Source organism: Pinus tabuliformis, chromosome 4_1 (assembly GCF_031772625.1).
Source record: "Pinus tabuliformis cultivar Carrire ecotype Pingquan chromosome 4_1, CPIR1, whole genome shotgun sequence".
NCBI lineage: Eukaryota > Viridiplantae > Streptophyta > Pinopsida > Pinales > Pinaceae > Pinus > Pinus tabuliformis.
In genome coordinates this window covers 840,685,805-841,839,237 of record NC_142303.1, presented here as the reverse complement: position 1 = coordinate 841,839,237, position 1,153,433 = coordinate 840,685,805, and the positions used below count along the sequence as shown (strand labels likewise).

The 1,153,433-nt window shown below is 38.5% G+C and overlaps 3 protein-coding genes and 2 pseudogenes across 7 annotated transcripts; all 5 read right to left on the bottom strand.

The window, feature by feature from the left end:
• Positions 1 to 10,544: 10,544 nt before the first annotated feature.
• LOC149178839 (uncharacterized) lies at positions 10,545 to 11,104 on the bottom strand (annotated as a pseudogene).
• A 310,915-nt stretch (positions 11,105 to 322,019) lies between these two features.
• LOC149178838 (protein NAP1 pseudogene) lies at positions 322,020 to 323,007 on the bottom strand (annotated as a pseudogene).
• Positions 323,008 to 363,542: 40,535 nt separating this feature from the next.
• On the bottom strand, positions 363,543 to 860,225 carry LOC149178836 (zinc ion binding protein). Of its 5 annotated transcripts, XM_089420458.1 has the most exons (29): positions 859,943 to 860,225; positions 859,661 to 859,848; positions 859,379 to 859,566; positions 834,763 to 834,867; positions 834,368 to 834,514; positions 834,040 to 834,182; positions 827,655 to 827,841; positions 777,645 to 777,857; positions 777,306 to 777,445; positions 777,000 to 777,095; positions 745,957 to 746,024; positions 741,352 to 741,453; positions 740,853 to 741,000; positions 740,361 to 740,504; positions 740,111 to 740,230; positions 739,771 to 739,827; positions 711,611 to 711,670; positions 672,614 to 672,721; positions 672,310 to 672,473; positions 648,423 to 648,501; positions 604,541 to 604,603; positions 604,287 to 604,417; positions 546,381 to 546,486; positions 486,932 to 487,120; positions 458,900 to 459,127; positions 449,482 to 449,637; positions 449,109 to 449,261; positions 364,494 to 364,625; positions 363,543 to 364,234 (listed from the first exon to the last, which is right to left on the bottom strand). In XM_089420458.1, the coding sequence occupies exons 6-29, from the start codon at positions 834,103 to 834,105 to the stop codon at positions 364,070 to 364,072; spliced, it is 3,075 nt and encodes a 1,024-aa protein (XP_089276584.1). In that variant the 5' UTR covers positions 834,106 to 834,182; positions 834,368 to 834,514; positions 834,763 to 834,867; positions 859,379 to 859,566; positions 859,661 to 859,848; positions 859,943 to 860,225; the 3' UTR covers positions 363,543 to 364,069. The 5 variants fall into 5 exon arrangements, with proteins under 5 accessions (XP_089276584.1, XP_089276585.1, XP_089276583.1 ...); XM_089420459.1 differs by lacking the exon at positions 834,763 to 834,867 and having other exon boundaries at positions 859,379 to 859,581; XM_089420457.1 differs by lacking the exon at positions 834,763 to 834,867.
• Positions 489,593 to 490,415, bottom strand: LOC149178837 (uncharacterized). The gene is made up of 2 exons (XM_089423727.1): positions 490,278 to 490,415; positions 489,593 to 490,168 (listed from the first exon to the last, which is right to left on the bottom strand). The coding sequence occupies exons 1-2, from the start codon at positions 490,403 to 490,405 to the stop codon at positions 489,733 to 489,735; spliced, it is 564 nt and encodes a 187-aa protein (XP_089279853.1). The 5' UTR covers positions 490,406 to 490,415; the 3' UTR covers positions 489,593 to 489,732.
• Positions 860,226 to 1,046,431: 186,206 nt separating the features above from the next.
• LOC149178835 (alpha-galactosidase-like) lies at positions 1,046,432 to 1,050,487 on the bottom strand. Its single transcript, XM_089420456.1, has 15 exons — positions 1,050,038 to 1,050,487; positions 1,049,736 to 1,049,794; positions 1,049,514 to 1,049,570; positions 1,049,344 to 1,049,378; positions 1,049,118 to 1,049,221; positions 1,048,932 to 1,049,007; positions 1,048,775 to 1,048,833; positions 1,048,241 to 1,048,306; positions 1,048,046 to 1,048,129; positions 1,047,856 to 1,047,920; positions 1,047,663 to 1,047,745; positions 1,047,467 to 1,047,557; positions 1,047,268 to 1,047,317; positions 1,047,012 to 1,047,152; positions 1,046,432 to 1,046,815 (listed from the first exon to the last, which is right to left on the bottom strand). Exons 1-15 carry the CDS (start codon positions 1,050,190 to 1,050,192, stop codon positions 1,046,720 to 1,046,722), a joined length of 1,221 nt encoding a protein of 406 aa, XP_089276582.1. The 5' UTR covers positions 1,050,193 to 1,050,487; the 3' UTR covers positions 1,046,432 to 1,046,719.
• Between the last annotated feature and the right edge of the window lie 102,946 nt (positions 1,050,488 to 1,153,433).

Below are 1,153,433 nucleotides of genomic sequence, written 5' to 3'. Positions count from 1 at the left end.
TCTCTTTGACTTTGTTTTGTACTATGTCTCTACCCCATTTATAAGTTTTTATCTCCTCTACTCCTCTTCCTCAATTATGTTCCACTTCTGCTCCAATTCCTCTTCTTTTTCTTTGCTAGGTAATTCACGAACTAGGTATCACAAAGTTCAATTCACTCAACAAAATCTTCTGTATTCCAAATATTCATCTTTATATAAGTCATTGTCTCTTTGTATTCCAACATAGGGATTTGAAGTAAAAAAAGTGGTCAAATCATTTGTGATGCAAGCTTAATATGGGCCTGCTTAAATCCCATAGTGGCTAGTTTCTCTTTCCAAAAAGGCTCTTCCTTCAACCCTGCCACAATGATCTTGTAGGATATAAATCCCTTATAAATGCAGTAGGAGGATTTAACAAATAATGGGAGGAGCCTAAAGGGTGATACAAAACCATGAAGTTCAAGAGTTGTTCATATATAGTCCCTGAAGTCTGACATAACATACAAAAATTTGACCCAACTGTATATACAATCTCGATCCCCTTCCTTATTTATGGAGTTCATAATAATTTGGGTTTCACCTAAGCGTGACCCTTTTCCGATACTCTAGTACTTGCACTCCTTAATTTTTAGACGCACTAGTTAGATCCTCTATACTCCACCGCAGAACCTCGTCTTGTGTCCTTACACACAAAAGGCCCGAGTCATACACAATCCTTTATCCGTCGTATTATATATATATATATATATATATATATATATATATATATATATATATATATATATCCCAGAGTTAGATCCCAGATGCCCAGTCTCTTATATATATATATATATATATATATATATATAAGAGACTGGGCATCTGGGATCTAACTCTGGGATATATATATATATATATATATATATATACTCTTACTAGAGTTAGATCCCAGATGCCCAGGTCTCTTTTTAAATGGGCTCTTCAAACTTTCGGGCTTGCAGACTTTCAACAAAAGCCACTTCTATTTGTCACTCACTTGTAATGCCCGAATCTTAATTAAAATTTCTTCTAGGCTTGCAGGCTTATGATCTAACCCACTTATTGTCACCACATCATTGCTTCCAAATACTTCCACTTGTCTACACATATGGAACCTCTGGGGTGGGTCCACTTTGCTATGTTCTCTTCACACGTAAGCATGATGCCCAACCATCACATTAACCTGGAGCCTGATCTTTTTTTATATGTGTGTAGTTAAAACTTTTGGGCTCCCAACCCGGGTAACAGGAATTTCCCCGTCGATTATCGTTCTGTCACGTGACTGATTCTATCGCCCAGAAGCCCGAATTTATACACTTTGGTAATCAAAAGGGATCTTCTGGGCTGTATGCCTCTGGGTACTTATATCTTTAGCCTCTTTCAATTGACGATCCTAGGCTCGTTAAATGACATAATGTCATTGACTTAAAAATAAACCAAGTGTTGCACTTCTCTGCGTTCGGATCCACCTCTAACTTGATTATGTGGCTTCCAACTCCTTTGTGATTCTGGTTAACTCACGATCGTTGATCATACAATTGATCAATGATCAACATCTTCACTTCTTCCATTATGAAAATGTCACCGCTTCAATGGTAACGAGATCTTTGACTCTCTCCAACCTCCACACATGCTTCCTCTGCGCTACTCTAATCTTGCAAACAATATATATGAATAATCCCTCCTAAGCTCCACCTACAACCTTCTCAATTTGAGGAACAATTGCAAGAACTTAACAATCACAAGCATACACATAGGTCACACTGAATTCTTCTATTACTTTAAATCATATGCACAAAATTACAAAAAGGAGGTCCTCCTCTAGCCAAATTTGTACATTCAAATCCCTTCTCAGCTTTGTGGCCCTATTCAAAGCTATGAAATCTCTTTCCTATCTCTCTTCCTCCTCCTATTTTTGTTTTATTTTGTTACACATTTATACATGGGGATTTTGAATTAAATTATGGTCTAGATCCATTATTTTCTGACCTAATATAGATCCTTTATATCCACACTTATCTCAAGAGATCTAACTAATCCCCCATCTCTCTAGCTCTCTCAATATTCTGGAGACTTCTCCCAAAGAATAGATTTGATTACAATTGTATTTCTAAATACATGTTTTTTCTAGAACTTTATAAAAACATAGGAAATATAGTAATTAAATAATTATAGTCAGTTAGGGAACCAACTTCCTTAGTAAATAAAAACCCCTAGGTCTAGTCAAAATACAATTTTGACTTGAAGTGGAATGCTCCTGCATTAGAATCCCAAGGTGCAAAAGGTTCATGGTCTCATGACCATGTGCTTTAATAGCTATTTGAAATCCCCCTAGATCTAAAACTTTGTTTTGTAGCTGGTCCTTCTTTTTCTATGCTGATAATGTTATGCTACGCCTGTTATTGTCTTCTTCATCCTTATAGGTTTCCATACCTTGCGTTGTAGCCTTCTTCATTCCATGCTAATGTAAACTCGCTCCACCATCTTCAATATGCTACCCTTCATTTTCCTCTGCCCTAAATATTGTTTTTGCTGGGGCTTCTTTAACATCAACTTCTTTATTTCTTCAATTTCAAGATTTAGTTTGTCCCCATTCTTTCTTTGCTGAAATTTGTTATTGTCCTCCATTGACATATCAAGATAATAGTTTCTTTGCACTATTCTCACCATTCCTTGCATTTTATGCTGGAACTTTTCATCAATGTTGTCCATTTGTTGTTATATCTCCTTCACAGAAAACTTGGCCTCATCCTCAATTGGATCACCACAATCGATTGTCCTCAGATTCTCTCACCAGTATTTTAGAAATCTCAACTCTGCTGCAATGTTTTCCATGTTCATTTCTCTGCAATCTTGCAGTTCCTCTTCATTGCTTGAATTATTTCCAAGACATTTCACTGTTCCTATACATCTTTATTACTTGCAGATACAAACCAATTTGCAGTTTTAAAAATACGATTCCTTGAAGTCTCCTTCATTGCTTCTAGCATGTTTATCTCATGTAGCAATAAAAACTTCAAGCTACCCATCACATCTTCTTCACTGTTGGATCTTGATTCTTTCACTGTAACAACTTCCTCCTCATTATCCTTAGTATCCACACATATGTGCTCCTAAATCTTAGGATGTTATTCCATGGTTGCAGTTGACCGTGACTCATAGTCTTCATCTCGATCACCCTTCCAAAATAATTATGTCTCATTTTCAGTCTTTTTAATAGTACTTAGTGACTGTTCTTACTTCGTGCATAGAACAAAATAAATCTTTTGTCTTTCATCTCGAGAAACTCCTGCATTCATAACGAATGTTAAAATCAAAATCAATATATCCTTTATCTTCTATCAACATATCAACCATCACTTGTTGAATGTCCAAACAGTTCGTGAGATTCTAAAAAGGTCTCATCTCAACATTTTCATCATTGTTGTCTTCTCCTAGAATTGATCCTTGTTCAAGTACACAAATGTACTCCGTCCCTTCCTTATTATCAACTTCGAGTATCCTCAACCAATTTTTGATCAGATGCCTTATCCACTTTCTTTGATTTCTCACATGCAATTTCTTGACTAGCCTTTTCACTCTTTTCCCTACATAGACTCCATTCCTTAATTCCTTCTGCAACTACTTCATTTTTTTATAGCTACTTCTTCCTTTAGCTGATTTTCTCCTTCATTTCAACTATCTCCTGCTCTCTTTCTTCATTTTTCATTCTCTTTTTTCTAGTTGTTTCAACCGTTAGTCTTCCTTGACTATGATGTATCTTTGAACCCATCTCATGACTGTCCGTAGCCATTTTTACATCTTCCTTCTTCCTCTTGTGAACTTCTCCTTGTTCACATGTGAGTTGCAACTCGGATTTACCTCGTAACAAACTCTATACCTGCTACCATTACCTCACCAAGCTTCCTCTTGAGCTTATCCATTTGGTATCTCTGATTCATTCTCTGGAACCCTTTCTTGGAAATTCTACCCACACTCACTGTGGAACTACCCTCTGAAAACTTCTACCCAACTATTCCTGTTGGAAGTTGTCGTTCTCCTAGTTCTCTACAATATAACCTCTTTTACTTCCTCTATAGCACACCTACTCTTCAACTTCAAAAGTTGTCAGGTTGCTGCAATTTCACCTGCTCACTTTATGTTTATAGAACTTTTGTTGTCCTCTCTCTTTCTTAGCAATCCATCTTGCTGCTGGGTTCTATCACAATCCTCATTTCAAGAACTCTGCTTATTATATGGCTGCTACCTACAACATAAATTCTTATGACCAATTTCAACTATAAAAATATCAATACATGTCCATGACCTCTTTTTTGGACAATTCTCTGCACATTTCCTCTTTAACAATTTGCTTTCCTTCTATTATAAGGTTCTTTGTCATGATCATCAAATGTAAACACTCACCACTATTATTTGCAACAAGTAATTAACTCACATTTAATTGAAAACAAAAATACCATTTACCTCCTTGTTCAAAACCCCATTTGAATAGGATAATTGTTGATATAGAATTTTCCTTACTGCTATCATCCCTTTACCATTGAAAACCTTCTCTATTTTTTCAATCAAATCTTCCTTTTTTTGATTGCTTCTCAAGCCAAATTTGTTCTACTTTCTCACAAAGTAGACATCCTCCATATCCTCAAAGGATTCTGTCAACACATGACTTCACTCCACAATCACCAATCCTTTATTAAATTGAAAACAATTTTTTTTTTTTTTTTTTTTCTCCCTCAATCTAATTTAATTGTGCTACAAACTCTATTTTTTTTCCAGAAGCTTCTGTATCCTCCTCTCAGAGCTTCCAAGCTAAAGAGATTTCTATCTCTGATACCACATGATGCAAGCCCAATTTGAGCCTGCTTAAATTCCATAGTGGCCAATTGCTCTTTCCAAAAAGGCTCTTCCTTCAACCTTTTCACAATGATCTTGCCAGATATAAACCCCTTTATAAATCCAGTAGGAGGATTTAAAAAATAGTGGGAGGAGCTGAAAGGGTGATACAACATCACTGAGTTCAAGAGGTGTTCATATGTAGTCCTTGAAGTTGACATAGAATACAAAAATGTGGCCCAATTGTGTATACAATCTCAACCCCCCTTCCTTATTTCTGGAGATCATAATAATTTGGGTTTTACCTAAATGCGACCCTTTTTCTGATACTCTAGTTCCCAGACTCCTTCCTTTCCTCTCGCACTGGTTAGCTCCTATATACTCCACCATAGAACCTCTTCTTGTGGCTTTATGCGCAAAAGGCCTAATTCATACACAATCCTTTATCCACCACGTTATCTACGTATACTCTTACTAGAGCTAGAGCCCGGATTCCCAGGTCTCTTTTTAAATGTGCTCTTCAAACTTCTAGGCTTGTGGGTTTTCGATTTGGCCCACTTCAATTTGTCACTCACTTGTAATGGCCGACTCTTAATTAAAATTGCTTCCAGGTTTGTGGGCTTCTGGTTTGGCCCACTTACTGTAATCACATCATTGCTTCTAAATATTTCCACTTGTCTACACGTATGGAACCTTCGGGCGGGTCTAGTTTGCCACATTCTCTTCACACATAAGCCTGATTCCCAACCATCACATTAGCCCAGAGCCCAAACTTTTTTTATATGTGCACAGTTAAAACTTTATGGGCTCCCGACCCAGGTAACACGAATTTCCCCATCGACCACCGTTCTGTCATGCGATGGATTCCGCCACCCAGATGCTCGACTCTATACACTTTTGGAATTAAAGGGATCTTTAGGACTCTCTGCCTCTGGGCACTTTTTTCTTCAACCTATATCAATTGACGATCCCAGGCTGGTTAAATGATGCAATCTCATTATCTTTAAAATAAACTAAGTGTTGCGCTCCTCTGTGTTCGGCTCCACCTCTAACTTGATTCCACAACTTCCAACTTCTCTGTGATTCTGGTTAACTCATGATTATTGATCATAAAATTGATCAATGATCAACATCTTCATTTCTTCCATTATTAAAAAGGTCCCCGCTTCAATGGTAATGAGATCTTTGGTCCTCTCCAATCTCCACACACGCTTCATCTGCGTTACTATGATCCCGCAAACAATAAATATGAATATGTGAATTCCTCCTAAGCTTCACCTACAACCTTCTCGATTTGAGGAACAATTACAAGAACTTAACAATCACACGCATACACACAGATCAGACTGAATTCTTTTATTACTTTAAATCATATGCACATAACTACAAAGAAAAGGCCCTCCTCTAGCCAAATTTGTAAATTCAAATCCCTTCTCGAATTTGTGGCCCTATTCAAACCTCTCGAATCTCTTTCTTATCTATCTTCCTCCTATTTTTGTTTTATTTTGTCACACATTTATACAGGGGGATTCTGAACCAAATTCTAGTCCAGATTCACTATTTTCTCACCTAAACTAGATCCTTTAGATCCACATTTCTCTTAAGAGATCTAACTAATCCCCAAATCTCTCTAGCTCTCTCAATATTCCCAAGGCTTCTCCCAAAGAATAAATATAATTACAATTATATTTCTAAATACGTATTTTTTCTAGAACTCTCTAAAAATATAGGAAATACAATAATACAATAATTACATTCAATTAGGGAACCAAATCCCTTGGTAAATAAAAAACCCTAAGGTATAGTCAAAATACAATTTTGTCTTAGGAAATGGAATGCTCCTGCCTCAATTCGTTTCACATTCTTCTTAAAGTTGGAATTGATATTTACATAACCAAATGCTTTGCAAGGGAATGAAAGGTCTCCAAAATTAATATTATTCCAAATGCTTGTTTGTATTTCAACTGCCTTTGGAGTTAGGGATAAGGATTTTACATTAATGATTTTCATGTTATGAAAATCATCACATCCTATTCAAATATACACAAAAAATTATGTCAATGTAATTTCAAAACTCCTTCTCCATTGTAAATTTAAAATCTATGCACGTGTGGTATCTAAGTCCACCATAAGAACCACTAGACATATTTCTATCTTGCTCTAATTGCACTTCCTGTAAAATATTTATATTGTCAATTTGCGCTTGGGAAAATACTCTATATTTTTCCATTGTCATCAAATATTTGGACTGCATTAACATGAGATTCAGTTAGAAGATACATAGCATAAAGAAATGATGCATTTTTTTGAAGTACTACCAGAGGACGGCCACCTCCATTTCCAATTTCTGGTATCCATGTACCTATGTGCAACACATAAATGGGTTGTTGCATATTTGAAATGTCTTCTTCCCACATTTCATGTGCCTAATAACGTATTTGCTGCATTGCATAGCTTTCTTTGTGTTCTTGTATCTTTTGCTTGCTTCATAGGTTTAAAACTGCAACTACAATTATTATCCTTCTTATCAACTGATGCATCAAAACTAGATATGATGTCACCATTAGTTAACCATCAGTTTCCTTGATTGTGACCTTGCTCAAGTAATTGACCAAACCTTTGTTTTTCTCTCATAAAATAGGAGGGTAACATATTAATTTATGAATGTCACATCCATGTTTGTCTTTACAACTATAACAACCCATAAACATACTTCCTTTACCCATCAACATGTCATATTATACCTCGTCTTTGTTTTGTGTTAGATTTGGAGTGATTTCAAAAGCTTCCATATGTACTTAGAATATTACAACAGCGCTTTTTAACATCCAAATATTAGAGAAAGAATGTAATGAATATCCGAAGGCGACAACATATGAAGCTTTCTTATTCTCTTTGGGTCTTTCAACACTCCTTCTAGAAACATGATGCAATTTTAGGTCTTCCAATACCTCCAAATCATTTCTATCTGCACATTAAGAGTATTTTCTAGCATGTGTAAAGATAGAAATTATTTTCTACTTTATTTGTTTACCCACCCCTAGAGAGGGCTTCCATAAAGTTTACCAAATCACAGGATGCGTGTTTTCCTTGTTTCCAACTCCAAGACCTGTCTTTTGTTGTCACATGAGGGTACACCTGTAAGAATAACACTTGAACAAGGTCTTGAAAAATGAAACCTTAATTTTTATTTATATTCACCTCCAGATAAATCTCCCTTCAATCTCCTCTGAATTTTTTCCATACTTCTAATTTCACTAATATGCTTTGATGATTGGTCCAATGACCATGCACTTGTATGCTGATGATGGATTCTATTTTTTGTATTTTTTGAGGCACCACCCAAGTCGACTCGACGAAGACATATGGTCTGATATACTTTGTGCCGGTCCAACAAGATTCCCACTGTTTTCATTATCATCATTATGGGGGGCCCCAAGGCCTAAATAATCAATTCATATTATCAACTTAATTCAATCAAGTTGGTTGAAAATGCCATAAATTAGGACTAGGAACTTAACATGCTTTTGATTCTATGGAAAGAGATGAGAGGAGCATAGGATCCAATAAGGATTTTGTGTGAGTAACATACTCCCTTTATTCATCATAGAAAATTTTATAGTGTTTTTCTAAATCTAGTGAGGCGGGGGATGTAATAGAAACCTGCTTGCTTTGATGATTTTAAGATTGCACACAATGAAATAGTTTTACCATACCTTTGACTAATAATTCACGCTTCCTTATAACATCTTAGGCGTGAACGAATCAACACACATCCATATCTGGCCTTTAATGTGATCAATCTATGCCATGATCTCTAAAGGTATGATAAACATTAAACATTTGAGCGGAAACTAAACTTGGGTAGCAGAAATTAAACCGTGTGAGTAGGAAACCTTCAAATGACACAAAAACAATGAAAACACCTTTGGCATAAATTCCAACTCTGCCAACAATCTCCCCCTTTGGCATTGATGGCAACACTAAAGGTCATCCTCCTTTGTCATGATAATTATTTCTCCTTGTCACTCCTTTTCTCCTTATGACCTCCCCCTTTGATATCAATGGCAAGGGGTTGGTTTCTAAGGTTGTTTTTCTTTGTTACTCTTCTGGTATCGACTATGGCATAGACTCTTGATTCCCTAGCATTGACTCTTTTTGTATCGAATCTGGCCTTTTGCTATTGATTCTCTACACTTGATTCCTCTAACTGCTATGTTCTCCACTTCTACTAAGTCTACTATGTTCTGGGATCCACATACACAGTTGTAGTCATTTGCATTTTGTAACTGTTGTTGTGCTCTAGGAACTATGGAACTTATACTACCCTAGAATTCACATACTTAGAAGCTTTGGCATCCTAATTAATTTTTTAACTGCTTTGTTCTCAAGTCCAAGATTCCTTTGGGTTATAATCAATCTATCAATCATTCCTTAATGCTCTGTCTACTGCTCTGCCATCCTTGACTTATATCTATTGTCATATCATACTTCCATGTTGTCAATCCAATTAATTCTAGAATGTATCTTATGACTGCTGACTTTTAACTTCTTTAGAGGCACCAATAAATATCATATCAATTCTGGTATTAATGTATAATATTCCCACAACCAAGTCTAACCATATGTGTCATAACACTCCCACGACCATTTTTAGACTATTTAATGGTGTTGTTGGATCTTCAAATGCTCTAATATTGTTAGTTCTGACATTTACTCATAATATTCTGCCAATCCATGTAACACCTAGTTGTTAGTCTTGTGCATGCCTGTCTCAGTCTCGTGTGCTCAATTTCATTATTTTTTTCTTTCACATTCAATTCACCACTATAATTTCTCTTTCTTTTTGTATTTTATTGTTTTATGTGGAGGTTCCATCTCTTCTTTTGCTGTGCATTCATGCTGCTTATTCATTCTTTTGAAGTACTGCAATTGTGATATATTAAAGTGGCTTTTTGGTGGCATAAATATTCCATACCTATGTGTCCACTCTAATCTAGAATTTGATTGAATTGGTGGTAGGAAACAATTATTTGGCCTTCTGATATTTGAACTAAATTGATAGTTCTCCACATGATGAAATTGGACCAAACTTTGTGGAGCATGAGCTAGATGATGTGTAATTTGATGCTTCTCTGATGAATAGTATGAATATTCTCTTGCCAAAATTTTTTCTTTTTCCGCTACATTTGGCCAAAACTATTGTGTTCTTGAGCCCCTCCAACAAGCTAATGCATTGTGTAATATTAAATTGTGGGTACTAGACATGTGCCAATTTTTTCTCCAAAAGGGTGATTTTCTTGGAATCATTTGTTGAGTCTCTTTCCCATAAGGCTTCATCCTCAGTTTGCAAGAGTGGATGCAAAATTTTTGTAAAAATTTCTTTCTGCCAGTCTCTTGTCATTCCATTTAAGTCTTCTACTAAAGTTGATCTTTTGTACTAGCTCATAGTTTTGGTCTTAGCTCTTCTGTGCTTGTATCTTCTCTTATAGTTTCTTCTAGCTGGATACTTAGACCATGTATTTTCTTTAATAGCACTGATATTGGAGTTGATCTCACACTCCCACTTTGTATCTACGCTACATGTTCTTTGTAATCATATTCAAATTCACAATGCTATATAACCTTAACTTGCATAAGGACAAAAACCAATTCACTTTGAGTGTGCATGTGCTGAAGACTCTAATGAGGGAAACTTATAATTAAATACCTATTCATATCATTAATTTTCCATTATCCCATGCAACATGTTCACACACATGAATTTTATAGCAAATGTCATTGGAATCTAGATATTTCTCCGAATTTGTTAGGATAGGAGGTCCATATTCAAAGACAAGTTTCTTGCATTTCTGTTCATGTCTTAGGAAACATTTGCTGTCATCTAGTAGCATCTCATTCAATCTCATTTTGGTATCAGGGTCTTTTATGTGTGTCTCAATATCCAACATTGTAGATTCACAAACATCACAATTATTATGTTTTCTATTTAGAGCAAGAGATGACGAACCATTGCATATACTTATCTTCTAACAAAACTCTTTTGGACTCATAGTTGTAATTTCTAAGAAAATGGTAGGGACATAATAGTTAACTAATGATATACACTTAGTACTGAAAACACCAAGTTTTGAACATGTCTGCTGCAACACAACCAAACCTTTGTCTGAGTCATGTTCTAATTGGCATAGTTTGTTGCATCTTCTATAAATTTCTCACACATTGCACAAGTTATGTCATCACCTACATCAATGTAAGGGGTATTTCTACCCATGCTTAACTTGTATTGCAAATCATTGTTGTTGTTTCCATTACATAATCATGTACCAATGAAAAACTTATCTTGACTCAGGCGCTTTTGCAAAGTTTAAATAACCTCTTGTGTATATGTTCCTTATAATGTTTCATCACACTTAGAACTTAAATAAAATGGAAACTCCTTACGAATACCTTTTGCAGGTTTTATAACATTTTATAGTGTCCCTTGGTCTGATTGAGCTTCTTCAACTTGATTTTAAACCTCCATACATAAAAAAGACCAAATGGTCCATGGAATTTGAGTCCCTCACTTTTACAAACTATTTTCTCCAAAGGGACATTAGATAAACATGGTACAATTTTTAACATTTTCCACAGACCTTCAATGATATTCTAATTTACTCTTGAAAGCCTTGGAACTAATTTTGGCATGTCTCAAAGGAACACTATTTTGGTTGTTCTCCCCCTCAATTACTTTACACTACATGACTACTACTCTACCGTAAACACTAACTAGAATATTATTTGCTCATGGCCACCTTCATTTCCTTGAGCATACCCCCCTAAGATCATGCATTTGTTATTATCCTATGAACATGTATTTGGATTTTAGGCACTGGAACACACCATGCTTCTACTACAACTTAAATTGAGGGTTTCCTTTTAGGGAAAAAAACGCTAAATTAAAATAAATTCTACCGTCAGATCATCCACCTAATGAACAACCTAAATTGACTACGAAATAATAATATTTTACAAGGCCCCCCCTGGACCCCCCTAACGACGATCATATAGGTAGTGTTTCCACCCCGTTAGGAACATAGATCCAACATGGCCGAAACAAAAAACCTCTGAACAATCAGGAAGATAAATAGGCTCCACACCCAAAAATCTCCCACTTGGACACTGATTACATAAACTCCATCGTTGTTTCACTTGCTGGACAATCACTCCACTTGGACCTAGCTATTTCTCATCTTCACCATCATACTTGAAGACAAATTGAAACTAAGTAGAATTTCAGTTTCTCCTTGGTTACAAATTTTGTTAACATATTTGCAGGATTCTGGCTAGTGTGTGTCTTTTCCAACTTCAACTATCCATATTCCAACACTGGCCGTATGAAATGGTACTTGAGATGTATATGTTTAGTCTTGGAATGAAATGCTAAGTTCTTTGTAAGATGAATGACACTTTGGTTGTCACTGTATAACTTGCTCATCTCTTGCTTCTTGCCCAATTCATCATACACCTTTGTAACCAAATCATTTCTTCACAAGCCTCTATAGAAACAACATACTCTGCTTTCATTTTTGAAAGTGCAACACTGTTTTGCAATTTTGAAACCCAACCGACAATTATTATACCTACAATAAACACATACCTTGTGGTGCTCCTCTTGTTATCTCTATCACTTGCCATATCTGCTTCAACATATCCCTTTAGAGCAATGTTTGAACCACCAAAGCATAATTCTTGATTTGTGGTACCTCTCAAATACCTGAGAATCCACTTCACTGTCATCCAATGCTCTTTTCATGGATTGTTCATATACTTGCTTACAACTCCCAATGCATGTGCAATATCAGGCCTTGTGTAGACCATTGCATACATTAAGCTTCCAACTGGTGATGCTTTACACATATAATCCATCTCTTCTCGAGTCTTGGGCTACATCTTCTTACTTACTTTGAAATGGCTAGCCAAAGGTAAACTAAATGGTTTTGCATTCTACATATTAAATCTTTCCAACACATTTTCTATGTACTCACTCTAAGACAATGTTAATTTGCAATTTTTCCTGTCTCTAGTGATTCTCATACCAAGGATTTGTTTTGCAACACCCAAATCCTTCATTGCAAATGAATTTTCCAATTTTCCTTTGAGAACATTAATTTCCTGCATGTTAGACCCTGCAACAAGCATGCCATCTACATACAATAGCAATATAATATAGCTACCGACATTTTTCTTTTTAAGAAAAACAAAATGGTTAGAGTGACATCTATTATAACCTTGTTTAGACATAAACCTGTAAAATTTTAGATACCACTGCCTTGGAGCTTGTTTTAAACCATACAATCTCTTCTTCAATTTGCACACTAATATATCCTTCCCTTTGACCTCATACCCTTGTGGCTACTGCCTATATATTTCATTCTTCAAATCCCTATGGAGAAATATTGCCTTTACATCTAACTGCTTAAGATGCAAATCTTCTACTGCCACTAGGCTTACAATAGTTATGATTGAAGTCATTTTAACAAAAAGAGAAAAAAATTCATCAAAGTCTATACATTTCTTTTGTGAAAACCCCTTCACCACAAGTCTAACCTTATACCTATGTTTACCTCCATATTCTTCCTTCAACCTATAAACCCATTTATTCTGCAATGTTGTTTTACATACTAGCAACTTTACTAAGTCCCAAGTTTGGTTATGCATCAAGGAGTCCATCTCTTCTTCCATGGCTTTCTCCCACTTATTCCCAATTTCTACCTGCAATATTGTTTCTTCATATCTTTCCGGTTCACCAGAATCAATGAACAATACATAATATAATGAATGAGAGTATCGTTTAGGGGCTATACTTATCTTGATAGATATTTTAACACCACTTTCAGGTGTTTGAGGTGCCTATTGTTGTTGTTTTTTTGGCTGTTGATCATTATGATTTTCATGCACCTTTAATTTTTCTGTTATCTCATCAAGCATTGGGTATTCTTTATTTTCCTTTTCTTATTTCTTTCAATGCATCCGATCCTTATACAAGACATTTTCATTGAATATGACATCTCTGCTCCCAATGATTTTGTGATTTTTCATAGTCATATAAGAGATAACCAAAACCATTAACACCATATCCAGTAAAGGCACATTTCTTTAATTTTTGCCTCAAGATTTGTTCTATTTTCTTTATTAATGTGGACAAAGGCGTCAAACCAAAAGTCTTTAAAAATGAGTAGTTTACCTTTTTACCTACCCATGCCTCCTCAAGAATACCACCATCCAAGGAACTTGAAGGCCCTCTATTTATTAGATAAACAACAATATCTACAACATCTGCCCAAAATTGTAAGGGAAAACTTGCATGCAATCTCATGCACCTTACACACTCCATGATTGTCCTATTCATCCTTTTTGACACACCATTTTCCTGTGGTGTTCTTGGAATTGTTTTCTCTCTACGTATTCCATGCTTTGAACAATAGTTATCAAACTATTTGTTGTAGTATTCACCTCCATTGTCTGATTTTAGACACTTCAACTTCTTTCCCATCTCATTCTCAACCAAAGCTTTCCATTTCTTGAAAGTATCAAATAGATCAGACTTGTTCCAAATACAATAAATCCAAGTTTTCCTAGTTGCATCATCAATTAAAGTAACATAATAGTGAGAGCCACCGAGATATGATACCTGAGTAGGTCCCCATACATATGCATGCACAAACTCTATTTTTTCGCTCTTCTTTTCCTTGCCAACTATGAGAAATAAGACTCTCTTTTGTTTTCCATAAACACAATTTTCACAGAAATCCAAATCAACATGCTTCAAACTTGACAACCAATTTCTTGAGTGAAGAATCTGCATCCCCTTCTCACTCATGTGCCTGGGCCTATGATGCCAGGGTATCGTATCGCTCCTGTGGAGGTTAAAGCATTAATATAATTTGAAATACCATTGCATAAATACAAAGTACCAACCTTTTATCTTTTTGTTATTACCAAGGCTCCTTTAGTGACCTTCCAGGTTTTGTCTGTAAAAGTAATTACCCAACCTTCACCTCCCTATTGCCTCGTTGAAATTAGATTTTTATTTAGATCTAGAACATGTGTTACCTCCTTTAATAGCCATTGGTTTCCATTCTATTGATTTATAAAAACCTTACCCATTCCAACGATTTTACAGGGTTTATCATCACCAAGATGAACCTGTCCAAAATCCTTGAACATAGTCTGAAAATGTTTCATATCAGGTGTGGCATGGAACGAGGCCTCTAAATCTACCACCCAAGAATTAATAATATTAACTAATGAAAGAATCAAAGAATATTGCAACACATCACTTATCACATTCACTTCATTATTGTTCTCTTGCTTTCCATCTCCTTTTCCCTTTCGAGATTTGTTGTATTTCCTCAGGTGTCATTTCTTCCCCAATTTATAGCACATTATCGCCGATCTAGACTTGGATCTATCTTTCCTTGACTTACTGTGATGTTGTGGGATCTTTCCTCTCTCTAATTTCTTCCTCTAGTCTCTACAGTCAAAGCATTACCTGTTGTCTCACTTGAGCTTTTCCTTTGCATTTCCTCGCTAAGGATAGGACCAAAAACATCATCAAAATTTAAAGTAATAGACCCATAGATAAAATTACTACTAGTCATGACTAAGCGATTCCAACTTTCTCGAAATTTGCACAGAAATAATAGAGCCCTAACTTCATCATCAAAATTTACCTGTGTGAAACTTAACTGGTTGGTAATCGTTTTAAATTCATTTAAATGGTCAACAACATATGCACCTTCTGACATTTTCATATTAAATAGGCACATAAGAAATACGTTATTTGAGGTTGAGGGTTTTTCATATAGTTTGGCCAATGCCATAATTAAACCTTTTGTTGTCGTTTCTTTTGAAATTTTGAATGCCATCGACACTGCCAGACACAACCATATTGCTCCTAGTGCCTTTCTGTTGAGAAAAACCTATTCTTCGTCCATCATACTCATCGATTTCTTTGATTTTTCGCTCAATGGTATGTATAGATCTTTCTGATACATATAGTCTTCCATCAGCATCTTCCACACTTGGTAATTTTGGTCGTTAAATTTCTCAACCCTAAACCCACCACCTTCCTACATTGCTCCCATTCGAACTAGGAGCCATTCTCTCCTACGAGTTTATCAACCAAATACACCTTTGGCTTTAATACTAGTTGTTAGAAATTAATTAATGGAACAATGAAACAAATAAAATTATTGCAGAAACATAAGCACAAATGCATAAAACAAGAGACTCGACACAAATATACATGATTCACCTAGTTTGGGCTACGTCCACAGAGAAACAACTAGTCCTTCTGTTATGTGGACTTGTCCCTCTTGCGGACAAGAGTGATCTCCCCAGAATTCAAGGAAACCTAGTAACAAACAACCAGGAATTGCTAACTTTCTCTAGACTATGATTGAATGAAACAAATACTATGATAGAATCCACTTACCATTTAAACGAAATGATTTATGAAGTCTCATTCAAAGCTTTCGACCATTCACTCCTCAATGCTTTAGATATCCTCCCGTCGCTCCCCACAACTTCTCCATGATATCCTGAAGGAGATCTGCATAGACAGAAATAAACAAGAGATCAAAGCATCCAATATATAATCATAAGAGATAAATGGACTAATTAACCAATCATGTATCATAAACTGATCAATATGCAATCAAAATCTCTATAGGTGATCAAGGAATCCTACAAATTATACCAACAAAGATGTAATTGAGAAAGAATGATTACCTTTATATTAATAAAATGGAGAATAACCTTACAACCATGTAACCTTGATGTTGCAAGTCCCTTCCCACAATCTCCAACCCTCTCCTTGAATGAATAACCTTCCAACCTTATTCCTGCATCATAAGCCTATTTCCAACAATCCTTCTCAATCCTCAGGACTATGTTAGCTTTATAGGCCAAAAGTGGGACGTTTGGGATCCATTTTTCAAGGGATGATATCCACTAATGGTGGGATAGACATACCACAAAGAGAGGGAGTTGGTCTATGATTGGGACTGAATAGGCAACCATTCGAAGCTTGTTGGTTGGGATAGATGCTACCAACAATTCTTCTAGACTTATTTTTACACGCGTTAAGTCATGTTCACAGGTCATAGTGTAAGATAGTGTGTTCTTATGCACAACTTCTAATGGTCTTCTCTCCATATGTCTATAAATTGACTAGGGAACTGTGTAGGTAGCCAAAAATAGGGTTTTGTACCGCGGGATCTAGGAATTCCATTTTCTTTGGGATAATTTGGATTCTAAATTTACAGGGGAATACTTTGGGACACATTTGTGGATAGCAAGAGATCCAAACTGAGTGTCATTTTCCTAATGTGACAAAATGACATGTAATGGACTGCCCCCTAAAGTGCATAGACATAAGAGATATTTGATGACTGAAGCACTTTATCATGCCAAGGTGTGGGTTAGAGACTGCAATTAGAGACCTAAAACAATCAATCAAATGTTACAATGCAATATATAATATCATCGTTGAGGTAGGCATTCCCATATTCAGAACACAAATGTCTCAAAGAACAATACAAAAATACATCTGAAGATCCATGTCAATAGACGACATAGTATGGATGAAGCCATCAATGGATCTATGTTTACAATCATGAATATTTAATAACTCCACACATCTTGGATGGATGAAACTAGATCCAGGGTCTTCATCTCCATTTCTCGATCCGTAGTATGAATCTAGCCATTTGAGTGAATATCTCGTAGTTGAACATGTTAGAAACCACTTGATTACCGGTCAATGATGTGAACCGTTAACGAGTGCAAGAGAAACCACCAATAATGACAATGGATCTCAAGGTACTTCCAGTACAATCTATGGAGTGTGAGTAGATGTGATGATGTCGAATACTAATAGAATCATTTGATTAAAGGTCAATGATGAGAACCTGTCGTTGAAGGCAAGAAACCATCCATTAAGGCATGTAGGCTGATGAGCCTTATCATTGGGTAACTATATGGACCTTAATCCACCTCCTAGCTTAGTCAAATCAACTCTTCTCACAATTTATTACATATTTTGATTATATTTTGTTTAATGAGATGAGTCAAAGTGAGATATTATGCTTAGTGGACTAATGTGCATTAATTGCAGGTTTTTGAGAGAAAATCATGGAATTTTGGCTAATTAAGGGCTGAAAATCGAATGAGACAAGGAGGAGAGATTGTAGGAGGTAGATCCTCCTCATTAAATCCTCCCTCATTTGAATATTCCTCCATCAATCACACTAGCTCGAAGTACAATTAGCCAAGTCATGGAGATCAAAGGGAAACCGAGCAAGTGACAGTTAAAGAGCTAGTTTATCTTGAGCTTCGGAGCCGAGCCTCCCTTTATTTAAGGAAGTTGTTGGGGACTTCAGTTTTATAGATAAAGAGGCCTAGAACCTCATTAGGATTCGAATTTTGCTATAAAAACACTAGTCAATTTCGAGTTCAAGACTTGTGGAAGACATTGTTATGTAATTTTCTGTTTTGATAATGAGAATGAGCAATTACTTGATCCAACACTGATTTAACTCAGAGGGCTGAAGCTCTTGGGTTAGGGCCCAAACCTAGCATAAAAGGCTCCTCTTCTTGTATTTATATGCTTAGATTGAATTCATAGATTAATGGTTGAATTGTCTTTAGAATTATTTCACTGCAAGTAGTGTAGATTTGATTAGTTTGCTTATTAGTTTGCTTCCATTTGTGCTTTACTTCAACAGTAGTTTAGAAGAGATAAAGGAACATCAAAAATCTGTCAATAGGTGTTTTTGGCCTCACTCCTTCCTTCAAGGATCATGGTTTGAGGAAAGAACTCCTATGCAGCCCCAAAAAGACAGAATTCTAGTTTCTCATGGAATTTAGGGTTTTTTGTACTTAGGCCAGCATTTGATCAGTTTGCAAGAGTAGGATTTAGTTATAATTTATTCTACCTTCAGTCTTACATTAGATCTCATCAATGTTCCATCTTATTCTGCAAGTTCTCCTCATGCATAAAGTAGGCAGCTAGCTCATGAAATTTTGTTTTCCTTAGATAATTGAAATTCTTCTTGTTTACATGATTTTTGGGTAAATGTCAATGTTTGATGTAGTGCAGGTGTTTTAGAAGTACAGAGAGATTTCATAGTCAGCAACCTCATTCCAACTTCATCCATCCATGATCATTCTTTTCTTTCACTAAAACCCTCACCAATTTCATCATTTCACAAGGAAACTTCTCCAAGCTTGTTGAGCAAATCCAACCATCTCCCAACCTTGGTTTTGAGTTCTGAAGTGGTCCTAGGCACTCCCTTGCCTCATTCCATCCACCAACCACCTTCCCTAAGCCTTCCATCACCTTCAACACCCATCCTTTTGCTCTTGGCTGTATCCTGTAGAAATATAGGGGATCCTGTAGGTTTTCAGGACATCCTGTAGAACACATTAGGACATCCTGTAGGTTTACCTGTAGTGGCATGTTTTGAGGCCAAATTGAGGAAAAATCCTCTAGGAAGCTAGAAAAGGTCCCCTACTGGTCTCCCCAACCTTCTAGCCATTCACCATCATCCCTAAGCCACCTGCCACATCACCAAAAGAGATTAGCTTTCACACTTTCACATAAAAAAGACAAAAAGAAAAACATAATTATTTTATTCATTTACATGCATAGTAGTAGAATGTTTGATGCTTTGAATTTTCATGCTTAGGATAGTAGAATTGCATACATGTTAACTTAGCATTATTTTGAAGCATAACCTCTTAGCAGTTAGTTAGAAAATGGTGTGTTTTAGCATTTGATTTCAGTCTTTTTCCTTACGGCGGTAGACAAGCTTTTTCTTAGAGTAGATTTCTCTTTCCCTCATTGGTAATCAAGCTTCTTCTGAATCCATAGAAGTCTGGTTTGAAAAACCTTAGTGGTCTATCACCAGCTTAGCAGTGACAATGAGCAAACCCATCACATTTACTTGTGTATACAACAATGTCACCTCCAAGTTTGTACGAACCCCGGGTTGATAAAGTAAAGTTGGTAGCCCCAAGAGTTGCAGCATTTTTGCTGCAATGCTGGTGCTCATCACAGTCTTCAAGGTACCGAAGGTTTATATATCAACTTCCTAGATAATGAGTTGACGTCGATAGGAAGTGATCCGTCGCACGAGGGCCTACGACACAAAACTCATGCGAAGTTTTGAAGAACAATAGTTTGGAGTAATCCAAGACTGACTCAAGGATGGTTGATGTAACTGAAGGCTATGATTGGAAACATAATTTTACTGAGGTTGGAATTCTCTTGAACATATCAGAGACATGACATGATGACTTGGTAGCATTTGACTCAAAAAATAAAACCCAAACCAACTGAAGACTTTCAATGAGGTATGGTCAATTAGGAGATAAATGGTTTTCCCAACCTGGACACAAAAGTGACAGAGTGTCATGTTCAAGAGTGACAGACTACCTTTTAAAAATACAAAACAAACATTCTTTCTATCTTTTCCCCCACCATTACTGGAAAAAACCTCTTTCTTTTTTACAAGCTTGAGGATGATAACATATGCTTGTCCTGTAAGCTCATCCTTCAGATGAGTCATTCGAGGTATTTTTAACTGACCCTAAAAAGGAATGGTTCGGTCTCGTCATGCTTAACGAGTCCTTCACTATTTAGATTTTATGAGTCCATTAAAGGGGTAACTCGACGTCATTTTAATATTTAAAGAGTTTGAAAAGACACGAAAAGAAAAACCGTTCAGTTATTTCAACTTAAATTTTAACGATCTCAGAGAAAGTGAAGCTCGATGTTTTTCAGTTTTAGGGAGTCAGGAGAAAAACATAAGTAAACTCCATAATGTCCTTTTTCATAAATTTAGTCTCTCAAGGCTGGAAAAGGGAAAAATAATGCAGGAGAGAACTCTATTGACCATGATTAGTCAACATATACCTTTTTCGTAAATAGTCTGGTTCAGTCCGTAAAATGGGTAAACTTATACTTAATAGACTGTTGTTCATTTACTTTTATGAGTTCGAACAATCAAGTACTCGACGATATTTTCGTTTTTTAGGAGTCTGAAAAGGGCGCAAAGAGAAATCTGGCGTTTAATTTTTTCGTAATTTTTAACAAGTTCGAAAAAATGATAAAAATATACTCAATACCAAAATGATCTATTTCTCGTAAATAACCTATAACCTGCACACTTAAACTCAAAATAATTATCTCTGCGAAAAAATAAAGCGAAAAAAATAATAATTTGGATTTTAAATGTTAATAGGAAAAAATAATATTTAAATAGGCCTAAAAAACTTATAAAAACCCAAAAAGTGATTTTTTTTTTACCATTTGTATTTTTAACCTTTTGAGAGTGATAGAGGTCATTTTCACCAGAAATATCAGAGGCGGATTCGAGGAAAACTGTTGGGAGAAATTGCGAGCCGTCTTTTTCTGGTAGATTATCTCTCTGAGATATTCATTTTCATGTCTTTTATTTAGCATTTAACCGTAGTTATGAACTCCATAATACTTTTGTCAGTTGGAAACGTATAGTCGAAGGGATCAGGGAGTGAAACTAGTTCTAACTAAGGTAAAGGAGAATAATCATCATTGATGGCATCCACTCGATCAATATAAAAATATGATGGGTCAGAAAACGATTTAACTGCATGATAAGCCAATTCAAACAAGCTCAAAGGCATCTCATTGCCATAGGAGGCTAATTTAGACTCTGAAGGCACTATACATAGATCAGACAATTCCATAGTTCTTGATGTAATGATGTTAACCTCGACAAGATTAGAAGGAAAATTTGGTTGAGGGAGCGCACATGTTCCCATCAGTGACGAGTCTTTGAGTAAACCAACACCAATATCCTCATAAATAATAATCATTTTTCTGACAAAAGGTATGCTACCCGTAGAGTTAGGGTCTGAAGTGTAGTAAGACAACTGGTCTACTTTGACAATTTTACCTTTGTGAGGAAATTGTATCATTCAAAAAAGCAATGAGACCACTGCTGACATAACGTAGGTCCAACTTCGACCAAGAAAAAGGTTGTAATTGAGTTGAGCATCAACAAATTCAACTTCGATTGCGACCGTTTTACCCTCTAGCTCTATGGGAAAATCGTTCAGGATTCCATAAGGACGAAAACCTCTTCCATCAAAGGCTTTTAGAGTGGTAGGTGACTATTTATGGTTGGAGAAGCTAAGGCTTTCCAACAAGAAATCGACATAATACATGTAGAAGCTCCTTCATCAACAATTGTGTGAAATACTCGTCTAGTTTTAACAAAAAATGGAATCTGGAATGCCAGTTGATGAGGGAGTCTCGGGATATGACTCTCAAGATCAAAGATAATTAGGTTAGAATCAAGCAGATCAATAGCTCCTATGGCTGGAGTTGAAAATAAAATCTTTCTTTTTTTTCAGTGATCCAAGGGATCAGTAAAGTGCTCAAAATTCAAAGTGTTCAAAAGTGCTCGAAACTGGTGCCAAAGCGTAGAGCTTGCCGACCTAAATCCAACACAACTTTAATCGCTTAAAACTAATATCATATGCTCCCAATACCACATTCTAATCATTTTCCCAAACATGTAAAATTTTTGCAACTTGGGCATAGGACTGCTGACTAGGTAGTTTATACGATGACTCATCAAGCTGAGAGGGTAGGCTGACTGGACAAGCTAACTGTACCTTAGGCTAATGGAAAGTTTCCAAGTGGCCTCACGTGATTTGTTGAATTTTGGGCACATTTGATTGGTTGTGGCATATTTTATTTGGATCAATGATGGGTCGCCACATGGTCCAGTCATGGGATGCCACATGGCACCCTGGGGGTCAACTAAAATTTTGGTATGGGTCAGCTGGAGGGCCGACCGGGTTTGAACACATGAACTCATGCACACAAGTCAAACGTCGTACCAATAGGCTGTGGGGTGGTTCTTAACAACCATAACATCAAACTTGTATTTAAAGTTTAGGCGCATAATTGTTGGGGGAAGGGGTTGGGGTTAAGCCCCTAGCCCTTGGTCACTACACAACCCACGAGACCATGGGCGGAGTGACCAAGGGATTGGGGCTTAGCCCCATCCAAAGGTTTAACTATGTGCCATATAACCAGAGGCGGAGGTGGATCAACGTTAAAACTTGGTAGCTAAGGTATGAGGCACAAGTCGAGGGCATATGGAGTTCCATAGGACCATGGTGCTATAATTGGTAATGGGAAGAGAGATAAGGTATGAGCCCCTAAGCTGTGGTCACATAGCCTCCATAGGACCAAGCCCTGGTGGAACTAAATTCTTGCAGGAGAGGGGCTTGGGGATAAGCCTAGGACCAAAGTCCCATGGCACAGAAAAGAACATGGGTACGGGATAGACAGACATTTGCGTGGATTTGGGGACTAGCTCCAGGTTCCATGGAACTGATAGGATCGACAACACAGAGGTTGAGGGGCCTATGTCGATGGGGGTGGGCGGTTGTCCGTAGTCCCCGGGCATATTGCCCATATGACTGAGTTTTTCCGCTCATGGGGGTCATTGGGAAATTAAAGTAATCAACATATTGCGCCTGAAATTGCACAAATCTCACTGACGCTGAGAGAAAATGGTGCTTGGTGGTTCCGAAAAAGGTGCATTTCATAGAACAGTTAGCAAGAGAGTGCAGTTTGTAGAGCAGTTAGCAGAAAAACTCCTCTAGAGCATAACGTCTTCAGGTTTTGGTCCAATGGAGCCCAACAAGAGCCCAACTTGGGGTTTTTTATTGTTTTGGAGCCATTGGAGACATAATTTACATTCTGAGCACTATAAACATAAATTTAAGCACTTAATGAAAGAGGCCCAACATTGGAAGCTGGAACCTGAGATGTAGCCCAGGAGAGGGGTGAACTCCTTTATCATTTTATTTTCTTATATTTGTGTATATGGTATATTTGTCTCTGTTTTTATGTTGTTAAATGAGTAAATTTAAAACCATTATTTTCTGTGCCTTTGCAAAGTCATCCATTGCTTAAAAGACATAAAATTTTACTTGCAAATTTTCACATTTACTTCAAGTTTGCAATTTCACATCAGCCGGGCATGTTTGCAGCACTTCCAAAGCTGACATTATGGAAGGAGACATAGCCAAGTGTTCAACAATGTTGTAATTTTGTGCAGCTCTAGCACATGGGTTGAAAGATGATTTGCAAAGCACACCTTTAGGAGGCGGTCAAATCATCATGTCAGGATTCAGTTTCTCAATCTGTAATAGTTCAAATGGAGGAGGAGGATTTGAACTGGAAGGTTGACAAGACAAAATAGCCTCATTTCCATTGTCAAAAAGACCCTTAGATCCGTAATCTTTTGATGTCGTAACTACCATAACTTGCTGCGAAGACATCATCATGTTATTTTGCGATGTGGAAGAGGAAGATGTGTTATGAGAAACCATTTTGCTATCTTGAGAAGGAAATGGATCCTCAAAATAGCAGGAGTTGGAGAACCTTTAATGAATTTGGAAACCTCTGCCCGATGTGGGCATTCCTTCGTATAATGATCCTCATTGCAAATACGACAAGGATAGAGAGGTTTTCATTTCACATCAGTAGGTTCAATTCTAGCAGTTTTCTCTTTCGAAGAAGTATTTTGTTTTGATTTACAATTCCCCTTGTTTTTACCTCCAATTGACTGACTCTTGCCAGTAGATGATTCTACGACATTAATTTCGTAAAGAGATTCCAGAGAAAGGTTTTTAGATGGTGAATCTTGTATGACAAAAGTCTGAGTAGTTTTAGAATTTTTCTTTTTCCTCTTAGACTATTGGCTAACAGAACCTATTATACCATCAACAACATTAGATCCTGTAGGAGACATAATTATCACCTGTAGGGCATGGTAAATTTGGTGACTCTATCTAAATACTGGGCATGAGAAATTACCTTCTCTTCCATGATGACACCTCCCTTAGCAACATCCTCAATAATAGTAGGAAGAATTGACTTCGTAAACCATTTAGCTAAAATATGATCTGGAATAAAAACTTTGACTAACCGATGTCTACATCTCCATTCATGTATATGATCAGAAACATGAGTCAATTTTGATTGTTTTAAAGAAGTCAATAGTTTGGTACCAGTATCATATCGAATTGGTAACTGGAAATGGATTAAAAACGTTGTTGCTAAAGAGTTAAAGTTATGGAAAGAGGAAATGAGGTAGCTCAATGTACCATTTGGCTACCAAACTGGTTAAATTTCATTGGACAAGGCGAAGACGAATGGAATAATTAATTAAAGAATCCGATGCACATCAAAGATGATATGTGATCAATTGATTGGATGGCTCTTCTCCTGATTTTCCTTCAAATTTAGGTATGTCACTCGGTAACTTGGTAGGAAATGCAGGTCGATAAGGATAATAATAAATGGGATCATTTTTTAACTAGGATAAATCAGGTAAATATAGGGTTGCAATAAATGGTAACTGTCGGTTAGGGTCTTGCGGTAAAGTTTGATAACCTTGTGGGTTAAGATCAACCCCTGGAGGAGGATACCCATGATATCCTGGAATATCTTGTGCAGTCGAAATTGGAATTCCACCACGGTAACCAGGGTGAACCATAATAGGTTGAGGTTGAACAGGGACCAAGGTATGGTTGAATTTGGAAAGGTTGAGCTTGACCAATTTGACCTAAGTAATATTTCCCCTGTCATAGGTTGAACTTGCAAAGGTTGACCTTGAACAAATTGAATTTGAACTGGTTGACTCTGAATAAATTGACCTTGAAAACGTGGGTTTTGGAAAGTTTGACCTTGGAAAGGTGGACTTTGAAAAACTTGTCCTTGAAAAGGTGGAACCTGATAAGCTTGACCTTGAAAAGGTGGGCTTTGGAAATCTTAACCTTGAAAAGGTTTCTTCACTGTTCCTATAGTGGGTTGCCCGATAGGAATCTGTGGTATAAATTGGACCATAGGAACGATTTGATAAGCAAAAACTTGAGGGATTTCCTGAGTAGTTTGAGGAACATATATTTGAGGGGTAACTGGAATGGTTGTTTTTTATACTCCAGGGATAGGTGTCTGAGGAGAACTTGGAATCGACTGTGAAACAAGTGTTTGAACAAGTGTCTGTGGTGCACTCTGAACAAGTTGTTGAATCGATTACTGAACAAGTGTTTGAGGAATTCCCTAGACAGGTTGTTGGACAACTATTTGCAGAATCCCCTGAACAGGCTACTGGACAGGTACGACAATACTTGGAACATGTATTTGAGGAATAGGTTGTCCAATAGGTTGAACAGGTTGATAAAGTGGCACTTGTGGAGAAACTAGACCAAACTATTGAGTAAAAGCAGGATTCCAAATAGTGTTCGTCCTAGGGTAAGGAGTACCAAGCAAAGGTTGAGTTATAATAGGTTGACCTAGACTGGGCTGAGGTATCTGACCATAAGTTCCGGTAAAAGGTTGACCCCCAACCATAGGATAAGATCTGACAACAGGTTGTCCTCCAGGTGGAGGATAAGGTGGTTTCCCCCCAGGCGGGTAATAAACACTAGTTGGGGTTACTTGAGGGTTACTTGAGTTACCAGATACCATGTGAATTTATTGGTCTGATGTCATAGGCACTTCAGGCATGGATGTCATGCTCTGAACAGTAGATGTAGATAAACCAGATGACCAAGTAGAAGGTTGAGGAGAAGAAGCAACTCCTGAAAAAGTCCTAGTAAGTGACTGGTATCCAGGAGGAACTGATGGACCACCATACAATAGTGATTCCGGGGAGCTGGTAAACATAGATGAATCAATGGGTTGGATCCCAATAGGAATTTTTGACATAGTTCTTTTTGGTGAATAAAAAGGAATGCGTGGCGGTGACAAATTATGACCTAAAAAGCTCAAAGTGGTAGAATACCAAGGGTTAGGTCAGAAAGGAGAGAAAGGAAGTCTTGGGTCAAAAGGTTCGCTAATGGTAAATGACAAATGAGGTGTTCTATCTCTTCATTTCTGGTAATATCTTCAATGCTAATTAACCCAGGAGGTAATCCAATCATAATTATCAGCCTCCTTCGAGGTGAAGGTGGCTCAAGAGTAGGATCTATAATAGCCAAAGGTGATTCAGGTTGAGAAACTTCAAACTCAGGTTCTTCTATGTCTGGTTTGGTTAGTTCAGTGTCTGAAACTTCACCAGTATCAGATTCAGTTTGAACTACTTCGGTAATTTCTGGGCCAAAGTGAACTAAGCCTGATTTTATTTCTTGTGTTGGATTCACTTCGATTTCTACTGTCTCAGATTGTAAAACTGTCGATGTTTTAGGTTCTTTTGAGGCTTTAGATCCTGTTGACTTTGACCTTTCAGTTTTTATCTTTTCCAACTGAATAGGTGTGTATTCAGGAGATTTACCTTGCATTCTACTAGATTGCCTTGGTGATTCAACTAAGATGAAAATTTATCACAAAATCAAGCTGTATTCACAATCCAATCCTAAGGTCTCTAAAAAGTAAAAATCAAACAATTAACACATGGTAAAAAATCTAAGGATTCAAACCATGCAAACAAGCTTTTCACAGTGAGATCACTAGTTGGTGATGAAATCCAATGTCACAGAAATCAAAGTGAAAAGTGGCTATAGATAGAGCGAGTGGAACCAATTACACTGACAAATATCTTAATGTACATGATCTGATGTAATTAAAATTCATTTATGCCATCTCGAATGACGAATACCCTCCATAAATTTCCAAGTGTGTCTAGCCAATGTCTGTTCCATGTACAACAGAGACTTCCCCTCCGTTGTCACCTCGGGTAAAATCCCTAAGAATATGGTCACTAAGGTTATCATGTAAAACAATTCAACCCCGGAGGCAGTCACAAATAAAAGGTACACACAAGGGCGGAGTAACAAATATCAATCCCCTTGAAAGTTCCTCATCATGGTTAATCTGACATTTACTTCCAAGTGACTCCCAAGTACCTTTTGATACTAGTTTTAGTACATGTAAATCATCTACCATAGACAATGAAGTGGGGTTGATCACTTCATTGGGTCCGATATGATCTTGTGCTTGACTCCTTTGTAAGGGGAGCTTCCCAGAGAAAAAATGCAGTAAATGGATTTTTCTCCCTATCACAAGATGCTAATGTTTGTTTGAAGCTTTGGAAAGTTAACTCACTTTCCTATTCCAATCCCTGCAACCCGATCTACTATAGGTGGAAAAGAACCCTAAAAATAAAACTTACTAGATTGATTTTATTAGCATTGATTTTAAGAGATGTTATTTACTCAAAGGTAATGGATGTGAAACTGATGAAATTATGACTTGACACAAATCCTAATGTAGTCGAAAATGAAAATTTAATCTTTTCGTTTCAATGAAAATCTATCTGAAGTAAGGAAAGATTATTTCACTTTTTCAACTGAAATATAAACAAAACTCTAAACCCCACTATATCCCTTTTCCTAAAATGTAGATATCTAATTTCAAATCACCCAAATATTGAAAATAATTTCAAACTTTCACTTTGCCCAATAACACAACAATTCAAGAAATCTCTCTTTTCACACAATCGTTTAGAAATTCGCAAAATGCAACAAGAAACCAATAATCACTAAAAATGAATTTTCCTAATTGAATGTTATGAATCCACTTGCAACAAAACTAAAGTTCATGAACACTTCAACAATAGAAAGAAAAATGACTTTTCATTTTGAAACAATCATAAGAAGTATTTTTCATAAACAATACCTATTTTTGTAAATCATTTATTTTGACACACAAAACAAACTTTCACAAAAGAGAAAACTAGACCCAAAACCTTATGTAGTCGAAAGAAGAAAGATGGGTAATCAACACAACAAGACAAACATATCTCTCTTTTTATAGATAAACTATTTATCAGGTTAGACTTTACCCTTATTTGTAAAAACAAGACAATCAAAATAAAATCTTTTCATAACACTCAACCAGATTGACCAACACTCAGAGATGGTACAAATAAGTGTAAATTAACAGGAAAAACCAAAAAGTTTGGATTGGATGAGGATAAAACTAAAATTTAAAAAAAATTCCAAGTATGCGCACAAGTTCTAAAGGAAACCAATGCGTATACTATCTTTTGCTAAAATATAGGTGCGTAGATATGTGCACTAAGCCTAAAAACTAAGTGCGTACAACGGGGAATTTTGGAAAAAATAAAAGCAAGTCAAACCTAACTTAAAATCCAAAATTTTAATATTTCCAAACACTCAAGGAAGGCTTGTACAGAAGGTTCAAAAGGTCAAACAAGAAAACTAAAGGAGAGTGAGATGAGTCCCCAGCGAAGTCGCCAATTTGTTATGTGGACTTATCCCTCTTGCGAACAAGAGTGATCTCCTTATACTTGAAAGAAAACTAGTAACAAACAACTAGGAACTAATACCTTTCTCTAGACTATGATTAACTGAAATATATACTATGATAGAGGCCACTTACCATTTAACAGAAATGATTGATGAAGTCCCCTTCAAATCTTTCGACCATTCGCTCCTTGATGCTTTAGAGATCCTCCCATCTCTCCCCACAACTCTTCCATGATATCCTGAAGGAGATCTACATAGACAGAAATAAACAAGAGATCAAAGCATCCAGTATATAATCATAAGAGATAAATGGACTAATTAACCAATCATGTATCATAAAATGATCAATATGCAATCACAATCTATGTAGGTGATCAAGGAATCCTACAAATTATATCAACAAAGATGTAATTGAGAAAGAACAATTGCATTTATATTAATAAAATGGAGAATATCCTTACAACCATGTAGCCTTAATGTTGCAAGTCCCTTCCCATAATATCCAACCCTCTCCTTGAATGAATAGTCTTCCAACCTTATTCTTGCAACATACACCTACTTCCAACAATCCTTCTCAATCCTCAGGCCTATGTTAGCTTTATAGGCCAAGAGTGGGAAGTTTGGGATCCATTTTCCAAGGGATTAGATCCACTAATGGTGGGATAGATATTCCACAAAGAGAGGGAGTTTCTCCATGATGGGAGGGATCAAGACTGAATAAGAAACCATTCAAAGCTTATTGGTTGGGATAGATGCATTAAATCATGTTCGCAGGGCACATTGTAAGACAATGCGTACTTATGGGCAACATATAATGGTCTTATCTGCGTATGCGCAAAAATTGACTAGGGAACAAGGCATGTAGCCAAAACAGGGTTTTGTACCATGGGATCTAGGAATTCCACTTTATTTGGGATAATTTGGATTCTAAATTTACAGGGGAATGCTTTGGGACACATTTGTGGATAGCGAGAGATCCAAACCGATGGTCATTTGCCTAATGTGACAAAATGACGTGTAACACCTTCCTTTCATATTATCTAGCAAAATGAAGAGATAGAACCTACAACATATCCACTGTAATTTCCTCTTCGCTCTCACACAATATTCTCTCTCTTCTTCACTCATAATAATAATAGACATCTGCAATAAAATTCCCTTATATAAACCGAGGGTTACCTTCTAGGGCCAAAAAAACCTAAATTAACATAACTTCTACCATCAGATCATCCACCTAATGAATGAACCAGATTGACTATGGAATTACAATATTTTATAAGGCAATTTTCATCTATTTTTAACTTCAGGGGCATTGCCCTTGAACCCCCTCCATGTGGGGGCTCATGATGACAATCATACAGGAAACATTGCTGCCCCATCAGGAACAAATATCCAACGTGTTTGAAACAAAAAACTTCTGAACAATCAGGAAGATAATTAGGCTCCACACCCAACATTCCAAACTTCATACCCATGAGAAATTAATTCAAATTTTACCTTCTCTCTCCATTTATTGAAAGTCCATAGCATTGAGCACATACACACTTTGATGATCCATAATTCATCCAAGTCTACCTTATAGCAGTTAAGATACATCTGAAGGGACTAGGTTGTGATAGCAATTGTTGGAAACTTGACTATACTGAGAGGGGGGTGAATCAATATAGTGCATTCATGGTCATCAATTACCAATCCTTAATTTTCTTTTTTATCGTTATCTGAACTATTATATTAGCAACAATATATCATATGAATAACATATTTAACATATAAACAACATTAAATCACAACATAAGAATCAACACATCAGAGCAACAGATCTAGACACAAAATACAAGTGGAGACCAATAAAAGGAGAAAACCATGAATTTTGTTTTGTGATGTAAATTCAAGCATCCACTCACTTTTTAAATCACTTTTGTAGGCACCAACCTATAGGAGTCTTCAACCCCTCTTCTATTTTGCAAGCTAAAACTCGCTGGAACCACCCACTCCTAGTTCTTACAGTAATTTTGCAGGCTCCTACCTATAGGAGGCTTCAACCCCTCTTCTATTTTGCAAGATCCAACTTTCCAGAAGCACCCACTCCCATTTCTTATAGGATCCAAATTGTTCTTCTTTGGGATACTACTTCAAATAAGACACCAATCCCCTAGAAAAATAAAGTTTCATTTTGTTGGCTTACATGATCTTTAAAATATGAGTTATTCCTTCTCTTTGACTTTGTTCTGTACTTTGTCTCTTTCCCCTTTACAATTGTTTAACTCCTTTGCACCTCTTCTTCAATTCTATTTCACTACTACTTCTCTTCCTCTTCTTCTCTTTTCCAGCTAATTCACGAACTAGGTCTCACATATTTCAATCCACTCAACAACATCTTCTGCATTCCAATTATTCATATTTATATAACTTGTTGTTACTCTGTTTTCCAACACAGAGATTTGAGACTAAAAAGGTGGTCCACTCATGCGTTTCACATTCTTCTCAAAGTTGGAATCGACATTTTCATAACCAAATATTAGCAAGGGAATGAAAGGTCTTCCAAATGAATAATATTCCAAATGTCTGCTTGTATTTAAACTACCTTTGGAGTTAGGGATAATGATTTTACATTAATGATTTTCATGCTATGTAATTCATCACCTCCTATTCGAATATACACAGACAATTATGTCAATGTAATTTAAAAACTCCTTCTCCAATGTAAATTCAAAAGTTATGCACATGTGGTATCTCAGTCCGCCATAAGAACCACTAGACATATTTCTATCTTGCTCTAATTGCACCGCCTATTGAATATTCATTTTGTTAATTTGCACTTGGGAATATATTCTATCATTTTACATTGTCATCAACTATTGGGATTGCATTAACATGAGCCTCAAGTAGAAGAGACAAAGAAAAACTAAGTAATGCATTTTGTTGAAGTATTTCCGGAGGACAACCACCTCCATTTCCAATTTCTGGTATCCATGTACCTATGGGAAACACATAAATGGGTTGCTACATATTTGAAATGTCTTATTCCCACATTTTAGGTGCCTGATAACTTCTTTGTTGCATTACATAATTTTCTTTGTGTTCACGTAGATTCTACCCGATTCAGAGGTTTAAAACTGTAGCTACAATTATCATCCTTCTTATCAATTGATCCATCAAAATTAGCTATGATGTCACCATCATTTAACCATCCATTTCCTTGATTATGAGCCTGTTCAAGTCATTAAGTGGTCCTTTAATTTTCCGTCATAAAAGAGGAGGGTAACCTACTTATTTATGAATGTTCCATCCATTTTTGTCTTTATAGATATAACAACATGCAAACATACTTCGTTTACCCATCAACATGTGATATTCTACCTCGACTTTGTTTTGTCTTATATTTGGAGTGATTTCAAAAGCTTCCATATATACTCAGAAGATTACATCAACCCTTTTTTGTAATGATCTTAACCAGTAGATAATATCAAAAAGCCAGAAAATACAAAAGAAATAGTTCTAGAACTGAGACAAAATGGAAATATTTTATTATCAACAACATAAAGTAATGTTCATTTGCCTCTTCGAGGGGGAAACCTCCAACAAAGCATAGATCAAGTACAACAATACTTGACATGAATTCCCTTGATATCCTTGATTAAATATAGTTTCATGAGGTCCAAAACCCTAACTACTCGTGGTCCCTTGCATAATGCAAGTTAACCACTTTATTTATTAGCTATGGCCCATTTATTCATAACCCTTAACTAAACTAACTAATTGTGGTCCCTTTTTTGTAATGCGAGTCAACCACTTACAATCATCATTAATGTGGGTAATTGCTTATGGTTTTTTTTTTACGAAACTAACTAATCATGACTCTTACAGGGCCCCTTGGGCCTATTACATTAATAAAAGGGTTAGGGTTATACCCTAACATGCTCTCCCCCTTTAGAAGTAGCCTTTCTGGAGTTGCAAAAAGTTTTGGAGAATAGTTTCTAGTTCCCATGTTGCATCTTCTGGTAAGGTGTCTTTCCACTGGATGAGGACTTACTTGATAGTGCAACTGCAAAGATGCCTTTCCTGTGAATCCAATACCAATTTTGGTTAGAGCCAAAGAGAACCTTCCTCATCCAATTTAGGCAGTTTGGTCTAAACCTTGCAATTGTGTCCCACTACTTTCTTGAGACAAGAGACATGGAAGGCTGGGGGGATTTTTGAAGTGGTTGGAAAGGCTAGTTTGTAGGCAACTAATCCAATATGATGAATCACTTGATAAGGCCCATAAAAGTTTGGAGATAATTTTTGGAGGCTCTTTTCTTTGAGAGACATCCGCTTCTAAGTCTGGAGTTAAAGAAACACTTGGTCACCCACTTGAAAATACCATTCAGAGCGATGTTGTTCAACTTTTTGCTTCATTCAATTTTCGGTTTGATGGAGATTATCCTTCAAAAGAGCGAGAGTGGTGACTCGGTTATGAAGCAACTAATTAACTACATACACTTTGGAAGATCCTGGAAGAAAAGAAATTGGTGAAGGCATGATTTTTCCATACACCACCTCATATAGTGTCATATTGGTTTCTTCATGATAATTATTATTATACCACCATTCTACTAAAGGTAAGCACTGCACCCATTGATGTTTTTTGGCTGAAGCAAAGCACCACCGCTAGGTCTTCAAACATTTTTTTACTGCTTCAGTTTAACCATTGGTCTGGGGGTGATATGTTGTACTCATTTGGATATGCGTGCCATGCAACTTGAATATCTCCTGCCATAATTTGCTAGTGAAGGTTGGATCTGGATTAGACAAAATATAAGTAGGCATGTGATGCAGTTTGAAAATTTGATCCATGAAAACTTGAGCCACCAAGGTTGGAGTGAATGGGTGTAGTAAGGCACAAAAATGGGTGTATTTGGAGAGGCGATCAACTACCACCATGATAACTAATTTGTTTCTTGATTTAGGGAGACTTGTAATGAAGTCCATGGAGACATTCATACATATAGAAGTAGGTAGTGGAAAGAGTTGTAAGGTTCCTAATTTCTTCCTTGTTTCCCCTTTGTGGAGTTGGCAGACGTCACATTTAGCTACAAATGTAAGTATATCTTGTTTCATCCAATTCGAAAAGAAGGAACGATGTGCATGAGCATAAGTCTTATGAAAGATGGAATGGCCTGCAATGGGTGAGGATTGAAGCTCCACTAAGATGCAGGGTTTGAGTGTGGAATGAGGGAAGAGAACCAGATGATCCTTATATCAAAGAATATCTTCTTGCCAAGTATAACCCACCAGGGGGTGTTAGGATCCCCTTGTAACCTTTTGATTATCTGGGAAAGAGATGGATAAGTAAACCATTCATTGCATGCCTCCTTAGTATAAGACACTATGTCAAAAGATAGGGATAAGAGGGTGCCATCCTCCTCAAATTATCTAGACAAGGCATAAGACACAACATTGTATCTACCCTTCTTATAGACTATCTCATAGTAATAACCCAACATTTTGGCAATCCATTTATTTTTTGTGGAGAGGATAAGCACTACTCCAAGAAATACTTCAAACTATGATGACCAGTTCTGATCTAGAAACATCACCCAAGCAAGTATGGTTGCCAGGTTTTTATTGCATGTAGAATGGCCATCATATCCTTCTTGTAATTAGATTGACCCAAATTCCTACCACTTAATTGTTGAGTTGTGAAGGCTAGTATTCAACCTTCATGTGTTAAGGCTTCTCCAATGTTAGTTCATGAGGTGGCACATTCAACCACAAATGGTTTGGTGAAATCTAGGAGGGCAATACAGGGGTGGAGCACATGGCTTGTTTGAGGTCCAGGAAGGCCTGTCGAGCTGATTTTGTCCATAGAAATGAAATTTTCTTGATATGATTCGTTAAAGGTTTGGAAATGTGTCCATAATTTTTGACAAATTTGTGTTAGTAGCCCATGAGGCCCAAAAATCCCTGCAGACTCTTCAAGGGCTAAGGTTTTGTCCACTCTTGCATTGCCTAAATATTTTGTTCATGTGCCTTTGTAGTCCACAATGTGTCCCAAGTACTCCACCTCTTCCATTCAAAAATAACACCTAGACAATTTAAAAAATAATTTATTATCCTTCAAAAGTTGCAATATCTTGTCAACATGTTGAAGATGTGTTTCCCATGTTTCTAATAGATGAGTATATCAACAAAAAAGACTAGGAAAAAATTTCTAAGATATGGCTTGAGAAGGTGATTCATGAGACTTTGAAAGGTGGACGGTGCATTGCAGAGACCAAATGGAATACCTAAAAATTCATAGTGACGTTCATGGGTTCTAAAATATTTCTTGGGAATGTCTGGTTCCTTCATTTTGATTTGGTGATAGCTTGAATGGAGATCCAACTTTGTAAAGAATTGAGCGCTATTGAGCTCATCAAGGATATCATAGACTACTGGAATGGGAAACTTATCCTTGATGGTGAGCTTTTGAGGTCCCTTATGTCGAGACACATGCACCATTCCCCATATTTATTGAAGACCATGACCACTAGGGACAAATACGGGCTAGTGCCAGGACGAATAACACCTTCTTCTAGTAGCTCATGAATAATCTTTCCAATCTCATTCTTTTGTACAAATGTATACCTGTAGGGGTGAACATTTGGTGGATGGCTACTTGGAATCAAACGGGTGCTATGATCTTGCTCACCCTAAGAGGGGGGAAGCTCCTTGGGTTTTTAAATACCTTTTGGTGGTGAACCAACACCTATTGAAAATGTAAATGAATGGTGGCATGGATCGATTCAATGGCTTGGATCACACTAAATTGAGCAACTACTCGATGGTGGCCCTTTTTTAAGAGCTTATCCATTCTATGTGAGCTGATGATAGTAAGAAAGCCTGCATGGAGGCCCCTAAGCATATGAGTGTGTCCATTTTTCTTGAAGCTCATATATAACTCCTGTAAGTCCATGGTAATTGGGCCTAGTGTCCTAAGCCGTTCATCTTTGAGGACGATGTTGCAACCTCCCATTTTAATGGAAAACATGTGGGTTTTAAGGTGATAGTTCCCCATTTGGAGCTTATTTTTCTCTCAACGCCCTTCACATTTCATGGTGTGCCTACCAGATATGAGGATTTAAAAATTAGAGATTGATTGCAACAAAACAATGAATTTCCTCAACTACCCTTTAATGGACCAAATTTTTCGTGTTGCCACTGTCAATAAATACCACCTTATAGTATATTCTTAATGAAGCCTCTGATTTTAAGTGCTTGTGGAGAAGAAATGACAAATAATGCATGGAGTGATATAATTAGTTCATTTGGTGTTGCAGTACTATATGTTACTTCTTCACTAGCCATTTTAGGTTCCGCTTCCTCCTCTCCAGGAACTTTAACTAATGAGACCTCATTTGATGGGTTATTGTCAATAGTGTAAATCTGAAAGAACTTCTGTTCCTTACTTTTGTGGCCGGGTGAATATTTTTCATCATAATAGTAACACAATCCTTGTCTTCTCCTTTCAACCATTTAAATCAGTCACACTATTTGAACCTTAAGGGTTTGGGTGGGGTCACTAGCAAGGGTGGGACGTGCCTTAGATTGAAATGACGAATGACTGGATTGAGCATCAATATAAACTTCAACATCTAAAGCTTTGTGGAAAGATTCCAACCAAGTAGCAGGTTGATGCATTCAAGCATGTCCCTAGATGGCTTCCTTGAGGTAACTGATGAAACATTCCATACAAAAGGCATCCCCTAGGCCCTATGTCCAAATAACTAATTGTTTAAATGCCATGATGAAGTCTAATATTGTCCTAGTTTATTTGATCTTAGTGAGGAAAACTAGAAAGTAAGAGTCTCTAAAAAAACATGCATAAATGGCTTTAGAGAACATACTCCAAGTTGGATTTCCTACGTAGCATTTTTGATGCCATTTCCACTACTGCCAACGTTCTTGGTCCAAGTAAAGATCTCCCACATGTAGTTTGGTTTCGTCATCCCAGATATTGTTGAGTTGAAAATATTGTTCCATTTGTGCCACCCACACTATCAGGTTAGAACCATAAAATTTGTTCCTTTTAAGCTTGGGTTTCTTATTTCTAGAATATCGGTGACCCCTGTGGAAATGAAGATACCCCTCATATTGATGGTGGCTAGATTCTCCATCCAGGTGGGTATCAACATTGTTCCCCTCGCTTGTGGGGTCTTTAGCCTTGATGTATTGTTGTATGGATTCTAGGGCATTTGTAACTACATCTTGGACTATGGTGGTGAGGCATGCTTTTAGGTATGTCACTCTTTTCTTAAGGTTTTCCATAGTTTAAGCCCTCGTAGATACCATACTATTGCTTGAGTCAAAATTTTGTCTTACTTAAAATTAGTATGGATATAATGGGTGTGAGACAAGGATTCTATTGATGTAGGTCACTTGAAGGCACTTCTGAAAAAATTGGGACCGCTTGAAAAATGGAGGCTTACTAGCGGATGGTATTATTGCGACCAACTCGTTGTCCTGAATCTTGTGGGTTGTCTCTTGCAAGTGGAGTTTTGGGACCACCATTTTTTTTAATAATCTTATAGGAGTATTACTCCCGACTGATCAATACTACGGTCACTGAAATCCCAAATCCTCAATATTGCAAATGTGTAGGAATTTGGTAGTCCCAATTGATAAATACTGCAACAACAACAACCAAAACTTCTTGATACTGCAAAATGTGTAGGAATGTGACAACCAAACAACAAGAAGTGAGGGAACTATGGTAGTAAAGGAGTGTTAGGGTCTATAGATTGCGATATACCGTAGGCATCCAACAATAATACTTGGCCTAATATTTTAGAGCACCAACTAAGGAGGATTGAATGTGCCCTTAGATGTACTACCTGCATACCCTTCAACTACCCTTGGTACATGCAAGTAATCTCTCAGAGTGCTTTTCTTAGTGTATTGTAGCTGCAAGGCGATTGATATCTTATCTAAGGTTAGTTTCAGGGTAACCTTGAGTGACTCCTGTTATACTAGAGGTATGTCGAAGCGCAGTCTGTGTATATGTGTTGTCTGATGCACTACTAGTACTCGAAGGGGTACCAATAGGGGTTATAAGGGAGTCCAACTCACCTCTTGTATTTCCTACACGTATTCTTCCCCAAGTGTAGGTTGATGCACACAATGATAAATATATGTAGTTTAAAGTTGTCGAAACACGTCTCTAGTCTATTTTTTTTTTCTAAAATTGGTGGTGTGGTTGGCTTGGGAAAGAGATCTGATACCACTTGTATTTCTCTTAACCTATAGATAATATGAGAATGCCAGAATATACTAGAGAAATAATGCAAGAAATGAGACAAAATGGAAATATTTTATTATGAGCAACATAAAGTAACGTTCACTTGCCTCTTCAAGGGGGGAACTATTGAGAAATTCATTCGAGCATCATTTATATTTGATTTCTATGATTTGACATTTACTTGTGATATTGTATTTGTTTTATGTTGATTATATTAGTTTTCTTATCATCAAATAAATTCCAAAAACACAATAAACATCATATGTAGGCACTCAGTTAGGGAAAAATCCCTAAAGAGGGGAAAACCTAGTCAAACTATTCCTTAGTAGTATCAAAATCAAATTGATACCATCATAGACCCTTGGTTTAAACCTTTCTCCATCCATCAAGCAGACTTTGAAGTATTCTTCTTCCAAAACAAATCTTCAAGTTTTTTGATCCTTCTTGACATATTTTGCAATTCCAAAAACTTCAACTTCCTGTAACCATAGAGACTTCGACTCCTACAATTATAGATACTTCGAATTTGTGAAAGAGTTCAACTCCTGTACTCAATACTTCGGTCCTACAATGATATCTTGGCCCTATAGTTTCACTGTCTTTTTCCTAACTTCATTGTTCTATAATATCTGAATTTTTCTGCTTCAGGTTGGGTCGAGTTCACTAGGGTATATATAGTTGTTTCTACCTATAAATGAGTTGACTTGAATGATAGGATAAGATGACTTGTAGCAGGTGAAGTTTGTGGCCGACTTGATGGATGGAGGGTTTGACATGACAAAATAAATTTCTTTCTTTGACTCCATGAACCCAAGAAGGGTTTCTTACATAATAAGTTTGACTTTGGCTTAAACAAAAATCCTAAAGCACTCAATCAATGCTTTGACCTATTGACCATTGACCCAAGCATGAAACCCATGCTTTAATGAGTCAATAAATTTTTATTTATTTATAAATAATTCATTTTTTCTTTCTTATGACTCAAATTCAATTATGAATACTGACACTAGTTCCATTCTTCATCAACAACCTCCAACAGAGCAGAGCTCAATTACAACATTTCTTGACATGACTTCCCTTGCTGTCTTTGACTATATATAGTTTCATGAGATCCAAAACCCTAACTACTCATGGTCCCTTGCATAATGTAGGTTAACCACTTTATTTATTAGCTATGGCCTATTTATTCATCATCCTTAACTAAACTAACTAGTTGGGGTTCCTTTTTTATAATGCGGTCAACCACTTACAATCATCATTAATGCGAGTAACCACTTACGAGATTTATTTACTAAACTAAATAATCATGACTCTTATAGAACCTCTCGGTCCTATTACATTAATAAAGGGGTTAGGGTCAAACCCTAACAATTTTGACATCCAAATCTTAGAGCAACAAATGTAATGAAGAACCCAAGGCCACAATATATGAAGCTTTCTTGTCCTCTTCAGGTCTTTCAATACTCCTAGAAACATGATGTAGTTTTAGGTCTTCCAATACCTCCAAAGTATTTCTATCTACACATCAAGGGTGTTTTATAGCATGTGTAAAGATGGAAATGATTTGCCGAAGGATTTGTTCATCCACCACTAGAGAGGGTTGCCATAATATTTTCCAAATCACAGGATGCATGTTTGCCTTGTTTCCAACTCCAAGATATGTCTTTTGCTATCACATGAGGGTACACCTATAAGCTTAGGACTTGAACGAGGTCTTGCAAAATGAAACCTTAATTTTTCTTCTGATTCACTTCCAGATAAATCTCCCTTCAATCTCCTCTAACTTTTTTTCAGACTATTTGAATTTCACCAATATGCTTTGATGATTGGTCCAATGACCATGCACTTGTCTATTGATGATGAATTTTGTTGCTTGTACTTTGGGAGGCACCACCCAAGTTTACTCAATGAAGACATATGGTCTAATAAATTTTTTTCCTCTCCAACAAGCTTCCCACTATTTTCGTCATCGTCATTATGGAAGGTCCCAAGGCCTAAATCATCCATTCATATCATCATTTGAATTCAATGAAGCTTGTTGAAAGTGCCATAAATAAGGACTAGGAACTTAGCATGCTTATGATTGTAGGAACAAAGGATGAGATTAATAAAGGATCCAATAGGGATTTTGTGTGAGTAACATACTCCCTTTGTTCATTACATCTAATTTTGTAGTGTTCTACTAAATTTATTGAGAAAGGGGATGTAGTAGTGATCTGCATGCTTTGAAGCTTTTCAGAACACACATAATGAAATAGTTTGACCATACCTTTGACCAACAATTCATGCTGCCTCATAATGACCTGGTTATGAAGGAAGCCACACACATCCATCTCAAACCTTCGATGTTCAAAACACGCATGCTTAATCTGTGCCACAATCTATGGAAGTATGATAAACATTAAAAATTTGAGCAGGAACTAAACTTGGGTAGAAAAAAATAAAATTTGTGAGTAGGAAACCTTCAATTGACACAGGAACAATGAAAACACCTTTGAAATCAATGCCAAATATTCCAACACTATCTTCTCAATTTGAGTCATTTACTTAATGATATTAATATAATACATATGTATGACCATAGTCCCAAAGTGAAATGGTTCTCACCTTTGCTTGTAGATTGGCCTCCAAGTCAACGTGTTTCCCAACCATTAAGAATATATGAATTGGCATTGGTTCAAGTCCTCAAAATAAGTTATGAAATAATTGATCAACTTTTGTGAATGCTCATCATAATGGTTTATTGAAAGATAAAAAACTATAGAACCTACCTTCACTTCATATGCATGAAGACATGCTGGCTCTGTTATATTATATAAAGTGAAAGTTCCATCCATACATACAACCATGAAAACCATTAGCCCCAATAGTGGAACATTACAGTCAACACCGCTTGCTCCTCGAAAGAGATGTACTTGCTCTGCACTATGGAGAATCCAAGGCTCATCACAATACTCTCCAAAGCCTCCTAAGCGATGCCTAGCAAAATCTTGGCTCCCAAAGGTCCATTCTATGAGTTATGAGGTTCTATTTATAACAAAGGGTGGGGTGACCCTTGACATTCCCCTTTGTGAATCTTGGACTACCCCCATGACTCTTAAACTTCATTACATAACTCTTAAACTTCATTACATAACTCTTAAACTTCATTACTTCACAGTACGCATCAAGCTCCAGTCAGACTTGGTTCTTCTCTTTGGCTTCAGTGAGTGTTCCAATTGACGGGGTGCCATACTTTCTCACCATGACATCCAAACTCCTGAACAACCATGCGTACGAAGCCTCAACATTGGTGATGAGTGGCGAGAGTTCCTCATAGTTCCAGATTAGACTCTGGATGCGTGATTTGTCCAACTCTACCTGTGGATTCATCATCTTGTGCAAGTGAAGCGTGGCTCCCTTGTACCTCATTGCCCATGTTTGTATATGATCAACAATGACATGTATGTCTCTGAGTGTTTGCGCTATCTTGGTGTAGCGTTGTTAATGAGCATGTAGATGGACAAATACCTTATGCACGGTGAAAAACTTGTCATACGGTCTTCGCATGACTGTCTAAGAGCGGATACTTCTATAAGTATCACTTTCTTCATCTTTGCTCTGGTGGATCTTGTTGATTGTTCTTTTGTCTGCGTCGCTGCTTGTAATTCTTTAGCCATGCGTTCATTTTCTGCTATCAAGAAATTCATACTTGAGATCATGGCTTTGGCATAAGCCTTCGTAGCATCGGCCAGGGAAGCTGGATGCTTTCGCACATCTAACACAATCACCTGTTCTTAAAAGTGCGTAGGTGATTCATGCTCATCTGGGATGTTCGCTCTACTTGCCTGTACAACTCTGTGTTGTGATTCATCAAAGGTTATGTTGTACACATCTGTTCCCAGATTACCCTAAAGGAAAACGATATCCGCTTGTTCACTTGGGACTTGCTCTGCTGCTGGAGTTGGTGAAGCCTATGGGGTGACCTCAGTTGCTTTTTCCATGAGGTCAGTGTCTTGATCCTATTCTGTCTATTCCATCTCTATGTCCATTTGTTCTAGTATCGGTTCATCCTGCTGAGGAAGTTCCTATTCCTGCAGCTGTTCACCCTCTTCCTCATCTGATGGTGGATTTGAGTCTTCAACCTATATTGGTGCAATTTTCTTTTCCTGTGCGCCTTGCACTTCCTCCCGTTCCTATTCCTATTCCTACTACACTTCCTTCTCTCTTCTGTGGAAGTCTTGTTCTTCTTTGAGCTTCTGCTCTACTTCTTGCAACTTCCTCTCTGTCTCTTCTAGTATTTTATTATCTCTCCTTTTTTGCGCTCCTCTCCTATCGTGTTGTTGCCTCTTTGCTTCTATCTCCAAAGCTACTCTCTCAACAAGTGGATCTTCCTTAAACTTGTAGCTTTTCTCTGCCTCTGCGCTTTCGGCAATCTTCCTCTTGCCTTTGTCTTGTGCAGGTTTGTTGCTTGCTGTTGCTGTCGTTGCTGCTCCCTGTGGTGTTGTTGCCTTGAGTGCTGCTAGCCACTCTACTGCCATGTTGATCGGTTCATTGAGCTTGGAGGAGTTATAGAAATATCTCCATGGGTCTTCCTCTGGCCAATGACATGCCCTGTGGATCCAAGGATAGTACACTCTCGAACAGTGGTCCCTGCATAAGCCATGTGGATTGTACGGATTGAAACTCTTGGTGCCGAAATGAAACTTCTTGAAGTCCTTGACCTCAACATCCGCTTCTTTCAAACTCCGGATTGCGTACAACCCAATTCGCAAAGGAAGGATAGGTCATGGTGCCTTCTTCTTCCTGTGCAATCTAGCTGATAACCCTGTCGAGATGTGGTATGCAACCTCCTACATGACCAACTTGTCCATGGAAAACTTCGACAACAAATGTAGAGCCTTCTCCGTGCTGTACATCTTGATGAAGGTGCCATTGGGTGAGGCGTACCAATCTACAATGTTCAACAATGCCTCCATTATTTCCTGGGACATGTAAGGTCGATATTGTTCAAAGATCATCATATACAAAGGGGAAATGAAGTGCTCAGATAGTCTAGCCATGAATCCTTAGTAGTTGAACTCTGAGAGAAACTTTCAATTTATGTTCACAATATTATTTGAAGGTTTCCATGCCCAACGCATGGCAGGAAACTATTGACGGGCACAAATTACATTGAGCAGGTAGGGAGACATGAAGAATCTTGCTTGCTAATCCTTGGGCAGACTCCAGGCATTTGCTACATACACTTTCAGTTAGAGAGCCAACATGTTAGACCAATTTAAAGGTTTTCCTTCACTTGCTAGTGGATCCAACATAACAACTTGACTTTGCAGGAAGAGTCTCCATACTCTCTTGGCCATACAAACAACATGAAAAGATGGCCAAGAGTTGGTAGGCCTTGCTGTGTGTCTTTGTCTTGTAGATCTGGTTGGGTGCCATCCTGAACTTTGATGGCTCCCTTACCTAACGCTTCAAGATGTCTCTTGTGTCCATGCTACTATTGGGAGTGTAGGACGGTGCATCAACCATCCTGTTCACTGGATGCGACAAATGATACATATGCTGATAATCCTCTATCGTGTAGGTAACAATCTCTACTCCACTGACACTGTTGAGTATCATCATCTTAGGATCAGTGTGTGAGACAATCCAGTGGATCACGTCTGTGCACGGGAAGGTGGGATACCTGCATGAAACCTTGTACAATCTCGACTTATGAATGTTGACATAGACCTGTCAGTCCTCCAGATGCTCCTCAAAGTTGCCTTCAAATATAGTGTTTATGTCTTTCCATGTGATCTTTATGTCTTTCTCAATGAACAGGTGTGTGTCTGTATAAACGGGCAAGCTCATAGACACCTGTTCAATCACATCTCTAGTAGTGCTTTCAATTGTGTCCTTTGATCCAACTCTCTTGGAGGCCATGCTACCTGTACTACCGAGAAGCTTCTCAATACTTGTTGTAACTGGAGACAGAGAAGACACTCATGATAAGCCAATGTTAGCTGAAAAAATTAAGCAACTCGAGAATTAATCATGCGACAAACTTGGTTACTGTTGGGCAAGATTGTGCAACAATGACTTTGAGAGGCTACGAGATTGTTAGCTGGAGCTTTGCATTACGTAGTCTCAGTTGCTAGTGAGGCTTGCTGCTCACTGAGGACTGGAACTGCACATTACACAGTTCCAGTGGGCAGGACTGGGTCACTACCTCCTAGGATTTCATAGAGCACAGATGGGAGTCAGTGTAGGCAGCCTCTGGGCAATTCAGGAATGCGCAGTGCATGCCGGGAGAAGAAATATCTGGGCCTAGGCAACCCATATCTACCCATGGGAAACCAGAAATGGGAAGGTATGAATGTGTGTGCAAATTTGGTACAGATCTAAGTGAATAGACATGCATGAAATTCAAGCAAGTGCAGAAATCAGTCGACAAAACAATGAAGCTCATGAAGAGAGTCGCCACAACGATCACTGTCAGTGAAAAAATAGGGTTATGCATGCGACATTAAGGAAATGCTATGCAAAACTAGAAACAACACTTCTATGAATTAAAACACATTGAAATGCTAGCGATTGTTCAATAAAACAAGGAAAACAACACTCACACAAGCCAAGAAATCAAAAGCGACAGAAAAAGCAGCAAAAGACATGAAAATAAAAACTTACATGGAAAAGTTGTGCCAATTGTGCTGAAGGTTCTTAGATGCGTTGGAAATGCTAGAGCTCCAAGATCGAATGTGAAGAATGAGCTCTAGGGTGTTGATTAAATAGATTTGTTAGATTTAGGGTTTATGACGTGCATTCCACAAACTAGGAAAAAGAGACACTTGGTAGGAAGTTTCTAAATCGATTTTGCATGTAACTCCCAGCTACTAAAAATAGATCCCTAAAATCTAGGGCTAATTTTTTGCTTTTTCAGGAAAAGTTTCCATGCATGCAAGGAATAATTGCATTATTCTAGAGGGAACCAAGAGCCCTACCGACACATGTAACGAACAACAACTGAAGGAAAAATTATGTGTTGTTTCTGGGCTGAGTGGCCAAGGGTGGTTGGCCAACTCTATGTGATTTTCTAGAGCAAGGTTGCTAGACTACTCTACGAATTTTTGCAAAGCAGTGTTGCTTGGGCTTCTTTGCGCATTTCTCGAGAGAAGTGATGGCTGACCTGCTCTGCACAATTTTCCAGAGCAAGGTTGGCTACCCTGTTCTATGCAATTTCTGAGTACAGGGCAGCTGTTGGGCTGCTTTGAGTAATTCTTGAGTGCAAGGCAACTGCCTTCTAGGATGGCGCAGTTTTCCCAGACAACACAAGACCCATTGTGAACCAAGTGCCAGGTCAACTTGTGGTTAGTTGACAAAACGAGTGAGTGAACACAAGATGTTAGGAGAAATATAAAATCAAATGAAACACATCTACTTGAGCAGTGCAAGATGGCTGCTAAGATTTCAAGGAGGGAGGATCCAAAATGAAGCAAAGGCTAAATTTTGGAGGGTTGTTGTAGCTGCTACAACATTGGTAACACACTGGTAGAACTCCATCTCTTTGTATTAAACTTGTTTCATTAAAAGCGAGTCTAACTCCTCCGGAAGTATTTTGATTCTTTGATCTCCATGGCTTCTACACTAACTTGTGTTAAAGATATAATCCCTGCCATTCTCTTGATTGGTCAGCACACATACCAAGCCAAGTCAACTGAGTTGTTTTGATTGGGGATGAGGGGTATATTGATGCACAAGTAATGTAAATGTTAGAGTCTTAGTTTCATCTCTGGTGTTGCTCCATTGCCAACAGGCTTGGATAGTACCCCGACGGAGTCACGCGGGAACACAAGCATCGATACGTTGCTAGTGAGCCTGGTTAGTGCCCCATTGGAGTTACACGCATCACCTCTCTACGCAGGAAGCCTTTCTCTTATTTTGCCTTATTTGTTTTTTTTTTTTCATTTATTTTTCTCATTTTCATAGAATTGTGCACAGGAATTTATTTATTTCAGAGGCGAAAGATGGATCCCGACTTATTGAAAGAAAAATAGGTTGTCCCTTCAGATAATTATGTTACATATACCTCTTACAATACTTGTTATGGTTTCCCCCCTCACCTTAATTTTCTTGACTGAGCTGACAATGGTTAACCCAAAAAAACCGATTAGAGTAGGAGGTACTAGTTGAAGAACAAGTGTTGTGTTTTCACCAAGACTCACTCTGAACAAAACATATTTTCCATCAAGGTATCATCGACTAAAGAAAACAATCTCTTCATAAAGAGAGAGGACAATAGATAACCAATTTTTGATAGTTGTACAAGTCCTCTTGCACTTCTCCTTGCTTGTCTCGAGAGCCATACACGGTTTCATGCGAAACTAAACCTATGGGTGTATAACAAGAAAACAAACAAACAAACAAAAGAGAAGAAGAAAAATAAAGAAAACCAAGTCAATTGAGTTATTTTGATTGGGGATGAGGGGTATATTGATGCACAAGTAATGTAAATTTCAGAGTCTTAGTTTCATCTCTGGTTTTGCTCCACTGCCAACATGCTTGGACAGTACCCCGGTGGAGTCACGCAGGAACACAAGCATCGATCCATTGCTAGTGAGCCTGGTCAGTACCCTGTTGGAGTACATCACCTCTCTGCGTAGGGATCCTTTCTATTCTTTCACCTTATTTGTTTTTTTTCATTTATTTTTTTCATTTTCACAGAACTGTGCATAGGAACTTATTTATTTTAGAGGCGGAAGACGGATCTCAACTTATTGAGAGAAAAAGAAGTTGTCCCTTTAGAGAATTATGTTATATACGTCTGACAATACTTGCTATGGTTCCCCCCCTCACCTTAATCTACTTGACTGAGCTGACAAGGGTTAACCCAAAAAAACCGATTAGAGTAGGCGGTACTAGTTAAAGTGAAAGCATTATGTTTTCACCAAGACTCACTTTGAACAAAACATATTTTTCATCAAGGTATCATCTACTAAAGAAAACAAGGTCTTCATAAAGAGAGAGGACAATAGATAACCAATTGTTGATAGCTGTACAAGTCCTCTTGCACTTCGCCTTGCTTGTCTCGAGAGCCATACATGGTTTCATGCGAAACTAAACTTATGGGTGTATAACAAGAAAACAAACAAACAAGAAAATAGAAGAAGAAAAAAAAATAAAACCAAGTCAACTAAGTTGTTTTGATTGGGGATGAGGGGTATATTGATGCACAAGTAATGTAAATGTCAGAGTCTTAGTTTCATCTCTGGTGTTGCTCCACTGCCAACAGGCTTGGACAGTACCCCGAAGGAGTCACGCAGGAACACAAGCATCGATCTGTTTCCAGTGAGCCTGGTCAATACCTTGTTGGAGTTACATGCATCACCTCTCTGCACAGGAAGCCTTTCTCTTCTTTCGCCTTATTTTTTTGTTTCATTTATTGTTTTCATTTTCACAGAACTGTGCATAGGCACTTATTATTTCAGAGGCGGAAGATGGATCCTGACTTATGGAGAGAAAAAGAGGTTGTCCCTTCAAAGAATTATGTTATATATACCTCTGAAAATACTTGTTATGGTTCCCCCCCCTCCTTAATATACTTGACTGAGCTAACAAGGGTTAACCCTAAAAAAAACGATTGGAGTAGGCAGTACTAGTTAAAGTGCAAGCGTTGTGTTTTCACCAAGACTCACTCTGAACAAAACATATTTTCCATCAAGGTATCATCGACTAAAGAAAACAATCTCTTCATAAAGAGAGAGGACAATATATAACCAATTGTTGATAGCTGTACAAGTCCTCTTGCACTTCACCTTGCTTGTCTCGAGAGACATACACGGTTTCATGCGAAACTAAACCTATGGGTGTATAACAAGCAAACAAACAAACAAGAAAAGAGAAGAAGCAATAGAAAGAAAACCAAGTAAGAAAGCAAGAAATGCAAACAAGAAAGCAAAGAAAACATGCAAATAAAAGAAAACATTACTCCTACTCCTAAACTAAACAATGCATGGGCCCATTCACGTAAAGTGATATTTCCAATGCAGCCACCGACACATTGGTTGACCCATGTTGGTGAAGGCCTGGTTAACAAGAAAGATAAGCATGTAAACCAACAAACAAGAAAGATAAAATAGTGAAGAAAAAAACGTTCCGAGTTTAAAAATGTCCACAAAAAAGAAAATAATAAAAGCGCAAGATAAGAATTCTGCGGACATATCATGGTTATGCAACACACTGTGAGCAGACAACAAACATGCACACTCTTTTGACCATGAGAAATGAGAAAACATGAAAAAGAAAGACAACTTACGCTTCGCAAGAGTGCTCCTTGTATATGATTCCTCTAATTCATGAGCGATGGGATCATGTGATTGAGGTGGAGGATGTGAGATCTATGAACTAGATTGATCTTCAATGTAAACAAGAGAGTGATGAGAAGCCTGGGGTGTTTCATCAGATTTTTGATCGAAAGTGGGGACTGACCTCAAGACATCGAGGGCCTGACATAATCATTAGTGCAGGTTGAAGTGCGTCGATAGTTTGAGGGGTTTCTGCTTCATCATTAGGTAGATCATCAAAGACGGGTGGCTTAGAAAGATCAATAGCGAATAAATTGACATCGTGATCGAATGGAGGAGTGAAGAAATCAAGACAACCAGGATCAGAAAATTTGATATGTTCATCGACATCCTCATGATCTGATGAATCATGCAAAGGAGTTAATGAGAAGCAATAATGTTCACCCTCTGCATTTCTGAAAAGAAAAGAAGATAGATTAGAAGGATTTGGAAAGAAATACGTGTCCTCTCCACAATCAAATTACAAATTGACATTCGATGTGTTTTGTGAATGATTAGAAGTAAAAGCATCTAGGGATGAGTTTTGACAAGGAAAATAAAAAATGGTAGAATCACAAAAGATGTCAAGAAATAGTGGATGAGGTGCAGAAAAAAGGATATCATCCTTCGCCGTGGGTTCTTCTTTAGATTCCCACACATACTCATCATAAATGATAGCTCAGGTTGGCTACATAATACCAACTCCATCGATAACTTGATCCTCATGAACACAAGATGTGGAGTCCAGAACGAGAGAACACAACATAATGCAACTGGGAGGATCAATGGAACTAGAAGGCAGATGCTGAGAGAATGAGTTCACGTGACAACCATCAGTCTTGCAAGCCAAATTTTCCCAGAAATCAAGAGCAAGTGGGGTGGGAGGATGTGACAGTTCAACAAATGGGTGCGCACCTTCTCCCACATCGCACTGTGGGGCTAGAGCTGTTTGATGATAAGAGGATAGACAATCACTTGTGACAGTAACCTTGTTTGTCTTAGATTTGGTAGCTATAACACTGAGGTATTCTAGGAGGGGTTCAAATGATTATAATACTTGTGGATTTTTAGATATGTGAATAAGTTACTGAAATCTTTCAGGAATAAATTTCCAATCAATTTCATCCTCCGAGATTTGAAATGCAATATTATGAAAGCGTTCCCAAAATTGCAACAAGGATTCATTAGGGGATTTCCATAACTACAAATCTTTTTACTAAGTTCTTTACAATCATAATGATGGAAAGCACAGTCTACCTCTACAACCAACTGATTAAGAGAGTGAACAGATGCGTCGAGAAGTGTGACACACCATTGTAGTGTATGACCTCGAAGCGTGAATGCGAACAATGAGCAGGTCATGTAATACTCATAGATTCCATACCTGTGACATAGAATTGCAAAGACAACTTTGTGTCTATGCCAGGCTGTTCCGCCTTCACCTTCGTATGTGTTCTGTGACAAGTCATTCCAGAGATCCTTTGAGATTTCAAACTCATTTCCATAAGACATACATCTCAGAGGATAAATTGTACAATAGTCATGAAAGATGTGGGAAGATTGAAAACATACTTTGAGGACTCAGCTTGTCATCTGGCCCTCCTTCTACTGCCAAAATTGTTGATGGTGCTAGATCCACCAACATGTCAGGGGATCTCCCCAGTAAGAAGTCCCAAATAGACCTCAGACCGTTTGGAGTAGGAGTCCAAGCAATGGGTAGTAAAGCTATGCCTTGACTGTGATAACACACAAAGGGAAGAAATATATCTCTATCTGAAGCAAGTGTGTGACCTTGCAGCGAGTCAAGAGAGATGCATGGGTAGGTTCTAACACACGGAGGGGGAAAGGAAGTGTGCCCCTTAGAGGCTTGTAAATAGTACACAGTCGGAAAGGAACACATGAGATGGAAGGTAGAATAGTCGACAATCCAAAGTGATGGGTTAAACCAACAACACAACTTCAACAAGATTCATACAATCATATACAGAATAGTTCATACACTAATGTGTAAGTTAAACAACATACATTGCTAAAGTAACCAGAATAATCGAACTACGATAAAAACGTATGCATGAAGACGTGCTGGCTTTGTTATATTATATAAAACGAAAGTTCCATCCATACATACAACCATGACAACCACTAGCCCCAATAGTGGAATGTTACAGTGAACACTACCTACTCCTCCAAAAAGATGCAATCACTCTGTACTATGGAGAAGCCAAGACTCGTCATAATACTCTCCAAGCCCTCTCTAAGTGATGCCTAGTAAAAGCTTGGCACCTAAAAGCCCCTTCTATGAGTTATGAGGTTCTATTTATGACAAAGGGTGGGGTGACCCTTGACATTCCCCTTTGTGACTCTTAGACTACTGTAACGTACCTCTATGGCCTACCCAGAAAAATAGCCCCTAACCCCATAATCTTGTTGATTTTTTTTTAAATATAGCTAAGTTTCCATGTTTCCCTCTCCTAGTCGGACTGTTACATAACATCCAAGGAGAAACCTTATACCATAGACACATTGTCTTACATTCTTTGAAGAATTTTATTAACATAACCACAACTTGGAAGGAAGGAGGAACCATAACATGCATGCAAGCTATTGATATCCTCGACACTTAGATATAAAGATAGAAATTTCTTGCTAATTTCTCTGCATGCCTCTATATCTCATGCCAATAACTTTCCTCAACACTAATAAATACCAATTACCATATGCATGCATAAACTTAAAAATACATTAACTCAGATAATCACATGAAACACCTTCATCACATCTACTCTTTAATTAGATTGCTCATAAGTGTTTTCATCCACTTAATATGCCCTACTGCTACATAAGGATGCTATAAGAACACATGCATAATAAGAATCCATAATTTTCATCATAAAGATTACTCTTAAGCAATAAACAGAATGAAAAATCGAACCTTATTGAGTATACATACAATATATAATCTGACCATCATAGACTATTCCGTTAAAGGCATTATACCATCTGATCCGCATGCAGCCACCACTATATGACATGTTAACTAGAGGCTTTATATAGCATTAAATACATACTCCGGTCCTTTACTAACAAAATGATGATCAACTTTAGATTCAATGGATATTTCACTCATCCACATGCATAAGAATTAGATTACTAACATGAATACAGATAGAATCATCAATAGATATCTTATGCAATGCAAGTACAGAAGTGGAATACATCAATGAATGCAACTCGTCTTATAGTACATTAGTGAATGGATTAAATAACATGAAGCTCTGGCTTCACGATTTCAAACTTAGAACCAAAATCATTTATCAGGTATAGTTATGATCACATAAGTTAAAGGCATACTATTTTCCTTCATTAAATTAAGGAAGCTAACTACCTATTATACTATTGAATTGAATGATCTAACCATTTCAATAGTAGGAAAATAAATATAGAGTTAAGAACCAACATACAACACAATCCACGCATATGAAACCAACTAAAACCTCACTTGGAGGGAGGGAGGAGCACCACCACCCAACCATGAATCACCTCTGATTTCCCCCGAGCCGAAGATCTTGCCAAGGATCAACTTTCCTCAATTGATCAATGCACTGGGTATTTAATACCCTCTTTCATGATTTAGTTTCCATTAGCGGCGTCCCACTTTTATGGATTTTTCCATTTGCCTAGGTCTTTTTCGGAAAATATCGTCTTTATCTCCCATAAGACTTTTCCTCATAGAAGCTTGCCTTTATCTCCTGCAAAGATTTTATGTCCGATGAATCTTTATCTCCCATCCATTCGATGGATCTTGAATCCATCCAAGCTTATCTAGAATCACATCTAGAAGCTTTATCATGAAAGTTTCATCTCTATCCCATTCCTCAATGGGATTTGGCAAGAATCTCCTCTCTCTTGGTGATCCACCCTACAAGTGATTTATTTTATTAATTTATTTAATAACACATTTGATTTTCATATTACATATCATCTAGCTTTCCTCAGATTACGTTTAGAATAGTTTAACCCACAAAGGAGGGTATCACACCTAGATTTCCTCAGCTTAGGATTACACTCATTTAACACACAAGGGAGGATATCACACCTAGCTTTAACTCAGCTTAGGTTTACAATAATTTAGCACACAAGGGAGGGTTGTTACATACTCCCCCCCTTAAATTTTACACCGTCCTCAGTGTATCACTGCATCATGTCCTTGTTCACAGGTAGCTGGTTTTTGAATCAACAACTCTCATGGCTCTGCCATCTGATGCAGTTTTTTACGATGTAAATCAGTCACAAGGAGTGCTCCTCTTCCATAGCTACATTGATCACCAAGAGTGATTCTCTTCCATAACTACATTGGTCACAAAGAGTTCTCCTCTTCCATAGTTACATCGATCTCAAGGAGTGTTCTCCCTTCATAGCTACCTGTAACATTGTTTTCAAACCATTTGTGAGAATTTATAGATGCATAATTTTAACTATAATAAATATCATGATCTGTTACTTAATATTACTAAAGCAATTATTGATTATTTTTCATTTTATCTGAAGAATGCAGGTTCTCTTCTAGCATTCTTCCAAGCCTTTATGTTCTTGTCGAACATCTGCTTCTTGCAGTTTCTCTGCATACAACACATCTGCTAGCATATTTTAGACATCAATATGCCTGCAATGTCATAAAAGATTAGTTCACATAACAATATATACTCATTATATATTTTCATCATATATATTCATCATATATATTCATCATAATTGTATGTATGCCAAACTGTAATTAACCATGGTTACTTATCCTTGAACCACTTCTTACTTTCCTTCTTCTATGCAACCTCCAGGTTGGTTTCCCTACCAGACATCTACCCAATGTATTTATGCATACCTACACACAAGGTATATTATACATGCTAATATACATATCATATTTCAATCATGTAACACATGTAATCATACAGGTATCGTATGTACTACTGTACATTGTACTATTTGTGCTACAACCCATCATACCATCCTCATGGTATCACCTGCATGACATAAGTTTTAACCACATGTTTTCTACTATGTTAGAATCATGCCAAACATTCCTTTATCTTTTTCTGATAACTAGAACATTCATGCTTATTTTATAAGGAATTCCCATGAGCATGGTTCATTTCTAAATCCAAGAAAGTTTTATGTCAAGTGTAGATCATTTCTAGATTTCATTTGGTTACAATATCAGTAGCATAGTATTGTATTCATGCATTTTTTCATCTTAATCATAACTTTTGCTTAATGTTCTAAAGCAGACTATTAACTCACAGATTTTGAAGTTTAATAATTATCAGATCATAATTCATCTTGTATGATTTACTATTGCCCTTTTTATGCTTCAACAACTTGTTGATCATGCATAACATCTCATTTCCCCTTCATGAGTTTATACAAGAAAGTTTTATTACTTTCAATCCTACATTTTCTTAGTTGTAGGTACTTACGACCTCAGGGTATTTACATGTTAGCTCCCCCTCTTTAACATTAAATCCCCCTTAACTAAAAGATCAGTTATCCATTTTATGAATTCCTATATGGATTATGCCACATTTCTTATGTTATTCAGACATATTATTAATGCAACCCAACAAAGGAACCTCCCAATATTGCTTGGTACTAAATATGTATTTCCCTTGGTATGACATCAGTCTATTTAAATAGATTGTTGGATACCATTTAATTGACCCAGTGGTCCATAACATACAATTTGTGCTTCTTATTAATTTCCATGGTTATTGTTATACTCAAGGATACTTATAGGTCCCACTATGCATATCCAATGAAAGATGCATAGGCCATGGTATATAATAACATATTTAAGTTAGGTTCCCTTAATCACACTTTCTTCCAACCGAAGAACAAATCACATTCTAAATGAATGCATTGAAAGACAATTTGTACAAGTTATATAGTCTTGTACAATAACATGTTCTCACCATCATAACATTATTTCCTAAAAACCTTTACCTTGGTATAATACTTTCATAGCAATTATACCATTTATAAGTTGTTTTTTTTATAGCATGATGACCATAGTTTAACCTTTGACCTGAATCAATTACCACATATTGTCTAATAAGCATGGTCAATTTCTTTTATGGTTTTATCATAGTCTAGTTTTATGAGAAAGTGTGATTCTTTCACACATGAAGGCAACATATGTAAGTGTGTCACTCAAGTAATCATATCTTCCTCCTATGTGCATTACTTGTTATCGATCTTAAACCAAATCAACAACATTAATTTTAACTCATTGCTCACTATGACACATAACATGCTATAACAATTTAGTTATAAGAATTTTTTTCTCATGATAGTAAGGATAATAACCTTCAATTTCCTTGTCCAGCCTAACTCTTAAACATAGTCATGCATACTTTGCCTATTTATTATTGGCACATAACCGCCCATGCATGTATAGCTCGATTTAGACTCAAGATTCTTTCTTATATGGATGCATGACATCAAGACCCTTTTATCATCAATCAATTGCTAAATACAATATTCTTACAAGTCTATAATACTGCACAGACATGTGCTTACATGGAAGATTAATTTAACTCATTAATATGCATGGATATTAAGCATGATCCTCTTCAAACATGTTTATCTTAATGACCACTAAACCAGACTATGGCAACAACCTACAAAACAATCCATGGGTATATGTATCATTACACAACAATAAAACAATGATACAACCATGGACTTCCTCTATTATATAATCCTCCTTTTAGGTATGAAGTGAGATTCTATTTAGCCATGCATCTACACACCCTTATGCTATGGGACATTCGAGGGTGGATGATGATCACACCATTATCACACGTCTCACAACACAAGTATCACACACCAACATACTATGGCATTGATCTTCACTATACTTATTTAAAAAAAATCCATTCTCATCCTTTTAAGCCACTTGTTTATTATGGCATATAGTTTTGTGTGTTCTTAAGTAGGCCTTAATACTTCAGTTATAAGGATTTTCATATAGCGGTAGGAATTAATACCTACTTGGTTAATCCAATAACCATTTCAAGATGTGTTTAATCTATTGTTTTTAAATATGAGAAATTCTCATAGCATTTTGTTGTTGCTTATTATAAGTACATAATAATTCATGCATGCTAATAATGTTTCATGTTTACGCATATGGTTTCTTATCCATAATCATGCTCATAATCTGAAAAAATCAACCCACCAAAATAAACTGCAATTGCGGGTAGATAATTGCCTCTGCTGATATAACGGAAATCATTATACATAAAGATTTGACTTTTCTACCCAATTCCAAATGAGCAGTTATTTTCTCATGCAAAACTACTTTTTCCATGTAGAATTTAATACTAAAGCATCATACCATATTGTTCCCCATGCACCAAGGTCTTGTACATAAATATTTATCTAGTTATGCATTAGAAGCATACTATGTTCCATACTAACATAGTGATGATCAAGTTCAGATTCAATAGAGGTCTCACACATCCATATATGTTCAACTCATAACAACAACCAAAATCCATTATGATAACAACTTGACTACACAGATATTAATGCTCCCAAATAAAATCGTCCTTCTTTGCGTTCGCTTGCACGATCGGCAATTCTTCCATAGTGAATTGTCACTTGGATTTTTTTATGGAAGCTTTATAAATTCTTCAACTTTAATATTGGCTTCTATATTTAAGGAATAATATCCCCATGTTCTGTGTTTCAAAAATCAAACTTTAATCAACCTCTTCTTATTATGTATAAAATTGTAATTTTGGTTACTTAACTCAATTAAATCACCATGCATATATTAATTCGAGCTTCGTCTTTCTTATAAGGATTTTTATAATTAAAAGCCTATGGATGAAACACTACGGAGGTGGATTAGTCCATAATAGGCCTCAATGTTTGACATTTTGCTCCGATACAATTTGTAACGTACCTCTATGGCCTACCCGGAAAAATAGACCCTAACCCCATAATCTTGTTTATTTTTTTTAAATATAGCTAAGTTTCCATGTTTCCCTCTCCTAGTCGGACTGCTACATAACATCCAAGGAGAAACCTTATACCATAGACACATTATCTTACCTTCTTTGAAGAATTTTATTAACATAACCACAACTTGGAAGGAAGGAGGAACCATAACATGCATGCAAGGTATTGATATCCTCGACCCTTAGATATAAAGATAGAAATTTCTTCCTAATTGCTCTGCATGCCTCTATATCTCATGCCAATAACTTGCCTCAACACTAATAAATTCTGATTACCATATGCATGCATAAACTTATAAAATCCATTAACTCAGATAATCACATGCAACACCTTCATCACATCTACTCTTTAATCAGATTGCTCATAAGTGTTTTCATCCACTTAATATGCCCTACTGCTACATAAGGATGCAATAAGAACACATTCATAATAAGAATCCATCATTTTCATCATAAAGATTACTCTTAAGCAACAAATAGAATGCAAAATCGAACCTTATTGAGTATACATACAATAGATAATCTGACCATCATAGACTATTCCGTTAAAGGCATTATACCATCTGATCCACATGCAACCACCACTATCTGCCATGTTAACTAGAGACTTTATATAACATTAAATACATACTCCGATCCTTTACTAACAAAATGATGATCACCTTTAGATTCATTGGATATTTCACTCATCCACATGCATAAGAATGAGATTAATTACATGAATACATATAGAATCATCAATAGATATCTTATGCAATGCAAGTACAAAAGTGGAATACATCAATGAATGCAACTCAGCTTATAGTACCTTAATGCATGGATTAAATAACATGAAGCTCTGGCTTCACAATTTCAGACTTAGAACCAAAATCATTTATCAGGTATAGTTATCATTCTCCTATACAATGATCACATAAGTTAAAGGCATACTATTTTCCTTCATTAAATTAAGGAAGCTAACTACCTACTATACTATTGAATTGAATGATCTAACCATTTCAACAGTAGGAAAATAAATATAGAGTTAAGAACCAACATACAACACAATCCACGCATATGCAACCAACTAAAAGCTCACTTGGAGGGAGGAGCACCACCACCCAACCATGAATCACCTTTAATTCCCCCCAAGCCGAAGATCTTGCCAAGGATCAACTGTCCTTAATTGATCAATGCACTGGGTATTTAATACCCTCTTTCATGATTTAGTTTCCATTAGTGGCGTCCCGCTTTTATGTATTTTTCCATTTGCCTAGGTCTTTTTCGGAAAATATCATCTTTATCTCCCACGAGGCTTTCCTCATAAAATCTTGCCTTTATCTCCTGCAAAGCTTTTATGTCCGATGGATCTTTATCTCCCATCCATCCGATGGATCTTCAATCCATCCAAGCTTATCTAGAATCACATCTAGAAGCTTTATCATGAAAGATTCATCTCTATCCCATTCCTCAATGGGATTTGGAAAGAATCTCCTCTCTCTTGGTGCTCCACCCTCCAAGTGATTTATTTTATTAATTTATTTAATAACACATTTGATTTTCATATTACATATCACCTAGCTTTCCTCAGCTTAGGTTTAGAATAGTTTAATCCATAAACTAGGGTATCACACCTAGCTTTCCTCAGCTTAGGCTTACAATCATTTAACACACAAGGGAGGATATCACAACTAGCTTTAACTTAGCTTAGGATTACAATAATTTATCACACAAGGGAGGGGTGTTACAACTACCCTCATGACTCTTCAACTTCATTACATAACTCTTTACATTACATATGGCTATTTCCATTCCACTAATGAAACTTGGTATTACAAATTTCATCATGTTTTCAACAAGAATACATTTTCCACATTTACCCATGTGGGACAAAAACTGGCTTGAGTAATCCAGATAAGACAACACTAAGAATTAGACGGCTATGGAAATACCATCTCATCAACATCCTCTCCATGATCCTCGGTGACGAACTAATGCCATGCTTGGTATTGCGGAATGGTGTCCGCGTACTGTTTGATGATGTCTTTTTGGAAACAAACTCTCACCTCCATTGCTTCCGGGTATACTAATCTAGAACCTTTGTCCAACTCATCCTGTAACATATGTAGCTTAGTCCTGAGAATGACTGAAGCAATGACATATCTCTTCATGTTCTCCACGCTGATATGCAAATCTATGCTAATGGCCATGTGCATCAACTAATCAAAGTACGTGTTGAGCTCTAGTCAGACTTGGTTCTTCTCATTGGCTTCGATTAGTGTTCCAATTGATGGGGCACCACACTCTCTCACCATGACATTCAAACTCATAAACAACCCTGCACACGAAGCCTCAACAATGGTGATGAGCGGCGGGAGTTCCTCATAGTTCCGGATTAGACTCCAGATGTGTGCTTTATCCAACTCTACTTGTGACTTCATCATCTTGTGCAAGTGAAGCAGGGCTCCCTTGTACCTCATTGTACATGTCTGTACATGATCAAACACGACATGTATATATGTGAGTGTTTGCACTATATTGGTGCAACGCTACTGATGACCATGTAGACGGACAACTGCCTTGTGCACGGTGACGAACCTGTCATATAGTCTCCACATGACTATCTCAAGAGTGGTTACGTCAACAAGTATTGTTTTCTTCATCTTTTCTCTAGCGGATCCTGTTGATTGTTCTTCTCTCTGCTTGACTGCTTGTAATTCCTTAGACATGTGCTCATTTGTTGCTATCAAGAACTTCACACTTGACCTTGTGGCTTCGGAATAAGCCTTCGTAACATCGGCCAGGGCAACTGGATGTCTTCGAAAATCTAACACAATCACCCGTTCTTCAAAGTGTGCAGGTGATGCATGCTCATTTGGGATGTGCACTCTAAGTTCCTGTACAACTAAGTGCTGTGACTCATTAAGGGCTATGTTGTACACATTTTTTCCCTGATTATCCTCAAGGCAAACGATATCCCCTTGTTCACTTGGGACTTGCTCTGTTGCTGGAGTTGGTGAAGCCTGTGGGGTGACCTCAGTTTCTTTTGGCATTGATTTGATTTAGAATATTAGTTTTCAGTGCTAAGATATTCCTCAGATTATAAACAAAATTCTTTCATTGTGCTTAAGGATTCATTAATTTTTGCAAGTGAAATGAAGATTTTTTTTTTTTATGTTAATTTTATGAGCAATTTAACAACTTGACATGAACTAGAAACTGAATAGCAGCATAAACATGTATAGAACATCATCAAAAACACATTACAAAAAGCACATGATAAAGGAGTTCAACCCTCCTGGGCTACACCTCCTTGGTCCAACTTCCAGTGGATTGGGCCTCCCTATTATGCTCAGAAGTATAAAAATCTATGTTTACAATGCTCAAATGCTTATGAAACCTGCTCCAATTAGTCCAGAATGTCCAAAAATGGCTATCTAGCCTCTTTTTGTATCCAATTTGGTGAAAAATTGAAGAAGTTATGACTTCCCCTTGTTTTCCCATTATTCGCTCCACAAATTGCCCCATTTCTAGCATGATCCTACAAATTAGCCCCAAAAACGCGCTAACTGGGCGAAAATTTCACCGCACGACGGGCCATATTCTGTCGGTCGACTGTTCATCGCAAATCACAATCGAAAAGGACCGACGGGATTAAGGTTTGTGTACGTGGTGGGTGATTATGCGATTGCAATGCGACGAACCCGACTGTACTATAAACTGGAACTGATAAACATCTCGCAACCGAGAACTTATCACAAATCACAGTTCGACGGTGAATCAAAGGGTAATCATAATGCAGGACTCTGTTTTCCTGCAGTGTGCGATTGCAATCTGCGATCCATTGCATCAAAACTCTGGGTATTCTGGGGCCGATTTTCCATAATGCCTTCCCTTCGCTGATGTGCGATTGTGATCCATCACATCGCGCCTCCGATTGATTCTTGAAAGCCTTCTCGCCTGCCTTATCGCATCGCCCTCGATTGTTCTGGGGTTGATTTTTAACACCGACCCACCTACAATTGTGATTTGAAACATGCAGGGGCCAATATCGGCTTTCCACTTGGTGCCTCCTCATTAGACGAAGGACCTTACCACATCATCCAACCCTGCCATGTTTCCAAGTCAAACCTGAACTTTGACTTGCTCTAACTTCTGCATATGAGCTCGGATTTGAGTGTCGTTCAGACCGTTGGATTCAAAATGATGAGCTCTTTGATCTGAAGATAATTTGATCAAGATTCTTACAATTTTATTTTTGAGCCTAATTTTGAGCACCTAATCACTCCTCACCACTGGAAGTCTTTTGGACCCCAAAATATCACTTCCAATTGACCAACAGGTGAGGGCATAGTTCCCTCACGTTTCCAATCTTGATCCATTGATCACTGAATTGGAACTTGTGATCTTCACTATTCTTTTCGTGCCTTTCTGTGTACTTGCCTTTAACCTTTTCAATATGTTCTTTCATTGTTTGATGTACCATTTGGAGTCGTTCAATGAACTCTTTGGCCTTTGTCCATGTTACTATCAGTAGCTACATGCTTCTTACCAAGATGATACAATACATTATGATGCAAATGGTAAACAAATTTCTCCACTTGATTCCTTTGACTCAAGCTTGAATAAACATCTTGAAAGTATGTATTTTTCTGAACATAACTTTCATGTAAAACAAAATGATTCTTGAGGAAAGTAGTTATACAAACTATAGGCCTAGAAAGTTCATCAACAAACTTGTCACTTATACCTTTCTTATACCTCTTGACTGAGTGGAATTGTAGAAAAAACCAATCCAATGGAAGTGCCTTTGTCGCTGCAACTTAAACACTTTATAATTGAGAATTTCTGAATGAAAAGAAATGGGCTTACCACTTTGCAAAAATATTGCACCCATGGCATAGCCACATACAACATCCTAAAACTTAAATGACTGTCTCAAGTTTGGAAAAGAAAGTACTAGAGCTATACTGATCTTTTGTTTTAAAGCATCAAATGCCTCTCATTGTTTTCCTCCCCACTGGAAGACCTTTTTCACAACTTCCAACGAATGAAAATGAACTACAATAGAAGAAAAAATAACAAACTTTCTCCTCCAAAATTGGGCTTCTCCCAAAAAACCTCTTATCCAAATGACTATCTTGAGCCTGCCTACATAAATTGCGAGCAGAGCAAAGGCATCTACGACTTTACGGGGATGTATGATTCTTTCACCTGTGTTTGCAGGAATGGAGGCAATACCACCACATACTATTACAAAATCAATCTTGGAGAGGTCTAACTTCATCTCACTTTCTCCACATCCCATGCAGACTACCAAAAAGCCTTTGGGAACCTGAACACGCTTGGAAGAACCAATTTCACAGCTCAAGTACATCAAAGAATATTTATCCAACATATACTTTGACATCTTCAGAAACAAATGTTCTTGATATACAACATCAAGTATTTTTTTCTCACACATGACATGTTCATAATGAAATTTTTTGAAAATGAAAATGTTATCCAAATAGACTATCCTATCTAGAAATTGCTTGACACATCTTTCTTCATATGGGTAAAAGTAGTAGGAGCATGACAAAGACCGAAAAGCATAACAAGCCATTCAAACAAACCTTGCTTGGTTTTGAATGTCGTCTTCCATATATCTACTTCAACAACTCTACTTTGATGAAAACCACTTCTTGAATCCCATTCAACGAGATGCTTACCATTCTTCTCAGGTGCCAAAACAAGAGGTGCACCACACGGTCAAGGAGTAGGCCAAATGATCCTTTTATTCAACAATCCCTGGATTTGCGTCTTAACTTTTGCGCTTTACATCACCGACATCCTGTACATGCCAATGTTAGGAAGAAGACACTTTTGCTGCAAGTGTAACTCAAGTTGGATTCCCCTCTTGGGAAGTAATCCCTTTGATTCCTGAAAGATTTCATCAGATTGGTTAACAACTTCAACCAAATTAGTTTTCAAATTTGAATTAAAACCATCAAACAATTCATAATTAATATCATTCTAGGGTTTGATCACGAGAAGCACAAGATTCTTGCTCGAATTCACCAATCTTTTAATCTACCTTGCATTAACAATTGAAAGATTTGTTTTTTCGCTGTGAGCTCTCACAATATATTCTACTCAATTTTTGAATATGTGATATTTGTTTTCATGTCGATAGAAAATAACTTTTCTGTCATAAAGGTATGGGCTTCCCAAAATGATGCCACCGATATCTAATGGCACAAAGTCAAGCTCCACTTCATTTATGAATTTTGCAGTGATTGAGAATTTCAGTTTACACTTTCTCGTAACCTGCAATTGCGCATTGTCACATACCCATCCAAGTGGATATAGTTTATGATGTGGAACAACTTCCGGATTTAAACTCTTAACAATGTTTTCTAAGATAAGATTGGCTTGAGACCCGCCATCAAACAACGTATTAATCTGGTTATGTTTTGAGATCACCCTTATGTGAAATAGTTCTATTCTTCTCTTTTCATTTGGAGTTTGATTTGTGAGCTTGAAGAACTTATGCTGGCAATGGATTCCTTTCCTTGAAACCCCATGGCTTTGATTTTTGTTTCATCACCCGATTCGAATCCCAAATCCTCTTGAGTGGTTGCAGTTGTATTTTCTTTTCCTTTGTTGTTGAATTTCTTTGGTTTCATTTCGGGATGAAACTTCCAACAATGAGCTTCATCATGACCCTCTCTGGAACAATGTTTATAGATTGTTTTCTCTCCTTCTTTTTTAATGGATGCATTTTTCTTTCCTTTGAAACCCTTTTCTTTCTTTTTACCCTTAAACGAATTTTTACTACCTTCTTCTGGGGTGTTTTTCCCTCTTGCCTTAAGATGAGTGGTTTGCACACACACATCATCTAGATTACTAGGATTAAACATTAAGATAGTATGCCTAAGGTAACTGTGTAAACCCCCTATGTACTTCAACAATGTGTCGTGTGATCGCAGATCTACACCTAACATCAGAGACATTTTCTGTTTTCTTGGGTGTAATATTTCACATTTTGACCTTTAAGATGTCTAAAGTTTTGCCAATTCATGATGGTTTTCTGCATATAAGCTAGAGGGTAGAATTGTCTTTTGATTGCAACAATGAAATTATTCCAAGAAATAGAGATCTTACCGTGTTTTTTAATCTCCTCTTGGGTCTTTGATTCCCACCATACTAGTGCCGCACCCTCCATTCTCAAGGAAGCTAACTAAATCTTTATGTCATCCTCTTGAAGGTTTGAATCCTACAATAGACCTCCAACTAACGAATCCAATTATCAAGATTCTTTGCATTCACTTCACCATTATACATGGGAAACTCTAATTTAACATCAAGTTTTAAAAAAGGTGATTTACTAGTTTCTTTTGAAGAATGATGATGAGTATGAGTAAGGGTTGTATTAGTGGAAGAGTGTGAAGATGCTTGTGAAGAAGAAGATGAAGAAGATGGTGGAGAGGGTGGAGGTTTGTCTCCATTCCTATTACCTCCTCCCGAAGAGCCTTCTCCTTTGGGAGGTTTTGAACTTTCTCCTTGCAACCTGCTATTCCTCTCTTCATAAAGGACCTTCCCATCTCTGTCATATCAAAGAAATCCTTTCTGAAAGTCTTCTCATCTTGTGTCATGTTTGTAGGTTCTCCTTCATGAGACATGATCTTAGGAGTCTCAACTACAACTTGAGGCTAAACTTGTGTTGGAGATGGTGGCAACCTTGCTCTTCTTCCCCTTGACCCAACTTCAAGGATTCCAACCAGCTTTCCTTCACCTCTTTTGAGTTTTAACCTTGTAAGCATGACATAATCTTGCAAAAAATTAAATCTTTCTTTCACAAAGCAAACCTAGTGCTCTGATACCAAATTTGATCTGATTTAGAATGTTAGTTTGCAGTGCTAATATCTTCCATAGATTATAAACAAAATGCTTTCATTGTGCATAAGGATTCATCAATTTTTGCAAGTGAAATGAAGAGTTTTTATGTTAATTTTATGAGCAATTTAACATAAAACAGAAATTGAACAACATCATAAACATGTACAGAGCATCATAAAAACACAATACAAAAAGCACATGATCAAGGAGTTCATCCCTTCTGGGCTACATCTCCTTGGTCCAACTTCCAATGGCTTGGGCCTCTCTATTATGCTCAAAAGTATAAAAATCTGTGTTTACAATGCTCAAATTCTTCTTAAATCTGCTCCAATCAGTCTAGAATATCCAAAAACGGCTATCTAGCCTCTTTTTGCATCCAATTTGGTGAAAAACTGAAGAAGTTATGATTTCCCCTTGTTTTCCCATTATTTTATCCACAAATTTCCCCATTTCCGGCATGATCCTACAAATTAGCCCCAAAAATGCGCTACTTGGGTGAAAATTTCGCCACGTGGCAAGCCATATTCTAAGGCCGGCTGTTCATCGCAAATCACAATCAGCAAGGACCGGTGGGCTTAAGGTTTGGCTACGAGGCGGGCAATTGTGCGATTGTGATGTGGTGGACCCGACGGTACTATAAACTAGAACTGATAGAAATCTTGCATCAGGGAAATTATCGCAAATCACAGTTCAACGGTGAATTAGTGGGTAATCATAATGCGGGACTCTATTTTCCTATGGTGTGCGATTGAGATATGTGATCCATATCATTATAAATCTGGGTATGTTGGGGCCAATTTTTCATAATGCCTTCCCTCCGCCGACGTGCAATTGCGATCCGTCGCATCGTGCCTCCGGCCGATTCTTGAAAGCCTTCCCGTCTGCCTTATCGCATCGCACCTTGGCTTTTCTGGGGCCAATTTTTAATGCCGACCCGCTTGCAATTGTGATTTGTGACATGTGGGGGCCAATGGTGGCTTGCCACTTGGTGCCTCCTCATTCGCTAAAGGACCTTGCCACATCATCTAATCTTGCCATGTGTCCAAGTCAAACTTGAACTTTGACTTGCTCTAACATTTGCATATGAGCTCGGATTTGAGTGTCGTTCACACCGTTGGAATCAGAATGATGAGCTCTTCGATTTGAAGACAAGTTTATCAAGATTCTGACACTTTGATTTTTGAGCCTAATTTTGAGCACCTAATCAGGCATGAGGTCAGTTTCCTGATCCTATTCCGGTTGTTCCATCTTCGTGTCCATCTATTCTACTATCAATTCATCCTGTTGAGCAGGTTCTTGTTCTTGCGATTATTCACCCTGTTCCTCATCTGCTGGTGGATTTGAGTCTTCAACCTATATTGGTGTAGTTTGCTCTGCCTGTGCACTTTGCACATCCTCCTGCTCCTGTTTCTGCTGTGCTTCCTTCTCTCTTTTGCGCAACTATTGTTCTTATTTGAGATTCTGCTCTACTTCTTGAAACTTCCTCTCCATCTCTTCCAGTATTTTATTATATCTCCTCTTTTGTACTCCTCTCCTATCGCGCTGTCACCTCTTTGCATCTATTTGTAAAGCTACTCTCTCAACAAGTGGATATTCGTTAAAATTGTAGCTTTTCTTCGCCTTTGAACTTTCAAAAATCTTCCTCTTGCCTTTGTCTTGCGCAGGTTTGCTACTTGCTGCTGCTATTGTTGCTGGTCCCTGTGGTGCTACTGCCTTGAGTGCTGCTAGCCACTCTACTGCCATCTTGATTGGATCATTGAGCCTGGAGGAGTTATAGCAATATATCCATGGGCCTTCCTTTGGCTAGACATGCCTCGTGGATCCAAGGATAGTACAATCTCAAACAGTGGTCCCTGCATAAGCCATGTGGATCATACGGATTGAAACTCTTGGTGCTGAAATGAGACTTCTTGAAGTCCTCGACCTCAACATCCGATTCTTTCAAAATCCGGATTGCGTACAACCCAATTCGCAAAGGAAGGTTAAGCCATGGTGCCTTATTATTCCTTTGCAATCCAATTGATAACCCTGTCGAGATGTAGTATGCAACCTCCTACATGAACAACTTGTCTGTGGTAAACTTCGACAACAAATGCAGAGCTTTCTCTGCAGTGTACATCCTGATGAAGGTTCCATCGGGTGAGGTGTACCAATCTGCAATGTCAACAACGCCTCCATTGATGCTTGGGACGTGAAAGGCAGATCTTCTTCAAACATCATCATGTATAGAGGTGCAATGAAGTGGTTAGATAGTCTATCCATGACTCCTTGGTAGTTGCACTCTGAGAGAAACTTCTAATATACGTTCACAACATTCTCTAAAGGTGTCCATGCCCAACCCATGCTAAGAAACTGTTGATGGGCACAAATTGCATTGAGCAGGCAGACGAACATGAAGAATCTTGCTTGCTGATCCTTGGGCAGACTTTAGGTATTTGATACATGCACTTTCAGCTAGAGAGCCAACATGTCAGACCAGTTGAAAGGTTTTCCTTCACTTGCCAGCTAATCCAACATAACAACCCAACTCCGTGAGAATGTCTCCGTACTTTCTTTGACATACAAGCGACATGCAAATATGACCAACAGTTAGTAAGCCTTCTTGAGTGTCTTTGTCTTGTAGATCTAGTTGGGTGCCGTCCTGAACTTTGATGGCTCCCTTACCCAATGCTTCAAGATGTCTCTTTTGTTCACACTGCTGTTGGGAGTGTAGAACGATGCATCCATCCTATTCACCAGCTGCAAAAAATGATACATCTACTGATAATATTTTGTCCTCAAGGTAGCAAGCTCTACTCCACTGACACTGCTTAGTATCATCGTCTCAGGATTAGTGTGTGAGACAATCCAGTGGATCACATTTGCACATGGGGAGGTGGGATACTTTCATGCAACCTTGTAAAATCCTAAATTATGAATGTTGACATAGACCTTTCAGTCCTCTAGATTCTCCTTAAATCTACCTGCGAATATAGTGTTTATGTCTTGCCATGTGATCTTGATGTCTTTCTGAGTGAACACGTGTGTGTCTGCATAAATGGGTAAGCTCATAGACACCGGTTCAACCACATGTCCAGTACTTCTTTCAACTATGTCCTTTGATCCAGCTCTCTTGGAGGCCATGTTACCTATACTTCTGAGAATCTACTCAATACCTATTGTACCTAGAGATAGGGAAGACACTCACCGTAAGGCAATGTGATTTGAAAACATTAAGAAACTCAGAAATCAATCATGCGACAAACTTGGTGACTATTGGGAAAGATTGCGCAACATTGAATCTGAGAGGCTGGGAGACTACCAACTGGAACTGCACATTGTGCAGTCGCAGCTGCTAGTGAGGCCTGCTATTGACTGGAACTGCACAATGCATAGTACAGATAGGCTGACTGAGGACTGGAACTACGCAATGAGTAGTTCAGGTAAGCTGGGTTGCTGGATAGAACTCTGGCTTGCATAGTTCCAATGGGAAAGAGTGGGACACTGCCTCCCAGGATTGTGCGGACCACAGTTGGGAGCCATTGTGGGTAGCCTCTACATAATTCCTGGAGGCAAGGCAGAGCCTTGACTTCTAGGAATGCGCAATGCATGCCGGGAGAAGCAAGATCTGGGCCAAGGCAACCCAGATTTGCCCAAGGGCAACTTGAAAATGGGGAGGACTGAATCTGTGTGCAAATATGGTGAAGATCTAAGTAAATATAAATGCATGCAATTCAAGCAAGTGCAGAAATCAGTCAAACAATAAAACAATGAAGCTCATGAAGAGAGTCACCGCACCGACGACTATCAGTACAAAAATAGGGTTATGCATATGACACTAAGGAAATGCAATTCAAAACTAGAAACGTCTCTTATACGAGTTAAAACACATTGAAATGCCACAATTCGTTCAATAAAACAAGGAAAACAACACTCACACAAGCCAAGAAATCAAAAGTGATAGAAAAAGCAGCAAAAGACATGAAAAACAAAACTTACCTAGAAAAGTTGTGCTGACTATGCCGAAGGTTCCTAGATGCTTTGGGAATGCCAGAGCTCCGAGATTGAATGTGAAGAATGAGCTCTGGAGTGTCGATTAAATAGATTTGTTAGATTTAGGGTTTATGATGCACATACCACAAATCTAGGAAAAAGCAACACTTGGTGGGAAGTTTCTAAATCGGTTTTGCATGTAACTCCCAACTGCTAAAAATAGATCACTAAAATCTAGGGATGATTTTTTTCTTTTTTCTTTTCGCTTTTTGGGAAACGCTGCCATGCATGCAAGGAAGAATTTGATTATTCTAGAGGGAATCGGGAAACCTACCTGCACATGCAACAAACAACAACTAAAGGAAAACTTTTGCGCTGTTTCTGGTTGAGTGGCCAAGGTTGGCTAGCCAGCTCTGCACAATTTTCCAGAGCAAGGTTGTTGGCCTGCTATACACATTTCTAGAGAGAAGTGTTGGCTGGCCTTCTCTGTGCATTTCTAGAGAGCAGTGCTGGATGGCCTGTTCTGCGCAATTTTCCAGAGCACGGCTGACTAACCCTCTTTGCACAATTTCTGAGTGCAGGGTAACTACTGGGATGCTCTACACAATTCCCGAGTGCAAGGAAACTATCCTATAAGATGGCGTAGTTTTCCAAGACAACACAAGACTGGTTGTGAACCAAGTGCCAGACAACTTGTGGTTAGTTGACAGAATGAGTGAGTGAACACAAGCTGCTAGGTGAAAGATAAAATCAAATGAAACACACGTACCTGAGTAGTGCAAGATGACTACTAAGATTTCGAGGAGGGAGCCTCCAAATTGAAGTGAAGGCAAAATTTTGGAGGGTGGTTGTATCCTCTACAACAAATTCCAATACTACTTTTAAGTGTACAACAAATACATATGCTGGATAAGCTAATGCTACTGTTCTAAAATATGAAGTATTTATATATTTGAGTCTTTGTCTCTCATTTACTTAATGTTATTAATATAATACATACATGTGAATGAGTAGATGCATCTCAATGTCATTAGTAGATCACATGAGTGGGGGTGATCCATAAAGGAAAGATTACTACATTATCCATAGAGTTATTTTGGTAATCCATCAATGCAATTATCTCAATCATCAATGGTTATTCATTAATAAGAAGGTATCTCACATTAAATTATTTTTGCAATAGGTTTGGGTTCATGGAGTATCTAATGAGATAACCAATTAAATTTAGTGAAGGTTAATTGTTAAGGTTTCTTAAAAGATAATAATGCTATAAAAATTTCCTCCACTCTATATGTCCATGGAGTCAGGTAGTGCTTAAATGCATAAATACTATGCCATTCTTTACTGATGGCATGTCCATGTTGGAGACAAGTTATGTACCATGCAACTACTATTAAGTTGATAAATTAAGTTATCATAAATGATGAACGTTATGTAATTTCCATGTTAAGCTATACTTTACAATGCAACTATTTTTAGCTGAGAAAATAAATTCTTTTGCTTGACAAAAAAGGCTGCACTTATTTGGAAAAGGGATTTTTTTTGTTGCTTGTGGACATTCCCAAGAAAGGGAAAAACAAACTTCCAAGAAAAATGATTGTTTTTATACTACAAATTCACATTAATGAAAATTTCTTAAAATGAAGACCTGCATTTACGAGAAAAATAATGTTTGTACCGATCATACTATTTGTGCATGGCTTTAAATTAAGAATTCTTTTCCCAAGTTAACAAAATATAACAATTTTTTTTCTTGAAAAGAAGGGAAATTATATTGCATTATGGTTTTCATTTGCCTGAACGGCTTATGTATTTGTGCAATGTTTGTATTTCATAATACTCAAAAAAGTTAAAAGAATCAAAGCTTTATGCCACTATTCCTAAAATTGTTTTTTAATTCAAATTTATAAGATTAGCTACCTCATGAATTTCATGTGATATTTTAACCAAACAACATTCCCTATTTTGTGTTATAAAAACTTGTAGGGATTGTCATACGAATCCTAGGAAAGGGAAGGGGACAAGAGAGATCAATTACAAACCAATTGAAGGATCAAATGAATTTTGTTAGAGAGACAACATCAACTAGTGAACATATCCGCATAATTCTAGAGTATTTAGGAAAGAGGGAAAGGAAGTCATCTAAGGGAAATCAATTGATCATGGAATTCGATACCATTACATATGCTAAATTTTCCATTTAAGTAGACATTTCATACACTACTATTTTTGTTGGATCTCACAAATATAATGAATTGCTTCAACTAATTGGAAATGGGGAAGGCCTAGAATGGTGAAGATGTACATGGAAGGTAAGAATAGGAGGTAGAAACAACACATAATTTAAATAATTCTTGCATAAACCTTGCAACAAATAGCTCTATAGTGATCTTTTGTGAAAAAATGGTTGGATACCTAACTCAACATACATAAGTCATTATAGGAAGAATTATTAATGATCAAGGGAGCTACATTGGGCCTTTCACATCAGTTGATCTTGAAGCGTATTACAAACTATCTCAAGATGAAATTTATTTCACCAATGACTAGTTAAAATTTCCACGCACAAGAGGAGCAACTTGTGACAGGGGTAATTTATTACCCCAATGAACAAAAGGTGTATAGCTTCGCTTGGGGCCCAGGAATTGTAAAAAAAACCCAGGCCGAATTTTGAGCACTTTGGAGAGGACTAGACATAGCCATGGGTAAAAGAATCAAGAAATTAATAGTTCTTGGAGACTCTATGGTAGTAATAAGGAAACTATCCAAAAAGTTGACTAGAAGCCCTCCAAGTCTTCCCTCAATCATACATTGGATTTCCCTTTTGGCCTACAAATTCGGATAAATCTCCTTTTAGCGTATATTTAGAATCCTAAATGAGGAGGTAGACAATTTCTCGAAGTTGGGCTCTCAACTTGAGCAAGGAATAATCAAACTCTAGGATGGAGTAAAGCTCAGGGATCTAATCTTGTGAACACATCAAAATTAAAGAAGAATATATTGGAGGCCAAAACAATAAAATCCCATGGTACTTGAGCCAAGGAGAATAATTGTCTATTTCCAGGTGGTAGTCCATTCCCTTGGGATGGATGGTGCAGGAATACATTTATGCATTGGGCTCACCTCACACACATTGCACCTCATGCATTGCAGAGACTACATTTGAACCATATGTTATGGTGGCAACATGGTTTAAAAGCACAATAGTCTTCTCATACATTATCAAGGATCAATCTGAAGCTCTTCGAGGTCTGGACCATTAATCCTTCCATGTGAACTCTCTACGTGAGGAAATGTAGTATGGTCAGAGAAAATACACTGAGACACCACTTGCAAGTTAAATTAATGCTCTCTCTCAAGGAGATGCTTTGTTGACAAGCGTTGGATTCATTAAATAGGATGAGTAGAGGAGCATTTGCATCTATCTTCGTTCTTCCTCACTTGATTTCTTTGTTGAGGATTTAGTCATGTGCAGTTATGGAGAGTCAAGAGGTTGCAAGTGAATTGGCTTGATGGAAAGGGTTTGTGGAGAGGCTATTCAAAATTATGATGGACTTGTATGATTTGATTAATAGGAGGTTGGAATTTATGGAAAAGGAATGGGATGAGAGGTCCAAAATGGAGGACCATAAACTGGAATGGATGTGGGTCTTCATGGAGAGAAGGCTCTTTTGGATGGAGACTTAAAATTATTCTAATAAAGACTACGACCCAAGATGTTGTATAGAGCTCTGAGGATGATGATGGTCAGGGTCCTCTAGATTTTGCAGTAATGTTGCAGGTGGTTGTTGTTGTAGGAGCGTTAGAGGGAGTTGGAAAAGACCGTGGTAGGTAGGCGACATTTGGAGAAAAATCATACCCTGACCCCTCTAGGGAATATTGATCAAATATGATGTATATATTGCAGATATAAGTTAATTTTTTGACAATTTTGTAAAATTTACGGTTGTTATCAGTGTAATATTGTAGTCCAAAAAGCCCTTGGAAGTAAGAAAACAATAATATGGATGTACTGGAATTTTGAAGCTGTTGATGCTACAGAGGAATGTAAAAGGTTTTGGCCATGAAAACCAAAACTTTTAATATAATATATAGCCATTTTGTTTCAAAAAGAAATTCCATGCACAAGTATAAATGCTATAAAATTTCAGTTGAATGGTATGAGAAAGTGAGAAAATTTAGAGCTTTAATTAATAAATCCTTCCCAAAAATAAATCTTAGTATAGGGTACACATAATTAGTTCAATTTATTAGTAGAACCTCTCGAGAAAAGGATTCAATTCATGTTAATACAGGTTGGATTCTAATTTTTGTGTGTGAAATCATCGAAGGAGGAAATTTTTTCAACTAGATCGACATCCTTTCAAATTCACTTGCAACAACCATTAATAAAGCTCAATTAGGCATTTTATTAGGAGTCACTGAATTTTACATGTCCTCCTACCCATTAAGATGTAATATGTGCTTCTAACTCTTTAATAGAGTTGGGTTAGTCTTGGTCGCTAGATCAACCATCTATTCATGTTTATTGCAAATATTTTTGGAAGGTTTGGTATTGTTTTCAATATTCACTTATTTGTGATAGTTTTTTGGTACTAATATATGGAAATATTTCATACAAAGCATGCCTAAATATATCTCTAGAAGAATTATATATTTTGAAAAAAATTGGAGTATTGTATTTGGAGGAACATTCTACATCAATGAGGACTTATGGTGTCATGCAAGCACCTCAAATATTGACAAATCATGTCAAACAGGTTGACCATCCAGGAGACTAGATATCAAAAAATTTTGCATGGATTTAATGCTTCCTTGATAAAATTCCAAAAGAAGTCATGTCTATTCTATTCTTTGTATATGTGCATGTACTACATGATAAAACATTTCACCTAGGCTAGGATGTAATAGGAAAAAGTTGAGGAATATAATTTTGATTTGGAAAGACCTCAAATGCATGACTCACTAGTAATTGTTGCAACACACCAGTCAGAGGTGGTGGTCTCCTTTATTTCTCAACATTAAGATAATGATGTTAAGAAACCTCAAAAAATGGCATTAACCTATGCAATGGTTTTAAAAAAATTACAACCAATTGCTTAGCAAAAGGAAAGACGAATAAAGGAGGAAGTTTTAAGAGATACTATTAACAAACAAACCCATCAAGAACATATTTAGGAGAAAGAAAAGAAGATATTGGAAGAATTAGAGAAGATAAAGATAGAATATGAATCCAAAATAAAAGAACATGCACATAAGAAAGCTTCTAAGAAAGAAGAAATAGCAAACAGGAAGGAAGCAAAGGATAACATTAGAGGTATATTGGTAGAAAATAAGAAATAAGAGGAAATAAAAGCCAAAATTGATTCAAAAACCAAGGAATTGGAAAGAAAATAAATTGAGGAAAGAGTTGAAGAATAAATAAAAATCAAATAAAAACTAAAGAAAATATAGATAACATTTAATCAGAGGAAATTACACAATAAGGGAGTAGTCCAACACAATAGAATAGTAAAGACAGTTCAAAGAAACCATATCAACATATATGGAAGAATTCCTCACTTCTCAAACCTTTACCAATATTTTTATTCATGAATGTTTAGAGGATGCGACAAGCCTATTCCAACCATAATAGGTGAAGTTGTTGATTTAGATTTGTTTTGATTTGATAAACAGTGGAAACAAGTTATACGATAGAAACACAAAGAAGGAAAATCAACTTGGAATCTGGTGTAATACTCACCATTGAAATTGTAGTAATGGATACAAGAAATCTGAGTTTAGCTTTCTCTGCCTTTGCTAGGCTAGCCATTTCCAAGACAATGTAAATAAAGTTGTGGATGTAGAGATGTATTTTGGTTTAAAATATTGGAAATCGGAAGCTTAGAATGCTCTTAAGTGATTCACTCATGAGGTAACATATATTGATATGTTATGGAAAGTTATAAAAAATATTGCCAATATTTTAGTTTTATCGTCTTTTGGGCTAAAGGACAATTTATTCCCATAGGAGTAGGTATCCAAACACCTATAGGATTTTGTAAATTCAAATACAAAAGATATTAGTTTTGTTGTGGATGCTACAACACCCTCCAAAATTTTTCCTTCATTCAAATTTTGGAGCCTCCTTATGGTTATGTCATCTTTCATTTCAGGTCATTAATTTCATGCTTCATCATGTTTCCTAAGTGTTCAAGTCTTCTCTTAGAAAGGATAAGTGTCGAAATGACTCACTTTCACATGCCTAACTCATGATGCCTTCTTAGCCCACTTCTTCCAAGAAGGCCTAGTGCAATTCTTAGCGACAGCTAAAGCGCACTCTTGGAACACAAGCAAGCACACTTACTGTTGACAACCATAGTGCAACTTCTAGAGACAGTTAGAGCACATCTCCCAGAGACAATGAGATCACACTCCATAATGACAACGAGAGCGCAGTTTCCATTAGAGAAATTTTGAGGTAAAAAATGGTCCTCAAAACAATAATGTACAACTAAAATAAACTTTATAAGAAACAATATGATTCAAGATGATGGTCTCAACCATGGCAGATGATTCCAGATGATGATTTGGAAGAAAAAAAAATAAAAAAATAAATTTCAACTCGTATTTTCAACTTATATCCAAAAATAAATAAATAAATAAAACTTTTTCAACTCGTATTTTCAACTTATATCCCTACAGTTTTACTCAAATTTTGAACGGAGAACTTATTGGATGCAAAATTTAATACTTCATCCAAGGAGTTCCTATGTTGCATACTTCCAATGGAACTTTCTACATGAAAAATTATGATTTCTCCTTGAATGAGGAATTAAATTCTGCATCCAACGAGTGTTCTCGCTCGAAATTTGAGTAAAACTATAGGGAGATAAGTTGAAAATACAAGTTGAAAAAGTAGATTGTTCTTTTTTCCCTCTAAAATTTGATGATGTAATATAATATTGTTTTATTATTTCCACTACTATTTTGTAACATTCCTTAGGAGGTCCATTTTAGACCTAAAAAACTCTCTAATTCCAAGTCAATGCTATCGCACTTCTTAGTGGCAGCCATCAGACTATTATCTCCTAGTTTTCCGACATGTGCGAAGTGCACTTCAAAACCCTAATCCTAACTACACGTGTGTTGTCCCTATATAATGATTCCAACCCAGAGCTCATTCCACACTTATCTTTCACTATTAAACTTTGCGCACTTTTGAAACACAAGGAGTGTTCCTCACTCTTGGTTGCATGTGCGCCATCTTCCGCATAAGTTTCTCAACCGTCGCACTTCAAAGTTTTGCTCTCACATGTGTCACTTTTTCCTGATTTTTATCTTTCATGTGTCATTATGTTGTCATTTCAGTTCATGATTATTAGTTTTGGGTACTGTGTGTTATATTATTTTTATTAAATTGATTGTATATGTGTGTGATAATGTTCATGACTTGTTGATCAGTATTAGAGAGCGAACGCGAAGATGAGCAGAGGAGCAGCGCATAGCGGCTAGGGTTTGCTGCAGACCTGCAGCGGCAGGCGGACTGCAGGGGCAGTAGCCCACCCCAAGGCGGCAAAGCTGTACATCACGGTTGCAGGACGTTGGTAGCAGCGAAAATGCACCCCCGCCAGGGGGCAGGAGGGGATTCCCCGAACAATGAAAGGCAGCCCGAAAAACAGAACGATTCAGGGCAAGATCAGAGAACAAATGAAAACGATACTGAAGGTACGCCGGACAAGCAGACAGATCAAGAGCAACCAGAGGATCAGAGAGTGAGATCATCCACATGCAAGCCTGTTGCTAAGCATACGCCAACAGTGGAGTTCCCCAGTCACAGAATCAATGCAAGAATACAATACATGAAGGATCATGCCCTCATTGGCAAATTTATAGGCATTTGGCCAAATGAGAGGGCCCTGAGGACATGGATTAACATCAAATGGCACCCGAAAGGACATATATCCCTGCATTTAGGTCCAAAAGGTTTCTTTACAGCAGTCTTTAACTGCTTGGAGGACAGAAACAGAGTCTTTGAGAATGGACCTTATTTCTTTAACTCAGCGGGTTTATTCCTTAGAGAATGGATAGCAAAATTTAACCCAGATAAGGAGGATCTGAGCTGGGCACCAGTTTGGATCAGGCTGTACTCATTGCCATGGGAATATTGGGAAGAAGAATCGCTTAAGGAGATTGGGAAGGTTCTGGGGGACTTTGTCAAGGTTGCAGAAGAAACGAAAATGAAGAAGTACACCTCATACGCCCGGATCTGCGTCTACATGGACTTAAAGGAACCCCTGCCTGACAAGGTAAAACTAACTCACGAGGATGAAGAATGGATCCAGTTAATAGACTATGAACATGTGCCCTTTAGGTGTAGAAAATGCCATGCCTTAGGGCACCTGTTCCGAGATTGCCCGCTAAATAATAAGCCCACGGAACAAGATCAGGACAAGCAATCGACCGATGGGTTCACTAGAGTAGCGAATCGCAGAAGAGGAAATAAGAAACAGCCATCTCAGAACAGGCAGGTCACGAAGGATCCTTCAAAGCCTTCAACGAGTAATAGCTTTGCTGTTTTAGCTGAGGAAGAGCAACCAGTCCAAGATCCTCGGCCATCCGAGCGTATCTCAAATCCGAACATGTCGGAGGACCCCAAAGAGTCATCAAAAGGAAAAAGCGAGGTACAGGACGGCAATATCCATAGCACCAAAATGAAAATCTGGAGCCAACCAGAGATGGAGGTAGACACACCGGATTCAGGCTCAGTACAAGTAAGGGAAGAAGAAGCAAGCCATCAAGAAGTCAAGAATATGGAGGAGGACACAGAAACATTTGATATAGGAGAATTGGACATTCTTGGTCTAGAGGCCGCTTGTAAAACTAAGAACTTCGACAAAATATCTGCAGCGCAAGTGGACAACCTGGTGGCGGTTTTGCATAAAGCCCAGAAGAAATATTCACTAGGAGTGCAAACAGGCAGCCAATGGGATGGGACGTTTATTTCAAAGGACAGCAAAAAGCGTGGAAGAAAGTCCGCTCTGGAGAGAACCATCAAGGTCGGAGAAGTACTGGTAGATTCAGGCAGATACGCCCAGCTAACCAGGTATTTTAACATCCACCCCAAACACTCCCAATGAAATTGATATCATGGAACATTAGAGGGCTTAACGGCCAGAAGAAAGGTAGACTCCTCAAAAACATGATAATGGAGGAAAAACCAGCAATTCTTTTCCTGCAAGAGACAAAATGTAAACAAGTAGTCCTAGAAAAAGTAGCAGCTAAGGCTTGGCCGGCAGGGCAGGTCACAGCAGTGGAAGCTCAGGGCGCTTCAGGAGGTTTGGCAATCCTCTGGGACGCAAGGGTGATACAGCTAGATAATATTCATGCAAATAGAAACTTCATTCAAGCCAAGTTTCATCTAATAGGTACAAATATTGATGGGCATCTGACAAATGTATACTTTCCACAAGAAACCCAACAAAAAGCTGATATTTTGGATGCATTAACTCAACTTAATGTAAACAGAAGGTACCCGCTATGGATCTCAGGCGGAGATTATAACATGATTGCAACTCTGGAGGAAAAGCGAGGAGGACGTTGCAGAATTAACAGAGATGGTACTTTACTCAAAGATTTCATTCAAGACAATTGGATGATTGATCTTCCTACTGAAAATGGCCTTTATACCTGGGACAACAAGAGAACGGAAACGATGCATGTGGCCTCGCGACTGGATCGCTTCCTAATTTCTGACAATGCAGTGCACATGGGCGGAGAATTCACAGCCTCAATCCTACCTTATTCAGGCTCGGACCACTGGCCCATTGCCTTAAACTGGAATAGACCAGGCAAGAATTTAAGGAGGCCATTTAGATTTGAATCTTTCTGGCTAACACATCCGGACTTCCATGAATTCATAAAGACAACCTGGACAAACTTTAGGGCAACGGAGGGAACAAGAATGGCCCTATTTCAAAAGAAGCTGAAGTATCTCAAAGAGGAAATAAAACGTTGGAATAAATCTACATTTGGTAATATTTTCAAATCAAAAGAGATCCTACTTCAAAAAATGAAGGATACTCAACAAAGAATAATTTCCCATGGCCGTTCTGAGGAATTGACACAACAAGAACAAGTAATTGAAAAGCAAATTCTAGAAAGAGAGTTGCAGGAAGAGACATTGTGGAGGCAGAAGTCGAGGATTAGGTGGTTGAAGGAAGGTGAAAAGAACACTAAATTCTTTCACAAAACAACAGTCCAAAGGCGTATGATCAACCAAATATCCTCGGTAAATAATGAGCAAGGAATTAAGATCGAAAACCATGAAGGAATAGAAACGGAGTTCGTTAGCTACTTCAAACAGATGACTCAAGAACCAAATATCAACAGATCCGCAGCCATTGAGAACATCACCAGGCACATTCCAAGAATAATCACAGAAGATCAGAATACTCTGCTTCTTAAACCGATCAGTCTTCAAGAGGTAGAAACAGCGGTGAACCAATTGAAAGCAGGGAAAGCACCCGGTCCAGATGGGTTCACGTCGAACTTCTTTCAGCATTTCTGGGAATTAATAAAATGGGAAGTATGGCAGGTCGTGGAGGAATCAAGGACTCTCAGATGGATGTATCCTGCTATGAATGCCACTTTTCTAGCATTAATTCCCAAGTCTTCAGAATCCAACACTCCAGATAAGTATCGACCCATTGCTTTATGTAATATCATTTATAAAATTGTCTCAAAGGTTATTGCTCTTAGGTTGAAGCCCTTGCTGCCCCTCATCATCTCTCCTGAACAATCCGGGTATGTTGAAGGGCGTCAAATCACTGATGGGATTATCCTTACCCATGAAATATTGCATTCTCTCAAACAATTAAAGAAGCCGGGGATGCTCCTCAAAATTGATCTTTCAAAAGCATTTGATTGTATTAGCTGGAATTATCTGCAAAAAACCCTCCTGGCTTTTGGATTCGCTCCCCCATGGGTCAGATGGGTCAGCAGTCTCATCTCCTCTTCATTCTTCTCTATCCTCATCAATGGGATTCCCTCTCCCACCTTTCGTCCATCTCGGGGCATTAGGCAGGGAGATCCCTTGTCACCCTTTTTGTTTGTAATCCTTGCTGAAGGTTTGGGGCGAAGCATTAAAGCAGCCATACAAGCGCATAAGCTCAAAGGTATAACCGTCCACCATCTCCCTCCTGTTTCTCATCAACAATTTGTTGATGATAATATGTTATTCGGCCACTCCTCTGTTCAAGAAGCACGCACTTTCAAATCCATTCTGGACTCTTTTTCAAAAGCATCAGGAGCCCTTATAAATAATGCAAAATCCCAAGTATTCTTCTTTAATACCCCTCCCTATACCCAAAGAGCCATAGTGCGTATTCTTGGCTTCTCCAAGGCTTCTCTGCCCTCCTCTTATCTTGGCGCTCCTCTTATCGCATCAGCCCTCAAGCATTCATCGTGGACAACCCTGCTTGAAAAACTTGAAGCCAAATTGCGCCTTTGGACCTATAGATCGCTCAACATGGCCAGTAGGATTGTGCTCATCAAGTCCGTTTTGCAATCTATGCCGCTGTATTTATTCTCCATTTTAGCAGCGCCAAAATGGGTTCTTAAGGCAATCAAACAATTACAAAGGAATTTCCTATGGGGCAGCTCTGGACCAAACAGAAAATGGGCTCTCATTCGATGGGAAAAGGCTTGTCTTCCTCGGCTGGCAGGAGGAATAGGACTCAGAGACCCAGAACAAAGCAATAAGACCATGGGGGTGAAAATATGGTGGCGGTGGCTTTCAAACTTCAATACCCCCTGGGCTTGTCTCTGGACAGCAAAGTACTCAAGGAACTTACCCTTAGAAGAAAGGATAAGAATGTCGGAAACAAGTAAAGGATCGTTAATATGGAACTCGGCCATACAGCATAGAGATCTCATCCAAAAACATAGCTTTTGGGAGGTGAAAGATGGTCTAACTGCCAGGTTCTGGGAAGATTCCTGGCAGCAGCTACCAAATCTTAAGGATTGTATGCAAACAATTCATGATTGGGAGATAACCCCGCAGGAGAAAATAAGCAATTTCTGGAAAGAACCGAATAATCAAGAGCAGAGAGAGTGGAAAGAAACTAGCCTTATTTTACCACGCAGCTCAAATCACAACCAACTCACTCTCAACACCGAGTTAAAAAAACGCAGGATTCTAAAGCAAGCAGGTACGGACACATTGAGATGGGGTTATGAGGAGAAGGGTACATTCACCACAAAGGAAGCCTACAGGATCATCATAAAAGACAGAATGGATAACGATCAGATATGGAGCAAAATATGGAAACCCCTATATGGCCGAAGGTATCTACCTTTCTCTGGCTCCTTTCATATAATAGAATACTTACCTGGGATAATCTCAGAAAAAGGGGATTCTTTGGTCCTTCCATATGCCTCATATGTAATCAGGAAGAAGAAACCGCCCTTCACCTAATGCAGACGTGCCAGCTGAGCAGAAAGATCTGGGAAAAGGTGGCATTTCGATGTCAAAAGGAAGGCAGAGTTCTGGGGGATATCAAAAACACAATACGTCAATGGCCCCAATCACCATACGAATGTAAAATTCTAAACATCCTATGGCAAACTATACCGGGTTTCGTGATGTGGAATATCTGGAAGGAAAGGAACAGGAGGATCTTCAAAGGTCAAACAATGACACTGGAGCAGGTTTGGAAGGGAATTCATAACAATATCAGGGAAACTCTCACCACAAAGAACTGGTCTCAAGATGACTACCCAAAGCAATCTAAGGAACTGGCCATCTGGAACAACTGGCAGATAACGATGCAAGATCAGATTCCAGTCAAGGACAGCCCAGTAAAGCATCAAACTAACGCAGTAAAGTGGAGGCCACCTCCCATCAACGTGTTCCATCTGAATTTCGATGGCGCATCGAAAGGCAATCCGGGTCAGACTGGTTATGGCGGTATTATTAGAGACCATCAGGGTAAACCCTATCTTACCTATTATGGCACAATTGGGTGGAACACCAACAATGCTGCGGAACTGGAGGCTCTTTGGAAAGGTCTCACTTTGGCGCAGCAGGGCAATTATCTTCCGTTGATAGTGGAAGGGGATTCCCAACTTCTAATAAACATGGCCTTAAAACTCCAACAGGGCTCCCAAGTTCACAAGATCAGCAGTAGCTGGCGATTGGCATCTAGATTGGAACAAATACAACATTGGTTGCAAGAGAACAAAGCAGTTTCCTTCCAACATATAAAAAGGGATGGGAACAAGCCAGCTGATTTCCTTGCTAATTTGGGGGTGGAAAATGAGAAAGACCTCTCAGTTGGCCCTCCATATGATATAATTTCGACGGATCATCTATCCACCTTCCAAGCACTGATAGATAGAGATATGCAAACACAAGATGATCCTCACCCGGATGCGGGTGGCAATTTGATCACCAGCAATGGGCAGCTGGCATGACAATATAGCCTGCCAGGACGGCCATACCAGGTGGCTCTGTCAGGCATTAATGCCATTAAAGGCCGAGGAGATGATAGTGCAGAGGGGAGATGGGTTCGCGCGAGGAGAATTAACGGCTGTGTACGCAATTTTGTTGGGTTTCGTTATGGAGGCGTCCAGAGAATTCTGCAAAAGGAATTACATAAAGGCGTATCTGCTCCAGATTGGGTATGCTTGTTGTTTTATTATGCTGTGCTCAGAGCAAAGTGGAGAGGAGGCGAGCTCTGTGTGTGTGCTCTGGAGAGGAGGCGAGCTCTGTGTGTGTGCTCAGTGTGTGCTCTGTCGATCCACGCCGGAGAAAATAGCAGTGAGAACTCCCACGCTGGTTCCGGATTCTAATAGGGTGGTTCAGGGAGTTCAAGCTTTGCGTTTGGAGATTCGGCCTCCCACTGTCAATAGCCCTCAAGTCACCTGGCTCATGGCGCCGAGACAGCGTGGAGTCCCACGAAGAGGAGGAGTCTGGGGTATTCGGCGAAGGGAGGAGGTTCAAGCAAGGGAAATTCAGCCATTGGCTATGGTAGCGCCTCCGTCTTCTCCTTCAGAGGAGTCGGACCAGTTAGAAAGTCAAGTGCATACATCCCGTTTTACTTTCAGATGCCGGGGAAATCGATCTAAGGTGTCTATGCTGATCACTGTAATTGCAACAGAGGAAGATGATGAGGATTCCGATAGCCTGGAGGAAGATGCTGTGGAGCTGGCTCAGACTGGTATGCCCCAAGCAAGGGCGGAAATTGGCAATGCGGTTAATCCTCCTCCAGAAGCTGTCAATCATGAGGAGCAAGCTCGTGTTCTGGGTCCGCTTCAGCCGCCAGCACTCCCACCGGGTTCCCGCCAGTCAATGAATGAAGATGCAACTACACCAGAATTTGACAACAAAGCCTAAGGTGAGCCTTCGAAGGCCAAATTACTGTTTTTGTTGCTGCACAATGGTCAAGTTACGAAGTTTTGAAGGGGTCTCTTTTCTTTCCGAGAGGCCCAGTTTTTGCTTTTGGGGTAGAGGAATGCCCAGATTTAGCAGTGTTTCCAGATCTCTGGATTCACCTGTCATCCTACCCTCAAATGTCACAATGATATCAGCAGCAAGGTGCGAGAGGCATGTAAAGGTTCTTTGGTTCTACAATTATGCTGCTGTTGTTCTTTTTGGAGTAATCTCTCTTGTAAGTCAGAGGACTACACGCTGCTGTTTTGTCCATGCTTATTTCTATTGCATCTATCTTTGTAATTCAGGTAGCCTTGCGCACCTGTTATGCTTTTCAGATGGAGGGTGACTTCATTCATCCTCAGAGGCTAGTACCTCTCTGTAAATATTTTCTTTCTTTCTTAATACAGTAGCATAGTATTTACATAGAAAAAAAAAAAATGTTCATGACTTGTTATGCATTCTCTTACTCTCTTCCTTATTTCTATGATCTCATACTTAGTCTATTTTGGGGTTTTTCCTTGTCCTCACAACTTGTTCCAATATATGAACATATTCACCCTTCAATCTAAGTGTTGAGTGCATAGTGCACTTCTAAGACCTAGACATCACCCTCTTGCATCTTACACCTATGACCTACGCCCATCATAAAACTTGCCTTCCTCATGAGCGCACAACGCATTTCTAAGCCATATTACCTCAAACCTTGGCTCCTAAAGATGTGAACTATGCCTAACCTAAGTCTTATTTCTCTTCATGAGAGCATAACACATCTCCATGACACATTCATCATCCCTTTGCCTTTTACTCCTATGCCCTGTGCTAGGCTTAGCATCCTTACCTTGGTGAGTGCATAATGCACTTGTAGTGGGAATCATGTCATCCCTTGCCTACTACGAGATGTGACTCGAGCCCAACATGAAGTCTACTTCTATGTGATGGCACATTTCAGACTTCTAATGCCTAGAAATCCAACCACTACCACCAGAACGTGTGCCCTGTGCCCAAGAAAACTCCTCTATTTTAGGCTAGCACATTGTCCCCTCCTACAACTAATTTTGTTTGCATAGATTAGCAAAGATAGAATATATTATTTTGGGACTGATGTTGTATTTCCATGAGTGGATTTCACTTTTCAGGTGCTATTGATTAAGAGCCTATCAACCCACCACCTTAACATGGAAAAATACATCCAAGGAGTTTGACAAGAAGGGGTTTCCAGAAGACGCTTATAGAGGTGAAACAAAAATGTACTATCATGTAGAAGTCAAAGGAATTTTGGATCACATCTGATTGGCGACAACCTAAGGGGTCCAATACCACATCTAGACACTTTAGAGGAAAAACATGAGAAGCAAACTAAACCTATCACAAATAATTGAAGACATAGAAAGAGAGGATGGAATTTGCTATTGATACATTACAATGGAGCCTCATGTCACAATTTCCAAATTGTGATTTTCTAAAGTATGAACACAAATATGTGTTGTGCCACAATTTTGGTGGAATGTAATGTTGTAATTACGAAAATTAGACCATGTCAACATGTTGAAGCCCAAGGGTCACACATGGAATGTGAAAAGTCACTAGGAAGTCCAAAGGTTCTAGGGAAGCACAAGAGTTATGAGGGAGCTCAAGAGTCACATGGGAGGTGAAAGGTCACCTCATTTGTTATAAATAAATCCTCATAACTCAAACACAAGACTTTTAGCTTTGGATTCTCAAGCTCAACATAGGAGAGAGAGATCATTCTTTGGAGGAGCAAGTTGTGGCTTCATGCTCCACTATTGGGGCTAGTGATGCATCATTGTAATTGTGTATCTTGGAACTTTCACCTAATATTTTGAAGCTCTCATAGCCAGATGTATTTTCATGCATGTATCCTAAATGTTGTAAGACTATTCTTTCATGTTTGCGATGTATGCTTGTGTTCATATATACTAAATAAAATGAACTATTTCATTGTCTTTGGTATAGATCTTAACTAAAGTGTGTGTTCTTACTTGATTTCATGATCGTTGTTATTTTGAGAACAATTTTGCTAATTAATTAATGATTTTTTTTATGCAAGTGTGTGTCTTTATTAGGATGGTTCTATTTCTTTTCTTCTAAAGGATCACTCTATCTTCTCCCGTCCATGAAAGTACTTTATATGCATTGCAATTGTGTGTTTCACAAAGCTAACTTACTTGCTTATCTCAAAAGTATATACTTGCTCCCTTATGCTGTTAATTGAAACCGGGAAAATATTTAAGATCATTATAATGGAAACCAGGCTGATTTCCAAGATGGGAATCCTATCCCAAATGGTGCCAGGTATAATTGGGACTTCATACCAAGGAGACCCCCTTGTGTTCGCAACTTACAACACTTTCAACATTTTGGTGCTAGAAGGAGGGCCATATGACAAGCTGAGCCTGTCGAGTCTGTTTTGAATCTTCATCTACAAATGAATCATCCCAAAATCTTAATCCTGGGATGTTTTTCCAAAAGAGTAAATCTTACAATTCCGGTGGAAATAATTTATAACTTGTAGCATTTGAAGTTGTTGGAAATAATACTGAGGGGGGGTGAATCAGTATTATCATATTAGAAATTTAGCTTTCAAAACTGATTTGTATACATTACTTCATCTCAGTGAACTAGCGTGTATACACAACTATACTTAATGAAACCAACATATATGCAGAGATCTTTTGATTTACCCAAATTATCATGTAGTGAACTTTAATCAATATATCAACAATTCATTAGACAGTGCAATAAAAGTAGAATAAAGCATCACACATAAGAAACACACATAAACACCAAGATATAAGGTGGAAACCCAATGTGGGTGAAAACCACCTGCTGCAATCGTCTCTGTCTTCTTTTAATAATAAGAAAATTATGTTTACAATTTTTGTACTGGTGCAGCCTTATACCAGTACGCAGGCTTCTACCTACAGAAGGCTACAACCTTCTCTCATTCTCCAGCTTCTACTGGAAGGGAGCTACAACCCCCTAGCTCTTGTACTAGCTGATATGTTTACTAGTACGTAGGTGCTGGCCTACAGAAGGCTACAACCTTCTCCTTTCTTCCAAGGACCACGTTTCATAAATTTTCAGACTGGATCCATCAACAACATCATTCAATCATCAAATATATCTGCATCAACCAATCTCCTATTGAACCAACCACAACCAAGTCAATCAATCACTTTGACAACCCATCAATCTGATCTTTCAGAATGCTGTCACCAGAATACAATAACCAGAACCCAAGCCAGAACCCAGAATACTGCAACAACAAACAACAGCAACTAAAACATAGATTATGTTATCTCAAAATCAGACCCTGATAGGCTGCTGGTCAGGTTGACTCTAAGTAACTATTTCAGACCTACTTTAGGCTGAGGCTTAGCCTCCTCAACCTGAGAGGGCTCTCTCTGGGTGTAATAATGATTTTGATTAAAACTAAGATGGCTAACTCTTGTAGAACAACTATGAAAAATATGAATGCTGGAAATACATCAAACAAGTATCCATTGGGCCTATGGAGTCAACAACACTTCAATACAACAAAGATCTTGACCTTACATGGAAGTCAGGGCATTCAGCATTTGAATATTCAGAATATACACTCATAAGGAACCACACAGTTTATAGATGCATACAGGAAATCAGAGCACATTCAGTGAATTCTGAGTGATTATACATCCATACCACTGTAAAAAAAACTAAGAAGAAGACAACATCACACATTCTGAATATGAAAAATCCTTCATGAATCCTGAGAAGTAAAATCAAAATTATATTACTGAAAGTGTGTCCTTTACATAAGCCAAATACTATGCTCTGTTATAAAGTTTTCCAACCCTGATTACATTGTTGTTTCAGCTATATATAGAGTTTTTATTCTAACTGATCGAGATTCCTCCTCCAGCATGAGGGGAATTCGAAAACTACTTCTAATGACACCTATCAACCATTTAACTAACTAATAAATACAACAAAGTGCTGACTGGAGTTTTTTTAGAGTTCTAAATCCACTATGACTCTAACTCCATATTACATGCTTCTCCTCGTTCTTTGACACCTGGTCCTCTTTCAGTTTGGCTGATCTGGATGTTTAATGCTCCATGTTGACCCTGAATGTTGAATCTTTTTAACTGCTCAGAAATATTAGGAGACTACCCTTGCTTCTCGGCTTCAGTTTTCCCCATTATATTCGAATGCACAGAAGCATGTCCTTTAGCCTTTAATTACCCAAAATGTGGAAGACTGCCACGTTCTTGATGCGTGGTAAGCTTTGTCCATGAACATGTGTGCAAGCCAAAGTTTCTTGCAGGCAACCCGTTTGATATATCTTGAACGGTGATAAAGGGGCTTTACACCAAAAATTTAAAATTGGATTTGACTCTTCAACCTTTTTAAGCACCCACCTGTCTTGACCTGATTGACTGTTGACAGCTCCAGATGATGTCTTGCATACCCTTTAGACGTTTTCCTTTCAAAATTCCCGCTTATGATTCAAACTGCTTGAATTGCGTAAAAATCATCACCTACAGCAGTTTCGTAGCGCGCTACGAAACTGCTGAGTTTTTTTAAAACAGCTTGCTTTTGACCCGAGACCTTTATTAGCCGAGTATTTGATTGCCAAAAACTCCCCTAAACTTTCCACATGCCGAACAGGAATTTATATTTCCTCAGAAAGATAAGATTAAGCAAATTTGTCAAAATTTTGGAAACAAAACCTTACTTAAAATGAAAGCTTTATTTAGCAGGTAGCTGGCTTAGCTGTGCCTTCAGGTCTTCAATTTGTTTCCTCATAGCCTTATTCCCAGCTCTCAATTGCATATTGATCCTTCTTATGTATTTGGCTTCTTTGATTGCTGGTACTGTCCATGTGTGAAATTGTGAATGGCCATCAACCACTGAATTCAGCTGAGCTTCTATGGATTCATTCCCTTCCCATAGGGTTTTATAATATTTTGCATGTATGGCTGCATGTTTTCTAGCGGCTTTCCTCAATTTAGCAATTTCATACTTAGCTGATTCCAATTGTCTCTGTATGGCTGCTATATTATCTTCTTGAGATGCAATGACTGTTTTGCCCGTGTCTTTTTGTATCTCTTCCCCTGTTTCCTCTGTTCTTGGCAGTGCTTCCTGTACCTGCTGGAATCTCCTTGTCATAGGTCTTCTTGGTTTAAAAACGAACTCTTCAGCTGGCTCATCAAATCTAAGCCTTTTTGAGGCCTTGGATTTCTTGGTGCTTTCTTGTTCTGACTGCATCAATTCGACTTGAACTGGTATAGATTGCTCAAATTCAATAGCCTGCAATAAATCATTTAAACTTGCCTTGGACACTGGACTTTCTTCAACTGCTATAGCTTTACCTTTTTCCTTCATTATTTGACTTCTTGTTCTTACCCTTGAGACTGCTTCAGATGTGCTTGTTTTAGGTACATTCTTTTTACCCTGAGCCTTTTCCTTAGTTGATTGCTGAGCTTGATCTTGGATGATGAGTGGCTTCAGTGGCTTCACTGGTTTTCTTACTTGTGATCTTACTTGTGACTTTGTAACTCTTTTAGCTCTTGCTTCTGTTTGAAGCTCAGCTATTGTAAAATCCCTGGCAGGTTGGGGAGTGAGGCCAGTCTGGCTTTTGAAACCAGCCATAAAAATGAATGAACTCCAATCCCTGTCTATCTTTTGAAGCACATCTAAAACCAGTAATTTGATCAAACCATGATGAAGCAAAGAGGTTTCAGAATCCTCTTTTCTCAGCTGTACCTTATCACACATCTTACTCAAACTACGGAAAAGATAAAACGGTAAGTCTATGGAGACCTTCCCGGTGAAATGCAAAAGTAGTTTGAAATGGTAAGAATAAACCTTGTTATACCTTCCTTCACAAGTCAAATATTTCTGTATGCAGGTGAGTAAGAGAGTATAATGTTCTTTGACATAATTCCTGGGCACTCCCCTACTTAAATCTTCGTTTACATAATCATCCTTCAAAAACTCCTTGCAAGGATTCATGTCAAATTTGAAATTTTTGAACCATTCCTCTTGTCCTCTTGGGATCTCTGTCACAGCAGATATCACTTCTGGAGAAACCTGCACTTCTAACATAGCTACCTTTGAATTCAAACCCGTGAAGTTAAGTGCAAATTCCTTAGTTACCTGTGCATGTCCTCCTTGTAACTTTTTGCAAAAGTTCCAGCACCCAACCTTTTTAAACGCTTTCTTCACCTCTTCATTTCTCAGCGTTATATCCAGGCCTTCAGGCTCAGTCCTTAGAGGTTTGCCGGATCTGTGCTCCTTTTTCTCCATTGATTCTTCCAAATCCTCGCAAGCAATAACTACCATCTCCGGCTGGAATTGTATTTCAGCTTCTCTCTGAATTTAGCCTCGCTTGATTATCAGCCTCGCCTGAATTATCAGCCTCGCTTGAATTTTAAACTCTTCCGTTTAAAACCTTTCAAGATATAATCTTGTAGATTTTGTCATTCATGCAGGACTTACGGCCATCATTATGGTTTATGCACGGTAAAATTTCTTGGGAATAATAACTTGTGCATATCAACAGATCTAGTGGTGGTGATAGTGGCAATGAGTGGTAAAGAGAGGTACATGAGCTGACATGAGAGGACATGGCCTATGACTCACCTAACGGATTTGATATTTCGGATGATGCGCTGCGAAACTGCCTAATCATGAAACGCTGCGAAACTGCCTAGTTATGATTGCGCTACGAAATTGGCGAATTGGAATAGCGCTGCGAAATCACGAAAAGGCACGGTGACTCACATAAGACAAGAGGTGGCTGTAGAACAATGATGGGTAGAGGGGAACCAATGGGAGTTGAGAACAACTTGAGTTAAAAACTCTTTTTAAAAACTCCAAATCCTACGGGAAGAAAATTAAAAATGAAAATTTGAAATTAAACTAACACAGACCTTTGTCATCGGGCTAGGATAGAAAATTACATGTATCAATTTTTAGTTCTAAGTGATAACAGATTATAAGGTATACACTACTTTCTTGTGCCGAACCTGCGTGTATACGTGCTTTCCTCAAAGCCAACCAGTGTATACATCTGTAAATATTAATTCATAATTCTGCAGTTATACCAAACTTCAGTTATACCCAGATCCCGATCCATCATTAGATCTTATCCATCAACTACTAAGGTTCCTTCTTGGTTCAGATCCAATAATGCACCATAACCCAATAACTTGCATACTAGATCTCACTCTTCATCAGATATTCAATGCTTGAGTGCCTTGGCCTAATGATCTTCTCCTCCTTTTATAGTTTTAGGCCTTTCTCAATACCATGGACCAAAACCACTTAGGACCAATACCTTGGATCAAATACCTAGGGTCAATACCTCGGATCAAATACCATGGACCAATACCATGGATCAAAATACCATGGACCAAATACTTCGGACCAAAACTTAGTTTTCCAAGGTATACACGCTTTCCTTTCTGTGAAAGTGCGTGTGTACGTTATATGCTCTTTTTGTTCTGTTAACCTGCGTGTATACGCGGCTTGGTCAATGGTGAACCTGCGTATACCTCTCTTTCTTCATTCTGTGAAGACTGATTTGTCATTCTTTACTTATTTCTTGGTACACTGTGATCTTTCATATGAGTGAGTTGCCTTCTAAAATGATTCCTTGAAGTTTCCCTGCATTTCATCACATCTGTAAACAATACTTGTCATGCATTCTGTCACATCTGATATCCCTTTTGTAGATTCATCTAGTTACCATATATAAGTGAGTTGTTCTGCTACAAGTGGGTTGCCATCAAGTACAACACATACATCATAATGCCAACAAAAGTTTGATGGCGAGGGTCAAACAACTATACTTGGACATATGTTTCAATTTCTTCAATTATGTAATTCTAATGGAATAAATTGTAAATATGTTATTTCTAGGTTGTTTATCCTCATGCTTGAAGGAAATTTCAAGCATTGGTGCCACTTGTTATCCACTGCTTCTATCCATTCGTTTGAGAAACTCATCAAGGAACTTCATCAATATTTAGACCGACATGATTATTAAGATGTATATAAAATTATCAATCAACTTAGAATGAAACTCGATGAATAATAGAAGATTTTGTTGATATATTTATTAACTTTTTCTATGATTTTTTTGAAGAATATGTGGATTGAGTTTTCATGGGTGAAAAGTTTCAGTATTTGGTTCAAGTCTCTTTGAAAAAATTTGAATCTGAATTCCCTGTTAACAATTGGTCATCTTATAATTATAGTAATATCCAAATTACAAATCAAATGATTTTTTATCCCAGATTTCACTTTTTGAACCTCTCTCGGACATGCGGCCCCTCAACTCTTAGAGGAGGGATTTGATACCTATTTTATCCTTTCTCCTCCACCTTTTTCATTACCAAATAAAGTTGTCTCTTGTGCTGATGTTGGAGTTGGGAAATGAAAATAAAATTTTTGATCCGTTTCATCCACCTTCATTTGCTTTCCATGATCAATATTTTTTCAAGGAGAACTTGAAATGTTCCATTAAATTCATGGAGCCTGAGCTGAAGACTAATCCCTTGATTCCTTGAGATGACATTAATGAGCATAGGTTAAATTGTGATTCTCAATTGATTGACAACATTTTTTCTTCAAGGGATACCTTTCATCCCCTATCATTTACAACTTGTAGCTAATTGTATGTCAGTTCATTTGATTAATCGAATCCACCAACATTTGCTTCAATTCTTGATTTTCAATTTGCTGGTTCAAGTGGTGATTAGGTACAAGGTGGTTACACTTCGCAGGTAGAGAAATATAAGGATGAAGACACATTCCATATCTCTTCCCTCTTTCAAATTCCTCTATGTCAAGATGATATTCCTACATTATGAGTTTACAAGGATTTTTTGATCTTGGTAACTAGTAAAATAAAACCAAAGATCTTAACCAAGATAAAGGCTTGGGCAACCATCATCCTGACGACAATGACTCCTTTATTATATATGGTGATGAATGCCCAAGTACAACGACCAATATCTCAATTTCTCAAGAAGACTTGGATATTCAAGGCTTAGATCTAGGATCTAATCTAATCAAAGAAGAATCTCTCACAAAAATTCCTTCCTCAACCCACTACCCCTTGTTTCCTACCACATGTAATGAAATAAATGATGGTGAATATATGCCATGCTCTTTGAGTTCACAATTGATGAGCCTAATTCTGAAGTGACACAAGGTGATAAGGTAATCCATGATGAGGAAGAAATAAATGTAATTATTGATTTGCAATCTCTAACATTGGATGGAATTAATCCTTCAATTCAGGTTATTCACGAAATCTTTTCGACCTACACATCCTCAGATACACACCTAGAAGAATCTTATGACTTGACTAAATTGTTTGTTGAAGTTGAAAGATCTAATCAAACTAGTGATGTATATAGTTCCCATCTGATTAATAGTGATCTTGTTGAAATAAATTATAGTATCTATCCACGTATAATTCATGATCTAACTCAAATTTCAAAAAATAATTATTTAACATTTGAAAGTTCAGGGACTTGTGAGGGAGTCGAGGCACTTCAACTTTCGCTGATGGTTATGTCAGGTTCTCATGAGCCTGATGAGATCCCAAACTAGGTTAGATATCAGTTTTCTCAAATAATTCCTTTCTTAGAGTTGTCACACTAGATGTGAGCCCACTCTTGAAGGATTTTCAACATTTTCAAGTTAGTTTTCTTAGCTCTCAAAATTGGGTTCCTGATAGGGTGGAAGATTCTTGTTTGATTAATTCATCTCCAAACAAGCCTCATGTATTGAATATAGGTCCAGAGTGCATATATTTAATGAATATACCTACCTTTGAAATTGACCATTTTTATTATTAAGACACCAATTATCATCAGACAAAATGCTTCTTTATGAGCGAATTTTCGGCGTAAATCACATGATATTTCATTTGTCGACGCGTTGCGAACCAACCAGTGTGGTTCATCGTCAGGACAAGTTGAAGAATTAGATCTAGATTGCATGTTAAGTAGTTAGAGCAAAACATCCAACGACTAAATTTTTTGACCTGGCAACGGCTATGTTGACTAACTAACGGCTAAATTTGACTAGGAAACGGCTAGTTTGACCGGACCCAGGGAAAAGGGGTGGCATAACACTATATTTAATTAAAAATTAAAAATTAAAATAAGTTAAAGTTATGGATTTAAATACTTATTAAATTAATAGTTAGTTATACTATGATTAAATTAAAATTTCATGGGACTATGAATTCACATAAAAGGTATTAACTATTTTATATTTATTTTAATTTTATTCCAGATATATATATATATATATATATATATATATATATATATATATATATATAGATATATATATATATATATATATATATATATATATATATATAGAGAGATATATATATATATATATATATATATATATATATATATATATATATATATATATATATATATATATATATATATATATATATATATATATTAAAATAAATTAATTTCAGTATTTTTTCCGAGGAAAAAACAAAAACTTTTTATTAGCAAAATAAAAAGTTTTACAATCTGTTTATATCACTTCCGAAGAAGTTTGCCCCCCTAGAGCTGGGCACATAATACTGTCTGAAAACGATTTGTGCTTGTGTAAAAACAAACAAGCAGCTGCTCTATCCAGCAAAACTGTCCAGCAATCCCTTTTTTCTGCTGAAACGTATTAACATAACTGTTTTTTGTCTTAAAGACCACAAAAATGGGGCCTCCTTCTATGAAGGAAAACAACCCCGCACATACATATACTGTGCAAATGAACAAAACGCAGTTATAATATGTCTGAGTTTTGTAAAAAACTTCCTAATACGGCCTGAGATATATATTTACAAAAAGAGAAAAATAAAAACAGAGTGTTTGGAACCTGTAGGTATAACAAAAACTGAAAGAAGTAAAAAGGAGGAACCGTCTCCCCATTCATATAGGTGGAGCGAATGGTGGCTGCTGTGAAAAGGTTTTATGCCCCTGTAGAGATTCCTCTATCGCCCATCCGCCCAAATCCTGTTGAAGGCCAGCTTTAGAAAGCTGGTCGGCCTCTTCATTATTTTCCCTGTAGATATGACATAGCTGAAAACTGTTAAAGGACGACTTTAGTAACAAAATTTCATCTAAAAGAGGCTTTAAAATTTGATTGTGACATGTTGCATTGCCATTAACCCATTTGGAGACATTTTGTGAATCACCGAAAATTTGGATGGTGTAAATGTTCCTCTGGAGAAGCCAACACAGCAGGAGGTGTAAAGCAGATAGCTCGGCATAGTTATTAGTCCCGGAGCCTAATCCAACAGAAGCCTTTAGAAGATGTTCGGCAGATAGATGAATGCTCATGCCAGCACCGGCCCTATTGTTCTGTGAGGCTCCATCATAAAAAGCCCAAGGAATGTCTTCCCTTATGGTGAAAGCCTTGTCTCGTCTAGGAATGGTTTTTACCTCGGGCACAGGAATAGCGGTATATATTGCTGCACAGTTCGAAGCGACAACTGATGTTGGGGAGGATTTATCATGAAAGATGCTATTGTTTCTTGCTAGCCATACTCCCCAGAAGAAAATGGGAGGCAAGTTTCTCAGTGCTCCATCCGGATGCTTTTGCCACCAGTTTTTCCAAGCCACTTCCAGAGGTTCAGGTCCCCATTGTGCCTTGATATTGAGCAACCCAGTAAGTTCCTCCCAAATCTTTAAAGAAACAGGGCACGAAATAAAAAGGTGTCTGATAGATTCTTCTTCTGATTTACATAAAGGGCATCTACCTGGACCGATAAGGTATCTAGCTTGCAGTCTGTCCCATGTTGGAATTTTACCTTTTAGCATACACCAAAGGAAAATACGGGCTTTTGCCGGACTAGTCAATTTCCATAAACTTTTAGACCACCATTCGGGGTGATCCCATCCTTTCTGGTTCATTAGGAAAGAGTAACCTTCTTTGGGGCAGTATTCTCCTGTTTTACCCAATGCCCAGATCAGCTTGTCAGGGTCATCTTTAAGTCTTACATGTGAGCGGTGGAGTTCTTGAATGTAAGAGGCCCATTCATTCCTCCAACGGATATTTAGACCAAGATCTTCATCACTCTTCCAAGCCTGTCCCCATAAAGTAGAAAGGCCCACTTTCTCCACCTGGTTAAGCGTGACTATTCCTTTGCTGTCAAGGTGTCTAAGGAGACCCGGAGATAGAGCATATGCTTCGCTACAGCCCACCCACGGGTCCCTTCCAACTCTTATGTGTCTGCCATCTCCAACTTTCCATGCAAGTCCTTGTTCTATCAAAGTGAAAGCCTCCAGGGTAGCCTTCCAAATGACAGAACTGTTTTTCTGATTCTTTTGCTGGCTTCTGATCCAATCTTCCAAAGGAATTGGGTCTATGTACTTCCTTTTGACCACCTTTGTCCAGAGGTTCTCCATCGAAATTAACCTCCACCCAGACTTTGCTGCCAAAGACAAACTGAAATCGGGGAGCCTCTTGATTCCCCACCCTCCCCAATCTTTAGGTCTTGCAATCTTATCCCAAGCCACCCATGGAAGAACCGAGGAGTCCTTTGGCGCACCTGCCCATAAGAATCTACTACAAATCTTCCTTATCTTTTCCAGCACTCCTTTTGGGACCCAGGTAAGGGCAGCCCAATAAACTGGGATGGCTAACAAGACAGATTTGAGTAGAGTCAATCTGCCTGCTCTGGAAAGCCACCTGAAGCTCCAGTGGTTTATTCTAGCTTCAATCTTTGCTATAAGCCAATTCCAATCCTCTTTCTTGTAGGCAACTGGCTTTAACCAAAACCCCAAATATTTAAAGGGAGTGTCCAAGGGCTGAAGAGGAAAAGCAAAAAGATTGGAAATTCTTACTTCTTCCCTTCTGTCAAGTTCAGCTGCACATATTTGAGACTTTCTAGTGTTTATCTGCATTCCGGTGGCTTGCATAAAGAGATCAAAAATGGTTTTATATTCCTTAATTTCGATAGATGTACCATTTGTAAAGATCAGAATATCATCGACAAAAAGCAAATGAGAGATAAAGAGGTTGATTGCTACCTCAATACCTTTTACCTTTCCTTCTCTTCTTGCCTTATGAATCAATCTGCTCAATCCTTCTGCCACTAACAGGAATAAAAGCGGCGATAAAGGGCATCCTTGCCTGAGACCTCTTTGGCTGTTGAAAAAGGAGGAAGCAGAACCATTGATCAGCACTGCAAAACTGACACTTGATATACAGCCCATGATCCAGCTGGTGAAAGTGTAATTGAACCCCAAATGAGTCAGCAGCATTCTCAGGTAAAGCCAATTGACCCGATCATAGGCTTTTGATAAATCTATTTTTAAGACCGCTCCCTTCTTTTTCTTTTGTCTGACACTGTGGATAACCTCCTGCGCTACCCCAATTGCTTCATGGATTTGCCTGCCATCTAGAAACCCGAACTGTTCCATTGATATGTTCCGAGACAAGATAGGAAAGATTCGAATAGCAATCACTTTTGCTATGATTTTATAAATACAGTTGCACAAAGAGATCGGTCTGAAATCTTCAAAGGTCCCCGGATCATCTTTTTTTGGAATGAGGGCGATAAAAGTGGAGTTAAAGGGCCTGTAAACCTCTCCCTTCAATCTTGATTCTTCTATAACATCAGTGATTTCAGAGCCCAACAAGTCAAAAAAGTAGAGAAAAAGTTCAATTGTCCAGCCATCCGGGCCAGGACTCTTGTCTTTTGCCATTATTTTCATTGCTGCTTCAACCTCCTCCTTGGTGACAGGACTAGAGAGGTCCTCAGCTTCTTCCTCCTCCACAAACCTCGGAAAACATTGTGCCGTTCTAAGGACTTCTGCTATAGTGGCCTCCCCTGGATCAGAAAAGATTCTTTCAAAGTGCCTCTTCCCTAAACTGGAAAGATCCGAAAAGGAGCTGACCTCCCTTCCTTCTTCATCCTTGAGGCTCCAAATGGTATTTACTGATTTTCTTCCTCTTGCATAGTTGTGAAAAAACCTAGTATTCTCATCACCAGATTTCAACCATATGGCCCGGCTCTTTATCCTCCATTCTTCTTCCTTATCTAAAAGAATTTTATTTTGACTCTTTTCCAAATGAAGGATTCTGTCTTTTGAAGCTTGTGAATGATAGCCATCCTCCTCAGGGTTTTCCAGTATCTTCAGTTCCTCCCTGATTTTGTGTAGTTCTTCATTTTGTCTCATCCTCCTATCTTTTGCCCAAATAATGGTTGCTCTTTTTAATCTCTTGAGGTTCTCCATGAACAAAAAGCCTTTATCCTCTCTAGCATTTAACCCCGGATGAATCCAAGTATCTTTGAAAAGAGCGCTAAAGGAAGGGTCCTGAAGCCATGAGGGGTTGAATTTAAAAGGAGCCGGGGGTTTTTGTGGAGGGAAGGCAATATCCAGAAAGATCGGAAAGTGATCAGAGTTACCAATTTCCTCCACCCACTGTCTGAACATAGGAGCATTAGAAATGAGGGCCTCAGATAGGAGAAAACGGTCTAGTCTCTTTGCTATCCTGTCCTCCCCTACTCTTCTGTTCCTCCAGGTCGGTTTTAGCTTTAATGGAAGAGGATCTGTGAGGTGATAATCTTCAAGAAGATTGCGAAAGAAGTCCGACAGAGGATCCTCTCTAGCTGAGGGACCCCAAGCCTCAGCTCTACCCATAGAAAAATTCAGATCACCACCCACAATCAGCATAGAGGCCTGCATAAAAGACTTTGTCATCATATCCACCCAAAAGGATTCTCTTCCTTGGCAAGGACCATAGACGTTTATAATGGTGAAGGGACGAGGAAAAACAGGAGTAAAGACCTCCATACCCATAACCTGCTTTGTACCCCACTGATTTATTATTTTTATTCTTCCTTCTTTGCATCCAATTGCTAGTCCCCCTGAGTGACCGGATGAGTCAATGGCAGAAAAAACCCATCCCGGTAACAGAGTCCTAAGCATATCTTCCACCTCAGCGCCCTTCCCTAGAGTTTCTTGGAGCAACACAATGTCTGCTTTTGAGTTTAGAATCCAATCACGCAAAGCCAATTTTTTAGGTTTATTGGCTAAACCTCTACAATTCCAGGATGACAAGATCATTTAATAACCTGTTCAGGGGTTTGCACCGCTCTAAGAACCCCGGGAATTGAGTGTTGTTTTCCATCGGCCACATCCAGCTTTGCTTTCAACTTCGCCTTTGAAAGATCTGATTTCCTACCTCTCTTATTTTTTGCAGTGCTACAGCTAAGAGTTTTACCCAAACCCCCAACAACAGCAGACGATACAGATTTTCCCCCCATCGACCTAAGGTAGTAAGGGCATGGATTATGAGAAGGAGGGGAAACCAGAGGGGGCCAAACCTCTTCACTGTTCAAATCGAGGGATGGTAATGCATCCGAGATAGAATCAATGTCATACTTATTATTAAGAGTTACATCGATGTTATTTTGACCCGAAATATGATGGGAAATAACAGAAGGAGATATATGCATATTGTTTGAAACGTGCTCAGGATCTTGAAGAGAAATAGGAGGCGATCCTGAGCGCATGCCATTTTCCTGATCGCTGAAGGGTTGAAGATCTTCCACTGCTTCCTTTGAAACCTCCTCCATTGGTGCAAAGCTCGGAGAGGCAATTATCTGATTCTGCTCGTAGAGAGGTTCCTCTTCCACTACTGGCTCTTTTACTGTTCCCTCAGTCTCCATGTCTTCCGCTACCCGAACCTCATGACCAGCTCTGTCCTGGGGTTGTGGAGCCCCATTGAAGAAAAAATCTCTAAACACCGGGTTTCTGCGGAATCTTCTCCTCCTTCTGGACAGAGGGCATCCCTTGGCAAGGTGCCCATACTCGTGGCAGATATGACACCGAAAGGGCAGGTGTTCATAGTCAAGGAGCTGCTCAAAGAGGTACTCTTTATACTCTAGATTTATCTTTTGAGGAAGCCCTACACTAGGATTGAGACTCACCAGGATACGAGCCATAGCCCGATTCTTCGTTTTCAAGAAAGACATATCGGCCTCCAAGTAAGTACCCAATCTGTCACCAATTGCCTTAAACACCGATTCAGTCCATAAGAAAAACGGGAGGCCCGGAGCCCTTACCCACACAGGAAACTCGTCTGTTCTTTCTTTCATAGCGTCGAAGAGGGGACTCCAATGTTTCAGCAGTACCGGGATGTGTTCAATGCTCCAATTGCGCTCCAGCACCCATTCTGCATCTCTTTTTTCTCCAAAACGAAGTATAAACCAGCCTTTGGCCAGGACTTGGGCCTCGAACTTGATAGGGCTTTCCGCAACGAAGACTTGATCGCCCCATGCTTGAATAAATTCAGACGAGAATTTCTTTCTCCTTACCCTTCCAACAAGGGTTTTCTCTGCTACTTCCAATGATTCGTCAATGGAGATATCCATACCTAGCACGAGATTCCCTACCAACTCCTGAGAACCGATCTGTCCTTGAGTTTTTCGCTTACCGCCCTTTCTCCTTGTATCTTCAACAGGTGCTCTTGTTTCTCCGGCTACTCCCTTCCAAGCTTGGTCTTCTTGAACTAGGTTCGCTTGTGAATCTACCTCCTGCTGAGGCTGTTCAGGGGCTGAGATATTATAAGATGAATCCTTAGGGGGAGAATGGTTCTGGACCAGTTCATTATACCCCCTCAATCCACCGGCGTTTCCGCCCAGATTTCCCCCATAACCATCACTAAAGATCGGGATCGAATCGACCCTTGGCAATGAAAACCTTGAAAGAGGAGAAACCCCTCCGGGACCCCTTCCAGATCCAGGGCCCGCGGATGGCCCCAAAAACCCTGTGTCCTCAAAACCCTTTAGAGAAAAGAGCCGGCCCGGGCCTTGGTTTTCCTTATGCGCAGAAAGAAACCCTCCAGATGATGGCCCATCCTCCTCGTCTACCCTTATTTCCTGTATATTACAAAGGTCCTGTTGGCGATGTTTGATACTTCCCCTGACTGAGCCGCTGCCTTGAACTAAGAACGAGGGTTTTGACTCCCGAGAAGACCCCGACTGCTTCGAGAGCTTATAACCCCAAAGAAATGCTCAACGTTTTGCACAGTGGGTTCCATACCCCACATACAGAGTATATCCTCCAACTCAGGGTCTAAGTCCACCAACTCGCTTGGGTTAACCATAGTTTGACGGAGCGTTCGTTGAAAAACCGACAGCTACAGACAAAGACAGGGTATTATCTGCGCCCGAGAACCCAGGAAACGATAAAAGGTAAGAAAGCCCGTAGATATACCCTTCTTGCAAAAACGCCTACGCAGTAAAAAGCTTGCACCGTCTGCCACCTCCAGAAGCCAGTCAGAAAAGAAAAAGATTCCCGCGCCTGCACCAGAACAGTGGCAAGGATTCACCCGCATAGACTTATCCGTGACCAGAACAGAGATCCACCTGAAAACCTAAACTCCAAACCCTGGTCGAACCCATCTCCCTTCATGCCAACTGAGGAGATCTGAATTTAATAAGGAATGCGGATGAGAAAGTAGGAGGGAATTTCTTGGCTGATCCCTCAAGAGATACATTGGAAGAAATCATTCAAACACACAGTCTAGTTGATATTCCACCTCAAAATGGGCGCTTCACTTGGTCAAACAAAAGAACAGGCAAAAACAACATCAAAGAGAGACTGGATCGTATTCTGGTTCAGGAGAGAATTGTGGCACACTTCACAAGGATGTTAATTTCAGTATTATATAGTAAGAATAAATATTTAATATTTTAAATTATCAATTTATTTAATTGTATATTTAATTGTTAAATTGTTTATTTAATTATAAATTAATAAAAACATATTATCTTAGATTGATTTCAATATTAAAGTAATTATATTTACTTAATTAAATAGCATAAACTAAATTCTACTAAAATAACTCATACTAAATAAAGAACTCATCAAAGAACAAAGGCCAAGGAGAGAAGGTTATGGGATAACACGAGGAAACTAACTAATGAGAAAACTAGAACAAGCTATAGAAAGAGGGGCGGGGGGGGGGGGGGGGGGGGGGGGGGGGGCGGAAGGGAAGAAAACGACTAGTAAGTGAGGGTTGGGACCTAGCAACTACTAATCTTCCAGCCGTCCTCTCTATTGAGATTTCTTAGAATTTTTTTCCATCTCAGGGACTTCCCTAAATTTACGGTGATGGAACTGTGAAACTCTAGCAATAACACTGGCCTCCTCGATACAAACATGATGTTTGGTTTTTTCCACATGCTCTGCTCGGAAAAAACCAAACATCATGTTTGCATCGAGGAGGCCAGTGTTATTGCTAGAGTTTCGTAGTTCCATCACCGTAAATTTAGGGAAGACCTTGAGATAGAAAAAAGGTCGATCAATCTCAACAGAGAGGACGGATGGAAGATCAGTAGTTGCTGGGTCCCAACCCTCACTTCCTAGTCGTTTTCTTCCCTTCCCCCCCTCCCTCTTTCTATAGCTTGTTCTAGTTTTCTCATTAGTTAGTTTCCCCTTGTTATCTTGTAACCTTCTCTCCTTGGCCTTTGTTCTTTGATGGGTTGTTTATTTAGTATGAGTTATTTTAATAGCATTTAGTTTATGCTATTTAATTAAGGAAATATAATTACTTTAATATTGAAATCAATCTAAGATAATATGTTTTTATTAATTTATAATTAAATAAACAATTTAACAATTAAACAAATTGATAATTTAAAATATTAAAGATTTATTCTTACTATATAATACTGAAATTAATTTATTTTAATATTTATATATAAATTTAGAATAAAATTAAAATAAATATAAAATAGTTAATACCTTTTATGTGAATTCATAGTCCCATGAACTTTTAATTTAATCATAGTATAACTAACTATTAATTTAATAAGTATTTAAATCCATAACTTTAACTTATTTTAATTTTTAATTTTTAATTAAATATAGTGTTATGCCCCCACTTTTCCCTGGGTCCGGTCAAACTAGCCGTTTCCTAGTCAAATTTAGCCATTAGTTAGTCAACATAGCCATTGCCAGGTCAAAAATTTTAGCTGTTGGATGTTCTGCTCTAACTACTTAACATGCAATCTGGATCTGATTCTTCAACTTGTCTTGACGATGAACCACACTAGTTGGTTCGAAATGCGTCGACAAATGAAATATCATGTGATTTATGCTGAAAAATCTCTCATAAACTTGATATGGATCACAAAAGCCTCAATTCAACAAGATGCTTCTTCTTGTTGAAATCCACCGAGAATGATCAACTTCTTATATTTCTTGTGTATGCTTCAAAGAGAATCATTTTTGTTTTGGCATTATATACCTTTTTTCAATATTAGTGAATGTTTGAATCATTTAACAAAGAAAAACCCTCCTCATGGTGACAGAGTAATTCCCCAAGTAGATATGAATATTTAATTTGACATAATACCTCTTTCTCTCAGAAAATATTTTAATCTCCTGTTAGCTTATTCTCATTTTCCCTTGAACCATCACTATTTCTCCAGGCTTAATACATCAAAAACTGTTTCAAATTCCTTAAATTTTCATTTTGTTGGTCCAATTTGTAAGTAGGTTCAAGGTGATGATGTGTTATGTTTTGAGGGAGAAAATTATGGATTTCTAGTCCATTTTTCTACTGATTTTTTATTTTATTTTTTTAATTTTGTAATTTTTTAATTTTTTTAATTTTATTATTTAATTATTTAATTTTTTTTTAATTTAATTTATTTTTTTTTAATTAATTTTTTTAATTTATTTATTTTTTATTTATTTATTTTTTTCGTTCCGTGTGAGTAGGAATATTTTACCATATAAATCATCAGAGAAATATCTCAAATCAATTCATCCCTACCTCCAAATGATCGATGATCTTATGTTTTAACTGAGAAATCTAATTAGTTTACCAACTTCAACAACTTTCATCCCATTATTCATTTTCCCACCAATATATTGGATCATGGTTAGTTGCTTGCAATTGTTAATCTCATCAAGCTCATAAGTTTTTACGATTCATCATTTCATTGCTCAAATACTTGTCAAGAGGTTGAGGCACTTCAACTTTTGATGTTGGTTATGTCAAGACCTCACAATCTTGACAAGGTTTCTGAACAAGATTAGATCAAATTCCCCCTTGAGATTCTCCCCAGAATTCGATTTCACTAATTGAAAGTTAATCTTCACAAGAATTTCAAGGTTTTCAATCTAGTTATTTTGAGTATTATGATCGAATCACTAATTGGATAGAATAATCTTACTTGTTCATTTCACTTGGTAACAATAAATTTCAATCTTACCTGATGTTTGCTAAGAACGAACACGAAGAGGAATGCACATATCAATGAGGTAAAATTGCAATCTGGTTAAAGGAAGCATTTATGGCACACTTTTATGCCAACAAGAAATACCTTCAAATTCTTGTGCAAGAAACATAGATAAATTATTTTTCATTTGCACATTGTTTTGTCTTTGTTTTTATCGATGATGCATTTATACTTACAGGTCAGAAGCAACTCTTGTGGTTGCACTGAAAATTCAATTTTACATAATCTTGACCTTCTACAGATTAGGATTTAGGTTTATCTATTCTTTTGTTTATTAGAGTAGTTGTAATTTTTTGCATTATTTTCATAGTCTTTCCATACCTCAATGGCATTCTTTGTTTGTTTTGCACCCTACATTCATCTCCTTGCATTATGCATTTTCCTTTTCATTTGACTTTTGTTTTTCACATCTCTTTTACAAGTTTGTACTAAATAAATATTTTGCATGAAAGTCATATTGTTTGGCTCTAAGGTAATGTGATGAAAGGCTAAAAGGGAATTGTGACAACCGTAAACAATTGACTAACTTTTGATCTCATTCCTTGTTTGGGCCTAAATATCTTAAGAGTACATGATGCTTTGATGAAAAAAATGACTCATTCTGAACAGAAAGCCATAATAGATCTATGATGTTCGTATCCATTATAAGAACTATGCCCCTTGAATTATAATTTGTATTGATTAGTTCTCAATGTTTCAACTCAGTCGAGTAGATAAGGGAAAGGAGCTAAATTAAGTGAGAAAACTAATTTCAGAGGTATATACAAGAGTCTCTGTCAAACAAGGAGTAACCTCTCTTGTGTGTAAAATAAGTTGGGATACCTCTTAAACCCTTGGTGAATAAGCACCCATAAAATTCCAATGTGCATAATATGATAAAATAAATAAAGGGTGAAAGAATAGAAAGACTTCCTATGCGAAGAGGTGAAGCAAGCAACTTCGTCGGGGTACTGAATAGGCCTGTTGGCAGTGAAGCAATGCTTGTGATTCCTTGAAGTGACTCCACTAGGGTACTAAACAAGCTCACTGGTAGTGGAGAAACACTAGAGATAACAATAAAACTCGGAACATTTTAAACTCATGAAACTTATATGATCCTTCTCCCTAATTGAAGCAATTGAAGCTTGACTAGATTTTTAAAGTTTGTTAAAACGATAAAAGGAATAACAGGGACTACATCCATATCCAGGCTAAGTAAGGAAGCTAGGGTGATCTATTGGATGAATCAATACTTCTCGAGGGTTAGGCCTTGTATGCAAAATAAGGCCTAAAAAGAGAATATGAGGTCCAAATAGTGAGTCACCAAGTTTTGTAACTATTACAACACCCTCCAAAATTTTTCCTTCATTCAAATTTTGGAGCCCCTTTATGATTATGTCATCTTTCATTTCAAGTAATTACTGTCATGCTTGGTCATGTTTCCTAATTTTTCAAGTCTTCTCTTAGAAAGGATAAGTGTTGAAGCGACTCACTTTCACAGGCCTAACTCATGATGCCTTCTTAGCCCACTCATTCCAAGAAGGCCTAGCACACTTCTTGGTAATAATTAAAGTGCACTCTTGGAACACAATCTAGCGCACTTCCTATTGAAAGCTAGAGCACAACTTAGAGAGTTCGAATAATCTCCAAAACGCTTCTTGTCTACAGTTAGAGCACATTCCTTGTTGATAGTGAGAGTGCACTTTCCTAAGTTAGCACTGTCACACTTCCTAATGGCAGTCATCACACTCTTATCTCCTAGTTTTCCAACATGTGCTAAGTACACTTAAAAACACTAACCATAACTGCATGTGTGCTCTCCCTATATAAAGAGTCCATCCCAAAGCTCATTTCACCCTTATATTTTGTTATTGAGCACTACACACTTTTGAATCACAAGGATCATTCCTCACTCTTGAATGAAAGTGCTCCATGTTCCAGGTAAGTTTCTCAACTATCACACTTCAAAGTTTCTCTCTTGTGTGCATCACTTTTGCTTGCTTTCTCTCTTGCATGTGTCATTATGTTATTTTAGTTCATGCTTGTTTGTTTTGGGTACTTTGAGTATTCTTATTATGAAATTTATTGTATATGTGTGTGTGATCATGTTCAAGCTTTGTTATGTATTCTCTTTCTCTCTTCCTTGTTTCTCTAATCTATCACTTAGTCTATTTTGGGGTTTTTCCTTGTCCTTACAACTTGTGCCAAGCTATGAACATATTCACCCTTCATTCCAAGTGTTGATGGATAGTGCACTTCTAAGACTTAGACATCACCCCCTTGCATATGACACTTGCACCCTGAACCCATCATAAAGCCTGCCTTCGTCATGAGTGCACAATAAATTTCTAAGCCACAGTACCTCATCCCTTGTCTCCTAAAGATGCAACCTGCACCCAACCTAAGTATTTTCTCTCTTTATAAGTGCATAGTGCATCTCCATGCCATAATAATCATCCCTATACCTTTTAATTATGTACCCTATGCTACGCTTAGGGATACTCGTCTTGGTGAGCACATAACACACTTGCAATGAGGAATATGTCATCCCTTACCTCCTATAGATGTGACCTATGCCCAACATAGAGCCTCCTTCTCTATAATGGAACATTGCACACTTCTAGTGCCTAGACCTCCAACCACTTCCTCCAGAACCTGTACCCTATGCCCAAGAAAGCTCCTCTCTTTCAAGATAACACATTGTCCCCTCCTACAACTAATTTGGTTTTCATAGATTATCAAAGATAGAATATTTGATTTTGGGACTGATGTTGTCTTACCAAGGGTGAATTTCACTTTTTAGGTGTTGTCGATTCAAATCCTATCAATCCATCACCTTAACATGGCAAAATAAATCCAAGGAGTTTGACAAGAAGGGGTTTGTAGAAGACACTTGTGGAGGTGAAACACAAAGATACTATCATACAAGAGTCGAAGGAATTTTGGATCACATCTGACTGGCGAAAACCTGAGTATTTCGATACCATATCCAGACACTTTGGAGGATAGATATGAGAAGAAATCTAGGCCTATCACAAAGAATTAAAGACATAACAACAAAGGATGGAACTTGATATTGCTACATTATAATGGGGCCTCATGTCACAGTCACCAAATTGTGATTTTCCAAAGTATGAACACAAACATGCATTATGCCACAATTTTTGTGGAATGTGATATTGTAATTAAAGAAATTAGAAAATGTATGTGTGGAAGACCAAGGGTCACACATGGAATGTGAAAAGTCACTAGGAATTCCAAAGGTTCTATGGAAGATCAAGAGTCATGAGGGAGACCAAGAGTCACATGGGAGGTGAAAGGTCACCTCATTTTTTATAAATAAACCCTCATAAATTGAATAAAGGGCTTTTAACCTTGGATTCTCAAGCTTAGCATAGGAGAGAGAGATCAATCTTTGGAGGAGCAAGTGGTGGCTTCATGTTTCACTATTGGGGCTAGTGATGCATCATTGTAATTGTGTATATTAACACTTTTTCTTAATATTTTGAAGCTCTCAGAGCTAGACATACTTTCATGCATGTATCATGAATGTCCTAAGATTATTCTTTCATGTTTGCAGTGTATGTTTGTGTTCATATATACTAAAGAAATTGAACTATTTCATTGACTTTGGTATGCATCTTAACTGAAGTTTGTGTTCCTACTTGCTTTGAAGGTCATTGTTATTTTGAGAACTATTTTGCAGATAAATTAAAGATTCTTTTATATAAGTGTGTGTCTTTATTACTATCGTACTATTAATTTTCTTCTAAAGGCTCACTCTATCTTCTCCCTTATGTGAAAGACAAAACTAGCTTACTTTCCTATCTCAAAAGTATATGCATGCTCTCTTACATAGTTTTTTTTAGTTTTTTGTGTGTGTAAGATTGGCAATACCTTTCTTTTCTATTAATCATATGTAAGGCAGGTTACAAAATATATGTCCAGTGGCCTCAACTTGCCCGAAGGAAACCAGGTCTATTGGCCACCAATCAACATCATATGCCATCCAAAACATAAACAATTTGAGCACGTATATCCAGTCTATATAAACTACTATGTCTACTATATGTTTAAACTTACTACTGACAATGTAAATGCTATCCAACCAAATAATTGTAACAAAAACATCAAAAAAAATTCAGGAGGTTCATAACTTCTTGACAGTAAGTCATCTGACAATTCTATGGGAGTCGGGTCCTTTGCATTCGACCCTGGCATTTCGTTCTGCTGAAGGATTTGTAGCTGTTTTTCCATGCGGCCAAGGCATACATTCTAGTGGTACTGTTGCACCTATATTGCCTAGATCTCCCGCTGAATATATTTTAGGCTAGGCCCCTCTTGCTGGGTTTGTGGCGGTTCCTCCAAATTCCTGGTAGTTGTCATTGCTTTTTCCAATAAATTCTTCATGACCCAGTAGAGTTGGATTGACTGTTTGAAGAGAGTCTTCCTACCTCGGGTGTGTCTAGGGTCCAAAAGCAGGGGTTCCCAATCCTCTGTTGGAGGCGACTCTGCTGCAACCTTGGCATTCAATTTCGCCTCCCATGAAGAAATTAGGGACTTCACCTGTGCTAGGGTTCCCCCACTGTAAGCATGCATGAGGTTTTGCATGTTCTCCTCCCGGTTTTCCTGCCTCTCTTCTACTGGGTCTTGCTGGTCAAGGCCAATGGTGTTTTCCTTTTGTTGTTGTTTTGTTTACAGTTGTAGTGACACCCTCTTTTCCCCCGCCCCACCTCTACCTTCACCATGTTGCCTTCAACCAGAATTTCCTTCGACCGTGGAACCTCCCGAGCTCTTGCCTTGGCATGGAGCAAAAGTGCCAGAGTCAGAGGGAGAAGTAATTTAGATAGACCTGAAAGAGTAATGTATGCAAAAGAATTAAAAACAAACATCCAAATGTCAGTATTTCCATCCATCCATTCCCTATGGAACGCAGTTACTGTGTCGTGTTTCCTGGTCTAAGGAGTGAAACCTAATTTCCCCCCAACCCCCTCATCATTTTCCTTCATCCTCTCGGTGCCCAGACTTAGGTGAATTCCCTCCCTCTGACTCTCTATTCTCCCCCAGGTCCAGCCAGTCCTCTGGCTCCAAGAATTAAGCCCCACCATAACAGAATTGACAGACACACAAGTGTTGGGATACTCCGAGTCCCCATTCATGCCCCTTTGGGCCAGGGTTTTGCCTGGAGACCAGACCTTGGCTAAATTGATAGACCCACCAGTGTTTGGTGACCTCGACTCCCCATTCATGCCCCTATGAACCAGAAAATTGTCGGAAGACCCAACCATGACAGTATTGATGGATATACTAGTAAAGGGTGTGCCCAGACTTGACTACATTCCATCCCTCTTGTTAAGGATGAATTCCCCTAGGGTCTTCAGGTTGAAACCCTAGTAGATCAGAGGTTGTCTATACAGAGAAACACACATTCCATACAGCCATAATGCTAATATAAGCAAACTATACGATGAGGGGCATACCTGAGGGTCCTACGTAGGCTCCAAGCGGAACCGTCCTCCGGATTCATCCAGTCTCAAGCCTTTAACAAACTCCTTCCATGACTTACTCCATGATATCTCAAATGGTAGATAGACATCATCACACAAGGAAACAAGGGTTTCCTGTAAATGGGGGAAGTGCAGGAGGCACTAGGATCTTCAGACCTGGTTAGGGAAATCTCAGCATAATAACCTTTCTCTCTCTTCTCTCCTCCCTTAGGCCTTCCCATTGAAGCCTTTTTATACTTCTCCCAAGGTAGTTTTTTAGTTGGGAATTCATTGGGAACAGTTGGGCCACGGGCACTAACAGGTGATCAGCAGGTAAAACCCGCGATCTCCGCCCGAAATTAAGGAGATTTAATTTTTTTAAAGTGTTTTAAGACATATACACGGGTTGGGTATACATAGACCCGCATATACACGCGTTTAGCTCAGGGCAATGTCGCATATAGGGAATAAAACACTATTTTTTTAAATTTTGGACCAGGTCTGGAAGGAGGGGTTGCCCTGGGCCAGGAGTGCAGCATCACAAACCTCAAGAGTGAGATTTGGAGCTATAACACCTCCGACTCTCTATTCTACCCAGGCCCGACCAAGCCTTTGGCTCCAAGAATTAAATAATGTTATAATGGAATTGGCAGATGCATGGGTATTAGGGTCCCTCGAATACCCATCCATGCCCCAATGGGCCAAGGGTTTGTCGAGAGACCAAGCTATGGCAGAATTGCTAGACACACCAGTTTTTAGGGGCCTCAACTCCCCATTCCTACTACGCTAGACCAAAAGTTTACTCGAAGAGCAAAATATAACAAACTAAACAAACGTACTCGTAATATGAACCCTGGACTCCCCATTCTTTCTTCTTTGGCCCAAAAATTTTATGGGTGACCATAGGCTCTCATAACTACCTCGATCCCATCTAGGTCTCAGACACCTGGATTTACAGGGTGCAGGAACAAAATTTGCAAGACGAATGTCGAGAGAAGACCCAAATCCTTCATGCATGCCCCTTTTAGCCAACAAGTTTCCAACACTGAAATTGAGATTTCGAACATCAACAACAGTAAGCTCAACCAAATTCTACCAGAAACATGCAGAACCTTCACCCATCCCTGCCAATCCAGCCTCCTTTCTTGCAACATAGTCTCCATTTCTAGAACAAAGAAGGCCTGAAATACGTACTAGTGACCCTGTTTGGTCTATGCTCTACTGGATTTGTCCTACTGATGGCGTCGATCTCTACTCCCGCAGGCGAATTCCACCACCTTACTACCGGTCTCTACTCTTGCAGGCGAGCTACACCATAGACCATGCATGCATACAATGATGAACCTTGCCACCTTTCTTGCTTGTATTCCCTCCTTTTTCTTTTGTCTTCCCAATGCGACTGTCACTTGTTTCTAGTCTCTCCAGGTCTTTATTGCCTTACACATGTGGGGATGTTGGGTGGTCCGCCCACTTGCCTTGCTCCCCGTCCCTTTATGCATAGTGACAATCCATGCAGGGGTCTCACATCCCATCGCACCCCGATCGGGGTCCCTGACTTCCGTCCCTATATTTTCCCAAAATATCCATCAGAACCTCCATTCCTTCTGCCTGGTTTGTCTCGTTCCCAGAGATGTCCAGATTCTTTCCTGGGTTACTCCATCCCCAATTTGCCAGGAAATCAGCTGCAACATTCCCTGAGTGGCGTACATGTACCGGGATGAGGTATGTTATGTCAGGGATGATATCTCCTATTTCTTGAACTAACCTCATTGTTCTCCAACTCTTGCTTATTTTTTCCCAGTGTGTTCCTTGTTGTAGCTTTTTAAAAGTATCTATCACCAAGGTGGAGTCTCCTTCAACAACCAATTTTTGTATTCTTTCCCTTCTTGCAATTAACAGTCCATGTTTGATTGCATTGAATTCTACCTCATTATTGCTCGCAATTCCATAGTCTGATGTGAACAACCAGACTACCCAACCCTGGTGATCTCTGAATATACCTCTAAATCCGGCCTCACCAGGATTTCCTTTGGACACTCCATCGAAGTTCAATTTTATGAATTCCTCTGGAGGGCATGTGAAGTGTGAGGGGGATTGAACGGAAGGGGTTTTTAGTTTCCATGAATTGGGCATTAGCATTTGCAGAGACAAGTTGAGCATTGCTAGGATACAACCTTCCTGAGGCGGGGCTTCCCAGTCCTTTGGATACCATTTCTCTGCCAAAATGGTTTCGCGGATGTTTTGATTGATAATCTTCCAGAAATCCATTACAATTTGTTTTTTGTCTTTGAAGACCCTTCGATTCCTTTCTTTCCACACCACCCAAAGGAGAAATCCTATGGAAATATCCCAGGCTCTATTGAGAATGGGGCTCTTATATATTCTCTTCCTCCAATTTTCCATTGTTGCCTTGATGCTTGAGCGATCTCGGTCTGAATGGCCAAAGAGGGTTTCATGATTCTGCCACAGTTGGTTGCTAAAGGGGCATGAGTTTAGGAGGTGCTCCATCATTTCCATTTGTGCCTCGCACATACTGCATATTGAAGGTCCCTGAACTCCTCATTTTTGTAATTGGTCCCACGTAAGGGCTCGTCCATGGTGAACCAACCAGAGGAAGAAGGCTACCTTTGGCCATAACTGCCCCATCCATATTCTACCCCAGATGGGTAGAAACTGCTGCTGTTGGTGTTCTTCTTTCAATTGATATCCCTCCTGTATTGTAAACATGCCTTTATTCTTGTATCCCCATCTGATGATATTCGTGCCTTCAGAAATCGTTAGTCTTCTGGAATTGAACTCCTTATCATATGTTGCCCATTGGGGGGAATCTGGCACATTGGGCCAATGTTGTCTCCTTTTCCACTCTCTCTAGGTGGATCTGGCATCCACATCCCAAAATTTATTCATAGTCAGGTTTGCTAGTTGGTTTGTAAATAGGAATATCTCTGCAAGGTCCTATTGACTAAAGAGTTTTTCCCTCTGTTTCCATGCATCTTGCCAGAACATCACTTTGTCTCCCCTTGATCTCCCAAAAACTATGGTTCCGTATCAGATCTTGGTTTTCTGCTGCTAGGTTCCATATTGCCGATCCCCTTGTTATTTCCTATGTTCTTAGTCTCCCTTTCGTAGACATTGGCATTTTGTATTTCCTTTCCCAGATTAGCTTCCATAGGTCGTTTCCTCCCTGGACCCATCTCCACCATATATTTTCTCCCATGACTTGGTTTAGAGTATAGGGGTCCTTGATACCCAGATCCCCTGCTAGTCTGGGATTGGTTAGCCAATTCCATGATAGGAGGGCCCATTTCTTGGCTTTTGGTGCCCCTTACAAAAGAAATTTCTTGAATATATTTGTCATTTCAGTGCATGCCGTTTTGGGCGTGGCGAGACCTGAGAGCTGGTAGATGGGGATCGATTGTAGCACTTCTTTCAGAAGGATGACTCTACTCACCATATTGAGGGCCCGAAAGGTCCAGTTCTGTAGGCGACCTTGTAGTCGGTCGAGAAGAGCCTTCCAATTTGGAACTATGAGGGAGTTGAAGTGAAGGGGGATACCCAAATATTTTGAAGGAAGGGTGCCTATTCGAAAGCCTATTTTTTATTTTTATGACTGAACGAAAATATTAAAGAAAAAAATATATGACTTTTATTTATTAATCTGAGTTCTGGAGGCGTTCATGAAGTCTTGAAGGATGGACAGGAGGGACTTTCCCTCTCTGAGGGTAGCTTGGTAGAACATCGTGATGTCATCAAAAAACTATTGATGTGTTAAGAGGAGATCATTCCTGCACATGTGCAACCCTTTAAATTACCCTTCTTGAGCCTTCACTTTGACATATCTCCCCAGACCTTCTGCTGCTAAGATAAACAAGAAAGGGGAGATCAAGTCTCCTTGTCTAAGCCCCCAAGAGGCATTGAAGGTTTGAGTGGGGGATCCGTTGAGGAGGATAGAGAACACTAGGGTGGATATAAGGGAGGAAATCCAGTGGATCCAATAGGGGTCAAAACCAAAGGCTTGCAGGATATGCAAAAGGTAGGTCTAGCTTAGGCAGTCATAGGCTTTAGATAAATCTAGCTTAATCATCATACCTTTTGATCTGAGGATTTTGAGGGAGTGGATGGATTCTTGAGCTGTGACTATGCCGTCTAGGATTTGGCAGCCCTTGACAAAGATGATCTGCTCTGGGGAGATTAGAGCTAGGAGGATTGGTTTAATCTGCTTTACCATAATAGTTGAGAGAATTTTGTTGATGATGTTGCATAAGGATATAGGCCTGAATCCCTAAGTCTCTTCAGAATGTTTAGATTTAGGAATTAAAGTTATGAATGTAGATTTGAGGGCTGGGTGTACCTTTCTCATCCTTCTAGATTCTTCTACCACCTCGAGGATGTCGTTGCCCAGAATTGGCCAGGCTACTTGAAGGAATTATGCTGTGAATCTGTCCAGTCCCGGTGCTTTGTTTTTTTCCATTCCTTTGACCACCTCCTCCACCTATTCCAATGTGACAACTCTCATGAGTGCCAAATTCTAATCTCTACTGACCAGTTGGGGTATGTGCCTAGTTATCCATTCAATGGCTTCTAATTTGTCAAGGAGTTTTTCTCACAAGATATTTTGGAAATGGTTAACCAATAGATATTCCATATCTTCATACTGCACCAATCAGTTTCCTCCTAGGTATATCAATGAGAATATTCAATTATGTTGCCTATGTTGTATCATGGCTTTATGAAAGAAGTGGGTGTTTCTTTCTCCCTCCCGGAGCCATTGAACCCTCGATTTTTGCTTCCATCTTCTTGTTTCCTAGTTTCTTCAATCCTTGTCAAAATCCCGCCTTCTTCCTCTACTAAGGAGCTCGAGCAACCATTCGTTATCATTTGCTATTGAACTTGTTGCATCCAAGCTTGAAGCTATTCCTAGTCGTGCTGGATATTGCCAAATTCTTGTTTGTTCCATTTCTTGATCTTTCGCTTTAGCTCTTTCAGATGTAGCTGGAATGTGTGCATGACATTTCTCCCTTGTTCAACACTCGAGGTCCACCAGTCCTTTACTTTTTCAAGGAAGGAGGGATTGTGCAACCAAAAGGCTTCAAACTGAAAAGGCCAGTTTCGTTGCCCCTATTTCAAGTCTACTTCCAACCGAATAGGCCAGTGGTCGGAGCCCAGGCATGGAAAAATCAAGGCTTCATAGTAAACATCTCTACTGATCAGATTTTCAGATGCCAAGAACTGATCCAGCCTTGAGGCCACCTGATGAACTCCTCCCCTTCTATTATTCCAAGTGTGTGTTCCATTAATGGTTGGGATTTCCACTAGCTGCAGGTTCACTTGCATGTCCCTGAACAATTCCATTTCTGGTTCTTCTCTTCTTATCCCTCCTTTTTTCTCTACAAGTGAGGTTATTAGGTTAAAGTCTCCCCTTATCAACCATAATTTTTCTGTATGCATTTGACTTAGTTTCCTTATACTTTGAAGGAAGTCTTCCTTCTCTCCTGGAGTGTGAGGGCCATAGACCACTGATATTAGAACCCATTCCCTGGTTCCTATGTTGCGAAAGTGCCCTGACAAGATGCGTGGCATACCCATCTAGTAATATACCATTACCTCCGCGGGGTTCCAAAGTATGGAAATTCCTCCTGCACTTCCTTTTGCATCTAATTCTACTGCTTCATACTTAGGTTTGATTCTTCTAAGTATATCCTCTATTTTCTCCCCTGATACCTTGGTTTCTTGGAGGAGCACTATCTGAGGCTTCTCCTTTTTAGTCAATCTTGTAAGTATCTCTGCTTGCCTCAGCTATTGAGGCCTCTCACATTCCAGGAGATTACTATCATTGGGAAACTTTGTGGAGTTGTTGGAATACCGCTGAGAGCAATATTACCCTTCCTGTGTTAACCAACATCTCTCCCATCATTTGTATTGAATCTTGCAAGTTTCTTCGTCCCATTTTCATCCCCCCTTTACTTTGGATCTGCTATTCCCGTGCGATTTCCAGTTGCATGCCTAGTTACTCCACTAGATCTACCTGCCTTTGTCCTTGATTAGCCATATATTGCTGGAACGTTTCTTTATACAATTTCTTTTGATCTTCTGGGATAAATATTTCATCTAGGTGCCTCCATTCATTTAGGAGTCTTCTCAGAACCACTTCCTCCGTGCTCAACTCCTCCCTAGCGACATCAACCTCCATTGCAGTAAGATCTATTGGTTTTGGCTCCTCTTTCTCTGTCAATTCTATTTGGGCTTTCCTCTTTGGTGTGGTCGTGGATTTGGCCAGTTCACTTCCCCTATCTAGGTCCAGATTCTCTGGTAGTTTAGTCTCTTTTGAGGTTTCCCCTTCCTCTTGTAGCACCTCATACTTATTTTGGTTTTCCCTTTTCTTTTGGTTATTGGATCCTGGATTCTACTGCACCCTCGTGTTCTTCTTTTTGTGTGGAACCTCCTTGAACCCCTCATTTGTTTCTTGTGGGGGGTTCTTTTCCTGTGCCAACTTTAGGTCTTCCAAGCCATACTGGTTCAATGGGCATGCTTTGTACATATGGCCATACTCATGAAAATGACAACAATGAAATGGTATGTGCTCATAATCCAGGGTTTGTTACCAGATCTCTTCTTGGTATTCCAGTTCCACTGATTCAGGGATGGGTTCCAAGATATTCATATAAACACAGATGCGGGCATAGGAGGTGTATCTTCCCATGATTAGATTCTTCTATTTTCACAAATATGCCAATTGAATTTCCAATACCTGCTAGAATTTCTTGGTCCAAAAAATCCATTGGAAGACCAAAGAGGCGAACCCAAACAGGAGCTGCTAGGAATTTCTCCTTGTCTGGGTTATAGCATTCCTCCCAGTATCACACGAAGAGATATGCATTATGATAGAAATATGGGCCATTTTTGAAAACCCTTTCCTTGTCTTGTAGATTCGAGAAGATTACAATAAAGAATCCTCTGGCCCCCAACTTTAGTTCTATATGACCTTTTGGTTTCCATTTATGTTGTATCCATTTTATCAGATCCTTCTCCATTGGCCAAATTCCAATAAATTTTCATATCATCGCATGTTATTTCATGTAGCTACGGTATTTGTCTAGTTTATTCATTGGGATTACAAAGCAGGGCTTCTATGTTGCGCAAAGTAGGCATTTCCCATGACTGTGTGCCTACCATCAGGCTCCAAGGACAGGGCCAACACTAGGGCAGACAGATTCAAGGGGACCAGACTGGTGGTGAGATATTCCACTTGACTCACCGGAAGCTACACTACGGTAGGAGGGGATCTCTCCCTCCCCCTCTGGGGCTTGCGTCGCCCATGTTAGATGCATGCTTGTTGTATCAGTTGTTGGGAATTCAGGGTTCGTTAGAGTTCGACAGGGTCACCACACCCTATCTTTCAGACATCGCTCCAGCTCTGGGCTCCTCGATTCTAATACTCCCTTACATTGTTAATTGCAACCAACAAAAATATTTAATTTCACTATAATGGCAGTGAGGCTAATTTCCCAAATGGGGCTCCTATCCCAAATGGTGTGAGGTCTAGTTGGGAATTCATACTGGAGAGACCCCCTTGTTTTGGAGATGTTTGAAAATATAATGAGGCAAAGAATAACTTCCTACAAAATTTATTTCATTTAACCTCATTTATTTATCAACAAGGTGTGTTGAATCAAACTTTTGAGGCATTAATTGAACATATAAAGAAATGGAAAAAATGGCAAGGCTTCCTCAAGCCAAGTGAGGCATTATTATAGGGAAGAGGATTCAAGTAAACAAGAAGAATCAAATCCCCAACTGGTAGAAATTGACAATTGACTAGAGGAACCCAATATATAGGAAGGGGAATGAACAATGAATTGGTGTATCAAATGACTGATTTTATCCTCTCTTTCATCTTTATATAAATGAAATGAATTTAAATTGTAATGTGCTTTTTCCTTGTGCATCTTGTACACTTTTTTATCAAATGTTAACAAATAAGAAGTCATTACTAGCCAATATATTTGGAGACCAACTTAAGTTCTGCAATGTGTGATTTGTGGAACTTTTTCTATTAATTTACTAAAATTTGGAATGATATAAAATTTTTCTTATATAGTTGAGGATTTTCTGACTTATAAGTAAATTGTTTTTTTTTTCCCCTCGGAAAAAGTCATAATTTCTATTAAAGTTAAGAAATTACATTTTGTAGATGCCGAAGCATTCATATAGAGGCAGCTGTGCCTGTCAAGTACATAGACTGCTAGAAAAGATAGTCAAAACAAAAAACACAAGTTGTCTCCACGCAGGGAGCAATGAACCTGTAATATCAGGCAGCAGAAAGAAAATAATAGCACAAAATGTCAACAAGACAGTTCTTGTGGTGACAGGAAGACAAAAGATATAATAGTAAAATGTTGTGGCAGCAGGCCTATGTTTTCCTGCCTTTTTTCTTTTCTACTTTGCGCCAGACTCCAGTGCTGATAGTAGGATCAATTATAGCAAGTTGGTTTTCCTCTGTGTACACTGGTTGTTCTTTATCTGAGTCCGATCCTTCGGGGCTATGTGCTCTTTTGGCACCGCTTATTTCCAATTGTAATTCTTGCTGCTGTACCAAGCTATGTGTCTCCAAATTGGGCCTCTCAGTGCCTTCATTAGGCTCTTTCCCTTGTCTCATTTGTACATCTGTGGGTTCTGTGTTTAGTGCCTCCTCCTCCAGTGGTTCCGTATTCTGCCAACCTTTTGGTTTTTTCTGTTGTTTCTTGTTCCCTTTTGGCTCCCTACTTGTCATTGGACATGCTTATTGCAGGTGCCCTGTCTGCAAGCAGCTGCGACATCTGAAAGTCGTGTTCTCGTAGTCTAGTTTTTGCGTCCACAATGAATTATTAAAGTTCAATGTGATGTGATCTGGAAGTCCTTGACTTAGGTCCACCTCTACACATATTCTAGCATATGTGAATATTCCGCGCATAGCTCTGTCTTCATCTGTTTTAAGATGTTTTCCTAAAGAGTTCCCAATGGCTGTTAAAGCTTTTCGGTGCCAAAAATGCAGTGGGAGGTTATGCAGCCTTACCCAAACAGGTATCGTCGAAACAACCATGGTGTTGGCATCAAAGTCCGGGAACCAGGGGGTGATAAAGAGGCCAGCATTGCCCCAAAACCAAGGCCCCTGGTTTATGATGTTGTCTCGTTCCATTTCTGTGTTAAATCTGACTATGAAGAAACCCTTAGGGCATAGGTATATTTCACATTTGGTTGACCATGATGTAAATACCCATTGATGCAATGCATCCGCTTTGGGCCAATAACCATTAAATCTGCATATAACGGCATTATGTATTAAATCTGAGTATAGATCTGTTACCTCCGGCAGTGTTACAGTAAGTAAAGGTGATTCTTGCTTCTGTTCCACTATGTATGGGCCTGGAAGCTCGGATGTGGGTGCTGGTCTGTGATTCGATGGTTCCTTTCCTTTAACTGCATCGCGGAAGGATCCTGTGGTTTTTGAGCTAGTTCCCTTACAGCCGCCTCGTAGTCTCAGATTGAGTATAATGGTTGAATCATTTGCAACTCCATAGTGCTGGAGTGTGTGGTGGTCCTGCATGCAAAGTCCGGAAAATAAGAGGCTTTGGTATATTGCCGGGGTTCCCAATATGTTCTGGATCACCCTTTTTAACCCTAAGACATCCATCCCTTCCCAGATCTGTACACAATGGTGTCTACCTTCGACAGATCTGACAAATATTTGATTCAGATCTGACGAACTGACCTTGTACAAACCCCGATCTATATTATTGCTCTTCAGATCTGGCGGATCTGTGGTGATTCTAGAGTTAGAGGGCTTGATACCTCCTATCTGCAAAGATCTAGCTATTTCCGCCTCCTCATATCCACTTCCTCCGTCACCATCCATCAAGGATTTATGACCATGGAAACCCTGATACCTGTCTAGAAAAACCTTCTTCATGATGCTCACCTTGCAGATCGTGATGCGCTTGATAAGTTCATTGAAATCGGGGTGAGTGGAGGCGTATACCCAGTTCTCAGCATCGCTGGCCCACACGCAGGCCTCACCACCGCTCAGCATGCTGAGATTAAGACTGTGCCGCGGCGTTTTATCTCTCCCATCGATCTGCATCCGCCCCTTCAGATCTATCGTTTGCTGCCTGTGGTCTTCGGTCGACCATGTGTACACGGGCATCAGGCTTCCATCCAATTCTGTGGCGGCTCGGAGCAGGCCATTCTTGCCCAGGAAGCGAAAGCCGAAGGCGTCCATTCGAAACCCTAGATCCGCCGTTTGCTTCAGAGAAAACTAAGAAAAACAAACCCTAGGGCACCAAAAAAACCGCAAAGCATCACTAAAATTATAAGTAAATTGTTTATTTTAGTTTTTATTAGAAATAATTCATTAGTATCTGTAAGAATAGTATTGTAGCTAGTTGATCATTACAAAACTTTTTTGTAATACAACTAGTTATTTATATTACTCGTTTTATTTGTTTATGCGCATGAGTTTATTTGCTTAAAGCATTTTGTTTCCCTCTACACAATGTGAAAACCAATAGTTAATACCCCATTCATTACCTTTTGGGGAAAACATATGTGCGCCATGCGAGAAATGGAGTGCCAACATGTGAGTCCACTAAATAAATAAATCATAATACAATCATGCTATTTAATAAAAAATAATAATATATTCATTGAAGCTAGTTGTACAAGATGTAAGATGTGATAATAATCTATTGAAATACTAATTGGTCCACCTCCAACTATGATAACTCTATAGTTATACAGTGACCAAAGGAGAGTGATACACGATACCAAATATTAACACAATCTTTGGATTCACAATTGTCACATTCACTATTGCCACATGACAGATAGAAGAAAGAGAGTTTTCTCATCCATATTTCAAGTATAACATTGTCTAATGTTCAAATTGAATGAAATCCATGAGTTCCACGGATAGTTTTGCATTCATACAGATGCATTTGATATACATTGTCCACCTCCCAAAAATATCTATGTACACGTGATTTCTTGGTTGATTGGTATTCTTGTGTTCTTTCTCCCTCCCCATAACTGAAGAAAACCATTCAAAAATGGATTTTTCATAAGAAATTGTGAAAGTAGCAGTGAAATTCATTTATTCCCTACATAATACAATTTTAATAAATGTGTTTGCTCCATCATGCTCCCCTTTTCCATGCTTAATCTCAAAATGGTTCCAAATATGTGGTACCTTGTGTTTTTTTAGTGAAATATACACATCCATTGAAATACGCATGAATTTTTGAATGCCAGTGAAACTATCTAACCAAATCAAATGTTGATCCATTTGTATATTATTCCCCTTCAATGATTGTAAAAAAATTAAAAGCAATGATGTACATAAGCTAAGTCATGGCACCTATGATCACTTATGTAGAAGTGATACTACTTCAATATAATCCTGTTGTTTTCATTACTATATAGACCATGCCTATATGTGACATGGACCACTATTCTAACCTACTCTGAGTAATAATATTGGGTTTGAATATCATTTTGTGGTTGAATCATGTAATTCTCTACAAAGTGCACCACTGATAGTATAATACTAATGGGGAACATATCTCTACATAATTGGAAATGCTCATATCGTACCATCGAACCACATGGACATGTTGCACATATTATTGGGTCTTTTCATAGAATTCCTTGATGAAGTCATATACTTGTACTTGGTAGAAGAGTAATAAATACATACATAAATACAATGTTACAAATACAAATAACTACAATGTTTAAATCCTAGCATCAAACTACAATTTGAATGAAAAATATATTATTTATGTACTCATCATCAACTTGGGAAGCGACCAATTTTATCGTTTTTCATTCATTCCCTCTCTCAACATTGTATGTCATATATATGAATCTTTACAAGATAACTTCTTTCCTCCCCAATTCATATTGATTGCTCATGTGGATGCACTTTCTCAATCATTCCATTCCACCACAACTGAAGGATGTCCCCTCTAAGCAGTATTTTTGATAAAATGTACCCCCATCAGACCTTGTACATAAGATACTACAAATAAAATCGATGTTAGTGGAAATATAGTCGAGCATTCCCGCACAAGGAAGTTAAGAAAAAATATGTGTGTGTGTATGTGTGTCATACTAATAAGAATATTGAATGTGGTATCAACAACAACATGTGTTATGAGTTGTGTTTACTCTAACATACCAAGGCTTGCATTTCTCAAATGATCATTAGCCCAAGTTAAGTGCAGAATGTGCATTCCTCAATCTCTCATTTAGTTCTATTTGTGTCATTTCAAGGAAGTGTTTAATGTGGGGTCCATGGTTCCTAAAAACCATTATTAATTTTATTACATCTTTTTGGTTAAAGAAGGTCTAGCATTATCATGTTAGAAATTTTGCAATAGTCCCTTAACTGCTCCAATTAAATTCATATGAGAGTAATGAAACTTACCAGTGAAGGCCCAACAATTTTTTTTGTCAACTATGTCGAGGATATCTCATATAATAGAATTCTTTTGAAGGGATTCAACATTGCATTTAATTAGATGGGATGTGTGCTTTAGCAACATTTTCTTGTGATCTTGTTAACAATTGTTTGTGATAAGACACAACAATTTGCATTATGGTTTTGGGATTGAGTTTTGTTACCAATTTTTTTAAAAGCATCCACAAGGTTTCTGATTATTTTATTACTTGTTTCTATATTTTTCATTGTTTTAATGCCTAGAATTCTTCCAACAACAGATAAAATCCTATATTTTAACAAAGAAAAAAATAATTGGCATTTGGATGCATCATACTTTGATTTAAAGTATTCCTTGATAATTTTAAAAGACTGGTAAGGATGAGTTCATTGAGGTAGCTTACCATCAAGTAACAATAAACCACTTTAACCCACCTGAAGGCATTTTGGAGTTCTTTGTCACATAATTTCCATTGTAGGTAGGGGTGATGGACATGTATCCTACAAATCTTGACTTCTTTGTTGTGACTTACATTCTTGGAAGGGGATTAAACATGCTTAGGGGTATATTTTGAATTGTCACACTATTGCAAAGAGGATGCACCACAAGAAATTCTTCATTAAGAAGTTGTGCACTAATTGCCTTTTTAGTTTCGTCCATACTATAATTAGCTCCAAGAAAATCCATCATCATATGATCATCGAGAATAATTTGTTTGGATGGAATATTCATTGGAGGTTCATTTTGTGTGCTAGATGTTGGATTCTCTTTTTCTAAAAGTCTATGCTTTGCCATAACTACCCTGAACTTTTCTCTTTCTTCAAAGATCTTTTCTATGGGTTATTTTTTCCTTGACGACATTCTTTTCCAACTATGATGGTTCCCCATGTTTAAATGGATTGTAATTAAAAGGAGACAAAAATTGTATTTCAATAAAAAATAAAGACACAAATTGTCTTCCAATTACAAAAATTATCCTCAAATTATACAAGAAGACAAAGATTGTCTCCCAATCTTACAAAAAGGACATACATTGTATTCTAATTTCACAACAAGATTAAAAATTTCCTTCCAATTACACCAAAAGACAAAAATTCTTCTTTAATTCCTCAATAAGACAAAAATTATCTTGAAATTACTCAAATTACCTTCTAATGACATAAAAACTGTCTTCTAGTTACACAAAAAGGCAGAGAATTGATTGCTAATTAGACAAGTGGACACAAATATTCTTTCCAATTACACAAAAAATCACACAAAGTGTTAACATAGTTGCTTATCTTTCTTTATATTTATGTTTCGATGCCAGGTGAGTGATAAGTAAGCGAGGAGAAGGATAGAAGAAAAAACATGCATGTATGCATGTTTAGGTATGAATACATGTTCTCAATAATGTTTACACATTCTTGAGACTAATATCCAAAACATTAATTTCCTTAACTACCTTCCTCTATCACCTTCTCATGTTTTTTCGGCTATGGTGGGACCATGCACACATTATATAACATGTGAAATTTTATGACATTACTTTCTCCCTATTGTCTTCTCTACCATTGCTCCTCCTTCCCCCTCTCTATCCCATCTCCATCTATGTCTCTATCTCTCTCCTTCTCTCTCTTCCCCCCACCACTCTATCTATCTCTCTCTCTTTGTCCTCTCTATCATCCCTTCATATTTGTCTCTATATCCCTCCCTCTATCCTTTCCTCTCTCACTCACTCCATCACTATCCCTCTCCCTCTCTACCCCATCGCTCTCTCTCTCGCTCTCAGCCTATCCATCTCTCTTTCTATGTCCTGATCTCTCTCTTAATCCCTCTCTACCCCCCTTCTATATCTAGATCTATCTCCCTCCCTCTCTCCTTCTCTTTATCTCTCTCCCTCACTCCCTCACTATCCCTCTCCTTCTCTCTGCCTCTCCTTCTCTACCTCTGCCTCTCTCTATCACTCTATTTTCCTTTCTCTACCCCCTCCATCTTTTCCTCTATCTCCTTTCCTCTCTCCTTCTCTCTCTCCTTCTCTCTCTCCTCCTCGCTCCCTCACTAGATCTCCCATTGTCTCCCCCATCACCGTCTCTCCCCATCTTCACCACTCCCTCTCTTTGTCTTTCCCTCTCTTCTTCCATATTTATAAATCCTCTGAATATTAACATTTCTCTCTCTCTCTCTATCTCCATATCTACTTTTCTCTCTCTCCCTCCATTTTCCTCTCACTCTATGTCTCTCTCTCTCCCAGCTCTTTCCACCTCACCCCCTTTTCCCTCTCTCTCTCTCATCCCTCCCTCCATCAACCCCCATTATCTCCATCTCTCTCTCCTCCCTCCCTCTCTCTTATCTCTATGTTTCCTCTCGCTCTCTCAACCTCTCCCATCCAACTTTTTTTCTATCTTCCCCCCCCTCTCCCCCTCTTCCTCTCACTCTCCATCCTCTCTCTTCCTTCTCCCCTTTATCACTTCCTCTCTCCCACATCCAATTCTATCTTTGTCTCCCTCCTTCTCTCCCAAACTAAGAACCCCCTATCTCTCCCGCTTCCACTCTTTCTCTATCCCTCCTTATATCCCCCAATCCTTCCTTCACAATAAACCCCTTTCAACTCTATCTCTGCCTCTCTCCCTCACCCATGTCCTCACCCCATCTCCTCTTCCTCCTTCTCTCTCATCCCCCCTGTTGAGTCTTGAAAATGTCATTCATTTGCATTATACTTTCACTATTATGTCCATTATATCACCTCCATTTCACCTCCATTTCACTACTATGTCACCACATTCATCCCACTTTCATTATCATTGGGCCACCTTTATGTTTTTCCAATCTTTATTATTTCTAAGCCTTTTAAGTGAATTTGTGGTTAAACATTAGAAAATAATGTGCATATGCTTATACCTAACAAATGGGTTGAGGTTGTTGACATGTGTAGGTTGAAAGGAGACTTCTAGAAGACCCTTATGTGGCACCCCAAGGCCAAATTCGAATTTGAGTGGAAAGAATCATGGGATCATGAGGATATGTGTCACATCTCCTAATTGTATTGTAACTCTAAGAAGACATGTGTCTTATCAGTTCCTATTTTGATAAGGACTCTAGAGGTAGAGGGAGAGATTCATGGACTATCATTAATGAGATGACTCTCATCTTTTTGTATAAATAGGAGATCTCTCTCCTTCATTTGTTAGTCCTTTTTAGTCTTTTAGTTTCTAGTTCTCAAGTTTGTAGTTCTTCCTTGATGGCTTTTGAAAGCTTTTGTACTTTGTACTTTTGAAGAAATTGAATAAAGCTTTGATGTTCTCAACATGGAGGGAGATGTGAAGTAGATGTCATGGAGCATATTAGTATGTAAGGTAGAGTAGATTTCATTTTGTAAATATTGCTTTGTAGAATGTAAGGTAGATTAGATTTTTCATTCATGCAATTTTAATTCATGCAAGTGTGTTCAATTTTGCTTTGATTTCATGACTAGTGGCATGTGTGATCATCTTGTCTATGTTGCTAACATTTATTTATCTGTAGTTTGATTTTCATTAGTATCATTTCTTTAACTTGCACTTTACTTTTGCTCTTAGATATCAAGTTGTTCATCTATTGATGGTTCTTTTTCCATAATCAAATAACTTTATTGGAGCCAAAATATCACTTAGTACAACTTGGTTTAGTTTGCTTTAAGACTCACATTGTTGACTTGTTCATAACTGTTCTCACATGATAAATCTAGCTGAAAGGCAAAAAGGATAAGAAAAGGTTAAAGTAGTGTGATTTGTCTCCTTTATGTAGTGTCACTTAGATTTCACATTTCATTTTCATTTTAAATCAGTAGCAGAGATACTGGGCCGATGTCATTAGTCCTTTATTTGATGTCTTTATTTTCCTTTAAGCATTTGATTTCATAGGTGGAAGGGGGCCCCTGCCTTGTATAGTTGTCACTTTAATTTCTTGTATTTCTTTTTCTGATTTTCATGTATATTAATGTACAGTTTGAATTACTGCATTTTATTTTCTTTTTAACATGTATATTATTGTACATAAATTGCTTTCAAATTGATTGTAGATTAGTGATGCACATAGCCTTTTAATGAACTAATGACCTGATAGAATCATCTTGTCCTTTTGCTGAAGCAGCAAGGATACTGGGTCTCATAGTCATTCTCTCATTAATTGATTATTGCATTTTATTTTGATTGAACTAGTTGTATATTTACACTTTTGTTTAAATACTAACTCCATCAATAACATGTTTTAAGTTCTTTTGAAGTGCTAAGTTTTGGAAGTTACCATTAGGGACATAGGCCTTGCCTTGAAATCTTTATCCATACTTTTCCTTTAAAAGTATTCTTAAGACCTTAGAATAGGATTTCCATTTGCATTAAACACTTTAGAAAACCAACAAGAACAAAACCCCAACAACAACATAAACTATAAAACAACGAAGTAAGAGAAAGGTTAACTAAGCACATATAGTGCACCACACTTCATCAGTTTACGATACCCGGATTGATAATTTATGTAGAGAAATTTAAGACATTAAATTGACTAGACATTTTGGCGCCGTTGCCGGGGAAGTGTAATTAGGAGACCTTATTTCTTACATCTAAAAAAAAAATTAAAATTAACAATTCTTGAGTATGCTCTCCTCTTGCACTTTGTGTGATCTAGAGGATCAGAAAAAGGATTGTTAAGCAACAAAAAAAATAAAAAAAATAATAATAATAATTCTTGAGTATGCTCTCCTCTTGCACTTTGTGTGATCTGGAGGATCAGAAAAAAAATTGTTAAGAAAAAAATAGGAGACAAAATAAACTTCATCACGTCAATTGATTCAAGGAAAAAAAAAAAAAAAGAAGAGAAAAAAAGGGAGAAGAAAAAAATAAAATAAACTTCATTTCATTTCCATTTTCACTCCATGCCATCCATTTCATCAATAAAAGTTATTTCCCCATGATCATTTGCATTAAGATTTCCTAACTATCTCTATTTAGCTAAGTGGTTGCTGTGACACTGGTTTCCGCAGCTGATACCGGTTTCCGCAGCCACCACTCTGTGTTTCAAACTTACAGTCAAGATGTTAGTGCAATAAAATGAAAATGCAGGAATGACTAAACAATATAAAAATTCACAATTTCAGAGAAAAAAAGAACTTCAAGTTGGACTATGCTCATCGAAATGTAAATCAACGTCTGAAGTTGTGTAATGAGTATAGGTTCCAGAAAGCTGAATGAGTATTGTGTCCTTCCTGAAGGCCGAATGTGTATTGGTGGGTGTTGTTATTTTGTGCCCGAATGAGCGAGCAATGATGATTCCTCCGACCCCATAAAAAAGAGGTTTAGCTCAATAAAAACAGTGAACTATTTACCCTGCTTAGGCCTTTGCCCCCACTACTGGTGATGCCCTTACCTCCGTAGGTTATGCATCTGGATTTGGATATTTATATGGAACGGGGCGAGAATCTTCTTCTCAATCTCGATCTACTGAACCAACTGAAGAACCATTTGCTGGATCAACGGCTTAGTGAACGGAATAATCTGCTCCATCAACCGAATCCAAAGCGGTAAACTCCATTAAGCCCGCTGAAGAGTCTCACCTTCACCAACTCCGTAGATTGAGAATTAACTCGCTGATCAGAGAGATTGATAAAAAGTGTCTCTCTGGCTTTCTTATAGGAAAGGTTGACCTTCGGCACATACATGATAGATGGAGCGGCATGAGTCAATGGTGTAATGAGAATGAATGACGAATTGGAAAGATCTTCACAGGCCGAAGGCAGAACAGTGAGAACAGTAAAACTCAGAAAAACGTAACAGCAGAAAAAACGTCAAACTTCAAACGTTCGATTTGACCAAACAAAGACAAATTTAGAAAAACTAAAACATGGGTTTTCTTTTCAGGTGGGTTAGTTAGATAACCCAGAAACCGTTTGAAGAAATTTGTGGCGGTCGGGGAGAAATTCTCGGTTCTTTGGAGCCTCTTTTTTGCCGCCGCGTGAAGAAAAACGTGAGTTAACTGATAGTTTGATGTGTTCGGCGTACCTGAAGAAGGGGAATTCAAATTCGGTTCTATGCTGCCACCTCTACCACGTTCTTTGCCCATATGCCACCCATTGCAATTCATTTAAAACCGCTAAACAACAGTTTCAATTGAACACGACTCCCCGTTAAACAACAGTTTCAATTTAACACGACTCTCTATCGCTGCCACCGCATAACTCCCGATACCTATTATAGTTTTAACCATTGTTGCAGGGTTTTCATCTACAAACATATTCTAAAGCCCGATATCGGTGTACATGTTTAGCTTGCTTGGTTGATGGTGAAGGGCATCCAGAACTTTGAGACGCTGGACCAAGGTTATGGTTCCAACAAAAGTAGCTGAGAAGTTCAAGACGCCTGATATGAGTCATGTAATGCTAAAGGAACATCTACAGCTGCACAGGAGGAAGATGAGAAAGTAGATGACACTGGAGTGGAGCCCAAAGACATTAAACTGGTAATGACCCAAGCTGGAGTATCGAGAGTTAAGGCAGTTAAACCTCTAAAAGCTGCTAGTGGAGATATTGTTAGTGTGATCATGGACCTTATAACATAGGTGTATAAACTAATATAGGCAACGAGAATGGAAAAGGCTATTATATGGAAGATCAGTTTGTTTACACCTTAACTTTCTTTTGGCAGAGTTCCTACTTGCAGACAATGAATTTTTTTTTTTTTCAAAATTGATGATAAACTGTTTTAGCCACTTTCCGCAGCCAGCACAGGGTTTCTGCAGCTCACATAGGGTTTCCGCAGCTCACACAGGGTTTCCGCAGCCAATCCCAGATTCCGCAGCTGTTTTGTTAAACTCTAGGTTGCAGGTGTCATCAAGCAAAACAAGTCACATGGGTAGCTGGGGGAATGTTGGTACATGGATGGTGTCCTATTCATTCGATCAAATTTGATGAAAAAGACCCCGATCAAAGGGAAGTCAAATTGTGTGTTATCACTAAGTCGCCACACTGAGTCGCCACACTGAGTCGCTGCATGTCAAGAAAAAATAATAATTTTGAATCAATGAATTGAACAAGTTATTTGCTCACTTTTCTGAAGGTATTGATTAATTTTGGACTGATGATGAAAGATGAATGGCTAACTTTGTATCCAAGATTTTTAGCTACAGAACTGTGCACATTCCGCAGCTGTTCTCTGATTCCGCAGCCAGAAAAACCTCATTGTTCAAATCAGCTTATCTTTCTCATACAAAATCAGATTTTGATGATTTAAGTACCATTGGAAAGATCTCAACAAGATCTACACAATGAGAAATCCATCATTTGAGTTTGAAATGGCAAATAATGAAATAAATTGCTGAAAAGAAGCAACATCAACTTGAGGCACTAATTCCAAAGCAGGTATAAATTCTTTTGATTTTTCCTTTGAAGAACTTGTTTCATTAATACAAATTCTTAGTTTTGTGTGTAAATATCATAACTAGAGAGATTGATCACCTCTCTCCTTTGATAATCTTACATTCCATTGCAGAAGAAGTATTAGTTTTTTTGCAGGTTCCAGGAGGAAGGACAAATGACTACAAGAGAATGGTGTCTCTCCAAGAGACCAATTTGTTTCATAAGAGGATGATCAACAACAAAGAGGAAATATGCTGATGCAAAATCAGATCCAAACACTTTCAGATACTATTGTCTCCATCACATCCATACTTCATAATAAACCATTCACCTCATTCCACTCCATACTTTCCATTTACATTCACATACACTTTCCATCTCTTTTTGTCCATTCATAACCCACAAATAAAAGCAAGAGGCTCATTCACATGCTTATTGCCATTGCCATTTCTGTTCTCCATTGCCATTTTCCATTTTCATTTTCCATTCCTTGTCATTTTCATTCCGCAAATAAGCTCTGCTTCAATGCAAATTATTGAGTCCATAGTCCTTTGAGTCTAAGTTCTTTGTAAAAACACCTTGAGGCTTGCATGCCTTAATGGCAAGTCCTCATGCTGACAAACAATGGGAATACATTAATGTCCCTTGTTCGTTAGATCTTCTAGGTGACTCGACATCAGCAAATTCATTCGTACCTAGCAAGATGTGTTTGGGCATCTTGACTCTCATTGTCATCAATGGTGAGAGTTCTCGTGTTGACTAGTGGCATCCATTAATGGCCACTAAGCCAACAATTTCCTACTATGTTCGACATCAGAACATCTTTTCACATAGTAGGAATTGTGCCAATGAGTTTTGAAGACATGATGACTATTCTTTTCAGCATTTTGGAGCAGATTCAGCAAGTTTTAGTAGAAGCAATAAAAAGTCATCTTATCTCTCTATCCATGACTCCTCTTGTTCAGCCACTTGAAGAAGAATATGATCAGAATTTTTCAGCCACCCCACATACAACTCATCCATTCCAAAGGGTAAGTGAAGGTACGTCATTTTCTAACTTTTGACCATAGAATTCCATAAAAATCTAGAATGATAATTGTTGGAAAAACATTTCTCTTCCTCATTTCATAAAATTGCCAATACCATTAGTTGGGGGGGGATACATTCATATTCATATCTTGCCATGTCCATATCATATTCAAGAGCTCACATACTTCCAACATATATTAATTATTACATTGCTATTATGAGCATACAATGGCTTTTGAAAAAGTGCTTAAAGGATAAATTGGATACAAACAAAATCATGGTTGTCACACAAGAACCAACCATCATGCAATCCAATAAAGATATACTTTGCAACAATAATCAAAATATCATTATGCAAAGTTCAAAGATTAAAATAGAAGGCAACAAAAAAATGGTTGTAACACAAGAACCAACCATGTTGCAATTCAAGTGAAACACTTTTCAGAAATATGAAGTTATCAAATGATATCATGCAAAGTTAAGCCAAAGCTCAAGGATCAAAAGAGTTAATGTAATATATATTGCATGAGGACATGCAATAGCTTCAGTTGGGGGGTATGTTGAGTCTTGAAAATGTCATTCATTTGCATTATACTTTCACTATTATGTCCATTATATCACCTCCATTTCACCTCCATTTCACTACTATGTCACCACATTCATCCCACTTTCATTATCATTGGGCCACCTTTATGTTTTTCCAATCTTTATTATTTCTAAGCCTTTTAAGTGAATTTGTGGTTAAACATTAGAAAATAATGTGCATATGCTTATACCTAACAAATGGGTTGAGGTTGTTGACATGTGTAGGTTGAAAGGAGACTTCTAGAAGACCCTTATGTGGCACCCCAAGGCCAAATTCGAATTTGAGTGGAAAGAATCATGGGATCATGAGGATATGTGTCACATCTCCTAATTGTATTGTAACTCTAAGAAGACATGTGTCTTATCAGTTCCTATTTTGATAAGGACTCCAGAGGTAAAGGGAGAGATTCATGGACTATCATTAATGAGATGACTCTCATCTTTTTGTATAAATAGGAGATCTCTCTCCTTCATTTGTTAGTCCTTTTTAGTCTTTTAGTTTCTAGTTCTCAAGTTTGTAGTTCTTCCTTGATGGCTTTTGAAAGCTTTTGTACTTTGTACTTTTGAAGAAATTGAATAAAGCTTTGATGTTCTCAACATGGAGGGAGATGTGAAGTAGATGTCATGGAGCATATTAGGATGTAAGGTAGAGTAGATTTCATTTTGTAAATATTGCTTTGTAGAATGTAAGGTAGATTAGATTTTTCATTCATACAATTTTAATTCATGCAAGTGTGTTCAATTTTGCTTTGATTTCATGACTAGTGGCATGTGTGATCATCTTGTCTATGTTGCTGACCTTTATTTTTCTGTAGTTTGATTTTCATTAGTATCATTTCTTTAACTTGCACTTTACTTTTGCTCTTAGATATCAAGTTGTTCATCTATTGATGGTTCTTTTTCCATAATCAAATAACTTTATTGGAGCCAAAATATCACTTAGTACAACTTGGTTTAGTTTGCTTTAAGACTCACATTGTTGACTTGTTCATAACTGTTCTCACATGATAAATCTAGCTGAAAGGCAAAAAGGTTAAGAAAAGGTTAAAGTAGTGTGATTTGTCTCCTTTATGTAGTGTCACTTAGATTTCACATTTCATTTTCATTTTAAATCAGCAGCAAAGATACTGGGCCGATGTCATTAGTCCTTTATTTGATGTCTTTATTTTCCTTTAAGCATTTGATTTCATAGGTGGAAGGGGGCCCCTGCCTTGTATAGTTGTCACTTTAATTTCTTGTATTTCTTTTTCTGATTTTCATGTATATTAATGTACAGTTTGAATTACTGCATTTTATTTTCTTTTTAACATGTATATTATTGTACATAAATTGCTTTCAAGTTGATTGTAGATTAGTGATGCACATAGCCTTTTAATGAACTAATGACGTGATAGAATCATCTTGTCCTTTTGCTGAAGCAGCAAGGATACTGGGTCTCATAATCATTCTCTCATTAATTGATTATTGCATTTTATTTTGATTGAACTAGTTGTATATTTACACTTTTGTTTAAATACTAACTCCATCAATAACATGTTTTAAGTTCTTTTGAAGTGCTAATTTTTGGAAGTTACCATTAGGGACATAGGCCTTGTCTTGAAATCTTTATCCATACTTGTCCTTTAAAAGTATTCTTAAGACCTTAGAATAGGATTTCCATTTGCATTAAACACTTTAGAAAACCAACAAGAACAAAACCCCAACAACAACATAAACTATAAAACAACGAAGTAAGAGAAAGGTTAACTAAGCACATATAGTGCACCACACTTCATCAGTTTACGATACCCGATTGATAATTTATGTAGAGCAATTTAAGACATTAAATTGACTAGACACCTCCCCCTCTTCTCTCTCCCTCATACTCTCTCTATTTCTTCTTCCATCACACACTCTCTCTATAAATCTCTCATCTTCCCTCTCTCTCCCTTTATCTCCCCCCAACTCCATGTCTATCGCCCTACTCTCTCTCTACATCTCTCTCTTCTCCCCTCTTTCTCTCCGTCTATCTCCTACCTCCATCTTTGTATCTCCCTCTCTCTCTTTCCCCTCCTCATCACAAAATCTCTCTCTATCTCTTTATCCCTATATTCTTCCCTCTCTCTCATTTTCTCCCCCCCTCTCTCTCCCATTTCCCCCTTACTCCCTTTTTCTCTCTCTCGTTCTCTCCCCTTCCTCTATTTCTCTATCCCTCCATGCCTCCCTTAGTTCATGCTTCACAACAACCCCCATCCAATTCCCTCTCTATTTCCTTGAGCTTTGTATCTATATCCCTCCCTTTATCCTAGTATATCTCTTCCTCCCTCACTCTCTTTCCCTTACTCCCTCCCCATATCTCATTCTTTCCCCCACAACATCATCTCTTTATCTCTCACTCTTCCTCCCCCCCCAACACACATACACACTTTCTCTCTCACACGCACAAACACACAATAACAACAACACCCTCCAACTTTGTCTCTCTCTATTCCTCCCTACATCAACCACAAATATCTCGCTCGCTCTCCCTTCCCACCCTTTTTACTTAGCTCTCTCACTTTTCAACTTTCACTCTCTCTCTCCTCACTCACCAAATCATTCTCACACCACCTCCCCCCCTTCTCTCTCTCTATCTACTTCCTTGGCCCCACTATCCCTCCCTATGTCACCCTCCCCACCCCCATAAAACCACCTAAAAATTTCCCATGAACTCATTCTTCCCCACCCCCCTCTCTACCTTTCTTTCTCTCTTTATCTCCCTAGGCCCCTCTGTTTGTCCCTCTCTCACCCTCCCCACCCGAAAACCCTCCTAAACTCACCTTAACCATTTCCCATCTGTTAAAGTCACTAGATACATGAACATGTGTGTGTTGTTGGTGCTAGGAACATGTTTTTGGCAATAGGAATGCACATTCATTGTTTGTGCTAGGGACACACATGCATTGTTGGTGCTAGAAACACACATATATTTTTAGTGCTAGGAAATAAAACACACTTTTTTGAATTTAATTTTTTCTTAGTCGGAATCTTATGTGCACGATGACTTAGTTGCTTTAGATATAGGTTTGGGATAATGAACATGGTGGTTTGGGCTACAAATACATGAAAACATCAATTTTGAGAAAAAATATATTATCTCTATCTTTGATTTTAATTTTATATAAGCTAGACAAATTCGTTGTCCATGAAACTGCATACACATATAGAGTTGACTATGTAGATTCTAAATATAGACTTAAATGATAATAATAATTTTTACTATTTTCACTACATTTTTATCTTGACATATATCAAAATCTTAAAATACATCCCTAGTCTATCTTGCTATAACTTTTCTGGGCCCTTCACCATTTGGAAAAAATATATATATATGGTGCATTAGAAGACATTAAAACTTACAATCTAGAAAAAAGGGAGATTGTTTAATAATGTTAAGACCCTTTTAGGTTGCACTAATGGAAGACCTTCTAATTCCATGGATATAATGATTTTCATAATATAAAATTAATATTATATTTTTTGGAAAAACAACCATGCACAAGAACAATCTATTTAGATAATTTCCTTCTAGATCCATCACATAATTGAAAAAATTTTGCCGACGCATTTCAAACCAACTAATGTGGTTCATCATCAGGACAAAATAGATGAGGAGACTCTGATATGAAAATGATATAAAAAGAGCTAGGTTGAGCACAAGGCAAAGAATAAAACAAAAAAGAGGGATTAACCATTATAATAATAATAATAAATTATAAAAAATCAAATAATTATAATATTAAGTGAAATTAATAAAAATAAATAAAACTAATAATGATAGGGATTAGGGAATAATTGGAAAAAGTAAATTAAGAATAAATTAAATAAATAGTTTATATATATATATATATATATGAGATTAAAAATAAGGACTAAAATAAAAATTTAAAAGTAATGATAATATTAAATAAAATAATACCAAATATAAAAATAAGAATTAAGAAAATAAAACTAAAAATAATACTGAAAACTAATTAAATAATATTATATATATATATATATATATATATATATATATATATATATATATATATATATATATATATATATATGGTATCTCTTGATCGGGGTGTGAGACAGCTGGGGGCCCGCTTGGGATTGATTGACAGGACAAAGTTTTTAATGCTTTGGGATGGCGGGTGGTATTCCCCATGCCCTCACATGCGTATTCACTGTGATAATATGCAACATCGTTGATCTTGGCAGATCCATACCATGAAAGTTGGTAATCTTTGGTGCCTACAGGTAGTGGGAGCGAAGGTGGAGTTAAGACCACATATTCGACGTATAAACTCGGGTCCTCAGCTTCTTAAGGAGCCTAAATTTGTTGGTTATAGGTTCACGGTGTCAGGAACGTGAGAGGAATACCCAACTGCTGCCTGTCTCTGCTTGACTTAGGGCCAAGTCTACGGACTTAGGGCTCAGGGGGTATGGGGGACACTGCTCTTACTCTGGTGATACCTCCCACCTTGTTTTGGGAAGTTTTAGTGTCTATGAAAACGCTTAAACCCCTAGACTAGTAGCTAAGTCTAGAACAACATTGCAAATAATTCTCTACTTTTTCTATGACCAATAGATTAAATAAGAGGTAAAGAAGCCTACCTGTAGCTTTCGCTTACTCCTTATCTCCCTTGACCAATTCTGTCACTCCTTTCCGTACTTAATCCGCTTAAAAAGTACCTGCACACAGACAGAAGACAAAAACCAATCAAAGCATATGATAATGATGTATTGATTAAACATAGCATGGAATCAAGTACATAATACACATATGAAAGAATCAATGAATAACACAAGCATATGGAAAAATCTTTGAACACTTTATTAGTAAAAGGAAGAGTTACAACCCAATTTGCTTGATTCAGCATCACTCCTCCAGTTCAATCCCATCCTCTCCTCATAACAAGCAAGACATTTTGACATCATTACAATACTTGAAATCAACTCAAGTCTCATACTAACAACATCTCCCTATAATTCAATGATTTCCAGCCCCTGATCACTTAGATGAGTGGTCTTTTTATAGGTGAATGAAAGAAGTTATGCCATAAATGGTGATAATGAATGCCCTCCAAAACTTAGAATTTAGTTCCATGGAGGAAGGGATAAAGGGATTGATGTTCCTTAACTCCCTACCTCATCCAAATTTGAGCTCAAAGGAGTAGATAAACTTGGGAAACTTCTAGATGCATCCAATGGATAATAATATTCCCAAACCCCAATGGAATTTCCCTCAAATTCACCCAGTGTAGGCCAAAGAGAGCTCAAATGCGTTGCATAGCACCTTAGCAGTGTATGGATTGCATTGCAGCGCACCCTAATGAAGGCCTGCCTAAGATGATCTTCTTAGAGGCAGTTTTTGGATGATTTCAGTCATGGAAATTATTGGGAAGCTAGGTATTCTGATGGTTGACTTCTTTAGGGCATGTAACAACTGAATTAGGGTTTGATGGGCCCTAATAGTACTGATATGTAAGTTTGGGGTTGATGTGCCCAAATGGATCTGTAATAGTTTCCCCCTAAAGCATGAAGTCATAAATATGTATGTCGAGTGAAATGCTTTATCATGTGGAGAGGAGGTTTCGAAGCGGAAAGTGACGTGCATCAATTACAATACATATATCATGCTAATTTGATTTTTTCTCATGAACTCACTAAGGGAAGGCATACCCATGCTCAACTTATAAAATTTCATTACATGTACAAATATAGTTGTCTACAGATATAGACCCATGAATGTATGACCATGAATATAAGGCCATTGTACATTTGATTTAGTACTCCTGAAAATATCGCAGCCCGGATGGATGAAACTAAATCCGGGTTCTTCAATCTCGTTTAATATTTCGCTCAAGTACAAATCTAACCATGTGAATAGATGATCTGAAGTCGAACATGGGAAGATATCGTCTGATTACTAGCCAATGATGTAAGCCGTTAACAGACGCGAGAGGAATCACCGATAATGATAATGATCCTCAAGGTACTACAGTACATTTCGCATGGTGTGAATAAATGATTTAATGTCGAACACCATACAAAGTATTTCGGTCGAAGGCTAGTGATGTCAACCTATCGCCGGAAGTGAGAAACCTGCCATTGATGTATGCAAGCCTCAAGGTACTGAAGGGGTGTTTCTAAGTCAACTTCTTGGATGATGTGCTGATGTCGACAAGAAGCGACTCATCGCAGGAGGGCCTTGATGTATCCCACATCAATGACACAAAACGAGGTAAATGATTTTGGAGATGAAAAATCAACTGACGACAGAAGGTTCAGGAATGGCGGTCATGAAAATGAAGGTTTATGGTATTGCAAAGGATGAAGTTTGAACTGAATGAATTCTCTTGAACATGTCGGCGACACTAAAATGAATTGCTAGCATTGAGCCAAAACAAAGTAATGGATGGTATGATAGACCAATGGTGTGATAACATCAAGCTGAATGACCCAACCCACATAGTCACAATGATGAGGTGAAAGTGTCATGTTCAAGAGCGACTTGCTACCATAAAGTGTTTTCCCATTTTCCCAATTTTCCCCAGTCATTGCTGACCAGTACCTCTTTATTTTTATCAAGCTTGAGGAGGATAACATATGATTATTGTATAATTTCACCCTTCGGGTGAATCCATCGCCATTTGATGCCTTAACGAGTCTAGCGAAGGTGAAACTTGGTCTTGTATAGGTGGACAAGTTTGTCGCTATTTGATGTTTTTAACGAGTTTAACGACAAAGATACCTCAGTCCTTTTTATGTTTAGAGAGTTTGAAAAGGGACGAAAAGGAAACTCCACAAGTTCTTTTTCGTAAATTAATCTCTCAAGCCTGAAAAGGCGTAAAATTATACAAGAGAGATATCATTTTCAATCCTTTAATGAGTTGGAAAAGACAAGCGCTTGACAATATTTTCATATTTAGAGAGTATGAAAAGAGCTTAAAGAGGACTCCATTTTGAGGAACGAGTGGTGTCTAGGGTAGCAACTGGTTTCAGTGATGTTGGAACTTCTCAAAACATGTTGATTTATGTGAAGAGGCTGGCTAATAAGACCACTCATTGCAACTGTTCCTTAGAAAGGGTAAAATAACCAAGTGAAAGCGTATGATCGGCCAAAGGGATGGTGGTGATGGGATGAAAACAACCAAGGCTCATATGACGAAAGAGGCTGATAGAATGGCAATCACGAGGGTTAAACTGGAAATGGGTTCATTTTTAGACAAGCTTGAACCATATGGACCTATGCTTGGGTTAAGTTTCATGTTTACACAAGCTTGAAATGAAAAAATATGCTTCGAATTGGTTTACATGCCCCTAATATAATAAAAATGAGAGTCTCCTGTAACCAGATGGAAGTCACTGCAGTGAAGTAGGACAGTTATCCAACACCTTTTTGGCTTCGTCGAGATAAGGAAAAATGTGAATAGGGTGATTCCCTTCACATAAACTACAAGGAAACTTAACTTTACCATTAGGTGCATGCCCCCCAAGCTTCATTACATTCACCTAAGTAGACTACTCATGGCTATCAAGTGGATGGAATGAAGGTTCGTTTACGAGATCAAGTGAAAGACTCAACTGGGTTTTTACGAGATCTAATCAAAGACTCGACTTGGAACTTAGGACCTTGTTTCATTTTTTAATGAGATTGACACAAGACAAGGAACTCTGCTCATACCCTTTGTTTCATTTTTTAACGAGGTTAACAAAAAACCATGAACTATCCTCATATCCTTGGTTTCATTTTTTAATGAGGTTGACATAGTAAAAGAACTATCCTCATACCCTTGGTTTCATTTTTTAACGAGGTTGACACAAGACAAATAATTGTCCTCATATCCTTGGTTTCATTTTTTAACGAGGTTGACAAAAGACAAGGATCTGTCCTCATTGGACTGTTTCATTTTTTAACGAGGTTGACACAGTAAAATAACTATCCTCATATTTCTTGTTTCAAAACTCATAAGAGGTCATGAAGGAGAGATCTGGTTCCAATGCCCCCAGTACATGGTGTACAACATCACCAAAATGATTGTCAGTTGATGTGGGTATGGAACGGGTTGCCACATAATTAACTCGTGGCAAGGATGATACCATTGGTACAAAAGGACCATTTAGGGAAGATGGTTGACTAGGAGCCATATTTGGACCAGGAAATGAAAGTTGGTCAATGGTGATAATCTTGCCTGCATGCGGGAAACAAATCACTCGAAAGAGTGTTGAAACAATAGCTCCCATGTCATAAACATAGTTGCACCCTAGAAGTAAGTTGTAATCTAAAGGTCCTGGGACTACCATCACATTCAGATAAACGATTTTTCCTCCCAAAGTAAGAGGTAACTAAGGAAGGATCCCTAATGGTCGACTGATTCCTCTGCTAAAAGCTAACAGATTTTGGGTAACAGGCACAAGCGGCGGCGAACCAAGCGCTTGCCAAGTAGTTGAGGAAAGGATGCTCACTGATGCACCTTCATCTATAATAGTGCCAGATACAATCATATTACAAACTTGTACTATGATCTCGAAAGGAACATAAGAAGGAAGACAAAATCCTGCTAGTTGATTCCAATTAAAGGAAGTAACTAGACTACTTGGAGGGGGTACTGTAAGAACGGGAGAATTAACCCCTTGAGTTGCGATAATTGGAGGATTTTCCTCCTGTCTTGATGGAACAAGAGGACTGCCCCCAAGCTCATTAGAATCTGAAGAAATAAAAAGAACCTGAGTGGTATCATATTCACTCTCTTCGGGAAAGGTACGATTTGCTGAAGGTGAAATTAGGTCAACTCTTACCTTGACCTGTTGATTTGGGTCGGGTATAGACTCATAGGATTCACTTTCAGAGAGAGTGGTTTCGACCGACTGTTGATTTTGGTCAGTCAATTCATCAACTAGTGAAGGATTTAGGGAGAGTTTCCTGTAACTAGATGGAAGTCGCTGCGGTGAAGCAGGACGATTATCCAACACTTTTTTGGCTTCATCCAGATAGGGACAAAGGTGAATGGGGTGATTCCCTTCACATAACCTCCAGGGAAAATTAACGTTACCCTTCTTTCCATGAACTTTATTAGCACTAGTTGATGGTGTGTCACCAACATGATCTCAAGAAGTTGATGACACAGGATGATGTGAACGGGAATACCATTCTTCTAAGATCTAAGGAATATGAGGAAAATTTCGAAGAAGATGGTCTCCTACACAAAGTTTGCATGGATATCAAACTTTGTGAGGCTTGATGGATGGTTTCTCACCAGATGTTGCATTCAAAGCAATGGTTTCTTGGTTGGCCCTCTGCTGAATTTGCTTCTTCTTATTCTTCTTCTTCCCTTTCTTCTTCTTCTTAGCCACTTGGTTACTAGTACCAATAATTTCACCAGGCGAAGAGGAAGAAGGGGAGGTAGAAACAACTGAGGAAGAAGGCAAAGGGTCAACTTTAGGATCAATTGGAAGTTGATTTTTTCCATCTGGAGGTGTACTCAATTGCGGAGAAATGATGACATTTTGAACCAAGGAGGTTGAAAACAACCATACTGGCAAGCCAATGGTAAATCCCGGAAGGGACAATGTAGCCATATATGGAGCACCAATATTTCCAAAATAAGGAAAAGGACTAGGATTCCCATCAAAAGAAATTCCTTGATTGGTGGATTCTGTATTTGTCGCCATATGTCTCAACCTAAGATCAGCTAAGGAGCGAGCGTGGAGGATTTTATCTGTAGTCAATTCTATTTATTTTAATCAAAGAACATAACAAAACAAAAGAGGGATAATCTAGGCAAAAGGTTTACCAAGCAACTGTGAACTGCAGAATACCTCCTGGCGAACCAAGAAGTACGGGCAGGCAATCTCCCCGAATAATGTGTTCGATGTATCACCGTGTACAAGGCAGACGACTCAGTTACTTAAGGATGGATAGCAACCTTCTGTTGTCCTCCCATATATACCTGAAGGTACGTGGAGGCCCAGTCCGTATAAGTGTTGTCTAATGCAAAACCACACAGTGAGAGCATTCCCATATACTTTACGTACTGTAACACCGCCCTATATACCTGAAGGTACATGGACGAGCTACGATATACTCACATACGTGGAATGAGGTATCACACTCGGGATGTATTGCAGACAAGTTAGCGACAACTGCTTTGTTTTACGATGCCAGAACACGTCTCTAGCCTAGACCTCTAAATGTTTTTTGTTAGGTGACAATGCTCCATTAGGTAAATTTAGATAAATTTTAAGTTGATCTTCTTTAGAATTTTCCTTTCAAGGTTCACCACGTGATGTATGTTTGAAATTCCTAAAATGCAACTAATATGATAAGCATTCTTTCCATTCAATCTAACAATGAAAATCCTTAGCTAGTAGGGATAGAGCAATCATAGTTTTGACAAAAAGCAAAGAGAATCTAATGCAATTTCCCTAGCTATTCCTTTCAAGCATTCACAAACTACAATATGAAAAATGAAACATGCATGTATTTCTTTTTGATTTCCCTTAATGTGAATGAAAAAAAGGAAAACTAATGCACAATCGATCGATAAACTCTTTTCATAAAAATGATGATTTTACGACAATTTCTTTTCAAGGAAAGGAAGACTTTACGACACTTTCATTTTCAAAGAAATGAGGAAATACGACACTTTCAACGAAAAGACTAATCATATGCATACATCAATCAATTGATCTTTCATGAATGAAAACTTGACGACAATTCAATTTTCGAAGGAAAAGACGATTTTATGACACTCTCTTTCGACAAAGAACAATCAACCAAAAAACTAATTTTCGACTATAGATTGAAAATGATAAAGTAAATACATAAGAAAAATTTATCAATCCTAGTCTAAGTAGGGCCAGGTAAGGAGATGAAAAACTATCTTCAGAGACAAAACATCATTGACATTCAGCAAATCATTCAAACAGGAAAAATTGGCAAAAACTTCAGCTCTTAGATGGGAAAACTGACCCTCAAGGGATCAACGCAAGCAGTAGTGAGAGACAGTGTGCTGAAGTGCACTGGATCTATGCGAGAAGTGCATTGCAATGTACTGTGTCCTTCATTGGGCTGCGCTAGTGACAGTAAGCCATTTTGAAGGAAATTTTGACACAATTTTGGCTCAATTTTCAATGAAAGAAGACTGAAATTCAATCAACGACCACAAGTATAGTATGTAGAAATGTCTTAAGAGGCTGATAAGCTACTAAGATGGATGATCGCTCCCCAATGGAGTTGCAAATTTGTTTTTGGAAGTTTTAGTTTCTACGGATAAACACTTAAACCCCCAGACTAGTAGCTAAGTCTAGAACAACAGTGCAAAGCATTATCTACTTTTTCTATGACCAATAGATTAAATAAGAGGTAAAGAAGCCTATCTGTAGCTTTCGCTTACTCCTTATCTCCCTTGACCAATTCTGTCACTCCTTCCGTACTTAATCCACTTGAAAAGTACCTGCACACAGACAAAAGACAAAAACCGATCAAAGCATATGATAATGATCTATTGATGAAACATAACATGGAATCAAGTACATAGTACACATATGAAAGCATCAATGAATAACACAAGCATATGGAAAAGGATTTGAACACTTTATTAGTAAAAGGAAGAGTTACAACCAAATTTGCTTGATTCAACATCACTCCTCCAGTTCAATCCCATCCTCTCCTCATAACAAGCAAGATATTTTGACATCATTACAATACTTGAAATCAACTCAAGTCTCATACTAACATCATCTCCCTATAATTCAATGATTTCTAGCCCCTGATCACTTAGATGAGTGGTCTTTTTATAGGTGAATGAAGGAAGTTATGCCATAAATGGTGATAATGAATGCCCTCCCAAACTTAGAATTTAGTTCCATGGAGGAAGGGATAAAGGGATTGATGTTCCTTAACTCCATACCTCATCCAAATTCGAGCTCAAAGGAGTAGATAAAATCGGGAAACTTCTAGATGCATCCAATGAAAAAGAATATTCCCAAACCCCAATGAAATTTCGCTCAAATTCACCCAATGTAGGCCAAAGAGGGCTCAAGTGCACTGCATAGCACCCTAGAAGTGTATGGATTGCATTGCAACGTACCCTAATGAAGGACTGCCTACGCTGATCTTCTTAGAGGCAGGTTTTGGATGATTTCAATCATGGAACTTCTAGGAAGCTAGGCATTCTGATGGTTAACTTCTTTAGGGCATGTAACAATTGAATTAGGGTTTGATGGGCCCTAATAGTATTGATCTGTAGGTTTGGGGTTGATGTGACCAAATGGATCTGTAACACACCTTCGAAGGGTTATTAATTATATATGCTTGTTGTCTCGAGTGGTGGAATTCTAAAGGGACACAACGTTGTCTGGAATTGCATTCATTTTCACGGCCATTCATTAGGTTAATGCTTGTTTTTTGGGTGGTTCTCTGTATAAATTATATTCTAGGTCTGCCTACGTTGTCTTTAATTCTGGCCTCTGTATAGTGGGATGGGTCACGAGCACGAGAAAGTGGGAGAAAGGTGAAGAAAGGGGGCCCGAACTTGACAGACATGGTGAAGTCTTAGCCTTGTGATCGAGCCTCGGGTCAAGGTAGAAGAGGAAGAAGACATGAGGAAGATAAAGGAAAAGGTTTAGATCCATCTTTCAATCAGACTGAGCAACAAAGCACTGAGAGGTGGGAGACTGTGTTGCAGGCGACTGTGGGGTAGGTGACTGCATGGTAGGGGACTGCACAACAAGGGACTGTGCGGTAGGGGACTGCTCGATAGGAGACTACGCGGAAAGGAACTGCGCGATAGGGGACTGCGCAACAAATGGGTCAAAAAACAAATTCTGAGAATCTTTAGGCCACGGTCAAGGCTTACTGTGAAGGGAACCCGGCATAGGTGAAACAATTGATTGCGAACTGGGGGGCAAAGTTGAATTCACAAGTTGAGCTTGAACCACCAGTCAAAGATTGAGGGGAACTAATAATGTACCTTGGGTACACGCATGACCATCTCATCCTGTTTAGACAATCTATTCATCTTTACTGGTTAATGAAGTGCATAGTTTCCAAAGCAATGATTGCGACCACCAGCATAACCACACATAGTGAGGCCGAGCCGAGTCTACAAGACATTCAAAACGAGCTCCATTATATCCAATGTCAGTTGCAGAATCAAAAAATTCATATGGGATGCATCGAGAAACATATCCCATGCCTGTCACAATCTTAAGTACTAGGATCAAGTGCTAAATATCCTGCTTCGATGGAATCGTTGGATGAGTAATGGGTCGAAGCTATGACTGTTAATTTTGGCTTATTTTTTGCTGTTTATGTCGGGTAGCATTTATGCTTTTAGTCTGATGTTTATTAGTTGGTTTCTAGACTATCAGCCTTATAACGCTTGGCTAAAAAGACTTAAATTATTTATGTTTTGGATGACTTATAATGTGATTCAGTGGCCAACAAACCTGGTTTCCCACTAGGTAGGTTGAGGTCATCGAACAAACCATATATTTGTAACCTGCTTATTTATAGATGAATGAATGAAATGTACTTCTAAGCTTACAAAAAAATATATTAATGCTATAAAATATAATCCTAACTGAAAAAGGAAAAATTCAAATTAAGGGAGGGGTTAAGTAAATAAAGAATAACTAATAACAATATTTTAAATGAAAAATTATTAAAGCCTATTTAGAAAATTATAATCAATTTAAATTTAAATTTAAATTTAATAAATGAGAAAATAAATCTTATATATGGTAAATCATAATAATAATTAGGGAAATGATTATTGATATAAAGGATTATATATATAGGAATTAGTAAATAAATTATTATTATTATTATAAATAAATAATTTTAATAGAGAGAAAAGTCATAATAAAATTATAAAATAATTAAAGACAGAAAGACAATAATAATAATTAAATAATAACAAACAAGAAAACAATTAAGAGATAAGTAAAAAGGAAGGGGAAACAACAAAACAAAGAAAGCCCAAGAATCAAGGAGGTAAATTAAGAAGAAAATCTCAAGAAAAGAGCAGGGATCCAATTTCTACTGATTTAAGGTTGTTGGCTGCACGCTTCTCAATCTCGATGGCTTCTGTGAACTTTCTGTGTTAATAGAGGGAAATCTTATCTAAGGCACAAGTATCCTCTACAAATGTGATTCTTAGTATCTGCTGAATGTTCAACAAGAGCCAAATATCTAGAGCGATTATGCTTGATGTCTGCAGCATGCTCCTGAATTCTACACTTGATAGAATGACGAATCTCACCTATATAAGGCTTCCCACAGGAACACGGGATCATGTAGACCCCTTTAGAGTTAGAGGGGCCAATCTTGTCTTTACTAGACCTCAGGGAAGACTGAATGGTGGTAATCAGATTAAAGGTCGTGGAGATATTACTTTTCTTAAGAATTTGAGCCAACTTGTGGATGATTCCTTAAATAAAAGGAAGATGGACAATGACAATGGGATTGATGGAATCAAATTTAGTTCTAGGCCCTTTCACTACTTTTTCAACCTTTTGAAAGACTTTCAGGCCTTAATGGTTTTGATACCCATTTATCATGAAGATCTCTAAAAGATAACCTTTCTCATCATTGATATGAATATCATCAGAAATTCTAAGGGCTTTGGTAGCAAGGGTATTCAAAACACTAAATATTTGGGCAGGGTGATGGTGGGAATTAACGTGGAGATATTGTTCGGTGTGAGTCTTCTTGCGGAAAACTTGATGAGAGATGGAGCCATCTTCATTCTTGGTGATGCTGACCTTAAGAAAGGGAATGATGCCATCACCCTTGATCTCCATAGTGAATTTAATAAAATTAGATTGGTTAATAAGATGCTTCTCCACAAGTCCACAATTTTTTTGTTGCAGTATTTCATCGTTTAAAAACTCAAAGGTTGCATTAACATAAACATATGCATTCTATTTGCATGAAAAATAACATACCAATGTCAGGAAGATTCAAAATTCACATAGTTAGTCATGATTTATATAAAGAAAAAATATATATTTAGAAAGCAAATTCATTTTCCTACATATAGTATTTTTACACCATCTTAAAATTCATTATGTAAGTACCTCTAATCATCCTTCGAAGTTAAAATATTAATAATTTCCAGGTTTGCATTGCTAGTAACACACCATGAGAGACCATGATCGTTGAAATTCTATAGCATGTGCAATTGAATACCATTTTATGATATGATAATTAATTCTTAATAATTTTCAAATAGTATTTATCATGCCATTGATATCATTGAATAATTGCACAGAAAACATCAACTGTAAATGCAAGGGAAACAATAAATATCATAGAAAGACAACCATGCATAGTAGACACAATATTTCTCACTTGGGAAACCCAATATGATAGAAAACTCAACAACCTTTTCTTGAGGAAAAATTATCTTTTCAAGAAGGTTTACAAATTAGAAATTTGTTTAGAAATCTAAGCAAACATTACAAGTCAAAACACCAATCAAACCTTGTCAAACAAATGTTGGTCAGACCAATCAAAATGTTAACTTTAGTCAATGTTGGTCAAACTAGGCTTGTGAACAAACTTATCTCGTGGTCAAATTTGACCTACAATCAATGTTCTATGGTCAATGGTTTGTGGTCAAGTAACACATGCGACCCTATAGTCAACTTGCATGTGCAACTATATGGATTGCAGTAAAACTTGACTGGTCAAAACTCAGTCAAAACTGGCGTGTTAAAATCGATAAAATCTCAATGATCGAACTTGGTTAAAATTTCACAGGTTAGCCTCCAAGAGAGAGATATAATGATGAATAAAGATGCGAGATGAACAAATTTCTCCTTAGCTTAAATTTTTCTTCCACTAGAAAAGATGAATGAGCTTGCTATGTTGATGAGTGTATCCTCACATGCACGTCTATTTATATAGGGCTCTAATTTTGAGCGGAGACCCAATAAGAAGTCCCTCATCATAAGGAACCCCTTCATTTTTTGAGTCTACATTACAACTCAACATTAGACTAGAATTATTTATTCCACAAATGGGTGAAAACCCCATTTAAATAAACAAATCAAATGCTCTCTATAAAAAATAGATCACTCCATTATAAAGTAGGAAATGTGTGTACCATGGGAAATGTACTTGAAAGAATGGAACCCCTTTTCCTCCTAGAGGCCCAATTATAACACAACTCAATATCCTACTAGTGGTTAGGTTTCACTACCTTAACTCTTAACCAATGTTACAATATAAACTATTCTAAGGTATTCTACATAATAATCGCATGGCTAGCTCATTTTAATGAATAATGGGGGTTGACGTGGCATCCTCTCAAATAATGGTTGTGAAAACAAGAAGGTCAACTTCTGAGTGGCATAACTTTCACATACAAACTCCAATTGATGTGATTTTTGTACCGTTGGAAATGTCTCTATGTGTAGAATAGGAAAATAGGTGTTACACTAAACTAAAAAAAATTATCCCGTAAAAATGTCATTTGATGCATCAAAATTCTCTAAGAATGTTTAAGAACCCAATTTGCCAAACTGGGTCCCACGAGTAAAAATGGTCTTGAGAGCCGATTCCTCCACTTTTTCCACTCTGAAAGCATCATGATGGATGGAAAAAAATACAATGATCTAATATGGATCACATAAACTAAGGCTAATGGGAGAAACATGGCCCTGGGCCATTCACCCCTCGCCAAATCAGTATTGACCCATGGGTGAATTTATCATCCCCCCATAGTCAAATAAACATGACCCATGGGAGAATATCTGCTTGATGTTGCAAATTGCAGAAACATAAACACTCCCTCTCAGTGAGGGAGACATTTTTCATCATGGCAAGATTGTCTCCGAAGTATACAAAATTCCCCCTAGACAAAGGCTTGGTGAGAATGTGCATAATCTGCTCATCTGTGGATATGTACTGGAGCTTCACTGCTCGCCTCTACACTATGTCTCAGATAAGTGATATTGGATCTCAATGTGCTTTAACCTGTCATGAAATACTATATTCTATGAAAGCTTGACACATATTTGAATATCACAATATATCAAGGTCATATCTACCACTTGACCAAATGGTCCTACAAGAAGATTCCAAATCCATATTGCTTATTTACTTGTGACAATGGCTTTGATATACTATGCTTTGGTTGTATTGAGTGTGACAAAATTTTTCTTCCTACTAAACTAGGATATCATAGTTGATCCCAAGATGAAGAAGAACCCCAAGGTTCTCTTTCTACCCACTGCACTCCCAGATCAATCATAATCAACATATGGAGGGATATGTAGGTAACCTATCCAATTGTACAACATAGGTACCTCAACACATGCTTCAATGCAACCCAATGTACATGCCTCAACTCAACTATAAAATGGCTATGGGTGTTCATTGCAAATCAAATATCTGGCTTGGTGTTAACCAGGTACATTCCTATACATAGTGGGATCCATCAAATCTGAATTTTAAGCAGAATGAGTCAAGTTCTTGAGATTTGTTACCATAGGTGTAGCCATGGACTTAGAGTCTATCATACCAAATCTTTGCAAGATCTAAACTATGTACTTCCCTTGTCCAAGGAAGATATCACTTGGACTTTTCCACACCTCCAATACCAAGAAATAATGCATCAAGCCAATATCCTTCATCTCAAAATCCAAATCCAACTCCCTCTTGCACCCAACAATGAACCTCTCTGCCCTAGTAAAGAATAAATCATCAACATACAACACCAAGATAAAAGGATCACCATCAACAACCTTGTAATAAAGGTTGGGATTCACATCCCTCTTGGTGAATCGCAAACTCATCAACTATCCATCAATCCTAGAATACCATTCCCTAAGTGCTTGCTTGAGTTCATACAAAGCCTTCTTTAATCTATAAACATGGGACTCCTTCCCATGTATCACAAAGACCTAAGGTTTCTCTATGTTGACTTCCTCCTCAATCACACCATTGAGGAATGTGGTCTTTGCAACCATTTGATGTAACCTCCAATCCATAACTGAAGCAAGAGAAATAATAGTCTTGATGGAAGTATGCTTAGTCACTAGAGAAAAAGTCTCCTCATATTCCTCTCCATCTCTCTGGGAGAACCCTCTCGCCAAAAACCTCACTTTGTACTTCTCAATGCTGCCATATGTTGCATGCTCGATCTCATATATCCACTTGGAAGTCATTAATGACTTCCCATATAGTATCAGACTTATCTCCCACTCATCATTATTCATGATGGATTGATACTCCTCCATCATGACATCCTTACAAACTTGTTGTCCTTTTGCATCCTCATAACTGGAAGGTTTGGAATCAATGATGTGACTCATCGATGCCATATAACTCAAGAACCTCTTTGGTCATTTTCTATCCCTAAAAGTACCATTGGGAGTTGCATGCCTCTGTGCATCTTGGAAAGTGTCACGAAGCCATGCCAACCTCTTCCTGGTCTTTGCAACATCTGTAGGTCGGTTCGCTGGCTTTGATGGCTCTACTGACTCCTCCTAATAATTTGAAGGATGAACAATAGGACTCGAGGGATTTGTATCCACATCCTTTATAAATTCCTTCTCCTAACTATCAATTTCCATTTGAGACTCTCTGAACCTCCGAAAGGATACCTCCTCATCAAAAGTAACAACCTGACTAACCTCAATCTGATGTTGTCATGGAATGTAGATCCTATATGCCTTTGAAGTCTTGGTATATCCCAAAAGAGTACCCTTCTTACCAAAGGGTTCTAAATTCTTCCTCTTTTCCTTGGGAATGTGGATGTATATTGGACAACCAAAGATCCTCAAATGATTGAAGTTTGTCTTCACTCTTATGAATTCCTCCTCAAGAGTCTTGTCCTCCAATATCTAGTGAGGCTCTTCTTCTCAACATAAACTATTGTGCTAGATGCCTCTGCCCATAAAAACATGGGTAAATCTTGATCATGAATCATTTCCTTGACAACCTCCACAATGGAATTTTTCTTCATTTATGAAACCCCATTCTACTAAATGTTTTAAGGAACTATCAACTCCCTCTTGATCCCGATCTCCTCGCAAAAATCATTGAAGTCCTTGGAAGTATATTCTCCTCCATTATTTGAGCTCAAAACCTTGATCTTCATTCTTGTCAAGTTCTCTAACTGAGCCTTAAACTCTTGGAACCTATTGAAGACTTCATCCTTGGCCTTCATGAATTAGATCCATGGATTTTGGGAGAAGTCATCAATGAATGTAACATAGTACAAGAAACCACCCAAAGATGATACTGTCATAAGTCCACATACATATGAATGTACTAGATCCAAGATCCCATTGGACCTACTATCATTTCTTAGAAAATATCCCTTGGAATTCTTTCCCAGTGCATGACCCTTTCAAAAACCCTCATGATTTTCCTAGAGCTATGGAAAACCTATAACCATCCTCCTCAATGCTGGAAACACCCTGTAATCCAGGTGAGTAAATATTTGATGCCATAACTCACATACACTAATGTTTTCATGTATTGATTCCTGGGATGGGGGTCTTAACAAATTGTACAATCTTCCCTCTCGAACACCAATCACTCCTGTTGAGTCGATGCTCGAGTCCTTAGGCCATATAATAATATGAACATCTACAAATGCAAATTTCTAACCTCTATCCTCCATTGTTAAAATAGAGAGAAAGTTCCTTTTCAATCCTAGTACAATAATACATCTATCATGTGTAGAGAATCTAAGGACTTTAGCTAAAATGATTCTATCCCAACTCCTTTCATTGCATACTTGGCATTATCTCCAAGTTCCACTTGTAATGATGAATCCTTCTATGTCAAATCTGTGAGAGAATATCATTAACTTGTCAAGTGATTAGGTGCACCAGTGTCCACCAACCAAATATCACTACTATTTGTAATAGTGCCTGAAAGAGTGGGGACAAATAAGTATTCTTTCCGAAGTCCATTTGCAATCTCCTAAATTTTAGATTCCTTTGTATTCTTATGTGGTAGATACTCATCATCATCATCAACATCAAATTTTGATGCATGTTGTTTTCCCTTCCTTTTCTTATGAGGAAACTAGGAAACATACTGACCAAATGTATGACATTTGAAGCACTTGATCTTTGAAAGACCTTTTTTCTTCTTATCTTGAACTAAAGTTGATCTTCCACCTTTATTTTTATTATGACCATTTCTTCTTCCTTTTCCTTTCCTTGCACAAGCTGCAAGGGCTTGATTTTCTTCATCCCAGGTTTTTTTCAAGTTTTTCTTGGGAAACAATCTAGCCTCGTCTTGGATATAATCAATCTAGAGATGACCAAACTTGGGTAGCTTAGTTCATCAACAAATACCCTTTACAAATGGATCCCATGAAGAATAAAATACATTAAGAGTCATTGTAACAAGCTTTGCATCATTAATGGCTTTAATGATCTCTTAACTACAAGACTCTCATGAAATAAGTGGCAACGAAAATTGATTTGGACATCATGATACTACGAAGTTGATGCCTTAAGGCTAATATACTGTTAGTGTCCTTACTCTCAAAAAATCCCACAAAGGCATCATACATTTGTTTGGAAGTCTTCAACTTAGCAAAATTTGGAATTAAATGGTCCTTTATAGAATCTATTAAGATCCTCTTAGCCTTTTCTTCATTCTTCTTGTACTAGGATTTCTCCTTAGCACTTTCTGGTTATGAGAATTTTTTCCTCACATAATTATGAATCTCATTTTCATCTAAGACAAGGAGTATCCTAGCCTTCCAAGATCTAAAATTTCTTAGCACCTTCAAACTTGTCTTCTACTCTTAGGCTGGGCATCATCTTGAAAAAAGATCTGAAATCTGTACATGATTAGGTGATCAATTTTAAGCTAAAAAATGAGAGTGCCTAGAAATTCTTGAAAATGGCGCCAAATCGAAGTGCTCATCATTCTGAATCCAGTGACATTAGTTTCACCTCAATCCAACACTGTATGCTCAAGTTATCGCATGCTGACCGTTTGGCAAAACAACTAAAATTTGAGCAGGGCAGCTGACTGGGATTTCGTACTGCTTAGTCAACAGGGTGATTGTGTAGGGTATGACCAAATGACATGCTGACACTTGGCAAGTTCTAGTTCATTTTTTGATGGTCGAATTTTATTGGTTTGTACTGTGGTTTATGTGGACCAATGAAGTGGTGCCACATGGCACCCCAACAAAGGTCAAAAATTTGTTATGGCATGAACTAGCCTCCATGGGGTTTGACCTCATGACCTCATGTCCACAATTCAAGCACCTTACCACTAGGGTGCAGGTGTTCCTTGTTAAACTATGGTGGCACATTTTTATTTAAGGTTTATGCAATGTGATGTTGGGGGAAGGGGCCAAGGCTAAGATCTGGCCCCCAGTCACCTTACCATCCACAGAACCGAATGCGGATAGGAACCTAGGGCTCAGGCCTAGGCTTGACCCAAGGTTCCATGAACCACCATATAACCCTTATAGAGAGTTTGTCACTCACAGGAAGGTTCTACAAAGTGGGGGCCAACCTCAGGCTCGTATACCACCATAGGACCACGCACCTGTAGAACAGTGGCTCTGACAGTTAGGTCGGGTCGTTGGCTCGGCCCTCGGCCCCGTGGGGTACCAAATGACCACATGCCTAAGAATTAAGGGCTTAATTGGTGGGGGCGAGTGTTAAGGCCCAACCCTCGGCCCTACATGGCCCATATGGCCATAATTTTCGGACTTATGGGGTCATTGGGAAATTTAATCATCCAACAGAATGCATCAATAGAGGGAAAATTTGTCACTCAGTTAGCAAATTTTGGGGTGGATTTGTAGGACCGATATCGAATTTGTAGAATGATTAACATTCAAGTTCATGGGAGAGCTTGGGAGCTCAAAGATTTTGGATTTTTTGACAAATTGAGCTCAGAAAGAGTGCACTTAAGGGTTTTTGGATGTTCTGAATCCATTGGTAACCTCTAATTTCAGATTTGAGCACATCTACAAAGTCTTTTTGCAGGTTTGAGACTAAAGGTGTATGGATCAGTTAAGGTTTGTAAGCAGTTCTGGAAGGTATTTGGGCTTGGAGAAGACCTTATAGGGGTATTCTCACCTTTTGAAGTCTACTGCAACAACTGTAACTTGCAGGGTTCAACTCAGGTTTAACTTCTCTCAACATGAAGTTTTGTGTATGTGCTTCAATGTAGAATTGAAGTGTTTACATGCTCTTTTTAGCTCATTTTAGTTGGAGTATGTCATATTTGTAGGAGATTCTTTGAGTTGCTGTTGTTTGTGAGAGTTCTTTGTAGGAGAAAATTACCTTGTAGGGGTAATATCCACATATTTACCTATAGCAAATGTTTACGTACTTCATTTGATATTGAATATATGAGTGGTATAGTCATGTTGACGGGCCTACAGATGTAGCTTGGGAGGGGTGAACTCTGTCAACAAACCTTTTGTTATGCTATTTATTATGCCTGCATGGAATATGTGTTATTATGTTCACTATGTTAAGTTACATATGAAGACTAATTCATGACTTGAAGAGACATTGGAAAAACCTGTTGTTTCAAGACCCATTTTTAACCTTGCAAAGCGTCGACATGGTCCTAATTTTTGTTTTATTTTATTTTGGGAAGGAGGAAGAAATCACCTGAATTCAATTTCAGATCAGTTTGGTATCAAAGCTAAAGTTTACCAAGTTGCAAGAATGGGCAAAAAAAAGAGTCTCCAAGAGATAGAGGAGCATAATTTGGCTCTTCGGATGGAGAACATAGAATTGAGAAGGATGTTAGAGATAACTGAAGAGGAGAAGAGGCACATGTACTTTGTATTGTAGCAAGTGCTTGATGAGCAAGTTGCAGAAAGTTCTACTCCTGTACCAGCAAGAGAAACCTCCAGAATGAAGCTAGTATGTGGTCATGGTTCAAATAGTGGTTTTGGACCATATGTGGAAGATGTTACATGTGGATTTTGAAAACATCTTCAAGAATCACACCATATGCCAGTGGATAAGAGTGGGTGGCTAGATTCATCTACAAGTTGGTCATCATTGTCATCATCAAAAGATGAAAAGATGAATGAAAATTTTAAGGAGGTAATTAGCATCTCAAGTAGCACTCCTTTCGTTTATGAGCATAACACTTCTTTTGCAGCATTTAAGCAACATACCAAAGGCATAGGTATGATGTTGATTTCCAAGATGGGATATGAAGGTGGAGGTATTGGCATAAATGGCCAAGGTATTACCAATCCAATTATGGTTGAGGAGAGACCGAAGTATCAGGGATTGGGATATGACCGAAGGGAGTTTGGAGAATGCTCCAAAAGGCTTGAGGCACATCAACCATTTGAGGATGAGATGTCACCACCTTGTGACAATGTTCATTCATCTCCCAAGCAAGATGAATGCTTGAAGGGACCTTGCATGGCATCATCCACTCCACTCCGTCAAAGCTGCAACTCTAGATATAGGTATAACTCTCAAGAGTGTTTTCCAAAGCATGGAAATTTTGAATACTTGTGGAATCAATACCCTTGTACATTTTGTGATGCACTTGACCATTGCGTGGATGTATGTGAACAACATATGATAATGGTTAAAAGAGTGAACCAAATTTTAGGCATCAAACATATTACTCTCTTTTGCATGAGAAAACTTTTATGTCAGCAAACAACAGGAAGTTCTTCTGTACTCATTGAAAGGTGCATGGACATGACACTGAAAAATGTTGGAAGTTACATCCAGAGTTTCGTTCAAAGAAAGGTAAAGAGATTATGCTACATAATGCAAGGGAAACAAGTGGTGGAAAAGAGGACTCACAACAATCCTAAGAGACCTTCAATACAAAGAGGATGCAAGAAGAGAATCAATAAGCCTAACAAAGTTTTGAAGCCCCAGAATTCCATTGCAATAACATGGGGGATAACCACCTGGCCTGGACCTTGAAAGCAACTCCTTTTTAGTTAGGTGTGGTGGCTCCAACTGGGGATAATGGGACCAATTTCCCAGCAAGAATTAATATGATAATGATGTTGGGTTGATATAAGATATAATGGAAAATGATATATTTAAGTAGCAAACACATGCATCTATATATTCTAACATGATCTTACTATATACTTGAGAATTACTCAAATCATGCGATCTACAAAGATGTCTTAAAGCAAAAGGTAATAAAGATCATTCAATTGCTATAATATAAGAAATCGTTTAAAGATATTTATTTTGACTAAATAGTTAGGCAAAATAATTATGGAAAATATATCACATATATCAATTGATCATGTATTCAATAAGAAATTACAACTGAAACATTTATACAAAAGTGCTTGAATGTTTAAACTATAACTCAGATTTCCTACATAACACAATATAAGAAAGAGTACTGCTAATTCATAAACGAAACACGATCATAAGATAAAAGTACAAGATATGAAAGGCCTTACTCATGAGATTAGAAATATTGATCCACTTCTTTTCAATCAAATATACCCTAAGCATACATAAATGCAAGTTCACTAGAGTATGCTTCAATATTCAAGAAAATTTGATCCTGTTCCAATTATCTCGTCAAAACATTCACAAAAGTAAAGAAGTGCAATCTCTTGCAAAGTTTTTTTGATAAAATCCTGGACCTCTCTCTAAATGCATGAGAGAGGTTTAAATAATACACATATGTTTCAAAAATATATCATTGCATGAAAAGCTGAGGAGGTTTCAAACAACCTTCCTGAGAATAAGTGAAATAAAAACTAAAATAAAAATAAACGATGACAAGCTTCTCCAAATTAAATGGTCATATTCAGCCATTTGGTCCTTGAGCTCATAGATGTCTATTATTGGCTTAACTTGGGGAGGTGGCCAATTCTAGATCTCAATTTCCCTGTGAATAAATCATCAGTGAGAGGTGGCACCATGTTTTGAGGCGAATTAGTTAAACAATGTAGAGTCATCCAATAACTGTGTGGTTTTACCAGAAACGGCTAGTAGTTTTCTCAATCAAGCTTAGACAGTTTTTTGATTGCTTCTGCATTTTTTTGGGAAGTTTCTTTCCTCTTCTAACTGTTTAATGTGTGGGAGAGATTCTGGCCTGCATTCTCTGATAAGATGGGCAGTGTGGAGGTTTTCATTGACAACTTCAATGATGTTTTTCGCTATACTAGCTGCCCTTGCTGCTGCCCTTTCCGCCTGTTTTAACTGTATGTCCCAATCTTTAAATAAGATGTCCTTTTGGGATTCTTCGATCTTTGGTAGATCGACCTTTTTACCTTATCCAGATTCTTTCCAAGTAATGAATTCAGATATCCTTTTATTTAGATCCTCGTATTCTAATCTTTGAGTAATCCCTTGATTGTTTAATTTGTCACTTGATTCACAATAAGGATTGATCAATGATATTCTTTGACAGAATATTTCCTGTTGTTGTGCCAAAAGATAATTTAATTCAAGAGCCTCTTTAATGAATTCATCTGTTTGAGGACTGTCTTTGAATTGATCAAGTATAGCCTGCATTTGGTAAATCTGTGTGCTCTTCTTTGCAATGTTTGTCTCTTGCTGTATTGTTATTTGCTCAAAATTTTGTTGAAGTTGTGCCAGTTGTATTTCCGCTTGCCTATTGGTGCTTTGTCTTTCTTTCTCAAGTTGTTGTTCAAGCAGTTGAACTCTTTCTTCTTTTTCTTTTAGTAAGTCGAACTTTTATTGCCTTATCGATTGTTGCAGTTGCATAAGCCCCTGCAAATTGCAATATCTTTGAAAGGTTGTCTGATGGATCAATGGGGGTGTCTCTCCACACTACCTCCATTGGCTCACTTCCAAGAGTTGCTGATGTTGATACATCCAATTTACTTTTCTTTCTTTGTCTTTTTACTACAGACTTATGTGTAGGGTTGTAGAATATGTCCAGTGGTGGTATTTATTCAACCTTCAAAACAATTTCAGAAGTTGGCTGTGTTGGGATGACTTCAATATCTTGAGTAGTTACAATTTATTGTATTGTCGCTTTTGGATTTACAACCTGCTGAGTGTGTTGTGGAGTCTAGAATCTAGAAGTCCCTTCAAGACTGGTCTCTATTTGGAGCTTTTTATTAAATTTCTCCCACTCCTGTTCGAGATTGATGATTGGAATCTTTTCTATTTCAACTTGTGGTGAACCAATATCCATGTGCTCTTCAGTTGAGGCCTTCTTGGTAATTTCTTCAAGATTTTCCTCTGTGTCCTGTTCCGGGTCTTCCTCGAGGCTTCCTTCTTTATTTTCTGATTTGTGTTGAGAGTCTTCTGAACCTTGAACTGACTTTTCTTGTGATTCCTCATCAGAATTATGCTTGGAACTCTCCTCCAGGCCTATGCTATGTTGTAGGGAAAAGTATCCGACTCGGATGACCCTAACCCACTCTAAGGGTGACAGTTCCTTAGCAACAACTGTAAAACAAACTACTGAAGGTTTACTTCTTTATGAAAGCAAAAGAGGATGGAGAAAGCACTAACCGTTGCCTTGCGCTTAATGTCGAATCCAAACTCTCCTCTTTGACCGCTTGCTCCTAGCTCTTTGTCCTTCTGCTCGCCCAGCTGCAATGAGATCCTGCACAATGACAAAGAAGGAAACTACAAGAGGCATGCAATCATAACTGGTTCATGGATTAGTGTAAACCAAACATGCAATCATCAAAATACATAATTGAAACAAGAGCACATAGAAGAACCTCAATAGCTTTTATTAATGAAGAAATAAAGGTTCTGAGAGGATTACAACCATTGCAGGCTCCAACCCAGCAACACCTCCCAGCAGAAAGAATTGCTCTTCTTCACCTCTCTCAAACAATCACCCAATAACTCAAGAATGAAACCAACAGCATATCATTACTTTGCACAAAATTCCAGCCTCTTGAGCTCATAGGAGAGAGCTCAATATATAGATGAATTGAGAAAGGATGAGTCAGCTTGCAACTGATGTGTAGCTGCCTTGTGTCCTCTCTCTCTTCAGTTAATCTTTAGTTGATCTTCAGTTCTTGAGTCCACTTGGTGAACCTTGCTTCCACTTGGAGAAACAAAGCCTCTGACTCATCACAAGGCGAAATACCTGATCCAAGTGTCATTTTTGGAAGATTCCAAAGCAATGACTCACTGTGCCACATGTCCAAACTCGCCCAACGCAGGTGGGCTTTGTTCTACCTGCTTTGCAACGCAGGTACACCATGGAGCAGTTGTGTTTCAGCGCAGAAGCCTAGTGGAGCACCTGCTTTGATTTCAGGATTGCTTGTTTTTAAGTGTTTTCAGGTGGAGAACTGATCTGAGAGCTGTTGGTTTGCTGACCTTGTTCCTCTAGGGGTAGGAACATCATGTTTAGGGAAATTTGGATCCCTTGGATTATTGACAATTCATGCTTATTGCTGTAAGGCACAAAATTGTCTATAACAAATGCCCCCTAAAGTATGAGGTCGTCTATCGGGTGAAATGCTTTATTGAGAGGATCCGAAGTTCATTCAATCTGCTGAGAAGTGTCCTGTAATAAGATACAATACAATACATTATTTTTCATACATTTTTCATGATCTAGCTGAGGCGGGCATTCCCATGCTCAGCTTTATAAATACATTTTGGTACATAGAACAGACGATCGTCTGATGTAGACTGATATTCCTCTGCCGAAATTATCACCCTTTGAGAAGGATGATCATCTGCTGTAATGATGTACATATCAAATGTCTTTATGTCCTGAATATATATCGCAGCCCGGATGGATGAAACTAGATCCGGGGTCTTCAAACTCTTCCGATCTTCACTCGATGTACAAGTCGATCCATGTGAGAATTTCTTGAAGTCGAACATGGAAAGACATCGCTTGATTACCGGTCAATGATGTAAACCGTTAACAAGCGCGAGAGGAATCACCGATAAGGATGATGACCCTCAAGGTACGGCAGTACAATCTACATGGTGGGAATAAAGGACTTGGCGTCGACCACCATGCAAAATCTTCTGGTCGAAGGTCATTGATGTATACCTGTCGCCGGAAGTGAGAAACTTGCCATTGAGGCATGCAAGCTTCAAAGTACTGAGGGGGGTGTTCCTAGATCAACTCCTTGGATAATGAGCTGATGTCGACAAGGAGCGATCCGTCAAAGGAGGGCCTTAATGAATCCCACATCAGTGACACGGAACGGAGCTAGTGATTATGATGAGGTGAAAACAAACTGTGATGTATGATTCAGGGTGGCGGTCATGAAGTGGATGAAGGATAATGTATGGCAGTGGGTGGAACACGGTTGACTCTTTACAGAACCACATCTCTTGAACATATAACGACACTGATGTGATGGATTGGTAGCATTACCCCAATGGTGGATGGTGTGGCGAGGACCATGATTCTGCGACCGGTGAATGAAACAACCCAACCCGATGTGCTACGGAGGACAAAGTGTCATGTTCAAGAGCGACTTGCTACCATTAATACTGTGAGGTTCTCCCAATTTTTCCCCAGTCATTGCTGACCAGTACCTCTTTATTTTTGTCAAGCTTGAGGAGGATAACATATGCTTGTTCTATAACCTGCCCTTCGGGCAAGCCCATCGCTATGTTTTAACGAGCCTAGCGATAGGGAAACTCGTTCTCGTCTAAAGACAAGTTTGTCGCTATTTAATCATTTTAACGAGTCTAACGACAAGGAAAACTCGGTCCTTTTCATTTTTAGAGAGTCTGAAAAGGTACGAAAAGTTAACTCCAAAATTCCTTTTTCGTCATCTAATCCCTTAAGTCCGAAAAAGTTTAAAACAATACAGAAGGGATGAATTTTCGGTTGCTTTAACGAGCCGAACAAACAAGCGCTCGATCTTTTTGTGCAATAATCCCTCAGGTCCAAAAAGATTAAAATCTAGAGGAGGGATAGCTTTCCGGTCGCTTTAACGAGCTGGAAGGCCAAAACTCGGCAAACTTTTCATATTTTACGAGTCAGTGAAAAGAGCTCAAAGAAGACTCGTCTTTTGAGGAACGAGTAATGAACAGGGATAGCAGCAGATTCCAGGTACAGGTTGGAATTCTCCAATCACGGCAGTGTCACAAGGATGGCTAAGTGAAATCACTCTTCGCAGCTGTTCCTCAAAATGGGTAAACAAACATATGGAGGTGAACGATTGGCCAAATGAACGGATGGAGGTGATGGCATATAAACACGACCAAGGGCTTTTAATATGGCTTTCAAAGGTTACATTTCTTGAGGTTGTTTACCGGTTCATTTTTTCTGGGTGAGCTTGAACTGCTAGGGAAAGATTGCTCACAATTTACGTTTATTTTTTAACGAGCATGAACTTCTGCACAAAAACTGCTCGATTCTTGTGTTTATTTTTTAACGAGCATGAACATTGCTAAAACTGCTCGAATTATACCAGTCTTAATACAAGGAATGCTTTAGGTGAGGTAATCTTATTTAAGGAGCGATACCTCACTAATTACTCCAAATTGGCAAGTTTTAACTTTTGCCCTTCATCCTTTCTTTATGCAAGCTAGAAACGGCTAATCCTACGAGTTTAACGGGTTAGACCTACAGGTTTAAAGGGAGGACCTAAAAATTTAAAAAAAATAAATAGTCGTCCCGTGCTTGCACTCCAAAAGGTTTGCATGCCCCCAGGTATAAAGTATAATTTCGAGATTCTGCCATCTCTTACTTATTATCCGAAAAATGGTTTTGTTTGCTGCTGCAAACTAAACCCTCTTTTCGGCGATGTCTATCATTAGGTTGCTAAGGATGGTGACTACTTGTTGCAGCAATTTCATCTCTTTCTTTGAAGACTGCCCCTACTTATCCTTCAAAACAACTTGTTTTAATGGGTGAGGCTTGACATTCAAAGATGGTGGCTTCTTGCTGCCACAAATAGACCCCCTCCTTAGGAGAGCCCACTTCTTTAGACAAAGGGAGCGATTGCTTCGCTCACATAACTTTGATAAAAGAATTTTACTCTAGAACAACCCTCTCTTCCTCTGCCGGACGGGGTACGGACTAGTCCATCCTTCTGCGGAAATTAACTTTATACCTAAGGTTTTCTCTGCCCGAGGCAGGCCAGGGTGCATGCCCCCTGGGTCCCAGTTCTTTCTTTTCGAATTACTCGCATTCATCGGGAAGTAGAACCGGGGGCGGTGGCATTCCTTGAGCGAATAAACCGTTAAGGGATGGTATTTGACTATTTGCAATGCGTGATCCTGGAAATGAAAGTTGGTATACTAGCTGGACCATTCTTCCTTCATGCGGAAAACACATGACTCTAAAGAGTGAGGACACTATTGCCTCCATGCAATATATATAGTCTCGTCCAAGGAGTAAGTTATATGCCAAGGGTCCCTGGACGACCATGATGTTCATGCGAACTGTTTTCCCTTTCAATGTAACCGGAACATTGGGGAGAATCCCTAACGGGTGACTGGTTCCTTTATCAAAACCTGATAGATTTCTCATCTCAGGTAAAAGCGCCGGGCAACCCAGTGCTTTCCAAGCAACAGAGGAAAGGATACTCACAGACGCCCCTTCATCAATGATAGTTCCAGCCATCACCATTCTGCAGATTTGGACTATGATTCTGAATGGGATACTGGTTGGTAACCGGGGTCTGCCTAGTTGATTCCAATCAAAGGATACAACTAGGTTGCTTGGTGGTGGGACCGAATATACGGCCGGATACGACCCTGACGATGTTCCTTCCCGCGATAAAGGAATGGGTGCATTGCCCTGATGCTTATCAGAGTCTGTGTTGATGAAAAGAATATGGACGGTGTCATCCTTATCCTCTTCAGTGAGGGTGTCATTTGAAGATGGGTCTTCAATGACGGAGTCATTGGACGATGAAACCTCTGAAGGAAGAACCGGGTCAACTACCGTTTCGACCTTTAGACTTTCGTCTGGTCTGGATTCAGTAGGTTCATTCTCAATGACCGACACTTCAGCTGACCACTTGGGCGGGTCAACTGGATTTTCAACTATCGAGGGATTAGGCGCGAGTTTTTGGTATCCAGGAGGAAGTCGTAACGGCGAAACCGGACGATCTTCCAAAACTCTCTTTGCCTCATCTAAGAATGGACATCTGTGGATGGCATGCTCGCCTTCACACAATATACAGGGTGATCTTGGTCTCCCTCTTCGTCCTTCACTCTCGCTAGTTGACGGACTGCACTCAACATGACTGCCAGAGGTTGATGCTACCGAATTGTGCAATCTTGGGGACCAGTCCCTTAGTATCCGGGGAATACAAGGACAATCACGATGGAAGTGGGCCCCTTCGCAAATGACACACGGCGATTTAGGCCCGGTCGGTGCAGTGTGTGGGTTTTTGTCAGCTGTCTTTTGCTTGCCCCCAGTCGCCTTCGCCATAGGCTCCTTCTGCTTCTTTTCTCTCTTCTTCCTTTCCTTCTTCTCCTTGGGAGGCTGACTTTTGCCAGCTCTACCTTGCGAAGATGAAAGATCAGAGGAAGTATTGTAAGAAGTGGAAGGCTGGTGGGTAGTCCTAGACTGGTCTGACTGTTGATTCGACTGCTCAGGATTAGTGGCGATCTGGACTACATTAGTTGAAAAGAGCCATACAAGTAGGCCAATTGTCAATCCTGGAAGTGACAATGTCACCATATGAGGCGCACCAACATCTCCCCAAGAGGAGAAGGGATTTGGACTTCCGCCAAGGTTGCCTCCTTGGTTGGTGGGCTCCATACTTTTCAACTGAAAGATCAACGTGGGAATAACAGGTGATTTTGTTCCGCTTAAAATAAATTTTATTAACGACGCTTTTAGACACAAACTTGCTTTTTCATGTTTTAAGAGTCGAGAAAAAGCTAAAGATGACTCTAGTCGCCTTCGATGTTTTAACGAGCCCGAAGTGACAAATGCTCGGATGGACTTTTTCAGTTATAGAGTTTGAAAAAGGCCAAAAGAAACTGCTCTGGAGTTCTAGGTAGAGGGTGTGCCAAACTTTTCGCGAAACCACAGAATACGTTTTACGGTATGGGTGGTCGATCTTCGTGAATGCTGTGTTCACTGTATCGCGATCAGTAGGGCGGCTGACACGGCTTCCTATGGATAAAGGATAATTGCCTATAGGGGTCTCCCAATATATACTCGACGGTACGTGGGAGCACAAGTCCGTATTAGTGCCACCGACTCTCAGGAGGAATCACCCACCTTCGTAGAGATCGACAGTCACTATGTTTAACGACGCCGGAACACGTCTCTACCTAGACCTCTAGATGTTTGCGTTATGTTACAAAGCATTGTTATGTAAATTGGATTTATTTTAATGTTGATCTTGCTTATCAGTTTGCCTTTAAGGATCACCACAAGATGTATATAACAAATTCCTGAATGCAGTCTAAGATGAGAAGCAAACTTTTCAATCTTTCAACTTTGAAAACCTTAACTACTGAGGGAAAAGAAAGGCAAATCTTTTCACACAGATCATAGAGCACACACTAAAATGCAAATTTTTCTAAATCGTCAAGCACACAGTCAAATGCAAAATGCACAATGCATGTATTTTCTTTTCCCTTTCTTAATGTGGATGGATACAAAAAGAAAGTGGTTATATAACTTTGATTTCGATTTAAAGCGAAAGTAAACAAGCTTGTCCAAAATCAAAAGACACCTTAAGATTCACTTGCTTAATCACTGGAAATACATGAAATCAAACCATACGAACGAAAGTAAAATGACTAACCAGCTATGGACAGCAAACAAGCTAACTCTTTAGACCAGCAAAACGCCTAACACAGGTTCAGATCTAAGAGGCCAAAATCATGACTAGTTTACTTTTCGTTATGGGAAATTGTAAATGAGTAAGAAATACAAAGAACAAGTACAATTTCGTTATATAACAGAGGCAGAATGATGGCAAGTAATATTGGTTTCAAAACAGGCACAAGACTGACACCTAGCAGCAAAACTAAGTGAAAACAGGCAAGAGAAAGGAGGAAACCCCAAATGCACTAAGCAAATTTGGGCCAACGCAGGCTCTGCACAGTCAAACTAGCTCTCAGCGCAGGTAGCCAGTTCGGGACCTGCGTTGCAAAGCAGGTAGCCTGTGTACTACCTGCTTTGGAAAACGAGAATTACGTTTTCACAGTTTCCGGGTCATAATTTTCTCAAAAATGCATGGTTTTTGCTCAAATCAGAAGCATTCAGTCAAGCATAATCAAAGGGATGATTTAGAAGGTGCAAAGCTATCACTAAGAGCTTACAAGGATCTTTGTAGATCAGCTCTTCAAATCATGAATCTGCTCAGACAATGAGCAAGAGTAGCAACCCCTCTACTTCGCTTTTGATATAGTCAAAAGCTTTTCGATTTGGTACTCTTTTCTTCAGGAAATGAATAGCAAAGATACTACAAACACAATCAAACGGATACGATCCCCAGCGGAGTCGCCAGTTTGTTGTAGGGAAAAGTATCCGACTCGGATGACCCTAACCCACTCTAAGGGTGACAGTTCCTTAGCAACAACTGTAAAACAAACTACTGATGGTTTACTTCTTTATGAAAGCAAAAGAGGATGGAGAAAGCACTAACCGTTGCCTTGCGCTTAATGTCGAATCCAAACTCTCCTCTTTGACCGCTTGCTCCTAGCTCTTTGTCCTTCTGCTCGCCTAGCTGCAATGAGATCCTGCACAATGACAAAGAAGGAAACTACAAGAGGCATGCAATCATAACTGGTTCATGGATTAGTGTAAACCAAACATGCAATCATCACAATACATAATTGAAACAAGAGCACATAGAAGAACCTCAATAGCTTTTATTAATGAAGAAATAAAGGTTCTGAGAGGATTACAACCATTGCAGGCTCCAACCCAGCAACACCTCCCAGCAGAAAGAATTGCTCTTCTTCACCTCTCTCAAACAATCACCCAATAACTCAAGAATGAAACCAACAGCATATCATTACTTTGCACAAAATTCCAGCCTCCTGAGCTCATAGGAGAGAGCTCAATATATAGATGAATTGAGAAAGGATGAGTCAGCTTGCAACTGATGTGTAGCTGCCTTGTGTGCTCTCTCTCTTCAGTTAATCTTTAGTTGATCTTCAGTTCTTGAGTCCACTTGGTGAACCTTGCTTCCACTTGGAGAAACAAAGCCTCTGACTCATCACAAGGCGAAATACCTGATCCAAGTGTCATTTTTGGAAGATTCCAAAGCAATGACTCACTGTGCCACATGTCCAAACTCGCCCAACGCAGGTGGGCTTTGTTCTACCTGCTTTGCAACGCAGGTACACCATGGAGCAGTTGTGTTTCAGCGCAGAAGCCTAGTGGAGCACCTGCTTTGATTTCGGGATTGCTTGTTTTTGAGTGTTTTCAGGTGGAGAACTGATCTGAGAGCTGTTGGTTTGCTGACCTTGTTCCTCTAGGGGTAGGAACATCATGTTTAGGGAAATTTGGATCCCTTGGATTATTGACAATTCATGCTTATTGCTGTAAGGCACAAAATTGTCTATAACATGCTGGGAGTAGGTTCTCTTACTTCTTCGATTTGTAACAGGTCCAAAGGGACCTGTTCAAACCTTTTATTTTTGTATATGTGGAATTATTTGAGGTCTTCTGGGTCTAGTTTTTATGACGCTAAAGGAAAAATCTATGAAAATTTCTCTACTTGCTCAAAGAAATCATAAAACTCATCATCGTCATGAATTCACTGCCTGATTTTGACCATAGAAATGAAATTCTTAGCAATCTTGTTGGGGTCATACTGTCTACCTAACATGGTAGCCAGGTTTAGAGCCATGATGTTCTGTATTTCTTTTGATGCATGCCCAAGATCATGCAACGCAAAAGTGCCACATTGCAATGGGAAGGTTGGCCAGATGGATTTCTTCTGTTCTTTAAGGGTTTTGGTTATACCATCACCCACTATCTGATAAGCAATCTCTCATGCCAGTAATTTATCCGGAACATAATATGGGAGAACATGGGGAGCTGTAATACTCCTGAAAACTTTGATATAAGTGAACAATTCCTCACCAAACCATCTTTCCACCGACAAGATGTCTATCTTTGCTTCCTCTGAAAGCCTGGGGGATTTCTTATTAAAAATGGTCTGATAAATAGGCAACATGATACCATGACAAATCTTATAAAAATGGGAGCCAAACTGTGATTCCCACAGTATTTTATGATAAACATGGATGGGTGTAGGATCCTTTAAAGTCCATTTCCAGCCCATGTTTGGAAAATGTGAGAAAAAACATATAACATCCATGACATAAGCACTCATGTAAAAGGGAGGGATAACTCAAGTGGAGACAATTCTATTACACCTGTATTCTCTAATGGCCATGGCTAAATTATCTGACAAAATAGTACTCCAGTTCAAAATGGTAGCATTTACAATTGCATCAATCAAGGGAACCCATTCAATGGAAAACTTGGTGGTATCAGCTTTTCTGAATAGCCTACACAACATTGCAGCTACAAAATTGTGTGGGGCTGACAGAGGTGCGATGGGGTACATATCGGTTTTCTCTTGTCTAAACTCGTTGGATCGAGACCTCCAATTATGCATAACGTCCATTAGATCTTCATTCTCTTTGGAAAAATTCTTGATAAAGGATTTGTCATAGATCTTCTGTGGCTGTGGTAGGTGGTACATTTGGCTCAAATTATCTGATTTGAATGATCCTAGAACATCTTGCTTGGAGTTTCTGAATGTTCTATCCAAAACATCCACTTCATCAATAATCCATCTTACCATATCTGTGTATGGTAAGATTTTTGGTCTTGCAGCAATCCTGTGTAGGAAAGAACACGCTGCTTCGAAGTAAGAAGCGTCAGATGAACTCATGGCATCTGCTATTGCCTTAGTTTCCAGGGGCCTTGGGTTTTCTTCCTCTAGTAAATTGTACATCGCCTCCCAAGATGTAGTCCCGCCATATTTGTTACAAGTGGTATCAGAGAATAATGGTTGCATGTATGAATTCTCAGGCACAGTAGCCTCTACGGTATTTTTTTCCTTTCTTAACCATTTATGTGATTGTTGTGTTCTTTGAAAACTTCCTAAAATTCATGCAAATGGAGAAAAGAGGATAAAAATGCAGAGCGGTAAATGTAAGCAAAAACAAATTATCACAGTAAATTCTGAAAGCATGTAAGGATGGAGCTTTTATTTCAAACACGAATAAGAAAGATATCTATCATCTCGAGTTGTTAAACAAATAAATGCCTTTAAACCTCATTAACTATGCATTAAGGCTTACACAAGATTTTCTTTATGTCTTGTCAAAATGTCGCATCGCATGTTTCAAACTGATATTTCCAATTGGTTTGAATTATGCGTGATACCGATTCTTGCAATTGCTGTGAATCGCAATATCGCAAGTCGCAAAGCGCAAAGATCACAAATCAAAAATCGGGAAGATCTAAAATCGCAAATCGGGAAGATCACAAATCACAAATTGGGAAGATCACAAATCGCAATATCAGAGATTATGAATAGAGCAATTCAAAGTTGCTTTAATGTTTTGCAATTTGCGATGAGCGACATACCTTTTTCCTTTTTGAGAGCATTTTCTTTATGCAGTGGCTTATTTCATTAAATAAACATTTACGATATGTTGTACCCAAATGTAATTTGATAATAGTTTTAATATGTCGAAGGGTCTGAATCACATCGGCTTTCACATTTTCTTGTGGTTTTGTGCTTTTACAAAAGGCGCAATGCGATTGCGATAAATATTTTAAAGAATAGTTTAAGCCTTAAGTATTATAAAAAGTTAAATTCTATCTTTAGTTCTTTTAAGGGGTTTTCTCTTATCACTTCTCGCGGATCCTGCCTCATGATTAACATTTGTTACCTCAGATATTGCGATTTCGATAAAGCGGGATGCCTAGTCATGAATTAACTCGGTTTGATATCTTAGTTTATCCAAAGTTTCATTCCGAATGGTTTAAATAAGGCAAGCTCTTATTTGGTGAAGTTTTTTGAATTTTTTTAAAAGGGTCCCCATTTATTAATACAATACTATCTATTAATATAATAAATGGGGGGGTTGTTGAATAATACAACAATTAGCGATTCACTAGAGGAACCAATTATCTCTAATAGTTCTTTTTTGAAATTTCTAAAAATTTCAAAATAAAGATAGTTCACGAAAATGGAATGGCATGAAATTTAAGATAAGTAACATTTCTCTGAAATAATAAAAAACAAACTCACCTAATTACACTTCATTTGATATCCTCTTCAAAATGAAGATTCTTTTGTCTATATCATTCTTTACTTAGTTTAAAGTTAAAGTAGGGGGCTCTTGCAGATCAACTTTTAGATGTACTCATTTGTCACAGGGTGATCTAAAATTGATTGCTAGTTAATACTGTGCTAGTATCATTTCCAGATATAAAATTTTCTTTGCTTTGGTTTGCTTATCCATAAAGAGTTTATCCATGAGCATGTGATTGTCAATTCATATAACTTTGTTGAAATTTAATGTTTTGCATGAACTTAAAAGCATGAATTTAAATGGATGAACAACAACATATAAAAAAACAACAAGCACAAATAACAGATCTTAATACACAAATTTTTGTTGAAGGAGTTCACCCCTCCAGAGCTACATCTCCTTGGTCCAATTTCATATTATGGGCCTTTGTATTAGCTTCAATAGTGCTCAAATTGTTGTCACATGCATCCAGTGCTCTTGGAACCTATTCCAATGAGTTTAAAACATTCAAATATATCATAAATGACTATTTTTTTACTCAATTTGATTACAAACTGCTTTGGGAATGGCCTCCAACACCTGGTGGCCATGGGCTTAAAAAACATTCAAGTGACCAAAAACACCTGTAGATGATCTATTATGCCTATGAAACCTGCTTAAATGTATTTAAAACATTCAAATATATCAGAAATTACTACTTTTTTACTCAATTTGGTTACCAGCTGCTCTGGTAATGGGCTCCAACACCTCATGGCCCTAGGCTTCAAAAATATTTAAGTGACCAAAAAAACCTGTAAATGACCTCTTCTGCCTCTATAATCTACTCCAATGAGTTCCCAACATGCTAATTAGCCAAAAATGACTATTCATTTTCGAAATTTGGCTAAGAATTGAGTAAGTTATGGCTCAAACAATTTTTCCTACAAAACCTCTGCTAAATCTGGAGAACTGCTAGTTAAGTCCACCAAGTTTGGTGGCGGTTCCGGATTTAGTGGCTCCGCCATAAATTCCACCAACTTAATTACAGATTAATTAAATGATAAACTGATTAGTGGCGCACTAATCCCACTTAACAGTTGGCCCCTAGCTCCTGGTTTGGGCGCTTGGTCACATGGGGTGGGTGTTGGCCCCATGGGGCTTGTTTTTTACTAAATTTTCAGAAGCTATAACTTTTGCATACGATGTCGGTTTTTTGAACCATTCACAGCGTTGGAATCCTGGAGATGAAATCTATCCATTCATTTAGGTCTAAAGCAATTTTGGGTACTTTCATTTTTTAGCTAAAATATTGATCCCTGATCATTCCTCCCCACTAGAAGCCTTTTCGACCCGAAAAGCTCTCTTGGTCACTGATTATGTTGATGAGGAGACTGTTCCCTCATCCTTCCAGTCTTTATCTATTAAAATTTTCCTAATTTCATCATTTGGATCTTTTCATAAAAAGTCAAAATTTTCCTTGATTCTGACGACCATCTATTGCTGTCTTTGACACCACCATGCTGCAATATTTCTGAATTTGCAGAAAAACAATCTAATTTGTAGAAAACATCTTGTTCGTACCTTGGTCAACAATCAAAGGAAACTTGGAATCTTTCTCACCTTGCACTTTGCCTTTATGGCGATTTTTAGCTGCTTTTGCCTTGTACTTGACTCGACTCTTGCCCAAGTTTCTTTGCCATTTTAATGTGCCTTTTGGAAACTAGCAATGAACATTTGTGAAACCCATGCCTTCTTTGCCAAGCTTTTTTGTCCTATTCTCTTTGACCTTTGCAACTTCTTACACCGACCCCTTGTTTTCAACACTGCTCAACACCAATGTTGGCTGCTGCAAATGTTTTTCACCTTCTTTCAAAGGTAACCTATTATCATTCTGAAACAACTCATTACAAATATAAGCATATTTATGAAAAGTATGATTCAAAACATCTCTTTGTTTGATCATCAACAATGTCAAGTTTTGACTTGCATTCACTAGCCTCTTCATTCACCCTGCATTAACTAAAGAGATGTTCAGTTTCTTACGATGAGCTCTCACAATATACTTCTCCCCATCTTTAAGCAAATGATATTTGTGCTCATAGTGATGAAACACCGCTTTCTTGTTATACAAATATGGACTTCCCAAGATAATTCAAGAAATTTCAAGTGGAACCACGTCTAACTCGACTTCATCAACAATGTTTGCAGTAACAGAAAATCTAAAAATGAATTTCCTTGAAACCTGTAAATTGGCATCCTTAACTATCCAACCCAAAGGGTATGGTTTATGATGTGGTACAGTTTCAAGTTTAAGCTCTTTAACTAAGTCTTCTGAAATCAAGTTTTCTTGTGATCCACTATCAAAGAGTGCATCAATCTTGGTATGATTTGAGATTACTCTGACAGTGAACAACTCTTCCCTTTTGTCTTCATTTGGAGTGTTATTGTGACTATTTTAGGAACTAGTACTTTCAACATGTTGACCTTTCAAACCCATAGCTGTAATTTTTGTATCATCTCCTGAATTTGACCCTAAATCTTTTTCAGCTATAGCAACAATTTTTCCCTTCTTTTTGGCTTTCAATCTATCTGGTTTTAATTCTGGATGAAGTTGCCAACAATGGTCTTCATCATGGCCAGTCTTCTCTTTTTTTATACTTGCATTCTTCTTTTCCTTCCATTTTCCTCCCTTCTCTTTTCCCTTACCCTCACTTTCACCTTTCTCCTCTATGTTTTGGTTTGCCCTTGCCTCAAGACGCATGGCTTGCACACATACTTCATCTAAGTTGCTTGGGTTAAACATAAGGATAATATGATGCAAATAGGAATGTAAACCTCAAATATATTTCAACAGTGTGTCTTGTGAATTCAAGTTTAATCTCGACAATAAAGCCCTCTTCCTAAAATCCTGCGTATAATCTTGGACTTTTTGGCCTTTTTGCCAACTCATGATGGCTTTTTTCATATAGGCTAATGGAAAAAACTATCTTTTAATTGCAGAAACAAATTCAACCCAAGAAATGGATATCCTACCATGGATTCACATTTCCTCTTGAGTCCTTGCTTCCCACCAATTAGTGCACTTCCTTCTAGCCTCAATGAAGCCAACAAGATCTTTATATCGTCTTCTTGAAGGTTTTGAATTCTGCAATATACCTCCAACTGTCAAATCCGATTGCCCAAATTTTCTGCATTCACTTCTCCATTGTACATGGGAAGTTCAAATTTTATGTCCAATTTCAGTAATGTAGTTTTTCCTTTTGGGGGTTTGGAATGAGTATGGGAAGTGGAGGTTGTGGAAGTTGATGTTGTGTGAGATGATGGAGATGATGAGGAAGATGATGAGGATGGTGGAGATGGAGGTGGCTTTCCACCATTCCCTTTGGAATCCTTCTTCTCATCTTTTTTGTCCTATGAGCTTCCTTCTCCATGTGGAGGTTTAGAACTCTCTCCAACCATTCTGGTGTTCCTCTCTTCATAGAGGACTTTAACCATCTCAGTCAAAGTATAGAAAGATTTCTTGAATTCTTCCTCTTCTGAAGAGGGACCTTCATGCTCTCTTTCTCCAGACATAATGGCTATGGATTCAGGCTTAGAAATTTGTACTAATTGTACCTCTTCAATCACTTCAGCCTCTTGTGCAATATGTGCCTCTTCTATCTCAACTGATGGAGATGGAACTTGAGGTGATTCAGGTGCTACCTTGAGTGGTCCTTTGGGTGAGGATGATGCTTTCTCAGCCTTCTTCCTTCTTGTCCTAATCTCAGGACTAGCTATCCGTAGCTTCCCTTCTCCTCTCTGCAACTTCAACCTTGTAATCATAACAACAATTGCAACTATTAAACCCTTCAAGCAAATCAAGCAAGCAACCTTGTGCTCTGATACCAACTTGATCTGAAATTGATTTCTAGTTAATGCTATGCTAGTATCATTTCCAGATATAAAATTTTCTTTGCTTTGGTTTGCTTATCCATAAAGAGTTTATCCATGAGCATGTGATTGTCAATTCATCTAACTTGGTGAAATTTAGTGTTTTGCATGAACTTAAAAGCATGAATTTAAATGGTTGAACTACAGAATATAAAAACATAGAAAGCACAAATAATAGAGCTCAATACACAAATTTTTGTTGAAGGAGTTTACCCCTCCTGGATTACATCTCCTTGGTCTAGCTTCATAGTGCGGGCCTTTGTATTAGCTTCAATAGTGTTCAAATTGCTGTTACATGCATCCAATGTTGTTGTAGCTATTCCAATGAGTTTAAAACATTCAAATCTATAAAAAATGACTATTTTTTTACTCAATTTGGTTACCAGCTGCTCTGGGAATGGCCTCCAACATCTGGTGGCCCTGGGTTTCAAAAATATTCAAGTGACAAAAAACACCTGTATATGACGTCTTCTAACTCTTAAACCTGCTTCAATGAGTTAAAAACATTTAAATCTATCAGAAATGACTATTTTTTTACTCAATTTGGTTACCAGCTACTCTGGTAAATGACCTCCAACACCTGGTGGCCCTAGGCTTCAAAAATATTCAAGTGACCAAAAACACCTGTAGATGACCTCTTCTGCCTCTGCAACCTACTCCAATGAGTTTCCAGCATGCCAATTAGCCAAAAATGACTATTAATTTTTGAAATTTGGCTGATAATTGAGTAATTTATGGCTCAAACAGTTTTTCCAACAAAACCTCTGCTAAATCTGGAGAATTGCCAGTTAAGTCCGCCAAGTTTGGTGGCGGTTCCGGATTTAGTGGCTCTGCCATAAATTTTGCCAACTTAATTACGGATTAATTAAATGCTAAACTGATTACTGGCGCACTAATCCCACTTAATAGTTGGCCCCTAGCTCTTGGTTCAGGCGCTTGGTCACATGGGGTGGGGGCTGGCCCCGCGTGGCTTTTTTTTTACCAAATTTTTAGAAGCTCTAACTTTTGCATACGATGTCGGTTTTCCAAACCGTTCATGGCATTGGAATCCTGTAGATGAACTCTATCCATTAATTAGGTCTAAAGCAATTCTAGGCACTTTCATTTTTAGCTAAAACACTGATCCTTGATCACAGGTAGAGTCTCTGCTGCTAGTAGGCGTCCATATCCTCAACAGGGTTACCTTTTAACCATCAATGATTAAGTGTCTCATCCATATAAGAGTGCAGTTTTTAGAGATAAATTTAGAATCATATACTTATTCTCCTCTTTTTTTTTGCTTTTTAAAACAATTTATTATTTTTTAGAATTTTTTTCTTTTTTATTACTTAAAATTCATTGTCTTGGTTTGGTGGCCAAATAATGACAATGTCATTCACTGGTTATAATTCAACTGAACAAGCTAGCTCGTGATGAGATCCCTTGTCTTATGATTAAGATAATTGTTTTGATATGAAGTATTTGTAATGTCAGTGTATTATTTCCCTATGAACATGATAAGCCGACTCTTGATGAGACCTCTCATCTTTTAAGTTCTAGTATATTTTAGAATTACACTCTAAAAAGAGAAAAGTTTACTCGATGGGGAGAATCATTGACTCCTTAAGATTTTCTAGATGAAAAGTATAGAGTTAAAGATGATTATCTGCAGGGAGTCTTTACTCTGTTAAAGATACTTTTCTTGACTGATAATAGAACAAAAGTCTCTTTATAAAGTTGGGGTTTCACAAAGAATAAATAATTTTGGTGGAAACAAGCAGATTTCAGAGAGATAGAACCTAGTTAATTTTCAAATGTTATAATTATTTCCTTAACAATCTCTACTTATACAAGCGAAAAATCAAAATATTTGAAGATATTTTTTATTGTAAGGCCAAAAGTAAATACTATTTAACTTTTATTTTCCTAGGAAAAGTAAAGGCAATAGTGTACAAGGGATAGAAGAGGTTATCTCCTATGAAAAATATTTCTTCAAAATCTGCCCATTCACAGGCAAAGAATCTCTCTTGCCTGATAAATCTTGCAATAGAAATGTTGATGGGCCGATTTGTTCTGCAATCTGAAATGGTCCAAGCCACATTCTTTGGAATTTGGTATGCTTACCTTTTTCCTCGTGTGCTTTATCCCACTTCAATACAAGGTCTCCAAGTTGAAAAGATTTAGGACTTACAGAATTTGCATCAAAGGAAGATTTGACTAACTATTGATGATGGGCATGTATGATTTTGGCTTTCTCTCTTTCTTCTTCGAGTTTGAGGATTTTTGATTGCCTTAATTGCAAATAAGAGGAAGGAGTTTCTTCAATAAATTGAACTAGGGCTAGAGAGGGAATAACTACATTTGTAGGAAGGACAACTTCTTTCCCATATACTAGATTAAATGGAGAAGTGCCTATTGAGGCCTTCTGTGTTATCCGATCTTCCCATAGAGCAAATGTTAGAGATTTATGCCAGTTTCTTTGACTCTGATCAATAGTTCGTTTAGTGATCCTTATGAGGTTTTTATTGGTTGATTCAATTAAACAATTTCCCTAAGGATAATAGTTAGTAAAATGCTTAAGTTTAAAACCTCTTTTGAGAGAAATATTTTCCATAGTGTTGCATGTGAAATAAGATGCATTGTCAAACTTCAGGGCAGTTGGTAGGCCAAATATGGTAATAATAAATTGATCAATAAATTCGATAATGTTCTCAGAATTGTTTACCTTAAGTGGAATTTCTTCCTCCCTTTAGTAAAGTAATTAGTAGCTGTAAGGATGTATCTATGTTGCTTTAAAGAGTGAGGAATGATCTCACCTATTATGTGCAGTCGCCATTGTTCAAATGATTGTTCAATGTTGACCGAATGTAATCGAAATGTGGGTTTCCTTTGTCTCCTAACAATAGTTTGACATGTTTTTCACTTCCTTACATATTCATGTGCATCTTTGAACAAGGTTGGCAAGTAATAGCCAACATGCAGGATTTTATGTGCTGTTGTGTTTCCTCCAAAATGTCCACCAACTAGTCCATCATGGAGTTCCTGCAAAACCTTTTCTGCCTCAGATTTTTCAAGGCACCTTAGTAAAACAGAATCATAATTCTTCTTAAACAAAACATCATTGACAATTTTGTATTGCTTTGATTTTAATCTAAAATCCCTTTTTCTTTTGTAACTAAGCTGCATAGGGGCATATCCATTTTTCAAATAAAAGATGAGTTCAACATATTGAGATTTAGTATTGTTGAGGCTTACCTCAAATATTTGTATATCATCACCTGAATCTTCTGGTGCTGGTAAGTTGGATGCTCCAGCTAACATTCTGCAAAAACCTTGACCTCTAACAATTTTAGCTGGTCTAATTTCGACATCATATTCTTGCAGTGCAATTACCCAGTTGGACCTTTTTTCTCCTACTTCTCTTTGCACCAATAATTTCCTCACTACTAGGAATGGAACTATGATTTTGGTGTGAGTTTTAAGGAGAAATGGTCTAAAGTTCTTTATTGACTTAAAAACATAAAATTTATGTTTTTCCACAACAAAGTAATTTAACTCAACACCTTGTAGATTTGAACTAAAAAATGAAATTGGTGCTTCAATCTGTTGATCGTTGAGCTGTGTCAAAACGATAGCATATGATGTTTCTGATGCAAATTTATATAAAATAAAATGATCGGAAAAATTTGGAGTTGTCAGGGAGGGAGTGTTGATAATAACTTGTTTGATTAGATCAAATGCTTCTCTTTCATTGTGACCCCACTTGAAAACTGAGTTTTTCTTAATCATATACTGTAAAGGTAAAACTATTTGTGAAAAGTAAGGGACAAATCTCTTTACAAAATTTATTTGACCAAAGAAGGATTGCATGGATTTCTTATTATGAGGTATGAGGATTTTTTCAATTTCCTTAATCCTTTCTGGATCAATATAAATACGTTTTTTTTTATATGACAAACCCTAAAATCTTTCCTTCGCTCAAGGCAAAGTAAGATTTTTTTGGATTGAGTGAGATCCCATATTTTTTACATCGTTCAAAGATCTGGTTAAGGTTTTTCAAATGGTTTCATCTCTTCCTATAATACACAGTGATATCATCCAGGTAGATAACATATGATTTGTTAATGAGTCCTTTAAAGGCTATATCCATAGCTCTTTGAAATGTGGCACCTGCATTAATCAAACCAAAAGGCATTTTCTGATAAGCGTATGTTCCCTATTTAGTTCTGAACGTGGTTTTTAATCTATCATTTGGGTGAACCAGGATTTGGTTATATCCTAAAAACCCATCAAGAAAAGACAAGAGCTTAGAACCAGCTACTGACTACAACACTTGTTCCATGGTTGGCAAAGGGAAATTGTCTTTCTGACATGCTTTATTCAAATTTCTAAAATCTATACATATGCGAATGTCACCATTCTTCTTTCTAATAGACACTAAATTGGACACCCATTTCAAATGGCTAACAGGAAATATGATTCTAGCCTTTAGGATTTTATTCAGCTCCGATTTGATTTGACTTTCAAGGTTCGGGTGAATCTTCCTTAACTTCTGCTGCACCGATTTAACATTAGAGATCATAGGAATGGTGTGTTGTATGACAGAAGTGTCATAAGTTTTGAGATCAGAATAATCCTAGGCAAAGATACCTTTGTATTTCTTCAATAATCGAATGAATAATGATCTTTCATCAGAGGATAGACCAAGGCCAAGATTATTGTTCTGAGGCTTGTCATCAGTTCCAAGGTTTACTAATTCAAATCTCAGAGTTGAGCTTTGGATTTTGGCATTAGTTACGTTCTTAAATTTGTCTTTGAGATCATAAAGATCTTCTAACTTGACTACAGATTTAGGTATTGGATTTTCCTCAGCTTTCTGTTTTAACTGAAGGTCATGCTTATTTTCATCGATGATTTGGTCATCGTATGACCCCTATGATGTTATAAAATTAACAATATCATAATCATCATTGAAGACTCGCCAATTAGTGAAATTTTTAGGAATGGATGGTCTAAAAATTAACCCAATGGAAAACCTATTAGGACCATAATCCTCAGATGGTATGAGTTTTGATGCAACATTAGCTAACAAATATGCATTGGAATTTTGTATTCTAGGTAGGAGCTATATTAAATGCCAAAAAATGAGATGTAAGATCCTGGATTAATGATTGATAATGCTTAATATGTCCATAAAGGTAGTGAATAGTATTTCTTACCCGTTTAATGATAATTTATGAATCTCCAGAAACCTGTAGGTATTTGATGTCGAGGCCAATTTCTTTATATAGTCCTTAAACCAATGCCTTGTATTCTACGGTATTATTTGTACATTCGAATTCTAATTTGCAATCTAGCATGGTTTTTTCTCCATCTGGGCTAATTAAAATGAAACCAGCTCCTGCACCATCATTAGATTTGGAACCATCAAAGTATAAAGTCCAAAATAAAGTATTAACTACATGTTTATTTACAAAAATTTTACACTTGGAATCATCTGTTTGTGAGAAATTTTCAATCTGTGAGGTGACAACATTATCCAAAAAGGGAGACTCATGTGCTTTAAAGTTCCCTAAAAATGACTCAGCCGAATAGTTTCCAATAATGTTATTATTGAATGCTACTAGCTCATTATCACCTTCAAATTCAGTCACTGTGTGTTTCATGTGTTTCTTGCATTCAACTCTAATTTGATTTGGCTTACCATTATATGGTAACCACATGTGAGACCGATTTGTAGCAAAATATCCATGAAGCTTCTCAGACCAGTCTCTACTTATAATTAGACCATAGAATTCAGGAATGTCAGTGACTAATATATCAATTATTTGATAGACTTTGGGATTTGAGGAAAGTCAAATGCTAACTAAATTTATTTCCCCTAAGATCTCTACTTTAGTTGTGAATTGCAGAATTTTGAGGAGTGACGTTCAACTTAGCGCATACATTTGTTGACATTATATTAGAAGAGGCTCATGAGTCAATCAAAAAATTGTGAAGGTTTCTATTGAAAATTTCGTAAGTTAAGAGGAAAGGAGGCATGTGTGAGAAATATCCATCACCGATAATGATAAAATTTGTAGGATCGACCTTATTTGAAGGAGTAGGGGGTTTACCCATGCCTTTAGTAGCTTGAGATACAACAACAACAAGTAGGTGTGAAGTAGGAACTGCATTTAGTTCTATGAGAAATTTTTTTTGTTGTTGCTTTAGCTTGCTAAGTTCATGAAGCGAAATATTAGCTCTAGTCTTCTTTATGTCTTCCACAATGCTATACTCCATGGTATCAGTAATTACCAGAGTCTTTGATGTAGATGGAAGATTTGATGAAGATGGATTTGGCTGTGAAGCCTTAGGAGAATACTTTTTGCTAATTTCTTTTTCCTTAGTAGTAGGAGTTGAAGTTTTCTGCTTTTGATTTGACTGAGTTGTATCAGCAGGCCCTTTCATACTCGTGCTAACAGGTAAAGCTTCTTCTTTTTCTTTGTTTGGAAGGATAAAGTCCCACATCCCGTTTAGTTCGACTAATTCTTCTTCTTCTATTTATTCATCAGTCATAATGTTCTCTTCTTCCTCTTCTTCTAAGTCAGTCTCAGCATTAGATATGGAATTTGGTGGTTGTGAACTAGAAGATTGATTTCTCCTAAAAGATCTGAAAGGTTTTTTAGGAGCAAAGGATTCAAAAACATGTTTCTTCATTCCAACCATTTCATTAGACATTGTTTTCAATACTTTCTGAAGGCCTTCAAGATCAAAAGGATCTTTTGGGATTTTTTTCTTAGATTCATCTCTAAAAATAACTTTTTTAGTTTTTCTCTCTTCCTGATGTAGGATTTAACCCTGTACAGAAATTACCTGCATATGAATTCTAAAACAAAAAAATAAACAATAGCGAGAGTATAACACATAAAACAAATATACACAGAGATTTTCCCAAATCGGGACTACCAAATTGATTTTTCATTATGTTCCTTTCAATGTTACAATACATATATATACATGTCGAAGCATCCAATACCATGGACCGAAAACCATCGTGCCCAAAACCATGTGCGAAAACCATGCACGCAACCATAGGTAGGTCCACCCACCTAATATAGGGTCCCAAAAATTTTCCTTGGGGTGCTGCCTCGAACTTCGTAGAGGGAGGCTAACCACCCCCCTCAAACTCCCTGTACAAGGGGGGCTGCCACCCCCCCCGTTGCGCAATTGGCGCAACAAAGGGGGGGCTCCGCCCCCCCTCTAACCCCTCAGTTGACTAGGGGAGCTAGTCATGGAAAGAATATAACACAACCCCAACACCTGAGAGGTATTCTTTTCAAGAGAAATTATGCATTTCTCAACAGAAAGAGCTTCCTTCATGTTTTCGGCCAATGTGGCCAAATTCGCTCTATCTACAAAAAGGGTTATATTGGAAGGCAGGGAAGATATGTACCACTCAATTTGAACATCAACACCAGGGGCTAACACAGTTGGAATTTTATTGAGTAGTTTGTTGAATCGAGATTTGAAGTCTTTGACCGTTTCTTCTGTTTTAGCCTTAAGATTAGACAATTAATTAATGAGCGATGCAATGGTTCTATCATCTCCAAAATTAGCTAGGAATTGTTATTCAAACATATCCGAGCTGGTTATGGAGTGAGGTGGCAACGAAAAATACCAGGATCCGACTGATCCTGTAAGGGTGCATGGAAATAATCTAACGACACAGTCTTCTTCATCGAATCCATTTAAATTGACGGCTAGCATATAGTTATGGAGATGTTCCTTTGCTGGTAGTCCATAATCAAGATTAAATTTTGGCAACCATATTTCAGGATGCTTAGGAAGAGGGTGAAGAGGAGCTACCATTGATATGACACCAGGATTATTCCATGGGTGAACTTGCGGTGGGGGTTGTTGTCCTGCCATCAGATTTTGAATGGATGAGATGATAAGGGGGTTTGAGTGAACGAGGATGAGGATGGAGTTTGAATTGAAGAAGAGGCAGGTTGGGTGATAGGATTAGAAGAACCAGCACCAGTAATTGGAATGGAAGTTGTTGGAATCAGTGGAGGGAACGAAGGGGTTTGAGGTGGTGAATTGGACAAAAACTCACTAGTGGATGTTTGTGATTCAAAATTCTTGGTTTTATTTCGGAAAGAAGATATGGGAAATTCAAAAGGAAGAATTCCAGTCTTCTCACTTTAATAATGAGTCAAGATTCGTCTTGGTTGTAGAACCAAGGAAATGCTTCCATTAGATGAATCAGAACTTGTAGGCTTTTCAACTGAAATGGAGATTTTCTCTAACTTCTCTATCAAAGTTTGAAATTCTGGGGATTCAGGATTGTATTTTGAAGAAAGTATTTTATGAGTTTAACTAGGAGATTTTAGAGAGGTTTGTTCAACTTCTGATCATGGGTTTCTTCTTCTAGATGGGGATCTAAAAGTTGGAGGAGATCTAGAAGGGGAGTGACTCTTAAGATGGATTTTCGCTTTATAATCAGTTCTCTTTGTCGTTCATAGTCATGGCCCTCCTTCTAGCACCAAAATGTTGAAGCCCAAGAATTCTGTTGAAACAACATGGGGGATAACGACTCAGTCCGAACCTGAAAAGCAAATCCTTTTCTATTTGGTGTGGTGGCTCCGACTGGGGATAATGGGACCAGTTTCCCAACAAGAATTGATATGATAATGATGTTGGGTTGATATAAGATATAATGGAAAATTATCTAATAAAAATGATCTATTTAAGTAGAAAACACATGCATCTATCTATTCTAACATTATCTTACTATATACTTGGGAATTACTCAAATCATGCGATCTACAAAGATGTCTTAAAGCAAAAGGTAATAAAGATCATTCAATTGCTATAAGATAAGAAATCATTTAAAGATAATTATTTTGACTAAATAGTTAGGCAAAATAATTATGGAAAATATATCACATATATCAATTGATCATGTATTCAATAAGAAATTACAGCTGAAACATTTATACAAAAGTGCTTTAATGTTTAAACTATAACTCAGATTTCCTATATAACGAAATATAATAAAGAGTACTTCTAATTCATAAACGAAACATGATCATAAGATAAACGTACCAGATATGAAAGGTCCTACTCATGAGATCAACAATATTGATCCAATTCTTTTCAATCAAATATACCCCAGGAGTACAGAAATGCAAGTTCAGTAGAGTATGCTTCAATATTCAAGAAAATTAGATCCCGTTCCAATTATCTCATCAAAACCCGTTCCAATTATCTCATCAAAACATTCAAAAAGTACAAAAGTGCAATCTCTTGCAAAGTGTTCTTGATAAAATCATGGACCTCTCTCTAAATGCAGGAGAGAGGTTTAAATAATACACATATGTTTCAAAAATAGATTATTACATAAAAAGCTAAGGAGGTTTCAAACAACATTTCTTAGAATAAGTGAAAAAAAAACTAAAATAAAAATAAATGATGACAGACTTCTCCAAATTGAATGGTCCTATTCAGCCATTTAGTCCTTGAGTTCACAGATGTCTATTATTGGATTAACCTGGGGAGGTTGGCCAATTCTAGATCTCAATTGCCCCGTGAATACAACATCAGTGAGAGGTGGCACCATCTTTTGAGAAGAATTAGTTAAACAATGTAGAGTCATCCAATGACTGTGTGGTTTTACCAGAAACCGCCAGTAGGTTTCCCAATCAAGCTTAGACAGTTGCTTGATTGCTTCTACATTTTTTTGGGTAGTTTCTTTCCACTGTTCTTCTAACTGTTTAATGTCCGGGAGAGCTTCTGGCCTGCATTCTCTGATAAGATTGGTAGTGTGGAGGTTTTCATTGACAACTTCAATGATGTTGTTCACTATACTAGCTTCTCTTGCTGCTGCCCTTTCTGCCTGTTTTAACTGAATGTCCCAATCTATAAATAAGATGTCCTTTTGGGATTCTTCGATATTTGGTAGATCAACCTTTTTTCCTTCTCCAGATTCTTGCCAAGTAATGAATTCTGATATCCTTTTATTTAGCTCCTCATATTCTAATCTTTGATCAATCACTTGATTGTTTAATTTGTCACTTGATTCACAATAAGGATTGATCAATGAGATTCTTTGACAAAATATTTCCTATTTTTGTGCCAAAAGAGAATTTAATTCAAGAGCCTCTTTGATGAATTCATCCATTTGAGGACTGTCTTTGAATTTATCAAGTATACCCTGCATTTGGTAAATTTGCGTGCTCTTCTTTGCAATGTTTATCTGATGCTATATTGTCATTTGCTAAATTTTTTATTGAAGTTGTGCCAGTTGTATTTCCGCTTACCTATTGGTGCTTTGTCTTTCTTGCTCAAGTTTTTGTTCAAGCAGTTGAACTCTTTCTTCTTTTTCTTTTAGTAAAAGTTGAACTTCTGCTGCCTTATCGATTGTTGCAGTTGCATAAGCTCCTACAAATTGCGATAGCTTTGTAAGGTTGTCTGATGGATCAATGGGGGTGTCTCTCCACACTACCTCCATTGGCTCACTTCCAAGAGTTGTTGTTGTTGATACATCCAATTTTCTTTTCTTTCTTTTCCTTTTTACTACAACCTTATGTGTAGGGTTGTAGAATATGTCCAGTGGCAGTATTTCTTCAACCTTCAAAACAATTTTAGAAGTTGGGTGTGCCGGGATGACTTCAATATCTTGAGTAGTTACAATTTCTTGTATTATCGCTTCTGGATTTACAACCTGCTGAGTGTGTTGTGGAGTCTGGAATCCAGAAGTCCCTTCAAGATTGGTCTCTATTTGGAGCTTTTTATTAAATTTCTCCCACTCCTGTTCCAGATTGATGACTGGAATCTTTTCTATTTCAACCTGTGGTGAACCAGTCTCCATGTGCTCTTCAGTTGAGACCTTCTTGGTCATTTCTTCAAGATTTTCCTCTATGTCCTGTTCAGGGTCTTCCTCGGGGCTTCCTTCTTTATTCTCAGATTGGTGTTTAGAGTCTTTTGAACCTTGAACTGACTTTTCTTGTGATTCCTCATCAGAATTGTGCTTGGAACTCTCCTCCAGGCTTACGCTGGGAGTAGGTTCTCTTACTTCTTCGATTTGTAACAGGTCCAAAGGGACCTGTTCGAGCCTTTTATTTCTATATATGTGGAATTATTTGAGGTCCTCTAGGTCTAGTTTTAATGATGCTAAATGCAAAACCTGTGAAAATGTCTCAGCTTTCTCAAAGAAATCATCAAACTCATCATCTTCATGAATGAACTGCCTGATTTTGACCATAGCAATGAAATTCTTAGCAATCTTGTTGGGGTCATACTGTCTACCTGACATGGTAGCCAGGTTTAAAGCTGTGATGTTCTATATTTATTTTGATGCATGCCTGAGATCATGCAACGCGAAAGCACCACATTGCAATGGGAAGGTTGGCTAGATGGATTGCTTCTGTTCTTTAAGGGTTTTGGTTATACCATCACTCACTGTCTGATAAGGAATCTCTCGTTCCAGTAAGTTATCCAGAACATAATATGGGAGAACATAGGGAGCTGTAATGCTCCTGAAAACTTTGATATAAGTGAACAATTCCTCACGAAACCATCTTTCCATCGGCAAGATGTCTATCTTTGCGTCCTCTAAATGCCTGAGGGATTTCTTATTAAAAATGGTCTAATGAATAGGCAACATTATACCATGACAAATCTTATAAAAATGGGAGCCAAACTGTAATTCCCACAGTATTTTATGATAAACATGGATGGGTGTAGGATCCTTTAAAGTCCATTTCCAGCCCATGTTTGGAAAATGTGAGCAAAAACATACATGACATTAGCACTCATGTAAAAGGGAGGGATAACACGAGTGGAGACAATTCTATTACGCCTGTATTCCCTAATGGCCATGGCTAAATTATCTGACAAAATAGTACTTCGGTTCAAAATCATAGTATTTGCAATTGCATCAATCAAGGGAACCCATTCAATGGAAAACTTGGTGGTACCAGCTTTTCCGAATAGCCTACAACATTGCAGCTACAAAATTGTGTGGGGCTGATAGAGGTGCGATGGGGTACATACTAGTTTCCTCGTGTCTAAACTTGTTGGAGCCAGACCTCCAATTCTACATAACATCCATTGGATCTTCATTCTCTTTGGAAAAATGCTCGATAAAGGCTTTGTCATAGATCTTCTGTGGCTGCGACAGGTGGTACATTTGGCTCAAATTGTCTGATTTGAATGATCCCATAACATCTTTCTTGGAGTTTTTAAACGTTCTATCCAAAACATCCACTTCATCAATAATCCATCTTACCATATCTGTGTATGGTAAGATTTTCGGTCTTGTAGCAATCCTATGTAGGAAAGAACATGCTGCTTCGAAGTAAGAAGCATCAGATGAAGTCGTGGCATCTGTTGTTGCCTTAGTTTCTAGGGGCCTTGGGTTTTCTTCCTCTAGTAAATTGTACATCGCCTCCCAAGATGTAGTCCCACCATCTTTGTTACAAGTGGTATCAGAGAATAGTGGTTGCATGTCTAACTGCTTAGGTGCAGTAGCCTCTGTGGTATTTTTTCCTTTCTTAACCATTTCTATGAGCGTTGTGTTCTTTGAAAACTTCCTGAAATTCAGGGAAATGGAGAAAACATGATAGAAACACAGAGCTGTGAATGTAAGCGAAAACAGATTAGCAAAGTAAATTCTGAAAGCAGGTAAGAATGGAGCTTTTATTTCAAACACTAATAAGAAATATATCTATCATCTCGAGCTGTTAAACGAAAAAATGCCTTTAAACCTCATTAACTATGCATTAAGGCTTACACAAGGTTTTCTTTATGTCTTGTCAAAATGTAGCATCGCATGTTTCAAATTGATATTTCCAATTGGTTTGAATTATGCGTGATAACGATTCTTGCAATTGCGATGAATTGCAATATCGCAAGTCGCAAAGATCGCAAATCACAAAATCGTGAAGATCGCAAATCGCAAATAGGGAAGATCGCAAATCGCAAATCACAAATTGGGAAGATCACAAATCACAAATCACAATATCGGAGATTATGAATAGAGCAATTCAAAGTTTCTTTAATGTTTTGCGATTTGCGATGAATGACATACCTTTTGCCTTTTTGAGCGCGTTTCCTTTATGCAGTGGCTTATTTCATTAAATAGACATTTACGATATGTTGGACTTGAATGTAATTTTATAATAGTTTTAATATTTTGTCAGGTCCAAATCACATTGGCTTTTGCATTTTCTTTTGGTTTATATGTTTTGTGATTTTACAAAGGCCGTGATGCAATTGCGATAAATATTATAAAGAATAGTTTAAGCCTTAAGTATTATAAAAAGTTAAATGCTATCTTTAGTTCTTTTAAGGGGGTTTCTCTTATCACATCTCACGGATCCTGCCTCATGATTAACGTTTTTTACCTCAGATCTTGTGATTTGCGATAAAGCGGGATGCCTAATCATGAATTGACTAAATTTGATATCTTAGTTTATCCAAAGTTTCATTTCGAATGGTTTCAAAAAGGCAAGCTCTTATTTGGCGAAGTTTTTTGAAATTTTTTAAAAGGGTCCCCACTTATTAATACAATACTATCTATTAATCTACTAAATGGTGGGGTTGTTGAATAGTACAACAAAGAGGCAAAGTTTGGGTAGACTTATTGTAAGGTTGTTTTGTAAAATTTTGTAATTACTTGTTTTCATTCCCTGTTTAGGTACTTTTGTAAAGTGAATAATCATTGTCACTATGTTCAGCAAGTAGATGTTTTTTCATTGATGTATGTATTGGCTCATTATATCCCACATGTTTAAGGACTTTTGTGAATGTACAAGATTGTCATTCAAAGTTGTCTACAAGTTGTCATATGTTCATTGATACAAGTATTTGATTTGAAACTTGTGTGAATAGAATTTTTTTTCAAGATTGTATAAGATGACTATGTTTTGTAGGCAAGGTCAATCATATCATGGAAAATTTTGCAGCAATGTACTTTTTATGTACAAGCTTAGCTTGAAGACGTTAAAGCAAGTTTATTTTGCTTATGAATTCCAAGATGGAGTCAAGTTTGTCTTCAACAGTTTAACTTCAAGATGAAGTGTTTGGAGTCGTGTAAAGATGAGAGTAAAGAGAATGTTCAAATTCCACTCATCAATATTTTGTTCCTGCAACAATGATAAGAATGTTGGCTCAATTATTTCCAGGATAGCAGGTCTTCATGAAGAAGAAATGTGAAGTGCCTTGATTAGGGCTTGAAGGGCACCAATTGAAAACTTTGAATTTTGGATTGACTTTTTGGGTGGTTTTGAGTTCCAACCTCTTTATATTAACTAGGGAAGTAAAATTTTGGAGTCCAAAAGTTCCTAATGGGGAGGTGTGATTAGGTGATCAATTCTAATATAAAAAATGAAAGTGCCCAGAAATTCTTGAATTTAGTGCCAAATCGAAGTGCTTGTCATTCTAAATCCAACAAAGTTCTTTTCACCTCATTCGACACCATATGCTCAAGTTATCGCGTGATGGCCGTTTGGCAAAACAACTAAAATTTGAGCAGGGTAGTTGACTGGGCAGCTGAATGGGATTCCATACTACTGATTCATCAGGGTGAATGTGCAGGGTGCAAGCCAATGATAGGATGAAATTTTGTTGGTTCTAGTTATTTTGTTGATGGTCAAATTTGATTGGTTCATACTGTGGTTTATGTGGACTAATGAAGTAGTGTCGTGTGGCCCAGTCATTGGCTGATAGGTGGCACCTTAACAAAGGTAAAAAAATTGTTATGGTCTGAACTAGCCTCCATGGGGTTCGAACTCGTGACCTCATGCCCACAAGTCAAGCAACTTACCACTAGGGTGCAGGTGTTCCTTGTTAAACTATGGTGGCACATTTCTATTTAAGTTTTATGTAATGTGATATTAGGGGAAGGGGTTGAGGCTAAGCTCTGCCCCCTGGTCACCTTACCACCCACAGAACCGCAGGTAGAAAGGAGACGAGGGCTCAGGCATAGCCCCGACCCAAGGTTCCATGAACCACCATATAACCCTTGGCATGAAGATTTTGGTGCTTGAAGGAAGGTGCTACAAAGTGGGGGCCAGCCCCAGGGTCGTATGCCGCCATAGGACCACGCGCCATCAGAACGGGGGCTTCGATGGTTAGGGTGGTCCATTGGCCTGGCCCTCGGACCTGTGGGGCACCAAATGGCCATGTGCCCAATAATTAAGGGCTTAATTGGTGGGGGCGAGCATTAAGGCCCAACCCTCGACCCTATGTGGCCCATATGGCCATAATTTTTGGACTTATGGGGTCATTGGGAAACTTAAGCATCCAATAGAATACAACGAAGGAGGGTGAACTTGTCGCTCACTTAGTGAATTTCAGGGCGAATTTGTAAGACTAATAGACAAAAAGGTCAAATTTGTAGGATGATTAATAATCAAGTTCATGGGAGATCTTGGGAGCTCATAGCTTTTGGAGTTTTTGACCAAATTGAGCTAAGAAAGAGTGTACTTAGGGGTTTTTGGATGTTTTGAATCCATTGGTAACCTCTAATTTCTGATTTGAGAAAATATACATAGTCCTTTTGCAAGTTTGATATTAAAGGTGTATGGATCAGTTAGGGTTTGTAAGCAGTTATGGAAGGTATTTGGGCATGGAGAAGACCTTGTAGGGCTATTCTCACCTTCAAAAGTCTACTGCAACAACTGTAACTTGTAGGGTTCAACTCAGGTTTAAATTCTCTCAACATGAATTTTTGTTTATGTGCTTCAATGTGGAATTGAAGTGTTCACATTCTATTTTTAGCTCATTTCAGTTCGAGTATGTCATCTTTGTAGGAGATCCTTTGAGTTGCTGCTATTTGTGAGAGTTATTTGTAGGAGAAAATTATCTTATATGGGTAATAACCACATATTTACCTATAGAAAACATTTACATACTTCATTTGATATTGAATATATACATCACCACGTTGTAGCTGTTCTTTTGGTTGCTTTTTTTTTTCTCCTTGCCTTCTTTAACTCATCAAGGGCACTTGTGAGTTCCCCTTCAAAGTCCACTACTCATACTTATTCTTCTTCGTCTTCAGAGTCAGTAATATTTTGTTTCTTTAAGTCTGCTCCAAATGCCATGAGTAAATACTTATCTGAACTGTCTTCTGAAGAGTTTTCGTTGTCTAACTCTGGTGCTGAGTTATCCTCTTTGAGGTAGAGCACTGTTTCTTATAAAACTTCTTCTTCTGATGTTTTTGAGATTTGTTTCTAAATTTTTGATCCTCTTCATTTTATTTCCTTTCTTTGTAAGGGAACTTGGACAAAAAATGTCCAACTCTACCACAATAAAAACATTAAAAGGAAACTGATGAGCCTTAGTATTGCAACAAGAATGCTGCAACTCCCAAGGCTATTGACTTTAATTATCAACCTGAGGTTTGTACAAACTTAAGAGGTATCGACACTATATGTGCAACATAAAATGTGTCTTCCTTTGTTGTCATGATGTAATGGAGTGCATGTACTAAATTCAAATCCTAAACTAATTGCAGAAAATGAAATGCTCGAAATGGAACCTTAAACTATTGCAAGAAAGAAAGTACAAGGAAAGAAACCTATCCTAATTGCGTAAAGATCATGAACTAAATGTAAAAGAAACCTAAATTAACCCTATTTATCACATGTGATGATTTAAACTAACTGAGCATGAAATCTAATCTAGAGAGTGCTAACTGCTGTGTGCATGTGTAAATATAAAAGAACTCATTTTTTAAATCTTTTTGCTTTATAAATGCAAATGCTAATATTTTCTTGATCTTTGGCAGGGGAGATAGGTGTGGAGCAAGAGGGGTACAATGATTTTGATGGCTTCGAGGTCAAGTAGGGGCCTAATCCCAGCTTCAATGATGATTTTTCTCAATTCAGGCTCAAAACAGGCTGCTACAATATTTCTTACATGATGTACTAGTTCTCCTACAAGATCTCCTAGTTCTCCTACAGGATCCCCTATTTTACTACAAGATGTTACATATTTACTATATGAAATTATAATTCATCAAATGACCAAGCAAATCAAATCCAAATTGGATGGGAAAATTTTTTGTTATTGACTAGGATGTCTTAGGTTCCCATTCCAAGTGGAATCACTCAAAAAGACCTCAGTTAACCCATGCTAAAAAATAGCATAAAATTACTAGTCAAAAATCTAGAAATTCAAGAACTAGTGAGCTAGTAAATCTATAAAATGGCTAACCTAATCAAGTGAAAATACAGTGGGGTAATTTTTGTTATGAACTATATTTTTTTGTGATCTAATTCAAGTGGAACCAACTCGATTGAAGCTCGCTAGCATGATCTAAAAAATAGCAGAAATTTATCGTTCTTTGCCACAAAGGAGTTCTAGAAATCTAGATTTGGGAATAAGAAAGCTAATCCAAGTAGCTCAATGATTACTATGACCTTCCAAATCTTTTCCAAGCATGAAATGATGCTTGTGATCTTGCAAAAGAACTTACATCAACCATTTAACCCAATCCTACAACAAGAAATCATTAATACTAAATGCAAAAATAGAAAGAAAAAAAAAACAAGAGATGCATGTGAAAAGAAGGAAAGAAAATGATACAAAAGGGCTCTGAGGCTCTTGGGATGGCCAAGCCCAAGGAAACTTAGAGACTTATGGAGGAGAACAAGATTTAGAAGCTGAACATGACACCAATCTTCATTATTTTTATCAATACAATTACATCCCTACAAGAAAATACAATGGAACTACAAAAATACGAGTTCTCTCCACAAGAACACTAATAAAAATCTATCCCCAGAGGAAAATTTGACTTGGTACTTATAAAAAATGATTAGGAACCATTCCCCATGAAAGGAGGAAGCTTTCCCCACCAAAATCACTTGATTAGTGGATTTGGTTCCCAATGCTAGGAATCTGCATTAAATGACAGGGAACACATTCCTAGATTTTATCAATCATTGGAGTTCCAAAATATGTGCCATAATTCCATAATATCTTGTTGATTTATTCTTAATAGTGATCCTCTTGTAGTAGGGAGAAAGTCCCTAAATTATCTCCTCCAAATCTTCATAATCTGCTGAATATTCTCATAATATTCCACAAAATAAATAATATTAGGCACAAATATGCAATTATTCATAAACCTTCCTAATGAATATATTAAAGTTAGAAATATATTATCTAATGCAAAAAGAGAGGTTTAATGTGCTAAAGGATGGTCATAGGCTTAATTTATGTTTAATTTAGAGGCATGGGCCTTAATTTATGTCTAATTTAGAGGCCCATCAGAAACTTCCCTTTATATTTTCCTTATCCACACTTTAATTTACTGGAAAATTGAGATAGCTCCTGATCAGATTCATAACTTTTGCAATATTGATGATCTTTGTGCTCCTTTGGCTTCTTGGACACTTTGAACATCGCCTCCTTGGGTTGATACTTCTCTCTTTCTATTCTCATCTCATAGGCTGTGAGTGTACCAAGCACCTAATCCATCTTGAGATCATTTAAATCATCCATTTCTTCAATAACATAGGCTTTGGCATTAAATCTCATGGGTATATATCTTAATACCTTTTGAACTATCATATCTTCCTTGACTTCTTTACCAAGTCCTCTAATCATATTAGTTACTTCATCAACTCTCAGGAAGCATTCTGCTATGATTTCTTATTCACTCATTTTTAAGCTTTCAAACCTCATTCTGAAGGTTTGAAGTTTGGCCTACTTGACTTTGTCATATACTTCATGACTCTGATTGAGCTTCACCTGCACTTCCTTGGCAGAATTACAGTACATAACCTTTACAAGTTTAGATTGATTAAGGCCAAAAAGAATGACATTCTTGGCTTTAAAATTATTTCCATACAATTTTTTACCATCTCCATCAGTGGGAGGGAAATTAGGGACATCATAATCTACTTGTACAAAGCTGTAAACATCTACTCCTAGAGACATAAGATAGGCTTCCATCCTAACTTTCTAGAAGGCATATTTTGTCCCATCAAAGAATGGTATCTTGCTTGAGTAAGAATCTTGACTCTCTTTCCTAGACATAATTCCTTATGGATCTACCTTCTAGTGGTTATACTTTTTCTGAAGGAACTTGGATCTGATACCAATTATTGGAATAAGGAATTACTAAGAATGGGGGGTGAATTAGTAATAGTGAGGTTCTTAAAACTTTTAAGAATAAGTCTTTAATTCTTTCCTCTATTGTCAGTTACTTGTGAGAGATTTCATACAAAATACAAATGGCCATCAATATAAGGCATTCACATATACATACAATCCATCACATGAGCAGTATACACATATTGACACAAGTATTTTTTACGTGGAAACCCAAAGGGAGAAAACCACCAATCTATTTGTTGTTATGATGTAAATTAAGCACCTACTTAATTACATCAATTTGTTTGTGAGCACCCACTCACAGGAGGCACCAACCCCCTTAATATAGCAAGCCACTACTTTCCAAGAGGCACCCACCTCTTAATAATGTAGACCACTACCTTTTCTAGCCACTTTTCTACATTTCATACAATTTTCAAACTGAAAACAGGGGAAATACATATACAGAGAAATAAATATCTGATTCACTGCAGTAACACATTTTTGCTCTCGGGCCTCTACTATTCCATAGGCTCTCTCAGCCTCACACAACAAAAATGGTCTACTCAACCCCTTTTCTCTGCAACATAGGCACACACAACCTCTTTTTACAGCACATGCACAGTTCGCCTCACTTCAGCAACACACCCTTGCACACAACTCTCCACACTTCTCCTTGGAAAAAACAAAACTTTCCACACTTTGCATAACTTCTCCCCATGGTTTTGTTCCTCTCCTACAATGTGATCAATGTTGTCTCTGCCAGCCATCATTTTTCCATTCACGCTGCCCCGAGTGTACTCCTGTACTTGGTACTCCTTCCTGTTGTTGCATCTGATACATAGGCACTGCAACTTTATTAACCATTGAGAATGGGCTCCGTTCTCTCACACATTGTTGTTGTATTAAACATAAGGATGGGAACTTGAGTGTTCCCATGCTAAGATATAAATCCTCAGTCAACTTGCACATTGCAACAATGCTCTTGTTCTTTCTGTGAATAAACATCTTGTCCCTGAGGCTCTGATATTCATTGAATTCCTCGTAGAACATAATCAAGATTAGGAGCGGCTTGTCTCGGATCATGACAGACTCCATTATTTCATCCTGTGCAACTGTGGTCCTATTTGTTCTTCGAGCCATGAGTTTCTATAGTTTCTATATGTTGAAGTGGAACAATTATCAGAAGCAAATATCTCAAAATGGTAACATTACATTTGCCATTCAAGGTAAGTTACTTTCAAGTTGATGCCTTTTTATTTTTCATAATGTACTGCACTACTTATTGTATTTGTAGTCATATGAGTGGTAGATCTTTGAAATGACTTAATATTTCTTCTGTATTTTAAAGGGAACTATTGTAAAACCTGGTAATTCCAACTTACAAAGTTCTTCAGATTGGCAAGAACATACTGCTTCAAATGGAAGAAGGTATGAGAAATGATAATTCTATGGTGTATTATTTGTTTTTATTTGTCACTATCTAGTCAAAAGATGGAACAAGGATGATAGCATGAGTAACAAGATGAAGGATACATGTAGTTGTGATATTGTGGTGTTGCCCATCGCTTACATTATTCTAGAAACCAACTCTTATGTGTGAATTTACTCTTAGATGATGACTTATTCATCCTCCACACACCTCTGTGCTGCAATTTCAGAGCCCCACATATTGTAACTTTATTAAGGTGATATTACAAAACTGCGAGATTCTGAAATTCCAATCCCGGAATTTAGCCCCTTTTGCTTCGCCTCTTATTGTTTTTACGCGATATGACCAGGTGTTGTGACCAACGAAATAACACTAAGTTGTTAAGCCCTTCATGATCTTGCCAAGGGACTATTTCTTTGTGTTCTTTCTCTACGCCCTTGGTTCTTTGGGCTCCACGACCAAGTGCCAACAACATCGGAAGCTCCCTATATTAGATCTTTCTCAAATTTCAATTATAGAGGAGTTAAAAAAACTCTAGCCTCCGAAATATAATTCCCGTGTCGAGTTTCCATAAGATTTAGATTCTAAGCCTTTCTCTATGCCCTTGGTTCTTTACGCTCAATGACCAAATACCAACAACATCGGAAGCTCTCTGTATTAGAGCTTTCTCAAATTTCAATTAGAGAGGAGTTACAAAAACTACAACCTTCAAAATATACTTCTCACGTGGCATATCCATAACACTTACGTAATAAGCCTTGATATATTCCCTTGGTTCTTTATTCTCCAAGACCAAACACCAACAACATTGGAGCTCCTTGTATCAAAACTTTCTAAAAAATGTAATATAGAGGAGTTACGAAATCTCTGATCTCTGATATACTTCTAGGGTGAAATCATGCTTGTGTCATCAACCCCACGTGGCGTCTCCTTAGTGGTGACACGTGTCACTAGTATTTTCCCCATTAGGCCACTCAATAATGTTGAAACTGACTGCCACATGTCCTTCGTTCAACCATGTCATGTTGATGTTATCTGCCACCATAAGCTCCTGAGGGCCAATAAACTGCTGCCATGTGTCTTATCTGAGGAGAGAGAAAGGGTTCCTTGATCGTTGGTTTTGCAAACGATTTCCTTCATAAATCCCTACTCCCCACACCCTTCGGTGCTTTTCAAAGAATTCAATTTAAAAGAAGTGATGATATTCCAAAATTTTGAAGTTCCAAAATTTCTAGGCTCTGATATTCGTATCTTCCTTGGTTCTGAGGTTCCAAAGTTCGAGGTCTGAAATTTAGCTTGCTTCCCTTGTTCCACACTATCTTGGGTTTCTTTTAAATAAACCTTTGAGGCACCGATGTTTCGACCTTCTGACGTCTTGAAATTTTGACCTCTCGACATCCTGAAATTCTGATTCTCCGAGGTCCCGAAAATTTGATCCTCCAAAGTTTTGAAGTTTTGAAATTAGAGGTTCTGATATTTGACCCGCTTCCTTGGTTCCAAAATTCGGCTACCTTCCCTTGTTCGGAGGTTCCGAAATTTGACTTTCTCCTAAGGACTTCAAGATCCTTACTTCGACTATCACTAAATTTTGATCCTGAGATCCATTTATGGACTTCCACATACCGTTGGAAACCTTTTCCAAAGCACTTTCCATTGGAGAAGGTTCAATGCAGTCATTGAGCCCATTTGCTACCTGAAACATGATTGTAAACTCTCTACCATTATTTTCACCTCAATGCTAGTTTGTTTGACATTAATGCCAACATACCAAGTGCCACCAATCAATCAGGCAACTTGAATTATCCAACACACTACTACTAAGTTTTTCACCGTTCAAGAGTTCAAGATAGGTATTAATAAGCTGGGTGTTCGAAAAGCAAAAAGACAGTTGATCTTCAAGTAGAGTATATAAATTGGGGTTTGAAAATTATTGCGTCTCATATTACAAAAAAATTCAACAACATTATTCAACATGGGTTCCCCATAGATTGGACAATAAGTATAAAAATTCCTCTTTTTAGGGGTGGTGACGCCAATAATCCCTCCAATTATAGGACCATAATGATAAAGCCTTTGTTTGCAAAGTTATTTGGAAGTAGGCTATAAAATAAAATTATCAAGTGAGTGAAAGAAAGAGATAAACACGTTAGAAGGCAAGCATGTTTCGTACCTGAACATTCCATGTTTGTTCAGTACAACTTTAAATTGCATCATTAAAAAAATTTGGGAGAAAAAGGAGGAAGCCTTTTTTTTGTTGATTTCAAAAATATTTTAACATAGTCCCTAGGGATAAACTTTAGCACAAAATGGAGGATCTTGGGGTTCCTATATCTAAGAGTAGTTGTTGATAGGCTATATGAGGAAGTGAAAGTTAAAATCAAAACTTCAACTAGCATGTTCACAAGTTTTAGAAGTGATATCGGGGTCAAGCAAGGGTTCACATTGTCCCCTACAAATTTTGGTTTATACATTGACAAAATTGAAGAGTGGTTAAAATTATGAGGTAGTGATGGTTTCCATTTAGGTGAGTTTGTTATAATACTTCTTTTGTATCACCAAAGATGTAATGAAAAAGTGGATGAGGTGCGGAAAGAAGAAGTTCATCTTTCACCGCAGGTTCTTCTTTAGATTCCCACACATACTCATCATAAATGATAGCGCAGGTTGGTTGTGTTAGCGCTTGAAATTTCACCTCAGGCTGAGAAAGGTAAACCTCAAGGCAACATCAAACCACTTAGCCTCGTAGCTAGCCCTACGGGGCAGGAGATGGCTCTCTCTGGTCTATCTCGACAAAGATCTTCAATGGGCGAGATAACCAATAGGGTAACACTGATTTTAGGCTAGTAAACTGATCAAAAGGGTTGATTTGGGATTTTTAGGGTTTTTGGTGGCAAATTGAGGAAATGGAAATTTTGGGTGCGGAGATTGGACACAGTTTCTGCAGGGGGTTCTTTGGGGCGAGATAGGATACAGTATTGATGCCTTAGATTGAGGTGAATGGATGATAAAGATAGGTGAGGAGCTAAGGAGAGAAAACAATAACTTTGAATTCTCCTTAAACAGTAGAAAACATTGAAATTAAACAAACTTAAAAGCAGAGCATGGCAGTCATGAATTCTACTTTAATACTTCATTTGTTTAATGTGCAGAAGGAAAAGAAAGGAAATGATTCACATAACACACTTACAAGTACATAGATAAACACACCATCAATACATGTAACCACAAGAATCCCAAAAAGGACTGCAAAACCCTGGTCTTCCTTAGCCAAAAATTGCAGAGATACAGTGAATAATACAATGATAGCTTCTCCCTCAAGAGTCCAACCATGAAAATGACCAAGAAAGTACATAATATAGGAAATCTAACATCTTTTCTTGCCTCTAGGGGTCGAGCTCATCCTTCTAGGAGCTGTTTCAACCAATTCTAAACTGAGCACTAAAATCTAGGCAGTCAAAACAACTTGCCTCTATAAGCTAGGAAACCAATTCATTCATTAAATGTTTGCTATTTCATGAATGAATCTTCTAGAATAGGTAAATAAGTGTCATGTCAACACAAAAATACATTAATTACATCAAAGAGGGTGAAAAATCCCATCAAAATTCAAAACTAGTAAAAGCTGGGCGAATCCATGAGCTGTAAGTGAAAAATTGTGAAAATTGCCTGATGGGTCGCGCGCCAAATCCTGACGGGTCGCGCGCCTTTGAGAGCACTTTTGGGGCACTTAAAGGTGTCCAAATGAGGAAAGAGTAGGCTTGTTGGAAAGGTCTATGAGTCTACTTTCCAACCCAACTGGAATTTCGGAATTTGGTTGTCATTTGCCCCTCCAAAATTGCAATCTCCCAAGACTGCTTTCTGTGTGTCAAAAATGTGGCAGAAAGTCATTTTTTTCTTGTTTTTTGACTTTCTGGAGGCCCAAAACTTCATAAAATCTCTTGGAAATGGGTGAGCATGTGTAACTTTTCATGAAAAATCCAAAAATGCTGAGTTTTCCCGGAACGAAGTAGCCAAATGAAAGGGTCGCGCGGGGGGTGAGACCCGTCAGGGAGGAAAACCTGTGTATGGCACAAAAAATTCACAATTGACAAAATTTTCTCCAAATTTCTTGAAATTTGGGCTGAGAGTCCCCAATAAAGTACCATGCGCAGTCAAAGAGGCTTTGGCCAAAATTTGGAGTGGATCGGGCCTTTTCCGTCGTTTTAGTGCCTTGGCCAACCTCCTCGGATCCGACGATTGTAATTTTGACATTTCTCTAAAACCATGACACCTGTGTAAAAAGTGAAGGAGTTTTTTCTTCTTTGGCATATTGTGGACAAAAAACTCTCTCAGTTTTCCAAAATTCATATTTTATTGCTCTGGAACATCATTTGAGTGCGACTTGTCCCGATGTGTGAAACAAGGAATTTTGTCGAAATGGAGCGAAATGAAGGGGATAAGAGGCTTCTAAATTCTTGGGGAAATTTTTGGGAGTGGGGAGGGATGTTAGGAAGTAGGGGAAAGTGGAATCTCAGAGATTGAGTGAGGGGAAGGGGTCCAAAAGGGAAAAACACAGGCCAAACCTAGAAAATTGCCAGGTTGTAGCTAGAAACTAGGGTTTGTGCAAAAATGAGGAATTTGGCGGATCTAAGGGATGGGAAGTGTTTGATAAGGTACTTTAAGGATAGGGGAAGGTGTATGAACATCAGGAAACAAGTTTTGCCGATGATTTGACCGTCCAAGAGAAATTGGCTTCAAAACCCTAGGAGAGGAAAATGACCTTACCTAGGCGCAACTGAAGCATGAACAAGGTGTACAATGACTCATTAGACACTGAGATGATAATGAAAACCCTATGAATGATGATAGACTCAGCTGAATGATGACATGGACTGACATTTGGACAACTTTAGAAGGAATGAAAGCAAACCCTAGACCTAATGCCTAGTGACCAAATTTTGCTTGAAGACTCACTGAAATGACAAAATTTGACCTTGACACTTCAAAATCACTTTGTAAGAGCACGTTTGATCACTGGAGGAAGGCTGGAAAGACTGACACTAACATTGGCTCCAATGGGGATGGTAGCTCCTTGGAGGTACCAAGAACCTTAGACCTCTGGGAGAGCAGACCAGTGCTTTATCATCATTGGGCAATGGAGTCATTATTTACACAAACGACACAAGACTTTGACTCATTTATTGACTGAAACTTGATTCAAACCGACTCAATTATGAAACCTACATGACTGAAAAATAACTCACAAATGACTCATGACTGACTTAACGAAAACAAGAACTTACAAATCTTATTGAAAGGCAGCAGTCCATCAAGATGTGAAATCATGATGACAACCACCTGTGTTTCTTACAAGACAATATACATCAAACTATTTCAAAATGCCAATGCAACCAATCAAGCAGATGCCTTCTTGATTGATTCTTCTTATCAGATCTTCTGGTCAACAGTACAAACCTATAACTGAGCATCCAAAAACATAGCTGACCATGATCTCCTTCATCACTGAACACTGCAATAAACACTATCACTGCTGGCTGCAACAAACTTGCTAGAGGATCGTGAAAAACATGAAGATTTGCCACTGCCACCTCCTGCTGAAAGAACAAGGTGTCCTTTGTTTCAAATTCTGATCTGCCTTCATCATGTGCTTCGGTAAAAGTATGCTCATGGGCTTCAAAAAACTCTGAACAAATGGATGGGCAGATCTCTTCTTGGAAAAGCATTTCAGCACATGAAACATATGAAGAGGAATCTGAATGGAGATCCTGAAGGTTTTGTTCTTCTATGGTGTGAATGTGCTGTAGGTCATCTTCATATGATATCACAACCAAATTATCAAGTTCCTTATTACATTCTTCAATATTATCAAGCACAATATTATCATTTACATTGTCTGCCACAAATTCACTCAAAGAAACTTTTTCACTTGCTTGAGCAAAGATCTCACCTTGCTATTCATGAACTGACTGAATGACCTCCTCATGAAGACTCGGTTCTAATGACAGACTGGCAGCATGACTGAGAACACTTGAATCCATACCACTATCTATGATCGCAACAACAAAATCCTCCCTTTCAGGATTCAGCACAAGGTATGCTTGGTCATCACAATCTGAATCTAGAACTGAAGTAGCTGTCCTGTATTCTTCAATCTGCATGATGTCTTCTTCTGTGGGCAGATCTGAAATAGAACCCTCTTTCATCATTTTCAGCCATATTATCTTCAACCTGCTGATCTTGATTCTGCTGCAAAATTTCCTGATCATCTTGATAGGTATCCACTAGGTTCTCTTCATGTTGCTGAAATGGATTTTCATACAGAGCCTCCATGATCTCAACATCCATAAAATTATCATCTTCATAATATTTCTCAAGGCTTTCAATAAAACTATAGGCATGCTTGCAACAGTCTTGAACTAAATTTAATGATGGATAAGAGTCCTTATATCTTTCAATGAACAAGGCATGAAAATCCTTTAAACAGTAAATACAGGCCTGCGACAAATTTTCATACCAGGATTGAGCTGTACCTTCCAGAGTGGCCAAGAATATCTTCATCAAGCAATCTTCAGGAAAATCCACCTTCAACTTGCGAATATGCATATGAAATCTAACTAGATGTAAAGCAGCATCCTTCTTACCATCATCATTAAATATAGGCAGATTTCTTGACCAATCTACCTTTGGAATTTTGTTTGGAAAACCAGGGATGTGATCTCGGCTCAAGGGGGCATATCTTCTTGCGATCCGATCCATCTTGAAAAGCTCAAAGCTACTGATCTCTCTGCAGTGAAGTCACCATGAAGCATAGATCTCTGGAGTGTTCAGTGAAGGAGTCGCCAGGTGAATGATTTCAGCCTTGTCAGTGTCTGATCATTGTCCATTATCAACAATCAGATCTGAACTTGATACATGTACTGGGGTGAAATGCAAATGAAGTGTTGTATTCACAAGCTCACAGATATTGACTGAAGCAGCGTTTATCTACTTCCGCTAATGCAAAGCAAAAGCGTTTCGAAGGCTACCTGGCATAACTTCAGGCTCCGTCTAAGACTTATGAAACCAACACATTAATCGACAAACAATTTTTTCTCCCCAGTATGGTCGCCAGTATGTTAACGCTTGAAATTTCACCTCAGGCTGAGAAAGGTAAACCTCAAGGCAACATCAAACCACTTAGCTTCGTAGCTAGCCCTACGGGGCAGGAGAGGGCTCTCTCTGGTCTATCTCGACAAAGATCTTCAATGGGTGAGATAACCAATAGGGTAACACTGATTTTAGGCTAGTAAACTGATCAAAAGGGTTGATTTGGGATTTTTAGGGTTTTTGGTGGCAAATTGAGGAAATGGCAATTTTGGGTGCGGGGATTGGACACAGTTTCTGCAGGGGGTTCTTTGGGGCGAGATAGGATACAGTATTGATGCTTTAGATTGAGGTGAATGGATGAGAAAGACAGGTGAGGAGCTAAGGAGAGCAAACAATAAATTTGAATTCTCCTTAAACAGTAGAAAACATTGAAATTAAACAAACTTAAAAGCAGAGCATGACAGTCATGAATTCTACTTTAACACTTCATTTGTTTAATGTGCAGAAGGAAAAGAAAGGAAATGATTCACATAACACACTTAAAAGTACATAGAGAAACACACCATCAATACATGTAACCACAAGAATCCCAAAAAGGACTGCAAAACCCTGGTCTTCCTTAGCCAAAAATTGCAGAGATACAGTGAATAATACAATGATAGCTTCTCCCTCAAGAGTCCAACCATGAAAATGACCAAGAAAGTACATAATATAGGCAATATAACATCTTTCCTTGCCTCTAGGGGTCGAGCTCATCCTTCTAGGAGCTGTTTCAACCAATTCTAAACTGAGCACTAAAATCTAGGCAGTCAAAACAACTTGCCTCTATAAGCTAGGAAACCAATTCATTCATTAAATGTTTGCTATTTCATGAATGAATCTTCTAGAATAGGTAAATAAGTGTCATTTCAACATAAAAATACATTAATTACATCAAAGAGGGTGAAAAATCCCATCAAAAGTCAAAATAGTAAAAGCTGGGCAAATCCATGAGCTGTAAGTGAAAAATTGTGAAAATTGCCTGATGGGTCGCGCGCCAAATCCTGACGGGTCACGCGCCTTTGAGAGCACTTTTGGGGCACTTCCAGGTGTCCAAATGAGGCAAGAGTAGGCTTGTTGGAAAGGGCTGTGAGTCTACTTTCCAAATCAACTGGAATTTCTGAATTTGGTTGTCATTTTCCCCTCCAAAATTGCAATCTCCCAAGACTGCTTTCTGTGTGTCAAAAATGTGGCAGAAAGTCATTTTTTGATTTTTTTTTTTACTTTCTTGGAAATGGGTGAGAATGTGTAACTTTTCATGACAAATCTAGAATTTTTGAGTTTTCCCGGAACGGAGTAGCCAAATGAAAGGATTGCGCGGGGGGTGAGACCCATCAGGGAGGAAAACCTGTGTATGGCACAAAAAATTCACAATTGACAAAATTTTCTCCAAATTTCTTGAAATTTGGGCTGAGAGTCCCCAATAAAGTACCATGCTCAGTCAAAGAGGATTTGGCCAAAATTTGGAGTGGATCGGGCCTTTTCCGTCGTTTTAGTGCCTTGGCCAACCTCCTTGGATCCGGCGATTGTAATTTTGACATTTCTCTAAAACCATGACACCTGTGCAAAAAGTGAAGGAGGTTTTTCTTCTTTGGCATATTTTGGACAAAAAACTCTCTCAGTTTTCCAAAATTCATCTTTGATTGCTCTGGAACATCATTTGAGTGCGACTTGTCCCGATGTGTGAAACAAGGAATTTTGTCGAAATGGAGCGAAATGAAGGGGATAAGAGGCTTCTAAATTCTTGGGGAAATTTTTGGGAGTGGGGAGGGATGTTAGGAAGCAGGGGAAAGTGGAATCTCAGAGATTGAGTGAGGGGAAGGGGTCCAAAAGGGCAAAACACAGGCCAAACCTAGAAAATTGCCAGGTTGTAGCTAGAAACTAGGGTTTGTGCAAAAATGAGGAATTTGGCGGATCTAAGGGATGGGAAGTGTTTGATAAGGTACTTTAAGGATAGGGGAAGGTGTATGAACATCAGGAAACAAGTTTTGCCGATGATTTGACCGTCCAAGAGAAATTGGCTTCAAAACCCTAGGAGAGGAAAATGACCTTACCTAGGCGCAACTGAAGCATGAACAAGGTGTACAATGACTCATTAGACACTGAGATGATAATGACAACCCTATGAATGATGATAGACTCAGCTGAATGATGACATGGACTTACATTTGGACAAATTTAGAAGGAATGAAAGAAAACCCTAGACCTAATGCCTAGTGACCAAATTTTGCTTGAAGACTCACTGAAATGACAAAATTTGACCTTGACACTTCAAAATCACTTTGTAAGAGCACGTTTGATCACTGGAGGAAGGCTGGAAAGACTGACACTAACAGGTTGCTTAACACCAACTTTGTAAACAACTTGATCCTCGTGAACAATAAGTGTGGAGTCTAGAATGGGAGAACATAGCACAGTACAATCCAGAGGAACAACAGAATGCGGGGACAGAGGTTGAGGGAACAAGTCCACGTGACAACCAACAACATTGCAAGCCAAATATACGCAGATATCTAGAGCAGGTGCAGTGGGAGGATGTGACAGATCAACATATGGGTGCGCACCTTCTCCCACCTCGCACTGCGGGCCTATAGATGTTTGATGAGAATAAGACAGACAATCACTTATGACAACAACCTTGTCCATCATAGATTTGGCAGCTATAACACCGAAGTATGCTGGGATGGGATGGAATGATTATAATGCTTGTGGATTTTAATATATGTGAAGAAGATACTAAAATATTTCACGAAGAAATTTCCAATCAATTTCATCCTCTGTGAATTGAAATGCGAGATTACGAAAGCGTTCCCAAACTTGCAACAAGAATTCATCAGGGGATTTCTGTAATTCCAAAATTTTTTGTTAAGTGCTTTATGCTCAAAATGATGGAAAGCATGTTCCACCTCTACAATGAACTGATTAAGAGAATGAATAGATTGATCGAGCAGTGTGACACATCATTGTAGTGGATGCCCTCGAAGCGTGAATGTGAACAACGAGTAGGTCATGTAATCTTACTAGATTCCATACTTGTGACAAAGACTGGAAAATAAAACTTTGTGTCTAAGCCAAGTTATTCTGCCTTCACCTTCGTATGTGTTTTTTGACAAGTCATTCAAAATATCCTTTGGTATTTCAAACTCATTTCCATAAGACATACATCTTGGAGGACAAATTGTAAAGTTAGTCATGAAAGATGTGCGGAGATTCAAAACAGACTTTGAGGACTCATCTTGTCATCTGGCCCTCCTTCTAGCACCAAAATTTTTGATGGTGCTAGACTCACCAACATATCAGGGGATTTCTCCAGTAAGAAGTCCCATCTAGACCTCAGACCGTTTGGAGTAGGAGTCCTAGCAGTGAGTAGTAAAGTTATGCTTTGACTGTGATAGCGCACAGAGGTAAGAAAGATATCCTTGTCAGAAGCAAGTGTGTGACCTTGCAGCGAGTCACAAGAGATGCATGGGGAGGTTCTAACACACAGAGGGGAAAAGGAAGTGTGCCCCTTAGAAGTCTATAATAGTACGTAGCCTGAAAGGAACACATGAGTTGAATGACATCAAAAGCTGAAAAGAAAAATAGTTGAAAATCCAAATTGATGGTCTAAACAAACAACATGACTTCAACAAGATTCATACAATCGTATACGAAATAGTTCATACAAAAATTCATAAGTTAAACAACATACATTTCTAAAGTAACTAGAATAGTCAAGCTACAATAACAACATATACATGAAGAAGTGCTGACTCTGTTATATTATATAAAGTGAACGTTCATCCATACATACAACCATGAAAACCACTAGCCCCAATAGTGGAATGTTACAATCAACACCGTCTGCTCCTCCAAAGAGATGTACTCACTCTGCACTGTGGAGAAGCCAAGGCTCATCACAATACTCTCCAAGCCCTCTCTAAGCAATCCCTAGCCAAAGCTTGGCTCATAAAAGCTTGTTCTATGAGTTATGAGGTTCTATTTATAACAAAGGGTGGGGTGACCCTTGACATTCCCATTTGTGACTCTTGGACTACCCCCATGACTCTTCAACTTCATTACATATAACTCTCTACATTACATATGAATGTTTTAATTCCACTAATGACACTTGGAATTTCAATTTACATCAATATGTTTATAAAAATACACTTTCCACATATACCCATGTGGGAAAAAAATGAGCTTGACTCAGCCAGATAAGACAACACTAAGACTCAAATAGCTGTGGAAAGACCAACTCATCAACATCCTCTCCATCATCCTTGGTGACAAACTGATGCTAAGCTTGGTAGTGTGCAATGGTGTCCACGTAGTCTTCGATTATTTCTTCTTGGAAATGAACTCTTTCCTCCATTTATTCCAGGTATACTGACTTGGAACCTTTGTCCAACTCGTCCTGTAACATGCACAACTTAGTCTTGAGCAAGGTTGGACCGACGATATACATCCGCATGTTATCTAGGTTGACTTACAAATCTGCGCTGGTGGCCATGAGAATCAACTGATCAAAGTACGTGTCGAGCTCCAATCGGACTTGGTTCTTCTCTTTGGCTTTGGTGAGTGTTCTGATTGATGGGGTGCCATACTGTCTCACCACGACATCCAAACTCCTAGAAAACCGTGTGTACGAAGCCTCAACATTGGTGATGAGTGGCGAGAGTTCCTCATAGTTCTGGATCAGAATCTGGATGCATGCTTTGTCCAACTCTACCTGCGACTTCATCATCTTGTGCAAGTCAAGCGGGGCTCCCTTGTACCTCATTGTCCATGTATGTACATGATCAGAAATGACATATATATGTGAGTGAGTGTAGTGCTGTTGATGACCATGTAGATGGAAAAAAGCCTTGTGCACAGTGACGTACTTGTCATACAATCTCCACATGACTGTCTCAGGAATGGATACTTCAACAAGTATCACTTTCTTCATCTCTTCTTTCACGAAACTTGTTAATTGTTCTTCTCTCTGCCTTGTTTCTTTCAATTCCTTAGCCATGCACTCATTTTATGCTATCAAGAACTTCACATTCAAGCTCGTGGCTTTGACATAAGCATTCGTAGCATCGGCCAAGGTAGCTGGATGTCTTCGCACATCTGACACAATCACCCATTCTTCAACGTGAGTAGGTGATGCATGATCATCCAGGAGCTGTGCTCTATGTGTCTATACAACTCTATGTTGTGACTCATTAAATGCTATGTTGTACACATATGTTCCTAGATTATCCTCAAGCAGAATGGTATCCCCTTGTTCACTTGGGACTTGCTCTATTGCTGGAGCTGGTGAAGCCTGTGGGGTGACCTTAGTTGCTTTTGGCATGAGGCCAGTGTCCTGATCCTATTTCAACTGTTCCATCTTCGTGTCCATCTATTCAAATATCAATTCATCATGTTGAGCAAGTTCCTATTCCTATGGCTGCTCACCATCTTCCTCATTTGTTGCTGGTGGATTTGAGTGTTCAACATGTATTGGCACAATTTGCACTGTCTTTGTGCCTTGCAATTCCTCCTGTTCCTGTTCCTGTTCCTATTCCTATTCAGACTACTCTTCTTCTCTCTTTTGCACAACTCTTGTTCTTCTTTGAGCTTCTTCTCTACTTCCTACAACTTCCTCTCCGTCTCTTCCATTCTTTTCTTATCTATCCTTTTCTGCGCTCCTCTCCTGTCCTTTTCTTATCTCCAAAGCTACTTTGGTCTTCCTTAAACTTGTAGCTTTTCTATGCCTCTGCGCTTTCGAATATCTTCCTCTTGCCTTTGTCTTATGCAGGTTTGCTGCTTGCTGCTGCTGTCATTGTTGCTGCCTTGAGTGCTTCTAGCCACTCTATTACCATGTTGACCACTTCATTGAGCCTGAAGGAGTTATAGAAATATCTCCATGGGTCTTACTCTAGCCAATGAAACACCTCATGGATCCAAGGATAATACACTCTAGAACAGTGATCCCTGCTCAGTGCTGTTCGCACTCCTCAGTGTCACAAGGTTGAGAAAGGAAGCCAAGAAGGTAACCTCAAACCAATATTTAGACTTGGCATCTAGCCCTACCAAATCAGAGAGGGCTCTCTCAAGAATCTCACAGCCAATGAAATGATTGGAGAGGGAATTCAGATGTTAGGCTAGATATTAAGCTCAATGGTGTTTGATTTTAGAGTTTGCTAGATGAAGCTCATAGATCTAGGAACTAGGCTAAGGTTTCTAATGATAAATTTCATAGATATAATGGGACAAGGTAGGCATGATCAATGACAGAAATAGGTTGTCGAGGTGGTGCAGAGATGAAAAGATAGAATATCAGAATGAGCATGTAACCATGAATTCATTCATCAAGAAGAAATAACATTAGCATGAAAATATCAACAAAACATAGCATATAACTTATGAATTATGCTTAAAACTCATGAGATGATCACAAGAAAGCATAGATATGGTAGGAAAAAGAAATATCAAATAAAAACACTGTCACAGAAAAATACCACAAGAATCCCAAGATAATAACTGCAACTTCCTATTATATTACTGCAAAATACACTAGCTCCAAGCTATGATTATCAAACATCCAACTTACAATACTTTGAAATCTGAAGCATTTATAGATTTATTTACAAAAAAGATATCTTGAAATAGAATTCAAGATTTATTACAAAAGTTATAAAAATAGATCAAACTACTAATAATATTAGTCAGCTGAGTTCTAGTGTTGTTCTGGGCATTCTGGTGTAACTGAGGCCTCGAATAGACATTTCTGTTAATCCTGTTCGCTGATGAATTGCATTGTTGTTCCACTTTTTATTGCATTTGGTTCTAAAAATGGTTGTAATGAATGTGAAATGTTGTCCTTTGTCCTTTTTCTCCTTACTTCTTAAAATGTTTTGAAATTGTCCTCATTGTCTATTTGTTTTTTGTTGTTTTAGTTTCATCATTTTTCACTTTTTTACATTAATTTAATTCCACTTATAGAAGATTGGGAAATTTAGGAATTATCATTACCAGGGAATGATTTTTAATAATATAATACTAGCAGCAAAGGGGGATCCAATTCTCTAGGAATCTTGTTGCATTGCTATCTTTAATCCACGTAATCCAGGGGGGACCGATTCTTTTGAATCATGCATATCTATTGCATTGAGAAAACCAGGGGATGATTTCACTTATAATCGTGAATCAATGCACAGGAAAGGGCCACGAGGCAACTGGGGATTGGGGGAAACATACATACTTTCAGGATAGTAGATGTCCATGGCTAGGTGAATGGAGGATAGGAGAATGGAATGGTAATCAAGAGGGGGATCAGGTGGGAGTGGGCGTAAGGGCTGAGCGGTTTTTCGGAGGGGGGTATGAGTGGTAAGTGGTAAGTGAGGGGGGCAGGGGTGCAAAATCATATGAGGGGGACACGTAGTGGTGGGGCCCAGCATGGAAACCACTTTTTTGGAACCCCCCCCCCCCCCCCGCACCCCACCAATCGATAAAGGGAAACATGAAGGGGGGGCCAAAAAGGCTTGGGAGACGTTGATCTAGGAAGAGTCAATCTGGGCCATCCAAAGATGAGGAGTTGATGGCTGCTTTTAAATATCACAATCACAATAGGGTCGGGGATTTATGGCCATTGGGTTTTAATTAGGCACACGACCCATCTTTATCACATTATATGGAGGCGGGTAAATCCTGTTTACACAAGACTTTACCACGCAAGTGGAGGCACTTCTTTTTAATTCACGGGCCTTTGAAAAGGAGCGGACCTGAAAACTCTTTAAACCCATTGTATAAAATATTGCATCTGTCTGAATTTATCGCATCACAATCAAAGAGGGTACACGGGAGTGGAACTATAAATTCGGACCCAAAAATCCTTTCAAATTCATTATATAAATTATCGCATCCGTTAGGGCTTTCGCCTGATCGAAATTGCATTGAGAAGAGGGACCTTTACTCTATTCCATAGTACTTTTCCGATGAACCGGACCCGAAGCTATAACAAATTGAAACATAAAAAAATATCGTGTCCGGAGGGGTCTTACCACATCGCAATTGCAACCGGGAGAAGGACCTTATGGGGAGGGACTTAAGATTGGTGCGATACCCGATTGTCATATTGTAATCGCCAGGGGAGGACTTATCACAATACATAGGTGGGAATTTTATCACAATTGGTAGGTAGGAAGGGTTTTGCGATGCGTGATATCGCGATCAAAAAATGGAAAGGGAAACGGGAAGCTATTGTATCACAAAAGGGGAGGGCCGATAACGATATGATGATACGTGTCCTGCGGATCCTAGCGCTTTAAAATGGACTTCGATAATGGTTTTTAAGTGTTAAATGGAATGCAGCTAGAGTTAATATCAAATGGAATTTTGGCTAGAGTTGGAATATTAAAGGGATTTTGGCTAGAGTTTCAATGTATAAAAATGGAAATGTGGTTTGAGGGATGGGACTTTGGGATAAGGCCAGAATTTGGGAATTTCAATATGGAATATGGCTAGAGTTAAATATGAGTTTTTCCAAGGAAAATGGGTTTTGAATTAGGATTTAAGGATTTTCTCAAGGAAAAAGGGGTTTTAGATGAAATGAAGGGATTTATGAGGGAGGGTTGAGGGATGTATATGAAGTATGAATGAGGATGTTGAAACAAGCTGAAATATCCTTGAACATTTTTCCCCCTTAATTACTACTCCCATAATGATTGACCATAAGTGATGTCATGACTCTTTTTGACCATTTTAATGACTTGAACTAATGATTTGGACCTTCAAACATGACTGGTCATGAGACGGTGACTGAGATGGTGATCAAGACACTTTACTGATGACTTATCACAATGAGTGATGACATGACCAAAATGGAAACTTGACCATGAAATGTAGGGAGTAGTAATAACCTAGAACTGACCAATGATCAAATTTTATTTGTAAAATTATTTTAAAATATAACTATTTGACCTAATAACCCTATTAACAACTTTGAAAGAGTACATTTGATCACTGGTGACTGACAGAACTGACAGACACTAACATTGTCTCCAGCCGGGGATGGTAACTCCTTTAGGAGGTGTCAAGAACACAGTAGACCAGGTAGCCTCATCCATTAGGCGATGGAGTCAAGAAGAATAAACAGACCCAAAACTCAACACTGAAAATGACTGACTGACAAAACATAGGACACTGAAACTGTCTTAACTACAAAACACTGACTTACTTATGGCAGAAAACCATCGAGATATTAGGGCCTTCACCTCGGGCTTCAAATCCTGATGATAACCGCCCACCTGCTGAATATATATATACAATCATGTGATATGATCCCTCCAGTGTAACCAATCCAGCAAATGGCTACTTACTTGAATCTTGCTCACACTTTCCTTGAGAATGAAAAAACAAAAGCTAGGCAACTCCAAGTGTCCACTGAATCCAATAGCTATATTGATGAACTTGGAAAATTCTCCCTTCACCGATGACTGCAATAAACTGACCAAAGGATCATGGAAAACATGCAACATAAGAAAAACAGGAAAACAAATCTCATTCCAAACTGTTGTTTTTTTTATGTGTTGAAACTGATTCTCTTCAAATAGAATGGAACAAAATTGCTTTTCCTTGTTATTATCCATTGTAGTCAAGTTCTTTGAATGCTCTTGAATCTCATCAAGTATAACAACAATATCATGTTCAACTGGGAAGTCTAAAAAGGACTCTTCATTTAATTCAACATATACTTCATGTTGTTCTTCAAAAGGATCTGAGATAGCCTTTTCTCTTTTAATGATCGAGTTAGAGAATGGATGAAAAGAAGAAAGAGGTGTTTGATTACCCTTATCATTCACTTGGTCACACAGAAGCTTGCAAGGTAGTTGCAAACTCTCATTAATTTCAGGTGAAGGAACATGACTTGTAATAATATGTTGTCTTACTTCATTAACATCCAAGGAAGAAATTAATGATTGAGAACTTTTACGATTTTCTTCAAGGGTTGTAGATTGAGATAAGATATAATATGAAAGAGAATTGAAGACATGGTCTTCATTATGAAAATCTGATTGGTCTTTAATCACTGAAAAAACACTGCTTGTTGAAAATGTTCTTGTGGATCAAGACAATTAAGCTCTGTTGGTTCCTCTTTCGGATCACAAGATTGTTGTAAATCAACAAATGAATTTTCAATAATATGCTCAATTACCTTTATTTTTTGATTAGAAAGAGTAATTTGTTCTTCAATTGGATCTTCTGCAATTGAGACAAGCACAGTGTTGATGTGTTCATCCACGGGATCTGAAATAACCTGTTGATTTTCACTGCTTAAGTTTCATGTACATGCAATTTCAGAATTCTGACTTGGACCAATTTCTTCCTGACTGTTAGGATGCAAATCTGTTTCATCTTCAATCATCAAAGGAGTTGATGTGCGGTGTGAATGATCCTTTGTATCAAATCATCTAATCTCTATTATTTTTTGTTGGGAAGAAAATTCATAAAGGGCCTCTATGATCTCATAATCCATACACTCTTCATCACCAAAAGCCTCTTCAAGGTATTGAATGAAATCTTCACAGGATTCACAACAATCTTCAAACAACAAGAATGAATGATGAGATTTTCCATAAAACTCAAAGAATGTTGCGTGGAAATCTTTAAGAGAGAATAAGCTACCTGGATTTAACCCTTCATACCATGATCTTGCTTTCCCTTCCAGGGTAGCCATAAACATTTTCATAAAAAAATCCTCATGAAAACTAATCCCAAGCTTATGTATATGCCAATGAAATTTTATTAGATGCAGAATAGCCTCATCCTCATTTCCATCTATGAATTTGGGTAGATTAGTTTGCCAATCTATGCAAGGAATTCGATTTGGAAAACCAAGAATGTGAGCACGATTCATAGGAGCATACCTTCTAGCAATTGAATCCATCTTGAGAAAAATAGATGAAATAAAGCATCCTTTAGGCTACTGATACTTCTGCTAGTGAAATCACCAATAAAACCCTGATTTCTAGATCCTGATGCCAGTGGAGTCTTTGAATCAGGTTGGAGTCACCAGGTGAATGATTTCAACCTTCCTGTGTCTGATCATTGTCCACCATCACTAAATCAGATATAAAATTTGATGATCTTCCCAGGGAATATTTGACACTTCATTCCCCAGTATGGTTGCCAAAAATGTTAGCACTCCTCAGTGTCCCAAGGCTGAGAAAGGAAGCCAAGGAGGTAACCTCAAACCAATCTTTAGACTTGGAAGCAAGCCCTACCAAATCATAGAGGGCTCCCTGACGAATCTCACAACCAATGAAATGACTGGAGAGGGAATTCAGATGTTTGGCTAGATATTAAGCTCAATGGTGTTTGATTTTAGAGTGTGTTGAATGAAGCTCATAGATCTAGGAACTAGGCTAAGGTTTCTAATGACCATTTGTAGAGATATAATGGGGCAAGGTAGGCATGATCAGTGACAAATTAAAAATAGGTTTTCAGGGTGGTGCAGTGATGAAAATATAGAAGACCATAATGATCATGTAACCATGAATTCATTCATCAAGAAGAAAGAACACTAGCATGAAAATCTCAACAAAATAGAGCATATAACTTATGACTTTTGTTTAAAACTCGTGAAATGATCACAAGAAAGAATAGAGATGGTAGGAAAAAGAAATATAAAAGAAAAACATTGTCACAGAAACATACCACAAGAATCTCAAGATAATAACTACAACTTCTAGTTATATTACTGCAAAATGTACACTAGCTCCAAGCTATGATTATCAAACATCCAACCTACAAGACTTTGAAATATGAAGTATTTATACAATTATTTAAAAAATAAATATCTTGAAACAAAATTCAAGATTTATTACAAAAGTTATAAAAATAGATCAAACTGCTAATAATATCAGTCGGTTGAGTTTTGGTGTTGTTCTGGGCATTCTGGTGTAACTGAGGCCTCGAATAGACATTTCTGTTAATCCTGCTAGTTGATGAATTGCACTGTTGTTCTACTTTTTACTGCATTCGGTTTTGAAAACTATTGTAATGAATGTGCAATGCTGTCCTCTATCATTTTGCTGCTTGCTGCTTAAAATGTGTTGAAAGTGTCCTCGCTATCCATTTGTTTGTTGTTGTTTTAGTTTCATCATTTTCCCTTTTTTACATTAATTTAATTCCATTTATAGAAGATTGGAAAATTTAGGAATTATCATTACCGGGGAATGATTTTTAATAATATAATACCAGCAGCAAAGGGAAAGCCAATTTTTCGGGAATCTTGTTGCATTTTTATCTTTAATCCACGGAAGCTAGGGGGACTGATTCTTTCGAATCGTGCATATCTATTGTGTTGAGAAAACCAGGGGCCGATTTCACTTATAATCGTGAATCAATGCATAGGAAAGGGCCATGTGGTAGTTGGGGATTGGGGGAAACATACATACTTTCAGGATAGTAGACATCCATGGCTGAGTGAATGGAGGCTGGGAGAATGGAACAGTAATCAGGAGCGAGATCAGGTGGGAGAGGGCGTAAGGGCTGAGCAGTTTTTTGGATGGGGGTATGAGCGGTAAGTGGCAAGTGAGGGGGAGGGTGTGAAATCATATGAGGGGGACACATAGTGGTGGGGCACAGTGGGGAAACCACTTTTTCGGACCCCCCCCCCCCCCACCGATAAAGGGAACATGGTGGGGGGGGAAGGCCTGGGGGACATCAAACTGGGCGGAGTCAATCTAGGTCGTCCAAAGATGAGGAGTTGATGGCCGCTTTTAAATATCACAATCACAGCAGGGTCAGGGCTTTAGAGTCGTTGGGTTTTAATTAGGCACACGGCTCATCCTTTATCGCATTATATGAAGGCAGGTAGATCATGTTTACATAGGAATTTACCATGCAAGCGGAGGCACTTCTTTCTAATTCATAGGCCTTTGAAAAGGAGCAGACCTAAAAACTCTTTAAACCCATTGTATAAATTATCGCATCCGTCTGACTTTATTGCATTGCAATCGAAGAGGGTACATGGGAGTGGAACTATAAACCTGGACCCGAAAATCCTTTCAAATCCATTATATAAATTATCGCATTTGCCGGGGCTTTCTCCTGATCGCAATCACATCGAGGAGAGGGACCTTTACCCTATTCCATAGTACTTTGCCGACAGACCGCACCCGAAGCTATAACAAATTGCAACATAAAAAATATCGCGTCTAGAGGGGTCTTACCACATCGCAATCAGAACCGGGAGAAGGACCTTGCAGGTGAGGGACTTAAGATTGGTGCGATCCCCAATTGCGATATCACAATTAGCGGGGAGGACTTATCACAATCAGCAGGAGGGAATTTTATCACAATCTGTAGGAAGTAAGGGTTTTGCGATGAGTGATATCGCGATCGCAAAAGGGAAAGGTAAATGAGCGGCTATCGTATCACCAAAGGGAAGGGCCGATAACGATATGATGATACATGGCCTACGGGTCCCAACCCTTTACATGGGACTTTGGCAATGGTTTTTAAGTGTTAAATGGAATGAAACTAGAGTTAATATCAAATGGAATTTCATCTAGAGTCAGAATATTTCAGGGATTTCAGCTAGAGTTTCAATGTATAACAATGGAATTGCAGTTTGAGGGATGGGATTTTGGGATAAGGCCATAATTTGGGAATTTCAATATGGAATATGGCTAGAGTTTAATATGAGTTTTTCCAAGGAAAAATGCATTTTGAATTAGGATTTAAGGATTTTCTCAAGGAAAAAGGGGTTTTAGATGAAATGAGGGGATTTATGAGGGAGGGTTGAGGGAGGTATATGAAGTATGAATGAGGATGTTGAAACAAGCTGAAATCTCCTTGAACATTTTTTTCCCCTTAATTAATACTCCCATAATGATTGACCATAAGTGATGCAATGACTCTTTTTGACCATTTTGATGACTTGACCTAATGATGATATCTAATGGAGTATAAAACTAGTGATTTGGACCTTGAAACATGACTGACCATGAGATGATGACTGAGATGGTGATTAAGACAATTTATTGATGACTTATCACAATGAATGATGACATGACCAAAATGGCAACTTGACCATGAAACATAGGGAGTAGTAGTAACCTAGAACTGACCAATGATCAAATTTTATTTGAAAATATAACAATTTGACCTAATAACCCTATTAACAACTTTGAAAGAGTACATTTGATCACTGGCGACTCACAAGAATGACAGACACTAACACCTACATAATCCATGTGGATCATATGGATTGAAACTCTTGTTGCCAAAATGAAACTTCTTGAAGTCATCGAGCTCGACATCTGCTTCTTTCAAACTCCGGATCACGTACAACCCAATCTGCAAAGGATGGATAGGCCATGGTGCCTTCTTCTTCCTATGCAATCTAGCTTATAACCCTGTCAAGATGTGGTATGAAACCTCTGCATGACCAACTTGTCTATGGAAAAATTTGGCAACAAATGTCGAGCCTTATTCGCGTTGTACATCCTGATGAAGGTGCGATCGGGTGAGACGTACCAATCTACAATGTTCAACAATGCCTCCATTGTTTACTAAGACATGCAAGGTGGATCTTGTTCAAAGATCACCGTGTACATAGGGGCAACAAAGTGGTCAAAAAGTCTATCCATGACTCCTCGGTAGCTGCATTCTGAGAGCAACTTGCAATATATGTTCACAACATTCTTTGAAGGTGTTGATGCCCAACTCATGCGAAGAAACTATTAATGGGCACAAATTGCATTGAGCAAGTAGGAATACATGAAGAATCTTACTTGTTGATCCTTGGGTGGACTCCAAGCATTTGATACATGCACTTTCAGCTGGAAATCCAACATGTCAGATCAGTTGAAAGGTTTTCCTTCACTTGCCAATTGATCCAACATAACAACTCAACTCTACAGAAAGGTTTTTGTACTCTCTTGGCCATACAAGTGACATGAAAAGATGAAAAAGAGTTGGTAAGCCTTCCTGAGTGTCTTTGTCTTGTATATCTGGTTGGGTGTTGTCTTGAAATTTGATGGCTCCCTTACCCAATGCTTCAAGATGTCTCTTGTATTCACGCTATTCTTGGTAGTGTAGAATGGTGCATCCATCTAGTTCACTGGTTGTGGAAAATGATATACCTGCTGATAATCTTCCGTCCTAAAGGTAAAAAGCTCTACTGCACTAACAATGCCTAGTATCATCATCTCAGGATCAATGTGTGAGACAATATAGTGGATCACATCTACGCACGGGAAGGTGGGATACCTGCATGCAACCTTGTACAATCCTGACTTATGGATGTTTACATGAACTTGTTAGTCTTCCAGATTCTCCTCAAATCTGCCTATGAAAATAGTGTTGATGTCTTGCCATGTAATCTTGATGTCTTTCTCAATGAACAGGTGTGTTTCTATGTACATGGGCAAGCTCATAGACACTTGCTCAACCACATCTCTAGTACTGATTTCAACTATGTCTTTTGATCCAGCTCTCTTGGAGGCCATGATACCTGTACTGCTGAGGAGCTACTCAAAAACATGTGATACTTGGAGACAAAGAAGATACTCACAACAAGGAAATGCTAGCTAAAAAACATAAAGCCTCGAGAATCAATTAGGCAACAAAGTGGGTGACTACATGGAAAGATTGTGCAGCATTGACTCTCGGAGGCTGGGAGACTGTCAACTAGAACTACACATTGCAAAATCTCAGCTGCCAATGAGGCTGATTGCCGACTGGAACTGCGCGGGGCATAGTCCAAAGAGGTTGAATGCTGACTGGAACTACATAATGCACAGTTTAGTCAAGATGGGTTGTTGGCTAGAACTGTGCAATGCATAGTTCCAGTTGGCAGGACTGGGACACTGCCTCCCAAGATTTCACAAAGCATAGTTGGGAGCCAGTGTGGTTAGCCTCTACTCAATTCCTGCAAGCAAGGTGGAGCCTTGACTTCCGGTAATGCACATTGCACGTTGAGAGAAGAAAGTTTTGTGCCAAGGCAACCCAGATCTGCCAAGGGAAACCTGAAAACAAGAAGGACTGAATGTGTGTGCAAGGGTGGTGTAGATCTAAGTGAACAGACATGCATGCAATTCAAGCAAGTGTAGAAATCAGTCAAATGAAAAAACATTGAAGCTCATGAAGAGAGTCGCCACAATAGAAACTTGTTAGTGCATAAACAATATTATGCATGCGAAAATAAGGAAATGCAATGCAAACTAGAAACAAAACTTCTACAAGCTAAAATACATTGAAACGACTGTGTTCCTTCAATTAAACAAGGAAAACAACACTCACAAAATGAAAGAAATAAAAAGTGATAGGAAAAGAGGCAAAAGACATGAAAAGAAAAACTTACTCGGAAAATATGTGCTGAAGGTTCCTAGATGCCTCGGGAATGCCAGAGCTCCAAGATCGAATGTGAAGAATGAGCTTTGAGGCATACATTAAATAGATTTGACTAAATTAAGATTTATGACGTGCATGCCACAAATCTAGGAAAAAACGACACTTGGCGGGAAGTTTCTAACACAACTTTGCATGTAACTCCCGGCTGCTAAAAATAGATCCCTAAAATATAGGGATGATTTTTTGATTTTTACTTTTATCTTTTTTAGGAAAAGATTCCCGGCATGCAAGGAAGGATTGCACAATTCTGGAGGTGATCGGGCAACCTACCAACACATGCAACAAACATTCACTGAGGGAAAATCTTTTGCTCTATTTCTGGGCTGAGTGGCTCAGGATGTCTCTCAGCTCTGCGTAGTTTCCCAGAGCAAGGATGGCTGCATGCTAGTTCAACGCAGTTTTGAGCCTTAGCTCACTGCTGGATGGATCTGCGTAATTTTCCAAAGCAAGGTTGGGCTACCTTTTCTACGCAATTTCTCGGAGAAAGGCAGCTGGCCTGCTCTGCACAGTTTCCCAGAGAAAGGTTGGTTGCCTGCAATGCGCAATTTACCAGAGCAAGTCTGTTGGTCTGCTCCGTGCAATTTTTGAGTGCAGGGTAGCTACTGGGTTGGTCCGCGCATTTCCTGAGGGGAAGACAGACTGCCCTCCATGATTGCACAGTTTTCCAGACATCACAAAGATCGGATGTGAACCAAGTGTTGGGTAAACTTGTGGTTAGTCAATGGAACCAGTAAGTGAACACAATTTGTTAAGCCACAGATAAAATCAAACAAACACAAGTACCTGATCAGTACAAGACAACTGATATGATTTCGAGGAGGGATGCTAAAAAATGAAGCGAAGGAAAAATTTTGGAGGGTAGTTGTAGTTGCTGCAACAAAAGCTTTTGATTGCTGCATCTTTTATTGCTAAATCATTATTTGTTTCTTCCTTCCCATAGATATATCTTCATTGAAATGAAAGAGTTTTTTTCAACATGCTAGTTGCATTGTATGAAAATCAGGTGAATTCGTACCATGAGCCTTGAGATTGAACCTTAATTAAAGACCAACTTTAAAATTTATTCAATCAATCTAAGGAGAATTTGGAACATTAATGACACACATAGATATCTAGGCTAGAGACCTGTTATGACATTGTAGAATGTAGGAATTGTTGTTATTTATATGTGTTACATTCTGGGGGTAGTCGGTATTTGGCGTACATAAGTATATTGGATTGTTCTCCACGTACCTTCGGGTATATCATATGACGCTCCTCGTATGAAAAGTATATAAAAATACTTCCTATCATACATGACACATTAGACAACACTACCATAGACTACACTTCCATGTGCCTCTGGGTATATTTTGGAAGTCCCCTATAGATTGTTATCCTGCCATATATAACCGAGTTGGATGCCTTGTCTATTGAAATACGCCAAACAAAACATTCGAGGAGATTGCCTACACGTATTGGAAATGGTATATTGTAGTTCACAGTTACTTGGTAAACCATTTTTCCTAGTTGCCCCTGTTTTGTTTTATTTGTGTTGTTAATTATAAAATTAATCAATCCATTTTGGAAGAACACCCTAAATAACCTTGTCATTTGCGTAGAATGAAAAGATTACCTCCTTTACCTCTAGAGGAAACACTTGGTCATCGTAAGAATAAGAAAACACAAACTACCAAACCTGGTACTTCAAAACCTACCCCTTCTGGAAGCACATCTGAAGTTAATCAACCAGAATTGTCACTTTGTTAGGGTCTGTTGAGGGCCCCGAAGTCGGGTCAACAACAAAGGGGATACCCACCCGGTCCGGAACCTGGTTGGCGGCTCCTTACCCGTTTGGAGTAGCGGGTCCAACTGGGGATAACGGGACCAGCTTCCCGATGCATGGGATGTGGGTGTGTGTGTAAAGTTTGATTATGTTAGTTCTGAAGGCATTCTATAAATAATGTAAATCTAACTTGCAAAGTGACTCTAAGCTACTGTAATTTAATGGAAATAACACACACAAGATTTACACTAACCCGGGATATATATTTATTCTATTATGCAATCTAGAAAGATTTCATACAATAACTGGTAATAAAGATTATTCAGCCATTATAAGAATATAAACCGTTTAAGATGAATTGTTCTGCCTAAGAAGTTAAACAAAACAGTTGTGAAAAAGCACATTGCATAATCAAATCATTAGCATGTTAAGCATAAATCAATAAGTCCACCGTACAGAAGTGCCAAATGATAACCCATGTGTTCATACATTAACATGCAAACAATATCAGCTGTATATCGCTCTAGGAATACAAACAAGAATTAATCAAGAGATAAAAGTACCATTTATGACTAATTCTTACTCACAGACTTCAAGAAATAACAATCTATCTCTACTTGCTTCTAACATCTACCAAGAGTACAGAAGTGCAACATCAGTAGTAGACATTAAGACACAAACATAAATAAATCTCGATCCTTCCATTCATCAAAACCTCCTCTGAGGGTGCAGAAGTGCATGTTCCGAGGACAAGTTTTCGACAAATTTCTGGACCCTTCTCCAATGCAATGAGAAGGGTTGAAATACTACTATCTAATCCTAATAATAGTATTATTACAAAATTTAGGACACGGTTTTCAAATGACCGCCCTTTTTCTAATTCAGTAAAAAAAAAAAAAAAAAAAAGGAAAAAACAACTTTCTAAATGAAATTACTTCTTAATTTGGTCTCTGAAGTTGCAATTTTCAAGCATAAGCTTGAGAAGAGTCGGTTGGACGACTTCTGTGTTTAATTGGGCTGTGAAAACGGCATCCATAAGAGCTGGCGCTACTTTCTCGGCCGCGTTCATGATGCACCTTACTGTCATGCATTGGCTGTGGGGCTTAACTAAGTAAGTCCAGTAACTTTCCCAGTTTAGTCTAGCCAATGTCTGAACTGTCTTCCCGTTTGCCGGTGCCTTCTGCTTCCATTCTGCCTCCAGATGTAACGCGTTCGGTAAGTACCCCGGGGTGGACTCTGAAATTAAATTGGCCTTGTGTAAATTTTCATTTACACAGTCGATAAGTATGCTTGCCTGTGTCGCCGCTGACTCTGCTGCCTGTTCCGCCTGTGTGATTTGTTCGTCCCACTTATTGAAGAGCAGTTCCTTATGATTCTCATTAATCTTGGGTGCCCCTGCTCTTTTCCCTTCCTCGTCATTTTTCCAAGCCAGATATTCTGTTACTCTTCTGTTGGCTTGGTCATAGTCATTCCGCAATTCCACCACCTGGCTGGTGATCTTGTCGCTTAGCTCACAAAAATGCCTCCACTGTGACATTCTGTGCACCATATCTTCCTGTTGCTGTGATAGTTGGTTGTTCAAGCCAATGGACTCTGAAATAAACTCTGCCAGCTTGGGTTCATCCTTGTGCATTTCTTGCACCGAGTGCAGCTGCTTTTCTTTTTCTTCAATACTTCTTTGGTGGCTCACCTGCATCTGGCGAAAGTCTTCTTGTAGCTTTTCAAGCTGCTTGGAGGCTTCAGCGTTCACATTGGCTTGTCGCAACTGTTGTTGCAGCAGTTGTATTTGACTCTCGCGTTCTTTTAGAAGTTGCTGAACTTCAGAAGCCTTATCGATAGTCGCAGAAGCGTATGCTCCTGCAATCTGAGACAATTTCGTGAGATTGTCGGTTGGATTGTTATTCGGGTCTTTCCACAAGACATCTAGGTGTTCAGCATTTTGAGATAGAGCGTCTTCGAGCTTTCTTTTCTTTCTTTGTCTCCTTACAACTGCCCTGTGCTGTGGGCTGTAGAATACGTCCAGTGGAGGGATCTCTTCTACGCTAAGTAGAAGTTCTGAGGATGGAGCGATAGGAAGATGCTCCATTTCTGCGGTACTACTGACTATGGTTGAGAAGACCTCTTGCACCACCTGTGTATTGCTCACAGGTGTTTTCGGGGCTTGGCCTTCAAGATTAATTAGTTCATTGAAGGTCTCCCATTCTTTATCTAGTTCTGCTGTAACCAGAGGTGCTTTGGTGACGGGAGGTGGAACTTCTCTTGGTGGCGAGGCGACAACTTGCTGCTAAGCCATCGAACTTGACTGAGTCGTGTCCTTGATTGTTTCTTCGTTCTTGTCTTCTTTGTGGACAGACTCTTCAGGATCTGGAGATATTTCTTTTACGGCGCTGGAATCAGATTTGGAGGCGTTGGAGTGTTCACTGAGGCTGATGCTCGGAGTCGGTTCTCTGGTAGCTACTCGCAGTCTTTCCAGTGGAACATTAACCAGCCTTCTTTCTCTATACAACGTGAATTTCCGGAGGTCGTCCGGGGACAACCTTGACTGAGCTTCCTGCAAAACTTCTTCGAGCGAGTTCTTGCCCTGAAAGAGATCGTCGAATAGATCTTTCTGCCCAGAGAACACACTTATCCTGACGTTAGTTGTAAATTCCTGGGCCACCTTATTTGGGTCAAATGGCCTTGGTGAGAATTTAAATAGTTGGAGACACGTCACATTCTCCACCTCGCCAAAAGCGTGTCCCACATCGAATAAAGAGAAGGCCCCACATGTGACTGGGAATTGAGGCCAAATGGCTTTCTTTTTGTTCTTTAGATCCTTAGTTAAACCGCCTTCAGAACAAGTCTGATAAGCGATCTCTCGGGCCAACAATTTATCTGGGATGTACAAGGGTAGGACATGAGGAGGTGCTGTGCTTCCAAAGACTCGGATGTAGGTAAACCATTCTTCCCCAAACCATCTTACGATGGGGGTGATATCAATTTGTGCCTCAGGAGAGCACCTTGGGGGGTCTTTATCGTATATTATCCTATGTATGGGCAACATAAGCCCATGACAAATCTGGTAAAAATGGGGGGCGAACTGGGAATCCCACAAGATTTTATGATAGACATGAATAGGCAATGGGTCCTGGGTAGTCCATTGCCAACCCATAGTAGGGAATTTTGATACATGACAGACAGAGTCCATTATATAGGCAGACAAATAAAAAGGAGGATAGAACCTTTGGGAGAAGGATCTCTTAGAACGATAGTGGAGAACTGCCGTGTATAGAGTGTCAGAAAGGATTTTGGCCCAATCTACTATCTCGGAGTTAGTCGCGGCATCAATTAACGGTAGCCATTCAGATGGAAATTTATTGATATCGGGCTTACCAAATAGCCTACAGAGCATGGCTGCAGCAAAACAATACGGAGAGGTAAGAGAACCAGTGCTATACATACCGTTCTTATCTTTTTTCAGTGGTTCATCCCTTTTTGACCATTCCTTGGTAGTGTCTGATAGGTCCGGATTCTCTGCTGCGAACTTCCTAACAAAATATGCATTGTAGGTCATTTGTGGTTCAGGAAGGTGATACATGAGCTTCAGGTCTTGAGCCGCGAATGATCCCACGAGCCCATGTCCTTTGACTTTGAACTGCCTATGATGCAACTCCGCATCATCTAAAATCCACTTGATCATGTCTGTATACGGTAGGATCTTCGGCCTTGCCGCTATTCTGTGGAGGAAAGAGCACGCTAGGTCTTCCAGGGATGCTTCTGAAGGACGTGGTGCATCTGCGACAGCAGCAGTTGCCTTGATTATTCTAGGGTTCTCTTCTTCTAACAGCCTATACATGCCTTCCCATGTGGAAATGCCTGCATCTTTATTGCATGCGGTATCTGTGTAGAGGGGCGCCATCTCCTTGGTCTTTTCCCTTGTCTCTGAGCTCTGAGCTTTGTTCTTCTTCCCCATCTCGCTTATCGTTTCTGGTTGATTTTGCCTTCGCACTTTGCTCCTGCAGGTTATGAGTAAAATGGAAAGATTGATCAGAAAGGTGATGGGAGAGTTTTAAATGCAAGAGATAAATCAGATACGCCACCTTACGTGAAGCAAATCCGCATTAAGGCACGCGTCTTTATGCCACTTAATAACTGACAACTAATTCATTACTAACATTAAAAGCGCATAATTTCCAAGTCAGGTTATAGTAAGTGGATTTTCTTTGGGTGGCGTGCTCAAAGGAGTCGTACTAAGGTGCTTTTAAGACTTGCCAACGTATCCTTGCATGTCGCACGATCGCAAACGGTAGTGATCGCAACATCGCAGATCGCAATATCGCAGATCGCCACGATTCAAATGTTTGCCAACGTACCCTGCCTCATTTCTGCGATATGCGATCGCGCGATCGCAACATCGCAGATCGGCGGACTTGTAAGCTTTTCTTTATGGATGCTAGTGTATTGCGATGCGATGTTGTTCACTAACACCGAGGTGATGTGCATATATGGATTTTTAGAGGGGAGACGAAGGCGTTTATTTTTTCGCGATGCGACCTTGAAGGTTTGCTTTTATGAACACAGGTTTAGGCTTAAGTCGTCTAAGAAACCTTTCCTAAACTTATGCTTGTAACTTCAAAAGAAATATTCGTTTTTTCTGAAAATTAACTAAGGGTCCCCATTCATTCTAGCATCATGGCCGATACTAGTTTGAACAAGGGGGGTTGTTGCTGGCCACAACAATTGGCGATTCACTTGGGAGAACCAGTTATCTCTGCTCTTTTTCTATTGACGTTTTCAGATCTTCTCAAAAATTTTCTCAGGGAATCCGAACTTTATTATAAAAAGATAAAAACAAGCAATACTTTAAAGCGTCAATGATGTTTTGTCTTCGCCCCATTCTATTCCAATTACCTGCATTCTCAGGTTGTTTTCGAGTTCAGATCAGTTATTGCTTGGTTTTGTAAAACATAAAAAAATAAAGTGTTCTCTATGTATCAGCCCTTTTTAAAGAATGTCCCTTTGTCGCAGGTAGAGCCACTGCTGCCAGCAGGCGTCCATAGCCTCGACAGGGTTACCTATTATCCAGGAATGATCCTTTATCCTGCTTCAGTTTTTTCTTACAACTTTTTCAGAAGAATTATCCCTTTCTTGATGCTTTTTTCTTTTTTATTCTCTAAAGAACAATGTCTTGGTTTGGTGGCCAAATTATGACACAGTCATTCACTTGATTTACACTTTTGCTGAACAAGCTGGCTCGTGATGAGACCCCTTGTCTTTTGATCGCAACAATCTTGAGTCGTTGCCCTGTTTTGGTAGACAGTTTTGGCAAAGTCAACAAGTTATAATATCTGTGATTATGATAAGTCGGCTCGTGATGAGACCTCTTATTCTCTGAGATATAGCATCTTTCTAGGTCATTCCTCTGAATGTTGCATTTTCCCTTAGTAGGGAGGAAGTCAAATTCTCTTTCCTTAAGAAAGTTCTGGACGACAATGATAGGGCTACTTTTGATAATGGCTGTTTTCACAGAGAATCTTTACTCTAATATTGATACCTTTTATTGTGCTGATCTAAAACGAATTCCCCACTGAGATAGCTTTCTTTAAAAAATTTTGGGTTTGAACTTTAACATCATCTCCGGGTTAAAGATCTATTGACAATAAAGATTAAATTCCCAAAAGATTTGCCGTTCAAGAGAGTCAAAGTTCAAAATCTTTAACAGAGACACGGTTTCTTTAGCAAACGTCAAATATTGTTTAGCCAGAACAAACTTATTTGGGATAGGCAATTATTATCTAAGGTCATGTAGAGAATACAACTGACTTTGCCTATCAATTATTGGAAGCAAAACTAATAACCTAGCTAAATTACTCCTACTCCTATTCTAATTATATACAAGAAATAGCTAAGTAAAATGGTATTTCCAATGGAACCAACGATTCATTATTATTCCTAGCCGTATGAATCTTCTAAGCGTTAAAAAGAATTGAATTTCCCTTGGATCAAAATTGTTGGCTAGGGAACAAGAACCTATAAACTCAATTGGAATTCTGCCTGGTTTTATTTTCTCATGATAGGTTCTTTCCAACTGGGTACCTATTGGATCATAGAAATTGAGATGGATTTCTTTTGTAGATCGGTGATCTTTCAATAGGAGGGATAACAAGCCAAATTGTGAAATAGTTTTTTCAACTTCGATGGCTTGTAACCCGTTGATTGTTAACTTTGAGTTCTTAGCGATTCCGTTTGAAATGAAAGTCTTTATACATAAATCGCCAAAATCTAATCTATCAAAGTTTTGAAAATTTAAAAAGAAGTCCGATTTTGTACAAAATGAAGGTACGCAAAAAAGAAATGATTGGGTATCTATACATATAGCGGTGTCGCATGTCTGCGAGTTATTTGTAACTTTTTGCTTTTCACAAGAACTGGCCGGGTTCTGTGAATCAGGAATTAAATCATGATTGTGATCAGGGATGGAGATCTCTTCTGGATATGAATCATAGATAGGAGCATCGTCTTGGATAGTAAAATTATTCAAATGAGATTTTGCTTTGAGACGAGGATTAGATGGAACAGTTTCTGATCTAAGACGTTTCTTATAATCTGACCCTAGTTGAGTTGCTTGTGACAATCCAACATCGTCACAATTATCAAAGCAATTATCACGAAAGACTTTGCAATTTTCCCTAGGTTCCTCTTTTTCATTATGTGTTTTTTGATAAGGGAGATGAGGCAGCTCTTGTTTGATGTGAATCGTAGGCTGTGATATAGTGGTCTCTTTATTTCAGAAAACCAGTGATGTCTCGTTTGAATAACCCTCCGTTGGAATAGACTTGATATTATGAGGGAGAAGATCATCATTACTAAAAACATCGGGATAAAGAGAAAAATGTGGATCTGGAACAATGCATTTAAAAACATTAAATAAATCTCGTTCATCAGATTCACAATAAGTATCAGGCCTTAGATCATACCTTTTTGCGTCGATACTTTTCGAAAGAGAAACAATAGGTGGATCTAACCTTGGCATCAGCATTTGTTGATCTGAGATGATATTGCCTGACTTCATGTTAAAGTCGTCTTCTGGTGCCAGGGTATTTTCCCTTTCAGTACTTTCGCCTTCGTTTTCTGATGGTAGAGCATGCAAAACTCCTAGGCTAAATTCTGTTTGGTCAGGTACAGGAGGTAGGGAATCCTCATCATAATCGGAAGATTCTTCATCTGTGAGCTCATCCTCAAGATCATATTGTAGACACTTAAGATGAAATCGTATATTGAAATCCCTTACGGGTTCGTTTTGTTTCCGCAGATAGTCGATTTCATCGTATACCTGGTCGTATTCATAGCAATCAAATTCCAAGATGAAAGCTTTAACGAATTGGTCCCAGCTGTGGACTGATGCAACTGGGAGGTTTCTGCACCATCTTCTAGCTTCTGCTGTGAATGTAAGAGTAAAAATCCTGCACAAAACGCCTTCGTCAATTTTTTGAATATCAGCATTTGAAACTCTTTGAATGAACTGCAGGGCGTGATGAAATGCGGAAGAATTATTCTCACCATTGAATTTTACCTGAGATAATAGCCTTACCACATGTGGTGGAGTGTTGGAAGAGGCAGGAACGTGGATGCAACTCCAGATGGGAATTCTGTAAGCAGACATCCTTTTCCAGGATTTCTAGTTTAAAAACATTCCAACAGACAATATGCTCAGGCCCTCCTTCTAGCGCCAGAAATGTTGAGGGCCCCGAAGTCGGGTCAACAACAAAGGGGATACCCACCCGGTCCGGAACCTGGTTGGCGGCTCCTTACCCGTTTGGAGTAGCGGGTCCAACTGGGGATAACGGGACCAGCTTCCCGATGCATGGGATGTGTGTGTGTGTGTAAAGTTTGATTATGTTAGTTCTGAAGGCATTCTACAAATAATGTAAATCTAACTTGCAAAGTGACTCTAAGCTACTGTAATTTAATGGAAATAACACACACAAGATCTACACTAACCCGGGATATATATTTCTTCTATTATGCAATCTAGAAAGATTTCATACAATAACTGGTAATAAAGATTATTCAGCCATTATAAGAATATAAACCGTTTAAGATGAACTGTTCTGCCTAAGAAGTTAAACAAAACAGTTGTGAAAAAGCACATTGCATAATCAAATCATTAGCATGTTAAGCATAAATCAATAAGTCCACCGTACAGAAGTGCCAAATGATAACCCATGTGTTCATACATTAACATGCAAACAATATCAGCTGTATATCACTCTAGGAATACAAACAGGAATTAATCAAGAGATAAAAGTACCATTTATGACTAATTCTTACTCACAGACTTCAAGCAATAACGATCTATCTCTACTTGCTTCTAACATCTACCAAGAGTACAGAAGTGCAACATCAGTAGCAGACATTAAGACACAAACATAAATAAATCTCGATCCTTCCATTCATCAAAACCTCCTCTGAGGGTGCAGAAGTGCATGTTCCGAGGACAAGTTTTTGACAAATTTCTGGACCCTTCTCCAATGCAATGAGAAGGGTTGAAATACTACTATCTAATCCTAATAATAGTATTATTACAAAATTTAGGACACGGTTCTCAAATGACCGCCCTTTTTCTAATTCAGTAAAACAAAAAAAAAAAAAAACAAGGAAAAAACAACTTTCTAAATGAAATTACTTCTTAATTTGGTCTCTGAAGTTGCAGTTTTCAAGCATGGGCTTGAGAAGAGTCAGTTGGCCGACTTCTGTGTTTAATTGGGCTATGAAAACGACATCCATAAGAGCTGGCGCTACTTTCTCGGCCGCGTTCATGATGCACCTTACTGTCATGCATTGGCTATGGGGCTTAACTAAGTAAGTCCAGTAACTTTCCCAGTTTAGTCTAGCCAATGTCTGAACTGTCCTCCCGTTTGCCTGTGCCTTCTGCTTCCATTCTGCCTCCAGCTGTAACGCGTTCGGTAAGTACCCCGGGGTGGACTCTGAAATCAAATTGGCCCTGTGTAAATTTTCATTTACACAGTCGATAAGTATGCTTGCCTGTGTCGCCGCTGACTCTGCTGCCTGTTCCGCCTGTGTGATTTGTTCGTCCCACTTATTGAAGAGCAGTTCCTTATGATTCTCATTAATCTTGGGTGCCCCTGCTCTTTTCCCTTCCTCGTCATTTTTCCAAGCCAGATATTCTGTTACTCTTCTGTTGGATTCGTCATAGTCATTCCGCAATTCCACCACCTGGCTGGTGATCTTGTCACTTAGCTCACAAAAATGCCTCCACTGTGATATTCTGCGCACCATATCTTCCTGTTGCTGTGATAGTTGGTCGTTCAAGCCGATGGACTCTGAAATAAACTCTGCCAGCTTGGGTTCATCCTTGTGCATTTCTTGCACCGAGTGCAGCTGCTTTTCTTTTTCTTCAATACTTCTTTGGTGGCTCACCTGCATCTGGCGAAAGTCTTCTTGTAGCTTTTCAAGCTGCTTGGAGGCTTCATCGTTCACATTGGCTTGTCGCAACTGTTGTTGCAGCAGTTGTATTTGACTCTCGCGTTCTTTTAGAAGTTGCTGAACTTCAGAAGCCTTATCGATAGTCGCAGAAGCGTATGCTCCTGCAATCTGAGACAATTTCGTGAGATTGTCGGTTGGATTGTTATTCGGGTCTTTCCACAAGACATCTAGGTGTTCAGCATTTTGAGATAGAGCGTCTTCGAGCTTTCTTTTATTTCTTTGTCTCCTTACAACTGCCCTGTGCTGTGGGCGTGAATACGTCCAGTGGAGGGATCTCTTCTACGCTAAGTAGAAGTTCTGAGGATGGAGCGATAGGAAGATGCTCCATTTCTGCGGTACTACTGACTATGGTTGAGAAGACCTCTTGCACCACCTGTGTATTGCTCACAGGTGTTTTCGGGGCTTGGCCTTCAAGATTAATTAGTTCATTGAAGGTCTCCCATTCTTTATCTAGTTCTGCTGTAACCAGAGGTGCTTCGGTGACGGGAGGGGGAACTTCTCTTGGTGGCGAGGCGGCAACTTGCTGCTGAGCCATCGAACTTGACTGAGCCGTGTCCTTGATTGTTTCTTCGTTCTTGTCTTCTTTGTGGACAAACTCTTCAGGATCTGGAGATATTTCTTTTACGGCGCTGGAATCATATTTGGAGGCGTTGGAGTGTTCACTGAGGCTGATGCTCGGAGTCGGTTCTCTGGTAGCTACTCGCAGTCTTTCCAGTGGAACATTAACCAGCCTTCTTTCTCTATACAACGTGAATTTCCGAAGGTCGTCCAGGGACAACCTTGAATGGGCTTCCTGCAAAAATTCTTCGAGCGAGTTCTTGCCCTGAAAGAGATCGTCGAATAGATCTTTCTGCCCAGAGAACACACTTATCCTGACGTTAGTTGTAAATTCCTGGGCCACCTTATTTGGGTCAAATGGCCTTGGTGAGAATTTAAATAGTTGGAGACACGTCACATTCTCCACCTCGCCAAAAGCGTGTCCCACATCGAATAAAGAGAAGGCCCCACATGTGACTGGGAATTGAGGCCAAATGGATTTCTTTTTGTTCTTTAGATCCTTAGTTAAACCGCCTTCAGAACAAGTCTGATAAGCGATCTATCGGGCCAACAATTTATCTGGGATGTACAAGGGTAGGACATGAGGAGGTGCTGTGCTTCCAAAAACTCGGATGTAGGTAAACCATTCTTCCCCAAACCATCTTACGATGGGGGTGATATCAATTTGTGCCTCAGGAGAGCACCTTGGGGGGTCTTTATCGTATATTATCCTATGTATGGGCAACATAAGCCCATGACAAATCTGGTAAAAATGGGGGGCGAACTGGGAATCCCACAAGATTTTATGATAGACATGAATAGGCAATGGGTCCTAGGTAGTCCATTGCCAACCCATAGTAGGGAATTTTGATACATGACAGACAAAGTCCATTATATAGGCAGACAAATAAAAAGGAGGATAGAACCTTTGGGAGAAGGATCTCTTAGAACGATAGTGGAGAACTGCCGTGTATAGAGTGTCAGAAAGGATTTTGGCCCAATCTACTATCTCGGAGTTAGTCGCGGCATCAATTAACGGTAGCCATTCAGATGGAAATTTATTGATATCGGGCTTACCAAATAGCCTACAGAGCATGGCTGCAGCAAAACAATACGAAGAGGTAAGAGAACCAGTGCTATACATACTGTTCTTATCTTTTTTCAGTGGTTCATCCCTTTTTGACCATTCCTTGGTAGTGTCTGGTAGGTCCGGATTCTCTGCTGCGAACTTCCTAACAAAATCTGCATTGTAGGTCGTTTGTGGTTCAGGAAGGTGATACATGAGCTTCAGGTCTTGAGCCGCGAACGATCCCACGAGCCCATGTCCTTTGACTTTGAACTGCCTATGATGCAACTCCGCATCATCTAAAATCCACTTAATCATGTCTGTATACGGTAGGATCTTCGGCCTTGCCGCTATTCTGTGGAGGAAAGAGCACGCTAGGTCTTCCAGGGATGCTTCTGAAGGACGTGGTGCATCTGTGACAACAGCAGTTGCCTTGATTATTCTAGGGTTCTCTTCTTCTAACAACCTATACATGCCTTCCCATGTGGAAATGCCTGCATCTTTATTGCATGCAGTATCTGTGTAGAGGGGCGCCATCTCCTTGGTCTTTTCCCTTGTCTCTGAGCTCTGAGCTTTGTTCTTCTTCCCCATCTCGCTTATCATTTCTGGTTGATTTTTCCTTCGCACTTTGCTCCTGCAGGTTATGAGTAAAATGGAAAGATTGATCAGAAAGGTGATGGGAGAGTTTTAAATGCAAGAGATAAATCAGATACGCCACCTTACGTGAAGCAAATCCGCATTAAGCCACGCGTCTTTATGCCACTTAATAACTGACAACTAATTCATTACTAACATTAAAAGCGCATAATTTCCAAGTCAGGTTATAGTAAGTGGATTTTCTTTGGGTGGCGTGCTCAAAGGAGTCGTACTAAGGTGCTTTTAAGACTTGCCAACGTATCCTTGCATGTCGCACGATCACAAACGGTAGTGATCGCAACATTGCAGATTGCCATATCGCAGATCGCCATGATTCAAATGTTTGCCAACGTACCCTGCCTCATTTCTGCGATATGCGATCGCGCGATCGCAACATCGCAGATCAGCGGACTTGTAAGCTTTTCTTTATGGATGCTAGTGTATTGTGATGCGACGTTGTTCACTAACACCGAGGTGATGTGCATATATGGCTTTTTAGAGGGGAGACGAAGGCGTTTATTTTTTCGCGATGCGACCTTGAAGGTTTGCTTTTATGAACACAGGTTTAGGCTTAAGTCATCCAAGAAACCTTTCCTAAACTTATGCTTGTAACTTCAAAAGAAATCTTCGTTTTTTCTGAAAATTAACTAAGGGTCCCCATTCATTCTAGCATCATGGCCGATACTAGTTTGAACGAGGGGGGTTGTTGCTGGCCACAACAGTGTCCAACCCTAACCCCCTTATTTATGTAATAGGGTCGAGTCATAGTTATCGTTAGTTAAAGAGTCAATAAAGCCCATATTAATAATTGTAAGTGGTTGAATTACATTTAAAGAAGGGACCACAATTAGTTGCAAATGGGCCATGGTATTAGATAGATGGTATTAATAAGAACCATGGTACTGACCCATGGTATTGCATTTATGAATCTTATATAAAGGATAGAGACTCCCCATTGAGGTGCGTCATGTCTTATTTTGTAATCGAGCCTAGCTCTATTGGAGGTTTCCCCCTCGAAGAGGCAAGTGAACATTGCTTTCCCTTCTGAATAATAAAATACATGCTGTTATTTCTCATTGTTCTGTGTTTTGGGTATATTTCTTCGTATATTTGGTATTCTGGTATCTTCTCGCAGGTCAAGAGCATAACAAGTTGTATCAGAGCACTTTCCAGGGCCGATGGGATCTCCATTTTTAGTAGAATTTTTTTTGGCTGGAGACGTGTTTCGGCGTCTTTAAACCACGGGATCTGTCGTTGAGCGCATAAACCTATGGATTTGGGGAGGCATGCATGTAGGAAATACAAGAGGTGGTCACGCTTGTTGGACTTCCTTGTAACCCCTGTGGGTACCCCTTCGAGTAGTAGCGCATTAGACAGAACCGCGCACAGAATGTCTTCCAAGTACCCTCTGGGTATATTGGAAGCCCCTTAGGCTCACCTGAAACCTCGCCATAGATAAACCATTGGTCGTCTTGCCGCTATAGTACACCGAGAACAACACTTGGGGAGATTACTCATGCATATGATAGGGTAGTCGGGTAGTACAACTAAAGGTATGGTTGATCCTCCTTAGTTAGTGCCCTGAAATATTGGGCCGAGTACTACTATTGGACCCTTATGTATATTGCGATCTGTAGCACCTGACATTCCTTGAAACCATAGTTCCCTTGTCTCTCTCTATATCGCACATCATATTTTCTAGATCAGATCTAGTAGGCTGGGTTCTATCGGAGCCGCAACAATCAGATCCACCATTCAGATCTAGTAGCTGGGGTTCTATCACTGCCACATTCCTACTCATACTCTGCAGTTGAGGGTTTCGCCGATAGATCTGACTATTTGTGTAGGGACACTTGTGGCTCCTATACCTTGGCATGATTCTCACAGGACATTGGGTAGAATTAACTTTTCTGGGAATCAGCTACTGCAGTATTCCTAAGAGAGGAGTTTGAGACCCTCTCGGTATGCTTATAGGATACTTAGCCCATAAGAATCAGGTTGACGGGATGAGCAAGGTGGTACCATTCACTTGTCAGCGTCAAAATTTCGGGTGGTCCCAATTTTTTTTTTCACAGTAATGACAAGTGCACTGGATCTGTGCATGGTACAAACTAGAGCTCAAGCTATGGCCAATGAGAAGATAGACACCCTTGAACAAAAGTTGGAGGAATTAATGAAGCAGATCCAATCCTTAAATGACACAATCACAAAGGGCAAGTCAGGGGTACAATCGGAGGCATATTCTTTTAATGAAAACCATGAGGGCGAATCTAGCCATTCTCTTCACTTCTATGGAAACCACCAACAGTCCCAGCCTCGACCACCCAAGCTGGACATGTATAAATTTGATGGCTCTCATCCGGCCATATGGCTATCACAAATGGAGCAATATTTCACATTGAATCACATCAGAGATGATGAGACTAAGCTAAGTGTGGGAAGCCTTTACTTGGACCAAGAAAGATGGCAATGGTGGCAGTGGCATCAACGATGCTATGCAAGGCCAATGACTTGGCAGATATTCTCAAAATCCCTTTCTGATCGCTTTGACCATGAATCTAACTTTTTGGGTCATCTTACTAAGCTCCAACATATAGGCACAGTGCAAGAATATATTAAAGCCTTTGAAGCATTAGCCTTCCGCACAGGAGGTCTATCAGATGAATTCTACTTGGAATGTTTTATCAGTGGTCTCAAAGATGCCATACAAGCCCACATCCGGATGCACCACCCAGTCACATGGTTGGTAGCTTGCACGACAGCTCATGAAGTAGAACGCGCGTTAGCAGCCCAGTCAACTCGTCCAAATTTCATAGCCAAGGGACGCCCCACCCAGGCTTTGAGCACTACCCAAACACTTAAGGTTCAAAAGGTGTCACCAGTGGAAATGGTAGAAAGAAGAAAGCAAGGATTGTGTTACTACTGTGATGAGAAATACTCCCCAGGGCATAAATGCAAGGAACCCAAATTCTTTCAAATTGATGCTACTGATCACAATTCATCTGAGGAAGCCCCACCATTTGAGGGACCAGAGGAGGAAGATGAGGACAACCAGCCAGACAATGAGCTCCCAACTACACCAGAAGAACCAGTTATCTCGCTCCATGCTTTGGCAGGAATTTCTTCTCCCCAAACTCTCAAAATCAGAGGTTTTATTAAACATCGCCCTGTAGTAATCTTGATTGATAGTGGCAGTACGCATAACTTTATCCATCAAAGAGTCGCCAAAGCAGTGCATTGTTTTGTCAGAGCAGTCTCTAATTTCTAGGTCCAGATTGCTGATGGGGGGAAAATGAAATGTGAAGGCCGCTGTGAAAATGTCAAACTTCAGATGGGGGATTATCACCTAAAGACCCACATGTTTGCCATCAACATGGGTGGGTGTGACATTGTCTTAGGTGCTAAATGGCTCCACACACTCGGCCCAATCACAATGGATTTCCAAGAGTTATATATGAGCTTTAAGTAGAATGACCACATGCATACCCTTTGCGGACTCTAGGAAGGTGCTCCTTCTATCATCAGCTCACATAGGATGGAAAAGTTGTTAAAAAAGGGCCACCATGGAGTTATAGCCCAATTTAATGCCATCCAGGCCTTCGAGCCCACTTCTCTTCATATTCATCCTGAGATGCAACAGGTCTTAAACAACCATCTGCAGGTCTTTGACAAGCCTCATGAGCTTCCACCCTCGAGAGGGGAACATGATCATAGCATTACTTTGGTCCTAGGGGCATAACCACCAAATGTGTGCCCATATAGATATCCTTTTGCCCAAAAGAATGAAATTGAAAAAATCATCAAGGAACTCCTGGAAGCCGGTGTCATTCGTCCTAGCATTAGTCCTTATTCATCGCCTATGGTCATGGTGCTCAAGAAAGATGGGGAATGGCGTATGTGTCCAGACTTCAGGGCCCTCAACAAGCTGACGGTCAAAGATAAATTTCCCATCCTGGTTGTTGATGATTTGTTGGATGAACTAAATGGGGCTCAATTCTTTACTAAGCTCGACCTTCGCTCGGGCTATCACCAAATTCGCATGAAAGAAGTAGACATTCCAAAGACTGCTTTCTGAACTCATGAAGGCCATTATGAATTCTTGGTCATGCCATTTGGTCTCTGTAATGCCCCATCCACTTTTTAGATCCTCATGAATCACTTGCTCAAACCATATCTCAGAAAATTTGTCCTTGCTTTCTTTGATGACATCCTCATCTACAACTTCACCTGGGAAAAACATCTTCAACATGTAGACCTGCTCTTGCAACTGCTCCGGAAGCATAAATTATTTGTCAAATTGTCCAAGTGATCTTTTGGCATGAAAGAAGTCGATTATTTGGGCCACATTGTGGGGTGTGAAGGTGTGAAGGTGGATTCCAAAAAGATCCAGGCAATGTAGGATTGACCTCAACCAAAGACCTTGAAGAGTTTGAGAGGATTTTTGGGTCTCACCGGCTACTATCGCAAATTTGTCCACAATTATGGTCACATTGGTAGACGCCTCACTCACCTTCTCAAGAAAAAATCATTCCTCTGGAATGATGAAGCGCAATAGGCATTTATAGCTCTCAAACATGCCATGTGTTCCACTCCCGTATTGGAACTACCCGACTTCACCAAATCTTTTGTGATTGAATGTGATGCTTCAAGTATGGGTATTGGAGTTGTCTTAATGCAGGAAGGTCGACCCTTGGCCTTCATTGGCCAACAACTAAGTGGGACAAATTTGGGACAATCTACATATGAGAAGGAGATGATGGCCATCTTACATGCAGTAGATACCTAGCGACCATACTTATTGGGGCGGTGTTTCCAAATCCACACAAACCATCAAAGCCTTAAATATTTTTTGGAGCAACACCTATCCTCGCCACAACAAAATAAATGGCTAGCCAAAATGTTGGGATATGATTATGAGATAATTTACAAGAAAGGGCACGAAAATTTCGTAGCGGATTCTTTATCACGCCAATTTGAGGAGGAAAGCACCCTGCAAGCAATCTCTCTTCCCATTCCAGAGTGGATTGAAGAGGCTCGCAAGGAATGGTTTTCACATCCTTCACTCTCCCAACTCATTAATAAATTGTAGGTGTTAGCGCTTGAAATTTCACCTCAGGCTGAGAAAGGTAAACCTCAAGGCTACATCAAACCATTTAGCCTCGTAGCTAGCCCTACGGGGCAGGAGAAGGCTCTCTCCGGTCAATCTCGGTAGATCTTCAATGGGATGATATGACCAACAAGGTAACACTAATATTAGGCTAGTAAACTGATTAAAAAGGTTGATTTGGGGTTTTTAGGGTTTTTGGTGGCAAATTGAGGAATTGCAATTTTGGGTGCAGGGATTGGACACAGTTTCTGCAGGGGGTTCCTTGGGGCGAGGTAGGAAACAGTATTGATGCCTTAACTTGAGATGGATGATCAGGAATGAAAGATGAGGAACTAAAGAGAGCAAACAATGACTTTGAATTCCCTTTAGACAGTAGAAAACATGGAAATTAAACAAATTTAAAAGCAGAGCATGGCTAGCATGAATTCCTACTTTAACACTTCATTTGTTTAAAGTGCAGCAATAAAGAAAGGAAATGAATCACATAACAAAGCTTACAAGAACATTGAGAAACACACCATCAACACTTGAGTCCACAAGAATCCCAAAGATGACTGCAAAACCCTGGTCTTCCTTAGCCAAAAATTGCAGAGATACAGTGAAAATATACAATGATAGCTTCTCCCTCAAGAGTCCAACCATGAAAATGAGCAAGAAAGTACATAATATAGATGATCTAACCTCTTTCCCTAGCTCCATGGGTCGAGCTCACTATCCTAGGAGCTGTTTCAACCACCTCTAAACTAAGCACTACAAAATAGGCAGTCAAAACAACTTGCCTCTATAAACTTGGAAACCAGTTCATACATTCAATTTTTACCCTTTACATGAATAAATCTTCTAGAAGAGTTACAAAAGGGTAAAAGTGTCTAAAAAGTGTCACAATTACATCAAAGAAGACCATCATTAACCTCAAAAAGTCAAACCAAGTCAAACTATGCTTTTCCGAGCTGTTACAGTGAAATCTGGCAAAGTTTGCCTGACGGGTCGCGCACATTAGGAGCTCTGTTTGAGGCACTTTCAGGTGTCATAATTGGGTGCAGGATAGCTAGTTGGAAAGGCCTGTGAGTCTACTTTCCAACCCAACTAGAATTTTTGAATTTGGAGGTCATTTGCCCTATCAAAACTTAATTCTCCCAAGACTGGTTTCTGCAACTCAAAAAAGGGGCAGAAAGTCAAATTTTGCATGTATTTTGACCTTCTGGAGGCCCAAAACTCCATAAAAACTCAAGTCCATCCATAGGCATATGTAACTTTGCATAAAAAATCTAGAAATGCTGAGTTTTTGCAAAAAGGAGCTGCCATGACAAAGGGTCTCACCGGGGGTGAGACCCGTTGAGGAGCCAAAACCTGTAAATTTCCAAAAAATGCCAAAATTACCCAAAATTCTCAAAATTTTTTGGGATTTGAGCTGTGGCTAGGCTAATGAGTGCCATGATCCTTGAGAGAAGCCTCAGCCAAGATACGGAGGGGATTTGGCTTCTTTCTCTGTTTTTGAGCCTCGGTCAACCTCCTTTGAAAAACTTTCATTTTGGCTTTGCATACATGCATCCTTGCCCAATAATGATTCTTCATATTCCTCAGCAGCTTTTTCTCTTGATTGGCCTTAGCCAACAACCTCTCTAAGTATGCATTCACCTGGATGAGCATTGACTCTCGGTCAGCAAGCAATGGATCACCGGGTCTTCTTCGGTTCAAGACTCGGTCACTACGAATCCTCCATAACTCATCCAGTGCTTTCTCCTCCTCCAACTGTTTGTTCCGCTGCTCCAGGTAAGTGATAGTCCATTGGGAACCCTCAAGTTTCTTCTGCAAAAAATCATTTTCAGCTCTCAGATGCTGAATGATCTCCTTTGCCTCTCGACTAGGAGAACTGGCCTCAAGGTCAATGACCTCGGTGTTGGGGACTCCTGATGGACCCTCATGAATCATGGGCTGTTTGCCCCTCTGTGGTACCTATGCTGGTGAAGAAAGCGAGGCCCCTTCCACCTGATGTGGAGATAACACTCGCTGTGCTGATGATGAAGGCGAGACCCCTTCCACCTGCTGTGGAGATAGTACTCGCCTGGCTGCTGCAAATAAGGCCCTTGGGCCTTTCTGATAGGTGACCAAAGGTGTAGAGCTGGCATGTCGGGTGACCGGAATATCAGGCTGCTGAGATGGTCCTCCCTCCTCATGAATGACCTCATGATGTGGCTGGGGTGGCACTGTGAAAAACTCACGAGAGATAAACTCCTCCCATGAGATACCCTGCTGTGTCAACTGATGCAAGACTATGAGCTGAATCAAACCATAATGACATAAGCTCCTGTACTGCTGGGCCGGGGTCTTCCTCTGCAACATGGGCACCATCTTCTGAATGTTCTGAAAGAAGAAAACCGGGATGTTCATCATCCTCACTTGGGTGAAGTGCATCAAGAGGCGAATGTGATATGAGTACACCTGTGAAAATCTGCCCTCACAGGTAAAATAGTGCATAATAAGCCTCATGATGGGAGCATACTCGCTCCGGAGAAATCTGAATGGAAAAACACCCGCTAAATGTCTCAAGAATGATGGCCGAACATAAGGCTCAAAGTGAACAATATCTAGCAACTTGCGCTTAGGCCACACCTCACCAACATTCGGTATCCCTGTAGCATGTGAGATCACCTCGGGTGTCAATGTGAAATCTACCCCTGCTAGATTGACATGTCCATCATGCAAATGTAAAACAAAGAGGCGGGCCAACTCTCTGTGATGTTGAATCCGGGAGATCCTCTCACAAAACTGATAACAAGACATGTACTGAAAACAAGTCACTGCCATGGGACAAGCCTATAATTCTGCCAAAGAGGTGGGCTCCTCTCGCTTATGATGTCCACCCTTACCTCCCCTACGAGGCCTCCTCTGTACCTCAACCTCTGTAGATGATGAATGGTCATCACTTTGCTCATAAGTTTCGGTTTCTGACATGGTTTAGGAGAAAAGTGGACAAACTGAACTGCTGTCTCTGCCTGCAAAAAGTGCTGAACTCTATGCTGTTTCAAGGGGAAAAAGACATGAGGGAAATGTCAGGGGAGGGATCTTTTAACAAGGAATGGGAATATATAAATATAACAGGGAATTTTTAAGGGAAATGTTGCAAATCATTATGCATATAGGAATACATATTTATAATTGGGAAATCATTTGCAAAGATCATTGCATATGGGAAAAAAAACATATATGAAAGTGAACATGGGAATATGCATACATGTATTAATAGGGGAAATAGGGAAACCATGAACAAAACATGCTGACATCTTTACCAACATTTTTGCTTTATTTACACATGCATATGGTGGAGGAGAACTAGGGTTTGAATTTTGTTTTTTGATGCTTTGGGAGAGGGGTAGGGTTTTCATTTTTAGTGATTAGGGATGGGGAAAGATTTGCATTTTATTTGTAAAATACTATGGGAAAAGAGATGAACATATAAGTGTGAGTGAAAGGGAAAGGGGGGAAACAAACCAAAGGGAACAATAGCTTGAAACAACACAAACCCTAGCACAATTTGCTCATTAACATTGCAGCCATATAAAGGAGTTCCACTTGCAAAATTTTAATCATTTTAACATGTTCATGACACCCACCATTCATAACCAGCAACCAATCCATGTTTAGAGCACCTACCTCGAACAATTTGATAGCTTGGAGGGCGTTTGAGGGAATTCGTTTGAAGTTTGCAGCAAAACAGTCCAACGGGTCGCGCCTGTTGTTTTTCTGAACGGTGGGAGACCCTCTGACGGGTCGCGCGCACCCAACAGGTCGCGCACCTGGCTCAACGGGTCGCGCACCTCTCTGCTGCCCGAAACTGCTCTGCCTTTGCTCCTTTCTCACAATCGCTCTCTCAAACCTCTCTTGCAAGCGTTAGGATGCACAATGAGAGTGAAAGGAGGGAATTTAGGCTTTTATAAGTTTCATTTGAAAAAATTTCATTCATAAACCCACTTTCTAATGTTTTCCTTTTGACACTTTATAACACTGATTTTTGGTTTCTTTTATCCTGAATTTGACTCATTGAGTGCTTTGACTTGATTCTTTTTGCAGGTAGATCATCTGAGGGACCTTGGCAAGGGGACCAGGGTTGCATTTTGTCCGCTGAAGACTTTTGAAATTTCATCACTTATTTACAAAAACTGAGAAAATGACCTTGGCTTTAAAAACAGAGTTTTTAAATCCAAGGTGAAAGTTCACTGTACAAGATAAAAATATCGAAGAAACATGTTTACAAACCTCCCTCTGGCTTGCTGAGTACTCATGGATTTTCTTAGACATGACCTTGCAGAGATAAATGACCAAAACCCTAGACCTAGGACTTTGACCTCAAGACAAGCTTGAAAAACTTAATGACTGATATGACCTGATCCAACAAAGCCAAGAGGGGTAAAAATAGACCAGCTCCTCCATCAGGGTTATGGCATGCCTAACGGGATGAAAAATTTGACACTGATGAGACACCTACTAATGAAAATGCAAAGAGCTTTGATCACTGATGGAGGGCTTTCAAGACCGACACTAACATTGGCTCCAATGGGGATGGTAGCTCCTTGGAGGTACCAAGAACCTTAGACCTCTGGGAGAGCAGACCAATGCTTTATTCATTGGGCAATGGAGTCAACTTATTCACATATGACCAAATTTAAAGCAACTTTATTTGACTTGGACAATTGACTGAAATTCTAGACTAACTTGGACACTAACTCACTTACTCTATGCAGAAAATGAACTGACATGAAACAACTTGTAAAACTCACACCAACTAATCACCATTTTCAGAATTATAGCCTTCTCCGCGGGCCCCAAACTGAAGATGAGAGATCAGTTTCACACTTGCTGCAGAATGACAATGAAATGGTATTTACAATGAGAATGATTTGAGCAGTAAATGCTCAAGCATGATACCTTTTGAGCAGCCGGCCATTCACCGACCCACCGAGACATTCATCACCGTTCATTTCTTTGAGAAGAAAAGCATTTGGACCACGATATGCTGCAATTTTGTAAGGACCCTTCCATAAGTTGTCGAATTTTCCATGCTTCCCTTTATCTTCATTGCGGGCATCCCACCGCAACACAACATCATCAATCTGAAACTCATCTGCTTTGGCCTTTTTGTCATAGATCTTCTTTATGCGCTCCTGCAACTTAAGGGAATTCTGGTGAACCTCTTCTCGTGTCTGCTGTAAATGAATCATTTGACTGATCCGTCGTTGCATAGGATCCTCCTCACCACTAGCTTCTTGAAACAACTTGGCTACTGGAACACTAAGTGAAGTAGGAAACACTGCATCAACTCCATAAACCAGTTCAAAAGGTGACATACCAATTGACTTCTTTTGACTTACCCGATCAGCCCATAATGCATTTATTAACTTCTTGTGCCAACTCTTCTTATTTATTTCCAGCAATTTCTTTATGATGTTCACTAGAGATTTGTTCGAAGATTCGGCCAGCCCATTACCTTGCGGATGGTAGGCGGTTGAATGCCCCAAGCTGATGTTATACTTATAGCAAAAATCAACCAACTTCTTCGATTTGAATGCTGCTGCGTTATCTGTAATCAACTTATGTGGACAACCGAAACGTGACAAGATATTATTTTCAAGAAAAGAAATAATTACCGAATCCGTGGCTTGCCGGGTAGGAATGGCTTCTATCCACTTTGTGAAGTAATCTGTGGCGGTCAAGATCCATCGATGCTGCCCGGAAGATGCTGGGTGGATTTCGCCAATAAAATCCAAACCCCACTGCTGAAATGGTGCGCTGATTTCCACCGGCTTGAGAGGCAATGGCTGTAATTTCTGTTTTCCTTGAAAAATTTGACATTCATGGCAGTTCTTTACCGCTTTATACACATCAGAAAATAAAGAAGGCCAATAGAAACCAGCTCTCAAAATTTTATTAGCCGTGGTCTTCCAAAATAAGTGACCCCCACAGTCACCTTTATGGAAATCATCTACTGTTGTCTTAGCTTCCTCTTCGACCAAACAGTTCAGCAAGATGCCACCAGGATCTTTCCAATAAAGTGCAGATTTGATAATGCAAAATTTGGCAGCCTTTAGCTTCAATGTTCTAGCTTTGTTTCTAGGCATTCCAGGAGGTGAAGATAAATTTTGAAGCACATAAACTATATCAGCATACCAAGGAGAAGACACAAAGATATCGGACACCTGTAGAACTGAATTTTCTTCATCTTCATCGGATAAGGTAGCAATCAAATTGATATCAAGGACTTGAAGATTTGCTTCAGCCATCAACTTAGCAAGACCTTGACCTCTAACCAACTTGGTAGGCTTAATTTCTACATCATATTCTAATAGTACAGTGATCCACTTACCCCTTCTTCCTTCCGGTTCCGTTTGTACTAAAACATCCTTCACAGCTGCATTAGGAACATATGCTAAAATATGAGAATTCAATATGTAAACCCGGAAATCTTTCAAAGCTTTGATCAGCGCCAATGCTTGCTTCTCAATGATATTATAATTCAGCGCTCCGTCTCTTATGATGCGGCTGAAAAAAGCTATGGGCCTCTCAACTCCATCTCTCTTTTGCATTAACACGGCTGCCAATGTATGCTCAGAGGCAAATGAAAACAAAATGAAATCCTGTGTATAATCTGGGCTGATCAAAGTTGGGGCTGAAGATAAGATTACCTTTATCAAATTAAAATATTTCACCGCCTCTTCGGTCCATTTGAGCTCGCTGTCCTTCTTTAGCATATTTGTTATCTCTCTAAGATGTTCAGCAAGATTGGGGATGAAACGACACAGAAAATTCAATTTACCATTGAAGGACTGAATTTCCTTCTTGCTATGGGGCTGCTCCACTTGCTGAATTGCTTCCACTCGTGCAGGATCTATACGAATGCCGTCTTTAGAAATGATATGGCTGAGCAGCTTGCCTTCGCTCATAGAAAAAAGACTCTTTTTTGGATTCAATGAGATTCCATATTTTCTGCACTTTTGAAACACCTTAGTCAAATGAAACAAATGCTCTTCATCTGATTTAGAAAACACGGTCAGATCATCAAGATAAACAACTAAAAAGACATCTTTCTCATTTGCAAAGGCCATGTCCATTGCCCGCTGAAATGTGGCACCCGCGTTCTTCAATCCAAACGGCATCTTGGCATAATGAAATGTACCCCATGGAGTAGTAAATGCTGTCTTGTCACGGTCATCTTCGTGCACCAAAATCTGATTATATCCGGAGTAACCATCAAGCAATGACATCCTTGATGCCCCCACAACCCGCTGCAATATGTGGTCCATCTTGGGCAGCGGATAATTGTCCTTTAATGACACTTTGTTCAGATTTCTGAAGTCTATACACAAGCGAATCTCACCGGTCTTCTTTCTCACGGGCACCAAGTTTGAGATCCAATCAGAAAACCGGATTGGCACTATGATTCCAGACTTATACAACCTGTTGACTTCCTTCTCAATCAATGGCAGCAATTTAGGATTAATTCTTCTCAACTTTTGCCGGAAAGGTTTTTGATTTGGCTTTATGGGAATGGTATGCTGAATGATACTTGTATCATAAGTTTTCAAATCTGAATAGTCCCATGCAAAAACATTAGAATACAGAGACAATAATCTGATATACTCTTGCTTTACCTTAGGCGGCAATGCTTTTGAAAGCTTCACCAACTTTGGATTTGCAGCTGTCCCAAGATTTACATCTTCAACTCCTTCATCCGTAGGCCTCAAAGTTGGCTTGCGAGCCACATCATCTTGATCGAACAATTCTTCCAAAGGAATCAATCCTTTAGGAATATGATTGTCCTTGAGCTGCAACACATCCAACTGGTTTATTCCTTCAGCTTCCGTGTCTATTGAAATGTCTTCGAATTTACCCTCAATTTGCAGAAAATCTTTGATCTCCTCATCATCTTGGAAAACTTGCCAACACCTTTGATTATCTGGAACTGTAGGACGATGCTTCACATATATTTCAAACTTATTGCTGGAATTCATGGGAATTTTCAGATTACTCGCTGCCTTAGCCAATGCATCCGCAACACCATTTTGAATCCGGGGCACACAGGTCAAAGTATGTTCAGAAAACCTCTTTAAAATGTCCAGGACAACATTCCGATATGCTCGCATACGAGGATGTTTGGCCTGAAATTCACCTTTCACTTGCTTGATAACTAATTCAGAGTCGCCATATACCGCTATCTTCTTTGCCTTCAACTTCCGAAGGATTTTCAGACCAGCAATAAGAGCTTCATATTCCGCCTCATTATTTGAACAATCAAATGCCAATTTATAAGAACATACCCGTACCTTGCTTGGAACTTGATTTTGGGCTGAAAATGGACTTCGAATCCATACACCTATACCAGCACCATCGTTGCCCACTGCACCGTCAAAATCCATGGTCCAAAGACCATCCTCATCATCTTCTAAGTGCTGAAAATCTGATTTTGATTCCCGTTCTGCTTGCTGCCCATTTGTTTCAGCAATTGGCCTTAGGACAACAGACCTTTCTTCACTTTCCTTTCTCAAAACTTCCCTGAAATTTTCTGAAATGTCTGGTATGTCTTCTACTTGAACTAACTGACTATCTACCTCATTGAAATTTTCCGCAAACAAAACAAAAGATTCTAAATCTGTTTGTACATAATTTACAGGATGATTTACGGGCTTTTCCTTACTAGTGATCATGTATTTCATCTTTTGTTCCCGATATAACTTCCTCATTTGACCGAAAACCGGAATTGTAGCATATGAAAAATCAAGCTGAATTGTACCTTTGAGTTTGGCTCCCCATGATCTCGACAGCAACATGCCAAACCGCGGAGGAATGTCCGCCACCACTACATCCATCAAAACATTCTTTGCTGGAATTTGATCTAGACTTACCACTAAGTCTTTGATCAAGCCAATGCATCTTACCCGGCTGGAATCAAACGAATACAAATCATGATACTTCCTTGTGATGTCAAGTCCCAGCTTCTCCATGATTGTTTTCGGCATCAAATTATGTGAATCTCCCGAGTCAAACATGGCATTGTGCAACACAAACTCATGCAAACGCAAACTGATATAAAATGGAGGAATATCACTTTCGGGAGACTCACCATTTAAAGCTGGCCCAAAGATTAACTCTGGCTGATCATCTTGTACATTCACCATGTCTAGCATTGGATCAAAATTCAGCAATTTGGAAATTTTGCCTCGATAAGTGGTGTTCTTCATGACCTCCGTCAAAGGAATAGATATCTTCAACTTTGCAATCTCATTCTCCAAACTGAAAACTGGAAGCTTCTCACCTTCTTTTGCCGGATTATCTCTTTTTTCAGCTTTATCCTTTGGTGCATTTGATGGCTGATCTATCTTTGCTGCTGGTGATGTTTGAGTTGTTGATGGACCGACTATGTCTTTACCTTTTGAGGAAACCGAGTCATTCTTTGCTGCAATGTCTTTCCTTTTTTGCACGGGATTTATAGGAATAGCTCGGCTTCTCAATTGCCTTTGCTGTCCTTGCTGAGCTGATAAAGCATTCAAGTACCCTCTTTGATATTCTTCAGATTCTTCTTCAAGTATTGCATCGTTTGACAAAATATAATGCTCATCTTGGGGAAAGACGGAATTACTCACCAACTCATCTTCTTCCGTAATATATGTGGGCATATCATCAGGAGTGAAGAAATGATTTTCCTCGCCAACATTATCACCTTCATCTTCAGATTCTTGGCTAACAAAATTCTGCTGAAAAGGAGGTTTCATTTGCTGCTGAACTGCTGGCTCTTGTGCCTTTGTTTCGCGCTGCTTGATCCTATATTGTTGCTGCTGTTGACCTCTGAAATTGGGATTACGAATCTGAGGCTCCGACTTGTCAATAGTAACCTTTTCAAATGTCCTTCTAAGCTGCTCAAGCTGCTGGAGAACAACCTGATTTGATGTGGATGTTTCCTCCTTGATTGTGACTCGCTTTTCTGCCTTCATCCTTGCTCTTTTGTCATTCAAATTTGCCTCAACGCTGACAGCAATTTTCTGCATTTCCTCCAAGGTAGGTGGATCTCTGTCTCTCAATGAATAAGCCATCTCCAGATCAAAACCATCCGGGAACTTAAGAAGTGTTGATTTTCTAGATGGCCTCAGATCATCGGGAATAGCATTATAAACTGTATTGAATCTGATTATGTAATCTTGAACAGACTCACCCGGATTACGCTTGAGGTTGTTGTATTCGACATTAATTTGAAGCGGATCCTTTCTGATTTCCCACCGATCTAAAAACTGATTCTGAAGTGCTTCCAAAGTAGTAATGCTGTTAGCTGTCAATCCTCTGAACCATTTTCTAACTTCTCCTGCAAATGTCTGCACGAACAGCCGCATGGTGACATCTTCTTCATCTAACTCATATAGATCAAAAAATGTGGTCATCTTGTCGATATGTTGCTGAGCTGTAATACTTTGTGGAGTGCCATCAAACATGGGGATTTTACTTTGGTAATCAGCTGGCATATCATGAAGATTTGCAGGTAAAACCAATGGGGCAAACCGGGCAGCCATTGCTCTCGGAGGGGGAGTAGGATGGGTATGAGGAGGAGGAGCTGTGATAGCAGGGATTATAACAAGAGGAGGTGTAGTTTGTGGAGTTGGGGGAGTCGGAGGTGTAGGAGAAGAAGGAGGAGAACCAACTGTTGATTCGGGATAGGTAATTATAGGTGAAACTGAAACATAAGGAGGGTAAGATTCTTCGTGAGCCGTGATAGTTGATCCAATGTGATCAGAAATATTCTCAACAAAATCAGCAAGGGTAGTAGCTTGAATACGTGACTGAAGATGTCTTAGGATGAAATTTTCAACCAATTTATTATGTCTCTCAAACTCAATAGCAGCTGCAAAATCAGGGTCAAGAACTAGAGAATCGAGCGCACTTTCAGACTTAGCTTTAAACAGAGACAACTCAAAGCTTTCGTCAAAATCTAAATCTTCAAGATAATCAAAAATAGCTGGGCATGAATGAGATCTGAAAATGGGTTTAGGATCTGTAGCCAGCTTGTTTTCTCAAAATGACTAGGAAAGAAAAAGCATTCAGCCTTTGAAAACTCTCAACCTATCATCCACGGTTCAGAGTTAACAATTACACTGGGATAGGATGTCAATGAAGCGCTATGTTCACAAGCTCACGGAGATTGACTGAAGCAGCGTTTATCTACTTGCGCTGATGTAAAACAAGAGCGTTTTCGAAGGCTACCTGGCGTAACTTCAGGCTCCGTCTAAGACCTATGAAATAACACGTCAATGAGCAAAGGATTAGATGTTCTCCCCAGTATGGTCGCCAGTATGTTAGCGCTTGAAATTTCACCTCAGGCTGAGAAAGGTAAACCTCAAGGCTACATCAAACCATTTAGCCTCGTAGCTAGCCCTACGGGACAGGAGAAGGCTCTCTCCAGTCAATCTCGGTAGATCTTCAATGGGATTAGATGACCAACAAGGTAACACTGATATTAGGCTAGTAAACTGATTAAAAAGGTTGATTTGGGGTTTTTAGGGTTTTTGGTGGCAAATTGAGGAATTGCAATTTTGGGTGCAGGGATTGGACACAGTTTCTGCAGGGGGTTCCTTGGGGCGAGGTAGGAAACAGTATTGATGCCTTAACTTGAGATGGATGATCAGGAATGAAATATGAGGAACTAAAGAGAGCAAACAATGACTTTGAATTCCCTTTAGACAGTAGAAAACATGGAAATTAAACAAATTTAAAAGCAGAGCATGGCTAGCATGAATTCCTACTTTAACACTTCATTTGTTTAATGTGCAGCAGTAAAGAAAGGAAATGAATCACATAACAAAGCTTACAAGAACATTGAGAAACACACCATCAACACATGAGTCCACAAGAATCCCAAAGATGACTGCAAAACCATGGTCTTCCTTAGCCAAAAATTGCAGAGATACAATGAAAATATACAATGATAGCTTCTCCCTCAAGAGTCCAACCATGAAAATGAGCAAGAAAGTACATAATATCGATGATCTAACCTCTTTCCCTGCCTCCATGGGTCGAGCTCACTATCCTAGGAGCTGTTTCAACCACCTCTAAACTAAGCACTACAAAATAGGCAGTCAAAACAACTTGCCTCTATAAACTTGGAAACCAGTTCATACATTCAATTTTTACCCTTTACATGAATAAATCTTCTAGAAGAGTTACAAAAGGGTAAAAGTGTCTAAAAAGTGTCACAATTACATCAAAGAAGACCATCATTAACCTCAAAAATTCAAACCAAGTCAAACTGTGCTTTTCCGAGCTGTTACAGTGAAATCTGGCAAAGTTTGCCTGACGGGTCGCGCACATCTGCCTGACGGGTCGCGCACATTGGGAGCTCTGTTTGAGGCACTTGCAGGTGTCAGAATTGGGTGCAGGATAGCTCGTTGGAAATTTCTATGAGTCTACTTTCCAACCCAACTGGAATTTTTGAATTTGGAGGTCATTTTCCCTATCAAAACTTAATTCTCCCAAGACTGGTTTCTGCAACTCAAAAAAGGGGCAAAAAGTCAAATTTTGCATGTATTTTGACCTTCTGGAGGCCCAAAACTCCATAAAAACTCAAGTCCATCCATAGGCATATGTAACTTTGCATAAAAAATCTAGAAATGCTGAGTTTTTGCAAAAAGGAGCTGCCATGACAAAGGGTCTCACCGGGGGTGAGACCCGTTGAGGAGCCAAAACCTGTAAATTTCCAAAAAATGCCAAAATTACCCAAAATTCTCAAAAAATTTTGGGATTTGAGCTGTGGCTAGGCTAATGAGTGCCATGATCCTTGAGAGAAGCCTCAGCCAAGATACGGAGGGGATTTGGCTTCTTTCTCTGTTTTTGAGCCTCGGTCAACCTCCTTTGAAAAACTTTCATTTTGGCTTTGCATACATGCATCCTTGCCCAATAATGATTCTTCATATTCCTCAGCAGCTTTTTCTCTTGGTTGGCCTTAGCCAACAGCCTCTCTAAGTATGCATTCACCTGGATGAGCATTGACTCTCGGTCAGCAGGCAATGGATCACCGGGTCTTCTTCGGTTCAAGACTCGGTCACTACGAATCCTCCATAACTCATCCAGTGCTTTCTCCTCCTCCAACTGTTTGTTCCGCTGCTCCAGGTAAGTGATAGTCCATTGGGCACCCTCAAGTTTCTTCTGCAAAACATCATTTTCAGCTCTCAGATGCTGAATGATCTCCTTTGCCTCTCGGCTAGGAGAACTGGCCTCAAGATCAATGACCTCGGTGTCGGGGACTCCTGATGGACCCTCATGAATCATGGGTTGTTTGCCCCTCTGTGGTACCTGTGCTGGTGAAGAAAGCGAGGCCCCTTCCACCTGATGTGGAGATAACACTCGCTGTGCTGATGATGAAGGCGAGACCCCTTCCACCTGCTGTGGAGATAGTACTCGCCTGGCTGCTGCAAATAAGGCCCTTGGGCCTTTCTGATAGGTGACCAAAGGTGTAGAGCTGGCATGTCGGGTGACCGGAATATCAGGCTGCTGAGATGGTCCTCCCTCCTCATGAATGACCTCATGATGTGGCTGGGGTGGCACTGTGAAAAACTCACGAGAGATAAACTCCTCCCATGAGATACCCTGCTGTGTCAACTTATGCAAGACTATGAGCTGAATCAAACCATAATGACATAAGCTCCTGTACTGCTGGGCCGGGGTATTCCTCTGCAACATGGGCACCATCTTCTAAATGTTCTGAAAGAAGAAAACCGGGATGTTCATCATCCTCACTCGGGTGAAGTGCATCAAGAGGCGAATGTGATATGAGTACACCTGTGAAAATCTGCCCTCACAGGTAAAATAGTGCATAATAAGCCTCATGATGGGAGCATACTCGCTCCGGAGAAATCTGAATGGAAAAACACCCGCTAAATGTCTCAAGAATGATGGCCGAACATAAGGCTCAAAGTGAACAATATCTAGCAACTTGCGCTTAGGCCACACCTCACCAACATTTTTTATCCCTGTAGCATGTGAGATCACCTCGGGTGTCAATGTGAAATCTACCCCTGCTAGATTGACATGTCCATCATGCAAATGTAAAACAAAGAGGCGGGCCAACTCTCTGTGATGTTGAATCCGGGAGATCCTCTCACAAAACTGATAACAAGACATGTACTGAAAACAAGTCACTGCCATGGGACAAGCCTGTAATTCTGCCAAAGAGGTGGGCTCCTCTCGCTTATGATGTCCACCCTTACCTCCCCTACGAGGCCTCCTCTGTACCTCAACCTCTGTAGATGATGAATGGTCATCACTTTGCTCATAAGTTTCGGTTTCTGACATGGTTTAGGAGCAAAGTGGACAAACTGAACTGTTGTCTCTGCCTGCAAAAAGTGCTGAACTCTATGTTGTTTCAAGGGGAAAAAGACATGAGGGAAATGTCAGGGGAGGGATCTTTTAACAAGGAATGGGAATATATAAATATAACAGGGAATTTTTAAGGGAAATGTTGCAAATCATTATGCATATAGGAATACATATTTATAATTGGGAAATCATTTGCAAAGATCATTGCATATGGAAAAAAAACATATATGAAAGTGAACATGGGAATATGCATACATGTATTAATAGGGGAAATAGGGAAACCATGAACAAAACATGCTGACATCTTTACCAACATTTTTGCTTTATTTACACATGCATATGGTGGAGGAGAACTAGGGTTTGAATTTTGTTTTTTGATGCTTTGGGAGAGGGGTAGGGTTTTCATTTTTAGTGATTAGGGATGGGGAAAGATTTGCATTTTATTTGTAAAATACTATGGGAAAAGAGATGAACATATAAGTGTGAGTGAAAGGGAAAGGGGGGAAACAAACCAAAGGGAACAATAGCTTGAAACAACACAAACCCTAGCACAATTTGCTCATTAACATTGCAGCCATATAAAGGAGTTTCAATTGCAAAATTTTAATCATTTTAACATGTTCATGACACCCACCATTCATAACCAGCAACCAATCCATGTTTAGAGCACCTACCTCGAAAAATTTGATAGCTTGGAGGGCGTTTGAGGGAATTCGTTTGAAGTTTGCAGCAAAACAGTCCAACGGGTCACGCACCACGCCCAACGGGTCGCGCCCATTGTTTTTCTGAACGGTGGGAGACCCTCTGACGGGTCGCGCGCACCCAACAGGTCGCGCACCTGGCTCAACGGGTCGCACACCTCTCTGCTACCCGAAAATGCTCTGCCTTTGCTCCTTTCTCACAATCGCTCTCTCAAACCTCTCTTGCAAGCGTTAGGATGCACAATGAGAGTGAAAGGAGGGAATTTAGGCTTTTATAAGTTTCATTTGAAAAAATTTCATTCATAAACCCACTTTCTAATGTTTTCCTTTTGACACTTTATAACACTGATTTTTGGGTTCTTTTATCCTGAATTTGACTCATTGAGTGCTTTGACTTGATTCTTTTTGCAGGTAGATCATTTGAGGGACCTTGGCAAGGGGACCAGGGTTGCATTTTGTCCGCTGAAGACTTTTGAAATTTCATCACTTATTTACAAAAACTGAGAAAATGACCTTGGCTTTAAAAACAGAGTTTTTAAATCCAAGGTGAAAGTTCACTGTACAAGACAAAAATATCGAAGAAACATGTTTACAAACCTCCCTCTGGCTTGCTGAGTACTCATGGATTTTCTTAGACATGACCTTGCAGAGATAAATGACCAAAACCCTAGACCTAGGACTTTGACCTCAAGACAAATCAAGACAAGCTTGAAAAACTTAATGACTGATATGACCTGATCCAGCAAAGCCAAGAGGGGTAAAAATAGACCAGCTCCTCCATCAGGGTTATGGCATGCCTAACGGGATGCAAAATTTGACACTGATGAGACACCTACTAATGCAAATGCAAAGAGCTTTGATCACTGATGGAGGGCTTTCAAGACCGACACTAACAGTAGGCATATCCAAATTCCACTCTGGGCTACTCTTGGTAGGATGAGATTCTTCGCTACAAGGACAAAGTAGTGATATCACCAACATCCACCCTCAAAAGTCTCATTTTGGCAGAGTTGCACTCATCTCCCACTGCAGGCCATTCAGGTTTTCAAAAGACTTATGGTCGCACTCGACGTTCATTCTTTTGGACAAGCATGAAAAAGGACATTCTTACTTTTGTAGCTCAGTGTGATGTGTGTCAGCGCCACAAAGGAGAAACAGTCAAATCCCTAGGCACCTTAGAGCCATTTCCCATCCCTGCCTCAATTTGGACGGAGGTTTCTATGGATTTCATCACTGGTCTTCCGAAGTCAGGCAACAAGTCAGTCATCATGGTGGTTGAGGACAGACTTTCTAAGTATGCTCATTTTTGTGCCCTACCCCACCCTTTTACACCCGCTTTGGTGGCTCAATATTTCATGGACCAGATCTTCAAATTACACGGCATGCCCACTTCCATTGTGTCTGATCGTGACCTGATCTTCACTAGTAACTTTTGGCCGGAACTCTTCAGGCTACAAGGTACCCAACTACAACTCATTACTTCCTATCATCCCCAAACTGAAGCAATCAACAAATGTCTGGAGACCTACCTCAGGTGTTTCACTTTAGAAAAGCAACATCTATGGGTACAGTGGTTACCTCTAGCCAAATGGTGGTATAATACTAACTATCATGCCACCACCAAGATGACTCAATATGAAGCAGTTTATGGTCAACTCCCCCCTTCACCTACTTCTTATATCCAGGGATGCTCTAAGAGACAAGCAGTGGATCAACTCCTACTGAACTGTGCAACCATGCTTTCCCACCTCAAAGAGAATCTCCATCAAGCTCAAAATCGCATGAAGCAACAGGCAGACCAACATCGTTTAGAGCGCACATTTCAAGAAGGGGGCAGGTATTCTTGAGGCTGCAACCATATAAGCAAACATCACTCAAAGCCAAGGGTTGTCAGAAATTACCTCCAAAATTCTACGGACCGTATCAAATACTTCGGCGCATCGGAGAATTAGCCTACAAGCTAGCCTTGCCACCCAATGCAAAAATCCATCCCGTCTTCCATGTCTCATGCCTCGAGAAAGTGGTTGGGAAAAAATTCAAAATTCAAACCAGTCTACCAGAATTGGATGAAGAAGGTTCAATTTGGCTCGAACCTGAATAGGTTCTTGACACGCGAGAACGGCACCTACGTGACCACATGATCAAGGAAGTCCTCGTCAAGTGGAAAGACACCTCTTCAGAAGATGCAACCTGGGAACCAGCCACTGTTCTTCAGTAGTTTCTGCAGCTTCAGCCTTGAGGACAAGACTCTTTTTATGGGGGAGGGCATGTTAGGGTCCAACCCTAATCCCCTTATTTATGTAATAGGGTTGAGTCATAGTTATAGTTAGTTAAAGAGTAAATAAAGCCCATATTAATAATTGTAAGTGGTTGACCCGCATTTAAAGAAGGGACCATAGTTAGTTGAAAATGGGCCATGGTATTAGATAGATGGTACTAATAAGAACCATGGTACTGACCCATGGTATTGCATGTATGAATCCTATATAAAGGATAGAGACTCCCCATTGAGGAGCATCATGTCTTATTTTGTAATCGAGCCCAACTCTATTGGAGGTTGCCCCCTCAAAGAGGCAAGTGAACATTGCTTTCCCTTCTGAATAATAAAATACATGCTATTATTTCTCATTGTTCTGTGTTATGGGTATATTTATTTGCATATTTGGTATTCTGGTATCTTCTCACAGGTCAAGAGCATAACACACTTCCCATAAGTACTGGACCCAAAATTACATCCTTACCAATTGGTGAGTCTGGTGCAGTCGAAAATGAAGCCCCTAAAACATTAGAACCTAAGGTCATTGAGCCTAAATTTATAGATTTAGACACTTCACAACTTGAGGAACCTTGAATAACTAAACTAGTTACTTCATGAACTTCGTCTTCTCTTCCTCTGCATTTGACTTAAACACAACCTGTAATTTCGGTCCCGGTGGGGAACAATTTCCAATTGTTTCTCTTTTGAGTGTTGAGGACATTACTGAAGACAATTCTCTACCTTTATCTCTTGTCCATTTAAGAGGGACTCCTATTTATCAAGCTCATCCTTTTCTTACCCCTCATATTCAAACACGATCTCCTTCACCTCAGAATCCTCATTTTAATTCACCTTTGAACCTCCCTCAGAAAAATCCTTTGAGAAGTTCAACTATGACTAAGTCAACGATGGTCTCTCAACCCCTGTCTGCTCTCATGAGTGAATCGATTGAAGTTGCAAATTTTTTTATGTTTGTAACTTCATGAGAAACTCATTTGTATGGTGGTCCGTCAGTGCCACCTAGCTACCAATCATTATCTGGAACCTTTTCTAGTGTGTTGACTAGTTCATGGACTTCTCCTTTATCATCTTCATTTATAATACCATCTAGTTCCTCTTTTACGAACACCTCACAACCTATTCAGCCTATTTTGCCCCAAACTCCTTTGAAGCAACAATATGGTACATTTTTTATTGGATTGGGACATCCACAACAACCTTATCCATCTTGTTGGAAAAAGTAACTATGTTCAATCTTCAATAATGTACTTGAGTCATTATGTAATGTACTTGTCAAAAGAATAAAGAAAATAATTTATTATTATTATTATTGTGACTTATTAAAGCATGGGTTTCATGCTTGGGTAACCATGTTTTAGGTCAAAGTACCCATTGAGGACGTTTAGGATTTATTCTGAGTCTATAGAATTATCGTACATTTAAAGATACCATTCTTGGGATTTTGAATCATGTAAATCAATTAAGTATTGAGTCAAATATGAATTATGGAACCTCCACACCATGTCGGCCTAAGAGAAGATCTAGTCGGCCTAAGGACCCATTCAACCCCACAAGGATCCTATAAAAGGAAGTAATTCGAATTCATTTGGAGAATCACTTCTCATTCTCTCTCTTTTGGGCAGAAGTGAGAAAATATGTTTTTTGGGCAGAAGCGTGAAGTAGGAAGCTGGGAAAGTCTATTGTCGGGATACCGAAGTGAATGCTAGTTTGGGGGAGTCTAAGGAGTTAAGGAAAATATAAATTTTGGTGGTAGTCTCTCTCTATTTCGTGCTCTAGATGGGGAGAATGAAGTTTCCCAAGTTGTATTGTTGTTGGAAGATGTGAGCTGCCGCAAGTTGCTGTATAGTCAAAGTTGCTGGAAAGAGATCAAACTTTTGGAGGCTGACCTGGTGTGGAGGGAAGGTCTGGTCAAGGTCTAGGGTGAAGAGTCTCAAAGAATACTATTGAAAGGAAGAATTAATTTGACTAGGTTTTCCCCTTTAGAGGGGTTTTCCTTGGCATGTGCCTACATCTTGTCTTCATTGTTTTATGTGCTACTGCTTTGTGTAATTAATTGATGAACTAAAGAAAGAAGATATAAAGAATCGTAATAACAAGTAACATCACAAGTAATTATCATGATTGAGAAAATCTTTACTGCCTTTCTGATTTTCCAAAATGGTATCAGAGCTTTGGTGAAGAAAGAAGAAAAAGGTAGATCTACTGATAGGCACTATCTTAGGGGAGGAGTCTATCATATTCAAAGAGGATGTCTAACTCTATCAAGGGGGAGAACAAGATTGAAGGAGCATCTAACTTTAGATCCTGGAAGAACATGATTGGCCTAATCCTCGAAAAGAATAAGGTGCTAGATTTGGTAAAAGGAGAAGTATGAAGCCTTGTAAAATTTGTTCACTATTAAGAATATCAGTCAAGTAACAAGTTTGAAGAATGAGCTGAGGAATACAAAGATGACAAAGGAAGATATTGTGGCAAACTTCTTTGTGAAAATAGCTAGAGTCAGGGATGAACTTTTTGCCATCGATGAGATTATTCTGGAAAAAGATAAGCATCTCACGTCTTTTCATTTTTGGGTTCATGCATTCATTTATATGTTAAATAATAATCACTATTACCCCTCTATTGTCTTGATTAAGGAAAACATCTGCAAGAAGGATGATCTCTCCAGACAAGGTTAGTCAAGAAACAAAGGGAAACATCTGTAAGAAGGAGGATCTCTCAAGACAAGGTTAGTTAAGAAACAAAGGTATGCTTTGAATTCATTGATTGAAAGGATTATTCATTTCATGATCTATTAATAACCTTGTTAAGACTAGCAGTATTGAATCCTAGTGATTCTTGTTTGGGTGATTCATCTCTTGATAAATCTACCTACCCCACTCTTATCTAATTTGGTAGAACCCTAGACATATTTTGGAAAAAAAAACCTAACCGAAGGGTATGCTGTTGTGAATATTTGAAACCCTAAACTAATTAGGGATATTGTGAAATGGTAGTTGAAGTCTTTATTGATGATTTCATGTTTGGGTTTTTGATCGGGAAATCTTAACTTGTTAGGATGGAAGGATAAGATCTAAAATCCCAGAACCTTTGAAGTTTTGGTAATATAGGGTTTGATATGTTTCCACATTGGAACCCTATCTCATTGGGGTTTGGTGGAATGTGTGTTCCACATTGGAACCCTAGCTCATTGGGGTTCGGTGGAATGTGTGTTCCACATTGGAACCCTAGCTCATTGGGGTTTGGTAGAATGTGTGTTCTACATTGGAAACCTAGCTCATTAGGGTTTGGTGGAATGTGTGTTCTACATTTGAAACCTAGTTCATTAGGGTTTGGTGGAATGTGTGAGAAAATACCTTATATTGTCTTAGACTTGATTTATTTGGTATGTGTGTGTATTCTGATTAAACCCTAGTGTAATCAAAATGATTATGTGTCTAACTCTTATTTGATATTGTTGTGAAGTTGGGTTTGAATAACACATGATATGAAATGTATGTTTCATAATGATGAAACCTAGGCATATAGAGATATGTCCTTTTGGTTGAATCCATAGCTTGGTCTAGGTCAGATGTATTAATTTTATTGGACATATGATATGCTTATGTATGGTTATGAATTCCTAGATATGTGTGTTTACCTAGTCATTGATGGTCATGAGTCTTAGGATTTAATGAAGTCCTTGTCTGAGATTCTAGGATGCTGATCTGGGTTGTCATAGCAAAACCCTAATGAAGTTAAAAGTTTTTTAGTATGTGTGATATAAAAATCTGAAATCTATTAGATGATTGTTGAAAAATGAAAATCTAGGGTTTCATAGTTAAACCCTAGTAGTGACATTGTCTAGTATGAATTATAACAATCTGAGATTTATGCATGTAATGATTGTTGAGATTGGAAATCTAAAGTTGTGGAATTAAACCTTAGTCAAAGTGAAATCTCTAGAATATGATTATTTGAGATTTGTATAATATTGTTGAATTTGTGAAAATGGAATTCTAGGGTTTTGGAATCGAACCTTAGTCAAACTAGAAATCTCTGATGAATGTTGGCTATATGGTAATCTAAGATTTGTGAAGAAATTGTTTAAATTTGAATTTTTGGTTGAGTATGATAATTTCTCGGAAATCTAAGGTTTGAAACTAATGTTAGTAGTAGTTGGTCATGTAAGTGACTGACTGGCAGTTGATTGAAAATCTAAGGGTTTGGAACTAACCCTAGTGCAAGCTAGCCAGGTTAATGACTAAGTTGTGATTGACTTTGATTGATTATTTTGTATGAATGCTAGGATTTGTATGAATCCCTAGTGAGAAGTATAACACATGTATTTTGGAAGGTTGTTAGATGATTTGTAGATCCATATTTGTGTGAATGGTTTGTAGGGTTTGCTATACGTTGTAGTAAGGTATGTTATACCTTTGGAAGGCACATTGAAACCCTAGATGGAATGAATGATTTATGAAGGAGTCTAGGGTGTATAAGTCCACAGCAAGATGTTGAAGAGAATATGTCTCTTGTTTATAATTAAGTTTGGGTATCTGATTTGAATAAATTTGAAGTGCTTCCATGATTCTGATATAGCTAACATCATGCTTCTATGGTTTTGGTTGTACTTTCTAACATTATTAAGATGTGAAGGTACACAATCTTCAACTTGGTGAAGATACTCGATGTGACAAGAAATATGTGCAGGTACACATATTCAACTTAGTGAAGATGCTCGACGTGAAAAACAAGATGTGCAAGTACACGTTCAACTTGGTGAAGATTCTCGATGTGACAAGCAAGTTGTGCTAGTACACAATCTTCAACTTAGTGAAGATGTGATGAGCATGATGGGGATGATGATAACTGTGTTGAAATGGTTGAAAGCCATGAAAGATTCTCCGATGTCGAAAAGAAGAAGTTGATCTCTTGGAGGAAGCATGAATAGAAGAATATCTCCGTAAGATTAAGAGGGAGTTTGGATAAAGAGGTGCTTCTTGGTTGAGAGGGAGTGATATATATGGTTCTTTGCTTCATGTGTCATGCACTAGACTAGGACTAACAGTTGTAAGTCTAAGTGGAGACCATGAGTATTGAAAAGGAAATTGGAGAATGCATTTTGTAGTGCTGCTAAAAGAAGGAAAGCAAGATTCGATTGAAGAATATGTTGTTGCACATGAAGTAGGAAGGAAAACATATGATCAACGAATCTTCTGTCAAATATTTGGTTGATAGTCCTACTATGAAAATATGAGAAGCAACATTTTTTTTTTTTTTTCTGTAAGACCCCAAGAATTTGTATTTGATTATGTACATGTGAAAGATTGAGGTTGTGTTTGTATAGATGAATCTCTCGAAGGAAAGCATGTTGGTTACCAATCAGTTTGATTGGGAGAGATTGATTATTCTTGATCTGCTGGATCAAGGGGTATTGAGGCTTTGCGAGTGAAGCATTTCCTAGGGATACATCTGGCTGACACTTTGTGTTGATGTCTGAGTCCCCGAAGTTGGAAAGGTGGTGTTGATTATTGAGCTTTGTTTTGGTTACACACTTGGATTTTGGGTTGGTGGTTAGCAAGTAATCCTGATGGTACCTAGAGGGGCTGAAAGCTTGAGTCCACCTTAGTCCCACCTGGATAGATTTCCCTAGTCAGGAATCTAGTCCATGGTATTGCGGTGCCTAAATTTTTGAGTGATTGGTTGGATAGATTGCCCTAGTCAAGAATCTAGTACATGGCATTACAATGCCTAAATTGTTGAGTGACTGGTTGGATAGATTTCCCTGGTCAAGAATCTAGTCCATGGCATTGTGGTGCTTAAAGTTCTTAATGGTTCATATAGTTTGAGATATTCCATTGTATATTTACATTATGAATACCTCCCTAGTTAAGATGGAGTGTTGGAAAAAGTAACTATGTTCGGTCTTCAATAATGTACTTGAGTCATTATGTAATGTACTTGTCAAAAGAATAAAGAAAATAAATTATATTATTATTATTGTGACTTATTAAAGCATAGGTTTCATGCTTGGGTCACCTTGTTTTAGGTCAAATTCCCCATTGAGGAATTCTAGGATTTATTCCGAGTCTATAGAATTATTGTACATTTAAAGAGACGCTTCTTGGGCTTTTGAATCATGTAAATCGGTTAAGTTTTGAGTCAAATATGAATTATGGAACCTCCACACCATGGCGGCCTAAGAGAAGATCAATTTGGCCTAAGGACCCATTCAACCCCACAAGGAGCCTATAAAAGGAAGTAATTCGAATTCATTTAGAACATCACTTCTCATTCTCTATCTTTTGGGCATCGGTGCGAAAATCTATTTGGCGGACATAAGTGCGAAGTAGGAAGCTGAGAAAGTCTATTTCGGGGAAGCTGAAGTGAATATGAGTTTGGGGGAGTCTGAGGAGTCAAGGAAAATCGAAATTTTGGTGGTAGTATCTCTTTGTTTTGTGCTCTAGATTGGGAGAATGAAGTCTCGCAAGTTTGACTGTTGCTGGAAGTCGTGAGCTATAGCAAGTTGTTTCATAGTCGAAGTTGCTAGAAAGAGATCAATCTTCTAGAGGATGACTTGGTGTGGAGAGAAGGTCTGGTCAAGGTTTAGGGTGAATAGTCTCAAAGAATACTATTTAAAGGAAGAATTACTTTGACTCGATTTTCCCCTTGAGGGGGGTTTTTCCCTGGCATTTGACTACATCTGGTTTTCATTGTTTTATATGTTGTTTCTTTGTGTAATTACTTGATGAAATAAAGAATGAAGATATAAAGAATCGTAATAACAAGTAAGTATCAATATCAATAAAATCTTTACTACCTTTCTTATTTTCCAACACATCTTATCCTGGAAACCATGGAGTGATGAAGAGTCCTCTTCCCCAAAACTAGGTCCTTCCTGCAAGACATTCTCTAAATCTTCATGGGAATCAATATGTACGACAAAATCCTTTCGAACAAAGATAAATGTCACAATTTTTGGTCAAATTAAAATAAATGAAATTACATTAGAACTTATTTATCTTGAAACTATGCCTCAACATTCTTTATAAGGTGAATTCCATGAAACCTTGTTAAGATAATTTTCAATTTTAACTGACCAAATATAAGAACTTCATCCCTTGATGTAAGCCAAATCCTATGACCTATTGTTGATCAACCTTAAGATCTGAAAATGGCATTAAAAAATAGGCTAATAGAAGGATGATATGGCCACCCAGTAAGGAAAAGTAATGCTAGGGAAATTTTAGGGGTTGAGTTTCACCTACAGGTGAATTTTATATGTTTTTTTTTCTCAAAAGAAGATTCATTAATTTTCATTTTTTCTAAAAATGATTTCCCTAATTCTAAGGATGAAATTATTTTATGTTATAAATCACTAAAAATTTATAGAAACTATAGATAGTTCATAGAAATTAATTTATGTTATAAATCACTAAAAAGTTATAGAAACTATATATAGTTCATAGAAATATGAATAGTTTTATGGAAATATTTCAATATTTTACCATTTACATATAAGACTAGCAAAATTCGCCAAAATATCTACACTTTAAAGTAAATTTCTGTTGACAATGTTGGATGATACAACAGGGAAGGGAAATCTCCCTAGTATGAAGTCCCAATTAAAACCCACACTGTTTGGAATAGAAGCCTCAAACGAAAATATGGTCGGTTGCCATAGTTGTGATCTTAAAGATGTGCCTTGGCTGCAATAAACACATAAGAATATATACTCATAACTTTGGTGACAATAAGCGAGTAAAATTTGTGGAACATCAATTGTAATGCATAAGAAGTCCTTTCACGTGAGAGGAAAAGAGAGTGAGCCTCTAGAAGAAAAGTAATAGTACTATCCTAAAAGAGACACACACACATATTATGAATGAATCATTAGTTAGCCTGCAAAAGATTTCACAAGATAATAACGATCATGAAAGCAAATACAACACACATTCAATAAGATATATACTAAAGCTAATGAAATATTTCATTGACCTTAGCATGAATGAAATAACATATATTGTAAACATTTAAATAATAGTCTTACAACATTTGTGATACATGCATGAAAGTGTGTTGGCTTTGAGAGCTTCTGATCATTAAGTGAAATTTCCAAATATACAATACAATGATATGACACCAACCCAATTAGTGGAGCATGAAGCTACCACTTGCTTCTCCAAAGAATGATACTCACTCCTATGCTAGACTAGATAAGCCAAAGCTATCAATCTTAATTTCCAAGCCCTTTGTTTGAGTTATGAGGGTTTATTTATAACAAATGAACTGACATTTCACCTCCCCTTGTGACCTTTGAGCTCCCTCATGAATTTTTAGCTTCTTTTGTCTTTATTTTATCTAATGACTCTTCATATTCCCTATTTGACTCATGGAATTCCACTTGCATTTACATTTCTTATTTCTTCTAAATACAAAATCACATAAGAAAAAATAAGGCTTGATTAATACGACAAAACTTTATACATTATCCTTGAGCTTGAGGAAATTGTAGCTTAGCCACTTCCATTTGTAGCTCTGATGTAACATATTTATAGCAAGCCTTCTATTATGTTGTTATATCCTCAAAATTTGATGGAAAATCTGGCTTATATCTTACTCTTTCCTCCAATACATCCAGGTAGATAGTTTTGGAACCAGTTTGAACATTGTTCCATAATAGGATATGCTTCATGTTTACCTTGGCAAGTCCAACTACATACTATTGCATGTTTTTCCTTGTGATCTCCAAATGTTCTTTGGTGGTAACCTGCCTCAAGTTGTTCAAGAATACTTGAATTTGTTTCTTGATAACATTTCTCCCTTTTGTCTCTACAAAAGCTCCAATGGAAGGTATATTTTGCGCCCTTACAAAGGAGTCCAAACTATAATAAATTCGTGAGTAGGTGGTTATGATGTTGGCAACATAAGTGTTGAGTTGTTTATTACTCTATATAAGCATTCTAATCTTAACCCTTTCTAAATCTACTTCTTGCCTTATCTTTCTAGCCAACTATGCTAGTGCAGTTTTGTACTTACTGCCCCATTCTTGGTTCACATTGATGGCTGCATAAATTGTCATTATAACTTTGAAATTCTCCCGTGATCAATTTTGCATTGCATGAAAGGGAACCACTGCCTTATGAAGGGTGATCATCTCCTTATACAACTATCTCATGGTGTCTTGCAATGATTGAATCTCATCAAATAACACTGCACATAACTCTTTCAAGTTAGAATCAATAGAAGAAGCATTTGGTTCTCAGCAATGAGATGATTAATTTGTTCCCTTACAACAACTAGATCCTTTTCTTATAATTTCTTATTTTCTTCCATAAATAAATCCATGTTTACTTTTATAGCTTCTGCAAAGGCTAGACTTGTTGCTGTAATTGTCCTCAAATTATTCTTCGTATTGGGAACAATCACCTTCTCTGTATGGATGGAAATAGGAAGGACTAGGTCATTAGGAAAATTATTCCACCTTTCCTGTACTATTTTTTTCATTAACCAATCAAAGGTAAGGTTGTAACTATTCATAACCATATCATCATTTGGAGGAGATATTAGGATTTCTATGAATGGGATGTGGTCACCAGTAAGAGGAGATGAAGGCTAACTATTGGCTTTTTCTACAATGGGCACAATGTCAGCCTCTTTGTTATCCTCCTCTCCTTCAACCTCCATGTCTTAGGCCTAAATTTTTCCCCTCCATTTCTCTGACAAACTCCTCATCCTCATTCTACTTGCCTTCTTCATCTTCGAGCTACTTCTGTGGTTCTTCTTCCTCAAAATTCTTTCGTCTTTATTCTTCTTCTCTTTTATTTTGCTATATTTATTCCTGATGTTTCCTTTGGGATTCTTCTTCCTATCTCATTTCTTCATGTTTCTTCATATCCTCTCTTTCTTTCCTTTCGTGTTCCTCTTTCTGTATCGGTTCCTCTTCTTTCTTTTGTTCCTTCCCCCTGCCTCTTTTCTTAATCCTGTTGTTTCTTCTTTGAATCTTCTGACTACTTTCTCCTCTATTTTGATGTTATGGCCACTCTAAGAATGATAGTATTTTCTCTAAAATTTAATCTCCTGTCCACTCCAAGATTGTTCACAACTTTCCTTTTATACTTAATGATGTTGACTAGGGTGGACACAACATACCGATTCCCTTCTTGAACATCCTTCTTATGAATTGGACCAGAAGGTCCTGCCTTACTTCTTGGTGCATGTGTTCGAGAAGCATTATACTATTTCTTTATCTTCTCTTCCTCTTTCTGGCTATAAGAATCATAGGGAAAATCTTAAGGCAACTTGGCACAATTTATTTTTCACACTCCTCTAGGATCATACCTATGGGAGCTCATCTCACTAAATCTAAGGATAATATGTGGCTCAACATCTGCCTCTGCAACCTTTAAGCTCATGAGCTTATAGGATCCCACTTGCAGAGGAAAGGAAGTCCAAGGTGCCTTCTTCTTCTTCTTCTTCTTCTACAACAACTAAGAAGCACCTATGCTAGGATGATAAGAAACCTCCTGCATTACCACTTTATTTGTCACATGCCTCGAAAAAAGACGTGGAGGTTTTTGAGAAATGAACACTGAGGTATGTGCCCTGAGGTGAGGCAAACCAATATGATATCTCTCATATTTCCTCCATAGTCTCATGGGACATGCAAGGGGCTTCTTCCTCAAAGATAAATTGATACAAGGCCCTGAAGAAGTGCTCAACAAGCTTCTCATACACTCCTCTGTAACTATACTCTAACAACAATCTGCAATACACATTTATAAGGATCTCTTTAGGGGTCCACTTCCATTCTAGACCTGGGAATTCATGGTGAGCATATATTCCATCCAGTAAGTAAGAAGACATGCAAAAATGTGGTTGATTTCCCTGTGGTGGTTGTTTTGGGCTATCAAAATTAGTTTTGAGCTACTCGGATAATAGATTTGACTAATTGAATACCTTCCCTTCTGTAACGAGTGGATATAGAATGAAGACCCAACCTTCATAAAAGGACTCAATATGATTTCATCTATATATCTGGTAACACATAGCCATCAAGTTCTGGTAAACTGTTCTAAGAGACTTTGTCTTAATGGTTTGCAGATTTCTGTGGTGTAGTTTTTGAGAAACTAAATTCGGATATTCCACAGTCTTCATCTTTAATTTGTCGACGTTTTGAGTCTAGACCAAGATTCATCATCAGGATTTCTTTACAAAGAAGAGGAGAGGAAGCTATAAATATGGTTAGGTGAGTTGTCAAGTTTGGAAGCCGACGATCTAAATGATTTTAATTTTAAATTCATTATTATTATTTTTATTGTTAGTAAATTTACTTATAATACTTAATTGTTTTAATAATTTATTAAATTGTTTTTTCTAATACTTAAGACTTAGTCTTGTAAGTACTATCAAGATTCTGGTGAAACTTTGTTGGCTCCCACCACCATGACTTGATCACTTCTTTGGTGTTTAAATAACTCCAAGCTACATAAAACCAAAAATCGAAGTGGTACTAAGGTTTGGGAAAGTTGTAATATGAGTGGAAGTCATGTGGATGAGATGAGGCAAGTTGTTGCCCACTGACATTGTTTAACACAGTGTTCTTGTTGTTTAGACCTTGCAGTATCCACTTAATTACATCAACACACTATAACACAAGAAACATGTAGGCAGATTTGTGGAACCCTAATCACTTGATATTCTTATGGAATTCCCTATCCTCCATATCTTTTGCAAACTTGTTTGATGTGAATACATATTTTATGGTGATTCATGTGACAATAGAATCTTTGTCAATGAAGCATTGTGTATCTGACATGATAGACACTCTTGTCAAGTTACTATCCATAACATCATTAATACTGCTTTCTATGACCTCCTTTGATGATCCATTCTTTGGAGGCATGGTGCTAGTGGAAGATGAAAGAATGATGTATCTTAGATCTATAGCACTTGGTAAGACATATGAACTCATGGTGATAACAAGTTAATTCTTCAAGATATCAACTAATCCAACTATTCACAAGCAAAAAAAATCATTAAGAAGAGGGATTACATAATGCTGGGAACATGAAAGGTAGAGTGATATCACTGGTCACTAGAAATGTGCACTAAAAACATCTGAGGAAGGATTAAACAGTTCTTGGTTGCAATGGATACTGACTGAGGAATGGATCCACACAATGCGGAGTTACTACTGGAGAGAGGCCCTGGATTGCATAATGTCCAGTTACAAGAAATAGAGGGGCCTCACTGTTGACTGTGATTGCATAGAGCACAAATCTGTCCCATTTATTACACAGTGCATAGTTGCATATGGCAAGGGGAAGCTTCTGTTAGAAGAGATTTCCTATTGCATAATTGAGGAGGGAAGGAGGGTCAAAGGATTATTCATTTTGATCTAGTAGAAGGGAAAGCTTGAGATCTACTGAATGAAGAGGGGCATGATGTGGATCAGTCCAAGAATCATCCAAACCAGTCACTTACATTGAAAAAACAAGATAGTGAAAAGAAAAGGACATGCATGCATAAATACACCCAGCGACAATAATTATTGGTAAGTGAAAAGACAAGAAATTCGAAGTGATAGTTGAGAATAAGCTCAAAAGACTAAAACGACACTTGTAGAAGCTAATAATAAAAGAAACACCACTTATTATAAGAAAATAAGGACAAAATGACACTTGCAAAAGAAAAAAGCGACAAAAGTTAAATAAAAAGTGACAAAAAGTGACAGTTGAGAAACTTACCTCAAAAAGCAGCAAAAAATGGAATCCAAAGCTCCTTGTGCTCATGAGAATTAGTAGAGATCCAAAGACAAGTGTGAGAATGACCTCTAGTATTTCTTTCTTATATAGATGAGCACTCATGAGTTTAGGGTTAGGGTTTTGGGTGAGCATGCCTAAAACCAAGGAGCCACTACTAGATGACTTAAACATGTCAGAATATTAAATTAGAAACGCGCGCCACACTGCTGCATGGTTTTCCTCGGGAACTGCGTGCTTCCTATTTTATAGGAATTCATAGTTGGCTAACTCTGGGAACTGTGATGTTCATTGGTTGAAGGGATTGCACATTTTGCTGAGACAAGGAGTTGCACAATTCACTTTCTTAGTGGATTGCATAGTTTACTGCCACATAGGTTTGTGTAGTTTTCTCTCACAGCTGATTGTGCAACTACCTGACTCAAGGTATTGTGCATTTCACTATGATAAGGAGTTACACAATTTACTTTGACAAAGGATTGTGCAATTCCTAAAATAAAGGCATACAATCAATTTTAAACAAGGAAAGACTTGTGTTCACAGAAAGTGCTTTGTTTGTCTTTACAAGTTGAGCAACTATTGTCGACAAGGATTGGCTATCATCATGGAATGTCCAATAGTTGTTAGAAAGAAATCACAGTTGAGAAAATACAAGGTTGACATGAGAGATAAATATTGTGACACTTAGCATTTGCTATGCAACCAACTCACAAATAGATAGATCAACGACTTAAAAATTATCCTCTTTGAGGGGGAAACCTCTCTTACATTACATAAATGAACGATTCTTGGATGATTCAAATGAAAAAACCTCCTTTCTATATATAGGAGTCTAAGGGGTCACAATATAATGAGATCCTACATAACAATAATAATGTAAGGGCACAACAATAACAATAGTGGGCTTCTATGGGGAACAATAATAATAATATGGGGGCTACATGGGCACAACAATAGAAATAAGGGGGCTACACTAACAATAACAATAAGGAACTACTCTAGTATTATAGGTACCTAACATGCCCCTCTCCTTCAAAAAGGTGTTGTCCTCCACACTTGAGTAGTTCTGGATGATTCTGTATAAAATTCTCATCCTCCCATGTGGAATCTTCAGTGGGTAAGTTCTTCCACTTGATGAGATACTTTAAAATTGATTGATTTCATAGTTGTTGAATTCTTGTTTCTGTGACTTCTTCAGGTTCCAATATGATTTTTCCTTCCTCATCAAGTTTTGGAAATATTGTTTGAAATGGGAGCTTGTCACCTATAACCTTCTTTAAGCATGAAACATGGAAAAATGGGTGCACTCGAGAAGATGTAGGAATCTCCAATTTGTATGCCATAGTACCAATATTTTACAACACCTTGTAAGGACCATAGTACTTTGGTGATAATTTATTATCCTTGTTAGCTTTCTTGAGGTACATTTGTTTGTATGCTTTTAGCCATAAAAATACCCAGTCGCCTACTTCAAAACTTCTTTCCTTGTGATGTTGACCTGCCTGTTGTTTCATTTAATTATGCACCAATCCTTTAAGAGTTGGAGAACTTGTTTTTAATGCTTGATGTGATATTCCACTTCTTGAACCTTAGAATTTTTTGTTAAAGATGATGCGATGGACGATATCCATAAAGTGCCATAAATTGGATCATTTTTTCTACAATATGGAAGGAAGTTTTCTAACATCATTAAGCTAGAGGTAACCACTTGACCCATTGTGTTTTCTTATCAGATACAAAGCAACAAAGATATCCTTCCAAAAATTTATTCACTGTCTCATCTTTCCCATAATATTGAGGGTGATAAGATGAGCTATGAGTTAATTAAGTACCCAGGAAAGAAAATAATTTTGTCCAAAAATTTCCAATTAAAATGGGATCTCTGTCACTTACAATAATCTTTGGGTTTCCATGTAGCTTTTGAATTGTTTTCATAAATGCATTAGCAACTGTATTGGATTTAATGGATGATATAATGCACAAAGGTGTGCATACTTGGTAAGTCTATCAACTACCACCATGATGACACTTTTTCCTTCGGACTTGGGTAAACCTGTGATAAAATCCATTGAAACCTCCTCCAAACATTGACTTGGAATGGATAAAGGTTGTAATAGACCTGGGGTCTTAATTGTCTCAACTTTATTTTGTTGGAAAACAAAACATTCCACCACAAATTTTTGAATATCAGATTTAAGGCAATCCCAAAAAAATTCCTTCTTGACCCTGTGGTAAGTTTTTAAAAATCCTGAGTTCCCTCCTAAGGGAGAGGTGTGCAATTCCAAAATAGTATTTTGTTTTATTTGAGAATTCTTACAAATATATAAGCAATCTTTGTACCATAATGAATCATTTCTCCAGCTGAATGTATTAGATGTACTCGGATCTTGTTGAAAATTTTGACTGAGTGTCCACACTTCTTCATCATTCTTCCATTCATCCCTTGATTTGGTTATCTAATCTAGTTGGATAATAGAAGTGGCACAAATAAATGCTTCCACATCCTCATCCTTTCTTGAGAGTGCATATGCAACAACATTTTTCTTCCCTTTTTTGTAGATGATTTCAAAGTCATAACCCACCATTTTTGTGACCCGTTTTTTCTGCTCTTTTGAAGATAATCTTTGTTCCAAAAAGTATTTAAGACTATCATGATATGTTTTTACCATGAAGTGTCTTCCCATTAGGTAATTTCACCATTTCTTTAGTGCATCTAGTATTGCAAACATTTCATTCTCATAAATAGGTTTGCCTAAATACTTTCCTTTGATTGGATAACTTTCAAAAGAAACGGGTCTTCCTTCTTGCATTAAAACAACACCAATTCCATTTCTTGAGGCATCACATTCCACAACAAAAGTTTTTGGGAAGTCTGGTGTAGCTAAGACCGATGCTTGGCACATTGCCTCTTCAAGATGTTCAAAGGCCTTAGTTGCTTATGGAGTCCAAGAAAATGAATATTTCTTCAGTAATGTTGTTATATGTGTTTCTATTCTCCCATAATTCTTAACAAACTTATGATAATACCCTGTAAACTTGAGAAACCCTCGCAGATGCTTTATGGTGGTGTGGATTTTCCATTCCTTAATGAATTTAATTTTGTTAGGGTCTACCTTAACACCCTCATGAGATACAATATGACCCATATATTCCACCTCATGTACTCCAAAGAAACATTTGGAGGTTTTTTCATATACTTGTTTCTCCTTCAATAGTTTGAGAACCCTGTCAACATGCTGAACATGATCTTTCCAAGACTTGTTGTAGACCAGTATATCATCAAAAAATACTAACACAATTTTTCTAAGGAAGGATTTGAAAATGGAATTCATCAGACCTTGAAATGTAGAAGGTGCATTGGTAAGGCAAAAAGGCATGACCAAAATTCATAATGACCCTCATGATTTCTAAATGCTGTTTTCAGAATGTCTTCAGTATTCATTCTAATTTGATGATATCCTAAATGAAGATCCAACTTGGTGTAGTAAATTTCTCCATGTAATTCATCCAATAATTCGTCAATGAAAGGGATGAGAAATTTATATTTAATAGTGATCTTATTGAGCTCCCTATAATCCAGATACATGCGCCATGATCCATCCTTCTTGTGCAGCAATACCATTGGAGTCGAAAAAGAACTTTGACTAGGTTGAATTATACTGACCTCTAGCATTTCTGTAACCATATGTTCAATTTCACTCTTTTGGGAATAGGGATATTTGTGAGGCTTGTTGTTTGGAGGAACACTTCCTGGAATCAAATGAATAGAATGATCATGATCATGAATAGGTGGGAGGCCTTTGGGAGTCTCAAATACCTTGTAATGATTGTCCAAGGAATTTTGGAGATCTGGAGAAATAGATGAATTCAATGTTTGAACCTCTAGTGAGCATAATTGTGCAATTACACCCCATTTTTCTTTCTTTAGAAGATTTGTCATGCCATTAGAGCTAATTATCTTTCCTAGTTTCCCTACGATACCCCTTAATTCAAATTCCTTTCCTTCCAAAAAAAATTCAAGAAAAGTTCTTGAAAATTAAAAGCTATCGTACCCAAAGATTGTAACCATTGCAATCCTAGTACAAAATCAACCCCACCCATTGGAATAGAGAGCATAAAACTATTCAATACATATTCCCCCATGGTCATCTTGATATTATGACACTTTCCAAAGCAATTTATAGTTCCTCCATCTGCAACCATCACTTGATACTCTGGTGTTGGGTATAAGAACCAATTCAATTCCCTAGCTATCTTACAATGAATAAAATTATGGGTACTACCCAAATCAATAAGAACTATTACCTTTTTATTCTTGATATGTCCTTCTATATTGAGAGTTTGAGGAGTGGTAATTACTGCCAATAAATGACAAGATATGGTTATACTCATTTCTTCTTTCTCTAGGGTTGGTTCCTGGTGTATATCCTCTTCTTTTGAAGTTTCTTGTTCCTTTTCCTCCTCCTCTTCACAATCTATGTAAAATAATTATGACCTTTTAGTCTATTTGCTATCACAACTGTAGCAAAGCAATTTTGATATTTTTTCTTCCAATTGTTGTGGTGTCAACCTTGTAGGTTGTGTAAGGCTAGGAGAAAAAACACTTCCATATTTATATTTGTGAGTGGTAGGCTTCCTCGTTTCCATAATTTTTATTTCAATTTTTCTTGCCAACCTGAATTCTTCTCCAATGAATTAGGTTCGCAAAGGTGAACTTCATGTTGGTTATCATTTAAATTACCTATGAATACATCAATCCCATGATCATGTGGAATATCATTTACCCTTATATTAAATTTTTGGAAGTCCTCAATGCGCTTTGCCATTGAACCCTTTTGTTTGATATTTATCAATTGGCTAAAGAAGGTGTTGCTCTTTGTATCCTCATAATGTGTTGTCATTTCCTCCATAAAAAATAACCAAGTGATAAGTGGTTTACGAGAACAAATCCATTGATACCATACAAACTTATTGGGCTCTAAATATAAAGTTTCAATGCATACCTTTTGTGTGCGTTGCACATTATGGAGATCGGAATATTGATCTATCTGTAGTATCCATGTTACCTGATCCTTGCCATCAAACTTCCTCCTATTGATAAATGGAATATGGTGGGTCTTCAATCCAACGTTAGATTCTATGAAATCATGATTAACATTTATTTTTTTCTCAGCATGAGTTTCATCTAATACATTTTCCCCATTAGGAAGAATTTCTTGTAGCAATTTTTTCAAACTTTCCTTCAAACCTTCCATGTCTGCATTTAAACCATTCTTCAAATCTTCTATGTTGCCTTTAATATTTTCTTCTATATCATCCATATTGGCTATCATGACATCCTTCAAACCTTCCATGTCTTATTTTAAACTATTATTCAAACCATCCATCTTAGGTTCCATTTAATTTTTGGTTACTCTTTGTGACAGCGAAATTTGTTGCACTTGATCTCGCAATTTTGATATATCATGCTGCATTTCTTCCTCTTCTTCATGTTTCATAGAAGATATTTTTGGTTACTTAGTAGGTGTATCCATTTTTTGATTCAAGGAATTTTTAAATCAAACAATGATATCTATTCTTCACTATGCCCTTTGAATCACTTCAAACTGATTTTTCAAACAAAAGTTATGCAAAATTTTAAAAATACACACCTTTTTCTTGGTTTTTAGGAGCTCGGTCTTGAAACGATTGTAACTCTATAATTTCGGATTTCCAAGTTCTAAAAATTCTTTATATGGTAGATATTTGAGTCCTATTTCCAACCCCACAAGCCTTATCGATATTGGATTCTTCAAGAAAGATTTATGCCAAATCTCCCACGATGACCTGATTATGGACTAGTTCAGTGGAGTGAAGTTGTATGGGATGCCACGTGTCATTATTTCAACCTCCGGCCCTAAAATTGATACAAAAACGACTAAAGTACATGAAATTTCAACCACTTTTTAAGAATTCAAATCCAATGTTGGAAACGAAAGTTATGACGATTCTCCCTAGATCACCTATTTGAGACAGAATTCTGGAGCCCACAAAACCCTAATTTCCTCAGAACATATCTCCAAAAATATAACGAATCAATATATGAAATTTTTACACGAAGTGTTATGTGATTTTTTATCCACGTGGTAACAATCTCATATTCTGAAGCCTCATAGGAAAAAAATATAGCGAAAATTCCAAGATGACCTGTTTGAAGAAGAAAAACCCTAAAATCCAAAGCTCCAATACCAAATGTTATGCAACCAAATCACAAATAGATTGATAAATGACTTAAAAAAATCCTCTTCAATGGGGAAACCTCCTTAACATTACATAAATGAACAATTCTTGGATGATTCAAATGAAAAAACCTCCCTTCTATATATAGGTGTCTAAGGGGTCACAATATAATCAGAGCCTACATAAAAATAATAATGTAAGGGCACAAAAATAACACTAGTGGGCTTCTATGGGGCACAATAATAACAGTATGTGGGATACATGGGTACAACAATAGAAATAATGGGGATACCCTAACAATAATAATAAGGGGCTACACTAGTATTATAGGGACCTAACAACATTCCAAGAAGAAAACTCAACACAAGTTGAAACGATAGTTCTTATGGTTGAAAGGAGACTACAAAATCAAAGCATGAGAAAATTTTCAAAGGGTGGTTATAGCATCTACAACGCTTACGGACACACTCAAAGAAATCCAAATTCTTTGTTTGGGTCTAAATTTATGCGCCGATTCTAGTCATTCAAGAAGTATTGATTCATCAAGTGGATTACCTTAGCTTCCCTATTTATCCCAATTATAGGTTTAGTCTCTTATATCCATTTACTCATCTAAAAACATTAAGTAATCTTACCATATCATAATTGTTATGATCTAGGGAAGGGTAATATAGTTGTGAGTTAGAAAAGATTAGAGTTTTAGTTGCATCTCCAGTGTTGTTCTGTTGCCAGTAGGCCTGTTCAGTACACTGATGGAGTCACTATAGGAGCACAAGCATTACTTCACTACCAATGAACCTGTTCAGTACCCCAATGAAGTTACTTGCTTCACCTCACTATGCGGGAAGGCTTTCTCTTATTTCACAATTTATTTGATTTTTTATATGCTTGTTAGAATTTTATCGTCATTTATACCACCAAGGTGAAAGAGGGATCCCAACTTATTGAGAGAAGGACAGGTTGTCCTTTTAGAGACTATTATATACCTCTGAGATTGATACACTCACCTTTATTTTTTCCCCTTTCTCTTATCTACTTGATCAAATCGACATGCAACACACAATTGAATTACAACACTGAGTCAAGGAAAGAAGATCCTAAATAGGTACATGTATCATGGTTCTGCTCAAGGCTTTCCATTTGAATGGATCATATTTTCCATCTAGACATCATGGACTATAAAATATATAAGGCCCAGATAAAGAAAGGGGATTGATATTTAACCAAGTGTTGATAGTTCTACAGTGTCATCTTGAAATTTGCCTTCCTTCAAATCCAAAAAAAAACTTTCACCCAAATTATTATGAACTAAATCAAAGAAAAGGTGCAAAATAAAAGGAAAATAATAATAATAAAAAATGATGATAATAAAAGTCAAAACAAGAAATAAAAATATACTAACTCTACTCCTAGACTAACAAAAGAAGTTCAGCCTTAAGTAAAGTGAAATTTCCATTGTAACCACTGAAGTAGTTCCTGACCTATGAAGGAAAGAGAAGGAGCGTTAAGGAATATTGTCAAGCAAAGTAAAACATATAAAAGATATACTAATAAATCTCACTCCAAGACCTAAAAGCTAGAAACATTAGAAAAAAAAATATAACAAGAAAGCTTGCTTTAAATAGTTTGTTGCTATGTCTTGATGGTCACACACATACTGAAAGCTTCACATGAAATCAAATTCATTCAAATCTTTAATTTTTGAAAACATAAAGAAATATCAAAGTCTACTAATAGTGAAAGAGATTTCCATGTAATATTCTTCTAATGATTTGGAAATCAGATCATGATATGTAAAACAAGATGGTGAAGAGCCTCAAAATTGACAGAGAGAAACATTTTCAATAGGTACAGTCAAATCATGAATATTATCCTGTTAGGGGATTTTGATCTGATCTTGTTTAGAAATATTATTAATATTGCGATATCCTAACATAACCATTAGCATGGGTTGAAGTGCGTTGACTTCTTGATCAATTTCCAAAATATCAAACGGAGAATCATCAAAAAAAGGTGGCTTATAAATATCAATAGATAAAGATGAAAAATCCTCACTAGATGTATTAATTAACACATTAGAAATGCCACTAGCTAGATCAAATTTCACACTTAAGTCTACTTAATCTTCATGGTTGGATGAATCAAATGAAGGGTTTTCTAACTCTGCTTTTTCACATATTAAAGATGAGGAATGAGACAAATTATGAACAATGGATTCTTCCCTTTCTTCTTTCAATTGAAAATTGACACCACACCATTCTTGACTATGATGAAGATCATAACCATTTAAAGGAGAAACTAGTATAATAAATTCATTAAACTTGTCAGGAAAATGAGTTGATGGTGAATAAGAAAAAGAACAATCAAATGAAAAATCATCTGTAATGACCGATTCTTGTTCACAATATGAATCCCACACATAATCATCATAAGATATATCATGAGTCTCTTTTTACTCTAGTTGAACAACAATATTATCTTGTACTTGATCACTACAAGATTCAAAAGAGTCTTGTAGAAAAGGTTGATCGGGTGAATCAAGACAAAGAGGGTCATAAGAAATTGTTGATGAAGAATAAGAGGTGTATATTAAAGAAGAAATATCATTGATAAAATTAGATTCAAGATTTAAACATGCATTCACATTTTGATTATGAGGGGAAGATGGACATGGGATTGGCAGATCAATAATTTTATCTCCAAGCTTTCCAACCTCAACATTGGTACATCGAACAACTTCATTCGATAAAGAAATGAAACAAGGAGAAGAAACACAAGAAGGATTAGACTCTTCCTTTGAAACTTTAAGTTCTCCATGACCAAGAAAAGTTGCAAGGCTAGTAAGAGATTCAGATCCAAGAGGTTCCAAACAAATTTTCACTAGATATTGAAACTTCTCATTCACAAAATCCCAATCCAAGTCCTACTCAAAAAAATCATAACAAAATGAAGAAAGTGATCAATAAATCTTCCAAATATTCACGATATTTCATTATAAGGCGAATAATTTTCTTATAAACACTTTGATAATAATATCCATCAAAATATTGTTGAACCTCCATGACAGGTTGTTCGAAAGAATGAATATAAGAAGTTGGCAATTTATAACACCATTGTTTAACATGGCCTTCAAGAGTGAGAATGAACAAGCTACAAGCAACATCCTCACAATTAAGTTCATAAGAATAAAAAAATTTAAGAAAGCGAAGGGTGTGCTCAAGAATGGTTGTTTCACGCTCACCATTAAAATTAAAATTTGACAAGTTATGAATTATCCACATGGGAAATTTTAGATTTGTAACTTTAGAAAAACATCCCAGGGTTATGATTTGGGAGGAAGCCATCTAAGATGAAATATTGAAACCAAACTTCATGGGATCAATTTTTCATCGGGCCCTCTTTCTAGTGCCAAAATCCTATTGACGGTGCTAGATGTTGACAACATGGAAGGGGGATATCTATGGTATGAAGTCCAAGTTAGACATCACACCATTTGGAATAGGAGCCCCAACCAGAAATATTGTCGGTTTCCATAGTTGCAATCTTAAAGATGTGTCTTGGTTACAATAAACACATAAGAATATATACTCACAACTTTAGTGACAATAAGCGAGTAAACTTTATGGAATATCAATTGTAATGCATAAGAGGTCCTTTCACGCAATAGGAAAAGAGAGTGATCCTCTAGAAGAAAAGTAATAGTACTATCCTAAAAGAGACACACACACATATGAATGAATCATTAATTAGCTTGCAAAATAGTTCACAAGATAATAAAAATCATGAAAGCAAATAAAACACACATTCAACAAGATATATACTAAAGCTAACAAAATAGTTTATTGAACTTAGCATGAATGAAATTATATATACTGCAAACATTTAAAGAATAGTCTTACAACATCCACGATACATGCATGAAAGTTTGTTAGCTTTGAGAGCTTCTGATCATTAAGTGAAAGTTCCAAGTATACAATGAAATGATATGACACTAGCCCCAATAGTGGAACATGAAACTACCACTTCCTTCTCCAAAGAATGATACTCACTGCTATGCTAGACTAGAGAAGCCAAGGCTACCAAAATTAAGTTCCAAGCCATTTTTTGGAGTTATGATGGTTTATTTATAACAAATGAGGTGACCTTTCACCTCCCCTTGTGACCTCTAATCTCCCTCATTACTTTTGAGTTTATTTTGTCTTTATTATATCTAATGACTCTTCATATTCCCTATTTGACTCTGGGACTTCCACTTACATTTACATTTCTTATTATTTTCTAATTACAAAATCACATAACACAAAATAATGCTTGAGCCTAATAAGAAAGAACTTTATACATTATCCTCGAGCTTGAGGAAATTGTAGCTTGACCACTTTTACTTGTAGCTCTGATGTAACATATTAGTGCCAAGCCTTGTATTGTGCTGCTATATCCTCAAACTATGATGGAAGATATAGCTTATATATGAATCTTTCCTCCATTGCATCCAAGTAGATATTTTGGGAACCATTTTTAACATTGTTCCATAATAAGAACAAATTCATGTTTATCTTGGCAGTTTCGACTACATACCGTTGCATGTTTTTCCTTGTGATCTCCAAATATTCTTTGGTGGTAACCTGCCTCAAGTTGTTAAAGAATTATTGAGTTTCTTTCTTGATAACATTTCTACCTTTTGTCTCCGCAAAAGATCCAATGGAAGGTTTCTTGTGCATCCTTACCAAGGTGTCCAAACGATAATGAAGTCGCGAGTAGGCGGTTATGATGTTGGCCAGATGAGTGCCAAGTTGTTTATTGCTCTTTGTAAGCATTCTAAGCTCAACCATTTCCAACTCTACTTCCTTCCTTGTCTTTCTGGCCAACTATGTTGGTGAATTTATGTACTTAGTGCCCCATTCTTGGATTGCATCAATAGATGTATAAACTTTCTTTAGAACTTTTACATTCCCCCGTGATCGTTGTTTATTACTCTTTGTAAGCATTCTAACCTCAACCATTTCCAACTCTACTTCCTTCCTTGTCTTTTTGGCCAACTATGTTGGTGAATTTATGTACTTAGTGCCCCATTTTTGGATTGCATCAATGGATGTATAAACTACCTTTAAAACTTTTACATTCTCTCGTGATCACTTTTGAATTACATGCAAGGGTACCACTGCCTTATGAAGGGTGATCATCTCCTCATACATCTGTCTCATGTTGTCTCCCAATGATTGAATCTCATCAAATATCATTGCTCGTAAATCCTTTAATTTAGAATTAACAAAAGACAACATTTGGTTCTCAACAAAGAGATGATCAATATGTTCCCTTGTAGCAACTAGATCCTTTTCCAATTTCTTATTTTCTTCCATCAAGAAATCTTTGTTTACTTTGTTGCTTCTGTGAAGGCTAGATTTTTTGTTGTGTATGTCCTCAGATTCTTCTTGGTATTGGGCACACTAACCTTCTCTATATGAATGAAAACATGATAAACTAGTTCATTAGGAAAATACTTCTGCCTTTCATGCACTATTATATTCTTTAACTGATCAAAGGTAAGGTTGAGATATCCATGACCATATCATCATCTGGAAGAGATATTCCCATTTCGCTGAATGGTATGTGGCCACTAGTAAGAGGAGGTAAGGGATGAATTCTGGCTTATTCTATAATGGGCACAATGTTGGCCTCTTGGTTATACTCCTCTCATTCAAACTCCATGTCTTGGCCCCTAAATTTTCTCCTCTATTTCTCTGACAAAATCCTCATCATGCTTTTGCCTGCTTTCTTCATCTTCTAGCTGCTTCTGTTGTTCTTCTTTCCGAAACTAATTTTATCTTTCTTCTTCTTCTCTTTGATTTTGAGATATTTCTTCTTGATGTTTCCTTTAGGCTTCTTCTTCCTATCTCATTTCTTCCTATTTTTGCATATCCTCTCTTTATTTCCTTTCTTGTTCCTCTTTCTGTATCTATTCGTCTTCTTTCTTTTGTCCGTCCTCCTACCTATTTTCTTCTTCCTATTTCTTCTTCTTTGAATATTATGACTCCTTACTCCTCTTTTCTACTTCTATGGCCACTATAAGAATGATAAGATCTTCTCTAAACTTTTGGGTCCTCTCCACTCCAGGATTGTGCACAACTTTCCTTTTATACTTAGTGATGTTGAATGGGGTGGGGACTTCTTGCTGATTCCCTTCTTGAACATCCTGCTCTTGAAATGCACTGGAAGAGCCTATCTCATTTCCTATTGCATGTGGTTATGAAGCATCATACCAATTCTTTATCTTCTCTTCCTCTTTTTGGTTATAAGACTCATAAGGCCAGGCATAATGCAACTTGGCACAATGTATTTTGTACACTCCTCTAGAATCATACCTATGGAAGCTCATACCACTAAACCTAAGGTTGATATGTTTCTTAACTTCTCCCTTTGCATCCTTTAATATCTTGAGCTCATAAGATTCCACTTGTAGAGGAAAGGAAGTCCAAGGTGCCTTCTTCTTCTTCTGTAGCAATTGAGAAAGAATTGTGCTAAGATGATAAGCAACCTTTTGCATGACCACTTTATATGTCACGTACCTCAACAAAATATATGGAGGTTTCTGAGAATTGAACACTCTGAGGTATGTGCCTTGAGGTGAGGCAAACAAATCTTCTATCTCTGCCACTGCCTTCATATGATCATGGGACATGTAAGGGGCTTCTTCCTCAAAGATCATTTGATACAAGGCCTTGAAGAAGTGCTCAGCGCACTTCTCATACACTCCTCTTTAACTGTACTATGAAAAAAATCTACAATACGCATTGATAGGGAGCTCTCTAGGGGTCCACTTCCATTCTAGACCTGAGAATTCATGGTGAGCATATATTCCATCCAACAAGTAGGAAAACATGTAAAAATATCATTTCTTTCCCTATGATGATTGTTTCTCTCTATAAAAATTAAATTTGAGTTGCTGGGATAATAGATTTGACAAGCTGAATACCTTCCCTTCTATAACGAGTGGATATAGAATGAAGACCCAACCTTCGTCAAATGATTCAATATTATTTCGCTCGTAGATCCAACAACACATGGCCATCAAGTATTGGTAAATTTCTCTGAGAGACTGAGTCTTGTAAGTATTATTAGGCTTCTAGCAGAACTTTAGTGGATCCTGCCACCATGACTTGATCATTTCTGTGGTGTTTAAATAACCCCAAGCTGAATAAAACTAGGAATCCAAGTGCTTCTCAAGCTTGGGAAAGTTTTAATATGAGTGGAAGTCATGTGGCTAATATGACGCAAACTATTTTCCACTGACGCTATTTAACACCATGTTCTTGGTGTCTATACCCTGCAGTATCCACATGATGACATCAACACACGATAGCACATGATACCCACAGGCAACTTTGTGGAACCCTGATCACTTGATATTCTCATAGAATTCCCTATCCTTCATATCTTCTGCAAACTTATTTGATGTGAATACATATTTGATGGTGAGCCATGTGATAGTATAATCTTTGTCAATGAAGCATTGAGTATACGATAGGATAAGCACTCCTGTCAAGTTATTGCCTATGACATCATCAATACTCCTTATGTGACCTCCTTTGATGATGCCTTATTTGGAGGTATGGTGTTAGTGGAAGATAAAAGAATGATGTATCGTGGATTTGTAGTACCTAGTAAGACAAATACACTCATGGTGATAACAAGTTAGTTTCGTAAGAGATTAGCTACTCTAAAAATTCACAAGCAGAAAACAATCACTGAGAAGAAAGATAGTGTAATGTTGGGCCCAAGAGAGGAATAATAACTTCATTGGTTTGTGGAAATTCACAATTCACAACATCTAAGGAAGTATTGTGAAGCTATTGATAGAAAGGGGGACTGACAGAGGACTAGATCTATGCAATGCGTAGTTGCTATTGGAGAGAGACCCTGGACTACGCAGTGTATAGTAGTAAGAGATTGAGGGGCCTCACTGTTGACTGTGATTGTGTAGTGTGCAACTCTATCCAAGTGATTGTGCATTGCACAATTGCATATGGCAAGGGGAAGCAAATTCTAGAAGAGATCACACAATGCACAGTTGAGGAGGGAAGGATATTTTGAGGATTACACAGTTTTATCTGGAAGAAAGGAAGGATTGAGATATTCTGACTAAAGAGGGGAAGGATGTGGATCAATATGAGAATCATCCAAACTAATCACTTACATTGAGAAAATAATATAATGAAAGGAAAAGGACATGCACGCATAAATGCACCCACAACAATAATTACTAGTAGGTGGAAAGACACGGAATGTGAAGCGAAACTTGAAAATAAGCTCAAGAGATTGAAACCACACTTGTAGAAGCTAATAATAGCATAATAATCACTTGTTATAAGAAAACTAGGACAAAATGATACTTGTGAAAGAAAAAGTGACAAAAGCAAAAGAAAAAGTGGCAAAAAGCGACATTTGAGAAACTTACCTAGAAAAGTAGCACAAATGGAATCCAAAGGTCCTTGTGCTCATGAGAATTAGTAGAGATCCAAATACAAGTGTGAGAATGAGATCTAGGATTTATTTCATACATAGGTAAGCACTCATGAGATTAGGGTTAGGGCTTTAGGTGCACATGTGTCAAAACAAGGATCCATTACTAGATGATTGAGACATGTTGGAAGATCAAATTAGAAACATGTGCCGCAATGTTGCATGGTTTTCCTCGGGAAGTGCACACTTCCTATTTTCTAGGAATGCCTAGTTGGCTAACTTTGGGAACTGCACAATTCATCTGGTCAAATGTTGGCTGTTAGCCCGGGTGAGGGTGATTATTTCCGGAGTTTCTCTCCCCCTCTAAGAACCACCCTCACCCGCTTAAGAGAAAGAGACACTGACTGGTGGGGGGGTCCAATAAGCCCCCTCTCTGATAAGGAATGAAATGAAATAATAAGAATTCGTTGAGATAAGGAGTTGCACAATTCACTTTCTCAGTGGATTGCACAATTTACTGCCACATAGGGTTGTGTAGTTTGCTCTCACAACTGATTGCGTAGCTTCTTGAATTAAGGTATTTCACAACTCACTCCAAAAAGGAGTTTCACAGTTTACTATGATGGAGGATTATGCAATTCCTCAAAGAAAGGCATGCAATCAGTGTTGATCAAGGAAATAATTAGCTTATGCTCACAAGAATTGTTTTTTCTGTCTTCAGAAGTTGAGAAACTACTGTCGACAAGGATTAACTGCCATCATGGAATGTCTAGTAGTTGTTAGAAAGAAATAACATATGAGAAACTACATGCTTAACATGAGAGAGAAAGACTGTGGCACTCAATATTCTAAGAAGAAAACATGACACAATTTGAAATGACAGCTCTTATGGTTGAAATGAGGCTCCAAAATCAAAGCATGGGCACAATTTTGGAGGGTGGTTGTAGCAACTTCAACAATTTCCATTCTTAAATTTTCCCTTGGATAATACATTATACACATCTTTAAATGGTTATTCATAACCATTTAAATTTTTTGACTTCTAAAATAAAAAGCAAGCTCCAAAAAATTTGAATTTTATATGATTATATTCCACTTCAAATAATTTTATCATGTTTTGTAATGGGAAACTACATGCCAATTACACAAGTATCTAGTGATGTCATATGCAAATAGTTGCATAAAAAACTCTTAAGTAGTTCTCGCCCTTTTAACTCGTGTTTTAGGGAAAAGGCCATCTTAAACTTTATGTCCTCTTAGAATCTTTTGACTATATGGCAACAATTTTGCAATGCCAAAACAATAGTATTTACTCATTCTAGATGGCAATTAGGTGCATTGTGTTAAAAGAACATAATATACTAAAGGGAAATTTGAAATATATCTCAAAATCCAAAATTAGTAAGTTCATTATGGGGTCTTCTCATCATCTAGTATCAAGGTAAATGTATACCAAAGTTAAAACATTTATAGATATATTAATTAAACAACTTTACAACCTTATGTTGAACAAAACATCTCAGAGTTTGGTACAATTTTTATTGTTTATTTGCTATTTTTCTCTAGAAAAGTTTGTTTGCGCATGATATGTGGGGAATATATAGTACAAATAGAAAGCTATAAAAATCCATTTGTTACAATTAGTTAAATATTTTTCTATCTAAAATGTTATTTTATATCATATAACTATTTATCTCTACACTTTAAATTTTTTGTAGAAAACATAAAAGCCATGATATGCCAATAAATGATGCAATGAAAGTTTCAAAGTTTTGTTATGTATATATTATATCAAGAGGAAAACTTTCTTCAACGTATCCAAACAATACTATTGCTAAGATAGCAATACTTGTAGTTGAAAAGTCAAAAGTTTTGTTATGTATATATTATATCAAGAGGGAAACTTAGTTCAATGTATCCCAACAATACAATTGCTAAGATAACAATACTTGTAGCTGAGAAGTCAAGAGGTATTATAACATTATTTGGCAAAGGTAGTTTCTCAACTACGACATGGATTATTTTATGATTATAAACAATTTTAATGATTTTCCTTATTTGCAATGTACATTTTGAAGTGTCTGAAATGAGTTATTATGCCAATGGTGCTTTAAATATGTTTTATTTCACTCTACATTTTGTTATAGAAGGTAAGTAAAATACATCTAAATATGTATGTTGTCCCTATTTTGAACATTTTGTTTTATCATTGTCTTAGAAATGATGAGGGTGCATGCTTAAAAAATCTTAAGTTACACTCTATTTGTTTTTGAATGATCAGGTAATAGAATTTACAATTACAATTGTAGAATATTCACTAAGCTTATGGATATTGTTATTACATCTTAGCCAGTTAGTTGGTGGACTAAGAAAAAATGTTTGTTGGATTCAAGTACTTATCTATCTATATACATGGGTAACCCTAGGAGAATTTTTTAATCTTGTGATGCAGTTTTCCAACCAATAGCCCTTTTATGATCCATAGATAGTTAACCTTAGATATCTCATCTAATTTTTGATTAGTGAACTCCTTGATATAGCTTACTTGTGTGATGAAGGTGGGTCATCTATTGTGAGGTACTTTAAACATTTTTTACATTCAAGTGCTTTAATTTAATGATTAAGACATTCTAGTAAAGATCATAAGTTGAAATTGGACTATAGACCACTATTGGCTGTGTACTTGTTCCCTTACTCCACTTGGTGGTTATAATGTGTTTCTATTCTAGTGTGGCCTTCCTTGAGGTATTTATTCCATTGTATAGGAGGGGCACAAATAGGAGGCTATAATGATGGTAGTGCTCCATGTTATTCATACTTAACACTTGTCATTATCACCCAAAATCCATTATCCCATATTTTGATTGGTTGTTGGAAACTTCTCATATTAGTTCCCTATTGGCCTTGACCTATGACAAGAAGGGGTTGGAAATACTTGAGGCTGATGAAAAAAAAAAAAAAATAGCCAAATATCAAAATTCAAAAGAATGGAAAGGGATGTAAAGAAAACAAAATCCAAGTGTAGCTTGAGCTATACCCCATCTTATATAGCCACTCATCCCTAGGAATATCCATGCATATCATGCCCATCAAAGTAAAAGGAAATCTCTGTAAACATTATGAACTTGATGAAGTGATAAGATACCCATCATAAAAGTGGTATCATATAATAATTATTACTTGATAAATGAATAAATATTGTTAAATAAGCCCTATCAAAGAAAGAAAAAAAAAGGAAAATATGGGGGCTTCGAAAACCAAAGGTGAGGAAAGTTAACTTAGTAGTTTACATAACTTAGTATATGATTATGACACCTTTCATGAAGTAAGACCTAAGCCATAAAATCTATCACTTACACTTATCATTTGAAAGAAATTGGCCTAGGAATTTTTCCTCCCCTCAGGGTTGGAAGAACCTAATAATATCATGTCAAAACCCTCCAATACCCAAGTACGGTAACTTGTGCACACTAATGAGCTACTATGAAATTTGAAGATGATACTTATGAGAAGTAATTTGATAGATTTGACATTGAAATATGGTCCACCTTAATGCTTTTATGGTTCTTATACTCATAATGTTGATTTCACTTGATTCCTTGAGTGTGTTAGGTGGTTCTTACAATTTCAACCAAGATCCCTTGAAGGATGGTATGGTTATTCTCTAGCACTTTGTAGAGGACGTCCAATCACATTCCATGATGATGCATGACAATTGTTGGAGGATATTGGAGCCCATTTAAGGATCATTAACTTTTAAAATGATTTAGCACAAATGATATGATGCTACTTTAGCCCCAGGACCTTGGATGTTGACTTTTGATGCTAGGACATTGACTTGGAGAGTTGGTGTGCCCCTAAGATGAAAATATTCCCGTATGTTGGAATTGCACCTTCTTTATGGACGTTTCTATTCTCTTTATGATGATGATCACTTGGGACCCCTTTAGAGGGGTATATGCACCTTTTATCTTGATGAAATCACACCCTACCTTGATGATTTCATCTTATCATCCTATTTGATGATGATGTGAGCCTTTAGAGGATGAGCTAGGATTAAGAGGAATATTTTAGTGATGAGGTGCCTTATTTGGATGGAGAAACATCACTTGTGGGATAATATACATCCCTTGATCTAGTCATTACACCTTTTCATGGAGATACATGCCTTTTGGATGATGAGAAGACCCTTGGAAGCTTTTAGAATCATAGGTGTGGGTTGATTGAGGCTTAATTTCATGTTAGTTGTGGTTTAGCTTGATGAACCATCCACCTTTGTATCATGGCTTCAATGAATTTTAGTGATTTTTAGTATAATCTGTAGGAAATCAAATTGGTTACCTTCATATAAATAGGGGATTCAATTCCCTCTTGGATCATTGTTACACATGGAACACAACTTCTATTCAACGATGATTTTCTCTCTCTTGTGCACAATGGAGGACCTATAGAGTGACTTTCTTGTGTGGATATTGTAATTTGATGTGATCTCTTTTCATCAATGCTTATGGTTGATCTTGGATGTTACATGGTGAAGTAAGTTTATATATTTATATCACTATTATGTTCCATGCTATAAATGTTCTTGTGCAAAGTTAGTTTATTTGATGTTTTCTTCATTTTCATTGTTGAGATAAATCCTTCCTTTAAGTTTCCTTATTCATCTAGAAAATTGAGAACTTAAACTACAAACTCTAGGGTAAGTTAGTTATTTTTCGTAGTTTTTTTGGGATTTAGAATCACTCCAAAGAAACCCTACAATTGTTTGTATCTTAGACTCCATATTTCCTACATTAAGAAGGAACTAGTTAATCTCACTTGTGGCATATATATATATATATATATATATATATATATATATATATATATATATATATATATATATATATATATATATATATATATATATATATCAAGGTTACATTGAAGTAAAATATTATGTTATGACTTAGGGTTAGGTCATGTTTAAAGGTGTGTTAGAGAAGCTACTTTAAAAAATTTCATGCATTTTTATCCATTTTCTAGAGTTGGTGTCAAATTTTATTTGTTGTTACATTCTTTATTAGTTATTAAAATTCACTGAATTTTTTTCCCTCTATTTATTTCAAATTTAACACACATATAACACCTTTTATTCAATTTTAACAACTAAATTAATTGTCGTTATAAACTATTGTTTTATTGCAGTTGGTTGGTATAAAACCTTAATTTATAATAGCCTTGAATTTTTCTTGATGGTGTGTTTATGTAACCTATTTGAGACTCCTTACAGTAATCATATCCCTTATATTGACCCATAGGTAATTTGATCCCAATTCCTGAACTTACTCTCACTACAAACCGTAGTTTCTCATATCCTTATTTGGTGGATTTTTATTGTAAGATCCTTAGGGGAAATTTAACTTATTATCATTGTGTTACTTTATCCCTAAACCCTACCAATGAAGCCCCTCTTGTGTTGGATCATGTCCTTCACTAAAGAGAAGGGAGTGGTTACTGGGTTTACAATGGTAATATTCTTACATGTTGCACATTGTTTAGATCACCTAGTAAGGTTTCACACTAGGTGCTATATTTTTTTGTAATAGGGACATTGTAGAGTTGTGCTTTGCATCAAGAAAAATGTTGGATTAATCTCATTCAAGAGACATGGTAGAGAAAACCTAATGGGGACATTGCATATTTTTTGAAGTACATAAGTGTTATTTGACATAATCATTGGTTCTTGCATGTAATTACAAAAAATATAAGAACATAAGCATTAGAAAAGATAAAAAATAGCTAAAGTGGTAATCTGGTTAAATATTACATGCATTATCAAAATAGATCATGAATGATCACAAACACAAATACATTAATTGAAATTTGATAGAGAAAAAAGTGTTAATGCATGTGATGCTACCAAGAATATTATCACCATCCCAACAATAATAACTTGATATTTGAAATCCAATAGTATGCAATCCATATTGGACCATTGTGTTATTTTTTATCTATATTAATGCTTTCATAGTGGAATATTTGGAGGAATAAACTTATAGGGTCATTTTAATAGTGGTTCCCAATTTGGAGAATTAGGGTTGGAAACCTTCTAGAGCCATTTTGAGACATTAAAAACATTTTTTGGGTAAAAATTCTTTCTTGGTCCAAACCCAATAAGGATGGGACTTGGAATATGTGCGTCAATTATAGAGAATTAAATAAGATTATGCTCAAGATTTGATACCATTTGACCAGGATTGATACTTTTTTGGATTAGTTGCAGTAAGAAAATACTTCATCGATATGGATTTAAAATCATGATACCACTAGGTTTGAGTCAAATAAAATGACACCTAGAAGAATTCCTTCATAACTAGACAAGGTTTCTAAGAGTGGTTTATTATTAAATTTGGTTTGTGAAATGCACTAGCTACATTTATGAGATTAATGAATGTTATAATGGTCATATCTTGATTCATTTGTTATATTTTACTTGGATGATATACTAGTTTATATTGCTAACTAGAAGGAGGATATCTCTCATCTAATGCAAGTGCTAAAGACTTTGAAGAAGAACCAACTATGGGAAAACCTCAAGAAATGTGAGTTTTCCCAATATTCTTTGGCATATTTTGCATCTATGATTTTAGTAGGGGAGCTTCAGATAGACCCCATGAAGATGGAGGCCATCATGAAGTAGCTAGTTCCTACTATTGTCTCTAAAGTTAGGAGTTTTGTTGGGGTAACACAATACCCGTGAAAATTCATAGCTTCATATTTAACAATAATTGCACCACTTCACAACATAACAATGAACAGAAAGTGTTTCTAGTGGGGGAAGAATTAGTAGAAGGCTTTTGATGAGTTGAAAAGAAAAAATAGTCAAAAACTAGTTCTAACATTACTGAACTTACAAAATTCCTTCAAAGTGGAGATGGATGCGAGTAGATATGTTATAGGAGTGTTATTGATGCAAGGAGGATGGCCTATATGCGATCATTATGAATTATTTCATTGGGAAGTTCTCAACTACACTACTGTGATAACTGGAGCCGTAGGAATTTGTGGTGAGACAAGTCGTAGCAAATGGAGATCGCTAAATCACAGGAGAGATTAGGTAGTGTGGATCCTTGCCTCTCTCAGTTGTGATTTTTTGACCCCTGCGATTAAGTGACATGGAGGGAGGTCACATGTCGTGACTGGAGGAAGGTCGCTAGGTGGTGTAAAATTGTATGGTTCGGTAGCTCTTTAAATTTTGATCTAGCGACTGGTCGCAGCAAGAGACCGCGACTTGTGGAGGGTCACATAGTCTAGAGAAAATCGGGTTCTTGAAATGCGATTAATAAGGGTCGCAGGGTCGCCAAATTAGCGTAGGTTGCACGGTTTAGGGGCTTCTTTAATTGTGATCTGGTGAGAGGTCTCATTGAGGGATTGCGCTTTTATGGAGGGTCGCTCTTGGAAAAGTGACGTGAGGAGAGAAGTGATGGGACGAGACTCAGCCTCATTACAAATGTTTAGCCTGGCTCACTGCCCATAGCCTATTTTCCTTCGAATTAGCACCCCAAACACTTAGTAGATGTGATCATCCCTTTTGTATAAGAAAGCGACACATGGCACAATTCGTTCCGTGGTCGACTTCCCGTCAATGTATCTAGTGACAATAATTCCGTTAACTAGTGCCAAGTCAGCTCCAAGAATTTGAGCTGCCTGTAATCTGCATCGCGTTGTCATGCAGTCAAAACCAAGTAGTTTTTTCAATGCCTTAAAACTATACATGACACGTCATAATAGCTTGTGTGCGGCCGTGGAATGGGAGCATAGTCAATAGTATATAATGCCAATGGTCATTCGAATTGGTTCTTTATCAGATATGTTTCTTGCAAAGGATCATTTCGAGATAGATCCACTGCATGCGATGCCTAACGTTTGGAGCTTTATAAAATGCCCCTTTGGATATCGTGTTGAATTAAAAGAACTGTCGCCGTATTTAAAATTGAACGTCTTCTATAACAAAAGAATTGTTGCCTTATTTAAAATCGAATGTCTTCTATAATGAGCTACCACTGATATCCAGTGTCAAAAGGATCTTCTTCCTTTATGATTGCACCACACCCTTTCTAAAGTTTTCATTTCTTTATTAACTTATGCATGCGTTCATTTCCTTGGCTTCTTTGTGTGTCGTGTTTGCAATACTGCCAGACCCTCCCTTCTTCCAATGTTGGAGCAATGTCAATGTCAAGATTTTAGCTGCTGCCAGTGCTGCCTAATTCGATGGGCATCTAAACCATATTCACTCAATTTCCTGTGATGACCATATAATACCCTTTGTGCTCCATGTATCTCCATTTAAATCCCTGCAAAGAAAATGGAATAGATAATTAAAATAATTTCATCTGGAGGTGATAGTAAAATTGCCACTAAATTATACGAGTAAAACAAGAGATGCTCGAATCCGAAAATCAACACAACATTTATGCAACTTAATGGACTTATGAATTGCAAGCAATTTATGTGAAGCCAAAAGAAATGGTGCAGTTATAGATTCAGGGGCGTCGAGGAAGGTAGCAATTTGAGGAATATTAATGCAATCGAGGGGACGAGGACCAAGACAAAGCAGGGTTACTGTCATGAGATATTATCACATACCCTTATGCATATGTGGGATGGGGGATCAAATATGAAAGAAGGTGAAACATGACATTCAATGATTCTTACCATAATGCTAAACGAAGAATGCAACTCCAGAGGAATATGAATTAGGTTAAATCATGCAGGGAAACATTCTTGTGCCAATTTAGGGTTTCTCTCCAAACCCTAGTATGGCAAAACATAATGAAATCCAGATTGGGGTCTTGCCTACCTACGTATGGTGTCACCATTGATTTGAAATGTATAAGGAAAATATCTGAAGTCTTGGGCAAGACATCACACTTCCAAAACCCTAATAGAAGGGTTGGGTCAATGCGCAAGATGGGGCATGACAAAAGAATGCAATATATATTGCATGATTACACGAGCGAATGCATCGACAGGGCTGGAAAGAACAAGCCATGTGGTGAATTAGCCAATGAACAACTAGAGCGTCCCTGGATGGCTTGAGGCGAGCAGCAAGGGACCCAAAATTTTAGATATGCCCAAAATTTTGGGTGGTGTTGTAGTAGCTACAACAACTACCTATGACAAGGACCTTTATGCCCCTTTACAAGTTTTCAAAGGTGGAAACACTATCTAATGGGAAGGGAGACCATCATCCATACAAATCACCAATTTTTATAGTATTTTAGGCCTAGATTAAGCTATAATAGACCATACATTACAAGTAAATGGGGTTTTAATAACAATTTCATCTAGTCATTAAGTATAAGAAGTATAGGACAAATATGTTGGCGTACATGATTTCAAGGCCACTCACATCCAAAATTACATATTTGGAAACTCTAATGCACATGGATCCTTCCACACATGATGCATATAGGGAGGCATACATAGAAGATAAGGAATTATAGGAGGTGTTTAGTAGCTACATGGCTAGAGTTGTGTAAACGATGATGACAAGAAAGCTAACTATCATCTCCAAAATGGGTTACTCTACAAGTTGGACAAGCTTTGTGTTACTAAATGTGAGTGATTGTAGCTTATTAGAGAAGCTTACACCTCCAAAGTTGTAGGAAATTTTGGTGTTGGGAAGATAGTTTCCAATTTATATAGTTATGTGTACTAGCCCATAATGTAAGAGGATGTAGCACCATACATTAGATGATGTATATTTTTTTGTACCAACAAGCCCAATAATAGGAAAAAGGTTCTATACCATCCTTTACTTTTACCTACTCATTCTAGGAAAGAATTTCCATGGATTTTGTGGGAGGTTTTCTAGAAACCGGTAATAGATATGACTACATATTTGTTGTAATTTACAAGTTTAGTAAGATGTGCATTCTCATGCCTTGTAAAATTACCATCAAAGAGAAAGAAGCAACAAACTTGTTCTTTGAAAAAATTTAGGTGCACTTTGTGATACCAAGGAACATCATTTTGTACATGGACACTATATTTTTCAATGCATTTTAGACTACATTATGGGAGAATATGGACACAAAATTGATGTGGTCAAAAAAATTCCATCCATAGAGATGGGAAAACATATGTAGTCAATTGATGTAAATTTTGAGGGGTTACAATTAGAAGCATCCAAATATGGGATGAAAATATGGTCTATATACAAAAATATTATAATGGATTAATCCCCACATTTATTACTATTCCCCTTTTGAAACTTGTTTTTAGATTTTCCACCTTCACCCTTGGATGTTGTATATGGGAAACAAGGAGGAGTGATGGAGGACCGAATAGGAGCTGCATTAAGAGTAGAAATATCCATGAGAATATTAGGTAGATCCATTTGCAAGCACATGAAGTGCCATAGAAATCATAGGAAGAATATAAGGCTAGGCATGATCAACATAGAATAAAGAAGTCAATCAAAGTGGGAGACAGATTAATAAGATCAATGATATATGGTATGGTCATTTTAAGATATTGGAAAATGTTGGAAATAATTCCTATAAAATTATTTTAGCCCCATGAATGCACATTTACTCTATAATGAATGTGGATAATCTCAAACTATATGAGGCTTCGATGTTGGATAAAGAGGAGGGGGAGATCATATCTCCCATAAAGTAATTAGCACTAGATACCTAGGTAGAGTTGGTAGAGGACACAAATTTGCAAAAGAGGTTTAGAACTATGAGATAGAGGTAAGGCTTTGGTATATTGGGTTGAAAGAGAAACTTCAAGAAAAATTTAAATGTTACTCCAAGGAGAAGGTAGAGGAAAAAATTCTTCACCTCATTTAGTTTAGCTTTGGGGACCAAAAGCCTTCCTAAATGGGGAGGTATGATCTAGATTAGATCATTATCCCAAAAATAGAAGTTTACATAATAGAGTTATCCTAACAATTAAATTCCATACTTATCTTGATTTTCAAGACACAAAACAACCCCCAAATCCATAGTAAAACCTGCCTCGGATTGTGTGCCCACTATTGTCTGAATTGTATAGCCTGTACGAACTATACATCCACAAAAACAGTTCCAAAAATGTCTTGGAAAGTGTGAAAACAACTATTGTATAGTACAATGCTCACTCAAAAATTTGTGCCCCTTCTCAGCCTCAATTTTCGTGCCTCTTGACTATTGTACGAACTTCCTTTTCTCTATTATACAGTCTGTAATTAATTCTCTCACTTCCTTGGGATTCACGCTAGCACTCTTGTCTTGAAATTCATGCCACTTGACTGCTACAATCAACAATTTATCCTCCTTCCATTAGCTCGACCTTCTCCCTTCGCATGAGTTTCTCACTCAACAAAAGAATGGAGCTTCTTCTTGGGATTCATGAAACTATAAAGATAAGATTGGGTGTTCATTGACCTTCCACCTAGCTTCCAAGATCAAGGGCTATGATTTAACCTTGGTCCCTCTTGATCCAATGGATATGTTTTAATCTCTCATTAACATTAAAAAAATGCACTTTTTCTCATTAACTTTATATTTGATAATTGTTAAATTAAATACTAAATAAATTAGGAAAATTTCCCTCGTGCTTTCTCCAATCCTATGTGGAAAACACTTTTCCTAGCAAATTTCTAAATCTCCCTCTTAGATAGGAAAGTGTTCTTCACCACTCCCATTTTGTCCCTAAAAAATACAAATTTTCCCTTCATAAGGGACTTTGTGAGAATGTTTGCAACTTACTCATCAGTGGAAATGTATCCCATGTTCATTGTTCCTCTTTAGACATGATCTCAGATGAAATGGTATCTAATGTCAATATGTTTGGACCATTTATGAAATACTGGATTGTTGAAGAGTTTGATGCAAATCTTATTATCATAGCATATCATAGTGGGCTCCAATTGTTATCTAAAAGATCTCACCAACAACTTGTAAATCCATATGGGCTCATAACTCACCTGAGTAGCTACTATGTATTCTGTCTCTCTGATTTGAAATTGATTACTAGTTAATGCTGTGCTAGTATCATTTCTAGATATAAAATTTTCTTTGCTTTGGTTTGCTTATCCATAAAGAGTTTATCCATGAGCATGTGATTGTCAATTCATTTAACTTGGTGAAATTTAGTGTTTTGCATGAAATTAAATGTGTGAATTTAAATGGATGAACAACAACATATAAAAACACAGCAAGCACAAATAACAGAGCTCAATACACAAATTTTTGTTGAAGGAGTTCACCCCTCCTAGGCTACATCTCCTTGGTCCAGCTTCATAGTGTGGGCCTTCATATTAGCTTCAATAGTGCTCAAATTTCTTTTACATGCATCCAATTCTCTTGGAACCTATTCCAATGAGTTTAAAACATTCAAATCTATCAGAAATGACTATTTTTTTACTCAATTTGGTTACTAGTTTCTTTGGGAATGGCCTCCAACACCTGGTGGCCCTAGGCTTCAAAAATATTCAAGTGGAAAAAAACACCTATATATGACCTCTTATGCATATGAAACCTACTCCAATGAGTTCAAAACATTCAAATATATTAGAAATGACTCTTTTTTTACTCAATTTGGTTACCAGCTGCTCTGGTAATGGCCTCCAACACCTGGTGGCCTGTTGTGCTCTACAACAACCCCCCATTTCATATCATTTTTATTCACAAATGTTAACATATGGAATGGGTCCCTTTTAAAGTTTGATTGGCATCAAAATCTCTTGTTGATTCAAAAAGGCCTTATAATCAAATGAGTTTATGTATTTAAGCCTTTTGAATAATTGTGTTCCAATAATAAAACAATCTTTTGTTATTGCGATAAAGCGATCGCAAGATCGCATATCGCAATGACATGAGAAACACATTGAAGTGGTATCTTGATCTCCGCCGATGCGATATCGCTATCGGCGATCGGCGATATTCCATGCACACCTTATAAACGCGCATAACCTAAGCCCCGACGCGACGCGATATCGGCGATCGGCTATCGGCGGTGCCTCATGTGGTAAAAACGCTTTAAGTTATAAGCTCCGACCCGATGCGATTTCGCAATCGGCAGTCGGCAGCACCCCATGTACCCTAATAAGGCGCCCAGGTCCTACCCCCGATGCGATGTGATATCGGCGATCGGGAAGTCGGGGAATCACTTTATATGCACCCTCTTGCGCTAGTCCGATGCGATGTCGCAATCGGCGATCGGCGTTCCCGAAAAGTCATCACGTAAGGATCTAAAAGTTATATTGTTATCCGATTGATAAAGCGCGAATTTCAAAAAAGCCATTAAATGCAGGGATAAGGTGATGTATTTGTATTTAAAACCTTGCCCCTTCGATTAACGAACACCTGCGCTCAACCGCCAAAATATCTATTGCACGCTTAAGGGGGTCATTCAGCCGGATAACGGTGTAATAATCATTTAATGAGTAGCAGGCCTTAAACGACCATTAATGCATCTGCAATATCTTCCCAGTGATTGGATCCGCAGCCACTTTTGAGAATTAATCTCAGCACGCTTCAAATGATATATCTTTCCCGCTATGGATTGTCATTGTTATATTTCTTTGTTACGATTTCTCTTGCATTTGTGTAGAATTCATCTGTCGAGAGAAGCTTGAGCAAGATGGGGAAGAAATCCAAAAGGACTGCGGGCTCCGCTGCTACATCTGTTGCAGGTCAAGCTGCTGTAGATAAGAAGAAAGGTTTAATTTCAGACACTACATGCACTGGTCTTACTAGGACTACATGGCAGGGCACTTATAATCTATTAGAGGCCGAGCAACCAAAAGTGACGGTGACGGAAGCTAGTGTGGACGTGTTAAGGAAGTCCGATGCTACTCTTAAAGACTTGGCCGACTCTTTCCTTCACAGGATAGCGGCCAGAGAACAAATTCTTCCCTACACTGATGTAGTGCGATGGGCAATTGAGGAAATCCCAATCCACGACAGAACGTTTATCACAAGGGATGGGAGGATTTTCGGGTCGTTCAAGCCAGAGCATCTAAGGCAAATGTATCATTTGCCCGAGCCGGAGAAAATCTACAACAAAGCTTTCGTGGAGAAATTTGCAGCCGACAATGAAGTGCAATCCGAGCCCATTAGGGATTGGAGGCAGAATCCAGCCAAACACAAGCACGAAACCTCTGGTAAGTACTCAGTCGATTCTTTGGCTTCTCCCTATTGCTATGCGGGGATTATGATGTGTAGGCTATGGGGATTACACGACTCGGCTAATTTTGACATAGATATGGTTCCCCTAATGGAAGCAGCTGTTAATAGTATAATCATGGATTGGGCCACCATTCTCTCTGATAAGTTGGCCGTAGCTGTTCGTGACTTTAGAGCCAATTCCGTAGTCACCGAAAGGAAAATCCCACCATTTTATTATAGTGCTTACATTATAGATACATTATGTTTTAATTCTGAGTTTCCCATCCTCGGTTGGAGGTGGACCGCCCAAGACCCCTCACCCATTCATTTATACCACCAGAAATTGTGGAAGTCCTCTTACAAGGACCATTTGTATCAAATTTGCAATGGTTTTATGGTTCCCATTCATTATTCCATTTTTGATAGGCCCATTCCCAAAATCTCCTATCTGGCTTCCTTCGACTTACCAGCTGTAGCAAGTTGGTTCGGAGAAGAGCATTTTACCTATGTTAGGGTTTTCGGGAGTCAAGCCAAGCCGCATGTTCTCCCTTTATATGTTCCAGACAAATTGTTAGCCCGAGAAATCTCCTACCAGATTATGGCCGAGAGTGTTACACAAACTCTCAAGAAAGAAAAGAAGAGGGGCTGGCCCTCTTTTCCCTTGAGAATTGGTGTTTTTACTCTGCATGATCTCAAGCATGCAGAAAAGGAGGCAACAAAGATGCAAGCTTTATCCCTGGCCACTATCCCAAACAGACTCTATGATCCAAAGAAAACTGCTTACACTGCCTTAGAACAGGCCAAACTGACAAAGATTGACCATCAAGAAGATGTGTTTGATGACCTGTTCGTCGCCTCCGAAACAATAGGCCATGCCAAAGAGCTTGCTAGAATGAAATACAATGATGAGAAGTTAACTGAGTTCAATAAACTTAGAGAGCAGAGGTTGCAAACTCTGCCTCTAGATTTATTGTCAACAACCCCAGCGTCTTCTTCAAGCGAGCCTGGTCGGCAACAGACGAGCCAACCTCCTGTTACAACAAAAGAAGCAACAGGAGGAGAGGCAAAAGAAGCTGCAGGCAGAAAAGCAAAGAAAAGAGCAAGCAGAGAGGCAGAAGAAAGAGCAGATAGAAAAACAGCAGAAAGCGCAGAAGGATCAAGAACAGAGAAAGCAGAGAGAGATAGAGGAACAACAGAAGAAGGAAGAAGAGGAGAAACAAAAGAAAGAACTGGAAGATAGGCAGAAAAAGGAATTGGCAGATAGGCAGAAAAGGGAACAGGAAGAGAAACAAAAGAAAGAACTAGAGGAGCAGCAGAGGTTAGAACAAGAAAAAGAGCGGAGCAAATCCCAGACAGAGCAACATAAACAGACCTCCAATGATCCCGAATTGCTTAAACAATGGAACCAATTCGATTCCATTATCAGAGGAACGGAGGTCTCCAAGGATACAGACACCTCTAAAACAAGCGATACACCAGATATCACTTCTTCTCAGGTTCTAAGCGGAACCAGCGGCCCACCCATTTCAAAGGATGTTGAGGTAATTACTAAGGACCCTTCCGATCAAATTGTTCTCCAGGTGGAAGATATTCCTCCCCTGGATGTTTTCTACAGCCCAAGGCATAGAGCAGTTGTTAAGCGATCAAGGAAGAGACGAAAGCTTGATCAACCTTCTATCTTTCCTGAGCAAACAGTCACGGGCAATGTAGTATGGAAGGAGGAATTGGACCCCTCCGATGATCTAACAAAGCTGTCGCAGTATGCAGGGGCTTATTCTGCAGCGACTATTGATAAGGCATCGGAGGTAAGTCTTCTATTGAAGACTAAGGACCAGGAAATTTTTGCATTACAGGCAGAAGTGACCGAGGCGAAGCACAAGGCAGCGCAAGCAGAAGAACAGTTGCTGGCACAACAGCAAGCAAACAATTTATTAACCCAGCAACTGCAGACCGAAAAACAGAGGATCGACCAAAGCGCAATCCAGAAGCAGAAAGAATTGTCGGAGGCATTGGCACAGTTGAGAACAGCGAATGAACTGATGATGAAATCAAAAGACGAGCAAATAGATCAACTATTAGCGTAGCTCGAAGACATCAAGGGAACCCAGAAAGTGGAGGATTTCAGAGCCGAGGCATCTCAGATAAACAGTGCATTAATATCTCAGATTAGGCTCCTGTGCCGACAACTCACTGAGGCAAAACCATTATGCGAGCTAACTACATCAGTGTGTCAGCAGGTAGAGAAGGCCAGAAATGAGCTAGATCAAGCCAAAGAAACCATAGTCGCATATCTTGATTGGCAAGATTCTGATGTGAGGAAAGCGGCGAACTTGCCCAGAATCCATGAGACATACAGGGACATACTCTTCACGGAATGGCACACTCAAGTGATGAAAGCGGAAAGGGCTGCTTCAAGATGTAAATTAATTGCCAGCAATATGGTTGATTTAGTTAACAATACACTTTACTTGGCAAACATGATCTCCCAGTGCACACCTGGAAGCATAACAACAGCAAACATGATTGAGCAAACAAGTTATCATGACTTGGAGGAAAAGGGAAGGTTAATCGCTGGAGTAAAAACTTTGACTTCCGAGGCATATTGGCTCTTTCTGATCAAGCCACACACACAAAGGTCGACCCTCAAGTGTTTAACAGATGCTCTCGGATGCATAATCCCCGATATTCAAGATGCCACATATGGTGCCCAGCTCAGTTCGTGCCTCAACAAACCGCCGGAAGTAGAGCCAATGCTGGCGATATGTCAGCTCAGGTTTAAAGGCAAAGAGCCTACTTGATGAATCATTGCCGCCGACTGCCAGATCGCCAAGGAAGATGGGAGAAATATTAATTGATGCCAATTTAATAGCTTTTCAGTTTCTTAGATATTTAGATTAGCTTAGTATTTATAGACCCTTTCATGTTTTTAGAAAGGGTCGTAAAATTTTGTAATAGACTTAAAGGCTGAAGTTTGCACTATTGTGCTTCAGCCTATATTCTTTTGTGAAACTCGACCAATGGTTCTTAATTTAACGGGAAAGCTGTTTTATGTAATTGCGCACTATTGTCTCTTGTTTGGAATGCTTTCTGAGTTGAAGGAAGGACTGCGACGTAGCGATTAATATACTGGAGTGATAAACAGCTTACATGGTACTTTTATCTGCATCTGTGTTCATTCCTCTTATATGAGTTGCTGTGTTATTATTTTTGCTATTATTGAATATATGTATGCGCTGTAACAGCAAATCTCCATTGCATTCCACTATTGGATGTTTTGTGATATGCCTTTTCTTTTAATCATGCATGTATCAATGATATGAATGACAAAGTGTAGTAATTCGCTGTTATCGCTCTGCATAACTAATTATGCAGAGCAATCTTGAATGATTTAAACATCTATGTTTTAGCGTTAGAGTCATCTATATGCCTGCCTTGAAGCACAGATTATCAAACGCTACGCTTTGAAAATTGATAAGTCCCGGGATTAGATTATAGTTAGTATATTTCGCCGATAGTTTTAGTTGTTCGCATATCGCTAGCATAATCTATAAGTCACTCATCCATCCCATTTTATCTATTTCTGGGAAACTGGTCCCATTATCCCCAGTCGGAGCCACTATTCCAAACGGAAAAGGAGCTGTACTAAGGTCCGGACCGGGTGGTTTCCCCTATGTTGTTGCAGCGTTTTCCGAGGCATCAACATAATTGGCGCTAGAAGGAGGGCCATCAACTGTGAATGGCACATAAGTCCAAACCTATAAGCCATTCTAAGAGCAATTCTCCCTCCGAACCCCCTCGACCTCCCCATTTGCACACTGGTTCGCCGGTATCCAAACAAGGAGAAGGGGAATCAACTACCACTGCTCAAACCCATCATACCCCAGAACAATTAAGTCTTGAATCACCTGAAGTCCAGTCTCTAATCCATAAACTTCAGAGCTTCTCGATTTCACCACAGAAATCTGAGGTATCAGAAAGCAGTGCGACTTCGCAATTCAATCTGACTCATCCTCTCACCAGACTTCAGAGCGAAAAACTCGGTATTGAACCCACTGAGTTCCCTTTACCCAAAAGGAAAAAGGCAAAGAAAATTACTGAAGGATCTGATAGTGAAGAGCTCTCATCCACGTCCTCCATTGCATTTTCGCCTCTGCGAAGTCAACCATCCACTCCCCCATTACAGATTGTCGTTCACCAAGGATCAGAAGCCTCAATATCCCAACCTGTTCACTCCTCATCTTTGACCCCTCCCCAAACATCTGGAATCCCAACAGTAGTGTCAACCACTGTCGCTATTATAATGGCAGACCCATGGACTAGGCCAGGTGCAGTCAACATGCCTGCACCATTGCATGATCTACCAGATGCTCCTGAAAAATGGCTGCCTAAATTTAACCCAGATGACGGGACCCAAGCTGAAGAACACATTAACAATTTTATGTTAGCAGTTAACTTAAAAGGAGTGACAGAGCAAGATGTTGTTGTAAGACTCTTCCCCTACACCTTACAAGGATCAGCAGGATCCTGGTATTTTTCCTTACCCTCTGGTTCAATTACCAGTTGGAACACATGCCAAGAGCAGTTTCTTACCAAATATGGAGATGATAGGTCCTTAGCTACTTTAATAAACGACCTCTCTAATCTGAGAATAGAGCATAGGGAACCAATAAAAGAGTTTAATGCCAGATTTAATAAACTCCTAAATAAAATCCCTACCGCTTCTAAACCAAGTGAACAAATTCGAAGCGAATGGTATATTACCGCCCTACCTGCCAACATAGCTATTTTTGTCGACAGGGCTGGGAAACCTACCTTAGCTGAAAACATGAGAGAAGCACTTGCTGTTGAAAAGCGCATTAACGCTCTAGAGAAGAAAGCTGCTTTGGAAGATAGAAAAGCTAAAAAAGTCTCATTTAAAGAGGATTCCAAGAAGAAAACCCCAAAGGACCCGTACGACATGGAGGGTTTACAAAAAGTCCTTAAAACGTTGTCTAACGAAATGGTTGAAATAAAGAAGCAGGTGGCCGAAACCTCAAACAAAAGGCCATTTAGGACTTTTAAGAAAACTGAAACTAAGCCACCCAATGTTATATCTAACGCAGATTCAGAGCAAGAAGAAGAGGAAGAGGAAACAACCTCACAAATCGATGATGAAGAAGAAGTAGCTGAATGCCACGGAATGTGGGATTTTATACTCCCAAACTCTGATACCGAGAATGAAGAAGAAGCCTTTCCGGTTACTACAAGAAGTAAAAGTACTTCTGAACCTACCCAGGCAACTTCAAAGAAAAGGAGCGCAGGTGCAACCACGACAAAGGAAAAAGTTCCCCCAAAGAAGTCGCCTGTAGTTATTCCGCAAAACCAGCCTTCAACTTCTAATTCTCCTTCGACATCCAAGACATTAGTGGTATCCGATTCAATGGAATATAACATTGTTGATGACATGAAGAAAACTAAGGCGAACATAACTATGTTTGAGCTTAGTAAATTAAAGCATCAACAAAAATTACTTCTTAAAGAATTGAATGCTGTTCCCTCTACTCCCCTTCCCAGTGCAAGAGCTGCCAACGATTCAGGCCAACCTCCTTCAGGTATGGTTGAAGCTACCGATTCAGTTCTGATCGGAGATAGATCGAACTCTCATACTCCACCCTTCCTGCTGACCTATGAGATTTATAATCGAAACTTGCACAACTGTTTAATTGACTCAGGGGCATCATCTAATATAATGCCAGCTTCAGTTTGCTCTAAACTGAACATAGAACCCCAGAAGTCTGCTATTCATATTGTACAGTTGGACAGAACCAAAGTACAGGTTGTGGGAGAAATTAATTCCGTAACTATCAGGTTGTCTGCCGATCCCAGGGTTGTACAGAGGATTGATATCTTAATCGCTGACATACCTGAATTTTATGGTTTAATCTTGAGTAGAGATTGGTCCGAAAAACTGCATGGGTATATTTCCACAGATTGGTCGCATATGTGGCTTCCCTACAAGGGAAAGCCAAATCAAATAAGGATCGATCGAGAGAAGCATATGACCCACACAGTTACTGAATTTGAGCAAGAAAACCAACTTGTAGCGTTCAACAACAACATTTTGGGGAACTATTCGTCAGAGTCATTCTTTGGCAACTTTGTTTCCCAACCATCTCCTTTTTCAGTCAATCATTTTACATCTCAGATTGAAAATTTTTCACAAACTGATAAGTCTAGATGTTTTAATGATGCTGAGGAAAATGTAAATATTTTTGTTAATACTCCTTTATTTTGGTCTTTATATTTTGATGGCTCTAAGTCCAGCGAGGGCTCAGGAGTAGGTTGCATTTTGGTTAGCCCACAAGGAGAAAAGACAATGCTGTCTTGTAGGTTAGAATTTGACTGCACTAACAACACAGCCGAATATGAAGCTTTAGTCCAGGGATTATATAAAGCAATCGGCCTCGGAGTGCAATATCTAAAAGTATTCGGCGATTCGGAAATCATTGTCAAACAGGTGAGGAATGCAATTCATTGTCTTTCAAGTCACCTCAAGCATTATCAATCGCTAGTACAGGATCTTACCTCACACTTCTCGGCATTTAACATTTCTTCCATTCCTAGGTCACAAAACTCGGCAGCCGACCTACTAGCCAATGTAGCTTCTAAGCTTCTACCTTCTGAAGACTACAGCCTTGATAGATTTTCTGTAGAATTACTTTTTAGGCCTTCAATTCCTGACAATGTCACTAATTGGAGAGTATTTAACCATGACGAAGATATCTTGCAGTTTCTAACTTCCGAAAAGTCCTACGACAATCAAGTTATTGAGGAAAATGATCATGATCTACAGATGAAAGAAACACCTCAAGAAAATTCAATCCCTAAACCAGTGGTAAAGCTTGAAGACCTTTATGATATCAAAGACAGGTTTAAACCTGTAATTAATGCAAAGCTTCAAAGTTCTACCCTTAGGTTTGAATTGATAAATCTAGGTACTGATCATGCTCCTCAAAACATCAATTTAGGATTAGGACTTTCCTTGGAAGAAAAGGAAGCATTTATTAAATTGTTAAGAAAAAACAAACAAGTCTTTGCTTGGAAGTATGATGACTTGAAGACGTATGATACATCTATTATCCAGCATACCATTCCTATGCTTCCTGATCAGAAACCAATTCAGCAAAAGTTAAGAAAAATACATCCAAATTTGGAGAGCCAGATAAAGTCGGAGCTTAACAAGCTCTTGAAAGCCAAGATTATTTTTCCAGTCCGACATTCAAACTGGGTCTCTAATATGGTGCCAGTCAGAAAGAAAAATGGCGACATTCGAATCTGTATTGATTTCAGGAACCTGAACAAAGCGAGCTTGAAAGATAACTTCCCATTACCTACTATGGAGCAAATCCTCCAATCAGTAGCAGGCTCTGAATTGATGTCCTTTCTTGATGGATTCTCAGGATATAACCAAGTTCTGGTTCACCCTGATGACCAACTTAAAACCACATTCAGAACAAAATGGGGAACATATGCATATCAGAAAATGCCTTTTGGACTCATAAATGCAGGAGCGACATTTCAGAGAGCTATGGATATAGCCTTTAAAGGATTGATTAATCGAACGGTAGTCGTCTATCTAGACGATATTACTGTATATTCTAAGAAGAGATATAATCATTTGCATGACTTAAATCAAATCTTTCAACGATGCAAAAGATATGGTATTTCTCTGAACCCAAAGAAGTCTTTCTTTGCTCTTGATCAAGGAAAACTCTTAGGCTTTATAGTATCCAAAGATGGCATTTATATTGATCCTGATCGGATCAAGGAAATTTCTGAAATCCCTTTCCCACACAATAAAAAGTCGATGCAGTCATTTTTAGGCCAGATTAATTTTGTTAAACGATTTGTTCCAGATTTTTCTCAAATTGTATTACCACTTCAGACAATGATCAAGAAAAATTCAGTCTTCAAGTGGGGATCAGAAGAAAAGCAAGCTTTTGATGTTATCAAGCAATCAATAATCAATGCCCCGGCCTTGAATACTCCAAATTTTTCTAATCATTTTACATTGTATACCATTGCGTCCGATGTATCTTATGCTGCAGTTCTCACGCAGCCAAATGCTCACAATTTAGAGGCACCCATATCATTCTTCAGTTCAAATCTTCAGGGTGCCGAATTAAATTACTCCGATGTAGAAAAACAAGCCTTTGCTGTATTCAAAGCGGTCAAACATTATCGACCCTTTCTTTTAAAAACCCATACAAAAATAATAGTTCCTTTCCCGGCAGTTAGGCAACTATTAATTCAAAAAGAACTGGGTGAAAAAAGGGCAAATTGGGTCACAGCGCTTCAAGAGTATGACTTAGAAATTAAGCCAGCAAAGATTGTTAGGGGCCAAGGTTTTTGCAGGATATTGGCAGGAGCATCCAACATTCCAGAATCAAGCGACACAGATCAAACTCAAGAAATTAATCAGATAAGTGTTACTGATTCTGGATCTCAATATGCAGATTTAATCTTTTATTTAAAGAATGGTTATGCACCTCCGAATTTGTCTTACAAAAACAAAAGGGCTATTAGATTAAAAGCGAAAAATTTTACCATCATTGATGACGTGCTTTTTAGACAGAATTACGATTCTATCTTGTTGAGATGCCTTGAAAAATCTGAAGCCCAAAAGGTTTTGCAGGAGCTACATGACGGACCAGCAGGAGGACATTTCGGAGCTGACACAACAGCTCACAAAATTATTCATGCTGGTTACTATTGGCCTACTTTGTTTAAAGATGCTCACGAGTATGTAAGGAAATGTCTAAATTGTCAAACTGCTAGCGGAAGACAACGTAAATCAGCTTTCCCTCTGCAACCAGTCAACATTGAACAGCCATTTGAACAATGGGGATTGGATATCATTGGGGAGATTACTCCGGCATCTTCCAAACAGCATAAGTATATCCTTACTGCTACCGATTACTTTACAAAGTGGGTTGAGGCAATCCCTTTAAAGACAGCAAACTCTGAAGCAATCATTGAATTCATAGACCAATTCATCATTACCAGGTTTGGTGTCCCAAACGCTCTTGTTTTTGATAATGCATCTTACTTTTCAGGAAACGCTATATATGATTTCGCTATTAAGAGGGGGTTTAAACTGAAGTATTCTGCTAATTATTATCCCCAGGGAAATGGTTTAGCCGAATCTACTAATAAGAATCTCATCAAAATCATTAAGCGAACTGTTGAACAGAATCATAGAAACTGGCACAAATCTTTGGTGTTTGCATTATGGGCTGATAGAATAACACAAAAGGCTTCTATAGGTTCCTCCCCATTTAATCTGGTATATGGAAAAGAAGCAGTATTGCCTACAAATCTTGTTCTGCCCTCTTTGGCCCTAGTACAGTACATTGAAGAGATTCCTTCTTCTTCTATCCAGCTTAGACATGACCAAATTCTCAAATTAGAAGAAGAAAGGGAAAAAGCCAGAATCACTCATGCCAAACATCAACAAATCATCAAAGCATCTTTTGACTCAGCCTCATCCGGTTCAAAACAGTTTCAAGTCGGAGACTTAGTTCTCAAATGGGACAAGGCCCATGAAGATAAAGGTAAGCATACCAAATTTCAGAAAATGTGGCTTGGACCATTTCAGATCTGTGAAAAGATAGGCCATTCAACCTTTATATTGCAAGACTTATCAGGGGTGAGAGATTCTCTCCCTGTTAATGGCCTGATCTTGAAGAAATTCTTTAATTGAGAAGGTAATCCCTTCTCCTCTTTGTAGATTTGTGTAGTTTGTAGGATTTGCAGGAAATAAAATTGTAGAATAGCTTCCATTGACCTTTTTGCTGTGTTTGAGAAAGTTGTCTCACAAAAATAATATGAATATTTGCTTTTAGATAATAGAACCCTCAACCTAAAGGGATAATTTCTAGGAAATTAGATATCTTTGTGTTCTGAAAATGACAATCCAACTTTTGAAGACTCCTCTCAAAAATGTAAAAGTTCTGTGAATCATTTTCTGTTTTCAAAACTGGTCTCCAAAGGTTATCCATTTTAAGATAGAAACTAACCCATTTTCAGCATCTTCAACTCTTCACCTGTCATCCATTTGCTCTTAAGGAGAAGATTGTTCACCCCATTCACTAAAGTCTATGATTACTCAGAGTGTAATTCTAAAATATAAAAGATTAAAGATAAGAGGTCTTATTACAAGCCTGCTTACCATGTTCATAGGAAAATAGTTTGACTGACATTACCAATACTGCCTATCAAAACAGGGTAATGGCTTGAAATTACAAGACAAGGGGTCTCATCACGAGCCAGCTTGTTCAGTTAAATTACTACCAGTGAATGGCATTGTCAACAGCTGGCCACCAAACCAGGACAATGGCTTTTTATCTTATCAAGGACAAAGAAGAAAAAGGAAATGAAATACAAAATATGAAAAATTGTTTTGGATTCATTCTGTTAATTACACTCTTATGTGAATGGAAAAGTGGACAATAATATGGTTAAAAGGTATCCCTGTCGAGACTATAAACGTTTGCTGGCAACAGAGGCTCTACCTATGACAGATGGGTTAATTATAAAAGCTGATTTGGGAAAGTTTTTGTTTTATCATTATAAACCAACAAAGGCCTATTTTAAAAACTTAAAATGTATTTATTTTCTTGAAACTAAAAGGGGAGGAAGTTAACAAAATAAGTTCACTTTGTTCAGAATGCACAGATATCCAGTTATATTAGAAGTTTCCACTTCTGATCGAGACTCTATTTTGGAAAAGCTTAAGTATTTTTATCAGTTTCAGAGATAACTGGTTCTTCCAGCGAATCGCCAATTGTTGTGCTCTACAACAACCCCCCATTTCATATCATTTTTATTCACAAATGTTAACATATGGAATGGGTCCCTTTTAAAGTTTGATTGGCATCAAAATCTCTTGTTGATTCAAAAAGGCCTTATAATCAAATGAGTTTATGTATTTAAGCCTTTTGAATAATTGTGTTCCAATAATAAAACAATCTTTTGTTATTGCGATAAAGCGATCGCAAGATCGCATATCGCAATGACATGAGAAACACATTGAAGTGGTATCTTGATCTCCGCCGATGCGATATCGCTATCGGCGATCGGCGATATTCCATGCACACCTTATAAACGTGCATAACCTAAGCCCCGACGCAACGCGATATCGGCGATCGGCTATCGGCGGTGCCTCATGTGGTAAAAACGCTTTAAGTTATAAGCTCCGACCCGATGCGATTTCGCAATCGGCAGTCGGCAGCACCCCATGTACCCTAATAAGGCGCCCAGGTCCTACCCCCGATGCGATGTGATATCGACGATCGGGAAGTCGGGGAATCACTTTATATGCACCCTCTTGCGCTAGTCCGATGCGATGTCGCAATCGGCGATCAGCGTTCCCGAAAAGTCATCACGTAAGGATCTAAAAGTTATATTGTTATCCGATTGATAAAGCGCGAATTTCAAAAAAGCCGTTAAATGCAGGGATAAGGTGATGTATTTGTATTTAAAACCTTGCCCCTTCGATTAACGAACACCTGCGCTCAACCGCCAAAATATCTATTGCACGCTTAAGGGGGTCATTCAGCCGGATAACGGTGTAATAATCATTTAATGAGTAGCAGGCCTTAAACGACCATTAATGCATCTGCAATATCTTCCCAGTGATTGGATCCGCAGCCACTTTTGAGAATTAATCTCAGCACGCTTCAAATGATATATCTTTCCCGCTATGGATTGTCATTGTTATATTTCTTTGTTACGATTTCTCTTGCATTTGTGTAGAATTCATCTGTCGAGAGAAGCTTGAGCAAGATGGGGAAGAAATCCAAAAGGACTGCGGGCTCCGCTGCTACATCTGTTGCAGGTCAAGCTACTGTAGATAAGAAGAAAGGTTTAATTTCAGACACTACATGCACTGGTCTTACTAGGACTACATGGTAGGGCACTTATAATCTATTAGAGGCCGAGCAACCAAAAGTGACGGTGACGGAAGCTAGTGTGGACGTGTTAAGGAAGTCCGATGCTACTCTTAAAGACTTGGCCGACTCTTTCCTTCACAGGATAGCGGCCAGAGAACAAATTCTTCCCTACACTGATGTAGTGCGATGGGAAATTGAGGAAATCCCAATCCACGACAGAACGTTTATCACAAGGGATGGGAGGATTTTCGGGTCATTCAAGCCAGAGCATCTAAGGCAAATGTATCATTTGCCCGAGCCGGAGAAAATCTACAACAAAGCTTTCGTGGAGAAATTTGCAGCCGACAATGAAGTGCAATCCGAGCCCATTAGGGATTGGAGGCAGAATCCAGCCAAACACAAGCACGAAACCTCTGGTAAGTACTCAGTCGATTCTTTGGCTTCTCCCTATTGCTATGCGGGGATTATGATGTGTAGGCTATGGGGATTACACGACTCGGCTAATTTTGACATAGATATGGTTCCCCTAATGGAAGCAGCTGTTAATAGTATAATCATGGATTGGGCCACCATTCTCTCTGATAAGTTGGCCGTAGCTGTTTGTGACTTTAGAGCCAATTCTGTAGTCACCGAAAGGAAAATCCCACCATTTTATTATAGTGCTTACATTATAGATACATTATGTTTTAATTCTGAGTTTCCCATCCTCGGTTGGAGGTGGACCGCCCAAGACCCCTCACCCATTCATTTATACCACCAGAAATTGTGGAAGTCCTCTTACAAGGACCATTTGTATCAAATTTGCAATGGTTTTATGGTTCCCATTCATTATTCCATTTTTGATAGGCCCATTCCCAAAATCTCCTATCTAGCTTCCTTCGACTTACCAGCTGTAGCAAGTTGGTTCGGAGAAGAGAATTTTACCTATGTTAGGGTTTTCAGGAGTCAAGCCAAGCTGCATGTTCTCCCTTTATATGTTCCAGACAAATTGTTAGCCCGAGAAATCTCCTACCAGATTATGGTCGAGAGTGTTACACAAACTCTCAAGAAAGAAAAGAAGAGGGGCTGGCCCTATTTTCCCTTGAGAATTGGTGTTTTTACTCTGCATGATCTCAAGCATGCAGAAAAGGAGGCAACAAAGATGCAAGCTTTATCCCTGGCCACTATCCGAAACAGACTCTATGATCCAAAGAAAACTGCTTACACTGCCTTAGAACAGGCCAAACTGACAAAGATTGACCATCAAGAAGATGTGTTTGATGACCTGTTCGTCGCCTCCGAAACAATAGGCCATGCCAAAGAGCTTGCTAGAATGAAATACAATGATGAGAAGTTAACTGAGTTCAATAAACTTAGAGAGCAGAGGTTGCAAACTCTGCCTCTAGATTTATTGTCAACAACCCCAGCGTCTTCTTCAAGCGAGCCTGGTCGGCAACAGACGAGCCAACCTCCTGTTACAACAAAAGAACAAAAGAAGCAACAGGAGGAGAGGCAAAAGAAGCTGCAGGCAGAAAAGCAAAGAAAAGAGCAAGCAGAGAGGCAGAAGAAAGAGCAGATAGAAAAACAGCAGAAAGCGCAGAAGGATCAAGAACAGAGAAAGCAGAAAGAGATAGAGGAACAGCGGAAGAAGGAAGAAGAGGAGAAACAAAAGAAAGAACTGGCAGATAGGCAGAAAAAGGAATTGGCAGATAGGCAGAAAAGGGAACAGGAAGAGAAACAAAAGAAAGAACTAGAGGAGCAGCAAAGGTTAGAACAAGAAAAAGAGCGAAGCAAATCCCAGACAGAGCAACATAAACAGACCTCCCTTGATCCCGAATTGCTCAAACAATGGAACCAATTCGATTCCATTATCAAAGGAACGAAGGTCTCCAAGGATACAGACACCTCTAAAACAAGCGATACACCAGATATCACTTCTTCTCAGGTTCTAAGCGGAACCAGCGGCCCACCCATTTCAAAGGATGTTGAGGTAATTACTAAGGACCCTTCCGATCAAATTGTTCTCCAGGTGGAAGATATTCCTCCCCTGGATGTTTTCTACAGCCCAAGGCATAGAGCAGTTGTTAAGCGATCAAGGAAGAGACGAAAGCTTGATCAACCTTCTATCTTTCCTGAGCAAACAGTCACAGGCAATGTAGTATGGAAGGAGGAATTGGACCCCTCCGATGATCTAACAAAGCTGTCGCAGTATGCAGGGGCTTATTCTGCAGCGACTATTGATAAGGCATCGGAGGTAAGTCTTCTATTGAAGACTAAGGACCAGGAAATTTTTGCATTACAGGCAGAAGTGACCGAGGCGAAGCACAAGGCAGCGCAAGCAGAAGAACAGTTGTTGGCACAACAGCAAGCAAACAATTTATTAACCCAGCAACTGCAGACCGAAAAACAGAGGATCGACCAAAGCGCAATCCAGAAGCAGAAAGAATTGTCGGAGGCATTGGCACAGTTGAGAACAACGAATGAACTGATGATGAAATCAAAAGACGAGCAAATAGCTCAACTATTAGCGCAGCTCGAAGACATCAAGGGAACCCAGAAAGTGGAGGATTTCAGAGCCGAGGCATCTCAGATAAACAGTGCATTAATATCTCAGATTAGGCTCCTGTGCCGACAACTCACTGAGGCAGAACCATTATGCGAGCTAACTACATCAGTGTGTCAGCAGGTAGAGAAGGCCAGAAATGAGCTAGATCAAGCCGAAGAAACCATAGTCGCATATCTTGATTGGCAAGATTCTGATGTGGGGAAAGCGGCGAACTTGCCCAGAATCCATGAGACATACAAGGACATACTCTTCACGGAATGGCACACTCAAGTGATGAAAGCGGAAAGGGCTGCTTCAAGATGTAAATTAATTGCCAGCAATATGGTTGATTTAGTCAACAATACACTTTACTTGGCAAACATGATCTCCCAGTGCACACCTGGAAGCATAACAACAGCAAACATGATTGAGCAAACAAGTTATCATGAATTGGAGGAAAAGGGAAGGTTAATCGCTGGAGTAAAAACTTTGACTTCCGAGGCATATTGGCTCTTTCTGATCAAGCCACACACACAAAGGTCGACCCTCAAGTGTTTAACAGATGCTCTCGGATGCATAATCCCCGATATTCAAGATGCCACATATGGTGCCCAGCTCAGTTCGCGCCTCAACAAACCGCCGGAAGTAGAGCCAATGCTGGCGATATGTCAGCTCAGGTTTAAAGGCAAAGAGCCTACTTGATGAATCATTGCCGCCGACTGCCAGATCGCCAAGGAAGATGGGAGAAATATTAATTGATGCCAATTTAATAGCTTTTCAGTTTCTTAGATATTTAGATTAGCTTAGTATTTATAGACCCTTTCATGTTTTTAGAAAGGGTCGTAAAATTTTGTAATAGACTTAAAGGCTGAAGTTTGCACTATTGTGCTTCAGCCTATATTCTTTTGTGAAACTCGACCAATGGTTCTTAATTTAACGGGAAAGCTGTTTTATGCAATTGCGCACTATTGTCTCTTGTTTGGAATGCTTTCTGAGTTGAAGGAAGGACTGCGACGTAGCGATTAATATACTGGAGTGATAAACAGCTTACATGGTACTTTTATCTGCATCTGTGTTCATTCCTCTTATATGAGTTGCTGTGTTATTATTTTTGCTATTATTGAATATATGTATGCGCTGTAACAACAAATCTCCATTGCATTCCACTATTGGATGTTTTGTGATATGCCTTTTCTTTTAATCATGCATGTATCAATGATATGAATGACAAAGTGTAGTAATTCGTTGTTATCGCTCTGCATAACTAATTATGCAGAGCAATCTTGAATGATTTAAACATCTATGTTTTCACGTTAGAGTCATCTATATGCCTGCCTTGAAGCACAGATTATCAAACGCTACGCTTTGAAAATTGATAAGTCCCGGGATTAGATTATAGTTAGTATATTTCGCCGATAGTTTTAGTTGTTTGCATATCTCTAGAATAATCTATAAGTCACTCATCCATTCCATTTTATCTATTTCTGGGAAACTGGTCCCATTATCCCCAGTCGGAGCCACTATTCCAAACGGAAAAGGAGCTGTACTAAGGTCCGGACCGGGTGGTTTCCCCTATGTTGTTGCAGCGTTTCCCGAGGCATCAACATGGCCCTAGGCTTCAAAAATGTTCAAGTGACCAAAAACACATGTAGATGACTTCTTCTACCTCTGCAACCTACTCCAATGAGTTCCCAACATGCAAATTAGCCAAAAATGACCACTCATTTTCGAAATTTGGCTGATAATTGAGTAAGTTATGGCTCAAACAATTTTTCCTAGAAAACCTCCGCTAAATCTGGAGAGACTCCAGTTAAGTCCGCCAAGTTTGGTGGCCATTTCAGATTTAGTGGCTCTGCCATAAATTCTTCCAACTTAATTACGGATTAATTAAATGTTAAGTTGATTAGTGGCGCACTAATCCCACTTAACAGTTGGCCCCTAGCTCTTGGTTCGGGCGCTTGGTCACATGGGGTGGGGGCTGGCCCCGTAGGGCTTTTTTTAACCAAACTTCTAGAAGCTCTAACTATTGCATACAATGTCGGTTTTTTCAAATCGTTCATGGCATTGGAATTCTGGAGATGAACTCTATCCATTCATTTAGGTCTAAATAAATTCTGAGCACTTTCATTTTTTAGCTAAAATACTGATCCGTGATCACTCTCTAAAACTTAGTGCCATTAATTGTTTTTTCCAATTGATCCATAAAAAAACTACCGATCCCAAACTGAAGCAACATCCAAAATTGATCTTCTAGTCCATTACCTACCTAATGTGAATCCATGTAGCCAATCAGGTGCACTCCATCTCCTTGCACATAATCCAACCCATAATCTAATGTCCCTTACAAGTATCTCAGCACATGTTTTGTTGCAATCTAATGCACTCTCCTAGGCTCCACCTGACATTGGCTAAGTGTGTTAAAAAAAAAAAACACAAGTTTTCCCTAGTGTTGACTATATACATCAAGGAACCAATGAGATGATGATCCAAAGTAGGATCCATCAACTCTCCCTTAGAAGTGCTAAGCTTCTGGAAGTTGGCTATCATCAATGCAGCCATAGGCTTACAACCCTCCATCCTTAATCTCCTTAGAATATCGGATACATGCTTTCCCTATCCCATAAAGATATGTCCATCCTGTACACCTCCATGCCAAGAAAATAATGCATAAGCTCAATGTCCTTCATCTTATACTCTGAAGCAAGAAACTACTTGAAAGAAATTATCAGTCTCTCCTCCCTTGTCGTGAATAAATCATCTACATACAAGATAAGAATGAGAAGCTACCCACCAATACATATATAATACATGTTTAGATATGCCTCACTCTTCTCGAAACCAATATACTACAAGTATGAATCAATCTATGAGTACTAGGCTTGTGGAGATTTCTTTAGTTGATATGGTGCCTTTTTCAACCGACACACATGAGACTATCTCCCATGAATATTAAATCCCTGTGGATGCTCAATGTACACCTCCTCTTGTAGAAGTCCATTAAGAGACTTCACATAAATATAGTGATACTCCACCCCATATCTATTGCAATGGAGATGACTGATATGATCAAAGTGTATCTATCATGTAACAACCCTAGATTAAAGTTTCATGTAATAAAGGATAATAACGGAAAAGTAATAAAATAGATGTCATGGGACACATATTCCAAGTTGGATGTTGGGAAAGCGCTATAGTGGGTATCACTTGTTGTTTATTATGGCTAAGGAAATTGGAAAAGGAATTGGTAAAGGAAAAAAGGAAATAATTCTCATTTAATTATGAAAATAAAGGAAAATAGGAAAAAGGGAAATGAATAGATACAAACATGGATGAGAATGAAATCAGAGGAAAAATGAAGAAAAAACAAAAATCAATGATAAAAAGGCATCAGAGAAACAATTCATATCTTTTTGTCAGATTTGGTTTGGATGAGTTGAGAGAGAGAGAGAGTTTGAAGAGGAGAAAGAAAGAAAACAAGCAAAGGAAAACAAAGGAAGGAAAAGGACAGACAAAGGAAAGGAAAGGGCAAGAAAAGGAAGGTTGGATCAACAACTTCAGTAGGAGGATTTTTCAGGTAACATGTTGCACGTGTGATTTCCTAGTTGAGATGTGAATGCATGGTACATGAATTTTTCAATTTGGTTCATTTGTTGTCATTAACATGGTTTTTTCCTGGTTTGACAATGGTTTCAGCCTTGCCTTGCTTTGCCATTTCATGGATAACCACAGTGTGATGGGATTCATTATTGGTTGAGATTTGGATTTCCGGAAGATTTTGGATCCAGATCAGGTGGTCTCAAGAATATTCCTAAGGATTGGGGATGGATATGGTCTTCTCTAGGAAGCCCTCGACATGTGGGTAGAGACATGAAAATTCTTCAAGGGATGGTGAAGGACTTCTAAGGCATCCAAGCTTGGTTCGGTTTTGTGTTCTCGGGACCGGTTTAGGTGAGATCACGGTAAGTTAAGGGTTGAGGTGGTTTAACCTCTGAACTCCCTGGTTGTTTATGTCTTGGTTTATCCCATGAGATCCCACATTGATTCTTGGAATATGGCATGGGGGTGATTGGATAAATGAAAGATTTGGTTCAACCTAATATATGGTAGGGTGGTATGTAGAAGTCCCTGACTTGGTTAGATTTTGCACCTGTAATACAAGCTAATTTACTCATTATGGTTTATGGGAACATGTACTTATTATTATGTTGATTATATGGCAGATTTGTCATGGTTTATATTCTAGTTATATGTTGGTTATTTGCATAGTTCCATGATGTGCTCTAGCTATGGATCTTGTTCATGATTTGATAAGTATTTGAATGGTTGATGAATGTATGGGATAACAAGTGTTGTTGCACCCGATTGAGAGGGAATTAGACCTTATTGATGATTCTTAGATGATATTCAAACCCTTATGATCAGATATGCATTCATGACCTGTAGGTTATATGTTTATCATATGTTTGACTAAATGTCTAGTATGCATTGGGCATGTTTAGGTCAAGAACTTGTTCATGTTTGGATTGTCTATATTTGTTATCATCATTGTTATGATTCTAGAAAGTTACAAGCAGTTATGGGCAATGTTCTAGAGGCTATCTTAAAAAAGTGGCTAAAATATCAGAACCACTGGCACAGAACTAGAGTTTTTGGGTTACAACTGCATGGAGGTAGGCTTATGCATGCAATTGGAGCCTCATAACCGCATGCATTTAGTGTTGTGGGTGTAGTTATGGACTTAAGGCAATGAAAAAGAGTTCCAACTTAGGGATTTGGCACATGGGATGGTTACTTAGATCCTGAGTGATCCTTATTTCCTAAGGGATGTCAAAAAGGTTCAGTTTGTAGAACCCACTTCGATCACTGGAACTTGGAGGTCGAGTCATGTCATAGTAGCTCTCAAATCATGTTTACCCTAGAAGGCTGGTTAAAGTGGGTAAATGTGGGAGGGGCAGTTACATATTGGTATTAGAGCTTCCAGGTTCAAAAACTTGGATTGGATTGGCTAGATGTGATTGTTATGCATGCATGTCAGTCGTATGAGCGCATTGCAGTGGCTATGGTTTTCATGTATATAGTCGATGTTACAATTGATTTATCACACATGATGCGAGATATTGATAGTTTGATGTCATCATTGTTGGCTTAAGGGGGCCTGACCCAGGTTCGAAGTTAATATTCCAAAACAAATCCCTACACTATTGGCCCTTTCGACATCAGCCTGCAAAGCGTGGATTGAAGTCTCACTCGAAGCAGTATGGGGGGATGCTGGAACCAAGTTTCTGCACCCTTGAGATGTTTGAGGTGTCGATTTAGATTGACTATGCCTACCCTTGCGCAGGTTACTTCGTGCACTGTTCTAACCTTTAATACCTTCGCGATCTATTATAATCACCTTTCCTGTAGCCCTAACCAGGGGCTAGGATGCTTTTGCGCTGCTATGGCGGTGTCCTGCGCTATTTCCCCATATTACATCGCGTATCTTACTTATCTTCTTAAGATCTTAGTTAACTTTGCATTAAAAAATATTCTATCTTGCATTTACTTATTCAACACATTCATACATATTCACGCATCATATAAGCATTACAAGTTCAATGTATATTCAATGTAATAGATGCATAAAACAGGAACTAAATACACAGAATGGATATGAAACTTCTCTTTATTAATGCTCCAACTGTTACAGACTCGACTCACCTTACATACTCAACTGTAGGGGTCCGCGCACTCAGCTGTGGACTACTAGGCCTCTGCGCACTCAGCTGCAGAGCCTTCTCCTACTCTACAACCCAAAACTAGACTTTACACTTCAGATACAACTCAATCCTTCATCCTTATCATTATTATTCCATGATCTATTGATTTCTTTAACTACTTAGAGCCTCGCTCTATTTATACAATCCCATGGTTCGCGGACCATGGGTAGATCTCTACAGCCGACATTACATTACAAAATTGAGGGCGGACAACCCTATGACTCTTTTACAAACTACGTGCCCCACGCCCGCAAAATGCAGATTATTTACCTCGAGGTTACAACTTTTGACCAAAATCTAGGCTCTAAGCCCCAAAACTTCCCTTGGGGGATCCCACGCCCAATAGGCCCCCAACAAAAACATCATGACTCGCCCTCAAGTCACTCTATCGATGCGGATATCTTTACGTGAAGAGCTCCCAACTCTACCTGGATCGCTGCAAGATCAGCAGCGCAACGAGCAGTTATTTGCTGCACTTCCTAGACGCGTTGTTCAGAGACCGATGTAGCTTAACTGCCTCCCTGAACCTATTCTTGTGTTCCTTGCATCTGCGCGAGCTTTGCTTCAATAGAGGCTGTAATGATATACACCTCATCAATCCACGACTGTAAGTGTGCCTTCAAAACTGTTTCCTTATGTCGAGCAACATCCACCTGCTCCTTGAGCACTTTCACCTACTGCATCCACGCGAGCCTCTATGTAAGGGAAACTGTCTACGTAGTCCCTTTTACTTCATAATATTTCTGTTGTAGCTCGCGCGCCTTTGTCTCTAAGAGTTGCATGTTCGAGTCCTCCTGTAGAGTGGGGAGAACCTCGAACGACTCCTTGAACAGCTTTATGCAGTCTTTCACTGCACTGTTGACCTTCGTTATTGCTGCTGTAATCACGCTGGCGCGTTGTTCCTTAACCTCTAGCGGAGTTGAAGTTTGTGCCTTCAATTACAGTTTGGTTATTTGGAGGTTCAGTTCGAGCTGAACCCTAACCATCTCTTCCTTTGCCTCGCGCACCCCTACTGCTAGTTTCCGGATGCGTGCCTCCACTGGTTCCTCTGCATGGGTGGCCAACTCCAGGACCATCTGGCAAGCTTCCTCAACCACCTGAAATTGCTGTCGGTTTTGTGCCACTGCCTCGTTGTGCTGCAGACTCAACTATTTAATGTTGGTGCACTGCTCGCTCATGACCGGAGCGCACGACCCTCCCTGGCTCGCAGTTCTACAACAACTCCGTCCTGCAAAACATAGAGCGCCTCCCGAGGGAGCACAACCATATTTATCCTGATTCTCTTCAGCCCGCTAACCATAGGCCTATCGGCCTCATTTTCTGTAATGAGTGCTCCCTCTAGCAGCACTATTGTGTTCATCATTCTGGCGTGCAACATTTCCTCAGCCGCAGACGTGCCTACTGTGGGGCTGGTTGACAGAGTGCCAGCCTATGGAGTGTGCACATGCAACTCTTGTATCTATGCCCGGAGGGCCCCCAACACCATCTAGTGTTCCTCCGCAAACTGCTAGAGGGCCTTTTCAATGACGTCCCTCACCATCTCCCCAATGTCATGTAGATCCCCTCAATGAGGGTGATCAGGTCAAAAGAAGTTTTCAAAGCCTTTGACTTCTTCCGCGGCCCTACCTGCTCTCTTGGGCGCTGTCATTTCAGCTGTGTGGACGCTGTCTATGGGTCCGCGCCACCTTGCTCTATATCTGTTTCATGTTCGGGCGAAGGTGACTTTTGGCCTTCGCGCTCCTCCTCTACTACCTTTTGCTGCTCTTCTGCCACCTTCATAGTGTCGCACCCCTCTAGGCCTTGGTTGATGCTGCTTCGTTTTCTTCTATGCCAACTGCGCCATCCATAGTTTTGCCTCATCCTTTTTCCTCTACAAGGTGGACTTCTCTGCTTCCACCGCGGATCTGGCTGGAGTGCGCCACTCTGACGGCCACAACTCAAGGACGACGAATATGACATCATCCATCGCCAGATAAGGGATCTCGTGCCAAGTCTTCACGGGGTCCTTCCTCGCCTTGATGTACATGTGGTGGAAATCTACCTTGAACTCCGTGAAGCTTTGCAGACTGTTATAGACCATGGTCGATAACCGTGGCTTGTGATTAATCCCCATTCTGATGTTCATATCCATGAACACCTAGAATATCTTACTATCCCTAATTCTCTACACATCTCTAGTTGCCCACAGCGAAGCGTACTTCGCTACCTCCGGAAGGTCCTGCGGAATCGTCAGGAACTGGCTGTCCTCGGGCAATTCCCATGCCACCAGCACAATGGAAAACAACAACCATGCATAATGAAAAGTCTTCCCCTGCTCCTGTGCCTCGCGGAAGTTCTCAAGGAACTCTCTGCACAAGTAGTCCGCCCAGTTAAACTAGACCCCTTCTGCGCATTGCGCGGCAAGTGCAACCACCAGTGCGGGCACCTCATCCACGCGACACTTTTGCATAACCTTTTCGGCCAATATTTGCGTCGCGACTTTGACTGCAGCGTTGTTGATGCTAGAAATCACGTATCCTCTCTTCTTCTTCTCCAGCTTGAACTTCTTCTTCATGGCCTCCGCGATGGCCAAATCATCACTTTTACCCTCCGAGATGTTCGCTGGGTCCTCCCCTTTGTAAGGGAGCCGGGTAATTCTATGAATTAAGTGGTCCGTGATGGGGATGGGCTCCTCCAGCCACAAGCACCCATCATGCACCAGGCAGAGCAGCTACCTGATGATGAAAATAGTCACTGGGGTGCGATGGTAATGCGGCACCCAGAGCAGGTTTAACAATCTTGCCTTTTCTACACCTCTCAGCCACTTACGCGGCTCCAACTCTATAACTCCCATCGGCGCATCTTTCTTCTGGTGCATGAGCTGCATGGTTGCCAAATGTGGGAACTTCTCGTGGTCCGCGAGATCCCAATCTTCAAATTTTAGTACAGGCACTCCCCCAAGTGCGATCCTTCAAAAATGATGTCATCAGGGAGCAGTGGAGTTTGCAGAGAGCTTTTTCTCTCATCTATTTATTTAGGCACCTTTGCTTTTCCCTTCCATGGAGGAACATATGTGGGCAGCCTGATCAGAGGGTCTGCACCCTGGGTTTCCACCTCCATTTCTATATCCTCCTCCTCCTTTACGAGGATTTCTTTAAAGTCTTCCTCCTCATCAGCTTCCAAATTGATCTCCTTCCCCTTTTCTTCCATGGTAAGCCGAGTCCTTAACGGATTCCTAGGGGACACATGCACCAGTACCATAGGCTACATGTCTTTCTTGGGTCTCGGCATGTGCGGCGATTTAGGGATTTTTGCAACTATCTCGACACTTTCTGGGGCTTCTCCTATCGTCATGGCCTGCGCGACCTCCTCAGTGGTCATTGCTCTAGTATCCATGGCTTCCTCAGGCACTACCATAGTGCTATTCCACAATTCTCTCAACAGCTCGAGTAAGTTCTCAAACAATGACTTTGCCTTCAAAATATGGAACAAGTTTGGGTTCATGAGTGTCTGGGCGCACAACAACTCAATTCTCAAATTGCCAAGTGTTGTTTGCTAGACACCCCTTTGTAATTTATAGCACCTTTTGAATTTGAATTTGACCGTTCCCCCCACATTCGGTCCATTAATGCTCACTTGGTGGCATATTTTCAAGAATCTAGCCCATAAAGTTCACCTTAAATGCCTGCCGCCCGCTCCATTTGGTCTCAAACCAAGCATCACATCATGAATAGTGATTGTAACAGTCACTTTCCAGCTGACCCACACGACAGTGCAGCTACCCTCGCGCTATCGTGGACCCTGCGACACTTCGCTACTGCACGCAGACCTGACATCGCGCAGCTCCTGGGCAGAGTAGTTTATAGTCTCGCGCCTCCTTTTAGCTACCTGGAGTGCTAAGACTGTGCTTCTGTCGGCTAGTCAAATGGTCAGGCCACCTGTGTACACCTTCAAATGACTGCCATTGACTTTTCCTAGGAAGAGTTCTCCATTTAACTTTACCAACTACACCGCGCCACCATCTGTGATCTCCTTAATAACATATGGTCCCAGCCAATGCATTCTGAGCTTCCCTAGGAATTTATCGAACTTAATATCATACAACAACACCAAATCATTTGCCTTGAAGGTTCGCAACTTAATATGTCGGTTGTGCCAAGCCTTTTCTCATTGCTTTTGGACCTGCTGGTGAAATCTAGCCAAAAACCGTTCTTCCTTGAGCTCCTCCAACTACACGAGCCTCTCCTCTAGGACTCTGCGATCCGTCATACCTGTGAGCACTGTTATGCATAGACTAGGTATGATGTATTCCATAGGCATTACAACTTCCACTCCATAGACAAGCCTAAAAGGTGTCTATCTCATCAGTTTCTTGCATGTCGTCCTATAAGCCCATAATACTGTGGGTATGCGCAGGTCCCAATCACTTCGTTGTGCGTTACATACCTTGTTTAGTGCATTGCACACCTTGTTTAATGCTTCCATGTGGATAACATTTTGTGCAATTATTCTTCCTACATAATGTTTCCCCAACATTAAGAGCCATTTTCTCATTCTCTCCCCCACCCGGCCCCCAAGCCCCCAACACATGCTTATTGACCATATAGTTCAACGTGAAGTTCATGCGCATCTGCGTAGGTCGTTTTCCATATGCCTGCACCCACCTGGCCAGACTTGTGTGCGGATCATCCCATCCATTGTATTTGTCTGTCAATCACACCCTAGGCTTCCCAAATCATGTGCGCATCATTATTCTACATTCGTGCTAGTCATCAAAGCTCCCTTTGTGCATACCCCACCACCTCGCGGGCGTAGCGCATAGTGCCCAATCCAAGGCCTGGAAGCGTTGCTTTTATAGCACCTCCCTTTCAAATTTATTCAATAAGGTTTCTACCTCACTTAGACCATCATAAGTAGGTAGGTCTCTTCTATCGATATGCAGCACAACGACCTTGTCATAATATTAAAATTTAGTGTAGTTACCTCATGTAACCGATTCTGCCATAGCTCTGTTTCCTCATCCGAATCCAAAATACAAGAGCTTTTGCGCTCCCACACAATCCGCCCATCTGCGGTGGGATTCACCCAGTCCTGGTTTCACATTGTTATCTTATAGAGGCAGTCCAAATCATCATCACTTTCATAGTCGCGCACCGGCTCAGTATAACGCGAACCTTCAGCAGGGTCCAAGGGTATAATTACGCCTAGTGACTTCTTTTCAAAAATCATCTTTCTCTTTTTCAGATTAATCACCCCATTCATGTCAATGGCCCAATCAATTCCTAAGAGCGCGAGGTAGGGATTGTTGTCATCAACAATCTATATCACTTCAAAGTCTGCTAGTGTGCTCGCCCCCTCAATATCCAGAGTTATTCCCTGCAGTCGCCCCATGGGTATTATTTTCTGTTGTTTCGCCATTTGCAGTTGAATAGGAGACCACTGCAGTGTAGGTTTCCCTATTTTCTCCCATGTCTGCTTCAGTAGAACATTCGCATCCGATCCTAAATCCACGATAACTTGATCCATCTCATATTCTCCAATCTGCGTAGTTAGCCTCATTTCTCTTCCTGTTTTTGTCTTATGTTTTCCTATCTTCCTGACTACATGCAGTTCTCTTGGCGCGGTCCCAACACATCTATTAATGAGTTCCTGTAACCCTTTCATCGCCTTACTGTCATGCAGTAACTTCATGCATGTTTCTAGGAATGTTGTGAGCATGGTTGGGTTCATCTCTGGCGCTGGTCTATCTTTGCTTCCTGAAGTGGAGGCATCAACAAAGCTCTTCTTAGCTTCCATGAAGGTTTCCCAAGTGTGCTCCAAATCAAACTTTTCTTCTTTCGTTGGAGCTTTGTGAACCCAAGTACTATCTTTTGGTTGTTTGCCTTTTTCATCTCCTGTCGTGATTCCACTTCAGAGAACAATGTTTACATTTGCATATTCATTGCGTGACTCAGAGTTCATCATCTGTAGGTTCTGAGTCGGGGGAGGCGGTAGCACTCCTTTGTCGCGTATCCTAGCTATCAGTGTAGGACAATCTTCTGTCTCATGATCAAACAAGTTGCAATACAAACATGACGAGCGCATCGGATTTGTGCAATCACAGGCATAATGTCCTGGCCCTCTGCAATTGTAGCATATCAACTATCTGCAACCTCTTCCATGTCCTCCTCCTCCTCGGCCTCATCTGCACCCCTGAAATCATGTTCGCGCCATTACTGCATTCTGATCAAGGGGCCACGTTTTGACCTGAAATCTGTAGGTGGGAGTTCTATCCATCATCAAATCATAGCTTCTACAAGTGTGCTCATCGTGTCCCACCAACCTACAAAAGCTGTAGAACAATTGTTGAGAATTTTGCGTATACTTCTGTTACAAGTGGCAGTTGTCTATGGCATGTTTTCCTGCAATTTGACAGATCATGCACCACAAAGCAGGGGCCACGCTAGGTCCTGCTATGACACCGGTCCTCCTCCTACGAGATAATTTGTGAAAACTGGGCAGTGGTCCTTGTCATGACCCTGACCCTTGCATTTTACACAATATACCTCTTCGTGCACTTCTAATCGAGCTGCCTTGTCCTGTTTCAAACTCTGCGTCTCAAGGCATAAATTCTTCAGCTGCGCGTGGATCTGCTGAACTCCCAAGTTAGGATCTTGCATCGAGGTCTCATGCAGCCTCATCGCGATCTCTAAGGCCTCTGCCTGAGTCGTTAGCTTCTGCTACGATAGCTCACACCTTAAATGTGGCGTTAGTGAAGCTACAAACCATTCACGATGTTTTCCATTCGTCATATTCATATTAGCTTCGCGGATCGTACATTTTAGCCTCTGATGTAGCTCCCAAGGAGTCTCTCTTCGTAGCATTGTGATCTCTTTGAATCCAATGATCGACCGTGCTTCATACTTTGGCCTGCTAAATTTTTTGTTTAGCGCTGCTTGGATATCCGTGATTCCTGCATTTGGATTATCATTGGAGTGCTTGATACACCAGGTTAGCACACAGTCCTGCAGGGTGCTAACTAGTGTCACTTTCTTTATATTTTCATCTGTAACTCCTTGCACTTCCCATACAGACCTTACCACGAACCAGAATTGGTCCAGATCTTCATTTTCCAAACCCTTGAACATAGGAAACTTCATTGTGCTTGCCATATTGAATCGCGGTGGTGGAGGAGGTGGTACGGGTGAAGATGGAGGTGATGGCGGTGAAGCTGGTGGTGGTGTGGGTGGGGGTGGTATTCGTGGAATTATTTTCCTTATCAGATGGATCACACTTCACGATGAGACCTTCGCGAGCTCTTCCTCATCCCCTCACGGAGGTGAAATCAAGGGGCTAGTTTTGGGTCCCTTACTTCCTTCGTTCTTGTAAGCTTTTCCACTTCACGTAGCCCCAAACATCAAGGTAATTTCATAACCCTCTTTTCGCACAATAGCATTTTAATCCAAGTATTCAAAGACTTTACGTACTTACCTTGCGGTCCTTTGAGAAAGTGTCACTCTGCCTCGTTGTAGCTAATTGAGGTGTCAACCGCAAACTTAGTAATGAATCCTCCTATAATACGATCGAGCCAATGTTCAACAGCGCGTGTGGTATTATCCTCCGATTCTTCCAACCTTCGCACCAACTCTGGGGTCCACACAATAGGATCGTTGAGTTTCCACCTTCCTTGGCTATTTGCTAGCTTTGTGATACACTCGTATAATTCAGTAGGGAAGGACGCAAAGAAGATTTCATGGATCTTCGTGTACAGGTAGTAGTATAACCACTCTTCTTTTGTCAGTTGTGGATTCCTATCCTCCTGTGCTGCGAACTCGTGAATTCTTTTGTCCAACCAGCCTTTAATTTCCTTCTTAGTTGGATTCCAATGATACGACATCAGACATCTCTATGCAGATTCTAGTCTTGGCAAAGGAACCATTTGTTGGCTTGAGGGGGCCTAACCCAGGGTTGGAGTTAATTAGCCAAAAAAATCCCTACACTACTAGCCCTTTCAGCATCAACCCATGGAGCGCGGACTGAAGTCTCACCCGAAGCAGTATGGGGGGATGCTGGAACCAATTTTTCGCACCCTTGAGATGTCTTAGGTGTCAATTTAGATCGACTATGCCTACCCTCGCACATGTTACTTTACACAATGTTCTAACCTTTAATACCTTTGTGATCTATTATAATCACCTTTCGCGCAGCCCTAACTAGGGGCTTAGATGCTTTCACGCTACTATGGCAACGTCCTGCGCTATTTCCCCAAATTACACCGCATATCTTACTTATCTTCTTAAAAATCTTAGTAAACTTCACGTAAACAAATATTCTATCTTGCATTTACTTATTCAACACATTCATACATGTTCACGCATCATATAAGCATTAAAAGTGCAATGTATATTCTGTTAGCGCTCGAATTTGCCTCAGGCTGAAGAAGGCGAAACTCAAGGTAACATCAAACCACTTAGCCTCATAGCTAGCCCTACGAGGACAGGAGAGGGCTCTCTCCGGTCTATCTCAGCAAAAATTTTTCTAAAAGGGGCTGAGATGACTTTAAAAGAAACTGATTTTAGGCTAGTAAATTGATAAAAAAGGGGTTTTTAATAAAATGATGGGGTTTTTCTGGGCTGCATGGGCAAAGTAACAGCTTGAGCAGAGAAATGTAATCAAGAACACAGATTATCCCCTGAGGCAAGGTAGGCAAGAAATTTAACATCAAATTGAGATTAAATGGAATGGCAAGACTGCTAAGGAGCTGACAGGGGAATAGAGGATGAATCCTTGTCAAACAGAAGAAAACATTAAATATGAACAAACTTATAGGCAGAGCATAAAATATTATGAATTCTACCTAAACACTTCATTTGTTCAATTGGAAATGATCATGAAGTGAAATGAAAACATAACAGGTTACATATGAAACAGAAGGAAAACTTATGCTAAATTGTCATACCACAGGAATCTCAAGGGTCAGAGCTGCATGTTTTAATTAAAATCTCTGTCAAAATCTGTACAATAGAAGCTCTCTGTCCTCCACCAGCTCTCAGAAATCTCTCCTCCCCTCTCTCTCCGGCAGAGAAGCTGGTAAGTGTTTTGTGAAGTCTGACAATAGTGAGAATAGCAGAGGAGTATTTGCATCAAGGACTTGTCCAGTAGCTTCAGCTAACAGAGAACTAAAGCACAATGCCTGTCCTACCTGAATTGAAAAGTTAATCAGAGGCTCTAACTCATGAACCTGTTTCAAATAATAATCCCTTTCCCTCCAATTATGCATACGTGCAGAGAGGGCCTCAAGATATTCCTTGTTGGAACGCAATGTAGTATCGATGCAGCTCAAAAGAGCAGTCAGATGCTCTCGAATGATACCATCAAGTTTATCAACACCATATGGACCAAACAACCGAACAAAAGCCTTGAGTTCGGAAAGGCCTGTTACCGCCTCAGCAAAGTACCCCCCAACTGGTCTTGCACTCTTGAAGCACTTATCTATAGGTGTAAATAAAATACCAGCACCATTTACATCTTTAACAACATTCTCCAGGTACCAATCACAGATAATTGAAATCGTTGTGCCTGTGTTCTGTACAGGTTTCTCAAAAGTATGCAAACCATGTATGGGTCCAGAAAATGCCTCACACAACAACACCTTCCCGCATACCCTGAGTTAAATCCATACTTACATGCTGTTCAACCAGATGAACTATATTCATATGACGGTGAACCAATGACTCCAGAACAGAAGGCCGCTGAAGGTCCCTATCAATTTTTAAAATTGTAATCAACCTTTTCTTGAAGTTGTTTAGTACACAATCCCTCAGGTACTCTCTTAGAACAAAGACATGGTTCAGAATACATATTGGTTCCATTTCATTCAACACTGAGCAGAGACTTGTCAACCTTTGCACTGCAGCCTCCAACATTTTAATGGTATCTCTATTTGCAGGTTCACTCTCCTTTCCTGGCAAAGGCAAATCTGAACTGCTCTTCATTGACTTGGTAGAAGGCATGGCAACTTTGGCTGCATGATTCATGCGAATAGCTGCTTGCTCTGGTAGGAGCTTGGATTCTAAGGAACCAAAACCCACTTTCAGAATCCAGAATATTGATAAGCCCTTCCAATCCTCCCATGATGGATTCTATAAGCGACTCTACATATGACACTGCATCCCGGCCTATTTTTAAAAACTCCTCAGGCACACTGACAGTGGCATTATCTGGAAAACTGCTGCCATTTGAAGAACTGTAGAGCTTTGGAACATTTTGACAAATTATATATTCTAAAAAAACAAAAACACATTTAATGATTTCTTCTTCAAAACAGGGTTTTGAAGAAGAATCAATCTCACATTTGATTTGACAAGACGGAGTCTAACATATTCAATGTAACAAGTGCATAAAACAGGAACTAAATACACAAAATGGATATGGAACTTCTCTTTATTAATGCTCCAACTGTTACAGACTCGATTCACCTTGCACACTCAGCTGCAGGGGTTTGTGCACTCAGTTGTGGACTACTAGGCCTTTGCGCACTCATCTGCAGAGCCTTCTCCTACTCTACGACCCAAAAATAGACTTTACACTTCAGATACGATTCAATCCTTCATCCTTATCAGTATTATATTGATTGCTTTAACTACCTAGATCCTCGCTCTATTTATACAATCCCATGGTCCGCGGACCATGGGTAGATCTCTACAGCCGACATTACATTACAAAATTGACTGAGGACAACCCTATGACTCTTTTACAAACTACGAGCTCCGTGCCCACAAAATGCGGAGTGTTTACATCGGGGTTACAACTTTTGACCAAAATCTAGGTTCTAAGCCCTAAAAATTCCCTTGGGGGATCCTGCTCCTAACAATCATATACATATGTACATGTCTATTGTGCTAATATGGACTAATTTATGCAAACAAGATAGCCTCCCCTGAACTTCACTATGGCATGATTTTTATTATGTTTATATTTGGTTATGTAGCATGGTATGATTGAAGTAAGAAGAGGATAAGAGATGATGAGTAGAATGATGGATTATAGTTCACGTGACTCTCCTTATAAATCATCTGAGAAACAAGGAGATGAGTACTCTCCTGATATAACAAATACACTAAGGAGTTTGAGGGAAGAAATCATAAGTTGCAAGATAGATAATGATATGGTAATTGAGTCACATGAAAGAATTTCCAGAGCTCAAGAACATAAAGTAGAGGTCAACGCAGTGATCCTTCAGAGATTATCAGATTTACAAATATAGGGACAACCATGGATCAGTTATGTATAGGAGGAAAGGACTAATGGAGCATATGGTAGCAAGCCTCAATCAGGGCAGGTTAGACAAGAATGACACAGTTAGAGGTGGAATATGGTTGGATACACTTGAGAGGAGAGGTAGTGCTTATGGATATTATTCTAGTTCTGGTTTAGAGAGACATCAATTTCATCATCATCATCATCCTTATAGGAGGAGGGGAAGTAGTTATTTCCAGATGAGTTCAAGAAATCTAAGCCTCCTACATTTGATGGAGAGATGAAGAAACTAGAAGATTCAAAAGCATGGTTGCTTGGGATGAAAAATTCCTTTGAATTGCATGAAAATACAGAGAATATGAAAGCCAAGATAGATATTCTTAGTCTCAGAGGAAAAGTAGATATCTAGCGGAAGACGTGAAGCGTGTTAGAAGCAACAAAATAGAGGAGTTGATTGCATGAGTTTAAAAGACTCTTCAAGAAGAAGTACTTGTTCGAGATACACTATGATGGAAAGGTTAATGAGTTCTATGATCTAAAGACGGGTTCCATGAAAAATGAAGAGTACATGACTAAGTTTGGAGATATTGAGGTATGTGCCTTACTTGAAGGATGAGAATACAAAGGTCCAAAGGTTCTTTAGTGGATTTCCTTTAACATTCAAGTATCGGATTGAGTATGATGATCCTCGGTCATTGGAGGAAGTCATTGGTAAGTTGAAGCATTGTTATGAGCAGTTGAAGCATAAGTCTGAGCCTAAGAAAGATTGGAAAGGGAATGATAAGGTTAAAGGAAAATGGCCTCAGAAGTAGGGAAGACCTCAGGATGCAAGTAATAAACAAAATGTGGCTCCTTAAAAGAAGTTTAGTGTAGATGAGAAGGGACATGCATCTCAGTCTGGAGAGGAAAAATAAAGGTATTGGTAGAGAACCATTGCAATGTTGGATTTGTTGCAAGGATCATCACAAGAAGGATTGTCCATTGTACCAGGGTGGCTGGCCTCAGATCTATAGTGTTCATGAGGCACATAAAGTTGGCGTTGTTGGTCGTAGAATTCCTCCGATATATGAAACACTTAATAATAGGCAGGTAGACCATCAGGAATCCATTATTGAGATGGAATGTAAGCATCGTGATCAAGTTGTTTCCATTTTGATTGATCCTGGATCTAAATTATAGTTATGCTAGCCTTAACCTAGTGGATGAATGTGGCCTGAATAAAGAAGTGCATGCATAGTCTTGGATGGTGCAGTTGGCTACAAGGACCAAGAGAAGAGTCTATCATTGGGTGAGAGCTTGTTCACTTGAGATTAATGGTATGCCTACATTAGCACATTTAAATGTGCTTCCTTTAGGATCATATAGCATGCTTTTGGGTATGGATTGGTTTTTTACTCGTAAGACCAAGTTAAGCTGCTATGAGAAGGCCATTGAGTGCCTGGATGATGATGGAGAAAAGAGATTCTTGTGGGGTAAGAAGAAGCCTGCATCAATAAGAATGATTATAACCATGCAAGCTAAGTGCACTTGCAGGAAGGGGTGTGTATAGTTTGTAGTGCATATTTCCAGTGATAAAGGGAAGGATGTTGAGGATGACAAAGTTCTGAAGAGGTATCCTTTTTTGTAGCAGTTTCAGGATGTGTTTCCTACAAAGATTTCAGAGTTACCGCCTCATAGGGAAGTGGATTTCTCTATTGAGTTGGTACCAAGAGTAGCACCATCATCAAAGGTGCCTTACAGGATAAGCACTCTAGAGTTGTCGAAATTGAAGTTGCACCTAAAGGAAATTATTGACAAAGGATACATAAGGCCAAGTGTGTCTCCTTGGGGTGTAGCAGTATTTTTTTTAAAGAAAAGGGATGTTACTCTCAGATTGTGCATTGATTACAAGAAGCTGAACAAGGTGACCATAAAGAACATGTATCCATTGCTGCGGATTGATAATTTCTTTGATCAGCTGAAGGGAACAACAATGTTCTCAAAGATTGATATGAGATTAGGATATCATTAGGTACACACTAAAGAAGAGGACATCTACAAGACTACATTTTGTACTAGGTATAGGCATTATGAGTTTCTGGTGCTTCTGTTTGGTCTTACTAATGCTCCAACTACCTTTATGTGCTTGATGAAAGATGTGTTGCATCCTTACTTGGACAAGTTTATGATAGTGTTCATTGATGATATATGGATATATTCTAAGAATGAGGAATAGCATGCAGAACACCTAGCAACAATGTTGATATTTTTGAGAGAGCATAAATTGTATGCCAGGATCAACAAGTGTAGCTTCTTCCATACTAAAGTTCATTACTTTGGACATGCCATTCCCAAGGAAGGCATAGCAATGGATCCAAAAAATATTAGAGCTATCATGGAGTGATCAACTCCTAGGAATGTGGATGAGGTCATATCATCCATGTGACTAACAAGATATTACATGAGGTTCACCAGGAACTTCTCATGGATTTCCTATCCTATTACATCCTTGCAGTGAAAAGGAAAGAAGTTTGAATGGATCAAGGAATGTGCAACTAGTTTTGAGCAGTTGAAGTACTTGCTTACAAATTCTCTGGTCTTGAAGATTGCAGATCCTGACAAAGAATTTGTATTACGTGTAGATTATTGCAAGAGAGGACTTGGTAGAGTCTTGATGCAGGAGGGCCAAGTGGTATGCTATGAGTCAAGGAAGTTGAATGAGCATGAGCAGAACTATGTGACTCATGATCTTGATTTGGAAACTATCATTCATTCCTTAAAGATGTGGAGGAATTATCTTCTTGGCAAGATCTTTATTATGATGAGTGATCATAGTGGACTAAGGTATTTATTTGACCAACCTAATCTGAATGCCAAGAAATCTAGATGGTTGGCTGCGCTCACTGAGTTTGAATTTGAGATCAGATACATGAAGGTAAAGGAGAGTAGGGTTGCAGATGCTCTTAGCAGAAGAGTACAAGTGAATCACATTTTAGCTGTGAGTTCATATGGGACAAATTTTCAAGTGCAGATCTTGCAGGCAGGGAAGCAAGAGGACAGGTACCAACAATTGAAGTAGAGGTTGTAGCAGCATGATGAAGGTGATAGGGATGAGGTGTATCATCACACAGTAGATGGCTTGGTCGGATTCATGAACAAGATTTATGTGCTAGATAATAATGAGCTCAATAAGATTATCTTGAGGGAGTTTCATGTCAAGTCATATTTAGGTGACTTGGGATATCAAAAGACTTTGAAAACAGTCAAGAAGTTCTACCATTGGCTGAAATTGATAAAATAGGTGGCTGAGCTTGTTGCTAGATGTTTGGACTGTTAGTAGGTGAAAGCTGAGTGTAAGCACCCAACTAGTCTATTATAGCCTATTCCAATTCCAGAGTGGAAATGGGAGGTAATTTCCATGGACTTCATTACATGTTTTCCTAGGACATCGAAGAAACATGATTCCATTATGGTTGTGCTTGACAAGTTGAGTAAGGTAGCTCACTTCATTGTAGTAAATTCTATAAATTCAGCTAGTGAGATAGCTCAGATCTTCATCAGGGATATAGTGAGGTTGCATGGTGTTCCAAAGAAGATTATATCAGACAAAGATGCCAAGTTCATTTCCAGGTTTTGGAAGGAGTTGTTTGTAGGTCTGGGGAAAAAGTTAGCCTTTAGTACAACTTATCATTCGTAGAAATATGGGAAGATAGAGAGGGTCAATAGGATTATTGAGGATATGTTGAGGATGTATGTCATGCATCAACAATGGAAGTGGGAAGAGTATCTTCCACTCAGAGAGTTTTCATATAATAATGGATATCAAGAGTCCTTGAAGATGAGTCCATTTGAGGCTCTTTATGGGAAGAGTTGTAATACTCCCATCACCTGGAGTGATCCAATGAATAGGGAAGTGATTGGACCAAGCATTTTGGCAGAGATGGAACAAGAAATGCAGGTTACCAAGAGGAATTTAAATATAACATAGGACAAACAAAATATTTATGCAGATCAACACATTAAATTCAATGATTTTCAGGTTGGGGAGCATGTGTACTTGCACATCAAGCCCAAGAGGATCTCATTGAGGATTGGGTCATGTGGTAAGTTGGCACCTCGGTATTGTGGGCCTTTTGAGATCCTTAAGAGGATTGCACCCGTGGCCTACAGACTTGCACTGCCGCCAACAATGAAAGTCCATGATTTTTTCCATTTTTCGTGCTTAAGAGATATGTATAGGATGTTGATCATGTGATTGATTGGTTTGTATTGCAGGTGGAACCAAAGGGAGAGTTCCAACCAGAGACACAAAACATTCTGCAATGGAAATAGCTAATTCTCTGAAACCGAGCAATAGAGCAAGTTAAAGTGCAATGGAAGCACTTTGGGCCCCATGATGAAGCTACATGGGAGATGGATGATTAGATGCAGGATATGTATCCTTCATTATTTTTTGGTTAGAGAAAATGAGTGTTTCGGAACATATATGTATATGGTCATCATTGTAAGTACCACAACGAGTTGTGTTATAAAGCTCTAATAAGAGGTGTGTTTATTTTTATTTTTAGCAGGATATCTTTGTACATACTACATTGATCTATCTTATAAATCTCCATAGGAAATGTATTTTGCTTATGACGGTTTGCTGGTCATAGGTGTCATAAAACACTGAGGACAGTGTTTTCCCAAGGGGGAGGGGCTTGTAATAGCCTTGGGTTAAAGTTTCATGTAACAAAGGATAATAAAGGAAAAAGAATAAGATGAAGGTCATGTGACACATATTCCAAGTTGAATGTTTGGCAATAAATATAGTGGGAACTGGCTAAGGAAATTGGAAAATGCATTGGCAAAGGAAAATAGGGAATAATTGTCATTTAATTAAGAAAATAAAGGAAAGTATGAAAAATGGAGATGAAGAAACACAAACATGCATGAGAAGGAAATTAGAGGAAAAATGAAGGAAAATGAAGAAAAAAGGAAAATCAATGATAAAAAGGCATCAGAGAAACAATTCACAACCTTTTTGTCAGTTTTGGTTTGGATTAAAGAGAGAGAGGGAGAGTTCCAAGAGGAGAAAGCAAACAAGGAAAGGAAAGCAAAGGAAGGAAAAGGAAGGTTGGATCAACAACTTCAACAGGAGGATTTTGTAAGTAAGAAGTTACATGTGTGATTTCCTAGCTGAGGTATGAATTCATGGTAAATGCATTTGTCAATTTGGTTCATTTTCTTTCATTGGCATGGGTTTTTCCTAGTTTGATGGTGGTTTCAACATTTCCTTACCATTTCCTGGATAGCCATGATGTGATGGGATTCATTATTGGTTGAGATTTGGATTGTTGGAAGATTTTGGATCCATTACATGTGGTATCAGGAAAATTCCCAAGGGTTGGGGGTGGAGATGGTATTCTCCGGGAAGCCCTTGACATGTGGGCGGAGATAGGAAAATTCCTCAAGAGATGGTGAAGGAATTCAAGTTTGGCTTGGTTTTGTGATCTCGAGACCGGTTTAGGTGATATCATAGTAGGTTGAGGGTTGAAGTCGTTTAACCTATGGATTCCCTGGTTTTTTATGTCTTGGTTTATCCCATGATATCCCACATTCATGCTTGGAATATGGCATGAGGGTGATTGACTAAAAGAAATATTTAGTTCAGTGCAATCTATGGTCGGGTGGTACGTGGAAGTCCCTGACTTGGTTGGATTTTGCATATGTAATACAATATAATTTCTTCATTATGGTTTATGAGCACATGTACTTGTTATTATGTTGATTATATGGCATATTTTTGATCATTCCTATTATGTTTATATGTTGGTTATTTGCACAGTTCTATGATGTGCTCTAATTATGGCTCTTGTTCATGATTTGATAAGTATTTGAATGGTTGATGAATGAATGGGATAACAGGTTTTTTTGTAGCTTCTTGAGAGGGAATTAGACCTTCTTGGTGATTCTCAAATGATATTCAAACCCTTATGATCAGATATGCATTCATGACCTATAGCTTACATGTTTTTCATATGTTTAAAGAAATGTCTAATATGCATTAGGCATGTTTAGGTCAAGAACTCATTCAAGTTTGGATTGTATATATTTTTTATCATCATTGTTATGACTATAGAAAGTTACAGGTAATTTTGAGCAGTGGTCTATAGGTTAGCCTGAAAAAGTGGCTAATATCTAAGAACTGCTAGCACATAACTGGAGTTTTTATGTTACAACCACGTGGAGGCCGGCTTATTCATGATATTGGATCCTCATACATGCATGCAGTGTCTTGGGTGCGTTTATGGACTTAAGGAATTGAAAAAGAGTTCCTGCTTAGGGATTGGTCACCCATGGTGGTTGTTTAGCTCTTGAGTGATTTGTATTTCTCGAGGTATGTCAGAAAGGTTTACTTTGTAGACCCCACTTCCATCACTGGAACTTGCAGGTTAGGTCATGTCATAGTAGCTCTCAGCTCATGTTTACCTTGGTAGGTTGTTTAAAGTGGGTAAATGTGGGAGGGGAAGTTACATAGTAATAGGTGCAAATGTCTCATCATAATCAACTCCCTCCACCTGTAAAAAGTATTTCACCACAAATTGTGCTTTGTACTTAATTATGATATCATACAAAACATACTTGATCATATACAACCACCTGGAATTCACAACTGACTTATGGTTTGATCTCAGTACCACCTCCCAAATGTCGTTCTTCATGATGGAAGCATACTCTTCTACCATTTCATCTCTCTAGACCTACTGATCTGCTGCCTCCTCATATGAATATGAATTTGCCTCTTGGATGCTACTCACTATAGCTAAATAACTACAAAACCTCTCTCGTGGTTTACTCTCATGGGACTCCACACTGACTCCTTAGCCTCTTTCAAGAGCTCTTGCAACCTATTGACTTTCTTCTTCAATGTAGTGGCATAATATTTCTCATCCTCCTAATCTACCAAAGGTTTAGTTGAATAATGTACACTCGAAGATGATCCACCAGTGCTCTGAGATGCTGAACTAAGTGTGTCAGTATCCTATGAACTGAAAATATATGATCTAGTGACAACTGGAATTGTTGTATAACTAGTGCTAAGAACTCATACCTCTTGAAATCTGTTTCCCTGTGGTCTAAGGAAATTGTGCTTGAGGTCCACATTTCTCTCCCTCAAAAGATCTCCAAAATTCTATATCCTCATTAAATCTCACAACCCTCCTCAAAACAACCTTCCTCAAGGAAGCAATGTATATATGGTAAGCATTCAAAGTCTCACTATACCCAACAAGAATACCTCTTTATGTAGTGGGTTCTAGCTTCTTCCTCTTCTCTAAAGGGACACATGACCATGTTAGGTACTCAAAGATCCGAAAGTGCCCAACCTTAGACTTCTTCCCATAGAAAGCCTCCTTAAGAGTTTTCCTCCCTAGTGCATGATAGGGACTCTAGTTCTAAACATATACTGTGGTGATACAAGCCTCAGCCTAAATAAATAATGGTAAACTTTGATAATGAAACTTAGATTTAGCTTCCCCACAATGGCCCTGTTCTTCCTTTCAACAACCTCATTCTATTGTGGGTTGTAAGTAACTATCAATTCTCTTAATGGCTTCCTTCTCATAGAACTCCTTGAAGGAAATGGATGTATACTGACCCCCATTATCTTACCTCAACACCCAAATGTTCCTTCCTGTGTGGTTTTCCACAAGATCTTTGAAATATTGGAACTAATTGATGACCTCACCCTTGGTATTCATGAAGTAGATTCAACTCCTCCTTGAGAAGTATTCTATAAATATAACAATATACTTATAACCACTAAGAAATACTGAAGACATCATACGACATACATCATAATGAAGAAAATAAAGTATACATGTTTCCCTGCTATCATTTCTTGGAAAACCAGTCTTTTGGTGTACTTTCCAAGAGCACACCCTCTGGACACATCCCTAGGCTCCATGATGAACACATGAAATCTTATGACAATATCCCTGAGAATATTGGGAGCTTCATGATGTAAATGAGCCATCCTCTTATTACATACCTCACATATATCTATGCTACTACTGCTTTTGTGAATCAAGGCATGACTTGGTTAAAACATGATCCAATACAACTCCCCCTTCGTGATCCCAATCACTTTGGCAAAAGTGATGCAGGACCCTTTAGGGTAGATAAGTACCTATCCACATATGAACAACAACTCAAATCCCCTATCCCCTATGGAAATATTGATATCAAGTTCTTCTTCAACCTAGGGACATACCGAGTATCCCTCACTACAATAGGTGACTGAGACTTCCTCTTAAAAGAAACAATCCCATGCTCAGCTACCCTAACTATGATTTCATCTCAAAGTACGACCTCCCGAACAACTCCATCCTCTTTGAGACCAGTAAAGAACTTTTTGACACCAGACATATGGTATGAGTCTCCACTACCAATATACCAAGCATCTGAGGAATTTGCACTAGAATCAAGACAAGCAATCAACAATAAATCCTTCTCAAATCATGTGGAAAACTCATCTACCTTTGTATAAGGTACAACCTTCTTCTTCTTATTTGGGAAATTCACCGCATAACATCCATCTGATGACAATTAAATCATTTAACTTTTCTCATATCCTTTTTCTACTCACTCTTCTTCTTGGCCCCATCCTTGGGCCCCATCTTGAATTTATTCTTTCCCTTAGCTGCAAGGTCCACATTCTCCTCATCATCTCCAAGCTGTTGGCTAGAAGAGCAACCCTCAAGTCTCAATTCCTCCTACCTGAAATTATTCTATAGTCTTTTCTAATCACGCAAGTTATCCCTAGGAACAATCCCACACACAAAGTTGTCTCATGGTTTATAAAATCCATTTAAGGCAATTCTAACCAACTCAAATTCATCCATTCCTTCTCCAATAGCCCCCAACTCATCATGTATATGTGTTAGTTTGGTAAGGTATGAAGAGATCATGTCATTTTTTGTCATCTTGGTGCTCCTTAGTTTCTCCTTAAGAACCAATTTCCTATTCTGATTTGTACTCTAATATAATTTGCAAAGTGCTTCCCAAATTTCAAAAGCATAGGTCTTACTTGTGATATGAGGAATCACATGGTCTTTGACTACATCAAGAAGAATATTCTTTTCCTTCAAATTCTTCTTGTAGGCTACTAATTGAACTAGATCTTGTTGAATAGAACACACATTTTGTGTGATATCCCAAACCTTATTCTCTTCCAATATCATTACAATCCTCTCCTTCCATGCACTGAATTTTAAATCTCCTTCCAATCTGTCCTCAAACTGCAAACCAATAGCTATGAAAAAAACAACAAGCCTCCTTTAATTAATGAGAAAAAATTGAGCACAAGGTGTTATCCCAAATGCTGATTTTATCTAAGCAACCAAGCTCCAATTCTATGTAATAAAACCACTCAGAAAGTTCACTACAATTCAAATTTCACTTGTAGAACTTTCGTCAAACACGTTTTCAACACCCAAGTTGCAATTCCAATAAAAGATATACTCATAAAATTGCATTCACTCAACAAATTGAATTCTGATTTTTATGAACAACAACATAGATGACAAATTTTGAACTTTTAAATCAACAAATAACTCAACAAACCATGAAATTATACTCAAAAAATTTAGACAAAGGTGCCTGGAAAAACCCCATAGGAAAACAAATTTGTGAGAGAGGATTTTATTATTATGCTTTAGCAATCAGTGAAAAAATTAATACAACAACACAATTAAAGACTTATCTTAGCTTTTGTGCCATAAAATAGCCCCCAAATTCATGTACGACTTGCCTCGAAATGTGTTCCCACTACTTTCCAAATTGTATAGCTTGTACAAACTGTATAGTCACAAAATTAGTACCAAAATTGTCTTCGAAAGCATGCAAAAAACTATTGTATGATACAATGTTCTCTTAGAAACCCATGCGCCTTCTCAACCTCGATTTTCATGCCTCTAGAATACTGTACAAACTGGCTTTTCTCTGTTGTATAGTTTGCAGTTAATTCTCACACTACCTTTGGATTTGTTCCAACACTCTAGTCTTGAAATTCACGCCACCTAACTACTATACTCAATAATTCGTCCTCCTTCCTCCAACTCAACCTTCTTCCTTTGCATGAGTCTCTCACTCAACAAAAGAATGGATATTCTCCTTGGGATTCGTGCCACTATAAAGACAAGAGAGGGTGTACTTTGACCTTCTTCCTAGCCTCCAAGGTCAAGGGCTAATATTTAATATTGGGCCCTCTTGATCCAATGGTTGTGTTTTAATCTCTCAATGACATTATTAAAGTGCACTTTTTCCCATTAACTTTATATCTCATAAATTTAAATTAAATTCCAAGTCACTTTGGGAAAATTTCCCACATGCTAGCTCCAAGCCTATGTGGAAAACACTTTTCCTAGCTAATTTCTAACACATTGTAACTATGCTTGAGTTGTGAACCAAGATTAATATAGTGCTTGATGTATGTCCTATTCGTTCTATAAGAAAATAGGTGATCAAGTTCATTGGTGAGAAGGTAAAACGTTTTTGACAAATATGGATGCAGCAACATAAGGTCCCAGCCAATGCTTTTGGAACTTGGTCTATTTTCCTTTGTCAGATTCAGTAGAATACCATAAATTTAAAGGTGGAAATATTTCCTTGCTTGTTGAAATACTAACCAATTTTATACCTTGTTTTCAAAATTTCTAAAACATGTTTCCTTTGTTCCTCTAAAGCTAACAAAGCCTGAAACCATTGAGGCTAGTTATCTAAATTTAATTCTTCATATTGGAAAGTAAGACAAAATGAGGCCAACTCTAATTTAATAGGAATAATTGCATCTTATCCTTATAAAATTTGGAAGGGGTTCTTAGTGGTACTAATTCTGGTTCTAGTGTAGTCAACACATATAGCATAAGTTAGTTGCGTATTCCATTATTGAGGCTTGTCTCTTATGATTTTCTTTGGGATTATGATCAAGTTTTTGTTACAGGAGTTGACCTAGCCATTTACTTGGAAATAATAAGTACAAAAAGTGTAATTTCTTACGCTACAATTATTTCTAGACTAGGTGGAATTCCTAGAGAAAAAGGAAAGCCTATTTTCAAAGAGTATTTCCAAAGGAAGATCAAATAGGGAAAAAATATTAATCTCTAAAAAGTTATTCACTTGATCATATCTTACATTTTTCAAGGGAACAACTTTTAAACATTTGTTAAAATAATAAATAGATGTAAGGATAAATATATAGCCAATAAAGGATAGAGGATCAATATGTCCAACGAAGTCGAGGCCCCACATGGAAGATGAAAAATCAAGAATAACTAGTTATAACAACATTGAGGACATCTTTTATCCCGTTTTTTATTGACATGTGTGACGAGAGTAGACAAACTTAAATGAATCTTGGAAAATTTATGTCCAATAATAACCAATGTGAAGAAAGTTGTGAGTAGTAGCTTTAGTTACAAAATGTCCACTAATGTGGGTAGTATTGGTGACCTTACCATGCATAGCTCTTAACATGTTTTGACTAGCTTCCTCATTGATATAATGGAAAATCACGTTGTTAGGGTATCTATGGAATAATACGATATCCAAAATGACATATTTGAAGGCTCACAACCTTCTTCATTCATGAATTTCAAGACAAGGAGGGAAACACTCATTCTACAAATAGTAAATTGCATCTAGGTACAAGGGATGAATCATTTGATCTATATTCTCATTTTCAATAAAAACAAGTTTAGTTAGAGAATCATGTTCAAGATTCCACTCCTAAAATTGGTTTAGGATGCTGAACCAAATCAAGGACCAAATCTAGACCTCTAGTAGTGTGAAAAGTAGAAATGAAAAAGTCAAGTTCTTAGGTATTGGTAGTCCAATGTGTGAATTTACTTGAGAGAAGGGCTTGAGATAGCAGGAACATGAAAAAAAACAAGGGAACCTTGACTTCAATATGCTTGTTATGCATAAAGTGTCAATTTTTTTTAATGGATTTCATCAAGGAGTAAGCACGCTCTTTAATGAAAATGCATTTTGACTCAACCTAAAAAATGCTTTAGCTTATGTAAGATGTTTCTGGTTTAGAACCTTTGTCATCCTTCCATATGAGGATGGATAAAATGGCCTCTTTAGTAGAATTATTATAGCTGATAAAGTCATTAGTAAAGTTATGTTTGATGAGTATGGGTACGAAAGAAATGACATTTTTTTTCTTTTCTAGGTTATGTGAGTTCTGAGATGATTGGCATGCCTAACACGTGGCTTGAGTAGTTTCAACCCAAGGGAATCTAAGCCATCAAAATCACCCGAGAATCGCACCTGGCTTGGGCCACACCAACCCTTAGCATGGATGGATTTTTGCCCATGGAATTTTTAACCATTGACCTTCGCATCACAGAGTGCCTTAATAGAATATATTGTCAATGCCTTCTCTATGCCCCATGGGAGATGACATTTTGAGTTTCATCATTAGAATCCAAAGAAAATATTTGATCCCTTTTCAATGAATATGAATGGTCATGACAATAGTCTGGGATGAACCTCTAGAAAAAAATCAATCTTTCCCATTAAGGACTAAATTCCCCTATTGGAAGAAAGGCGTCAAAAGGCTCTGTATAACTAATAGAAATGAAAGGGTTAAACCTCAACCTTATCTCTTCTTATTGGAGAAAAAATGTTCTTCAAAAAATCTTGTACCATCAATTTGTAAAGCATTTTTTAGCCATCAAATCAACCCATAACAAATACAAAAGGATAAAAAACCTCAACTTGAACTTGTCCTCCCAAGGCCGTCAAATATGTTCAACCAAGTGCTTGGAGGGGAATTCCATGTCCTTAACAAATAAGAATAAATATCCTTACATAACTACCCTTTGATCAACTTTTATAATAAAATATCATTTCTTTTGGAAGGGCCTTGAATGCTCCACAGAAAAGTGATCCAATTTGCATTTTTAAGTGAATAAAAATAGTTTATAATGGCACTTGTTATCTCCATAAGTAAAATTCCTTTCGCTTGTGGGTTTTTTCATGTCAACAATGCCACGTTTCATCTCCTCCAGAAAAACACTTGACTCTAAAAAATAGAAAAGGCCTCAAAAAATTTATCCTTACCTCCAAATACCTCGGAAGGTAAATATACTTCCAAGCATATGAAAAAGTATTAAATAACATGTCTTTACCCCCAAAAGTCCTCCTCAAAGGGAATACACTCATCCAAATACATAGATGCCTGGATGCCCCTCCATTATAGCTATTTATCACCCTTTCTTACCTTTAACATACCATAGCGACCTCTTTAAAGAGGGAGTTGAACTTTAAGTAGGCCTTTGACTAAACTAGAGTGCATCTTAGTGCCACATGGAACATTTTCAAGTAGGGTGTTTCTCCTTCTACGCTCATTAAATTTTTTCCTTGTCATATATCATGCTCTGCACCCCTAATAAGTCTATGGTGTCTTCTCACGTGGCCATTGTTTGACCCCTAGCTCATCACAAATAACACCTTAAACATCTCCGTTGGTATAACATTAATATTTTAACGTTCACTTCTTGTTAACATCATCCATTGATGTGGTTGCAGATGTTGGTTTCAACCTAGAAACAAGGTGTTCAATCAATGATGCAATAAATGGTAATGTAAGCCATGGATTTTGACGTGGTAATAATCTTGCTCGTATTAGGACTATACTCTCTTGTGGGGTGTAAGAGAACTCTAGAATATTTGACATAATATTGAATCCATACCTTCCAAGTGAATCAAAGGGTCAATTATCTATGATGGGATAATCAGAAAATTCACATTCTCATCACATGTTATAAAATGTCTTTAATCCCAATTATTGGAGAAAAATATTGATATTGTTTTTCCAATTATTCATTCTCAAGGGGTTATACATATACAAAAAATCCCAAAGACAACATAGCATAATTCTTCCTACCCTTCTTTGTAATAGGAGGATGCAATGCTAAGTGAGATAAAAAAGCCAATGCAACCATGACATCATCCCAACAAAACATGAGGCATTTCCTTGTGTTTGGTAACAAACTAAAAGATAGCTACATCAAACATCTTGCAAGAATAGGCCAAAACATCTCCCACCACACAACTAAAAAATTTAGCCAACCCCCCAAAAAAATATAAAATCAAGATCACACAAAGCTAATGTATGCCAATACATGATTTATCTATCCTCTACAAACAACAAGTCACTTCAAGATATTATAGAACATGACATTGTTTTTTCATGGAGTCACTAGATGAGAAGAGATCTTCAAAGAAATTCCCTCATCAAATCCTTGTAGCCAATCTACTAAACATTTGAAACTTGGCTTTTCCCTCAACATGTTGCCAATTTGTTACCTCCTAAACATACATTTCAAATGTTACAATGTCCTTTAAAAAAGTGCAACCCTAGGGGAACTCAAGAATGTTATTGATTTTGACCTTGCCAATTGAGTGCACTCACTTTAATCTTAATCCATTTTTGGCACAACAATTGAAACCTTACAAAAGTTTTTTTTGTTTTTGGTACTTATAAAAATAGATGGGTAGGGGAATTTACCAAGAATTGTCACTATCCAATTGGGTTATCAAGTCAAGTCCGATGAACAAAATGGTTTGAATATGATGAAGAGGCGTGGTTAGGATATTAACAATATTCTTTGGCCAACCCCACATGCCTTTTCAATATGTAGAAATTTATAGGAGGGACCTTCTAAAGACACATCAGGAAAAAGTTACAAGAAAACCAAATATAATGTGCAAACATGAACAAAAAAATGGATGGCAACAACCTCTCAATATGGATAAATGATAGCGTCAATTATACATTAAATGAATAATGGTTAGAATAAGAAATAAAGAGGGTTATACCTTATCCGTATCTCTTCTTGTTGGAGAGAAATCACCCTTCATCAAATATTACACCAACAATTTGTAAAAATGGTTTTTAGCCATTGAAAAGTACAAAAAAATTGAACAACCTCAACTTGAACTCATTCTTCTTCCAATCCTCCTAAAAATATTCAACTAAACACTTGGATGGGAATTGTATATTTTCCAACCACGCTTTTATCAAATGAGAATATATCTCTTTATATATTTTTCTTTTCAATAACTTATACATTCAAATACTATATCTTTTCGAAGACCCTAGATTCCCCCTCAAGTAGAGTTCTCCCTTTTCCCCCTTTGAATGAATAAAATAGGTCATCATGTTATTTTTCATCTCCATAAGCAAGATTCCTTTCCTTTAAGGGTTTGGTCATCTAAAACATGCCACATGACATCTTCTCATGCAAAGAGCTTACCTCCAAATATTTAGAAATTTGACTTGAATAATGAATCCTTACTTCTAAACTTGCAAAAAGGTGAACCGTGGCTCCAAATATATCATTAAATAATATGTCCTTACTCCAAAAATCTCCCCTCAAAGGGGAAAGACACCTCCAAATGCATGGAAGCTCTTACATTTAAGTTATTTCTCACCAGTTCTTACCTTCAGCATGCCCTAGCCACCTCCCTAAAGAGGGTGCTCAACCTTAAATGGGCCTTTAACCAAGCTCAAGTTTATCTTAGTACCATGAGGCATGTTTCCCAATAAGGTGTTTCTCTTTTTATACTTATTAACCCCTTTCCTTGCCACATCATGCTTGGTGTCATAATAAGGTAGGGTGTTCTCTCCACTAGGCCCTATTCGACCCCTAACTCATCACAAATTATGCCTTGGACATCTCCCTTGGTATGCTTCTCATCTTCTAAGGTTCCCTTCTTGCTCACATAAACCATCCATGTGTTCCTCGGTCCTAGTTTCAACCTAGGAACATGGCACTCCATCAGTGATGCAACACATAGTAATGTAATGTATGCAGTTTTAGGTGGTAATTTCCCACATTATGGTTAGGGAAAATGATTGCATGTCTTACATTTACACCATTGAAATTGATACAATCATTATTTTTTTCCAAGGCCATTTCAATACACACCTTGGCTCATTCTTGGCTTCAATGCCCTTAAAACCATAATCTCAACCTTTTCCAACTCACTTTTATCCTTTTGGTCATTGCATTAGGGTTATGATGGTTTTCATATCATTTTTGTTATTTTTAGGGCTAGATAGTTCTTTGTTGTAGATAATTGCATTTTTAAACATTTTCAACAATTTCCATATTACATTCACCCCAATTCATCATAAGCAATTATGTCGAGAGCACATTAACATCAACAATGCAGTGGAATAATAATGAACATTAGAAGAAAATCATACACAATAGAGACACCAACATTTAGGTTAGAGACTAGGAAAAAACCCCACAAGGGGGAAAACCCATAAGTAATTCTTCTTCTTATATTAGATATTCATCAAATGTTCAATTGACATACAATCCAATAGTAAAATGAGACACAAGTCTTTCAACAACAATCACATTAGTTCTCCTAGGGACAACCCTTGATCATGCCAAATCTTCATGAGATGGCTATAGACCAGTGTATTAAGTGGCCCTCCACAAAAGCTCTCTAATGAAACCATAAGGTTGCCTCCATATCACTTGTCACAATTAGTAGATATACATGTCTCACATAGCATACATGTAACCACCATAGGAGCATGAGTCATTGTTGTATATCATGGACATATTAATCATTGTCATAACAAAGGGTCACTACCATCCATCATACACACAAATGTCACTGAACAAGGGTCACTATCACACATCACTGAACAAGGATTATTAACACACATCACTGAACAAGGATCATTGTCACACATCACTAGAACCATTGCCATACTTTATTTAACAAGAATCACTATCATATATCATTGAATAAGGACACTACCATACATCACTATTATAGAAGTAACACTGCCATATATTACTTTCATAAATACACTACCTTATATCATTATCATATTGAAAAGAACCATTGCCCAAACATCATTGAATTAGGGCACATAAATGTTGTTCAAATAGGCCGCAACATACATCATAAAGGAAACATCAGTTTATGCCTAAAAGGCCATACAAACAATATCCTAATTGTAGAGAGTCAGGGCCATTAGTGCCGCACCAGGAGATGCCAAAGAGGCCGCAAATACAATCCACTCAATTCCAACTAGGTCGTAATCACTGCAATGTCTTGGAGAGAAATTCGGCCCATGCTCGGCCTCTACCATAATAGAGGTCACAACCCTCTTTCTCTCTCACACGAAAATCTATGTCCTAATCACAAAATTGTCACACATCAACCAAAAACTATGCCTAGAAATCTTCACACAGGTATCCTATAATCAATCTGCCAAAACATAAGACTTGGTGGTAGATGATCCATAGAGAATGTTACCCGTGATCCATAAAGAAGGCCACAAAGATCCACAAAGGAGGCTGCATATTGTTGAAATGTGGCAACAAGAATATTCCAATTTTAATTTGTCCTTGAACTAAAATTGTGAATTAAAATTTAAATTTAGTCTCACCAGCAGCTTGGAATTAATTAATTAATTCATTATGGATTAATTAGTTGGATAAATTCAAGTTAGAAGTCTTTCTGCAGTCATGCAACAATTATCCCTTAAATTAAGGAGATTATCCCTTAATTAAGGAGATAAGATTGAGTTATATTTGAGTTGTAATTAGTTAACTCAATTTACTCAGTTAAGTCCAGTTAAATTAGTTCTAAACTGTTTGAGGAACTAATTGTGAGTTATCAGTTAGTTGATGCATGCATGCACTCAACCAGTGTACTCCAGATAACTGAAGATTCCCTCATCAGTAACTCATGCATGTCTATTCTGAGAAAGACCCAGTTGAGATTAAAGTCAAGGACAATGTACTATCAGTTGCATGTGTTTTCCTATAAAGGAAACTCATGCATGTAGTCAAGGTAAGGTTCCTTGGAGGATTTCGCAGTTCTGACAGGGTGTGAGATCAGTGTTCCACTTGGTTGAGAGTCTTCCACTCGGTAACAGGAGGATCACCTAGGAGAAACAACGCAAGGAAATAAGATCTTGTAGGGTAGAGGAGAAGGCTTGTGAGAAGCTTTCATTGCCTGTGAGCATCCAAGAGGATTGCACTGAGAGCTAAGGCTTTGTATAATTCTGATGTATTTCCACCTTGTATGATAATACAGATAGTGGGGTTTTTAGCTGAGGCTTTCCCCTGAGTATTTTCTGTGTTTCATGTGCATTGATTCTTCTTCTTCTAGTTATATGTGTTCAGCTCAATCTTGCTCAATCTTTAAGCTTCCGCAAAGCAAATTGATAGTAGAAGTAGATTATAGTATTTTGCTTTGGTATATTGCATTATCGGGTTAATCTACAGTCAGATTTCTACAGAGGTCTCAGAACGAGATTTGTAGAGAATTTGCAGAATTTCTACATGGTATCATAGCTAGCTGATCTATAGAGAAATTTCTACACATATATCCATAAAGAAGAGCCACAAATAGGCCACACACAACCATAGAGAAGGGCCATAGAGAAGGTCGCAAATAGTGATTAAGTTAGACCACATTAGGTTGCAGATGATCCACATAAGATGCTGCATATAGATGCCATAATAGGTTGTAGATAGATGCCACACAAGGACGTAGAGATGCCTTAGATATGCCGCAGATAGATGCCACATAGAAGTTCAAATTGAATTCAAAAGGTGGAGGATAAGTGTTATTTTATAGTTGTTTCTCCATGCGAAGGGTCATGGCCTTTGGGGCAAGTTGACTTGAAATTTATGAGACCGACTTGTAAATATGGAGGGAAAACATAAATTGAATTTGCTAATAAATGCCTTAGAGATTGCTTACCCAAATATAATTTTCACATCAAATAATAATGAGAGGAGTGCCAAATAATGATTTCCTTTTATCAAATTTAAATTCTTCTTAGGGCAGTTGGGGTTTATTTTGGGGTAATTGAATTTCTCTTCGGTAAATTTATCTCAAAGTTGCCCCAAATTTCATCATTTTTATTTCCTAAACTATGTCTTGTGAATCCACTGTTTAAAAATGACTTCTATATCAATTAATCAAATATCTTATAACAATATGTATTGTTTTTGCTCCAGCACAATGTTGACTTAAGAAACCTTGCATATATAGCATTTTCTTAGATTTTTTGAAGCATCTTAATAGTTATTCTTGTTAGAAAATAAAAAAGGCAAAAATATTTTCTTATATTGATAATTACTTGAGATATTATTATGTTCTTTTATTTTTCATCAAGCAATCATCAAAGTAAAAACATGAAGATCAGGGACACTAGAAGTAGGCACTCAGCCAGGGCTAAAACCCCTTTATAGGGGAAAGCCTAGTCAAAAAATCTTCATTTAGTAGATTCAAAATGAGATAGACGAAGACCTTAGACCCAAATACCTTCCTCCTCCACCAAGTCGGCCTTCCAATTAGATTCAACAAACTTCAATAGTCTCTTCTTATCCAGTAGCTTCAGCTTAGCAACACCCCAGAATTTCGGCCCAACTTCAACATTGCAGCTTTGACCCCTCTAGTAGTTCAACAACTTTACATGTGAGAGAGAGAGAGAGAGAGAATTTCGTCTTATGTTTGATAGAGACCTCCTTCATTATTATTTTCTTCTTATCCTTTGAAATTCACACTTTTTTTGGCCCCAAAAATTGCAAATCGAACTTGATGAGTGAATGCTCCAAATGAGTTTGAGTTGTTGCCTTTATATAGGAGTTTCTGCCCCTCAGTTAGGCCGACTTAGTGGAGGAGGCCTAATTGACCTATTTATACATTAAAATTATTTTATTTCTTGACAAATAAATCCGAAGAAGGGTCTTTTACAATATGGCATTGACAAGGACACTTGACATAAACCCTAGAAGCCTACAATGGAGGCTTTGACATATAAACAATTGACCCAAGAATGAAACCATGCTTTAATAAGTCAATTTTATTTAAAATACATTTTCTTTTTCTTTCTTTTGACAAATACATTACATCATAACTTAAATACAATTACGAAGACCAACACTAGCTACATTCTTCAACAATTCTAACAACCATTGAATACCATAGGCCATTTTGAAATGCAAAGATCTCTATTGCCCTAAAATCTAAGTAAAATATTCACAATGATTGATTAGAGCTTTGGAGCTCGAATGTTTACCATGATGTGAGGCTTCGGTGTTAAGAGGTAGGAGGTTTCAAGTATCTTCTAATTATATTTTGGAATGATCCTCTAATATTAGTGGTTCTTAAGCGTTAGGTATGCCATATTTAATGAAATTGTTATTGAATATTTCAACTCTGTTTAATCACAATTTATTTCCCTTATTGAGGGATATATTGTTAACATATTTGAAAAAAAAAGGGGGCTCACTCTCCTTGTTTGCATATACAAATATATTTGTGTTGCGTAACATATAATTGTTAAACCATATTTCTCCTATGTGCTTACATCACTTCAATTTGTAGTCCAATTTTATCTCTCTCATGTAAGTCTTGCTTCCCTAAGAGTTTAAACTAGTTTTCTATGTTGTAGTTCATTGATTTCACTATATTAACAAATACAAGAACAAAATACAAGTATTGATGTGATGATGTTTGCAACTCGATGCCATATCTTACACTGGAATGAGATGAGACAAAATTGAAGAATTATCTTAGATTGGATTCTCCTTGTTTAGTGTTGTTTTTTCCCAACCAACATGTGCTTTGAAATAAATTATCACCAGACATTGATGAATGCATTCTTCATGAGATATTTGTTGAATATATTTGGCATTATAATCACTTCTTAGAAATGAAATTATGTGTCACGATGCCATCTATCTTAAGTTGTGAAGTGATTAAAGATGACATTGCAAATTAAAGCTTCAAAAAATCATGTTTGCTTTCAACAAGTGCATATTGCATTATTTTGATTCCACAAAACCATATTGAAGCAGGATTTATAGAAATAGTGAATTTTGCAAGTTTTTCATCCAAAATGCAATGTTTATTCTAATAGGATATGGTTCTTAGTTATGTTACCCTCATATCATGCATGGCTATACATTTTGTGTGAAATCATTGGATGGTGAAGTCTTGTTTAAATATTTGTTGGGTTAAGATGGTTGGGAGGTAGGTCGTGCATTCTACCCACTTAGGTTCAAATCCCTGATAAGACTTTGGCTTCTTGTGATAAGGGTAGAAGGGTAAAGTAGATGTCCCTTGGATAGAGGTCCACTCTAGTGTCCCTTAGGACACCTTAACTATTTCTATGTCACAAGTTATTGGTATGTATGACTTGCAATCTATTAGATATAATCTTGGGTTATAGTGACAACCAATTAGTTTGATCTTGGGCCTAGCCCAAGTCACTATAACTTGGGCTAGCCCAAATACCTTCCTCCTCCACCAAGTCGGCCTTCCAATTAGATTCAACAAACTTCAATAGTCTCTTCTTATCCAGTAGCTTCAGCTTAGCAACACCCCAGAATTTCGGCCCCACTTCAACATTGCAGCTTTGACCCCTCTAGTAGTTCAACAACTTTACATGTGTGAGAGAGAGAGAGAGAGAGAGAGAGAATTTCGTCTTATGTTTGATAGAGACCTCCTTCATTATTATTTTCTTCTTATGCTTTGAAATTCACACATTTTTTGGCCCCAAAAATTGCAAATCGAACTTGATGAGTGAATGCTCCAAATGAGTTTGAGTTGTTGCCTTTATATAGGAGTTTCTGCCCCTCAGTTAGGCCGACTTAGTGGAGGAGGCCTAATTGACCTATTTATACATTAAAATTATTTTATTTCTTGACAAATAAATCCGAAGAAGGGTCTTTTACAATATGGCATTGACAAGGACACTTGACATAAACCCTAGAAGCCTACAATGGAGGCTTTGACATATAAACAATTGACTCAAGAATGAAACCATGCTTTAATACGCCAATTTTAATTAAAATACATTTTCTTTTTCTTTCTTTTGACAAATACATTACATCATAACTTAAATACAATTACGAAGACCAACACTAACTACATTCTTCAACAATTCTAACAACCATTGAATACCATAGGCCATTTTGAAATGCAAAGATCTCTATTGCCCTAAAATCTAAGTAAAATATTCACAATGATTGATTAGAGCTTTGGAGCTCGAATGTTTACCATGATGTGAGGCTTCGGTGTTAAGAGGTAGGAGGTTTCAAGTATCTTCTAATTCTATTTTGGAATGATCCTCTAATATTAGTGGTTCTTAAGCGTTAGGTATGCCATATTTAATGAAATTGTTATTGAATATTTCAACTCTGTTTAATCACAATTTATTTCCCTTATTGAGGGATATATTGTTAACATATTTGAAAAAAAAAAGGGGGCTCACTCTCCTTGTTTGCATATACAAATATATTTGTGTTGCGTAACATATAATTGTTAAACCATATTTCTCCTATGTGCTTACATCACTTCAATTTGTAGTCCAATTTTATCTCTCTCATGTAAGTCTTGCTTCCCTAAGAGTTTAAACTAGTTTTCTATGTTGTAGTTCATTGATTTCACTATATTAACAAATACAAGAACAAAATACAAGTATTGATGTGATGATGTTTGCAACTCGATGCCATATCTTACACTGGAATGAGATGAGACAAAATTGAAGAATTATCTTAGATTGGATTCTCCTTGTTTAGTGTTGTTTTTTCCCAACCAACACGTGCTTTGAAATAAATTATCACCAGACATTGATGAATGAATTCTTCATGAGATATTTGTTGAATATATTTGGCATTATAATCACTTCTTAGAAATGAAATTATGTGTCACGATGCCATCTATCTTAAGTTGTGAAGTGATTAAAGATGACAATGCAAATTAAAGCTTCAAAAAATCATGTTTTCTTTCAACAAGTGCATATTGCATTATTTTGATTCCACAAAACCATATCGAAGCAGGATTTATAGAAATAGTGAATTTTACAAGTTTTTCATCCAAAATGCAATGTTTATTCTAATAGGATATGGTTCTTAGTTATGTTACCCTCATATCATGCATGGCTATACATTTTGTGCGAAATCATTGGATGGTGAAGTCTTGTTTAAATATTTGTTGGGTTAAGATGGTTGGGAGGTAGGTCGTGCATTCTACCCACTTAGGTTCAAATCCCTGATAAGACTTTGGCTTCTTGTGATAAGGGTAGAAGGGTAAAGTAGATGTCCCTTGGATAGAGGTCCACTCTAGTGTCCCTTAGGACACCTTAACTATTTCTATGTCACAAGTTATTGGTATGTATGACTTGCAATCTATTAGATATAATCTTGGGTTATAGTGACAACCAATTAGTTTGATCTTGGGCCTAGCCCAAGTCACTATAACTTGGGCTAGCCCAAATACCTTCCTCCTCCACCAAGTCGGCCTTCCAATTAGATTCAACAAACTTCAATAGTCTCTTCTTATCCAGTAGCTTCAGCTTAGCAACACCCCAGAATTTCGGCCCAACTTCAACATTGCAGCTTTGACCCCTCTAGTAGTTCAACAACTTTACATGTAAGAGAGAGAGAGAGAGAATTTCGTCTTATGTTTGATAGAGACCTCCTTCATTATTATTTTCTTCTTATGCTTTGAAATTCACACTTTTTTTGGCCCCAAAAATTGCAAATCGAACTTGATGAGTGAATGCTCCAAATGAGTTTGAGTTGTTGCCTTTATATAGGAGTTTCTGCCCCTCAGTTAGGCCGACTTAGTGGAGGAGGCCTAATTGACCTATTTATACATTAAAAATATTTTATTTCTTGACAAATAAATCCGAAGAAGGGTCTTTTACAATATGGCATTGACAAGGACACTTGACATAAACCCTAGAAGCCTACAATGGAGGCTTTGACATATAAACAATTGACCCAAGAATGAAACCATGCTTTAATAAGTCAATTTTATTTAAAATACATTTTCTTTTTCTTTCTTTTGACAAATACATTACATCATAACTTAAATACAATTACGAAGACCAACACTAGCTACATTCTTCAACAATTCTAACAACCATTGAATACCATAGGCCATTTTGAAATGCAAAGATCTCTATTTCCCTAAAATCTAAGTAAAATATTCACAATGATTGATTAGAGCTTTGGAGCTCGAATGTTTACCATGATGTGAGGCTTCGGTGTTAAGAGGTAGGAGGTTTCAAGTATCTTCTAATTCTATTTTGGAACGATCCTCTAATATTAGTGGTTCTTAAGCGTTAGGTATGCCATATTTAATGAAATTGTTATTGAATATTTCAACTCTGTTTAATCACAATTTATTTCCCTTATTGAGGGATATATTGTTAACATATTTGAAAAAAAAAAGGGGGCTCACTCTCCTTGTTTGCATATACAAATATATTTGTGTTGCGTAACATATAATTGTGAAACCATATTTCTCCTATGTGCTTACATCACTTCAATTTGTAGTCCAATTTTATCTCTCTCATGTAAGTCTTGCTTCCCTAAGAGTTTAAACTAGTTTTCTATGTTGTAGTTCATTGATTTCACTATATTAACAAATACAAGAACAAAATACAAGTATTAATGTGATGATGTTTGCAACTCGATGCCATATCTTACACTGGAATGAGATGAGACAAAATTGAAGAATTATCTTAGATTGGATTCTCCTTGTTTAGTCTTGTTTTTTCCCAACCAACACGTGCTTTCAAATAAATTATCACCAGACATTGATGAATGCATTCTTCATGAGATATTTGTTGAATATATTTGGCATTATAATCACTTCTTAGAAATGAAATTATGTGTCACGATGCCATCTATCTTAAGTTGTGAAGTGATTAAAGATGACATTGCAAATTAAAGCTTCAAAAAATCATGTTTGCTTTCAACAAGTGCATATTGCATTATTTTGATTCCACAAAACCATATCGAAGCAGGATTTATAGAAATAGTGAATTTTGCAAGTTTTTCATCCAAAATGCAATGTTTATTCTAATAGGATATGGTTCTTAGTTATGTTACCCTCATATCATGCATGGCTATACATTTTGTGCGAAGTCATTGGATGGTGAAGTCTTGTTTAAATATTTGTTGGGTTAAGATGGTTGGGAGGTAGGTCGTGCATTCTACCCACTTAGGTTCAAATCCCTGATAAGACTTTGGCTTCTTTTGATAAGGGTAGAAGGGTAAAGTAGATGTCCCTTGGATAGAGGTCCACTCTAGTGTCCCTTAGGACACCTTAACTATTTCTATGTCACAAGTTATTGGTATGTATGACTTGCAATCTATTAGATATAATCTTGGGTTATAGTGACAACCAATTAGTTTGATCTTGGGCCTAGCCCAAGTCACTATAACTTGGGCTAGCCCAAATACCTTCCTCCTCCACCAAGTCGGCCTTCCAATTAGATTCAACAAACTTCAATAGTCTCTTCTTATCCAGTAGCTTCAGCTTAGCAACACCCTAGAATTTCGGCCCAACTTCAACATTGCAGCTTTGACCCCTCTAGTAGTTCAACAACTTTACATGTGTGAGAGAGAGAGAGAGAGAGAATTTCATCTTATGTTTGATAGAGACCTCCTTCATTATTATTTTCTTCTTATCCTTTGAAATTCACACTTTTTTTGGCCCCAAAAATTGCAAATCGAACTTGATGAGTGAATGCTCCAAATGAGTTTGAGTTGTTGCCTTTATATAGGAGTTTCTGCCCCTCAGTTAGGCCGACTTAGTGGAGGAGGCCTAATTGACCTATTTATACATTAAAATTATTTTATTTCTTTACAAATAAATCCGAAGAAGGGTCTTTTACAATATGGCATTGACAAGGACACTTGACATAAACCCTAGAAGCCTACAATGGAGGCTTTGACATATAAACAATTGACCCAAGAATGAAACCATGCTTTAATAAGTCAATTTTATTTAAAATACATTTTCTTTTTCTTTCTTTTGACAAATACATTACATCATAACTTAAATACAATTACGAAGACCAACACTAGCTACATTCTTCAACAATTCTAACAACCATTGAATACCATAGGCCATTTTGAAATGCAAAGATCTCTATTGCCCTAAAATCTAAGTAAAATATTCACAATGATTGATTAGAGCTTTGGAGCTCGAATGTTTACCATGATGTGAGACTTCGGTGTTAAGAGGTAGGAGGTTTCAAGTATCTTCTAATTCTATTTTGGAATGATCCTCTAATATTAGTGGTTCTTAAGCGTTAGGTATGCCATATTTAATGAAATTGTTATTGAATATTTCAACTCTGTTTAATCACAATTTATTTCCCTTATTGAGGGATATATTGTTAACATATTTGAAAAAAAAAAGGGGGCTCACTCTCCTTGTTTGCATATACAAATATATTTGTGTTGCGTAACATATAATTGTTAAACCATATTTCTCCTATGTGCTTACATCACTTCAATTTGTAGTCCAATTTTATCTCTCTCATGTAAGTCTTGCTTCCCTAAGAGTTTAAACTAGTTTTCTATGTTGTAGTTCATTGATTTCACTATATTAACAAATACAAGAACAAAATACAAGTATTGATGTGATGATGTTTGCAACTCGATGCCATATCTTACACTGGAATGAGATGAGACAAAATTGAAGAATTATCTTAGATTGGATTCTCCTTGTTTAGTGTTGTTTTTTCCCAACCAACACGTGCTTTGAAATAAATTATCACCAGACATTGATGAATGCATTTTTCATGAGATATTTGTTGAATATATTTGGCATTATAATCACTTCTTAGAAATGAAATTATGTGTCACGATGCCATCTATCTTAAGTTGTGAAGTGATTAAAGATGACATTGCAAATTAAAGCTTCAAAAAATCATGTTTGCTTTCAACAAGTGCATATTGCATTATTTTGATTCCACAAAACCATATCGAAGCAGGATTTATAGAAATAGTGAATTTTGCAAGTTTTTCATCCAAAATGCAATGTTTATTCTAATAGGATATGGTTCTTAGTTATGTTACCCTCATATCATGCATGGCTATACATTTTGTGTGAAATCATTGGATGGTGAAGTCTTGTTTAAATATTTGTTGGGTTAAGATGGTTGGGAGGTAGGTCGTGCATTCTACCCACTTAGGTTCAAATCCCTGATAAGACTTTGGCTTCTTGTGATAAGGGTAGAAGGGTAAAGTAGATGTCCCTTGGATAGAGGTCCACTCTAGTGTCCCTTAGGACACCTTAACTATTTCTATGTCACAAGTTATTGGTATGTATGACTTGCAATCTATTAGATATAATCTTGGGTTATAGTGACAACCAATTAGTTTGATCTTGGGCCTAGCCCAAGTCACTATAACTTGGGCTAGCCCAAATACCTTCCTCCTCCACCAAGTCGGCCTTCCAATTAGATTCAACAAACTTCAATAGTCTCTTCTTATCCAGTAGCTTCAGCTTAGCAACACCCCAGAATTTCGGCCCCACTTCAACATTGCAGCTTTGACCCCTCTAGTAGTTCAACAACTTTACATGTGTGAGAGAGAGAGAGAGAGAGAGAGAATTTCGTCTTATGTTTGATAGAGACCTCCTTCATTATTATTTTCTTCTTATCCTTTGAAATTCACACTTTTTTTGGCCCCAAAAATTGCAAATCGAACTTGATGAGTGAATGCTCCAAATGAGTTTGAGTTGTTGCCTTTATATAGGAGTTTCTGCCCCTCAGTTAGGCCGACTTAGTGGAGGAGGCCTAATTGACCTATTTATACATTAAAATTATTTTATTTCTTGACAAATAAATCCGAAGAAGGGTCTTTTACAATATGGCATTGACAAGGACACTTGACATAAACCCTAGAAGCCTACAATGGAGGCTTTGACATATAAAAAATTGACCCAAGAATGAAACCATGCTTTAATAAGTCAATTTTATTTAAAATACATTTTCTTTTTCTTTCTTTTGACAAATACATTACATCATAACTTAAATACAATTACGAAGACCAACACTAGCTACATTCTTCAACAATTCTAACAACCATTGAATACCATAGGCCATTTTGAAATGCAAAGATCTCTATTGCCCTAAAATCTAAGTAAAATATTCACAATGATTGATTAGAGCTTTGGAGCTCGAATGTTTACCATGATGTGAGGCTTCGGTGTTAAGAGGTAGGAGGTTTCAAGTATCTTCTAATTCTATTTTGGAATGATCCTCTAATATTAGTGGTTCTTAAGCGTTAGGTATGCCATATTTAATGAAATTGTTATTGAATATTTCAACTCTGTTTAATCACAATTTATTTCCCTTATTGAGGGATATATTGTTAACATATTTGAAAAAAAAAAAGGGGGCTCACTCTCCTTGTTTGCATATACAAATATATTTGTGTTGCGTAACATATAATTGTTAAACCATATTTCTCCTATGTGTTTACATCACTTCAATTTGTAGTCCAATTTTATCTCTCTCATGTAAGTCTTGCTTCCCTAAGAGTTTAAACTAGTTTTCTATGTTGTAGTTCATTGATTTCACTATATTAACAAATACAAGAACAAAATACAAGTATTGATGTGATGATGTTTGCAACTCGATGCCATATCTTACACTGGAATGAGATGAGACAAGATTGAAGAATTATCTTAGATTGGATTCTCCTTGTTTAGTGTTGTTTTTTCCCAACCAACACGTGCTTTGAAATAAATTATCACCAGATATTGATGAATGCATTCTTCATGAGATATTTGTTGAATATATTTGGCATTATAATCACTTCTTAGAAATGAAATTATGTGTCACGATGCCATCTATCTTAAGTTGTGAAGTGATTAAAGATGACATTGCAAATTAAAGCTTCAAAAAAGCATGTTTGCTTTCAACAAGTGCATATTGCATTATTTTGATTCCACAAAACCATATCGAAGCAGGATTTATAGAAATAGTGAATTTTGCAAGTTTTTCATCCAAAATGCAATGTTTCTTCTAATAGGATATGGTTCTTAGTTATGTTACCCTCATATCATGCATGGCTATACATTTTGTGCGAAATCATTGGATGGTGAAGTCTTGTTTAAATATTTGTTGGGTTAAGATGGTTGGGAGGTAGGTCGTGCATTCTACCCACTTAGGTTCAAATCCCTGATAAGACTTTGGCTTCTTGTGATAAGGGTAGAAGGGTAAAGTAGATGTCCCTTGGATAGAGGTCCACTCTAGTGTCCCTTAGGACACCTTAACTATTTCTATGTCACAAGTTATTGGTATGTATGACTTGCAATCTATTAGATATAATCTTGGGTTATAGTGACAACCAATTAGTTTGATCTTGGGCCTAGCCCAAGTCACTATAACTTGGGCTAGCCCAAATACCTTCCTCCTCCACCAAGTCGGCCTTCCAATTAGATTCAACAAACTTCAATAGTCTCTTCTTATCCAGTAGCTTCAGCTTAGCAACACCCCAGAATTTCGGCCCAACTTCAACATTGCAGCTTTGACCCCTCTAGTAGTTCAACAACTTTACATGTGAGAGAGAGAGAGAGAGAGAATTTCGTCTTATGTTCGATAGAGACCTCCTTCATTATTATTTTCTTCTTATCCTTTGAAATTCACACTTTTGTTGGCCCCAAAAATTGCAAATTAAACTTGATGAGTGAATGCTCCAAATGAGTTTGAGTTGTTGCCTTTATATAGGAGTTTCTGCCCCTCAGTTAGGCCGACTTAGTGGAGGAGGCCTAATTGACCTATTTATACATTAAAATTATTTTATTTCTTGACAAATAAATCCGAAGAAGGGTCTTTTACAATATGGCATTGACAAGGACACTTGACATAAACCCTAGAAGCCTACAATGGAGGCTTTGACATATAAACAATTGACCCAAGAATGAAACCATGCTTTAATAAGTCAATTTTATTTAAAATACATTTTCTTTTTCTTTCTTTTGACAAATACATTACATCATAACTTAAATACAATTACGAAGACCAACACTAGCTACATTCTTCAACAATTCTAACAACCATTGAATACCATAGGCCATTTTGAAATGCAAAGATCTCTATTGCCCTAAAATCTAAGTAAAATATTCACAATGATTGATTAGAGCTTTGGAGCTCGAATGTTTACCATGATGTGAGGCTTTGGCGTTAAGAGGTAGGAGGTTTCAAGTATCTTCTAATTCTATTTTGGAATGATCCTCTAATATTAGTGGTTCTTAAGCGTTAGGTATGCCATATTTAATGAAATTGTTATTGAATATTTCAACTCTGTTTAATCACAATTTATTTCCCTTATTGAGGGATATATTGTTAACATATTTGAAAAAAAAAAGGGGGCTCACTCTCCTTGTTTGCATATACAAATATATTTGTGTTGCGTAACATATAATTGTTAAACCATATTTCTCCTATGTGCTTACATCACTTCAATTTGTAGTCCAATTTTATCTCTCTCATGTAAGTCTTGCTTCCCTAAGAGTTTAAAGTAGTTTTCTATGTTGTAGTTCATTGATTTCACTATATTAACAAATACAAGAACAAAATACAAGTATTGATGTGATGATGTTTGCAACTCGATGCCATATCTTACACTGGAATGAGATGAGACAAAATTGAAGAATTATCTTATATTGGATTCTCCTTGTTTAGTGTTGTTTTTTCCCAACCAACACGTGCTTTGAAATAAATTATCACCAGATATTGATGAATGCATTCTTCATGAGATATTTGTTGAATATATTTGGCATTATAATCACTTCTTAGAAATGAAATTATGTGTCACGATGCCATCTATCTTAAGTTGTGAAGTGATTAAAGATGACATTGCAAATTAAAGCTTCAAAAAATCATGTTTGCTTTCAACAAGTGCATATTGCATTATTTTGATTCCACAAAACCATATCGAAGCAGGATTTATAGAAATAGTGAATTTTGCAAGTTTTTCATCCAAAATGCAATGTTTATTCTAATAGGATATGGTTCTTAGTTATGTTACCCTCATATCATGCATGGCTATACATTTTGTGCGAAATCATTGGATGGTGAAGTCTTGTTTAAATATTTGTTGGGTTAAGATGGTTGGGAGGTAGGTCGTGCATTCTACCCACTTAGGTTCAAATCCCTGATAAGACTTTGGCTTCTTGTGATAAGGGTAGAAGGGTAAAGTAGATGTCCCTTGGATAGAGGTCCACTCTAGTGTCCCTTAGGACACCTTAACTATTTCTATGTCACAAGTTATTGGTATGTATGACTTGCAATCTATTAGATATAATCTTGGGTTATAGTGACAACCAATTAGTTTGATCTTGGGCCTAGCCCAAGTCACTATAACTTGGGCTAGCCCAAATACCTTCCTCCTCCACCAAGTCGGCCTTCCAATTAGATTCAACAAACTTCAATAGTCTCTTCTTATCCAGTAGCTTCAGCTTAGCAACACCCCAGAATTTCGGCTCAACTTCAACATTGCAGCTTTGACCCCTCTAGTAGTTCAACAACTTTACATGTGAGAGAGAGAGAGAGAGAGAATTTCGTCTTATGTTTGATAGAGACCTCCTTCATTATTATTTTCTTCTTATCCTTTGAAATTCACACTTTTTTTGGCCCCAAAAATTGCAAATCGAACTTGATGAGTGAATGCTCCAAATGAGTTTGAGTTGTTGCCTTTATATAGGAGTTTCTGCCCCTCAGTTAGGCCGACTTAGTGGAGGAGGCCTAATTGACCTATTTATACATTAAAATTATTTTATTTCTTGACAAATAGATCCGAAGAAGGGTCTTTTACAATATGGCATTGACAAGGACACTTGACATAAACCCTAGAAGCCTACAATGGAGGCTTTGACATATAAACAATTGACCCAAGAATGAAACCATGCTTTAATAAGTCAATTTTATTTAAAATACATTTTCTTTTTCTTTCTTTTGACAAATACATTACATCATAACTTAAATACAATTACGAAGACCAACACTAGCTACATTCTTCAACAATTCTAACAACCATTGAATACCATAGGCCATTTTGAAATGCAAAGTTCTCTATTGCCCTAAAATCTAAGTAAAATATTCACAATGATTGATTAGAGCTTTGGAGCTCGAATGTTTACCATGATGTGAGGCTTCGGTGTTAAGAGGTAGGAGGTTTCAAGTATCTTCTAATTCTATTTTGGAATGATCCTCTAATATTAGTGGTTCTTAAGCGTTAGGTATGCCATATTTAATGAAATTGCTATTGAATATTTCAACTCTGTTTAATCACAATTTATTTCCCTTATTGAGGGATATATTGTTAACATATTTGAAAAAAAAAAGGGGGCTCACTCTCCTTGTTTGCATATACAAATATATTTGTGTTGCGTAACATATAATTGTTAAACCATATTTCTCCTATGTGCTTACATCACTTCAATTTGTAGTCCAATTTTATCTCTCTCATGTAAGTCTTGCTTCCCTAAGAGTTTAAACTAGTTTTCTATGTTGTAGTTCATTGATTTCACTATATTAACAAATACAAGAACAAAATACAAGTATTGATGTGATGATGTTTGCAACTCGATGCCATATCTTACACTGGAATGAGATGAGACAAAATTGAAGAATTATCTTAGATTGGATTCTCCTTGTTTAGTGTTGTTTTTTCCCAACCAACACGTGCTTTGAAATAAATTATCACCAGATATTGATGAATGCATTCTTCATGAGATATTTGTTGAATATATTTGGCATTATAATCACTTCTTAGAAATGAAATTATGTGTCACGATGCCATCTATCTTAAGTTGTGAAGTGATTAAAGATGACATTGCAAATTAAAGCTTCAAAAAAGCATGTTTGCTTTCAACAAGTGCATATTGCATTATTTTGATTCCACAAAACCATATCGAAGCAGGATTTATAGAAATAGTGTATTTTGCAAGTTTTTCATCCAAAATGCAATGTTTATTCTAATAGGATATGGTTCTTAGTTATGTTACCCTCATATCATGCATGGCTATACATTTTGTGCGAAATCATTGGATGGTGAAGTCTTGTTTAAATATTTGTTGGGTTAAGATGGTTGGGAGGTAGGTCGTGCATTCTACCCACTTAGGTTCAAATCCCTGATAAGACTTTGGCTTCTTGTGATAAGGGTAGAAGGGTAAAGTAGATGTCCCTTGGATAGAGGTCCACTCTAGTGTCCCTTAGGACACCTTAACTATTTCTATGTCACAAGTTATTGGTATGTATGACTTGCAATCTATTAGATATAATCTTGGGTTATAGTGAAAACCAATTAGTTTGATCTTGGGCCTAGCCCAAGTCACTATAACTTGGGCTAGCCCAAATACCTTCCTCCTCCACCAAGTCGGCCTTCCAATTAGATTCAACAAACTTCAATAGTCTCTTCTTATCCAGTAGCTTCAGCTTAGCAACACCCTAGAATTTCGGCCCAACTTCAACATTGCAGCTTTGACCCCTATAGTAGTTCAACAACTTTACATGTGAGAGAGAGAGAGAGAGAGAGAGAGAGAGAGAGAATTTCGTCTTATGTTTGATAGAGACCTCCTTCATTATTATTTTCTTCTTATCCTTTGAAATTCACACTTTTTTTGGCCCCAAAAATTGCAAATCGAACTTGATGAGTGAATGCTCCAAATGAGTTTGAGTTGTTGCCTTTATATAGGAGTTTCTGCCGCTCAGTTAGGCCGACTTAGTGGAGGAGGCCTAATTGACCTATTTATACATTAAAATTATTTTATTTCTTGACAAATAGATCCGAAGAAGGGTCTTTTACAATATGGCATTGACAAGGACACTTGACATAATCCCTAGAAGCCTACAATGGAGGGTTTGACATATAAACAATTGACCCAAGAATGAAACCATGCTTTAATAAGTCAATTTTATTTAAAATACATTTTGTTTTTCTTTCTTTTGACAAATACATTACATCATAACTTAAATACAATTACGAAGACCAACACTAGCTACATTCTTCAACAATTCTAACAACCATTGAATACCATAGGCCATTTTGAAATGCAAAGATCTCTATTGCCCTAAAATCTAAGTAAAATATTCACAATGATTGATTAGAGCTTTGGAGCTCGAATGTTTACCATGATGTGACGCTTCGGTGTTAAGAGGTAGGAGGTTTCAAGTATCTTCTAATTCTATTTTTGAATGATCCTCTAATATTAGTGGTTCTTAAGCGTTAGGTATGCCATATTTAATGAAATTGTTATTGAATATTTCAACTCTGTTTAATCACAATTTATTTCCCTTATTGAGGGATATATTGTTAACATATTTGACAAAAAAAAGGGGGCTCAGTCTCCTTGTTTGCATATACAAATATATTTGTGTTGCGTAACATATAATTGTTAAACCATATTTCTCCTATGTGCTTACATCACTTCAATTTGTAGTCCAATTTTATCTCTCTCATGTAAGTCTTGCTTCCCTAAGACTTTAAACTAGTTTTCTATGTTGTAGTTCATTGATTTCACTATATTAACAAATACAAGAACAAAATACAAGTATTGATGTGATGATGTTTGCAACTCGATGCCATATCTTACACTGGAATGAGATGAGACAAAATTGAAGAATTATCTTAGATTGGATTCTCCTTGTTTAGTGTTGTTTTTTCCCAACCAACATGTGCTTTGAAATAAATTATCACCAGATATTGATGAATGCATTCTTCATGAGATATTTGTTGAATATATTTGGCATTATAATCACTTCTTAGAAATGAAATTATGTGTCACGATGCCATCTATCTTAAGTTGTGAAGTGATTAAAGATGACATTGCAAATTAAAGCTTCAAAAAATCATGTTTGCTTTCAACAAGTGCATATTGCATTATTTTGATTCCACAAAACCATATCGAAGCAGGATTTATAGAAATAGTGAATTTTGCAAGTTTTTCATCCAAAATGCAATGTTTATTCTAATAGGATATGGTTCTTAGTTATGTTACCCTCATATCATGCATGGCTATACATTTTGTGCGAAATCATTGGATGGTGAAGTCTTGTTTAAATATTTGTTGGGTTAAGATGGTTGTGCGGTAGGTCGTGCATTCTACCCACTTAGGTTCAAATCCCTGATAAGACTTTGGCTTCTTGTGATAAGGGTAGAAGGGTAAAGTAGATGTCCCTTGGATAGAGGTCCACTCTAGTGTCCCTTAGGACACCTTAACTATTTCTATGTCACAAGTTATTGGTATGTATGACTTGCAATCTATTAGATATAATCTTGGGTTATAGTGACAACCAATTAGTTTGATCTTGGGCCTAGCCCAAGTCACTATAACTTGGGCTAGCCCAAATACCTTCCTCCTCCACCAAGTCGGCCTTCCAATTAGATTCAACAAACTTCAATAGTCTCTTCTTATCCAGTAGCTTCAGCTTAGCAACACCCTAGAATTTCGGCCCAACTTCAACATTGCAGCTTTGACCCCTCTAGTAGTTCAACAACTTTACATGTGAGAGAGAGAGAGAGAGAGAATTTCGTCTTATGTTTGATAGAGACCTCCTTCATTATTATTTTCTTCTTATCCTTTGAAATTCACACTTTTTTTGGCCCCAAAAATTGCAAATCGAACTTGATGAGTGAATGCTCCAAATGAGTTTGAGTCGTTGCCTTTATATAGGAGTTTCTGCCCCTCAGTTAGGCCGACTTAGTGGAGGAGGCCTAATTGACCTATTTATACATTAAAATTATTTTATTTCTTGACAAATAAATCCGAAGAAGGGTCTTTTACAATATGGCATTGACAAGGACACTTGACGTAAACCCTAGAAGCCTACAATGGAGGCTTTGACATATAAACAATTGACCCAAGAATGAAACCATGCTTTAATAAGTCAATTTTATTTAAAATACATTTTCTTTTTCTTTCTTTTGACAAATACATTACATCATAACTTAAATACAATTACGAAGACCAACACTAGCTACATTCTTCAACAATTCTAACAACCATTGAATACCATAGGCCATTTTGAAATGCAAAGATCTCTATTGCCCTAAAATCTAAGTAAAATATTCACAATGATTGATTAGAGCTTTGGAGCTCGAATGTTTACCATGATGTGAGGCTTCGGTGTTAAGAGGTAGGAGGTTTCAAGTATCTTCTAATTCTATTTTGGAATGATCCTCTAATATTAGTGGTTCTTAAGCGTTAGGTATGACATATTTAATGAAATTGTTATTGAATATTTCAACTCTGTTTAATCACAATTTATTTCCCTTATTGAGGGATATATTGTTAACATATTTGAAAGAAAAAAGGGGGCTCACTCTCCTTGTTTGCATATACAAATATATTTGTGTTGCGTAACATATAATTGTTAAACCATATTTCTCCTATGTGCTTACATCACTTCAATTTGTAGTCCAATTTTATCTCTCTCATGTAAGTCTTGCCTCCCTAAGAGTTTAAACTAGTTTTCTATGTTGTAGTTCGTTGATTTCACTATATTAACAATTACAAGAACAAAATACAAGTATTGATGTGATGATGTTTGCAACTTGATGCCATATCTTACACTGGAATGAGATGAGAAAAAATTGAAGAATTATCTTAGATTGGATTCTCCTTGTTTAGTGTTGTTTTTTCCCAACCAACACGTGCTTTGAAATAAATTATCACCAGATATTGATGAATGCATTCTTCATGAGATATTTGTTGAATATATTTGGCATTATAATCACTTCTTAGAAATGAAATTATGTGTCATGATGCCATGTATCTTAAGTTGTGAAGTGATTAAAGATGACATTGCAAATTAAAGCTTCAAAAAATAATGTTTGCTTTCAACAAGTGCATATTGCGTTATTTTGATTCCACAAAACCATATCGAAGCATGATTTATAGAAATAGTGAATTTTGCAAGTTTTTCATCCAAAATGCAATGTTTATTCTAATAGGATATGGTTCTTAGTTATGTTACCCTCATATCATGCATGGCTATACATTTTGTGCGAAATCATTGGATGGTGAAGTCTTGTTTAAATATTTGTTGGGTTAAGATGGTTGGGAGGTAGGTCGTGCATTCTACCCACTTAGGTTCAAATCCCTGATAAGACTTTGGCTTCTTGTGATAAGGGTAGAAGGGTAAAGTAGATGTCCCTTGGATAGAGGTCCACTCTAGTGTCCGTTAGGACACCTTAACTCTTTCTATGTCACAAGTTATTGGTATGTATGACTTGCAATCTATTAGATATAATCTTGGGTTATAGTGACAACCAATTAGTTTGATCTTGGGCCTAGCCCATGTCACTATAACAAGGTACCCATTGCCATGATCAACAAGAAAAAAGTCTATTTTAAATATTTATTACAATGAATCAAAATAATTGTATAACATACACACATATTGCTCATAGCAAGTTATATGAATGGCCTTTTATGTATGTTTACTTTTCGTTCTAATTTATAGAGTGCAATCTAGTGTGATTTCATGGCATTGTGCAATATCATGATGCAGTGCTTTGGTTGTTGTCACCATGTGATTTGAACACAACAATAGGGGGCTATGTAGAGATTGCAAGAGGTTACATGAATATTGATTTGAAAATTACCGAAGGTCATTGCAACAATGTTTAAAGGAGAGAAAATAAGGGTATGCCTTAGAGTTATAAGATGGATGCAAGCTTTAGGGTTTGACAACCCATGGTAACTTTTAATATTTTTGTGTTTTAGTGTCGAATTCCACCTTTGCTTCTCTCCCGCATGTCCCCTTTAGTTACAAATATTGAATAATATTATATTTTTATTTGACCTTTCAGATTCCTATACACCTTAAAAGTTGAAATATCTTTTATTTATTTATTATTTTCTAAACAACGGATAATTGTTTTTTGTCTTAAAAGATATTATAAAGTGAGGAGATCGAAAAGCAAATCATAAAACACAATGCATGCTAAGCTCTATTTATTCTAAAATATATCTTTAATATTTACTTCCTTTTGTTACATTCTTGAGAATTGAATGGTGATTGATGATGGTAGGAATATTGTTCATTACTATTAACACAAAACAAAACAAAAATAACATGAAACCAATAACAACATTTTATATTATTTTGTATCTATAAGCTGATTTGCTAGAGCCTCCTACTTGTCAACTTTAGCTCTCATTTGTATTTCCATTCCCTTCATACAATGAGGAAGCTTATAAATATACATGATTAAAAGAAGTATCAATTGCAAAGAATGATATCTACTTGTCATTATTTATGCCACAACCTTGTTCTTTCTTGATCTCACAAGATGTACTTTTGATAAAGATTTCAAAGGAAATGGAAGACCGATGGGCTTTAAAAATCAAGTTGCATTCCCACTTATCCTTTTATGTAGCTTATGAGAGCATTTGAATGATTTTTGCCTCAATAATATTTTGGGATTCAACACATTTCACCACCCATAAATCTCATATATTTGAACTTGTCAATTTCTGATGTTGTTAATGTTTCTATTAGTTTGTTCATGTTGCCATTACATATTTACAACCAACAACCAATTGCCACTTGACTTGTTTATTTTGGAGTTGATTTAATCCAGAAAAAATTGAAAAAGTTCATGATGCATTCAATTTAGCAAAGAAGAATAAACAAAGGTTAAGCCAAGTCCCTTTAGACTATCCTGTAGGCTTGTGTGAAGGATAATATATAAAGAGAAGGCCTAAAAAATGAAATTCCGAAGATGAAAGTCTTTGAATTAGAATACCAATTGGAACTTTTTGATGATAATTATGAATATCCCTAATTGCAAATTTTCCCACAATTTCAAGTTGTTTAAAGAAATCACCATCCATTTGTTTGATATTGTTGTAATATCTTCCACATATTTATATGATATTGTTGTAATATCTTCCACATATTTATAGTTATTCATTTTTTTTTTTTCTCTAAGAAATCACCATCCATTTACTTGATATTGTTGTAATATCTTCCACATATTTATATAGTTATTCATTTTTTTCCTCTAAATCTGAATCTTTTGAAAACATTAATATAGTATTACTTCAATACATTAAAATATAAACAAATAGAAAAATTTATCTTAATATTATTAGTCTACAAAATTAAGTTGTTGATACAAACTCACCCTAAAATCTCATCTGAATTTCACCGTCTATGATAAACATACAAATTTTCAAATTCTTTGAAATGAGAAATTGAACTTCGTAGATGTCAGTTAACTTTAACTCAGAAACTACATACGCATATAAGTTACATTCAGATGGTAAGATGATTGGTATTATTCAGTGTGTAAAAGAGATGCAACAGGAATGTGTCTTATTAGAGGAGAGTTGGACACAACTCATTTGATGACCATCGTATGACATACTCTAAATCTCAAAGATTTTTCCGGAGGTAAAAGAAAATGCGGATATTGATGTCGACATATATATGCCACGTCTTACAAACAAAACCAGCAAAAAAATCACGAAGAGCCTGAATTCCATATAATAATAAAATTGATACACATTTAAGGCTGTTTATAATTCAAACTCCGCTTAATTTTCGTGGAACACAATACACAGGTTCTCGTACCAGTGGTGAATTAATTACACCTCAAATTGGGGAATCAACGCCTTGTGAGTTACAATGAATGCTTTCCAATCCGAACTTCTCTCTCCAGACGCGAGGAATCAAAACTTACAATACTTTTATGAAATAGAAAACTCCATTGTACACTGGGTTACTCTGTTATTGGGGGCTTCAGTTGGATCAATGCTTTTTGTGTTTAGGTTTCGTGCTGGTGGCAAGGCATATGGTCTGTATGATAGAACAAAACCAAACTCAAACGAACTTCCTCACGAGCAATTATTTGTGCCCATAACCTTTCAAATATTCCTCCATAATCACTATCTTACCTCAAAATTGATTTGATATCTTTAGATTATATATTGCCAGATTTACATCAAATTTTGATGTTTTCGGAATATTTGATAAGAGGCAGCTCTTTATGCTAAACCGTACTCCCTTGGCAATGGTCCAGCTTTTACTTCCCATGACATTAGTAGCTCAGTTTCGTCAGGACTAATAAAAGGCAATGAGATCTCTTTAATCATCAGGTCTCCACAAAATGGGCATTCACCAGCTACAGCATCATCAAGCTGTGCACGAATCTACAGAGAAATCTCAAAGTTAATAAAATAAAAGTGGATAAGATATATTGAGAAATGGTCTACATAACCTCATTGAGACTTCAAAAGCAATAGAGATAAAGAGACAGGAACACCTATCAAAAGGTAAAATCTTTTCTATATCTCTTAGAGTTCCGTCAAGGGAAGAAAATGGGAATTTGAACAACTTATTTGCGAGCAAAGGTCCATGTTATCGTTTAATACGCATGGAATGAAAACAGATGACTGACTAAGAACAAACCTGATCTGTGGGTGTTCTATTGCTGGCAGATGCTTCTTCGTCTGCAACATTTGACATCCTCTCCACAGCAAAGCTTGTCCCTGAATTGACGAGTAAACTCAGTCTCCGCTGCAGATCGAGTATGCGCTCTGCCTGCAAACATAAATACACAAAAAAAATTGGATCTCGGAAAAATGTTATAATTTTTAGAGCTACAAGGAAAAGTTAGCATGTAGATTCACTATACAAACACCTTCAAGTTCTGATTCTTCTAAAATAATTTGCACAATTTTCTCATCCAGCTGAAAAATACAGAGATGTAAGCTACAATGTCTATTTGATAATCCAATCAGAGAATTGCTTGGGTTTTAACACTAGTACACAATGTTCAACTTGAATCCTATTTGACATTTAAACTTCACCGCCATTCATAAATCTTTGCAAACATTATGATATGCATAACAACAGAGTAATAAACTATACAGTAGAGTTGGATTGCCATCACATATCCTTCAAAATTTTCTACTGCTATTCTTATTTACGTTTTGTCATTTGGAGCTAGTGTAAGAAGGGTTTGTTTACTTGTTCCTTTCTAAGACTGTTGAAGAAGTGCCCACCTTTGAACGTAGTCTACTTTATAGATCCTGTCTTGTCTTGTCTCGCTCATGCCAATTATTACAGATCCACATATCAAGGTGTTGTTTTAACTTAGTAATACCATAGGAGAGTACTAGGCCAACTTGTGGTGTATAGGTAGGTAAATGGTTAGTTTTCTATGTCATATACAACTACGGAAGGACATGCTACCAGGTACTTGAATGAATTTCTAAAACTTATTTTCTTTGAAATTTGCTTCTTGAATTCTAAATTCCATTATATGTACTATGGTAAGCTTATGGTGGGAGGATTTCAGTGAAGAAACTCTTAAACTATGGTCATTTTCTATATAAGTATTGAATCAAACTTATCTTATTGCAACAGAACTTGGAGGCTCTTTGAGCATATATGCTCCAAAAGATAGCCCAAGTGGTTAGCTCAACTGGTTGTTGCCAATGTTGTTGGACATTTGGTTAGTTCCATGCCAATAGTTGCCTGGTTTAAATCCCATTGGGCTAGGTGCACTAGTCTTGTTGATGGGTTCACTAGAAATGCCATCCATGAATGTGGAAAAGCAGCTGCTCGGTTTTCCACTGAGGTTTTCCTTGGAAAAAAATATACACTCCAAAAGACACAGGGGATTGACACAACCAACTTAATGGTTTGGTGTTTGAAAATTGGAATCCCAATCTCCAAATGGGGCAGTTGAAAGGTATTAAGTTCACATGAATTGATTCAGATGTATCACCATTTTAGAATTGATTCAGATTGTATACAAAATTATTGCATAGCTTGTTGCACATGTATATATCACGTCCCATTGATTATAGTGCCATTGACATGGACACACACAGGGGATTGACACAACCAACTTAATGGTTTGGTGTTTGAAAATTGGAATCCCAATCTCCAAATGGGGCAGTTGAAAGGTATTAAGTTCACATGAAGTTTCATCTTTTCAGTGTGTCACCATTTTAGAATTGATTCAGATTGTATTCAAAATGATTGCATAGCTTGTTGCACATGTATATATCACGTTGCATTGATTAAAGTGCCATTGATATGACACTGATGAAATATTAGAATGGATTGCTCAACGAGGCTAAGAGGACTTGGACAATGAACCAATGTTTTCAGAGGAGATTATAACGTGTACAAAACATTGCCATTGCTGATGTAAGGGCAAATGCAGCACCCTCGTATTGTTACCCATTTCTAAAGGCCAAGGGCTGTTATATTTAGTATTTACTATTTATGCAGTATTTTAGATTTTGTTATCTGGCCTTAGATTATGATTTGATGCTTTGAGTCTTGAATTTTGAAATTTTCTGCTCATGGTGATATGATATGAATCTATCCTTCATTGAAAAATCTAATCCTTCTTCTACATCTCCATTATCTCCTAACATTGAGCAACATATGAGGGGCAATGTTTCCAAATTACTTCGTCAAATCGGTTGTAAGGGAGGTGGACATGGTATTGTTACTCCTATCGAGCATGAGTCATGACATGAGACCACTGAGAGCAGCCCTTGGATATCTTCAGATTCATCACCAAATGCAAGGCACACTAATCCCTGTGTAGTTATTGTTCCGTAGGAAACAGATACTGCATCATCTACTTCATCCACTACAATGTCGCAAGAACCAGATCCTACACCATTTGCTGACTCCTATATTGATGATATGCTATAACTTGAATCCATATTATCTTTAATGATTCTTCCACTGTTGATTGACATGAACCACATCATGCAACTTCTGTTAGAATGAACTAGATTCTTCACCATCCACATACCATCTGTCTCGACATTGTAAGCATATTGAGAGTAGGCATTGTCGCTCTCCATCCAGGTATTCAACATTTTGATTGCCACACTCAGTGGTATGATAGAACTTATTCTTATATGTCTACATTTGGTAATCACAGATGGAAAAACCTTTAGATCAATTCCCACAAATAAAACTTATTATGGCTGGATCCATGATTGGTCATGGTGAGATTTGAGCACATTTTCGAGGATTTCATATTGACTTATTTTGTCAATAGTATGACAGTATAACCACTCTTTCTAATTGATTAACAATTGCAGCAGTGTCCAAAAGTGCATGGTCAAGCTTTTGGTTTTCCTACTTGCGGCATTCTTGTTAGTCTTCAACACTTTTGCCTTAACAACATCTTCATTGGATTGCTTTTAACTTCAACTTTCACCTTGCCATTTACCATGTAACTTTATTTGGTGATTGTTCCTTGGAAAGAACGTGGATTTAAGTTCTTGATCTGACCATTTCTGCACATGCTTGTTTAAACTTGTGTTTGCTTCACAAGTTTCGAGACCATGTGAAGATGTTTTGGAGGCTACGGCTAAGCAAGACTCTATATTTAAATTGGGTAAAAGATTTGTGTTTAACTAGTTCCAAAGAGGTTCATGTGAAGGCATTTTGGAGATGATGATAATGTAGATAGAATCTTTGTTGACAACTGCTTTTGTTCCTAAAGCGAACAAAGTTTGTTCTTCAAGTTAGATACTCCAGAATACTCGGAATATAAAGATCTCCATTGAGACACAAAAATATATATCAAAATGTATGAATAAGAATGATGATACAATGAGAGTGAGGGGCCTGCTTATATATTAGGTAGGTGCCTCTTCATAGAGAGTCATGTCCCATTTAGACATGCCTCTTCAACCTAATTACTAATTAACTAATCATTATTACAATTATCCTCATTACTTATATTTATATTATTTATGTATATTTTATTCGTGACAGTGCCTTCCTAAAAAAAATCTTTGTCCTCAAAGTTTGTTGATGCAAAAGGCTTGATCTCTTTTTCGGTTTCAAATGTCTTCTCATTTTGGCACTGTCATCTTTGTTGATACAAGTTGATATGATATTCTAAGTGACAAACAAAATTGTCGCATTGAGAAGGGATCAGACCATCCTAGATTAATATTCTATGGAATATTCTGATCACTAGAATTTCATAACGAATTGTCATCATAGGACTGGATTGAGGTTACATCAATATTCTTTGGAACATCAGTTTGTTGTTTCTATTTTGAATGATCCTCATACGTAACTTGGTTGAGTTGTCTACTCTCATGATTCGGATGTCGATAGGGAACTTTTTTGGTTTGACTTTCCTTTATTAGGTGTGTGGAATTTTTTTGATTTCCTTATGGTACTATGGTTGTTAAGTTATGTATACAATCTTCGTATGTAATTTTCATCATCTGGATTGTAACATGTGAGTGTGTTTTTCCTTCAACTAATTAATCCTCTTCTTGAGTTTTGCTATTGACTAGTTCAATATTTGTTTCTTTATCTTCAACTCGGGTGTTACGAATGACGACTTTGATACTTCCTCTTGAATACAATGTTCTAACTTGCTTTTAACAACTTCTTGTCCTTCTTAAGATTTTAATTTGTGTTAGTAATTTTTCACTATGATCTTTAAGTCACAAAACTTCTTCATCTCTATTAGCAGTGATTTTGTCAATTTTATTTTGCATATTTTGTAGTACTTTTTTACCTTCTTGAAAAGTTACTTTTGAAATATCTTGGATGTCTTCTAGTGTTACTGAATTTGGCTTCACGGTGACATCTCGTAGTGTTATTTTTTCCTTTTTGTAAGAAAATGTCAAAAACTTCTTTTTCGTATTCAAGATGAAGGAACCAAGGGTTTCCATCCAGGGTGAACCCAAAATAATGTCACCTTGATCGCTCCATAGGGTTTGAACTGAGAAGTGCGATATAAATGTATAATCCTCAATGTTTAATTGTAAATTGGTTAGGTCATATTTTTTGTTGCCAAAACAGTCTAATTTTTCAATTATATTTGACTCCGGGATCACTAATTGGTTTGTGATTTTAGGCGTTATATAATTTTTATCTTCGGCAGGTGAGATAGAAATAGTGACATCTTTTCCCGCAATGGACCCTTTAATTCTAAATAGCACTGAAGCATAATTACGTGAAGTTTTCGGAAATCTTCCTTCAATTCTGAATTAGACTCCATTTGCGTTTTTTTGTCATTAATAGATTCCATTTTGCTCTCAAATATTTAAATACTCTTGATTTTTATTTTTTTATTTTTTTAACAAATATTTTTTTCATAAACCTTCAAAACTTTATTCCTTCCAATTTTAGTATTTATTTCATATAATTTTTTCTTAAATGAAATTTGAGAATATAAGAATATATTCTCTTTTTAATCAAGAATGTACTTTTTATAACCTTTTTAAACTTTGATGGCCCTTAACACAATATATATATATATATATTATATGATAAATTGTAATATAACAACTATATAGCATTAACTCATATATTATAATGTTACGAATGGGGGAAATATGAAACATGGGAGCAATGGTCGAGATGGGTGAGTGAATGTTGGAGAAATAGTGACGTGGGGATAAGAAAATTGCGCTGTGGTTAAGTTGTCAAAATATTCGCCTATTTGACTTTGTATCCCTTTTAATAAAACGAAATGTGACCAACTATGAAACGTGACCTTAGGAGGCGACGTATGGATTGGATGAACAAGGTAGACAGAAAACCGGAAAGAACTAACGAAGGCGGAATTGCTAGTGGCAGTAGGTGGCAGTGGAACCTGTGGTTGGAACGAACAGTGGAACATGTGGAACGAATGAACAATGCTAATGGAACGAACGAACAATGGCGTCCGCAGTAGCGAATGGGTCATTGTTTAGCGGAGCAGGTGGTCAAGCACCAAGTGGCATGTAGGCCTGGTTGCGATAGTAGTCTTGACGGTAGAAACGAGAGCGCTGAGTTCTAGGCGTTGGTAACAGTTTCTTGACAGCGGAGCGTGACTACCTTTTTCTTAATGTGGTTTAAGTTTTTGGTTATATTTAAAAAAAGTTAATAATTAAATTTTTTTAACTCTTTCATTTTTAATATATTTTTTTCTTTTCTTTGTAATTTTTTTTTCTTTAAATACTTGTATATATATGTTTTTGATTTTTTTTTCTAAAATATATGTATTTTTTTTGTTTAATATTTTTATTTTTGACTTTTTTTTGTTGAATCCCTTTTAACATTTAAATTTTAGTAACTTTTTTTGAATTTTGGATTTCCTCTAATTTTTTTTATTTGTTTTTTCACATGGCTAAAGGCATAAGTGGTGATATGGAAAAACTCCAACTTTTTGTAGCGAAATGCTTCAACGACAACAATGTTGACGAATTTCACGGTCAAGGACCTTGATCGGAGAAGGTGGCTCTATGCAGCGGTTAAGCAGCCTAGAGGACCGAACTACTCTGATACCAAATGAAGCGAACAAAGTTCGTTCTTCAAGTTAAATACTCCACAATACTTGGAATATAAAGATCTCCATTGAGATACAAGAATACATATTAAAATGTATGAATAAGAATGATGATACAATGGGAGTGAGGGGCCTGCTTATATATTAGGCAGGTGTCTCTTCATAGAGGGTCATGTCCCATTTAGACATGCCTCTTCAACCTAATTACTAATTAACTAATCATTATTACAATTATCCTCATTACTTATATTTATATTATTTATATATATTTTATTCGTAACAGTTCATCATCATAGTCAAGTTGTTGACATCATCGGTCCTCATTGCACCACCTGTTACTGACTACACTCACATCTAACTGGAAAAGAACCCCAATTCACAGATGCAACCTTCAGGTAATTATTAGAAGAGGTATCACTGTCACCTTAATACAATCTCTTCTTCACTTTGGCAAGGTTTCTATAGGCTAGGGGGGTATCCCTAAACTATGTAATGGTTATGAGAGTCTATTATCATGCAAATGCATATACAAATTTACATGATACTTCTAGATGACCAACCCTATCATAATTGGAAATCTTTCCATCCATGCTTTTCAGAAGGGGGTGTCGCTATGGGTTGTATGCTAATATCAAACTAATGTTTTTGCTTAAAACTCCAATTGATTTGCACAGAATAAAAGCTCACTCTTGACTTGTCGATGAGTAGTCAAAGGCAAGTTAAATTTAAAACAAATTGAGATTGGTTGAGATCACATCCTAAAAAGACTAGTAAAAACAAGTTTAAATGACATGGGAGAGATAAATGTGCACTGTAGGTGAAACATATTCAAAATAAGTGCACTCTAAACTATCAAAACATTGCAAAACAAATTAATCAATGACATTCAATATGTTTAGAGACCTTAGAACATTCATAATTGAACAAAATCACATATTACCTGGAAATTGATTGCATCATAGTGAGTCCTAGGTGACAGGCTGTGATGGATTTTCTTGCTTGCGGTGAAGGTAGTAGCTTGAGATCTAGAAAATGGAAAAGTGAAGAGTTGTCTGTTGCTACCAAACTAGGTAGAGAATGAACTGTCTAAACCTCACATTGTTGCTCCAAAGTGTATATGCAGAAAACTATTTCCTCTTTCAAATAGGACGACCCAATTGCTCAAAGTAAGAAAAAAGTAGAAAAGCAAAAAGATATGCATGGAAAATTACCCTTTCCTCCTTTTTGCTTTAGTAATGCTTTTGTCCTTTTCTGTAATTCAACTTGCTCTTTTTATCTTGGATAATTTTTCTGAAAGAACGAAACCTAAAAGCATTGTTGCTTATTTTATGAGCTTGATCCACTAAACCTGAGACTTGAGGAAGGGGGTCGAACTTGCACTTGTTAGTTTGTGTAGCGTTCTAGTCTCTGATAGTATCTATGAGTCTAAGGAACACATTTTCTCCAATACCCATAATTGGTTTCGTGAGAAAAGACCCTAATTAGATTTAATTAAGTCATAATTAAAACTTCCTAACTCTAACTTAGGGAAATAAGCTTAACTAATTAGTGTTAATTGGGGAAAATCGATTTTTCTCTAGAGTCTTCCGGAAAAGTGATTTGATGGATTCAAGATGATCTTAGCCATCAATTGGGATTAGATCTTTGTTTTCGATTGCTCAACGAGATATTAAAAGAGAAGATTGATGGGGTTGGAGAGACACTTGAGCAATTTGATTCACCCAATTGCAGAGAGAGCAAAGGTGCAGTTGAAGCAAAGGGAGACACCAGAAGAAAGGTTTTCTACAGAGAATTTGGGAGAAGGATTCTAGAGAGGATTTCCACAATTTTCACGTGTTTCAGTAGCAAGAAGAGGAGGTTGAATTTATCTGCAGAGAAGCCCAAAGTTAGCAGTGGGAGTTAGCCATTTACCTAGTGCATGTAGCAGGAGCAATATTTCCACTTCCATTTGCCAGAAGAATTGTTGGAGGAAGTGCAAGTAACTTCAAGAGGCAAAGGGAGGCAATTTACTTGCAAGGAATCATTCTCGAAGGCTGTGCGAATTTTCCAGAGCAGGGAGTGCGCATTTTTGGGCAGTAGTGCAACTGCCAGAGAGGAGTGCAAGTTTGCTGGAAGAGGCCAAGTCGATTTGCAGAGGAGAATTTTCATTTCCAGATTATTTTTCCAATGGAGATTATTATTTGTTGGAGCTTTGCCAGTATCAAGCAAGCAATGGTAATTTCTCAATTTGTTGAAGATTAATAATGATATAGACCCTCATCTACTGCACTGGTTTTCCCCCAAAAATATTCTTGTCATCTATCTTGTGTGTGTGCATTATTTTCTCATTCTTGTATTTAAATTTGTGAAATTGCATTTGTGTTTTATTCAGTGTTTGTTGCAAGTATTTTGTAGTTGACAAATAATTTGAAAAGAGATGAGAATAATAACTAGAAATTGCAACAATAATAAAAACTTCACATGGAATTAGAGCAGATCTAAGGGAAGAAGGAGGAACTGCGCAAATCTAGTTGCAAAGGGTTTGGAGAAACTAGCGCAGGCACAAGAAAGGAAAGCACACAAGGGTTTATACCCAATTTATAACCAATTCGAGTTCTTCAGTTTTATTCTCCAGTTTATTTGAGTTCACAGTTTTCCAGAGATGGTCGCAGCAGGATTGAAAGATTAGGAAAGGTTGGATGGAGCCTTTGACATTGGAGTCTGGAAGGCCAAGATGTTGTTTGTATTGGACGAGTATGGTCTGAAGGAGTTTGCTACAACAATTATCGATGTACCAATAGATCCCATCCTTAATGGAGTTAGGGATCACATCGTTCCACATATCACAGAGAAGGCGATAGTGAAGGAGATGTGGGATGCCATTATTAACCTGTATCAGGATCCTTCAGAGATCTGGAAAATGATCCTCAAAGAAAAAATGAGAACCATCAAAATGCATAAGGGCAAAGATGTAACCACCTACCTCACCATAATTCATTTTATCAGAGATGAACTAGTTGTAGTTGGGGAGACGTTGAGCGATAACGAGCTAGTGCGTATAACACTCAATGGGTTCACCAAGGAATGGCATATGTTCATCTAGGTAAGTTCAGGTAGGGACAAGCTTCTAGATTAGGATCGATTTTGGAGTGATTTTATTAAATGTAACTAGGTTTGGTCTTCATAAATGTATTTGAGTCATTATGTAATGTACTTGTCAAGAGAATGAAAAAGAATTTTTTTATTATTAATACAATGACTTATTAAAGCATGGGTTTCATGCTTGAGTCATATTTTATTTGTGAAATCCCCATTGAGGACTCCTAGGATTTATATTGAGTCATTAGAGTCATTGTACATTGTATGAGACCCTTCTTGGGCTTTTCAATCATGTAAAAAGATTTGTTATTGAGTAAAATTAGGTATTTCACACCTCCACACCAAGTTGGCCTCAAGGAGATCAAGTCGGCCTCAAACAGGGCAATTCAACCTCACCATAAGCCTATATATACAAGGATATTGAATTCATTTGGAGCACTCTCTCACCCACTCATAAGTTCGATATCCAGAAGAAAGCGCTGGAAAAGTGCGAAGAAGGAAAGGACGCTAAAAGAAGTGCGAAGTTGGAGAAAGAGGAAGGAAAAGAGAAAATTGAAGTTTTGGGTTATCTCTCTCTCTCATCTAGATTCCTTTGGGAGATCGAAGTTTCCCTTGTCTAGTTGAAGTTGCTGCTACTGCTACTACTGCTGCCATTTGTTGGGTCGAAGTTTTGCTACTTCAAGGTTGAAATTCTGGGTCGAAGTTGTTGGAAGAGGAGGTTGACATGGTGGTTGGAGGAGGTCTATGTCTAGGTTGAAGAGTCTCAAGAAAACTATTGAAGGAAGAGATTTTGGCTAGGTTTTCCCTAGATAGGGGTTTTGTCCTAACAGAGTGACTACATCTTGTGTCTTGTGTTTTTGTGATCTTCATACACACATAATTTGGTAATTGCTTGATGAAAGATAATATAACAAATAAGTAAAGAAGCCAACATAATTCACAAGTAGTTATCAAGAAAGATAAATCTAACCCTAATTCTACTAGCATTGATTTCTCAACATGGTATCAGAGCTAAGGCCAAAGAAGATTGAAAATCATTTTGTTGGCTTGAAGGAATTGATTACTCCCTCTATGATAAGAATGGGATTCAATACTGCAGGAAGTCGGATCATGAAGATCTTCTACTACTTATTCAACAAGGTCAAGTCAGGGGTTCTTAGGTGCACTTACAGGTTCACTTAATGATGATAATGCATGGATCATTGACAGTGGAGCATCAAGGCATATGATAGTGGTAAGTAAACAACTTCAAACTCTATCAAAGGAACCATCTTCTCATGTAGTGGAATTGGGAGACAACAAAAGCTATGTTGTTAGAGGCCTGGGATCAACCTCTTTGAAGATGGAGAATGGAGCTAAACTACATCTCAACAACATACTAGCTAAACTACATCTCAACAACATACTACATGTTCCAGGTTTGAAAAAGAATTTGCTTTCAAATTCTTGCTTAGAAGATAAAGGGGATACAGTTGCTTTTGTTGATGGAAAGGTCTCGGTTTGGGGAAAAGATTCAAGTATTGATAAAGCTAGGGTTATTGGAGTTCGTGAAGGAAGCTTCTATAGAGTCATTACACCACCTCCTCAAGCCCTAGTTCATATGGAGATCAATCCCATTGAGCTATGGCATAGAAGATATGGTCATCTTCACTACAAGGTCATTCCCACTCTTAATCAACTAGTTCATGGCATCCCCGATATCAAAGAAGATCGTGAAGGAGTTTGCAAGGGATGCTCTTTAGGTAAACATACAAGAAAACCATTTTCAAATAGTGAAACAAGGTCTAAAGAAATATTAGGCCTCATCCATTCTGATGTGAGTGGGTCTATGTCTGACAAATCACTTGGAGGTCATCTTTACTATGCGACATTCATTGATGATCACTCTAGAAAGACATGGCTCTTCCTTCTCAAGAAAAAGGATGAAGTATTTGAAAAATTCAAGGAGTTTAGATCTAAAGTGGAAACCCTAACCGAAAGAAAAATAAAGACTCTGAGATTTGACAATGGGGGAATACACTTCTAAAGAATTGATTGCATATTGTAAAGAAACATGAATTAAGAGGGAGCTTATTGTTCCCTACTATCTCAAACAAAATGGAGTGGCTGAAAGAAAGAATAGGTCAATTGAAGAAGGTATAAGAATAATGCTCCTTGATCAAGACTTACCAAAATTTCTATGGGGAGAAGTAGAAATGAAAACGATATATATTCAAAATAGAAGTCCTCATAGAATTCTTGAAAATATGACACATGAGCAAACATTCACAGGGAAGAAGCCAAGTGTGGACCATCTCCGAATCTTTGGGAGTCCTGCGTATATCCACATTCCAAAGGACAAAAAAAGAAGTTAGATTCTACAAACATAAAAGGGATCTTCGTTGGCTATAGTCTCTCCTCAAAGGCATATAGAATCTACATCAAGGAAGGAAGACATATTGAAGTAAGTAGGGATGTTATATTTGATGAAAATCATGCCTACAAAAGATCCAAGGGCATTCCTATTGATTCTAACGATGAAGATTTACCTATATTCGAAGAAGAAGAAGTACAACATGACAATCCATCTACAATTCAAAAAGAATAAGAAGAAGGAGCAAGTGATCCTATTCAACCTGTGATCATACCGAACACAAGGAAGAGGCCAAATTAGTTAAAAGCAACTCTTGAAGACGCTGAAGGGCATGGAGCTATGAAAGGAACCTTTAGAGAAAGTAAAACGCTGAAAAGATATTCTGGATATGCTACATATATGACAAAACTTATTGAAGCAGAACCATCTACATTTGAAGAAGTTGCTCATCAAAGAAGTATGGAAGAAGGCAATGCATGAAGAATATAAATCCATCATGAAGAATGGGGTTTGAGAAATTGTTCCTAGATCTAGTGACAAATCAATTGTCACCTCAAAATGGATCTACAAGATCAAGCACGTTGTTGATGGAAGTATAGACAAATACAAAGCTAGATTTGCTGCAAGGGGTTTCTCTGAAAAGGAAGGCATAGATTATGAAGAAACCTGCACCCACTGCAATGTATACTACCATTAGATCTTTGGTTTCATTGGCTGCTACAATGGGATGGAACATCCATCAAAATGGATGTGAAGACAACATTTCTGAATGGGACCATCGATGAGGAAGTATACATTGAGCAATCCGAAGGCTTTGAAGTAAATAGCAAACATACTCATGTCTATAGACTCAAGAAGGCCCTATATGGTTTGAAGCAAGCTCCTAGGCCATGGTATGCAAGAATGGATGCATACCTTCTAAGAATTGCGTTCGTGAAGAGTTCTGCTAATCCAAATCTCTACATCAAGGCTGTGGATAATGAGCCAGTCATTATTCTACTATATGTGGATGATCTACTCATTATAGGTGTGGAGCGAAGGATACAAGAATGAAAGAAGATGCTGGCAACCAAATTTGAGATGAAGGATCTAGGACTGATGCAATATTACCTAGGTCTGGAAGTATGGCAAAAGCCTAGGCAGATATATTTGGGGTAAGGAAAGTATATCATTAAGTTGTTGCAGAAATTTTGGAATGATGGATTCCACACCCATGACTACTCCTATGATCATTAATCTTAAAATGTTAAGGAGTTTTGACTCAAGTCTCGTACATCCTACCTCTTATCGTGAGTTGGTGGGTTGTCTGTGTAGGAATTTATAGGGTAAGTTCCTCAGATTGAACACCAAAGGACACCGCTCAAAAACAGATCATAGACTAATACACTAGTATTCTTGGCGTGGTTAAAACCCTCAAAGAGGGAAACATTCCACGGCTTGAGCGAACGTGACCACTTCAGGCAATTTATTAATAAAAGAAAGAAAATTTACATAAGCTTCTCTCATGAATCGTCACCCTACAAATGACCCTCCATGCTCTTTAAATAGAGATCATGGACCAATCGGGTGTTAAGCCACAGATCAAGTGTCTGTAATACCGAGGAGAGAATAAACTGTCAGGTCACTTAATGTCTAGAACATATCGTGATCGTCGGATTGTAAGTTACAAAAGTACATAGTAAAGAAACACACTTTACCTAACTCTACACTAGACCAAGTTATACTTAACTATTTCCTATGTGTCGGAATATCCTAACATCCCCCCTTAAGAACAACTTGGGATAGGATTGAAGGATTTACAAATATGACACAACAAGAGAAGGAAGGAGTCATTAGAGCCTATCCCCCCTTAGTGACAACTTCCTGAACTCCAACCATAAATCGAAGTTTAGTAAACTTCACCTCTGTGAGAGCCTTTGTAAAGATGTCTACAACTTGATCATTGGTTGAACACTATTGCACTTCAACAACATGGTCATGAATGAGCTTTCTGATGAAGTTCATGTGTAGTTCAATGTGTTTGCTACGCTGATGTTGGATGAGATCTTTGCATAGTTGAATGGCACTTTGATTGTCACGCCAAAGTGTAGTCGGATGCTGCTGCTGAAAGCCAAACCCTGACAGGATCTGACGACGCCACAGGGCTTCCTTACTAACTTCTACGGTGCCATGATGCTCTGCTTCTGCTAAAGAAAGAGAAATGGCACTTTGTTTCTTACAAGCCCATGTAATAGGTCTAGAACCAAGAGTGAACACATAACCTGCAGTAGACTTCTGATCATCAGGGTCACCAACCCAATCGGAATCAGTGAAACCAACCAATATAGGAGATGCTTTTGCATTGTAATGAATCCCAAACTGAATTGTACCTAGAACATAACGAAGTATTCTTTTAGCTGCTTTCCAATGACTTTCATGTGGGTTTTGCATAAACCAAGCAATAAGGCCAACAACAAAGGAAAGGTCAGGACGGGTATGGGTCAGATACAAAAGTTTTCCTACAAGTTGACAGTATAAGGTAGCATCACCTTTAGGCGAAGTACAAGTGACTGAAAGTTTGGCTCCAGACTGAAAGGGAGAAGGGGCTGGCTTACAATCTTCCATGTGAAAGTGGCATAGAAGATCACATGCATACTTGGACTAGGAAAGAGAAATACCTTCCTTGGATTGCAAGACTTGAAGACCAAGAAAATAATGCAAGTGTCCTAAGTCTGTCATTTCAAACTACTTTTTAAGGCTTGACTTCACTTGGTTTATAAGGTTGGGATCACTACTAGTAAGGATAAGATCAACAACATAAAGAACAAGAATGATAAGAGACTTATCCACTTTCTTGGTGTAGACAGTATTGTCAGAATGACACCTAGAAAAGCTAGTATCTAAAAGAAAGCTATCCATTTTGGCATACCAAGCCTGAGGGGCTTGCTTGAGACCATAAAGGGATTTCTTAAGCCGACATACAAGGCTGGAGTTTGTTTGAATAAAGGCAAGAGGTTGTTCCATATAGATTTCTTCATGCAAATCTCCATGCAAGAAGTCAAATTTAACATCCATCTGATGGACTTCCCATTTGAAATAGGCAGCAAGGGAAAGAACAAGGCAGATACAATTCATTTTGGCAACAGGGGAGAAGGTTTCAGTATAGTCAATGCCTTCAACTTGTGAAAAACCCTTAGCAATAAGACGAGATTTATGTTTATCAACTTTTCCATCTGTTCCAAACTTGGTTCTGTAAACCTATTTGCATCTAACAAGTTTTCGTCCCTTTCGAAGAGGAACAAGATCCCATGTATCATTTGCCAATAATGAACGATATTCTTCATTCATAGCTACGTTCCAATCTGGATGGCCTGAAGCTTCTGCAAAGATGTCAGGATCATAATTTGCTGAAGGTTAAGCCAGTAAAGAAGAGGCTCTATCGAACTGAGAACGTGTACGCCACTGATATGTAGGATCCCCTGCAAGAGCACCTGCTGCATCTCGAGTAGAACAAACCCATTTTGGAAGTTGAGGAGCGAAACGAGGATCTTGATAAGGTGGGGGAGGATTGTCATCCTCGCTGTCATCATCTAAAGAAGAAATATTTTCAAAAGTAGAAGGGATAGAGAGAGGTAGCACATCCGCCGAACTAGGCTCGTAGGCTGATATATTTTTAGCAAACTTTACATCTCTTCTAATGATAACATTTTTGGACTTAGGTGGAAGAAGTCTATACCCTTTGACCTCTTCAGAATATCCAACAAAAATACATTTTTCACTCTTAGGTTCTAAGGCTTTATGTTTCTCGTCAGGAATATGGGCCCATGCCTCACTTCCAAAAACACAAAAGTGACTTACATCTGGTTTAATTGAGCTCCATGCTTTTTCTGGAGTGATATTCTATAAAACCCTAGTAGGAGTGTGATTTACTATGTAATTTGCACAGTTAATTGCTTCTGCACAAAAATTAAGACTAAGCCATTTAGGCTGAAGCATACAATTAGCCATTTCCTTTAAGGTGTGATTCTTCCTTTCAGCGACACCATTTTGTTGCAATTGAATTCCATACTTAGTGCAAAAGTTGATGAATTTGTTAACATATTCTCCACCATTATCAGATCTTAGCTTAAGAATTTGATGTCCAGATTGTTTCTCGACAAAGGCCTTAAAGGCCAAGAACATGTTAAAGACTTCACTCTTGAGTTCTAAGAAGTATACCCAACTGCGTCTGGAGAAATCATCAATGAAATTTAAGAAATACTTGTAGCCAGAGAGAAACAACTGGAAGTGAACCACATAAATCACATTGTGTTGATTTGGGGTGGCATCGGACGTGCTCTAGCCATGAAAATTGGTGTCGAGGCTAAAGCACATGAGATCTCCAAGACCCAGAAATGGTTTGGGGAAATTCCACCCAATTAGAGAGATATTAAAATAATTAATATTTTTAATGGAGTTCCTAAGTCTAAACTGGGTTAGAAGGTTCCAAAATTCATGGATCAAGCCAAATCTAATCTTAGCCATTGATTAGAGATGTAATCTCGGCCGTTGAAGGACCAACAGGAAAAGTATAAGAGGAGGTTGGAGGGTCAGTTGGAGAAAACACCAGAGTGATCAGTCATTCGATTACTAGAGCGGGGTTTGCTAAGTAAAGTTGAATTAGTGATCAACAGCGAGGGGAAGTGAGCACTGGACAGAGAGGTAGAGATAGTGTAGAGAGACCAGCGCAAAGACAGAGAGGCAGATGCAGAAGCCAAAGCAGACCACGTAGAGCCCAGCAGAGACAGTGCAGAGGCCAGAGGGCCTGTGTCATCCATGTAGAGGGTAGCAGGAGTGACACAGAGGGTTCCAGTTGTTGCGCAGTGCCTTAGAGGGCTGATGCAGAGGCCATGAGCGCTGACGCAATGCTTCAGTGGTGCTGGAGAGGGTTTTGTGGGGCAAGTTTTTTGAATACTTGCTTCCGAATAGGGAGATATTATTGTCGGTTATTTTTCTCTGTCGGGTGAGCCAGTTTGGCACCCAATTGTACTCAAGGATACACTACATAATAATATAACCCTCAGAATCGCTGAACCAGTTTTCCCGCATTGGGTTTTTCGGTGACGAGTTGTCCAGAAGTAACGGTGTCACTTGTGTGTTTGTTTTCTTTCAGTTGTTAGATGGTTGAGACTGTATTGTGTTTATTTCGTTATTTATATGTTTAAATAACTTGTTCGTAATTAACAAGTAGAAGAAATAAACCAGAATAATACAGATTAAATTTCTAACGGATAGAATTAGAAATTTCAACATGGTATCAGAGCGTGGTTGCAGATCACAGGAGAGCTGAAGGCACCAACTGAAGCAGAGCAATTGCAGCAAAAACAATTGTCTCGAGTGACGAGAGTTGTTCCTAGCAGAAAGCAACAAAGAAGGGTTGACGTAGAGGCACTGTGTCATTAGTTCGAGCTAGGAGGGTCAGCGCAGAGGCAGAGAGAGGTAGATCTGACCTACGTAGTGCTCGGCCATCTTTCTCAGCCAGGAAGGATCGACGCTGTGGCTAGGAGGTGCAAATTCAGCGAGTGCGGGATTGCGCAGAGCCTAGAGGCTCATTTCTTTAGTTGCTAGGGCATAGGAAGTTGTGGGCAGTTTGCGAGGAGTGAAGTTGGTGGGGCACTGTGGGCAGAACAATACCTAACAGAGCAAAACCAAGATAGAGGGAGTCGCTACCGAGGCAGATTTCAAGCCAAGGAATTCGGATCAGTGTTACAGGTGCACAAAAGATCGGAGAGGTGCGACTTGACGATTGGCAGGAGGATTTCTAGAAGGGAAATCGAGACTCAAAGGGAGTCTAGCAGAGAACTTCTAGGCGGGAAGTAGAGAGACTCAATAGGAGTCGAAGAGAGAACTTCCGGAGGGAAGTATAGAGACTTGGACGAGTCGACAAGAAGCGCAGAGGATGGCCATGAATGGATTGAGGGATCAGGATAGGTTGGATGGGGCATCCAACTTCGTCATCTTGAAGGCTAGGATCTTGTCTGTTTTGTGTCCCATGAGTGCTCATGTACCTCTAGAGAAGAGGTGGGGAGACATCGAGTTGTAGTCGGGAAGACTACAGGCGATGAGGGGCAGGATCCTTGAGGTACCCAACCTCTTGGATTATACCTTGCTATAGGAGCCCCGAAGAGAGTAGCAGGACTGGCGGATGTTGGTAGAACATTTGGGGTAGCATCGAATGTGCTCTAGCCATGAAAATTGGTGGAGAGGCTAAAGAACATGAAATATCCAAGGCCTAGAAATGGTTTGGGCAAATTCTAACTGGTTTGGCAAATATTAAAATAATTAATATTTTTAATGGAGTTCCTAAGTCTAAACTTAGGAAAAATAAAATATTAATGGGTATTAATATAAAACTAGGTTAGAAGGTTCCAAAAGTCATGGATCAAGCCAAATCTAATCTTAGCCATTGATTAGAGATGTAATATCGATTGTTGAAGGATTAACAGGACAAGTATAAGAGGAGGCTTGAGGGTCAGTTAGAGAAAACACCAAAGTGATCAGTCATTCGATTTACTAAAGCGGGGTTTGTTAAGCAAAGTTGAATTAGTGATCAGCAGCGAGGGGCAGTGAGTATAGGACAGAAAGGCAGAGATAGTGCCGAGAGACTGGCGCAGAGGCAGAGAGGCAAATGCAAAAGCCAGAACAGGCCACACAGAGCCCGACAGAGCCCGACAAAGACATCGCAGAGGCCAGAGGGCTTGTGTCATCCACGCATAGGGCAGCAGGAGTGACAAAGAGGGTCCCAATGGCTGCGCAGTGCCTCAGAGGGCTGACACAGAGGGTTCTGAGGTTGACGCAAAGGCCAGGAAGGCTGACGCAGTGCTTCGGTGGTGTTGGAAAGGGTTTCGTGGGGCAGGTTTTTTGAATACCTGCTTCCAAATAGGGACGTATTACTGCCGGTTATTTTTCTCTATCAGGTGAGCCAGTTTGGCACCCAGTTGTATTCAAGGATATACTGCATAATAATATAATCCTCGCTACACTGGTTTTCTCGCATTGGGTTTTTCCGGTGACGAGTTGTCCAAAAGTAATGGTGTCACTTGTGTGTTTGTTTTCTTTCAGCGATTGATTTGTAGATGGTTGAGACTATATTGTGTTTATTTCATTATTTATATGTTTAAATAACTTGTTCGTAATTAACAAGTAGAAAAAATAAACCAGAAGAATACAGATTAAATTTCTAACGAATAGACTTAGAAATTTCAACACTATACACAAGCTATAAAGGGGTTGAGGCGTGCCAAGAGGCACGTTTTTCAAAACTATCCCGATGATATTTTCCTAGTACACATCTGGAACAAACACCATCTCTACAAGATACCATAGGAAGACATGTCACCATATTTTCTTTACATAGATTGTGAAGGGAGCGATAGTTTAAGTGACCAAATCACTCATGCCAAAGTTTGCTCACTTCATCATTATAAGCAACAAATACCAAGGGAAAAGTTGATGACCCAAAGTTGTTAAACTTATACAACCTTGTAGAATCATCAACAATGCCAGTAGCTAAAATCTGTCTAGGATCTCATAGGTCTTTAATTGCATCATGAGGTGAAAATTCAACGATTTTACCTTCACCTAAATGAGTTATCTGATATACAGATAGAAGGTTGCAGGATAAGGTAGAAACACATAATACATCATTAAATTGACCATTGTCTAGATGAATAGTTCCAGTCCCTACAACACTGAGAGATCTATCATCACCAACATATATATTTTTGGTGTTACAATCATTTAAAGAAGAAAACATGGCTTTGTTTTTGGCCATGTGATAAGAAGCTCCAGAATCAACGAGCCACTCATGAGAATCAGTAGAAGAAGATACATTTTGTGCATAACCAGACTGAGATGCTTGACAACCACATGTAGAATGTGCTATTCCTGAAGATGAAGTTGAATTTGAAGAGTGCTCCAAAAGGATGTTATGCTTTTTCATTGCTGCTTCCAAGGCTTCCATCTTCTTAAAGCATTTGGCTTCTAAGTGGCCATCTCGATTACAAAAGTTGCAATGTCTATCAGTCTTCTTCCCTTTGTTTTTATTTGCCTTATCATTTTGCTGAATTGATTTTTCATTTTGAGACTAAAATTGCTTAGGACCCTTGTTTGGTTTAGGACCATTCTTTTTAGGATACTGCTTCTTAGGATTCTTTGAATTTGGTTGTTGTTGGGCTACTAAGGCTTTCTTAGAAGAGTTTCCAGTATTAAGAAGACCAAGATGTAAGAATTTTTCTTTTTCTTTTATTAAAAAATCACAAAAGGCATCAAAAGAGGCGGATTTGTAGGCTTGTCCTTGAGAAATAAAGGCCTCTCTAGTAGAATAGAAGGTGGAAACAAACACAGAGTAAGCTGGTCCTAACTTAGTAAGAATGGAATAGATAAGGCTATCATCTTTTTTCTTAACCTTAACACCTTCCAAGAGAAGTCTAAGGGTCTTGAACTTGGACAAAAAATCTTCAATGGAAGAAAAATTATTGGAGTCCAACGTAAGCAACTCATTTTCGAGTTGATGGGCTCTAATTTCATTTTTAATTCCAAAAACTTTATTGAGTTGTTTCATTGCTTCATCAGGGGTATCAAGTTCTGCGATATGGAATCTAAGGTCTAGAGAAATAGACATCCCTATCAACCCACGTGCTTGATCTTGCTTATTTTCCCATTTGACTGCCTTATCTTCATCTTTAGGTTTAGATTCTTGGCTTGAGGCTATTTTATAAAGACCTTTACTTCTAAGTAAATCCACAATGTAGGATCACCATTGTAAGTAGTTGGTGCTGTCAAGAATAACTTGGCATGGAATTTCCATTTTAATAGAAACTGAAGATGTAGATGTTGAAACTAAGTGTTCTAATGAAAAGATCTGGAAAAACTAGACCGAATAAAAAAAAACAGCTCTGAAATCAACATCCGAATGAAAAAGTTATGGCTTTTTGAAGAAAAGTTGTTGAAGATACTGACAAAGTACGTGAATGTGCGGAAGTGAATGATAATGTAATATTTAAAAAAAAATCCCCCTCCTTTGTAGAATTAATCTAATTAGCTCTTTAAAAAAAAAATATGTGACCCATTTTTATAAACAAGTTAAAGTCACTTTTACAATTGTACTTTATGAGCTACCCACTAAATTGTAACTTAAATAAAAGATAAAGAGACTTTATAATTACAAGTGACTCACTTTTTATAATGGGTGAGAACACTTTTACGTAAAGTAACTTTAAAACATAAGTTACATGTGCTTTTTGAAAAAGTAACTCAACAAAAAGAAAGACTTGAACCAAAGACTTCTATTCTCATAAAGTAACTTTGGACCAAGTGAGCTACTTTAAAAGGTTAGTAACTTTTGGAAAAGAGGAGGGGTTTTTTTAGTCACTAAAGCTTTGGAGTGCGTGCTTACTTGAGAAAACCCTTTTTCCCTACAAAACAAAAAACCACACAACCCCAAACAGACATGCAAAAAAAACCAAACCTTACGGCTTGAAGTTAAATTTCGCCGAAAACTAAATATTTTCCTCAATGTTTCTGATTTTTCGAGAGCACACTAAGACGCGGCGGAAAAGAGCATATGCATGAGAAAAATCCTTCATTTTTGTTTCTGATTTGCCCAAATCGCACACAGTCGCGGGGAAAAGAGCATACGCCGAAATGAAAGGTATGGATCCCGTAATAAAAAACAAAGAGATAAATAAATTGAAATAAATAGAGAGAAAAATAAATAAAACTGCAAATAAACACTGTATACATCCAGATCTTAAAAATGATGTAGCTAGGGCTACCAGAAACCTTTTCGTGTGAAACTAAAGGGGTTACTCACTGGAACAAATGCTCTTAACAGAATAGAGCAGTCCTCTCGGCCTGAAAGTAGTCATAAACAATAGATCTAGGAAATGACAACTGGATACAGTTGTATCGGCTTCGGATTTGGATTGCCAACGGATGCAACCCTCAAATAGCTCTGATACCATGTAGGAATTTACAGGGTAAGTTCCTCAGATAGAACACCAAAGGACACTGCTCACAAACAGATCACAGATCAATACACCAGTATTCTTGACGTGGTTAAAACCCTCAAAGAGGGAAACAATCCACAACCTGAGCCAACGCGGCCACTTCAAGCAATTTATTAATGTAAAAGAAAGAAAATTTACATAAGCTTCTCTCATGAACGGTCACCTTACAAATGAACCTCCATACTCTTTAAATAGAGATCATGGACCAATCGGGTGTTAAGCCACGGATCAAGTGTTGGTAATACTGAGGAGAGAATGAACCGTCAGATCACTTCATGTCTAGAACATATCGTGACCGTCGGATTGTAAGTTACAAAAAGTACATATTAAAGAAACACACTTTACCTAACTATACACTAGACCAAGTTATGCTTAACTATTTCCTATGTGTCGGAATATCCTAACAAAGTAAAGTCTAGAAGCATTGTTAGTCGAATCTTTCCCAACTAACAAGCTTCGAATGGATGCCTATTCAGCCTTGATCCCTCCCATCATGGAGCTACTTCCCTCTCTTTGTGGAACCCCTATCCCACCATTTGTGGATCTCATCCCTTGGGAAATGGATCCCAAACTTCCCCCTCTTGGCCTATAAAGCTAACACAAGCTTGAGGATTGAGGAGGACTATTGAAGGTAGGCTTATGCTGTAAAAATAAGGCTAGGAGGCTATTCATCCAAGGAGAGGGTTGGAGATTGTGAGAAGAGACTTGTAACATCAAGGCTTTGAGGTTGTAAGTTTGTTCTCCATTTTATTAATATTAAAGCAATTGTTCTTTCCCAATTATGTCTTCTTTGATATCATTTGTGGGATTCCTTGATCACCCACATAGGTTATGATTGCTTATTCATTCGATTTATGATATATGTTGAGTTAATTAGTTCCTTTATCTCTTATGCTATATACTGGATGATTTGATCGTGTGTGTGTTTCTGTCTATGCATATTTACTTCAAGATATCATGGGGAAGTTGTGGGAAGCACTGGAACAATCTCGAAAGCATTGAGGAGAAGCGAACGTTCAAAGACACTGAGAGGGACTTCGTCAGGTAGTTCGTCAGGGCTTTGTTTGCCTTCTAGGTCAAGAAGAAGCAACCTTGTAGTTTTTATACTTCAATGTGCAAGAGAAATGGCTTGTCAAGGTCAAATTTTACCCCTATGACATTTTGCTCCTATTACATGGCCCATACATTGAAGGAAATGCCATAATAGAGACAAATTCTACAATATTAAGCAGTGAATGCATGCAACAATTATGCCCTAGAATAACGAAAATCCCAATCCAACATATATGACAAAAGTAAACAAGAATAACATCAAAAGCACGTACTTACATGCTATGTCACAAGGTTCGTTGAACTTTAACCTTGGGATTCGAAATTTGATGAACCTTGAAAAATTTTGAGGTTCGACGAATCTCATCAAACCTCATACCCATTGACCATGTCCATAGATCGAAGCTAATAACTTCATGTCACAACTCAAGCTTGTAATTTATCCTTGCAGTTTTCATGTCCGTGATAGCATTTTTTATGTTTACTTATGTTGATTTCTTACTAGTTTACCCTATAATTCATTTAAAATTAATATATATATATATATATATATATATATATATAGAGAGAGAGAGAGAGAGAGAGAGAGAGAGAGACGAACCTAATGGCGAACATCATCCAAACCTCATCAAAAAATTCGAACTCAAACCGAACCTTATCATTGCCGAACCCAAACTCGAACCGGAACCATGTGACATTGCTTACATGTAATAGAATATATACAGCCATTCACAATTGACAATAAATAAGCTCCAAGAGAAGATATACCAATATCCATACATCAAAACTCATCCATAAAATCTCCAATTCATCCTTAGAAAAAGTGCGAAAATCTCAAGAGAGATAAGAGATCCCAAACCAAAGTGATGATGAGAAATGAACTCATCACACTCTTATTTATACACAACTTAGGAGTTCGAAATAGCCTCCTTGGCCTACATAAACCCCGAAAATAAAATAATGTGCTAATAATACAACTTTTGGTGACAATCCCACCAAACTAGCTCATAAATGAAAAAGGAAGCCTCTCAAGAGGTCAAATAATAATCTAGGCATGTCGTAGGGCCCTCTAAGAGGCCTAATGAGGTCCATGGGTGCCATAATGAAGAATAAGACACTCAAAAGCAATGTACAAGGGGTTGGCCCCTTCTAATTGTGAAAATGTCTGAATCTAACAAGTCAAAAATCCTACTGCAGTAAATTGATTTGCATTACCTACTTGTGTTCTTCATTTTAACAAGTTATTTTAAAAAATATTCAGAAAATATTAAATGCAAATACACTACAGCTGACACCAACATACAAATCAAGTACTGAAAAATAAATGAGACAATCACACAAAGGACACTTATTTTTGGACTAAACGTCCCCGGAAAAACCCAATGCGGGAAAACTAGTGCAGCAGCTCTTAGGGTTTTCTATTATTAAACAGTAGTCCTGAATACAAATGTTGGTTGCCCTCCCGAAAAACCAGTGACGGAGAAATACAATAGCAGAAAACCTGAGTGAGTTTTACCTCACTTCATCCAGCAGATTCCGGCTAATCTGGCAACAAAACTGGCTAGCCCCGACTACAACTGCGCTACCCCTTCGCAATAACTGCGTGGAGCTTTCTGAGGCTTTGCGTCAGCACTTCTGCCCACTGTGTCAACATTCCCGGCTATTCCCGACAGTTCCGACTCTCTCCGTGGAAGGCATCTTTCTCCCTTTGCACTAGTCCTTTGGCTCTGTGTCAAGGTTGCGTGGGCCCAGACTGGCCCAACATCAGCTCTCCTGGCTACTGCGATGCCTCCACAAGCTTCTCTATCATTATTCTTGAACTATCTCTGCCCTTCAGCTGCAAGATCTCCCAAATCGATTTTCCTCTTCAGAACTTCTAACCTCAAAAAATCGGTTTCCTCAATCTCTCTGTGTATTCTCCAACTAACCCCAAGCCTCCATTTATAGCTTTCCTGTTGAGAATTCAACGGCTGTGATCTAATCTCTAATCAATGACTAAGATTAAATTAGACTTGATCCTCGTCTCTTAGAAACTTCTCACCCCTATTTTCATTAATACCAATTAGTATTTTAATTTTCCTAAGTTTAGACTTAGGAACCCAATTAAAAATATTAATTATTTTAATAAAATACAATCTGGGTGGAATTTCACCAAACAATTTATGGGTCTTGGAGATCTCATGAGTTCTAGGCCCTCCACAAAATTTCGGAGCTAAAGCACATCCGATGCTACCTAAAAATCAACACTCCCTCTTAGTGAGGAATGTGCTCTAGCAATACTTCCCAGAGAAAGTATCACACTGACCCACGACATCGATCCTCTGTGTTGCTGATGCCCCTCATCCACTGCGTCGCTGATGCTCGGCCTATTGCCCCTCATCCACTGTGCTACTGCAATCTGTACTACTTGCCATGACACTGCCATTGTCACTGATGCATTTGTACTGTTGCTCCCTCTCGATATGTTGCATCATGTTGCCCATAGCACTACCACTGCTAACTGTTGCACTGCAACTGAAAAGTCACCCGAAAACTGACATGTTGGTCAGTCTAGATGCCCCTTGACGCTGAAGCTACCTCTGCTGCTAATCTGTGTTGACCCTCTGATGCTACTGCACTGTTGTTGTATCTGCTCTGTGCCTCCTGCACTGTTGCAACACTCCACTGCATCGCTTCAGACTTTGGCACTCTAGCTCTGCCACTGTTGCTCCATCATCCCTCACACCAACTGACTCCCATCATTCTGCTAATGTCATTAAGGGCTCCCGTAGCCATATGTGATCCAAGAGTTTGGACATCTCAAGGATCCTTCCCATATCTATAGTCCTCTCGACTACAACTCAATATCACCCCACCTCTTCTCTAGAGGTGCATGAGCACTCATGGCACAATCCACATCGTCCTCTTTGTCAGCTTGCGTTGGAGCAGCCTTTGAGTTAGACTTCTCTTCTTTGCCCTTCTTCTGAGGGCACTACGTGGCGAAATGACCCATTTCTCCACATCTGAAGCATCTGACTTTGGATATGTCTTTTTTCTTTCTCTTTTGCTGCCCTTGTTGTCCCGCTGATGCGAGAGTCGCATCCTCCTCTTCCTCCTTCTTGACTCTGATCCCTTTGCTACTGCTTCCTGCCTTGGTCAATCATTTGATCTCTTCCTGTCAAAGAGCTGCCCACATCTCCTCCCAACTGGGAAGAGAAGCCCTGCCCAAGATGCTTTGGACAAAGGTTTCCCAGTCTTCAATGATTGCATTTAGGGCAGTCCTGACCATGAATTCAGGATCTGGTGTAGCCCCTACGGAAGTTAGCTGGTCACGGATCCTTTGCAACCTGAGAAGGAAGGGATCAATTTCTTCTCCCTTCTGCATCTGAAACTGTCTCAGCTGACTCTCAAGCAACATCTTCCGTTGAACGAAAGTTCTCTCGTACAATGTGGTCAAGGCCTCCCACATTTCCCTTGTTGTGTCCTTCTCAGCAATACGTGGGATCACATGATCTTTGACCCCGTCCAAGATCATGCACTTTTCTTTTGCCTGAGCCTCCTCGTACTTCTTGGGAGGATCAACCTCAACCACAACATCAACCCTCTTCAAGGTATAATCCTTGATGTGATTTTTATCCAAAACTGCCGGGATCCTGGCCTTCCAGAAGACGAAGTTGGAAGCTCCATCGAACATGTCTTCTCAGCAATACGTGGGATCACATGATCTTTGACCCCGTCCAAGATCATGCACTTTTCTTTTGCTTGAGCCTCCTCGTACTTCTTGGAAGGATCAACCTCAACCACAACATCAACCCTCTTCAAGGTATAATCCTTGATGTGATTTTTATCCAAAACTGCCAAGCTCCTGGCCTTCCAGAAGACGAAGTTGGAAGCTCCATCGAACATGTCTTGATCCCTCAGTCCGTTAATGGTCATCTCTGCTCAAATGAATGTTGAACTGGTTCTCTTCTCCCTCTTTTGTTGTTGCCCCAGCAAAACTCGAATCTGGATTTCTTTGGCACTAGAAATCCTCCAAGGAACAAGCTCCCTTTGAATTTCAATTTCCTTCAAGGAAATCCTTGTGCGAACCACTGTTAAACCACTCCTCTCTGATCTCTCTTTGTTGCTGCTCTGCACTGAATCTAGATTTCTTGGCAAAAAATCCTCTGAGGAACTGATTCCCTCTACTTTGCTTCTACTCCACTAGGTACTGTTCTGCACCAACAAAATCAACACCCCACCAGCAACTCCATATGAAGTCTGCATTGCACCTCTATCCCCGACAACCGGAAAAACAGGAAACAACAGTCTCTGCGCTGACCCAATAATCACTGCGCTACCCTCTGCAGCAACATCATCACCCAATCAGGCTGACGCAAGCTCTGCGTGAGCCTCCCTTGGTGACTGTGTCACCCCTCCTCTGCTCTCTTGGCTTGAAACTACGCTGTTTCTTGGGACAACTGTCTTCAACACAAATTTTACTCAGACCTTTCACTAATGGCCTCAGTCCTCCTTGATCTGCAATCGCCTTGATACCATGTGATAACTTCTGAATCTAACAAGTCAAAAATCGTACTATAGTAAACTGATTTGCATTACCTACTTGTGATCTTCATTTTAACAACTTATTTTCAGAAATATTAAGAAAATATTAAATGCAAATACACTACAGCCTACACCAACATACAGATCAGGTACTGAAAAATAAATGAGACAATTACACAAAGGACACTTATTTTTGGACTAAATGTCCTCGGAAAAACCCAATACGGGAAAACCGGTGCAACAACTTTGAGGGTTTTCTATTATTAAGTAGTAGTTCTGAATACAAATGTTGGTTGCCCTCCTGGCAAACCAGTGACAGAGAAATACAATGGCGGAAAACCTGAGTGAGTTTTACCTCACTTCACTCGATAGATTCCGGCTGATTCGACAGCAAAATTAGCTAGCCCGGGCTACAACTGCGCTACCCCTTCGCAGTAACTGCGTGGAGCTCTCTGAGGCTTTGTGTTAGCTCTACGTCAGCTCTTCTGCCCATTGCGTCAGCTTTCTTGGCTGTTCTGGCAGTTCCCAACAGTTTCGGCTCTTAACTGTTTCGGCTCTTTATGTGGAAGGCAACTTTCTCCCTCTGTGCTGGCCCTTCTGGCTTGGACAAAATTAGCCTCTCGACTATGTTGGCAACTCATACGACCCTCCTAGCAATCTGTATGACCTCCTCTGGGCAATATTGGCCTCTCTCAGAGAAATCTCAGCCTCTTATGGAACCCTCACAACCTCAATAATTCAATCTCCTTGTATGCAAAAAAATGCTCAGAGAATTCCTCCTGCAGATCTCGGAAACTAGAAGAATATTGATGAAAGAAAACTTTGGAAAATATTCATTGCTTCAACTGCTGCTAAAACCCTCACTAGTGTCAATCTTCACACAATGATCATCATAACCTCCAAACTTGCCCATCAATTTCCTTTATAATCTCTTGTTGAGAAATCAATGGCCAAGGTCTAGATCTAAAATGATCTAATCGATGGCTAAGATAACTTAGAAACTTTACTAAAGGTTTCTAGAGGAAAATCGACCATGTCTCAATTATTACTAATTAATTAATCTATTTCTCTAAGCTAAAACATAGGAAAATAATTAGAACTGATTAATTAATTTAATAAGACATTTACATTCGTCAAGTCCCACTAGCACAACCGGTTGAGGATGGACTTTATCAGTAAGGCATCCCACAACCAAACCTCACAGGGGGGTGGTTGTGCCCTGTGCTAGGGGGAGGAGACATGCTAAAACATATGGTCAGATAAAGGTTGGTGTGAACCAGGCTGGGTGCGATCCCCGGGTGGCTTTGATCGCTTAGATGCCCTTCTGGCTTGGAAAAATTAGCCTCTTGACTATGTTGGCAACTCATACGATCCTCCTAGAAATCTGTACGACCTCTTCTTGGAAATATTGGCCTCTCTTAGAGAAATATCAGCCTCTCATGGAACCCTCACAGCCTCAATAATTCGATCTCCTTGTATGCAAAAAAATGCTCAGAGAATTCCTCCTCCAGATCTCAGAAACTAGAAGAATATTGATGAAATAAAACTCTGGAAAATATTCATTGCTTCAACTGCTGCTAAAACCCTCACTAGTGTCAATTCTCACACAATGATCATCATAACCTCCAAACTTGCCCATCGATTTCCTTTATAATCTCTTGTTGAGAAATCAATGGCCAAGGTCTAGATCTGAAATGATCTAATCAATGGCTAAGATAACTTAGAAACTTTACTAGAAGTTTCTAGAGGAAAATCGACCATGTCTCAATTATTACTAATTAATTAATCTATTTCTCTAAGTTAAAACTTAGGAAAATAATTAGAACTGATTAATTAATTTAATTAAGACATTTACATTTGTCAAGTCCCACTAGCACAACCGGTTGAGGATGGGCCTCATCAGCAAGGCGTCCCATGACCAAACCTCAAAGGGGGTGGTTGCGCCCTGTGCTAGGGGGAGGAGACATGCTAAAACATATGGTCAGATAAGGGTTGGTGTGGACTAGGCCGAGTGCGATCCCCGGGTGACTTTGATGGCTTAGATGCCCCAAGGTCGCAGCTTCTCAAGCCACAGGTCAAGCCTGGAGGATCATAGGCAACTTGAAAAAAAAAAAAAAAATTAAGATATTTACATTGAAAAGAAGAACTTTGGCTTGGAAATATTTTCCGCTTTTGTGTTCCTAGCTTGGTTGACACCACCTCAGCCTAAAACACTTGCCTGAGCTACATCAACCAACACTCCCTATTAGCAAGGAACATGCTTGTATCTAGAACACCTATCACCTTGAGTACCCCACGGCCCATTCCACTATGCCACAATTCTCTTGGACTGCTCCTGCAAGCGATGAGTGCAAACTCATCCTCTATTCGTCTAGAAAGATCATCTGCGACTGATGTTGTTTGCTTCTTGCTCTTCTTGTCAGTTTTCTTCTTGTGCGGGCAATTGTTGCGGTAATGGCCAAACTTGTGATAGCCGTAGCACTTGATCTTCAACTTGTTCTTTGTAATATTCCTACTTAGGAAATACAGTGATAAACAAAGCAAAAATTGGCATGCACACACACAAATTCAAATTTCAGATACATAAGTAGACACCCAGAAAATCTCCAAAAACATCACCCAGCTGAGCCATTTTATTATATGGAGCAATACTACATTGGGGTATGAAAGGAGTGCACCTAGGCTTGCCAAAATGGCAAGCTAGACAAGCCCCCGGTAGAAAAATACAATGCCTAGATGTGGAAATGAGCTGCCCCAACTATGCTCTGTGCTGCCCTAGAATAACTGCCCTCATCTAGTTGACTTCCTTGCTTTTCATACATATGGCTGAAATGGCCTGTTAGTTTGTTTGGAATCAGGAGGAGGAGAACATTTTCCCTCACTAAAGTGTTACATCCAAGAGCTTTTGATTGCATATGCACCAGGATGGCCTGCAGAAGAAAAAATCAAGCACAGAAATGATTGCTCCTAAAGCACTGTATAATTTTGTGCGTAGTATGCAAAGTGCTGACAGTGAACATACTTCTAATATAAATACTAAAGATCTGCATGAGTGTCACTGCACAAGTGTTGGAGACCCTGTGGTTGCTTTTGTGCATTATCAATTCATTGTTGAAGAAGAAATTCCTGTAGTCTATGTCTATGAATTTCAGTTAGAGCAATGTGTACAATGAAGAGGGCTTGGCAAATTTTTGATGCAGCTAACAGAACTGGTTGCATGCAAGAACCAGATGAAGGCAGTGATACTCATTGTTCAGAAAAGAAATATCTCTGCAATGAATTTCTACACTAGCAAACTAAGACAGTTTCTTCATATATCTGAAGCAACAATAGAAATACTAATATCCCGGGTTACAAATATAGACTTAAGGCACACACTGCACTTTGGAATTGGTCTGCATAATGATGGTCTAGACTCTAAATGATCATGACAGAACCTTGTTTGAGTAATCCTTTGCCAACAACGAAATTCAGATCCCTGTCTGCACAAGAACACTAGCATGGGAGGTAAATCTATTAATAACCAAGGGAATTGAATATTATGATGGGAACTTTATACAATGTCTTCCAGCTTCACTCTTAAAACAAATTTGTTTTGCTGATACTCCTGGCACAAATGTGATTTTTAAGCAACAACAAAGACTTGCTGAGGAGTTTGTTCCTCAGGCAGACTTAGTGCTTGTTGTCATATCAGTCGACAGACCATTGACTGGAATTGGAGTGACCTTCCTTCGTTACAAACACCAATGGGGAAAAAGAGGTATTTCCAAGTCAGATATCATTAGATATGTCAAAAAACGTAAAGAGGCCATAAGATTTGTTGAAAAAAAATGCACATCAGTTGTTAAGCATAGATAAGATAACTCTGGAGTCTGTACCCTGTTTCTTCATGTTATTCTCTAGGAGAAAAAGTTGCCGCAATAAGAAAGGATAGTTGCATCTTCTCAAAGCGTCCTAAGTGGGTATATAATGGGTCTCCTGAGCTGGAAAACTTCACATTCAGCTATTTAGATGCATCCATAAACACGGGGGCGGAGAAAATCAGGTTTAAACTTGGGACCCCAGTTGGACTTGGCACTACCTTATTGGCCGCTACTGAAGAGCCTATTATAACAGAGGGTGCAAAATCCAATGCCCAGTTAATCACCATAAAAGAAACTATCGAAAAGTTAAAGCAGTATCAACAACTGATGGAAGACGATAGCATCTCATGGAGGAAGCATATCTTATCTATGATTGGTGATGCAAACAAGTCCACAGAAAAAATTATCAACTCAATCCTTTGAACATCCAATGTTGAAGCTGCTGCAGGGTATATCCTAAGAATTGATCGACCTGGATATATACATGTTATCAATAGTTTTGGGAGCAAAGTTATTGGTCCCGCTCTTTTGGGTATTCAGAGTTTATTTGGAAAATATCAGACTTGGATAAGATCAAATAATGCTCAAGAAGAAAGACAATTTGGAGATATTTTTGGGAATGAATGGTCCAGTCTGGTGAATCCTGGCAAACTGTGTACTGGGATAGAGAAAAATCAGAGGTGCTATACCGGTCAGGTTCTGTAAGTTACCCACGTACTAAAACTAATAGCCCCTCAGAAAATTCAGATTTACATGTCATTGGGTGGAAGAAACAAGGGCACCCTTTGTGGGGTTCATATGCACAATGGCTACTTGACCTTGAAGAGTTTTTTTGGCAAAATCTTAGTAATGGTGGTCATGATGACAAAGCACATCCACCTATACATCCAATAAAATTTTCAGCTGGGAAGACTGGTTGGAGCCAAGATCACAAAGGAATTTATGAGTTGGTTGTTCGTCATTCCCTCGCTTGTGTCTCACAACTCACCCATGGGGCTGGAACAACAGTTGAACCTACTCCAGAAATTGATACTGAAGGTATTGAAGTGGCAACAGAGTGTCTCGTGGACATGCTCAAGCTTGGCACCAGATTTGTAGATGAGCAATTGCAACCTCATTCATTGAATGACCTTTCCAAGTCATTTGGACTGGATCCATTCAGAGAGCAAGACTACACAAATCCTTACCAAGCAGAACATAAAGTTACTGGTGGAGCATTCAACATTCAAGGCAATGTAACCATGTCTTCAAAATGAAATTGTGAGGCTATTGAACTGTGTACATCAGTTATATCACTGTCTAAGGATAATGCTGCTCATACCCAGGTCAGTAAATACATAGAGGCAATAGAAGGCTGCAACAAATCTATTGAGTCAGACCCATGCTACAAGGAGGCATATAGCTGTTTAAGCCTTGTTTACTTTGCACAAAGGAAATATCACGATGCCATTCAGGAAGGTTTATGAAAGCTTGTTCTCTAAGTACAAAATCAAACAAGGAGAAGGCTCTTGTGAAGAGTCTATGTTCCTCATTCATGCCCTAGGTCCTGTTGACCACTACGTGTCAATGACCCATAGCAGTACACCCCCTTTTTTCGCAAAAGGAATAGCGCCTGATCGACGTGTCTGTGCCATTCAGCTATCATCATCAACCTGATCATCATGTTATAATGTAAACCCATTTTGCATGTGTATAATGTAAATAATCTCAGCAGATCCGTGTCATGTATGTAATTGCCTAGGTAAACCTACTTTTCTGGTGATGATCTACATTCCGGGAGGTTTTTTGTCTCACCGATCCATTCTCGAATGGTCGGCAGAGTTTTCCTTCAGCCTTACCCCAAAGCTGGAATGGATTTTGTCACTGAGATCTTAGGCGAATACTAGTGTTATAGATCGAATCTATGTAAAAATGATTTGGGAATAATCTCAACTATTTGGTTAGGTTATTTTATTACAAATTGCTTGGTTTGCTGGATTATATTTGTGTCGCAGAAATGGGTATTTTGAGGGTCTTTTTCAAATGGGTTTTCCCCCTTAGGATGTAAAAATATGAAAATTATGATGTAAAGTGTCTTGAGGGTTGGAAAAAATAATTTATCCCCTCATAGGTTAATTAATTAAATTTTTTGGCCAAAAGATTAATAATCCTAAGCCAGAAATTTAATTAATTCTAAGTGCTAGGTAAATTTAAATTCTCAAAAGGCAAAATTCTTCGGTCTTTAAAAACCAAAATTTTGAAGGTCGCAGGACTAAGATAAATCAATTATTTTGCTAAATTTTAAGCCTTTGGTCCCTGGGGTTAAGTCAAAGTCAAAATTTTGAGGAAATTAATTCAAAAATTTAATTTTTGAATTAATTAAAATGCATTTAATTGAAAAATTCGAATTTCCTCAAGAATTTAAAATTTCGATGGATGAGATTAAAAGAAATTTTGATCCTCATCAACAGTCGAGATTGCTTTGACAAGGATCACTCAAACTAGCCGTTGGAGGATTTATCTTTAAATAGGAAGTCATTTGTCAGTCAATTCATCCGATCTCTGGATCGTGTACTAAGCTCTCAAGCTCTCTTGTATACTTTTTTGAATTAATGCAAAAGTTTTTGGGGTTTCAATGTGCTATAGTGTTCCTCTTCATGAATTTATGGTAACATTGTTTTAATTTCTACTTAATATTATGTGAAAACTATCAATCAATAGCTCTCTTAGAATAATTTGAATATAGGTATCTTATTTAGTTTGTTGGATCTAGGGTAACATTTTTAATTTTGATTGAAGTAGTAGGTATCTCTATTTCCTCAGAATTTTATTGTTGTTCTATTTCTCTACTTGATTTGATGATTGATCTAGTGTTTGCAGAAGATCTATCATGTTCTCATTGAGTGTTTGGGGATAGTTTTCGGTTGGACCAGCCAACTCTCAACACATATTTTCTGAAGAGCCCACTTCATATAAGCATTAGGATTTATTTAACGATAATCATTTTCCTGTAGGGTGTTTCTGGGCTATCACCTCTCTAAAATTTCAAAATCTTTTAAATATTTTGTGGAAATTTTGATAAATCTGGCTATTAAGAACCTTAGATTATCAAATCTGGAAGCAAAGTTGGACTCATACTCCTCAGATCTGAGAGATCTGTAAATTATTTGTATAGATCTGTAAATTATTTACGTAGATCTGAAAGTTTGTAACATAATTTTGAATTTTCTTTATTTTTGTACATATTGGGTATTGGGTTTTTTTCTTTTCACTTGTGCATGAATAGATCTGAGAAATTAGCCAAGAAAATCTTCAGATCTGAGCTAGATCTAGATCCTGGAGGGCAAGATCTAGGCTCAAAGATTGTGTGCAGGAATAGATCTGAGAAATCAACCAAGAAAATCTTCAGATCTAAGCTAGATTTAGACCCTGGAGGGCAAGATCTGGGCTCAAAGATTGTTTGCATGAATAGATCTGGGAAATCAGCCAAGTAAATCTTCAGATTTGAGATTTTTTCAAGCAGATCTGGGGGTTTTGAGACAGATCTAGGCCCTGGAGGGCAATATCTTGTCTCAAATATTTTTGCAAGGCCAACCATTAAAGATTTTGCAATAAATCTGAAGATCTGAAGCAAAATAACTTTTTCAGAACAAGGGTTTGAAGTTTTGGGGCTCCTAAGCCCACCAGATTTGCCTTCTCCTAGCCCAATGCTAATTCTATTGTGCCTAGTGCTAGTTTTCATTGGCCCTAGATTCCCCTTGCTCCATTTTTGATTTGAATATTTGGTTTTCTAAAGTTAATCATTGGTGGGTTTTTGCAGAAAATTTGGTAAAAATTTGTGTTTAGGTATTGAAATTTTTTTGGCAACTTGGGCAAGTGATCTTCAAGGCTTAGTGCCTAAGGGTTTGATCTCTAAACCATCTTTTTCCTCACTGTTTGCTACAACAATTATAAACCTTTCTAATAGTGGTGAAAAACACATCTAAGTGGTTTGAAATTAACTAAAAAAATTGCTAAATACATTAATAAGTAATTTATGTTTGATGTGTATAAAAAATTTGGCCTAAATCTACATTTTGGGTGACTGTTATCTCTGAATAATTTTGTTTCTGAAGTCTGGAATATAACAGTGGCACTGGGTATGTTAGATTTTCAGGAGAGATATCGTTAATCACACCTTAGTGTGCTTCATATTATCTTCTTTCTGCCAATTACTATGAAATCAGGCTCAATATAAAAAGGATCGAAGGGTTAAGACTTAGATAGAAATTTAACTAAGATTAACCAAGATTCTTGCATCTCATATTAGCTTTAGGATCTGCACTTCATATAAGATAGTCATTCATCGAAACAGCAGTTGCAAATCAATTACTTGGTCTTAAATTTCCTAGCAAGATAGTTGACTCCATAAGGCACTGACATCAAATTGCTTAAAATCTAATCAAACCTTATAAATCTTACTAAATCTAAATCAAGTACTTGGTCACTTCACTGTGTATCCCAAACTGGCTGGTTTCCAACTAGTTCTCCTTCATTCCATTTTCATAGGGTCTACCCCCTTAGCCTACTGTAGGGAGACAACTTAAACGGAGAGATTGGGGATCAGGGTGACAGCCCCCGATTCGAGCCATTGTCGCGGTGCCTAGACATTCTATGCGACAACAGGTCCTCTATTCATATGCTGCTAATTTGATGAAAACAAGTTTCACTGGTCCTTTGGTAGGAATTCTACATGCACCATTAAAAGAAGATTTCGCTCATTTAATTTCTGCTTTAGCTATTGTAGCTTTGGAACTGTTGCACAAGGATGGAATTGTACACGGGTGTTTTACCAGATATTTAATGGTTGCTCAAAATGGCCATTTGACGCTAGTTGGCCTCCACTATGCAAATTGTTATTTTGTTTAAATGGCGGCAAAAAGTGGAAAGTGGCCCCCACTAATAAAATAATAAGGAAAAGGGAGAATCTAGAAGCTAGAGAGAGACTCCATGAAGAATTATAAAAGGAGGAGGAACTCAATTACAAATCATCCTATTCCTATCATTTCTAATTGTCATTGAGAAGAAGCTCAAGCAAGTTTCAAGAGTTTCAAGTGAAACTCAAAGCTAATTTCGGTGGACTTCCACTGCCACCCTAGTTAGCTCTTGGGGAAAATCATTTCCGATCTTCCATTGAGTATATTGCAGGGCTTATTGCAGGGTTTCACAAATCTCCAAGAAGGCTGAATTATCAAACAAAGATTCGAAGTTTTGGGCACTTATCTCCTTGTTTCTAGGGTTGAAATAAAGGTTGGGCATAAATACCTTGTTGGCACAAGGTTTTGTTGGAAGAAGCCGCATTTCCCTTGTGGTAACCACTGGCCGAAGTATTCTGTAGCAACGTGGTGAAGGGTTGGACTCTTTCTTAAATCGAAGAACAAGTCAGTTGAAAACTTGAGCCTATCGAATCCTGTGTTACACGGTTGTTGAGTACCAACATTTTGTGGAAGATCTGGGCATCAAGTTTTGAAAATTTTATCACCGCAACAACTGATTTATTTTACCTACTTATTTCCCAATAAGTTATTTATGAAAATCCTTCAGTAAACATCATAATACAGAAACAAACATATGCACAAGAATCGACACAAATATTTTGGACAATCAGTCCTTGGAAAAACCCAATGTGGGAAAACCAGTGCAACAATGGAGGATTTTATTATTCAGCTATTCTTCAGTACAACTGGGTACCAAACTGGCTTACCCAACAGAGAGAAAATTCTTTAGCACTTCTCCCAATCTCAGCGTTAGCCTGGCTGACCTCTACGCAACTCCCAGACCCTTTGCGCCAGCACTGGGCCTCTCTGCGTCACCCAGCAGGCCCTCTAGTGACTACGCAATCTGTTGCCTCTGCATCTGCCTCTCCAACCTCTACGCTGTTCCCATGGTGTTGTTCCTGACTCTCTGCTCTATACTTGCTGCCTCCTGCTACTCTCTAGACTACTAGTTCGAGTTTCTCAGCTAACCCCGCTGCAGAAATCAAACTGATTGGTCTCTCTCGGTGTGTTCTCCAACTGACCCTCAAGCCTCTTCTTATACTTTTCCTGTTGGTCCTTCAACGACTGAGATTAAATCTCTAATCAACAGCTAAGATTAGGTTTGGCTTGATCCATGACTTTTGGAACCTTCTAACCCAGTTTTATATTAATACCTATTAATATTTTATTTTTGCTAAGTTTAGACTTAGGAACTCCATTAAAAATATTAATTATTTTAATATCTCCCAAACCGGCTAGAATCTGCCCAAACCATTTCTGATTCTTGGAGATCTCATGTGCTTTAGCCTCTCCACCAATTTTCATGGCTAGAGAAAAACTGATGCTACCCCAAATCAACACTCCCTCTTAGCGAGGACTGTGCTCTAGTAATACTCCACATTGACCATTACTTTGATCATATGGCATCGGTACCTCTGCTGATGCTAAGCCTCCCTGCACAACATCCTGTGCACTGTTGCATCCTGTACTGCTGCCCATGGCTCTATCACTACCACTGCTACATCTATACTGCAACTCCCTCTGCATCCGTGCTACTGCTGGTCCATTTGCCAACACTGCAACTCCCTCTGCATTCGTGCTGTTGTTGGTCCTTCCCAACACTGCATCTGCACTGCAAACTCCTTCTCATCATGTTGCATCGTGCTACTGCTGACTGCTACTGCACTACAACATAATACCCATTTTTGCTACTGAAATGGATTCTTTATCATCCCCATCTTCTCCCTGAAATAATCAAACTTGGTTCTTCCAAGGGCCTTGGTAAGGATGTCTGCCACCTGTTCTCCTGTAGGAGTGTAGCTCAATTGTACAGCTCCTCGTTGGACACAGTCTTTGACAAAGTGACATCGGATATCAATATGCTTTGACCAATCGTGAAACACTGGATTCTCAGAGAGCTTGGTGCAAATATGATTATCACACATGATCTTGGTCGCCTCCATCTTTCTTCTAAATAGGTTCACAAGCAATTTTCTAAGCCATATGGCCTCGAACGACGCTGTGCTTGCAACCATATATTCTGCCTCAGCTAAGCTCAAAGCCACGGATTTCTGTTTCGTACTGCACCAGGAGGTCATTCCTGATCCAATGTTGAAACAGTACCCAAAAGTACTTTTTCGATCTACTGAACTTCCTACCCAATTTTCATCAGTAAACCCACTCAATCTGATATCCTTACCCCTGGTGTATAAGAGTCCATAATCGACTGTTCCCTGTAAATACTTGAGAACATGTTTGGCTGCTGCACAGTGCGCTCTCTTCGGCTCCACCATGAACTGACTGAGGGTGTTGACAGCGTGGCAAATGTCAGGGCTGGTATTTGACCAGATACATCAGGGATCTTATGAGCTCCCTATATAAGGTGGGATCAACATCTTTGTCTTCTGATGCATCAATCTTCTTCCAGTTGGTTATCATTGGAGTAGCCATGGGTCTACAGTCCTCAATCTTGAATCTCTTCAAGATTTCTGTAGCATATCTCCCTTGCCCAAGGAAGATCTCCCCTTTCTGCTGCCAAACTTCCAACCCCGGGAAATAATGCATTCGTCCCAAATCCTTCATGTCAAATTCCGTGGCTAGATTCTTCTTGCAGTCCCCTATGAGCCTGGATGATCCTGTCAAGAAGATACCATCCACATATAATACTAAGATTAGAGGCTCATTCTCTACAACCAAATAGTAGAGATTTGGATCTGTGTCACTCTTGACAAATCCCATTTTCTGCAAGTAGCCATCGATTCACCCATACCATGCTCTAGGTCTCTGTTTCGGCTCAGACAAGGATTTCTTCAATTTGCATACATGAGACTTCTTTTTATGTGTCTCAAAGCCCTATGGTTGTTCAATGTATACCTCTTCTTCTATCACTTCGTTTAGAAATTCCGTTTTGACAGCCATCTGATGGATCTCCCACCCCATCTGACTGCAAGAGATATCACGGTTCTAATAGATGTATACTTGGCTACCGGGGCGAAGGTCTCTTCGTAGTCAATTCCTTCATTCTGAGCATACCCCTTAGCCACAAATCTGACTTTATATTTCTCAACACTACTATCTGCAACGTATTTGATCTTGTAGATCCATCTTGAACCTACCACTGATCTGTCTTGAGGCCTTGGCACTACCTCCCAGACATTGTTTAACATTATCAAGTTGTACTCCTCTACCATCGCATCCAGCCAAACCTGATGTTGAGTTGCCTCCTGAAAGTTGGTAGGCTCCCCATCCTGAGCTACTAATGCCTAATATCTATCTGGTTGTTTTCGCTCCCTCTTATTGTTCCTTGGCGCACTGATGAAGTCCTCTGCATCTTGCAAAATCTGACAAGTTCCCTGTTCGTTCTTCCTCTTGCCAGCAGGTGCTTCTGTTAGCTCCTCATCCTGTGATTCTTCTGGACCCGAGGAAAAATTCTTCTATTGGTTGAAGAGGTTTGACCAACAGTTCCTCTTTTGACTACTCCTCAGAAGGCATTTCTTGAGATTTTCTGAAGGCCCTGCCCTCCATGAATTTCACATCTCATCGAACTACCTTCCTGGTCTCCTTCAGTGTGTTTTCCCACTGACCCTCAAGCCTCTTCTTATACTTTTCCTGTTGGTCCTTCAACAACTGAGATTAAATCTCTAATCAATGGCTAAGATTAGATTTGGTTTGATCCATGACTTTTGGAACCTTCTAACCCAGTTTTATAATAATACCCATTAATATTTTATTTTTTGCTAAGTTTAGACTTAGGAAATCCATTAAAAATATTAATTATTTTAATATCTCCCAAACCAGTTAGAATCTGCCCAAACCATTTCTGGGTCTTGGAGATCTCATGTGCTTTAGCCTCTCCACCGATTTTCATGGCTAGAGCACATTCAATGCTACCCTAAATCAACACAAGTCTATTACCCATCATTTATATAAAAGGCTGAGAGACAACCAGGTTCTCCTTTGCTATTTTCAGTGTTATTTCATGTCCCGAAGCTCCCTTACAACTCTGATATATTAATGCTGGAATATACATGCAACAGAACTACAAACTTTATGATACCTATGTCATTGGATTGCTGCATATTGTTTGTGTGGTGACAGTTTGGTTTAATTAACATATCAGCCTCAATATATGTTTCTTGGATAACCATATTATCTCTAGAATATGTTGCAACTGATTTATGAATGAATGAAAACATTACGTGACACTGTCTGAGCTTATTTGTGCTAAAACAAAGTGAATTGCACTTAAAGCAGTGTATCACTGAAGCATTTGCCAAAAGATTCTGGAGAACAAAACATAAACAAAACTCAATTAAATAGCAGTGAGATCCTAAGGGAGAATTGCATTGTAAGCTTATATACCTGAGTTTTAAAGCTGGGTTATTTTCATTTTAGGAAAGTGTACTATTTGCTGTAGCAAATTTATCTCAGTGACATCTGTACTTCTGGGCTATTAATTTTTTATCAATTTGTTCTGTGCTGAAACTATTACTTCAAGAATATCCAATATCATCCAATTTAACAATTTCACTTTCTTCAATTATTCAATAGCAGTAGAGCAATAGTAGATAGAACAATTTAGACAAATGCACAATGAAAGACAACCAAGAGACAAGAGACACAAATTTGGTCAAAGACCAGGGCAAAACCCACTGTGAAGAAACCCTTGCAAATATTCTTCTTATTAGATTGTCTTCAAATGTTCAGTGGAAAGAGTACATCATCCAAGAGTCAAAGTCAAACTTTGACTTAGCCAACATCCAATGTCAATATCCAATATCAAGCAATTATTCAAAGTGGTCAATGATTGTCAAATCTGAACTTCCTGTAATCTGCCCAAGTCAACAGCAGTCAACAGCAGTGCAGTCAGACCTAACCAGTCAGCAGTCAACAGTCAACACAGCCTTTTAGGAGCTCCGTCAACTTTAGTCAAACTTGGCCTCAAATATTCATTGCAGTCAGGCTGTCAGCCCAAAACAGTCTTCAAAAATGCAGTCAAACTTGGTCAAAGGAGAGAGATAGTCTGCTGTCCCTGTCTGCAATTTTCTGCGGTCAAACCAGAAAGTCAACTCCAGTCAAACTGCCCAGATTGCCTTGGTTTTAGTGCCAGTCAACTCAGCCTCAAGAAATCGAACTTTTGCAGGTCAAAGGAGATCAAGATGTGAAGTCAAACTCGGTCAAACTGCAGTCACACTGTCCAGCTGAAAAGTCAACACAAAAAGTCAAGATTGCCTCCAAGATCCTTGCACATGTGAAGAGAAGAGAGCTGCCCTTTAACCTGTACTTACCATACAAATGACGAGAGAGAAGAATGTGTTTTGTGATGTCCAAATGAGGCATGAAGGCACTTATATTTATATGCAACTTGAGGGGTGCCATCTTATCCTTGAGATGTGTCTTTTGACCCAAGGCCGACCTTAACAATTTGTACATGTGTAAGAATAAATTAAAAATCCAACTTCTGCTTGTCCAAAATGGGTGATCTTTAGGTCAATTTTGGTCCTCTCGAAAAGAGGAATTTAATGCAATCATTATCTCCATCAATTGAGCTGTCCAAAGTGGAATTTAACCCTAGTTGCATAATTTAACACTCCCTCTCAACTAGGGAGAATTCCACCTATCAATATCTATCCATCGATCATCATATCCTCCTATCATCATGTACCATCTTTGCTTGTCTCTGCTCATCTCATGCTGAACATTCTCGAATCTAAAGAAGAAGAAATGTTGTAAGGGAGCTCCAGCTACCACCCTATCTCTATCACCATCGGGGAGATTCTGCTACCACCCGGAATCATCATCATCATCATCATCATCATCATCGAGGAGCCACAACTACCACCCAGATCCAAAGACAATGGGTGAGACCAACCTACCCCAAGCGTAGGGATCACACTCTATCCCAAAGTCCCTGACAATAGGTGAGATCAACATGAGGATCACACTCTACCCTATTGTCCCTGATCATCCATCTTAACCCTAAAGAGTCAGATGGTAGAACACATGCATCCACCAACTTGGGCGAGATCCACCTACTGCAAGGGGTAGGGATCACACTCTATCCCAAGTCCCTCAACCCATTGGCTAGATGGGAGAGGTTATCCCACAAAGTGGGTAGGACGCTAACTGGGGCATACTTTGACTAGGGGAGATCTCAGGTCTCAACATCCTATCAGTCAAAGGTCTCTCATCCCCAAGAGCCCTATAGCTCCATTCCACACCCTAGGAGCTCAACCAAGGGGGGAGAGCACTGCTCAGTGTTCTTGATCAGCCCAAACCCTTATTCGAAAGGGTCATCTCAACTAGTCCAAGTTGCTCTCTGAAGACCAAGAACTTCCCTTTCGGAAAAGGCTTGGTGAGGATGTCGGTTATCTGCTCATCTGTCGAAATGTGATGGAGTCTCACAGCTCCTCTCTGCACCATGTCACGGATGTAATCATATATGATCTGTTGGAATTTCTAAGTCTAATTGTTAGAAACCCTTCATGTACTTTCTGATTTACTTCTGCCTACCTGTTCTGATTAATTAACAAGTTATTTACCATGTAAATACTGAAAATAAATACAAGTACATGCTCAACACATTACAGATTATCAACTGAAGGAAACAAAACAAGCACACAAGTGACACCGTTGTTTTTGGACCAATATCCCTGGAAAACCCAATGCGGGAAAACCGGTGCAACTATCTGAGGGTTTTATTATTATGCAGTTTCTTAATACAATCTGGGTGCCAAAATCAGCTCACCCAACAGAGAATAATCTCGGCAGTAGTACCTCTCTACTCGGAAGCAGATATTTCGGCTGAAACCCCGAATAAACACTCCGACAGCTCCTATCTCCAATCTGCCCCACAAAAAACCCCGCGTCTGCCTCTAGGAATTGTGTCAGCGTTTCCTGGCCCAGTGTCAGCCCAATAACCCCTGCGTCAACCTCTGGAGGCACTGCATCAGCCTCTAGAGCCTCTGCGTCACCCACGCTGGCTCTCTGAGGCACTGCACAGCTCCTGGCTACCTCTGTGTGGGCCCTAGCTGGCTCTACGTGGCCTCTGGCTGGCTCTGCATCCCTCTCTCCCGGCTTCTACACTGATCCTCTTGGTACAATCTCTGCTTCTTTGCTTATGTATTCACTGCCCCTCAGCTGCAATTCTAATCACTCTTTTGACTTCCTCAACAAACCCTGCCCCAGAAAATCGAAATCTTGATCAACTTGGTGTATTCTCCAAGTGACCCTCAAGCCTCCTTATACTTTTCTCGTTGACAATTCAACGGCTGAGATTAAGTCCCTAATCAATGACAAAGATTAACTCTGGCTTGATCCATGACTTTTGGACCCTTCTAACACAGTTTTATATTAATTCACATTAATATTTTATTTTCTCTAAGTTTAGACTTAGGGACTCCATTAAAAATATTAATTATTTTCAGTGTTGATAATATCGCTGAAATATCGGCAATATTCGTAAATATCGCGATATTTTCAGCGAGCCGAAATATCGCCGAGAAAATATCGCGATATTTTCATGATATTTCCGAAATATCGTCGATATTTCGGCAAAATATCGCGCGACAATCCAAAATATCGTTGGGAGACAGTAAAAAAAATCTGCGCGGGTTATAAAATTCCGATTTTGGTTTTTTATCAATCATTTTCGTTTTTGATTGCTGGAGAAGGGGAGAGCTATGTGCCAAGGAGGGTTTGAGCGTTGCATAGCTATTATCGCCACCAAAAATGAAGATTTCGTTGATTTAAGCTTCAAGAACATTGAGACAATTTCATTTCTTCCATTAAAAGGTATGTTCAAATAAACCCCTATGTTAATGAATTTTTTGTTAGTTTTAGGATTGTTCTTGTTTGCCTATTTGCCTACAACCATTTTGCTTGTTTTTTTTCCATTTGAAAAGATTTTCATGCCCATGAGCAAATGCAAATGTTTTAAGTTTTTAACTTTTCTCCATATTTGGAGAGAAAACTCCATTTTTTTTGAGTTCATAGTTGCGGAGGCTATTTATTATATATTAGGGGTTCATCTCTATAAAATTTCTTCATCTTAGAAATTAGTTTCTTATTGAACAGTGAGAGAGCACCTGTATAGAAATTATCCTGTAGACAAGTTCTCTATGCAATAGTTGTTTATCTATTGTCTTGGCCTGCTGCTTATTATAGGGATTAACAGTGGTCAAGGTGAGGTAGGTTTGCCTATTTCTATGTATGAAATGATGTGCTCAATATTGGATGTTGTGTAATGCCTTCGAAGTGAAACATATTCCTCCTCTTATTGACAAATTTCCTGAAGCATGTAGCCATTGTTGAAACTGGACTGATAGGGAATAAGCAATAACAGATTTTACTCTACTGCTTTTTGTGTATTAGAAGGGCTAGAAAAATGTCTCCTTGTGGGACAACGAAGGTCACACCACTGTTATATGTAGATATTTTTTATTTGATTTTAATCGGCAAGCAAATTTTGAATTTTATCATTTCAATTTGCTAAACAGAGTTACAGTATGTTATGATATTACAGAGATATGTGCGCACAATGTTGTTTATTCATGTAGCCATGCTTATCTACTTGGTGTTTCCCTTACAGATTTCTCTGATATTCGAGAGCAAACTCCATCTTTTTTTTAAACTTTCAAATACACCCTCTTATTGTCATTTATGGTTTTTCATTGAATTCACATTGCAAAATTGCAAATAATGTAGCAAAAAAACTGTTTTGTAAAATGATGTTGTTATTACTTATTGAGTTATTAATTCCAAATTTTTTTTTGGTGCCCTAGGTTTGAGTTAGCCCACTACAAAATACAAATATGCCAAAAGCCTTGGACCCATTTTGGGAGTATGGGAACCCTGATGGTGGGACAAATCATGCATATCTTACATGCAAATTGTGTGGGACCAGGATGACAGGTGGGGTTACACGACTGAAATACCATCTTGCTAGACTCAGTGGACAAGATGTTGGGATTTGTATAGTTTCTAGTCCCGAGCTTATACAAAAAGCTCTTGAGGCAATTGATGAAAAAGACAGAAAGAAGCAAGAGGCAAAAAGAAACAAAGCTGAACATGCAGGTAGATCTTTCAGGTTATCTTCTCCTCATTTTGATGGTGAGGGTAGTGGGAGGGGCTCCACAGCTGGCAGATCATCACCTGCTACTGCTAGTGCGAGGTCATCATTTCTTGTTCCACGAACAGGACATGGAGCACAACTTGGCATAAAATCGCTTGTTAAAAAAAAGAAGCAAGAAGTAGATAGAGTCATGGGGAGGTGTATTTTTTGGAGCGACTTACCTCTCAACATCACCAAAACCAATCCATTTTGGCAGCCAATGTGTGATGCTATTGCTGTTGTGGGCCCAGGGTACAAAAGTGCCACATATGAGGAGTTGCGGGGGCCAATTCTTCAAGCAAAAAAGCAAGACATCAACTCTAGATTGGCGGAGTCGACAAAGACATGGGAAGTTACTAGATGCACAATGATGTCTGATGGTTGGACAGATAGGAAGGGTAGGACCCTTCTAAATTTCTTGGTACATTGTCCTAAAGGTACCATGTTTATTAAATCGTTGGATGCATCAGAACATATCAAAGATGCAGCAACAATTTGTGAGTTGTTAGATGGGTTCATTCGGGAGATTGGTGTGCAGAATGTGGTGCAAGTCAAACAGACAATGCAGCTAATTATATGTCTGTCGGCAAGATGCTTATGGAGAGGCACCCCACATTGTTCTGGACTCCGTGCGCAGCACATTGTCTCGATTTGTTGCTTGAGGATATGGGGAAACTCTCCTTCATCAAGGAGGCAGTTGATATGGCTAGGAGCGTCCCCAAGTTTATTTATAACCATGCTTTTGTTCTTAGCCTCATGAGGAGGTTCACTAAAAACAAGGAGTTGCGGCGTCCTGCGATCACATGTTTTGCCACAAACTTTATTACTCTTCAGCTTTTGCTTCGATGTCAGTTCGAGTTGAAGCAAATGTTTGTGTCTGATGATTGGCGTAATTGTAGATATAGCAGGAGACACGACAGGAAAGCCATTGCAAAAATGGTGTACTCTGAGACGTTTTGGCGTGGAGTAGAAGAAGCATGCGCAGTTAGTGAACCTATAGTAAAGGTTCTCAGATTGGTAGATGGGGAGAAGCCTGCAATGGCTTATTTGTATGAGGGCATGGATAGGGCCAAGGAGGCCATTCGTTCTTATTATGCAGACAAGGGTTTTGTTGGCCTTGATAGGCAGATGATGTTATGGGATGTGATTGATAGTCGGTGGATAGGGATGCTTCATCGACCCATTCATGTAGCAACACTCTTCCTCAACCTCGCATTTTCATACAAATGCGGCTTTGATTTTGATGGCAAGGTGATGGAAGGGCTCCATTCCTGTATTCAGAGGATGGTACTTTATCCTGAGCTTTGTAGCAAAATCAATCGCGAGATACAATATTATCGAGATTGTGTTGGCCTATTTGGCTTTGATGATGCTATTAGGGAAAGGACCCTCTTCATGCCACGTAAGTGACAAGTCATCACTCATTAGAAATTAGAATTTTCAATTTAGAATTTCCTTACTTATAATTCTATTTTTTTAAAATTCAATTATGTAATTTTTATTTGAAAGTTTAATTATGTTTTAAGTTTTTGAATTTTTTATTTCATTATTTTGTTGTAGATATTTGGTGGCGAAGCTATGGTGCAAGGGCACCAAATTTGCAGAAATTGGCCATACGAATCTTGAGTCAAACATGTAGCTCTTCAGGGTGTGAGCGCAATTGGAGTGTATTTGAGAAAATACACGCAAAAAAGCGCAACAGGTATAACTTTGAGCTCCAACCTTCAGTTGAGCAATTACACTTATTGTAATTTTTAGTTTTTAATTTATGACCTTCAAGTGTCAAGAGTCAAGAGTCAAGACTCATTAGTTCTTTTGACACTCTTACAGGTTGGAGTTTGCACGCCTAAATGATTTAGTATATGTGCATTACAACATTTGACTTTGAGTGAGGCAAATAGAACCACCAATGGATCTAGATGCCATTTCCTTAGACAATATTGATGTATTGTCTCAGTGGAGAGTGGAGTCTGAGGAGCCCATCTTGGACGAGTCACCTTCATGGTTAGAGACAGTGGCAGATGATCCATTAGAACAGGGGCAACAAGAGGAGGAGGACTCGGAGGAGCAGCGGCACTCGGAGGAGGAGGAGGAGGAGGAGGACACTGTGGGAGCATCAGCATCAACACCATCTGCTATAGATATAGGAGAGCATAGCCCCATACCTAGCACTCATTATTTGACATTAGGTGCAGAGGCAGGGTCAGGGCCTTCTACTACTAGGGGTAGGCCTGGAAAATAGCCCATCATGTTTTCCCGTAAAAGGGGGAGAGGGCAATGATTTTAGATAGATAGCTGCTAGTTTTATTTGTCATGCTACATATAACTCATGATGATGAGATACTTTTATATATGTGATGTTATTTTGTATTGGTTCTCCACATTTGAGTCTTTGAATGGACAATTATCAGGGATTTTAGTAGGATTTGGTATCGCCTTTGATGTATCATTTATATTTGACATCATATATATCAGTGCTTTCTTCATATTTATGTGCCAATGTGTTTATTTCATGTTGTTATTTCTTTATATGTTTAAAAATCTAAAAAAAAATGAATATATTATGCATTTTTTATGCTTGCCGATATTTTCGCCGATATTGCCGATAAGATATTTTCTGGATCCTCACCGATTTTTGCCGATATCGATATTTTCAACACTGATTATTTTAATATCTCCCAAACTGTTTAAAATTTGCCCAAACCATTTCTGGGTATTGGAGATCTCATGTGCTTTAGCCTCTCCACCAATTTTCGTGGCTAGAGCACATCTGATGCTACCCCAAATCAACACTCCCTCTTAGCGAGGATTGTGCTCTAGTAATACCCCTCATTGAGCATCACCCTGATCATCCTTCATCGGTCCCTGTGCTGATGCTTAGGCCTGTTGTCCAACATCTTCTGCACTGCTGCATCATGCACTGGTGTCCATGGCTCTGCTACTGCCACTGCTGCATCTGTACGACAGCTCCTTCTGCATCCGTGTTGCTACCCATGGCCTTGCCACTACCATTGCTGCATCTGCACTGCAACCCCTCTCATCATGCTACATTGTGCTGCCCATAGCACTGCCACTGCTAACTGCTTCACTGCAACTTAGTTACTGAGAAGTAAGTAACTGATATCCCAACTCTAACATCTCCGTCAGGCTAGAAACACTCCCAATGCTGAATCTCCCTCTGTCACTGACAAGTGCTCCCTCTCTGACCTCTGCACTGCTGCAACAACTTTGTGCATCTCGCACTGTGGCCTCACGCTATCCTGGGACTCCTGAACTATATCTCCCTCTCTCTCTCCATCCACATCCGTCTCTACCGACACCTGCCAGTCCTGCTACTCCTCTTCGGGGCTCCCGTAGCAAGGTATAATCTAAGAGGCTGGGTACCTCGAGGATCCTGCCCCTCATCCCCTGTAGTCCGTCTGACTATAGCTCGATGTCTCCCCACTTCCGCTCAAGTGGCGTGTGAGCACTCGTGTCACAGTCATCATCTGCCTCCAATTCCTTCTCTGCCCTTGCTAGCGCAACCTTGGTCTCGGAAGCCTCTCCTTTGCTCTTCTTCCTCTGACACTGGCTCGCATAGTGCCCCAGTTCCCCACAGCTGAAGCATTTGACCTTGGAGAGGTCCTTCTTCCGTTTCTCCTACTTTCCCTCAGATGCTAAGGCAACATCCTCCTCTTCCTCCTTCTTGATTCTGATCCCCTTGCCGCTGCTTCCCGCCTTGCTTAGCCTTCTGATCTCTTCTTGGTGACGAGCCACCCACATTTCCTCCCAATCTAGGAGGGTCGCCCTGCCCAGTATGCTCTGGACAAATACCTCCCAATCTTTTGAGACCGCGTTTAGGGCTATTCTCCCCATCAATTCTTGATCCGGCGTGGCTCCTATGGAAGTCAGCTGATCCCGGATCTCCTTCAATCGACAGAGGAAGGAGTCGATCTGTTCTCCCTTCTGCATCTGGCATGACCGCAACTAATTTTTCGCATGGAAGTATGTTGACACAACTTCTTTAGGGCCTCCCACATCTCATTTGCCATATTCTTCTCGGCAATGTGTGGTACTACATGGTCCTTGACCCCATCAAGGATGATGCTCTTGGCCTTCACCATTGCATCCTCGTACTTATCGTTATCAGTTGGGTCAACTAGGACCGTTATTGTCCTCAAGGTGAATTGCTTGAGACAGTTCCTGTCTAGAACAGATAGGATTTGGCCTTCCAGACTACGAAGTTTGAGGCTCCGTCCAGTCTGTCCAGGTCTCTTACCTTGTTCACTTCCATCTCGTTGCTCCTCTACTTCCCTTCTGGAAGTTCTTGGTGTGACTCCCTTTGAGCCTCGATTTCCCAACTAGAAACCCTTCTGCCAATGTTGAGATGCCCCCACTTTGATCCTTAGTGTCGTTGCACCACTGATCCAGATTTCTTGGCTAGAAACTCTCGATAGCAATTCCCTCCTCCTTGGTCTTGCCTTGTTAGGGATTGTTTTGATTACAGTACCCCACGAGCTTTACTCTGCAACTTACCCACAACCTCCTAAGCCCCAACAAAACTGAAGGTTAGATCTTCTAGGCTCTGCACAATCCTGGCACCAGCAAAATCTGCGCCGCCTGGCGACGGGGGTCAATCCTTCCTGACTGAGAAAGATGATTGGGCACTGCGTAGGTCGAGTCTGCTCCCCTCTACCACGGCGTTGATCCTCTTCTCGGCTCAAACTTGATGACGCAGGCATTGCGCCACACCCTCCTTGCTGCTTTTCTGCTAGGAACAATTTCTGTCACTCGGGACAGTTGTTTTCTACTGCTATTGCTCTGCTCGACTAATGTCCTCAGTTCTCCTGTGATTTGCAACCATGCTCTGATACCATGTTGGAATTTCTAAGTTTAACTGTTAGAAACCCTTCATGTACTTTCTAATTTATTTCTGCCTACTTGTTCTGATTAATTAACAAGTTATTTACCATGTAAATACTAAAAATAAATACAAGTACATGCTCAACACATTATAGATCATCAGCTGAAGGAAGCAAAACAAGCACACAAGTGACACCGTTGTTTTTGGACCAATGTCCCCAGAAAAACCCAATGCAGGAAAATTGGTGCAGCTATCTGAGGGTAATATTATTATGCAGTTTCTGAATACAATCTAGGTGCCAAAACTGGCTCACCCAGCAAAGAATAATCTCGGCAGTTGTACCTCTCTACTCGGAAGCATATATTCTGGCTGAAACCCCGGATAAACACTCTGACAGCTCCCAGCTCCAATCTGCCCCACAAAAAACCCCAGCATCTGCCTCTAGGGATTACGTCAGCCCTTCCTGGCCTAGTGTCAGCCCAATGACCCCTGCGTCAACATATGGAGGCACTGCGTCAGCCTCTAGAGCCTCTCCGTCACCCACGCTGACTCTCTGAGGCACTGCGCAGCTCCTAGCTGCCTCTGAGTGGGCCTTAACTGGCTCTGTGTCCCTCTCTTTGGCTACTACATTGATCCTCCCGGTGCTATCTTTGCCTCTCTGCTTCTGTATTCACTGCACCTCAGCTACAACTCTAATCACTCTCTCAACTTTCTCAGCAAACCCAGCCCAGAATGTCGAAATCTTGATCTCTTGGTCTGTTCTCCAAGTGTCCCTCGAGCCTTCTCTTATACTTTTCTTATTGACAATTCAACGGTTGAGATTAAGTCCCTAATCAATGGCTAAGATTAACTCTGGCTTGATCCATGACTTTTGGATCCTTCTAACACAGTTTTATATTAATTCACATTAATATTTTATTTTCCCTAAGTTTAGACTTAGGGACTCCATTAAAAATATTAATTATTTTAATATCTCTCAAACTGTTTAGAATTTGCCCAAACCATTTCTGCATATTGGAGATCTCATGTGCTTTAGCCTCTCCAATTTTCGTGGCTAGAGCACACATCCAATGCTACCCCAAATCAACATGATCTCCATATGCTTGGACTTGTTGTGAAACACAGAATTCTTGGACAAGAGAATCTCGCTTTTATTGTCGCAATAGATGATTGTCGTGTCCAGAACTTGCTCAAATAGCTCTCCAAATAGCTTCCTTAACCAAACTGCTTCGCAGCTCGCAAGGCTAGCTGCAATATACTCGGCCTCAACAGTGCTAAGGGCTACAGATTCCTGCTTCTTGCTCATCCATGATATCATGGCAGATCCCATACTAAAACAACAATCGGAAGTACTCTTCTCGTCGACAACATTACCAACCCAATCTGCATTTGTATAACCATGTAGTCTAACTGACTCTAACATCTCCAACAACATATCTCAATCCAAGGTTAATAGTCCTAGGTAGATATCTCAAAACATGCTTGCCAGTGACCCAATGTACATGGTGAGGCTCGGTCATAAACTGACTCAAGGTGTTAAATGTGAAGCATATGTCGGGGCGAGTATTCACAAGAAGTGTCATAGCACCAACCATTGTCTATACTCAGAAGGGTTGCTAGGTCTGATCCAGCAGATTCTCCACACAACTTCTTGAAATTCATGTCCATAGGAGTAAGCAAGGACTTGAATTCAACCATGCCAAATCTCTCTAGGAGTTTTACAACATATTTTCCTTGTGAAAGGAAAATCTCGCCCGACTTTTGCCATATTTCTAATTCCAAGAAATAGTGCATCAGACCAAGGTCTTTCATCTCAAATTCGAAAGCCAATTTCCTCTTACATTCTTGAATGAGAGGGTTTGAACCTATCATGAATAAGCTGTTGGAATTTCTAAGTTTAACCCGTTAGAAATTCTTCCTGTACTATCTAGTTTATTTCTTCCTACTTGTTTAATAACTTAACAAGTTATTTACCATGTAAACACTGAAAATAAACACAAGTACAATATCAACATCTATAGATCATCAACTGAAAGAAAACAAGCACAGGAGTGACACCATTATTTTTGGACCAATGTGCCCAGGAAAACCCAATGCAGAAAAACCGGTGCAACTATTCAGAGGGTTTTATTATTACGAAGTTTTCAAAATACAACTAGGGTGCCAGAAATGGCTCACCCAATAGAGAATTCCCTTGGCAGTAGTACCTCTCCTCGGAGACAGACATTCCGGCTAAATAATTACCGGATGAACAATCCCACAACAGCAACTGCAGCTTCCACTGCTCTGTGTCACTCTGATAGGGACTGCGTCACCCTTCCTGACTCACCAACACTAAGTTTGCCCCACGAAATTCCTCCCAATGCTGCCTCTTGGCCCTGCATCAGCTCTGCTATCCTCTGCGCAGCAACTGAAGCCTCTGTGTCAACCCTTAGACCCTCTGCATCACCACGCTGGCCTCTTCTGGCTTTGCACAGCTCCCATGTGCCTCTGCGTAGCACCCAGCCCGCCTCTACGTCAACCTCTCCCGGTTTTGTGTTGTCTCTCGGGTACTAACTCTGCCTCTTTGCAATGTATTCACTAACACTCGTCGCTGATTATTGATTCTATCTCTCTTAGCAAACCCCGCTCTAGAGAATAGAATGATTGATCACTCTGGTGTGTTCTCCAACTGACCCTCAAGCCTCCTCTTATACTTTTCTTATTGGTCCATCAATGGTCGAGATTAAATCTCTAATCAATGGCTAAATTTAGATTTGGCTTGATCCATGACTTTTGGAACATTCTAACCTAGTTTTATATTAATACCCATTAATATTTTATTTTTCCTAAAGTTTAAACCTAGGAACTCCATTAAAAATATTAATTATTTTAATATCTCCCAAACTGGTTGGAATCTGCCCAAACCATTTTTGGGTCTTGGAGATTTCATGTGCTTTAGCCTCTCCACCAATTTTCGTGTCTAGAGCACATTCGATGCTACCCCAAATCAACATGTCACTAGTAATACTCCACATTGAGCATCACCCTGATTATACAGCATCGGTCCCTGCGCTAATGCTAGGCCTCCTCACCCAACATCCTCTACACTGCTGCACCCTATACTGTTGCCCATGACCCTGTCTCTGCCACTGTTGCATCCATACGATAGCTCCCTCTGCACCGATGTTGCTGCTGGTCCATCCTCCCATCATTGCATCTGCACTACATCCCCTCTTATCATGCTGCATCGTGCTATCTATAGCACTGCCACTGCTAACTGTTACACTGCAACTCAGTTATCGAGAAGTAAGTAACTAATCCACCCAACTCTGATATCCTTGTCAGGCTAGAGACACTCCCAATGTTGAAGCTCTCTCTGTCGTTAACAAGTTCTCCCTCTACTGACCTCTGCACTGTTGCAACAATTCCTTGCATTTCGCACCGTTGCACACCTTTCTGTGCCATCTTGCAGTGGTGCAACACTCTCGTGCCTCTCGCACTGTTGCAGCCTGCTAGACTCGCGCTGTCCCTAGACCCCTGCACTGTAGCACTCTCTGCTAATCCATCTGCATCCGTCTCTATCGACATCCATCAGTCCTGCTACTCCTCTTTGGGGCTCCCGTAGCAAGGTATAATCCAAGAGGTTGGGTACCTCAAGGATCCTGCCCCTCATCGCTTGTAGTCCTCCTGACTACAACTTGATGTCTCCCCACTTCTTCTCAAGTGGCACAATCCTCATCCTCCTCGACTTCTTTCTCCGCCCTCGCTGGCGCTACCTTGGTCTTAGAAGCCTCTCCCTTGCTCTTCTTCTTAGGACACTGGTTCACAAAATGGCCCAGTTCCCCACAATGGAAGCAATTGACCTTGGAGAGGTCCTTCTTCTTTCTCTTCTCTTGCTTCCCTACAGATGCGAGAGTTGCATCCTCTTATTCCTCCTTGATTCTGGCCCCTTTTCCACTACTCTCTACTGTGGTCACTCGTCTAATCTCTTCTTGACGAAGAGTCGCCCACAGTTCCTACCAATATGGAAGGCTCGACCTGCCCAGTATGCTCTGGACAAATACCTCCCAATCCTCTGAGACTACGTTCAATGCGGTCCTCACCATCAATTCCTGATCCAGCATGGCCCCTATGGAAGTTAGCTGGTCATGGATCTCCTTCAATCGACCGAGGAAGACATCTATCTACTCTCCCTTCTACATCTGGTATGACCGCAACTAATTTTCAAGTAACATCTTCCTCTGCACGGAAGTATGCTGGTACAATTTCTTTAGGGCATCCCACATCTCATTTGTCATGTCCTTCTCGGCAATATGCGACACCACATGATCCTTGACCCCATCAAGGATGATGCACTTTGCCCTGGCCATTGCCTCCTCGTACTTCTCATTTTCAGCTGGGTCAACTGAGATCGCTATTGGTTTCAAGGCGAAGTCCTTGATGCGATATCTGTCTAGAATGGGCAAGATCCTAGCCTTTTAGACCACGAAGTTGGATGCTTTGTCAAACCTATCTTGATCTCTCAGTCCATTCACGGCCATTATGCTACTCTACTTTCGATTACTCCTAGTCTCTCTACTTCCCTCCTAGAAGTCCTCTGTTCGACTCCTGCTGAGTCTCTCAACCTCCTGTTTGGAAGTTCTCGGTTTGACTCCCTCTGAGTCTCGATTTCCCTTCTAGAAATCCCTCCTCCTTGGTCTTGCCTTGATAGGTACTGTTCTGACCAGAGTACCCCACCATCTTCGCTCTGCAAATTACTTGCAACATCCTATACCCCAACAACTGAAGGATTGAGCCACTTGGCTCTACGCAATCCCGACACCGGAAAATCAACTCCCCTAGTCAACTACGTCAGCCGTCCTGGCCTCTACGTGGCTCTACGTGAGCCTGATTTTGCCTCCCTTAGCCTTTGTGCTGCCTCTCTCTGGCCTAGAATGAGACTGCGTCACTCCTTCCTCTGTCACCTTTTGCACGGATCAGCTCTGTCACTTGGGACCGCTGAATCTGCTGCTACTGCTCTGCTAGCTGATGTCGTCAGTTATCTTGTGATCTGCAACCACGCTCTGATACCATGTTGGAATTTCTAAGTTTACCCCGTTAGAAATTCTTCCTATACTATCTGGTTTAATTCTTCCTACTTGTTTAATTACTTAACAAGTTATTTACCATGTAAACACTGAAAATAATCAGAAGTACAACATCAACATCTACAGATTATCAACTGAAGGAAAACAAGCGCACAAGTGACACTGTTATTTTTGGATCAATGTCCCTGGAAAAACCCAATGCGAGAAAACTGGTGCAGCTATTCAGAGGGTTTTATTATTATGCAATTTTCAGAATACAACTAGGATGCTAGAAATGGCTCACCCAACAGAGAATGCCCTCGGCAGTAGTACCTCTCCTGGAGACAAACATTTCGGTTGAATAATTACCAGATGAACGATCCCACAACAACAACTGCAGCTTCCATAGCTCTGTGTCACTCTGATAGGGACTGCGTCACCTTTCCCGACTCACCAGCACCCAGCCTGCCCTATGAAATTCCTCCCAGCGCTGCCTCTTGGCCCTGCGTCATCCCTTAGACCCTCTGCGTCACCCACGCTAGTTTGGCTCTGCACATCTCCCAACTGCCTCTGCGTAGCACCCAGCTGCCTTTGCGTCAACCTCTCCTGGCTTTGCGTTGTCTCTTTGGTACTAACTCTGCCTCTCTACAAAGTATTCACTGCCCCGCGCTACTGATCACTGATTCTATCTCTTTTAGCAAACCCCGCTCTAGAGAATAGAATGACTGATCACTCTGGTGTGTTCTCCAACTGACCCTCAAGCCTCCTCCTATATTTTTCTCGTTGGTCCATCAACGGTCGAGATTAAATCTTTAATAAACGGCTAAGATTAGATTTGGATTGATCCATGCATTTTGGAACATTCTAACACAGTTTTATATTAATACCCATTAATATTTTATTTTTACTAAGTTTAGACTCAGGAATTCCATTAAAAATATTAATTATTTTAATATCTCCCAAACCAGTTAGAATCTGCCCAAACCATTTTTGGGTCTTGGAGATCTCATGTGCTTTAGCCTCTCCACCAATTTTCATGGCTAGAGAACATTCGATGCTACCCCAAATCAACATAAGCCATCAACATATAATACCAAACTGAGAGGCATACCTTGGATGGTTTGAAGTACAATTTTGGATCAGCATTACTTGTGAATCCCAACTTTATCAAGTAACTGTCGATACGAGCATACCAAGCACGGGGGGCTTGCTTCAATCCATAGAGAGCTTTCTTCAATCAGCATACATGGGTCTTCCTGTCATGAACTTCAAATCCTGGAGGTTGTTCAACGTACACTTCTTCTTGTAGAAAACCATGTAAGAAGGCGGTCTTCACATCCATTTGGTGGAGAGTCCATCCTTGACTTGCAACAAGGGCTACTATCGAACAAATGGTTGTGTATCGGGCCATAGGAGCAAATATATTGTCGTAATCTTCTCCCTCTTTTTGAGTGAAACTGCGGGCTACAAACCTTGCCTTGTATTTTTCGATGCTTCCATTAGCCCCATGCTTGATCTTGTAGAGCCATTTGGAGGTTACCACAAATTTTCCCTTTGGTCTCGACACAATATCCCATACATCATTTTTCATAATGGACTCATATTCTTCGGCCATTGCATCCTTCCAAACTTGTTCCTTCACAACTTCTTCAAAGGTACTAGGTTCGGCTTGAATCATCTTGCTCATGGCTACAACATAGGCTTGGTACCTGCATGGCTTCTTGCTTTCCTTGAAAGTTCCCCGAGTAGCAACATGTTTTTTACCATCTTATAATGTGTCCTTTGTTGATTTCTGGTAGCATTAGCTGTGCTCTAAGCCTCAAAATTTGCAAGGAGGCTAGGGCACATGTATTCCAAAATACCCAGAAATCGTTCTGGGAAATTCCACCCAGAGACAGTTTTATTAAAATAGTTAATTATTTTTAATGGATGCCTAAGTCTAAACTTAGAAAATTAAAATAATTAAAGGGTATTAATTAAACTGGGTGTGAAACTTCTAGAAGAAGACGAGGATCAAGTCAAAATGATCTAAGCCATTGATTATGTTGGACACCTAATCCTCTATGGGTTGGTGTAGAATGTGAACAGTAATGAGAGTCCAAGAGACCTTGGGATGTGAAACCCAACAGTCACACGAATGTACTATAAATGTATATCATTGTCAATAATAAATGTAATCTCATGTTTATCTTTCCTATTTTGTCTCTGCCATGTGTGTGTTTAACATGGTATTAGAGCTGCAGGCGAATTTCTGCCCTGCTCATATTTGAGCCACTTGTTTTGTGGCCTCTTTGTGCATATTTGGAAGAGCGTTTCTGAGCGAGTGGGCATAGTCTCGAATTGCGTTTTGTGATTGATGGTTACAGATTTCTCTAGATGGGTTGAGCATGTCTGTCTCTATTGGCATTCTCGATGTGCAGCGGAATTGGTAATACCACTGCTCCCATACCGCCTTTGTATCTCTGCTACGCCATATGACATACAGTTTTTAGTATGCCTGACAGTTTTTATTACATGCGTTTTGGCCATTCATAATAATGTATATGTTTTTTCAGCTATATACCTGCGCCATGGCATAATTACCTCTCATTATCTGACCATTTCTCTCATAATTACCTGACCATTTCTCTCACAACGCTTTTTAATGAGCGTTTCACCTTTCCTTTCCTCTCTACGCGCCGACCTTTACACTGCTCCTTCATATTCCTGATTTCTGTTGAATGGATGTCCAACATTGCCATAGTATGCCATTCTGTCACCCGCGTTTTGTGTAATTCTCTGTGTGTTGAATGCGACCTTCTACGTAGGATTCTCCTTCGACTAGCACACTGCTCTGCCCACTGTGCAACGAAACTGTGCAACGGAACTGTGTTATTTTCTATTCTTTTGACAGTCTCTTCCTTTCTCTCTTAATAAAACTTCCTATATTTTGGATGAGCAATCTCCTCACTCGAACCTCAGTAGCGATCATCATGGCGATAATCGACAACAAGGTGATCTGAAAGGCGAAACTCATGATTATTCCATTAAGTTGACGGGTCTTGTTCAGAGCCTGCGTGTTGTAGAGCTCGGTCTCACACTTAATTTGGACAACGCATCCATGGCCTTCTATGAAGAGAAAATGTGTGACTCACTATTTGAACGGGAGAAGAATCAAATCAGGAAAATCGCTCGATCACTCTGCGTTGATGCACAAAGAAAAATTAATGTTGGTGGATTTATATGTAGATATCACGGACCTCCCAACTTTCAGTGAATACATAATTGCTGACATAATTTCAAAATGTTCAGATTGGGAATCCACGCAATATGATAAGGTTTCTTTGCCATCGCAGACTTCATATAACAAAATCTGAAAATCTTTGCTATGAAGCACCGCATATCTTTTTTCTTCTTCACCTAGCGACTACTCAAACTCAACACGTATCCATGGGTATTCACATGAACTACCACGACGGTGATGAGGACCAGCCTCGGTGTCATTACCTTTTCGTATGTACAACATATGTTAGTGTCATACATACAATAAAAACATAAGATGGCTCTTATTATTGTTATTGTTGCTACATTATCGGTGACCTTTTTCAAGCCCCAGAACCTTGTGCTTTGAAGCGGCATATCTGAAAAAAGTTATCTTTCTTGGCGACACAACAGTTAATTCGTTTCTCTCCTTGCATGAAAGTTCTTTGGAGGGTTGTAGATTTAACCCGAAGCTTAAGATTTGGGATGATTGTGAATGAATACCCTCGGTGGTTTACAAAGCGCTTTTAGATTGTTGTAAGATTCTTTCAATTGTTGGTGATTTAAAAAGGTTCAAATGTATGTGACCTATGCGTTGATACATATGCGCTCTCGATTTCATTGTTAATTCAATTGTTTGGAAGCTCAGCAACCGAGTAGCACTACCTTGGCCAAAGCGATAAACACGACAGCGACGACATCAGAAGTATTGTGAAGGCACGAACCCATGACCATATATCGGTGAGGAATTTTATCATCCTGCGTGAGGAAAATGTTAAGGGAAAAGGACACCTGTCTCATTCCCTTTACAAGGTAGCTGCTCCTAGCGTTGTGCTAAAACATCTAACACCATTGCGCAAATAAGTTGAGACATGCGATATGCTTCAGTGATCTGACATAGAAGGTAAAGCTTGATATACACCTTTGACTCAATTCAAAACTTGTTCTTAGCTTTGGTCAATGGTGGAAGGCACATTGAAGTTGGTGCTTGAGGATTTATTTGTGCCTTACAGAGGCATCCACATTAGTTGTTTGCTCGATAGATAAGCTGAAAGAACAAGGACTTCATTTGTTTGAGGGAAGTTGGGACAGTGCGCTGTTGGCATATTAACGAAGTTGCTCCAATTCAATTTAAAGTTGCTGCTTGTTCAATTTACTTGTTCCTGTTGTGGAGTTTGGGCATAAATTTATGTGCAACAAACAAATTTGTTTTTCTCAACAGGTTCTAATGAGAAGGTTGCTTTAATTTTTGGGGTGATATCAGTGTTATATGCACCAAGATTGTCTGCTATTTGTTTGCAGCAACAATTCAGATTTATGAGTGTTTTGCTTGTTGTTTTCGGGCATCGTAATACAATAAAGGACAAACACAGGTATAGCTTCCAGCATGTGCTAACTTGAAGTGCTTTTAATTTCCTTCAAATACTCGAAATATGAAGCCATTAAATTATGGAGGAAGGGAATTATTTCAAAGGGGACAAGATTGTTTTATATGAAAGATAACCAAGGAAAATTTTCTCTCATGAAAGACATAGTCCAAAACTGCAATCAACTTTATTATTTTGATAAATAGTTGCAATCGCAGATTTTGCACCTCTTCCACAGCAACAACAACAAATTGTGAAATGGCAACACTGTGACCGAATTGGCCATATGAAAGATCAGTGTTTTGATCTTCATCCATGTAAGCACTGTCATAAAACCAGTCATGCTTCAAATAGATGCTTCAAAAACAAACATCCTGCAAGAACAATGATTCATCTTGGATGGATTGCTTCTTGGCAATGGGCTTCAAGCACCAAGAAGATATTTCGCTCATACAACAAGATTTGTTCTCGAATATTGAAAAGTCTTGCAGTTGAGATCTCTTCGTCTTCTCGCCTTGTATCTGACAGGGGGGAAAATTATGGTCATCTACAAGCTTCAAAGCCACATCAAGCGAGCCTAAGCCACAACTTGCTACACCAGATTCAGAGTTGTAGCCAAAGACAAAGATGCCCCTAAGCATGCCTTCAGTCGGTGATGCCTCTTCAAAGAATTGGGGACACTTCCTCTAGCAGAAGACTTCAGCTTCTTTCCTGTTTCGAAAGAGTTCCACGAATTGCATTAAGCATTCCAGAGTTTTTGGTCACCCTTAAACTATCATAAGTTGAGACCTCCCTTTTCAGGTTGAGGTTCTCCCTTTTATGTGGGGTGAGACCTCCCTTTATTGGTTGAAGGTTTCCCTCTTCAAAACATCAGAAGCACTTCCTCTAGCAGAAGACTTGAGCTTCATGCCAGACTTGGAAGAGTTCTGGGAACTGCACTAAGCGTTCCAGTGTTGGTGGTCATCCTTAAACCACCGCCCTTTATACCAACATTTCAGAGAGCACATTCAGCCTAGTGCTGCCATGCATTTTTGCACATTTTGTATTACAGCTCTCTTCTTGGACTCATACATAACCCTTCGGATTAAGGGGGGGAATGTTGGACACCTAATCCTCTATGGGTTGGTGTAGAATGTGAACAACCATGAGAGTCCAAGAGACCTTGGGATGTGGAACCTAACGGTCACACGAATGTACTATAAATGTATATCATTCTCAATAATAAATGTAATCTCATGTTTATCTTTCCTATTTTGTCTCTGCCATGTGTGTGTTTAACAGATTAGAATCTAATCTGCGCCGTTGATTGACCAATGAGAGGATTATAAGAAGAGGCTTGATGGGCATTTGGAAGACACATAGAGTGAGATCAAGAGATCGATTTCTCAAGAGAGCAGCGTAGCAGTTGCCGGAGAAGTCGTCGAGGACATTTCTTACTGTGAGGGGCAGGGATAGTTTTCCGGTTGGAGAGTTTCCTGATCTGGGGATACATTGCAGACAAGGCAGAGAGAAATCTAGAAGAGGCAACGCAGAGCTTCACAGGGAGTCTGAGATTCAGCTGGGAAGTCGAGTTCCAGAGCCAGCAGCTGGGGTGTGAGACTAGAGGGCCAGAGGAACGAAATTCCAGACAACAGAAGATTCATGGAAGAGGTGACACACACCCTAGAGAGGCTGACGCAGAGGTTGCACAGAGCCAGCATGGGGCCAACCATCTAGGGCCTGGATCAGTGTCGATTTGCCAATGATAGTGTGAGGTATTTCTCACTAATTTCTTATCCAGATTCTATGTATCGGATAGCCAGTAAGGCATTCAAAGATTATATTCAGAAACTACTAAAATAATACAAACCCTCAGCTGCTGCACCGGTTTTCTTGCATAGGGCTTTTCCAAGGACATTTCTCCAAAAACAACGGTGTCAATTGTGTGTGTGGTTATTTCTTCTTGCTCAGTTCTTGTTTCCGCATATAATTCAATTAGTGAAGGTTGCAGTCGTATTTACTTTGATATTTACATTGTAACACAGTAAATAACTTGCACGAATTAACAAGTAGGAGAAGTAATACCAGTTTGCACCAATAGGGATTTGGGTCTCCAAATTTTCACATGGTATTAGAGGATAGGTGAAGCAAGACAGCAGACCGGAAGAGCCTAGCATTGTAGAGGAGGGCGATCAAAGTGTTGCATAGGCAGCAGATCGAATCCCCAAAGGGATTACACAGTCTAGGCCAAGATGACAAGATTCCCGAGGAAAATCTCTCTCCGAGTGAGTTGACAGGAAGGTAAGATTTCCAGTACGTGATTTGTCAGTGGCAGAGGGAGCAGCACAACAGAAAATTCAGTGTTGAGCAGTCTTCAAGTGGGGCACAGTTTTCTGCCGCAGTTGTTGGGGCAGAAAAATGTCAGAAGAAGGAAGAAGACACTTTTTGAGAGAATTTATTCCTCAGTGAATTCAGAGCCAAGGAGTTCTATTTCTTAGTTGTTGAATAGCAGTAGCAAGGATCAGATCTACTAACTCCATCGGGGAGTGTGTAAGCCATCCTAGTAGTTGCACAAAGGAGAGGGGAGCAGTTCGACTTTTTGTTGGCAGAGATGGCAGCTAATGGGTTGAGAGATCAAGATTGATTGGATAGAGCATCCAACTATGTGATATGGAAGGCTAGGATCTCCTGCCTTCTAGATGAGCATGATCTCAAAGCCTATGTTGATAGTGTGGTAGTTGAACTTGCCGATGCAGATCCGCTCAAGAAGTACAAGGTTGAGATGGCGAAGGCCAAGCGGTTGATCCTCGATGGAGTGAGGGATCACGTTGTATGTCACATTGCTGGCAAAGGGACAACCAAAGAGATGTGGGATGCCTTGGCTACGTTGTATCAAGGATCTTCCGAGCAGCGGAAGATGTACTTGGAGGAGAAAATGAGATCCGCGAGGATGCAGAAGGGGGAATGCATTGATCCATTCCTATCGAAGCTTCAAGAAGTCCGAGATTAGTTGGCAGTTGTAGGATCATCACCTCAGCCTACAGAGATGGTGAGGTTGGCCCTGAATTCAGTCTCAGAAGAATGGCAAGTATTTGTCCAAAGTATCCTGGGCAAAGGGAAATTGTCGGACTTGGAAGGGATGTGGGATGCTCTCCAACAAGAAGAGATGAGGTGAGACTTAGTCAAGTGCAAACTTGATGGCAGCAGTAGCAATGGGATGAAGCCCAAGGAGGAGGAGAATACAACCCTTGCATCAAAGGGACATCAGGAGTAGTGGAGGTAGAAGAAGGATGTCTCGAAGATCAAATGTTTTCGATGTGGTGAATTTGGTCACTACGCTAGTAGTGTCCTCTCAAGAAGAAGGACAAGGACGAGAAACATGATCCGAAGGTTGCAACCGCAAAGATCGAGGAGGAGGAGTTTGCCATGATTGCCCAGATACCTATAGGGAAGAGGTAGGGTGATCTAGTACTGGAGTTTGAAAGAACTGCAGATGGGCAGGGTCCATTGAGGAGTCCACCTCATGGATCAATACCTTGCTACGGGAGCCCATATAAGAAGTAGCAGGATGGACCAATGTCAATTGGTGCAGAGGAATGCCAGACTAACAATTACAGTGGCCAGGAGTGCTAGAGACTGAGCAGCGCAAAGCAGAATTAGCAGCAGCGCAGTTGGCATAGTGCACAGTTAGCAACAACGCATAGACTTCAGAGGGTCAACGCAAAGACTAGCAACAGTTAGAACTCCAGCAACAGATGCATCACTTTGAACACAATTGGTTCAGTATTTTGGTTGTTTTTCTGTTACAGTTGTTGCAGAAGGCAACAACAACAGTTGGAGTAGAGTCGTAGTGTAGATGCAGTTGGCAGCAGCATCATAGATGTGACATTTGTGTAGTAGTTGGTGGGTAGTATTGTCAGACATTAGAAGCACAAAGAGAGATGATACAGAGTCAGGGTGATGCTTCAGCAGGTTGCATTACTAATGCACATTCCTCGCTAAGAGGGAGTGTTGATTTTTGGTAGCATCGGATGTGCTCTAAGCCTCAAATTTGCAGGGAGGCTAAGACACATGTATTCTAGAATACTCAGAAACCGCTTTGGGAAATTCCACCTAGAGATAGTTTTATTAAAATAATTAATTATTTTTAATGGATCCCTAAGTCTAAACTTAGGAAATTAAAATAATTAAAGGGTATTAATTAAGATGGCTGTGAAACTTCTAGAAGAAGACAGGGATCAAGTCAAAATGATCTGAGCCATTGATTAGAATCTAATCTGGGCAATTGATTGATCAACGAGAGGATTATAAGAAGAGGCCTGATGGGCATTTGGAAGACACATCGAGTGAGATCAAGAGATCGATTTCTCAAGAGAGCAACGCAACAATTGCTGGAGAAGTCATCGAGGAGATTTCTTGCAGTGACAGGCACAAATAGTTTTCTGGTTGGAGAGTTTCCTGATTCAGAGATAGATTGTAGGGAAGGTTGAGAGAAATCCAGAATAGGCAGCACAGTGCCATGCAGAGGTAGTGCAAAGCTTCAGAGGGAGTCTGAGATTCAGTTGGGAAGTCGAGTGCCAGAGCTAGCAGCCAGGGTGTGCGACTGCAGGGCCAGAGGAATGAAGTTCCAGAGAACAGAAGATCCATGGAAGAGGTGACACAAACCCCATAGAGGTTGACGTAGAGGCTGCGCAGAGCCAGCGTGGGGCCAACCATCTAGTGCTTGGATCAGTATCGGCTCGCCAGTGATAGTGTGAGTTATTTCTCACTAATTTCTCTGCCAGTCATATTCTCTAAATCGGATAGCCAGTAAGGCATCCAAATATTCTATTCAAAAACTACTGCATAATAATACAAATCCCCAACTTATGCACCGGTTTTCTTCCATTGGTTTTTTCTGGGGACATTTGTCCAAAAACAACGGTGTCAATTGTGTGTGGTTATTTCTTCTTGCTCAATTCTTGTTTCGGCATATAATTTAATTAGTGAAGGCTGCAGTCATATTTACTTCGATATTTACAGTGTAACATAGTAAATAACTTGCATGAATTACCAAGTAGATGTAATATTAGTTTGCTGCAGTAGGGATTTGGGTCTCTAAATTTTCACATCCTTGAGCCACAGTGGTCTTTTCCTAGTACGGGGGTCGCATGGAGGAGGATCCAAAGGGTCCATAGGGTCCATGGGATCATCAACGATCTCCTTCTCGGATTCAGGCACATAAGGACCTTCTAGGATATCCATCTCATCACTATTATCTTCAGGAGGAGTAGGTGGAGGGAGGTCCCTTGCTTTTCTAAGGGCAACATCTTCATCGAATGTCACATAGCTACTAACTTCAACCTTCTTTTGACCAAAAATATATATTCTAAATGCTTTAGAATCTTCACTATATCCAACAAACGTACCTTTCCTTCCTGTAGCTTCTAGCTTGTTTCTTATGTCCTTCGGCACATGGAAGTACATGGGGCAGCAAAAAATTTGAAGATGACCAATATAGGGCTTAACACCTGTGAATACTTCCTCAGGAGTCTTGTTGTCCAAAGCTTGATGAGGCCACCTGTTTTGAACATACATCACTGTGTTTGTTGCTTCAGCCCAGAGGAACTTTGGCAACTTTTGATCATGGAGCATAGCTTGGGCAACTTCCACAATGGACCTGTTCTTTCTCTCAGCCACTCCATTTTGTTTGGGAGTGTAAGGCACAACGGTCTCCTTCGTGATTCCTTCTATGATCTTCCCTGTATGATTTTCCACCAAAGCCTTGAATTCCTTGAATATTTTGAATGCCACATCCTTGTGCTTCAAATAGTAGATACATGTCTTCCTTGAGAAATCATTAATGAAGGTGATGTAATAAAGATGACTCCCAAGTGAATGCACGAGCATTGGATTACATATATCAGAATGAATGAGATGAATGATTTCTTCCGTCTTGTTTTCGCTAGAGGGGAATGGTCCCCTTGTCTTCTTTCCGCTTGCACACCCAGGGCATACTCCATCATGTTGAGCTTGAACATCAAGTATCCCAAAGACCAACTTCATAAACTTAGGAAGTGCATCATAATGTCGATGGGCTAGCCTTCGGTGCCACAACTTGCTTCAAATATTTGTATTATGGACCATGGCTAGAAGGGATCTTCCTGTGACTCTATAGAGTCCTTCAAACCTAGCTCCCAATGTGAAGGCATTTCTCATGTAGGATTCAACAAGCCAAGTAAGTACTTTTCCTTTAATAAATGCAACCCTCATTCCTTTATCCTCCAAGGTAGATATCGAAACCAAATTCTTCTTCAATCCCGACACATATAATACATCATGAAGCAAAACAGATTCCCCAGAGTTCAAGTGAAATTTGACAAAACCAAAGCCCTTTATGGGATGAGTGGTATTGTCACCAAGGATAATGTTCATATTTGTCTCCCTTTCTACCAAATTAGAGAGAACCTCCTTGTATCTAGAAAAGTGATGAAAAGCCCCGCTATGAACTAGCCAACTATCCCAAGAGTCTGGAGGAGATGAACTATCTAATGCAGAAATAATAATATATTCAAATTGTTTAGTAACAGCCTTCATACTTGAAGTTTCTTGGCCTTTTTGGAGGACGATAGCTATCATCACAATCATCGAGGGAGCCTCTTCTTCTTTTATTCCTTTTTCTATCATCTCTTCTTTCATATGACCTATTGTTGTTGAAGCCATGGTTATTGTTCTAGGACCTTGAAGAGTTCCTTCTTGGAGCATTTCTCTTTTTGGGACAATCTCGAGCATAGTGACCCTTTTGATGACAGTGGTAGCACTCAACGTCTCTATTTCATCCTCTTGTTTCCTTATCCTCTTGATTGGATTGAGGAGGATTTCTTGATTTGGATGGCTTTCCCTTCGCTTTCTTCTTTCCTTGAGCAATGTAGGCAGAGGGCTCTCTTTCGTTTGATCCTTGAATTCTTCCTCTAGATATCATCCTTGATTTTTCTTGTGTGAGTTTTCCAACAAGCTCATCGAATGTCAGGATGTTGTTGTTGTTGCTTATAGTAGTAATGAAATCTTCCCAAATGAAAGGGAGGCCTCTAAGAGTTTCAATCGCCAATTCTATGTCAGGTGTGATGTCCCCAACTCTTAGCAATTGATCTCTAATATGAGATATCCTCATTATGTATGCTTGCATAGATTCTCCCTTGTTCATCTTCTTGTCTTTGAGTTAATCTTTCAAAGAGATGATTTCATTCAAATTGTTGACTTCATACATGCCAGCAATCTTGTCATACATGTTATTGGAACTTCTCAAATTTCCAACAAAAGCAAGTAGATTATCTTGTAAACCATCAGCTATAATTTGCTTTGCCTTTAACTCACCTCTCTTATGCTTGTTCTTGACAGCAACGGAAACATTTTCTAGAGGCTCAGGTACTCTTCCTTGAATGAAGTCCAATACATCATTGTTGTCAGCGACGATTTCCAACATGACTTTCAATGCAGAAAAGTTAGATGAATCACCCAACTTTTCATGCTCCTTGAAGAAAGAGGAAGACATTTTTACCAAACGATTTTCCCAAATTCAATCAGCTTCTTCAGAGATGGATGATCTTGATCTATGTCTCTTGGGCTTCTCTTCACCTCAACTCTAATACCATGTTAATTTTTCACAAATTTGTTATATGCTGAAACTATTACTTCAAGAATATCCAATAGCATCCAATTTAACAATTTCACTTTCTTCAATTATTCAACAGCAGTAGAGCAATAGTAGATAGAACAAGTTTGACAAATGCACAATGAAAGACAACTAATAGACAAAACACAAATTTGGTCAAAGACAAGGGCAAAACCCACTATGGGGAAAACCCTTGCAAATCTTCTTATTACATTGTCTTCAAATGTTCAGCAAAAAGAGTACATCATCCAAGAGTCAAAGCCAAACTTTGACTTAGCCAACATCCAATGTCAATATTCAATATCAACCAATTATTCAAAGTGGTCAACAATGGTCAAATTTGAACTTCCTGTAATCTGCCCAAGTCAACAGCAGTGCAGTCAGCCCTAACCAGTCAGCAGTCAATGATCAACACAACCTTTTAGGAGCTCAGTCAACTTTAGTCAAACTCAGCCTCAAATGTTGATCACAGTCAGCGCAAAAGTCTTCAAAAATGCAGTCAAACTCGGTCAAAGGAGAGAGATAGTCTACTGTCCCTGTCTTTAATTTTCTGTGGTCAAACTAGAAAGCCAATTCCAATAAAAAATGCCGAGATTGCCTTGGTTTTAGTGCCAGTCAACTCAGCTTCAAGAAATTGAACTTTTACAGGTCAAATGAGATCAAGATGTGAAGTCAAACTCGGTCAATCAAGAAGTGAAGTCAAACTCGGTCAAACTGCAGTCACACTGTCTAGCTAAAAGTCGACACAAAAAAGTCAAGATTGCCTCCAAGATCCTCGCACGTGTGAAGAGAAGAGAGCTGCCCTTTAACCTGTACGAACCATACAAATGAAGAGAGAGAAGAATGTGTGTTGTGTGATGTCCAAATGAGGCATGAAGGCACTTATATTTATATGCAACTTGAGGGGTGCCATCTTATCCTTGAGATGTGTCTTTTGACCCAAGGCCAACCTTAACAATTTGTACGTGTGAGAATAAATTAAAAATCCAAATTCTGCTTGTCCAAAATGGGTGATCTTTAGGTCAATTTTGGTCCTCTCCAAAAGAGGAATTTAATGCAATCATTATCTCCGTCAATTGAGCTGTCCAAAGTGGAATTTAACCCTAGTTGCATAATTTAATGTGGGCATCATATCAATCCCACACTATTGTTTAAAGTGAAATTTGGGCATTTGTTTGTCACTGTTTACATTTTATTTGAGGCGGAATTACATAATATGCACCTACAGCCATTCATCTTCAAACTATTTGACGAAATGTCCCACTGAACAAGACAAGCAAAACTCATAAAATCAAGAGAAAATCAAAGATATTCCTAAAGGAAATATTACAGTTGCAGCCCTTTAGATTTCTCAACACAAAAGTGGGTGACCCTTAGGAGAAAAAATTTCTCCCCTTTGGTCACCCAGCCAGCCAACAACCTTATGATGATTCACATATAGATTATCCTTAGAGTTCTCCACCTGTGCTCCAATCTGTGCTCTCTCCCATCTAGCATACTTCCTGAAGGAAGGTGGATCATCTATCAAAGGTACACCAACCATTTTTGTAATCATGTGCTTTCATTTAATGTTAAGGGAATACTAATATGGATCACAGGTTAGGCTGGATGATTGACTGCTCCTGGTTGTATCTTTGTCCCACACTACACCTAGGAGGTCATCCTTTGCCCCTAGTCCACTATGACCTTTCCTAAGGCTCTTTTGGCACAAACAGGAGGCACTGATTGATATAGCATACCCAAGGTAATCCATACTTACTATTTCTCATCTCTCCCTTATATTCACTTCCATTCTTTGGGTTGATTGTCATTTTTCATTTGGACTAGCACCCCTTATCCACATCAATGAATCAAGGCCTAGAAACTTTGCCCTAAGAGGTTGATGTAGCTGAAAGAAAGAAAAAAACATATAAAGCCACAAATGAAAGAAAATGATAAGTGCAAAAGATGGATGGCACTGATAATAATCACTAGGGAAAAAGCCTAGCATGAGCTCTACCCCCCCTCATTAGCCACCACTCATTTCCTAAGCATTTCATGCTTTAAAGTTTATCTAAATAAAAGAACTTATGGATGTCCCAACCTTGATTAGCGATAAACTACTAGATTTTTAAGTGGTATTGGAAAAGCATAAAGCAAGCTAGTCACCCAAGCTATGCAAGAAAGAAAAGACAATCATCGAAGTAAAAGGAACACTAGAGCAACTCATGCCTCCACGACAACTCCTTCTTATCATCATTACAGTCAAGATGTTGGACCTCCTTCAACTGGTACCATGTTGTGGCATCTTTGTTGAAGTATTCCCCACTTCACGACCACATTTATCACATGTATCTATCAATTGATGGGCCTTCCTAAGAATTGTCTCTCCCAATTAGGGATAGAAATACCTAATAGGCCTAATTACATAGTCATCCCTAAAACAAGTGTGGTCACTTGGTTACAAATCATCAACTAGAAAGACATTTGAAGGTAAGGTTTGAGTTTGGCATTTTTGTGCCCCTAACATTGAATATGGTATGTTTTCGGTGGTTTGTCATAGGAACATTGGATGTCAATGATTCATGGGTGAGGCTTCCAATGTGTAAACTAAGTCCTCACTCCATGCTATTGGTTAACTCTAATGCAAGGAGGGCCCGAAACAAATCCATGATCCAAGAAAGGTGCTTTAATGGCCTCAACAAGGTGGACAACTCCAGAAAAGTGATGAGAAGTGCCACCAAATATGTGTCAACTGATGGAGCACTTCATAGGAGTTGGTGTGGCATCCTCCAATAAGGATTCATGCATGAAAACCCTGAAATAGTCCAAGGCATTGAAGGAATGGGCCTTCCAAGAGTCAAGTGCATAAGAATATGTAGAGACCTCTCATAGAGGTGTTTTACCTGATCTCAAGTGCCAAATACATGTCATATAACCCAAAAGTTAGAGGGAAACAATCACCTAGGAAAAAGTGTGACATGCATACGTAGATACATGCTTAGGCTAATGAGAATTGTGCTTCTAGGTATGAAAACATTTACAATAAGACAACCCAACTTTTACAGAGTGGTAAAGTGAAAAACCTAAGGGGTCTCGAAATCATGTATCCTAATAGATCTATCCCAGGACCACTGTACACCCACTTCAGCCATAAATGACCTATATGAGATGGTTACAAGAAGCTATAAGGGGAAACACTAGCCTTGAAATGGGGACTAAGAGGCCAAGCCATGACAAACCACAACCGTCCAAATAAATTGTTAAATTCGGCAACTAGGGACAAACTCCATGTGGGTCATCTTATTTATGGCAACTGATATATTTCTTGGATTCCTCTCGTCGAGAGGTGTAGGATTGATCTAAAGATCATCCAATTCCGATAAGTATTCATGGAGATATGAATTTATTTGTGTTATGGGACAATTCGTCAAGGTCAACCAACAACCAAATTGCCCCCACTTGTGCTCAACGTCTTAGTATAAAAAGAGGTGGCTTGTTAGTCATTTGGAAACACACACTCTTGTGATATCTCTTCATTCTGTTTTGGGTTTGATGAAGATGAGATCTAGAGAGAGTGCCCTAGGTGATACGCTGCCCTAATAGGAGATGCCCTAGAAGTTGTGATGGAGAAGGCTCTACGCTATCACAGAGGACAACCCTTATCTCAGCCACAAAGAAGTCTAATACGCTTCCCTATGGAGAAGCCCTAACAACCTATGAAGAAATCTAATACATTGTCTTGTTTGGGTCATAGCCGCAGAGGAAGAATGGCTTTATTCACAACAAAGCCGCAAAGGAAGAATGGATTTATTCACAGCTAAGTCGTAGTCCAAAAGGGAGACCCTAACCGTAGTCACGAAGGAGACTTAGGGAGGCTCCTTCGCTGTCCAAAAAGGGATTCTATAACGCAGCAAGGAGAGATGTTTATATACCCTAAACGCAGTCACGGTGAAGACCTTAACGCTGTCCATAAGAGATCTACACATTGCCTTATCTATGCCCTAAAAGAGATCCCTAATATGCTGTTCTAGGCCTCATTTTGAGGAGGTTTTTCATGTGCCCTAACTGCTATGAGTACAAGCTCTAGTTGGGATAAGGAAAAGATTTGGCCGCAGTCTTAGGGGATCTCTAGCTGTCAAAGAAAGTAACTAGATGTTGCCTAAACACTGTCCTAGTGGTGTCATAACAACAGAGAAAGAAGGGATCTAAGCCGCAGTCTCTAAAGGCCCTAACGTTGTCATAAGAGATGACCCTAAAGAAATCAAGGAGATGACCTTAACACTGTAAATGAAAAGGCTTAACGCATTCCATGGAGAGGCCTTAACACAGAAAAGAAGACACCCTAGTCTTAGCCCTCAAGGAGGCCATCTTGGTCGTAGTTGGAGAGGATCCTATCAGCCACAAATGATGAAGTTAAAGAAGGAAGGAAACCTTTGACGCTGTAAGGAAAGATGACCGTGCAGTAATAAGGCTGATAGGAAGACATTGTTGTTCAAGGATAGCTTGGTTGTCAACCTTACCTGCTGTTGGGCTAGGCCGCAGGCCATAACCAGCAACATAGAGGACTAAAGTTTGATATGATTGCTTGTCTATGTGCAACATAATGCATGCAGTATGGTGCAACACATGATGTAATGAGGTGCAACATGATGTGATGGATGCAGCTACATGCTCAGATGCAGCAGTTGGATGCAACATGGTATCAGAGACAACACTGTAGTGCAACGCAAAGATTGGATGCAGCTCGGTGATGGGAGCAACACAGTGATGAGTGCAGCTTAGTGATTGGGTGCAGCACAATGTCGGATGCAACATGATGATGAGGTGCAACATAGTGATGGATGCAGCATGGTGATGGAATCACCTTGGAGGATCAGTTGAAGCAGTTTCTCTTCACCTGAGTTCAGATCAGCTACCTCATCTGTCATCTTCTTAGAGAAGATCTTTGCTCTTATTATGACAAGTCAAAATGTTGACTTTTGATGTATATGTACTATATCTCTCTCTCTCTACTGAACTAATGAAGAATATATAAGAAGAATTGATCAAGGGTTTCCCAACATTGGGGGTTGTCCCTGGCTGGTGCCACATCTTGTGTCCTCTTGTCTTGGCTTGTTTTCTGCGATTTATGTTTATGTTCTATCTGCATTTTACTATCATGCTAAATGTGATTGCTAATCTGGATTTGATATTGAGCTAATATGGAAAATTGAAGTAAATTTGCTCTCAGCATAGAACATACCTAAAATTAACATGGTATCAGAGCTGAGGTGAAGACAAAGCTCTCTATGTTTTAGAGCAAACACCCTGGGCTTGATAAGAGAGGATTGATAGCTAGCTGATGAAGTTGAGATTCACTAGGAGTGAAGGCGATCAAAACCATTGCTTGAAGACCTCTCATACTGGCACCTTATGAGGATGACATCTTTCTGATAGGTGGAGACCCTCTCATTTGCAAAAGTAAGAGGGAGTTGGATTCCAGATTTGGAATGGTGAACTGCAACCCCATGACTACCTCGATGAAGCCTAACTTTAAGAAGTTATGTGGTAGTGATGTCGGACCTGATTGGGGAAATGCCTCTGAGTTTCATAAATTCATACTAGCATTGATGTTCTTGGTGAACTCCCGTCCAGATATATGTTTTGTAGTTAGTGTGTTGAGCTCGTATATGGTTGAGCCTCACTAGATTGGTGCCAAGAATCATTTGAGATATCTTCAGGGTACAATCTCTTATTCTGATGCTGATTAAGCAGGTCGTGTGGAGGATCACAAGATCACTTCTGGGCGCTGGTTCTCTTTGGGTTCTGCTTTGATATCATGGATGAGCAGGAAGCAGAAATCGATTGCTTTGAGCACCACTGAGGCCGAATACATTGTTACGAGTATGACCTCGTGTGAAGCTGCCTGGTTGAGGAAGCTCTTTAGTGAGCTGTTTGGACACGTGTTGGATACCATCGTGATCATCGGTGACAACCAGAGGGGGAATTCAATTGTTGAGGAATCCCGCGTTCTACGATCGCTCCAAGCATATAGACATCAGGTATCAGTTTATCTAGGATATGGTACGTCGAGGAGCAAGAAGGCTCCATCGCATTGGGATTGATGTGTAGGTCGTTGATATTCTATCGAAGCCACTGGGAAAGGTCAAACTCTTGACTTTTCGAGAACGACTAGGAGTCGTGGAGTGACTCTCTCCTAAGGGTCCTGTATGATATGGACATTAAGCTCTGGGAGCTCTGGGGGGCTTGGGGTACATCTTGGAGCGATGAGCAACCATAGGGCAAGTGGTTCAACCTTCCCCTAGTGGTTTTCTATGTAGGCAGGATGAGTGGTTTATCCTTCTTCTGTTGAGTCATAGTCATAGGGTGAGTGGTTCAACCTTTCCCTAGTGATTTGTTATGTATAGGGTAAGTGGTTCAGCCTTCCTTGGGATACCCCTGGCAATATGTAGGCAGGATTAGTGGTTTATCCCTCTCTTGCTGAGACATCCTACCCATGCAATCTGGGACTCATGGGAAGTACCTCTCAACTGGCCAATGAGTAGGGAAATGAGGATAGGGACCATAGTATTACCGATGGATGCATCGTGTATCTACCATACTCCTTATGCTAGGACGATACTGATCTGGGATCAATTGGAACTGACTTCGAGTCAGTAAGAGTGATATAGCTCACTCTCTTTTAGAACTGATTTCGAATCAATAAGAGTGGTATGACACACTCTCTTTATTGGAACCGACTTTGGGTCAATATGAGTGGTAGGAGACACTCTCTTTTATATGGAACTAACTTCAGGTCAGTAGAGGATGGTATGATACATTCTCGATCACTTATTCTTCTTCATAGTTCAGCAGAGCAGAGCAGTGCAGTGCATTGATGGCAGAGATAGTACAGTCTGGCAGATGAGGCAACTAGGTCCAAACTCCATGTGGGTCAGCTTATTTATGGCAGCTAATATTTTTCTTGGATTGCTCTCGTCGAGAGGTGTAGGATTGATCTAAAGATCATCCGATTTTGATAAGTAATCATGGAGATATGAATTTATTTATGTTATGGGACAATTCGTCAAGGTCGGCCAACAACCAAATTGCCCCCACTTGTGCTCAACATTTTAGTATAAAAAGAGGTAGCTTGTTAGTCATTTGGACACACACTCTTGTGATCTCTCTTCATTCTGTTTTGGGTTTGATGAAGATGAGATCTAGAGAGAGTGCCCTAGGTGATACGCTACCCTAGAAGCTATGATGGAGAAGGCTCTATGCTGTCATGGAGGATAGCCCTTATCTCAGCCGCAAAAGTCTAATACACAGCCCTATGGAGAAGCCCTAACAACCTATGAAGAAATCTAATACGTTGTCTTGTTTGGGTCATAGCCGCAGAGGAAGAATGGCTTTATTCACAGCTAAGTCGCAATCCAAAAGGGAGACCCTAACTGCAGTCATGAAGGAGACATAGGGAGGCTCCTTCGCTATCCAAAAAGGGATTCTATAACGCAGCAAGGAGAGATGTTTATATACCCTAAACGCAGTCATGGTGAAGACCTTAACACTGTCCATAAGAGATCTACACGTTGCCTTATCTACGCCCTAAAAGAGATCCCTAATACGTTGTTCTAGGCCTCATTTTGAGGAAGGTTTTCATGTGCCCTAACTGTTGTGAGTACAAGCCCTAGTTGGGAGGGCTATAGTCTTAACCCAGCCACAGATAAGGAAAAGAGTTCGCAGTCTTAGGGGATCTCTAGCTGTCAAAGAGAGTAACAAAACGTTGCCTAAACACTGTCCTAGTGGTGTCATAATAGCAGAGAAAGAAGGGATCTAAGCCATGTTGGAATTTCTAAGTCTAATTGTTAAAAACCCTTCATGTACTTTTCTGATTTATTTCTGCCTACTTGATTTGATTAATTAACAAGTTATTTACCATGTAAATATTAAAAATAAATACAAGTACATGCTCAACACATTACAAATCATCAACTTAAGGAAACAAAACAAGCACACAAGTGACACCGTTGTTTTTGTACCAATGTCCCCGGAAAAACCCAATGCGGGAAAACCAGTGCAACTATCTAAGGGTTTTATTATTATGCAGTTTCTGAACACAATCTGGGTGCCAAAACCGACTCACCCAACATAGAATAATCTTGGCAATAGTACCTCTCTACTCGGAAGCAGATATTCCGACTGAAACCTCAGATAAACACTCCGACAGCTCCCAGCTCCAATCTGCCCCACGAAAACCCCAGCGTCGGCCTCTAGGGACTGCGTCAGCCCTTTCTGGCCCAGCGTCTGCCCAATGTCACCCTAGCTCACCCTGCGTCAGCCCTTAGAGCCTCTGCGTCACCCATGCTGGCTCTCTGAGCCACTGCGTAGCTCCTGGCTAGCTCTGCGTCCCTCTCTCCCGAATTCTGCGCTGATCCTCCTGGTACTATCTCTACTTCTCTGATTCTGTATTGATTGCCCCTAGGCTGCAACTTTGATCACTCTTTCGACTTCCTCAGTGTTGTCGCGCGGATTGACACGACAACGCTCAGACCGGGGGCTGTCACTCTGATCCCTGATCCCTCCGTTTAAGCCTGTCTCCCGCGGCTAAGGGGGGTAGTCCCTGTGAGATGATGAGACCAACTGTCGACCAGTTGGTTGGGAGACACGAGACACGATCAAGATAAGCACTAAAATGATTTGATTAATTGAGCAGACCAGTGCCTTATAAGATTGTTATTAAAATGAGCCGTGAACAGCAATCATTTGTCATCAAAGGTATCAGCTAAATCACGATGACCAGAACGATATCCAGCAACTGAAAATTTAGAAAAGATGAATGCTTTAAAACCACCACAAGAGTCATGAATCATTAACCAGATATCATATTCGTATCTCGACTTAGATCTCAGCATAAAAGATGATAATTCCCGAGAATAACTGGATCTGGCAAACAAGAGAATTTTCCACAAAATTTTTATGCTTTTCTTTTTTTTTTTTTCAAAAAAAATGAAATCTAAAAAAATTAATCTAAAACTAAACTATTTCAAAAATAAAACTAAATCTAAAAAAATTATAAATAAATCTTTTTTATTTTTTATTTTTTTATTTTTTCATAAAATTTAAATCTAAACAAAATAAAGTCCTAAACTAAAATAATAAATATATAAAAAAAAGTTTAATCTAAAACATTAAAATCCTAAAATAAAATTAACTTAACAAAGCCTAAGTCCATTTATTTTATATTTTTATTTTTCATATAAACAAAAACTAAATTAAAACCCAAATAAGACAGAACCTAAACTAAACTAAAAATTAAATGAAAATCTAAATTACATTCTACGCTAGCCCTTTTCTATATATAATTAAAATCTAACAAAGAAAATGATATTCGAAAATGACTAAACCCTAAAGCTACGTATATGACCACAAAACTCAAATACGCATTCGATTTACCTGCTACGGACATATGCGTAAACAAAAGAAAGATTCACCTGAAAACCTTACGCGGAACGGAAGAAGGATATGCCAGCGGGTTTTGAAAGATTTAAAGCGTGCCTGGAGACAATGATGCGCAGATATTACCTAACCCGTGTTGACACAACGATTTCTTGAGACGTTGAGCAGATGGCAGCGGATTTCTTGATGCTGCGTTGAGAAAACGTGAGAATGAACCCGTAACAGTTTTCGATGGTCCTCAGATAAGCTGGAAAACGACGTGAAATGGGCAGAGAAAAAGCTCGGCGTTGGTATCGATTTGAGACTGTGCGTTTGCGGTGAGTAGAGCAGAGCGTAAACACTTCTGTGGTTTCCAGTTCAGGACGGTGGACGAGTGGAGCTTATGAAGGTTTTCGATAACCAAAAGGAGCGTGATTTCTCAGCTGGGCCGGTTGCTCATAGATAGCTCATCTGGTTAACCCGTCTACTTGAATGAGATCTGAGCCAAATCGCAGTCATATTCTTCACGGTATGCAGCAAAATAAACTCGTTGACGACTACGCATATACAAACTGGCCCGATCTATTTCGTTCCTTGATTCTTTTTCCTTGACGGCGGGCAGATACGTGAGGCAACAACGTGAATGGCTCTGAGTTTGTTGGCCAAAGATTTCATACACACCATAACGTTTTCTAATGCGGCACCAGAGACTGAGATTATTTGAGAGCAACTTCTGATTATTTGAATTGAATCCGCCTGTTTCACTCACGCTGTTTCCTTCCAGATAACTTGTTCATGAGACAAATATGCGTTTCAATTCTGAAGCCCTTCGCTGAGCTGATTCACGTCTATGATGAATGTGTCTTGCGTTTTAACGATTGCGTAGACTGAATCAAAACTTTTAAAATCGAACAGCAGTATTGAAATTGAGCAATTTGTGCGCAGGGTAATAAATCGCAGAATCTGGAAACTCTTTGTCGGCAGCAGATCCAGCAGTGCACTGGTAAAGAGAACGTTAATAGACTTGCATGCTGGGGCAGCTACAATTTCAAGCAAACAAAGCCCTATACCTGCAAACACAAAAGACAAGAAAACCCTAATGAAACCTGAAATAAGTAAAACTAAAAATGGAACCCTAGATCAGCTTAATAATTTACAGATTTGACCCCTTAACAGCCAGATTCAGCAATAAGCACGGAAATATTTTAAAGAACAGAAATTTCAGACTGTCACTGTGAAGAACTTCAGAAAATCTCTCATGCAAATTAGAAAAATAAACCGAATGATAGACCCAGGATCAAATCCAACTAGGCTCAGCAAAAAATGCTTGTGGGAGTTGGCTGGTTTAGCCAAGAACTTCCCCTAACGCCCACAATTTCCTTCTGAAAAGGTTTTCTGCACAGCTCAAAACAACCATCAGTAAAGAGGGCAAAAATGCTGCTAGATCTCATAAAGTAATGGAGATACCTGCCATTAGTTCAGAAACCCTAACAACACTCAAACCCTAGCAAGTGAACAAGATACCTGTGCTCACAATACTCTACAAAAAGCTATTATTAACGGCTGAAAATAACATATGCAGAAAATTAAACAATCTCACAACGTTTCAAGAGAGTAACACCAGCAAGATATGGACCCCAAAGTCTTCTTTTATTAACCAGAAACAGATTTACAAGAGAGCTTCTTCAGTATCAGACTCACAGATCGAATGATCTGAAATGACCCCCTAAGACCCTATATAAAGGAAATGATCCCAACGGCTAGTTCGAATGATCCATGCTGAAATGATCTCGACCGTTGATGAGGATCAAGACATCTCTTGATCTCATCCGTCGAAATTGCTAACTTATTATTAAAATGATATTTTGCATGCATTCACTTAAAATATTATTATTTTATTATTTAGGGTTTTTGCTCTATTTTTTAATTTTTTATTAATTTTATTATTTTATTATTCATTTTAAAATGGATCATCGAATTAAGCCTTCGGAAACATCACCTAGGACCTAGGACTTAGGACTCATGAGGGGATTTACAACATTTTTCGACCCTCAAGACACATTTCATGATGACTTTTACAAATTTACATCTTAAGGGGGAAAACCCCTTTAACATAGACCCTCACAAATCACCCAGTTCTGCGACACAACTATAATCTAGCAGATCAACACACTAGGATTCTCCTAAAGTTCTAATGACAAAATCCATCCCGGCTTTGGGGTCAAGTTTGAAGGAAAACTCTGCCGATCCATGGATCGGTGAGACGAAAAACCTTCCAGGACGTAGATTACCACTAGAAAGTTAGGTCCACCTAGGCAATTCACATACACGACTCATGTCTGCTAAGATTATTTACAATTCATACATGCAGACTGGGTTTACAATCAAAATGATTAAGCTGCTGATGACTGCAGGATGGCACGGACACGTTGATCAGGTGCTGCCCCTTTTTGCAAAGAAAAGGGGGGTGTACTGCATGGGTAGTTGACCAGTAGAGGTCAACACTTAGCAAACCCTGCCCCAGAAAATCGAAATCTTGATCAACTCGGTGTGTTCTCCAAGTGACCCTCAAACCTCCTCTTATACTTTTCTCGTTGACAAATCAACGGCCGACATTAAGACCCTAATCAACGGCTAAGATTAACTCTCGCTTGATCCATGACTTTTGGACCTTTCTAACACCATTTTATATTAATTCACATTTATTTTATTTTCCATAAGTTTAGACTTAGGGACTCCATTAAAAATATTAATTATTTTAATATCTCCCAAACTGTTTAGAATCCCCAAACCATTTCTGGGTATTGGAGATCTCATGTGCTTTAGCCTCTCCACCAATTTTCATGGCTAGAGCACATCCGATGTTACCCCAAATCAACAAGCCGCAGTCTCTAAAAGCCCTAACACTGTCATAAGAGATGACCCTAAAGAAATCAAGGAGATGACCTTGACGCTGTAAATGAAAAGGCTTAACGCAGTCCATGCAGAGGCCTTGACACAGGCAAGAAGACACCCTAGTCTCAGCCCTCAAGGAGGCCATCTTGGCCACAGTTGGAGAGGATCCTATCAGCCACAAATGATGAAGTTAAAGAAGGAAGGAAACCTTTGACGCTATAAGGAAAGATGATGGTGCAGCAATAAGGCTAATAGGAAGACATTCATGTTCAAGGATAGCTAGGTTGTCAAACTTACTTGCCGTTGGGCACAATGTTGCACAAAGCGGAGACGAAACAAGGACGTTTTTTGGAAGCGGGGACGCGGAAGCGTCATTTTCCAAAATTCTTGGAAGCGAAGCGTCTGCTATATATATATATATATATATATATATATATATATATATAGATATTATATTTTTTATGCATTTATATTCAAAACAAACATCCCAAATACCAAATTAGTTGTAGAAGACATGAAAACATGCATATTTTTTGCATAAATCAAGATAGATATGGCATCCATGATTCCATTGTAGTTACTAGTATCTACATCAATGATTAATTATTCGAGCATCAACCATCTATATTCTACAAACATACATCAAATTTTTAAGCATATTATAAAACACAAAACATTTAAGCATATTATAAAACATAAAACATAGAGCATATTATGATTTATTTGCAAGTGAGCAACTGTCAACATTTGTCATGTCCAAAATTCAAATAATAATGTTTACAAAATAGGTCACTTGGTCACTGCCAAGCCAAAAAGGTTCAAATTCACAAGCCTATAAGTCTAATCTATGTTGCGGGGGAGCGCTCCCCCTCGGCTCCCGCTCCCAATCCACGCTCCGGGAGGGAGCGACTCGAGAGCGCGCTCCCTAAAAAAAATTTCGCTCCCTGCCTTTTCGAGAGCGATTTCGGGAGCGTTTTGCCTCTTTTGCAATTTTTTTTTTGTAGTAATGTTTGAAATGCAATTTTTTTTGAAAGAAACAAATAATTTTTGAGTGGGGCAGCTTAATGATAAAGTCTAGGCCCTAGTATTGATATGTTATTCATGGTAATGTTTAAGAATTAAAATAAAAGTGACATTCTCCTTAATATTCATTTTCATCCTTTTACTTAAATTTTTAACATTACCATGAAATGACTCAGGATGTTTGAGACTGGTTCCAGCCTCATTGGATTTCATATGGAGAAAGTGGAATTTTAAATTTCATTCAAAAGCCAGCAGACTTATCAGTATTTCAGGATTTCAGGATTGAAATGTTTCCATTGAATTTTGTCACGTATTAGGGTATGGAACTCGTATTTAATCAAGAGCACCAATCCCTCTATGTACCTTGATGTTAGTGACATTGGTTGTCGAACTCCTCTATCATGACCCTACTAAAAATGTACGCATCACTCAAACAAAATCTTGACTTGACATGCTATGCTTGTTCTATCTTATGTTAATGCTTAGAGGGTGATATTAATGACAAAGACTCTGATTTTCCAACAAGACTAAAAAATTAGACATTTCTCGTGGTGGCAAGAGGCCCAAGCATAAGAAATACATAATAGATTTACTTCTCTTTTCTAATTTCTAGTAACTTTTATAACTATTGACTCTTTCATATTTATTATGATATTTTTTTAAACAATATATGACAATTTAAGTTTGAAGTTGGCAATTATAACTCATTAGTAATGAATTATGAATATGATGCTTCATGAAAATTGAAAGTTGTTTCATTTTATAACATTTCATTTCATGTTAGATATTATTTGTTGTAATGGTTACACTTAGCTTACAAGTACAACTTTGGCGATCAATGATGATAAATGTTATATATTGAATTTTGAAAGCTTGAAACTTTATGGTTGATTAATCATGAGACTCAATATGTTGTATGTTACTATGTAACTAACTTGTGGACGTGGTTGATGAAGATTATAACTTCTAGATGATTGTTGTTGTATGGTTCAATCTATGTTTTTTTATGTTTTTTATATCTAATTCATTATTCTACATGTTTTTGTTGACATATATGTATCAAAATATAAAAAATATATATATTATATAAAAAACGCTCCGGGATTCGCTCCCAAACCGGGAGCTTCTGAAAATGTCGCTCCCGCTCCCGTTTTCGCTCCCGCTCCCCGCTTTCGCTCCCGCTCCCAAGTAACATTGAGTCTAATGATTAATCTATGACAAAAGTAGTAAATTGTGAATATATCTACTAATCTCTTCTCCTTCCACCACGAAGAGAACGTTGCAGCGGGCCTCCACGTGGTGGCAATGAAGAAGATGGTGCCTGTGGAAGTTGTGGCACTAAAACTGATGAAGACGAACCCCCTGCTGTTAGTGTTGAACCATGGAACCTAGGAACCAAGGGACCAGATGGGGGTGGCATCTCAACACGATCATCATCATCCTGGAATCGCTCAAAAAATTCATATAAAAAAAAACATGGAGGAAGCTCACGATCCGAACACTTCATACAGCCGAAGCGTCGTTCGAAGCGCGTTTCAGAAAAACCAAAACGCATTTCGGTCACACGCTTCCGAAATTTCCAGGAAGCGTGTTTATCAGCCTGAAACGCGTTTCGGTTTTTCCGAAATGCGCTTCGGACGACGCTTCCCCCACGCATCCGTATGGATCACAGATCAAGGTTTTGGTCTAGGGGGGGAGGGATGTTTCCTGCAACACTGGTTGGGATAGGCCGCAAGCCATAGCCAACAGCATAGAGGACTAAAGCTTGATATGGTTGCTTGTCTAGGTGTAGCACAATGGATGCAGTACGGTGTAGCACATGATGTAATGAGGTGCAACATGATGTGATGGATGCATCTACATGTTTAGATGCAGCAGTTGGATGCAACATGGTGTTAGAGATAGCAGTGTAGTGCAACGTAATAATTGGATGCAGCTCAGTGATGGGAGCAGCCCAATGATCAGAGCAACTTAGTGATTGGGTGTAGCGTAGTGTCGGATGCAGCATGATAATGAGGTGCAGCACAGTGATGGGTGCAACATGGTGATGGAATCACCTTGGAGGATCAGTTGAAGCAGTTTGTCTTCACCTGAGTTCAAATCATCTACTTCATGTGTCATCTTCTTAGAGAAGATCTATGCTCTTATTATGACAAGTCAAAATGTTGACTTCTGATATATATGTACGATCTCTCTCTCCCTCTGTTGAACTAATGAAGAATAAATAAGAAGAATTGATCAAGGGTTTCCCCACATTAGGGTTTGTCCCTGGCTGGCGCCACATCTTGTGTCCTCTTGTCTTGTCTTGTTTTCTGTGATTTATGTTTAAATTCTATCTGGATTTTACTATCATGCTAAATGTGATTGCTAATCTGGAATTGATATTGAGCTAATATGGAAAATTGAAGTAAATTGGCTCTCAGCATAGAACATGCCTAAAATTAACATAAATAGCCTAACTAAATAAAAAACTTTACATAGATCACTAAGCATGGTCTAGTGAAAATACATAAGATACATGGTCGCAACTTTTGGCTCATCATGATACATAAGAACAATCCTCATGAAGGCACAACTAATCATGGAACACTAGGCTTACACATCATCTCAAAACATGCATGAGATCAATTCAGATTTTGGGATAATCTAGAAAAATGAGGTGCCCATCCTGATGTGAAACAAAGGGTAACACTCCAAACCCAATTAAACATTAAGGGGTGATTATTGTATTGTTTATTTATGTCTAATTTTTGTTAACATTTTCCCAAGTCTATATTAAAGAGAAGAGTTGGGATGCAATATTTAACTAGTTACATATCATTTACATCAATTTTTTTATTTGTATACCCAATTCAATATTAAGGGAGGATGTTGAAGATATGTTGGCTCACCTAGGCTTGTAACTCAAATGGCCCTTATAATTTGATTATTATAAACCCTTAGTGATTCAACATGGATGATATTGATTCATGAGTGCTCCCTAGAGGTATCACACCATAGGTTATGTTCCACATCAAAAGTGATCCCAAACCTATTTGTAAAGAGGCCTAAGCCTCATTTGTACTAGATTTACTTGAGCAAACATATCATTATCGATATTATCTTGAAACGTACTTATTTTACCCAAAAAATTCTTATCTTTCTTTATGATGTGTGATGATTACTCAATTCGGTTTAGTATGTTTATCACACATAATAAATGATTCCCTACCATTTCTAACAATACAAAGTTATGTACTAATCTGTTTTCTCTGTTCATTCATTGTATTGTGATCATTGCAAAGTTACATCATCTATAGTTTAATCCTTATATGGGGCTACCATGTATAGGTAAAACTGCAGGCTTCAATGGATAAACTATCATGGATAATCTTTGAGGTGGTAAAATGGGTTGAACAAAGGCAAGATTGGGATCCCAATAGGAAAACACAACCTAAATAGAAAACTCAGAAAAATTAAGACATGCTAGGAAAAGATAGCAATTAAACCTGTATTTTTTGTGGCCAGCTTGTCCTGAATTTCTTGAGAAATGGCATGTGTTTCTCAAGAAGCCTGGTGTTTCTTCAAGAAATGGTTATATTTTGAGAATAATGGGATATTTCTCTCAAAATGCATTACTTGTCAAGAAACAAGAACTAGAAGTATGTGTATGAAACAACGGTTCTAATGTATTTTCTGTTTCTAGCAGGTATTGCCCAGAAAAAAAAAACCCTACTATCACATTTTTGGTGACTAGGTCCCATCCCATCTAAAATCCATATAGGCATGTTAACAGTTAAATAAATGAAGCACAAATATATGAGATAATCTTTTGAGAGCATTGCTGAAGATATCAGTAAATTTTACAGCAAATTTAATCGTCAAATTCCAAAATTCTTGAGGCTTCACTAAGGGAAGAATAGATCAAGCATACAATCAATTTTACCTCAGCTCGATCTGTAAGTAATGGTTATATTTTGAGAAAAATGGGATATTTCTCTCAAAATTCATTACTTGTCAAGAAACAAGAACTAGAAGCATGTGCATGAAACAACGATTCTAATGTATTTTCTGTTTCTAGCAGGTTTTCCCCAGAAAAAACCCCTACTATAACATTTTTTGTAACTAGGTTCCATCCCATCTAAAATCCATATAAGCATGTTAATAGTTAAATAAATGAAGCACAAATATATGAGATAATCTTTTGAGAGCATTGCTAAGATATCAGTAAATCTTACAGCAAATTTAATCGTCAAATTCCAAAATTCTTGAGACTTCACTAAGGGAAGAATAGATCAAGCATACAATCAATTTTACCTCAGCTGGATCTGTGTGTTTTGTAACATGTCCAATAAGACATTGTGCATGAAAAGTATGTTCACAAGGAAAGACATAAAATGGGGCCATAGGTGACGCAAAACCCCTGGCCATTCCATGCCCACTTGAGGCCAATATTTTTCGTCCGCAAACCTGTCATTTCCAACATTAGTGAACATTAACATGAAGAACAATGCAAATCCATGAGCTACAATAAACGAGAAATCAAGACAAACAACTCAAGAACATGCTTTCAAGTAAACAAATTTGTTCTGATGTGATAAATGATTCAACAAGTAATGCATGTAAAATAATACCCCTCAAATATTAATAAATCCATAGTTAATCATTCTTAAAATATCAAAAGCAATACCCCACACTCTTCATTGCTGTCAACAATGGCATATCTTTGTGCCAAAGCACTAATGTCATTTCTGATATTGTCTGCTCCATGTGTTGCATCATTCATCTCCTGCTTCAACCCCTCAATCTGCTTATTATAGTCCTCTAAGGATGAACATATGGCCTCCTGGTCAGCAACACGAGACACCAAATATTAAAAGGAGTGGAATATGTAATTAGCATAGCAGAGTTCTTTTTACCAAATTTATATTCAGCAAGTCAATACAAAAATTATACTCAAGGAGTTTAAGGTTAAAAGCTAACAGAATGTTCTGACATATTACTTGCTTTATTTTATTTTCATATAAAGCTTAGAGTCAAATCAAAACTTGTGACACCAAATATTAAAAGGAATGAAATATGTAACTAGCATAGCAGAGTTTTTTTTCCAAATTTTGTTTTCAGCAAGTGAATACAAAAGTTATTCAAAGAGTTTAAGTTGAATACTAACGGAAGTGACATATCACTTGCTTTATTTTATTTCCATATAAAGATTAGAGTCAAATCCAAACATGTCTAGCCTTAAACAGACACGAAATGGGAATATAGAAACAATAATGGATTCAGCAAATTTAAGAATATCAGAAAACAAATTTCAACAGATCTTGGGTATTGAGCATATGATGAACTACTTTTATTAAAAGTTGCATTGCAACATAGGGCATACAGTTTAGAAAGAAAGCATAAATCACTTCACTAGAGTGTATCTCCCATACGTGACAAGGTTTGTTTTTTCAGTGAAGTTTGTTTGGGAGGATCCACTTGTGGTACCCAACAGTGCCACACAACTAGTTTGTCAACCAGCAAAATCTTTATCAACGATAATGCCATAAACTTTGGATGATGATGGTCATAGGCTAACTTTAATGACGTAAAAGCTGGCCAGATGCATGAGAACTGCATATGCCTTGGAAGTCAGCAGACGGAGTAGAGAAGATTGACTAACCATATAGATAGAGAAAGCTCAATAGAAGTGAATGATTTAATGATTGTCATACTTATAACGTAGCCAACTGAAAAGACTTAAGATATTCAGGTACTATGTTTGTACACAAGGATATAGTGGGGAGTGGGAAACAAGGACCACATTGTCAGTTGTACTTCTTCATATTTTGCAAAGCAATTTACTGACACTGCACAAATGGAATCCATAAGATGTGCAAGAAACAAGAAAGTAAAAACCTTGTGATGACACTAATGTGTCTAGTATGCTTAGCCTCTAGCATTTTCTATTGAGCATGGTAAAAAGCATCAGCAATCAACTAGGGTTCATTGAGATTGCCCAACTTGTGGCCAAAATTAGTCAGTCCTACACAGAACCTGCAGGTCTAATTTGGGCCTGGGTTAACCAGCTCAAAGTTCCAAACTCATCAAAACCTCATAAAATCCGATGAATTTAAGAAAAAACCATCAGATCAAGCAAAAACTTCTCAAGTCAAATCCTAATCTACTGAGAACAAGTTAACTCACAAGTCAAATAATATATAGAAACCATTTTTTTTCCAATTCTTCATCATTTCTCTTGGAATCTGATAAGAAGGTTTTTGAGACTATGGCTCTGATATTAAAGCACAATAGCTAGGATTTTCAACATTTGCACTCCGGCTAGAAATTTGACCAGCATCAAGGGATTCAACATTTGAACTGATTTTCACCTTTCTTTGAAGATTTCAAGTTGCTGATGTTGGAGCTCCAGGGGCAGGAGAAGGCACACGAGAGCCTTCTGTTGGCACTCATTCCTAGTGGCTAGGGGCTGTTATATTTACTGTTTGTGCAGCATTTCAGATTCTATCATATGATTTCAGATTTGACCTGAGTCTTGTTGACCACACTTTGTCAAAGTTATTAGTTACCATCATTCATCATTGTAAACCCAATTTCTGCAAAGCTTATTGTACATGATGCCAGTATGACCATTTAATTATGTAACAACACCTAGGTAAGCCTCTGATTTTGGCAAAGGAATTAGGAAATTTTTTAACCTGCGTGAATTATGTGTGTTTGTAAACACACATAATCGACACAGTTTTTCTTCCAACTATAACCCCAAAGCTAGGGTGGAATTCGTTGAACATGTGTTAGGTGAATTTTAGTGTTTATCGAGTCTATTGTAAAAGTGTGTTTAGGAATAATTCTAGTGCATGGTCCCTCGCAATCAAAACACCATGGCTAAATTATTTTATTATAAGCACACTTGGTTTCATACTAGATCATATTGTGTCACAGAATTGGGTAATATCTTGAGGGTCTATGTCTAAAGGTGTTTTCCCCTTCTAAGGGTTGATATTGTAATTATTTTGATGTAAAAAATATTTTAGTGCATGGTCCCTCACAATCAGAAACCATGGCTAAAATATTTGAGGGTGGAAAAATTATTAATCCCCTCTAGAGTCAATTAATTAATTTTTTTGGCTAAATTAAATAAAAATCCTAAGCCAAAAAATTAATTAATTTTGAGTCAAAAATAATTATAGATAAATTAAATTCTTTCCAAGTGGAAAATAATAAAAATTAGTGGGTCAAAAAGAAGTCAAATTTTGGAGGTCCTCCACCAAAGGAAAAATTGGATATTTTAAGAAATTTTGAGCCCTTGGACTTTCGTGGTTAAGTAAAAGTCAATTTTTGAGGAAATTAGTCCAAAATATCAAGCCAACTAGCCGTTATTTTGCACTTGGATGTAAAAATTCAGAATCCCCAAATCACTACTGTAGCAACTGATTATATTTCTCCTACTGAATCAAGTTATTTACAGTATTATACAGTAAACATCGAAATAAATACAATTGCAACTTTCACAACTTAAATAATATACAGAAGCAAGAATTGAGCAAGTGACACCGTTGTTTTTGGACAAATGTTCCCGAAAAAGCCCAATGTCAAAAAACTGGTGCAACCACTGAGGGTTTGAATTATTATGTAGTAATTTCTGAATACAATTCTTTGGATGCCCAAATTGGCAATCCTATATAGAGATCTAACTAGAAAAAAAATAGTGAGATGATCTCACCTTGTCACTAGGAAATCTGGCACTGATATGCACTGGAGATGAGCCTCTGCGCAGTACTGTGTCCACCCCACGCAGTTACTGCATCACTATTGTTGGGACTGCGCTGCACCTCCTCTTAATCCTCTGCTCGCTGGAAAATTCGACCCTCTGGCCTCCCGATCTCACACCCGGTTCCGTCACTAGATCCCGACTGTTCCCCAACAAAAATACAGAATCTCTCTGAAGCTTTGTGCTACCACAATGTAGCTCTATGCTACCTCTGCGTGGCCCAACATTCCCTATTTGGACTACTCTCTTCCCTCTCTGCGTTGCACTCTCCAAATCAGGGAAACTTCCTTTGGAAAATTATCCTTGCCCCTCACTGCAAGAAATCTCCTCGATCACCTTCTCCGACAACTGGTACGCTGCTCTCTTGAGAAAATCAATCTCTGATCTCTCACCTGATGTATTTTCCAACAGCCCATCAAGCCTTTTCTTATGATCCTCTCGTTGATCAGTCAATGGCCCAGATTAGATTCTAATTAATGGCTTAGATCATTTTGGCTTGATCCTCATCTTCTTCTAGAAGTTTCACCCCCAGTTTAATTAATACCGTTTAATTATTTTAATTTCCTAAGTTTAGACTTAGGCATCCATTAAAAATAATTGATTATTTTAATAAAACTATCTCTGGGTGGAATTTCCCAAAACGATTTTTGGGTATTCTAGAATATATGTGTCGTAGCCTCCCTGCAAATTTTGAAGCTTAGAGCACATCCAATGCTATTAGAAATCAAAAGTCCCTCTTAGCGAGGAATGTGCTCTAGTAATGCAACCTACTGAAGCATCACCCTGACTCTGTATCATCTCCCTCTGTGTTGCTAATGTCTGACATCACTGCCCACCAACTATTGTCCAAATGTTGCATCTGTGTTGCTGCTAACTGCATTTGCACTGCAACTTTGCTCCAACTGTTGTGTCGCCTTTTGCAACAACTGCAACGGAAAAACATCTAAAATATTAAACCAGTTGTTCAGCATGATGCATATGTTGTTGGAGTTTTGACCGCTGCTAGTCTCTGCGCTAACCCTCTAAAGCCTTTGTGTTGCTACTGACTCTACATTGTGCTAACTGCACTGCTACCAACTCTGCTCTGCGCTGCTCAGTCTCTGGCGCTCCTAGCCACTACAACTGTCACTCTGACACTCCTCTACACCAACTGACACTGGTCCATGCTGCTACTTCTGATATGGGCTCTCATAGCAAGGTATTGATCTATGAGGTGGACTCCTCAATGGACCCTGCCCATCTGCAGTTCTTTCGAACTATAGTACTAGATCACCCCACCTCTCCCTTGGAGGTATCTAGGCAATCAAGGCAAACTCCTCCTCGATCTTTGCGGTTGCAGCCTACGGATCATGTAGCTCATCCTTGTCGGACACTCTGTAGCGTAGTGACCAAATTCACCACACTGGAAACATTTGATCTTTGAGACGTCCTTCTTCCACCTTCGCTGCTCCTGTTGCCCCTTTGATGCAAGGGTTGCATTCTCTTCCTCCTCCTTGTGCTTCGTCCCACAGTTGTTGTTGTTATCAAGTTTGCACTTGACTAAGTCTTGCCTCATCTCTTCCTGTTGAAGAGCGGCCCACATCCCTTCCCAATTTGGAAATCCCTCTCTACCCAGGATACTCTGGACAAACACTTGCCATTCTTCTGAGACTGAATTCAAGGCCAGCCTCACCATCTCGGTGGGCTGAGGCGTTTATCCTACAGCTGCCAATGAGTCTCGGACCTCCAAAAGCTTTGATAGGAACAGATCAATGCATTCCCCCTTCTGCATCCTTGTGGATCTCATTTTATCCTCCAAGTACATCTTTCGCTGCTCGAAAGATCCCTGATACAACGTAGCCAAGGCATCCCACATCTACTTGGTAGTCCCTTTGCCATTGATGTGACATACAACATGATTCCTCACTCCATCGAGGATCAACCGCTTGGCCTTCGCCATTTCAGCCTTGTACTTCTTGAGTGGATCCGCATCTGCAAGTTCAGCTACCACACTATCGACATAGGCTTTGAGATTATGCTCATCCAGAAGGTAGGAGATCCTAGCCTTCCAAATCACATAGTTGGATGCTCCGTCCAACTGATCTTGATCTCTCAGCCCATTAGCTACCATCTCTGCCAACAAAATGTCGAACTGCCTCCTCTCTCCTTTGCGCTGCTGCTAGGCTGGCCTACGCACTCCCTATTGGAGTTAGTAGATCTACTCCTCTCTACTACTGCTCAACAATTGAGAAATCGAATTCCCTGGCTAGGAATTCTCTAAGGAAGAAATTCCCTCAAAAAGTGTCTCCTTCCTTCTTCTGCCACAGCAACTACTGCATAAAACTACGTCTCACCTAGATACTACTTTGCGCTAAAGCTTCTGTTGCACTGCTCCCTCTGCCACTAACAAATCTTGATCTAGAAATCTTACTTCTTTGTCAACTCACTCAGAAAGAGATCTTCCTTGAGAATCTTGCCTCCTGGCCTGGACTACCCAATCCCTCTAGGGATTCAATCTGCTACCTATGTAGCACTTCGATCTCCCTCCTTCTCTTCAATGCCCGACTCTTTCGGTTTGCTCTCTTGCTTCACCTATGCTCTGATACCATGTGAAAATTCGGAATCCCCGAATCTCTACTGCAACAACTGATTATATTTCTCCTACTGAATCAAGTTATTTACAGTATTATATGGTAAACATCGAAATAAATACAATTGCAGCCTTCACATGAGCAAGAAAGAAATAGCACACATAAGTGACATCGTTGTTTTTGGACAAATGTCCCCAGAAAAACCCAATGTCGGAAAACCAGTGTAGTAGTTGAGGGTTTGAATTATTATGCAGTAATTTCTGAGTACAATTCTTCGGATGCCCAAATTGGCAATCCTATACAGAGATCTAACCAGACAAAAAGATAGTGAGATGATCTCACCCTGTCACTCGGAAATTTGGCACTGATCTGTGATGGAGATGAGCCTCTGCATTGTCTCTACATAGTACTACGTCACACCCATGTAGTTATTGCATCACTATTGCTAGGACTGCGCTGCACCTCCTCTCGATCCTATTCTCGTTGGAAACTTCGGCCCTCTGGCCTCCCAGTCTCACACCCTGGCTCCGACACTAGATCCCGACTGTTCCCCAACAGAAATACGGACTCCCTCTGAAGCTTTGCGCTGCCACAACGTAGCTCTATGTTGCCTCTGCGTGGCCCAACGTTGCCTCTCCAGACTACTCTCTGTCATCTCTGCCTTGCACTCTCTGATCAGGAAAACTTCCTCCAGAAAATTATCCCTGCCCCTCATTGCAAGAAATCTCCTCGATCACCTTCTCCGGCAACTGTTGCGCTGCTCTCTTGAGAAAATCGATCTCTGATCTCTCACCCGATGTATTTTCCAAATGCCCATCAAGCCTCTTCTTATAATCCTCTCGTTGATCAATCAACGGCCCATATTAGATTCTAATCAATAGCTCATATCATTTTGGCTTGATCCTCTTCTTCTTCTAGAAGTTTCAGCGCCAGTTTAATTAATACCCTTTAATTATTTTAATTTCCTTAGAGTTAGGCGTCCATTAAAAATAATTGATTATTTTAATAAACTGTCTCCGGGTGGAATTTCCCAAAACAATTTCTGGGTATTCTGGAATACATGTGTCCTAGCCTCCCTGCAAATTTTGATGCTTAGAGCACATCTGATGCTACTAGAAATCATCATTGGAGGGGTTTCTCTATATAAAGAAGCTATCTAGCTTCTATTTTCACAAATGATCTTTGGATGGAGTAATTTTCTATTGATATATTGAGTTTCTTCTCTTTTGGAATTAATTTCTCATAACATAAATACTTGTGGGGTTCAATTCATGGTGTTCTTCTATCTGTTGATCTGTGGTACGTGCTAGTTCATGTGTTTATAGTATATACTCTATATTGTGCTGAATATTACAATTGTTATTTCAGTTGTCCCTGATAAGAACATTCTATTGGTACGAGTTATCTTAGGTGATCTGATTCACTATATGATCTAACAGTTTATTTTAAGATTGAATAGAGATTTACAAGTACGCTAGCCCTTGGGCTCCAAGTTCACAAATTGTGGGGAAGGGTCGACCTTGTTTGAGCTTTAGGCTTTCATTGTGACATTATTTTGCAGGAGGGTTTTGGCCGGTTATATTTTTCAAAATTATTCATCCATGAAATTTATTTTAAAAATTCTCAAAATTTTTATTTGATCTTGGGCTACAAAGATTTAATTTGCTAATGAGAGCTAATAATTTAATTTTGTAAATATTGTAAATATTTGTAAATTAAATCTAACCCTTGTTTCAATTTTGCAGCACTTCAGTTTTTGAGGGATTTTTTATTTTTATATATATTGGGGTTTTGGGGATTCTTTCTATTCATTTGTGCAGGTGAATTTTCAAGCTATCAAAGGAAATCAAAATTTGTGGAGGAACTAGCCCTAAGGGTAGGGTTTTAAGGGTTTCACTCCTCCAAGTGAGACATCCAACCTCTTGAGGAAAATTGTAGGGTTTCTTGAGGCAGATCTAGGCCAAGGAAGGCAAGATCTAGCCTCTATACCTCCTCCAACCTCAACACTCAAGCAAGAAAGGAAGACGCTGGCTTTAAAGAGGTGAATTTTGGCATTTTGAGGTGATTTTTAGATGTTTTGGGTAAACATTTTTGGTATTGCAAGGGTCCGAAATCTTTTTAAGGTTTATAAGGCATAGCCACAGCCTTATTTGCTTCATCCAAGTGAACTGCAACCCTTTTTCCTCCTACATATCAGACCTAGAGGGCCTTTCCCTTGAACAAAAACCCTATAGGGCCTCCTCTTTTGCCCCTGCCGCAGGCCATTAGCCTTATAACCATTGAGCCACAGGCCTAGGGCCTCTTCCCTAGCCTTGCCGTGGTATAAATTCTAATCATATGCTTGACTACGGTATAAAAGTTGTTGACAGTCATCTCATTACTTTGGGCATTCACTCCTTACATCTTGAACAACTGTTTTCTAGTGTGGTTGGGTGTTTTTCTTACTGCTGTCATCATCATCTTCTTGGCTGCCATCCCTTGCATCTCATTGCATTCTTGCACTCTTGCATAAGCATTTCATAGTTTGCACCCTCATCTAATTGACAAATATAAATAAGAACATAAGTGCTCTAAAGGATAAATTGAATTGGTAATTGTTGGATATGATTGGCTTATTGTTCTAAAGAATGATATTGTTGATGAATGATCTCTTTCTCATGAACATTGGAAGACATTAATGCATTGTGTTGAGGAGAGCTAGCATCCATTGTGACATTGGTTTCTAAAGGAATATCTCGCTTATCATTGCTAGAGAAATTGGTTATTGGACTAATAGTTTCAGTGTTTCTCTTTATTGTTACAAGTGGTTTCATTGCTATTGTAATAATTAGCATTTCTTGGTGACAAGTGTACTAACTAGTTTCTTGCAAGTGGGTCTCACATCTAAGTTTATTGATCTTGCAAATCAACTCACTCTCTTAAAGCACTTAATTGATCATCTTAATTGTGATAAGAGTATTCTAGAGATTGTCTAAGGAATTGCTAATTGTGTTAAGAAGCATTGGACTTGTTATCTCAATCTCAATATACTTTTGAGAAGCAGTTTAACCCTTTATAACACAAATTTGGGACACTTTCCTCCTAAATCAAGAAATCGATTGCACTTTTGTGATTGTATCTTATGCTAACCATGCCCATTGTGAACTGCTTGTGTATTATATGATAGTATTGTAGTTTTAGTCAAATATTTCATGCTAGTACTTAATGCGAAGGCCATTTATGAAGTAGTAAGATCAGTTTCGTAACTGACTCCTAGATGTCACTCTAATCTTGTAAGGTGTCGCACAATTCAATCTCCATTTCTCAAGGAAACGTTTAATTGGGGAAAGCCCTTTCTCCACAAATGTATCAAATCTTATCTTCATGTACCACTTCATTCTCAGGAATAAATGCTTAGTCCTTCATTGAACAATTTGCTTATGTTCTGTTTCATTTTTACTGTTGATATTCTGTTTTATTGACCAATGTGCTCCTTCTCAGAAGAGTATCACTTCACCATTTACCTATGATACATATATCTGTCATTTTATCAACTGAAAAAAAAATGACAACACAGTCTTTGCATAAAGGAAAATCATTCCTTCAAATATTCCATGAGAGCAAGTTAAATAAGATAATGAAAAAAGAGAACAGAAAGTCTGTCCAAAGAAAAGAAGCAGATGAACTTCATGTGCAAGTATGTTGTCATTGGACTGATTCCGCCTATGAGAAAATAGGGACAAATCAAAGAAAGTCATTAAATTAACCAATCAAGCATCAATTACCTTGAAGTCATCTATCAGAGCAAAATCTGGAAAGAATGGTAAAATATCTTCAATCTTTAGTAGGCCATCTGTTTCCTTAAGAAATGCTATTGCCTTACGAATATTCTCCCGTTTTGCCCCCTTCTCCTGCTCAATAACATGCTTGGCAACCATAAGCCAGAGCTTCTTCCGCAGGTCTTCATCGTCTTCAACCTTGTCTGCCTCTGCCATTGCCAACTCTGGGTCCACCTGGGAAGGCATTTCGTCAAAAGAAACATTTCAGATGGTACATTCAATAATATCACCCTCTAAACTCATTGGAAGATTAAAGTAGATATATGCAATACAGAGTCATACTGCATGCTTTCATCTGGATATCTAAATGTCAATACATTAAGTATAGTAGAATGCAAAAGTTCAACACATACTGTTACATTGAAATCAACAGAGGGAAAATGAAATTCAGCAATAATGGCATTCTGAGCGAGTAAAAAAAATGTTGGCGGCAACAGAAGATGAGTTTATGTACATATACACTGGAATTGTTTATGATATAGTGCGACCATTTTACCAAAGGACCGGGCAATGAAGAACATAGTTATTGAGAAAACTAATCCTTGATCCAGTGTCAACATATTGACCAACTATGTAGAAATCATAAGAGTTTATCGGGGATGGCAATGATATAACCCTCTCTCTGGAGGACCAGGGGGCATGTTACTGTTTTCTCAGGGGTACAGGTTCTCAATAATGCACTTATAGAATGTACTGAAGAGAAATTCTAACTTTGCATATGATGAATTAAAACTTAGGTGGGTTCATGGTCTTAGCTAAAGCAGCTGTTGCTTATAATTTGTACTATCTTGTTGAAAGGCAACCTTACGCATCCTGTAGAATTCAACGAGCATACACAATTTTTTTCATTTCCAATAGCCTTAGGATCAGCTAGTCCTGTAAAGGAAACAATTTGTATGGACAGCAATTTTCAGTCAAACTATGTTTGTTTAAGGATTAGACTAATACATAGACTGTGGTTCTGAGCTACATTTGCATGGGATCTACGCTGATGCACAGATTGAATTTAATGTCAGACACATAATTGCAAAAAAACAAAAACAAAAAAACCTTTAATATTATATTTCATATAAGATGAATGTAATGATGAAATGCTTTACAAAGAGAGATGGGTTATGCTTTAAAATTTTATGTCATGAATTTCAGGCTAAGTTGCATGAAACACCGAAATGTCTAGAAGTTTCTGGAACAAGTACGGCTATGTTACCCACCAAAATGGGTAACCCTATATGAGAAAGCTTTTCGCCTATTCTTGACAGCCAGATAGTCAGCCACATAGCCAACAACCCCTGACAACCACCACTAGCTGATGATATTCCATTATATCTCCAACACTTGCATCAGCCATATCCTTCTCACCCATCCGACATGAGCACATGGATGAAGGTGGGCTTCCTCTCAAAAGGTACTTTGGTCATTTTGCAATTGGGTGCTTGTACTTGTTTTTTTTTGAAGCATTTGACACGGATTATAGGGCGATCTAGAAGAAGGATGGGTTTTGACCGTGATCTTGTTCTCTCACCTTTAACAAGGGGTTAATCTTCGATCCTAGCCTAGTGGGTATAGGAGAGGCACTACTTGGGAAGCCTTGATTGAGATAGCGTAGTTTTATCTATCCCTATTTCATACTTAACACTTTCCAACTTACATTACAGGCCCTTATCTCACCTTCATTCTTCAGGTTCAACTAACCATTGATTCTTTGGGATTTGGCACCCATACATCCACATACCTGGGTAGGGCATGGAATCTTTTCACTAGGAGGTTGATGCGGCTAAAAGAAACAGAAAGAGGATACCATGGCCACAAAGAAAAATAAAAAGAAAGAATATCAAAATGCAAAAGATGGCCAGGGACATACAAATTAACACTTGGGAAAAAGCCTAGCATGAGCTCTACCTCACTCATTATGGTCATCACTCGATTCCTGAGAACATGTTGCTCCATTACATCAAAAGAAGGAACCCTTGCATGTCCCAACACCAATGAGCAATAAAATGACTCATCATTAAGGGTTAATACAACTGTTATATCATTCAAAGGAAGCTCTAACCCTTGAGCTATGAATAGTAATACAAAGAAAAAACAAGAAGTAAAAGATGCACAAGAGGGGTGTAAAAACAAAGGCCAAGTTGGTAACTCGTACATCCATGATTGCTCCCTCCTCACATCTATACACTCAAGATGTGGATACCCCCATCAACCGGTCCCTTTGACCATGGCACTTGGCAATGAAGTCTTATCCCCTCCATGATCATCATTATTATTCACTAACACCTATTGATTGAAGGGTGGACTGAGGAAATGTTGCTTCCCATTAGAGGTTGGAAACACCTAATAGGGTTGTCCTTTGGCCACTCCTACCTAGGGAGAAAATACCATTGTGAGTTCAAGGCCCTAATTTTGGAAGGGGGTCCTTATATGAAGTATTAAGTTGCCCATGACTCTCAAGCCTGGTTCACTTAAGTCTTAGATGCAATAATGAATTTTGTCCCTAATGACTAGATTCTTTCACTAGAATCTGTGTTTTGATTGTCAGATGGCTCAACAGCCAATGTCTTGGGCACCTTTCCACAAGTATCTAGGCCATTAGAGAAGCATACTAGCACAAACAAGAGAAGCATTGGGACTATTGGGCCTCCTAGCAGCAACAAGATATCACACATGTATCAGAGAACCCCCTGCACCTAGGACGTTGCACCTCTTTGCATTGGTTTTGATGATTCTTCGGATGACACACATAAACCCAACAAGGCCCTAGACCAACCTTAGCACCAATTGATGGATGCTAGTTGATTCAAGGCCCAAATGAGGATGGTCTCACCTTCAGAGACTAGGAAGGACTAGTAGCACTTGGAAATAAGGCTACTTAAAAGGAGTAGAAGCAAGGAGCGGAAGTGGAAAAGAGAGCAAGGAGCGACAATTTTCAGAAGCTTCCACATCAAGAGAAAATCGGGACCATATTTTTTATAACATATATTTTCATATGTTTTGATGCATATATGTCAACAAAAGCATGTAGAATGATGAACTAGTTATGATAAGCATAAAAACATGGATTAAACCATATAACATCAATCATCTATTACTTATAATCTTCATAACCATAGGTCCACAAATTACAAGTTCTCATTTATATAGCATGTGTAATGTTCCTAATTAGGAAAAACAATGATAAACAAAGCAATAACTAACATACATAAACAAAATTCAGAAATATAAGTAAACACCCATGTGATCACTGAAAAAACACCATCCAGCTGAGCCATTTTATTATATTTTTGGAGCAATAGTATAATTGGTATGGAAGGAGTGCACCTGGGCTTGCCTCAATGGAAAGCTAGACAAACCCATCTTGGAGAATACAATGCCCAGATGATAGAATGAGCTGCCCCAAAAATGCCCTGCACTGCCTAAGAGGAACTGCACTTTCTGCTAGGAAAGAATGGCTGAAAAATCCACCTCGGGTGCTCAGAAAATTCTGCAAAATTAGCCTCCACCTCCCCTCAATAAACCCACCTAAACCCAGAAAGGGTTTGGCCTAGTTCTGACCTCCGAAAATTGACCCCAAATACCATGTCCTCCTCAAACTGGCTGGAAAATATGCCCTGTTTGGAAATTTGCTTAAGCAACCCTCCAAACACTCCAAAATGTTGAATTCTACTCCCTAGATGATTTCTTCAAACTCCCAGTACAACCCAACTCCACAACTCCTTTTCCCAATCTCCCACATGTGACCAGAAACAAGCTCCTGCGTTGGCCTTGGGTATGAAGAATTCGCCCTGCCTTAGTGCAGCAATCTCTGACCCCAAACTCTCCACTCGGCTTGGACTTCCCCCGAAGTTGCTATACTAAATTTCTCTCGACAAATCCCACCCAAAAGATGGCTAAATAAGTGGCATGTTATCCCCTACTGCGTCCTCCTGGAGCATGAAGCTGGATGAATGTAATGGTTGTACGATGCACCTTGAGCTCCACAAATCCTCTAATATGGCACAATTTCATCGTCCTAGGGTGGGACTCGTAGTCCATCGAAAGAAGGGTGTGCTCTCCCCTTAGAAATCTCAGCACTAAACAACATTATGACCCAGCTAAGCAGCTTGAGCAACAAGAGAAATGTTAGATTGGCAAAAGACCCCAATAACTGCTAGGCCCCTTCTATTAATAACTTTTGAGCTGCCTTCCCATGTGGGCCCTGTTGACCACTCGAGTGACACTTGATGATTATATGAAGACTCCACGCCCAAGGATCATCCAGAAGACAGTTGTACCATCATATATCATTAGCCAACAGAGTTTTTTTAACTCTACTTCTATTTTCTCATCATCTTTCTTGTACTGAGATTCCACACCATGTGGAAAATTGTAATAAGTGATACTAGTAATGATGAGTTTCTTGAGTTTGTAACATGCCTAGGATGTTGGGACTCGATCATCAAACGAGTACACCTTGGAGCGTTTTTTTATTTGGTTGATTATCCCTTCTTTTTCAGAGGCAGATAATTTTCTGGGTTTTTCACTAACTTTTTACCCCAAAACCAAGGTGACAGTTTGAAGGTTGAAACCCTAACACATCTTAGTGTCTAGAATCGATGTATATTACCCTACTAGATCACACAAAAAAATTCGTGGAATTTGGTTAGGTCTAGGAAGTCATTTTTTAATTTTTTAGATTTCTCGTAGGTCAAAAATTGTAAATAAAATTGTATTTAAATTGTAATAAGTGTAGTCTAGAGAAGTTGTATGGGATATGAGTAATCAAAATTACACCTTTCACCCTCAAATTTCTACTATGACACACTTTGAGGGGTTAATAATGTGTTTTGGACCCTCAAAACCCATTTTTCCTAAGTTTAGTGGGAAATCAGGCAATTAATTAAGCCAGAAATTAAATAAATGGAGAAAAATAAACATCCACACATGCTAAATGTTGTGAAAATGAGGTGGAAAATTTGGGGGAGTTCAAGTGAAGTCCCAAGGTGATGTGAACTCCTAAAATCAAGGAAAGGACATGTGCTCAAATAAAATCGAATTTTTGGCATTAAATAAGAAAGCTGCTTACTTGGAAATTCGAATTTGTGAAGTTAATGCACATCTGAGAGGATTTTGGAGAATATTTGGTGGAGATTTTGTGGGAAATTGTCCCCACATGGGTTACCACCCATATACACTTGTCATTCCATCATAAAATTCAAATTTGGCACATAAGGAAAGAAGAAAATGATGTCCACTTGCTAGAATTCGATTTTTACACTCGACATTGGAGCTCTGTTCAACAAATTCAAATTTCTCTTTGGGATTGTCACCTCATGTCACTTGTTTAATCACTTCTACATGGGGATTGGATCCAATTCCATTTTTCATTTTCATTCTTCATTGGGATTTGCTCCCAACTCTCTATATAATAGAGCCATGGGCTCTCATTTTGTATCATATAGAACGAGTTGTTTGGCTTCAGAGACTTTGTTGGATTTTGTATTTATTTTTCATATAATTAAAAAAAAAGTCTTTGAGGTTACTAGCTTCTCTTGTGGTGCATTCTTTGGTTGATGAGATATACATGTTTCATTTGATGTTATTGTTCATTTGATTTTACATTGCTATCTAGTTGTTTTTTGTTTGCCTGAGGGCATTATTGTCTAGGGAGGAGAGATTTGCAGCTATCTCAAATCTCCTTTGGACTTGGTATATTTTGCGCTCTTGTTGTAGCTTGTTATTTTCGGTTGAATGACAAGCTCAACTTGGCTTCTATATGCCAAGTCTCTTTTCACTAACAATTGGTTTACAGGCATTTGTGTGTTCAAACGATAGGTTGCCAAGTCTATTGGAATGTGAGGACTTCTTCGGTTGGAATAGTCACCTCCAAGGATATCAAAGATCCCACAAGTTGTTCAAGCCAACAATCTCATAAGACATCAAGAGATTTATTTAAAAGTGTTCTTGGAGGCAATTCAAGTTTGAAGAAAGGGAGCTAAAGCATAAGCTAAGTAACCCTTTTCCATTTGGAAACTCAAGTCCAAGGTTATTTGGGCTTTCCATTTGAAAGCATTTCACTTAATTTTAACCAAAAAACAATTTCATTTCTTAAAGAGAAATACTTTGAAGGCATTGGTTGTTTATGTATTTCATGCTTATCTTATGTGTTTATGGTTATTGCTCATATTAATTTTTCTTATAAATCTTAAAGAAATAATCTATTTAAATCTAACAATTCTCCTAGAAACTCACATCTTTTTTTAACTTAAATTTTCATTAGGGACCACCCCCCTTAGCTAACCTAGGAGATAGCTCAAATGGAGAGAGTCGGGATTAGTGTGACAACACCTTCTCTAAGTTCCCTTCCACCAACCACACCTTGTGGGGTTGAAGGCTTTTCTCACTAACTTGTAGATAAGTGTAGGCGGCAGGGTCAACATTTTTGGCACAGTTGTTGGGTACAAGCTTTCTTGTACCTGGGAAATTGACTAACCTTCTGGTTTTAGCATTTTTGAACTTTACATTTAGATTCTTGCTCAAGCGGCGATTCCACTCAATCCAAATTTTACAAGTCTCTACTAGGAGAAATTCAAGTGGTCTAGTTAGCCCCCCTGTTGATCCTGAAAGGGTTTTTAGAGAGAGGTTGAATAGACTTTCTCATAGTAGAGCTCTTGCTAATCTTGGACAAGAGGCTATTTCTGATATTCATTTGCTTTTCAAGAACAAGTAGAGCCTAACATCATGAATGATCTTTTTGGTCCTTGTGACTTCACTAACATAAATGGCTATCCTCACAATATCCCTGACAAGGCTATTGAAAAGTTGTCTTCCTTTCAAGGTAACACTCCCATTAGTGTTACATCACATCTGAAAAGCTTGAATGTTTGTATCTTTAAATGGTGTAACATTGCTAATTATGAGGATGTGAAGATGAGACTTTTTGTTTTATCTTTAGAAGAGGATGCTCTTGATTAGCTCACTGAGCAACCTGCTAACTCATATATCTCTTTACAAGCCATTCTAACTGCTTTTTTAGATAAGTTTGGAGAGAAGAAGGAAAATAGGCATTTGATCAATGCCATTAGCAATATGAAAAAAAATGAGAACAAAACCATGGAGGAGTTTAACAAGAGATTCAATGGATTAGTAAAAAGAATGCCTGCTACTGTTAAACCTCCTTATGAATTTCTTTTATGCTCATATCTGGATGCTTTTGGTGGACACTGCTTATGAGTTGAGGAGGAAGGAGCCTATTTAGGTGCAACTCAAACTGAAGCCTTAAAAATGGAAAAGGCTAGAAAGCAATAAGAAAAGTCTGAACTTCCCGGTTTCACTAGAGGGCCATAAAAACCGAATGATTCCAAAGGCAAGGCCAAAGAAGAGACTACACATGATCCTATTAAGGAATTAACCCAAATCATCAAGACTATGGAGGCAAATCACACCAGTCAAATGAATGCTATCCAAAATTGATTAGTGGCCATGGAAAGAAATCAAGGTGGGAGATTCCCAAATAGAGGAAATGATATATGGCAAAAGAGAGGACCTCTCAATGACCATAGGCCACCTAATCCACTCGAGTCTACAAGTACAAACTTAGTTGATGATTCCATGCCTTATTGTAGACCTTGTGATGACATACATGATGAACTCACTTGTCCTTATGCAAGAAGGATCCTAGAAAAAAATATGATGGGAACAAGTGAACAAATCAATGTAGTTGGAAAAGAGTATCATTTGTCCTTGGAAAATTGGATGGGAGTTATGGAGAGTAGTCAGAAGGTAAATAAAAAGTCTCCATCCTCCTGTAGTATAAATAATTTTGAAGATTTGGATAGGATCACTAAATTATATGGAGAGAAGCCTTCATCAACTCAGATTTTAGAGAGAGCCAAGGATAAGGAAAGGGGAAAGAATAAAGAAAGAAATCATAGTAAAACTTTCACTTCACCCACATCGAAATTGAATATTGACTTGGGAGGATGGTTTAATAATGCTAAGAATTTAGTTCCTGTCACTGAAATCATGAAGATTCCCTCCCAAAGATATAAATTGTTGAAAGCCATTGATGCTCCTAATGGAAAAGAAATGTCTAATTTTTCTAAGGATAGATATGAGGATGCCCCTATCACTTTGCAAAGTAGTGATATGTGTACAGATAATAGAGACCACCAACCTTTTTTCATCACTATGTTGGTCAATGGAATGCTTTTACACAATTGTATTTTTGACTCTGGGGCATCATCTTGTGTCATGATTAAGAAAGTCATGAATCGGTTAAATTTGAGCATTTCTAGACCCTACCACAACATTTGTGCAATGGATTCAAAGATCATTGAAGTGTGTGGTTTGATAAAAGATCTTCAAGTCTGCTTAGTCGTACATCCTGACATTATGATCACCATGGATATTGTGGTGATTGATGTGCCTGGTGCTTGGGGGATGTTATTGTCTAGAAAGTGGGGCATTGATATTAGGGGTAGTTTGCAAATAGATTTAAGTTATGCTACCATCCCTAATAGTGAGGGCATCATGGTTAGATTGGATAGGGAATTGGCGAGAAAGTTTAACATATAGAAAATCCGAAGGAGCCTCATAATGAAATTGTGTATGAATCTGATAACTTGGGAAACTATGCTATCCTGGCTAATTATTTTCCTCCTTTGGAGAAGGAGGTGGATTGTAAGAAAGATGGAGTTTGGCACATGAATTTTGATGGCGCCCATTCTACGTATGGTTAGGGTGTTGGAATTGTCCTTACCTTCCCTCTTGGTCACATATTCAAGTTTGCCTAAGGATTGGAATTCGATGCAACCAACAATGTAGCAAAGTATGAGGCTCTATTGTTGGGTCTTGAGTTGCTTAGTATCAAGGGGGATTCTGATCTAGTCATTCTTCAAACTAAGGATCAATTTGCATACAAGAATGATATATTAAAGAAGTATCGAAATGTTGTTTGGGATAATATGGAATATGTTGATGCATTAGACCTTCAACCAATTCCTAGGGAAGGAAATAAACGAGTTGATGAGCTGGTTATTACTGCATCTACATTACAGCTTGGAGAGAACTTGGTGGATGATAAAATTAAGATGGAGATTATCTTTAGGCCATCAGTTCCTGGTAATCTAGAGCATTGGCAAATCTTTAATGATGAAATCCAGGTGCTTCGTTTTTTAAATAACATGGAGGAATTTTCTGAATTTAAGGCTGGATACAATGAGAAAGGATGTGATTATGAGGAGTGTAATGTGGTGGCAAATCCCACTCCTAGGGAACGTGTAGTCTTGGAGCAAGTATTTGACAGACATGATGCATCAAAGAGAAAAGATGATAAGAAAATTGACCTAGGGGAATTCATTGCAGTGAATATTGGTACCCCTCATGACCCAAAGATTATTAAAATAGGCAAGAGTACCAATGAGCAAGAAAGCAAGAATTTGATAAATTTACTTCATGAATATAGAGATGTTTTGGCTTTTTCATATGATGAGTTGAAAAGTTATAGGGAAGATGTTATGGAACATACTATCCCTCTTTAGGATGAAAATGCCAAACCCATTAGGCAGAAACTTAGGCAAATCAATCCTAAGTTAGCCCCCTTGGTGCAAAAGGAATTGCAAAAGAAGCTTCAGGCTGGTATTATTGCTCACACTAGGCATTCCACATGGTGTTCAAACTTGAATATTGTAAGCAAGAAGAATGGATCAATCAGGGTATGTGTAGACTTTCGAAATCTTAATTTAGCCTGTAAAAAAGATAATTACCCTTTACCTAATATGGAAACATTATTGCAAAGGGTAACAAGATCTGGAATGATGTCTTTGTTAGATGGATTTTTCAGGATACATCCAAGTCTTGGTGAAGGAGGAGGATAGACATAGGACAACATTCACCACACCATGGGGTACTTTTGAATATTTGAGGATGCCTTTTGGATTAACGAATGTTGGAGCAACCTTTCAAAGGGCTATGGACTATGCCTTTAGGGTTCTAATTGGGAAATTTATTGAGATCTATCAAAATGATTTATTGTTTTTTCTAAAAATGGAATTTTCCATATAGGCCACCTAAGGCAAATTTTTGATAGGTGTAGAGAGTATGGAATATCCTTAAATCCTGTTAAATCTATTTTTGGAGTGACTGAAGGGAAGTTGCTTGGTCACATCATTTCAAAGGATGGGATCAAGATTGACCCTGAAAGAGTTGAAGCTATTCAAAAGATTCCTTTGCCTCATAATATTAAAACCCTTCAATCCTTCTTAGGAAAGATTAATTTTCTTAGAAGGTTCATTCCAAATTATGTTGAGATTGCCAAACCCATCCAAACCCTCTTAAAGAAAGATGTTAAGTTTGTTTGGGGAAATGGTTTTCGGGAAATAAAGGATTCTATTGTCAAAGCACCTGTTCTTATAAGCCCTGACTATTCAAAGGAGTTTTTTATTTTCTCTTTTGCATCCGAAGATACTATTGCTGGGGTGTTGCTTCAAAAGAATAATGAAGGGCATGAGCAACCTATTGCTTTTATGAGTAGGACCCTTCAAGGTTCTGAGTTGAAGTATAGCACCATGGAGAAGCAAACTTATGCTTTAGTCAAGTCTCTTAAACACTTCAGAGTTTATGTGGGGTATTCTAGGATAATTGCATTTGTTCCCCACTCTGTTGTAAAGGATATTTTAGTCCAAGCTGATTGCATAGGAACTCGAACTAAGTTGGTCTCGAAGATTCAAGAGTATGATTTGGATATTAGACCTACCAAGCTTGTGAAAGGCCAAGGATTTGCCAAAATCTTAACTTAAGGAAATGAGAAAGTGATAAGAATGATTTGTCAAAATGATTTGGAATTAACTTCATCAGAACTTCAAAGATTGGGTCAACTTGAGTGGTATAAAGACATTATTTATTATTTGCAAAATTTGTCATGTCCTAACCATTTAGTTGGCCATAAGAGAAGAGCATTAAGGCTTAGAGCAACTAAGTATTGCATTATGAAGGATGGTCTAGGTTGGAGAAATCTGGAGGGGGTAATACTTAGGTGTGTTGATGAAGTTGAAGCCAAAAAGCTTATATCTGAGTTTCATTCAGGATTTTGTGGAGGGCGTTATGCTGCTAAGACTACTACCCACAAAATCTTGGGAGTTGGTTATTTTTGGCCTTTTATTTTTGTTGATGTGCACAAGTATGTTAGAGGTTGCCAAGTTTATCAATTATTCACTAGGAAGTAGAAGTTAGCTTCTTTCCCTCTTTAGTTGGTGGTCGTGGAGGCTCCCTTTCAACATTGGGGGCTAGATTTTATAGGGAAATTTAATGAAAATTCGAGTAATGGCTACTCATGGATTATAACTGCCACTGATTATTTTACTAAATGGGTAGAGGCCATCCCTACAAAACACGCCACTGACAAAGTAGTGATCGATTTTCTTTAAGATAAGATTATCACTTGTTTTGGTGTCCCTAACAAGATTACCACCGACAATGCCAAGGCTTTTAGCTCTGCTGAATTCTCATCGTTTTGCTTTAAGTAGGCATTGTTTTATCCCATTCATCAAACTACTATCCCTAGGGTAATGGGATAGTAAAATTAAGTATGCTTTGTGGGCTAATAGGATTACAAAGAAGAGTTCTACTAGGAAGAGTCCCTTTGAGTTAGTTTATGGCTTGTATGTTACCCTTCCTGTGCATTTGAGGCTACCAACTTACCAATTGCTACAAAGTTTTACATCTGATAAAGATGTTGTGCAATGTAGGATTCACCAAATTGTAGAATTGGATGAAACCAGAAGAAGAGCCTTTGAGCATTGTTGTAAAAATCAATCTAAGGTAAAAAGAAATTTTGACAAATCATCTAGGAATAGAATGTTTTCTAACAATGATATGGTTTTGTTATGGGATCGCAAGAATGAAAAACCAGGAAATCATGGTAAGTTTGATAGTTTGTGGCTTAGACCATACATTATCAGGGAAGCAGCTAGACGGAATTCCTACCATTTGAGCACTTTGGATGGAGAACCACTCGAGTTACTTGTGAACGACCAACTGCTCAAATTGTTCTACAAAGAAAATATCTGATGCCATGGGGCATCTTTTTGTATTTCTAACCATATCTCGTGTCATTTTTGTTTAATTAGTTTTATTTCATGAATAAATTATCATTTATGCTCTTAGAATAAATTTCAATTTCTTCATTTCTGTACTCAATTTCATTTGATGATATTTTGAATGGATACTAGACCTAGGGTTGAGATATTCTACAAGGTAAGAGTTTATCCAACGTCAAGATAGTCAAGAGAAAAGGTTTCGAATGATATGCTACTAAGGTACAAACCTTCAAGAAATCCCTAAGTTGAAGGATGGCTTTTAGGGTCCCCTCTTGGTGTGATAGCAAGGGCATCAATTAAAATGAAAGTCCACTGTCAGAATTCGTTCAAAACTTGTGAATGCCTAGAGGAGACACTAAGGAACAGTTTTGTCAAGCCAAAATCCCAAAATCCCTCCTCTGTAAAATTTCGCACCAAGCCCTAAAAAGCCTCCTTATCCTTAAAGGGACGAAGAAACAAAGACAAAATAGGTGAAAAGAATGATGTTTCGATAAGTTAATGTGATCACCAAGGATCTAGGAGTAGTGGCTAGAAATTGGGAGGATTGGAGTCAAAAATGATCTTGGTTTGCTAACTTCGCTCTTCAAGGAGGCCTAAAGAAGCAACTTCACTATTTATGGATGCAACTACACGACAACTTTAGACTTTTATACTTCAATGGCAATTGTTATGGAGTTTCAAGGATGCAAATTATCCTCTAGGAACATTCATTCATTCATCATCTTATGAGTAACACATGCAAAATTTTCCAATAGTATCAAGGCCTTAAACAAATTTTCATGAATTAGGGCACAATAATAACCATAAGAATAAAATTCCATGCATTAGACATTCATTATTTCAGAAATATAGCATTAAAAGGCACTTACAAGACAATAAAGAGTATATCCATCCACAAGAATGCCAAAAAGAAGCTCCAAGATAGAAAACAAACATTTCCAAATATCCAATTGCATTAGCTTCATCTGAATCTCTCCAAAAAATTGCAAGCCGAAAATCCTATAGTGAGGTAGTTGAAAATCCCAAGTGTGATGATCATATACAAATGAAGTCTCTCTTACTTATATGAGCCTCTCACAAATTTGAATTAGCCTAATTTAGCCCCTAATAATATTTTAATGTGAAAATAATGTCTTTGGTGACAAACCCACCAAATAACTAATAAAGTGAATGATAAACCATCCCAAGAGGGCCATAATAGTGCAAAATGGAGTAAGGGTCGTTGGAAAGCCAAAATGAGTCCTTTAAGTGCCATGATGAAGAGGAGGGCTCCAAAAATGATGACCAAGGGGATGACCCCTTGATTTCCAAGATAAACATCATATGGTGCTCCCAAGTGGTTATAGGGCATAATCAGTGGTCTCATGGGTCTCCAAATGGCTCCATAACAAGTCAATGTTCCATCAGTGAGGTTCAGGAGATGACACGTGCCCTCCCATGTCTCTTCGGATGATACAAAACCTCATTTGGGTCCTGGATCAACTGCCAAGTGTAAGGTGTCAATGTGTGGTCGGCTAGGCAACATGGTCCAAGTGCATCATCATCTCTGTAAAACTGGGCACCAACAAACAAGTGGCACTGAAGAGGCCCATGGTGTGGCACTCAATGTGCTGCAATGGTGGACGCCCATGACTCTCAACGCTCACCCTACAACTGCCACTATGACCCCCTGAAGGGCTTGGATCCCATGTAGGGAGGCCAAATCCAAGATGGAGATGCACCAGCAATGATGCATAAGATCCAACATGTCTCCTCACCTTCCAATATAACAATCCATTAGTGCAATTGAGTAAATAAGCTTGTTAATCAGGGGCAAAAGTGGACACTTCGTAGTGGTATGCCCTTCCAAATGGGCTTTAAAATGTACAAGTGTTACCTTGCTCAACAAGAGAGGTTAATAAAGGACCCTATAAAGTGGTTTCAACCTCTAAGGAAGTGGCAGGTCCAACATACATCCATCAAATGGCAGGTGTCATGTGAAATAATGATGGAATGGTGTAGGGGTAGGAGGGAAATCTCCAAGCCACATGCCATGGTACGAGGGTAGCTATGATGAAGGAAGCAAACACATTGGGTGTATGGATGCGGGAGGGGGAAATCGTGGTACATGAGTTACCTCAACCATTGTTTATCCACCCTACTTTTTATGTCTTTTTCCTTTTATTAATTTTGATTCTTTTATTGCTTGGTGCTCCAAGGTATGAGAGCATGATGTCTATGATGTAGCAGTGATTACACCCTTAAGGTTGGGTATTTCACGCCCACCAGGGTTTGGGACAATCATGTGTTCCTTAATGATGTAGGGGGCACTCATAGGTGCCCTAGGAACTAGGGTGATGGCCATAATGATAAGGGGTAAAGCCCCTATTTAATTTTTTCCAGCTAAAATTTTATGTCTTGACCATCTTTTGCATTTTGTGGTACATTTCCTGTTGTAAGTGGCCAAATTATGCCTTTAAGTTTCTTTTTAGCTACATCAACTTCTGAGGGACTGTTCCAAACCCGACCTAATATGTGGACAAGGGGAGGGGAAGCTAACACATTATGGACCCAATGGACAAATGTGGACCAAGATGAGGAAAATGTGAAAAGGGCTTCTAATGAGCAGAGGGGAGTTAGATATATGGTATCGAGAAGTGTGACTATTACCGCTCAAACTAGCAAGGATCTTAGGAGGGGATCTTAAAAGGGAAACTACTAGGTCAAGGGCAACAATGGAGCGATAGCACACTATCACCTCAGTTAAGGCTCTCTACCGATGGGAGGAGACCCGGTATAAAGGGAATCATAAGATGAATGAGTCAATAAAGGATGAGGAGTGATACCTAAGGCCTATTCACAAGAGAGACTCAATTGCATGGTTTGCTTGCTTGAGAAGCAAGGTGTAAGGCTCTCTAGGAAGGGCCAACGGGATTTCATGGGCTAGGTTTTGTGGATAAGACTTGTAAAGGAGATACCTAGTCCTAGAAATCCTTATTTAAACTTGGTTTGCAAAAAGGTATTTGTGAAATTAGCTTCAATAAGTTATGGGACAACGCGGGACCAAGTGGACCCAAAATTAGGTCAAGGGGATGGAGTTGACTAGTCAAGGGTGTGCTTGACCTAATTGAGGGGAAGGGGATCAAAGGCGAAATTTTCAGTAATTTTGACGCAATGATCCCAATGAGGTCACTAGCCAAGGGAAACCAAGGGCAAGAATCAGCCTTAGAGCTAGGGCCTAAAATATCTCAAGATCCCAGCGTCATAATTGCTTTAAATTTGGAGTGCCTCTAGAAGACACAATAGCGCAGTAGATGGCAAGAGATCGAACATTTTGGATGGATGAATCGTGAGAAAATTGATGCCTTACGTCACCTATGGAGGTTAGGCCTAGAAAGAGAGAGAAAGGTGAGAATAATATGCTTTTAGGTGATCACCAATGGACGATTAGTGCCTAATCCTTTGGGGAATATGGAGTCAAGATGAAATTTGTGTTTTAGAATAACTTCACCCAATCAAGGAGCCTCCTAGACAACTTCGCATGGCAATAAGGGCATGAGAGCAGTTGCTAGAAGAGTTTATACTTCAATGTGCAATAATAGATGACTTATCAAGATATGTTCAATAGAAACAATCTCTAGGAACATTCACCCCTTTACACATGATACATAAGATGATGCAATGCTATAAAGACTAAATTTCCACAATTTCACATAAGAAAAGCAGTAAATTTCAGATCTAGTATAGCAAAAATCCCAACAACATCAATGTCATAAAGTAAATAACAAGAATAAGCATGAAAAGAGTACTTACATGTGCAAAAAGAGTATATCCAATCATCATATTATGCCAATAATGAAGCTCCAAGACAAGAGAGAGATATCCAAACATCAAAATTCATCCATTACATCCAAATTCGTCCTCCAAGAAGGATAGCAAAAATCTCACAAGAGAGAGAGACCCAATCCAAGTGATGATGATACAAATGATTCATATCACTTCTATTTATACACTCTCTAATGAATTTGATTTAGTTAAATTGGCCTAATTTAGCCCCAAAAATAAAATAATGTGCATAATAACAATGCTTTGGGTGACAAGCCCACCAAATAGCTCAATAATACATGAATAAGCCTCTCAAGAGGGCCAACTAATCAATAAAGTGAGTCGTTGACCTTTGAGGAGACCTAATGAAGTCCAAGGGGTGCCATGATGAACAAATGGACTTAAAACACATATTGGACAAGGGGTTGGCCCCTTGTTTTCCAATCAAGAACCTGTGGTGCTCCCAAGTGGGTGTGGGGGCAAAAGGACATCCTCATGGGTCTCCAAGTGGGTGTGGGGGCAAAAGAACATCCTCTGTAAACCATCTGTAAAGGCTAGGATGGTGATGTAAGCCCTCGCCAAGTGTGTGGTGCATGTGTGGAGTCGGTTGGGCATGATGAACCAGGTGCATCATCCTCATCCAAAGGGTGGAACACAACCAATCAATGATCGGTGTTGGGGATCCATGAAGTAATATCTTGTTAATTTAGGCAAACAATGGTATGTTCTATGCTTAGAGCAATTTTACTTCAATTTTCTTTATCGGCCCAATATCATATCCAGTAGAGCAATCACATCAACATGATAGTAAAATGCAGATAGAACATAAACATAAATAGTAGAAGACAAGCCAAGATAGAGGACACAATATATGGCACTAGCTAGGGACAAACCCCAATGTGGAGAAACCCTTGATCAATTCTTCTTTTAGTCTACAATAGGTCAGCAGAGAGAGATAGTACAATTTACAAATATGATAATTTATAACAGCAACAAAAGAGCCCTAACCAGAAAAGTCAACGCTAGACAATGGGGTAGATTTGACCCTCAAAGATTTGGTCAACTTCAGTTGACTTCGGCCTCCAAACAACAAGATGAAACAGTCGAATTTTGCCTAGTCAAAGTCTGGTCAAATAGTCAACCTATGGTCAGCCCTAACCACAGTCAACATTGGTCAAACAGTCAACAGATTGCCTCGATTTCTATGCCCATAAATTTGGCCTGCCCAATCAAAGATAACCCTCACAAAAACGCAGTCAAACAGGTCAACACAGTCCAAAACAACCTTCTAGAAATTTGGTCAAACCTGGTCAATGTCCAAAACAGAAATTTAGCTGTCCTTTCCTTCGCACGTGTGGAGAGATAAGCTGCCCAGAAATCTGTACCCAATAAGATGAGGAGAGAGAGAGAGATGTGTGAAGATGAGTGTGTCCAAATGAGGATGAGGCATTATGAATTTATAGCCTAATGTTGAGGATAAATATACGTGATTGTTGGGCTTCCGAGCCTACATGAGTTTGTTGGCCAACCTTGACAATTTGTCCATAATATAAATAAATTCATATCTTCATTTGTACATGTCGAAATTGGATGATCTTTAGATCAATCCTACACCTCTCGGAGAGAGGAAACCAAGAAAAATATCAGCTACCATAAATAAGATGACCCATGTGGATTTTGGGCCTAGTTGCCAATTTTAACACTCCCTCTCAACTAGGGAGAACTCCACCTGCTACTTCATCTGCCAATATGTACTATCTATGCCATCAATGCACTGCTCTGTGCTGCTGAACTATGAAGAAGAAGAAGTGATCGAGAATGTACCATACCATTCTCTATAGACCCGAAGTCAGTCCCAATCAAAGGAGAGTGTCTCATACCACACTCATTGACCTGAAGTCAGTTCCAATCAAAAGAGAGTGTCTCACACCACTCTTACTGACCCGAAGTCAATTCCCATTAATCCCAGATCAATATTCGTCATCCTAGCATAGGGAGAATGGTAGTACACAATGCGTCCATCGGTAGTACTATGGTCCCTATCCTCATTTCCTTACTCATTAGCCAGATGAGAGGTACTTCCCATGAGTCCCAGACTGCATGGGTAGGATGTCTCAGTAGGAGAAGGATGAACCACTCAACCTGCCTACATGTCGCCAAGGGGTATCACAGGGAATGCTGAACCACTCACCCTGTAAACAGCAAACCACTAGGGGAAGGTTGAACCACTCACCCTATGGTTGCTCACCACTCCAAGAAGTACCCCAAGCCCCTCGGAGCTCCCAAAGGTCAATGTCCATCTCATACAGGACCTTCAAAAGAGGGTCTCTCCACAACTCCAAGTTGTTCTCCGAAGGCCAAGAATTTGACCTTCCCCAGGGGCTTTGTCAGAATATCAGCGACCTGCTCATCAGTCCCAATGTGATGGAGCCTTATTGCTCCTCATTGTACCATGTCCCGGATAAAGTGGTACCTGACATCTATATGCTTGGAACGATCATGAAACACGGGATTCTCTGATAATCGGATCCCACTCTAGTTGTCGTAAAGGACCACATGGTATCCAACACATGTCCAAACAGCTCAATGAAGAGCTTCCTCAACTAGACAGCTTCACAAGAGGCCATACTAGCAGCTATGTATTCGGCCTCGGCGGTGCTCAAGGCAACCGACTTCTACTTCCTGCTCATCCAGGATATCGAAACAGAACCCAAAGAAAAACAACATCTAGAAGTGCTCTTGCGATCCACCACACTGCTAGCCCAATTAGCATCAGAATAACCATGCAGCCTCACATTTCCGGCAGTGTATCTCAGTCCATGAGTGATTGTGCCCTGAAGATATCTCAGAAGATTCTTGGCAGCAATCCAATGTATATACTATATGATGAGGCTCAACCATGTATTGGCTCAATGTCTTCACTGCAAAACATATGTCCAGATGGTAGTTCACCAAGAACATCAATGTTCCTATGAGTTGACAATACTCGGAAGCATTTCCCAATTCAGGTCCAACAACACTACCACATAACTTCTTAAAGTTAAGTTCCATTGGAGTAGTCACAGGCTTGGAGTCCACCATCCCAACGTTTTCCAATATCTTCAAAACATATTTTCCTTGAGAGAGAAAAATTTCACCTGGCTTTTGCCAAACCTCCAACCCTAGGAAATAGTGCATCGGTCCTAGGCCCTTCATCTCAAACTCAAAAGCCAACTCCCTCTTACATTTGTGAATGAGAGGGTCTGCACCAGTCAGAAAGGGGTCATCCACATAAAGTAAAAGAATGAGAGGTTTATCATTTTCAACCTTGAAATAAAGGTTTGGATGGGCTTCACTTCTAGTGAATCCCAACTTCATCAGATAGCTATCAATCCTCTCATACCAAGTCTGGGGTGCTTGCTTCAATCCATAGAGAGATTTCTTCAACCTGCATACATGAGATTCCCGATCATGAACTTCAAACCCCTCGAGTTGTTCCACATAGACTTCCTCTTTGATTGAACCATGCAAGAACGCGGTCTTGAAATCCATCTGATGTAGGTTCCATCCTTGCGAGGCAATAAGGGCTATGATTGAGCGGATGGTGGTGTATCGGGCGACAGGTGAAAATATCTCATTGTAATCTACACCTTCATTTTGAGAGAAGCCTCAAGCAACAAAGCAAGCCTTGAACTTTTCTGCACTTCCATGCTTGATTTTGTAGAGCCACTTAGAAGTGACAACCGATTTGTCCTGCGGTTTAGGGACCACATCCCAGACATCAATCCTCATAATTGAATCGTATTCTTCATTCATAACAATCTTCCATACATGTTGCTTCACAGCTTCTTCGAATGGGGAAGGCTAATTTTGAATGATAGTGCTCATGGTGGTCAAATATCCTTGATACCTCTTCGGCTTCTTGCTTTCACAGAAAGTCCCCCTTGGTGCAATGTGCCTCTCAGCATCTTTGAGAGTCTCCCTAAGCCATGAGGGTCTCTTCTTGGAGGAAGGCTCATGAGGGAGTGGAACAATAGGATCCATAGATTCATCAACATCAGGCATGGTTTCGTACTCTTTTTCACCCTGATTTCCTGTGTCAACTTCTTTGTCCTTCCTTAGGATAGGAAGGTTGTTGATCTTCCTGAGGGCCATATCTTCGTCGAAGACGACATCATGACCTATCTCAACTTCCTTTTGACCAGCCACATAAATTCTATATCCCTTAGAATTTTCACTATAGCCCACAAAGATTCATTTCTTCCCAGATCCACCCAATTTGCTTCTTTTGTCTTTTGGGACATGAAAATATATGAGGCTTCCAAAAAATCTAAAATGAGAGACATCGGGCTTCTTACCAGTGAATATTTCTTCAGGAGTCTTAGGGTCCAATGCTTGATGAGGGCATCGGTTTTGAACATACACTGCGGTATTTGCAGCTTTAGCCCACAGAAACTTCGAAAGGCCTTTATCATGAAGCATGGCACAGATAGCTTCTACAATAGAGCAATTCTTCCTTTCAGCCACATCATTTTGCTCGAGAGTCTACGGCGTTGTAGTCTCCCTCTTAATGCCAGCTTCTCTTCAATAATCTTGGAATTCATTGGATTCATACTCGGTCCCATTACCAGTCCTCAATATCTTGATTTTCTTCTTGAATTGGTTTTGGATGAAGGCTTTGAAGTGTCGGAACCAGGTGACCACTTCATCCTTCTTCCTCAAGAAATAGATCCAACTCTTGAGAGAATAATCATCCACAAAGGTGAGATAATATAAGTATCCTCCCAAGGAGTTTACGGGCATCATACCAAATATGTTGGAGTGGATCAATTGTAATATGTCGTTGTCTTGCTATTACTTGAAGGGAATGGTCCACTTGTAAGTTTTCCTTCAACACATCCCTCACATACACCTTCATGCTTTACTTTGAACTCGGGCATACCTATCACCATCTGTCTCACATTGAGCAAGGCCTTATAATGAAGATGGGTGAACCTTCGATGCCATAGTTCAGATTGTAGAGATGTGTCGCAAGACATGGCTCCCAATGGACTTCCTCCAACTTGATACAAAGTGTCAACCCTGAACTCAATAGTAAAAGCATCTTTAAAATTTCTTTTCCAAACATGTACCTTTCCATCGATAAAAACCACCTTGAATCCTTTATCTTCCATCGCTGAAATGGACACCATGTTCTTCTTGAGATCGGGTACATATAGTACTTCTTGCAAATCAATAGTGTTAACTTGATTCAATTGAAGGGTAACACTCCATACTCCCTTCACACGATAGGTGGCATTGTCTCCAAGGATGATCTCCAAGTTTGTCTCCTTTTCTATCAGCTTAGAGAGGGCTTCCTTGTATTTGGTGAAGTGCCTTCGTACCTGAAGTTCCTTGATTTCTTAGAGGGTCGACCATTTCCTTGATGTCCCGCATTCGTTTTTCCTTTGCCATTGGACCTGCCATTCCTTTGATCGTTGTTGTTGAAGTTTCCCCTAGATTTATTATGATAGTCCTCATCTCGAGGTGCATCCCTTCTATTAGGACACTCCCTTGCATAGTGGCCAAACTTATTGCAAACAAAGAATCTTCTCTTCCTTCCATTTTTGAATCCTGGTCTTCCTTGACTTTGCTTCTTTGAACCTGCATTGTTCTTCCTCTTGGCATGAGCGGAGAATCCAATGTGGTTGCTTCTATTAGAAGGCATTTCTTGCTCCACCATTCTTGTTTCTTCTTGAATGCATCTCAACATCAATTCTTCAAACCCTGGAATTCGATCATTGTTGAGTATAATGGTTCTAAATACATACCACTCAGGTGGGAGTCCTCTTGGTGAGAGTAAGTTCCCTGTCAAGAATGACTTCTCCAATCGAGATTAGATCATTCTTGCTCTCAGTAATCCTCAAGAAATAGGATTGAATGTCCTCATCCTCGCCCTTCTTAATATCGTTCAACTTATTCTTGAGAAATAGAATTTGATTAGCATTACTAACCTTGAACATGTCGACCAACCTGTCATAGATCTCCTTGGAAATCTTCAATTCGGAGATATAGGCCACCAGATGCTTGTCAATGGAATCCCTGATAATCTTCTTCGCTTTGACTTCAACCCTATTGTACTTGGTCTTCACAGTAGCTAGTGTATTTGAAGGAGGTTCAGGGATTTTACCCTGCACATAATCCATCACTTCTTTTTCTTCCTAGGTCAAATCAAGAGACATCTTCCATCCATGATAGTCAAATTTATCATGGAGCTTGTCTTCAGCCAGGAAGTAGGATGAGGAACCCATTGAGTCTTTTGTCCTTGTCCAACTGTCTTTTGTGATTGCTCTTTCACTCTTGCTTGGGATTTGTCTTCACCTCAACTCTGATACCATGTTAATTTAGGCAAACAATGGTATGTTCTATGCTTAGAGCAATTTTACTTCAATTTTCTTTATTAGCCCAATATCATATCTAGTATAGCAATCACATCAACATGATAGTAAAATGCAGATAGAACATAAACATAAATAGTAGAAGACAAGCCAAGACAAGAGGACACAAGATGTGGCACCATCCAGGGACAAACCCCAATGTGGGGAAACCCTTGATCAATTCTTCTTTAAGTCTTCAATAGTTTAGCAAAGAGAGATAGTACAATTTACAAATCTGATAATTTATAACAGCAGCAAAGAGCCCTAACTAGAAAAGTCAATGTTGTTCAATAGGGTAGATTTGACCCTCAAATATTTGGTCAACTTCAAACAACTTCGGCCTCTAAACAGCAAGATGAAACATCCTTCAAACCAGCTGAATCCTGCCTAGTCAAAGTCTGGTCAAACAATCAACTTACGGTCAGCCCTAACCACAGTCAATGTTAGTCAAACAGTCAATAGATTGCCTCGACTTATGTGCCTAGAAATGTGGCCTGCCCAATCAGAGATAACCCTCACAAAAATGCAATCAAACAGGTCAACGCTTGGTCAACGCAGCCCAAAAGAGCCTTCTGGAAATTCGGTTAAACTTGGTCAACATCCAAAACAAAAATTTAGTTGTCCTTTCCTTCACATGTGTGGAGAGACAAGCTGCCCAGAAATCCATACCCAATCAGATGAGGAGAGAGAGAGAGAAATGGGTGAAGATGAGTGTGTCCAAATGAGGATGAGGCATCATGAATTTATATGCTAATGTTAAGGATGAATAGACGTGATTGTTGGGCTTCTGAACCTACATGAGTTTGTTTGCCAACCTTGACAATTTGTTCATATTATAAATAAATTCATATTTTCATTTCTACATGTCAAAATCAGATGATCTTTAGATCAATCCTACATCTCTCGGAGAGAGGAATCCAAGAAAAATATCAATTGTCATAAATAAGATGACCCATGTGGAGTTTGGCTCTAGTTTCCAATTTTAACATATCTTCTATTGTGGAGACCCATGGCTCTCAACGCTCACCCTACAAGTGACAATGTGGCCCTCTAGAGGGCTAGGACCCCGTATAGGGAGACAAGCACCAAATGAAGACCCACCTACAATCCTGCATAAGAATGCTCAAGTAATAAAGCTTAAGCCTTACAAGTCATGGGATCAATGGGGCAATTTATGGTGGCATGCCCTTCCATAGTGGGCTTTGGCATATACAAGTGTCTCCAAGCTTAATAGGGGATTAACCAAGGACCCTTTTAGGTGGTTTTGACCTCTAAAGGGGGTGACATGTGCATGGTACCTCCTTTAAGTGGTAGGTGGCAAATGATATAATAATGGAATGCAGTGGGGATCAGGGGAATCATCTAGACCACATGTCAAGGTTCATGGGTAGCTATAATGAGGGAAGCCCACATTTGGATATGTGAGTATAGGAGGGAGAAAATTGTGGTACATGAGTTACCCAAGCCTTTGTTTTTCCACCCTTCTTCATATGCCTTTTGACTTTTATTAGTTTTTCTTCATAACTGCTCGGGGCTCCAGGGGATGAGAGCATGATGTGTAGTATGTAGCAACTTCGGATGAAAACTAGTTATTGGCCCCGCTAAAGATGCTATTTTATTATACTAAAATGGCGAATTAGGCTGTTTTGTAAGATAAGGCCCGAACTTCTTGCCTTCTATCTATTTAGGGTTCTCTATCTATTTTATGTATTATTGTAAAGATATAAGTTGCTCAAGGCCATAGGTTCCTGATCGAAACTACACCAATGGGTAGGAGTCCGAAGAAGACAAAATAGAAGAAAAGTGATTGATCCCGACAGCAGTGGATACCCCCTTAAAGTGGGGCAGTTCATCGCCCACCAAGGGTTAGAACAATCATGGGTTACTTAATGATAGAGGGGGCTCATCTAGTGCACATAGGAACCGAGGTGATGGCCATGGATAAAGGGTAGATCTCATGTTTGGCTTTTTCCCATGTGCTTAACTTTGTATGTCACAACCATCTTTTGCATTTTGTGGCACATTTCCTACTGAGAGTGGCCAAATTATGCTTTTTTTTCTTTTTAGCTGCATCAACCTCTGGGGCATTGTTCTAGGCTCGACAGAAGTTATGGACAAGGGGAGGGGGAGGTTAACCCTATGTGAACCCAATGGACACATGTGGATCTAGATGGGAAAATAGATGAATAGGGCTAAAATAACTGGAATGGGAGTGATGTAAGTGGTACCGAGAAGCAGTACCGCGCAACCAATATTGGGATTTCCCATGCAGTGCCAGCCCAAAAACCAAATGGTCAATAAAGGAGATCCCACGAGACTAGGATACAAGGGTAACCATGAAATCGGTTTGTAGAGACAAGAATAGAAACCTAACCCACTCTTTCCGCCGAATCCCCCCACCATTTCATGCCCAGAAGTGCCCATGACAAGTAAGGAAAATTATTCAAGTATGTTAAGGAAAAGTCATACCTTTGGGGTTGGGAGGCCCACCTTCAAACATTCATTCATAACAGATGACCGAGGGACCACATGGTTGGCTCAAATGGCAGAGAAAGTGGCACATCGAGCTATCTAGTGGGATGCAAGGAGCTGTCGACTGAGGACCATCTAGGAGAAAAAAATTCTTCTTTGAATACTACCCACAGGGGGTGGGTAACAGAGACCACGCAACCAAAATTAGGGTTTCCCATGTAGTGCCACACCTAAAGCTAGTAGCCAATAGAAGAGACCCCACCAAAGTAGGATACAAGATTAACCGCCAAGTTGAGACAAGGGAACAAGAGTACAATCCAAGCCAATTCCTTTTGTCAAATCCCCTCACTAATCCATATCCAAATGTGCCCAAGAAAAGAAAGCATAAATACCCAATTACATAATGAAAATTCACGCCTATGGGGTTGGAAGTGTTGAAAAGTGTAACTAGGTTCAGTCTTCATAATGACGTGTAATGATTTCATGTAATTGATGAAAAGAAGAAAATAAAATTATTTTTTTGTAATGCTTGTCTCATGGGTATAATGAGCAAGGAATTTTATTATATAGTTAAAGCTCCCACTGTGAGCTATTAGGTTTGGTCATCAAGTCATAAAGTCTATTGAGTCAATGTCAAGTGTTCAAGACCCATTTGGGTATGTTACACATTATAAAAGAGAATTTATTTAGGTCATAAACACTACAAGACCTTGTCACAAACACTCCTTGAAGTCGCCCTAAGGATGATTCTAGAAAAGGCATGTCAGCCTAGACACCAGTTCAAGTCGGCTTATTCTTGATGGACAAACCACTATATATAGGCAGCTCGGCCTTCATTCTAGACACAGAATTTCGATCAAGGATTAAAGCCAAAAAAGAAGTGTGAAGTTTACAAGGAAAGAAGCCTATAGTCATGCAAAGAAAGGAGGACCATCACCGAGGTTATTTCATATCTGTTTTTGGGTTGTCACCTCCACACATGCGAGAATCTAGTACCATGTGCTACAAAGAAGGGCCAAGGCTAGTAAGGTCACTCTAGAAGTCAAATCAAAGGAGAAGACATTACATTCATCAATTCGAAGTGTAGAAGGAAGTCTTTCCATCCAAGCGAAGTGGTAACAAGGTGCAGAAGTTGGTCAACATCCATCACATGTGTTGCAGCTAAGGTTTCTAAAGAGGCCGAGGGTTGCAGGTCTGATCCAAGAAGCTGAGATCTGAAGGATAGCTGAGAAGGAGGGAGAAGCAAGCAGTTTGACCATTGTTGAAAGAAGAGATTAAACTAAAGAGTTCTTGTGACTTGGTCTTGGAGAGGCTAAATAGGTCAAGGGTCTTGGTCTTGGGATTCATCAATTGAAGTCACTATAAGAAGAAGAATTCGTTTGGGTTTTCCTCTCAAGTTGGAGAGGTTTTGGCCCTGGTTGATCACCTAAATTTTGTGTCTCATGTCTCTTTATTGTTTATGCATTGGTATTTGTTTGATGAAGAACACTATAATAATCAAAGAAAAGAAAAGATCCTAAGTTAGAGAATTAAAAGCATTCACAAGCAGTTATCATCAAAAGAGAAATCACCTAAGCTTGATGCCCTAGATTTCTCAACAAGAAGGCCCGTCTTCAAACATACAATCATAATAGATGAGCGAGGGCACATAATGGTTGGCTCAGGTGGTGGAGAATGATGGCACATCGAGCTATCAGGTGGCTAAAAGGGGTTGTTGGCCGTTGACTGAAGACAAATCTAGGAGAAAAATTCTCCTATAGGGGTCACCCACTGGTGGTTGGTAACAAAACCAATTGAACTGAAACATCTTTTAAGCGATATATACTTGGAAGCCTTCCGTGTGATGAAAGTCTACTAAAGAGTAGGTTGTGGAGTGTTGAGGTGATAATGGAAACCACCTCATTGTTGTATCTTAGTTTGTATCTAAGTCCAGTTCTTTCCTTGTGAGGCCTCTCACAAAGCCTGCTAGATTTTGAGGCAACGGAAACAAAGTGCACATTCATCTTCTTTTCTTCTCTCATATTTAACTGTTGTGAATTGAAATTCTTTCATATTATTTAATTATAAACTTTCTTGCATCCTTGGTTGCTTGCAGACATCAAGGATAGTTATTTTATGTGTTCATTATTCACACCAACCACGCAGATTTTTCTAAGTGATCGATGACATATGAACGTAAGGGACACTCCCCTATGATTGGAGAAATACTAGTCTAAATGGAGGGGCAATCAACAATGGCTTTGTGTTAATTACTCAGTTGTTTCTAAGGGTTGTACAGCACAGATCTAAGTGATGACACAACCTCATCCTAAGACTTATGCACTAGGAATATATACTATTCTTGGGGTGGTTATGGTGCAATGTCTTGAGGAGCACTCTATATGAAGACTAGACACATGGCATGAAGAATCTTTTCCTTGGTCGAAAGAGTGGTCATCTAAAAGCTAGATTTTGCACACGAGGAGGCCAATTGTCACTTTGCATGAGCTTATCTAGCTGGATGTTGTTACATGCAGTACCTGAATTCATTATTTTATCATCAATTGACTTCCCATATGAATTATGTCAGAGAGCATTACTGTACAATTTTCCTTGGATATGTTATTGTTTCTTCTTGCAGAACAATGTGGATCTCAACAGCTAATTGCAACTTTTAGTAAGAAAGTCGTTGAGAAGAATATTTTATTGTTATTCCTTGGAGAACTAATTAATCTAGGAAAACAAATACTTCTTTATTCTTGAGGATAGAACTGAAGCCAATTTAAGACTTTGCTCTCTCCATTCATTGATGGGTGGATTTGCAGACAAATCTCCTCGGAACTTTGTCAGATGATGCCTTTGGAGGATTAATGAAAATGCTTTCAAGATGAGGATGTCTTGTAGATCTTAACGCTCTCTCAAACTGTTGGAATTTTCTTGACAAATGTTTGTGGAGTGGTGAATTCTTGAATGTAGTTTTACAATCACAATGACAGCCACTAACTTTAGAAGATTTAAAAAGATTGTTTTGAGGTTAGAGATGGCATTATGTGCTTGCTATTAAATTTGCATCTCAATTAGTGAACCCATCAAATAAATTTTGTGTTCATTTAGAAACCATGTCTGCTCTCAACAGAAATAATAGTAAAATTTCCACAGACTTACATAACAGGGAAAACTGGGAGTGGCTTCAAGAAGAGCAGTCAGTGGCTTCAATCAAGACCTGATGAAGAAGTTCTCTTAATTAACATTACCTGTAATGCAAGAGCAACAGCTTCTTCATGCATGCCCATCATGCTATAAATGTACACGCAAGCACGCATTCGCCCCTCCTTCAGACAAAGACGTAATGCGTACTTGGGATCATAGAAAATATCTGGTCTGCCAGGCCGCCCCTTTCCATACTTGCATTGAAGAAAGCGCAAGAGTGCACTTTCATCACCCTGTTCGCATTATCAAAATAAATGAGCACTTTTTAATTCATCATTAAGATATTAGGAAAAATATTTGCTGTAAACAATATCAACAAAATCTCAATAATCTAAATGCAGGTAACATTGTTCTCCACATGACAGAACCTATCCAACTGTGACTCTTCACTCTGTCACCATTTGTGCATAATATATAGTATCAAGTTGAATATCCCAAAATATAGTCACATTAAATTTACATATCTTATCATAAATAATGGGATATGCATAGCACATCCTGACACTGATACAAAAATAAAACAGGAAAGAAAGGAGATTTGAAGAACACTAAGTCTATTTTTAGTACAGAGATTATATTGAGTGCTCTGATGCAAGAAAAGTGAAAAAGCAGGTGTTCTAGGTTAGATCTAAGAAAACACTAAGATATATTTTTTCTTCAGTCACCAATTTGAAACAATTTTGTATAATTGCTAGTATCAATACAAAAGTATGAAAACAGAGAGTGATTCCCCCTCTACTCTGCTGCTTCCAATTTGTGCATCAACTAAGATAGTATTAATGTGCGTGAATGGCCAAAGTTACAAATGGAACTGGGATGTAAATGCATATACAAATGGTAACAAAACTAAAATTATACATATACATGTCAAACTTCCATCCTAGATTATGCTGTCAGTTGAGATAAGTTCATATTTATGATGTTTCATGGAGTGCGTGTCATTGGAAAAACAAGTATAGTTACATAAAGTGAAACATTAAGAAGACATCTACCCACTCAAAGCAGACAAGAATGTCAATGTAGCTATGGGGGAAGCAGTCAAATCTTGTTATCATTTTTCTTGGTATGTGCACTTATGTTGTGTGCAGAAATTTTCATACAACCAAATGAACTTTTTTTGGTTTGCTATGCAAATTTTTGTTGATTTGGGGTAGCATCGGCTGTGCTCTAGCCACGAAAATTGGTGGAGAGGTTGGGGCACATGAGATCTCCAATACCCAGAAAGGGTTCGGGCAGATTCTAAACAGATCAAGAGATATTAAAATAATTAATATTTTTAATGGATTCCCTAAGTCTAAACTTAGGGAAAATAAAATATTAATATGTATTAATATGAATCTATGTTAGAGTGGTCCAAAAGACATGGATCAAGCCAGATCTAATCTTAGTCGTTGATTAGAGACTTAAACTCGGCCATTGAAATGTCAACAGGAAAAATATAAGAGGAGGGTTGAGGGTCACTTGGAGAAGACACCCAGAGTGATCAACCATTCTATTCTCTAGAGCGGGGTTTGCTAAGAGAGATAGAATCAGTGATCGGGAGAGTAGCTGAGGGGCATTGAGTACAGAGAAACAGAGAGGTAGAAATAGTGTCGAGATAGCAGCAGAGCATCCAGAGAGAGAGAGATGCAGGAGCAGTGAGTGCTCACACAGGGCCACGCAGAGGCAGCTAAGTGTTGCGCAGACCACTAGAGGGGCCAGCGTAGCTGACGCAGAGGCTCAGAGAGCTGACGTAGGGCCTCATGGAGTTGATGCGGGCCAAGATAGGTTGACAAAATGCTAGCGCTACGCAAGGAGAGGCTGACGCAATCCAGATTGGGCAGACGTTGGGGCTTCTGGGGCAGATTGGTGCTGAGTAGCTGCCGGAAGGATTATCCGGGGTTTCAAACAATAGATTTGTCAGAAACCGAGAGGTATTATTGGTAAGGAAATTCTTTGTTGGGTAGGCCAGTTTTGGCACCCAGATTGTACTCTGATATTGCTTAATAAGAAAACCCTGAGATAGCTGCATCGGTTTTCCCACATTGGGTTTTTCCAGAGACATTAGTCCAAAAATAATGTTATCATGTGGTGTGTTTGTTCTTGTTTCTTTTAGTTGTTGATCTGTAATATGTTGAGCATGCACTAGTGTTTATTTTCAGTATTTACATTGTAAATAACTTGTTAACGAAAATAACAAGCAGGTAGGAATAAATCAAATAAAACTGCATGGAGGGTTTCTAACTAAGTAAACTTAGAAACTTCATTTTGCATGTCTTTTCTACAGTTCCCTCAAATGTGTTAAGTGTTTAAGATACCTCAACTTCGCACAGCCATATCTCCTGCCCTGGCTATCCAATCTCAATGATTTTCTTTTTTCTGCATATTCTTTCCTCACGAGGAATTCAGTGATCTAAACGATGTCTGCCAAAATTGTTGCCGAGGACTTATTTCATTTTAACCTAAAAATGGCAAGCAATAGCAACCAATGTTGCATTAATCGTTATCGGGATAATATCGGTACAAGGAAAAGATTGGGGAAAATCGGAATTATCAGGAAATAATCGTTTGGTACAAAAAAGTTCTTGTTTTTCATTTTTTTTTCAATTTTTTTAATATCTAAACCATCTACAACATAAAATAAATACATTGACACATAAATATGATAAAAGAACTAATATATAAGATGTTTAATATCATTTCTAGTGCTAAAATCATGCATAACATTGAAACATGTCCTGAATAGTAAGTCCTGACTCCTGAGTCCCAACTCAGCCTCAAAATATCAACAAAAAATATGATAATGTATCTCATCATGTCATAATGTCATATACAATAAAATGAAGAAAATAACTAAAGTCTAATCCTATTGATTTCCTCTGCCCCTCTTGCGGGAAAATGCCACAGCTTTCCCTTTCCCTTTAGATGTAGATGCTGGTGCCCGTGCTGGTGGAGATGGCAGTGGAGTCTGATGTGCTCTAGAAGCTGAAGAACTAGAAGTAGGAGCTATAGGAGGTAGACCACGTCCTCTACTAGTGGCAGTGGTAGCCTGGGCAGGTGGTGTCACCTCCTCCTCCTGTTCCTCCTCCTCCTGCTCCTCCTCCCCCTCCACTACATCCTGCACTAACCAATCATCAGCAGACTCCATGAGAGGCCTCTCGGCCTCAACCCTCCATGCAGCAGTGGTGTCAATCCCATCCAATGAGATGGCATCCACATCAGGTGTCCTCTCAAGTTGTCTCACCCACAATCGAAGATTGTAGTAGACGTAGACCATGTCATTAAGTCGCTGGGACTCCAACCTGTACAAAGATCATGAAATAATAATTAATAATTATCAAAAAAATATTGTTTAATGAATTCAAAAATTTATTTGGAAATTTGCAATATTTTAAATATTTAAGTGTTAACCTGTTGCGGTTCTTGTTGTGTATTTTTTCAAATACACTCCAGTTGCGCTCACATCCTGAGGAGCTACATGTTTGGCTGAGGATGCGAATGGCAAGCTTTTGCAGAAGGGGTACCCTGCCACCATACATTTTCCACCATGCATCTACAACAAAATTACAAATAAAATTTTAAATAAACATAAGAAAAAAAATGGAATTTGAAGAGACAATGAAATTTGAAACAAAGTTACAAACTAAAAAATACCTGGCATTTTAATTGTCCTATCAGTGACAGCCATCTCAAAGCCAAATGTGCCACCTGCCATCCTATATGTCTCAATTTGTTTAGAGATCTCTACACGTTGTTTTGGAGATCGCACCATCTTCTGGACACAGGATAAGAATCCATCCATGATCTCAGCATCAAAATCAAACCCACATGCGTAAGAAAATGCAGGGTTCAGGAAAAGCCCAGCAGCATGAATGGGACGATGGAGTGTGTTGTTCCATCGCTCATCAATCACTCCCCATAGGAGGAGTTGTCTCTGAAACCCATCATCTCCCTTACTATCATAGTAGGCCCGAATGGCTTCTTTGGCCCTATCCATGGCCTCATACAAATAGCCCATTGCGGGCTTCTCACCATCAACCAACCGAAGAACCTTTACCAAAGGTTCAGTAACGGCGCACACCTCCTGCACTCCCACCCAGAAGTCTTCATGGTATGAAACTAGTTTGCATACGGCATCTCCTTCTGGTTTGCGGCTCATTGGCAAAGCACGCCACTCCTCTAAAAGAAACATTATCTTCACATCCCACATAGAATTCAAGAGGGATTGAAGAGATATGAAACTGGTGGCAAACCGTGTAATGGCGGGGCGCACCAACTCTTTGTTGTTGGTGAATCTTCTCATCAAGCTAAGCACAGATGCATGGTATATATAAATTTTGTAATGATTTTGGATGAATCAACAATATCTTTGACAAAGGGAATTTTCCCTATGTCCTCCAACATCAAATCAATACAATGTGCAGCACAAGGTGTCCAAAATAAAGTAGGATGCCTGTCCATAAGCATCCTGCCAATAGCAACATAATTTGCAGCATTGTCTGTTATGACTTGGACAACAGGTTGTTCACGCACCTCCAAAATAAACACATCCAGCAAATCACATAAAGTTCTTGCATCTTTGATTTGTGCAGATGCATCAACAGATTTGATAAACAGAGTCCCCTTGGGACAACTAACCAAGAAGTTTATAAGGGTTCTCCCCTTTTGGTCAGTCCAACCATCTGACATAACAGTGCATCCTATTTGTGCCCATGATGCCCTAAATTCCTCCAATCTTTGGGTGCAGTCACGCTTTTCATTTTGAAGAATTCGGCCTCTGAAATCAGGATAAGAAGGGATTTTGTACCCTGGTCCAACACTGGCAATAGCATCAACAGTAGGTTGGAAAAATGGATTATTCCTTACAATGCTGAAAGGAATATCACTCTAGAGGAGAAATTTTGCCAGCAACTTGTCAGCTTGTTCTTTCTTAGTTCTTTTTAGCATTGAACCGATAGATGGTTGTGAACCAGGTGTGGTTCGAGGAACAAAAAATGATGTGGCAGCTACTGGATTGGTTGATGTTGCAGTAGAACCAGTGCCACTTGGCCCACTTCCTTCAGCTGACCTTTTTAGTTGCCTGTTGAGTTCTTCTTTAGCCTCTCTAGTCTGCTCTAAATTTTCCAATGCTCTCATGGCTCTTTGGATAAGTTCAGGATTTGTATTTGTACAAGGCCCCACATCCTTTTTAGGGATTTTTGCAAGGTGAAACTTCAACCTGTACACCCCCTCGGACATAGGGTGGCGACACAACTTGCAACTCAAGTTTAGTCTATCATTCGGAGAATCAGGTACACCATATTCCCAGAAAGGATCCAATTTTCTTGGCATGTTTGTTTTTGAACTTTGAAGTTGCAAACTTGAAGTCTTGACTCTTGAATGGTGTTTTGGTGCAGTTGTGAACCTATGGGAAAATAAGGATTACAATTTAGCATTGACAAAATTACAAGTTACAAATTTACAATTTAGTATTTTAATTTTAAATTTTTAACATTGTTCATTGAAAATCCAAGTTACCGAACATAAAACAACCATTCCAAAGTTCAAAGTTTCAAACATAAGTTACCCAACCATTCCAAACCCAAGTTACCCAACCAAATGGCAAAAACAATGAAAAATATATAAACAATATTTAAAAACAATGAAAAGAAAAAATATTAGTTCCCATAGTCATACCAAGTTACCCAACCAAAAACAATGAAGAAATACAAAAAAATCTTTAAAAACAATGAAAACAAAAGAAAAATGGTGCCCATACCAAGTTACCCAACCAAAAACAATGAAAAACATACAAAAACAATGTTTTTAAACAATGAAAACAAAAAAAAAATAATCCACATACCGTTTCTATGGAGAAATCGGTGGTCTCCTCTTGATTTTCTCCTCTAAGCACTTAGATTTAGCTAAAAACCCTCTCCAGCTTGGTCTCCCAGCTCTTCTCTGCCCTCCGCGCGCGACTGTCCAAATGAGCTCATTAAAAAACCAAAAAAACGTTATAAAACTGCGTTGTCGCGACCCCCCGCGATTATTTCCTTTTTTATCACGATAATTTCAATAAAAATCGGCAAAAAAAATTCCGGCGATTATTTCGTATAGTTATCGCGATTTTATCGGGACAACGAAAAAATCGCGATAATTTCATTTTATCGCGATATTATCGTGATTTTCACAACACTGGGTGCTATCACATTTTACCTAATTGTTGTTGTGAAATTTAATGTGACTTATAGAGACCAGAGACCCACATAAATAACATATTGACAAAATCCAATTTGTATGACTTGATTAGTGGTAATGGGAGTATTATGACTAATCACAAAGAGCAAGAAAGTATCTTTGAAGGAGTAGAAAGATGACACCATACATGAGAGACTACAGTAGACAAGATTTGTCTTTATTAGGATAAGGATGATGTGAAACGCTGTAAAAAAGTCTATGACATAAATCTTGATGATGTTGTAGTGGAGCTTCTACACAAATTTTGAAGATTGGAAATCAAATATGGAGAATAAAATTCATTCTCACATCGTGATGTTCAAAGATATTCCTAGAAATCTTGCAGAATACAATCACAAACATGATGAAAAGATGTTTGTGCAACGTGTTTTGAAATGTCCTCCAATATCCTATATGCTCTTTATTAAAATTCTTGATGCTTCTGACAAACTGCAATCCATTAAACTTGATGATGTCATCACAAAGATGATAAAGAGAAAAGGAATGCAAAGAAACATGAATTGTATGATAATGCTCGTCTCCAAAGAACAAAATTTTCACAAAGAAAAGAGCTAGAATTCTTGGAAGATAAATGGAACCCCAAACAAACCAAAGGGAAATGGACAAGGAAATGGAAAGAAAATCATTAAGTGGAAGGCTTCCTAGTTTATGGTTATTCAAACTTTTATGGCATGTATGGATGAAAGGGAACTTAATCATAACAAAAAAAACATAGTGGGACACAGTTGGCAAAATCAGAGAGGTAATAGAGGTATTTCTCTTCTTGTAACTTTAAAAGTAATTCTATTGATGCTTCTCCAACAACGATCTCATAAACAAGTGCCTCACATTTCCCAAATTAGCTTAATACAAGTCGTGAATGCCAACATAATCTTACTCATCAAGCCTGGGGGAGAAGGAGGTCTATATGTTATCCTTTCATTCACAGGTTACACTGTCTTTTGAGGCATGTTCTATGATTGAGTTCACACACTGTGAACTAGGTTGCATGTGTGCCAAAGATTCACTGTTTGAGCCTTTATCTATATATTTTCATAAATATAGGGTGTATCTCACATATCACAAGGAAAAGTTGTTGAAATTCAAGCCAGCTCTGGGATGAATTTCCCATGAGAAACCCATCTTGCCCCAAGAAAGAATTTGAATTGGATAGAGGAAAGTATTATTAATTGGTTTGGCTTTTCTCTTATTTAATGTGGTTCAAATCCACTTGGGCAAGCGATCTTCAAATCATGTGAAAATATATTTAAATGTTAATTTGAATTTATGTTTCCCTCCAAAATACATGTTGGCCTCATATATGTACAAGTCGTCTTTCTCGAGAGGTTGTGTCCCTTCGTAGTATGGATCAACTATAAATTGGCATTTGTCCTCCCTCATTTGGCGTGTGCATCTCGAACTTTTGTGGCAACTCGAATATCTCTGAGGCTCACATCTTTTGTGGTTCACATTCACTATGGAGGCTTGTATTAAATCAACAGTGGATCACACATTTTTTCTAAGGCTCAATTATAACTCACATCCTTTCTGTGGTTCGAACACATAATTATGTGGCTCGCATTTTTTGAATGGTTCATTGACATAATTTTGTGGAGGCCCACATTATCTTAGTGGTTCAGACCATTATTTTTGTGGTTCGCATTATCTTAGTGACTCGAGTCTATTTATCTGAGACTTGCATTACAGTGGCTTGCATATATTTATCTATGCTTTGCTTTGGTGACTTTGAGGCTCACATTACAGTGGCACATCTTACTCTATAGCTCGCACTCTTATCTGAGGCTCACACTCTCTTCCTTGGCTTGCATACTAATTCTCTGTTGGCTCACTTATTATCTATGACCCACATTTGATTTTGTATGGCTCACATCTGTTGTAGCTCGCATATGTATCTTTGTAATCTATAAACAGTGACTTATGGAAATGTAGCTTTGATGTCTCTATAAGACAATGATCTATATAGCAGTGGGACAGTGTTCTATATGACAGTCACTTCAATCTATTTGACAGTGACTTAGAGATATGGTGTTGACTTTGACATGGCAGTGAACCTTGGCATAACAATGACCTAGTATGACAGTGACATTTGATATGGTTGTAACCATGTGTGACTATGACAGTGATCTTGTTGCATAATAGTGATTTAGAATTTTAGATATATACAGTGATAGTGGCCTTGATGAAAGACAGTGGTAGTGACCTTGTTAACAATGACTTTGATGTGTGACAGTGACCTTAATCTGACAGTGATTACAGTACCCTCGATGACACCCTAATGTTTGATAGTAACCCTATATCAGTAACCTAGATCTATATGACAATGATCTTGACAATGACCTTGATGTAGTAACCTTAACATGGCAGTAAACTTTGGTGAATACAGTGTGTTCATAGCAGTGATGATAGGTATGGATGGCAGTATTATGACAATGATGTATGGTTTGAGGATGATATGATAGTGATGGCAGAACCCCTATGACAGCAACAGTGACATTGATGTATATCGTGCTCTTATGACAGTATGATATGGTCTACTACTAGATTGGCCCTAGGTGGCCTAATGAGATTGATGATGATGTCTCATGATATTTGTACATTGTATCTCGGTTGAACATTGATGAATATCTAATAGAAGAAGAAGAATTCATTTATGGGTTTTTCCCCCTTGTAGGGTTTTTCCCTGGTCTCCGACCAAAAATCCTAGTGTCTCTATTGTGTATTCTTTTCATCTATTGTTTCCTACTGTTCCATTGCATTGTTAATGTTATTGTTCTCTCTACATAATTGCTAATGATGACATGATGTTTTGGGGTGAATGTATTGTGAAAGTATTAAAAAAGTTTAAAAATGCAATTATGTATAGCAGAGAACAAACTAGCCCTAAAAATTAACAAAACTTGCATATTTGGAGTCATGAACGCCACATCTTGTGGATTTTCGAGATTATGAAGGGTGCCCAACTTGACACATCTCTATTCACCATTTGGTTGTTCTCACTTTTTGTCATTATTCATGCTTTGGAGGAGCACCCATCACCTATGGTTAGTGTTCCACGGGGACGCGTCCCCCAAGGTCGGGTGCGTGCACCCCTCGCACCCCACGCACCTGGGACGGGGGGACATCTGGGGAAACATTTCCCCACGTCCCCCTTTTGGGGAGATGCGAGGAGACGCAGGGGGGGATGTTTCCCTAGTGTGGGGGACACGACTCCCCAAAAGGGGGCTATGCGTCCCCCCTTAAATTTGCTTGTAAACAATGATTTACGACAGGGAAAACATAGTATTTGACCATATTTCCTTACTAATGCTATGTTATTCATGGTAATGTTAATTTTTAACACTACCATGAAATGACTCAGGATGTTTGAGAGTGGTTCTGACCTCATTGGATTTCATATGGAGAAAGTAGAATTTTAGATCTCACTCAAAATCCAGCAGACTTAACAGTTTTTCAGGAATTCAGGATTCAATGGAGTGCAATGTTTCCATTGCATTTTGTCATGTACAAGGGTATGGAATTGGTATTTAATCAAGAGCACCAAGCCCTCTGTGTACTTTAGAGTGACTTTTAGACTCATCACTCCATTGTTTTTGAGTTTTAATTATATCAATTTACTATTCCAGTCTTTAGATCAATTTTTCAAGAATTCAGGATTCGATGGAGTGCAATGTTTCCATTGCATTTTGTCATGTACAAGGGTATGGAATTAGTATTTAATCAAGAGCACCAAGCCCTTTGTGTACTTTAGAGTGACTTTTAGACTCATCACTCCATTGTTTTTGAGTTTTAGTTATAACAATTTAATATTCCAGTCTTTAGATTTCACTGTCTATTATAGTCTATTAATTAGATTCTAGAATGATAAATGATGAATTTTAATTTTAAATCAATTTAGAATCTAGAATGATGAATGATGAATTTAATTTTTAAATCAATGTAGATTCGAGAATGGTGAATAATGAATACTGAATATGGATCAGAGTATTTCATTATTGAATCTCATGGTTTATGAATGAATCATGTATGTATTAGTAAGGATGATGAGTATGGATTAATGTATTTCATTATTTAATTCAATTATGTATGTATCATTCTATTTATGCTTTCATTATTGAATATGAATTTGAAATATATATATATATATATATATATATATGTATTAAAAAGGAAAAAAAATTATATACCCCGACGTCCCCCTCGTCCCCCCTAAATTTCCCTAAAATTTGAGGGTACTCCCACACGTCCCCCTTGTGCGTCTAGTCTCACCCGCGTCTCCCCGTCCCAGAGACTTGGTGGAACATTGCCTATGGGTAGTGTAACCTCCTAGGAGGCACTTATATTTTTTCATGACAACAAAAGTGTAAGACCATTAAGGTGCAAGTCCCAAAGCCTTGAAGACCACATGGATTATTAAGTATATGGTGTCCTAAGCCTTTGATGGTCATCCATGTTCGATCACTTTAGTCACCACTCTCAAATTTATCATGGATAGTGTTAGTGTCGGTCTTGAGCCCTCCATCGGTGATCAATAGCTCTTTGCATATGCATAGGTAGGTGTCTCATTAGTGTCAGTTTTGCATCCCGCTAGGCATGCCATAAAACTGAATGGAGGGCTGGTCTTTGTTCCCTTCTTGGCTTTGCTGGAATCAGGTCATACCATTTGAAAAAACCTTGTGTCACACTTGTTTCATTTTTGTCTTGAAATTCCAAGTCTAGGTATAGGGTTTCGGTCAAAATCATTGCCAGGTCATGAGTCAAAAGTCTGATGGTCTTCAGCAAGCCAGAAGGAGGTTTGTAATTACGTTTTATTGATAGTTTTCATCTGCTACAGCTTATTTTTACCTTGGTTTTAAAAACTCTGTTTTTAAACCCAAGGTCATGTGAAAATGGCAACAATAAAGGAAATTTTCAAAAATCTTCAGAATGCCGGCAACAACCCTGGTTTCTTCCTCAGAATCCATCAGAGAATCAACCTGCAAAAAGAACCAAGTGAAAACACTCAAAAAATCAATTTCAGGCAAAGTGCAACTTAAAAAACAATGTTAAATTAAATGCCAAAACATACAACATTTGAAAGTGGGTTTGATGTTTTAATTTTTTTTAAAATGTGGACCTATAAAGACCAAAAAGCCCTCTTCATGGCCTCATTATGCATTGACAAACTTGCAAGACACAAAGAGAAGCAAAGAAAGGCGATTTGGCTGCGATTTTAGTCATTTCTGGAGGAGCGACTAGTTGAGTTGGAGGTGCGACTAGTTGGGCAGGTGCGACGAGTCAGAGCTGCTCTCACAGTGTAATTTTTGAACTGGAGCGACGAGTCAGAGGGGTGCAACTAGTCGAGCTGGGTTTGCCAAGAAACGTGCCAAATCACCCAAATCGCCCTGCCAAATTGCTAAATCGACCAGGTAAGCTCCAAATTCATCTGTGATAACAAGGAATAAGTGAATGATGACATGTCTCATGGTTTTCTTCTTCAAAAATTTGCAAGATAAATGGTGAATTTAAATGTTGTCAATGTAGGCAAATCTGCGAGGGTTTTGTTTGTTTTTCAAGGTAAAAATCCCTCTTATCCCATCCTTGTTCCCTTGGCAATTAAATTCACAAATGTTGCTGCATGTTTATCTTATTATTTCATTTATATCGTTTGCCAGAAATACAAGGTTTCCATCCCATATTCCTTCAAAATCTTTCCCTTCCCAAATTTCTTCACTAAACCCTAATATCCTTCATGTTCCCACAAACCCTAAATTGCCCTTCTCCTTCCCCACAGCAAGCAAATTACATGGACCTGCAGCAAGAAAATAAAACAAAAAGAATATAAAAAAATATATATATATATAAAAATTGATATGAAAAGAAAAATAAAAATAAAATGCCAAAATGACCCAAATATGAAAAACAAAGATATTATTGGGTATAAAAAAGAGGCAAGCTGCTGTTATGAAATTTATAAAAAGAAAAATCAAAGATTGCAGCTGTGTATATATTCATAATGGACATATTGCTGTGTTTTTGGTCTATAAAATCGTGTTGCTGTGCTGCCCAAAATAAACTCTGTTTTCCCTTTTTTATCATTCCCTTGAAGTTGTCAAATCTCCTTTTGATAAAAATACAAGTGAAGCTCTCTTTCCCTTATCACTAAATGCATATGAATCCCGTCCAGATAGCAGAGTTTGCTTCATTAAAGGATAAAAATCAAATGGATAATGCTGCCCCATACCCCCTGTCATATATGTTCTTTCCCTTGGTCCCTATCATACATGGTTTCGTTGCAAATGATTTCTTAAAAATGATAAGATGGTATGTGTTATATTTTGTGAATTTTCCCTAAAAATCCCTGTTTTTATTTCCCATTCCTTATTAAAAATCCCTCCCCTAACAGTTCCCTTATGATTTTTCCCCTTGAAAACAGCATACTTCTCAGCATTTTGCAGGCAGAGGCAGCAGTTCTATTTACCTTTCAGCTTGATCATCTGGTTCCAAAACCATGTCAGACACCGAGAGTTATGAGCCTAGTGATGACCATTCATCAGCTACAGAAGTGGTGGTACAGCAGAGGGTTCCTAAGAGGGGTGGTCATCATAGGAGACAGGAACCTACTTCTTTGGCAGCATTGCAGGCTTGTCCTTTGGCAATGAACGGTTTTCGGTACATGTCATGTTTTCAGTTCTGTGAGAGGCTTGCTCACATTCAGCATCATAGTGAGTTGGCACGTTTATTTGTTTTGCACCTTCATGATGGGCAGGTCACTCTTGCAGGGGTGAATTTTGTGTTATCTCCAGAGATGATTTCAGAGGCTACCGGGATACCGAATGTAGGGGAAGTGTGGCCCAAGCGCAAACTGCTGGACTTTATCTTTTTTGAGCCATATGTCAGGCCCTCATTTGTGAGCCACTTGTCAGGAATCTTTCCTTCCAGATTCCTCCGGGTGGAGTATGTTTCGATCATGAAGCTTATCATGCAATACTTTACATGTGACGGAAGATTTTCACAGGTCTCCACTTGTCATATTCGCATGTTGATGCACTTTACCAGGGTGAGGATGATGAACATCCCGGTTTTCTTCTGCCAGGACTTTCAGAAGATGTCATCCGTATTTCAGAGGCGGACCCCATCCCAGCAGCATAGGAGTCTGTGCCATCATGGTCTCATTCAGCTCATTGTTTCCCATCAGTTGAGGCAGCAGGGCATTTCATGGGCAGACTTCATTTCTCATGAGGTTTTTACAGCGACATCACGGCCACAGCCAGAGCCACAGATCATTCATGAGGAGGGAGGTCCATCACGCCAGGCAGAGATTATTGTGCCTACACATGTTGTTTCCCCACTACAGTGTACATATCAAAGGGGTCATAGGACCTTGTTTGCAGCAGCTCGACGAGTATTTTCTCCACATCAGGTGGAAGGGGTCTCGTCGTCATCATCAGATCAGCGAGTGTTATCTCCACACCAGGTGGAAGGGGCCTCGTTGCCGACAGCAGCACAGGTAGCAGAGAGGGGCAAGCAGTCCATGATTGAGGATGAGAGAGCTGGCGATACACGTCATGATTTCATTGATTTTGATGCTCATTCTCCTTCTTCTGATTTTTATGAGCTTATCAGACAGAGAGAGGAGGAGAACCTCGTGTTGCAGCAAAAGCTCGAAATGGCTCAATGGACCATCACTTATCTGGAGTAGCGCAACAGACAATTAGAGGCGGAGAAAGAACTTGACGAGCTATGGAGGATCCGTGGTAATAGAGGCTTGAACCGTAGGAGGCCTGGGGACCCATTGCCTGCTGACCGGGAGTCCATGCTCATTCAGGTGAATGCCCACTTGGAGAGGCTGTTAGAGAAAGCCAACCGGGACAAAAGGCTGCTACGAAACATGAAGAACCATTACTGGGCAAGGTTGCACGTTTGCAAGGCAAAAATGAAGATACTCCAAAGGAAGTTGTCCGAGGCCCGCAAGAGGAGGAAAAAGACCAACCTGCTCCGTATCTTGGCTGAGGCCTCTCTTACTCACCATGATACTGACTAGCCTTCTTCTAGCAGCAAAACCAAGAAATTTTGAGGATTTTGAGGCATTTTTGGCATTTTTTTTGGAATTTTACAGGTTTTGGCCACTCGACTCGTCTCACCCCGTACGAGACGAGTCGTCGATACAGCTCAGAACGGGGAAAACTCTACATGGTTGGATTTGTCTTGTAAAAGTACACTTGCCTATGGAAGGGTTTCAAATTTTGTGAAGATTTGGGCAGCCAAAAGCTCAAAATACAGCCAAATTTTGACTTTCTGCCCCTTTTTTGAGTTGCAGAAAGCAGTCTTGGGAGATTTGATTTTTTAGGGGTCAAATCAACTCCAAATTCAGAAATTCCGGTTGGGTTGGAAAGTAGACTTCCAGACCTTTCCAACGAGCTATCCTGCACTTGATTTGGACTTCGGGAAGGCCCTCAAACAGCGCTGCCAAAAGGTGCGACTAGTCAAGCCAGAGGTGCGACCAGTCAAGCAAAATTTGCCAGTTTTTGACCAGTTCGGCCAGCTAAGCACAGTTTTCACTTGGGTTGATTATTTAGGCATGTAATTGATGGATTCTTGTGTAAATTTCATGGCATTAGATACTTTTACTCTTCTTTACCTCTTCTAGAAGCTTCTTTGATGTAAAAAGTTAATATTTAATGCATGGATAGGCTTCCTAACTTTTAGAGGCAAGTTGTTGTGCTGGCCTATTATCTAGTGACTAATTTAGAATTAGTTGTAACAGCTCCTAGGAAGCTGAGCTCGACCCCTAGAGGTGGGGGAAGAGGTTTGACCTTCTATATTATGCCTTCTCTTTCTCATTTTCAGGGTTGGACTCTAGAGAGAGAAGTGCTATTGTATTTTTGACTTGTATTTTCTGCAATTTGAGGAAAAGGAAGGCCAGGATTTTGCAAACTTCATTGTGGATTCTTGTGGATTATTATGTTGATGGTGTGTCTCCTACTGTTATTGTAAGTCTGTTTATGTGTTCCATTTCTTAATCTCTTGCTGCTATTTAAACAAAAGAAGTGATAAAGTTTGAATTCATGCATGCCATGCTCAGCTTTCAATTTTGTTTAAAATTTATGTTTTCCATTGTCTAGAGAGGATTCGAATTCATTGTTCGCCCTCTTTAGCTTCTCTTCTTTCTTCCTTGATCATCTCTTTCAGCTAAAGGCATCAGCATAAACTCCTACCTTGCCCCAAAGACCCACCTGCAAAAACTGAGCTCAATCCCCGCACCCTGAATTGCACTCCCTCCAAATTGCCACCAAAAAACCCAAAAACTTTAAATCAAATCCCCTTATCAGTTTACTAGCCTAAAATCCTTATTCCTAATTGGTCAAACTCATCTCATCGAGAAATCCACCAAGTTTGACCCGAGAGAGCCTTCTCATACCTCGTAGGGCTAGCTACGAAGTGAAATGGTTTGATGTTGCCTTGAAGGTTTACCTTCCTCAGCCTAGGGTGAAATCTCAAGCGCTAACAGATAGGATTAGACACCTTGAACGAATCCATTGTGATACATGGTTTATGGGAGTCAATGGTTTTGTAAGGGTGATCGCACTATGGAGGGCTTGTTGTGTCCATGGTTAAGCACATCTTTGTCTTTCGCACATAGTCATGTTTATAAGGTCGGTATGCATCTTCATGGCAATGGTATAGTATATATTCACCCCCATATGGCAGTCTCATAGTTCACAACAAAACACATGTTTCCTAAAGCACTTCACAGATCCCAATGCACAAGGTTCCTAGGTCCAAAATTCAACAAGGGCTTATTTTGATCAACATGAAGGATACATGACATGCCACATTGACTTTAAAAGAAGGTATTTCAAACAAAATTATACATTCAAAGGGGGAAATGGCCTATATTTCATGCGAAAAAGGTGGCAAAGCATATATTACATTGCATGTGCTATATTTTACATTACATGTGGTGCATGGAGCCTTCTATCATGCATGCACACCTTCTAGAGCCTAAAGAAGCCTTGTATTTGTTAGTCAAAGTTATCATTCATGTCAATATGGCATTGTTGGAGATGGCACATATTCTTGTAATAAATTAATAACCCTTGTTGCCCTAACCTCATGCAACCCCTAGAGAAAACCCTAAGCATGAGATGATGCAAATTCCCTTAGCTAAAATGCGCATGAAACCCTAGCTCTATCTAAACAATGGATAGTTCTTGATTATAGATGCATTAGCCATAGCATATTGATGCAAGTCCTAAACCTAATACTTATGATGTCCTAAAGCTAATACATGATTGGAAACCTATATATGGAACCCTAAGCCTATGAAGAAGACCTTCACATACATGAATAAAACCCTATCCCTTGTTGATACAAATCCTAAGAAGCCCTAGCATTGTATGGCAAATAAGATGATGCCCATGAAAACAAATTGAAATGGCACCCTAGCCTTGATGATGCCTTAAAGAAGGAACCTTTACCTTGAATGCCAAAGACATAGAATATTATAGGTTGCCATGATGACAGTTTCACAAATTTAATTTTATTGATAGGAAAACAACCACATTAAAGGATGAAATTGACACCATCTTGCAGAGGAAATTTTTCCCTTTCTAACTTAGCTATGACTCGCCCTCTAACTCCTAGATTGAGAGAAAACGATTTTCTAAGTTAAAATATAATATTTTAAATGTTGGCCGACATAAGCCAACTTGTGCAAGTCGGCTTCTCATCCAAGTGATGTGTCTCTACACTTTAGGTAGAATTGCGTATAAATACAAGTCGAAATTCATCATTTCAGCCACCAAAATTCGGTGAAGAATACACTGAGAAGACAGAGAATTTACAGGAAGTCGAGGAGGACAAAAAAAAAACTATTTGGGCTAATTCTGTTTTCGGTGATTGGGCATACTTCTGTGATTATCCTTCCTCAAGCTCGAACAACAGGAGATTTTAAGTTAAGATTTCCTTAGCCTCAGACTAGAGGATAATCAAGTGTGGGACAGCAGTCTTGTAAAAAAAAGGCCCGGACTATTGACTGTGGAAAGACCTCAGGCTCAGACATATGATAGTTTTCTGTATAGAACCCTTTGACAGCCTCCATTACAGCTCGGACAGTGGACTATAGGAGGTACAGAACTGTGGACAGTGAGCCCGGACTGTAATAAGTTCTGTGGGAGACTTGATCTTATACCCCTCTGACAGCCTTGAAGTAGTGAAGCTAGGATTGAAGTGTAGAAGCTCGAATATGGAACATTCATAGCATTGTTGACTGTGTCAACCTCAGATCTACGGGACAGTCAACTGTGGAGTGATCAGATTAGTTGTGGAGGAGATTTATGCTCAGGACAACAGTGGACTTGTAGCTCGGATTTCTCAAGTGCAGACCTATATATCTCGGACAGGGACAGTCATATTTGATAGCTCAGATTTGTGGAAACAAGAAGCATGGACAGTCCTGTAGTTTGCGGATTTTGTGACTACACCTTCACCTGTGGAATACATTATGTGGATTAAAAACTCAGATTGTGTTCCTAAAACCTGTGACAGCTTGGAGGGCTCAGACCAACCTGCGGTGACATCTCTTCTTTTGTAGTGACACATCCTTCAAACCTGTGGAGAGAGATAATAATTCAGAACTCTGATTGTTTAACTATGAAAAAACCCTTGAAGATCTTGGTTGAAGTTACAATATTGAAAGTATATTGAAGGCAGATGTAAGAGACCACTTAAAGCATCACTTAGTGCAGTGAAGATATATTGTTGGAGATTGAAGTGTCATTAATGTTGGTTGTGAAATCTTGAGCATCCATAGGAGACATCTTGGAGCTGCCTCTTGAGTAGTTCTGAAGCACACTTAAAGTAGACAGATTTCGTTGTTGAAGAAACATAGTTAAAGCATTTTGAAGAAACCTTATTGAAGATTTCAAAGAAGCCCTCTTGGAGATATTTGTTGGAGCAGTCCAAGAGTATACATCCTTGCCCTTGAAGTTGACTTTGAAGGTTCATGTAGATCCTTGGAGACCATGATACATTAGTCATCATGAGGTGACCTTGGAGAATTTTGTTTGGGTGAAATGAAGAGTTATGGAGACACCTTCATGAGAAGACAAAGTTGTCATTAATGAGCTAAGTACCTTGGAGATTGTTTGAGGGCTGTATTGAAGGTAAAGATATTGGGAGTCGTTAAGAATCGAAGCAAAGGGTTGGAGCCCTAGAGGATAAGAGTCCTCAAGAGACCTAGTTGGAGCCTGTACCAGGGATAGGGTTAGAACAGAGGTTGGTGCCTCAAAGTGACAAGGTTGGAGCCTTGGGAAGATATGGTTGGCACCCTAGAGGTCGGAACCATGAAGAATCGTTGATCTTATCTTGAAGAATCAAAGCAAAGGGTTGGAGCCCTAGAGGATAGGAGTCCTCAAGAGACTAGGTTGGAGCCTGTACCAGAGATAGTGTTGGAGCCCTAGATGTTGGTGCCTCAAAGTGACAAGGTTGGAGCCTTGGCAAGATAGGGCTAGCACCCTAGAGGTTTGAGCCTCGTGAAGTCCAAGTCAGTGCTTGGCAAAATACAGGTTGGAGCCTGGTGGATTGGAGACTAGTGTCTTCATCTAGAGTTGGAGCCCTACACTATATTGTACTTATTGTAAAGAAGAGGATTGATGTCCTCGTTATTCCTGATTAATAAAAGTATTTATTCTTATTGTTCATTTTTGTGTTCTAATAATAAGTGATCTAACTGGTAAAAATAACAATTGAAAAGAAATATTGATTCCCCCCTCTCAGTGTTTCCAACAATTGGTATCAGAGCCAGTACCTTCGCTCATAAGCCAAACAGCTTGAAGGTAGATCCTTAGAACACAAATGGCAAAGCCAAGGAAGAAAGCGTCCAAACCTTCTAAAGATGTCTCTTCTTCAACCATGAAAGCAGAAGAAAATCAAATTGGGAAAGCTCCATTGTTCAATGCAAAACCTTGATATATGGAAGGCAAGAATGAAGAATTTCTTAATCAATGATTATTGAAAGTGCGACGGAAGAAGAATCCAAGGAATATTATGCAAGAGCGATGAAGGCAATCTTGAGTGGGCTACCAGATTCGATAAAAACCAAAGTGGAGAAATGTCCATCGGCAAAAGGTTTGTGGGACAAACTTCAAGATCTTCACTCAAAAGGAGCATTGACCATGACCTCTAATCAAGAAGATGATGGAAAGCAAGAAGGAAATCTTGAACCCTTAAAGGAAGTTGAAAACAAGAATGAAGACATCAAGACCAAGGAGGACCTAGAAGATGAAGAAAATGAAGAAGATCCCAAAGAAGATCTCAAGGCAAAACTTGTAGCTGCCCTAGAAGAGATTAGCAGTATGAAAAAGGAAAATGAGGAGCTCAAGAAGCAATCATAAGATGGTGGCCATAACCTTGACAAGACAAGGAAGTTTATTCAAGCTTCAGGTACAAGAAAGAGATGAGGAGCTCACCAAACTTAAGGAGGAATTTCATCAAAACAAGAAAAAGCATCATGAAGAACTCATATCCATGACAAATCAATTGGATAAAGCAAAGAAAACGGAAGAAAATTTGTCAAGCCATATTGAACAAAGACACGAGGACTTGAACAAACTTGAAGCAAAAATTGGTCAATACAAGAAAGAGGTCTCCTCCCTTAAATCTCAACTAGAAGAAGCAAAGAAACAAGCACAAGGAGCTGAAAAGATAATGGAAGTTTTGACTCTCCTAGAAGGGCAAGTCAATGAAGCAGAAAAAGAAAGAAATGTCATGACATGCCAACTAGAAGAAAAGGATGAAGACATCACCAAATTAAAATCAAAAAGTACCTCATCTAGCAAAGAAGGATGAAGAATGCAAGATGATGGAAGAAGAAATTAATCTCCTAAGAAAAGAAGTTGATCACCTAAACAAAATTCTAAAGAGCTCTCAAACCCTAGATGACATCTGTTATGAAACCAGCTCACAAAAATATAGAAAAGAGAGATCCACGCCTTAGAATTCAGCCTCTTCGAGGGGGCAACCTCCTTTACATTACATAAATGAACAATTCTTGGATGATACAAATGACAAAACCTCCTTTCTATATATAGGAGTCTAAGGAGTCACAATATAATCCAGCCGACCTAACAATAATAATATAAAGCCACAAAAATAACAATAGAGGGATTCTATGGGGCACAGAAATAACAATATGGGGGTAATAGGGGCACAACAATATAAATAGGGGGTATAACTACAATAGTAATGGGGTAATCACTAGTATTATAGGGACCCAACATGCCCCTCTCCTTCAAAAAAGTGTTGTCCTCAACGCTTGAGCAGTTCTGGATACTTCTGCATAAAATTCTCATCCTCCCATGTGGAATCTTCAGCGGATAAGTTCTTCCACTTGATAAGATACTCTGAAATTGATCGATTTCGTAGCTGTCGAGTTCTTGTTTCTGTGACTGCTTCCGGTTCCAATATAATTTTTCCTTCCTCGTCAAGTTCTGGCAATATTGTTTGAATTGGGAGCTTGTCACCTATAACCTTCTTTAAACATGAAACATGGAAAACTGGGTGCAATCGAGAAGCTGCAGGAAGCTCCAATTTGTATGCCATAGTACCAATCTTTTCCAACACCTTGTACGGACCATAATACTTTGGTGATAATTTATTATCCTTCTTAGCTTGCTTTAGGGACATTTGCTTATATGGTTGTAGCCGTAGGAATACCCAATCACCTACATCAAAACTTCTTTCACTGCGATGTTGATCTGCCTGTTGTTTCATTCTATTTTGTGCCAACACGAGGTTATCCTTTAAGAGTTGGAGGACTTGTTGTTGATGTTCGATGTGATGTTCCACTGCCTGAACCTTAGAATTTTCTCTTAAATATGATGTGATGGATGGTGGTTGATACCCATAAAGTGCCATAAATGGGGTCATTTTTGTTGCTGTATGGAAGGAAGTGTTATACCACCATTCAGCCAGAGGCAACCATTTGACCCATTGTGTCTGTTTATCAGATACAAAGCAACGAAGATATCCTTCCAAACATTTGTTTACTATCTCAGTTTGCCCATCAGATTGAGGATGATAAGATGAGCTATGAGCTAACTGAGTACCAAGACAAGAAAATAATTCTGTCCAAAAATTTCCAGTGAAAATGGGATCTCTGTCACTTACAATAATCTTTGGGTTTCCATGTAGCTTTTGAACTGTTTCCATAAATGCAGTAGAAACTGTACTGGCTTTAAATGGATGTGATAATGCACAAAAGTGTGCATACTTGGTAAGTCTGTCAACTACCACCATGATGACACTCTTTCCCTCAGACTTGGGTAAACCTGTGATAAAATCCATTGAAACCTCCTCCCAACGTTGGCTTGGAATGGATAAAGGTTGTAATAGACCTGGTGTCTTAATTGTTTCAACTTTATTTTGCTGGCAAACCAAACATTCCGCCACAAACTTTTGAATATCTGATTTAAGGCCATCCCAAAAAAATTCCTTCTTAACCCTGTGGTAAGTTTTTAAAAATCCTGAGTGCCCTCCTAAGGGAGAAGTGTGCAATTCCATAAGAATCTTTTGTTTTAGCTGGGAATTCTTACAGAGGTATAAGCGATCTTTGTACCATAACGAATCATTTTGCCAGCTAAATGTATCAGAAGTACTGGAATCTTGTTGTAGCTTTCGAATAAGTGCCCACACTTCTTCATCATTCTTCCATTCCTCCCTTGCTTCGTTTATCCAATCTGGTTGGATAATAGAAATGGCACACAACAATGCTTCCACATCCTCATCCTTTCTTGAGAGTGCATCTGCCACCACATTTTGCTTCCCTTTTTTGTAGATGATTTCAAAGTCATAACCCAACATCTTTGTGACCCACTTTTGTTGCTCTTCAGAGGATAATCTTTGTTCTAAAAAGTATTTAAGGCTATCATGATCCGTTTTTACCTTGAAGTGTCTTCCCATTAGGTAGGGTCGCCATTTCTTAAGTGCATGGAGTATTGCCAACATTTCCTTCTCATAAATAGCTTTGCTTAAAAACTTTCCCTTGATTGGACGACTTTCAAAAGCAATGGGTCTTTCATCTTGCATTAGAACAGCACCAATTCCATTTCCTGAAGCATCACATTCCACAATAAAGGTTTTTGTGAAGTCCGGTGTAGCTAAGACCGGTGCTTGGCACATTGCCTCTTTAAGATGTTCAAAGGCCTTTGTTGCTTCCGAAGTCCATGAAAATGAATCTTTCTTCAATAATGTTGTTAGAGGTGCTGCTATTCTCCCATAATTCTTAACAAACTTGCGATAATACCCTGTCAACCCAAGAAATCCTCGCAGATGCTTTATGGATGTGGGGATTTTCCATTCCTTAATGGCTTTAATTTTGCTAGGGTCTACCTTAACTCCTTCATGAGATACAATATGACCCAAATATTCCACCTCCTGGACTCCAAAGAAACATTTGGATCTTTTTGCATATAATTGTTTCTCCTCCAATAGTTGTAGCACCCTGTCAACATGTTCAACATGATCCTTCCAAGACTTGCTGTAGATTAGTATATCATCAAAAAATACTAACACAAATTTTCTAAGGAATGGTTTGAAAATTGAATTCATCAAACCTTGAAATGTTGAAGGTGCATTGGTAAGGCCAAAAGGCATGACCAAAAATTCATAATGACCCTCATGAGTTCTAAATGTCGTTTTTGGAATGTCTTCAATCTTCATTCTGATTTGATGATATCCCGAACGAAGATCCAACTTGGTGAAGTAAATTGATCCATGCAATTCATCCAGTAATTCATCAATAACAGGAATGGGGAACTTATCTTTAATAGTGAGCTTGTTGAGCTCCCTATAATCTGGACACATGCGCCATGATCCATCCTTCTTGTGCACCAATACTACTGGAGCTGAGAAAGAACTTTGACTCGGTTGAATTATACCAGCCTCTAGCATTTCTGCAACCATACGTTCAATTTCACTTTTTTGGACATATGGATATCTGTACGGCCTGATGTTTGGAGGAACACTTCCTGGAATCAGATGAATAGCATGATCATGATCACGCATAGGTGGGAGACCTTTGGGAGTCTCAAATACCTTGGAATGATTGTCCAAGACTTTTTGGAGATCTGGAGAAATAGATGATTCCAATGTGGAAACATCTAGCGAACATAATTGTGCAATTACACCTCTTTGCTCCTTTTTTAGAAGCTTTGTCATGCCATTAGAGCTGATTATCTTTCCTGGTTTCCCTGCAATACCCCTTAATTCAACTTCCTTTCCTTCCACAGAAAATTTCATGAAAAGTTCTTGAAAATTAAAAGCTATTGTACCCAAGGATTGTAGCCATTGGACTCCTAGTACAACATCAGCACCTCCCATTGGAATGGAAAGCATTGGGCTAGTCAATACATATTCTCCCATGGATAGCTTGATATTATGGCACTTTCCAGAACAATTTATTGTTCCTCCATTTGCAATCATCACTTGACACTCTGGTGCTGGATATAGGAAGCAATTCAATTCTTTTGCTACCCTACAATGAATAAAATTGTGGGTGCTTCCTGAATCAATCAACACTATTACCTTTTTCTTCTTGATTTGTCCTTCTATCTTGATGGTTTGAGGAGTGGTAATTCCCGCCAATGCATTACAAGATATGGTCGGATTTATTTGTTCTTCATCTAGGCTTTGTTCCTGGAATATATCCTCTTCTTTTGACCTTTCTTGCTCCTTTTCTTCTTCCTCTTCACAATCTATGTAGAATAATTTCTTCTCAGCACACTTATGACCTTTTGTGTATTTGCTATCACAATTGTAACAAAGCCCTTTTGCTCTTTTTTCTTCCAATTGTTGTGGTGTCAACCTTGTAGGTTGTGGAAGACTATGGGCAACAACACTTCCGTCTTTATAGTTGTGAATGGTATGCTTCCTAGTTGCCATAATTTTGCTTTCCATTTTTCTTGCTAACCTGAATGCCTTCTCTAATGAATCAGGTTCCCAAAGGCGCACATCATGTTGGATATTATCCTTTAAAGACCCTATGAACACATCAATCCTATGCTCCTCTGGAATATCTTTTACCCTTATGTTCAATTTTTGGAACTCCTCAATGTGCTCCATTATTGAACCCTTTTGTTTGAGACTTATCAATTGGCTAAAAAAAGTGTTGCTTTTTGTATCCTCATAATGTGCTATCAATTCTTCCGTAAAAATTGCCCAAGTGATAAATTGTTTACGAGAACAAAGCCATTGATACCATACAAACTGATTTGGTTCCAAATATAAAGTTGCCATACGTACCTTTTGTGTGTTTTGCACATTATTGAGATCGAAGAATTGCTCCATCTGTAATATCCATGTGGCGGGATCCTTGCCATCAAACTTCCTCATATCGATTTTTGAAACATGGTGAGTCTTCGATCCAACATTAGAGTCTATGGAATCATGATTAACATTTCTTTTGTTCTCATCATGAGTTTCCTTTACTACCTTTTCACCATTAGTGACCCTTTCTTGTAGCAACTTCTTCAATTCTTCCATGTCTGTCTTCAAATCTATCTTCAAATTTGCCATCGAATCCTCCATCTTAGCTTCCATGCCCTTTATCTTAGATTCCATGCCATTTACCTTAGCTTCTGTTAGCTTTTGTGAGCGTGACATTTGTTGCACTTGTTCTTGTAATTTTGATATATCATGTAGCATTTCTTCCTCTTCTTCATGAGTCATGCTAGAGCTTTCAGGTTCCTTACTAGGTGTTTGCATTTTCTTTCCTCGGGGCATCAGTTACCGATAATAATGCTTTACTATGCCCTTTGAATTCCGTTAAACCAAGCTTACACAAAAATTAAAAAAAAAACTACACACCTTTTTTCACTTTATAGAAGCCTGATATTGAATCTGATGTATCTCTGTAATTTCAAATCATCCAATTCTGAAATTGCTACCTGTAGTAGCCTTCTGTGTCCTCTTTCCAATGCCACAAGTCTGAGCCAAATTGGATTCTCCAAGGAAGAGTTATGTGAAATCTCCCACAGTGACTTGCTTTTAGACTGGTTCAGTAGAGCGAACTTGTACGACGTGCCACGAGTCCCTGTTTCAACCTTTGAATCTGAAACACACATACAAGAAACTACAGTCCGTCCTCTTTCTGTAGCTTCTGACGAAATTTCAATCCGATCCCCAGAGAGAAAGTTATGACGATTTTCCCCAGGTCACCTGTTTTGAATGTAATTCAGGAGTCTGCAAAAAGACCAACTTCCTTAGATCATATCTCCACAAATATCGCGCAAAAAGCTCTGAAATTTGGACCTAACGTTCAGCGCGATTTCTTCTCAAATGGGTTTTCTTTGCGACTTCTGAAACGTCACAGAAAAAAGTTATAGCGAAAATGCCACGATGCCCTGTTTGGAGCAGCGAAACCCTCGAATCCAAAGCTCTGATACCAAATGTTATGAAACCAGCTCACAAAAAGATAGAAAAGAGAGATCCACGCCTTAGAATTCAGCCTCTTCGAGGGGGCAACCTCCTTTACATTACATAAATGAACAATTCTTGGATGATACAAATGACAAAACCTCCTTTCTATATATAGGAGTCTAAGGAGTCACAATATAATCCAGCCGACCTAACAATAATAATATAAAGCCACAAAAATAACAATAGAGGGATTCTATGGGGCACATAAATAACAATATGGGGGTAATAGGGGCACAACAATATAAATAGGGGGTATAACTACAATAGTAATGGGGTAATCACTAGTATTATAGGGACCCAACAACATCCTACGTCATCAAAGATCTCCTCTTGATAAATCAGATCTTGGTTATGTAGGTGAACCCTCAAACAAGAATGATGCAAACCCTAATGCTTCAAACAACAAGGATATGGAGAAGCTTGGAAGAAATATTGATGCCCCTAGTTCCAACAAAAGCAAGGAGAAAAGTCAAGATGACATTGGAAGAAACCCTACTCCAAGAAGATATGCAAATGGTGTCAAGAATGCAAGAGGCAATGGATATCATCAAAGGATCCCAAGGCAGGATAACTTTAGAAGTACATCAAGGCAATCTCCATCCTCCAGGTACCAAAGTATATGTTAATTTTAGGTATGTTCTATGCTTAGAGCAATTTATTTCAATTTTCACAGTTAACTCAATATCTCTTCCAGATTAGCAATCACATCAGCGTTAAAGTAAACTGCAGATAGAACATAAACATAAATCGCAGAAGACAAGCCACGACAAGAGGACACAAGATGTGGCGCTAGCCAGGGACAAACCCCAATGTGGGGAAACCCTTGATCAATTCTTCTTATATGTTCTTCAATAGTTCAATAGAGAGAGAGAGATAGTACATATACATCAGAAGTCAACACTTTGACTTGACAACATAAGAACATAGATCTTCTCTAAGAAGATGTCTCATGAGGTAACTGATATGGACTCATGTGATTCCATCACCCTATCGCAGTGCTACACCATGCTGCACCCTCATACCATGTTTCATCACAGAGCTGCACCATGCTGCATCACCGCCGAGTTGTACCTCATCACGCTATACCCATCTTGTTGCTCTTCATCTGTAGAAATTTCTCATTTCCCACCCCGATTTTCAGTGTCTCCTTATTTCTCCCATATAGTTAAATGCCATTTCCCATAACCATACATTTAACAAGCTGAAAAAAATAAATTTGCTGAAAACACAAATTCTGGAAATTTTACAGAATGCTAGGAATTGCAGAAATAAAGATCAGAAGTAATAAACAGCGATTAAAACACATTTAAACACTGAGATTTTTTGTCAATGTGACCCTAGAAAACCCCCTACAACTCTTGGGGAAAACTAGTTTGAGAGCTCTTCTTTATTTCTAGAAAAAGCCTTTTTACAGTAAGAGAAATATTCAGCAAAAATCAGCAAGCAAACTTTTACAACTTATCTCAGCCTTGCTGAAACTCAGCCTTGCTGAAACTCCGCCCTGCTGAAACTCCACTGTTGAAACTCCGCTCTGTTGAAACTCCGCTGCTGAAACTCCGCAGCTCACTGTCCAGAAATCTCTCTTGCTCTCTTGCTCTCCTTCTCTCAATCTGCTCATGAAAGAATGAATGACCTTTTCCTCCTTTAATCTAACCCCAAGTGACTTTTGGGTGATCCCTAAATCCAATGGCTAAAATAGATTGAGATCTAAGACTGAGATTAAGTGCTTATTTAAATCTCACTTTTTATTTTTTAATTCACCCCACTTTAATAAAGACCCACTTAGTCATTTATTTCCAAAGTCACTTTTCCTTTCTAATTTTTCATTGACTTTATAAAAGTCACTTTAAAATTAGACTTAGTAACTTTATCACTTAAAGTCACTTTTAAATTAGATTTAACTTTATAAAATTATAAAGTCACTTTAAGAGAAAAATTAAATTCTTTTGGACACTTTTCCCTACGCCAAAGATCAAAAGCCTAAGGGAACCACCTGTCCTCCGGTACCAAATTTCAACACTCCCTCTTACCGAGGAAGGTGTTCCTCACCACACCCATCTTGTCTCTGAAGTAGACATGCTTGCCCCGTGGTAAGGTTTTGGTAATAATCTCTGCAACCTGCTCATCAGTGGAAATATACTCAAGCTTCACAGCTCCCTTCTGAACATAGTCTCTGATGAAATGATATCTGATCCCGATATGCTTTGACCTATCATGAAATACTGGATTCTCCGTGAGTTTAATGCAACTCTTATTATCACAGTAAATCACTGAAGGTCTCAATGGCTGACCAAATAAGCCAAACAACATCTTGCGAAGCCAGATAGCCTCACAACTAGCTAAACTGGTTGCCATATACTCTGCTTCCGCTAAACTCAGTGCTACTGACTGCTGCTTCCGGCTGAACCATGACACTACTGCTGAACCCAACCCAAAACAGCACCCTGAAGTGCTCTTCCTATCAGAAGCACAACCTGCCCAATCAGAATCAGTGTATCCTGCCAATCTCACTCCATCTCCCTGCCTGTAGTCCAGACCATAATCCACTGTCCCCTGCAAGTATCGCAAAATGTGTTTTGCAGCCACCCAGTGAACCTTCCTAGGCTCACACATAAACTGACTCATCATGTTGACTGCAAAACAGATATCTGGTCTAGTGTTGACCAAATACATCAAGGAACCAATCAGTTGCCTGTACAATGTGGGATCCACCAACTCGGAATCTGAAGCATGAAGCTTCTTCCAGTTGGTGATCATCGATATCGACATGGGTCTACAATCCTCCAAGTGGAATTTGCTAAGGATGTCCACAATATACTTCCCCTGCCCCAGGAAGAAGTGCCCCTCCTCCTGCCACACCTCCAAGCCCAAAAGGTAATGCATCAAGCCGATGTCCTTCATCTCAAACTCCGTCTCAAGATCTCTCTTACAGTGCTCTATGAGCCTCTCTGCACCTGTAATGACCAAGTCATCCATATACAGCACCAGAATGAGAGGCTCCTCACCAATCACAATAAAGTAAAGGTTCGGATCTGCCTCACTCTTTGTGAAACCCATCCCCTGCAAATATGTATCTATCCTGGAGTACCAAGCTCTGGGAGCTTGCTTCAGGCCATAAAGGGCCTTCTTCAGTCTGCACACATGGGACTCCTTCCCATGCACCTCAAAGCCTTGCGGCTGCTCAATGTACACCTCCTCTTGTATGAAGCCATTGAGAAATGTAGTCTTCACATCCATCTGGTGGATCTTCCAACCCATCTCTGCTGCTATCGATATAATGGAGCGGATCGAAGTATATCAAGCCACGGGAGCGAAGATCTCCTCATAATCAACTCCCTCTACCTGGGAGAACCCTCTAGCCACAAACCTTGCTTTGAATTTCTCAATGCTGCCATCTGCAACATGCTTTACCTTGTAAAGCCATTTGGAAGTAACCACGGATTTGCCCTCAGGCCTCGGCACCACCTCCCAAACATCATTCTTCATGATAGAAGAATACTCCTCCTGCATGGCCTCTCTCCAGACCTGCTGGCTAGCTGCCTCCTCATAGCTAGAAGGCTCAGAGTCAAGGATGCTGGTAACCATCGCCATATAGCTACAAAACCTCTCAGGTGGTCTACTCTCTTTGACCAGCCTCTTCGGCTCAGCAACAGATGAGGCATCTCTCAAGGTGTCCTGAAGCCACTTGGGCTTCCTCTTCCCTGAGCGCACTTCTCCCACCGGAGAATGAAACTCCTCCTCATCATCATCATCAGGAGCCTGAACTCCTGACTGTCTGTCTGCTGTCCTCCTGCCTGCACCTGAACCTGTAGAAGCTGAGGTACTGTGTGAACTGTCCATCAGTGGACTCCCTAGTGAACTGCTCTGTGAACTACTCTGCATGCTGCCCGGAGCACCACCCCTCTGGCTCGGTGAGCCACTGCTCACTGACGGGATGTACCTCCTGATCCTTGCCCATTGGATCCCTGCGACTGACTCAACTGGTGCTGAGGGTCTGGCTAATCCAGATACTCTAACTCCCGTGACCTCCTAAAGGCCTTGTCCTCCTCGAACTTCACATCCCGTCTGACAACAACTCTCCTCTGTGCAGGAATGTAAATCCGAAAGGCCTTTGAGGTCTCACTGTAGCCCACAAAGATACCCTTCTCTGCGGTGGGCTCTAGTTTGGTCCTCTTCTCCTTGGGTATATAGGAGTATGTAATGCATCCGAAGATATGAAGATGACCAATATCAGTCTTCTTCCCAGAGAAAGCCTCCTCCGGAGTCATGTGCCCCAAGGCACGATGCGGACTCCTATTCTGCAAGTAAACAGCTGTGTTGCAGGCCTCTGCCCACAAGAACAATGGCAACCCCTGATCATGTAACATGGCTTTGGCAGCCCCTATGATGGATCTGTTCTTCCTCTCTGCAACCTCGTTCTGCTGGGGGTTGTAAGGAACAGTGAACTCCCTCCTAATGCCTGCCTCCGCACAATAGTCAACAAACTCTCCAAGGGTGTACTCTCCTCCATTGTCCGACCTCAGGGACTTGATCTTTCGACCTGTCTGTGTCTCCACAAGAGCTCTGAACTCTTGAAACCGCTTGAAGACCTCACTCTTGGTCTTCAAAAAATAAATCCAGGTCCTCCTGGAGTGATCATTAATGAATAAAACATAGTACTCATATCCACTCAAGGAAACATGAGACATCCGACCGCTCACATCGGAATGAATCAAATCAAGTATCCCAGTCGCTCTGCTGTCACTGCTGGGAAAAGGGGATTTGGCAAACTTGCCCATCGCACAACCCCTGCAAGTATCGAAGTGATCAGGACTGAAATCTGGCACACCTGTAGTGATCTCCTGCAATGTCCTCAAGGCTCCATGATACATATGTCCCATCCTGTGGTGCCAAATCTCACACAGCTCAGAACTGCTAGCTCTGTTGTCGGTACTATTGCTCAATGCCAAAAGGCACTGGAATGCAAACTTGTACACCTTTGCATGGCGTACACCTATCACTCTAGCTGAATCAGCTGGAGTGCCCCTGGGATACATCAACACCTGTCCTCCCCTGAACAGTACCTCATATCCTCTGTCCTCCAAAGCTGAGATGGATATGAGGTTCTTCCTCATCCCTGGCACATAAAGAACATCTGACACTTTCAAGGGAGGTTTGGACTCCCTCTGAAATGTCAGTGTCCCCACCCCGACTGCTCTAACAACTCTGTCATCACCGAGTACTACCTCTATATCAGTGCCACTCTCTGAAAGCTCTGAGAAGTACTCACGGACTCCTGTCATGTGACGTGAAGCCCCACTGTCCACATACCAAATACCTGAAGATGCTCCGCTAATCGAGGGAAAAGCATGCTCCCTCTGAACCTGTGTGGCAGGTGATCCTGCACTAGAGGACTCACACGTAGTGAACACAAACTCCCGGTCAAAACGACCTGCAAAGTCCTCAATCTCTGCTGAAGCTGCCACGTCCTGGTTCTTCCCCTTCTTCTGTTGCACCTTGATACACTTGTGCTGCACACCCTGATACACTGCCCATAACAACTCTTGCTATGGTGCTATGGTCTGCAGCCTAGCACATAGCAACAAACGTATCCCAGATAGTGTCCAATCATTATTAACGCAGCAACATTTAGTTTATAGAAATGTCAACTCTTGAACATGTTGTAATGTTGCAATTCAGGGACTGATTAGGGTAATCACCACAGTCCCTAAACGCCCATCTAAGTTGGCCCAGAAATTGCTCTTAATGACTGTGGTTGTCCTCCAATGAGTTGCTGCTCTCCACGCTACATCATAACAGTCCTCCTTGATATAGTAGACCTCCAAAATCATCCCACTAATGAACTACTGTAACCTTCTCTTTTCCTGTGGCTAGGGCAGTCATGAGACTACATATAAGGAACCATTCAAATCCCTTCTCACAGCAGTCTAAGGGCACATGAAACCCTCCACAAATGCGGCCTAGAATAGTGTTAAGGTGATTGTGTATAGGTCTGCGTTCAACCATGTATAGACTACGTCTAGGGCACATTTAACCCTTTCTTAGATATGCACCTAAGGCTCCTTTAAGGCTTCCTCATGTCTACGGATTAGGGTTGCCTTGCTACATCTAGAAGTTCCCCTAAACAGTGGGTAGATCTCCCTTCTTTATTGCGGATTAGGGCCTCCACTTCGTTGCGTATAGGGCTTCTTAGATCTGCGGATTAGGGCCTCCACTTGGCTGCGTATAAGGCTCCATTGTTGTGTATTAGGGCCTCCTTTAGACAACTGTTAGGGATCATTTTGGCTGCGTATTTGAGCTCCTTTTGACTACAGCTAGGGTACATAGAACCCTTTCTTCACTGCATCTAGGGTTTCTCCCTCTTGACCTCTCTAGCCACTAGACCCAAACAAGTGGAGAGAAATCTTAGGAGAAGTGAGTGTTTAAATGACTTGAAGACCTCCTCCTTTTATAGTAAAATGTGGAGCATAAGAGGGGGCTAATTAGTTGTTGGCCGACCTTGACGAATTGTCCCATAACACAAATAAAATCATATCTCCATGAATACTTATCAGAATCAGATGATCTTTAGATCAATCCTACACCTCTCGATGCGAGGAATCCACGAAAAATATCAGCTGTCATTAATAAGATGACCCACATGAATTTTGGCCCTAGTTTCCAATTTTAACAATATATTTTTTGGTTATTGCTATTCTTGTACAAATTTTGGGCATATGGCAAAGGATTGTAGCGCATACCATAAGGAAAAATATAATGGTCCCCATCAGTCTCCTAGAAGCAACTTTGCAAGAAGAAATCATGCCTCTTCATCTATGTACAATAGGGAATGCTTCAATTGTCATAACATTGGCATACGACTCGTAATTGTAACTTGACTTGGGTCCCTAAACAAGCTAAAACCATGACTACCAAACCAGAAAAGAAAGTTACACAAGTATGGAGAAGGAAACAAATTGGATCAGAAAGTCTCTTGAACATTCAAGCTAACAACACATGTTGTTGATTTGATGAATGCATCATTGGCAGAGATAATATTACAAGGTTTGATGAGATTCTGCCAATTAAGAAGAAGACCATGCATAATGTCAGGGGGACCTCGTAAAGAACCCTATGAAACCTTTTATGAGTCACACATGGACAATCTTGATAGATCATCTCCTAGGAGTAACTCCATTGAAGAAAATCATGATATTGTCAACATGTCTTCCACTTGATCACAAGACAACAATCTTTCTTGTTCTTAAGCAAAAAAAAGAGCTAGAGGAGTTTATCCAGGCAAGGGGAGTTGGTTGATCATCTTCCTCATCCATTTCCATGAAGGCATGCAAAGGCTTAGGGGGAGCAAGTTCATTAAAGAAAAGAACCATGACAGGGGGAGAAACATATCTATCACGAAGAACTATCATTGTTGAAGAAAATACGATGAAAGAACTTGTCAAGAAGCAGCTTGATAGGGGGAGTACTTGGGCACCCCATTTACCATTGATCTCAAAGGGGGAGAAATTGTTGAAAGGGAGAAAATATTGCCATCAATGACAAAGGGGGAGACTGCTAGTCAAAGTTGTCATTGACGTCAATATGGCATTGTTGGAGACGGAAAATATTCTTATAATAAATGAATAACCCTTGTTGCCCTAACCCCATGCAACCCCTAGAGAAAACCCTAAGCATGAGATGATGCAAAATCCCTAGCTAAAATGCTCATGAAACCCTAGCTCTATCTAAACAATGGATAGTTCTTGATTATAGATGCCCTAGCCCTAACATATTGATGCAAGTCCTAAACCTCATACTTATGATGGCCTAAAGCCAATACATGATTGGAAACCTATGTATGCAACCCTAAGCCTATGAAGAGGACCTTCACATACATGAATAAAACCCTATCCTTTGTTGATACAAATCCTAAGAAGCCCTAGCATTGTATTAAATTCTTGGCAAATAAGATGATGCCCACGAAAACATATTGAAATGGCACCCTAGCCTTGATGATGCCTTAAAGAAGGAACCTTTACCTTGAATGCCAAAGACATAAAATATTATAGGCTGCCATGATGACAATTTCACAAATTTAATTTTATTGATAGGAAAATGACCTCATTAAAGGATGAAATTGACACCATCTTGTAGAGGAAAATTTTCCCTTTCTAACAAGCTATCACTCGCCCTCTAACTCCTAGATTGAGAGAAAACTATTTTCTAAGTTAAAATATAGTATTTTAAATGTTGGCCGACATAAGCCAACTTATGCAAGTCTACTTCTCATCCAAGTGACGTGTCTCTTTATTTTAGGTCAAATTAAGACCCTTATGGGCACATTGTATCAAGAAAGAAACATTAAAATTGACTTTAAGGTGTCCTTTTTGGATTCCCACACCAAGTTGGCCCTACCAAGCCAAGTCAAGAAGGAGAAGAATTCAAGCGAGTAATAAGAAACCCTAATTCTAACCTAATATAACTCACACATGTGAAATTTCTTTGCGAATTGCAGGGCCGAAGATAGCAAGCTGAGTTGCAGACGTGAAGTGGGAAGCCAAAAATCTTTATCAAGGTTACAAAAAGACTCATTGACTCTTGTTGACTTTGATTCTTTGAAGGACTTTGACTCATCAAAAGGGAAGACTTTGACTCTTCAAAAGGGAAAGACTTTGACTCTTCAAAAGGGAAAGACTTTGACTCTTTTAAGGAAGACTTTGACTCTTGAAGGAAATGTCTTTAAAGGAAGCCTTTGACTCTGTAAAGGATACATCTTAAAGAAGATTTTGACACGCTGAAGGAAGACAATGAAGGAAGAAATTTTGACTCTTTGAAAGAAGATATTTTGGAGGGTTGACTTGGTGTGTGGTGGAGGTCCTGGTCATGTACTGGTTGTCTCATTTTGATTCGGTTCTATAATAGAAGAAGAGTTTGATTGGGTTTTCCCCTAAACGAGGGGTTTCGCCCTAGCTAAGAGCCTACATACGATGTTCTATTCTTCTTGTGATCTCCATGTTCCCTTTATTGATTTGAAAGTTGCTTGATGAGGAGAAGATAAAAGAAAACAATATATTTTAAAACTATCACAAGCTATTATCAAAGTAAGAAAATATTGTCTGCCTTTTGATTTTCTAATATGGTATCAAAGTTGAGGTGAGGAAGGTAAAAGGCATGTCTTAGAGACATGCCTGTTCATTATTAACTAACTAACCATTAGTTAATTTACTTATTACTTATTATTATATTTATATTATTATGATTATTATTTATTATCTATTTTTATCTCTTTTTACATAATTTTTATCTCTTTTTACATAATTTATGTTCATAACAAAATCCTAGAATTATGAATCCCTCATTCTTGGGATATGACACGGGTTTGCTAGTTAAATGTTATAATGAAAACCCTAATGGAGTTTTTGAGTAAGGTTCTAGGGTTTGCAATCAATCCTACCTAAAAGATGAAATGAACAAGACCGACGACCAGAACTAGAACCTCCACGCGAGGGTGTAGATGGAGGTGGCGACAGCAAAGGAACAAGACTCGGACCTCGAGCACTGCTACTGGATGGTGGAGGTGGAGGTGGAGGTGGCATGGTTGCTGCTTCATTTTCATCCCTTACAAGTTCCTCTTCTAGTTCTTCAATATGTACAATGCCATCCTCCAAATTGTCATCCTCTGGGTGATTGTCCCAAATTTTATATGTGGGATCCTCATTAGCCCGATCACAGTAATGACTCAACAACCTCAAGTTGTAGTGCACATAAACCAAGCTTTCTGCTCGGTTTTCATTGAGTCTGTTTCTTTTCACATTATGTATATAGCTGTAGGTGCTCCAACACCTCTCTGCAGAAGAAGAATTTACAACCTGTGAAAGAACTTTTTTTGCCAATTTTGGCAAAAGTCCGTGGCCGCCATATGTTTCCCACCATGTGAGAGATTCAAATTTATCTTTGTCGTCCATTGCATGGAAGTTACCATACAAACCAGTGCCACTGAAGTATCTGCCTATTTCAAGGCGCACAGCTGCACATTCCTCCCTGTCAGGTACCAACTTTTCTAATGCTTCCAAATATCCTTTAGTTACCTCTTGATCTAAATGGGGTTTGGTCCTAACCCCACCCCCTGCTGCAGGTTGGCCCAACCAAGATGTAGAGTAGTATTTTGGCATAAGGATATACGCCAAGCAATGTAGTGGAAGGTTAAGCCTATTCCACCGTTCACACACACAATCATGAATCAGTTTGTACAAGTTGGGATCTCTATTATGAACAATGTCTTTTATTTCCCCCAACATGGTATCCATTTGCTCATACACCTCGCCAATCACTGGTTTGTCTGTATCTGCAACCGAATCATGTGATAAATTGGCTTGGTGAAATCCAATACCTACCTCACACTTGTCCAAAACTGCCCATCAAGAGCGGCCTCCTCCACCATTTCAAAACCTGCCATGTCAGCTACATTTGTAGCCCTTTCCTTTAACACCTGCCAATGTGGACTTGATACCATGCTAGCCAATGCCTCTCTTACCTTCAAAAGGCGCCTGAAGGTGAGGTAATAGCTACCAAATCTAGTCCTCGCAATCTTCAGCAACTCCAATCTCGAGTGACTGCGGAAAAGGCCATGGGTATTGCTATGATTTGTAATAAATTTTATCATTTGTTTGCCTTTCTTGTACAAATTACCAATCCATTGGTATTGTTCATTTTTGTTTTTGACAATATCATGCAACAGAAGGTTCAATGTGTGAACCAAACATCCAGACCAAAATATGTTCGGGTATTTATCCTCAATAATTGCTCCCACTACCTTACAATTAGGAGCATTATCAGTGATGACTTGGATGACATTGTATGGGCCAATACGCTCAATTGTTTCAAGTAATGCTTCTGCAATGTTGATGGCGGTCTTGAACTTGTCCGAGTAATCATGTGCAGCTAGAAAGATGGGACCACTAACAGACACAGCAAGAACACTTATCAATGGCTTGCCTTTTACATTTGTCCATCCATCAGATACAATGGACACCCCATGGTCAGTCCAAGAACTTGTCATTTTATTCAAAGAATATGATATTTTTGCTTTTTCATGATCAAGGCCAACGGTTCTTGCCTTGTCATACCTAGGGCTCTTGTATCCTTTAGGGGCATCATTTATGGCAGAAACCATTTCGTGCCAATAAGGTGAGCGTAGAACATTGAATGGTATCCCACATGCATAGAGAAACCTGTAAACTTTTGAATCCACATCATTCCTACACCCCTCATCAAGGAAATCTGATATGGTTCTACGCCTTAAAGATGATGACCCTGTGCCTCCATGTCCATAACCACTGCCTTGGGAGGATGCTGAAGGAGTTCTTTGTGATTGTGAGCTTGGTTCAAAGAAACCCCTTGATTTTTTTGTTCTGTATTGGGCTTCCTCCTCTTCCCTTATGTATTTGGGTCTATCTACTGTTGACACCGTTGTACAAGTTTTGATTCCTATTTGTTTCTCTCCATCCCATGGCCTTTTCCCGCAGAGGTGTCTTCTAGCACGGGTGTATGAACCTGTGTAATCAGTGTTGCAATGGGGGCAATGAAATTTAGTGGCTCCACCCCCTCTCCCTGTTTCAGCCCTGTGAACATATTTCCACAATGGAGTTTGGTCTTGTTTAGTTTTTTGAGGGTCATGTTCACCCTCCTCCAGCTCCTCCTCACTGGGGTTTTCACCCATTTGACTTTCTCCGGCTTCTTCATCCCCCTTTTCAGTTTGGGGCCCCCTCCGTTTCCTACTCTCCAGCACCATAATAACCATAAAAGGGACTAGGAAGAGGAAAATGCCAATAAATATAGCCAGGTCCATGGTGTTTGATGTTTGTAGGGTTTTGATTCTCGAATCTGCAAAATAATTTAATTTATTGGGATTAATTAATTTAATTTAAATACATGATCTTTAAACTCAAACAGCTAAATTAAATTAACTACCTAACCAGCTAAACTAACTAAATTACTAAGTTACTTACCTCTGCAGGCTTGCTCCTCACTCCTTGGCACTTGCTCCTCACTCCTCAGCACTTGCTCCTCGCTCCTTTGCTCTTGCTCCAGCTCCAAACTCAAGCTCAATGAAGTTAGAATGAATTTTTTTTGGCCCACTGGGCTTATAAAACCAAAAAAAAATTCTAAATTTTTTTTTATTTTCGGGTCTGGCGGATTTCTTTTCCGCCGAACCACTCCCGACCCAGCTCGAATTGCTCCCGGAGCGATTTTTAATGTCCGGGAGCGATCAGGGAGCGATCGCTCCCGGGCATTAAAAATCGCTCCAAGAGCGCCGGAGCGATCGCTCCCTATGTCGCTCCCTAACAGACCAGGGAGCGCAAATTTTTTTAAGGGAGCGCACTCCCGAAAATCGCTCCCATCCGGGAGCGATTTTGGGAGCGCGCTCCCGAGTCGCTTCCGCCCGGAGCGCGATTCGGGAGCGGGTTCGGGGGGGGGGGCGCTCCCCCACAACATGGATCCATTCATTGCCATCTCTGCTCTTCTTTTCGAATCCTCTAAGTCTCTACTTCCCTCCTGGAAGTTCTCTCTTCGACTCTCTCTGAGTGTCTACTTCCCTCTTGGAAGTTCTCTTCTAGACTCCCTCTGAGTCTAAATTTCCCTTCTGGAAATCCTTCTGCCAACAGTCAAATCGTACCTCTCTGATTCCCTTTTCTCCTACAGCACTGATCTGGATTTCTTGGCTAGAAATCCACCTAGGTAGCAACTCCTTCTACCTTGGTTTTGTCCCGTTAGGTACTGTTCTGCCTCGACAACAACAACACCCCACTAGCTTCACACTCCACAATTTTCCCACAGCTTCCTATACCCCTGCAACTGAAGAAACTGAGCCTTTTGGCTCTCCGCAATCCCGGCAGGGCTGAATCGCTCTTCTGGCCAACTGCGTCACTCCTACCTAGCTGAGTAGGATGACGTGGCTCCTCGTGAGCCTCTTCTGCCTTCCTCTGCCTCTACGTTGGTCTCTCTCTGGCTCGAAATGATGATGTAGGCCCTTCTGTGTCACTCCTCTAGTGCCTTTAGCTCTCTTGTGATCTGCAACGCTCTGATACCATGTTGAAATTTCTAAGTCTAATCCGTTAGAAATTTTCCTGCAATATCTAGTTCATTTCACCTAATTGTTTAATTACTAAACAAGTTATTCTAACCATATAAATACTAAAATAAACACAATGCAATCTCAACCATTTAAAGATCATCAACTGAAAGAAATAGACAAACAATACAACTAGGTGCCAAACTGGCTCACCCGACAGAGAAATCTATCTGGCAGTAATACCTCTCTTGGGAAGCAAATATTCTAAAAGTCTTCTCCACGAAACTCTCTCCAACGCCTCTCTAAGGCTCTATGTCAGCCCTCCTAGCCTCTACGTCAGCCTAGAACCATTTGTGTCAGCGTACAGATGCTTTGCACTACCTCTCTAGCCCTCTGTGTCACGCAGGCCCTCTGGCCCTCTGCACAGTCACTTTGGCCATCTGCGTCAATCCTACTGGCTCTGCGTAGCCTTCTCTGCCTCTGCGCTAGTCTCCTGGCACTATCTTTGCCTCTCTGCTATGCACTAACTACCCCTCACTACAACTCTGATCAATGGTTCGATTTCTCTCAGCAAACATCGCTCCAAAAAATCGAATTGACTGATCAACTTGGTGTGTCTCCAACTGACCCTCAAGCCTCCTCTTATACTTTTTCTATTGAGTCTTCAACAGTCGAGATTAAATCTCTAATCAACGGCTAATATTAGATTTAGCTTGATCCAATGTTACTTGGGAGCAGGAGCGAAAGCGGGGAGCAGGAGCGAAAACGGGAGCGGGAGCGACATTTTTAGAAGCTCCCGATTTGAGAGCAAATCCCAGAGCGTTTTTTATATAATATATATATTTTTATATTTTGATACATATATGTCAACAAAACCATGTAGAATAATGAATTAGATATAAAAAACATAAAAAAACATAGATTGAACCATACAACAACAATCATCTAGAAGTTATAATCTTCATCAACCACGTCCACAAGTTAGTTACATAGTAACATACAACATATTGAGTCTCATGATTAATCAACCATAAAGTTTCAAGCTTTCAAAATTCAATATATAACATTTATCATCATTGATCACCAAAGTTGTACTTGTAAGCTAAGTGTAACCATTACAACAAATAATATCTAACATGAAATGAAATGTTATAAAATGAAATGAAATGAAACAACTTTCAACTTTCATGAAGCATCATATTCATAATTAATTACTAATGAGTTATAATTGCCAACTTCAAACTTAAATTGTCATATATTGTTTAACAAAATATCATAATAAATATGAAAGAGTCAATAGTTATAAAAGCTACTAGAAACTAGAAAAGAGAAGTAAACCTATTATCTATTTCTTATGCTTGGGCCTCTTGCCACCACGAGAAATGTCTAATTTTTTAGTCTTGTTGGAAAATCAGGATCTTTGTCATTAATATCACCCTCTAAGCATTAATATCCAGAGGTATCTTTGTCATTACCTCTGTATCTGTATAGGGATCTTTGTCATTAATATCACCCTCTAAGCATTAACATAAGATAGAAAAAGCATAGCATGTCAAGTCAAGATTTTGTTTGAGTGATGCGTACATTTTTAGGAGGGTCATGATAGAGGAGTTCAACAACCAATGTCACTAACATCAAGGTACATAGAGGGATTGGTGCTCTTGATTAAATACGAGTTCTATACCCTAATACATGACAAAATTCAATGGAAACATTGCAATCCCCCAATCCTGAAATCCTGAAAAACTGATAAGTCTGCTAGATTTTGAATGAAATCTAAAATTCTACTTTCTCCATATGAAATCCAATGAGGCCGAAACCACTCTCAAACATCCAGAGTCATTTCATGGTAATGTTAAAAATTTGAGTAAAAGGATGAAAATGAAGATTAAGGAAAATGTCACTTTTACTTTAAGAATTTAGCATTACCATGAATAGCATATCAATACCAGGGCCTAGACTTGATCATTAAGCTGCCCCACTCAAAAAGTATTTGTTTCTTTCAAAAAAAAAAGCATTTCGAACATTACTACAAAAAAAAATTGCAAAAAAGGCAAAACGCTACCGAAAACGCTCCTGAAAAGGCAGGGAGCGAAAATTTTTTAGAGAGCGCGCTCCCAACCCGCTCCCGAGTCGCTCCGGCGCGAAGCGCGAATTGGGAGCGGGATCGAGGGGGGCGGGGGGGTAGCGCTCCTCCGCAACATAAGCTTGATCCATGTCATTTAGAACCTTCTCACCCAGTTTTATATTAATACCCATTAATATTTTTATTTTCCTAAGATTAGACTTGGGAACCCATTAAAAATATTAATTATTTTAATATCTCTCTAACCGAGCGGAATTTCCCCAAACAATTTCTATGTCTTGGAGATCTCATGTGCTTTAGCCTCTCCACCAATTTTCATGGCTATAGCACATCCGATGCTAACCCAAATCAACATAAATGGAGTAGGAAATTGCCAAAAAGTCAAAATGCAACTGAATGAATACGAAATGGAGTCCAGTTTTATTTATACGGAGTAGACGTCGTTTTAGGAGTACAATGGTTGCAAAAACTAGGAACTATTCAGCAAATCACGAAAAGCAGTTCATTAAATTCAAAATGGATGGAAGGAAGTATAATTTGTTTAGGTTCCAAACTCCCCCTACCCAAGTCATTTCTGCTCAACAAATGAAAAATCTTATTCGTAAGGGAGCCCTAGTATTAGTTCCACAATGTCAACAATTAGAGTTATTATCGATGGAAAGAGCTCACCAACAATCGGAAGTTACAATCCTAATCCAGAAATACGAGAAGGTTTTTCAAGACCTGCTCATGACATTACCCGCGGAAAGGAAAATTGAACATATCATTGAAGTCAAACCAGATTCAACACCAATAAATGTAAAGTCGTATTGTTACCCCCATCATCATAAAACAGAAATAGAACGACTAATCCAAGATTTGCTAAAGCATGGAATCATTACGAAAAGTAGAAGTCCATACGCAGCACCAGTGGTACTGGTCAGAAAGAAAGATGGATCTTTTCGGTTGTGTATAGATTACAGAGGATTAAACAAAATTACGATTAAACATAAATTTCTGATTCCATTCATTGATGAGATGCTAGATGAGCTCCATGGCGCAGAATATTTCTCAAAATTAGATTTGAGATCAGGTTACTATCAAATTCGAGTGAGATTAGAAGACATTGAAAAGACGGCATTCAAAACTCACGAAGGGCACTATGAGTTTAAGGTTATGCCATTTGGATTAACAAATGCACCAGCCACCTTCCAAGCAACCATGAATGAACTTTTCCACCCATACTTGTGAAAGTTTGTGTTAGTCTCTTTCGACGATATTCTCATTTACAGTAAGACATGGAAGGAGCACCTCAAGCATCTAGAGGAAGTACTGTCCGTATTAGAGAAGAATCAATTTTACGCCAAGTTATCAAAATGTACCTTTGGGCAAAAGGAGGTTGAATACCTAGGACACGTTATATCCAGGGAAGGAGTCAAAGTGGACCCCAACAAAATCAAAGCAATCAAAGAGTGGCCCAAGCCCAAGAACGTATCAAAGCTAAGAGGATTTCTAGGTCTAATTGGGTATTACAGAAGGTTCATAAAAAACTATGCACATTTGACAACACCCCTGACTAACTTGTTAAAAAAGAACGTTTTTCAATGGAATAACCAGGCAAACGAATGCTTCGAGAATATAAAGGAAGTAATGTCAACCACACCGGTACTGGCGACTCCTGACTTCTCCAAACCATTCGTAGTCGAATGTGATGCTTCAGGGTTCGGAATTGGAGCCGTATTAATGCAAGACAACCACCCTATAGCATTTGAGAGCAGGAAACTTAATAAACGAGAAGGCTTGAAATCAACGTACCAAAAGGAGATGCTCACCATCATACATACCTAAATGAAAATGTGCCAATACCTACTCGGAAGTCAGATCTCAATCTGAAGTTTGAACTGATCACAATAGTCTTCAATTTTTATTTCAACACAAAACGTTGTCAACAGAACAGCAACAGGGGATGGAGAAACTTTCAGCATTTGACCTAGAAAAACTACACAAAAAGGGGAGATAAAATGTTGTAGTTGATACACTCTCACGTAAGGATGAAGAGAACACAATATGCACCACCTTGATAGTTGTTCCTGAATGGTTAGACGAAATACGAGCCAAGTATGCCAAAGATTCGGATTGTGGTTCTATGATTGAAAACATCAGTCAATATGCCAATTTTGAATGGAAAAATGACATACTATGGTACAAAGGTAGGATTTACCTAACTCCAACATCCAAATTTAGAATGAAAATTCTAAGAGAATCTCACAGTTCTCCTGCAGCTGGGCATGTAGGATTCTTCACAACTTACTACAACATTCGACAATCGTTCGATTGGAAGGGTATGAAAATATACCAACCCCTGGTTTACTACACCCATTACATATTCCAAATCAAAAATGGGAGGAAAGTTCAATGGACTTCATTGAAGGTCTACCTGTGTTAGACGGTAAGGACAATATATTTGTTGAAGTCAACAGGCTCACTAAATATGCCCATTTCATAGTGATCAAAAAAACTAACACGACTAAGCAAATTACATAAGTATTTTGTACAAACTACATGGATTTCCCAAGATCATTGGAAGGATTTCTGCAACCAAGCGGGAATATCTCTCAACATGAGTTCGTCTTATCACCCCCAAACAGATGGTCAAACTGATGTCGTAAATAAATGCTTGGAAACATATCTTCGTTGTTTCGTCACTGACAAACAAAACAAATGGTCTCAGTGTTGGAAATACTGAGAGGGGGGGTGAATCAGTATTTCTTACAATTAAATTTTTTTTTTTAATTGTTCTAGTGATTGCCAACAACCTATATAGATATGTTTATGTATACACAGAGCATAGAAATCAACAGTGGAATTTAATGCTTTTATTAAAACTCAAGACAGTACAAAGAAATAAATACAATATAAGTATAAATCTGATTGTGAATAGTTGCCAAGCTCCAACTTGGACTTCAGTGAGGCTCCAACCTCCAAAGCACCAACTCTGTTTTGCAGTGGTTCTGCACTTAGGAGCACCTACCCCAATGACTTTAGTCCTGTTTAGTTCTGAGGCCCCAACCTCTTGGGCTCCAACCCAACCTTGGTGTAAACAGGTATGCTGCTGCACTTTATTCAGCTGAGGTTGTCTCACTCCTACTCTTCTACCTCTGCTGCTTCTGCTGCCTCTACAGCCTCCACTTCTTTTTCTGCCTCTTTTGCCTCTGCTGCTTCTACTATCTCACCCTCGGGTTCTTCACCACCATAACTACTCCAATAGTTCTCTGTTTCTATTGTTTTATACATTCCCATGCCTTTGTCCATTTGTTTCCGCTTACACCGTCTCTTAGGCTTCCTCCTCAGTCATTGTCGTTTCCTCTGACTCGCTTGATCTTTCAGCTTCCCTCCTTGATCGTTATGACTTCCTCTGTGCTGGTTTTTCATTCAACTTCTTGGCTTTATGGTCACTGTGTGTTAAAAACTGTAATCCAGGCCCATTTTTCAATGATGACAGGCATCCACAGCCTCCTGTGCATATATGTTCCAGTCCACTTTTCGCCTCCGATCGTGTTAAACGCATGTATGTAAGGTTTTGGCCACCGATGTATATTTATGCCGTGGATAGTGTTAAAGTATCTATATATATATATAAAATCTGCCTTTTTCCGTTGATCGCTGCACCCCGACGTAATATTTCCCTGTCACATCTGACGAAGCCACATGGTTTAAGCCCTGGGCGCTAAGGTGTTAACACATATAACCGTGCACTTTTGCCAAATCATATTACCCGCCGGGGCCCTCACCTATCACATCAGTCGATAAACGTGCATGATTAGATCCCGCCGTCCAATCGCGTCCACCATATCATCCGACAGTGTTCGCTAGCCCTCATCCCTCAAGCCGCACCCGCGATAACCCGCGGGGAAAGCGGTTTCGCGCCCATCACACCGGCCACATGTCGTCGTTTCACTGGATCGCGCGGCCATATACGGATACCGCCCATCTCCGATAGGCGGTGAGATAATCCCGCTTACCACCTGTTTGTACGTCTCCTGCGAATTAACCTCCATGCCACTTTCCTATGCGATAGCCATTGGATTTGCCACGTGGAGATCTAACGACTCTTGACCACCCGTTTCCGCTGCTGCCCGATGGTCGTTGGATCTGCACGGCCGCGATCCAACGGCCCTCGTTTCTCCATCTTATTTCCTCCCGATGGCTCCCTCTGATATGATCACCGCCGTCGAATCACACGATTCAACGGCTGAGCTTTATCCATGGTATATTTGCTCCTCTCGTCTCCATCTGCTCCAATGGCTTTGTGTGCTCCTCTTCTTCGGCTCTGTCTGCTCCTCTCGTCTCTATTTGCTCCTCGAATATTGCCATATTGACATCAATGACAATCTATGTCCAACAATCTCCCCCTTTGTTATTGATGGCAATATTCTTTTGCTTTCTCCCCCTTTGACATCAATGGCAAAGGGATGCATATGGACTCCCCCTGTCAAACTGCTCCCCCTGTCCTGCTACATCTTTATGAATGAACTTGAGTGATGATAAAGAAATAACCCCCATCTTTTGACGCAGATGTTCGAATGCTTCTCGAGGAAGAGGTTTTGTGAAAATATCAGCTATCTGCTCCTTAGTACTGATATATTCCAGGACGATGTTTTGTTCAACTACTTGTTCACGGAGGAAATGATACTTGATTGGTATGTGTTTGGTTCTTGAGTGCATCACAGGATTTTTGCTGAGACTGATAGCACTTGTGTTGTCACAATAGACGGAAATTGGTTGATCTGTACATATGTCGAGATCTTTTAGAGCTTCCTTCATCCATAGTATCTGAGAACAACAGTCTGCTGCAGCAATATACTCAGCTTCGGCTGTGGATAATGATATGGATGACTGTTTTTTGCTGAGCCAGGATACCAAATAGTCTCCTAGGAAGAATGCATTTCCACTAGTGCTTTTCCGATCATCTATACTTCTAGCCCAATCAGCATTGGTGTATGCAATTACAGTCAGTGTTGAGACCTTTGGGTACCAAAGACCGAAATCAAAAGTTTCCTTCAGATATCTAAGAATTCTTTTTACAGCTAATAAGTGGGATTGTTTGGGAGAAGATTGAAATCTTCCCACCATTCCTACTGCTTGCATTATGTCTGGTCGTGTAGCTGTTAAGTATAGAAGGGCTCCAATCATTGACCTGTAATGAGGTGCATCTACTAGAGGGGAGTCATCATCTTTGCTCAGTTTGTAGTTTGTGGTCATAGGTGTGCTCATGGGTGCACAATCCTCCATTCCATATTTTTTGAGCATGTCTTTTAGATATTTGGTTTGAGATATACACAATCCTGCTCTATTTTGAGATATCTGAAGTCCAAGGAAGTGGGACAACTCTCCTATCATTGACATCTCAAACTCTTTTGACATGTTTTGAGAAAATTCATGGCTCATTTCATCATTATTACTAGCAAAAATCAGATCATCGACATAAACAAGAGCAGCTAGTAACTTACCTTGATCTGTCTTTATTTATAGATTTCTTCCAGCCACTGCCTCTTTGAAACCTAGTTGTTGTAGATAGCGATCCAGTCTTGCATACCAAGTTCTAGGAGCTTGTTTCAACCCATATAAAGCCTTCTTCAAATTACAAACTAAGTCCTTTCCTGCTGTTAGATCAAAACCTTCTGGCTGCTCCATGTAGACTTCCTCCTTGAGTTCCCCATTTAGAAATGCTGATTTCACATCCATTTGATAGATTTTGAATCCTTTTGAGCAAGCAAATGCCAAGAACATCCTGATAGCTTCCATACGGGCCACTGGTGCAAATGTCTCTTCAAAGTCAATTCCTTCAATTTGTGAATAGCCTTCAGATAAGTCTTGCCTTGTTTCTGATAACTTGTCCTTCCTCATTCATTTTATTTTTGAACACCCATTTGGTTCCTATTATGTTTTTGTCCTTTGGACGAGGTACCAGCTCCCATGTCTTATTCTTCTCAAATTGGGTCATTTCTTCTTCCATGGCTTTTACCCAATGAGGACCCTTACTTGCTTCTGCAAATGTTTCTGGTTCTATCATAGATAGGAGGGCAATGACTTTTCTCTTGGCTGTAATTGTTATCCTTCTTCGGGTCTGCACACCTTCATCTTTATCGCCAATGATCTGCTCTTCTGGATGGTGTCTTTGGACATATTTCGTCTTAGAAGGAGTATTAGGTGGTTCTCTTTCCTCTTCTTCTTCTTCTTCTTCCTCATCTATTTCTTCTTCTTTAGGTTCTTCTTCTTCAATGAGAGAGTCATCTTCATGTTCTTCAATTTCCTTTACTGAAAGATTTTCATCAACCTTTACATCAATGCTTTCCACTATTTTCTTCAGTCGATAACTGTAGCACTTGTAAACCTTGCTCCGTGTAGAGTATCCAAGAAATATCCCTTCATCAACCCGAGAATCAAACTTTCCTAGTGAACCATCATTTATTTTTATGAAGCACTTGCTTCCAAAGATCTTGAAGTACTTCACCGAAGCAGGTCTTCCTTTCCATAGCTCACAAGGAGTTTTATCACAATTTGGTCTTAATTGAGTTCGATTCAGTGTGTAAACAGCTGTCCCTACTACTTCTCTCCAGAATCTAGGTTGTAAGTCTGCTGCTAATAGCATAGTTCTTGCCATTTCTTGGATTGTTCGGTTTCTTCTTTCAACTACCCCATTTTGCTGAGGTGTTCTGGCAACTAAGAATTCCCTTTTAATTCCATGAATATTACAGAACTCACTAAACTCGTTTGATGTGAATTCTCCTCCTTTGTCTGTTCTGAGGCACTTAATTTTTGAATCTTTTTCATTTTCTACAAGGGCTTTTAGATTCTTGAAACACTCAAAAGTTTCAGATTTATACTTTATGAAATATATCCACATCATTCTAGTATAATCATCAACAAATAACACAAAGTACGTTTCTCCTTGGAGTGCTTGATTTCTAGTTGGCCTACATACATCAGCATGGATGATCTCTAAGGGCTTCGATGTAGAGTGTTCCTTTGTCTTGTGGCTGATTCTAGTTTGCTTTCCATGTTGACATGGACCACATACTGCTTGATTTGGTTTGAACAGCCTTGGGATGTCTCGTACAACTTTGATCTTGCTGATATTGATCAAATTTTCGAAGCTTGTATGTCCAAGTCGCTTGTGCCACAGCCAACTCTCATCTGTCTGACTCAGGTAACGTTTATTTTCTTGAATCTTGTTCAGAATGTAAATGTTGTCTGGTGTCCTCACCCCTTTGGCCACAAGTTTCCCTGAGGCAGAGTTCCTTATTTCACAGTCTTTGGCGCTTAAAACAACCTTATGTCCTTGATCACAGATTTTGCTGACACTCAAGAGGTTGTGTTTGAGTCCATCAACCAGTAGAGCATCTTGAGCTTTTCCTTTTCCATTGATCAGAGTAACTGTTCATTTTCCTACAATTCTGCCAGATCCGCTTCCAAAGGACACATTCCCTTCCTTTTTCCTCAGTGAGACAAACTTCCTTCTGTCTCCTGTCATGTGTCTCGAGCACCCACTATCTATAAACCACTGGTTTCCATTATTTTGAGCATATAGAGCTAGGCCACATTTGTCCATGTTGGAGTTCTTGCTACTCGTCTTTCTTCCTTTGAGTGGGCAGTCTTGTTCATAGTGTCCATTATTGCAGTAGAAAGAGAAAATCAGATCAAATTTGGTCAAGGGATCAAATGAATTAAAGGTTTTGATTTGTCCCTGCCTTTTGGGGGCATATGAGTTGATTATTCTATCCTTTAGCTTTGTCTTTTCACTTCTACGAGCCATACAATGTCTGGCTTGATGACCGAAGTTTTTATGGTGAAAGCAGTATCCAAGAAAGATGGTTTTGTACTTGTTGAAGCAACCACGGTTTGAGTCGATTTCCTTCCTGGGAATTACTCCTCCCTCGTTCTTTGGATCTACGATGGGCCCTTGGTGGAGTACAGGTTTGTATTTGCTGTAGTGTCCATGATTCGACTCCACATTCTTCTTTGGAGTAATTCTCTCTTCATTCTTGGGATCTGGGGTGCACTTTTCATCTTTTGGATTGCAAGAAAGTGCATCGACATAGCTTTTCACATTATTCTTAGTGCTTGAGGATTCTCCTTTGAAACCTATTCCAGACTTGTCATGTTGAGGTTTTTGATTTTTCAAAATAGTCTCAAGTATTCGAGAGCTTTTACAGCCCTTTTTAATTTGCTCCAACTCCTTTCTCAGAGACACTATTTCGGTCTCGCGTTCTTCGCAAGTCTCTTCCTTTTCTTTAAGCTTTGCTTCCAAGAGATCTTCTCTCCTTCTTATTTCCTCGTTTTCCACTTTGAGAGAAATAATTTTGTTCCGTTCTCATTTTCTTCAATGGCACTTATTAACAGTTCATCTACATTTCCTTCCAACCCTGAGTCATCATCATCTGCGAGTGCCATGAATAATGCTTCTTAGCTTTCATCATGATCGCTTTCCCCATCTGATTTCCTTTTGATGACCATAAACTCATCCTCATCAGACTCATCTTGCTTGGAGAAGAAGTTTTGCTTATTGAACCCTTTCTTTTTATGTGCCATTCTTTTAGAATTTCCTTCATCATCACTTCATGTTTATGAGGACATTTTGCTGCATAATGACCTATTTTACCACATTTAAAACAGATAAGAGGATAATTGCCTTTAAGCTTGGATCCTTTCTTTAGCTTTCGTACAAATTGAGCCAATTCGGATTCCACATCTGACTCATCACTACATTCATTCCTTTCTTTCCCCTTCTTTGACCTTGAGGCCTTGAATGCTACATCTTTGGAGCTTGGGCCACCTTTCCTCATTTCATAGGCAGTGAGAATTCCATGGAGTTCATCCATTTTGAGGGTATCTAGATCCCTTGCTTCTTCTATAGCGCTTATTTTGGAGTCAAACCTATCTGGAAGAGACCTTAATACCGTTTGAACAATGGTACTTTCTTCAACTTTTTCGTCCAATCCTTTTAGGGAATTTACCATTTCAGCTACTCGGAGGAGGTATGCTGCAATATCTTCTTCATCTTCCATCCTCAAACTTTCAAATTGTCTTCTGTGAGTTTGAAGCTTTGCCTTTTTGACTTTTGAGTCTCCATCGTACAAGCCAACTAGCTTCTCCCACATTTCTTTGGCCGAGGTACAGTGCATGATTTTTGTAAACTCGGAATCAGTGATTCCACTAGTGATAGATTTCATGGCCTTTGCATTTGCAATGTAGGCTTTCCTCTCGTCTTGGTCTGTTGGAAGAGTGGAAGTAGTTTTGTATTCATTTTGAACAAAATGCCAGACTTCAGGTCCAAGGGACATTAAGTAGTAAGTCATTCTTTTCTTCTAGAAACCAAAGTTAGTGCCATCGAACAAAGGAGGTCTTCTTGATGCTTCGTGATTTCTCATCATGGCTGTGGATCCTTCTTCACGCTGTTAGGCTAGTATGAAGAAGCCTGCTCTTATACCAATTGTTGGAAATACTGGGGGGGTGAATTAGTATTTCTTACAATTAATTTTTTTTTTTAATTGTTCTAGTGATTGCCAACAACCTATATAGATATGTATATGTATACACAGAGCACAGAAATCAACAGCTGAATTTAATGCTTTTATTAAAACTCAAGACAGTGCAAAGAAATAAATACAATATAAGTATAAATCTGATTGTGAATAGTTGCCAAGCTCCAACTTGGACTTCAGTGAGGCTCCAACCTCTAGAGCACCAACTCTGTTTTGCAATGGTTCTGCACTTAGGAGCACCTACCCCAATGACTTCAGTCCTGTTCAGTTCTGAGGCTCCAACCTCTTGGGCTCCAACCCAACCTTGGTATAAAAAGGTATGCTACAGCACTTTATTCAGCTGAGGTTGTCTCACTCCTGATCTTCTGCCTCTGCTGCTTCTACTGCCTCTACAGCCTCAGCTGCTTTTTCTGCCTCTTTTGTCTCTGCTGCTTCTACTATCTCACCCTCGGGTTCTTCACCACCATAACTACTCCAATAGTTCTCTGTTTCTACTGTTTTATACATTCCCATGCCTTTGTCCATTTGTTTTCGCTTACACCGTCTCTTAGGCTTCCTCCTCAGTGGCTGTTGTTTCCTTTGACTCGCTTGATCTTTCAGCTTCCCTCCTTCATCGCTGTGACTTCCCCTGTGCTGGATTTTCATTCAACTTCTTGGCTTTACAGTCACTGTGTGTTGTAATCCAGACCCGTTTTTCAATGATGACAGGCATCCACAGCCTCCTGTGCATATATGTTCCAGTCCACTTTTCGCCTTCGATCATGTTAAATGCATGTATGTAAGGTTTTGGCCGCCGATGTATATTTATGTCGTGGATAGTGTTAAAGTATATATATATATGTGTGTGTGTGCGTGTGTGTTTCTCCTCCAATCACGTAATATATATATATATATATATATATATATATATAAAATTTGCCTTTTCCGTTGATCGCTGCACCCCGATGTAATATTTCCCTGTCACATCCGACGAAGCCACACGGTTTAAGCCCTGGCACTAAGGTGTTAACACATATAAGTTTATAACCGTGCGCTTTTGCCAAATCATATTACCCGTCGGGGCCCTCACCTGTCACGTCAATTGATAAACATGCATGATTAGATCCCGTCGTCCGATCGCATCCACCATATCATCCGACGGCGTTCGCTAGCCCTCATCCCTCAAGCTGCGCCCCCGATAACCCGCGGGGAAAGCGATTTCGCACCCATCACACCGGCCACGTGTCGCCATTTCACTGGATCACGCGGCCATATACGGATACCGCCCATCTCCGATAGGCGGTGCGATAATCCCGCTTACCGCTTGTTTGTACGTCTCCCGCAAATTAATCTCCATGCCACTTTCCTACGCAATAGCCATTGGATTTGCCACGTGGAGATCTAACGACTCTCGACCACCCGTTTCTGCTGCTACCCGATGGCCGTTGGATCTGCACGGCCGCAATCCGACGGCCCTCGTTTCTCCATCTTATTTCCTCCCGATGGCTCCCTCTGATACAATCATCGCCGTCGAATCACGAGATTCAACGGCTGAGTTTTATCCATGGTATATTTGCTCCTCTCGTCTCCATCTGCTCCAATGGCTCTGTGTGCTCCTCTTCTTCGGCTCTGTCTGCTCCTCTCGTCTCTATTTGCTCCTCGAATATTGCCATATTGACATCAATGACAATCTATGTCCAACACTCAGTGGCTACACTTGGCAGAATGGTGGTATAATACCACCTACCATACGTCAGCTAAAATGACACCTTCCAAGCTCTCTATGGTTATGAACCACCCAGATGGAAGGATTTTGCACAATTCAATTCTAAGCTACAAGCCGTAAAAGACCACTTAAAAGAAAATCAAAGAATTATTAACTTGCTAAAAGAAAATCTAACAATGGCACGTAATAGAATGAAACAACAAGCCAACCAACATCGCACAGAAAGAGAGTTCGAAAAAGGAGATTGGATCTTTGTCAGGCTTCAACCCTATAAGAAACTATCGTTAAAACAACAAGGTAAAAATAAGTTATCGCCTAAATAGTATGGCCCATACCAAATAATCAAAAAATAAGTAGCGTGGCTTACGGACTAAAGCTACTAGTCAACTATCGAATCCACAACACATTCCATGTATCAAGTCTCAAAAGAGTACTACGAAAAAATCAAATAGCTCAAACAGAGATACAAGAGACCGATGAAGAATGAAGAATCATCCTAGAACCTGAAGGTATACTCGCTACCACAGAAAAGGTATTACAGTCCAAGACAATCAAGGAGTACCTCATCAAATGGAAGAAACTACTGGAGGAAGACTCATCTTGGGAGTCAGAACGTTTTCTTCAGCAACACCCAACCTTACCTATGCTTTGTGGACAAAGCATTTGTAAGGGAGGGATCCAAGAAAAATATCAGCTGCCATAAATAAGATGACCCACATAGAGTTTGGCCCTAGTTGCCAATTTTAACAGAAAGTTCTTGTTGTTTCTCTGGGTGGAAATGACAACGATCCTAATGAAGCTTCTCCTCCATAACTAGGATCAGTGTCTGAACCTTCTCCACAACAAGTTGGATCAGTAGCAAGACTTCTTCAAAACAAGAGAAATCAGTGTTTGAAGCCAGTGTTGTTAAAAGCGCGATTAAATCGCGCTTTTTTCCCTAAGCCGATTTAATCGCGCTTTTTATGGGAAAAAAGCGCCTAAAAATTTTTTTGCCGCTTTTTTCGAAAAAAGCCCGCTTTTTTCGTAAAAAAGCTCGGGGGTCCGTGGCAGCACGATTTATAATGAAAATTTGGATTTATTAATTATTATTTCATGATCTTTGTACAGGTTGGAGTCCCAGCGACTTAATGACATGGTCTACGTCTACTACAATCTTCGATTGTGGGTGAGGCAACTTGAGAGGACACCTGATGTGGATGCCATCTCATTGGATGGGATTGACACCACTGCTGCATGGAGGGTTGAGGCCGAGAGGCCTCTCATGGATTCTACTGATGATTGGTTAGTGCAGGATGAGGGGGAGGAGGAGGAGGAGCAGGAGCAGGAGGAGGAGCAGGTGGAGGAGGAGGAGCAGGAGGAGGAGGTGACACCGCCTATCCGGGCTACCACTAGGACTAGTAGAGGACGTGGTCTACCTCCTGTAGCTCATACTTCTAGTTCTTCAGCTTCTAGAGCACATCAGACTCCATTGCCATTTCCACCAGCACAGGCACCAGTATCTACATCTAGAGGGAAAGAGAAAGTTGTGACATTTTCTCGCAAGAGGGGCAGAGGAAATCAATAGGATTAGACTTTCATTTTATTGTATATGAGTCTATGACATTATGACATGATGAGATACATTATCATATTTTTTGTTGATATTTTGAGGCTGAGCTAGGACTCGGGAGTCAGGACTTACTATTCAGGACATGATTCAATGTTATGTGTGATTTTAGCGCTAGAAATGATATTAAACATCTTATATATTAGTTTTCTTATCATATTTATGTGTCAATGTATTTATTTTATGTTGTAGATGGTTTAGATATTAAAAAAATTGAAAAAAAAATGAATATTTTTGTACCAAACGCTTTTTTCCCGCTTTTTTCCGCTTTTTTCCCGCTTTTTCCGATTTTTTCCGCTTCATTCCCAGTGCCAATTTAATCCCGCTCGCGCTTTTAACAACATTGTTTGAAGCTTTTGCACAACCTGGCTCCGTCGTTGATCCTGAACAAAGACAGCAAACTCACCTCGCTATTCCAACTGTCGTTGGCAATGAGAAGAATATCGATGATAGAACGTGAGTAACTTCCAACCCTGAACAGGAACTTACATTGCATAGCACAACATTGTTGTCAATTTTTCATAATCAAGCAAGTTCCCATGGGTCGCCACTAGCAGAACGATGAAAATATTTTGTGATGATTAGCAAGTCCCACGCTGATCTATGATGGGCAATAGAAACAGGGTTGTGGAAAACTCGGCAAAATAACATAGACATTCTAAACAATGCTTTTCAAGAATGAAATCACGTTGTTCTTTTCTTTTATGGCAGCAAAATTCGTTAATTTCAAGGTTGTGCAAGGATGATGTCCAGAATTGGGGACTATGATAGAGGATTATATAGAGGAATATCGAAAGACAGAATTAACGATAAAATATGGTGAATAAAGGGTATTGGAGAGGCTTTTGAAACAACTTCTCATCTTCCAGCCAATCCTACCAACGTTGTATCGGCGGGTATACAGGACCTAGAGATATGTGCTTGGGGCCTCTTGAAATTTCTTGCCAAAGAGAACGACTCAACCGGGTGAGCCATAATCTAGGGAAGAGAAATACCCAACTTTCTTCATTTGTTAAACAGAAAACACTGACATGCCGACCATGAGTTGCCCCTTCACATCCATAGCATTGTTCTGAAAAATTTTGAAGTGTTACCACCACAGGAAGTGGCGAACGATCTCGTTGCTATCTAGGGTCACGACGATCGTGGATTCGACCATGAATTCTCAATGATGTTGTGGTCGCTTCATCATCGGGTGCAACTCTCAGGGCTTTGTATCATAAGCGCATTAATATCAGAGAGTGAGGAGTACATGCATAGATTAACTTGGTCCAACTACAACCTCCCTACTCAGATCTCGGTAATGCTTTCTTCCAAGGATGTCGAGCTCTAGAGGCGTCATGTAATTTCTGCTCCATCATATTTTCCGATAGCTTAATCGTCGTGGCTGACCGTCGTGTCTCCTTGCGTCGTTGTCGATTCCTTATTAATTATATAGTATGTAGTCATATAATTATATTAATTGATTATATAATTAAAATAATTATATATATATAAATTAAATAATTATATATATTTAATAATATAATTTAAGAAAAAAAAAGGAAAGAGAATAAGTGGAAAAAAAATAGGTTCGCAAGGGAGGAATTCAACATCCCCAAATGACGTATGCAACATTAAGGAAATAATCAACAATAAAGCTTTGAGGACAAAGATTTTGAAGAGAGAGGCAATGTTATTAATATAATTTGTATAAAAATAAAATAAATATAAGTGAATAAATAATAATCACAATTATAGTTAAGTAATGATTAGTTAATGAAGAGGCATGTCTCCAAAGGACTTTCACAGTCATGAAGACGCACCTTTCTAGGTATATAAGCAAGCGCTCATTGTAACATTCAACACTCTTGTACATTCATCTTATTAATAAAAATATTACTACAATACATTGTATATTTACATTTAAAAGCACAACTATAAGTTTTGTTGCTATATCAGAGTTGCCCTTCTAGGCCTCCATGTCAGCCTAGAGTGGCCCTAAGAAGGCTACTTCGACTTGTTTAACAAGCTATCACGGTTGGCTTGCAACCATGGGTGGGCTACTTAGCATTCTAAGCATAGGAGGGGATTCACTTTGATATTTTGACACTTTAGAACTTGTACAAATAAGAGAGAGCCTCATTCTCTCAAATCATCACACTTTGGATCTTCAATCTCTCAAAAAGAGAATTCAGACCTATAGTGGACAATGAAATTTGGATGTTTTGGATGAATTATGATGTTTGGATATTTTCGATAGCATTCTTGGAGCTTCTTTTTGGCAACTTGTGGATGGATATATTCGTTTTGTCTTGTTAGTACTTTTATGATGCAATATTTTTGTTTTGATAAATGTCTAATGCATGGAATTATTCTCTTATGGTGAATAAGTGTGCCTTAATTAATGTAAATTGCTTGAAGCATTGAAAACTATTGGATTTTTTGGATGTGTTACTCATTAGACAAAGAATGAATGAATTTTCCTAGGGGATTAATTGCATTTCATCCTTAAAACTCCACAACAAGTGTCATTGTGATATAAAATGTTAGGTTTTGTAGCATCACATGTGTTCTAGACACAAAATTTTGTGGAGAGGCTAAAATTAGTGTTGCAAACATCGCGATCGGGATGAAATCGATGAGGGGAAAAAATCGGAAAAAAATAGTAAAAAATGAATAAATCAGAAAAAAAATTAACAAAACATCGACAACATTAAAAAAATATAAAACGAATCATCTTTTTTCAATTTTTTCAAGTATCTAAAGCATCCACAATTTTTTGACGATTTTTATGATTTTTTGGCGATTTTTACAATTTTATTGCAATTTTTATGATTTTTATCGCAATTTTTTCATTTTGGAAAAACTCTTGGCAATTTTTTCATGATTTTTTGGTGATTTTTTTAAAATGAAAAAATCGCGATTTTATTTTCGCAACACTGGCTAGAATACATGAGATCTCCAAAACCCAAAAATTGTTTTTGGAAATTCCGCCTAGAAATGACTTAATTAGATTATTAACCAGTTTTTTAATATTTCCTAAGTCTAAACTTAGGGAATATGGTTAGTTAATCATAATTAATTAAGTCAAGGTGTGAATGTTCTAGAAGCTCACACAGATCAACTTCAAGTTATTCCTAGCCATCAATTAAGATTTAATCTTGGTCGTTGGAGTCCCAATAGAGGATTATAAGAAGTCGATGGGCACTTGGAGAGTGCACTTAAGTAGCAATTCCTTATGCAGATCGAGCTAGGAGCAGTAGAGTTCGAGCCAGAGAGGGACGCAGTGTTAGTGAGGGGCAAGGACAGTGATCCGGAGGAAGATTTCCAGATCCAGAGAGGCAGTACCAAGAGGCTGAGGTATTCCCAGTGCAGGAATGCGCAAGTGCAGGAACGCGCGATTGCAAGAACACAAGTGCAGGCAGTGCGAGTGCAGGCAGCGCAAGTGCAGGCAGCGCGAGTGCAGACAGTGCAAGTGCAGGCAGTGCGAGTGCAGGCAATGCGAGTGTCGGGGTTGCTTAGGGAATATCTCTGCCAAATTTTCTTGTTGTTTGGATTGCCAGTTGGGCATCCATAGATGTACTCAGATTTCACTGTTGCATAATAAAATAAAACCCTCATTGCTGCATCGGTTTTCCCAAGTTGGGTTTTTCCGGGGACATTTGTCCAAAAATAACTATGTAAATTTATGTGTGTGTTAGCATTTCTTCCAACGTTTATTCTTCCGCAGTTTTATTTGTGTAGGTTGCATTGTGAGTTATTCAGTATTTGTTGTAGGAAACAGTGAATTGTTAATTTAATTAAAAATTAGGAGAATAATTTCCAATTGCTGCAACAGGATTTGGGTTTCCGAATTTTCACATAAAATTCTAGATATCATTTTGTTGTTGCCTGCATCTAGGGTAGCGAAATTGTTTCTATGCCTCCTTGAAGAATGAAATTGCAATCACATGCTTTATCTTGACTCCATTTCTCCCAATAGGCAAGCACTAGGTCTAGGATCCTTGGTGATCACCTTCTAATTTGAAAATCATTCTTCTTCACCTCTTTTTCTCTCTTTTCCTCGTCCCTTTAAGGCTATGGTAGCCTCTCTAGGGCTTGGTGTGAAATTCTCCAGAGGAGTGCACTTTGGATTCCAATCAAACAGACCTCTTATATAGTGTCTCCTCTAGGCACCTGCAAGTTTTGAACAAATTTTAACGATGGAATCTCAAGAAAACGGATGCCCTAGCTTGCACACCAAGTCGGAACCCTTGAAGCTGCCTTTCAACTTAGGGATTCTTTGAAGGTTTATACTTCAATAGTGTATCATTCAAAACCCTTTCTCTTAACTATCTTGACCTTGGATGAACTCTTATCTCGGCAAATACCATAACCCTAGGTCTCGTATAGTGTTTCTCTCAAAGGGGTTTTTCATGAAAAGTTTTACCTAGCTTCTCCCAAAGCTCACACTTAATTGAACCTTTCCATTGAATGAGCCATCATTGTCTCACTTTGAATCCTCTTATAGACACATTAATCACAAGTGAGGGATACTAGGAATCCTCCCGTCAGTGAAAATCCAAGAAGAGAAGGGGACATAGGTTGTGGTGATAGTGAATCGTCGTCCCAAATTGTTGTTGTACCCTATAGATTTACCCTATTTACAAGGCCTGCTAGTTTGTGCAACGACAGGTTAATTTAGAAAAAGTACCATAATTAATTTAATTAATTATCATGGACTATTAGCCCAAAGTTCTAAGAATAAAATTTAAATAGTAAAATTATTTAAGTAACTTGTATAAAATCTCAATCATTGATCTCAAGTGAGGTTTAGGATTTAATCTTAGCCATTCATCACCTAGGAGATTAGGGTTATGGATTTTGGCTTAATGAAATTATAAAATAAGCCTAAGGGAGAGGTGAAGACACACAGTTGTGGAGAAAGTGATTTTCTCGAGAGCGAGAGACTTGACTAGACTGAAGAGAAGCGAGGAGAAGTGCAGCAGGGAATTTCTGGAGAACTTCAGAGAGGCTGAGTTGCCGAAGAGGAGGGATGAATTGAGGAGGTAAAAATATCTAGAGAGGTCAATTTATCTTAACTACGCAAGGGCCTATACAAGGTAAAAAGAAACGGGGCCAATTTGCTAGTGAGATAGGTCAAATTCTCTAGGGTCATGTTTCTTCAGGAGCGTCAATTTCCATGGGCCAATTTCTTTATGGATGATTTTCCCAGTGGGACCAAGTTTCCAAGTTCCCATCAGTAGTATTTTTCTATATATTCTTTGTGGGTCTAGGCCAAGATTTTCCTGAGAAATTTAATACAAAGGAAGATTTTGTTTGATATAAATTGGCTGTTGTAGTATGATTGTTATCTCCTTTTATTTCTGCTGCATTTGATTTTTTGAGTTAATATACCAATGAGTTTTTTCTATCATCAATTTCAGAAATATTTCCTGGGTTTTTAATAAATTGCTAAAGTAAAGTAAATCAGATCTGGCATAAGAGAGTTTAACAAAATGAAACCACAAGCTGGAACACACCATATTTTTACAGAATTTTCACTAGCCTGTGGAAACTTACTATACCATCTCATCACTGGAGATTCAAGAAAACCCACAGACTTGAGATTCAAAAATTAATGTATAATTATGACATTTGATTTGCCCAAATAAAATGGACAAGGGGCAAAATAAATGAAGAAAAAACCAGCCTAGGATATCATATAATCTTTAGTTATGAACTAGCACAAACAGTATACAGTTCCCACTATCGAAAACATGACATCTACTAATATTATTACATTCTTCATAAAGAGACCTCTTTTATGCAAGAATGGAAACTTACACTTTACCATGTTTGAAGAGAGTACAATGTTGTTGAACATACCTGCTTTGTGTACAATGACAGCAGTAAATTATGTACAGCAGAATCTTCATTTTGCAGCCGCTGAACACAGAATTCCAAATACTTGATAGCCTCATGTGTCTCATCCCTGCAGTACATAACTTGAAATCAAGTGCCTAAAAAAACAATAAATATAAACAGTGAGTGAAAAAATGACTATGCAATTAAAGAAATGGTATATGCCATTCCTACATAATAGTATGAAAATAAAAACATAAGGACAATTTTGATGACACATTCGCATAAGGGAAACATCCTGCCCAATATATTTTGCATTAAGAACCGAATCTAAGGTAACATCAATCTGTCTCTGCACCAATGTGAAACTCAGAAGCCACAAATCTTCATCCTACATTTGATTCAGTAGGAATCTACCTACACTACACTGCCAAATAAAATCATATTTACACAGAATCCAAGCATCCATGTTACATCTAAAAATGAAGTCAAAGTACACCCAAGGCTGGCCCTTTGTTTTTTACGTGTATTCCTATGAACATAATCTTCCAGTCACTGGTAACGTCTCAATTTGAAATAAGCTTCTAGAATTCAAATTGTGAATAGGGCCTTGAGGGTTATACACCAGGTGATCATGACCTAGACATGAGACCTCTTCCCCAAAGTTGGGGATGTCATGGGTTTGACTTTCTTGATCTCCTCAATATTACACTCCATAATTGTAATGGCCATAATTGTAATGGTAATGAATAGCATAGCAATATTAGCATGAATACAAGATATGCATTTGATAGCTACATACGCATGCATCACATATATAGCACTAGTATACATATTAGCTGATATTGGAAAATGTCTAAGTATAGAGTAATGATTTAATTATTGAAGTACTAAGTAAATAACTAACTCACTAGAACATAATGAATACATATTAGCTGATATTGGAAAATGTCTAGACTAATGATTTAATTATTAAAATACTAAGTAAATAACTAACTCACTACAACATAATGAATATGTGGAGTGGGCCCTAATTATGCCACCCCTATAATATGAAACCATTTAAAGTACTATTCAATATATATATACACACAAAGGATTGTATAATATAAAAGTGAAATTAAAATAAATAACATTTTTATATTAACTAAAAGAATTATACATTATATATATATATATATAAAAAACTAAATAATATAATCACATAACATTGAATAAAGTTCAAAATAAAATATAAAGATTAAACTAGTCTACAAAACCAAAATCAATTTAACCAAACAGCGTTATTAAAATGAGAGGTGACCACCTCTAAAGATGAATCATATTCCACGTAACAGGACAGGTGTAGGGAAAACAGATGGACGGGGAATGTTAAGACGGTGGAAGGAGGGGAAGACAGTGGGCTTTTGGAGATGTTATAAGAGAATCGAGGAGGACAGAAGAAGGGGGTATTTTTTTTGTTCTTACAAAGACAAAGAATGAGAGGAGGAATTTACCAAAGAGAGACACATAGGAAGAGAGCTTTTGGGCATGGGGCAAATTACTTCAAACTTTGGAGTTGGTTACCGATATTGTCCCAGTTTGGCTGGGAGATTTTGGGTCTTTTGGTAACGGCAACGAATTTGGAGCAATGGTAGCCCGAGATAAACTTCAAAAGCGAAATCCATGTATAGACTGTGAATTAAATTTCACAAATTTTGCTTTAAAACATCAATCTCTGAATTTTGGGCCTCGATATGGTCAAATTGTGTCAATTGGGGGTTTGTTTTGGTAAGGGTTCTACATTCTGTTATCAAAGTCGGTTGAACTCTTTGGAGCCTTATAGGCCCCATCCCTTCTATAACGGTTTTAACATTTTGTTAGTTTAATATCCTGCAATCATTTAAATAAATATTTATTGTCGATTATAAAGTTGAAAAATGCCCCATCTGTATTGTATTTTTTTTCCAGAGGTCATAGATACACACAACACTGAACTCGGTCTCGATCGTGGTCATGGATGAATTTCAACACGCCCTTCAAATCCTCGACTTGCCATCAGATTTCATTTTCTGCTACATAGGTCGTTTTATTTGAGTATAATTCCTACTAGAAATCAACGCATTTAGATTGTATTATTTTCATATATTTATACCTACATTAGCATAACAAACTGGTTACCCACATTCTTCCCATGGCTTGGGAAGTCTACACGATGACGCTTGTGTGACCAATTATATTAATATTGTCAGATGTGAACCCAATTTTTTTTACATGGCAGTCCTATTTTAATCTGCAAGACAGGAAAATCTTGTGCAAAGGCCAAATTTGATTCTTATAGAGTTTTTCCCTCGTTATATTTCAAAAGATAGGCATATTATAATAACTCAGTTACAGAAATGGGCTATAGTAAAATTGCATTCCTTAAGATGATATAGAGCTTTGCTTATTTCTCACCAACTAAATTATGTGCCCACATTTTTTTTAATTTGAATACTATTAGAATGAAATTGGCATCATAAAGTAAACAGTAATTTCCATTTGCTTCTTAAGCGTAAAGCAAGTACTCGGTAAATGACTGCTTGTGCGATGGTGTTGTGTGAAATTATATCTTGGCCTTCGCTACTGTGGTATGGCGCTAATGTAGCGTACATATTAAAATGTTTTTTCCTTTCTTTCTACTATGTCTCGTCAACGACCTTTACATTAATATAATGACTATTTATCACTTAAGCAAAGCCCAGCCGAACGTAGTCTTTCCGGCTAACTCAATCTAGGGGCAAGCATTGCCAGCTTTTATTTCAGAAAATCGATTTTTAGCGTTTATTTCAGAAATCAAACCATTATGTTTTAATGTTACCATTGTCTCGAACCATTCCACTTTGAAATCTGCATAGAATTATTGAAAGTCGGGTAGGATACAGAGACTCTTTTAAAAATATAAGTTAATATTTCGATTTAGGGTATATTTCTTTTAATTGAAACATTAATAAATATACGTTCCTCACAAAATTAGCAATTTTAATAATTTTTTAATTTATTTAATAATTATTTTAAGGAAGGATAATTAATGAATTAACGAAGGTTATATCACGGACAATATGAATCCCCTGGAACACAGAGCATCTGCCGAGCACCGCCGAAAACTTGAGAATCACTCAGATTTCTATGTTCAGCACCACCACTATTGATCCATGGATCGATTGACTTCTCGCACGAAGACTCGTGGTCGACTGCAACGTGACATAAAGTGTGCATAGATCGATAGAGGCTTTCCCCTTCTCTCTTGGCCAGTGATATGTTTAAGTGTATGTCAAATGGCTTTATTTATTCTTATACGGGAATATTAAGGTTGATAAAGACTAATTAGTGTCATTACGTTGGTGTTCACAGTGATTAATCATTTTAAAAAGTTTAATATATTAATTAATTTTCCACTTAATTATTTAAAATATTTTTATTATATTTAAATTTACATAATTTTTTATTAAAAAAAATAGTAATAATAAAATATAAATAAAGGTCTAAGTGGAAACGTTGCATTTCAATCAAATATTTGTTTATAACATTAATATATGTATATGAACAATATTAAAAATTTGCAGATTGCATGATGAACAATATTAATTCAAAATAGAGCAAGTTCGAAGCACTCCTGTGTGCCAAAATTAAAATAGAGTAGCTTCAGTTTTATAAAAAAAAATTAACGAAAGAAAAGAATATGAATTTAATTGCATTCCTAAATAATAAGTATTTGTTTTATAAAAATATAAAATAAGGGCAAAGACTCAAATGTGAATCTTGCACGTCAAAATGCAATCAAGTCATACCCAGGTTTTCTTGAGATTAGTTTGTTGGAACTGCAGAGGTTACCCATGGAGACGAGGACCTGGGTTAGGGCCTATTGCGGAAAATAGAGACATAATTTGCCTCATAGAAACACATGAGCATGAAGGGTGCAAGACACCTTTGATTGAAGGATACTGGAAGATGGCAGTGTGGAACAAGGCAGCAGGGAATGGCAAAGGGCACGGGGGTATCATGGTTTTAGTAAGGGAGAAAGAAGGTCGTCTCATTCAGTTAGAAAAAGAAGACTCAAATAAGCAATTCATTTGGTTTAAAATATCAGAAAATGAAAACCACATCATAATTGCAGCATGCTATTTTGCGCCACAGGTCTCAAAAATCTACAAAGGTAGAGGGCTTGACCACAAAGATTCATTTGCAACTTTAAAAGTGGATATTGCAACATATTCTCAGCTAGGTGAAGTCCTTATAGTGGGTGATTTCAATGCTAGGACTGCAAGTGAGCAAGCTAGCATTCTTTGTTGTAAAGATGATTGTGACCCTATTTGGCTTACAGAAGAAAGCAATCATCAGTGGGAAAGAATTTCAGAGGACAAGAGCTGCAATCTCTTTGGTGAACAATTGCTTACTCTATGTGGGGCCTTTCATTTAGTCATTTGCAATGGCTTGACTAGATGGGCAAAGTCCGGTAATTTCACTTGCAATACTTACAATGGAGCAAGTGTGGTAGATTATGTAATTTGCTCGCATGGTTTGTATGAGAAATGGAAGAAGTTTTGGTTGGAGATCAGCGGTGGGATTTGAAATCAAATCACAAGCCAATTTATTTACGTTTCTCTTGGATTGGAAAGAAACAATTAGAGTCAAAAATTCAGAATGTCCAACAAAATCTCCCACAGGGCAAAATTCTTGACCCCAGAAAATTGTAATACCTTCAAAGTGACGTTAGAGAGACTCTTTGAGAAGGAGAAAATTACAATTCACAGCGTTCATAGTCATGAATTGACACATTTAATTCAATGCGCACTTGCAAAGTGCAAAAGAACAAAAATTAAGAAGTCTGAAACAAATTGCTTTCCGGTTAATGTTTGGTTTGATGAGGAATGCAAAAAGGCAAGGAGAATGTGGAAAGAGTCAAACAAGGATAACATAAAGCTCAAATCTTACAAGCATTTATTAAGCAAGAAAAAGGTTGATTTCATGGTTTCAAGGAGGGAAGAACTAATCTTCCTTGGGAAAAATAATCCCAAATTATTTTGGAAGGAGCTCCAACCGAAAAAGATACAAATTGGAAATAATATTACAGCTTCTAAATGGTTTGACTATGCAAGACAACTCTATGAGTAGGTTCCCAAGGTTGACCCTCCCCCCTTGGTCAACACTGATACTAAACTCTTCACGGTACAAGAGGTAGAGATGGGTATCAAGAAGTTGGGTGTTGGAAAAGCAAAAGACTTAGCTAAACTCCAAGCAGAATATCTAAAGTGGGGCTCAAAGATTCTTGCATCTCACATTACAAAAATCTTCAACAACATCATACAACAAGGGCTCCCCACAGATTGGACAACTAGTCTGGCAATACCTCTTTTCAAGGGCGGCGACATCAATAATCCCTCCAATTATAGGACCATCATGATAAACCCGTTGTTTGCAAAGCTATTTCGAAGCATGCTAGAAAACAAAATTAGCAAGTGGGCAGAAGAAAGAAATAAGCGTGCTAAAGGGCAAGCCGGTTTTAGACCTAAGCATTCCACAGTTGATCATTGCATAACTTTAAGGCACATCATTGAAAAAGTTTGGGGGAAGAAGGAGGAAGTCTTTTGTTGCTTTGTTGATTTCAGAAAAGCGTTTGACTCGATTCCTAGGGATAAACTTTGGCAAAGAATGGAGGAATTTGGGGTTCCTAAACATTTGAGAGCAGTTGTGCATAGGTTGTATGAAGCGGTGAAAGTCAAAATTAGAACTTCAGCAGGGATTTCTGAAAGTTTTAGAAGCAATATCGGGGTCAAGCAAGATTGCCCACTGTCTCCTACCCTTTTTTGTTTATATATCGACAAGCTTGAGGAGTGGTTAAATTCACAAGGGGGTGATGGTATCTATTTGTGCAAGTTTGTTATAAGGCTTCTTTTGTATGCAGATGACCTTATTCTGATTGCTAAATCGGCTCTTGGTTTGCAAGAGCACTTACTATCCCTTGAGCATTTTTGTAGAAGTGTGGGGATGCAAGTCAATATCAACAAAACGAAAGTAGTGGTCTTCTCTAAGAAAAGAAAACATAACCAACATAAGTTCTTCTGGAAGAAGTTGCGGATTACAAATACCTCGGAATTGACTTCAACAAAAATCTAAGCTGGAATGGTTGTAGAAAGAAAAGAACTTTGGGGGGTTGGAAAGCATTTTATGCTTTTCAAAATAGGTGTAGAGAGGCAGAGTTATGGGACTGGAAGACCACTCAAACTCTTTTTGGGCTTCTAGTGATTCCAGTGATTCTATATGGTTGTGAACTGTGGGCTAGCAGTACTTCCGACATGCAGTGGAGACAAATTGAGAAAATTTAGAAGCGTTTGATTACAAACAAATTTAAGATTAAAAGTGCAGTTCCTTATGATATCTTGTTAAGTGAAACAGGGACTGCTCCTATTGAAGCAATTGCTATGGTGCGAGTCATAAGGTATTTAAAAAAAATTGAGCAAATGGAAGAGGGTAGATGGCCTAAGGTTGTCTTTAATGATAGATTGTGCAAGAGCAAAAAAACTTGGATGCAGCAAAATAACAAATGGTTTAGTAAATGGGATATTTGCTTGAACGCGTGCCCCATAAACAGCGAAGAGATAAAAGCTTTTGTTATGGAAAAGTTCCACAAACGTACTTGGGAGAAGGAGCTAGGAAGAAAGAAAAATTACTATATTGAAGTGTTAAATCCCACTCATAATCATCAACCAAAAGCATACATAGAGGCCAATATCTCTTGGAGAGCCAAAATTCTTATTGCTCAGTTAAGGACTAATTCTCATCAACTCCGTTGTGAAACAAGGCGCTAGAAAAGGCCAAAGGAAATGTGGGAGGAAAGGGTATGCATTTTTTGTTCTTCCGGAAAAATGGAAACAGAAAAACATTTCATTTTAGAATGTGAGGCCTTCAAAGACAACAGGGAAAGTTATGCAGATACGCTGGCAGCTAGCTCTTGGGATAATCTATTTAACGAGGGGTTTGTCGAGAAGATGGGAGCATTTATTGTGAAGCTTCACAAAAAAAGGGCCGAATACATCAAGCAGATGAAGAAGCAATCTGTCCCATAGGCTATCTTTAGCCTCGTGGACGTTAAAATAATTTCTTTCTCTCTTTCTTCTATTCGACCAATCGAAGGTGGTGTTAGGATGTCATGTTGTGAGACGGACGAAGAGCGAATAGCGTTGACAATTAAACGACATAGAAGCATTAATTATCATGTATGTCCCGCCTGTGATTTGGTATATTCTGAGAAGTTAGTAATTTAGTTGGAGAAATTTTATTTTTTTTTAAATATTTTTGAAACTTTGATGTTTAATATGCACATGTTTGATGTCATATACATCTTCCGCATTTTAATGTTCTTGGCAAAACCATAACGAGAGAGGTTCAATCAGAACGGATGGTGTTATCATTTTCTTTTTTTTAAAGAGATACGCGAAAGTTCCACGAAGAACGGGTCGGCAAGATGCAACACACTAACTACAAATGAGGAATGGAAAATATTGCTTTATATTTATCATTCAATTCCCAAAGGGAAAACGAGAAAGATTGCTTTATGTGCCTCATTCGCTCCTTAATCAAATTGAAAGTGAAATCAAATAAAAATTAAATTACAAGTGAATTGACCGGTTGAGTTATAAAATGAAGAAAGATACTATACTCCCCTCCACCCAGCGTGATATCGAATCTATTTTTATATCCATCTCCTAGTGGCTTTGTGCCCTATGAAATTTTAAATGCAAACAATAGCTTTTAACACATACTACTATATTATTAGTTATCTCTATTCAAATTTATAATTTAGACAAAACTTCTATGCTTTTATAAAGTTGGTATACTTCTATAATTATCTAAACATATTTTACTCAACTCATTATCTAAAATGATGTTGAAATATAAGTTTTATATATATAAAAGAGTCACATTTAGGATTAGAAAACGCTAGGTAGATATTACGAAGTGATATTATGGTCTATGAAGGCCAAGCATTGTGACAAGTATTATTACGCATTAGGATAGAACACCATGCATTAGGATAAGGAGGTAGCGATGGCACCCTCCTTGACCTCAGTACCAGTAAGACCTGCCTGCAGGTAATAATAGCATAAAACTATACCCATGTGTGATCTTGAATTTACGAAATTATATTTATTAAAACTAAATTGTACCTCAGATTTTCATAGTTTTATTATGTATTCAAGAAAAGCTACGATGGTAAAGACATATCAACGATGACGACGCCATCGGGTAGCATCGCTATCTCTAACGCCACCACCATCGTCATCACCATCACCATCACCATCACCATCCCCACCCCCGATACCATCATCAACACCAAACACTTCAGCACCTGAGCTAATCGTTATAATGCGCTCATTGAAAGCCATCTTGGAAACATTAAAAGGGTCGCCAATAGCTCATAACAAGGAAGAGAAACCTCAACTTGAGGAAAGAAACCCAAGGGAACCCAAGAATTTTGATTATAGACAACCGAAGGAAGATATTTCTACGGAGCTGCAAGAGATCAAACTCCAAGAATTTTCAAGAGGACGAGCTGGAGAATGTGTCGAAGCATGGCAAAAGGAATTAACAGATGTTTTGCGCTAAGAGAGTAATCTTCTACCTCCAAGACAAAGATTGTCATCTTTTAATTAAGGGAAAGTGCCTTGATTTGGTGGGGAATCTGGAAAAACAATTACACCTCACAGCGGATAAATTTCCCTTGGAGTTGTTCGAGGAAAGATTTTGCGCTAAATAATTGCCACCTTATTTTCAAGAGCAGGAAGACAATGCCTTTCATATGCTAGTCCAAGGTAACAAAACAATGGAGAAATATGAGATAAGGTTTATAGAGCTTGTGAAATATATCCTTTATCTAGATACGAACGAATGTCAAGTTAAGCGCTTTGTATAAGGATTAAATCCTCGAATAAGGGCCAAAGTTAGGATGTGGAAGCCATCATTAGTAGCCCAGGCAGTTGAATGTGGCCGTTATGCAGATAAGCATCTGGAGATAAAAAGGGATGTCAAACCGACAGGACCCTCGCAACCAGGATTTCCAAGGAAGGCTCCATGAAACTTCTTCAGGGGAAGTAGCTCGTGACCACCTCCTTATGCTAATAGATTTACCTCGAGAGGAGTAGGAGCAAGAACTCCCATGACAGTTAATAATATAGTTGTTGAATCGTCAAACACAAGTCCATGGAAATCTGGAGGAACTACTAATAGAGGAAGAAACACGAGAGGAAATAGCACAGGAATACGAAATTCCTTGTCTAGCAACTCACAATTTGACTCAAGGGGACCATCCTAGGTTAATTGTTGGGGATGTGGAGGACCACACTTTCAGCGTGATTGTCCGAAAGCCTCGTCAAATGTAATGCATTGAGCAGGAAAAGAACCATCATCAAATACCCAAGGCAATCATAAAATCCATGCAATAGTCAACAAAAACCAAGCAGAACATCAGTTCATTGTAGTTGACTACTCAGGTACTATTAACGGTATAAAACTCAAAATCTTATTTGATACTGGTGCAACTAATAGTTTCATTTCATCATATGCATTAAATAAATGTGGGTTGGCAACCTGCAAGAAAAACGATTTCAGACAGGTGGAAATGGCTTCAGGAGAACTTCAGTCCGTAGACTTAAGTGTTGAGGAATGTAGAGTTGATCTAGGGATCTGTTCGACTAAGTTAAAAGTTTATGTCACAGCCCTAGGAACTTACGACCTCGTCATAGGGATGGACTGGTTAGAAGCTCATCAAGCATGGGTAGAATGTTACGGGAAAACAATTCTCTGTATAAATGATGAAGGGGAGACGATCCAAATCCAAGGTATTAAGAGGAAAGTATCTTTACGCTTCATCTCAGCAATGCAAATGAAGCATTGCTTAAGAAAAGGTTGTCAGGTATATGTAGTTCAAGAAGTAAGTAAGGAGAAAGGACCGTCCTTAGAACAATATCCGGTGTTATCTGAATTTCTGGATGTTTTTCCCAAGGAACTACCAGGATTACCTCTTGAAAGAGAGCTAGATCTCTCAATAGAATTGAAACCTGGTACAGAACCAATCTCTAAAACACCTTACAGAATGACAGCTCTTGAACTTCAAGAGTTACAAATCCAGTTGAAAGAACTACTGGATATAGGACACATCCGACCTAGTACCTCGCCTTGGGGTGCACCTGTAATTTTTGTCAAGAAGAAGGATGGTTTCTTGCGACTATGCATAGACTATTGAGATTTAAATTGAGCTACAGTAAATAATAGGTACCCAATGCCTCGAATTGATGACCTCTTCGACCAAATGAAATGAGCTTCTGTCTTTTCAAAGATTGATCTACGGTTTGGTTATCATCAACTAAGAATTAAGGAAAGTGATATCTCTAAAACTGCATTCCAAACACGCTTCGAGCATTATGGGTTCACAGTGGTACCATTTGGATTGACCAATGCACCAGTAGTATTCATGAACCTTATGAATAATGTTTTCTGCAAATATCTTGACCAATTTGTACAAGTCTTCTTAGATGATATTCTCGTCTACTCCAAAAACGAGAAAGAACATTTGCGTATAGTATTATATTGCCTCAGGGAACACCAGTTATATGGAAAGTTATCCAAGTGTTCATTCTTTCAAAAGAAGATTCATTACTTGGGTCATATTATATTTGGTGAAGGAATCTCCGTAGATCATGAGAAGGTAAAAGAAATCATGGAATTGTTGATACCAGAAAATGCGTATGAAGTACAAAGCTTTATGGGTTTAGCCGGCTACTCTCGAAAGTTTGTAGAAGGATTCTCCAAAATTGCCAAGCCTGACACAACCCTAAAGCATAAAGGTGTTTGGTATGAATGGACCGAGGAATGTCATAGAGAATTCTCTAAACTTAGAAGATTGTTGACTAGTGCACCAATCTTGCGAGTACCTAATATGGACAAAGATTTTACTGTGTGTATTGATGCATCCAATCAAAGATTATGTGTTGTATTAATGCAGGACAACAGAGTAATAGCGTATGTCTCAAGGAAGTTAAAACCTCATGAAGAACTCTACACCATGCACAATTTGGAGTTAGTCGTTGTAATGCTAAATTTACAGATATGGAGACACTGTCTAAAAGGGAGAAGTTTTATGCTCAAAAGTGACCACCAAAGTTTACAATATTTGTTTACTCAAAAAGCCTTGAATGCTAGGAAAAGACGATGGAGTGAATTCCATATATTAAAGGAAAAGAGAATGTAGTGACAGATGCTAAGTAGAAGACCACGAATATTCCCCATCATACCTATCAAGGTAGACTTGAGAAAGCAAGTACTAGAAAATCTCTTAAGAGGCGGTTCATATTTAAAAGTAAGGTCCAAGCTTGAAAGTAAAAATCCAAAAAAAACTAAGCTTGAGGGATATGAATTAGAAGATGATGGAATTTTGCGATTTCATGGAAGGATGTACATCCCTGATAGTGAGGATCTGTTGGCTTGAGTGGGCCTGATCCAGGTTTAGAGTTGATTTAGCCAAGCAAATCCCGGTACATTTGTCTCGTTTCTTTCCTCTCGTCCTTTCCTGTCTTTGACTCCTTCCTTTCGTGTTTTTCTGTGTTACACTTCCTGTCCGGGTGGCGACTCCTCTTCATTTACCTTCCGCAAGAGTGTATACTAGAAGACATCCAAGCAGTTTGGTTAATCCTGCTCCTGATCTTGAAAGGGCTCTCAGAGTACAATTACACAAACTCTCTTCTCGTACACTTCTTGTTAACCTCGGACAAGAAGCCCTCTCTGATATCCGCTTGCTTTTTACTAGCCCAGTCGAGCACGACATCATGGATATATTTGCCCCTTGCGATTTTTCTAACATTCAAGGTTATCCCAATGATATTCCAAAGCACGGGATGGATAAATTGCCTATCTTTCAGGGAAATAATGCAATTAGTGCTAACTCGCATCTTAAAGCTTTTAGTTCATCGCTGGGTAAATATGCAAGGGTCGTTGATTTTAATCATGAAAATGTTAGAATGACCCTTTTTGTTCTAACCTTGGAGGGCGATGCTTCAGATTGGTATTCAGAAAAACCTCAGGATTCATTTGATTCCTTGCAATCGATTGTTAATGCCTTTAAGGAAAAGTATGGAAATAAGAGAAGGAAGACACCTTGTGAATGCTATTAGCATAATAAAAAAGAGAGAGTGAAACCGTTGAAGAATTTAACAAAAGGTTTAATGATATTATTAAGGAATTACCTCAAGATTATAAACCTGCCGACAAATCTCTTCGAGATTTTTATATTGATGCCTTTAGCCCTAAGCCCTCCTATGAGTTGAGACATGCTAAACTTCCCGATTATAGGGATTGTCAAGCCTTAGCAGTAGAACTTGAGAAAGATAGGGCAGCATCTGGAAAGTCTGAAATCCCAGGTTTTGATAGAGCTTCAACAAAATTGAAAGAGCCTAAAGGAAAAGAGGTTCAAGAACCTGATAACGACCTTGTTCAGAAATCGCTGCAAAAGATTGAAAGCATGGAAATTAATCAAGCAAAATTAACCTCTAACCATGCTAAAGAAATAGCTAGTTTGCAGAATAGGATGGTCCAAATGGAAAGAACTCAGACACAAAATTTCCAGCCTAGAAATAATAATAATAATTGGAATAATAATTGGCAAAAGAAGGGTCAATCTAGTGAGTAGAGACCTCCTAATCCGCTTGAACATACTAATTTGGTTGATGACTCTCTGCCTTACTGTCGGGCTTGTGATTCTCTTCATGAAGAGGCTACTTGCCCCATCGTTAGAAGAATTTTGGATAATGGAATGTTTGGGACCGGTAATCAAATAAATGTGGTGGGTAAAGAGTTTCCTTTGTCTATGAACGACTAGATGGAAGTTAAGGAAAATAGTCGAGATGTTATGCATCCCTCGTCAGCTTTTTGCATAAATAATTTTGAAAATGAAGATGATATTATGGCTAAATTATATGGTAAAAAACCTTCTCCAGAACAAATCATGGAAATTGCTAAAGATAAGGGTTTAACTTATCAAAGAAGGGATAAAGATCAGAGTGGGAATCAGATTCCCCCTCGAATTTTTAACCCAGGTTCAAACTCTGGATTAGATGTCAATTTGGGAAGTTGGTTTAATAATGCGAAACTCTGGGTTCCTGTCTCCAAGATTGTGAAAATCCCTTCCCAAAGAGCTAAGTTACTAAAAGCTATTGAAGGTCCTCAAGTTAATGTTTCTCAACAGAAAGCCCCGGAGGTTGATTATCACGATGCTCCTATATATTTGCAAAGTTTAGATTCAGATAACAAGGATCATCAGCCTTTCTTTATCACTTTGATGGTTAATGGGTATAAATTGAATAATTGCATGCTGGATTCTGGTGCATCAGCTTGTGTCATGACCAAGAGGGTCATGGAACAACGTAATTTAAGAGTTTCTAGGCCTTACTACAATATATGTGCCATGGATTCTAAGAAGATTGAAGTTCATGGTCTGATCAAGAATTTACAAGTTCATTTATCAGTTTACCCTAACATTATGATTGTTATGGACATTGTTGTTGTTGATGTGCCTGATGCTTGGGGTATGCTTTTATCTAGAAAATGGGCCTTTGATCTAGGAGGGAGTATTCAAATGAATTGGTCATACGCTATGATTCCTTCTCTTAGAGGTGATGGATTCGTGAGACTTAATAGAGAGCCCGAGAGAAGATTCCATGTTGAAGACCCTAAGAGACCTCATAATGAAATAATTAAAGAACAATCTGACATTGGGAATTATGCTATCATGTCTAATTTCATAGTTCCTCCCGATGATAAGGTTGATAAAAAGATTAGGGATCTCAATGATAAAGTTTGGCACATGTATTTTGATGGTGCATCATCTAGGCATGGTAAAGGTGCAGGAATAGTGTTAAAATCACCCCTTGGTCATATTTTCAAGTTTGCCTATCGATTGGAATTTGAAGCAACCAACAACGTCGTTGAATATGAAGCTTTGTTGTTGGGTCTTGAGTTGGCAAAGGCTTTAAGAATCAAGTTGCTTAGCATTAAGGGGGATTCTGACTTAATTATCATGCAGCTTAAAAATAAATTTACATGTAAAAACCAAAGGTTAAGGAATTATCGGAATGTTGTATGGGATTCTATGGAATACTTTGATGCCCTTGACCTTGAGGCAATCCCAAGAGAGCATAATAATTCGGCAGATGAGCTTGTTGTAGCTGCTTCGACTTTGCAGTTATCTAATGGGCTAATTAAGGATAAGATTAAAATGGAAGTTATATTTAGACCTTCTGTTCCAGATAACTCAGAGCATTGGCAAGTCTTTAATGATGAAAAGCAGGTGATTTGTTTTCTTGATAATTTGGATGAGCTTGAAAATTTTCGGATAGATTCTAAGGACGATGGATTTGATGATCATGAAGATATCATAAATCCTACTCCTAGGAATGTGTTTTCTTTAGAATATCACTTTGATCGGCATGATGCCACAAAGTTGAGAGAGGAAAATAAAATGGATCCAGGCCAATACATCGAAGTAAACATTGGTACTTCTAGGGATCCAAAGATCGTTAAACTTAGTAAAGGTACTAATGTTGAAGAAAGAAAAAATTTAACCAATTTACTTCGTGAATATCGGGATGTTTTAGCATTTTCTTATGATGAATTAGAAGGTTATAGGGAAGATGTCATGGAGCATACTATCTCTTTGAAAGATGAAAATGCTAAACCCTTTCGTCAAAAGCTTAAGCGGATAAATCCTAAGTTGGCCCCTTTGGTTCAAAAGGATCTTTCAAAGATGCTCGCAGCAGGGATTATTGCTCAAACGAGCCATTCAACATGATGTTCCAACCTCGGGATTGTTAGGAAAAAGAATGGTACAATTAGACTTTGTGTTGATTTTCGGAACCTTAATCTAGCATGTAAGAAAGATAATTACACTTTGCCAAACATGGACACTATGTTGTAAAGAGTAACTAGTTCTGGAACGATATCATTGTTAGATGATTTTTCTGGATATAATCAGGTATGGGTTAAGAAGGAAGATCGTCACAAAACTACATTCACCACACCATGGAGTACTTTCGAATATATTAGAAAGCCATTTGGATTAACCAATGTTGGGTCTACATTTCAAAGGGCTATGGATTATGCCTTCAAGGGTTTAATTGGGAAATTTATCGAAATTTATCAAGATGATCTTACTGTTTTTCTAAGGATGGTATTAGTCATATAAGTCATCTTAGGCAAGTTTTTGAAAGATGTAGAGAGTACGGGATTTCTTTAAATCTGGATAAGTCTGTTTTTGGAGTAACCAAAGGGAAATTACTTGGTCAAATCATTTCTAAAGATGGAATCAAGATTGATCTTGAAAGAGTTGAAGCAATCCAAAATATTCCTCTTCCCCATAATCTTAAATCCCTTCAGTCTTTTCTTGGAAAAACAAATTTTCTTAGAAGGTTTATTCCAAATTACGCAAAAGTGGCTAAGCCTATTCAGAGTCTTCTGAAGAAAGATGTAAAATTTGTTTCACAAGAAGACGGCAAAAAGGCTTTTCAAGAAATCAAAGGCTCTATTGCAAGAGCCCATGCTTTAGTTAGTCCCGATTACTCTGAGGATTTCATGATTTTCTCTTTCACTTCTGAAGATACCATTGCTGGTGTCTTATTGCAGAAAAATAAGGATTGTCACGAGAAGCCTATTGCTTTCATGAGTAGAGTGCTTCAAAATTCTGAATTAAAATACAACACCATGGAAAAGCAAGCCTATGCCTTCGTCAAATCTCTTAAGCATTTCAAGACTTATGTGGGTTATTCCAAAATCATTTCTTTTGTCCCACATTCTGTTGTTAAGGATATAACTCAGGGACTCGTGCTAGGTGGGTTACTAAAATACAAGAATATGATTTCGAGATTAGACCCACCAAGTTAGTCAAAGGCCAAGGCTTGGCTCAAATGGTGACCGAAGGTAATGAAAAGGCTCTTGGTTTGATTTGTCTTAGCGATTCATCTTCGCCTGAGTTGCAAAGATTAGGAGAGCATGAGTGGTACAAGTGATCCGGACTTAAACAGGAACACAACAAATTACAAAGATAACCATAAACACAGATATGCAACGGAAATAATACTTCATTTCATTAATGTAAAATACTGAAATATGCTTACAAACAGTAATAGAAATAAACCAGCTAGGGCGATGGTAGCTTATCTCTGAGAAGAGATGTAGTGGCTACATGCCTCTGAACTGTCTTACAATGAGGCTCGAAGGCCTATTTATTGTTGAGAAACAATGGAAAACCCTTAACATTCCAAACCTAACCCTAGAAGATGAAACGCCACATTGTGGGCCCCGTTTGGGTAAATTGGTACATCAACTTCTCGAGGTCGTAACTTTGGCATACGATCTCTGTTTGACACATACAATAGCTCGTTAGAAATATCTATCCGAGCACTACCACTTTGGGAAGGGAAACATGGGACCCACCCCAGATTTCCCAAAAAAAGTCGTTTAGGGCCTCAAAAAGGCTCCGGAAGTTCACAACCCGAAAAACTACTAAAAATAGTAAGTTGTGCTACAATTAAGGAAACTGAAAATGCTAAGAGAAACAATGGTGGGGGTCCAGGTGGACTTGGCAGGTGGCCACCAATATCCACCTGGATCAACAAGTATATTGTCTTATTACATGATAAATCTTACATGTCCTAACCATTTAGTCGCTCATAAGAGAAGGGCTCTTAGATTAAAAGCCACTAAGTATTGCCTTATGAAGGATGGCCTTGGATGGAGAAATCCTGAGGGCATAGTACTTAGGTGTGTTGATGAAATTGAGTCCAAGAAGTTAGTTTCTGAGTTTCATTCAGGATTTTGTGGTGGTCATTATGCTGCTAGAAATACTGCCCACAAAATTCTGAGAGCTGGTTATTACTGGCCTTCAATTTTTTATGATGTGCATAAGTTTGTTAGAAGTTGTCAAGCCTGCCAACTGTTTACTCGAAAACAAAAGCTTGCTACCCTGCCCTTACAACCTGTGGTTGTGGAGACACCTTTTTAGCATTGGGGTCTGGACTTCGTTGGAAAGTTTCATGAAAATTCTAGCAATGGCTACTCATAAATTTCGACTGCTACCGACTATTTCACTAAATGGGTCGAAGCCATCCCTGCTAAGAATGCCACTGGAAAGGTCATAATGGATTTCATTGAAAATAATATCATTACTAGATTTGGTGTCCCTACTAAGATCACTACTGATAATTCCAAGGCTTTTAGTTCGTCAAAATTTTCGTCTTTTTGTTTCAAGTATGGCATTGTCTTATCTCATTCATCAAATTACTATCCTCAGGGTAATGGTCTTGCTGAATCAAGTAATAAAAATCTCATAACCATTATCAAGAAGATAGTAGGAGATAATAAAAGATCTTGGGAGGTGATCTTTCAACTCTATGAATGCCTTCTATTGAGATTCAGACCAAAAGAATTTTGCTTTCGCTCCTCCCTTAGTGACTTGACTCAAGGGTCAAGTGATATGAGAAAAAACCCCAACACGAACTTGCGGTAGAAGTTGGCAAGACCTAGAAAGCTGCGGAGCTCTGTCAGAGTGGTTGGAGATGGCCAATCTCGAATGACTTAGATCTTGGCTGGATCCACATGCACCCCCTGTTCATCAATAATGTATCCCAGATACTGAACCTGGGTCATGCCAAAAGCGCATTTCTCCAAATTGGCACATAGCTTGTGTTGCCGCAGTGTTTGGAGAACCTGTCGGATATGGTGGAGGTGCTCTTCCCAACTCTAGCTGAAGATCAGAATGTCATCCAAGTATACCACTACAAATGAGTTGGTGAATGGCCGCAAGATATCATCCATTAGCCTCATGAAGGTTACTGGAGCATTCGTCAATCCGAAAGGCATAACCAACCATTCGAAAAGGCCCTCCTTGGCTTTGAAAGCAGTCTTCCACACATCAGAGGGTTCGATTGGTACCTGGTGATATCCTGACTTCAAATCAATCTTGCTGAAATATTTCGCCCCCTTTAGTTAGTCCAGGAGGTCATCAATCCGCGGGATCGGATACCTATTACGAACAGTGATCTTGTTCAGCGCCAGATAGTCAATACAGAGTCTCTAAGTCCCATCCTTCTTCTGTACCAACACGATCAAGCTCCCACAAGGTGATGAACTCGGACGGATGTGACCTTTTTGGAGGAGCTCCTGAATCTGCCTCTTGATTTCATCGTTCTCCAGAATGGAGCGCCGATAAATTGGTCCATTGGGTAGCGACGCACCTGGGGTCAGATCGATGGAGTGCTTGACCTGACAGTGCAGAGGAACCCCTGCGGGGGAGGTGAAGGTGTCCTCGTACTCCTCCACGACCTTGTCCATCTGTAGTTGTCGCGCGGAGGGGCCCTGTTTGGAGGCCACGGCCACCGTCTTCTTCTCCCCTTGAGGGCGTATCATCAGGAAAACAAATTTCCCGGTTTTGGAAATGAACTTACTGCATTGTTTTACAGTAATCAAAGAGATGGCGGTAGGCGGTGCTACCTCTGGTATCTTGTACAACTTATTTCCCAATGCAATAATAACAGCACGAGGCCTTGATTCATACACAGCATGTCGCTTCCACAAGTATGGTTGTCCTAATAATACATCACAAACTTCAAGGGAAGCAATGTCACACAACACCTCATCCATGAAGGGCTTGATGTTGTATGGAAGGCGACACTGTTGGCTCACGCGAAGATCCCGTCCTTGGTGAAGCCACTCGATGGTGTACGGTTGTGGATGTGTTGTGGTCGGTAAGCCCAACCGCTTCACGACCTCTGCCGAAATGAGGTTCTTTTGGCTCCCACTATCAACAATGAACTGTAGCGGGGAGCCCTTTACCCACATCTGGGGGTGGAAGAGACGCTCCTCCTCCTCTGGATCTTCGGGTTCATTTTTCTGGATCTTGGCGGTAGCAACAGTGCCGTTGGGATCTACATCAATGATCTGCTTCCCTTTGTCATTCCCCTTGTCGGGTTCTGACTCAGAGTCGGGATATGCATCTGATTCTGAAACCTTTAGTTCAGCCACCAATGACAGTTTGGCCCAACACTCACTTGTATTGTGAGTGGAGCTCTTATAGAACTCACACCATTTTCCCATGTCCTTTTTCGGCTTCGCGACATTGTTCTTTGCTTGCAACTTCAGCGGGTTGTCTTGGGCTGCCCCGCCTTGGCTTTGTCCTTTGTTCTATGGTTTAGGGGCACATTTTCCTTGCTTTGGATTCGCAGATCCAAAGTCTCGCTTCTTTTGTTTAAACTTCTGCTCGACCTTGACGGCATATCGGTATGCTGTGCCGAGTGAGGAGATGTTCAAGAATTGTATTTCTTCCTGGATGTACTTGTGCAGGCAGCCGCAGTATTTGAGTATCAAATGTTGCTCCGAATCCTTGATACCCAACTTTGTGTGAAGGGTATGGAAAAGATTGGTGAACTCTGGCACGTCTTGGTCCCTTCCCTGCCGCAGTGTGGTCCACTTTATGTATTCATCCTCATAGCTTCCGACAGGGTAGTACTGCTCCTGATGGCCTCCCGGAATGAATTATAGGTGGGTGCGGCTGAAAATAGTGAGCCGATACTTTCATCCTTCTACTCGCAGTAGGTTTCCCACCAGTCCTTGATGTGGAGGGTTGCTTTGAGAAGAGCGAAAACAATATTTTCCCTACTCGAAAATTCATGAACAGAAAAATAACCCTCTAGCAGATTTAACCATTTATCTACGGCATTTGCGTCTATCTGACCCTCGAATATGAGGATTTCGAAATTAACTTGTACCTTAAAGGGCGTAGCATTTCCAAAGTCGCTGCTAGAAGCCGATGCGTCGCTTCTGGGTAGCCGCTGAAGGATCTGGGCAAATTTGTCCATCATCGCGTTCTGTTGTTGCTCAAGGGCTTCTTCGAGCAATATTTTGATAGGATCTCCTGCCCCCTCATCTTTCTTCTCATCCGCCATGCGAGGCCGTCGGGATTTGCGAGATTGGTCTTGCAAAGGTTCGACCAGTTCAAGCCCTAACTCCTTATATCCCGACCTTGTTGGGGACATGCAAAGAAAAACAGAGAAAAAGCAGACTGCTCTGATACCACTGATCTGGACTTAAACAAGAACGCAACAAATTACAGAGATAACCATAAACATAGATATGCAGCGGAAATAATACTTCACTTCATTAATCTAAAACACTGAAATATGCTTACAAACAGTGATGGAAATAAACCAGCTAGGGCGATGGTAGCTTATCTCTGAGAAAAGATGTGGTGGCTACATGCCTCTGAACTGTCTTACAATGAGGCTCAAAGGCCTATTTATTGTTGAGAAACAATGGAAAACCCTTAACATTCCAAAACCTAACCCTAGAAGATGAGACGCCAAACTGTGGGCCCCGTTTGGCTAAATTGGTACATCAATTTCTCGAGGTCGTAACTTTGGCATACCATCTTTGTTTGACGCGTACAATAGCTCGTTAGAAATATCTATCCGAGCACTACCACTTTGGGAAGGGCAACATGGAACTAATGTTGCCCCAGATTTTCAAAAAAAACGTCGTTTAGGGCCTCAAAACGGCTTCAGAAGTTCACGACCCGAAAAACTGCTAAAAATAGTAAGTTGTGCTACAATTAAGGAAACTGAAAATGCTAAGAGAAACAATGGTGGGGATCCAGGTGGACTTGGCAGGTGGCCACCAATATCCACCTAGATCAACAAGTATATTGTCTTATTACTTGATAAATCTTACATGTCCTAACCATTTAGTCGCTCATAAGAGAAGGGCCCTTAGATTAAAAGCCACTAAGTATTGCCTTATGAAGGATGGCCTTGGATGGAGAAATCCTGAGGGCATAGTACTTAGGTGTGTTGATGAAATTAAGTCAAAGTTAGTTTCTGTGTTTCATTCAGGATTTTGTGGCGGTCATTATGCTGCTAGAAATACTGCCCACAAAATTCTGAGAGCTGGTTATTACTAGCCTTCAATTATTTCTAATGTGCATAAGTTTGTTAGAAGTTGTCAAGCCTGCCAACTGTTTACTCGGAAACAAAAGCTTGCTTCCTTCCCCTTACAACCTGTGGTTGTGGAGTCACCTTTTCAGCATTGGGGTCTGGACTTCGTTGGGAAGTTTCATGAAAATTCTAGCAATGGCTACTCATAAATTTTGACTGCTACCGGCTATTTCACTAAATGGGTCGAAGTCATCCCTGCTAAGAATGCCACTGAAAAGGTCATAATGGATTTCATTGAAAATAATATCATTACTAGATTTGGTGTCCCTACTAAGATCACTACTGATAATGCCAAGGCTTTTAGTTCGTCAGAATTTTCGTCTTTTTGTTTCAAGTATGGCATTGTCTTATCTCATTCATCAAATTACTATCCTCAGGGTAATGGTCTTGCTGAATCAAGTAATAGAAATCGCATAACCATTAACAAGAAGATAATAGGAGATAATAAAAGATCCTGGGATAGCAAAATCAAGTATGCTTTATGGGCAGATAGGATCACTAAAAAGAAAGCTACTGGTAAAAGTCCCTTTGAATTAGTTTATGGCTTGGATGTAATCTTACCTGTGCACCTGAAATTACCAGCTTATCAACTCCTTCAGCATTTTTCCACTAATAAAGATATTGTTCAAAATAGAATTGATCAAATTGTGGAGTTGGATGAAGCTCGTAGGACAACTTTTGATAATATATGTAAAAGTCAATCTAACATTAAGAAAAGCTTTGATAAATCATCTCGATCTAGATCTTTGCAGGTTGGAGATATGGTACTTCTTTGGGATCGCAAGAATGAAAAACTAGGAAAACACAAGAAATTTGACAGTTTATGGCTGGGACCATACATTATTCGAGACATTGCTGGACCAAACTCATTCCACTTGAGCAGATTGGATGGTGAACCACTTGACTTACCTGCAAATGGCCAAATGCTCAAGCTATTCTTCAAAGATGACATCTGATGCCATGGGGCATCCTCTGTATTATATTTCTAACCCTACTCCTTGTCTTTTCAGCATTTCATTTATGTTTTAGGATTAGATTTACTTTTCATGTTACTAGATAGTTAATAAATGAAGAGCTTATATCTTTCCTGTGCTTAATGTTATATGATGATTTTTGGATGGACGCTACTTATGTTTTGTTGTGTGTTGCATGGATGCAGATTCTAGATTCTCACATTCCTACAGTGCAACAACGTGTCCCCAAGTAGAGCCAGATGTTGACCACTACGTGTCAACGACCCATAGCAGTACACCCCCTTTTTTCACAAAAGGGATAGCACCTGATCAATGTGTCTATGCCATTCGATTATCATCATCAGTCTAATCATGTTCTTTTGTAAACCCATTCTGCATGTGTAAATTGCAAATAATCTTAGCAGATCTGTGTCATGCATGTAATTGCATAGGAGAACCTAATTTTCTAGTGATAATTTACATTCTAGAAGGTTTTTTGTACTCACCGATCCATGATCGGCAAAGATTTCCTTCAGCCTTACCCCAAAGCAGGAATGGATTTTGTCATCAGAATCTTAGGGGAGTCCTGGTGTGTTAGATCGAGTCTATGTAAAAGTGATTTGGAAATAATCCTAACTATTTGGTTAGGTTATTACAAATTGTTTAATCTGCTAGATTATGTTTGTGTCACAGAATTGGGTAGTCTATGAGGGTCTACGTCAAATGGGTTTTCCCCCTTGAGATGTAAAAATGTAAAAAATCATGATGTAAAATGTCTTGAGAGTTAGAAAAATAATTTATCCCCTCATAAGTCCTAGGTCCTAGGTAATTTTAAATTTTCCAAAGGCTAAATTTGAGGGTCCTTTAAAAAAAACAAAAAAAAAGAGATCTAGAGACTACGGTTAAATGATTATTTTGCTAAATTTTATGCCCTTGTTCCCTAGGGTTAAGTCAAAGTCAAAATTTTGAGGAAATTAATTCAAAAATTAAATTTTTGAGTTAATTTAAATGATAATTTCAAATTTCCTCATTATTTTAATTTCGATAGATAAAATTAAAAGATTTTTTGATCCTCATCAATGGTCGAGATCATTTTGACAAAGATCACTTGAACTAGCCATTGGAAATTTTTTCTTTAAATAGGGGGTCAGTTGTCATTTGAGACCATTCAATCTTAGAGTCTGGTGCTAAGTGAAAGCTCTCTTGTAACCATTTTTCATATGTAAATAAAGAAAGACTTTGGGGTTAATCTCTACTGGTGTTACTCTTTGGGAAAATGTTGTGAGATGTTTTATTTTCCTGCATAGATTTACTTTCAGCCATTGATGTTAGCTTATTGAAGAGTGATTTAAACACAGGTATCTTGTTTGATCACTAGGGTTTGAATGATAGTTTAATTTCTGAATATAATGGCAGGTATCTCCATTAGATCTGAATATTATTGTCATTTTCTCTCTCTATGTTAATGGTTAAATTAAGTTGTGCAGGAAATCTTTGATTTTGAAATCACTGGACATTCGGGGAAGTCTTCAGTTTGACTAGCCAACTCCAGGATAGCATTTTCTGAAGAGCCCAGCTGGTTTTGATCCTGGGCTTATCATTAGAACTTCTATGGTGGATGCATGAAGGATTTTCTGAAATACCTCATCTTAAATCTAAAATTTTAAAAATATGTGGCATAATGGCAAATCTCGCTGCTTAGAGCTTTTAACTTGTGAATATTGTAATTATTTAACTGTTTTTTGGGGTTTTTAGTTTCATCCTTGCATATATTATTTCCAGGCGTTTTGTTTTGCCATTGCAGGTTGCAGATCTGAAGAGGAGATTTTGTTTGAAGCCAGATCTAGGCCTTGGAGGGTAAGATCTGGCCTCAGGATCAGCTCTTGTGGGGGTTTCTGAAGAAATTTGAGGGTTTGTTCAAGCTATCCGTCTGCGGTTGCCTGGGGTTTCATCATGTTATAGGAAATTTTTCGAAATTTTTTAAACAAGTTGTGGGATTGTTGTATCACCATTCTTTCCAAACCTCACCGCCCCTCAGCTCTTAGTTGCCTTTTACCGCACCCAACTCTCTGCGTGATCAACCTAACAGCGATCTCCACGCTGCCATCTCACGCTTTTTCTCCCATCAAACCATCTCCAGATCTGCACGCCTATCCCTCAGACCTGTATGCACACGCAGCAAAACACATTTCCAAATGCTGCTATCCAAAACCTCCCTTCTTATCGCGCTGCCCATCAACACTAACTTGTGGCTTCAATCATCTGTAGTTCTCAGCAACTGTATTCTCCCATTGAACCACACAGCTCTCCCTCATTCATCTATATCGCTGCTCTTACTATCCGCAGCATATAAGCCTGTCTTTGCCAGCATCCAACAGTAAGTAGCTTCATCGCAGCTCATCCAAACATTGCCCTCGTCGACTCTCTCTCTCTGCCTGTGTCCTCCACACATCAAACTCTCACGCAGTCACCTTCAGCCTCCCATCTCTCCATCGTCCCTGCTCCTCGCTGCGTCTTCCACTGTCAAGTCGCTCCTCCCTCACTCCTGTCCAAGCTTGCAAATCCTCCTCGCATTCCTTCCCTTGGCCTTCGCTCGATTTGCCCTCTGTCTGTCGTCGAAAGCTCCCGCTGTCACAAACCTGCAGTCAACCAAAGCATTCGAAATTTTTTTTATCTTGTATGCGGCTAGGGCTTTTAGCATGTTCGATTTTCATTTGATTTCTTTTGTTTAGAGTTGAGGTAAATTTTAGTTAGATTTCATCCGGTTTTTTTTAGCTTAGCGTTTAATTTTTTATGAAGTGTGTTTTAATATATAAAAAATTAAAAAAAATCGATTTTCATTTTGTTATATAGTTTTAGAATCAGACTTTTATTTATTTACTTTTGATTTTATATAGGTTAGGTGTTAGTTTTTATTTTGATTTCTTTTTTAGTTTAGTTTAGTTTCATTTCAAAAAAATAAAAAATCTAAAAAAATAAAAAATAAAAAATATTAAAAATCCTAAAAAGCATAAAAGGGGGTTTTTGATTTTGATTTTTCTTTTTTCAAGTTTTGATTTATTTTATTTTGGAGTTAAAGTAAAAAAACATTTAAATTTAAATTGGAAATTACTTTTAATGTCTTTTTTCTATTGTGGTATCAGTGTTCATCATTTTATTATAGTTAAATGTGCTTAAATTTTTATCTGGAGTTTAACTATTGGAAAGTGATAAATTTCCTAGATTTGGAAATTCAAGCATAATCATTTTAAATTCTAGCTGGTTAGCATTTAAATTTTGTGGTTATTTAAAGTATTTGCATCTCTTGAAATTTAATTGCTAAGACAGTGTGCATCTGGTAAAACTGATCGTCATTGCTTGAATTATTTATTGTTCATTACATGCTAGATACTTTGCAAATATTTTCAAGTGATTGTTAAAGAAGTTTATCGTGGAATTATAAGCAGCAGCAGCAAACCAATTACTCGGTTTTCATTTCATCTAGTGAGATCATTAACTCCATAAGGCACTGGTATTAATCTTTTTAAATTTCCTTGCTAAGCCTTAAATAAAGTATTCGATTGCTTCATTGTGTCTCCCAAACCTGCTGATTCACAGTTGGTTCTCTTTTATCCTATATGGTCTACCCCCCTTAGCCTACTATAGGGAGATGGCTTAAACGGAGAGATCGGAGATCAGGGTGACAGCCCCCAGTCTAGGCGTTGTCGCGGTGCCTAGACACTCTGTGCGACAACAGGCAGTAAGTACGGAACAAAGAGACGGGAGATCAGCGCAGAGGCAGCAAAGACTGCGCAGCGCCGGAAGGGCCTGCCGTCATCCAAGCAGAAGCTGCAAGAGTGATGCAGAAGGCCACAGAGGTAGCGCAAAGCCTCAGTAGGCTAACATAGAGGGTTTCAAGCTGACGCAGAGAGTTTTAGGCTAACGCAGAGGTCAGTAGGGCCTATGCTGGATACAGAAGAAGTGTTGGAAATTTGTCTATCTGTGGGTAAGCTAGTTTGGCACCCTATTATACTAGAAAATTGCAAAATAATAAAATCCTCCTTTGCTGCACCGGTTTTCTCACATTGGGTTTTTTTGGGGACATTAGTCCAAAATAACTATGTCAATGTGTGCATATGTTTGTTTTTCTATTACGGTGTGATATCTGCTGCAATATTTATTATAATGTTTGTTGAAGTAATTTCATGAATAACTTATGATAAAATAAGTAGGAAAAGTAAATCAGTTGCTGCAGTAATAGAATTTTCACATGGTACCAGAGAAAGTAATCAGAGACAAAAAGGGAAAATCAGTTATGGGTCGAGACCACGATGCAGAGGCATACACCTTAGGGGACTCACACAAATTTTCAGAAGATTGCACAAGATAGAGAGAGATTTCGATTTCTCTATGTTGGATTCCAGGTTGGAAGAAGAAGTGGCATTCATGACTAGTGTTGCATCATGAGAAGTATGGCATATAGACACTGGAGCCTCGTGGCACATGATGGGAATCAGGGAGTGTTTTTCAGAATATCAAGAAGAGAAGATGAACTTTCAGATCACCATGGGGAACAAGGCAAAGTGTACTCCAGTAGGAAACGGTACCATAGCTTTTCAAACAGAATTGGGAGAGTCGTTCCGTGCCACAAATGCACTGCATGTACCAAGATTGGGGATAAACTTACTTTCGTGTCACAACTACAAGACAAGGGCTATGACATCTACTTCATCAAGGAAAAGGTATACGTCAAACACCCGAGCTGGAAAAAGAAAGTGCAGATCGGGATCTAAAGTAATCGGTTGTATAGACTACAACTAGAATCTCCAATGGCACTAATAGGCAATAATGGGGATAAAGACTTGAACGAACTATGGCACAGAAGGATGGGTCACCTGCACCATGGAGCTCTGAGAATTCTCAGGATCACCATAACAAGAGTTCCGGATCCGAGTACGGAACGAGATGATGTATGCAGGGGATGCGCTCTAGGAAAGTATGCCAAGCCGGCATTTCCTAGGAACAACCACAGGGCCAAAAGTGTACTAGGGTTGATACACTTAGATATCTGCGGACCTATGTCAGTCAAAGCTCTCAGCGATACTGAGTATTTCCTTACCTTCATTGATGACCACTCGAGAAAAACTTGGATCTATTTTCTGAAAACCAAGGATGAGGTTTTCTGTCGATTCAAGGAGTTCAAGGCTCTAATGGAGAATCTGACAGGTAAGAAAATAAAAGTCTTGCGCTCAGATAATGGTGGAGAGTATGTCGATAAGGACTTCACTGATTATTGCGCTAAGGAGGGCCTCAGAACAGAATGGACAGCTCCCTACAATCCAAAGCAGAATGAGGTGGCAGAAAGGGAAAACAAGACAATTGTAGAAGCAGCTAGGGCCATGTTGTATGATCAGGATATGCCAAAATTCTTGTGGGCGGAAGCATGCAACACAGTTGTCTACGTTTAGAACAGGACTCCTCATCGGGCATTGGGCAAGATTACTCCAGAGAAAGTCTTCACTGGGAAGACGCCTGAAGTCAGTCATTTCAGGATATTTGGGAGTTTAGCATATTGTCGCATACCCGAAGAAAAGAGGAAGAAGTTGGATTAGACTATAGAAAAGGGGTATCTGGTAGGATATAGCGAGAACGCTAAGGCATACAAAATCTATCTTCCAGGGAGCAGGAAGGTAGTAGTACGACGAGATGTAAAGTTCATGGAGGACAGAGCTTTTAGAAGATCTCGCAAAATTCCTTCCGAGGAGCAGTCAAAAGAGGATCTGTTGGTCATGCCTCTTCAACCAATGGAAGTAAAGAATTCTTCCTCAAATCAGGAAGATTCTCAGGATGAGGAGGAGGAGCAAACGGAAGCACCTGTTGGTAGAGGAAGAACTAGCAGGGAACCTCGTCAGATTCTACATCATGCAGAGAACTTCATTGGAGAGCCAAGGTACAGTAAAAGGGAGCGAAAATAGCCAAACAGGGATCAGGCGTTAAGAGCTCAGGATGGGGAGCTTGCCAGCTTCAAGGAGGCAGCTCAGCATCAGCGCTGGCTAGATGCAATGGTGGAGTATAACTCCATAATGGTAAACGATATCAAGGAGGTGGTGTTAAGGCCTCAAGACAGATCTGTGGTAGGTTCAAGAAGGATCTACAAGATCAAATACGCTGCAGATGGCAGTGTTGAAAAATACAAGGCCAGGTTTGTGGCTAAGGGGTATGCTCAAAAGGAAGGGATTGACTATGAGGAAACCTTTGCCCCGATAGCCAGGTATACATCTATTAGGACCGTGATATCTCTTGCAGCCCAAATGGGATAGGAGGTCCATCAAATGGATGTCAAGACGGCATTTCTGAACGGGGTAATAGAAGAAGAGGTATAAATTGAACAACCAGAGGGCTTTCAAACTCATGAGAACAAGTCTCATGTATGCAGACTAAAGAAAACCTTGTATGGGTTGAAGCAGGCACCAAGAGCGTGGTATGGTCGAATAGATGGCTACTTGCAGAAGATTAGGTTTGTCAAGAGTGACGTGGATCTGAATCTCTACTATCTGGTCGTAGAGAACGAGCCACTTATCTTAGTATTATATGTGGATGATCTCTTCTTGACAGGATCATCTAGACTCATTGAGGACTGCAGAAGAATCTAGCTACAGAGTTCGATATGAGGGATCTAGGACGAATGCACTATTTCCTAGGGTTGGAAGTTTTGCAACAGAAAGGAGAAATCTTCCTTCGGCAAGGGAGGTATGCTACAGAAATCCTGAAAAGGTTCGGGATGGGAGACTGTAGACCAATGGCTACGCCAATGATCACCAACTGGAAGAAGATTGATGCATCAGAAGACAAGGATGTCGATCCCACCCTATACCGACACCTCATAGGGTCCCTGATGTATCTAATAAATACCAAACCAGATATTTGCTACGCTGTCAACACCCTCAGTCAATTCATGGTGGAACCAAAGAGGACTCACTAGGCAGCAGCGAAACACATTCTCAAGTATTTACAAGGAACAGTTGATTATGGGCTCTTATACACCAAGGGGAAGGATATCAGGTTGAGTGGATTTACTGATGCAGATTGGGCAGGAAGTTCAGTGGATCAGAAAAGTACCTCTAAGTACTGTTTCAACATTGCATCAGGAATGACCTCCTAGTGCAGTAGGAAACAGAAGTCAGTGGCTCTGAGCTCGTCTGAGGCAGAATATATGGCAGCAAGCACAGCTTCGTATGAAGTTATATGGCTTAGAAAACTGTTGGTAAACCTATTTAGAAGAAATATGGAGGCGACCAGGATCATGTGTCATAATCAGAGTGGCATCAAACTCTCTGAGAATCTAGTATTCCATGATAGGTCGAAGCATATTGATATCCGGTGTCACTTTGTCAGAGATTGTGTCCAACGAGGAGCTGTACAATTGAGCTACACTCCTACAGGGGAACAGGTGGCAGATATCCTCACCAAGGCCCTTGTAAAGTCAAAATTTGACTACTTCAGGGAAAAGATGGGGATGGTAAAGAACCCCTTTCAAAAGTAGTGTATTAGCAGCACGAATGAAGAGGGAGTTGTAGTGCAGATGCAGTGTTGGGAGAAATGACCAGCAGCAGCACAGATGCAGAGGGAGTTGCAGCGCGTATGCAATGTTGGGAGAAAAGACTAGCAGCAGCACGGATGTAGTGTTGGGAGAAAGGACCAGCAGCAACACAGATGCAGTGTTGGGAGAAAGGACCAGTGGCAGTAGCAGAGTCATGGGCAGCAGTACAAGATGCAGCAATGCAGAGGATGTTGGGCAAGGAGGCTTAACATCAGCACAGGGACCGATGCTGGATGATCAGGGTGATACTCAGTGAGGAGTATGTCCTCGCTAAGAGGGAGTGCTGATTTGGGGTAGCATCGGATATGCTCTAGCCACAAAATTTGGTGGAGAGGTTGGGGCACATGAGATCTCCAAAACCCAGAAAAGATTTGGGCAGATTCTAAACAGTTCAAGAGATATTAAAATAATTAATATTTTTAATGGAGACCCTAAGTCTAAACTTAGGGAAAATAAAATATTAATGTGTATTAATATGAAACTATGTTAGAATGGTCCAAAAGACATGGATCAAGCCAAAACTAATCTTAGCCATTGATTAGGGACTTCATCTCGGCCGTTGATTTGTCAACGAACAAAGTATAAGACGAAGCTTGAGAGTCACTTGGAGAATAAACTGAGGGAGACCAGTCAGTGTAATTTCTAGAACGGGGTTTGCTGAGAAATTGAACCAGTGGTCTGGAAAGCAGTCAGGAGGCAATAATACGGAATAGAGAGACAGGAGATCAGCGTAGAGGCAGCAAAGACTACGCAGAGCCAGAAGGGCTTGCGTCATCCACGTAGAGGCTACAGGAGTGACGCAGAAGGCCAGGGAGGTTGCGCAAAGCCTCAGTAAGCTGACGAAAAGGGTTTTAGGCTGACGCAGAGGTTACTAGGGCCTACGCTGGATTCTGAAGAAGTATTGGAAATTTGTTTATCTGTGGGTAAGCCAGTTTGGCACCCTGTTGTACTAGAAAATTGTTGAATAATAAAATCCTCCTTTGTTGCACCGATTTTCCCACATTGGGTTTTTTCGGGGACATTAGTCCAAAATAATTGTGTCAATGTGTGCATATGTTTGTTTATGTATTACGGTGTGATATCTACAACAGTATTTATTTTAATGTTCGTTGAAGTAATTTCATGAATAACTTATGATAAAATAAGTAGGAAAAGTAAATCAATTGCTACAGTGATAGAATTTTCACATGTGAAATATACAGAAAATGTTATTTAAATACAATTTATTTTGAATATATTGATGCATATGTTATAATATGTTATAATGTATCGACAAGTGTTTACATTGCAGATAGCATCGTTACCAAAATGACCACGTGATAACAAAAGCTCCAAGAACAATTGAGGCTGAATAAGATTCCATGATAGGGTGTCCCACTAGGAGGGGTGGACGTATTACCCATCGTTTATCCTCCAAAAACCTAGAGACATGGGAGGATTGTGTGAGAATGTAGAACCCTTACGAAAACAAACCCCCAATTGGCAGAATTTGACAATATTGAAGCCCAGAATTCAGACATTGATGTTTTAAAGCAGAATTTGTCAAATTTAATTCACAGTACATATCTGGCTTTCACTTTAGAAGTTGATCCCGAGCTACTATTGTTCCAAATTTGTTCCTGTTACCAAAAGACCAAAACCTCCCGCCAAACTTGGTACAATATTGGTACCCAGCTCCAAAGTACTTCAAACTTTGAAGTAATTTGGCCCCCATGCCCAAAAGCTTCAAGAATAATGAGGCTCTTCCTCTATGTCTCTGTTTGGTAAATTCCTCCTTTCATTCTCTGTCTTTATAAGAACAAAAAAAAACTCCCTTCTTTTGTCCTCCTTGATTCTCTTATAACATCTCTAAAACCCCATCGTCTTCCCTTCCTTCCATTGTCTCAGCATTCCCCGTCCATCTGTTTTCCCTGCACCTGTCCTGTTACATGAAACATGAATCATCGTTAGAGGCGGTCACCTCTCATTTTAATAATGTTGCTTGCTTAAATTGATTTTGGTTTTGTAGACTAGTTTAATCTTTATATTTTATTTAAGAACTTTATTCAATGTTTATGTCATTATATTATTTAGTTCCTTTTCTTGATATAGTTTTATGTTATATATATATATATATATATATATATATATATATATATATATATATATATAACTCTTTTAGTTAATATAAAAATGTTATTTATTTTAATTTCACTTTTATCTTATACAATCCTTTGTGTGTGTATATATATATATATATATTGATTGAATAGTACTTTAAGTGGTTTCATATTATAAGGGTGATATAGTTAATGCCCCACTCCACATATTCTTTATGTCCTAGCGAGTTATGTATTTACTTAGTACTTCAACAATTAAATCATTACTATACACTTAGACATTTTCCAATATTAGCTAATATGTATATTACTGTGATATATGTGATGCATGCATATGTAGCTATCATATGCATGCCTTGTATGCATGTTAATATTGATATGCTACTCGTGAATCAAGATGGGTCGTTACATACACCCCTCCTTTCGAAAACATTGACCTGAAGTTAGGGTTTATATAATATATAAGTAATTATTTAGTGATTGATATAATTATGTAAGAACTGTATTTCAAAATTGAATTTTTGTTTAATGTAAGGGCACTTAAAATTTGTGTTCTGAACATTTATAATTTTACATCTATAATAGTCATGCCCTGCCCCTGTCGAGCTCCCAAGCTATTATAGAATCATCCTATCCTTCCTAATCTCTTCCGCTCCAATATTATCCGTCCTCTAATAGAGTATGCCATGGTGTCAGCTATATTGATTTAACCATTCATAGACTCTAAGGATGACAGCATCGACTATATCGACCTGATTTCCCAATAGGCATCCAACAATCATCATCACACATCTAGGATAGCGTGACTATAATCCAGCCAATGGTTTACCCCATTAACTATCCATCAATCATGGGAAAGTAATTGATTGTTTTAGACAGGGTGTTTTCCGTGGAAAAGAAATTTTACATTTGTGAATGATTGAATCTGATTTATTACAATTGAGGGTGTCATTGAAGTGAGGAATGTTAATTTTACTATTTAATTTAGAATTTGAACCATGTGTACCATAGATGATGACACTTTACATCATTTTATTATATTTTGAACTTTTATAATTTGTGTATTTTATTTCATTGTACTATGGGCTCACAAGATGATGCCTATTTGCACACACAACATAACCCCTATGGCACATGTAGGATACCATATAACCTGCAAATTAATCCGAGGACTATATACACTAAGTAATACAAGCTCATTCTTCAGGATGTGCACCTAATATACATCAAGATGTTGATTTCTGGTAGCATCGGATGTGCTCTAAGCCTCAAAATTTGCAGGGAGGCTAGGACACATGTATTCCAGAATACCCAAAAATCATTTTGGGAAATTCCACTGGGGGACAGTTTTATTAAAATAGTTAATTATTTCTAAAATATAAACTTAGAAAATTAAAATAATTAAAGGGTATTAATCAAATTGAGGGTGAAACTTCTAGAAAAAGACAGAGATCAAGTTCAAATGATCTGAGCCATTGATTAGAATCTAAACTGGGTCGTTGATAACTCAACCGGAGGATTATAAGAAAGACTTTGATGGGCATTTGGAAAAGACATCAGAGAGAGATCAGGAGATCGAATTTCTCAGAGAGGGCATCGCAGCAGTTGCTAGAGAGAAGATCGAAGTGATTTCTTATAGTGAGGGGAAGGGATAGTTCGGGTTGGATAGTTTCCTGATCCGAGAATACATCGCAGACGAGGCAAAGAGAGAACCAGAAGAGGCAACGCAAAGGCCACGCTGGGCAACATAGAGCCACGTAGAGGTAGCATAGAGACCACGTTGGGCAACATAGGGCCACGTAGAGGCAGCGCAGAGCTTCAAAGGGAGTCTGAAATTTAGCTGGGAAGTCGAGTTCCAAAGTCAGAAGTCGGGGTGTGAGACCGAAGAGCTATGGAACAAAGCTCTAGACAGTTGGAGATCCGGGAAGAGGTGACACAGATCCCCAAGGAGGTTGACACAGAACTGCGTAGGCTGATGCAGTGACTGCGCAGAGCCAGTGTGGGGCCAGCCATCCAGGGCCTAGATCAGTGTCGAATCGCCAGTGATAATGTGAGGTATTTCTCACTAATCTTCTACCAGTCAGATTCTCCGTATTGGATAGCCAGCAAGGCATCCAAAGATTGTATTCAGAAAACTACTGCTTAAAAATACAAAACCTCAGTTGTTGCACCGGTTTTCCTACATTTGGTTTTTCAAGGGATATTTGTCCAAAAATAACAATGTCATGATTTGTTTATTTCTTTCTTTCTCAATTTCTTGTTTCCGCATTTAATTTAATTGGTGAAGGCTATAGTGTATTAGTTTCGGTATTTGCTGTACGAAGCAGTAAATAATTTGCTCAGTAATTTAACAAATAGAAGATACTTAATCAGTTGCAACTTGCTACAGTAGAAATTTGGGCAGATCGAATTTTCACATGGTATCAGAGTGTCGGTGAAGCAAGAGAGCAAAAGTCGAAAGAGCCCGGCGCTGAAGAGGAGGGAAGTCGAAGTGCTACATAGGCAGCAAATCGAATCCCCATAGGGATTACGCAGTCCATGCCAGGAGGGAAAAATTTTCTTGGGAAAATCTCTCTCTAAGTGAGTCAACAAAGAGAAAAAATTCTAGTCAAAGTTTGCTAGTGTCAAAGGTAGCAGCGCAAAGCAGTTTTCTGGTGAGACGCAGTTTTGTGCAGCAATTTCTAGGGCAAAAAAGCGTCAGAAGGAAGAAGGAGACATTGTTGAGGGAATTTCTTCCTCAGGGAATTCAATTTCTCTATTACTGAGCAGTAGCAGAGACGAGCAGATCTACTAACTCCAGCAGTGAGTGCGTAGGCTAGCCTAGTGTTGCGCAGAGGACAAAGGAGGCATTTCGACATTTCCTTGGCATAGATGGCAGCTAGTGGGTTAAGAGATCAAGATCGGTTGGATGGTGCATCCAACTATGTGATCTGCAAGGTAAGGATCTCATGTCTTCTAGATGAGCACAATCTCAAAACCTATATCGACAGTGTGGTAATTCTACTTGCAGATCCAGATCCGCTCAAGAAGTACAAGGGTGAGATGGAAAAGGCCAAGCGAATGGTCCTCGACGGAGTGAGAGATCACATAGTGTGTCACATTCCCAGCAAAGATATTGTCCGCCAAATGTGGGAAGCATTGGCTACGCGATACGAAGGATCTTTCGAGCAGATTCAGAATGGGGAACACATTGATCCATTCCTAACGAAGCTTCAGGAAATCTGAGACACGTTGGCAGTCGTGGAGTCAACACCTCAGCCTACCGAGATGGTGAGGCTGGCCCTGAATTTTGTTTCAGAAGAATGGCAAGTATTTGTCCAAAGCATCCTGCGCAAAGAGAGATTTCCAAATTGGGAAGGGATGTGGGCCGCTCTTCAGTAGGAAGAGATGAGGAGAGACTTAGTCAAGTGCAAACTTGATAGTAGCAGGCTAGCAGCAGCAGTGGAACGAAGCCCAAGCACGAGGAAGATAATGCATGCAGCAAGAGCAACGGAGGAAGAAGAAAGATGTTTCGAAGATCAAGTGCTTTTGGTATGGTGAATTTGGTCACTACGCTACACAATGTCCTCTCAAGGAGGAGAAGGACGACAAGCATGATCCGAAGGTTTCATTCGCAAAGATCAAGGAGGAGTTTGCCATGGTTACACGTATACCTCCAAGAGAGAGGTGGGGTGATCTAGTACTGTAGTTCGAAAGAACTGCAAATGTGCAGGATCCTCGAGGAGTCCACCTCTCAGATCAATACCTTGCTATGGGAGCCCAAATCAGAAGTAGCAGGATGGACCAAGATCTGTTGATGCAAAGGAGTCTCGGGGTGACATTTGCAATGGCTAGGAATGCCAGAGACTGAGCAACGAAAATCAGATTTGGCAACAGTGCAGTTGGCATAGTGCAAAGCAACGCAGAGGCTTCAGAGGGTCAACGCAGAGGCTAGCAGCAATCAGAACTCCAGCAACAGATGCATCATGTTGAACACCTGTTCAGTAATTTTGGATGCTTTTCCGATGCAATTGCAACCGCAGCAGCAGTTGGCGAGGGTTGTAGTGCAAATGCAGTGTTGGCAGTGGCAAGGACAGCAATACCACAAATGCAGCATTTACGCAATTGTTGATGGGCAGTGATATCAGACATCAGCAGTGTAGAGAGAGATGTTACAGAATCTGGGTGATGCTTCAACAGGTTGCATTACTAGAGCACATTCCTTGCTCAGAGGGAGTGTTGATTTCTGGTAGCATCAGATGTGCTCTAAGCCTCAAAATTTGCAGGGAGGCTAGGGCACATGTATTCCAGAATACCCAGAAATCATTTTGGGAAATTCTACCGGGAAACAATTTTATTAGAATAAAAAATTATTTGATGCTTAAGTATAAACTTAGGAAATTAAAATAATTAAAGGGTATTAATCACACTAAGAATGAAACTTCTAGAACAAGTCGGAGATCGAGTCCAAATGATCTGAGCCATTGATTAGAATCTAATCTAGGTCATTGGTTACTCAACTGGAGGATTATAAGGACTTCGATGGGCATTTGGAAAACACATCGGAAAGAGATCAAGAGATCGCATTTCTCAAAGAGGGCAATGCAGTGGTTGCTAGAGAGGAGATCGAAGTGATTTCTTGCAATGAGGGGCAAGGATAGTTCCGGTTGGAGAGTTTCCTCATCCGGGAATACATTGCAAAGAAGGCAGAGAGAGATCCAGAAGAGGCAGCGCACAGGCCACGTTGGGCTGCGTAGGGCCACGCAGAGGCAGCATAGAGCTTCAAAGGGAGTCTGAAATTCAGATGGGAAGTCGAGTTCCGGAGCCAAAAGTCAGGGTGTGAGACCAGAGAGCCAGTGGAACGAAGCTCCAGACAGCAGAAGATCCGAGAAGAGGTGATGTAGATCCCCAGAGAGGTTAACGCAGAACTGCATAGGCTAAAGTAGTGACTGCACAGAGCCAACGTGGGGCCAGCCATCCAAGGCCTGGATCAGTGCGGATCGCTAGTGATGGTGTGAGGTACTTCTCACTAATCTTCTGCCATTCATATTTTCTGTATTGGATAGCCGGCAAAGGCATCCAACGATTGTATTCAGAAAACTATTGCTTAATAATACAAACCCTCAGTTGCTGCACTGGTTTTCCTGCATTGGGTTTTTCTAGGGACATTTGTCCAAAAATAATAGTGTCATGATTTGTTTATTTCTTTCTTGCTCAGTTTCTTGTTTTCACATTTAATTTAATTGGTGAAGGCTATAGTGTATTAGTTTCGGTATTTGTTGTAGGATGCAGTGAATAATTTGTTCAGTAATTTAATAAATAGAAGATACTTAATCAGTTGGTACAGTAGAAATTGGGCATACCGAATTCTCACACAATACATACATATATATTCAAGGAATGAAAGACACAATCCATTTTATTGAGCCATTTACTTCATATTGTTCATTTTAGTTTGTTGCGAAATAAAATGTATAATGAACTTATCAACAAGTCTAGACCCTAAAGGTGATAGAGTAGAAGTGATGGATAGCAATTTTCCAAGAGTGACTCAATTTGAAACCATCTTCTTAATTAAAATTGTTTGGGCGCTTCTCAATTTCAAGGGCTTCCCTAATGATTTGTTGAGGGTATGGTGGGGTGAAGGCTAGAATTTTAAATTCATCAAAGTTAATAAAATGTTTGGTCTTGTTGGAGTGCTCAACAATAGCAGATTTGGAGATTCTATTGAAATGTTTGGTCTTGTTGGAGTGCTCATAAATGGCAGATATGGAGATTCTATTGTGGTGGGTATCTGCTATATACACTTTTAAACAAGCCTTAAAGGATTGTCTTGTTTGAAAAATGTAGGTTTTCCTGCAAGAACACAGAATTTTGTAAACACCTGGACCAAGCAATGGATCGGAGTAGTATTTAGCATACCAAAATAATTGCTTAAGGGTTGTGTGGGTGTCTACTATATGCTCCTTTAGACAACTTTTAAAGGATCATCCTATTTGGCCAATGTAGGTTTTCTCACAGGAACACAGAATTTTGTAAACACATGGGCCAAGCATTAGTAGTCCTTACCACAATTTAATAGCATTACCTCTTTAATAACAATAACAATTTATAAATAATCATTTTATTAATTAAATATTGTAAAAATATCGGTTAATATATAAAAAATTATATACAAACCTTATTAATATCAACAATCATGATAGTTAACAATATATTGCCTCTATATTATTCATATCTTATCATGATAATATCAACATTACCAATAATAACAACAATTTAATAACCATACCTCTTTAATAACAATAGCCTTTATAAATAAACATTTTAGTAATTAAATATTCTAATAATAATAATAATAACAATTTTTAAATCCTGCAATAGTGTTGTTAATTATAATAATAATAATTGTTATTAATTATTTAGCCCTAATACTATAAACCTAACATAATCACATAATTACATATAAAAGATGGGAAAACTGATCAAACACATCTAACTTAAACTAACTACAAAATGACGCATACCTTTCATTTAATACATCCTAACTGTAATATATTTATTAACACTTGTTTAGATCAATAGTAACATTTATTATACCAAATAGTACTTTAACCATAATTTTAAAACAATCATTTTTAACATATAGAATTATTTGTTTAATAAAAAAACCCCTAAAGACATTAAGTTCACTTTAACTTCTTAAACTTTAGTCCTAGTATGTTATAACAACATGGTTCACTATCAAGGTTTACCATATAGTTTTTGATCGTTATAATAACAATAATTAAAATAATACTAGGTATTAATATTATAATTTAACAAACTAAATAACAATATTTTAAAATAGGAAACAACTCATTATATAAATTAATATTTACATCCTGATTTAATTTAAAACCTCCGGATACATTGACTATAATTTAAATAATGTCCATTATTTTAGTTAATCCTTTAAATTCTTCCTTTATAATAATGTTTTATTTCTTTTTTGAATTTCCTCTTTCTCCCTCACAATATTTTAGCCGTAATTTCTTTCTCCTTCATTCAAACCTTGTCCCCAAGTTTTTCCTAGGCATAACCCCCTTTCTTGAATATCGTAATCTAGTCATACTTCCCCTCCTATTTAACCAGGTCTGGCTTTCTTAACTCTCTCAAAAAGCTTCATTTGTCCCTGATGATGAGTGGAGCATCCATAAAATCATCAATACAAATATAAAATGGTATTTGATTAAAAATAACACAATCCTTAATGACAATAGCAAGAATAGAAATAGAAATAGTAGTCACTCCACAATTATACAAGACAAACGTTTGCAAAATGAATGAGCTCTTTTTATTAGATAGAACTACAATAACTTACAAATGAGGGGAGCCTAGCCTTTACAGAAAAAACTATAGCTGCTAGTTTGATTCTTCTTCAATAAAATATTTACTAGTCATCCACAAGTTGTGTTAGAAAATCATAAAGGCAAAAAGATTTCCTTATGTTGACAATTACTTGTGATATTCTTATATTCTTATATTCTTATTTATGTTCTCCTTTTATCTTCTTCTCATCAAGCAATCATCAAAATAAAACATGAAGATCAAGGACACCAGATATAGGCACTCAGCCAGGGCTAAAACCCCTATGAAGGGGAAAACCTAGTCAAACTCTTCCACTAGTAGATTCAAATCAAGATGAGACAATCCAAGACCCTTTTGACCTAGACAAAGACCTCCTCCAATCACCAAGTCAACCCTTCCTTCTTGTAGACAAACTTTTCCAAATCTTCCAAGTGTCAACTCCTCAAATGCAGCTTCAAATCAAAATACTGACCTCCCAGCTTCAGAATTCCAAAGCTGCAACTACTTCAGAAGTTTAGCCCCGAACTACTCATCTAGAAACCCTAGAAGACTTCGCACGTGTGAGAGAGAGATGCCCAAAACTTCAATTTTGTCTTTCCCAGCTTCTTTCTTCCTTCTCCTTCACTTCGCTCTTCTTTTTTTGCCTCTTTCACTTGTAGATTGAACTTGTTGTGTGTGTTTCAAATGAGTCGAGCTGCCTCTATATATACTGCTTCCACAGGGCCGAATTCCCTCTAACTGGGCCGACTTCTCCAAGATAGGGTCGACTTGGTGAGGAGGGACAAAATGACTATTTTGACTAAAAAATAAATTTCTTTACATGATACAAAATCCCAAGAAGGGTCTATTACAAGATGACATGGACAAGGACTCTTGACATAAACCCTAGAAGCCTACAATGGAGGCTTTGACCTAGAAATAAAATAATAAGAGCATGAAACCCATGCTTAATAAATCATTTTTCTTTTATAAATAAATTTATTTTTCTTTCTTTTGACAAATACATTACATCATGACTCAAACATAATTATGAAGACCGACACTAGTTACATTTTTCAACACTCCCTCTTAACTAGAGAGGTACTCATAGTTACATATATACATAAATGCATGGAAGATTTCAAAATGATATGATCTAAGAAGAGTCATAGCACACGCAGTGCTATAGATTAGATACCTGACCAGGGTATTATAAGCGGGTGGGACTAAGATGTGTTCTAAGCTTTAGCCACTCCAGGTACCATCAAGCTTTAGCTCTAATATTGTTAAAATTGGCAACTAGGGCCAAACTCCATGTGGGTCATCTTAGTAATGAAAGCTGATATTTTTCTTGAATCCCTCTCATCAAGAGGTGTAGGATTGATCTAAAGATCATCCGATTCCGATAAGTATTCATGGAGATATGAATTTATTTGTGTTATGGGACAATTCGTCAAGGTTGGCCAACAACCAAATACACCCCACTTGTGCTCAAAGTTTTAGTATAAATAGAGGTGGCCTTCAAATCATTTCAACACATTTGGGATCTCTTCCTCTCTACTTGTCTTTGGGTTTTAGTACGAGGAGAGATCTTAAGGGATAACGCTGCCCTAATCCAAAGGGCAGAAGCCGAAACTAGCAGGTATAGCCAGAACTGAACTGCCGGAACAACCGAGAAAGCTGACGCAAAGGGCAGAAGCCGGAACTATCGGGAACTACCGGAACTACTGGGAACTATCGGGAAAAGCGGGGAGAAGTCAGAACTGCCGAAACTGCTGGAAATAGTTGGAACTGTCGGGAACCGTCGAAACTGTCGGAAATAGCCGGAATTGCCGGAACTGTCGTAACTGCCAGGAATAGTCAGAATTGTCGGGAATAGCCGGAACTGGAGGGAAAGCTAACGCGGAGGGAAAAAGTTGGAACTGCAAAAAACTGTGGGAACTGCTGGGAAAAGTCGAAACTGCTGGAATTGCCGGGAATAGCCAAAATTGCCAGAACTACTGGGAAAAGCCAGAACTGTCAGAACTGTCGAAAGTAGTCGGAATTGTCGAAACTGTCAGGAACAGCCGAAACTGTCGAAACAACCAGAGCATCTGTCTCCGAAGAAGAGCAGCAGACAAGGGACAACTAACTAACATTGGTACAGTTGTATGGTACTTAGCAGCGAATACACCAACCAAGCAATGTTATAGCTAGCATGCAAGGGACAGCTAGCATGCAACAGCAAGCATGCAAAGGACAACAAGCATGCTAGGGACAACAAGCAAGCATGATGCAACCAACACATAGGTCAGTATGGCAACATGGTGCAGCAATGGCACATAATGCAGTACAGTGATGGGTACAGTGATAATTAATGAAGCATGATGAGATGCAGCATAGTGATGATGGGTGTAGCATGGTGCAGCACGGTGAGGTGCAGCATGATGACGAAATGCAGCACAACAATAAGTGAAGGAGCCACCTTGGAGAATCAGTTGAAGCAGCGTGTCTTCAACTGATCTCATGTATCATCTTCTTAGAGATTATCTATGCTCTTATCTAGATAAGTCAAGGTGTTGACTTCTGTTTTAAAAGTACTCTCTCTCTCTCTCTCTCTCTCTCTCTCTCTCTCTCTCTCTGTTGAACTATTGAAGAACATATAAGAAGAATCGATCAAGGGTTTCCCCACATTGGGGTTTCTCCCTGGCTAGCGCCACATCTTGTGTCCTCTTGTCTTGGCTTGTCTTCTGCGATTTATGTTTATGTTCTATCTGCAGTTTAATTTAATGTTGATGTGATTGCTAATTTGGAAAAGATATTGAGCTTACTGTGAAAATTCCAATAAATTTCTCTAAGCATAGAACATACCTAAAATTAACATGGTATCAGAGCTAAGGTGAAGGCAATGCCCAAGCAAGAGTGAAAGAGCAATCACTGAAGACAGTTGGGAAAGGAAAAAAGGATCAATGGATTCCTCATCCCTCTTCAAATTCACCAAGGGTGGAGTCGAAGCAGAGTATATTATCAGAATGGCGCAACAGAAGCTTCTGATGACCTACCTAAGGATCACTTCAGTGGGAAGTCCGGATCTAAGGGTGGAAGGAAAGGCAGATGCCTTGATTGTAATAAGTTCGGCCATTATGCGAAGGAGTGTCTGAGGTAGGGACACATCACTTGATGATGATAACAATCATTCCAGGGACATCTTCAATGATCAGAGGAATGACAGGTAATGCAGGTCATCAAGGAAACGGCCAACTCTTCAAAGAAAGCAAGGAACCCCAGGTATGAAGAATCAAATGTTGTTTCTGATAAGATAAAGAAGCGTTATCTTGTATTGGCCCTCTCCTTCAGATTCTTTAGGAATCTGGCTTATTGATCGTAGTGCTTCAAGGCACCTCATTGGATAGAAGGGTGCTCTCTCGAATTTGGTAGAGATGGAAACAATCATGGGATTATACTTGGAGCTGATGCCACCTATCCCGGAAAGGGTGTAGGGAATGTTACCCCTCAATTGAATGAGGGTAACTCGATTCATTTACAGAATCTCTTTTATGTACCTGATCGCAAGAAGAACCTAGTGTCCATTTCAGCAATGGAAGTCAAAGGTTACGAGGTGGCACTCATCGATGGAAAGGTACATGTTTGAAAATAGAATTTTCAAAGATGTTTTTGAGTTTAGGGTTGTATCAAGCTGCCGGAAGTCCACTAAGGACCATGTCCATTGACACATAGCACCGGAGGTCTATGAGTCAGAAGGTGACAGGGATGCCTGAATCCAAAAAGAGCATAAAAGTACATGTATGAGATGTACCAAAGGAAAATATTACAAGGGGACCATTCCCGATGGATTTGAGATTGATGATCAGGAATCTCACGTATGCAGGTGGAAGAAAGCCCTTTATGCTTGGAAGCAAAACTCCACGGGCGTAGTATGAGAGGATTGATAGTTGTCAGATGAAGCTGAGATTCACTAAGAGTGAAGCCGATCCAAACCATTGTTTGAAGGTTGTGGATGATAGACCTCTCATACTAGCACCTTAAGAGGACGACCTATTTCTGACAGGTGCAGACCCTCTCATTTGCAGAAGTAAGAGGGAGTTGGATTCCAGATGTGGAATGATAAACTGCAAGCCCGTGACTACCTCGAGGATCTTAACTTTCAAAAGTTATATGGTAGTGATGTCGAACCAGATTTGGGAAATGCCTCTAAGTTTCATAAACTCTTTCGCGTTGATGTTCTTGGTGAACTTCCATCCGGACATATGTTTTGCAGTTAACATGGTGAGCACATATTTGGTTGAGCCTCACTGGATTGGTGCCAAGAATCTTCTGAGACATCTTCGGGGCACAACCTCTCATGGATTGAGATACACTGCCAGAAATATGAAACTGCATGATAATTCAAATGTTGAGTCGGCAGGCAGTGTGGAGGATCACTAGAGCACTTCTCAGTGTTGGTTCTCTTTGGATTATGATTTGATATCATGGCTGAGCAGGAAGCAAAAGTCGGTTGCTACAAGCACCACCGAGACCGAATACATAGCTACGAGTATGATCTCGTGTGAAGCTGCATGGTTGTAGAAGCTCTTATGTGAGTTGTTTGTACACATGATGAATACCACTGTGAATCTCTGTGACAACTAGATGGGGGATTCGATTATTGAGGAATGCTGTATTCGATGATTGCTCCAGCAGATAAACGTCAGACACTGCCTTATCTGGGATATGGTAAGTTGATGAGCAAGGAGGTTCCATCGCATTGAGACTGATGTACAGGTCGCAGACATTTTGTCAAAGCCACGAGGAAAGGTCAAATTTGTGACTTTCCCGAACGACCTGGACTCGTTGAGAGACCTTATAAGGGTCCTGCATGTTGCATGCATTGAGCTCTGCGAGCTCCGGGGGGCTTGGGGTACTTACTGGAGCAACATACGACCATAGGGTGACTCACCCTCCCCTGGTGGTGCACTATGTACAAGATGACGGTTCAACCTTCCCCTGTGATACCCCGTGGCAACTGTGGAACGGGATGATTAGTTCTCCTATGGGCCGGGATGATTAGTTCTCCTGTGGCAACTGTGGAATAGGATGATTAATTCTCCTGTAGGCCAGGATGGTTAATTCTCCCATGGCAACTGTGGAACAAGATGATTAGTTCTCCTGTGGGTCGAGATGATTAGTTCTCCCGTGGCAGTTGTGGAACATGATGATTAGTTCTCCTGTGGGCCAGGATGATTAGTTCTCCCATGGCAACTGTGAAACAGGATGATTAGTTCTCCTGCAGGCCAGAATGATTAGTTCTCTAGTGGCGACTGTGGGGCGGGATGATTCGTTCTCCTGTGGACAGGATGATTAGTTCTCCTGTCAAGGCATCCTACCCATGCAGTCTGGGACTCATGGGAAGTACCTCTCATCTGATCAATGAGCAGAGAAATGGGGTTAGGGACCATAGTAGTACTATCGATGGACGCATCGATGTATATACCGTACTCCCTATGCTAGGATGACCTCCATTGATCTAGGATCAGTATGAGTGGTTTGAGACACTCTCTTGTGATATTGATCTTGGATCAATAAAACTGACTTCGGGCCGATAAGAGTGATTTGACACACTCTCTTCAGATGAAACTAACTTCGGATCAATAGAGAATGGTATGAGACTTTCTCGATCAATTCTTCTTCTTCATGGTTCAACAGAGCAGAGCAAAGCAGATCTCAGCAAAGCAGAGTAGTGCAGGGCACTGATGGCAAAGATAGTACAGTCGGACATATGGATCAGCGGATAGAGTTCTCCCTAGTTGAGAGGGAGTGTTAAAATTGGCAACTAGGGCCAAACTCCATGTGGGTCATCTTATTAATGGAAGCTGATATTTTTCTTGGATCCCTCTCATTGAGAGGTGTAGGATTGATCTAAAGATATCCGATTCCGATAAGTATTCATGGAGATAAGAATTTATTTGTGTTATGGGACAATTCGCCAAGGTCGGCCAGCAACCAAATAAACCCCACTTGTGCTCATCATTTTAGTATAAATAGAGGTGGCCTTTAAGTCATTTCAACACACTTGGGATCTCTTCCTCTCTACTTGTCTTTGGGTTTTCGTAGGAGGAGAGATCCTAAGGGATAACACTGCCCTAATCTAGAGGGCAAAAGCTAAAACTGTCAGGAATAGCTGGAACTACCGGGAACAGCTAGAACTACAAGAACAGCTGGGAAAGCTGATGCAAAGGGCAGAAGTCGGAACTGCCGGGAACTACCGGAACTACCGAAACTGCTGGGAAAACACGGGAAACGCCGAAACTACAGGAAACAGACGGAACTACCGGGAATTGCCAGGAATAGTCGAAATTGCCAAAACTGTCAGAACTGTCGGGAATAGCTAGAACTGCCGAGAACAGTTCGAACTGCCGGAAAAAACGGGAAAGCTAACGCAGAGGGCAGAAGCCAGAACTATCGGAACTGCGGGAAAAGCCGGAACTATTGGAACTGCCAGGAATTGTTGGAATTGTCAGAACTGCCGGAACTGCCGGGAATAATCAAAATCGCTGGAACTATCGGGAACAGCCGAAATTGCCGAAACTGCCAAAACAACAAGAGCATCTATCTCCGAAGGAGAGCAGCAGGCAAGGGACAACCAACTAACATTGGGACAGTTGTATGGTACTTAGCAGCAAATACACCAAGCATGCAATGTTACAGCTAGCATGCAACAGCAAGCATGCAAAGGACAACAAGCATGCTAGGGACAACAAGCAAGCAAGATGCAGCCAGCACATAGGTCAATATGGCAACATGGTGCAGCAATGGCACATAATGCAGTATAGTGATGGGTGCAATCATGATTAATGAAGCATGATGAGATGCAGCATAGTGATGATGGGTGCAGCATGGTGCAGCACGGTGAGGTGCAACATGATGACGAAATGCAGCACAACAATAGGTGAAGGAGTCACCTTGGAGAATCATTTGAAGCAGCATGTCTTCAACTGATCTCATGTATCATCTTCTTAGAGATGATCTATGCTCTTATCTAGATAAGTCAAAGTGTTGACTTCTGTTGTAAACATATTATCTCTCTCTCTCTCTCTGTTGAACTATTGAAGAACATATAAGAAGAATTGATCAAGGGTTTCCCCACATTGGGGTTTTTCCCTGGCTAGCGCCACATCTTGTGTCCTCTTGTCTTGGATTGTCTTCTGCATTTATGTTTATGTTCTATCTGCAATTTACTTTAATGTTGATGTGATTGCTAATCTAGAAAAGATATTGAGCTTACTATGAAAATTGAAATAAATTTCTCTAAGCATAGAACATACCTAAAATTAACAAATATCAACCCAGGGTTCTAGGTGTGTATCCAAGGATGGAGCTCCAAGACCAATGCTTCCCTCCCTACTTCAAGATCTAGATATCATCACAGGCTAGCCAGAGGTCCTCCCAAGCATCTTGTTACCCCAAGATGTTTTACCTCTCGTTATCAACTAAACCAGATATATCCACCATTCCAAGCATGCTTCAAACATTCAACCTTCTTATGGAGAGATCTGCACAAACACAACCCCAATTAGTAATAAACTTTCACCATACATATTTAACACAAACCTTCAAGGTCCTTAATCATTATGATGTTGTTTAGATCATCATCATATCAAACACATCTAGTCAGAAGCTTTACTTCTTCAACTTTTCTAGCAGCACCAAACTCAGCCTTTGCACTTCTTCCAAAAACATCCAAGTCTTGTTCACAACTTTATCAATCACAAATAACCATGAATATTGCTTCAGCTATTCTTCGATTTCAAACATCCTCATGGCCAATTCATCAAATCGTTCACTTCTCTTCAAGCTCCCACTCAACTAGGGAGATATACATTTTCCTTTATCCACGTAAATAGGAGACAAGTCCATCAAAGAATTTAGACCTTCCAAAACTTCATCATTCCTTCACATGGCAACAAGATTATCTATCGAACTTTAATGTGATTGAGGTTCTCATAGCTCCCTCTTTCCATCATGCTCAACATCATCATCAAATTATCATCAAATATGAGGTAATCATTTTCATCATCTTGAAGACTATGTACCTGTAAACTTTCAACAACAAGTACAACCAAACACAAATATATATGTACAAGAGCATGAAGTCAACTTTATCAATATAGGGTTAGCATGTCATTATAATAGGAGCATAATAAATCAGATTTTAGACATTCAAGACCTAAACCTAGTTAGGTTTTATAATCAATCAAGAGTTTCATCCATTAGACTTCTTGCAACAACATTTACTAGGGTTTCATCACAAACCCTAGATTTCATCATCAAAACTAAATCATATCAATAATCGAAAACATTATACTTCTAGGGTTTCATTATCATGCCCTAGAATATCAATCTCTACTAGGGTTTTGTTACAAACCCTAGATTTCAAAAACTAAATCATGAATATCAACAATCAAGTTAGCATACCAGCATTTCATCTCTAGGGTTCCATTATTATTTCCTAGAAACTTATATCAGTCTCATACTAGGGTTTTATCGTAAACCCTAGATACAAACATCAAACTCCAAAATTAGATATACAACAAATTTTGACCAGGCTAGGGTTTCAATTATACCCAGAGATCCATTTCCAAGGTTTTATATTGACTATTACAAGGGTTTTGTCATAGACCCTAAGAAAACTAGGGTTTCTAGACATCAACAACAAACCCTAAAAGGCTAGGGTTTTACCATAACATTACCAAAACCCTAAACATTAAGAGAGTAGGATTTCAACAAGAGATCTAAACTTTATTAATAAACCCTAAGAAGATTAGGGTTTCATCATTAGCATACCCTAAGCATCAAAAGGCTAGGGTTTTATAGTGAACATTAAGGTTAGGGTTTTATCAAAACAAAATGACAAGAGATAGAATGATAAGGGTAGATTCAATCTAGCGATTAATCACCCTAACAAGAATCCTTATGATTCAAAACCCTAGACATGAGAGAGTTAGTAATATAAAGCAAGTTTCAAATGAAGAATATTCATACCTTCCGCAACAAGTCAAATTAAGCATACCTTGAGTTGTTATTTAACAAACCTTTTAGATTTTCTTTAGTAACAAGCTTACTTTCATGACACTAGTCTTTTCCTTGAAGTTTCCTCCATAACCTTTTGTGTATTCTACAAGCTTTCCTACAAAGAAAGGATTAAGAGTATGCAATACAAAAAAATCTCAACGTGTGAAGGAAATCAAACATGAAACGGGAAACAAAGAACAGTATGGTAGAATGGTGACGGCTCCCTCTTAATCTAGTCTTTTTTTAGGGATATCTATAACTTACCAAAAACAATTCAAGAATTTCTAACAAGACATAGTAGATCTATAAACTCTAGAAATCAAAACATAAAAGAAAACATTACAAAACCTAAAGCAGAAGGATATGCAAGGGATAGTATACCTAAGAGACTTAAGAAGATAAATCTTTAACATCGGATTCTTTAGTCTTGTTCTTAGCTGGAGCTTCATCAACAACAATTGCATGTTCTCTTTCTCTTTTCTTATTCCTTGGATTTTCAAGACATTGACTCTTGTAATGTCCCATCTTGTGACAATTGTAACATTCAATCTTTGATAGGTCAATCTTCTTCCTTGGTCCCTTAAACTTCTTGAATCCTTCCTTCTTGTGATGAGCAAAGTAAGCATTGGAGGTGTTGTTCTCTTCATCTTCTTTCTTGTCAACTACTAATGAGATGTGTTTTCTTCTTGACCGCATGCATTCCATATTTGTTCAAAGGATGGTGAATCTTTCCAACTGCTAATACCTGATGCAAAAGAGCTCCATGATTTTGGTAAACCTAATAGTGCTGCAATTACAAGTTCTTTCTCTGGCACAGCTTCATCAATGGCTTGGAGTTCATCTCTTATTCGAGATATTCTTACAAAATAGGATGACACATTGTCACCTTTCGCCACCTTTACTGTTCTTAGTTCATTCTTGAGACTAGTTATTTGTCCAATGTTCTTGATGGTGAATAGTTTAGAGAGAGCTTCATACATCCCTTGTGCAGTATCTATGTTGCATATGTAGGGGATTAGATTGTCCTCTACTCCATCCACAATTAGATTCATGGCCAAGATGTTAGTTTCCTTGTACTTTTCTTTTCCTACATCATTTGTAGGTTTCTAAACTTTCCCTAAAACAAAATCTAATACTTTGTGCTTAGCAGGGATGAGATCGATCCTCTTTTTCCATGATCTATAGTCGGAGCCTCCTTCTATCTTGTTTTTTGACTTCATTGAGGTTGCCATAGACTTTCTAATGTTTTCCTTACTAGATAATAGGTCTTCCTCTTCTTATATGATCCTTCTCTTTGACCCTTTCAATAGATTTTCAAGCTGCCTTTTTCTTTCCTCCTTCACCTTAGCTCTAATACCATGTTAGAAATCAAGAAGACAGAAAGATTCCTTATGTTGACAATTACTTTTGATATTCTTGTATTCTTATTAACATTATTTATGTTCTTCTTTTATCTTCTTCTCATCAAGCAATCATCAAAATAAAGCATGAAGAACAAGGACACTAGATATAGGCACTCAGCCAGGGCTCAAACCCCTACGAAGGCGAAAACCCAATCAAACTCTTGCACTAGTAGATTCAAATCAAGATGAGACAATCCAAGGCCCTTTTGACCTAGACAAAGACCTCCTCCAATCACCAAGTCAGCCCTCCCTTCTTGTAGAGAAACTTTGCAAGATCTTCCAAGCATCAAATCCTCAAATTCAGCTTCAAATCAAAATTATGGCCTCCCACCTTCAGAATTTTGGACCTGCAGCTACTTCAGGATTTCAGTCCCAACTACTCATCCAGAAACCCTAGAAGACTTCGCATGTCTTAGAGAGAGATGCCCAAAACTTCGATTTTGTCTTTCCCAGCTTATTTCTTCCTTTTCCTTCACTTCACTCTTTTTTTACTGCCTCTTTCAATTGTAGATCAAACTTGTTGTGTGTGTTTCAAATGAGTCGAGTTGCCTCTATATATATTGCTTCCACGGCGTCAAATTCCCTCTAACTAGGCCGACTTCTCCATCCTCCAGGATAGGGCCAACTTGGTGAGGAGGGACAAAATGACTATTTTGACTCAAAAATAAATTTATTTACATGATACAAAAGCCCAAGAATGGTCTATTACAAAATAACATGGACAACGACTCTTGACATAAACCCTAGAAACCTACAATGGAAGCTTTGACCTAGAAATAAAATAATAAGAGCATGAAACCCATGCTTAATCAATAATTTTTCTTTTATAAACAAATTTATTTTTCCTTCTTTTGACAAATACATTACATCAGACTCGAACATAATTATGAAGACTGACACTAATTACATTCTTCAACAAGGTGGAGACTTAGTAAATTAATTCATAAAATATTACAATATAATTTTTAATTCACCCACTAGAGGGTCGATTTGGACAACTTTCCACAATTTAGTTCAGGATTCGCTTTGCTCATGGTCCATTGCTCAGCAAATTGGTCCACCGGGTCTCCAACGGCTAGTTAGACTCTCTAAAGGTTAGTTGACTTCACCAACTCCTATTTTTTACTTGACTCTCCCCTTCAATGATTAAATTATCCACATGGAAACTGGATCTCCAATGCCCTTGACTTTCTAACAATTCTGGCACCTGAGTGTGTTGAAACCGACCTATATGTAAACTAGGCATCTCCCGAAACCTTCATATATTGCCCAACACTGCCACATCGTCATGCCTTGTTCGAGTTCTAATGTCCTTGGGAATTTGGAGAAACTAAGAAATGGGTTTTCTTCCTCGTTCAATAGACCAATTTTAACATATTATACATCAAATTTTGCCAAATCTTACCCCTATTAAGCCTCCTAGAAACTTGTCTTGCCACATCAACACACCCACGTGGATGATCTCTAAACCCTTGAGGATTTGCAAAATATGAAACATGGGTTTTGTTCCTTTCATTGAGTAGACCACTTTTAATGCCATGCATGTTATAAACAATCCATTGCTCTGCTTGAAAATCCCCCTATGACCCTTTTATTGTATTGTTGACCACGTTTGACAAAGTTGTAACTAGCCACCAAATGCTTAGATCAGGAAAATTCCACATGGCATGGAATACTCTCATCATGCTCTATAATATGAGACTAGGTTAACTTTTTTACTACCTTCAGCAATGTTCATTGGGAAGCGTGAACTAACTTGAGAAACATGAACGTTCTCGCAAGAGATTGCCATGCTATAAGAGTTTTCATGAGTAATATTGCACCAAGGCCAAGGTCACCTACAGGCTCTATTGATGCTAACCATGTAGAGTGACATAGGTGCACCTTGTGCAAGCTAAACTAACCCATACATCGGTGATCATCCCTACAAAAAGCAAGGTCCCATAAAACCATGAGTATTCCTAAGAAGCCTATCAAGGTCCTTCAATTTGTTCAAGGACGAGATCGCTTAGATAAAGCTTTCAAGGCACAAGGCATGGTCCAACCAAATACAATAGATAATCACTCAAACTATTAGGGCATAGGTCTAAGAGACCTAATATAGTGCCTCACATGGTTTTTACATGGCTTTCACTTCTGACCTTGAGCTTACAATGGTGGTATATGATGCACTAAAATAGTCTATGTGCCCCCACTCACTGAAGGATAACAACCACTATAAGAATTAACACACTTGTCAGCAACACCTTCCAGTGATGACTCAAGAGCATGAAGTCCCCTTATGGGATGTCGAGAACCTCGAGATCATTGTAGTTTGCGCCTGTAAATAACTAATCTCTAAAATATATGGCATGTAAAACATTATGTTTGTCCACTAAGAAATGCAATCAAATGTATGGTGACTTGGTTTATCTGTTTCATGAGGGTCCACGCATACATGCCCATATGAAATTACAACTTACAACCAACCCAACATGTATGCTCTTCCCACTATAAAATGAGCTAAAGTTGACAAATGGGAAAAAACTACCTAGTCAAATGCCAATAAGGAAAACATTTGTTAGGCATGAAGGTGTTGATAAATTTAACTAGTACCAGTCTTCATAATTGTTGTCTAGCTCATCACATAATGTAATTCTTATGTATTTGTCAAAAGAAAGAGAGAAAAATAATTGTAAATATCAAAAGAAAATTATTTTTAAGCATGGGTTTCATGCTCAATTTATTATATTTCTAGATCAAAGCACCCATTCTGTGCTTCTAGGGTTTGTGTCATGAGTCATTGTCTTTGTCATCATGTAATAGTCCCTTATTTGGCATTTTGTGTCAAAGAAGAAAATTTATTTTATGTAATTTGGCCAGATATGGCTCCACCACCAAGTTGGTTTGCCCTCTATTTAAGTCGGCCTAACAAAGGAATTCGACCACACAAAAAGACTATATATTAGCAGTGCATTCAACCTATTTGAGGATCCAAACAAGAAGAATTTGATTTGCAATTAAAAGGGAGTGCAAAAGGAAGAAAAAGGTGACAAAGGCTTGAAGAAGGAGAAGAAACCCTAGCGAAGGAAAGGAGCTCATTTTCTCTTGTTTCTAGCTCACACGTGCAAGATTTTGGGTTGCAGGAAGGGGCATGTTACCCACCACCTATGGGTGACACCCATAGAAGAAATTTTTCTCCTAGATGGTCCTTGGTCGGTAGCCAGCAACCCCTTGAAGTCTCCAAATAGATTGATGTGCCATCATCTCCGCCACCTGAGCTAGCCATTACACTCCCTCGCCCATCTATTATGATCATATGTTTGAAGGTGGGCCCTTCCAACCCCGAAGGTATAGCTTTCATTATGTAGTTGGCTATTTTTGCTTACTTATCATGGATACTTTTGAGCATGGATTCGTGGGGGGATTTGGAGGAAAGAATGGGCTTGGTTTGTACTCTTGTTCCCTTGTCCAACTTGGTGGTTAACCTTGTATCCTACTCTCGTGGGATCTCCTTTATTAGCTACTAGCTTTAGGAGTGGCACTACATGGGAAATCCCGATTTTAGTTACGTGGTCCCGCTTCCTGACATCACATACATCACTCCCCTCCGCTCATTAGAACCCCTTTTCACATATTTCCCATCTGGGTCCAAATTTGTCCATTGGGTCCACAAGGAGTTAGCCTCCCACTCCCCTTGTCTACACTTTGGGTCAGGCCTAGAATGATGCCTCAAAGATTGATTCAACTAAAAGAAAATAAAAAGCATAATTTGGCCACTCTCAATAGGAAATGTACCATAAAATGCAAAAGATGGTTAGGACATAAAAATTTAGCACGTGGGAAAAATCCAAACATGAGATCTACCCCTATCATTATGGCCATCACCCTGGTTCCTAGGGCCCTCCAATATTGGCCCCTTGCATCATTAAGGAACCCATGATTGTCCCAACCCCTGGTGGGCGATGAACTACCCAACCTTAAGGGGGTATTCACTATTATATCATTCACATCATGCTCTCATTACATGGAGCCCCAAGCAGTTACAAAAGAAAATTCAATAAAAAGTTAAAAGGCATATGAAGAAGTGTGGAAAAACAAAGGTCGGCATAACTCATTTACCACAATTGCTCCCTCTTACATCTATACACCCAAGTGTGGGCTTCCCTCATCATAGTTACCCTTGTACTATGGCATGTGGCTTGGAGCCTTCCCTTGATGCCCCACTTTGTTCCATCATTATATCACATGACACCTGCCACTTGATGGATGTACCATGGACCTGTCACTCCCTTAGAGGTTGAAACCACCTAATAGGGTCCTTGATTAACTTCTTTCTTGAACTGCGAGACACCTGTACACTCTAAATCCCATTATAGAAGGGCATGCCACAATAAAGTGTCGAATTGGTGCCATGCTTTGTAAGCTCATTTACTCAATTGCATTGATGATTTGTTGTACTAAAAGGTGAGAAGATGCATTGGATCTTATACAGGATTGCAGGTGGGTCTTCATCTTGGGGTTTGGTTTCCCAATATGAGGTCCAAGCACTCCTGAGGGTCATATTACCATTTATAGGGTGATCATTCACAGCCATGGGCCTCCACTATAGCAGAGAGAAGATATCCATGCCATGGGACCCATTAGCACCATTCATTGTTTGCTCATGTCCCACTTATTTGATGATGATGATGCACCTGGACCACATTGCCCAGTCGACTATGCACTTGCACCACACACTTGGTCGTTGATCCAACGCCTAGAGACAAAGGGAGGGCTTGTATCATTGTTTTGGCCCTTGCAAATGGGATACATGCTTATCCGATTCACTTGGCGACCCATGAGGATATTTTTATGTCCCCATAGTCACTTGGGAGCCCTTCATCGTTGTTTGGATCCCTTCCACTCATTTTGGCATATGAAGGACTTCACTAGGACTTTCAATGGCCCTGCTAACTATTTTATTACATTTTGGCCCTCTTGAGAGGCTTATTTTTCATATTATGGAGTTATTTTGTTGGCTTGTCGCCAAAGGATGTTATTTTGCACATTATTTTGTTATTAGGGACATCATTAGGCCGTATTAGGTAAATCAAATCCCTTAGAGGATCAAGTTCAATCCTTGGGCACTCTGATGCATGAAGGAAGTTTCAAGAGGAGATGGTCGATAAGGATGTTCATACATCAATGAGATGGCCATCGTGGTAAGGTAAGTCTCATTTGTTTATGGTTTGGTTATCTGGTTGACATATTATTTTTGCTACCTGGAAAAAATGTTGCAAGAATACATGATGGCAGTTGAGGCAAGTTCAACTATATGGATGAATAATATTGAGGGGAGCTCAACATCTAGTACCTAGCAATCATGAAATCAAGTTACGTTCATCTTGGAAGGTAGCAGTGTAAAAAGATAACCTGATGGTCAACTAGGAAGATCACTTTCATGAGGGATCCATGATCAGTCTAAAGACTAGATAGGCTCAATATCTATGATGTCGAAGATGAAAGCTATGAGAAAGAAAGATGATTTGGATCATGTCACAAGATTGAAGAGAGAAGGTGGCTCCATGATACCTTGAAAGAAAGCAAGCTCGATGCAAGAGATGCAAAAGAAAGAGGGAGCCATATAGCTATGAAGAACAAGTAATTGATACTCTCATGACGATAAGCCATAAGACTTGTGGTGTAGGCTTCCACTATTGAACGGAAGTCAGGAATATTCTCTAGTTTTGGGAGAAATCAAAAGGAGTCTCCTTCAAATAGGAGCAAGAATCTATTCTCTAATCAAAAAGGAGAATAGGGATGTCCTCTTTGGTTGAGAGGGAATGATGTTGGACATCACATATTCATTCTCTTCTTTAGGTGATGAAGATAGAATGGTGGAGGATTGGATAAGCATCTATGGTTTCATTGAGGATATAATATCCAATAAAGGAAACGTATCGACACTCTTTGAGAATGGGACAGGCATTCAAGAGAAGAGTGTTCGAAGAGGAGCAATATTCTTTGAGGATTCAGGAGTGGAGATCCAAGACAAGAATAGTCCTAGAAGGACATACCTTGTGAACATTCAGACGAGGTATGTACCTTGTAGAGGTAATGTGGTATCACACATAAAGCCTCCCACCATAATTCTCTTGAACGAAGTAGAGCTTGTCTAGTTAGGCCTCAAAGACAATGTTGGTCATAATGATGATGCTTACAGTTGACTTATCAATCCGGTGCTTCTTATGAGAACTCTTCACTTTGAAAATGATGATGTACTGGTTGTACAATTATGAAGACTTCCCTACTTAAGAGGGAGTGTTGAAAATCTAACTAGTTTTGCTCTTCATAATTGTGGTTGTACTCATTTCAATATGTATCCTATGTAACAAACAAGAGAAAAAAATAAAAATAATATATATATATATATATATATATATATATATATATATATATATATATATATATATATATTATTTTAAAGCATGGATCTCATGCTCTTTATTGATGATCTTCTAAGTAAAAGCATGTTTTTCATGCTTCTAGGGTTTGCTAGGTCTTAGGATTTATTGTCATGAGTCAAAGGAGTCAACATCATGCTTATAAGACCCTTCCGAGCAAAATGTAATTGTAAAAAGAATTACAAGTTGGCATAAAGGAGCAAATTCGACCCCCTGGAAAGGCTATATAAAGGAGTAGTTCAACCTCATTTAGCACTCACTCATCCACAAGTTCGATCTATTAAGAAGGAAGTTCGATCTGTAGTTGGTAAAAGCAGAAAAGGAGAGAGAAGGTCTAGGAAGCAAAAAGAATCCAAGAAGGAAGGAAAAATCTCTGTTTTGGGCTCTATCTCTCTCACACGTGCGAAATTCTAGGGTTTTGGGTGCTGCAAAAGGAAGCCAGATTTGCAGGGCCGAGTTGTAGAAGGACGAAGTGCAGTGTTTTGTAGATGAAAGGAAGAATACCCCACCTTGATCTTGTTGACCTTGGGAGGAATTTTCTTGCTCTAGGAAGGTCTCAAGAGGAAGTGGAATTAGGGTTTCTAAAGAAGCTGCAAGGCTGAAATTGCAAAATCGAAGTAGCAAGACAAGTTGCAGTATTGAAGTTGGCAGGTCGAAGTTGCAAGTTGAGGCTGGTTGGTGTAGGATCAGAAAAAGACTTGTTGGAGGGATGACCTAGTATTTGGAGAAGGACTTGGTCTAGGGTTTGGTTCTTTGTGTCTCAATTGATGCAGATTCTATAAGAGGAGTTTTCTGGGTTTTCCCCTTGGAAAGGTTTTGCCCTAGCTGAGAGCCTAATTTTTGTGTCCTTTGATGTTGTTATTCCGTTCTTGATATTTGTTTGATGAAAAGATCTAAGTAAAGAACAAAATAAGGCTAACTAAGTTCACAAGAAAATATTAAGGTTGAAGAAAATTGAATTAATAAGCTACCACTTAGCATTTTCCAACACCCCACAGATGATCAATAAGAAAGTAGAAGAGCCAAAACTCTTCAAATCTACCTCCAGAAACACATTAATCATACTTAGCTCAACCAAATCATGAGTAATCCTAAATAAAAAAAATCTAAATGCAGGATCATGGGCAAATTGTCGAGATATGTAAGGATAAGTTTCATCAAATTGTTCTCGTTCCACCACTAGGATTTGCAAAGATAAAATCTCCTAATAATTCAAAGCTGCATAACTGATTTGTTGCTCTCGCTATTCAATTTTAGAATCATCACTAGAAGGAACCATTGAACCCACTTGTAACTCAACTCTTCAGCTTCAAATTCATGAAACTTTAGAAACGACTCAAGTCGAGCAACTACATGTTCACAATCATCCAAGCATGAGTCATCATCATCCCCTCCAATACTGAACTCCATCACATGCAAGGTTCCCACCATAATGTTTTTTTTTAATAGCCAAGGATTCCTACACTTTAGGACAGCAATGACAGGTCGCTCCAAATTTCTTGGGTTTTCACTCCAAAAGAGGGAACTAAACTCTGAATCAAAAGCAAAGACATAATCCACCAAAATGTGATTTTGTGTTGTTCAATGAGATTTAACTACAAGAACATAAAATAGTTCATTAATAATTAATTGATATTGATATTTAAAATAGTGTCTGGTTGAGCATGTCATAACCTTGCTAAATTAAATTATGCAAGAAATTGATAAAAACTTAAAAGTCACATCCCCCCTCAGTTTGGTTTAACATTTTGCATATTCATGCACCAACAAAAAGGTGGTCAGCAGTTGCAGGCTGCAGTGTACTACTTCCTTGTTCGTGGAAGAAGGTTTCTTCAGTTAGAAAAAAACAATGGATGAAACAGCTGCAGCATCGAATTCAAATAATTTTTCTGCATATTTAAGATTTTACGTTCACTTTTCTGAAAGAAAAAAATCAGTTCTCAATAAAAATAAACGATCCTTAGAAATTTAAAGAAACTCTTAAAAATAGATTAATTTTCAATTTCAGGGCAATTTACGATGATAAAGACGTATCAAAATATCAACATGGAATAAACCAAATACTTACTTTGTACGGGGTTCACTAGAGTAACGCATCAGTGCAGGAATCAATCTCCTTGGATTCAAATTATTTGCAACCATCCATGCCTCAACAGTCTCATAAGGATCTAGCATAATCAAATCTGGTGCAAACTTGTACTACAAGCATAACAAATATCAGAGATGCACACTAAAAAAAAGCAGCATGAAGAGTTTCAACAAGGACTCTAGCTGATCTTTTAATCTAATTAAAATTTTATCTCGGCTCGCTCATATCTATACCTGCAATTCAGGAGATACATTTGGTTTCTGTAATAGCTCCAAAGCCTTCCTTGCCTCTCCTTGCTGAGAATAAATGAAGAACAACATTAAATATACCCTGTTAAGAAAGTATGACATTGGGCAGGAATCCCTGAAGAAAATAAATAAATTTATCCTTTTGCATTTTTTGTTTCCATGAAGTTATAGGAAACAACATTATACTCAAAGAACTTGCGATGTTTTTCAAATTTAATTTAAATATTAGAGACCCTTAGTGGCCATATAAGATCTGTAAAAGATATAGAGTACAAGGAGGATACTTAAACATATATCATCGAACCCTAGAGAGCACAAAGCAAGAAAATCAACAAGGGTTCAGATAAAATCAAAGTAAAAGAACAGAACCAACCAAGTTGTCTAGTGTCAAATAGTTTAACACTCGAGGCTGAAAAGAAATATGTAAAGATTCCTATCATCCACTAGTTGTGTCTTAATGTCTACACTACCCGGTTGACCTTTTTTTGGTGTTTCAACATTCATTCATGATGCCTTGTGTGACTGAAACAATCAAGAGACTGGAAGTAAGAGGTGATGATCCCAGAGTCAACAGTGTGGAGATATGCATCTATGAGTTTTCTGATGGATGAGAAGCATCACACAAAATAGCATGGCAGAACATCTTTGGTCATCCCACTGTGTAAAATTGGAAAACATAAACATCCTACCTTTTAGGTACTGTTACTGCAAAATCTATCAGACCTAGTGCAAAGCCTCGCTAGGCGACCTAGGTCGTATTGCAACAAAGAGATCAACAATCACAGTCACCTCAGTGGCCTCTCTCCAACTATTTAGCAGTTATTCACACGAAGGAGGCTTCCCTAAAAAAATCACCGACAAGGTATTCAACAAACAAGGACTCAATTATGATATGAGACCTAATGGTTGTAGAGGAATGTGTTGGTGAGGCTTTGATGGCCGTGATAAGAGATAAAATCAAGGAAGATCGCCTTCCACCAATTCCAATAAACAAGAGAAGAACTGCTATAAACTAGGGTTTTTTTGATAGGCAAGTTTACAGCATGCAAAATCATATAGCAGCCAAGAAATAACAGTCTCTTGCTCATAAGGGTTGGGACATTTGATAGTTCTTTTGTAGAAATAGCATGAAATGTTGAGGAACTAGGTGATGGCTAATGAAGGGGGCAAAGCTCATGCTAGGCTTTTTCCCATGTTCTTACTATATCCCGACCATCTTTTGCATTTTTCTTTTCTTTAGTTGTGGCTTCATATGCTTTTATCATTCTTTCTGCTGCATCGACCTCTTACGGCATATTTCTAGGCCCTAACTCAAAGATGACAATATAAGGTGCTGATCCCAATGACAAATGACAATCAAACCAAACAATGGATGTGGATAATAAAGAAAATATGGAATGTGGTAAGTATGAATTACTTGGGGCACGTGTCCCTTATTGATGTCACTCCTACAGGAAAGACCTCAGTAGAGGTCACACTGGACTGGGGGTAAAGGAACCTCCCATGTGTAGTGTGGGAATAATGGTACAATCAAGAGCACAAACATCCAGCTTCGCCTGTGATCCATATTAGTATGCCCCAAAACATTAAAAGAAAGCACATGATTATAAAAATGGTTAATGTACCTTCTGATAGACTACCAACCTTCTTCCAAGAAGCATGCCGGATGGGGGAGAGAGCACTAACCAAAGCAAAAGTGTAGAGCTTTGATGTAAAGCTATCCATTGGCCATCATAGGGCTACTATTGGATAGCTACCAAATGAACGAAAAGATTTTCTCTTATGGGTTAACCACTTTTGATGGGTAACAGGTACTTTCTAATCCATGCTTAAACCCAGAGCATGTCTTTAATGCAATTATTTGTAAGAGAGATATTTTTGTGGCATCATGTAGAAACAACCAACTACTACATGGTACTACATTTCCTATCTATTTCAGGGGAATGCCAACACCAAGTGTTAGAAACGTATATTTGCATCTAAAAATTGATCTTTATATGAAATGCCTCTAAAATTCCATCAAAAAGTTTCAACAGTGTTTCAAATTTTGTATTACGAAAACTAAGAACATAAAGAAACCAAATAAACTCAAAAGAGCTCTTTGTATTGAGTGAATAGTGATAAAGTGAATGCTTTCTTATATGGGTTATAATGGAGCGTGTCAATCCACTTTATAAATGTGGGACACAAAAGTGAAATAAGACATAGAAAACATAAAATAAACTAAAGTCCAATTGACTTCAATAATGCCCAAGTCTAGTACCTAATTGACCATTATTAAACAAAAAATTACTTTAGTTACCTCACTTAATGGTCAATCTACTAACTACACCAAGCTTAATTTGGAATTTTATACATTTTTCAAGACCCTAAGCCTGTAAAAATGTCTACAGTTTGATCCTCTATAGAACAATATTGTAGCTCGATAGATCGATCTTCTACAATCTATTTGATGAATTGGCAATATACATCAACATGTTTGGTACACCCATGGAAGACTAGATTCTTGGCAAGTTTCAGCACCGCTTGGTTGCCACATAATACGGGTGTTGGCTTTATTTTTTGCATATGCATATCTGAAAGCATATCTATTGCATGTTGATTCTTGCTAGTCCATGTGACTGCAAGCATGCCAAGGATGAAATCGTATCCAGAGGTGGCTATTTTTTCATCAACAGAACTTGCCAAATCTAAATCTATATACGCACATATCCTAAGGTGTTTGCTTTTGCGGTACAAAATGCCAAAATCAAGTGTCCCTTCCACACATCTCAACACTCACTTCACCCATGTCTAGTGGTTGTAAGATACATCAAACTACCTGTTACCCACCACCAGTGAGTGACCCCTATTGGAGAATTTTTTTCTCCTAGATTTATCTTCAGCCGACAGCCAATAGCCCTTTGCAGCCACCAAATAACTCGATGTGCCACCATTCTCCGCCACCTGAGCCAACCATTATGTGCCCTCACCCATCTATTCTGATTGTATGTTTGAAGGTGGGTCTTCTGATCCCGAAGGTATGGCTTTTCATTATATAATTGGGTGTTTTTGCTTGCATTCTATGCAGACATTTGGCCATGGATTGGTGGGTGGATTCGGTGCAAAGAATGGGCTTGGATTGTACTCTTGTTCCCTTATCCCAACCTAATGGTTAATCTTGCATCCTAGTCCCGTGGAATCTCCTCTATTGGCTACTAGCTTTAGGAGTGGTACTATGTGGGAAACCTCGATTTTGTTTGCATGGTCCTGCTTCCCAACACCATATATCTCACTCCCCTCCACTCATTATAACCCCCTTTCACATTTTTCCCATTCGGGCCCACATTTGTCCATTGGGTTCACAAGGAGTTAGCTTCCCTCTCCCCTTGTTGACACTTTGGGTCAAGCCTGGAAACATGCCCCGGAGGTTGATGCAACTAAAAAGAAAGGTAAAAGCATTATCAAGCCACTTGCAAAAGGAAATGTACCATAAAATGCAAAAGATAACCAGAACATACAAATTTAGCACGTGGGAAAAAGCCAAACACGAGCTCTACCCCTTATCATTATGGCCATCACCCAAGTTCCTAGGGCCCTTATGAGCCCCCTACATCATTAACTGTGTTGCATGGGTACCCGCACCCGGGGGTGGGGTTCTCTGAACCCGTCCTGGGTTCCCGCACCCAAGTACCAGATTCGGGTACGGGTTCTTCCCAAACGAACCCAGAAGAACTTCAAAAAAAAAATTGGGTTCTTTTCCTTTAACGGGTTCTTAGGTGCTTGGGTTCTTCGGGTGCTTGGGTTCTTGGGTTCTTCAGGTACTTCGGGTTCTTCGGGTTGGGTTCTTCGGGTTCTTTGGGTTCTTCATAAAAAAACTATATTAAAAATTTAATTTTCAAATAATTTCCTTTTATTGAAATTTAAAAAAAAACTTATAACAAAGGTAAAACTTATAACAAAACCTAAAAAACCCTAAATCAGTTCTTGTAAATCAATTTGGAATGAAACATTCTTCTACGGTCCTTACCATCAAAATTTGTGTTGCACGGGTACCCGCACCCGGTTTTTTAAGTTTTTTACAAGTCTTGTTTTTTAAGAATTCTTGTAAATCAATTTGGAATGAAACATTCATTCCCGAGCCAAATAACCATCAAATTATAAACTGTAAATGCACACATACAGGTTCAGACATTTTCGGTCAAAAAGAAAGTAGGATTGAGACCAGCCATAAGTTGTAATCAGCTGATGTTGTTAAATGGCGAAGGGCTATTTTGGACAATGGCTAAATTAAGTATCAAAATCTGCCAATTTCTCACAGCATTCTGATAACATCATGTTAAGATTAAAACTAGGAAAATATGCCTAAATCATATATGGTCTCTACAGACTTGTACACCAAGTAATCTCTAAAAACTGCGAAGATGTTTTATGTTTAGATAATTAATATTCAGGCAGAGCTTTGCACTCAAAGACAAACTATCCCTCAAGCCATCAAATGGCTGTTGTGCATTTTATTGGGAAACAAAGACTAATAAGCGTGTTTTGTGGAAGGGTAAGGCTGCCACTGCTTTTGGGATTGCTTTACCACAGAGCACACCATGCATGGGGCAGGTGGATGATTATACATCAAGCAAATTCTAGACCACTATCAGGTTGAGAAGAATCTCCTATGAAAAAATTGTGTTTTTATATGGGAGAGACTAAACATTCAAAGCAAAGTTACAAGCTCAAGCTCCAGCCAGAATGAGCAATTTCAATAAGGAGAGAAGCTGTCTTCAAATTAGAGCAGGAGGTAGAAATGCTAACACTCCTTGGCTGTGTAGGAGGAAGGGTCTGTACGACCACAGCCTGATTCATTGATAGGCATCCTTGCAAATGAACCTAAGTTGCATAGTTATTTTAAAGCCTGTGTGTGACAAAATCTGTCCCAAGTTTCACCAAAATAGTTGAGTCTAGCATTTATCCTAGTATGTATTTTGAATTTTCAGTTTTAGTAGTAGCCTTGAGCTCTCTCACATAGTTGTCACAGTGTCATGGTTACACGAAAAAGATTCAAAAGAACAGTTTTTTGGTGATAAATTTTGAAATTTCAATGTCAATGATGAATGTTCAATGATGTGCATGTTTAAATGATTATCATTAAAGTTTTCTTGTTTAAAGTTGAAAAAATATACAAATTCAAATTTCATATATATTATTAATTATAAATTTATAATTTATAAAATTTAATTATTAAAATAATAAAATTTAATATTATTATATTACCCGACGAACCCACGCACCCTGTTTCCAAAAATGTCGTCCCCGTCCCCCTCCCCGCCCCCGTCCCCATCCCCGCACCCACGTTTCCTGGCAACATAGATCATTAAGGAACCCATGATTTTCTCAACCCCTAGTGGGCGATAAACTACCCAACCTTAAGGGGGCAATTAACTGCTTTATCACATACATCATGCTCTCATTCGCTGGAGCCCCGTGTAGTTAAAAGAAATAAAATCGATAAAAGGCAAAAGGCATATGAAGAAGGGTAACTCATGTACCACAATTACTCCCTTCTATGTCTATACACCCAATGTGTGGGCTCCCTTCATTATAGCTACCCTTGTACCATGGCATGTGGCTTAGAGCCTTCCTTGTTTCCCCACTCCGCTCCACCATCATTTCTCATGACACTTGCCATTTAACGGATGTACCATGGACGTGTCACTCCCTTAGAAGTTGAAACCACCTAATAGTATCTATTATTAACCTCTCTTCTTGAGCAAGGAAACACATGTACCTTCTAAAGCCCATTTGCAAGGGCATGCCACTATGAAGTGTCCACTTTTGCCCCTGGTTTGCAAGTTTATTTACTTAATTGCACTAATGAATTGTTGTACTGCAAGGCGAGGAGATGCATTGGATATTATACAGGATTACAAGTGGGTCCCCATTTGGACTTGGTCTCCCTATACAGGATCCAAGCCCTTCAGAGGGCCATAATGACATTTGTAGAGTGAGCGTTGAGAGCCATGAGCCTCCACCATTACAAAGCATTGATTACTATGCCATGGGATTCTTCAGCGCCACATATTACTTGCTCGTGCCCCAGCTATACAGAGATGATGATGCAATTAGACCACAGTGCCCACTCGGCCACACACTTGCACCAAACACTTGGTAGTTGATCCACAACCCAAATGGTGTTTTGTCTCATCCAGTGAGACACAGGAGGGCTTGTATCATCATTCTAGCCCTTGCTGATGGACCATGGACTTGTTCAATTCAGTTGGAGACCTATGAGACCATTCATAATGCCCCACAACCACTTGGAAGCACCATAGATGTTTTGCTCAAAAACCAAGTCGCACACCCTTGGACATCATTTTGAGAGTCCTCCTCTTCATCTTGACACAGGCAGGACTTATCTAGGCCTTCCAACAGCCACCATTATTCTATCATTTCGACCTCATTAGGAAGGCTTGTTGAGCACTTTTGCGCTATTTGGTGGGCTTGTCACCAATAGAGTTGTGATATTGCACATTAGATAAATATTAGGGGCTCATTAGGCTAATTAGACTAAATCAAACTCCTTATGGCTCATAATACATATAAATAAAAGATGAGCATCATTTGTATCTCATCATCACTTGGATTTGGATTTTTCTTGTAAAAGAATTCGGACCCGCAATTTTAGACAAAATTTGGATGTTGGGATGCACTTTGACATTTTGAAAATTTTTGCTCTTTTCTTGGAGCTTCCTTTTGCAATGTTGATGGATGGATATACTCTCATTGTCTTGTAAGTGCTCTTTGATGCTATATTTTACCTTGTTTAATGTCTAATGTATGGAATTTCATTTCATGATGTTTAATGTGCCCTAATTCAATGCGAATTTGTGAGAACATTAAAATTGTTGGAAGAATTGCATGCATTACTCATAGGCAATGATGAAAGAATGTTCCTAGAGGTCAATCTTGTGTATTGCATCCTTGAAATTCCATTAAACATTGTCATCGAAGTATAAAATTCTCTTGTAGTTGTGTTGCTACCTCTGTTAGGGCTAGCGAAGCTGCATAGGTCTACTTGATAGAGCAAAAATCATCAAATCAAAGTAAGCCTTGACTCCATGTTTCCAAATAGGCAGGCACTAGTCTAGAAATCCTTGGTGATCACCTTCTCATTAAAAAATCTCTTTTCCTTCACCTTCTTATCTCTCCTTTTTCCTCGTCCCTTTAATGATAGGTAGCCTCTCTAGGGCTTAGCGTGAAATTCATTAGGAGGAAGCTCTTGCAAAATTGTTTGAACAGGCTTTTGTGTTGGTATTTCCTCTAGCTCCTTTCCTAATTTCAAGCATTTGAAGCTCTTGCAAAATCGTTTGAATAGGCTTTTGCGTTGGTATCTACTCTAGCAACATTGGTATTTGAATTTGCCTTTGACTTGGGAATTTCTTGAAGGTTTGTAACTTGGAAGCATATCATTCAAAACATTTTCTCTTCATTGCATTGACCTTGGATGAACTCCTATTCTATCACATACCTCAAACCTAGGTCTAGGATAGTCTCTCTCTTAAGGGGCTTTTTGTAAATTTTCATTCTAGCTTCTCCCAAAGCTCACACCTCAATTGAGCCTTTCCACCGAATGAGCCATCCTTGCCTCACTTCAAAGCCTAGTATAGGGACATTGATCAAAGGTGAGGGTTACTGGGACTCCTCCCATCAGTAAAAATCTAAGAAGAGAAGGGGACATAGGCTATGTTGACAGTGGGCCTTTGTCCCAAATTATTGTTGTGCCCTCTAGCTCTAGCCCATATACTAGGTCTGCTAGTTTGTGCAGCAACACTACCCACTAGTTCCCTATATATATATGATATTGCCAAGTGCATAAATTGATGATGAGTAGCACAATTTTGTGACTTTGGCGTTGGAGACAATTTTGGACCTTTTTGACTTAGGAAAAGTGGGTAGATGAGTACCACGCTCTAGAAAAAGGAGGCACTAAACACCAAAAGGGAAAAAACAAACTTTTAATGGAATGTGGGGGCCACCAAAGGAGGCAATTCGAACCTCTAGGAAACAGGGACGAATTGGTGGGTTGTGGGTACCATCAAGGACACAGAAGGAGCCATGACTATAGAAGGCAGCAAGGAAGCATTGGAGTTCAACTTTTGATTGTCGTATTTCAAAAATTCGACCTCTTGGAGATGTTTAGCACAGGAGTTGAGTTTTGTTGAGCACAGGCATTTCAGGCGAAATTCCACACCATCTTTGGACAACTTTGAGTGTCTCCCTAGTTGCGAATTTGGGGAGTCCATTTCTAGGCTTCTATAGAGCTACATTTGTAGTAGAACTTCCAGTTGTGCGCACTTCCTCGGCACAGCGGCAATTTGTGTAAGATAATTTGGGCCAGCTACAATGAGTTGGATGAGACATCTAATTGCAAGAAAAATTTCTATTTTGGTGCCAAAGTTTTGGTGACATATTACAAGGTTGATGTTGGGCCATTCTCGTGGATTGAATCTAATCATTCATGGCAGTGCGTGAGGTTTTCCAGGCAGAGCCTGCACAGGTGTAGGAGAGGAGTTGATTTAAGAAGCCAAGGGTGTTGTTTTTCCACGATATTGGTGTCTCGAATAGAATCTTAAATCATTGACGCTACCAAACCAAGTATCACAACAAGTCTACTTGGCACAACAAAACAATCTGCACTAATAAATCTACTAGAGCACAAAATATACACAACCTTTTACACAATTTTGTATAATAACCCAATCTTCATTATATTAATCCAACTGAATAATACAACAGTGTAGGGCTCCTGTACCAAGGATAATGGCCCTCAAATATCCACTAGTACAAGAATACAAAATACAAGATACACTGACGATCTAGCTGATGTAGTCGACAATCACAACGTCTTTGTCATATCATGTACAATGTTGGTCCTTCACCTCTGTTCTGCAACACCTGCCTCTATCGATGCACCAACTTCTTTAGGCCACTAAACTCAGCTCTCCAATCTTCCCTCTAGCAAATCATAAGTCCATCTATCACCAAAACACAGGGTCTTCACGCTCACTAGTTGCTCCTTTGTCCTTCAAGGCAATAACACTTTGAGCCTTTTGCCCACTGTTCTTTAGGGACTTGTCTTCCCAATATAGCCTTCATGCATTGCTCCAATGAAGACTAACATAGGGAAAGAGCGTTGCCACCTATCATCATCGAATGTCGCTTCTAAAATAATGAACACGGGCTATCAATTTTCTTCGGGTTGGCCAAACCTTGAGCTCCTCCAAACTATCACTCCTAGCATCCCTTACAGTCCATCCTAAGCTCTGCACTTAGGGCTCAAATTTCAACACTTTCACACTACCCTCCAACAGTGCACAAATGTCCAATACCACTCAAAACAATTGTCCAAACCAGGACCATCCAATCTGATCCAAACTAGGATCCAACACCTAGCAAGAAAGAAGGAGTAACATATCATGAAGACTATTGTTCATAATTATTGAGGTCTGAACACTAGTTAGGGCACAATTGTAGCCCACTTCAGTCCACTATATATGGTCAAACTTGTTACCACTCAAACTAGTAGGCGCCCTTAAAGGGACTCCTAAAGGGATAGCAACTAGATCAAGAGCAACAATGGAGACTTAGCCCACTGTCATCTCAGCGCAGACTCCGTACTTGTTACGGACTTTCATCAATAGGAGGAGACCCAGTATATGGAAAGTCACTTGTGAAGGATGAATCAACAAATGGATGTGAAGTGACCTTAATAATCCTTTTCTTAGAAGGAGGTTAAGAATGGAGCTTGCTTTCTCTTTAAGCAAGGTACAAAGCTTTCTAGGAGGAGGTGAGGACTTAAGGGCTAGGTCGAGGGGATATGACTTGTAAATGAGTTTTCAAATCCCTAAAATCCTTCTTGAACTTGGTTTCCCAAGTGGTTCCTAAAGAATTGACTTTTCAAAGGTATGGGACCACAAAGAACCAAGTGGACCCAGCCTAGGTTAAGGAGAGGGTGTTTAGCAACCAATGATGATCTTAACCCAGATAATGAGGGGGAAAGGATCAAAACAATAATTTCCACTTAAAGGTGTCAAATTGATCCTATGAGTTACTAGCCTAAGGAACACAAAGGTAAAGCTTGATCTCAGAGCTAGGGCCCAAGATATCTCACAATCCCATCATCTGAATTTCTTCAAATTTGGAGGAGACCTTGAGGACACACCAGCACAGTAGAGGCTAGGAGATTGAACTTTTTCTAGGCTAATTGTCGGGAAAATGATGCCCTAGGTGACCCAACTTGGTTAGACCTAGAAGAGAAGGGGAAAGGTGAAGAAAAATGGTTCTTTGAGTGACCACCTATTGGTAGACCAGTGCCTAATCCCTTGGGGAGAATGGAGTCTACGAGAATAATGAGAGAGGACTTTGTTTCTCGATCAAGAAGGCCTCAAGGACTACTTCGCTTGGCCTTTAGGGGGAGAAGAAGTGACCTTAAAGTTGTATATTTCGCTTTGCAAAAAGAGATGGCTGATCAAGATAAATTCAATGGTAGAATTATCCCTAGGAAATTTCATTCAACATACATGGCCCATACATTGAAATTTGAGAGATGTTATATAGAAACAATAATTCCACAATTTTGCAATTATGCAATGCAGCAATTAGCCCTATTATAGCGAAAATCCCATTCCAATGCATATGACAAAGTAAAACAAGAAGCTCCAAGATAAGAAAGTCCAATCCAAATGTCAAAATTCATCTATGCTCCAATTCATCCTCCAAGAAATAAATGTGAAATTCTCAAGAGAGAAATATGATCCAACCCAAAGTGATGATCAAAATGAATTCATGTCTCTCCTATTTATACACACATTAGGAGTTCGAATTACCTAATTTGAGCCTACATTAGCCCATCAACTAAAGTAATGTGCAAATAACTATCTATTGGTGACAAGCCCACCAAACTAGCTCATAAACAAAATAACAAGCCTCCCAAGAGGATGAATAATCAATAATGAATGTCGTTGAGCTCTCTAAGAGACCTGATGAAGCCCATAAGTGCCAAAATGATGAATTGGACTTCCGAAAGAAATGGACAAGGGGTTGGCCCCTTGTTCTCCACATAATAAACTTGTGGTGCTCCTAATGGTTGTGAGGGCACACAAGTGACCTCATAGATCTCCAAGTAAGTCGAAAATGTTGTAGAACATCTGTAAGGGCTTGAATGATGGTGTAAGTAATGCCACATCAGCATACAAGTCTTAGGCCATCTGCTAAGTGCATGGTACAACTGTGGGGCTGGCTGGGCAAAGGTGAACCAGGTGCATCTTCCTCATCCAATAAGTGAATCTCGGGCAATCTTTGAACATATCTAGGATCCATGGAATGTTGTCTATTGTTGTGGAGACCCATGGCTCACAACACACACCCTACATGTGCCAATGTAGCCCTCTGGAGAGTTAGGACCCCGTATATGGAGACCAAACCCAAGATGGAGACCACTTGTAGTCCTACATAAGATCCAAGGCATCCCCTAGCCCTCCAATACAATAAGTCATCAAGGAAATCAAGTAAAAGAGCTTACAAACCATGGACAACAGGTGGCGACTTCATAATGGCATGCCCTTCCATAATGGGCTTTGGCATGTGCTAACGTCTCCAAGCTCCTAATGGGGTTAACCAAGTATCCTATTAAGTGGTTTCTATTTCAAAAGGGGATAATATGTCCATCGTACATCCTTCAAAGGGTGGTGGCATGTGGTAGAGGGATGAATGGAGTATGGAATGAAAAGGGGCAGCACTAGGCCACATGTAAGCATACAAGGGTAGCTAGTAAAGGGGTAGCCCACACTTGGCTATATAATGTATAGGAGGGAGCAATCGTGGTACATGAGGTGCCCCAACCTTGATTTTTCCACCCTTATTTATATGTTTTTTGCCTTTTATGATTTTTCTTTAATTAACTGCTCGAGGCTCAAGGGGTAAGAGCATGATGTGTGAGATATAGCAGTGGATACCCCCTTTTAAGGTAGGGTGGTTCATTGCCCACCAAGGGTTGGGACAATCATGGGTTCCTATATGATGAAGGAGGCTCGTAGAGCTTGTAGGAACCAGGGTGATGGCCATGATGATGGGGTAGAGCTCATGTATTGGCTTTTGCCCACGTGCTAAATTTGTTTATCCCAGTTATCTTTTGCATTTTGTGGTACATTTCCTGTTGAATGTGGCCAATTATACTTTTACTATTCTTTTTCGTTGCATCAACCTTCGGGGCATCATTCCAGGGCTGACCCACAGTGTGGACAAGGGGAAGGGGAAAGCCAACCCTATGTGGACCCAGTGGAGGAATGTGGACCCAGGTGGGAGAAATGACGAATGTGATTATAATGAATGGGAAGGGGGCAATATATGTGGATGAGGGAGCGAGACCACACAACCATGATCAAGGTTTCCCATGAAGCACCATCCTTAAAGCCAAATAGTCAATAAAAGAGATCCCATGGGACGAGAATCCAAGGTTAATATCCAAAAGGGGTCTAGGAGACAAGAGCACAAACCTAGCCCATTCTTTCCACCGAAAACCCCATTAATCCATGCCCAGAAGTGTCCATGATAAGCAAATTATAATACTCAATTACCAAATGACAAGGCATACCAATTACGTGTGGAAAAGGGTTTGACTTACAAGGTTTCTGCTCCATATCTTGGTGAGCGCTAAGTGGAACTTGTATATACTCTCCAAGGCACACCTATCCCTCTTGAGCGTCAAGGGTTTCATGTTCTCAGCTATTAGATATAACCATTCAAAGTTCAGCAGTCATTTCACCCAGATTTGGTCTATCTTTCTGCAGTGTGCCCAAGTAATCTTCAAATTCGCTTCGTACAAGCTTAGATCTAGTTCGGGTTGCTTCAGATCTGACATCTTTGGCTCAAGGCAGGTTGATCTAAATCATTAGCACCTACATGCAAGAAGTTTCAAGTCAGTCAAGGCTTCATTTGTCTCCAGTTGTCCTCCCTCCTAGCGAACTGTACTATAGCACCCTCAAGAAAGGTTTTGTACCTGCAAATTTGTTTAAGAGCAATAAAGTAAGAAGGCCTTTGTTGGGGTTTTCTCCCTTATCGGGTTTCCCCAGGATAAATCTTGTGTATGTATTTGAGTACTTTTACGTTATATTTTAGTTACTTATGCATGTTGATATTCAAATCTAAAGCTTGAAAAAAAAATTAAAGTACTCACATTCATATCTACATTCAAAAATTAGCATTGTATATGAGCAAGGTGTGTAGAGCTCTGACTTGCAGCATTCAAACTCCACATAGATCAGAGGCTTATTTTTGCAGATCTACACAAGGTTTATTTGCAGGCTGAGTTATGGCTTCCTCCTCCACTATTGTTCAAAAGGAAGACCGATTGGAAGGGTCCTCCAACTTCCATGTTTGGAAGATGAGGATCACTAACATCCTTCAAGAGCAAGAATTGCTCCACTTTATCAATTTTGAACCAGGGCACCCTACCTCCATTGTTGGGGATGCTACTTTTGATAGAAAGCAGGGAAAAGCAAGTAGAATTATATTTGATTTTGTGAAGGATAATGTCCTGGGGGTAATGACAGCTGCAATGACTCCAAAACAATACATAGAATCACCTTCCAGCTTGTATGAGAATTCTACAACAAGTAAATTTCCTAAAGCTAGAATAGGGAAAGATTGTTGCAGATTTCTGCTCAAAGATTAAGCAAATACGAGATCAACTTATAGTAGCTGGAGTCATAGTGGAAGATGATGATTTGGTGCAGGCCATTTATGATGGCCTTCCTCCTTCTTAGGGAACTTTCCTTTCAAGCATAAGTGGAAGAGTTGAAAAGCCTACATTTGAGAGACTTTGGCATGATTGTGTCGAAGAAGAAAGCAAAGTAATGATCAGAGAAGGAACCTCCAAGGAAGAGGGTCATGCACTTGCCAACAGAACAAGGAACAGAGGAAGGAGACCATCCTTCCAAGGGACTTCCACTCCCAAGAATGATCAAAAGGATAAAGGTAAAGTGCCCTATAAAGGTAAACACTTTGATATTTCAAAGATTAAATGTTATAATTGCAACAAATTGGGACACATGGCCAAAGGTTGCAGGTTTAGGAAGAGAGGTAATTAAAACAAAGGCAAACAATATCCTTCTACAGTTGAAGAAGAAGAACTAGGAGTTCTTTCCATGAACAACAAAGTGAAGGCAGAAGGAAAACTCGGGGATTTCGGCTCTCTCTCGTTTCGTGTCTTCCAAGCGAGACACGTGGCTAATTGATAGTGGTGCCTCCATCCACATGATAGGTTACAAAGAGATCCATACAAACTACAAGAATAAATCATTTGGTGTTCAGGTGGAATTAGGAGATGACTCCAATCATGAGATTATTGGAGTTGGGTCCATATCCTTACAACTAGATTCAAGATCTATTTTGCATCTTAAGGATGTTTTACATGTATCAGACATGAAGAAGAACCTTATTTCAATATCTACCTTGGAAAAGTAAGCCTTCAGAATTGCCCTTATAGATGAGCAAGCATATCTTTGGCTGAAAGAAAAAGGCATCCAAGAAGCTAAATGTTAAATTTGGCAACTAGGGCCAAACTTCACATTGGACAGCTCATATGAGGCAGCTCATACTTTTATAGGATTCCTCTCTCCGAGAGGTGTAGGATTGATCTAAAAGATCATCCCATTCTGACATGTACAAATGGAATTATGAATTTATTTTGATTATGGGCAAATTGTCAAAGTCGCCCAGCAAACTCATATAGGCTCAAAAGCCCAATAGTCACGTCTATTCATCCTCAACATTTGCATATAAATACATGGTGCCTCCTCCTTATTTGGACACACACACATCTTCTCTCTCCTTCATTGATTGGGTAACGAAATTCAAACGTTGTTCTCCACACATGCGAGGAAAAGGAAGGGTTTTTTGTTCCAGTCATTGACCAGAGTTGACCAAAATTGCAAAGGATGTTTTTGATTGCGTTGACCAAGAATTGGCCTGTTTGAGGTGCGGTTTTGGGTGAAGGAATTTTGTTTGAGCAGGCAGCAGTTCTAGGCACGAAATCCGAGGCAACTTTGACTCCTTCTAGACCAGAGTTGACTGTGCTCGGGCTAGCTACAACATTGACCTTTGTTGACCAGGTTTGACTGGACATTTTCGCACTGTTTTTTTGCTGATTAGACTTGTTATTGGAGGCTGAAGTTAATTTGGATTGACCGAGCGCAATTGAGGAAGAATTCTGCCATGTTGACTAGCATTGACTTTCTGGTTAGGGCCTTTTGTTTCTATTGTTTGATTGATCAGATTTTCACTGTAATTGGACAAGTGAATATTATACATTGTACTCTCTCTCTCTCTGCTGAACTTTTGAACAATTATAAGAAGAATTGATCAAGGGTTTCCCCACACTGGGGTTTGTCCCTGGCTGGTGCCATATCTTGTGTGCTCTTGCTTTGGCTAGTCTTCTACTGTTATTCTTTATGTTCTATCTACATTTTACTATTATGATGATGTGATTGTAAATTAGATATTGATACTCGGCTAATAAAGAAATTGTAGTAAAATTTCTCTAAGCATAGAACATACCATTGTTATCTAAAATTAACATGGGATTAGAGCTGAGGTGAAGACAAAGCCCAAGCAAGAGTGACAAGAACAATCACTAATCAAGGACAAGATTCAATGGCCTCCACATCCTACTTAAAGTCTGATGAAAAGCTTCATGATAAGTCTGATTATCATGCATGGAAGATGTCTCTTGATTTGACTTTAGAAGAGCAAGATGTTATGGATTATGTGCAGTGAAAGATTTCGGAACCTCCTTCAAATGCACCAGCTGTTGCTAAGGCAAAGTACAAGAATTGTGAAGTCAAAGACAAGAAGATCATCAGGGATTCTATTCATAAGCTTTTAGTTGCTTACATCTCTGATTTGAAGTTGAACACATCAAAGGAGATATATGACAGGTTGGTTGGCATGTTCAAATCTAGCAATGCAAACCAAGTTCTTTTCCTCAAGAACAAGTTGAAGGATATAAAGAAGGGAATAAATGAAGATATTCAATCCTACTTCATGAGGATTACTGAGATCAGAAATGATCTTCTTTCGATTGGAGAAGATATTGCTGATAGGGAGCTTAATCTCATTGCCCTTGGGGGACTCCCTCGTGAATAGCACGTGTTCAACACTACTATTCTTAACATAGACAGGATTCCAAGTTTTGAAGAATTCCTGACTAGATGTTCTCAAGAAGAAACAAGGATGATGGAACTAGATATGCCTTCAAATAGGAATGATCCTACTGCATTCTCCGCTCATGCTAAAAAGAAGAACAATGCAGGTTCAAACAAGCAATGTCAAGGAAGGTCGGGTTTCAAAAATGGAAGGAAGGGAAGATGCTTCATTTGCAACAAGTTTGGCCACTATGCTAGGGAGTGTCCTAATAGAAGGGATACACCTCATGATGATGACAACCACAACAACAACAATTTCAGGGGCAACAACAATCAAAGGAATGGCATATTCAACAACCGAGGAAAAAGGAATGCTCCTGCTCCTCATCAAGGAAATGGTCGCCCTCCCAAGAGATCAAGGAACACCAGGTATGATGAATCTAATGTTGTTGATAACAAGCAAAAAGAATTTTATCTTATATCTGCCCTCTCCACTGCATCTCCTCCAGACACTTTGGGAAATTGGTTGATTGATAGTGGTGCCTCAAGGCACTTCACTGGGTATAAGGAAGCTCTTTCAAATCTAATTGAAAATGATACAAATTTGGAAATTATCCTTGGAGACAATGCCACCTATCCCGTGAAGGGAGTTGGGAATGTTACTCTTCAATTGAATCAAGGTAACACCATTCATCTACAAGAAGTACTATATGTACCCGATCTAAAGAAGAACCTGGTATCTATCTCGGCAATGGAGGACAAAGGATTCAAGGTGGTGTTCATCAATGGAAAGGTACGTGTGTGGAATAAAAATTTCAAAGATGCATTTACACTTGGCTTCAGTGTTGATAGCGTATATCCAGTTGGAGGAAGCCCACTGGGAGCTATGTCATGCGACACATCACTTCAATCCGAATAATGGCACCAAAGGTTTGCTCACCTACATTATAAGGCTCTACCTGATGTGAGGAAGATGGTGACAGGGATGCCCGAATTTAAAGTAGAACATGAAGGTGTTTGTCAGGGGTGTGCCGAAGGAAAGCATACAAGGGGACCATTCCCCTCCAGTGATAGCAATACTATTGACATATTGCAATTGATTCATTCTGATCTATCTGGTGCAATGCCCGTGAACTCATTGCGAGGATATTTATATTATGTTATCTTTATGGATGACTTCTCTCGCAAGACTTGGACATATTTCTTGAAGAGGAAGGACGAAGTATTCTCATGGTTCTGTTCTTTCAAAGCTTTGGTCGAAAATCAAACCAGGAAGAAGATCAAAATATTGAGGATCGATAATGGAACCGAATACGAATCAAATGAGTTCAAAGACTATTGTAGAGAAGTTGGCATTAAGAGGGAGACTACTACCGCATATACTTCTGAGCAAAATGTTGTTGCTGAAAGGAAGAATTGTTCTATCGTAGAAGCCACTTGTGCCATGCTTCATGATCAAAGCCTTTTGAAGCTCTTATGGTCCAAAGCTGCAAACATCGTCGTGCGTGTTCAAAATAGATGCCCTCATCAAGCGTTGGACTCCAAAACTCCTGAAGAAGTTTTCACTGGTAAGAAACCTGAGGTTTCTCACTTTAGAATTTTTGGTAGCCTCGTATATTTTCTTGTCCCGAAACAAAGGAACATTTGTGGGCTACAGTGAAACTTCTAAGGCATATAGAATCTATGTGCCTGGTCAAAGAGAAAAGGAGATAAGTCATGTTGTCACCTTCGATGAGGATGTTTCCGTTGGGAAGATTAGTAACCTTCCTCTTCCAAGGAAGGACAAAGAAGCATATTCAGGGAAGCAGGGAGAACCACAAGATGATTCAATGCTCGATGTTAAAGGACCAATGGATCCCATTGATCCACCCCCTCATGAGCCCTCAAAAAGGAGACCCCCATGGCTTAGGGAGACTCTCGAAGATGAAGAGAGACATGTTGCACCAAGGGGGACATTTCGTGAAAGAAAGAAGCCGAATAGGTACCAAGGGTACTTAACTGCAATGAGCACCATTGTTCAATCTGAGCCTTGAACATTCGAAGAAGCTGCAAAGCACCAAGTTTGGAAATATGCAATGAACGAAGAGTATGAGTCGATTACGAAGAATGATGTTTCGGATGTGGTCCCTAGACCCAAGGACAAATCCGTTGTCACCTCGAAATGGCTCTACAAGATCAAGCATGGAGCTGATGGAAGTGCTAAAAAGTTCAAGGCCAAATTTGTTGCTCAAGGCTTCTCTCAAAAGGAAGGTGTAGATTATGATGAGATATTTGCACCAGTTGCCCACTACACTACCATCCATTCGATCATTGCCCTTGTTTCCTCGCAAGGATGGAATCTACACTAGATGGATGTCAAGACTGCCTTCTTGCATGGTTCTCTTAAGGAGGAAGTCTATGTAGAACAACCTGAAGGGGTCAAAGTTCAAGATCATCAGACACATGTATGCAGGTTGAAGAAAGCCCTCTATGGGTTGAAACAAGCACCCCGGGCTTGGTATGAGAGGATCAATAGCTATCTAATGAAACTGGGATTTACGAGAAGTGAAGTTGATCCAAACCTTTACTTTAAGATTGAGAATGATAGACCTCTCATCTTGCTACTCTATGTGGATGATCTCTTTCTGACAAGTGCAAACCCTCTTATTCATCAATGGAAGAGGGAGTTGGCTTCCGAATTCAAGATTAAGGACCTAGGATTGATGCATTACTTCCTAGGGTTGGAGGTCTGGCAAAAGCCAGGTGAGATTTTCCTTTCTCAAGGAAAATATATTGTGAAGATACTTGAAAGATTTGGGATGGTGGACTACAAGTCCGTGACTACTCTGATGGAACTTAACTTCAAGAAGTTATGCAGAAGTGTTGTTGGGCCTGATTTGGGAAATCCTTCAGAGTATCATCAACTCATGGGGGCTCTGATGTTCTTGGTGAACTCCTGTCTAAACATATGCTTTGCGGTGAATACATTGAGTCAGTTTATGGTCAAGCCTCATCACATACATTGGATTACGGCAAAGAATCTCTTGAGATATCTTTGGGGCACAATCACTTATGGACTGAGATACACTACCAGGAATGTGAGGCTCCATGGTTACTTTGATGTAGATTGGGCTGGCAATGTGGTGGATCGTAAAAGCACATTTGGATGTTGCTTCTCTCTAGGTTCTGCTTCGATATGAGGGATGAGCAGGAAGCAGAAGTCGGTTGCATTAAGCACTACTGAGGCTGAACACATTGTTGCTAGTATGGCCTCTTATGTAGTTGTTTGGTTGAGGAAGTTCTTTAGTGAGTTGTTTGGACATGTGTTGGATACCACCATGATCTCCTGCGACAACCAAAATGGGATTCGTCTTTCGAAAAAGCCCATGTTTCATGACCGCTCCAAGCATATTGATATCAAGTACCACTTTATTCGAGATATGGTACAATGGGGAGCAATAAGGCTCCAACACATTGGGACTAATGGTCAAGTTCCGATATTCTTACGAAGTCCCTAGGGAAGGTCAAATTCTTAAGAGTGGTGACACACTCTCTATTATTGGAGATTGACTTCAGGTCAGTGGAGAATGGTATGAAACATTCTCGATCATTTCTTTCTTCTTCATAATTCCGCAGACCAAAGTAGAACAGGGACAGGGATGGTACAGATTGTCGGACAGTTTGGCAGGGGAAGTTCTCCCTAGTTGAGAGGGAGTGTTAAATTTGGCAACTAGGGCCAAACCTCACATTGGACAGCTCATATTTCTATTGGATTCCTCTCTCCAAGAGGTGTAGGATTGGTCTAAAAGATCATCCCATTTTGACATGTACAAATAGAATTATGAATTTATTTTGATTATGGGCAAATTGTCCGCCCAGCAAACTCATGTAGGCTCAGAAGCCTAACAGTCGTGTCTATTCATCCTCAACGTTTGCATATAAATACATGGTGCCTCCTCCTCATTTGGACACACACACACACACATCTTCTCTCTCCTTCATTGATTGGGTAACGAAATTCAGAGGCTGCTCTCCACACGTGCGAGGAAAAGGAAGGGTTTTTTGTTCCAGTCGTTGACCAAAATTGTAGAGGTTGTTTTTTACTACGTTGACCAAGCACTGACCTGTTTTAGGTGCGGTTTTGGGTGGAGGAATTATGTTTGAGCAGGCCGCAGTTCTGGGCACGAAATCTTCGGCAGCTTTTTGACTCCTGTTTGACCAGCGTTGACTGTGTTAGGGCTAGTTGCAGCGTTGACCTTTGTTGACCAAGTCTGACCAGATTTTTTCGCACTGTTTTTTGGTTGATTAGACTTGTTGGAGGTCGAAGTTGACTGGGATTGACCGAGTTGAATTGAGGAAAAATTTTGCCCTGTTGACAAGTGTTGACTTTCTGGTTAGGGCTTTTTGTTTCTGCTATTTGATTGATCAGATTTTCACTATAATTGGACAAGTGAATATTATACATTGTACTCTCTCTCTCTGCTGAACTTTTGAATAATTTTAAGAAGAATTGATCAAGGGTTTCCCCACATTGGGGTTTGTCCCTGGCTGGTGCCATATCTTGTCTCCTCTTGTCTTGGCTAGTCTTTTACTGTTGTTGTTTATGTTCTATTTGCATTTTACTATCATGATGATGTGATTGCTAAACTGGATATTGATATTGGGCTAATAAAGAAATTGAAGTAAAATTGCTCTAAGCATAGAACATACCAATGTTATCTAGAATTAACACTAAAGCAATTGGAATCTGCAACGGTGGACTTTACAAGCTCACTGGCTATCCCATTCAAGCTCTTGTTCAAAATACTTTCAGAAACAGCGAGCTTTCGCATAGGAGGTTTGGTCTGAGCTTTCGCATAGGAGGTTTGGCCATCTCTTCCACAAGGCACTTCCATATCTGCATCACATGGCAAGAGGCTTGCCCCATATTTCACTTTTAGAAAATGAAGTTTGCAAAGGGTGTTTGCTTGGGAAAAATATAAAGAAAACATTTAATAGCATTGATAGAAGATCTAAAGATATCCTAGAGCTACTTCATTCAGATATATGTGGTCTTATGACTTGTCCTTCTTTGAGTGGTTATTTGTACTATGTATCTTTTATTGATGACTTCTCCATAAAATGTTGTGTGTATTTCATGAAAAACAAGAATGAGACCTTTGAGAAATTCAAAGAATTTAAAGCCCTAGTGGAAAATCAAACTGATAAGTAGATTAAAACTCTTAGGTCTAATAGTGGGGGGGAGTATGAATACCATCGTTTTATGGATTTCTGTAAAGAACATGGCATAAGAAAACAATTGACTACACCTTATAATCCTCAAGAAAATGGCGTAGTTGAGAGGAAAAATAGAACCCTTGTTGAAGCCTCCAAAGCAATGATGTTTGACCAAGATATTCCTATCTCTCTTTAGGTTGAAGCTACCAAGACAGTTGTTTACATTCAAAATTGTAGCCCTCATTCCATTCTCAAGGATAAAACACCTGAAGAAACCTTCACTAGAATCAAGTCTGATGCAAGCCACTTTAGAGTCTTTGATTGCCCAATTTACATTCATGTTCCCAAGGACAAGAAGTCCAAACTTGAACCCTCTGGGATAAAAGGCATATTTGTGGGATATAGTGATTCATCCAAAGCCTCCAGAGTTTATATACCTCGTCAAAGAAAAATGGAGGTGAATCGCGATGTCACCTTCCATGAAGAAGCAGCATTTAGAAAGTCAAAAGGACTTCAACTTGAAACCGAAAATGAGCCTACCTCTCCTCCTGCTGAAAGTTTAGGTTCAAGGAGTCAGAGGGAGAGAAACCAAGATGATCCCATGGATCATGACTTGTCTCTTGAGCCTGCTGAAGTCTTAGAAAAATCACTTGAAGAAGCTCATGTTAAAAGAAAACCATCTTGGGCCAACAAAATTCTACAAGTAGCAAAAAAGATAGTTGCTCCCAAAGGCCCATTCAGGGAAAGCAAAAGACCCCACGGGTATGGTGGCTATGTAGCACTTGTTAGCAACTTAAGTGAATCTGAACCTTCTACTTTTAATGAAGCAAATAAATTGCAAGTCTGGAAAGATGCAATGCTCAAAGAATATAAATCTATAATGAAGAATGATGTATGGGATATTGTTCCAAGACCTACTGATAAATCAGTTGTTTCATCTAAGTGGATATACAAGATTAAACATGTTGCAGATGGTAGCATTGAAAAGTTTGAGGCAAGGTTTTTTGCCCGTAGTTTCACCCAAAAGGATGGCATTGATTATGATGAGACATTTGCGCCAGTGGCAAGGTCTACTTTTATTCGTACAATCATTTCTCTAGCCTCTATATTTGGTTGGAATTTACATCAAATGGATGTCAAAACAATTTTTCTAAATGGAAATGTAGAGCGGGAAGTTTATGTTGAACAGCCATAAGGCTTTATTTTGCATAGCAAAGACTCACATGTATGCAGGCTAAGGAAGGCTTTGTATGACCTTAAACAAGCTCCTCGGGCATGGTATGAAACCATGGACAATTTTCTTAAAGATTTGAGCTTTCAAAGCAGTGATGTTGATTCTAACTTGTATCTTAGGATGATCAAGAATCAACCTCCATTTGTAGTGCTATATGTTGATGATCTCTTTCTAATAGGAGAAGACCACTTAATTGAGTGGTGTAAAAAGGAATTCACAGAAGGATTTGAAATGAAAGATCTTGGCCTTATGCATTACTTCCTTGGGTTGGAAGTCTGGCAGAACAAAGATGGTATCTTTTTGGCTCAGGGAAAATATATTGTGGACGTCCTAAAGAGGTTTGGAATGCTTGAATTTAAGTCAATGGCTACACCAATGATCACCAACCTCAAGAAACTACATGACTTGACTCAGACACAGGATTAGATATAGTGCACCCCGCTATGTACAGGCAACTAATCGGCTACTTGTTGTATCTAACTCATACTCGGCCTAATACATGTTATTCAGTGAGTGCGCTAAGTCAATTTATGGCCAAGCCTAGACAGAGACATTGGGTTGCTACAAAGCATATTTTGAGGTATCTGAAAGGGACCATTACCTATGGTCTAAGTTACTCTTCCAACAGTGGTATTTCTTTGCATGGTTATGCAGACTCAAACTGGGCTGGAAGTCCAGTAGACAGGAAGAGCACAACAGGTTATTGTTTCAGTCTTGGATCAGCCATGATTTCCTGGTCCAGTAGAAAACAAGGGTCCATTGCCCATAGTACAACAAAGGCTGAATATATTGCAACAAGTGATGCATGCAAGGAAGCAATGTGGCTCAAGAAGTTGATTTCTGGGTTGTACAAAACTCGGCTAGAGACTATAGTCCTCTTTTGTGACAATCAAAGTTGCATAAAACTAGCTGAGAATCCAATGTTCCATGAAAGAATGAAGCACATAGACTTGAAGTTTCATTATGTAAGAGACATGGTCCAAAGGAAAACAGTCAAGCTACAGTACATAGCAACACAAGAGCAGGTTGCAGATATCCTGACCAAGCCCTTGCCAGTAAAACAGTTTGCGCACCTAAGAGGCAAGCTTCGAGTTGAGGAGGATGCCTCCCTCTCTGAGAGGGAGTGTTGAAAATAGCAACATCGGAAGTTATTCTCCAATTAGAGGCCTTAAATGGCCACCCTGAATCTAGCCAGGGAAGATTTGGAGAATCAATAAATCCTATGAGTTACTACAAAAGTCAAGGTGAAGGTAGAAGCCTTGTCAGCTTTGACAAGAGCAGGGATGAAGGAGCTACTAGTGGATGTCTGGTGATCCATGTGCAAAATCCAAGGCAATGTCTTATGAGCTCTTTGAGCAACAATCAAGACTAAGTCTAGCAAGAGTCAGGACGAATGAAGAAGCCTTGTGAGCTAGTATTGGCATGTGTGATGGACTCCTTGGCTTGTTGTGATGTGACTACCTAAGACCTTGCCCCTCCTAGACTTACTCCAACAAGTGTCCAAGTTGTAGTACTAAATGATCAAATTGAAAAGACCTTCTTATTATTGTTATCTTGAACATAAGTACTTAATTGTCACTGCAGGTGAATAGATCATGCTGGTTGAGAGAGTGATAAGATGTCTATGTAAAAGCCTTGAGTCATGTAAAAGTGTTTGTCATGTAAACTCCTAGTCCTACTGACTAGTTGAGATGTTATAATGTAATGTTATGATGTAAAGGCTAAAAGCCTAAGTTTGCCTAATTTTATGAAGGCATTATTATATTAAATATGTCAATGTAAAATTTGAAGAGGGGTGGTGCACCTGTGTCTAGGGAGAACAACTTAAGCTGTTAACCCCTCTCACATGGAGTCTTCTAGAAGGATCATGAAGCTTATCCAATGTCAATCCAAGATTAGATTTGGGCACTCCATTCTATCCAAGAGAAATGATAAAAGGACCAACAGAAAGCAATTTGTTACACAAGTTCATTTTCTACAGTTTTTCATCAACACGGGTTTTATGGGGCGAGTTACAAAACTGAGCATAACTTGAGCTATAGAGGTCCAATCAAGGTGATTCTAATTGGATCTGGAAGTTGAGACAAGGACGTTCCTAGATCCATAGAATGCTCAGTCGGATTCAGCCCTTAAGGCAGGCATCTGCACTGCTAAAGTGACACACCTGATTCTATCAAATTTCTGTAGAATTTCTGAAACAGGATGTGTGGAAAAGGGTTTGATTTACAGGGTTTCTGCTCCGGATCTTGGTGAGCGCTAAGTAGATCTTGGATCTACTCTCCAAATCACACTTAACCCTCCTAAGAGCCCAAGGTTTCAAGTTCTCAGTTGTTAGATATAGGCATTCAAAGTTTAGCAGTCATTTCGCCCAAATCTGGTTTATTTTTCTGCAGTGCACCCAAGTAATCTTCAGATCTACTTCATACAAGCTCAGATCTAGTCTGGATTGCTTCAAAACTGACATCTTTGGCTCAATGCAAGTTGATCCAAGTCATTTGTACCTGCATGCAATAAGTTTCAACTTAGTTACAGCTTCATTTGTCTCCAGTCGTCCTCTCTCCCAGCAAACTGTACTGTAGCACCCTCAAGAAGGGTTTTGTACCTGCAAATTTGTTTAAGAGCTATAAAGTAAGAAGGTCTTTGTTGGGGTTTTCTCCCTTATTGGGTTTCCCCAAGGTAAATCTTATGTACTGGTACGCTTGAGTACTTTTACAGTTTATTTCAGTTACTTATGCATGTTAATATTTAGATCTAAAGGTTGAAAAAGAATTTAAAGTACTCACATTCATATCTGCATTGAAAAATTAACAAATTTGGGGGTACTCGGTAGCAGTGTTTTCCCAGCAATGCGTATATCTAGCCAGAGAGCCACTTGCACCACTTGGAGGGCTTTCCCATCACATAGAATTAGCCCAAACCATTTCAAGGTTTTGTGGGTTTTAGGAGAGGACTCTGGTTCTAATGTTTCAAGGCATTCCAATCGGTATTCAGAGCAAAACCTTCAGTTCCAGTTGGTAGCCAACAACAGATTTTCTGGGCAGTGTGAATTTCCTCTTTTGGGGCCATTTCCTCATCTGGGTTCGACACATATCACCTAGGCTTTGCATAGCTTGCATAGCAAACCCAAATTCAATCCTTCCTACTCATTTATGTACCCAGATTTTCATCATCAATAAAATGGCCCAGTTGTTCTACTAGATTTCCTTGTTGTTCTGATTTGCGTGCACGATTTTTAATTTATCTTGTTGTTCCTAGCTAATTGTTCTGGTATTTAATGTTAATTTCCAGTTAAGAATACCACAGTGGTATTAGAGCATGTTCTTGGCTATTTGTGGGCACAAAAACTAGTGATGCCACCGTGTTTTGGGGGTGTTGTCTTTCACAGAGGCATGGGTCCAGGCAGAAGACGACATGGCAAAGGCCAAGCGCTGACACTTTTTCAAATACTGGAGTAGAGCATGCCAAATTGTGTGAGTTCTAGGACAAAGACCAAATGGAGAACCAAGAATAGCCTGAACAGGGAGGAAAGGAACTGACATTAGCAGAGTTGGCCAGGCAGTAGAAATTCATGATGGACATGCTAGCGCAGCTGGCTAGTGTGCATTTGCAAAACTAGAGGAGGCTCAACTATGGATCCCGAACTAATGAAGGGAGCCAAACACATTAACGCGAAACCATCCGAAGACCCCGCCTGTAAACAATCATTCCAGTCGTCCCACTATGCCCCAATTTGTACATGGGCCATCACGAGAACCTGATTCATTCACAGCTTTGTTACGGTCCTTCTCAAAAGGGATTGATGAGTATGATGTGTTGGACCCAAGGATCAAAATGGGCATGTATTTTGGGGAGTGTTACCCACCACTTGTGTGTGACACCCATAGGAGAAATTTTTCTCCTAGATGGTCCTCAGTCGGCAACCCCTTGTAGCCACCAAATAGGTCAATATGCCATCATCTCCGCCACTTGAGCTAGCCATTATGCTCCCTCAACAATCTGTTATGATCATACCTTTGAAGGTATGGCTTTCATTATGTAGTTGTGCATTTTTGCTTACTTATCATGGACACTTTTAGGCATGGATTATTGGGGGGATTCAACAGAAAGAATGGGCTTGGTTTGTACTCTTGTCCCTTTGTCCAATTTGGTGGTTAACGTTGTATCCTAGTCTCGTGGAATCTCCTTTATTGGCTGCCAGCTTTAGGAATGACACTACATGGGAAATCCCAATTCTGGTTGTGTGGTCCCACTTCCTGACATCACATACATCACTCCCCTCCACTCATTATAAACCCTTTTCACATATTTCCCAGCCAAGTCCACATTTGTCCATTTTGTCCACAAGGAGTCAGCCTGCCCCTCCCCTTGTCCACACTTTCGGTTGGGCGTGGAACGATACCCCGGAGGTTGATGCAGCTAAAAATAAAGTAAACAACATAATTTGACCACTCCAAACAGGAAATATACCACGAAATGCAAAAGATGGTCGAGACATAAAAATTTAGCACGTGGGCAAAAGCCAAACATGAACTTTACCCCTATCATTATGGCTATCACCCTAGTTCCTAAGGCCCCCTATATTGGCCCCCTACATCATTAAGGAACCCATGATTGTCCCTACCCCTGGTGGGCGATGAACTATCCAACCTTAAGGGGATATTCACTGCTATATCATTCACATCATGCTCTCATCCCCTAGAGCCCTGAGTAGTCATAAAAGAAAAATCAATAAAAAGGTAAATGGCATATGAAAAAGGGTGCAAAAACAAAGGTTGGGGTAACTCATGTACCATGATTGCTCGCTCCTACATCTACACACCCAAGTGTGGGCTTCCCTCATCATAGCTACCCTTGTACTATGGCATGCAGCTTGGACCCTTCCCTTGATGCCCCATTTCATTACATCATTATTTCACATGACAACGGCCATATGACAGATGTACCATGGCCCCGTCACTTCCTTAGAGGTTGTGTTACCGCTCAAACTGGCAGTGCTCCTAAAAGGGGATACTTGGAGGGCTACCACCAGATCAAGGGCAATAATGGAGTAATAGCCCACTGTCACCTCAACTATGGCTCCCTACTCTTTACGAACTTTCACCGATGGGAGGATACCTGATACAATAAGGACCACGAAATGAATAGGTCAATCATAGGGTCAGGGGAGATCCTAGGGACCTATTCACAAGAGAGGCTCAAATGTATGGCTTGCTTGCTTTGGAAGGCAAGGTTGAAGGCTATCGAGGAAGGGCTCAAGGAGAATTTCAAGGTTTAGGTTTAGGGTATATATCTTATAATGGAGGTCCCTAAACCCTAAAATTCTTGTGAAGGCTCTGATTCCAAGTGATCTTTGAACAATTATCCTTAACAGTGTGTGGGACCACACAAGACCAAGTGGACTTAGGGTTAGGCCAAGGAGGTAGGGTTAGGAAACCAATGATATACTTGACCTAATCAGGGAGGAGAAGGGGATCAAGCAAGGAATTTTCAATGAAAGGTAATGCAATGATCCTAGTGAGGTTTCTAGCCTAAGGAAACCAAGGGCAAGAATCAATCTTCAAGCTAGGGCTTGTGATCTCTCAAGATCCCATTGTCAGAATCTCATAAAATTTGGAGGGCTTCTTGAGAACACACCAGCACAGTTGCGGACCAAAAATCGAAGTGTTTGGATGGCTAGATTGTGCGATAATTGATGCACTAGGTGACCTATGTAGGCTAGGCCTTGAAAAGGGGGGGAAGGTGAAAGCAATAAGCTTTGAGGTGATCACCTATGGAGGACTAGTGCCTAATCCTTTTGGGGATATTGGAGTCAAGTAGAATTATGACTATGGACTATCGACTTTCTATGTAAAGGAGGCCTAAAAGATAACTTCGCATAGCATTAAGGTATCAGCAAGCGCAGCTTCAAGAACTTTATACTCCGTTTCGCAAAATAGATGGCTTATCAAGATGAATTTCAATGATGAAGTATCTCTAGGAACATTCACTCATAATACATGGTACATGAAGCATCACTATGTAGAATCAAAATTTCCACAGCTTTGCATAAATGGATACAGTAAATTAGCCCTAGTATAGCAAAACCCCAACAACAATGTATGTGACAAAAAATAGAAAGAAAGAATAGCATTAAATTGCACTTACATGTATTAAGAGTATATCCAACCATCAAAACTTTGCCAATCAAGAAGCTCCAAGACGAGAAAATGATCCAAACATCAAAATTAATTCCATGCTCCAAAAATTCATCCTCCAAGAAGGATAGCAAAGTTCTCTAAAGAGATACAAGTCCAGTCCAAGTGATGATGCTAAAATGAATTCACATCACTTGTATTTATACACTTCTAATGAGTTCGATTTAGCTAATTAGGCCTACATTAGCCCCTAGAATAAAATAACGTGCAAAATAACTAACTTTTGGTAACAATCCCACCCAGAGTTGCGGGGGAGCGCTACCCCCCCCTTTGAACCCGCTCCCAATCCGCGCTCCAGGCGGGAGCGACTCGGGAGCGCGCTCCCGATAAAAAAATTTGCGCTCCCTGCCAAAATCAGGAGTGTCGCTCTCGGAGCGAAAATTACAACTCGGGAGCGATCAGGGAGCAATCGCTCCCGAGCATTAAATTTTCGCTCTGGGAGTGATTCGACCGATGCCGGGAGCGATCCGGGCAAGAAAAAAAAAATCAATTTAAAAAAAAATGATGTTTTAAAAACACAATGGAGCAAAAAAAATTTCATTATCACTTGAATGAGTTGAGTAGAAGCTGGAGAGCAAGAGCAAAGGAGCGAGGAGAAGCAAGGAGCAAGGAGCAAGCCTGCAAAGAGGTTAGTAACTTAGTAATTTAGTTAGTTTAATTTAGTTTATTAACTTTATTTAGCTAAAAAATCATGAATCTAAATTAAATTAATTCGCAGATTCAAAAGCCTACAAATATCAAACATCATGGACCTGGCTATATTTCTTGGCATTTTCCTCGTCTTGGTCCCTTTTATGGTTATTATGGTGCTGGAGAGTAGGAAACGGAGGGGCCAAAATGAAGAGGGGGATGAAGAAGCTGGAGAAAGTGGATTTGATGAAAACCCCGATGAGGAGGCGCTGGAGAAGGGTGAACATGACTCTCAAAAAACTAAACAAGACCAAACCCCATTGTGGAAATATGTTAACAAGCCTGAAGCAGGGAGAGGGGGTGGAACCACTAAATTTCATTACCCCCATTGCAACAATGATTACACAAGTTCATACACCCGTGCCAGAAAACACCTCTGCGGGAAAAGGCCATGGGATGGAGACAAACAAATAGGAATCAAAACTTGTCCAGCGGTGTCAGCAGCGAATAGAGCCAAATACATAAGGGAAGAGGAGGAAGCCCAATACAAATCAAAAAAATCAAGGGGTTTCTTTGAACCAACCTCACAATCACAAGCACAAAGAACTCCTTCAGCATCCTCCCAAGGCAGTGGATATGGAAGCACAGGGTCATCAACTTTAAAGCGTAGAACCATATCAGATTTCCTTGATGAGGGGTGTAGGAATGATGTGGATTCAAAGGTTTAAATGTTTCTCTATGCATGTGGGATACCATTCAATGTTCTTCACTCACCTTATTGGCACGAAATGGTTTTTGCCATAAATGATGCCCCTAAAGGGTACAAGAGCCCTGGGTATGACAAGGCAAGAACCGTTGGACTTGATCATGAAAAAAGCAAAAATATCACATTCTTTGCATAGAATGACAAGTTCTTGGACTGACCATGGGGAGTCCATTGTATCTGATGGATGGACAAATGTAAAAGGCAAGCCATTGATAAGTGTTCTTGTTGTGTCTGTTAGTGGTACCATCTTTCTTAATGCGCATGATTACTCAGACAAGTTCAGGACCAACATCAACATTGCAGAAGCATTACTTGAAACAATTGACCGTATTGGGCCATACAATGTCATCCAAGTCATCACTGATGATGCTCCTAATTGTAAGGCAACAAGAGCAATTATTGAGGATAAATACCCCAACATATTTTGGTCTGGATGTTTGGTTCACACATTGAACCTTCTGATGCATGACGTTGTCAAGAACAAAAATGCACAATACAAATGGATTGGTGATTTGTACAAGAAAGGCAAACAAATGATAAAATTTATTACAAATCATAGCAATACCCATGACCTTTTCCGTAGTCACTCGAGATTGGAGTTGTTGAAGATTGCGAAGACCAAATTTGGTAGCTATTACCTCACCTTCAGGTGCCTTTTGAAGGTAAGAGAGTCATTGGCTAGCATGGTATCAAGTCCACATTGGCAGGTATTAAAGGATAGGGTTACAAATGCAGCTGAAAAGCGAGGTTTTGAACTGGTGGAGGAGGCCGCTCTTGATGGTCAGTTTTGGACAAGTGTGATGCAAGTATTGGATTTCATCAAGCCCATTTATCACATGATTCAGTTTGCAGATACAGACAAACCAGTGATTGGCGAGGTGTATGAGCAAATGGATACCATGTTGGGGCAAATAAAAGATATTGTTCATAACAAAGATCCCGACTTGTACAAACTGATTCATGATTGTGTGTGTGAACGGTGGAATAGACTTAATCTTCCACTACATTGCTTGGCGTATATCCTTATGCCAAAATACTACTCTACATCTTGGTTGGGCCAACCTACACCAGGGGGTGGGATTAGGACCAAACCTCATTTAGATGCATAGGTAACTAGTGGATATTTGCAAGCATTAGAAAAGTTGATACCTGACAGGGAGGAATGTGCAGCGGTGCACCTTGAAATAGGCAAATACTTCAGTGGCACTGGTTTGTTTGGTACCTTCCATGCAATGGAAGACAGAGACAGATTTGATGCTCTCACATGGTGGGAAACATATGGCGGCCATGGACTTTTGCCAAAATTGGCAAAAAAAGTTCTATCACAGGTTGTAAATACTTCTTCTGCAAAGAGGTGTTGGAGCACCTACAGCTTCACACATAATGTGAAAAGAAATAGACTCAATGAAAACCGAGGTTTATGTGCACTACAACTTGAGGTTGTTGAGTCGTTATTGTGATCGGGCTTATGAGGACCCCACATATAAAATTTGGTACAATCACCCAGAGGATGACAATTTGGAGGATGGTATAGTGCATCTTGAAGAACTGGAAGAGGAACTTATAAGGGATGAAGATGAAGCAGCTGCAGCCGCAGCAACCATGCCACCTCCACCTCCACCATCCAATAGCAGTGCTCGAGGTCTGAGTCTTGTTCCTTTGTTGTCGCCACCTCCATCTACACCCTCACGTGGAGGGCATGTGCCTTCTAGTTCTGGTCGTCGGTCTGTGCGGGAGACTCCTAGAAGACCACCACGACCTGCTTATACTCCTGGAGACTCTCGTGACAAGGGCCACATGTAGATTTATAGTTTACTTGTCTTTTCTAGTTTCTATTAGTTTTCATAACTATTGAGTCTTGAGTCCTTGACTCTTGACTCTTGACTCTTTCATATCATAATGATATTTTTTGTAAACAATATATGACTGTGACAATGAAAATTTGAAGTTTGAAGTTGGCAATTATAACTCACTGGTAATGATTGTGAATTATGAATATGATGCTTCGTGAAAGACTAAAGTTGTTTCATTTCATTTCATTATTCATGTTTCATTTTATAACATTTCATTTCATGTTAACAGTTAGAAGTTAGGACTTAGAAATATCTAAGATATTATTTCTTGTAATGCTTAAACTTAGCTTACAAGTACAACTTTGGTGATCAATGATGATAAATCTTATATACTGAATTTTCAATTCTGAAATCTTGAAGTTGAAACTTTAAGATTGAATTTGATGAATCATGATTCACGAGACTCAACATGTTGCAGTTGTAATATGTATTTTACTAACTTGTGGACATGGTTGATGAAGATTATAACTTCTAGATGATTGATGTGATATGGTTCAATGATCAATCTATGTTGACATATATGTATCAAAAATTAAAAAATTAAAAAAATATATATTTTTAAAAAATTGCTCCGGGATTCGCTCCCAAACTGGGAGCGTCTGAAAATGTCGCTCTCGCTCCCGTTTTCGCTCCTGCTCCCAAGTAACATTGATCCCACCAAACTAGCTCATTAACAAAAGAATAAGCCTCTCAAGAGGTTGAATGATCATAGTACATGTCGTTGGATGTTTTAAGAAGCTGGATGACGTCCATAAGTGCCATAATGAGGAATAGGACTCCCAAAAGTAGTGGATAAGGGATTGGCCCCTTGTTCTCCAAATAATAAACCTATGGTGCTCCCAATGGGTGTGGGGGCACACAAGTAACCTCATGGGTCTCCAAGTAGATCAAAGATGCTTGTAGACCATCTGCAAGGGCCCGAATGATGGTGTAAGTGATGCAACATTAACAAATAGGTCTTAGGTCATTTTCCAAGTGCATGGTACAACTGTGGGGTTGGTTGGGCATGGTGAACCAAGTGCATCTTCCTCATCCAATAGGTGAATCTCTAGCAATCTTTGAGCATCCCTCGGGATCCATGGAGTGTTGTCTACTATTGTGGAGGCCCATGGGTCTCTACACACACCCTACATGTGCCAAAGTAGCCCTCTGGAGGGTTAGGACCCCATATAGGGAGACCAAACCCAAAATGGAGACCATCTTCAATCCCACATAAGATCCAATCCATCACCTAGCATTCCAGTACAACAAGTCATTTAAAGAAATCGAGTTAAAGAGCTTACAAACCATGGACAACAGGTGGGCACTTCAAAATGGCATGCCCTTCCATATTGGGCTTTGGCATGTGCTAATGTCTCCAAGCTCCAAAGGGGGTTAACCAAGTACCCTATTAGGCAGTTTCTACCTTTGGAGGGGATAGTATATCCAAGGTACATCCTTCAAATGGTGGTGGCATGTGATAAAGAGATGAATGGAATAGGGAATGAGAGGGGCAATCCTGGGCCACATAAATGGATGCAATAAATTAGCCCTAGTATAACAAAACCCCAGCAACAATGTATGTGACAAAAATAGAAAGAAAGAATAGCATTAAATTGCACTTACATGTATTAAGAGTATATCCAACCATCAAAACTTTGCCAATCAAGAAGCTCCAAGACAAGAGAAAATGATCCAAACATCAAAATTCATTCCATGCTCCAAAAATTCGTCCTCCAAGAAGGATAGCGAAGTTCTCTAAAGAGATACAAGTCCAATCCAAGTGATGATGCTAAAATGAATTCACATCACTTGTATTTATACACTTCTAATGAGTTCGATTTAGCTAATTAGGCCTACATTAGCCCCTAGAATAAAATAATGTGCAAAATAACTAACTTTTGGTGACAAGCCCACCAAACTAGCTCATAAACAAAAGAATAAGCCTCTCAAGAGGTCGAATGATCAATAGTACATGTCGTTGGATGTTTAAGAAGCTTGATAAAGTCCATAAGTGCCATAATGAGGAATAGGACTCCCAAAAGTAGTGGATAAGGGATTGGCCCCTTGTTCTCCAAATAATAAACCTATGGTGCTCCCAATGGGTGTGGGGGCACACAAGTAACCTCATGGGTCTCCAAGTAGATCGAAGATGCTTGTAGACCATCTGCAAGGGCTCGAATGATGGTGTAAGTGATGCAACATCATCAAATATGTGCTGGGTCATTTTCCAAGTGCATGGTACAACTGTGGGGTTGGTTGGGCATGGTGAACCAGGTGCATCTTCCTCGTCCAATAGGTGAATCTCTAGCAATCTTTGAGCATCTCTCAGGATCCATGGAGTGTTGTTTACTATTGGAGGCCCATGGCTCTCTACACACACCCTACATGTGCCAAAGTAGCCCTCTGGAGGGTTAGGACCCCATATAGGGAGACCAAACCCAAAATGGAGACCATCTTCAATCCCACATAAAATCCAATCCATCACCTAGCCTTCCAGTACAACAATTCATTTAAAGAAATTGAGTTAAAGAGCTTACAAACCATGGACAACAAGTGGGCACTTCAAAATGGCATGCCCTTCCATAGTGGGCTTTGGCATGTGCTAATGTCTCCAAGCTCCAAAGGGGATTAACCAAGTACTCCATTAGGAGGTTTCTACCCTTAGAGGGGATAGTATGTCCAAGGTACATCCTTCAAATGGTGGTGGCATGTGATAAAGAGATCAATGGAATAGGGAATGAGAGGAGCAATCTTGGGCCACGTGAGGGTACAAGGGTAGCTAATAAAGGGAAGCTGACACATGGGTATATAATGTATAGGTGGGAGCAAGCAAGCTGCATGAGATAACTTGGGCTTGATTTTTCGAACTTTCTTTATATGTCATTTGTCTTTTATGTTTTTTCTTTGATTGACTACTCGGGGCTCAAAGGATAAGAGCATAATGTGTAAGGTATAGCAGTGGATACCCCTTTTAGGGTAGGGCAGTTCATTGCCCACCAGGAGTTGGGACAATCCTGGGTTCCAGAATGATAAAGGATGGTCAACTAGGGCCTATAGCAATGAGGGTGATGGCAATGGGTATGTGGTAGTGCTCATGCATTTGACTTTTGCCCACGTGCTAAATGTGTTTGTCCCGGCCATCTTTTGCATTTTGTGGTACATTTTCCTGTTGAATGTCCCAAATTATGCTTTTAATTTTCTTTTTAGCTACATCAACCTTCAGAGCATTGTTTCAAGCCCAACCTAAGGTGTGGGCGAGGGGAAGGGGAGGCCAACCCTATGTTGACACAGTGGGGAAATTTGGACCTAGGTGGTAAGAATAATGAATGGGGCTATAATGAATGGGAGGGGAGTAATGTATGTGGATGAGGGAGAGGGACCATGCAACCAAAATCGGGGTTTCCCATGTAGTACCACCCTAAAAGCCAATGGTCAGTAAAGGAGTTCTCACAGGACTAAGATCTAAGTGTAGCATCCAAAAGAGGTCTAGAGGACAGAACCACAGACCTAGCCCACTCTTTCTGCCAAATCCCCCCATTAATCCATGCCCAGAAGTGTCCATGATAAGCAAACCACAATACTCAATTACCAAATGATAAGGCATACCTTCAGGTTCAGGAGATCCACCTTGAAACATACGATCATGACAGATGGGTGAGGGACCACATGAATGGCTCAAGTGGCAATGAAATGACACAACAAGCTAGTTGGTGGCTACAAGGGGTTGATGGTTGTTGGTTGAGGACCATCTTGGATATGTTTGTCTCCTAGGGATGTCACCTACAAAATGGTGGGTAAGAGGTTGAAAACACCTAATAGGGTCCTCGATTAACTTCCTTCTTGAACTTGGAGACACATGTACACTCTAAAGCCCAGTATGAAAGGGCATGGCACCATGAAGTGTCCACTTGATTCCATGATTTGTAAGCTCATTTACTCAAATGCATTAATGATTTGTTGTACTGGAAGGTGAGGCAACGCATTGGATCTTATTCAAGATTGCAGGTGGGTATTCATCTTGGGGTTTGTCTCCCTATATGGGGTCCAAGCACTTCAGAGGGTCTTATTGTTATTTGTAGGGTGTGCGTTGAGAGCCATGGGCCTCCACTATAGCAGAGCGCAGATAGCCATGCCATGGGATCCATCAAAACCATTCATTGTTCGTTCGTGTCCCACTGATTTGATGATAATGATGCACCTAGACCGCCTTGTCCAACCGACTACACAGTTGCACCACACAATTGGTAGTTGATCTAAGGCCCATATGGGGTTTTGTCTCACCATGGGAGACAGAGGGAGAGCTTGCATCATTGTTCCAGCCCTTGCAAATGGGATACATACTTGTTCGATTCAGTTGGAGACCCATGAGGATCTTTTTTCCCCCACAACCACTTGGGAGCACCACAGGTCATTTGCTTGGAGACCAAGTGGTCATTCCCTTCATCACTATTTTTGAAGCCCTTCCACTCATTTTGGCACATGAAGGACCTCACTAGGCCTTTCAAATGGCCTTCCTAGTTATTGTATTACCATTTCAGCCCGCTTGAGAGGCTTATTTTTCATATTATTGAGCTATTTAGTGGGCTTATCACCAAAGGATGTTATTTTGCACAATATTTTATTATTAGGGGCATCATTAGGCCTAATTAGGCAAATCATATCCCTTAGAGGATCATATATATTGATGAGAGGCTCATTTAATTCCTCATCATCACTTGGATTTGTGTCTTTTTGGAAAAAGAATTGTTGAACAGGTGGTCATTGATGTAAAAATGGGAATAGTTGTAGGATGTAGAGCAGGTGTGCAACATGTCATTGATGTCAAAGAAAGAACAAGTGAGGGTATGCAGTGGATGAGATGATGCAGTTGAAGAAACCCTAGCTCTAGGGTTTGGTTTCTTGAACGATGGTCATATCCCGCACTTTGAAGAAGATTTTGATGATGTAGATTTGTTATCTTGCCTTAGAGACCCTCGCCATAAGATTCTACTCATCTTGTTGCATCCGGTGGTATGTGGAGCATTCCAAGGGCCTTCACGGTTTGAGAAAAATGTTTGGTCAAAGTTTATGACCTCAATCAATGGATCAAAACCCCAGAGGCGTGACAATGTGGCAAGGAGGCATCAACCCCATAAATTTGATAATATGGTATAGTATCATAGATAGATTAAATAATGTCACTATGGTCAAAGGTCAATTTATCTTCACAATTACCATGGTCTAAAACAAGGAGAAGGTTGAAAATATTATAATGGTCCATTATCAAAATTCAAAGGTAAAGAGAATAATTTCAAAAATGGAAGATAAAGAATATTATTATAAACAAAATGGCGGTGGGCCTAAAGAATATTAATATAAAATTTTCAATTTATTTCCTAAAATATGTCGCTTGCTTTGCCCTCCTAGAAATTTCTATTTGCCATTATAAAAGGAGATCATGCACTCCTTCATAAGTACGGACAAAGATATAAAATTAAAAGAGGCCTTCTGAAGTTCATGTTCGATGGTGAGGAGTTCTAATGATTATTCAAAGCTCACGTCAAGAATCATGAACTTGGAGTTTTATGCTTGCAGCTCTATGTAAAGAAAATTCGCTGAGTCTACCTATGGCCAAGATTCTCTTCTTATTTTTTTTGTGCTTAGGGTGATGCGTTGGGTTTTCTTATATTTTGCAGGTGGATGCTAAGTTAAGACCTATGTCACAAGGTTCGCCGAACTTGAACCTTGAGGTTCGAAATTCGGCGAACCTCAAAAAAAAATTTCAGGTTCGGGTTAAGTTCGATAAATTCCGGTTCATGTTCGATTTTTTTGCGTGCCTTATTTTACGTGTTAAGTTCGATAAATTTATGCGCATGTTCGATTTTTTGCTTGCCTTGTTTTGCGTTGCAGGGTACGTCGTATTTCAACTTTGGAGTTCCAATCTCTTCGTATTACAGGGTTTGCCCGCCATATAAGAAAAGACTGACCTTCGTTTAGGAAAATCTTGTTTCACTATTTCTAGGGTTTGACGTCATTCATTGTTACTTCAAATTCACGGTTTAAAACCATATAATAGAACGTTGGCCGTCGTTTGGGAATACTGCATTTTATATAAAGTAGTTTTAGGGTTTGACGTCATTCATGATTATCTCAAACTCACGGTTTTGATAAGCGGACTTGGATGCATATTGATAGCCTCGCTATACGCAGGCTTGGCCCTGTCAGATAACGTATCAATAAACAATCACTGATATTTAATTGTGTTGGCGTGTCTGGTATGTAGACTGTCTTGGAATCTTTAAAATATCATATTAATATGATCCATCTGCATAAAAATTATATAGAAACATTATTTATAAAATTATATATATATATATATATATTCGAATTTAATGGCGAACCTCATTCGAACTTTATCGGAAAATTCGAACTCGAATCGAACTTAATCATTGTCGAATTCGAATTCGAACCCGAACCATGTGACATTGGTTAAGACCAGCGAAGGCATATTTTGGATCTATGAAAATGGCAATCGATGATTTTTGGTTATGAAAATTTGTCATGGCAAAAGCCCTCTTCTAATCCCTAGTCTCTACGACCAAGACAAAAAGTTTTGAAAACATTCTTGATTACATTTTTGAGGCCTCAGATCTTCTATTCTTGAAGTGAACAAGCTTCAAATCCTTGGCCCTATTGAAAATGTTTGAAGTCATCTAAAGTCATGTTTTGGATCATTTGGTTAGGGTTTCTAGGTTATGCTTGACAAAAGAATTCGATGATGTATACCTTGTTGAACGTTCAAACACATGTTGACCCTAGCATGAATACAATCTGAAATCTTCTGCAACTTGTTCTTAATCCAAAAATCCTACGGCTTAATCGTTGGCCTGAAAAGAAAATTCAAACCATAAACCTTGCCTGCAACTTTAGGGCACAAATTCTGAAGCTGTTGCTTGACTATGTGGTCTAACAATTTTTGTCAGCTCATTTTCTTTGGGGCATCTCTAAAGCAATTGGTTGGTGACTGAAGTTATAACCAACGAAGCCTCCTGGGTTAAATCTGATAAAGCCTTGACACATCTGTTAGTGGTATTGCAAAAAATTAGAAGAATTGTTATCACTTAGAGAAAACCCCGGCTATGAAGGGAAAAGACTAAGGTAGCCTCTAACCACTTTAGGCTTAGAAGCTAGCCCTTTTGAGAGATTCAAAGAGATCTTTGAAGACTATTTTTCAGGAATTCACCAGAATTCATTTTTTCTATTTTTAGAAAAACATCCAATCAGTTGGACAGCCACCTCATCAATTCGACTTGGAGTCTGATCTTATCTTCTTGATTATTTGATTTAGTAAGCTATAGATAGATGAAGAGGTTTGAACTCCATTATTTTTTTTTATCTTGAACAGTTTGTAAGTAGACTTTAAAGACTATCATTTCTGTAATGTGCAAGGTTGGACTTTCAAGAGAAAACCTATTGTAACTGTGTGCATTTGATTAATTGAAGAACTTTTGGATAGAAGTACAATGGTTTTGTGCCAAAGATTCATTTTTCAACATTTGTGGCCTGTTTCTTAGTGTTATGTTCTTTATTTGTATTCATTGAGTGTTTAAGCTTCTGATCTGAATCAGTAAGTAAATGTAGAATTCATGTCACAGTCCTCTATATCTTATACTCAGATATTCACCTTTCAGCTGATGAGTTAAATACAGAATTCCTCATTATAATGCTCTGTTTTTAAAGTTGTGAGTGTATTCCTCTTCTTCCTTTCATGCTATAGATGATTAACGTCAAGCAAATTGTTGAAATACATGTCTTTGGAACGCGGAATCCTTACAAACCAAGCTCCAAAGATTCTTAACTCAGATTATTTGACTCCACTGCCCAATGGTTTCTTCCCATACTCCAACCAAGTTAGCAACTTCTACATTAATCTGGCCATAGAGCGTTTAACAGACCTGCTACCATCATGACCTGGGATAGTTGAGTTTGAGGAGAGATATCCCTCAGGATTGAAGGGCCAGCTTCAATCCCAAAGCGTTTAGAGGTTACCTTAGAGTTTTTCTGACAGTCAGGGTTTTCTCTGAGTGATAACAAGAAAAATAGTTTCCAAACTGAACTCACTATCCTTAATCTTGTTGTATCATCACATTCCCTTTGAAGGCATATTCCTCTGTGCTCACATTCAAATGGTTCAAGAGTAGATGACGTGCTGGTTGAACTTATTGAATGCTGAAGTTTGTCAAATTCGGGCTCATTTGTAAAATCTACAGCTTTATCCCGTGGCAACTATGAAACGGAATTTGTATTGGTATGCACAATAGAAATACATTAAAATTCTTATGATGCCTAGGTCGATATCCTTGATATGACTGTGTGCTTCAATTGTAAGGAAATGAGCTACAAGGCAGTGAAACTATGATTTACATAACAATGTCCAGATGAGCTGACAGTTCCTCCATAATAGGAACAGATCTGAGAATTTGAGTATAACAGTGACACTATGTTTTGTGACAATGGCCCTCACTATCTGCTTATGTGAACAAGTTCATTAGAAACATGCAACATTGATCTTGCACCCTTGATGACAGTGATGTTTTGAGCTTGGTTTTGATGACTGTCACCTTTGAAGTGATGTAGCATCCCAGATATTGATGCATAGTAACATTAATACAACAACAACCTGGAGGATGACAATGAATTTAATATAGACACCTTACTTATGTGAACAGTGATACTTTTGTGACAAGGGAAGACAACACAGTGATACACCTGACTTGCTTTGATGACATACTTGTGCTCTTGGAACTTGACAATGACCAGTAACCTAGATATATGACAACTGTGACATTATGTATACCAGCACCAGATAATAGTTTGTGATCAATAAATTATGAACAGCACTTGAGCAGCTTTGGATTGCAGGCCCATGGAATCAATGAGCAGTGAGTTTGACAGCAGAGATAGTGGCAGTGACTGAGTTTGTTTACCAAGACATTCATGATTGGGAAAGCAGTGACAGAGGATAGAAGTGGACTGAGGTCAGAAATTGGAGCAGTGACAACAAAGGACATCAGTAGTGGAGACAGTGATGTGGCAGCATATCTGGACTGAGCAATAGCAATTTCAGTGACCTTGTCATTGAGATGTGTATCAGTGTGCCAATAGCAGAATTCTAGTAGTATTTGACATTGCAGTGAACCTAATCTTGACGTAGGATGACGACCAAAACTTGGATAGCTGAAGCTTATCATTGAGAACAGCTAGAGTTTGATGGAAGACAGCTGGAGTAGTGGGCAGTGATAAGTTGTAGCAAGTACAGGAACAGTGATTAGTGATAGAAGAATGCAGCGCTAGACAATGACAACAGTGGTGACAGACATACCATATGCAGCAGTGACAGCAGTAACAAGGGAACAGTGACAGAAGTGGAAACAATGGTAGCAACAGCAGAAGTGGCAGCAGTGAACAGTGAGCAGTGGAGCAGTGGCAGCAGTTGAAGCTAATGTGACTAATGAGTGCAGCAGAGTTCAGTAATAGACAGTGTGTGCAGCATTGGCAGCATTATCAGAGAGAGAGTCAGCAGTGATCTGTAGCAGCAGTAGCAGAAACATTGGCCAGCATAAACTTTTTGTGATTGGGCCATTATCCTTGGTATGGGAACCCAACCTTCAGGGAGGTTTAGCTTCCATCCAGCTTGCTGGTAAACCTTTGGGAGTCTTGTACTTCCTTCCAGAATTTGTCTTGAAAACTGTTGTATGTACATTCATACATAATACAGCGCTTTGTTAAGCCAACACTTGTGTACTGTCTCTTGTTGGTTTCAGCACCGTTTGATGTGATAATCTTCTGAATGTTAAATTAACTAACCAATTGAAAAAGAGGGGTACAGCATGGGAATCCATTGTAGACATATTACAGATCTATCTTCCATAACCTTCTTGATTCAAATCTGCGAAGGATCCAAGAAATATCCATGAAAGACCTAGAGCCAATATGTATTTAAGTGTATCCAACGAGGAGGCAGTAAGGATCCATTAAACATAGAAAAAACCTAATGACTCAAGGAGACTCAAAGCTCAATTTGCTGAGAAGACTACATATTTTATTTGCTAAATCCATCTTAAACCTGGATCTATCAAGCGGCGAGAGGGATCAAATCTCTCGAGGTGCAAACCTTCTTTTTGAGTGCAAAACTTGAGGAAAGGTTTGCACCTCGAGAGATTTGATCCCTCTCGGTGCTTGATAGATCCGGGGATAAGATGGATCTAGGCTGGTTTCAGTCGTGTGCAGCGACAAAAAGATATGTTGAAAATATAATTAATTTGCTCATATTAAATATATTTAACATGTCTAAGATTATATATTATGACAATACAAATGTTGAATACAAAGTTATAATATTTAATGTTTGAAAATGCAAATAATAATAAAAATATAGTCGATGAGAAAATAGATTACAATGTTATTTCTCTCAATCGCTCTTCTTCCGCTTTTCTTGATGTCACACCTGCTACTTTTTCCATCTTTGCATACCGATCATATGAAAAGGGAGGTTGAAATCGTAGACCATTCATATCTTTCACTCAATATATTGCAGTAAACATCATACCTTGTCTCTCTTGCTTCCCAATATTAATAGTAGCTTTCTCCAAAGTTAATCCTTGTGACTTATGGATTGTTAAGCCCCAAGCAAGTTTCAAAGGAAGTTGTTTTCTACTACCTCTTTCAATAGGTGTAATTGGAACTGTTTGAGGGAATGATTCAGCCTAAATCCATCTTAACCCCGGATCTATCAAGCTCCGAGAGGGATCAAATCTCTCGAGGTGCAAACCTCGAGAGATACCTATTCTTAAAATACCTATTTGCTATTATTCTTAAAATTTGCTAAATATAATGTACCAGCGACATTTATTTGGTAGCACATCAAGTCATAAATTTGTAGATTCAAGTCATACATAATACAGCGCTTTGTTAAGCCAACACTTGTGTACTGTCTCTTGTTGGTTTCAGCACTGTTTGATGTGATAATGTTCTGAATGCTAAATTAGCTAACCAATTGAAAAAGAGGGGTACAGCATGGGAATCCATTGTGTGCCTACAGATCTATCTTCCATAACCTTCTTGATTCAGATCTGAGAAGGATCCAAGAAATATCCATTAAAGACCTAGAGCCAATATGTATTTAAGTGTATCCAACGAGGAGGCAGTAAGGATCCATTAAATATAGAAAAAACCTAATGACTCAAGGAGACTCAAAGCTCAGTTTGCTGAAAAGACTACATATTTTATTTGCTAAATAGGCATTCTTAAAATACCTATTTGCTATTATTCTTAAAATTTACTAAATATAATGTACCAGCGACATTCACCCTTCAAAGATGTCAACCTAATGAGTATTGCCATTTAATAAAGCAAGCAGGCAAGGGAAACTATGTACATCCATACTCATGTGTATAGCCCATTGAATGTAAAATTATTTATTTGGTAGTACATCAAGTCATAAATCTGTAGATTCGAGCCTACAAACGAATAATGTTCTGTTTCTGCCAACGATAAAGCAAGCGAGAGCATTTGTAGAGGACTTTTCAGGGATGTTACTCAAGCTCACAACTATGGGGACTCTAAAAGCCATATTTAAAATAATTTAAAGGCAGCTTCAAAAATAAAGGTATGATATGTAATCCAGCAAAAAATAATACAGAACAACACATTAGAATGTTCAATACCCCAATATGTTAAATATGAAACTGAGGCTGATATAATATACCAATTCTGCTGTTCCATTAGAATTGCAATGGATATAATATTTGCACGTGGACTTCAAGTAAATCAGATGTACGCAGACAAGATATACATACCTGAATGTAATGATGGATAACAGTCTCATGCTGCTCCTTAAGACTAGCAAAAAATACAAGTTCATCCACCCTTCCATAACTACAAAATAAGTTTTGAAGATGAGCGGAATGAAATCACAAAAAAATTGCCACTTATTCTAGATTGCACTAAATGCTATAAAACATAAATAGGATATGCATCATCAGAGCCATTTCCCATGGATAAATAGGAAGCATCCTGGTAGATCGTCCCAGCATAATACATATAAAAAATAAAAGACAGTAATAAAGTAATCACATCTTAAACATGAGTTGAAAATACTCCCTAGTAAATTATATAATCTAAGCTCAGTTTCCTAATAGATTAACAAAAAGATATTACACCCAACACAAAGTCTTGTGAGAAAAATAATATGACTTTAGGAGCTTAGAGGCCTCCATAATGGAATACCAAATATGCCATAGAATCAGAATACTCAAAGAAAGGCAAGCCTACAAAAGGGAGTGGAAGCAGTAGTAGAATCAAATATCCCATTGGTAGTCAAAAGGCAGACAAAGGCATATCCATATATCTTCTTAACACAAATAACAAATAACAAGATCACAAAGAGATGCCCTCCCCAAAGCCTGCTATCTTCGCAAACAAGAGTGAAGCATGACCTTCCCCATTAAAAAAGAGAATGGATGGGCCTATACTAATCAAAATTGCAATGCAACTTAGGTGTAATATGTTCAAGGAGAAGATTAATTGCAAAACTTTGACAATCTGAAACAAATTGATAAAACATATTACCAATGTTACTTGGGAGCGGGAGTGGGAGTGGGAGTGGAAGCAGGATCGGGAGCAGAAGCGGGAGTGGGAGCGACATTTTCAGAAGCTCCTGGTTTGGGGGCGATTCGGGGAGCGAATTTTTATATGATATATATTTTTTTATTTTTTTTATTTTGATGCATATATGTCAACAAAAGCATGTAGAATGATGAATTAGATATTAAAAACATAGATTGAACCATATAACAACAATCATCTAGAAGTTATAATCTTCATCGACCATGTCCACAAGTTAGTAACATACAACATATTGAGTCTCATGATTCATCAATCTTAATATTTCAAGCTTTCAAAATTCAATATATAACATTTATCAACATTGATCAAAGTTGTACTTGTAAGCTAAGCGTAACCATTACAACAAATAATATCTAACATGAAAAGAAATGTTATAAAATGAAATGAAATGAAACAACTTTCACGAAGCATCATATTCATAATTCATTACCAATGAGTTATAATTGTCAACTTCAAACTTCAAACTTAAATTGTCATATATTGTTTACAAAAAATATCATAATAAATATGAAAGAGTCAACAGTTATAAAAACTACTAGAAACTAAAAAAGACAAGTAAATCTATTATCTATTGCTAATTCTTGGGCCTCTTGTCACGAGAGATGTCTAATTTATGAGCAGGTCGTGGTACTATTGGTGGTCTTCTATTACTCTCCTCCTGCATAGTCGCATGACCAGAACCACAAGCCACGTGAGGATATAGATGGAGGTGGCAGCAGCAAAGGAAAAGATGTTGGAACTCGAGCACTGGCACTACTACTGGATGGTGGGGGTGGCATGGTTGTTGTTGCTTCATCATCATCTCTCAAAAGTTTTGCTTCCAATTCTTCAAGATGTATAGTGCCATCCTCCAAATTATCGTCCTCTAGGTGGTTGTCCCAAATTTTATATGTTGGATCCTCATAAGCCCAATCACAATAATGACTCAACAACCTCAAGTTGTAGTGCACATAAACCAAGGTTTATGCTCAATTTTCATTGAGTCTGTTTCTTCTCACATTATGTATGAAGTTGTAGGTGCTCCAACACCTTTCTACAAAACAATTATTTACAACCTGTGAGAAAACTCTTTTTGCCAATTTTGGCCAAAAGTCCCATGCCGCCATATGCTTCCCACCATGTGAGAGCATCAAATTTGTCTCTATCTTCCATTGCATGCAAAGAACCAAACAAACCAGTGCAACTACAGTATCTTCCTAAGTCAAGACGCAGATTAGCACACTCCTCCTTGTCAGGTCCCAATTTGTCTAATGCTTCCATATATCCTTTAGATACCTCTAGATCTATATGGGGTTTCATCCTAACCCCAACCCTAGGTGCAGGTTGGCCCAACCAAGATGAAGAGTAGTATTTTGGCATAAGGATATACGCAAAGGCATGTAGTGGAACATTAAGTTTATCCACCGTGTACACACACAATTGTGAATCAGTGTATACAAGTTGGGATCATCCTCCTGAACAATATCTTTTATTTTCCCTAACATCGTATCCATCTACTCATACACCTCCTTAATCATTGGTTTATTTGTATCTGCAAAACGAATCATGCTATAAATGGGTTTGGTGAATTGTAATACTTGCCTCACACATGCCGAAAACAGACCATCAAGAGCGGTCACCTCCACTTGTTCAAAACCTTGCTTTTCTGCTACATTTGTAGCCCTGTCCTTTAATACCTGCCAATGTGGACTTGATACCATGCTAGCCAATGACTCTCTTACCTTCAAAAGGCGCCTGAAGGTGAGGTAATAGCTAGCAAATCTAGTCTTCGCAATCTTAAACAGCTCCAATCTTAAGTGACTACGAAAAATCCCATGGGTATTGCTATGATTTGTAATAAATTTTATCATTTGTTTGCCTCTCAAATACAAATCACCAATCCATTTGTATTGTTGGTTTTTTTTCTTAATAATATCATGCATCAAAAGGTTCATTGTGTGAACCAAACACCCAGACCAAAATATGATGGGGTATTTATCTTCAATGATTGCTCTCGCTGCCTTACAATTAGCAGCATTATCAGTGATGACTTGGATGACATTTTATGGCCCAATACATTCAATTGTTTCAAGTAATGGTAATGCAATGTTGATGTCAGTCTTGAACTTCTCTGAGTAATCATATGTTGAAAGGAAGATGGCACCACTAATAGAAACAGCAAGAACAGTTATCAATGGCTTTCCTTTTACATTTGTCCATCCATCAAATACAATGGATACCCCATGCTCAGCCCAAGAATTTGTCATTCTACTCAAAGAATGTGATATTTTTGCTTTTTCATGGTCAAGTCCAATAGTTCTATCCTTGTCATACCCAGGCTCTTGTATCCTTTGGGGGCATCATTTATGGGAGAAACCATTTCATGCCAATAACGTGAGCAAAGAACATTGAATGGTATCCCACATGCATAGAGAAATCGGTAAAAATTTTAATCCACACCATTCCTACACCCTTCGTCAAGGAAATCTGATATGGTTCTACACCTTAAAGAGATGTTTGTTCTTATGCCTCCATATCCACTGCCATGGGAGGATGTTAAAGGAGTTCTTTGTGCATGTGATTGTGAGCTATGTTCAAAGAAACCCTTCGATTTTTAAGATTTGTATTGGGATTCCTCCTCTTCCCTTATGTATTTGGCTCTATCTGTTGCTGACACACTTGCACAAGTTTTGATTCCTATTGGTTTATCTCCATCCCATGGCCTTTTCCCACAGAGGTGCCTTTTGGCACGGGTGTATGAACCTGTGTAAGTTTTGTTGCAATGGGGGCATGTAAATTTAGTGGTTCCACCCCCTTTCCCTCCTTCAGGCCTAGAAACATATTTCCACAATGGGGTTTGGTCTTGTTTAGTTTTTGGGGCCTCATCATGTCCACTCTCTTCCTCCTCACCAAGGTACTCCTCTCCAGGGTTTTCATCAAATCCACTATAACCCACTTCTTCATCCTCTTCTTCATCATGATCAACCCTCCTACTCTCCAACACCATAATAACCAAAAAAGGAACCAACAAGAAGAAAATGCCAAGCCATATAGCCATGATGTTTGAAGTTTTGAGTCTGCAAAAAAATGGAGGAATGGGAATGGGAAATAGAAAAAAATTTCTTTTTTTAGTTAGCAATGAACATAAAAAAACAAAAATGGTAGATTAGAGTGTAGATCCTACCTCTTTGGCCTTCAATCCCAAGCTCCAATCTCCCTTCCAAGCTCCTCCAAGCTCCTCTCTCTTGCTCTCTACAAGCTCCAATCTCCCTTCCAAGCTCCTCAAGCTCCTCTCTCTTGCTCTCTCCAACTCTCTCTTGCTCTCTCCAATGGGTGAATAATGGGAGGGAAGAGGGTCCTTTTATCCTTTTCCCCCTCTCCTTCCCTCCCTTTCCTCTCCCTCTATCACCTCCCTCTCTCTCAGTGGCGCGGCCTTTTCCAGCACCAATGAGAGCGTTTTTTAAGAGGGGGAGCGGTGGGGAGAGATCACTCCACAGCCGCTCACCCTCTTAAACAATCGGTCCCGAAGTGAAGGGGAGCAGTCAAGGAGCAATCACTCCTGACCGCTCCCCTAATCACTCCCTCAAAACCAGAGAGCGAAATTTTTTTAAAGGGAGTGCGCTCCTGAGTGGAGCACGAATTGGGCGCAAATTCGTGGGTGGGGACACTCCCCCGCAACCCTGCATATTACTCTTGCTATCACCTGAAAATTCTGTTGATTTTAGATATCAATGGTATGTTCTATGATTGCAACAATTACTGCAATGTCCTTTTATTATCCCAATGATAATTTCCAATATCGATCACATAAACCATTAACTCACATTGACAATAATTGTAGATAGAACATAAATAATAAATTGCAGAAGACAAGCCAAGACAAGAGAACACAAGAATTTCGCTGAAGCCAGGGAAGACCCCCAAGATGGGGAAAACCCTTGACCAGTCCTTCTTATTGTCAAATATCAAATGTTCAGCAGAAAGAGAATATCCAATAGAGTACAATGATAGATGATCCAATATCACTGCCCTTAGTCAAATAGATGACCCAATTAAAATCTGCAAGTTTGGTTGTTGAGAAATCTAGGGGCAGTAGTATAGGTGATTTCTCTAGCTTATGATAACTGCTTGTGAATATTTTTTTTCCTTGATTAGGTTCTTCTTTAGCTTGATTATTATTGAGTTCTCTTCATCAACCAGTTATCAAAACATAAAGAACAATGAGACAAAGGACACAAGATGTAGGCTATCAACCAGGGCCAATGAAGGGGCTAATGTAGGCCTAATTAGCTAAATCGAACTCATTAGATGTGTATAAATAGAAGTGATAAGGATTGATTTTAGCAACATCACTTGGATTGGATTTGTATCTCTCTTGAGAATTTCGCTATCGTTATTGGAGGATGAATTTTGGAGAAGGGAATGAATTTTGATGTTTGGATTATTTTCTCTTGTCTTGGAGCTTCTTGATTGGCAAATTCTTGATGGTTGGATATATTCTTAATACATGTAAGTACAATTTAATGCTATTTTCTTTTTTATTCTTGTCACATACATTGTTGCTAGGATTTCACTATACTAGGGCTAATTTATTGCATCCATGTATGCAAAGTTGTGGAAATTTGGTTTCTAGACAGTGATGCTTCATGTATGGGCCATGTATTATGAATGAATGTTCCTAGAGATGCTTCTTCATTGAAATTAATCTTGATAAGCCATCAATCTTGCAAAATAAATTATAGAGGTCTTGAAGCTTCTTTTGTTGTTGCCCTAATGCTATGGAAGTTGTCTTTGAGGCCTCCTTGACATAGAAAATTCAATGTCCATAGTCATAATTACTCTTGACTCCAAATCTCCCCAAAGGATTAGGCATTAGTCCGACTGTGGGATTTTGAAATATCGCAAGCCCTAGCTCAAAGACCAATTCTTGCCCTTGGTTTCCCTTAGGCTAGAAACCTCACTTGGATCCTTGCCTTGCTTTTCATTGAAAATTCATTCCATGATCTTTTTCCCCTCCCTAATTAGGTCAAGTATATCATTGGTTGCTAAATCCTATCCCCTTCACCTAACCTCAGGTCCACTTGGTCCCTTGTGGTCCCATGCACTATCAAGGTTAATTCTTCAAAGATCACCTGGAACCCAAGTTTCTACAAGAATTCCAGGGCTTTGGGATCTCCTTTATAAGACACATACTCAAAACCTAACCCTTGAAATTCTCCCCAAGCCCTTCCTAAAGAGCCTTCCATCTTGTCTTCCAAGACAAGCAAACCACATATTTGAGCCTCTCTTGTGAATAGGCTTCCAGGATCACCCCTCGCCCTATTATTCGTCCATCCATTTCGTGATCCTTATCATAGCTTATCACCTCCCATCGGTGAAAGTTCGTAAAAAGTAGGGAGCCTTAGCCAAGGTGATGGTGGGCTATCACTCCATTGTTGCCCTTAGCCTAATAGTAGCCCTTCAAGGATCCCCTTTTAGGACCCTTGCTAGTTTGAGCAGTAACAGGCTCCACCCTTGATTGGCAGTCAGAGCAATTATGGACTGGACAGTGGTGTATCAAGCAATTGGTGCAAATATTTCATCATAGTCCACTCCTTCCTTTTGATAGAAAACACAAGCTACAAACCCTGCGTTATGCTTTTCAGCACTTCCATCAACTCCATGTTTTATCTTGTAGATCCATTTAGAAGTGAACACAGACTTGTCCTTGGGTATAGGCACCACTTCCCAAACATTATTCTTCATGATTGACTCATACTCCTCAATCATCGCATCTTTCCATAACTGTTGTTTTATAGCTTCTTCGAAGGTGCAAGGTTCATCTTGAATAATAGTACTCATGGCAGCGAAGTTCCCTTGATAACTATTAAGCTTCTTACTTTCCCGAAATGTCCCTCTTGGAGCAGTATGTTTTTCAGCATCTTGAAGTGTATCCTTGAGCCATAGTGGTCTTTTCCTTGAGGTAGAGGGATCACCAAGAGGAGGATCAAGAGGATCCATCAGGCCATCAACATCGGGCATAGGCTCATCCATTGGAGGTTCTTCTTGTCTTTCGGTAGCATCATCATCGTCCTTCCTTGAGATGGGGAGATCTCTGGCTTTCCTGAGGGTAGTGTCTTCATCAAAGGTAACATCCCTACTTACTTCTACATCTCTTTGACCAAGTACATAGATTCTATGTGCATTTGAATTTTCATTGTACCCAACAAATATACCTTTCTTCCCGGAAGATTCCAACTTGTTCCTTTTCTCTTTAGGCACATGAAAATATATAGGACAACCAAAAATTTTAAAATGAGAAACATCAGGTTTCGTACCAGTGAAGACTTCCTTGAGTGTCTTGAAATCCAAGGCTTGCAGAGGGCTCATATTTGAACATACACGACAGTGTTGGAAGCTTCTCCACACATTAATTTCAGTAGACCTTGATCATAGATCATGGCACGTGTGGGTTCCATGATTGTTCGATTCTTCATTTTAGCAACACCATTCTGCTCTGGGGTGTATGGAACAATTGTCTCCCTCTTAATGTCGGCCTCTCTGCAAAAGTCATTGAATTCATTGGATTCATATTCAGTTCCATTGTCAGTCCTCAACGTCTTGATCTTCTTCCCTGTTTGATTTTCCACCAATGCTTTGAAAGAATGAAACCATTTGAACACTTTATCCTTCTTCTTCAAGAAATTAATCCATGTTTTGCATGAGAAGTCATCCACAAAAATAGCATGGTATGTGTATCCTCCTAATGAAGTTATGGGTAAGGCACCAAATAGGTCAGAATGGATCAATTGAGGAATATGAATTGTCTTGCTTTCACTAGAAGGGAATGGTCCCTTTGTATGTTTCCTAGTTTCACATCCCTAACAGACTCCATGGTTCATGTTAAACTCAGGCATCCCTGTGACCATCTTCATTACTCCAGGTAATGCTTTGTAATGAAAGTGGGCAAATCTCTAGTTCCATAGCTCACATTGAAGAGAAGTATCACTTGCCAAAGCTCCCAAAGGACTTCCACCAACTTGATAGAGACCATCAACCCTAAGTCCAAGAGTAAAAGCATCTTTAGGGTTTCTATGCCATATACGTACCTTTCCATCAATGAAATCTACCTTGAAGCCTTTGTCTTCCATCGTAGAAATAGACACCAAGTTCTTCAAATCGGGCACATACAACACTTCTTGTAGATGTATGGTTTGACCATAATTCTAGTGAAGAGTAACAGTTCTTATCCCTTTCACGGGGTAGGTGGCATTATCTCCAACTATAATCTTTAGATTAGTTTTCTTCTCAACTAAATTTGAGAGGGCCTCCTTGACTCCAGTGAAATGCCTTAAGGCTCCAGTATCAATTAAGCAATGATCCAAAGTATCTGGAGGAAAGGCAATAGATATAGCATAAAAAAGATAGAACTCATCTTGTTTTCCTACAACACTACTCTCATCATACCTGGCATTTCTTGTCCTATTGGGAGGTCGATTGTTTCCTTCTCAAGTAGCGGGAGCATTCCTCTTTCCTTTGTTGTTATAAATGTTGTTTATTTGATTGTCATTACTTTCGAAATTGTCTTTGTTGTTGTTGTCATCCCTTGGAGGATTTTTCTTGTGAGGACACTATCTAGCATAGTGGTCGAACCTATTGCAATTGTAGCATCTTCCTTTTCCTCTTCCTTTGAATCCCTTCTTAGATCCTTGACCCTATCTCCTTGGACCAGCATCATTCTTCCTCTTCGCATGTGCATAGAAAGCAATAGGTTCATTTCCATTGTTGGATTTATCTCTCTCAATCATTCTTGTTTCCTCTTGATTGCATCTAGCCAATAACTCATCAAAACCAGGTATCTTATCATTGTTGAGAATGGTGGTGGTAAATATATCCCAAGGTCTTGAAAGACATCCAATAGCAATGAGATAGAGTTCCCTGTTAGCAATAACTTCTCCAATAGATAGCAAGTCATTCTTGATTTGAGTTATTCTCATGAAGTAGGATTGGATAGACTCCCCTTTATCCATCTTGATATCCTTCAACTTGTTTTTGAGAAAGAGAATTTGACTTGCATTGTTCACTTTGAACATCCCAACCAACTTATCATACATTTCCTTAGAAGTCCAAATAAGAAATATGGGCAACCAAATGCTTTTGAATTGAGTGAATCAAAATTTTCTTAGTTTTGGCCTCACCTTTTCTATACTTCGTTCGAGCAACAGCAGGTACATTTGAAGGAGGCTCCACCACTTTCCCTTGCCCATAATCCACTACTTCATGTTCTTTCAAAGTGAGCTCCAAGGTCATCTTCCATGCATGATAGTCAAATTTATCATTGAGCTTGTCCTCGGTCTTGGAGTAAGATGTAGAGGCCATGGAGACTTGTCCAATACACTTTGTCCAACAGATATCTTAGTCATTGCTTTGTTATCTTGCTTGGGTTTGTCCTCACCTGGGCTCTAAAACCATGTTGATTTTAGATAACAATGGTATGTTCTATGCTTGCAACAATTACTTCAATGTCCTTGTATTAGCCCAACAATAATTTCCAATTAATTTCCAATAGTAATCACATAAACCATTAATTCACATTGACAGTAACTGTAGATAGAACATAAACAATCAACTACAGAAGACAAGCCAAGACAAGAGAACATAAGAATTTGGCTAAAGCCTGGAAAAAACCCCAAGATGGGGAAAACCCTTGATCAATCCTTCTTATTATCAAATATCAAATGTTCAACCGAGAGAGAATATCCAATAGAGTACAATGATAGATAATCCAATACCAATGCCCTTAGTCAAATAGATGGCCCAATCAAAATCTGCAATTCTACTCTCAGTTAACAACGGTGAAACAACCCTAACCAGAAAGTCAACAGTGGTCAACACAATAAAAATGTCCTCCTTGAGCTCAGTCAAGGTCAAACTAACTCGGCCTTCCTTGAAGATTAACCAGCATCCAAAATAGTCAGCAAAGAGACAATTAAACTCAGTCAAACTAGAAGTTAGCCCTGTGGTCAAACAGGACTGCAGTCAACGTAGGTCAACCTGCCCAGAAATTCTTGAAATTTGAGCCAATAAATGCCACCTGCTGAAACAGAGAGAAACCCACCAAAATCGTAGTCAAGTGAGGTCAAACAAGGCCCTGTTAACATTGGTCAACGCAGAGAACAGAAATACTCAGTCAAAACTTCGCATGTGTGGAGTAAATAGGTCGCCCTGCAATCTGTACGAACCAATCAATGTGTGGTGTGAATGTGACAAATGAGGTTTGAAGTGTCTTCTATTTATATGTGATGGAGAGGTGTTCAATTTGCCAACCTTGATCCCAAGTCGACCTTGGCCAAATGCACGTGTGGGCTTCACTACAAAAACATATTTCTCCTTGTCCAAATTCAATGATACTTTGGTCAATTTTGGTCCTCTTGGAAATAGGAATTCAATCCAATAATCATCTTCTTCAAATGAGTTGTCAAAAGTGGAATTTGGCCCTAGTTGCACATTTTAACAAATTCTCTCATGCAAAACAGGGAAAAGTCTGGATAGCTACTAGGTAAAGCACCACAAGTCATCTCACTCCAAACCTGTCTCGCTTCGGTATGTTCTCCTCTGTTGAATTTTGTAGCTATGGTCGATCTTCATACTATTATTTATTACTTGTAATGTTAAAATATGAATTATATTTGCAAAAGAAAAAATTATATGAAGCATGTTCTTCATGCTTGCAAGAAAAAGATTTATTTTGTATCCAAAGGAAAAGCTCATCAAAGAGTAGCAAAATGAAATTTTTGAATTTGAATTTTACCTCGACAAAGACCAAGTCGGCCCTCAAAATGTCAAGTCGGCCTGCCCAAGGGACGTGCCCCTTCGCATGGACGAAAAACGATAAATAGAACCAATTCATCTCCAATCACATATTCAAATCTATTCTGAGATAGCATATGGTTTTTCTGGCTCACATATCTGAAATTCTCTGGCTTGCATCTGTGGTTTATGTCTGAAGCGAAGGGGGCGAGCCCCTGAGGTTAATTTTAGAAGTAAATGGCCGAGAATCTAGGTTCCCAAGGCATATGTTTTGTGGCCTCTCATGCATGTTGTGAAGCTCAAATTCTTTGTGTTGATTATGAAGTTTGAGGTTGTAACAAAGTACGGGTCTGAGAGTACTTATCTACGGAATATTGTGCAAATTGTGAGGCTCATCACTTTGTGGAGCAGTGTGAAACTTTGAGGCATATCTCTCTATGGAGAAGACTGAAAGTTCAGTGATTTGATGCGCAAACCTGATGCACAAATTATGTGAAACAATCCAAGTTCGAAGGCAGTGACAAGAGGTTGCACTTCAGCTCTCCTCTGAACTTATCTTCCGTGATAAACCTCTATGTTATGGTGTGCATTTGAAAGCTGAAATCATGAACGTATCTCTGATGTAAATCAATGCAAGAGTACAAGTTCTGGGGTAGACTTAGAGCACAATCTCATTGGCCAGTTGACTTTGATGTATCTCTTACTGCATTGATTCTCTAAGGAAAAGGTTGGTTGGGTTTTTCCCCATGGTGGCTTTTCCCAAGGTAATATCTTGTGTTCTTTGTTTTGGTTGCTTCTTCACAGTCCTATTGTTATTGTTTTGTTGATGTCTTCTGTATAATTTACTTTATGATGAAGTCATGTTAAGAATGTGCAATAAGATCAAATTAATCCATCAAAAGAAGTTATTTGTAGAGAAGACTTCTTAAAATCAACATGATATCAGAGCATGGTGAAAGAGCATCCATATCAAGCCATGTCTTCTTTGAAAAAAAAGAAGCTCGAATCCAAGCCTCTAGAAGACCTAATCAAATTCACTGGTTAATGTCAAAGCTCCATTGTTGTAAATTTCAGGAATGAGAATCGAAACCCTAACTCAGGGATGAAATCATCCATTGATCAAAATCCCACAGTTGAAGTAACTGTGAATTAAAATTGTGGAGTTTTAATTCAGGATCAATGTTTCATTTCTCCTTGCATTGGTGAAAGATTTTGCCTAAAGAACTCAGAAATATAACAAAAATATCTCAGAACCTTGCCTCAGGGCCAGCTTGCAAATTGCCTTGGTTTATGATATAAGTTAGTATATAACCAAGCTGTGAATTCTCAAATAGACAAGCTACAACTGAAGAAAATCAATAGACTGAAATCCTCAAGGTCGAAGACTTAAGGTCTCGGGGTTGAATATCTGAAAGTCTCGTCAATAATTTTGCATAAGTATAATCACTAAGGACTGGAAATTCTCTATCTGAAGCTTGACGGTCAACATATGATATGTGACAGTACCAATGTTGCACGAAACGCCCTCCCCCAAAGGATCCAAACCTAGAACTATGTCCCGTACAGACTCGTGAGGGATCCGTGGTTCGGAAATTTGAAACCACAAATTGGGTCAGCAAAGGCAGTTCCTGGAAATTTGGAACCATGTCGACCCGATCTACGGTTCCGCCGTCCGGATTTCCAAACCGCGGATCCACCCCGATTCACGGTGGATCAAACATAGATCTGTATGGATCCTAAGCAGATCTAAAGGGAGTGGGTGGTTCCACAAGGTTCTAAATTTTTTTTCATTTTTTCTTTGACTTAAGTTGGGTTGGGGCTTCTCAAAAACTCCCAAGGTGCTCCCTTAATGCTTCCTAGATGCTCCCTCATGGTAATGTTAAATTCTTAAACTAAAAGTGACAATATCCTTTACCTTTCATTTTCATCCTTTTACTTAATTTTTTAACAATACCATGAAATGACTCAAAATGTTTGAGAGTGGTTCCAGCCTCATCAGACTTCATATGGAAAAAGTGGAATTTAATATCCTATTCAAAATTTACCAGACTTAACAGTTTTCAAGAATTCATAATCATTGGGATTGTGGAATTTCAGTAGATTATATCATGTATGAGGGTATGTGATTGGCATTTAATCAACAGCACCAAGCCCTATATGTACCCTAGTGTTCATGGTGTTAATTGTTGAACTCCTTTGTCATGCCCTTAGCAAAAAAATTACCTTTCAATCAAGTCAAAATCATCGATCAAGCATGTTTAGCTTTTTCTACTATATTTTAAGGCTTGGATTAGGTAGTTTGATCAAAATTGGGCAATGTTGACAAATATCCCTAGCTAAGTTGCAGGAAACGCAGGTACAGGGTCCGTTTCCGTACGGAAACGAAACGGAAACGCGTTTCCGCGTACCGTACGGCCTGGAAACGCGTTTCCGGCCGTACGGCCACGTTTCCCGAAACGGAAACTTGGCCGTACGGCCGGAAACGCGTTTCCAGGCCGTACGTGCCACGTTTCCCAAAAAAAAACACTTGTTTTTTAATTTTTTTTTTTTTTTAATTTGTTTTTAATTTTTTTTAGGGTTTCCAGGTAGTAAATGTGATGTAAATTTAATCTTAATGTTTAAATGTTTATGTAAGTAAATGTATCATTCATGCTTTATGATTGCACATATATATAATAATAATTTTTAAATATTTTTAATATATATATATATATATTATTATATATATTCGCGTTTCCCCGTTTCCAAAATTTGGGGAGGTCGCGTTTCGTTTCGCTTCCCCGTTTCGTTTCGCTTCCGCGTTTCCCCGTTTCGTGCAACTTAGATCCCTAGGCAATCGAGGTTCAAGCAAAAGCTAGCCAAGAGGAGAAGAATCTAGAATCTAGATGTTTGATGCTCGAATAATTAATCATTAATGTACAATGGATGCCATATCTATCTTGATTTATGTACAAATATGCATGTTTCCATATCTTCTACAACTAATTTGGTATTTGGATTTTTTAATATAAATGCAACAAAATAAAAATAAAAATAAAAATATATATATATATATATTAGACGCTTCGCTTCCTAGATTTTTGGGAAATGATGCTTCTGCGGATCCACTTCCAAAAAGTGTCCCTGCTTCGTGCAACATTGCACAATACTCATTGATCTCAGCCATTACAGATCAAGCTTAAGTATGGAGACGTTGATAACGAAAATACTATACAAATCGTAACAGTCTTTGTGATATGTAGTATAAAAGGAACTTGTGTAAGTACAAAAGTAATATGCTACAGTGATATGTGATCCAAAGGATTTTGAAGTATGGCATATCAAGGCTGTAGGATGTCGGCATTGTATTTCTAAATCAAGACAGTTTTTTTGAAGCTACATTGCTTTTGACAACTTGTAAGTAAATTTGCATTGAGTATGCAAGGGTATCTTGATGGAAAAGGCATACTTTTTATGGATGCTCAGTGCTAGAGAAAGTATGCCTTAATGAAGCCAGTACATTGTATGTGACAGCATATAAGTCTTACTTGGAGTGAGGAATCCAGAACATAAGGTCACTAAAGCAGTATTGCAAGATTCTTGATCTACACAAAAAGATCAGTCTGCTACCTTTTATTTGCTAAAGGATTGGGATTTTACAGAAATAGAAGTATGTTGTCTTGCAAGAAGAATCTAGGATACGAAAGATTGGGCACTCCAAGGTTTTAGATCTTAAGGATTGGGATTTTACGGATCTAGAAGTATGTTGTCTCGCAAGAAGAATCTAGGGTATGAAAGATTGGGCACTCCAAGGTTTTAGACAACTAGGGTTAATAAACCCTAGCAAACAGAAAGGACTTGAGTTTATGGACAATTAATAGACTAGGGTTTGAAGTTAAATACCCTAGCTAGACATTTGTAAACCTTAAAGGCTTCAAGGAAAAACCCTAGGATTAAATGTTTCCATTGAAGAAAAGAAACCCTAACCTTTACCAGGAAGAGATGACATCATGATGATGATGTGAATAACGCTGATGAAGTTGTTGATGGATGCAATAACACCAAGATCAAAAGGGAGTTTACATGTTCTCAAAAGATAAGTACATAATAAAGGCTACCAAGACTTTGGCAACGGATGAAATAGCAGAGCAAAGATGCGACAACAAGATTCTCTATGACGCGAAATATTGTACTAGTCAAGATAGAGACTCAGAGGGAGCAGAATGCCTTGATCTATGACAAGACAAAGTATGATTGGATAGCATAAAATCCAAAGCAACACGATCACCTTGATAAGAGAGAGAAGACTATGATGGGACGTCTTGTAAAGTACACCTTTGTTGAAAGTTTATTGTATTTATGATTTTTTCTATCACATCTGATGGATGCAGAGATCGTCTTCTTTGATGAAAGTGTACATAATAGCTACTTCAAGCTTTTATTTGAAGAAATCTTATGCTCATGAAGGAGGGATTTGTATAGACTCCTCTAGGATTGATGGATCAAGGTCGATCATAAATAAATTTGACAAAAGCAGGAGATCCTATGTGTCAGAGGCAACTGCAATGACCAGAAGACTTGCTCTAAAGGGAGAAGTTAAGACTTCTCCAGTAACCCATGTTTTTTACTTCAAAGGAAACTGACCTCAAAACTCAAGATAACAGATCTTGACTTGATAGCTAATAACATCGATGACAAAGGGAGCAACTAAGTTTGCCATAACAATATTTGTTTCTAAAGGAATACCTAGTTAGGGTAATCGATGTAATCAAGATGATGGATCAACTAAAGGACGCAGATCAATTAAGCCAAGGCATATAGCTCAATATATATTGAGGTACCAACATGGTACAACTAGACATGGCATATGTAGTGTCCAAACCAAAATTAAGTCTGCAAATTAAATTCCTAAATTCATCCAAAATTTACCAGCTACAATTTAACCAAGAATTTATCAATTTAATACATAGACATCTCCCTGGATTTCGTGTTTGAAGTCGATTCTGAGATGTTGTAGCTCCAAATTCACTCCCATTACCAAAATGACCAAATCCTACCTGCCAAACTGGGCACAACCTTGGTACCCAGGTTCTCTGTCAGCCACAGGTGGAACGAATTTACCAGCTACAATTTAAGCAAGAATTTATCAATTTAATACACAAACATCTACCTGGTTTCCATGTTTGAACTTGATCATGAAATGTTGTAGCTCCAAATTCGCTCCTGTTACCAAAATGACCAAATCCTCCCTACCAAACTTGGCACAACCTTGGTACTCAGCTCCAGAATACTTCAAAATTGCAGCACTCTTGTCCATGTCCCCAAAAGCTTCAAGAACAACCAAGGTTTAGTTTCCTTTTATCAGTGACTCTCTTCGAAATTCCTACTATGCAATAAAATTTCTTCAAAGGTCAAGAACCTCTCAAAACCAAGGAAAAATGTTCTTTCAACTCCAGAGAGAATACTAACAGTCGATGTAGACCCTGTAACAACCCCCCGCCCCCCCACACCTCTCTTCTTATACACCAGCCCTTCCACTACCCTCCTTTCCATCGTCTCAAGGTCTTGATTTAATCAATTATGTTCTTGTTGGTTCTTTGTCTGTCACAGCCTACAGGTGGCGCGAATTTCAGCTTCCACCTTGCTCTTTCATTTCTTAGAGACAGTCACGATTTGAGTGATGGACTTAGTTTATATGAATCATGAGAATCATAGTTATGTTTTTTTAGCCATTTAATTTCTTAATGTCTTTTTTTATTGATCTTATATTTTATTACAATTTATTTATTAATTTAATTTACTTTTAATTATTGAGGTTGTTTGGGATTTTGAAAAGATAATGTCATATGTCTTTTTCCATTATTCTTATTTAGTTTCTTTTTAGTGAATATGAAATATATACAGGTTCTTTTAGTTATTAAAATTCCCTTTTCTTTTGTATAACCATTATATTAACTTTATTTTGGAATCATCTATTATGATGATGGTACGCATATCAAGTATCTCATTTGATATAATCATTATATTTTGATGCACTAGATATTTACTTCAAAACCAATTCATTATCTTATATTAGCTAGTATGTATACTAGTGCAGTGCATGCGATGCATGCATATGTAGCTATCATATGCATGCCTCGTATGCATGCTAATATTCACATTTTGTTTGTAATTGTAGGTGGGTCATTACATACACCCCCCCTTCAGAAAACTTTGTCCCGAAGTTAGGGTTTATATAGTATGTCAAAGTGTAATTATTTAATATGTAAGAATTATGTTTTATAATTGAATTTTTGTTTAATGTGAGGGCATTTAAAATTTGTGTTCTAAAATTTTTTACAGCTATAGTAGTCATGCCCTGCCCCAGTCAGGTTCCCAAACTATTCTAGAATCATCCTATCCTTCCTAATCTCTTTTATTCCCATCATATCCATCATCTACTAGAGTATGTCATGACGTCAACTATACTGACCTAACCAGTCATAGACCCTAAGGATGACAAGGTCGACTATATCAACTTAATTTCCTAGTACGCATTCGGCAATCATCATCACACGTCTAGGGGAGCGTGATTCGCACAGTCCTCCAATGACTACAGGTTTTGGAGGATAAACGATGGGCAACACCTCCACCCCTCCTAGTAGGATTAGGGTCAACACCCTATCATGGAATCTCATTGAGCCTCAATTGTTCTTGCAGTTTTGTCATCACGTGGTCATTTTGGAAACGATGTTATCTGCAATGTAAACACTTGTCCATATGTTATAACATATGTATCAATATATTCAAAACAAATTGTATTTAAATAACACTTCCTGTGCATTTCATATATGTTGCTATTTACGATATAACGTACTTGGCCATGTCTAGCCCATATATTTGTAAGTTAGCTTTCATATTAAGTAGTCATCCATTTATTTCCATCTCATCAATCATGTTGATATGCGAAATAAAATAAAATTATAGATATCTCATCCATAACATAATTCATAATTTAGATTTCATAGCAAAGTTAATTAAATACTAAACTTCATATTGGTATCCACATTTCAATAATGTTAATTAAATAACATATTTCATATTGGTATCCACGTAGCAGCTGAGTTAAGCAAATAGCATATACCATGTATCTTTGTATCTTTTTCTTTTTCTTTTTATACAAAGACCAAATATCTTTGTATCTTTGTATATAGCAAATAGCATATACAAAGACCAAGTCGGCCTACCCAAGGGATGTGCCCCTTCGCAAGGATGAAAAACTATAAATAGAGCCAATCCGTCTCCATCAATCACATATTCGAATCTGATCAGAGGCAACTTATGGCGTATCTTTGAGGTAAGAAATTGGTTCTTATCATTGGTCTTTCTATGGCTCGCATATGTGAATTTCTTTGGCTCGCATCTGCAGTTTATGTCCGAGGCAAAGGGGGTCAAGACCCTGAGGCTAATTTTAGAAGTAAAGGGCCAAGAATCCAGGTTCCTGAGTAATATGTTTTGCGGCTTCTCATGCTTGTTTTGACGCTCGAATTGTCTCTATTGAATGCGAAGTTTGAGGTTGTAACATAATATGGGTCTGAGGGTACTTATCCATGGAACAGTGCACAAATTCTGATGCTCATCACTTTATGGAGCAGTGTGTGACTTTGAGGCATATCTCTCTATGGATAAGTGTGAATGTTCAGTGATTTGATGGGCAGACCTCAGGCACAAATTATGTGAAACAATCCGACTTTTGAGACAATGACAAGAGGTTGCACTTCAACTCTCTTGTGACCTTATCTTCTATGATAAGCCTCTATGTTATGGTGTGCATTTGGAAGCTGAAATGAAGGACGTATCTTTGATGTGTATCACTACAAGAGTATGAGTTTTGGGGCAAGCTTAGACAGCAATCTCTTGACTTTGTTGCAGGCCTTCTTTGGACAAAATGGTAGAGGGATGACTTGGTTTTGGACATCAATCATCTCATTGGTTAGTTGACTTTGATGTATCTCTTGTTGCATTGATTCTCTAAGGAAAAGGTTGGTTAGGTTTTTCCCCATGGTGGGCTTTCCCATAGTAATATATTGTGTTCTTTGTTTTGGCGGCTTCTTCATGGGCCTACTCTTATAGTTTTGTTGATGTCTTTGGTATAACTTACTCAATGATGAATTCATGTTAAGAATGTGCAACAAGATCAAATTAATTCATCAAAAGAAGTTATCAATAGAGAAGACTTCCTAAAAATCAACATCCTCCAACCACAAGTGGCTTCCCTAAAGAATCTAAGCTATGCATTGATAATATGTCGTACTTATGAACTTAAACTGATGAAGTATGCTACTGTCGTAAACAAATCAGATCAAAACTCAACGATAACAATCAGCGGGTAGCAAGCACATAAAACCTCAAAATGGCTCTAGATGCAAAACACACTAAGTATGATAAAACACACTAAGTATGATCATATCAGCAAACAAATACCCCTCAATAACACAAGGAAACATTCTAGAACTAATTAGTGACAATGATCTTGAGCATCCATATTTCATAAAACAGTTCCCATCCTTTAGTACTCAAATATCCTCACATCAATACTTCAAGAGCTTTCAAAATACAATGCGACATCTCCAAAGAAAAAGCACAGGTTCGTTATATCATAGTTCAAATGTTCAACACGTGTGTATAGATCACATATTTCCCTTATGTGGCTTTGACTTGCTTTGAGCCACAATCCGAATGACTTTCATACTTCAGATCAAAGGTGTATCTAACAATATGAACATGATTGAAAATCACTTGTGAACCTTATCATTGAACTTGTAGGTTGAAAGTACTCCAACATTCATAGCTATTATAATTATTTCTCTTCAAGAATTCCTTCACAACTGTTGTAAGGCAACATATCAAATATTTTCCACAGACTTATGATCTGACTCACACTCCAAGGAGGCATCAAACTTCAAATTTAACATCATCCAAACAACCCAACATTACAATTAGCTTTGCATGAAAACCTTTTCAAGCCCGAAACCAACAATGTCTTGTTGAAACACTTCAATCTTATGAACTGTGAGATCCCATTGCGACACAAGCATTTAGAGACAAGATCCTTGAGATCAAAATGTATAATGCTTTCACAAACAAGCTTTTTAAGCACAAGAGACATGTTGTTGGCTTTTCCACAGAGGTATTTCGGACATCTTTTAGGGTATGGCCTTGTCACAAAATTCTAGTGAGCCACTTGAGGAATTTTCAACCTTCCACAATAGGTCAAATATGAGGCTTGTTAGGTCTCTTTCAAGGGATTGTCCTCCTTTTGCACAGAAAATAACCCGCTCTTTCAGATAAAATTTCCTTCATCTCTCCTTATTTCATCCTGGACAAAGCATAGATTGTCCACATTATTTTCTCTAGCTTCTGATTGGACTCGGCCCTCTTTGACATATTTTGAGGCCTTCTCGGCCTACTGAAACAAGCTAAGGCCTTCCAGCCTATCTTTAAGGCTTCTACCCTCTTCACAGATTGAGTATTATCATGACCTTAAAATTCATCATGGTCTTTTCTTCTAGAAAAATGAATTTCAACTTCATACTATTTCCAACAAAATATGAAGCTTCAACCTTTCTAGAAGTCACTTGGTCCTTCTGAGATTAAACTAGGGCTTCAACCCTTTTTATTCTTTAGCTCAAATAGAAAACATATTTTTCTTTTAGAACTAGGATTTCTAGGGCTTAGTGTCAAAACAAGCCATAGAGAATGACTTGAAGTAGAATGACTTCTATCAAGGCTACTCTTTCACCCAAGTTCTAATTCCATTTTGATTTTTCATATGATCTTCTAACTGATAATTACTTCTTATGATTTTTTACATTAATCTATTATTTCATTTAAATTCAATATAAAGTAGTTACACAGAAGATCTCAACAGTAGAAACAAAATGCCAGTAGGATCATAAAGAGATAACCAAACAAGAGACACAAGAATTTACCCTAGGAAAACCCACATGGGGGAAAATCCCAACAACCTTTTCCTTAGAGAAATTATTCAATTCAACAAAGATACATCTAATTCTTCTAGCCAAGAACAAGGTCAAACTAACCAGCAATATCACTATGGTCAAACTTGGTCAAACTGTCCTTAGGTCAAGTCACAAATATGCCCAATCAACTTGGCCTAGACTGATCTATTTATGCTAAAGTTCAACCTCCCAGACTTACCCGAAAACTCAGCCCTGCAGATACACAGAAATTGTTGCCCAAAAAATCCTCAAAAATTCACACATGCGAGGTCAATCAAGAGAGAGAATTCATGAGATATCTTTGTCCTTCTTTGTCCTCCTTACCTTCTTCTACTTCGTTTTGATGCCCATAAAATGGCTTCTATCTTGTGTGATAAGAATTGCCAAGGGGAGGTAGAACGATATATATAGAGTGATTTTGGTTGCCCGAATGGGTGTCTCTCTGCCTAGGGCCGACTTGACTTGAAGGAGGGCTAACTTGACCATATTTAAAGCCAAACATTCAATTTTGAAAATTCGAAATTTCTCTTTTGAAACTGACACGAAGAACAGGTATTACAATTTTCATTATATATATATAGATATATATATATATATATATAGATAGATAGATAGATAGATAGATAGATATTTGAAGGGGTAAAATATTAATTATGAAGACCGACCATAGCTACAAAATTCAACAATCACAACATGCTAGAGAGTAATTTCGACCCACACATGTGGGCTTTTATTAGCTTATTTTATTGTATTGAGCTATAGGGTTGCCTCGCAACCCATTTTCTTCATGTACACTCAAAATTAAACTTTTCATAAGGATTTTAGGCTAATTATTAAGACTAATTGAGCTCGTATAAATAGAGGACCACTCCATTGTATCTTTTCACCATCACTCATGGATTTCGGCCTTTCAGCCTCCTTTAGAGAGTTGAACTTACACTTATGTAAACTTGCTACTTTTGGAGATGTAATCTTTTTGGAGCTATCGCTATTGGAAATTGATTTTTGTCTTGGAGATGTCCTTTCAGGATTGAAAGAAGGTTATTTCATGGAAGAATTGTAACTTTAACTACATTTTTTTATTGTTTTTCATATAATTGATTGTTGTTAGGGTTTTTCTTGTTCCATGTCTAATTGCATATTATTTGCGGAAAGCTTTGGTTGATTGTTGCATGTTAAATTTATTTTCCTTGAAATCTATCAAGGATCTCCTAAAAAGCTTCCCCTTCTCCCCTCACAAATAAGATAGCTAGGGTTTGAAAAAGTGAAAACAAGGTTTTACCCCTTACTCTAAGCAATAATTCATTTTCTCTTAAACTTAGCCCTAAAGACTCCATCACCCAAGTAGGGATAGGCACTGGCATCCTTGGAGTTGGTCAAAAACTTCAAAAACCCCAATATATTCATTTCCTTTTATTTTTTATCCTTCAAGGCAAGCTACTAGGGCTATTTTTTAGGGCCAAATTCAATTAGGGCACCTCTAGGTAAACCTTGGAGGTAATTGACCTTGACATCAACCTTGTTGAGCCATTAAAACCAAAATCTAGCATTTTACATGGTTGAAATTGCCCTAGAAGAACTAACATCATCCTCCCCAAGTAATTTGTGCCCCAGTAAAACCCTAACCTTAGTTAAGGCTTCAACATAGGGCTTAAATTGAGGGTTTGATTTCTCCTTTGTTGATTATATCATTTGTAAACCGTTTCTTGCATTCATGTATGCCTAATATGTTGCTATACATTTTGAAACCCTAGGTCACACATGCCTCTTTCTAGGCTTGGTGTTTCATATTTTGTTCCTTTACAAAAAGAATTGTCTTTGTCCATTAAAGAGTGTCTCCATCTAACCCAAATTTACATCACCTTGAGTCATATAATCTAGAATACCCTTTAGGTGATCACTGGGAAGCCTCTTTGGTGGTGCGATTCCATTAAAGAGTAGAAGGAAGATTGCTAAGGTGGCAGTGGCAATCTCCGTTATTGTTGCAACAGGGTCTAGCCTTTGCCTTGTGAGGCCTCTCACAAGCCCTGTGGGATCTTGAGGCAACAAGAACAATGGTAGCAAGCAATGACTTAATGCCCTCTTTTGTTTGCATAATGTTTTATAGAAACAGAGAAAGCTAAGAATAGAGTTGGATCAAGTATAGGAGGACCAAATCTGGTACATAAACAATGATAGGACAAGACCCAATAGCCAAGAATAAATTCTAACAATTCCGCAGGTAAGTGCACCATCTCTAGGTTCAAACTTCTTCATGCAAATACCGAATATAGAGCCAAGAAGTACAGCCTCTCTCTAAGTATGGAACCAAGGTGATAATAGAACAAACTCCATCCCTGAAAATAGTTCAACAGGGATGCTTCCCCCTAAATCTGAGACCTAAACCTAAAATAAGTCTTCATCTAACCTTAAAATATAACAAGTGAAGTGTTCCATTTATGAGCACAATGAGTGATGAGTGATATGAAAAAGCTAACCCTCAATAGGGTGCACTTCCAAAAATAAATAAGAATAAATGTCTGAGATACAAGCCATCTTGAAAGTAGAATCTAACTTAGAAAGTAACAAAGACTGAAAAATGAAATATCTTGGAGTACAAGTCACTCCATGTACAAGTCAATTCAAACCCTATACACAAGTAGGATGCACTTCCCTAGGCCAACAATAGATAAGATGGGGCCCACTGTACATCCAAGGATGCTTCCAAAACAAGGAATCTCGCAAATTAGCAGCAGACATAAACTGAAAGTCAACTCATCTGAATTGAAGTGAAACTAGAGTGCAATGAAGTCAACTACATGATACTGATATCGAACATCCACCAAGGTAGGGCGCACTAATCTCTGGGCAATTAATAGACCAACTTACCAAGGATATGCAAGAAAGTATCAAACAGAATTGTAGTGGAAGTCAAGTCAACTGGAGTGATCCCTTAGTCAAGCACAAGTGTAACAGAAGTAGATTACAGTAAGGTCAAACTCTCTAAATTGCATCCTGAAGTCGGGCACATTCCTAGAATGACAAATTATCCAAGTGGGGCCCGCCCTGGAAATCTCAGGAGCCTCCTCAAACAACACACCTTCATCCTCCTTTTGAACTAGTGTTCAAAGCAAAAGAACTTTGAAATGAAGTCTTTACTTAACACAAATATACTCACAAGCTTGAGACATTAAACTTCAACAGTAAATTATGTAGAAGAACAGGACAATGCTTACCTATCTAATTGTGTTGTAACTGAAAACCAAGCCTGTTATGTAATCAAACATAAAGAGAAAGTAAGTCACATACAAGTGCATTAAAAACCACTTACCTGCCTAACAGTTTGACGGTTGTTGCTTCATCCACAACATCTTTACAATCACTTAGAAAATCCCGAAACTCCCTAAGTATATTTTGGTATTCAGTATTATTTTCATCTGAAGATGATGGCACTACACCAGCTTGTTTATCATCATCCAACAGAAGACGATTAATCTGGAAGATAAAACGAAACACAATTTACACTATATTTCAAATATCCTTAGGACACCTTAAACACAATGCCACTAACACTTCCAAAAAGGAAAATCATGTTCACAGAAATAAATTATTTTCCAATTGTTAACATGTTTAACCTTGTCAAGGTAGAGCTCAGTAGCCCAAGTAGAGATCATTGTTATTTGAGAACGGTCCTCACGACCAAGATTGTCTAGCTTCCTTAGCAAGAAGGTTCTCAAAGCATCCTGCAAAACAATAAAACATAGTCCAAGGCATATAAAAATGGGAAAACTACACAGGTCTAGAATTACCAATAAAATGGAATTATTAGACAAAATGTTACTAACAATATGATAACAAGTATTCACAATGCAAAAAAAAACACACCCTATCAAACACAAACAAAAGAATTGTAATGGAAACAAACCACAATACCAAATACCACAGTGGTGAAGTTGATCCATTCAGTACTTTAGGAGAGGTAAAGGGTGCCACACATAACAGTGGACAAATTCCAAAATTTGACAAGCAAGATATATAGGAGAGGACCAAATATTCCAGCACTATTTCTTACAATGGTATGGTTGGGGTCAATATATTGCTCTAGTACAATATTTTTCAGAGTTTTGCCTTTTAATTGTGACATTAAATATTTAGGTACTATGTATCACTAAATGGGTACATTACAACCCTGCTTTTGAAAAGGTCTCTCGTAAGAGCAATGTTATTAGAACTGGTTGAACCAGTTCAATACAGTACGACTTTGGTGTAAAGACTGAAATTAAGATTCAATTGTAAAATTCTATCAAATTAAATGCAATTGCGTACCTGATTCTCCCATCTGGTGTCGGTCCACGTTGCTCCTAGTTTCTGATTCCCTTACCAAACCAACTGATTCCTCCCTGCCTATCTGGGATCAACCTCTGCGGTTCCCAGATCCAGAGAACTTCGAAATGGAAGTCCACTGGCCCCCATGCCCAAAACTCCAAGAACAGCTCAAAATTTCCCAGTTCTCAGTTCAAAATCGAGCCCCTGGCTCATCCCTCAAACAGTTTGATTTTCTTTCACCCTTCTCTGTATTTCCCCCCCTCTTGAAATCTTCCTTCCTCTCTTTAAATAGTAGAGGTCCCTTCACCTCTACGTATCCGTTCACCGCCTTTATGAAAGGATATTATTTTTTCGTTAAGCGGTGGTTGCTTTGTCATGCTTCTTGCCTTTAATTGAATCAGATCCCCTTACAACATCGAGTGGTATCACTTTTAATTATGACGGTTGGTATTTTAATTTATTAAATAGTATATGGCCATAATGATTTTAAATATTAAATATTATTTTATGTTTATAACATATCAGGTTTAATAATAAGGTTTATGGGTTTAGTTTATTTAATATACATTTTGGGTTATATATGAGCTGGTAAACCTATGAATAAACTCAACTATATTTCTTATTAAATGTATATTCCTTCTATTTACGATAAATTAGGTATTTAATTAACACTTGATAATTAATTCATTTATCTTATATTTAGACATTCTCCATCAATAGTCGATATATATATATACTAGTGCAATGTATATGATGCATGCATATGTAGCTATCATATGCATGCCTCACATGCATGCTAATATTGCTATGTTGTTCGTGATTTGAGATAGGTTGTTACATTTGGACCCCAAAAAGTCTATTTTTTAAAATATAATTATTTTTTGTGGGGTGACCTACCTCCAATGCAACCACTACCCATGAAACAAGAGCTTTGAATCAAGCAACATAGTTTTGTGTGACTGTGATCCATAATTAGAGTGGGCTGTGGAGAGTCAAGCACCAGCATTTGACAATCAAGACATTTCTTGCATAGGCTTGGACCCACCTCCATAGGGAGAGAGATCAATACCTTCAAGGTCAAGGGAATCAAGCCGGAACCCCACTGTACAGTCTACTCATTTTGAGACTGTGGATGAGGAGGATAACAAGGATAATTCTAATGATAGGCATTAATACTAGTAGTTGTACTATGGTAGTACAAGGCATATTTCTAGACTCTAGAGACCATTTGGAGCCAATTTCTTGATGTATTTTGGTTTAGATATGCATTTCAGTAAGTGTTATTTTAGTTATATGCATTCTTGTTGGCTATATAAATGAAATGTTTTGCATTCTGTTAATTTTAGATAACAATGGTATGTTCTTTGCTTAGCACAATTACTTCAATGTTCCTTTAGCAGCCCAATGACAATTTCCAATTTAGATTTCTAGTAGCAATCACATTAACCATTAATCACATTGACAGTAAAAGTAGATAGAACATGAAACAAAATGGAGAAAACAAGCCAAGAAAGGAGGACACCAGGTTTGGCGGATACCAGGGAAAAACCCCAATGTGGGGAAAACCCTTTGATTAATTCTTCTCGTTATTATATCAAAATGTTCAGCAAAGAGAGAGAGTACAAAAGTCAAATTGACTTGCCCAATTCAAAGACAAAATAGCCCTAACAATTTCTGCAGTCAAATCCAGTCAAACTTCAGCCCTAACAAGAAAGTCAACGCTAGTCAAAGCAACAGTAGAATGTCCTCACAATAGCTCAATCTTCCCCAGTCAAACTAGACCGATCAGGAGGTCAAATTCAGCCCAAAACAGTGACAAAGTCAACAGTCAAAGTTGGTCAAATTGTTGTCCTGAAATTTGCGGTCAACCTGTAATTTGGTCTGCGGTCAAAGTGCTCAGAAAACCTTGGTTTCTATGCCAGAAGTTGCGGCTTGCTGAGACAGAAATATCCAAAAAAGATAGAAGTCAAATGATGCCTAGCAGGTGCTGGTCAACACTGGTCAAACTGCAGTCAACTCTGTAATTTCGGCCCTCTAATTCAGCTTCTGAAATTCGTCCTTCTTGATCCACACGTGTGAGAGAGAAGAATGCCTAATGTAGTACGAACCAGTGAGAGAAGGAGAGAGAATATGAGTGATGAAGATGCCAAATGAGGTAAGAGGTCACTTGTACTTATACAAGTCATTGAGGGTGAAGTGACACATCCATTGGGCTTTCTGAGCCTACATGATGATATGGCCGACCTTGGCAATGTGCACATGTGTGGGCATAAATTTAAAATCACACTTCTACTTGTCCAAATGAGATGATCTTTATATTAATTTTGCTCCTCTCAAAAAGAGGAATTTAATGCAATCATCATCCCCATCAAATGAGTTGTCCCAAGGTGGAATTTGGCACTAGTTGTCAAATTTAACACTCCCTCTCAACTAGGGAGAATTCCACCTGCCAATCCATCTGTTGTCATCGATCATCATACCATCCTGTCGTCATGAACCATTTATGTTATCTCATTATTGAGGGTGAAGTGACACATCCATTGGGCTTTCTGAGCCTACATGATGATATGGCCGACCTTGGCAATTTGCACATGTGTGGGCATAAATTTAAAATCACACTTCTACTTGTCCAAATGAGATGATCTTTATATTAATTTTTCTCCTCTCAAAAAGAGGAATTTAATGCAATCATCATCCCCATCAAATGAGTTGTCCCAAGGTGGAATTTGGCACTAGTTGCCAATTTTAACACTCCCTCTCAACTAGGGAGAATTCCACCTGCCAATCCATTTGTTGTCATCGATCATCATACCATCCTGTCGTCATGAACCATTTATGTTATCTCATCTCTGCTTTGTTGAACCATGATATAATAATGAAGGATAATTGATTGAGAGCAGTGTTTTAAAAACCGTTTTCAAAAACCGGTTACCAGTCAAACCGGCCGGTTAGCAAGCTGGCCGGTCCGAACCGGCCAAAAAACCTGGTTTGGAAGCCAGTGTCTCCAATTTTTGGCCCTAACCGGTGAAAACCGGCCGGTTTTAGGCGTGCCCACCATAACTTGCAAAAAGCGGATTTCTAAATGTGGTTTTGGGGTTTTGGGGGGGAACTAAGGGTGTTTTCCCTCCAAAAACACCCTCTCCAAGCTATAAGAGGCCCCTCTCACTCTCATTTGTCTCACACAACTGATTTGGAGTGTTTGTGAGTTTGTTTGTGAGCTTGGAGAGTGTTGAGTTTTTGCTGAAGTAGTCATCTTGGAGTTGGAGTTGGAGCTATTTTGGAGATAGTGTGTAGCTGTTAGTGGAGTTGCCATCTTCAGGAGGAGGCTAAGGAAGCTAGTTTGCATTTCCAGGTAAGGATTTGCACTTGAAAATTCCTTATTTGACTGTTGTCCATGAATTGATTTTTTTATGTGTTATAAACTTCTCACTCCTATGATCTACCATCCAGGGAGTCATCATGCCTCCAAAAGCCAGAGATACTGCATGGGCTCATTGTGATATGATTGATGGCAAAATGATCTGCAAATATTGCCAAAAATCCATTCAAGGAGGGGGTATTAACAGGTTCAAGCAACACTTGGCTGGGATAGGAGGCCATGTAAAGCCATGTGGAGCACCAAATGAAATAATAGGGCATATTAGGGCAGAATACCTTCAGAAGTTTGAGACTCAAGTCACTGAACCAATAGAGAAGCTTGTAACTGCAAAGTTTGGGAGTCGAGACTCAACCAACTGAGTTTGATCATGATGACTGAGACTCATGAGAAGTTTCAACTTCAAGTGATAATGTTGATCACTATTATAGTATTTACTATTATCATATATGTAGAGTCTAAACTGAAGTCTTGTAGTAGGCCACTGGCCCCATAGTTTGTAGGCTTTGTTTTTGCACTCTAGAGGCCATTTAGAGCCTCATTGCTTATGTATTTTTTCGATGATATGTATTGCACTTGGTGCCATTTTGATATATTCACCTTTACATGGTATATAAATGAGCAATCTTTGCATATTTTGTCTCTATTGGCTTGGAATCATGGTTTTAAATCTTAAAAATAGTTTTTTTCATTAAAAAATAATTATTTAATGTATTTTTCTGAAACTGTTCGTTTAGACCAAACCAGTCCCGGTTAGACCGGTTCCGGTCGAGAAACCGGTTCATTAGGTGGACCGGTCCGGTCACCGATTCCGGTTTTAAAAACATTGATTGAGAGTGAGTCACAAGACCTTACCACTCTCCACTGATAAAAGTCAATCCAGAGGTGGAACCTCAATTGTTCCCAGATCAACTTGTTGAACACCATGAATCCTAGACATAAGGAGTACGGCAGTACACGATGCATCCATTGGTAGTGCTATAGTCCCTATCCACTTTTTCCAACACATTGGCCAGATGAGAGGTATTTCCCAGGAGTCTCGGACAACATGGGTAGGATGTATGCTGGGGCATCAGCAGGAGAAGGTGAACCACTCATCCTATGCATATGTTAATCGTAGGGGAAGGTGAACCACTCAGCCTACACACGTGTCATCATACGTACGGGAAGATGAACCACTCACCCTACACACATGTCAACCATCATGGGGTATCACAGGGGAAGGTGAACCACTATCCCGGTACATCGCGCACCAATAGGGGAAGGTGAACCACTCACCCTATGGTTGTTCATAGCTCCAAGAAGTACCCCAAGCCCCCAAGAGCTCCGAAAGCTCAGTGTCCAACTCAAGCGGGACCCTCATAGGAGGGTCTTTCCACAACTCCAAGTCTCTCTCAAAAGGCTAAGAATTTGACCTTCCCTAAGGGCTTCATGAGGATGTCTACAACTTGCTCATCAGTCTTGATGTGTTGGAGCCTTATTTCTCCCCATTGTACCATATCTCGAATAAAATGGTACTTCATATCAATGTGCTTGGAGCGGTCGTGGAACATGGGATTCTCTGGAAGTTGAATCCTACTCTGGTTATCGCAATAGATCACGGTGGTATCCAGCATATGCTCAAACAGCTCACCATAGAGCTTCCTCAACCAAACAGTGTCACAACAGGCCATACTAGATGCAATGTATTCGACCTTAGCGGTACTTAAAGCAACCGATTTTTGTTTCCTACTCATCCAAGAAATTGAAGCGGGCCCCAATGAGAAGCAACATCCAGATGTGCTCTTACGATCCACCACACTGCCAGCTCAGTCAGCATCAATATATCCATGTAGTCTCAAATTCCCAACAGCGTATCTCAGTCCATAGTTGATTATACCACAGAGATATCTCAAGAGATTCTTAGTAGCAATCTAATGAATGTGATAAGACTCGACCATAAATTGATTCAAGGTATTCACAGCGAATCATATGTCCGAACAGGAGTTTACCAAGAACATCAGGGCCCCCACAAGTTATCAATACTCGAAAGGGTTTTCCAATTCGGGCCTAGCAGCACTTCCACATAGCTTCTTGAAGTTGAGTTCCATCAGAGTAGACACAGATTTGCAATCCACCATCCCACATCTCTCGAGCAGCTTCACAATGTATTTTCCTTGAGAAAGGAAAATCTCACATAGCTTTTGCCAAACCTCTAGGCCTACGAAGTAATGCATCAGACCTAGGTCCTTCATCTCGAACTTGGAAGCCAATTCCTTCTTGCATTGATAAATGAGAGGGTCTACACCTGTCAGAAAGAGATCATCTACATAAAGGACTAGAATGAGAGGCATGTCCTTTTCAACCTTGAAATATAGGTTAGGATCAGCTTCACTCCTTGTAAATCCCAACTTCATAAGATAGCTATCAATCCTCTCATACCAAGCCCTAGGGGCTTGCTTCAACCCATAGAGGGATTTCTTCAACTTGCATATGTGTGCCCTTTGATCTTGTACTTCAAACCCCTCAGGTTGTTCTACGTAGACTTCCTCCTTAAGCGAGCCATGAAAGAAAGCATTTTTAACATCCATTTGGTGTAGGCTCCATCCTTGAGAGGTAGTGAGAGCAATAATAGATTGGATAGTGGTGTATCGGGCAACCGGTGCAAATATCTCGTCATAGTCCACTCCTTCCTTTTGAGAAAATCCTCGAGCAATGAAGATGGCTTTGCATTTTTCAGCACTCCCATAAGCCCCATGTTGATTTTGTAAAACCATTTCGAAGTAACCACAGACTTGTCCTTGGGTCTAGGAACCACATCCCAAACATCATTCTTCATGATTGATTCGTACTCCTCGTTCATCGCATCCTTCCATACTTGGTATTTCACAGCTTCTTCAAACGTACATGGCTCAGATTGAACAATGGTACTCATAGTAGCCAAGTACCCTTGATACATGTTCAGCTTCATACTTTCACGAAATGTCCCTCTTGGAGCAATATGTCTTTCAACATCTTCGAGAGTGTCTTTGAGCAACAAAAGTCTTTTCCTTGAGGTAGAAGGATCACTAGGAGCTGGATCAATGGGATCCATCGGTCCTCCAACATCAGGCATCAGTTCATCACTCGAAGATTCATCATGTTTTCCTGCAACATCATCATTGTCCCTCCTTGGAATACGGAGATTGTTGGCTTTCCCAAGGGCAGAATCTTCATCGAAAGTGACATCATGGCTTATTTCCACTTCTCTTTGACTAGGCACATAGATTCTATATGCCTTCAAATTTTCATTGTAGCCTACAAATGTTCCTTTCTTCCCAGATGCTTCTAACTTGTTTCTTTTCTCTTAGGTGCATGAGAATACATGGGACAACCAAATATTCTAAAACGAGATACATAAGGTTTCTTACCAGTGAAAATTCTTCAAGTGTCCTGAAATCCAATGCTTGATGTGGACTTCTATTTTGAAAATATACGACAGTGTTGGCAGCTTCTCCCCATAAGAACTTACTAGGTCTTGGTCATGAACCATGGGATGGGTGGATTCTATGACTGTTTGATTTTTCCTTTCAGCAACTCCATTTTGCTCGAGAGTGTATGGAGTGGTGCTCTCCCTCTTAATGCCAACCTCTCTACAAAAGTCATTGAATTCATTTGATGCATATTCGGTTCCATTATCCTTCCTCAATATTTTGATCTTCTTCCCAGATAGATCATAATGGATCAATTGAAGAATGTCGGTAGTTTGACTTTCACTTGAAGGGAATGGTCCCCTTGTAAGATTCCCAGTTGCACAACCCTGAAAAACACCTTTATGATCTATGTTGAACACGGGCATACCTGTGACCATCTTCCTTAACCCCGGGTAAGGCTTTGTAATCAAGGTGGGCAAATCTTTAGTGCCATAATTCGGATTGAAGAGAAGTATCACAAGTCAAAGCTCCCAAAGGACTTCCTCCAACTTGATAGAGACCACCCCTAATCCAAGTGTAAATGCACCTTTTGGGTTTCTTTGCCAAATGCATACCTTTCCATTAATGAATGCTACCTTGAAGGCTTTATCTTCCATCGCAAAACAGGTTCTTTTTCAAATCGGGTTCATACAATACTTGTTGTAGATGAAGAGCTTGACCTTGATTTAAGTGAAGAGTGACAGTCCCTATCCCTTTCACGGGGTGAGTGGCATTGTCTCCAAGTATCATCTCCAAATTAGTCTTCTTTTCAATCAAACTTGAGAGGGCCTCCTTGTACCCAATGAAGTGCCTTGAGGGTCCACTATCAATCAACCAAAGAACCAAAGTATCCAGAGGAGCGGCAGTGGTGAGGGCGGAAATAAGATAAAATTCCTTTCGTTTTTCTACAACATTAGTTTCCTCATACCTAGAATTTCTCATCCTTTTGGGAGGTTGAACATTACCATATTGAGTAGCGAGAGCATTCCTCTTTCATTTATTGTTGAACCTGTTATTCCTTTGATTTCCATTGCCTTTGAAATTGTTGTGATCGTTGTTGTTGTTGTCTTCATCCCATGGAGTATCCATCTTGTGAGGACACTCTCTAGCATAATGGCCAAACTTGTTGCAATTCTGGCACCTTCCTTTTCTTCTTTCTTTGAATCCTTGCTTGAATCTTGACCTTGTCTCTTTGGAACAACATAGTTCTTCCTCTTTGCATGATCGAAGAAAGCAGTAGGTTCATTTCCATTTGAAGGCTTGTCTTTCTCCATCATCCTAATCTCTTCTTGTGTGCATTTAGCCAATAATTCATCAAAACTAGGAATCTTTTCATTGTTAAGAATAGTGGTGTTAAAGACATCCCATGCTCTTGTAAGACATCTAAGAGCAATGAGAGTGAGCTCCCTGTTAGCAACAAATTCTCCAATAAATCAAAGATCATTCCTGATTTCAGTAATCCTCATGAAGTAGGATTGGATAGACTCCCCTCTATCCATCTTGATATCCTTCAACTTGTTCTTGAAAAAGAGGATTTGATTTGCATTGTTTACTTTGAACATCCCAACAAGTTCATCGTAGATCTCCTTAGATGTTTCTAAATCAGACATATAAGCAACCAAATGCTTTTGAATAGAGTCTATAATGATTCTTTTAGCTTTGACCTCACCTTTATTGTATTTCGTCTTTGCAGCAACAGGTGCATTTGGAGGCTCCACCACCCTTCCCTTTACCAAGTCCATAACATCATTCTCTTCCAAAGTCAAATGCAAAGTCATCTTCCATGCATGATAGTCTTATTTGTCCTTAAGCTTATCCTCGGATTTGAAGTATGATGTAGTCGACATTGAAGCTATACCAATATTCCTGGATTGCTTTCCTCTCTCTTGCTTGGGCTTTGCCTTCACCTAGTCTCTGATACCATGTTAATTTTAGATAACAATGGTATGTTCTATGCTTAGCACAATTACTTCAATGTTCCTTTAGCAGCCCAATGACAATTTCCAATTTAGATTTCCAGTGGCAATCACATTAGCCATTAATCACATGACAGTAAAAGTAGATAGAACACAAAACAAAATGCAGAAGAGAAACAAAAACAAGAGGACACCAGATTTGGCGGATGCCACGGAAAAACCCCAATGTGGGGAAAAACCTTTGATCAATTCTTCTTATTCTTATATCAAAATGTTTAGCAAAGGAGAGTACAAAAGTCAAATTTACTTGTCCAATTCAAAGACAACAGCCTTGACAATTTCTACAGACAAACTTCAGCCCTAACCAAAAAGACAATGTTGGTCAAACTAGCAGTAGAATGTCCTCAAAACAGGTCGGTCTTCCCCAATCAAACTCGGCCTAATCAGAGGTCAAAGTCAGCCCAAAACAGTGGCAAAGTCAACAGTCAAACTCGGTCAAACAGCTGTTCTGAAATCTGTTGTCAATCTGTAATTTGGTTTGCGGTCAAAGTGCTCAAAAAACCTCAGTTTTTGTGCCAAAAGATATAACATGTTGAGACAGAAATATCCCCAAAAGATTGAAGTTAAATGATGCCCAAAAGGTGTTGGTCAACAATGGTCAACGCTGATCAAACTGCTTTGGGCTTTCTGAGCCTACATGATGATGTCGCTGACCTTGACAATTTGCACATGTGTGGGCATAAATTTAAAATCACACTTCTGCTTGTCCAAATGAGATGATCTTTATATCAATTTTGCTCCTCTCAAAAAGAGGAATTTAATGCAATCATCATCTCCATCAAATGAGTTGTCTCAAGGTGGAATTTGGCCCTAGTTGCCAATTTTAAAACTCCCTCTCAACTAGGGAGAATTCCACCTGCCAATCCATCTATCATCATCATTCATCATGCCATCTTGTCATCATGAACCATTTTTGTTATCTCATCTCTACTCTACTGAACCATGATGTAATAATGAAGAAGAATTGATTGAGAATGAGTTAAAAGACCTTACCAGTCTCCACTGACAAAAGTCAGTCTAGACGTAGAACCTCAATTGATCCCAGATCAAGTTGTTGAACACCAAGCATCCTAGAAATAGAGAGTACGGCAGTACACGATGCATCCATCGATAGTGCTAACCTATCCACTTTTCCCAACTCATTGGCCAAATGAGAGGTAGGATGTATGTTGGGGAATCAGCAGGAGAAGGTGAACCACTCATCCTGCTCATATGCCATAGGTGAAGATGAACCACTCATCCTATGCATATGCTAATCATAGGGGAAGGTGAACCACTCACCCTACACACGTGTCATCATACGTAAGGGAAGGTGAACCACTCACCAACACACATGTCAACCATCATGGGGTATTAGTAGGGAAGGTGAACCATTCACCTTGTACATAGCGCACCAATAGGATAAGGTGAATCACTCACCCTATGGTCGCTCATAGCTCCAAGAAGTACCCCAAGCCCCCAGGCCCAAAGCTCAGTGTCCAACTTAAGCAGGACCCTCATAGGACTCCAAGTCTCTCTTGGAAGGCTAAGAATTTGACCTTCCCTAAGGGCTTCGTGAGGATGTCTGACCTGCTCATTAGTCTTAATGTGTTGGAGCCTTATTGATGTTGAAGAATCTAGGGCAGGGAGTTAATGAGATTCTTCTTGCATGATAACTATTTGTGAGGCATTTTTTCTTTAGATTATTAGCACAATCTTTTGCTTATTATCATTACTGTGAGTATTTCTTACTTCAACAAATAGTTATCAAAGTAAAGAGACAAAAGCACAACATATGGCATTCTACCAGGGCCAAAACCTCTCCTTGGAGAGGAAAACCCGCACAAACTTCTTCTTATAGAGATTTCTATTGACAACACCAAGACCACGACCCTTGACTTACTAAGCCACTCCAAGACCAAGACACCAATCCTCTGCTTTGTCACTGTCGAGATCATCATTGCTGCTATATTGTTGTTCCTTCAATGAGATCTTCATAATGTCAACTAGATCATTGTTGTTGCTCCATTACCGAGATCTTCTCCTTATCTTCTTCAGAATCATGATAATCATAATTGTCACTATGCAGAGATTGTAACTATATCTACAAGTATGTCGAGACTGTGAATATATGACTGAGATCTTAGACTTCATAATTATGTTGTGTCTATCTATCTTCGAGACCATCATTGTTATGTCGTGACTGTGTACCGAGGCAAAGATTTATTATAACTGCATTCAATTGTGACTGCGTTCTGAATTTGCAAGAGTGTGTTACACAGCTACCCCGAGATGGTGACTGAGATGTCACGTGATCCTTCATCATAGGTGTGCCGAGAGTATATTCCAGTGACTTCGATCTTGAGATTGTTATCATTGAGAAGGAGACAGAGCATCAAGACAGGAACGTCGATAGTGTTTGCGTGGAGATAGCATAAGGCTGTCGAGATAGAGTGCGTTCCTCCTTCACCGAGACAGAGTGTCGAGATCGTGTTTGCATGATACTGTTATACCCATCGAAGATTGTAGAATCCTTCTTCCATCGAAGCATTGTAACCTTGTCTTCATGCGAGATTTCTTTATCTACTGTGCCATCGAAGCTTCAGAGATGTATCCGAATTTTTCTTGCTTTGACTCTGAGTTCACTCGCCTATTTATAGTGGTTTGACCCACCTATTTAAGCTGACATGTCATGGTGAATCGTTGTGACTTATTCTCTGAGCTGACTTGTCATCTATAGGCCGATTTGTCATCTATAGGTCGACTTGGCTAACTTTCACATCGTTTTTGCAGGCAGACTTCTTCTTTGGAGGATGGTGCTTGTCTTGGAGGGTTACTTGACACTAGGTTGACCCATGTACATTACATAAATGCTCAAGAAGAGCTCTTTAACATGATTTTGACTCTTTGACTTTCCTAGACCTATGGAATGAGCAAAAAACTCATTCATATAATTTACAAAAATAATATTTATTTTTCTTGACAAGTACAAAGATCAAAATTACATTGACAAATACCAAACCTAGTTACACTTTTCTTCAACACTCCCTCTTAACTAGGGAGCTATTTACAATGTCTCAAACTAAATAATTTCTCATAAGAAGAATCGGATTGGTAATCCCATCTGTATAGCATCATATTAACCAGCATTGTCACAGTGCAAAGCCTTGACTAACAGCTACATCTCTCCACGAGACCATGAGCTACAATGTTGGCGACACCAAAGATTTATAGACACCTTCATCATTGTTTCTCAAGGTACATACCCACCCCGGTGTTCACTAAGTATGACCTTCTAGGACTATTCTTATCTTGGGTTCCCAACCCTCAAAGAATATCGGTCCTCTTGCTTACTCTTATCTTGGATGCCCTACACATCCTCAAAGAGTATTGAATGCCAGATGATTACCCAACCCTCCATTCTTTCTTCCCAGGTGAAGACAAGAATGTTGTGTTTATCATGTGTCTACATTTCCATTCATGGCCTTCACCTAGACTTACGGTTGTTAGTCCAGGTCTAGTGCATGACACATGAAATAGAAAAAACATGACACATGAAGTCAAGTTAGGGCTCCAAGTGGCATACTTTGCAAGTTGGGATTCTAGGAAGAAAGGACCATCTCAAGCGAAGAAGAAAAGAAGAAGAAATCACAATCTTCTCCACACGTGGAAGAGATAGGGTTTCTGCAGAAGAAACTGTTGGGAGTTGAAATTGCAAAAGAAACTTTTGGGGGTTGAAATTGCAGAAGTTGTTGGGGTCTAAGTTGTTCACCAAGGAGGAAAGATTGACTTAGTCTTGGAGGGGACTTTGACAAGGCTCCTAGGTCTTGGAATTCGTCCTTTGAAGTTCTATAAGAAGAGAATAGTTCTTGTGGGTTTTCCTCTCAAGATGAGAGGTTTTGGCCCTAGCTGATAGCCTATGTCTTGTGTCTCATTGTCTCATTGATCTTCATTGTTTGGTAGTTGCTTGATGATAGAAAACACTAATAATAATCAAGTTAAAGAAGAATCTAATGAAGTTAAGATACTAAAATACATCACAAGTAGTTATCAAAGTAAGTGAAATCACTTAATCTAGTTGCGCTTAGATTTCTCAACAACAATCAATTTCAATCTTCCAGTAACAAAAAGCAATTGTAGAAACAACCAATGTTGCAAAACTTGCGATCAGGATAAAATTTTCAAGGGTCTGAAAAAGGAAAAAAACAGGGAAAAAGGGAAAAAAATTGATAAAAATCGGCAAAACATCGGCAACATTACAAAAATACAAAAAAAACACATTTTTTTCAACTTTTTTAGTATCTAAAGCATCAACAATTTTTGACGATTTTGCGATTTTTTGGCGATTTTTACAAATTTTTATCCCGATTTTTATCCCGATTTTTTGCCAATTTTTACGATATTTTCGCGATCTTTTCATTTGGATAAAATCATCGATTAAATCACCATGCGGAAAAATTCACAATTTTCACAACACTGGATAGAACAATAAATGCAATGTACAACAAAAGGCAATCAAGAGAAATAAGAGATAACATTTGGTCAAAGACCAAGGAAAAACCCCACAAGGGGGAAAACCCTTTCGAATTCTTCTTCTTATTAGATTGTCATAAAATGTTCAGCATAGAGATTACAATAATCCAATTCACCAACCAAGAGTCATAGGTCAACTGCTTTTGACTTTCCAACAAATCAATATCCAAAAAACCAAGAGATGAGCCCAAAAGTGGAATTTGGTCAAAGTCAACAACAGTCAACAGTAATCAAAGATGCCCTAACCAGTTATAAGTCAATGGTCAAACAACCTCCCAATCAACTCGATCAAGGGTCAAAATACTCGACCTCCTTTGCTAGTCAAAATGAAATCAAAACAGCCCCAAACAACTTGGTCAAACCTAGTCAACAGAGAGAGAAAATTTATGCGGTCAAACTTCATATTGCAGAGGTCAAAGTCTCTTGAATAATGTGTAACTAGGTTTGGTCTTCATAAGTATGAAATATATTCTTGTAAATAATAAAATGAAAAGAAATTATTATAGGAGCATGGTTTTCATGCTCAAGTTCTTTTATGTTATAGGTCAAGCACCCATTGAGTGCTTCTAGGGTTTGTCCTAAGTTAAAAAGCCATTGTCATATATTGAAGACCCTATGGGAACATTGTATCTTGTAAAGAAAAAATTCTTGTCTTTAAAGTGTCACCTCCAAGATCAATTCGGCCTACATGAAGAGCCACGTCTACCCCTTGGAAGCGCCTATATATAGAGAGGAACTCGTCCTCCATTCTACAAATTCACTCATCTCATTCTATGCAAAGAAGAGGAAAAGAAGAAGTCGAAGAAGTCAAAGTGCTTGGGATAGATCTCCCTCTCTTGAGAAGGTCGAAGTTAGAGTTTCTACACTGGGACTATCTCTGGTTCGATGTTGGAAGAGGAAGAGAAGGAAAGGCAAGCCCTAAGACTCAAGGAAAGGCAAGTGAAGGGAGAAGGCTACTCAAGGGAGATTGAAGTCTCCAAGAGAAGCAGTAGCATTTACAACAGTTATCGTAAGCCAGAATTTCGAATCCACAGTGGGAGGTCAAAGTCACTACAGCTGGAGACCGAGTTGATCTTGATCATGGAGGGTATTTGTCTGAGTCACTAGGTCATGGTATTCGTCAATTGAAGAATCCACACGAAGAGAAGATATTTACGGGTTTTCCCCTCAAGAGGAGGGGTTTTGGCCTTGGCTTGCAGCCTATATACTGTGTCACTGTTCTTATTGTTTTGGTAGTTGTTTGATGTATTGCACATTGTAATAATAAGGAATAAAACTTATAAGTAAAAAGGTAACACAAACAGTTATCAAGTTAAGAGAATTAACCTACTTACTACCCTATTGGATTCTCAAAATGGTATCAGAGCTAAGGTTATCTAAGGGCATCATGAAGATCTCCTCTACAGTGAAGAAGTTCATTAAGAATATTGCAATCCATCTCAAGAAAGGTATTAAGGAAGCATGGAATTTCTTATTCTCTACAAAGAAGGTATCAATCAAAGAAATGGATGAAGGTCTCTTCTTGGCTCTCTTTGGCACATTTCAAGATGAAGACATTTGGGTAATTGATAGTGGTGCATCAAGGCACATGACTAGTCACTCCAATAGATTGAAGACCTTATCAAAAGGAAAGTCTACTTATTCAGTGGAACTTGGAGACAACAAGAGATATCCCGTAAAAGGTATTGGGTCAACCTCCATAAAGCTAGAAGACGGAAGCAACATCCACCTCAACAACATTCTCTTTGTTCCAAGTTTGCACAAGAATTTAATTTCTATTTCAAGTCTAGAAGATAAGGGTGATAGAATAGCCTTCACTAATGGAAAGGTCGTTGTTTGGGCAAAATACTCAAGTATAGATCAAGCCAAAGTTATAGGCATTCGAGAAGGAAGACTCTACAGATTAATGTCTCCTATGGCTCAAGCCCTAGTTCACATTGAAATTAGCCCATGTGAACTTTGGCATCGAAGATTTGGTCATCTACATTTCAAAATCCTTCCAACCCTAAGTTCCATAGTAGATGGAATTCCTAATCTAAAAGAGGATCATGAAGGTGTCTGTAAAGCATGTGCATTGGGTTAGAATACCAACAGACCATTTGGAAGCAGTGCTTCATGGTCAAAAGAAATCTTGGATCTCATTCACTCTGCTATATGTGGTCTTGTGACTCCTAAATCACTTGGAGTTCATCTATACTATGTCACATTTATAGATGATCATTCAAGAAAGACCTGGGTTTACTTAATGAAAACCAAGGATGAAGTATTTACAAAATTTCAGGAATTCAAAGCTGAAGTGGAGAACTTTACAGAAAGAAGAATCAAGATACTAAGATCTGATAATGGAGGAGAATATACATCCAAGGAGATTATAGCATTTTGTAAAGAGTCTGGGATTAAGAGGGAGATGATAGTCCCATATAATCCTGAACAAAATGGAGTTGCAAAAAGAAAGAATAGATCCATTGAAGAAAGTGTAAAAGCTATGCCACATGATCAGGATCTACCTAAGTTTCTAGGGGGAGAAGCCACGAAGACAGTTGTCTACATTTAGAATCGAAGTCCCCACAGATCTCTAGACAACAAAACTCCAGAAGAAGTATTCATTGGAAAGAAGCCATCCGCAAATCATATCCGGATCTTTGGGTGTCCTGTATATGTCCATATACCAAAGGACAAAAGAAAGAAGTTGGATCCTTCAGGCATGAAGGGAACATTTGTTGGGTATAGCAACTCATCAAAAGCTTATAGGATCTACATGAGAGATGGACATCACATAGAAGTCAGTCGTGATGTCATATTTGATGAGAGCATAGCATTCAAGAGATCAAAGGAACTTTCCATAGATTTTGATGATGAAGAACTTCCGATATTTGAGGAGGAAGTTGACCAAGGAAAAGAAGAATCACACCATGAAGAAGAAGGTCCCTATGAACCTATTCAACCTATGGTCATCCCTGAATCAAGAAAAAGACCAAATTGGTTGAAATCTACACTACTTGATGCAAAAGGTCATGGAGCAGCGACAGGCTCATTTAGAGAAAGCAAGAAACCGAAGAGATATTCTACAAATGCTACATACATGACAGAATTGATAGAAGCAGAACCATCCTCCTTTCAAGAGGTTGTAAATAATCAAGAACAGAAGGATGCCATGAATGATGAGTATCAATCTATAATGAAGAATGGAGGCTGGGAGATCATGCCTAAGCCCAAAGACAAATATGTGGTTACTTCCAAATGGATCTATAATATCAAACATGCAGCTAGAGGCTTCTCTCAACTTGAAGGCGTCAACTATGAAGAGACATTTACTCCAACAGCGAGATATACAATGATTTGAACATTAGTCTCTCTAGTAACATCGATGGGATGGAACATCCACCAAATGGATGTCAAGACTATGTTTCTGAATGGCACAATAGATGAAGAAGTCTACATAGAGAAACCCTTGGGATTCAAAGTCAAAGATAGAAAGGCATATGTTTGCAGACTGAAGAAAGCACTATATGGCCTCAAACAAGCACCAAGGGCATGGTATGCTAGAATGGATGCATACCTTCAAAGGATAGGCTTCACAAAAAGCTTTGTTGATTCCAACCTTTACATTAAGGTTGTAGATAGTGAACCTGTAATCATTCTTCTGTATGTAGATGATCTTCTCTTGATAGGTGTAGAAGGTCGAATTGAAGAATGTAAGAAGCAACTAGCAGCAGAATTTGACATGAAGGATCTTGGGCTGATGCATTACTATTTGGGACTAGAATTCTGGAAAGGACCTAATGAAGTTTATTTGGGTCAAGGAAAGTACGTGATTGAGTTACTGAAAAGGTTTGACATGATGGACTGCAAACCTATGACTACTCCGATGATCACAAACTTGAAGAGACTAAGGAGTTATGAATCTAGCCCTGTGGATCCTTCCAAGTATAGGCAACTCATTGGTTTATTGATGTACTTGGTGAATACTCGTCCAGACATATGAATTGCAATAAATGTACATAGTCAATTCCAAGTGGAGCCGAAGCATGATCATTGGGTAGCAGTGAAACATATTCTAAGATATCTACAAAGAACCATCCATTACTATCTAAAGTGTGATAGAAGGAATGATGTCCAATTAGTTGGATATACAGATTCCGACTGGGGAGGCAGTGAGCAAGATGGAAGAAGCACTGCAGGAGGATGTTTTACTTTGGGATCCTCCATGGTCTCATGGATGAGAAGAAAGCAAGACTCAGTGGCTTTGAGTAGTGCTAAAGTTGAATATGTTGTAGCCTGTGAACTAAGCAGAGAAGCAGTATGGTTGAGGAAACTGCTATCTAATCTGTTTAAAGCACCGATAAACCCTACAGTGATACATTGTGATAACACCAGTTGTATACGTTTGTCTAAAGATCTAGTGTTTCATGGAAAGACAAAGCATATAAACAACCAGTATCACTATATCGGAGAGCTAGTACAAAATGGTGTGTTGAAGCTACAATACATCTCCACTAATGAGCAGGTAGCTGATATATTGACAAAGTCACTTCCAAACAAGAAGCTTGTATATTTGAAGGACAAGCTTGGTTTGGTCGATGTACCCTCCCTAATTGAGAGGGAGAGATAGACACTACATTCTCAACAAAGTCAATAGTCAACAGTAATCAAAAGTGCCCAGAAAAATTCAGCCTCAAGAAATCAAAATTTTCCAAGCCAAAGGAGGTCAAAACTCTAATTCAAACTTCGTCAATGGCTAAATAAACTCTCCCAGTAGAAAATCAATGCAGAAAATCAGAATTGCCTCTAAACCCTTCGCACGTGTGAGAAGAAGACCCTGCAACAAACCTCCAAAGAGAAGAAGAAGATGTGTGATGTGATGCTCCAAATGAGATTGACTTGACTTGTATTTATATGCGATTTTCGAGATCCAATTAGACCTTTAGGCTGACTTATACTTTTGTGGACATGTGAGCTTTCACAATAAAAATAAATTTTTCCTTAACCAAATTAAATTCTTCCAAGGGAAAAGAGGGTCTTCTCTTAATGAGATAGGTTGTCCAAAAAAGAGAACTTGTCCCTGAGCTGCCAAATTAACACTCCCTCTCAGCCAGTGTTATCAAAACTGGGCCGAACCGGTCTAAACCGGTCGGTTCGACCAGTGTGAGGCCAAAACCGGTTCGGACAGGTGACCTAAACCGTTTTTGGCCAATACGATACTAAACCAGCCAGTTCTTGTACAAAATTGGTCGGTTCTTGTACAAAATTGGTCGGTTCTTGTACAAAACCGATCAATTCGGTACCAAACCAACCTTTTTTCATTGAACCAGATGCTTTTGTACATTGTTGCCAAGGACCCTTCGAAGTTCGAACGCAACTTTTTTCAAAAAAACAATGATTTATGACAGGGGAAGCCTAGTATTTGACCATATTGCCCTTCTGATGTTATGTAATTCATGTTAATGTAAAATTCTTAAAGTAAAAGTGGCATTCTCCTTTATCTTTTATTTTCATCCTTTTACTTAAATTTTTAACATTGCCATGAAATGACTTGGGATGTTTGAGAGTGGTTCTGACCTCTCATTGGATTTCATATGAAGAAAAAAGAGTTTTATATCTCACTCAAAATCCAGCAGACTTAACAGTTTTCTAGGATTTCAGGATTAGGGTGATTGCAACGCTACATTGGATTTTGTCATGTACGAGGGTATGGAACTAATAGTGTTTAATCAGGAACGCCAAGCCCTCTATGTGCCTTGATGTTAGTGGCATTGGTTGTTGAACTGGTCTATCATGAGCCTACTAAAAGAAGTACCCATCACTCTAACAAAATCTTGACTTGACATGTTATGCTTTTTCTATCTTATTTTAATTCTTAGAGGATGATATTGATGACAAAGATCCCAATATAGGCAATGATTTTGATGATATGTAGGCAATTGTTGTAGCTTAATTTTTTTTGGATGCTAGAGGCCATGTGGAGCTTGTTTGTTGATGTATTCTCAATTTAGAGATGGATTGCACTCTGTCCTATTTTGGTTATGTGCACCCTTACATTCTACATAAATGACAACTCTTCCTTATTTGTGTAAAAATGGTTTGAATCCATATGGATGCACATGAATATATATATTTTTCTTTAAATTTTTAATATTTTATGTGTTTTTGGTTGACCGGTTTTTTGCTCTAGTTTTTTTATCGGTTTTCGTCTAATTCTGACCGGATACCAGTCCGGGGGATTGTTAGAATATTCCAACACATAGGAAATAGTTAAGCATAACTTGGTCTAGTGTAGAGTTAAGTAAAGTGTGTTTCTTTACTATGTACTTTTATAACTTACAATCTGACGGTCACGACATGAAGTGATCCGACAGTTCATTCTCTCCTCGGTATTACCAAGCACTTGATCCATGGCTTAACACCCGATTGGTCCATGATCTCTATTTAAGGAGCATGGAGGGTCATTTGTAGGGTAACCGTTCATGAGAGAAGCTTATGTAAATTTTCATTCTTTTATTATTAAATTGTCTTAAGTGGCCGCGTTGGCTCAGGCTGTGGATTGTTTCCCTCTTTGAGGGTTTTAACCACGTCAACAATACTGGTGTATTGATCTGTGATCTGTTTGTGAGCAGTGTCCTTTGGTGTTCTGTCTGAGGAACTTACCCTGTAAATTCCTACATGGTATCAAAGCTATTTGAGGGTCGCACCCATTGGTGATCCAAATCTGAAACCGGTGGAACTAAATCCGACTGTAGTTCCTAGATCTATTGTTATTCGTTGCTTTCGGGCCGAGAGGACTGCTCTATTGTGTTAGGAGCATTTATTCGAGTGAGGAACCCCTTTTGTTTGACGCGAAAAGATTTCCGGTAGCCCTAGCTACGTCATTTTTAAGATCTGGAGGTGTACAGAGTTTATTTGCAGTTTTTAGTTATTTTCTCTCTGTTTATTTTAGTTTATTTAGCTCTTTGTTTTTTTTATTACCGGACCTATACCTTTCATTTCTGTGTATGTTCTTTGCCTTGCGACTTTGTGCGATATGGGCAAATTAGAAATAGAAATGAAGGATTTTTCTCATGCGTATGCTCTTTTCCGCCGCGCCTTACTATGATCTCGGAAAATCAGAAACATTGAGGAAAATATTTAGTTTCCGGGTAAAGCTAACTTCAAGCCATAAGGTTTGTTTTTTTTTGTATGTTCGCGTTGGGCTTTGTGTTTTTTGTTTTGTAGGCAAAAAAGAGCTTTCTCAAGTAAGCATGCACCCCAAAGCTTCAGTGACTTAAAAAAAAGAAAAAACCCCCTTCCTCTTTTCCAAAAATTACTAACCTTTTAATCTAGCTCACTTAGTCCAAAGCTACTTTATGAGAATAGAGGTCTTGAGTTCAAGTCTTTCTTTTTGTTGAGCTAATTAGATTAAGTTTGGAAAGGGGGCAGATTTTTTTTTTAAATATAACATTATCATTCATTTTCGCACATTCCCGCACTTCGTCAGCATCTTCAACAACTTTTCTTCAAAAAGCCATAACTTCTTCATTCGGAAGCCGTTTTCAGAGCCGTTTTCTTTAATCAACCTAATTTTTCGAGATCTTTCCATTGGAACACTTAGTTTCAACATCTATAGCTTCAGTTTCTGTTAAAATGGAAAGTCCATGCCAAATTACTCTTGACAGCACCAACTACTTCCAATGGTGGTCCTACATTGTGGATTTACTTAGAAGTAAAGGCCTTTACAGAATAGCCTCAGGCCAAGAAACCAAACTGAAAGATGAAGATAACGCAGCCAAATGGGAAAATAGGCAATATCAAGCACGTGGTTGATAGGGATGTCTATTTCTCCAGACCTTAGATTCCATATCGCAGAACTTGATACTCCTAATGAAGCAATGAAACAAATCACTAAAGTTTTTGGAATTAAAAATGAACTTAAATCACATCAACTCGAAAATGAGTTGCTTACATTGGACCCCAATAATTTTTCTTCCATTGAAGATTTTTTATTCAAGTTCAAGACCCTTAGACTTCTCTTGGAAGGTGTTAAGGTTAAGAAAGAAGATGGTAACCTTATCTATTCCATTCTTACTAAGTTGGGACCAGCCTACTCTGTGTTTGTTTCCACCTTCCATTCTACAAGAGAAGCCTTCATTTCTCAAGGACAAGACTACAAGTCCAATTCCTTTGATTCCTTTTGTGATTCTTTAATAAAAGAACAAGAAAAACTCTTACATCTTGGTCTTCTTAATCTTGGAAACTCTTCTAAGAAAGCCTTAGCCACCCAACAGCAACCAAATTCAAAGAATCCTAAGAAGTTGTATCCTAAAAAGAATGGTCCTAAACCAAACAAGGGTCCTAAGCCATTTCAGTCTCAAAATGAAAAATCATTTCAACAAAATGATAAGGCAAATAAAAACAAAGGGAAGAAGACTGATAGACATTGCCACTTTTGTAATCGAGATGGCCACTTAGAATCCAAATGTTTTAAGAAGATGGAATCCTTGGAAGCAGCAATGAAGAAGCATAACATCCATTTGGAGCACTCAACAACTTCAACTTCATCTTCAGGAATAGCACTTTCTGCATGTGGTTGTCAAGCATCTCGGTCTGGATATGCACTAAATGTATCTTCTTCTTCTCATTCTCATGAGTGGCTCATTGATTCTGGAGCTTCTTATCACATGGCCAAAAACAAAGCCATGTTTTCTTCTTTAAATGATTGTAACACCAAAAATATATATGTTGGTGATGATAGATCTCTTAGTGTTGTAGGGACTGGAACTGTTCATATAGATAATGGTCAATTCAATGATGTATTATGTGTTCCAACCTTATCCTACAACCTTCTATCTATATATCAAATTATTAAGCTAAGATCTGATAATGGCGGAGAATATGTTAACAACAAATTCATCAACTTTTGCATTGAAAATGGAATTCAAATGCAACATACTATTCCATATACTCCACAACAAAATGTTGTCGCTGAAAGGAAGAATCACACCTTAAAGGAAATGGCTAATTGTATGCTTCAATCTAAAGGACTTAGTCTTAATTTTTGGGCAAAAGCAATTAACTATGCAAATTACATAATAAATCGTACTCCTACTAAGGTTTTAAAGAATATCACTCCAGAAGAAGCATGGAGCTCAATTAAACTAGATGTAAGTCACTTTCGTGTTTTTGGAAGTGAAGCATGGGCCCATATTCCAGATAAGAAACATAAAGCTTTAGAACCTAAGAGTGAAAAATGTATTTTTGTTGGATATTCTGAAGATGTCAAAGGATACAGACTTATTCCACTTAAGTCTAAAAATGTTATCATTAGAAGAGATGTAAAGTTCGCTGAAAATATATCGGCCTACGAGCCTAGTTCGACGGATGTGCCACCTCTCTATCCCTTCTACTTCTGAAAATATTTCTTCTTCAAATGATGACAGCGAGGATGACAATCCTCCCCCACCTTCTCAAGATCCTCCTTCAACTCCTCAGCTTCCAAAATGGATCCGTGCTACTCGGGATGCAGCAGGTGCTCTTGCCGGTGATCCTGCAGTTCAGCGACGTACACGTTCTCAGTTCGATAGAGCCTCTTCTTTACTAGCTCAAGCTTCAGCTAATTATGATCCTAACACCTTTGCAGAAGCTTCAGGCCATCCAAATTAGGACATAGCTATGAATGAAGAATATCGTTCATTATTGGCAAATGATACATGGGATCTTGTTCCTCTTCCAAAGGGACGAAAACTTGTTAGATGCAAATGGGTTTACAGAACCAAGTATGGACCAGATGGAAAAGTTGATAAAAATAAAGCTCGTCTTGTTGCCAAGGGTTTTTCACAAGTTGAAGGCAATGACTATACTGAAACCTTCTCCCCTGTTGCCAAAATGAACTCTATCCGCCTTGTTCTTTCCCTTACTGCCTCTTTCAAATGGGAAGTCCATCAGATGGATGTTAAATCTGCGTTCTTGCATGAGGACTTGCATGAAGAAATCTATATGGAACAACCTACTGGCTTTATAGAAACAGACTCCAGCCTTGTATGTCGGCGTAAGAAATCCCTTTATGGTCTCAAGTAAGCCCCTCGGGCTTGGTATGCCAAAATGGATAGGCTTTTTTAGAAACTGGATTTTCTAGGTGTCATTCTGACAATACTGTCTACACCAAGAAAGTGGACAAGTCTCTTATCATTCTTGTTCTTTATGTTGATGATCTTATCCTTACTGGTAGTGATCCCAACCTTATAAACCATGTGAAGTCCAGCCTTAAAAAGAAGTTTGAAATGACAGACTTAGGACACTTGCATTATTTTCTTGGTCTTCAAGTCTTGCAATCCAAGGAAGGTATTTCCCTTTCCCAGTCCAAGTATGCATGTGATCTTCTATGCCATTTTCACATGGAAGACTGTAAGCCAGCCCCTTCTCCCTTTCAGTCTGGAGCCAAACTTTCAGTCACTTGTACTTCCCCTGAAGTTGATGCTACCTTATACCGTCAACTTGTAGGAAAACTTTTGTATCTGACCCATACTCGTCCTGACCTTTCCTTTGCTGTTGGCCTTATTGCTCGGTTTATGCAAAACCCAAATGAAAGTCATTGGAAAGCAGCTAAAAGAATACTTCGTTATGTTCGAGGTACAGTTCAGTTTGGGATTCATTATAGTGCAAAAGCCTCTCCTCTATTGGTTGGTTTCATTGATTCTGATTGGGCTGGTGACCCTGATGATCGGAAGTCTACAGCAGGTTATGTGTTCACTCTTGGTTCAGGACCTATTACATGGGCTTGCAAGAAACAAAGTGTCATTTCTCTTTCTTCAGTAGAAGCAGAATATCGTGGTGCCGTATAAGCTAGTAAGGAGGTCCTGTGGCTTCGTCAGATCCTGTCAGAGTTTGGCTTTCAGCAGCAACATCCGACTACACTTTGGTGCGATAAAGTGCCATTCAACTATGCAAAGATCCAGTCCAACATCAGCGCAGCAAACACATTGAACTGCACATGCACTTCATCAGAAAGCTCATTCATGACCATGTTCTTGAAGTGCAATATTGTTCAATGGATGATCAAGTTGGAGTTCAGGAAGTTGTCACTAAGGAGGGATAGGCTCTAGTGCCTCCTTCCTTCTCCTATTGTGTCATATTTGTACATCCTTCAATCCTATCCCAAGTTGTTCTTAAGGGGGGATGTTAGGATATTTCGACACATAAGAAATAGTTAAGTATAACTTGGTCTAATGTAGAGTTAGGTAAAGTGTGTTTCTTTACTATGTACTTTTGTAATTTACAATCCGACGGTCATGACATGAAGTGATCTGACGGTTCATTCTCTCCTTGGTATTACCGACACTTGATCCGTGGCTTAACACCCGATTGGTCCATGATCTCTATTTAAAGAGCATGGAGGGTCATTTGTAGGGTAACCATTCATGAGAGAAGCTTATGTAAATTTTCATTCTTTTATTAATAAATTGCCTAAAGTGGCCGCGTTGGCTTAGGCTGTGGATTGTTTCCCTCTTTGAGGGTTCTAACCACGTCAACAATACTGGTGTATTGATCTGTGATCTGCTTGTGAGCGGTGTCCTTTGGTGTTCTGTCTGAGGAACTTATCCTGTAAATTCTTACGGGCATTTACCGGTTCAATGATCGGTCTAGTTCTAAAAACTATGCTCTTGGCTAGGGAGAAATTTCCGGCTGCATCATATGTCTCTGCACATCTCTGCTCATCTGTTGAACACTCTTGAATCTAAAAGAAGAAGAATTTAACATCATAGGGGAGCTAATTCTACCACCCTCTATCCAAGGACAATAGGAGAGATCTACTTACTGCAAAGGCAAGGATCACACTCTATCCTATTGACCTGTGAAAATAGGCGAGATCGACTTAAGGATCACACTTTATCCCATCGTTTAGTGACAATAGGAAAGATCGACTTAAGGATCACACTCTGTCCTATTGTTTGTTGATCCTCCATCTAGACTCTCAAGAGTCAAGTGGTAGAACACCTACATCCCAAGACTTGACCAAGATCAACTTACCAGGTCGAGTAAGGACCACAGCCTATCTCAAGTCACCTCAACCCATTGACAAAATGGGAAGGGCCAATCCCAACAAGCCCAGCTTGTGGGTAGGACACCAACTGGGGTATACTCAGTCAAAGCGATAATAGGCGAGATCGACTTACCACAAGGGTAAGAATGAAGGAATAGTGGAACTTGGGCTTGCCAAGCAAGTAGAGCAAGACCTGGAAAAATGTCTGAACCGAAATTCACTAAAATCCTCTATGGAAAAACACCAACTCCAGCTCCTAACATAAGACACGATTCATCCCTCCAAGGTCTTGCGTAAGCTTTCCCTAAGAGACCCACAGGCTGTTGTAACGAACAAGGTTCATATATGCAATGAAAATCTTTAAATACTTCAAAGACGTAAACATCCATAGTAGGACAAGTAATTATATATTAACTATTGTATATTGAATTGATGTAAGATATGAGATGATTACAAATGAGAATGAGGACCTGCTTATATACCCTAGGCAAGTGCCATTTCATGAATGGTCATGTCTCTAAGACATGCCTCTTCATTACTAACTAACTAACCATTAGTTAATTAATTATTATTTATTATTATTATTATTTATATTTATATTTATTATTTTTATATGAATTATATTCATAACATTGCCTCTCTCTTCAAGAAGCTTTGTCCTTAAAGCTTACTAAGAATACCTTCTCGTCTTTGAACTTTCATCTTTGTTGATACAAGATGATATGATGCTTTGAGTGATAGACAAAATTGTTGTACTAAGAACGGATCAGACCATCCTAGATTAATCTTTTGTGGAATCTTCTGATCTCTGAAAATTTGTGATGAATAGTTATTGTAGGACTGGATTCTGCAAACTTCAGTATTCTTGGGAACATAAATTTGTTGTTTATGTTCTGAGTGATATTGGTACGTAGATTGATTAGAAAGTTTTCTCTTGTTATTCGAATGTCGATAAATAGTTCCTCTGGTTGGACTTTCACTTATCATGTTAGTGGTAATTTCCTGGTTTCCTTCAGGCGCTGTTGTTGTTGAGTTGGCTATTGAATCATCATTTGGAATGTCCATCATTTGAATTGCAACTTTTGCATGCGTCTTCACTTCAGTAGGTTTATCCTCTGCTTGAGTTACGATTTTCACTGGATCAGTATTTGTTTATTTATCTTCAACTTGGATTGAAACCATTGGAGACTTCAATACTACTTCTTGACGTTGTTCTAACTTGCCATTTAGTGATTTCTTGTCACTTTTAAAGTTCTTTATTTGCGTAAGGCTTGGTTATTATTCCCTAGACATGAAAGTTCGCCATTTTCTAAATTTTTGACTTTGTCCTTAGTATCTTTCTCTTTATATTTTAAATTTTTTCTTTACTCTAATAATTTTTTACTAAGGGTTTTTAGGCACAAATTTTCTTTTTCTTTTTCTGATAGATTCTCCTTTAGCTCCTTATCAGAAGTTTCATTTTCTTGTTTTAGTCTTTGTTTCTTAACCTTGGAAATTTTTATCTGCGAAAGTAATTTCTCATTGTGGTCCCTTAGATGCCAAATTTCTTCATTGCTTTCTGTTGATTTTTCATGAAATTGATTTTCAAGATCTTTATATTTCTTCTCTGATGCTTCGTTCTTTTGTTGAAGTTTTGTGATTTCTTCCTTTAATCGTTTTATTTGCATCTGCTCATTGTCTTGATGTTCTTCTGTACTAAATAATCTTCCACACCTTCGACAACGTAAATAGCACTTTTTTTAATATATGTATATCCAATTTCGTCTAGACAACTTGGACATTTAGTCCAAAATAGTGATTGTTGTGTGGGACTCATCTTGACTACTTCATTATTTTCGAATTAGGCTCCATTTTTCATGACTTGATAACCTTTCCTGGTAATTTAATTTAATTTTTTTTATAATATTTTTTTAATTCTCAACAAAAAAAAACTTAAAGTCTCTTCTTTTTTTATAATTTTTTTTAACTTTCTTTTTCTTTTTTAACTTTATTTTGTTTTATTTTTATTTTTTTATAAACTTTTTTTATTCTATATATATTTATAATCTTTTTTTTTTCTTTTTGAAAAGTTACAACCCTAGTTAAACGTGGTTATTCATCTCTTTGAGGTATAATATAAAATATATGTCCACTTATGTGCCTTTGACTCAGTGAATTTTCTCCACGTAAAAGTAAAACTTACCATTCACAAAAGGAGATTTTGTATTCCTTTTGTTCTTCTTTTACCTTGAAAATACCATGGTTTGCTAAAACCATGAGCTTGTAAATTACCTAATGAAGAATCAAGATAATCTTATCTACTCTTCCTTCTCTTATGTATAGTTCTAAAGATATTTGGAAAGATTCCCTATTGACTTTATCATGACCTTTTTATTAATAGTATAGAACCTTTTTATATATATGAATGTTCTCCTTCAAAACTTACATCAGACTATATTTTTTTTTTTACTAGAATAATTGAAATTTCAATGGCCAAAGGCCTTATTTTTTTATTTTATTTTTATTTTTGGGGGTCAAAGGCTTAAATGGCAATATGGAGAATCTCCAAACTCTAAAATGCTTCAATTACACAACAAGGTTGATAGGAGGTTGATGGCCAAAGGCCTGGTGATCAACCAACGTGGCTTTGATACCAATGTAATGAACAAGGTTCATATACGCAGCAAAAATATTTCTATATTGAATTGTAAGATATGAGATGATTACAAATGAGAATGAGGCCATGCTGATATACCCTAGGCAGGTGCCCTTTCATGAATGGTCATGTCTCTAAGGCATGCCTCTTCATTACTAACTAGCTAACCATTAGTTAATTAATTACTATTTATTATTATTATATTTATATTTATTATTTTTATTTGAATTACATTCATAACAAGTGCCAAAATATGAAGCTCGACCCCCACAAATCTTCGTTGATTCTTTCCTGTAATCTCCACCAAAATTGCAACTCGATATAGTAGAAATAAATCGTGCAAATCTCGCTCTCCAATCCTCTAAAGATGGACTAACTGAACAACCCAACACACAAACTCTGAGCCCCCTCAAAAAATGCACACCACTGACCCAAAGTGCTGAAGATGATGCTCTGTGGGAGCCCAGAGATGGAATCCTCCAATTTCCATCTCGAGAGACACTCTTAGATCTCCAAAACTAGCTTAGATTCCACTCAAAACCCTTGTGTTAAACAACACTCCAAACCCTTGCGCTAAGCAGCTCACAAGAGGTTGATTTTCATAAGTGTGATGGTCAAAAGATGACTTGGTGTGGCCTTTACTGCCCCTTATATACTCCATGGGTTCATTCAACTCCCTTGGTGACCACCATCTCCTCATGTGAGTTCGAGCCCTCCTAGTGGTGCAACTAGCTAACTAGTTGGTCCACAACTTAAGTGACCCCTTTTTAACATGGGACCCACTAATGTAATAAGAAGACATCTAATAATATTCACAAGTAATTATCAAGGAGAGAAATTAGGTGTTAAACTTCATTACACTTGGTTTCTCAACAAGGAGACCACTAGAGAGATATTCAGGTTACAAGGCAGTGATGAGTGAACTCATTGACAATGAGCCTTCCAGCTAGAATGGGGTTGCACAACATCAGGTACAACTCCATCATGTTGAGCGTTGTTTTGGAGGTGGTTTTAAATTGTTGGATACGGTAGTGATTAGTTCTCGATGGATCTACAAAATCAAGCACGTTGCAGATAGTAGCATAGAAAAATTCAAAGCCGGGTTCATGGCCAAGGGTTTCTCTCAAAAAGAAGGAATTAATTATGAGAAGTTTGCTCTAATGGCCAAGTATACTTCCATTAGGGTTGTGATCTCACTTGCAGCACAGATGGGTGTCAAATTCATCAAATGGATGTCAAGAGGTGTTCCTGCATGGAACTATAGAAGAGGAGGTTTACATCGAGCAGCTGGAGGGTTTTGAGATGCATGGGAGGAAAACACATGTATGCAAGTTGAAGAGAGCACTATACAAACTCAAAAAAGCTCCCAAAGCATGGTATGATCATATTGACAACATGGGCTTCGTGAAGAGTGAGGCAAATTCAATCCTCTGCCATCTTATGTTTGGAGGTGAACCACTCATTCTCATTTTATATGTGGATGATCTACTTTTGGCTGGGTCACTAGAGCTTATAGTAGACTGTAAGACGAACTTAGCAGCAGAGTTCAGATTAAGGACTTGGGGTTGATGCACTATTTTCTAGGACTCGAGGTGTGGCAAGTAGATGGCGAAGTCTTCCTTGTTCAAGGGAGATATACCTTGGAGACCTTCAAGAAATTCGGGATGTTGGACTTGTTGTTGCACAAACTAGCATGCCTTATAGAGAGGCAAAAGCTAGAGGGCACAACAACACTCTGGGACAGAGGCCCACTGTCACCACAACCTAAGTCCACTTCTCGTCTCGGATTTTCACCAACAGGACTCCCCATATTCCTATCTTGTGATAGATAAATTTAGGATATGCTTTACGTGAGGCAAGGTGGCTCATTCAATGGAAAGGTTCAATGACAATGCGAGCTTTGGGAGAAGCTAGTAAGACTTTCCAAGAAAAACCCCTTGAAAGGAAGACTACACGAGATCTAGGGTTAAGATATTCAACAATACGTGAGCTCATACAAGGTCAAGGTAGGTGAGAAAAAAGGTTATGAATGGTATACTTCAACGAGTACTAAAGTACAAACCTTGAAAGAATCCCCAAGTTGAAGGATTAGCTTCTAGGGTTCCCATTCAGTGTGATGGCTAGGGCATAAATTTTACGGAGAATCCACCATGAGCATTGCCTCAAATCTGGAGGAGAGCTAGAGAAATCAAAAAACACAAGTGCAGAAGGTTATCCAAACGGTTTTGCAAAAGCTCCTTTCTAATGTGATTCACATCAAGCCCTAGGGATGCCTCCTTATGCTTAAGGAGATGAGGAAAAAGGTGAATAGGAGGCAAAGAAAAGATGTTTTATCTATTTAAGAGTGATCACCCCAAATTTTAGATCAGTGTCTGGCCATTGGGAAGTTAGGAGTCATGAAAGATTCCAATATAGACACCTCACTCTTCAAGGAGACCTAGAAGCAACTTTGCTAGCTCTAATCTAAGTTGCACGAAACGGGGAAACGGGTACGAGTTTCCGAAACGGGAAGCGATACGAAACGCAACCTCCCCAAATTTTGGAAACGGGGAAATGCGAATATATATATATATATATATATATATATATATATGTGCAATCATAAAGCATAAATGATACATTATAATCTATTACACTTAAACATTAAGATTTAATTTACATCACATTTACTCATGAATGATCACATAATGAAAATAAAAATATCGGAATATCCAAAAGCAACCTTTATTATATATCCAAATCTCAAAATCAGCCTTTATTTATATTAATATATGAGGCTGCAAGTACAATAAAGACTATAAGGCTGCAAGAGAGAGATCCAAATCAAGATTTTCTGCATCCACATCCATTCTTTAGAAGGACCACTGTTGTATTGGGAGTCTCCTCCTACATAGTCGAACAATCTTAGTGCTCTTGATTAAATACACGTTTCATACCCTAGTGCCCTACATGATCTTGATTATTGGGAGTTTCCCCTGCATAGAGGGCTTGGTTCTCTTGATTAAATATAAGTTCCATACCCTAGTACATGATAAAATCCAATGGAAACATTGCAATCCCTCCAATCCTGAAATCCTGAAAAACAAATAAGTCTACTGGATTTTGAGTGAGATCTAAAATTCTACTTTCTCCATATGAAATCCAATGAGGGTGAAACCACTCTCAAACATCCTGTGTCATTTCATGGTAATGTTAAAAATTTAAGTAAAAGGATGAAAATGAAAAATAAAGGAGAATATCACTTTTACTTTAAGAATTTAACATTACCATGAACTGCATATCAACACTAGGGCAAAATTCACTTTTATAACTTTAGACATGCATCTAGAAGCAACAAGAAGTCACTAACATACCCTAAAAGTAAATTAAAAAACAAATTTAAAAAAATTTAAAAAACACAAGTTAATGAGGAAACGTGGGTCGTACGGCCGTGAAACGCGCCACATTTTCGTTTCGGGAAACGTGGCAGTACGGCCGGAAACGCGTTTCACGGCCGTACCAAACGCGTTTCCGCGTTTCGTACCCGTTTCCGTACAGAAACGGACCTCTATACCACGTTTCCTGCAACATAGGCTCTAATGAACCAGCTACACAATACTTCTAGATATTTATACTTCGATGGAAATTATTAATGGAGTTTCAAGGAACATAAATATCATTTCCCCTAGAAGCATTCAATCATTCATTATCTATGAATAACACATGCAAAAATTTCAATAGCTCCAATGCCCTAACAAAATTTCATTAATTAGGGCACATTAAAGACCATACCACAATATTCCATGCATTAGACATCAATTAAATCAGAAATATAGCATTAAATACCACTTACAAGACAATGAAGAATATATACATCCATCAACATGCCAAAAAGAAGCTCCAAGGGAGATAGCGAAATATCCGAACATCAAAATTCATTCATAAACTCCAAAACATTCCACAAATTGCAGGTCTAAATTGTCTTCTTAGGCTGAAAATCCAAGTGATGATGTCCTAAATGAGGGTGACTCTCATCTATTTATACATGATCTAAGAGTTCAAAATGAAAAGACGAACCCCCTACAATGCCTAAAATGTCTAGTAACCCAACTGATAGTTCATAAAATAAGTCAAATTAGCCCTCTTAGGGCCACGCTAAGCTGACGTGGAGGCCTAAAAGGGCAACGTTGAGGCCTCATGTGCTAAAGATGAGAGTGAGGGCCTCAAAAATAACGAATAAGAGGGGGATGCCCTCCAAATGCTGCAAAACATCTCCAAACCCCAATTTGGGCTCCGTGGGCTCCAAATGGGTCTCATGGGTCTCCAAATGGCTCAAGATTAATTCGATGCTCCATCAATGAGGGCTAGAAGATGACACATGCCCTCCCATCTCTCCGTGAGAAAGACAAAACCTCCTTTGTGCCCTGGATCAGCTGCCAAGCGTCGGGTACAATGTGTAGTCAGTTGAGCAACGTGGTCCAAGTGCATCATCATCTTTGTATAACTGGGCCACGAACAAGCAATGTCGTGGTGTTGAAGAGGCCCATGGTGTGGCAATTAATCCTTTACATGTCTGAAGGCCCATAGCTCTAAACGCTCACCCTACAAGTGCCATTTTGACCCTTTGGATGGCATGGATCCCATATAGGTAGGCCAAGTCCAAGATTTAAAAAACCCATTAGCAATCCTATATAAGGTCTAATGTGTCTCCTCACCCTCCAGTACAATAATCCATTAGTGCAATTGAGTAAATAAAATTGCTAATCAGGGAAAGATGTGGACACTTCATAGTGGCATGCCCTTCCAAATGGGCTTCGAACATGTACAATTGTTACCTTCCTTGACAAAAGAGGTTAATGAAGGACCTTATCAGGTAGTTTCAACATCTAAGTGAATGGACTCCATGGTACATCCATCAAATGGCAGGTATCATGTGAAATAGTGGGGGGCAAGAGGGGAGGCTCCAAGCCACATGCCATGGTACAAGAGTAGCTATGATGAAAGAGACTTGGATGTACGAATGTAGGAGGGAGCAATCGTGGTACATGAGTTACCCTGGCCTTTGTTTTTCCACCCTTCTTCATATGCCTTTTGCCTTTTATTGATTTGTCTCATTTTACAGCTCGGGGCTCAAGGGGATAAGAGCATGATGTATAAGATATAGCAATGACTACCCCATTAAGGTAGGGTATCTTATCACCCACCAGGGGTTGGGACAATCATGGGTTCCTTAATGATGCAAGGGGCACTCATAGGGGCCCTAGGAACCAGAGTCATGTCCATAATGATAAGGGGTAGAGCCCATGTTTGGATTTTGCCCATGCGCTAAATTTTATTGTTCTGGACATATTTTGCATTTTGTGGTACATTTCCTGTTGCATGTGGCCATATCATGCTTTTATCTTTCTTTTTAGCTGCATACACCTCTGGGGCATTGTTCCAGGCCCGACCCAAGGTCTAAACAAAGGGAAGGAGATGCTAACACATTGTGGACCTAATGGACAAATGTAGACCTAGATGGGGAAAATGTGAAAAGCATTTGTAATGAGAGGAGGAGAGTGAGATATGTGGCGTCAAGAAGCGATACAACGCAACCAAAATTAGGGTTTCCCATGTAGTGCCACTCCTAAAGCTAGCAGCCCATAGAGGAGATCCCATTGGACTAGGATATAGGATTAAACCCCCCAGTTGAGTTAAGGGAACAAGAGTACAGTCAAGGCCCTTTCTTTCTGTCGAATCCTCCCACTAATCCATGCCCAAATGTTACCAACAAAAGCAAGCATAAGCACCCAATGACATAATGAAAAATCATAGCTTCGGGGTTGGATGGCCCACCTTCAAACATACAATCATGACAGATGCGCAAGGGCACATAATGGCTGGCTCAGGTGGCGGAGAATGGTAGCACATCGAGCTATCAAGCGGCTACAGGGGGTTTTTGGTTACCAACTGAAGACCAATCTAGGAGAAATTTAGCCTATAGGGGTCATTAGCTAGTGGTGGGTAACAAGATTGTAGAAACATGTCTACACCTACAATAACCAATTGGAGGAAGATTGATGCATCAAAGTCGAAGGTTGTGGACCCCACCTTATATAGACAGCTTATTAGCTCTCTCATGTATATGGTCAACATAAGGCCAGAAAATTGCTTTGCAATCAACACTCTTAGTCAATTCATGTTAGAACTAAATAAAGTGAATTAGACAACGACAAAGCATGTGTCACGATATCTACAAGTTATAATTGGGTATGGGTTGAGATATACTTAGGGAGATGGTGGCAGGTTGATGGGCTATATTGATGCAGACTGGGCAAGTAATGTAGTGGACTGAAAAAGTGCTTCAGGGCGTTGGTTCAGCGTTTAATCAGGGCTTGTTTCTTGGTATAGCAGAAAGCAGAAATCAGTTGCATTAAGCTTTGCAAAAGCAGAGTACATGGCAGCAAGCATGGCTACATGTGAGGCCATATGGCTTCGAAAGATGTTAGTGGTAATGTTTGGTCAAAGGATGGAGTTGACCATTATCCACTGTGATAATTAGAGTTACATCAAGTTATTTGAGAATCTAGTATTTCATGATCGGTTGGAACATATCAACATCAGATACCATTTCATTTGGGACTGTGTACAACATGGATCGATTCAACTACAGAATGTGCTTACAGATCAACAAGTGGCAGACATTTTTACGAAGGCCTTAAATAAAGGAAAGTGTGTTTTCTTCAGGGATAAGTTGGGTGTTGTGGAGAACACCTTCCTCGCTAAGAAGGTGTGTTAAATATTGTAGCTCGAATAGGTATGCTAGCCTTAAGATGTGTCATTGAGGCTAGGAACACAGAGGATTTAATTATATCCAAGACCATGTTATTTTTCCTAAATTTCACCCAAGGAAAATATTTTAATTATGTCAATTATTAATTTTTAAATATTTCCTAAGTTAAAACTTAGGGAAAGTGGATAATTAATTGACATTAGTTGAGATTGTTGATTTGGGGTAGCATCGGATGTGCTCTAGCCACGAAATTTGGTGGAGAGGTTGGGGCACATGAGATCTCCAATACCCAGAAAGGGTTTGAGCAGATTCTAAACAGATCAGGAGATATTAAAATAATTAATATTTTTAATGGAGTCCCTAAGTCTAAACTTAGGGAAAATAAAATATTAATGTGTATTAATATGAATCTGTGTTAGAATGGTCCAAAAGACATAGATCAAACCAGATCTAATCTTAACCGTTGATTAGGGACTTAATCTCGGTCGTTGAGATGTCAACAAGAAAAGTATAAGAGGAGGCTTGAAAGTCACTTGGAGAACACACCAGAGTGATCAATCATTCTATTCTCTAGAGCGAGGTTTGCTAAGAGAGATAGAATCAGTGATCGGGAGAGTAGCTAAGGGGCATTAAGTACAGAGAAACAGAGAAGGCAGAGATTGTGTCGGGAGAGCAGCGCAGCAACCAAGGAGAGTGACACAGAACCAACAAGGGCTCACGCAGGGCCACGCAGAGGCAGCCAAGTGCTGCGCAGAGCACTAGAGAGGCTAGTGTGTTTGACGCAGAGGCCCAAGAAGTTGACGCAAGGCCAGCGTGAGACAGGGAGAGGCTGACGCAGTCCAGCTTGGGCAGACGTTGGGGTTGCAAAGCAGTTTTGTGCTGAGGAGCTACCGAAAGGATTTTCCGCAGTTTCAGCCAGGAGATTTCTCTCAAATTGTGAGGTATAGCTGCTAAAAAAATTCTCTATTGGGTAGGCCAGTTTCAGCCCCCAGATTGTACTCTGATATTGCTTAATAAGAAAACCCTCAGATAGCTGCACCAGTTTTCCCGCACTGGGTTTTTCCGGGGACATTGATCCAAAAATAATGGTGTCATGTGGTGTGTTTGTTCTTGTTTCTTTTAGTTGTTGATCTGTAATATGCTGAGCATGCACTGGTGTTTATTTTCAATATTTACTTTGTAAATAACTTGTTAAAGAAAAATAACAAGTAGGTAGGAATAAATCAGAAAAAGTGCATGAAGGGTTTCTAAACTAAGTAAAGTTAGAAACTTCAACAGAGATAAGATCAATTTGCCTCCAAATGCATTTCAACACCACACATCATCATTCTAAGCAAGGTGTTCCTTCTTTATCTTCTTTCTTTACCACCTGCCATTCCCTACGCTTTCCAAGGTAAGCCATTTTATTCCTTTTGGCATTAACTTGCCAAATGCCATCCTCTAAAGTTTAAACCTCTAGTACTGTAGGGCATTGCTTTTCAAGGGTGTGACTAGTCCTTACCTCACCATGAATCATACCTTCGAAACTTCTTCACGTAGGGTGTTCATCTTCTAGAGATCTCTCCCTTGCTCGCATGCTCCAATTAGGTGGCATGAGTTCCTAGGCGCAACCAAGAAAGAAAGCGCATCATCAATGGCGCAACACATGATAGCGTAAGCCATGTAATCATGACTTCAAATTAGTGTCATTTGTGCCTTAGTGGAACCTCAAGGTGAAGTGTGCTTGAAAAAGATTCCATCAAGCCATCAATAATCCTCCACACCTTATCCTTGTCCCAAACGATGAGATTGTTGAAAAATGTAACTAGTGTTGGTCTTCATAATTGTATTTGTCAAAAAGAAAAGTAAAAGGAAATTTTATTGTAAAATAAAAATATTTTTGAAGCATGGGTTTCATGCTCTTTTATTTATTTTCTAGGCAATAGCCTCCATTGAAGGCTTCTAGGTTTTATCAAGAGTCAAAAAAGTCACTGTCATAATTATTAGACCCTTCTTGGGAATTTGTATCATGTAAAAAGAAATATTATTTAGTCAAAAATGTCATTTGTTACCTACACACCAAGTCGGCCCTGTCTTGATGAAGTCGTCCTAAAATGGGGCTATTCAACCCAGCAGAAGCGGTACTAATAAGTGCAATTCAACCTATTTGGCATCATCGCATTCACAAGTTCGATCTGCAATTCAAGAGAAAGAAAAAGGAAAGTGAAGTCAAGGAGAAGGAATTTTGAAGCTAAGAAAGACCTAATCGAAGTTCTTGGGCATCTATCTCTCACACGTGCGAGTTTTTCTAGGGTTTCTGGGAAAGTTGCAAGGGCCAAAATTTCTGAAGTAGTTGCAGGTCCGAAATTTTGTAGCTGGGGAGCCGAAAGTCTGAATTGAAGTTGCACTTGAGGAGCTTTCACTTGGAGACTTTAGCAGAGTTCATCTACTTGAAGGAAGGGTTAACTTGGTGATTGGAGGAGGTCTTGGTATAGGTCCAAAAGGGTCTTCGATTGTCTCAATTTGATTTTATCTACTAGTGGAAGAGTTGGACTGGGTTTTGCCTTGGCTGATTGCCTATATCTTGTGTTCCTTGTTCTTGTGATCTTCATACATTTTAATTTGATAATTGCTTGATGAAAGATAATATAATGAAGTAAAAAGAAGTCAACATACATCACAAGTAATTATCAAGAAAAGAGAAATCAAACCCTAATATCAATCTACATGCATTGATTTCTCAACAGAGATCTGCTTGAGCAATGTAGAACAAAGTGCATGACCTCCAAATCTTTCGAGGCAACTTGTGACTGTCATTGAACATTGAGATCTATCATGCTAGTGAGAGAAGAAAGGCCTGCAAATATGCAAAATGGACCATGCATTTCAAAGAATAACAATTCTGATTATGAGATCCAAGAGGATAAGCTATGAGATTCTTCTATATTATTTTATATTTTCCACTAGCATTCTCATCTATCATTTTATCTATGTAATAAGTTTTGATGACATCAAATGAGAAAACTATGGTTCATGCTTCAATACAAATGATACATGGTGTATTCTTGTGTGTTGGATGCATTGTATTCTATTTCAAAATGTAAAAAATTACATCAATATATCTATATTTTGTTATGTGATATATATAATCGCATCCCCTCGCAAAAGATCGATTTCCCCTTGTATAGGGATTTGTGTCTCATGTTAATCATCCACGCCCCCAAGTCACTACGTCCCCATGTCAAGTGACTTAGGATATAACCTATACATACAATGTACATAATCCACGCCCCCAAGTCACTATGCCCCCATGTCAAGTGACTTAGGATATAACCTACACATACAATGTACATATGTTTCTTTATAGATAAACTCTATAATCAATGTACATTTTACCTAAAATCTAAGGTAAACAAAATCAACAACCATAAGTTGACAACATGACATAATAAGAAATTCAACACATGACAAACGTGTAAAACAAGGAAAATACAATTTCAAATGTATACCAAAATTCTGAAGGTTGTTTTTGAAATGTCAGTCTTCTAAAGTGTGAGTGCTATACCCCTTGATGTAAATTTAACAAAAACAAGTTAAAGATTTTACAAGAAAAAAGGACATAAGCATAGAATTTACCTGTTCACCTACAGCAACAAACTTTAAAGCAATTTCCTCAAATGACAAGATATAATTTGTCTGCATTACAAAATCATAAATTAAGCCATATCCAATGAAACGAAAGTGTCATGCCAAATGAAAATAAACATAAAATGTAGCATCAACTATTCCTAGACAAGTATACTTCACCTAGTGAAAACAAATAACCATATTATTACTCGTTAACAAGAATGGGAATTCCACTTTCCAATTAACAATAAACATGCCCTTGCGGGTACCTGATGTTTTGCACTTAATTCCATATGCAAGACCATGAGCATTCCTACGATTTGAACATAAAACAGATAACTTGATACATTGAAGATAACCTTACGGCATATTACAGTATTGTCTCTTCCATTCTCTCAATTAGTTGTCTTCAAAACCATATTAAAATACATAAAGCAATAATTATCATAGCAATATCTGAAGCTAAAACATATTACAAAACAAACAAGCAATTTAATTGGAAAAACAAATTAGTAGTACATTCAAGATCAAGGATGGGGTTCAAATACACTTGAATCCTAACATCAACATAAAAGAAATAATGTTTTCAAAATAGTTTCCACAGCACGGAAATTTTCACTTCCCTATTCTATTTGAAGCAATAACTTCGTGTTTGTGATGTTGGAAAAAAAGGAATTAGATTTTATGGATCTGATAAAATTTTAAAGGCTACTAGATACATGCAAGATCATTTGACCTTGACTTTAAATGCTTTAGGACTAGCTCGTGCTAACACTATTGACTACGTATTTGTGCACATTCATAATAACAAGTTCCACTAGCAAGTTGAAGTTCCACTGTCAAAGACATCATCATACAAATAAAAATTTAACAGCTGCTTTAACCATATCAACCACCAATCAGCCCTTGCAATACAACAAAGCCTAGCAGTACAATTCTTGCTTAACAATATGAGACCTATGCTCATTAGCAAGCTTGACCCAATACTGTCAACTATACTCTGTCTTTTGGCTATGACACAAGGTTATAGAACAACAGCATGTATTTGTGAACAGCCATCATTACATAAGTCTAACTTTATGTGAACCAGCAACTCAAGAGGACTGACCCATTCAATATTAACCCTATGAATGAAATCATGACAAGTTATGGCCATACATAAGGATCTCAACAGCATACACAATTCTCTCCTGTCAGCTGTTCATGGCATCAACACTGTCACTTGGTGCTTGCAGTCAGATATAAATAGAAAGCATATACTACGTTCTGTAACCACACAATATCTATAGACAAAAGCTACAACACCCAGCTATATATGGCATAACACTGCTGTACTTCTGGCCTTCAAACTTCACTCCTGTAGCTGAGTTTGATCAGGGAACTCATCCCACTAGTTAACTGTTGATGTCACAGAGCTTCAGCTCTTTTGGTCACAAGTTAGGGCTCAAGGATATTTGCTTGAATTAGTCCAAAAGCAAGCCTTGAATTTGTCACAAGGTCCTTCCAATAATTTGCAGATAATTTCTTGATGTTCAGTGATACAAATCGCACATGTAACCTAAGTCACCAGGTTCGAGTTCGAGGACCTTGAAATTCGAATAAAGTTCCGCAACTCAAATTTTGTCGATAAAATTCGACATATAGAAATTCGAAAAAAAAAATGTATATTAAAGATAGAGGGCAGATTTATACACTTATAAAGACTATCTTATTGTTAGAAATTATATTAATAATGGAGTCAAAGCATAATTCGATGAAAAGCTTGAAATGTATAGGAAAAATCAGCAAGTTATGTCTATATAAAGCTCTCATGTCCATATAAAGCTCTCATGTCTATGTACACAGTACAACGCCTGTGATGCAGCATAGTTATTAGTGTTGATCTTGTACAGTAAAATTAGAATATTTTGATTTGACATGCTTTCTAGAGACATTGCTGGCAGTATTTTTGCAATTCAGGTGTGTTGAGAATTTTGTTTGATGAGCTTTTGATACTTCAGAAATCTGTACAGTTATGGAAAATTGAATATTATCCATGTATTATATTTAAAAACCTTTTTATAAGTTTAAAAGGATTTGGCCTTTATAGATATATCATATAGCCTCTCGACATACTAAGACGCAGTCCCAGTCTCAGCATATGTGTAATGAAGATCTCTCAGTAATAGAGTCTTAGCATACCTCTGTTTCAGGCTTTCAGCATATAGTCTCGGCATTCTTGTGAAGAGGAGGATCTTAAAGTGTCACTCTCTGTCTCAGGCTTCAGCATACATTTAAGATGCAGCTATAATTTGAGCATAGAACTTAGAAGTAACATAAAGACACAGTCATAAGTTTTAGTTACAAGCCTACAACCATATGATATATCTACTGGACGGTGGACCATGGTTCGTAACTTCGTTGACGTTCCATTACTAATAACTAATAAGTAATAACTATGACGGAATTTGGAAAAACCCGAGCCCGTCAAGCGTTCAAGGTGTAGAGTTAGACTGTAGTGACTAGTCTATGGCGTCTGCGGGCCTGCGGCGGCAATGAAACCCTAGCCCGAGCCCGTCAAGGTGTCGTGTAGTCGTGTAGTCTCTGTCTCTGTCGTGCGTCTGCGGCGGCAATGAAAACAACAATGAAACCTAAGCTAAAGCCTAAAACAGCAACACGCATACCCGAAAAAAACGAATTTGAACGCATATAAACGAATTTAATCGATTTTAATGTCGAATTTATTCGACAAAAATTCGAATACGCCATTAAATACGGCGAACTGAAACGAACAAATTCGAATGACCATTAAATACGCCGAATTTCGAATTTTTTGGATTAAATACGGCGAATCCGGTGACTTAGCATGTAACAAGGAAGGAGCAACAGATACATCCTCCAGATTGTTAATTTGGCAGCTGAGGGATAAAATCCCTACATTGGACAGCCTTCCTCATCCAGAGAAGACCCTCTATTCCCTTGGAAGAATTTAATTTGATCAAGGAAAAATATTAATTTTAATGGAAAACCCACAAGAACACAAAAGTACAGGTTGACCTAAAGTCATAATTGGGTCTCCAAAGAAGCATGTAAATACACATCAAGGCAACCTCAGCTGGACATCACATCAACACATCTTCTCTCTCTTTTCTCTTGTGATTGGTTCGTACAGGTCTGAAGCAAGGTAGCCGGGCTCACACGTGCGAAGGGAAGAAGGGCATTCTGATTTTCTGCATTGACAGTGATTGGGCAGCCATTGACCAAGTTTGACTTGGCATTTTGACTCACTTTGACTTGCAAAAATTCAATTTTTGAAGGGCGAATTTTTGTGTGTAGAGATCACACTTTTCTGGGCAGTTTGACTGGCACTGACTGCAGGTCTGTTGACCGAAGTTTGACTGCAGCTTTCTCTCTCCTTTGACCGAGCTCTTTTGGGACTTCTTTCACATCATTTTGACGAGCAAGGAAGGCCAAATATTTTGACTGTTGACTGAGCTGATTTGAAGCATCTTTGACTGCTGAACGTTGACTGGTTAGGGCATCTTTAACTGCTGTTGACTTTGACCAAAAGTGCACACTTTGACTTTGGATCAGATTTGACTTTTGGGCTCATCTCTCATTGGTTATTGGTTGGTAGATTTGGATAGTCAAAACTGTTGACCTTTGACTCTTTTTATTTATGAATTGGAACATTGTACCTTTTTGCTGAACTTTTGATGACAATCTAATAGAAGAAGAATTTGGAAAGGGTTTTTGTTATGTAAAAAATTAGTTAACTTTAGGTTTATTATTTAATTTTAATTTTAATTAGACGAAAGAGCACGATCATAACATCATGCCCTTTCTCAAAGGGTGTCCATAGCGGTATATAAGCCAGGAACCCCATTGTAATCAATCATCATCTGTAATTCATCTTTTTAATAAAATATTTCCATATATATTTCTGTCTCTCCAGAAGTTTTTCACTTCATCTGGTATCAGAGCACATTCGTTCCTCGGCTCTATTGTTCTGCTGGGCATAAGGCCCCACGGGCTTTCCATAAAACAGCAGTGCGGTCGCTGTGTGTATTTTTCCTGGGTGATACGCTGATACATCCGCAGAAGACTGCGGAGGGTGAGGTCTGCGTTGTTTTTTTTTCTTAACCTACGGTTCCATTGCGTAGGCTCTACGGTAATACACTGAACCATCGGTGAAGTCCATAAGTTCTTTCCATTACGGTGGGCTCTGCATTGATATCCGCACAAGGTCAATGGTCGTGCGGTCAACAATAACGTGCCTTTAATTGACGTCACTGTTCATACATTCGAACGTGACTTTTCATACCAAACTGTTTATTAAACATTTATTATAACGTTAATTTATATATATTATATATATATATATAAACATTTATATATATCTACATATATATATATATATATAAACATTTATATAACGTTAATTTATATATATATTATATATATATATATATATTTTATGTTATCTATAATACATAACTTAATTTAGTTATAAGTTTTATATATATATATAAAAAGTTAATTTAATTAATTAAAATTATTTTAATTAATTAAAAAGTTATGTATATATATAATTTAATTAATTAAAAGTTATATATATATATATATATATATATATATATATGTTAAGTTAATTAATTAAATTTATTTTAGTTAATTAAAATTTATATGTATAAAATTTATTTTAGCTAATAAAAAAAAGAGGAAAAATATTTTCGCTGGCAAATAAATACACGCCCCCGCAAACCCGCTCAATGTTGACAATGACAATGGCGGATTTCCAAAAAAAATTGTTGGATGCAGAGCATAAGATAAATAGCAACCACGATGAGGTCAATAAAAGATTAAATGAATTCCAGATCAAGCTTGGGGAGCAAGCTGATGAAATCAAAAATCTTCACGATACGACAAATCGAATAGAAATAAAGATGGAAAATTACCATGTTCAGACAGAAGCAGGCATCAGAGAGGTCTTAACAGTGTTGCGGGGGAGCGCCCCCCCCCCCCCTCGAACCCGCTCCCAAAGCGCGCTCTGGGCCGGAGCGGCTCGGGAGCGCGCTCCCCAAATCGCTCCCGGACGGGAGCGATTTTCGGGAGCGCGCTCCCGTAAAAAAATTTGCGCTCCCTGGTCTGTGAGGGAGCGCTTCAGGGAGCGATCGCTCCCGCGCTCCCGGAGCGCTTTTTAATGCCCGGGAGCGATCGCTCCCTGATCGCTCCCGGGCATTAAAAAACGCTCCGGGAGCGAATTTTAAAGAACCGGGAGCGGTTCGGCGGAAAAAAATTCCGCCGGACCCGAAAAAACAAAAAAATTTAACTAATTTTTTTTGGTTTATAAGCCCAATGGGCCAAAAAAAAATCATTTCAATGAGATTGAGCTTGAGCTTGAGAGCTGAGGAAGAGCAAAGGAGCAAGGAGCAAGGAGCCAGAGCTGAGGAGCGAGGAGCAAGTGCCAAGGAGCGAGGAGGAAACTTGCAGAGGTAAGTAACTTAATCATTTAGTTAGTTTAGCTGGTTAGGTAGTTAATTTGGTTAGTTTCATTTACCTGTTTGAGTTTAAAGATCATTAATTTAAATTAAATTAATAAATTAAATGAATTAATCCCAATAAACTAAATTAATTTGCAGATTCAAGACTCAAACCCTACAAACATCAAACACGATGGACCTGAGGATTTTTATTGGCATTTTCCTCTTCCTGGTCCCCTTTCTGGTTATTATGGTGGTGGAGAGTAGGAAACGGAGGGGGCCTGAAACTGAAGAGGTAGATGAAGAAGCCGGAGGAAGTCAAATGGGTGAAAACCCCAGTGAGGAGGATGTGGAGGAGGGTGAACATGAGGGTCAAAAAACTAAACAAGACCAAACTCCATTGTGGAAATATGTTCACAGGGCTGAAACAGGGAGAGGGGGTGGAACCACTAAATTTCATTGCCCCCATTGCAACACTGACTACACAGGCTCATACACCCGTGCTAGAAGACACCTCTGCGGGAAAAGGCCATGGGATGGAGAGAAACAAATAGGAATCAAAACTTGTGACAAGGTGTCAACAGCAGATAGAGCCAAATACATAAAGGAAGAGGAGGACGCCCAATACAGAGCAAAAAGATCAAGGGGTTTCTTTGAACCAAGCTCACAAAGAACTCCTTCAGCATCCTCCCAAGGCAGTGGATATGGACATGGAGGCACAGGGTCATCATCTTTACGCCGTAGAACCATATCAGATTTCCTTGATGAGGGGTGTAGGAATGATGTGGATTCAAAAGTTTACAGGTTCCTCTATGCATGTGGGATACCATTCAATGTTCTACGCTCACCTTATTGGCACGAAATGGTTTCTGCCATAAATGATGCCCCTAAAGGATACAAGAGCCCTGGGTATGACAAGGCAAGAACTGTTGGCCTTGATCATGAAAAAGCAAAAATATCACATTCTTTGAATAAAATGACAAGTTCTTGGACTGACAATGGGGTGTCCATTGTATCTAATGGATGGACAAATGTAAAAGGCAAGCCATTGATAAGTGTTCTTGCCGTGTCTGTTAGTGGTCCCATCTTTCTAGCTGCACATGATTACTCAGACAAGTTCAAGACCGCTATCAACATTGCAGAAGCATTGCTTGAAACAATTGAGCGTATTGGCCCATACAATGTCATCCAAGTCATCACTGATAATGCTCCTAATTGTAAGGCAGCGGGAGCAATTATTGAGGATAAATACCCGAACATATTTTGGTCTGGATGTTTGGTTCACACATTGAACCTTCTGTTGCATGATATTGTCAAAAACAAAAATGAACAATACCAATGGATTGGTGATTTGTACAAGAAAGGAAAAAAAATGATAAAATTTATTACAAATCATAGCAATACCCATGGCCTTTTCCGCAATCACTCGAGATTGGAGTTGCTGAAGATTGCGAGGACTAGATTTGGTAGCTATTACCTCACCTTCAGGCGCCTTTTGAAGGTAAGAGAGGCATTAGCTAGCATGGTATCAAGTCCACATTGGCAGGTGTTAAAGGAAAGGGCTACAAATGTAGCTGACATTGCAGGTTTTGAAACGGTGGAGGAGGCCGCTCTTGATGGGCAGTTTTGGACAACTGTGAGACAGGTATTGGATTTCACCAAGCCAATTTATAACATGATTCGGTTTGCAGATACAGACAAACCAGTGATTGGCGAGGTGTATGAGCAAATGGATACCATGTTGGGGGAAATAAAAGACATTGTTCATAACAAAGATCCCGACCTGTACAAACTGATTCACGATTGTGTGTGTGAACGGTGGAATAGGCTTAACCTTCCACTACATTGCTTGGCGTATATCCTTACGCCAAAATACTACTCAGATTCTTGGTTGGGCAAACCTGCAGCAGGGGGTGGTGTTAGGACCAAACCCCATTTAGATCGAGAGGTAACTAGAGGATATCTGGAAGCATTAGAAAAGTTGGTGCCTGACAGGGAGGAATGTGCAGCTGTGCGCCTTGAAATAGGCAGATACTTCACTGGCAGTGGTTTGTATGGTAACTTCCATGCAATGGATGACAAAGATAAATTTGATTCTCTCACATGGTGGGAAACATATGGCGGCCACGGACTTTTGCGAAAATTGGCAATAAAATTTCTTTCACAAGTTGTAAATTCTTCTTCTGCAGAGAGGTGTTGGAGCACCTACAGTTATATACATAATGTGAAAAGAAACAGGCTCAACGAAAACCGAGCAGAAAGCTTGGTTTATGTGCACTACAACTTGAGGTTGTTGAGCCATTACTGTGATCGGGCTAATGAAGATCCCACATATAAAATTTGGGACAATCACCCTGAGAACGACAATTTGCATACATTTTCAATGATCATGTCAAATCCTAGTTGCAAGAATAATTGTGCTCTCATTTCATCTGTCTGTAAAGCATTCTAACATAAGCTAAATCAATCACCTGAGCTCCCTACAAAGCTCAATTAACACTGTCACACAGCAACCTCAAATGCTCATCAATAAAGCTTAACACATACCTTCAACAGTACCTCTCCTCAACAACAATTAATGCACAACAATCAATGTAACCATGCAGCAGTACAAACTCTCATTGTCAAGCAATTATCTCTGCACAAACCACTGAGATCCAAAAGAGTCCTCTTGTAACAACTACTACACTCAACTCTAAGTAATCTCTACAATCAAGCTACAATCTGCAACTTTTGCCACTGCAAACTCTTTCTGCAATGTAGGTTTTACCTCAAAAAGTTCCATTGTCAAAGATATCATCATATAAATAAAAACTTAACGATTGCTTTAACCATATCAACCACCAATCAACCTTTGCAATACAACAAACCCTAGTTGTACAATTCTTGCTTAACAATATGAGACATATGTTCATCAGCAAGCTGGACCCAATACTGTCAACTATACTCTGTCTTTTGGCTAAGCAACAAGGTTATATGACAACCAATGTTATCAAAACTGAACCGGTTTTGGTAAAATCGGTCACTCCGACTAGTTTGGAGGCAAAACCAGTTCGAACCGGCCCTCTGAACTGGAAAAGACCGGTCCAGACCGATTCAGTGAACGGCTCCGCTAGTCTGTGGGGCCCATGGTCAAGCGGCCTGCGCAATAAAAAAATCTTCTTATTTTTTTATTTTCTTTTTTTCTAATAACGCATTCTTTAGTGATCCTGATTTTGAAGAATATGTGCCCAGTTTTGAAGATTCTTCTAGTTTCCCTGCTAGAGTCGGAGAGGGTAGTTCAAATATTTTTAACTTGAAGAGGACAACAGCCCTAGAGGGATTGACTCCTTCTTTGTGCCCCACACCACCCCTGGTTCTCAACCAACCCTTGATGCTAAATGGAAGAAGATAGAGAAGGAGGTTGCATATAAATGCATTGCTAGATGGTGGTATGATGCAGACATACCTTTTAATGCTACTAATTTTGCATCATATCAGCCCATGATTGATGCTATAGGTTCATGTTCAAAGACCCTAGCTTTCATGATATCAAGGGACCACTTTTACAAAGTGAGGTCCAAAGAATACAAGAGTACCTTACAGAGTTCAAGCAATCATGGACCAAAACAAAACGCACAATTATTTCTAATGGATGGACTGATGATAGATCTCGCACCATACTAAATTTCTTAATTGCTTGTCCAAAAGGTACTATGTTTCTCAAATCTATTGATGCATCTGATCAGGTGAAGGATGCACAATTTCTATTTTGTTTTTTGGATGTAGTTATGGAAGTAGGGGCTGAAAATGTTGTACAAGTTATCACAGATAATGTCTCTAACTATGTTGCAGCAGGAAAGATGTTGGAGGAAAAACACCCCACCATTTGGTGGTCTCCATGTGCAGCCCATTGTTTGGACCTCATGCTTGAGGATACTGGCAAAATTGAGTGGGTGAAGAAGTGTGTGGAAGATGCAAAATCCATAACCAGGTACATCTACAACCACTCAAGGGTTTGAACCTTAAAAGAAAGCACACAAGGGGTAAAGAGCTTGTTCGATCAGTCATCACACGATTTGCAACCAATTTCCTTTCGTTGCAATCCCTTGTTCAACAAAAATCAAACTTGAGGAAGATGTTTTCATGTGATGAATGGAATTCATCTCAGTGGAGCAAAAACGCTGAAGGGAAACAGATGGTTGACCAAATATTTGACAAAAGATTTTGGTCAAAGGCAGAGGAGACTATGCTATTTAGTGAGCCACTTGTCACAAGTTTTGCGGATGGTGGATAGTGATAAACCTGCCATGGGGTTTGTTTATGAGGCCATGGATCAGGCCAAAGAACAAATAAAGGCAACATATGGGGATAAAAGACAAAAGTACATTCCTCTATGGAGAATCATTGATGAAAGATGGAACAAACAACTCCATAGACCTTTACATGCAGTCGGCTACTACTTAAATCCAAGGTATGTAATTTTGGATTTCAATGCTCATTGCTTATAAGTTATAAGTTTTAACTTTTAACTTTTAACTTTTAGTTTTGTAGACTTGATTAGTATGTTTTTGCTTTCTGAATTTTAAAGGTACCATTACACTACAAATTTTAAGGCTGATGGGGAGGTTTTAGGGGGATTGTATAAATGCATTAAGCACGTGGTCCCAGATTCCAAGACTAAAGATCAAATTCATAACAAACTCTTGAATTTCAGTGAGAGTATTGGTACCTTTGGAATTTCTATGGCTATAAGAAATGAACAAAGAGTCCCCCAGGTAAGAACTGTCAAAATTTGCAAATTCTTATATTAATTTTTTACTTTCAAATTCATTTGCTAATCTTTTTTTCCTTCCAGCCTTTTTGCAACCTATTGGTGGCAACAATTTGGTAGTGAATGCCCTTACAATTCGAATTTTGAGCCACACATATAGTGCTTCAGGGTGTGAGCAGAATTGGAGTGTGTTTGAGCGTATACACATTAAGAAGTGGAACCATTTGGAGCAAAAGCAGTTGAATGACATGGTTTTTGTGCAATACAACTTTAGGTTGAGGTGCAACCAATTGCTGAATAAAACCCCTGAATCAAGCAACATTGTCTTGACTGACTTTGATCCAACATCAAAATGGGTTGTGGAGAGTCAAGCACCAGCATTTGACAATGAAGACCTTTCATGGTTGGACTTCGACCCACCTCCACAGGATGCAGAGGCAGATATATCAGAAGCACCAGTAGCAGCTTCAGGGACAGGGGAATCAAACCATAATTCCATTGCAGACTTGGACACTACTCATTCTTCAAATGAGGAGGATGATCAGGAATCGGATGATGATTCTGATGATGATTGATGATTTGAACATTGATTTGTCGTTGTAGCTTGGAGTATTGTAGGTTGTAGTATAATACTATGATCTATCATGTTATTTTGGACTATAAAGGCCTTTTAGACTGTGCTTTTTGATGTTTGTAACATTTTTGGTTCATCAATGTTTTGCACTAAGTACTATTTCGGTTATATGCACCATTACTTGCTATATAAATGAGAACTTTTGCATATTTGTATAAATGGTTTGGATTCATATGGATATATCTGGTTTTTCTTTAAAGTATGAATATTTTATGTGTTTTTGGTAAACCGGTTTTTTTCTCCAGTTTTTTTCCGGTTCCCGGTCCACAAGGCTTTCTGGTTCGATGACCAGTTCAGTTCCGATAACATTGATGACAACAGCATGCATTTGTGAACAGCCATCATTACATACGTTTAACTTTATGTGCACCAGCAACTCAAGAGGATTGACCCATTCAATATAACCCTATGAATCAAATTATGACAAGTTATGGCCATACATAAGGATCTCAACAACATAAACAATTCCCTCCTGTCAGCAGTTCATGGCATCAACACCGTCATTTTTGTGCTTGTACTATAAATAGGCAACATATACTACATTTTGTAACCATACAATATCTATACACAAAAGCTACAACACCTAGCTATACATGGCATAAAACTGCTGTACTTTTGGCCTTCAAACTTCACTCTTGTAGCTGAATTTGATCAAGGATCTCATCCCACTAGTTATCTGTTGATGTCACAAAGCTTCGGCTCTTTTGGTCACAAGTTAGAGCTCAAGGATATTTGCTTGAATTAGTACCAAGAAAACCTTGAATTTGTCGTCCTTCGAATAGTTCACACGTAATTTCTTGATGTTCAGTGATACAAATCGCAGATGTAACAAGGAGCCACACATACATCCTCCAGATCCGCCTAGTACTTTGCTTGAAGATTCAGATTCAAGACATCGATTAACTGTCTCTGTAAAAGAGCAATCCATGCCCAGAAAAAGTTCAGAAAATGGAGATAGATGTCTACAAACGAATCCAAGTAACCATTCGTCAAGGTGCACCAGATCAAATTTGCACAAGTCTATGTTACGGAAGATCTCGATCTTTACAAGATTCAGAGCACATCCATACTACAGAGACACCATGCACTTGAGATCCTATGCACAGGAGAGACTAGCATACTGTCAACCCTCAACGTGTAACTTCTATCCACAGAGCATGAAACTACTGGTTAGGGCATAAGTCAAGGCTCAAAATATACACTTTTAAGACCTCCTTAGACAAGGTCTAGCCTCAGAAACCAACGAACGGTTTTAGTCATAAATGCTAGTCTCAGTTAAAATCTCAGAGGACCCACGACTAGATTCTCAGAAATGTCATAAATTGTCTGCATTCTTGTTCAACGAGAGACCACAGATCCCAGATCCATTCTTTTAGGAGAGCCGCCGTTTGGAATTGCCTCAGAAAAAGCCACAATATGAAATAGCCATAGTGTGAAATAGGCTCATAAATATATTGCATTCTTGCTTTAATACCAACGAAGTTCCTCAGAATTTCAGCAAAACCCAAAACAACAATGCTTCAGATTTGGGAAACTATAAATTCCTTTATTAATAACTTCAGGTCTATGCACTCAAACCACTTCAAAAGAAGGCTGAAAAACATCACAGAGGTACTTGATACGCCTTTGATCAGATCCTCCTGCAATAAAAGCCCCAGCGAAAACCCTTCTCCAATAAAGAAAAATAAAACGAGTAGAACACACCATAGAATTTGGCCTATTTCAGATAGGCATGACTTGCTCCAGGCCGCAGATCCACCTGCCAAAGATGTGTGTTCAAATCCTTTCAGATCAGAGTCAAGAACATAGCCTTCAGGAGAAGACAGGAGCCATTTTATAGTTGTTGATAGGGGTTTCATAAGAGGGCCAACTTAATCAATAAGGTGGGAACCAAATATGCCTTAAGATTTGAATATTGGAGATAAATTTTGTTAAAAAATCAGTAGGTTATGTAATTAGGGTTGATTTTTCTTAGCATGATAATTACCTGTGAATTTGTTGGCTGCTTTTATTATTATTTTTTCGTCTTTTATTAAGCAATAACCAAAACATGAAACATGAAGGTCAGAAAAAACAAAGAACACAAGATATAGAATCCAAGCCAAAGAAAAACCCCACAAGGGGGAAAACCCAATCAACTTCTCTTCTTGTAGAATCAGATCAAAGTGAGAAATCCAAGACCCAAAACCAAATTCAAAACCTCCACAAATGCCCCAAGTCAGCCCTCCATTCTCTGTCCACAGATATCTTCCTGTAGCTTATATTACAGTCCTCCTTTGGCTTGTCAATCATCAAAGAAATAGCCTCAATAATTTGCATATCTTCATAGACTTCTAGCTTCGGGAGCTTGCAGTTTTTCAGCCTAAAGCACTTGCATTCTTTTTCAAATTATATGTCACAAAAATTTAGCATATCTTTCCACAGGAAGCTCACATAAAATGCCACAGGAAGCTCGTATATCTTGCCTCAGATCTTCAACAAACTTGCTTACCAAAATGGAGGAGAACAGTTGCCAATATATAGTTGTTCGTCTATGTGAAGGGTCACATCCCTCGGGCAGGCCGACTTGTCCATCCAGAAGGGCTGACATGGACTTGTGGAGGATAAACTGACTTTTTGATACAAGATAAAAATATTTTTCTCTTTTCTTTCAAGGAGTCCAAAATAGGACTTTGACTCTTTGACTTAACAAATCCTAGAAGCATGAAGAACATGCTTAACTAAAAAAATATTTTTCTTATTTTTCTTCTTACATAAAAATACAAAATGATTCAAATACAATGATAATTATGAAGACCAAACCTAGTTACATTTTCGAAAACTCCCTCTTAACTAGGGAGGTATTCATAATTCCACAACCAGTACAAGGATACTCTCAAATTGAAATATTCTCATAAGAAAAGTTGGATTGATAAGCCATTTTCAAGCATCAACATCATAATCTGCATTGTCAAATTGTAATATAGCAAGACCTTAACTAACAAGCTCTAACTCTCCACTAGATTAGAACACAATGCTTGGAGGCATACATATGGACACCACCACAACCGCCTCTCAAGGAGTATTGCTCCATGGGACTACTACCTATCTCGGATACCCTGCCAATCCTTAAAGAGTATCGGTCCATGGGACTACTACCTATCTTGGATTCCAAATCGTCAACGAGTATTGGTTCCGGATGCTTATCCAATCCTCCATTCTCCCTACTAGTGTTGGAGCATACAGGCTCAGTACTAAACAAAAATACATATATTTTTTATTAATCAAGAATGATTACAATGAATGATGGCTCAGGCTTAAATATATCCCAAGAGCCATTACATGAGGGAGCATGATCTTTGATCATGCCCCTTAGTCTAAAAATGGAGTTAATTAAATTAGTAGAATAATTTTATACATAACATTGCCTCCCTTTCAAAGAATGCTTTGTCCTCAAAGCATGCGTAACGATGGGTGTTGTTGACGAAATGCTTTTGTCTCCCAAGAAGCTTCTTCTTCTGGTAGGTTCTTCCACTTGATCAAGTATTCTTTAATTACTCGAGATCGTAACTTCCTTTCCCTGGTGGTAACAATTCCTTCTGGTTCTAAGATGAACTTGCCTTCATCATCTAATATCGGAAGTGTTGTCTATGCTGATTGGTGTTTGCCCACTGCCTTTTTAAGACAAGATACATGGAAAACGTTGTGAACTCAACTATCATCCAAAAGGCTTAAGTTGTATGCTACTTGGCTGATCTTTTTGTTAATCTGATATGGTCCATAAAACTTTGGTGCCAATTTTCTTTTTCCTTTTTGCTTTAGGGATAATTGCTTGTAAGGCTGAAGTTTAACAAATACCCCCATTCTCCAACTTCAACTTCTCTCTCTATTCTATGTCAGTCGGCCTGTTGCTTCATGTGATTTCTTGCAATACTTAGATTTTCTTTTGATATTTGAAAGTCTTTTTGGGTTTCTTCTAACTGCTCCTTAACTGCTAGAACTTTGTCTCGGAAATGACCAAGTCTTTCCATTTAGAAGGTTCATATTCGTACAGAGCTTGAAATGGGGTCATCTTTGCAGAAGTGTGATAAGTTGAATTGTACCACCATTCAGCGAGATGTAACCGCTGAGCCCACTTACTTTGTTTGCTTGTTGCATAACAACGAAGGTAAGCTTCTAAGCACTTATTGAAAGTTTTTGTTTGACCGTCTATTTGAGGATGATATGCAGAACTCATGTTGAAAAATGTTCCAATATATTTGAAAAGATCCTTCCAAAAATTGCCTTTAAACTTGGGATCTCTATCACTAACAATGACTTTAGGAAATCCATGTAATTTGTAGACATTCTTGCAAAATATCTCGACGATCTCTTTTGCTGAATTTGATTTCTTCATTCCTATGAAGTGTGCATACTTTGTGAATCTGTCTACTACTACAAGAATTTTATCTTTCCCTTCTAACATGGGTAATCCTTCAATAAAATCCATTGATATTTCTTCCCATTTTTTGGTTTGGGACATTTAAGGGGTGGAACAGACCTAGGGTCATAATGTTCTCACATTTATTTCGTTGACATTGAGCACATTCTGCTACATAATTTTGAATATCATTACTCATTCCCTTCCAGAAAAATGATTGACATGCATTATAGTAGGTTTTAAAGAAACCTACATGTCCAGCTGACAGTGAATCATGGAATTCTTTGAGAACCTTGACTTTAAATTTCGAATTTGGACTTAGGTAAATCCTTCCCTTGTACCACAAAATATCATTTTTCCATTCAAATTTTGAATTCTGAGGACGGTTATTGATTATAGCAATTGTTTCTGGATCTTTTGCATACTCACTTCGGATTTCATTAAAACATTCTAGGATTATAGCTGAGACTACAAACAAGCATGTTTCTTCATCTTTTTTGGAGAGAGCATCTGCCACTAGATTGTCCTTTCCCCTTTTATGTAATATCTCCATGTTAAGCGCAGCAATTTTTTCAATCCACTTTTGTTGTTCTTCAGAGAGTGTTTTCTGTTGGAGGAGGTACTGGAGACTGTTATGGTTTGTTTGTATGGAGAACTTACTTCCCAAAATATATATGGAGAGCATTTCCTTGTTGTATGTAGACTTGAGACGTTCTTGCTTGTTGAGCTTCCTGCTTTCAAACGCGATTGGATGACCATCCTGCATTAATACTGCTCCTATGCCAAATCCTGAAGCGTCACATTCAATTACAAACGGCTTTGAAAAGTCTGGAGTTGCCAATACAAGTGTATTAGACATAATTCCCTTCAAGTCTTTAAAACACTTTTTTGCTTCATCATCCCATCGAAATGAGTTCTTCTTTAGAAGGTTCGTTAAGGGTGCGGTTACATGGGCATAATTTTTAATAAACCTTTGATAGTACCCAGTCAACCCTAAGAATCCTCTTAACTTGGAGATGTTAATTGGTATAGGCCATTCTTTTATAGCCTAGATCTTATTAGGATCTACTTTTACTCCTTCCCTGGATATTATGTGTCTGAGGTACTCTACTTCTTCTTTTCCGAAGGTACACTTGGACATCTTTGCATAGAACTGATGTTCTTCTAATATGGTGAGAACTTGCTCCAGATGTTGTAGATGCTCTTTCCACGTTTTACTATAGATTAGAATATCATCAAAGAATACTAACACAAACTTCCTTAGATACGGACGAAATACCTCATTCATGGTGGCTTGGAAGGTTGTCAGAGCATTAGTTAATCTGAAGGGCATTACCTTAAATTCATAATGACCTTCATGTGTTTGAAAAGCAGTTTTCGCTATGTCCTCTAGCCTTATTATGATCTGGTAGTATCCTAATCTCAAGTCTAATTTTGAAAAGTATTGGGTTCCATGAAGTTCATCTAGCATTTCATCTATAAATGGGATCGAAAACTTATTCTTAATCGTTGCCTTGTTCAGCCCTCGATAATCCACAACAGCCTAAAGGATCCATCCTTCTTCCAAAGAAGAACCACTGGAGTAGTGTATGGGCTTCTACTCTTTGTGATGATTCCATGCCTTAAAAGATCTTGTACTAATCTTTGGATTTCATTTTTTTTTTGTGGTGTGGATACGTATACAGCTTGATGTTGACAAGGTTTGACCCTGATTCAACTTCGATTATGTGCTCGATTTCTCTTTCAGGCAGCATCTTCATAGGAAGATCTTGGAACACCCTTTTGTGTTCTTGGATCAATTTTTGAACATCAAGTGGTAGTTCTTGAACTGCAAGTGCTTCTTTGCTAACCAACATCTCCATTTGATGGCATTGTACTACAGCCTAAAGGATCCATCCTTCTTCCAAAGAAGAACCACTGGAGCAGTGTATGGGCTTCGACTCTTTGTGATGATTCCACGCCTTAAAAGATCTTGTACTAATCTTTAGATTTCATTTTTTTTGTGGTGTGGATACCTATACAGCTTGATGTTGACAAGGTTTGACCCTGATTTGACTTCGATTATGTGCTCGATTTCTCTTTCAGGCAGCATCTTCATAGGAAGATCTTGGAACACCCTTTTGTGTTCTTGGATCAATTTTTGAACATCAAGTGGTAGTTCTTGAACTGCAAAGGCTTCTTTGCTAACCAACATCTCCATTTGATGGCATTGTACTACATATGTTGGTGCTCCCTTCCTAATCATTTTCATCATCTGGGATGATGATGCAATTTGATTCTCAGGGGGTTGGAACCCATAAAACTTGTATTTCTGCCCTTCCCATTTAAATTTTATAAATTGCATTAGATACTATTGTAGTTGCTGCAACACTCTACAAAATTTAGGCTTACACTCAATTTTAGAGCCTTCCTTGGTCTTGTACATTATTGTCGCAAACATTAGAGCTTATTTCATGAGATTTATTGTAGTATTTTGTTCCCCTTTGCATGTTGGATCAATTGTCGTCTTTTGCCATGTTTGGTTGTCGCGCAATGTTTACAAGCCTATTCTGATAGTTTCAAAGTTTTTCTTTATGCATATGAGTTGTTCTATGTAAACATATGTCGCACTTATTCACAAAGTTCTGAGCACTGTCACACAAGTGTCGTCACGGTCATCCCAAAGTCTATCTTAAGTGTCACACTCGTTGCATCTTGTCATAAAGCAATCACACGGGGGGAAATGCTCTGTTCATGTGTTCAAATAATCTATGTTGTCGTGTCATCAAACTATTCTAAGTGTGTGATCACAGTCAAGGTTCATCATCGATCCCACACTAAGCCATTTTTGGAAAAAACTTCCTGACCGAGCAACCTAGCTTCACCGAGCCCCTTCTGAGCTACGCACTGCACAGTCTCAACCCTCTAGCTGCGACCTTGCTACTTGGCACTACACAATGCGTAGGTCCTGTCACCCGGAACTACTACACTATGCAGTTTATGTGCCCAAGTCTCGGCCTTGACATCCAGAATTGCGCAGTCTTGTCCTCCATCTCGGCTTAAACTGCACACTTCGCATCCTCAAGCCTCAAGCTCATCCCCTGAGTCCTTGAACTACATAGATACGTAGAAGCCCAACCTCCCTTAACTCCCAAAATTGCACAGTTGGCTCTCCCAATGTCCATTCCCTCAGCCTGTCCCCACTGGCTCTAGAAACTGCGCAGTCTTGTCCTTCAGGCCTCCCTGAGCTGCACACTGCACAATCTCAGTGCTCAAGCCTTTCCCCGGGCTGCTGGAATTGTGCACTGCCCAGTCACTGAGTCCCTCTTCCCAGCCTATCACTTGTTCCGGGTTTAGTTGGTGGATCAGAATGCATCATCTTAGACTAGGGGGGTTTCGGATTGATGTCATCTCGTCATGAGTGAATTGTAGGAATAGGTACCCTATCATGTCATGGCAAGATGATGGAGAAGGAGAAGGATGGAAGCATGCCTAAAGACTCTTTTGTAGCTGAACTTACAAGTCAATCAATCAAGAGAAAGCGAAGAGACACAAATTTACGACCACTATCCAAGACTAAAGATCACTAAAGGTTCTGCATCTCCAAGCCATGCGGAGGTGAAGAGAAAGCATCTTCAAGAAGACATCCAGCACTTAGCAACAACAGTGACTTGGCATTGCCACATCATCAAGCAATCCATGTCATGAGTGGCCATATGCCACATCATTATTGTGGATCATGTATATTGTATTCAAATGTATTGTAAAGTGGAAGTCCAAAGGACACACATGGAATGTGAAGAGTCATGTAAGTTGAAAAGTCATAAGAAGTCAAACAGTCATGAGGGTAGTCGAAGAGTCACCCTTGGTTATATATACTCCCTCATTGTATGAGCAAAAGAATTTTCACCTTGGCTCCTGCCGCAAGGCATTAGAGAGATAAGCTAGTTCTTTGAGCAGCAAGGAGTGGCTCCAATGCTCCACTACTGGAGCTAGTGATGTTCATTGTAAACATGTGTCTTGGAACTTTTACTTAATAACAGAAGCCTACAAGGCCAACACATTCTTCATAGATGGACTATGAATGTTTGTAAGACTATTTTGCAAATGTTTGTATTTCATGTTATTAGGGTTGATTTCTCTTAGCATGATAATTACTTGTGAATTTGTTGGCTTCTTTTATTATTATGTTTTTCCTCTTTCATCTAGCAATTACCAAAACATGATACAAGAAGATCACAAAAGACAAAGAACATAAGATATAGGCTCCAAGATAGGGCAAAACCCCACAAGGGGGAAAACCCAACCAACTTCTCCCCTTATAGAATTAGATCAAACTGAAAAATTCAAGACCCAAAACCAAAATTCAAGACCTCCACAAGTGCCCCAAGTCAACCCTCCATTCTCTATACACAAAGATACTTGTCCTTCCTATAGCTCATATTACAGTCCTTCTTTGGCTTGTCAATCATCACAGAATAGCCTCAGTAATTTGCATATCATCAAAAGGAGCTCGCACCTTTTCAGCCTAAAGCACTTGCATTCTTTTTCAGATTATATGTCACAGAAATTTAGCATATCTTTCCATAGGAAGCTTGCAAACATTGCCACAGGAAGCTCGCATACATTGCCATAGGAAGCTTGCATATCTCGCCTCAGGAAGATCACATATTTTACCCTAGAAAGTTTGCATATCTTGCCTCAAATCTTCAACAAACTTGTCACAGAAACTCCACGAACTTGCTTACCAAAATGGAGGAGAACAGTTGTCAATATATAGTTGTCTGCCTATGTGAAAGGTCACGTCCCTTGGGCAGGCCAACTTGTCCATCCAGGAGGGCCGACATAGACTTGTGGAGGATAAATTGACATTTTGATACAAGATATAAATATTTTTCCCTTTTCTTACAAGGAATCCAAGATAGGACTCTAACTCTTTGACTTAACAAATCCTAGAAGCATGAAGAACATGCTTAATTCATAAAAAATATTTTTCTTCTTTTTCTTCTTTTTGCTTTTTACGTAACCTAGTTACATTTTCCAACAAATTTTCCCTCTCGATTTTGGATCACCATAAAATTTAAAATTTTGACCTTCCCTCAAAGATTTGGACCATGGTAAATTTAAATAGATGAATTTTCTTTGACCTCAAAAAATTAAATATCAACACCTTCAACAAAGCATCCTTCTTTTCCTTATGTAATGTGCCATAGTCAACCAATAATATGTTGCCACATCATCACCCTTTCTGAGTTTTTCTACCACAAGGTGGGGACATCATCTTTGATTGGGCATATTTCCCAAATCGTGAGGAGTCTCACGATGTGCCACATGTCGTTGGAATCGGCATGACCAGGACTATCAAATGATGATGGTCTCCAAAGCAAATTCATTGATATGCTTCCTCAAAATCTTCAACAAGTGTGGGGCTTCTAGGGATTTCCAGGGCTTCGTGTCCTTTGGAGCTTCCAATCGATGCAAACTAGACAAATATTAAGTGCGTTCAAAGCCCGATGTTGGCATCAATGACAACAGCGTTCAACAAAGTTTTGCACTCAAAAAGAGGTTCGCATCTTGTATTATCATCTTAATACATATTGTGTGATATGAACTAAATATATCTAGTGCATAATCTAAAGTAAGTATTACATTGTAGTAAGTTTTAATATAAAATACTGTGAAACTGTATTATCCCTCTTGGGGAGATTACCCTTAGGGTGCAATTCTAAACTAGAGTTTTCAATAAACCATGAAAGAATTGTATTTCATTATAGTAGTGCAATATTCAATATTCGTTGCCCCAGAAAATCAGACCACTGCCTCAGGATGATATCTACTACCTAGAAAGTTGGTCCACTACCTCTAGAAGACCTTCACTACCCTAGAAAATCAGTTCGCATTCTCAGCAAGACCTTCGCTACCCTAGAAAACCAGTTTGCAACCTTAGGAAGACTTTTGCTACTCAAAAAGGTAATTTGTTGCCACAGATAGAAAAGTCCCAATTGTTTTGCTACCTCAAAAAATTATACTCAGCTAGAATTTGGTTACATAGCCTACAAGGCTACATAGGCTACTATGTGCTCGCTTGGGCAACTAATCTGAAGAGGACATTACAAAAACATATATTTATCACGCTTTTTAAGACATATAAGTTATGGAATCGTAAAGGATGTTGTATTGAAGCGTTGCGTGTAATTTGAGAGTTGGAAACATCCAACTTGTTAACAACAGAGGCATCTACCCAATCAATATATTTTAGGAAAATAGATCGCTTGATAACATTATGTCATTATTGGATTTTGTTAGACAACATACTAATTTATTGATATTGGTTGTTCTATTAACGTTCCTGATGTTTTTTTAAAGAAATATGTTTTAACCTAAGTCACCTGACACAAGGACACGAGACACGGAGGACATGAAAATACAGGTGTCGACACGTGACATGGTGAACCCTGAAACATGGCACGAAGGACACGTTATATATTATATATTAAAAAATATAATATATATTAAAAATATAAAAGAATGAGAGAATTACACCTAACATATGATATATATAAAACAATTACATGATGATGACACAAATTCAATCACACAAATAATGCATATGTTGGAAACACTGAGAGGTGGGTGAATCAATATCTATTTCCAACAATTACATTTAACCTTTAGAGCATTAATTATCATTAGCATTAGATAAATATAGGCGTTCATCAACAACAAACAACACGATTCAACAATGCACAATAATCGAGATGGAAGGCACGGATATATTTAAGTGCAAAGCCCCCTTCGGGTAAAAAAAAAAACCGAATGCTCCAACTGAAGGAGGCTCCAACCCCCTGATTTACAAGCTCCAACCTATAGGATGCTCCAACACCCTATTTACTAATTGCAACGAACAGGATGCTCCAATGCCCTATATCTCAGGCTCCAAGCTAACAGATGCTCCAACACCCTGTGTACTAGTTGTAACTAGACAGATGCTCCAACGCCCTGTGCAGGCTACAACCTGCCCTAACACCACCTTGCCGCCCTAAAGTGTTCTCAGGCTCTGACCTGAAGGAGCCTCCACTCTCCTGCCTTGCATGACCCTGCCACCTCGAAGTGTTCTCAAGGTCTGACCTGAAGGAGACCCCACTCTCTTGCCTTGTACCATCCTGCGACCATGATAAGCCAGAGGACCAAGTTTCACATTTTTCAGACTAGATCCCCCTACACTCAAAATCAATATTAAGAAGTTGTAATGAAAGTTTTGTTGCTCTACTCGGTAAGTATATCACTGTCAAGTTTTGGCAGCCTCACTGTTCAACTCTACTCAATCTCGAACCTACACAATCGTACCTCAAACACAATCTTACCTCTGCTCAATCATTGAGCTAAATCAAACCATCGCACAATCTGCACATCAAACCCTAGCTACCACATCAACTGACTACTACACACAGTATTGCACTCACATTGTCACTATTGCTGCTATACGAAGTCCAACTCTACCAAGTATCATTGTGTTATGTCAGTCTAGTACGGTCATATCAACAAGCCAACATCCACACATTGTTTCCAAGTAATTCTTATCATCACAAGGAAACTGTCATGTACAAGAAACATCGTCAGGTACCAAAATACATTGTCGAATACCAAGTGCGTGAGAACAAGGAAACTGTCATGTACAAGGAACACTGTAAAGTACCAAAATACATTGTCGAATACCAAGTGCACTCTCATGTAGATCATTGTCATGCCACAATTCCAAGTGAGTGTCAAAGCTTTGTCTAGTCAAACCTTTCCTGATATAATCATCACGTTGTACCTTAACTCGCATACCATCAGAAATATAATTAACACTATTATATTCAGCATCAGTTCTAACAGTCATTCAAACTCACTGTCAAATACTCTGCCATAACAAATTATATATGTCACTGCCACATATCCAAAAGCCTTATCACTGATAATCTAATGCTGCCAAATATCCCTGTAGGTTTCACTGTCAAATGCTTTGTCACATTCATCAATTGTCATAAATAAATTAACCTCTACCTAAACTCTAACTGCTCATCATCTCATGCACCATTGTTATATCAGTACAACATCCTCACAAACATATACAAGGTCGTTGTTATACAATCTCACTGTAATGCCCATATATATGTACTATGATTTGATTCATTCAATCATCCTTCAAATGACTTGCTATACCACCCACATTTGTTAACTATACAACAAAATGGATTGTTTTAAAATATGAAATGAAGACTTACCTTTCAAGGCCCACAAACCGCCAACTCAAAACTTCAGATACGAATGTGAATCCTATCCCATTTATACTATATAATATGACACCCTTTACAAATTCTTTAGGGCCCACAAACAACTGACTTTGAATGTGAATCCAATCCAATATATACTATGTAATATACCATATTACATATATAACATATATATGTATATATATATGGACAAGGTACTTATATGGAAACCAAAGTTTCGCAAGGCTCATCAAATATGTCGTGTCACCAGAAGCAACATATTCCTTTATTCCTCAACTTGCCATGTAGCGTTTTCAAACACGTTTTGACACAAATGGCCACACCATAATTTATCAAGGGATCCTTTATCAACGCATGAAAATGGTCTTTAATGTGATTTTATGCACAGGTCTTACGCTGCCACAGAAGCCCAGCTTTGTGTTCAACAGATCAAACTCCAACACACACCAGAAATTAGGCAAATCCAATGAGGCTCATGCATGTGTGTAACCAGTCACAATTTCAAAAATACGTATGAACTGCAATCTTCAAAAAGTATACAATAATAGATTCAATACGGCTCACTTCTGAGGTACTCAGTCATGTGTTGTTATTACATGGCTTTCACAAAGGTCAACAACCCAATCAAACTCAAATGCTAGTGAATCCCAACGCCACAATTAAGTCGAACAAAAGTTAAAACCTTTTCTTTGATGTATTTGCTAACTCAGAAAACAAGCACGAAAACTCTGTAAGCATGTGCCCTAGCCGCAGACAAAAATCATTTCTAGACCTTGGATTAGGTCTACTTCAAGTAACGAGACCGCAAGAGTTAAAGGGCAAAGATTTGGGTTAGATCTTTGTTGTTCAGTCACAAAATCAAACCTACAGGACCGAGATTTTTAATGTAGGCTGCAAGTGCTTAAATTTCAACCATCTGAGTCTTCTAGGCTAAGCAATTTGGTCATTTAATGCTTGGTTCAGAACCTGTGAAAAAGAGCCCTAACAGTTGCTTTAGATCTGCATAATGTAGAGGCTCCAAAAAGGTGTTTCTCAAAGATTTTACAATGCTCACTGCCTCCAATAAATTTAATTCAAATTCAACCTGTGCTTTGATGCCCTAACCGCATGGATTTAGGGCTTCCTGAGGTTTCGGATTCTTCAGAGAATAAGCCCTAATCTAAAATGTGTTAGGCCACAAGGAGAGGATGAACTTTGGATAAAAGTGCTTTCTTGAACCTGCATGAGAAATACCCCAATGAACCACCCAAAACCCAAACAGAAACAAGAACATAAACCCTTCCAGAATTTCGTCCTCCCTTCAGATCTTCGTTGAATTCCACAGGTCTGAATTAGTCATTTCAAAGCTATCTCATGAATTGATTTTTCAGTTTTGTTAATCCTTTGATAAGCGAGTAAGGTCTCTTTTTATGGTTTTAGGAGGACTTTGAATGGATCCAAAGAGCTCCTCATTTGAGGGGCTTCAAATTGAATTTTAATTTTGGAGGAACACTTAAGAAGCTAAACCCATTTGGAAGTCTAATGTTGTTTAAATCATAGATCCAAGGGTGAGGTTGTTAGCCCTTTTGGAGTATCCTAAAATAGTTTCCAAGGTTAGTTAACGGAGGAAATCCTCTTTTGAGATTTGAATTTTATTAAAGTTTGATCCTAGAGATAGGTCTGATGCCCCTCGAATTCTTTGATAAGGTTCAGTGCCCTTTGTACATTTAAAATAATATTTGGGGTTCACTATAAGAAATTTTAACCACAACCTAAAAAAAATCATTCTAGCCTAATGTAAAGGTGCCACATCATCAATATAGGGCTTTCATTAATAGGACATCCACATTATTCAACTTGATGCCACATCACCAACTTTGTGGGTTTTAGCCTAGAAACTAGGGTCCTCGACTTCAAACACAAATATCTCTCAAACCAGGAGGCCTCTCAGGGTGTGCCATATACCACCAAAATCGTCTTGACGAGGAGAATCCATTAGCGAGGATCTCCAAGACAAATTCAATGATTAGCTTCTTCAAAAACCCTCAACAAGTGTGGGGTATGCCCTTAATCAAGGGAACCCAAACCCTAGAACTAGGGTTTTCAACCATCTAATAGTGGAGCTTCCAACTTTATGTATTCCGACAAATAAAAGAGCATTCATTAACAGTTTGACATCAATGACAGGAGTTTAGTCAAAGTCAAATCCCAAGGTTGACATCAATGACAACACCATTCAACAATATTGATTCACCTCAAATATTGATTAACCAAAATAGTATGGAATGCAAATGCAATCCATCTTTGAACCATAAATACATGCACAAAGAGACCCTAAATGGCTTGTATAGTCCAAAAAAATTCATGCTACAACAAATAACTAGTACTATATATCATCAAAATCATTGCCTATATTGGGATACTCATAACCAATATCACCCTCTTAGCATTAAAATAAGATAGAAAAAGCTTAACATGTCAAATCGAGATTCTATTTGAGTGATGGGTGCATTTTAACTAGAGTCACAATAGAGGAGTTGACAATCAATGTAACCAACATTGAGGTACATAAAGGGCTTGGTCCTCTTAATCAATGATGCACGACTCGTACTCGTTGAAGACTCGTCTGGATATTGACTCGGCGACTCATATAAGAATCAGGAACGACCCTTATAAGACTCTACAAAATACAGAAAAAATCAAAATCAAAATCAAAAAATCAAAAAATACAAAATAAAATCGTAAAAATATATATATATATATATATATATATATAAAATTCAAAATTTGTTGCCAAGGACAAGTCTTATTCGGGTTTGTACAAGTTTGATACGAGTCATATGCGAGTCAACAAGTCAACGTGAGTCTTATGCAAGTTAGCGTGGGTTCTATAAGAGTGACACATTTCAGGCATATGACTCGTCAAGACCCGTAAGTCTTGATGGGTGTTATAAGGGCCATGTTTCACTGCTCTTAATTAAATTCTAGTTCCATACCCTCATACATGACAAACTCCAATGGAAACGTTGTAATCGCCCCAATCCTGAAATCCAATGAGCTCGAAACCACTCTCAAACATCCTAAATCATTTCATTTTCATCGTTTTACTTTAATAATTTAACATTACCATTAATAGCATTAGTAGGGCCCTCGACAAATCCACTTCCAAAAATGTATTCCCTTCTAAAATTGCTTGAGTTCCCTTAGCAGCACTCCAAAACCTTTGAGAGCTCCAAAAAAGTGACTGGAATGCATGAGAATGAGGTAATAAATCGACTTCATGATGTTTTTTCATAGGATGTGTGTTCAAATTTTGAGACACCAGTAGGCCTCATGTGCAACACAAGTCGAAGTTGTGTCCTGCAGATAGGACACGAGTCAAACTCGTGTCAGACGCGTGTCAAACTCGTGTCGGACACATGTCATGTCCAACACAAAGGATTTGTGACACAAGGGGGGTGGGGAAGTATCCAGTGACACAGGTTTTAACACTTTGAGAAAAGACAAGAGGCTTTGAATAATTTATTTAATTTCAAAACAATGTTTGATCGCATGCTTGATTTTTGAAGTAGATGAGGTCAAGGCCACTAAGAACATCAACAATTCAGGGAGGGGAGAAAGTCACATACCCATCTTCCCTATGTTATGTGTTACTATTGAAAAACAGAAAAGAAAATAAAAAGAGGCATATCAAGTCTAAAATTATGTAAATTATCATTACAAATAATAACTATATGGAAAAGTTATTACTTTTGGTTATTGAGAACCTTACACTATTCATTTAAATTTAGATCATTGACATGGATAGGGGAGGGAAATTGGGAAATTAGTTGGTGATAAGAGTAAACTTGGCTAGGTATTGTATGTGGGTGGTGACCCAATATAATTTTTCCTTGTCTGAGAAGGCAAGTTAGAATCTCCTGCAATGACCTCAGCCCAAACCAACTGTTATCAAAGATAAGTCCTAGCACTTCTAAGTTGATTATTGCTTTACTTTTAGATTATAATTCTATAATGAATTGAATTTTTTGACATTATTGCTATCACTAGATATTATTACACTGAAAATTATGTGTAGCTATAATACACATCTTTTCTTCTTCTTCCTTTATAAGAATTATTATTATAGGATCATTCTTTTAAATACGGAATTTTAAGTAGGGAATGCAGCCCTCACATCAGGAACATTCCCAAGCAACATTGATCTGAAACAACTAGTAGCAATGCAGATGTTGCAAACAAAGTTCTCAACATGAGCCCTGGTATCCATAAATATCAGCAACACCAATGGGCAGCAGCCCACGGAACTTTAAACTTCTCTCAATTCAATCCTACAAGCTAGATTCAAGATAACCTTTCTACTAGTCAAACCGTCAAAGAATTTACAAATTTAAGGGAAAATGAGCTCTACACAGAACCTTTTTTCTAAACTAAAATTTTTGGTACCAAAGAACTGTGCTCAGTTATAAAAATAAAAGAGTTATTGACACTGCTTCTCTGAAATCATTTATTCAAACGTTATCCATCCCCCGTTACCATTTTCTAATTAGCATATGTTTATACATAATTATGTTACAACTTACATCTTTTTCAATATTTAAATAATAGATTGAGAAGTTGATCTGAAGTTTAATAAACAGTGTTACAATTATCAATCACATATCATGAAGAGGCTAAGAAATAGCACCTTGGCATAAAAGGATGCTGCTCTCATGAAATCTTTAGTAGAGAAGGCAGCTTCAGCCTGCAGGAGAATCACAGCTGCAAAATTCAGTGATCGTATTTATTTTGAATTAGAGAGGCACATTTTTTTATAAATAACAAACAATAACCTAAAGATTTCCCTATGAAATCCAATGTGTTTCATTGAACCATAATGAAATGCAAAAATACTAAGTACAAAACAGTTCAGACAATTGGTCTTGAAAAGGAACGACGCATACTTATAACAAAAATAAAAACATCATTGTACAATAAAAGCTTCACACCATCTATCTCATTGAATAAATGTAGAATACTCATATCACCTGTGCCAAGTATACTTGGTCTCTCTGAAGTGCATTCTTACAGTGCTCTAAAGCAGCAGCATATTCCTTCAACTCTAAATAAACCTGCCACATATCTTGGCCTTCATCATGCACAGATATCTGCAATATTTCCAGTGCAAATCAAAATTTAGGATATTAAACAGAGCAAGCAAAAAGAACTTAACTCCAAAGAAAACCAATGATTAGTTCTCAAAAGAAATGCCATAGAAATCTTCAATCGAATACAAACCTCAAATATGGAGTTTTCATCATAAGCATAAAACACACCAGCAGTAGCATCACTGCAAAGTCCAAGAATTCCGCCAGAAATCGAGTCAAAATCATGGTCAAACTGCAATTCTTCTCTGACTTTTTGATTCACTCTATTTACAACCTGAATCAAGGTATAAAACACAAGAAAATCATATACTAATCATGACCAGATCCATCTGAAATGAACTTAATAACGATGCCCATTAATCAAAATGTGCAGTGCTTGGTTGCAATTTGTGAATGATTCAACAGACAGAGGCACAGCCTTCGTGACCTAATTTCTTAATTTTCAAATGATACCTTGCATCATGTTTGTTTATCAAGTTCTCATTGGCGATGCAAATTACTGTGATGAATTGAATTTCATCTATCTGTTGTTTAACAAATGTATGTGTAGTCATTTATCTAGTTTCAGATTGAAAAAGTCACAACTCCACTAGTCCAAAACAATAATAAAAACAACTCTCACCTTAACCTTGTTATCACAGAGCAGCAAAAAGTGGAACTCTGACAGCACAAGTGATTGTGGCTTTGTTAGTTCTTGATCTTTTTCTAACTTTGAATACTCAAAGAGGGCCTTGTTTTCCACAAAGTTGTCATCTCCATGACCTGAGTTGCTAAAGAAAAATTGAACAAAGCAGACAGGAGGAGATTAATAGTTCTGGCAAATCCAACTCAAAATAATATATTTTCATTAATGATTAGGATGCACTGTGCACACCAATCAAATGATTTAAGCATTCACATGATTAAACATAGTATGGAATTTCCATCTAACAGATGTAGAGCTTAATTGCAAATCCACTTTATGTTTACCCTAGATCTGCAAGGAGACAACCATATAAAATATTTTCTAAAATGCAACAAAATCACCACCGCAAAATAACATGCAGAAGCAGATTCCATAAAAGATGCTTAAAATTTTACAGTGAAAAACACATGATAATTTATAAAATTGGGAACCCTACCTTTGTGATGACCCAAGATACAGATTACCATAGTATATGCCTGCTCCAGAAAGCCAGGCAAAATGTTCTGCCCGACGTTGCTTGTAAAAGAAGTGAATTTCACTGCAAACAGAAGCATGGATTACTTGTCAGAAAAGTTCTATCAAGTGGGGATTTCAATCCTCCCTTTTACAGAATAACTCAATAATTCAGAGATGTCTTCTAGTATATTGCATGCTTGGAAAAACTTTAGACATTGACTGGTAAAGTCTCACATCAAAGGACGTTCTTCAATTACAAATGTATTCACAGGTTCTTCATCCAAGATTAAATCTATATACTTGCATAGAAGTACCAATACTTCCCAAGATCTTTGTATAGACAACCAACACAATTCATATTTAATGCACTAAAAATAGAAAGACTTGCTTGGTAGTCTATACAAAATAGTATGCATATCTTCCAGAATGAAACTAAAAATTAAAAGAGAACTGGATGTTAAAATCATATCACATTTAGTAGAAATCAAAACTGTCCTTAACAATAATTATTTACCCCGATAAACAGGAGTCATCATACCAAATAGTCCCAAAAAATACTAAGATATTCTATATAGAAATTAGTCCCCTGAAACCATGTAACTTTAGTGGCGGTGTAATATCCCCAATTAATTAATATGGTTAAGAAGAATTTCCATTTTTGCAATTTTGGCCATTGAGAGATATTTTGACATTAGGACTTAGGAAAGGTGGATTAGGAGGACCCCACTTGACTTTTTGGGAAAAGAAGGCTTCCAAACATTAGAAAAGGGAATAAATCAAAGTGCAAGTGGAATGTGAAGGCCACTCCAAAGGGAATTTGTACCCCTTAGGAGGGTTCAAATTATGGGGAGAGAGAGAAGAGGGAACTGGACTTGCAGGGCCCACTTGGAGGAAGAAGGGGCAGCAAGATAAATAGAGGTGGAGGGCCTCATTTTGGGGATTTTTGCTCATTTATCGTCTAAACCATTGTTTTTGCTCACGCTGTTTTGCTGGGTCAATAGAGTGTTTTTCAGCACACGAGATCTCCAAGCAGAAATCTCAACCTACCTTCGGGACACTTCGAGTGCCACCCTAGGAGGAGATTCACTTCATATTGCAGAGTTGTTCCAGTGATTATTCAAGAAAGTTGTGGGTTTTTCTCAGCAGGTTGGATGCATACGAGGAATGCGCATTACCTGGGAGAGAGTTGTGGGGCAGCATCTTGCCAGGATTGTAGGGAGAGAACTGGGCTAGAAAATTGCTGAAGAATTGGAGTGCTGGTCGGGCACAATTCAGTGGAGTTTTTGTCATTGCAGCATCACCTTTCCAGGGATTGTGTGGGCCTGCGCAGAAGTTAATTCTAGGCCACATGTGGGAGTTGAGGAGAGGTTCAATTGGGGCAATAATAAGTAATCTCTTGATAATTGTGCACTTGTGTTTCACTGCAATTGTTTATCTTGCTTCACTTGAGATAGTTGTTCAATTGCTCTTTAAGTGCTTCATTTAATTGCTCTCATATTGAATATCACTACAAGTGTGTGAATCTAAATAATTTATCTTATTGGAGTACTTAATCTAATTAATAATCTCATTGAAGCATTCCCTAATATTTTGCACTTGCACTCTAGAACTAGTAGTGCATTACTAAAAAATCTACCTCCAAGCATAAGCTTGGTTGAAAGACTCTAGGACAGCCTTTCTCATCTAGCTTGCGAAGTCTAGACCCTCTTTAGTGGTTAACACGGTGACCTTACAGTCGTCAAAGCCACAGTCTCCGCAGAACCGAAGCCATCGGGTGGTTAGTACCTCAGGGGAAGTATCATTAGTATAGCCTCAGCTGTCTTCCCCTGCATTTCTCTCTCAGAACCTACTCTAGAGACTAGTTTCAAAAGAGCTTAGGGAAAGGATTCATCTAGTTAGGCATCTAACTTAAAATCAATCAAGATTCTACATTTCACTTAGATTTTAGGTGTTGCATCTCATTTAGGATAGTAAAGCATCCTAAAGAAACATTTGTTCATCCAGTAGCTTGGCAGATAATTCAATTAAGCAAGTATTTTGACTCATTAAGGCACTGGTCTTTCAGAGTAATCTAATCAAATCATCAAACTTGCTAAACTAACCAAGTTGTTAAGCCATTTAGTTGTGTCTCTCGGACTTGTTGGTTGCTAATGGGTCTTTTCATCTTCACATTTCATAGGGATTACCCCCCATATCCTATTGTTGGGAGACAGCCAAATCGGAGAGGGTGGGGATCAAAGTGACATCCCCAGCCATGAGTCATTGTCGCAATCACCTATACAATTTGGGCGACAACAGTTCCCAAGCCTTAGTGAACCCATTCAAAGCAACATTCACTAGCTCTACATTCAATACAGCTTCTCTAATAGCAAGAAGCTGGTCACGAATCTATGTGATCCTCATCAGGAAGCTAGTTACATTATCAGAGGGGTTCATTCTACACTCTCTGAGCTTACTTTTGAGAATCATTTTCCAACTCATGTTATCACTTTGAAAAAGCAATACTGAGGCATCAAGCATTTCCTTAGACTCAGTCTTTTCTGCAACATGTGAAATCAGATGATCTTTAATAGCTTCGAGGATCACCCTTTGTGCCTTTTTGCCCTTCTTATCCGATGTTGCTTGAACCGGAGGGTCTGCTACTGCAGGTGTCTGTGTGCTCCTTGAGGTCTGTGGTGGAGCTAGAGGAGGGTTGGACATGACTTCTCACAAGTCTTGCACCTTCAAGATCACTGAGATTCTTGCCTTCTATGGCAAGAAATTTGAAACCCCATCAAGTCGATCCTCAACCAAGTCGATCTTCAACTTTCACACTGGTTACTGACATGGTTGTCTTGAACTTTATCTCTCAAGCTCATTGAAGAAACCTGAAAATTATAGATCTGCTTTTCTCTTACATCTAGCGCTCTAATACCATGTCAAATAATCATAAAATCAGCTATCTACGCAAACAGATCAGATTTAGATGCTAGAATTATTAATTTTTGCATGTAGCAGAAAATGAAAAAAGCAATCATACATAGTGCACAAAAGTTTTTTCCCTTTTAGAACAGTTCATCATTCAAAATTATCTTCCGAACTTACAAGAACTCCCTTACAGGGAAAAATAGCTCTGAGAAATTAATCAAACAAACAGCAAACCTGAAAATTACAATCTACACGAAAATCAAGGCAGACTGCCCTCAAATACATGGGATTGTACAGAATCCGTAAGGCGGTACATAATCCATATGGACAGTTGTACGGCCTACTCTGCATGGATGCATGGCTGTATGGCTGCTCTTTTCCTTCTTGTTGACTGACATCTGTCATTGAATATTGGTTGCCTTCTCCTTGCTGATCCACTGCTGAAATTCTCACCAATGGCTAAAAATCAGATCTCTTACTTTCTCCTTCACTCACATGACTTGTGAAACGAATGCTCCGTGTCTTTTTCCTTTGCCATCGATTTCTTTTATAACTTTGACATGAGCCAAAAACCTAATCTTCAATGGTTGAAATCTAACCATAAGATCAATGGCTCTCTTTTATTAAATTACTAACTGACCAATTTTAGTCAATGTATTAATTAAAAATCACTTTAATAAAAAAAGTTTACTTTATTAATTAATTAATAAAGTGAACTTCTAAAAATTTAAAAAACATAGGATACTTTTAATGGCGATTTCCATGAGTAGACATCCTCATGGAAAAACCTAAAAGCTACAAACACTAACATAAACTTTATTCTTTTACATATATTCTACAATCTCCCTCTTAAATTCAGTTAGTACTTTTGCTGCGTTAATGAAAAGCTTCATGTTAATGTAGAAATAACAGAAGAAGAGATCACTTGCAGTCCTTTCGTGTCTAAGCTGATATTTCATGTTTCCATGCTGACAGGCTTAATCATACACATATATCAACTTCAACCAAGAGCATAGGAAATATAATAATATTAGCAAACAGATACAACTTAGTTCACTTCCCAGCTTCCTAGCAACAACGTTTTTAGTTGAAGGAAATCATGCAGTCCTATGTATGCAACATACCATTTTGGATTTGCCACACCACCTTGGATTCACTCATAATAAACAGAAAATATTTCAGGCACTTTGAAAAGGCCATAAACAGATGTAAGTTAAAGTGGCAAAAGGACTTTTGATATAATTACAATCAGTATCTCAATGCGGTTGAATATAAATTATAAGCTTAAAAATGTATGCATGTGATATTAGCAAAGATGATGCAACTTAGTTCATTTCCCAGTTTACCAACAACAATACTTTTACTTAGTTTTCCAAGTAAGCTCATGTTCCTGTGTATGCAACTTAGCATTTTGGATTTGCAATACCACCTTAGACTCACTTATTATAAACAAGAATATTTCAGGCACTCTGAATGAGCCCTATACAGAAGTAATTTAAAAGTGGCACAGGAACTTTGGAAATTGTTACAACCATTGTCGATGTGATTCAATATGAATCATTAGCCTATAAAATGTCTGCATTTGCTTGAAATAAATCTCTAGCACAAATATCAAACTCATTAGTTCTATGCTGCACAAATATCAAACTCAAATCATGTATTGACATACTCCACCTACCTATTTGGCATTTCTCCAGGAAGTTCTGTAAAATGCACAATCCGGTCAGAGTAGGCAGCAAATAAAGCCTGTCACAAAAATTCATTTTTCAAAAATTACAACGCTTATCATATGTCCTTTCTAAAACAACACCAAAATCAAGACTAGTAGAACTCCTGACAGACCTTCCCACATCTTAAATATTGAAATAATGTATAAAAATAGTGGAAGAAAACAACACAACTGCTGGTGCAACTCTTTAAATTAAATATTGGGCAAATAATACTACTTAAAATATAGTGTTTGGGTGTTCAATTTTTGCCTCTAAATGTTAAAAATAAATAAGAATTTCTAGTCGGCTTCAAAAGAGGGAAATTCAATTTTTGAAATTCAAATAATGTCAAGTCAGCCCTCCAAGATGATCAAGTCAGCCAGCCTACTTGACACACATTCGGACCCATTAGTCCACTATATAAAGGCAGATTGATCTCCTCCAAGACACCAATTTGGATCTCATCAAGACAAGGTATCTTTTGCTCATCTGTGTGAAGGATCAAGGAGAAAAACAAGTCCGAAGTTGACCAAATCAGTCCATTGTTGACCAAATCTCTTCTAAGCATTTTCGTTGGAAGCAGGCCCAATTTCTGTATCAACAGCAGAAGCCGAAAAATCTCAAGTTTATGGCTAGGTGTAACGAACAAAGTTTGTATACTTAAAAGAACGCTCTGATACCAATGTAATGAACAAGGTTCGTATACGCAGCAATAATCTTCAGAATACTTCAAAGACAAGAACATCCATTGTAGGACAAGTAATTGTATATTGAATATTATATAAAAGAATCGAGGAGATGAAGTTACAAATGAGAATGAGGGTCTACATATATACCCTAGGCAAGTGTTCCTTTATGAGTCATGTCCTTAGGGACATGCCTCTTCATTAACTATATACTAATTAGTCATTATTTATGAGGTATTATTATTATTTATATTTTATTCATAACATTGCCTTCCTCCTCAAAAAGCTTTGTCCTCAAAGCTTGTTGATAAAAAGACTTGATCTATTTTTCTGTTTCGAATGTATTCTCGTCTCGAAACTGTCATCTTCGTTGATACAAGTTGATATGATCCTTGGAGTGATAAATAAAATTGTCGGACTGAGAATGGATCTGACCATCCTAAGTTAATCTTCTCTAGAATCTTGCGGTTACCGGAAACTTGTGATGAATTCTTTTCACAGGACAAGATTGCATAAACTTCAGTATTCCTTGGAACATAAGTTTGTTGTTTATGTTCTAAGTGATACTAGTATGTAGATTGATTGAAAAGTTTGCTCTTGTGATTTGGATGTTGATAAGGAGTTCTTCTGTTTTGACTTTCCCTTATCATTTGTGTGGCAGTTTCTTGATTTACTTCAAGTACTGATGTTGTTGAATTGGTTACAAAATCTTCAAGTGGAATTTCTATCGTCTGAACTGCAACATCTAAATATGTTTTTCCCTGGACTGGTTTGTCGTTTTCTTGAGTTGTAATATTGATTAGATCGGTGTTCTTATCTTTTTCTTCACATGGACTGAAGACTTCAACACTTATTTAGTGATAAATTCTTCTAATTTGTTGTTCAATGATTTCTTATCATTTTTAAGCTTCTTAATTTGAGTGAGTAGACTCTGATTATCATTTTTAAGACATAAGAGTCCTCATTTTCTGAGTCAACTTTACTTTGGCATTCAAACTTCTCATCTTTTAAACACTTAATTTGTTCTAATAATTTTTTATTAAGGTTCTTTACGCGAAAATTTTCCTCTTCTTTCTCTGATAGACTTTTGTCGAAACTTTCATTTTCTTGTTCTAACTTGTGCTTCTTAGTTTTACACTTTTTGACTTGTGTAAGTATTTTTTGATTATGCTCTTTCCAACATGAATTTTCCTTGTTTTTGTTGGATATAACTTTTTCAAGCTCTTTCCGCTTCTTTGATATTGTTTCTGGATTCTCTTGAAACATTAGTTTCGAAATATCCTTAAGATCTTTTGATGAAGGCATTATCAGTTCTGATTTCGTTGTCATGTCTTGGAATGTGACCATCTTCTTCTTGTAAGGGAACATCAAGAATTTATTTTTTTTTGTTTAACATGAATGTACCTAATTCCTTGAACCAAGGTCAACCAATAATTATGTCAACCTCTTTGCCAAGCATAGTTACGACACGGAATTGAGATATATATTCATTATTATCCACTGTCACTTGTAAGTCATTAATTTCATATTCTTTTTCGTCAAAACTACCTTTTTCATTCACCTATATTTGGCTCTAGAACTAATAGTTGATTTGCCAAATTAATATTGATCTAATTATTCGCGGTGCTTGTACTAATAGCGACATTAATCTCTTTCCCTTGGATACACCCCTTTAATGTAAATAATCTATTATCTATAATTGGAATACTTTTATAGGAGAATCTTCCTTCCTTTATTTCCAAATTAGAATCCATTTTTTTCCTCTTTCAAGATGAGCATATGGTTTAGAGTAACCTCTTTTTTTCTTTTTTAAATTATAATATTTCTTTTTTTATTTTTTTATATAACCTTCATAATTTCAAGAATCCTTAAAAATCTTTTAATTTCAGATTGAATTATATTAATTTATCTCCCTTCTTAAATAACTTAATAGCCTTTTTATCTTTTAGTCCACCTTTAATTTAAGGTCTATGTAAATTACTTTAATATAAATTTTTGTTAACTCGCTCACCAGCGAATGGGTGTGACTTTTATGATCTTAACCTTACGTATTCGTCTTTTAACCTTTAATGTACTCCTTGTAACTGTTCAGAGATATCCAACAGCTACACGGTCTGGTGATTATAGTGATTTCTGTCACTCTTAACCGTTATTCAAAGGCCACGGGGTTCAGCTATTATAGCAATTTCCATTACAAAAAAAATATTCAGCGGCTATAGGGGTGGAAGTCGGGCGGCATTCAGCAGACGTGGTGGTGGCATTGGTTGGCTAAGCGATGACCTTTCGAAAATTGGTCTCCATATCATTGGCATCCACTTTGATAATATCAGATCCCTCAAATACTTTGGAACCTTCTTTTCAGTCATTGAATGTAAGGAAGTTTGATGTTGCTTTGTTGTTTACAATGATTGTCGGAAAGTGTTTGACTCCTGGGACATTCCAAGGAAAAGTTGAAATCTGGATTTACAAACTAAAAAAAGCATCTCACCAATACTCAAGAAATTCTAAGAATGTTTAATGATTCTTACTGGAATTCAGCTGAGGCCATTCTCACAATGCAAAATGAAGATGAGACACTTGATTATTCTCTTGACAACCAAGAAAGCCTTGATGAAGAAGTTGGAATGTATGAAGCTTTTGATGATGAAATCCCACATGAATTTGAGCGCAATAACAATGGATAAGTTCTGAGGGATGATTGCTTAAATAGCCTGGCCTTAAGCTTGAATCTCAAATTCTATGGAGCACTTCTAGGCTGTATTTTTTGTAGTATGATTGATCATTTCTAATCTGGTATGGACAGCATGCACAGTAATGATCTGCTCTGTCAAAAGAAGGGCATTCATAAACTAACAATGTAGAAGGGGCAGAGATTAAGTATGAAGTTGAATAAAGCTCTATTAAGTTGTATGGCAGAGCCTACTTTAAGCTTAAACAAGGGTTCTCTTTTGGGTCTCTTTGGGCAGCCTTTTAAAAATTCTTGGGGAAGATTCAAGAACGTCTCTAATGAATCCAAGACAAGATCTGCTAAGGAGGATGGACCATGCGCAATCTCTACACTAGTACGTACCAAGAACATTTTGGCAACCTGAAGTGTGATTGAAGTTTTTTTTCTGAAACCTGTGATGTTGCACTGTATTACAAAGTGGGCTCAAAAGCAGAGTGTTGTTTATTAAAGTTGCAGAGATCTAAGCTTCTAGAGTATTGACACCATATGTACTGCTGTGGAAAGTCATGTATACCTGTGTAAGGGCACTAGAAGATTCATTGCATATACTGTTAATATTGTCTGTTGAGGTCATTGGTTGAGATATGTTGTTGGTGCTAAAAGACAGAGGAAGCTAAGTAGAAAGGCTCTTGTTGAAATTTGGTACCGGAGGACAGGTGGTTCCCTTAGGCTTTGATCTTTGGCCTAGGGAAAAGTGTCCAAAAGAATTTAATTTTTCTCCTAAAGTGACTTTATAATTTTATAAAGTTAAATCTAATTTAAAAGTGACTTTAAGTGATAAAGTTACTAAGTCTAATTTTAAAGTAACTTTTATAAAGTCAATGAAAAATTAGAAAGGAAAAGTGACCTTGGAAATAAATGACTAAGTGGGTCTTTATTAAAGTGGGGTGAATTAAAAAATAGAAAGTGAGATTTAAATGAGCATTTAATCTCAGCCATTGATCTAAATCTATTTCAGCCATTGGATTTAGAGATCACCCAAAAGTCACTTGGAGTTATATTAAAGGAGGAAAAGAAGGAAAAGGTCATTCATTCTTTCATGAGCAGATTGGGAGAAGGAGAGCAAGAGAGCAAGAGAGATTTCTGAGCAGGGAGGAGAAGGAGACAGCAGCTTGGCACACATTCCAAGGCAGCAGTTGAGCAGATTTGTACAGCTGATTCAGCACATAGTGAAAGGCAGATTTTTGCACAAAAATCGAGGAGCAGTTTGCTGATTTTTCTGCACACAAAACGGAGGCCATACAGCATTTATTGCTGTCCTGTTTGCTGTAATTTCCAGATTGCTGTGAGGCACGGGAAAGGAGATAAGTTGTAAATTTGCTTGCTGATTTTTTGTTGAATAATTCTCACTGTAAAAAGACAATTTTCAGAAATAAAGAAGAGCTCTCAAACTGGTTTTCCCCAAGAGTTGTAGGGGGTTTTTCCAGGGTCAAGTTGACCAAAAATATCAGTGTTATAATGTGTTTTAATGGCTGTTTTTGATCGCTGATTTTTAATTCTGCAATTTCCAGCATTCTGAAAAATTTCCAGAATTTGTGTTTTCAGCAATATTTATTTTTTTCAGTCTGTTAAATGTATGGTTATGGGAATGGGCATTTAACTACATGGGAGAAATAAGGAGAAACTGAAAACCGGGGTGGGAAAACAGAAATTTCTACATGGTATCAGAGCTTGAGTGCTGAAGGGCAATTTGGGACAGCAAAAGGAAAAATTACAGTTGCTGATTTTTCACTCAGAAAATTCCAACAAGCTGATTTTTTCATAAACAGCAGTTTTATCTTTACTACAGCAGTGCTATTTTTCAGTTTTAGGACAGCAGGATGTCATTGGGATTGAGGGTGGAGGATAGGCTGGATGGGCATATAAATTACAGCGTTTGGAAGGAGAGAATGCAGAGTATCTTTGAGGAGGCAGAAGTCTGGGATATCATGGTGCATACCGCACAGAACCCTGTTGTTGTGCCCACTGATGTTACTCAGTTGGCTGAGTATAAAAAGAAGAACAATAAGGGTAAGAGGCTGATTCTAGACGGAATCAAAGACCATTGCATTCCTCATGTGAGAGGAAAGAGCAATGCCCATGAGATGTGGACAGCATTGTCCAATCTCTACCAGAGTACCAATGAGAACCGGAAGATGGTCCTGAAGGAGAAGCTGAAGAACATTAAGATGGGTAATGATAGTGCAGCTGGATATCTCACAAAGATTACTAATGTGAGAAATGAGTTGGCAGCGATTGGAGAGGCCATTCCACCCACTGAGTTGGTGCGGATTGCAGTGAATGGCCTCCCCCGTTCATGGTTGAACTTTGCTGATTGGGTTTGTGCACGTGAAACCCTTCCCACATGGGAGAGGTTTTGGGATGATTGCATTCAGACAGAGATCAGGAAAGGTCAGCTTGGGGCAGCCAAGCCAGTTGAGCAGGATGAGGATGTAGCACTGGTGGCAGGAGGCAAAAAAGGCAAAGGGAAGAAGCAGGCTTCCACAAGCAGTGGTGGGGGCAAAGGCAAAGGTAAAGGTAAACAGGGGAACACACAGAAGGACTATTCCAAGGTGAAGTGTTGGAATTGTCAAAAGATGGGACACTATGCAGTTGTGTGTCCGGAGAAGAAGAAGAAGAAGGGGAAGAACCAGGACGTGGCAGCTTCAGCAGAGATTGAGGACTTTGCTGGTCGTTTTGACCAAGAGTTTGTGTTCACTACGTGTGAGTCCTCTAGTGCAGGATCACCTGCCACACAGGTTCAGAGGGAGCATGCTTTTCCCTCGATTAGCGGAGCATCTACAGGTATCTGGTATGTGGACAGTGGGGCTTCACGTCACATGACAGGAGTCCGTGAGTACTTCTCAGAGCTTTCAGAGAGTGGCACTGATATTGAGGTAGTACTCGGTGATGACAGAGTTGTTAGAGCAGTCGGGGTGGGGACAGTGACATTTCAGAGGGAGTCCAAACCTCCCTTGAAGGTGTCAGAGGTTCTTTATGTGCCAGGGATGAGGAAGAACCTCATATCCGTCTCAGCTTTGGAGGACAGAGGATATGAGGTACTGTTCAGGGGAGGACAGGTGTTGATGTATCCCAGGGACACTCCAGCTGATTCAGCTAGAGTGATAGGTGTACGCCATGCAAAGGTGTACAAGTTTGCATTCCAGCCCCTTTTGGCATTGAGCAGTAGTACCGAAAGCAGAGCTAGCAGTTCTGAGCTGTGTGAGATTTGGCACCGCAGGATGGGACATATGGATCATGGAGCCTTGAGGACATTGCGGGAGATCACTACAGGTGTGCCAGATTTCAATACTGATCACTTTGATACTTGCAGAGGTTGTGCGATCGGCAAATTTGCCAAATCCCCTTTTCCCAACAGTGACAGCAGAGCGACGGGGATACTTGATTTGATTCATTCCGATGTGAGCGGTCGGATGTCTCATGTTTCCTTGAGTGGATATGAGTACTATGTTTTGTTCATTGATGATCACTCCAGGAGGACCTGGATTTATTTTTTGAAGACCAAGAGTGAGGTCTTCAAGCGGTTTCAGGAGTTCAGAGCTCTTGTGGAGACTCAGATAGGTCGAAAGATCAAGTCCTTGAGGTCGGATAATGGAGGAGAGTACACCCTTGGAGAGTTTGTTGACTATTGTGCGGAGGCAGGCATTAGGAGGGAGTTCACTGTTCCTTACAACCCCCAGCAGAACGGGGTTGCAGAGAGGAAGAACAGATCCATCATAGGGGCTGCCAAAGCCATGTTACATGATCAGGGGTTGCCATTGTTCTTGTGGGCAGAGGCCTGCAAAAACAGTTGTTTACTTGCAGAACAGGAGTCCGCATCGTGCCTTGGGGCACATGACTCCGGAGGAGGCTTTCTCTGGGAAGAAGCCTGATATTGGTCATCTTCATATCTTTGGATGCATAACATACTCCTATATACCCAAGGAGAAGAGGACCAAACTAGAGCCCACCGCAGAGAAGGGTATCTTTGTGGGCTACAGTGAGACCTCAAAGGCCTTTCGGATTTACATTCCTGCACAGAGGAGAGTTGTTGTCAGACGGGATGTGAAGTTCGAGGAGGACAGGGCCTTTAGGAGGTCACGGGAGTTAGAGTATCTGGATCAGCCAGACCTTCAGCAGCAGTTGAGTCAGTCGCAGGGATCCAGTGGGCAGGGATCAGAAGGATCAGGAGGTACATCTATGAGGATGTCAGGTCCGTCAGTGAGCAGTGGCTCATCGAGCCAGAGGGGTGGTGCTCCGGGCAGCATGCAGAGCAGTTCACTAGGGAGTCCACTGATGGACAGTTCACACGGTACCTCAGCTTCTACAGGTTCAGGTGCAGGCAGGAGGACAGCAGACAGACAGTCAGGAGTTCAGGCTACTGATGATGATGAGGAGGAGGAGTTTCATTCTCCGGTGGGAGAAGTGCGCTCACGGAAGAGGAAGCCCAAGTGGCTTCAGGACACCTTGAGAGATGCCACATCTGTTGCTGAGCCGAAGAGGCCGGTCACAGAGAGTAGACCACCTGAGAGGTTTTGTAGCTATATGGCGATGGTTACCAGCATCCTTGACTCTGAGCCTTCTAGCTATGAGGAGGCAGCTAGCCAGCAGGTCTGGAGAGAGGCCATGCAGGAGGAGTATTCTTCTATCATGAAGAATGATGTTTGGGAGGTGGTGTCGAGGCCTGAGGGCAAATCCGTGGTTACTTCCAGATGGCTTTACAACGTAAAGCATGTTGCAGATGGCAGCATTGAGAAATTCAAAGCGAGGTTTGTGGCTAGAGGGTTCTCCTAGGTAGAGGGAGTTGATTATGAGGAGACCTTCGCTCCCGTGGCTCGATATACTTCGATCCGCTCCATTATATCGATAGCAGCAGAGATGGGTTGGAAGATCCACCAGATGGATGTGAAGACCGCATTTCTCAATGGCTTCATACAGGAGGAGGTGTACATTGAGCAGCCATAGGGCTTTGAGGTGCATGGGAAGGAGTCCCATGTGTGCAGATTGAAGAAGGCCCTTTATGGCCTGAAGCAAGCTCCCAGAGCTTGGTACTCCAGGATAAATGCATACTTGCAGGGGATGGGTTTCACAAAGAGTGAGGCAGATCCGAACCTTTACTTTATTGTGATTGGTGAGGAGCCTCTCATTCTGGTGCTGTATGTGGATGACTTGATCATTACAGGTGCAGAGAGACTCATAGAGCACTGCAAGAGAGATCTTGCGGCGGAGTTTGAGATGAAGGACATCAGTTTGATGCATTAATTTTTGGGTTTGGAGGTGTGGCAGGAGGAGGGGCATTTCTTCCTGGGGCAGGGGAAGTATATTGTGGACATCCTTAGCAGATTCCACATGGAGGATTGTAGATCCATGTCGACACCGATGATCACCAACTGGAAGAAGCTTCATGCTTCGGATTCCGAGTTGGTGGATCCCACATTGTACAGGCAGCTGATTGGTTCCTTGATGTATTTGGTCAACACTAGACCAGATATCTGTTTTGCAGTCAACACGATGAGTCAGATTATGTGTGAGCCTAGGAAGGTTCACTAGGTGGCTGCAAAACACATTTTGCGGTACTTGCAGGGGACAGTGGATTATGGTCTGGACTACAGGCAGGGAGATGGAGTGAGATTGGCAGGATACACTGATTCTGATTGGGCAGGTTGTGCTTCTGATAGGAAGAGCACTTCAGGGTGTTGTTTTGGGTTGGGTTCAGCAGTAGTGTCATGGTTCAGCCGGAAGCAGCAGTCAGTAGCACTGAGTTCAGCGGAAGCAGAGTATATGGCAGCCAGTCTAGCTAGTTGTGAGGCCATCTGGCTTCGCAAGATGTTGTTTGGCTTATTTGGTCAGCCGTTGAGACCTTCAGTGATTTACTGTGATAATCAGAATTGCATTAAACTCACGGAGAATCCAGTATTTCATGACAGGTCAAAGCATATCGGGATCAGATATCATTTCATCAGAGACTATGTTCAGAAGGGAGTTGTGAAGCTTGAGTATATTTCCACTGATGAGCAGGTTGCAGATATCCTTACCAAAGCCTTACCATGGGGCAAGCATGTCTACTTCAGGGACAAGATGGGTGTGGTGAGGAACACCTTCCTCGGTAAGAGGGAGTGTTGAAATTTGGTACCGGAGGACAGGTGGTTCCCTTAGGCTTTGATCTTTGGCCTAGGGAAAAGTGTCCAAAAGAATTTAATTTTTCTCCTAAAGTGACTTTATAATTTTATAAAGTTAAATCTAATTTAAAAGTGACTTTAAGTGATAAAGTTACTAAGTCTAATTTTAAAGTAACTTTTATAAAGTCAATGAAAAATTAGAAAGGAAAAGTGACTTTGGAAATAAATGACTAAGTGGGTCTTTATTAAAGTGGGGTGAATTAAAAAATAGAAAGTGAGATTTAAATGAGCATTTAATCTCAGCCATTGATCTAAATCTATTTCAGCCATCGGATTTAGAGATCACCCAAAAGTCACTTGGATCACCCAAAAGTCACTTGGAGTTATATTAAAGGAGGAAAATGAGGAAAAGGTCATTCATTCTTTCATGAGCAGATTGGGAGAAGGAGAGCAAGAGAGCAAGAGAGATTTCTGAGCAGGGAGGAGAAGGAGACAGCAGCTTGGCACACATTCCAAGGCAGCAGTTGAGCAGATTTGTACAGCTGATTCAGCACATAGTGAAAGGCAGATTTTTGCACAAAAATCGAGGAGCAATTTGCTGATTTTTCTGCACACAAAACGGAGGCCGTACAGCATTTATTGCTGTCCTGTTTGCTGTAATTTCCAGATTGCTGTGAGGCACGGGAAAGGAGATAAGTTGTAAATTTGCTTGCTGATTTTTTGCTGAATAATTCTCACTGTAAAAAGACAATTTTCAGAAATAAAGAAGAGCTCTCAAACTAGTTTTCCCCAAGAGTTGTAGGGGGTTTTTCCAGGGTCAAGTTGACCAAAAATATCAGTGTTTTAATGTGTTTTAATGGCTGTTTTTGATTGCTGATTTTTAATTCTGCAATTTCCAGCATTCTGAAAAATTTCCAGAATTTGTGTTTTCAGCAATATTTATTTTTTTCAGTCTGTTAAATGTATGGTTATGGGAATGGGCATTTAACTACATGGGAGAAATAAGGAGAAACTGAAAACCGGGGTGGGAAAACAGAAATTTCTACAGCTCTCACATATAGAGCAAGAGAAGTCATAACACTTGTGCTATGAGCCCTTCTTAAAAGAACTGGTTTGTAAACCCTAGAAGACTAGAAGTCTTGGATGTGAAAGCCCTGAGGGTTCGTGGATAAAAATCCTAGAGCTGTAACTAGATCGATGATTCCTTTGAATGGAGTAGCCCTAGGTCATACAAGGAAGGAAAGGAAAGCAACATAGTGATGATGAGGACAAGTATGTTTGCAAGAAGGCAAGGGTCAAGAGGGAGTTGACAAATTCCATACAATCCTCAAAAGATAAGTACTTTATATCTCTCTTCCTTGTTTATTATTGTTTTCCTATTAGTTAGTCTCATGTCTTTGTCTCTTTGTTGGGTTATAATCGTTTCTTCCATGACCTCCTAGTGAGGGTTGTAGGTACGTCGTGACAGCCTCGCAAGGCTATGGCAGCAGTTGGCAGCGTTTGCAAGAACAAAGCAAAGTATGTGGCAAGAGGACTCCCCTAGGAGTGATTCGTGTTCAAAAGGAAGATATCCAATATCTAGAATGGTTACTAGTTCAGAGGGAGCAGACAGGACAGCAAGTTTGAAGGATGTGATCATACTGAGATTTGTGGAAAGACAGTGATGACTTCAAGATGGATTTTCAAGATCAAGCAATTATTGACATCATAGTACAAGCAAGGATTCTCCCAGGAAGAGGGAGAGGACTATGAGATGACATTTGCTCCAGTTACAATTTGATTCGCAAGTTGACAAGCATGGTAGCTTCAAGATTGTTTGATCAGGTACAATCATGATGATAAATGCACATGATTCAAAAGTAGTGAGGCTCCTATGTATTTTTGTGGTCAAGTTATTTGCTGACATTCTCATTGTCCCTCGATGAAGTGAGACAAGCTTGGAATAGTAGAGAATGATTCCCTCGATTATAGGGAGTGTTGATGTTGTAGCATCAAGGGGCAAAGATTCTCCCAAGGTCAAGGGTATTCACGAGGCATGTGTAGTGACTGGGAGTCATGTAATATGGCAAGGGAGATTGGCCTAGTGATCATCAAGGCCCTAAGTGCTTCCCCAGTGAGGGGTTAGCTAACCATATTGCCAAGGATTACTTGGCTAGTGGGTTGAGTGAGTGCCTCATAGCATCAAGCAAGTATTTTTACCATTCAATGACATATGACGACAAGTGGGAATGATAAATCGGCCCAGGGTTTCACCATGGGTCAAGGGGTACCTAGTATGACTCCAAGTGATGACTTGGTAGATTGTTGATCCAATACTAGTCTTGTGTTAGGGGGTACTTGACTAGTGTTAATTTTAGGTATGTTCTATGCTTAGAGCAATTTATTTCAATTTTCACAGTTAGCTCAATATCTTTTCCAGATTAGCAATCACATCAGCATTAAAGTAAAATGCAGATAGAACATAAACATAAATCGCAGAAGACAAGCCAAGACAAGAGGACACAAGATGTGGCGCTAGCCGGGGACAAACCCCAATGTGGGGAAACCCTTGATCAATTCTTCTTATATGTTCTTCAATAGTTCAACAGAGAGAGAGAGAGAGATGGTACGTTTACAACAGAAGTCAACACTTTGACTGATCTAGATAAGAGCATAGATCATCTCTAAGAAGATGATACATGAGATCAGTTGAAGACATGCAGCTTCAACTGATTCTCCAAGGTGACTCCTTCACCTATCATTGTGCTGCATTTCATCATCCTGTTGCACCTCACCGTGCTGCACCATGTTGCACCCATCATCACTATGTTGCATCTCATCATGCTTCATTAATCATGACTGTACCCATCACTATACTACATTATGTGCCATTGCTGCACCATGTTGCCATATTGACCTATGTGTTGGTTGCATCTTGCTTGCTTGTTTTCCCTAGCTTGCTTGTTGTCCCTAGCATGCTTGTTCTCCTTTGCATGCTTGTTGTTGCATGCTAGCTGTAACATTGCATGCTTGGTGTATTTGCTGCTAAGTACCATACAACTGTCCCAATTTTAGTTAGTTGTCCCTTGCATGTTGCTTTCCTTCGGAGACAGATGCTCAGACTATTCTTGCAGTTTCGGCAATTTCCGCTATTCCCTGCAGTTCCGGTAATTCCGGCTATTCCTGGCAGTTCCGGCATTTCCGCTATTCCCTGCAGTTCCGGCAATTCCGGCTATTCCTGGCAGTTCCGGCATTTCCGCTATTCCCTGCAGTTCCGGCAATTCCGGCTATTCCTGGCAGTTCCGGCATTTCCGGCTTTTCTTGGCAGTTTCAACTTCTGCCCTCTACATCAACTTTCCCGGCTGTTCCGGCTGTTCCTGGTTGTTCCGGCAGTTCCGACTATTCCCGGCAGTTCTGACAATTCCCGACAGTTCCGGCAAAATTGGCTATTCCCGCTATTCCCGGCAATTCCGGCAGTTCTGGCAATTCTGGCTATTCTCAGCAGTTTCGGCAGTTCTAGCAATTCCGGCTATACCCGCTATTCCCGACAGTTCTGACAATTCCGGCTATTCTCGGTAGTTCCAGTATTCCCGGCAATTCCAGCTATTCCCAGGAATTTCGGCTATTCCCGGCAATTCCGGCTATTCCCGGCAGTTCCGGATTTTCCCGACAGTTCCAGCAATTCCGGCTTTTCCCAGCAGTTCCTGACAGTTCCGGCTATTCCCGGCAGTTCCGGCAATTCCAACAATTCTGGTTTTTCCCGGCAGTACCGACAGTTCTGGCAATTCCCAATAGTTCCGGCTATTCTCGGCAGTTCCAGCTATTCCTAACAGTTCCAGCTTCTGCCCTCTGGATTAGGGCAGCGTTATCCCTTAGGATCTCTCCTCCTACTAAAACCCAAAGACAAGTAGAGAGGAAGAGATCCCAAGTGTGTTGAAATGACTTGAAGGCCACCTCTATTTATACTAAAACGTTGAGCACAAGTGGGGTTTATTTGGTTGCTGGCCGACCTTGATGAATTGTCCCATAACACAAATAAATTCATATCTCCATGAATACTTATCGAAATCGGATGATCTTTAGATCAATCCTACACCTCTCGATGAGAGGGATCCAAGAAAAATATCAGCTTCCATTAATAAGATGACCCACATGGAGTTTGGCCCTAGTTGCCAATTTTAACACTCCTTCTCAACTAGGGAGAACTCCATCCGCTGATCCATATGTACGACTGTACTATCTCTGTCATCAGTTCCCTGCACTACTCTACTCTGCTGAGCTCAGCTTTGCTCTACTCCGTTGAACCACGAAGAAGAAGAATTGATTGAGAATGTCTCATACCATTCTCTACTGACCCGAAGTTAGTTTCATCTTAAGAGAGTGTGTCACATCACTCTTACTGCCCCGAAGTCAGTTTTATTGATCCCAGATCAATATCACAAGGGAGTGTCTCAAACCACTCATACTGATCCAAGATCAGTTTCATTGATCCCAGATCAATGGAGGTCATCCTAGCATAGGGAGTACAGTAAATACAACGATGCGTCCATCGATAGTACTACTATGGTCCCTAACCCCATTTCCCTGCTCATTGATCAGATGAGAGGTACTTCCCATGAGTCCCAGACTGCATGGGTAAGATACCTCGACAGGAGAACTAATCATCCTGTCCACAGGAGAACGAATCATCCTACCCCACAGTTGCCACGGGAGAACTAATCATCATGTTTCACAGTTGCCACGGAGAACTAATCATCCTGTTTCACAGTTGCCATGGGAGAACTAATCATCCCGGCCCACAGGAGAACTAATCATCCTGTTTCACAGTTGCCACAGAAGAACTAATCATCCCGCCCCACAAGAGAACTAATCATCTTGTTTCACAGTTGCCACGAGAGAACTAATCATCCAGGCCCACAAGAGAACTAATCATCCTGTTTCACAGTTGCCATGGGAGAACTAATCATCTTGGCCCACAGGAGAACTAATCATCCTATTCCATAGTCGCCACAGGGTATCACAGGGGAAGGTTGAACCTGTCATCCTGTATATAGCATACCACCAGGGGAGGGTGAGTCGCCCTGTAGTCGTATGTTGCTCCAGTAAGTACCCCAAGCCCCCCAGAGCTCCCAGAGCTCAATGCATGCAAAATGCAGGACCCTTATAAGAAGGTCTCTCAACGACTCCAAGTCGTTCGGGAAAGTCACAGATTTGACCTTTCCCCGGGGCTTTAACAAAATGTCTGCAACCTGTACATCAGTCTCAATGTGATGGAGCCTCCTCACTCATCGACTTACCATATCCCAGATAAGGCAGTATTTGATGTCTATCTGCTGGAGCAATCATCGAATACAGGATTCCTCAATAATAGAATCCCCCTTTGGTTGTCACAGAGAATCACAGTGATATTCATCATGTGTACAAAACAGCTCACTTAAGAGCTTCTACAACCATGCAGCTTCACATGAGATCATACTCGTAGCTATGTATTCGGTCTCGGAAGTGCTTATAGCAACCGACTTCTGCTTCCTGCTCATCCATGATATCAAAGCAGGATCCAAAGAGAACCAGCACTGAGAAGTGCTCTAGTGATCCTCCACACTCCCTGCCCAATCAGCATTCGAATAATCATGTAGTTTCATATTTTCGACAGTGTATCTCAATCATTGAGAGATTGTGCCCCGAAGATATCTCAAAAGATTCTTGGCACCAATCCAGTGAGGCTCAACCAAATATGAGCTCACCATGCTAACTGCAAAACATATATCCGGATGGAAGTTCACCAATAACATCAACGTGAATGAGTTTATGAAACTCAGAGGCATTTCCCAAATCTGGTTCGACATCACTACCATATAACTTCTGAAAGTTAAGATCGTCGAGGTAGTCACAAGCTTGCAGTTTATCATTCCACATCCGGAATCCAACTCCCTCTTACTTCTACAAATGAGAGGGTTTGCACCAGTCAAAAATAGGTCGTCATCATAAGGTGCTGGTATGAGAGGTCTATCATCCACAACCTTCAAACAATGGTTTGGATTGGCTTCACTCTTAGTGAATCTCAGCTTTCCTCTGACAGCTATCAATCCTCTCATACTATGTCTGGGGAATTTTGCTTCAAGTCATAGAGGGCTTTCTTCCACCTGCATAAGTGAGATTCCTGATCATGAATCTCAAACCCCTTGGGTTGTTCCAAACCTGTGGACCTGCTACATGAGGGGAATGGTCCCCTTGTAAGATTTTCCTTCGGTACATCTCAGACATGTACTTTCATGCTCTTTTTGAATTCAGACATCCCTGTCACCATCTGACTCACAGACCTCTGGTGCTATGTGTCAATGGACATGGTCCCCAGTGGACTTCCTGCAACTTGATACAACCCTGAACTCAAAAGCATCTTTGAAAATTCTATTTTCAAACACACACCTTTCCATTGATGAGTGCCAACTCGTAACCTTTGACTTCCATTGCTGAAACGGACACCAGGTTCTTCTTTCAATCAGGTACATAAAAGAGATTTTGTAAATGAATCGAGTTACCCTCATTCAATTGAGGGGTAACATTCCGTACACCCTTTCCGGGATAGGTGGCATCAGCTCCAAGTATAATCCTACAATTGTTTCCATCTCTACCAAATTAGAGAGTGCACCCTTCTATACGATGAAGTGCCTTGAAGCACTACAATCAATAAGCCAGATTCCCAAAGAATCTGAAGGAGAGGGCCAATACAAGATAACACTTCTTTATCTTATCAAAAACAACATTTGATTCTTCATACCTGGGGTTACTTGCTTTCTTTGAAGAGTCGTCCATTTCCTTGATGACCTACATTACCTGTCATTCCTTTGATCATTGAAGATTTCCATGGAATGATTGTTATCTTCATCAAGAGATGTTTCTCTGCCATTCGGACACTCTTTCGCATAATGACCGAACTTATTACAACCAAGGCATCTGCCTTTCCTTCCACCCTTAGATCCGAACTTCCCATTGAAGTGATCTTTAGATAGGCCATGAGAAACTTCTGCTGTGCCATTCTAATAATACTCTCTTCTTCAACTTCACCCTTGGTGAATTTGAAGAGGGATGAGGAATCCATTGATCCTTTTGTCCTTTCCCAACTGTCTTCGATGATTGCTTTTTCACTCTTGCTTGGGCATTGTCTTCACCTCAGCTCCGATACCATGTTAATTTTAGGTATGTTCTATGCTTAGAGCAATTTATTTCAATTTTCACAGTTAGCTCAATATCTTTTCCAGATTAGCAATCACATCAAGATTAAAGTAAACTGCAGATAGAACATAAACATAAATCGCAGAAGACAAGCCAAGACAAGAGGACACAAGATGTGGCGCTAGCGAGGGACAAACCCCAATGTGGGGAAACCCTTGATCAATTCTTCTTATATGTTCTTCAATAGTTCAGCAAAGAGAGAGAGATGGTACGTTTACAAAAGAAGTCAACACTTTGACTTATCTAGATAAGAGCATAGATCATCTCTAAGAAGATGATACATTTTGACTCCTTCACCTATTGTTGTGCTGCATTTTGTCATCATGCTGCACCTCACCGTGCTGCACCATGTTGCACCCATCATCACTATGCTGCATCTCATCATGCTTCATTAATCATGACTGTACCCATCACTGTACTACATTATGTGCCATTACTGCACCATGTTGCCATACTGACCTATGTGTTGGCTGCATCTTGCTTGCTTGTTGTCCCTAGCATGCTTGTTGTCCTTTGCATGCTTGTTGTTGCATGCTAGTTGTCCCTTGCATGCTAGCTGTAACATTGCATGCTTGGTGTATTTGCTGCTAAGTACCATACAACTGTCCCAATGTTAGTTAGTTGTCCCTTCCACGTTGCTTTCCTTCGGAGACAGATGCTCATGCTGTTTCGGCAGTTTCGGTAATTTCTGTTGTTCCCAGCAGTTCCGGCAATTCCGGCTATTCCTGGCAGTTCCGGCTTTTCTCAGCAGTTCCGGCAGTTCCCGGTAGTTCCGACTTCTGCCCTCTGCATCAGCTTTCCCGCTATTCCGATTTTTCCCGGCAATTCTGGCTATTCCCGACAGTTCCAACAATTCCGGCAATTCCGGCTATTCCCAGCAACTCCGGCTATTCCAGGTAGTTCCGATAGTTCCTGCAATTCCGGCTATTCCCGGCAGTTCTGACTTTTCCCAGTAGTTCCCGACAGTTCTGGCTTTTGTCGGCAATTCCCGACATTTCCGGCAGTTCCGGCAATTCCATCCCAACAGTTCTGGCAATTCCGATAGTTCCGGCTTTTCCCGACAGTTCCCGCAGTTCCAGCTATTCTCGGCAATTTCCGACAGTTCCGGCTATTCCTGGCAGTTCTGGCTTCTGCCCTCTGGATTAGAGCAGCGTTATCCCTTAGGATCTATCCTCCTACTAAAACACAAAGACAAGTAGGGAGGAAGAGATCCCAAGTGTGTTGAAATGACTTAAAGGCCACCTCTATTTATACTAAAACGTTGAGCACAAGTGAGGTTTATTTGGTTGCCGGCCGACTTTGACGAATTGTCCCATACACAAATAAATTCATATCTCCATGAATACTTATCAGAATCGGATGATCTTTAGGTCAATCCTACACCTTTCGATGAGAAAGATCCAAGAAAAATATCAGCTTCCATTAATAGGATGACCCACATGGAGTTTGGCCCTAGTTTCCAATTTTAACAACTAGCCAAAGAGTATTTAACTTATGGGTAACTAGATCCTTTGCATAATGCTGATGCAGGATGCTTTCCACATGTAGTGGGTGGATACATCAACATAGCTAGTTCATTCAACCCTTTTCTTGGAATATAAAAAAAATTCAACAAGAGAACATCTGAAGAAGTTATTATGAATACTTCCCTACCTAAGAGGGAGTGTTAAATTATTGTAGCTACAGTGTATCTTCATAATCGAGTTTTAGCCCTTTAAATAATAAATATAAGTGAGAATTCCTAGTCAGCTTCAAAAGTGGGAAATTCGATTTTTGAAATTTAAATAATGTCAAGTCGGCACTCCAAGAAGATCAAGTCAGCCAGCCTACTTGACACACCCATTCAGACCCATTAGTCCTCTATATAAAGGCAGATCGATCTCCTCCAAGGTACCAATTCAGATCTCATCAAGACAAGATATCTTCTGTTCATTTGTGAGCAGGATCAAGGAGGAAAACAAGTCCGAAGTTGACCAAATTAGTGCATTGTTGACTGAATTTCTTTTGACTTTGAGCATTTTCGTTGAAAGCAGGCTGAATTTCTGTGGAAGGACAGCAGGCCGAAATTCGGCCTAGTTGACTAGAGAAGACTGAAATCTCTTGAGCAGCAGTTTGACTTGGCTATGGACAGTTTGAGCAGGTTTGACCGGGATTATGTTGCTGGTCTGTTTGACTATACTTTAACTTCAAAAGATCAGAGTGTATATCTCTTGTTGAATTGAATAATTTCTCTAAGAAAGGGTTGCTGGGATTTTTCCCTGATTAAGGGTTTTCCCAAGATGAACTTTTTTGTCTCTTGTATTTGGCTATCTCTTCATGATCCTACTGTCTTTATTGTTTTTACTGTTGAAATTTTCTATGTATAATTGCTTAATGATGAATGTGACACAAGATAGATTAATGAAGAAACCCATTGGAAGTAATTATCAATCTAGAAAAATCTTGAAAATTCAACATTTAAGAAAAACAGAGCAGGAAGTGAACTTGAAAGGACTTTTCCAGATTGAAAAGTTTTATGTTTCACCATCAGTGGATAGGGGAACTGGGGACAAGTTTTGGGACAGGCTGGAGGGACCACCCAAATTTTACAAGATAACGCATGGGACAAGACATTCCCCTGACCACCTTGAGTACCAAAAAATATAGAAAGTATCAAAAATATTAAGTTTATTTCAATAAATCATGCCTAATCACAAATAAACACAATGCTACATTCAAATAACCACATTCAAACACATAGGTGAATCCATGCATCCACACATCGTAAAATGGTAGATTCATACATAAAAATTTGACATGATAAGAGTTTTGATAGTCCTATATACATAAATGATCTATGATCATACATGATACTAAAATTAAAACTAAAACGACAAGAGCAAGCCACTAGACAGACATAAATACTAAACAACATATGCTCAATCTTCTACTTCCATGAACTCGAACAATTCTTCAACTTGATTGATCATGCTTTCTTAATTTTACATCTACATGATACACAAATCTGCACTCAAAGAATTAACCTACAGCTAAAAGAGAGACTGGAAACACCAATTAAAATTTCAGATCTGTATAAACAAAACTGCTGAATGGCAAACTCAAAAATGTACAAAACGGATATTAGAAAATGAGATTAGCATGAAAAATAGACAGAGAATGGATCTAATAAATCAGCAGTATGGTTATAGTGAACAAAACATTGAAACACCAATAACTATCTTCTCATTCAAACAATAGAAAGTTTCAATACTGTCTTCAAAAGACCACAACGGCTTCTCACAAACCTTAGGCATTTTGTTGTTTGAATCGTTCTACTCAAGCTCACTCTGTAAGCCTGCTTATTGTGCCCTTGCTTACCAAGCAAACTTGAAAAGAGGGAGAAGAGCAGCTACAAAAGTAGTGGTTAATTATAGTATTCATGAAAGGAATCATCTGCCACATGTGACAAAGAATCTCTCTTCAAGAGATGTACCCTACTTAGCATGTTCAACTCCCATCATAAGTGCATCATGATGTGTAAGAGGATTTGCTAGATTTTGCTTGTTGGTAATTTAAAGAAGCAACTACCAAATTATGAGCCATCCACATAAATTCAAGTTACACTTCTATGCACAAATCAGCCGTAGAAACCCTAGTGGCTTCCCTAGCTATCTAGGAGAGAGAAAAATAGATAGGTTTTATTGAGTTTTATGGTGATCAACACAGTCTTACACCAGCACCTTATCCTACTAGGGTTCAATGGAGTCTTTATGGCACAAATTCAAATGAAAGATATTGATGGAGTTAGGGGAGATTCCTAGAGCATCGTCTTCTAAAACCCTAGTTATTGCTCTTGTGAGGGGAGAAATTAAAAATAGGGTCTGCACATTAAGAGTTTCCCTATAGGCCTTAGAGGGGACAATTTTACATGCAATATTGAAGCAAAATTTCAGCAATGATAAAGCATTTAATCATGGAACAACTGAAACCCGACTTTAAATATAAAGCATGCAAAATATCAATAATAAGACAACTTACAAAATCATCCACAAAGGCACTGCTTTCAATCCTAGAACAATGTCTCCATGGAAAAATCACATCCTCTAGCAAGTTGCACCAAGAAAGATAACATTTTTCGCAATGTAGCGAAAAATACTAGCTTGCACTCTCTTAAAAAGGAATAGAATAAAATGTATGATGATGAAAAAACAAAATGAGGGGAGGCTCTATTTATATGAAACCTGTTAATTTTTATATAAAGTCTTCTTTATTGATAATTATTTCAGATGATTTAGATCTTATTCACATCTTTACTCATTATTCATGTTAAAATTTGGGTACCAGAGGACAAGTGGTTCCCTAAGGCTTTGATCTTTGGCCTCGGGAAAGTTGTCCAAATTTATTTGTACTTTTCTCTTAAAGTGACTTTATAAGTGGTAAAGTCAATTTAATTTAAAGGTGACTTTATAAGTGGTAAAGTTACATTATAATTTAAAGGTGACTTTATTGAAGTCAATGAAGAATTAGAAAGTGAAAAAGTGACTATGGAAATAAAAGGCTAAGTGGGTGTTTATTTAAGTGGGTGAGTTAAAAAAATAGAAAGTGAGAATTAAATGCACATTTATTCTCATCCCTAGATCTAAATGAATTTCATCTATTAGATCTTAGGGGAACCCAAAAGGTCATTTAGAGAGTAAAAGGAGAATAGAAGAGAAAAATATCAATTTATTCTTTCATGAGCATTTGAGAGAAAGAGAAGAGAGAGCCAAGAGAAAAAAATTTAGCGGTGAGGAAGTGAAGGAGAGCAGCAAGAAAACATTTCAGCAAATCTGGGCAGCAGCATTTTCTAGCACGCATCCCAAGGCAAAAACGTACAGTGGAAGAAAGGCACAAAAATCGAGGAAGAGGGACAGCAGCTAGTGCACGAATTTCGAGCCAAGTTTTGGGCATGATTTTCGAGGCAGTCATACTGTTAAAATCCATATAGCATGTTCTGAGCACGATTTTCAAGGCAGGCCATACATCATTCAATGATGTTTTATTGCTGGAATAATTTCTGTTTTGGCAGTTTGCTAACTGGCACATTTTCGAGGCAGAGTTCAAACATGGAAATCGAGATAAGTTGTAATTTGTGGATGTTGGAATTTTTACCGTGTATTTCAATTTCTCTATAAAGCATTTTCAGAAATACACCAATGTTTAGCTCTGGAATTAATAGCTGATTTGCCAATTTGATGTTGATATAATTTTTATCGTTGCTTGGGCCGATGGCGACATTAACTTCTCTTCCTTGGATACTTCCTTTTAATGTAATTACTCTGTGATCTGTAACTAAAAGACCATTATAGGAAAACCTTTCTTCTTTCGTCATTTTAGAATTGAGCTCCATCATTTTTTCAATGATTGATCCCATTTGTTTTGTCGCAATGAAAATAGGGTTGATAAACCTTTAAAACTTTTAATTTTATTTCTCTCTCTCTCTTTTTAAATGATAATTCTTTTGCTTCCTTTTACTTCAAAATATAATAAGTCCCTCTTAATTACCCTTTTAACATAGGGAATATTATCTTATAACTCTTCAATTAATAATGTATCCCTCTTATTGCCTTTTTATTTATTTTTAATAACTATCCTTTATAACTTTAATATATGGATCTTTCAAGTAACCTTTTATAATAATACCCGCTTTGTACTTACATATATTTTCATGAACTTTTCTTTAAAATACCCCTTTATAATATAATACTTCTCTTTATATATCTTTTATTTATAGCCTTTTTTTTCCTTTTTGAAAAGTTACAACCCTAGTGAAACGTGGCTATTCACCTCTTTGGGGTATAATATAAAATATATGTCCACTTATGTGCTTTTGACTCGGTTAATTTTCTCCACGTAAAAACTTACCATTCACATAAAGAGATTTTGTATTCCTTTTGTTTTTCTTTTACCTTGAAAATACCATGGGCAATTACCATGGGTTGCTAAAACCACGAGCTTGTAAACCACTTAATGAATAATCAAGATAATAGTATCTACCTAAGTCACCGGATTCGTCCTAAACCCCCTCCGAATCCCGAATCCGACACGATTCGGTCCGGATTCGTGTCCAAATCACAGGACGCGTCGTGTCCGAAAGCGTGTCGTGATTTTCAAAAGCGTGTCGTGATTTTAGGACACGTGTCCGATTTCCAGGACTCGCTAAGCTCAGCGCGGGAATGAAAAGGGCATGTTTGCTCATTAAAATTGTCATTTGGCAAGTGATTTGTGCTGTTGGCAAGTGATTTGTGTTGTTGGAGCAAGGAGTAAAGCATTTTGGCAGCTTCATGATCAAGTCTAGGCCCTAGTATTGATATGCTATTCATGGTAATGTTAAATTCTTAAAGTAAAAGTGACATTCTCCTTAATCTTCATCCTTTTACTTAAATTTTTAGCATTACCATGAAATGACTCAGGATGTTTGAGACTGGTTCCGGCCTCATTGGATTTCATATGGAGAAAGTAGAATTTTAGATTTCATTCAAAATCCAGCAGACTTATCAGTTTTCCAGGATTTTAGGATTGGGGGATTGCAATGTTTCCATTGATTTTGTCATGTATTAGGGTATGGAACTCGTATTTAATCAAGAGCACCAAACCAAGAGCTTCTGAATATGTCACTCCCGCTCCCAAGTAACATTGTTCCTGATGATATGGGTCTGGACACCACTGTTGAGTTGGCATTGGCCAACATGGATCTCAATGATCCAGTGCTAGAGCCTGTTAGATTTGATGACTTAGAGGGGTCAAACTCCATACTAGCAGATGCAGAGGCGACTATGGATACAACGGAGTAGGAGGATGTAGAGGAGAGCAGTGGGGACCATGATGATGGGGACAGTGATGTTGATTTTGATGCTGATTGATGGCTTGAGGCTTGTATACCTGTAGTTGTTTTATATTTTCTATTTCTATTTGCCATTGGCATTGCACCAACACTACCTATGTAACACATTTTGATTTGATGACTTAATGAGAAAACTACAGTTGTCAGTGTGTTTATCTTACTATCTTGTAGTTGTAAGTTGTCTTTCAGTTATGACTTATGAATCATGATTTAAATTTTTAATAGATTTATCATTTATGTGACCAGTACCACTGACATTTATTTGAATTTTGTATGTACTATGCATGCTAATAGCTATAGATGAAGATCTATGTTTGAAATCAATAAATTTGTATCATTAATTAAAATTTGTGAAAGAAATACGATAATATCTAATTTTTAATATATATGTATATTTTATATATAGATATATATATATATTTAATAAAATAATATATAACGTGTCATCTTCCGGGGGGTCAGCGTGTCCGAATCCGACACCACGAATCTCGAATCCTACGTGTCCTGAATCCCCGTGTCAGGTGACTTAGGTATCTACTCTTCCTTCTCTTATGTATAGTTTTATAGATATTTGGAAAGATTCTCTTTTAACTTTATCATGCACTTTTTATCAATAATGTAGAACCTTTTTATATATATGAATGTTCTCCTTCAAAATTTACACAAGTCTATATATATATATATATATATATATATATATATATATATATATATATATATTTTCAATAATATATTTTTATACGATTTTTTTTAAATCTTTATAATGTACTTTTTTTCCCTTTTTTTTGACTATTTTCTTTTTTTCTTTATTTTTTTTGTTTAATGGCCAAAGGCCTATGACGAATCAGTGACAGAGAAACTCCAAAAAGTGTAGCGAAACGTTGCAATCTCAACGGCAACAATGTTGGCGAAACCTGGATGGCCAAGGGCCTGGATCGGAGAGCATGGCTCTGTGCGATGGTGGAGCGGCTAAAGGATCAAACTACTCTGATACCAATGTAACGACCAAAAGTCGTATACGCAGTGGAAATATTTAAAATACTTCGTAGACAAAGACATCCATCGTAGATAGTAATTGTAATTGTATATTGAATAAAAGAATGAATGTAGGATGATTACAAATGATAATTAGGGTCCTGTATATATAGCCAGGTAAGTACCCTTTCACGAATAGACATGCCTTTTCATTATTAACTAACTAACCATTAGTTAATTTCCTTATTATTTATTATTATATTTATAATATTATGATTATTATTTATTATCTATTTTTATCTATTTTTACATAATTTATGTTCATAACACAGTGGAACACTCTCGGTGATCTCAGAGATAATTTCGTGGCATTCTCGGCATATAGAATGCGGATTGTAGTGGAGACAGTTCAGTTATGTAACACAGTGACTCGATGTTATTTCTATCAAAGTTTTGGTGCTACCTTGGTTTCGGTTCTACTATAGTGATCACACTTCGGTGATATTACAGTGATGTACTTCGGTTCTATCTCATTGCTACCACAGTGAATATCTCGGTGATGTAAACTCGGTGTTATCTTATCGTTATCACAGTGACAAGTTCAGTGTCACTGCAAGGATCAAAGTATGGACAAGAATGACAAGGTTGACCTGATGGATGCAGGTAGTCTCGAGTCTAAGTTGTAAGGGTCTTGGTCGTCTCATCTTGAATCTACTGAAGGAAGAATTTGTGACTGGGTTTTCCCCTTGAGGGGGGTTTTGCCTTGGCAGTGTGCCTATATCTTGTGTTCTCTTCTATTTGTTGCTTGGCATTAATCTTGATGATAAGAAAAGATAATTAAGAGATCTAATACTAATAATGAAAACATCACAAGTTAATGTCATTAATAAGGGAAGTCGCTTACCTGCCAACCCCATGGATTTCCCAACATGAAGCTCGGTCAAAGGTAATCAAACTCAGCTTGAACAGGTAGACAAAGATAGCCCAAAATAGTGTCCAAGCAGTGGTCAAACTTGGTAAAATTATGCCCTGGAAATCTATGGTCAACCTGCAATTTATCTCTGCAATTAAAGTGTCAAATCACCTCGGTTTTTGTGCCAAATGGTACGGCCTGCCTAAACAAAAAACTACCCAAAATATCGAACTCACATTTTGCCTAGAAATTCATTGTCAACACTAGACAAACTACAGGAAAATTCTGAATTTTTTGGCCTTGTAATTCTGTCCTAAAATTCATCCTCCTTGCCACACGTGTGAGAGAAAAGATATGCCCAATCGTTGTACAAACCAATGAGAGAAGGAGAGAAGAATGTGTGAGTGAGTGAGGTGCCAAATGAGGTTGAAGGTCACTTATATTTATACAAGTTGTTGAGGGTGAAGTGACATGTCCATTGGGCTTCATGAGCCTACGTGATGATGTGACCAACCTTGACAATTTGCACGTGTGGGCTTGACCTCAAAAACATATTTTCCCTTGTCCAAATTTGATGATCTTTTGGTCAATTTTGGTGAGAGGAATTCAATGCAATCATCATCTCCAGCAAATGAGCTTTCCAAAGTGGAATTTGGCCCTAGTTTCCAATTTTAACATAGTGTTTATGGCTAGAGACAAAGCAGAGTTAGGGCCATGTGATATAGGTGTTGATGATTAGCCATGGTGGCATTGGGATCCATGAGTATTTGTTGATGGAAGGATGAGTCAGAGTTTAGCCTGGGATTCGAGCATTAAGGGATCCGTTCATGGTTGGGTGGCAAATAGGCATGGTATCACCTAGTGGTTTGTATGGGATCCGGTATTGGTTCTCAATTGCACTAGACTAGCAAATTGGTTCACAGATATGTATTGCTTGAGGGAAAGCAATCTTGGGGCGAGAGCATTTATCGTATTACTTTTTTTGGTTTCCCTTATGGCATGGTCAAGATGGACTTCGAGGGTCGGAGGCAGCTAGGTCACAGGAGCAGGGTATCAAGGGTACCTTGCTGCTATGAGTATTATTGTTCAATTTGAGCCTTGTACGTTTGAAGAAGTCGTGAAACACCAAATATTGAAGGATGTGATGAATGAGGGGTACAAATCCATCATGAAGAATGATGTCTGGGATGTGATTCCTAGACCCAAAGACAAGTCTGTGATCACTTCTAAATGGCTTTACAAAATCAAACATGGACGTAATGGGAGTGCTAAAAAATACAAGGCCAGGTTCATTGTTCGAGGTTTCTCTCAAAAGGAAGGGATGGACTATGATGAGATATCTGCACCAGTTGCTCGATATACCACTATACGTTTGATTATTGCTCTTGTTGCCTATCAAGGATGGAGCCTACACCAAATGGATGTTAAGACTGCTTTCTAGCATGGCTCGCTTAAGGAGGAAGTCTACTTGGAACAACCCGAGGGGTTCAAAGTACAGGATTGAAGGACACACATATGCAGGTTGAAGAAAGCCCTCTATGGGTTGAAGAAAGCCCTCTATGGGTTGAAGCAAGCCCTAGGGCTTGGTATGAGAGGATTGATAGCTATCTTATGAAGCTGGGATTTGTAAGGAGTGAAGCTGACCCTAACCTATATTTCAAGGTTGAGAATAACATGACTCTCATTCTAGTCCTTTATGTGGATGATCTCTTTCTGACAAGTGCAGACCCTTCATTTATCAATGCAAGAGGGAGTTGGCTTCTAAGTTCGAGATGAAAGACCTAGGACTAATGCACTACTTCCTAGGCCTGGAGGTCTGGCAAAAACCAGGTGAGATTTTCCTTTCTCAAGGAATATACATTGTGAAGTTGCTCGAGAGATGTGGAATGGTGGGTTACAAGTCCGTGTCTACTCTGATGGAACTCAACTTCAAGAAGCTATGTGGAAGTGTTGCTAGAAACGAATTGGCAAATCCTTTTGAATATAGGCAACTTGTCGGGGCCCTGATGTTATTGGTAAACTCCTGTCCTAACATATGCTTCGCTATGAACACGTTGACTCAATTTATTATCGAGCCTCATCACATACATTGGATTTCTGCTAAGAATCTCTTGAGATATCTTTGTGTCACAATCTATTATGGATTAAGATACACTGCCAGGAATTTGAGGCTGCATGGATATACAAATGCTGACTAGGCTAGCAGTGTGGTGGATCGTAAGAGCACGTCTAGATGTTGCTTCTCACTAGGGTCTGCTTCAATTCTTGGATGAGCAGGAAGCAAAAATCGGTTGCACTAAGCACCACCAAGGTCGAATACATTGCAGCTACTATGGCCTATTGTGAAGTTGTTTGGTTGAGGAAGCTCTTCAGTGAGCTATTTGAGCACGTGTTGGATACCACTGTGATCTTTTGCGACAACCAAAGTGGGATTCTCCTTTCAGAGAATCTCGTGTTCCACGACCGCTCCAAGCACATTGATATCAGGTACCACTTTATCCAAGATATGGTACAACGGGGAGAAATAAGGCTCCAATGCATCAGGACTGATAAGCAGGTCGCAGATATCCTCACGAAGCCTTTGGGGAAGGTCAAATTCTTAGCCTTTCGAAAGAGACTTGGAGTCGTGGAAAGACCCTCCCATGAGAGTCCCGCTTGAGTTGAGCAATGAGCTCTAGGAGCTCCTGGGGGCTTGGGGTACTTCTTGGAGCTATGAGCGACCATAGGGTGAGTGGTTCACCTTCCCCTATGTGGTGTGTTGTGTACAGGGTGAGTGGTTCACCTTCCCCTGTGATACCCCATGGTGACATGTGTGTAGGGTGAGTGGTTCACCTCCCCCCTATGAGACACGTGTGTAGTGTGAGTGGTTCACCTTCCTCTACAATTGACATATGCATAGGATGAGTGGTTCATCTTCTCCTATGGCATATGAGCAGGACGAATGGTTCACCTTCTCCTACTGATGCCCCAGCAGACATCCTACCCATGTAGTTTGGGACTCATGGGATGTACCTCTCATCTGGCCAATGAGTTGGGAAACATGGATAGGGACCATAGCACTATCGATGGACACATTATGTACTGTCGTACTCCCTTTGTCTAGGTGCATGGCGTTCAACAACTTGATCTGGGATCATTAGAGGCTCTACCTCTGGACTGAATTTTGTCAGTGGAGAGTGGTAAGGTCTTGTGACTCACTCTCGATCGATTCTTCTTCATTATTACTTCATGGTTCAGCAGAGCAGAGATGAGATGACAGAGATGGTACATGACGACGGGATGGCATGATGACGACAAATGGATTGGCAGGTGGAATTCTCCCTAGTTGAGAGGGAGTGTTAAAATTGGCAACTAGGGCCAAATTCCACCTTGGGGCAGCTCATTTGATAGATATAATGATTGCATTGGATCCTCTTTTCGAGAGGTCCAAGATTGATATAAAGATCATCTCATTCGGACAAGCAAAAGTGTGACTTTGAATTTATGCCCATACATGTGCAAATTGTTTAGATCAGCCTCATCATCAAGTAGGCTCATGAAAACCAATGGATGTGTCTCTTCACCCACAACTAATTGTCTAAATACAAGAGACCTCACACCTCATTTGGCACATTTTCATCACTCACACATTCTTCTCTCTCTTCATCTGATTGGTTTGTATAACATTGCGCAGCGTCTCTCTCTCACGTGTGGCAAGAATGATGAGTTTCTGGGCAAAATTGAGTTCTGGGACATGTTTGACTAGTGTTGACTGGGGACTTGCTAACCGAGTTTGACTGCGTTTTTGGGGTCAAAAGTTTGATTTTTATAGGCCGCATCTGTGGGCACAAAAACCGAGAAATTCTAGGTCATTTGACCTGTGTTGACTTCAAGGTTGACTGTTGTTTGACCGCAAAAAAATTACAGCAGTCTTTTCTCTCCTTTGACCGAGTTTGATGGCGCTGTTTTGGGCTGAACTTATCCTCCTAATCAAGCCGAGTTTGACTAAAGAAGACCGAGTTGCTTTGAGGATGATTTGGTGTTGTTTTAACCAGCGTTGACTTTCTGGTTAGGGCTGAAGTTTGATTGCAGTTAACTACAGTCAAACTTACAGGGTTGTTTTGACTTTGTATTGGGCAAGTCAATTTGACTTTTGTACTCTCTCTCTCTGTTGAACTTTTGATTTAATAAGAAGAAGAATTAATCAAAGGTCCCCACATTGGGGTTTTTCCCTAGCATCTGCCAAATTTGGTGTCCTCTTGTCTTGGTTTGTCTTCTGCATTTTGTTTCATGTTCTATCTGCTTTTACTATCAATGTGAAAATTGTAATTGCTATTGAAATTGGAAATTGTCATTGGGCTAAGGAACATTGAAGTAAATTGTGCTAAGCATAGAACATCATTTAACTACCATATTGAACAAGTTCTTATTGCTAATTAATCTTGTACTTCCCAAAGTTTACAGCTACTATAAGCATGAGTGTAATTACCCATTTTCTATTTATAGGCAAAAAGGTATTAGCATGTATACGATGTATGCATATGATGGCTACATATGCATACATTGCATACCTTGCACTAATATAATTATTAAATAATTATGAAATATGTTTAAATAAATAATAAGAGGGTTGAGTACCTAAAATAATTAAGAAAGGGGATATTACCTAAAATTTGACACTTAGAATATGCATAATAAATATTTCATAAGTATAAGATTAATGAATAAAATTAATACTCTCCACCATAATATTAAAGTTATAAGTTAATAATTATAAAATATATATAAATTTTTACTTTATTTAAATATTATAATTAAAGTTTATAAAGTTAATTTAGATAATAAACATCACAAACATATTAATATATAAATGTACCTATAATTAAAATTTAAAAGTAAAAGTCAAACATATTAATATCTATGGCTATTAAATATTCATACCTCACCTTCCAGCAACACGTAACCTTATGACTCTCTAAATCAAATATGTCAAGAGCGGGGGAAGAAGGCAGCGACCGCCTAGGAAAGATACTTATACAAGTACACCGAGAACTAGAACAAAAGATTGAAACTCTGAACTGAAGATTGGAATTCGGAGTTGAAGGATTGGAATCCAAAACTAGAGATTTGAGCAATTATTCTTGAATCTTTTGGGCACGGGGGCCAGAGTGTTTCGATTACGAAGTATTTTGGAACTTGATACCAAGGATTGCGCCCAATTTGGCAGGGAGGATTTGGTCATTTGGTAACAAGAGTGAAATTGGAGCGACGACAGCCTGGGATCGACATCAAAAGTGAAATTCAAGTATGTATGAGTGAATTAAATTGATAAATTCCTATTTAAACTGCAATTGTAAATTCTGGTAGGATTTAGGGATAAAAATTCTAGTTAGGCCTCTACAATGAGGAACTAATCATTTCATTTGCATTTGCTGATATAAATAGCATTGGTCATTAAATAAGCATACAATAGTTATCCCTAACATAATAGTGTAACTTGTACTTCAAAGTTCAAACATGCACCAAGAAGGATTGTGACAAAAAATATGGGATACTCACCTCCAAGGATCCCATACCAGTAAAACTATAAAGTCTTGTTGTAGTGACAGCCATTACATAGTACCGAGTGGTAGTACCGGTACCAATGGTTTCCATCTGTAGAAAATAACAATCCACAATAAGGTTCAGGGAACATTCAATAAGAATTTGAAGGTTTTAACTTGAAAAGAAATATCAAAAATAGAAGACTTTTAAAGCCTTCAGATCTCAACCCTTCAATAGCAGTGTTTCAACTATACATCAAAGGAGCAGACATGTATTCATGCTAACACACTGTGACTCCATACAAAGTCAGTCATTAAATACCTGCAAACTTGCAAAAGGCTCTCTAAGTTCAGTCAGTTCAAATAATAACTTGAGATGTTTCTCCTTCTTGTCCTTCTCCTCAATTACAGTCTCATAGAGCTGACCTCCCTCCGTCCCAAGAATTATGTCCCGTGTCGAAGCTTTGAAATTGAAAGTAAACCAAATAAAAATTTTAAGTAGATGTTATTCTATCATAGGACTTACCACCAAGAAGAAATTGTCAAGAAAAAGCACTAGAAACACATGCAGAATTTGCAAATGGTAGGCATTAGTATATAAAACGATTTAAAAGCTAAGAAATCACTCAAAGCAATTTTTCCATCTAATTATAGTAAGAACCTTCAGTTATCTGTTGTCGATTCCATGCTACAGCATTTATAACTAGGCCCTTCAATTTACTTAGCATTCGTGGCTTCCTCCATTTAGCATGTGTATAATATGTTTCAGCTCCTCCAGTACCAAGCAAAACAGCTAAACAATGCCTTCCACCAGGATCAACAAAAACTCTATGCACATGTTGATCCCCAGTTCGGCTGACAGAGAGGTCAAGTTCTGCATCATGAAACCAAAGATGTGATAAATTCATGCATGGAATATAAAAAATTCTGAGACCAAAAACAACACAGGAAAAATGAGAATTCTGATGAATTCCTATAAAACCCCATATAGAAAGGTTCAGATGATTTACTACATATCTATAGAATCTGCTAATACATATTCACCAGAAAGCATTCATTATTGAAAGAAGACTCGTTGGTGCAAAACCATATCAAACTTCTGCAAGACATAATCCATTTTCAGACATGGAAAGAAGAAAAAATTACAAGCAACCTAAATGGCAAGTAAAGTTGATCCATTACTGACATCGATAAAATTCAGTGCAGAAAAAGACCACGAATTTGAATGAATAAATGAGAATATCATTTTTATAGATATCATTAGATCCCTTCATTCATGTGTGTTACCACCTGAAAATTTAAAGACTTGTTTTTGCATTTTTGAGGCATTCTTCTCACCCATAGTCTAACGAGGATGTGAACTTTGGGGACTCAGTATGAGTCGATGAATGCTAACATAGTCTTGTTCATCCAGCTTGGAAGTGATGGTGATCTACATGTTTTCCTTTTTCTTTCATGTGTTACGGTGCTCATGTCTTTCAAGTCATGCTCTATGGTTGAGCTGACATATTTGGAGGCGACGTTGCACATGTGGCAGTAATTCACCTTTTGGGCTGCCTTCTACATATAGTGTTTCTTACTTTGAATTGTACTTTGAGGCATTTCACATATCCCAAGGCATAAGAAACTCATTTGAACGCATTTCACACCATTGAAACTTTTAGGAGTGAGCCATACATTACATGAAGACACTTGGCATCTTTTTGCTATCCCAAGGGAAAGGTAGAACCATTTCTTGAGTGATCAATTGACTTGGTCCTTTATTGTTATTTTAATGTACATCATTGGAAGATGAGCTTCTAGAAGGACACATCAAGGGAGGAGGTTCCACTTGGCATGTACTTACACCTGTCCTTGCATGTTTTTGGAGAGACCCATTCTAGGACATTGTTCTATGAGATACTAACTGTAGAGGCTATGTCCATGAGATCCACTTTGTAAGGAATTTGTTAGTAGCGCCCAACATCTTGAGCAAATATCTTCGTTAGCAGCACCCGCCATCCTGAGCAAATATCTTTGCTAGCAGCACCCGCCATCCTGAGCAAATATCTTTGCTAGCAGCACCCGCCATCCTGAGCAAATATCTTTGCTAGCAGCACCCGCCATCCTAAGCAAATATCTTTTCAAAAAGCACCCAAACTGCCACGAAATCAATGCCTGTAGGTGCAGAGTGGCTGTGGTATTCCATGATTGTGATTATAATAGAAAATCCAGCCAATACTGACGGAGTTATGATGATTTCAAATTTGTTGCAAACCCTACATGCGTTTTAAGTGACAAAGTTGAAGGAGGTTTTGAAGGAATGCCCTAGCACTAATGAAGACCCGGGGAGTAAATCTCTACCTTGAAGAATGACCTCTTTGACATGGAATCTATTATTATTTTATCAGGGTATTTAAGGAGTGGTTATCTAGAAGGGAGGGCTCAATCTAGAAGGCCATAGAGCAACCCATTTATCCAAAAAGGAAAGCATCTTCAAGAATTTGTTCATGCTAAAAAGGGCAAGCGGCATTTCTAGACCCTTCTAATAATATTTTATAAATATTTCTTGGAGAAAAGAAAGATCTAGGGGTCTTTACGCTTCACTAAATAATATTTAATTGTAAAATTAGTTAATGAGAAAAGGCTATAAAAAGAAAGAGCTCTCCTCATCTGCAAAGAGAAGTTCAACTGGAGAAAATCTCCCTTAAGAAGACCAAGGGTATTGTAAATTTGTAAGTTAAGAGGGGGGGAACTTCTGCTGGTATATATCTCTATCTTCAGATCTTTTACATACTTTTTGGTAACAATTTAGGGTCTAAGTTGCAAGATATGTGTAGAGGGGGCGAGAGTGGGGAGCATACCCATGTGCATTTTTGTATGGAAATGTGGAAACATGTGTGGTACAAGCACTAAAACAATTTTTCAACCATACAAACACCTCACACATTTCGTACAGCCAATAATCTGTTTACGAGCCATACCACCATTTGTATGGCACATTTCCAAGACTAAATGCACCAATTTTGAATGGGTATGAACACTCTGATTTAGCAATTTGGAATTAAAGTCATGTACTAGGGTATGGAACTTGTATTTAATCAAGAGCACCAAGCCCTCTATGCGGGGCAGACTCCCAATAATCAAGAGCACCTAGGATACTAGGGTATGGAACTTGTATTTAATCAAGAGCACCAAGGTTGTTCAACTATGCAGGAGGAGACTCCCAATAAAGCACGAGACAAGAAATTAGAAATTTCTCATGGCAAGAGGGTCAAACAGTAGATAATAGATTTACTTGTCTTTTCTAGTTTCTAGTACTTTTTATAACTATTGACTCTTTCATATTTATTATGGTATTTTTTGTAAACAATATATGACAATTTAAGTTTGAAGTTTGAAGTTGGCATTTATAACTCATTGGTAATGAATTATGAATATGATGCTTCGTGAAAGTTGAAACATTTCATTTCATGTTAGACATTCTTTGTTATCATTTGGTTACTTGGTAATGGTAAGGGTTACAAGCAATGTTCCACCGACTTTTTTGGGACAGGGAAACGCGGGAGCAGGGATACGCACAAGGGAGACATATATAAGCAACCCCAAATTTTAGGGAATTTTCGGGGAAACAGGGGAACGTCATAGTCATAAAAATTAAAAAATTATAAATTATTAAAAATTTAATATATAAAAACAAAAATAAAAAATCCCAAAAATATGTCATTAACTAAATAGAAAATCTTAATAATTATGAAATGTACATCTAAAGACTAAATATGATCATCATTACATATTAGACTATTATCATTTATGAATTATCATTTGACATTTCTGCATTGTAAACCTAAAAGTAAATTACTAAATTCAATCCATCATTTGACATTATGCAATGTTCCTTCTAAATTCATCATTTGGAATGATGAAAGGTACATCTAAATTAAATTAATAGATTCATCATTTGACAATTGAAATTATGCGATGCACATCAAATTTTCAAAAACAATAAAAAGTAAATTCATCATATGATAACGACATTAACATTATTTTCAAGTCCAAAATAGCCATAGAATACTAAACTAAAACCAAACATAGAAAACACTGAGCAATGAAATACTAGTACATTTCTCAAAAAATACTAAATAATATTAATAAATACTAAGTCTTAAGTTTTAATATACTTAGTTTTTTATTTTTGTTATTGTTTTTATTTTATTTTTTAAGTTTTAAATTTTAATATAATTTTATTTATTTATTTATTTTTAAAAAGAAAAGTTTTAACAAGTTTTAATATAGTTTCATTTTTTTTATTTTATTTTTTTTCATATATTTAAATTTGTATTTTTTTAATGTTTTATAAAAATATTAGACAAAAAATGCACCCCCCCGACCCTCTTGCAAAGGAGTCGTGTTTCGCTGCCAGAAAAGCGTCTCCTTGGAGTTTCCCCAAAAAGGGGACATGGGGGAAACGTTTCCCGAGGAGTTTCCCTGTCCCCGAAGTGTGGGGGAGCGCCAGGGCGCATCCCCCACCCTAGGGGACGCGTTCTCGTGGAACACTAGTTACAAGTACAAGTTACAACTTTAGTGATCAATGATGATAAATGTTAAATATTTAATTTTGAAAGCTTGAAATATTAAGATTGATGAATCATGAGACTATATGTTTTATGTTACTAACTTGTGGACGTGGTTGATGAAGATTATAACTTCTAGATGACTGATGTTACATGGTTCAATCCATGTTTTTATGGTTTTTTATATCTAATTTGTCATTCTACATGCTTTTGTTGACATATATGCATCAAAATATATAAAAATTTGCTCCCAAACTGGGAGCTTTTGAAAATATCGCTCCCTGCTCCCACTCCCAAGTGACCTTGGATGGGATTCATGAAAGTGGTGAAGGTTCTCGACCATATGTGGTCTCTGAAGGAAAAGATTAATACTCAGGGCAGCCCCAAGGGGCCTTAGCCAGATCTTTTGCATCAGGAGCAAGGGTCGACAGACAAGTATGGTGGTTTCTGGTTGAAAACACTCTGGCCTCTACACAGAATAAGGTTATTTGTGGCAATTCCTAATAAGAGTATAGATGGTTGGGTTTGCATAGCATTTCTAAGTGTTGCACCTTCAGTCGAGCCTGTGGATTTGCGTGGGGGAGGCACATGCCGAATAGTTCGAAGTGCATTTCTTGTTGCTCCTCAATTGCTCGTCTTTGTGGACATTGCAAGGGCTTCAGCAGATCTAAATTTGAAATTCCTTTCCGCCTGCAGAATTGGGGTACTTATTATGTTCCGTAAGCTTTGTATTTATTTTCATGGTTTTTCTTTGAAAGCACCCTGGTATGATTTTGTAAGGATTGGGATTTGTATCTACGGATTTGTTTATGCTCTCAATGTTTTGATAGTGGTTCTGACTTGTAATCTTGGAGATGATCCTAATTTGATTGTCATTATTCATCCTTTCTGGTGAAGTTTTATGGTTTATGGTTGGTCTATACAAGCTCCGGCCTATTGTTTTGGTCATAGTATTCTACCACCCTTTAGGTTGTTGGTAGTTTGGGTGTTGAGTCGGAAGGGGTATCTTTTTAGAAACATTCCTAGGTGGTTGTTATCATCTTGTTCAATTGGGTGGAACACTTTGGGCTTCTAGCCATGGATGCTTTACCAGGATTTTGTGGTCTCCATATTGTATTGTGGCTCTATGATCAGCCAGTTCTTTAGTCTTTTGGATTGTGTCTCAACAGGGGCGGGGTTCATGATTACTTTGGTTCAAGAGTGAAGTTTTCAGTCAAAAGTTCATAACCCCAAGTGTTATTTTTAGCAACCAAGCATGTAATGATAGCACATGCCTAGCAGACATGGGAGGAGGGCGCAACCCCCAAGGTCACAACCAAAGCCAACAACAGGCCCAAGCTATTGTGGACAACTACCATGTTGTTGTTCCCCCCTGAAACTAAGAGTGAAATTCACCAATCGAAGTCTCTTGTTTTTCATGATAGCCAGGCCCTATCGGATTCTGAAATCATGGATAATGTGTCTCCATGGATTCCTGACTCATGGACTAGTAGGGTGTAGAATTTCCACGAAATTCTGATATGTTGATAAGAACAATCTGAAAAACACTTTCTTTTCTTACAAACACAGAATTTCTCTACTCAATTTGCAGTGGAATTAGAAACAAAAATAAAACACAGTCACAGAATTCATGACACAATTTTTTTATTAGGGAACCCAGCTAGGAAAACCCTCTGCTTGATGAGAATTTTATTGATTACAAAATTGAGCAATTGATCTCTTACAAAACAGAGAATACAACCTTCTCTCAGCCTTAAACTAGGCTTGAAAACACCTGCAAGAATATTGATCTCTGCTCCTCTATCAATTTTGTGCACAAGCTTCTCTTGCACACTCTTCCTCTCACAACCTCCACGCACAAACTTGTGCTTCCTATTGCTTGGTCTCACCAACTCATGCTCACCAAAACAATGATTAAACTTGTGCCTTTGCTCCTCCTTTTAAAGGCAATTCAAATGGTTAAAATTAGTGAGTTCTATGTTTGGAAAGTCGAACTGGTGCTTTTCTAGTTAACAACAGTTAACACAATTTGTTAACTAGTTCCTCCTAAAATTTAGGAGGCTAACTCCACTTGTTCTTTCAAATTCCAAACTAACTCACACTAGAAAATCAAGAACTTGACTTTCAATTTCAACACATCAATTAATTGCCTCATGCACTCCTAGTTTTTAGGGAAACTCCTAAATTTTAGGAACTAGACTTTGACTCCTTGAATTAAGGAACAAATCAAGGAATCACCTTTCTCGCTAATTTTCAACACCATGGAAGAAGGAGACATTACTTCTCAGCCCTGGCCTTGTATTGGCAGACGAAGACCCTATTGGGGAGGGTGTTGATGCATAAGCAAGTAGAAAATTATGATGTCTTCACTAGCGTAGTGAATGTCAAAAGAGTCCAGTGTAACCAGCAGATGTGTTTACAGACAATTGAGTTGAGCTTGACACACATTAAGCTTCATTTTCTGTGTGAACCTACCCCACATGCTCCTCTAGGTTCCAATGCGAAAGACCCAACTCCTATCACCTCCTCAGATTCTTGAGATTGAATGTTTATTTTAAGTCTTTGGTTTTACAGTACTATTGTAGTCACTTTAATGGTGCTAGAACTATTCAAACTTTTTTAATTTTGGGCTAATTACTCTATTGATAGGTGGTCAAAACATTTGGTTTCCCACTAGGCAAATTGAGACCACCTACCTAGTACCATGTTTAACAATGACGTATGCTGGATGTAAGTGCTTTCATGATATTTTGAGGTAATACAATCTCAAACTTACAAAAAAAAAGTTTCAATATAAGTGTTATTTATAAATTAACACAATGTATGTGTGTGTGATGCATAGTTTTAAAACTCGGAACCAAGCATAAAACCAATTGCCTATCTAACCATGATTCGAACCAAAACCAGGTCAAACCAAATCGAACGGCATTCAATAAATCGGAATTGGAATATATACATAAAATACTTATTTTTTAATGAAAAAAACTTATTTTTAAGATTACAAACCATGATTTCAAACCCTTAGAGACAAAATATGGAAAGTCTTCTCATCTATATACCATGTAAGGATGCATGTATCAAATGACACCGAGTGCAACACATATCAATGATATCATCGACAAAATACATAACCAATGAGGCTATAAATGGCCTCTAGAATCCAAAAACAATGCTACAACTCAAGCTACTAGGCCACTAGACTACTACAAATCATTGATCAACATGATCACTCATCAAACTCATCACCACTACTACACACGAGATCATCACCAAGAACCACATAAAGTTTAAACTTTAAACATCATCTAACTCAAAGTCTGAGGACTCCTCAAACTCCTCTGCAACCTCAATAGCAATACTAGTAGTAGCATGAGCACAACACTAGGCTCTAGTAGAACTAGATGCACGAGTTCGTCAAGTTGCATGACTACTGCTTTCCTCATGAATCACCATGTGCCATGCTTGGCCTTGGTGGTTCACTTCCTTCAACTCCTAGTTCAACTACTAGATCTACATTGGGATCAACACCCCCAACTCTACTAGACAGCTCCAAGATGGCAAGAACCTCCAAACATGTTGTTGCTCCAAAACTCAATATTGTTGTAGAACTGTCCAAGTTCTCATATGCTCACAAACACTAGAAATCAAATGTGTGAGGCAAAAAGAAGATTAGTCATCCTTTTATAAGCTTAGGGAGCCAAATTTAGGAGGGAACCTGCCATTGTTTGCCAAAAACCACCTGTGGTTCCACCAACATGCCCAACCATATGGCTTCCTAACCAACCAGGATTTTACAAAATCAGTTGGTCAAGACCGGTTAGGTACCAAACCGGCTGATTTGGTACCAAAACCAGTCGATTTGGTACCCAATCAGTCCTGACCATCCAACAAATCGGATTTATTGGGCCAGCTTGATATCGTAGGGAGCTAACCGACCGGTTTGACTGGACTAGTTTTTAAATCTATGGTGTGATGTAATATTACATTTCCCCGTATCCAAATATTTCAAGGGTCATGCAGCACATTTTTGTTTTGGAAACTCAGACCTATTTCCCCATACCATGCAACATAGTTTAGGATACTAGAGAGGGATGTTTTGGATGGTATTCATTCCCTCCTTGTCCCTTGATGCAATTAATGTTTGTCGATGAAGATTAACGTTGATGTTCACTCTTATTCTATGGTTGTTGGTAATCCCTTTTTCTTTATTAACTGCATCATATGCTGGTTGGTTTTGTTCTGGTCAATGATAGAGAATCTTAATTAGCTTATCACATAAAACAGTGCGAAACACGCATATAGATTTCAATGAAAATGAATTGAATTGATGAGCAAGCTGAAGCTCAATAATAATACAGAGATATTTATAGTAATAGAAACATCAAGTTTCTATTTAGGAAATGGAAACAATCAGTTTCATCTAAGAAACTGCTAAAAGAATAAAAATAGCAACAGCTAAAAGAATGAGCATTAAATACTAAATAGGATTATTCTAATACCCTCCCGTAATGCTCAATCTATTTACAACACCAATAGACCCTCTGAATTTTACAAACTTATCAGGGCCAAGAGGCTTGGTGAAGATGTCTGCGGGCTGCTCTGTTGTGGGAACATATTGCAACTGAACGAATCCATCTTCAACAAGCTGGCGAATGTAGTGGCAATGAGTTTCCACATGCTTTGTTCGTTCATGAAATACTGGATTCTTGGCAAGTTTGAGCATTCCCTGATTATCACAAAACAAGGAAGTAGGACCTGTCTGGGAAACATGCATATCCGCAAGCATACGTCGAAGCCAAACTGCCTCACAGGATGCCTTAACTGCTCCCCGATACTCTGCTTCTGTTGAGGAGAGAGCCACTGCCTGCTGCTTCTTACTAGTCCAGGTAACAGCACCAGATCCTAGACTAAACACATACCCAGCTGTAGATTTACGGTCATCAACCGAACCGGCCCAGTCAGAATCTGTGTAACCACTGAGTATAGGATCGGAACTTCGAGTGTATAGGAGTCCATAATCAGAAGTGTCACGCACATATCGTAGCACACGCTTTACTGCTATCCAATGACCAACTTTAGGAGCTGACATGAAGCAGGAAATGTAGCTCACTGCAAAACTGATGTCAGGTCTGGTGGCAGTAAGGTAGATGAGACTGCCCACTAATTGCCTGAATAAAGTTTCATCCACAAGGGGAGAGGATGACTGAGCTGAAAGTTTGAGCCCTGGTTCCATAGGAGTCGTGGCCGGTTTGCAATCCTGCATTCTGAACCTGTCCACAAGATTTTTGGCATACTTGGACTGAGAGAGAAAGATGTGGTTTTCAGTCTGCCAAACTTCAACCCCCAGACAGTAATGAAGAAGTCCCAAGTCTGTCATATCAAAGGTTCTGCATAAGTCTTGTTTGATCCCATGGATCAAATGTGCAGAGCTGCCAGTAATGATAAGGTCATCCACATAGACAACCACAAACAAGATATCATCACCAGTATGCTTGATATACAGGTTTGCATCAAATGGGCTCCGTTGAAAGCCATGATCTGTCAGGTACTGATCAATTTTCATGTACCAAGCCCGAGGAGCTTGTTTCAATCCATAGAGTGCTTTAGCTAATCTACACACTTTCTGTTCTTGACCAGCAACTTTGAATCCTGGAGGCTGCGTCATGTAGACTTCTTCTTGTAGGTCACCATTTAGGAAAGCACTCTTTACATCCATCTGATGAACTTTCCAATTGAACTGAGCTGCTAGGGCAAGGACAAGCCGTATGGTACTCATCTTGGCTGTAGGAGCAAAAGTCTCTTCATAGTCAATGCCTTCCTTCTGTGAGAACCCTCGAGCCACAAGACGAGCTTTATACTTGTCTATGGTTCCGTCAGCTTTGTATTTCACTTTATACACCCATTGGCAGCTGATGGGCTTTTTCCCTGCAGGAAGATTAGAAAGGGTCCATGTGTGATTCTTCTGAAGACTCTGGAATTCAGCTTCCATAGCCTATTCCTACTCAGATGTACCCTTAGCCTCTGAATAGGTTTGAGGCTCAAAAATACTGTGTAGGTTAGCCATAAGAGCAAAATTGACTGTAGACTGTTGTTTGCTCTTATGTCTAGAAGTTCTACCTTCAAGGAGCTCATCATCCCAGAGATCACCAATGGTTTTAGCCCACCATTTAGGCCGAAGAGTAGAGGAACCAATATCAGGAGGAGGTGGAGAAGGCTCAAGAACAATAGGGGCAGCAAGAGGAGGTTATTTTCTGGAGGAAGCTCAGTTAGAGTATTATCAAACACTGATGTTGCATCATCCCTCCCATCAGGTGGACCGACCGGAAGAAGAACACTGTGAGGTTGATCCTTAAAACACTGCTCAGAAGGAGAAGACTGAAAGAATCCTCTGTCTTCATCAAATACTACATCCCGACTGAAGCTAAGACGACCAGTGGCTATATCTATCAGCCTATAGGCCTTGTGATGATCACTGTACCCTATGATCATGAGTTTCTGGCTTTTGGAATCCAACTTAGAGCGCTTAGCAGCTGGAATCCAAACATATGCAACTGAGCCAAATACTTTGAGGTGACTGATCTTAGGCTTACGGCCAAACCAAACCTCTTCGGGAGTCTTCCCTTTAACAGCCTGAGTGGGTGATCGGTTAAGAAGATAAACAGCAGTAAATACTGCTTCAGCCCAGAATTTGTTCGAAACACTCCTGTGTTGTAACATGGAACGAGCCATTTCAACAACCATGCGGTTGCGACGTTCGACAATATTGTTCTGCTGAGGAGTGTAGGGTGTAGTTAATTGGCGTTTGATGCCATGAGTATCACAGAAGTTGGAAAAAGCAGAAGAACAAAATTCCCCCCTGTTATCGGTCCTAAGAGTCATGATGTTACAGCTAGACTCTTTTTCAACTAAGGTTTTAAACTTCTGAAAAGGTACTAAATGCATCAGATTTATATTTTAGAAAATACACCCACATCTTTCTACTGAAATCATCTACAATAAGCAAAAAATATTTGCAAGCAGTGATAGAAGATGTATTCATAGGACCACAAATATCAGCATGAATTAACTGGAGTACCTTAGATGCGCGCCAAGATTCTCCATCCTTGAATGAAGACCGATGTTGCTTTCCAGCTTGACAGGCGCCGCATACGCCCAACTGCTGAGTCTGAATATCAGGTAATCCTGACACAAGTCCCTCCCGAGAGAGCTAAGAGAGATACTGCATGTTTAGATGCCCAAATCGCTGATGCCACAGAGTGCTAATGGGAGAGACACGCGCTGCTAGAGCCACTTCTGGAGAGTCACCGGTGTCAAGAAGCCTGTATAGACCATGATCCTCTAGGCCAACAGCAACTGTAAGACTAGTCTCCCTATCAATAATGGAGCACTTGTGCGCACTGAACACTACATCAAGCTGAGGAGAGTTCCTCATAATCTGGCTGACAGACAGCAAATTAATTTCCATACCAAGAACATAGTACACATTTAGGAAGATGAGTGTGCGCCCACCAGACTGGATCTGAACTGTACATCTGCCAACTACTGTGTACTTTTCACCTCCGCCAAATACCACGGAATCACTGAAAAGTGAGAAGTCAATAAACCAGTCATGCCTGTGAGAGAAATGGCGTGATGCACCAGAGTCAATGTACCAGGCAGAAGACGGAACATGATCTGAAGACCTTTTAGCCATAAAGGCGTAAAAGGCAGAATCTGTCTGCTCGGAATGTTCTGCAACATTTGTTGTCTGATGGAGCCCTCCCTGTTTCTTCTGTTCAGAAGCAATCCTTTGTCGACAATCTTTCTTCATGTGGCCGAACTTGTGACAGTAATTACACTGCACATTTTTCTTCCTAGCAGGATCAAAAGGCTGAGAAGAACCTTTCTGCTGAAAGGACTAAGAGGACTGATATTTGGCAGCAAAAGCATTTTCTGAGGAGGCTGATGCTGCACCACTACCAAACTGTTGTTTCCAGCGATCCTGCTGCATGAGTTTGGTGCATAACTCCGAAAACTTCAGATCAACATTAGTGGCGGTAATGTTGAATGTTTCTATGAAGTGCTCATAAGATTTTGGTAGACTTTTCAAAGTGATGACTACCATATCTTCTTCCTCCATGGTGCGACCAATGGCTTCGAGCTGATCTCGAATGTCTTTAATCTTGTTGAGATGTTCCTGTAAAGACATATGTTCGTCCATCATGATGGAGAACAACTGATTTTTGAGAAAGAAAGCTCTGCTCTTGTCAGATGTCTCGTGCAGTTCTTTCAACTGTTGCCAGATCTCGGCAGCTATCTTGTCAGAAGGAATCTGCGGTAACTGATCATCAGCCACAGAGAGCTTGAGAAGCATAACAGCCTCTCGATTTCTATCATCAAACTTATCTTGATCGGTACCAGCTGTACCGGGACGAAGCTCTTTGCCCAAAACGAGCTGATCAAGACGCCTGTATTCAAAAATGGTCAACATTCTTTGTTTCCAGATGTTATAATTGCTGCCATTAAAGCGTTGATTTCCTTCTAACATCAGATTGGTGAGCGAGGCCATTTGTACGTTTCCCAAGACAATAAAGAAGTCTGGCACAAATTTCAATGTAGATGCCCGCTGATCCTGGTGCAATAAAATAAACAAAACAGAATTCGTTCTGCGAAGCAGGTTCAAGAAAATATATAGAGCTTACCCGGCAAAAGTCTCCACAGAGATAATTTATTTGAGGAAAAATGAGCTCTATATTTTTGGAACAACAAAATTTCCGTGCGACTAACTTTCCAGTTAAATCGAAACTCAAACATCTGATTTTGCAGCAATTTTAGCTTACTCCACTCAGCCAAGAAACAAAAAAATTGACAATGCGTGGACAGAAATGTGAACCCACGTCTTTGTCAGAGCAATCGAATGGTTGCAGATGCACGTGAGCCGCCGGTTGAAATCTCACTCACAGCAAAAAACTTTAGACAAAAAATAAACTTTCGACTTTCACGATGGTCGATTGACTTGCATACGCACACTATCTGTGAGCAGAGATACGGGGTCGAATATGAAAGTGATAATGGCGTGACCTTCTTAGCGGAAGAGAAAACAATACGCATACGCGTTCTCGGACAGAGCCACGCTGCACACTGTGATGTCGCGTCAATGGATGCTGCGAGAAGAAATGACAGAGGTATGCCGTCCGTCCAAGGGTTTTACAGTAAGGATTTAAGCTGGCTCTGTTTCCAAACAATCATTCGGAGGTAGAGAGACCACAGTTAAAAAAAATGTCGTCCAGCAAAGTGCCCTGCAAATGAAATGTTGGTCCACGCGATTATAGCGCTGTTCGCTTGTTGTTGACCGCGAGATTATAACAGAGCGCCAACTGTGTCACACGCAATCCTCAAATTTACGTGCCCGCATCAGGGCTTAACCTCTTCGTGGATACGACAACAGCTGGGATCCGCTCCGCTCCAAAGACGCTAGGGTATCAAATGAAGCTTGGTGAATGCACGTAGCAAGAAGTCCTGTAAAAAAAAATTTGACCGCACACACTGAATCGCTTAATGTAAACACGATCGATCGATTGCAGGCACCAGCTTCCACGGAATGACCACTCACGTTAAAAAATTCTCCACTGAATGAGCAATTTCGAAATGAGACACTAAATTTTTCATAAATTGAAAAATTATTTCGAAAAAAAAAATTCCCGAGCTCTGATACCATAAAACAGTGCGAAACACGCATATAGATTTCAATGAAAATGAATTGAATTGATGAGCAAGCTGAAGCTCAATAATAATACAGAGATATTTACAGTAATAGAAACATCAAGTTTCTATTTAGGAAATGGAAACAATCAGTTTCATCTAAGAAACTGCTAAAAGAATAAAAATAGCAACAGCTAAAAGAATGAGCATTAAATACTAAATAGGATTATTCTAATATCACATAGCTGGCTGATTTTTTCTCCATATCACAAATTTCTTCATCAAGTAACGCTTTGGCTCCATTTTCCCAAAGGACCAGACACTCGGTATTACTAGTCTTCTCACTTTAAAGAAGATTATTAAAATACAAATCACTAATGTGAATTTCAGATATGTGCTAACACGCTAATTAGTGATCTGATCTTAAGGAACTCCCTTGAGGTGAAGGAGAGCCAGCCTAAAGTGAAGGCAAGTTTTACTAAAGTGATGGTGTGTAGAACTTCCAGGAGTTGCCCTAGGGTTTGTACCTAGAAAATTGGACTTATCCTGTGTGCAGATCCAGGAGTTAACAAAATGGCACCGTTGCCAGCTATAAAGTACCTTGACTAGATTTAATAGACATGTCTATAATGATGTGATGAGATGGACTTGGTTGAAGATATGGTTTTCACATCTGGCAATTCCATTGATATGTAAAGGTATAAACATGATATATTTTTCAAATTCCATATCAGCATTTCATTTCGAGGAGTTTATTATGACAACATTTTGAGAGAGGTAGTATGTTGAAGTGTATGCGCCTTTAGATTTCTCAGGTACTCCAAAATATCGTAATGAAAACACTCCAAGATGGGCTGAGAATCTTCCAAGGTTTTGTAGCGACACTCATCTAATGGCACATCATGTTCTATCTTTTATGGACTATAATTCAAAGCTTAATGTAGAACATGAAGATGTTATGACGATAAAATGTTTTCACATAGGTTGGTGGGAATTACATAGAATTGGTTTCATGGTTTTGCCTTGTATGTACTTCATCATTTTATCATTTGCTTGTATGCATTTTATCATGTGTCTGTCAATAGTAGCAATCTAGGGACACCACTCCAAGAGTGAGAAATCTCTTTTGCAAAGGTTTCCTATTAACGAAATGCTTTGATTGTGATGAAATTTATAAAATTTAAAGGTTATATATCATTTGTATCTTTCAACAGCAAAAATTTGTGCATTGTTACTGTCAATTTCCCCTATTAATAGATTTGTTCTTTGACAAGAATTTATTCACCCATGGACAGGTTTTACTAATGGTTGAGCTGCCATTATTGTTCTTACATTTTGGAACATCATCAAAGTTCAGTCACTTAGAACAGTGGCTTTTCAATTCATAAATATTGAAATATAAAAGCCCAAAGGGCCAGATCAAGAAGTTGAGTGCTTTGAGCTTCATGCAAGAGGCCTCAAGGTCAATTCTGCAGGTAGACAGCCTCTATTACATGACTCATTTGTCCCTGCCAAATCAAATGCTGTATCAACACCAACGAGTTGGCTATGGGTACTGTTGGCCACCAAAGTGTCCACTGTCAACTACCCCATCAGCAGAGTATATTTTTTTTGAGTATTCCATCATGGTCAGATTTTTCAGATTTCATCGTCATCATTCAGCTTCTGGTCATCGATTGTATTCCAAATTCTGCAGCCCTGCGGGTCATTATGTAAAAACGATTCTAGTATGATGAATATAAAGTTGTGTAACACATCTAGGTAGCTTAAAATTTTTGCTAGAGAGTTTTCACTCTAGGGAGTTTTTTTCCATAGCTAATTATTTGTGTTTATCAACACTAAATAATTGGTTATGTTTTTCTCCCACATATCCCCCAAAGCTAGAGTGAGGTTTGATGGTGAAGTCTTAGGTAAGCCCTAGTGTATAGAGTCGATGTAAAATATCATACTAGATCATGTCTGAAGTTTCGCAGAATTTGGATATGTCTAGGGGTCAGTTTTTAATTGTCGAAATTCCCCCACTATATTTGATGTAAAATGTTAAAAAATGTTGTCTATAGAAGTTGTAGGGGGTATGAATATTTAAAATTACACCACAACACCTCAACTTTCTATCTAGACACACTTTGAGGGTGGAAAAATATGTTTATGCCCCTCTAAAGTCATATTTTTTATTTTCCGGCAAAAAATGGCAAAATAATTAGCCAAAAATTGGTCAGAAAATTAAAATGAGAGAAAATAAAATTCTCTCCAAGTGAAAAATAATTAAAAATGGATGTGGACTTTCCCAAGAAAGAAATCAAGTAAAAAAATTGTGGAATCTCCATGAATCAAGCAAGGAAAAGTCCCACAAAGAACTTGTTGGTCCAGAAAAGGAATTAATTTCCCAGAAAAAAAACGATTTTTTAATGAAATGGTCCAAGTTGGTTAAGTTGAATGAGAAATTTTTTAGGAGAAAGTTTGGACAGAAATATTTTTTAGTTCGGGATCAAATTTTTGGGTCATCCGGCTCCATCTTCAAGGAAATTGAATTCCTTCCTCATGATCAACGCAGGCAATCAAGGGGCAGGATTAATTAGACGTGGATCAAGCCTTCAACTAGTCGTTTTCTTTTGGGATCAAGTCAAATTTGTGCAATTCGTTGGACCTAGCCGTTTTCACTTGGAGAGGGATCTAGATCTCTCATTTTTTCTATAAATTGAGCTCTAAGCTCCTCATTGTAACATGGAAAAACTTTGGGCTCTTGGTTAAGCAAAGCTCTACTAGATTTGTAATATTTCCTTTGAGTAATAAAAGAAAGTCTTTGGGGGCAAAGCTATGGTGTTATTCTTCAGTTTTTTATGGAAATATCGTTCTAATCTATTGTGCTTCATATTCCACTAATGTTATAACTTATTATTTACATTTGTCGTTTGGATTTATTAGTGTATAGTTATCTTGCATCATTATTTGGATTGGACAAACACTTTAGATTGGATAGATCTAGTGGGCTTTCAATTCAACCCCTAGACTTCCTTCTCACTGTGCTATCCAATCCCTCTGGATCTAACAAATCTAAATTATTGTTATTTCACTAGCCAATTTGTGGATTTACTATTTGCACAAGTATCTTGCATTAGTATTTGAGTTTAGAGGAGCATTTTTTATTTAATCGATGAAGCAAATATCCCTAGATCTTTTGTTTCATTGTGTTATCTAACTCCTCATGATCTACCAATTTTACCTTAAGTGTGTAGAAATCAATTTTATTTAATCAGATCTTTAACACTTGGGGACGTTCTCGATTGAACCAACCAACTACTCAAGACATAGAAGCTAAAGATTCCATAGTGGAACTTCTCGAAGACTAATCATACGAAAATTTTGAGGGAGTTTTCTTGCCATTTGCTCTAAAGAAAAATAAATTTATCTTTCTATTTTCTCTCAAATATTTGTGCTTTGCTGAATACCCTATTATAAAGCATATTGTTTGCTAATCAAGGAGCAGAGTTGTACTCATACTCCTTTGATTTAGTTTTTGTAATTTTTTTGTAAATAAATTTTGTATATAAATCTAACCCTTGTATATACATTTTATTCATCTTTTCCTTGTCGTTTTCTTATAGATCTAGCGTAATTTGGAGGGTTTCATTTGGAATTTTGTTCATAAAATTTTCTTTTAGGTGGATTTGCTTGAGTATCAAAGGAAATTGAAATTTTTTGAGGCATAATTACCCCTACTCATTGATTAAAACCTCTTTTCTCTATGAAAAGATTTGGAAGGCTAGGCTTTCAAGCTATTTTCAGAGATTGATTTGGACAAACTATCATTTGTGGCTTGGAATCATTTTTTGGAAGGTCGTTTTTCAATTTTATAAAGGTTGTTTCTTCTAGCCATAGGCATAGGGGGCCTCTCCTAGACTCTAAAACTAAGGGTTTTAAATTTATTTAAATTCTAGTGGTGTATAAAAATTAAATTTGAAATTTCTTTCGCAGCCACAGGCATATTTGGATTTTTTCTCCCTGGTCGCAAGGTCTAGAGGCTTGATCCTTCTCCTGGTGCAAAATCACTTAACCCTTGGACGTCTTGTGGAGAAAACTGAATTTGTGGAAGGGGATTTTCATCAAAATTTGGCAGAGGATCAATTTCTTGAAGGCTCTGAAAATTATTTCTAATAATTTTTGTGAGTACCACAAGCATTTAGAGCCTTTATTCCTCTAACCAAGAGCTCAAAGAGGCCATCAAATTTCTCTGTTGTGAAAGCCCTCTTGGCTTGGACGTCTTGCAAAAATAACGACAAAAAATTAGGGTTTAAGCGCTAAAATCTTAAGGAATTGTTCATAAATGAAATTGGAAAAATTTATTAAAATGGTTGTTTTTTCTTCCCTGGTTGTGAGCCATTGAGGGCCATCTCTCTCTAGGTCGAGAGCAAAAGGAGGTTTTTCTTCTCTCTTGGTGAAGGTTGTATTCAGCTAAAGGTTTAGAGTGATTTCTTGCAAAGGATTATTCACTGTAATTTGATTTCTTCGTATCTTGAGGAGGGACCTTCTTGGTTGCTATAAAGATTTATTTGTAAACTTCCTCAAGGTTATAAAGCCCTTCTCACTGTCTAAAACAGTCTTTGTCTTTGTAACATTAATAAAGAGATATTTTCTTTTGAGGGAGCTTGGGCTTTTATCCCGTGGTATCCCACCTCCTTATTTAAAAGGAGGATTTCCTGTGGTTTTGACTAACTTCTTAACTTAGTTCTCTTTTCATTGTTTCGTTAGCCTCTTGTTAATTTTAGATAACAATGGTATGTTCTATGCTTATCACAATTTACTTCAATGTTCCTTTAGCAGCCCAATAACAATTTCCAATTATTTCCAGTAGCAATCACATTAACCATTAATCACATTGACAGTAAATGCAGATAGAACATAAAACAAATGCAAAAGACAGGCCAAGACAAGAGGACACCATATTTGGCGGATGCCAGGAAAAAACCCAATGTGGGGAAAACCCTTTGATCAAATCTTCTTATATTATTATTCAAAAGTTCAGCACAAAGAGAGTACAAAAATCAAATAGACTAGCCCAATACAAAGTCAAATTCTACAGTCAAACTTCAACCATAACTAGAAAGTCAACTTTAGTCAAAACAATAGTAAAACACCTCCTTTGAAGCTCGGTCAAAGGCAATTCAATTCGGCTCAATTCGGCCTCCAGCAATGGTCAAAGTCAACCCAAAACAGTCACAAAAACTCTGGTCAAACTCGGCCAACCTGTGATCAACCTTGTGGTCAATGCAGGTCAAATAGCTCCAAAATCCTCGATTTTTGTGCCAGTCAATGCGGCCTAGAGAAATCGAAATTTTTCCCTAAAAACCGCAGTCAAATTCGGACAAAACATCCTCCGTCAACGTTGGTCAAACAATTTGAAATTCTGCAATTTCAGTTTTGTGATTTAGCCCAGAAATTCGTCCCCCTAGCCGCACATGTGAGAGAGAGAGACTGCACCACGCTGTACGAACCAATCTGATGAAGAGAGAGAAGAATGTGTGAGTGAATGATATCCAAATGACGTGTGAGGTCTCTCCTATTTATACACTTCATTGTGGGTGAAGAGACACATCCATTGGGCTTCTTGAGCCTATATTAAGTTGAGGCCGACCTGAACAATTTACACGTGTGGTCATAAATTCAAAATCACACTTCTGCTTATCCGAATGAGATGATCTTATGTCAATCTTGGGCCTCTCGAAATAGGAATCCAATGCAATCATCATCTCCATCAAATGAGTTGTCCGAAGGTGGAATTTGGCCCTAGTTTCCAATTTTAACACCTCTAGATCTAACTTCTAATTCGTTTCCTTGCTCTCAATGGATTAGATTAGTTTCATGTTAATTGCATTTTAGCTCTAATCACTTGAATTGCTTCACTTGGTTACTGTTAGATCTACACTTCATTGCCAATTATTTGATCTAATTGCTCTTATGATTTCATTGGCTACTTGATCTAACTTTCATTTGAGTAATTTCCTAATTTGCAATCTCATCTACCATCATTTAAATAACTGTGTGATCTTAAATTCACATTTGCTATCAAACACTCTTAAAGGCATATTATAAGTGAAATGACATTCCTAAATCTAATCAATAACTCTCTCACACATAAAGAGCAATTTCTATTAAAGCACTTGTGTTCTTTCTCTAATGCTTTGTTTCATTGAGTAATTTCTATTTGCTTCATTGATCATTGTCATAAAGCTAATCTCATTGTAATTTTCTGCTTAAAGTCCTTATCATAATCACAAGGGGAATGGCATCTCTCTCTTTGAAGCATCTTGCTCTTATTCTATCTCATTGAAGGATTGTATTAACATTTGCATCTCATCTGCATATTAGATCTAGGTTTGCATCTTTAAAATTTACCTCCATGCATAAGCTTGCTTGATAGATATTTTAAGACCACCTTCCCTAACTTTCATTCAATTTGATAAATTTGAGTTAAGAATAAGGTTAAGACACGTGACCTCACAGTTCTCTTGTGGATGAACCCTTGTAGGAACAAAGGCACAGGGGTTGTCAAGGAGACTAGGTGGGTATTGTTAATGATGGATTAAGCACCTCCTCAACCTATACTACTTGCAATTCACCCCAGTCCTTACCAAGTTTTGAGAAATTGAGGGGAAGCTTCACCATAGTTTAGGCATATAATTAAAATCAACCAAGATCACCTACATCACATATAATCTAATCTTGCATTCATTCATCTAGCCTAATCTGGCATTTGTTGATTTGTGAGCATTTCATCTTACCTGCAATATTGCATTATATTTCTCTTGTACTTGTCTGTTAAACACACATGGAAAGCAAAGACAATATGAAAGATAAATCATGCAATACAATTTTATTAACAAGAGATTTACATTTATAGTACATTATGTGACTCTTGGGTTTCAGATCCCAAGGTCTCTTGGACTGCTTTTGTCCATTCGACTTCCACACTAACCCATTTAGGATTAGGTGTCCAACATTCCCCCCTTAATCCGAAGGGTTATGTATGAGTCCAAGAAGAGAGCTGTAATACAAAATGTGCAAAAAATGCATGGCAGCACTAGGCTGAATGTGCTCTATGAAATGTTGGTATAAAGGGCAGTGGTTTAAGGATGACCACCAACACTGGAACGCTTAGTGCAGTTCCCGGAACTCTTCCAAAACTGGCAAGAAACTGAAGTTTTCTGCTAGAGGAAGTGATCCTATTGTTTTAAAGAGGGAAACCTTCAACCATAAAAGGGAGGTCTCACCCTGTGATGGTTTAAGGATAACCAACAACTCTGGAATGCTTAATGCAATTCCTGGAACTCTTCCAAAACTGGCAAGAAGCTGGTGTCTTCTGCTAGAGGAAGTGTTCTCAATTGTGTTCCTGGAATGCTTCCGAAACTGGCAAGAAGCTGAAGTCTTCTGCTAGAGGAAGTGTCCCAGATTGCCAACTGAAGGCATGTTCACAGGCATCTTTGTCTCTGGCTACAACTCTGAAACTGGTGTGGCAGGTTGTGGCTCAGGCTCGCTTGATGTGACTTTGAAGCTTGTAGATGACCATCATTTCCCCCCCTGTCAGATACAAGGTGAGATGATGGAGGAAACTCAACTGCAAGACTGTTCAATATTCTGGAACAAGTTCTGACATGTGTTTGGAATATCTTCTTGGTTGTTGATGCCCATTGCCAAGAAGCGATCCATCCAAGATGAATCTTTGTTCTTGCAAGACGTTTATTTCTGAAGCATCTGTGTGAAGAATGGCTGGTTTTATGACAGTGCTTACATGGTTGAAGATCAAAACAGTGATCTTTCAAATGGCCAACTCGGTCACAGTGTTGGCATTTTATGATCTGTTGTTGTTGTTGTTGTTGCTGTGGAAGAGGGGCAGAATCTGGAACAGCTGAAGCTGAACTGTCATGAATGAATCCAGCACTCTGAAACTGAATGGGCTTGGTGTAGTCTGGAATATGAAAGGACAAGTCCTTGTCATATCCAAGACCAGTTTTGTGCTTGTTGTGGACAAGCTGTTCCCAAGGTTTGATGATGGGCTTGGGAAGTGCAGACTGAGTTTCTGCATCTGCATGTACAACTGCTGCTTTATTGGGTTCTGGATCTGATTCAACCTCAATCTTACTAATTTCACCACTTGTTGGTTTAACCTTGAACAACATATTGTTTTGAGTAGAAAACAATTTGGAATGACAAATCTGTTGAAGCTCATCTTGCTGGAACTGAGATTCTAGTTGCAAAAAATCAATCTTTTCTTGTGCATCATGCAGGCAGGTCTGAATGTCACAAAGAATGTCTTTGCTAACATTTACCTTCCCACCAATAGTGGAGTGTATTAGTGTATTCAGTAACTCTAATACATCATCAAATCTAGCCATTGTCTCAGCAAAGAAATGAACACTCAACAATCCTAGTGGAGACTATAGCAAGTCTAGACAAACCCCAGCTATTGAAGATTTCAAAAATTAAGAATATCAGTTTGAAAAAGGCACTCAACTAATTCCAGCTAAGAATTTAGCCAATCACTAACATATTTGTGTCCAGCAAGAATGAGAGGCTCAAAGTCCTTCCAACACAGATACAATAGATATGTTTCACCCTTAAAATGCTCAGGTATACCAAGATACGCTTTGTATGGATGCACAACTAAATGACTTCTTCCTTCTTTGAAATTCGAACTTCAACTTCAGGAATGGATTACATATACCTCTGATATATCAACTCTAATAATAACAGAGATCTAAAGTAGAATATACCAGCAAATGTTAGGAAGAACAGTGGCTGTAGATAAGTGTTATAACATCAAAGAAGCTCCACAGTGATAATATATGCAACGTATTCAGCTCCAAAACAGAAATAAATATGGAGTGTCTTCAATATATTCACAGCCACACATCCAATGAGATGAGGAAGTTTGAGACCCTCTATAGCAGAGGTACATCACCAAACATCACTTCCAATAGTCTATACTCATTAAGATTTCAAGCACAGGTACAGTGATATGCTGCTCAACTGAAACAACCACAGAAAATACAAGTTTGTAGCCTGTTTACGGAAAAGATCCGTATTTTCGCTTTCAACCCAAATACCTTTAATATCCTTCTCAGGTAGTTCCTCTATTTGACCTGCATTGGTGAGTTTAAATCTCGTAACAAGAGACAAAATGACATTATGCACACTTACAACCCCATTTGAATCTTTGGTAAGAAGCGCTCTTGCTTCGAGGCTATCGAGTGCCTGCTTTCCCACGATACCTTCTACTGTGTTCCAATCCCATCCTATTTTAACATGCAGAGAGTGATGCAGAACAATGCAGCTATCAATGAGACTCCTGCCTTCACCGTTGTTGCAGCAGCAACAGTGAAACACCGGCAAGGGAATAAAGTGAAAAAGAAAAGAGAATGCGATTCAGCAGGTGCCACTGCATATGGAAACCGAAATCTATCCACGCAAAGCAATACACACGAACACAACCAGCACGATGTCTTATCATGGAACAACTTGATTAGAGACTATGTAGAGCATGGCCTCTGCCGCGAAGCGCTCAGAATGTGTTCTCAAATGCAACGCGTAGGCATAGAGCCAGACAGGTTGGTAATTATTTCTTTAATCAATGCATGCGGCAGCTTTTCAGATTTGCAAGCGGGCAGGGACATTCATCAAGAAATCATTGCAAGGGGTTTGGAGTCGGATGTTTATGTTGGTACTGCGCTCGCTTCAATGTATGTCAAGTGCGGGAGTTTGGAGAATGCTCGCCATAATTGACAGTTTGTGGTCCCCACTCATAAAAGTCTCTTCTTTGTATTAATAAAGTCCTAGCTACGTCCAGTCATAAACAACAGACTTATCCTTAGTCCAAATAACATTCACGGCCTCAAAACTCAATTTTCTTGGCATCTACACACAATAACAGAGGTGTGCAGCATTATGATCAGCAGAGAGGAGAATACGACCATGGTTTGACAGAGAATGAGTCCCCCACAAATAATACGCTCAGCCTAACCAACTGTATGCAGTCCAATAAGTGAGGATAGCCTTTCCAGCAGTGAATGGAACTCAGCGCTTTGACTAGATGCTCAAGCTGCCTCTTCTAAGAAGAATTTCGAGCCACCCTTTTTTTTTTTTACAATCTATGACCACAATGGGAATGATAACTTCCAGATTTAAACTCAGCCTCAGTTTGGTCCTGTAGCTCAATTTCTCATGCCCAGAATTTCATGTACATCCTCAATCTGAAAAAATGATATTGAAAATACCCAATAAGCTTTTAAAATCAACTGATAGCACATGAATACCTCATTATTTTCGAAAACCTTGTTCTCCATTGAAGCTCATCGGTGAAAGAGTGATTTCACTCTCATGTCCAGACTAGCGGGTCTACAGACTCATGTTTGTGGTGCTTTCCATTAAAACTAAATACCAGAAATCATGAAGAAGGTCAAGCGACACCGTGCTTTTGATGAGATTTCACGTCGGGTTCACCAAATGAAAAACAGGTGAACGAGCCCATAGTCTGCAAATTAGAGCGGCTAGAGAAGTTTTTGACAACTATAGAAGACAAGATGCTGGCTTGACAGGTCTGGAGAAATGCAAAGGCGTTATGCTAGAGTAGTCTCGGCGGTTTCCGGAGTTGCAGAGTTGCGTGAGCGAGAACGGTGGAACAAAATCCGCTGAGGGGAGTGCGACAGCAATAAATGAGGACAATGGTAGCATATGGCAGAGGTGAGCAGCGACTGTGGAGGGTCAGGTCGGAATGTAACGAATAGCTCTGAGCAGGTAAGGGGCGTTACAAACGCTCAATGCACCAGGGTTTGCCCGAATATCAAAACAGTCAAAAACTAATAGCCATGGCAAATACCTTCTTTCAATACGTCGGTGTTCTACAGAACAATTTATCAAGATATACGACCGTGTTCAGCATTTACTTAAAAACGCATATGTCAGAGTGCGCAGTCTAGACAAAACGCACAGTCTTGGCAGAAAAATGCATATTTGTGCATGAATTTCGATTAGGCACAACAGAGAGATAATCCAAGGAATCGACAAAGTAAAAGCATCAAATTTCTGACTGTCAGTGAATTAATGGAGTGTTATGGACAGTGAACAGAAATTTCATAACTGATATGCACATAGAGGCCACAAAACAAATGGCTCAAATTGGAGCAGGACCAGCAATCGCTTGCTCTGATACCATGTTAAACACACATGGAAAGAAAAGACAATATGAAAGATAAATCATGCAATACAATTTTATTAACAAGAGATTTACATTTATAGTACATTATGTGACTCTTGGGTTTCAGATCCCAAGGTCTCTTGGACTGCTTTTGTCCATTCGACTTCCACACTAACCCATTTAGGATTAGGTGTCCAACATTGTCATTTGAATTACTTCCTCATTGGCATGTGATATCGTTCTATCTTTTCTGAGCATCTCTTTAAAGCACAAGTTTTATTTACCTTGCAAGTCTATCTTATCACTCATATTTCAATATTGTGCTATCTCTTATACTAACACTTGTCTTGCAGCAAGCCCCAAGGGATAGCTCAGTTAGTCGAGTTCTTGTTGCTAAGTACCTCGCCTATCCGGAGGTCAAGGGGTCAAATATCCTCGATGCCCTTGGGGTTAGGCCTTGCTAGTTTGGCCGACGAGTAAATCCCTTCGAGTTGATCTACCTAGATTTTCCCATGGATGTAGCGGCCACTCTCGTGAACCACATTAAAAAAACACTTGTCTTGTAGCATTGCTATCCTTGTAACTTGAAATATTATTTTCATTTGCAAGTATTATATCTTTATTTGAGCATTGTTAAAAGGCACTGGTCTCTCACCTTTTATCTCATTGAGTGTCATATTGATTTAATTGAATCTATCTTTTGATATCTACATTGCTCATTAATAATCATACTTGCTAATTAATCCTTAATTCAAGTTATATTGAATGGTAATTGCCTTTCCCTTTGTCTCCTAGACTTGTTGTCTTGAACAAGTTTTCCTTTTAAAATCATCTTTAGGGACCACCCCCCTTAGCTCACCCAGGTGAGAGCTTAATAAAAGGAAAGAATAGGTGACAGCCCCTTCTCTGAACATTGCACTTTAAAGATTGTACCTTGTGGGGATAAAAACTTTTCCCACATTTAGGCGTACATTTTAGGCGACAACATATATCATTCACAAGAGTAGGGAAGTGTCCCAAAGTGTTTGATACACATTCATACACATACGATTTTTCTCTAGATATTTTCAATTTTTTCTAAGTTTTGAGGATGTTGATTTCTCCAATATTTTTCGAGTTTTTCACTTACAAGTTTATTCTTTCTAATATTTTCCTATAGTTTTTTATACTTTCCCCAATATTTCTGATAAGTTTATGTATGGACCCTTACATATATATTCCCCAAAACAATAATTGCAAACATTATATATATGGGAGATATAAAGTCTAGTTAGATAAAATAAGGGATAAACATTAAAAAGATGTCAAAGGGATCATGGTTCAATGGTTAAGTGAGGTGGTGATATCCCCCCCCACCAAGGTTCAAATCTGCTGGAGATATGCTTCGCCCCTAGAAGTCATCCTGCCCATCCAAGAAGCTCCCAAATCAAGGAAGGACATGACTATTGCATCAAAATAAGAAACATTTAGCAAAATAAAATGAAAGAACAAACAGTTCTAAAGACGAAAGCACTCATTCTTGCAACAAGATGACATCATCTACAAAAACTATAAATATTTCAAACATATATTGAACATATGCAACTCCCAACTATATCTATCAGCCTAGATCCATCTTAACTCCGAATCTACCAAGCGTCGAGAGGGTTCAAATCTCTTGATATGCAAACCTCTTTTAGAGTGAAAAGAGATTTGATCCCTCTCGACACTTGGTATATCCAGGGTTTTTAATTTCCCCTTTTAAATAGGCTACATTCTGCATGAATACCATGGGCCAATACAATGGGCCAGTTTTATTTTTATTTTTTTTTATAGGGTTAGTTTTATTTCGTTATTTTCATTTTTGACTGAGTCAAAATGTTTAAATTACATTACATTAATTTTTTTATTTTATTTTATTTGTTTTATGTAATTTGACTTAGTCAAAATGTTAAACATTACATTACAACATCTCTACCATACTGGGCTAGAGAGTGCCACTTGGCGCAATCATTAGATACAAACTCCACAAAAGCATTAGCAAAAGATGGTAAAAGTTTGATGACCAAAAGAACAAAGACTCAAACTTTGAACACAAGTACAACTAAAGATCACAAGAATATAATTTTATGATGCATCTAAAACAATCTTCTCCCCTTGTTCATTGTGTGCAGGACTCTACAACTAGTGTTAAATTCACTTGCCAAGCAGAAATTGGTGCACAAAACTGTTGAACACCTAATCTTTGGGATTAGTAATCCTATGTAAATATTGTAAATAGCAAAATAAGAGAAGTTGGAAGACGAAGAGACATTGGGAGATGAAACCCAATAGTCTCCCTCTCCTTGTCATATGTTATCTTAATGAAAACCAATAAGTTATTCGTGGAGTTACTCCTGGCCTGACATGGTATCAGAGCCAACTCCTAAAATTAGCTTTTTTGTTGTAACTTTTGTCATTGTCCTCGTTTTTTTCCTGCCATTATTCTTTGTCCCTCTGCCAGAATTCAAATCCCATTGGTCGAAACCTCTCTCTACCTTGACTGCGTTAAACATTGCGTTAACCTACTCTCCAGATTCTTGTTGTTGAAGGGCTTGTATTTTTGTTGCGTCAAGGAATTGTAAACTGTTGTGTTAAATAAAAATAAAATAAAAAATAGTTTGAATCTCTGCTTTGAAGATTGCCCTGCATATGAGACCTGAATGATGTACACTAAAGCCTCTGCTAGTGCATAGGACTGTTGGTTCGTATGCATTGAAAGGAGTTGTAGCTTTTCTCTGAGCATTAAGTATTTGCATTGAGTACTAAATAAAAGTGACGTTGTGATTGAATGTTGTTCGGTTCATTGATGGAGGTATATATATGTTTTGCATGTGTATGTGTTGAATATGCTAGTGTGGACTGACTCTAGCGATCACAGTGGCTGGAAACTGGTGCAATGAGCATGGAACCATAGTTCGAATGTTGTTGTGTGATGTTGCATACATTGAATATGGAGGGCATGACCGAATTTGAGACAGAGACCGGTGTATGCATTGAATGCTTTTTATTTGGTGAGTTAAAGTTTTTTGATGGTCATGATTCCTTGCCGTTGTGAGTAATTTTTGAACATTAGAATTTGATATTCGTTGCTTGGATGGTGTATGGTGAATGGATGGTGCATTTTGTTTTTTTTTTTGGAAGGCCGAGTGTTTTGTGATGGGCATATGTCGTTGATTTTTGGAATGGCATATAAAAAATCGTTGAATGGCATGTGTTGAATAAACTTTATGAAGGTCGTGAGGTTCATATTGTTGAAGAATGTAACTAGGTTCGCTCTTCATTTTGAGTCATTATGTAATGTACTTGTCAAAAGAATGAAAAATAAAAATTTTATTATTGTTACAATGACTTATTAAAGCATGGGTTTCATGTTTGGGTCATCTTTTATTAGTCAAAGTCCCCATTGTGGACTCCTAGGATTTATATTGAGTCATTAGAGTCATTGTACATTTTATGAGACCCTTCTTGGGCTTTTGAATCATGTAAAAAGATTTATTATTGAGTCAAATTAGGTATTTGACACCTCCACACCAAGTCGGCCTCAAGGAGATCAAGTCAGCCTCAAACAAGGCAATTCGACCTCACCTCAAGCCTATATATACAAGTAGATCAAATTCATTTGGAGTATTCTCTCACTCTCACAAAAGTCCAATATCTAGAAGAAAGAGCTAGAAAAGTGCGAAGTAGGAAAGAAGGCTAAAAGAAGTGTGAAATTGGAGAAGAAGGAAGAAGGCAAGATCGAAATTTTGGGCTATCTATCTCTCTCTCGTGTGGGTTCCTCTAGGAGATCAAAGTCTTTCTTGTCAAGTCGAAGTTGCTGCTGCCATTTGCTGGGTCAAAGTGTTGCTGCTTCAAGGTCGAAGTTCTGGGTCAAAGTTGTTGGAAGAGGAGGCTGACTTAGTAGTTCGAGGAGGTCTTTGTCTAGGTTGAAGAGTCTCAAGAAAACTATTGAAGGAAGAGATTTTGACTAGGCTTTCCCCGAGATAGGGGTTTTGCCCTAGCAAAGTACCTACATCTTGTGTCTTGTGTTTTTGTGATCTTCATACAGACATAATTGGTAATTGCTTGATGAAAGACAATATAACAAAGAAGTAAAATAAGCCAACATAATTCACAAATAATTATCAAGAAAGAGAAATCTAAACCTAACTCTACTAGCATTGATTTCTCAACATGTTATCAAAGCTAAGGTCAAGGAAGATTGAAGATCACTCTGTTGGCTTAAAGGAAATTGTTACTCCCTCTATGATAAGTTATATGAGAATGGGATTTGTTGACCACTAGAGTGGCACCTGATGATTATATGAAGACTCTATGCCCAAGGATGATCTAGAGAACACTCGTACCATCAGATATCATCAGTCAACAAAGTTTTTTAACTCTACTTCTATCTTCTCATCATCTTTCTTGTACCCAGATTCGACACCCTACGGGGAATTTTAATAAGTGATACTAGTAATGATGAGTCTTGAGTCTGTAACAGACCTAGGATGTTGGGACTCAATCAGCAAACGAATACACCTTGGAGTGTTTTTTTTATCTGGTTAATTATCCCTTCTTTTTCAGAGGCAGATAATTTTCTGGGTTTTTTCACTCACATTTTACCCCAAAGTCGGGGAGACGGTTTGAAGGTTGAGCCCCTGACACATCTTAGTGTCTAGAGTCGATGTATATTACCATACTAGATAACACAAAAAATTTCATGGAATTTGGCTAGGTCTAGGTAGTCATTTTTTATTTTTTTTAGATTTTCCGCAAGTTAAAAATTGCAAATAAAATTGTATTTAAATTGTAATAAGTGTAGTCTAGAAAAGTTGTATGGGGTATGAGTAATCAAAATTACACCTCTAATCCTCAACTTTCTACTATGACACACTTTGAGGGGTTAAAAATGTGTTTTGAACCCTCAAAACTCACTTTTGCTAAGTTTAGTGGGAAATCTGGCTATTAATTAAGCCAGAAATTAAATAAATGGAAAAAAATAAATATGCACACATGTTAAATGTTGTGGAAATGAGGTGGAAAAATATGGGGGAGTTAAAGTGAAGTCCCAAGGTGATGTGGTCTCCTAAAATCAAGGAAAGGACATATGCTCAAATAAAATCGAATTCCTGGCATTAAAGGAGAAAGTTGTTTACTTGGAAATTCAAATTTGTGAAATTAATGCACATTTTGGAGGATTTGGAAGAATATTTGGTGGATATTTTTGTGGGAAATTGTCCCACATGGGTTACCACCCATATACACTTATCATTCTATCATAAAATTCGAATTTGGCACATAAGGGAAGAAGAAAGTGATGTCCACTTACAAGAATTCGATTTTTACACTTGGCATTGGAGCTCCATTCAACAAATTCGAATTTATCTTTGGGATTGTCACCTCATGCCACTTGTTTAATCACTTCTACATTGGGATTGGCTCCAATGCCATTTGTCATTGTCATTCTTCATTGGGATTTGCTCCCAACTCTCTATTTAATAAGGCTATATGCTCTCATATTGTATCATGTAATACAAGCTATTGTGCTTGAGGAGACTCTGCGAGATTGTATTCACTACTTGCAATATAATACAACAGTGTTTCGGGTAAAGCGTGATGGTGTTCTTCTCCTTACATGTGTGGTAAATTCTTGACTTGTTGTTATGCTTCTATTTATTTCCTCATGTCATTATTTATTTCATGCTTGTTTCAAGTTACGTTAGTATGCAGCTATCTCATATTAGCATAAGAATTAATTATTTGCTTTAGGAAAAGAAATCTTCTAGTGGATAATAGATCTATCTCTAGGAATTCTTTCCACTGCACTTATTTAATTTCATGTTGATTTAATGATTTTTGGTGAAGTTTTGTAGATGAACCATTATTTGGTCAAGCTTTTCAAGCGTGAGGGCAAATTCTCAAAGGAATTAACCCATTCTTGAAAAATATTCAAGGAGAACCCACATGTTTTGAATTCCAAAGTCGCATTATTTGTGTCTTGCAGGGATTATTTCAAGTTTCTTAAAGCTACTATTTCTTGCATCAAAATATCAAACTTATAAAAATTAAAAATCAAAAAAAATTAAAAAATTAAAAAAAAAATCACGTATTCTACTTCATTTATCAATATTTGGCTATTTCAAAGAGCTAAGCCATGGCTAGTCAAAAAGGAGAGCTTGCTCATACTCTTTGGCTTAGCCTCTTGTAGATTATTTTTGTAACATACTTTGTTGTCATCTTAGTCTAACATTTGAATTATTTTCGTATCCTTTTGAGCAAGATAATTTCCATGCTTTGATTTGTAGACTTATTCATCTTGAAAACATTTATAATATCTTGTGCTAACAATTTAGTGTTTCACTTTTCAGAGTTATTTTGGCTTTCCATTTGAAAGCATTTCACTTCATTTTAAGCAAAATACAATTTCATTTCTTAAAGAGCAAATACTTGGAAAGCACTGGTTGTTTATGTATTTCATGCTTATCTTATGATGGTTATTGCTCATATCAATTTTTTGCTTATAAATCTTAAAGAAATAATCTATTTAACTCTAACAATTCTCCTAGAAACTCACATCCTTTTTAAATTAACTTTTCATTAGGGACCACCCCCCTTAGCTAACCTAGGAGATAACACAAACGAAGAGAGTGGGGATTAGTGTGACAGCCCTTCTCTGAGTTACCATGCCACCAACCACACCTTGTGGGGTTGAAGGCTTTTCTCACTGACTTGTAGGTAGGTGTAGGCAGCAGGGTCAACAGAATTCAATACTGCAGGAAGTTGGATCAAGAAGATCTTCTTCTACTTATTCAACAAGGTCAAAATTCAAGGGTTCTTAGTTGCACTTATAGGTTCACTTAATGATGATAATGCATGGATTATTGACAGTGGAGCATCAAGGCATATGACAGAAGAAAGTAAACAACTTCACACTCTATCAAAGGAACCATCTTCTCATGCAGTGGAATTGGGAGACAACAAAAGCTATGTTGTTAGAGGTTTGGAATCAACATCTTTGAAGTTGGAGAATGGAGCTAAACTACATCTCAACAATATACTATATGTTCAAAATTTGAAAAAGAATTTGCTTTCAAATTCTTGCTTAGAAGATAAAGGGGATAGAGTTGCTTTTGTTGATGGAAAGGTTTTGGTTTGGGGAAAAGATTCAAGTATTGATAAAGCTAGGGTTATTGAAGTTCGTGAAGGAAGCTCATATAGAGTCATTACACCACCTCCTCAAGCCCTAGTTCATATGGAAATCAATCTCATTGAGCTATGGCATAGAAGATATGGTCATCTACACTACAAGATTATTCCCACTCTTAATCAACTAGTTCATGGCATCTCCGATATCAAAGAAGATTGTGAAGGAGTTTGCAAGGGATGTTCTTTGGGTAAACATACAAGAAAACCATTTTCAAATAGTGAAACAAGGTCTAAAGAAATATTCGACCTCATTCATTTTCATGTGTGTGGGCCTATGTCTAACAAATCACTTGGAGGTCATCTTTACTATGTAACATTCATTGATGATCACTCTAGAAAAACATGGCTCTACCTTCTCAAGAAAAATGATGAAGTATTTGAAAAATTCAAGGAGTTTAGATCTGAAGTGGAAACCCTAACCGAAAGAAAAATAAAGACTTTGAGATCCGACAATGGTGGGGAATACACTTCCAAAGAATTGATTGCATATTGTAAAGAAGCAGATATTAAGAGGGAGCTCATTGTTCCCTACTATCCCGAACAAAATGGAGTGGCCGAAAGAAAGAATAGGACAATTGAAGAAGGTATGAACAATACGCCTTGATCAAGACTTACCAAAATTTCTATGGAGAGAAGTAGGAATGATAGCGGTATATATTAAAAATAGAAGTCCTCATAGAATTCTTGAGAATATAACACTTGAGGAAGCATTCACAAGGAAGAAGCAAAGTGTGGACCATCTCTGAATCTTTGGGAGTCCTGCCTATATCCACATTCCAAAGGACAAACGAAAGAAGTTAGATTCTATAAGCCTCAAAGGGATCTTCGTTGGCTATAGTCTCTCCTGAAAGGCATATAGAATCTACATCAAGGAAGGAAGACATATTGAAGTAAGAAGGTACATTATATTTGATGAAAATCATGCCTACAAAAGATCGAAGGGCATTCCTGTTGATTATGATGACAAAGATATAACAATATTCGAAGAAAAAGAAGTACAACATGACAATCCATCTAAATTCTAGAAGAAGAAGAAGCAGGACCAAGTGAGCCTATTCAACCTGTGATCATACTAAACACAAAGAAAAGGCCAAATTGGTTAAAAGCTACTCTTGAAGATGTTGAAGGACATGGAGCTACAAAAGGAACCTTTAGAGAAAGTAAAAGGCCAAAAAGATATTATGGACATGCTGCATATATGACAAAACTGATTGAAGTTGAACCATCTACATTTGAAGAAGTTGCTCATCAAGAAGTATGGAAGAAGGCAATGCGGGAAGAATATCAATCCATCATGAAGAATGGGGTTCAGGAAATCATTCCTAGACCTAGTGACAAATCGGTTGTCACCTCCAAATGGATCTACAAGATCAAGCACATTGTTGATGGAAGTATAGACAAATACAAAGCTAGATTTGTTGCAAGGGGTTTCTCTCAAAAGGAAGGCATAGATTATGAAGAAACCTTTGCACCCACTGCAAGGTATACTACCATTAGATATTTGGTTTCATTGGTTGCTACAATGGGATAAAATATCCATCAAATGGATGTGAAGACAGCATTTATGAATGGGACCATTGATGAGGAAGTATATATTGAACAACCCAAAGGCTTTGAAGTAAATAGCTAAGATACACACGTATGTAGACTCAAGAAGGCCCTATATGGTTTGAAGCAAGCTCCTAGGGCATGGTATGCAAGAATGGATGCATGCCTTCTAAGAATTGGGTTCGTGAAGAACATTGTTGATCCAAATCTCTACATCAAGGTCGTGGATAATGAGTCAGTCATTATTCTACTATATGTGGATGATCTATTCATTACAAGTGTGGAGCGAAGGATACAAGAATGCAAGAAGATGTTGGCAGCCGAATTTGAGATGAAAGATCTGGGACTGATGCACTATTACCTAGGTTTGGAAGTATGGCAAAAGCCTGGGGAGATATATTTGGGGCAAGGAAAGTATATCATCAAGTTGTTGCAGAAATTTGGGATGATGGATTCCAAGCCCATGACTACTCCTATGATCACCAATCTCAAGAAGTTGAGGAGCTTTGACTCAAGTCTCGTAGATCCTACCTCCTATCGTAAGTTGGTGGGTTCTCTGATGTATCTAGTAAATACTAAGTTGGATATGTGCTTTGCTGCGAACATTCTTAGTCAGTTTCAGTTGGAGCCTCGTCCTGATCACTGGAATGTTGCCAAGCATATATTGAGCTATCTTTGTGGCACTATACATCACTGCCTAAAGTACGACAACAAGGAAGTCAAGCTTATTGGCTTCACAGATTCTGATTGGGGTCGCAATGAGACCGATGGAAGAAGCACTACAGGTGGATGCTTTAGTTTGGGATCTGCCATGATCTCATGGATTAGTAGAAAGCAAGATCTCATTGCTTTGAGTAGCACTGAAGCAGAATATGTGGTTGCATGTGAAGTAGGAAAGGAGCTTGTATGGTTAAGGAAGCTTTTGATAAATTTGTAAGAGAAGCCTCTAAGTCCTACTGTGATCAATTGTGACAAATAAAGTTGCATCAAGATGTCTGAAGATCCCATGTTTCATGTTAGGACAAAGCATATCAACAATAAGTTCCACTATATTAGGAACTTGGTGCAGAATGGGATCGTGAAGCTACAGTATGTCCTGACAAACGATCAGGTAGTTGATATACTAACAAAGTCTCTTCCTAATAAGAAGTTTGAATATCTTAGAAGCATGCTTGCTTTAGTTGATGTTGTTGATCTTGTTGATGATGATAAAAGTTTGGAAGAGATTTGTTGAGGCTTTGGGTGTGAGACACATTGCCTGGGAGGACATCTGGATGACACTATGTGTTGACGTCTGGATCCCAAAGTAGGAAGGGTGACGTTGGTCATGGAGCTTTGACCTCGGGTATGCACACGAATCCCTGGGTTGATTGTTAGCAAGTAAGCCCGATGGTACCTAGAGAGGCTGAAAGCTTTAGTCCATCTTAGTCCCACTTGGATAGATTTCTTTGGTCAAGAAACTAGCTCATATGTTTTGAGATCTTCCTTGTACTTGTATATGTTATTATGAATATCTCCCTAGTTAAGAGGGAGTGTTGAAGAATGTAACTAGGTTTGGTCTTCATTTTGAGTCATTATGTAATGTACTTATCAAAAGAATGAAAAAGAAATTTTATATTATTGTTACAATGACTTATTAAAACATGGGTTTCATGCTTGGGTCATCTTTTATTAGTCAAAATCCCCATTGTGGACTCCCAGGACTTATATTGAATCATTAGAGTCATTATACATTCTATGAGACCCTTCTTGGGCTTTTGAATCATGTAAAAAGATTTATTGTCGAGTCAAAATAGGTATTTGACACCTCCACACCAAGTCGACCTCGAGGAGATCAAGTCGGCCTTAAACAAGGCAATTCGACCTCACCTCAAGCCTATATATAGAAGCAGATCGAATTCATTTGGAGTATTCTCTCACTCTCACAAAATTTCGATATCCAAAAGAAAGAGCTAGAAAAGTGTGAAGTAGGAAAGAAGGTGTTGACGGTGTTGGATCCGCCAACATGTCAAGGGGATCTCCCCGGTAAGAAGTCCCAATTAGACCTCAGACCGTTTGGTGTAGGAGTCCCAGCAGTGGGTTGTAAGGTAATGCCTTGACCGCGATGTCGCATAGAGGCAAGTAAGATAACTCTGTCAGTAGCAAGGGTGTGACTGATGCAGTGAGTCAAGGAATGAGTATGAGAGGTTCCAACACTTCAAAGGGAGAGGAAGGTGAAGGTGAGTTCCAGGTTGAAAGGGATCAGTCCCAACTCGACTAGGAACACACAACACAAAGGACATGCACAGCTTCCGGCAGAGCAGTCGACACGGATGCGGTAGTCACAACATACAAGGTAAGATAACACAAACAGCACTCACGGATCAGTCCGAGACAAGTGTGACGGTTCATATAACAAGGTTCATGAGAAAGGTCTGTCTAGTGTCCGACAGAGTAGTCGACACGGATGGTGATAGCATTAACAACATATGCAACACATTAACAACAAGATTCATATAATTGCATACAAATCAGTTAATATACAAGTACATAAGTTAAACAACATATATCATTAAGGCAACTAGAACAGTCCAACTACAATAACGACATATGCATGAAAATGTGTTGGCTCTTATTATTAAAGAAGTGTAAGTCACAATCATACAATACACCATGTAAACCTACTAGCCCCATCAGTGGAACGTTACAGCCACATCCGCCTGCTCCTCCAAAGAGATGTACTAGTTCCGTGCAATGGAGAAGCCAAGGCGCGTTACAATACTATCGAAGCCTTCTTCAAGATAGTCTTAGTAGAAGCTTGGCTAACCAAAAGCCTATGCAATGAGTTATGAGGGACTATTTATAGCAAAGGGTAGGGTGACCCTTGACATTCCCCTTTGTGACAGTTCAACTACCCTCATGACTCTTCACCTACTCTATGACTGTTACATCCAACTATTGACACTCGACTTACACTTGACATGACTCAACATTACAATGCACATGTACTCATGTGAGACATCATGGCTTGAGCAAGCCTTGCAAGACATCACTAACACTCGGTCCGTTGTGGTGAGACCAACTCTTTGACATGCTTGTGATGGTGAAGCTGGTGAGCTGATGCCAAGCTTGGTTGTCCGTGATGGTGTGCATGCACCTCATGGTGACATCTTGCTAAAGCGAACTCTTGCCTCCGTTGCAACCGATGCATTGGTTCGGCCCCTTCATCCAACTCGTCTACTAACATGCACATGGTCTTCTTGGGTATGGTTGAACCGGAAACACACTAATGCATAGTGTCCATGCTGATCTTCAAGTGTGTGTTGGTGGTCATGCACATCAACTTGTTGAAGTGCATGTTCAGCCCCAATTGGACTTGCTTCTTGTCTTCGCCTTGGTGAGTGTGTTGAATGGGTTGGATTGCATGTGTGCGCTCAACGACATCCATGCCGCTGGATCCTTTGCATGTGATCAACAACACTGCTCAGCATGTTTGCTTTGTGTAAGCTGCTGGGATGGATCTTTAACTTGTATTGGCGCAGTTTCATCCGTGAGTGCATGTTGCGCCCACTGCTGTTCATGTTCCTACTGCAACTCACTGGTCTGTCTGTGGAGCTTCATGTTCTTCCTGAGTTGCTACTTCGGCACATGCAACTCCTTCTTTGTTCCATCTTCTGCCTTAGCGCGATCTTCATGACGCGCCATCACTTCATAGCCTAAGTCTCCAAAGTTGCTTTCATTATCAGTGGATTTGCTCGATCTTGCAACTTTGCTCCGCCTCTATGTTGTCAACAACCTTCCTCTTGCATTCGCTGTGTTCGCTTCATTTGCTACATTCGGTATGCTGCTTTCAGCTACTATTCATGACACTGCTTGCTGTGATGTCGTTGCTTGATGTCCTTGTCCACGAACAACTTGGTGTCTTCGTGAGTAGGCAAGCTCATAGACACTTGATCGACTGCATCCCCAAGCGTGCTCTGAACGGTGTCTTCGTGAGTAGGCAAGCTCAGAAACACTTGATCGACTGCATCCCCAAGCGTGCTCTGAACGATGTCTTCATCTCTGCTCTCCTAGAAGCCATTGTACCTGTACTGCTGAGAGGCAGATGAACACCTGCGATACCTAGAGACATGCCAACACTCATAGCAAGCAATCTGTCAATCGAATACCAAAACGAACATGAGAACTAACTTGCAACATACCTGGGTGAATGATCATGAAGGTTGTGCAATTTCAATCGGGAGGTCAGGAGACCGACTGCCAAGACTGCACAAGGCATAGTCCACGCTGCTGAGAGACTATCCGACGGTTGGAATTGCGCAATGCACGGTCCAGTCAGGCAGTTGGCTGTTGGGATTGCGCAATGAGAAATCCCAGTTGGGAAGGACTGTTGGCTTAGGGGCAGATTTGCGCAAATTTTTGGGCCAAGCAGCCACTAACCTCCAGAAATGTGCAATTCAGTCCAGGAGGCCAGTGTTGAGCCAAAATGTGCAAATCTAGAGAGGAAGGTGAGCCTTCCTTCTCCAGATTGCGCAATGCAGCCTTGGTGAACACAGAGACCGAGCCAAGGTTGACCCAGCTCGCCGACGGGCAACTGAAAGCAAGTAAGTCGATGAAATGCATGGCGACACTAAGTGATAGCAAAAGCGATAAATAGTGCATGAAAAAATGAATGGAGGATTGAGCAAACAGATCAACATCCATGTGGGTGAGGTCGTTCGCCGATTGGGTGAATGTCCGTGCAAAATAATTTCATGCATGCAACAGCAGTGAGATAGCATCGAAAACTGAAACAGAGCAAAGACAAGCTAGTATACATGTAAACGACAGCAAGCGTTCAAAGAAATCAAGCAAACAGCAGTCACACCAACGAATACACAAGAAGCGACAGAAATGCAGCACAAGGCATGGAAAGCGAGCTTACCCCAAAACAGCTGAGCTGAATGTGCCGACTGCTCCTAGATGTGATGTGGGATGTCAGAGCTACAAGGTTGATGTGAGGAATGAGCTCTACAGTGTCCGGTTGATGAGTTTTGATAACATCGAGGTTATGACGTGCATGCCACAAATCTAGGGGAAGCGACACTTGGAGGGAGGTTTTTGAATTGTTCCTTGCATGTAACCTCCAATTGCTAAACATAGATCCCTGAAACAAGGGATGCCTTTCCATGTTGCCTTGGAAGAGACAACCCATGCATGCAAGTCTGTTTTGCTCAGTCTCGGAGGGAATTGGTCAATTGACTGCTGGAGAAAAATGTGCATTCTTGACTATGAGCTAGGCTGACTGCCCAAGGGGATTGCGCAATTTCTGGGCCCAACAGCTGACTGCTGCCTAGATTTGTGCAAATCCTGGGCTGAACTGCCTATTGATGGGAAAAATTGCGCAAATCCTACTGGGAGGGTTGGCTGGCAGGATTGCGCAATCCTGGAGCCCAGCAGGCTATCAAAGGGAATTGCACAATTCCTGGAGGGAAGGCTGGTTGCCCTCTAGAAATGCGCAAATTTCACTGGGAAGCTGCTTAGCCTGCAGCTGGACCAAGTCCAGATGAGCAGCCTGTGAAGGGAAAAGATCAGATTGTGATCGACAGGCTGCCTTTGAGCAAGAAAGACACTGAAGCTTGAGGACTTGACAAAGCAAGGCAAGCTGCTGTGAAGGTTGGTAGGGAGGCTCCAAAACAGGCTAAGGCAAAATTTTGGAGGGTGGTTGTAGCCACTACAACAGAAGGCTAAAAGAAGTGTGAAATTGGAGAAGGAAGAAGGCGACAAGATTGAAATTTTGGGCTATCTATCTCTCTCTCGTGTGGATTCCTCTAGGAAATCGAAGTCTTTCTTGTCAAGTCAAATTGTTGTTGCTGCCATTTGCTTCAAGGTCGAAGTGTTGTTGCTTCAAAGTCGGAGTTTTGGGTCGAAGTTGCTAGAAGAGGAGGCTCACTTGGTAGTTGGAGGAGGTTTGTGTCTAGGTTGAAGAGTCTCAAGAAAACTATGGAAGGAAGAGATTTTGACTGGATTTTCCCTTAGATAGGGGCTTTGCCCGGGCAGCGCGCCTACATCTTGTGTCTTGTGTTTATGTGATCTTCATACACACATAATTTGGTAATTTCTTGATGAAATATAATATAAAAAAGCAGTAAAAGAAGCCACCATAATTCACAAGTAATTATCAAAAAAGAGAAATCTAACCCTAACTCTACTAGTATTGATTTCTCAACACATATGGTTATCCACACTCATAAGTGCATGAGATGGTATATAATAAATTTTCAAAAGACATGATTTATGATACATCATACGTTGAATTCTTATGGTGGGTATATGTAATATGAGAGTGCATTGAATTAAATAGGTGTGGCACATATATCATATTAAGGAGTGGTGTCATATTATATTAAAGAGTGGTGACATATGCAGTAGTGGCACATGAATGTATTAAAGAGTGGTGATATGTTATATATGCCACATTAAAGTATTATTGTGAAGTTTTTTCATTCACATAATTAAATCAATCCTTTACTCTTCAAGTAAGGTTGTGATTTTGAATCAAAAGTAGATAGTCTTTTTTATGATGCATTCACTCATCTCCATTGTGGGAGTAGTTCTCTTTGGCAAAGAGAACTATCATGAGTGGTCCCGGAAGATAAAACACACCTTGATTTTTAATGAGTTGTGGAAAGGAGTTTGTGAAGGAGAAGGAGACAATGCACCAAAAAAACCTACTTCAAATAAGGAGCTTGCCATTTGGGAAAACAAGAACAGCAAGGCCTATGCCTTGATTGCAGCATCAGTAAATGAAGAGGTGAGTCGTCATATTTCTCCATTTTCAAATGCCTTTGAAGCCTTAAAGAAGTTGAAGGAATTGTATGACTCACACTCTGAACTTGAAGTTGTTCAATTGATGATCAAGTTGTTCAATCTTGAGTTGAAAAATGATGACCCTCTTGCCTTAGCATCAGAAGTAAGATCCATTATGCATGACATAAAAGCCACTGGTGTTGAAATAGATATACATTTTATGGCTTATGTCAAGGCACTATAGCCTGCCTATTCACATTATCTCGAGTCATTGCAAGCAAGTGGCAACCTTAAGGAGATTACTTTTGAGTCTTGACTCCCTTGAAAAGAAGTTTGTTGAAAGAGAGAAGGATTTTGGAAAGAAGACAACTCCTCAGCCTTTTGATGAAGTTGTGCGCCATGCACAAAAAGAGAAGAATCGTGCACGAGATTCTTCTAAAGAAAGAGGTAGCCGAAGAGGAATAGGAAGGAAGAATTTTAGAGGCAGGGGTGGCAGACATTTCCAAGGAGAAAGGTTTGATATTCATTACATATGATGCAATAAAGATGGACATGATGCATCCACATGTAAGTTGCCTTGGGACAGAATTGAGCAGGAAAGAAATGAAGCAAAAGGTAAAACAACTGACAAAGGGAAAGGAAAAGCACCCGAGTCTGCTCATTATGTTGTGGCACATTGCAACATTGGAATAACTGAAGACTTATTCAATGCTTCACTTGCTTCATGGAAAGATGCTTCATTGCTTGATTCGAGAACAACTTGCCACATGACTTTCAGAAGAGATTTCTTTGAAGAATTCACTAATAATGTTGATGGAGCAGTATACTTTGCAGACAAGTCAAAACTCAAGCCATCACGCTCAAACTACCTGGTCTTCCAGACTTTCTTTCACATGATGTTCTATACCCCCCGGAGTTGAGAAGAAACTTGTTGTCTTTGGTCCACATCTGCCAGCAAGGACACTCTATTCACATATTTGATGGCTATTAGAATATTTCTATTTAGTATTTAATGCTCATTCCTTTAGTTGTTGCTATTTTTATTCTTTTAGCAGTTTCTTAGATGAAACTGATTGTTCCCATATTCTACATAGAAACCTGATGTTTCTATTATTGTAAATATCTTTGTATTATCATTGAGCTGTTGGCTCATTCCTAATTGATTCATTCGATATTCTTTTACATGCGTGTTTCGCACTGTTTTATGGTATCAGAGCACAGCGATTTTTTTTCGAAATAATTTTTCATAGTTTGAAAAATTCCGTAGTTCATTTCGAAACTGCTCTCAAGGTCTGTAGATTTCTTGATCAGCTATCCTCTTCGTATCCTAATCTCTTGAGTTCCTTCATTCCTTTCTAAGGTCGAGCCCTCTGTAAGCCAGGTAGCCTTCACTGAGTCTTAGCCTCGGCTTTGCTCACTGTGATAAAAGCTTACAGTCGTCAATCTCGATACAGAAAGGGATTCTTCTCCTGCATTATCATTTTATGAGGAATTAACTTTGTGGCGGTGCTTGGAATCGTGAAATTGCCTTGAAATTAAAATCCGGCATTTCGAATCCGGGGGCAGCAGTCGATTTGTCGGTTGAACAGTTTATTTGTTTTGAAGTCTTGTTTATTTCGTGGCCCTTGAAGCCTAGCCACTGAGCATATCAGTGTTCGCTGCGAGGCGTGGCCTGGCTTCAACCCTCGTTTTCACGGTGAATCCTCATTTAACGTCTCAGCTGAGGATTTGCTTCGCCACACGGGAACGTGGCAACACAGTCTTCTTCCGTCACGATACTTGGAATCGCACGCCCGAAACATATCAAGTTCAGTAATATCAATCTATTGACTTGGTATCCGTCTTCTCCACCAGATCGTTGGGGATCAGATCCGCGGCCATCGTCCAGAGCAACCAGCGCCGCATCAGTTCGTAGATCGCGTTGGCCATGCAGGCGATGCCTCTCACAACGAAAGAGCTGCTTCTCGAGGATTGCAGGGCGGCCGCTTCCATTTTCTAATTCAAGTATTCAAGGGATTTTTGCTTCGGCTGCTGGCATTTATAAATATTCCACTCCGTCTACTGGCCAGAAAATTTGTTTATCGAGCAGTGCGATTTGCCTTCCATTTTCCCTTGTGTTAGTGACCACAAAATCTGTTTGTCATTTTATCTTAAGCTGGTTGGTGGGGTTTTTCGTGCATGTAGTTCATTATCTGCCGTTCTTGTGATTGAACGACGCTTGGCAGATTTTGCATCGAGTTCAGCAAGATCCGATATCTCTCCAGAAATCTGGAAGCTTCTTTCGCCATAAACGTTGCTGTAATCCTTATCGAGATCCTCCAGAAATTCGTGAAGGCATTTTCCAGTGACGCCATTTTCCAGATTATAGTGACGGCATTGACAATATCAAGCATTTTCCAGATTATAGTGACGGCATTTTCCATTAAAGCGGTGGGACCAGAACAGCGTATATATAATCGTGGACAGCTTCAGTCTACGTATTTTTTTCTCTTCAAATCAGTTTTAGTGACGGCATTTTACATTGAAGCGGTGGGACCAGAACAGCGTGGACAGCTTCAGTCTACGTATTTTTTCTTTTATCTTCACATCAGCTTTAATTTTATAATGATACATGTGACCTCTTGTCATGGTTTTGGTCTGGTGTTTTGATCTGGTACAGATCTGAGTTATTTTTTTTGCAAGCCTATTTCTTTCAAAGCAGAATTTGTTAAGGTTTGGTACAGTCATCCTGAAAGAGGAATTTTAAGCAGGCAGCTACATTTTTTTGTGTCAGACTTCTGTATTGTCTTTGGGAAAATGGCCACGCTCACCAATCTGATGTTAGAAGGAAATCAACGCTTTAATGGCAGCAACTATAACATTTGGAAACAAAGAATGCTGACCATTTTTTAATACAGGCGTCTTGATCAGCTCATTTTGGGCAAAGAGCCTCGTCCCGGTACAGCTGGTACCGATCAAGATAAATTTGATGATCGAAATCGAGAGGCTGTTATGCTTCTCAAGCTCTCTGTCGCTGATGATCAGTTACCACAGATTCCTTCTGGCAAAACCGCTGCCGAAATCTGGTAACAGTTGAAAGAACTACACGAGACATCTGACAAAAGCAGAGCATTTTTTCTCAAAAATCAGTTGTTCTCCATCATGATGGATGAACAAATGTCTTTACAGGAACATCTCAACAGAATTAAAGACATTCGAGATCAGCTCGAAGCCATTGGTCGGACCATGGAGGAAGAAGATATGGTAGTCATTACTCTGAAAAGTCTACCGAAATCTTATGAACACTTCATAGAAACACTCAACATTACGACCACAAATGTTGATCTGAAGTTTCCAGATTTATGTACCAAACTTCTGCAGCAGGATCGGTGGAAACAGCAGTTTGGTAGTGGTGCTTCATCAGTGCCCTCGGAAAATGCATTTGCTGCAAAATACCAGTCCTCTCAGTCCTTTCAGCAGAAAGGCTCTTCTCAGCCTTTTGATCCTGCTAGGAAGAAAAGTGTGCAGTGTAATTACTGTCACAGGTTCGGTCACATGAAGAAAGATTGCCGACAGAGGATTGCTTCTGAACAGAAGAAACAGGGAGGGCCACATCAGACAGCAAATGTTGCAGAACATTCCGAGCAGATAGATTCTGCCTTTTACGCCTTTATGGCTAAAAGGTCTTCAGAACATGTTCCTTCCTCTGCATGGTACATTGATTCTGGTGCATCACGCCACTTCTCTCACAAGCGTGACTGGTTTATTGACTTCTCACCTTTCAGTGATTCCGTGGTATTTGGTGGAGGTGAAAAGTACACTGTAGCTGGCAGGGGTACAGTTCAAATTCAGTCTGGTGGACGCACACTCATATTTCTGAATGTATACTATGTTCCTGGTATGGAGATTAATCTGCTATCTGTCAGCCAGATTATGAGGAATTCTCCTCAGCTTGATGTTGTGTTCAGTGCACACAAGTGCTCCATCATTGACAGGGAGACCAGTCTAACAGTTGCTGTTGGCCTAGAGGACCATGGTCTATACAAGCTACTTGACACCAGTGACTCTCCAGAAGTGGCTCTAGCAGCACGTGTCTCTCCCATCAGCACTCTATGGCATCAGCGATATGGGCATCTAAATATGCAGTATCTCTCTCAGCTCTCTCGGGAGGGACTTGTGTCAGGATTACCTGATATTCAGACTCAGCAGTTGGGGGTATGCAGCGCCTGTCAAGCGAGAAAGCAACATCGGTCTTCATTCAAAAATGGAGAATTTTGGCGTGCATCTAAGGTACTTCAGTTACTTTATGCTGATATTTGTGGTCCTATGAATACAGCTTCTGTCACTGCTTGCAAATATTTTTTACTTATTGTAGATGACTTCAGTAGAAAGATGTGGGTGTATTTTTTAAAAAATAAATCTAATGCTCTTAGTACCTTTGAGAAGTTTAAAACCTTAGTTGAAAAAGAATCTGGTTATAATATCATGACCCTTAGGACCGACAATGGGGGGGAATTTTGTTCCTCAGCTTTTGCCAACTTCTGTGATATTCATGGCATCAAACGTCAATTAACCACTCCTTACACTCCCCAGCAGAACAGTGTTGTCGAGCGTCGCAACCGCACGGTTGTTGAAATGGCTCGTTCCATGTTACAACACAGGAGTGTTCCAAACAAATTCTGGGCTGAAGCAGTATTTACTGCTGTTTACCTTCTTAACCGATCACCTACTCAGGCTGTTAAAGGGAAGACTCCTGAAGAAGTTTGGTCTGGTCGTAAGCCTAAGATCAGTCACCTCAAAGTATTTGGCTCAGTTGCATATGTTTGGATTCCACCTGCTAAGCGCTCTAAGTTGGATTCCAAAAGCCAGAAACTCATGATGACAGGTTACAGTGATCATTACAAGGCCTATAAGCTGATAGATATAACCACTGGTCGTCTTAGCTTCAGTCGAGATGTAGTATTTGATGAAGACCGAGGATTCTTTCAGTCTTCTTCTTCTGAGCAGCGTTCTAAGGATCAGCCTCACAGTGTTCTTCTTCCGGTCGGTCCACCTGATGGGAGGGATGATGTAGCATCAGTATTTGATAATACTCTATCTGAGCTTCCTCCAGCAACTAACCCTCCCCTTGCTGCCCCTATGGCTCTTGAGTCTTCTCCACCTCCTCCTGATATTGGTTCCTCTACTCCTGATATTGGTTCTTCTACTCTTCGGCCTAAATGGTGGGCTAAAACCATTGGTGATCTCCGGGATGATGAGCTCCTTGAAGGTAGAACTTCTAGACATAAGAACAGACAACAGTCTACAGTCAATTTTGCTCTTATGGCTAACCTACACAGTATTTTTGAGCCTCAAACCTATTCAGAGGCTAAGGGTACATCTGAGTGGGAACAGGCTATGGAAGCCGAATTCCAGAGTCCTCAGAAGAATCACACCTGGACACTCTCTGATCTTCCTGCCGAAAAAAAGCCCACAGGCTGCAAATGGGTGTATAAAGTGAAATACAAAGCTGATGGAACCATAGACAAGTATAAAGCTCGTCTTGTGGCTCGAGGGTTCTCACAGAAGGAAGGCATCGACTATGAGGACACTTTTGCTCCTACAGCCAAGATGAGTACCATAAGGCTTGTCCTTGCCCTAGCAGCTCAGTTCAATTGGAAAGTTCATCAGATGGATGTAAAGAGTGCTTTCCTAAATGGTGATCTCCAAGAAGAAGTCTACATGACGCAGCCTCCAGGATTCAAGGTTGCTGGTCAAGAACAAAAAGTGTGTCGGTTAGCTAAAGCAATCTATGGATTGAAACAAGCTCCTCGGGCTTGGTACATGAAAATTGATCAGTACCTGACAGATCAGGGTTTTCAGCGGAGCCCATCTGATGCAAACCTGTATATCAAGCATACTGGTGATGATATCTTGTTTGTGGTTGTCTATGTGGATGACCTTATCATTACTGGCAGCTCTGCACATTTGATCCATGGGATCAAACAAGATCTATGCAGCACTTTTGAGATGACAGACTTGGGACTTCTTCATTACTGTCTGGGGGTTGAAGTTTGGCAGACTGAAAATCAGATCTTTCTCTCTCAGTCCAAGTATGCCAAAAATCTTGTGGAAAGGTTCAGAATGCAGGATTGCAAACCGGCCACGACTCCTATGGAACCAGGGCTCAAACTTTCAGCACAGTCACCCTCTCCCCTTGTGGATGAAACTTTATTCAGGCAATTAGTGGGCAGTCTCATCTATCTTACTGCTACCAGACCTGACATCAGTTTTGCAGTAAGCTAAATTTCCCGCTTCATGTCAGCTCCTAAAGCTGATCATTGGATAGCAGCAAAGCGGGTGCTACGATATGTGCGTGGTACTTCTGATTATGGCCTCTTATATACTCGCAGTTCCAATCCTATTCTCAGTGGCTACACTGACTCTGACTGGGCAGGTTCGGTTGATGACCGTAAATCTACAGCTGGGTATGTGTTTAGTCTAGGATCTGGTGCTGTTACTTGGACTAGTAAGAAGCAACAGGCAGTGGCTCTCTCCTCAACAGAAGCCGAGTATCGGGGAGCAGTTAAGGCATCCTGTGAGGCAGTTTGGCTTCGACGTATGCTTGCAGATATGCATGTTTTCCAGACAGGGCCTACTTCTTTGTTTTGTGATAATCAGGGAGTGCTCAAACTTGCCAAGAATCGAGTCTTTCATGAACGAACAAAGCATGTGGAAACTCATTGCCACTACATTCGCCAGCTGGTTGAAGACGGCTCAGTTCAGTTGCAATATGTTCCCACAACAGAGCAGCCCGCCGATATTTTCACCAAGCCTCTTGGCCCTGATAAATTTGTAAAATTCCGAGGGTCTATTGGTGTTGTAAATAGATTGAGCATTAAGGGAGGGTATTAGAATATTTCTATTTAGTATTTAATGCTCATTCTTTTAGCTGTTGCTATTTTTATTCTTTTAGCAGTTTCTTAGATGAAACTGATTGTTCCCATATTCTACATAGAAACCTGATGTTTCTATTATTGTAAATATCTCTGTATTATCATTGAGTTGTTGGCTCATTCCTAATTGATTCATTCGATATTCTTTTACATGCGTGTTTCGCACTGTTTTAATGGCAAGGTTGAGGTTAGAAAAGCATCAGATCACTCACTTCTCATGACTAGGATATAAGAAGAAAGACTTCTAAAGCTGCAAGGAACCTCTACTCGTGCACAAAACTTTTCATATAGTTCTCACTATGATGAAGTTACATTTCCCTCAAGTCTTTTATGGGATGCTAGGTTTGGACACTTGAACTATGACAGCCTTCGTTTGTGGAAAAAAAATGGTGTTACTAGTTTGCCTACAATTCCTAGGAAACTTAAACAATGTGATGCTTGTATCTTAGGAAAGCACAGCAAACAGTGTTTTCATGATTCTCATTCCAGAGCACATAGAAAATTTGAACTCATTCGGTCTGATTTATGTGGCCCAATGCCTGTTCCTTCTGCAAATGGTCTGATGTAGGTCGTGTTTGTAGGAGATGCTGAGAATTGGGGTCAGGATTCCTATTGGAGGAGAGTTCGAAACCTGGACCGAGATTTGTTGAAAAGTGCGGTCATACTCTATTGGAGAGAGGTTGTACTTCAAGTCATACCATTGCAGAGAAGAGAGGGCCAATTTTTGTGGCCATTCTTGGCTGTACATTCTTTGGATCTGTTGCCGTAATTATTTCTTGATTATTTTCTCTGATGCAGCATGCCTAATAAAATCCCTCTTTGTTGGTTTTTCCCTACACTGGGGTTTTCCAAGGTAAAAGTTGTGTAAAAGTTTGTTCTTGGATTCCTTGTTTCTACTATACGTAATTTGTTAGAAGCTCAGTTGTGTTAATTGTGCATAGATTTTAAATTTGAGTTTTCTGGGTTTTTAGTAAAAATAAAATTCTGGGTGTAAAAATTTACTGGCACGTTAATCATTTAGCTAAGCTTAAAGAAAACAAACAAGACATTTTCTTCTTGGCTAGCTTCAGCCTTATTGAAATAATAACTCTGCTAATATGTCATTTGTTGGACCCATATTGTTGGAGGGTGTACCTTAGATTTAGGGTGTACCTTAGAATTAAAAATCCCTTTTAATCCCAAGAAATTTCAATAACATGTACAAGCAAAGGCCTCTTGTGCATACAAACATGCAGAAACATTAACCTTAATTTAGTAGTGTCTGGTCAAAAAACAATAGCTCAAGCGGTAGCCAGCAGGTTTAATTCCCCCTCCACTCAGGTTCTAGTCTCCAGAGACATGTTAATCTATGTGGAAAAAATTTGAACAAGTTGAAAATCATGACGAGTAGTTCCTACAAGCCTGAAGGGGCAAGAAAAATTGAATATCTTGATTTTGAGGTGAATAGTGGCAGCCGTTGTGATTCAATCTTGGGTATTGCCCAGAACATTCCTCCAAAGTTACCAATTCACCAATTACCATGAAAAGAAAAAATTCAGTAGTGTCTGGGCTCTGCCATGTAAATCCTACAGTCAATATCCTTGTGAACTAGAGTATCTATCTAAGAATGGGTTGGAATCTAATGCCACCATAGGGAAAGTGATATGTTAGCTTCATTTAATTCTTGGCACTACAATAAAAAAACCTCTGTACCATATTTTATACTACTGTAGCTTAATGCAGAAACATGCCTTAAACTTTAGAGGATACTCATACATTTGCCTCACATGAAAAGACAATCATTAAGACCAGTATAACCAATACAACAATATAATGTGTGATGCAGTTATCCCTCTAATAAAGGACAATTGAGTAGAGAAGATGTTAGACCAACAATGACTAACAGAAAATTTGAGTGTGGCAGAGAAATAAGAGTCATAAAAATATAGTTATAAAAACATGTATGCAGATTAGGGGCATACAAATGGGGGAAGTGAATTCTGGTATCATTAAATTGGATGCTGCAGAATGATTGATATACAAGTTGCTGGGATTGTCAAGACTCAAAGCATTCACCAATAGAACAAGTGCCAAAATTGAAAACAATTTCATCAAGCATTCTAGACTTACTACATTTACGCAAGTCCAAGCTGTAGAGGGACAAAGGGCTTCCAACAGCCTCTACATAATAACAAACTCTTCCACTAGTGTAATTTGAACCTTAGTTCTTTAGCAAAAATCCAATTACCACAGAAAATGACAGGAACATCAGCAAGCACGTGAATAAAACCAGCATATCTACTAATTGTATCCAAAAATGTGACATGCAAATCTCTCAGTGCTTAGAAGATCTTTAATTAAATGGATCTACACCAGGGTGTGTGTGTGTGTGTATATAAAGTCTAGACACACACTCTATAGTTTTATTCTTATATAGATAAAAACTTGTATAAAATATTATATTCAGCCAACATATGTTCAATTACAGACATTACATGGCACAGCATTTACAATTTCTTCAATACTGGACTGTAGAATGCACCTCCTCTCGATGCAATCAATGCTTATATACTGAGTTCAAAATGCAAGGTTGAAATCAATATCAATAATTCGATTTACAGCACTTAGCAGATACTACTAAAAATCAAGTCTATGCAACATATGCAAATATGAAGACATAGCAAGCTTATCTCAATCATTGAAAGAACTAACTAAGAGCAACCAAGCAAAAATAAAAATTCCAAACACTACACTTCAAAAAATGCATTGGACCATAAAGACTTATCTAGCAAGCATTGCTCATCTTCTCGAATACCTAATGAAGTACGTACCATAAGAGTCTCCACCTCCAAAGTCATATCGAAGAAGCCACCCTTTATTTGTCCCGACAACAATAGCATTATTTCCAGCAGACATGCATGTCACTATCCCATGACCTTTAGATGCATTCCGTTCAAGTGTATCAACTGAGAAGATCTGGTTCCCAATATTCCTCGGTCCAGCAGAAACATCATAACTCTGCAATACAAATTGTTATCTTGAACAAAATTAACATGAAAGAATCTATCGAAGTGCAATAAAGTTGTCATGAAACAACTGAAAGCACACTTTCTCCCTCTGTTTATTATATAATGCAATTACTTCACCACTGCACCATGAAACATCAATGCAAAGTCCAAACAACATAATGCGTGTTGCACTCTGAAGTCACAGGAGTTCACGATTTACATGACTGAAAAAAAGATAAAACAATCACAACCTTTTATTTTCATACATGTCCAGAAGCCACATGGATTGACCTTTCAAAACCAAATACAGAACTGGCCCTCCCCCCTCCTTCCCCCGCCCTCTTACAGGAAGCTCATTATATCCTATGTCAAAAAATTATATGAGAGCAAGCAAAAAAACAATTGGATCAACAAATTATTAGAACAGAAAGATGGTATTAAGTCAATGGAAAATGGCAAAAGACCTAACAGGCTAGTTGCAAAACGATGAAATGAGGAAGTGACTAACAAAAATAATATGGGATTCCATTAATCATGCTATCAACAAGATCATCTCAATTTTGGAAGGGTGTGATATGAATGAGGTGAAAAATTAATAGATCATCACGGTAAGCAGAGTCTTCGATCAACAAATTATTAGAATAGAAAGATGGTATTAAGTCAATGGAAAATGAGAAAGACCTAATGGGCTAGTTTCAAAAATGATGAAATGAGGAAGTGACTAACTAACAAAAATAATCTGGGATTCCATTAATCATGCTATCAACAAGATCATCCCAATTTTGGAAGGGTGTGATATGAATGAGGTGAAAAATTAATAAACCATCATGGTAAGCAGAGTCTTCTAACCAAATTTTTGGCCTCATGTTGCAGGAAGTGATAAGTGAATGGGAACAATGAAAAGGATAGAGAGCAGCATCAAAAGCTCATTTTTGGCCCAAATTTTCAACAATATATGATCTAATAACCTTGATAGCCATAATAGAAAGTGCTCAAGGAAAGGAAAACAAAGTTTTATGCCTCAAGCATTACGAGAGAAAAATCTAGATCTAGTGGATCACTACCGAGTCCCTAGACCATTTCTGCAGCCACCACAACTTGAAGTCGAGGGTTTTCCATGTTTTAGCATATAGACATTATGTTTCTACTTTATCTCTTGTTCTGTATATAGGAACCTTTTGGTACTCCGTTGTTTTGTGGACTTCTGAAAAGTTTTTGAATCTTGATATAGTACATCATGAAAAGATGTGAGAGAGGATGGATAAAGTGGGCATTACCTTTAGAATAGAAAGTTTTAAGAAGTTGCATACAGACTTTATGAAAACTCTTTGGTGAGTTACATTTCCTTTTAAAACAAAATGCGATGGAATAATAAGGAACAATACTGGGGTAAAACTAGGCCTCCTTTCGTCCTTAGTATTTTTGGAATCTTTATTGGCAAACTAGAAAATGGGATCAAATCAAAAATTGGAGGTGGCACTCATCTGGTGCAGTGTAGTATGTGGGCAATGGAGCATCCAAACACATGACCTTCAACAAGAAGGCTCTATCCAAACTTCAAGAATGAGAGGATGGCACACAAGTGGAGTTGGCCAATGATGGAACTTATATAGTTAATGGAATGGGTTCCATCTCATTTCACATGCCTTCATGCGATGTTCTAGAGTTGCTTGATGTTTTGTATGTTTTTTGTTTGACTAGGAATCTTTTTTCCATTTCAGCCATGACAGATCTAATGTGTGGATGAGTTTGATGTTAGAGATCGCATCCATGAGAATGGTCAAGCTTTGGGCAAGGGAATGCAAGAAAATGGCCATTATATATTGCTTGTTGATCAAATGAAGCATGAGTCTTTAGTGCATGATAGTGACAAGTTGTGGAACCTGTGGCACAAGCAATTTCATCACTTATGATAGGGAATACCTCCTCTCTTGAAAAGGATATGGTGCAGAAATTCCCAAACTTCAAACCAGAGTAGTCAAGGGTTGTGCAATCAATGAGCATGAGAAATTTGTTTCCCTAAGTAGTGAGCATAGATCAAGAGAGATTCTTGATTTGATCCATTTAGATATACGTGGACTAATGTCTTCAACTTCATTGACATGTAATTTATACTATGTCTCCTTTGTTGATAATTCCTCAAGAAATACATATCTTTACTTTATGAAGACCAAAGATCAAGTCTTCAGCAAGTTCACGAAGTATAAAGCTTTTGTGGAGTATCAAACGGGTAGAAAGATAAAGGTGGTTTGGTCTAACAAAGGAGAAGGGTACACCTCCAAGGAATTTGATGTTAGGAGGGAGTTTATACTATATAGTACCTTACAACCCATAGCGAAATGAGGTTGCATAGAGGAAGAACCAATCCAGCATTAAGACAGCCAAACCCATGATCATTTGCCCATGTGCCTTTGAGTAGGGTCATGTGATATTGTTGTTTACATTCTGAATCAATGTCCTCGAACGATATTGAAGGATGCAACACCAGAAGGATCCTTTAATGATGAGAAGCCTTAGGTATCACAATATTTGGTTGTCACGTTTATATTCATGTTCTTCACAAGAAGAGGACTAAACTTGTACCCTCGAGCATGAAGGGTATTTTTTGTCAGCTATAATGAGACCTCCAAGGTTTATCAAATTTACATTCCAGCATAGAGGAAGACGGTGGTAATTAGAGATGTTAAATTTGTTGAGGATGGCATGGTTCTCTAAGTCTCTGGAGCCTCCCACAAAGGTTGAGGGAGAAATATTGCTGTCCCAAAGGTTAATCTGCAGAAAATGCAAAATCAGATTCAGATAAGCAAGGTTACAGTGAAGGAACAAAGGCATCTTTAATATCTAGTTCAGCAATGATGCCAACATGGCTTACCCAAACTCTGCAGAAGGAATGGAAGTGGTAACATCGAAATCTTCCTTCAGGTGAGTCATCTCCCTGAGAAACTTCTCCTTATGTTTCACTGGTGTCTTCTCTCATTGATAGAAATTGCACCAGTGTCTTCTCTCATAGATAGAAAGCTTTCCATCTTTGAGGAGGCAGCTATTTAACAAGTACAGCAGGATGGCATCACTGAGGAGTGTGACTCCATTCTCGAGAATGAACTCTGGGAGATTGTTCCAAGACCAGTGGGGAAATCAGTGATAAATTCCAGGTGGTTGTTCAAGATTCAGTATGCAGCTGATGAGAACATAGAAAAGTAAAAGGTCGGACTCATTGCTTGAGGATTCTCTCAAAAAGAGGGAGATGACTATGAGAAGACTTTTGCTCCAGTTGCAAGATATAGTTCCATCAAAGTCATCATGTCTTTTGCGTCATGTTTTTGGTGGCCTTTATACCATCTGGAAGTGATGACAGCTTTTATAAATGTTGTGAATGAAGAGGAATTGTGCATTAATCAACCAAGGGATTTTGACGTGCATGGACAAGATTCCCATGTCTGCATGTTCCTTCTTGTGCCCTAGAACCAGCAGCAAGGTCTACAAGCTTTGCTTAGGCCTCTCATCCTATGTGACTGCAACCTCTTCGTCTTCTGCCTTCTCATCCACCCTCTCTTTCCTCCTGCAAATTAAAAATACAAAAACCCTAAACTAACCAGCAAAAGACAGAAACTCCCAACCTGTCTCCTTCCAAACTATTTTTGATGAATTGTTATGCCTGTGTGGCTACAATGTGCAGACAAATTAGACATCCCCTCTTTAGGTTGATGGATTCCATCGACACTTTGATGGAGGGTTACAGCAAAACTTTTCTTAGCTACAAAAACAACTAAGTTCCTAACAAGTTCAGTCTAGAAGGATTGAGCTGTTCCTAGTTTGCTTTATTGAAGCACTAGCCATCTGTTACTTAGTTTGACATCCTCGTCTCCCAAACCTTCAATTGCAGTCAATTGCTCCTGCATTTCCTTGTCCAAAGTAACTTGGACCATCATCGATTTCTCGTCTGCACACTTTTTTGGAAGGAGCTCTGGATGTAATATCCAACAGTGTTCTTCAGTATAGCCAATATTGTTGAACAACTGCATTGTTTAGGAGTCTTCCATCCATCTGCACACTGCTTTACCTAGGTCATATGGAAGGACTTCTCTTTCTCCTTGGATGTCTGCATGTTCTTCCCCTTCATCTCCATACACAGCTTTTCTGCAAGATTCATCTAATGGTTGAATAGCAAATAATGCCAACTCTTCTTGGATATAACTGTAAAGGCCACCAATGAAATATTCAGTAATATAACTAGTTTTTCCACAATGTAATCTCCCACCAATTGTCCTTGATGTTGTCTGAACAGTGAATACTGCCATAAAATTTGCTGCTCCCCTCCATACCCAACAGGGCAAAGCTTCCTCTGCAACAGCCCTTTAGAGTCATTCCAATTATTAACAAGCATTTTCTTTTGTTGTTGCTAACACTGGCCATAGCTTTCTCACCACAGGTGGGCATGCTCCAATAGTTTTAAGAGTGCAAAGGTCATTTTCTGCATCTTATTATATCTCTGCTGGTGAAACTACACTTCAAAGTTCAAACTGCCTTAAACAATTGTTCAATTTCTCTGTGTTCATTTGCCCATCAAATAGCCAAATATGAAGCTTGGCCTCTTGTCTAAAAAAAATTACCAACATGCCAGCCTCACTTTTTCCAAATAAATCTTCCAGACCTATGTCTGACTCTTCCAGGTCTGGTTTCTTCTCATTTTCACAATTCCTCTATTCCAACAGGGTGGATACTAAGTAAGAAACCACCCACTGTAAAGTTTAAATACTTCTATCTGGGAAAATCTTGCCTTGAGGGAGTCATCTTCTTCTTTACTGAAAGGCATCTACCTAGCTCTGCTTTGCTCTAATTCTTCCTGGGGCTTCTCACCTTCCAACAGATACTGATATTTGATTTTAAACATCCAATTCCAAGACTGAATGGTGATCTGATAGCAAAATGCTTTGTGCTATCAAACAGATTTTACAGCATGGGAACTAGACGCTGATGCAGTGTTTGAAACAGTAAATAAGGCAAGCTACTAAACACAATGAAGCTGATACTAAGATAAATCAGTAACTACAAATAACTTCACAAATTCTAAAACAGCAAAAACAGGACTATGAAGCAGCCCAGAATCATGGTATATCACTCTGTTTAAACTTTATATAGATATCCTATGCTACAGCAACCTGGAACACTAATTAAACGTTAACAAAAGGATCGATTATGCAGCAAAGACTGTCTGAACAAAAAAAGAGAATTTATTAATTAAATAAGCATTTAGAAATATTGCAACTCATCTTGCGGCCTAACTGTCGCACCAAGGATTCAATGCTGTTCCTAGTCTTGAGTCTTGACTGCATCTTGCAATGACAACCTTCCTCTCTGGTCTGCTTCTTGCAGCCCGTGCAGCGTCCTGCTGACCACAGCCTCCCTTCTTTGTCTGCCTCTTCCACCCTACTCCATTTACCGTTGCTGTCCAGCCCTTTAATAAACTGAGAAAACCCTGCCTTCCCAAGATTGTTCTTCCTCCAACAGTTGTGGGTAACTCTGCTTCTAAATAACAGTTGTGGGTAACATGGCTTTGTTTCTCTTTTAAATAATTATTTTCTTTTGTTTTCCAAATCTGACGGCAGATCACCATGCATAAGTTCCATTGGTTATCATACCATGTCAACTCAATAAACAAACTTTCTATTCCTTTTTTTCGCATTGAGGATTTGTTATGCGGAGGTAAGTAGTTTCTTTGGCAACTTTGATTTTTTTTATTTTTGTTTTGGTTTGTTGGCAATTGATTTTCATGAAAATGATATCATGAAGATTTGGGAAATGATTTATTCGACACTTGCTGCAAAAATGTGCCTGCAATTAGTTTTCCTTAGATGCATCACCAGAGTGTTTGTACATCCACACATCCAAAAGCTCCTCTAATCAAGGCAATGTAGCCCTTAAAGTCATATTTGACATCATCGCAGTGGCACTAACACCAAGCATAGGTTTATAGTATGATATAAGCCCTGACTCAGAGACAACTAATATTAAATCATATGTAAGACAATTTCCCACCAAATGAGCCTGTGAAATTATGACTGAAGTTGATTTGCTAACTCTAGTATATATTTTTACAAATAAATGATCACTAGTTCAATTTGAATGGAATCTCAATGATCTTATGAAAAATCCGAAAAGCGTCGTCCAAAGTCGTAATCTCTAGCAGGGCCGTGAGTAAGAGAAATACCTCAGCATGATCATCAGCCGCATGAGATTGACCACCATTGTGAATTGAAGTCCACTCATCCAACATTTTGAAATTTATTTCCAAATTACTATTAGCTCGTCTTCCGTATAGAGGCTTACACCCCAATCAAACTGGCGAGTACCCTGAGGATGAGAAATGCCTATTAATCAATAACAGCGATGGGAAAGATAATGTGCTCTAAATAGATAATAAAAAACAATTTCAGAGTCCATGTGGAATTAACGATCTGTGTCGTTTTTCAGCGAATGTTAATTAAAAATAGCAAGAGCATTGTGACAACTCGATACAAAAAAAGGGAATTTCAAACCTTAGATCCTTATAAATCACAGCTGCATTCCCCTTTATCACAGAAAGAAGCCTTCAAACTCTGCGGTGAGAATCAAGCTTGACTCTTCTCAAGTTTTCAACAACAATATTTGATTAGCAAGTACAATCGTATTCATCTCTGTAGAACCTGAAAGAAAATCCATAAAGTCAAGATCAGCTGTTCACATTGTAACTGCAAACTTTCTTTAAAATTAGGTTAAACGTTTTCCCTTTTACGAAAAAACATTCAATATTCATTAGATATCAACCTACTGCAACCTAATGCACTTACGGTATCGGTAGTAGGATCACTGTCAAAAGGCCCTTAACATTTTTTATGAAATTGAAAGAAAAGATTTCGAAGATTCAGGAAGGTGCGGCAAAGAGGAATTCAACCTAGTTGAAACACCTGGGATCGAATGTTGGGAATGCAGCCAAGCGTGGATTTATCAGAGTCGACAGCCCGACCGCCAAAACAGAGGGGCGTATTTTACATTTTGTCTGTGTCATGGACAAGTAGTTCAAAAAGAAACACATTTATTCAGAAAGGAGATAGTGGCTAACATGTAAAGATTATGTTTATATATGTATGTGTAGAACAACTGTTTAAGGTGTCTCAGAAAATATATCTTTGACGTTCTCCCATTTCACTGCGAGAAAGGTGTGGAATTCAACGCTATGAGCATAAATCAATTATTTACGGTTCATAGCGTACATTTGCACAAGAACGAGATTGTTGAATTGAGGCTTTTGTGATCCATATCAAGTTTAAGAGAAAATTTTCGGCGTAAATCACAAGATATATCATTTGTCAATGCGTTTCGAATCAACCAGTGTGGTTCATCGTCAAGACAAGTTGAAAAATCAGATCCATCTTTGCCTGTTAAATAGTTTGAGCAGAGCTTCCAACGGCTAACTAGGCCATTCTTGGTTTTTCTGAATGTTGTGAGATATTGAATAATCATCATAGCAAAGGGGTATGCAAACCAAAATAAAGCTATATAATTGCATAAGTGAATCTAATTTGAACTAACTAAGAGTTGAATGATGGCTGAAAACAGGCAGTAATGAGTGAATAAACACCACAAGTGCAAAGTAAAGGAAATAGTTCGTTAATATCCTAAACAACACTAAATGTTTAACTTACTAGAGAAAATATAGAATAGTCAATGTCTAGTCTAACAAGTGCTCGTTAAAGAAAGCTTAAATGCAAGAATAATAACCATGGGAGAAAAAAACTACCCAGTTCACATAAGAGTCGATTGTTGATTTTTCAAGTGCAATAGATACAAGCACTAATTTCTGAAATATTGATAATTACTTCAAATGATGTAGATCTTTTAACAATTCTAGTTTATTATTAAGCAATTACAATTTAGAAATTCAACCATAAAAGCACAAGGAAACTAGATCACAATGCACAAAGAAAACACAATATTTACCTTGTGAAAACCCACTTGGGTAAAAAACCAAACTTCTTATAGAAATTCTTCAATTCAACAATAGATACATCTAATGCATGTAGTCAACTATGAGGTCAAATTGACCAACGAGATTATGGTCAAACCTGTTCAAATAGCCCACTTGTCAAGTCAAAGTTATGCCCTTCAACTTCGAGCCTCTTTGATCTGCCTAGGTCAAATTCCGGCCTCCTAAAATATGCCAAAAACTCAGCCCTATTGCCCAGAATTTCAGCCCTACTACCCAGAAATTCACATTGCTGCCTAGAAACTATCCAGAAAGTCACATGTGCAAAGTCAAGAGAGAGATAATTCTTAGAGATGAATTCATCCTTCTTCTCCTTCGCTTGGATATCCATAAATTGTCTTATCTTGTGAGAAGTGAAATGGTGTCCTATGGAGGAGGTCGAATGTTCTATATATAGTGTTATGCCTATCGAATGGGTGTGTCTCTCCCCTAGGGCCGACTTGACAAGTTTGGAGCCAAAAATTCAAAATTCAAATTTCAAAAATTTCTCTTTTAAATCTGACATGAAGAACATGTCCTATAATAATTCTTTCAAGAGCTAAACAATGAAAATGACATGAAGAACATGTATTACAAATTCATTATACATTACAAGGGCTAAAATATAAATTATGAAGACCGACCACAACTACAAAATTCAACCCCTCTTAGCTAGGGAGGTATTCATTTTGTTAACAAATTTCTCTAAGAAAAGGTTATAACAAATCATCACCATAATTGAGTCACAATTGCGACACATTGTAAACCAATAGCATCAACCAATTACCATAATCAGGTCAAATATCTTTAACAAATGGCCAATCAACAACATCAACTAATCACCATAATTCAGATCAGTACCTTAGATCTATGGAATATCCTTACCATAATTTGGGTTGGTACTTCCAACACATGATACATCATTTAGCATCAATTAGTCACCATAATTTGGTTCAGTACTTCCAACACATGATACATCATTTAGCATCAACTAGTCACCATAATTTGGGTCGGTACCTGACACACAGTATCCATACTAGTCTTGGTTCACCATCATTCAGGTCAATATCTTTGACACATGGTGAATCTCCAAAGTGTTGAAAAGTAACTAGGTTCGATCTTCATAATGACATGTGTAATTGTGATTTTATGTAATTGATGAAAAGAAGAAAAATAAAATTATTATTGTAGTGCTTGTCTCATGGGTTTCATGAGCAAAGAATTTTATTTTAGTGATGACTCCCATTGTGAGCCTTTAGGATTTGTCATCTAGTCATAAAAGTCAATTTGAGTTTATGTCATGTATGAATTAATTGTCACCCCAACTAACATGTGGGCTCAGCTTGTTATCAAGTCAGCTTATTACCTTGGCAAACAACTATATATAGTGCAAAGCATCTTCATTTCAGGATAGAATTTTCGGTGATAAAATTTGAAGCAAAAAAGTGTGAAGTACAGCGAGGTAGCTTATAGTACAGCAAAGGAAAGAGGAGTATAGTCCGAGCTCTTTTCTTATTTGTTTTTGGGTTTATATTATCTTCACGTGTGAGGCGACAAGAGCTTACTTGCAGCATAAGAAGTCGAGAAAGAGTAGCACTCCTCCTAGCTGAGTTGGAAGAAGGTGAAATCTAGAAGGGAGGCCGAAACAAGAATTGAAAGAAGGAAAAGTCCAGAAGGAAGGCCAAGATAAGAAGAAGGTCAACTCTAGAAGGGAGGCCGAAGGTTTGAAGCTAAAGAAGGTTGAAGAAGAAGAGGAGCCGAGAAAAGGAAAGGAGCAGAAGGTTGACTATCATTATCAAAGGATCTCATCAAGAGAACTTGTGGCTCGTTCTTAGAGTGGTAAATAGGTCAAGGATCGAGATTTTGATATTCGTCATTTGGAATCTCTATAAGAAGAAGAATTTGTTCAGGTTTTCCTCCTAAAGAGTGAGAGGTTTTGGCCCTAGTTGATAGCCTATATTCTATGTCTCTTGTCTCTTTATGGTTTATAATAGTTATTTGATGAATAAGAACACTAATAACTTAAGTAAAAGAAGATCCTAATCTAAAAAGGTAAAAAACACTCACAAGCAGTTACTAATAGTAGAGAAATCACTTAATTACTATGCCCTAGATTTCTCAACAAAAAGGCCACACTCTAACTAAGTAATTAAAGGCCTGATGCTAAACAAACCCGGATGCTCCAAGACCATTCTTCCTCATTCGAATCAACATATTGGACACAAGAAGAATAATTGTCCTCTGCCAGACCATTCTCCCTAAATTGGGTCAATATACTTGACATAGGGAGAATGTCAGTCCATGATGCTATCTCATCAACACTCCCTCTCACTAAGAGAGACATTCTCAACAAGTCCAAGCTTGTCCCTAAAATATACAAACTTTGCTCTGGACAAAGGCTTTGTAAGAGTATCAGCAATTTGCTCATCAGTAGAGACATATTGGAGTTTCATTGTTGCCTTCTACACCATGTCACGAATGAAGTGGTAATTGATCTTGATGTTCTTCAACGTGTCATGGAAAACTGATTCTCTGTCAGTTTCACATAACTTTAATTGTCACAATATATCACGACCAATTCAAGCACCTGATCAAATAGTGTTGTGAGTAACTTCTGAAGCCACATTACTTCACAACTTGCTAAACTAGCTACAACTCTGCCTCAGCAATTCTGAGTGCAATAGATGTTTGCTTCACGCCCATCCATGAAATCATAATGGAGCCTAAATTGAAGCAACCTCTGGATGTACTCTTTTTGTCTTTAGCACTCCCAACCCAATCTGCATTTGTATAACCTTGAAGCTACTATATATCACTATTTGAGACATATCTCAAACCATAACCAATTGTACCACACAAATACCTCAATATATGCTTTGTTGCAATCCAATGATCGTGTCTTCGTTCCACTTGGAACTAGCTTAGAGTATTTACTGCAAAGCAGATTTGTCACCATGGGAGTTGCCATCAATTTACAATCCATCATCCCAAACTTCTGCAGGATCTTGATAATATATGTTCCTTTTCAAAGCAAGATTTCACCAAGCTTCTGCCAAACTTCTAGTCGCAAATAGTAGTGCATCAGACCAACATCCTTCATATCGAATTCAGAGACCAACTCCCACTTACACTGAATAATCAGATGGTCCATACCTATCAAAAATAAGTCATCGACATATAATAATAGGATCACATGTTCATTCTTCTCAACCTTGATATATAGGTTTGGATCAACATCACTTTTGGAGAAACCAAGTCTTGTCAGGTAGCTATCAATTCAAGAGTACCAGGCTCTAGGTGCTTGCTTAAGTCCATACAAGGCTTTCTTCAATCTACAAATGTGAGACTCTCTTCCATGAACCTCAAAACCTTGAGGTTGTTCTATGTACACTTCTTCCTCAATCACACCATTGAGGAAAGCAATCTTTACATCCATCTGATGTAAATTCCAACCCATAAAAGAAGCAATAGAAATAATAGATCTAATGGTAGTGTACCTAGCAACCAGAGCAAAAGTCTCATCATAGTCCTCTCCCTCTTTCTGGGAGAACCCTCTAGCCACAAATCTCGCCTTGTATTTGTCAATACTTCCATCCATTGCATGCTTGATCTTGTATACCCATTTGGAAGTTACCACTGACTTCCCTTTAGGTCTTGACACAATTTCCCATACATCATTCTTCATAATTAATTGGTATTCTTCCAACATTGCATCCTTCCAAACTTGTTGGCTAGCTACTTCTTCAAAGGTGGAAGGTTCAAAATCAATAAGATTAGTCATTAATGTTGCATATCCAGAATACCTCTTTGGTCTCTTGCTTTCCCTGAAGGTGCCACGTGGTACGGCATGCCCTTCTGCTTCCTACAAAGTGGATCTAAGCCAGGCGATCCTTTTCCTAATTTAAGGAACAACAATTGGATCCATTGGAACGCTAACCCCTTCTAGCTCTTCTTGATGATCTATGGGATGTTCTGAAGAATTTGATGGACTAGTACCTTCTTCCTTGGGAGCTTCGTGTTCTTCGTCCTCATAGTCCATAGTGATTTCAACGTGTTTTTCTCATGGAACATAGATTCTATAGGCCTTTGATGACTCACTATATCCAACAAACATTCCTTTCTTTCCTAAAGGCTATATCTTCTTTCTCTTATCTTTAGGTACATGGATATAGACTAGAAAACCAAATATTCTCAAATGACCAACTTGTGGTTTATGTCTGGTGAACGCTTTTTTAGGAACCTTGTCTTCCAAAATTCGATGAAAACTTTTATTTTGAATATAGACACTTGTCATAGATGCCTCACTCCACATAATCATAAGCACGTCTTGATCATGCAACATTGCCTTAACAAATTCTTTAACGGTTCTATTTTTTCTTTCAACAACTCCATTTTGTTGTGGATTCTAGGAGACTATCAACTCCCTCTTAATTTCAACTTTTTTGCAAAAGGCAACGAGCTCCTTGGAGGTATATTCTCCTCCATTATCATATCTCAGAATCTTGATTTTCTTTCCCTTCAAGTTTTCCACTTCAACATTAAATTCCTGAAACTTGTCAAATACTTCATCCTTTGTCTTCATGAAGTAAATCCATGTCTTGTGAGAGAAATCATCAATAAAGGTTACATAGTACAAAGAGCCTCCAAGAGATTTCACTGGCATTGGACCACACACATCAAAATGGACTAGATCCAAAATTTCCTTGGATCTACTTTCGCTGCTTAGAAAAGGCTTCTTGACATTCTTCCCAAGCGCACATCCTTTACATACTTCTTCATGTTCCACCTGCAAATCTGGAACACCTGAAACCATCTATTTTAAAGCAAGCAAAGCTCTACAATGAAGGTGTGCATATCTTTTATGCCAAAGTTCACCTAGATTGATGTCATTATGTACTAATGCTTGAGCAGGTTGCTTTAAGAGTCTATACGGCCTTCCTTCACAAACTCCAATTACTCTAGCAAAATCTATACTATATCCCTTAGGCCATACAATAACTTTGCCATCAACAAATGCTACTCTATCTCCCTTATCTTCCAAGCATGAAATGGAAACTAAATTATTTTCCAAACCTGGTACATATAGCATGTTGCTAAGATGAACGTTTTCACATAATTCCAACCCAATGGAAGTCTTCCCGGCACCTTTTACTGCATAATCGTTTTTGTCTCCAAGTTCTACATTTTGAGATAGTCTTCTTTCCATTAGACTTGTGAGGTTGCCACGATCTCTTGTCATGTGTCTTGAAGCACCACCATCTACTAGCCACAAATCATCGCTATCTGCAATATAACCTGTAAGAGCAAAAAAAATAAAAGAAATATTTGGTACCTGAATCTTCATTCTTGGGTCTCTTTGGAAGTTCATCAATGTCTGTTGTGGTGGCATGTTGCTTTCCCTTTCTCTTTCTATCATTTGATCTTTCAGGACAATCATGTCTATAGTGACCAAATTTGTGACAATGATAGCATTGAAATTTTGACATATCTCTCTTTCCTTGAGGAGCAAATCTTCTTCCTTTAGGTCTTCTTCCTTCATTTCTTCTTTGGAAACCAAACTTCTTTCTTCCTCCAACCTTCTTGAAACGTGCTACATATGCTTGAGAGTCACCTTCTTTAGATCTTTTAATCTTTCCTTTTGATATGAGTCTAAATTCTTCTTGAGTACATGCAGTCCATTGTTCTTCAAACCTTAGAGCTTTGGCACATATACCCGATGCAAATAAGTCCCATGAGTTAGGTAAACCATTAAGTGTTGTAGTCACTAGTTCCTTCTCAGAAATATTTTCATCAATTGCTTGAAGTTAATCTCTTAATTGATAAGTCCTGATGAAGTATGAGGCTATAATATAATTTCTTGTCATTGTAATATCACGAAGCTCATTCTTCAAACTCATTGCTTGACTAGTGTTATTGAGAGTGTATAATCCAACTAAGGCATCATACATGTACTTTGAAGATTCAAGATTTGCAACATAAGGAATCAAGTGATCCATAATAGAGTTCATAATGATGCTTCTAGCGATGATGTCATCCTTCTCATATTTTGTTTTCCCGCCATCATATTTGCAGTTTTAGTAACCTTACCTTTCACAATACCTAAGAGATCATCCTCTGCAAGGAGGAGATCAATCCTTGTTTTCCAAGACCCGAAGTTTGTAACTCCTTCCAATTTGTTTTTTGCCTTCATATAGGAACCCATAGTCATAGATAAGCAATTTGATTGTAGATGAGGTCTTCTTCACTCTTCCTTTTACAAGTATTCTTCAAGAGTGATGTCAATGTCCTTTCCTTCACCAAAGCTCTGATACCATGTTGATTTTTCAAGTGCAATAGATACAAGAACTAGTTTCCAAAATACTAATAATTACTTCAAATGATGTAGATCTTCTTTTAACAATTTTGGTTATCATTAAGCAATTACACTTTAGAAATTCAACCATAAAAGCACAAGGACACTAAAGATCAAATTGCACAAAGAGAACACAAGATTTGCCCTGGGAAAACCCATTTGGGGGAAAAATCCAACAACCTTTTTCTTGAGAAATTCTTCAATTCAACAAGAGACATCTAATGCAACTAGTCAACTATGAGGTCAAACTGACTAACAAGACTATGGTCAAACTTGGTCAAACAACACACTTGTCAAGTCAAAGTTCTACCCTTCAACTTTGGCCCTCTTTGATCTGCCTAGGCCAAATTTCAGCCTCCCAGAATATGCCTAGAAACTCGGCCCTACTGCCCAAAAACTCATGTGTGCAAAGTCAAGAAAGAGAGATAAATGCTAGAGATTAATTTGTCCTTCTTATCCTTCTTCGTCCTTCTTCTCCTTCGCTTGGATGCCCAGAAATTGTCTTGTCTTGTGATAAGTCGAATAATGTCTTGTGGAGGAGGTCAAATGCTCTATATGTAGTGTTTTTGCCTATGCAAATGGGTGTCTCTTTATTGGGGCCGACTTGACTTGAGGGAGGGCCAACTTGACAAGTTTGGAGCCAAAAATTCAAAAAAAATTCTTTTAAATATGACATGGAGAACATTTCATATAAATTCATTATACATTACAAGGGCTAAAATATAAATTGTGAAGACCGGCCATAGCTATAAAATCCAACATCCATTAGTTAGCAATAATAAATCTCTCGTAATGCACACATAAATGAGTTTGTTGAAGATTATTAAGAAACAAAACACCATGTATGCCAAGTTACAATGCCATAAGTGGCCTTCTAGGATTCTTCATATTATATATCAATGAAATACAAGATGTGTCAAGGATTTCCAAGGATTTCCAAAATAATCAATAGTTTGCAATACTTAGAGTTTTACAAAATTTATAAACTAGGTTGGTAATTGCCTCTTGAGATTGTTGGGCTTCTCCAGGGTAGTTACAACTCTTCAGATTCTCATGGTTTTCAAATACAACAAGGAAAGATAATTTATAAAACTATTGAAAATAAAGTTAATAATTGCTACAATGGGATGGGATCCTCAATTTAGAGCCCAAGGATTTCTTGAAAATATACTAGCTAGCTATCATAAAATTATGCAATCATTTTAATCTTGCTAGGTAATAGGCTCTCCATGATGACACAATATTCTAATGCATGCTTGGAGAGCATTGGCGTGTCCTTCTTCAAGGATACCAAAAAGGAGTTTAGAATTGTTTGCTTCTTAACGAGTTCCACAAGGTGTTGCTTACGATTGTCTTTATTGTTCCACTGGTGAACACACTAGAAGACAATTCCCTATCATTTAGCAGCTCATCCTATTCTTTGATTACTTCTTCATTTGGACTAGCCTCTCCTTGGGATTTTGAGCTTGTTCAATGTTGTCCCTCAAAAAACATAACAAGTTGTTTGCCTAGTGAAAGATTCTTCCTTCAACTATTGCAATATACATTAAAGGCACACATCCCTCGGTTGATCTTAGCATTGGACCGACCATATAACTTGCACAACATGGCAACTACCACCTGAAATGGAGCTATCAACATGTTTATAGGATATTCCTTGTTTACACAGGATCTAAAGGTTCCTTTGTTGGTCCACCATGTCTTTAGTAACTCTTTGGGAAGATCTTGAAACCTGTTACCCAATCCCCATCTAAGTCACTTCTTCATTGGGAAGCTTGTGTTATACTTCAATGTCTAAGGCATTGAATGAAGCAATGGGCTTCCTGTGGCTATCCCTAATCATGACTTCCTAAGGGTTAACATGTTTCACCAACCACTCAACTACCTTAGCGTACAAAAGAATAGGTGGATGAGCAACCACTTTAAGTAGCCAAAATATTTTAGCAACCTTATAAACCTCTAAGTCAAGGTAATATAAAGGTGTTTTCTCTTTGAAACTGTTGATACACCTCTAACCATGTATATGTGGTGTATTTGTCAATGAAGCACGAAGAATTCCATAACTCAAGATCAAATGAGTTTTCTAGTTCCTCTTCATCTGAGGTCTCAACCACTGAGACATTGCAAGTCCATTTCTTGGACACATACATGATCCTCTTGCATATCTAGTGAAAATAGCATGCACCCATTATGCAAATTAGCTCAAAATGCTAGAAGTAAAGGATTTAGAAGTCTAGACTCAAGATTGCTTTGGCTATCTACTAGTACACCTTGCGGCTTTTAAAACCAACACAAAGTAACATGTTTATATGGTGAAGAGAAAACGAGGTTCACAAGTTTGACTTTATGCAGTACTCAGAACACCATTGCAACTAAAAACTCACGATCTTGACTAGGATGGCTTGTTATGGCGCGAGTGAGAAGTACACCAAGGTTTATGGATGAGAAAAACACTTGTTCATATGCCCATCACTAGAAATGGAAATGTCGGTCAGGTTTTATCTAAAAAAGTTTGAGATGAGAGCAATGGTCTTTTTTGAGAATCTACTAGCTTTGAGATCATATTTATGGCTTCAAAACTAAGATTTTTGTGAATAAGGAAACAATGTCAAAACTGACCAAAATGTCATGTTCATCAACATGGATGTTCTTGGTTTTGAGAATGAAATGAGTGGAATATTTAGTAAAAGAGGAGGTGGAACCCATAAATTGTTGAAGCCTTTTCTAAATATCGTCCAAGGGCATGGGTTGGGGCCCCAATGGTACTAACAATAGGTCTAAAGGGGACGTTAGGTTTGTCAATTTTCGGTTGTCCATAAATTTTCAGGGTTTGGGGGTATGGGGTATAAGACGCTATTGAATGGAAGTGTCAATAGAGGAGGATTTTATAACTTTAGTGACAAGCTAAGTTATGGAATTTATGGGTTTCTTGGGAAGAATTTTATAGGAAGAAGAAGAAAGAAGATCGTGCAATTTTGGTTCATAGTCCACAATGTTCATCAATAATAGCATTGCCTTTATCAACCTTGAGGATAAGAATGTGGGGGTTATTATTAAGATGTTTGTTGGCTTGGACTTCTTCTTTGGACAAATTTGGTTTGGGGGGCTTAGTGTGACAAAGAATTTTGCCACAATCTTGTCGAATTTCCTTACCAATATGAGAGGAAAGGTTTTGGGAAATTAAATCGATAGAAGAAATAATCTCTTCCAAACGGATTCGATGAGGTGCTAAGGCAAAATTGAACCATTTTTCCAGGACATGAAGGGTAGAGGAATCAAGATCGGGGTCTGATAGCTTAACTACAGAAGAGGGTCAAAAAATGAAGGAGGAAGGGATCGAGGGATCAAGACAAGTGTTAGGGACATATGAGGTATTTGAGTTAGAGATGGAGTTAATGATTATTAATTAGATCATCTTCATTCAAATGAAGAAAAAAATTATTTATCATAGGTTTTTATTGAATGAGTATGAATAGAAATATTATTAAGATTAGTTTTTGCATTATTATAATATTAAATGTATTATTATTATAATAATTAGGGGGAGATTCCCGAGTGGGGGTGGATAAACATTTGGTTCTTGAGTTCCAAAAGGTTGGGGTGGGCGGGACGCCCACCACCCCACCAACTCTGTATGCAATTAAGAAGGGGGTGGCAGGTAGGGGGGTGGAGTGGCCTACCACCCCCATGCATGATACATGTGAAGTAATTAGCTTGGTGTTTATGGATCATCACCTTTTGGAGTATTCTCTTATAGTTTAGCTTATGTGGAGAGGGATTTTTGGTTATGAGAATGGAATTCCCATGTTGTTGGTGGGAATACGACATTCCTTTCTGAATGTGGCACTCTTGAGATGTGAGGTAGGGAAGTTGAAGAACCAAAGGGCAAACTGGAACTTGTGTGATGAAATTCATGCCAAATTTGAGTTATTTGGTTGCCTTAATCCCCAACTTCGACGAGAGGAAGGTGATGGTGGAGATTGCTTTGAAACTAAGAAGGTTGGCACATATGATGGTTTGAATACTGTCAATAGAAAAGGTGGTGTTCTTCTACTCTTGGTGTAGGCTCATCGCTAAGAACCCTAATTGCGAACTTCTACGTTGGAAGGTTTCAACTTCTCCCCACGATCATTATCAGGTAATACTCATCCTTTGGTTGATTGTTGTAATATGCTTGATATGTGTATGTTCTTGGCCTGGTTTAGACTCTGTGGGTGCATATTTGGTGGGGCATACAACTGCCTTGATTTCTCTGAGCCTAAAGGCCTTATTATCTGGGGATTTAGCCATGTTCATTGGTCCATTGAGCTCTTTACAAAGAGTCTGGCTGGCCTTGTTCTATTCAGTTGGGCGGGTTTGTCTCCACAGTGATTCTTGTCCAACCTAGTTGTGCACCCTTTCCAAGCAAAACGTGGCCTTGTTTTTCCAGAAGGTGGTTGGGGAGAAAGATTCACCAAACCTATGCCTAAATTTCACGCTCCTGAGGGACATTGAGTTGTTGGTTTCTTGTGGTATTAGTGGCTTTATAATAGTTGGTATTGTGGTATTTCTCTGTCTGTTGATGTAAGGATGCCATGAATAGGTATGTCTGGGCACAATGGGGCAAGGGTTGTGGCCATCAAAGTCGGTCACGGGCTGAGCTACAGGCTCAGGAGGTGGTAGATGCTTATCATTTTGCAACCTCTCCCGGTACAAAGGTGGAAATACAATGGTTAAAACAACATGTCTTTTAAGACAGACATGGTTTTTAAGACATGCAGGCCCTTTCAGACTCTGAACTTCCATATGAGTTTGGTCATTGGCTAACTGACCTTGCCCATGCTAGCCGTAGGAAGAATAAGTATATAAATGGTATTACACTTGACTAGTAGTTAAAAACTTTATCAAAAGAGTGTTAAAAGAAACATATGAAGACATGAATGACATCATTTTCTTCCTGGATGACATTCAACACAACCAATGGAAAATGGGGGAATATCTGAATAGGATGGAAGCTCAAATAGTGCACATGGAGAATCACATTCAATGTAAGTTCAAACCCCTAGTGCCTTCTTGTATGAGTGCAAAAGCCCGGCTCCCATGTCATCTTCATATTTCTGATACGGAAATGAAACAGTGGATTTCTTTCAGCGATTTATCTCCTAGTGTTTTGGCTACTTATGTTCAGTACACTTTGGTGGTATTTTGTAAAACTTGGCACTATCATATGCCGGCCAACAAAGCTGGTTTCATAGAGGGAATGGACGTGCCAAGAGAGGAATTAGTAGAGGAGCCAGAGAAATGTTGGAAGGAGCTAATTCCAACTACCCACCATCTAGAATTCAGTAGATGTATTAAATGAAGTTTCTAGAAATCGTTGACAAAATGGGCAAAGCTTCCTGAAGAAGCCACCGCCCCAATCAATCTCTAGAACTTTCTCTGTCCTGTATAAATACCTGATCAGCGAATGAAGTTGTAAGTTTCAAGTTTGTTCTGTGTTTATGTGATCAGCTGTGTGTTTCATACATGCTCTCTGATTTGGTATCAGAGGTCAGGTGAGCTGTGACGTCACAGAGCTGGCTGTGAGGTGAGGCGGAGTGGTGTGGCTAGCCTTGATGTGCGTCTGCCAGGGTGTCAATCACCGTGTTTGAAGACCATGTTGAATCTTGTGTGTTGTGTTGATTATCTGCTATGTTTTGAATATGCGAGAGTCTTCATTGTTTTCTGAAACTTGTGTGAAGCTGTGTAGAGGAGCAGTGGCGTGGAGGAGCCGCCTTGAGAAGCAGCAAGCAAAGGTTGTGACGAGAAGCGGACTGTAGAATCCGTAGCTCATCGACAAGCATGTGGAGGACGCTGCATTGCTAGTGGGCTAAGTGTGGATTTTCTCTATGCGTGGATCAGATATGTGAGTGTTAAAAGACCCCAGCGTGGAGGAAGAGTAACTGCGAAGAAAATCCCAGTGCCAGGGTGTGCGCAGGAGCTGAGGCTGTGGAAGTATAGTCAGACTTCCTGAAGTGTCTGGTATATTGGTAAGGCTGTTTTGTGCGTTTTGTTTACTGGCTGTTGGGAAATCCTTTTGTTTTGTGCTTGCAGCCGAGTGTTTTGGAAATTTATGGTGCGAGCAATGACCAGATAGGCGCTGCGCACCAGGAGAAGAGCTGTGTGCTCCGGAGAAGGACTGTCTTATGCTTTGATGTTTGCATTATAGGTTGTGTGGATCTGAATTATGATTTTCTGCTTGATTGTCTGATCGTTGTTGTGATGAGCGCGTTATTGCGGCCTGTGTGAGTGGTTGCTGAGAAAGGAAGCGTGATGCTTTATTTTTATTTTTAGATTCTCTAGAACTATTCTGCTAGCGTAAACTCGGCTGGTGGCAGTTGCTTTCTAGTCTGGTTGTGGGTTCGAGTAGAGTCTCATATCAAGTCCTTGGCAGCGTATGTAGTGTGCTGAGTGTGGTGCGCATCCGGAAAGTGAGAGGCAGAGCCGAGCCTGGTGTACTTTGAAGTCAAAGCTGGCCAGAGTTTAATGAAAATTTAAGCCTAGCTGATATGTCTATCTTTTTAGACTTTTTTGACAATGATCCTTTCGATGATCATTTTCTCAGGAACCCATTTGGGATTAGCAGTATTTTTGAGTTCTTGGACAAACAATGTCATGTTGAGAATCATGTTGTTGAAGAAATCACTCATGTTGTTGAGGATCATGTTGTTGAAGAAATCACTCAGAGTAAAACTTGCTTCTCTCATAACCCAATTGTTAGAAGTTTTATTGGATCTGCTTTCAAGATGACTGCTACTATGGAGGATACTACCATGGATGTTGTTCAGAGGCCACTCATGTTCAAAGATGACTGCATTTTGGTGGCTCCTTCGCTGGTTCCTCATGGAAAGTGGGGAGAACATGAATTAGATTACCTTGTTCGAGATCTTGCATTGCATCCCAATCCAGAAGAGGTTGTTGATGTTAAGTATGTAAGCAAGGAGCAAAGGAATTTCATAAGGAAACCCAGAAAGGTGAAGATGAAACTGCATCAACAAATGAACAAGCATGGACCCTTTCGCAAGAAGGCAAAAATGAAATGTTTTGTAAGCCTAGCTGAGACTTAGACCAGCAGGCAAGTTAAAGTTTAGGTCGTCGTGATTAAGAGTATAGTGTCTTGTTTATTGTGCTATAGTATATTTGTTATATAGTTGGAATTAAGGGGGAGTGTTGGAAGGAGCTAATTCCAACTACCCACCATCTAAAATTCAGCAGATGTATTAAATGAAGTTTCTAAAAATCGTTGACAAAATGGGCAAAGCTTCCTGAAGAAGCCACCGCCCCAATCAATCTCCAGAACTTTCTCTGTCCTGTATAAATACCTAACTTTCTCTGTCCTGTATAAATACCTGATCAGCGAATGAAGTTGTAAGTCTCAAGTTTGTTCTGTGTTTATGTGATCAGCTGTGTGTTTCATACATGCTCTCTGATTGAAACTCGGCCTCAGAATCCTACAGATTGGAGGTCGGGTTCGAATCAATGCTGAAAGGTTGACACGCTGGATCCGTGCTGGCAGAGGAAGGAAGATACATAGTAGCTAGACCGGACGAGCTACCAGAGCAAGAAACAGTGGAGTGAGGGAAATCGGTCACAGAATTCTGCGGATAGGAGGCAGGAAGAACTTCTGAGGTAGATGCTTTAATCATATCGCTACTGGTGGAGGAAGGGAGAAACAAATCAAAAGAGAGCTGTGGAAAAGAGCCGGAGACCCCGACCAGACTAGTCTGCGGGTTGCTGCAGCGAAAAGAAAGTTGGGGAGGGGCCAAGCCCAAGTCGGCCTGGACAGACTCACGGATTAGACTCGGCTCGGGATGACTAGAGATTACGTGACTGCCAAGTTCTCTGGCGTGTGAGGGATCGGGAGATCTTGAATCTGAAAAAATGTTGACAGAGAAATCATTCATGGACGGGAGATTGACTCTGCGATTTGAAAGATAATTAAAAGAAGTCTTGTGTTGATTAGAATGGAGCCTGGAGAACTTTCGAGGCAGATTCAAAAATGATTGATTTCCGATGTCAAACAAAATGTTAAACCAATTAAAAAAGAAAGTTTGAGGGATAATTTGTTGAGCTCATACCTGATAAAATGGATCTCTGCACGAAGGATTCCTGAGCTGGTCTTCTTGAAGATACATGAAAGATATCTTCTGTTTTTTCGAGGAAATTGAATTCTTGTGAAAGACGGAAGAATTCTAGTGTCTCGACAACGTTTGAGAAATGCCAGATCAACGACTCGTTTCTGCAGTTTAATGGGCAACTTCTCGAATAATTTTATATCTGGCTTTCAGTGAGTGAGTGAAGATTTTCACAATTATTTACTGATTAAATCCTTTACACAGTTTATTGCAGAATTTTTTCACAATTAACTATTGTTGCAATGACGTTCCCCTAACATAAGAATGAAATCCCATTCATCTCCTCGACCCGTTGCTCGGTTCACAATGTCGCTGATGTCGTTTCCATTAATCCGCTCTGCAGTCTTAACTAGCATTTGCACCTAATGTTGCAAAGGAAACGCCGTAAGGCATAGTGTGTGGAAGAATATTGAAATGTGAATGGGCTTTTTTGAAAGCAAGGGTCGATGATAATGAGTTTGAATTGAGGAAGCCATGCCGAAAACCCTATTCGGGGGTTAAAGTGGCTATGAAATAGAATAAAAGTAGTCATAAATATCCATTGAACTTGTTTAGATACCTTAAAGATTGCCTAGTTGAAGGTGAAGTTAAACAAATGAATTCACGTGAACAACAACTAGGTATCCATATCGATATACAAGGCCACCAGACATGCTTTGAAACACGGGGATAAAGAATGGGACCAGGTAAAACTTTCTATTTCCCTTTTCCTTTTAGCTTCATTGTTTAATATAGCCTCTCCTCTGGATATGTAGAGAAGTCTTATTCACTGAAATGCTATAAACCACCTTAACTCAGGGTTTCGGAATGCCAGACATGCTCTGAAACACGGGGATAAAGAATGGGACGAGGTAAAACTTTCTATTTCCCTTTTCCTTTTAGTTTCATTGTTTAATATAGCCTCTCCTCTGGATATGTAGAGAAGTCTTATTCACTGCAATGCTATAAACCACCTTAACTCAGGGTTTCGGAATGCCAGGGTCTTGGGCATTATGGGCTGCAACAGAGTTGTTTACAACGGTGGTCCCCTAATCCATAGTTTTTGTTGAATGTTGTTGAACAGATATACTTGGCAGATTATAGTCATGACAAGGCAGAGCAGTCTGTTCTGTGGACCTTAAGTGCAGATGTTGGAAATAGGTATCAATGTCTGAGGCCTATGAACAACATTAATTTGAATATGGATGCGAAAGCTGCAGATAGCCATGTTGGAGGAATACGTGATGGAAATCAACTCATCCTCTTTGAGTGGAAGAAACAGAGCAACTAGAAATGAAGCTCCAGCCCATCTATTGTAAGCAATCTAACAATAACAAGTTGTCTTTCAAGCTCTTTATTGAAATTAGCATCATTTCTGTAAGTTTATCAATAGAAAGGACAGAGGGTTCATGCTACTTGAAAGTTTATCATTTCTGACATTTTCTGTAAGTTTTTCTGGCATCATTTTCCACATTCTTTTGTTTGCAGGTTTGGGTGTTCATCATAAGTTTGCTTGGCCTTGCACCTCTTGCTGAACGTATAGACTTTGTCACCGAGTAAGTGAAAAATTGCATGGTATATGTACATAGGTTATGTGTAATCTATACCTTGTACTGCAATTGTTTATACACTTGGAATGGTCACTGCAGTGCAGTGACTTCATAAAATATTATGTTTGTTGGTTTTACAATCTGATGTTTTGTTGTAAATTGTTGCAGACAAATTGCATTCTACACTGGACCAACAAGTGAGATTCTTATATGGCAATGGACTATGTACTCATATTTGTGGATACAAAATATGAGCTAATTGATATATATGAGAAAGTGTTTGACATTTCAAAGTAACTGATGCAAATATATTGTTAATTAATTCTCCTATAGTTGGCGGGCTGCTCAACGCCACATGTGGAAATGCAACAGAGATGCTCATTGCAGTGTTCGCACTTTACCATGGCAAGACCAATGTGGTCAAGTATTCTCTACTAGGCTCTATGCTTTCCAACTTACTTTTTGTGCTTGGCACATCTATCTTTTGTGGAGGAATTGCCAACATGAAAAAAGAACAACGGTTTGACAAGGCATGTGATATATTTTTAGTTTTTCTTTAACAACCTAGGCCACCAAAACAAGTCCGACCTGCTCATGATATTCATTCATTAGGGCCTAACCATGGGTGTTGTATTGCTATATGACGTAGGTTATTTCTGGAATCGACTCCAGTCTTCTCATGATGGCTTCACTGTGTCTCATGCACCCTTGGCCCTTCAACAATCTATGGCATATAGTGAAGCAGCTGTATCAACATTACAACTGTCTAGAGTCAGCAGCATGATCATGCTGATAGCTTATGCTGCATATTTGTTCTTCCAATTAAGGACACAGACAATTGTTTGAAGAAGGCCCAGAAACAAAGGAGCTTTTTCTCTGAATCCTCAACAGCAAGAATTCTTTGTCTTGGGTGGTTCCACTCCATCCCCATCTCCATATACATCCATAATATTAACTCTGTTGAGAGACAATTGAGACTTATAGGAATCTGAATTCAGCATTTTCTTGCTCACATTAGTGTAAATCTCCTTGACCACAATTTGGAATGCAGGCAATACATTTGTATTATCCAGAGCCAATTCATAGTCAAATGAATCCATGCATGATTGACTACAAGCAATGGCTTATCTAATCATGATTCAGTGTTCGAAGGCTGCCAATTTGACTCAGAGGAAGAGGTAAGTGATGCTCCAATGGTAATTGGGGATCTCCTTCTAGATTTGCATGACACTGGCTTGGAGCTTGCAGCTCTGGATGAATCTATGTCAAATGGCAAAATTTTGTATCGTCTCAGACCGAAACTAGAATGTGTCTTGGAAAGGAGAGGCAAAAATGGTGATTTTTGGCACTCTAAATTTCTCGATTTCTTAGTGGCATTGTCTGATAGACGACGCGATCGTGTTGAAAAGTGGCTTCACTGCAACACTGCAGAATTTTCTGGGAATGCTGATGTACAAAAGTTGCAACTGGAGGCAATTTTATCACTTGCAGAACTGAAACAGGGACTCTCTGTATGTGTTTGTAAATGTTCTGTATGTTTTTGGCGGTGTGTTCTAGAGAAGGGCCATTCCTCTGATCACTCTTGTATGGGTAACCATTGTTGCGATGAAAAGTGCACATATTGCTCTCTTGAATCACACCAAGGAAATGAATTGGAGGAATGCCGAAACTTGGCAGGTCATGATGGGAGTCATGATTGCAAAAAGAAAAATCATACATGTATGAAGATCTGTTCTTTATTTGATAAATCATCTAATTGTAACAAATTTTGTTGCTTGAAGGTTGGCCATGAAGGTTACAAATTGCTACAAATTGGCAAATGCCTACAAATTGTTCATTCAAATAAAATGAAAAGTTATTTGCAGGTGGGATGTTGTCTTGAAAAAACAATAAATAGAGATATTTAGAAGAAGCTTAGGTCTGTCTTTACACTGAACAGTCACCACAGAATACCCCCTCTGATATGCACCTTTGTGCTGCAGATTTTGCATCATATGTAAATTCTATACTGATAAATATATCGCTTTTTTCATCTGAAAAAAAAAGGTGTATGGCGTCATAGAACAGGGTTATCCTTAAACCAGTTTATCTATCAACGGGAAATTTTTTCTATAAGAGAGTGTGGGAGAGAGAGAGACATTAGGAGAGCAACTAGGGTTATAAGTGCCAATAAAGCAGTGGACAAGGAAGGCCTCTAGGCCAAACTCTTTAGGCTTTGTTAGCTCTCTGTAATTCCTCCAGGCTGAGGAGAGGAATCCAAAGGTAACCACAAACCACTTGGAAGTTGGAATCTAGCCCTTCCAACGTCAGAGAGCGCTCTCTCTAGCTAAAATTTCAATCAATTATATCTTATACTAGGTATGGTGCTCACAGGGGTATAGATTCTAAAGGTTTACTGGCGGGGAAGAAGATAGATCCGTTGGGCAATACGGTCATAAAAGTTGATTCTTTTCCAGTGAAAGGATGAAGAGAGACAGGGATCTTCTACATGGGCAAGGTAGGCAGTCTTTTGGAGTTTTCAGTCAAATTCATTGTAGGAGGGTGAGTAGAAGATAGGTCGAAATGACATATAGAGCATCAAACAACAGGATGAATTGTAAATGCCATTCAAGTAGAAAACATAAATTGTTTAGCAAACTGAAACAAAGCACTTTTTGAAGCGAATTCTGAGACAAATCTTTGTTCAACTAAACAAGAAGACACATTTCAAAGCATAATTGATTACAGAAGATAACTTACAAAACAAAGCAGCACATCTCCAAAGCAATTGACACAGGAATCCTTGTAAAATTAGGCCTCTGTCTTTTCATTCATTGGAAAATCAAGAAAATACAATACACACAGTGTTCTTTCTTCTCAAACTTGACCAACCCTTTGCTTCATTACAATTACATCATAAATAGATGAAAACAAATCAATTCCCACTTCTAGGAACCAAATTCCTTAATAGGATTTATGTTTCTAGCTAATGCACTGAATAAAAACTGTTTTTTTTCTTCTGCTGAAAGTTAGGAATTGTTTGACCAAAGCTTTTTCAAGCATATTTACATTAAATACTAAGTCTAAATCGATCTTATAATTCTTTAGATGCCTCATAACATTTACCATGAGCATAAAAACAAATTACATGAAGTTTTGACATGAAAATCTCGGTAAAAAAGACGACTGTGTGGAAACGCAGCGTCGGCGCTGTGCAACCTCCTTCTTTACTAGAAACACAAAAACGCAATAGAAAAGCTCAACGAATCCATGGTTGATGTAGCTACGGTCACTCCCTGAGTTGGTTGATGACTTCTGCACATGTGAAATGGCCTGGACATCGTCAACTTCCTTAGAAACTTTCTTTCGTCACACCAAGCTCCTAACTCTTAAAATTTCACCTACATCAAAAGCGCAATGTGACCTGTTCTTTATGGTTTTGATCGATGTTGAGATCTCTGAGCAAGACACATCCTGCTGATGATGTTGACATGATGCTAATAATGTTTCAAACCCATTCAAGCCCTTATTCACCAAAAAATATGACAAAACTTCCACCTTTACATCAAAACCCTATTCCCTAATGCTTGGCCAGGATACAAAACTGTTGTGTGGGCTGCTTCTTTTGGAAAGTCACTTGAGAATTCTGACTAACTGTGCTTGTAGGAAAGACTTCATGCAAAATATGACCTCTTAACCTCAACCCCGTTCAACAAGTATACTTAGGCAAAAAACCAAAAATCAAAACTGCTTTGTTTTACCTATTGCAATATTTTAGACTTTGGTTGCTTCAGCCAACAAATCCAACTTACCTCTGTCTTTCTCATGTATCTCCTTCAACTGCTACTTGGCAGCCCTCAACTCCCTCCTCATGGTAAGATTCTGCCTGCATATGTTTTTCAGCTGCCTATGTAGTGGGAGAGACCTCTTCAACATATATTTAGCATTTTCCATTGCTGGCTCATACATGTCCAAAAGATCACTCATATTTTTTCTAGCCATTTCATCCTGCTCCTTAAGTTCAATGATTTCACTGTGGGATTTCTTCAACTGCATCCTCAGCTTGTTAAAAGTATGTTGCAATTCTCTTCCTAATTTCTTTTCCTAAATATGCAATTCTCTAGCTGAAGATCTAGTGACTCTAGTTGTTCTTGAATATCCTCTCTTACTATCTTCTCCTCGCCTTTGAATTTGGTGACATATGGTGTAGCCTTTGTCACTGGTTCTTCTTCATTAAGCTTAGCTGTCCTTTCTAGAGCAACCTTCTTCAATTCCTTATGGTCCTACTACAATTGTGGAATAACCATGTGTGCCTTCTTTAGCTTCTCTTGCAGTTGTGTAATCTCTTTGTCTTTATCATTAGGAACATCATCCTTTGGTATGGTTTCCAAGGCTTCAAATGTCTGCTCCAAGGGAAACTTTGTTGCAACAGATCTAGTGAGGGCTTTCTTGGGGACATTGTTATGAATATAATTCATAACAATTAGTTAAATAAAATAAATATAAATATTAAATAATTAAATATTATTGAGGTTAATTAGTCATTAAAATTAAGTGAAAAGGCATGTCTAAAAGACATGCCCCTTCATGAAAGGTCACCTGCTGAGGTATAAAAGCAGGGTCCTCATTGTACATTCAAATCATCTTATACATTTTTATATAATAATAAATAATTATTTTAAATACCAATGTGTATTTTTATCAATTAAATCTACAAGCTATTAATCCTTCGTGCTTCAGCATAAGTTTTTATGCTACAGTGGTATTAGAGCCATGGCACACGATATAATCATTGGGGCCTTTGAACGTAGTTTGCCGCACAATCTGCTGTTACGTTCACATCCTAATTACGTTGAACAATTTAGTATTCAAGAAGCAATTCAAAGTTTAGAAAAGTCAATTGCAGAAGTTAAAGAAGCTCGAAGGGAAAATGATCTAGATGATGATTCAGATGAAGCTAATGCAGATCAAGCTGATGATCCAAATAAAGTTGATGTTGAAAGTAAAGGAGAAGGAGATGTTGACCAGAGTAGTGATAATCAAAATGAAGATGTTATTGATGCATGTGTAAAAGGAAACCTTGGACGGTATACAAACCACAACTGCAATCCTAATTGTCAAACGGAGAAGTGGACAGTGAATGGTGAGGGTTGTGTTGGCTTCTGCGCACTCAGAAATCCTGTAAAGGGTGAAGAAGTAACGTTGGACTACAATTATGTATGATTTTTAGGTGCAGCTGCCAAAAAATGAGAGTATGGTTCTACTGACTGTAGAGGGTTTATTGGTGGGGATCCTACAACTCCCAAAAGTGTGGTTGAATGTCTGACATTATCGGGGATGGAGTCGTGGTCGAGACAAGCTGCCCGGGCGCTGAAAGATGCTGGTAACATCGGGTATGCCAAATGCATAAGCAAGATTGCAGATATCAATATCGCGGTTCTGAAATCTACTCGACACAACGACATTCTGCCCAAGGAAATTCACGTTCTCATTGCCTTGGCTGCAACACAATCCTCCGACTTACTGCAACATCCGAGAAATGTGGTGGAAACTCGGTTGAAGCGAACCAAGAACTGGATGGTCACTCTCAAGACCTTGGCACTTATTCACTGCTTGCTCAGGGACGGTCACATTACCATTTTCACTCATGAAGATGAGCAGCGCAAGTCCTCTCATAAAACCCTAATCACCTCCATGTCCCAACAATTCGAGGATTGTTCCACTTCCCTCGCCCGGGAATGCTCTCTCTGGGTTCGCAAATACTCTTCCTATTTGGCTTGCAGACTTCATTGCACTACGATTCTCAAGTTCGCAAATAAAATGATTAATTCCGAAGGTTCGGCGATTCTTATCATTATTGCATTCTTGGATGAATCTCTTCTTGAGGCACACTTGTTTGGCCGCAATTTGTTTTGGTATGCTGCTGACTTTGGAACTATGACAACAATCAGTAGAGCAGCTATTATTGATGAATTCCTAGTAATTGATCCGGAAGGATCAATGGCATTAGTAGCTCAACATACACATTATATGCCAAAGAGTTGGCCTGGAGCAGAAGATTCTGAAGATGTTCGGAGCGAATTTGAATCATTTTTTCAGTATACTGGCATGATGTTATTGGAGGAGATGATCTCAATATTTGTGACCCCATACGTTCTTTTCCTTTTACTACCAAAGCGTGTTGATGATATTCTGCAATTCATAATGGATTTCGCTGTGAATGTAGAAGGTGTTGGGGATGTTTGTAGTTTAAGTGTATTTGATTTTGAGCATCGTGGAAATAGTAAGTATGGGTCACCTTTCAATACGTCAAAGGACCGCAGGAGCTTCCAAGGGAAAATGGAGAAATCATTCCTTGGTTTTAAGAGCAGCTACCCTAGTTGGGAGCCAAATGCCCAGGGAAAGCGGTCTCTATCTACTCTTTTGGATTTCCGGCAGCAAGAACAGGATAGGCAAACAATACAAATGTATTTACCTGATCGAATTCCAGCTTTAAGAGCTTCAAGTAGTGGCTATAGTCCAGGTTATGACATCGCTTGTCCCTGGTCTGGTCCTTTGCTTATCGCCCACTCTTCTTTGCTCCCGTTACACTGTCTTTCCATTGAGCTGCGAGTTTATGCGTCAACACCGTTTGGTCAACCAACGCTTCTTTCCGTCATATCCCATTCAATCATGTTTATAGTAAAAAAAAAAAAAAATTCGATATACGACTGTGGTAATATAGTCGGATTATATGGCTGTGGTAATATAGTTGGATTATATGGTTGTGGTAATATAGTTGGATCTAACATAAAATTGCACTAATATATAGTCAGATATAGTTACAAGAAAGAAAAAAAGAAAATATAAAGCCGCCTTTCTGTGTGAGTGAATCCCAAGAAGCTTAGGTCTGTCTTTACACTGAACAGTCACCACAGAATACCCCCTCTGATATGCACCTTTGTGCTGCAGATTTTGCATCATATGTAAATTCTATACTGATAAATATATCGCTTTTTTCATCTGAAAAAAAAAGGTGTATGGCGTCATAGAACAGGGTTATCCTTAAACCAGTTTATCTATCAACGGGAAATTTGTTCTATAAGGATTCTATAGCTTGAATTCATGCGCTAGCTACAGCTTTAGAAGTTGGAGTTTTGGGTTGTAGCAGACATTACAAGTTGGGGTTTTGGGTTGCAGCATACATTGATGGACTTCTGTTAAAAAAATATGTTACTTGGGTTGCAACATGCATTAGAAGTTGGGATTTTGGGTTGCAGCAAACATTGCTGTACTTCTTTTAGATAAACAAGTCATTGCAATCTAAACAAAAACTGGCGGACAAATTCGTGTCTTCAACGTATTGTTGAGTGTTTCAAAGAACAGAAAATGGTTGGTGAAAGCAGCAGTACATGTTGATTTTTCCCAAAATGTATTTAAACGCAACAAGAAATACTACCTACAGTGGATTTTCCTGCACTTAGTTAGGTGACCTCACATTCGATCTGAAAAAAAACATTGAGCAGAGGAAACCTGTAACGGAAGTTTATTACCTGATTTTGCTAATATCAAAACATCCAAAAAGTTGTTCGTATGAATATGCCACAAATCCACCGCGCACACGGGCATATTAACCATGTAAATCAGGCTGCAGGTCGGCATGTGAAAACCATAAGAATGGCGATTGGCACTCCGCGCTCTTCATTACCCGGACCGATTTAAACGCAACAAGAAATACTACCTACAGTGGATTTTCCTGCACTTAGTTAGGTGACCTCACATTAGATCTGAAAAAAAACATTGAGCAGAGGAAACCTGTAACGGAAGTTTATTACCTGATTTTGCTAATATCAAAACATCCAAAAAGTTGTTCGTATGAATATGCCACAAATCCACCGCGCACACGGGCATATTAACCATGTAAATCAGGCTGCAGGTCGGCATGTGAAAACCATAAGAATGGCGATTGGCACTCCGCGCTCTTCATTACCCGGACCGATTTAAACGCAACAAGAAATACTACCTACAGTGGATTTTCCTGCACTTAGTTAGGTGACCTCACATTCGATCTGAAAAAAACCATTGAGCAGAGGAAACCTGTAACGGAAGTTTATTACCTGATTTTGCTAATATCAAAACATCCAAAAAGTTGTTCGTATGAATATGCCACAAATCCACCGCGCACACGGGCATATTAACCATGTAAAACAGGCTGCAGGTCGGCATGTGAAAACCATAAGAATGGCGATTGGCACTCCGCGTCAGAGGAGGACACGTAGGCAAACAGGGGATGGATCTCAGAGGGAAACGCCTTATGGCGTAACAAGTCGGTTTCCAACCTGTCTCCCCGTTGCCTTTATCCCTCGATCATCGTGTGAGGTTCGTTCCTCCACTCCATCCGTAAAATTCCCCCTCCTCCCCTGATTATGAATCCTACCCTGCTCTCTCTTTTATTAACAAGTAAATATATTATGAATCCTACCCTGCTCTCTCTTTTATTAACCTTTTATTAACTAGTAAATATATATTGTAGTTAGTTTTTGCCACTTAGTTTTTTAAATAGGTTAAATATTGTTTTTTAGTTTAAATATGTTAAATAGAAACAAAGTCTCATATAAAGCCTGGTATTGATTTGCGCTTATATTTCGTAAATGTTTCATAGATTATTTAGAAAAAAATAAATTAATTATTAAGATGATAGTTTTTAATAGGTATCAATAAATATTTATTTTTAAATTAAAATATTTTATAAAGATAAAATTAATCTATATTCATTTTATATATGAAATAATACTAATAATAATAATAATAATAAGTCAAATTAACTTCTTAATGTTTTAAAAATGAAATAAACATTATACAATATTTTAAATAAATACATTAACAAAATCAACTATAGATTCAATAACTAACCACGACTAACATGTACCTATGCCATGGTGAAATTGTATTTGGAATGGAAAATTTTAAAAAGACCTTTTTTAGTGACGTCTATCATGTCAGATCAAATTTGGTTTTGAACTTAGTTTAAACTTTGATAAATACACTATTATAGAATGTATCACCTGAAATACAACGCACAGACGTCATTGACTTTGCAAGTAATGCAAATATGGAAATGTATCGAAATTATAAAATGTTCAAATGGGGCGTTGGTGCAAGTACCATTAAAACATAGATCAAAATGAAGAAACGAGGATATATGCATGAGAATCAAGCCAAACTACCACCAGCTCGTTGCGTTAAGTTGGAGTAAAGGCTAATAGGAATATATCAATTATTGAAGCGTGTAGGTTGTGCCAGGACCACCAATGTACAAACCAACACAACACGCTGACAAATTCTTTAAATGTATCACAGTATAAATGTTTTTAATGTGTCACACAAATTCCAAAGCACTAAGCAAATGCATCACACAAATTCAAAAGCACTAAGCAATAACATGCTTAATTTGATAGCCAATCAAATTGAACACAATTTTGTTGTTGTTGTTGTTGTAAGCTTAGTGGTACCTTTCCATTAATTTTCGAGAACATAGTAGGATACATCCATATGTTTGAGAGTTAGGTGGCCTCAACCTGCCCAGAGGGAAACCAAATCTGTTGGCCACCTAACCACAAAATATGTCATCCAAAAACAAAAAATGATAAGTCTAACCAGCCAGGCTATGTAAGTCTGAGAGTCTTTGTTCTTCCTATTTTCTAAATATCTATAAACATAACTTCTAATAAGCTTAGAAATTTGAAACTGTATCAAGCAAAACTAGAAGCAAAGATTCATTGTTGCTACTCATCATCAGTTGAATCCACCGGTGCAAGATCCTTCACAATGCAACCTGACAGCTCCATGTGGAGTATACATGGGATATGTTGCTCTATTCGGCTGAGCCGTCCATTCTTCTATCGTAATAGAAACTGTATTTTTTGAAATTCTTTGGTGCAATCTGAGTGTCCATGAGGGGCCAAATGCATATCAGGAAGAAACTGCTCTAAAGCTGTAGTTAGAATGCTTCTCATCATCCAAAACAAATGCACTGTCTACTTGTATTGAGATGATCAGCCACGAGTTTTGCCTGGGTCCAGGATCACAGTTTGCCACTCGTCCATATTAAGTTCAAAATCCTCCTCGGTTTGTTGAATCTCAGCCTCCTAATCTGCAATAAGTTGCTTGATTAGGTTGGAGCTACTATCATGATATCCTTGAGTTGCTTCCTGAATTATACGAGAGGTCGGCTTGCGTCCCCCACCTGCCCCCCCCGGAAGCACTGGGTTGACTAGTCTGAGAAGGGGAGGCCTTCCTCTACGTCCCACAACGACTACCCCCACGACCATTTTACCTTTACCAACGGCCTAAACCATGATTTTATTGTTGCTTGACAGAGACTGCCCTGTGTCTAACACCCGAATAGGGTTGCAGCTTGGATGCTCGACGTTGCCAAGGGTCGCTCCAACGCTGTAGACCCGTTAAAGCAATTTCAAACGAAACCAACCAAGTAAGGAACCTGCTCCGAATCTTACTGTTAATCGACGGCCAACACAGTTTAATGGTTCCACTTTTTCCATTTTTCCACCTTTGCCCATCGACAGGCCTGAACAGACTAACAATACCATCCACATTCAAGACCCCTGAATTATCCAGGCGCGTCTCATAATTTGTTGATTCCACTAGCAAAACATTACACAAAGAAAAGAAGAGGAATTTGGGCCAACAACTACCTTGAGCCTGCAACCCACAAAACCCCTTCCATCGAGATTCTACACAAAGAACCCAGGTTGCATAAACCAAACTCGCTTGCCTAGAAGCAAGTCTATGCTGACAGGAATTAAGCCAAGCGCGGCCCCGAGACCAGGACTATCCCACAACCAGACAAGAGCGCCAAACTCGACATACCCTATCCAGTAGGTCCGGACTGACCCTAAAATGGTCCAACAAGGCTCTCCTAACCTCGACTCTATAACAACACAGGTCAGGGTGGAGGTTACATACAACCAAGGCTCAAATTCGAGCTCGCCCAAAGCCTAAATACCTTGGAACCAAACAAAATTTACCCCAGACCCAAACCATTTCCAATTCACTTTTACCCGAGTAAGGAATACCACCACATACAAAACCTTGTACAAACCAAATGCTACAGGAGCCCATGTGGGACAACCAAATCCCATACACTACTGACACAAAACTAAATACTCAACCCAAACCAGGAACCATTCAAGGCCATGCTCCAGGCAATTCCAATTCTAGTCCCACCAAACCATAGACCCATGCAACTCATAGTTCAAAGGGCAAATATATTGATCCATACATGCAGAGTAAGCTAAATTAAGGGCAGAAACATATCAGTAATCGTTGCCAAGACCTGGAGTAGACAACGACCACAATCTTCCTAGAACAACCAGCTTAGACCAAATCCACAGAAGCCTATGGTCGCAGACAAAATTACCCAGCTAACCAGAGGGAAAGCTCACCTTAAAGTTTGTCATAATAATGTTGCCACCCTCAAGGAGGGTCATTAAACTACACATGCGCCCCGTGACCTCTCCAAGTGCAACATGCGTGCGGAGGGTGGCCAAAAAATTTGGTATATGCGCATTAAACCATGGGACATGACAAGCCTAATAGAGCCAGTTCACACCCCGATTGAGGGAAAATGTATTTAATTATTTTTAAAAGATAATAAATTTTAATTTCCAATGTTAAACTATAGAAATATTGCATTGAAATTTTGGTCGAGCCAAACTAATATGGTTTGACCAAAATCTCAATGCAATATCCAATGTCAAGCAACGGGGATAATAATAATCTCATAATGTTAATAATAATCTCACCTCTCATAATGTTAATTATAACACTTCTATTGTTACTTATAATAATACCCCTCTTCATAATGATAATTCCTCCTTTATTAATAATAAACTTTCTTTCATAAACTTTCTTCTATCATTACTTATAATAATTCTTCCTCCCTTATTAATAATAAATTTCTTCTTATAATATTTCTTCTATTATTACTTATAAGGCTTCTTCCCCATTTTTTAAAAATAAATCCTCCATTACTAACATATCTAACTCTTCCTGTTTTACTAACAATTCTCACCTTCTTTCCTTTGTTAATAATATAACCCTCCCTCAAATATTAGTAATTCTTTTTTCTATACTAACAATTCTTCTTCCTCTACTCTTATAAGTAGCCCCTTTTCTTTATCTAATAATAAAGTTATTAATTTATGTTAGATGATCATGTTTGTAATATTTTACAAAATGGTTTAAATGTCATTGTTTCCCTTAAAAGGATTTTGATGGAGGATACCATGTGTTGTATTGAATATGGTATTAAGGAGATGCAGAGATTCATCAATTATTTCTACCTTTGCCAAAATCAATCATGTAAAACAAATAGAATAATTTAATAAATCCTAATATCTGTCGGCAATACATCTCATACATCTATATATTAAATTGAAAAATAAGACCAGTCTTTCAAATAATCTTTCCCATCCTGAAGATGAACCACTATTGCTGGTTCGAAACGTCGATCAACAAGAAACCTAATGCGATGAATCCGGAAGATAATCTACACAAACATTAAGAAAATTATTAGACAAGTGTGTGTTGTTGTTCTTATAAGAGTTAAGTCTCTTAAGAACAAAATTACTAAGCAAGATTTTCTCTCTTTAAAATCTCTCAATAATAACCCTCACATTGTTATTCTTAAAACAGATAAAGGTGGAGCTATTGTGGTTTTAAACAAAGAAGATTATGTAAATAAAATGTTGGACCACCTTAATAATAGTGGAAGTTACAAGAAGCTGAATAAGAATCTTCTTTAAAAAGTATCGAGTGAAGTCACTAATGTCATCGAGCCTCATAATTCCCTTAACCAATTTAGTAAAAAGTTGGTGGAAAGTAATCCCCTCAATCCTAAAATCTATGGCATTCCTAAGATTCATAAGATGGTGCCCCTTTGAGACCTATCGTTAATACCATAGGTGGACCCACTTATCTTCTAGCCAAGTTCTTAGCTTAGAAGATGAAACCATTGGTGGGCCTCACCAGCTCCTTTGTTAAGGATTCTTATTCGTTTATTAGTGAAATTAAAGGTATCAAGCTAGATCTTTCAAATATCTTAGTTAGCTTTGATGTGGTTTCTCTTTACAACAAGATTCCCATTAATGAGGCTATTGAGATCATTAGTCGCATTAATGATTCCAACACGACTCAAATTGGTTGGGTTATGCTTGAACTCCACATTCTTCAACTTCCAAGGTGAATTTTATGAGCATGCATGTGGAGTTGCCATGGGCTTCCCTCTCTTTCTAATCGTTGCAAACTTTTTCATGGAAAACTTTGAGACCATGGCCTTAGCCCCCTCACCTTTTTCGTCTGAAGCTATGAAATTTGTTTGTTGATGATGCTGATGTTATTTGGCCCCATGGTCGTGAAAAATTAGAGTTATTCAAGCAATATCTAAATATTCAATTTGACTTTATCAAGTTTACTATGGAGGTTGAAAATAATGGTAGACTTCCTTTCCTTGATGTTCTCCTTTCAAAAAATGATGATGGTTCAATTTCACACCAAATGTTTCATAAGAGGACTCAGACGGAGCAGTACCTCCATCTTGATTCCCATCATCATCCTGCGCAAAAATTAAGTGTGTTAAACACCTTGGTCACCAGGGCATTAAAGATCTTAGATGAGAGTCACCTTAATGATGATAAAACTCACTTGTTGGATGTTTTCATAAAAATGGTTATAAGAGATGTCTTGACATCAAGGATTTCCATAAAGCTATGCCAAAGAGGGACCTCATGGATCTTATCCCTATAGTTCAACTTCCTTATATTTAGGGAACCACTGATAACATTTCTCGCATTTTAATCATGTTTCCACATTCTTCAAGTTGTTGAATACCATTCTAGGTATGTTGAGGTATGTCAAGGCTCCTATTGCCCCTTCCAATATGAAATGTTTCTATTTAATTCCGTGCTCATGTGGTGCTCCATATGTCAGTGAAACAGGTTGATCTATTAAACAAAGGATTCAAGAACATATTGTTGACATTAAATATTGTCAGTCTCGTTCCTTTGCTCTTAATGAGCATGCTGAGAAAATAAAACACCATATTTGCATTGAAGATTTTAGGATCCTAGCTAAGATTAACATCTATCATCACAGAAAGTTTAGAGAAACCATTGAGATTGAAAAACACGCTGGCAATTTGAATATGGATGATAGTTAAAAGATTAACAGGAACTAGATTCCTACCTTTTCTTCCAGTTTGATTCCCTCATAACTCCTTTCTTCCCCTTCCCTTTCTTCTTTTCTTTATAATTCTCCTTTGTTTTCTTTTGGTTTTAAATAATGTTATGATTATTGATATATTATTAACCATAATTTATTAATATTTATTGCATATATTAATTATTTTATTAGTGCATTTATTAATATGTATTTATTCTCTATATTAAGTAATATAATTACTAGTATTATTAGTTTTTGTTTTTATTATACTATTGCATATATATATATATATATATATGAGTAGTCCTTAAGTGCGACTTTTCAGAGTTTCTGGTAGATTTTTGGTCGGAATCTAGTGAAAAAATTTGTGGTTACATATTGATTTGTGTGGTTTAAATTGGGTTTTTTCACTGCATATATGGATTCAACACCCTCAAAAACCCTTGCGGCACGTGGATTGTGGAGAGTTCACTTGTCAACTTGTGATTTCAATGAATCTCTACGAGATTCTAGACAAATAAACAGGAAAACTTTCTAAAAAATTGCACTTAAAGACTACTCGTATATGTATGTCTTTATAATTATTCTTTCCCCATTTTTGAATCATTCTTTTTATTTATTTTGACCTTTGATTTGTTTTATATTATTGTTGACGATTTCCAGAATAGAACTGTGTGGTTTTTGTGATTCGTCCAATGTTTCGGATGGCAACTCCATCCATACTCAGGGCCCAGAGAGCTTAGTGAATAAACAAGTGTTGAAAAATCTATTTATAGAAGAAAATGAAGTAGGTATCCGTTGGGTTAATGGTTAATAATTATAATTAATAAGCTAAATTAAGAATAATAGTTAGAAATTAATTGACCAAATTTGAGAATTAAATAATAAGAATTAGTTAAAAGTTTATGATTGAAAACAAATTTAAATTTAAATTATTAATAATGTTTATTAATTAAAAATAAAAACTAAAAAGTACTAGAAGTTAAAATTTGAATTCTTTGAAATAAAAATTGAAAATAAAATTTCTAAATAAGAATTAATTGATAAAGAGGGTGGTTCGCTGAGATTTAAAATTAATAATATAATAATTTAAAATAACAAAAAGTGTTGACCAAATTTCATTTTTTTAGAATTAAAGATTAAAGAAAAAAGAGATTAAAATAAGAATTAAAGTACTAATTGAACACAAAGAAATCAAAAGATTAACAGAGATAATAATTAATTAAACAATTAAAATTAAATAATTATGAAAGTCAACTACAATATGAATTAATGTGGAAGTCTCCAATCACTTATTTTACATTGTTTAATTAAAAAAAAATTAATGATTTTGAGCATTTTATTTTTGATTGTTGAATTTTTCATAATTAATATTATTAGTTTTTGTTTTTATTATTTCTTGAATAATAATATTAATGTATTAATATGCATTATTAATAATATATTAATATATATTATTAAATATATGTTATATAATTTAGGGAGGTCATTGAGATAGAAAGGAAGCCTAGCAATTTGATGATGGATAGAGGATTAGTAATTATTGGGTCTTTGCTCTTTATTCTTAATATATATATATATAAACCATTCTTTTGAATAATTTTCATATCTTATTGTTTTGAGTCATTAAATTTACTAAAAAGTTTTATAAAAGAACTTCCTAATTTTTTTTTTTTAAATGAATATATTAATTAACTAATTAATTAATTAAATTAAATTAAATCCATGCTAGTTCGAAACGCGTCGACAAATGAATTTTGATGTGATTATCGCCGAAAACCTTCTCAATAAACTTCATATGGATCACAGAAGCCTAAATGCAATAATTTAGTTATATTCTTAGTTTTTATGCTTTCTTTATTTTTTAATATTTTAATTCTGGGCTTCACCCCTGTTTTAGGTTTGACATTGACTTTATTAGTAATTTTATTCATATTTTAATACAAGTGTTTGACTTTATATTATTTCATATAACATTTTATTCCAAATAATTTAATTTTATTCTTTAATCTAAATATTTCAATGATTCTAAATCTAAATATTTGACTCAATATCTAACCATAACTTAATAATTGATTTAATTTTAATATAATTTAATCTAAATATTATATATATATATATATATATATATATTATTTTATATTTTATTCCAATTAATTTAATTTTATTCTTATTTGTTTATATTTTAATCATTTTTTTATTATCTAAATATTTGACTTATCAAAAAATTTGACTTAAGTCAATTTTAACATTCTAAAGTTCTTTTTTCAAGACTAGTTGTTGCAGGAATTTACAGGGTAAGTTCCTTAGACAGAACACCAAAGGACACTGCTCACAAACAGATCACAGATCAATAAACCAGTGTTCTTGACGTGGTTAAAACCCTCAAAGAGGGAAACAATCTACGGCCTGAGTCAACGCGGCCACTTCAGGCAATTTATTAATAAAAGAAAGAAAATTTACATAAGCTTCTCTCATGAACGGTTACCCTACAAATGACCCTCCATGCTCTTTAAATAGAGATCATGGACCAATCGGGTGTTAAGCCACGAATCAAGTGTTAGTAATACCGAGGAGAGAATGAACCGTCGAATCACTACATATCGTGGCCATCGGATTATAAGTTACAAAAGTACATAGTAAAGAAACACACTTTACCTAACTCTATACTAGACCAAGTTATACTTAACTATTTCCTATGTTTCGGAATGTCTTAACATCCCCCCTTAAGAACAACTTGGGATAGGATTGAAGGATGTACAAATATGACACAATAGGATAAGGAAGGAGGCATTAGAGCCTATCCCCCCTCAGTGACAACTTCCTGAACTCCAACCATAAATCGAAGTTTAGTAAACTTCGCCTCTGTGAGAGCCTTTGTAAAGATGTCTGCAACTTGATCATTTGTTGAACAATATTGCACTTGAAGAACATGGTCATGAATGAGCTTTCTGATGAAGTGCATGTGTAGTTCAATGTGTTTGTTGCGCTGATGTTGGACTGGATCTTTGCATAGTTGAATGGCACTTTGATTATCACACCAAAGTGTAGTCAGATGTTGCTGCTGAAAGCCAAACTCTGATAGGATCTGACGAAGCTACAGGGCTTCCTTACTGGCTTCTACGACACCACGATACTCTACTTCTGCTAAAGAAAGAGAAATGGCACTTTGTTTCTTGCAAGCCCATGTAATAGGTCATGAACCAAGAGTGAACACATAACCTGCAGTAGACTTCCGATCATTAGGGTCACCAGCCCAATCGGAATCAGTGAAGCCAACCAATAGAGGAGATGCTTCTGCACTGTAATGAATCCCAAACTGAACTGTACCTCGAACATAACGAAGTATTCTTTTAGCTGCTTTCCAATGACTTTCATGTGGGTTTTGCATAAACCGAGCAATAAGGCCAACAACAAAGGAAAGGTCAGGATGAGTATGGGTCAGATACAAAAGTTTTCCTACAAGTTGATAGTATAAGGTAGCATCAACTTCAGGGGAAGTACAAGTGATTGAAAGTTTGGCTCCAGACTGAAAGGGAGAAGGGGCTAGCTTATAGTCTTCCATGTGAAAATGGCGTAGAAGATCACATGCATACTTGGACTAGGAAAGGGAAATACCTTCCTTGGATTGCAAGACTTAAAGACCAAAAAAATAATGCAAGTGTCCTAAGTCTGTCATTTCAAACTTCTTTTTAAGACTGGACTTCACATGGTTTATAAGGTTGGGATCACTACCAGTAAGGATAAGATCATCAACATAAAGAACAAGAATGATAAGAGACTTGCCCACTTTCTTAGTGTAGACAGTATTGTCAGAATGACACCTAGAAAAGCCAGTTTCTAAAAGAAAGATATCCATTTTGGCATACCAAGCCCGAGGGGCTTGCTTGAGACCATAAAGGGATTTCTTAAGTCGACATACAAGGTTGGAGTCTGTTTGTATAAAGCTAGTAGGTTGTTCCGTATAGATTTATTCATGCAAGTCCCCATGCAAGAAGGCAGATTTAACATCCATATGATGGACTTCCCATTTGAAAGAGGCAGCAAGGGAAAGAACAAGATGAATAGAGTTCATTTTGGCAACAGGGGAGAAGGTTTCAGTATAGTCAATGCCTTCAACTTGTGAAAAACCCTTAGCAACAAGACGAGCTTTATGTTTATCAAATTTTCCATCTGGTCCATACTTGGTTCTGTAAACCCATTTGCATCTAACAAGTTTTCGTCCCTTTGGAAGGGGAACAAGATCCCATGTATCATTTGCCAATAATGAACGATATTCTTCATTCATAGTTGCATCCCAATCTGGATGGCCTGAAGCTTCTGCAAAGGTGTCAGGATCATAATTAGCTGAAGCTTGAGCCAGTAAAGAAGAGGCTCTATCGAACTGAGAACGTGTACGTCGCTGATCTGTAGGATCACCGACAAGAGCACCTGCTGCATCCTAAGTAGCACGGACCCATTTTGGAAGCTGAGGAGCTGAAGGAGGATCCTGAGAAGGTGGGGGAGGATTTTCATCCTCGCTATCATCATCTGAAGAAGAAATATTTTCAGAAGTAGAAGGGATAGAGAGAGGTGGCACATCCGCCGAAATAGGCTCGTGGGCCGATATATTTTTAGCAAACTTTATATCTCTTCTAATGATAACATTTTTGGACTTAAGTGGAATAAGTCTGTATCCTTTGACATCTTCAGAATATCCAACAAAAATACATTTTTCACTCTTAGGTTCTAAAGCTTTATGTTTCTCATCTGGAATATGGGCCCATGCTTCACTTCCAAAAACATGAAAGTGATTTACATCTGGTTTAATTGAGCTCCATGCTTCTTCCGAAGTGATATTCTTTAAAACCTTAGTAGGAGTGCGATTTATTATGTAATTTGCACAATTAATTGCTTCTGCCCAAAAATTAAGACTAAGTCCTTTAGATTGAAGCATACAATTAGCCATTTGATTTAAGGTGCGATTCTTCCTTTCAGCAACACCATTTTGTTGTGGAGTATATGGAATAGCATGTTGCATTTGAATTCCATTCTCAATGCAAAAGTTGATGAATTTGTTGTTATCATATTCTCCGCCATTATCAGATCTTAGCTTAAGAATTTGATGTCCAGATTGTTTTTCAACAAAGGCCTTAAAGGCCAAGAACATGTTAAATACTTCACTCTTGAGTTTTAAGAAGTATACCCAAGTGCGTCTGGAGAAATCATCAATGAAAGTTAAGAAATACTTGTAGCCAGGGAATGAAAAAACTGGAAGTGGACCACATAAATCACTATGCACAAGCTGTAAAGGAGCTGAGGCATGCCAAGAGGCACGTTTTTCAAAACTATCCCAATGATGTTTTCCGAGTACACATCCGGAACAAACACCATCTTTGCAAGATACCATTGGAAGACCTGTCACCATATTTTCTTTACATAGATTCTGAAGGGAACGATAGTTTAAGTGACCAAATCGCTCATGCCAAAGTTTTCTCACTTCATCATTATGAGCAATAAATACCGAGGGAAAATTTTATGATCCAACGTTGTTAAACTATACAAACTTGTAGAATCATCAGCAATGCTGGTAGCTAAAACCTGTCTAGGATCTCTTAGGTCCTTAATTACAACATCGTGAGGTAAAAATTCAATGATTTTACCTTCACCTGAATGACTTATCTGATATACAGATAGAAGGTTGTAGGATAAGGTTGGAACACATAATACATCATTAAATTGACCATTCTCTATGAACAGTTCCAATCCCTACAACACTAAGAGATCTATCATCACCAACATATATATTTTTGGTATTACAATCATTTAAAGAAGAAAACATGGCTTTTTTTTGCCATGTAATAAGAAGCTCCAAAATCAATGAGCCACTCATGAGAATTAGAAGAAGAAGATACATTTAGTGCATATCCAGACTAAGATGTTTGACAACCACATGCAGAAAGTGCTATTCTTGAAGATGAAGTTGAAGTTGAAGAGTGATCCAAATGGATGTTATGCTTCTTCATTGCTGCTTCCAAGGCTTCCATCTTCTTAAACATTTGGATTCTAAGTGGCCATCTTGATTACAAAAGTGGCAATGTCTATGAGTCTTCTTCCCTTTGTTTTTATTTTCCTTATCATTTTGTTGAAATGATTTTTCATTTTGAGACTGAAATTGCTTAGGACCCTTGTTTGGTTTAGGACCATTCTTTTTAGGATACGCTTTCTTAGGATTCTTTGAATTTGGTTGCTGCTGGGCAGCTAAGGCTTTCTTAGAAGGGTTTCCAAGATTAAGAAGACCAGGGTGTAAGAGTTTTTCTTGTTCTCTTATTAAAGAATCACAAAAAGCATCAAAGGAAGGGGACTTGTAGTATTGTCCTTGAGAAATGAAGGCTTCTCTTGTAGAATGGAAGGTGGAAACAAACACAGAGTAGGCTGGTCCCAACTTAGTAAGAATGGAATAGATAAGGTTACCATCTTCTTTCTTAACCTTAACAGCTTCCAAGAGAAGTCTAAGGGTCTTGAACTTGGACAAAAGATCTTCAATGGAAGAAAAATTATTGGGGTTCAATGTAAGCAACTCATTTTCGAGTTGATGGGCTCTAAGTTCATTTTTAATTCCAAAAACTTTAGTAATCTGTTTCATTGCTTCATTAGGAGTATCAAGTTCTGCAATATGGAATCTAAGGTCTAGAGAAATAGACATCCCTATCAACCCGCATGCTTGATCTTGCCTATTTTCCCATTTGGTTGCCTTATCTTCATCTTTCGGTTTGGTTTCTTGGCTTGAGGCTATTCTATAAATACCTTTACTTCTAAGTAAATCCACAATGTAGGACCACCATTGGAAGTAGTTGGTGCTGTCAAGAATAACTTGGCATGGACTTTCCATTTTAACATAAACTAAAGCTATTGATGCTGAAACTAAGTGTTCCAATGGAAAGATCTCAAAAAATTACGCTGATTAAAAAAAAAGCGGCTCTGAAAATGGCTTCCGGATGAAGAAGTTATGGCTTTTTGAAGAAAAGTTGTTGAAGATGCTGACAAAGTGTGGGAATGTGCGAAAATGAATGATAATGTTATATTTAAAAAAAATCCGCCCCCTTTCCAAACTTAATCTAATTAGATCAACAAAAAGAAATACTTGAACTTAAAACCTCTATTCTCATAAAGTAGCTTTGGACCAAGTGAGCTAGATTAAAAGGTTAGTAATTTTTGGAAAAGAGGAAGGGGGGTTTTGTTTTGTTTTGTTTTAGTCACTGAAGCTTTGGGGTGCGTGCTTACTTGAGAAATCTCTTTTTTGCCTACAAAAAAAAAAGCACAAAACCCAAAACGGACAAATAAACAAAAAAAAAACAAACCTTATGGTTTGAAGTTAGCTTTACACGGAAACTAACAATTTTCTTCAATGTTTCTGATTTTCCGAGATCACACTAAGGCGCAGCGGAAAAGAACATATGCATGAGAAAAATCCTTCCTTTCTATTTCTGATTTGCCCAGATCGCACAGAGTCGCGGGGCAAAGAGCATACACAAAAATGAAAGGAATAGATCCGGTAATAAAAAACAAAGAGCTAAATAAACCGAAATAAACAAAGAGAAAATAACTAAAAACTGCAAATAAACACTGTATACCTCCAGATCATAAAAATGACTTAGCTAGGGCTACCGGAAACCTTTTCGCGTCAAACGAAAGGGGTTCCTCACTGGAACAGATGCTCTTAACACAATAGAGTAGTCCTCTCGGCCTGAAAGTAGTCATTAACAGTAGATCTACGAAATGAAAGTCGGATGCAGTTCTACTGGCTTCAGATTTGGATCACCAACGGATGCGGCCCTCAAATAGCTCTGGTACCATGTAGGAATTTACAAGGTAAGTTCCTCAGACAGAACACCAAAGGACACCGCTCACAAACAAACCACAGATCAATACACCAGTATTCTTGACGTGGTTAAAACCCTCAAAGAGGGAAACAGTCCACGGCCTGAGCCAACGCGACCACTTCAGGAAATTTATTAATAAAAGAATGAAAATTTACATAAGCTTCTCTCATGAATGGTTACCCTACAAATGACCCTCCATGCTCTTTAAATAGAGATCATGGACCAATTGGGTGTTAAGCCATGGATCAAGTGTCGGTAATACCAAGGAGAGAATCAACAGTCAGATCACTACATGACCGTTGGATTGTAAGTTACAAAAGTACATAGTAAAGAAACACACTTTACCTAACTCTATACTAGCCCAAGTTATACTTAACTATTTCCTATGTGTCGGAATATTCTAACAGTTGTTTATTATAACCGTTAAAAATATTAAGGATCTCTACATTGATCTCTCTATTTAATATGGTGTCATGATCTAATTCTCCATCTTATCCTGATGATGAACCACACTGGATGGTTTGAAATGCATTGATAAATTATCTCTAATGTGATTTCTCTGAAAAGATTTCTGAACACATAAGATATGGATCATGAAAACCTAAATTCATTTATTTCTGGGTTTAGATATATATATATATATATATATATATATATATATATATATATATAATTAATTAAATTTGACTTTTGGTTTATTTTATATTTATTTTATAATTTTTTTTTCCATATATAGATTTTTTGGCATTTTTTCATTGGTCATTGTTTTCATTAATTCTTTTAAACATTTTAAACTTGACGTCATAATGTTCATCCAACCTAACGTTCCTCCTTCTGTCTAATCCTACATCTCTCACCTATTTTTCTCTTAATGCAGGTTTAGATTTTGTATCTATGTCTTAATGATGAGCCACACTTGTTGGTTCAAAATGTCGACAATCAAAATGTCTCATGAGTGTAATATGGAAATGCTTGAACATAATTAATCATACATTTACATTATAAAGATAAAGTTAGCTAACTTTTTCCAAAGCAAATTGTTGAGGCAAGGGAGTATTAGATGTAAACCTGTTGTCATAATGATAAGAGCTAAACAAATATCATCATCATGTCTGGGAGGAGAGACATTGCTACATAAGAAATTGGTAGATGGCGTATCATAGTATATCTATAGAAGAAATTTGTTAATAAGCCCAACTAATTGATCTTTTACAAAACAACTTGTCTAGGTGAGGAGTATCGAATGGAGACTTGCTCATATCAGAATGATAAGACCTAAAGGAGTGTCATTTTCATTACTAGGAGGAGAGGCATTGTTGCATAAGAAATAAAAAAATTGACCTATCAAAGTATACCTATAGGCAGAATAACCCTCTCAATCATTAATTAAGTTCACGAGCTATGGAATAATGAAGGGAGGCAAATAAGTTGTGCGATGGAGTAATGGGAAGGTTCTCTCTTCACCTTTCACTCAATATAGAAGAAGAGGAGGAATAAATTTTAATGTCCACATGGCTAAAGATAACCTATGGGACAAACCGCCTCACAATGTTATTTCTAAATTCAACCCTTTTACTTGCAACGTGATAATGAGCACTCCCAACTTCTCAACAGTCCCCTCAATGAAAAAACTATCCCAAGAGCTAGCTGTCAGGATATTTACATAACTAACCCTATTGTCCTTGAAGGCCTCACACTCTAAAATTAAATTATTTTCTCTTTCCACTTTTTCGGAAGTGCAAAAAATACACACTTTTTCCACTTTTTCCTTTGGCCTTTTCCAAAATCCAATTTCACAATGGAGTTGATGAGAGTTAGTTCTTTCCACTTTTTCCTTTGGTCTTTTCCAAAATCCAATTTCACAACGGAGTTGATGAGAGTTAGTTCTTAACTGGACAATAAGAACTTTAGGTCTCGATGAGATATTGCCCCCTATGTACACTTTTTGATGATGATTACAAGTGGGATTAACTCTTCAATATAATACTTTCTTTTTCTCCCTAGCTCTTTATCCCAAGTATGCTTGTGGAACTTATCCATAACAAAAGCCTTTATCTCTTTGCTATTTGTGGGGCACATGTTCAAGTAAATGTCCCATTTACTTAATCATTTGTTATTTTGTTGCAACTAAGTCTTCTTTCTTTTGCACAATATGTCATCGAAGACAACCTTAGGTCATATGCCCTCTTCTATTTGCTCATTTTTTTTAAATATCTTATGAGACGCACCAGAGCAATTGCTTATGTAACGACCCGGGTGAAAATTCCATGTAATAAAAGTTAATAAAGGCAAAAATAATAACCATGGTTGATGGAACACTTATTCCAAGCTGAATGTTGGGCAAGAAATCCTAGGGGGTGTTCATTTGGTTTATTATGGCTAGACATTTTTGGCACATTTATTAATGAAAATAATGGAAATTAGGAGAAAAGGAGGTGAAAGGTCACAGGTTGCATGTGAGGAGGAAAATGAAGAAAATAGAGGCCTCATTAATAAAAAGTCTTATGAGGATCATTTTGTAACCTTTTGTTAGTTGTGTTTTAGAGCTCTCTCATTATTCTCTCTTTCTCTCTCACTCTGGGACACTTAGAGTTTTGTTGAAGCATTTTGGCATTGGAGTAATAAAGGAAAAGAAGGCAAGATGAAGCAAAGATCAAGCAGGGAAAGGTATGAGCAAGCAGCTACAACTAGATTCATTGCAACTATCGATTTGCATGTGTATTTTCCTTGCTAGATTTGGAATGCATGGTATTACATGTGGTTCTTTTCTATCATGGCATTGGTTTTGCCAGGTGTAACATTGTTTTCAACGTAGCCTTGCCATTTCAGATGGCCATGGTGTGATGGGGTTCTCATGTTTTGGTTGAGTTGGATTGCTGGATGGATTCAAATCTGAGTGGGGTGGATCTCCAAATGATAGAGCGCATGGCCTAGTGGTCCCTAAACTAGATTGTGGATCACGGTAAAGCCACTGGCCTAGTGACCCTTGACCCAGACTGTGGGTTGCGGTAAAGCCAAGATTGTGTTGCCTCCGTGGGATTAGGAAACCTTACCGGTGAATGTCAGGATATATGGTAAAGCTAAGAGGTGGTTGCTTTCCGTTAGGCCTAATAATCCTGGGTTTGGGATATGTAGAAAAGCCTGGAGAGTGGGTCTTGGTTTAGGGCCTAGTGATCCGAGTTTGGATTGTGGTAAAGCCTGAGAGACTAGGAGACAAGAAAATTCCTCATGGTGTAGGTGGAGAAATCCAGTGGCATCCATGCTTGTTTGGCCTAGTGATCAGGTGGAGATCACGGTAAAGCTTGTTAAAGCTTGTTATGATGTGTTTATTGTGTTGGCCTAATGATCCGGGATGGATTATGGTAAAGCCTAGTTTCTATTGATGAGGGTGAGGTGGTTTAGCCTCGGTATGCCCTGGTTGGTTCTTTTGGTTTGAGTCCCACATTCATGCTTGGAATATGGCATGAGGGTGAATGGATGAAGAGAGATTTGGCTAAGCCATTCTATGGTCGGGTGGAACATCGTAGTCCTATCTCCGGTTGGTTTATTGCATTCATTAATGAGAAATTCATTCCCATGATTTTCGTGTGTAAATGTACTGATGTATATGTGGATTTTATGGCTAATATGCTTATGATATTTCTGTCCCTATTATGCTGGTTATATGTATGTTTTATGACAATAACTGTGTATGGCTCTCAACATGTTTTTACTTGTAAATGAATGGATAATATATTTATGGCCTAATAGATGATAATGTAGAAAATTACATGAGGGAACAACGGTTCATAGCGATTCTCAGATAAGTATGAGATCCCTACACTTAATTATATTGTTCACACTTGTAGGTTACATGTTGATGACATGTTTGAGGAAATTCTTGTCATGGCTAGTAGGGGTCTAATTAAGGTCTTGTTTAACTTATTGCTTTTGCATCATTGTTTCCCTGTTCCTTGATTAATCTTAAGCTATCAATCCGTTATAGGCAGTGACCTAGGCTCTAGGCTTGAAAAAATGGCTCAAAAATCTTGGGGTCGCTGGCATAACACTAGAAAATTGGGTCTCTGGATGCTGTCAGGCAAGTCTTTGAGAGTGAATTTGGGTTTCTGGACGTTTTCATGCCTATAGCACGAGAGCGACTGAGGCTTAAGATGTCCAGAACATTAGTGGGACCTAGGGATAGGATGTCTGAGTGGTTGACATGTCTCCTGAGGTTTTTGTTGCTGATGCGGATAGGTTGGTTGATGTGTTTCATCGATTCCACTTCCTTAAGGTCACATAGAAGGTCAAATCCAATCATAGTAGCCTCTCGCCACATGTTTGCCCTGGTTGGCTGGTTACTTGGGTAGATGTGTGAGGAGGGTGTTACAAAGTGGTATCAGAGCATGGTTCATCCATCAGTCTGAATGGGTGGTGTGTATTGGTCATGCATGCATGTGAGTTGCATGTGTGTCTCTTACACTTGCATTCCATGTGTTTGTTACATTTTCTTGATGATTGATTATGGTTGAAGTAAGGTTGTTATGGAGAATTTGATGTTGAGTTTGTGGAATGCATCGTCATCAATATATGACTGGTTACATATTGTTACATGTCGCTTACATGTTGATTTTATGTCACCTACTTACATCCTTGTATGTTAGGATACATTCTTGGAGGTTTGATTACATCTATCAGCCTTGTAGGTTGATTACATGAATTGATCGCTTATGCTCGACTACATGCGTCTATGCGTATCTGTAGTTGATTTGGCATTGCTTATGAATGTTGATGGTTGCATGTGGCAATATGTACAATGGAGTAATGGTTGTTGTCATGCATGAGGTCATAGCATGCATCGTTGATATGGCTTTGCATTGATGACTGGACGCTAGTTAGAGTGATGTTTATTTGTTGATGCATTTAATTGCATATGTCTATATGTTTAAGTTAAAAATGTATCATGCTAATTTGTTGATCTTGCAGATGAGGTATCCTCCATAAATTATACTAAGGTAAATTGATTTATTGTGATTTGATTTATCTAACATATGATGTATTGCAAGAAAGAGACCAAATGGCTAGCATGGTGGTAGACTAAACAAAATCTCCCTATGAATCAGATGTGTAGCATGGTGTGGGGCACTCTTCTGATTTGGTAGACACCTTGAGAAGCTTGAAAGAAGAAATAAGGAGTTGTAAGTTAGATAATGACTGGACCATACAGGCACAAGAAAAACAAGCAGAGGTTAATGTTATACTTCTTCAGAGTTTGTCGGACTTGCAGCGACAAGGGCCACTTCGAATCATCCATGGACATGAGGATAGAACTAATGGGGCATATGGTAGTAGGTCTCTTGGTAGACACAAGTCGGATAGATCTGATATGGTGAGTGATGGAAGGTTGTTGGACACTCCAGATAGAAGGGGTGATGAGCACAGGTACTATTTTAGTTCTAGTTTTGATAGACATCATGGTCATCATCACTATCATCCTTATAGGAGTAATGATAGAGGATACTTACTAGATGAGTTTAAGAAAGAGAAGCCACCTACTTTTGATGGAGATGTGAAGAAGCTGGAAGATGTAGAGCCTTGGATATTTGGGATGAACAAATTCTTTGAGATGCATGATTACACAGATAACATGAAGGCCAGAGTAGCGATCTTCAGCTTGAAAGGTAGAGCAGTCATTTGGTGGGAAGATGTTAAGTGGGTTAGAGACATCAGAGCGGATGACTTGAGTTGGCGGGAGTTCAAGAGGCTTTTCAGGAAGAATTACTTGTCATAAAGGTACTACGATAGTAAGGCTAAAGAGTTCTATGAGCTAAAGATGGGATCAATGACAGATGAAGAGTACATGACCAAGTTTCTGGAGCTATTGAGGTATGTACCGTATCTTAATGATGAGAAGGCTAAAGTTCAACAATTTGTCAGTGGTTTGCCATTAGCATTTAGAGATCAGATTGAGTATGATGAGCCTCAGTCACTTGAGGAAGTTATTGGGAAATTGAAGAATTTCTATGAACAATTAAAGCGTAAGAATGAATCTCAACAAGGATGGAAGGGAAAAGACAAAGGTCAAGGTAAATAACAGCCTAAGAGGACAAGGCCTCAACATGCAGATGAGAAAGAAAATGTGGCACTGCAAAAGAGGTTTAAGGAAACTAGACAGGGACATGAGTCGCAATAGCAATAGAAAGGTGTTGGTACTAGTCGATTGGAGTGTTGGACATGTGGCAAGGAACACCTTAAGAGAGATTGTCCATAGAATCAGGGTGGTAGGCCTCATATATACAGTGCACAAGAGGCGGAGAATATTGGGGATGTAGGGAAGAGCATTCCTCGTATCTTTGTAGTAGTGGACAACAAACAGACTGAACAACATGCATCTATCATTGAGATGGACGACAAGCTTTGTGATCAAGTTATTTCTATTTTGATTGACCTTGGATATAATTATAGCTATGTTAGTCCTGACTTGGTGGACAAGTGTGGTTTGAGTAAGGAATTGCATGCAAAATCTTGGTTAGTGCAGTTGGATACAGGTCCCAAGAAGCGAGTTAATCATTGGGTAAGAGCTTGTCCATTTGATTTGAGTGGTATGCTTATCGCAACACATTTGAATGTGTTACCGTTGGGATCATACAATATGTTGTTGGGCATGGATTGGTTGTATCTTCATAGAAACAAGGTAGACTGTTATGACAAGGCCATTGAGTTTGTTGATGAGAATGGGGAACCAAGAGTCTTGGAGGGTAAGAAAAAATCCACATCAGTTGGGATGGTAACAACTATGCAAGAAAAGCGTAGACACAGGAAAGGGTATATGTTGTTTGTAGTATACATTTCTAGTGACAAGGGTAAGGAGGTTGAGGATGCAGATGTGTTGAGAAGGTACCCAGTTTTGCAGCAGTTTTAGGATGTATTTCTTGAGGACATTACAAAGTAGCCACCTCATAGGGAGGTAGAATTTTCTATTGAGTTAGTGCTAGGGGCAACTCCAACATTCAAAGCACCTTACAGGATCAACACACCTGAGTTGGTTGAGTTAAAGCTATAGTTGAAGGAAATGTTGGACAAGGGATACATTAGGCCAAGTGTATCACCTTGGGGTGCACCGATATTATTTGTGAAGAAGAAAGATGGAACGCTCAGATTATGCATTAACTACAGTCAGTTGAAGAAAGTGACCATCAAGAATAGGTACCCTTTACTGAGGATTGATGACTTGTTCGATCAGTTGAAGGGAGTAGTAGTGTTCTCGAAGATCGATTTGAGATCTGGATACCATCAGGTACACATAAAAGAGGAGGACATTTACAAGACTGCATTCAGGACCAGGTATGAGCATTATGAGTTTGTTGTAGTTTCATTTGGCTTAACTAATGCTCCAACTACATTCATGTGCTTGATGAATAGTGTGTTGCTTCTATATTTGGATAAGTTTGTTATTGTGTTCATTGATGATATATTGGTATATTCTAAAAATGAGGAAGAGCATGCCGATCATTTAGCAACAGTGTTGAGGTTGTTGAGAGAGCATCAATTGTATGCTAAACTCAACAAGTGTAGTTTCTTTCAGACTGAGGTACATTTCTTGGGACATGTGGTCTCTAAGGAAGGCATTGCAGTGGATCCATAGAAGATAAGAGCCATCATGGTGTGGGTAGCTCCTAAGAGTGTGGATGAGGTGAGATCTTTCATGGGATTGGAAGATTATTATAGGAGGTTCATCATGAACTTCTCACAGATTGCTTATCCTATTTACATCATTGCAGAGGAAAGGTACGAAGTTCGAATCGACAGAGGAGTGTGAGGCTAGCTTTGATTAGCTTAAGCATTTGTTGACACATGTATCAGTGCTACAGATTGCAGATCCAGACAAAGAGTTTGTAGTATGTACAGATGCTTGAAAGAGAGGACTTTGTGGAGTCCTTATGCAAGATGGATAGGTGGTTGAAACTAAACGAGCTTGAGCAAAACTACTAGACACATGATCTTGAGTTAGCAACGATCATACATGCATTGAAGATGTTGAGACACTATCTTCTTGGTAGGAGGTTTGTACTTATGAGTGATCATATTGGGTTGAGATATTTGTTTGATCAAACAAATATAAATGCTAGGCAGGCTAGATGGTTGACCACGATTAGTGAGTTTGATTTCGAGATCAGGTACATGAAATGTAAAGAGAACATGGTGGCAGATGCTCTTAGCATATGGGTATAGGTGAATCACTTGGTAGCTATGAGCTCCTATGGGATAGATATACAGGATAGGATCTTGCAGGGAGGTTAGAAGGATGTCAGGTATATGGATATTGTGCACAAGTTGCAACAGGGTATTGGTATGGGTACAAGTGGTAGTATAGGTATAGGTACATGTATAGGTAGTGGTACAGGTACATGTGGTAGTACAGGTCCAGGTGGACATGGTATGGATTATTGTCTTGCAACGGATGGATTGGTCAGATTCAGAGATAGGATATATGTGTTGGATAGTAGTGAGCTCAAGAAGGTGATATTGAGGGAGTTTCATGTGAAACCTTATTTAGGTCACCCAAGTTATCAAAAGACATTGACTGCAGTGAAGAAATTCTATTATTGATCGAATTTGAAGAAGGATGTAGAAGAATTTGTGGCTAGGTGTTTTGATTGTCAGCGAGTGAAGACAGAGTGCAAACATCTAGGTGGACTACTACAACTAATCGTGATACTAGAGTGGAAATGGGAGGTCATTTCCATGGACTTCATTACAGGGTTGCCAAAGATGGTGAGACAACATAATTCCATCATGGTTATTGTGGACAAGTTGACAAAGGTTGCACACTTCATTCCAGTGAAGTCTACATTCTCAGTTAGCGACGTAGCATAGGTATTCATCAAAGATGTGGTCAGGTTGTGTCTTGTTCCAAAGAAGATTGTGTCAGATAGGGATGAAAAGTTCACTTCCAAGTTTTGGAAGGAGTTATTTGCAGGTTTGGGAACAGAGTTGGCCTTTCATACAACTTATCATTCACAGACATATGGACAGACAGAGAGGGTCAACAGGATATTGGAGGACATGTTGAGGATGTATGTGATGCATCGACAGAGGAAGTGGGAAGAGTATCTCCCCTTGGTAGAGTTCGCATACAACAATGGCTATCATGAGTCATTAGGATGAGTCTTTTTGAGGCATTGTATGGGTGGAGTTGCAATACTTCCAACAGTTGGAGTGATTCGGTTAACAAGTTGTTGATTGGAACAGAGATGTTGGTAGACATGGAACTGGAAATGCAGGTTATAAAGAAAAATATGAATGCAACACATGATAGGAAAAAGATCTATGCAGATAGGAAGAGGTTGTTCAAGGAAATCTAGGTTGGGGAATAGGTGTACTTGCGCATCAAACCAAAGAAGAGCTCCTTGCGAATTGGATCATGTGCCAAGTTGGCACCATGGTTTTGTGGACCCTTTAGTATCATTGAGAGGATTGGGCCAGTAGCCTATCGACTTGCACTACCTTCGACAGTGAAAGTCCATGATGTTTTTCATGTATCATTGCTTAAGAAGTATGTTAATGATGATGATCATTTGATTGACTGGTTTGTATTGCAGGTAGAACCAAATGGTGAATTCCAGCCGGAGCCTCAATGTGTATTGTAAAAAAAGGTGCTCATGCTCCTGAATTGAGCAATCGAGCGAGTTAAAGTGTAGTGGAAGCACTTTGGGTCTGATGAAGCTACATGGGAGATGGCGGATCAGATGTGGGCTATGTATCCTTCCTTGTTTTCCGGTTGAGGCAAAGCAGTTTTGGCTTGGTGTTTTGGTATATGTCTTTGTATATGTTTTGATGATGTTTGGTATATGTACACATGTATATGGATGTAAATACTGCCATGAGCTAAGTTATAAATCTCCAATAAGTGGTATGAGTGTCATGTCATTATGATGTCATGTTATTATGATGTTGGTTTTCTTTTCAGCAAGGTGATCATTGTAAATATTGCATCGAGCTATGTTATGAAGCTCCATGGGTAGTATGTTTTCTTTTCAATGGTTTTGTTGAGTTCTTGGTGTGGTCTAACACTGAGGAAGGTGTTCCCCAAGGGGGAGGGTTCTGTAATAGCCCCGGTGAAAATTCCATGTAATAAAAGTTAACAAAGGAAAAAATAATAACCACGGTTGATGGGACACTTATTCCAACCTGAATGTTGGGCAAGACATCTTAGGGGGTGTTCATTTGGTTTATTATGGCTAAGGAAATTGGCAAAGGCAATGACAAAGGCTTTGGAAAGGAAAAATGGCATTTTTGGCACATTTATTTATGAAAATAATGGAAATTAGGAGAAAAGGAGGTGAAAGGTCATAGGTTGCATTTGAGGAGGAAAATGAAGGAAAATAATGCAAAACAAAGAAAATAGAGGCCTCATTAATAAAAAGGATTATAAGGATAAGATGGTAACCTTTTGTCAATTGATTTTTGGATCTATCTCATTATTCTCTCTCTCTTTCTCTCACTTTGGGACACTTAGAGTTTTCTTGGACCATTTTGGCATTGGAGCAAGAAAGGAAAAAAAGGCAAGAGGAAGCAAAGATCAAGCATGGGAAAGCAGGATCAAGCAGCTACAACAAGATTCATTGTAGCTATCGATTTGCATGTGTATTTTCCTCGCTAGATTTGGCATGCATGGTATTGCATGTGGTTATTTTATATCATGGCATGGGTTTTGGCAGGTGTAACAGTCTTTTCAGGCTAGCCATGCCATTTCCGAATAGCCATGGTGTGATGGGGTTCTCATGTTTTGGTTGAGTTGGATTGCTAGATGGATTCGAAGTTGAGTTGGGGTGGATCTCCAAATGATAGAGCACATGGCCTAGTGGTCCTTGAACTGGATTGTGGATCATAGTTAATCCATTGGCCTAGTGACCCCTGAGCCAGACTGTGGGTTGGCGTAAAGTCAGGATTGTGTTGCCTTGGTGGACCTAGGAATCCTTGTCGGTGAATGGCAGGATATCCGGTAAATCCAAGAGGTGGTTGCTCTTAGTTGGGTCTAGTAATCTTGGGTTTGGGATATGCGGTAAATCTTGGAGAGTGGGTATTGGTTTAGGGCCTAGTGATCCTGGTTTGGATTGCAGCAAAGCAAGAGAGACTAGGAGACATGAAAATTCCTCATGATGTAGGTGGAGAAATCCGGTGGCATCCATGCTTGTTTGGCCTAGTGATCGGGTGGAGATCACTGAAGAGCCTATTATGATGTATTCATTTTGTTGGCTTCGTGATCTAGGATGGATTACGGTAAAGCCTGCTTTCTATTGATGAGGGTAAGGTGGTTTAGCCTTGGTATGCCCTGGTTTGTTCTTTTGGTTTGAGTCCCACATTCATGCTTGGAATACGGCATGAGGGTGAATGGCTGAAGGGAGATTTGGCTCAATCATTCTATGGTTAGGTGGAACGTGGTAGTCCCATCTCCGGTTGTTTTATTGCATTCATTAATGAGAAATTCATTCCCTTGATTTTCGTGTGTAAATGTACTAATGTATATGTCGATTTTATGGTTGATATGCTTATGATATTTATGTCCTTATTATGCTGGTTATATGTATGTTTTATGACACAACTATGTATGGCTCTCAGCATGTTTTTACTTGTAAATGAATGGATAATGTATCTATAGCCTAATAGATGATAATGGAACAAATGACATGAGGGAACAATGGTTCATAGTGATTCTCAGTTAAGTATGAAATCCCTACACTTAATTCTGTTGTTTACACCTGTAGGTTACATGTTGATGACATGTTTGACGAAATGTCTTTCATGGCTAGTAGGGGTTTGATTAAGGCCTTGTTTAACTTATTTCTTTTGCATCATTGTTTCCCTATTCCTTAATTAATATTAAGTATCATTCCATTCTGGGTAGTGACCTGGGCTCTAGGCCTAAAAAAGTGGCTCAAATCTTGCGTTCGCTAGCATAACATTGGCAAATTGGGTCTCTGGATGTTGGCAAGCAAGCCTGTGAGAGCGAATTTGGGTTTTTAAATGTTTTCATGGCTATAGCATGAGAGCGATTGAGGCTTAAGATGTCCAGAACATTAGTGGGACCCAGAGACAAGATGTCTGAGAGGCTGACATGTCTCCTGCGGTCTCTATTGTTGATGTGGATAGGTTGGTTGATGTTTTCCATCGATTCCACTTCCTTAAGGTCACATAGGAGGTTGAATCCAATCATAGTAACCTCTCGTCGCATGTTTACCCCGGTTGGATGGTTACTTGGGTAGATGTGTGAGGAGGGTGTTACAACTTCAATAGGAGCAACCCCCATTTCACTTAGAAAAATATCATAAAGAACTAAACGTTTAATTTTGGACTTGTTTGTAATCAAGTGTTTCTTAATTTTCTCAATTTACTTGCATTGTAAGTCAGATGTAATGTAGGCCCGTAGTTCACAACCATAGAGAACCATTGGAATCACTAAAAGCCCAAAAAGGGTTTGGGTGGTATTCCAATCCCATAGCTTTGCCTCTCTGCACCTATTTTGAAAAGCATAAAATGTTTTCCAACCTCCCAAAGTTCTTTTCTTTTTGCAGCCTTCCCTACTTAGATTTTTGTTGAAGTCAATTATGAGTTATTTGTAATCTGCAACTTATGCAAGAGTGTTGCCTTCAAAGTAGAACTTTTGCTAGCTATGTTTTCTTTTATTAGGGAAAACCAATACTTTAAAATAAGCTCATTTGCGTACAAAAGAAGCCTTATAACAAACTCGCCCAAATGGACACCATCATTGCCTTGTAAGTTTAACCACTCTTCAAGTTTGTCAATATATAAACCAAAAAGGGTAGGGGACAATGGGTACCCTTGCTTGACCCTAATATCACTTAAAACTTTCAGAGATGCCAACTGAAGTTCTAATTATGACTTTCACCTCCTCATATAGCCTATGAACAACTGTTCTAAGATGAATATGAAGCCAAAGTTCCTCCATTTTGTGCCAAAACTCATCTCTAGGGACCGTGTAAAAATATTTTTTGAAATCAACAAAGCAACAAAATACTTCCTCCTTTTTCTCCCAAAATTTTTCAATGGTGTACCTTAAAGTTATATCGTCATCAAGTGTGGAATGTTTAGTTTTGAAACCTGCTTGCCCTTTAACATGTTTATCTATTTCTTCCACCCACTTTCTAATTGTATTCTCTAGCATACTTCCAAATATCTTTGCAAACAAAGGGTTTGTCATTATGGTCCTGTAATTGGAGGGACTATTGACGTCACCACTCTTAAAAAGAGGTATTGCTAGACTAGTAGTCCAATTTGTGGGGAACCCCTGCTGAATGATGTTGTTAAAACTTTTCATAATGTGAGGTGCAAGAATTTTCAAACCCCATTTTAGATACTTTGTTTGAATTTCAACTAATTCTTTTGCTTTTCCAACACCCAACTTCTTAAACCCATCTTGACCTCTTGCACGATGAAAATCTTAGTTGTAGTGTTGACCAAGGGGAGAGGGCCAACCTTGGGATCCCGCTCATAAACTCCCTTGCATATTCAAACCATTGACACACTGTAATATTATTTTTAGTTTGCTTCTTACTTAGTTTGAGCTCCTTCCAAAATAACTTGGGTTATTTTTCCCAAGGAAGATTGGTTCTTCCCTCCTTGAGACCATGAATCAACTTTTTTGTTTTTATTAAAATCTACTTGTAAACTTTGAGGTTTATATTATTCTTGTTTATCTATTTCAAAGTTCACGTGGCCTTTTTGAATTCCTCGTCAAACCAAGCATTAATTGAAAATAAATTTCTTAGGGACAAACCTCGTTAGGGAGGAAATATTGTTTGCACATGTAACATATCCCATTATATATATATATATATATATATATATATATATATATATATATATATATATATATATATATATATATATATATATATATATATATATATATATATATATATATATATACATATAACAAAAATTAAGATAACTAAAGACAATATATAGGCCTTGATTCAAAATTTTCTTGTTATGGTCTCATTTTTCTATTTCAATCTCAACCCTTTAGTCTATCTAAAAGAAATAGGAATCTTAATTTTATTCTTCCTTTAACCACTTGAAACTTTCCTTCTAAGGTTAACATCATCTTCTACTCATTGAGAGCTTTCAAACGATTTTTTTTTCCAAGTTCTAGACATAAATTTATGACCCTCAAATGATTTTCCATTTTGTGCCATGTGAGCATTCATATAGTTGATATGTGACTTACATGTGGCAGACATGCACACATGTCACTTCTTCCTTTCACCACATTTGCGAGATAAACACATCGGCTTTCCAAGTCATATCAGGATCCAAACTTCCATTTTTTCTCCACTATGGATATTCTCCATTCTTTTGGATTCTATATCTAGGCTCAAGCGGTTAGCCAACTAATCAAACATATGTATTTATAGATCCCTGAATATCCAAATAATCTACTTATCTAAAAATATAAAAAGAATCCAATTAAAGAAAAAACCTATTTTTCAAAGTTCGGTTATAGAACATTCATTATCCATGTCACCCTTCACATTGTTACCACCTAGCCTTCCATGTTAGTGCCAATAGTCCTCTGTGGCCATGTAGTCAGTGACACATCTTTATGATACAATATACAAATTTCCAAATATTTAGACCATTCAACATTTGTAAAAATTCCATGACTGCTAAATTTAGGATTTAGGATTTTTAAATCCATGTATTACATCATTATGGATGCCACATGACCATGGTACATCATCTTCATCCCATATTATCATGTCACATATACACATAACATTAATATGCCATGTCACCTATAATTGTTAATAATACCATGTCCGCAGTGGCGTCAATATGCCACATCATCTTTGCCCAACTACTATGTGTTGATGACACTTGTCTAGTTTAGTGGCTACTATGTGTACCACGTGTAACCTCTATCTAGCATCTAGACCAGAGTTTTTTTTTCTCATTATATATTCACTATGTAATAATTTTTTGGATCCTGGATATACTGTGAGTTCTACACTCATGGTTCCTTTGTGCAATGTTCTAAGGTTTACAGTTCCAAACCTTAGGACTCTCTGTTATTTGAATCTTTCAAAGGTTTCCTTTAAATTGGTTTTTTGCATGCCCAAGTATCTAGATATTCAGATATTTAGAAATCCTTAAACTCTCGTTGTGATTTACACTTAAGAAAATCTCAGATGCCCAAATTTCTAGTTGTAGGGATATGAAGATCATTTGACTTCCACTAATAACCTTTCTTTAACCCTTCATGCTACAATGCTTTGTTCTGGTCACATCCATGACTAAATCACATGAATAGGATTTTGGGTACTATATTAGTTCACACTGTAATAGAATTCGATATCATTTTTGTTGGACACCTAATTCTCTATGGGTTGGTGTGGAATGTGAACAACCACTGGAGTCCAGGAGACCACTTGGAATATGAATCGAAGGGTCACACCAATGTACTATATATATGCATCATTGTGAATAATAGATGCAATCTAATGCTTATCTTTCATATTCGGTGTTTACATTCCATATGAGTTTAACAAGGTATAAGAGTCGGTGTATTCTTTCTCTCCTTAAGTCTATGACCACTAATTTTGTGGCTTTTCTCTACTGTGAGTCAAGCCTCCCTGAGTGCTTTGCCAGCACTACCTGTCTAGTAGCACTAATCATTGTCGCTTCTCTCTCTCATCGAAATCGTGTTTGACACCATTTCTAGTGTCTTTGTTACCTACCTACCCTAGTAGTAACACCTCTCTACTATTATTTCTGAATTTAATGAATGTGCCATCAGCTAAATTCTAGCTGCATTCTCTTCCAAATCTGCGCTCTCCCTGTCACCTGAGTTTTGTGCAATTATTTGTGTGTTGAACACTACGTTTTGCGTAGGATTCTCGTTCGAGTGGCATGCTGCCCATACCAAGTTGCCATGCTGCTTCCATACGTTATAGTGGTATCATAATCCTCCTCTTAGTCCAAATGCCTTACGCTCCAAACTTTGAATGCTCCAAATGATTTTCCACAAAGTTTGGAACCATATTCTTCCTGGACGTGGTCTCTATTGGTGATTGTTTCAAACAAAGTACTATTCCAAGAAATTTTATTGGGAAGTATTCTAAGAATGGTTTGGTGTCAATTTTGTTTTGTTTGAAGGAAATATGACAGTAGTCTCTATGCATTTGTTTGGCGTACGCGTTTTTTGAAGGTTGTGTTTGCCTTTCCAAGCTTTGTGTATTGTTGGCAGCCAAAGCATGGTATATATGTTCCTAATTCATAGTTGAATATGCATTGAAGTCTCTTCATCTTTTGATGTTTGTGCGAGGAGTATCGATGAAGTTGTTGTAGTGTTGATACATTGAATGCTTTATATATGTGTTTTTGAATGGAATTTGGTACCATTTAACTATAAAAGAGGTGAATTTATTATCTCAATGATATCACCTTTTCCCGAAACCAAGGGGTAGATGCAGCAGGAGTCGTCATTTCCTTAGTAGCGACAGGTTCTTGTTTTTCCTGTGTAGTGATAGAATTTTCATCTGTTTGAGACTCATTTTTCACAGAGCCCTTCTCAATCTCGAGGAAATCCATCGCTACGGTCTGATCTTGCGACATCTATTTTTTGAAGAATCAAAATCCGAAATGATGTCATGTCTTTCGCTCTCACCATCTTACTGCAGACATAAATTTTCAAGAATCGTTTTTCAAATTATCCACATCACTAATCTTCCCTGGTGATAAGCAATGTCGACTCCTTCAAACTTGGATGGTTGAGACATGATGGGTGAGACATCTATTTTCATGGTTTGCCTGTTCAATGATTGGGCTTTAATATAAACTTTCAAGAAGTTTTCAGAGTCGATGGATTGATGTTGAATCTTAAAACTTATTGTGGTATTTGATTGATATGAGCACCCAAATTTATTTCCTTCTTTAAATTGTTTCCAATTCTATGATTTGATTTAGTCGACCTTCCGAATTCAGTTTTTGAGATTTAATTTTGTCTATAAATATTGGAAGATTTGAGGAAAATTGACCAGTGATGTCTTATTTTCGTTAAAATTTGGAGCGATTGTGCTCTCTTGTAATGTCTCAACATAGGCAGCAGTTTGTCCTAGGCGGTGTCTCTCAATGGATGACGCGAAGTGCAAGTACTGAGTGATTGATGAATCGAAGGCACCTGTAACCTGTTAGCAAGAATAAGGGAGTGCAACTATTCTGGAGCAATGACATTCTGAGAACTCCTTTTGAACGGTGCGGTGAATGGGATACACTATCGACCAATATTTCGACATCTGTATTGTTACTCTCGAAGTATAGTCGAAAGTGAGATGGAGACCGGTCACGAACAAATCCGCCCTTGAGAAAAGAGCAACACCCACTTGTTGCATGAACAATTCCAGCACATATGAAGCTCACATCGTCCATCCCCACAGTTGCTTTAACTAAAGTAGAGCTCTGAGATCTGGCCTGCGCCCACATTGAGAGACTATAATCGACATCTTTCCTTAAGTTTTCTAAAGTTTTAAGAGGTCACCAATACCGTTCCAGTGGCTTTTTCCATTATCAAAACCGAGATTTTGAAAAATCCCTCCACCATAAAGAGGCACAACAAGATAAGGCAGACACTGTGTAAAGGTAGAAGCATCATAATAGGGCACCCCATGTGAAGGAGCTGCTATGTTTGTGAAAAAAAAATATCACAATGTTAGTGAACAATACCAACTTCATTCCTAGAGTAATGATTGGTGCAGGGCATGCCATAGTAGCAAACTACTGAAGAAGAAACAAATATAATTAGATCTGGAAGTGAACAAATTATGTCAATTGGTAAGTTAGATCATTGAACAAGTCTTAAATCTCTTGCAACCTATGGTTAAATATCCCTTCTCTATATTGTGAAGTTGTAGAGACTAGAATACACAGTGTTGAATTGGTATGTGCATTGAGACTTAATTGGATTAGTTTCTTGCCTATTATACAAGTATCATAAAGATATATTTTATGCTATAGAGAGAGTAAAGTTCTGATTGCAGTGGAGATTGGAAAATCTTTGTAATCATTGTGATTGTCAACTAATACTTCTTTTCTAAAATGGATCTGATTGGTGATGTATTAGAGTTATTAAATATTCTCACTCATTCAACTGTTGATGAGATGGTGAAAATCAACAAAAACACTCTCTGTGATATTAAAACATGTCTGTAGAATGCACAAGAAAAGATTGATTTTTTGTAGCTTGAATCCCAGCTTCAGCAAGATGAATTACAACAACATAAGCATCATGACACCCATCAGAAACAAGAAATGGCAGATGTAGTACCCATTTCAGGAGCAAATTTGCATGCAAAAGCAGAAATTCAGTCTGCACTTCCGAAGCCAATCATCAGACCTTGGGAAGAGCTTGTCCATAACAAGCACAGAACTGGTCTTGGATATGACAAGGATGTGTCCTTTCATATTCCAGATTAATCAAAGCCATCCAGTTTTAGAGTGCTAGATTCGTTCACGACAGTTCATCTTCTCCTGTTCTAGATTCTTCTCCTCCACATTCGCAACCAAAAGTTGTTAAATACCAACATTGTGACCGATTTGGCCATATGAAAGATCATTTTTTTGATCTTCATCCATGTGAGCATTGTCATAAAAACACTCATTCTTCAAACAAATGCTTAAAAAACAAGCCTCTTGCAAGAACAAAGATTCATCTTGGCTGGATCACTTCTTGGCAATGACCTTTAACAACCAAGAAGATATTTCAGTCATATGTCAGAACTTGTTCTAGAGTATTGAACAATCTTGCAGTTGAGTTTTATCCATCGTCTCACCTTGTATCTGACAGGGGGGAAGTGATGGTCATCTATAAGCTTCAAAGCGACATCAAGCGAGCCTGAGCCACAACTTGCCATACCAGATTTGGAGTTGTAGCCAGAGACAAAGATGCCCCTAAGCATGCCTTCGGTTGACGATCAACCTTAAACCATCCATGCAGGGTTGAGACATCTCTTCAAAGAATTGGGGACACTTGCTCTAGCAAAAGACTTCAACTTCTTGCCAGTTGTGGAAGAGTTCCAGGAATTTCCTTAAGCATTCCAGAGTTGGTGGTCATCCTTAAACCATCATAGGTTGAGACCTCCCTTTTTAGGTTGAGGTTCTCCCTTTTTATGCGGGGTGAGACCTCCCTTTCAAGGTTGAAGGTTTTCCTCTTCAAAACATGAGGAGCACTTCCTCTAGCAGAAGACCTCAGCTTAATGCCATATTTGGAAGAGTTTTGGGAACTGCACTAAGCATTCCAGTGGTTGTGGTCATCCTTAAACCACCCCCTTTATACAAACATTTCAGAGAGAACATTCAGCCTAGTTCTGCCATGCATTTTTTCACATTTTGTATTACAACACTTTTCTTGGACTCATACATACCCCTTTGGGGGGGGGGTGTGGGGGAATGTTGGACACCTAATCCTCTATGGGTTGGTGTGGAATGTGAGTAGCCATTGGAGTCCATGAGACCACTTGGAATATGAATCCAAGGGTCACACCAATGTACTATATATATGTATCATCATGAATAATAGATGCAATCTAATGCTTATCTTTCATATTCGCTATTTACATTCCATGTGAGTTTAACAATTTTCTAATGGAAAGGCTCTAGATCAAATGATACACCATAAGCCATATACACATAAATTGACCAAAATAATGCATCAATAATAGTAGCATACTATGTTTTACTCAAATAGGCACCAACTTTGGCCTAAATGGACATTGCCATTAAAAGTATCCAATATAGTAGACAATAAAAGTATCCATGCATAAGTTTTAAAAAAATTAATTACAATTTTACAAGGAGAAAATTTGGGATGTTACAAGACATGCAACCTTTGGCATGCCAATTTTAAAAGCATCTACTATTGAGTTAAAATCCATTTGGTTGGACGTAAGAAATAAATTGGATCATTTGTAGTGGTTGCTTTAATACAAAAGGAAATTATGACATGAGAAAATTCTATTGGCTTGGGGAAAATGGTAGCAACATGTAGGGGACACAAGGATGAGCTTCCTCTTCATTCTTGAATAAGTCGTATAGTATAAGTAGAAGTGGCATTGTATTCCATCCAACAAGAAAGATGCAAGCTCTTAGTGGCAGTCTAATGGATACAATATTTCATTAAGAGCTACAAGAGGAGGCTAGCCTTACCATTGAATTATTTTTCTCTCTCAACTTCATTTCATGTAATGTTGCGTAGTCTACTATGTTTTTTGACATGTGTCGAGCTCTATTTGGATCAAATCCAACTAGGGATGTGCCTCCCAGTTTAGAGAAGTTCAGAGCCACACCATTGATTATGAAAAAGAAGGAGGTGGATAAACTCCAAAAACTTATTAAATCATAATTGCCTTCATAGAGTGAGAGTATTATGTTTATGGATAGATGGATTGTTGTAGCATGCCATCCACATTTATAGTATAGGATGTAGCATGGCCTTCATGGTATCATCATAGAGTAGATCATTATTTTTCTCAAAAGTGATGGATGCTTTTGGATTACAAAGATGTGTATTATATGGGTGAGTTGTTCATTGAATTTATTGAAGAATTAGTTGTTAATTCTTGTGTGCAAATTGTCACAAATATTGCACATGTTTGCAAGGGTACTAGCATGATTGTGGAAGTAGATATCCACAAATATTTTAAACATCTTGCATTATTTTTCTTCGGATTTAACACTTAAATCTATTGCTTTAAAATGACATGAATGGCTTTGATTAATGATTGTAACATCACCCCTTACCCTTAGGAATGTGTTTACTAGGCTAACCCAACCTCCGGGGTACAATTAGGAATTTATTTATTTTTTACTTCTTCCAAGTTTCCAGAACTTAGTTGGACGTCGTCATCGTATTCATATCAACGAGACTTTTCTAGCGATATAAATTTGGTCCCAATCGGAGTTCGGGATTGAAAATTATGATCCTTTAAAGTCTCATTAGTTCAAATGTACCACATCACTTTTCCTGCTACGTGGAAACCACATGGTATCCATGTGGCATGTCACTACACTGCCATATGGTGGGGGCTCTTAAGGATCCAAGGCTCTTGAATATGTGGTCTGTCTCGATACCATGTACCTTATATTACTTCCACCATGATATATATATATATATATATATATATATATATATATAATTTAGTGGCACAGTTATGCCTTGACCACCAACATTCATATACATTTACCCTAGGCGTCCCATTTCTCGGTCCTCCACCATCCAAAGACCCATGACAACAGTCGATTAACAGTTAGGATTTAAGTGCGACCCCCCCTCACTAACTTCATAGGGGGAAGGCCCTGTTATCTTGGTTCATATTCACGGTTCCAAGGTGGAGATCCCACGGTCCACTCTCATTTGATTAATCCAATGGTTAGCACGACCTCCCCCTCCCCTCGCTGACATCATAGAGGGGAGGCCTCACTATCTTTCTAATTGTTGATTTCCCACTACTCAATCAATGACAAAAATTAAATCACGACCCCCCATCCCCTTGTTGACATCATAAGGGGGAGGCCCCACTAATTTTATGACAATTGATTTCGGAAATTGATCTTCGTTGTTCACTCGAGATTTCAATTGCCGCTCCTGGTTGTAGCACATAGTTACTTGGTTCCACAGCCTGCCCTCTGGGCTAAGGCCTCTAACTCTATGCATGCACAGGGTCAAGCCCCAACCTATGGCCTTGGTGCTAGTCACTCTTGGTGATACGCAACCTCAAACCTGTGGACTCGATAATCATTCGAACATTTGATGTATGTAATACACATACACATATATAATTTATATTTTAATGCATGGGTGCTTGGAATTAAACTGCCTTGCCAAAGCCTATGGGATGTTTAAAATACGTTTAAACAAGTATTATATAACGATGTTTACTGCTTTAGCTAGACCCTGATGCATATAGTAATGATCTCAGCTCACCATGACCAATAATCGATATAAAAGATTCATGTAATTCAACTATTATGTTCCATTCCATAACTAACTGATATGAATATCACATCGTGGCTTCGACATATGAATATACAAGCTCATATTTTGTTCTTCAGGCTTAAGACAAAATTCTTGTACAAGAGACAGGTTTAGGACATGTGGTCTGAGGTTAAGGATTATTTAATATTACAGGGGCCATTTCATATTGCAGTATTTAGCCTCTACCCGTTTAACTACATGTAATCTTGGCAAGGTAAATTAGGTGATAAGCCCAAAATATCGACAACTCAACTCAGCGATGCTTACACATATACATATATATATACTTCTATAATATATATGTGTGTTCTCCTTCCTATACACTAATTAATATGAAAATTCCAGTGATTTTTACATTCATTTCAATGAAGTTTATATACCTCATGATGCCAATCATGCTGATGAATTCACTAGTGTTGGAAGGTTGATACAAGTTTCCCTTATTCTCTTATTGTGTTTGTGAGTCATCTTTGTTCAGTGCAAAAGTTAAGTTCAATATTTAGTCAAATCAACACAAGTTGTTATACTTCCTTTTGTGCTTTCTCACACTTACTACACAATTATATTTAACGAGTGCATACAACACATATAGATTTAGATATATATTATATCCTTTCCCCGCATAGAGCACATTAGAAAAAAACCACAATCACAAGGAGCCATTTATCGACATTCCTATGTTGAAGGTCATCAAAACTTCATTCACTAATCACAAAAGAGCCATGCACAATTCATGCCATAAATAAAAAATTAGCTTAATAGTCCAAACATAAATTTCATGGAACATGATACATATGAATAAAATTATCTTGAATTGAAACTGGAGTTGGACAACTGAATTTGGGACAACAACTCTCCACCCAATCATAGAAAAATTGCAACCGATTCCCACTTGCATTTGTCACCCCTAAGCCAGATTCCAGAGAATGAGGGGATTTATGCTCAAGGGAGTAAACTCCAATTTCTAATTGATACATGGATTCCAGAGGTTCTACCACCTCCACCCACAAACTATTTAAGAATTCAACAATGCACATGGATTCCATAGGCATGTTACCTCCACCTTTCAGTTACTACATAATGGTTCTGCCCATCTTAGGAAATCCAAAACCCACTGTAAAATAACCATAGTAAGAAAGGAATTCAGAAAACCTCCTTTAAGGAATCCAAGAAACAATCCTCCACTCCAGCCATCAAGGAACTCCAGAGAAAACCATCTCCACCCTCTGGCTAATAGGGAATTGAGAGGCCATTGTTCCTCACCTAAGAGAAATTTCTTCATACCATCTTGCCAACCAAAAGTTGATTTCCTTGCTACATTTGTGTATTCCTCCCTGCCTTTGAGATCCATTCTCTTGATTTCTCATTCCCTAGTTATCCTCCTTGTTTTCCCATCCCCCCACTAGACTTAAGAACAACCCCATTCTTGCGTACCAGGTTGTTTGATTGATATTTTTCCTTTGTCCCTTGTGTTGTCCCAAGTTTCTCGAATGAGATTTTTCTCCTGTCCCCTACGTAGCCTTCAAACTATTACCTTTGTTTGTCAATATCTTGTCAGCCTATCAAAATGGTGCCACTTGGCTCTATGTCCCCCAGATTTGTTTTTTGTTGGTTAGTTTGTTGCACTAGGTGGCCAACACACCTTACAAGTTGATAGTTTTCCCATTTTCTCCTTTTAATTCTCGTCCCCGATTTGTCCCTTTTTCACAAGTATCAACTGCCTCGAACCAGGTAAGATCCTACTATAAGGAAACCTTAAAAATATCCCAAGCAAGTAACCCCTTCAGCTCTAGAATCTGTGTCCCTTTGACTCAACCCATTTTTTTATTATCAATATTAACACTGTATACATAAGTGGAAATAACCAAGGATGTCACAATGATGCACTTCATATTTGTTTTTTTTAGAAAACTATACCAATACCCTCATAATCTATAAAAAGTACACAAATCTATCATTGTTGGAGATCACAGATACTTTATTTGCCTCCTCGTTCAGGGTCCTACTATAGGATTGAGTTTACATGCACAATACATTCAACTATCTACAAGTAGGATAACAACCTTAATCCCAAGGAAATCATTGCATATGCTTACTAAATTAATTTGGAGATCTACTTTAGCATGCTAGTTGTGATATGGCATCATCAAGCCACCATTTTGGGTCATAGGTACTTTGACATGCATTATACGTTATGACACTATAATTATGTGAGGCAGTTCAAAAGTAAAGAATTGAAGATGAACTCTAGGCATGTGAACATTGTCCCATTGTTTCAATCATTAACAACATTACAACCTTGAATCATATTTACATTTTTTTTCTTTTTTCAAATGCATTAAAATTCAATCCTTGATTTTTTGAAAATTTGGGAATATGATAAGAAAATACATGTTTAAACTTTTTTAATGCACTTCTCTATGGTTTTCATTATAATAAAATGTTAGTAAAACAATGAAACTCAATAATGAAGCACATAAAGATTTGTTGTGAGAACTACTTAATACAAACTACTTGCTACTCACCCATTGGGACCAAATTCTAGTACTAGTGATTCCTTGTATGCGAGGGATTAATAAAATGATACAGAAGTTGGCATGCCTGATTTTTATAGGATACAAATTCCATGGGCTCAATGTTGGTCAATCCATTTAAGTAAGACGAGTTTGGAATGATGATCATGTTATAGATACCTTTCTTAACAACCTTAAAAATGTTACTACCACACCTCTTTTCATAAATGATTTAGGGTACACCCAATTGGAGAAAACCATGTTACTCTATAATTTCAGAGTGACATATGGTTTATCAAATAGATGTATATCACCAATATTGAGTTACCTATCACCTTAGTTTCATTTTTTTACAATTAATTATTGTATGTTATTTATATTAAAGGGTCTTCAAGCACACTTAATTTGGACATACTATCAACATAGTTGTGATATTGACATTATACTTCGATATTATTCATGAGTGGTAGGCTATTAAAAGATAATATTCTTCTCATAGACCATGTACTCCTACACAATTACAAAGATATAAAACAATTATGGAAAATCATGGGTGTTGGGTACATATCATATCTTTCTTGTTCAAATGGTTGTACTCTTTATTGTTGGGGGGGAGGGGGTGGGTGTGATATGGATAAGGAAATTTTTCCACAATGTGGACAAGATGTGTATCATAAATTAAATAACACAAATAAAAGAGCTCCTCCACATAAAATATCTAGGCACATGCCTACAATCTCAAGGATTCAAAGAATGTTTCATTATAAAGACTTAGTTGTGATGCAATGATGCCATGTCTCACATAAAAACAAGCTTAGAGTTTTATGGATCCCAACTAATTCAATGGTCATGAAGCATATGGGGGATACCTTGCTGCAAAAATTCATGGAGGAAATATAAATCCTCCAATTCAACATATCCATGGAAAGAGTTAAACCATACTCCCTCTAGAGGTTAACTACTTTGTTTGGCTAGTGATTGTCATCAATAATTATATTCACCCATTGTTGTATGTGAAAAATGAATATATAATGTTGATCCACATACTTATGTGGAGAAAACATGTTATGAGGATGGATGTCTACATGTGTCCCTTGATCAAATATTACAATTATGGGAAGGTGTACATGTATGTGATATATCAATACACATTTCGACTAAGATGTAATTTACGTTGTATGGAATATGTGTGTATACCACACATGATTATTTAGGATTAGGAGTTTTCTATGGGAATAATGTTGATTCGATTTGTTCACATCCATTCCTTGAGTTAATATATATTTGGAATCATTTACCGCGTCAAAATCCATGTCACCTTTTTTTTATCTTACAACTTTGTTGATAGAATAAAAAATGGTATTATGCATGAAAATGTTGTGGTCCCATTATGAAGGCTCAATACTCTCATGACCTAATAAAATATACTTTAAATCCCTCAAGATTTTTTGTTCCTAGTTAATCACACTTATAAAAGTTTGGTAATCACATTAAATGGCAAAAAAGAGAGACACCCTCCACTCAGAGCAATGACACCATCGACCTAGGAAAGGGCACATGAAGGAGAAAAGGAGAAGGAATATGGACCTATTTATTTTATCAACCATGTGTAATGAATGCAAATAGGGATGAAAATAAAATTCATCTTTCATGAGCTCCCATATTGGGAGCATGTAAAAAATGTCCATCTACTTGAACTAAGCAAATATTAAAAAATGTTTTGTCTTCTTTGTGCAAGCATGTACTGCCAAAGAAAAATGACATGTTATCATATAGGTAACTCAATATTATGTATTGAAATACTAAAAAACAATATTGAACTACAAAATTTTGTAAATATAATGGCTTCCCTCGTGGGGATTTAATGAGGGAGATGTCTCATGGGTTAAGAAAAAAATGATTTAAATTTAGTAGAGAAGGTAATATGGGTCAAATATTATGCATAACTTAAGAGTGGAAGGTTAATTATGTTTCCTAAAGTCACATGATCATTTGAGATTTTTTTGTTTCATAAGAAAAAGATTGATTACATTCATGAGAATTGAATATACATATTGTAGCGCTCATGAGCACTTAAACATGCTCTTTGTAGCCCATCATCAAAATTGATCAAAACTGAGGATGACATAGAAATCCAAACAAAACTAGACAAGATAAACCCCAACATTCTAGTAATAGCACCATATGAACTTCATTTACTTCAATATGCATACTCCTCGTAGTGAAGCCTTAATTCAATTGTCCATATGATCACTTGAGTTGTTTAAGGGTATTCGGATTTATACGAAACTCACTGTTTCCCATGGAAAAATTCATAATTTCATTAATTACATTTTGCAGATGCATATGCATATTCCGATATTTCCATCAACCTAAAGCAAAAAACGATGAAATATCAAAAACTACTACCAAAAAAACATCTGGGTAGTAGCCCCAACATAGTCCGGGAGGAGTCCAAAAGAAAAAAAGTACCATAAACAGTCATGTATGTGTTATCTAGGTCCTCGCAGGGAGATAATACCAAAAATAAGTACAGAGCCAATCATAATGGCCGCAAAACAGTTCATAAACAACAGAATAAATATGTACAATATCTGATGAAAAACTGTCCAAAAATTAGACCATTATGTCCATAAATGGTCTATGATAGTACTGGTAGCTAGCTCCATCAATCTGCTCAATGATCAGCCAGATGCCCTGCTCCCGGTTCGCGCCTTCTTTGGAAAGTCGGTCAGCCTCTGAGTTCCGCTCCCTGTAGATGTGATTACATGAAAAGGAATCAAAATTGGAGATCAATCTTAATGCTTTGTCAAGTATGTGTCTTAATGAAAAAGACGAGCAACAGGAACACTTATTTAACCAGTCACAGACAATCTTAGAGTCACCAAACAGTTGTAGAGCATGGCAGTTCTTCTCTGTTGCAAATCGGATGATGAAATATGCTGCTAAAAGTTCAGCAAAATTATTTGTGCCCCCTCTCAATCCCATGGATAGCTTGAAGGAGTGCCTCGCGGATAGGTGAAGGATAGCCCCCCCCACAACCATCCACTTGTGCGGCCCCGTCAAAAAATGCCCAGGGACGGATGGGATCAATCAATTCAGGAGTGATGATGCGGGTTTGAGCTATGGGCGGGTCATCAGGGATGAGGTCAAAGTCTGCTTTGATCAAGGCTGCAATGATAGTCCACCTGGGAGGGAAGTTATGAAAAATGAGCTGATTATGGGCAATCTAGACAGCCCAACAGAACAATAAGGGGAGATTTCTCAATTTGGGGGGAGTAACAGAGGAGTACCACTCGTTCCAGGTCTCGACTAGGGTGCCTGGGTGATAGGTATAAGAGGGTGGTATGGCAGATGATACAAGGTTCCATAAGTGGCGAATGATTGGGCAGCTCAGGAAAATGTGGGAAGCAGATTCACCTTCCTTGTTGCAGAAATGACACCAGTGTGGGCCAAAGAAGGATCGCTTCATGAGGTTGGCCCCCGTTGGAATTCTATTTCGAAGGATGCACCACATTAAAAGTCTGTATCTAGGAGGCGCCTTGAGTTTCTAGAGGTGTTTCCACCACTTGTGAAGTATGGGGGGCTTTTGAGATTCCGCCAACACAATGCATCCCTCCTTTGGAGTGTATCTCCCTGATTTTGCCAGCGCCCAGATGATCTTGTCATCACCCCCAGTCAATCTGATATGAGCCTCTAGGAGAGCTTGTATGTAGTTCCTCCAGTGCTGCTGCTAAGGTGGAGGAATGTTGAGTTGTATGTCAGATTTCCAAGCCTGATGAAGAAAAGTGGTGTTGAACTCATCAGCAATGTGTTCAAGGAGTGTGATATGATGCTCCCTTAGGTACAATAAGAGATCAGCCGGTAATCTGTGCATATTGCTGCAGCCAATCCATGGGTCAATACCAATGCGAACCTTGTTCCCAGATTTAATTCTCCAGGTGATGCCCGCGCGAATGGGATCCAAAGCTTTTAGGACAGCCTTCCAGATAATCGAAATGCCTGAGTATAGCCTATCCGGTCTTCTAATCCATTCCAGAACATGAGCAGGGGCGATATATTTCAAGTAGGTTACTCTTGTCCATAGGTTGTCTGAAGCAACCAACTGCCAACCAAGTTTAGCAGCCAGTGCTGAGGAAAAATCATCAAGCTTTTTGAGTCCCCAGCCGCCCCATTTTTTTGGAAGTGTGAGGGCATCCCATTTAGCCCGAGCAAAAATTCTTCCTGGCTGATTACCCCTCCATAAGAATCTGTAGCAAAGATTTTGAATTCTCGCTAGAATACCCCTGGGAATCCAGGCAAGTGACATCCAATAGATCGGGGTCACTTCCAGAACACTCTTGATAAGAGTCAAACGGCCTGCACGGGATAAAAATCTTAAGTACCAAGTACTTAGCCACTTTTCCAACTTAGTTATGAGCCAAGTCCAGTCTGCAATCTTATATCCAATCGGCTTTAACTTATATCCCAAATATTTCAACTCCTCCTCTAGAGCAATCAATGTAAAGTTAAATCTGTGGAGTGCATAATGAATTTCGTGCTGAGTGTAGGTCGCAACTGTCAAAGTAGATTTTCCTTCATTGATGATCATACCAGTGGTCTTTTGAAATAAGGAAAATATATCTCTGATCGAAGTTATATCCCCCACACTTCCGTTGAGAAAAATCAGCACGTCATCCACGAAAAGTAGGTGAGTGAGCGTGCATTCATCTGTAATCTTAATGCCAGAAAGTCTGCCTCTCCGATGCTCTTCCATAATTAACCGTCTGAGGCCTTCCATGATCAAGAGGAAAAGCAGAGGGGAGAGAGGACACCCTTGTCGAAGGCCACGAGACGACGAGAAGAAAGGGGATGCACTCTTGTTGACCAAAACACTGAAAGGTATGTTAGTAATACAACCCATGATCCATTTAATGAAAATGAAAGGGAAGCCAATGTGGGTAAGAAGCATTCTCAGATATAACCAGTTCACCTGGTCGAATCTTTAGATAAATCCACCTTCATTATCATACCTTTGCCCTTCCTGCTGTGTAGAGAGTGGAAAACCTCTTGTGCCATTCCAATCGCTTCATGAATTTGTCTATCCTTCAAGAATGCAAATTGTTCAGGAAAGATGTGCTTAGATAATATGGGCTTCAATCTGTTTGCAATAATTTTGGCAATAATCGTATACAAACAGTTACATAGCAATATAGGATGAAAATCTGCAAAGGTGGACGGATTGTCAACCTTCGAGATCAAAGCAATGAATGTGGATGAGATGGCAGCTTCCATCCGACCCGAAACCCTTGACTCCTCCACCACCCTGAGCACATCTGATCCTATCAACTCAAAAAATGCCAAGTAAAAGTCGATGGACCATCCATCAAGTCCAGGGCTTTTGTCCTTGCTGAAACACTTTAATGTATCCTCTAGCTCCCCCAAAGTGACCTCCTGAATCAATTCCTCCTCCTCATCTTGATCCACATATCTAGGGAAGAGCTGTGCAACCCTGATAATTTCTGCTAAGTTAATCTCCCCTGGGTCACTGTAGGCCTGTTTAAAATGTGAGTTTGCTAGAGAGGCGAGCTGGGGGAAAGTATGTGTTGTCCTTCCCTGTTCATCTTGCATTTGCCAAATAGTGTTGACTGCTTTCCGCCCATTTGCAAATTTATGAAAGAATTTAGTATTTGCATCGCCTTCTTGAATCCAGATGGCCCTGCTCCTCAATCTCCATTTGTCTTCTTTTTCTTTTAGGAACTTACCTCGGGCTGAGAAGAGGGATGTGATGTGATTCTTGTGCTCCTCAGATCTGTATAGTCCTCCCTGCTCTTTTTCAAATACCTCCAGTTCATTCTCAATCTGTTTCAATGAATGATCATCCTGCAGTCTTTTATGATGGGCCCAATTTTTAGACAACTTCTTCAGTTCCGTTAAGTTACTAATAAAACCAGTCGAAGTTGTGCCTCCAACCCCTGGCGGGTTTGTTTTCCAAAATTTAGTGACCATGCTGACATAAGAAGCATCCTTAAGCCAAATAGAACTGAACTTAAAAGGACCCTTCGACATGTCTCTTCCTCGTCTTATTTCCATGTAAATTGGCAAGTGATCTGATAGCCTGCCAGTATCTACCCATTGTCTAATATTGTGGCCCATATCCATGACCTGTTCCTTGACCAGAAATCAATCCAACCTCCTAGCAAGGCCACTTTCACCCACCCTATTATTCCTCCAAGTGGCATGTAACTTTGCAACAGGGATGTCTATCAAGTGGTGAAGTTCCAAGATAGACGAGAAGTAGTTTGAGAGAGAGTCCGATTGAGCACGCTGACCCCAAGATTCGGCGAAGCCTATTGAAAAATTTAGGTCCCCACCAACAATCAGGTTTCCAGCCGAGAATTGTTCCAAATCAAGAAAGTGGTCCCAGAAAGTAGGGCGATTCAGGCAGGGACCATAAATATTGACAATTTTAAAAGGGGTCCCCAACTCAGCAGAGTGTACATCGACCCCAATAAAACCCCTCCCACCCCAACAACTGATCTCTTTAATAGATCGAGTATTTATGCCCAAAGCAAGTCCTCCAGAACGGCCGTGTGCATCCAATCCTGTAAATCTCCAACCCGGTAGAAAAAGTTCCAGGGTTCTTGCAATATCACAGGATTGTCCCAAGGTCTCCTGAAGGAAAATGATATCCAAAGAGTCGGCAGAGAGTAGTCGACGGAGTGCTAGTTTTTTGTCGGGCCTAGCAAGCCCTCTGCAATTGTAGGATAGGATCTTCATGGAGGGGGTTCGGGCAGGGTTGTTCTTGCTCTAAGAACCCCAGTGATAGTGGATTGCTTTCCCAAAGAAATGTCAACATCCGCTTGTGCTTGTGCAATTTTTAGATCAGAAGGACGGCCTCAGGAGGATTTGGTAGCCCGGGGGGGGGGGTGGAGAATGTCCAATCCAACCTGGTCCATAGTCGAAAGCCTCGAACGAGACCGGGTATTGTATCAAGGGGCCGAGGTCTCCAACAATGTGGTCGAGGTTTGTGGAGGGGGGGTACAAAGTAGAACAGGGGGGTGGGGGCAAAGGCGGTGAGGGGAGGGGTGATGGCACAAATGCTAGTAACAGGGGACTCCAGAGGGACATCAGTACCCAGACTCAATAACTATTCAGATATTGTATTATGAATATCAGAAAAGCATTGTGAGGAGGGTAAGTGAAAGGAAAGCATACCCGAAGAATAGGAATCTCCCGAGGCCGTCGCTGCCGAGCTAGGAACAGGTGGAGGGGGGCGGAGTGGCGGTCGACCACGCTTCCTCGGAGTGTTCTTGGCCTGCTCCGCTGAACGCTGACCAGGGCTCGATAAAGTGCCTGTTCCCCCAGAGTGAGGAGTAGAAATGCGATGAAATTCCTCGGTGGCTCGAGGCAATTCATCTCTAGCAGGGTCTCCATGTGACAGAGCATCTTGTACCGACGAAACCTGGGGAAAATTCCTCACTGATTGCCTGCTATTCCATTTGTTCAGTGGGCAATCTTTGAATAGGTGCCCCACCTTGTGGCAGTGCCTACATCTGAAGGGAACCCCTTCATAGTCCAACATTTGTCTCCGAGTCGAATCCCTCCATTGAATATTGATGTATTCCGGGAGTCCTCCCGAGAGGTCCAAGTGGACTAAGATTCTGGCATAAGCCATTCTTCCTGTGGTGATATATGATTCATCATGTGTAAGGAACATGCCCATGGCGTCCCCAATCTGTCTGAATATTTGCTCCGTCCAGAAATGTACAGGAAGACCCGGGAGACGAACCCATACCGGACCAGTCCCCGCCTTTTCAGTCTCTGGGTCGAACATTGGAGTCCATCTTCGAAGGAGGACTGGTGCATGGTCAATGTGCCAAATAGTAGTGAGGACCCAATTAGTTTGGGCAATGCTCTTGAAGCGGAGAGAAAACCAACCCCTCACAAAGGTTTGGACACGAGGGGGTTCCGACAGGTGATGTCCCTAGACCTCCATCGTCCACTTCTGTAACCACTCAACACTATAGTGTCTGCCCCTAACCCTTCCAACCAGGACCTTTTCAGCCGAGTCCATTGCCTCACTGAAAGGTGTGTCTTTAGCAAGTTTCAAGAAGAGCTCGTTGCTGCTCAAGGGGAGTCGCTTCTTCCTTTTAGAGGGCCCTGTATGTTTCTTGTTCAGTGCTGCCACCGACCTATCCTCTGGGTCGTCCACAAGTGCAGCCTTATCTTTCTCTATCAAAGGTCCTTTATCCTTTAAATTGTCGAAGTACCCTAAGATGATGCCAATGTTCGTGAAATTTCCTTGTGGGCGGTTTCCCGGGTCTTGTGGTGCTGAAAGAACCGGTGCTCTGCTGTTTGATGCAAGTAGGGACCCAACCGAAGCAGACTAGAGCCTGGCCCAAGAATCTGTGTGTCTGTCACACTGTCGCTTCAAGCTTGCGAAAAGGGTTCCCTAAGCGGTTGAGGACCCACGAATTCTCGAATCGCTGTAGCTTCAGGAGCTACCGAAATAGAGGGTATGTGCTGCTGAGAGAGTGGGGGTAGGGCTTCTACTTGTGTAGCTAGATCTTGCTCAAAAGTAAGAAAATCGTCCACTGTGGTTCTAGTCTGAGGCCATATCGGCAGCTGTTCCGAAGAAACCATGGAGAAAACGTTTGCCTCCATAACTGTCAAGTAACCAAGCTGACAGCTTCCAGAGGGAAAGTCGGTGGGGGTCCAAAAACCATCTAGGGGAAGCAAAGATTAATTAAACCAGCTCATAAACCGCCTGCGGATAAGGAGTAACCTGAAATAGCTGCGAAGGGGCCGGAAACCACGATGGTGTGTTGAATAAAAACTCCGCGGTGAGTAAAAACCTGTAAGCTGATTCCCAAAAACCCTTGTCCGCCAAAAGCAACCGGAACAAACGAATAAAAAACCATAGGTTAAGGAGCTGGGTGAAGACCAACCCCTGTGCACCCGTGAAAAGTAATGAAGGGACGGAAGAAACCCTATCCCACCATGATTGTCAACCGAAAAAACTTAACCTGCACTAAACCCTAAGTCCGCCATCGTCGTCTTCTCTTCCAAAATTCCAAAATGTGAGTTGGATAAGAAGCCACTAAGTTTTTTTCCCTGTTTATTTTATAGTTCTACATGGCAAGTATTTGTTTGGTGCACTAATAATAATTATGTAGAAGTAAATTTTAATTGTTTTATATTACCATTATACTTTATTCTTTTATGAGATTTTAGAGAAAATACTACCCCACATAAAACCCAAATTTCCATTCAAATACATATTTTTTTCTCCTTTTTTAGCATTTTTAACCATTTGGTTGACAATTCAGGTGGCATGGTTTTTTAGTTACCTGTAAAAAATTTCTGTTTTCCCACCCGGTTTTCAGTTTCTCCTTATTTCTCCCATGTAGTTAAATGCCCATTCCCATAACCATACATTTAACAGACTGAAAAAAATAAATATTACTGAAAACACAAATTCTGGAAATTTTTCAGAATGCTGGAAATTGCAGAATTAAAAATCAGCAATTAAAAACAGCCATTAAAACACATTAAAACACTGATATTTTTGGTCAACTTGACCCTGGAAAAACCCCCTACAACTCTTGGGGAAAACCAGTTTGAGAGCTCTTCTTTATTTCTGAAAATTGTCTTTTTACAGTGAGAATTATTCAGCAAAAAATCAGCAAGCAAATTTACAACTTATCTCCTTTCCCGTGCCTCACAGCAATCTGGAAATTACAGCAAACAGGACAACAATAAATGCTGTACGACCTCCGTTTTGTGTGCAGAAAAATCAGCAAACTGCTCCTCGATTTTTGTGCAAAAATCTGCCTTTCACTATGTGCTGAATCAGCTGTACAAATCTGCTCAACTGCTGCCTTGGAATGTGTGCCAAGCTGCTGTCTCCTTCTCCTCCCTGCTCAGAAATCTCTCTTGCTCTCTTGCTCTCCTTCTCCCAATCTGCTCATGAAAGAATGAATGACCTTTTCCTCCTTTTCCTCCTTTAATATAACTCCAAGTGACTTTTGGGTGATCCAAGTGACTTTTGGGTGATCTCTAAATCCAATGGCTGAAATAGATTTAGATCAATGGTTGAGATTAAATGCTCATTTAAATCTTACTTTCTATTTTTTAATTCACCCCACTTTAATAAAGACCCACTTAGTCATTTATTTCCAAAGTCACTTTTCCTTTCTAATTTTTCATTGACTTTATAAAAGTCACTTTAAAATTAGACTTAATAACTTTATCACTTAAAGTCACTTTTAAATTAGATTTAACTTTATAAAATTATAAAGTCACTTTAGGAGAAAAATTAAATTCTTTTGGACACTTTTCCCTAGGCCAAAGATCAAAGCCTAAGGGAACCACCTGTCCTCCGGTACCAAATTTCAACACTCCCTCTTACCGAGGAAGGTGTTCCTCACCACACCCATCTTGTCTCTGAAGTAGACATGCTTGCCCCGTGGTAAGGCTTTGGTAAGGATATCTGCAACCTGCTCATCAGTGGAAATATACTCAAGCTTCACAGCTCCCTTCTGAACATAGTCTCTGATGAAATGATATCTGATCCCGATATGCTTTGACCTGTCATGAAATACTGGATTCTCCGTGAGTTTAATGCAACTCTGATTATCACAGTAAATCACTGAAGGTCTCAACGGCTGACCAAATAAGCCAAACAACATCTTGCGAAGCCAGATGGCCTCACAACTAGCTAGACTGGCTGCCATATACTCTGCTTCCGCTGAACTCAGTGCTACTGACTGCTGCTTCCGGCTGAACCATGACACTACTGCTGAACCCAACCCAAAACAACACCCTGAAGTGCTCTTCCTATCAGAAGCACAACCTGCCCAATCAGAATCAGCGTATCCTGCCAATCTCACTCCATCTCCCTGCCTGTAGTCCAGACCATAATCCACTGTCCCCTGCAAGTACCGCAAAATGTGTTTTGCAGCCACCCAGTGAACCTTCCTAGGCTCACACATAAACTTACTCATCGTGTTGACTGCAAAACAGATATCTGGTCTAGTGTTGACCAAATACATCAAGGAACCAATCAGCTGCCTGTACAATGTGGGATCCACCAACTCGGAATCCGAAGCATGAAGCTTCTTCCAGTTGGTGATCATCGGTGTCGACATGGGTCTACAATCCTCCATGTGGAATCTGCTAAGGATGTCCACAATATACTTCCCCTGCCCTAGGAAGAAATGCCCCTCCTCCTGCCACACCTCCAAACCCAAAAAGTAATGCATCAAGCCGATGTCCTTCATCTCAAACTCCGCCGCAAGATCTCTCTTGCAGTGCTCTATGAGTCTCTCTGCACCTGTAATGATCAAGTCATCCACATACAGCACCAGAATGAGAGGCTCCTCACCAATCACAATAAAGTAAAGGTTCGGATCTGCCTCACTCTTTGTGAAACCCATCCCCTGCAAGTATGCATCTATCCTGGAGTACCAAGCTCTGGGAGCTTGCTTCAGGCCATAAAGGGCCTTCTTCAATCTGCACACATGGGACTCCTTCCCATGCACCTCAAAGCCCTGTGGCTGCTCAATGTACACCTCCTCCTGTATGAAGCCATTGAGAAATGCGGTCTTCACATCCATCTGGTGGATCTTCCAACCCATCTCTGCTGCTATCGATATAATGGAGCGGATCGAAGTATATCGAGCCACGGGAGCGAAGGTCTCCTCATAATCAACTCCCTCTACCTGGGAGAACCCTCTAGCCACAAACCTCGCTTTGAATTTCTCAATGCTGCCATCTGCAGCATGCTTTACCTTGTAAAGCCATCTGGAAGTAACCACGGATTTGCCCTCAGGCCTCGACACCACCTCCCAAACATCATTCTTCATGATAGAAGAATACTCCTCCTGCATGGCCTCTCTCCAGACCTGCTGGCTAGCTGCCTCCTCATAGCTAGAAGGATCAGAGTCAAGGATGCTGGTAACCATCGCCATATAACTACAAAACCTCTCAGGTGGTCTACTCTCTCTGACCGGCCTCTTCGGCTCAGCAACAGATGTGGCATCTCTCAAGGTGTCCTGAAGCCACTTGGGCTTCCTCTTCCCTGAGCATGCTTCTCCCATAGGAGAATGAAACTCCTCCTCCTCATCACCATCAGTAGCCTGAACTCCTGACTATCTGTCTGCTGTCCTCCTGCCTGCACCTGAACCTGTAGAAGCTGAGGTACCGTGTGAACTGTCCATCAGTGGACTCCCTAGTGAACTGCTCTGTGAACTGCTCTGCATGCTGCCCGGAGCACCACCCCTCTGGCTCGGCGAGCCACTGCTCACTGACGGACCTGACATCCTCATAGATGTACCTCCGGATCCTCCTGATCCCTGCCCACTGGATCCCTGCGACTGACTCAACTGCTGCTGAGGGTCTGGCTGATCCAGATACTCTAACTCCCGTGACCTCCTACAGGCCCTGTCCTCCTCGAACTTCACATCCCGTCTGACAACAACTCTCCTCTGTGCAGGAATGTAAATCCGAAAGGCCTTTGAGGTCTCACTGTAGCCCACAAAGATACCCTTCTCTGCGGTGGGCTCTAGTTTGGTCCTCTTCTCCTTGGGTATATAGGAGTATGTAATGCATCCAAAGATATGAAGATGACCAAGATCAGGCTTCTTCCCAGAGAAAGCCTCCTCCGGAGTCATGTGCCCCAAGGCACGATGCGGACTCCTGTTCTGCAAGTAAACAGCTGTGTTGCAGGCCTCTGCCCACAAGAACAATGGCAACCCCTGATCATGTAACATAGCTTTGGCAGCCTCTATGATGGATCTGTTCTTCCTCTCCGCAACCCCGTTCTGCTGGGGGTTGTAAGGAACAGTGAACTCCCTCCTAATGCCTGCCTCCGCACAATAGTCAACAAACTCTCCAAGGGTGTACTCTCCTCCATTGTCCGACCTCAAGGACTTGATCTTTCGGCCTGTCTGAGTCTCCACAAGAGCTCTGAACTCCTGAAACCGCTTGAAGACCTCACTCTTGGTCTTCAAAAAATAAATCCAGGTCCTCCTGGAGTGATCATCAATGAATAAAACATAGTACTCATATCCACTCAAGGAAACATGAGACATCCGACCGCTCACATCGGAATGAATCAAATCAAGTATCCCCATCGCTCTGCTGTCACTGCTGGGAAAAGGGGATTTGGCAAATTTGCCCATCGCACAACCTCTGCAAGTATCAAAGTGATCAGTACTGAATTCTGGCACACCTGTAGTGATCTCCCGCAATGTCCTCAAGGCTCCATGATACATATGTCCCATCCTGCGGTGCCAAATCTCACACAGCTCAGAACTGCTAGCTCTGCTGTCGGTACTACTGCTCAATGCCAAAAAGGGCTGAAATGCAAACTTGTACACCTTTGCATGGCGTACACCTATCACTCTAGCTGAATCAGCTGGAGTGTCCCTGGGATACATCAACACCTGTCCTCCCTTGAACAGTACGTCATATCCTCTGTCCTCCAAAGCTGAGACGGATATGAGGTTCTTCCTCATCCCTGGCACATAAAGAACCTTTGACACCTTCAAGGGAGGTTTGGACTCCCTCTGAAATGTCACTGTCCCCACCCCGACTGCTCTAACAACTCTGTCATCACCGAGTACTACCTCAATATCAGTGCCACTCTCTGAAAGCTCTGAGAAGTACTCATGGACTCCTATCATGTGACGTTAAGCCCCACTGTCCACATACCAAATACCTGTAGATGCTCCGCTAATCGAGGGAAAAGCATGCTCCCTCTGAACCTGTGTGGCAGGTGATCCTGCACTAGAGGACTCACATGTAGTGAACGCAAACTCCCGGTCAAAACGACCTGCAAAGTCCTCAATCTCAGCTGAAGCTGCCACGTCCTGGTTCTTTCCCTTCTTCTTCTTCTTCTCCGGACACACAACTGCATAGTGTCCCATCTTTTGACAATTCCAACACTTCACCTTGGAATAGTCCTTCTGTGTGTTCTCCGGTTTACCTTTACCTTTGCCTTTGCCCCCACCACTGCTTGTGGAAGCCTGCTTCTTCCCTTTGCCTTTCTTGCCTCCTGCCACCAGTGCTACATCCTCATCCTGCTCAACTGGCTTGGCTGCCCCAAGCTGTCCTTTCCTGATCTCTGTCTGAATGCAATCATCCCAAAACCTCTCTCATGTGGGAAGGGTCTCACGTGCACAAACCCCATCAGCAAAGTTCAACCATGAACGGGGGAGGCCATTCACTGCAATACGCACCAACTCAGTGGATGGAATGGCCTCTCCAATCGCTGCCAACTCATCTCTCACATTGGTAATCTTTGTGAGATATCCAGCTGCACTATCATTACCCATCTTAATGTTCTTCAGCTTCTCCTTCAGGACCATCTTCCGGTTCTCATTGGTACTCTGGTAGAGATTGGACAATGCTGTCCACATCTCATGGGCATTGCTCTTTCCTCTCACATGAGGAATGCAATGGTCTTTGATTCCGTCTAGAATCAGCCTCTTACCCTTATTGTTCTTCTTTTTATACTCAGCCAACTGAGTAACATCAGTGGGCACAACAACAGGGTTCTGTGCGGTATGCACCATGATATCCCAGACTTCTGCCTCCTCAAAGATACTCTGCATTCTCTCCTTCCAAACGCTGTAATTTATATGCCCATCCAGCCTATCCTCCACCCTCAATCCCAATGACATCCTGCTGTCCTAAAACTGAAAAATAACACTGTTGTAGTAAAGATAAAACTGCTGTTTATGAAAAAATTAGCTTGCTGGAATTTTCTGAGTGAAAAATCAGCAACTGTAATTTTTCCTTTTGCTGTCCCAAACTGCCCTTCAGCACTCAAGCTCTGATACCATGTAAAAAATTTCTGTTTTCCCACCCCGGTTTTCAGTTTCTCCTTATTTCTCCCATGTAGTTAAATGCCCATTCCCATAACCATACATTTAACAGACTGAAAAAAATAAATATTACTGAAAGCACAAATTCTGGAAATTTTTCAGAATGTTGGAAATTGCAGAATTAAAAATCAGCAATTAAAAACAGCCATTAAAACACATTAAAACACTGATATTTTTGGTCAACTTGACCCTGGAAAAACCCCCTACAACTCTTGGGGAAAACCAGTTTGAGAGCTCTTCTTTATTTCTGAAAATTGTCTTTTTACAGTGAGAATTATTCAGCAAAAAATCAGCAAGCAAATTTACAACTTATCTCCTTTCCCGTGCCTCACAGCAATCTGGAAATTACAGCAAACATGACAGCAATAAATGTTGTACGACCTCCTTTTTGTGTGCAGAAAAATCAGCAAACTGCTCCTCGATTTTTGTGCAAAAATCTGCCTTTCACTATGTGCTGAATCAGCTGTACAAATCTGCTCAACTGTTGCCTTGGAATGTGTGCCAAGCTGCTGTCTCCTTCTCCTCCCTGCTCAGAAATCTCTCTTGCTCTCTTGCTCTCCTTCTCCCAATCTGCTCATCAAAGAATGAATGACCTTTTCCTCCTTTTCCTCCTTTAATATAACTCCAAGTGACTTTTGGGTGATCTCTAAATCCAATGGCTGAAATAGATTTAGATCAATGGTTGAGATTAAATGCTCATTTAAATCTCACTTTCTATTTTTTAATTCGCCCCACTTTAATAAAGACCCACTTAGTCATTTATTTCCAAAGTCACTTTTCCTTTCTAATTTTTCATTGACTTTATAAAAGTCACTTTAAAATTAGACTTAATAACTTTATCACTTAAAGTCACTTTTAAATTAGATTTAACTTTATAAAATTATAAAGTCACTTTAGGAGAAAAATTAAATTCTTTTGGACACTTTTCCCTAGGCCAAAGATCAAAGCCTAAGGGAACCACCTGTCCTCCGGTACCAAATTTCAACATTACCTCCGTGAAAACAATCATAACATCCTCCACAAATGCAAGCACTGAAATTTCCATAACAAATTTGTCAAAAAGAAAGAAACACCTATAATTACAATCATACAATTGTACATGCAAAATGTCTCTAAATGTCCATGGAAACATCTAAATTAATGGGCCTTATAAACGTCTTTAAATATGTCTAGAAGCAAGTCTAAAGTAATGTGAATCTTTGTTTCATATTTTGCATTGCCATTGGAATTCGTGTTTCAACCATAAAAACCAATATTCTTGGTCGGTACTTTCATCTTAGTTGTTGAAAATTATTTCTGATACCAACAAATATGGGGGAGGGGGGGTGATTCCTCATTTCCCTTATCTTTACTATTTATTTTAAATACATTAGTAAACTATTATTGTTATGTTATCATCAAGTTAGTTAACTGGTTTGTTTCATATCATACATATAACTCCAGTAGTTAGCTCAACCATTTGTCACCAATGTTCTTGAGCATTTAGCAAGTTGTATTAATAGGTGCCCAATTCAAATCCCCCTCCATGCACACAAAAAAATATATAGAAAAGCTTGCAGGGTCCTCCCTCTTCCACACAATATCAAAATGGAGGGTGACTTAACCACTAGCCACAATAGTAATTGGCATGTATATACATGTGTGTGTGTTGGTGGGCGTAATTTGGGGTGGGGGGTAGGTGAGGGTTTTATGTTACACATACACATACCTACCAACAACTATTGTGGCTAGGATTTGGATCACCCTCCAATTGGATATTTTGGGGAAAAGGGGAAATCCTACGAGGTTTTCTACTATGACTAGTAGTTGAGTTTCCCATCGTATGGATATTTTGGGAAAGATAAGGGATCTTGCAAGGTTTTCCTTGGAAAAGTGTGTGTGTGTGTTGTGTCTACACTTACATATACACACATACATACATGTATGTTTGTATGGTGGGATAACTCAAGTGGTTGTGTGATTTTAACTTCATGTAGGAGGTCTTGGGGTCCATCTCATGTTTTGGTCACCTCTATTACATGCATCACTTGATGTCTCTACTAGATCAAGTGTCATGGATAATAGCAACAACTTTACACTAGGTACCATCCATGGAATATAATGAAGTACCCAAATACTTCCCCATGAGGTCTTCCTTGGATATATATAGCCCAAGGGGATAACATAACTAATCATCGCCAATGTTTTTTTGGTATTTGGAGAGAGAGAGAGAGAGAGAGAGAGAGAGCAAGCATGTGTTTGTACACACACACATTCATGTGTTTGTACACAGACACATTCATAGAGAGTGTGTGTATAAACACACACTCTCTCTACATATGTACAAACACATGCTCTTTTTCTCTCTCTCTCCACACATACTCTCTAAGAGTGTTTATATATATAGCTCAAGGTTTAACTCAAGTGGTTAGACCATCTACTAAAGGCATGTTTCCGATGGGGATATATATGTCCCTCTCTCAAATATACACACACATACATCCCTTCAAGGAAAATCTCACGGGAAAACTCCCATGTACTTCTCCAAATAGTAATACCCAAATTTTAAACCTTGGCTCTTAATAACTTAGAATTACGCAAATGTTGTAAATATGCTAATAGGAACACTCACTGTTAAATAGGGATTCCTACTATGTAGCTCAAGGTCATGAAATCACTAATGAATGGCTAGGCATGTATGATGTAAATATACATATATGGACCATGTGTTAGGCTCACCATGGTATAATAAAGTTATGTAAATATTAATGTTGTGATATAATATAATGGTCCAAGTTCTCTATATATAGCATAAGAGGGGCAATGATGCCATTAGAATGGAAGAGAAAAAGGGGCCTATGGGAAAGTAAATATTCCACTTGCAAAGTTTCAACCGTACAAATCATCTCTTTTTCACCATGTGCCTTAAATGATGTCGTCCACCTTCTTCTACTGAGTGCCATCATTATGGGAATTGCAGGAGTCCTACATTCCTAAAGTTAGACATAATGTTGGCCATTTTTTCATCAATATTTTTTTCCAATGTGAGAGAGAGAGAGAGAGAGAGATGTTGGCCATTTTTTCATACCAAGGAATTCATTCAAACATTCTCCCACAAGGGGAGAGAGAGAGAGAGAGAGAGAGAGAGAGATTCAAGCACTCTCCCACAAGGAGAGAGAGAGTGGTCAAACAATCCTCTCATGTAATTAAGGAAACATGGCACTGAGTGCCATCATTATGGGAATTGCAGGAGTCCTACATTCCTAAAGTTAGACGTAATGTTAGCCATTTTTTCATCAATATTTTTTTCCAATGTGTGAGAGAGAGAGAGAGAGAGAGAGATGTTGGCCATTTTTTCATACCAAGGAATTCATTCAAACACTCTCCCACAAGGGGAGAGAGAGAGAGATTCAAACACTCTCCCACAAGGAGAGAGAGAGTAGTCGAACAACCCTCTCATGTAATTAAGGAAACATGGCACTAAGTGCTATCATTATGGGAATTGTAGGAGTCCTACATTCCTAAAGTTAGACGTAATTCTGGCCATTTCTTCATCAATATTTTTTTTCCAATGAGAGAGAGGGAGAGATGTTGGCCATTTTTTCATACTAAGGAATTCATTCAAACACTCTCCCACAAGGGGAGAGAGAGAGAGAGAGAGAGAGAGAGAGAGATTCAAACACTCTCCCACAAGGAGAGAGAGAGTGGTCGAACAATCCTCTCATGTAATTAAGGAAACATGGTACTGAGTGCCATCATTATGGGAATTGCAGGAGTCCTACATTCCTAAAGTTAGACGTAATGTTGGCCATTTTTTCATCAATATTTTTTTCCAATGAGAGAGAGAGAGAGAGAGAGAGAGAGAGAGAGAGAGATGTTGGCCATTTTTTCATACTAAGGAATTCATTCAAACACTCTCCCACAAGGAGAGAGAGAGAGAGAGAGAGAGAGAGAGAGAGAGAGAGAGATGTTGGCCATTTTTTCATACTAAGGAATTCATTCAAACACTCTCCCACAAGGAGAGAGAGAGAGAGAGAGAGAGATTCAAACACTCTCCCACAAGGGGGGGGAGAGAGAGAGAGTTTCTCTTACACAATCAATTTCTTGGACCTTCTTCAATTAAAAGATGCAAAATTTTCTATTTATTGTATGTTATGAAAATAATTGCATTATGCATGATGCATGTGATTATGTTGTCAATTCTATTTCATTTTAATTCTTCACATCTCTACATGAATTATATTAAATTTTGGTGGTTCCTAGGAGGCTTAATACTTTGAATATTTGGCTTATACAAGGTCAAAATTTGGAATCCTATTGTCATAAAAACACATCATGTGGTTGTATTGACTAGATGGGGAATCTTAGTGGTATTAAAATGAGAGAGAGAGAGTGAGTTTCTCTTACACAATCAATTTCTTGGACCTTCTTCAATTAAAATATGCAAAATTTTGTATTTATTGTATGTTATGAAAATAATTGCATTATGCATGATGCATGTGATTATGTTGTCAATTCTATTTCATTTTAATTCTTCACATCTCTACATGAATTATATTAAATTTTGGTGGTTCCTAGGAGGCTTAATACTATGAATATTTGGCTTATACGAGGTCAAAATTTGGAATCCTATTGTCCTAAAAACACATAATGTGGTTGTATTGAATAGATGGGGAATCTTAGTGGTATTAAAATGATAGTTACAATACTACAACTATGTGTGCCAAAATTAGAGTTTCACATCAAGTTTTTAACATAATAGAAGCGGTTGGAAATGTGTAACACCATTCCTTAACACATGCTTCGAATGTGAGAATGAAAAATCGGAAAGAAGTATCCTCACAATGAATGTCGTGATGAGTGAAAAAAACAACAAAGCGAGTGGTGTGCTCAAGAATGGTTGTTCCACCCTTGCCATCAAACTTCATATTTGACAAGTAATTAATTATCCCCTTGGGCACTTTTAGATTTACAGTTCTGGAAAAAAATGTTTGGGTTAAGATATGGGAAGAAGCCTTTAAATGATAGGAAAGTTCACAATAGACTTCATGGGCTCAGCTTATTGTTTGCACCAGAAATGTTGATGGTGTTGGACCCGCCAACATTCCAGGGGTCTCCCCTATATGAAGTCCCAATTAGAGCTCATGCCATTTGGAGTAGGAGCCCCATCTGGAATACGACTTGGTTGCCAAAATAGTGGGATTTAGTGTTATGCCTTGGTTGCGATAACACATAGAATGATGTATTCGTGACTTTGGTGAAACAAGTGTATATCTTTGTGAAGGGTCAAGTGAAACGCATGAAAGGTTCTAACATGATGAAGGAAAAGTGAGTGAGCCCCTTAGAAGCTTCTAATAATACGTAGCTTGAAAGGAACACATGAGCATTAGAGAGAGAGAGAGAGAGAGAGAGAGAGAGAGTAGCTTGAAAAGGAACACATGAGCATAAGAGAGAGAGAGAGAGAGAGAGAGAGAGAGAGAGAGAGTAGCTTGAAAGGAACACATGAGCATAAGAGAGAGAGAGTAGCTTGAAAGGAACACATGAGCATGAGAGAGAGAGAGAGAGTTTCTCTTACACAATCAATTTCTTGGACCTTCTTCAATTAAAAGGTAAGCACCTCAATCGAGTAGCTTGAAAGGAACACATGAGCATAAGAGAGAGAGAGTGAGAGAGAGAGAGAGAGAGTAGCTTGAAAGGAACACATGAGCATAAGAGAGAGAGAGAGAGAGAGAGAGAGAGAGAGAGAGAGAGTAGCTTGAAAGGAACACATGAGCACAAGAGAGAGAGAGAGAGAGAGAGAGAGAGAGAGTGTTTCTCTTACACAATCAATTTCTTGGACCTTCTTCAATTAAAAGATAAGCACCTCAATCAATTTCTTGGACCTTCTTCAATTAAAAGATAAGCACCTTATAATTGTCTACAAATATGCAAAATTTTATATTTATTGTATGTTATGAAAATAATTGCATTATGCATGATGCATGTGATTATGTTGTCAATTGTATTTCATTTTAATTCTTCACATCTCTACATGAATTATATTAAATTTTGGTGGTTCCTAGGAGGCTTAATACTATGAATATTTGGCTTATACGAGGTCAAAATTTGGAATCCTATTGTCATAAAAACACATCATGTGGTTGTATTGACTAGATGGGGAATCTTAGTGGTATTAAAATGATAGTTACAATACTACAACTATGTGTGCCAAAATTAGAGTTTCACATCAAGTTTTTAACATAATAGAAGTGGTTGGAAATGTGTAACACCATTCCTTAACACACGCTTCGAAAGTGAGAATGAACAACCAGAAAGCAGTATCCTCACAATGAATGTCGTGATGAGTGAATAAAACAACAAAGCGAGTGGTGTGCTCAAGAATGGTTGTTCCACCCTTGCCATCAAACTTCAGATTTGACAAGTAATTAAGTATCCCCTTGGGCACTTTCAGATTTATAGTTCCAGAAAAAAATGTTGGGGTTAAGATATGGGAAGAAGCCATTAAATGATAAGAAAGTTCACAATAGACTTCACGGGCTCAGCTTATTGTCTACGCCAGAAATGTTGATGGTGTTGGACCTGCCAACATTCCAGGGGTCTCCCCGATATGATGTCCCAATTAGAGCTCATGCAATTTGGAGTAGGAGCCCCATCTGGAATACGACTTGGTTGCCAAAATAGTGGGATTTAGTGTTATGCCTTGGTTGCGATAACACATAGAATGATGTATTCATGAATTTGGTGAAATAAGTGTATATCTTTGTGAAGGGTCAAGTGCAATGCATGAAAGGTTCTAACATGATGAAGGAAAAGTGAGTGAGCCCCTTAGAAGCTTCTAATAATACGTAGCTTGAAAGGAACACATGAGCATAAAAGGCATCACAAGATATCCTGCAAAATAGTTCAGAAGTTAGCCATGATGGAAATATAAAACAACATGCATTCAATAAGATTTATACTAATGAAAATGAAATAGTTCTTAAGTGTTAGCGTAAATGAAATAACATATATTGCAAACATAACAAGAATAGTCCTACTATATTCACAACATATGCATGAAAACATGCCGACTCTGAGATTTTATTAAAGTGAAAGTCCCAAGCATACATATACAATTAACAAACCACTAGTCCCAATAGTGGAACATGAAGCTAACACTTGCTCCTCCAAAGAAAGATACTCCCTCTATGCTATGGAGAAGCCAAGACTCTCAACAAAACTCCCAAGGTTTTGTTCCTAAGCCAAAATCCCAACCAAAATCCATTTTCATGACTAATGAGGGTACATTTATAACAAAAGGGGTGATTATTCATCTCCCTTTGTGACCTTTTGACTTACCTCATGATTGTTTGATTTCCTTCAACCATGACCTTTGGACTTCATTACAAAATGACTCTTCACATTCCACAATTGACACTTGGAATTTCACTTAAAATTAATTACAAAAAAATATTACAATATCGCTCATACCCATGTAAGACAAAATTGGGTAGAGTCAACTAGACAACCTAATAAGACAAAACAAGTTAAGCTTGATTTTGGGAAAACTCCAGCTCAACCACTTCAACTTGTAGTTGCTCAGTCACATAGTGGTGCCAAGCCTTGTACTGTGTGATGACTTCCCCAAACTGTGTGATGGGATCAGGCTGGAAGCAGACTCTAGCCTCCATTTCATCCGAGTAGACTGATTTGGAACCGGTTTGAATTTCCTTCTTCTACAAGAGCAACATGGTTTTTATCTAGACAGGGCCACCAATGTACTTCTGCATATTGTTCCTGTTAGCCTTCATATCTTTGTTGGTGGAGATCTGCCTAATCTAGTCCAAGTATTCTTCAACCTCCTACCTAACTTGATTCCCATGCTTGGTATCAATCAATGAGCCAAATAAATGGATCTTATGTGATTCACCATGAAATATGTGCTATTATATAATTGTGCATATGAGGCCTGAATGTTGGTGATGAATGTGGCGAGTTGTTTGTCACTCTAGATGATAATATGAACTTGTGCTTTCTCCAACTCTGCCTGTTTCCTTATTTTCTTTGCTAATTCAGACGGTGCACCTTTGTGTTGCATTAGCCACTCATGCACGACAATGATGGATGTATGGAAAACCTTGAGGGATTTAGCATTATATTTGCACTTCTGTTGCATGTCATGCAAGCAGACAATTGCTTTATGCATGCTGATAAGCTCTTCATAAAGGCTCCACATGGTTTCTCCCAATCTCGATACTTCACCAAGTATGGTTGGCTTAAGTTCTTCCAAATATACCTTTGCGGGAGCTGCTTTCTGGACCTCTGCTTGGAGCTGCTCAATTTGTTGCCTTGCATCCTACAAGTTCTTTGCTATATACCTATTCTTGGCCATGAGATACTCCATATTTGACTTGGTATCACCTGCAAAGGCCAAGTTTGTTGCAGCAATGGCCTCCGTATTTCTCCTGGTATTCGTTACAAATCACCCTTTCTCTAATGAATGTAAGAGATGTAAGATCATCCGAAAAACATTTCTTTTATCACTTGTACAATATTCTTCTAAAGCTCATCGGAATTAATATTATACGTATCCATGATTGGACCATCATTAAAAGGAACAATTTCCACTTCTTCACTTGGAGCTTGCTCTACTATCAGAGGAGGGGGTGATTGAATGGTGACTTGCTGAGTACTCGACATGATATCAACATCTTGGTTTAGCAATTCCGGTTCCACCACCATGTCTTGAATTACAATTATTTCTTCGATTTATTGAGCAAGTTCCTTCTCCTACAATTGTTTTCTCTTCTCTTCTAGTAGTCGGTTCTTCTCTTGTTCTTCAACCTATTTTCATGTCGCTTCTTCTTCTTCTATTCTCACCTTTCTTCTTCTTGTTTCTTCCTTTCTTCTTCCAATATTTTTTGCTCTTGTTCTTCCCTATGCTTCATATCTTCTTCCTGCTTCCTCTTTTTCCTCCTCTTTTATGCTCTTATGGCCGCTTTTAGGATGATTATATCTGCTTTCATCTTGCGGCTCTACCCTTCCACTAGACTATGTGCAACTTTCCTCTTTCCCTTTTCACGCACTGGGTTGCACGTTTTTGCTGGTTCTACCTCTGGGATGACTTCTTTTTGAGGAGTAACTTATGATGTTCTTGCGAATCTGATTGGTTCACAGGACTTGGAGGCATTGTAACAATTCTTGACCTCTTCCTCCTTGAGCCTGTAAAATGTCCCGCTTGGCCATTGGAAATGAATCCTCACACAATGTTGTTTGCAAACATTCCTAGGATCATACAAATTTAATTCCATATGATCTAATGAAAATTTCTCTATCTCCTTGCCTTTAGTGTATGCAACCTTTAAATTATTGATCTCGTACAATCCAATTTGCAAAGGAAGAATAGGCCAAGGTTCCTTCTTCTTCCTGTGCAAAACTTCTGATAACCTTATGGAAGGATGATAAGGGACTTCTTGCATGACCAACTTTTCGGTGGCATACCTCAATAGAGGATGTGGAGAATTTTGACTACCAAGCACTTTGAGGAAAGTTCCATCCAGTAAGGCAAACCAATTTGCTAATTCTGACATTGTTTTCGTTGCCCCACGGGACATGCAAGGTGGCTCCTCTTGAAATATTAACTTGTACAATGGAATGAGGAAGTGATCACTTATATTTTCGATTACTCCTTTGTAAATGCACTCTAAAAGCAACTTGTAGTAAATATGCACGACAGATTCTCTTGGTGACCAGTTCCAAATCATGCCAGGAAAATATTTCTGAGCACAGATTGCATCCAACAAGTAAGCAGACATGTAGAACCTGTCTTGCTTACCCTTGGGAGGGTTTTTAGCATTATTTACATGGGTCCTCAATTGTTGAGCCAACAAAGCCATCCAGTTGAATGGTTTTCCTTCATTCACAACCTGATTAAGCAAGAATGCCCAACCTTCTGGAAAGGTCTCAATACTACTTTGGCCATAGATCTGACAACATAAGACTATTAAGTACTGATAAGCCTTCTTGAGATATTTGGTCTTGTAAGTGTTGTTGGGTGTTTGGAAAAATTTGGAAGGCTATTTCACCCAAATTTTGATGACATCCTTTGTGCTTAGGTAGTTGGTGATTGCATAGAAATGGGAATCCATGTAATATTTTGGTAGCAAAAAATGATACATACTCTGAAAATCATGTGCCATAAAAGATGCAATCCTTTGTCCACTAACATTGTTGAGATTCATGTTCTTGTTATCTGTATGGGATAATATCTAGCTAACAATGTCTACAATGGAAAAACTAGGTATCTTCATGAAAACTTGTGTAATCCTAACCTTTGGACATTGATGTAAACATGTCGATCTTCAATATCTTCTTTGAATGTTTTGCTGAGAATAGCTCATTCACCTTCTGCCATGCAATGTCCAACTCTTTCTCTATAAACAACTGAGTGTCTCAAAAAACTAAAAAATTCACTAGAGTACTCTCAACTGCCTCTCCGGTACTGCTCTTTGTAGTGTCCTTTGAGACAAATCTCTTGGGAGCGATAGTGACATTAATTGATCAAGAGAAGTGCTCCAAAACTGCAATACATGTAGGAGAAAAATGCACTCATAATAAACATAAATTAGCTCAAGAAAAATGACACACAAAGCAAGATCAAGGAAGTAATTAGCTTAAGAAAAATGACTCACAAATAAAGATCAAGGAAGAAACCACGAGACTGAGATGAAAAATTGCACAATTCCTGGACCGAGGGAAGAGACTGACCTCATTAATTGCGTAGTCCCAACAGTCAAGGGAGAGTCTTGAGGCTTGAGACTGCGCAATGCGTAGTCTTAACCTGGGCAGACTGAGGGAGAGATTGCACATTGCCTAGTCTCAATGTCTAAGTGTAACGTTTGAGCCCTGGAATTGCACAATGCATAGTTTGACAAGCTAGGGACTACGCATTGTGTTGTCTCATAGGCCAGTAGTTTCCATGATCAACTATGCATTGTGCAACTCCAAGGCTCAAGCCTTGTGAAGGGGCAGATCTGCCTGGGAAGAGGATGAGAAAGTGGAAGATCTGAGTGATAGTGCAATTAAGAGTGCATATTTGACTAAGGGAAAGATATATTGGTGAAAATCTAGTGTAGCAGATTAGAATGCAAAAGGAAAAACAACATGCATAAGGAGTTGGCGAAACAACGACCACCGATGGGTAAGAATAAGAAGCTGATGTGACACTTGTAAAAAGCAAATGACGGACCGAACTAACACTTGTACAAGCTAATATAAGATAAAAATCCATCAACTATGAAAATAAACAAGAAAAAAAACACTCACAAAAGCGAAACGATGAAAAGCGACAGAAAAAGCGACAAAATGTGAAACATGCAAAACTTACCCAAAAAAGCGTTGCAAACTAAACCAAAAGTTCCTTGATCTCCTTGGGAAATTGGTGAGCTCCAGTATTGTAGCAATAATGCTACAACTCCTGGGGCTTCCTGTCTCTCATTTTATCAACCCGGTAGTTCGTACAAACTTGGAAGCGACGGTGCTATATGCACAAGTACTAGCTCTTGTCGCAGCTGTCACTTGGTCAGCTGGCACAAGTCCGCTAGGGCTCAAGCCAACTCCTATGGGCTCTCAGAAGAAGCTTGCTAATTGATGGACGAAAGCTAATCTCAAAGGAAAGCTACTTTACTTGACAAAAATGAACTGAAAGGAAATCAAAGCATGTAAACCTAGGAAACCCTAATTTAACTAGTCTGACCTCTACAGTGCAAGGAATGTAAATGCAACTTCTACCAATGCTGTCACTACCTCTAATAAATGAAAATGCATGGATCTAAACTACTTGCATCATGAAAGTTATGTTTTTGTATTTTTCCTTTAAGTGTGTGGAATGATGGTGATCTTGTGCTAACTAGGGTTTGGTTGTGCAGATGGGATGGAGAAGGAAGGAAAGCGTGGGATAGGTTGGGGAGGCTAGGAGAGGTCCCTAGGGATCCTTAGCATCCATCCACAGAGGTTCCTCGCATTCAGATGCTCAGCAACCGAGAGAGTGGCCTCCTACAGGATGGTTGTGGAGGATCCTACAGGATACTCTGTTTTCTACAGGATGTCTACAAATGGCTACAGGATGACCTACCGTGAGTGTTTGGAGTGATGGAGGAGTAATGGAATGGTAGGGGGAGATGTGTAAGGTAGGAATAAGGCTGGTGATGGCTTTAGAAGTGGAAGAATAGGATGGGAAGTGAGTGTAGGGAGGAGGATGGAAGGTAAAGGGCTATGTCAACGAAAGGGCTAGAAAATGGAAGTACGTGAGGAGTGAAAGACTTTGGGAGATAACAGAGCGGAGTAGGGGTCAAAGAGATGTCTGCATGCGTGATCAAGATGGAGGACGAAGTGATGGAACGAGAGAGAGCAGTGTAAGTGAAACAAATGCTTATGACTGTCACCCAACCAAAAATGCATTAACCTAAACTACCTGTGCTTGTAAATTCAATGAGCAGCAATCTAAACACGAAGGAGAATGTGAATGAAGCTGTGGTAAGGGAGTGTGGTGTAGGTGTCAATCATGTGGAAGCATCTAACATAACGTGACTGTGTTTGCAGCAACCATGGAAGAAAGAAATGCGTATTTTTGGTGGTTAGTCATGGACTTCACTCCAATCCCAGATGAGACGGCAGTGAGCCTTAACAACCTTTTTGTTGGAGCTCCAATCGATTATATCTATCCTCTGCTACACTAAGCAAGTGGAAACAAATTCACCATAAGCAATTCCTATCTAACTCATGAAAAAGACCAACTCAACAACCTGTAATTCGAATTGCATGTGCAAATGAAAAGCTCAAAGTGCTGAAATGAAATGGAAACAACACTACAGCAGAGGGGATCTATGGCTCTCAGGTTGGGCCCTAACCTGAGAGCTATAGTCTCCTTAAGAAAAACTCAGAACTAGATCAGAATCTGCCTTCTTTATTCATAATCTGATATCATGCCAAATTGGCTTACAAAAAGGAACGAAAGCTGAGCTGTGCTCCAAAATTACAATAGCAATACGAGAGTTTCAACAACCTATCTAAGGCTAAGGCCTCCATACTTATACAAAAACGATGATCCAACAAGTGTCCTTCATTTTAGGAGCTCGGCTGTCCAACTAGAGTTTAACTGCTGATCCTGTAGGATGGTCATAATTGCTGTTCCTGTAGAGCAGTTTATAACTGCTGTTCCTGTAGAACAGCTGGCTGCTTTTAAGCTCGGAGGGGAGATGGATTAGAGCTCGGAGTTCTTGGTGGGAATCACGAGGGATGTCCCTAGAATCGTGGACAACCTCTCCTAAAACCCGCAGTGCCACCTCGTTGTCTCCTTATCTCCTTTTTCGTTGTCTTTTGCTCCCTTTTAATGCCAAAACCTGGAATCATAATGCATTAGTCACGTAGAGAGAGTGCCTACCCTTCTTCCTACAAACAACATGAATAAACTAAGAAATGCATGCATAAGCAATAAAAAATGAATGGTTTGAGCAAGTAGAATAGGCCAAAATGAGCCCAAATTGTACCAAAATTGGGGCTCATCATCACCCCCCAGCTGAACCATTTGCTCATCCTTGAGCAACCTTTCTCCTGCTCCTTGTCCTGGGCCGAGGACTCGGGACCGGAACAGGCTCTTTCTTTTCTGCTTTTGATGGCCCTGCCTTCTCTGCCCCTGGTGGTGATGAGGGTGATGCTTCCTTCCCCTTTTCTATTTCCTTGAGTCGGGCTTCGGAAGGCGACTGGCCTATCTTTCGTGTCCAGGAAGTTATTTTTGGGCTCCCCTTTTCGGGGGTGGCTGATGTTTTAGAGGGGGTCCTTGCACTGGGTGAAGTAGGGACATCCCCTGAAGTGGTTTGGCTGCTGGGTGGAGGCTGTGGCTTGTCCGTGGTCATCCTCTTGCTTCTTCTGGCTTCAGGTGGTAGAGGGGTCTCCCTCTCCCTTTTCTCTTTCGGTTTTGGAGGTGTGCTGAGGGCAGCCAGTGCCACTGTTGCCTCTTTTTCGAGAATACCAGCCTTCTCTTTCTTGCGTTTTGCTCTCTCGGAGCTCCTTGTAGAGGGCCTCTCCTTTTTAGATTTCGGGCTTCCTGTGGAGGATTCTTTCTTTGTCTTCGGACTCCCTATAGGAGGCTGTTTCTCAATGACCTTCGGGCCTCTTGTAGAAGCCCCTCTTTCCAATCTTGGGCTTCTTGTAGAAGCCCCTGTCTCTGTCTTCGGGCTTCCTGTAGAAGCCTGTGGTTGCACTTTCGGGCTTCCTGTAGAAGCCTCTTTCTCCGTTTTTGGGCCTCCTGTAGAAGCCTGTCCTCCAATGATTTTCGGGCTTCCTGTAGAAGCCTTGGTTGTTGCTCTTGGGCTTCCTGTAGAAGCCTGCTCCTTACTGATCTTCAGGCTTCCTGTAGAAGCCTTTGTCTTTGTTTTCGGGCTTCCTGTAGAAGCCTGTTTTTGTGTTTTCGGGCTTCCTGTAGAAGCCTGTGCTTGCGTTCCTGCAGGTGCAACTCTCGCCACCTTTTCTTGCTTGGCTGCATGGATTTTGCTTTTGGCTTTGACTGCAGGAGCTGACGAGGTGCTTGGGCTGGCAGGGACCACCTCAGTTTTGACTGCCCTGCTTTTCAACCTCTGTTCCCTTGCTGACAGGATGGGGGTGTCCTCTTTTGCTCTGTCATCCTTTCCCTCCTCCTTCTCCTTTCGTTCTTTCTTCTGTGTTGGAGTCGGGACCTTTTTGCTTTTCCCTTTCTTACTCTTGGCTACGGGCTCTTCTTCTTCACTGCTAGAGGACCCCGTTTCTTCAAGCAACATTTTTATGTCCCCTTCTCTTGTTAAGTTCCTAAATGATTCCCATGCGAGGGGGACTTTATATGAGTGGAGAGCATCCTCCACAAGCAATTTTATCAACCCATGATGGGCTATCTGATCGGGGATTCCGTCCTTGAGCTTTGTAGAGCATTCCATCAAGGACTGCAGTAAAAAGTAAGGAATGCTCAGCCTCTGTGCTGCAGGGAGGTCAATCTGGTGTCTTAGTTCATTGAGCAGCCTGAAGTGATACGCATATATGATGCTGTAACGACCCTCACAGGTGATATATTTCATAATCTGCAAACTGACTTCGTTCCACGGTGGCAACAGGCTTGTCCTTTTCACCCCATTTTTGTCCTCTGTGAATGATTCTTCAGGTGGGAAGAACTCCTTCTTTGCTTGCTGGCTCTGCTTCCGCTCTTGTTTATCCCACGGCAGACCCATGGGCAGTTCTGTGATTCGACTTATATGCTCTGGGGTGAGTTGGAGGCTGAGACCTCTGAAGCTTACCGTGGCCAGTGTCAGGGATTTAGGCTTCAAGGCCTGCAAGAATTCCTCGGCTACTTCATCATCGTAGCCTTGTAGCTTATCACAAAAAGGCATCCATTGTGCCCTGGTAAAGAGATCTACCACTGCTGGATTTCTCCTTAATTTGGCGGAATCTGTGGGTTCTCGCCTGATAAATCCACCCGGCATGATGCACAATTTTCTTAACCGGAGGTGGTGATGGTGGAAGAGAGTTTAGTTTCGGTGACAGAGTGCAGAACAATGCGTATAACCCACAAAAATTTTACAACACAGTATAACCACGCAACAATCCTGTAGAATTGCAGTATGGGCACACAGACAGTAATTGATCTATTGCATGAGAGGTCCAGTGTTACCTCGTTACTCGACCACCTTTTTTTCGTGAACACCCGCGTTCCTGTAGAAGACTGCGTCCTGTAGGACTGCGTTCCTGTAGAAACTGTTCCTGTAGGAACTGTTCTTGTAGGAGCAGAGTGCAAACTTCGGGGAGGACTGCAATTGGACTGCGGTTGAGGTGCGCTTCGCTGGTGTTCAGTCGGCTGAAAGCTTGGCGTGTCAACATGCAGAGGTATTCAGAAGAGTTACTCACGTTCTGAAGTGGAGGTGGATGGATATACGCGCACAATCTAGCCGATTAGATTTTGAATCGGCGCAGCTCGTGGCGCGGAGGGTGAGCTGTCCCCGCCGGACCGTTGGGTGACGTCGCCCATCATCCGCCTGCACATTCACTTGCTGCCGCATTCATTCCCACAGATCTGCCACCGCCCTTTTCGGTTAAACTCGTTTTTTGGTTGACGGGACTGATCTTCACGTGCGTGCTGCGTGTTCCCTTTGTCGTGGCTGCCACCCCATCATCTGACTATCACTTCACTAGCCAACGTGGCCAGTCAACTGGCCTTACGGCTGCTCAACCATTCATTTCTACGCCATGCAAACAAATCAAAGCAATACTCATGCGATTTGATGGAAGGAAGGATTAGAACACTTACCTGCGCGCGTCTGCACATGATTTTCAGATTTTTGGACGACGGATCTACCTGCTGCATGTGGCTTACACAGTCCCGGAGGCTCGTGGTTACAGGATGCTGGCGCTGTGGTGGACGCTCTGGTTGCATGCGCCCACGTGTTGCTTGCAGATGGCTGGGCGATGAATGGTATCCACTCCTGCAGGTTTGACTGCTACAGGATTCCCGCGGGGGCCTTGCAACAGTCTCACCTCCTTGGGTGCATGCTACTTGATAATGGAGATGACCTGCTAGTCGCGCTCCCGAAGCTTCTGATGCTCGTCATGGACATGGTATGAGCTCTCGGTGTTCATTTTTCTCTGACAACTGATTTTTCCACAAGAACTTCATTGATCTGGTTTGCTGGTGCAGGGATCTTAGTTGCATGGTGACGAGGATGGTGGAGCAAGGTATCAGCGTCGTGCATGGGCCCAAAGAGGCTTGCATGCGTCCACACCAACCCGTAGTCATCAGATCTGCTCATGCAACGCATTCTGGCTCGTTCTGAGCTTCTACAGGAAGTCTTCCTGTAGAAGTACAGAGCTTCCTGTAGACAGACAGCTCTTCCTGTAGAAACTTGCACCTTCCTGTAGAAAATCGCACCTTCCTGTAGAAAATCTGTGTCTTCCTGTAGAAGACTCAGTTTATAATAAAAGTGCTCATACCTTGAAGAACATAGGCATTCTTGGAGGAGGTGCTGGTGAGGTGTCCTGGCTGCATGATAAGGACTTCTGGCTTTGAGTTGAGAGGCTTCCTCTCCACCTTAGAACACCTGCAATCTGCATGCAAATTTCACATAATGACTTATTGTTTTTTTCTTTTTGTTTTTTTTTCTTTTTTTTTTGAAAGATAGCAGGGGCGCCTCAATGAGGTTTTCACCCCTACCACCTGCCTCAAGCGCCTCAGAGAGGTTTTCACTCAAGGATCTTCATTTCTTTTTCCTCTTTTTTTGTCTTTTTTTGTTTTTTGAAAGATAGCAGGGGTGCCTCAATGAGGTTTTCACCCCTACCACCTGCCTTGGGCGCCTCAGAGAGGTTTTCACCCAAGGATCTTTATTATTTATTTTTTCTTTTTTCTCCTTTTTTTTTTTTTTAGATCCTTCAGGGTGTGCCCAAAGCAGGGGCAGGACCCTTCTCTATGACCAATACTGCCTTCTCCATTGTTTTGATGAACTCTTGTCTTGAGGGAGGCTTCCTGTAGATCTTCAATCAATGCCCATTGACAAGCATGGGAATGGCTTCCTCATCAATGGTTCGAATGAGGACAGATCCATTGTCATGACACTTTTCCACTGAATATGGTCCTAGCCATCTGGTTCTCAACTTCCCCTTGAAATCTTTGTATCTGGAGTCATACAACAAAGCCCAATCTCCCGGCTGAAATTGCTTGTCATGGAGATGTTGGTCATGCCACACCTTCCTCTGAAGTTGAACCACTTCTGAGTGAAGGAGGGCCTGCATGCGGTGCTCATCCAGTCCATTCAGCTGCAATAACCTTTCTTGCTGTGCATGGCTGAGATCTAGGTCCAACTGAGCTGCCATCCTCAAAGTGTTATACTCAAACTCAAAGGACAACAAAGCTTTCTTCCCATAGACCAGCTCATAAGGTGTGAAGCCGGTGGTGGTCTTCCAAGTGGTGTTGTAAGCCCATGTGGCTTCAACCAGGCGATCTGCCCAGTCCTTTCTGCTGCTGCTCACCACTTTAGTCAAGATCCCTTCTAATGCTCTATTGGTGACCTCCACCTGCCCATTTGCTTGAGGATGATAGGGAGTGGAGGTTCTATGCTTGATCTTGTGATGAGCTAGGAGATCTTCAACCAAGTGGGAGGTGAACTGGCTCCCTTGATCGGTGACCAGCTCTCTTGGATAGCCAAACTTATAGAAGATGTTCTCTCTCAAGAACTCGGCCACTTTTTCTTCTGTTGCTGCTTTGATGGCTTTGGTCTCTGCCCACTTCGTCAGGTAGTCAGTGCACACAATGATGTAGGATCTTTGCCTCGAAGAGGGATTGATTGGACCCACAAAGTCCATGCCCCACTTCTCAAATGGCTCAAGAGTCACTTGAGGTTGGAGAGGCATCTCATCCCTTTGGGTCGGTTTCCCCATTCTTTAGCATTGGTCACACTGGCTGACATATCTTCTGACATCTTGATGCAGTGTGGGCCAATAGTAGCCTGCCTGTAGGATCTTGAAGGCAGTTCTCTTTGCTGCAAAATGTCCTCCACAAGGCCCATCATGACAGGTGAGGAGGATGTCAAAGACTTCCTCTTCCCTTACACAACGCCTTAAGATCTGATCGGGGCCAAGCTTGAACAGATTGCCCCCAATCCATGTAAATGAGGCACTCTTTCTGATGATTTTGCTCTTCTCTTTTGAAGAGAGGTGCAGAGGGAACTGAGCTGAAACAAGGTAGTTTGCTATATCAGCAAACCATGGAGAGAGTACTGAGATAGCAAACAGATGCTCATCAGGCATCTGGTCATCCACCGTCCCATCTTCATCTGCAGACAAATCCAATCTAGACAAGAAGTCAGCAACAACATTTTCTCTCCCTGGTTTATCAACAATGGTTAGATCAAACTGCTGCAATAAAAGTAACCATCTAATAATACGAGCATTCACATCTGGTTTATTCATCAAATATCTAATAGCAGCATGGTCAGTATGTACAAAAGTCTGGTAACCAGTAATATAATGTCGGAACTTGTTCAGTGCATGGACCACAACTAAGAATTCCTTCTCGGTTACAGTGTAGTTCAGCTCTGCTTTGGACAAGTTTTTGCTAACGAAGTAAATGGCATATGGAAGTTTTTGCTCAACCTGTCCTAAGGCTGCACCTATGGCTTTGTTCGAGGCATCAGTGTGGATGTGGAAAGGTAGGGCCCAGTTTGGACCTCTCAAGATTGGTGCTGACACCAACTTGTCCTTTAACTCATTCAAACTCCTCTGACAATCGTCAGTCCACTTAAACTCCACATCTTTTGCCAACAGACCAAACAATGGTGAGGCTAACTTGCTGAAGTCCTTAATGAATCTCCGGTAGTATCCTGCTAATCCCAAGAAACTTCGGACATCCCTTACTTTTTGAGGAGGTGGAACCCTCTTGATGAGAGCAATTTTGTTGGGATCCACCTGCAATCCTTGGGAAGAAATAGTATGGCCTAGCACGGTCCCCTCAGTCATTAGGAATTCACATTTTTCAGGACTAAGGGACAAGTTCATCTCGGTGCACTTGGTTAGGACCTTTCCCAAGTTGGACAATGCTTCCTGGAAGTTGGCCCCATAAGGAGTAAAGTCATCCATGTATATTTCCACTGCATCATGGACCAACTCCGAGAAGATGCTCAAGACAGCTCTCTGAAAAGTAGCAGGAGCATTGCATAGCCCAAAGGGAAGGACTCGGTAGGCAAAGGTACCCCAAGGACAAGTGAAGGTGGTCTTATCTTGGTCTTCCGGGCTGATTTGGATTTGATTGTACCCGCTAAACCCATCCAGGAAAGAGAAGAACTTCTTTCCTGCCAGTCCATCCAACACTTGATCTATGAAAGGTAGGGGGAAATGGTCTTTCTTGGTAGCTTTGTTCAGCTCACGGTAATCTACACAGATCCTCCACTTCCCATTCTTCTTGGGAACCAACACTAGAGGGGACACCCATTCACTATCTGAGATGGGGTAGATGAATCCGGCATCCAACAGTTTTTGCAACTCTTCCTTGACAATGTCCTTAAGGGCTGGATTCATTCTCCTCTGGGGTTGCCTAACTGGTTTACAATCCTCTTTGATGTATATATGATGGGTACAGACCGAGGGATGGACTCCTTTCATCTCCTTATAGCTCCAAGCAAAAGCATCTAAGTGGCTAGCCAATAGGCTACACAACTCCTTCTCCTGGGAAGGAGATAGGGAGGAGCTGATCTTTAATGCTCTCTCAGGGCCGAACTCCACACTTTTGACTCTGGGAGTGACAGGGCCGGTTGTACAAAGGTCCACTGAGGTGCTAGCTTGGGCATCCTCCACCAACTTCTCTAAAGATAGTGCACTGGAAGGTGGATTCTGGATCAGGGTCTCAATCAAATCATCCTCGGTAGGAGGGTCTCTTCTAGTGGTATCTAGGGTGCACAGAGGTGCAGAGTACACCTCGTCTTCCTCTCCTTCCTCCAACCAGAGTGGTAAATCATGCTCTAAAGAAGGTTGGGCAGGAGGGTATAGGACTAGCTGCTTGGACATGGGACCATTTTTGATGGTCATGTTTCCTGCCCGACAACTTATGTAAGCATCTGCAGTAGCTAACCAGGGCCTTCCCAAGATGAGAGGATATCCAGTAAGCTTGGCCTTTGGTTGCAGAACCAGGAAGTCTGTAGGGTATTCCCAAGAATCAATAGAGACCAAGACATCCTCCACAATCCCTTCTGGAGTCACGGTGGAGCGATCTGCTAATTGCAGTATTGTCGAGGTCTTCGTCAAGGAACCCTGAAGGTTGAGTTTAAGCATGGTATCCCTGGTCATCACATTGATGGCTGCCCCCAGATCAATCAAGGTGTGGGGGATAATGGTGCCATTGATGTGAACATCTACTATAGGACTTCCAGGATCTAGGTACTTTGGGCAGATGACTTGTCCTAGTATAAGGTCAGACAACTGTCCTATGACATTGATAGTTGAGGCATCTTTCTTCCGTCTGCCTGGGTGTTTGAAGCACTTCTCCTTAACCAGCTTGTTATATATAGGCACATCCTTGATGGCTTGGAGAAGTGGGATTTTTACACACAACTGCTTGAGCTCACCCAAAAGCTCATCTTCTTCGGGGTTAGGTTGTGTGGTGGCTGTTAGTCTCTCAGGAAAGGGTGGAATAGGCTTTGGTTCACTCTCCTGATGGTTTTCCTCATCCTCTGGGGGAGGAGGTTGGCGATCTGGAAGAGTCTTTCCAGATCTAAGATTGATCTCCTGGATCTCCACAGCATAGGTAGGGCATGAGGTCTCCCCAGTATATACCTGCTGAGCCTGTCTATTGTTGGGGTTCGGGTTCGGTTGAGCAGGCATCTGAGGTTGCCTTGGAGGAGCAGGAGGTAAAGGCTGAGGTTGAACTGGTGGTGGAGGCAAAATGGCAGGAGGAGTGTTGTATTGGGGCCTCCACCCCGACTGAGGAGCACTCCATTGAGGCTGCGACTGGGTATGTGAGTGATATGGATGAGAAGGAGGTTGAGTAGGGAACTGAGGTGGATAAGACCATGGAGGAGGCATGGACCATGAAGGATGAGCAGGGGGACCCCAGGAAGGCATAGGAGTTGACTGGTTGGGGTTGTAATAAGCTTGAGATGCCCCTTGCATCCCCTGCTGATAAGGTCTAGATCCTTGAGGCCTCCTTTGGTTGATGAAGTAGAGAGGTTCAGTGGGGGCTTCGGTTCCTTGGTACATGGCTTTAAACCCAGGTAAGGTTGGACACTGATTTGTTGGGTGGTCCTCCTCACAAACGAAACACACTTCAACCGAATGCAATGGACATTCGTTCTTAGGGTGTCTTCTGGTGCACCTAGGACAGAAGACAGCCAAGGCTCTCTCAGCTTCTTCTTTCTTCTGCTGGATCCTGAATGTGTCCAGCTGCATGGCAATGGTCTGTCTCACCTCACTCTTAAGATCTTCTAATTGGTTTGTAAACTCATGTTTGGAGAAAGGGACACCAGTGGAGAGGAGATTTCCTCTACCTCGTTTTCTAGCTGCCCTGGAATGATTTCGAAACACAGTCTTGATGTCCTCATAAGGCAGTTGGTAAATGTCCCCCCCAGCTAACATGTGAAGGGTGTCTAATAGATCTTCAGGGACTCCTCGGAGTAGAACCAACTTGAGGGATTCAGGGTCAAGTGTGCACCTGGCCCGTTTATAGCTAAGTTGGAACCTCTCCTCGTAATCCTCTAAAGACTCATCATTCCCCATGGTCATTCGAAAGATCTCTCCCTTGGTTTCCTTGGACCTACAATAATCCCTATACTTGGTATTGAAGGCTTGCTGCATCTGAGCCCAAGTAGCTATGCTATTCCCAGGTAATCCCATGAACCAGCGTAGGGTTGCATCCTTAAGAGTGGAAGGGAAAAGCTTCAGCTTTTGCTCATCTTCAGTATAGTCATAGGTTCTACAAAGGACAACAAACTCAAACAAGAAGGTATCAGGATCCTCAGTGGTCAGTCCATGGAAGTGAGGCAAGGCGGAGGGGCTAATGTTTTTCATTTTCATGTCTCCATTGGTCTCTCGGATGGGGAAAGCTCCTTCTATTCTCTCATCTTCTCTCCTATTATCAGCCATGGCTTCAAATGGAGTGGTCTCTAACTCTTCTTCTTCTATAGGGTCTTGGTATATCTCCGGATGTTCACCTATAGGTTCCTCTGGGTCACTGTCACCAAAGAAGAGAGAAGGGTGACTCAGTGATGTGGTGGGGGTGTTTGGTAGGAATTTGCCTGATCTATCTCGGTTCCTACGAGGCATGAAATGGAAAGGACTTTTTTTTTTTTTTTTTTTTTTTTTGAGTGCTTTTGCTTTTTCTTTGGTACCTGCAAAACTGAAACAAAATGATCTACAACTAACTATATTGCTCAAATGAAATTGCAGAATTGGAAAGCTAATCTAGGAAAGCAAGAAAAATTACTCTAGGAAAGCAAGAGATATTAATCTAGGAAAGCAGGAAATGATAATCTAGGAAAGCAGGAAATGCTAATCTAGGAAAGCAGGAAATGCTAAGCTACCTTTGCAAAATGGAAATGAAATAAACTACTGAGCAGAAGTAAGAGTACGAAAGTAGAAGAAAAGCAACAATTACTAATACTCTGACGCTTCCCGGCAACGGCGCCAAAAAGATGGTGAGCTCCAGTATTGTAGCAATAATGCTACAACTCCTGGGGCTTCCTGTCTCTCATTTTATCAACCCGGTAGTTCGTACAAACTTGGAAGCGACGGTGCTATATGCACAAGTACTAGCTCTTGTCGCAGCTGTCACTTGGTCAGCTGGCACAAGTCCGCTAGGGCTCAAGCCAACTTCTATGGGCTCTCAGAAGAAGCTTGCTAATTGATGGACGAAAGCTAATCTCAAAGGAAAGCTACTTTACTTGACAAAAATGAACTGAAAGCAAATAAAAGCATGTAAACCTAGGAAACCCTAATTTAACTAGTCTGACCTCTACAGTGCAAGGAATGTAAATGCAACTTCTACCAATGCTGTCACTACCACTAATAAATGAAAATGCATGGATCTAAACTACTTGCATCATGAAAGTTATGTTTTTGTATTTTTCCTTTAAGTGTGTGGAATGATGGTGATCTTGTGCTAACTAGGGTTTGGTTGTGCAGATGGGATGGAGAAGGAAGGAAAGCGTGGGATAGGTTGGGGAGGCTAGGAGAGGTCCCTAGGGATCCTTAGCATCCATCCACAGAGGTTCCTCGCATTCAGATGCTCAGCAACCGAGAGAGTGGCCTCCTACAGGATGGTTGTGGAGGATCCTACAGGATACTCTGTTTTCTACAGGATGTCTACAAATGGCTACAGGATGACCTACCGTGAGTGTTTGGAGTGATGGAGGAGTAATGGAATGGTAGGGGGAGATGTGTAAGGTAGGAATAAGGCTGGTGATGGCTTTAGAAGTGGAAGAATAGGATGGGAAGTGAGTGTAGGGAGGAGGATGGAAGGTAAAGGGCTATGTCAACGAAAAGGCTAGAAAATGGAAGTACGTGAGGAGTGAAAGACTTTGGGAGATAACAGAGCGGAGCAGGGGTCAAAGAGATATCTGCATGCGTGATCAAGATGGAGGATGAAGTGATGGAACGAGAGAGAGCAGTGTAAGTGAAACAAATGCTTATGACTGTCACCCAACCAAAAATGCATTAACCTAAACTACCTGTGCTTGTAAATTCAATGAGCAGCAATCTAAACGCGAAGGAGAATGTGCATGAAGCTGTGGTAAGGGAGTGTGGTGCAGGTGTGAATCATGTGGAAGCATCTAACATAACGTGACTGTGTTTGCAGCAACCATGGAAGAAAGAAATGCGTATTTTTGGTGGTTAGTCATGGACTTCACTCCAATCCCAGATGAGACGGTAGTGAGCCTTAACAACCTTTTTGTTGGAGCTCCAATTGATTATATATATCCTCTGCTACACTAAGCAAGTGGAAACAAATTCACCATAAGCAATTCCTATCTAACTCATGAAAAAGACCAACTCAACAACCTGTAATTCGAATTGCATGTGCAAATGAAAAGCTCAAAGTGCTGAAATGAAATGGAAACAACACTACAGCAGAGGGGATCTATGGCTCTCAGGTTGGGCCCTAACCTGAGAGCTATAGTCTCCTTAAGAAAAACTCAGAACTAGATCAGAATCTGCCTTCTTTATTCATAATCTGATATCATGCCAAATTGGCTTACAAAAAGGAACGAAAGCTGAGCTGTGCTCCAAAATTACAATAGCAATACGAGAGTTTCAACAACCTATCTAAGGCTAAGGCCTCCATACTTATACAAAAACGATGATCCAACAAGTGTCCTTCATTTTAGGAGCTCGGCTGTCCAACTAGAGTTTAACTGCTGATCCTGTAGGATGGTCATAATTGCTGTTCCTGTAGAGCAGTTTATAACTGCTGTTCCTGTAGAACAGCTGGCTGCTTTTAAGCTCGGAGGGGAGATGGATTAGAGCTCGGAGTTCTTGGTGGGAATCACGAGAGATGTCCCTAGAACCGTGGACAACCTCTCCTAAAACCCGCAGTGCCACCTCGTTGTCTCCTTATCTCCTTTTTCGTTGTCTTTTGCTCCCTTTTAATGCCAAAACCTGGAATCATAATGCATTAGTCATGTAGAGAGAGTGCCTACCCTTCTTCCTACAAACAACATGAATAAACTAAGAAATGCATGCATAAGCAATAAAAAATGAATGGTTTGAGCAAGTAGAATAGGCCAAAATGAGCCCAAATTGTACCAAAATTGGGGCTCATCAGAAATCTAGAGCTCTAATCTCAAGTGTGCAAGTGAGCTCTAGGGGTGTCTATTATATAGATATAGGCTGGTTAAGGTTTTTGACGCAAATTCCTAAAATCAAGGAAAAAGCGCAACTTGTCGGAAAGTCATAATTAGCAGCTTAGTGGATTGAACCAAACATCAATTGGGAAACTCCTATTTTTTAGGGATGCCAACTTTAATTTTTTGGGAAACATCTTTTTCACACTGGCAAAGGAGATTGTGCAATTCCCAGGCTCAAGGGCTTAGGTAATTCCTTGCCTCAGTGAATTGTGCAGTTTCTAAGGGTGTTTCTGGGAAAATTAGTGTCTTTTCGAATGACTAACCCTCTAGGTTTGGTAGCTAACCTAGAAACAACAATCAAAGAAATTCAATATCTTTCCTATGAGTGACAAATAAGAAAAGAGATTATGAAATACCAACCTGTAACTTTCGCTTGATCTCCCTCTCCTTTGGCTGATCCCGTAACTCCTCCCCGTACTTAACACGCTTGGAGAGTACCTGCACAGCTATAGAAACAAAGACTTGTCAAAGCATAATGATCCATCACAACATAAACATCATAGAATCAGAAATATGATAAATAAATGAATGCATTCACAGTTAACACAATCAATTGGGAAAAATCTTGAAGAACTTTATTGATATCGAGGAGAATTACAACCCATAAGAAGTCTGATCCAACGCCATCCTCCCAGCTTCAAGTCTTCTTCACCTCATGAATCAACAAGAACACACCAACAATGACACAATGCTCTCACCTCAATACTAAAACTAGCAGCACTTCCTTATAACTCAGAATAATTCAGCCTCTAGATCTCTTGGATGAGGGATCTATTTATAGATGAATGGAGGAGGTTGAGTCATCAATGAGGATGATGAATGCCATTCTATTTTTAGGAATTGGTTCCATGAAAGAGGGGAATTGGAGGTGGTTTCCTAATTCCTTTAGTCATCCTTGGGCGAACTCAGAGGGGCAAGTGGCACAGGAGAAGTTTCTAGAAGTTTCCATGAGCAACTGATTCTCAAACTCTCCCGGAATTTTGTCTTACCTCGCCCATCGCACCTTACAGAGGGATAAACTGCGATGTATAGCAGTTTGACAGTGTGGTTAGGCTATGCATAGCACCCTAACAGAGGACTTTTTGCAATGATCCCTTTTAAGCACTTTTTGGATGAACTTTGTGATGGAACTTTTGGAGAATGAGGCATCCAGATGACTAAGTTTCTTTAGTGCATAAAACAACTATATTAGGGGTTGATGAACCCTAATATCATCGACATGTGAGTTGGGGTTGATGTGCCCAAATATGTCTATAACAGTTGCCCCCTAAAGCATGAGGTCGTAAATATCTATGTCGGGTGAAATGCTTTATCATGAGGATCAGAAGTTTCGAACTGGATGGTGACCTGCATCAATTCAATACAATACATCATGATAATATGATTTTATCATGAACTAGCTGAGGGAGGCATTCCCATGCCCAGCTTATAAACTTTCATTACATGTACATAGATTAGATAGTCGTCTACAGATATAGACTTGTGATTCTACAGATATAGATTTGTGATCCATGATTAGGATGACCATCTATGTAAAGCCTTTGTACATTTGTCGCTTTTGTACTCCTGAATATATCACAGCCCGGATGGATGAAACTAGATCTAGGGTCTTCAAACTCGTTCAATCTTCACTCAATGTACAAGTCTAACCATGTGAAAAGATGTTCTGAGGTTGAACATGGAGAGACATCGCCTGATTACCAGCCAATGATGTAAGCTATTAATAGGCACGAGAGGGATCACCGATAATTATGATGTTCCTCAAGGTACTACAGTACATTTCATGTGGTGTGAGTAGATGATTCGATGTCGAACACCATGCAAAATCTTTCAGTCGAAAGCCATTGATGTTAACCTATCGCCGGAAGAGAGAAGCTTGCCATTGATGTATGCAAGCTTCAAAGCACTGAAAGGGCGTTTCTAAGTCAACTTCTTGGATGATGAGCTGATGTCCACAAGAAGCGACTTGTCATAGGAGGGCCTTGATGTATCCCACATCTATGACACGAAACGAAGTAAATGATCTTTGGAGATGAAAATGAAATGACGACACAAGGTTCAGGAATGGTGGTCATGAAAATGAAGGTTTGTGGTATTGCAACGGATGAGACTTTAATTGGATGACTTCTCTTGAACATATCAGAGACATTGAGATGAATTGGTAGCATTGGCCCAAAACAAAAGTTATGGATGGTGTGATAAACCAACGGTATGATAACCATCAAACGAAATGTCCCAACCCAACTTAATCATGGAGATGAAGTGAAAGTGTCATGTTTAAGAGCGACTCGCTACCATAAGTTTTCAATATTTTTCCCCATTTTCCCCAGTCATTGCTGACCAATACCTCTTTATTTTTATATCAAGCTTGAGGAGGATAACATATGCTTATTGTATAATTCGTCCTTCGGAAAAACCCATCACTATTTGATGTTTTAACGAGTCTAGCGACGGTGAAACTCGGTCTTGTCTAGATGGACAAGTTTGTCGTTATCATGGTATTTTAACGAGTTTAACGACAAAGATAAATCGGTCCTTTTCATGTTTAGAGAGTTTTAAAAGGGACAAAAAGAAAAATCTATAAGTTCTTTTTTGTAAAATAATCCCTCAAGTCCGAAAAAGCATAAAATAATACAAGAGAGATGTCGTTTCCAATACTTTAACGAGCTGGAATGGACAAGCGCTCGATAATATTTTCTCATTTAGAGAGTTTGAAAAGAGTTTAAAGAGGACTCTATTTTGAGGAACGAGTGGTTTCTAGGGTAGCAACTAGTTCCAGTGATGTTGGAACTTCTCAAAACATGTTGATTTATGTGAAAAGGCTGGCTAATAAGACCACTCATTGCAACTGTTCCTCAAAAAGGGTAAAACAACCAAGTAAAAGCGTATGATCGGCCAAAGAGATGGTGGTGATGGAATGATACCAAGGCTCATCTGATAAAAGAGGCTGATAAAATGGCAATCACGAGGGTTAAAATGGAAATGGGTTCATTTTTAGACAAGCTTGAACCATAGGGAACTATGCTTGGATTCAGTTTCATGTTTACACAAGCTTGAAACGAAAAACTATGCTTGGATTCAGTTTCATTTTTACACAAGCTTGAAACGAAAAACTATGCTTGAAAATGGTTTGCATGCCCCCAACATGATGAAAGGGAGAGTCTCCTGTAACTAGATGGAAGTCACTACGGTGAAGCAGGACGGTTATCCAACACCTTTTTGGCTTCGTCCAGATAGGGACAAAGGTGACTAGGGTGATTCCCTTCACATAACCTATAGGGAAACTAAACTTTACCATTAGGTGCATGCCCCCCAAGCTTCATTACATTCATCTAAGTAGACTACTCATGACTATCAAGTGGATGGAATGAAGGTTCTTTTTACGAGATCAAGTGAAAGACTCAACTTAGAACTTGGGACCTTGTTTCATTTTTTAATGAGCTTGACACAAGACAAGGAACTCTGCTTAGATTCCTTGTTTCATTTTTTAATGAGCTTGACACAAGACAAGGAACTATGCTCATTAGACTGTTTCAATTTTAAACGAGGTTGACATAGTAAAAGAACTGTCCTCATGGACCTATTTCATTTTTTAACGAGGTTGAACCAGCAAAAGAACTATCCTCGGACCCTTGTTTCATTTTTTAATGAGGTTGACACAAGAGAAAGAACTATCCTCGGGAACCCTTGTTTCATTTTTTAACGAGGTTGACACAAGACAAAGAACTATCCTCAGGAACCCTTGTTTCATTTTTTAACGAGGTTGACACAAGACAAAGAACTATCCTCAGATTCAATCACAACTCATAAGAGGTCATGAAAGAGAGATCTAGTTCCAATGCCTCCCGTACATGATGTACAACATCATTGAATTGATCGTCAGTTGATGCAGGTATGGAACAGGTTGCCACATAATTAACCCGTGGCGGGGATGATACTATTGGTACAAAAAGACCATTTAGGTAAGATGGTTGACCAGGAGCTATATATTGAACCGGGAAATGAAAGCTAGTCAACGGTGACAATTTTGCCTTCATGCGGGAAACAAATCACTCAAAAGAGTGTGGAAACAATAGCTCCCATGCCATAACATAGTCGCGCCCAAGAAGTAAGTTGTAATCTAATGGACCTGTGACTACCATCACGTTCAGATAAACAGTTTTTTCTCCCAAAGTAATAGGTAACTGAGGGAGGATCCCTAATGGTCGACTGGTTCCTTTGTTAAAACCCAACAGATTCTGTGTAACTGGCACAAGCGGTGGCGAACCAAGTTCTTTCCAAGCAGTTGAGGAAAGGATGCTTACTGATGCACCTTCATCTATAATAGTGCCAGATACAATCATTTTACAAACTTGTACTATGATCTGGAAAGGCACATAAGAAGGAAGGCAGAATCCTGCCAGTCAATTCCAATCAAAGGAAGTGACTAGACTACTTGGAGGGGGTACCGTAGAAACGAGAGAATTAGACCCTTGAGTTACTAGAACTGGAGGATTTTCCTCCTGTCTTGATGGAGCAGGTGGATTGCCCCCAAGCTCATTTGAATCTGAAGAAACAAAAAGAACTTGAGTGGTATCATTTTCACTCCTTTCGGGAAAGGTACGATTTACTGAAGGTGAAATCGGGTCAACTGTTACCTTGACCTGTTGATTCGGGTCGGGTATAGACTCATTGGATTCACTTTCAGAGAGAATGGTTTTGACCAACGATTGATTTTGGTCAGTCAATTCATCAAATAGTGAAGGATTTAGGGATAGTTTCCTGTAACCAGATGGAAGTCGCTGCGGTGAAGCAGGAAGGTTATCCAACACTTTCTTGGCTTCATCTAGATAGGGACAAAGGTGAATAGGGTGATTCCCTTCACATAACCTACATGGAAACTTAACTTTTCCCTTCTTTATAACTTTACTATTACTAGTTGATGGTATGTCACCAACATGATCTCCAGAGATTGATGACACGGGATGATGTGAATGGGCAGACCATTCTTCTAAGATTTGAGGAATATCAGGAAATTTTTGAAGAAGATGGTCTCCTGCACAAAGTTTGCATGGATATTGAACTTTTTGAGGCTTAATGGACGGTTTCTCATAAAATTTTGCATTCAAAGTAATGATTGCTTGGTTTCCCCTTTGTTGAATTTGCTTCTTCTTCTTCTTCTTAGCCACCTGGTTACTAGTACCAATACTTTCACCAGGTGAAGAGGAAGACGGGGAGGAAGAAACAACCGAGGAAGAAGACAAAGGGTCAGATTTAGGATCAAATGGAGGTTGATTTTTTCCAGTTGGAGGTGTACTCGATTGCAGAGAAATCACGACATTTTGAACCAAAGAGGTTGAAAACAACCATACTGGCAAGCCAATGGTAAATCTTGGAAGGGACAATGTAGCCATATATGGAGCACCAATATTTCCAAATGGAGGAAAAGGACTAGGATTTCCATCAAAAGGAATTCCTTGATTGGTGGACTCCGGATTTGTCGCCATATGTTTCAACCTAAGATCAACTAAAAAACAAGCGTGGAGGATGTTATCTGCGGTCAATTAATTTTTACAACACTAGAACTTAACTTTGCTTTTTCATTTTTTAAGAGTCGAGAAAAAGCAAAAGATGACTCTAGTCACTTTCGTTGTTTAATGAGCTTGAAAGGACAAGCACTCAGATGAACCTTTTCTTTTAAGGAGTCGAAAAGGAGCAAAAGTGACTGCTCTAGAGATACTAAGCAAGAGGGTTTACCAAACTAATCACAAAACTGCAATATACACCTTGGTGGTAAATTAAAGAGAAATTACCAAGGATTTACCGTATGACAGTCAGTCTTCCCGAATGTTGTGTTCGGTGCATTGTGATCTGTAAGGCGATAAACTTGGCTTCCTAGGGATAAAGGATTTCAACCTATTGCGGTCTCCCATTATATACACAATGGTACAGGGAGCACAAGTCCGTACTAGCACTTATCAAATCAAAGAGGAGGAATCACTCAACCTTTAGTGAAAACAACAACCACTAGGTTTAAAGACGCCAAAACACATCTCTAGCCTAGACCTCTAGATGTGTTGCATTAAGTTCCAAAGCGTTGTTAGATTAATTGAGGTTCATTTTAAGTTGATCTTGCTTAAAGATTTTCCTTTGAAGGTTCACCATGTGATGTATGTTCGCAATTCCTAAAATGCAACTATCATGATAAACAAACTTTTGATTTAGTTTGAACGATGAAAACCTTAGCTACTAAAGGATAGAGCAATCAGATCTTTGACAAAGAGCAAAGAGCACATCTAATGCAATTTCCCTAGTTATTCCTATCAAGCATTCACAAACCTTAATATGCACAATGCAAAATGCATGTATTTGTTTTCAGCTTCCCTTAATGTGAATGAGACAACAAGGAAAACTAAATGCAGAAATGGTTCAGAATACTTCACACAAAATGGCGATTTTCGACAATTTTTCTTCAAAGGGAGAAAGGAGGACTAAATGACACTTTCAATTTTGAAGAAACAAAACTTTTCGACACTTTTAATGAAATCAAATCAAATGCACAAAATAGTTTAATCGATTAGCTATGAAGGAAGATTTTTACGACACTTCACTTTTTCGACGAAATTGAAGACTTACGACACTTTTCTATCAAAACGACAATCGATCAACACTACTTTTTGATAATGACTTGTAAATGACAAAACAAATACATAAAAACATTCACCAATCCTATTCTTAACGGGGCTGAATTAAGTGATGAAAGTTGGTTTCAGTGATGAGACATCATTCATGTTCAACAAGCAATCAAACAAAGATGAAAATTGGTCAAAAACCTCAATTCCTAGATGGGAAATTTGAGCTTCAGTCAATCATCGCAGGCTGTAGTGATAGATAGTGCGATGCATAGCACCTTTTCCGTTCCAAAAACATGTAAAGGAAAACTAAGATCACTGTATGCCCCAATGATTCAAACACAATCCAATTTTGGAAAAGAGAAAATTCTTTTCTTGAGATGCTTTGATTAGCATAAGATTACACAGTAATTAAGAAAGTAATAAATCTTAATCTATGAAAGCAAATAAATCTTAATCTATGAAAACAAATAAATCTCACACATTGTAGATGGCCAATCCAAAAGTATGAGGATGGAAAGTTGAGAAGCTCCAAATGCAAGCCTTCTTCTTTATTCAAAACATGAGCAATTCCCCAACTTTACACATAAAAATGATAGGAGAAAACTTCCCCTATTTATACAAAAATATGAGAAGTTATCTCATTAATGAGAGTCCATGAATCTCTCCCTATATCTCTAGAGTTACAATCAAAATAGGAAATGATAAGACACATGTCTTCTTAGAGTTTCAATACAAATAGGAAATGAGACACATATCCTTATGATCCCATGATCTTCTCCACTCAAATTCGAATTTGGTTTTGGGAGGCCACATAAGGGTCTTTTAGAGGCTTTCTTTTGACCTACACATGTCAAAAATCTCATCCTACTTGTTAGGTATAAGCATATGCACATTATTTTCTAATTTTTAACCATAAATTTATTTAAAAATGATAAGAATTAATAAAGTTTGGAAAAACATAAATGTGATCCAATAATGATAATGGTAAGGTAAATGTAATGAAATGGAGGTAAATGTAATGAAATAGAGGTGGAGTGAAAGTGACAATATGGAAATATAAGTGTAAATGTAATGAAAATGAATGACAATTTCAAGGCCCAACACCTTGTGCAACTTGAACATTGATCTTACCTCAGGAATCATCTATTAAATCATGCTCGATGTTCGTTGACATTTCAAAGGATGCATTGATGGAGTGTTTCCTTCATTTTAAAAGTTCATCATTTAAACATTTAGGCTTTGGAAGTGTTATACTTGGTACTTCATTAACATGAGCAGTTTCCATGAACACTTGGTTCATGGTTGCTTTCCATATGACCATATGGCAATTATATAATGCTTGGTAGCATAAAATCTGGCCTATTTGGAGAATTGGAACCATAATATACATCCTTTTTAATGATATGCATAACTGCAAGATGCCATTTATTTACCTTTGGATATGCTATGAGTATTGGCACTCTTTCTCAGGCGTTTTTTATTTTGTAAATAATGGGAATCATCCCACACCAATGAAGGAGACTGATAATGTTTTGTTTATAATTCTTATGGCACACAAAACCCTTTGACGTGTTGTGCACAAATTTCCTCTGTTGGCTTCGGGTTTAATATATCGAGCTTGTGACTTGGTGGACCGCTTGATGATTAAACTTTCGACCCCTGGTAATATATGGTAACAAATGTGGTTCTCATACTTAGAGACGGGGTTGACCTAATAATTTTAACATAAGTTTAATATTTTAAATAAATAATTTTTATAAAAATATATAATTATATTTTTATAAAATTAAATTTATTTGAAATCAAAACTATTATAAATAATACCCAACAACTTGTATAAAAACCAATTTTTCCACGGAGGTTCACATATAATTTTGAGTCTAGGTAGGAAACCAATTGGAAAAATTCAAAAAAAATTTGTAGCACTTCCTTTGACAAGAAAATGTTACAACATCGACTCCAACTCGGGATTGCTTCCCCTTGTGAGCTACATAGAACTCAGATACATGTTCCTTGAATTTGTTGGTCATGGAGTCATACCAAACCTTTAATCCATCACTTGCAAGCTGTCACTTGCAAATTTGAAACTTGTTTCAAATATGAAATTCGACTGTTTTAACATGCTTTTCTAGACCTCAAACACTAAAACTAAAATTTCTGAAAATGAACACTTCGTTTACTGCGAACTGAAACAATTGTTGTTCTAATGCACACTGAATGCTAACAATAATCTTATTTAATTTCACACTTCTACTTTACTTAGCTGAAATTCTTCACTATTAGGTGTAGTCAAACTTCCTTTGAAACCAAGTGAAAACTGGATTAAATGACTGGCCACCTTACATGCAGCTGAAAACTTGAAAAATATTTACAATATAAAAATCAAATTCCATAGGAAAATTATACTTACAATTGAACTCCGAAGGTTGCATCATTTTTTGAAAAATATGCTACTGAATGCAACCATCAATGAGCCTTGAACGATCACATTGATGAATACAACTGACATCTCGAACAAATGGAGTTAGTAGCCCAGTGGAATTTCCATATAGACAAATTGGAGCCACCAGGTGAAAGCAATGAAACCAATATTATTTGTCTAGTCTTTGTTCACCAACAAAGAATAGATATAATCTTGATCATTCTCTAGGGAAACATTTCTTCGTTATTTCGATCCCAGGTAACGATGCCAAATGTTGTATTGTTTCTCGAAGGTAGATCTTGGCTGCGAAACTATGCCAAGAAACCAACTCGACCAATCTTTAGGTTCAATATGGCCCTCGAACTAGAGGGGGATCCCTCAATCCTTACGATGTTCATTTTCAGTGGACAACAACCTATGAAGCACAACGACCAGATCTAGGATTTTTTGTATAAGTATTGTAGAAATTCCTTATAGATTCAAACTGCATATTGTAATATGCTAAAACAATTGACTTGAATCTACTCTACTCATCAGCGGAAACAACAAATGATTGATGAAATCACGGAGCATATAAGAGAAAGAATTCAATCACACATAACACAATGATTTTTCTGGGGAAATCCACAGTTGAAAACCCATTCTATATGTATATTGCATTAATAAGAAAATATTAGAATATTACAATGCTTTGTTCAAGCCTGAGAAACCTCCGCACTATCTTTATCTATCTCATTACTTCCCAGACAAGCTCAAGCCAATACTTAGCGAATTCTATAGCTTGCCAAGCTCCTATTTCCTTGCACAACTCCCTTGGGAATTAGCACATATTTAATTGGGAAATTCCACAATTATGAATTGCATAATCCTCATAGGCCTTCCTCTGATTGCATGCACCACTTATATAATTAAGACGATTATACAACTAATATTACATTTTCCTTGAACTCCAATCTCAACTGGGTAACTCTCAGATCTGACATGCATGAGTTATTTATGAGTGAATAATCAGTTGACTGGTTGAACATGTGAAGCAACACCCCACTATCTAAGCTCCTTCTAGTTCCTCCATCAGTTGGAGCTAGTTTAACTGACTTTAACTCAGTTAAACTGAATTAATTAATTACAACTCAAAATAAACTCAACCAGGGCTCCTATAAAGTAAGTGACACTCTACATGACTCAAGTTAGACCCTCAACTCGAATTAACTAAGCCAACTAAGTCAAATTAACTTAGTTATCTATTACAAGTTGTCATGAGATGTGGAATTACAATTTAATTCCCCATTTAATTCAAGGACAAAATTAAGTTAGGATTTTATTGTTGCATTTTGTACACTCCCTCTCAACAAGAAATGGATTATCTGCTAGCCTGACCCTGCCTTTGTGAAACTCGAATTTGCATCTTGATAGTTCCATTGTCAAAATATTTGCATCCTGCTCCTCTGTAGCAATGTACCCAACAACATGATTCTCCTCTACACACAATCTCGTAGATGGTGATACTAGATGTCGATATGCTTGGACCGATCATGAAAAATTGGATTCTTAGAGAGTTTTATACAACTCTAATTGTCACAGTAAATCACTATAGGATCCATCTATTGACAAAATAACCCAACACGCATCTTCCTCATCCAGATAGCTTCACAAGTTGCTTGACTAGAAACCATGTATTCTGCTTCTGCCAAACTGAGTGCAACTGATCTCTGCTTCCTTTTGTACCAAGAAACTATTGTTGACCCAATACTAAATATTCCCCCTGATGTGCTCTTCCTGTCAAATGGACTCCCTACCCAATCTGCATCTATGAAGCCTTGAAGCTTCACTAGTCCATCTGTCCGTCTATACCAAAGACCAAACTAAGTGGTGCCTCTGTGATATCTCAAAACATGTTTAGATGCATTCCAATAAATTTTGGTTTGCTTCACCTAGCTTGAATAAGCTATTTAACTGCAAAACACATGTCCACTCATGTGTTCACCAAAAACATAAGTGTACCCACAAGATGTCTATAAATAGTAGCCTCCACTACTTCACCTAAAGTAGCATCTTCATTCCTCCAATTAACAACTAGAGGAGTCTCCATGGGTTTTTTTCTCTCTATGTGGAACTTCTTCAATATCTTGTTGGTATACTTTCCTTGAGAGACAAATAGTTCCCATCTCCTTACCATACTTCCATACCAAGAAAGTAACACAGGAGCCCCAGGTCCTTCATCTCGAATTCTCTTACAAGATCCTCTTTGCAAGATTTTATCAACTTTTCATCACCTATTAGAATCAAATCATCAACATATAATACTATAATCAACAATTTACCATCAACCACAATATGGTAAAGGTTCACATCTGCTTCACTTTTGGTGAAGCCCAACCCAGTGAAATAGATGTCAATCCTGGTGTACCAAGCATAGGGTGCTTGTTTTACTCAATACAATGCTCGCTTGAGTCTGAACACACGTGGCTCTCTGTTGAATGTCTCAAATCCTTCTGGATGCTCAATATACACCTATTCCTCAATCATACCATTGAGGAATTTTATCTTCACATCCATCTGATGTATCTTCCATCCTACCCGCATTGACAATGCTAGAATAGATTTTATTGAGGAGTACCTTGCTACTGGAGAAAAGGTCTCATCGTAATCAATTCCCTCCACCTGAGAGAACCCTTTGGACACAAATTTTCCCTTGTGCTTCTCCACACTCCCATCTGCTGCTTGCTTTACCTTATAAATCCATATGGAACTCACCACTGACTTGTCTATTGGTCTTGGGACCACTTCCCAAACACTATTTATGATAACGGAGTCATACTCCTCAACCATGGAATCAACCCATACTGGTTGTTGCACTGCTTCCTCAAATGAGAATGGCTCAAAATCTACACTCTTGCTCATTAGAGCCATGTAGCCAATGTACCAATCTCATGACATCCTCTGCCTGCATTGTGATGTAGGTGATCCCACATTCTCTCTAGCATCTTGCATGAATCTTTCAACCTCTCTGGTGTGCTTCCTTCCATCTCTGGAAGTCTTTACATGAATGGGTGCTTCCACTCTCTGCTCCTCTGCATGTGGCTTCTCCACATCATCTTGAGGTTCCTCCTTTAGAACTAAAAGATCCTCATCTGCATGTAAATGAATCTCCCTCTCAAGGGAACATCTCATGTCCTTCTCTTCATCGAACTTCACATCTCTACGAACCACAGTCATCCTATTGGATGGTAGGTACACCTGATATTTGTGAGGTGTATCAATGTAACCCACAAATATTCCCAACTCAGTTATTGGCTCTAGCCTTTTCCGTGCATCCTTGGTAACATGAAAGTAGACTGATGAACAAAAGATACTGAAGTGTACCGCATCTGGTTTCTTACCTAAAAAATATTCTTTTGGTATACTCATCCTGAGAATTTGATAAGGGCTTTTGTTTTGAAAATAAACAGTTGTGTTGCATGCTTTAGCCCACAAGTGCAATGGTAGGCTCTGATCATGTAACATCACCCATGAAGCTACCACAATACTTATGTTCTTCCTTTTAGCCACCCCATTTTGTTGTGGGTTATGAGGTGTTATGGACTCCTATCGAATGCCTTTTTATGCACATAAGTTCTTCAATTCATTCGACACATATTCTCCACTGTGAGCACTTCTGAGAGATTTAAATTTCCTTCCAGTATCTTTCTCGATAAGTGCTTTAAATTCACAAAATTTAGCGAACATTTGATCTTTCTTCTGCATGAAGAAAATCCAACACTTACGAGAAAAATCATCAACAAATATTACATAATACCTGTTCTTGGTCGTGGATGCTGTCGAGAACGGTCCACACACATCTGAGTGAACTCTATCAAGGATTGCTTGCGCTCGACTGTCTTTATCATGAAAGGAATCTTTAGTGTACTTCCCCAATGTACACCCTTTGCATGTGTCTCTCTTCTCTAGTGTACCCTTGGGAAGTCTTGTAGAAATTTTCTGCATGATCTTCAAAGCTCTGTGGTGCAAGTGACCCAATCTTCTATGCCACAACTCATCGATGTCTTGGCTCTGCACTTTCTCTGCTTTTGTGCTCAGAGTAACACAACCTTCTACATCTAATTTGTAGAGGTTCTTCACCTGAACCTCGATCCACATCACCTATCCTTAGGCTATGTGATGAAGGAAAGCCTTTCCCTTAATAAAAATCACATTGTAGCCACTATCCTCGAACATGGTAACTGAAACCAAATTCCTCTTCAATCCTGGAACATACATGACATCTTTTAATGTGAGAGGAGAACCAGACTCCCTCTAAAAGGTAACAATACCGATGTTGCTCACGCTATACCTCCCATCATCTCCCAACTCAATGTGCATATGGAGGTCCTTCTCCTCCAAGTCACAGAAGAACTCTTTGTTGTCGGTCATATGGAATGAGGCTCCAATATCTAGGTACCACACACTACCCATCATCGATGTCACCATGAAAGTGGTGAGGGTGAAATATAGATCGAATTGTGAAGCAAGAGCTTCACCTGTTGCTTCTCTTGATGGATTTTTACCGGCCTTCTTGTGCGGACACTTTATGACATAGTGTCCCAGCTCGTGATAGTGAAAACATTTAATGTTTGACATGTCCTTCTTCTTACCGACCTGATTGGAATCAGATTTGGAATGGGATGAATTCCCCTTCCCTTTCTTCGCCTTTCCATTTAAGGCACAATTGTCATCATCATCATTCTTGGATGAGGATCCATCTATGGTATTCCATCGAATCTCTTCTTGTACCAAGTCAGACCACAATCGCTCCAACTCTAGTAGCTTCTCCCTCCCATTAACTGAGTCCTAGTAGCTGTGCAAACTCTTGGGAAGGCCTAGAAGTGCTAGGCTCACCAAATCATCTTCAGAAACTATAACACCAACACTTCCAAGCTTATCCATACATTGGGTGAGCTTGGTCAAGTACTTTGGTATTTTGTTTCCCTTCTCCATCTTGATCTTTCTGTGCTTGTTCTTCAGTGCCAGCTTCCTGTGGTCACTTCTGTTTTGAAACAGGTTTTTCAAGGCCTTCTACATTGCAAATGGAGTTTCCTTACCATGGAGGTTCGAGACAATATGATCTTCAATTCCTTCTAGGATAATACTTCTCACCTTTGACACACATTTTCTCCACAATGCCAAATCTTGAGCATTAGCTCGCTTAGGAATATCTTTGTCTATGAGTTCCTTAAGCCCGTTGTCTTCCAACACTGCTTCCATCATGTCCTTCCAAGCAATATAGTTTGAACTACCCTCAAGGGCCTATTCGAGTCTCAATCTGTAGAACGACGTCTTGCTGGATGTGAAGTATAATACTTCAAATTCGATTTCTCCTGCAAAAGACAAACTCGTATTCTCCTCTTCTATAATGATTTCTACTTTGATATTATGTAGAAATTCCTTGTAGATTCAAACTACATATTGTAATATGCTAAAACAATTGACTTGAATCTACTCTACTAATCAGCAAAAAAAATAAACGATTAATGAAATCATGAAGCATATAAGAGAAAGAATTCAATCACACATAACACAATAATTTTATGGGAAAATCCACAACTAAAAACCCCTTCTATATGTATATTTCATTAATCAGAAGATTACAATGCTTTGCTCAAGCCCGAGCAACCTCTGCACTATCTCTATCTATCTCACTGCTTCCCAGGCAAGCTCAAGCCAATACTTAGCCAATTCTACTGCCTTCCAATCTCCTATTTCCTTGCGTAGCTCCCTTGGGAATTAGCCCATATTTAATTGGGAAATTCTACAATTATGAATTGCGCAATCCTCATAGGCATTCCTTTGATTGCATGCACCACCCGCACAATTCAGAGGATTATACAACTGATAGTACACTGTCCCTGAAATCCTATCTCAACTGGATAACTCTCAAATCTGACATCCATGAGTTATTTATGAGTGAATCATCAATTAACTGGTTGAACATATGAAGCAACACCCCACTGTCTGACCTCCTACTAGTTCCTCCATCATTTGGAACTAGTTTAACTGACTTTAACTCAATTAAAGTGAATTGATTAATTACAACTCAAAATAAACTCAACCAGGGCTCCTATAAAGTAGGAGACACTCTACATGACTCAAGTTAGATCCTCAACTTGAATTAACTGAGCCAACTAAGTCAAATTAAATTATTTAACTATTACAAGTTGTCATGAGATGTGGAATTACAATTTATTTCAAGAACAAAATTAAATTAGGATTTTCTTGTTGCATTTTGAACAAATCCTTGTTCGCAAACAAATCCCTCCCTTGCAAATGCCTTATCAAAGTGTCAACGTTCAGCTATGGCATAAAAACATATCTTGAAAGGTTGATGATGGAGGAATTTCAGAGAAATTAGAGATTTAGATATCCTCCCTAAATACCTAATTATCTAATAAAGAGCAGAAGTGTGTAGAAGGATCTCTCCAACAAACAATTATACATCTAAGAATTTGTATAGAAGCAACAATCCATTGATTTAGAGGGATCAATAGTGAAATATTGTCACCATGATCTACTTAGTAAATAACATAACACTATGGTAGGCTGTCAGGGAGGTTGATAATCAATCTAGCCTTGCCTAGTGTCCTATACAACCTTAAACATATGTAGAAAAGATATGTAATACTGGAAAAAAACATACATCAGAAACAAATTTTGTCATAAAATTGAAGCCATAAACCTTCAATATTGACTCTCTGAAATATCAAACTTTACAAATAAATATTAGGGTTTTGGCATCAAAATCCATCCCTTTTACATTACAAATGATACAATATATAGAAAAATGCATCAAGTTGACTATGTCTAGTTTTTTGGAATAAAAATCTAAACAATATACTAAAAATAAAAAATACTCTCTGAAAAATTGCAAGAAATTTGGAACTACTGGAAAATCTTCTACCTCTAATTCAGGGAATTGGTTCACTACTATGGATATTATGCCTTCAAATATGAGGTGGTTAAATTTCTCAAATATTGATTGCAAATTATAAACATAGAATGTTTCAAGGTATTTAAAAATATTTAAATGATGAGAACATAGTAGGCCTCCAACTGGGAATTGTCTTCTTGAATCATTTATACAGAGCTATCTGCCACCATGTAAAACGATAAGCCTGAAAAATCATCTTAAAATCTTCTTAAAATCTGAAGCTTCCCATAAAACTTGATCATCGATTATGTTCCTAAAAACTGGAATTTTTGCCACTTGTGTATTCGATTGCTAATTTAACGACTTGAGATCTTGGTTTTGATTGCCACATGTGTCCCTTTGAAGCTCGAATGCTGGAAGTGATCTAGATAAGGGCAATTTTCCTCCTTCAAATTTGAGTATGTTGGGGTTTTTCCCTAAGAACCTGTTAACTTCCCTTAAATATAGAAATTCACCTTATCTATTGATTCTTTTCCTGAAAATGATGAAAGAAATCCCCATCCATTCCTTTAAAATTTGTAGTTGACCATTTTATTACTAATTTTTTGCTTTGAAATCTTTAAACAATCTTCAAATGCTGATTTTATGCCATCTATTTCAAACTATCCAATGTGTCCTTAGATTTATCTGTCTTCATATCTTGAAATGTCCATAATGTGGCTTGCTAATCCAATGTTTGGAAAACTTCAAATGCATAATGAGCCTTCACCCCTCATCAAAACAAACATTATAGCCATATTGGATGCACTGAAGATAACCTCATAATATTGGCATGCATATATATATATATACATATATATATATATATATATATATATATATATACATATATATATATATATATATATATATATATATATATACATATATATATATATATATATACATATATATACATATATATATATATACATATACATATATATATATACATATATATATATACATATATATATATACATATACATATATATATACATATATATATACATATATATATATATATATATATATGTATATATATATATATATATATGTATATATATATATATATATATATGTATATATATATATATATATACATATATATATATATATACATATATATATATATATACATATATACATATATATATACATATATACATATATATATATATATATACATATATATATATATATATATATATATACATATATATATATTTCTTTACCCTGTAAGTGAAGGTAAAATGATCCCATCATAGTAATTGAAAATCCATCTTTGTCTGTCACCATAATATTTGCATATGCTTGCTCGAATATATTTATTTTTGCAGTTGTTAAGCTTACTAGAATTGACTTGAAAGGCACTGCATGCTCAACTGTAGAAAATATAATTATGTGTGTAGTATCAACTAAAAGGCTAGCCATAAAACCTCCATGCATTAAAACTTTTAGCTTTAAACTTCTCCCATCATAAAGGTATATCATCACCATTCAACAAAGGAAAATAAAAATGAACACACTCTGAGCTAGCCATAAGAACATATCGAGCAAAACTGGGATAAAAATAACACTTGCAATTTTCTGTCTATAAAAAAAATAGACTAGTAAATATAACCATGTTGGATTTAAACTAAACAAGAAATTATCCAAAATCAATAGATATCTTCTACATGTGTCAAGAAACTGTCTCCTATATTCATGTCAGAAGATTCTTCTTATTTATAATGACTATCGAATCCACCATCCTAAAAGATCTGCAAATGGATGCCTAAATATGAAGCCAATCCTTTTCAGCAAGTGTCTGGAAAGTTTTATTAAAGAGATGAGGTTGCTAAGTTGCTAAATTTTATGGCCTATTGAAACAAAATCCACATAGCATGTAGATTGATGTCAAATTCCCATTCCTAATTTTAGCTCAGAGGTATTGCCTTTGTCTCAAAATGGATCTTTAAAAATTTCCCATAATATTTTTTATACTGTTTCCAAAACTAACATTCAATTAACTCATTTCAAAGGAGCATTCAAAGTGTTTTGATGCAATAAGACTTATAAGTTACATCGACCTTTTTGTCTGAAAGATTTTGAGATTCAGCTTCATCCAAGCTAGAATCATTCATGTGACCATTTATGAGAAATTACTTTGCATCCCCTTTGTTTGACAAATCGACTACCATGGATGTTATACATGATTTACGATTGCGGACAAAAGTATCTCCCCTAGGTCGGTGGCTAACCTAGAACAACATAGAGACAAGGAACTCAATGATTTTCCTTAAACTAAATAGATGAGGGAGTGAGGCCTACCTGAAATCCTTCGCACACTTCACTCCTACTTTATCTTGGAAGCTCCAATTCCAGCTCTGAATGCCAAAATTCAAACCTACACAGTCAGATAAAACAAGCCAAGAAACTACGCGATTTATGCAGTATCATCTAAATACTTCATTCAATAGATCAACATGGTATTGGAATATATGAAATAACAACATCACATATAGAAAAAATAATGAATTATTTGCATTAATATAAATGGAAGGAGATTACAACCATAAGTAGTTGTTGATATTGTAGAAGAGCTCCTCTAAGTTGTTGACTTGTCCTTTCCTTGTCACAATATGCACCTCCAATCACCTTAAATGCATGAGATAATAACCACTCATTGTAGCAGCATAAGGGCATAATCACTCTCCAAAATCCAACCCCAAACCACATAGAAGGCTGGGAATATATATGGAAGTACGGTAAGTTGGGATTTCTTATCCAATTTCCAATATAAGGTTTGAGATCCACCTTTGATGGAGGGATATGATTAAAGGATAAGTGGTGAAAACTCCAAAGTAGGGAAGGATAAGATTTGAATGTTCTATCAAGGGTAAGTAGTTAAAACAACTTTGGAAACTCCTAGAAGGGGAAGCTTCAGGAATCCCGATCATTCTCCCGGATTTGTAGAACCAACGCAAGTGCAAAGGGGAGAAACCTACTAGTGACCAACACAGGCCACAGTGGAGCAACCTGTAGGTGATTGCACCTAGTAGGCATACAAAGAGCATTGGTCCTAAAACTGGCTCAGATGATGCAATTTAGGGCTGGAATTCTGGGGGATGAAGGGAACATGCTTAGGGCTTTGTGCAATATCGTCACAAGGGGGAATATGATGTTGATTGATCCCATTAGGAGGCTCACTAATCAGATGTGACAAAATGGCCTATAACAGAATTCCCCCTAAAGCGCAAAGTCAGAGATGATGACTAATGACTGAAGTGCTTTACCTTGTGACAATACAGGATCAAGGAAAATCGACGAGCTTCATCCGTTACAATACATTTACAACATGACATATTCGTTTGTTGAGGGAGGCATACCCATACTCAGCTCATAAGCTAACATAACATGTATAGTGATCAAAAGAAACATCCACAGATGTAATTTGTGGACCCATGACTGGATGACTGCCTATATGTTCATGACCATCATAGATTGTGATTTTTCTATAACTCCTGAAATTGTAGCCCGGATGGATGAAACTAGATCCAGGGTCTTCTATCCCGTTCACATGACCAACCAATGTACGAGTTTAACCATGTGAATCAATGAGCTGGAGTCAAACATGGTAGACACCATCTGATTGCTGACCAATGATGTAAGTCATTAACAAACTCAAAATAAACCACTGATGATGTTAATGACTCTCAAGGTACTATGGTACAATCCATATGGTGTGAGTATATGAGTTGATGTCGAACAACAAATATAATCATTCAGTTGAAGGCCATTGATGTAAACTTGTCGCCAAGAGAAAGGAAACTTTCCATTGATGTATGCAAGCACTAAGGTACCAACGGTGTGTTTCTAAGTCAACTTCCTGGATGATGTGCTGATGTAGATAGGAAGCGACTCGTCGCAGGAGATGTATCCCCCATCAGCAACACAAAATGGGTATCATGATTGAGATGTAATGTTCATAATGATGCTGACATGGAACTGGATCAGGAAAGACAGACATGAAATGAAGGCTTAAGAGTATTGTAGTAGAGACCAACTGAATGACTTCTCTTGCACACACCATCGACACTAAATGGAGTTGGCAACATTCACCCAAAACTGAAATGGAGGCTCTGAAAATGATGTGATAACCAAAAGACAAGCATATTACCCATCCCAACAACCACAGAGATGAAGTGGAAGAGTTTCGTATTCAAGAGCGACTCATTTCCATTAGCAAAATGGAATCCCTTGTTTTCCCAATTTCCCCAACCACACTGGTTAGTACCTCTTTATTTTTTAACAATATTGAGGAGGATAACGTATGCTTGATCTGTAAGTCCATCCTTCACATGAATCCCTTCGAGTATATTTAACGAACCCTAAGAAGGAGTGGTTCAGCCCCGTCATGATTGACGAGTCCATCATTGTTTGATGTTTTTACGAGTCCAACAATGGTAAAACTCGACATATTTTTCATGTTTAGAGAGTTTGAAAATAGGAGAAAAAGAAAAATCCAGATGTCCCTTTTCATAAGTAGTCCCTTAGGTCAGAGAAGGTACAAAATAATACCCAATAGAACCTCTTAACTATGTTCAACTAAGGTAGTCCGGAAAGGGGTTAAACTTATATTGAGGAGATGTCTTTTCATTTACTTTTACGAGTTTGAAAAGACAATTTCTCGGTAATATTTTCATATTTTGGGAGTCTGAAAAGTGCTAAAAGAGGAATCCTCCTAGAGGAATGGGTGGTATAAAGGATAGCAATTAGTTGCGGTCATGATGGAACTGCTCAAAACACACAAAGGTCAAGAGGCTGGCTAATAAAACCACTCATTGCAGCAGTTCCTGAGGAAAGGGTAAACAACCAAGTGAAAGCGTATGATCAACCAAGAATATGGTGACGATGGAAAGAGAAAACCAAGGTTCATATGGAAAAAATGGGTTGATAAAATGGCAATCACAAGGGATATAATGGGAATGGTTTCATTTTTACAGAATCTTGAAACATGGGAAACTATGCTTGAAAGTGCTTTCATTTTTACATAAGCTTGAAACAGAGAAAAAATATGCTTGAAATAATTTGGCATGCCCCCAGCATAATGACTCAATTCAAGGTACATGCCCCCCAAGCTTCATTTCATGCACCTAAATAGAATATTGGGTACTAACAGGTGGATGGAATGAAGGTTCATTTATGAGATCAAGTGAAAGACTTGACTAGGAATTTACGATATCTAATCAAAGACTCCAATTGAAAGGGATATGTTTCATTTTTTTAACAAGCTTAACACAGGAAAAGAACTTTGCTCATGACACCTTGTTTCATTTTTTAACGAGCTTGACATAAGAAAAGGAACTCTGCTCACAGGAACCTATTTCATTTTTTAACGAGGTTGACATAGTAAAAGAACTATCCTCATAAGAGACTGTTTCATTTTTTAATGAGCTTGAAACAAGAAAATGAACTCTACTCTGACACCTTTTTTCATTTTTTAAGGAGCTTCACACAAGTAAAGGAAATCTACTCCGAGGCCTTTTTTCATTTTTTTAAGGAGCTTGACACAGGAAAAGAAACTTTTCTCCAAGACCTTGTTCATTTTTTAAGGAGCTTGACATAAGAAAAGGAACTCTACTCCAGAAACCTTGTTTCATTTTTTAAGGAGCTTGACACAAGAAAATGAACTCTTCTCTAAGGACCTTGTTTCATTTTTTAAGAAGATTGAAACAAGACAAGGAACTCTGCTATGAGGACCTTGTTTCATTTTTTAACGAGCTTGACACAAGGAAAGGAACTCTACTCTGAGGACCTTGTTTCATTTTTTAAGGAGCTTGACACAAGACAAGGAACTATGCTCCGAGGACCTTATTTCATTTTTTAAGGAGCTTGACACAAGACAAGGAACTCTGCTTCGGGGACCTTGTTTCAGGTTTTAAGGAGCTTGACACAAGAAAAGGATCTCATCTTTGGGGACCTTGTTTCATTTTTGAAGGACCTTGACACAAGACAAGGAAATACGCTATGAGGACCTTGTTTAATTTTTTAACGAGCTTGACACAAGAAAAGGAACTTTGCTCTGAGGGCCTTGTTTCATTTTTTAAGGAGCTTGACACAAGACAAGGAACCCTGCTCCGAGGAACTTGTTTCGTTTTTTAAGGAGCTTGACACAAGACAAGGAACTCTGCTCCGAGGATCTTGTTTCATTTTTTAAGGAGCTTGACATAAGACAAGGAACTCTGCTCCGAAAACCTGATCATGGCCTCCAAGAGACCATGGCTTCCAAGAGGCTCTCATCAGATGGAAGAAAAACGCTCTCGAATGGATATATATCAAAGGATCCAATGGAAATACCAGGCTCCAATGCCCCCAATAAATGATTCACCATATCACATACCATATCTTCACTAGATGTGTGCATGGAACAGGTTGCCACATAATTAACCTATGGCAGGGAATATACCACTTGCATATAGGACCATTTAGATAAACTGGTTGATTGGGAGTCAAATTAGGACTAATGAATGAAAGTTGGTAAATAGTCACAATTCTTCCTTCATGATGGAAACATATCACATGAAAGAGTGAAGAGACAAGAGATCCCATGACAAAAAAAAGTCACGCCCAAGGAGTAAACTAAAATACAAAGGGCCTTGGATTACCATCACATTGATATAGATAGTCTTTCCTCCCAAAGTAATAGGAAACTTAGGAAGGATCCCTAATGGTTGACTGGTTCCTATGTTAAAAGCCAACAAATTATGGGTAATGGGCACTAGCTGCAGATATTTGAAGGCTTTCCAAGTAGTTGAGGACAAAATACTAACAGATGCACCTTCGTCTATAATTGTGCTACGTACGGACACATTATAAGCCTGTACTATGATCTGGAAGGGCACATAAGGAGGAAGATGATATCCTATCAATCGACTCCAATCAAAGGAAATGATCATGCTAATTGGAGGGGGTGTTGTGGGAATGGGAGAACTACCCGCTTGTACCATGGGAACGGGAGGATTGTCACCCTGTATAATGGGAACGAGGGGATTTCCCCCCGTTCAGTGGAATCTGAAGAAATGAGAAGAACCTGAGTGGTATGAGACTCATTCTCTAAGGGAAAGGTATAATCAACTAAAGGCGTAATCGAGCCAACCATTTTCTCAACCAATGTTTGGTTGGGAATAGACTCATGAGATTCACGTTCAAAGAGAGTGGGATTTACAGGACAAGAATTCTGATCAATCACTTCATAAACTAGTGAAGGATTGGGAGAAAGCTTTTGTTAACCAGCTGGAAGTCGTGGCTGAGATGCTGTAAGGTTTTCCAACACATTTGTGGCTTCATCTATATGAGGACAAAGGTGAATAAGATGATTCCCTTCACGTAACTTACGTGGAAATTTGACTTTACCCTTTTTCCCATGGACCTTACTATCACTAGTTGAGGGTTTGTCACCAACATGATCTCCATAAGCTGATGACGAAGGCTGATGTGAGCATGTGGACCACACTTCTAATACCTTAGGAATACCAGGACAATCTCTAAGAATGTGGTCACCCTTACTTAACATGCAAGGGAATTTAACTTTACGGGGTTGATTGTAAGGTTTCTCCATACTACTTGCATCCGTAACAATGGTTTCTTGGTTGCCCCCTACTTATTTTGCTTCTTCTTCTTCGTACTTTTCTTCTTCTTCTTAGCTTCCTGGTTACTAGAATCAAGACTTTTACCGGGCAAAGAGAAATAAAGGGATGAAGAAACAATAGGTGAAGAAGGAAAAGGGTCAACTTTAGGATCAACATGAGGTTGATGTTTTTCAGGTGGAGGAGAACTCGGTTGAGAAGTAGTTTGGACATTCAGAACCATAGGGGTCGAAAATAACCAAACTGGTAAACCAATGGTAAATCCGAGAAGGGACAATGTTGCCATATAAGGAGCACCAATATTTCCAAAAAAGGAAAAGGATCAGGATTCCCGTCAGAGGGGCTTCCTTGATTGGTAGTCTCAGGAACTATTTCCATGAGTCTCAACCTAAGATATACAAAGGAGTATTTCCATAAGAAGGATGTTGTTCCATAGTTAATTAATTGATTTTAGAAATTAAAGACAAAAACAAAAACAAAGAGTGGTAACTAGGAAAAAGTGTTTACCAAGAATCCATGAACTGTAATATACACCTTGGCGAACCAAGGACTTAATGTACAACAACCAATCTCCCCGAATGTTGTGTTTGGTGTATCATGCTATACAAGGCGACAAAATCAGTTACCTATGGATGGATAACAACATATAGGGGACTGCCAGAATATACACGATGGTACGTGGGAGTGCAGTCCATAGTAGTGATGTGTAATGTGTAACCGTTTGATGAGAGCGTTCTCATATACTTTACGTGCGTGGAGCACCACCAATATACTCGAAGGTATGTGGAGTATGATCCTATACACTCACATACGTGGAACAAGATTTCATCCTCGGGATGCAAAGCTAGCAAACAACGACAACTCCTACGTTTAACGATGTCGGAACACGTCTCTAGCCTAGACCTATAAATGTTTGCGTTAATGTTACAAATTCTCCTTAGGTTAATTAAGGTGAATTTTAGAGCTTATCTTGAATTAGATTTCGATTTCAAGGCTCAAAATTCGATGTCACCTAAACACACCTATGATGCAACTAATATGAAGAAAATAACTCTTTTCATTTTCAATGAAAGCTATCTAGTGTAGGGAATAGATGCAAACAATGATGCAATAATAAAACATGCAACAAACAAGAGCTTCCTAACTAGATCTTTCAATTTCACTATTCCGATTCAATTCAACGCATTAAAAGATGCCAAACCATGCAATGTAATCTATGCACGATTCCCTGAAAACTATGCAAATGTAATCTATGCACAATTTCCTTTCCAGTTGTGAAAATTAGAATTCTAACTATGCAAATGTGATCTATGCAAGAGAATTCTTCAAAACAAACACAAGAGGATTCCAATGAAATCAACCGTAATCTAGGATTTCATAAACAAAGGACTCAAACTGAAATTGGGTGAAAATTTCAAACATCAAAAGAGATAACACTCAAAGGTGATTAACACTCATACACAATTCAAACCCCCCGATGATTATGGGGGAATTTGTTTTTGAAAAAATGAAAGCAAAATTATGCAATATCAGGCACAAAACCTAGATGCAAATGTAAATTATTTCTTTTCACCACACTTAATTTTGAAATGAAGAAAACTAAGATGAAATTGTTCAATTGTTGATTCAATTGCATTTTTTAGAATGAGGAATAATACAACAATTCATCTTAGTGATCAACAATCAAACGAAATTAGTTTGCAAGCGACCAGTTGATAAGAACAAAGAAAATCAAAACCGATTCTTACCAAAAGCAAACAACAAAAACGAAAACCAAATGGAGGCTTTAGAGAGACCACAAGACACTCAAAACTCAAGGAAGTTCAACTGGAAGTAGGCTGACCAAAGAGAGGTTCAAGAACCAAGGAAAAATTTATGAAAAAATAGGGGCCAACACTGGTGCAGAAGAGGCACCGGTGCGTTGTAACACTAGTACAAAGTGGGCCAGGGTGAGGTGCAATGTTCTGTCAAAGGCACAAAGGGTGCGTTGGGATTGGGAAAGAGGATTCCGGCAGAACAATTACAAAAAAGGCTCAATGAAATCACTTCCTAGGTATGTTCTTGGTTGGATGATACAACAAAGGTCTGTCAAGAAGGTAATCAAACACAATGGACAAGGAAACAACCAAGGGTATAATATGTTCCCTAGCATAGTTTCCAATTTGTTATACGAGATTTATGATTACGGAAAAAGTATCTCCCCTAGGTCGGTGGCTAACCTAGAACAAGAGAGAGACAAGGAACTCAATGTTTTTCCTTAAAGTAAGTAGATGACGGAGTGAGGCCTACTTGGAATCGCTCGCACACTTTGCTCCTTATTTAGCTTGGAATCTCCAATTTCAGCTCTGAATGCCAAAATTAGAACTTGCACAGTGAGATAACACAAGCCAAGAAACTACGAGATCTATGCAATATCATCTAAATACTTCATTCAATAGATCAACATGGTATTGAAATATATGAAATAACAACATCACATATAGAAAAACAATGAATTCTTTCCATTAATATAATGGAAGGAGGTTACAAATATAAGTAGGAGTTGATCATGTAGAAGAGCTTCTCCAAGTTGTTGACTTGTCCTTTCCTTGTCACAATATGCACCTCCAATCACCCTAAATGCATGAGATAATAGCCACTCACTGTAGCAGCATAATGGCATAATATTTCTCCAAAAGCCAACCCCCAACTAGATAGAAGCTGGGAATATATAGAGAAGTAGGGTAAGTTGGGAACCAATCTAAGGTTTGAGATCGACCTTTAATGGAGGGATAGGATCAAAGGATAAGTGGTGAAAACTCCAAAGAAGGGAAGGATAGGATCCAAATGTTTGATCAAAAGTAAGTAGTTAAAACAAATTTTGGAAACTCCTAGAATGGGAATCTTTTGGAATCCTGATCATTCTCCCAGATTTTCTAGAACCAACACATGTGCAAAGGGGAGCAACTTGCTGGTGACCAACGTAGGCCATAGTGGAGCAACCTATAGGTGATCACACCCCAGTAGGCATACAAGGAGTGTTGGTCCTAAAACTGGCTCAGATGATGCAGTTTAGGGCTGAAATTTTGGGGGATGAAGGGAACATGCTTAGGGATTTGTGCAAGATGGTGACAAGGGGGAATAGGATGTTGATTGATCCCATTATGAGGCTCATTGACCAGATGTGAAAAAATGACCTATAACAATGGACATGTACGTAGGCCAATTAAACGGGCTTCCATCGCTCTCATAATCAAGTTATAATTTTGCTACCAAATCTCTTTTCACACTTGAAACACATAGAATACTTATTAGTCCCTTGAAAATTGAGTCGATACTCAATGTTTGAATCTATTATGCCTTACTTAGGTCAATTCTAAAACCTTGCTTGGAAGAAAGGATCGTGGCATAAAAGCAGTCTTGAATATGCAATTGCTGGGCAATTGCTCTCCACCAAGAGCTTGATGCATTCTTCTAATTTTCCTAGCATGAATAAACAAAGATATGTAACATTGTTCTTCCCCATATCGTTCTTCCTATGTGACCCTTCATTTATGTATTTTTATCAGCGAATTTGAACTGTGTATTTTCATGAATTCATCTATTTACGAAATTTGAGTGTGTACTCTTCAAAGAACCATTAAAATCTATGAAACTACTCAACATTTTGCAGAAATTCCTGCGTGAAAATCAATGCATGAATGCATGAATGCAGGCCACTAATGAAAAATGGTTTTTGGAAAACCATCAATTGTGGGACCCCCCTCCATGTTATATGTCGGATGAATTGGGGAGTCAGAAATGGAATCACAGTCGTTGATCTTTGAGTGCCATTACCCGCCATTAAAAACTGCTCAACCTTTACCCTATGTGGCTTCATCATTTATCTTACCTCGAGAATCATCCATCTTCTATGCTCTTATAGGTGCTGGCATACTATAGTATATAACGTTTTCAATCATAGAATATATAACAAGCATCTCCAGTTGGCAACGTTGAATGCCCTCATTCATGGGATTTTTGTAATCTTTGACACAACTGCTTACTCATGGTATTTGAAATGATGATGCTTTGGCGGTTTAAAGACTTCAAAATCTGAAACAGGAAGTATTGATGTAGATAAAGTTAATTTCCAAAACCAATTAAATCATGCCAGATTTTTATTGACATTTCAAAGGATGAGTTGATGGAGTGTTTCCTTCGTTTTAAAAGTTTAACATTTGAACATTTAGACTTTGGAAGTGTATACTTGGAACTTCATTAAAACATGAACAATTTCCATGAACATTATGTTCATCGCTGCTTTCCATATGACCATCTGGAAATTATATAATGCTTGGTAGCATAAAATATGGCCTATTTGGAGAATTGGAACCACAATTTACAACCTTTTTAATGAGATGCATAATTGCAAGACACCATTTATTTACCTTTGGATACACTGAATATTGTCACTCTTTTTCAGACATATTTTTATTTTGTAAATAATGGGAATTTTCCCACATCAATGAAGGAGCCTGATAACGTTTTGTTTATAATTCCTATGGCACACAAAAAGCCTCTGACACATCATGCACAAATTTTCTCCGTTGGCTTGGTGCTTAATATATTGATCTTGTGACTTGGTGGACTGTTTGATGATTAGACTTTTGACCCCTGGTAATATATGGTAACAAATGTGGTTATTGTACTTAGAGATTGGAGCTAATCTAATATTTTAAATAAATCTAATACTTTTCTAATCCAATATTTTTAAAATAAGTTTAATATTTTAAATAATAATTTTATAGAAAATATATAATTATATTTTTATAAAATTAAATTTATTTAAAATCAAAACTATTATAAATAATACTCAACAACTTGTATAAAAACCAATTTTTCCATCAAGGTTCCCATATACCTGAGAGACTGGCTAGGAAACCAATTGGAAAAATTCAAATTTTTAATAACATTTCCTTTGATAAGAAAATGTTACGATAGTACAATAATTAGCCAAATAGTTGGGATAGTTGTTCGATGTAGTTGTGAGGGCAACTCCTCTGTCAAGTGTGTTCTCCAAGGTCTGCTTACTTGCTATGAATTCCTCGTGAGCCTTCTGCAGAATCTTTGTAAGCTTAATATTTTTGAGATCTACAGGTTGGGATTGCAGTTCTGATACTTATGCACTAAGTTGAACATTTTTATCGATCAACTGCTCTACCAAAATGCTAAGAATTAATAAAGTTTGGAAAAACATAAATGTGACCCAATAACGATAATGGTAAGGTAAATGTAATGAAATGGAGGTAAATGTAATGAAATAGAGGTGGAATGAAAGTGACAATATGGAAATATAAGTGAAAATGTAATGGAAGTGAATGACAATTTCAAGGCCCAACATACCCCCCAACTGAAGCTATTGCATGTCCTCTTGCAATCTATTACATTAATTCTTTTTGATCCTTGAGTTTTGACTTAACTTTGCATGATACTTTGCAAAGTATTTTAGTTGAATTGCAACATGGTTGCTTCTTGTGTTACAACCATATTTTGTCGTTGCATTCATTTTTGATCTTTGAACTTTGCCTAATGATAATTTGATTATTGTTGCAAAGTATATCTTTATTGGATCGCATCATAGTTGGTTTTTGTGTGACAACCATGATTGTGTTTGTATCCAATTATCTTTTCAGTACTTTTGAAAAGCCTTTGTATGCTCATAACAATAATTTAATAGTTAATATCTTTTGAAAGTATGTGGGCTTTTGAATGTGATATGAATACGACAAAATATGAATATGAATGTACCCACCCCACCCCACCCCCCCCCCAACTGATGATATTGGAAATTTTATGAGATGAGGAAGAGAAATGTTCTTTTTCCAAAAATTATCATTCTAGCTTTTCAAGGAATTTTATGGTAAAAAGTTAGAAAATGACATACCTTAACTTACCCTTTGGAAATGGATGAGCTACATGTGTGGTGACTGCAAAATTTTGATCATAATCTTCTTCAAGTGGTTGGACAAGTCATGGAGAAAAGAGTCAAGATGAATTTTTATTGCTTTTATTAAAACTTGCTGAATCTGCTGCGGAATAATGTTGGTTCTATTGCTGCCATCTGGTTCTATAGCTGCGTATCTTCTACATTTGCTCCAAAATGCTGAAAATGATAGTCTTCATGTCTTCAAAACTCATTGGCACAATTCCTGCTATGTGAATAGATGTTCTGATGTCGAACATAGCAGGAGATTGTTGACTTAGTGGCCATTAATGGATGCCACTAGTCAACACGAGAACTCTCACCATTGATGACAATAAGAGTTAAGATGCCCAAACACATCTTGCTAGGTATGAATAATTTTGCTACCTAGAAGATTTGATGAACAAGAGACATTAATGTATTCCCATTGTTTGTTAGCATGAGGACTTGCCATTAAGACATGCAAGCCTCAAGATGTTTTTGCAAGGATTTTAGACTCAAAGGACTATGGACTCAATAATTTGCATTGAAGCAGGGTTTAATTGCGAAATGAAAAGGATAGGAAAATGAAAATGGGAGATGACAATGGAAAATAATAATGACAATGGGCAATAAGCATGAAAGTAAGCTTCTTGCTTTTATTTGTGGAGTAGATGGAAAGTGTATGTGAATGAAGGAAAATGAACAACTGACTCTTGTTGGGAAAAATAACTATGGCTTGATTCGAAGTTCTTGGTTGGATTTATAATTCAAAAGGGAGGAAGAGTAATGGTTTTGATGAATATGGACATGGACTTGTTCTTAAGTTTCTCATGAAATCGGTCCTTTGAAGACCAATTGTGCGCACAATTAGTTTCCTTCAATGATCATTCAATCATCCCAAACCTGCAAAAAAACTTGACATAAAGAACATAAGTGTGTTAAAAAAGAAATGGCCAATTTACTTTCTGATTCTTATGCAAAATTTAAATGTCAAATGAAACAGATTAAGGAAAATCAAAAGTGTTATATTCAGTCCAATTCATGATATTGATAACAATCCATTTTTAAGAAATAACCATGAAAAATAATTCAACTCCCTATTGTCGGATGACTTCATGCGATGTGCTCAACAAAATGATTGGCATCTCAAAGATTCACTATGTCCTGCAAGTTAAAACTTCATGAAAAAATACACATGAACAATATTATAATTTTTAATGCCAAATATTTAGAAATCATCAAATAATCTTCCAATTATTTTGCAGGCCATTATTCAATCTGTCAAATTGAATTGTTTTGAATGATTCCTCTAAATGTAAAATCTTCCTTCGAATTATTCCTCTTCCGCTCATATCATCGCCAGCCATATATTGATTTCTATTGACCGAGTTGATTTAGTCGATGAAGCAGAAGTAGATCCGGTTGATGAAGCAAATGTTTGAGCAATCGTTTCAGTAGTTGTTTAGCTAGAACCAGAGAGAAAGGTAGGAAAGGCAGTCCCATCAAATCTAGTTGGAAATGAGTCGGTTGAATAACCACCACAAGCATCAAGGCAAGCAGCAAGGGTGGTAACACTTACACAACTGCCTGATTCAGCTACTCTACTATATTCCTAAGCTTGCCTTAAAGACTCTAGTGCTTCTGGCATTACCTACTGGTACGCTTGAAGCTCAAACCATGCTCTAATTCTACTAAGTGTACCAAGAAAGAGCTTCTACAGGGCCTGGCGGGCGTAGAAGTATATACGCTATAGGGAAAATTGTGGAATTCATTTTCTGTCAATATTTAGTACTCCCATAAAACTCTACAGCTCGGTGATAGTGTCGTGAACTGGCAAGACCATAAAGAGCCTTCCTGTGGAATTCGAACAGTTGGATAGGAGGATTTTCATTTTTAAATCATTCCTCAATCATCCGTTTGGCCCATTCCTTGATTTGCTGCGCAAAACCTGTTCAAACATCAAAACGGTTGCAGCATTATGCACTTGAAGCGTTGATAGCTGTTCCATTTGGACTGATGGCCGTAGAGATCTCCTTCACTGCCAGCAAATCCTGTTTTTGTCTTTGCAATCCATTTTTCCTTCACGCAGTCACCAAACAGGGTCCCGAAGAACCGCGATTTTCTCCCGAACGGTTAGGAATCCGAGGAAACGGTTTCTGGGTTATTAAATTCATCCTGTTCCAGAAAAAACCCATGTCCCAGTTTTTTCAAATTTGCCTTGGTTTACTTAGAAACCGCATTTTAAAACTGACGTTTTTACAGAGGTTGCGTTTCTCTCAAGAGGGCCGCATTTGCTTCTTGATCGATTGCTTCTTGATTGACTGCTCTGCTGTTCTGCTCAGGTGAACATCACATTGTTTGCTTTGGTATTGACCTGCACCTAGACTTTCTGATTTTGATTTGATCATTCCATGCCTCACTCTCTACCTTGTGTTGCATGTATTTGAACTGAATCGGGCCGACCTATCACTCTTATAAAATGGACAATGTTGGCAAGCTCTTTCTGCAATGGCAACTCTTATCTCCTCAGTCACGATGTTCCTCAAAAAATGGATAGCGACATTCTCTGTGGCATGAAAGGCTAGAACGACATCAACATACCCTTGAACGTGCGGCTACAACATAAGCACAAAAGAATGACCGCAATTTGCAATCACAAAGAGAGCAAGCAAAGAACAATAGGTTAGCCGAAACAGTGGATGCTGAAATAAGGCGATGGGCAACAGGGAAAGAGGGCAATTTGTGGGCCCCTGCTTTGAACACTGCAATTTATCCTTTGGCCAGAGAGTGGTTGGCAACCTGTTTCACTTCTGCTTCTGTTAAGAGAGTCTTCCACAACGAATGTTTCTTCCATACTCTGTCCATCATCTCTTCACAGTACTTTGACAACAAAGAGGATCATGATTTGAAAAAAAAAACTGTAAATCAATTTCTAATTATTTTTATTATTTTTATATGAATTTTTCAATTTTAATTTTTAAATTGACTGATCTGATTTTCTGATCTTCCAGGTCGCAACGAGGTGCAAAAAGAGAGCATACTAGTCAGATTTGTCAAATTTATTTATGCATTTAAAAAAAAATCATATTTTCACATACAAATTTTATTTCTGATGGCGATAAAAAAAGACAAAGTGACTCTTACTGTGTCACTGGAATTTATTCAAAATGAATCAATGTTGATTTTTAATTTTTTGTTTATATCTATATATATATATATATATATATTTTAAATAGAAAAAATTACTTTTCTGATCCTCCAGATCACACAAAGCGCAGGAGGAGAGCATACTTGAGAAATTATTAATTGATTGATTTTTTTTTTTAGATGTAAGAAATAAGGTCTCCTAATTACACTTCCCCGGCAACGACGCCAAAATGTTCAGTCAATTTAATGTCTTAAATTGCTAACATAAATTATCGACCAGGGTTAGTAAACTGATGAAGTGTGGTGCACAATATGTGCTTAGTTAACCTTGTTTCTTACTTCGTTGAGTATGTTTTTATGTTGTTTTGGGGTTTTGTTTCTTATGCCTAAGGAAATTAATCTAAGAAATGAAAGTTATGCTTCTAGATGAAATCTTTAAATGTTAATGGACAAAATCTAATGAATTTAAATGAAAGAAAACATGATCTAGGAAAGCATAAAGAAAGCATGTAAAAGAAAACATGTAAAAACTTGCAATGACTGTGTAATCTAATGTTTTTAAGCAATCAATTTCGGAAGGGTTACCTTCTTGAAATGCTGAACATGAGATGACACAATAGATAAGAAATTTAATCTAAAAAGCATGATAAAAGCATGAGAGAGGAAACTAAATCACCGTTTGTTCTAAATGCCTCAAGCAATCAATTTTGGAAGAACTACCTTCTTGAAATGCTCTACATAAGATTAAACAGTGAATGTAAAACTTAATCCTAAGAAAGCATTGTAAAAACATGTAAAGGAAAACTAAGATCACTGTATGCTCCAATGCTTCAAACACAATCCAATTTTGGAAAAGAGAAAATTCTTTTCTTGAGATGCTTTGATTAGCATAAGATTACACAGTAATTAAGAAAGTAATAAATCTTAATCTATGAAAGCAAATAAATCTTAATCTATGAAAACAAATAAATCTCACACATTGTAGATGGCCAATCCAAAAGTATGAGGATGGAAAGTTGAGAAGCTCCAAATGCAAGCCTTCTTCTTTATTCAAAACATGAGCAATTCCCCAACTTTACACATAAGAATGATAAGAAAAAACTTCCCCTATTTATACAAAAATATGAGAAGCTATCTTATTAATGAGAGTCCATGAATCTCTCCATATATATCTAGAGTTACAATCAAAATAGGAAATGATAAGACACATGTCTTCTTAGAGTTTCAATACAAATAGGAAATGAGACACATATCCTTATGATCCCATGATCTTCTCCATTCAAATTCGAATTTGGTTTTGGGAGGCCACATAAGGGTCTTTTAGAAGCTTTCTTTTGACCTACACATGTCAACAATCTCATCCTACTTGTTAGGTATAAGCATATGCACATTATTTTCTAATTTTTAACCATAAATTCATTTAAAAATGCTAAGAATTAATAAAGTTTGGAAAAACATAAATGTGATCCAATAATGATAATGGTAAGGTAAATGTAATGAAATGGAGGTAAATGTAATGTAATGAAATAGAGGTGGAGTGAAAGTGACAATATGGAAATACAAGTGAAAATGTAATGAAAGTGAATGACAATTTCAAGGCCCAACACCTTGTGCAACTTCAACATTGATCTTACCTCGGGAATCATCTATTAAATCATGCCCGATGTTCGTTGACATTTCAAAGGATGCGTTGATGGAGTGTTTCCTTCATTTTAAAAGTTCATCATTTAAACATTTAGACTTTGGAAGTGTTATACTTGGTACTTCATGTGGTACTTCATTAACATGAGCAGTTTCCATGAACACTTGGTTCATGGCTGCTTTCCATATGACCATATGGCAATTATACAATGCTTGGTAGCATAAAATCTGGCCTATTTGGAGAATTGGAACCATAATATACATCCTTTTTAATGATATGCATAACTGCAAGACACCATTTATTTACCTTTGGATATGCTATGAGTATTGGCACTCTTTCTCAAGCATTTTTTTATTTTGTAAATAATGGGAATCATCCCACATCAATGAAGGAGACTGATAATGTTTTGTTTATAACTCCTATGGCACACAAAACCCTTTGTCGCATTATGTACAAATTTCCTCCTATGGATTGGTGCTTAATATATCGAGCTTGTGACTTGGTGGACTGCTTGATGATTAAACTTTCGACCCCTGATAATATATGGTAACAAATGTGGTTCTCATACTTAGAGACGGGGTTGACCTAATAATTTTAACATAAGTTTAATATTTTAAATAAATATTTTTTTATAAAAATACATAATTATATTTTTATAAAATTAAATTTATTTGAAATCAAAACTATTATAAATAATACCCAACAACTTGTATAAAAACCAATTTTTCCACGGAGGTTCACATATAATTTTGAGTCTAGGTAGGAAACCAATTGGAAAAATTCAGAAAATTTTTGTAGCACTTCCTTTGACAAGAAAATGTTACAACATCGACTCCAACTAGGGATTGCTTCCCCCTGTGAGCTACAGAGAACTCAGATACATGTTCCTTGAATTTGTTGGTCATGGAGTCATACCAAACCTTTAATCCATCACCTGCAACCTGTCACTTGCAAATTTGAAACTTGTTTCAAATATGAAATTCGACTGTTTTAACATGTTTTTCCAGACCTCAAACACTAAAACTAAAATTTCTGAAAATGAACACTTCGTTTACTGCAAACTGAAACAATTGTTGTTCTAATGCACACTGAATGCTAACAATAATCTTATTTAATTTCACACTTCTACTTAGCTGAAATTCTTCACTATTAGGTGTAGTCAAACTTCCTTTGAAACCAAGTGAAAACTGGATTAAATGACTGGCCACCTTACATGCAGCTGAAAACTTGAAAAATATTTACAATATAAAAATCAAATTCCATAGGAAAATTATACTTACAATTGAACTTCGAAGGTTGCATCATTTTTTGAAAATTATGCTACTGAATGCAACCATCAATGAGCCTTGAACGATCACATTAGTGAATACAACTAACATCCCGAACAAATGGAGTTAGTAACCCAGTGGAATTTCCATACAGACAAATTGGAGCTGCTAGGTGAAAGTAATGAAACCAATATTAATTGTCTAGTCTTTGTTCACCAACAAAGAAAAGATATAGTCTTGATCATTCTCCAGGGAAACATTTCTTCGTTATTTCGATCCCGGGTAACGATGCCAAATGTCGTATTGTTTCTTGAAGGTAGATCTTGGTTGTGAAACTACGCCAAGAAACCAACTCGACCAATCTTTAGGTTCAATATGGCCCTCGAACTAGAGGGGGATCCCTCAATCCTTACGATGTTCATTTTCAGTGGACAACAACCTATGAAGCACAACGACCAGATCTAGGATTTTTTGTATAGGTACTGTAGAAATTCCTTATAGATTCAAACTACATATTGTAATATGCTAAAGCAATTGACTTGAATCTACTCTACTTATCAGCGGAAGCAATAAATGATCGATGAAATCACAAAGCATATAAGAGAAATAACTCAATCACACATAACACAATGATTTTTCTGGGGAAATCCACAGCTGAAAACCCATTCTATATGTATATTTCATTAATAAGAAAATGTGAGAATATTACAATGCTTTGTTCAAGCTCGAGAAACCTCCGCACTATCTTTATCTATCTCATTGCTTCCCAGACAAGCTCAAGCCAATACTTAGCGAATTCTATAGCTTGCCAAGCTCCTATTTCCTTGCACAGCTCCCTTGGGAATTAGCCCATATTTAATTTGGAAATTCCACAATTATGAATTGCACAATCCTCATAGGCCTTCCTCTGATTGCATGCACCACTTATATAATTAAGATGATTATACAACTAATAATACATTTCCCTTGAACTCCAATCTCAACTGGGTTAACTCTCAGATCTGACATGCATGAGTTATTTATGAGTGAATAATCAGTTGACTGGTTGAACAGGTGAAGCAACACCCCACTGTCTAACCTCCTACTAGTTCCTCCATCATTTGGAGCTAGTTTAATTGACTTTAACTTAGTTAAACTGAATTAATTAATTACAACTCAAAATAAACTCAACGAGGGCTCCTATAAAGTAAGTGACACTCTACATGACTCAAGTTAGACCCTCAACTCAAATTAACTGAGCCAACTAAGTCAAATTAACTTAGTTACCTATTACAAGTTGTCATGAGATGTAGAATTACAATTTAATTCCTCATTTAATTCAAGGACAAAATAAAGTTAGGATTTTCTTGCTGCATTTTGTACACTCCCTCTCAACAAGAAATGGATTATGTGATAGCCTGAACCTGCCTTTGTGAAACTCGAATTTTCATCTTGATAGTTCCTTTGTCAAAATATTTGCATCCTGCTCCTCTGTAGGAATGTACTCCAACAACATGATTCTCCTCTACACACAATCTCGTAGATGGTGATACTAGATGTCGATATGCTTGGACCGATCATGAAAAATTGGATTCTTACAGAGTTTGATACAACTCTAATTGTCACAGTAAATCACTGTAGGATCCATCTATTGACCAAATAACCCAACACGCATCTTCCTCATCCAGATAGCTTCACAAGTTGCTTGGCTAGAAACCATGTATTCTGCTTCTGCCAAACTAAGTGCAACTGATCTCTGCTTCCTTTTGTACCAAGAAATTGTTGTTGACCCAATACTAAATATTCCCCCTAAGGTGCTCTTCCTGTCAAATAGACTCCCTGCCCAATCTGCATATGTGAAGCCTTGAAGCTTCACTAGTCCATCTGTCCGTCTGTACCAAAAACCAAACTAAGTTGTGCCTCTGAGGTATCTCAAAACATGTTTAGATGCATTCCAATAAATTTTGGTTGGCTTCACCATGGCTTGAATAAGCTGTTTAATTGCAAAACACATGTCCGCTCGTGTGTTCACCAAAAACATAAGTGTACCCACAAGATGTCTATAAATAGTAGCCTCCACTACTTCACCTAAAGTAGCATCTTCCTTCCTCCAATTACCTGCTAGAGGAGTCTCCATGGGTTTTTTTTCTCTCTATGTGGAACTTCTTCAATATCTTGTTAGCATACTTTTCTTGAGAGACAAACAGTTCCCATATCCTTACCATACTTCCATACCAAGAAAGTAATGCATGAGCCCCAGGTCCTTCATCTCGAATTCTCTTACAAGATCCTCTTTGAAAGATTTTATCAACTTGTCATCACCTATTAGAATCAAATCATTGACATATAATACTATAATAAAAAATTTACCATCAACCACAATATGGTAAAGGTTCGCATCTGCTTCACTTTTGGTGAAGCCCAACCCAATGAAATAGATGTCAATCCTGGTGTACCAAGCATAGGGTGCTTGTTTTACTCCATACAATGCTTGCTTGAGTCTGAACACACGTGGCTCTCTATTGAACGTCTCAAATCCTTCTGGATGCTCAATATACACCTATTCCTCAATCATACCGTTGAGGAATTTTGTCTTCACATCCATCTGATGTATCTTCCATCCCACCCGCATTGATAATGCTAGAATAGATTTTATTGAGGAGTACCTTGATACTGGAGAAAAGGTCTCATCGTAATCAATTCCCTCCACCTGAGAGAACCCTTTGGACACAAATTTTCCCTTATGCTTCTCCACACTCCCATCTGCTGCTTGCTTTACCTTATAAATCCATATGGAACTCACCACTGACTTGTCTATTGGTCTTGGGACCACTTCCCAAACACTATTTATGATAATGGAGTCATACTCCTCAACCATGGTATCAACCCATACTGGTTGTTGCATTGCTTCCTCAAATGAGAATGGCTAAAACTCTACACTCTTGTTCATCAAAGCCATGTAGCCAATGTACCAATCTCATGACATCCTCTACCTGCATTGTGATGTGGGTGATCCCACATTCTCTCTAGCATCTTGCATGAATCTTTCAACCTCTCTGGTGCACTTCCTTCCATCTCTGGAAGTCTTTATATGAGTGGGTGCTTCCACTCTCTGCTCCTCTGCATGTGGCTTCTCCACATCATCTTGAGGTTCCTCCTTTAGAACTAAAAGATCCTCATCTGCATGTAAATGAATATCCCTCTCAAGGGAACATCTCATGGCCTTCTCTTCATCGAACTTCACATCTCTACAAATCACAGTCATCCTATTGGATGGCAAGTACACCTAATATTTGTGAGGTGTATCAATGTAACCCACAAATATTCCCAACTCAGTTATTGGCTCTAGCCTTTTCCGTGCATCCTTGGTAACATGAAAGTAGACTGATGAACCAAAGATCCTGAAGTGTACCGCATCTGGTTTCTTACCTGAAAAATATTCTTTTGGTGTACTCATCTTGAGAATTTGATAAGGGCTTTTGTTTTGAAAATAAACAGTTGTGTTGCATGCTTTAGCCCACAAGTGCAACGGTAGGCTCTGATAATGTAACATCGCCCATGAAGCTGCCACAATACTTATGTTCTTCCTTTTAGCCACCCCATTTTGTTGTGGGTTATAAGGTGTTATTGACTCCTGTCGAATGCCTTTTTATGCACATAAGTTCTTGAATTCATTTGACACATATTCTCCACCTTGATCACTTCTAAGAGATTTAACTTTCCTTCCAGTATCTTTCTTGACAAGTGCTTTAAATTCACAAAATTTAGCGAACATTTGATCTTTCTTATGCATGAAGAAAATCCAACACTTACAAGAAAAATCATCAACAAATATTACATAATACCTGTTCTTGGTCGTGGATGCTGTCGAGAACGGTCCACACACATCTGAGTGAACTCTATCAAGGATTGCTTGTGCTCGACTGTCTTTATCATGAAAGGAATCTTTGGTGTACTTCCCCAATGTACACCCTTTGCATGTGTCTCTCTTCTCTAGTGTACCCTTGGGAAGTCTTGTAGAAATTTTCTACATGATCTTCAAAGCTCTGTGGTGCAAGTGACCCAATCTTCTATGCCACAACTCATCGATATCTTTCCTCTGCACTTTCTCTGCTTTTGTGCTCAAAGCAGCACAATATTCTACATCCAAGTTGTAGAGGTTCTTCACTTGAACCCCGATCCACATCACCTATCCTGAGGCTATGTGACGAAGGAAAGCCTTTCCCTTAATAAAAATCACATTGTAGCCACTATCCTCAAACATGGTAACTGAAACCAAATTCTTCTTCAATCCCGGAACATACATGACATCTTTTAATGTGAGAGGAGAACCAGACTCCCTCTAAAAGGTAACAATACCAATGTTGTTCATGCTATACCTCCCATCATCTCCCATCTCGATGTGCATATGGAGGTCCTTCTCCTCCAAGTCACTGAAGAACTCTTTGTTGTCGGTCATATGGAATGAGGCTCCACTATCCAGGTACCACACACTACCCATCACCGATGTCACTATGAAAGTGGTGAGGGTGAAATATATATTGAATTGTGAAGCAAGAGCTTCACCTGCTGCTTCGCTTGATGGATTTTTAACGACCTTCTTGTGCGGACACTTGATGAAATAGTGTCCCAGCTCATGACAGTGAAAACATTTAATCTTTGACATGTCCTTCTTCTTGCCGACCTGATTGGAATCAGATTTGGAATGGGATGAATTCCCCTTCCCTTTCTTCGCCTTTCCATCTAAGGCACAATTCTCCTCATCATCATGCTTGGATGAGGATCCATCTATGGTGTTCTGTCGAATCTCTTCTTGTACCAAGTCAGACCACAATCGCTCCCACTCTAGTAGCTTCTCCCTCCCATTAACTGAGTCCTGGTAGCTGTGCCAACTCTTGGGAAGGCCTAGAAGTGTTAGGCTCACCAGATCATCTTCAGAAATTGTAACACCGACACTTGCAAGCTCATCCCGACATTGGGTGAACTTCGTCAAGTACTTTGGTATTTTGTTGCCCTTCTCCATCTTGATCTTTTTGAGCTTGTTCTTCAGTGCCAGCATCCTGTGGTGACTTCTGTTTTGAAACAGGTCTATCAAGTCCTTCTACATTGCAAATGGAGTTTCCTTACCATGGAAGTTCGAGACAATATGATCTTGAATTCCTTCTAGGATAATACTTCTCGCCTTTGACACACATTTTCTCCACTCTGCCAAATCTTGAGCATTAGCTCGCTTAGGAATATCTTTGTCTATGAATTCCTTAAGCCCGTTGTCTTCCAAAACTGCTTCCATCATGTCCTTCCAAGCAATATAGTTTGAACTACCCTCAAGGGCATATTCGAGTCTCAATCTGTAGAACGACGTCGTGCTGGATGTGAAGTATAATACTTAAAATTCGATTTCTCCTACAAAAGACAAACTCATATTCTCCTCTTCTATAATGATTTCTACTCTGATACTATGTAGAAATTCCTTGTAGATTCAAACTACATATTGTAATATGCTAAAACAATTGACTTGAATCTACTCTATTAATCAGAAAAAAGCAGTAAACGATCAATGAAATCATGAAGTATATAAGAGAAAGAATTCAATCACACAAAACACAATAATTTTTCTGGGGAAATCCATAGCTAAAAACCCCTTCTATCTGTATATTTCATTAATCAGAAAATATCAGAAGATTACAATGCTTTGCTCAAGCCTGAGAAACCTCTGCACTATCTCTATCTATCTCACTGCTTCCCAGACAAGCTCAAGCCAATACTTAGCCAATTCTACTGCCTTCCAATCTCCTATTTCCTTGCGTAGCTCCCTTGGGAATTAGCCCATATTTAATTGGGAAATTCTACAATTATGAATTGCTCAATTCTCATAGGCCTTCCTCTGATTGAATGCACCACACGCACAATTTATATGATTATACAAATGATAGTACACTGTCCCTGAAATCCTATCTCAACTGGATAACTCTCAGATCTGACATCCATGAGTTATTTATGAGTGAATCATCAATTAACTGGTTGAACATATGAAGCAACACCCCACTGGCTGACCTCCTACTAGTTCCTCCATCATTTGGAACTAGTTTAAATGACTTTAACTCAATTAAAGTGAATTGATTAATTACAACTCAAAATAAACTCAACTAGGGCTCTTATAAAGTAGGAGACACTCTACATGACTCAAGTTAGATCCTCAACTTGAATTAACTGAGCCAACTAAGTCAAATTAAATTATTTAACTATTACAAGTTGTCATGAGATGTGGAATTACAATTTAATTCCTAATTTAATTCAAGAACAAAATTAAATTAGTATTTTCTTGTTGCATTTTCAACAAATCCTTGTTCGCAAACAAATCCCTCCCTTGCAGATGCCTTATCAAAGTGTCAACGTTCAACTATGGCAGAAAAACATAGCTTGAAAGGTTGATGATGGAGGAATTTAAAAGAAATTAGAGATTTAGATATCCTCCCTAAATACCTAATTATCTAATCAAGAGCAGAAGCGTGTAGAAGGATCTCTACAACAAACAATTATACCTCTAAGAATTTGTATAGAAGCAACAATCTATTGATTTAGAGGGATCAATAGTGAAATATTGTCACCATGATCTACTTAGTAAATAACATAACACTGTGGTAGGCTGTCAGGGAGGTTGATAATCAACCTAGCCTTGCCTAGTGTCCTATACAACCTTAAACATATGTAGAAAAGATATGTAATACTGGAAAAAAACATACATCAAAAACAAATTTTGTCATAAAACTGAAGCCATAAACCTTCAATATTGACTCTTTGAAATATCAAACTTTACAAATAAATATCATGGTTTTGGCATCAAAAGCCATCTCTTTTACATTAAAAATGATACAATATATAGAAAAATGCATGAAGTTGACTATGTCTAGTTTTTTGGACTAAAAATCTAAACAATATACTAAAAATAAAAAATGATCTTTGAAAAATTGCAGGAAATTTGGAACTACTGGAAAATCTTCTACCTCTAATTTGGGGAATTGGTTCACTACCGCTGATATTATGCCTTCAAATATGAGGTGGTTAAATTTCTCAAATATTGATTGAAAATTATAAACATAGAATGTTTCAAGGTATTTAAAAATATTTAAATGATGAGAACACAATAGGCCTCCAACTAGGAATTGTCTTCTTGAATCATTTATACAGAGCTATCTGCCACCATGTAAAACGATAACCCTGAAAAATCATCTTAAAATATTCTTAAAATCTGAAGCTTCCCATAAAACTTGATCATCGATTATGTTCCTAAAAACTGGAATTTATACCACTTGTGTATTCAATTGCTAATTTAACAGCTTGAGATCTTGGTTTTGATTGCCACATGTGTCCCTTTGAAGCTCAAATGCTGGAAGTGATCAAGATAAGGGTAATTTTCCTCCTTCAAATTTGAGTATGTTGGGGTTTTTCCCTAAGAACCTGTTAACTTCCCTTAAATATAGAAATTCACCTTATCTATTGATTCTTTTCCTGAAAATGATGAAAGAAATCCCCATCCATTCCTTTCAAATTTGTAGTTGACCATTTTATTACTAATTTTTTGCTTTGAAATCTTTAAACAATCTCCAACTGCTGATTTTCTGCCATCTATTTCCAACTGTCCAATGTGTCCTTACATTTAACTGTCTTCATATCTTGAAATGTCCATAATGTGGCTTGCTAATCCAATGTTTGGAAAACTTCAAATGCATAATGAGCCTTCACCCCTCATCAAAACAAACATGATAGCCATATTGGATGCACTGAAGATAACCTCATCATATTGGCATGCATATATATATATATATATATATATATATATATATATATATATATATTTCTTTATCCTGTAAGTGAAGGTAAAATGATCCCATCACAGTAATTGAAAATCTATCTTTGTCTGTCACCATAATATTTGCATATGCTTGCTCGAATATATTTCTTTTTGCAGTTGTTAAGCTTACTAGAATTGACTTGAAAGGCACTGCATGCTCAATTGTAGAAAATATAATTATGTGTGTAGTATCAACTAGAAGGCTAGCCATAAAACCTCCATGCATTAAAACTTTTAGCTTTAAACTTCTCCCATCATAAAGGTATATCATCACCATTCAACAAAGAAAAATAAAAACGAACACACTCTGAGCCAGCCATAAGAACATATCGAGCAAAACTGGGATAAAAATAACACTTGCAATTTTTTGTCTATAAAAAATAATAGACTAGTAAATATAACCGCGTTGGATTTAAACTAAACAAGAAATTATCCAAAATCAATAGATATCTTCTAGATGTGTCAAGAAAATGTATCCTATATTCATGTCGGAAGATTCTTCCTATTTATAATGACTATCGGATCCACCATCCTAAAAGATCTGCAAATGGATGCCTAAATATGAAGCCAATCCTTTTCAGCAAGTGCCTGGAAAGTTTTATTAAAGAGATGAGGCTGCTAAGTTGCTAAATTTTATGGCCTACTGAAACAAAATCCACATAGCATGTAGATTGATGTCAAATTCCCATTCCTAATTTTAGCTCAGAGGTATTGCCTTTTTCTCAAAATGGATCTTTAAAAATTTCCCATAATCTTTTTTATACTGTTTGCAAAACTAACATTCAATTCAACTCATTTCATAGGAGCATTCCAAAGTGTCTTGATGCAATAAGACTTATAAGTTACATCGACCTTTTTGTCTGAAAGATTTTGAGATTCAACTTCATCCAAGCTAGAATCATTCATGTGACCATTTATGAGAAATTAATTTGCATCCCCTTTGTTTCACAAATCGACTACCATGGATGTTATACATGATTTACGATTGCGGACAAAAGTATCTCCCCTAGGTCGGTGGCTAACCTAGAACAACATAGAGACAAGGAACTCAATGATTTTCCTTAAACTAAATAGATGAGGGAGTGAGGCCTACTTGAAATCCTTCACACATTTCACTCCTTCTTTATCTTGGAAACTCCAATTCTAGCTCTGAATGGCAAAATTCAAACCCGCATAGTCAGATAAAACAAGCCAAGAAACTACGCAATTTATATAGTATCATATAAATACTTCATTCAATAGATCAACATGGTATTGGAATATATGAAATAACAACATCACATATAGAAAAATAATGAATTCTTTGCATTAATATAAATGGAAGGAGATTACAACCATAAGTAGTTGTTGATATTGTAGAAGGGCTCCTCTAAGTTGTTGACTTGTCCTTTCCTTGTCACAATATGCACCTCCAATCACCTTAAATGCATGAGATAATAACCACTCACTATAGCAGCATAAGGGCATAATCACTCTCCAAAATCCAACCCCAAACCACAAAGAAGGCTGGGAATATATATAGAAGTACGGTAAGTTGGGATTTCTTATCCAATTTCCAATATAAGGTTTGAGATCCACCTTTGATGGAGGGATATGATTAAAGGATAAGTGTTGAAAACTCCAAAGTAGGGAAGGATAAGATCTGATTGTTCTATCAAAGGTAAGTAGTTAAAACAATTTCTGGAAACTCCTAGAAGGGGAAGCTTTAGGAATCCCAATCATTCTCCCGTATTTCTAGAACCAACACAAGTGCAAAGGGGAGAAACCTACCGGTGACCAACACAAGCCACAGTGGAGCAACCTGTAGGTGATCGTACCTAGTAGGCATACAAAGAGCATTGGTCCTAAAACTGGCTCAGATGATGCAGTTTAGGGCTAGAATTCTAGGGGATGAAGGGAACATGTTTAGGGCTTTGTGCAAGATCGTTACAAGGGGGAATATGATGTTGATTGATCCCATTAGGAGGCTCACTAATTAGATGTGACAGAATGGCCTATAACAGAATTCTCCCTAAAGCGCAAAGTCAGAGATGATGACTAATGACTGAAGTGCTTTACCTTGTGACAAGACAAGATCAAGGAAAATCGATGAGCTTCATCTATTACAATACATTTACAACATGACATATTTGTTTGTTGAGGGAGGCATACCCATACTCAGCTCATAAGTTAACATAACATGCATAATGATCAAAAAAAACGTCCACATATGTAACTTGTGGACCCATGATTGGATGACTGTCTATATGATCATGACCAACATAGATTGTGATTTTTGTATAACTCCTGAAATTGTAGCTTGGATGGATGAAACTAGATCCAGGGTCTTCTATCCCGTTCACATGACCAATTAATGTACGAGTTTAACCATGTGAATCAATGAACTGGAGTCAAACATGGTAGACACCATCTGATTGTTGACCAATGATGTAAGTCATTAACAAACTCAAAAGAAACCACCAATGATGTTAATGACTCTCAAGGTACTATGGTACAATCCGTATGGTGTGAGTAAATGAGTTGATGTCGAAAAGCAAACATAATCTTTCAGTCGAAGGCCATTGATCTAAACTTGTCGCTGAGAGAAAGGAAACTTTCCATTGATGTATGCAAGCACTAAGGTACCAAAGGTGTGTTTCTAAGTCAACTTCCTGGATGATGTGCTGATGTAGATAGGAAGCGACTCGTCGCAGGAGATGTATCCCCCATCAACGACACAAAATGGGTATCATGATTGAGACATAATGATCATAATGATGCTGACATGGAACTGGATCAGGAAAGGCAGACATGAAATGAAGGCTTAAGAGTATTGTAGTAGAGATCAACTGAATGACTTCTCTTGAACACACCAACGACACTAAATGGAGTTGGCAACATTCACCCAAAACTAAAATGGAGGCTCTGAAAATGATGTGATAACCAAAATACAGGCATATTACCTATCCCAACAACCACAGAGATGAAGCAGAAGAGTTTCGTATTCAAGAGCAACTCATTTCCATTAGCAAAATGGAATCCCTTGTTTTCCCAATTTCCCCAACCATACTGGTCAGTACCTCTTTATTTTTTAACAATATTGAGGAGGATAACATATACTTGATTTGTAAGTCCATCCTTCACATGAATCCCTTCGAGTATATTTAACGATCCCTAATAAGGAGTGGTTTGGCCCTGTCATGATTGACGAGTCCATCATTGTTTGATGTTTTTACGAGTCTAACAATGGTAAAACTCGACATATTTTCCATGTTTAGAGAGTTTTAAAATAGGAGAAAAAGAAAAATCTAGATGTCCCTTTTCATAAGTAGTCCCTTAGGTTAGAAAAGGTACAAAATAATACCCAATAGAACCTCTTAACTATGTTTGACTAAGGTATTCCTTTTTCACATCTAGTTTATCTTAGTCCATAAAGGGGTTAAACTTATATTGAGTAGATGTCTTTTCATTTACTTTTACGAGTTCGAAAAGACAATTGCTCGGTAATATTTTCATATTTTGGGAGTCTGAAAAGTGCTAAAAGAGGAATCCTCCTAGAGGAACGGATGGTATAAAGGATAGCAATTAGTTTTGGTCATGATGGAACTGCTTAAAACACACAAAGGTTAAGAGGTTGGCTAATAAAACCACTCATTGCACTAGTTCCTGAGGAAAGGGTAAACAACCAAGTGAAAGTGTATGATCGACCAAGAATATGGTGATGATGGAAAGAGAAAACCAAGGTTCATATGGAAAAAATGGGTTGATAAAATGGCAATCACAAGAGATAAAATGGGAATGGTTTCATTTTTACAGAATCTTGAAACATGGGAAACTATGCTTGAAAGTGGTTTCATTTTTACACAAGCTTGAAATAGAGAAAAAATATGCTTGAAATAATTTTGCATGCCCCTAGCATAATGACTCAATTCAAGGTACATGCCCCCCAAGCTTCATTTCATGCACCTAAATAGAATACTGGGTACTAATAGGTGGATGGAATGAAGGTTCATTTATGAGATCAAGTGAAAGACTCGACTAGGAATTTACGATATCTAATCAAAGACTCGAATTGAAAGGGGATATGTTTCATTTTTTAACAAGCTTAACACATGAAAAGAACTTTGCTCATGACACCTTGTTTCATTTTTTAACGAGCTTGACATAAGAAAAGGAACTCTGCTCACAGGAACCTATTTCATTTTTTAATGAGGTTGACATAGTAAAAGAACTATCCTCATAAGAGACTGTTTCATTTTTTAATGAACTTGACACAAGAAAAGGAACTCTACTCCGACACCTTTTTCATTTTTTAAGGAGCTTCACACAAGTAAAGGAAATCTACTCCGAGGCCTTTTTTCATTTTTTTAAGGAGCTCGACACAGGAAAAGAAACTTTGCTCCAGGTCCTTGTTCATTTTTTAAGGAGATTGACACAAGAAAAGGAACTCTACTCCAGAAACCTTGTTTCATTTTTTAAGGAGCTTGACACAAGAAAAGGAACTCTTCTCTAAGGACCTTGTTTCATTTTTTAAGAAGATTGAAACAAGACAAGGAACTCTGCTCTGAGGACCTTGTTTCATTTTTTAACGAGCTTGACACAAGGAAAGGAACTCTGCTCTAAGGACCTTGTTTCATTTTTTAAGGAGCTTGACACAAGACAAGGAACTATGCTCCGAGGACCTTGTTTCATTTTTTAAGGAGCTTGACACAAGACAAGGACTCTGCTTTGGGGACCTTGTTTCAGTTTTTAAGGAGCTTGACACAAGAAAAGGATCTCATCTCTGGGGACCTCGTTTCATTTTTGAAGGACTTTGACACAAGACAAGGAAATATGTTATGAGGACCTTGTTTAATTTTTTAACGAGCTTGACACAAGAAAGGGAACTTTGCTCTGAGGGCCTTGTTTCATTTTTTAAGGAGCTTGACACAAGACAAGGAACTCTGCTTCGAGGACCTTGTTTCATTTTTTAAGGAGCTTGACACAAGACAAGGAACTCTGCTCCGAGGACCATGTTTCATTTTTTAAGGAGCTTGACACAAGACAAGGAACTCTGCTCCGAAAACCTGATCATGGCCTCCAAGAGACCATGGCTTCCAAGAGGTTCTCATGAGATGGAATAAAAACGCTCTCTAAGGGATATATATCAAAGGATCCAATGGAAAGACCAGGCTCCAATGCCCCCAATAAATTATTCACCATATCACCTACCATATCTTCAGTAGATGTGTGCATGGAACAAGTTGCACATAATTAACCTATGGCGGGGAATATACCACTTGCATATAGGACCATTTAGATAAACTGGTTGATTGGGAGTCAAATTAGGACTAATGAATGAAAGTTGGTCAATAGTCACAATTCTTCCTTCATGATGGAAACATATCACATGAAAGAGTGAAGAGACAAGAGATCTCATGACATAAAAATAGTCATGCCCAAGGAGTAAATTAAAATACAAAGGGCCTTGGATTACCATCACATCGATATAGATAGTCTTTCCTCCCAAAGTAATAGGAAACTTAGGAAGGATCCCTAATGGTTGACTAGTTCCTATGTTAAAAGCCAACAAATTATGGGTAATGGGCACTAGCTGTAGAGAATTGAAGGCTTTCCAAGTAGTTGAGGACAAAATACTAACAGATGCACCTTCATCTATAATTGTGCTAGGTATGGACACATTATAAGCCTGTACTATGATTTGGAAGGGCACGTAAGGAGGAAGATGATATCCTGTCAATCGACTCCAATCGAAGGAAGTGATCATGCTAATTGGAGGGGGTGTTGTGGGAATGGGAGAACTACCCGCTTGTACCATGGGAACGGGAGGATTGTCACTCGGTACAATGGGAACGAGAGGATTTCCCCCATTCATTGGAATCTGAAGAAATGAGAAGAACCTGAGTGGTATGAGACTCATTCTCTACGGGAAAGGTACTGAAGGTGGAATCAAGCCAACCATTTTCTCAACCAATGGTTGGTTGGGAATAGACTCATGAGATTCACGTTCAAAGATAGTGGGATTTACAGGAGAAGAATTCTGATCAATCACTTCATAAACTAGTGAAGGATTGGGAGAAAGCTTTTGGTAACCAGTTGGAAGTCGTGGTTGAGACACTGTAAGGTTTTCCAACACTTTTGTGGCTTCATCTATATGAGGGCAAAGGTGAATAAGATGATTCCCTTCACGTAGCTTACATGGAAATTTGACTTTACCCTCTTTCCCATGGACCTTACTATCACTAGTTGAGGGTTTGTCACCAACATGATCTCCATAAGCTGATGACAAAGGATGATGTGAGCATGTGGACCACACTTCTAATACCTTAGGAATACCAGGACAATCTCTAAGAAGGTGGTCACCCTTACATAACATGCAAGGGAATTTAACTTTGCGGGGTTGATTGGAAGGTTTCTCCATACTAGTTGCATCCGTAACAATGGTTGCTTGGTTTCCCCCCTACTTATTTTGCTTCTTCTTCTTCTTCTTAGCTTCCTGGTTACTAGAATCAAGACTTTCACTAGGCAAAGAGGAAGAAAGGGATGAAGAAACAATAGGTGAAGAAGGAAAAGGGTCAACTTTAGGATCAACATGAGGTTGATGTTTTTCAGGTGGAGGAGAACTCGGTTGAGAAGTAGTTTGGACATTCAGAACCATAGGGGTCGAAAATAACCAAACTGGTAAACCAATGGTAAATCTGGGAAGGGACAACGTTGCCATATAAGGAGCACCAATATTTCCAAAAGAAGGAAAATGATCAGGATTTCTGTTAGAGGGGCTTCCTTGATTGGTAGTCTCAGGAAATATTTCCATTAGTCTCAACCTAAGATATACAAAGGAGTATTTCCACAAGAAGGATGTTGTTCCATAGTTAATTAATTGATTTTAGAAATAAAAGACAAAAACAAAAACAAAGAGGGGTAACTAAGAAAAAGTGTTTACCAAGAATCCATGAACTGTAATATACACCTTGGCGAACCAAGGACTTAATGTACAACAACCAATCTCCCCGAATGTTGTGTTCAGTGTATCATGGTATACAAGGCGACAAAATCAGTTACCTATGGATGGATAACAACATATAGGGGACTGCCAAAATATACACGATGGTACGTGGGAGTGCAGTCCATAGTAGTGATGTGTAATGCGTAACCGTTTGATGAGAGCGTTCTCATATACTTTACGTGTGTGGAGCACCACCAATATACTCGAAGGTATGTGGAGTACGATCCTATACACTCACATACGTGGAACAAGATTTCATCCTCGGGATGAAAATCTAGCAAACAACGACAACTCCTACGTTTAACGATGTCGGAACACGTTTCTAGAGTAGACCTATAAATGTTTGCGTTAATGTTACAAATTCTCCTTAGGTTAATTAAGGTGAATTTTAGAGCTTATCGTGAATTAGATTTCGATTTCAAGGCTCAAAATTCGATGTCACCTAAACACACCTATGATGCAACTAATATGAAGAAAATAACTCTTTTCATTTTCGACGAAAGCTATCTAGTGTAGGGAATAGATGCAAACAATGATGCAATAATAAAACATGCAACAAACAAGAGCTTCCTAACTAGATATTTCAATTTCACTATTCCAATTCAATTCAAAGCATTAAAAGATGCCAAACCATGCAATGTAATATATGCACGATTCCCTGAAAACTATGCAAATGTAATCTATGCACAATTTCCTTTCCAGTTGTGAAAATGAGAATTATAACTATGCAAATGTGATCTATGCAAGAGAATTCTTCAAAACAAACACAAGAGGATTCCAATGAAATCAAACGTAATCTAGGATTTCATGAACAAAGGACTCAAACTGAAATTGGGTGAAAATTTCAAAAATCAAAAGAGATGACACTCAAAGGTGATTAACACTCATACACAATTCAACCCCCCGGTGATTGAGGGGGATTTGTTTTTGCAAAAATGAAAGCAAAAATATGCAATTTCACACTAGGGAATTCCAATTTCACATACAAAACCTAGATGCAAATGCAAATTTTTTCTTTTCACCACACTTAATTTTTGAAATGAAGAAAACTAAGATGAAACTGTTCAATTGTTGATTCAATTGCACTTTTCAGAATGAGGACTAAAACAACAATTCATCTAAGTGATCAACAATCAACCGAAATCAGTTTGCAAGTGACCAGATGATAAGAACAAGGAAAATCAAAATTGATTCTTACCAAAAGCAGACAACAAAAATGAAAACCAAATGGAGCTTTAGAGAGACCACAAGACACTCAAAACTCAGGGAATTTCAACTGGAAGTAGGCTAACCAAAGAGAGGTTCAAGAACCAAGGAAAATTTTATGCAAAAACAAGGACCAATACTGGTGCAGAAGAGGCACCAGTGCGTTGCAACACTGGTACAGAGTGGGCTAGGGTGAGGTGCAATGTTCTGTCAAAGGCACAAGGGGTGCGTTGGGCTTGGGAAAGAGGATTTCGGCACAAAAATTACAAAAAAGGCTCAATGAAATCACTTCCTAGGTATGTTCTTGGTTGGATGATACAACAAAGGTCTGTTAAGAAGGTAATCAAACACAATGGACAAGGAAACAACCAAGGGTATAATCTGTTCCCTAGTATAGTTTCCAATTTGTTATACGAGATTTACGATTACGGACAAAAGTATCTCCCCTAGGTCAGTGGCTAACCTAGAACAACAGAGAGACAAGGAACTCAATGTTTTTCCTTAAAGTAAGTAGATGATGGAGTGAGACCTACCTGGAATTCTTCGCACACTTTGCTCCTTATTTAGCTTGGAATCTCCAATTTCAGCTCTGAATGCCAAAATTAGAACTTGCACAGTGAGATAACACAAGCCAAGAAACTACGAGATCTATGCAATATCATCTAAATACTTCATTCAATAGATCAACATGGTATTGAAATATATGAAATAACAACATCACATATAGAAAAACAATGAATTCTTTCCATTAATATAATGGAAGGAGATTACAAATATAAGTAGCAGTTGATCATGTAGAAGAGCTTCTCCAAGTTGTTGACTGGTCCTTTCCTTGTCACAATATGCACCTCCAATCACCCTAAATGCATGAGATAATAGCCACTCACTGTAGCAGCATAATGGCATAATATTTCTCCAAAAGCCAACCCCCAACTAGATAGAAGCTGGGAATATATAGAGAAGTAGGGTAAGTTGGGAACCAATCTAAGGTTTGAGATCGACCTTTAATGGAGGGATAGGATCAAAGGATAAGTGGTGAAAACTCCAAAGAAGGGAAGGATAGGATCCAAATGTTTGATCAAAATTAAGTAGTTAAAACAAATTCTGGAAACTCCTAGAATGGGAATCTTTTGGAATCCTGATCATTCTCCCGGATTTCTAGAACCAACACATGTGCAAAGGGGAGCAACCTACTGGTGACCAACGTAGGCCATAGTGGAGCAACCTATAGGTGATCACACCCCAGTAGGCATACAAGGAGTGTTGGTCCTAAAACTGGCTCAGATGATGAAGTTTAGGGTTGAAATTTTGGAGGATGAAGGGAACATGCTTAGGGATTTGTGCAAGATGGTGACAAGGGGGAATAGGATGTTGATTGATCCCATTATGAGGCTCATTGATTAGATGTGAAAAAATGACCTATAACAATGGACATGTACGTAGGCCAATTAAACGGGCTTCCATCGCTCTCATAATCAAGTTATGATTTTGCTACCAAATCTCTTTTCACACTTGAAACACATAGAATACTTATTAGTCCCTTGAAAATTTTGAGTCGATACTCAATGTTTGAATCTATTATGCCTTACTTAGGTCAATTCTAAAACCTTGCTTGGAAGAAAGGATCGTGCCATAAAAGCAGTCTTGAATATGCAATTGCTCTCCACCAAGAGCTTGATGCATTCTTCTAATTTTCCTAGCATGAATAAACAAAGATATGTAACATTGTTCTTCCCCATATCATTCTTCCTATGTGACCCTTCATTTATGTATTTTTATCAGCAAATTTGAGCTGTGTATTTTCATAAATTCATCTATTTACGAAATTTGAGTGTGTACTCTTCAAAGAACCATTAAAATCTATGAAACTACTCAACATTTTGCAGAAATTCTTGCGTGAAAATCAATGGGGACCATCTTGTAAAAAACCCACGTATTGAATTTTTCAATTTCGGCTTTGTTTTCCCATAAACTGTACCCGAAAATCACATACTAAAAAAACTATGAATTTGACCAAATATTCATAGTTTGAAAACCATCAATTGTGGGACCCCCCTCCATGTTATATGTCGGATGAATTGGGGAGTCAGAAATGGAATCACAGTCGTTGATCTTTGAGTGCCATTACCCGCCATTAAAAACTGCTCAACCTTTACCCTATGTGGCTTCATCATTTATCTTACCTCGAGAATCATCCATCTTCTATGCTCTTATAGGTGCTGGCATACTATAGTATATAACGTTTTCAATCATAGAATATATAACGAACATCTCCAGTTGGCAACGTTGAATGCCCTCATTCATGGGATTTTTGTAATCTTTGACACAACTGCTTACTCATGGTATTTGAAATGATAATGCTTTGGAGGTTTAAAGACTTCAAAATCTGAAACAGGAAGTATTGATGTAGATAAAGTTAATTTCCAAAACCAATTAAATCATGCCAGATTTTTGTTGACATTTCAAAGGATGAGTTGATGGAGTGTTTCCTTTGTTTTAAAAGTTTAACATTTGAACATTTAGACTTTGGAAGTGTATACTTGGAGCTTCATTAAAACATGAACAATTTCCATGAACACTTTGTTCATGGCTGCTTTCCATATGACCATCTGGGAATTATATAATGCTTGGTAGCATAAAATATGGCCTATTTGGAGAATTGGAACCACAATTTACAACCTTTTTAATGATATGCATAATTGCAAGACACCATTTATTTACCTTTGGATACACTGACTATTGTCACTCTTTTTCAGACATTTTTATTTTGTAAATAATGGGAATTATCCCACATCAATGAAGCAACCTGATAACGTTTTGTTTATAATTCCTATGGCACACAAAAAGCCTTTGACACATTGTGCACAAATTTTCTTTGTCTTGGTGCTTAATATATTGATCTTGTGACTTTAGACTTTTGACCCTGGTAATATATGGTAACAAATGTGGTTTTTGTACTTAGAGATTGGGGTTAATCTAATATTTTAAATAAATCTAATACTTTTCTAATCTAATATTTTTAAAATAAGTTTAATATTTTAAATAATAATTTTATAGAAAATATATAATTATATTTTTATAAAATTAAATTTATTTAAAATCAAAACTATTATAAAGAATACCCAACAACTTGTATAAAAACCAATTTTTCCATCAAGGTTCCCATATACCTGAGAGACCGGCTAGGAAACCAATTGGAAAAATTCAAATTTTTTATAACATTTCCTTTGATAAGAAAATGTTACGATAGTACAATAATTAGCCAAATAGTTGGGATAGTTGTTCGATGTAGTTGTGAGGGAAACTCCTCTGTCAAGTGTGTTCTCCAAGGTTGCTTACTTGCCATGAATTCCTCGTGAGCCTTCTGCAGAATCTTTTTAAGCTTAATATTTTTGAGATCTATAGGTTGGGATTGCAGTTCTGATACTTGTGCACTAAGTTGAACATTTTTATCAATCAACTGCTCTACCAATTGTTGGACAGCAATGAGATGATCATAAATCTAGGATGGAGTGGAAATGTGAAGTTTTTCCACTGCCTGGCTTTGACAAGCTAGCCAAGACTCCCTTTCTCGTTCTTGTTGACATTGAATCTTATCATATCTATCTTTGTTTTCTGCAACCTCTTCCTAACAACTTTAACAGACTGCACTATAACCTGAAAAATTTGTTTGTTGCTAGCAAGTTTGATGTCAACATACTTGGTAGCAATGTTGACTCATTCCTTTTTATCTTTGGTTGTTGGTGCACTTGTTGTAGTTGGCTCTGTAGAAGTGTTTGTAGTTGGAACAGGCTTGGTACTTGGTGGATTATTCGTAGTTTTTGTATTGGTAACTAGAACCTTAATCGTTTCTTCTTGCTGATAATTAGTCACCACATCCATAGTTTGTTGACTATAATATTTAATTGTTTCATCGAAGTAGGTGCATTCGGACGAGTTGTCTTTTGAATTTCCTTCATAATTATCTTGGTGATATTATTGGTTTTGTTCCCTCTAATTTTTCTTTGACTGACTAACCTAAAACTAGGTATGTTTTGACTGATTATGCTTAGACTAGTCCTGTTCCAACTGGTTGTCGTCACACTGTTTTTGCTCCGAATAGTTTTTCTCAGATTGAGTCTGTTCCGACTGATTTTTTTTAGAATGAATATGCTCCAACTGATGATGTTCTTCTATAATGTGACTTAGAGAATTGACAAGCATGTCTTTTGTTAGATCAATTTCAGTTAGTTTTTTAGTGCATTCATCATTAACCTACTCGTTTTGAACCGAAGCACTATTTTGGTGATGTTGCCTATTAGAGGAAGTTCCATTCTATTGATGAATCTATCTTAGTGAAGCTTGATAAATACCCTTCATTTTTTTCTTAATGTTGTTAGAAAATATTCCCTTGGCATTATCCACTGCATTTCGAATATTTTCTTGGGTAGTTGTTAGATTGGGTTTCCCAGTCTTCTTGGTTGTTTTTCCCTTTCACTCCAATTGTTGGATGGATTCATCAAGTTTTTGTTGTTGCTCAAGATCATTCAAATGAATTTCCTTAAGAACCTTATGCCACTGGATCATTTGGTCATAACTAGGGTGGTTTTAGGACTACTAGATTCTTTGTGGGAAGACTTATTGGAAGCTTCAGGTAAAGGAACTGATAAATCAACTTTTAAAGATTGTAAATAGAAGGCGACTTCTACCTCTTTTTCTACTTTCGCATCAACCAGGGGGGTAATAATGTCATGAGAGGGATCAAAGAATCTAGGTGGGATGATATAGTTGGTGTTAGACTATCGATAGAGTTCATCAAATATTTTTTCAACAGTGGGCTAGTATGGGAGTTCTTCGGGGTCGAGTTCTGGGGAATTAGTATAACATACTTTGGTATAGTCTAAGGATAGTTTTATATGAGAGAAAACCACTTATTGGAACTATTCTTGATATGAAGCAACCAATTCCTAAAAAGTTCAGGAAGACCTACAGGTTGGGATTTTCCTGACCAGTTATGGGAAAAAATCTAAAATTGTACATAAAGAGCATATATTTCTTTGTGAATTCTACCTCTATGACTGGAGGGTTAGACTTCATAGCGAGCCAAATTAAGAGAGATGGAAAATGAATGGCCTTGAATTTTGGCAACTTTGATAGTTCTCCTTGAGAAGGATTACTACATATTTAGCCCAATTGCATTCCTTTCCAGATTTGACTATTTCACTGATAGCCTCAAGCATTGTCAATTTAACATCGGAAGCTCGACCAACCATTGTAAGGTATAAAGAAACTGTTGTGCAAACCCATTTGGTGAATGGGTCGTAGACCTGATTGATAACTAATACTCTTGAATTTTTCCCTAACTCTCCTCCATTGAGTTGTGTGAGCGAGTTAATACCATCTGCTGTGGTCAAAACATTTTCCCCTTTATATGGAAGACATGTTATTAAATGAATAGAAGTTGCAAAAATTGATTGAGGTTAGAAAAGCCATAACTTGCCTGTGTGGTACCTACTTATTAAGTACTTTGCATCCTGATCCTTTATCCCTTGCAGGTCTGCTACTAATGATGCACCAAGGATGTTGCAAATTAATGCTTCTTGTAACAATTTTGTCTATGGATTCCATTCATCTCCCAATTTGGCCCATTTTAAGAAAGATTCAAAGTGATTTTCCTAGGATGGCTCATCAATTTTCACTTGTTGAATCTTTTTCATGTGCCTTTCTAACTCTGTGTTTCTGGCAAGGTCGAATCTTGCCTTGGTGCATAGTTCAACTGTAATTTCTTCATCTTCCAAACAAACTTTACATTTGGCCATAGCGAAGTCATTTCAAAATTCTTTAGTTCGCAAGAAGTCTAGGAGCTTAGAATAAGAAATTACTGGACTTGGAATATCTAGAATGTCTTCAAGATCATAGGGAACATCAATTGATACTTCATACAATATTTTTATCAAGCCCAAGCCTTCATTTACTTTTATAGAGGTTGAGATAATTGTGCCATTATTATTGCTCGGTTTCTCTTCGTTCGAACGTCTCATTGATTTTTGATTTGATCCTTGATCGTCACTTGGTGCGCGCATGCCATCTGATCACCACCTCCTTCGAGGGGTGTTAAATAATTGTAGAGTGATTTGGGATGATTTATTTTGTACATTTGATAGTGATGAGATGTATGGATCCTACGACGTGTTAGGGAAAGTCGACCGTACTTGGGTGCTTTGGTTTTGGAATTCTGGTTTTTGTCTTTTATGTGGTACTCTATCAGGGTCGTGTGTCAGACATTTATTATGAGTTGGTTTTCGGGAACAACCTTCAGATAGATGGTTGAAGTTCCTATCTTGAATCACTAATTTGTTGAATCTCACCTTATGAGTTTGTTTCGTCTGATTTTTCCTTCTTGTTTTAGGTTGATTTCTTTCTCTATGTTATGTTTGTCATTCTTCTCTGGATTGATGTCATTCCAGACTTTGATTTGCTCATAGAATATTACAAAGGTCAAGTTCTCGTTCCATTTCATCTGCCTACTTAATTCATTATTTTCTAACTTTATTTAGGCATTTGACTATTATGTCAGTTATTATTATTTTTTTATTTCTTAATTTATAACTATTTTTTTGAATAGCTTACTAATTAAAGAATAAAAAACAAAATTTAGCAGTTAATAATTTTAATAATTTAATTTACAAAGTTAATGTTTGACGCATAGTTTGTTAGTTTGTTTACTAATAATCCTATGGATAACCTACTCTAAATGTTACTAAGAAATGTATATTTTAAGTTAGGAACAATTAACAAGTGATTTGAAAAGGTGTCCCTCTAAAGTATTCAGTTGTATGGCTCCAGAAGGTCAAATGTCTTTAATGACGAAAGGTCCCAACCATGCAATTTCGAGTTTCTTCGGTTTTCCTTTTACTTTACTGTCGTATAATAATTCTAAGTTTAGCTTGCAGGTTCATGTCATGCCATGCTTTTTGTTGTTCTTTATTAATTTTTTGATAATAGAGAGCATAAAGTCGATCTTCCTCTAGTTGATGTAGTTGTCCAAATCGTTATGCTTGTAACTTTGTATTTTATTTTAATACGGTCGGTACACTTTGTGTGTTCGCTGAAAAATGGAACGGTATGGCTGCTTCCTATCCATAAACAAGTTTGAAAGGCGTTGATCCCATTGATTTCTTATACGATGTGAGATACACACACAAAATCGTTGGAACTTTATCATCCTAATAATCTCTATATACATTGCAGGCGTTTATCCCGCATGGATGGGACAGCCAGCTTATAGCCTTCCCACCTGGGTTCGATCCTAGCTGCGTGACTCCGCTGCTCCGCAACATATTGTAATCAATTTCGCTTCACTGCTCCGCAGCATATTGTATCAATCTCACTAATGTAAATATGTGTAAATTGTGAATTCGGGTTAATACAACTTCTATAAGAGGGACTCATCCCCCCTCATCTTTAAAAAAAAAAAAATGTTTTGTTGAATGACTCAACAATGTCATTTTCTTGTGGATGATACACGATAGTATTTCGATGTTCGATCATAAAATTCTTCTTTAATGCTTGAATTTTACCATTAACAAAATGTGTCCCTTTATCGCCGATAAGAACTAAGGGATAGTTGAATACTGTTACTATGTTTTCATATATAAATTTGGTTGCTATTTCTTTAGTGCATGAATCGAATGGCTCAAATTCTTCCCACTTTGTTAAATATTCAACTATTTTTATTATATATATTTCACCTGTTTGCTTGGCTCTTTTTGGAAATGGGTCAACAAAGTCGATCACCCATATCTCAAAGGGCAATGATGGAACAATTGAGTGCAGTGGAATTTGGTGTTTTGGTAGAGGTTGTCCGGTTCTTTGACATAAGTCAAATTTCTATACATATTGTTGGTAGTCATGGAATAATGATGGCCACCAAATTTTTGCTTGCATTATCTTTTGTGCATTCATTTATCCTTGATAGTGACCTCCAACTCCCCCTTTGTGTGCTTCGTTGATGATTGCTTCTCTTTCATGTTCTAAGGCACATCTTCAAAGTACTTCATCGATTCAAAGCTTATATAACTTTTTGTTTATCAGTGTGTATGGTGTTGCTTTGATTGCAAGTGTCTTTCTATTTTTTTCTTATAATCCCTCAGGTGCTTTACCAATATGTCAAACTTATGCAATTTTAGCAAGTTTTAATGGAACTACTCCAATTCTGAATAAATGTGCATATGGAAGATCAACGTCAATATCAATTGGTTCCTCTTAAGATTCTAGTCGAGGTAGATGGTTAGGACCGACATTATTTTTACTTGGTTGTAAGATGACTTTGAATTCAAACTCTTGAAATAATAATAACCAACAACAAATTCGTCCTTGATGAATTGGTTTATTTAAAAGATATTTTAATGCTTGATGATTGGTGTAAAATATGAAGGGGTTTTGTAGAGACAATGTTGGAATTTATGTAAAGAAAAAATCATTTCTAAGGCTTCACATTCCATCCTTGAGTAGTTTCTTTCAACTTTGTTGAGCTTCCAACTTGAATAGGCATTTGGATAACTCCTACTGCAACGTTTGATGCATCAACATGTGGGTGGAATTGTTTGGACTAGTCAAGAAACTTGAGAATTGACACTTTGACTAATTTACTTTTTAACAATTGGAAAGACTCTCACACTCATTATACCAAATAAAAGGAACATCTTTCTTTAAAAGCTCCTTGATTAGAAATGCAATATCAGAATAATGTCTAATAAATTGTCTATACTACCTTGTGTGTCCCAAAAATATTTTAATTCGGTTTTGATTGACAAGGGGCTTTAGATATAAGATTACCTTGATTTTGGCCAATTCTACTTTAATCCCAGTCTTTTGAGACCACATGGCCCAAAAATATCCCGATTGGTGTTGCAAAGGTGCAGTTTTTAATATTCAAAGTTAAGCGTACCTGTTGGCACATTTCGAGCATCAACCTTAACCATTAAATATGATCTTTTAATAATGTGTAGATTGTCCAATCGTCGAAATATAATCCCATTGTTTTATAAATATATTCTTAAAATGGTTTGACAATGATCCTTGAGAATATTGTTGGTGCATTCTTCAATCCGAAAGGCATGACTTCGTACGCGAAAGAACCAAACTCAGTAAAAATGTCATTTTCTCTTAGTATTCTTCCGCTATAGGTACTTGGTTGTACCCTAATAAGACATCTGTAAATGAATAAAATTCATGTCCTGCAACTTCATTTTTAATCTCGTCAGTGAACGAAGTCAGAAATGGATCAGTAACTATTAATTTATTTAATCCTCGATAATCGACACAAACACATAGTTTGGTCTGGTCATGCTTGTTTGTCTGAATGACCATGGGGCTTTCCCATTCTAATACTTCTATGGGGTATATGATGCCAACAGAAAGAATTCCCTCTATTTCCTTTTGCATGATGGGTTTATGCTTGTGCGCAAGCTTATATGGTTTCTTATTTATTAGTTTTTCTCCTAGAATGAGATTACTTTTCATTTCTCCCATTTCCTTGACCAATCCTTTTAAATATTTATAATCTCGAGCAAAAAATCCTAATATTCTTTAATTAAATCGACGAATTATACGATTTGTTTATCCGACCAATAATCACCAAGCTCGGTGACTTTTGGTCAATTATCGTTCAATATGTCTACTTCTTGTATTTTAACCTTTGCATCCATCCAATCGGGTGATTTTGATTCATCAAGTTGTTTATCCTCAAATTTTACTTGGTATGCTAACGAAAAGTCTAATTTGTTTGGTTTCTCAAAATTTTCTTTACCAACTTTGTATAGTGATTAAATTATTTTGTAATTTTCGGGGTAATTTCTATTAGACAAAAACTTTGACTAGCGATAATTGCTTCTTCCATTTCTAAACAAATGGTCATGTTTTGTTCTAATGTGCATGATACATAATTACAGGTTAGTGAAGCATCAACTAATTTTTCATAGTCTGTTGGTTTTTCTATAATAAATTCTTTAATTTCTGAACTACATCTTTTAACTTTGGTTCCTCTGATTTGAACTCAAAATCCTTGATTAGGTTTTCCCTTAGTTCTTTCCATTTAAGTGATTGACCTCATTCTTCTTTTAATTTGTACCATTTATTCGGTAGGTCATCTAGTGTTTGGAAACATATGCAACCATACTTTCTCATCTTTATAGCCAAAACTTCTCCATTTTCATTCACAATTTTGGATATGTACGACATGGTCTTTCCCAACGCTAAATATAGGTAGGTTTTCTTGTGCTGACAAATTTTTCCCTCTGAATTGTTCGATGAAATACATTGTCGTAGTTTTCCATGTCTGAAGTCAAGATGAGTGGGTATCCCACCATTTTGTTGCTTGGCCGGTGAAATTTTGTACTAGACTTTGCATTCTTCCTTGTTCACCAATAGGCTTTGTTACTTTCTCTATATGATTAATAGGAAATGTTATTTCTTTAAATTGAATGTCATTACTAGAGTCATTCTTTAGGTCTATCAGAAGTAGAGAAGGCATGTCTTCACAATTTTTTTCTCTTACAATTGGTATCGCTTTGATGGAATAACATGGTTGAATTTTTGATGTCGAAATGGCCTATATTGTCCAACATTCTTTTGCTTTGGATCGATAATTTTCAATATTCCATTAATAAAGTTATGTGTCACAGTTTTTTCCGATAGAAATGGGAGAACAAGTCAGAATTTCATTGAAGGCATTCAGTTCAATGTTAACATGTTCTTCGTGCAATACTTGATAGATTTTTCTCATTTCAGTTTCTTCGTGAGAAGCTTCAACCCAAGGTTTTCCTTCTTGGGGCTCTAAAGCAATGATAATCTTCTTATTGTTACATTTTAATTTAATTATATCTTTTTCTAATGATATTATTGCCTTCAATCTTCGTCCCCAGGGTCAACAAACTAATGTTGGGTAAGTAGGAATTTCATCAACTAAGTTGATGACTTCGAAGTCAATTGTAATTAGGATCCCCATTATGGAAATTTTTACTTGTCAGAGTGTCTCGAATGGTTCGATAAATCTCTATTAAGAAAGTTTAAGACAATTAGTTGTTATGTGCAGATTCAATCATCCCATATAAATCCATGTTTCTCTCAGAAGAATGTTTACTTGTGAGTTGAAGTCGAAAAAAACTTGTTTAATGATTTATCCATTTATTTCTAAGTCAAGTTGTGGGTCATGATCTTCTAAATAATTTCCTTGTGAAAGTTGTTGGAAAATTTTCCCTTTTTCTATGTTTTTGTTGCAAATTTTCAACATATTTAACAATTCTACCAGGTGAGCAACGAAATGTTTTTCCTTTAAAAGTTAAAGGAATTATTCTAAAATTAGATCCTTAGAGATCTATTGTTGCTTGGTTTCTTTCATAAATAATTCAATGACTTTTGACATTGTATCATTTTGTTCCAGCATATCAGGATATTTCGTTGTGTTTTTTACTAGTCGAATGAGTTGCTGACCTTGATTGCTATTATGTTTCCCTACTCTCGATCTTATAATAACATGAATATTTTTGGAGTTTAAAATATCGTGCTTTGGAAAAAATTGTAGCAAATTAATAGTTATTTTATTTAAAACTTTTTCAATAATTTTAGGGAAATCCTCCAGAGAGTGATCACCCAATCCATACATATTGCAGAAGCACATACTGGTTTTAGCTTTCAAAAGAAATTCGGTAGAAATGTACCCTTCTTTCCAACAGGTATAACAGTAAAATATTCCTCGACCTCGACCATGACCACGTCCTTCGTTATTGAATCCACCCCATCGTCTTCCATAACCTCCTCGATTGCGTCCTCTTCCACCATAAGATGGTGATTCATTGAATTGATTAGTAGTCTGAGTATGATAGACAACATCATAATTGGGTTTGTTTTGTCCGTAGAGTTGGAATTCCTGAGTGGAATGCACATTGTCTTTGTAGATAACACATCATTTTGGCTTAGAGTTTCATAGATTTTATTGACAGTCTTTAGTTGAGTGATTTGAGGGAACTTGACAAATATCACAATATACGTTGGACTGTATTCTTCGAACATATTGGTCAAAATAATCTACAAAATTATAGGTATCTTTTGTGTGCCCTTCCATGTGACAATTAGTACACCATAGATGGTTCTTCTAGAGTGTCAGTGGCATTATATAATTTTGTATTTTCTCTAGTTTGTCTTCAAGTTTATCATTAGTTGGTGAGATCGTCGACCGTCCTTCATCATCTTGCTCAATACGTTGTGCTAATTTAAGTGCTTCTTCACAGGTTGTGACTCCATGCATTTGAATCGGTCCATGAATTTTCTAAAGTAAACCAGTCGCATACCATTGAACTAAAAGATGTTCGTCGATGGTATATGGAATTTAGCTCAATAAATCTTTGAATCGTTTGTTGTATTCACATACAGATTCATTTGGTCTTTTCTTAATTTCCTTTAGTTTCCGAGTTGCTAAATGTTTAACATCTTGAGCTTTGAAAAATGTAAGAAAACTAGTCTTAATTTCAGTTTTGACTTAGGTTGATTTTTTGTAAGATTCATGAACCATGTTAAAGCACGTTTTCTTAAAGTTGCAGTGAATTGTGCCATTTGCTTGTCTTCATCATTAACATCATTCACAACCCAAAATTTTCCGTAGACAAACCAATATCTTTTCGGGTCTTTGTCACCTTGTTAGAGGGGTATGTGGTTAAGACCCATCTTACTTGACCGAGATAGCGATGGTTGAGGTGTTAAATTATTACTCGATTGATTGTTTTTGTCAGGCTCAATATCAGGTTACATGTTCTTATTTTCTTCTTTGTCGTTGATATATTTTTATAGTGATTCGTCGATCTAACACACCCTATTTATATATTTTGTGAACAAACTTCCTCGAGGTCGTGACTCTTCATCGACCGATTATGTACTTTGGGCTTCCTCAACGGATACTAATTGCAGCAGGGGGCGTATGATCATGAGATTCTAAAGTTGGAGAAGTGCTTGTTGTAATTCATCATTATTGTTGTTTGGTTGATGTTGGTCAAAATTTTTAATTTTTTGATGGTTTCTTTGTTCACATTCATTATGCCAGATTGCAGGTATTTTTGAATAATTTTGTCACTGAAGGAATTCTCAAACACTAGGACTTGTTATTGCTATAGTCAGAGTTCTTCTTATTGCTGGACTAGATTCCTCAATTTCCATAACATCTATTAGTTCTCTCGGGGTTATAAGTAGACCGTCATTCTCTATTAGGGCGGGCGGTGCTACACCTCTTAACTCTACTAAGGATTCCCATGCATCTTCACTCGCACACTCTTGATTCTTCATTATTTTCCTCTAGTATTCTTACTCCCTTATTTTCTCTCATCGCTATTGATCCAGGTGGATATTGACGTCCACCCACCTATTCCACCTAGACCTTTAATCGCTTTCATATGTTTCCTTATTTATTACAACATTTACTATTTTTGGTCTTGAAATTTCAGAGTAGTTTGACCCCCTAAACGACGTTTTTTTTAGGTCTGCATTAGGCCCATAGCCATAGGCTAGAGCTTGCCACAAATCTTCTAGTAATTGGAGAGATATTTACAACAAGCTATCATATGCACCAAATGGAGATAAGATGACCAAGTTACGATCCAAGGAAGTTGGTTGCACAACTAACCCAAACGAGCCTCACAAAATCTTGGCGTTCCATCTCCTAGGGTTAGGGTTTTGGTTGTTTACAGTTTTCCCTTGTTTTTCAATAATAAATAGGCCCTTGTGCCTCTAGTTCAAAGGCATGTAGCTGCCACATCTCTTCTCTGAGATAAGCTACCTTCACCTGAGCTAGTTTATTTCCATTTCTGTTTGTAAGCATATTTCACTATTTGATATTAATGAAATAAAATGTTATTTCTACTGCATCTATGTAGTTATAGTTATATCCGTGATTTTTTGCGTTCCCGTTTAAATTCAGATCAGTTATTATCTATCCTCCCTTGTTATTTTTGTATGTCAGTTGATTGTTTATATTGTTTGTTGCTATTTGGTTGGTTACCTTCTTGTTGTTGCTTCCTAGCAATCATATTTCTTCCTTCCATATTTGTAGGTTACATGTACTTCTCCAACTTTATTCTCTTTCTTTTCATTTTTCTTTATTATTTCTCACGATTTGTTACCCCCCATGCCAACCCAACTTAATGTTGGTTTGCAGAGAGGTATCTGAAAATCATGACTAATTTCTTAAGAAATAATCCCATTCTTCCCTTGTATATTTAACCGGGCATTAAGAGATTTTCACCAATTTTTTTTTTCTTTCCTCCAATCGGTATTGGATGGTGTTTGTAACGGTGGTCGATACTCAACGATATGTCATGCACCCTTTTCAAGGAGCAACTTATGTAAGAGAGTAGGGATTGTGAAAAAGAAACTGTCATGCAGGTTATCGTAAAATATAGTCTTAATGTGTTCAATAGAGGTCAAGTATTCCATGGATTTTTCTTCACAATAATATTTAAGGATCAACTCAATCCACCCATGTAAGTTGTTTTATCCACTATTTGATAACTTCAGCAGAAGTCGCGTGTCAGTTTTGTTATGAGGTTTTTTCATGGGTGACAGGGTCGAGGAATTTTTTGATTTCTACTGGGGCACCTTCTATGAATCGTTCATGTGCTTCCGTAAATAAGTTGGCTCTCATGTAAAACCCTCCTCCCACATCTACCCAAGTAACTAGTCAACCGGGGTAAACATGCAACAAGAGGTCACTATGATATGATTTGACCTCCTAAGTAACCTTAAGGAAGTGGAATCGACAGAAAATCACACACAATCATCCAACACCATCAAAAAAACCTTCAGGAGACAAGTCAACCACTCAGACAACCTATCCTTAGGTCCCACTGCTATTCTGGACCTCTTAGGCCATATTCACTTTCATGCTATGGGGAAGAGGGTGACCAGAGACCTAAATTCGCTCTCATAGGTCTGCATGCCAACAAATTTGGTCCAAATTTTCCAGTTATGTGCCAGCGACCCTGGGATTTAAGCCACTTTTTCAGGCCCAGAGCCCAGGCCACTACCTAGAATTGAATGAAAGATCAAAATTAAGTAAAGTATAGGGAAACAATGATGCAAACATAAATAGTTGATCAAGGCCTTAACCAGACCCTTACTAGCCATGACAGACATTTCATCAAACATATCATCGACATGTAACCTATTGGTGTAAATCACAGAGTTAAGTGTAGGGATATCTTACTTATCTGAGAATCACCATGAACCATTGTTTCTTCATGTCATTTTCTGCCTTATCACTTATTAGGTCATAGACACAATATCCAATCAAATACAAGTAAAAACATGATGAGATCCAAACATAGCTGCTACAATAAAATGTCCATATAACCAGCATAATAGGAACAAAAATACATTAAACATAACAAACATTAAAATCCATATATACATTGATACAATTACACATGAAAATCAATGGAATGAATTTCTCATTATTCAATGCAATGAACCAACTAGAGATGGGACTACCACGTTCCACTTGACCATAGATTGGTTGAGCCAAGTCTCTCTTCAGCCAATCACCCCCGTGCCATATTCCAAGCATGAATGTGGGACTCATAGAACACATCAAAAACACTAATGAATGTGGATGCCACCGAAGTTCTTCGCCTACACCGTGAGGAATTTGAGTGCCTCCAAGTCTCTCAGGATTTACTGTGCATTTGCAGTCTGATCCAGGGATCATTAGGCCCTACACTGAGACACACTCTCTAGGCTTTACCATGCATTCCATCCCGTGATCACTAGGCCCAACAGAGAGAATATCCACCTCTTGGCTTTACCATATATCGTGCCATTCACCGACAAGGATTCCTAGGCCCACTGAGGCACACAATCTGGCTTTACTGCAACTCATAGCTTCAAGGTTTACGGGTTACTAGGACAGTGGCTTCGTGCATCCTCAATCTGGTTTAGACACCATGTGTTTGTCAATTTAGATATCCACCCCACACAACTTCGAATTCAATCTAGCCATCCCATCTAAATCGAATGAGAGAACCCATCTCATCAAAGCTATCAGGAAATGGCAAGGCTAGGATGAAAATACTATCACACCTATAAAAATCCATGCCATGGTGGAAAATAAACACATGCAATCCCATGGATGCCAAATATCATAAGGAAAATACACATGCAAGTCGATACCTGCAATGAAGCCTGTTGTAGCTGCTTGATCCTGCCTTTCCCTGTTTGATCTTTGCTTCCTCTTGCCTTCTTTTCCTTTCCTGCTCCAATGCCAAAGTGTTCCAAGAAAAATCAAAGTGTCCAAGAGTATGAGAGAGAGAGAGACTAATGCAAGAGCTCCAAAGCTAAAATTGACCAAGTCTTCACTGATTGATCCTTAGAAGCCTTTTTATGAATGAGGCCTCTATTTTTTCATTTTCCATTATTTTCCTTCATTTTCCTCCTCACATGCAACTTGTGACCTTTCACCTCCATTTTCTCCTAATTTCCGTTATTTTCATAAATAAATGTGCCAAAATCCCTTTTTAAACCTTAGTCATTATCTTTTCCAATTTCCTTAGTCATAAACAACCAAATGAACACCCCCTAGGATGTCTTGCCCAACATTCAGCTTGGAATAAGAGTCCCATTCATCTGTGGTTATTGTTTTTAACTTTTATTACATGAAATTTTCACCAGGGTTGTTACATTTGGCTTCCGGGATTGATAGTTGATTCCTTCACACACAGTTATTTAAATAATTATTGATCTTTGTCTCCCACCATAATTGTATCTCTTCTAATGTTAATATTTATTCTTGCATAATATGTGACTCGTTTTCTGACTACTGATAATGGAACCAATGTTGTAATCTGACTAAAAGCATGCATTTTTACCAATAGACAAACATCAAGTAATTACACAACAAGCATAAATAAAGTACAAGATACATATTAATGGAGAACCAGTGGAAGCAATATATATATATATATATATATATATATACTGTCGGGACAATTATGACAGTCTAACTGTTTGACCAGGGCATAGAGTTACTTGCCATAAGTAAGGTAGTTAAGATATGTCCCATGAAATACTTTAGAATGGTAGCATATAAGCCTTCCTCCCTACACCAAGACTACTCGCATAGCATACCCACTCACATCTATCTCGATTCTCCACTTCAAAGGGTTGTTGCAAGTTTGGTAATGCTAGAACTAGTGCACGACTAATATTCTTCTTTAGCTCCTTGAAGGCCCTTTGTTGACCCTTTTCCCATTGGAAACTCTTGCCACTTGTTGTTATGGCATGGAACAATAGGCTATGAATTTCTTGAGTTACTGTTGGGTATGTGTTATATTCTTTAAGAGTTTTATGTTGCGCCAGGCGTAGTGGGGGTGTCACAACCTACAAGGTTAAAACCTACATTTGATATCAAAGCAGTTTCAGCTTCAAGGGGACACCTTTGTTGCTGAGGGGTTTTTCTCGGGCCTGTGGTAGACCCTGTTCAGTGGGAGATATCCGGGATCGATTCTTACGGTTAAAGTTGATGGAGAACAGTGGAAAGATAGAGATCGAGAAATTTAATGGTCAAAGTTTTGAGTTGTGGAAGCTCAATATGGAGGATCTATTGGTGGACCAAGATTAGTGGATTGTTGTGGATCTAAGCACGACACCAACATCAATGTCAGTAGAAGACTGTGCGAAGTTAGATCAGAAGGAAAAGAACATAATACGATTGTGTCTCTAAGATCCAGTATTGTTGAATGTATCAGGGGAAGCTACGACAAAGGCTTTGTGGGACAAGTTAGGGACTTTGTACCAATCTAAGTCTCTGGTTAACAAATTGTTTCTACGGAAAAAAGTTGTATAACCTAAGGATGAAGGATGGAGACTCGGTTACAGAGAATCTGAACGCCTTTAATATTGTGGTAAGCCAGTTGTTATATGTTGATATAAAAATTTCATATGAAGATAAATGCATCAGTTTTCTATGTTCTCTACCAGAATCGTGGGATAATATAGTTGCTGCAATAGGTAGCAATACAACTACCTTGAAGTTTGATGAAATAGTCTCATCCTTGTTGTCGGAGGAGATGAGACAGAAAAATATGGAGATCCAAAATGGAGTTGCCTTGTATGTACGAGGATGGTCCCAGGATAGAAACAAAAACAAGTCCTCAATTGAGAGATCTAAATCTCTAGGAAAAGTTGTAAAGGTGGAAAAAAGGGGCACTACAAAAAGGATTGTAGAGCTAAAACTATTGAGAAAGGAAAGGGATCTGATGATGCTCCTTTTGCAGTGGCAAAAACTGCCTCGGATGAAGGTGGGGACATGTACTTAGATTCTTCTTCAAGTACACATGTAGATCATGAGTCATGGTTGATTAAATCAGGTGCATCCTTTCACTTCACTCCCCATAGGGAGTGGTTTTGTGAGTATGAGAAATAGGATGGTGGTGATGTCTTCTTAGGGGATGAAAGGAAGGCTAAAATCATCGGACGTAGAAAATTCAAGTTGAAGTTGCAAGGTGGAAGGATTAGAACACTTCTTGGTGTTCTGCATATTCTTGCATTGGCCAAAAATATGATTTCTGTAAGAAATATGGATGATGCAAGTGTAAAAACAATGTTTGAGAAAGATACCTACAACATGGTTCAGGGAGCAATGGTATTGAAGTAGGGAGTTCAGATTGGAACTTTCTACAAGCTTCTGGGTAACATTGTTATTGATGGGTGAAAAAGTTCCATGGTTCCTGAAAGTGGTGTAGAAAATCTAGTGGTCTCTAGAGAAAAGACCATGATATGGCATCAAAGGTTTGGAAATATTGGAGAGAAGGGCCTTAGAATACTAAATGGTAATGGTATGGTAGAAGGTATGTCTAATTTCTCTATGGATTTCGATTTCTATGAACATTGTGTATATGGGAAGTAGAATCAGGTGAGTTTCTCTTGTTCTCACCTGATTTGGACTTGTGTCAGTTCCATCATTAGATAAGTCTGTGTACTATGTTTCATTTATAGATGACTTCTCGAGTAATAAATGGATATGACATTGCTACAACTAAATCCTTTTTTGTGTGTGTAATAATTTGATTCGAAGTACCAGAAGGAAGAGGGGGGAAATGATGGCATGCACTAGGGCTTCGATGCTCTCTGCAATCGAGAAGATTATCGACAGTGGGGATGCATATCTCATCCAATGTTTTGAAGGACAGATCCAGAACCTGTTGGGCCTCGAAAATGTCTTCAAAATGACATCCACTTTCACATTATCTCCACCATTTCACTCACATGTCGCAACTCCATAACCATATAACCTTTCATTAGCCACCATTTTCATAAATATATGGATTAGGGTCCTTATTTACCAAAGTTATTTATTTAATATGTTTAAAGTGAATTTATGATTAAAAAGTAGGAAATTAATATGGTTTCATGTATCTATATATGTGGCTTGAGTTTAATGACATGTGTAAGTCATTTGGAAGCTTCCAAGGCATCCTTATGTGGCCTCCAATGCTCAAATTCGAATTCCATTTGAAATAGATTTGGATAAAGGTCAAAGAAGGATATGTGTCCTATTTGGATTGTAACTCTATGAGGTGTATCATCATTTCTTAAATGGATTAGAACTCTATGAGACACTTAGGGGATATGTGTCTCATTATGAGCTATTTGGTTGTAACTATATGAGATTTTAGTGGATCTTCATTAAATAGGGTAGCTTCTTATGTTTTTGTATAAATAGGAGAGCCTTCTCCTTTGAAAGGCATGTGTAAAGTTGGAGAAATGCTCATGTTTTTAATAGAGAATTTGGAGCTCATACTTGGAGATTTGAAGATTTAGTTTTGCTTGCATATGGAGCTTATTCAATTGCCATCCTCATACACCATTGGAATGGCCATCTAATGATTGTGAGATTTAATTGTTTTTATAGATTAAATTTCCTTTGCTTTCTTAGTATTAGTTTTAGAATGACTATGTAATCTTTGCTTTTCTAAAAGCATTTCAATAGGGAAGATTTATGTATTTTCTAATTGGATTAAGTTTGAGGCAAGGGCTCATAGTTATTTAGTTTCCTTTCATGTTCTGTTATTTACTTTCTTAGATCAAACCATCAATTCATTTTATAATTGAATAAAGGATTAGGCCAAGAAGGTGACTTCAAATTGGGTTATTGAATGTTCAACCTATCAAATCATTGAGATTTACTTTTTCATGTTCCTAGTTTTTGCTTTTAAGATCATCATTTAATTGCATTAACTGATATTCCTAAAGATCATTTTAAGAAATTGATTTAATCATATTTCAAGATTGAATGATTGAATATTTAATACATGCAATTACTGAGTTATTTTCTGCGCACTTTACTTGATTTTCTAGGACATTAGAAGTTAAAGTATAAATAGTTGCTTACCCATTATCTCAAGAAGGCAACACTTCATAATTGAATGCTGGAGTAACTAAGTATACATTAGTTGTTTTTTTATTTCATAGGTTAGTTGAATTTCATTTCATTATTTGATTTCATATATTAGATGAATTGGTTTTTGTTATTTTCTAGTTAGATTGATCTAAACTGAAAGAAGATTTCTAGCACATACAATGTACGCATGCTTCACAAGTTTACGAAACCCCCGGGTTGACAAATTAAATGACAGACAATCACTTTGCCCCAACATTTTGGCGCTGTTGCCGGGGAAGTGTGGATAGGAACTAACTTTAAGTTTAAAGTGTATTTTATTTGTTTTTGTTTTTACTAACGATTTATGGACAAAGGATCTAGAATGCAGCCCAAAGACTACATTGAGGAATGGTATCAAGAAGCATTTACGCCATAATATTCATCAATTCTTCAAGAGATCCTTGCGGAAAATCTAAAGGTTAAAACAATTTCTCATGTCCTCATGCATAATCAGGTACATTTCGAAAATTTGGACATGAACATTTTAGAAAGTTTAATCCGTAAATGGCTCCATTGGAAATATTCATATACTTAAAAATAAAAAAAAAGTAAAAATCTTTCAAGTAGGATAAACTGGGAAATAAAATCAAGCTTGATTGCATTTTTTTAGAGTTCTTGATTGCATTTTTTTTTAGAGCTCTTAATTGCATTTTTATTTTTTATTTTTAGACTTTAAAATCTTCTAGAATTTTATTTATTTTCTTGCATTTCTTCATTAACCTCACAAAAATATTTTCAATGGAAAAAAAAAACAAACAAACACCCAACTGTACTTTAAAAATTAAGATGCAGATAAAACAATCGTAAATAATTGTTGTGATCTTAAAAGAACTGTTGCAAATGATGCCAGTGAAAATGCACATAGCTCTTGAACGAGCCAAGTTATAAGCAGATTCCAATCCGTTGTTGTGATTAGGTCTTCATCAAAACCTGTCAATGAAAAATCTAATTGCGCAAATCATCTGAGCTTTAGTTCGATGGGAAAATGTTGATTTGTATATTAGAATGGTGAGAGACAGATCCATTTTTTTGTGCAAGCAAGATGAGTTTCATTTGACATAAAAGGTGTGGTGGCATTTTAACAAATTCCAAAGTGTCATTTACCGGCAAAGAATTTGCATCAAGTGCCATGTTTGATTTGTTGGATTTGTTTGTTGGCTTTGTTTTATCCGCTATTTCTTATCGGTGATCACGTCTGCTATCAAAGCCAACTCCAAAACACGCATTCAACCGGGCTTCAAATGGCCAGCCAGAGGACTCTCTAAGGCCTTTGCGAGAGTTATCGAAGCTGTGGTTGCTCATAAAATCTCTACAAGAATTTCCCAAGACGATCATGAACTAGTAGGCATAACCAACAACAAACCTGCAAATAAAAAAATTCAACCACAACAATCGATTTTTGTTGCCGGAGCATCACAGAAAACGTAACTGTTTTGAAACATTATTTTAAAATGCGTTTTCTGAGCAAACCGAGGAAAATTTTGGAAAAATGAGACATGGGTTTTTCTCAGAATAGGTCGAGTTAAATAACCCAAAAACGGTTTTCTCAATTTCGCAACCGTTTGAGAGAAATCTGAGATTCTTCGAGACCTTGTTTCACTGACTGCGTGAGGAAAAACGATTTCTAATTAATACACGGTGAACTGTTTGAACATGGCACGTTGAAGAGGGAAGAATTCAAATTAAAAACAAACTTTGTTGTAGCATTCGATCCCTTTTGGCTGGAATTTCCTTTTCGGTCACAATAAATTCGATGATGGAAACTCCTTGGACCTGTCCTCTCCCCCCTGGTGTTGTTCATTGTATTTTGAACTCCTGCAATTATCTCAAGCAGTCCCTTCTCTGTTTCGGTTAAATACAATCCTGTGAAAGCTAGAATATCTTGATGATCGTCGTGGTATATGCTGGTATATCAAATGCACTCAAAATTGTTCATTGAACCCTTGAATGTGTGCTTTGGTGTTGAATTGGCTTTGAATTACATGGTGTATCTTTTCAAGCATTCAAACCATGTATATGCATTGAACCATTATATTGAAGAACGTGAGTTTGGTTGAATAATTTAATTATATATGTGTTGGTTCATGCATTTGGTTCCATTCAAGGCTACTGTGGTTTTTAATGCTATATGGCATATGACATATGTTGGAGTGAATTCATGCCCATGAGGCATTGCAATTATCACTGGAGTTTGGCTCCAGTAAACCACAAAGGCAAAAAATCTAAGTTGATAAAATTCCTTCTGCAAGTTGAACGACCTTTGATATTATGATGTGATCTTGAAGGGATAGATACCAGTTAATTTGTTTGTGGTCCAAGTTAAAAGTGGTATTTATGTTCATGGTAACATTGTTTCTTTCTCTTTGAATTCATTTTTGGTTATTTACTAACTTGGGTTGTTTGTTCAAGATTTTAGCTACAGAAATTGTGCACATTCTGCAAATGAACAACGATTTTGCAGCTAATCGACAATTTTGCAGCTGGAAAACAATTCTGCAGCTATGCATTTAACTCAATGATTTATTTTTCAAACAATGCATTCTAACCAGAATTTCATGATCAACAAGCCATTTCATCTCCTTAGATCATCTTTCACTGTAGCATCATGTTCCCATGCCACATTTTACATGACAATTTTCATTGTTTCATAAAAATTTCAAATAAGTCCAACTTTCTCATATGACATCGGAATTCGATGATTCAAGCATTGTTGGAAAGATCTCGACGAGATCTACAAAATGAGGAAGCTATTATCAGATTTTGAAACAGTAAAGAATGAAGAAATTGCTGAAAAGAAACAACAGGTAACTTGAGGCACTACTTTCGACACAGGTATAAACTCTTTTGGTTTTCTTTCATGAACTTGTTTAATAGTACCGATTCTTATTTTTTTATGTAAATTTCATTAACAGAGAAATTGATCACCTCTCTATTTTGATAACTTTACAATCCATTGGAGAAGAAGTACTAGTTTTTTGCAGGTTCTAGGAGGAAGAACAGATGACCATAAGCAAATAGTGTCTCTCAAAGACCACATTTATTTCACAAGAAAATGATCAGAATAGAAACATAGATGAAACATTAATGCATGAGCACATGCTAATGCATATTAGATCCAACAATTGCAAGCCTTTTAGATGCCAGTGTTTCCATTGCATCCATACTCCTTTAGTTAATAAAACTTTCATCTCATTTCCTTTGCAGTCGCATTGCATTTCACTTAGTCAGTCAATAAAATTCTAATCTCATTTTCATTCACTGCTCATTTTTATTCATAGAAACTATATTTTCTTGCCTTGCTTTCACTAACTCATAACCATTTTTATAAAGACATTCAGCTCGCTTACATGCTGATTTGTCTTTTTACTTTCCATTCACTTGTCATTTTCCTTTCCGTTAAATAAACCTTGATCCACTGCAAAATTTTCCATTCATAGTCCTTCAAAATCATTGTTTCATGCTCATGTTAGATGATGGAGGATTCCTTAAGGCCTTCCTTCTAACAAGCCTTGGCCTATCGACATCGACACATTATCTAGGTCCAAGGCTAGAGTCCTCATTAGTACCTTGAGGCTTGTATGCCTTAATGATAGGCTCTCTCGCCAACAATCATGGGAATACATCAATGTCCCTTGATCATTGGATCTTGTAAGTGGCTCGACATCGGCTCATTTATTCACCCTTCACAAGATGTACTTAGGTACCTTGGCACTCGTTGACATTAATGGCGAGTTTGCCTCGCATTGGTTAACAACATTCATCAATGGTCGGTAATCCAATGACCTCTCTTCATGCTCAACACCGACACATTTATTCGCATGACTAGAGTTGTACCATCGGTTTTATAGCGATTGAAGACTATATCATTTCAACATTTTGCAGTAGATACAACAGATTTAGCAACAGAAATAAAGAATCCACTTCACAACCTCATCCACCATTTATGCAACCAAGAAGTAGATGAAATCTACATTTCATTCCATGATCCAGAAGTAGCCACACTCTTCAATTTCCATAACTCATGCACATTGAAGGTAAGTGAAGGTACGTGGTTTTCTAATTTTTAGTCATGCAATTCCTTAAAATACTAAAATTATAACTATAGGAAATTCCTCACTTCCTCTTTCACATTGTCATATCTTTAGTTGGGGGGAAGGGACATCATTTCATATTCATATATCATACACAATCACACATTTTCATTTCATCTTAACATACTTGTCCTAATCAATTATGATTGCATTATGGTTCAAAAAGTTATATGATTTGCAAATAATGCCTAAATTATGAGCACAATATATGGCTGATTTTAAAGATGCATTCTTAAATATGTTCAATGAATCTTGCTGCAACGAATTTAAAAAAACAAGGTATTGAAACACAAGAACCAATACCAATTAGAATTTGGTTAAAACACAAGAACCAACCAAACATGTTGCAATTCAATGTATGATAATGAATACTTTGCAAAAATAAATAAAATTGTCAAATGCAAAGTTTAAGGACATATGATATAAGCTAAGCTCATTCAAAAGCAAAGACGTTGCGAGCAAATCAAAGGAATTAATGCAATATTTGCATGAGGACATGTAATTACTCTAGTTGGGGGGTATGTTGGGCCTCCAAAATGTCTTCAAAATGACATCCACTTTCACCTTTATCGCCACCATTTCACTCACATGTCGCAACTCCATAACCATATAACCTTTCATTAGCCACCATTTTCATAAATATATGGGTTAGGATCCTTATTTACCAAAGTTATTTATTTTATATGTTTAAAGTGAATTTATGATTAAAAACTAGGAAATTAACATGGTTTCATGTATCTATATATGTGGCTTGAGTTTCATGACATGTGTAGGTCATTTGGAAGCTTCCAAGGCATCCTTATATGGCCTCCAATGCTCAAATTCGAATTCCCTTCAAAGGAGATTTGGATAAAGGTCAAAAAAGGATATGTGTCCTATTTGGATTGTAACTCTATGAGATGTCTCATCATTTCTTATTTGGATTAGAACTCTATGAGACACTTAGGGGATATGTGTCTCATTATGAGCTATTTGGTTGTAACTATATGAGATTTTAGTGGATCTTCATTAAATAGGGTAGCTTCTTATGTTTTTGTATAAATAGGAGAGCCTTCTCCTTTGAAAGGCATGTGTAAAGTTGGAGAAATGCTCATGTTATTAATAGAGAATTTGGAGCTCATACTTGGAGATTTGAAGATTTAGTTTTGCTTGTATATGGAGCTTCTTCACTTGCCATCCTCATACACCATTGGAATGGCCATCTAATGATTGTGAAATTTAATTGCTTTTATAGATTAAAGTTCATTTGTTTTCTTAGTATTAGTTTTAGAATGACTATGTAATCTTTTCTTTTCTAAAAACATTTCAATAGGGAAGATTTATGTATTTTCTAATTGGATTATGTTTGAGGCAAGGGCTCATAGTTATGTAGTTTCCTTTCATGTTTTGTTATTTACTTTCTTAGATAAAACCATCAATTCATTATATAATTGAATAAAGGATCAGGCCAAGAAGGTGACTTCAAATTGGGTGATTGAATGTTCAACCTATGCAATCATTGAGCTTTACTTTTTCATGTTTCTAATTTTTGCTTTTAAGATCCTCATTTAATTGCATTAACTGATATTCCTAAAGATCATTTTAAGAAATTGATTTAATCATATTTCAAGATTGAATGATTGAATATTTAATACATGCAATTACTGAGTTATTTTCTGCACACTTTACTTGATTTTCTAGGACATTAGAAGTTAAATTATAAATAGTTGCTTACACATCATCTCAAGAAGGTTACACTTCATAATTGAATGCTGGAGTAACTAAGTATACATTAGTTGTTTTTTTTATTTCATAGGTTAGTTGAATTTCATTTTCATTATTTGATTTCATAGATTATATGAATTGGTTTTCGTTATTTTGTAGTTAGATTGATCTAAACTGAAAGACAATTTCTAGCACATACAGTGCACGCATGCTTCACACATTTACGAAACCCCTGGGTTGACAAATTAAATGACAGGCAATCGCTTTACCCCAACAGAACCACTACTCTGTGCCGGATGGGTTAGGGAACATTTGGATCTCTCTTCGATTACATTCGATCATCAGATCTGAACCATCTATTTTCTATGAAAGAGATGGGAATATTTTTCTTTTTATTGATTTACAGTTTTGGGCAAGATATTCACTAGTAGAATCACGACAATGCTCACATGAATCTTCCTTCAACGATTTATGTGGGTGGTTTGACGCATCTGTGACCATACACTCCGGTATCTCCCAAAAACTTAATGGGGGTGCTCAATTTTTCGATGCTGAGGCTCGATTCACCAAGGCCTTTCGAGAAGGACGGAAAGCCTATACAAGGATCTGTCATTACATGCCAGATTTGTATTCATAGAGGCTGACTGGATTAGATCTGAAGATTTCTAATCTCTGACTCTTGTCATAGAATATCCGCTACAAGAACTTAAACAAAGGATCAAATACAGCACAACAATATCCATCATTGAGGCAATGTATCCAATAAATCTTAGATCTCCCATGTCAGATCTAGAATCTTCACCCAACTTGTGCACATTTAGTACTAGTCAAGATAGATCGAGATCTAAACTGAGGCTTTCTGAACTCTTTTCATCGGATCTACTCTCAAACATAATAGATCACATATTAGTAAGGATATTGTAGTCGACGATTATGCTCGCATTACAGTCTCTGCTACAGGCAACAGAAATGTCATATGACACTGATCCGGAACCTGAAACATATGATTCCCTAGATCAGGAAGAATAAAAATTCTTCCAAATTATTTTAAAATCCCTTGATGGTAAAACATCATTAGTTTGGGTGTAGGCTTCTAAAAAGGTTTTTCAATTGAAGCATAATATCATGCAAAATCTGGGCTATCCATCACACCTGCAAAACTTGATCTGTGGTGGCAGATCTTTGCAGGATGATTAGAGTCTACATGAATACAACATTCTTCCTGCGATCACCATCATCCTAAATTTGAGATTGAGAGGCGGAGCAACGGGATCAAGTAAATCAAAGGGAGAAGGAGGTGTTGTTGGCTCTAGCTTACCCAAAGGTACAGAACCAAACCAAGAACACATAAATGGTGGACTCTCCTTCAAAAACATCCTCCAAGGGAAACCAGTAGCTACAACAAACCCAAAACAAACACACAATATTCCCAGTCCCTACATAGTGGAGCAAATGAATCATGTCCCAGAACTGATCATAGATCTTCCGGAAACAAACGATCTCTACACAACTTATGAAGCACAAGCCATCATCTGCATATTTAACAATTTCTGGCCAAAACCAATGGATCTCTTCCATTGGATCTTCACAAATTGGACAAAAAACCATGAAATACACCTTTTCTCCAAAGGATTATTCATCGTAAAGTTTGCATCATCGGAGGATTGAGAAATTATCCTTCAGGAAGGCCCATGGTTTTGGGGATCAACGAGACTTTTCATTACCCCATGGTTCCCAGATTTTGATGCAAACACCATGATTGTATCAAGAATTTCAGTTTGGGTTAGGCTTCATAACCTCCCCCTTCATTTCTGGCATAACCAAGTGCTAAAAGGCATTGGGAATCTTTTAGGACGATTCATCAAGACAAACATATAAATAAAGGAAGAACGAATCTATACATTCACACGAATATGTGTGGAGGTGGACCTCAGTAAATGCCTATCGGATCGCATTCACTTGTCACACAACAAGTAGAGTTGGACTCAGTTCCTAGATTTCGAGAACACAACCTTCAGATGCCGAATATGCCGACAAACATGACATCTACAAAACACATGTCCCAATGCCAAGAAAAAGTCGCGAAGGAAGAAGAAACCGGGAAAGCAACCCAAAGGATGGAAATTTCCCTCAAATGAGCCAGATGAGGAAGAGGATGAAGCAGAAAAGGATCCCATTCCCAATGTGGAAAATCAGAATACACAAGAAAAAGAAGGAAAGGGGGAAGCATCTCAAGAACCAACAGAATTACAGGTCACTGCAGCACAACTAGTGAGGATACCTGAAGAAAAGGACTCTGGAAGATACAAACGTCACCATGCATCTGATAATTTTGATTCAGACAAGGAAATTTCAAGAATAGAAGAAGGAAATCAACTAGCTATTGTCTCATCCATGCCATCTCAAGGAGAATGGCAGAAGGTTGAAAAGAAGAAATGGAGAAAAGGTTAACATTTTCTCTTCATCTATTAGTTGATTATTTTATATGAACTTATGATTATCAGTCTTTGACTAGATGATGGAATTCTTGCAGGCATCTAGAACATGTAGTTTTGTGTTCATTAATAAAATTATGATTTTTCTTTGGAAAAAAAATACATCGATATATTTCCTAAGGAAGAAATCTGAAGTCTAAAAGTTTTAAAGAATTTAAGGCTCTAGTGGAATTTGAATAGTTCTATAAGAAGTGTGGTATAGAATGAAAGAAGACTACTCCATACACACCTCAACAAAATGGAGTTGCAGAAAGAATGAATAGGACGTTGATGGAAAAGGAAAGAAGCATGCTCAATGGTACTAGGTTAGTACAATAATTTTGGGCAGAGGCAGTGGATATTGCATGTTACTTGTTTAATATATCACCTTCATCAATGTTGGAGGATAAGACTCCACATGAGGTATGGACTGGTAAGAAACCCTCTCTTTCACATCTCAGGGTATTTGGTTGTGATGCATATGTACATGTTCCAAAGGAGAAAATAACCAAGTTGGATAGTAAATATGAAAGGTGCATCTTTATTGGGTATAAGGATGGTTTAAAAGGTTATAAGCTTTGGAACCCATAAACAAAGAAAGTTGTGTGCAACCAAGATATGGTGTTTAGAGAGGTGAAGGATGTTATTAAACATGAAGTCTACCAAAGGAACCTGAAAAGATAGAGTTTGAACTAAAGGAGGAAGAATTCGACTCTACAACAGAACATGAATCAAAAGAGGAAGAGCCACAAGCTCCAATTTTGAGAAGATCAATTCAAGAGAGAAGGTAGCCAGAGAGGTATAGTCCATCTTATTTATATTAAAATTTTTCTTTATCTATCACTGATGATGATCCCAAAATTATCGGGGAGATAGTGGATTCAGAGGATGGAAAACTCTGTAAAGAGGCCATGGTTGATGAAATGGCATCTTTGGACAAAAATGAGGCTTTGGATCTGGTGGAGTTGTCATCTAGTAGGAAACCCATTGGCAACAAATAGGTGTTTAAGAAGAAGATGAATGCAGAAGGAAAGGTGGGGAAATACAAAGCTCGGTTGGAAACCAAAGGTTACTCCCAAGTGTCGGGAATTCATTTTGGTGATATTTTTTCTCTTATTTCCAAGTTAGCTTCTATTAGATTACTTTTATATGTTGTTTCCACTTTTGATTTTGAGGTAGAACAGATGGATATGGAGACAACAATTCTTCACGAGGATATGGAAGAAGAGATCTATATGAAGCAACTTGAAGGCTTTGTGGTGAAGGATAAGAAATAACTGGTATTTAGGTTAAAAAGTTTGTATATGGGTTAAAACAATCACCAAGGATGTGGTATCATAAATTTTATACATATATATTGGGACTTGACTTCATAAGGATCAAAGCATATCACTATGTGTATTTTAAATTAATTGGCGACTGTGTTATTTATTTGGTCTTGTATGTGGATGATATGTTGTTGATTGGAAGGACAAAGAAATTATCTAATATTTGAAGACCCAATTGTCCTCCAAAATCGACATGAATGATCTCGGTGGTGCAAACTATATTTCTGGCATGGAAATTAAACGAGATTGGGCAAAGAGGAAGCTCTGGTTAAACCAGAGGAATTATGTTGAGACAATATTGCAGAGATTTAATATGCAGGATAGTAAATTAGTGAAGGTTCCTATTTATGTAGGTGTAAAGTTATATGTTGAATAGTGTCCCAAGACACAAGAAGAGGAAGAGGACATGTCCCATGTTCCATATGTGAGTGCAGTTGGTAGCTTGATGTATGCAATGGTTTGTACTAGACCATACATTGCACATACAGTGGGAGTATTGGATATCTTTATGTCAAAATGAAGAAAGGATCATTGGAAAACAACGAAGCGGGTTTTCAGGTATTTGTGTGGCATTAGTGATTATGGTTTGTGCTACCAAGGAAGACCAAGACTGGACATTCATGGCTTTGTTTATGCATACTGGGTTGGAAATCTGGATCAGAGAAGATCTACAAGTGGGTATGTGTTTAAGCTATTTGGATGACCAGTCAGTTGGATGAGCAAGAGGCATTTTGTAGTGGCACCTTCAACTATATAGGCTGAATACATGGCAGGCACTCATGCAAGGGAGGAAGTAGTTTGGTTGCAAAGATTGTGTTCAAGTATGGGGTTGGTACAACAAGCTATAAGGATAGATTGTGATAGCCAAAGTGCAATTTTCTTGGAAAAGAACCCTGCTTATCATTCAAAGACAAAGTGCATTGATGTTCAATATCATTTTGTGAGGGATATGGTTGTGGACAAAAAGGTGTTGTTGGTAATGGTGGACATTTTGAAGAATGTTGTAGATGCATTGGCGAAGTCTGTGAGCACTAAGAATTTTTCTTGGTGTAGAGAAACAATGGATGTTATAGGGCTAGACCAATGGCTAACCTCTCTTGTCACCCCCTGTGTGGAAAGAAAACAATAAGAGGGAGAATGTTGGGTATGTGTTATATTATTTCCATGACTAGGATCACACGTTGTATGTTGCATTGGGCATAGTGGGGGGAGGGGGGAAACCCCCCTGTCGGTGGGTTTGCAAGGGAGCGGTAGTCCCCCTACACGGGTTTGAGGCAATTGCCCGAGAAAAAGAAATTATGCGGAGCCAAATATGGTGGGTGGACCTACCCATGGTTTTGTGCATGTGTTATATATATATATATATATATATATATATATATATATATATATATATATATATATATATATATATATATCTATAATGCATATATATATATATATATATATATATATATATATATATATATATATATATATATATATATATGTATTGTAACATTGAAAGGAATATAATGAAAAATCAATTTGGTAGACCTAGTTTTGGAATTTGTTGATGCCTCGAAAATCACTGCAACAACATTGGGGGATAACCACCTGGTCCAGACCTTAATACAACTCCTTTTCCGTTTGGAATGGTGGCTCCGACTGGGGATAATGGGACCAGTTTCCCAGTAATAAAAAAGGGGTGGATGAATGATTGATTATCTAATCTTATGATAGGCGAATAACTTAATCTATCAACAGAATAAAAGAATTACTACTAAGCCTGGGAACTATTGTACTTTGAAATGTAGCGCTTGATGATCTATGTCTATTGATAGGCATATAGATGACTCTAGCTAATAAACATAGACATTTATTCATTCAATGATTACTTTGTTTAAATAGTTAAACAAAGTGATTAACACAATATTGCTACACTTATCATTTATATCATCGATACATATATGATCAAAAGAAAAGCATAATATAAACATCCAATAGTGGAAAGAATAAAGAATGTTGTTAAAACACATACATATATTTGATGATAGCAAAAGCGATCAAATGACAATTCATATAAAAAGAATGAATTCAGACATAGATAATAGTACCATATGAGCTGCTTAGCACTCCCAATACCAATTGCTATTTGAAATTCTTCTTCCAACGCAGAAATACTTTCAAACAAAGACAGTAGTGCACATTCGCATAAAAGCTTCTTTGTCAAAATCAGAATAATTGGTCCAGTTTTATAAAAGAATATGCCTGAAGTACAGTAGTGCAACTTCAGGCTTTAAGTCATGTACAAAACTTACGACCCTTTCCAAATACAATGAAAGGGTCTATAAATACTTAATTAAGCTAACTATCTATGAAACTGAAATCCTACTTAATTGGTATCAATTTGATCTTGAATATCTCCTTCACAGCAATCTGGCAGTCGGCGGGATGAATCATCATTTAGGCTGTTTGCCTTTAAACCTGAGCTGACATATCGCAAGCATTGGCTCCACTTCGGGCGGTCTGTTGAGGCGAGAGTTGAGTTGGGCGGCATAGGTGGCATCCTGAATATCGGGAATGATATACCCGATTGCATCTGTAAGGCATTTGAGGGTGGCTCTCTGGCTGTGTGGTTTGACTAAGAAGAACCAATAGGTATCCCATGTCAAACTGTTAATTCCTGCGATTAATCTCCCATTTTTCTCTAGTTCTGGATAACATGACTGCTCCAATGTTTTCGCCGCTGTCAATTTACCTGGAGTACATTGGGAAATCATGTTACACAAGTAGAGAGTATTATTGACTAATTCAACCAAATTACTTGTGGTTGATTTGCATCTTGAAATTGCTCTCTCTTCTTTCATTAACTGGGACTGCCATTCTGTAAATAATATTTCCTTATGTGATTCTAAAATCTTTGGTAAATTAGCCGCCTGTCCCTGATCGGTATCTTGCCACTCAAGAAAATTAGTTAATGTTTCATCGGCTTGATCCAAGTCTGTTCTAGCTTTTTCTGATTTTACACTTATTGATGTTTTCAAATCGCATAATGGTTTCACCTGGGCGATTTGTTGACATAAAAGCTTGATCTATGTTATTAATGCCTTATTTATCTGTAATGCCTCTACTTTGAATTCGACTATCTATGGAAGATTCTTGGTTTTCTCTAGCTGGGCTGATAGTTGAGCAATTTTCTCATCTTTTGACTTCAGCATTTGTTCATTCGCTGCTTTCAGTTGTGCCAATGCCTCAGACAACTCTTTCTGCTTTTGGACTGCACTGTGATCAATCCTCTGTTTCTCTTCCTGCAATTGTTGAGTTAATTGATTATTTATTTGCTGTTGTGTTAACAATTGTCGCTCTGCCTGTTCCGCCTTCTGTTGTGCTTCTGATAGTTGCGCTTGCAATGAAAAGATCTCTTGGTCTTTTGTTTTCAATAAAAGACTCACCTCTGATGCCTTATCTATTGTTGCTACCGAATAGGCTCCAGCATATTGTGATAGTTTTGTTAGGTCGTCAGAGGGGTCAAATTCCTCCTTCCAAACCACGTTGCCCGTCACCGTTTGTTCTGGGAATAGGGAAGGTTGATCAGTCCTTCTCCTCTTCCTCTGTCGTTTTACCACAGCTTTGTGTCTTGGGCTATAGAAGACATCCAAGGGAGGAATTTCTTCTATTTGCAAAATAATCTGATCGGAGGGATCCTTTGGGATTATCTCTACTTCTTTCGAACTGGGTAGGCCGCTGGTTCCACTTGGAACCTGTTTTGAAGTGGTCTCCTGTGTATCTGCTGCTTTTGATGTCTCGGCATCTTTTGAGCATTCAAGATTATTGATAATTGAATCAAATTGCTGCCATTCCTGGAGCAATTTCGGGTCAATTTGAGTATCTGCATTCACCTCTATGCTGCTCTGTTCCTGCTCTTTCATCTGGGTTTCCTCTTGTCTTTTCATATGCACTTCCTCCTGTTCTTTTGATGTAACCGTAGGTTCCTTAGTATGTCGTTGTTCAGGCTCGCTTGATTCTGTTGTTGGGGTTGTCGCTAACAGATCTAGAGGCAGAGTTTGCAACCTCTGTTCTCTAAGCCTGTTAAATTCAACTAACCCTTCATCTTTGTATTCCATTATGGCCAGCGATCTAACTTGGGACATCGATTCAGCTGAGGAGAACAGGTCATCAAACTTATCTTCTTTATGGTCAAACTTTGTCAATTTGGCCTGTTCAAGTGCATTATAGGCGACTTTGTTGGGATCAAATCGCTTATTAGGGAGAGTTGCTAGAGTTAATGACTTCATCTTTGTAGATTCTTTTTCTGCATGTTTGAAATCATGCAAAGTGTAGACACCACATCTCAGAGGAAATGAGGGCCAGACTTGCTTCTTGTTTTTCTTTAGAGTTTGTGTAACTCCTTCGGAGATAATCTAATAGGCTATCTCCCTCGCTAGTAGTTTATTAGGTATGTAAAAAGGAAGGACATGAGGTTCGGCTTGGCTGCCGAAAATTCTTATATAAGTAAATTTTTCCTCTTCGAACCATCTTCCTATTGATGTCAAATGAATCCCTGCTTAGTAAGAAATCTTGGGAGCAGGTTTATCAAAAATAGAGTAATGAATAGGTAACATAAAGCCGTTGCAGACTTGGTATAAATGGTGCTTATAGGAAGTTTTCCACAATTTCTGATGGTATATGTGAATAGGCATGGAGTCTTGTGAAGTCCACCTCCAGCAGAGCACGGGAAATTCAGAATTAAAACACAGGGTGTCTAGTACATAAGCACTGTAGTAGAATGGGGGAATAAGCCTTTCAGTGACGTGGGTTTTGGTTCTAAAATCAAGAACTGCTGTTGCTAGCTTATCTGACAGTATAGTTGCCCAATCCATTATTTCACTATTACACGCTGCTTCCATCAAGGGAACCATTTCTATAGTGAAATTAGCGGAATCGTGCAACCCCCACAATCTACACATTATTATCCCAGCATAACAATAAGGAGAACATAGGGAATCAACAGAGTACTTACCGGAAGATTCATGCTTGTGTTTTGCTGGATTTTGCCTCCAATCCCGAATGGGTTCGGATTCAGTTTCGTTCTCATTTCGGAATTTCTCCAGAAATGCTTTGTTGTACTTCTTCTCTGGCACAGGCAAATGATACATTTTCCTCAAATCATTAGCCTGAAATGAACCGAAGATTCTCCCATCTCTGGTGTAGAAGGTTCTGTCTGTGATTGGGATTTCCTCAATTGCCCACCTTACTACATCCGTATATGGGAGAATTTGTTCCCGAGCTGCTATCCGATGAAGGAAAGAGTCAGCTAAGTCCTTTAAAGTAGCATCAGATTTTCGATTGGTATCTGCTGTGGCTTGTACTGTTGTCACCTCTGGTCCTTCGGCCTCAATCAAATTATAGGTACTTTGCCAAGTAGTTCTGCTAAGTCCTGAACATGTAGTATCAGATATCAACCCTTTCTTTTTAGTTCCTGGATCAGCGACGGGTTGTCCTGGGGTTGGTGAAGCGGAAGCGATTGCAGTTTTCTTAGACTTCTTCCCCATTCTGCTTGAATCTATTACTTCGGAAGAGTTCTGCACAGGAGTGAAAATGAACGTAATACAGAGAATTGGTAGCGAAAACCAAATACGAGCGAGATATATTGATCAATGCACAATGAAGGATTAACTTAAAGTGGCCGCGGATACAATCTGTGAAAAGATTTTTAAGCTTACTATTTCATTAAATGGCCGTTAAAACCTGCCAATCCTTTAAATGCCCATCATATCGTTTTATTGGTCGAATGATTTGTTTAAGCGTGCCTTGGATGTTTTGGCGGTTGAGCGCAGGTGAATCACTGTTTGGAAGATAAGGCCTTTAATAAGAATTAATCGTAATATCCCCGCTTTAACAATTTTTGAACTTTGTGCTTTTGGCTTTATCGCAATCGGGCGAAAACTTAAATCGTTATATTGGTTCCTTTTGGAATCCCTGATCGCCGATAGCGATATCGCATCGCATCGGGAGTATTAATTGAGCACTTTGAAAAGCATGCATGGTACATCCCCGATCGCCGATAGCGATATCGCATCGCATCGGAGCGAAAGGGACTTTATCGCATCGCATCGGAGCGAAAGGCACTTTTGTTATGGTAACTTATAATTGCCGATATCCGATAGCCTATTGCATGTTGTCGCGTCGGAGAAAACCAATGGGTCTTTAAATTATGCCTCCTTTGTCATTGCGACATGCGATCTTGCGATCGCTTTATCGCAATGATAAAAGATTAATCATTTATATTATAAGACCAAATAATTGGTTTATCAAAAAGGTTTTATAATGTTTTCATTTTGTTTTCGGACCTTTTTGAATAATACAAAGTTGATACCAATAAAAATAAAAAGGGACCCATTTCATATTATCATTTTGTGAATAAAATGATATGAAATGGGGGGTTGTTGTAGAGCACAACAGGATCCAAGGGGACATCTATGTGTATATTTGTTTTATGTTCTTGCCATTGTATATTTTTCTATTTTAAGAATTATTTTGCAGGAAATTTTTGTATAGGGTTAAAACCTACAATTACTGTGACGCACCAATGAAACTCCTAACCTAAATTTTTTTTATAGGCACCGATCATTTCATGATGGCCTTCATCTTGGTGGGATCTATCTTCAACTCTCCTCCACCTATCACATACCCAGATACACTAAAGATTACTATGAAAACTCACACTTCTTAAAATTTGCTAGCAATATGTGCTTCTTTAATGTCTCCAAAACATGCACCAAATGTGAGATGTGCTCCTCCTAAGTAGCATTGTATATTAATATATCATCCAAATAGAAAAATACCAAATGAATCTATAACATGGCACAATACATCATTCATTAATCTCATAAATGTAGTTGGTGCATTGCATAGGTGAAATGGCATGAACAACCACTCATACAAACCTTTATTGGTTTTAAAGGTGGTCTTCTATGTATGTTCTTCTTTGACTTGAACCTAGTGATATCCAACCTTTAACTCCAGCTTGGTGAAGTATTTTACTTGTTGTAATTGATTTAGTAGATCCTCTATCCTGGGTATGGGGTTCCTGTTCTTAAGCATGATTTTGTTCAACACCCTGTAATCTATACACATCCGTCAAGTCCTGTACTTTTTTGGCACAGTGATGATGGGTGACCCACATGGTGATTTACTTGGTAAAATGACACCCTGTTCCAGTAGTTGTTGCAACTATTTCTTCACCTCACTTTCTCCTATAATATACTGCCTATATAACCCAATGTCTAGTAATGGGGAGTCCAAAAATAATTGGATCTCATGCTCCACTTCCCTCTTTGGTGGTAAACCTTTAGGCTCCCAGAACACATCCCTGTATGTCTACAACAACTCTTCCAGTTGTTGTTTCTATGTCTTAATTCCCCCCCTCCAGGGATGCCTTTCCTCTTATTGACTCTTCTACAGACTGGTTTTCTCTTAAAAAAATAAAGTATACATCTTGTTGAAATTGATGGTGAACCATTTTCCATCTTTGACAATCCAATACTGGTTGGGACACCACATTAATATCACATATCACATGTACATGTACAGACTCCCAAACACAACTCCACATACATCAAGGGGAACCACTAGTTCTACTTCATAAATAAAATCAACACTAATGGGCAATCTAATTTTGCATTGTTTTGTTACCTTCAACTTTGCATCCTTATTTACCCATCCCAATGGATATGGGCTTGGATGATCACAAAATTCCTATCCTAATTTCTTGACCAGCTCTGTTGCAATGAGATTCGCCTATGATCCTAAGTCAAATAGAGCATCAATATTTTTCTTATTGACCTGTATCTTTATATGGAAGAGTTTGGTCATTTCTTTCTTTTCATGTAGTTGAAGGCTACTCAGATTCACCTCCTTCTCCACCAACATACATACAATCTTCTCATCCACATCCGAGTTGCTTTCAACTTGGTTGCTCAAATTATTAGCCATGATATTCATTAGGGGAATTTTGAGGTATAAAATGGGTCTCCTAAGGAAATTATAAAATAATAATGGAAATAATAAAATAAGATTAGATTACATCATCAAATTTTAAAGGGAAAAAGAAAAAAATAAATTTTCAACTCATATTTTCAACTTATCTCCTTATGGGTTTACTCAAATTTTGAGCAACAATACTCAAATTATTTGAAGGAGTACAATGTTGCATACTTTCGATGGATCCTGCTACATGAAAAATGGGAAATACATGAAAAAACATGATTGCAATCACGTTTTTTTATTATTATTTATTTCTCATTTTTCATGTAGTAGTTCATCGAAAGTATGCAATATGGGTACTCCTTGGATGAGGAATCAAATTTTGCATCCAACGAGTACTCCCACTAAAAATTTGAGTAAAACCTTAGGAAGATAAGTTGAAAATACGAGTTGAAAAAGTAGATTTATTATTTTATTATTTTTTAAACCTTTTACCTTTTTACTCCAAAAATGGTGAATCATCCCCCATGGTTGACATCATCATCTTGAATCCCATATGTTAGTATAAAGTTTATTTTGGTTGTACATTTTTCTTAGGAGGCCCATTTTAGACCTCAAAATTCCCTTAATGCTTCTTCTAATTATCTTTCTTTTTGTTCTTCGGGTTAAGCTTTGGATGCAACTTCCAACACTTCTTCTCGATATGGTCATATATGTTGCAATGGTTTCCATGGTTGTCAGTATCTCTACATTGGTGTGTTGTAGCTACTGTATTTTTATCTTCCGCCTTTTTGCTTCTTCTTCCCCTCCTTATAAGCGTCTCCTTTTTCTCCAATCCACTTGATTTCCCTTTTTTCAGGCCTATTTTCTCCAGGTATTTTTCATGTACACAAGCCTCATCCATTGATATGGGCTTGAATAACATCACTTTTTTTCACATATGGTTGTGTATACCCACCAAATACTTGAGGAGTACATCTCAGTTATTTGGGAATATACCCAACATTATGGTCATCTTTCTGAACTCTACGTATACTCCTACATGCTTTGTCCCTACCTTTTCCTTAAGTAGTGCCATCATATCCACTGGTCTTGTATATGCCCAATAGGGTAAAAATATGACTTAATGAAGGTTTTGAAGTCCTACCACTTAGTCAATGGAGGCTCTCCTTCCAACCTCAAGGTCTCTGTGTGGATTTCCCACCAAGTTAGGGCATGGCCCTCTAATTTTAATCATGCAAATGAAATCTTCTATTCTTCCTTAATTTGATGGACAATAAAATACACTTCTAGTTGTTGCAACCAACGATTTAGATTTAGAGATTCCATGTCACCTTGGTATGGCTTGATTTTGATATTTTATTCCATTTTGAATAAGGACTGTGAATAATTCACAACACTCGAACTAGGTTGAGTTTTTTCTGTTCCTTTCTTTAGTCGGTTCTTTGTTTCTTCCTGATCTCCCGATCTGCCCTATAATTTTTCCTCTACATTAGAACTCTCGTCTTCTTTGAATATCCCAATCTTATTGCTCATTTCCATCATGAGGAGATTTACATTATGATTTATATCTATGACTTGTTGTTTAGCTGCGAAAACCTCTCCTCTACAAGATCACGAGAGTTATTCACAGATTCATTGGCTATGATTAAGGATTGACGATTTTTGGCCCATTAGATCTAGATCCCCTACAAATTTCCACAATATACCCAAAGAAACCTTCTCTGATACTAATATGATATGTAAACTGTCATGGTAATTCAATTGGATAGATTTTCACGACATATATGATAAAATTATATTTAAAATATGAAATTATACACTATTATAGTTTTATTTCTTTTTTGATTTATCAATATGTAGATTATTGTTAACAATATATGTTTGTGAATTAAAATTAAGTAAAAAATAGAGAACAATGAAATAAAGGATTAAAAACATGTTTGGCATAGGATATGTCCTACAAAACCCTTTCGGGAGAAAAACCTAGCTGGAGGGTGAGGTTGCTCCGCTCTCTTTCTCTTAATAGAAATATGGTTGCGAGTACAAAGAAGTATGGCATGTGGCCCGTGGGCTATGCCAATGCACAAATCCTCTCTATGTTCTATATCTCCTATCCCTCTTGGCTATTTTTGCTTAGCTATGGAATAAATGCACTCGAAAAAACGGAACTCCTTTTCCTCCTAGTGTCCTAGTTATAACACAACTCGATAGCGTATTAGTGGTTAGGTTTGACCACCTTAACTCTTAACCAAAGTTATAATATATATTTTTCCATAGTATTCTTTATCATAATCACGTGGCTAGCCACTTTCCCATGAATTATGGGGGATGGGGTGACATCCTTTCGAATTATGTTAGTGAAAACAAAAAGGTCAACTTTTGAGTGGCATAACTTTCACATACGAGCTTTGTTTGATGCGATTCTTGCGACATTGGAAATGTATTTGTGCATAGAATAGGAAAAAATAGGTTTTTCACTAGAGCAACAAATCCCCCCCAAGAAAAATAAATAAATAAAAATCATTTGATGTCTCAAAATACTCCCAGCAGGTTTTAGACCCCAATTTGCCAAACTGGGTCCCACTGGTAAAAAGGGCCCTGTGAGTTGATTCCTCCACTTTTTCTACTCTTGAAGCATTGAGATGGATGAAAAACAATATAATGATCCAATCCGGACTAAAATTCTTAATCATTAAATGCATATGAAAAATATGACTTTGCTCATCCAAATAACTCTTAGCCCAAAACAACCCAAAATATATAACAAGTGACATATTTATTCTTAATCTTCGCATCCTATTACATTCAAATTAACTTTAGTTTAAGTTTGGTATCAATTCTTACTCTAAGTTGGAAGGAAAGCAAACCTATAATATGGAAAATTGGAGTGTTGTAGAAAAATCTCAATTTATTAGGGAATACATAAAATATTTTTATCTTTATTATCTTTAAAATAATAATGATTATTTTGTTAAGTGGATATACTTGGTTAAGAAAATTGAAATTCTATGTTTCAATTATGTGTTAATTTTTCATAATTTTTTAAGATTAGTCCATTTTCCTTTTTATTTAAAATTATTTCTCTTATGAGAAAAAAAAGTAAAACCTTTTTTTAATAATAGAATGGGTATCTCTTCAATTAAAATATATGGTTTCATGCCTAGAACCATTACATGCTTGAGTGATTTTTGCTACCTCAATGTTGCAGTACAACCACAACAATTTTTTTTTTTCCTTTGTGGGATTTATGGATTATGATTTTACATTGAAACCTCCCATATTCTCTACAAAATTACCCCAAAAGTTTGACATACTTGCAATACATAAACAAACATAAAATTTAAACAGGTCAAGAGGGCCCATCTTCTTCAGTGTGTTTCTATATCATCTCTTTTCCACAAGACTAATCATCTCTAGTTTCAGTGCAATAAGCCTCCACCCTTTGGGATATTATACCAATATCAACTTTGCCACAATTTGACCTTGGGTCGCCAACGAACAACTCATTTCCATTGGCGTTCATTTTCCACAAGAACATCTCAAACTCTAAACTTGCCGACTTTATGTCCACTCTCGTCTGCAACCACTTGTATTTTTTCTCTAGTATCTTAAACATTGCTGTCTTCTCCCCTTCCACAAGCTCCAACCTTCTATTTGAGAGTTCAACCATACCCATCATCACTTTGAACAAGTTCTAAAATTATTGCTTCCATTGTTCTATCTCACAATCAAGAGCTTGACCCCTGATAACCTCCATATTCACACTTTCCAAACTCAGTATTAGAAGGCGTTGGATAAGCCAAGTATAAGAGGGAAGAAATGGGGATGAGACAAAGAACCCCTACAAATTTAACATTACTTCTTTGCATCTATCAAGACAAATCCTAAGAGGAGGCATTAATTATGGATTCCCTCAAATATAGAAGCTTGAAATAGGGAAGAGATCTGCTATACAAATAATTTCCAGGCCATAGGAATGACTAGATCATTAATGTATTACACCATGGGGAATTTCAATCGGATAAACGACATGAATGCACCCATCTGATCCCATTTAAAAGGAGCCTTTGCACCACACCATTTGTCTTTCCTGCAATAAATAAAGCATAGAAAATTTTAGGGGCGAATGTTCGCCCTTTGGCGAAATTAAGGGGTTTTAAATTTTTAGTGGGCTAATATTTTGTATCATAGCACATTTTTACAAATCACCTCAAATAGCCCACCTTATTTTAAGGGAGAGGGTAAAAAAGGTAAATTTAACCCTTGAAACTAGGAGTTACAACCTTCCATTCGCCCATTTTCAAGAATAGGTTTTATTTAAGTGAATCCATTCGCCCATTTTCAAGAATAGGTTTTATTTAAGTGAATCCTATGGGCCAAATACCATATTTATAAAAGAGGTATGGTAAATTAATAAAAATATAAATAAATGAGAGGTATGGTAAATAAATAAAACATTTTTTATATTTACTCCATGCAAGGGTGTAAACAAATAAAAATATAAGTAAAGTGGAGGTATGGTAAATAAATAAAACATATTTTTATACTTACTCAAAAGGTATGGTAAATAAATAAAAATATAAATAAACTAGACGTATGGTAAATAATAAAACCTCTTTTTATGAAGGCTCAAGAAAGAGGTTTTATTTAAGTGAATCCTATGGGCCAAATACCATATTTGTAAAAGAGGTATGGTAAATTAATAAAAATATAAATAAACGAGAGGTACGGTAAACAAATAAAACATTTTTTTATATTTACTCCATAAGTCACCTTATATTTACGAACACTCAAAAAATGCGTTATATTTAGGTGAAACCTATGGGCAAAATACTATGGGACAAATACCATGGACTAGATTGTTATTAATATCATGCAAAAAAACATTATTAACCCTAATATTAGTATTAATAAAAATAAAAATGGCACATGGTATTGACCCATGGTATTCACCTGGAATGTAGCCTATTTAAATGGGGGAATTAAACCAGCATAGATCCATCTTTACTCTGGATCTACTAACCCCCGAGAGGTATCAAATATCGTGATATGCAAACTAGCATAGAGTGAAAAAATATTTGATCCCTCTCGGGGCTTGTTGGATCAAGAGTATCAAGAGTAAAAATGGATGTTGTAATTTAATGTATGTTAAACATTTTAGCTTGGTTAAAATAAAAAATAAAATAAAATTCAACTATTAATTTTATTAATTTTTATAAATTACTAATAGTAATTTTTAAGCTCTAGGTTTATGATAACCCATGGTATTGACCCATGGTAATACCATGGTATTCATGTGAGCATAGACTATTTAAAGGGGAAATTCTATCATCTTAGATCCATCTTAATTCTGGGTCTACCAAGTGCTAAGAGGGATAAATAGATTTCATCCCCCTAAGAGTGGTAGATGTGGAGTTAAGATGGATATAGGTTGGTTTTTATGATAATGAAGATATTAAATAGACTTAGGAAATTATATTGTAAAAACATCTTAAGGTGAATGGTTAAAGCATAAACATTGGACAAGTATATTTGTATACTTCTGTTTTAAACTGAAACAAATCCAGGGCTAAAAGGAATGGATTGATTGCACTAGTCATCCTTCTATAACTTTCCAACATATGCTGGAGTAAATAGATTGTAATTTGGGTAATTTTTCTAACTGCAAACAGGAACATACTTGTGTATTGGCAGGGTGGTTACGAGGTCCCTAGAAGTGATGAATTTGAATTTTTCTTGTTTTATATATAGTATTAGGTTTTTTCTCATGCTTTCTCTGAATGATACGGGTGAATTTTATCCTACACCCACTAGGTTATGGATATGTAATTTTAGTAATTTTGATTTCAAAAGATATTTTAAAGAAATGCAATGATTTCATTTGTGTATTCAATAAACACAATATTCTAATGAATTCTGCATTTGTGGTTTACCTATATAGATTCCATGGAGAAGTGTTAGTGGTGTGACATCAATTGTCCTCAAGCAGAGGCTTTAGTTTTACTCTTTTTGGAAGCAAATACTTTCTTCCAACATTTTTGAGTTCCATGAAAAATTTGAAAGTCCTAATAGTATTCAATTATGGGTTCAAGAGAGACATAGTATTCAATTATGGGTTAAAGAGATCCACATTGAATGATCTATCGGCCTTATCTTCACTTAGTTTGAGACTATTCACTTGGAGAGCCTGCATGTGCCCCCACTTCAAGAGCATAGTAAAGTCATGTAGAACTTAGAGAAGCTATCTTTAAGCTTTTAGTGAAGAATGGAAAAATGTCTGGGTTCAATAACAACCAGTCGAGCATTAAGCTTCCAATAATGCTAGATTTTAACCTGGAGCACTTTTGTGATATGGAGGAGATGCCCCCTTGTATTTGTGACACATCTTCAGTTGTGAATTGGACTATTACTAACTGTCATTTCCTTCGAAAGTTACCTGATGACTTGGGGAACCTCAACTCTTTAAGAATGTTAAGGAAGGAAAGAAAGTATATTATGCTAAGTTCTCTTATGCTTTTCAAGTTTTTATTGGATATCTACAATGTTTCAGGTAGGAAAGTACATTCTGTTAATGCAAATTTGTCTTGATAGAAAGGTCCAATTTCAAATTCTAATGCTTTCAAAAAACATTGTATAACTGTAATGTTTCTAAAAGGAAAGCATATTTTTTCAATTTAAGTATCATGATCCCATATTCCAACTTATTTTTCAGTAACCCATTAGGCTTTGTAGCTTTGAATAAATCCATGTCTTTTGATAAGATCCTCTTCCAAATTAGAACGCAGTTTCCTTTTGGCAATAACCACATACAATGTCTTGATTTTGTTATTGAGAAAATAGAGGTTGTGAAACAAGCTTGTGCCATACAAGGACTTGATTCATTGATTATGTATCAATTATGGCTCTTGATGTAACAATGTCTTGATTTTGTTGCTTGAAAATAGAGGTTACGCTTTACTATTTCACAGAATTTCTTACAATCTTTCCATAAGTGTTGATTTGTAATCTCAGTCACTGAGGGATGACAATAATGACAAAGGTAATATTCCATGGTTTGAAGTTACCCTCTTACTAAATATTTAAATATATCACCACAATTTAACTGTTAGTTAAAGGAATTGTATTTGATTTGTAAAAAATTCATTGCTTGATTTATAGATTTTAATTTTTTCCCTTTTTTATTTTTTTCTCAGATTTGGTATGAGATATCTTCCAATATTTGGGTTCCCTAGTTTCCCCACCATAGCTATGAGGTTCAGATGCTATCATTAAATATTCTCAGAACGTTACAACTTTTCTAGTAAGTGTACTTTGAAACATTGTTGTTGCTTTTCCATGGTGTTAATGCAAATAAGCACTACAACTAGTGCCATTATTTAGATGAAGTGCCGAAATCTAGGTGGTCTTGTAATGATGGAGTGATTGTTTTCTAGCTACTAAGGCCATATGCATTTTTATCTCTTATATTGTCTTGAGATATTCAAATTCAGAATAAGAATTGAGGTCTCGTTTCCACTGTAGATTGCAGTCAGTTTCTTGAACATAATATATAGTAGATTATATTTTACTAATCAACTGTGGATGTGATCCCTCGTAGGAAAGGAAATTCAAAGTGACTTTGATTTCACATTGATTTGTCAAAACATCCACACAGGAAAGGAGATTCAAAGTGACACTGATTTCACACTGATTTGTCAAAATGGAGGCAAGAGAAAAGGAAACTTTGTATTCAACAATGCTCTTAATTTCATATGTACATGCACAGACATATTAGTAGAAAATATTGAAGGGTTGCCTAAGTAATATTTTCCATTCCACTACATTCTTTACAACTTGTAAATAAATAACTCAGAACAATTCATTACACTACTTGTTATTCTTTATTAATCAGTGGTTAAGATTTTGATATTGAACTCGCTAATATGTTTCTTCCTTTTGTGAAATTGTGTGTTCTATAATGCTTCTTTTCCATTCACTATGTATAGCATATAAAGTGTGTCTAATGGAGTAGGAAGATTGGAAAGTCTTGTGATCCTTGAACTATGTTACAAGGCAGAAACCCAACGGGGCAGGGTAGGGGCATCCCCACAGAGGGGTCACAAATACCAAAGTTGGTACTGGCTAGTGCCTTGCGCTAGAAAATTTCCTTTACCCTTGTATTAATAGTGAATCCGGAGAGGATTCTAATATTATCTTTATAAGATTTATATTAGTTAAGATTGATGAATAAAATTCATGAGACATGAGCTAGGATGTCCTTGCAAGGTGGTTGTTGATTATTGGAAGCTATGATGGCCATTATGTCAGGCTAGGTGGTCGCACTCCCTTGATCGTGAGCACGATTATGATCAAGATGGAAGACTTCATAGGCTGGATTGATTGTTTAGCAGTGATAATTAGTGGGCTCATTCACAAAAGCTTCTATTTCACTAATCCTTTTTATAGAGTTGTCAGATTCAATTTCCAAAGGTTTTAATTACACTATAGAGTTGAGTTCTGAGAGAGTTGTGATTCACAGTGTTAAGTATAGCAACTATGACACTTGAATGAAGACAAGCATAGTAGATGTATCAGACTCTGTTATAAACTTACCTACATATTATAAGGGACTTGGTTGGCTTTTTTATAATTTTATAAACAAGTTCCATTTCGTGGAAATGTGAAAAAAACGGTGACATTGCCACCATGTGGCTCTTGTCATATATGGTTTTATACTTTTTCAAAAAATTCTCTAAGAGTTCACAATGCTAAGATTCACTAGGACCTTACAAAGTTTTATTATTTAGTGAAAGACTCACCAAGATCTTACAAGATTTTATAAATGAGTAAGATATTCGCCATGCCTGGTGAGAGATTCGCCAAAAAATTATATATACATATTATATTATTGATAAAATCACCTTCCATTTTTCCTATATACCATGGAGATTCACCATTTATTATACATATAAATTTAGGGGGGGTTCTTAAAATTTTCCCTGAACTAAAGAGTCAGGGATGAGACGTGGAGTACTCTGCCCCTCTACATAACATATGCCACTTATTGTCCGTGCCATTTGGATAAGACTCCTTACTGGACATACTCCTTAAGGCTAATCCATTGCATTCAATGAAGCTCCCATTGTTCAAGGAGTTGCTAGGATGATTCTCCAATTCAACATAATGCATAGAGATTGAATTAAGGGATGGGGAGAAGACCCCTTGATCATTATTACATTCTAATATCTGTAGCTTGAGCTTAGCTCCTCAATTGGAAAATTTTTCTATGTCTTCATTTAAATGTTTGAGGATATGGAAGAGGGAGATCTCTTCAAAGTTCTCTCTTTGTCAATCAATCTTTTCTACCATTGCAAGGGAGTAAGAACCTCTTTCATGATTCGATTTGGATATCATTCTAATGACTATCATTGAATCCCCAAGAACCTTTAGTCTCATTATTACTTTGCTTAGGCCTATGTCCAAACCTTTCCATAATGCCAATAATTTTTCCTAAGTATTTGTTGTTGTACCCAAACCCTAGGCAAATCTAATCTTTGAATGTTCTTCTGGATTTTGAAAAGACAAATAAAAATAATATATTTATTTAAATTGTTTATATTTTTTCCCTGATGGGGGTGGAAGAGCACAACCATATGGGAGATGAGGGTGGCGGATCAGACCCTCTCGTATGTTGAGAAGTGACACATGTGGCACTCTAGGGACATGTGGTGCACGAAGCATATAATGTTCGAGATGCAGGGTGATAAGCTTGTAAGCGGGATGTCAGACTCTATTCTAATGTTTGTGAGTTTGGTTATGGGAGGTGGCCAATGTGGTGTTGGTCAAGAAGAGTTTTCACAAGATTCCAACTTATGCATGCTCCTTTGATATGAGTTTTCTGCGATGAGGAATCTCGAAGGTGGGTGTGGTTTCTCCTGTGGCTCTATCGGTGGCTAGATGCATAGAGTTTGGGATCCTAGTGCAGTTGCTTGTTGGGGTTTGTCTAGTAGTTGGTTTGGCTCGGAGAGGGAGGGTCATTCTCAGATTTCACAGTTGGTTGTGTGCTCTCATGTTGGGGTTCTTCAACAACTAATTTGGTAAGTCTTTCAAACTAGTTGTTTGGTCTTCATAGTGTTGAGATTTTAATTAGTCATGGGGTGATGTCTTTTAATTACATTTGTTTCCTACTATTTCCTTGTCTTATGGAGGTAAACCTGGGTTCTCTAGGTTATAGCGTCAATTGTAGTATCTCTTCAGGTCTAGTAGTACTAGGTATTTTGGTGGGTGTTTGGAGACCCTGGAAATTTGCTTTCGTTGTGGGGTGTATTGTTCTTCTTCAATCAATTTCAATGTAGTTGGGAGGAGGCGACTAGAACTTGGTGGTGGTGGAAATTTGGATTTGAAAGGTGGTTGATTAGAGTATGGTGGAAACCACATTGTTGAGTTCATTAGTAAAAAAATTTCGTCATTTCCCTGCGTGAATTTTGAGTCAAGTGGTTGGTTTTTGCGGATCATGGTAAGCTTGGAAATGTATTGTCAACACAGCCGAGAAAGGAGGGGGTTAGGGCCATGAGGCCATAGGGTGGCTCAAGGGAAAGAAACAAAGATGGGGACTGACGACGATGTGGAGGCAGAGTTTGAGGGTGAGGTGGCTCATAACCGCATCCCTTCTCTAAGTCGAGTGGTTATCCCTCCCTCTTTGAATTCCTTAGATTTCTAGCTTCGAAATGTCACCATGTTCCTGGAAAAACAAGGTCAAAACCATCATGTTGATCGTAATGAGGTTATTGGTTTTTATGAATGATTTACAACATAACCAGTGGGATGTACAAGATCACTTGGGTTCACTTTAGAGAGGTCAAAGGAGACTTAATGAGTGGTTGGAGCATATCGAGGGATGTCTTGCTCATTTGGAATTCCATGTCCATGGTGAGCCCAAGCCCCTAGAGTTATTGAGTGATGATTTGAATAATCCAACTCTGGAAATTCCCCCTACTCCTTGATGGTTGTGGGTTGTATTCTCATCCTAGGGGTGTTTTGGGCTTTTTGGTCTTTTTGTTTCTAGGTTCTTATTAAATTTTGACTTTTTGTAATTAGTTTTAGTGCCTCTCTTCTAGCCAACAAATCCGGTAGGAGTGAGGTTGGACGATCAATGAAACTCAAGTAAACATGTATTTTTGGAAAAATTAATAAAAACCTTTTGATTTAATTTTTTTTTGTAATGTATTCATATTAAATATTTGTATATATATATATATATATATATATATATATATATATAGTAAGTTTGGTATTGGTGAGGCCACATCATGGTCACATCCAAGAATAACACCCGAATAGGGAGAGTGCCTTAACAACGTACCTGATCACCATCTATCCAAGACCCCATGGACATATTTGCTAATAATACTAAAAAAATAAAAATAAAGATTATATATATATATATATATATATATATATATATATATATAATAAAGTTGTATTTATATATCATAATTATGAATATATTTATATGAAAGAATGAAAACATTTATATCAATATAGATCTATTTTAACTCCAAATCTACCAAGCACTAAGAGGGATCAAAGCTCTCAAGATCTAAATCTTTTTTGAATCCAAAACTTAAGGAAATATCTATACATAGAAATATTTGATTCTTCTTGGATCTTGGTAGATTCGAAGTTAAGATGAGATCTATTTTAAATTTTAGCAACAGATTTATAAATTGTTGTGTGTGTGACATTGAAATGTTTTATTTATAATTCACATTCTACACATAAAAATGTTAATATATGTTCCAATCATATTAGAAAATAGAAAACATCTCTCTATATATATTAAATTGTTACATGTCAACTCCATTTTAAAAAATGAATAAATTATAAATCTAAAAAAAAAACCTATTAATAGAATACGACTTTTCTCTTTGTATATATAATACATATTCAACCTTTTTAACTAATAAAATTATATATATATGACATTTAATTCTTTTATTTACTATTCATATTCTACACATTGAAATGTTAATACATGCTTCAATCATATTTAAAAGTAGAAAATATATATTCATAGAACTCTGGTTATATATATATATATATATATATTTTACATGTCAAATCCTTATTAAAAAATGAATGAACTACAATCTCCTTGAATTTTTATTATTATTAATTAACTATTTATTTATTTATTTTTTATTTTTTTTAAATTCATATTATTTTTTATGTAACACATATTCCTTTTGTTTTATATAGTATATATATAGTTGACATTAACATATTTTATTTGTGATTCACATTCTATATATTGAAAGAAGTAGAAAATATATATCAATAGGACTCCTATATATATATATATATGTCTACATCAAAAAAAAAAAAAGATTAAAATCTCCCTAAAGAAACTATTAATGGAATAAGAATTCTCTCTCTTTATATGTAAAATGTACATTAAACTTTTTATATATATATATACCTTTTCAATATATATATATATATATAGATATACTTTTTAAATTATTTTATCTTTATATATAGTAGATGTAAAATAAAAATGGAAATTGAAGTATTTTATTTATGGTAGATATTGCTTTTTTTTAAAGGTAATTTTATTATTTTGAAATGTAACATCTAATATATATACTTTTTCAATTTCTTTATCTTTATATAAAGTAGATGTAAAATTAAAGTGGAAATTAAAAGATATTGATTTTTTTGTTATTATTATTTTTTAATTTGTTATTATAAGTATTATTTTATTATTTTTAAATATAATATTAAGTGATAAATTTGTCTTATGCCAAGTTATTAAGCGCCTATAAAAACAATAATAAAAAATTAATAATTTTTCCATAAATTTTCACACATTTTTGATGAGGATTCTGATTTAACTATTTCTTTTAAATTTGTTTAAGCAAATTATAACTAATAATTATTTTAAAATGTTTCAATTTAATATTTAAAGACAACCATTTGTATAATTATTTCATTCTACCATTTATAACTTCATTTAACTCTTTCCAAATTTTCATGTGCTCTAACTTTGTACCCGAGAACCATTTGTATAATTATTTTATTCAACCATTTATAACTTCATTTAACTCTTTCCAAATTTTCATGTGCTCTAACTTTGTACCCGAGAACACTATAGAGATGGTATGAATTCAACTCACTACAAAGATGTATGGATCATTATAGAAATGGTATAAAAAGATTTATAAAAGAAAATTCAATAAATTAATATTTTTTTTAATATTAAGTATTTTAAAGTTTTAAAATATATTTTTTAAGAATTAAAGTATTGATAAAAATCAAGTTCAAAGTTAAAATGGATCTAAGCTAGTACTTCTACATTTTTTAATTTATCTTTCAAATAAATTTCATTATAACAAATACTATGCACAAAACGCAAGATTATCAAAACGTGGAGCCCAAAAACCATCAATAATAAATTATTAATTTTATTTTTTAATTAATTTTATTTTATTTAATCAAATCAAAATATTTGTATTCTCCTTACAACATCTCTTCTATATTACATTGAAAAAACCTCTCAAAACAATTATTAATTAATTTAAATCTAAAAACAATTTATTTAAATAAATTAATAAATAATTAAAAATAATACCGAATAAATTCAACTAAAATTTATTTTTTAAGACACCAGAAGACGTGCTAATTAATTATCATATGATCTTTATTATATATGATAGTTAATCTTAAACAGTTTAATAGTTGTAAAATTATATATATTTTTAATTATAAATAGTTTTTTATGATGATGATGATGATGGTTAACATATACTGAGACCAAATTTTGGTTTATCAGACCTAATGAAACAAATTATTTAGTTTGATTTAAGATTTTATTCCTATGCTCAAAAAGCTTGGAGAGAAGCTTTCCGAGCTCACTATAATTTTGATCGGGTAGTCTAACAAGGCAGAGGAGTTGTCTGGAAAATTATGAAAATTCCAGTTATATTTAGAGAAAATCAGGTAAGGATTTTTGTAAATGCAAGTTATAGTTCTTAAACTTTAAAATTTGAAGTGTTTTAGACGTTTTGATGGTGTTGAATCCATTTCCACCATCAAAAACACGATTCAAACACTGCCTCTACAAGATTTTTTGAAATTTTTTTGCTCAAATTCCGGCCACTTTTGACCATCAGGGCTTGGTTAGACGACTCCTAATTTTGACATCATAAAAGGCTAGGAAGGTCAGTATTGCCACAGAGATTATGAAATTGAGATCTAATGTGGTTGTACGCGGGCACTCTAAGAGGAAGTGGTTTTCATCCTCGATGTTCCTATTCTCATAGAGATGAGATTATGAAATTGAGATCTAATGTGGTTGTATGCGGGCACTCTAAGAGGAAGTGGTTTTCATCCTCGATGTTCCTATTCTCATAGAGATGGTAGATCCTTTCCATCCATGGTGTTTTAGGGACTGCCCAACGACCTGTTTCACTATGGAGCTCATGAGAGTTCGTTCTAATCTTAGATATATTAATTTTCTTTTTTGAGCTAGTTAAAACACAGAGATACTTTTGATCTTCTAGGGTGGGGTTGATGACCTTCTTATAATAACTTAATTTTCTTTTAGCTGCTAAATCTTTCTCACACCACATTTTTTCTTTGAACTTAGAAGTAACAATATTCTTAATGTTATTAATGTTTTGCAATGCATCATTCTGGTTGATCTCCCAATGGTTTAACGAGGCCCTAGTGTCTTTATACCACCCCCACTTGAGCCTTAAGTGGTTTTGACTGGAAGTTAAAACTAGCTTAGAAAATCTACGATCTCTTATATTATAATGTATATTAAAATAATAATATTTTATAATTTATATTAAAACAAAATTCCATATATTTTTAATTATAAATAATAATTTATAATTTGTATTAAAATGTTTTATTATTAGTTATTTAGAATTTATTCAAATAAAATAGATAGAATTTAATTTATTAATATGAATTTTAATTTTTTTTAGATGAATAATATTGATAGAAATGCTCAAAACTTTAAAGACACAATTCCAGCCTCAATAGAATTATGGTTATTGCATAGTTATTATTAACAATTACTTTGTTGAGTTATATTAAGTTTTTCATTAAAAAGATTTGAAATAACTAATTATGGGTCAGAACTTCATCCGATAACAATTCCTTGTTTTTTTATGAGTTCTTTTTCTCTTTACAAAGAGAAGTTTGACCTTTATCTGTTATTTTTAACCAAACATCTTGATAATCCCCAACAAAGAAAACAAAGAAACTTTTTAAAATTATTTTTTTCATAAAATATCAACAATATTTACAATTTGGATAGTCCAAATCAAGTTTTAAAATTGAATTTCTCCTCAATTTAAAGTCTTTTAAAAAATCAATTACCTTATTGCCTTGTGGAGTTTGTTTATAAATTAATTTATTATTATTTTAATTTAAAAAAATAACAATTTAAATAATTTAGTCAATTGGGTTTAGCTCATATGGTTAAGATAAATATATTGAATTCATAATGAGTATTTCTCATAGCTTTATTATCTAAGTGATCTCTCCATTAAAATATATAGTTTTTTAATATAGAATATAAATATATTTCTCTTAAAAAAAATAAAAATTGGAAGGTCATATACTTCTATTACGTTATCCTAATAAGATCTAGTTTGTCACAATAGAAGCTAGACTATGAATGCTTATCATGATGTGAACTTGAATTTATCAAAATCCATGGATTGCACTAGATGATTTCACGCTCATAGATAACATAGTTACAGAATGAGGTTTTAGCAACCATATATGTCGAAAACAAACTCTTGAAAGTTGAAATCATAAAACATAAAATCATGCAGACAACTAATCTTGCCACTGGTGGCTTTACACCACATGGACGCCATGTAGTTAGTGGGGTGGAGTTGGATGTGCAAAAATGCTTGAGGGTGATGTGCACTGTCTAGTAGTAGTACCTCTTCCATTCGCCACAACATTTCATCCATAATCTGGTACAGGAGGTCGAGCTCCTCCATCTAGAGGAAGAGATTGTCCTTGGTTTTGTTTTGGTCAAACAGGACCTTACCCAACAAATTATAATGTGCTAGTATAAATCAACTGTGTGTAGATATTGGTTTTTGTAGGCTCTTAGGGTACTTGGATCTAGCACCCAGTTCCTAACTTCTACCAAAACTTCAAAATCATACATTTTGTGCCTCTCATTGACCAATTCCTACTCCATGTCGGATAAATCGTGTAGTGCCACTAGAGGACTATGTTCTCTATATCTATTTGCAAATGCCTAGGCCTGGGTTCTGGCTTGTGAGTTTCTTGTTGGCCCAGAACCCGCTCCACCTCTCCTCAAGTGTGCCCTTTCTCTAGGCATTACTGATAAAACCGAGTCTAGAACAAATGAAGCAAAACCACCACTAAGACTGATTCAAATGGCCAAGAGCACAATGGGTTAGGAGCAAGGGGACGGAATGAAAAAAAGACTCGAGAAAAATAGACCACCAAGGAAAGACTACCAATAAGACTAGTAAGACCACCTGCAAAAGACCCCGAGAACATAGTTGTTGGCTAGAAATTGAAGAAAATATAATAAAACCAAATGAAGCTTTGATCGAATACCTGAGCATATCCAAGTGAAGGTGGTGGGGAGAATCATTGTCTTAGAAGGCACACCCCACTAAGAATCTAGTCACTAAGTTGAGCCAAAAAAGACTATTGAAAACTTGTAAGCCAAACCTTCAGAAGCCAAGGGACTAGGCCAAGAGGGAATGTTTCTTCTAACTGACGTGAAACCAAATTCCTCTTCATAGAGCTTTTTCCCTCTAGGTTTCTAAATTTACTTAGGCAAAACGAAATCATTGTTTCCCTCGAGAGGAAAAGTTTTTTTATGTGTGGTTCATGGACACCAAAGATCGGTGGCCACTACGTCCACGAAAACTATCTAGGAAAATCCACCTGAGGGATCACTTCCTCTCAGCTCATTAGCAAAGCCTAATCCCAAGAGCATTAAGGAAAATTGACCCCATGACCTCCCATTAGCAAGGTGCTTTAATGACAATGACAAGAACTCGACCAATTAAACTAACCTTTAAAGCTTCACCAAACGCAAAATATCTATATAAATATTAGACATTCCAAACGATAAAAAATAGAACTTATCCTAGTGAATTACATCCTTCATTATCAATAACATTGAGTAAATGCTCGAGAGAGAATAACTACTCAAGTCTCTAAATGAAATCAATGCCGGAATGTTTCACTCCACAATGGTTGTCACCAAGACTCATTGAAACCGCCTCAACTAACGGATATCTCTGTGGCATGGTCCTATGCATGAGAATCTCCATTGATGCACCCATTATGATCGAGGAATATCGTACTAATGCGTTGTGTATTAGCGTAAATCATCCCCATCGGCTAACAATTTAAATTATCTTATATGGCTATAAATCACAATTTATCTCAGTTTATGTGATCTAAAGCATTTTACTTTTAAAACTTGTCATGAATAAAGACAAAAACCCAAACATTTATACATAAATCCATTTCAATAACCAGCCGATCCCAAATGTTTACGCACATGTTCACCTCAATAACCTTATGGTTAATTCTAAAAAGGAGAAGATGGAAGACAAAATCATTAAAAAGACTATAACTGTTTTCAAAAAGAAAAGATGGTCAACAAAATCATTAAAAAACAGTGATAATCAAAGGAACTTGCATTGATGGATGTGATATTATGAATTACACCTATAATGAAACTTATATAGGAAAAAACAATTACAATGATGGAATGAGATTAATTTTAACTAATATTTTCTTTTAAATTATTGTAATAATTAATATCAATGACTCTTTTAAGTAAGATGTGCAAGGAATTCAAGAGTGACCACTTAGGGAAATAAGGTATTCGAGGCCTTTAAAGGAAGGTAATGAGTACTTTTTAATTCATCAAATGTATTTATACTGGAGTTAGACATTTTATGAGCACATGACAAGGCCCTTCAAGTAATTAATTAGAATCAAAAATAGTTTCCTTGAACATTTGATAGCTTTAAACACTTTGAGAAGGAAATACATATTCCTCGTTACATTTCCGGATAGAAGTCCAATGAAATTTATAATTTAACCAACCCATTTTATTGATATTTCTTATTATGAGAAATAAGACAAAGGTTTTACATTCCGATTTCTTATTATGAGAAATAAGACAAAGGTTTCCTTAATGAGGTTCATAAATTTTGAACCTTAGATCATATGATGAAATGAAATGGGTCCTTAATTGACAGAAAAATAATCTTATAGAGAATTCACTAAACTGGTTTGGTGCGAGCCAACATCCTTTTATGTGGGTTGAAATAGTGGAGCCAGCAAATAGTTGAACCAGCATCCTTTTATGTATCTAATTGTAAGCACTTGTCAAAACATACATCTTACATGCATGTGGCTTAACTGATGATGTTAAACTGCCCTTATATGTTCTCGCCAGAGACTTGTACTGCAAATTACCAATAATGCCATTAGTAATATTGAAGGTCTTTATGCAGAACTTATCCTAATATCAATTCTAGTCACCTATACACTCTAAGAAATGACTACATTCCTGCAGAATTAAGATACACTTCAGAATTAGAATGCAGTTAATACAAAAGTCCAAGCTTTCTGGTATATTTATTCTACCCTGTAAAATATACCTTCCACAAATTTCTAATTTGGACTTCATGGGAGGATTCGAGGCCAATATCTTCCCATTTGGCTGTAATTGAAGCTCTCGATTCTCTTCTATTCAATAGAATTACCACCATACGATTGTTGGATAAAGGACCTGCCCATACCTGTAAGCAACAAACATTACATTACAAAACAATCAAGATATATTAATATAAACAGATGGTATGGAAAGGAAAGGTATTAAATTATAAGAAACCATCGCTCATCTGCCATGAATACCTCCAGATTGTCATTGCTGTAGACTTTCTTGCCTTGTACTCCCAATGGATCTGCATATAATAACGATAACACAAAAGCATGAGGTGTCAGCCTGGTAAAAATGATGAGTGTTAACTACTTGGACCACAACTTGAAGACAGGATACATATATTATAATTGTAGTTAATGGTTGCATCATAAATCCCAAAAGATCTCTCACCTTGATTGACTGCAATCACCTCTGCGTTGCCAAGGATCTCCACAGTCCCAGAGCTCATAGACCTCACATCACATCCTATCAACAATGGTGCCTGCATATAGCCATTCATGATTCAATGGTGAAAAAGGGTTTAATCTAACTTGGTACAATAGAATTATCATATCAGCAGGAATAGAGAACAAGATATGATAAATACCTTCATCAGGGCCCAGAGGCTGAAATGTGACCGGTATTCTTCTCTGCTTAATTCGCCATTTCCTACCTCCAACATGTCAGGATCTGATCCATAGAATGCCCAATGAATCACTTGGAATAACATTGATCAAAAAGTAAAATGATATATAGTAACCAGTTTTATATCTGTCATAGAAATTGGAATGGAGCCCTACCATTCCATCCACCTGGTCCTGCATAATGTGCCCATCTTTCATTCAGATCTACTCGAGAAGTTATGCTGCACCAGGTGAACCATTCAGTCAACCCCATGCCAAAAACAATCAGTCCAACATATCTTGTTCTCTGACTCTTTACAAGTAGAGCAATCCATGAAGTTAGAGTGATAGTAGAGCCTATGATCACCTGATCCAACTGTTGTTAATGTCTTGTGTTGTCCTCCAGCTATTTCCAACTTTGGCTCCCCAGGTAGCAGGATGATCTCTTCCCCTGCAAATAGAGCAGTTTGCATACGAAGATATCAAAATTATGCCATCAATGAATGAGAAATATAAAAATTAATTACTGATTTCATAATGATGTACTCAAATCAAAACCTACCATTCACACAATGAATAAAATATTGGACGCCCTGTTCTCAGAAGTGCATCCCTCATTCTTGGGTACCTATAATTTAACACACAGATTCAATTTTCCAATCCTTGGATACCCAAATAAACTACACTCTCTTTTCTCTTGCAATCAGAAATTAAAGTCTAATAATGATATTAATCACACAAAGTTACAGTTTTACAAAGCCTTAAAACTGATCCGGCAACTTCTCAGAGAACAAGAACCACAACCCACCAAAGCAATAACTAGACTTGGAAAATAGAATGGGCCATCAGGCTACAATCAACAAATTTGCAGTCTGTTTATCAGAAAGGATTGAATGCATTCTTTACTTCCAATACATGAACACCCACCCTTTCAAAGGGGCTGATAAGTGCAAAGACAAAAAATTACATAGCAAGCAATAAAGAATTGAGAAGGAAATGGTAGATAGCCTGGAAATTTGAGTATTGTCCGGGCCACAGTTAATGATCCATCAAATATAAGAGACAGCTGGATTGAAAATTAGAAACAGAAACTTACCGCACTTCTGGTTTGCTGCCATCAGTATTGCAATTATCATATTTTAGATAATCAACCCCCTGTCATGAAGTGTAGGAGAATTAGTCTTTAAAATACTAAAAAAAATTCAAATTTACAATGTAAACCACTATGGAACTATAGGAGGAGGCAAATGTACCCATTCCGCAAATGTATCTGCATCTATTTGCTCATATCCCAATGAGCCTGGCTGTTGTCCTGAACAGGTACGGAACCTGAAAACTACATAAAAGCTCAGAAAAATCCACATTAACAATGATGGGAGAATAATAGCTAGATTTTGTTTGAATTTTGAGAGTTGCAGTGAAATTCTTGCAATTCATACCCGGCATCTGAATATATCCCCAGTTTGAGTCCTTTGCTGTGCACATAATCAGCAAGGGCCTTGATCCCAGATGGGAATGTTGAAGCTTTTGCAACTAATCTTCCCTGCAGATTAGTCATAAAGAAAGACCAGCAGCACATAATCAGTTGCCTTGACCAACACATAGATACATTCATAACTGAAAGTTAAAAACTGAGTCAGTCCGACAATCAGGTTGAGCATGTACATTTTTATCACGCTTCTGCTCCGCCCAACAATCATCTAGTTAAGCCAAAATGCAGAGTTCAGATCATCAAGAGAGTAGTCACATTAGTACTTCCTATCACATATAATATAGTTATGACTTTCAAGATCCACAGATACATTTCAGACCAGAGGACAGCAGAACATACTTACCTATATTTACATACTCATATCCAAGTTTGTTGAAACCAGATGAGATCAAAGCATCAGCTGCAGCAGTGAAAAAAAGTAACCCACAAAACAAAACTTAGCTGAATTGAACATGCTTAATTTCTATGGGAAATGCAGCTTTGCAAGAGACATCCAAATCAAAGAAACAAATGAAAAATCATTAGTTTCTGAGAAATATAATTAAGTGATAATCGCATCACATACCAGTTTCTCTAACTATTTTCTCATCAATATCGCAGCCAAAGTGATTCCAACTATTCCATCTACAAATAGAAAAGGATCAAATCAGCTTTGATCCATCTCTATATCTAATACAGAGACATAATGTTACAATTCAAGAAAAATGGGAGGGAAGGGGAGTATTAACGTGGAAGAACATCTAACATAAGAATTATGATATGCCATTGTAATAAGATATCTGGAGAGTTTGTAACATCTCACAAAACCACGGCATGACACCCAAATCAACACAGAAAACACATAGGGATAGAAGTATGCAGTCTGACCCCATGGGAGGAGTCCTAGCCAATCCATTCTGAAGCAAACTTCGAGAAATATGATTCAATATCTGCTTCTGGCCATTGCCAACATTAGCAAAACAACAATTCAAGGCCAATGCCAAGGCCAAGAACAGCACCAGCACTCCAGTGGATGAAACCATTGTTTCCTTGTAAGCCTCTTCAATGAAGAAACCCAACGCACAAACCTAAATAAGAAAAAAAGCAGTTGTTTCCCATGAATTTTTTGTCTGAAATAGAGGGATTCTGAGCTGTATAAGAGACCGGAATTGATATTATCTACAGGCTTTTCTTGGGGGGCCAAAATGTAGTTGTATTTCCAGGTCCGGGAAATAATGAGAACATACTAACTCGCACGTTTTTGTCGGCAGAATTGTTTGGTAGCTTTCAACAGTGAGATCCTGGAAGGAATACCCCTGTGCTGGAAAGGATGGGAGATCTGTGAGATTCACGGGTTTGCATGGTGATGGTGATGATTATCGACACGATGGGAAGGTGAAGTTGACAAAATTGTGATGGGAAGAATCTAATTGGCACGCGATTGGTGAACTCTCAAAAGTAGATCCTTTGGAAGACTAAACAATGGTGAGGCCACATGGGCATAGGGAGGCTATCATTGCTTTATCAGAAGTTTGTGGGTGACAGTTTGATAATTGCAGGATACCATTGTTTCATATCACAAGTTTGTGGGTGACAGTTTGATAATTGGAAGATACCATTGCTTTAAGGGGTACAGTTGGATAATTGGAAAAAATTCAAAATGATAAAAGGTTCAGATTAACGAAAGGCTGCATAAGGATGATTATTTTTTCCAAATGTTATATAAAGTGATAGTATTTATTATAAATATGTTGGTATAAGAATATTATATATAGTTTTATGAGGATATTGTGGTTGACAGTTTGATAATTTGAATTTATTTAAAATGATAAAAAATTTAAATTAATAAAAAATAGATAAAATTATATATAAGTATGATTATGTTTGTATTAAGAAATGTTTTGCCATACTAATTTGATAATCTGAAATCATTCAAAATTATAAAAGGCTATTAAAAATGATAAAATTGTTTATATATATAATTTTGTAAGTGGGAGTTGGATAATTGAAAATTATTTAAAATATTTAAACTATATAAGTATGAAGGCTATTAAAAATGATAAAATTGTTTATATATATAATTCCGTAAATGGGAGTTGGATAATTGAAAATATTTAAAATAATAAAATATTTAAACTATTTTTATTATTATTATAGATAAGTATAATTATATTTGTATTTATGGATTTGATAGTTATAAATTAATATAATTGGTAAAAAGTTTAAATTAACACAATCACATTAGTAAATATGATTGATATATATAGAAGGAGTTATTTTCCATGTTTATATGTTAATCAACTTTGATAAATGGAAATTAACATAATTTAATATTATTTATTAATATTAATATTATTTATATTAAAAATACTAATGTCATTAATTATATTAATATTATTAATTAACTATTATTAATATTAAAATAATATAAAACATAAAATCTATTTTTAATCTCCCAAGTATCAGTTGAATATGATATTTTTATTTTCCATTGGTAAATTACTTTTACTCTTCCTACCATCATAATGGATCAAAATAGACATAATACCAAATTTTGATATGATTGACAAGAAGATAAAATTCCGAAATTTGAAAAATATACTGAAATGATTTATAAAAGGTATTACAAAGTTCTCTATAAATAATTATGAATACAAGTGATCAGAGACTTTCACAATTATTCATATTGTTGTTGGAGATTTTTGGAAGTGAATTGTATAGGTTTTTTATCCAACGCTTTGGATGGCTATTCCACCCATATGAAGTCCCTGATGATTTTGAGCATGGTGCATGTATAACACGTGTGGAGGTGCACTAGTTTGATCTTTTTCTGTTCTTCTCACTTGTATGAGATTTACCTCCTCTGCCCACTGCATGCTTTTCGTCTCTGATCTTTTCTTGATATATGCGGTCACATCCACTCACTTGAGTTTCCATCTGCATCCTTTCTTAGTCTGGTGGTTGACTAGACATTGACGGTCACCCCACCTCCCACACCCAGGCCATGTTTCACATCCTCACATCCAAGATATTTCACATAGTGGTCATTTTTCTCATTGCCTTATACATTTTATATTGTATCGTCTATGACCAATTGAGCCTATTTCGAAGGAGACCACATGCCTCTATGAGTCGATTGCCTGCCCCACTACGAACCGAGAACATTGTTCTTGTATAGAGACCACAAATTACTCCACACTTTGGCAAAGGTGGATTGACACTTTTATTATCTCCAGACCTTGAAAAAACTTTGGTGTCCGATGCTGCAACAGGTGCTGGATGTGCTTGGGATGTTGTTGTTGCTGCACAGGATGATATCTCCATGATTTTCCAGTTCATGGTTTGGACTATCCATGGTTTGTATTGAACTGGATGCTGGGGTGGCACATTTTTTCCGGCGGCATTACCGACCGTATGTGGGTATTGTATCCACTGTCACAAAACAATCAATTTTCCGATTGTTTTCAAATTTTCCATTTTGGTGAGTTCTCATGGTCGAGGTGGGAAACTTTTCAAGGCAACGTCATTTCAGATCATTGCTCTGCATACTGGTGTCATCTCATTCTAATTGTCAAACTTCCATTCTGAGCGGGGGTTGGTATATCAAGAAGTTTCTATCTATTTACATTTATTTTCCAAATTGGGATGTGGAAAGGTGGTGAGGTGGTTGGGGTTGTATATGCTGCGGGTGATACCTGCTGCAAAACTTGGTTGTTGATGGGACTTGAGTCCGTCGGACTTCCTCCAATCTATATTTTTTAATTACTATGGATTTGTTTTCTCTCCCTACTGTCTTGGCTGGTGTTAATTCAACTTTACTCCACCTAACCCTGCCATTCGTTTTTTCCTACCTACTCTGACCTTACGTGATGGATTTGCCACCTGAAATCCACATATTTGACTATCGGGGGTATATGGACCTATCATACCTTTTCAAATACGACACCTTGGAACACGAGGAGTTCATCTATGCCACCCTGGAGTTTGAGGGGGCATATCCTGTTGGCCCGACACTGGCCCCACAACTTGCTGCACGTCATGAACACTAGGCAAGGGGGGGACATACGAATTATAATCCGACGAGGCTACATTTAAATCCTACATAGCACAGGGGGGATGCACAAGTGTAACACATGCAGAATCTTCACTGCTTTCTCAGCGACACGCCAACGACCATGGCCCTAAGACCAAACCAAGACGTCGGGCGGTCGGGACATCTCCACAGATGAAACTGCTAAGTTTTAGTTACGACGTGCTCCTGGACCGGGTGATCAACCTCCAGAAACGTGCCTTGGTGGGTCGTTGGTACTTTTCCGACATATAGGAGGAGGAGATGAGGAATTGGGTGGCGACCAAGTGGAAATCACTCCTCGGCTACATGCCTACGATGAGTTGTCTCATGAATTCTTGGTATAGTTTTCATTTTTTACATTAGGAGGATCTAGAGAAAACACACTGGCTGTCATGGGTGCATGAGCGTTGGTTTTTATCACTTCATCCATGGTATATTGGCTTTAATCTGTTCAGGGATACCCTATACAACAAGTTGATATGGGTTAAACTACCAGGTATACCCATAGAATTTTGGACGAGAAGGGTTTTACTGACATTGGGAACTCTATTGGAAAATTCATTTATGTAAACCTGAAGTGTTTAGGGGCCAGAGAAAATTGAGTTGCATGGATATTAATTAAACGAGGTTTCTCCAGGGGATTCCCTGAGCACATCATTTAGTTTGGGACAAGATACACATTCATCAGAGGCTGGATTTCTGGTGTATTCCTTTTCGTTGTTTGATATGCCACCACACAGGACATCTCATGGCACATTGCCCTAAAAAACATTGGAGGAAGAAGGCTATTTACGACGTGGCTCAGACCGAGATGGACGCTACACGGGTAGGTTTTCTGCTACATGGTGGCGGGAACGAGGGTACCATCTGGTCTAAAGAAAAAAAACGACAACATATTTCAGGTTCCCCTCATTTCAAATATCCTACTTCATCTGTATGAGATCCTTGGATTACCCATCATCCACCTCTCCTTTTGTTGGATCGTCCTCCCCTCGAACATCCCCTTTGATTACCACTGACTCAGACTCTATACATTCGGCCAAATCCCCACTTTTACCAGAACAACCACCCATCCCCCCGATCCTTTCTCTGCCCCCTATGCTAGAGTTTCCGCCTCCACCGCCCCCTACACCTATGAAGAACGCTGAACATTTGACATCCCCAACACACCCTTCTAATCTGGAATTGTTTGAGAATACTCCACTCCCTAGAAACTCGGCTTCCCTGCAAATCACCATACTCCCTATATCACCTATACTCTCCCCCAGGAACTCGGTTGATAGCGACATTGAATTCCTGCTTTCTAACCTGACCCTCAACCTGAAATCATTAACTATTCATCGGGAGCGCCTATAGACTTCTCTGAAGATTAGCTTTAACTCTCCACTTAACATTATTGTGAGACACATGAATAATCGACAACAAACATTGTTGTGGGAGGCCTAAGATCATGCCATTTTCTTTTGCCGATTCTTCCTCCCTCATAAACATCCCTATTATCTCCACCTTTGAACCTCAGGCCCTTGGAGAAATGCAACCCGACCTCCATGCAACATGACCCTCTTCCTTTCCCTCAATATGTGGGGTCTAGGGGATTTGCTTAAATATCTTTCCCTCAATGATCTCTTTGTTTCTATTAATCCACGCATCATTCTAATACAAGAATCCATGACCAATGATCATAAAGTGTTAAATTACTTTAGGAAAATGATACTTGATTGGCATATGGTGGTTGTTGACTCTCTTGGTCTCTTTGGGGGAATGTCGACACGGTGGAATCCGAGATGGGTGAAGTTCAAGGCATATCGTTGTTTCGCTGGTATACTATTCTCAGGTAGACTAAGGGGACTGGTGGGACATTTCCTCATACTAAATCTATATGCCTCGTATCGGGACCAGGCTACATTTTGGGACAGATTGGAGGCTGTTGATATCCTCAAAATTGGATCCCTCATTGTGGTTGGAGATTTTAATGGCACCATTGTGCAGGAAGAATGTTGGGGCTCGACATGTAGAATGGATCCCCTTACTGATAGACTAAAATTGATTTTCTATGATAATAACCTGATGGACATTAGACCCCCAAAAATAGTTCCCACTTGGAGCAATGGTAGGGGGAACACAACACATTGCCAAATGCCTTGATAGATTCATCGTACATGAAAATCTGCTGGAGAGAATGGGTCTACTTCAATTGTAGGTCTTGAAAACATTCATGTCCAACCATCTGCCCATCACTTTATTATGGAGAAGGGAGGAGTCGCGATTAGGCATGCCCTTCAAATTCAACTGTATCTGGCTAGAAGATGTTGATTTTATTTCCCTGATTTAGTATTTCTTGACTCAATATAGGGCAATAGACAATTCCCCCATGCAAGCTATTTTTGGGAAGCTACACGCATTAAAAAAGGAGGTAAGGGAGTGGGAACGCAAGAAGAAAAAGAATTTGATTAAGGAGCTTGCCAACATTAAAAGGGGGCTAGAAATACTAGGTTAGATTCTAGATGTGGGGAACCTTACCACATAACTCATTAATAATATCAAAGACTTGGATGCGAAGAAACCAAAAAACTTACGTGTATAGAATGTCACTTGGAGGTTGGAGAGCGGGGCACTATGGTTAAAAGAGGGGGACAAGAACACCAAATTCTTCCACAGATATGCCAATTATAGAAGACAGGTTAATACCATTTGGGGAATTAAGGACTCCAGTGGCAACATGGTACATACTCTACCAGAGATTTAGCAGGCAGCTATATCATTCTTCTAGGATGCCTACAAAACAAGAGAAGGTGCTTGTATTGTGGACCAGATCTGGGGGTCTAATTCATATCCAACCATGTTTGATTTGGATAAGAATGAGGAATTATATAAGGTTGTAAATTTAGAAGAGGTCCACACCATCCTTAAATCTTTCACCAAGGACAAATGCCCAGGCCTAGATGGATGGACGGTTGAGCTCTTCCTGCATTTTTTTATCTAATGGGACCAGACTTGGCACGAATGGTTGAAGAGTCTAGACTGGGAGGACACATCACTGAAGCTATCAACTCCACGTACATTGCACTTATTCCAAAACAGGGTGACTCAGGGACTTTCAATGACTATAGGCCCATCTCACTATGTAACCTCGTATACAAGTTGATCTCAAAGATCATTGCACTCAGAATAAAGAATACACTATCCACATACATCTCCCTGGAGAAATATGGATTCCTACAGGACAAACAGATACATGATGTGGTTGCAACGGCACAAGAATGCATGCATTCCATTCACACAAAGAAGATGGAAGTTGTTATCATGAAGGTGGATCTGCAAAAGGCTTATGACTGTGTCAATTCGACATACCTGTGCATTTTTTTACATAGAATTGACCTACAAATGCATAATATTGAGTGGATAATGGCATGTGTTACTACAGTTAGATATGCGGTCATTATTTATGGTTATCCTACAAGCTACTTTGGGGCCGGGGGGGTAGAGGACTACAACAGGGATGCTCACTGTCCCCGTTGCTCTTTATGCTAATCATGGATGACCTCAACCACAAAATTGAAAATGCCTATTTGGAGGGCGATTTCCGAGCACTCACTGTGGGCCGCGACATTAGGATCTCTCACAACTTCTTTGTTGATGACATTATTGTTTTTGGTATGATATCTAGGATGATGTGGGCAACCTTACATAACATTTTCTACAAGTTTGGCAGCACTTTAGGGCTACTTATGAACAAGGGAAAATTAGTGCTACTATATGGGGAGGGGAAACAGGAGGATATTGAACATATTGCAAACCTTTTTGGTGTGGAAGCTAAACTGATCAGCTCAGGTTTGAAATACTTGGGTTTCAGCATTAAACCAAATAATTACAGGGTCAATGACTGGCTATGGATAGTTGATAGATTCCAAAAAAATATATCGAGATGGGAACATAGATGTTTAACTCTTGGTGGCAGAGTCACCCTCACACAGTTGGTCCTGCAGCAATTAGCAATATATTGGGCACATATTTACTGTCTCCCTACCACTATCAGTTCGAAAATAAATAGGACAATGAAAAAGTTTATCTGGGTCGGATCTGAGAAATCTTTCAAATTCTACTTCACCAAGATGGAAAAGCTCACCAGGCCTAAGAGTTTGGGAGGCTGGGGTATACTAAATATAAAATTGTTTGGTTGGGCCCTCCTGATTAAATCTTTATGGTGAGGAATATTCGGTAAATGCCTATGGGGAGATATCATCAGATCCAAATATCTAAGAGGAATAAAGGTCACACATTGGATGAGAGAGGGACTTATTGGAAAAATGACTGGATCCACCATCTGGGCCAGTTTCAACAAGGTCAAATACTGGTTTTTAAAATGGGCATGTTGGATTTTTGGCTCGAGGAAGGACATTATCATAGGAAGGGATCATATACTGGGAACTGGGATCGAGTTGCATTACTCTGATGCTCTCATACACAACCTTAACACTAGAGGATACTTCTTCTTCGCACAGGCTATCCATACATGGTCAGGGATCATTCTGATATGGAAGAAGGCAGAGGAAATTGGATTGACGGGGGAGGTGGTTGGGGTCTGGGAAAGAATAACCGAAGTGCTGCGTAATTCCGATATCTGCAAGGATGAGATTGGTGATCAGATTGGGTGGGATGGGAAATTGCAACGAGGCTCTATCTTTGTCTTTGATACCTATCTTTTCATTTGCAGTTGTATACATAACACACAAAACATTTGTTGGTTCACCAGATACTGGAAGGTCCAGATCCCAATCAAGATCATTTTATACACCTGGCTTGTATGGAAGAATAAGACACTGACTTGGGAAAATCTGAGGAAGAGGGGCATACATGGACCAGGACTATGCGTTTTTTGCAGGCGGGAGGAGGAGAGAAATTCACACATCCTACTATATTGCTTGGTTGTTGTACATGTGTGGACTAAGATCTCTATTTTACTCTCTTTCACTCATATTTCACATGTATCCATAGAATCTTGCTTGATATGGTGGAGTAGATGAGTCAAAAATAAGATGGCATCCCCCTTGTGATATTTTGGGAAATCTGGAAGGCTAGAAATTATATTATATTTGAGGGCAAAAAATTCAATGTGGACCAGATTAACAACAACATTCTAACATGGATGAGACCACTACTGCTATCCAATATTGTGCCACATTAGATCTCACATAGTGATCTGATATTCACCCTATGAGTGACATCAGTTAAAGATTTATTAAAGAAAGGTATTACAGACTCATGTGCTGGTGTGTGTTATGTGTTATTGAAGCAACAGATTGATCAGATTGCCAATACACAGATACTAAAATGGAGAGACAACAGAGAAATACAGTAAGCAAACACAAAGACACAAGAAATTTAATAAGGAGTTCACCCTATTCTCCCGGGCTACATCTCCGGTCCAGCTTTCAATGGTGGCCTTGTTTTATTGTGTCTTTAAGCAGAGAATTACAATGCAGGGACTCAAAGTGAGTTCTCCTGAAGCAGATTTGCTTGGCAAGGTGGTTCTTAGATTCCCCAAGCCACTTGAGTACACACACTTCTTCTTCCTACCAGCTCTGTGACCTTCTGGTCTACAGTGGAAAGAGCCAAATGTGGTGCTCAGTCTAGACAAATCCTCTATGGGATGGCTTGAATCTTCAAGCTCTTCTGGTGCTTGATGCTGCCTTTGGTTAGCTTGGCCCTCTGTCTTCTTCTGCTTTGCTTTATTGCCTTCTTTCTATGTTTTCTATCTCTTTGTGTTCAGTCCTCCTCTCGGGATTCTCTAACTGACAGACTTCCCCTTCTTCTCTCGACAGACTCCTTGTTTATTCTGTCTCTGTTCATGGCTTTTTGCCATTCGTTCCAATGCCTATTCAGTTCCTCTTGCGCCTTCGTCGATTCACCTTCTGCAGCTGCGCTTGGAGTTCCCTGTTTGACGTCATCATCAGCGCTCAGGGAGTGGCCACATGTCCTCCTCTAAACGGCGCCAACATGCTTCGTCGGTTTGTTTCTTCAGTTACGTCATGGATGCGTTCTTCCTCCACCGTGGCAGTCAAACAGATTCCAAATCCTTCTAAAACACAACGTATTCCTTCGTCGATTTCGCTTCCTCCATCGGGCGTGATCTTAGCCATCCAATCTAGGGCCTCTAGATCCGACGCCATACGCACGTTTCGCGCGGTTGACTTGCTCGACTGATAGCGCACGATCAACGACGGTTTTCTCTCACCTCCGCTTGCCACGCGTCGATCGATGAATGGAATCGCTCCGCTCTCATCCAAAACCACTTACCGTTTAAGGGTGCCCCGATCAATACCACCGGTTTCCAGAGCGCGGGTCCCGCCTTTGTCCTTTTAGCGCTTTGCCTTTTCTGCCCACGGTTCTCCGGTTCCCCCACGCGACCGAGTGCTCGGGATTTTCCATTATGGCCCTGTTCGCCCAGCGATGCATGATTCGATAATCGCGCATCAAAAATCACCTCCTTTTCCCGATCCGGGGCTCCCAGGGGCTACTTTGACCTCCTGCGCAGTCTCCATGGGCCTCGGTCAGTGCGCTTTGACTAAGGTCCTCGTCGTTCCACACTGGTTGCCATTGCCACTGGTTTAGGGTGTTTTTGATCGCTGTTTTGGATTCTTTAGAGATCTTCTCCGAACTGATATAGTCATGGTTCTTTGACAGTCTTTTATGGATCCAATTCGGATCACGGCCTTCCCACTGAAAAATCTTTTGGACCACCAAAAGTTGGTTTTCAAGCATCGACTAAGTGAGGGTATTGCTTTCTCACTTGTCCAATCTCAATCCACTTTGCACTGCTTGGCTTCGAACCTTTGAGCCTAATTCTGAGGTACTCAACATCTCCTCTGCGCGTTGTCCTCACCTTCCTATCCAGCACTATGTCTTCCTGCAACTCATTAAGATATTTAGGTAGCAGGTCATCAATAGAAGGCAATTGACTTTGCTCTTCAGGGTCCTCAATCATTGAAGGTTCAAACAATCTCAAGCAATCTGCATTTACGACTGAGTAGATGTGCATGTAAGATGGTAGATCAAGGCGAAAAGCATTTTCACCAATCTTCTCAAGTATCTTAAAAGGTCCATACCTGATAGGCTTTAGCTTTTTACCTTCACCTTGCATCCTGTCCTTGCTGATATATAGCCAGAATTGGTCTCTGACTTGAAAACTATGCTCTATCCGATGCTTATCATGCCTAGCCTTGTACTTGGCTTGGCTCTTTTCCAGCTGTTCCTGTACTGCCTGGTGGATCTCTTGGATCTGTTCAATGAACCTAGTTGCCTTGTCCACATCACTGTGTCCATCAACCATGGTATCTTTACCAAAGACAAAATCCAAAGGGGACCTTGGTGTGAAACCAAAACAGGTCTCAAAAAGAGATCTCTGTGTAGAAGAGTGTTTCGCTCTGTTGTAAGAATGATGCACATAACACAAGTGTTCATCCCAAAGCTTAGGATGTTTGCTGCAATAACCTCTCAGTAACTGGATCACTGTCCTGTTAACTACTTCTGTCTGGCCATTTGTTTTTGGATGAAAAGCTGTGCTTTTCTTCAACTTGGTGTCCATCAGTTCCCACAAACTCGACCAAAACTTCCCCACAAATCGGGTGTCTTGATCAAATACAATGGAAGTGGGTAATCCAAAATGAACCCATACATGTTCAAAGAACAATTTTGTAGTCTATTCAGCTGTAATATGTTTACTACAAGGTATCAAAATACACATTTTGCTGAACCTATCCACAACAACATATAGATAATCATGACCTTTCCTAGATTTAGGCAGTCCTCCAACAAAATCCATGGAAATACTTTCCCAAGGGTGAGAAGGAACTGGCAATGGAGTGTAGAAGCCTAGTTTTCGGTTGCTGGGCTTGATTTTAGCACACATGGCACACCCTCTTACATATCGAGAAACTGTTTCATTCATTTTCGGCCATTAGCAGAATCTTTGCAGCTGTGCAATTGTTTTGCTTACCCCAAAGTGACTTGATATCAGAGAAGTGTGTGCTTCCCTAATTATCTTTACTCTCTCAGTTTGTGGAATGCAGAGTTTCCCACAATGATATAAGAGTCGGTCCTTCACATGATAGTCCAATTCTTCCACTCTTTTTCCTTGACTCAAAGTTGCATATACATCTTTAAAGTCCATATCCTGAGCATATTGTTATATGTAGCTTTCATGTAGCACAGAATTATGCTTAAGTATGGTAGATGCATTTATAATGGGTCTAGATAACATATTTGGAACCTTGTTATGTATGCCCCTTTTATATCTGATGACTAAATGAAACTGTTGTAGAAACCCCATCCATTTGTAATGTCTTGATTGCTGCAACTTAGTTTGGGAGTGTAGATATTGAAGTGGTTGATGATCAGTATGTATTACTGTCTCTTTACCCATTAAATAATGTTTCCACTTTTTCACACTCTGAACTAATGCATAAAATTCTTTATCATATGTAGGATAGTTAACTATTGCAGGATTAAAAGTCTCATAATGATAACATATGGGTTTACCGTGCAGTGTCAACACTGCTCTCATGGCATAGTCACTGGCATCAGTGTGGATCTCAAATGGTCTTTGTAGATCTGGCAGTGCTAGTACAGGTGTTGTACTAATTTTTTCCTTCAAGGTGTCAAAGGATTTCTGATGTTTTCCTCCCCACTAAAACAATTTATTCAATCCTATCAAAGCATGTAAGGGAGCTGCAATCGATGAGAAGTTAGAAATGAACTTCCTCCAATATTGTACTGCTCCTAAGAAGCTTCTCACTTCTGTAGCAGACCTGGGTTTAGGCCAGTTCACAATGACTGCCACTTTAGAGGGATTATTTTCAATTCACCTCCCCCTACTATATGACCCAAGAATTTTAGAGATGTTTTGCCAAATTCACATTTTGAGAGTTTAACATAAAGTTTTTCTCTTTTCAAAACATCTAATGTCTACTTAACATGATTTAAATGTTCTTCCCACGTTTTACTAAAAATCAGAATGTCATCCAGATACACAATAACAAAATCATTAAGAAAAGGTCTGAGTACATCATTCATTAATCTCATGAAAGTAGCAGGAGCATTGGTCAAGCCAAAAGGCATAACTAGCCATTCATACAATCCCTGCTTTGTTTTGAAAGCAGTCTTCCATGCATCTTGCTCTGCAACTCTGACCTGATGGTATCCACTGTGCAAATCCAGCTTGGTGAAATAAACAACTTCCTTTAATTGATCTAAAAGATCATCTATGCGAGGAAGGGGATAACGATTTTTGATTGTTATCTTATTCAGTGCTCGGTAATCAATGCACATTCTCCACGAGCCATCTTTCTTTCTCACCAAAACGATTGGTGACCCACATGGTGATGTGCTAGGCCTGATGAAGCCCTTCTCGAGCAACTCCTGCACCTGCTTCTTGATTTCAGCATTCTCTAAAGTAGACAACCTGTACATCCCAATGTTAGGCAATGGAACATCTTGCTGCAAAATAATATCATGTACTATTCCCTTTTTGGGTGGCAGACCTTTAGGTTCTTGAAATAAGACATCATACTCTGAAACAACCTTTTCTATATTAGCTTGTTTTTCATCATTACAACCCTCAAATACATTGGTTTTATCAAGTTTCTTTTCCTTTACAACCATCAGTAAGAATTGTTTGCATGGATTTATCATTCTTTTCATCTGCCCTGAGTTTATGAGAGTATAATTATTCTTGAGCTTATGAGCTCTTACAAAGTATTTGATTCCATCTTTGACAAGTAGATACTTGTTCTTAGCTCTATAGAAGATAGCCTTTCTATCATACAAGTATGGGATTCCTAAAATAATTCCACATATATCCAAAGGAATTATGTCTAACTCAACCTCATATACAAATGCTGACCCAAAAGAAAACTTGAGTTTACACTGTCTAGTCACTTGTAGTTGTGCTTTATCATTCAACCAACCTAATGGGTATGGTTTCTTGTGAGGTGTAGTTGCTAATCCCAGTTTCTTTACAATTGCTTCAAAAATCAAATTTACTTGTGAGCCACTATCAAACAAAGTATCAATCTTTTGATTTTTGGAAATAACTTGAATATGGAAAAGCTCATGTATTTTTCTCTCATTTTCTTCATCAATAACAGATTGAGTAGAATTACTAGTAGATGCTTCAGAATTCTTACCTTTTATACCTGTGGCTGCTATAGTTGTTTCATCTCCCGAGTCTGATCCCAAATCTTTCTGAATAGCTGCAGCAGTCTTCTTCTTCTTTCCCTCGGACTTCTTAGGTCTCAGCTCTGGATGCAGAATCCAACAATTCTCATCATCATGCCCATCCTTTTTACAATGAGTGCATGAAGCTTTGGCTTTCTGTGCAGTGTTAGCCTTCCTTGCTTTCCACTTCTGCTTGCTTTTCTCCTTGCTCTTGCTTACAATGGGTTGGGATGGTCCCCCAACTTCTGGATTTCCATTCTTTCCTCTAGCTTCTAGATGAGTAGCTTGTACATATACCTCATCTATACTAGTGGGATTAAACATGAGGATGGTATGCCTCATGTAGCTGTGTAGACCACCAATGTACTTCAAAAGAGTCTCTAGTGAGTCTAATGAGATACCAATCATCAATGCTCTCTTTCTAAATTCTTGAGTATACCCTTGCACACTTTACCCCTTCAACTGTCTAAGAGTTTGCCAACTCATCATGGCTTGTTGCATGTAGGCCAATGGATAGAACTGCTTTTTGATTACAGAAACAAATTCACTCCAGACAGAGATGGTCTTACCATGTCTTTTCATATTAGCTTGGGTTCTGCCTTCCCACCAAACCAAGCTAGTGCCTCCTAGGCATAGGCTTGCTAATTGAATCTTACTTTTGTATGAGTCTATGTTCTGTACCCTGAAATACACATCAATTTGTCTAATCCAATTGTCCAACTTTTCAGCATTTAGCTCTCCATCATATATAGGCAAATCAAATTTAACATCTAACTTAATCAAAGATGCTTTCTTATTATGCCCAGGACTATTAGGAGGTGTGAGAAAGCTTTCCTCTTTCCCCTTTCCTTTGGAGTGGTCATGGGAGTGAGATTCATCTTCTTCCTTATCTTGTATAGAACCTGATGAATCCTCCACCTTATGCTTTCTAAAGTATCTGTACATTTCTTCAACCATAGACTTTATAGCTAGGAAAATTTCTATGAATTGAGGGTCTGGCCCTACAAAACCTTCTTCTGACATTGTCTTTCGAGGATAGACTCTCCCAATTTCAGGATTAGTTTCCACCAACTCTCCTTCTCCTAATTTGAGCTTTGATCTTGTGAGCATTCACAGCTAAACCAACACAAGCTTGTCTAACCTTACAGCCTAGAGCTCTGATACCACTTGATCTGATATTCACCCTATGAATGACATCAGTTAAAGATTTATTAAACAAAGGTATTACAGACTCATGTGCTGGTGTGTGTTCTATGTTATTGAAGCAACGGATCGATCAGATTGCCAATACACAGACAATAAAATGGAAAGACAACAGAGAAATACAGTAAGCAAACACAAAGACACAAGAAATTTAATAAGGAGTTCACCCTATTCTCCAAGGCTACATCTTCGGTCCAGATTTCAGTTGTGGCCTTGTTTTATTATGTCTTTAAGCAGAGAATTACAATGCAGGGACTCAAAGTGAGTTCTCCTGAAGCAGATTTGCTTGGTAGGGTGGTTCTTGGATTCCCCAAGCCACTTGAGTACATAGACTTCTTCTTCCTACCAGCTCTGTGACCTTTTGGTCTATAGTGGAAAGAGCCAAATGTGGTGCTCATTCCGGATAGATCCTCTATGGGATGGCTTGAATCTTTCAAGCTCTTCTGGTGCTTGATGCTTCCTTTGGTCAGCTCGGCCCTCTGTCTTCTTCTACTTTGCTTTACTGCCTTCTTTCTCTGTTTTCTGTCTCTCTGTGTTCAGTCCTCCTCTCGGGATTCTTTGACTGACAGACTTCCCCTTCGTCTCTTGACTGACTCCCTGTTTATTCTGTCTCTGTTCATGGCTTTTTACCATTCGTTCCAATGCTTGTTCAGTTCCTCTTCCACCTCTGTCGATTCACATTTTGCAGCTGCGCTTGGAGTTCCCTGTTCGGCGTCATCATCAGTGCTCAGTGTAGGAATTTACAGGGTAAGTTCCACAGAAGAATACCAAAAGGACACCGCTCACAACCAGATCTCAAATCAATACACCAGTATTTTTGACGTGGTTAAAACCCTCAGAGTGCAAGGAGGGAAACAGTCCACGGCCTGTCCCAACGTGGGTACAGACAATTTATTAATCAAAGAATGAAAATTTACATAAGCTTCTCTCATGCACGGATTTCCCGAACAATGACCCTCCATGCGCTTTAAATAGAACTCATGGACCAATCGGGTGTCAAGCCACGGATCAAGTGTCGGTAATACCGAGGTGAGAGTGAACCGTCGGATCACTACATATCGTGACCGTCGGATTGTAAGTTACAAAATGTACAACGGTAAAGAAACACACTTTACCTAACTCTAACCTAACTCTATACTAGACCAAGTTGAACTTAACTATATCCTATGTGTCGGAATATCCTAACATCCCCCCTTAAGAACAACTTGGGATAGGATTGAAGGATTTACAAATATGACACAATAGGAGAAGGAAGGAGGCACTAGAGCCTATCCCCCCTTAGTGACAACTTCTTGAACTCCAAGCATATATCGAAGTTTAGTGAACTTCGCCTCTGTGAGAGCCTTTGTGAAGATGTCTGCAACCTGATCATCCGTTGGACAATATTGCACTTCAAGAACATGGTCATGAATGAGCTTTCTGATGAAGTGCATGTGTAGTTCAATGTGTTTGCTGCGCTGATGCTGGACTGGATCTTTGCATAGCTGAATGGCACTTTGATTATCACACCAAAGTGTGGTTGGATGCTGCTGCTCAAAGCCAAACTCTGATAGGATCTGACGAAGCCACAAGGCTTCCTTACTAGCTTCCACGGCACCACGATACTCTGCTTCTGCTGACGAAAGAGAAATGGCAGCCTGTTTCTTACAAGCCCATGTAATAGGTCCTGAACCAAGAGTGAAGACATAACCGGCAGTAGACTTCCGATCATCAAGGTCACCAGCCCAATCAGAATCAGTGAAACCAACTAACAGAGGAGCTGCTTTGGCACTGTAATGAATCCCAAACTGTATTGTACCTCGAACATAACGAAGTATTCTTTTAGCTGCTTTCCAATGACTTTCACGGGGGTTTTGCATAAAACGAGCAACAAGGCCAACAACAAAGGAAAGATCAGGACGAGTATGGGTTAAATACAAGAGTTTTCCGACAAGTTGACGGTATAAGGTAGCATCAACTTCAGGAGAAGTACAAGAGACTGAAAGTTTGACTCCAGACTGAAAGGGAGAAGGGGCTGGCTTACAGTCTTCCATGTGAAAATGACGAAGAATATCACAAGCATACTTGGACTGGGAAAGGAAAATACCCTCTTGGGATTGCAAGACTTGAAGACCGAGAAAATAGTGTAAGTGTCCTAAGTCTGTCATTTCAAATTTCTTTTTAAGGCTGGACTTCACATGGTTTATAAGGTTGGGATCACTACCAGTAAGAATAAGATCATCAACATAAAGAACAAGGATGATGAGAGAGTTGCCCACTTTCTTGGTGTAGACAGTATTGTCAGAATGACACCTAGAAAAGCCAGATTCTAAAAGAAAGCTATCCATTTTGGCATACCAAGCTCGAGGAGCTTGCTTGAGGCCATAAAGGGATTTCTTAAGGCGACAAACGAGGCTGGAGTCTGTTTGTATGAAGCCAATGGGTTGTTCCATATAGATTTCTTCCTGCAAGTCCCCATGCAAGAAGGCAGATTTAACATCCATTTGATGTACTTCCCATTTTAAAGAGGCAGCAAGGGAAAGAACAAGGCGGATAGAGTTCATTTTGGCAACTGGAGAGAAGGTTTCAGTGTAGTCAATGCCTTCAACCTGTGAAAAGCCCTTAGCAACTAGACGAGCTTTATGTTTGTTAACTTTCCCATCTGGTCCATACTTGGTTCTGTAAACCCATTTGCATCTAACAAGTTTGCGTCCCTTTGGTAGAGGAACAAGATCCCATGTATCATTTGTCATCAATGAATGATATTCTTCATTCATAGCTGTTTCCCAATGTGGATGGCCTGAAGCTTCTGCAAAAGTGTCAGGATCATGATTCACTGGAGCTTGAGCCAGTAAAGAAGAGGCTCTTTCAAACTGAGAACGTGTACGTCGCTGATCTGTAGGATCACCGGCAAGATCACCTGCTGCATCCCGAGTAGCACGGACCCATCTTGGAAGTTGAGGATCCTGAGAAGGTGGGGAAGGATTATCATCCTCGCTTTCATCATCAGAAGAAGAAATGTTCTCAAAGATAGAAGAGATGGGAAGAGGTGGCACATCCGCCGGACTAGGCTCGCAGGCCGATTTATTTTCATCAAATTTTACATCTCTTCTAATGATAACATTTTTGGACTTAAATGGAATAAGTCTATAGCCTTTTACATCTTCAGAATATCCAACAAAAGTACATTTCTCACTCTTAGGTTCTAAGGCTTTATGCTTTTCATCTGGAATATGGGCCCATGCTTCACTTCCAAACACACGAAAGTGACTTACATCTGGTTTAATGGAACTCCAAGCTTCTTCTGGAGTGATATTCTCTAGAACCTTAGTAGGAGTGCGATTGATTATATAATTTGCACAATTAATTGCTTCGGCCCAAAAACTAAGACTGAGTCCTTTAGATTGCAGCATACAATTAGCCATTTCCTTTAAAGTGCGATTTTTCCTTTCAGCTACACCATTTTGTTGTGGAGTGTATGGAACAGTATGTTGCATTTGAATGCCATTTTCGGTGCAAAAGGTGATGAATGCATTTTTAACATATTCTCCACCATTATCAGTTCTTAGCTTAAGAATTTGATGTCCAGATTGTTTTTCAACGAATGCTTTGAAGGCCAAAAAGGTGGTAAATACTTCGCTCTTGAGTTTTAAGAAGTATACCCAAGTGCGTCTAGAGAAATCATCAATGAAAGTTAAGAAGTACTTGCAGCCAGAGAATGAAGCAACAGGAAGAGGACCACATAAATCACTGTGCACAAGCTGTAAAGGGGCTGAGGCGTGCCAAGAGGCACGTTTGTCAAAACTGTCCCGATGATGTTTTCCGAGTACACATCCGGAACAAACACCATCTTTGCAAGATACCATAGGAAGACCTGTCACCATGTTTTCTTTACAGAGATGCTGAAGGGAGCGATAGTTTAAGTGACCATACCGCTCATGCCAAAGTTTGCTCACTTCATCATTATGAGCAACAAATACTGAGGGAAGATGGGATGACCCAAAGTTGTGAAACTTATACAACCTTTTGGAATCATCAGCAAGACCAGTAGCTAGAATCTGTTTAGGATCTTTTAGATCCTTGATTACAACATCATGAGGTGAAAATTCAACGATTTTACCTTCACCTGAATGAGTTATCTGATAGACAGATAGAAGGTTGCAGGATAAGTTTGGAACACATAATACATCATTGAACTGACCATTGTCTAGATGAACAGTTCCAGTCCCTACAACATTAAGAGATCTATCATCACCAACATATATATTTTTGGTGTTACAATCATTTAAAGAAGAAAACATGGCTTGGTTTTTGGCCATGTGACAAGAGGCTCCAGAATCAATGAGCCACTCATGAGAATGAGAAGAAGAAGAAGATACATTTAATGCATAACTAGACTGAGATGATTGACGATGACATGCAGAAAATGCCGTTCCGGAAGTTGAAGTTGAAGTAGGCTCCAGATGGATGTTATGTTTCTTCATTGCGGCTTCCAAGGCTTCCATCTTCTTAAAGCATTTAGATTCTAAGTGGCCATCTCGATTACAAAAGTTACAATGTCTTTCAGTCTTCTTCCATTTGTTTTTATTGGGCTTATCATATTGCTGAAATGATCTTTCATCTTGAGGCTGAGTTGGTTTAGGACCATTCCTTTGAGGATAAGACTTCTTAGGATTCTTTGAATTTGGATACTGCTGGGCGGCTAACGCTTTTGTGGAAGAGTTTCCAAGATTAAGAAGACCAAGGTGTAAGAGTTTTTCTTGTTCTCTTATTAAGGAATCACAAAAGGAGTCAAAGGAAGGGGGCTTGTAGTCTTTGCCTTGACAAATGAAAGCTTCCCTGGTAGAATGGAAAGTGGAAACAAATACAGAGTAGGCTGGCCCTAACTTAGTGAGGATGGAATAAATAAGGTTACCATCATCTTTCTTAACTTTAACACCTTCCAAGAGATATCTAAGGTTCTTGAATTTTGACAAGAAATCTTCAATGCAAGAAAAATTATTAGGATCCAAAGTAAGCAGCTCATTTTCAAGTTGATGGGATCTAATTTCATTTTTAATCCCAAAAACTTTAGCAAGTTTTTCTAATGCTTCATGAGGAGTTTCAATTTCTGCAATGTGGAATCTAAGATCAGGAGAAACAGACATTCCTATCAAGCCACGTGCTTGATCTTGTCGATTTTCCCATTTTTCGGCCTTGTCTTCATCTTTGGGTTTCTTCTCTTGGTCTGTGGCTATTCTGAAGAGACCTTTACTTCTAAGTAAATCTCCCATGTAGGCGACCCATTGGAAGTAGTTAGTGCTGTCAAGAATGACTTGGCATGGACTTTCCATTTTTGAAAAACAACTGAAGCTGAAGATGCTGAAAGTGAGTGGTCCAATGGATAGATCTCGAAAAAATAGGCGGTTTTAAAAAAAACGGCTCTGAAAAAGGCTTCCGGATGAAGAAGTTATGGCTTTTTGAAAAAAAAATTGTTGACGTTGCCGGCAAAGTGCGCGAATGTGCGGGAATGAAAAAATCCGCCCCCACAAAATGGAGACTTGAACCCAAGACCTCTACTCTCTTAAAAGGTCTTTGAACCAATTGATCTATACAAAAGATTTGAGAGAGAGAGAGAGAGAGAGAGAGAGAGAGAGAGAGAGGGGGGGGGGGGGGGCCTCGATTTGCGTGCTTGCCTTGGGAAGACTCTTTTCCCCTACAAAACACAAAACACAAAACCCAACACGAATATCCAAAGAAAAACGAACCTTACGGCTCGAAGTTAGCTTTAGCCAAAAAACTAGAAATTTTAAAAAAAATCTCAAAGTTAGCTTTTAGCCGAAAAACTAAATATTTTCCTCAATGTTTCTGATTTTCCGAGATCACACTAAGGTGCAGGGAAAAGAGCATACGCATGAGAAAAATCCTTTCTTTCTGTTTCTGAATTGCCCAGATCGCACAGAGTCGCAGGGCAAAGAGCATACGCAGAAATGAAAGGTATAGATCCGGGAAAAAAAAAGGCTAAATAAACCGAAACCGAAATAAGCAGAGAGAAAATGACAGTAAACTGCAAAAAAAACACTGTATACCTCCCGATCTGAAAAATGACGCAGCTAGGGCTACCGGAAACCTTTTCGCGTGAAACGAAAGGGGTTCCTCACTGAAACAGATGCTCCGAATGCAACAGAGCAGTCCTCTCGGCCCGAAAGCAGTCAGAAACAACAGATCTAGGAAACGACAGCCGCATGCAGTTCTACCGGCTTCAGATTTGGATCACCAACGGACGCGGCCCTCAAATTGCTCTGATACCATGTAGGAATTTACAGGGTAAGTTCCACAGAAGAATACCAAAAGGACACCGCTCACAACCAGATCTCAAATCAATACACCAGTATTTTTGACGTGGTTAAAACCCTCAGAGTGCAAGGAGGGAAACAGTCCACGGCCTGTCCCAACGTGGGTACAGACAATTTATTAATCAAAGAATGAAAATTTACATAAGCTTCTCTCATGCACGGATTTCCCGAACAATGACCCTCCATGCGCTTTAAATAGAACTCATGGACCAATCGGGTGTCAAGCCACGGATCAAGTGTCGGTAATACCGAGGTGAGAGTGAACCGTCGGATCACTACATATCGTGACCGTCGGATTGTAAGTTACAAAATGTACAACGGTAAAGAAACACACTTTACCTAACTCTAACCTAACTCTATACTAGACCAAGTTGAACTTAACTATATCCTATGTGTCGGAATATCCTAACACTCAGGGAGTGGCCACATGTCCTCCTCTAAATGGTGCCAACATGCTTCGTCGGTTTGTTTATTTAGTTATGTCGTGGATGCGTTCTTCCTCTACCATGGCGGTCAAATGGATTCCAAATCCTTCTAAAACTCGGCGTATTCCTTCGTCGATTCCGCTTCCACCATCGGGCGCGATCTCAGACATCCGATCTGGGGCCTCCAGATCCGATGCCATATGCACGTTTCACGCGGTTGACTTCCTCAACCGATAGCGCACGATCAACGGTGGTTTTCTCTCACCTCTGCTTGCCACGCGTCGATCGATGAATGGAATCACTCCATTCTCGTCTAAAACCACTTACCGTTTAGGGGTGGCCCGATCAATACCACTAGTTTCTAAAGCACGAGTCCTGCCTTTGTCCTTTTAGCGTTGTGCCTTTTCCGCCCGCGGTTATCTGGTTCCCCCACGCGACCGAGTACTCAGGCTTTTCCATTATGGCCCTGTTCCCCCAGTGAGCGCAATCGCACATCAAAAATCATCTCCTTTTCTCGATCAGGGCTCCCAGAGGCTACTTTGACCTCCTGCGCAGTCTCCATGGGCCTCGGTTAGCGCGCTTTGATTGAGGTCCTCGTCGTTCCACGCTGGCTGCCATTGCCACGGGTTCAGGGTGTTTTGGATTGCTGTTTTGGTTTCTTTAGAGATTTTCTCCGACCTAATACAGTCATGGTTCTTTGACAGTCTTTTATGGATCCAATTCGGATCACATAGACATAATGACCCCGATATATCCTTCCTGGCGGGTTACTTTGATGGTGCAGAACAGGGAGGTATATGTGGATGCGGGGTGTGGATTCACATCGATCAAAACAAACAATATAGAATCCATTGGGCAGGAGGCAGGGGGACTAATATGAGAGCTGAAGCTATTGCACTTTGGGGGTTACTATGGTTCGCTAGTTTCTTAGATATTCAAAGACTGAAGATCTATGGGGAATCTCAAGCCATTATCAACCATGTGTTGGGAATTTCCACTATTTCTCATCCACATCTACAGGGTTGGCTTCGGAACATCATTCATCTCAAGGGCACATTTCAAGATATTTCCATACAACACATTCACAGAGAACATAATACAATTGCAGATGCCATGTCCAAGCTCGGTATTATGACATCCACTGAAAGCTTGCACATCACTCTGGAAATGGATGGCAACTCCATTGATGTTGGATACATGCCACTCCCTTGAAGATGGTCTACTGTTGGTTTTTCTATTTCTATTTTTTCCTTTTCTATCACACTGCATGGTCTTATATGACACCATACTTTATTGTTGGTTATGCTCTTTCTATATTTCTGTTTCATGGACTTATGATGGCATATCTGTTGCATTTTTTTGGTACTATTATATGTGTTGATATTTGGGTTTCATGTGATGGCCTGAGGCCTGGTGGACCTACTCTATGACTGTTACTGATTTTGACCATGGCTGCATTGCTCACATGTTGCTTTCTCACAAATGTAGAACTTGATATGAAGCTTCCTAATGGACTAGATGTACTGGTTTTTCCATATTCTAATAAAACCAATGTTTTTTTCTTACTGGAAAAAGAAGAAGTCCCTGATGATAGAAGAAGTAACCATCACAAAGGTTGGACAGATAAAAAACATTATACAGTTCACTTCCGAAATCTCCAACAACAACTATGGATACATTGTATTAATCACCAAATACAATATATCCTATCATGAAATTATATTTAAAAAAAATATATGTGAAATGTTTAAAAAACATTTCAAAAATAATGAATTAAACATTTAAAATACCGAGCCCAAAACTGACCTTAGGTAAGATTTAAACCCACTAATTCTATTTCTAAAACCTTCTGAACATAACCCGATTCTTTCTAAAAACTTCTCATATTGATTGTAACAATTCAATAATCATAACAAGAAAATTAATTAACTAAATGTTATAAAGTAATGGACGTGCACTTAATGGCCACTCCAAAAGAAGCAGAGCTCAAGTGCCAAAGGAATCTTTGATAAATAATTTTTTAATAAATTATAACGCATTTCATTAATTCTTTTTTAATAAATTAAAGACAATAGCATACCAAAAAATATAAAAACCATTATAGTATGTGTTGCATCATGTATAAGACAAAGGATATTCTCATATTTCATTTTTAATAAATTAAAGACAGTAGCACACCAAAGACATTAAAACCCATTATAGTATCTGTTGCATCATGTATAAGACAAAGAATATTCTCATATTATTAAATTTTGACCATTCATAATTTAAAAATTTGAAAATTTTCAAACCCAATTCCAATATATACCATGTGTTTGGCTTAATTAACAATTTTATTTTATAAATAACTATAATTTATTTTGAGTGAGTGGAAAGAATTATTGGAATCCTAGACACCTAATTTCTATTCCTTGAAATAACATGATTAATTTTGATGTAAGTTTAAATTCTAAAAATCAAAAAGATATTTTGCATTTGAAAAAAAAATATAACTAACTTTTTTACATGATAAATTTTATGAGATACATAAAATTATTATTATTTTAAAAATTTAATTTAATTTTCTTCAATAAAAACTATTAATTTTTAATTTTTAATTATATTTGTTGTAAATAATTAATTTTATTACTATTATTATTTTTACATTCATTCAATTTACACAAATAACACTTTATTATTATACAACTTTAAATTTAAAAACTATATATCTAATCTATGATGGGATAGGTACTTTGTTAAAGCCAAAAAAAAAAAAAAAAAACACAAAAACCTTTAAACCTAAAAATAATTTATTTCTTTCTTTCTATAAAGATAAAAAAGTAACTATTTCGTCTTACTGTCTTATTATGTGATTTGGCCTGTCAAAATGATTCCACGTGTTAGGTTGGTGATCACTGAATCATGTCATGGCGAGGAAAGGATAAAGAGGCATTTCAATCAACTAAAGAACTTAATTGACTCATTTATTACTATGCTATATTACCTCTTTGTATTCCTCAACAAGGAAGGTTTTTATATGGCTTATGCTACTCAAAGAGGGAAATGATGGCAAGTGTGTAATCTTAGTTATTGTAATCCTTTTCATAATAATCTTTTTCCCTATCGTGTTGATAAATTGTAAAAGATTATTACTAGTGTGGTTAAATTATAATAAAATTAGTTTAGATTTATTTAATTTTAGATGTATTATGTATGAGAAATTACATTTTTTAAAGTGTAAATTTGTTTTCAAGTTTTATATTGAAAAAAAGATTTACATCTTAAGAGATTTGATTCTTTTCTATGCATAATAGATCTAGAATTGAGTTAAAGATTTACATCTTAAGAGATTTGATTTTTTTCTATGCATAATAGATCTAAAATTGAGTTAAATAGATTTAAGCTGGTAAATATAATACAAAATATCATTCTTAATTTATATACCGAACATTTCTTTATTTTTTTTAGTATAAAAAGAAATTAATCAACTCTCTTTATTTGTATTTGTATTATTTATTGTTTTTATATTAGAAAAAATTAGAAATTATTATTTTTAGCTTTGTTTTTATTTTTTAATTAAATTTTCGCATTTCAATATTATAAATTATTAGTTTTTTAATAGAAAATTAAGAATATATTGCTATTTTTAATATTATGAATTAAAAGGACATGTGTCAAATCCACGTTGAGCATGAACGAAATTACACATTGCCCTTATATTGGGTTGTAGAATGCGCCTCTCAATGCAACAAATTAGTTTTTTGTATTGTTATTTGTTTTTATTTTTTATTCAAAATGTATTATTAAATATTAAATACAATTTGTATATTTTTATTGACAAAAAATGTACTTTAAAGATGATAAAAATACTATAATAATAGTAGTAGTAAAATCTATAATAATTTTGAGGATCGCTTGAGTTGATTGGCTCCCTAATTGCGCTGACCCTTGACCGCCTTTGATACCTTCCAGCTTCCATGTCCCCTTCGAAGTCCTCTCTAGGGGGAGGCCATCACCCCAACCTGACCTTGCAGTAGCAACATTCCTCACTCTAATCTCCTCCCTTGGTCCCCCGCGCGATCAATCTTCAGTCTCAAAGTTTTCCAAATGCTTGGATTCCATCCTTGAAATCGACTTTCCTCCTTCAGTACCTCACAAATAACTCTTTCCCTTGCTAAGCAAGGCCTAGTAGGGAAGTTCACCTGTCTCTGGTCTTCACTAAAATTGGTATATAAGTGGATTGAGTGGAACTGGTCCACCAAAATCAAGGGGCAAATCTCAGCTCGCTTTTGTGGAAGAGGATTTTATACCTTATACTTCAAAACCAAGGAAGACAAAGATTTAATCTTCAGAAACGGGCCATACTTCATGGACTCGAGAGGTCTTTACTTAAACAAATGGAACCTAGAATTTGATCTATAGATCGACATTCCCAATGCAATTTCGGTATGGGTTCGTCTCCTTCACCTGTCACTCCATTGTTGGGGAGATGAATCAGTAAGAGCAATAGGAAATGCAATCAGAAAATACATAGATCGAAGTGAGCCAAAAGAGAACATGCATGCATGCGCAAGGATCTGCATGGAGGTCAACTTAGGAAAAGTCCTTCCTGAAGAAATAAAGCTCAAGGTTGACAACTAGTCACATATATAGAAGTTTGACTATGAACAATCACCCTTCAAATGCAAGAAATGTCACGAATATGGTAATTTTGCAAATAGATGTCTTAACAATAAGCAACAAAAACTCAAGAAAACAAAGAAGAGAAATGTGAAACAATTGGACATAAATCCATCAATACCAGAAAAAACCCAATCCCAAATGGGCAATCTCTTCTTACTTCCCTCCTTTGGCCCTTCATTCTTCACCTTCTATCCCAGATCCCACTAATGCCAACTTTTCAAGTCCCTTAGGAGCTTCCATTCCTTGCTCTTCCAACACTTTTGAAATACTATCTAATACACTTGTTGATCTTGATGACTAGAAAAATATAACTATTGAGTGGGAAGACGAGGAGGCTTCAAAGGGTCAACCTCCCCCAACCCACCCATGCTCTAATTGCCAAATTGTTGTTCTTGACTAGACAAGATATACTCTCTAGCCTCCTTAAGATTCAAAAGAAATCCCAAGGATCCATGAATCAACACATGATGATTCTACTTTTCCTTCCTCTAATCTGACATGTATTCCCTCATCCCAATTATCTCCCTCCTTGTTTGGCATCTTGACCAGAACCAAGGCTAAGGAAACCGTGACACCTCCAGAGGGATCACAAGAGAGATACGGAAGAAATTCCAATAAGGAAGTTCGTGATGAGGTAGCACAAAAAGACATGGCATTGAGCATTCAACAACCCATGGAATCATTCTTAGGGAAGGGGAAAGCCATGAAAGAATCTTTGACCTAGGCAAGGAGAGTTAAGGACTCTGCCACCCCTTCTTGAGGTAAATAATGATTATGGTCTCCCAGAATTGTAGAGTACTTGGAACCACTTCAAAAATAAGTGCAATAAGAGATCTAGTTATATTAGAGAAACCCACAATCCTTCTCATTTAGGAGACCAAATAAAATGAGGAAGAAATGCCCTCTACAATCAAGAAAATTGGTAAATATTTGAAAGGAATAACAATCAACGCTAGATGTGCATCACAAATATCATAGTTGTCTCTACCTTAGCGTCCTTAAAAATTCTATCTACAACAATATCAGATCACAAGCTTGTAAGTATAACCTTTGAAGAAAAAGGAAACTTTGGTCCTCTTCCTTTCCATTACAATCCTCTTTGGTCCAAGTCAACAAGGATTTGTACTTGTTGGTTGAATAATCCCAACACACAAAAATAGATGGCTCTCCAAGCTTTGTCTCGGAATCAAAACTTAAGCTTTTCAATTCTACTCTTAAGATCTGGGTAAGAATAAATATAGGGAACCCACCCATGAAAAGAGTGTCATCCAAAGGAAACTGGAAGTAGTGTAATCAAGATTGGAGAATGAAACAAAGACAAAATAACTCCAAGCTCAAGAAAAGGATCTCTACTGGGAAATCTACCAAATAAATAAAAGAGAGGAAGAGGATTGGAGAATCAAATCAAGAAGTCTTTGGCTCGAGGAAGGACACAAAAACAAAATGTTTTTCCATAACCAAACAAAGGCTCCAAGGAATAAAAATAGTGTTCATTCTATCTACAAAGAAGGGGATACTTTGGTCGAAGGGGTGGAGGTGGTCAAACAGGAAGCCTATCATAATTTTAAAAGGCTCCTAATAGTTGATACCAAGAGGTGGTCAAACAGGAAGCCTATCATCATTTTAAAAGGCTCCTAATAGTTGATACCAAGCTAACTGATTATGATGAAATATTGAGCTCAATTCCAAAAATAGTAATTATTGAACAAAATGCATTATTACTCAAACTAATTACAGAGGAAGAAATGAAAAAAATTAATATGGGGCCTACACCATGACAAAGCGCCAAGGCTCGATGGATTCTCCATATCCTTTTATAGATCCTTTTGGGGGCTCATCAAGAAGGACCTCCTAAAAATGATCCACTACTCCCAAAAGAAACTAAAAATTGAAGGTGGAACCAACTTGATCTCTCTAGCCTTAATCCCCAAAGAAATCAGACCTTCCTCTTTCACTATGTTGGATTAAAATTTTAATAGGTATAGACCCTGGGTTCGAACATAGGGTGCCAAAAAAATAGTCCATTGTAATCTAGAATTACGCTGACATATTCACCTCACTTAATGAGAAAGAGTGGCGTCTCACCCGAGGCATGTCGAGACTTAGAAAAATAAGGGATCGTGGCATGGCATCAAAGAACAACACAATATATAATCCATTTCATGCAGTCATATTATAAGTCTCTCATCTACAGACATATAATATCTAGAAAGAACAAAATCACAACATAAATAGAAATAATAAGAGCATTCTATCTTATACTTTAAAATTTTTAAAGGGGGACAAACACTCCATCATAATTCAAGCACATAGATGATTCCCACAACTCCCTTTCATTAACCACCAAATCATTACAACATTATATGATAACATTCTCTTCATTACAAGCAAGAACACCAATCACTATTAGATTAGATTACATAGCATAATTCAAAGGGAGATCATGAACAGTAAGGAGTTCTTCGAGTGGTACAAATGCAACATTTTGGCATGGACTCTCGATCGATCCCACCTTTCTGCTATCTTCGCTTTAGATTCTATAGATTCCCTTCCTATGATCCCGCTCGCTTGATCTGGCCCTTATCGCCTTAGATTCCTTCAAACTCTAGTGCACCTCTTCTTCGTTGGTGGCCTCTGCAAACTTCATCATGACTTCTTTCTTACATGCCTATCCTTCTTGGGTGGTCTCTGCAAATTCTGTCATAGTTTCCTTTTCATTTCTCTTGCGCACCTCTTTGTAATTGTTATTGGCATCTAGTTTTTTCGACCATTCATTTCCCTTTCTGTGGCGATCTCCTGCGCAACCATTTTCTGATCAAAACCTAATCAAAATTTTCCCAAAATTGCTTTCCCAAATGAAGGACCCAACAAGCCCGACCACAATCTATTGACTCATCCTTGAGTCAATATCCTGTTGTCACTTATGCTTCTTCTTGTTCTTGTGGTGCCCCTTCTTGTGTTTCCTCTTTTCGTGTCACGGGTTCACCTTCAAAAGAAGGACCCAAATCAGGCATTGTCTCAATAACATCAACTTTAAAACGAGAATATTAATCTATAATAGACTTCCAGGAATCCAAAAGAATTATAGCTTGCTCAAGAAATTGAGAGGTGTGTTCGACAGTGGGGTGTTCAGGGCATGCATTCATCATGACTTTCCATCGACTATCTACATCAGAATTGAGTTGTCGCAACGTCGTAAAATCATTATGAGCAAGCAGTTTCAGGTCATGCAACATAGATTTAGAGGTGTGTGAGTCTCCTTCCAGTTGATCAATTTGTTTTTCTAATGAATCAACATGAGAAAATAAGTCCTGCTTCTAATTGAAATATTCAGTGACTATAACTTGATTGAAAAATTATCGTGCTTACTGGCACAACTTGTATAATGGTTGATTCTTCTTTGCATGTAGTCCGCCCTAGTCTTGAACTTATCGGAAGACCTCTTGAGCATCCTTAGTAAACTGATAGAGATAATCTTTAAGGGAATAAGCATCAAATATTTTCTGCTCAATTGTTACATTATATTGAGTTTTTGGGTTTGAGAGTGCCTTTTGAGCAGTTGCAATAGTGTTACATGGCCCTCAGTTGACAACAACAAGTTCTGTATAAGCGGATCCAATGTCATCACAAAATTTAGAAAGAGAACAAAGAGAAAATTCCTCTGGTGCATCAGGAATAACATTAGTGATGGTTGGCCATAACTTCTGAAATTTATCGCCAATATCTTCAAATTGGCACTCTAATTCTTCTTTTTCATGGAGCAACTGATCTCGCTGAGTTGTAATAGAAAGGAGTTGTTGTTCCTGGTTAGAGACCAAATAATTGTGTTGAGATTCCACATGATGGGAAACAACATGAATAAAATTGAGCAACTACGAAGACTAGTTTTGAAAATCACCATATGAAATAGTATTGGGCAAAGGCAACCGAGCCTACAGAGATTGGCCATTGGCCACATACTTCTCAACATGAACCTACGAGGAGGTCTCGCGTTCATGGATTTTCTCCTTGCAAAACTAAGTACAAATATCATCAATAGTCTGTGATGGTAATAAAGGAATAATATTGTGAGTTTGTGCCACAAGGCCCAAAACTTCGCGACACCAGTCAAGGTTTTTGCTGAGTTGCACAATCTGAGCTACTAAAAATTATGGACATGGTGTCAGAGACAAGGTATTAGGTTCAGATACAAAGACAATAACAATAAGAATTATATGCACATTTTATATGTCAAGGTTTTACTCAGCAATATCATGAATAACATAATCAACTTCCATCTCAGACTCATTAGTAGGAGGGTTTCATGTATGTGGAATGTCAAATATGGTAGCAGAAGGAGATGTCGTATGCAACGATGGGTTATGGGATAGGGGAGAGTTGGCAAGTGGAAAATGAGGGGTTCTTCAATTATCTAAGCATCAGAAATAAATCCATGGAGATCTTTATCCATGAGATCTACAATCTAGGAATGGCAATGGGGCAGATTGTTTTGAGCCGTAGATGGAAAAAGGGCAGCAAAATTAAGAGTATCTCACACTATCGGTTGGGAGACAAAAGTAGGGTCCATGGTTTCAAAAGAAACTAGAAGTGGTATGAGAACAAAAGTATTGAAATAAATTTCAGTGTTGATAGCAAAAGAAGATGGTGTAGAGCTTACGAATGGGATGAAGGTTTCCAAAGTGTTACGTGCAGAACAGATAAATTCCTAGAGTTTCTTGAGGATGGGGTTGAGCACCTAGTCTGCAATACACTTCCTAGATGATGAAGGACTTTCCCCAAGCAGTAGACGCAACAACATTCCTTTAAATGAGGTAAATAGTTTTGCCATCCCAGACTTCACAAAGGATTTTTGGGCAGGAGAGGGCGTTGTTGTGAAAGACTTCTTCAGAAACTTAGAAAGACAATGATTTCGTATGGAAAGATCCAGCGTTAACTTTAGACTGAACGTAACTAGTGTCATGGTAGATGTCAAACCAAATAGAGTGATATTATTCATCCAGAATCAGCCACAATACCTAGGTGATATTCTTTGTAATGCTCACCATATTGGTATACCAATTGGTGAAAGATTGTTCGTTAATTGCCTTACTATTGGGGTCACCTCATGCTCTCCATGGAATATAAGCAAGGGCCAATGGCTTATCGTCTGATAATTGAGCTGTTTGTGTCCCTTTGGGTGTGAACCATTTCATCACCTCTATAGTTATTACTAAGTAGCCATAAATAAAATAGGTAATCCGCTTATAGATGTCCAAACAGGCCTCAAAGAATTCATTCAACAAATAACTACACCAATTTAGCTGCTCACCATGGTTGCAGGCTTCAGCAACAGAGATGGCATCTAAGGTACACTCACCCTTGGTGTAATGCCGCATAATATTTCTAGCTATAATGTGACATGCAATATTTATCCAAGGATTATTGTCATGTCGATGACAACTCCTCGCCCCCCTCATTGACTACCCTGCTTGGAGGTATTCTAAAAAGTGGATGAAACATCTACACTAGCATCCAACAACCCTTTCAACCTGTAAATATCATTTACATGTATAGGGTATTCGTGGTCAAGCCACAAAAATCCACCATGCAGTCGACTGATAATAATTTTTGTGCACTTCGTAACTACTCCAGTGGTACCAAAAATAGGCAGGTTTCATAGAGTCATCAATGTAGACCTATGCAAAGTCTGAAACTCTACTTTAATGCAGGAAGAACCACTACCACCTTGATTTTCTAAAGGTTCCATAAAGACCTTGGGCTTCAGTGTAGGGAATTGGAATGAGTCACTTAAATCATTATCGAACAATGAGGCCTTTTCATATTTGTCAAGAGTATCCTCCATATCTATGATGTAGGGATTTGAAGGACCTAAAGAAACAATGGGCTTAGATACACGGGTCATGGATTCAACTCGATGACTATAAACAATATACACTTGAGCCCAATATTTAGATTGAGAGACAAAAGAACTTGACACCGAAGCCAGGGTGAACAATTCGACCAACCGACCACTTACTATTGTTATTTTTTGTAGCATCGTAGGTGTTCTAGTCTCGAAACTTTGTGGAGAGGCTAAAAAAGAGGAGTTCTCCATAACCTAGAAATTTTTTCTATAAATTCCACTTAGAAGTGTCTCAATTATATTATTAGCCTACTTTTTAATATTTCCTAAGTCCAAACTTAGGAAAAAGGGTTAATTAATCAATATTAATTGAGAAAGGTGTGAATCATCTGGAAACTCACACAGATCAATCCATAAATGATCTCTGTCATCGATTATGTTTTAATCTTGGTTATTGGAGTCCCAACTAGATATTATAAGAGGATGCCAATGGGTAGATGAAGAACACAAACTTGAGATTGATTTCCTTGGGAAATTCATTTTTCTAGAGAGCAGCAGTAGTTGCTGAAAGAGTTTGAGCCAGAGAAGGGAAGTAGAGATAGAGAGGGGAAGGTACAGTGATCTAGAGGAATATATTTTAGAATCAGAGAGTACATTGTAGAGAGGCATAGATAACCAGATATAGTTTGTGCAAGGGCTAGGCAGAAGCCTCTAAGAGGCAGTTCGATTTGCAGATTTAGGAAGTTGTTTAAGAGTTCTAGAGGAAGAATAATTTCGTAGAGGTCAGGAGAAATTTTTCCAGATTTAGTGGCAAGTTGAAGAGGTAGCTCAGTGTGAGATCTAGGCCATATGTATTTGTTCTTGCATAGAGCCTACGCAAAGGGTGACACAGGGAAACTCTTGGGGGGGTTTTAGAGGCCAGTCTTCATTGCTGGATTGTTTATGGGGTGAGGAAAATTCCTCACTAGATTTTTTTCCAGTTTTTTCTCTGCGGGATTGCCAATTTTCAGCATGTAGATTGTACTCATATTATTTTAGTGTTGCTTAATAATAAAAACCCTCAACTGCTACACACGTTTTCCCAAGTTGGGCTTTTTCGGGGACTTTAGTAAAAAAATAACTGTCATATTTTTGTGCGTATATGCTAGTATTTTCTCAGTTTCCAGTGCTTTTATTTTCCACATTATTTTTGTGAAGATTACAATGTGATTATTTCATTATTTTCATAGCAATAAATTATTAATTAATTTACAGTTAGAAGAAATAATCTATTTGTTGCAATAGGATTTTAGTAGTGAAATTTGGACAACAATGAAGAACTTCAACGACGACGCGTATATTGGATAGAAAAATCTGACAATATGCACGATGAATGGAATGTTAACTAATAAATATAGTAACTTACCAAAATCGATTCAAATTGGGATAATAATGATGACTACGATGCGGATATAGGTTGGATGATGTAAAAGACTTGAAAGGTGGATGAAAATTATGGTCAATTAACAAGGAATGATGACAAAGTCAAGAAATGGATAGCCACAATATGTTAGAGGGAATTACAGGAAATATTATAATAATGACTTGAAAAGACTCTGCTAATTATTACAGACTTTGACAGAAAGGGCAATTGACATGTGTTCCTCCCCAACCATAATTAGTTGCGGTGGGCCACAACTAAACTGGGCTAACAAAATGGATGCAAGGACACTTATTAGTACAATTGATTAAATAGAAAAATTAACATGACTGACTCAATCCTAAACCTAACCATGAATTCCTTTCAAAGATTAACAATTACTTGAAAGTTTTATTAGTCATAGAAGGGCTTCAAGTGTGCGCCATTCACCCACCCTAGCAAAAGAATTCCATCTAGTTTTGAAAGTTTGACAATTCTTGAATATCATATCTCCACAATGGAAAGGACCAAGCCAATGCATTTTTAATTTCTCATGATGCTTCAAATATTTGTTTTCATAGAGAAAGACTTGATCACTAACAGAGAAATAGTTAATCTTTATGTGTGGGTCATGCAAGGCCTTTTTTCATTCCTTTTCAACAGTTTGATGAAAATCTACTAAAAGCCTCACTTCATCCAATTCCCATAACTCTTATAACCATTCCGCAATGGATTCATCATCTATCGTCTTAGTGGATTGTGCAATAAAGAGATTAGGGACAATAAAATCAATTGACACTACAACTTCTCGACCGTAAAAAATATGGAATGGAGTATACTTGTGCAGTCACTTCATAGTAGTATGATATTCCCATAATGTAACTAGTACACATTCATCCCAATCATCCCTATTTTCAAAACATATATTAGTAAGTCCTTTCTCCAAAATCTTATTAAAATCTTCAACTATATCATTTTCCTGCAGATGATAAGGGTTTCTCTTATGGTGTTGAATCATAAAATTCTGTAGCAACGTATCAACAGTCTCATTAATGAAATGTGACCCTTGATCGTTGGTAAGGTTCCTAGGACACCCAAATATGGTAATAATATTCTAAAAAATAAACTGTGCAGTAGTATCAACATTACAATCCTTAATAGTTGCAACTTCATCCCATCGAGTTAAGTAGTCTATTGTTGTGATAATATATCGGGCATGAGAATGTCATGCAGGAGGATTGATGGGACCCACAAAATTAACAACCCACTTCTTAAAAGCTTGAAGTGCATGGACATGATGTAGTGGAATATCATCTTGCTATGATGGTTGACCAACCAAATGGAAAAAATCACTCTTCTTGGCATACTCTTTTGCATCCTTAAACAGAGTGTGCCACCAAAGATGAGCTTGTAGTACTTTCCTAGCAGTGGCTTTTCCTCCTACATGACCTCCAGCCAAACCATAATGACACTCCCATAGAACATTTTATTTATCATGATCCAAAACACATTGCCATAAAATATGATCCAATCCCATTTTATATAATTTCCCTACAATGAGTTGGTAATCTGCAGCACTGACCACCATATGTCTTTTCTGAGTTGTTGTATAATCATCAGGGAATTTACCAATAGCAAGGAACATAGTGACATCTTCTAGATAATCAAGAATGGCTTCAACTCAAAATAAATATGCATCAAGAAATTGATTATCCATTGATCCTCTTGCTTCTCCAGACTTCAACCGAGAAATATGATGAGGTCGGACATTAGCCCACCTCGGTTTGACAATAACTTTGAAGGTGAATTCCTGAAACAACAGAATCCATCTGCATATCTTCCTTCCAAGACAGGTTTATTCACCAAATATTTTAGTGAAAAATGGTTAGTAAAGAATTTAAAAGTCCCTCCAAGTAGATAGTGCTTGAACTTCTGAAGAGAATACACCATAGCAAGAGCCTCTCCCTCTGTAGTTGTGTAATTATTTTCGGCTGTAGAGAACTTCCTGCAAGAAAATTAGATACCATGATCTAAATCACCTTGCCATAGTTGAGTTAGAATGGCACCCATCACAATTCCAAAGGCATCTATGTGCACATGGAATTCCTTGTTCCAATCAAGATAGACCAGGATCAGAGCACTAGAAATTTTTTCCTTCAAGGTACCAAATGCAATATCAGATTCATCTGTCCACACAAAGCGTTCTTCTTTATTCAACAACTTTTCCATAGGCGCAATAATCAAAGCATTGTTTCAAAGAAATCGGTGATAATAACATGTATGCCCCAAAGTGGATCACAACTGCTTAACACTAGTCGGCGACGACATGTTCAGAATAACTACAACTTTGGTTAGATCTACACTAACCTCATCCTTACAAATAGTATGACCAAGCAGGGTGCTAAAGGGGATAACAAAATACATATTTTCAAATTTAATGAGATTTGCAATTGTCGACAATGATCAAACATCACCCACAAGAGACCTGAGTGCTTTTACAAAAGACTATATACAATCTAGTCATGAATGTAAACTTGCAAAAATTTATGAATATACTCTTTGAAGGGTGAAATAATAATTCTTGAGAAAAAATTTGGATCATTCTTAAGACCAAATGACATGAAATGATAGGCGTAGGAACCCCAGTCAATCGTGAATGTGGTCTTGCGCTTATCCTCTTCTACAATGCGCACTTGGTGATATCACGAAACCATCTATAAAGGAATAGGCCTTGTTTATAGCAATGTTGTCCAATACTTCATCACTGAAAGGAGTAGGAAATGGGTCATGAACATAGGTATTATTAAGGATTCAATAATCCACACAAACCCAAATATCATCTGAATCCTTCTTATCTTAAATTACAATGGAACCGATCCATTCTACTTCAACCATTAGAAAAATGAGACCAAATGCTAAAATATTGTCTATTTCATTCTTTACTTTCTCCTTTACTCTAGGATTAAATCTATAAGTTCGATGTTTAACAAGTCTTGCATCTGAGTTTAGGACAATTTTCATTTCTCCTAAGCCTCCCTTAATCCTCTTGAGCTCTACAACTGAGGCAGGAAAGAGATCTTTGTATTCTTTTGGTAGGTCAAAAATTTCTTTTGTAGTTTGCTTATCCCAGTAATCATTGATAGAAGACAACTTAAGTTTCTCTTCAGTGCCAATATTATGTTTCCCAACTTCAATGGATCTAGATGTGGAGCATTTGTAATAGGCCCATCCTCTATACCATGATCCTTTTCAAACTCCTTGAAAGTCAAATTCCTCAATTCTTCTAAGTCATCATCATCAAGGTACATATTCACCTTTCCGCAAGTGACAACTTCATGAAACCTTGATTCATATATGTGTTCAAAAAAATCATGGTCAGTGTAATCCTCAACAGGTCACTATGGGGAACAATTTTTTTTTAATTGCTTTCAAGGCCCCCACAATATTTTCATCTTCATCTGAAAAGGAAAAATCACTGGAAAATTGGGCTATCATTGGTTCCCATGCAATTGTTTGTCTCTTCATCTCCTCCATGATAAATCATACCTAAGAGAGTGTTCCCATTGTATGAACAAACTGATGTACCCACATATTTTTAGGAAGTCCTTATTCAATCCACTTAATTATGTTATTATAAATATGTATTTGTGGATTAGTGTATCCCTCATATTGAGGAATGATAGTTGAATAATCCCTTGGGGCACCAAATCGACATAGCAAAGAAGACTTGACCAATTCCCACCCTTGAAGATGGTTACGCTGAACTCCCCACCACCTCGTTGGTGTTTCTTGAAGGGAAACATCTAATAAGGGGATATTCTGTGTCTTTTTAACTTTCAAATCAACTTCATTAACAAAATTAACAATAAAACCTATACCATTGTAAGTAGGAAAATCTCATACTTCCGTACTAATCCAACGAGCACAATGAACAATTGTGCATTGTCTAGAATGTAACTCGTGATATCCTTGTTGCCAATCATTCCACACAACATATGAACCAGTCTCTATGCTGTGAACGCTCCTCTAACTAATAAAACCATAAGTTGTGGGATTAATATAATCTTCTCTTTTCCCTGCAGTGAGTCAATATATCTGGTATAGGAAACTAGGCTCCTCTCTATCATCTACATGTTCTGTAAATTTGGGACCTTGGTAAGGATCCAATGGTTGAATCACCCTGATTCCATCTACCTCAAAAGTCATTATCTCTAGTTTAATATCAATAATAGCGTAATTCTCAAAAGCCAAATCTATCTCCAGCAATGCGACATAGGGGTCCTTATCTCCCATAATATTTATCACTTCAAAATCTACATATGTATTTACTCCTACGATTTCCACTTCAACATCCTCCATACATCTAATGGGAAGAACACAATACTGATTGGAAATATGCAACTGAATTGGGGAGAATGCCATTTGGTTTCTCGAGAGATTCCAAAGTCTTTCTCAGTAGGAAGTTGACATCAGAGCCCAAGTCTAGCATCGAGTCCTTGATTTGGAACCCTGCAATATGAGCATCGACATGGAATTATCTCCCTGTTCTCCTCTCGTTTCGTCGAACACATCTAGAATGCCTCTCAGGCCAATTTGTAGAGATAGGTCCCTCCAAGAGCTCCTCGTCCTTAACATCAAACTTGGGTTTCTTACACAACTGGCCTAATAGCTGCTAATCACTCACAATCCATAAAAATAATTTAAACCATTCCATTATAGGTTGGGGCATGTCATTAGAGAACCTTGGGCTCTTCAACTTTGATTGTTTTGTTTCTCCCATTTGAGGTTTATGGGGGGATGTCAACTACTTAAAAAAATTTGTTGCCTCTTTATAACATTCTTTTTTTTTGTTAGAGTCATAATATATTTTAGGTGTTGCAGGTTTGATTACCATTGGTTGTTTAGGGACACCCAAGTCTACTCCAATTCTCTTTCCTTCTCTAGTAACTATATAAAATTAGACATTGGAATTGGCTCAGGTTCCCGAGGCTATGCATTAATTAATTTTTCTCCTCCCAACCAACGATTAATTCAAGACAGTCCTCTATTGCATGTGTGTTTACTCTGCAATGAGAACATGAAGCTCTTCTAGGGAGTGGATAGTTGTGGGCAACATGTCCTTGTTGAGTAAGGTTATAGAAGTGGGTTGGACCTCTTCCTCCAGTTATCATTAGGGGACTTTTGAGGTCTAAAATGGGCCTCCTAAGAAAAATGTACAACCAAAATAAACTTTATAAGAACCAATAGGATTCAAGATGATGTTGTCAACCATGGGTGATGATTCACCATTTTTGGAGTAAAAAAGTAAAAATACTAAAAAATAATAAAATAATAAAACTACTTTTTCAACTCGTATTTTCAATTTATCTCCCTAAGGTTTTACTCAAATTTTGAGAGGGAGTACTCATTGGATGAGAAATTTAATTCCTCATCCAAAGGGTACCCATGTTGCATACTTTCGATGAACCCTGCTTCACGAAAAATGAGAAATACATGAAAAAATGTGATTGCAATCACGTTTTTCATGTATTTATCTGTTTTCGTATAGAAAGGTCCATCAAAAATATGCAAGATGGGTACTCCTTGTATGAGGAATCAAATTATGCATCCAATGAGTGTTTCCGCTCAAAATTTGAGTAAACCTATAGGGAGATAAGTTGAAAATACGAGTTGAAAAAATAGTTTTTTCTTTTTTTTTTTTTTCCCTTCAAAATTTGATGATTTCGTCTAACATTATTTTATTATTTCCAATATTATATTATAATTTCCTTAGGAGGTCCATTTTAGACCTCAAAAATCCCCTAATGTCCCTCCCCTTGTTCCTTCACCTTCTCTCCCTTGAGGAGCTTCATTTACTCTAAATGCAGAACACTTGAGTTGATCATCCAAAGCATCCAACGCTCTACATAAATATATGTGATGAGTTGGTGACCTGCAAATCTCATAGTTTTTTTTTTTTGGAACATTTGAGTATTTCTATAAGACACAACAGAGATGAGTGAGGTGTCCATATGCACGACATATTTCACATTACTCAGTTAGAGACGTTTTTTGTTGATTCGGGAAAGCATGGAATTGAATACGACCTTGATACAAGGTGTTCATGACGACTATCACAACTCCAGCAGTAGACAAAGGTGGAATTGGTCCCAAAGGCATGAAGGATGGTCTCAGACCTTTCATCTTTGGACATTTTGTGCTATTGTGACCCTCAAAATTTGAGGATGCAGAGGTTGTGCAGCATGCATGTCTTTTAGTTTCTTCGTCAAGTCAACAATCTGATGGTGAAGTCCAATAAGGGTAGGATCATTAGAAGCAACTCCTCCTTTTTTCTCTTGAGGATACCCCACCATAGCTTCAATCTGTGTAGCTTTCTCAAGGGCATCTTGCAATGTATTGATCTTTTGTTGAGTAAAAGGGGTCCGAGTTAATGTCAATAAGGCCTTAATAAACCAATCTTGCTAATGGTTGGGATCAATGGGATAACTTAACTTTCTAATAGCATCTTTGAATCACTGCATCATCTCCAATACAGTCCCTCCTTCATTTTATTTAATATCCCACAACTCAGACAATCCCTGCTGATTTGTCTGTGGAAGTTTGAACTCCTGAACAAATTCTCATTGAACCTCATCAATGGTAGGATTTTGATGCACAGTGGACCATTTAATAATCCAACTGAGTGTCATCTCTCTAAGAGTAATTTGAAACTCAATAATTTTAGTAGCATCAGGTGTTTGTCTAGACCACCATATTGCTTCACAAAAATACCAGTGTTGTTCAACATCTTCATTCCCTCGTACTGAAAATTCAGGGTATCGAGTGAATGAACCTGCTATATTACCAACCATTTTATTTGACCAGGGGATATGAGTATAAACCCCAGTGAACCACGTTGTAATGATACAGAATAACCTTTATGAGAACTACTAGCACCACTACTATAAGTGCCAGTTATATAAGTACTATAAGCCTTCTAAACTTTGATAACTTTAGCTAGCTTTGAATTAAAATGATCAGAATCTTGATAAGTTGTTAGGGGGAGGTCAGCGAAGGTGCTACTTGTGTTGTTGAGCAACTAAGTATTACTTATATGGGACACATCATCTTCGGAAAATAGTTTCCTCATCACAAAATGAATTTCTTCATCAAGAGGGATATCCTAGTTCAGTATTCCAACTGTAGGCCTTGATCCGACTGGCGTCTCTACTCCTCTTGGTACATGTAGATATTTGCTACTTTCTTCCATCTGTCCCATGACAATGTTTATGAAACCTCCTATTTGGCCATAACCTACACTGCCACCACTCTCCATTCGCGACAACTCCAAACTATTTGGCCCTCCTATCCGCAACCTTGGACTAGTCAACACCTCTCCTATTTGGTGCAATTCCCTCTATCGCCTTTGGATCTCATGCAAAGTTTTCTCCCACCATTCATCAAATATTTATGACCTCTTTTGTACTCTCAAATATCAATGCCTCCACAACTCATTTGCATCCATCGCAACAACATCTTCATCTTTCACAACCAGGTAACAACACCTCTCTAGATCTTACCCCCAATACTTGAAGTTTTAAGTTATCATATTTTTTCCCTGAAAAAAATAAAATAAAATAAAATAAAATAAATAAATAAAAATTCTTCCACCATCAAAAATTTAATCCAAAGGGGAGTTTTCTTTCCACCATCAAAAATTTACTCCAAAGGGGAGTTTCCTTCAGTAACCTTCCCCATAAACCGTATTTGAATATAGTTTTAGCTTTAGAAAAGGATAAATGATATTTTGTAATGAACTCAACAATATAACTCTCTAGGGTTGATTTTATCAAGAAATCAAAAGATCTTGTTAGTTTTGTATTTAGCCTATGCAACTCAGGTAAATATTGCAACTAACACAACCAATTATGAAGTTCTTCAGGGAACTTACACCAGAAAATTTCATACTGGTTGTCAATAGGTTCTGCATACAGAACCTCCTATTTTACCCACTCCAACTTATTTTGACATATTTGCGCTTGCCAGAAAATGAATTGATCGGCTTGCTCATGCACCAATCCTAAATATCTCCTTTAAGGATCCCCAATACCATGGTCCAGATCCCTTGAAAATACTTAGGGTCCTAACAACAAAACCATTTGTTGACTTAAAATTTAAATAGGGATAGACCTTGGGTTTAGACATAGGGAACCAACAAAATAGTCGATTTTAGTCTAACATTACGCTGGCATTTTCACCTCACTTAATGAGAAAGAGAGGCATCTCACCCAAGGCATGTCGAGACTTAGCAAAATAAGGGATCGTAATATGTTAACAAAGAAAAACACAAAGATAATCCATTTCATGCATTCATATTATAAGTCTCTCATCCACAGAAATATAATATGCAAAAAGAATATAACTACAACATAAATATAAATAACAGAGTATTCTAGCTTATTCTTTATAATTTTAAAAGGGGCCAAACACTCCATCATGATTCAAGCACACAGATGATTCTCACAACTCCCTTTCATTAATAACTAGATCATTACAACATTACATCATAATAGGCTCTTCATTACAAGCAATAACAACAATCACTATTGGATCATATTACATAACATGATTTAGAGAGAGATCATGAACATTAAGGAGTTCTTCGAGCAGCACAATAGTAGCATTTCGGCATGGACTCTCGATCCCCCTTTTACACTATATTCCCTTCGGCTTTTATAGATTCCCTTCATGTGATCCCACTTGTTTGATTTGGTCCTTATCGCCTCATATTCCATCAAACTCCAACGCGCCTCTTCTTTGTTGGCAGCCTATGCAAACTCTGTCATGTCTGCTCCCTTGCACACTTATCCTTCTTTGGAGGTATCTGCAAATTCTGCCATAACTATCTTTTCATTTTTCTTGTGTGCCTCTTTCCAATCATTCTCAACACCTAGTTTTTTTGACTATTCATTTCCCTTTTTTCAACAATCTCCCGCACAACCATTTTCTGATCAAAACCTTATCAAGATTTGCCAAAAATTTCTTTCCAAAAAATGGAAACAACACAATCACTTCTGGACAATCTCTTTATGCAATTCCTCTTACAAAATTTTGACCAAAATTCTTGCAAACCACCTCAAGACCTTTCTACCATGCTTAATATCTGAAAACCAGGGTGAGTTCATCTAGCATAGACATATTATAGACAACATTCTCATTGTCTAAGAAGCAATAAATTCCATCTTTTCCAGAGAAGAATGAGACTTCATCCTTAAACTAGATATGGAAAACACCTTTGATAGGGTAAGACACTCCTTTATCTTTATTATTTTTAAAAGATTTGGTTTTGCTAATGAATTGATTGACTTGATTAATGACTATATCATCAAGCCATGGCTAGAAATATTAGTTAATGGAAGGCCAAGCTAGTTCATCCAAAGAACCAAGGGGATAAGGAAAGGTGTCCTCTCTCACCGTTCCCATATTTCCTAATGGCAGACACTCTTAGCAGAAAGTTGGAGGAAGAAAGACAAAGAGGAATGATCACAAACATACAATTCAACATGGGAACAAAAGGTCTAAACCACTCATAATTTTTAGATGATACTCTCATGATTGGAGGGGCCTCACCAATAGTGGCATGAAGAATCAAGACAATTATGGATCACTTCCTTGAAGCATCAAGAGGAATTCTCAATAAAATCAAAAGCAACATATTTGGATGGAACAATCCCCCCAAAACCCTAAGAAGAATCTCACAAATATTCAAAATTCCTCATAAATCATAATGGACTCACTTCAAGTACATGGGAAGGCCAATATTTAAGCAAGCCATGAAATTAGAGGTCTATATAGAGATATTGGACAAAATGAGAAAGAAAATGAAAAATTGGGGGGCATTATGGCTAAATCTAGTAGGTCACACCATTTTAACTAAATCAACCTTAACAACTCTCCCCCTCTATTAGTACATGATCCTTCAAGTGTCAGTTGGAATACTAAAACAAATTGAAATCCTCATTAGAAAATTCCTCTGGAAAAGGGGGGAGTTAGTAACAAAAAATTTCACCTCCTTAGTTGGAATAAGGTTATAACCCTCTATGAAAGAGGAGGGATTGGAATAAGGTAGTCCACGCTTATGAATATACCCCTGGGAGTGAAAATCCTTTCTATATTCATCACAAAGGCATCAAATTGGTGGTCCAAGGTCCTGGAATGTAAATATCTCTCCACCTCCCGCCAACATCTTAATAATTCTCCTACAGGCATTTGTAACTACTCATAAATCTAGAAAATTTGTAAGAAGGCCCTTCCCTTGATAAATATCATATATCTCATTTCCATAAGAATGTAACCAATATATACCTCTGGGAAGAAAGTATTCTTGGTAAGCCAATCTTTTCCATCGTTATTTCCCTTCAGCCTCTTAGGATTTGGTGTGTTGCCAGAGGTATCTCTCACCTGGTGCAAACTTCTCTTTGAAAGCAAGATCAAGAAATTTGGAAGGCTTGGAAATGCCCCCCTCTTCCAATTGGATTATCACAACTTTAGAGATTACTCATAAAAAACCTAAATGGTGCTTTCCCAACCTCAACCACTCATAAGGATGGGTTCAAGTGGAAATTATCGAGGAAATACTACATTGTCAAAAGTGGATATAGGGCACTTCAAGAGGAGAGGATCCAACAACCAGCCTGGCCATATTGGAAAATAGTGTGGAAATTAGAAAGCTTTCCTAAGATCAAACTCTTCATTTGGACTCTCCTCAAGGGAAAAATCTTGACTGCAAAAAAATTAAGGAAGTACAACATTCAAGGCCCCTCAAGATTCCCCCTTTGCACAAACTCAGAAAAATAATTGCAACACTTATTCCTCCTATTCCTCTTTTCTCAAGCTTTCTAGAAATCTTTACTTCATTCCCTTTCAATCCATTTAAACTCTATCCTTCCTCTACCTAAATTCTTTTCTCAATGGAACATTCGTTATCCGTACTCTTTAAAAAATAAAACTATCATTAAATGTTTCTGACATACCCTTCCAGAAATCGTTTGTTGGAACATTTGGATAGCAAGGAACAAGAGTATATTTGAGTCAAGGAAGCCAGAAGAAAAGAAGATCATGGCCTGATTTGTTGAAAAAATGTAGCAAGAAAGGCTCAATTTGACTTTAGCCTTAGTCAAATTGAGTAAATCGAATTTCCACATCAACAGGACAACTTGGAGGTAGTTAACTTGTGTGACATGGATCTTGTCACTTAGTTAGCTCAATACATTCAAGTTAGAGAGCTTGGAGTTCAATTATGCATGTGTGAGTAATCCAGTTCATCTATTTTTAGTTGTATTTAGTTAACTGGCCTCTAACTATTGTTGGAGTCAGTTGAAGGTCAGTTGTGAAGTGGGACAATAGTCTAACTCACACATCTATTAGTTAACTGATTAATCAACCCAAAATAGCTAGTGCATGCAAGGAATTTGAGTTCCCCAGTTGGAGTGGAGATGAAAAGGAAATGTAACAAGCAACTGTAAACTAGTTTGAGTGTACAAGTGTTGAATGCAATAAACTTCGAGGAAATTCCTAAATAATAGGGGCTAATTTACTCAAGAATTGTGCAAGGAAATAAGGGCCATGGTGAGAAAATAATTGGATAAGTGTTGTCCATATTTGTTCATTGAGTAGAGAGAACAATTATTATTTTATAGGTCAAGCTCTGAGTTGGAGCAAGCAGTTGTAATAGTTTCTCTATTCATCTAATTAATGCAAAGAGGCTTGAGGGGTTTTTCCGAGTTGGGTTCCCTTAGAAATCACTGTGTATTTTTGGTTTTGCTTATTGCATGTTGTTCTAAATTGTGAATTTCATTTCACAGATCTGTAGAGTAGAATTGTGTCTCTTGATTTCAGACTAAATTTCGTGAGTAATTTCAATTCTATGAAATTTATACATGGTATCAAAGCCTCAAAATTCAAATTAGAAAAAGTATTTCGAATGTGTCTCTCAAGAATTTCGAAGTAGCAGCTTCAGTGCAACAATTTTTCTTCAGGATTAATAAAATGTATTTCAATGGTTTGATATTGGAGTATGCCCTGGAGGGTAGCTCAAATTTCATAGGATTGAATGGAAGCAGTGCTCAATGACAATGCTATGTTAGAATATGTGAAAACCGACATTGCGAAACCTCCAGAGTCAGATGCACAACAATTATCCCAATTGAAGAAGGATGTTGTAAAGACCAGGAGAATTATTTTGGAAGGTGTGAGAGATCATGTGGTCTCAAATCTCCATGGTAAAGAGACACCTTTTTCTATGTGGAAGGGACTAACTGAGCTATTCAAGAATAACAATGACCATAGAAAATTGGCCTTGAAAGACAAACTTCTAAACATTAAGATGTAGAAGAATGATATTATTCCGCAATATCTCTCCATACTTACACAAGTTTGAGATGAGCTTGGAGGGGTCAGGTTGAATATTGCAGAAGATGACCTGGTGAGCCTAGATATTCTAGGCCTTCAAAAATCCTGGCACAACTACCAGGACTCTATGAATGGAAGGGAAAAATTACCGAATTGGGAAAGGTTTGTAAGAACCCTAGTAAAAAATCCATGTAATAAAGTTATTAAAGGCAAAATAATAACCAAGGTCATGGGACATGTATTCCAAGCTGAATGTTGGTAAAAAATGGTGATGGGAATCACTTATGATTAATTAATGGCTATGGAAATTGGTAAAGGTAATGGAAAATACTTTGGAAAGTCATGAGGCATTAATTGGAATTTTATTTATGAAAATAATGGAAAATAGGAGCAAAGGAAGGTGAAAGGTCACAGGTTGCATGTGAGGAGGAAATTGAAGGAAAATAATGAAAAATGAATAAAATAGAGGCCTCCTTAATAAAAAAGCTTCTCAGGATCAGTACACATCTTTTGTTAGTGTGATTTTTTGTCAATTTTATCTTGGAGCTTTCTCTTCTATTCTCTCTCTCTCATACTCTTGGACACTTAGAGTTTTCTTGGAGCACTCTTGGAGGAGCGTGGCATACTTGGGATTTGAAGCAAGAAGGCAAAGGAAAATAAGAAAAGCATAAGGGGATAGCAGGACCAACAACTACAGTTGGATTTCTTTGTAGGTACAAAATTGCATGTATGATTTCCTTGCTAGTTTTGGCATGCATGGAACATGCATGTGGTTTCTTAGTTATGATGTCATTGGCATGGAGGATTTCCTGGATTGACAATGGTTTTTCCTAGCCTTGCCATTTCCCAAATAGCCATGTTGTTGTGGGTTTTTCCTTTTGTTTTCTAGTTGGTGCTCATGTTCCTTATGGTTGTGGGTTGACTTATTAGTTCCTGGAGGCTTGGTTGGACAAATGCTCTAGAAGCCCTATAACAGCTTGGGTTGAGTTACTAGTCCTGGAAGCCTTGGTTGGAAAAATGCTCTGGAGCCCTCGTTGGACAAATTCTCTAGGACCCGACAAAAGATGTGGGTTGAGTTACTAGTCCTGAAAGCCTTGGTTGGAACAAACACTTTGGAGCCTGAGACAGCTTAGGTAGAGACCGATCTAATGATAATTAGTGATGTCCTACCGTGAGGTGGAATCACTGGTTGAGGGTTGAGGTAAATTGGCCTTCGGAATCCATGGTTTGGTTTTGTTTTGGTTATTCCATGATCTCCCACATTCATGCTTGGAATATGGCATGGCAGTGATCAGTTGAAAGAGAGATTTGGTTTAGCCTAATCTATGGTCGGGTGGTGAGTGGAAGTCCCTGACTTGGATGGATTTTCATATGTTAATATAGGATCCTCTTCCATTGGTATCTCATGAGTAAATGTGATTGTCATTGTGTGGCTTTAGTGGTTGTTTCATCATTGATACATTTTTTTGTTATTTGATGATTATAAGCATGTTTTATGATTAACTTAATGTATGGCTCTCATCATGTTTTGTTTAGTATATGAAATATTAATGAATGAATGACTTAATAGATAACAATGAAAATATTGGGAGGAGACATTAATCCTCCTTGATGATTCTCACGTAAGTATGCTACCCCTATGCTCAGATCTATTGTTATGACCTGTAGATTTCATGTTTATGATATGTTTGACAAATGCGTGTCATGGATGGTAGTGGTCAGGTCAAGTCCTTGTTCAATTTTTTTAATTACTAGCCTTGTTTCAATGTTATTTATCAATTCTATAAGTTTCATGAAGATCAAGGCAGAGGCCTAAGTCCTAGCCCTAAAAAGTGGCTCAAAATCCAGGGTTGTTGGCTCAGAACCGCCTGAAAAAGGCCACAATCGCAAGGATTCCTTTTGGAGGGAGTGACTGGAGGGTCTCGGTCACATGGAAGGCTTGTCATGGGAGAAAATGGGAGTCATGTTCAACAAAATATCAAGTTGTCTCAAGGGTTGGGCACCCTAGGAGGGTTGGTTGTCTCCTGAAGGTTCTGTAGCTCCTCAGTAAGGTCAGATTGGTATTATCTTGTCGATTCCACTTCCATAAATTACACGGGGATTTGAATCATATCATAGTAACTCTTCATCACACGTTTACCCCAATTGGTTAGTTAGCTTGGGTAAATGTGGGAGGAGGGTGTTACAAAATGATATTAGAGCATGGTTCCGTTCTCCTTGGGTGATGTCTAGTTTCATTTTCTCTTTGGGTGAATGTGTTGTCATGTGTACATTCCAGTTGCATATATTTTTATTATGCTCGTAGTCTATGTGCTTGTTATGTATGCATGGTGGTGGCATTATTCATGGTAGCTAGGATAATGGTTGAGATGATTTCTATATACTGTGATGATTATGATTATACATGTATTTTTCTAATATGGTTAGTCTTGTAGACGAGACATACTCCCCTAGACTATACTGAGGTATGTTGATTATGTTTATGTTTTGGTTTAGCTAATAGGATATATTTGCAGGAAGAGAAGATCAAATATGACTAGCAAGATGGTAGACTACAGTGCACGAGAATCTTCATACCAATCAGATTTGAAACATGGTGATGTGAACTCTCTTGACATAGCAGACACATTGAGAAGTTTGGAGGCATAATAAGGAGTTGCAAAGAAAATAATGATAGAATCATTCGGGCATAGGAGAAACAAGCAAAGGTCAATGTAGTTATCCTTCAGATCTTGTCAGACTTCCAGAGATAAGGACTGCTGAGAATCAATCATGGATAGGAGGACAGGACTAATGGATTATATGGTTGTAAGTCACATGGTGGGTATAGGTTAGATAGAGATGACACGGTCAAAGATGGAACTTTCCTAGATACACCTGATAGATGAGGCAATGGACATGGGCTTTACTCTAGTTCTGGTTCAGACAGGTATCATGGTCATCATCGCTATCATCCTTATAGGAGGAGTGACAAGGGATATTTTCCAAATGAGTTCAGGAAAGCTAAGCCACCTACATTTTATGGAGAAATGAAGAAGTCACAGGATGTAGAAGCGTGGTTGCTTGGGATGAATAAGTTCTTGAGATTACATGATTACTCAGAGAACATGAATGCCAGATAGAGACTTTTAGTCTTAAAGGTGAAGTAGATATTTGGTGGGAAGATGTAAAGAATATCAGTGGCATTTGGGAAGAGGAGTTGACTTGGAGTGAGTTCGAGAGACTTTTCAGGAAGAAGTATCTATCGAAGAGATACTATGATGAAAGGGAAAGAGAATCTATGAGCTTAAGATGGGATCCATGAATGATGAGGATTACACTAGCAGATTCTTGGAGCTAGTAAGATATGTGCCTTATCATAAGGAGGAGAAAGCGAATATTCATAGATTCATTAGTGGGATGTCGTTAGAATTCAAGGAAAGGATTGAGTTTGATGAGTCTGGATCATTGGATAAAGCCACCAGGAAGCTAAAGCATTGTTATGAGAAATCAAAGCACAAATCTAAGATTAAACAAGATTGGAAAAGGTAATGATAAGAATAAAAGGAAATGGGATAAGAAGAGAACAAGAACTCACGACACAGGTAACAAATAGAATGCAACATCGTCGAAGAAGTTCAATGCGCCTGATAAAGGACATGGATTCTGGTCTGAGGAGAATAATAAGGGTGATGGTAGGAAACCTTTACAGTGTTGGACTTGTAGTGGAGAGAATCGTAAGAGAGATTTTCCACATCATTAGGGTGGTAAGCCTCATATCTATAGTGCACAAGAAGTGTATATAGTGGGGGATGTTGGACAGAGTATTCCATGGATCTATGCAGCATTGGATAACAGGAAAGTAGATCACCAAGAATCTATTATCGAGATGGATAGTAAGATTTATGATCAAGTTGTTTCTATTTTGATTGACCCTAGATATAATTATAGTTATGTTAATCCTAACTTGGTGGATAAGTGTGGTTTGAATAAACAAGTGCATGCAAAGTCATGGTTAGTGCAGTTGGCCGCAGGTACTAAGAAAAGAGTTCATCACTAGGTAAGAGCTTGTTCATTTGAGTTGAATGGTATGCCTACATCAAAACATTTGAATGTGCTTCCGTTGGGATCATATGGTATGCTTTTGGGTATAGATTGGATATATTTTCATAGGACCAAAGTGGATTGTTATGACGATTCCATTGAGTGCTTGGATGACAATGGGGAACAAAGAATCTTGCTGGTTAAGAAGAAGGAAACATCAGTCAGAATGGTTATAATTATGCAGGCAAATCATGGTCGCAAGAAAGGGTGTGTGCTATTTGTAGTACATTTTTTCCAGTGATAAAGGTAAGGATGTGGAGGATGCGGTACGTTTTAGCAGGTACCTAGTTCTACAACAGTTTCAGGATGTATTTCCCACGTATATTCCAAAATTTCTGCCTCATAGAGAAATGGACATTTTTATTGAGTTGGTACGAAGGGTAGCACCAACATCATAGGCATCACACAGGATGAGTATACCAGAGTTTGTTGTATTGAAGTTGCAGTGAAAGGAAATACTTGATAAGGGATACATTAAGCCAAGTGTATCGCCTTGGGGTGCACTAGTGTTGTTTGTGAAGAAGGATGATACTCTTATATTGTGCATCGATTACAAGTAGTTGATTAAGGTGACCATAAAGAACAAGTATCTGTTATTGAGGATTGATGACTTACTTGACTAGTTGAAGGGAGCAGTAGTGTTCTCGTAGATTGAATTAAGATCCAGATATCATCAGGTACTCATTAAAGAAGAGGACATCTACAAAACTACTTTCCAGATTAGGTATGGGCATTATGAGTTTGTTGTAGTTCCATTTGGTTTAACTAATGCTCTAGCTACTTTTAAGTGCTTGATGAAAAGTGTATTGCGTCTTTATATGGACAAGTTTGTTATTGTATTCATTGATGATATATTGATATATTCCAAGAATGAGGAAGAGCATGTCGAACACTTAGCAGTAGTACTGAGATTGCTAAGAGAGCATAAGTTGTATGCCAAGCTTAGAAAATGTAGTTTCTTTTAGACAGAGGTACATTACTTGGGGCATGCTGTTTCCAAGGAAGGCATTACAGTGGATCCAAAAAAGATAAAAGCTATCATGGAATGGGCCTCTCCTAGAAATGTGGATGAGGTAAGATCATTCATGGGGTTAGCAGGTTATTATAGGAGGTTCATAATGAACTTATCCTAGATTTCCTATCCCATTACATCATTGCAGAGGAAAGGTATGAAATTTGAATGGACAAAGGAATGTGCAGCCAGTTTTGAGCATTTGAAGAAATTGTTGACCAATTCTCCAATTTTAAAGATTGCATATTCAAATAAAGAGCTTGTGGTGTGTACATATGCTGCAAGATAAGACTTGGTGGGGTCTTGATGCAAGAGGGACATGTGATATGTTATGAATCAAGGAAAATAAATGAGCATGAGTTGAATTATGTTACACATGATCTTGAGTTGGCAACGGTCATCCATGCTTTGAAGATGTCGAGCCCCTACCTTCTTGGCAGGAGGTTTGTACTGGTGTTTGACCACAGTGGATTGAGATACTTGTTTGACCAACCAAATCTGAATGCCCGGCAAGCTAGATCGTTGGCCATGATTAGTGAGTTAAAATTTGAGATCAAGTACATTAAAGGTAAATAGAACAGGGTTGTAGATTCTCTTAGCGGGAGAGTATAGGTAAATCACATAGCAGTTATGAGATTCTATGGGACAGATTTATAGGATCAGATCTTGCAGGAAGGATAGGAATATGACAGGTATAGGGAGATTATGCACATGTTAAAGTAGGGTACAAGTGATCAAGATGTGGACTATCATCTCACAACAGATGGTTTGGTTAGATTTAGGGACAAGATCTATGTGTTAGACAACAGTGAGCTCAAGAAGCTTGTATTTAGGTAATTTCATGTTAAATTGTATTCAGGTCACCCAGGATATCAAAAACATTGAAAATGATGAAGAAGTTCTATTATTGGCTGAATTTGAAGAAGGAAATGGCAAAGTTTGTGGCTAAGTGCTTGAATTGTCAATAGGTAAAAGAAGAGTGTAAGCATCGAGGTGGATTACTACATATGATTCCTATTCCAGAGTGGAAATGGGAATTCATTTCCATGGTTTTCATTACAGGTTTTTCGAGGACAAGTAAATAGGTTGAAAAATGTAGCACACTTCATTCCAGTGAAGTCTGCTTATTCAGCTAACGATGTAGCACAAGTATTCATTAGAGATATATTGAGTTTTCATGGTGTACCAAATAAGATCATATCAGACAGAGATGCCAAGTTCACTACTAGGTTCTGGAAAGAGTTGTTTATAGATTTAAGTATAGAGTTGGCCTTCAATACAACTTAACATCCATAGACATATGGGAAAATAGAGAAAGTCAATAGGATTTTGGAGGACACATTGAGAATGTATGTCATGCATCAGTAGCAAAAGTGGGAAGAGTATGTTCCACTGGTTGAGTTCACTTATAATAATGGGTATTAGGAGTGTATGAGGATGAGTCTGTTTGAGGCACTCTATGGGAAGAGTTGCAATACTCCCATCAGTTGGAGTGATCCAGTGAAAAGGGTGTTGATAAGACCAAACATATTGGTAGAGAGGGAACAAGAAATGCAGGTAATCAAGAAGAATTTTAAGGTAGCACGGGATAGAAAAAAGGGTTATGCAGATCAGAACAGGATGTTTAATGAGTTTCAGGTTGGGAATGGGTGTACTTGCGCATCAAGCCCAAGAATAACTTCTTTAGGATTGGATTATGTGCTAAGCTGGCACCTCAGTATTGTGGACCTTTCAAAATTCTTGATAGGACTGGACCAGTAGCCTATCCACTTGCATTGCCTTCGACATTGAAAGTCCATGATGTTTTCCATGTTTCATTTCTTAAGAAGTATGTTAAAGATGTTGATCATGTGATTGAATGGTCTATATTGGAGGTGGAGCTAAAAGGAGAATTCCAGCTGGAATCTATTTGCATTTTGCATAGAAAGATGCTCATTCTCTGGAACCGAGAAATTGAGTAGGTTAAAATGCAATGGAATCACTTTGGTCCCAATGAAGCTACATGGGAGATGGTTCATCAGATGTGGGCTATGTACCCTTCTCTATTTGCTGGTTGAGCATATGTCTTTTGGTATATGCTTTGGTGTTGTTTTTTGGTATATGTATATACTACAATGAGCTATGATATAAAGCTCCAATAAGAGATATGGTTGTCATGTTTTTATGTTGCTATGTTTGTCATGCCAGTTTCCTTTCCAGTAGGTTGTTCATTGTAAATACTGAAATGAGCTAAGTTATAAAGCTCCATGGCTAGTATGCTTTTATTTTCAATGGACTTATTGGTTGTAAGTGTCATTGAACACTCAGGACGATGTTCCCCCAGGGGGGAGGGTTCTATAATAACTCTAGTAAAAAATCCATGTAATAAAGTTAGTAAAGGAAAAATAATAACCAAGGTCATTGGACACATATTCGAAGCTAAATGTTGGGAAAAAATTTAGTGATGGGGATCGCTTGTGATTAATTAATGGTTATGGAAATTGGAAAATGCAATGGCAAAGGTTTTGGAAAGGCATGAGGCATTAATTGGCATTTTATTTATGAAAATAATGGAAAATAGGAGCAAAGGAAGGTGAAAGGTAACAAGTTGCATGTGAGGAGGAAATTGAAGGAAAATAATGGAAAATAAAGAAAATAAATGCCTCATTAATAAAAGGGCTTTTGAGGATCAGTACACAACCTTTTTTAGTGTGAGATTTTGTTAGTTTTAGCTTGGAGCTCTCTCTTCTATTATCTCTCTCATACTCTTGGACAATTAGATTTTTCTTGGAGCAATCTTGGAGGAGTGTCGCATACTTGGGATTTTGAGCAAGAAGGAAAAGGAAAAGCAAGAAAGTGCAATGGGATAGTCGGAATAGCGGCTACACCTAGATTTCTTTGCAAGTACCGAATTGCATTTATGATTTCCTTTCTAGTTTTGGCATGCATGGCACATGCATGTGGTTTCTTGGTTATGATTTTTCATTGGCATGGAGGATTTCCTGGATTAACAGTGGTTTTTCCTAGCCTTTCCATTTCTCAAATAGCCATGGTGTTGTGGATTTTTTATTTTATTTTATTTATTTATTTATTTTTATTTTTTTCGCTTATGGCTATGGGTTGAGTTATTAGTTCTCGGACCCTTGGTTGGACAAATGCTTTGGAGACCTTGGTGGGTTGAGTTACTAGTCTTGGAAGCACTGGTTGGACAAATGCTCTGGAGCTCAATAGGAGTTGTGGATTGAGTTACTATTCATGGAAGCCTTGGTTGGAACAAATGCTTTGGAACCTTGGAAAACTTGGGTAGAGACTGATTTGGTGGTGGTTAGTGATGTCCGACCGTGACGTGGAATCATTGGTCATGGTTTGAGGTGGTTTGGCCTCTAGAAGCCTTGTTTTGGTTTTGTTTTTGTTATTCCATGAGATCCCAAATTTATTCTTGGAATATGGCACGAGGGTGATTAGTTGAAACAAATATTTGGTTCAGCCCAATCTATGGTTGGGTGGTACGTGGAAGTCCCTGACTTGGTTGGATTTTCATATGTTAATATAAGCTCATTTTCCTTTTGTATCTCATGAGTAAATGTGCTTGTCATTATGTGGCTTTAGTGGTTGTTTCATCATTGATATATATTTGGTTATTTGTTGGTTATAAGCATGTTTTATGATAAACTTGATGTATGGCTCTCATCATGTTTTAGTTAGTAGATGAAATATTAATGAATGAATGACCTAATAGATAAAAATGCATTTATTGGTAGGAGACATCAATCCTCCTTGATGATTCTCAGATCAATATGAGACCCCTATCCTCATCTTTGTTGTTATGACCTATAGATGTCATGTTTAGGATATGTTTGACGAAATAATTGTCATGGCTGGTAGGGTTCAAGTCAATTCCTTGTTCAATTTTTTGCATTAGTAGCCTTGTCTCAATGTTATTTATCAATTCTGGAATTTTCATGAAGTTTTGGGAAAATGCCTGAGTCCTAGTCTTGAAAAGTGGTTCAAAATTCGAGGTCGATGGCATAGAACTACTTGAAAAAGGCCACAATTGCATGGATGCCTTGTTGTGGGAGATACTAGAGGGTCTCAATCACATGGAAGGCTTGTCATGGGAGTGACATGGGATCTAGTTCAGTGAAACCTCAAGTTGTCTCAGGGTTTGGGCACTTGGGACGGTTGGTTGTATCCAGAAGGTTTTGTAGCTCCTTGGGAAGGTCAAATTGGTCTTGTCTTGTTGGTTCCACTTCCTTAATTGTACATGGGGAATTGAATCATATCATAGCAAGCCTTTGTCACATTTTTACCCTGGTTAGCCAGTTAGCTTAGGTAAATGTGGGAGGAGGGTGTTACAAGGTTGTGGTCCGATTTGGTTCAAGAAGAGTTCAAGAGAAATAATTGGGATGGAACATCATCCAAAGCTGGTGATGAAGAGAATTTTGAATTGGTTGGAAAGGGGAAGAAGGGAAAAGGGAAGAAGACCCAAAGAAAACCTGAGTCTAGCCAAAATAATGGCAAGAAGAAAGACATGAGTAAGATAAAATGCTTCCATTGCTACGAACTCTGGCACTATGCAAAAAAATATTTGCACAAGAAGTATACCAAGAAGCCTCATTAGGGTAATTTTGAGGTCTAAAATGGGCCTCCTAAGAAGAAATTACAACCAAAATAAACTTTATAAGAACCAATAGGATTCAAGATGATCATGTCAACCATGGGGGATGATTCACCATTTTCAGAGTAAAAAAGTAAAAAGATTAAAAAATAATAAAATAATAAAACTACTTTTTCAACTCGTATTTTCAACTTATCTCCCTAAGGTTTTACTCAAATTTTGAGCGGGAATACTCATTGGATGCAAAATTTAATTTCTTCCAAGGAGTAACCATGTTTCATACTTTCGATGGACCAGGCTACACGAAAAATGAGAAATACATGAAAAAATGTGATTGCAATCATGTTTTTCATGTATTTCTCATTTTTCATGTAGCAGGGTCCATCGAAAGTATGAAACATGGGTACTCCTTGGATGAGAAATCAAATTTTGCATGAAACAAGTGTTTCCACTCGAAAATTGAGTAAATCCATAGGGAGATAAGTTGAAAAAATTTTTTTTTCTTTTTTCCCTCTAAAATTTGATGATGTAATCTAATCTTATTTTTTTATTTCCACTCTTATTTTATAATTTCCTTAGGAGGCCCATTTTAGACCTCAAAATCCCCATAATGTCAGGAGGAGTAGAAGGGAAAGCGCTGGCTTCACAATTCGAATTAGACTTCACCCTCATAGAAAGCATGTCCAACATTGTTGTGGGGAGTGTGTGGTACCTTGATTCTGGTGCCTCGCTTCATATGATAGGGTGAAAGGACTTTTTCAGCAGCTTGGAGGAGAAGGATCTCCAGATGCATATCAAAATGGGGGATGATGAGTGTAATAGTGCTACACGAATTGGTATTGTCACCTTTGAGAGGTAGAAATCCTCTCCTCTTTGCCTCAAAGATGTTATGTATGTACCTGGGCTGAAGAAGAATCTGATCTCTGTAGCAGTTTTGGAGGATCGTGGCTATGATGTTATTTTTAGTAAAGGGAAATGATTTCTGAGGCACATAGCTACCAGGGAAGTGAAGTAGATCAAGGTTCACTTGAATAACCTATAAAAACTTGAGGTGGGTGAATGTATTATATTGTGCAGTAAGGCTGAAAAAGTGTCAAATCACAATGTTGGAGAACTCTGGTACGAAATATTTGGTCATCTACACCATGGTTCCTTAAAGATAATGTAGAAAATTACCATTGGTCTCCCTAAAGGCTCCCTTTATCAACATGATGTCTGCAAGGGTTGCACATTGGGGAAATATGTCAAATCCACATTCCATGACCGAGATTTCAGAGCAGATGCAATCCTGGAGCGATTCCACAACAAAACATCAGTGCTATGTTATTTTTATTGATGATTTCTCTACAAAATGTTGGATCTTATTCATGTAGAAGAAGGATTAAGATTTCCCAAAATTTGTTGATTTCAAGGCATTAGTTGAGAAGGAGACTCGGAAGAAGATGAAGGCTCGTAGTAGCGACAATGGAGGTGAATTTTTTTCACATGCCTTCAAATATTTTTGTGCAAAAGAAGGTATTCGAAGGGAACTAAAAACACCCCATAACCCACAACAAAATGGGGTAGTAGAGAGGAAGAAAAAGATCATAATGGGTGTAGCAAGGGCCATGTTGCATGATCAGGTACTTCCATTACATCTATGGGAAAAATCATGCAACATCGTAGTCTAATTGAAAAACCGAAGTCCTCATAGGATACTTGGTATGATCACACCAGAGGAAGCTTTCTTTGGGAGAAAGCGTGATGTGTCTCATTTCAGAATTTTTGGAGCTTCAGTTTATTTTCATGTCTACAAGGGTTCGAGGAAGAAACTTGAGCCTGCAACAGAGTTGGGAGTTTTTGTAGGATACACCGAAACTCCACACAATTACCAGTGTGTTTTTTCCTTCACTAAGGATGACAGTTGTAAGGAGAGATGTCAAGTGTGATGAGGACAAGGCTATGAGATGCTTAATCGGACAAGAGTTGAGTATCCCATTGGAGTAGGAGCTTCTAGCTCCAAAGGAGGAGCCTCAAGATGAGATTTGGGAGATTGTGGAGAAGACACATGCAGTGGAGAAGACAACATGCATAGTGGAGGCACCCACTCAACTAGAATCTTATAGAGAGGGGAGAAAGATAACTAGAGAAGCATGTAGTGGATGGGAGCATTGGGAAGTACAATTCCATATTTGTGGCCAAAGGATTCTCTCAGATAGAGGGAGTGGACTATGAGGAAAATTTTTCACCAGTTGCAATATATTCCTCAATTAGATCCATTCTAGCATTGGCTACACCAATGGGGTGGAAAATCCACAAGATGGATGTAACAACCTTGGTGAAAAATCCATGTAATAAAATTAATAAAGGAAAAATAATAACCAGGGACATGGGACACATATTCCAAGCTTAATGTTGGGAAAAACATCCTAGCGTGGGTCTTAATTTGTCTTATTATTGCTAAGGAAATTAGAAAAGGCTTTGGCAAGGCACGAGGCATTAATTAGCATTTTATTTATGAAAATAATATAAATTAGGAGAAAAGGAAGGTGAAAGGTCATAGGTTTCATGTGAGGAGTAAAATGAAGGAAAATAATGGAAAATTGAAGAAAAATATGCATCATTAATAAAAAGGATTCCAAGGATTAGTTGGTACCTTTTGGTGGTTCAATTTTGGAGCTCTCTCTCTATTCTCTCTCTCTCTTGGATACTTAAAGCATTCTTGGAGCACTCTAGGAATCCTCGACTGGTGAATGGTGGGATATATGGTAAAGCATAGAGGTGTGTGCCCTCGATCAGGCCTAGGAATCCTTGAGCGATTAATGTCAGGATATATAGTAAAGCCTAAAGGGTGGAGTCTCGATTAGGCGTATGAATCCTTGACCAGTGAATGATCAGATATACAGTAAAGCCTACAGACTAGGAGATAAGAAAATTCCTCACATTGTAGGGTAGATATCCTAAGGGATCCATGCTTGTTTAGGGCCTAGTGATCCGGTGGGGATTGCAGTAAATCCTGAGGAAACCTGGATTGGTTTTGTTGTGAGCCCCACATTCATGCTTGGAATATGGCATGGGGTTGATTGGCTGAAAGAAAGATTTGGTTCAAGCCAGTCTATGGTCAAGTGGTTCATGAAAGTCCTAGACATAGTTGGTTTATGCATTCATTAATAAAAGTTCCTTCTCCATGGTATTTCATGTGTAAATGTACTTGTTCAAATGTGATTTTAATAGTTATTGTATCCTTGTTATTTATGTTAGTTATATGTTGGAGTTGTAGCGGCTACAACCACCCTCCAAAATTTTTCCTTAGCTTGTTTTGGAGCCTCCCTACCAACCTTACACAACACTTTGTATTTCTTCATCAAGTACTCAAGCTTCAGTGTTTTCCTCGTAAAAAGGCAGCCTGTTGATCTATTTCCCTCACAGGCTGCTCATCCAGACTTGGTCCAACTACAGGCTGAGTAGCTTCCTAGTGAAATTTGTGCATTTCTGGAGGGAAACCAACCTTCCCTCCAGGAATTGTGCAATTCCCTCTGACAGCCTGCTGGGCTCTAGGATTGCGCAATCCTGCCAGCCAACCCTCCTAGCAGGATTTGCACAATTTTTCCCATCAACAGGCAGTTCAGCCTAGGATTTTCACAAATCTAGGTAGCAATCAACTGTTGGGCCCAGAAATTGCACAATCCCCTTGGGCAGTCAGCCCAACTTACAGTCAGGAATGTGCATTTTTCTCCAACAGTCAAGCAGTCTCTTGCATGTGCAGCTGAGTTGATCGGTTCCCTCCGGGACTGAGCAAAATAGACTTGTATGCATGGGTTGTCTCTCCCAAGGCAAAATGCAAAGGCATCCCTTGTTTCAGGGATCTATGTTTAGCAGTTGGAGGTTACGTGCAAGGAACAGTTTAGAAACCTCCCTCCAAGTGTCGCTTCCCGTAGATTTGTGGCATGCGCGTCACAACCTCGATGTTATCAAAACTCATCAACCGGATGTTGCAGAGCTCATTCCTCACATCAACCTTGTAGCTCTAACATCCCACACCACATCTAGGAGCAGTCAGCATATTCAGCTCAACTGTTTTGGGGTAAGCTCACTTCCCATGCCTTGTGCTGCATTTCTGTCACTTTTTGTGTATTCACTTGTGTGAGTGTTGTTTGCTTGATTTCTTTGAACATTTGTTGTCGTTTACATGTATACTAGCTTGTCCTAGCTTTGTTTCAGTTTTCGTTGCTATCTCACTGTTGTCGCATGCATGAAACTGTTTTGCACAGACATTCGCCCAACTGATGAACTGCCTCACCCACATGCATGTTGATCTATTTGATGAATCTTTCATTCATGTTTTGCATGCACTGTTAATCACTTCTGCTATCACATAGTGTTGCCATGAATTCATTGACTTACTTTCTTTCAGTTTCCCATCGGCGAGTCAGGCCAACCTTGGCTCGGTCTCTACCTTCACCAAGGCTACATTGCACAATCTAGAGAAGGAAGGCTCACCTTCCTCTCCAGATTTGCGCATTTTGGCCTAGTACTAGCCTCCTGGACTGAATTGCACATTTCTGGAGTCAGTGGTTGCTTGTCCCAACAATTGCCCAAATCTATCCATGGGCCAGCAATTTGTCCCAGCTAGAATCATGCATTATGTAATCGCAGCAGCCAACTACCCAACTGGATTGTGCATTTTGTAGTTCAAACAGCTAGTCAGTCTCCCAGTAGCTTGTATTTTGCCTTGTGCAGTCTTGGCAATCGGTCTCTCAACCTCTTGGTTGAAATTGCGCAACCTTCATGATCATTCACGCAGGTATGTTTCAAGTCAGTTCTCATGTTCATTTTGGTTTTCAACTGATAAATTTCTTGCTATGAGTGTTTCCATGTCTCCAAGTATCACAGGTGTTCATCTGCATCTCAGTATTACAGTTACAATGGTTTCCAAGAGGCAGAGACGAAGACACCATTAAGAGCATGCTTAGGGATGCAGCCGATCAAGTGTCCATGGGCTTACCTACTCACAAAGACATCAAGTTGTTCACGAACAAGGACATCAAGTAACAACATCACAACGAGCAACATCATGAATAACAGCTAAAGGCAGCATATCGAATGCAGAAAACATAGCAAATGAAGAAAACACAGTGAATGCAAGAGGAAGGTTGTTGACAACATAGAGACGGAGCAAAGTTTGAAGATCAAGTAGATCCATTGATAATGAAAGCAACTGTGGTGACTCAGGCTATGAAGTGACGGTGCAACATGAAGATCGCGCGAAGGGAGAAAATGGAACAAAGAAGGAGTTGCATGTGCCAAAGCAGCAACTCAGGAAGAACATGAAGCTACACAAACAGTCTAATGAGTTGCAGCAGGAACAAGAACAACAGTGGGTGCACATGCACTTACGGATGAAACTACGCTAGTACAAGTTAAGGATCCACCCCAGTAGTTGACACAGAGCAAACATGGTGAGCAATGTTGTTGATTGCATGCAAAGGATCCAACAACATGCATGTCATTGAGCACACACATGCAATCCAACCCATTCAACACACTCACCAAGGCGAAGACAAGAAGCAAGTCCAACTGGGGCTGAACATGCACTTTGGCAAGTTGATGCGCATGACCACCAACACACACTTGAAGATCGGCATGGACACTATGCATCAATGTGTTGCCGGTTCAATTGTACCCAAGAAGACCCTATTCATGTTAGTAGACAAGTTGGATGAAGGGGCCGAACCAATGCACCGATTGCAACGGAGGCAAGAGTTCACTTCAGCAAGATGTCACCATGAGGTGCGTGCACACCATCACGGACAGACAAGCTTGGCATCAGCTCACCATCTTCACCATCACAATCATGTCAAAGAGTTGGTCTCACCACAACGGACAATGTGTTAGTGATGTCTTGCAAGGCTTGCTCAAGCCATGTTGTCTCACATGAGTACATGTGCATTGTAATGTTAAGTCATGTCAAGTATAAGTCAAGTGTCAACAGTTGGATGTAATAGTCATAAAGTAGGTGAAGAGTCATGAGGGTAGTTGAACTATCACAAAGGGGAATGTCAAGGGTCACCCAACCCTTTGCTATAAATAGTCCCTCATAACTCATTTTATAGGCTTTTGGTCAGCCAAGCTTCTACTAAGACTATCTTAAAGAAGGCTTGGACAGTATTGTAATGCGCCTTGGCTTCTCCACCGCACGAAGCTGGTACATCTCTTTAGAGGAGCAGGCGGATGTGGCTGTAACATTCCACTGATAGGGTTAGCAGGTTTACATGGTGTATTGTATTATTGTGACTTACACTTCTTTATATAATAAAAGCCATCACATTTTCATGCATATGTTGTTATTGTAGTTGGACTGCTCCAATTGCCTTAATGGTATATGTTATTTAACTTACGTACTTGTATATGAATTGATTTGTATGCAATTATATGAATCTTGCTATTAATGTGTTGAATATGCTGTTAATGTTGTCACCGTTCGTTTCGACTACTCTACTGGACATCAGATAGAACTTTCTCTGAACCTTGTTATATCAACCATCACACTTGTCTTGGACTGATCCGTGAGTGTTGTTCGTGTTATCTTACCTTGTATGTTGTGGCTGCCGCATCCATGTTGACTGCTCTACCGGAAGCTACACATGTCCTTTGTGTTGTGTGTTCCTAGCTGAGTTGGGACTAATCCTTTCAACCTAGAACCCACATTCCCCTTCCTCTCCCTTTGAAGTGTTGGAACCTCTCATAATCATTCCTTGAATCATTGCATCAATCACACGCTTGCTATTGATAGAGTTATCTCACTTGCCTCTATGTGACATCGCGGTCAAGGCATTACCTTACAACCCACCATTGGGACTCCTACACCAAACGGTCTGAGGTCTAATTGGGACTTCTTACCGGGTAGATCCCCTTGACATGTTGGTGGGTCCAGCACCATCAACATTTATGGTGCTAGAAGGAGGTCCTGACGACAAGCAGTGTCCTCTCATCTAGTTTTGAACCTTTGCATATCTTTCATGGAGTCTTGCATTCTTCTTCCCCTGAGGTGTTTTTCGAATCGTGAGGATGTCTCCATCTCAGGTAAGCTTTTCAATCTCTTGTCCACTCACACGTATGATGGTGAAGGCGAAGTAGCCTGGATTGAGCACTTACATAACTTTCTTTCCATGATTTGTGAGGAAGATGAGTTTACTGACGAACATGTCGGTCTGCTAGTTTCATTCACACTTCATGAATCCCCATTTCATTGGGTGTTCAGCCTATCGGCTGACACCGTGCACTCATGTGAGAACTCTTGTGATCTTATTGAAGACACGTTCCATCATTTTGATCCAGATCATCTTGACCAGAAATTGTTACAGCAATGGAGGGCTCCACATTAATCCGCTATTGATTTTTGGCAGCACTTTCGTGACTTACAGTTTCAAGCTCTGAGGAGCCAGATGAAGTTCGCTTATCTCTGGGATCGGTTCGAGTAATGTCTTAAGAAATTTCCCATCCCAATAGAAAGCTTGATGTCAAGCCTTGCTCGACCTTCTTCGTTGGTGGAACTGCGTAATCCCATGTGGGAGTAGGCATTGTATCAATGGACTGTCCGCCTCCCTCTAATTCAATAGTTCCACCATCACCCTGTGATGTTGAGGATCATGTTCACACACCTGTTCAACATTCACACCCTCCCAACATCATTCCACACAATTTTTGCGTAGATTTGGTTGTGAGTCGTTTGAGTTCTCATATGCATTCTTTTTTTCGACCTCTGTCTTCACAGCCAAGTGTTCCTTCGGATGATGTTGTCTTGGGTTCGTCCATTCCAGTCTCTTCACTTGTTGTGAATGAGGAACAACCCACTGATGGAGTCGGTGTTGCACAACCAACATGTTTATTCATGAAGAATATGAGTGGGAGCTTGAGCATCAACACTCGGTGAAGGATGACTCCCTTCCGTCCGAGCCCCCTTCATTCTTTCCTAACATTGTTGGTGAAACTGCCATCCATGATTTTGCATGTGTGACTTCGTCCACGGATGCACCTATTTTTTATCTTTTATAGGACACATCATATGTTGGCCCATGATCCAACAACGAAGAGGACCAAACATTCATTGAAAATCTTTCATCTACTCTTTCCAAAAACACAGAGGGTGAACATCCTTCCTTCTCATCTACCCCTCAGTGTGATTCGTCAAATCATGAGGATGCCGACCAACATCCTGAATTTTCTGATCTTGGTTGTTGTGACCTCTTCACCTCATCATCTGATCATGACGTTGATTCACTTGTTGTTAATCCGTCTAAGCCACTGGTCTACGAAGATCCATCTGTCAACGAAGTCGAAACCCCACAGACCTTTAAGGCACTTCAGCCCGAGCTGATGGTTATGTCAGGCCCTTGCTGTCTCGAGGTTGGTTTCGCTTCCGATTAAGAAATTGTTCAAACACTCAAGGCTCCTCATCACTCATCTATATGCACTCAAGATCAATCTAACACTATGATCACACTTTCTCCACTCGAACTACACGATCCCATTGCTCATGCGTTGGAGGAGTCTTATATTGCAAGCAGTCACGCGTGACGCAAGTTATCTTCGTTTCTTTCGTTTGCTTGCATGTCATAGTCAAGAGTGTGCTTGTGCTTCAAAGTTGCACGTAGTGTCACTGTAGTTACCAATCCAAGGTGCTAGATTAGACTAAATTTAATGTCAACCAAGGTAGGTAAACGTAGAGGCACGTGTCTAAAGTTTATAGACCTAAAAGGATCTCATCTATCTAAATAAGTGTCTATTGTGACAAGCTACAACACTCTTTTACAAGAGATTGAGATATGTTTCTTTTCACAATTCAAACACTTATATCACCTAATTTAGTCAACTGTTCTAAGAAAACAAAGTGTTACTAGTGTGAGTCTTCAATCCTTAGAAGGATATAGTTCACAAAAACTCTTTCCAGCTAACACACTAAGCATTCATGAAAACCAAAAACTCTTTTAAGCATACTAAAACTCAAATTCATGAAAACAGAGTCCATAGAGATACTTTGAAATTCATGTTCAATTAAACCTTTTACAAGATCTTGTTCAATAATTTAGCAATTGAATTTTCAAGCTATCACCATGAATCATACAATAACACTCGCCAGAACTTCGAATTGAATTAATAAACTCACAAACAAGGAAATAACATCAAACGCTATTCAGATCTGAAGGCTAAATCCTATGAAAATGAAACAACAGTGTACCAATCTTCACGTAGGGCCCTTCCACACTTCGATGGCACACTTAGAAAACTTCAGGTGATGAAAACGTTAACACATAAACACTGCAATTGATGAAACGCTGCTTGTGATTAAGTTCTGGAAAATTAATTACATACTAGAACAGAGTTCTGGAATATGCAACCTTAAGCCTGCTCCTCTCTCCTCCTAGTTATTACCATTTACATCCAAACGTACATGCATTATCACTTCAGATGTTTCTGCTTTTACAATAAAAAAGGCTAGGTTCGTTTTTTCTAATCCTAACTGATTTCTAAAACAAAACAAAATCAGTTTAGGTAACTTCAGATTTTTGCTGCTTTTACAACCAAAAAGGCTGGGTTTGACCAGCATTGACCATGTATTCAGGAGCTCCAGATTCGATGCTGAATAGATCTTTCACCATGTATGTACATCCTAGATCACGTCCTTATCCTCTGTTTCGATTTTCCTGCCATGCCACGTGTCACAACATAAACCAATTACAGGAAGTCATGGCATCCTGTAATTTTGTTGAAAATTTCCAATTTTTAACATAAAAATCCATAAATTAAATTTAATGTAAAATAACAATTATAATGCTTCATTAATCAATTTCAATGGACTATGAGGGGTTTTTGGAGGAAAATGATAGATAAATGATGGATTTTTAGAAGAAAATAATGGCAATAAAATAGTACCAACATCTCCCCCAAGCTCAATGATTTAGCATGTCCTCATGCTAATCCTGATGTGCTCCCTTTATATTCTGTTCCTGCTTGTGCCTCTGTCGCTTGTAGCAAGACATCTATACTCTTCTGAACTTGGGCATTCTTCTGAACTTGGAACTCATGTTTCAGATTCTTATATTTTTCTTTGAGAGCTTTTTTTTGAGTGTACCATTTTGTCGCCCATTTGCGCGTTTCAGTTTGATCAGTCCTAAGTTCTTTGATTTTCTTCTTCAGCTTCTCATTTTTCTGCTGAATCTTCTTGCTTTGAGCTCTTAACATTTCATTTTCCTTCTTTATGACCTTCTCTAACATGTTTGCTTCCATCAATTCCTCTTTTAGCTCTTCAATCTGTTTCTCTAACCTTCTCTGTTTCTTGTTTGTAGGTGTTGGCTCTTTCCTTTCTCCCTTGTTACTCTCAATTTCCATTTCTGCTTCCTGTTCTGGCTGTGAATTAGTACTTCTTTCAATTTCCATTGGTGCATTTGCATTCGGCTCTGGTTGATCATCTTGTGTTTGATTCCTTTGTATTCTCCTTGATCTTCTCTTATAAGTAGTGAAGATGTTATCTTTTTCAATTTTCTTAGTAGCTTCTTACCTCATCCTTCTTGTCCCTACACCACCGCTGGGTTGAGGAACATTGCTTGAATTACGCTCAGGGATTTCCTCATCAATATCAAGCATAAACTCTGTGCGTTCTTGCTGCTGTTCCTGTTCATCTTCTTTAATTTGATTGGCAATTAAAAATTCTTTCCATGTTTTTCCTCTCCTTTGCAACTCAAATTCAATTAGAATTTTGATACACCCAAAATGATACAAACTCATATCTTCATTACCATTTTGTTTCTGAATGATCTTTGACATTTTGGTCAAACTTTGTAAGAGAAAATAGGGCAGACTAATGGTGCATTGACCTTTTAAGTGCAACAGAAGTTTGATGTGATATAGGTATACTATACTGTAACATCCTTCACATGTAACAAATTTTTGAATAATGTACACCATTTCATCCCATGGGTGAATTAGCCAGCTTCTAGGAACACCCTTTTTCCAATTGACAGAGGAAACCCTTAACCTAGACATAAACTGAGTCCATGATTTTTCCTTAAATTGTTTGGTTTTGAAATACTTTTTCCCTTCTAGACTGATTCCCAATGTTTGTGCTATGGTATCCTCTGAAATTCTAAAAGAGAAGTTTCCTATTAAAGCTTTCTCTCCATTGAAAGAAAATGCAAATTGCTTTGTAACTTCTTCAATGTTTCCATTGAATTTCTCTAGAAAAGACAACCAATGTTTTTCCCTTAAAATCGTGACACAGTCTTCATGATATTGTGAGCTATCAAATTTTTTAGGCTCTGCTCTATTGGTCATTTTGTTGAAAATCTCTGTTCTAACCTCTCTTTTTTTATGCTCAAAAATTCAATCAAGGTTTTCAATTTGTTACCTCTTTTCCTGCGTTCCACTGAGCTGACCTGGTAACGTCTTCGATTTTCTGAGTTTACTTCTTCAATTGCTTGAGCGAGCGACCTGGTTAACATCCTCGATTTATGGGCGGAAGTAAAAACTCAGGGTAAGCCTGTCTGCTATTCTCTCCCTTTGTAGCACCTACTATCTCGGCCCTCTTTGAGAAACTCAGAGTTTGAAAACTAACACGGTAATGCACTTTATGAACTCAGAGTTTTATAAAATGAAAACTCAATAGCCGACCTTCATCCAATTGCTATGATGACAATGTAGAGTTGAAAGGCGCATTCACATCATGAAGACAAAGGAGCAGTACTGATTTGCAGAGGTATAATCATGAGAACACCATATACAAATCGTATGATGGTAACAAATATATATTTCATGAGCAGACTTGGGTCAAAAGATTGTTTTATAACTCTAGCAGTCAAAATGAATGAACTCATTTAAGGATAGACGGTTTAACACTTGTCTTTCCATTGCACGGACTTGTACACTGAGTATCCCAATTGTTGGTACTTGATTGCCAGAAGGCCGATTTAAAAATGATGAGTTGATGACAAGGTTTGAAGAGCAATGTAGGAAAAGGTTTGAAAATCGTAGTAGGAATATGGCAATAGGCTAAGGTGTGATAGGAAATGATAGCAGAGTGATAATGAGATGAGTAGTTAGGAATATTACAAGGGTGATGGGTATAGGGGTTTTTGAAATTGATAACAAGTAATAATAATTATCATTTTTAACACTATAATAATTTAAGAATTTTAAATGTTAAAAATTTCAACAATACATTACACTTGTTGGTTGACAGAATGCTGATTTGGCGTGCACAGGTAGGACTGATCTATTTGTACATGTATGACTGATCTTCACTGTCCAAAACAGGTCCCTTTGAAATGAAATTGAATATAACAGGTCCCTTTAAAATCTGAAGAACTTTGAAGAACTCTGAAGAACCATGTTTGTGAAGCTTCTTTTATCCTTAGTGTTGATGTAGCCTTGATTATAATTATGATGATAAGCAACCTTTGAAAACTTTGTTGAAGTAGCCTGATGTATCTTGAATGCAATCTTTAACAGGTCCCTCTGATATTGGTGATGTTATCATAGCCTTCTGAATAGGTCCCTCTGACATTGGTAATGTTGATATAGTCTTTTGAACAGGTCCCACTGAATATTGCCTGAACAGGTCCCTCTGATTAGAACAAAAACAACTCTTTTATTGAAATACTAAATTACTGAAACAAATTCCTTGAAGATATAAAAATGAGGAGATGAGATAGGGAAAACAAAATGTTGATTCTTCTCCCCCACTAAAGCTTTGACTTGTCCTCAAGTCATTATTGAATAGATGAAAAACAGGAAATAAGTAGAACAAGGAATTCTTACCAGCCAAATGATTGGTTTTCTAGTAAGAATTCTGGGTTAGAGTGTGCCAGAGTCTTAGTGAGAATTCCTTCCAATGTTTTATTTGTAGATTCCACCTGCCCATTGGCCCGTGGATGGTAAGGTGTACTTTTCCTGTGTTTGATTTTATATTTTTCTGTGATGTATTTGACCAACTTTGAAGTAAACTGAGTACCTTGATCCGTCACTATCTCCCTTGGTACTCCATACCTTACAAAAATTTCTTCAAAAAGGAAGTTTACCACTGTTTGTTCAGTTGCCCGGACTAGTGCTTTGGCTTCAGCCCATTTTGTCACGTAATTAGTAGATACTAGGATGTACTTTTTACCTTTTGAAGTTGGATTGATGGGTCCTATAAAATCTAGAGCTCATTTTTCAAATGGCTCTAAATGTACTTGAGGCTGAAGTGGCATTTCATCTGTAGCTGTTGGTTTGCCCATTCTTTGACAGCTATCACAACTTTTCACATACTTCTTGGAATCCTTAAAAATAGATGGCCAATAATATCCAAGACTGAGAATCTTGAATGTTGTTCTTTTGGCTGCAAAATGCCCACCACACGGTTCATCATGGCAAGATTTTAAAATATCAATTATTTTATCATTTCTTACACATCGTCTAATAATCATTTCATAACCGGTGTAAAATAAATCTCCTTTAACCCATGAATATCTAGCACTTTTTGTGATCAACCTCTTCTTTTCCTTTGGAGTAAAATATGGAGGTGTTTTTCCTGTGGACAAATAGTTGGCTAAGTCAGCATACCAAGGATTCACTATTGAAATTGCAAATAAATTTTCATCTGGAAAAGAATCTTCAACCGGAACAACCTCACTTGAATTTTGCAGTCTAGAAAGAAAATCTGCCACCTGATTCTCCTTACCTGGTCTATCTAACACTGTAATATTAAATTCCTATAATAATAACAGCCATCTGGTAACTCTGCCATTAGTGATTGGTTTATTCATTAAATACTTGATGGCAGAGTGGTCAATATGTACAAAAACCTCATAACCAGTTATATAATGTCGGAATTTATTCACAGCATGTATGATTGCAAGCATTTCTTTTTCAGTGACTGTGTAGTTTAATTCTGCAGGTGTTAGATTTTTACTGATGAAATAGATGGCATAATTGAAGGACTCTTCTTTTTGGCCTAATGAGGCACCTACTGCAGTATCAGATGCATCTATAAAGATATGAAATGGTAGGGTCCAGTTAGGTCCTTTTAAGACTGGTGTGGTTGATATCTTTTCTTTGAGTGTTTCAAAAGCTTGCTGACAATTCTCATTCCAGTTGAAAGGTGTATCTTTTGCTAGAAGCTTAAACAGAGGTGAATCTATTTTACTAAAATGTTCAATAAACTTTCTGTAATAGCCTGCATACCCAAGAAAACTTCTTACCTCTTTTTGAGTCTTCGGAATTGGCAAATTGACAATGATCTGGATTTTTGATGGATCAACTTTAATGCCTTGAGAAGAAATATAGTGACCTAATACTATCCCTTCATTTAAGATCATAAAACACTTTTCATTACTCAAGGACAGATTATCTTCAATACATCTCTTCAAAACTTTTTCAAGATTTTCTAATGAATGCTCAAATGAATTACCATACACTGAAAAACCATCCATGTAAACTTCAACACAGTCATGAACTAAATCAGCAAAAATAGCTAATACAACTCTCTGAAATGTAGCTGGAGCATTGCAAAGTCCAAATGGTAAAACATTATAGGCATAAGTGCCCCAGGGACAAGTAAAAGTGGTTTTGTCCTGGTCTTCTAAGGCTATCCCGATTTGGGCCACTGAAACCATCAAGAAAAGAGAATGATGATTTCCCAGCTAATGTGTCTAACACTTGGTCAATAAATGGTACTAGGAAATAAACTTTGAGTGTTGCTTTGTTCAATTGTCTGTAATCAACACAAATTCTCCATTTGCCATTTTTCTTGGGCACTACTACCAATGGGGATACCCACTGACTGTTAGAGATAGGATAAATAAAATTGACTTTCAATAGTTTTTGTAATTCATCTCTAACAATATCCTGAAGCATGGGATTCATTCTTCTCTGCGGTTGCCTCACTGGTTTGATATTACTATCCGTATAAATATGGTGAGTGCATGTTTCAGGGTGAATTCCATGCATATCGGTGTTATCCCAAGCAAATTATTTCTGATATTTTCTCAATAATTGAATCAATTTTTCCTCCTGAGATGAGTCTAGGTGAGTGCTAATATTCAAAGTTTTTCCTGGACTAATCTCTATGGTCTTGCTCTGTGTGTTTGTGATAGATTGAATGGGAAAAATGTTCTGAAATGTTGTTTGCAAAGAATGAATGGTACATGTTTCCTGAAAATTCTGTGCCAAAAGTTCATCTGCAGCATGGTATTGTTCATTTATTAATTCTTCAGAAATATCAGGTTGAGAAAGGAACAATTCTACCAAATCATCATTATTATGTTCTTGAAAATCATATATTTGATTGATGCTGAAAATAGATTGAACTTCTTCCTTATCATTGTATTTATCATCAAGCCATAAATTGTGTGCTACTGCTGGTGATTGTGCTGATGGGTAAAGAGTGAGTTGTTTTCTTTCAGTTCCTCGTGAAATAATCATATTACCCGATCTACATCCTATGAATGCATCAGCAGTTGCTAACCATGGTCTACCAAGGATGATACGGTGTCCTCCTAAATTAGATTTTGGCTGAAGAACTAAAAAGTCCACTGGATACTCCCAGGAGTCCAGTGAAACAATTATGTCCTCCAAAATCCCTTCAGGAATCACTTTAGACCTATCAGCTAGTTCTAGAACAATTGTTGTGTGCTGCAAGTTTGTGAGCTGCAATGTTTTCATTGCTTCAAGAGTCATCACATTTATTGCGACCCCAAGGTCAATTAAGGTGTTTGGAATATGTATGTTGTTAATGATTGTAGTGACTCTGGGAATACCAGGATCAACATACTTTTCCATTGAAATGGTGTTGGTCATAAGGCCAGCTAAATGTCCAATAACATGAATAGTTTGTGGATCAACTCTTTTTCTAGTAGGCTTCTTGAGGCATAGTTCTTTGATTGCTTTAGTATATATGGGAATGTCTTTTATGGCTTGTAGTAGTGGAATTTTTATATAGACATTCTTAAGCTCATCTAAAACATCAAACTGTGGTATAGATATGGGAATTTTTGCTTGGACCAATCGTTCTAGAAAAGGTGGTGGATGCAACGGTTGCATTTGTTTATCTTTGATGTCATCATTTTGTTTCCTTTGAGTTGAAGTTTCATTTTCATTTTCTTCGTTTTATTCTTGTTTTTCAGCTATTGGAAGTTCTTTTTGAAGTACCTTACCAGACCTTAGCGCGATATTTTGTAAAGGTAATGTGGGATATGATGGTCCCTCATCTACACTATAAGCTGGTCTCTCTGCTCTATTATTTGGATTTGGTACAGGTTGAGCAGGAATCTGAGTGGGTCTAGGAGGTTGTTGGTTAGATGGAAGTTGTAATTGAGGTGGATTTATTGGTGGAGGAGCAGGGAATGCTTGTTGAGTGTGTTGGGGTTGATAAACAACTTGCTGCTGAGGATATTGTTGATATGTTTGAGGATATTGCGAATGTTGTTGATGATACTGTTGATATGGCTGAGAATACTGTTGGTATGGTTGATATTGTTGAGAGTACTGCTGAAGTTTTCTCCATTGTTGCTGTGGGTAATTTTGGTGTTGCCATGGCATGGGTACATTCCAAGAATTCTGAGCATACATCTGATCTTGTGCAGGAAATTGCAAATTTTGGTTTGGAAACATACTGGAGGTGGAGGTCTTGGTTGCCATGGTCTCTTAGCGCCCATAAAATACACATTCTCCGTATCTGTGTTAGCTTCCACATTACAATTCTGCAAAATCTTGACTTTAGAGCAATGAAATATATCATGATTTTCAGTACAAAAGGCGCAAACTTGAATGTTTTCTAATGGGCAATCTTTCAAGGCATGTTTCTTCCGACATTTTTGACAAAATACAACCATTATTTGATCTTCCTCTTCTTGTCTTTTCTTGGCTTTTAGAGTGTCAATTTGAGTTCCTAAGGCACTTAATAGATCTGTTTTGAATTCTTCTAACAAGTTTCCTATTTCAGCCCTTGTGACACTTGCTGAAGCAGATTTTGTGGCTTTGGATGATATAGCTCTTTTTCCATTTCTGGCTTTGCTCCTAGAATACTTTTCACATAAATCAGCAATTTTTTCGAAAGGTAAAGTGGAAATGTCACCTTTTCCCATCAAATTAAGATCATCTAAGTATTCCTCTCGAATGCCCTTCAAAAATATTGTTCGAATCAGATCAAGAGACATGGTCCTATGTTTTGATTTTTGTAAATTGTAAACAAATCGTTCCAAGTACTCCTCTAAACTTTCATCCTCTTGTTGATTCATTCTAAAGATATCATCTTTAGAATCTTTCGATCTACAATAAGGTTGGTATTTCTTTAGGAATATTCTTCTCATGCCATCCCAATCAGTTATTTCATGTTCACCAAGTCCCATGAACCATTTTAATGCTGATGCTTTTAATGTTGCTGGGAAGAGTCTAAGCCTATGGGCATCATCTGTGTAACCATATGTTCGGCATACTATGTCAAATTCAAACAAGAATGATTCTGGATCTTCTGAAGGTATGCCATAAAAGTTTGGTAACACAGATGGAGGTATGTTTTTCATTTTTATTTCCTCATCTTCTCCTGGTTCTTGAATAGGAAATTTAAAGGTTGACTGTTCCTCCTCTCTTCGATCTTGATTTTGTGGTCCTCTTGCTGATTCTCCTCCTTCCTCAGCCATTTTAATAGGTTCATCTATTGATTTAATTTCTTGTTCAGTGTCACTTGTTTCAAAGAGAAGTTGTTCTAGTGATTTTTCTCCTTCTTGAGATTTTTCAAAATCAGTAGGTTCAAGGAGAGATTGTTGAGTTATTGTGCTACTTTCTCTTTTTATAGAGGATTCAGGGAGATGTTTCTTCTGTGATTCGTGTGCCAATAGAATTTGTCTCTCAATGAGTGTGAGTCTTTGCTCTGATTTCTATTTATCCTCTAATTTTTGTATGGTGACTTTCCCAGCTGGTGTTGTGTGTTCAACTTTTCCTAAAGGATTTGCTCCTAGTGGTAAATTAGTTTTTGAATGGGGGGTTTTATGAATCTACCTTTATCATCTCTAGATCTAGACATAAGTAAACATAACTTCTAAAATGATGAATCAAAAATAAATCTATGTTTTTGTTTGTTTTTGTTTATGTTTTTTTTTTATAGAAATCCTCCAGTTGCGCCTCCCCGGCAACGACACCAAAATGTAGTTACCAATCCAGGGTGCTAGATTAGACTAAATTTAATGTCAACCAAGGTAGGTAAACTTAGAGGCACGTGTCTAAAGTTTATAGACCTAAAAGGATCTCATCTATCTAAATAAGTGCCTATTGTGACAAGCTACATCACTCTTTTACAAGAGATTGAGATATGTTTCTTTTCACAATTCAAACACTTATATCACCTAATTTAATCAACTGTTCTAAGAAAACAAAGTGTTACTAGTCTGAGTCTTCAATCCTCTTACAAGGATATAGTTCACAAAAACTCTTTCCAGCTAACACACTAAGCATTCATGAAAATAAAAAACTCTTTTAAGCATACTAAAACTCAAATTCATGAAAATAGAGTCCATAGAGATACTTTGAAATTCAATGTTCAATTAAACCTTTTACAAGATCTTGTTCAATAATTTAGCAATTGAATTTTCAAGCTATCACCATGAATCATACAATAACACTCGCCAGTACTTCTAATTGAATTAATAAACTCACAAACAAGGAAATAACATCAAATGCTATTCAGATCTAAAGGCTAAATCCTATGAAAATGAAACGACAGTGTACCAATCTTCACGTAGGGCCCTTCCACGCTTCGATGGCACACTTAGAAAACTTCAGGTGATGAAAACGTTAACACATAAACACTGCAATTGATGAAATGCTGCCTGTGATTAAGTTCTAGAAAATTAATTACATACTAGAACAAAGTTCTTGAATACACAGCCTTAAGCCTGCTCCTCTCTCCTCCTAGTTATTACCATTTACATCCAAACGTACATGCATTATCGCTTCAGATGTTTCTGCTTTTACAATAAAAAAGGCTAGGTTCATTTTTTTCTAATCCTAACTGATTTCTAAAACAAAACGAAATCAGTTTAGGTAACTTTAGATTTTTGCTGCTTTTACAACCAAAAAGGTTGGGTTCGACCAGCATTGACCATGTATTCAGGTGCTCCAGATTCAATGCTGAATAGATCTTTCACCATGTATGTACATCCTAGATCACGTCCTTATCCTCTGTTTCGATTTTCCTGCCATGCCATGTGTCACAACATAAACCAATTACAGGAAGTCATGACATCCCGTAATTTTGTTGAAAATTTCCAATTTTTAACATAAAAATCCATAAATTAAATTTAATGTAAAATAACAATTATAATGCTTCATTAATCAATTTCAATGGACTATGAGGGGTTTATGGAGGAAAATGATAGATAAATGATGGATTTTTAGAAGAAAAGAATGGCAATAAAATAGTACCAACAGTCACACAACACCATGATAAGTCCACTAACTTTCTGTCATGCACATGCACTGACTTTTGTCTCGTGGGCACTTTGAAACACGAAGTGTGGCTATATTCACTATTATATTTTTCTTGTATGCTAGTCTGCACAACTGGGTTACTCACGGACCAAGCCTTCACCCACATGGGTCTACCAATGCGCCGGTGGCTACATTGGAAGTATCACTTCACGTGATCAGGCCCATGCACCATTAGTATAGGAGTAAGAGTAGTGTTTGCTTTTAGTTCTTTGCCTACATGCTTATTTGCTTTCGTGCTTTCTTTGCTTGATTGTTTGTTTACTTTCTTTGCTTTCACTTTTTCTTCTGCTCTTGCTTTGATTTATTGATTGTTAGTTCATTCGCTTGTTTCATTCGTAGGTTAGTTTGCATGAAACCATGTGTGACTCATGAAACGAGCTGGGTAAAGTACAAGAGGGCTTGTATAGCTATGACTACTTGGTTATATGCCATCTTGCCTTGTATGATGAACTTGTTACTTTTAGTGCATGATACATAGAAGGAAAATACATACTATTTGAAGTGAACCTTGTTGAAAACACAACGCTTGTGTGCTAACTAGTGTCACCTGCTCTAGTCGGTTGTTTTTGGGTTACCCCTTGTCAGCTCAGTCAAGTAGAATAAGGTGAGGGGGAAAACCTTAATAAGCACATTAAAGATACAATAAACTACTTCTCTGCTAGAACAACCTCCTCTTCTCTCAATAAGTCAGGATCCCTCTTCTACCTCTGAAATGAATAAGTGCTATGCATAGTGAAAATGAAAAAAAAAAAGTCAAAAAAAAAACAAAAAATGAATAAAGTAAAAGAAGAGAAAGGCTTCCTGCATAGGGAGGTGATGCAAGTAACTCCGCCGAGGTATTGACCAAGGCTCACTGGCAGTAGAGCCATGCTGGTGTTCCTATGTGACTCCACTGGGGTACTGTCCAAGCCTGCTGGCAGTGGAGCAACATCAGAGATGAAACTAAGACTCTGACGACTATGCTACTTGTGCACCTATATACCCCTCAACCCCAATCGAAACAACTGTGTTGCCTTGGCTTGGAATGTGTGTCAATCGACCAAGAGTTTAGCAGATGCTACATATTACATCAAGCTAGTGTGAAGCCAATATGAGCTAAGAATTGAACAATACTTCTGGAGGTGTTGGACTCATTTTCGCAAACAAGGTCCATTCAGAGAGCTGCAGTTCTACCAGTGTGTCACCAAGTGTTGTAGCAGCTACAACCACCCTCCAAAATTTTTCCTTAGCCTATTTTAGAGCCTCCCTACGAACCTTACAAAACAATTGTCTTGCTTCATCAATTACTCAAGCTTCAGTGTTTTCCTCGCACAAAGGTAGCGTGTCAATCACAGTGGATCCATTTCCCTCACAGGCTGCTCATCCGGACTTGGTCCAGCTGCAGGTTGAACAGTTTCCCAATGAAATTTGCGCATTTCTGGAGGGCAACCAGCCTTCCCTCCATGAATTTCACAATTCCCTTTGACAGCCTGCTGGGCTCCAGGATTGCGCAATTCCCTCTGATAGCCTGTGGGGCTCCAAGATTGCACAATTCCCTCTGACAGCCTACTAGGCTCTAGGATTGCGCAATCCTGCCAACCAACCCTCCCAGCAGGATTTGTGCAAATTTTCCCATCAATAGGAAGTTCAACCCAGGATTTGGACAAATCTAGACCGCAATCAGTTGCTGGGCCCAGAAATTGCGCAATCCCCTTGGATAGTCAGCCCAACTTACAGTTAGGAATGCACATTTTTCTCCAGCAGTCAAGCAGTGTCTTGCATGTGCAGCTGAGTTGACCGGTTCCCTCCAGGACTGAGAAAAACAGACTTGCATGCTTGGGCTGTCTCTCCCAAGGCAGCATGCAAATGCATCCCTTGTTTCAAGGATCTTTGTTTATTAGTTGGATGTTACATGCAAGGAACAATTTAGAAACCTCCCTCCAAGTGTCGCTTCCCCTAGATTTGTGGCATGCGCGTCACAACCTTGATGTTATCAAAACTCATCAACCAGATGCTACATATCCCATTCCTCACATCAACCTTGTATCTCTAACATCCCACATTATATCTAGGAGTAGTCGGCACATTCAACTCAACTGTTTTGGGGTAAGTTCGCTTCCCATTCCTTATGGTGCATTTCTGTCATTTTTTGTGTATTCGCTTGTGTGTGTGTTTTTTGCTTGATTTCTTTGAACACTTGTTTTCGTTTACATGTGTACTAGCTTGTGCTAGCTCTATTTCAGTTTTCATTTCTATCTCAATGTTGTCACATGCATAAAACTATTTTGCACGGACGTTCGCCCAACTGGCGAGCTGCCTCACCCACATGCATGTTGATCTACTTGTTGAATATTTCATTCATTTTTTGCATGCATTGTTAATCACTTTTGCTATCACTTAGTGTCGCCATGAATTCATTGACGTACTTGATTTCAGCTACCCATCGGCGAGTCGGGCCAACCTTGGCCCGGTCTCTGCCTTCACCAAGGTTGCATTCCACAATCTCGAGAAGGAAGGCTCACCTTCCTCTCCATATTTGTGCATTTTGGACCAGCACTAGCCTCCTGGACTAAATTGCACATTTCTGAAGGTCAGTGGCTGCTTGGCCCAAAAATTTGCGTAAATTTGTACCTAGGCCAGCAGTTTGTCCCAGCTAGAATCGCGCATTGCACAATCCCAGTAGCCAACTTCCCAATTGGATTGCGCATTTTGCAAATCCAGTAGTCAGCCAGTCTCCCAGCAGCCCAGCTTGTGCCTTGTGCAGTCTTGGCAGTCAGTCCCTCAACCTCCCAGCCGAAATTACACAACCTTCATGATCATTCGCCCAGGTATGTTACAAGTCAGTTCTCATGTTCATTTTGGTTTTCGACTGAAAAATTGCTTTCTATGAGTGTTTCCATGTCTCCAGGTATCACATTTGTTCATCTGCCTCTCATCAGTACAGGTACAATGGTTTCCAAGATGGTAGAGATGAAGACACCATTCAGAGCATGCTTACGAATGCAGTTGATCAAGTGTCCATGGGCTTACCTACTCACAGTGACATCAAGTTGTTCGCGGACAAGGACATCAAGCAGCAGCATCACAACGAGTAGCATCATGAACATCAGCTGAAGACAGCATACCAAATGTAGTGAATGCAACAAATGAAGTAAACACAGTGAATGCAAGAGGAAGGTTTTTGACAATATAGAGGCAGAGAAAAGTTGCAAGATCAAGCAGATCCACTGATAATGAAAGAAACTATGGAGACTCAGGCTATGAAGTGACGGCGTGACATGAAGATCGCGTGAAGGAAGAAGATGGAATAATGAGGGAGTTGCATGTGCTTAAGCAGCAACTCAGGAAGAACATGAAGCTGCATAGACATTCCAATGAGTTGCAGTAGGAACAGGAACAACAGTGGGTTCACATGCACTCACGGATGAAACTGCACCAATACAAGTTAAAGATCCATCCCAACAGTTGACACAGAGAAAACATGGTGAGCAGTGTTGTTGATCGCATGCAAAGGATCCAACAGCATGCATGTTGTTGAGCACACGCATACAATCCAACCCATTCAACACACTCACCAAGGTGAAGAAAAGAAGCAAGTCCAACTAGGGTTGAACATGCACTTCGGCAAGTTGATGCACATGACCACCAACACACACTTGAAGATCAGCATGGACAATATGCATTAGTTTGTTTCTGGTTCAACTGTACCCAAGAAGACCATGCGCATGTTAGCAGATGAGTTGGATGAAGGGGCCGAACCAATGCACCGGTTGCAATGGAGGCAAGAGTTCGCTTCAGCAAGATGTCACCATGAGGTGCATGCACACCATCACGGATGACCAAGCTTGGCATTAGCTCACCAGCTTCACCATCACAAGCATGTCAAAGAGTTGGTCTCACCACAGTGACAGAGTGTCAGTGATTTCTTGTAAGGCTTGCTCAAGCCATGTTGTCTCACATGAGTACATGTGCATTGTAATGTTGAGTCATGTCAAGTGTAAGTCGAGTGCCAACAATTGGATGTAATAGTCATAAAGTAGGTGAAGAGTCATGAGCGTAGTTGAACTGTCACAAAGGGGAATGTCAAGGGTCACTCCACCCTTTGCTAAAAATAGTCCCTCATAACTCATTGTATAGGCTTTTTGTCAGCCAAGCTTCTACTAAGACTATCTTGAAGAAGACTTGGAAAATATTGTAACGCACTTTGGCTTCTCCACTACACGGAGCTGGTACATCTCTGTGGAGGAGGAGACGGATGTGGTTGTAATGTTCCACTGATGGGGCTAGCAAGTTTACATGGTGTATTATATTATTGTGACTTACACTTCTTTATATAATAAAATCCAACACATTTTCATGCATATGTTGTTATTGTAGTTGGAATTCTCCGGTTGCCTTAATGATATATGTTGTTTAACTTACATACTTGTATATGAACTAATTTGTATGCAATTATATGAATCGTGTTGTTAATGTGTTGTGTATGTTGTTAATGCTGTCACCTTCCGTGTCGACTGCTTTGCCGGACATCAGAAAAACCTTTCTCTGAACCTTGTTATATCAACTGTCACACTCATCTTTGAGTGTTGTTCGTGTTATCTTAACTTCTATGATGTGACTTCTGCATTCATGTCGACTTCTCTGCCGAAATTTGTGCATGTCCTTTGTGTTGTGTGTTCCTAACCGAGTTGGGATTAATCCCTTTCAACTTGGAACGCACCTTCACCTTCCCTTCCCTTTGAAGTGTTGGAACCTCTCATACTCATTCCTTGACTCGCTACATCAGTCACACCCTTGCTACTGACAGAGTTATCTCACTTGCCTCTGTGCGACATTGCGGTCAAGGCATTACCTTACGACCCATTGTTGGGAGTCCTACACCAAACGATCTGAGGTCTAATTGGGACTTCTTACCAGGGAGATCCCCTTGACATGTTGGCGGGTCGAACACCATCAACAACTAGTTATGAGTATGTTTTAGGACAGACCTGATGTATGGCTCTCATAATAGGCACCCTGAGCATGGTACAACTAGATCGACAGTTATCTCATTGGATTGGGCTTCACCAAAAGTGAAGCAGATGTGAAGCTCTCTCACATTGTGGTGGATGGTAAGTTGCTTTTTCTTGTTTTGCATATTGATGATTTAATACTAACAGGTGATGAGCAGTTGATATGCTCTTGCAAAGAGGATCTTGCAAGGGAATTTTAGATGAAAGACATGGGCTTCATGCATTACTTCCTCGGGCTATAAGTGTGACAGGGTGATGGTGACTTGTTTGTGTCTCAATGCAAGTATGCTACCGAGATACTTCAGAGATTTCATATTGAGATTTGTAAGCTTATGGACACACCTCTAACTACCAACTGGAGGAAGGAGAATGCCACGTCAATTGAAGAGGTGGATGCAACCATTTACAGGCAACTTATGGGTTCACTGATGTATCTTGTGAACACACTACCCAACATGTGTTATGTAGTCAACCATCTTAGCGAAGCTATGGTGAGGCCTACCAAGTTGTATTGGAAGGAAACTAAGCATGTGTTATGGTACATCAAAGGCAATACCCAATATAGATTATGGTACAAGTAGGTAGAGGGAGTGAAGTTACAAGGATTCACTGATGTAGATTGGGTGGGGAGTCCATCCGACAGGAAAATTACATCAGGTGTTATCTTCAGTGTTGGGTCCATAGCTATTTCCTATTACATCATGAAGAAGAGGTTTGTGGCGCTCAACTTAGCAAAGGCTGAATACATGGATGCAAGCCAGGCAAAATGTGAAGAGATCTGGATGAGGAAAATACTGGTGGGGCTATTCAGTAAGGAGATGGATCTGACAGTTATATATTGTGATAATAAGAGTTGCATTAAACTCTTCGAGAATCCAGTATTTCATGACAGGTCCAAGCACGATGTTATTCAGTATTACCATTTGTGGGACTATGTGCATAGGATAATTTTGTTGCTATAGTACATTCCAACTGACGAGCAAGATGTCGACATATTGAAAAAGGCATTGTCAAGAGGTAAATTTGAATTCCACAGGTGCAGGATAGGGGTTGTATAAAATCCCTTGCTTGCTAAGAGGGAGTGTTGAAAAATGTAGCAAGAAAGGCTCAAATTGACTTTAGTCTTAATCAAATTGAGTAAATTGAATTTCCACATCAGCATGACAACTTGGAGGAAGTTAACTTGTGTGACATGGCTCTTGTCACTTAGTTAGATCAGTAAATTCGAGTTCGGGGGCTTGGAGTTTAGCTATGCATGTGTGATTTCTAAATTTTAGTAATCTAGTTCAGTTATTTTTAGTTGTATTTAGTTAACTGACTTCTAATTATTATTGGAGTCACTTGAAGGTCAGTTGTGTAGTGGGACAACAGTCTAACTCAGATATTTGTTAGTTAATCGATCAATCAACCCAAAATATCTAGTGCATGCAAGGAATTCGAGTTCCCCAATTTAAGTGGAGATGACAAGGCAATGTAACAAACAATTGTAAACTAATTTGAGTGTACAAGTGTTGCATGCAGTCAGATGATTAATCCTCGAGAATTGCACAATCAATTTGGAGGAAATTCCTAAATAGTAGGGGCTAATTTCCTTAATAATTGTGCAAGGAAATAGGGGCCTTGGTGAGTAAAGAATTGGCTAAGTGTTTTCCAAAGTTGTTCATTGAGAAAAGAGAACAATTATTCTCTTGCAAGTTGAGCTCTGAGTTGGAGCAGGAAATTGTAATAGTTTCTTTATTCATCTAATTAATGCAAAGTGGCTTGAGGGGTTTTTCCCAATTGGGTTCCCGTAAAAATCATTTTGTATTTTTTGTTTTTCTTATTGCATGTCTATGCAATTGTGAATTTCATTCCACATATCTATAGAGTAGAATTGTGTATCTTGATTTTAGATTAAATTTCTTGAGCAGTTGCAATTCTATCAAAATTCTACAAAATCCTCAGGTCTAACAACCAAATCTATATTATCAAAAGGGAACAATAAGTTGGACTATAAAATTCCTAAGGAAACAAAGCTACATTGGTTCCCCTTTGTTATACCAAAAATCAGTCACAAAATTCTCATTCAACCAAAGGAATTGTTTACTCTGCCAAAGTGGAAAATTCAGTTGAAATAACATGACTTCTAGAACTAGATCAAAGCTCAAAGAATACATTGCCTCTTCTTCAATGGAGCATCCAAAAATAACTCGGGGAAGGTTAGAGTAGGGGGGATCGTCACCAATCCTGGAGGAGAAGAAGAAATTTCCTTTGAGTGGGGTCTTGGAAAAGAAATAAACAATCGTGTGAAGGTTTATTCCCTTATTTTGGGTGTCATAATCCTCGAAGAGAAGAAGGAATCCCACCCCATAATTCTAGGTGATGCATACCTCCTTATAAGTCAACTAATCAAAGGATCCAATCCCAACAATGTAGAGATAGATCACATTGTAATCTGCATATGATACCACCTAGCTCAATTGGATGAAGTCTCCTTTTATCACATTTTAAGAGGGAATAACAAAGCAACATATAGACAAGCAAATAAGGCTTGCCAGAAACTTCAAGGATAAGCTCAGATCAACACTGAAAAAGGTTCATTCCTATACCATGATCATGAGATTCGACATCAGCCTTATGTTTGAAATTATTCTATCCTTACCAAGTCCCAACCTTGTCACATCCATATCAGGCATCTGCAGGCTTCATCCTTAGGAAAGGAAATTTAGAAGTCGAAAATCTATCCTCGCAAAAAATCAAAAGGAAATATTCTCAGATCAAATCCCGAAGGAAATCCTCCTCCCTAATTTACATCATCTCAAATTATGATCATTGTCTCTTGAGTCTCATGTACTTCACACACAAGCATATTAAGTCAAGCTACATATCCCTCCTTCCCTAGTGGCCTTCTCACATTTCTCTGTGCCCCAAGCTCCTCCTGTTTATTTTCCTTTTGAAATGGATCCCTCTAGATCCTCAGACTCCTCCTGCAAATGTTGCAAATGACTCTATGTAGATGTGTCCCAAATCAAATATCTCTAACATCAATGGAACACCCAATTTGAAGAAGCCTTCAACCTAAAAATCGATCATTTACAAGCATAAGAAGCCTCACTCAAGGAGGTGCTCAACAATAATCAGCGCTACAAGCATCTTGAGAAGGAAATCTCTTCAGTACAAGAGATTGCCTCGACACATCACAATCAAATTACTTCCTTGGAACACAATATTTCTTTGCTGGAACGAAAGACCATAAATACAAGTGAATCAAATAATAGAGATCAATATCATGTTGCAAGAGAAAATAATTCCATCAACCAAGTCGAATGAGGATGAACAAACAGAAAGTACAAGAATGCACAACTAATTCTTATAACAATTTTGGTTCTAGTCATGAAATGCAAAGATGTACTTTTGCTGTCTCAGTATGTACATTACACCAGCAACACAGTAGAAACATATTCTAGTCTAATGGAAAATAGAAATAGTCAAGTGAAAACTCTATCTTGGGATCCATCTCCCTCTTTCACATCTATGTACTTAGGCTTCCAAGCCTCGCTCTTCTTTGGGAATTAATACAACATACTTGTTCTTGTTAAAAAAAATAGTAGTAATAAATTGATATATAAAACATATATTTTACGAAAGAAGAAACCCATCCATGTAGCACTTCATTGTTTAGTTTATATAGACAAATTTTATTTCATTCCTTCTTTCTTTTCCAAGGAAAGAAATCAACCTCCCTCTTAGCCCAAGGGCTAGAGTGAGGTTGTTGGTACTAGGCCACTTAAGACCTCACACGACTCAAAGCCATTACAACAATATTTATCAAGGAATTACAACTCATCATGTAATTAGCAGGGTTTTGAACCTTGATGGAGAAGATCACAGTCATTCCATCCAATCATCTATGATAACCTAATTGATTGTTTGTAAAGACTTCTATATTCTACCCTTTTGAATTTAAACTTACAATATGTGAAACTAAACATAATAATATAATTAATTTATAAAACCAAATTCATTAAAACATCAAAAAATTTAACAATATAATTATTACAGATTTGATTTTAAGTCATAGGTAAGGTATAACTTATTTTAAAGATTTCAAAAGTATACTATTTTGTGCAAAAGTTAGTTTTATTCAAATTTTATATATTTTACCTCCCAAATAACCTATTTTATATGTTTTATCACAAAATCAAATGCTTAGATTGATTAATATTAGTAATGCATTAATCTATAATCACAAACGATCTTGATGGAAAGATTCAAAATAAGCCTAACATGCAAATGATTGAATGTACCATATCAAGTGATCCCTTACATTCTCTATAAATATATTTTCTTTCATGTCACTTTGTCATCACTAAACAAATGGAGGAAAATATGTCAACGAAGTGACAAATTATACAATAACAAAAGTTTAGAAGTATCTCATTAGGGAATGAGGATCAAGAATATAACATAGTAAGCAGAAATCTCACTCGAATGAATTGTCTAGAAACATTTATTTGTGATTATTAATGATCTAGGTACAAATATTTGTAATTGGTTTCACATAATAAATAGATAATGTGTTACCATTGTTAGGTCCCTATAATATTATTAGTGTATCCCCCTTATTGTTATTTTTAGTGTAGCCTCGTTTTGTTATTGTTGTGCCCCATAGAATTGCACTATTGTCATTGTTGTGCCCTTACATTATTATTTTTATGTAGGCTCTGATTATATTGTGACCCCTTAGACTCCTATATATACCAAGGAGGTCTTATAATTTGTATCATCTAAGAATTTTTCATTTATGTAATGTAAAGTAAGTTTCCCCATAGAAGAGGACATTTTTTAAGTCATTGATCTATCTTTTCTTATGTTCTATGAGCTAGTTGCATAACATTTGGTATTAGAGCTTTGGTTTCTATGGTTTCACTTCTTCAAACATGTCATCTTGGAATTTTTGCTATTCAGAATCTGAAATTACAACTAGGTAGAGCCGAAATATTGATGAACTTCGTGCACGAATTTCAGATCATGGTTCACTATATTTTCGGAGATATGATCCGAGGAAGTTAGGGTTTCTATAGGCTCAAGAATTCCATCTCAAATAGGGGACATTGAGAAAATCATCGTAAATTTCTCTTAGAGAATCGGATTTTAATTTAGTAAAAATTAACTAAAATTGCACGGAATGCAGTTTTTCAAGTATCATATTCAGGGTCGAAGGTTGAAACAGTGACACGTGTAACTCCATACAAGTTAGCTCTATTGAACCAGTGTATAATAAGGTCATCATGGGATATCGGGCATAACTCTTTCTTGAAGAATCCAATATTAGTATGAATTTTGGGGTTGGAAATAAGACTAAGAGGCCTACCACAGGACAAAATTTTAGACCTTGGAGATCCTAAATTCTATATATACAACAGTTTCAATATAGAGCTCCTAAACACTAAGAAAATGGTGTGTATTTTTTTTTAAATTTTCATAACTTTTGTTTGAAAAATTAGTTTGAAGTGATTCAAAGGGAAAAGTGAAACATATATATCATTATTTGATTTCAAAATGCCTCGAAACCAAAAAAAAAAATAAAAAAATGGACACACCTAGTAAGCAACCAAAAATATCTTCTATGACACATGAAGAAGAGGAAGAAACACAACATGATATATCAAATTTACAAGACCAAGTGCAACAAATTTCGCTATCGCAAAAAGTAACAAAAAATTAATTGGAAGCCATGACGAATGTTAAGATATATGGTATAAAAAGGGACAGGGAGTTTTCAATGATGGTTTAAAAGTAGACATGGAAGCAATGATGAATGTCAAGATAGAGGGGTTGAAGGAAGGTTTAGCAAAGTTTCTAGAAGAAAGGCTTCCCAGTGGTGACAAGGTAATCCATGAAAATCATGATGAAGACAAAAGGAATATGAATTATGATTTTAGAAATTCCAATGTTGGGTTTAAGAACCACCACATTCCAAATATTGATATGAGGAAGCTTGATGTCAAGGATTGGGTAACATGGATACTATAGATGGAGCAATATTTTGATCTCCATGATGTGCAAAAAACTCAAAAGGTACAAATTTCATATTTATATTTAGAAATCAATTAGTTTGTATTGTATCAATGGCGTTGTTCATGTCAACCAGATGTCACTTGGTCAATTTTTATAGAGGAAATTATAGCACATTATGAGGATACAAAGAGCAATGCCTTATTTATCCAATTGATAAATATCAAACAAAAGGGTTCAATGGCAAAGCACATTGAGGAATTCAAAAAGTTGAATATGAGGGTAATTGAAAATATAGAGGAGCATAAGATTGATGTCTTCAGAGGGACTTTAAAGGATAACATCCAATATGAGGTTCGCCCTTGGGAACCTAATACATTGGAGAAGGCATTCAGGGTGGCAATAAAAGTTGAAAGCAAAATTATGGAAACAAGGAAATCTACCACTCACAACTATAAAGATGAAAGTGTTTTTTCTCCTAGCCTTCCACAACCTACAAGGTTGACACCACAAAAATTGGATGAAAAAAGAGAAAAAAGGCTTTGTTCCAGTTGTGATAGAAAATACACTAAAGGTCATAAGTGTGCTGAGAAGAAATTATTCTACATAGATTGTGAAGAGGAGCAAGAAAAGGAACAAGAATCATCAAAAGAGGAGGATATACACCAAGAACCAACCCGGAGAAAGAAGAAATGAATCCTACCATATCTTGTAATGCATTTGCAGGAATTACTACTCCTCAAACTCTCAATATAGAAGGATATATTAAGAATAAAAAGGTAATAATGTTGATTGATTTGGGTAGTAACCATAATTTTATTGATTGTAAGATAGTCAAGGAATTGAATTGCTTCCTATATCTAGCACCAGAGTGTCAAGTAATGGTTACAAATGGAGGAAGTAAAAATTTCTCTGGAAATTGTCATAATATCAAGATAACCACAGGGGAATATGTATTGAATAGTCCAATGCTTTCCATTCCAATGGGTGATGTTGATGTTGTACTAGGAGTCCAATGGTTACAATTTTTGGGGACGACAGCTTTTAATTTTCAAGAAATTTTCTTGATTTTTTTTGTAAGGAAAGGAAGTTGAATTAATGGGTATTTCAGGGAAACCATGAAAGATAATCATCTCTAATGGCATGACAAAGCTTCTGAAGAAAGAACAATGGAGCGTAATGCACAGTTATTCTCACTAGAGGTTCACACATTGAAATTATCTATTTTTCTAGGTCTCCAAAAAGTCTTGGACAATCATTCCAAGGTATTTGAGAATCCCAAAGGCCTCCCACCTATTCGTGATCATGATAATTTTATTCATTTGATTCTAGGAAGTGTTCCTCCAAACATCATACCTTACAGATATCCCTATGCCCAAAAGAGTGAAATTGAAGGTATGGTTGCATAAATGCTAGAGGCTAGTATAATTCAACCTAGTCAAAGTTCTTTCTCTGCTCCAGCAGTATTGGTGCATAGGAAGGATGGATCATGGCGTATGTGTCTAGATTATATGGAGCTCAAAAATATCACTATTAAAGATAAGTTTCCCATTCCTGTGATTGATGAATTGTTGGATGAATTAAATGGAGAAATTTACTTCACCAAGTTGGATCTTTGTTAAGGATATCATCAAATTAGAATGAAGACTAAAGACATTCTAAAAACAACATTCAGAACTCATGAGGGTCATTATGGATTTTTAGTCATGCCTTTTGTCCTTACTAATGCACCTTCCACATTTCAAGGTTGGACGAATTTCATTTTCAAACCCTTTCTTAGAAAATTTGTGTTAGTATTTTTTCATGGTATACTAATATACAACAAGTCTTGGAAATATCATCTTCAACATGTTGACACGATGCTCAAACTATTGGAGGAGAAACAATTATATTCAAAAACCTCCAAGTGTTTCTTTTGAGTACATGAGATGGAATATTTGGGTCATTATTTTATCACATGTGGTTGTTAAGGTAGACCCTAACAAAATTAAAGCCATTAAGGAATGGAAAATCCCCACAACCATAAGGCATCTTCGAGAATTTCTCGGGTAGACAGGGTATTATCGCAAGTTTGTTAAGAATTATGGGATAATAGAAGCACCTCTAACAACAGTACTGAAGAAAGATGCATTTTCTTGGACTATAGAAGAAATTAAGGCCTTTGAACATCTTAAAGAGGTTATTGTGCCAAGCATCAGTCTTGGCTACGCCAGAATTCACAAAAACCTTTATTGTGGAATGTGATGCCTCAGGAAATGGAATTGGTGTTGTTTTAATTCAAGAAGGAAGACCCATTGCTTTTGAAATTCGTTTAGTCAAAGGAAATTATTTGCAGTACAAACCCATTTATGAGAAGGAAATGTTGGCAATACTACATGAACTAAATAAATGACAACCTTACCTAATGGGAAGACACTTCAAGGTAAAAATAGATCATGATAGTCTTAAATACTTTTTGGAACAAATGTTATCTCCAGTAGAGCAGCAAAAATGGGTCACAAAGATGTTGGGTTATGACTTTGAAATCATCTACAAAAAAGAAAAGAAAAATGTTGTTGCAGATGCACTCTCAAGGATGAGGATGTGGAAGCATTGCTTTGTGCCATTTCTATTATCCAACTTGATTGGATAACCAAAGCAAGGGATGAATGGAAGAATAAAAAAGAGGTTTGGACACTCATTCAAAGGTTGCAACAAGATCCCAGTACATATGATACATTTAGTTGGAAAAATGATTCATTACAGTACAAATATCACTTGTATCTTTGTAAGAATTCCCAACACAAGAAAAATATTATTTTGGAAATACACACCTCCCCCTTAGGAGGGCACTCAGGATTTTTAAAAACTTACCATAGGGTCAAGAAGGATTTTTTTTTGGATGGCCTTAAATTTGATATTCCTAAGTTTGTGGCAGAATTTTTAGTGTGCCAACAAAATAAAGTTGAACAATTAAGACCTTGGATCTATTGCAACCTTTAGCCATTCCAAGTCAATGTTGGGAGGAGGTCTCAAATGATTTTATCACAAGTTTACCCCAGTCTGAAGGAATTCATCATGGTGGTAGTTGATAGACTTACCAAGTATGCACACTTTTGTGCATTATCTCATCCTTTTAAAGCTAGTAGAGTTGCTACTGCATTTATGGAAAAAATTCAAAAACTACATGGAAACCCAAATATTATTGTAAGTGACATAGATCCCATTTTCACTAGAAATTTTTGGATGTAATTATTTTCTTGTCTTGGTACTCAATTAGCTCATAACACATCTTATCGTCCAAAATCTGACCGACAAACTAAGATAGTGAACAAATGTTTGGAAGGATATCTTCGTTGCCTTGTATCTGATAAACAAACACAATGGGTTAAGTGGTTACCTCTAGCTAAAAGGTGGTATAACACTTCCTTCCATACTACAACAAAAATTACCCCATTTATGGCACTTTATGGATATCATCCACCATCCATCACATCATCTTTAAGAGAAAATCCTAAGGTTCAAGAAGTGGAAGATCACATCGAGCATTAACAACAAGTTCTCCAACTCTTAAAGGATAAACTCACTCTGGCACAAAATCGAATGAAACAACAGGAAAATCAACATCACAGTCAAATAAGTTTGATGTAGGAAACTAGTTATTTTTATGGCTACAACCATACAAACAAATGTCCCTCAAGCAAGCTAAGAAGGATAATAAATTATTACCCAAGCATTATGGTCCTTACAATGTGTTGCAAAATATTAGTACTATGGCATACAAATTGGAGCTTCCTGCATCTTCCTGAGTACATCTACTTTTCCATGTTTCATGCTTAAACAAGGTTATTGGTAACAAGCTCTGAGTTCAAATAGTGTTTCTAGAACTTGACGAAGAAGGAAAAATCACATTTGAGCCTGAAGCACTCACAGAAACAAGAACTCGACAGCTACATAATCGATTAATTTCAGAGTATCTCATTAAATGGAAGATCTTATGCATTGAATATTCCACATGGGAGGATGAGAATTTTATACAGACGCATCTAGAACTACTCAAGCGTTGAGGACACCACTTTTTTGGAACATAGGGGCATGTTAGGTGCATATAATAATACTAGTGTATCCCCCTTATTATTATTGTTACTGTATCCCCCTATTGTTATTTGTGTGCCAATGTATCCCCCATGTTATTATTGGTGTGCCCCATAGAAGCCCAATGTTTTTATTGGTGTGCCCTTAAATTATTATTGTTATGTAGGCTTTGATTATATTGTGACCCCTTAGACTCATATATATACCAAGGAGGTCTTATCATTTGTATCATCCAATAATTTTTCATTTATGTAATGTAAATGAGGTTTCCCCCTCAAAGAGGACAATTTTTAAGTCATTGGTCTATCTTTTCTTCTATTCTGTGAGTTGATTGCATAACAACCATGAAGTCACAAAAGCAAGATATAGATATGGAGATATGGAGATTTTTGTATCAATGAGTAGATGCAAGTCTTAGTTGTGAATATAAAAATTATAGCCAAAATCTATTAAATTTGTTGAGGTAAAGTCACTACATATGCCAATAACTGTAGAAGTAAATTTAATTACAAAACATATACATAGAGTAATTGAAATGACTAGGAACAAAAAAAACTAGTTAAGACATGGTTATAGTTGGGTGAAACAAGATAGGAAAGCACTAAAGGACACATAATATTCCAACAGTTGTCGACATGTTAAGCAATTATAAATTGTAATATGAACTTAACCTATATATATGTCACAATTTCATTTAATGTTAATAATTACTTTGCATAAAGTTTCATGAGTTGACATGGTAAAAAATTCTATGCACGAACAACTATTACATTATTAATGTATCCAAAAATTACAAAGGATTGCAATTTATAATGTGAGGTCCCTTATTATAAGGATATTTTGTTACTATAATAATGATTGTAACAATCTCAAACTTCTCAATGTTGACCCTTAATAATTCTCCACAAAACAAATTATATTTGCAAATATTTTGAGTGAATCAATATTTTAATATTCTCGTTGCCTCAAATATTTATAACAAAGTGAAAATTAATGTTCTCATTGAAATATTCCCTCCACGTTGAAATGAAAATGAAATACTTAACCATGTAAGACATTCCAACATTCTTAACACAAGTGATCAAAATTAGACATCAAATCCTAAAAGGGGCGAAGGCCCCTTTCATGTAATGCTTAAGCTCAAACCAACATCAATTCTCTTGCCTAAACCAAATATTGATTGAAATGACACTTGAGCCACCACTTCCAACTCTCCTACTCATTCATCATTGTCTCCCAATAAAAGATATTTCATTATATTTTGGAAAGAGAACTTCACTTAAAACCACTAACCAATCCAAGTTTTAAACATCCAATGTTAATGCCTGCCTCTTTTTTCCCAAGTACTGTGAAAATATCTACTTGCTTGCTTTGGAGGAATCAAATCTTATATAATTTTATCCCCATCTTCTATATTATAATCGCCTCTCCTTCTCTAGAAACCTAAACCTCTACCACTCTTCTACATTATACAAGTGAAGTTATGCATATGACAAAATTCAAAATCCTACAAGGTCATGATTTCTTTCTTAGGCTGATCAAAATCACTTTTAATTCAGGCACTACTTTGAACATCATTTTCTCCTCCTCAAAACCATCACTAGTCTCTTTCTAGATGAGTAAATATCATTACAACATGTGTAGCTTTATCTCTTAATAAATCAATTTTATAGAATGGACTCGATTCCATCCACAAAGAATGAATTATCGACCTTTGTCATTGATTCCATGGTTCCAAATAACATTGAAACAAACAAAAAATAATTAAAAGAAGAAAATTGAAGATATAAACCCTTGAAAGGGTTCACTTACTAAATTTCATTCCATCAAACCATAATTTAAGCCTTAAAGACTGCACAACAAATAATGAATGCAAGAGTCTTATGTGTAATAAAAAATACATTTGAATCACATTAAAATTGTTATAAAGTAACAAACATATCATGAGGCATAAAAGTTTATTTGGAAGTTGATTTTCATGCTAAATTACTCTAATCCATGGCCACCCAAGCCATGACAATCTCTCCAATGGTTTTTGATTGAGAATCGATATTATTGGGAATAACTTGAAAAACGACAAGCCAGTTACCTACAGCCCTCTCTTATTCGAGAGCTTAGGCATCTACATATATGTGGATTTGATACCTTGTTCAAGATTTAAAATACCATCTAAGGAATTTTGCAAAAATAAATGGCATTGCAAGATAACATATAGATAAGACAAAACATTAGATGCATGTAAATAGTAAAGGGATACCATCACAAAAGAAGGAAACACAAATATTACCATGGATAAACCCTAAACATGGTTAAAAACCTCCACCCTCAGATAACCATTGTGTTATCTATGAATCAAAATTAAAATATAAAGCATTACAATTTATAGTTTGAGTTCCTTAATTATGCAGCAACTATTACTTTAAAACCCAAAAACTTCATTTGGGGTTGTAGACCATGGGGGAACAATAGAATCAACAATTTCTTGGGGTTTGGGTACCTCCTCAAATGACTAGGTTGAAGCCTATGCCCTTTTGCAAGGGATGAGAATTGCCTCTTCTCTTCAAATTTAGAATTTGATAGTGATCAGTGACTCCAAAAACATCACAAGGCACATGGTATTGAACATCATTTATATGGATTTTGTTTTTGCATATGCAATAGAGAGGATTAAAATAATCGCACATTATTTCTCTAAAATACAATATTATTGTGTGATGAGGGAAAAAATACTTTAGTTGGCAAATATGCAAATCAAGACTCTTTGATAAAAGTGGGGGACATTGTTATAAATGGAAAGCATCACTTCCAATCTATATGGACAAGGAACTTCATATGCATTTAATCTGGAACATGGCCCATTGTAAGGAAAGCAAGTTTCTTTAATTGGCCAAACAAGTCTCAAACTTAGCTAACAATACAGAAAATGAAGTTGCCATTTAAATTCCCTCTATTGAGTTTATATGTAATTCCAAGATCTTGGATTTTAGGTATGTTTTGTAGGATCTAAAGTATTAGATTTTTTCGTATAGTTGTGTATCAAAGACTACTTATGTTATACAACATTAGGCTCGTAGTTAGTATCTTTTTAATTTTCTTATATGCTTTTTTTCATAGGTACAATGTTGCATATTCCATATGAGGAATATATGTATATTGTCATTATTGTCAACATATCTCATGTCACTTGCATGAATTGAAATTGGGTGGGGAGGATTTTAATCCTTCCTCCCAACCATCCAGAATAACCCCAATTGATAACTTTCTCATGTATTGTATTGAAACATACTTTATTATACTTCCAGTGAACACATCATTGTAGATTTTGCTAGATATAAAAAGCTTCCGGTTAAGGTTATATAAAATAAAAGTAAAGAAAGCAATCCAAAACTTCATATCATTTAAAACTCAAATTTTCAAAAAAGGGAAATTATATTTCTAATGAACCAACAAATATTTTCAAAATTTTATACTTAGATTATAAATCTTTATTTATATGGTTATTCAAGGAAAATTTTAGGGCTCAAATTTCACCATTGGGTTAAGAATATGATTAAAAGTGGGATTTTTCTTCTTATGTTTTTACCTCAATGTTTGTTTCTTATTTCTATTGAAAGAAAACATATCTAAATTTAAGACTTCATTAGTGGGCATGAGGATTTGCATGTCTCCTCTAATGACCATTTTAGTTGAAGACATAACAACAAAGCTCTAAGGGGTATGGGCTTCTTCCATTGGTCCTCCCCCTATTGTGTCAACATCCCATTTGTCTTCTTCCTATTTATTTATTTATTATTCCTTAGTTATTCTTCTTTCAACTTCAACTTTCTTTTTGAACTTTTCTTCTTCTCTTTAGTTGAATAAGAAAAAAATGAAAGTGAGAGGAAAAAATGGGTTTATTAAAATATTGAGAGAGAGAAAAGGTTGAGGAGGGGAAAATGAGAGATCATGGTTTTTGGCCTTCCCCTCAACCTTAGATCTCGCTCTTTATTCCATTGTTTTCATTCTCAAATTAATTTATGTTGGTCAAGAGAGAAAGATGCATAAATAACCAACAACTACAATATACTAGAGATAGTCAAAATGATAAATTCCAAACTTGAAACAAGTTTTCCCATTGGGGTTTCTAGGATAGACATTGTGTCCATTATTTCATGAATTGTTTTTCAATTGTTGTGTTTTTGTGGGTTAATTCTATGTGAGAGATTTGTTTCTCCTAGTTTTGTTAATGGATCATAAGGATGAATGTCAAATTATAAGTTTGATATTGATTTTATTCATATTGAATGGATATTTATTATTTTATGGGGTGTAAGAATTCAATCCATGTATTTTTTGGTGGATTTCTCAATAATATCATCCTCCATGTGAAATCCAACAGCACTAATGGCTCTCTGAGATCACCATTGTTCATTCCCATCTACATAGAGATTAATGCTCTCAAGATTTGACTATTTCACTTTTGTATGGAGCTTCTAATTTGGTTTCTATTAGGAGAATTTTCTCACTCCTTCATACCATAATTTCATTCTCTAAGTCAAATTTATCTTCCATGGGTTAAATTAGCAGTTTCTTAGCTGAATTTTTTATCCCATGTTGTCAATTTCTCACTAAACTATAATTTCATTTCTATAGTGAATTACTTCCTCCCTTGGTCATTTCCTCTCACCAACATGACCATATGGAAACCATACATGTCGTGTAGTGCTCTACTAGGAACCTTAAGCAATATCTAGTTGATTTCCTCTCTAAGTTGACTTAGGTTCCTTTCCCTCTTTCTGACTTGTCATAATATAGTCAACTTTTCCTTAGCATGGATAATTTTCTCTCACTCACAAGTAGACCACAACCTATATAATTACCATAATTTAGGAATATTATGCAGCGATGATTGGTAAGAGAACTTAGTAAGGGAAACTTTCTCAATTGAGGGATGATCTGAGTGCAAGGAAATTCCCTTCATTCAAAAAATGTGGCCCGTTTGATCTTCTAGATACAAATAAGAAGCTAGATAACATCAAAGCTTTCTTAGGTGTGTATTCATCATGGAAAATGATGAAGAGTTGATCCCAGTCTATGCTTTCTTTGTCTTTTAGTCTATTTGAAATTTAGAAGAAGTTAAATGCTATTATATTCATAATTAAAGATAATATAATTGATCCTATGGTCATTTCTTTGGTTCATATCCAAGGATGAGATCTAGTTATATAATTGAATCTAGATAAGAAGGAATGAAATCTTATTTGGAGTGGATGCACAAATGTTAGAGAATGTGATTATTTCTAATTGTATACTTTTGGGGGGAACATATGGATTTGGAAGTGACGATATTTATCTCTCTTGATAATGCTAATATAGCACACATTTGGGATAGAAGAATGATAATTAGCTATAGAGAAATGCTTCGAAGTCAAAACACATTGGGAATCACAATTGTATGTTAGATACTTGGTAAGGAGGAGGATTGATTTTTTTAATCGAATACTTCCAGGGCTATTACTACTGAATGATGGTTTAAGCAAGTTAATAGGATTAGTGAATTCTTGAAATCATTCATTTTATGTATTGATGTGGCTAGGTGTTATGTTACACTCATGAATTTGAGATCTAAAGCACATTCATTTTCCATTACCTTGTTTTTAGTTAAGAGGCCCTGAGGAAAACATATTTGTGGAGAATTTACTTTAGAATTACAATTCCGACAAGTAGAACCATAATTCTATACTTTAAAAGGAGGAGCAAGAAGAGAAGTTGCACTTCAAATCGGATTAAGCACAAAAGCTAGAACACAAAACACCCCATCGGTATAGTGGATAATAAGCATACATTTTATTATTGCCTTGATATATAGTTGTTATGTGCATATATAACTAGATAATAGGCTATTGGTTTCCATGTACAAGCCTTATAACTCTCTATATAGGAATGATAATAGAGATCCTTGTACAGGACAAATGAATAGGGGCCTTGTGGAATTTCTAAAGATGTATAACTATATCAAATATTGAGAGAGTAAATATATTTTTACCTTCTGTAAAGGATTTGTGTTGGTGAAGTGCGTGAGTTATAATTTAGGCATTTTTACAGATCATAAGCTATCATAGTAGTTGAATCCTTAACCTTGAAAAAAATTACTAGAACGTTGTAGACCTAAACATGGGTAAAGGAAATAGGGAAAGATTGGAAGACTTGAAGGCTATCAATGCTAAATTTCAAGAAGAGAACCAACATTTGTAGGAGCAGATGTAGATGTTAAACCATATGATTATATATATGGAAAAGAACCTTGAGGCCTCTGCCAGACTGCTACCATTGCTACAGAATAAGTTGGATGAATGGAAAAATTCCCTCACTATGGTCATGACAAATTGGGACAAGCACATATTGTATCTTGTACACCCTAGTGAGAACATCACCTAATTGGATAGATATCAAGAAGATAGGCTCACTTAGAGGATGGAACAATTACAAAAATATTTGGTAGAGAAGGAGAATGCCTTAGAAAATCTCCATGAAATTGTCCAAGAGCACTAGGAAGAAAGGCCACTTTCCATTGCCACTATAGAGGCTAACACCATGATCAATACCACTTTGGTAATTTCAACTTCCACATACATTCCTTCAGAGCACTTGGGTGAATTTGAAAGCCATATTGGAGGCATTAGCTTTAAATTGATAAGGTATATAGGCTACAACAGAAAAGAGTTAGGCAAGAGAAGACAAGGCATCCTATGCTCTATTATTATTTATATTGTGGGTCAGGCATAGCTTCAATGATAAAGGGGAAAATCACATGACCATGAAGACCACTTTTTTTAAATAACAAGACATGATAAATTTTGCTTACTTATTGGAAGAAAGAGTGATATTATGTGAAGGTGGCACCACACTACCACCTTAGATTTCTTGTGGAAGATTGAAGAAGGGTGGGAATGAGAAGGGCTTTAAGACTTAGCTTACACCATTTGTTAGAAGAAATGGAAAGCCAATCAACTAGGGTAAGAAGAAGAAGAAGACAAAGAGTTCTACCTCAAACAAGAATACACTTCACTTGTCATTGTTGTAAGCAGAAAGGGCACAACATTTTCAACTGTTGATATTCAAAGGCTTGTTCATTTTGCAAGAATAAAAGCCATCTTAAGGAATCTTGTTGGGAGAATCAAGTTATATGCCACAAGTTTGATTGTTTTTTAGGAAGAGGGATAATAAGTCTTCCCCAATCCAACATCAAATTCAATGGAACATGGAGAGGACTATATTGAGTAGTCCATGTAATAGCACCAATAACTTTTTCCACCATTACAATTTGAGTGGTCATAGATTCACCCAAAAAATTATACAGCTAGGAGAAGAGTTTGGAGAGTGAAGATTGAAGAATATGAAGATCTATATATATCTCTAGTCTAGGAGTAGAAGTTAGCTAAGGATCTATAACAGTGAAGGAGGCTAGTAACACCAACAAAACATCATTACAAGGAAAAGACCTTCTAGCAAATATTTTTGTGGAAGCCCCTATAAAAATAGCCCAAAAATTTGTTTGTAGTGAAGTTCACTAGCAGAGGTGGACAGGTGGATTTTTCAAAATGGTGCATCTAAAATACATAAACACAACGGTGCTTTACTATCCATACAAGCACCAGTGTTGCAATAACATGGTGCACCATCGAAAATTTATTTTTATAAAATAAAAATAAAAAAACACAGTGCACTAAATAACATAACTGGTGCTTGAACAGTCGATAACACCAGTTACCTTCACATAGTAAAATTTCCTAATGCATACCAGTAAGGAGCACCACTATGGTTTTAAATTTAAGATAAATGTGGGGTTATTTTCCAATGATGTATCGGTGCACTAAATAACACACCAGTACTTGAACAGTCGATAGCACCAGTTCCTTCACATAGTAAAATGTCCTAATGCATACCAATAAGGAGCACCACTATATTTTTAAATTTTAGAGAAATGCGGGGTTATTTTCCAATGATGTACCAGTGCAGAAATATTAACAAAATGCCCTAGGGAATCTTCTAAATAGCACTGCTAGATGGTTTTTAAATTCTAAAAAATTAGCGGTGCTATAGTAGAAACACAACATCGGTGTGGTACTTGTAGAGGAATGCACTGAGGCCTCTCAAGAAAAGCACCGCTATATTTTTAATTAAAAAAATGTGGTTCTTTTGGACATATCTTGCACTGGTGTTTTTGAAGAAATGCACTTGAGGAGGATTAAATAAAAAAAAACCTCCCAGCCGTAATTTTCATTTTTACAATCTATAATGCGGGAGATAATTGAAGCACCAGTGTCACTCTTGCCACATGCAAGCACCCTGACGTCGGTGCTTCTCTTTCTCACTATCCTTTCGTATCATGCTTGCTATTTGAGTTTTCAATTTTTTTCAAACCATCCTAAAATTAGTTTTTCTCCAATACATGTCCACGATTCCTCCTCAACAACAAAATGTCTAGGTAATGTCTATGTTTCTTTGTAATTTATTTTTTTACCAGATTAAAATTGTAAATTAGACTTAATTTTCCATTGTTTTTCAACAAAAAAAAATCACGTGCGATGTGTTCAATACATTTGGCTCACGCTGATAGCGGTGGGCCTTGTAAATTTACAAGGTGCACTGTAATTCGATGTGTGAACATAACGCACCGCCATTGTTGCAATGTGTTTTGTAAACTAAAATGCATCAACATTGATATGATATATTGCACGTTGGTGCGTCACACATGGTGTGCTTATATTTAACAAATGCACTGCAAACTTAATATTTAAAAATATACCCATAACTCGGTGCTTTCAATAACCTAAACATTTTGTACTGGTGTGAAAAGGTTATACGTGCACACTGGTGCACAATTGTTTCACACCGCTACAAAAAATTTAATTTGTGAAGCAACAACGGTGCATCATACTTATGTGTGCACTGATAGTGGTGTGGTTATAGTTGAAAGCATACCGGAGCCAGTGCATGCCTATTTTTTTTGTTTTTTTTCCCGTACCAGTAATTTTTTTTTAATTGAAAGTTATGTTTCCATATTTATAAATACATGTTTCATTTAATTAAAAAAATGCATTTTATGTATGAGGTTGACGTATTTTATATGTTAATCATGTATTAGAGACATCAGTGGAGGGAGCACCATTAGGAGCAAGAGCAGCGGGTGGACCCATACAATATGGTCTAAACATGGCAGGCCAGAGAGAGGGAGAGGGATTCATACTCTCACCCTATTACTGCAACGAACCGAGCACTCTTGAGGAATGTAGGCCTCCTCAAGTACTATGAGGAGGCTATATCCCTGAAGGAACACACTGTCTTATTAGCACATTTGATTTGTCGATGGAGTGTCTAGGAGCAGGCTTTCAAGGTTGTTCCTAGGGTGTGGTATAGGCCCACTGAGGAGGATATATATTTTATCATTTACCTATCCATGAGAGGGGAGGATTTTCTCTAGTTCCCCGATGTCCCCCATGGGGTTGCATCTAAGAGTTAACTTGTGTACACTCTAAGATATGTTGGGCCTCATGCAGTCCATCCATCAAATTTTCATGTTTGTGGTGGACAACTATGAATTTATTCTTTTGTTGTAGAGGAGGTTAAGTTCCTCTCATTATTAGTTAGCACGATTTCACACTTTAGTATTTATGGGTAGCGCATTAGTTGCCCTCTTTTGTATTATGTTTATTCTTTGATTCAAGTGCCATGTTGCATCAGATGGTCTGCCATATTTTTGAGGCAATTTTGCATGGCTTTAGATAGATGTTGTGCGTTGAGGCATGGGAGGGAGACCTTCCCTTTCACTTCTGATATTTTTTGTTCATTTTATGAGAGGTTTCCAGAGACAAGGCCTACATTTGACCTTCACCCTCCTAGTTCGATCACTGAGGTTCAGAAGAGCATGTGGGGGTAGATGATGCCCAAGAGGGGCCTGCCAGAGTATCTGACCAGGATTTCTCCCAGGGCACTAGAGCTACTAGCTAGTGAGGATGACCATGCGTTTGTTGCATTGGTGTTTTCGTACGTGGGGTTTGATTGGAGAGGGTGTCCCAACATCCTCTTCACAGTGGTAGAGACTTGAAATGATAGAGGTAATATTAATGTTTCCTTTAAATTAATCTACTTTCATTTTCTTTTTTTAAACAATTAGAATAAATTTATTCTAGCACGTACTTTAACTTGTTTTATTAAATTGTTTAATGAAATTGTCTAAATCATTTTTTGTAATATATATTTTATAGACATCAGCACATTCAATGGGGACATGCCTCCTCCCCCATTGGATGTTAGAGGAGATAAGGAGACGGGCGAGGCCCAAAAGTGCAAGGCACATCCTCAAGGGGGCGTGGGCGTCTGACATTGTAGGCTTAGTCTACGAGTTTGGATGGACTACTGTGACAATATTTGATGCGGGAGTCCGCCCTGCGAGGGCTTGAGATATCACTGCGGGTCTTAGTTTCGTGGGTCTGTACAAGGATTGTCCATGGGAGATGGTGTCTCTTATGCAACATATCATTAGAGCTAGTAGGGTACTAACAACGACGAGGGATGCATGTTAGCATCATGATATAGTGGTAGATACATCAGATGAGGGTGGTGATGATGATTATCAACGTGATGATCATGATCATGATGATAAGGGTGGTGATCATCATGCTTCTGGCAGTACCACCCCATCAAATCATGGCCGTTAGGGTGTCGATGATACATCTGACAGTACATTTCCTCAATCACTCGATGAAGAGATACCAAAGCTAGAGGATGTGCCTCATGTTTCTCCTGACAGAGAAGACCAGCCACCTCCTCCTCCACCTCTAATTTTACCAGACCGCTTTGAGGGCACAGACGTAGTTGACAATCCATCGTCTTCTATTGTAGACTAGCCTGGAACTACATCTATTTATCGGATATTTGATTGCACTTATTTGACTTATTTGTATATATATATATATATATATATATATATATATATATATATATATATATGGTGCATCTTTTTGTTCATGTTTATTTGCTTAATTTATATGTTGATGTTGATGTACTTATTGTTAGGTCACGTTAGATATGTTCATTTAATGTGATCACGATAGATGTGTATGTGATAGCAGTTATTTGACATGAGATTTTTATTATTTTGAGAATGTGTGGTGATGATGTTAGATTAGAATGTTTGTGTTTTGTTAGATGTGATCCTGATGATGATGCCCAGTTAGATTATTAGAATTGTGTGCTAGCTGATGACATTTATATGTGATAGAGGTGTATATAATTAGATGATGGTAGTGAATTCGAATGTGTATCTTAGATGATGTTTATGATTGTTAAATGGTTATTATCGTGATGTTTATTTTTATGGAATAATATTTATTATAGATTATGTATTGGTGAACTTATATCAAACTTTTATTTGTGAAATTGCATGCAAAGCGACTTACTTTTAAAAAATGAAAATATATTTTTATAAATTACAAAGTTTAGTATGGTTGAAACTAGGATTGTAAAATTAGGCTGATATAATATGTATGTAGTTGACATTGAAATATTTTATTTATAATTCACTTTCTCCACATTAAAATGTTAAAATATGCCCCCTCTTGATATTTTCATGTATGTATACATTTAATTATTTTAATTATTAATATTTTGTAAAATATTACATATCAAACCCATATTAAACATTGAAAAATTTACAAATAACCCTCATACATTGAATTAGAAAGAAACTATTAATGGAATAAGAATTCTCTCAATCTTTCTCACTAAAGTGAAAAAATAAGAAAATTTTCAATTTAAATTGCTTTACTTTTCTCTATATAAAGTATATATAAAATTATGTTATTTAATATGGACATTGAAATATTAAGTAAAATATATTTTGTTATAAATATATTTTATTTTAAATGTCACATGTAAATGGAACATAGAATGAATTACACATAATGTAATATCAATAATATTATTTTTTGTCATGTGAAAAAATTGCATTTCTTCCTTGTAGTAAAAAGTAAATTATATTTTTTTACTCATTACATTTCTTCTTCATAATAAAAGCTATTTTTTTGTTTTTACTTTTGGTTACTTTATATCTCTATATAAAGTTATATAAGATTAAATTGTAAATCGAAGTATTGTAATTATGGACATTAACTTCTTTTGTTATTACTATTTTTAATTTGTTAATTTAATTTGTTATTTTACTATTTGTAAATGTAACATGATGTGACACCATCTCTCCCATGCTGAGTTATTGAGTGCCTCTCCCCCCCAATTAATTTAGATTTAATATAACTTAAAAAAATCTATTTTTATGAAATTTAATTTATTGCTAAAGTTATGAGATTTTCAAACAATTTAAATTTAATATTTATTGCAACTATTACCAATTTAAATTAAAAATTTCTCTCTCTAAAGATGAGGATAAAGAAATGTAACATGATAAGGCTTCATGTGAAATTACCTGCAGTTGGATATTTCCTATATTGGAAGTTCTCCCTTAAAGAGGCGAGTGAATTTTTTCTAGTAATAAAGATATAACAATTTGATCTAGTTTGGTTCTTTATTTTCTATTGTACTAGTTTAAATTTAACTCTTTTTAATAATAAATATGAGTTAAATAATACAAAAATTAATAATAAATTAGATTTGAACTTTTGACAAATAATATATTTGATTGTTTCTTGATGAACAATTCAAAAAATATTATTTTTTCCACATATAGTCGTCAAAATTTCATGTTTTTCACATTTCTCCTAGCTAATATTACATCATGTTCACAATGATAAAGACATGTCTACTTTAAATAATTTAGTTATAAATACATAAAGAAAATAAAATAGATATTTATTTCACATAATCTAAATAGGAGACAAAAAAAAATGTCTCTTAATCACCATCACAAATTTGGTGTGCTTGATATGTTCCTATTTGAGAAGGGTTGTGACCTTGAATCCTTACTATCATAGATAATGTACACAATTGGAAATACTTATTTTTAAGTACTGTAAAAATGTTTCCATTGGAAAAAAATGTGTAAAAACATTTGTGAATCGTACCAATTATATTATAAAATGTCAACAAGACGAATAAAAAAATAATATTATTAGTGAAATAATGATAACAAAAACATACAACAATGTATAAGTGATGAAATAACAAGTACATATCACTCTCTGTTGTCATCACCTTGATTATCTTCCTCACTTGGCACGATAACATTGTTGTTCTCAAAAATATGTTTTTATCTAGGGTCGTGTCTTAATACGAACCACCAATCCCTATCTAACACATCTGGGTAAAAAAACACCTGGTTGTAGTGTTTTGGGAAAACATAAGGCTCTCTAGCTTCATGTCACGTCTTTTCTAGAGTTAATAGATATCATCCCACTATTGCAATCTTCCTTCACTTTATTTTGATCAAATGTGTCCCACCACTTGCACCTAAAAATAACACATTGGAACGAAGAGAAGTCCACTTGAATTATCTCTTGTGCCTTTCCAAAGTAACC

Coding starts and splice junctions, on each gene's coding strand:
- LOC149178835 (XM_089420456.1), bottom strand. CDS start 1,050,192: ATGGTTTCATCCACTGGAGTGCTGGTGCTGTTCTTGGCCTTGGCATTG. Junction 1,048,834..1,048,931: donor CAGATACATTTGCGGAATGG/GTACATTTGCCT, acceptor ACTTCATGACAG/GGGGTTGATTATCTAAAATA. Junction 1,047,746..1,047,855: donor AGGACCAGGTGGATGGAATG/GTAGGGCTCCAT, acceptor TCTATGGATCAG/ATCCTGACATGTTGGAGGTA.
- LOC149178837 (XM_089423727.1), bottom strand. CDS start 490,405: ATGTATGGTGGCAGGGTACCCCTTCTGCAAAAGCTTGCCATTCGCATC. Junction 490,169..490,277: donor CACAACAAGAACCGCAACAG/GTTAACACTTAA, acceptor ATCTTTGTACAG/GTTGGAGTCCCAGCGACTTA.
- LOC149178836 (XM_089420459.1), bottom strand. CDS start 834,105: ATGTTGGATGAGTGGACTTCAATTCACAATGGTGGTCAATCTCATGCG. Junction 777,858..827,654: donor TGGAGGTGGAGACTCTTATG/GTACGTACTTCA, acceptor TTCATGATGCAG/AACTTGACCTCTCTGTCAGC. Junction 740,505..740,852: donor TCTGTGATAACAAGGTTAAG/GTGAGAGTTGTT, acceptor ACCTTGATTCAG/GTTGTAAATAGAGTGAATCA.